Source organism: Myiozetetes cayanensis, unplaced genomic scaffold (genome assembly GCF_022539395.1).
Source record: "Myiozetetes cayanensis isolate MyiCay16 unplaced genomic scaffold, myiCay2020 scf31, whole genome shotgun sequence".
In the NCBI taxonomy this organism is placed as follows: Eukaryota; Metazoa; Chordata; class Aves; order Passeriformes; family Tyrannidae; genus Myiozetetes; species Myiozetetes cayanensis.
This window is the reverse complement of record NW_026087533.1, coordinates 1,955,616-3,057,447: the sequence shown is the minus strand read 5'-3', so window position 1 is coordinate 3,057,447 and position 1,101,832 is coordinate 1,955,616. Positions and strand designations below refer to the sequence as shown.

Genomic DNA, 1,101,832 nt, shown 5'->3' with positions numbered 1-1,101,832 from the left:
CGTTTTGTGCTTTCCTGGGGTGCAGGATCCCGGGAAGAGGAGCAGCACTCCAGGCCAAGGAGCTGCCCTGGCCTTGGGTGTCTGTTCCCAGGGTGGGAAAAGGCAAACCCTGGCTCTGTGGGAAACACCACAGCAGCTTTTCCAGCTCCAAAATACAATTTCTGTAGGATTTTTTTTTTTTTCCAAAACCTGGAGTTGCACATGGAAAATGGGAATCATTAATTGTGACAAACGTCCAAATTCACTGAAGAAAAAACAGTTTCTATGAAATCTTCCTCACTGTGTTATTCTTCCAGTCTGTGTGTTATTCCTCCAGTTTCTTTGGCATCTCATGCCAGAGGTTGATGCTGTGCACTGGGCAGGGTTCTCATCCCGGATTTCACAGAATCATGGAATGGTTTGGGTTGGAAGGGACCTTAAAGCTCATCCATTCCCACCCCCTGGGCAGGGACACCTTCCACTATCCCAAGCTGCTCATGTTCCAGACTGATCTCAGCCACCTGCTAGTGATGAAATCAAAGTCAGAAACGAGAATTCCAGTTTTTGGTCAGTGTTTTTCTCCCATTCCATGAGCTGAGGTTTGGATGCCTCTCCCCTGCTTCCAGCACAAATCCCTCCTGAAGATCCAGGAGCTCCAAAGTGCTGCCCTGGGGAGCTGGAGGTGGTTGGGTTTTCAGGGCACAACAAAACCCTCTTGCAAAGCATTTCCTGAGCTCTGCCAACCAGGAGGATTAGATTTTATTTTTTTTTTTAAGTAATTACTTGAATAAATATCTCCTTTCCAAACTTGCAGGGCCCAGGGCAAGGATCTGAAACTTCAGTGTGGAAATGAATATAAACTCTTCTGCAGGCTGACAGAAGGGTTGAGCCCACAGCAGGATTGAACCTGCAGCAGAATTAAACCAATTTAACCAGCTGCTAATTACCCACAAACACTCTCCCTTCCACTCCTCCCCAATTCCTGGGGTTTTTGGGAATGCTGGCTCAGGCAGCACGACCTGGGGGGCAACAGGCTTCAAAACTGTCTTCAAAAAAGCCAACACTGAGGATTTTCAAGTCCTTTTAAGTTTTTAGTGACTTGTGCTTGGTGGCTGAGGCAGGAGAGGAGAGCACAAGACTCGTCCCAGAGGTAAGGGAAGTGAGGAATTGGGGGTTTTTAGGGATGGGAAATGTTCAGTGTTGCTCCTGATCTGGGTAAGGGGGTCCAGCTGCCACAGCCAGTGAGATCTGCTCCTTTGTCGTGGAGCTTTGCCCTCTTTCCATGAGATTTCCATGCAGGAAACTCGGCTGCCCTTTGTCTTCTTCCAAGAAAACCTTCAGAGGCCCAGGAGTCCAAAGGTGTTTTGGCTGGGACCTCCTTCCTTATCCATCCCAGAGCACATGGGGATAACAGCTCCCTCCTGCTGCTGTTCCCAGAGCAACAGGGATCACTCACCAGTACAAACCAGTCCAAACCACTGCTTGCAATGTGTTTGTGCTGCCAAAGCCACGTCCATCTGCCTTCCCTGCCTTGGGAATCACCGACCCCCCACAGCTCCAGACGGGAGGAAAGGAGAGGGAACGGCCTCGAGTTGTGCCAGGGGAGGTTCAGGTTGGATATTTGGGAAAATTTCTCCCTGGAGAGGGTTGTCCAGCCCTGGCACAGCTGCCCAGGGCAGGAGTGGAGTCCCCATCCCTGGAGGGGTTTAAAAGCCCTGTGGATGTGGCACTTGGGGACGTGGGACAGTGGTGGCCTTGGCAGTTGGACTTGATGATCTTAAAGGTCTTTTCCAGCCTGAACTATTTCATGATTCCAATTCCCTTCTCCAGCCCACAAATGCTCTGGGCTTCCTTCTTCCATACCAGGGAGGCTGGGGAGTCTGGGCTGCCCAGAACTGCTGGCTGGTGACAAGAGGCAGGAGTTGTCCCCAGCCAACCTTGCTCTGAGGTGACACACCTTGAGCAATCAGCCTTCCCTTCCTGTTTAGCCCTCCTGGAGCACCAGGCTTGTCCAGTCAGCAGGATGATGACCTGGGCTCTGTCAATCCCTAAATAATTACCTGCTGCTGTGTGTGTTTCCCAGGATTGCTGTTTCTGGACAGAGTCTCGGGTTTGTCCTGGAGGAAGTTTTGCCTCTCCCTTGCCACCCTTTTTCCATGAATATTGTGATGAGCCTGGCTGGGAATTAACAGTGTGGAAAACCCTCCTGCAGTTGTATTTCCTGGAGGAATGAGCTCAAAGTGGGACAGAAGGAGAAGTGCTCTGAGTGAGAGTGGTGGGAAAGGGACTTGAGCTGGACTTGGTGTGTCCAGAGAAGGAAAGGGAGCTGGGGAAGGGTCAGGAGCAGCTGGGGGGGCTCAGCCTGGAGAAAAGGAGGCTCAGGGGGGACCTTCTGGCTCTGCAATCCCTGACAGGAGAGGGGAGCTGGGGGGAGTCGGGCTCTGCTTCCAGGGAACAGGGACAGGAGGAGAGGGAACGGCCTCCAGCTGTGCCAGGGGTGTTTCAGGTTGGATATTAGGGAAAATTTCTCCATGGAAAGGGCTGTCCAGCCCTGGCACAGCTGCCCAGGGCAGTGGTGGAGCCCATGTGGATGTGGCAGTTGGGGATGTGGGTCAGTGCCCACCCAGCCACGCTCGGCCCCTCCTGCTCAGCACACAGGGATAAATATGCCTCCTGGCACGGCCCTCCGTGTCTTCTGATGGGATATTTTTGTATTAAATACTTGGCAGCATCTCCAGCTGGATCGTGGCCTGACACCCTGCCCCAGCCCTGGGGTCCCCAGGTCCATCTCAGCCTGTCCCCCTCACAGCCAGAGCTTTTTAGGGGGGGAGCAGAAAGGGGGGAACAGAGGCAGCCCCCCTGCTTTGTTTACACTGTGTTACCTTCAGTGCTGCAGAGGAAGAGATGGATTTTCCACTCCAGCCTGACGTGTTCAGCCAGAGCAAACACAGAGCTGTGGCCTCAGGGGGAATCACAGAATCATCCTGGAATGGTTTGGGTTGGAAGGGACCCTAAAGATCATCCAGTCCCACTCCCTGCCACAGGCAGGGACACCTTCCACCAGCCCAGGTCCTTCCAAGCCCTGTCCAACCTGGCCTTGGACGCTTCCAGGGATGGGGCAGCCACAGCTTCTCTGTGTCCAGGGCCAAAGGAGCTGCTGCTGGAGCTGGATGGAGGTGGCAGAGGCTGCAGCAGCCCCTCCAAACCCAGGGCAGTGCAGGGCCAGGTCCCCCCCAGAGCAGCTGCAATGAAACCCCCAAACTGCCTCTGAAGTGACACAGTGGCCAGAGCCACGCAGACCCCATGCCCTCGGTGCAAAACACCCTCAAAGAACACCCTGGTGTTTGCAGAACACCCTGGTGTTTGCAAAACACCCTAAAAATAGCCCCAGGAAGGGGACAAGGACGAGGAGCAGTGACCAGGGACATCTGAAACTGGGATGTGCTCCCTCCCCGCAGGGGCTGCTGTGGCTGTGCTGGCCCGGGGCTCTGACACGTTCCCTTTGTTGGCAGGAGCTGGGGCAGGGCTGTTGCCGGGCAAAACTGGAGTTGTTTGTGCAGCAATTCCCATTTGTTGGACTTTGCCGTGTCGGGCTGTCAGGCAGCACCAGAGTGGGAGCATTGCTGTGTCTGGGGCTGCCCCTGCTTGCGTGGGTGGTTTTTTTCTCCCTGTCTTTCAATTTTTTTTTTCTTTATCTTTCTTGTTTTTCTCCTTTTCACCTGTTGTTTTCTTTTTTTCAAAGCCACGTTGGAGCAACCTGGGCTAGTGGAAGGTGTCCCTGCCCATGGCAGGGGGGTGGGACAAAATGAGCTGTAAGATCCCTTCCAACCCAAACCATTCTGGGATTCTATGACTCTTTTATTGAGCTTGGTGTTTATCCAAAGGGACAGGAGCTGGGCTGGGACCTTGTAGAGGCTGGAAGGGGAAAGCTGCCCAATTCTTGGGGCTCCTCTGCATGGGGTTAATCAAACTCATGCTCCATTTCACAGAATCTCAGAATCGTTTGGGATAGAAGGGACCTTAAAGCCCATCTTGTTCCACCCTCTGCCATGGGCAGGGATAGTTTCCACTAGCCCAGGTTGCTCCAAGCCCCATCCAGCCTGGCCTTGGACACTTCCAGGGATCCAGGGGCAGCCACAGCTTCTCTGGGCAACCTGTGCCAGGGCCTCCCTACCCTCACAGGGAAGAATTCCTTCCCAATATCCCATCTATCTCTGCTCTCTTGCAGTGGGAAGCCATTCCCTGTGTCCTGTCCCTCCATCCCTTGTCCCCAGTCCCTCTCCAGCTCTCCTGGAGTCCCTTTAGGCCCTGCAAGGGGCTCTCAGGTCTCCCTGGAGCCTTCTCTTCTCCAGGTGAACCCCCCCAGCTCTCCCAGCCTGGCTCCAGAGCAGAGGGGCTCCAGCCCTGGGAGGAGGGGGGTCCAGCCCTCCATCTCCATGGCCTCCTCTGGAATTGTTCCAGCAGCTCCAGACCAATCTGATGCCGGTCCACGGGGCCGGAGACAGCTCTGCAGGTGAGAGCTCCGCTCTCACTGGGCGGAGCAGAAGGGTTTTCCACCAGTTTTCCTTTCCCTTTGCCCTCAGGAGACAATTCCAGGAGTCCCGGGTGTCCCACTGGCGGCTGCAGGTTGACCTGATGCCTGCGCCTTGGCCACGCCCCCACACTACCATTGGCTCGATGAGCTCTGTGTGGTCCCGCCCCCGCATTCCCATTGGTGGAGGCCGCCCGGGGGGCGTGTCCCTCCCCGCCCTATGTAAGCGGGGTGCGGGGGTCGCTGCGCAGCCCGGGGGTGTCCGGGGGGGGTTTTGGGGGGTTTTTAGGGGTCTCCAGGGGTCTCCGCACCGCCCACCCCCGCCGCGATGCTCGTGGCCGGCTCGCCGTGTCCCCTGCAGGAGCATCGGGTCCGCGGGACCAGGCGGGGCGGGCAGGTAAGGAAGAGCTCCCGGGGGGATACACGGGGGGGGCATCCCACCCGGGAAGGGCTGGGGGTGTCCCCCTGAGCATCGCTGCTGTCCCCCGTCCATGCCCGGGGACACCTCCCACCCCCGGCCGGCTGCAGGGAGGGGACAAGCCGGGACACGTCGAGGGACCGGCCGGGATGCGGGAGGCTGGAAATGGTGGGGGGTGGGGGGTGCTGGGAGCACCCTCAGACTCCTGGGGGAGCACTGGAGGGCTGGGCAGGGAAGTTTTGGTGTCGCCGATCCCTCCGGCAGCTGGGATGTGTGTGGGAGCAGGGCAGAGCCGGGGACAAAGGGAAACTGAGGCCGGGGGGTGATGGGACGTGCCCGCCGGGGTGAGTGGTGGGGGGCTGGCAGGAGGATGGGGGGGTCTGGGCGTTCTGTCCCGTTGTTTGGCTCGTGCTGCTGTTCCCAGGCCGGTTATGGGATCTCTGACGTCCCTCTTAACCCAAACATTCTGGAAGTGTCTGGCATGGCCCAGGGCTTGTGCACTTGGAGACCGGTGTGGAAAACTGGGGTGTCGGTGGAGCCTTGCATGATCCCCCTGACCCTCCCAGGCAGCCAGAGCGGTCTGCAGTGTCAGTCCAACAACATCCTGAGTGTCCTGAAAAGTTGGGAATTGCCTCTATGTGCAAGAGTTATTTTCCCCTCTCCAAAAAAAACACCCCACACTTTTTTCCCTGTTGCTCCTGCATTCCCCCTTCCCCCAGGTTTCCCCAGGGACAGCGGGATTGCTCTGCAGCTCGGGAGGGAGTTGGTGGCCCCCCAGCCATGTCACTGCAGGATGGAGGCTGGAAATGCCGGGATAGTGGGTGGGAGAAACCCCAGGGAACAGGGAACAAACAGCAGGGGGGTCACTCCAGCACTTGTCCTGACACGAGCCAAAGCCTGAAATCTGGAGCAGGCAGGGGTGAGGCTGGGGGTGTCAGGGATGCCCCAAACCTTGGCCAGCAACGCCTGGCAGGTACCACCGAAATTCCATGGATCTGGGGCGTTCCCACTGCCCGTGAAGGTGCCTCTGTTGCGCTCCTGTGATGGTGTTTGTTTAACCTCGGCTGATCAGGGGTGGTTTCCCCACACCTGGCACCAGCCTGGGGAGAGGGGATTGGTGCTCAGCACAGCCATCTTCCCCCTCCTAGGGGATTATCTCCTTCCCCTGGAAGACCCTCTGCCTGCCCTGTGCCAGCCTGGGAGCAGGCTGTGTGCCCTGGGCAGGGCACAGCACCCCGAGCCTCAGTTCCCCTTCAGTTTGACGGGATATCAGGAAAAAAAACAGCCTGTGGTTGTACCAGGGGAGGTCGGGATTGGATATCAGGAAGAATTCTTCATGGAAAGCGTTGTCCAGCCCTGGCACAGCTGCCCAGGGAAGAGGTGGGATCACTTCCCACCGCAGATGTGTGGATGTGGCACTTTGGGGACATGGGTTATCGGTGGCCTTGGCAGTGCTGGGTTGGATCTTAGGGGGCTTCTCCAACCTGAACCATTCCATGGTGTGATTCCCCACCAGTGGAAGCAGGAGGAGATCCCTTATCCAGAGGCGGCACGGGGAGGGTTAAACCACAGCACCCCCCGGGATTGCTTAATGCAGCAAAACACGAGGAGCCTCTGCGGGGGATGATTAAAAACACCTTCAAAGGTCACCCTGAGCTGTCACCGAAAAGCCTCGGGCTGGTTCCGGGCTCCTCGGCTCCTCCCTGCCGTCGGGGTTGGAATTCCAGCCGGCTTGGAATGCTGCTGTCTGCCCCGTGGGTTTGCCGTGCCGGGATCTCGCTGTTGCTTGTCCCTTCCCAGGGACGCTCTCGGAGCTTTTGGAGCAGCTCCTGTCCCCAAGCGCTGAGTCAGCACGGAGCCAGCTCAGCGCCCGGAGCAGCAGGTTCCTGCCGTGCCCCTGGAGCGCTTCCGCGGTGACTCGGGCCGGGAGCATCCCATGGGAGCCGTTGGATGTGGGCGCTCCAGGGCTTTGCCCTGCCCGTATCCCGGGGCCGTGTCCCGCTGCCCGGCTCGTGGGCAGCACGTGGCCGCGGTGACAGCTGCTGCCTTGTCACCTCCTGCCATCCCACCCCCTTCCCTGCTCGGGAGAGGGTGCCAGGCTGCACCCCCCACCTCCTGAGGGATTTGGGTCGTGCCTTGGAGCCCCTCCCTGTGGGGTGCTTGGCCAGTTCACCCAGACTGGGTGCTGTGGGAGCCCGGCTGCCCCTTTGCAGCCCTCAGGGGTGTTGGGGCAGCACCCCCCTCGCCCTGCTGGGGATGATGGTTTATTTTTGGGTCCTGGGGGCTGGCAGGGATCCAGGAGTGTGCTGGTTTTGGCTGGGATAGGGTTCATTTTCCTTTTCGGTGGCTTTGGCTGGGGTTCCCTGGGTGTCCCCAGGGTGGCACAGTGGGGTGAGCAGTGGTCACTGCCTGCCCTATGCGAGTCTCCCTGAACCCAGAGCAGGGAGCAGGCACTGGATGAAGTGTCCCTCGGGATGGGCTGAGGGAGCTTTGTGTCCCACACCTCGGGCACAGCTGCTGCCTCCAGTTCTCCGTGGCACTGCTCCTCCCTGGATGGGCTGGGAGGACCATGGGATGGAGCAGGGTGGTCCTGGGCATCCCAGGGTGAGGTGAGACCCTGGGTGGGCAGATCCAGCCCCTGGGTTGGTGCTGGGATCCCATTCAAACATCCCCTGGAGGTGCTTGGGAGTGGGTCACACCCAGGTCCTGCTGCTGGAGGGGCCTGGTGGATTTCTGCAGGGAAGGGGAAGAGGAGGGTGGTTTTTCACCAGCTGGAGAGGATTCCTGAGCACCTCCTCCGTGGCAGGACCTGTATCCAGAGGGTGGGCTGGAGGAAGCTGCTGAGTGTCCCTCCTGCTGCTGCTGCTTCCATCTCTCTGTCCTGGTTTCACACAAGTGCCATGTCCCCACTGTATTTGGGGGGATGCTGCCCCAGCCCCCTTCCCTCTTTCCCAGAGCTGAGAGCACTTGAGCCCTTCTCCATCCTCATTTCTGGGTCCCCTGTAGGTGTTTAGTGGGCTTATTTTGGCTCTTGGGGGTGGGTGCTGCACCCTCCACCTGCTCTGGGCACCTCTGGGTGCTGCTGCGATGCAGGCAGAGCAGAGTCCCCAAATTTGGACCCTGGTGGGATGTTGTGGTGCAGAAGTGGGATGCCTCCTGACCCAGGGGGCAAAGGGTCTCTCCTGTGCCCCCTGACTGGGGACAGCCAGCACCCACCTGCCGGCAGAGAGGAGGGAAGTTGGGTGTTTGGAGAAAACATGGCATGGAAAACTTGCTTTTCCCTTGGGAGATGGTGGGAGGATTGAGCAGGAGAGGGGGGCAGAGAAGATCTAAACCCTGTGGTTGGAGCGTGGAAAGCCCCCTGTAAGGGGCAGGGCTCGTTTATGGGTTACATTTGTTGCTGGATTTGGGGAGGGGTGGAGAAGCTGGTGATGTTCAGGGATATTTTGTGCTGGGGTGGGGTCAGAGTGACCGTGGCCGTGCTGGGCGTTGCCCCCCCAGTGCCTGGTGCTGCTCCCGCCCCCCCCCTCCGCCGCCCTGCGGGACCCTCGCTCCCTGTTTTTCCCTGTTTTTCCCTGTTTTCCCAAGGAGGGGGCGGTGCCACCGCCGGCCTGCCCCGTGTCCCGGTGTGTCGCACGCAGCTCCGGCAGCGGAGCAACATCCCCGCCGGGTTTCATCAGGCTCTGCCCGCCTGACGTAAGGGCTGTGGGGGCGAGGGCCGGTGCCCCGGCGGGGTGGCTGCCTGAGTCACCCCTTCCGGTGACACCAGCGGGGACACTCGGCGGCTCCGCTGACTCCCGGCTGCTCCTTCCTCCCTAGGACACAGGGATCAAGGTCCCCCGGGAGCTGGCCAAGGGCCCCAGCGCCTTCATCCCCCTGGCCGAGGTAAGAGCTGTGGGGCTGGGCTGGGGTAGAGTGGGGGTTCCGTCCCCCCCTCCCTGCCCTGGGTGGGTGATCAGCGGGGATTCCCACGCCCCACCCCAATTCCTGGTGCCTGGTGGGGTGCTGGGGAAGGGTCAGCCAGCCCAGGGGGCTCGTTTGGGGGGGATTGGTGGTGTCACCCGGGTGTTTTCCTGGCCTGCCCGTGCCTCAGTTTCCCCGCTCATCCAGACACAACTGTCCTTCCCCTGCCCTGCAAAGGCCCTGCCCACCCCTGCCCTGCCCCTCCCCCCCCCAAAAAAACTCTGTCCCCAAATCCCCGGGGCACCCTCAGCCCTATCTCTGCTCCCACGAGGGTGTCCCAGATGGTCCCTCCCCAGGCAGAGATATCACCGTGGTGTCATCACCGCGCTGGGGAGGGGCTGAGCCCCATCTCCTGCCCTGCTCTGCCCAAATAAACAACCCAACCCACGGGCTGAGCCACACGGGATCCAGCATGGACACCCCTGGACACCCCCAGCCCCCTGGGAACGGGAATGGGAAGGGCGAGGCGGGCGCCGGGAGCCACCGGCGGTGCCCGTTCCGGAGGCAGGGAGCTCCCAGCGGGGTGAGGATCTGCTGCAAGGGGATGGGTGCTGCTTGCTGGGGTTTGGGTGGGGGTGGAAGGAGCGAGGGGCTGCATCTCACAGCCCTTCCCTGCTCTCTGCATCCCGCAGATCCCGTGGGAAGGAGCGGGGAGCGACCTGCGCCAGCTCCTCATCGAGGCCTTCGTGTCGGCGGGGAGGGTGGACCACGTGGCCATGGTCATGGGGCTGCACCCCCAGTACCTCAGCAGCTTCTGGAAGACCCAGTACCTCCTGCTGCGCATGGATGGGCCCCTACCCTACCACAAGCGCCACTACATCGCCATCATGGTGAGGAGGGGGGGGCTGGGGGTCACAGGGAGCTCTGGGGGTCCCAGCGCTGCTGCTCGGGAGGCAGGAAGGGATTTGGGATCCCAAAGATGAGCCCCTCTCTGATCTGAGGTCCCAGGGGGTTAAGGTGGGGTCCCAGCACTGCTGCAGGAAGGGATTTAGGACCCTACAGTTGGGCCCCCTCTGATCTGGGGTGTCCCAAAGGTTTATGAACCCCTTTGGAGTTGGTGCCCCCTGGGGACTGACATAGATGGAGGGGGTCAGACCTCCCTGTGTGGATTCATATCCCCAGGGAAAACCCTCCAGGACTGATGTGGGGGTGGGAATTGTCTCTCTGCTTGGCTTCTCCGAGGGTTTGTATCAGGGCTGGGGGGCCCTGGCCGGTTTTAGGGGCTGACTCCCGGCTCTCCCGCAGGCAGCAGCCCGGCACCAGTGCTCCTACCTGGTGGGACTGCACATGGGGGAGTTCCTACAGGTGGGGGGCAACCCTGCCTGGCTGCAGGGCCTGCACTGTGCCCCCCAAAAGCTCCGCAACCTCAACGAGATCAACAAGCTGCTGGCGCACCGGCCCTGGCTCGTCACCAAGGAGCACATCGAGGTGAGTGCTGGTGCTGCCAGCACAGATCACCCCCAAAACACGCTGTCTGGGGGATGCTTGACCCTGGGGGTCACAGCCCTGCTTGCACCCACCCCCAGGTTTAACCCCTTGGGGGCTGAGTGACCCCCATGGGTCTGTGGGGGGGGCACATCCCAAACTCGCTCCCGTGTCCCTGCCCTGGGCTGGGCTGGGGGGGCTCAGTGGGGAAGCTGGGGGGTCTCTCTAACCCTTCTGTGCCTTGCAGGCTCTGCTGAAGCCGGGGGAGGACAGCTGGTCGCTGGCAGAGCTGGTGCAGGCCCTGGTGCTCCTCACCCACTACCACTCGCTCGCCTCCTTCGTCTTCGGCTGCGGCATCAAACCCGAGGAGGAGCAGGATGGGGGGAATGGCTGCTGGGCCCCCTCCCCCCACAGTGACAGCAACCCTGCCTCTGAGGACAGCGTGGGGGGCTCTGGGGTAAGGGGGGAGCTTTGCCTTGCAGGGGTGGGAGGGCGTGGTGGGGAGCTGGGTGCTTTATGGGGCTTCTCCTGGGAATCCCAGGATGGTTTGGGTTGGGAGAGACCTTAAAGCTCATCTTGTTGATGGGCAGGGACACCTTCCACTAGCCCAGGTTGCCCCAGCCAGGCCTTGGACACTTCCAGGGATCCAGGGGCAGCCACAGCTTCTCTGGGCAAACCTGTGCCAGGGCCTCCCCACCCTCACAGGGAACAATTTCTTCCCAATATCTCATCTATCCCTGCCCTCTGGCAGTAGGAAGCCATTTCCCCTTGTCCTATCCCTCCATCCCTTGTCCCTAGTCCCTCTCCAGCTCTCCTGGGGATGGAGCGTGGGAGCTGCTTGAGGTCTGGCCAGGACAAACCCAGAGGCAAATGCTCTTTGCAGCAGCCCTGAGGCTGCTCCAAGTGCCAGCAGAGCTGGTTTTGGGGGCCCCTGTGCTCGAGTAGGGGCAGGGTTAACCCTGCCCTGTGCTCCCCCCAGGGCAAGGATGCCATGCAGGAGGTGGAGATGCTGATGGAGAGGATGAAGCTGCTGCAGGAAAACCAGCTGGAGGAGGAGGGCGTCACCCAGGAGGAGATGGAGACGCGCTTCGAGCTGGAAAAGACGGAGAGTTTGCTGGTCCCTCCCTCAGGTGAGGAGGTGCAGGGGGGCACCTGGCTGGGGAGGGGGTCCCCGTGGGCCAGGGGGAGGGGAAAGAGCCAGAACCTGCCTGGGAGAGCAGGATCAGCCCCTCAGTGCAGGGGTCCCACCACCTCACTGCCTGGTGGTGCCTTGCAGATATTTTGGACCCCTCCCTGCAGTCCCACGTCCGCTGCTTCGTGGAGGACCCCGAGTTCGGCTACAAGGACTTCACACGGAGGGGGGAGCAGGCCCCCCCCACCTTCCATGCCCAGGTGGGTCCTCAGGGCAGAGGGAGGTGCTGGGGTGGGGCAGCTCCTGCTTGTCTTGGCGTGGGGGGACAGTGGGGAGGTTCCTGATGTGGTGGGAGCAGCTGGGTGGGTGAAGGGCTCGGAGCTGAGCGAGATGCTGAGAGCTGTGGGGCCAACTTAGAGGCTGAGAGACCCTAGAAAAGCCCACTGTCCCCGATCCCCCAGGATTACACGTGGGAGGACCACGGCTTCTCGCTGATCAACCGCCTGTACCCGGACGTGGGGCAGCTGCTGGACGAGAAGTTCCAGGTGGTTTACAACCTGACCTACAACACCATCGCCATGCACTGCGGGGTGGACACCTCCATGCTCCGCAGGGCCATCTGGAACTACGTCCACTGCGTCTTCGGCATCCGGTAGGTCCCCAAAACCTGGCCTGGAGATTGTTCTCCATCTTGGGAAGAGCCTGGGAGTGAGTCCAGTGACTGGGCCTTGGTCAAGATGTTGCCTGACTGAGGCCAAGTGATGTTGTTGTGGGGCTCAGCTGAGGTCCAGAAGGACCCTGGGGGGGTGACAGTTTAGGAAGAAATTTTTATTATAAGGGAGGTGCAAAATTCTCTGTGATGAGGGAAGTGAGGCCCTGGCACAGGTGGCCCAGAGAGGTGGTGGACTCTCCATCCCTGGTTGTGGACTCCTCATCTCTGGAAGTGTCCAAGGCCAGGTTGGACGGGGCTTGGAGCAACCTGGGCTAGTGGAAGGTGTCCCTGCCTGTGGGATGAGATGGGCTTTGAGATCCCTTCCAAGCCAAACTATTTTGGGATTCTGAGAGTGCACAGAAGTTGTGGCTGAAGGACACTCCCCTCCCCTCTCCCCTCAGCTACGACGACTACGACTACGGGGAGGTGAACCAGCTCCTGGAGCGCAACCTGAAGATCTACATCAAGACAGTGGCCTGTTACCCGGAGAAGACGACCAAGCAGATCTACACCCAGTTCTGGAGGCACTTCAAGCACTCAGAGAAGGTGCTGCCCGCTCCCTTCCCCTGCTGGCGGGGTGTTTGGGGGTGCTGATCCCACCCCCTGACCCCCCTCTCCTCTCCCCACAGGTGCACGTCAACCTGCTCCTGCTGGAGGCCCGCATGCAGGCGGCTCTGCTCTACGCCCTCCGCGCCGTCACCCGCTACATGACCTGACCCTGCTCTGCTCCCTCCTCCTCCTCCTGCCCTCACGGGCCCCACGGGTCAGGGGAGAGCCCAGGGGGGAGCTGCCACCCTGTTCCACTGAGCCTGCAATGTTATCTCCCCGCTGAAGGGAGCTGTGGAAGGAAAGTTGGGGCTTTCCCCGTTCGTTCTCCCTGGAAAAGGGGGATCCCCGAGGAGTGGTGGGAAGAGCCTGTTGTGCTGCCCTGGCAGAGCTGGGGGTGCCCTGCTGCTCTGTGCCTTTGTGGGGTGAGCCTGAAGGAAGCCAAACTTGGGTGTCTGTGGGTGCTGTGCTGGTGTCACACCCCTGTGCCACATCCTAGTGCCAGAGAGGACTGTCCCCTGCCAGAGAGGGCCAGGGGGCTTCGCTCCTGCTTTTGGGGGTCTCACTGTGCTGGCAGACGCAGCTGCTGGTGGTGAGGCAGCTGCCCTGGCACCCCCTGCCCACCTTTCTGCCTCCTCTGCCGTGATTTGGGATGTGAAGTGCCTTTAACCTGGGTGCCAGGGTAGGAGCAGGGTGAGGGCAGAGGTGCCCGTGGGGTGTTCTACACTTTTTTTTTGTTGTTTTTTTTGCACATCTCCACTGCCCGGGTTTGAGGGGCTGAGTTGGGGAGCTATGCTGGGACACGGAGCTCCCTCCTGCTGTGAGGGTGATGGAGTGGCCATGGCTTTATCCAGATGTGCCAGAGCATTCCCAGAGGCGCTGGTCGCCAGGGAGGTGTCTGTTTTGGGAAAGCCCCCCACTCCTGGCTCTGCTGGAGCAGGATCCAGGGCCAGCAGCACCACCACCCTTGGTTTGGCTGTTTAATTGTATCTCCAGTTAAGTTATTTCTATATTTTTTGGGTGTATTTACTTCTGACTGGGCACAGAAATGCCCCTGTGACTTTGCTACGGATCTTGTTCAAAAAAATAAAGTTGTTGTTTTTTATTTCCCTTTCCCCTTGCTCAGCCCAGGGGCTGATCCTCTATGGGGATGGGGGGGTAGTGGGACGGGTCCTGCTGCTCTGGAAGTGTTTGGGAGCATCCCTGGGTTGTCCAGGGGGGAAGATGGGAGGTCTGAGCACTCCCTATTGGCCTGAGGGTGTTCCCTGGGATGTGTGATCCTGCTGCTGGGATGGTGCTGGGGGGGTGGAGCAGCTCTGGGGACACCCCAACCCCGAGCTGTGCAGCCCAGCGTTTATCAGGGCATGGGCAGCAGCCCCTGGAAGCTGCTGATAAGATCCCTGAGGAGGGGCCAGCCCTGCAGGCCGAGGTGCATCCTGGTGTTCCTGAGGAGCTGGATCCTGGCTGTGGATCCAGAGCCCCTCTGGAGCCATCTCTGAGCAGGGACAGTGGGGACAGCAGGGCTGGAAGGGGCTCACTGAGGGTTTTCTGGGGGCCAGGGTGACAGCCCTCTGTCACATAACCTTGGGTTATCCCCCAGAGACACTGGGAGTGGCAACCCTGAGCTTACTTTTTAAGGCACAATTTTTAGGGTGGTTTGAGAGTTTTTTTAGCACTGGTGGCTTTTCTGCCACATAGATGGGGGGGTCTGGCCATGGGGTCTCAGTGCCCTGGCACAGCTGGAGGATTTGCATGTTGGTTTTTCCCAAAGAAGTGAGGAAAAAAAATCGTCTTTCAGGGAGCTGAAACAGCTCAGAGGAGCAAAGACAAAGCTGTAGGAAAGGGTCAAGGCAACAGGGACATTCTGTCCAGGGAGGAATTTTCCTGCTGCCTGCTGGCTCTCTTTGAGGCATCCCAAATATTTTGTTCAAATGGAAGGGATCCTCGACTGAAGGTGCTGTTTGTGGTCACAAAGCCAGGCTGGGAAGGGCTGAGCTGTAAAAAGAAAAAAAAAAAAAAAAAGAGAGACCCCTCCCTTTTTTTTTTGCTGCACTTTCACCACAATGTGTCTGGTGAAATCAGTTTTTTCAGCTGGCCACAATTATAAACCAATAAATCCCTCACCCTGTGCATAACCAAGGCCTGCAATTTGTCTACACATATATATATATAATTTATCTGCAGCTTTCACTGTTGTCCTGCAGGGCAGAAGGTGTGTTAATAACCTCCCCACCTGTAGCTGATAGTTATAATCCCAATGGATGCAATTTTTTTTTTTCCACCACTGTTGCCCCCAATTTGAAAAATATGTGTTGGTGGTTTTCAACACGCAGGAAAGCCATAGGAAATAATAATAATAGTAATAATAATAATGATAATAATAATAATAATAATATGTGCTGAATGAGCACTTTAAGGCTGATGGAGCCCAAAATGCTTTGGAAAATGGGCATTATTGGGGCTGGGCTGCCCTCAGGGGTGCAGGGCTTTGTGTGGGGCTGGAGATGAGGAGGAATATCCGTGCCCTGAGTGCTGGCAGCTCGTGTCCCTGTGGATGCAAGTGAATACCTGGATCCACTGCACAGGCAGGAGACGGATAATCATAGAACCATGGAATGGTTCAGACTGGAAGGGACATTAAAGATCATCTCGTTCCAACCCTCTGCCGTGGAAGGGGATAAATCCAGGCTGGAAACAAAGCAGCTCCTCAGGGGCTGCCTCTGCAAAGCCTCTGCCATGGCCAGCCCAGGCTGCGATGGAGCTGAGCCCCAGTGCTCCCAGTGGAGCCCTGGAGCCACCCAGGAACCCCCGTGAGGCTTTCGGGTGGGTGGGAAGATGGTTTTGGGCAGTGGGTGGGAAAGGACCGGCCCCCATCAGTGGCTGAGCTCACGGGAACAGAATGTGTCCTGCCCGTGGAGCCCAAAATATCCCCTGGCACCCTCCGTGCCCGGTGCCAGCCCTTGCATAACCCATCCCTTGGTGGGCACCTCGGGGTCCCTGCAGTGCCAGGAGCCATCCTGGGGGGAATCTGGGAGCCAGGGACCCTCCACAAGCCCCTCCAAAACGAGCTCCATCCTCAGGGACACGGTGGGAAAGCTTAGCAGGGTGGGGGGTCCGTAAGCCCCGAGCCCTCAGCAGGTAAAAAGCTGCTTGCTTTGGATTTAAGGTGACGATTTAAGGGGCTGCCACGGTGTCCTCGAGTCCCTGCCCTCGCTGGGGATAAATCTGGCTTCTCCCGGGGGAACTGCGGGCTCTGGGCACCTCAAATGGCCGCTGGAGCGTTTTAGTCCTTGGGAAGCAGGCAGGGAAGGGCTGGGAGCAGCCGTCGGTCGGGATGTGTCCCCGAGCTGCTGTCACCGGCGTTCGGGGGGGTCACCCCGCACCCCCCGCTCTGCGACAGCACCCGGTGGGTGCGAGGGGGTCCCCAACCCACACCGGGGCGATGGAGGGGACAAACAGCCCGGATTTACAGCCCGAGCCACCCCCGGGGAGGCTGAACAGGGGCGGGCGTGTCCCCTCCCCGCCGGTTCCCGACTTTCCCGGCCCGGCAGCGCCGCTCGCTGGGGACCGGCAGGAGCTGCGGAGCGACCGCTGGAATCTGCCCCGCGTTCCTGCCGGGAACAGGGCACCCCCATCCCTGCTCCGAACGCTGGAACCACAGAATTCCAGGATGGGTTGGGTTGGAAGGGACCTTAAAGCCCATCTCGTTCCACGCCCTGCCCAGGCTTTGGGGGGTGTGTGGGGTCGTGTCAGCTGACTGCCCTCGGATCACCGGGGGTTTGGGGGTGACAGTTCCCTTGTCGGGGTGCGAAGGGTTAAATCCACCTCCCAGGTAAGCCAGGGAATCCTCACAGGCTTCCGTGGGTAAACCCCAACCCCAAAGCCCCATCCCCACCCTCTCAGCACCCCAAGCCCCCATGACTTCTATCACCCCCTGACCCCAAAGCCTCACTCCAAACCCTCCAGCATCTCCTACCCCGAACCCCCACAATCCCCCTCATCCCCAAACCCAAAGCCTCACCCCACACTCCTATCCCCCCTCACCCCAAAGCCCTACATCCCCCCTCACCCTCAACCCCAACCTCCCACAGCACCCCATCAACCCTTACCCCAAACCCCACAGCCCTCTTTACCCCGACCCCAAAGCCTCCCCCGAGCCCTCTCAGCACCGCATCACCCCCTACCGTCACCCCCTGACCCCAAACCCTCACCCCAAATCCCCCCATCACCCCCCACCCCAACTCCCCCCGGTTCCACGCCGAGGGGGCGTGTCCTCCCAAGGGGGCGTGTCCTCCCAAGGAATGGCGTGTTTATCATCCAGGGGGCGTGTCTTCCCACGGAGTGGGGCGTGTCCTTCCCCAAGAGGCGTGTCCTCCACGGAGAGGGCGTGTCCTCCCACCCGGGGGGCGTGTCCCGTCCCCGGACTACAGCTCCCGGCGTGCCCCGCGCGGGCCCCGTGGCGGTTTCCGGCGGGTCGGCCCGGTGGCGGTGGCGGTGCGGTGGCGGCAGGTGAGGGCGGGCGGGGACCGGGGGGGCTCTGGCGACCCCCGGGTCGACCCTGCAGAGCTCCCCCTTACCCCGGCACGGCGCGGAGGGAGGCGAGAAGGGCCTGCGTGGGGTGCGGGAGCGCGGGAGGGTGGAGGTTCTCATTGAAGGGAACCCCGGGGCGCACGGGGGTTCGAACCGCGCGGGTTTGAAGGCGCCAAACCCACCCCCCGAACCGGCCCTAAACTGGCCCTGAGCCTGCTCTGGGCCCCGCCAGCGGAGTTTCGGTCCCCGTGCGCCGCTGTGACAACCGGCGAGCCCTCCCGGAGGTGTGGGCTGGGACCCCGCTGACACCCGCGGGGCTCATCCCTCGCTGTGTCCCCCCTATCCCCCACGTTCTCTCTCGGGCAGCCCCGCTGGCATTTCTTTGTTTGATCTTCCCCCCCCCTACACCACCCCGTCTGAATGTTGACTGAAATTCGAACCGTCCCCGCTGTGCTTTCTGCCGTAATTGTTCTTTCCCTCTGTTTGCACGCAGATGAATTATTTACCTCCGTGCCTCGCGGTGGGGTTGTGTTTGCCCAGGTGGAGGTAGGTGAGGGCTCGCTGCCCCTCTCTGGGGCTGAGGCACTGGAAAAAGGGGTGAATAACGTGAAAAGGTGCTTCGCCGGGGCTGGAATGAGCGATAAAGCTCCAGTTCTCAAACTTTAGGATGTGTAAATGTTGCTTCCACAAGCCCGGAAAGGGGAGTAGGAGTCACAGCATCATGGGATGGTTTGGGTTGGAAGGGACTTTAAAGATTATCTAATTCCATCCCACTGCCATGGGCAGGGACACCTCCTGCTATCCCAGGTTGAGCCAACCTGGCCTTGGACACTTCCAGGGATGGGACAGCCACAGCCCATCCATTCCACCCCCTCCCCACCCTCACAGGGAGGAATTTCTTCCCAATATCCCATCTAAATCTCTCCTCTTTAGTTTAAAACCGTCCCTCCCCTTGTCCTATCTCTTTCTGCTTGTGCAAAAAGTCACTCTCTCTCTTTTTTTTACACTCCTTGAAGTGCTGCAGTGAGATCTCCCGGGAGCCTTCTCCTCTCCTTGTAATTGCTAAAAGAAACCTGGAATTGTGCCGGGGTGAGTGTTGAACTTGAAGCTTGCCTTTGGAAAAGAGGGACATCAGCAAATCCTGGGCAGAGTCAGGGAAGGTGGGGGGGATGAAGTTTTCTGTGCTCAGAAGGATGTTCAGCTGAGTTAGTTTGTCTGTAGAAGTTGCAAGGGAGTGTAAATTAGATTCCTCTGCCTGCTGTGATTTCCTCAGAAATGCCTGTTGCTCTTCAGTCAAACCTAAATGCATGCAAATTGCTTTTTAAGAATAGACAACACTTAAAATTGTAAATTTATGTGGTTTAAATTCCTTTTTGAGGAGAGTGCAGGAAAAAAAGGGGTAATAAAGCCAAAATGAGGCCACTTGAGAGGGACCTGGTTGGCACAGTTACACCAGCTAAAGCTGATACTTTGGGCAGAGATGGCAACAAACCCCTTTCCCATTCACAGTAGGTTTAAACTCGTTCTTCCCAACAATGCTGGAAATGACTGTGCTGTTCTGTCCTAAATTAGGGTGGTTTCAAAGTGTGTCAGCGTGTCCTTTCACTCTGTGATCCGATAATATCTCACAGGGTGCTTTGCAAGGAAGAGTCTTCCTTTTGGATTACCAAGCAGTGAGGCACAGAGCATCCTCAGGTCCTGGGAGATGGGCTGGAAATCCCGTTGGGAGCACGGGGCAGTGCCACAAACAAGGGGAATGTGATTGCATCCCTGTTTTCGTGCTGCTGGATCAGTGATCTGTGATTATGCAGCCCTCTACTTCATTCAATCACTGGTTAATTTGATTTCCAGTTTAATTTGATGACAGTTCTGAGAGCCAAATCGCTTGTATTTAAACAAATGGCTTCTATTTTGATCAAATTTCATTGTGTTTGGCATGTGTTGGGGCATTATATGGATTAAAAATCGCTGAGACTGCGGTTCCTGCAGGTTTGTTAGTTGGTGATGAATATTCAGTTACAGGCTGTACAAAACCTGGGTCTGGCAGGGAGTGGGAGAGGGGGGGCTTAGAGCAAAACTGGGCTTTTCTCGACTGGTCCCAGTGATGCTGTGCAGGAAAGAAGCTCCAAATATCCTTGGGATCACCTGGATCACCCTCAGAACGTCTCATTTTTCAGGCAAAACCAGGACTTTGGGCCGCAGGGAGGGCAAGGAAGCTGTTGGGGGGCAAGGATGTCACCTTGTTTCTGCTCCCATTAAGGTGGGAGTGGGGTGTGCAGGGCGAGGAGACACTCCCTGTCCTTTGGAACCAGTCCCCTAGTGCTGTTCAGTTGGGATTTTTCTGCCTGTGAGACCCACGTGGGGTGATTTTTGGGAGTGTGAGAATGCTTTTATTTATTTTATTTATTTTGCTGGCGAGTTTGGAGCCCGTGGAAAACTAATGGATGTGAGACTGCAGCAGCGTTGGGCCTCGGCTTTGTGTGTCGAGAGGGGGGGAGAAAAAAGCCCTTTCAGAGATTTCTATTTTTATCAGTTAATTAGTAGCTCTTGCTGACTTGTCAGTGCTGTGGTGATAACTATTCCCAGCTCTTCCCTGCAGTGGGGTCACTTTAGGCAGGGAATGCAGCAGCCGGCATTCGGCTGGGGGTTTAACCCCTTCCAAACTGTGCCCCCCAAATCCAAGGGCAGATTCCCAGAGAATGAACCAGCATATAGATACAGACAATATTGTGAATCTTTACAAATGGTGATTGACCTTAATTTTCCCTCTGCCCTGGAGGAGGAGTTGTATCTCAGGAGGAGCTGAGTGTGGAGGTTTGCTGGTGGCTGAGTGACAGGCTTGGGATCAGAGGTAAAAGGGCTGCAGGTTTCCCAATTCTGGCTCTTATCTGCTGGTTTGCAGTGACTCAGGACGATCTGGGACCCTGCTGGGAGTTTAACCCTTTCCAAACTGTGCCCCCCACATCCAAGGGCAGACTCCCAGGGGAGGAACCAGCATAAAGATAAACAGAATATCCTGAGTCTTCCACAGAGGTGCTTTACAAATGGTGGTTGACCTTAATTTTCCCTGTGCCCTGGAGGAGTTGTTGTTCCTCAGGAGGAGCTGAGCTGTGGAGGTTTGCTGGTGGCTTGGGATCAGAGGTAAAAGGGCTGCAGGTTTCCCAGTTCTGGCTCTTATCTGCTGGTTTGCAGTGACTCAGGGCGACCTGGGGGTGGGAGGTGAGCGTGCAGAGCCTCTGGCGATGACGCGTCGGTGTTTTGCTCCCTGCGGACGGGGAATTGCTGTTTTCCTGCTTTCCGAATGACGAAGCCCTGAATCTGCAGGTGCTGTTCTCGTGCTGTTGGGTTTACTGCGTGTGGTGTCACTTGTTTTTCCATTCTCAGCAGTGCTGAGAAGACAGGGAGGCGAGAGGCAGCTCAGTCCCAGCTCCAGCCTGGTTGTCACGGCCTGAATTTCTTTGTTTGTTGGTGACTCTCTGCTCTTTCCACCGGGGACGGGATGGGGGAGGGAGGACTAATTATCTCCAGAGAGAGAGAGAGGCTTTTAATGCTATTAGCCAGAGGAACAGGCTTCATCTCCCAACTTGAATGAGTTGTGTGAAATAACACGAAGACCCGGTGGCAAAGATATAAAAATTGAGAGCAGTCCAAGCGGTTTCTCTCTGCTGAACCCTGCAAATACATTTATTTTATTTTATTCCCCCAAGCCTTTGGCTGGCAGCAGCTACTGGAGGAGGGGGAGAGCGGGTAAACAGATTGTTAACTTTATTCTTTTGTGTTTGTGCTCTTGGAATGCTGATTCCAAAACACAGTTAGGAATGGCTCACCTACCAGCTGCACTGTGAAGTCGTGATGGGCAATTCATTATCAGGGACTAATTAACCGCGGCTGCTGAGTGTCACGGGGCAAAACAAGGTGCATACTGATGAGGTGGGTTTGTGCAAGCCTGGCACTTCTCCTGCAGTCGGGTGCCTTTTGAAACAGATTTGGGAGAGATCATTGGACTTTGGTAAAAAGTTGAAGTGCCGTTAGACCCGAGGCTTTGGACCTTTTCACTGCCAGCTCCAAAAAGCTGCTGCCTAAAGCAGGAACCTTTTGCTGCCAGTACCTCACTTGTCTGCAATGTTCTCCTTTAACCAATCCCCAAAAGTGAACCCCTTAATTAGAGCTGTGTTGCCATAAGATTTAGTTGTCTAAAATCCAGCAAGATTAATCCCCAGCATTGATTTAAACCAGCCAGCCCCATATGGGCGTCTTTCATCGCCTCACACTTATCTGTGGGAGGAGTGAACCTCTCTTCAGTGTGCTTCTCTCTCCACAGTTCTCTCCCTTAGCTTTTAAGGGTGCAAGCAAGAAAAAAAAAAATTTGGCCTGACTCCTACAGAGAAGCCTTGATTTGTAAACTTGGATCAAAGTTTGGGAGGCACTGACTGATTTGGTGCCTGCACAGTGTTGAGTGCCAGGGCAAGCTCAGGGTAAACACCATGTTAATGGGGGTGTCTTAGCAAAAAGAAGGGGTTATTCTGGATGTGAGGGTTGGGATGACAAGCTGTGCCTCAGACATGGATGTGGAACAGCCATGGAGGTGAAGCTTCCAGAGGCGTTTGTGGATGGGGGGGGTAAAGCCAAAGGTCGTTGCCATCAGAGAATTTGAGCTTTGAACAAAGGGAAGGCACTGTGCCAGTTTTCAGGGGACTTTGGCTGCACTCACATGCCTTTGGAGGTTGTTCTCCTGACTAATCCTCCTCAAAATCAAGTCAGGGGTGTTTGTCACTGACTGAAGTCACCAGTACAGGTTTGGGGGGGGGGATGAGCTGTGGGAGGTGGGATTTGATGGATATTATTTGTGTTGGCAGGAGCTCCCCTGCAGGTGCACAGAAGTGCTGCTGGGGTATTGTCCTCGATCCTTCTCCTCTCCAGAGCTGTCTGAAAGCTCTTGCTGGTTGGCTGCAGTGGGTTTGCAGGTACAGCTGTCACCTGCCAGCGTTCGGATCCCAGTGCTGGAGAGGCTTCACTGGGATTCTGGGATGGAAGCAAGGCCAGGAGGGTTTGGGCTGGTCTTTGCTGGCTGCCTCAGGTTCTGTGGGAATGCATTTTTAAAGCTGCTCTGTTGACAGTGGAAATCTGGATGGATCCACAGGATTCCTGCTCCGTGCTCCTGGATGGAGTGACCTTGTGCTGCCGAGGTTCTCTTAATCAGCTGGGACCAAGAAGGAGGATGATAATTACTGAAGCAGTGACAAGCTGTCAGATTTGCGCTAGAAAATGCAGGCTTTTATTGTTGTGGATATGAAGTTCAGTGTCTGTTCCAAACCAGGTGTAATTTACTGGTAGGTGGGGAAACAGCAGGAGCAGGAAAAGGGCTGTTATGGAATCAGAAATATGCTGAGTTGGAAGGGACCCATCAGCAGCATCGAGTCCAACTCTTGTTAGGTTTGTTCCCCCATAAAAGGTGTTTGTGTGATGCCAGAAGAGAGAACAAATAATTAGAAGCAAAGTCTTTCTTCCCTTACGTGTTTTGATCAGCAGCAGGTGAGAAGTGGCACAATTCCCTGTAGGGTCATGGAAGCTTCACTTACCTTGTGCTGAGAGTCAAATTAGTGCCTGTATCCTGCTCCTGACTTGCTCTGTATCCTGTTCCTCCTGCCTGTGCATCAGGGCCAGAGGGGAGCAAGGTCATGGAATTTTTTGCCTTGTAATTCCAAATCAGTTTTTAGCATGCAGTCCCCATGATTATGGACAGGAACCCTGAGATTACAGGTGGGTGTAAATGGGATTTCTCCTGGCTCAGCTGCACCTTCTTAGAGCAATATCCACCTTTGGGTGGAAGTGTCAGGTGAGTGGGTCAGGCTGTCTTGGCTTGTGCTGTTTCCCAGCAGTTTTGGAGTTAGGGATGACTTTTCTGTACCCGTTCAGCTCAAAGTGCTGGAAATTAATAGGCTCAGAACAGGCAGAGCAGGGAAACTTCAGGAAAAAGCCATACCTGACATTATAAAAAGTGGGCTTTTTTGTTATCATTGTTCCATTTCACTTGTCTTATAAATACAGGAGGTTTTTTCCTGACTATGAGGATACATTGTTGGAGGGGGGTTTAGGGGGGAAGTTCCTGGACTGAAAAACTTTGTTTATGCAGAGACTGCTCAGTTGCTGATACCTGAAATTCTTCTGTCCCTCACCCAGGGAGGTTGTTATTTGGGAGTGTTAAGTATCCAGCTTCTCTGAGGGTGTTGGTGGACTCATAGAATACACCTGGTGGAAAGAAATGGGATTTCCAGGATGAATGTATTGAGCTGGTCCTGAATGTGTTGCTGTCTGACCACCTGTGGAGTCAGCCTTCCCAAAACCTGTGTGAGCACACCAGGCTCTGGGAAGTGGGATGAAGGAGTGCTCTGAGGATCCTCCAAATCCATCTGACACCAGTGATTACACTAATCAGGGCTGTCCCTCACCTGCTTTCAGCTTCCAAAGGGAGCCTTCAATCTGTGTGTTAATGACTGGGTTCTCTCCACCTGTCAGCTGTGAGTCCAGGGAAAATAAGGATGTTTGTGTGGACAGGAGGCCTGATTTAGCTCCCAGCTATGTTGCTGCCGTGGTGTTTGATGTCAGGCAAGTCACTTTTTCCTTGTTTCATCCTCCTGTCTATCCTCTCCAAGATTAGTGCTTAGTGAGGGTGTAGTCACCCTTCTGTTTGTAGCTGGAGGGACAAATGAATTCATCTCAGCCTTAAGGGCCATAATTAGCAGGTTCTACTGGTCTGGGTCCCATCCTACTACGTGTGTAGGTGGGACCTTCAGTAAATGGAATATGAATAACAGGAGGAAGCATTTGAGCAGCAGGGATGTGTTGGGTAAGTCCAGCATCGGGTTCAAGGAGTTGTTTCTTCATTTGCACCTCGTCCTGTATACTGTGAAGTTTTAACTCTGCAGGTTTTTAAAGCCTTTATTCAGGTTTCACGCTGGGCTTTTCTGCTTGTGGATCTTGGTTTTGTTGTTTTGGTTTTTTTTAATTAAGTTCTTTTGCAAGGGAGGTTTTTTTCAAGAGCTTCTCCAGTGAAATGGGAACAAGTTTGCCTCGATTCTGCAGCAAATTCCTGCTGCTCTTGGGAAGTGGGATTTATAAAGCTGCTGTGCTACATTTCAACATGGAAATGGAGGTGGGGCAGAAACTCCCAGAAATCTGTGTCTCCTTTAATGTGGAATTCTATAGGTGCTACTCTTGCATGGAGAGCAGCAGCCCTTGCATAAACACTGGATATATTAACATTTCTAACTAGTAAATTTATGGATAATCTCTTCTTTTGGAGGATTTATTCCGATTTGAGAGCATTAGTCTCTGGGAAAATTAAACCTCTTTTAAATCCACTTTGTTCAGAGACCAGACTGGGGAACTGCTGGTAAGCCCTGCCATCTTCCTCCTGCTTTTTCCACGGGCTTGATTGGAATTGCAGTGCAGGGGCACAGCTGGTCCAGAGGCACCAGGGGGCTTGGGTTTTAGGTGCTTTATCCAGTTGTGGCAAAATGGATTTTGGAGCCTGTTTGCTGTTCCTGTAACGGGCGTGGGAGCCCCTAAACCAAACCCCGAAGGTAAGGAAGGTGAAATGTCTGTGGGAGCCGAAGCGTGGGGATAAAAAGCAGTTTTTTGGGGGGGGCTGGGGGAGGGGAAATGCCAGCGCTGCTGTGCCCTCTGAGGCGTACCCTTGTTTCAGGTGGCTGATTCATGGCTCTGTGTGTTTAATCATAGTTTCTATAGCAGTGAAACCTTTAATGAGAGGGTGGAGTTCGCTCCCAGTCCGGGCGGTGAATGTTGCGGCCGATTCATTCCCGTGCTTTGCTGAGCAGAGTCAGTTTTACAGGGGGTAATATTGAAGGATGTCCTGCAGTTTGTGGTGCGTGGAACGAGGACTGGAGCAGCTCTTGCTTTTTAAGAGTAGTGTTATTTTTAATAGCAGTATTATTTTTAATATTGTGGTGTTGCCTTGGGTTGGTTTGTGGGGTGCTGTGTGGCTGCACTGGGGAATAAATGCAGAGCAGGATTCCTTATGTTGGTGTGGATGTTCATGCTTGCTACCTTTTGATCACCAGTTAAGATAACAGAACTTGTGATTGTAGCTGACTTGAGTCCTCCTGTGCTCTCCACAAACCCTTCCCTCAGGGTCTGACATTATCTGATGGCTCAGAAGTTATTGGGACACTCTTTACTGGGTTGGTTTAGTTCTGTCCTACTGAAAGCTCAGATTCTTTGGTATTTCCAAGGTGACTTTGCTGCAGGAAGCTGTTGGAGCCTTCATTCTTAGTGCCAGCAGCAAGGGGTTTGATTTGCATCATCAAGATAATGTGGTGGATGGTGTTTCTGTGTGGATTTAGAGCCACATGTCGCCTTGCTCTGGTGTCCTATAAAAATATCAGTGCGTTCTTGAACTTGGAGAATAGCATTGATCCTGGAGCTGGGCGTTATCTGATGGATCCCTCGGTGGGATGAGGGTCCTCTGGGATGGCTGATGGTGCTGCTGAGGGGTTGGGCCTCAACAAAACCTTGTCTGAAGCTGGTTTTAGGGGCTGCTCTTGGGGAAGTGTGACAGCTGTTGTTTGCCTGCACCGATCATCCCTCCTGTTCATCCTTGCCCTGTTTTGAGCGTGAGCACTTTTAAAAGCAAATAAAGCTGCCTGGTCCAGAATTCTGGTTCTGATGTGGCACGTGACGTGCTTGTGACAGCGAGGGCAGCTGAAACGGGGATCTGCTGGGAATGGATTTGTATCTGCATTAAACAGAGGGGAGCGTGCCCATTGCCAAGAGTCTGTCAGGGAGGTGTTGGCTCAAAACTGTTGTGCTTGAGTTTGAGTGCGTGGGGCTCAGCAGCAGCACGGTGACTTTTGCCCGTGTCCCTGGGGTGAACCATGTGTGGGGGTGAACCTGCTGTTCAAAATCCAGCACTTAAGGCAGTTGGGAACGCGGTGCACGAGGAGCTGGAGTGGTGGATGTCGGCACTGCTCGGCTCTGTGGGTGTCGTTCGTGTCTCCCCCTCCATGGGGAATGATTCCTGTGTTGTTGTGGGTGTCCCTTGCACTTGGAGATCAGAAAAGCTTTGCCTGTTGCACAGGCTTTGCAGGTAAAAAGTGGAGATCTTGGTTTATTTGCCTTTCCTGTTACACTGTTGGAGGCAGGAACGCTTTGCTCCTTGCTTTTTGACTGTAGCAGTTTGGGGCATGAGATCATCCAAACCTGGTTTGGTGGAGTTGCAGGCTTGATCCTTGAACTCAGTGTCCCCACAGGCTCTGTCTTCAAAAAGAATTCCTTGCTGGAAGGCTGTGTTTGTGCTGGCTGATAGGAAAGGAGCTGAGCTGCCTGTAATCGCTGTCTGGGTTTGAAGTAGCCTTTGTGGGGTGAAATGTTTGCTGCCTTTCAGCAGAGTGCTTGTCAAATAGTTTCATTCAGTGCACTCAGCTTTTTAACAGATGGGACAGATTTTTGTGAGCCTGGGCAACCACAGCAATTGTTTTGCAAGGTGAGACATTTCTGTTTTGACGGGCAGGAGAATTAATAATGCTGTGTGATTCATACCAGTGATGAATCTGGGTTTGGATCAGATTTGTTGGTTTTTTTTTTTTTTTTTTTTAGAAAGGATATTAGCATTTGTCTTCAAAGAAAGCTGAGCTGAAAGCCAAAAGCTGACAGATACAGTTTCTGAGCTGCCCATGATAGGATGGATCTTGTGGATAGAGAGATCCCAGTGCACTTGAGGGACTGGGAGAATTGGTGTTGGGCAATGGGAGCACTTCCCCAAGAGGGAGGGAGGGAGGGAGAGTGGGTGGCACCAGGGCAGTGCTGTCTGGGGACACGAGGGCTGTGCCAGCCCACAGCTTCTGGGAGGGACTGGGAGCTGTGGGACACCAGATCTGCCTCAAGTTTGCTGGGGGAATGATTAACCACGGCAGGAATCCATCCTGTGGATAGCCAGCTCCAAATGGAAGCGTTCTGCAGATGGCCAGACTTGCTAAACAGCACAGGAACCACAAGCAGGGAAGGAGGTTCTGGTGTCTGGTGCTTGTTGAGCTCAGTGTGCATTGCAGGGCAGCGATTTTGTGTCTTGGCAAAGGCAGCAGCAGGATCTGTGTGAGTATTCAGCAGTCTCTGGTGGCCAGGCCTCCATTTGCCAGCCCTGTTCCTGCTGTGAATCCAGGGCTACCCTAAATCCCTGCAGGCTGGAGGGATTAGGGGGCAGGTCCTGGAGGAGCGAGGGATCAGTTCCCCTTTCAGCAGTTCATTGCCTGCTCTCGGGGCGATCGCTTCCTCTGCAGAGGGGTTATTTCCTTCCTGCAGGGTGTGCAGGAAAGTGAAAATCTGAGCCATTGCACACTAAATTTAGTCATCTGGGGACATGTGGGGCAGGTGATGAATCAGTTGGATCTCGGGGTGTGATCTGCCAGCGGAGAGCCGCGGTCCCCAAAAGCCACAGAGAGCCTGTGTGTTTTAGCAGATTGCAATTTAATTGGCCTGGGAGTGAGTTTGAGCTGTTTTTGTGGCTGGAGAATTGCTGGTTTATGTTGTGATCCCTTAACAAAACAGCTCTGCCATCAGGCTTTGTGTCTGAGCAGCACAAAGGCTGTGCTGGGAGCAGAGTGGTGTCTGTGCGTGCCTGGTGTGTCCATCTGCGCTGGCTGAGGGAAGAGCTGGAATTTGGAAGTGCTTTTAATTGTGTGGGGGGAGCAGGTGGCTTTTCATCGCAGGGAATTGTTTATTCCGCTGCAGACTGGGGCAGGGTTTTGTTGCTGTTTGTTGTTCCAAGAAAAGGGGGAGGAATGGAGGGGTAGAAAGGGTGGAACTGGTTGAACTGGAATTCCCTGGTCCCTGCTTGGCCTTGGGTTATGATCAGCAAGGTCCTGCTCATTTCAAAACCTGGGGCTGGCAAATCCTGGTGCCTTGGGATCTGTTGGTGCTTCAGGTTGATCATGAGTGTATTGAAAGAGTCTAAGAATAGTTTTGTAGCAGAGATCTCAAATAATTTTATAAATAAGAGTAAAAAATCCTGTTTTGTCACAGGGATTTTGTCCTCTGAGGATATGTAGGATACACACTTGTGGCTTGGTGATTGAACTGGCTCAGAGTGGAGAGATGAGGGTGGCACCTTCCCTGGGGTGTTTGCTACAGGAAGAGGAACAGAGGAGTGGGCAGGATCTGATGGTTCCAGCCTGTTTGGTGCTGGGAAGCCTCACTTGATGCCTTCCTACCCCTTCCCTGTGAGGACAGGCTGTCAGAGCCCTGCTTGGGGCTGCAGCTGTGTAAACACCCCAAAATGCTGAGCAGGTCCTGGGTGTTCACTGCCTTCCCTTATTCTCCAACAACTGCTTTGTGGCCCATGTGACAAACAAATTGGGGAACTGGGCTGGACTCAAACCAGCTGCTTCTGCACCAGGCTGGTTTTGACCGGGGTCAGCTGCTCCACGAGATCTGCCTGGTGCCAAGAGAGGCAGGAACCTCTCTTGTGGAACCACAGCTTTAATTACCTCCTGCACAGGGGTATTTTGGGGTTCCAGGACTGTTCCTGGTCAGGGGGGTTTGCTACTGGGGGGCTTTCCATGCTGTTAATTTTTGTGGGAAGCCTGTTCTTTCTGTTGGCTCCCACAGATCATAGAATGGCCTGGGCTGGAAGGGATTTTTAAGATCATCTCATTCCAACCCACCTTCCAGCAGACCAGGTTGCTTTTCCCTGATGAAAAGCTGATTTTTATCCCAAATACACTGCAATATTATATTTTTGTAAGACCTGAGGGAAGTTCTGGTTCTTTCTGGTGGGTCCTCTGCTGCAAATAAAGCAATTGGAGACCTCATTAGTTATTTCTGTAGTAAAAGCTCCTCAGAGCTTGACTCTGCAGCAGGATAGTTAATACCAGACCTAACACAAGGCTGAAAGGAAGCCACAGTGATGGGGAGGGCAGTTAAAACCAGTCTTTCCATTCCTGTTGGCTGCTGAAACTGGGATGGAAGTAGGATTGTGTTATGGCTGAGCAGTCTGAGCTTCCTGGTCCAGGGCTCCCTGACCCATCCAGAGGGACAGGAGAGGCTGCAGAGAGGTGCAGGTACAGGTTCCAGCAAATAAATTTACAGTTACCTCGATCCCTGAGAGCTGGCAGAGCTCCTGCAGCTTTCTGCATGTCATTGCTGGCTGTTGGGATGAGGAGAATGCAAAGCTGTGGGCTGGAGTCCCTCTGAAAGCTGCTGTAAGTTTGTGTTGGGTGCTGTGTGGGTGTTTCACAGCTCCTGTGCTCCAGGGAAGCTGTTGTGTAGCTAAACACTGATTTATTATTTTTTTTTCTTGTGGGCACCTCTTTGTGAATTGAAGTGTTCCTCGGATTAAGTCATTTAGGAAATCTCTATTTATAGGCAAACCTCAAAGCTGGCTGATAAACACCTTCTGTGGCCTTCAAATGAGTGACATCATCCATCCAGCTCGGAGCTGTGGCAGAGGGGAAGGATGCCTCCCAGTCCTGGCAGCATTCATTTACTGAGCAAAGCTGGATTGGATCGAGCTGCAGGTCCTTTTTACAGCAGGACTCTTCCTCAGTGCCACTTCTGTTGCAGACCCGAGTTTCCCTTTAGTAAACCTGTCGCTGTAGGTCGGGGTCATCTGCACAAGCACTTCCTCTGGCCATTGTACAACGGGCTGTGCAGGTTTCTAACACCTGGGGCTCACCCACAGCTACCTCTGAAACCTCGAAACCTTTGCAAAGCGTTTTTTTTTGTTCCATTTTTATGACCCAGTGTTAACATCGCTCCTTAATGCGCCTCTTCCACGTCACATTTCGCCAGTGGTGCCGTTCTCCTTCAGTTTTGCTCCTTTTCATCTGCTTTGTAGCTCTGATGCAGTTCACTCCCTTCCCAGAAACCTGGTGCAGGGTTTGCTGGGAGTGCTGGTGTAGGTGGAGGGAGTGGGGGGCACGTTTGTAACCGTTCCTGGTGCTGGCACCTCTCGGAAGGTCCTGTTTGCTGAGCAAACCAGCAGTTCCTGGCTGGCTGATAACTGTGCTGGGGAGTCACCAAATGAACCTGCTCTGATGTCCAAGGACACAGCAGCTGAACGGAACAGAGAGGCTGTTCAAGAGAAGTCGCCAGAAAGTCACAGCTCAGGGTTCAAGCTGCTTGTTTTTCCCAAGGATTTTTTTGCCCCTCACTGGATTTTAAGGCTCTTTCTCGTGCTGGACTTGTGTTATACCACCTTGTGAGGTGTGTGTAACTGCTGATAGCTTTGAGATGGATTGAGTCAAGGTGATCTGGCAAACTCCCCAAGGTGTGCTGCTTCCTGAGCAGGGCTGGGGTTTACCTGTCCAAGGCACGTCTGGTGGAGGATCCTCTGCTGGTGAACCAGGTTTTCACCGTGCCAGGTGTGCACAGCCAGCTCCAGTGACCTTCCAGTTAATACAGCCCATCCAAAGGAATTTCCTCAGCTTCTGTGCCTTGGGAACATTTGAGACTCTTGGTATCTGCTCCTTCCACGTCCTCTCTGCTGTTGCAGTTGCAGTGATTCCCTTGGTTTGATTTGCAGAGTTTTCGCTGGTTGCCTCCCTGGCCCGGGTCAGCTCATCTGCCTGCAGGGCACGAGGAGAGATTTACCACTTCAGCTGGGTGTTTTTTTTAGCCATTGTTACTGTGAAAGGTCCTTTTGTGGCTGGAAAGAAGCCGTGATAGTTTTGCTGAGCTCTTAAAGCAGCTCAACGTGTTGGCTGGGAAATGTCATCTCTAATGGAGAGTGAGAGTGGTGGTGAGAGACTGCAAGAGCTGAAACGTTCCTGCTCTTGGCAGAGTTCCAGGGGATCACTGCCTTTAAGATTATGCCATTTAAACTCTAATTTGAGATTATTTGGAGGAGTTGATCAGACCAAAACCTCCCACAGATCTGAAAGGTGAGTGGCCACGTGCTGAGCAACCCCGGGCTAGTGGAAGGTGTCCCTGCCCGTGGCAGGAGGTTGGAATTGGCTGATTTTTAAAGCCCCTTCCAACCCAAACCATTCCCCAGTTCTGTGTGAATGGAAGAGCATTCCTAACCCTTGGGAGAGCACTAGGAAAGGCACAGCTCTCCCCTGAGATTAACATCAACTCGGGGCCCCTTAGCTCAGATGGCTGCACTAAGCACCATCCTCAGGCAAACACTGTTGCTGCTTCATAAACTCTGTGCACAGCCATGAGAAGTACAAGTTAATTTTGGTGGTTTTTTTTTCAAGGAAGTGTTCTTGTTCAGGGACTTTATGGCCTTATTTTCACAGTGGGATGCCTCACTGCCTGCACTTTGTTGTAAAGGCTTTGCCATATCAGTAGTGGGAATTAATTTCTCCGTTTTCCTAGTTATGGCCAGGGCACCTTTTTATTAAAGCTGGAGCTTTAAGAGTAATAAGTTGCCTGGGGAGGGTTTCTTTGAGGAGATCTGATACCTTAATTAGAAGTAATTAGAAATTATGCTGGTGAGAGTGTGAAGGAAAAAGTAAGGCTGCAGCTGATTTACAGACTACCTGAACTGCTTGGCAAAACCTGCCTCCAAAGGTGAAATTCAAGGCTCCTGTAGATTCAGTGATGTAATTTCCATTCAGAAAGAACTTTAATTTCAAATAGCTGAGCTGTGCCCAGTTAAAAAGTGTTGACTCTGTATATAAAGACACCTACACAGCACAGGTTTTCCCGTGCCTGACGTTTTTCCAGGTGGGAACATTGCAGTGTGGAATTTGATCAGAGGTACCTGGTTTGTGCTGGAATGTTGCAGTGGGGAAGGTGTGGGGTTTAATCAGATTTCACACCCCCTGTGTCTCTTGGAAGCAGTTGGGCAAGGTCCTTTTGGAAAGATCCATATGGCAGGACTGCGAATTCAGCTCCGCTGCTGCTGGAGTTTTGGGAGCTCAGGTGAGCTTTCTAAGGAATTGCTTTTGGTGGTTGAGCTCATTTCTGTCGCTTCTTAAAGAGAAACACTTTTCAAGCTGGCTCTGCAGCAGCTGAGGCCAAAAGTGGCCTCATTTTGGGGAGGAAATGGTGGTTGCAAATGAAGTCGTGTGTGGAGTCATAATTGCAGGGCCATGACCACAGCACTGCTTCGTTTTCATTGAAAGTCTGACGAAAATGGAAACCACAAAACGAAGGCAAAGGTGGTTTGAATTTTACCCCAGAAGCCAGAGGGAAATAAAGAGCCCTGTTATTTTGTGCCTTTTGGGTGTGTGTCACAGACACAGATTACGTGTAGCCCAGATAGGTGCAACCCCCAGTCCTCAGCTGCTCCTGTAATGGTGGGTCTGGGATGGAGCTTTTTGTTTGGATGCATCCAAACTAAGCTCTCCTGGAGTCCCTTTAGGCCCTGGAAGGGGCTCTCAGGTCTCCCTGGAGCCTTCTCTTCTCCAGATGAGCCCCCCCCAGCTCTCCCAGCCTGGCTCCAGAGCAGAGGGGCTCCAGTCCCCTGATCCATTTCATGGCTCCAGGATTTTGTTCTCAAGTTGCAGGTTTGCCTGGAAGGTCCTGTTGGGTTGTCAAGAGCTGATTCTGCCACTTCAGAAGCTTCTTTGGAAGCCTTTTTGCTGAATCAAAGTGCTGAGACCCAACAAACGTGATGACTTTTCTCTCTGATCAACCTTTGTGACAGAGGTGTGAGATTCCTCACTGGTCCATGTGCACATTGAAAAACTAATTGCTAAAAGTGGTGGGGAGATGTAACTCAGTATGGACTGTTGTCTGCTTTGCAGTTTCGGAGTTTCAAACACTATCCCACACTTCCAGGCTCCTGCAGTTCCTTCCCCCTGAGTCACTAATCCTCTCCTTTCTCTCTGTATCTGTGGTTCTGTACAGACAGAGCTGGTTGGAGGGTTTGGGGTTGTTTTTTGTGTGGGTTTGTGTGTTTTTTTTTTCTTTGAGTAAATTGAAATTCCCAGCGAGGTGTGGTACAAGGAGGAACTGTTGCATGAACAGGTATGTGCAGATCACAGAGGAATTTTAATTTCTGACGAGCCCTATTGTCCTGAAATCAGTTGTGCAGAAAGACACGAGGGAAATGTGCCAATTCCAGAGCTGAAACCAGTGTGGTGCTGCTGGGGCTGGGGTTTCACAGGGGCTGCCAGCTGACCTCAGTTGCTTTTGGAAGGGAGACCTTCTGCAGCCCTGTTTTTTCCCTTAAAAAAACAAACAAACAAACAAAAAACAACCACAACTAGGATTGATGTTGTTGTGGCAACACAAGCTGGAAGAAATCTGGGTGAAAAACCCTTTTATTGGTGACGTGCATTTTGGGTGGTTTAAGGCAATCAGTCTGATTTATTTTATTTTTTTTTTTTATTGGGGGGGTAGTTTGAATCTGAGCTGCTCAATGTTTAACATGTTGTGTGTTGTTTTATAACCTTTGTGGGGGGAGAGAAAGGCATCTCAGGACTTCCTGTTCTTAACAATCACAGGTCTGAGGAGCAGGGACCACACTCCTGGATGTTTGCACTAAAATAACCCTCTCTGAAAAGTGAATTGGGCTCGAGGCATTTCCCCACCTCCTCTGTGCTTCCAATTACTGCACTAATTAATTTATACAGACCTTGTGGTCGGGTTTGCAGAGGCTTAGCTGGTGTTTTTGTAGCTAACTGGGGGATACCCCAGTGGCTCCAGCAGCAATGAAATTCCTCCTGATATCGATTTACATCGTCAAGAATTCAGTTTGTACTTTCTGGAAAGAGAGGGAAATAGGAAATACAGCTCAGATTCTGGGCAGTTGAGCTCTGCACTTCAAATATCCATTATTTTTTTGCTTTGCTGAAGCAGTTGCTGGTGGAGCTGGTTCCCTTTCTTGAGTCCCACTGTGCAAAAATGAGTTGGGTCCTGGATAACTGGGATCTTCTGTGGAAACTGCTTTACAAGGACATCAGTTCCCTTCCTGTTCTCTTTTTGGCGTGCCCAGACTTTTCTGGGTGGCAGCACAATGTGGGAATTGCCTCCTGCAGCATAAGGATTTATTAACATGTTTTGGGGATCCGTTATGTGTTGACAGATGGTGGTGTGTGTTGGTTTAGAGCTTCTTCAACGATGAAGGAATAACCATGCCTTGCCCTTTGGATGCTCCATGATGATCAGAACAAGAGCATCTGTCTTCTGCACCAGTGGGCCATTCTGCTTTAATTTTCCCCTCTGCTTTTATCAGGGAAATAATTTTGGTCGAGGCAGCTGTTTCAAGGACAGCAAGGAGAGAAGCTGGTTTGCTCTGTTCACGCTGCAGGTTTTTTTTCCCCCTGCATGCATCCGCACCTCCAGGGTGGTTGATCAGCTGCCAAAAGGTCTGGAGGCAAATTAGAGGTGTTTTCCATACTGGTTACTGAATAGAAATAGCATTTGTCATTGGGGGCTGGCACAGGAGCTGTGCTTGGTTCATTCTTTCCTATGGGCTGCTGTTTTTTTGTTCCAGGTTGGGTAAATATGGCTCTGAAACACCTGGGAGAGGCTGGAGTGGCTTTCTCAGACTTTGTGTGGTCTTGTTTCGAGTAGAAATATGGAAAAACTTGCTGTGTTTGGCTTGTTAAATGAATGAAGTGCCCAGGTGCTACTGCGGTGAAAGTTTCTAGGAAATAAGAGTGTTGCAAGTTTGAATTTGGTTTTGAATTGACTTGCAAGAGAAGTTAATCCCCTCTTGGAGAAGCACAGAGAAAGAACCCTGTCCAGGGTCCCACATCCACCATCCCTGGAGGTGTCCAAGGAAGGACTGGACAAGGCACTCAGTGCTCTGGGCTGGGGGACAGGGTGGGCATTGGGCACAGAGGGGACTTGGATCTTGGATGTCTTTCCCAACCTAAATGATTCTGTGCTGAGTGGTGGGGGCTCTGACTCCCACTCCAGCACTCTGCAGTGTCCATGAGTGTTTCTGAGGGTTACTTTGCACAAGGGTTGGACAATCCCGCTCTCCTTCCCTATGGCACAGCCCCGGAGGATGCAGCTCCCTTCCCTTCCCAGTTCCTCCCTGGTAATGTTATATTACTGTGCCACCCACAGGCAGCTACTGAGCTGCTGGAAAATATTTGCTGTTTGCAGCGGGAGCCAGTTATCAAAGGTTAAATCTGTGACAAAAAGCCTCTGGTTTCACTGACTGTGACATCAACTGTATTGAGGTTTCTCGATCCTTGTTATTCCAGGTTTCTATTTCAAGTGCTTGTAGAGTTGTTATAATATTATCTGATTTTTTTTTTCCCCCACTTCTTCCACAAAACTCCTTCTCTGTGCTAACCAGCTGCTCTGTTCCTGCTCAAAGCTGTTGCTTCCCAACAAGTGTGGAAATGCCTGAAGTGCTGGGATCCTTGGGAAGAGAAACTGCCGGGCTGTTATTACTGGTGCACCCCCGTTTAATTGACATGTTGCCAGGTTGGGGCTGCGAGGGTTTAATCTGCATGGTTTTTATTGAGGGGGAATATTGTGATTTCCCTCCATCTGACCTCTCCACTGCTCCCTGTGTGATTGGTGCAGAGCAATCTGGGTCAGCCGAGGCCGCTCAGAGGATTTTTGAAACCAGCCTTTGTAGCAGATGATGTTCAGACCACGTCACCGGAGGACAAACCGAGGTTTTGAGGTGGACTTGGTTTGGTTCTGAGGGAGGTCAGAAAAAACAGATGAGCTTTTTGGCGTCCGCTGACCTGAAGAAGGGCTTGTGAATCTTTTCCCCTCTGTACTGCTCAGTCCAACGGGAGGTTAATTATACCTTCACACCTTGTCTTGTACTCTGTAGTAGCGTGTTTGCCATGGTTGATCTGTTTGGGGTTTTTTTAAAGAATTTCCCTTGTAATGTTTAAGCTCCAGCCTGTGCACCCGTGCTGAAACCTGTCCCTTGGGAGAACCCTTTGGTGCTGTTGAGTTATTCTGTTTTATGGAACACGATTTTAATACTGTTCACCACGCTCTTAATCTCACGCCTGGCAGATAAAATGAGTTTCTTTAGCCCTTCCCCTGGGGGGACCTGGTGGGGCTCCATGGCCAACAGATCCATGGCAGCTTTGCAAAACCCCACCCATCTGCCTTTCTGAGTGAGTAACAGACTGGGGAGAGCAGAAAATGGTGAATTGATTTTTATTTTTTCAGTTGCATTTATAAAAAGGGATGGGGAGGCAGCAAGATCTGTGGGGTGGGTTTGGGTGTCTGGCCCTTGAGAAACTTGTGCAGCTGGCGGGGGAGAGTCCTGATGGTTTGGTTCAACCATTCCAGTGGGGTTTGGCAAGACAGGGAAGACTCAGAGAGTTCCCCGTGTGATGAAGAGGAGGCTCCCAGCTGGCCTTATCCCTGATGTCCATGGGTTTGTGCTGTGATGGTGAGCTCTTCCAGGCACCATCAATCCCTCACTGGGCTCCTGCCATCTGCTCCAGTGGGAGCCTGCAGGGGATTTGGCTTCTCTGGGTGCTGCTGTAGCAGTGGCATTTTTTAAACAGTGCAAAAGCAAAGGGCTGAACTGGCATCATGAGTTGCAGTGTTGTGTTTGTTTGTTGGCTGCTGGTAGCACCACATCAGGTCAAAATTAAGGATCTCTTAGGAGTTGTCAGGTGAGCTTGTTTAATTTCATCTGCATTAGCACAGGACCTTGTTCTTGGGGGTTTGTTAACCCTTCCTTTTCCCTCTCCCTCCAACTGATGGCTGCAGTTCTGGATCCTTATCAGAGCATCCTTTCTCTCCCTCATGTGTTTTTTTTTCCAAGGCAGCCTCAGGTTTTGTGTCTCATTACAGTAAAAGCCCTGTGGTTGCTGCCCAGCTGCTGTCAGCTCCCTCTCTGGATGGTGATTTAGAGCTGAGCCAGCATGGAAAGGGCCTTTCCATGCCTAAGGCAGCCCTGTTGGCAGCCACAGTGGAGAAGTAATGTGCCACTTCTGCTTGGAAGGGTTGTCAGTTTTCTAGTTCAGTTGGGAAAAACAACCAACATTGGCTCGAGTTTTAGCAGGACTTTTGGAAACATCCCACGGTGTTTTGAAGGAAGCTGCTCCTGTTACTGGAAGAGATGAGCAGTGAGGACAGAGGGGTCCAGCTAATGAGCTTCACTCTGGAGGGAGGAAGCTAAATGCCTGTTATTCCAGGGATTTGGGCGAGGGTCGCTGAAAATTAGACCATGAGGAAGCTGCTGGTCATCAGTAAAGCTCATGGATGGGGATTGTCAGAGGCTGGAAAAACAGTGGCACCTTGGTGTGACAGTGAGGTCCTGTCCCTCCCATCCCACTCCTCTGGACATGCCTGGTGTGCATCCACTGCTCCCGAGGTGGGTGGATCGGTGCCGGCACAAGGAATGAGTGGGAAGGCACGGGAGGAGGGCCAAGGTGTGGATTTGGGCTGGTTTGTGTCGCTGTGGGATGCACCCTCAGGAGGATGTGACAGAACAGGGATAGACCAAGCTCCCCGTGCAGCAGGGAGCGTGTTCAGGCTGAAGAAAGGGGGTGGAAAACTGTGGCAAACGCTGCAGCATGGCCAGGGAGCAGCGAGGTTCTATTGTGTGGGGATTAACTGCCCGGCTGGAAAAAAGCCATCACCTTGCTGCCGGGAGTTCAGAGCCGGGTCAATGGAACAGGGATATATTCTTGGACTGGTACAAAGAGCTGGGGGAAAAAAAAAACGTGGAGTGTTTGAAGTCCCGAGGCAGACAAAGGCCGTGGTTCTGCTGCTGCGATGGTGAGAGCGAGCGGGAGGGGCTGCGGAGTGTCCGGAGCTGTGCCGGGAACTCTTGGAAACACAGGAATTTCACACAGCTGTCAGGCCCCGGGAATGTGTGAGCACTTGGAGCACATGAATATTCAGAGCTGTGGCGTGTGTCACGCCAGAGGAAATGCAAAAATCCGAGTTTTCTCAGGGTTACTTATCTGGGAAACCTCTGACAGCGCTGGGGATGAAAGCGAATTCCTGTTCTGCAGGGCAGGTTATCTCAGCCCAGCTTCCCAATTAGCCAGCCCTACGTAAGGCTGGCAGCAGGATCTGCACTGCTTAATCCATTCCTTTGGTGAGCAAGTGCCTGTTCCTTAGAGCTGTGTTCCTGCTTTGGCAGCCTGTGGCAATGCTCTGGGAGCCTGGACTTTGCTCCTTCTTCCTCTAACCTGGCATCACTTTTTTTTTTTTCCCCAGTGTTCCTTTTGTGCTTGTTCTATTAATAACCAGATCTTGTGGATTTAGTGTTTTGCTCAGAAGGATCCTCCCAGCACAGACTGAGGTGCTTCCAGCCGTGCTGTCAGGCAGTGACAGATGTCCTTGGGTACAGTGAGTGTCCAGCAGCGATGGGGGCTGCCAGGATTAGTATTCCAGGCACAAATGTGCCCCTTGGAATATGCAGAGCTCAGCGCAGCCTGTGCAGGAATGCCCTTGAAAGGCAAATTAAACCCAGCTCCCTGGTGGCTCTGGGGGAGTGGGAGTGCTGTGTCATCTGCACTGAGGTTCAAGTAGGCTTTGAGGTGGCTGAATTTTTTGTTTTCCTTCTGTTTTCCCTTCTCAGAAGGGTTTGCTGAAAGGGCAGGAAGGGATGATGGGTCCTTCTGCCTTCAGTGGGAGCATTCCCTGCCAGGAGAGCGGAGCCAGGTGAGGGTCGGGCTCTGATCCCAGGGAACAAGGGGCAGGATGAGAGGAAACGGCCTCAAGTTGTGCCAGGGGAGGTTTAGACTGGATAATTAGGAAAAATTTTTCACCAAAAGGGTTGTTAAGCCCTGGAAGAGGCATCCCAGGGCAGTGGTGGAGTCACTATCCTTGAAAGTGTTCAAAAACACGTGGATGTGGCACTTGGGGACATAGTTTAGTGGTGGCCTCGGCTGTTCTGGGGTAATGGTTGGACTCGATGATCTCAGAGGGCTTTTCCAACCTTAATCATTCTGTGACTCATTCGTTTGAGTTCTTGCAAATGGTGTCCTTGGTGCAGCACGTGGATGTACCAAACCACATCCCACATGCACGGGAAAGTTAACTTTCATTTTACCAGCGTTCACGGATGAAGCTGCAGGGATTCTGAGGGTGCTTCCCAAGTGACTCGTGTCAGTCTGCCTCTGAAACCAAGATCATCTGATGTTCCTGACTGACTTGCTGCTCACTAACCTGTTCAAAGCTGGGATCACCAGCACTGTTTTGAGAGTTTAGTGGCCCTGTCGAGGCGTTTCACCCCATCCAGGAACATCCCTGTGCTGGCACTGGGGCTGCAGCAGGGAGCAGCACCCTGCAGTAACCAAAGAAGTGTGTCTGCCCACAGAGCTGAGCAAGGCAGAGCTCCCAGGGGTGGGGTGGTGGGGCTGCCTCTGCTGACTCCGCAGCCCCGGGGATGCTCCGATGCTCTTTGCAGGCTGAGCACGTGCTGCACACTCAGCAGGTTGTCACATGGGGGTGATCCAGCTGATCTCCTGTTGTTGAGTTACGGCCACCGAGCTGTGCTTTGCTGCTGGGAGAGAAAGGTGGTGAGCTGGGCTGGGTGGGGAAGGGTTAGGCTGAAATGGGCTGGGGTTTTAGTCTGGCTTTGACTCCTCAGCACTGGAAACAACCTTATTTTGTGGTTCTTCCCCAATCACCCCATGCTGTGCCTGCTGATGTGTCTGATTGGGGTTGTCTTAGTTTGAACTGCAAGGTTGTTGGGACAGAACCTCCCTGTTCTTACTGTGCTTTGTAACCTGTCAAAATCAAGACAATACCCTGATTTCCCCAAACTTAGCTCCTCTTGCACCTCATTTCAGAACCTTCTCCAGAGCAAAGCTGCCTTTGCTACCAAAATCCTGGTTCCTCTTTTTTTTTGTGGTTCCCCCCCCCTCCCCAGTACGTTCAGAAGTGCCTTGATGCTGTGACATCTGAAATACTTCCTGTGCATGTGCCGTGCTGCCTTTGCTAGATAAGCAATAGCTGTTCCCTTTTACAGCAGGCACATCCCTTCCTGAAGAGGCAGATGTGGAATGTTTTCCCTGGGAACAAATATTTGCTGCTTTGTAATTACGGCACCTTAATTTTGCTTCTCTTTCCTTTCCAGCACAGCGTGTGTGTGATTAGAGGCTACTGATGTCTTCAAAGAGGGGGGTGATGATGCCACACTCTTGTTCCTGTTTTGGGGCAGGATTTCTGCTTTAGTTTTCCCTCCATGCTGGTTTTGTGTAGGCTGAGCAGAACTGATAGAGAAATGAAACTAAATCTGAGCTTTGGTCACGCTTGTAAATGCAATTTGTGTGTTGATTTTTTTTGTTGTTGTTTCTTGTTTTTTCAGGAGTTGCTCAGGAAGATAGTGTGCAAGAGGAATGGAAGAGAACGCTGGTGAGTACCCTTGGATGTCTTACAAAGCACAGGTTCACAACCTGTGTTTCCTTGGTCAAGTATCATAAAGAACCTGATGACTTTAAACTTGGTCTCTTCGGCTGAAGTGCAGAAGGTGATTGGAAAATCTGGTTTGGCAGATGCATCAATTGTACTGTGGCGTGGACCAGATCTGATTTGAAGCTCTGTTGTACATCTGGAAGATGTTTTTTTTTGAATTTCCCATCTCTGAAACCTGGAATACAAGTCTCTTGGCCATCCCAAGCTCTTGAAAACAAGTCACGTCCCCTTTCTTAGCAGGGAAGAGTCAAAAGCAATGAGCTGGTTTGAACAAGCCATAAAAGAGGATCAGTTCATGGTTGCTCTTGAGTTCTTTTTGTGTATTTATTTCTTTAGGCTGTTCTGTCTTGCAATAGATACAGGATTTCTTTAATTAAAATTTGGCTTTAAAGCTCTTGCTTTAGGCACTGTGTGCTGCTTGCCCTGAGGCAAGTAAACTCATCCCTGGTAGGTTTAACTGATGGAAGGATATGGCTGTAACTAAAACTCACAGATTTTTGGCTTAGAGATTGCCTTGAATAGCTCTTCCATCTGTTTGCCTAAAATGGGACCAAAAAATCAGTTAAGTGGCCATTTTTTCCCTACTATTGACACGAGATTTGCATGAAAGCTCTTGCCTGCACCGTGGGAAACCAGTTTTGAAGCATATTGACCTCACATCTTCTGGACTGCGGTGCTGCAGTTGGTGTCTTCTAACTCATAAATATTATTTCTGGATTATTCTGTGTGGTCAGATGATGCCATCCTGAAAACCCTGGGAATGGATGTATTTGTCAGCAGGGCAGGGGTGCTTGGTGGGGCAGATGAAGGCCAGTTTTTGGCTTCTTACTGAGCTGGTCTGGTGGAGTCCCATGGCCTGGCTGGACCAGCTGGGAGTTCTTGCCTAAAAACATGTTGTGCTTACAGTCCTGGTGGCAAGAACTGCTGTTGTGCCCTCTAATTGTCAGCCTGTAAGATGAACATTTAACCTGGGGTGGTTGCTTTCCCTTCTGATTTGCTTGTGGCAAACTAATCCCAAGTGATGACTTCTGGAGGTGGAGGAGGCTGAAGTGAGTGTGGCACTGGCAGCTGAGATGGGAGCAGTGACTGTGGAGGTGGCAGCTCTCATCAGCCCTAGGACAGAGCACAGGCAGAGCAGGGCCACTTTCCATCTCTCCAGCCTGAATTACTGGAATGGCTTTGAGCAACATCAAGGCCGGTTTGGATGGGGCTTGGAGCAGCCTGGTCTAGTGGGAGGTGTCCCTGCCCACAGCAGGGGGTGAAACTGGATGATCTTCGAGCTCCCCTTCCAACCCCAAGCAGCCTGTGATTCCATCAACACCGAGCTCTGCTGGTTCCCCAGGTCTCAGCCCGTGCTGGGGCTGCCAGCAGCCAGCTGTGTTCATATCACAGAGCTTCGTGTCCCACTTTATGTGCAGCTGAACCCCATTTTTGGGGTAGAGCACAGAGACACAGGGCTGGAGCCTGCTGAGGTTTACTGCAAGCTTTAACTCCTGATTTGAGCAGTGCTGGTGCCCTGGGATGTGCAAAGCCTTATGTTCTGTTTGCATTTTGCCAGCTTAAGTAACGTTACCTCCCCTTTCCTCTGAACTACTTGAGCTGTGCCAGTTTGGGATGGAGTATCTGCACTGGATCTTTGCATGCACAGACACCCCACACAGCTGGTTGAGAAGCTTTCTGTGTTGCCTCCTTAATTGCTGGGGGCCAAAAGCTCCACATTAAAGGCAGAATAAGCAGATGGGTCTTCTGTTATAATTTCCTTAAAATTCCTTTGCTTTTAAGGACTCTCATTCTCCAAGTGCTGCTAAGCTCAGGACTCTTGATCCCGGAGATGAGGTAAGGCAGAGCTGAGCTGAAGTCCGTGCCCTTTGTTCCCTCCGAGCCTGGTGCTGTGGATGTACTGCTGTCCTTCCCTGGTTGGATATTAACTGCACTCAAATGCTGCATGGCTGGCGCTTGTTTGAGCTGGTGTGCTTGGAATGGCCACTGGGAATGCGCAGGGAAGCATAAATCCTTTAGAGCTGTCAGGCTTCACTAGCCATGGGTGGGTGGGGGAGCCCTCCTTGGCTGGCTGCCCTGGCTAATTAAAAATGAAATTTGCTGTTGTCTTCAGATTTTTAATTCATGCTCATCCCCGAGGACGAGTGGAAGCAAGGGCTGCAGGCAGCTGCAGTGAAGTTTCAGAGCTTGTCTATACATGGTTTTTTAGAACAGGTGTGCAGCTTAAAATGTGCTTTCAACCCTGCCCTGGGTTGTTTTTCAAGTGTAGAGGAGAATATACAGAAAATTCAGGCAAATCTTGGGACGTGGCCCCGGGCAAGTGACTGTAAGTTAAGTTGCTACATATGGCAATGGCCTTAAGCTGATGGAGGGTGGTCTTGGATGGGATATTAGGAAGAAATTGTTCCCTGTGAGGGTGGGGAGGCCCTGGCACAGGTTGCCCAGAGAAGCTGTGGCTGCCCCATCCCTGGAAGTGTCCAAGACCAGGTTGGATGGGGCTTGGAGCAAGCTGGGCTAGTGGAAGGTGTCCCTGCCCATGGCAGGGGCTGGGACTGGATGGACTTTAAGGTCCCTTCCAACCCAAACTATTCTGGGATCCTGTGTCAGGTCTCTGCAGTGCTGCCCCCGAGCAGTCAGTGGAGCTGGGGCAGGTGGGAGGATGGAGGTTTGGGAGAGGAATAAATGAAATCTAAATATACACACACTGCCAGGCCCAGCTTCCTCAAAGTCCCACCTACACAAGGGTTCTCTTGAAGGGAAATGTCAGTGGAATACCTTTCCCCTCTTCAGATCCTTCCTGTGGTGCGGGTGAAGGATCACACTCTATTTTCGGAACCTGTTTCCGCTGTTCCATCTCCTGCCTGGGCCCCCTCCCAAGACCACTCACTCACCTTCCCATGATCTGAGCTAGGTCTGGACCTTTCTCTTAGTCAGGGGATTGTGTTCTCTCTGGTATTTCATCTGCCTGTGAGATCTTAAAAAGCAAAATATTGAAGAAGTGGGAGCTTTGTGCTTGGCAGGGTGAGACTCACCTCGTGCCTGTGGTTCCTTGAAAGCTCTGCTGCCGTGTTGGATCCACCTAAAGTGGGATCAAACCTGCAGTTCACCTGCCCAGTAATGAGCAGTCACTAATGAACAGCCTTGGAGGGAGCCTGGGATGCCTTTTGTGATGGGAGGTGTTTGCTGTTGGGTCCTTTGACCTGCTGTACTCTGGTGCTCTGTTGACAGTTTCTGCCTGTGCTTACACACTTCATCTGCAGGTATTGGGATAGGAACCTTTTAGTAGTGTCCCTAAAAGGTTTAAATCCCAGTAGGACAACTGTGAAGCATTTGGGGAAATTAGTGGAGTAGCCTTTGCACACACAGGCTCCAACCCAAAGCTGCTTTTTTAAAATAGCACTTGAAATACTGAGTTTATGGATGCTTTAAGAATCTTCTGCAGTTACTGCTTTATACCAGGCTGACTTTCATCCCCGTTGACTTTCATCCCCTTTATCTCCTGCTGTGCTACTTTTTTTTTTCCCCAATTCTTTTCCTACTAAAAATAGGAAACACTCTTCAAGTCCTTCACCTTTGTGCAAACAAAGAAGTAATTTGTTTTAGCATCTGAGCTGACTCCTGGGCTACATGCCTCAGAAGGAAACCAGTGTGATACGAATCTGCTGCTTCTGGAGGCATGGACTCCAAATATAGTCTGAGTAGGGGAAAGGGCTGGAAATGGGAGTGCTTAGTTCTTGTGCCACCAGCTCTGCTGCTTTTTCCCAGCAGGATGCCTGGCTGGATACCCAGTTCCCATTTTTATCCCCAAAAATCAGAGCTGTATCGTCAGATGCTCAGAGGTTCAAAACCACTGTGGGAACCCCAGAATCTCGGAATGGTTTGGGTTAGAAGGGACCTTAAAGCTCATCCAGTCCCACCCCCTGCCATGGGCAGGGACACCTTCCACTAGCCCAGGTTGCTCCAAGCCCTGTCCAACCCAGCCTTGGACACTTTCAGTGGTGGGGCAGCCACAGCTTCTCTGGGAAATCCTTTCTAGCCCCTGACTACTCTCAAAGGGAGGAGTTTCTTCCCAGTATCCCCTGTGTCAGTGGGAAGCCATTCCCCCTTGTCCTTTCCCTCCAGGCCCTTGCCCAAAGTCCTTCTCCAGCTCTCTTTGAAGCCTTTTAGGCACTGGAATAAAATTATTCCAGAATAAAAGAGTAGGTTTTTCTTCCAGGAAGACACAGAAGCTAGTGAGTTCCCTCTGAGATCCTGGATGTTGTGTGTACATGTGATAACAGCACAAGAGCCAAAGTGGCCAAACTGCCTGAGATCAGCCCTTTAATTACAGTTGATGTGTGCTAATTTGCAAGCAGGCAGAAAGGCAAATTCCTACTGTTCCTTAGGCAGATCTAAAGGGAGGAACTGATGGATAGACCGTTTGACTTTTAAACAAGGTGCAGAAGCACAAGGTGCTTACCTGCATGAAAGCCTTACTGTAAATAAGTCGAGTGCACTTGACAAGCCAGCAAAATACTTTGGGACATTATCCTGACAGCCTTTTGTTCTTAAATTTGCTCTAGTTCTTCGTGTAATTAATGTGCTGAGTGCTGTCAGGGTGCTTGGGGCACTCTACTGGGATGTCAGTGCTGGTTTTCTTCCTGCTGCATTTGCAAGTGGTTCAGCTCAGCCATCCATCCACTTGGTGTGGCATTTTATACCCAGTAATTTCCCCCCTGAACAACTTGAGGAGGTGTCTGGATTTCTGCTGCCTTTCCCTCCCGAGCTAAGAGCCAAATGTTTTACAGAGATGATTTGCTGACCCGCCAGAGACCTCTTAATTCCGTGACGCCCCATTTGGAGTGACTTTTGGAGCTGTTGTGGTGAATGGCTGTGTAGTTTGTACCCATATCTCTATGCCTAGGGGAAAGCAGAGGTTAATTCTGCTGTTTTTGTGGTTTTGTGGCTCAGCTGTGGATGTGCTGGGATGGAGGTGCTTTGGCCTCCAGGCTGGAGCAAGACAGTAGCAAAGGCTGATGCTGAGTGAGAAATGTCGTGTTTGCTGAAGTGTTTCGAGATTGAATTGAACGATCTTGTTCCTTGTGTGAAGAGATAAGACCTTGTAGGACACATAGTCAATCCTTGGGGTAATTCAGGGCAATTCCCTGTGAAACAGTGAGTTGTGGAGCTCCTGTGGCTCAGTAAGTAGGACATGGAGCAGGGCAGGCACAGGTTTCCAGAGTTTCTGGTTTTAATTTTCAACTTGTTGGACCTTAAATTCACCTTGCTCCTGGAACATTGCCTGTAAGTTCTGTCCAGGGACTCTAGCAGCTGATTTTATTGGGGTTGGGGGTAGAAGAGGAGCCTGCCTGGAACCAGAGGCAAACAGATTTAATATAAATGAAGTGATTTTTTTGTTGTTTTTATTACTGGTTCTTCACACAGCAGCAATGTGTCCAGACTAAGTGGCAAACCTGCCCTTTTAAAAACAAAAATACTGAATGTTCTCATTACTTCGCTGCCTTTGTGAGCCGTAAATGGGTGTTAGCTGAGCTGTTGGCTGGACAAAGCTGCTCCCAAGCGCCCTGGGGCTGGTGCTGAGCTTCGAACACTTGAATTTTGTCACTGCTAATGTCACCACTTTTATCTGTTTGGTTCCCATTTGCCCTGGAAAGGAGCCTGGCTCTGGTTGCTGAAGGTGTCTTTTGTCTCCTGAAACAGAACCCAGAGGTCTGGGGGTGGCTTTATTCCAGGCTGGACCCATCCAGCTGTGATGGGACCCAGTGATAACTGTGACTTGCTGGGGGAGAACATTGTTCTTCAACCCAGCCTGGGTTTGCCTTTGGTTTGTTAAGCAGAGATTTTAAGATTTCCAAAGGGTTTACTGTCTGGGTTGTCATGAAAAATACCAGTTGCTAAAATTTCCCCTCACAGATCTGCTCAGCCTGTGGGGTGCTCAGGCTCTGCGGGTTCTCAGCTGAGCCTTGCAGGTTTAGGCTCAGTAGCGGGTCCTGTTGCCTCTCAGAGCCTGTCTTAAAGCCGTGTAAGATAAAGTTTTGTGCCCTGGTGTAACCCACAGGCACGATTTCCTTATCGTGGAATCATTTCGGTTGGAAAAGCCCTCGGCGTCCGAGGGTCTGTCCCGTGAGGGGCCGCGGCCGCCAGGGGGCGCTCGGGCCCGGCCCGAAGGCGGGTCGGTGACAAAGGGAGCCGGGACGGGACCCGGGAATGGGATCGTTCTGGCCGGGATTAGATGGGATATTGGGGAAAATCCCTTCCTGTGAGACCCTGGCACAGACTGCCCAGAGAGACTGTGGCTGCCCTGTCCCTGGGAGTGTCCAAGGCCAGGTTGGACGGGGCTTGGAGCAACCTGGGCTAGTGGAAGGTGTCCCTGCCCATGTCCCTTTAAGGTCTCTTCTAACCCAAATAATTCTGAGATTCTGTGAAATGCATTTCAGTAGGATATTTCCCTGCAAGAGCAGGGCCCTGGGGTGCTCCCTCTTTTGTGGGGAAAGAAACAAACCATGAAGGTGCAGCCAAGCAGTGGCCGTGCACATCGGGGAGCCGAGGGAATGGCTGGAGCTGTGTCAGGGCAGGCTCAGGTTGGATCTCAGGGAAAGGTTCTTCCCCCACAGGCTGGTTGGGCACTGAACAGGCTCCCCAGGGCAGTGGGCACAGCCCCAAGGCTGCCAGAGCTGCAGGAGGGTTTGGCTGATCCTCTGGGGCACAGGGGGTGACTCTTGGGGATGGACCTGGGGAGGGCTGAGGGTTGGACTGGATGGTCCTTGGGGGTCCCTTCCAGCTCAGCACATTCTGGGATTCTGTGACTTTCCTGGGCAGTGCAGTGGGGTCTGATTGAGCACCACGTCAGGCTTAGTGCCAGCATAATAAGACTGGCCTAATTGGTGTAGCACATGCACACGAAAAACCTCCCTCTGCACTTGAAAAGGTGGAATTTAATAACGCTCTGTGCTCCATATAAGAATCCCGTAGAAAGTCACATCCTGGGTTCCTGTTCCTTGCTCCCCCGCGGGCTCGGAAGCAGCTCTGTACTGTTTGCTTTGTGTGCTTTCCCTTTCCTTCCCCAGCCCGGCTGCATCAAGGGACTTGTTTCCAAGGTTTCCAAGGTGAGGTGAGCAGCGAGTCATGGTTTGGCAAGGAAAACCACTCCTGGAGGCTCCGTGGTGATCCCGGCACATCAACACCTTCTCCCCGGGAAGGCAGTTGGGCTGAGATTTGAGCCCGACCCTCGATCTTTGAGAGGACTGTAACCAACCTGTGCCGTGATTTTCATTGAAATTCAACCAAAAGATGAAAAAGCTGCCCTCCCCTCCCCCTTCCACCTCCAACCCTTTGATCTTAACAATAAATCTTGGAAACTTTAGTGGTGATTAGGAAAGCAAACACTGTCCCTTCCTGCAGGGCAGGCAGGAGTTTGTTCTTGCCAAGCACTGGGCGTTGCAGGGGTTAAGTTGCTGTTTATCTTTGGGGGAGGAAAGGAAAATCTCTCCCAAGTAATTAAGTGAAGATGCTGACGCTAATGAAGGGGCTTTCAAGGCCGGGACTGGTGGAGGGTGATGGGAATCCCCTGTTGAATCAATGACATTACGGCCTTAGGAGTGATTCCGCAATTATTAGGCTGAAATGATGTTGAACATGAAGTTAATCCTGTTATCTCTCAGATATTGAGCAAACTGTGTGCTCTGGATAACTCTGTAATGGGATTATAGGAGTCAGTGTGGCACCCTTGGCACTCCCTATCTGTCCAGGGCTCTTGCTTATTTTCCTGGTCAGGATAATGTATTGGTCGGGCCTCCTACAGTTAATTTTGGGAGGCGGTGTCTGGGGCAGTGTTTTCCAGCTCTTTTTTTAACAAATTAATTTGATAATGAACACCCTGTTGCCTCCTGAAGCCATTCACTCCTGCACTGGGAAGATCCCTTGAGCCCATCCCTAAATAAATCTTTAGGAAAAGAACTGAAGAACAAGGACAAGTTTAAAAGGAGACTTCCCTGCGTCACACCTTCCTGGCATCAAGGATCTGCCGTTGAGTGAGTTCCTGTGGCTGAGACACAGTTCTGGGCCATCATATTTGCAGAGAATAATCAGCTCTGGTTTTGAAAGTCCCGTTTTGCATCCGTGATTGCCTGTGGTGATTTGTTCTAAACAAAAGTAGCTGGTGGGGGTGGGGGGTTTAAAAGGGATTATCTCGAGCTGGTTTTGAAGCAGTGGGGGGAAAAAATTACAAGTTAACCAGTGTCAGGAAAACCCGGGAACCAAAATGATCATGTTGGGAGGAGAGAGAAGAGCCATAATGCGTGTTCAGGCACTGGCTGGTGGTCAGTACAGATGGGTTTGTTTTCCTGTTGGGCACAGGCCTCCAGGTTTGAGTGGCCTGACTTCCAGGCAGGATTTGGATGAGCTGGAACAGCGACTTTCTCACTGCTGGGTCAAAGCTAGGACGGGTGGTTGCAGTGGGACAAAACACACAGTCACTTCAGACAACCACATGCAGTGGAGAGGTGAAGCCCCCCACCCCAGTGAGAACTAAATTTGGGTTTCAAAGTCATGGAAAACATTTTTCTCCCCCAACCTCTGCTCAATTACCACTAAACCAGGCCTCTTGCTTTCAGCATCACTACAGAAGTGATTTCTACAACACCCACTAAACGAGCAGATGTTTTTGTGCCAAACCAGAAATTTCCATAAATATGGGAAAGTTCCATTATTAAATGGCCAGTCAGCTTTTAGTTTCCATGCTTTGATTCTTTTTGTTTTAAAGACTGATCTCGTTAAAAAACTGCAGATTTTTTTTGGTGAGCTTTTATTATTATTTTTTCCCTACTCCTTTGAGGAAGCTGAGAATTGTTTTGGAAGCTCCAAGGAGTTCATTTCCAGCAGAAATGGGCTTTGGGGTTGTTAATGACTCTGTGTCTGGGCTGCCTTAAAGAAGGCAGTGTGAGAACATGGGGGCTGGCGTAGCCAAGGGGCCACCTAGGATTTTTATGCCCAGTTTAAGTGCCCAGGGGCCAGCCAGCCCTGCTGCTGATAAGGTGATGGATTTTAGATGTCATTGTTGTAACCTGTAATTCCAGGGAGCTTGAGGGAAGCCCTGGGATAATTCTCACACCCAGGGAGTTGGTGCCTTCCATGAGCTTTTTGAGATGGGAATCCAGCACCAGAGCAAACTCCTGATTTCAAATCTGAAGTGCACAGAGGAGTGGTTTAATATTTATGTTTATACACCCTATTTTCTGTACACCATATTTGTACTCCAAGATATCCTTGCTGTAACTGCTCTTGAGGAATCCTCTTACTGGAGCCATGGATTTCAACTTCCCTTCATGGACTTTTGAACATGGATCTGAGTGTTTTCCACTGTTTTTCTCAGTGGCTTCTCTTTGAACTTCTTGTAGATCTTGCTTGTTCTTCCTGCAAGCTGAAAACCTCTGAACTTGAGTTTTGCTGTCTGGTATGTCCTAGATCTCGAGCAGGGAGAGGTTGAGGAGTTTGTGCTGATACTCTCCTGTCAAATCTTTGTCCCTAATCAGCAGCATTCCCTCTGAGGGTTGGGAAGTGTGTGCTGTACCTTCACAGGGCCATGGGGTGCAGAGTGGAGCTCCGTGGGTGCCATCACATCATCCTTTGATCCCAGCCTCTGTCTCAAGGTGTTTCATTCAGGTGTGAGGCTCCCTAAGGTTGCCCTGGAGCAGGAGTGGGGTGTATCCTGCTCTGCCCCTCTGTCCTGGGGGTTCTGTGCATCCAGGTGAAGGTGGGACTGCAGCTCCCACCAGGCTGGCTGGGAGCTTGTTTGCTGACATCCTTGAAATAGTCGTGTGCTGTAACTCTTATGCTGCAGAATTTGTCTGGGAGGGTGAGTAAATATTTGAGGAGCTCGCCCTCCCCAAGCTCAGGGCTCTTCAGCAGGGGGTTTGAGCTGCTGCTTCAAAGCCCTGCCAAGTGGGACGAGAGGGAAGCGTTATTTGAGTGTCTCAGAACCCTTTTTTTTGGCTGCTCTTTTGGTGTGGTCACTGCTGATGCTCTACAGGTGCAGGAGGAAGGGAACGAGGTGAAATCCTGTGAAATGAGGAATCTGGGAATGTGTGAAGGGCCGTGTGTGCAAGAGGGGGAGCAGCTCAGGGAGAAACAGCTTCCTCCGAGGTTAGATCAGCTGTTGGTGTTATCTCATCTCTTGACATTTCCTTTAATTATATGAAACGACCTTGACACCGTAAACAATTCCCATGGCATTGTCTCTGCACTTGTGAGTCAGAGTGATGTGTAAACAGCACTTGGTTTGGGGGACCCGGGGTCTGTGTGGCCTGGGACACATTTGGCACATCTGATTTTCGTGCCATGGCTCTTGGTGCCACCCTCTTGTTTTCCCAAGGCATCTGGTGCTGGCACAAAACAGGAGCATCTGGGCTGGGATTTCAGGACCATCCTAAGGGGGGTGCTCTCCTTTTGCTTTTCCTTTGTGCCTCCATAAAAGTTCCAAAGGTGTAGGGGGCGGGAAGGGGCTGTTTCACAACACAACCCCTGTAAATCACGTTACCAGCAGTCTTTTACTCGTGTTTCTGTTTTCAGCCTCGCTGCTGCTCAGAGACACCTCAGTGGTTGAGCAAGAGTCAATATTTGAGGAGTTGAGGTTGAGGTTCACTCACTGTCTTGCTGATGGTTCTTGTCTGGGTGTGACCCGTGGTCTGGTCCTGCCAGTGTTTAGGGTGGCCCATGGTAAATCTATGAAACATCACTTGGCCAGATGCACTTCCTAAGTGTTATCTTGTTCCTGAAATAGAGAATAAAGCCTGTATCAACATGAATCACAAAGTTGATAAACTGGAATGGTTCCTCTTCGAGTCGTCTTCTTGTATTGGGCAAATATTTATCCACATTGTTTCCAAAGGCATATTTGTGCAATAGAAGGAGGTCAGACCTGTAATTACCTGTTAGATTTACTCTGGCAGAAATGGCTTGTAAAAACACAGTACGTTTGAAAGGAAGCTTTTAAACCTCCTCTCTGTGTGTGAACCTGAAGCTGTGGTTTAAAATTTCAGATTTTATGAGAGTTTTCAGTTGCAAAAAGTATTTTCCTTGCCGAATTATAGTACCTCGACCCAAACTGATCCGCAGTTTCTTTTAATTCTGTGAGCTGTGGCAGGGAATTTGGGTTTCTCTTCCAGCTGTATCTGCTGGAGATGATCAGAAGCTGGGGTTGTGTGCCGGACTTGCCTTGCATTTTAATCAGGAGCTTCTAGTCTGGTCAATAATTAAAGCCGAGCAGGTGCGGTGGGGAAGTTGGGTGTTCCCCAAAAACTAAACCAAGGCGCTTTTGTTGGTCTCCCAGGGCAGAGCCAAGCGAGTGAGGGGCGGTGGGATGCCCTGGCACTGCCTGGCTTGTGCAGTAACTTGGAAAAAATGTAGTTCAGGCTGGAGAGCTGTAGGTGTTGAAGGGTAATTTGAATTATTGGTGTGGCGTGGCTGCTGCGAGTCCGTTGGGGCAGCAGAGCAAAGATGTTTTGCTGCAGTTTCAGCTCTGGGTACGAAGAGCGAACGCACTCGCTGAGAGATTTTTTGTGAAACGTTAAAAAGAGGAAATGACTTTTACAGAGAAATCGTGCTGCCTTTCTTTTTGGTTGGTGTGTGTGGGCAGAGAGGCTTGTAGCTGATTTCTTAGAGGATTAGAGGTAGGAAGAGAAATTGGGGATGCGGGTTTTAATGGATCAGAACCTGTGGAGTGTGACCTACACATTGCAGACTAACTTACAGAGTTACAGTGCTACCCCTCCAGGTTAACTTCAATTTAATCTGATTTTAGAGGTTTAATATTTAGGGATGTTCTTGCTGTTAACTTGCAGTCTCCAGCTGGGCTTAACAGAGTTTGTCCCATTGGTTTTATAGGTGGCATAGATGGACTTACCTCTGCTGAAAGACTCGAGTTTTTGCTGCAGGAAAGGGTTAAACAGGAGTTGACCTAAAATGCCATTCCTGTTTCTTCTCTAAACAGTGCAATAATTAATGTAATTTTCTCCTCTGTGTTTTTGTTTTATGTGCTCCTAATAATATAGCTGGAAGTGGCAGATGGGTATCCTGCCTCCGAGTGCTTCGCTGTTGGGAATACGCTGATGCTTTGCTGGAATGTCTCCTATATCTGTGCTCCCTTTGGCTTCTGACCAGAGCTTCTCTTTAATGCTGCTTCAAGGTGCTCCAAAAAGTCGTTTGTCAGCTTTGGAGGTTCCCTTGCCTGGAGATGGCAAAGCCATGAATCACCGTGGTGATGGAGTTAGCCAAGATGTGACTGAATCTTTAATTTTGTCAGGGTTGCATTCCTTAGCATTCCCTCCCTGGTAAACAAGAAAATACGTGGCCTGTGTTGTAATTGCAGTGAGTGGTGAGGAGGCATCAACGTTTCCAGTACTGACTGAAATCTGCTTCCATTGGAAGTTGTACTTCCACTGGAAAACAAGGCTGGGGGGTATTTTGGCCTTAAGCTCCTCTGGGCCCAAAGACCAGTTTAATTCACTATTTTTTTTAGCCCATTCCTTGGGACAGTGAAGCAATTCCTTGTGATCTGTGACCAAGGGGCTTTCCAGGAGCACGGCCTCCCCTTCCCAAAGGTGGGGCTGGAAGTGCTGTCAGCCAGCTCCTTGGAGAGCAGTGCCCTTCCTCCAGCTGTGCCCCATCCCAGCCAACATCTGGGCTGCTGTGGGACGTGGGCTGCTCACCTTCCCCACCACCAGCACGTGGGTGGTGGTTCCTGGCGTCCTGGATCCGCTGCCCTTTGCTGTCTGGGATGGAGCACCGTGCTGACTAACTGGTGGGGACAAGGGGCCTGGAATGCTCTGGGAAATAGGAGTTTCCCTTCTTGGAAATGTCACAGGAAGCGTGGAGGAAATCATGTGCCGTAGGAGCGGTTACCTCACATTTCTGTCTCATCCAAACCCAGCGCCCTTTCCATCGGAGTCCGTGGGGCCTGAACAATGCGGTGCCAGCTGCCTTATAAATAACCCATTTTCCACTTCCACACCGGCTTTTCATTCCATGTGAGGGGAAAGGAAGAGCGTCACGTTGTGTTGGTTTGTGCCCTTTCAGAGGGGAGCACGTTACTGATTCCCCGTGCTCTGTTTTAGTGTCAGAGCACAGCCCAGAAATGGTCATTGCCGTGGCCACCCAGCGCTGGTACGTGTGTGTATATATAATATTTCTTCATCCGTGTTCTTGTTCTGCCAAAGCTGAACACAAAAACTGTGGTGAAACCAAGCTGATCAGAGGGCTGGAGCAGCTCTGCTGTGAGGAAACACTGAGAGAATTGGGATTGTTCAGCCTGGAGAAGGAAGGCTCCCAGGGTGACCTAATTGTGGCCTCCCAGTGCCTGAAGGGAGCTACAAGAAAGATGGAGAGGGACTGTTGACAAGGGACAGGGCAGGGGGGAATGGCTTCAGACTGACAGGGCACGGTTAGATGGGATATTGGGAAGAAATTCCTACCTTTGAGAGTAGTGGGGAAATAGAATGGATTTTCCAGAGGAGCTGTGGGTGTCTCACCCCTGGAAGTGTCCAAGACCAGGTTGGATGGGCTTGGAGCAACCTGGGCTAGTGGGAGGTGTCCCTGCCTGTGGCAGGGGGTGGAAAAGGATGAGCTGTAAGGTCCCTTCTACCTGAAACTGTGCTGTGATTCTGTGAAATGCATTTCTGTAGGATATTGCCCTGCAGGAGCAGGGCCCTGGGGTCCTCCCTCCTGGTGAGGTGATCCCTGCGTGAGGATTCCAGGTGGGTGCAAGGAAAGAGCCTCAAACACCCTGTAGCTCCTGCAGACTCTGGCGATGGGGCTCTGAGGGAAAACACCCCAGCACCACTGGTATTAAATATCCAGCTCCGTGTGCAGGGGTTGGGATGATGCTTGGGAGTGCTTTTTAATGTTCCTGTGGCTGAATCATGGAACACCGAGGGCTGAGTCACCGCAGGTGAATGCGGCGATTCACGTCGGGGTGAACCCCAAATGGCAGCAACACCAGCTTCGTTAGAGGAGCTAATATTGGGCTCATTATGGGCTTCATTAGATTTTGAAGGGAAACAATCTAAGAGAGTTCCTTTTGCAGTGTATATAAGCAGATTATTAGCATGGGAATGCCAGGGGTTTAATGGGATGCTGGGCTGCAGAGGAAATGAAACTTCGGGTGTACCCCAGGTTTTGGGTGTTTATTGCCCGTCCTGTTTTGTTTTAACCATCTGACTCTCCTGAAATCCAATAAAATTCATGTAATTGGGTTTTTTCTTGCTATATTTTAGAAAAAAATGCTGAAGGGACAGTCAGCTGTTTCCCTTTTTGCTTTCCTTTAGAAAGCTCTTTGCAAATCCAGGCTTTTCCTCTGATGAAGGTCTTCACCTGTCCCTGAGGAGCAAAAGATTTGCTCTGGTTTCTTCTGGTTGCTGTTCAGCCAAATCAAATGGTCCTTCTCATTATTATGGCTATTTTGGACATTTATTGCTCCTCCTTGCCTTGAAATGTTGGCTTTCCTTTATCCTGGGTGTCCAGGTGGACGAGGGCAGGTTGCTTTGTCCCGTATTTTCCCCCAGCACTCTGGAAGCAGAGGGTTCATTGGGAGCAGAGCTGCTCTCGCCCTCTGTCCTCGGGCTACAGTTGAGGCAGGAACATTTTTTGGTGGTGTTGTGTCTGCTGGGGCAGAGTTTGCACCTCTCCTTCCAGAGGTGGAGCTGAAGGATGGACTGGCAGGTTTTTCTGGCCAGGAGTTCCACCTTGAAAATAACGATGCTGGTGACACTTCTGGATTTTTGCTGTTTTGTGCACTTTATCAGCTCTCTTCTGGTGGGGTTTTTTGTTCTCTCTCCCTCAAAGAGGAGAGAGTTGTGGCTGATACTCCTGAAGGATGCTGGAAGTCCAAGCCAGATGTGATTCGAAATGCAGATTTGTGTCTCTGTATTCACTGAGCACCACAGCCCTGAGTTGGAGAAGGAAGTATTAATACTTCTGGTACAAACTTTTGCCAAATAATCCTGTTACTCTCTTTGTGGTTGTCTTTTAAGGCCTGATGAAGGATAGAGAAATGGAGAGGGACTTTATTTCACAGCCTGGTGAGTTCCTGTGTGGAACCAGAGCCTTGAGTAACTGTCGTGCATCTCTTGGACTGCAACCACTGTGACTTTAATGCATTTAAATAAATCTTTTATTGAAATTTAAGCTAATTTTCATGTCTTACTAATACAGAGGTAAAGGGTCAGAGATAGGATTGTGCTCCTGTGCTTTAACAGCCTACCACATGTCATCTGTTCTGCAGCAGAGCTTTGTGCCCTCTGAATTTCACAGCAAATGCCTTATAAAATGCAATGCCTTTAACTCCTTGGAAGCCAAGCAGGTTTAGATGCAGCGTTCTGTAGCATTCCCAGCTGCAGGGATGTTTTTTCCAGACCTCCTTCCAAGCTGGAGCAGCTGATTTACAGACTTGGAGAAATCTTCCCGCCTCTATCTCTGACCTTTGTGGGTCTCCCTGCCAGATGGCAGCGAATTTAAATGGCTTTTAAATGGCTTTTTCTTTGTCTCAAAGCAAAAAGTCTTCATTGAGGTGGAGCATTCCTGGGAATGCTCACAGTGGAGATCAAAAGTGCTTGGAAGGGTGGCTGTGGCTGAGCAGACAGAACCACAGCACGGAGATGTCCGTGGTGGGAGGTGGAGAGGAGCAACACTTCCAGGAATGTCCGTATTCCCTGTGGGAGGGAGGACAGTGCTATTTGCCATCCGCCTCCATGAGTCTGCTGATCCCCTGCTCCTCCACCTGCTCCTGCTGTCCATGGGATGGGGGATGTCCTCAGCAGCAGGGATTGAGGACAAGCAGGATGCAGGTGGAAAGGGTGCCCAAGTGTCCTCCTTCCTCCCGCGCTTTTGCGGCTCTGCTTTGGAAGAGGAGGGGATTTGCAAGGTGCCTGTGGAGCTATTTGGTGTGTTAGTGGGGGAGCCAAGAGCACCAGGACTCCCAGGTGTGTTTGTGGCTCAGGTGAGGTGTTACCAGATTTCAGAGCTGCCCCTTGACCTGTTCTGGGGTGTTCCTGCAACGCTGCCTCCCCCCATCCATGGGGCTGGAACGGCGATCCTGTGGTGTTTGCTCTGGGCAATGAGCAGCATCGACTGTTCCCACCTGCACCAGCCCAAATCAGCATCTTGGACCTTGTTGTTTCCCAGAATAGATGGTTTTCCTGTTGGGATTGCTCCCTGGGTTGATATTGAAGTCCTGCTCCTGCTGCCCCAACAAGGACAGGGACACCGAGGGCTGCAGCAAATCCTGGTGTGGTTAAACCTGCCTTTTCCTACAGTGGGAAGGAGCCAACCTGGGTGTGTCACATGGGGTCAGATTCCTGGTTTTAATCCCTTTTATGCTGCAGCAAATTCCTGTATATTTTTGAAAATTGCTTTTCCTTCACCCCCCCAAGTTAAGATTGATAGTGAGGTGTACAGGGAAATGAGTTGTAAATTCACACAAGTCTTAACCCAGATTTCAGTGACAAATTAAAGGTTCCAAGTGGACATATTTAAACTCTGGAGAGCTTTGTTATTGTGATGTAAATGCTGAGGGGGATGTTTGTTTTCTGTTCGTGTGTCACAGCTTGATGGTTAAAGTAACAAACTCTTACTTTCCTTGTTAAATTTAAATTTCCCTTTGTTAAATTTAAATTAAACAAGGAGACACGCTGCCTGCTTCCTGGTAACTTTAGTGGAGAGGGGAATTGCTATGAAATTGTACTTTTATTATCCATCTGGCAAGATGCATATCAGCTCAGGCACTTTAAAATTCCCTTTGCTCTGGGATAGTGCAGCTCTCAGAGCACTTAGAGCACCGCCTGTGTCATCCCTTGTATTTAGAGGGCTCAGGTGGGGTGTTCTCTCTCTGATCCCGTTTTGGGAGGTGAAACCCCTTGGTTGTTGGATTCTCCTTGAGGAAAACACCCCGCTCTCCTCGCTCCCGGCTCTCCTCTCTCCTTGCTAAACTCGAGCGAGGGGTGTTGATAATTTGGATTATGCAGCTAAGTGGCTGGAGCGTGGCTGGCTGTCTCCTCCCCTTCCTGAGCTTCGGCCCTAGCCAGCTCGGCTCTGGAATGACAGGCATTCCTGCGTGAAGGGAGCTGGCACAGACACCTATTTATGAGCCTGGAGTGCCCGGCCATGGGGTCCGGGGAGAGCCGGGGCCGTGCCGGACCATCGCACACCGGAGCCGTGGCCTGAGCGCCAGGAGCCGCCTCGCTCACCGGGCTCCTTCCCAGCCCACGGCGTGGATTTATCGTTTTAAAGGACTGAAGCGCTCCCAGGGTAGAGTTTTCCTCTCTCTCTCTCTCTTTCTCCCCTCCCGCCTCTTTCCCCGGGAGCTGCTCAGGATCCCATGGGGCAGCCGCACTTCTCCAGACCGGTCAATCCAGCTGCTCCCGGTGAGTAATGGAGGGAACGCGGGGCTGCGGCGGGGCAGGAGCGCAGGTGAAACGGAGGAGTTGGGAGGAGTGGAATGCGGGGCTTGTGTAACCTGTGCCCGGCCGGGGAGAGAAACCCAGAGAGAAATAACTCCATTTCCTGCCTTTCTCCTGCTCGTGGCACATGCAACATGTTCCCTGATCCCCGGACAGACTCTGGGACGCTGTTTTTAGGGGTAGCCTCTGCCTGGCAGGGATTCAGGGATTCCACCTCTGCAAAGCACTTGGACAGCAGTAAAATTCACCTTCGTGGGGCAGGAGCCAGCCCTGATAGCGATCCCGGGCCAAAGGCACCCACAGTTGCCTCCTTGGGTGTGATGTCACCCAGTTTTGGGGGCAGCTGTTGCAGCATTGGGGGGAAGAAGGGCTTGGCAACCATCTCCCTGCTTGTTTTCCCTCTCCACTGTGAGGTATCTCAGTAACAGACAGCCTGGAGCAAACACAAGTGTGTTAAGCCCTGGAAGCAGCTCCACTTCCCGGACACAGTGTTATTCCAGGTCTGTCATGGGTGCTCTTCCCGGCACTGGCAGTGAGGAGACTTCGCCCATCCCGCTGTTCCCATTTCTCTCACCCCAACTTGCTGTCACCTGGCTGGGCTGAGTCGTTCACTCTCATCTGTAACGTTGGATAATCAGATTTTTTTTTTAGAGAAGCACTCAGCATTGGCACAAAACTGCCCCAGATACACATTATATTTTTTCGTTCTTTTAAACTTCTATAACTTCGAACCTACCTGGTATTTTCAGGGCTCAGATCAAACCAGTGATTCTCTTCCCCACCTCCAGTTCACTCCAAGTCTTGTTTGAGAGCTGCTAAAAATAAAGTGATAGAGAGAGGGGAAAGGAGACGTAAAACTTCAGTTGTCTTCATACTGTCAGTGCAGATTAACAGCATCTTCTCCTTGGATTTATTCAGTTAGAAGCCAACCTGGCCAGTCTTGGGCTTTTCTCTCATCAAGCATCAGTTAACAGTGGTAATTTCCAGGGGAGTGGGCTCTTGGTGTAATGACATTGTGCTCTGCCAGCAGACCTGGTGTTTTCTCAACTGGTCATTTGCTCTCTGAAGTCTTTTTTTTTTTTCATGGCCCAGCTCCCACAGTTCCTACTGATTAAATGGTGAACGTGAGGACGTGGTTCTTGCATTAACTGTGGCAGGATGCTGTTAAAAAGAGTCCTCTGAAGATTATGGTGATTAGAAAAGGACAAAACACAGGGAAGCCGAGGGCTGGGACTGTTTGGGGCTGTTTTGTGACCACAGCCTTTTATTGCTTTAAGGTCAGGATTCACGTCTTCCCTGGACCATTCAGGAAACGCACATCGAGTTTTTAAAGCTGTCATAGGAAGCTTGGAAACATTTGCCCCAAGTGCTTTTTGGATACTTTTAACAGCATCTCCTTCATAAGAGCCTTTGTTTGCTTTTTGAGTTGTAACTGTTTGCTTGGAAGCTTTTGGGATTCTCAACTGCTCTGCTGGGCACGACAGAGGGGGAAAAGGAGGGAAGCTGGGCTGCTCTCCAGGCTGTGCATCCACAGTGTGTTGGTGACAGGAGGGTTTGTGGCTGGGGGCTGTGATGGTCCTGGGGTATTCCTGGGGTACCTGAGGTGTGTAAGGAGCAGCCACATTCCCAGCAAAGCTTCCTGATGCACCTCCTGGGCTCGGGTGACAGCAGAACTGCAGGGAGGTTTGTTCCTTGGGGAAACAGAGGTGATTAAGCAGAGCTGTGTTCCTGAGGGAAATAAAGGTGATTAAGCAGAGTTGCTGCCATGGCACTGAAGTGCCTCGTTTGCCCCAAGACAGAGATGCCCAGTGAGCTCCTTGTGAGCAGAAACTCCTGGGATTTATGGAAATCCTGCACTAAGTCCTGTGAGAAGAGGTGGATCAGGTTCTGAGTGAACTGTGGCTTGCAGGTGGCAGGAATCTGGCCCAGGCTCATGACTTACACACTGTGCAAAGTCTGGCTACGCAGCAAAGTACAGATGTTTTCTCATTTCCTTTCTGAGGATGTCTCTTAATGAAGCTGGAATTTAGCAGCTCTTACATCTCAGAGAAGGACTGGGGCAAAGAGCCCGTTGTAGCACAGGCAGGGTGAGACACATCTTCATTTTGGAGTTAGACTTGGATGTCTGCAGAGATGTTCTGGGGAGAAAAGCAGCTTGTTCTCAGTCTTGTCCTAACAGCTCTGTTCTGCAGCCCTGTCCTGGGGCTCACAGACCTTTCACCCTTAAAGGATTGTGCCATTTTCCTCATGAACACTGGAAATCAGTAGTTTCCCTCCCAGGCATGTTCCAATATAATATGAACTGTCATCATCTGGGATGCAATTCTTTGATTTATTCACAGCCTTTAGCCTTGCTTTGTTGGGGTCTCTAACTCAGATCTTGAAGGGAGTTTTAGCTTGAGCAATGGTGTTAAAAACAAAACAAAACTTCTCCATAGTCAGGCTGGCTTTTGAGGGTGTGTGGCCTGAGTTAAAATAGTTTAAAAACTCACCAGGACTGATTCTGCACTAGATCCAGGTTGGGTTTAATTCTTTAACACTGTGCATCAGAGGTGCATTTCATATATATTCATTTATATTTCACGTAACTGTTTCAGGTGTTTTCCACATGAGAGATGATCCTTAATGAAATCAATGCTTTTTGGTTATTCCTGTTGGTCCCTAAACCCCTGCTGTACCTTTTTCCAGGCTGGCAGCGCTTTCCTCTGCAAAATGTTTTGGGGTTTGATCCCTGAAGATGGGGATTAATTCTTTGCTCATGTGGTGGCTTTTCCTTCCCTGGGTCGTGGTGTGACCATGACATTTATGGGTGGGTGATCTAGCTGGGAGCTGCCTGGCGTGGTGTCCTGTGTGTGTGTCCATGGTGTGACCACGTGTGGTGCCTTTAATTGACCCCATGGATCCTGGCTCCGCCCGTTTGACCCACTGAGAGCGAGGGGTGGCAGTGAAAGCTTCGCCCTGTTTAATGGGAATGGCAGCCCCAAGCCTGACAGGAGCTTTGGGAACAGGTGACACATCACCACAGGCGGCGTGAGAGGCCAACTGTGGGTTTCCAGCTCCTTCCACTGAAATGGTTTCTCTGGGAGACAAAACAACCCGACTGGGGTAGCTCAACAACACAAGGAGGAGAAGAGCTTTTCCCCACCTGCAATTTAACAGCAAGATTTAAGTGTAAATGTGTCATGAGGGAAGGATTGGAAGGACCAGCTGGCCAAGCAAACCGATGGGGAATTGCCTCCCGAGCCGCTTGGCACTGCCGGTGCTTCCTGCCTTCCTGTGTGTCCAGGCTGTGCCAACTTTGTGACGTTTCCCGGGATTATTTCAGTCTAAACATTTTGGGTTAACACAAATGGGCTGTTTAAACAGTTCAAATTCACCTGCTTGTTTGGATGGAAGGGGATCAGGACAGTGTAAGTGTTTGGAAGGGTGGATCTGAAATGGCAGGAGGCTCTCTGGTCAGGAGGCAGCCAGGGAATTGTTCTGGGTCCTGGGATCTGAGTGCTCCGGGCCGTGTTGAAGTTGCAGCAGATATTGTATTCCGGATTTTTCCTCAGCCAGGACTTTGTTGGAACATTAAGCACATCATGCTGCTGTCAGGGTGGGCTCTGTGGTGCTCTCCCTGCTCCAGGGTTGCTTTTCCAAAGTGTGTTCTACTGCTACTTCCAGAAAGGTTAAACAAGGTCGTGCTTTGGCGTGGGGGCACCTTAGGGACCTGCCAGTTGGGAAGCTCTTGACCTTCTAATGAGGACACTGCTGGCTTCACCCAGGGCCTGTGTGACCTCATTTAACCTCTTCCATGTATTTAAAGCAGGTTTTCCAGCCTGGCACTGCAGGGAGGGTGAGGCTGGTCTCTTGGACACAGCGTTGGTGCTGAAAAAGGGCTGGGTTGGGTGAAGGCATCCTGATGCTTCCCACCCTTCCCTCAGAGTCCTGTTCCCCTTTTTTTGGCCCCATTTCTTTCCCCAAGCACGGCACTGTGGTTCCTTCCCGGGTTCCCAGGGCATGACTCGGATAAGGAAAAGTTTCCTCCTTGCATTGCAAAGCAGCTTAAGGACCCTCCTGTACCTTGTGGAGCAGAGCAGGAGGAGGCACAGCCTCAGCGAGGTGGAGTCTCTGCCTTCCCAGCCAAGAAATGTCCTCTCTGCGCCATTCCCTGGAGGTCTGAGCTGGAAACCAGCGGTGGATGGAAGGGAAGGCCCTTTTTGGAGGGGGTGTGAGCACTATCTAAGGTGAACAGTCACTGAACAATGAGGTTATTTGAATACAGATCAGTAAATCTCACCTACAGCTGCCTGACCCACCCGCTCATTAGCACCGAGTGTCATAATTGCTTCACAACAGAGGGTTTTAAATGTCTGTGTCCCTGTGTAATTAGGGATGGGAAAAGGAAGAGTGCTGGGGAAGGGAAGGGCAGGATGGGCTCTCCTGTCAGCAGAACAACTGGACAAAAGGAATCCCAGCGGGGATCGAGGAGGGAATTGCTTCCCTGGCATCTCGGGATGTTCAGTAACGTGTGGAGTTTTATTCTACCAAGAGCAAAAGGATGGTTTGGGAGGAGATTTGGGCGGTTCAACGCTCCGAAGGGGTACGTGGTGTGCCTGCCTCCCCCTCTTGCCTGGCTGTTTTTAGACACACAGAACCCATCGCAAACCAGCAAACCTGAGTGTTTCTGTGTTGTCCAACACCTGACGCTCAGCAGGAGCCTCGGAGCAGTTGTAACACGGCCGAGGGAACAGCGAGGCAAGAGCCAAGTGATCGATGTGAAGGTCGTTGTGAAACCTCCCGTGTTCACCTGCGTGGTTGCAGCTCTGGCAGCAAAACTCCACCCCGGGATGGTATTTGCTTTGACAGCCAGACCTGGGCTGCAGGAACTGCTGGAAGAGGTTCTGCCTGGAGTAAAAATCGCATGTGGGCTCTCCCCACCCTCCCTGCTCTGAGCTGCTCCTGCTCGGGGGGTATCGTGTGTCTCCCGCAGTTTCGGCTCGTCCTTTCATGTCCCTGCTCCTCCCCGGCTGCTCCGAGGGGACCGTGCTGGGGGAATGCTGCTTGTTCTCCCTCTAATTGGAAATGGAGACATCCCAGCGTGCTGAGGGCTCTTCATTAATCCCTAGACCCGAGGGCTGAGTTTGCTTTTAATAACTTCCTTTGCTTAGTGCAGCACTCTGACACCTTGGGTGGCAGCAGCACAGCAGTGACATTCCTCAGAGCAGGGAAGGGATGGATGTGAAGGGAGCGTGGTTTGACTGCCTTCAGCACTGCTCTGCTTGGAAAGGTGAGGGGAAAACGCCTCTGATGGCACTTGGGATCCGCATTCAATGCACAGCCTGTGCCTGGCAAGCGCTCGTGCCTGCCTGGTGAAGTTTGGGAACGCTCCGTTGAACACAGTGAATACTGTTTGTTAAAATTACATGTACAACTCCAGGGCTAATGCTCTGGTCTCAGAAGAAAGTGCCTCCAAACATCCAGACAATTCCTCTGGGGTTTCTGGGAGCTGGAAATGCTTTTTTGGGGTTTTGTTGTTGTTTTTTTACCTCCATTTCCACCTACCCACCCTGCAGAAAGTCACAGGTCGGTGCTGACATCACGTGTGTTATTTTCCACCCAATTTCTCTCCTGTTATGAAGCCAGGGTTGGGGATTTTTTTTATTATTTAGAAGCATTTCAGATGCTGAATTAATCTTGCTTTTTCAAATTAATATTGGCTGGCACCAGCTTCTGACTGGTTCAGACTGAGGGGCTTTCTGTTTTGGGGCTGATTTAGGCAAAAATACAACCAACAGCCCAACAGAAAAACCATCAACCCCCAGTGTGGAAAATCTGGAGTTCCATGAGGGAGAGGAGAGACCTGTACAGGAAGGCTCAGGAATTTTGGGTAGACTCTGGAATGGCTGTAGTTAGCTTTGGAAAGGGTTTGTCAGGCTGGTTAGCACAGTGGCCCTTCCATGGCACTTCCTTGCCCCTCCAGCCTCTCCACAGCCCGGAATGCTGGGCTGGCTTTCCTTCCTCCATCACTTCTCACATAATCAAGATCCTCCTGCTGAAATACTCTCTGGTTTCCCTCAGTTATTCTTCTCTTCCCTATTTTTCAGTGATTTTTCCCATTTCGTGTGTGCTCAGACTGGAATATTGGGGTCTATCTGTGTTGCAGCCTGTCCCCAGGCTCCTCATGAGCCTGTGGCTGTGGCTCCCTGTGCTTGACCCTTGCTGGGATCTGAGATCTCGTGCTGGGAAGCACTGCAGGGTTGCAGGTAGAACTCCATCAAAAAGCTCCTTTTTTTTCCCCTGTTTGTTATTTTTTCCCTGCCCTGAACGTGCTCTTCCCAGTGTTGACAGGAATCTATCTGCTTTTTCACATCTGGGCCGGTATCCTCAGTGGATGCTTGTAGGACACAGCAGATACATTACTAGCTATGTGCAAAACAGCTTTCCCCTAAAATTCCTTCCCCAGTCTCTTGCCCTGGGGAGATGGGATTCTTGGCTGAACTTTCCACGTTACCTACGGGGCTTTGTCTGTTCTGCAGGCAGGTCCTGCAGGCTTCTCCGAAGCTGACTGAGAGCTCTGTTGCTCTCCCAAGCTCCACAACGTCTGACTTGGAGGCTCCAAAACAAGACCCAGGGGCACAGTTTGTACCAGGACACCCCGGCCTGCCGTGTGTGGTGTCGGGCAGGGCTGGGGGGCATCTCTTTTTTTCCCCTGTAGGATTTTTTTCCACGCAGCTCTGCGATGGATCTCGGGTGTTCCTGCCTTTAGAAGGGATTGTGGCTCTGTAAATCCTGCCATGAGCAGGCACCAGCTGGCTTCACTTAGCCTGTGTGTGCACTGATTTATTTTTTTGCAGGCAGGGCTGGACTGTGCTGATTGTAAGTGTTCCCTCATGTTCCATCAAATACCCCCAGAACAGCAGCATCAGGATCGACAGTCCCCAGATTAGTGTTTTCGTGCTCTGGTTCTGCTTCAAAAGTGATTTTCTTTGAGTTGGGTGTTGTGGCTTTTTCTTTTGTGTGTGTGTGTGTGTGTCCCTTCCCACCTCCCTGTCCTTCTTGTGTTGTTCTCCAGGGACTCCAGGGCAGTAGGTGGAGCAGGGGCCTGTATTGTGTCCCTTTCCTGTGGAGTTGTTGCTCTTGGCCAGCAGCTTTGCTGCCCTTATTTATAGTGGGAAAAACCTGAGAGGCTGAGCTGCAGCACATCCAGCTGCTGGAAAGGGTCTGGTGATTTTTGGGGTGTGAGTGTGGGCTTGGTGGGCTGGAAGGTGTCTGTGTTCATGTCATGATGTGTGTCCAGCCAAAGGGGGTTGTGTTTTGTGGGCAAAGCTGTGATGCTGCAAAATTAAACTAATCTGTGGCTGAGGGAGCTGGGGGGGCTCAGCCTGGAGAAAAGGAGGCTCAGGGGGGACCTTTGGCTCTGCAACTCCCTGACAGGAGGGGGGAGCCGGCGGGGGTCGGGCTCTGCTCCCAGGGAACAAGGGACAGGAGGAGAGGAAACAGCCTCAAGCTGTGCCAGGGGAGGGTCAGGTTGGACATCGGGAGGAATTCCTTTACAAAAGGGGTTGTCAGGGACTGGAAGGAGCTGCTCAGGGAGGTGCTGGAGTCCCCACCCATGAGGTGTCCAAGAATATGTGTCATTCAGTGCTCTGGGCTGGGGGATCAGTCACAGGTTGGACTTGATCCTTGAGGTCTTTTCCAGCCTAATTGATTCTGGAATTGTGTAATCCTTGTCTTGGGAAGCCCCTTATGAGCTTCCCTTTGCCCTCTTAACACTGGGAGCCCCTACCACATCTCCCCAAGCTGATGTGAGGGTTCCACGGAGCCGTGGATGGAGTTGAGCTCCTTTCTTTGCATGAACGTGCTCTGCTGTTTCCCAGTGTGGGGTGGGCTGGTGGGAGGTGCCAGCTGTTATTATTATCTCTGCAGCACAGAGATAATCCTTTCTTTTTGTTTTCCTTCTTTATAATTCTTGGTTCTTTCCCTCCTTTCCCCTGCAGCCGAGGAGGTGGATCACACCCCAGGTGATGGCGGCATGGGGGTAGATGTTTTGGAATCGGGTGACACCACACCCCCTACAAAGAGGAAAAGCAAGTTCTCAAGCTTTGGCAAGATCTTCAAACCCTGGAAGTGGAGGAAAAAGAAAAGCAGCGACAAATTTAAGGAGACTTCAGAAGGTAAAGTGATGGGGAGGGGGGCTGGGTGGACGTCCCTTCCTCCGCAGGGAAACCTGCCACGAGCCATCTGGCCACTGAGAAGGGCTTGCTGTCACCAGCCTGGGTGCTGGCATGTGCAAGAACCAAAAACGTGACTGTGGTGATGGGCTGGCACCTGCAGTCTCTCCACAAACACCTTGACATGGAGCTGTAGTTTCAGACAAATAAATTCCTTTCTTGCAAGGAGCCTCCCCAAGCAGCTGTGGGGAGGGAGGGTTCGCTCCACGATCACCAGCGTGGTGTGAAGTGCAGGCCTGAACGTGCAGTCCCTCCTCCTCCTCTTGATCCATGCAAAAACAGTGGAATTTGAAACCCTTTTATTTCCTCCAGAGGATCCCTTAAAAAAAAAAAATTTAAAAAAAAAAATTATTCATCTGGAACTTCTAGCTTGCCCTGTTTTCTGAGTGCCTTTTTTCAATTTAATATCAGTTTTAGAACGAAAGATTTCTATGCGAAAGCCAAGAGAGGAGCTGGTAAAAAGAGGGGTTCTGTTGGAAGAGCCTGAGCAGGGTGAGTCTGCAAACCAACTTCTCCTGTCTGTGTCTTGTGTAGCTGATCTTCCTCTGGCCAAACCTCACCCTTGGGACACGAATTTAAGGGCTCTTTGCTGCGGTCCCTGCCTGTTTTACCCTTTTCAGTGCTTTCTCTGGTCTGATTTTCACACACTGATTTTTCACAGCCTGCTCAGGGAGGAAGATGCTGCTGAGGAAGCTCAGTGCCTGTCTTGGACACATTCCAGGGTGGGAAGGCTGTGCTGTGGCTCACTTCCCATCCTGTCCCTCCCTCCCTGTCCTGCTCCAGATCCCTTGTCCTGTCCTGCCAATCTCTGCTGTCACTCACCACCTTCCAGCTGTTCCAATCACATTCCCAACGGAACTGGGGGAGAGGTGCTGACCCTGTGGCTCCAGCTGGGAAAAAAAAGTCAAAAATGAATGAATTCTGAGCTGCATTTCCTCCAAAAGATGCTTCATGGTGTGGTGTCATAGTCACCACTAAGCTTATTAAAGCTTGCCCTGCTTTAATCTAAGTCTAAGAGGTCTGATCCCCTTCTGTGTCATCCCTGATGTCTCCGAGTTGGATCACACTGCCAAAATAAGTTCTCAGATCACCACTGAGTCACCTGGCTGTTAGCTGGGGGGTGTGGGTTCAAGGGAGGGGGCAGGAAGGTGAGGTGGGATGGCAGCCCTCCTGTCTGGGTGGGATCATAGTGCTTGGATTAGGGTGTGATTGCCCCTCAGGAGACGCAGTCAGAGGCAGCCCCGGCCTAGTGCAAATCTCATTCTGAGAAAGCTGCCAAGTGGGGAAAAAGTGGAGGTGAAAAAGTGGTTTTCAGACCAAACCACTGAAAGCAAACCTGAGAGAAAGAGTCCTGACACAGCTCTGCTGTAATGCTGCCTCTACACCCACCCGAGGGTGCCAGGGCAGCGCTGGAGGAAGAGTTCAGCGGGTCCAGGAGGGTGTGAGGTCACAGGATGAAACTGGAAGAGACATCAAAGACCTTGGGCACCAAACTTCCAACTGGAGATGGCAGAGGAGAGCGAGATCTTCCACGCTGTAAGGGTGTAACAGAAGCCTGGCTTAGGGGTGGAATTATTTTCTGCTTTGAGTCATCTGCTCTGCTTTTAGAAGCAGAAGATGGGTGTAATGTGGCCAAAGTGCAAACCCCCAGCACGAGGGAGTGGGGGGGGCTGGCAGGAGGGGCAGATTAGAGGCGCATTATCTAAATCCCTCCTGGGAGTTTAAGACACTTGGGCAGTCATGAGATGTGAGGGTGGGTTATTGTGTTTGTTTGCAGTTCTAAAACCCGCTCTTACAAGGTCAGTTAATTTTCTTAGACGGGTTCTTAGCAGGGGGAAAAACACTGGAAACCCCTTGAGATGAGGAAGTGAGGAGGCAGGGAAGGAGGTGGGGTGGAGGTGAGGCTGGGAGAGGAGGCCCTGCTGCTCTCTGGGCTCCAGGTTGTGGGTATTGGGCTCAGAGTAAGGAAGAAGAGGTGGCATTGGATCTCCTGACCTTGAAGGAGGTCACTGGAGCTGAAGCTGGGAGGGAGGTGGTGGGAGAAGCCATCGGGAGCTGAGAAGGGCAGGCAGAGTTGAGTCTTACTGTTCCCTCCTCCCTTGCTGAAAACTTCGGATAACCAGAGGCAGTTCCATAAAAACCTCTGGCTCATCCCTTGAGTTTCAGCCCTGTCTGGGGAGGAAACTCCCTCTTGTTGCTGTCTGTGCTTCCTGCTTTTCAGGGAAGGGCAGGGAGCGAGCGGGGCAGCGCCGTCTGCCAGCTCCTCCCAGGAACCAAGACTGTTTCTTGTGGAAAAGAAAGCCTGGGGAGCTTTTGGCTCCTTGGCAGCTTTGCTTTCAGCTTCTGAATCACACCAGGATGGGGAAGGGGAGGTAATACTTAGGGGAGAGAGGAAAGGTGAAGAGGGCAGTGGAATAAATGATCAAAAATCAGAGCAGCAGAGTGTGCTGGGGTCTGCAGTCTGGAGGGCCTTGATGCCACGTGCTGCAGTTGGTGCAGAGAGGGTAGACTGAAAGGATTTTTGATCAAATTGAGGATGTATCCAAGTTTTCTTGAGTTGGAAAGCAGTCAAAATGGCCATGTCCCATTAGAGTGAGTGCTGAAGTCTGATAATGGGAATAACATCATCAAGAGTTTGTGCTGTCGGGGCAGTTATTAAGAATGGCTGAGTATTTCCTCTCGGGGTTTAAAATGCTCTCAAAATTAGAGACTGGAAAGAGGAACTTTTTCCCAAAGAGGTTTTGCTTCTGACCTTGGGAAACTCCATGCCAGAATCTGTAAAAGCAGAAATAGCCAAGGTGAGCTACATCAACCTCTGGAGCTATATCATTACATCTGATTAAAACAAAGGTAAAGTGAAGAAACCTGCTTTGCTGATGTGCATTGAATTTTATGCCAAATTTGGGGTAGAAACAGAAGAACAGAGGTGCTTCCAGTAACTTTAAGACTTTATCAAAATCTACTACTGTGTATGCAATAGATGCCCTGGCTCGTGTTGGAACCTATTGCAGCAGGGAATCGGTGGCTGCTCTGTGATGGTGGGTGGATACAAAAGCTGCTGGAGTATTTTGACTGCAGTCACAACTTCCTTGGGCTGTGGCACAGCACTGGGCACACCAGGAGGAAGGGCAGGACAGGAAGAAGAAAAACCTTTGATGGTTCAATACAGAGCTGTACTATTTACTTGTTGACGATGAAGCCAAGGGCTCCCAGCCCCAGCTGGGTGGTTGCTGTGCTCTCCTGTGCAGAAGGTGACTGAAGAACAGCTGCTTCAGAAGCCAGAGAGAAGCTGGTGTGGCTCTGTGGTGGTTCAGTCAGCTCAGCCAGCTCTGCTCTCTGCTGCCTTCTGAGTGTTTGCTCTTTGTTTCTGTACCCTCCCACCCCCCTGCAGATGGTGAAGAGCCAGAGAAGCTGAACCCCCCTGCACTGAAGAATGGCCACACAGTCCCCATCAGTGGGCCCGGGCTCTGTGACCTGCCCAGCCAGGAGGAAGAGGCCACAAAGCCCTCCAGCCTTAGGAAGCCTGTTCCAGCAGAGGAACCAAAAAAGAGGCAGGGTAAGAAACCAGCTGTGTGCAAACTTGGGGCTTTGGATTATCCCAGGACCAGTTTTGAATTCCCATCTGATTGTTTCTGCTCTCCAGTCCCTTAAACTGAGCTGTCTCCCTTTGCAGGCTCCTCCAGCAGCCACCCTGGGCCCGAACTGGAACCACCTCAGGAGCCACATGGTCCCAGACAGCCTCTCCTTCCTCCAAAAAGACCCCCCTCCACCTCCCAGGAGGCCAACGAGGCGCAGGCGAAGGATCCGACGCCCGCCAGCAGCTCTGCAAGAACTGCCCCCTCCACCACAGCCCCCACTGCAGCAAAGACAGTCAATCCCACAGCTGCCCCTTCCCCAGCCCCCAGGACTCTGCTCCCTGCTCCTGCCAGTGCCAACACTACTGCTCCCACCAGTACAACCAGCACAGCTCCTGCCAAACAGCCTCCTGTCCCCCCTCCCAAACCCGTCAACAGAAATAGCAACTCACTAATAGGTAAGTGACCCCCATGAGCTGGTTTTTGTGCCCTGGGATGTCCTGGGGCCACTGCCCCAAGACTCTCTTCCCTTCATAAGGGAAGATTTTTGGTTGTATCATGAATGTCTGACCGTTCTTCCTGAAAACAATCCAGTTTGGACTTGGATCTGCCAGTGTTTAGGCAGGACACACGTGTGCTGGGAACAGTGTGATTACTGGAGTCCTCTGCTGTGAGATATCCAATCTGTTCCCAGCAGCTACCTGCAGGAAGGAGTCCCTGCCTGCTTTTCCTCTGTCAGCTCTAAGGCAGTGTCTGAATGTTGATGCTTCACTGAGGGCTGGGATTCAGCCAGGACTGGGGGATGGTGGATGAGATTTTGCTTTGCGAGACTGCGGTCAGGGACAATTCCTGCTTTCAGCTGGTTTGGGGGGAAAAGAAAACAACCAACAAACTAACCCAAAAAATGCACATCACACCAAAAAAATGTCTGTCACAGCTGTCACTGCAGGGCCATGTGGTTTTCCACTCAGTGCAGAGAGGCAGGGATAATTCAGGCTTCCCTGGTTCTACTCAGGCACCTCCTCTAAGGTCTGTGGCTGGGATGTTGCCATATTAGTCTTGTCCTTAAGTCTTGTCCCACAGATAAATCAGCTCAACTGTAATTTGAGCTGAATCTTCCCACTTAGAGAATTAAATGTCTTTATCTCTGTAACTTTTCTAAGCAGGAGATTTGGGGGAGAGTTTCTTAAGCTGGTTTAGTCTCTGCTCTCTGTAGGAGTTTGGGGGGGTTGGTAAAGATGCAGCATTGAGAGCTGGGATGACTTCCATGCAGTCTGTTTGTATCTCAGACAGTTCTGTCACAGATACCACCTAATCTTTGGACACAGAGGAGGAGGGAGGCTGCTGGGAAGATCAGTCCCACAGGTTTGCAGTGTTATCACAGAAACTGGAGGCGTTACCCAGGTGTGGTTTGGGAGGCAGTGGTGGATGTGCAGGTTGCCATCTGAAGTAGCCTGAGTGGCTGCTTTCAGTGTGAGCTGATGGCTCTGCTCTGCTGGGGGCTCACCTTGCTCTGGCAGGTTTTGCAAGTGACCTTGATAATGGTGTTAAACACTCCCATGTGCCAGACCAGCTTGATTAGCCTGGCCATGCCCGAGCACTCCATGAAATACCTTCTTGTTTTCTTTAAGCTGCTTGCACACACTGCAGATGGCATTTGAAATGCCCCAGCGCTAATTGCAGGAGGTACTTGTGGAACAAAAAGCGTGGCTGGAGGCAGGAGTGTGCCCAACATCTGTTCAGAGCCATCCTGCTTCTTCCCAACAGCCACAGGGTGTGCAGGGGAAGGGAGGGGAGAGGAAAGGTCACCCTCTTTGTCCTAAAATTCCTGACAATGCTGATTCTCGGAGCAGTTCTTGTGTCTCATGCAGCAGCTGAAAATAAGGCTCAGGAAAGCCTTCTGGGGAGTGGGAATTTATTCAGCAGCAGCTTGGACAAGCGAGCAGGGAACAGGGTGCTGTCCTGCTGTCCCAGAGCTTGGCAGCAGCCCCAGGGCAGGTTTCAGGAGACACTGGAGCCCCCTGGGCTGGAGCTGAGGGCACTCGGGTGTTTTGCACAATCTTGCCCTTAATCTACGAGGGGAAAGTCTGAAAATGCTAAACATCCCAAAAATGTGCCCACCTCTCTGCAGCTATGCAGCCTTATCTATCTCTGGGAACACTCCTGCTCGCAGCACCCTCTCGTGGTGCCTGTGCTGTGGGCACACGGGTGTGTCACATCACCCGCTTCAGGCAAAGCCTTTCCAAGCCCCAGAAGCCATGGATATGTGGATGTGTTCAAGGCTGGAAACTCCTAAGGGAAGAGCAGTCTTCACTGGTGCAGCTTCTTCCCTAGGAATGGAGCGGGGTTTGAGGAAGCTGAGGTTGCCCACTGCAGGCATTTCCCGTGTCTGCATTTCTCCCTCTCTCCTCCATCACACAGCAGATATGTTGGCTCAGGGCTTTTAGGCATTTTGGGAAGTTTTGCTAGTTATTTTGTAGTTTATTTGGGCATTAAGGAACGGAGTTCAGAGGGAGGGGAGCAGAATCTCATCCTGAGGAGCTGCTGGGAGCAGGGTGTTCTCGAGCTGGGTCTGATGGTGGGTGGAAGTGGGGAGAGCACACTGCTGCCTGCAGCTCTGCTGACTTTTGCCTTTGAGCAAAAGGTAGGACTTTAAGACTCTTTGAGACTTCCCACAAAGTTCTTTAATGTGCAGGGGAGCTGTTAACAAAACTGGAGTCTGGGGTGTCCTGGATGTGTCACATTCCTTTGTTGCTGTAAATACAGCCATAAAGTGCCCACATTCCTGGGCGAGCTCCCTGTGCTGTCACTTGAGGGCTGGTGCCACTCCTCTCTCTCCAGAGCAGCAGGATCTCTCCCAGCCTGCTTATTTTTGGCTGCTCTCCGGAGTCTTACCTTTGCTGCGGGAAGGAGAAACTAGAGCCTTGCAACCTGGTTATTTCTGGCACCACGATCCAGTAAAAAGCAGCAGAGTCTGCCTAGTCCCAGACTCTGCCTTGCCGTGCTTCTTCCATGCCGCTGATGGGTATCTGGAAAATTCCCCGTTAAACACCGTGGCTTTTGTGGTTTTTATTTCCAGCTGAACTTTCCCAGGCAATGAACAGTGGTACCGCCTTGTCCAAGCCTTCCCCTCCTCTCCCCCCGAAGAGGGGCCTCGTGCCCAACAACACGTCGGAGGTTGTCCCCTCCAAGCCCCTCCACGACAGGACAGGGACGACGACTCGCCCGGCGCCGATCCCGCTGCACATGAGCTCGGCTCACCCGCCGCCCTCACCCTCACCACCCCTGCCCACACACGTGCCCCCCGAGCCCCCACGCATGCCCCTGCCCACTCCCACCCCCACCCTGGACCCCCCGCGCTCCCTGGACCTGCCCAGCGAGACGCCTCCTCCTCCGGAAGAGTTCAGGTCCGTGGAGGTGCTGAAGAGGACGGCGGAGCAAGGCTTTGGAGAGCCCCACGTGCTGCCCCGCCTGCCCCAGATCCCGCTGCACATCCGGATCCAGCAGGCTCTGAACAGCCCCCTGCCCGTCACCCCCCCGCCCGAGGGGTCCCACAGGGCTCATTCCCTGCTCTTTGAGAATGATGGATTCGGGGATGACAACGGCACCCTGGGCAGGACGAGGTCCCTGCCCATCACCATCGAGATGCTCAAAGTGTGAGTACCCCCTGGGCGCGTGGTGGCTCTTGCAGCTCCTGAGAGCCTGTGGTGTGGTGAGGAGGGCTCTGGGCAGGGCTGGTGTCTCTGCTGAAACCACTTTCCCTGTTGGCCAGATCTGTGATTCAGCCTCTTAAGGGCCAGAACAACTTCCCAGTGAAATTACCCCCGGTTCTGGGATTTTACTGCTCGCAAAGGGAAATGGGTTCCAGACTGCAAACACAGGCTGATGCCAGGAATCCAAGCCTGGCCTGTCTTTAATTGCACCAAGACAAAACAAGGTCTTGGATTCCATCCATTTGTGGCCTGCCTTGGCCTTTCATTTTGCAAAACTGAAGTGGGGAAAGGGCTGTCTTGTTATAGCAGAGCTGAATCTGGAAGTCCCAAAGTAGTGGGGTCAGAAGGCTGTTTTGGTTCTACAGAACCTGCCTCTGGCATTTCTTCTGCCAGAGCTCCCTGTCCTTTGGGGAGAGGCGACAGTGCAGGATCTTGGGGTGCCTGTTGCACCTCTGGTATCTGGGCTCCCTTGGGGAGAGTTGTTGACCCCAGGGATGTTCCCCAGCCCCTGTGCCGTGTGTTAAGAGGTGTAATAGTGTGCTTCTTGTTAGTCCAGACGATGAGGAAGAGGAAGAAGATGACCAGGAAGAGGAGCAGAATCCAGGTCCTCGTGTATATATTGGAGATGTGCCATCTGTCACAGTCATCCCCAAACTGGTACCCCAGGTCCTGCCAGAGGAGCAGGAAGGAGACGAAGGGATGAGCGACTCTGACTCGGAGGGGCCCATCCTGTACAAAGATGACGAGGATGAGGAGGAAGATGAAAGCCATAACAGTAAGGCTTTGACATTGCAGCTGGCTTTTTTATTTCTCTGCTGAACCCGTGCCTGGCTGTACTGAGATCTGGATCAAAGAGCTGGTTCCCACAGCGCAGCAGAGCAGCTGGTTCTCGGTTTCATGATGTACCACATGTCCTCTGCCTCGCTTTTTCCAAGGCTCTGCAGCCAAACCTGTGCTCTCACCTGCTGAGTGCACCCCTCCAGTTGCAGATGGCTCCTGCAGCAGCCTGTGCTGTCCCAGCCCCTCAGGTGGGACAGCTTTAGGTGAGCATGTGGCGTCACACAGGAGCGCCGGATGCTGCTGCGTAGCGCAGAGCTTGGGAAACACGAGAGAGGACAGATCTCCCTCAGGGAGAGCACAACTGCCAGGGATCGTGGCTGGGATCGCTGAGCTCAGGCTCTGCAGCCTTGAGCTGCATCCCATTGCTCTCCCTCCCCGCAGGCACGTTGGCCAACAAGGTGAAGAGGAAAGACACGCTGGCCATAAAGCTGGGGAACGTGACCGCGCCGCAGGAGGACAAGATCGTCTTCCCTCGGAAGAGCAAGGAGGAGTGGAACGAGATCCGGCAGCAGATCGGGACAACGCTGATCAGGTACAGGGAACAAGGAGGGTGTTCTGTCTGAACCACTGGCTGGGGTGGGATTGGGCAAAGCTGGTGCCTTGTCTATCAGCCTGTACTGGAATAGGGTGGGTGGTTGGGCACGGCAGCTGGAGCAGGGCTGGGAGGATGAGTGTTGCTGTTCCTCCCTGCTTACAAAAGTTGGGAGTTCCTCCTGGAGTTGAGCAACAGCCCCTGACAGGCCCCTGTTTCCAGAGTTAAATGGATCAAAAGGGGAAAATCCCAAGGGCTGCAGAAATGTAAAAGACAGATGGTGTAGAAAGGTATGGGTGGGTGGACAAAGCTGGTGACAGTCCAGGCTCAACTCTGTGCTTGAGCTCCCTGCACAGCTGCTTTCTGAGGGTGCACAGCCCTTCCCAGACCTGTGCCGGTGGCTGAGCAGCTGTTTGAGCAGAGCAGAGCACAAACAGGGCAGCAGTGATCTCCACTGGCGAGTGAGGAGTGTGGAGAAGGCTCTCCAGAGCACCAAAACCAGGCAGTTGTGTCCTTCATCCCCTGCTGAGCGGGATACAGATACAACATAACGCTCCTGTCACACTTTTTCTTCAGGCGACTGAGCCAGAGACCCACAGCGGAAGAGCTGGAGCAGAGGAACATCCTGCAGCGTGAGTAGCACTTGTGTGGGGGTCCTGAGAAATACAATGTTTGCCCATCTTAGTTCATTGAGAGAGGATGGTTTTAAACTGAAACAGATTTACATTAGATTTTGGGAGTAAATTCTTCCCTGTGAGGGTGGGGAGGCCCTGGCACAGGTTGCCCAGAGAAGCTGTGGCTGCCTCTGGATCCCTGGAAGTGTCCAAGGCCAGGTTGGACAGGGCTTAGAGCAACCTGGGCTAGTGGAAGGTGTCCCTGCCCATGGCAGGTGATTTTTGATGTCCCTTCCAACCCCATTCATTCTGTGATAATACAGGCTGCCTGTCCCCTGCCTGTCCCCTCAGAGTGTATGAGCTGGTTCAGACTCTGCTGTTACCCAGCAAGGGCTGTGAAAGGTGTTTTGTTTGGGCTGGACTTTCACTTGTGGTCCAGACATTACAGCATTGCATTGCATGATCCCAAAAGCAGCAGTGCATCGCTCAGTCAGGGCTGTTTCTCTTGGCCATGTCTTGTTCTGCAAAAGTTTTAAATAAACATTGTGAGGAAAGGGAAATGTCAGTTCAGGAAGTTTCCATTTAAAATATTTATCTGTGCTGTTATTTTCTTTTAAACTCTAATAGCTTTGGGGAGGACCGAGCTGCAGAGTGGCTGGGATGTATTTTGGCAACACAGGCATTAGTCTTTAACATAAGAATGACTCGGTGGTGCTGCTTAAGGGCTATGTGGCCCCTGCTAGTCCAGGAGGTGACTCTATATTGAGTTGGGCTGCTCTGTGTGCCTGTCCTAACTGCAGACATGCCACAGTGAGCCATCAGATGTGTAGATAATACGATGCAGCTCCACACTCTGCTTTGTTCAAGCCCAGAAAGCCCTTTTCAAAGCCTGATGCTTACATGAAAAATGTATTTTTTTTCTCCCCCTTGGCAGCCAAGAATGAGGCTGACCGTCAAGCTGAGAAGCGCGAGATCAAGCGCCGGCTCACCAGAAAGGTACTGCTGTCCCCCCGTGGTGACGGCCACCTGGCAGGGCTGGTGGCAACGGGCACGGCGTGGGCACCATGCTGTGGGGGCGGTCACGGGGCCATTGTGTAAGTGTCCCCAGCGCCCTCGGGCTGCGGGGACTTTGGAACATGGGCTGCGGCCCGCGGGGAGCTGCTGGTGCGGTTGGCAGTGCCAGGTCTGAGCTGGCAGCGAGCATAACGAGAGAGATGAGAACTAAATTTGGCACCTGGCACCTGCCAGGCCAGCGAACCTTTCTGCTCTAACACAGCTCTTCAGTGGCCACGCCTCACAGCAGGCTCCCTAAAAACTCATTTCTAAAGCAACAGCGGTGTGGGAGCTGGGCAGAGCAACAGCTGCTTTGAGCTGTTACGTCCAGGTTACTTGGGGTTGTCACTCATGGCTGGGAGAATCTTCCTTGGGGCCTGTGGGTGTGAAATGCGAGTGTGGCCATTGCTGGGGTTGAGTTGAGGAGTGTGATGCAGGGTTCACCATTTAATAGCTATTCCCAAACCTTTCGTGTCTTCCTTCTCCATGGCAATGTGTCCTGGGTTCTGCTCTGTCCTGGGCTCATGATCCAAATGGGAATATCCAGTCTGTAAGAGGGTTTGCCTGCTCCCTTGCAGGATGTGAGCAGGACCTGGCAGTGTCTGTGGCTCAGGCCCAGCCAGGGAACTGGTTGTAGTTTTGCTCAGGGTGCTTAGTCCTGATCTGCATCATGGACAAGGCTCAGACTAACACCCTTTGTTCTTGCTGGTGTTCAGCTTAGCCAAAGGCCTACGGTGGCAGAGCTGCAGGCCAGGAAGATCCTGAGGTTTAATGAGTACGTGGAAGTAACAGATGCTCAGGACTATGACCGGCGAGCGGATAAGCCGTGGACAAAGCTGACACCAGCTGACAAGGTAACAGGGAGTGTCCTGGCCCCAGGTGGGACAGGGAGCCACACCAGGGTGGGAGCCAAAGAGATTTGCTCTGTTCCTCTTGCCTCACCTCTTCATCTTTCCCTCTGACCTCCCACCGAGCACCACCAGTGTCCCTTCACCCGTGTGTGCTGTCCCAGCTCCACTTCCTGCTGCCTCATGGTGAGGTGGAGCCCAGGGGAGCTGGCAGGGAAATCTGTCCTGTTCCTCCCTGGCCACCTGTGGGACTGCCCAGCCCTGAGGTGGAGGAGGAGGGGCAGATTAAATTCGGTTAGTTCAGTGTGAATGAACTGCCAAACTGGGGTGGCTGCTGCAGTCTGAGCCCTTTCCTTTACCAAAAAACAATCTCCCTCTCTCTGCAGGCGGCCATCAGGAAGGAGCTGAATGAGTTTAAGAGCTCTGAAATGGAAGTGCATGAGGAGAGCAAGCAGTTCACGAGGTGAGAACATGTTACTCAAGAGTTTGTCTTGTAGGAGCTGTTATGAGTTCTGCTCCTGGAGGGCCTGTGCTGAGGGGCACATCAAAACCTCAGAAGAATTATCTGTACAGAAATGGGAGATTGAATGTCCCCTCCTGCCTTGGTGGTGAGGGGTGACTGGAGACACAAAGTGGGTTGTTTTTCCTTAAACTGGGGCTTCCATCCTGGAAACTTAAAAGTGACCAGTGGCTGGTTTGAGATGCATCTGAAACCAGTGTGACCTTGCAGCTGAGTGGACTTTTCTGGGGCTAGAGAAGCCACAACCACAAAACACCTTGGTAATGAGCTGGGATATTATCTGTGAAGTCACCTGTGAATTGTGGCCCAAGTGATTCTTCTCCTTCCAGCTTTGTGAGGTGGAGTTGTTTGCAGAGCACAAGAGGTGACATTGTTTGATGTTTACAGCTTCCCCAAGGGCTGGGAGTTCTGTGTTGATTCCATTTACCCTCTTTGGCCAGTCTAACCATTTAACCTGGGCAACACTCAGATTTTTCACTTGGCTTTCAGGTACCATCGACCATAATCTTCCAAGAAGGGAGCAAGAGGCCTGGAAGTTCTCTGCATCCCTGTCCTAGGCAATACAGCGAGGGTGGAACCCCTGGCTCTTCCAAGATTTGCCTTCCAACCATATCCAGAAAAGGGCTTTCAGCCAGGGAAAGGGGAATCCTGTCTGAATGTAGCATTTCACTGGAACAAACACGTCTCTCGTGCCATCAGGCTGGAACTGACACTATACCTCGTGTGGCTCAGCAATAACCCCCTGCCAGGAGAACACGCCCAGGGGAACAGACTCCTTTTTGGGATGCAATTCCTCCTTTCCTCCTCTTTTCCGTGAGGAAAGGGGGGGAAAAAAAAGAAGAAAAAGGCAGCTCTGGTGTTGAGAAGCTGAGGAGAGGATGTGCTTGGAAGCACGTGTGTGTATATTAGCTGTGTACAGAGAAACCTGGCACACAACTGACATGTCACTCGTTATTTTTTGGGGTTTTGCTTGTTTCTGTCATGTCCTTAATGTCCTGAATCACTACTGACCAACGGTTTGTTGTGCTGGAAGGGAACTGTATAGGTATTAACATATGCTGCATCTTTTTTGTAAAAAAAAAACCACAAAAACAAAAACAAAAAAACAAAAACCACAGATGTATAAAACATTCCTTCCCCACCCTCTCACACTAGCTGTGATGTTAATAACAGATCTTGAGATATCTAGGATTGTTTAATGAATTACAGAACCAGGAAAAAAATGACTGTTGCCTTTTAAAACTTTTTAATTTGGGGAAAAGGTGAGAGTAGTCAATCCTTTTTATTGTGGCTTCCTCTCAGATGTTTTTTACTCTCCCAAATCAGGGTTGAAACTTGCCTTTTTTTCCTCATTTTTACAGCTAAACCTACCGGAAACTTGATAAAATTTCACTGTGTGGGTCGAAGGGAGTGGAGGAAGAGGTTTAAAAAGTGACCTTAAAAAGATGATATTTCTCTTCTGAAAGAAGTTCTTCCTAAATGTGGGGTTTAAAAAAAAAAAAAAAAAAAATCTGGTACAGGCCACTGCTCTATTATGCACAAAACCTAAACCATGTGTGAGATGCCACTTGTGAGGGAAGGGAGCGTGGGGATGGACAGAAGGGCTTTTTGCCTTGTTCACAGGCAGGGGTGGCAACACCCCGGCCACGACCCGGCACCCTCATGGGCCATGGCGAGAGCTCTTCCCTCACAGCTCCCCCTCCACTGTACAGCCACCTGTAGACTTAAACCATTGCGTTGTATATCAGTCTCCTCAGCAACAGATTTTAACTATGGAATAAAAGTATTTTAGGATTTTTTTTTTTAAGAGAAAAAAACCGGCTTTTGTGGTGTTTTTAACCGCTGGGGCCCTGAAGGGGCTGTGGGGGGGGGTGAATCCATCATGGCGGTTCTTCCCTGAGGGGGCGGCATTTCCCGTCTTCCCAACGGCCGCCGCTTCCACTGCGCAGGCGCTGCTGGCCGCGTCCCTTTGTTTCCCGCCCAGGGAGCTCTGGCCCCGCCCCTCGCTCTCTGCTCTTGCCCATGTACGGTTTGGCTCCGCCCCTTGCCACGCCCCCTCCATGCTCTATAAATACCGCAGCGCGCCTCAGCTCGGCCTCTTTTTCGCCGAGGAGCGGAGCGTTGCTGAGGTAAATCTTATCCTATTCTACCCGTTTTTTTATTCTCTATTTCGCTATACCACGAGGTCCCCGCGGCCCTACAGCCGCCTGCAGGGATGCCTCATCCCTCTCTTAGCGCTAAAACAGGCCGTGGGTTACCCGCGGCGGAGGGTGCCCCTCAGCCGCCTCCTCACGGCCCGCTCCATTTCCCGCAGGTCACGCTGCCCGCCTGCCCAGCCCGGCCTGCCCAGCTCGCTCCACCGTAAGTACGGCGTGGCCACGTCTGTTTGCGGAACTCGGGGGTATAATTATAAAAGCACAAACCCAACGTGGATATCCGGAGAAGTCGCTCTCTCCTGGCTCTGTCCGTGTGGCGCACGGGAGCGCAGGCCCTCGGGCCCGTGACGTACAGTCCCCTTCCACGACGTTGGAGAACAAGCCGGGCCACCGAGCCTGCAGCCTGCATATTCCTACTGCTTCTCTGAGCCCCCGGGCCGTTACAGAGGAGACAAACCATGCAGGAAACAATTCCACACACGCGGGATGGGGCGGGAGACGCGTGCGGGGATGGGGGTGGGGAGATGGGGAAAAAGAGAAACTCCTGAGCAATTCCTTAAAATACTACTTCCCTAATGTACTTTTTTTTTTTCCTCGTTTCCAGCTGTAAAGCTTAAGACAAGTTTGATCAGTAGCGCGATTTTGGAAGGTGAGTGCACAAATAAGTGTTCCGTTCACTTTAAAATTTAAACTTTATTATACTGTTCGCTTAAAAATTTAAACATACTTTCTAAACGGCTTTAACCGTGTCTAAGCCTCTTATGGGACAGTTAGATCGGCTTAAAGTGATTAAAGTCCAGTTCAGACTATGTAGGTGTTGCTTAACATAAAGTTTAGCTCAAACATTCCTAGCTTTTAAGGTTTTTGTTGCATTTTGGTTGCTTGAGGAAGGGAGGGAGAAGGTGATTCCTGACCATTTAAAAAGAAAAAAAGCTCTGTTCGTAAAACTCTGCAGAAAAGAAAAATCCTTGCTGAATTTGGGATGAGTAATGGCTCTCGAGGTCTTACTTGTGTTATGTGAAAAGAGGAAAATTAATCTTACTTTTCTAAATATTGCAGATACTGTATGGAAATAGCAGAAGAAAACAGATTTTTAGCGGGAGAGGGTGAGTATATTGGGAGAATCGGCCCAAATAATTAAAATGGGTGGTAGCTGAAGGCCAGTTCTTGCACTAATTAATTGGCTGGGAGCAGGGGTTATTTTAATTCGGTGGCTTTCCAGAGCATGTGCTTGTGCTGGGAAATGGCCACGTGTGTCCCGGGTCGCTTGGTGGGATGTGCAGCTCCCGGATTTTGGGGAGCGATGGAGCAGGACCTGGGGGCTGGGCACGTGTGTGTGAGATGCATGGGGGAAAAAAAACCAAGGGGGATGTGCTGGGATTGAATAAAAGGCAAGTGAAAAGCCAAGGGCTGGCTGGTCCAGCAGGAAGGTGCTGCTTTAGGGGCCCTCTAAAACTTCGGGAGGGGGGAGAGAGAGGGGGCGGAAGGAAAAAGCCACGTGCTCTCCTGCGGATCCGGACGTGCCAACCGCCCTCCCATCCAGAGGGAGTGCCAGCTGCCAGGGAAGCCACGCGCCGACCTCATGGGCCAAGGGCATTCCAGGGAAGCTGATCCTTGGAGGGGGTGGCGGCTCACGGGATGTGGGTGGGACCAGCAGTTTCTGTGTGTGTGTGTGTGTGCACCCTGAAATCAGCCCTGCTCGGTGCTGGTTCTAATTCTGTACTTAACCCGCAGTAGAGAATAAAATAAACTTGATTTGCTTTGGCTTGGTTTGTGTTTCATGGCGAGTGATCTGCTGGTTAATCCCTCAGTGTTAAAAGGAAACCTCTGATGCTCCTGATGAGTGTTTCTCACTTGGGAAGGTGGGATTCTGGTGTGGTGGTGTCCCTGTCTCCAAAAGGTGTAGAAAACCCTCTGTTTGGGCTGGATTAGGAGCAGGTAACCTTTAAATTTAGTTTAGGGTCATACCAAGGCACAAAAAAATCTTCAGGTATCATTAAGGGCTGAACCCAGATGGGTTTATGGAGCTGGGCCTCAAGGGGTCTGGCTTTTGGGGGCGGAAGGAGGGAGGGGGATCACAAATCCTGCACCTTGTTCTAAGGGGAGTGGGTTCTAAGTGGGTTTTGGGGAGGTTCTGCAGGAGTTGGTTAAAATACCCTCCAGCAGTTGCCTGCATATCCTGTCTGTGGCCATAAAACCCCCAGGGAAAGAGTCAGTGGGTGGATGCACCAGCCTGGGATAACATATTCCAGGGTTAAACCCCTCCCGAGAGGGTTTTCTGATGGCCTGGGCCCTGCAGGGCACCTTGGGATCAGTGAATCAGCTGAGGGTACAATTGAGAGTGTGGTTTCATTAAAAAGGGGCCATTAAATGCCAAAACGCAGTCCCTTGGTCTGGGACATCCCCAGGGCTGGATTTGCATGTTAACTGGAGCAAAATTAATCGGTGGAATGGAAAGGGAGAGATTTCATCCCGTTAGATAAGGGGAGAAACTTCACCCCAAGACACTCAGTCTGCTTCCTGCTTCAGGAATGGAAGTGGATTTTCCACATTAAACAGTGGGATGTTAGAAAAAGTGGGAGTAGCTCTGTCGCCTCAGCCCTGGCTTGGGGGCACCCCTGGGGTTCAGAGGCAGAATGAGTGATTTACACCCAACGGGATTTATTGCCTGGGGGACACGGATTCTCCCACGGGCAGCAGCTGCCAGCCCTGCTTTTCCTACCTGGCCTGGCCTCCCTCTCCTGTCCTACCTGCCTTGCTGCCCCATCTGCCCTGCCTGTCCTTCTGTCCTACCTGTCCCTCTGCCCTTTCTGTCCTGCTTGTTCTGTGCCACCTGTCCTCTCCTTCTGTCCCACCTTTACTTCTGCCCTGCTTGTCCTTTCTTTCTGCCCTGTTCCTCTCGTCCTGCCTGTCCTTTAGTCTTACGTACCCTTCTGTCCTGTCCCACCTGTCTTTCTGTCCTGCTTGTCTTTCTGTCCTGTCCTTTTTGCCCTACCTGTCCTTCTGTCCTGTCCCGTCCTGCCCGTCCTCCTGTCCAACCTGTGCTTGTCCTGCCCTACCCGCCCTCCTGTCCCGACCTTTCTGTCCTTCTCCTTGTCTGTCCCACGTGTCCTGCCTGTCATTCTGCCCTGTCTGTTGTCCTTCCTGTCCCATCCCACCCGTACATCTGTCCAGCCTGTCCCCGTGTCCTGTCCCGTCTGTCGCTCTGTCCCCTCCCGGCTCGGTTTGTCCCTGCCCGTTGCCCTCCGGCCGGCAGGGGGCGCTGCTGCGCGCGGAGCCGGCCGCGCGAGGCGGCGGCGCATGCGCAGGTCGGCGGGCGGCGCGGTGAGGGAGCGGTGGCGGCGCCGGGCCGGGAACGGGATCGGGATCGGGATCGGGAGGACGGGATAGGCACACGGGCACGGCGGGCGCGGGGGGTGCCGGGCCGGCCCCGCCGCGGCAGGGCGGCTCGAAGGGACAGCGACGGCCCGCGCCAGGAGAGGCCGGGCCGGGCCGAGGCCTGCGCGGCCCCCCCACGTGAGGCGGCGGCGCGGGGAATTCGAATGGCGGGAAGGGGCTGGGATGGGGGGCCTCGGGGGTCGGGACGGGGGAGAGGGACATGGGCATGGACATGGCTCGGCTCGGGTAATGGGGAGCTCGCGGGGTGATGCTGCTTCTGGCTGCTCCTCGTCTCCCCTTTCCCTTTCCCGTCCTCCTTTCCTCCTTCCTTTTCCCTTTCCCCTTTTCTTCCCCCTTTCTGTTTTCCCCTTCCCTTCTCTTTCTCCTTCGCTTCCCTTTCCCTTCTCTTTCTCCTTCCCTTCCACCTTTCCCTTCCCTCCCTGCCTGCCTGGACCTGACAGGGTGAGGATAGGAGTGCAGACCAAACCTGCAGGGAACAACCCTCCATTCTCCCAAAGTGGGAGCATGGATCAGTTCTCAAACCCCAGCTCATTCCCCAGCCCCTCAGGTGGCTTTTAGGGCAGGAGGGGACACGCCAAACACCCCCAGCCCCGTGGGTGACCCCTGTTTGCGGCCTTTAGGTCCCACCATGCCGGGGAAACGCACCGCCAAGAACCCGGCGCCGGAGGAGGAGCCTCTGGAGAGGAAGAAAATTAAAGGTAAGGAAAACCCTTGGGGGGGGGGGGTTCCCCTCCCCTTTCCCCAGGGATGAGCTTTGCCAGGAGGGCTGTACCCCTAACCCCTGTGTGTTCTCTCTCCCCACAGTCAGCCACCCGTCGCACCGCACGCAGCCCGGGCTGGTGCTGACCCTGGGCCAGGGCAACGTGGGCCAGCTGGGCCTGGGAGAGGACATCATGGAGAGGAAGAAGCCAGCCCTGGTGACCCTGCCGGAGATGGTGGTGCAGGTGGAGGCCGGAGGGATGCACACGGTGTGCCTGGGCCAGACGGGCAAGGTGGGTGTGCTGCAGGGGGGCTGAGCTTCCCCCCGAGCTCTGGGGGTGTTCTGGGCCAGGGGGTTGGTTGGGCACTGCTCTGCTCGTGCCTTGTCACGGCTCTGGGGTGAGTGTGGTCTCACGTGGACCGTGAAATTTTAGGGGGTCAGAGGGAGTAACTGAAGGGAGCTGGAGGGAGACTTTGGACAAGAGAAACAGGACAAGGGGGAACGGCTTCACACTGACAGAGAGTGGGTTTAGATTGGATATGGGGAAGAAATTGTTCCCTATGAGGGTGGGGAGGCCCTGGCACAGGTTGCCCCATCCCTGGAAGTGTCCCAAGGTCAAGTTGGATGAGGCTTGGAGCAACCTGGGCTAGTGGAAGGTGTCCCTGCCCATGGCAGGGGATGGAATGTGATGAGCTTTAAGGTCCCTTCCAACCCAGTCCAGTCCATGATTCTGTGATAACTCATCCTGGTGGGTCTCTGTCCCCTGACTCCACGCTCAGCCTGTTTCCCCTCCGGGCCCCATCCCGACCCCTCTCTCTCCCTCTGCAGATCTACACCTTCGGCTGCAACGATGAAGGCGCCCTGGGGCGCGACACCTCGGAGGAAGGGTCTGAGACCTCCCCGGGGCTGGTGGAGCTGCAGGAGAAGGTGGTGCAGGTGTCAGCAGGGGACAGTCACACGGCTGCGCTGACCGAGGACGGCAGGGTCTTCGTGTGGGGCTCCTTCCGGGTACGCCGCTCCCCGGGGCGCCGGCAGCTCCCGTTCCGGCAGCTGCTCCGGTGACTCACACCCCTGTGTCTGCCTCTCCACCCAGGATAACAACGGGGTGATCGGCCTGCTGGAGCCCATGAAGACAAGCTCCACTCCTGTGCTGCTCCAGCTGGATGCCCCCGTTGTTAAAATAGCCTCAGGTGAGCCCCGAGGGCTGCGGGGTCGGGCAGGGCCACGAGGGTGTCGCAACCCTTGGGGGAAGGTGAAGGTCCAGAAGGGCCATGACCTTTTCCACCCTCTTGGCTGCTCCAAGCCCGGTACGAGGCTGTGCTTGCTCTTCTCTTGTGTGTCTTTTAGCCCAAACAGATGTTTTTGCTCCCCAGCAGATTAACATATCAGGTTAATATTTGACCCAATCTGCTGCAAAATGCCTTGACCGCAACCCCGGGCTCATGGCATTCGCCCTCTGCGAGGCCTGGGGAAGCTGAGCAGAGCAGTCAGGAAGCTTGTCCAGGGCATGGGGGAGTTTGGGGGGCACCTGTGCCCTTAAACCTTCCCAGAGAAACTGCTTTGAAGTTTCCCAGGATCAGGAAGAGGGAGATCCTGGGATTTTAAGTTGTGCCGCGAGCAGTGTCGAGGTGCCATCAACCCCACTGAATTTCAGCAAGCTGGGGTTTGCCTGTGGGATCCAGCCTCTGGGGCTTGCTGAATGCTTCTCCCTGACTCCTCCTTCCCTCCTCTCCCAGGGAATGACCACCTGGTGATGCTGACGGTGGATGGTGACCTGTTCACGTGTGGCTGTGGCGAGCAGGGCCAGCTGGGCAGGGTGCCAGCGCTCTTTGCCAACCGAGGAGGACGGAAAGGGCTGCGTGAGTGGCTTTGGTTCTTTGGGCTGCATCCATTGGCCCTGGCTTTGCCCTTTCCAGAGGAGCAAAGGGACCCATCCCTGGTGCTTGTGTGTAATCAGTGACCTGAATGCAGTGGGCTGGGTCCTTAGATCCAGGGAATAGTCCCTGTGTGACACCTTGTCTCATGTCCCCAGAGAGGCTGCTGGTCCCCCAGCTCGTCCCTGTCAGAGGCAAAGGGAGAAGAACCAAAATGCGCTTCCAGGACGCCTTTTGCGGGGCCTATTTCACTTTTGCTGTCACACAGGAGGGACACATCTATGGATTTGGCCTCTCCAACTACCACCAGCTGGGTGAGTCCCTCCTGATCTCCCACCAGTCCCTTGCTGCCCTGGGTGCCCCAAATCCTTCGCAGTAGGGACACGCTGGAGCTGGAAATTGGGGGGGGGGGGGTGTCACCCCACATAGCTCTGGGTTAGATCCCAGCCCCTGCAACCGATGGGTTTGAGCAGAAATTTGTTCTGGGGGCTCGGGAGGGGGGGTGGTTGCTGTGTTGGTGTCTGGGGGGTGAGCCCCAGGGTGGGTGGCTCAGAGCTGGAGCCTGGCCTGGGCTGTGTGTGTGCCCGTGGCCCTGATCCGGCCGGGTTTGTGCGTCCCACCCCGCAGGGACCCAGGACACCGAGCCCTGCTTCTCCCCGCAGAACCTCACCTGCTTCAAGAACTCCACCAAGTCCTGGGTCGGGTTCTCTGGTGGGCAGCACCACACGGTCTGCGTGGACTCCGAGGGTGAGTGGCACAGGGAATCACATGGAGCAGGACAGGGGGGACTCCTGTGGCCCTTGTCCTGGTCAGGGAGGTGTCGGGGTGAGGGTGATGTGCTGGAGCCCTCCAAGTGTTCAAGGCAAGAAGGGTGGTGTGAGGTTGCAGCAAAGGGCAGGGAGGAACCTGTGAAGGTTCCTTCTCCACCCATCTACCCTCCCGATTTTGGGGAGCTCGAGTCCCACCCTGCCCCTCCTGGTTGTGTTCTGGGGTGTGGTAGGGAGGAGTGATGCTCCTTCAGGAGTCACACCTGGGGAGGGAGGGTCTGGCTGTGTCTTCCTGCTGCTTCTGCCCCCCTCAGGTCACCTGTCCTGTGTGTCCCTTGTGCTCCAGGTAAAGCCTACAGCCTGGGCAGGGCAGAGTACGGCCGGCTGGGCCTGGGGACGGGGGCAGAGGAGAAGAGCACACCCACAGTGATCCCAGAGCTCCCCAGCATCATCTCGGTGGCCTGTGGAGCGTCTGTCGGATACGCCGTCAGCAGTGACGGTGAGTGGGGGCTGGGAGTGCCCCCCATCCCTCCATCCCAGCCATCCTGCATCCATCCATCCATCCCTCCAGCCCCACAAACTGCCACCTGGGTGGGGACTGCAGCCTGCTCCTGGTGCTGGTCTCCTGTGGGCAACTGGGCAGTGGCTGCTCAGATGTTTCTGCATGCCTGTGGCAACAGGGTTGGTCGTGGGGTGTTTACCAGGAGGGGGTTGTTGGCCTGACGGTCCCTTCTCTGACTGCCCTGTGCTCTGGTGCTGCAGCTGCCTGTGCACGGTGTCTGCGGGAATGAAGGTTTGGAAGGGGGCCTTGGGTTTGGTTCCCAGTTGGCTGCACGATGGAACACCTGTTTGAGTGGCAAGCGCTGCTCCTCTTCCTCCTGCCTGTGTTTCTGGCACACACAAACCCCCTGCCTGGGGTGCTGGGTGCCCTTGGCTTTGGGTGCTGGGTTCCTGTTGGCTTGGGTCCCCTTGCATTTGGGTGCTGGGTTCCCTTCCCAGCCCATCCTGAACTCAAACCTTGCCTTCCCCTCCGCTGCAGGACGAGCGTTTGCCTGGGGAATGGGCACCAACTACCAGCTGGGCACCGGGGAGGAGGACGACGTGTGGAGCCCGGTGGAGATGACGGGGAAGCAGCTGGAGAACCGGCGGGTGCTGGCCGTGTCGAGCGGAGGGCAGCACACCGTGCTGCTGGTCAGGGACAGGGAGCAGAGCTGATGGAGTGACGCCGCAGCCGAGCCCAGCGGGACCCACACACCCCCCACACCTCCCACCCGGCTCAGGGGGGCTGATTTCCAGCTCTGGGGGGAGGGCAGGAGGCTCCTGGAGCGCCGGGCCCGGCGTGGCTGGAGCAGGGAGTGCTCCCGTGTTCTCCCTGCCAGTGTTGTGTCTGTCTGCCCGTGGCGCTCTGTCAGCTCCCGGGGTCGGCTCGGTCCTAAACTGGTCCCAACTCTGTGCCTGGATGGGTTTTCCACTTCTTCTCATCTCTGTTTTTTAATGTTTCCCAGCCTGGCAAAGCCGAAGGTCTTGTTCTTCACTGCACAATCAGGTTTGGGCATCTCCCTGAGCGTGTTCCCCACATCTGGGTGCTCCTCCATCCCCTTCACCCAAACATCTTTTACCTCCTGGGCCTGGGTTTGCCCACTGCCACCCACCAAACCCCTCTGAGCTCCTTCCAGGGGGATCTCAGCCTGGCAGGAACGTTCCCAAGGGAGCTCTACCCTTGCATCCGGATGCAGTGGGGAGATCCTGCCTGGCAAGGGGGAATGCTGCTGGAACACTGTGACTGCTGGAAAAGAATGGGAAGGGGGGCTCCTGCCTCCCACCCCTCACAGTTCTGAGCCAAAACACCCCAGGCAACAAGGCTTGGGAGCAGATTCCCTGCTCCCTCCACCCTGGAGCAGCCACCTCCAGCGCTGCTTTTTGCAGTCCTGGCCACTCTCCCTCCTTCCCATTCCACTTGGAAACCCAACAGCATCCATCCCACGGGTGGGAACTTAGTTTAATTTTTTTTTCTCTTTCCCTTGCTGAGGAAGGAGTTTTTATTTGCTGTCAGGGCCTCGCTGAGCAGACACCCAACCCCCAGCTATGCATCGAGTGGCTCGAAACAACGGGACTCCTCCCACCCATCACCTCCCCGACCCAGCTGGTCTCGCTCCCTGTGCCCGGCCCGCCCCATCCTCTCCTTCCAGGAGGTGCCTTCCAGGTACCTGGAGTGAGGAGGGGTCTGCAAAGAGCTGCATTACAGCAATAGGAAGGGGGGTGTGGGATGTGTGTGGGGACACACACACTGGGATTGTACAATGCTTCAGCAGGGGTTGGAGATTTTCTTTTTCTTTTTTTTTTCTTTTTTTTTTTTTTTAAAAAGAAAATGTAAAGTATTTTGGTCGATTAATCAAGGCAGAAAGGACAGAAAAACTTGTCATCTTTTAACATTTGGAATAAATTGAGTTTTTATAAGCCCGGGCTCTTCCTGTGGTTTGGAATGGTGGGCGGCCGTGTCCCGGTGTTCCCGTGCAGTGCTGGGGCGCGGCCGCGGGATGGCAGCAGGAGAAGGCGCTGGGAGAACCGGGAACAGGGAGCTGGGATGCTCCGTGCCATCCCTGTCACCCTCCCTGCAGCTCCCTGCCTGTCTGACGGGCCACCCACGGGCTGTTCGTGTTTCCAGGGACACAGCTGAGCCCACGGCACAGCTGGGAGGGTCCTGGCACACCGTGTGCTCCAGCACGGAGCCTGGCACTGATGGAGCAAATTCCCACATCCTCGTGTGACCCGAGCCCCAGGTCTCTGTTTACACTTAAATTACTTTGGGTAGGAGCTGGTTCCCCAACGAGCCTCTGGCCTGGGATGGGCTTTGGGCACCGGGAGCGGCTCGGGCTGCTCCGAGTGGGATGAGCTGGGCTGGGATTTACAATCAGGGACGGCCTCGTTGGTGTCCAACACAGGCTGGGGGAGCTGGGGGCTCCCACCTTCCACCACTCAAGGTGTGTTTGTGTTGGTGGTTTCAGTCCTGGATGTGCAAAAGGCTTTATTATTCCCTCTAAAGTTGGGGTTGGGGCCCATGGGGAATGTTTTGCTGCCAGGGGACCCAGCCCAGAATTTGCCCTCACTGTGGGCCATGTTCCCTAATCCTGTGGCTAATGCTGCTCCCTGAGGACCATCACCATTTGATGCTCTTCCATGAAATGGGACCTGGATACCTGATGGAGAAACTACTCCTCGTCTTGGGCCAGATTCCCAGTGACAAGCTCAACATTAAGGTCTTGTTTCCAAAACCACCCTCAGCTGCCTGGGAGCCAAGACCCCCCATCCCAGCGCTCCCAGTCCCTCCCCATCCCCAGCACGGGCAGGGTTTTGTGTCCATCCCCCAGCTTTGGGCAATCCCCTTTTACTGAGGGGGAAAACATCCCCGTGTGAATGGGGAGCCCATCGGTGTTGTCAAGAAACCGGGAGGGAAAGAAGGGCTGGGGAGAACAATAGGATTTAAAATATTCGGAGCTGATGAATCAGCCACCGTTGTCTTGGGAGCCAGAGTGACACTTCAGTGGGAAGCTGCTGGAAACTGGGGGAAGGATGAGCCCCCACGCAGCGGGGGGAGAGGGGGGTGAAGGAAAACAACTTAATTGAGGAAAGGGAAATGTCTCATTAACGAGGTTTTGCGCTCACTGAGCGAATTGAGGGCGTTTTGGGGATGAGGAGGAGGAATTTGGGTCCTGGGGGAGGGTTTGGGGGGACCCCTGGCTGTGTCAGGGTCCGGCCTCGGTCCATGGTGGAGGTTTTCCACCCTTCCAGACCCTTCCTCATTGCCAGGCAGTCCCTGTCAGCATCTCCAGCCCTGCACTCCCAGTCCCCATCTGTTGCTATTGGAAGTGCATAAAAGGCTTTTAATTCACAGACAAAAGCTGGGCAAGTGGAATTTGGGGGCTTTACCCTCCTCAGAGGATCAGCCCCGGCAGTGTGGGGCTCTTCTGACCCCGGAATAAAAGCACTTTGAGTGTTGTTTGAAGGGTTTGTGGTGGATTTTTTTGTCTGTGTTTTTTAACACGTTGCTGTTTCGGATGCAAAAACCCCTACCTATGCAGTGCTGCTGCAGGATCTGCCAGGAGGGAATTGCGTCTTCAGGAGGGTTTGGAGGACACTGGGTTGTTTTCTTATTCTCCCTTTCCTGCCTGGAAGAGGAAACGAGCTTTAATTATGGCCAAGCTGCCTGTTGTCGGGGTTTAATGATGGGTCTGCAAGCAACCGAGAGAGTTTGGTCCTTGCACTGGGCTATGTCACCTCCTTGAATCCTGTCATTAAGGCTGGAATCTGGCCAGTACACCCCAGGATAACAGGAATATGTAATGATCTGGTGTGGTTCCTGGTAGAGGAGCGTGTTGGGTGTTTCGGGGACGGGAATTGGGCTGAAATGAGTGATGTGTGGGTGTCTCTGCCCCTCTCCCAAAACTGTTCAAGTCCTGTAACAACAGGGCAAAAAGAAGGAAAACTTTTCACCCGGCTCAGGACATCCCTTGGGAGCTGAGGGAATGGGATTGTGGCTCCATCCCTGCCCAGAGGAGCCTCAGCGCTCCCCCTTCCCTTCCTCCCAGTCCTGTTTACTCAGGGAATAAAAAATAAAGCACAAATCGAGAGAATTTGTAACTCTGACAGGAGAAAAAAAAAAGCCTCTAGGAATTATTTATAATGTCGTGGGTTTTTTCCCCCCTCCTAAATGATGAATTGCAAGACAAGCATCCCTGCAGAGCTGAGAGCCTGGATGCACCCCTGGCTGCTCCAGGGCGAGGAGATGTCCCCCCTGCCCTCCCCAGGAAAACCAAATCCCCTCATTGCCACCTGCATTATTAATTTTATCCTAAAGTAAGCCTAAACCTGCAGACAAAGGAACTGGCGTCATCCTAATTAATCACACGTGTAAAAATAAAGCCTGATACATCAGGGCTCATTGTTTGGCGGATTAAGTAAAGAAAGAAAAGGGGGAAAGGACGTTTTCTGCAGTGGGAAACGTGATTTAGGGCTGAAGGAGTCCCTGGAAATAGCTGGTAGGTGTGTGGCAGCTCCCGTGGGCCGGCACAGGTCGCTGCATTATTCAGCTGCTGGTTTAACTGGGCTGTGAAATCGCTGGAGTCGGGGCCTGGCTCCCATTGCCCAGGGAGCTGGGAGATGGAGAGGGGTCCTGGAGAGGTGCCCCACCACCCCCAGGCTGGAATTCTGGATTTCACACACCCACCCCGTGCTCTTTATGGTTCCCCCTTGCCCTGGGAAATCGCAAACAGAAGTGAGAAATACCTTAAAATGCAAAGTCTCAGTAAGCCCAAGAGGAGTTTCAGGCTCCAACACCCGTTTCTGTTGTTTTTTTTTCACTAAACCCTCATTTGCATTTAAATTGCAAAAAATGTAATTTGGGCCAGAATTCGAGCTGCTGGGCTGTTAAAATGAAATTGTATCTTGATGACCAGCAGCAACAGAGGCTTTTTATTACCAAGGCTTGGAAATAACTTCAGCTAAAGGGTCTCAGGGGTTCGTAAAGGTGAGTTTTTCTAAGTCCAGGTGAGCTTTTAGAGCTTGAATTTAGGATCATGGAACAGTTTGGATTGGAAGGGACCTTAAAGATCATTTTATTCCACCCATGCAATGAGCAGGGACACCTTCCACTAGCCCAGGTCGCTCCAAGCCCCCTCCAACCTGGCCTTGGACACTTCCAGGGATCCAGGGGCAGCCACAGCTTCTCTGGGAAATCCATTCCAGGACCTCCCCATCATCACGGGGAAGAGCAAAGAGTAAATTTAGAGGTCATTTCCTTTCCCATCACTCCCCAAAACACCCCCCTGAGCCACACCCTTCTCATTTTCAATGCCTGAGAGCCGCAGGAGAGCTGGAAAAAGCACCCTTTCTCCAATTTCATTTTGCTGTATTATTTTATTTTTTAGAAAGCAGGGTTCCTATACAGAATAGCCACCGAAAAAGCCCAAAATCCCAAGGGCTGCAGCTGGAAATAGTGGCTGAAGCACTTGGTGAGGTGCTGTGGGCATGGTGAATTCAGCTCCACCACACTCGGGGCAGCTGCTGTAGCAGGGGGTGGGAGGGGGGGCCCTTGGGGTCACTTTGACTTCATACACCTAGAGACACATATACATACAGATATATTTATATAAGAACACACAGAGCTCCCTCCCAGCATCCCAGTGGTGTTCCCCAGGGTCAGGATTCCCCCTCACTTTCCCAACCCAAACGAGGGGCCGGCACAGCTGTGTTTTTGGGAGGGGAGAAGCTGGATCAGCCCCCAAGATCCCTGCCAGGCTGCTGCCAGAACGGGATGCTCAAGGTCCTTGTGCCACCCCCACGTGCTCCAGTGTGGTGCTCTCCTCCCGTGTCCCCTTTTTCCCGGGAATATTCTGTCAGTCAGCAAAGCCAGAGCTCGGGAAAGCCACGTTTCCTGGGCTCAGAGCTCTGCCCAAGCACGGTGGCATTTTAAAAAGTAATGACTTGGAGCCTCTTAACCCGCTTTAAGGCCACGGCAGGCACGTGTCCCAGCAGGCTGGGAATTCGGCAGATGGAAAAAAGGCCCCGTGGGGATGGGAAATTGGAGGGGGGCTGAGCTGCCTGTGGAGCCTCAGGGCAGCCCACGGGCCCCAGCACTGGTGGGGGGCTCGCTCGTGCCCCCCACTCGATGACACGTCCTCAGAGGGGCTGCACCAGGGCAGAGATGCCCCATCCCTGATGGTGGGGTTCACCTTCCCTGTGTCCCTGTTCCTCCCCTGCCGTGGGAAGAGCTGCTCTCCGTCGTGCCATTCCCAGCCTTGGTCACGGGGTTGGATTTTAGGGCGCTCTGAGGCACTGGCGGGTTGAAGAGATCACCGATTTGGGGTCACCACGTCTTTTAGGGGTGCCCCCCAAACTGAGATACCAAGCTGGAATTCAGCTTCGTGCTCAAGCCAGGAGAGAACCCCCAAGATGTCCCACTCCACAGCATCCAGCCAGGTGGTTCATCCCAAAATCCCACCGTGGCCAGGTCCTCGCCATCAACCAGCTGCAAACCTTTCCCACCACAGGCTGCTGAGGGTTCTGCCCTGGGTGTGGACAGCTAAAGGATGGTCTCCAACCCTCTGGGCACTTCAGCCTCTCTTCTCAAGGAGCTGAAACTCAGCCTTGTGGGACCCTGGGGGTTTCTCCCCAGTTCCTGCCCTGGAGCCCACCCTGCCTTCCCTCACCCGATGCTCCACGAGTTGTGGCAGCAGAGGATGAGGAACCCAAGCCAGTGATCCAGGACTCCATCCGTGCCTGCAAAGGGATCCTGAGGAGCCCTGGGCACGAGCTGCAGATGTCCAGGTGGATGTAACACTGAGCAAGAGGCTTTTGCCTGTGCCAGGTTGACACGGTGCAGGCAGAGGAGGAGGAGGATCCTCCAGCACAATTGATTTGAGACCCAAATGGGCAATTTCACCCTACTCGATTCCTTTGAAACAGAAATTGGCCTTGGCTGCCTCATGTCTTCCTAACAAGGAAGGCTGCAATTTCCACAGGCTCTGGAGAAAGGTGGGGCTGCTGAGGAGAAGTAATGGCCGTTATTAGACTAAATTGATGCAACTGGAGAAACCAGACACAAGGCAAGGCTCTGCCTCCAGCCCGAGAGCCCCAGGTGCCCCCAGCGCTCGCCTGCTTCCTCCAGCTGCACCAATTTGTGCACTCACTGCTGTTCCTGCTTCCTCCAAGCACCCCCCTCCTCCTCCCCGGGCTGTCTGACTGCCTGGCAATGACGGTGGCAAGGGGACAACAAGGACAAGTGGTGGCTCAGGGGTGTGGCACGGGGCTGACGGGGGGATTCGGGGAGGGGGAGCACCCATCAGTCATCGTTCAGCTGCAGGTGATGTGGCTCCTGCAGGATGTGGTGGGAGCTGGAGCTCGGCCATGCCTTTAGGGGGATGCTGCTCCATCCAGATGAGAGCTGAGACCCCCAGATCTCTGCCTCTTGCAGGCTGTGGGTCCTTGCTCGGTGCCTGCACAGCCTCTGTCCCTGCTTGGGGAATTGTGAAAGAAAGGGAATAGTTTTTTCATCTTCTCCTAAAAAACACAAAATAGCACAGCCCCATCCCATCCTTTTTGGCTCTGCTCTGGAAATCTGGGCAGTGCTGTTGCTCAGCCTTCTCCTGATGGGCAGGGAAGGCAGAGCCCTTGGCACTGCCCGTTGTTCCAGCCTAACTGCTTTAGCACTGCGAGAAACAACTCGAGTGCCCACAAATTACTCCCTTAATGAGGTTCTTCTCGGGCTTAATGTCTTCATCAGCTCCCTGTCACCTTGATGGATGCAGGGCACAGGGAATTTGGCACTGGCACGTGGGTAAAGAGTCAGCTTCAGGTATGCCCTGGCTGCATCCGTATTCCCAGCATCACACCCATGTCCAGGGCTGCCCTGGCTGCAGTCAGAGGTCTCTAAATAACAGAGTAATGACATCAGTGGTAGAAAGTTCTTCTCTGGGAGCAGTCCCAGATTGAAGGACTCCAGGTGTGGATCTGGAGCTCTTTGATTACAGTCTCTGAAGCGACATCATTTTCTCTTCCCGGCTCTGGTTGTTTCTTGGACACAGCTCAGAGGGGGATGGACTGATGTCCCATCATCTGGTGGAGGAAACAGCCTCAGGTCGTGCCAGGAGAGCTTTAGGTTGGATAGCAGGAAACATTTCTTCACTGAAAGGGCTGTCCAGCCCTGGCACAGCTGCCCAGGGCAGTGGTGGAGTCCCCATCCCTGCAGGGATTTAAAGCCCTGTGGATGTGGCACTCGGGGACATGGGTCAGTGGTGGCCTTGGTGGCCATGGGTCAGAGGGCTTTTCCAACCTGAACGATTCCATGGTCCTACAATCACCCCCTGGCACAGTCCCCTTATGCCACGGGAGCGTTTCCCCTCTTGCCATGGGCTGTGGTGCCACCTTGGCCCCTGCAGGAGGAGAAGCACATGGACACTGCAGTCCTGGTGTCCTGGGCTCTGCAGAGAGCCACGTTTGGGAGGGTGACAGCCCTTGCTGGGTGGCCTCAGTCAGGGTGGGAGCAGCAGCAGAGCAGCTCTGCCCGGGTTGATTCTTGTCCCGATCCTCTCCCTGCCCCGCTCGGCAAGTCCTGCTTCCCCCATCCCGCTTCTCCTGGGACAACCAAAGTCTCTGCAGTCACTGCGGGCACAACCCCCGGGGCGTCACCCGGCGGTGCCACCGCTCTGCTCAGAACTCCGTGGTGGTGACCTGGGTGACCTCCGAGCGCAGGTCGTCCCCTCCGCGTCCCCGGCAGCCCCGCTGGGGGCTGCCCACGCCTAGTCATGCCGGCTTGTTGGGGGCTTCCGAGGGGGTGCAGGTGGACACCTGCTCCCTCGTGGTGTTCCGGGCGCGGGAGAAGCTGTTCTGGTCCACGCGGGCTCGGAAGGGCAGGCAGAACTCCCGGAAGCACCGCTTGAAGTTCTCGTCCAGGAAGGCGTAGAGGACGGGGTTGAGGCTGCTGTTGGTGTAGCCCAGGGCGATGCAGAAGTGCAGGCTGGCCACCACGTAGGGGTTCTTCTTGTCGATGTCCACCAGCGTCCAGACGATGACGAAGATGTGGATGGGGGTCCAGCAGATGATGAAGGCGGCCACCACCACCAGCACCATGCGCGTGATGCGCCGCAGGTTCCGGTCCTTCTCCTTGGAGCCCGAGAGGAGGCGGACGCTCTTCAGGCGCAGGATCATCAGCCCGTAGCAGATGGTGATGACCAGGATGGGCACCAGGAAGGCGAAGATGAAGACGCAGATCTTGGTGACGGTGTCCCAGTAGATGGGAGGGTCAGGGAACTGCAGGGTGCACAGCACCATCCCGTCTGCGGGAGAGAGGGGGGTCACAGAGGGAGCTGGGGGGGCTCTGCTGTGGATACTCAGCCTTCTGGTCATGGCTGGGCACGTCCGTGCTTGTTGAAACCTCAGGGAGATGCATTCCCACCTGCCAGCTCTTGGCAGAGGCTCCCCAGAGCCACCAGCCCACAGTGGGTGCAGTGACCTGACCCCTGCAGAGCCTCCTGGGCCACCCCCACGCCACCTCCTCCCAATCCCTGTGGTGGACACATCCACCACGTCCCCATCCACTTCCTTGGGATGCCCAGAGCTTTCCCAGCAGCCAAGGGCTGCTGTCCCCACACAGGAACTGCAGATCTCAGCGTGGGCCAGCTGGGGACTTCGCAGCACCACCAGGGGTGTTCTTAGGAACCTGATTTCAGATATTCATAGAATATTCTGAGTTGGAAGGGATCCACAAAGATCATCAGCCCTTAAGTGAAATGGCCAGCACGGGGTTGAACCCTTGGTTCAGTGGTTGGCATCATTAGCACCACGCTGTAACCAATCTGCACCCCAGGAGCGGGGCAGGGGCACTGGTTGGACTGGAGATGGGGAAGGGTGTGGTGTCCCAGCCCTAAGGGGAAGGGCAGACAATGTCTGGAACACTTTCCAAGATGGAAAAATAGCACCATGATGCCTTTCCCATGACAGGACACATTTATGGTCCCACGGAGAGGTGCCCACCACCGACCCCAAACCCGCTGCGGGCGCCAAGTTCTCCAGGTCACTCCTGGGATGCACAGATAGGACAGGAGGGGACACATCCCCACAAAAAACCACTTGCCTTTTGACTTGGTGACCGCCATGATCATGATGGGCACCCCGATGAGGGAGGAGAGCACCCAGATGCAGACGTTGATGATCTTGGCCTTGGCCGGCGTGCGGAAGTCCAGGGCCTTGACCGGGTGGCACACGGCGACGTAGCGGTCCACGCTCATCATGGTGAGGGTGAAGATGCTGGTGAACATGTTGTAGTAGTCAATGGAGAGCACGACCTTGCAGAGCAGCTCCCCGAAGGGCCAGGTCTCCATGAGGTACTTGGCGCTCTGGAAGGGCAGCGTGCTGGTGGCCAGCGCGTCAGCCAGCGCCAGGTTGAAGATGTAGATGTTGGTGGCCGTCTTCATCTTGGTGTACCTGGGGAAGGGAGAGGTCACAGGGGGGTCAGGGCCCTTCCAGGTGTACCAGGGAGCACGTTGAGGAAGGACATTGAGCTGTGAGAGAATTGGGATTGTTCAGCCTGGAGAAGAAAAGGCTCCAGGGTGACCTAACTGTGGCCTTCCAGTGCCTGAATGAGCTGACAGGAAAGTTGGAGAGGGACTGTTTACAGGAGAGAGACTATTTACAAGGGCCTGGAGTGACAGGACACTGCCAGGGGACAGGGTTAGATGGGATAAATTCTTCCCAGTGTGGGTGGTGAGGTCCTGGCACAGGTTGCCCAGAGAAGCTGTGACTGCCCCATCCCTGGAAGTGTCCAAGGTCAGGTTGGAGGGGGTTTGACCCCTGCCACAGTGGTTATCTCATGTCCAGGGAGGTGGCACTCAGTCCATGCCTGCCTTTATTCAAAGCAAGGAAGAACTTTCCAGAGAAGTCAATTCTCCAATGAGATCAACTTACTCCATCTCCCTGACTCAGTTGCACCACGTCCTTTATCCTCCCAACCCTCCTCCATCTGATTTTCCACCCAGTAACTCGTGATTATCCAGCCTGCTTCCCTGTCAAGTTTACTTGCAGAAATTGGATCGATTACCCCCGGAAACAGGCCATCTGGAAACAGCCCAATTAGCCAGCCTGGAGCTCCAGAACCTTTGGGGAAGCCTGGCTGATTCTCCTGGGGCATTTGGCAAGGGCTGGCTCTGGTCCTTGTCACATCACGGCAAGAGAAACGCCTGGTCCTGCGTTCCCAAACCGTTCCTGAAGGGATGAGGCAAAGTTTTGGTGGATGCCAGGGCAGCAGGGATGTGTGTGTGTGCATCCTGGGAGCATCCAGCCCCCACAGGAGCTGCTCAAGGATGCTCTGAGTGTTGTGGTGGGTTGGAAGTGGATGCTGAGGGGTCTGCTGGGGGTCCCCAAAGGGCAGCACGTTGGGGTTGGGTGGGGGCAGCTCTGTGGCTCTGTTGGTTGGGTTAAGGGCAGGGCTGCACCAGCAGCTCCAGCCCTTCCCTGTGCTCCCTTCCAGCAAATCCTCGTAGCTCTGAGCATCCTCAGCAGCCCCGAGCTCGTTTGGATGCACCCTAATTAATTAACAACGGGGTTTGCACACGAGCATCTCTGTGCATGGCTAGACCTGCCCGTGGCATCGCTGGCCTGGGGCAGGGAGAGAGAACCCTTGGCTGCTGGATGAAAAGACGGTTTTTCTTGGAGTTCCCATCTCAGGTGATGCTGCTCTGACTGGAAGCCAGGAGACCAGGCTGCTGTAGGAAAGAAGAGAAGTTTTGGGGTGACCTAATTGTGGCCTTCCAGTCCCTGAAGGGAACCTACGAGAGAGATGGAAATTGGGCTGGGATTGGTGGTGGTGCTGCCCAACCCCTTCCCTTTGTCCTTTCTGCATCTCAGCAGGTCAGGAGAGCGTGTCAGTGGGGACAGAGACCCACCAGGTCCTGCTGTCAGCAGAACCAGGAGCTGGAGGCTGAAAAAAAAATCCATTTCTCTCTGGGGAGAAAAAAAAAAAATAAAGAAAACAGCAGCTCATCCCAGCTCCAACAGCGTTCCTTGTCTCCTTCACCGTGGCTGCAAATGGCAGCCCCTTGCCCAAGGGCGGAAATATTCGAGTTGAGCTTTTGTGGTTTTTTTTTCTTTTGGTTTTGTTTTATTCATTTTAAATACGGCATTAAAAAATGTCTTGCCCTTGAAAAGCCCTTTTCAGTTCTCTTTAGCGTTATTTTCCGGGCGCTTTTGCAAATGCATCTCTTCTTGGAAAAGTTTCCTTCCAGGTTAAACAAACAAACAAACAAACAAACAAAAGCTGAGAATTTGTGGTATTGTCAGGCTTTGCCTCTCCTGCAAACAAACAGGTTCAGGTGCATTCACACGTCCCTGGGCTCTGGGGTTTTGAGTAAAATGGGGCAAAAAAAACCCCAGTTATTCGTTCTGTGCTCTGCCAGGTGTGCTGGGTAAGCACTTCCCAACCCCTGCCAGATGTGCCAGGGGTGGAGGACAGGAGGGGCTGAGGCTTTTGCCCTCTCCCTGGGCAGGATGGGGCTGGTGAGGGTAAAACGGTGATGGGGATAACTGGGATGATGATGGGCATGACTGGGATGATGGATTGACTGGGATGGTGATGGGGATAACTGACTGGGATGATGGGGATGACACCTCAGCCCTCAGCACCGGGGTTTTGGGGCAGGATTCAGCCCCCTCCAGGCTTGAGCTGAGGTTCCAACCCCCTGCACAGGGTGGGGGGTCCATCCTGGTGACCCCCCCTCCGAGCTGCAAAGGAAGCTGCTGCTGCAGGAAAGAGGTTTCTTGCCCCCATTAGAGAGAACCGTCCTCTGCTGCTGATGGAGCTCCCCAGGCTGCCAAACCCTTCGTAATTAAGCGAGCGCCTTGATTGGGAAGTTACGCACTTGAACGGAACAGTCTGGGAGGTGTTGATGGAGAGGAGGGGAGGGAGGGGATGGAACAAGCACAGGGCAGTTCTGCATTCCAGGCTGGACTCCCAAGTAGGGACCCCCACGTCCTCTCCAAACCTCTCGGAAAATAAATAAGCGAAAGAAAAAGTGAATAATAAGCGAAAGAAAAAAACTCCTGGAGCTGCTAAAAGCCAAGGAACCCTGGGAGGCTCCTGGCAGGCTTGGCCAAGGGAAGGATGAGGGCACATCACCACAGCCACTCCTGAGCCAGGAGCTCGGAGGATGGTGTTTATTCACTCCATGGGAGACATTCCCCATGCCTGGAAGTGTTCAGAGCTGAGCTGGACAGGGCTTGGAGCAACCTGGGATAGTGGAAGGTGTCCCTGCCCGTGGCAGGGGGTGGAACGAGATGGTCTTAAAGTCTCTTCCAACCCAAATCATTCCACAATTCTACGATTCTGTGTTTAATTCCAGAATCAGGTGGGAAATGGGAGGCTGGAAGCCACGGTGATGGGATCTGTGGATCTGGAGAGTCAGGCCTGCTAAAGCCTGGTTAAGGTGAGGTTACTCAGTGAGTAAAACAGGGAAGATGTGGTTTACACGTGACACTGGTCTCTTTAAAACACCCTCCCCTCTCTCCCTGCCGAGCAGAAGCAGCTGGAGGGGGTCTAATAACACTCATCCCTCACCCTGACACCGCTCGTGGCTCTGACTCTGCCGCAATTACCTCAATTTGCTTTTTCAGACCAGGGCTCATTTTTAACTCCGCTTCGAGTGGCTGAAAAATCCTGTTGGGTGTCAGGTCAGGTCAGGCAGTGACACCCCAACCCCTGTCCCCATCACCCACCCTGCGGGATGACTGAAGGCACAACCCAAAGAGTGGGGAGCTGGGGCTGTGGGGGGGATCACACGAGGGTGATGGGCAGCCCAGAGTGGCTCACGGATACGTTTCAGGCTCATTTCCTCCCCTCCGGTGAGTCACCACATTTATCCCTGCACAGGCAGTGCTGACCTCCTGTAACCATCGCTGTGGACTGACAGGGATGGGAAAAGGGCGTGGAAATGGTTAAAAAATGGGGATTTGGCCGGGTTGCCACCAGCTCTGGTTTGGCTCCCGGGAGTTTTGGCCAGGCTGGGGTTACAACAACCGCTGAGGCGATGGGAATTGGGGTTAATCCCACAAATCCTGGAGCCCAGGAAAAGACCCCTCCAGCGTGTGTGTGGGGTGCAAAGGCCAGCACCCAGTGAGACCCCTGTGCTCCCTCCTGCCAGGCTGGAGGTGCAGGAGTCTGTGCCAGTGCAGAGTGTGACAGCAGTGGGACAGTGAGCACAGCCCTGTCCTCCACTGCCAGCAGGGTCTGGGGGCCATGGGGTGGGCTCTGACAGCCCCCCCCCACTGCTGATGCTGGTCCTGTGCTCTGCAAGACTCGGCTTTATTGTCCCACATTCCATCTTGTTCAGGCAGGACCAACCAGTGCCTCGGACAAAGGGGCTGACGGGAGCTTTTGTACCTCAGCACAGGTGCCAGGCTGCACACAGCAGTGCCCCATCTTGAACATGGGGGGTGTTGGGGTCCTGTTGCTTGTCCTGGCGTGCAGAGACCCCTCAGCCCCCCTCCCTGCCCAGGGAAAGCCTCAACAAAGATGCCAAGGTCCTGGATGGAGCCAAAGGAGGAGTTGGGTTCCCCTGGGACAGGAGAGGGGTCTCTCTGCCGCTGGAGCTGGTACCCCCGCGCTGGGGGCTCAGGGACAGCTCGGCCGTGGTGGGAGCTGGAAGGTGGGAGCTGGGGCCGGGCCACGCGGCTCTGGCTCTTTGTTAGAGCAGAGCAGGAGTCGGGCGGCTGCGGGAGCCGCCGGCAGGAGCAGGAGCTGGGGATGGGCTGGATGGGTAATTCTCTCTCATGGAGTGGGGTGGTGCCAGTGGGAGCCCACCAGCCCCTCTGCCCCGGGTGTGTGTGTGTGGGGGGTCTGTGATCAGGGCAGCTCCCAGCCCCCAGCGTGCCCAGCCCTGCGGTTCCTCTCCCTCACACAGGGCTAGGGGACACTCAGTACTGCTCGGGTCGGGCCGTCCCCCCAAACGCGGCTCCCCTGCCTCTCCCCACCCCTCCCACGAGCTGCTCCGTGCCCACATAGCCTCTGCTTTTACCCCTCGCACAGCACCTGGACCCCCCACACACACACACGTGTGTGTGCTTGGACACACACGCTACGCACACGCGTGTCACACCCATCTCGGTGCAGCCTGCTCGCAGCACCCGGTGCACGCCCACCCTCCCTCCTCCTGCCCACACCCCGGGCACACTCACACCCCGGGCACACTCAGATTCACACCCTGGGCACACTCAGATTCACACCCTGGGCACACTCACGCTCATCCCTCGTGCACCCTCACCTTGCTGCTGGTTCACACGTGGCACACGCTCGCTCCTGGTGCTGTCTCACCCCCGGTGCACGCTCACACTCGCCCCTCTGCACTCTCCTGATGCACACACTCACTCCTGCTGCCGCCTCACCCCGGTGCTGTCTCACACTCGGTGCACACCCGCTCCTCTTGCCCTCTCACACCTCGCAGGTGCTGCACACTCACCCCCAGCCCGCCCCGGCTCCCTCTGCCCTGTCACCCGCCCCCCATGCCCCGCTCTCACCTGACGATGCCGTACATGACCAGGACGTTGCCCAGCAGCCCCACCACGCACACCACGGAGTAGAGCGCGGTGATGACGATGGCGATCAGGATGGACGTGGCGTTCTTGGCCCTCGGCGGGCCCGTCTCGTTGCCCCCGTGCCCGGGCAGGGGGTCCCAGGCGGTGCCGTTGTCCCAGGGGGTGGCGGCGGCCGAGGGCAGCACCGAGGGCAGCACCGTGCTCAGCTCCATGGCCACATCCATGGCCACATCCGTGGGCAGCTCCATGGCCCTTGGGCGGCCGTGGCCCCGTCGGGGCTCCCGGGGCGCACCCGAGCACCGCGGGTTCGAGCCCCGCTCCCGCCCGGTGCCGCCGCCGCCGCTCCCGCACCCGCGCGGGGCCGGGGACGCTTTATAAACCCGCGTGTCCCCCGAGCCACGTGGGGCGGGGGCGGCCCTGTTCGCCTGCCCGCCCCCCACCCGCCTGCCTGCACCCCCCCCGCTCCCTGCCTGCTCTCCTCTCCCCCTGCTCCCTACCTGTCCCCCCCGCGCTGCCGCGTCCCTGCCTTCCTCCCCCTCGGTCCCTGCCTGCCGCCTTTCTCCCCGCGGCAGGTCCTTATCTTCCCTCCCCGATCTCTTTTTCCTTCATCCCTGTTTGCGTCCTCCCCATCCTTACCTGCTCCCCGTATCCCTGTCTGATTCCCCCCTCCTTACCTGCTCCCTCCATCCCTGCCCCTCCCTCCCCATCACTGCCTGTCCCCCCTATCCCTGCCTGCCCCCATCCCTCCTTTCCTTCCTTCCTTTCTCCCCCCCTCTGATCCCTACCTGCGCCCCTAGACCCCGCCCCGCTTGTCTCTCTCTCCTCCCCATCCCTTCCATCCTCCCCTCCCGGTCCTGCCTTCCCATCCCCTGCCCGACCCTCGCCCCCCCAGCAATTCCTGCTTCCCTTCCCACCACCCAGGTCCCCACCTGCACCCCCCCCTCCCCATCCCTGCCTCTCCCCTCCATCCCTGCCTGTCTTCCCCACCCCACTCCCTGTCCCCACATCCCTCCCGGTCCCTGCCTTCCCCTATCCCTGCCTTCCCCTATCCCCGGCGAGGGCTGCGGGGGCGGCCCCGATCGTCCCGGGGGTCCCCGGGCTGGAGGAGGGGGGCTGAGATGGATCCCGACGTTGTGGCTGTTTCGAGTTTTCTTTGTCTGGAAGTGGAAGAAAGAGGGGGGAAAACCAGCCCCCTTGTCCCCAAAACAAACCGGGGGCTCTCCAGTCCCTCCACCTTTCCCCCCCGTCTCTCTTTTCCCACCCCCTCCCACATATGTTGTGGTGCCGGGTGGGTTTGGGGTGCTGAGGAGGTTTGGGAGGAGGTTACAGGGGGATTCAGGAAGGAATTGGAGCGATAGTGGCAGCAGGGGGGCTTTGTAGGGATGCTGGGCAGGGGGGAGGATGGGAGGGTACTCTGAGTGAAGGGTTTGGGGGGATGCTGAAGAGGGATCTGGGGAGCAGTGCTGGGGGGACTTAGGAGGGAACCTTGGGAGGGGATAAAGAGGGATGCTCGAGGGGTTAAAGAGGGTTCCTGGGGGTCTTAGGAGAGCTGCTGCTGCAGGCTGAGGGGTTTAGGGGGAAGCTGCAGGGTGGGGGTGCAAACACAGACCCATCAGCACCACCTGCTCAACAGAGCTGGGCTTTGCAGGGTGCTGAGGCTCACCCTCCCCTTTCCAAGGATCCTTGGGGCAGGACCCCCCTCCTCTGGCAGGGCTCCCCCCTTTCAGAATTTGCAAACCCTAAGAGCCTTATTTCTCCTGGAGCCCCAGTGGAGGGGGGTACCCACATTTGGGGTGTCCCCCTCTATTTGCTTTGGGGATGGATTAATTCACCACCCCGGGGCAGCGCTGGGTGTGCCTGGGGAGGACGATTTGGTGCAATTTTGGGTGCTTTTGGCTCAGGAGGGGTGGATTAGGGGACACAGGACTTGGAGGAGAGACCAGCAGCTGGTTCAGCCCTGGAGACGGGGTTTTCAGCCTTGCACAGAGCTCTGCCAGCATCAAACTCCTGCAGTGCTGAAGCATCCAGACATTTCATCAAGAGCCTCATAAAAACGCCCAGGAGGGAATTAATGGCTTTTCATTCATCCCGTGGTTCAGATGGCATCCAGCTCCGGGGCCGCTGAGCGGGGAGGCAGGAACAACGTGCCGTGGATTTCTGTCAGCACAGTGAGGGGTTTGGTGGCCCTGGCTTTGTCCCAGAGGGGTGGTGGGAGGGGTCCAGGAGGGAACTGGGAGCGCAGGGATGGATTTAATGTGCGTTATCTTGGGTGCTGCGCTTGGGATGCACCACCCTGTCTACCTGCAGGGTGTTCCCATCCCTGTGACGAGGCAGGACAGAGGGGTGCACCCTGCACGTGGTGCAGGACACGGGGTTTAAGGACCTTCCCGGGGTGAAAACCCCCTCCCAGACCCAGAGCGAGGTGTTGAGTCCCTGCCCTGCCCGGCTCTGACGCAGGAGGGCTCCTGATCACTCCCAGCGGGAGGAAAACGTCAGGTCGAGGAGTGTAAAACAGCTTTTAACGCGGCTGAGGAGCTCTTTGGAAGAGGACTCATCCCTTTCCTTGGCCCCCGGCACGGCCGGAGCCCCCACCCTGACCCTTTTCCAAGGGGTTATCCACAAAGGACTAATCATCCTGGCAGGTCCCAGCAAACACGTCCTCTCGGCTCAGCTCCGGCACTGCTTTAATTTTATTCTTTCTCTTTTTTCTTTTTTTCTTTTTTTCTTTTTCTTTTTTTCAGCTGGAATGTTAAAAATAAACCCAGAGGACACATAAAACAAATGAAAAAAATCTTTAAAAGGCCTTTGGTGTTGATCTGCCTGTGCTCAGTTGTTGCTGCTCTGCCTGCCCAGCCCGACCACTGCCATGGATGGGCTTTCCAAAATTGGGGAAACTGAGGCACTTCCATCCCTGGAAGTGTCCAAAGCCAGGTTGGACAGGGCTTGGAGCAACCTGGGCTACTGGAAGGTGTCCCTGCCCATGGCAGGGGGTGGGACTGGATCATCTTTAAGGTTCAAACCCATCCTGTGATTCCGTGATCTTGGATCGTGCCCCGCTCTCCCAAGGGATTGCTCCTCTTGGGAAGTTCTCCATGGCAATGCCTTAGCTCTTATTTTCTTATTTTCTCCTCCACACCTTGAAAAACGTATAAATAATAAATCAAATCGAGGAGGTGAGGCTGTCAGGGAGGAAAATTCACAGTGCTCATCTGCCTGGTGAGCTGGGATCCATCCAGGGGGATTTACAGCTGGAGCCACTGACGGCAGCACTTTGATTTACTCAGAGGCTGCAAACTTGACAAAGTGTATTTCACACTGGGAAGACCCACTTCCCCTCTGGAATTTATGGGTTTTAATTAAAGTGGCCATAAAAATAACAGGCAGGAGCCTTGAATCTGCTCTGGCAGGACTCCAGCCAGAATCCATGGGAATCTCTGGAGGTTAATTTAATGCAGGAGGAAATGGGGGAGGCGGAGGTTTCTCCCCAAAGATTTTTGGGAATTCAGGAGGGCACTGAGCCTCTGTAGGTGCTTCTCACCTTGTCCTGCCACGGCCCTGTTAGGGAGAGGCTTGGGCAGAGCTCTGGTGACACCAGAGCTGCATCCTGTGCCAAGGTGGGAGCCAGGGCAGCTCTGCCAGGTGTAGAACTGTGATAGAAATACATCCATGTCTAAAACATAAATATATAACAATTATTTAGGCATTTTCATATCACTTCCAGATTGGCAGCCAGCTGGAGTCCTGCCTGTGACATTTCAGGGCTGCTCTCTGTGGAGCAGAGAGGGGAAGCTTCAGTTTTCATTCTTCTTCCATAGTGCTCATCTTCATAGAATCATGGAGTAATGGAATGGTTTGGGCTGGAAGGGACCTCAAAGCTCATTCCCTTCCACCTCCTGCCATGGGCAGGGACACCTTCCACTATCCCAGGTTGCTCCAAGCCCTGTCCAACCTGGCCTTGGACACTTCCAGGGGATGGAAGTGCTCCCTTTTTACTGTTTTTTTAATCCCCAAACCTGAAGAAGCAGTGCTGGGACAGCCGAGTGTATGGGCTTTCAGCTGGGGTGAGGGTTGTTTCTGGCAAGAGGAGCAGCCTCCAGTGTCTCCTCCTGGGCTCTCCTGCTTCCCTCATGGTCCCTGTGCCTCTCTCTCACCTCCCAGTGCTACAAAAGGAGGATTTTATTTGTGCAGGGTTTTGCCTTTAAAGCAAATACTGCCCAGGCCTGGAGCTCTGTGTCTGTGATCGATCCTGTGGGGATGGGGACACGGTGGCTGAAAGGCACCACATCCCAAAATAACCCTGTTGGGGCAGCAAATGGACAAACCCCTCAACAAATCCATTGCCCTGGAAGTCAAAATCAGATGCTGCTTGGAAAGCCTCTGGAATGTTTCACCTGCACCCTGCCAAGAGAAGGAGTTATGTGCCTGGTTTTGCTCTTGATAGTGAAAAACACATGCAAAAAGAGCAGGGTTGTGTTTGCACCATCCATCCATCCATCCATCCATCCACCCATCCATCCATCCATCCATCCATCCATCCCTCCATCCATCCCCCTGTAGAAGTGATGCACCAGCCCTTGCAGAGGGATTTGCCAGCCCCTCCCTGCTGGCCCTGAGCTGCTGTTACCCTTCTCCAGGGTCTGATCCCCCATCCCAACTCAGAAACCCAAGCTGTCAGCACGGTGCAGGCACCAGGATGGAGTTCATTTTGTGGTGAGCCACTTTTTTTTTGGGGGGTGGCTCCACTGGCACCCAGCTCCTCTCATTTAGGAGGATGAGCCAGGGCATGTGCAGAACCACACCTTGGGGAATTGCAGCAGAAAATGTCACTCTGTTTTCTGTAGATTTGAGATGTTTTGGAGCTTTGGAGAGAATGGACCAGATGCTCCACGAGCATCCCAACCGCACCGGTACCCACCGAGCTGCAAGTCCAGGCTGCTCCCCCATCTCCCCAGGGCTCATCACTTCTCCTCCCGCCACTGACAGCTCCAGATAAATCGGCCTTGAAGAGGAAAATGGGCTGATTTGTGTGTTTTGTTTTCCCACGTCAACATATCTGAGTGTTTTCATACCTTGCGGGGCAGCTGCTGGAAAGAACAAAGCCCGTCCGTCAGGGGAGTTAAAATTAGATGAGATTCTTCTCTGCCTCCCCATTCTGCGTGGCTGCATGGGAGGGGGGCAGGGGGGGTTTGCAGCTTTGTTTCCTCGGCATTTTGGGGGTGGGGGGCTGTGTCCGAGGGCAGGGTTTGCACACCGGGCTGCCCGGAGTCGGAATCGGATCTGGGGGTTGGGTGGGAAAACTGCTGAGCACCTTGCAGGCAACAATCCCCTCCTGGAGGTCGGTGGTGTCCCGAGGGTGATGCCACCACTATCCCTGAGATTTTCTCGGGACATGAGGGCGACTGTCCCCTCGCCAGGCTCGGGCTGGTGACGGTGCCAGCCTGCCCTGATCCTCCTGCTCCCACGCAGGGCACCGAGGGTCCTTCCAAACACAGGGCGGGTGCATCAGCTGGTTCATCCCTTTCCCTTGAAAAATGCCTCCAAAGAGATTGTTTTATTGGAAGGGGGCTGCCGAACTCTTTTCCTTCACCCGGCCCCATAAAAACGACAGGGATGGGGACAACGAATGCCGCTCCGGCAGCGAAGGACGGACGCGCATCACACCCCATCCCCGGGGGACTCAATCCCCGCAGGAGCCTTTGTTTTCCCTGATTGTTGCTTATTTAGGTATTTTCTCCACCCTACCGCCCCCCCTCTGTGCTGCCGTCGGCTGACAATGGAGCAGTGATTGGGAACTGGCAGCGTCTCCCTGGATTTCGGGGCGCCGGGAGCCCGGGATGTGCCCCCCCACCCACCACCCCCCCTCCCCGGCTGGCGCTCGGAGGTGGCAGCGCTGCTTTCCATCCGATGCGCGTCGGGAGCGTTAACAACTTGTGAGTCATCTCATAAATGAGCCAGCTTGGGGAGGGGGAACCCAGACCGGGATGCTGCTCCCAGACGGAGCCCGGCTGGAAAAATAAAGCTTTTTGCTGCTGGTGGAGGGAAGCCGGTGTGACTGTGACCCCTGGGCTGCCCGAGGGGCTGGGGCTGGGTTTTCCTCAGCAGGGAGGAGGTCCCTTGAGATTGGGGCATGGGGACTGTGTATCCTGGTGCCCCTGGCCTGTCATGACATGGGGAACGTTTGTCCTGGTGCCTGAGGCTAGTTATGACATGTAGCACTAGAAAGGGACAGGGAGGACTGTTAGGGCCAGGTTTCCTAAGGGATAAGATCCATTTGTCCCCCTCCATGAATCTGACAGGGGATTTGCCACTGCCTGTTCCTGTAGCTGCAGGATGGGGGTTAGAGCCAGGCCAGACGTGGCTTAGACCCCCTGGGTCACCTTTGGCCACCCTGATCATGGAGGAGGCAGTTTTATCTCCCAGTATTTAGATTTTCTGCAGATTTTTAGCTCTCTGCTGCAGCACAGGGGGGATGCTCCTGCCAGCACCCACCATCCTGGGTGCCAGTGCCAGGGATGGGATGGACACGTGGGCGTTCAGCCCATTGATTCACCTCCTCTGAGGGCTCCAGGGATGCTGGGGAGGAAGCTGGTATTGTCTTTGATGTCGGGAATCCAGGTCAGTGCTATCCCTGCTGCAATCCTGCTGCTCTCTAACTGTGCTGAATCCCAGAGCGCAGCTTTGGTGCCTCTTGCCCTGGACACAGAGCCCAAATCTTCCCTCCCCCTGTTTGTGCTCCTGCAAAAGTCTGTGGGGTGGGTTGTTTTGGGGTTGGGAGCTGACAGGAAACCTCTTTTCAGTGGAAAACTGGTGGAAAAGTACAGGAGGGGCTGGCTAGGGTTGGGTTTGGGGCTGAAGGATGCAGAGCTGGGTGGTTTGGAGATGCAGAAAGAGCATCAACTCCCACCAGCTCTTTGTTTTCATGCCAGTCAGTCCCTGCCAGGAGCCAAGATGTGGAGATCAGGGAGGCAGGGGATGGGACTGAGCAGGGGGGGTTACAGGTTGGGATTAAGGATCTTTTCCCAGTTACCTCAGAGCCAGTGCCAGGGCTGGGCAGGGTCACTGCCTGGCCATGGGGCAGAGTGTCCCCATCAAAGTGTGGGCTCTCAGGAGCAGGTCCTGAAGTGATGCTCGGGTTTGTGGCAGAATCTTGGGAAGTTCTGAAGATGCTCAGAGGGTCCTGAGGGCAGGACTTGTGCAGGGAGTCCATCCACAGCATCCCTCACCTGCACAGCTTTGGTCCTGGATGTCACAGGGGTGAGGGACGGCTCAGTGCTGGGGCAGCACTCACTCCAAAAGGCTCAGAAAAGCTCAGGATTTTTCCTTGCCTTGAGCTCTGAAGGGCTCAGGAGTTGGGATCAGCCAGAGCCAGACTGGACACAGGCTTGGCCAGAGCCCAAACAAAGCTCTCTGGTCACCAGCCACCTGCTTTCCAGCTCATCCCTGGCTTGTCCAAGCTGGATCTCCAGCAGAAGAGCCAACAGCATCCCTTGTTGGCTGGGGATGAACATTCCTGGTGATGCCATCCCTGCCACAGCTGCCTCCGTGGGTTCCTCCCCCGCCCCTTCCCCAGCGCTGGGGATTTTGCTTTGCTTCGGTTCCCAGCCTGATACCATCAGGTGCCTGCTCCCATCTGTCCTGGCTGGTCCTGGTGGCCTCAGGAGAGCTCCCGGGGAGGGCAGCACCTCCTCCACCCACAGGGACACAGATGGTGGCTGCCCAGTGCCGGGTGTTTCCAAGACTGCCACCTGCTTCCCTCGCCGCTGCCGGGAGCGACGCCGAGCTGGGGGGCAGAGCTGCTGCTGGTGCTCCCTGCCCATCAATCAGCTCTGAGAGACCAGAGGGATGACAGCTCTGGTTGTCCAAGGGAAAAATGAGGGAAAGGAGTTGAACCCCACCAGTGCTGGATCCCAGAGGAAATCCCTGGCTCTGGGAGAGCCTGGTATGTGAGCAACAGTGAGAACATTTTTGGGCACCCCTAAAAGGGTGTTTTGGCCATCCCAAGGGTGGGCTGCCAGTCTGGGAGGAGGGCAGGGAGCAGGAAGGAGCTGGAGGAAGAGGAGCCAGTGAAGGCTGCTGCACTCAGCCATCGCCTGTTTGTTCCTCTCCCAGCTTCAAAGGCAGCTCCCCCTCCTCCAGCCTCTCCATCCTGCAGAACCTCAGACAGCTGATCAGAGAAGGTGATTTCTCTCCCTCTTTTCTTTCTTCTCCTGAGAGGCACAAACCCCCTCTCCCCTTCACCCCCCTGCATCTCACAAACGTGCTGGATCTTCCTCCCACCCGCTCCCACTCTTCCTCCTCTGAAGCCTTCCCAGCCCAGCTCGAAGCCAGGGACAGACTCCAGCCACATCCCTGTCCCCTTCCTGAGTGCCTCTGCCTTGGGAAGACATTTTCAGGGAAGATTTCCTCTCTGGTTATAATTTCTTTCTTTCTTTCTTTCTTTTTTTGTTTCTGGAGACCCCTTTTAAGAGCTGCAAACCTGCCGGGCTCAGCTGGGCTGTCCCCGGGGAGCACTTGGCCAGCCCCGGCCTGTGGTGAAACGAAGAATGGTAATAAGGAAAAAATTGAAAGTGGTGGTTTAATGATTGGAACAGCTTTTCTTCCACTGCTATCTGTCTCCCTATCTAAATATAGATAAATATTTTCTAAACACAAAGTGCCAACATCCTGCTCCGAGCCGTGGTGAAGTGGCTGAGAGCCAAACACCGGGGTTTAAAAGAGCAATATTGAATGACTGATGTCCAACCAAAGCCTGGGGCTGAGGCAAATGCTCTACCCATAGATATTTATTTACAGGGAGAGGAAAACAGCTAGAAAGAGGTTTGGGGTTTTTTTTCCCCCCTCTCCCAAGGCTTTGGCTGCAGCAGTTCGGGGAAGAGGATGTTTGATGTGTAAATCCCTTCCCGCTGCCCGGTTTGAGCCACGCCAGGAGCAGCCCTGGCACAGGGAGGTGTTGGATTAACTAAAATGCTGTTGATTCAGAGGATATTTTCTATTTTTTGAGCTTTTAACTCGTTCTTCTCGGTTGGGAAGACGCATCCCATGGCAAAGTTTGGTCAGGGGTGGCCGTGGTCCCTGGGAGCTGGTGACCCTCCTGTCCCTATGGAAGCAGCAACACACACATATCCATAAGGATGTGGCTGAGTGACCAGGAGCACCGGAGCAGCGATGCTGCTGTGGGTGAAGGGAAGCAGTGTCTGCCCATAAACACCTTCAAGATGATGCTCCAACCTGATTCCCAACCCCAGGAGGGATTTTCCCCACCAGCCTGATGGAGAGGCCCATCCTCCTCCAGGCAGGGGGGAGAAAACCACTTAGAACTGTGCTCTGTTCCTGACTTGAATGTTCCCAGGCTGAGTGTTCCCATTTCTCCGCTAAGTGAGCCTCTCCTTGCCCACCCTCCTCCCCATAGCTGTGGGACGGGGATGGGTGCCAGGGGGACAGTTTTCATTCCTTGCTGTAACCAAGATCTCTTCCTGAGCAAAGCGATTTTTTTTCCCCCCCTCCCGCCTTGCGCTTCCACCTTCTCCGTATCCAAGCGCAGCCGGGATCCTCGGAGGGCCTGGATGACTCACCACACGGCAGCAGTGTAAGGGCATTAGCACATGATTCCTCCCTGGGCTCTGCATCCCCCATCACCAGGAGTTTTTCGTATTCCCGAGCAGCTCTCCTGGCCCGAGGAAATGTCACGTTCACCTGCAAAACGGCTGGGCAAGGAGGGAGCGCGAACCCTCGGCGGAGGGGACGGCAGGGACGGGGGCTCGGCTGCAGGGCCAGGGAGGGCCATGCAGGGATCTAAGGGGTGCAGGGAGACATTTGGAGTGCCACAGCCTCGCTGACAGCAGCGTGACACACACCTCCCCAGCACAATTAGTGCCCTCACCCTGAGTTAGAACTGGGTCCCTCCCAGGAGCTGCTCCCTCACCCCTCTCCCCACACCCCCAGCGCGGTGGTGGGAGCAGTTTGCTCACTAATTACACGCCGTGCCCGGCCAGGCTGCTCTGCACAGCGCTATTAATTAGCATTTGCTTCCCTGACGGTGTCTGACCCTGTCAGAGTCGGGAACAAATTGGCTGCTGTGGGGAAATGGGTTTGCTGCGAGCGGCCGGCGCTGGTGGCACAACTGCTGGGTAATGGCTTCCTTACAGGACAAGGCTATTTATACTCTCATTTTGGAAGGACAAGGAAGAACGTGGCCCCCTGTGCCAGCTGCTCTCGGGCTCGTGGGGAACTCTGAGAAAAGGAGAAGAGCTGAGAGAATTGGGATCGTTCGGCCTGGAAAAGAGGCTTCGGGGTGACCTAATTGTGGCCTCCCAGCACCTGAAGGGAGCTGACGAGAAAGATGGAGAGAGGCTAATTACAAGGGACTGGAGTGACAGGACACAGGGAATGGCTTTACACTGCCAGAGGGCAGGGTTAGATGGGATACTGGGAAGAAATTCCTCCCTGTGAGGGTGGGCAGGTCCTGGCACAGGTTGCCCAGAGAAGCTGTGGCTGCCCCTGGATCCCTGGAAGTGTCCAAGGCCAGGTTGGAGGGGGCTTGGAGCAACCTGGGCTAGTGGAAGGTGTCCCTGCCCATGGCAGGGGGTGGAATGAGATGAGCTTTAAGGTCCCTTCCAACCCAAACCATTCCATGGTTCTATGAAAGGAGGCACAGACATGGCTGGGGGGATGCAGAGCTTGGGACAACTCCAACCTGCCCTCCTGGGCCATTTTTCCTCAGTAAAATAATTGACCAGGGGCTGGGAGAGGCAGCTGGGACGGTGCAAAGCAGGTGGAAAGGCGCTTTGGGGACGTTACAAGCAGCTCAGGGTTAGAGAACATGCAAAGATCGTTTTCCTCCTGCAGCCCAAACCCCGCCCGCTCCGCGTGTTGGGATGCAGAGCAGCAGGGGATGGGGACGAGCCTGAATATCCCACTGAGCCCAGCAGCCCCCTCCCCTCTCCTGGGTGCTCTGCCTGCACTAAACCTGGCCTAAACCACGTTAATCTGGAGAGCAAACCCCCCCCCCCCGCTCAGCAGCCCCATCCTCCAGCCGCCCAGCACTTCATTATATCGCTCAAGATTAATCTGCAGCTCCTAATTGCCGAGTGCCCGAGAGCTCCTGGCAGGGAGAAAAATAAGTGTCAGGCGAAAAAGCCAACGTGGGGGTTTTTTTGTTGGTTTTTTTTTTTTCCTCTTGTAATATTTAGGTCGACTTACTGACGTGGGAAGAGCAGGGATGGGAATTCGTGTGGTTTGGAGGACTTGGGGGGGAGTTTTATAGCGTTTTTCGGAGGGTTTTTATCTGATATCTCCTCCATCCTGGCTGTGAGAGGGAAGAGAGTGAAGGATTCCAGATGAAAGTGGGGAAAAATTTCATTTTCTTGGGGGAATTTTTCAGTGGGGGATCTTTGCTCAGTTCTCTGCCTGTTCAGCTAAAGGAGGGGGAAGAAAAAGGTCCGTGCCAAGCGCTGTGATTTTAGGAAGGCTGAGATCAAAGTGCTCTGCAGACTCAGCAAACCTCTCTAGCCAGGAAACAAAAGAGCACGGGGGTTTTTCTTGGGGAAAAGTATATTCTGTAATTTTCCATGAGACACATTCCTCTTCAGGAGCAAAAATTTGGGTCCTTGTTTGGGTTCTTTTGATGCTTTGGACCATTACCTCCACAAATCATCTCCCTCCAATGAACTGCAAACATTGCAGGTGAAAACTGATTCCCCCCCCCCCTCTTTTTTTCCTTTTTCCATGAAAAATACCCCAAACCAAATACCCAGCCAGCTCAAATCCATGGCTTTGCTCCGAGTATTTTGGCTCGCCTGAAGATCCAGGCTGGATGGTGGGGCTGGCTTGGGCAATCACTAATTTTTTCAGAGCTGCTCCAAAGCAGCTGATTCACTCACATCAAGGCAGAACAATGGAGGAGAAAGGAAATTATTCTGTTTGCATCCCAGCCTGGAGCTGGAGCCAGCACTGAGAGGCTCAGCAATTTTTCCCCCCCTGTTTTTAGTGCTGTTTGGGTGACATTCGGTGCCTGGGGTCCTCCAGGTGTTTGGGGACCACCACACACCTTCACATCCTTTGACAGATATGGGATCCATCCCCATGGGATCCACCCCCAAATCCCTGCCCCTCCCCTGGAGGCAACACAGGAAAAACAGAGTTTTAGGGTTTAATTAAAACAAAAAGCTGAATAAAAAGCCCAGAGCTTGGAAAGCTCTGGCTGAGCCACGGCTCAAAGCGGATGCACCAGCTGTGGTCTCCCTAAAATATTTAGAGGTCTCCATAGCTCTTGTTTTCACTCAGCATCAAGTCCCAGGCTGGCACGGGGTCTGCTCGGCTTTGGGGGCGCTGACCACCCCTTTGGGATTTGGGGAATAGCTCGTGGAGTCCCTGTACTGAGGGTAGAGCAGGAGTTTTTCCCAGCTCACCAAGGCACAGGGAGTTTTCTGGGCTTCCCCCAACCCCACTCAGCACCCTCAGCGTCAATCCTGCCCTCCCTAAACCACCCCAGTGCTGCGTTTTCCTGCCTTTTAAAAGGAAAATCACCCCCTGCCATGGACAGGGACACCTTCCACTAGCCCAGGTTGCTCCAAGCCCCGTCCAACCTGGCCTTGGACACTTCCAGGGATCCAGGGGCAGCCACAGCTTCTCTGGGCAACCTGTGCCAGGGCCTCTCCACCCTCACAGGGAGGAATTTATCCCCATTTAATGCAGGCCCACTCTCTGCCAGTGGGAAGCCATGCCCACTCTGGGCAGCCTATGCACAGGGTTTTTACCCCACACAGAGGGTAAAGGCTGGCTCCAAAACAGCTTTAATTCAGCCCAGTTCAGACACAAACCACCACTAACCACTCCATTCCCTTCCCAAGAAGCCCAGGTTCTCGGGAAGCCCTGGCTGAGGGTCCCCCCAGGATCAGGACCCACCACCTCCTGCTCCATCCCTGCGGACAGGGAGCTGTCACTGTGCTTTGGGGGCCGCTGACCGGGGCCAGGGGGGGTTACAGACGCACAAAGCGAGAGGATGGGGAAACGGGGTTGCCAAGGAAACCACCGAGCAGCAAAGTGCTGATTTTTTTGTCAAGGCTGGAAAAAATGCGGGGGAGAAGGGCAGCAGCGAAGCCCCCGCGCTGCGGGCGAGCCAGGGGGGGTGGGGATGGAGCACAGGGTGGGTGACTCCTGGGCGAGGTGGGACTGGAAAGCAAAACACGGATGCTGAGGTGACCACGTGCTGGGTTCTGTGGGATAGAGTGTCCCTGGGGTGGCTCAGGGCAGTCCACGGGGAAGGGATGTGGTCTGGAGGCACCGGTGGTGGCTGTCCCCTCGTGGGGCCGGGGCGGGACACACCGTGGGGTTGTTCGAAGTGCTGTGGGCTGGAGGTTGAGTACAAAACCTCCATCAGGTGGAGGACTGAGAGTCTCCTGACTCTCTGAGTCACTCATTCCTGGAGGGATTTAAAAGACCTGTGGATGTGACACTGGGGGACGTGGTTAGTGGTGGGCTCGGCAGTGCTGGGGGAAGGGTTGGACTCCATGGTCTTGGAGGTCTTTTCCAACCAAACTGATGCCATGACTCATGCAGGGACAGGCAGGGAGAGGCACCAGCTTCTGCTGAAGCTTTGGAGCATCCAAACTTGGAGGCTCCAGGGGGGCAAATCAAGCCCTGGCAGGGACTGGGGAGCCTCTCCATCAATGCACGGTCACGACCAGCCCCGGGTGAGGTCGGAGCTGTGACAGAGCCCCTGAGCTCCTGAGGGCTCTTGTCTGAGCCTCCTGCCTGCAGGGCTGGGCAGGAGGAGGGGGGGACCAGCATTAGCTGCAGCAGCCGTGGCTCCAGCACTGATGTGAAACGAGAACTGGAGTGCCCAATTCCCCAAAGTTCAAGAGAGCTCCCAGCTGAGCGCTGGCAGGACAGGGATCCTCCCTGCTCCTCTTCCCTTACGGGGCTGAGGGTTGGGAAGGGACAGCAGGATCTCCTGGGGGGCTTGGTCATCCCAGTTTGGGGGCTGGAAATCTGGGAATTGGGGGTTTGTAACACACACACACACACACACACACACACGTGTGTATGGCCTCCTCATAGATGCCAGGAGCTCCCTCACAACGTGTTTGGGGCCAGGTCCCCTCAAATGCCTTTATTTGGACTGGACTCCAAAAAAACCAGGTCCAAATCCCCCCCCCGTTTCAGCCTTGTCCCACCCAAACACGCCCTGTAGCACCCTGGGGACAGCCTGGAGCCCTGGAACTGCCCCTCCTGAGCTCCCCCCGCCCAGCTCAAGGTCACACTGATGTTTTATTCATCCCCCACGACCCACTACACTCCTTAATTGCAGCCACACGCACTCTGCAAGCGTAAATAATTGCCTCGGAGGCTTATTAATGACTTTGGCGTGCTAACGAGCACTGCAGCCCAGAGAGCTCTCTGGGGGGGGGTGCTCAGGGGTGGCCTGGACCCCCAAACACGGAGGGTTTAGCACCCAACTCTGGGTGCAAACAGCCTTGGGCTCGGCCCGGGGAAAAATTCACACCTCGGCCCAAGATTAAAACATTAACGGTGGGTTAATTAACAGCTCCACCCTCCTCCTGCACTCCTGCACATGAGCTCAAGCAGCCAGGGGAGCAGCACCCTCCTCCTCCTCCTCCGTAGCCACCTGTGGTCACTGTGACCTTCCTGTGTCCCTGTCACATCTCACTGCCACTGGAAGAGGCTGGTGGTGACAAGGGATGGGCTCGGTGCCACGAGGCTCTGTCCCAAACTTCCTGTAGCCAGAGGGATGTGCCCCAGCTGGTTTCTGATGCCCTTTCCCTGGAAAACCCTCCTGGCTGTCCATAGAGGTTCTGCCCTGCCATGGGACAGCCCACAGCATCCAGACCCAGCCAGGGAGCTGCTCCAGCCTCAATTAAATAAAGGTTTTCGATCACCAGGCAGGTAATGGATGAGCATCAAGCCATAATTACATCCCAAACTGGGTGCTGGTGGGTGCAGGGGGTGTGTTGGAGCCGAGTGGGGGCTCTCAGAGGACCATGAGGCTTGAGCTGGGGGGTACAAACTGAGGCAGAGGTCCCAGACCCCCCTCACAAAACAATCTGTGCCTCAGAGACAGTTCACAACTTTATTGCTTTGGCTGGAGGGTTTTTCCTCACTCCTCTCCCTACCATCCCTCCTTCTTTCCTGGACACAGTGCCCTCAAGCCAGCATGGATCATCCTTGTGTTTCAGAACAGAGGGACACGGTGGCATCCCAAGAGCATCCAGACACCCTGCAACCACCCTGTCCCTCCATGTCCTCCCTCTGAGTGTTTAGGGCAGCAAGAAGGTGTTTGGGTTAAAACCTGACCCACTCCCATCCCCAGCCCCGGGCACAGCCCAATATCCACGGGATCACATTCCTCCTGCCCCCAAATCACCCAACTCCAGGTTTCCCACAGCGAAGGGCATGCTGCCCAGGTCACACCAGTCTCCCTTTCCAGGGATGAGTCTGTTCCCAGGGGGATCCCAGCTCAACCCAGGCAAAGGGCAGGGATTTACAGGGAAGAACCACTGGGACCTTCTCAAGCAAAACAGACTTTGCTGGAGCCTGGCTGCCTGGGATGTTTGAGGGAGCCCAGTGCAAGCAAACAGGGAGCCAGGGTGCAGGGACTTGGTGCCACCCTGTCACCCTCCTCCCCACGTGTCGATGGCCATCGCAGCACCTCGTCTCGCCCCGCGTTCCCTCCAGCCCCATCAACGGCACCGTCAGCAGAACTGCAGGAGAGGCAGAGCACAGGGCAGGTGGTGAGCCCTCACCCAGTTCCCCCCCCTCCCCCAGCAACATTTTGGGGGGCTAGGAAAGGCTCGGTGAGCCACCCCCCCAGAAGGGCACAGACCTTCCAGCGGTTGCCACACTCGTTGCACAGCACGAATGTCGTCATGGGCTCGTCGGCGCTGCGCGTCTGCACCTGGGATGGAGCAGGGGACCGGCTCAGGGGAGACCCCTCAGGTGGGGATCGGGTCAGGAGAGACCCCCTGGGGTCCCCCAGGGGCCAGGGCTGACCTGGTTGTAGGTGCAGTTCTTCTTCTTGCACTTGCCGCACTGGAAGAGGTCGGTGACGGTGCCGCCCGTCTTGGCCATCTGGTGCTCCCGGATGGCCTCCTGGGTCATGGCATTGCGCAGCTGCTTCAGCTCATCGCTGGCCATCTCCTGCCACCAGCACCGGCCCCGTGGTCAGTGTGACCACAGCTCTGCCCACGGCCACGTGCCGTGGTCCAGCACCCTCCCCGTCCTCTCCCGGACTAGGATTGATCCTGCTCTCCGTGCTTGCAGGAGGGGATCAGCCCCACCTTGATGGAAAAATCACCCCATCCTCTATCCCAAACTCCCTGCAGGGGAAACTCAGGCTTCCCAGGAGCCTGATTTGTGGACTCCAGTTGAGGAGGAGGAATGGGCACCCTGCAGGCTGATGGTGTGACATCCCACAGCCAACTCTGTGACGGGCTGGGGGGGACTGCAGGGCTCTTTTTCCATGTGCCTGTTGCTCCCCGTGGCCCAGCCAACAGCGGGATGGGATGGGGAAGTGTTGGGACAAGCCCAGTGTGGGCACCACCAAGCCAAGTCCACCCCGTGCCCACCTCAGCGGTCATGCGGGCGATGAGGGCGGGCTCGATGGCCCCACCCAGCACGTTCCTCCTCAGCCCGGGGTTCTTGGGGTCCTTCAGGTTGCTGATCCTGCTCCGCACCCGGTTGCGGTACTTCATGTCCGTGCTCTTCAGCTCCTGGAAGATATGTGGGGCCTGTCAAGGAATCAAGGGTTTGTCACAAGGCTGTCACCAGGGCCGGTGCCCACGTGGAGGTGGCCGACTTCAAAGGGAATTCGCTCCCTGAGTGTCCCCATCCTTGTGTTTAGGAGGGTGAAGGACAGCTCTTCGAGGAAAACAGCTCTGCGTGGCCTCGGAATATCTGGCACCCAGGCGAGGCTGTGCAGCTCAGGGACTGTCACCAAGCCCTGTGCTGTGACAAGTTCATGCTGCAGAGGGCTCAGCCTGTTGCCTCCTCTGTGGATGGTCAGAATGTCACCTGCTGCCTGCACAGATGTGGGCAGATGGGCTGAGCCAGCAGCTTCCGGCACAGAGTTTGGGATGCACCAAAAATCAAACAGTACTTTGGGGCTAATTTTGGTTTTGGGGGCTGCCAAGAGACCCCCAAGTCCTGAACTGGGCATGGGTGGCTCCATCCCTGCCAGCCTGGGCACAAGGGCACCCACAGCAGGCTCAAGGAAAAGGCCTTGGCTGGGTTTGGGTTTCTTTCCCCAGGGATGAAGGTGGGTCCCTGAGCAGAGCGGTTTGAGGGGGGGACACACAGACCCCCGGACTGAGGGAAGTGCTCAGAGGATGCTCTGCTCAGCATCAGCATCAACATCAGCCTCAGCATCCTCTAACCGTGGTCTGGGCTCCCTCTGCAGGCAATGAGCACATCAGAGCCTGTCTCACCCTGTCCTTGTCCCTGCCACCCTCTATCCTGTCCCCACCACCACTCTCGAGCCCATGTGTGCCCCCCCCAAGCAGACAGTGCCCGGGGACCCCCACCCTCCCCAAAGGATATGGTCTTCAATCTCTGATGCCATCTTCTCACAGTTGACACCGAACTCCTTGTAGTCATCTAAAGGACAGAGGGGTCAAGGGGTGACTCTCAGGTGTGAGACCATTCAAGTCTCACTGTACCCCCCAAAAAATTTCACCTCTCAAGTACCCCTCTACTTGTCCCAGACACCCCATCTCCAAAATACCTTGAACTTTACAAAGACCCATCCCCACCATCCCTACCAATCTCCTTTTCTTTCATTTTGGGGATGAATGCTCCCAATTGGGGCTGTCCCACAGGAGAAACAGCCCAGGCTGGGGTGCAGCCCCCCCCCCCCGAGCTGCTCACCATCCATACGGAGTGCAGCTGTCAGCATCTCGATGCACTTGTCCCGCACGGAATCCCCTGTGAGGTAACAGGGGGCCAGGAAACAGGGGCTGGGAGAGAAGGAGGGGCTGGTGGGGGTCCGGGGTGTCTCTGGTTTGGCCTTGCTGCTGTTGGCTCTGTGGGGCACACACCAGGGGGATAGGTAGGGGGTGGGGTCCTGGCACAGCCCCAGGGACCCGCCAGGGTCCTGCTGCAGCAGGATGGGTCTCTCCTACCTTTCCTCCTTGCTGTCATTGGAGTTTCTCCGGGAGCCTGTGGGAGCTGGAGAGGGGCTGGAGCCCACAGAGGCTCTCCTGGGGGGAGAGGGGACAGTGAGATGACACCAGACATGGGGAGGGCAGGACAGGGGGCAGGGAATGGTGGCAGGACCTCAGGCACCAGCACATCAATGTGAGCGCTCAGAAGCCAACAGGAATATCCCCAGGGAAGGATTTGCTCCTCCCAGGGAATGTCCCAGGGCCCATGGCAGGATCAGGGCTCCCAGCCATCTCTGGGGCTCCCATGATCAGGGCATCCCCAAAGGGGACCCCTAAAGCACCCAGGCTGCCCTGGCACGTCCCCCCCTTACCTCTCCCCCGAGAGCCTCTTCTGCGGGGAGGAAGAGGAGGAGGCGGCGGAGGTGGTGGAGGACCTGGAGTCAGCAGAGTCTCTCCTGGCAGGACGAGCCCCAGGTCAGAGGGCAGTGATAGGGACTAGGCAGTGAATCCAGACCCCCATCCACAGCCCAGCAAGGGGCTGGGGTCCAACCTCCCCCAGCCCAGCCCAGCCCCCACCTCTCTTTCTTGCCATCCAGAGGTGACTTCTTGGAGGACGCAGTGGGGCTCCTGACGTCACTGGACTCTCTTCACCACGGAAGCCCAAAGGAAGGGAGAGATGCTCTCAGCAAGCCCAGCCCCAGCATCTCCCAGCGTCCTGTGAGCCAGATCCTGCCCCTCTGCATACCCCATCCCCAGCTGGGTCAGCCCTGAGCTCCACAACCCCCAGGCTGCCAGCAAAGCCTCCCCTGGGCTGGCAGTGCCCAGCAGAGCCCAGTGGGAGCTCAGGGCATCCTTCAGCAGGTACCTCTCAGGGTTGGAGTCAGCAGAGTGGCCCTGGGTGGTGGCAGCATGAGAGCTGGATTTGCTGGGCTTCCTAGGGACAGAGAGAGCGGGACAGGGTCAGATGACCACCATCCAAACAGCCCTCATCCAGGGAATATTTAGCTCTAGGGAAAGGAAAATAAAAAATTCCCAGTTATCCATCCTCCAGAAGCCACCCTGGTGCTGCTTCTGCTGCCCTGCCATCTCCAGAGGTGCTGGCATCCGTGGGCAGGCAGAGGGATAAACCCTTAAGGACTAAACAGAGGACTGTCATATATCAGCCCCAAACGTGGGCAGGAGCCCCCACCTCTCCTTGTGCTTCTCCTTGTGCTTCTCAGCCGGGTTCTTGGGGTGCTTCACCCCTTCACTGGGGCAGCTGGAAACATCCAGCCCCTTCTTCTTCTCCTTGTCCCCATCTGCGTCCTTCTCCTTCTTCCCATCCACGTCCTTCTCCTTCTTTGGGGTGGTGGACTCTGGGGGGAAGGATTTGGGTGTTACAGCCACAGCCCAAACCAGCACAGGGCACCTGGGAAGCCCTGGAAAACCCAAGTCCATTAATTGCCTGAGAGAGCTGGGTTGCTGGTCCCAGTGCAGCCTCCCTGGGGTTTGGGGACGGGGTTTGGGGTTTGGGGATGAGCCCAGGGAAGGTTGAGGCTTTGGGGGGTTCCCTCCTCCCCCGGCACTGCTCACCCAGAAGCCTCTTCCAGTTCTTGATGAGGATTTTGGCCGAGGCCACCACCTCTTCATCCGAGCAGTGCTTCCTCACCGAGTTCACGGCCACCCCGATCCGTGTGGTCTGGGGACACCAGCAGGGACACATCCTTAAGGATGTGCCGGATGGCACGGAGGGGGCCCAGGAGCAGACACCCCATGGGGTGTCCCCCCAGCCACACCCCCTCACCTGGAGCAGCTGGATGGTCATGGTGTAGCCGGTGAGGGATTTGAGCAGATCCAGCGCCCCTTCCTAGAGCAGGGAGAAGCCACGGGGGCCCTTGAGGAGCTGGAGATAAATGGAGTGGGGGGCTGCATGTCCCCCCTTTCGTCTCACCAGCACCAGGCAGCACCAAGGAAGGCACCCCAAGGGGACCCAAAGCAGCCCTGGGCTGCTCCCTGGGAACACCTGACCCTCTGTGTCGACACACCACAGAAAAATCCCACACCCAAATCCTGCTGGACCATCCCAGCAGCAGATCATGTCTCCAGCTGGGGAGCAGGAGCTTAAAACTTGAGAAAACCCTTCCCTAAGGAAATCCCAGGCTGCTGGGAGCTGGGGATGGCTGGGGGACCCCCCAGTGTCCCCACTTAGGGTTGGGAGGGACACACCCACCCCGGGATTTCATCCTGACCCTCCGCAGAGTCTCCTGGGCTAAAGATAGTGGGGTGTGGAGTCCTCCTCCTCCTCTTCCTCCTCCTCCTCCTCCTCCTCCTCCTCCTCCTGCTCCTCAGTATTTTTAGAGCCCCAGCAGCAGACCCAGCTCCCAAGTATCCCCCTCACAGCGATCCAGCTCCATGGACCCCCATCACAGGGGCTGGATTAGGCCCCTCCCAGGGTATGGTGGGTGCAGGAATGACCCCATGCTGTGGTCAAACCCTGGCTCTGTCCAATCCCAAAGTACAGCAGGAGGGGTGTAGAGCACCCCAGTCCCTTGATCCCGGGGTTAACTCCCAGAGGGACGCAGAGCCTGCGTGGCTCCCAGGGGATATGCTTTGGTACCAAGCACTGGTACCCCAAAAAGCCACCAGATCCTAGGAGATGGATTAATTGCTCCCCCTCCGCAACCTCTCCACCCAGGAGCCTGCACCTTGTCGGGGCAAAGGCCGCTGGAAGCAGTCAAATATTAACCCTGAGGGCCGGGCTCGGCACACGTAACCGGCTCACCGGGATCCCCGGATGGATCCTCAGCGGGCACAAGGGTGGCAGGGCTGGATCCCGGCTCCCCCTGGCACCACCAAAACCAGCAGGGAGGCAGCGCTCAGCCCCCTCCCCTCCTTTTGCAGCAGGTAGGGCAGGGCTGGGGGGGAGCTGTCTGTGTCCCCCAGCCCGGAGTTTTCCCTCGCTGGGATCCGAGCCCGCGGCACCGGCACCGATCGGGTGTTGGTGGCCGGGCCGGTGGCCAAACACCTGTCACCCGCAGTCCGGCACTGCTGAGGGGCACCCGGAGCTGCCACCCATGGACAGACCCCCTCCTGACCCCCAAATCCCGCTGTCTGGGAGTAACGGGGCGCAGGGGAGCCTCAAACTGGAGACAAAATTAACCCCCTCCGATTGCTGCCTCCAATGTCCTGAGCCCGGGTGGGGTGGCACAGGCAGCACCCCTCGTGGCACCTGTGGGGGCTCAGCACGCCCTAAACCCACTCAGACCCTGCGGGGTGAACAGGAAGGGGGGTGAAGGGCACACACCCCCCTCCCCTTTCCCAATCCACGCTGCCACGTCCAAACACGCAGGTAAACAATGCACGTGTGTAAACACGCACGTGTGTAAATACACACGTGTGTCCACGCACACGTGTGTAAATACGCACACACGCACCCCGAGGAGCTCGGCCACCTTACCGTGCTCTTCCTCGCCACCATCTTATCCAGTTTCTTGGCAATCCGGACCAGCTCCTCAGCGGGCCCCATTCCGGGGGCTCGTGGCTCGCCGGGCTCTGGTGGCCCGCGGGGCAGGACGGTGGCCACGGGCACAGCCGGGCACTGCCACCATAGGGGGGGGATCCCGGACAGGCGGCTGGGAGGGAGCACAGAAAGGGGAAAAGGGGGAAAGGGAAGGGAGAGAAAGCAGAAAGGAGGTGGGGCTGTCCCGGCCAGTTATAAACTCCTGCCAGGAAAGCGAAATAGCACGGGGGGAGGGCTAAATATAGCCGGGAGCCACGATTGCAGGAACAGGGGGAGGCGCGCGTCGGGGCGCACCGGGACGAGCCGCTGTGGCGGCCCTGGGGGGGCACGGGCACAGGATTGGGGCTTTGGCACCGGGATGGCTTAGCCAGGGAATCCCCAGGGCCACGGGGGAGGGAAGGTGGTGCGTGGCAAACTCTGCTCTTCCCGAAGTTGGTGTCCTGCGGCAGCAAGATGCCTGGGTGGGTGTGGGGGGGTGTGTGTGTGTGTGTGTGTGTGTGTGTGTTTATACTCCATGTATTGGAATAGCCCAATATTTGTGGAATTCTTATATATTGGAATATCCCAACACATTGGAATATTCCGCGTATTAGAATATTCCAATACTGAGAACACCCCACCCCTGGAAGTGTTCAAGGTCAGGTTGGACGGGGCTTGGAGCAACCTGGTCTAGGGGAAGGTGACCCTGCCCGTGGCAGGGGGTGGAAGGAGACGATCCTTAAAGTCCCCTCCAAAACCAAAGCATTCCACGATTCTGTGATGACAAATGACACCCCAACTCCTCCTGCAGGCTGTGATGCCCAGCACAGCCCTGCCGAGTCCCCCACCCCCAAGCACCAGGTCCTTACAAAAACAATGGTTTATTAGAAATCAGAGACAGAAAACATTAAAAAAAAAAAAAAAGACTGCTTTTTCTTTGAGATGAAACATTTGACACAGAAATGAGAAGGGGAGAGGGTAAATTGTGGGGGTACAGAGGCAGGTGGGTCCCAAGGGACACTGGCACAAGGGGATGCTGGTCCCAGAAAAATAATGCGAAAACCCCCTTGGAGAGGCCCCCAGGGCTGGGGCGGTGATCCAGCACCCACCCCAGGTGAGGGACATGGGGCAGGGGCTCTGTGGTGCCACCTCAAGTCCCACTCCCCCCCAAAATCAGGGAATGCCATTTCACTACCAGTTTTGGGGAAGCTTTGGAGCATCCCCAAGCCCCACCAGCTCAGGCAGCTCCAAGTTTGGGGTGGAGACCCTCCAGCCCCTCCTACTTCTTGCCCAGCCCGAAAGCTTCACAGTTGGGGTACAGAAAGGAGGCTGGCGGGGAAACAGCTGCCCCCCAGCCCTGCTCCCCCCAGGGCTGGGGAGGGGCCTCCATGACTACTTGGCAGAGGGTGGAGCTCCCCCATGCCCCAAGTCCTTGCAGAGGAAGGGAGAAGAAATCCCTGGGGATGAGCAGAGCCCCCAGGAAGGACGGGAGAGCAGCAGGAGCAGGGGCTGGCACAGAGACCTCAGCCCACCAGTGCAGCGAGCGTGTCCGTTCTCTGCCCCTCAGCTCCTCAGCGCTGCCTTCCATGGACAGATTTCCCAACGGGTGGTCTCTGAGCCCCCCTGGAGGGCAGTGGTCCCATGCCAGGGTCCTGGGCATGTGTCCCTCGTGGTCTGGCTCTGCTGAGCCCCCAGCAGGGAGCTGCCTGTGGTCCTGGCCGAGGGGACAGTGACAAACTGCCAGGTCAGTCTTGCAAGAGGTGGACGAAGCTGGCGGGGAAGACTCCGGTGCGGGAGCCGTCGCCCTCAATAAAGCCGACCTGGGGGTGCAGAGATGGGGGTCAAGGGGGTTGGAGTCCCATCTCAGGCATGGGAGAAGCTTTGGGGCTGATATCTAAATTCCCAGGGGAATTTAGAGAGGCAAAGCCATGGTGACACAGCAGCTGGAGCCTTCCCAGCCCTACTCCATGCACAGATAGGCGAAGGATCCCCCAATCCATGCCCCCCAGGAACATCTCAGCCACCTCCAGAGGGAAAAAAGGACCAGGATCGGGATCCCTGCACCTGTGCCATGGTGCCACTCACCCAGCTCTGCTCGTCCTCCTCCCGTGTCACCACGATCACCTCCCCCTTGGAGAAGGTCAGCTCCCGGGCCTTGTCCCCCTTGCAGTCAGCCACCGCCTTCACCCGCTTCTGCCTCCCCTTGGCCTGAAACAGGGTGGAAAGGGGGTGACAGACCCACCAAAAGTCACTCCCAAGAGGGGTGCAGGGATGTGACACCCCTGATCCTCCCCTCTGCTGCCCCAGGATAAGGAGAGCAGGGATGTCTGGGGATGCAGAGGGTGACACCCCCCAAGCCGTGGCACCTACCGGAGCAAACCTCCTGGGCATGGGCACGGGGGGCACCTTGCTGAGAGCGGGGTCCTCGGGGCCACCAGGGCTCTGGGGGGACACGGCCGGCCCTGCTTTGCCCACCCCGCTGCCGATGCGCCGGTACGAGCGGGTGCTCTCGGAGCTGTGGGGGACAGCGGGGACAGTGTCACCCCCTCCTTACTGCTGCCTTCCCCCTCCCTGTCCTCCTCCCTGGGAGGTCTCAGTAGGGTTCCCCCATGGCACCTGAGAGAGCACCCACATCCCCCTGGATGCTGATGGAGAGGGACCTCAGCACCCAAACTACCTCAAACGAGCCCATCCCACCACATTTCCCCGCCCCGAATATAATATTTTATGTAATATATAAGTGTTATTATATATTGTATAAAATATATTTATACTATTACAGAAATTTTTATACAATAATATAATTTGGGGGGGGGGGTGTCTTGGTGTCACCCCCAAATAACCTGCATCACCTTTTCCAGGGACAACCCATCACCCCCATGGGCTGCTCTTATCCCGTCCTGCGTCCCAGTGGCAGCATCGACTCCTTTGGGGTCTCCAGGGGTGGGGACCCCTTTGCTCCACAGGGACAATCAAAACCGAGCCGCCAGCACCACAAAATGACCCCCCAACACCCAGTGCCCCCCCAGCCTGGAGGTGTGTGTGTGTGGGGATCCCTACCCAAACTTGACGGGGGGGATGTCGGGGGCTGTGCTGCCCGGAGGGGGCTGCCCAGGCGGGGGGCTCAGCTCTGGCCCCCTCCGGGTGCTGCTGGTGTCGCTCTCGGAGCGGGTCTCCCAGTAGGCCGCCCGCCGGCTCTCGGTGGGGCTGCGGGTGCCGGGGGTGCCATCCAGGGCACCGGTGCTGCTGGCAGAGGGCAGGCTGCGAGCGGCTGGAGGCTCCACCAGCCCGGAGGAGTGCGGCTCTGACGCCTGCCGGGGCAGCTCGGGGCGCTCTGCAGGGGACACACACACACACACCACACAACGGGGACAGTGAATTATTGGTGTCCTGCTGAAAGCAGAACCCCACCATGGGTGACCCCCCTGCCCGCCCCAACTCACCGGTGGGGCTGTGGCCGGGTTTGGGGCGGGAGCCGCCCCGCGTGGGGTTTTTGAGGGGTAGCGGTGGGGGGATCTCCTCGCTGTGGGCCCGGCGGGGCGCGGGGCGGGAGGGCACCAGGATGCTCTCGTAGGTCTTGTTGGTGATGTCCATCCCCCCCACGCAGCTCCAGCGGGTCTGGGGGCAGGCGGGCGGGGGGCTGGCGGCCAGCGGGGACGTGCCCTTGAAGGAGCGCTGGAGGGGGCTCACCTGGGGGCAGGCACGTGGGTCCAGGGATGCCCCACGGCCACCAGCCCCACAAAAGGACCTGCACTCGCCCAGCCCCCTCACTGGGGGTGTGGGATCTCCATCACAGGATGTGCTGTCCCCTCCCAGAGGTACCTTCTCCTCCAGCTCGTCCTCACTGTCGTAAGGGAACTCTGAGGGTGGCTCCCAGTCGTAGTCCACGTGGATCTGCAGGGAGAGCTTCCCTGCCTGCGCCTGCTCCAGCTGCCGGATGGACGGGACAGGTCAGGAGGCTCTCAGGATGGGGCAAGTCAGAGGGGCCTTGGCAGAGAGGAGGACAGGCCCCAGCAGCCCCCCATCTCCATGCCATCCTTCCCCAGGTGCTCTCCCCACCTCGAGCATCTCCCCCATCCCTCCACCCCACTTACCAGCTCTTCACACTCGCTGTGCTTCAGCCTCCTCGCCACGTCCAGAGCCGTCTCGCCCGCCGCGTTCACTGCCCGAGGGACAAAAGGGGCACAGATCCAGGTTACAGCCTTGCCCCTCCCACCAGAGACCCTCAAACCCCCCATTCCCAGTCCCATACCCGTGGTAAAGGCAGCTTTGCCCTTCAGGAGCAGCTTGAGGCAGTTGGGCTGGTTGTAGAGCGCGCTGTAGTGCAGGGCCGTGTTCCCGTCCGGCGTCACCCGGTCCAGCGTCCCCCTGCGCGGGGCCACCGGCAGGAGAGTCAGGGCCTGAGAGCACACAGGCCTCCTGCACACTCCTCCCGGGTGGGGAAGGGCAGGGGACGCCGGGAGCACCCGGGGACGCACCCGTTCTGGATGATGAAGTCCACCAAGGGCAGGGAGGATCTGTCGGCGTGGCGCACGGCCATGTGCAGAGCCAGCTCCCCCGCGTCCTGCCACGAGAGCGGAGAGGAGAGATGAGCCTCAGGGTGCCCATCTCCCCCAGGATGGAGGGGAGAGGAGAGCTGGACCCAAGGGTGCTCTCGTCTCCCACAGCTTGAAGGAGAGAGGAAAGCTGGAGCTGAGGGATGCTCGTCTTGCCAAGGGCACATCTGCACCCAAAGCCCAAGAGAAGCACCAAGGACAGGCACCCAGAGGGGGAAAATCCATCCACGCTGCCAGGTGTGGGACTCACCTGGCCCTCGGGGCTGCCCAGAGGCTTGGCCAGGTCGTGGCCCTCAGCAAAGGCCTGGAGCAGGGCCAGGAGGTCCCGGGCACGAATGGCTTCCCAGAGGCGGTGGGGATCATCCCGGCTGCTTTTCTGGACGTAGCGACGTTCCATGTACTTGGCCACGATGTACTCCTTGCGGGCAGCCCTGGGGGAAGGGGGGCTTGGGTGGGCATGGGGAGCAGAACCCTCCAGCTCCCACCCCAGCCAAGGGCACCCTGAGCTCCTCCCTTCTCCTGAAGCCCTGGGATCAAGGGGAAACCTCCAAAGAGGTGCAGATCCCCCACCAAAATCCAGGTGATCCTCCTTTCTCACATCCCCGGGCTGTCTCAGAGCTGATGGGCATAGAAGCAAGGGCAGACCACAGACCATACACTCCTATCCCTCCTTCTCCTCCTCCTCCCAGCCCACCCTGAGCCCACATCCTGCACCCAACTCACATATCACTGCCAGCTGAGGGCTTGGGACAGTCCTGCGTGGGCAGTGTGGCCTCCATGATCTCGTTGAAACGGGTGTTCCCAATGCTGACAGCCAGCTACGGAGAGAGAGGGATGGGGGGAGACAAGCCCTCCTGGCCATGCTCCCCCTGCCCCAGCCAGATCCCACCCTGGAGGGAAGGAATCCACTGGATCCACCCAGGACTCTTCTAGAGCGGCATCTCCCCCAGGGATGATGCAGAGGAAGTCTGGTTTAGGAGGGAGCAGTTCCAGCATCCTCCTCCTTAGGAAATAGGTTTGTAAAGCCCCCTCCACCTTGCCCAAACCACCACGCTGGGGAAACTGGGGCAAGTTTGCGAGCACTGGAGCCACAGAGGGTGATTCCCAGAGCTCCAGGCTCAGGGAGCAGCTTACCAGCAGCTCAGAGGTGCTGAGGACATCCAGGGTGAGGGACTGGATGCGGGAATAATGCACACCCAGCTCCCGATGGATGCCGGAGCACTCGATGCACGTCAGGATGCCCAGGTTGGTGGAGAGCCACGTGGGGTCTGCGGCGGGAGCAGCGCAGGGGGCTCAGCATCACACAGGATGGTGATACCCCCCCGGGTACCAGACCCACACCCAGGGTTGGGGGGACACCCTGACGTACCCGGGGCCCCGCAGTCACAGCACTGTTTGTTCCCTGGCATGTTCTTCACCTCGCTGATGACCAGCCTGGTGAGCTCCTGGACGCCACCGTCCGCCCCGGCCCCCACCGCTGCCCCGCTGCCCACATCCCCCTTGAAGGCATTGCTCAGGGCTTCGTCCTTGCTGTTCTGCAGCACTGAGACCCACCTGGGCAGGAGGGAGGAGGAGGATGGGAAAGGCAGGGCAGGATCTGGGCAGCTCAAGGAGCGGGGATGGGCTGCGGCACTTACACGACGCACTCCTGCTCGTCCTCCGCTTGGAAGTGATACGTCCTGTTGTCTGCAGGGATGGGGAGAGAGGGGAAAGGGGAGAAATTGTGGCTGCCCCATCCCTGGAAGTGTCCAAGGCCAGGTTGGACAGGGTTTGGAGCAACCTGGGCTAGTGGAAGGTGTCCCTGTCCATGGCAGGAGGTGGAACAAGATGGGCTTTAAGGTCCTTTCCGACCTAAACCATTTTGGGATTCTGTCATTCTATGATTTAGGGATGCCCAGGACAGCAAGAATCTGCTAAAATCTCTCCACGGGAACTACTTAATTAAAAACTAAATCCCTGCACATCACTCTCCTATCACCTGAGCCCTGTCACAACCTCTCTTTGCCTGAGCTTTCTCTGTTTTGGAGAGGTTGGTCCTTCCTCTGTAAAGTCATCCAGGGAGGCACACAGAGCCAGGTTAAAAGGGTTTCAGAGGGAAAACCCACTCCAAAAAGGGAGAGGTCCCACCACAGCCTCTGCCTCAGGGTCAAACACGCCCCCCAGCCATGGCACCCTGCCCTGGGCACTCACGTGTCACCAGGTCGAAGCATTTCTTCTCCTCGGCGTGGGGCCGCACCTGGCAGGTGAGGAGGTTCAGCTTGACAGGGGGACGGTTAATCTGCAGGGTGAGAGGATGGAGAGGGGTTAAAGGACTGGGAGGGGGTGGGATGGGCATCACCAAGGGATTGGGCATCACTGTCTCCGACTGTGTGGGGACAACCACCAGCACAGATGGTTCCTCTTGGGATAACCAAGTGAATCAGACTCTGTCTGACCTTCTGCAGGAGAACAGGGTCCCTCTGCAGGAGAACAGGGCTCTGAGATGTCCCTGACCCATGTCCTCTGTCCCTGCTGCACTTTCCAGCCTCCAACACCAGGGGGAAGCACCTCCCTCCCAACCCACCCCAGCCCCTTTGGGCTTGTCTGGACCCTCAACACCCAACTCACTGCCCCAACCAAGCCCCCCTTTCCCTCCCACGGGCCCCTCTCAGACATGGGGGATGCCCTTTAGACTTTCCAGCCCCATCTTGTGCCAAATTGTAAGCCAGGCAGATTTGAGACCAGTTTGGGCACAACTAGACCTGAAAGAAAGGGATCTGAAATCCAATGGACAACAGACACCAAGGCTCAAAGGGTGCACAAAGAAGGATCAGGGCTGCAGCTCCTCCCCTGCTCCTCACCGTGCTGTGGGAAATGGTCAGGCAGCCGTATTTCACACCACACTTCCTCTTCTGCCACACTTTGCGGATCCTGAGGAGGAGGAAGAGGAAGAGTGAGAATTTCACAGCCCCCATCGCCCACATCCACATCCCAAACCTCCCACGGCAGCCCTCGGCACCATCCTGTGGGGCTGTGCTTCCTGTAAGTCACAGAGCACGGAGTGTCCTGCTGAGCTATGGGCTGTGGGATCCCACCTCTGGGGCCTCCCACGAGCATCAGCAACACCGGGATGGAGCTGGGAGCTCTCTGGGATAACACTCATCCTCACCCATCGCTCTTCTTGTACAGGAATCCCGACTTCTCCGTCCCATACTGCTTGTTCCCTTGGTGCTGGTGGATGCTGTAGCCACTGCCAGAGTTCTTCCTGCTCAGGTTTTCCTGGAAAAAAAAATGGCAAGTGAGAGGTGCAGGGGTGGCTGCTCCAAGTGGCCTCATCCTTATGGGGATGCAGTTCCCAGCAGGATGCTGGAGACCCCCTGCCCTCCCAGCATCCAAACATCTCCCAGGTCTCCTTTGCTCCCACGGATGCCTCCTTTGCTCCCTAGCTTCTCCCCATCCCAAACCTAACCCCAGGGTACCCAGCACCCTCCCAGTGCTCCTCCCCAGCCCATCCCAGGGGCGTCACCTCCTTGTTTTCCAGCTGCAGGATGCTGCGCAGGGAATCGCGGGTCTGCGTCAGCTGCTTCACCTCCTCCTCCTGCGCCTGGTGGAGCTGCAAAGGGAGGAGCTGCCACCACTGCTGTGCTGAGCAGGGGCATTCTCAGGGACTGGCACGAGCACAGGGTGGGGTTGGCACCCCCTGGGACACGGATGGCAGCGTGGGGGGACTCACCGCGTGCAGGGACACGGCCAGCTTCTCAATGAAGGGGTAGAGGTTCTGGGCAGCCTTCCAGCCGTCTTGGAAGAAACTGGGCGTTTGTTGAGGGTGATTAAGATGCAGACGGGGAGGATGGAGGAAAAAAAGAGGGTTTTTTTTTAAGAGGAAACGTGGCAGGAGATCATGGCAAGCCCCTGGCTGGGAAGCTGCCCTTGCTTTGTGGTTCCCCCGCTGCTGGGAGATGTGGTGAGAGCCCACCAAAGGCCTTGGGATCTGGATATCCCACATATTTGGGGTGTTTGGCCTCTTGGTCAATCCCAGTTCGTCTCACTGGGGAGCAGCTCTGCTGGAGGCCACATCCTGGGGGTCTCTGGGTCACAGCCCCAGCCAAGGACATGCCTTTAACCAGTAAGACTGTCCCCCCCTGCCTCAGTTTCCCCACTCGAGAGCTGCAGGAGATGATGACACCCACTCCAGCCTCATGGAGCAATGGGAAGGGCAAGGGGATGTTAATCCTTGCTCCAGACACCCTTGTTATGACCCCCACAGCTGATGCTGGAGCCGCTCAGCTGAACTCATCCCTGGAAATCTAATCCAGAAACCAAATCATCTGATATATCCCGAGCCAACCCCCTTCCCCCAGCCCCATGGACACGTTTACAGCTCCTCAAGCCAACAAAAAGCACATTTCAACTCCCCAGCACCTCCATCAACAGCTTTATGGAGCTGGGATGGGAGAAGCAGCCCCCAGACTCTTGTGGGACTTCCCAAGGGTGACAACAATCCCACCTTTATCCAGGTGGCACCTACTTGTGCTGAGCATGGAAAAACTTGATGAGGCTCTGCAGGAAATCTGGTCCCTGTTTCATCTGAGACTCGCTGGCTTTCAGCAGGTACTGGAGGAGGAGAAGACACCCCGTTAGGTGACGGAGACAAGGACCAGCTGAAAATATTCCCAGAGGAAAGAGCAAGAGCCTGCCCAGCCCTCGCTTCCCTTCCCGACACAGGGAGGAGGGTTAAAACACTGGCTGGGCTTCAAGGAGGGAGTCATGGTGTTGGATTTGAAGGCAGCTCACTGGGGACCACCCTCAAAAAACCTGGCTCTGGAAGTCCTCCAAGACCTGGAAAGTTCAAGGACTGAGGCCTCCAGGGTTTCCAGCCAAGCACGCTTCTCCTGCTGCTCATTACTTCTGGAGTTAATAAATAACCAAAGCTCAAGGCAGCTCGTGAAGGGGAAAAAAAAAAAAAAAAAAAAAAAAGCCCAAATGTTTTTTAAGATATGACCCTTTTTATTCCCCAAAAAAATCAGATTCCAGATTCCAAGCAGCGAGCACCTGCAGCCCACCAGCCCTGGAGGTCTGCCGAGGTGTCCCGTGGGGTGGGGAACGTCAGCTTCGTGCATCAAACCCATCCATCAGCTGCAGGCAGGGAAGGAAAGACCCAGAGTCTCACTCACCCTGAGCAAAATGAGGAGGGGAAGAGATTTTCCCCCCTGAGAGCTCCTCTCCAGCTGCTGGAATGGTTTTGAGCGGGGAGGCGAGGGGAGGGGAAGGCAGCCCTGAGCTCCAGGGGCTTTCCAGGGTGGAATAGAGCCTCTGGAATGCAGTCTCCCGGTGCCCTGGGCACTCTGAACACCCTGAGGGGTCACTGGGCTGGGGAGGGTTGTCAAAGTTCCCCGTGCAAGCTGGAGATGCTGAGTCAGAGTCACAGCACTGCACTTCCTGAACCAAGTCCCACCTGGGGAAGGCCACACGTGCCAGGCTACCATGGGATGTCCCTGCCCTGCCACCCATGCCCTGGGGTGCACAGGGATGCTCCCAGCACCCCTGGATCCAGATCCAGCTGCACCCACAGCCCTGGGGGTGCAAGGCTGCCCACGATGGGGAGACACAACCACCCCACGGGGTGGAACAGGACCATGTTCTTCCCACCCCAGGAAGCAGCAAAAAACCCACTTCCCTACAAACCCACGTGCATCACATGCCCTTCAACCTCCCCCAGAAGAGCTGCCCCACCACCACCACCACCACTACTTGCAGGGCCAGCAGCAGCTCTCACGTGCACGTGCCCTGCTCACATGCAGCCGCCGTGCCCGGCCCCAGCTCCCGCCTCTCCATGTGCTGTTATTTATCCCACAGTGGAGCTATTCAAGGCAGTGACTCATCTGGCCCTGTCCCAGCTCCCCCGGCGGGTGCAGCCTCCTTCCCAACACCCCCTGCCCTTTGCTGGGAGGGGCACAGGGCAGCAGCGGGCCCTGGCCCTGGGGAACGTGGGAGAGCCCTGGAACAACCCACTGGGGACTTGTTCCCTGCTCTGTGTCACCTTGGAGAGGTTTGTGGGGCTGCCGAGTGTCCAGAGCCAGGACACCTGGGCTCCTCCTCGCTGTGGGGGTCCAAAATCATGTCCTTCACCACTCCCATCTCACCCCTGAGCATGGACTGCCAGCACCCAGGACTGGCAGGATCTGGGACTGCCAGAGGGATCTGGGGAGACTCGTGAGCCTCCCCTAACCAAAACCAGGAGCAGTTTTGAGGACAGGGCAAAACCACAAAGCCGATCTCAGGGATCTTAGCCAAAAAGCTCACTTTTTGCCCCAAATGCCACCCAGTGAAGGGGTAGGAGCGGGGCTGGGAGGACACGGGTGGGACCACTGCAGAGAAGGATCACCCTCATGAGGCACCACGGGTGCTACTTGAAGCTGCATCCCACAGGGACCCCAGTCTGGGGATGGGATGAGGATCCCTGAGCCAGGACCAAGCAGGGATGGGATGGGCACAGCCGAGGGTCCTACACAGCACCCACACGGGGCTGTTTCGGTGGTGGGGACAGGGACAGGCTCCCATGTCCCCACAGAGGTGAAGTAGCGTGGTCACCCTGGAGATGAACAATCCCTGTATCCCCCAGGACAGCCCCTACCTCGCACATGTGGAGCTGGAAGAGCCGCCGCTCCCTCTGCATGTCCTCGGCCACCTCTGCGGCCGCCGGCTCGGCCGGGACGACCCCGGCCAGGCGGGATCGCTCCTTCTCCTTCTCCATCTTCCCCCTGTGGAGTGGGATGGCGGTGGGTTGGGGACATCCCTGCTCCGAGGGAGGTTACAGTGGGAATGGCATCAGGAGAAACATCTCCAGCCCCTCTCCTTGCCCTTTCCCCTTAGGAAAAGGCTGGACCAGAGCCTTCCCAGTGGCAAACTGGCACCACTGGTGCCCAGCTCCAGCCCAGGGACAAAACACCTTTGTGCAGAGCAGGATTTAGGTGGATTTTGCTGGAGGCAGCGTGTTCCTTACACTTTGGTCTCATAATCCTTCCAGGCCTTTTCAATCTGTTTCTTGGAGTCCTGTGGCAAAGGAGAGAGGGGGGAAAGGTCAGGGAAGGTGACAGAGCTGGTGGCACTGAAGTGGCCAAAGGCTTTGCTCTGCATTACTGCACCCCTTGGGGACAAGGGACGTCCCACAGTGGGTCTTCACCCTCGCTCCCATCACTCCCAACCCTCACTGCTCCTTTCCAGCCCCTGGTACTTCCTCCTTCCTTCTGGCCATGAGCTGAGCCCTTACCAGGGGTCTCACTTGCTGCAGCACATCCCCAAATGGGTGACCCTGGGGACAGGGCTGGGGGGGACTCACCAGGCGGCCGTCCCTCAGCTGCCCCTTCAGCAGGCTGTCCAGGGGGAAGGACACGATGTTGTTCAGGTTCTGCACCTGCAAAAGGCAGAGATGGGGTTACCCCACAGCGGGGGAGGTCAGGGAGCTGGAACCCCAGGTCCTTCCCGGTGCCAGGGACCTCCCTCCAGCTCCATCACTGCCCTGGGAAGGGTTAAAGAGGCTGGAAGCAGGGCTGGATGCAGGATCCAGGCACGGGGCAGGCTGGGGCTTGTTGGAGCTGGCTGCAAGATGTCTGACGCAGGGCCCTTCCCACAAACCACATCAGCACCGCGGCTGCCAAAAACAAAACTGTTCCCCCTCCATCGACACCTCGTCCCTGTCCCCGTCCCTGTCCCCACACCCAGTAATGCCACCAGCCCCTCCACAGCCCCATGATGCAAAGAGCACCCCCAATATTAAAGGGGCTTCCCAAAATGTCCCCCTTTCCCGGGGTTTGGGGACAGCAGAGCAGCCACCGCCATCCCCAGCAGTGCCGTGCAGGAGTCCATGGTGGGGACACAGGAGCTCACTACAGAGATTCCAGAGTCCTGGAATCCCTCTGTGCATCCCATTTTAAAGCTGTGAGAGCACATCCAGCACCCAGGAGACCTCCCCACTGCACCCAGATTTTTTTTAAAGGGTTTTGGTTCCCTGCAGCACCCGGGGAGAAACCCAGCCCTGGGGCACAGGACCAGCCCCAAACGAGGGGGAATGGGGCAGCCCAGTTCTTACACCTCCAGGGAGACTCCAGGAGGGGAAACACAGTTTTGGAATCTGATTGAGGGTCCTGGCACAGAACTGAGCTCGGCAGCATGTAGGGCAGGAGGTGGGGGCCCCCAAAACTGGTCTGACTCCTCCACCAGGACAGTTCTGCAGAGCCCCACTGGAGCACGGGGGGTCTGGGTGGGCTGGGACAGGCGGGATGGGGAAGGGGAGGAGCAGGGAGGCCCAGATTGGGGTAACTGGGAGAGAAGACGCCAAAAATCTGAGATTCTTGCTGGGGGAAGGGCAGCAGAAATCAATCTCCTCCTTAAGCAGAGCCAGGGGCCAAGAAACACCCCTCGGAGAGGGGGATTTGAAAGGGAACGGAGAAGGGGCCACGTTGGGCTTTGCTGCTGGGTGTGCACGGACCCAGCTCCGTTCAGGAACTGCGTTTTCCAGCGGAGCCATTCCCGAGGTGGGGAAGGCGCTGGCGGCTCCGCTCACGGCCATCTCTGCCCGCTCCCCGCGGCCCAGCGTGGCTTTGATTTACTCTTGGCAGGCGAGATCAGAGATGCAATTGATGTGAGGGAAAAAAACAAAACAGAAAGAGAGAAAATAGGAAAAAAAAAAAAAAGAAAATAGCAGTCCCAGCTGCCCACTGGATCCCAGGGTCGGCAGCCCTGGGGAGCTGGGAATGAGCTGTAAATCCAGTAATGAGGGCATCAGATGGTCTGGGAGCACTGGGAATGTGCCCCTGAGCCCCAGGATGGGAGGTGGGGATTGCTGCATGAATGTGGGAGGAAGGGGGGTGCACTGGGGTGGGGGAGTCCAAATCCAGATGGGTTTGGGATGGCTCACCAGGTTCTTGAAGAGCGCGGTGACCTCGCGGGTGAACACAGCCAGGTTGAGGAAACCAGTGGAGAGCTCGTGGTTGTTCTGGGAGAGGTGGTTGTTGCCAAAGTTCTCCAGGGCCTCGCTGTACTGCTCCTCGTTCTCCACGTGGGCTGTAGGGGGAGACACCAGAGAGGGAGGGACGTGGGGTGACCCTGCAGCACCTCAACACATCATGGTCACACCAGCACCCACCGCCCCCTCACTCCACAGCAGAGTTGGGCTGGTCCTGCTGCAGGACAGCAGTGGTGTGCCCCAAACAACCTTCCTAAGGTTCTCAATTTCCCTTTTTATATTGACTTAACGCAATTTTTGGCACTTTAGCATGCAGCCATGCCACTTTTCACTGGCCAGCACCCAGAGCCACCCCACTGATGGCGTGATCGGTGTTGGTGGAGAACGGGACTATCCCAGCCCCCCCACCAGCCCCGTGGTCCAGAGATGCCCTCCTGAAGCCCAACTCACTGAGCCCGGAGATGTGAATGGCTTTCACATATTTCCTGATCCTCTGGAGCACGGCTTGGTCCCCATCCAGGCTCTGGGAAAGCAAAGGGAGAAAACAAACAGAGCTCGTTACGGAGCTCTCCCAGCCCAGCTGGCCCTTGGAAGGGCTGCAGCTCTGCCATGCAGATGTGTGGGGCAGGATCCAAGCTCCCAGGGCTGGGAAAGGAGCTGGAGGCATCCTGGGGATGCTGGAGCCACAGCATCCAGCTGGTCCCTGTGGCTTTGCTGCCAGGCAGGGCTTTGGCTGCTCCTGGAGAGGAGGGTTTGAGCAAGACGGTAGCAGGGGGTGAGAGGCTCCTTGGATCCCAGCAGCTCCCAGCAACCACGGAAAATGCCTCCCTGGCTCTTGCAGGGGCTGTTTCAACCAACAAGGAGGAGATGAAGCATCACATCAGCCCATCCCCAGAGCTCAGGACCAGGCACAGCACAAGCCCAGCTTCCCACAGAGTCAAAACCAGGATTCACCTCCTGCTGGCGGGGACCTAAATCCCATAAACCCCCGTGCCAGCTGTGTGTGCTAAACCACAGCAACCCCACAACCAGGGATGTGGCTTTCCACAATCCCCCCTGCCCTGAGCTCAGGCAGGGTCTTGCCTGTGGCTCCCAGCACTGTGAGCCTCCCTGCAGCCCCATCAGCCACATCCCTGCACTGGTTTGGAGCCCTCCCCATCCCCAACCTGGTGGCCCCATCCTTCCCTACGTGGACAGCCCCCGTTTGCACCCTGAGAACCACGGCAAACTCAACCCCAGCCCAACCTCAGGGCCAAACACAGCAACAGGAAAGGGTTAAGGGTGGCTTGGCTGCAGGTACCAGAGCCATGATAACAGGCTGGAAATATTTAGAGGGTGTGAACAGCAAGAAGGGCGAGGGATGAAACCGCGGAGGAATTACAATAAAGAGGCTCTCTCTCTCTCTCTCTCTGCTCTGAGCTCTGCTGAAGGTTTTGGGGCTGATGTCAAGGCTGATTTCCTGACAGCAGGGTCAGCCTGGCTCCAGCGCCGCTCTCCCAGGCCCTCCTCGTTGGATGGGATGCTGTGGATGAGCTTTGGCCAGGATGAGCCAGCTGGGAGGGAACTGGGGCTGAGGTGGGAGCCAAACCCCCCCCACCCAGAGGGGTCCTGCAATGCATCTACAATGGGGAGGGTGTCAGGGAGCACCAAAGCCCCCCATGGCCCCTCCCTGCACCAAATCCAGGCACATCAAGCCCTCCAGAGCAGAGGGATTCTCTGCCTCAGGGGGGAAGCCAGGGCTGGATGCCTGGATGCTCCAGGGTTGCAAACGTGGCATAGTCACAAGAAGGGGAAACTGAGGCAGCATGAGATGCTCTGGATGCATCACTGGGAAAATGGGGGAAGAAACTGCTCTGAGTGTCCAGGATGGGGCAGCTCATCCTGGTGCCAGCTCATGGCTGCAGGAGGCTGAATATGGGGCTGGTATGGAGCAGGGACAATCCAGGGAAGGACACAAGGCTTTTGGGAAGGGTCCACCAAGAGGAGACAGGGCAGAAGAGCCCAGCCTTGGGGTGGTAAATGCAGGGCAAATCACTTCATGTTGCTGGCCCAGCTTGGGCAGCACTGGCATCCCTGATGTGCCAGGCTGGCTGCTGGGAACACGGGCCTTGGCTGCACAGGGACTGCCCTCTGGAGCAGGGGGCAGAGATGTCTGGAGCCCCCCACAACACCCATCACCCTCTGGCTCCAGGTCATGGGGCAGCTCAGGACAGTGGGCTGGGAACAGGAGGGATCCCCTGTGGGCTGGAGGAAGGGATGAATCCCTGGGCTCCAGGGATTGGAGGCTCAATGGGGGCCATTCTTCTGCATCCCCCCCCCGGCACTGGCTCGTGCCGCCCGGCGAAGGAGCCGCCGCGGGTGCCAGGGCCGGGGTGACAAACTGCCAGGCTGGGAGCAGGATGTGGTGCTGCCCTGGGGGACAGGGGGGAGCTGGGAGCTCACCTGCCAGCTCTGCCACTGGGTGCACCAGCAGCCTCTGTGCCATGTCACCCTGGCCTGGACTGGAGGTGCCCAGTCCCCTCTGACACCCCACCACCCCAAACTCAGGGCTGATTATCCCCCTTGCCTGATTCTATCGCCCATCAGGGTTCTGAGGGTGGGGTGGAGCTGGTTTGGTTGGATTTCCCTCTTCCCCTCATGCTGGGACACTGCGATGCCAAAGGCCTGGCAGTGGTTTCGTCCCCTCCCTGCAGCCTCCAGTGGGACAGGGGGCTCAGCCCCGTGCCCCCCACGGCACATGACACCAGTCACGATTCCCAGCTCTCTCACGCTCACTGGAGCTTCACTAAGCCAACCCCACAGGGACCCTCTGCCATTCCTGGGGGACGCCTCTCCCCCCATCCCTGTTCCCTTTATCCGCAGCCTCTCCGAGCAGCCAAACAAAATTCCCGCTGCTCCCTCCTGGCTGGAGCTGCCTCCCCCTTCCCAGCTGGGAGGAAGATCCATGGCAGGAGATCCATGGCAGTGACCAGCATGTACTGGTGGAGACCAGGATGCTCCATGATGTGTCCTCAGATTTCCAGCCCCAGGACACCCATCCCGCTGCCTCCAGGGATCCCAGAGCCCCAGCACCTGGGGCCCCCCTGCTCCCCGCCAGCCCTGGCTCTCCTTCAAAGCCATTCCTTCGCTAAGAGGAGTTGGCAAAAGCCACAGGACCAGCTGGAAACCGCCTTTATTCCAGGCGGGAGAAGGGGGACGAAGGCACCCCCCGCCACCTCCGCCCTTCCCACAGATGCTGCCGGGGATTTTGGGGGGAGGTTAAAAATACTCCCCTGGCTTTCATCTCAGGGTACCGCCCCCCGAGTCCCATCGGAGCGGACTCCAGCAGAGGAACTCGACAGTGACTGATGCTCTGGGGGGGCTGGGGTGCCTCCCCCTGGCCCCTGGGAGGGTGGGGGGGTGTGTGCCTTGGCCCCGGGAGAAAAAGAGGGATGACCCTTGTCCCAGGAGGGATGCCGTTCCCATCCCCTCGGACTGGGGGATGCGCTGGCCCCAGGGATGCAGGGGGACGCCCTGGCTCCGGGACGATGCGGGGATGTCCGTGGGCCCGGGGGGCACGTGGAGCTTTAAAGGAGGCTTTAGAGAAGCCTTTTGCCCATTTCTACAGGCTTTGCCCCCCAAAAAACGCACACTGGGACAGCTGGACAATGCAAACAAGCTCCCTTATCCGAGGGTCCCAAGGCACCCACCCTAGGGTGTCGGGGTGAAAGGGGGGAACCCCAAAAGAAACAGAAACCCTAGGGAGGAGCAAACATCAAGGGAGCAGCAACTACGAGTGAAGGGGGTGTTCCCAGGTGGGGTGCTCAGCCCGACCACTCCCCCCGAGTCCCCCCGGCCCCGCTCACCTCCTCCAGAGCCCCCACCGCCCCCCGGCACTTCTGCATCTTGGAGGCGAAGGCGGCGGCCGGGGAGCTCAGATCCTCGCCGGTCACGGCCAAGAACTCGGCCACGCTGAGCTGCTCGGGCATGGTGCGGGGGGGACAGCGGGGAGGGGCAGCGGGGCTTGGGGGCACGGGGAGAGCGCGGGGGCTCCCCTGCGGAGCGCCCCGGCGGGTGCGGGCTCAGCCCGGCTCAGCGCCCCGCGCCCCGCACCGGGAGCTGCTCCTTCCCTCCGACCCTCCCTCCCTCCGGCCCCGCCGCCCGCTCCCGCCCCGCCGCCGTCACGAGGCGGCCCCGCCCGCCCGCACGTTAAAGGCGAAGAGCCCCCGGCGTCCCCAGTAACCCCCCAAGCGACCCCCGGGCCGGGGGATGGGACGTGCGGGGTCTCTCGGTGCGGTGGTGGGAGGAAGGGAAAACCCCGGGCTCTGGCTGGATCTGCACCTCTGGTCTCGCCACAGCACGGCTGGGTGCTTCCCCAGGCACCCAGGACCCACTCACCCCGACATCCACCTTCCCCAGGCACCCAGGACCCACTCACCCCGGCTCGGCAGGAGATGGAGATACAGTGAAGGATGGTTCGGGATTAAACCCCGTCCCCCCAGGGCACTGGTTTAACCGGAGACTGCCCCCACCCTGCCCTTCCTGAGACCCCGAGCAGGGGACGATTCCCAAAGCCCTCGGTTCTTCGTCTCGCCGGAGGGAACCTCTGAACCCACTGTCCACTCATTTATCCCACCCCTCGTAGGCCCAAGGAGCTGGATTTTGGTGTCCCATTCCTGGTTATTTGCTCTTCCCAGAGGAACACCCAGGACACCCCGGGAGAGATGCTGAGGCTGAACAGACACCGAGCCCACGGTTTTGGGGTGCCCACCCTAATTTGGAGGGGATCCAGCATCTGCCGAGCTCCCGGGACATCTCTGCGCAGAGCAGGGCTCTGGCAGACACAGGGTTAAGAGGCTGCAGCCCAGGCAGGACGGGAGCAGAAGGGATTTGGGGGTTCTCCATGGGTAAGAGCCCTCCCGACCTTCTCTTCCTCCGAGGTCCCTCCGGGCGCGGGGCCGGGACGGTCCCTTGGGTGGGGTGGCCCTGCCACCTCCTGGCCGGTGCGGGCACTGCGGGGACGGGGGGGCCACACGACCCGGGGGACACCCCTCGAGCTCCTGCGGGACACGCAGCCCCACAGGGATGGGGACGTGGGGACAGGGTCGTGCCTACAGCACTGTGTGCCGCTCGCTTGGCTTACCTCGTCCGGAGATCTCTTCCTCGTCTTCCTCCTCCTTCTCACCAGATGAACTACGTGCCACAAGCTCAGCTATCACCAGACATCAGTGGGAACCACCAGACATCAGGTACCACCATCCCCTGGTACCACTGATCACTGTGACACCTGCACATCCCCAGGACAGGCAGTGCTCCACGGGCACAGCTCCCCCAGGATCTTGCTCTGCAGCCCCCAAACCTGCCCTGAAATTGGGGTGCACGAGCCCATCCAGCCCTAATATCCGTAGGGACCTGACCTCCATCCCTGGGGCTTTTCCCGTGCTCCTGGTTTAAGGGGCTCAAGCTCAGGTGAAGGCTCATCCCAGCTGGATTTGGGCTGGAAATCACCAACTGGAGCAGGTCAGACTTGTTTTCATGGCTTCATCTCAACCCCCTTCTCCTCCAGTGCCTTCAGAGCAGACTGGCCAGTTAAAAAGCCCCAAAACAGGCTTTTTTATGCTTGAAAACAGGAACAAAACCAACCCAACGCTTCCCTCCTCCCAAATGTCTCCAGCGTTTTGCTGCTTAGAGGAAAACAGCCCTTTCTAAACTCCGAAATTTCATTTTATTTCAACCCCTCCCGGGCAGAAAACATCAAGTGCCACGAGTTTTTCCAAGCCAAAACACACTCTCACCCACACCACCTCCAAGCCAAACTGCAGGAGCACCAACAACCCGAGGAAGGACAACTTAAATAAACCCACTGACAAATCCAACCCCCCACCATGACCCCCACCAGCCCCACACCAAAGGGAGGGCCCAGATAAATAATACAGTGCAATAATTATGGATATTTTTGCAATTAAAAGCCCTGTGTCCAAGGGCTTGTCCTGTGCTGCTTCCCAAGCCTCTCTGCAGGCCAACACCTCCTCCCAGTACACTCCAGTTTCAATACTCCCAGCACCAGTAGCTCCAAGAGGCTGGAGGGAGCTTCCCCAGGGAATATGGCTCAGTGTCCTGGCCAGGGATTTGCTGGAGCCTCGTGAGCTTCATCCTCTCATCACCCAAAGGTGACTTCAGCTTTGCTGCCTGGATGGTTGTTTTAAGGATATTCCAGCTGTGGTGGGGGGAAATGACCTGTCATGACCCTGAAGAACCAGTTTAACTGGGGAGCAACTGGAAAATATGACACAGCCCATTCTGGACAGGGATTTCTCTGCCCCCAAGGGGTGCCCCAAACCCACCTGGGGCACCCAGAGGCACCCCCAGTCCACCAGCACCTCCAGGGTAGTGGGAGGGGACTATGGTGGGGAGCATCAGCACTGGCACCCCACAGCTTTTTGGGAGGACACCGGGATGGGACCTGGATGGTTCTCTGGGGCAACCACAGCCCCAGGTGATCACCAGCCCAGCAGAGTGAGGAGAGTCCAGCACACTCAGAAAACCCAGCACTCCCCAACACCCCCCACTCTCCCCAGCCACCCCATGTGCTCAGGACACAAGTGACCAGCAGGGACGAAGGCAGTGGGGCCTGGGGGGACACTCAGGGCTTCAGCAGGTCCCCCAGGTCGTAGGCCTCGAAGAGGTCAGTGACACCCTCTCCCTCGAGCCCCCAGAGATAATCGTCCTGTTCCAGGGGGGGCGAGAAGGCGACAAGGGTCCCAGGTCCAGGTGGGAGGGGGTGCAGGGCAGTTGGTCCTCTGTCTGCTGCAGGAGGTGGGCAGGAGAGCCCAGGAGCCCGGGCTCCACCTCCAGCAGCGAGCTGGGCCCCCCCAGGATGGTGAGAGGCAGAGATGAGGGCGAGGAGGGGGTCCCTGTGCCCCCCCAGCCCTGGGGGGTGGCGTGGGGCAGCTGTGGGGCGGGTCTGGAGCTGTTTGGTGGGGAAAGGGGGATGGGGTGGTCCCGTGGGGAGGTGGCAGCGTAGGGGCCGGGGTGGTCCTTGGTGGGGCTCTCCTCTGTGATCTCCTCTGGGCAGAGGTACACCTCGATGGGGCCGTTGGTGCTCTTCAGGTGCAGCTGGAAGATGTCCTGGAGGGGCAGAGCAAGGCTCAGGGGGGCACCCAGAAGGTGTCCCATATCCCACCCCACAGCCCCCAAGCCATGAGGGGTCCTCACAGGGCAATGCAACCCCTAAAGGACCAGCTCAGGGTCAAACAGCCCCAGGGGGACACCGCAAAACCACCCAGGGTCAGGCTGGGCTGGTTCCCCAGAGGAGCCCACCGAGGATGGTGTGGATCCAGCAGCTCCCACACCCCAGCCCCACACACACACACACCTCGCTGAAGTCTGGCACCTCCAGCTGCGTCTCTGGGGGAGCCTTCACAGCGATCACTGTCTGCTCCTGGAAGCTGCTGATGGCACGGAGGTCCTGGTAGGTGACATATGCCAGCGTGGGCAGGGACGAGGTATAGGAAAAAGAGGGGCTGCAAGCAGGACATCAAACCCCCCCATCCCTCCAGACATTCCCCCCAAGCCCAGGGGAATCCAACTGGAGAAGAGGCTCAGAGGGTTCCCCAAGCCCCTGCTCCTTCCTCCCTCCCATCTCCCCCAGCAAGGATATCTCTGGTTGGCCTCGTCTTCCACCAGCTGCCGGAGCTGCAGGGCACAGTCCTGCACGAGCTGCTCCAGCGTCCTCTCCGTCCTGGCCAGCTCCGCCAGCTCCCCCCGCAGCACCTGCTGCCTCGCCGTCACCGCCGCGTCCTCGAAGATCCCCGTGCCCCTGCCAGCGGGGATGGCACCCGGGTGACATCGGTGACACCACAGCACGCCCCGCACGTCTCCCCCCACCCCACCCCCAGCACCACCTACATCCACTGGATGTGGTTCTTGGACTTCTTGCGGATGAGCTGGATGCCCTCCAGCACGTTGGTGATGTCGTAGATGCGGCGCTTCTGGACCTCCAGCACCTCGGCCGCCCGGTTCAGGTCCACGACGCCGTCGGGGGACTCGTTCAGCAGGCGGATGAATTTTTTGGTGAGCAGCCCCAGGGAGGTGTCGTAGCGGGTCTTCTCCCCGGGAGACTTGGGGGCTGTGGGGGAAACAGGAGACAACCCCAGCGGTCCCCTCCTTAGTTGGGGATGTGGGATGGAGGTGACACTGGGTGGTGCTAGAGGGGACATGGCTCTAAGAGGGAAGAGAAGTGGGGTGTGTTCCTCTCCCAGATGCCTCCCCCGTCCCTCCTCACCCAGCACCACTTACTCCTGGGGCTGGGGAGCTGTGCCAGCGTCCGGCCCTTCCCCTTGGGCGTGCGAAATTCGGGGCCCTCCAGGTCCAGCTTCCTCTTGGCCTGGAGCAGGAGAGAAAAACTCAGCATTGGGGCTGAGCCAGACACCCCTGTGAGCCCCCTAGAGCTCCCCCCCGGGGTCATCAACAGAGCCCTGGGTGCCACATCCTGTGGTGGGAGGTGTCGGCAAGAGGCTCATCCAGTTCCAAATCCCTTTTGGGAAGGGGCACAGCAGCACCCAGGGGCCACTGGGAGAACTGGGACGGGAGGGGATGGGGGGTCCCATCCACCCCATGTGGCTTCCTGCCCACCCCAGAGCTCCCCAGGAACCCTCTGGGATTTCCCCTCACCCCCAGCTCCTGGCAGAGCTCCACGGGGCTGAGCCCTGGGAACGCGGAGGCTCCGGAGCCGGATCCTCGCCTTTCCACCCTGCCAGCTGGGTTTCACCCCCCTCCTCTCACCCCGGGTCACAGCTGAGGCAGCCGAGGACACCCAGCTGCCACCAGCACACCTGGGACCAGCCAGGCTGAGCCCCCATGGGGCCTGTGGGTGCCCCAGGCACGTGCACCCAGCTGGAGAGAAACTGGGGCAAGCTGGGGGGGCTGCACTGGGTCCTGGGAGGGGACACACACACACACAAACACAGATCCCCACACACCAGGGCAAGCAGCTCCTTGAAATGGCCCCCAAGGGACCCCCCAGCAGCACTTGGGGAGAAGGGAAAAGGGGGAGGGGGGTGTCACCCAACCACTCCCAACCCAAACAAATCCCCAGGGACACCCCCACACACCTCAATGTGCACTGGAGGATTTCGGGGGGGACACATCAGCTCAGCAGCAGAAAGCAGCCCCCCAGCCCCATCTCAACCCCCCCAGTACCTGCTCCCAGGCCAGGCTGTCCCACAGGATCTCCCCAGTCCCATCCCATCCCATCCCATCCCATTCCCTCCCAGTACCTGCTCCCAGGCCGGGCTGTCCCACAGGGTCCCTCCCAGCACGTCCCTCATGGCTCCCAGGTCCCAGTGCCGGCTGGGTGCCGCTCCGACAGCGGCTCCCTGGGGAGCACACCCCGCTCTGTGGGGAAGGGTTGGGCACCTCGGCGCGTTCCCACCCGAGGGGGCCGGCGGGAGAGGCGCCCGGGGGCTGTTTTCCGCCCCCCCAGGGAGCCAGGCAGGTCCCGAGCTCCTGTGGGAATCTGTTCCCTCCCACCCTTCCCCGAGCAGGTTTTTCCCAGCGAAGGCTGCCTCCATCGCCGGCCCCCTGCCCCCGGATCCGCCCCGGAGCCTCCGGCACCCCAACGGTTAACGCCGAGTGCATGGGAAACACCTGCCCCGGATCAGACCCCATCCATCTGCCAGCACGGGGAGGAGGCATCACCCTGACCCCCCCACCCCTTCTGCTGGCACCCCTTTGCTCCTCCAGCACCGATGGCTGTGGCTGACATGTGCTCCCCTCACTGCTGGGGGGGCTTAGCTGCACCCCACCTGCCCCAGCTGTGGGGAAACTGAGGCAGGGATTGCCCACAGTGCTCCCAGGCACCTCCAACCTCCCCCTCCCCTTGTGCAGGAGGGGAGGAAGAGAGACCCCTGCCCCCCCAGTGTGCAATTTGGAGGGGTGGGGGTGGCAGGGGCAGGACCCTGAGTGTCCCAGCGAGGGACAATGGACAAGGGGGTCCCTCTTGTGCCCCAGCTGCCACCCCCCCCCCAAGCCAGGCAGGATTAGGCACACGACAGCTGAGCGGGGCACAGCGAGGGGCTCCCAGCACCCTGCCAGCACTGGGAGGGTGGGATGAACCAGAGCAGGTGGCAGGGGGGGAGACCAACCCAAAAACCACCCCAGGGCACAGCAGGGCCCCCACCACGCCATTCACCCAGTATGACATCTCAGGATATGGGGACACCTCTGATAGGATGGCAGGGTGGGAAATGATGCTCAACTTCAAATTTTGGGGGGGTGTAAAGAAGCCGGGGGGGGCCGGCTGGGCACCCTGCCAGCTCTGCCTGCCAAGCAGCCCTCGGCCCAGCCCTGGCGCCAGGGGCTACACCCTGCGCCCAGCCCAAGCATCAGAGCATCCCTCAGCCCCGGGGGGGCCGCGGGGGGCTCCTCCTGCCAACCCTCCCTTTCAACAGCACCCTCTGCCTTCCCCGGGCTTGCCCGGGCCCTGCCCGGCCCTTTATGGGGCTCTCCCCTCCCCGTCCCCTCCCCTTTTCCAGCCCCGCCGCCCCCACGGGGGCGTGGGAACGCAGCGCCCGGAGCTGCCGGGGGGGCCACGGGGCACCCCTGGATCAGGATGCTGCTCATGGCACGGGGTTGCTGGGTCAGAACCCCCCCAAGGCGCAGCCCCCACTGCCTTGGGGTGGCTCAAGGCTGGTGGGGCACGAGGGGGGGCACAGGGGGATGCGGACCCCCCCCAACTTGGAGGAGGGAGGGTGGGAGGTTGATCCCAGGCTTGGGATGTGCAGGGAGCACCCTGCGCTGGGGGGGAAGGCAGTAACCCCCATCCCAGGTACTGCTCCCCACTCCAGGGTGCAGCCAGCATCTCCATCCCCTCCCACAGCCCCTTCCCAGGACATTCCCCAGTGGAGACGAGATAAAGGCTGTAAAAGCCAGATCCCCAAAAAACCCCTCCAAAGGCAAAGAGCACAAAGTCACCACCTCCCCACCCATCCCCACCCCCAAAAATTCCCTCCTCCTGCCCATGCAGAAAAACCCCTTGATGGGGTCAAGGTGGGACGGGATCACCCTGTGTCACCCCTGTGCAATCCAGGGGTGCTGCTGAGCAGGTTCTCCTGCCAACCCAGCACCCACAGGGACTGCCACCCTCGGGTGCTCTTTGCACGGGTGGCTCGGCCCTGCCAGGTCATACCGAAACCGTGGTGGACTCTGGACACCTTTGTCCTGGCACGGAGCAAGCAGGGAGAGCTGGGACCCCATGGCACAGACACCCCTCCCTCTGGTGCTCCTGGACAGCCCCGAGCCCCTGCAGAGACCCCACAGACCCTATGGAGACCCCAAACACTCAGGATAGCGTTGTCATGGACTAAAAACACTCCAAAATACCCATTTTTCCATGGAGGACAACGCATTTACCTACACCAGAACCCTCAGATCAACGAGTATATGAAATTTAGGACTGTTTTGGACAACGAGAGATAACCCATCCTGCTTTCCCGTGGGGTGATGGGCTCCTCCAGGTGACCCCAGATCATTCCAGAGGCACAAAGACGGTGCCGGGTGGGAGCGGCCGCGATTGCCCTGCTCAGGAATTGGGAGGAAACGCTCACTATCTGATTGCCTCGGCTCTGCACACAAAGGTTGTGCCATAAACGGGGTGTGTGGGGCAGGAGCCCCAGCTGTCAGGGCTGCAAGTGCCGCGCCGGGGCTGGAAATGGGATCTTCAGTGCCGGGAATGGGATAATGGCAGCAGGGAATGGGATGGGGACAGGCAGGAACGCCACTTGCAAGACACCAAGGGGGATGTGGGAGCGCTGTTGTGTCCCCACGTGTCAAATAAGCCCCCAGGCCCTGTTCAGGGGACAGCTGAACACCCTGAGCATCTCCCGATGTGGGTGGTGATGATGATGGCGATGGTGGTGATGACAAAGAGGCCATTAGCCCAAAACCTCTTGATGCCAAGTGTCACGTGAGGACAAGCATTTCATGTCCCCAGGTGTCACACAAGCCCCCTAGACCCCATCCAGGGGACAGCACCAGGCAGGAGGACCCTGAGCATCTCCTGGGTGATGATGATGATGGTGATCATGACAAAAGGGCCGTCAGCCCAAAACCATCTCCACAGCGATAGGACTGGGAGTCTGTGGGGTGATTGTAGGGGAGGCGTCAGCACCGATGGTGTCTCCTTAAACAGCAGCCCCTGGCAGTGCAGGATGTGGCATCTCACACGGTTTAGAGACAAAGAGGCCAGAGAGGAGACAGGTGGTCCCAAAGCCCCCCTGGATGGGGCTCAAAACGGCCCCATCCAACCCCACAGCCATGGCACAAAGGAGGGGAGCAAAGACACCCCCTCTCCCCCCGCTGTGGCCATGTCCCCAGCTGGCACCGAGCATCGGGGAGTGGGGAAAAGGGGGGGAGAAGGTGGGGGAATAAATAAATAAATCAAGCCTTGAAAAAACTAAATGGGAGTAAGCGGGGTCTGGGATCCCTCCCAGGGCCCGGGGAGAACAGAGGCTCACAGTGAGGGCTGGACCTGCGCCCGGGCTGGGGCGGGCAGGAATTAAATGCCAGCTGCCAGCGGGGCCGATGGGGCCGGGGGGCTCTGCAGGGGCCCTCCGGGAGGAGGGACAGGCTGGGCAGAGCCGCCCGTGCGCCCCAAAACCGGGCACGGGGCCAGCGCCCGACCTGTGCCTCAGCTTCCCTGTTTTAGGGGCGTTGGGCTTTGCAAGCAACAGCCGTGACCCCCTTGGGGACTTGGTGACAGGGACACGGGACAGCGACCCCCCTACACGGCTCCCAGCAACGGGGTCCCTGTGAAAGCCTTGGGGTGACCCATGGAGGATGGGACCCCCCCAAAAAAAAACCAGTCATCAAAGCCCTGCTATAGCCACGGGCAGGAACCAGGGATGGGCAGCGATGCTGAACCAGCCCTGCCCCGTGTCCCCCCGCCCCGGGGGTCACAGCCCCGAAGGGGGGAGAGCCGGAGGGCAGGGCCGGTGCCCCCCAGCCACAGCAGGCAGGGGCTCTGCTGCCTGCACCCATCCCTTGCTGCCCCACCGAGGAAAGGGGTTCGCGAAGGGCCTGGGAATCCTGGGTGGGTTTTGAGGCTCAACCCGGACTTTTCGCCAGCTGGAGAAAGGAAAAAGGGCCGAAAAAGGCCGAAAAGCGGAAGCCGGAGCCGCGGGCACGCAGGGGCGAGGGGAAGTTGGGAAACATCTGAGCCATTTCACTGAGACTCCTGATTTCAGACCTCGCCCTCCCCCACCACAAAAAGACACCTTGGAGGGGGGTGCAGACCCCCAGTATCAGCTGCAAAATTTGGAAGGGAGGGGGCTGCACACGCTGGGGTCACCCACCCCTCCCTCCCCACCCTGCTCGACCCCCAGCCCCCCGTGCCCCCGCAGCGATGCCCGGCGTGGGGAGGGGGTGCAGACACCTTACCGGCAGCCGTCCCGCCGAGGCTGAGTCGAGGGTCCTGAGCTCGGGGCCCTGGGGGGTGTCATAGAAACACCCCCTGCGCGCAGCGGGGACGCTGACAGCCGCCGGCGTGTAGACCTGGGTGAAGCAGCCGCTGGATAACGGGGGGCTGCCCATGCTGGAAGCTCCCCGCTCGCAGGAGCCCATCACCGACATGGCCTTCTTCGGGTGGTGGTGGGGAGCGGGGGCCGGGAGGGCGGTGCCCCCCCTCCCCGGGGCGGGGGACACTCCCCTGGGGAGCCGCAGCATTGCAAAGTCCTTTCCGAGAAGCCAGGCCCGGGGGAGGGGGCAGGAACACCCCGCGGTTCCGCACCGGGGAGAGGGGTCACAATCTCAGCCGCGGCATTTTGGGGGAGCGGGGAGGGGGCCCGGCGGGCGATGCCATCGGCCGATCCCCCCCAAAAAACCCGAAAAACCCGCAGAGAAGCAACGCGGTGGGGATGCCGCCAAAACGGGCCGCAAAAAAAGCGCTTTTGGCCCCCAAAATCGGCCGCGTTGGGGGCCGGATGGGGCCGGGGCGCGGCCCCGCCTTGTGCCGGGACCCCCCACCCCGGCTCCGCTGCCGTCCGATCGCGCCGGGGCCCGATCGCTCCTTTTCTTTTCTTTTCTTTTCTTCTTCTTTTTTTTTTTTTTTTCCGGGTTTTTTTTAAGCGCCAAAACCCGTCCCGCGAAATTCGGATTTCCCGCGGAAAACGCCGCGCGCTGATTGGCTGTCGCCGTTCAGGCCCCGCCCCTTCCCTGCCGCCGGCGGGAGGGGCCTTAAAGGGCCCGCGCGGCCGCGGGAGGGAGGAAAGGGGCGTGGTCGTTGTATGCAAATCAGGGGGTGGAGCCTTATTTTGAACATTTGGATGGGGAGGGACACCTGGGGTGGGGAGTCATCGGTGTTGGGGATCGCGGCTAGGATTCTTTTTTTGTCATTTATTTATTTATTTATTAGAGACACACACACACCCCCCTCAGTCTGGCGGGTTCTAATCTGGCGGCCGCGACCCCCCCCCGCCCCATCACCCCTCCTTCCCCAATGCCTCCCTATGCCCATCACTCCCCCATCCTCATTCCCCTCATTTCCCATCACCCCCAGCTGCAGCACCCCAGGGTGGGGCGCCTCTTTGGAGACAAAAAATGTTGGGGGCCACCAGCCAGAGGCTGTCTGGGACCCCCCCCACCCTGCAGGCAGGGGTCAGTGCTGTTGTGGGGGCAGGGACCTCAGAGGGGCTCAGCATGAGCAGATCTGGCCCCTGGTTCACTCTCAGAAATTCACCCAACCCACCCCTCAATGTCACCTGTGTCCCCCCCCCCACCCCAGTATTTCCTTGGTGTGCACCAGGTCTTTCTGGAAAAGGGAGGGAGAAAGACACGGTGAGGGGCCCCCATTTTGGCCCATGGGGTATTTCAGGGTGCAGCAGTGACAGAAGTCACTGAGGCAGTGGCAAACCTCTGAATGAGGGCAACTGAGACTTATTGGGACCAGTAAAAGGCCACTGAGACACCCCACAGTTTAATCCTGCTGAGGACACTGAGCCACAGCAGTTGGTTCCTCTCCATCCTCTGGTTCCTCTCCATCACCTGGTTGCTTCCATCCATTCATTCCTCTCCCTCATTCTCCTCTCCAGCATGAGCCAACCCCGTGTCCAGGTCTGGGATGGGGATGACCACGAGCAGAGATGGATTTCCTTGCCCAGAAGCCTCCTGGAAGACAAACAGATGGACACACACGCCGTGCACGGCCTCTGCTGTGGATGAGGACAGACACCAGACCTCCAGACTCCAACTCAGCTGGAAGGGACACCCAAAAACGTGCCAGGAACATCCAATCCAGGGCAGGCATTTGCCTCCCACTGCACAGGGGTTTTTAGGCACAACAAAAGGCCTGGCAGCAGCGATGCCACCTCGGCTGGGCACCGTGTCCCTCTGCCAGGAGCACGGCTGAGCTTGGCAGCTCAACCCACCCAGACCTTCGTTTTCCCCCCTGCAGGAAGGAGGCAACTGCCATCTCCATCTCAGTGCACAAAGACAAGGCCATGCCCAGCAGGGTGGATAAATCCATGGTTTTGGCTGCCTTGGGCTGGCTGCAGTGGGTGACCCTTGGAACAGGGACACTGGGATACAGGGAGGGCCTGGGTTCAGGGGGCTCAGGGTGGCAGGTTGTGCCCCCAACTCCTCCAAAAGCAGAGCCTTTCCCAGTGCAGATCCAGCATGTGGGAATGGGGGCACCACATCTGGGCCACTGAATCTCTGCTCAGATCAAGACAGGCTCACCAGAGGCTTTGGGGTACAACCACCCTGTCCTGGCTCACCTCAGGATCTGGAAAATCTTCTGGATATTCAGCTTAGGGATCAGGGACCTCACTGTGAGGTAGACCACGAGGAGGAGGAGGGAGGTGTCCCAGGAGCAGGGGGCTGAGGCTGCACTATGGACCCCAAATGAGGCCCCCTCCCCTAATATTCCTTCCCCAGGAATATTCCCAGGAGAGAGAGGGTGCAAGGGTTGCCCAAGGTGGGGGCACAACTGTGCAGGGGGGCAGGTGATGGGCCACCAGGTGGCCAGCAAGCCCAGCAGCCCAGTGTGACACATCCCTGTACCTGGGCTGGGGGCAACACAGGAGGTCCTGGTCCTTCCCAGGCGAGATGCTGGAGAAGGTCCAGGTCCTTCCTGAGGGAGACACTGGAAGAGATCCTGGAACTTGCTGGGTGCGGGGAGCAGAGGAGATCCCGATACTTCCCGGGGAAGGCACTGGAGCCGGTCCTGGTCCTCCTCGGGGAAGGTCACCGGGGGAGGTCCCCGGTCCTTGCCCGAGGGACAGCAGAGGAGGTCTCAGCTCTTCCCGAACACCAGAGGAGGTGCCGGTCCTTCCCCGAGCCGGGCTCTTCCTCCTGTGCCCTGGAGACGGCAGCAGCGAGCCGCGGCTGCGGGGCCCGCACCGCCCCGGCCCCGGTACCGGCACCCCGGGGCCCATGAGGATGGATGGACACGGGGTGGAGGGACGCTGGAGGACAAGGACAGAGGGATGGAGCCTCGTCCACGGCGGACTGTGGGGTGTGGGTGAAGCCCCCGGTCCCCCCGTGGCAGAGTCACGATGTCACCCGTGGGAAAGGGAAGGCGAGGGCTGGCAGGAACACGCAGGGTGGCTGCCAGGACACCGGGTGGTCTCCAGACGGGATGGGGAGACAGCAGGAATAGCCCTCCCCGGAATCCCACGGCACTGTCGGGAGCTCCTGCCAAAGGGGTGCTGAGCCCACCCCCCTCAGCTTGGTTTGCAGGATGAGCCCTCCCAGCCTGGCAGTTCGGAGCCGCCGGGGTGGAGGGTGCCAGAGGAAATTTAAGGATCTGGAAGGGGGCGGGGGGAGGTGGGAACACCTTTCCCGCACTGGAAACCCCGTGCCTCAGTTTCCCCACTGAGCGCTGGCGTGGGAACTGGAACAGCGTGGGGTGTGGGCAGAGCGTCGAGGGTGCGGGGAACACCCCGTGCCGGGCAGGATGGGGTCACCCACTCACCCCCACCCACGGCCAGGATCCAGCCCCTGACACCGTCACTGGGGCCGCAGGAGCTGCAGGAGTGCCCCAAAAGGGAGGCAGTGTAGGCACGCGTGTAAATGCACAGACACTGGTGTAAATGTGCATGCCTGAGTGTGCACGACGCGTGTGAGCACACAGTGAGTGTGCCCAGACACGCGTGTGTGTCTCTATCCACGCGTGTCAGCGCACATGTGCGTGCGAACGCACACGGGCACGAGTGCACACCCGCACACGCGTGTGAGCGCGCCCAGACACGCGTGTCAGTGTGGCCGCGTGTGCAAGCGCCCAGCAGCGCACACGCGTGTGAACACATGTGCACACCCACGATCGGCCTCCTCCAGCGCCCCCCCGCGCCCCCGCCCCACTCGCGAGCGCGCCCGGCCAAGGTCACGCGTGTGCCGCATCCGTGTGAGCGCGGCTGGCGCGGAGCCGCCCGGGGGGGTCCGGGGGGGAGCCAGGCCTTGGCCGGGGCAGCCGCGGGAGGAGGAGGAGGAGGAGAAGGAGGAGGAGGAGGAGGAGGAGGGAAGTGCGGCTCAGACAGCGCGGCGCCAGCAAACACCTGCAAACAGCTCCGGGCACACAATGGCAAATACAGGTGGGAACCGCCGCCTCCGTCAGCGCGGCGATTGCATCAGACTCCGGCGCTTGCCAAGAGGCGAGCGAGCCGGCCCAGGGGCCACCGGCACCGCGGCGGGGCCGCCCTCGGCCTTCACCCCCACCCCCCCCGCCCCCGGGGTTAGTTTTTGCCCTCCTCATCCTCTTTTCTGCACCCCAGCAGTGGAGGCGGGGGGATAAAAGCAAAGGCGGGTTTGCTCATCCAGGGGTGTTTTTCCCGTTCCAGCTGCGCCCCCCCCGAGGTAAATCCCAGCCCCAGCGGTTATTTTTAGTTGTGTGTGTGGTTTTTTTCCTTTTTTTTTTTTTTTTTTTTTAAATTCAGGGTTTTCCAGGAAAGCATTGGCATCCCACCACAGCCCAGATAAATCTACCCCATGGGGCAAATTCCATCTGCCCCAGGGGGTAGATTCTATCTCCCCACACCCCCCCCCGAGATAAATCCCATCTGCCCCCCGGGGTAAATCCCAGCCCTGGCAGCTATTTTTAGTTGTGGGGGTTTTCTCCCTTTTTCTTTAATTTTTTTTTTTATTTTTTTAATTTTAAATCAGGTTTTTCAAGGAAAGCAGTGGCAGCACGCCACAGCCCAGTCCAGGGAGCCAGTGAGGGTCTGGATAAGGCTTGTTCACCCCCCCACCCCCACCCCCAGGCCATCCCCAGGGCCTGGGAATGTCAGGGTGGCTGTTCCGGGCAAGGCGCCGGGATCCATCCACGATGGGGGAGGAGGTGACGGCCCTGGGAGGCTTCCCGGGAAGCAGCGCCAAACCCTCACCCTGCCAAACCCCACAGCCCCCGGCCCCGGCCGAGGGAATCCCCTGCCCTGACCCCCAGGAGGGGACAGAGACAGGGGCCACCTCCACTCCCCGGGGGAAGGAGTCCCCCTCCAGCGCCGTTTCCATCCAGAAAGTCCCAGCAGAACTGGTTTCTCCCATCCCACCAGTGCCTGGCCCTGTTTCTCCCAGTAACCCAAACTGGGCTCATTAATGCTCCCACGGCTCCAGGATCTCCACTGAGGGACTCGCTGGGACCTGGGGTGCTCACACTGCAGGAAGCCCCACTTTGCAGCCACCGAGGCCCATCCCTGTCCCCTGGCTCATTCCCAGGGCGCTTTTCCCACCCTTCCCACTCAAATCCCTTTGGCACGACAGCACTGGCGCAGCTGGAGGACCAGGACACCGGGGTGAACGTGGGGACACTCACCCCTAACCCACCCCTCGGCTTTTCCTCCAGAGCCAAAAGCCAGGGGCGATGGCAAAAGCCTATTTTTAGCCTCAGTGCAGCAGCAGCTCCGTTCCCAGACACCAAAATTTCCGGATGGACACCCTCACCTGCCTCCCACCGTGCCCAGACACCCCCTTGCCACCCCATCCCACCCCACCCGTGGGTACCTGAGGGTGCTGCCCTCGGGGAGCCTGGGGACATCAAGCTGAGAGGGGGGAGGAATGTTCCCAGGGGTTGGTGATCCCGTTGGACCAGCTGGTGCTTTTTGGAAGCTCCACGTGGTGCTTTTCCCTGTGGAAATGCCCACGGATGAGGAGGGTTTGATGGGTGCCAGCTGCACCCTGGGCTCATGTTGGCTGTCAGGGGGATGGAGGCTGCAGCTGGTGTGGGGGGGGAAGCTTTGCACCACCCTGAACCCCAAGACCCCCATGCCTTCCTTCCCCTCTTCCCATTTTCCCGGCTCCCAGTGATGCTGCAGCACCCCAGGGACACCCCAATGCCACAGGGCAGCACCCACATGCCTGCCCGAGCAAAGCCAGAGCCCAGGACAGGGGATGGGTGAAGATGATGGTGCTACAGGTGGGAGGGAAGTTAATTTAACTCCATCCCAGGCAGGCCAGCACCTTCCCCAGGGAGCAGGATCCGGCTCCGCAGCTGAGCCGGCCGGGGGTCACATCTGCTCCCGGGCCAAAGGGAAACCGCAGCATTACCCAAGGGGAGGGAAAGGCATTTCTGCTCCCAACACCCCTTCCCTGGGGTGTTGACCCCGGAGGGGGGATCAGGTCAGGCAGGGAATGTGCTCTGGATACCACCTGGGGAAGCACAGGCAGCCCAGAAACCCCCCATCCCCTGGGGGTGTATCCTGGGGGAACAGCGTCACCCCCTTCCAGCCCAAGAGAAGATCAAATCCAGCCTCAGGGCACCAAGCAGCCCTTTTTTTGCAAGGCAGAAAGTGGAAAAAAAGCGCTAAGCATCTTTCCCCCCCACCTCCCGGGGCTGCAGCTACACCTCCAGATGGTCCCCGGGGCTCAGCAGCGTCTCCACTGCTTCCATATCAGATAAGCAGCGCAGCACCCAAAATAGCTGGCAGCCACCTCGGCCCGGAGCCGGCAGCCCAGGGTTAATTCCTCCCATACCTGAGCTGACATTTCAAAGCTATTACACAATTACAGAGATTCCTGCCCTAACCCTAGAAGTTCCCATCCGAGTTCAGGGGGCTCCCACCCACAGAGGGGGGGGCTTGTTTTCTCTCACCCAAGGGTGCACCCCCCGGCTCCCTCCAGCCCCAAGGAGAAAAGAATAGTCAAAACGAATTTTTTTTTATTATGTAAAAATGGTAACTTTTATAAAAAGTTTATAAAGCAAATACAAGGCATGTTCGCAGAAATTCACCTTCCTGCACAAAAGGTACAAAAAGTTATACTCTAGTATAGAGCTCCACAATACACGAGGCCACGGCCCCAGAGAGTTTGGTTCATACTCGAGGATGTGTGTGTGTCCCCCTCCCCAAAACCCCCCTAAAAACAATCCCGCCCTCCCCGTCCCACTTGAACACCTTTACAAAAAAAGGACTCGCTGCTATAATCCAAAAATATACAGACAACCTCCTCTCTCTCTTCCATCATCAGTCTATCATTAAAAATAATCTCGATTAAAAACTTCGGGTCCGAAGCCGGGACGGGCCGCTGAGCTCCGAAGGGGAGGGTGGGATGCTGGCGGTGGAGAGAGCTGGGGGGGTCGGGACCAGCCGCTCCCCGCCCGCGGTGCCCGGGCCCGGGGGAGGCGATGCCGGGGCCGGTAGGTCGCAGACAGCCCGGCGCCACGGAGGAAGCTGCTATTTACCTCCGGCTGATAACGAACCAGGAACCGACACTCGCTGCCTGTTTGCTAATTGGCACCGGGAGGGGAGAGAAGAGAGGGGGAGGGAGGAGAAAAATAATAGAGATAATTAGTGTGGTGATAAGCGGGGTTGGGGATGGGGATTGGGAAAAGGGGGGTGGGAGCCGGGAAAAGGCGTTGTTGGGATGGATAGGGGTCCCCTGGGGATGCTGAAGGGTGGGTGGGTGATGGTGGGGACAGGGGTGCAGGTGGGAGAGGGGTTGGGGGCTGGATTGCTGGGGTCGGTATCAGTGCCCTGGGGATGCTGGGGTGGGTTGGGGAGTGGACTGGGGTGCAGGTGGTGGGAAATTTGAGGTGGAGGGGGATTGGGGAGGGGAGATGGGATCGCGTTGGTGGGGCTGCTGTCGGTGCTGGGGGCTGAAGGAAAGGGGGTCGGTACGCGACTGCAATGGGGTGTACGGGAAGGATGGGGTGCAGATGGCGGCGGGGGGGTCGGTGGGGACACTCACCTGATGGAGGAGTCGTTAGTGACACAGACTTCTCTCGTCTTTGGAGCAGAGTTCAGAAGCGAGTTCGGCCGCCTGCGGAGAGACGGGACACGGCTTAGGGTCACCCCGGCGGCGGGTGGTCCCCATTCCTCCCCCTTCCCCACCGCTCCAGGGCACCCCCAACACACCCGGGACCTGCATCACCCCCATCCCAACACGTATCCCCCCATCCCAACACATCCACCCCCCCAGCCCAAACACAGCCCTTACCTTAAGGGAGAACAGGGTGGCCTCGGATGAGGGGTCGCGGCCCTTGGCCCCCTCCTCCAGCACGATCTGGAGGTCGAAGATGTAGTCGATGACGTGCTGCAGGATCTCCACCTGGCTCACCTTGGTGCCTTGCGGGATGCCCGGCACCAGCTCCCGCAACTTGGAATAGCAGTCGTTCATGTCGTACAGCAAGTTCATGGGCTCTTCCAAGGCCGGGCTCTTGTTGTGGCTGCCCCGGGCGATGGCAAAACTCTGCTCCGACAGGCAGCAAACGGCCTCGTAGCAGCTCCGCACGGAGCGCACCGGGCTGATGGCTTTCATGGTGGGCTCAAAAGCTGGGCTGGGGGCGCAGGACAGGGGGGGTTGCCTGGGGGTTGTCTTGGCGGCTGTGGCTCTGCTGGGACCTCCGAGTACCGGGACCACCAAAGCCTGGAGCTGTGAGCGCCGGGATTGTCACCCCTTGGACCCTGAGACGTTCAGAGTTCGCTGGCGGACTGGGGAGGGGGCGGCCCCGCGCAGCCCTTTATATAGACAGCAGGGCTCGGTCACACCCCCTGCATTCAAATTGACTCAAATCCCACCCCTTTCTATGTAAAATAACAATTAATCCACCCCTTTTAATGTAAACTAAGCCCTAAACCCCGCCCCTGTATCTCAATGAAGCCTTAACCCCCCTCAACTTCACCCCCCCCACACCGCCCCCCAAAATTGACCCTTGGTGGCCAGAGCGGCCCCACGGGGGTGACACGACCACGCAGGTCCCCCACCTCATAGCCAGACCCCCACACCCACCCTCTTCGCGGGGGGATTCCCCCCTAAACCCCTGGGACACCCCAACACCAGCCCCCCCAACTGCCCCCCTCCCCATGCCAGTGAATCCCCCCTATTTTTAGGCAGGACGATGGGGGATCCCCCCCCCCTCCAACCTCCCAGTTTTAAGGAAATTAGTGCCGCCCTGTTCCTCAATCCGCTTCTCATCTGACCTCCAGACTTTCTGGCGTCAGGAATTATCTTGTGACCAGCAGAAAAAAATTAATTGCGGTAAAACTGAGGTTACGATGGAGAAACCAGATTTAGGTCAGCGCCTGCGAGAGGCCTGGAGGGTTCTTTTATTTTGGAGGGGGGGAAAGAGGAGATTTATAGGCGAGGGGGTTATTCCAGTAGAAGTGAGGAGGGGGAGGATGAAGGAAACCCCCCTTCCCAAACCATCGCCGCCTCAAAACTTACAGAATCCGAGAATATCCGTGGAAAAAGCCCAGAGCTGGAGCGGTGCGGGGTCCCCACGGGTGTCAGCACAGCAGGTGGCACATGGAGGGGTCCCGGGGGTGGGGGGTGACAGCCCCCAGCACCCAGATTGTGAATCCTTATGAGCCCATGGGGTAACCCCCCCCCCTTCCCAAATACTGATTTCCACGGGCTGTATTTATGGGGGATGTCCTGAGGGTTTGGTTAGGGAAGTGCAGGAAGGGGATGTTACCGAGAGGGTGGGGGGGACACTCTGGGACTCTGCTCGGCCCGGGGGTCCCAGCTAATGAGGGGTGCAGGGAGGGTGGGGGACAGAGTCACCTGGACCAAATTACTCCTGCCCACAGCAGCAATTTATTCCAGATCTGCCCAAATCCCAGTTCGGTGGCGCTGGGGTTTATTTCCCTCCTTTCCACCCCCTCCCCAAAAGGGGTCTGGAGGCCGCAGGCTGGGGGGCACCCACCCTCCCCGAGTCTCCCCCAGTCCATGAGTCTTTCAACAGCCCCCCCAAAAAAGACCTTCAAAGCAACATCCAGCTCTTTTTGGGGTTGGATTATTTTTTTATTTCTTCCTGCTCCCCCCCCCCGCCGCCCTCCCCGTCCCACCTCGTTATGAATTTCCTGGGAAATCGCCTCCGTGTGAAGGGTGGCAGCTTGGGAAAACGCATAATTACCGTCATTAACCTGCTTGGCAGCAAGAGCCAGCAACCCAGAACCCCCTAAAAAATTAAGAACAAACCAAAATTAAGTTAAAAAAAAATTTAAAAAAAAAAAAGCAGAAACGTAAAACCCAACGAAATTCCTAAAAATTTAAAAAATGTTTACAAAACATTTCAAAACTCTTTTCAAACCGCATAAACGCTTTTTAACGAGTTAAACGCGCCCCCCCCCCCAGTGTACATATTCCCATACACCCCCCCCATCCTTATTTCCCAAGGGATTGGGGGGCTCAAAGGCAGAGGTGGGGAGTTGAGCTTTTGTTTGCAGGGGGGTTTTGTTGGCGGCGGTTCCCACAGGCCCTGCCTGGGCGGCGGGACCCGCTGCCTTTGCCCAGCTGTGGCCCGGGCCCTCCAGCTGTGTTGATCTAACTCCCGGCCCCAGACAGCCTGGCGCCAGCCCTGCGCACGTCATGCATTCACACAGGGATGCGTGGCCAAGGCAACCTCCCCCCCCTCTTCCCCGCCCCGCACAACCCGCCCCCCACCATTCCATCCCAAAACCACCACCAGCAGCACCGCCACGGCCGAATTCCGGGGGGATTCATTCCGATCCTGGCGTACCCCGAGCGCGCAAAGGGCTTGGGATGTTTCTATGGGATCCCCCCCCCCCATTAACACACACTTTGTGGTGCGTCCCCCCCTTCCACTTTTGGGGGGTGTTTGTGTAGTTTTTAGGGTGCTGTCGCCCCGTCAGCGCCGGGTTTGGGGTGTCCTCGCGTGGGGGGAGCGGGTTTCTTGGCGTGGAGGAGGGAAAAGCGGGGGGGGAAGGAAAGGGAGCGGGAATGCTCCGGAGCGCGATGATTTCATGGTGAAAAGGGCCCACACCGGGCGTTTTATTAAAAGAAAAGCTAAAAGGAGTAGGAGGAGAAGCGGGAGCTGAGATTATCCCACCTCGGCGAGCCCCCCGAAATGATACAAAGCCTTCCCAAGTCCCCCGGAGGGGGAGGGAGGTGACCGTGTGTGTCCCCCCCCCCCCCCGCCCTTAACAGCTCAGCCATCGCTCCCCGCAACCTTTCCCCCTTTCCCTGGAACGGATCGTTAATCCCATGGGATTTGCCCATGCTGCAAATACCTGTGGAGGTCCCCGCGGGGCGGGGGGGCGGGTCAAAAGCAGCTGCACCCCCACCCCAAAAATAAAAATCCCCCCCCCCCCGGGCTCGGGTTTGGTTTGATATATTTATTTTTTTTCCTGAAATAAGTCGGTACAGGTGGCAGGATGTGAGGGATGGAGTGGAAAGGGCCGGATTCAGCCCGGCTGCCGCGGGGCAGGGAGGGCAAGCCTGGGGGTCCCGGTGTCCCGGGGGGACAACACCGGCGTTTTGGGGGGAATTTCTTGAGTTTTGGAAGCTGGGAGGCTGCCTGGAAGCGCTGGCTGCCTGCGGGGAAGGGATTTGGACGGGAGAGGGGAGGAACGGAGACGTGGCAGAGCGCCCAAGGCAGCTACAAAGGGAAGGGCTCTTCCCCGGGGGTCATCTGGATTCGCTTTCAGATGGGGCTGGGGTGTAAATCCCGGCTCCCTGGGATCTTCAGAGACCCTCAGGATCCCTCAGGAGCGAGGGAGGCCGGGGAACCTGGCTGGCTGTGCCCACAGCATGGGAGCAGGAGCTCAGGGATGACTTTAATTCACTGTTTTTTTGGAGATGCTTCAAGCCAACCCCCCAGCCCGGGCACCCACATGGCACAGCCTGGCATGGCAGCGATCCCAGGGAGTTCTGGGATGCTTAAGAGGAAAAAGGGATTCTGGCTTCTTAAGTGGGCTCTGGGATCCCCTTCCAACCTTGTCCCCAGGGCTGTGCCTGGCACAGGGAGGCATTTGGTGATTCTGCTCTCAACCAGGTGCCAACTCTCCTGACACCCCAATTCGTGCTCCCAGATGGGCAGAGGGTCCAGGATGGGCAGGGACAGGCAGGGATGGGCATCGTGGTCCTGCTCCAGCCATTGGTCACGTGAAGAAGGTGCCAAAACCCTCCCCTTGGTGTCCCCATGGCCGCAGTGACACCCCACCCTGAGCTGTGATGTCCCAGATTTGGGGTGTTTTGGGATAAAGGAGGGGGTTATAAATTGGGGCTGGCAGATTTGGGTGGACATCAGGGTCTGCAGCTGATGGAGGGAGCCTGCTCTGTGCCTCAGTTTACCCCCTCACCCACCACAGGGACCTGCCAGTGCTGGAGGCTGCGGGATGGGCCACGAGCGGTGCTGGATACACAGGGAAATGGGGTGGAAATCAGGGGACACTGCTGGGAATGGGCACCCAAAAGGGGGCAGCGAGTTCCCCCTCCCCTGATCCCTGTCACCGGGAGACCGGATCCTGCCCTGGGGAATGTGCGGCTGTTTGTGCAGGGGATTAGTCCCAGGGCCCCCCTCGGCCCCGTGCCCGAGGCAGGGACAGTGTGTCCCATCCCAACGAGCCTGGAGGCAGCGCCCGGCACTGCTGGTTGTCATCGGGGACCGGAGCGAACACAGCGGGGCATTCCCGAGCACCCAGGGGAGGGAGAGGAGCACTCCCATCCCTCTGATCCACGACAGGAACCACGGCCAAGCTTCTCAGCCACCTCCCGTGCCTCTGTTTCCCCACATCTAATCCCACCCCAAGCCCAGCCAGGAGCAGAGCCATGAATCCCTCAGCACTGACAGAGCCAGAGGGAAGCACGTATTCCCATGAGGAATCAGAGCTGCTTCTCCAGGGCAAACCCTGGGCACCCCCATCTCCCCGCGGGGGAGAGGCCGGGCCGCTCGGAGCATCCCCGGGTGGTACCCGGAGGTGGGGGGGAGGCGGCGGGGCCGGGGGTCCGACAGGCCCGGGGGGCGTCAGGCGGGCGGCAGCCGCTGTTCCCAGCGCCGGGATTCCCCGCAGCTGCTTCCTGCCGTCCTATCTCACGGGCACATCTGGGGGAGCCGGGAGCGGCCGCCCCCCGGCGCTTCCTGCGCTGCCCCCCGGCCCCGGCCTCGGTTCTCACGGCCTCCCCCCAAGGCCAACCGGAGCCCCCCACTTCCCCTCCCCAGCCCTGACACCACAGCAGCCCCCCCGTGTCCCATCTGCACCCTAGGGAGGTCTTACCCCTCTTCCCTCTTGACCCTTTGGGGTTTGGGGAGGGGGGGCTGGAGCATCACATCCCCCGTGTCACCCCAGCAGGGTGACCAGCTCATGCAATGTGACCCCCTGCCCCCCAGGCCCTGTGGGGGTCCGTGGGCACATTTGGGTGCCCCTGGCACGGTGGGTGCTGAGGTGGTGTGGGGATGCCCCCCCAATTCGGCGTTCAGCCCCCCACTCTCCTCCCCCTTCTCCCTCCACCCCTTTGATTCCTCCCTCCCCAAATTGCATCCCTCATTTCCCCTACAAAAGGAGGAGGAGGAGGAGGAGGATGGGGCTGGAGGGTGTGAAGGCTGCAGGTGTGAGCATCCCTCCTCCTCCCCCCCCGCGGCCGCTGCAGGTGTGGGGACACGGGGGTGACTCAGAGGAGCCCGGGCCCCGCTGTCACCGCTGGGGTGACGAGTGAGGCACCTCCTGCCTCCCACGATATCCTCCCGGGGCCGGGGTGCGGCACGGGGGGGGCACAGCGGGCACCCAAAACCTGGCCCCGCCCTCGCCACATCCCCCCCTACGTGTGGGGTGCTCCCGCCTGAAGAGGGGAAACTGAGGCACGGGGGGAAGAGGAGCCCAGCCTGGGTTTTGGGGGGGTGTGCAAATTTACAGAAGGGGTTTCGCTTTCCCTGCTGTTCCCCCCCCCCAAATCCCTCCCTTTCTCAGCCCCCTCCGAATTCCTCCCCCCGGGTCCTGCCACGCTGCAGGATGTGGCTTTGCCAGGCTGCCTCGTTACACCCAGAGACCGTTACAACTCATCACACCCCCCACCCCGCTCTGCCCAGCCCCAAATCACACCGACCCCAGCAACTCCCCCACCCCAGAAAACCTGACACACCCCTTCAACACCCTAAAATCCCCCCCAGATCCTCCCCAAAACCCGAAACACGAGCCTCTGGCCCAGCCAGCCACCCCTGCTAGCCCCAGAAACCCACATCCCTCGGCATGGCACAGAACAAACCCCCCCATGGAAAAACATGGAGGGGGAGGGAGTGGAGATGTTTTACCTCAGCCCCCATCGGCCCCTAATTAAGGCAGGTTTATTTTTAGTGGAGGTGAAAGCCATAGCCACCAGCTCAAGAGCTTTTTCCACTCACATCTGCATTTGTACAATTTGGGTTTCCTGTCGTGGTTTCGGCGCTTTTCAAACCTGCCCGAATTGTTATTTTCTTCACTCCGGTGAAGAAGCCCCACAGATCCCTCCCTCCCTCCCTCCCCTGGTATAAATATCCCACTGACATCCCCTCTCCAACTCCTCACTCATCCAGCCCCTGCCAGCCTGATTTCTTGGAATGGGATCCGAGCACCCCCCATGGCATTGGGATGCTGGTGGAGGTTCAGGCTGGACCACGTCATTCCTGGATTTGTGCCTTTCCAGCCCCAGTGTGGGGATGAGAAGCTGCTTTGCAGACCCTGAGTGGGGAAACTGAGGCAGGGATGGGTGTCAGGTTGAGAACCCCAACCTGGTCACCCCAGGGTTGTGTGGCCACGCTGGGGTTCAGCAGGAGGTGACGTGTCAGGCAGAAAAGTGGGGGACAAAAGGGTTGTGCCCTCCCTCTGCTGGAAACCCACTCCGTGGGGATGGGCTGAGCCCGGCCCAACTCATCCCAGCTGTGCTGGGGGACGGGGTGGGTCGGGGGGACAGCTGGGTGTCCCCCCCACTTCCTCTGACACACAGTTTCCATTCACCCAGAGCAGGTGCCAGGTGAGGGGCAGTGGGGGGGTCAGAGGGGGCCCCATCATCTCCTCTCCTCCAGCCACATCCCTGAAGGGCTCTGCAGGAAAGGGGGGACATCTGGGTTGTCCAGTGCTCCTCCAAACCCACGGGAGCTGTGGCTGCACAATCCAAGGACCCCTGGGGGCGGCCAAGCCGGGGGTTCCTGTTCCCAAAGCCCAGCACTGTGACTGTCCCTGCCTCAGTTTTCCCACTCAGAGTCTGAAAAGCGGCTTCTCTGTACTTGCTGTGGATGAATCCAGGGCTGGAATGGTGTGGTCCAGCCCAAACCTCCACCAGCTTCAATATCCTTTGGTCCCTCTCCTTGTCCCATCAGCAGGTGGGGAAGGCAATCCAGGGGGTCCCAGGGGAACAACCCACAAATCCTGACATTTGGGCACCCCCATCCCAGCCATCCCCTGCCATGAGACCCCACCACGGGTGCCCATGGCCTCTCCAGGACCATTCCTTGGGATGAGGAGGATGCTGGGACGTGAGGCTGAAGGCCAGGGTGCCTTGTCCCCTGTCCCTGTGCCCAAGTCCCTCTGCAGGGCCGGGTGCCGTGGCAGCTGCCGGGCCAGGTGCCGGAAGCCGACCTGCACTCGCTTTCTCTCTGCTTCTGGTTGAGTTTTTCACTCTCTGGTGGCCCTGGGGAACTTCACTTTCTGCAAAAATGTCCCTCTCTGTGTCATCTCCTGTGGAGTTGGGGACAAGCCAAGTACCGAGCTCTGCCCCATGGGGACGTGATGGCACCTTGTGTGCCCTCATCCCTGGAGCTGTGGGGACAGCCAGCACCCACTGGGGACACAGGGGCGGGAGGTCACGGCACGTGGCACCTGTGCACGCACGTATGTATGTGTATGTGAGTTGTATGGCCCCGTGCACGTATGTAGGTGTATGTAGGTGATCTGTATGTCCCCGAGCACGCCCACGCTCGTCCCCGCTGTCCCCGTGTGCCCCCCACCCGTGTACGGGCCGCGGGGGCCGTGTTTGGAGTGCGCGCGTACCGTATGTACGGCTCGTACCGTAAGTACCGTATAGGCGCGCACTCACCGCGCCGGTGCTGCCCCCTGGTGGGTGGGAGGGAGTCCGGCCCCGAAGCGCCACCTGGCGGAGGAGCGGGGAACTGCAGGGATACAGGGACACAGGGATGCAAGGATACAGGGACACAGGGACACAGGGACACAGGGATACAGGGACACAGGGATACAGGGACACAGGGACACAGGGACAGGACACAGGGATACAGGGACACAGGGATACAGGGATACAGGGACACAGGGATACACAGGGACACAGGGAAACAGGGATACAGGGACACAGGGACACAGGGATACAGGGACACAGGGACACAGGGACACAGGGATACAGGGACACGGGGACACAGGGACACAGGGATACAGGGACAGGACACAGGGATACAGGGATACAGGGACACAGGGATACAGGGATACAGGGATACAGGGACAGGACACAGGGATACAGGGACAGGACACAGGGATACAGGGACACAGGGACACAGGGATACAGGGATACAGGGACACAGGGACAGGACACAGGGACACAGGGACAGAGGGACACAGGGACACAGGGATACAGGGATACAGGGACACAGGGACACAGGGACACAGGGACACAAGGGATACAGAGGGACACAGGGACACAGGGATACAGGGATACAGGGACACAGGGACAGGACACAGGGACACAAGGACAGAGACACAGGACACAGGGACACAGATGCATGGACACGGACCCTCAGATACACAGACATGGATACACGGATGTGGACACACGGACACACAGACACAGGCACAGCTCCCCCCCGACCCCAACCAGCACCCAGTGACCCCCCAGAGTCCCCCCCGTAAAAGCCAGGACAGGGTGGGGGTCACAGGGCTTTAATCACGGGGGACAGTGGGGCGCTGTGAGGTGGCAGTGACACGTGGGGCCAGCAATGCCAGGAACGTGGGGACAGTGCAGGGGACATGGGAACAGTGCAGGGGACATGGGAACAGTGCAGGGGACATGGGAACAGCCCAGGGGACGTGGGGACAGCCCAGGGCACACAGGGTGGCCCCTCAGCAGGTGATGGGGCAGGTGATCCCGGTGCCCTTCATGCCACAGGAGGCCCCGGGCACCTTGTGCAGGTACTGCTGGTGATGGTCCTCGGCGTAGTAGAAGTCACGGGCCGGCTCGATGGCAGTGGTGATGTCCCCATGCCGCTGTGTCCCCAGCTCCTAGGACAGTCCCATGGCAGGGGGAGCCTGCAGGGACCCCCCCATCCCCTTGCACAGCCGGGGTGGGGGCTTTGCCCATGCCCCAGGGCTGGGGGAGCTGGCTGGTGTCCCCAGGGGTGTCACAGTGCCCCCAGAGTGTGTCCCAGTGTCCCCAGGGGAGCTCTCGGTGTCCCCAAGGGAGTCCTGATGTCCACAGGGGGTCCTCTGTGTCCCATGACAGGGTCCCGGAGTGCCCAGGGGTGAGTCTCAGTGTCCCCAGGGGCTCTCTTTGTCCCATGAGGGGTTCCCAGTGTCCCCAGGGTGGGTCCCAGTGGCCCTGGGAGGATCTCTGTGTCCCCAGGGTGTCCCAGTGTCCCCAGTACCTGCTGGTACAGGTCCCTGCTCCGGAGGGCAGTTTCCTGCTGCCGGGGGCCCAGGGTGTAGATGACGGAGCGGTACTGGGTGCCCACGTCCTCCTGCTGCCTCATGCCTGGGGGGCAGCACCCGGGGGGGGGGTTATGGAGCACCCCCAGACCCCACCAGGCACTGCCTTCTCCTCTGGTGGGGAAACTGAGGCACAGGGGGCAAGGCAGGAGGGTCCTGCTAAAGGGGTGGGTGAGGGAAGTCATTGCAAGACCCACCAAACTGGGGAGATGCCAAGGACCTTCTGCTGGAGCCTGTTTGGGGTTAAACCCTCCAAAACTGGGGCTGCCCCAGGTGCTGCCCCCTGGGGGCTCATCCCTACCTTGAGTGGGGTCGTGGTTCTCCCAGAAGATTTTGAGAAGCTCCTCGTAGCTGATTTTCTGGGGGTCAAAGACCACCCTGACCACCTCAGCGTGCCCCGTCAGCCCTGCCACCAGAGCCAGCCCTGCTGCAGCCCCTCGGAGTGGCCTCCTGCCCCCCAACCTCCCCCTGCCCCGGGATGGAGGCAGGGATTGGGATAGGGAGGGGCACCAGCATCCTCTCACACCCCCCTGGACCCCCTTCCCCAGGTGCCTGCTGGGGGTGGGATCCCCAAGTCTGTCCCACACTGGGATAAATCCCCAGCTGGACATGGCAGCAGGGATAATATTCCCTGCAGACAGTTAATCCTCTGCCAAACGTCTGTCCAGCTAAGCCAGGGCTGTCTGTCCAGGCTGGGGGGGGTTGGGGGGGACTGGGGTGGGGGACAAGGGGATCATCATCCAACAGACACCCGAGAGCATCCCATGGGATCCAGCCCAGGGCGAGGGGCTGTGGGACACCCTGAGGTGCTGGATGGGGATGTCACCCGTTGTGGGGGACACTGGGGGGTTCCCCGTGGCAGCAGGGGAGGGGGAGCCCCCGGTTACCTGTGCGAACCTCTTCGTAGGTGGGGTTAGGGGTGAAGCCTCCTGAGAACCCCACCTGGGTGGAGAAGACCCCTGGCGTGTTCCAGAAGAGCTGCTCGGCCCCCAGAAGCAGCCCATGCCTGTGGGGGGACGGGCAGGGGGTGAGCGGGGCTGGGGGGGGCTCGGGACTGCTGGGACCCCCCTGCCCCGGCCCTGCAGGAGCCACTCACCGAAAATTGCCGTGTCCATCTCTGCTGGGAACGGCGGGACTGTGGGGTTCCCGGTGACAGCGTGGGTGGCTGGGGGTGGACGTGGGGTCAGGACCCCCAGCCCACCCCAAACTGCAGCCACCTCCAACCTGTATGTCGCCCTAAAAGCAGGCACTGACCCTGTCCCCTCCAGCTCCTGGAGACACCCCCTGGGAACCCTCCCCATGAGACATCATGACCCCCTGGGGACACCAGGACCTCTTCTGGCCCATCTGGCCACTGGCCTATGTCCTCTCATGGCCCCCCTGACCCCAAAAGGGCCCCCTTGTGGGGTCTCGGGGCTGTCATTGGCCATGTCCCAGCACTAACAGCCCGGGAGCAGCCCCCCAAAACCACACGAGGGTGCTGGGGTGGGGGGAGCTCGAGGTGCCACCCCCTCCCTGTCCCCAGTACCTGTCACTGTCATCCTCTGTGCTCTGCCTGGCAGAGCCTCGGCGGGGCTGGGGAGCACCCCCGCACCCCGCATGGCCCCCCAGAGAGGGGCTGTCCCACCCTCCAAACCGGGAGCTGGACGCCGCAGGTGCTGGGAGAGGCACTGGGAGCACTGGGATCACTGGGAGCACTGGGAGCACTGGGAGGCAGAGCCCGGCCCGGAGCGGGGTCAGCGCGGGGGGCGCAGGAGGGGCCGTCACAGGGACACGGGGACACGGGGACAGGGCGCACGGCCCCGGGGGAACCCCCCCAGCGGGACCCCCGGGGGTGTCAGAGCGTGTCGGGGGGCACGACGGGGCCGGGCCGGTGGACCCCGCCCGGGGGGTGACCCCAGGGGACACGGGCAGAGTCCCGGCGTGTCCCAACAGCCCCGTCAATCGTTAACGCAGCCGGGGCCGCCACAGCACAAGGGTCACCCCGGGACGGCTCCAGCCCCCCTGACCCACGGCTGAGCCCCACCAGAGCCTCCCCAAAAAGCAGGATTAGGGTCCGGACCCCCCCCGGCCGTCCCGGACCCCAGGGCAGCACTCGGCACCCTGGGATTGAGGGGATGCAAGCCCGGGGTGCCCCTAAATCCCCCTCCCCAGCCCACAGAGCCCCATCCCTGAGAGCCATCCCTCTCCAGGAGAGGGTGCTGCTGCCTTTGGAGGCGCTGGAGCCGATGGAGTGGGATGGGGGAACACAGGCGGGACTCCTGGATGGAGGGAGGGGGCGAAATCTCCTCACCTTGAAGAGGAGGAGGAAAACGAGGATCAGCTCGGCCCCATCAACACCCTTTTCCCAACTGTTTGCTCCTTCCCAAGATGCTTTTTTCTGCTTTCTCCCACATCCAGCTCTATCCTGCAGGGCAGTTCCTCCTGGGTTCGCTGCTCTCCGTGTCCCTGCTGTCCCCCGAGGCTGCCAGAATCCCTCCATTCGGGCTGGATGAGCCCTGTTCCGTTCGCTGCATCCTCATCCTCATCCTGCACACATCCCGTGCCCCCCGGCCATCCTGCATCCCCCCAGGAACGGTGAACACGGGTTAACAGCTGCACTTGATGATCCCAGAGGCTTTCCCAACCTAAACCATCCCATGATTCCATCAGGAGATCTGGGAATCTTTTCCCAAACACACTGGTGTCACAGCACCAAACCTGCCCCCCACCCAAACCCCCCTGCCTGGAGTTTCTTGCCTCCGAGGCTCAGCTGAGCTGTTTCCTTCCAGGGATTTGGGGTGTTGGCAAAGTTTGGAAAACCCCAAATCAGCCCCTGCAAAGGCCCAGCCTGGGTTTACACAACTCCAGGGATTTACACAATTTTGGGAAGCACAGCAGCCAAGCAGCTTTTCCTTTCCCCAAGACCCCCCCTAAATATTTTTACCTGTTATTCTTTTCCAAGGAAATCAGAGTAATAAACATCTTTTTTGCTCTTACCTGTGCCCCATTCACAGTGAGATGACATTCTGTGCTTTTGGGGTCTTCAGCCACAATTACAGGTGGATTTTTTTCCCCCTTATCCTGCAGTTTTCAAACACACAGCCCTGCTGAAAGCAAACCTAGAAAATTCCCAGGTTTTGTCCCAGTTTAGACCAGATGCAGACTGAAGCAGGGGAAATTCAAGCAGCAGCTTGTCCCAGGTTGGAGGACAAGGATATGACCAGTGGATAAAATCGTTTTTTCCTTAAATAAAAATAATTGCAGGCACCACACCTGCAGCTGAAGTGTCGTGGTTTTCAAATCCCATCTTCCCCTTCCTCTCACCTCTCTTGGGTTGTCACTTGAAGACCAAAAAGGGGAAGAAACTGCCTGCCCAACAGTGAAACCAGCACACAAACACCTGCAGGCACAGCCCAAAACCCCTTTCTCCAGCTTTATTTTTTTCACTCTCAACTAAAATTCTCTCAAAAGACAACCTTTCTTTATTTGGGCTTTTAATCAAATTGAGTTTCTGTCCTTCCCTCCTGCACAACAACGTGGGTTTTACCTCCCTCTGAGAGCACACGAGGACACCAGCGAGGGATGTGGGGGTTTGGCCACCTCAAAGAGAGATTGAAAATATGGAGGAATTAAGAAGAGAAAAATTCTTTTTGGGGAAAACAAGTGAAATCACAGAATCACAGACTGGTTTGGGTTGCAAGGAACCTTAAAGACCCCTTAATTCTACTAGACCAGGTTGTTCCAAGCCCTGTCCAACCTGGTCTTTAATTTAATGTAAAATATCCCAGGAAATGCAAAAAACCACCACTCCACTCTTTATTTCTAGCTTTTTTTTTTGTTTTTTCCAGGAGGTGGGGATCCTTGGGCAAGGAGGAGAAGGGAGCAGGAGACACCAGTGATGCTCAACAGGATTTCACGTTTATTATTGAGAAGTGATTAATGGTGAAAAGAAAGGCAACGCCCATTCCTCGTTGGCTTAACAAGAAACTGAAACAAAGTCACTACACATTTTTTACAATTATTTCTTCCTTTTTTTGGTGCTTTTTTTTTTCCTTTTTTTTCTTGTCCAAAATTATTAATTTTTCCTGTAAACAAAACAAGGGTTTTTTTTAACCACTGTTCTCAGCTTTCAAAAAAAAAAAAAACCAACCCAAATTCATCCAGACTTAATCTGCATAATGCACAAGAACAGAACATTTCTTAGGACTCCTAGTACTTGACTTTTGAGTAACAAAGGGTCAGAGAAAAATGAACCACCTTTAAGACACAACCTCGTGGATAATTTCTGTTTAATTCTTCTTAGGCCAAAAAAACCCCCAAACTTCCTTTTCCAGGCCATGGAGGGGGAGGAAGGAGAAAGAAAGAAAAAGTGTAAAAGAAAATGACTCCACTCTCCACGGGTGGATGTTACAACTCGGTGTTCCAAGTGCAAATGTCAAAACCAGGGGGGGAAGGAGGCGCGAGGGGGTGGAAGGAAGGGAGGCTGCAGGGTTTAAAAATTAAGAGAGAAAGAGACAAAAAAAAAAAAAAAAAAAAGCATATGCCACTTATGGACTTGAAAAATCCCCCAAGAAAAAAAAAAAAAACAAACCACATAGTAAAAAGACAAAAACCAAAGTGAATGCTCTGAAATCACAACCAAAGCCAAAAGAAAAGGGGGACAGGTTTTACCTCTACTCTACCTAGAAGGGATTTTTTTTTGTTGTTTTTGTTTTTTTTAAGTCCTATGTCTTGTGATACTCCAATACTTTTTTTTTTTTTAAACTGCAAGTTTGTAAAAGTCTCTTTTTTTTTGAAGTCAACGAAATTAAGGAAAAAAAAAAAAACAACCCAAAAAAAAGTCCTAATTCTCTCTGGGATACTCTTGCTCCTTTCCTTTGCCTCTCTGAAGGGTAACTGGGATGCAATCTCTGCTGCAGTCTCTGGGGAGGAATGGCCTTTTACTTGACACGACCTTGGCGTTCCTGCAGAAGAAACAACAGAGATCATGTCAGCTCAGAGCACTTTTATTCTCCACTGTCACACCCCAGTGTCCCAACCCTCTGAGATGGAGCCCATCCCATGGCAGCCAAGTCAGGGAAAGAGCATTTTTTCTTGGCAGGTTTCTTCTTTTCCCCTCAGCTCGGGTGATTTCCCACCTGCAGAGCTGCCTCCAGCTCTGGGGTCCCAGCACAAGGGATCCAGCCATGTCCCTCCTCCAGCACTGCAGGAATGTTCTGCCCAAGCATTTGCACCAGGCCAAAGGGGCAGGGCAGTCCCAAACACACCCAGGCACCAAGGGCTGCTGTGCCAGCCCCTCCTGGTGGGCTGTGTTTGGGTTTAACAGAGAAGCTCTCACAGCAGCAGGCCCAGGCTGCCCAGCCCACACTCACTGTCATTTCCAGATCATAAGACAAAACCAAAACCTGTCAACAGCCAGAGGGCTCTGGGCTGATGCTCCTCCCTGAGCACAGGCAGGTCCCTGCAGCCTGGGCACAATGGGCACTGTGGTGCTTTGGCTCTGGCTCCCGTGGAGCAAATCCATCCCCACCCCAGCCACTCCCAGAGGTACCAAGTCCATCCCACCTCCACAGCAATGCAACACCTGCAGCAGGTGCCCACAGGTACAGCAGGTTCTCCCTCCCCACTCAGAGAGGAGACGCTGTCAGGGCTCCAAAACTCGAGTGATGGCTCAGCCCAGAACGTCTCCCTGTGTGTTGGCTGCCTTGTCCAGGGCTGCACTCCCTAAAATCAGGGCAGCAGCAGAGCTCCCTGCCTGCTTCCCGTGTCACACACTAAACCTGTGATGGGTTAGTGATAGGAGGCAGTTTCCCATCCCCCTGGCAGCTCACACCACCTCTGCCACAAACACACAGAAGGAAGCCACATCCACTGCTCAACCCAGGGCGAGCCCATCCCCAGGCAGCTTCAGCCCTGGGATAACAGCACATGTCGCCATCTACCCTCAGGAACCTTCCCAAAAAAGGGAAAACTGGACTCCAGCTCAGAACAATACCCCAGGCTTTGGCAGCCCCCCCAGCCACACACCTGAGGAGGCTTCACCTCCAACTCCTCTGCATGAGCTGGATGCAAACAGAGCCCGGTGTGATCCCATGCACAGACTGTCTTCTGGGGACAGGGATCACACCAAGGCACGTGTTCTCTTCAAGAGCACTCACCCCACCTAAGTGGATTTAATTCCCCCCTTCTCCTGTAAACTCTGCCCAAATCTGCTGCAGCGGCCAAGGCTGCCAAATCCCAACCGCCAGGGCGGGGGAGCAAAGCCAGGCCTGAACACGGAGCACAACAAGCGCTGCAGGGAGAGCCACAGCTCCAAAGGAAGGTGCCAAGCCCTGTTCCTGGCTCTGCAGCCAGCACGTTATGTTACACATGGACAGATGGCAACGTGACTCATTCCTTCGGGAAGCGACTGCCCCGGCTGATGCCGCCGCTTCCCGAACACGGGCACGGGACGAGCCGGCTGCCAGGCTCAATCACCCCCCTGGCCACCTCTAGGGACAGTGCCCTGTGCTGGCACAGTGTCCCAGGGTCCTGCTGCACATGTCACCCTGTTACCTGAGCAGCTGGACCCCCAGCAGTTGCCTCTCCCTGCTGGGAAGGTGAAGCGACCCCGAGGTCAGTGTGGAGATAACAAGGAGGCAGTCCCAGGGAAAAGGTGACCCCACTCCCTCAAAATCCCAGGGTGCCAGCACAGAAGGCACCACCTTCCAAAGAGACTAGAGCAGATGACCTCACGTCCCTAAGCTAGAGAGGGGACCAAAGTGAACATCTTCACCTCAGCCCCATTTTCCTCAACCCAGTGTTGTTTCAAACCTATTGATCCACAGGGGAGGAGCAAGGAAAAGACACCGGCTCAGACTGACCCCTCAGAGACAGGAGGGGCAGGCACAGGAATGGCAACTTCTGTCCCCAGGGGTGCAGCAATGCCACAAACCAGGCCCTGAACCAGCTGATAAGAGATCACCTTATCTGTTATCACCTTGTCTGTTCACGCTGGGGGAAACGACAACAACAAAAGGCTCAACAGTTTGCACAAAACCGCAGCGACAATGGGTGACAACAACACTGCCCACTTTGTTCAGAGCCTCTTCCCTGGATTAACGACCAACAAACAGGAGCCTCAGCGCTCCCGGCAAAGGGAAGGATTTTATTGCCACACCACAGATGGGGAAACAGCAGAGTCTAATCCCAAGGAGGGCCTGGAGGAGCAGCCAGGGCAGGGTTCCCAGCCCTGCACACAAACCCTGGTGCGTCGGGACCTGCCTGAGCTGGAGCACAGCCCGCAGCCCTCGGGCAGGGAAGGGAAGGCAGCAGCGTCAGTTCAACCCCAGAAGGTCCTCCTGATTTTCACTCCAAAGCTCAGCTCACCCACAGAGGAACAGCAGGAGATCCCCTCAGCAGAGCTGGTCTGTGCTACCAGTGTCACTCCACAAAGGGTTGAGACTCCCAATCACAGAATATCCCGAGTTGGACCCACAAGGATCATCCATCCAACTCCTGGTCCTGCACAGACATCCCAGCAATCCCCTCCCCAAATCAGAGCTTTGTCCAAACGCTCCTGGAGCTCTGGCAGCCTTGGGGCTGTGCCCACTGCCCTGTAATCAAATCCTGGCCACACACAATTCTCCCTGATCACACATGTCAGGAGTTACAGCAGCCCCACTGCCTTCCCAGCAGGATCTGCTCAAGGCATGGACACAGCACAAATGATGGATGATGCATCATTTTGCTTATTAAGCTCCTCAAGCAGCCTCGAGTCCCAACATTTACAAACCAAACATGACGTTTTCCTCTTGTCAGCATCAGAAAGCCATCAGGGTTACAGAGAAAAGCTACACCCCAGCCTGTCTCCCCCCCAGGAAAGAGGATAAAAACCAGGCAGGGATCTGTTCATGCTGACAACTTCATCCTACCTCCTGTCCACCTAATGGAGCTCAGCACCAAAGAAAACAGAATATGGACATAAAAGTGGTTCTGTGCCACAGCAGGAAAGGGTTTTTGTTCCACAGATCAAAATCAAACCCAAATATCCACAGAACCCCAAGCAGGGCAGACTCACATCACTGAAAAAGCAGGAGACACGTGGCCTTGGACACTTATTTCCATGTCAGAGCAACCAGCCTGGGGCAAGAAGGACATGAAGAGAGCCAGGGCTTTCCCTCTCCAGTGGGTTTTCCTGCTGCTTCCCAGCATCTTTCCAGGCACCTCTTGACAACTGATGCAATCAATTGCAAAGAACAAACCTCTTCTTGCTTAAACACCACATTTAATTGCCTGAATAAAGCAGCCCAATTCCCATAAACATTTATAATGACCCTCCCATAGGGAGCCTCGTCCCTCAGGGCAAAAGGAAGGTGAAAAGCTGAGAACATCCATGAATATTCAGAGCAAAGAGGGAGGCAGAGCAGGCTGGGAGGATTCCCAGTGGTATTCCACGTGAGAGGACAACTGGGATCACACCAGGGACTGGAACTGGACTTGCTGGCTTTGGAGCACAAGCAAAATAACACAAGTCCTTTCAAGTCATTAGGAAGGAAGAAAATTCTCCCAGTCTTCAACCAGGGAATCTTTATTCTTCCCCACCACTCCAAGGGAAATGTGTTTCATTACTTTGGTTGCCTTAAATCATCACCCAGGCAATAAGTATTAGCACTGGTGCCACGAGACTCTTTATAAAAAGGAAGGAACTTCACTTTAATGTTCTAAAATCCTCACTGCAGTAGAGTTAATAAAGCCTTTGCAGTGTCCCCCATCACACCATGCAGGTTTAATGCCAAGGACTGAAAGCCCATGGAGCTTCAGTGGAATCTGAAAGAGGAGTGAATAACAAAGTGATCAAAGTTTACTGATGATATTGAGCTATTCAGGGTAATAAAAATAGCAGTCAGCTGTGGAGGACTTTGTGAGAAAAAGCAGCTGAGCCTTGCAGTGAATTTGGTTTACCTGGCTGGGATAAATTTAAAGATGCACCTGGGAAAACCCCTGCCCTAACTCCAAGGTGACAGGATCCAAACTGGCCATTGGAAACAAAATCTGTAACTCCAGGAAAATGGAAACCCTCAAGAAAAGCAACCATCACCCTGAACAGAACCCACCACTCTGCTCTTACACAAACCCAAAGGGAGCTCTGGAAAAGAACTGGAAAAGGGTCAAAGAACAACAGGGATGAGCGAGGGACAGAAGGGTTTCCATCTGCAGAGCCACTGTGCTCTCCAGCCTGGAAGAGATGACTGGAAAAGCAGAGCAGACAGGGAGGACACTGAAATAACTGCTCACCACCTCCTCCAGCACAAGAAACCAGGGGGAAATCACAGGAGGCAGACCCAAAATAAAATAAAAGGACACATTTCCTCACACAACACATAATTAAGCCGAAGAACTCGAGAGCCTGAGGATGCTCCAGGAGCATATTGGACAAGAAATCGTGAACTAATAAAGACACAACCTCTGGGTCACAGAAATTCCTGAGCCACAAGTTGTTAAAGGCAAGGAAAGCTCCAGAGATGGATAAATATGTCCTTGTACAGGTGTCTGCAGTCACATGAGATGCCAACATCAGACTGCACAGACCCAGTGAGGCTAAAACACCACCTCCACCCCAAAGAAAGCAGGAGAAACAGTTCATGTCACAAGAAAAACACACCACAATATTCTGCATTATGAGAGGACAAGAGGAGATCTATTTGCCTGCTTCTGTCAACCATGAAGAGCTGAATTCACGAGCTCAGGCAAAAGAGCCAGCACTCCCTATAGTGTGTCCCCTCATTTTACAGCCACTTGAAAGGCAGCACAAAGCCACATTCACTGGAACGTGGTTTTGTATTTCAGCTTCTTTTCTTCCTCTCCTTTAAATCTATCAAGAGCATGGCACTGGAATTGGCTGAACCCCAAATCAGGACTTCTTAAATTCTGCAAATATGATGATGGGGAGTTCTCTGAAGTCGTTTTTACAGGGAGATGCCACCAAAAACAACTGAGCTGAGGGAGCAGAGCCTTCCCTCTGGGCACAGAGACACTCTGGGAAGGAAACTCAAAAGAGCTGGGTTTTCCTTTCCCCCCCTCAAGATTAGAAACAAAAGACCCCAGTTTTAGGTAGATTTTATCTAAGTCTTCTAAACTGGGATTACATTACAATAGCTCTGCAGGTAACCACACACAAAAGCAGCTCAGCATTGTGCTTTTAAGGAAAAGAAGGAGAAAAAAAAAAGAGTTCTAATGATACAGAACCAGGAATTTCCAAGTCCTCGCTGAAGGAGGCTCACAAAACCCAAATGGTTCATTATTAACTGTTCAAATGCACTGTTACATGACTTATATGTCAATTAAAAAGCCTCACACTGGGCACCAGTCACTGGAAGGAGCTACAAACAAGTCTCTATCCCAGCCATGAGTGTGGATAATGACAGCCCTTGTTAACAGGGACTTCCCCGGGTAACTGCTGTGGTAAATAAGGGTGGCACTGCTCCTGCTGCCAAACCTCCAGCGGTTTGCACCACCGAGGAATTAGTTATTAACTCAACAAAGCCATCAAACGGGACAATTACTACCAGGTACAAACAGGAGCAGGCAGGAAAACGAGAGGGCTAACAGTGGTGAGAGCGCTCACACGGTACTGCACAAAAAGATTCGTGAACCCGAGACGGGCAAGAAGGAAAAAAAAAAAAAAAAATGGTAGCTTCTTTCAGGCAAAAAGCTGCTGCAGAATTACACTTTCAACAAGAACAAGGGAGGAATAGTGTGCAGGGAGCTGCTCTTGATGGACTGCCCACCTTGGGATCCTAATCGGCTTTCAGCCACGTCTTGTGACCCACTGCACTCCTGCACCAGGGAGAAAATCCAGGGAACTGGACCAGGACGTGCCCTGGGGCTTTCACTCAACACAACAGCTGCCTAAGAGGTTTCCTTGGAAGATAAGGACTTTTTCTGGACAAGCAGCTGTTCATAAAATAGCCTGGAACACAATACCTGTGTCAGTAGCTCTTAACCTCAATGTCAGCAAAGTTACCCAGAACTTGGTGGGGGGTTGGGGGCAAAAAGAAAGCAGCCAGAGCTGCTGACACCTCTCACACTCCTTTCTGCATTCCAAGCCCTCCATGGTATTTCTAGGGAATTTGCCAGCCACACGTGTGCAGTTTGTCATAGAATCACTGAATGGGTTGGGTTGGAAGGGATCTTAAAGCCCATCTCATTCCACCCCCTGCCATGGGCAGGGACAGCTTCCACTAGCCCAGGTTGCCCCAACCTGGCCTTGGGACACTTCCAGGGATGGGGCAGCCACAGCTTCTCTGGGCAAACCTGTGCCAGGGCCTGCCCACCCTCACAGGGAGGAATTTCTTCTGGGTATCTACTCTAAATCGACCCTGGGAGCTGAAATCACCCAGCCAACATAACCTGGAGGGGAGGGGCCACGAAGCTTTAACCACACCAAGTGGGCAAAAAGCAGTTTGGGAACATTCACAAGAACAGGGTGTGGGATAAACTCGCCCTGCTCAAAGCCATAACTGTGGGAGCTGCAAAACCTCCTCCTCAGTGCACGTGGCCTGCACTCTGTCTGGCCCAATCCCAACCCCAGTCCTCGAATCCTACAACAGCTTGGGTTTGAAAAGGACCTTATAAATCTTCTAGTTCCAACCCCCTGCCATGGTACATTAAAATATTAAAGACTCCTATCAAGATGCTAACAGAGAGAGACAGGGCTATGAGGCAAGTGCAACAGGTTTGCTCTTCCCACCACTCAGCTTCCACTTCAGTTGCAGTGAAATGGCTCCCAGCTGCTCCTGGTTTTAGGGATGAGGAAACACAGTTTTCTGCTGTCTGACAGCAGAAAACATGGATTAGAGCATCAGCCAGATCTAAACCTTCCCCTCCAGTTCTCTCCTGCCTTCAGACAAAGCTGCAACCACTAAAAACCCACGAGTGTTGTCAGGGGCTGTGGAGTGCCGGCTTGAAAACATCCTAAGCACAAAGCATTCCTTATGTCAAAGAGCCAGTGCCAAACCCCTGGAATAAGCAGGATGGTTGGTTTCCCCTATTCCTGAGCAAAATATATGAGCATGGACACAGACCCACAGGATTGAAACAGCCTGGAAATAAACTGAGAGAAACCATGTGCACTGCTGAGCAGCACAGAGAGGGAATCCTGTCCTGGTGCATCAATCAATTAACTTCACTATGGCCAGGATTTGGAGCAGAAAAGAGCAAACAGCCTCGGGATCACAGGATGAAAGGAACTGTGGGAGTGCAAGCAGCGTTCCCTCACTGCCACGGGAAACAGCTGGCTTTGCCTGGATGTGGAATATCCAGGAATTGAACCTTGTGGTCAGAAATACTGCCCTGCAGGATATGGGAAAGCCAAGGCCAAGCAGCATTCCCAGGATGACCGAGAGCAGGAGAAAGTGCTGGTCCACCCTACAGGGAACATTCTCTCTCCTCCCCTCTGAGGTTATAAATTAGGAAGAAGAAAAGAGCTTTGTGAAGTCCATCAGAAAGCATTCCTGTATTCCAGGGACTGTGAAACAGGCTGTTTCACAGGCTCACACAACACCCCTCAGTTATGTCTTAAATCACATGTTCCAAGGGGGCAGTGACACTTGACACTATTAATACTCCTTTAACCAGCACTGTCAGCTGAGCCACAAAGCAGCACAATTCTGGAAATAACAGCTCCAGACTGGCCAATCCCACCTTTCTGCTTCAGGCTGCTGAAGCTCAGCATGGAAAACCCCACCAAAGCCCACCCCATCCTGCCCAGCTCAGCCTGACTCAATACCCAAAGTCCCAGCACAGAGTCCCTGTCTCAACTGCAACCCTGACCATCCGACTGCTTTTCATGGGACATCCTTCCTAAAATCCCTGGAACCTGCAAGTAGCCAAGTATCCCAAGCCTGGGCAGGGAGAAAAGAACCAAAACAAACTTCCCTTAGAGTTTCCATCGATTGCTTTTCCACAAAACACCAGGCAGACCTTTATTGGAGATCTTTGCACCCAGGTCACGGCAGCATTCCTAGAAATCCAAGTGCATGACTGCAGGCCAGGGATTTTTGTGGTTGTTTAAAAAAAAAAACAAAACATAAAATAATTCTTACAAGGAAGACATCAGTGACATGCTCTACCATCAAAGCAGCTGCTCTGGGTTTCAAGGAGTCCTAAACTGCTCTGGGTAGGATTGCACTGGGAGTTGGCTTCATCATTTTGGGTCAGGAGAACATCCAAGCTTTTTAAATAACTGGATCAGTAGAGCAAAGTAAGACACTGAGAAGGAATGGAGATGAACCTCCAAGGACAGGATGGGCACAGGCAACAGGATTACTATTATTATTATTAACAAGCCAGAGGATTATTCCAGTGTTTTCAACACAGAACTACCTACCCTCTTCACTGGACAATGGGAATAACACAAATACCAAGCAAAGCATTCTTCATATCATTTCTTGGACCTGCTTTAGGAAATACTTCAGAAATGAGGAGTATAAAAGAATACTCAAGAGTTCCCAGACTTTCACAAGAGCTCATCCATTCCAGGCAGCAACCAGGAATCAAACTGCAACTCAGCCAAAGGTCTGGGCAAGTTAAACCTGAGTGAGACAATTTCAGCTTGGGGGAAGTTTCAAACAGGCCAAACCTTGAGACATTTAAGCTTCAAGGAACACAACTGCAGAGCATTAACGCCTCACACTGTGGCAGAGACAAAGAGCTGGGAGCAATGGGATTTCCCCAGCACAAAAGCAGCACAAAAAGCAGGCAGGGAGCTGCTGCCAGAGCAGAGCATTTGAACTTTTCAGTGCTTCAACCCTGGTTCCTCATGTGTTTTTTGTTTTTTTTTTAATTCAGGCGATTACCTGAGACGCTTCAAGGCAGACAGAGCGTGGCTTGGGCTTTTTTGGCACCTACAATCCCAGCGTGAGCATCACTCCAGGCAAACCCAAAACCCTGCCAGAGCAAAAATAACTGGTTCTCAATGGAAACCACGAAGAGAGCAGTTACAGAAAACCTCAACCACTTTCCAGGCTGCGTCAGAGAGCGACCGAAGAGGTCAAACTGTTCTGCAAGAACAACCGAGTCACTTCCTCCGTGCCGGATGTCCCAGGGGCCCGGAGCGCCCAACAGCGAGGGAGTCAACGGCAAAGAGCAAACACCAGCCCTGTTTCCACACAGCTCCCTCCTCATCTGTGGATTCCAGAGACCTATGACTAAGTTCCTTTTCAAAGAATAAAGCGCTTTCCTAATCAGCTGCTGCCGCCGCATCCACTCTGGACGCGGATCGGGAAGGCGGCGCTGGCGCTCCGGGTATTGCCGCTGCTTCCGACCCTCCACGGCACAGCCCGGAGCGAAGCAAGCAGGGGAGGAGACTTCAAAATGCAACTGGGAAGATGGTTTACAGCTTTAAGAGGATTGCTAAGCCTCGTTTCTGGGTGTCTTCCTGATTTTCAGGCTTTACACAGCAAACACAGAAGTTTTCCACAGGAAGAAACTGTCGGCCTGTCCGTTTTTCCCCACAGTCTTTCCCACTCTTTCCCTCTTCCTTCTGCTTACAGGTACTCAGTATTAACTCATCCATCTGTCCCTCACCTGTCCTGCAGCAGCATTTCCCCTCTCCCCTGCATTCTCTTACAGGGCCAAGGTCTGACTCTCTCATGCTGTAAACTGTTGCTCCTTTAAGTCTGGAGGATGTCACAGAACCATGGAATGGTTTGGGTTGGAAGAGACTTTAAAGCTCATCTCATTCCATCCACTGCTAAGGGCAGGAGCACCTTCCACCAGACCAGGTTGCTCCAGGCCCCGTCCAACCTGGCCTTGGACACTTCCAGGGATGGGGCAGCCACAGCTTCTCTGGGCAAACCTGTGCCAGGGCCTGCCCACCCTCACAGGGAACAATTCCTTCCCAACTTCCCACCTAACCCTGCCCTCCAGCAGCGGGAAGCAAACCACCTTTGTGCTAAAGTGATATTATTTGTAAGATGCTCCATGTAAAATATACATCAAAAATTCAAAACTGCATCAACTGTCACTGTGAGCAGCTGCAGCTCCTGCCTCTGTTCCTCAACTGCTGGGTGAAAAATTCCCTGTTGCTGAAACCAAAGAGACCATCAGGAAACTTGGCAAACTCCCAGCCAGCTGTGCTAATGCTAATTTGTAATTATCATTTTTGATCAAACACAAGCCAGACCTGCATTGTGGGGAGGGGCAGCCCCAGGTGACTTTACCACAGCTGAACCCAAGCAAGATTCAAAGCCCCACTGGCCACTGAATTTGGGGCAGGATTTTCAATTAACGAGTCGTTGAGGAGCAGACGATGAGAGGAGGCTTTGAGCCAACCCCAGCAGCACCCAGAGGAGCTGCAGGCAGGTGGTGAGCTCAGCACAGGTGCCACACTGATGGTGACAGCAGGTGACAGCCCACCCTGGCCCCAAACACAGCCATGAGGAATGGAATGACCCCATCCATGTCCACTGGAGACAGGACAAGCAGTCACAGAGTTCAGTTACAGTGAAGGAGATTTAGGCTGGGCATTAGACAAAGCCTCCTTACAGGAAGGATAATTAAGCATAGGAATAGACTGCCTGGGGAGGGACAGGAACTGCTGTTCCTGGAGGTTCTACAAGTGGTGGGAAACATCTGTCACACTGACCCTGCTGTGGGCACGGGGTGGATTAGAGCCATCTCTGGTTTCTACAACTCCCCAAACCCCCCACTGGTCTCCAAGTACAAACTGCTCTGACTCAGGAGTTGACAGTGGCACAGAAATACATTTTGTTTAGAGCACAGCACTCAGGGGAGGCTGAGACTCAGGGCAACCCATGTGGTCCATCAGAGGCAGGGCCTGGGCAAGGCTCCTCACCCTGCTCTGCCAGGAGCTGGCACCTGATTCACAGACTGGTTTGGATTGGAAGGGATGTTAAAGAACATCCAGTTCCACCCCCTGCCATGGGCAGGGACGCCTTCCACTAGCCCAGGTTGCTCCAAGCCCCATCCAGCCTGGTCTTGGACACTTCCAGGGCTGGGGCAGCCACATCCCCTCTGTGCCAGGGCCTCCCCACCCTCATAGGGAAGAATGTACCCCTAATATCCAATCTAAACCTACTCTTTCAGTTTGAAGCCATTTCCCCTTGTCCTGTCACTTATAAATAGTCCCTCTCCATCCTTTTTATGGGCTCGCTTCAGACACTGGAAGGTTGCATTTAGGTCACCCCAAAGCTTCTCTTCTCCAGGCTGAACAATCCCAACTCTCTTAGCTTTTCCCCACAGCGGAGATGCTCCATCCCTCTAATCAACCTGGTGGCCTCCTCTGGACACTTCCCCCCCAAACAGGGGCTGCCATTTGGGTGTGGGTTACAGGTGAGGGCAGGCAGGTAGCCAAAAGGCAGCTGATGCCTACCAAGCCTGTTCACAAGCCTGGTCCACACCCTGGATTTAGTCCAGCCCGTGGTAGCCCCTCCTGCCCCACAGGACTCGTCCAAGCCCCACAGACACGTTACCTTTTTAACATTTTCCTCCTCCTCTTGGCGTTTCTCGTAGTGTGAGAAGTCATCAAAGATGGAGGTGGTGTGCTTGTAGGTGGCAATGATTTTCAACACCTGCTTAGCCTTTTCCAGAGGCACCTCCTGAGTGTCCCTGGAGTTGGTCACTGGTTTATTCTCGTTGTTCTCTAGGCGGATGTGCCTCAGCTGGCTGTTGGGAACGTCCTTCACAAAAATCCACCTGACATCAAAGCGTCCCTTCCACTTGTCCTGGGACCACACCCCTGCACAGGTGTTATAGTCCACAGCAGATTTCATCTCTGCCACGCCGCAGAAGTGGCCGCTACCGTTGACGCTGAACAGTAAGTACACGGGGCCCTTGCCGTTCATGGAGCGATAGGCCGCGTCCAGTCTCTTGTTGCCGTGCTCCGTGCTGCACCAGATGTTGTACTTGATGGAGCGGTGGATATCGTCCTCCGAGTAGCTCTTGATGATGAACACCCGCCCGTGCTTCGGGTTCCAGTCAAAATCCTTGGGGTTGTAGTTGTTGATGGACCTCAGCTTCTCCAGGACCGGGTGCGGCTCCGAAGGGGAGCCGGAGCCGGTCTGGGCCGCCCCCACCCCGTTACCGTCCACGCCGTTCTGGCCGAAGCCGCCGCTGCCGCGGTTGCGGGGGGCGACCCAGCGGGTGGGCTGTGCCGGGGGCACGGGCAGCGGGGCCGGCTGTGCCGGGGGCACGGGCAGCGGGGCTGGGGGCTGCTGCCCGCCCGCAGCCTGGGCCACCGGCGGGCTGCCGGCCATGGGCTGGCCCACGGGCTGCGGGGACCCCTGCGCCGGCTGCTGGGCCAGGTTCTGCACCAGGGCCTGCGCCGGGGCTTTGGCCACGGGGCCCTTGTTGTCCCAGGTGCCGATATCCATGTTGTGTTTGATGGGGGGCGGCGGAAGACTCGAGCCGGCGATGCCGTTCTTGGCCTTGAGCTTGGGCTGCTGCTTGGCGGGTTTGCTGGCGATGTCGGCCCACGAGGCCGGCTTGGGCGGCGCGATGGTGGCCGGGGGGAGGCTGCTGGAGGCCACGATGTTACTGGTGATGGAGCCGCTGCCCACGGCCGAGCCCACCACTTTGGGGACGCTGCTGGCCACGTCCGTGCTGCCCAGCTTGAGGGCTGCCATGCCCTGGTCCAGGGTGTTCATGCCGGGGGCCTTGTTGAGGGTCTCGCTGGCGAAGGCCGACTGCCCGTCGATCATGGCCCCCCCCAGCGAGCTGGGGGCGTAGGCGTAGTTGCTGCTGTAGCCCGAGCTCTGAGTGGACTGTCCCTGAGAACTGTTGTTGCCCCAGGCTGAGAAGTCAATCCCGCTGGGGAAGAAGTTAAAGCCGTGCTGCCCGAGGAAGGGGGTGCTGCCCAGGGCCCCCGGCTGCCCGAACATGGCGTCGGGGAGGAAGTGGGGCTCCCCGTTGCTCAGCTGTCCGTACGAGGTCAGGTAGGGCATGGGGGGGTCTCCCCCCGTGGACCAGGCAGCCTCCCCTAGGGAGTAGGAGAATCCGATGGAGGGGCTGAAGTAGCTCGGTAAGTAGGAATCAGACATTGCAGTGTATGCATTGTTCTGAAAGGAAACCACAACAACATGAGCGCTGGCGAGCCAGGAGGAGCCGAACCCATTTCAAGGGACCAGGAATAAAGCCAGCTCCAGACTTCCCGTGCCCCACCCCTCCCTACCTTAGGGCTGGGCAGATAAACAGGCCCAGCCTTGAACACCTCCTTTGTTACAAGGGCTCGAAAAAGCTGTTTGATTGCCAGGGAGGTTAAAGACAAAGGCTCAGACGGCTCCCCACGTGGAGTTCCTGATGCATGGAGTGGGGTAGGACACTGAGCTGCCCCAGAGCTCCTGCTCAGGCTTTAAAACCACTATCTTACCTTGCATCCAAATATCTTCTGTTTGTAGCTACTCCCAACGAGCGCTTTTCTTGCCTGTGTAACATATTTAGACCTTATTCTGGTGTTGGAGGGAAAGCTGGTGGGAAGGATGCAGGCAGAAGTGGAAGAAGGAGGAAAAGCATCCAGTGGAAGCACACTGCCAAAATTATGTGTGTCCCTAATTGCCTTCCTCAAACTTGCTACCCACGGAAACAGCTTTGTTCCCACAATTTAAAGTTGCAGAGCTCACAGCATTCCAAGAACTTGCAGACAAACAGGGATTTAAAGCCTATTCCTCAGAACACCAACTGCTCCAGTGCTGTGGGCACATACTAAAAATACCTGGAAATGGGGAGTAATCCACAGGATCTCAAGAGGAGCCTTTTAGAGGCAGCAGCACGAGCAGGTTTCAAACCCAGAGAGGCCAAAAAAAAGACAAAACCACCCTGCTCCGTGCCTCGGTCTCCCTTTTAAACATCCAAGTAGCCTTTAGGTTACAAAAACAAACGCCTAATTTGACAATTAGGGAAGTTCTCAGACATCCCTAAGATTTGCTTACATGAAAAAACCATCTGTCATTTCCCATTCCAAGCCAGGTCCCCTCCGGGGAGCGGTTCCAGCCGCGCTAATGGACATTATCCTCAGTAATTTGAACCTGTGAGCAGCAGCCTCGTGCTGCCCCAGCCCCTGACAGGCCAGCCCAGTGCAGGGCAGATCAAAGGCAGGTTCAGCTCCCAGTTGAAAGCCTGGCTTTGCAGCGGGCCCTGCTCCATTTCTGCTTGAATCACGTTCTCACGTGCCAAGCGCCGGCTCCCGGAGGACTTCACGCCGTGCTGAAATCCAGGGAGCCTCTCAAGATGGCTCTGGCACCCTCCAGGAACAGCTGGTTTGCCACTCCACCTTCCAGGAAGGCAACAGGTTTGGGGCCAACCCAGCCCCGAGTTCACAAACACTGACAGGAATTATTTAATGTAAGATTTCCGTGGCACTTCACGGTGTGAAGGCAGGAAAGCTCACAGAGCTGCTCCCTCCAGCCTTTGTTTTCCCACAAAAGCCTCCAAATTAGCAACAAAACTCACTCCCACCCAGGGTTTTACTAATTGAGGAGCTCAGTCCTGCTGAAGCCAGGGCTCAACCTGTCCAAAAGCACCAGCACTGACAATAATTTGTGAGGCAAATAGAACTTAAACCCCCATGTTATTATTCTGAACCAGCAAAGTCTCTTCCCAAGTCAATCCCCTCAATTATAAGAGTAACATTTGCCCTCCTAAAACTTCCTTTAATGGAACAGGAACATGCTGGGCCATCCCTAAACCCAAGCAGAGCTGTTTCCTCTCCACAGGAGCACAGGAACCACATCACTGTCACATTAAAACCTGTCCCTTGTCACCTCAACCCTGCCAATAAAACTCCACCAGCTTCTCATTCTCTCCATGACTAAGACTTTTCACAGAGTTAGTTCCTCATATTTGCTGTTCCCCTTCACCTAAGACCACAGAACTAAGTGAACCTGACCTAGTGCTTCTGGTTTTTAAAGGGCTGAAGAATCATTGACTGCCTATCTTTAAAACACACAGTAACCCCATCGAGGGGCTGGCAGAAACAGTCACACCTCCAAGAGCAGCTGGGGAATGAGGAACAGTGAAACTGCACAGCTTGGTAACCTCCTGTGAGTGTGGAGAGCTTGGGAAGCAACCCCGAAATTCCTTTAACTCCTTATCCAGAGCCACACCTCCAACTTCTCCCTTTGCCACCTCCTGTGATACCTTTGTATTTCTGAGCAGAATTGTGCCTCCCTCCAGACTCAGCCTCTCAGGGTTTGGATTCTGTTTTACGGAGCTGAGAAGCACCACAGCACAGCGAGGAACTGAGACAGAGTCACCCAAAGGTCCCACTCCAAGATAACTCAGTTGGTTTCACCTCCCTCCTGCTCAATTCCTGCCTCCTGGGGCACCTCCAATCACTTCCTGATTTTTAAAATGCGTTTTTGACACACCAAAGGAAATTAAAGATCCAGAAGTTCTTCATCAAACATGCAAAATAGAGTAAAATATTGTGTTGCTTCAAAACTGTAGTAACTCTCATTTTCTTTAGGAGACTTAAATATAGAAAATACCATCCACATTCAGAAGGAAGCTGGAAATTTGGGATGTTGGTAACTGGGATAGAAAAAACCCCACTCTTAAATGACAGCTACCAGAAAAATAGCTGGTTTTATTCAAGACTTGAGAAAGCAATCACTCTCTTTCACCCTATGAAGGCTGAATTTAGGCTTGTAACTTTTTAGGGAGCAGAATGCAGTGAGTTATCTCGATGGACAGGTGAACTCTGAAGATTATGAACAGCTGACAGGACACAAAGAACATTTACCCTCAGACCTTTAGCACAAAAAAGGAAAATACCTGTTGAAAATGTCACTGAGGCAGAAAACAGTGTCCCAATAAAACAGGCATCACCTTTACATGAAAAAAACCAATGTACTGACTGGTAAAAGTGAGCAAAAATACAGAGAGGGGAAACCAGAAGAGCTTATTTTTACTGATCCCAACTGAAAAGAGAAGCCAAGAGAACGAACTGAGAGCTCTGGTGCTACTACAGATGTTTATCTCCGGTGCTCACTTGTACATCTAATCAGCTGAACTCCATCTGTTCTGTGTCACTCCCCTGCAGCTCATTAAGGAAAACAAACAAAAAACCAGTTAACAGGGGAGCCAATCTAAGGGAAAGTGAGGAGGAAAAGTAGCTGGGAGCCTGAATTCCAGGGGCTGGTCACAGACCCTCCAGCTGGACTTGTAATTGGGGTTCTAGCAAAGTCTCAACACTCTTTATCACCACAGGCTCTGGGGTGTTTTTGGGTTTTTTTTTTGGTGAAAAACAGAAATCCCCAGGACAGGCACTGTCAGTTGACTCGGTGCAGAGATAAGAAGGTTGATCTGATCCTCCAAAAGCCCTGCTGAGCACAGCAGCCTCGTGTGAGGCAACTTCCCAACCCAGCTCAGCACGTCTGTGTGGTGCAAAGAGCCAGGCACCAACACAAGGCACAAGAGCAAAACTGAAAGAGCAGAAATGGTGACTCGGAGGTTGAAAAAGGGAAAAAAAAAGGAGCTGAACACCACGTGGAGGAAGTTCTCACAGCCTCAAAAAGCAGCTAAACCCCTTCCTACCTCACCCACCACCACAACCTCAAGGCAGAGTCAGTGCTTGCTACCTGCAGGAAATGCAGGTGTAGGGTGGGATATAAAGTGCTGGCAAAGATCAAAATGCAGTCAGTGGAGAGGGGAAACACAGGCAAGGAGGCGAAATTCCCCTCTGCTGGAGCAGCAGGAAGCCAAGAGGCTCCCGGTACTCACCGGGCGGGCCTGGGGGCTCAGGTAGGGCTCAAAGTCGTCATCATTCAGCCCATCCTTCTGGTGCACGGAGCCGTTTTGCACTGAGGAGAGACGTGAAACTTCAGAAAACAACGTGCAACAAACTCCCCAACGTTTACCGACTTAAAAAGCATTCAAAGCCAAACCCTGCAACACGACGAACTCCCACCGGCTCTAACACACCACACGCAGCACAATCAACACCCGCAAACTTCCCGCAGCCACGCGGGGTTTGCTCCCCTCCTGGCTCCCGGCAGATTTTGGGGAGACTCTCCTTCCCTCCCTCCCCCGCGTTCCCAGCCCTGCCCAGGGCTCTCACCTTTGTTGCCTTGGCCCTTGGGTCTCTGGAGCAGCGGCGGCGCGGGGGGAGAGAGAGAGGGAGGGAGACAAGGAGAGCGGTGAGTCAGGGGGAGAAGCGGCTCCGGCAGGAGGAAGGACGAGCTCGGGGCGGGGGGAAAAAGACCCGGCCTGGGGGAAGGAAGGGGGAAAACACACCCGGGGGGGAGGAAACGCAGCCGGCCCAGCGAGGGCCGCCCAGGCCCGGTGGGGACGGAGCCGGGCCTGGCGGGGAAACAGGCCCGGTGCGGGACAGGCCCGGCTCAAGGAGCGGGGGAACAGCCCCGGGCCCAGCCCAGGCGCGGCCCGGCCCCGCCGCAGCACAATGGAGCGCGGCGAGGCCGCGGCCGCCCCGGGGCGCTCCCCCCGCGCTGGGCCCGGCGCGGCGGAGCTCGGCCCGGCGGCGCGGGCGGCAGGGGGAGGCTCCGTACCTGCTCCAGGAGGCTGCTGGCCGACATGGCTCCGCGGCGGGGGCTGCGGGCGGGCGGCGGGGCGGGGAGAGGAGGAGGAGGAGGAGGCGGCGGCGGCCGCGCTTTGTCCGGGCCCGGCGGGGGCTGCGGGGCGGCCCCTTGGCGGACTCGGCGGCGGCCGGCGGGGCGGAGCGGAGCGGGGCGAGGGGGGGACGCTCTATCCCCCCGCCCCCGGTCTCTATGGCCCCCGGGCCCCGCCGCCTGCGCTCCCCCCGCCCGGTCACCGCGCCGCGCGCGCCCAGGCACAATGGCGGGAAATGAGGGGGCGCTCGCGGGGCATGCCGGGACGGAGGAGGACCGCGGGGATGGGGGGGAAGCAGCAGCGCCCCCGCTCGGCCGGGAGCGGGAACTGCTCTTAAAGGGCCAGGCGGCCCCGCGCCGGATTTGGGGCGAAACGCGGCGGATTCAGCACAGCCTGAGTTTGGCTCCCCGCCATCCCCAGCTCTACAATACAAGGCCCCGTCCCTCTCAGGTCAAGGCTCGCATGAAGCGAGCGAGAAGGGAAGGAAGGGAAGGTGGATGGATGTGGAAGGAGGTGGATCCTTGATCCAAAACCATGGAGGGTTAGGGTTGGAAGGGACCTTAAAGTGCATCTCGTTCCACCTCCCTACCATGGGCAGGGACACCTTCCACTGGCCCAGGTTGCTCCAAGCCCCATCCAACCTGGCCTTGGACACTTCCAGGGATCCAGGGGCAGCCACAGCTTCTCTGGGCAACCTGGGCCAGGGCCTGCCCACCCTCACAGGGAACAATTCCTTCCCACTATCCGATCTATCCCTGCCCTCTGGCAGGGGGAAGCCATTCCCTGTGTCCTGTCCCTCCATCCCTTGACCCAAGTCCCTCTCCAGCTCTCTTGGAGCCCCTTTAGACACAGCAAGGGGCTCCAAAGTCTCCCTGCTGCCTTCTCTCCTCCAGGCTGAACATGGGATCTGACTCCCACAGCTCTTCCCACCTCCATCCCAAGCCAGGAAACACTTCCCAGAGTTCGAGCAGCAGCAACCACCCCTCCCACACTGAGGCAGAGGGATCCTTGCCCATCCCACCCTGACTCGCAGGTGACGGAGTCGCTGCCTGCCATCTCTCCACGAATAAACCATTGGAGCTTAGTTCCATTTTTCCTTTTAATGCAAAAAAATAGCCAAACACATCTTCCTGCCCTCCCCCCGCCCTCCCCAGGTGTGTTTTTCTTTTTCCTTTGCCTGTTGTTTTGCTTAATATTTCCAGCCAAGCAGCTCCCCCCTCCCAGCCCCTCCCAAACCTCCGCAGCTCTAAAGGCACCCAGCGCTTCCCCCTTTCCATCTTCCCACCGAAAAATAAAGAGGGAAAACAGTGGGGTGCACATTATTTCAGCAACGTGCCAGTTCTAATCCTGCCAAGAGATTATAGGAAGAAAGAAGGGAAAAAAAAATAATAATAATAGTAATAATAATAATAATAATACAAAAATAAAACCACCAAAACGAGTAGCGACAAGCACGGAGCAGCCTCAGCACACAGTGTAAACAGAAGCTGTCCCAATCCAGGATCCAGCTCTCCCGGAAAGCAACAGCACAACATGCTTTGTACACCCCAAAAAGGTCCCTGTGGCGCTGAGCAGCCAAGGGGAGGGTCTGGGTTTGAGCTTGAGTTGGTATTTTTTTTGCCTTTCTGTGAAAGGCTGAAAGTGATCTCAGAGTCTCCAAGCGGCAGCACCGAGCCTGGCCAGGCAGGGAAAGGGATGGGGGGGAAAGTGCCACGGGAAGAAGTGGGATTGGGATACAGGGAGCCTGGAGAGGAGGCCCCAGGGCTTTGCAGCTGGGCAATCTGGGCAGCGGGAAGGGAGAGAGTAAACAAATACAAAAAAATAGAGATATAAAAACAATTTGTGTGGAGGAAGGGGAGGAGGAGAACATGGACAGTGAATTCATGGACTGTCAGGCTCCCCAAAGCAAGAATAACAATAAAAAAAATCCCAGCTGAGGTGACAGCGAAGAGTCTGACAGAACTCCCTTTCCTGGGGAAAATAAAAATACAAATGAGGTACCTGTTCCACCCCAAATCCGTCACCCCTTCCCACAGCCACATCCACGCTCCAGCCACTGGTTATTGTCTCTCAGATAAAGTCTCTGGGGCCGGGGCAGCCCCGGAGCAGAAGCACCAAGTGCGTGGCTGGTTCCTCCCGGTTGGGTTGTCCAGCAGAGATCCAGTCTCTCCTTGACCCTGCAAACAGGGGAGGATTGTTCAGTGCTCCACGGAGATGGAGCCTTTTCCAGGTCTCACGTGTTTCTCCAGCTTTTTTTTTGTTTTGTTTTAAAAAACAAAATTATATATATATATATATATTATATACAGTACAATGAAAAAATATGCATGGAAACAAATGGGGTGGCTGGAAAAGATGCTTAACCAAAAAAAAAAAAAAAAAAAAGAAAAGCCTGAAATAAGACAAATTCCCAACTCTTCCCCAAACTGACGCTTTGCCTTCCCCACTAGTCCTCCAAGACCACAATCTCCACGTTATGGACCTGGTGCTGGTGGTCCTCCACGTCTCCTCCCACCACTTTCTCCTCAGTCCTCAGCTCCGTCTCCAGGATCACAGCTTTGCCCTCGGGCTCGTCCGCGTCCGCCTCGGGATCCGGCGCCGGGTCGATCTCTATGATGGTCTGCCCGTCGTCCGAGGTGCCCTCCACGGCCTGGATGGTGGAGGTGATGCCCGACTCCATGGCCACCAGCTCCACGGGGTTGACCACGGCCGCCACGTTGGCCAGGGCCCCGCTGTCCTGCATGGCCGCTGAGCTCAGCAGCGCCAGGCTGGAGGACGGGTGCAGGGTCACCGTGTCCGAGGAGCTGCTCTTGGAGGAGGAGGAGGGGGAGGAGGAAGAGGAGGAGGAGGACACCACGGTGGCGTATCGGAAGAGCTGGGAGCCGGAGGGCAGGGTGTGCACAGTCACGGGGCTGGAGCCCTGGCTGATGGTGGCCACGGGGATGTTGCCCACGGAGAACTGCTGCCCGACGGGCGCGATGGCGATGGGGGAGATGACGGTGAACTGGGGCTGCTGCAGGGGGGTGGAGGGGCTCAGCACGGTGGCGGAGGCCGGGCGCTGCAGGCGGGGTCTCTTGGGGGGCTTGGGAGCGCTCACGGGCATCAGCACCACGTTCTGGATGGTCTGGGACTTGGCCTTCTGGTCCCTGGCGAGTTTCTTCTGCTCTTCCAGCTGCCGCTCCAGGTCTGTGAAGGGAAGGGCGCGTCGGGCTGGGGGCACCGGGAGCTCCTGGGGCTCCATCACCCCCCAGGGTTGTGACAGGGGACACCCAACCACCCAGCCAGCGTGACCTTGGCATCTCCCTCGGGATCAAACTACACGGCAGGTTCTCCTGCCACCCGCACGGGTCAATGTTCTGGATAAGGATAAGGCACAGGTAACACTCCATCCCTGCTGGCTACTCCTGCTGGTGAGGAGATGGGCATTTCTGCTCCCCCAGCTAAACCCACATATAAAGGAGAGTGGACAAACCCCCCATGGCAGTTGTAATTGCTCCCTGAGCTTGGCTGGGTCACCTCCCCAGAGCCAAGCACCCGCAGTGGGCACAGGAACGGGACCCAGGCTCAGTGAAACATCTCCCTCAACCCCATCCTTCCCCCCGTGTTGGTGGGAACACTGGGAGCCACAAGCAGCACAGTGACCTCATTTATCCAGGGCAATAGGGGACCAGGACAGGGGTAAGGACAGATCCTATAGGACACAGTGAGAAGGGAGATGCATTGGGGTTGCGTGGAAGGAAAATCACCTTTGTTCCCAAGAGCAGCAGCAGGATGTGAACCCTTCTTAGGCACTTTACCTGCCAGTGTGTAAAGAAACTGCTCCTCTCCTTGCTCTGTCTGGTTTTTCCTGTTGTCCAGAACCTTCTTGACTGTGTCCATTAGGCCAAATGTGTGGGCAACGTTGTTCAGGACAGCGGCATCTGCAAGGAAAGGGTGCTCAGTCCCATGCTGGACTCAGGTACTCAAAAGATGCTCCTATTACATCAAAAAATTTCTGCTGCTTTTTGTAAAACTCTTTCTGTTCTTTCACAAGGCCTGGCTGACAAAGGCAGACCCAACTCCCTCATCCTTCTGACATCCCAGGACTAATAATCCCATTCACATGATAAAGCAAGAGGAACAGGGCTGTGTCGCTCAAGCAGCTCCAAACTGCTGCAAATGAAAGCATAATTTGCAATCACAGAGATACAAACGAGCTCTCCACCTACAAACCATCACCCCATGCTGCTGGCAGTGTCATTAACATGCCAAGCTCCACTGAAAGCTTTGCAAAATGTCTGTTATAATCCACTGACTTCAATCACTCACAGCTCCTGAAAGCTGCCACCTTCCAGACACAAAGATCCGCCAGCCTGAAGTTAAATTAGAAAATTAAGGAAAAAAAAATAAAAATATCCTGGGTAAAATGAAGTTTGTAGCTCCATGGATGTTCTCTCAGGAAGAGCATCAACAAGAGGTGCTCACATGGGCCATGTGCTGAACTGGATTAGGGAACGGATCCAAGTTAAAAATAACCCTAAAAAAGGGGAGGGGAGTTATTTTTAACCCAGATCATTCCCCTCATCTGGTTCAGCCCCAAAAACAGGTTTTCTGGCACCACTGAAGGCAGAACGAGAAGTGAGGGGGCAGGACCTGTTTAAGCCTGCACTGTCACAGAGAAGTGTTTGAATCGCTCTGCTCCAAGAAGTGACTCGGGAAGAGCTTCCACAAGGGCCGGGAGCTGTGGACAGTCATCCCAAGGTCCCAACAAGCTGCCAGGGTCACTCTGCTCAGGGACCAGGGTGGAATGGTGTGTCCTAGTGCCCTCGAAGCAAAGGCACTTCACAGCTGGGCAGGCTGAGGACACACCCAGGTTGTGCTCCCACAGCTCAGCTAATGAGTGGGAACTCGTTCCCAATCCCGACTCACCAGCTTTGCGTGGTGGGATGGACCCTTGGCAGGTTTTTTTGCCTGCAGCTGCCCTTTGGAGGCTCCTTCCTCACAACCTACCTGTCATCTGGAAGGGAGACTGCCCCAGCCTCTGCTGCACCCCTCTTAGGACTTCTTCTATCTCCTTCTGGATGTTGCACACCACCTCTTCCATCAGCCCCACATCAGCTATTCCCTTCCAGAACATCAGCGTGTCCTCTGGCACAAAAAAGGGGAAAAAGAAGTTCAACATGTACAAGCAACTGGCATTTTCCTCACAGGGCCACCTTAAACCTTCCAGGCAAGTGTAACTCTGCAATTTGACTTCCAGTTTGGCCACTGGGGCGGACAGGACAAGTGAAAAAGAAACAACCAACGCCAAAGCAAGCAAAACAGACTCGGGCAGCAAATTAGAGGAGGTTTTCAAGCAGCTCCTTGACTTCCAAGGCAAAGATGTGAAAAATGTTCATTTCACATCTTTGCAAGATGCAGAGCTTAAAATCTCGAGGAAATTCCAGCTTAAGTCTTCTGTACTGATCCTAAGAGGAAATGCAAAGCCAGGGAGACACAGCCTAGAGAGCTGATGGGGAACAAACAGGACTCTGCTCCCTGGTGGTTCCAGCCCAGCTCCAGGCTGGCAGACGTGTTTTACATCCTTGGAATAAATTAAGAAAAGCCCCTCACTGTAACTAGTAACATCTGAACTGGGGGATCATCCATCAGCCACGAGGCCAGGGCTGAAGTCCTGCAGTGGTGAGGAGCTCCATTTGGCAGGAAGCCTGGATGCCTGGGAAAAGCTGGGATAGCCAAGGCACCAGGGCAGAGCTTACTGCCTGAACTCTCCTTATTTTCAGGATTTCCAACATGTAACAGTGGGAGGAGAGGGGAAGAAAGCATCCAGCAAGCAGCCTGGGCTTACCTGAGATCTCATCAGTGTCCTTTTTGATGCCCTCCTCAGTGGCCATGGTGACAGCAGCGGTCAGAGCCGAGTTCCACTCGATGCCCTCCTCCATGCTCTCCTCCGACAGCGCGATCTGGGTGATGCTCCCTGCCAGAGAGGCCCTGTCAGCTCCCTCTGGAGCTGGAATGCCAGTCCTGGATCCCTGCTCCGATTCCCACCCCCATCACCCCTCCCAGGGCTCTCCTTCACTCTCAGGTAAAGTTTGTGCTTGGCTTCTTTCAACCCAATGCCTCTTGTTGGAGCTGTGACAGTGAAAGGCTCTGGGAGTTCTGGAGGGAAAGCCATGTGCCCTCCAAAAAGCAAAGTGGGGTCCTGGCATCAAAGGAGCAGAAATGGATCAGAATAATCAAATAATCAAAATAAGGCTCAGGCAACCTTGCATCATCCACAGGGAGCTCTGCACCCCAGAGGTACCCTAATCCGTCAGGAAATGATGGAGTGGGGATCCAGGCTGGTTTATAGAAGGGAAATGGATCTGACTCAACCTTTGGATCAAATTTGGGACTAAGCCAATGTGCAGCCACTGTAAGGTTTTACCATGTGGCCATGGTGCTTTCCATGAGATTCTCCTTAGCCTATGGACAACTCTTCCATCCCACCCAGGGGCTCAGAGAAACATAATCCACCCAGCCATAAGACTGGGAATAGGATTCTCCCTTGACCTCAGCAAAGAGATCCATTTCTGCTCTGGAGCACGGGATCACTGAGCATTTGCAGTTGGAATGACAATCAAATCACGTCCAGCCATCACACCCAGTTCACGGATGTTCTGGAGGAGCTCAGCACCCCTAAATTCATTGCTAGAATGAGCCCAGCTTTTGCCCTTGTAACAGATCCCCAGATGGGAAATACATGGGAAGACACTGTGTGAGCTCTCTGAGGTGTTTGCTCCCATGGTGATCCCAGAACAGGGATCCCTTCAAGGCTCTCAATCCCTCTCCTGGCTCCCAAGGCTGCCTCTCTGGAAAGCACCTGCTTGATGCCAGCTGCTTACAGCCCTTCCCAGTCCTGCAGAGCAGAGCTCCCTGATAGAGAGACCTCTCTGAGCAGACAGAGAACGCACTTTGCTTCCCAAAAACAGAGCAGCCTCCTTTGAAACAGTGGGACCACCCTGCTGTGCCCAGGGAGAAGGTGGGAGGGAGAGGAGCATGAGAGGGAATTCCCATGGCACTGGCAGGTGGTTTCCTACCATCAGCTGAGGTCGGGGTCTGCACCACGCTCTGCTGCCCCGGCACCGGCGCTCGGGCGCTGCTGATCAGCAGATCGAACTTGGTGCTCCGACAGGTGTTGGTGCAAACTTTGTCGTGCTGGTAGAAGTCAATCTGCCCCGAATCCATCATCTTCCTGTGCAGGGAGTGGGGAAGAGAACCAGGCTCAGCTCGAGTCTCAGCCTGGAGACAAAAGGGGTGTATTCCACGTGGGAATGCTACAGCCGTGGGAAGGACACAGGAGGGGAGACCTCAGGGCCACTCTGCACACAAAAAACCTCCTGCAAGGCTTTCAGATGGCAAACACAGGCCATCCTCCACCTGCAGGGCTCCAGGCCTGTTCCACCCCACCAAGTACCAGGACCTCCAGGTGAGGCCACTTCTGTCCAGGATGAGGGATCCTGGATCACACCACAGGGCCAGGATCTCTGCAGGCTGCTGGCCAGGTACTGTGAGGCTCCAAGAGACCTCCTGGGGACTTCAAAGCAGACAAATTGCCTGCTCGGGGTCCTGCAGCTGCAGGGGTGAAGCCCTGAGGCTGGACAGGGTCAGATACCTCAGCATGATCCCTCCGAGGCGAATGGCCCTTTTCCAGTCCTTCAGGGTGGACTTCCCTGCCAGGTGAACAAAATGCTTCGGGCTGATGAGCTGGTCATTGAACTGGCAACGAGACAAACAAAGGCTCAGCAAACAGGGAAACATCATTTGGGAAGATTGGGATATCCAACACAGCCAGTCCACAGCCCCATTTCCACCCAGATCCAGCTTTGATCCCCTGGGCACGGCCATTCCTACAGCTCCAGGATGGGTGTTTGCAGGGATGGCCTGCCACCATCAGCATTCAAACCACACAGTCTAACCAAGAACAGCCCTGAAGGCTCTGTATGAACCAAATCATCTCCTGTGAACATGTCACCTTGGGGATCCTTGTAGGAGCTCCTGTTACATCAAACAGCCCAGGAGCTTCCAGCTGACACAGGTATTACCTCAGGCATCCATTCTGTCCTGCTCCAGTGACTCAGGTAATTCCCACTGAGGGGGAGCAGCACATGGGGCTCAGACTCGATGTATTTGCTGTCACACTGCCACACTCTCAAGTGGGAAAAGGTAACAGCAAGATTTCTCTTCCCAGTGCAACCTGATCCCTAGGGAAGTGACAGGAGGGGAGTACCAGGACTCTGAGGGAAAGAAGCAAAGCTCCAAATCTCAGCACACATCCCCTGCCTGCCTTCAGTCCCTCCTCAAGGGCCAATATGGCTGTGAAATCTAAGATGTGTGATGTCCCCCTCTCCTCTTCCTGTGCTTCTCCCCATCTAAAAACAACCTGAGCACCAACGATCCACAGGCAAAGCCACTCAGTTCCAGGTCAAGGTTAGGATGAAACACGAGAAGTAAGGAAGTCCTGTGGAGGTCAAGCAGAGAAGAAATCCACAGGGAGTTTTCCTCTTACCTTCACACACTTGACATTGATTCCTGGGCAGACAAACTTCTTCCAGAGCAGGATGGCCTTGCTCTCCCCACAGGTGATGGGATAGGCGATCTCGATCTCCTCGCTCGTTTCCAGGGTGCTGGGGTCTGAGGGAGGAACGGCTCAAAATGAGATTTCCCACCTAAAAGGCTCAAATCCCACAAGGCAGGAGCTGGGAGCTCACAGGTCATGAGACCTGCGCTTGGGAAAGCAAAAAAAAGGGCTGATCCCAGTTCAGGATCAGTCCTCTCTTAGTCTTCTCCACGTACTAACTCCAACAGCAACTGGCATCTGCTTTTTGGTGTAACTGTGCCCAAAATTAAGCTCAGCTATCAGGAGAACATGAGGCCAGAAATCCAACACATCTGTAAGGGGAGGTGTCAATGAGAACAATCTTTGTGGCGACCAAATGGTTTAAAATTTGAAGCGCAGATCTCTCTCACATTCTGGTGTCTCTTTAGCAGCAATATCAGATATTTACTGATAATATGTTCACTTCACACGTAGAGTTTCTGCTAATACTGCCAAAAGACCCACACCCACGCAGGAAGCAGAACTCTAATCAAGATCTAGTGACAGCACCCAGCGACAGGAGCCTTTTCCCACACACTGCTCAGGGAATGGCAGGGAGCTCTTGGCTCCTCTGAACATCCAGCCCAAGCCATCAGGCTGTTGGTTCAGCAAAGACCCAGTGACCAGGTGGGTGCTCCAGGCACCATCATTCCTCACCACCATCCTTCCTGCTGCCAGTGCCTGCACACCACGACTAGGGGTGACATCCCGGCTCCCCTGGACCCCGTGGGAGCCCTTACCATTCACTGCAGGAGAGCCAGGATCTCACTTCCAGGACTTTGGGACCAAGCAGTAACAGCAGACTCTTATTCCAGAGTATGCCCAGCCCCTGCACCCACATCCATGCCTGGGAATCAGCATCTGCAGGGGCAGAGCCAGAAGGAAGCCCAGCGGGCTGGAGACACCAGCCCTGCACAGGAGGGGATCTGTCCACGCCGAGGGGGAACTCACCGATCCCTTCTTCCAGCTTGTGGATGGTGTGGGTTTCCACGGCCACCACGGCAGCGCTGGCCTCGGAGCCCTCCTGGTAAATCCTGGGGTGAGAGTGGCCATCCATAAACAAACCGTGGAAATCATGGGAAATCAAGGATTCACAGCACAGCGGGGTTAAAATTTCGGCTCCTTCCTTTCTGCCTGTCTTTTTTGAGGGACGTGGATTTTGCCTGGTGCAGTTTCAAAGCACCGGGAATTTTTTGGCACTAACAATCCCAAGGACTGACACACGCAGAGGCGTTCCCAGTGCTGTCAGCCCACCCTCCACGCTGCCAGCACCACGGAGGCAAGCTCTGCAGCCTTCCCTGTGCCTTCTCCTCTGCTCTCTGTCACCCACAACAGCAGGAAGCAGGGAACAGTGTCCCAGGATGTCCCTTCCAGCCCTGTGTGCCACTGCAGCACGGGCTGACCCCACAGGAGAGTCACTGCCAGGCTCACAGCCACCCTGCTCTGTGAATATTATCTAACTGGCACCAGTTTTTTCTCATCCCCATTGATCCAGAGGGAAAATGAAGCACCAGGGATGCCACAAAATTCCCTCCACATCCCAGCTTCGCTGTTTTAGGGGAAAGCTGGTACAGAGGCACAGGTAAGTCTGGACACACAGACCACCCAGCAGCTGCAGCGTGGCCAAAATCCACCCTGGGGCTGCAGAGGGAAGAGGGAGACTGGGACAGCACCACTGCCACAATCCCTCAGGCAGGATCCCTCAGGACAATTTCAGCCCCTGGAGGCCCTGTGACAATCACACACACACACACACACAAGCTTTTTCCTGTTGTATTTTCCCCTCTCCCCTGCACGGCACAAACCCGACGCAGCCCTGGAAAACGCCACCACGCTCCATCCCCAGGAAAACCCACACAGATCCTCCCCAACCCCATGGCAACCCAGCACCTCCCAGTCACACCAGTGCCACCCAACTCACCCTTGCTGCACCGGCTGGAGCTGCAGGATCACCTGGGTTTTGGTATCCTCCGGGTTCTCCCCTTCATTGCCGTCACTTGGTACAACCACCACATCGCCCACAGGGACGCTCACCTCGGCGTTCGCCATCTCTCACATGAACACGGCGAGTTTTGCCTCCTCCCTGTGGATCAGGAGAGCTGGGAACAGATCCCACAGGCAGATTCAGCCCCACACACACACACCCAGTGCCATCCCACTCCTGACTTCCCGAGCTGGTGGCTCTCCCTGGCCCTGCACCCCCCCTCCCGAGGCCAGGGAAGCAAACCCACATGGCAGGTTTTGGTAAGAGCTGGAGTTTCCAAGCCAGCCCCTGGGATGCTCTGATCCACCCCTGGGATGCTCCTTATCCCCTGCTACCAGGAACATGCCTGGGGATGGTGCTTCCCAGGAGAAACCGTGGTGCTGCAGGAGAACCTGGCAGGGAGGGGGTCAGGGAGCAGCTGCGCTCCCAGGGGATGTTCCTGTGGCTGTGCAGGAGGCACAGAGGTGGTTTCGTGGCTGCTGTGGGGCTAGGATCACACCTTTGGGGTGTAAAAGCTTCAGTGAGAGACAGACTGTCAGAATCGTGGAATCATGGAATGGTTTGGGTTGGAAGAGATGCTAAAGATCACCCAGTGCCACCCCCTGCCGTGGACAGGGACACCTTCCACTAGCCCAGGTTGCTGCAAGCCCTCTCCAACCTGGCCTTGGACACTTCCAGGGATCCGGGAGCAGGCACAGCTCCTCTGGGCAACCTGTGCCAAGGCCCCCCCACCCTCACAGGGAACAATTCCTTCCCACTATCCCATCTAAACCTCAGAGATCTCAGGCCAGGACCTCCCGGTGGGTGACAGGGGTCTCGATGTCCCAAGGCTGGGGACCCACCAGCACAGGGGCCACGCTCCAGCCATGGGCTCCCCGGGGGTCCCTGCGCTTCCCCCGGCTCCGGGGGGCACCCAAACCCCTCCGGGACCTCCCAGGACCGCCCGGTACCCCCGGAGGGGCGGCGGGGCCGCGGCTTCCCCAGGATGTCCGGCGCGGGGCGGAGGGGCCGCCAGCACACGGTGAGCCCCGGTCGGGGGCCGGGGTTTGGGGGTCTCTCCCCGTTCCTCCCCCCGGGAGGGTCCCCGAGTGGCCGTGCGGGGGTCGGGGCGGGGGGGGGTCGGGTCGCCCCGGGCGGCTCGCGGCGCCCGAGGGGCGTGGCCTGCCCGGGGGAGGGGGCGTGGCCTCGCCCCCCCCTCCCGTCCCCTCCCTCCACCCCCTCCCCTCACGGCGCTGCCCCCCACCTCCCGCCCCCGCGGCGCGCGACGTCCGCCCTCACGGCGGCGGCGGCGGCACGTACGGCGGCGACCCCTCCCTCCCTGCCCTCACGGCGGGGCCGGGCCCTTCGCGCCCCGCCCCGCCCCGCCGCGCCCGCACGGCCCCTCCCGGCCTCTGCCGGCCCCTGCCGGGCCTTACCGTCGGCGAGCGGCCGCGAACCGGGGGCTGAGGGACGGGGAGCGGGGAGGGGGAGCGGGGGAAACGGGCCGGGCAGCGCCCGCGCATGCGCAGCGCCCGCCGCGGCCTCGGCCGCCAGCACTTCCGGCCGCCGCCTGCCCCGCAGGCCCCGCCCCCTGGCGGCCGCCGCGGGTATCGCGCCCGAAGGGGGCGGGGCTGTCCCGGCTGAGCGACAGCGAGGCGGACCAATGGCCGCGCGGGAGCGGAGGACGCGAGAGGAGCGGTGGGTGTGGGACGGGCGGGTGACTGACAGAGGTGTGAGCCAATAGCAGCGCGGGGCAGGGCGGGGGCGGCCAATGGGCGGAGGGGCGGGCCGGGGCGGTGGCGCGGCGGGCCCGCGGCGGGGCCGGGGCGGCGGCGGCAGGAGGAGGAGGAGGAGGAGGAGGAGGATGCGGGCGGGCGGCGGGGCGGCCCCGCGGGCGCTGGCGCTGGCGCTGCTGCTCCGCCGCTGCTGCCTCCTGCTCGGCCCGCTGGGGCTGCGCCCGGCCGCCGCGCAGGACGGTGAGTGCGGGTCGCGGGGGGGGGCACCGGCGCCGAGAGTCCCCGCTGCCACCGGCAGCTCCCGGGGCTTCCCCTTCGCTCGCCGGTTGGGGAGCAAGGCTGCGTGTGGGATGGGGAACGGGACGGTGAGTTCCGGGACGGGCTCCTCGCTGTGTCCCGACCGGGATCGGATCGGGATGGGCTCCCGGGAACGGGTCGCTGCTGTGTCCAGAGCGGAGCGCACCGGGACAGGGTCCTCGCCGTGTGCTTGCCCCGGTGCCGATCCGGGACGAGGTTCCTGCCATCCCTCTGCTCCAGCAGCGATCCGGGACGGAGCCTCCTGTCCGGGTCCCGGCCGGGATGGAGTACATCCATCTCTCCGTTCCGCTCCCGATCCGCGTCCCTGCCGTCCCTCTATCCCGGTACCGGACGGGACGGGGTCCCCTCCATCCCCCGTCTCCAGTACCAGCTCCTCGCTACCTCCATCCCCGCCGCATCCCCCCACTCCCTCTGTCCCCACTCCCGGGGGTCCCGGCTCCATCCCGGGCTCAGGGCTCTTCCCGGGATCCGCTAATCCCCGGGTTAAGAGGATGGCTGGAGCTCCCGGTGCGCCGCCGGGAGAGCCGGGCAGCGGCTCCACCCGGGAATGCCGCGGAGCGGTGGGATTTGCACCCGCGGGGTCCGGGACGACCCTGAGGGAATGTTCGCCCAAACCTCATCCCGAAGTTGATGTTTCCCGGTGCCGCTTGTCCCCAGCTCATCCCAGGGCGAGGAGAGACAAGGACGGGGCATCCAAGGCATCATTCCCAGCGAGGGGAAACTGAGGCACGGGGCCAGGGCGGCATCACCGGGAGCACAATCGCGCTGCGCCCCCCAACTCTGGGATGCGTCCAGTTTTGGGACACGTCCTGCAGAGGTTTCCCAGTGGATCCCAAACCCACTGGTGGGAGCGGGGGAGCTTTCCCCGGGGGGGGGTGGCGGCGTGACGGAGGCGGGAGTGTGCCGGGCTTTTCCCGGAGCATCGCCCTGTTGTGTCTTTCCTGCATCCTGTGAGAAAACAAACAAACGCCTGGCAGGAATGAGCCCAGCGGGGGCCCGGCCGTGACTTCGTCCTCACCCACCGGAAACCCAGTTTCCACATTTTTTGGCAATTCACGGGTTTTTTTTGGGGAGGGGAGAGCAAAGTCCCCCGTGGCTCTGTCTTGGCTATTCCCGGCCCCTCGGGAGCATCTCCGGAGCCGAATTCCCTGGAGTGCCCGCAGCTCTCGGCTTATCTCTGGCATGGCTTATCTCTGGCATTCCCTCCCGGCACGCGCTGGCCACACTCGGGATGTTTTTAACAAGGATTTCCTTTCCCGGATGGTTTTTTTTTTTCCCCCGGACTGGATTCCCCCCAGCTCCTCCCAGCACCCACCAGTGAGGAGATGGAGCTTGGAGGGGTCCATCCAAGACCCCCGACTGGGCTAACTGGGGTCTGGCCGTCCTGGGCAGGGAGGGTTTTCCATGCAGATCCCAACGGTTTTTGAGTTTCCTTGCTGGAAACTCCCCAAAATACCCCGAATTTCTCTCCCCCAGCACAGCAGCCCTTCTGGGAGCCACTGTCCTGGCAGCCCTGGGGTCCCCACTGACCCTCCACCCATCCCAGTCCTGGAGGGTCTGATCCTTCCCAGCTCTGCTCCATCAGCATCCAGGGGGAAAACTGGGGATTTCTCCTGGTCCCACAGGATAAACCCCTCCAGTTTGGCCTCCAGCCCTTCCCGCAGGCTGGGGAGGAGGGAGGGGGCTCTGTGTGTGTGTGTGGGGCTGGCATCTTCCACCTCCGGCTCCCTCCTTTTTCCTCCCTGCAGGATTTTCCCCTTGCCGGCGCTTTGTGCCGTCTCCCAGCGACGGTGAGGGGAGCCAAGGCTGGGCAAACCCCTGCCCACCATCCCCTTTTCTTTCTGGCTGTGCCAGGAGGATGCTTGGCAGGAGCAGCAGCTTTTTGGGGGGTGCGGGGAGAGGGTGGGCGCTGGACCCCCACACGCCCCCAGCCCACACAGAGAGGGGCTGAGAGAAGCTTCCCCTCTTTCCCTACATCCCAACCCTGCCCAGAAAATCGGGCCTGGATCCCAACACCGGGCGCTTTCAGCTGGTTTCCAGGATGTTCCCTCGTGCCTGGGGGCGGTGAGCTCAGAGAAAAGCCCCTTTTGTGGTGGGTCTGGCGTCGCCTTGGGAAGGAGGCGATGGGGATGCAGCTGCCCAAGGTCGTGCTCAAGGTCGAGGCGGGTCCTGGGGGGCTACCCCATGCTGAACAGCCCTGTGGGTGGGGGTATTTTCTCCTTGAATCCCTTTATATCCCCCCCAGTTGGCATTCTCCTGGCCTGGGGGACAGGGTGGAGCTGGAGGTGCTGGGTGGCTGTGGGGGGAAACTGAGGCAGCTTCTTCCCTGGATTCCCTGCTGGGATGAATCTAGGAACCCCTCCCTTCCCCCTCTAAGATGTCTGGAGTTATCTTACGTGATGAGCTGGTTAAAAGGCAGTGCTACTTGCCTTTTTTTTTTTTAAATTTTCAAAATGACATTTACTGCTGAAGGCTTCCCTGAAAATTAATCACTGCTGGTGAACCAATACCCGCCCCAGTGCAGGGGAACAGCTGGAAAATCCACCGAAAAAAAGGGATTTTTCGGACTAGGAAAAACCACCTGAGCCCTTCCTGGTGTCTCCACAGGGAATGGCTGTGGCCACACCCTGCTGGCACCCCAGAGTGGCACCCTGAGCTCCAAGAACTACCCGGGCACGTACCCCAACCACACCGTGTGCCGCTGGCGGCTCCAGGCGCCCCCGGGCACCTCCCTGCTCCTGGCCTTTGGGGATGTGGATCTGGAACCCTCGGAGCGCTGTGCCCACAGCTCCCTGCTGCTCTCAGACCCCCAGGCTGGCACTGCCTACGGTAAGAGGGGGGTCCCATGGGAGGGAAAATGAGGCAGAGCACACCCAGGGATGGGAGTACCTGATTAGGGGGATATCCAAGGAGGAGAATATTTGAGGGTAGGGGTTTATGAGGAAAGGGGTACCTGAGGAGGGGGATATTGCCAAGCTGGAAGGGGAGGGGATGCCCAGTTGGGACCAGATGCAGCCGCTGATGAATTAATTCCGTCGGCCCAGACGCTGCCCAAGCGCTTCCAGGATTTTCCCAGAGAGATTTAATGGTCTTGGAGGGATTTGGCAGCACTGGGAGCATGATGGGTGCTGGGGAAAATGTCTTGAGGGGGTGGGGGGGAAGCGTCACGGGTGGGGTGGGATGGAGGAGCAGCCCTGGGGAGGGGCAGGGGACACGGTGGGAAATACAGGATGGAAAGGAGCCAGCGTGGACCCCCATCTGCTCCCGGGACTGGGAATTCTCCCTGTTCTCCAGGGCTTTCACCTTTTCTGGGCTGGTACCCAGAGGGGTGAGAGCACACAAGGTCCCTGCCCCCATGGGACATGTTTGTCCCCAGAGCCAAGAGACCTCCTGGCCCAGGCTGAGGCGGGAAAGGGGGGACCCCCTGATGATGCTCCTGGGGGGTGGGGGGAGGTGTTGGGGGGCTGGGGGGAGGTGGCCAGGCACCCACAACCCCTTTGGGTGTCCTCACCAGGGCCGTGCCAGTGCGTGACACAGGGCTGGGGTCCCTCTCCCGCAGCCGGCGCCGGCCCTTGAGGAGTCCCAGATGTTTTTCGGGAAGCAGCCGGAGCAGGCGGGGGCCGTGGGCTGCTTCCCGCTGACTCAGCCCCGCTGTCTGGCCCCTGGCCTGATCCTGCCTGGGGACGTGGCAGGGTCCCTGTGGGGGTGGCAGCCTCCAGCCCTGGGGCTCAGCCAAGGGGTCCCGGGGTGTCCCCAGAGTCCGTGCAGATGTGGCAGCCCCGACCCGGGGCAGTGGGAGGGGGAGAAATCTGCCCCTGTCTCATCTGTGACTCATCTGCACATCGTGCAGAGCCCCCTGTCCTGTCACGTCTGTCACCCTGTGACATCCCTGCACATGCATGTCCCGCGTCCCCTGGGCTCTGTGTTCATCCCAGGCAGGGGGAGGGGGCGAGTCAGGTTGGGGGAAACTGAGGCACGGCTCGACCCCACGTCGTGGTGTCACACGGGGACACAGCTCCCTGTCCCCAAGGCAAGGATGGCATCTGCTCAAAGCATCCCTGAGCACCCCGAGAGCCCAGTGATGGACGTGACACAGAGCAGAGCAATGTGTGGGGGGGTGGTGGGATGATGGCAGTCTGGGGATTGGGGCCACCTCTGGCCCCCAGCTGGGAGCAGGGATGTCCCTAAGGAACCCGCCTGCCTGCTAAGCCGAAGTTTTAATCAGGGAGATGGAGATTGCAAATTAATGGGGATTAAATGGGGGCGGGATTTAGGAGGCAGCTCTGGCGGTGCCTGTTAGAGGGGAGATGGGGAGGGAGACACAGCCCCTGTTTCAGAGTCCTGTGGGGTGATGCCACATGTACCAACCCTGGGCAGTGGGGGATGTGGTGGCAGGTCCCCATAAGGGCTGGTGGCCGCTCATGCAATCCCAGGGGACATCTTGGGGTGCCCCCATGGAGCCTGAGACCCAAATGCCTGAGCTCCCCCAGCCCTGGCGAGGGCTGAGCCAGGGGAGGTGAAACCCTGGGGTCTGTGTGCCCTCACCTGTCCCCAGGGAGCCCCAACCCTCTCCATGGCCCCATCCCTGCTGGCAGGGCCCTACTGCAGGAACTCCGTCCCCTCTGCCCCGCTCCTGGTGACAAACTCCAGCTCTGTGACCGTCCTGTTCAACAGCACCAGCCACCGCTCGGGGCGAGGCCTCCTCCTCTCCTATGCCACCTCTCAGCACCCAGGTGAGGAGGGCATCCCCTGGGGGGGCAGAGACACCCCCCAGGATGTGTCTTGGCCCATGGAGGGGGGCACAACCTGTGGTGGAGGGAGCTCCTTGCTGAGCCCTGGGTGTGCTCCCATCTCCCTGAGCTCCCTGAATATCCATGTTCTCCCTGGCTGGGGGCACAGCATGGGAGACACCCAGGTCAGGTGGCATACCCCAATACCAAACAGAGCCACTCTAGATGGTGGCATGGCTGCGGGGACCAAGGGGCCACCTCTCCCCGCCCCTCCAGACATGGGGATGTGGGGGGCAAAACCAAAACATGGAGCAGGATTTGGTTGGGAAAGGCATGGGAATGGGGTGCCCTTGGGCAGAGGTGGGTGGGGGTTGTGGGGTGGGTGGGAGTCCCTCACCCTGGGGTGTCCCTGCCTTGCAGACCTGGTCTCCTGCCTGGTTCGAGGCACCCACTACACCCAGGAGCACATCAGGTGAGTGGTCAGGGGAGGGTGAGTGGCCCTGCTTTGGTGTCCCCCACCCCGGCAGTCCCCAGCAGCCCTGGTTTCATCCCCATCCCTTTCCTGGAGCTCTTGGGGTGCAGCTGGGGTGGGATGGGGAACAGAGAGGGTGTGAAGAGGGGGCAGAGCAAGCCCTGACCCCCTCCTTGCCGTGCATTTCAGCGTGTACTGCCCCGCGGGCTGCAAGGACATCCACGGGGACATCTGGGGCAACCCCAGCCAGGGCTACCGGGACGTAAGTGTGGGACAGCCCCCGGCACGTGTGGCCACTGCCTGGCACCCCCAGCAGCCCCCAGGGGGTGGGCTGTGCCTCGGGGTGCCCTGTGGGGGCTGCCCTGACCCCCTGCCCCCCGCAGACCTCGGTGCTGTGCAAGGCCGCCGTGCACGCCGGGGTGATCGCGGACGAGCTGGGCGGGCAGGTCACGCTGTCCCGGGAGAAGGGGATCACGCTCTACGAGTCTGCCTTTGCCAACGGGCTCCACTCCAAAAGGTGGGTGAGCAGGGGCTGCACCCCACGCCTGGCTGTCACACGGAGCTGCCACCCCTCAGTTTCAAACCCACCCTAGGGTTTGGTCACCAGTCTGATGCTGCCCCTGCTTCCCTCCCCACAGGGGATCCCTCTCCGAGAAGCGGCTCATATTCCACAAAGGTATTTTTTGTCCCATTCCCCCCAAAATTAAGGCACTATTTGGGCTGCCAAGCCCAGTGCCACCCCCATGCCGTGCCTGGTTGGGTGTCCTGAGTTCCTCCTGTCCTCAGCCTGTGACGATGTGCTGGAGGTGGCCGCCTTCAACGCCTCATCCTGGTGGCACGAGGTGGATGAGCTGGGCCAGGTCAGGGCCTGGGTGGCCGAACGGGCAGCACTTGGCACCGCCGGCCACTCCTGGGCAGCCGAACCCAGCGCCGAGACCGCTTGGCTGGAGCTGGACCTGGGCACCCGCAGGAATGTCACAGGTGAGGGGGACAACAGCTGCCCGTGTCCCCGTGCCACCCTGACCGCTGTGGTGACACGGTGCCAGCCCCGCTGATCCCCACAAAACCGCACCCCCACAACTCCCGGGATGCACTGGATCTCCTCATGCCATGGTTTTACTGGGATGCAGAGCAAACCAACCCCCCCCCCCAGGCTGTGCCCTGTCCCCCTTTTTGTCCCTTCCCCCCCCCTTCATCCGCAGCAGTTTCTGGGACGAACAAGTTAATATTATGCTCTTGCATCTGGTGCCAGCGAGCGCCTTTTGTGCTTCGGAGCCTGCCCAGAGCTGGGGCTTTGTGCGCCGGCGGCCGGCCAGGAAAATGGGCACATTGTCCGCCCCGAGGCTGGAGGAGGGAGGAATGCGGGGCTGGCAGCCGGGGCCGGAGGTTATCGGCTGCTGGGACAGAGCGGGAGGAGGGTCCCACACTGGAATCTGCCACCCAAACCCCCTCCCGGGGTCAGAGGGACCTCCCTCTGCTGGGTGATGTCCTGCCCTCCTCGTCCTTTCCCAGCTGGGGTGTGGGTGTCCGAGAGATGGGGGTTATTCCAGCTCTGCCCCGAGCTCTTCCACAGCCCCGCACCCCCTGACTGACCCTCCTGCACCCCCAGGCATCATCACAAAGGGCTCCTCCGAGCAGCACGACTGCTACGTGACGTCCTACCGGGTCTCCTCCAGCCGCGACGGGAAGAACTGGAAACCCTACAGGGGCAGTGCCAGCCAGGAGGACAAGGTGGGCACGGAGGGCACAGCAGAGGGGCTGAGACCCCCTGCCTGTGGATATTCAGCTTGGGCACCTCTTTGCTCTCTCCAGGTCTTCGAAGGAAACGCCGACAGCCACGGGGAGGTCTCCAACGCTTTCATCCCCCCCATCGTCGCCCGCTACGTCCGTGTCACGCCCCAGAGGTGGCACCAGCGCGTGGCCCTCAAGGTGGCCCTGGTGGGCTGTCCCCTGGCGCGGGTCCGCGCGCCCCGGCCCTACGGTGAGCCCTTCCTGAGGATCCCACACCCACCACATCCCAAACATCCCCCCCTGGGACCGCTGCCTCCCCGGTGCTGGTCCCACAGTCACAGTCCCTGCTCTGCCCTGCAGTGCCCAGTGTCCCCAGGGAGGTCCCTGTCCCCACCAGCCGCCCGTCCACCCACACCTCCATCCCCGGCATCGCCCTGGACCCGGAGAAGGCAGGTGGGTGCCATGGGGGGCACAGCGTCATCTTGTGGTGCTCCAGGTGCCACTGGGGCTTCATCCCCCTGTGACAACACGCTGATTTTCTCCTCTGGGGGCCCTGGCTGGGCTCCTGGCACCCCTGGGTGCAGAGGGGTGGGATGGGCTGACGTGCCCTCCCTCCCCAGGCTCCACGCTGCTGGTGATGCTGCTCATTGGTGGCTTCGTGCTCTTCTGCTCCATCCTCCTGCTCCTGGCTTTCCTCTGCCACAGGAAGAGGTGGGTCACATCCTGCCCCTCATTTTTACCATTTTCACCTTCCCAAAATGCGGCAGCTTCGTTCAGCTGCTCGCTCAGTGGGTGTGAGGAGGTGGGTGATGGTGGGCACAGGGTGCCTGGGACCCCTCACCCCATCATGCTTCTCCCCTTGGCAGGAAATCAGCAGCAGAGCTGAACTGTGGGATCACAAAAGGTAAAGGGTCCCCAAGCCCTGCCCAGAACCAGGAGTCCTGTGTGCCACGGGGTGCAGCTGGTTTGACTGGTGCTGCTGAGCCCAGAGCCATCCCCTTCCTGGGGGGACCTGTCCAGGTGACAGCCTGTGACAAACAGGGGTTTCTGCTCCCTGCCCAGGGTACCCCAAGCTGGAGTCGAGCCAGGTGTGCTCCCTGCAGAGCCTGCAGCCCCCCAGCCTGGCCTCCTTCCCCACAGCACCTGCACCAGGAGACCTCAGCCGGACCCATTCCCCAGGTAACGGGGACAGCGGGGTGCAAACAGGTCCCCCAGCACAGAGTCAGGGCTGTGTCTCCCCCACTGCACCCTGGGGACACTCTGGGGTGTCCCTTCCTCCCCTTCCCGCTCTGGTCCAACCCCTCCTGCATCTCAGTCCTGTGCAAAAGGGAGACCCTGCTTGGGCTTATTACTTTAAAATAGTAGTAGTAATGATAATAATAACAACAGAATAATAAAATAATAATAAATAACAATAAATAATAAAAACAAGGATAATAACTGATAACTATGATGATAATAACAGCAATAACTATACTAGTAATAATAATAGGAACAATAAAATAACAATAATAAGGGTAATAAATAACAGCTATAATACTAAATAACAATAACAACAATAACAATAATAAGGGTAATAAATAACAACGATAATAATATTAATAATAATATCTGATGGTGGTAATAATAATAATAATAATAATAATAATAATAATAATACCCTCAGTCACAGCTGTGGGTATTGGAGGGGGGCCAGGTGGCACCAGGAGCCCTTCTCTGTGCCGGGGCAGAGGGATGTGGGGTCCATGGGGTGGGCATCCCGCCCCTGGTTTTGCCACAGCTTTTCCCAGCCCTGGGGGGGTCCAAACGCACCCACTTCTATTCAACCCACCCCACCCACCTATCCCAGCTCCGCAACCCCCCTGACAGCGCAGCCCCGTTTCAGAGTATGCCGAGCCAGACCTGGTGCAGGTGAGCCCCAGCAGCCAGACAGGTCCCTCCACCTTCAAGCCGCTCCTGGACGAGGGCTACACGCTGCCGCTGGTGCTGAGCCACTACGACGTGCCGGGCAAGCACCACGAGTACGCCGAGCCGCTGCCCCCGGAGCCCGAGTACGCCACCCCCTTCAGCGAGCCCGAGCCCCCCGGGCCGCGCCGCAGCCCCTGCGGCATCGCGGGGCCCCCCGGGTGCCCCCCGGTGCGGTACCGGACCCCCGCCCCGCGGCCCGGGGAGGAGCGGACTGGCAGCCCCTGCCCCGAGGGGTCCCGCGGGGACTGTCCCCTCGCACACGTGTATCACGAAGCCTTGTGAGGAGGGGGGAGCACGGTACCGGGAGGGCAGGGGGGTTGTGCGGGGGAGGGAGCTTCCCCGCGGGCCCCGGAGGGCTTTTTTTAAGAATAATCCTATTTAAATATATATATTATATATATTTATATAGATAGATGTATGTATGTGCTCCTCCCGCTGGTGCGGGGTGTCACAGCGATCGTCCTGAATCATCCAGCCGGGTCCGGGGTGTCACAGGGGTGGTGATCGCTCCGGCCTGAGGCGTCACCGCGATGGTTCTTCTGCTCCCACCGGTTCAGGGTGTCACAGGGACCATCCCACCTTCTGCTCCCTCCGGTTCAGGGTGTCACAGGGACCATCCCACCTTCTGCTCCCGCCGGTTCAGGGTGTCACAGGGACCATCCCACCTTCTGCTCCCACCGGTTCAGGGTGTCACAGGGACCATCCCACCTTCTGCTCCCGCCGGTTCAGGTGTCACAGGGACCATCCCACCTTCTGCTCCCGCCGGTTCCAGGGTGTCACAGGGACCATCCCACCTTCTGCTCCCACCGGTTCAGGGTGTCACAGGGACCATCCCACCTTCTGCTCCCGCCGTTTCAGGGTGTCACAGGGACCATCCCACCTTCTGCTCCCGCCGGTTCAGGGTGTTGCAGGGACCATCCCGCTTGTCCGGCGTTTTACAGGGATGGTCCTTCTGCTCCTGCCGGTCTGGGGTGTCACAGCGATCATCCCGCATGCCCGGGCTGTCACAGGAATCATCCTGCCGGTCCGGGATCATTCCGCATCAGCTATTGCTCCAGCGACGGTCCCTCTCCCGCCCCAGGGGGTCCGGGACCATGGCTCTCCCGGTGTCCCATCAGGGATTCGCTCCCATCCCGTTCCCCCCGTGTCTGTCGTTGACCGCGGCCGTGTCGGGGCGCCGGAACAGGCGGTTACCGGCGGGCCCCCCCTCACAAAAATTGTGCTTCCGAAATCTCTTGATGTCGATTCCGCGGGGGCGGCGCGAGGCCCCCCCGTGCCACGCACGGCAGAAGCCCTTTTTAAAGGCGGCGCCTGCGCCCGCCCCGCAGTGCAAGGCGCCGGAACACTACCTAGCTCAGGGCGAGGCACGAGAACGATTGACTACAGCTCTATCCCGTTATCCTTTCTCCATACGTTTCTCCTTTTACCCTCGACATTTGTGCTGCTTTTCACCTAAGAAAAACAAACAAAACAAAGCGCCGTTTCCGCGCTATTTGGCCCCGCCGGCGCTATGCAAATCGCGCGCGGGGCATGCTGGGTACTCCGCCTTCCCCTGAGGGAATTGGGGGGGGGGGGGTCCCCTTGGCGGGAGCCCCTTTGGCGCGCGCACGAGGCGGACGCGCCCCCCATTGGCGGAGGCGAGCGCGCGCGCACGAGGCGGACGCGCCCCCGATTGGCGGAGGCGTGCCCCCCCCCGGAAGCGGAAGCGCCGCCCCGGTGTCGGCGGAGCGGGCGGGCGCGGCGGGGCCTCGGAGCGGCCGCGGGTCATGGGGAGGTACGGGGGGGACACCGGGCGGGGCTCACGGAGCCTCCGGGGGGGCTCCGCACGGCTGCGAGTGCGGGCAGAGAGAGCCCCGGGGCGGGCGCGCTGCGCGGTGTCGGTGTCGGTGCCGGTGTCGCTCGGTGACCTTCGCGCTGCCCCCGCGGTGCGCTCGGCACGGGGAGGGGGGTTCGGTTCATCCCTGGAGGGGTGGTGAGTGCTGAGAGCTGGGGGGGTTCAGCCTGGAGGAGAGAAAGCTCCAGGGAGAACTTAGAGCCGCTTCCAGTGCCTAAAGGGGCTCCAGGAGAGCTGGAGAGGGACTGGGGACAAGGGATGGAGGGACAGGACACAGGGAATGGCTTCCCACTGCCAGAGGGCAGGGATAGACTGGATATGAGGAAGAAATCCTTCCCTGAGAGGGTGGGCAGGCCCTGGCACAGGTTGCCCAGAGAAGCTGTGGCTGCCCCATCCCTGGAAGTGTCCAAGGCCAGGTTGGAGCAACCTGGGACAGTGGAAGGTGTCCCTGCCCATGGCAGGGGGTGGGACTGGCTGATCTTTAACATCCCTTCCAGCCCAAACCGTTCCATGATTGTGTGATTGTATTTAGGTATTCGGTGAAAATCATTGTGATTGGTGGAAATGAGAACCCATTGAGCCCTCCAGGGAATGTGCTGTTTGGCATTAATGTGGATTTTAGTTGCAGCTCTAACCTCGTACTGCCCCAGAGCTGAACCAGTCCCAGAGTTGTCACTGCCCCCAAACCTCCTCCTGCCCTGGAGGGAGCTGCTGCTGTGGGGCCTGGGCTCACCTGCACATCAGCAGGCACCACGATGCTCCATTTCCTGCCAGGAGGAGGAGGAATTTGGCCATATATTTCTTCAGCATCCCGTGGGATGCTCCTCCACTGTGTGACCTGTCAGAGAGACCTTTGGCCCTGCAGTGAGGGCAGACTGTGAAACTCCTTCCTCTCAGCATCTTCTAAAGGATGGGTGATACCAAAAAAAAATATCTGGTGTTCCTGTAGGATTGGGAGTTGTGTGGAAGAGGAGGAGGCCAGAGTAGGTCCCGCTGGCTGGTGACACCCTGGGAAGTCTGGGGGCCATGGCCTCTGCACCCTCTGGGCCCACAGCAGTTGCTGATGTAATTAAAGATCTAGACACTCAGATAGCTGTAAGTAAAACGGGGCTGGCATGTGGGATTTGCCCTGGGAACCCGCTCATTCCCGGGGGTTTTGTGCCCAGGGATCTCGGCAGCGCCCGGAGGGTGCGGAGAGATCCCAGAATAAACCAGCAAAACCACTCTGTGCTTCTCCCCGAGGGCTCTGGGGCTTTCTGCCCCAGGGTTTGGGCCCTCCCTGCCCTGCATGGTGGGCAGGAATTCCTGCTGGGTGGATTTGGGGAGTGAGGAGTGGGGTGAGCAGCCTGGGATCGGCCCCAGCTAAAACCCAGACTGGAGGTCCCTCCTGGTCCCTCGGCCAGAGGGGCAGCTGAGGGGGGTTCAGGGTGTGAGTGCCGTGGTTTTCCATCGTTAATCCAGCTAAAAATGAGCTGGAGACTTGCTGAGGGCACTGCAGGAGCTGTCTGGGATATAAATCCCAGGTGCATGAGTGTGCCTTGGAGTGAAGCACTAAAGCAGCTGCCCCTGAGTGTCCCCGTGTGCTTTCTGGTGTGGGTTCAACTAATATCCAGACTAACCAGGCTGGCTCTGATGAGCGGGAAATGTCTGTTCAGGGGGCAGACACTGAGTGTGAACGTCCTGTGAAGCTGGTTAAACAAACTCTTCTTTTGTAAGTTCAGCCTCAGCTGCTGCTTTTCACCCACCTCTGTCCCCTCCACGAGGGGTTTTGCCACCAAACCCTTCCCTGAGCTCTCCTTCCCTGTGACAGGCCCGTCCCTGCTGGTTGTGGCAGTGGGAGGGGCAGGCTCTGGATGAGTTTGCTGTCGTGGAGCAGTGAGGACAGAGCAAAACTTCACCCAGCCTGGGCTTTAGAGCCTCCCAGCCATGGAACAGAGGAGGGGCTGGTCAGTGTGTGACCAACAACCTGAGGGGGTGGGTGGGTCAGTGCTGCTGTCACTGGCCTGTGCTTCTGGGAAACTTCATTTTCCACACACCAGGGAAGGTTTTCTTGTCTGCTTAAACATCACTTCTCCCTTCTTGCTGTGTCCAGAGACTCCTGGTCTTCCATAAACTCCAGTTTTCTCAGGACAAAGACCTGTCCACCCCACTGAACTCCCTCCCTGCCTCTAACCCTGGCTCTCCTTTCCTTCCCCAGTTGATTGGTTTGGGTCCCCACAACCCCAAGAAGAAGCAGGACCTGGACAAGCTTTATGACCTGAAATCTAAAGCCCAGCAGATTATGAACCAGTTTGGCCCTTCTACCTTGATCAACCTCTCCAACTTCTCCTCCATCAAGCCAGAGCCAGCCAGCACCCCCCCCCAGAGCTCCATGGCCAACAGCACCACCGTGGCCAAGATGCCTGGAACACCCAGTGGAGGGGGCAGGCTCAGCCCTGAGAGCAACCAGGTAATTCCATCCCTGACTCCAGGACAACAGGGATGATGCTCAGCCCTGCCCCTGGCTCCCTTCTCCCTCCTTAAATCACCAGCAAATACTTTGTGTCTGTTGAAGTATCAGTCACTGAGTGAGCAGAGCTTCCTCCTGGAGTTCTTCCAGCTGCTTCCAGGCTGGTGGAATGGATGCTGTGGGTTTTGCAGTCTCAGGAAAATGTATATTGGGGGGAAATTCTTTTTTAAATGGGGTTTAGATGGGAGGAATTTGGGAGGAAATGGGTGGCAAGGCACAGGTTGTCCAGAGAAGCTGTGGCTGCCCCTGGATCCCTGGAAGTGTCTGAGGCCAGGTTGGACAGGGCTTGGAGCAACCTGGGCTGGTGGAAGGTGTCCCTGCCCATGGCATAGGATGGAATAAGGTGGATTTAAGGTCTCTTCCAACCTATGGAGGCTTTGATGTGCTTAAAACGAGCTGCTGCCCTGGGATTGCTCCCTGATGGCTTCTCTGGGGCTCTCAGGAATTGCACCAGCACAAACACAGGCACAGCAGCGAGGGAACCAGGAAAGGCAGGAATCTCCCACCTGTGCCTGGATCACCTGAGCAGGCTGACAACTTCCATCCAGATCTTTTAAGACTCAGCATCCTGTTGGCCAAGCCCAGTGTGGTTTCTGCTCCCTGCCACCTTTGGCTGCTGCCCTGGGATAACCCAGCACTCCCCTATCTCTGTTTTCCATGAGCAGCACTAAAGCTGATAAGCACTAGAGCCATGGAAATGCTTCCCTCATGCCCTGAGCACAGCTTTAATCACTGATATGTTGCTTACCCTTCTTGTCTTCCTCTTAAGACTTGTAGTTTTGCCTTTCCCCCTCCCCTTGCCAGCAGCATTTTGGTGCCAGTTTAGTGCTGGGGACATTTATCCTGGCTGCTGCATTCCCCTTTCTGCCCAGAGCAACCCCTGCTGCTCCAAAATGACTCCTTAACACCTGATATTCCTTATCCCTGCCATTCCTGAGCTGATAGACTGTGTCAACAGCGTGACTCGGGCCCTGGGGGCACGGGGGAGGGGGGTGTTTGTGGCTGTGCTGCTGTTTTCCTGGAGCAGGGCAGTAAATCCTTCCTCTTCTGCCACACCCTCAGGTTTTAACCAAGAAGAAACTGCAGGACCTGGTGCGAGAGGTGGATCCCAACGAGCAGCTGGATGAAGATGTGGAGGAGGTGGGTGACAACCCACGGCAGGGGCTGCACAAAGAGCTCCTCTGGGTGTTTTCACAGGCATTGTCACAATTCATTTGACACCTCTGTGTTCTCCTGCAGCCTTTCTGTGTCCCCAGTGCCAAAACGGCTGTGTTGCAAAAAGCTGTGAGATAACAGTCCTGGGGGAAATACAGTTTGGGGCACCAGGATATAAAAAAGATATAAAACCATAACAGAGGGACATAGAAGAGGGACACAGAGGTGGTGAAGGGTCAGGAGGGGCCATGTGAGGAGTGGCTGAGGGCACTTGGTGGGCAGCTCTGATCGCTGCTCTGGGAGGAGCAGGGACAGCCCCCAGGGAATGGCTGGAGCTGTGTCAGGGCAGGCTCAGGTTGGATCTCAGGGAAAGGTTCTTCCCCCACAGGCTGGTTGGGCACTGAACAGGCTCCCCAGGGCAGTGGGCACAGCCCCAAGGCTGCCAGAGCTGCAGGAGGGTTTGGACAACACTCATGGACAGGGTGGGAGTGTTGGGGTGTCTGCAGGGCCAGGGCTCGGATTCCACAATCCCTGTGGGTCCCTTCCAGCTTCTAAACACCAACTTCCGAGGGCTCGTTTTCATCCTTCCCACATGATTTGAGCTGACCAGGCTGGCTGTGGCCCCTGTTCCCCACAGATGCTGCTGCAGATCGCTGATGACTTCATCGAGAGCGTGGTCACCGCCGCCTGCCAGCTCGCGCGGCACCGCAAGTCCAACACCCTGGAGGTCAAGGACGTCCAGTTGCACCTCGGTGAGTGAGTTTTACAGGTATTTTTTCCCCTCAGCTGAGACCCAGGGGCACTTCCTGAGGTCAGGCTGTGGTGCTGGGCTGGATAAAGCAGGGCTGCCCGTGGCAGGGGGTTGGAGATGGGTGAGCTCCAAGGTCCCTGCCAACCCAAAGCCTTCTGTGATTCCAGAGCGCCAGTGGAACATGTGGATCCCGGGCTTTGGGTCCGAAGAAATCAGGCCCTACAAAAAAGCCTGCACTACAGAAGCTCATAAACAGGTAAAGGAGCCCTCAGAACGCTGGGAATCATATGGCTGATAGGGGGAAGGTGGTGAAATTGCGGCCTCCTCCAAGTGGTTTGGGCTTGAAATGACTCCCAGAGCCTCCTGGCCTGTTAGTGCAGAGAGGGTTGAGGTTGCTGTGGCTCCTCTGCAGTGCTGGCTGTGCCCTAAGAGCACAATTCTGAGGGGCAGCCCAGCTTGGGAGGGTTAAAACCAGCTGGGAGCTGCACACAGGCACTTCTCAGCTGCCCCTGGCAGATCTGTCTCTGTCTCTGTGCACAGGGACTGAAAACACCCCTAATTTTGCTTTAAACTGAATTAATCCATTGCTTTTGAAGTGCACAGTCAGAGCCAGGATGGAGCTGCCCTGTAGAGCTGGAGGATTCCTGGGTGATGCTGCAGCTCCCACTGGGCACAGAGAGGGGGCTTGAGATGGGGTTTGATCCCAGTGCCCCGGGGTGCTGAGTGGAGCAGCACAGACACTTCCCTCTCCTCTGGCTCCAGCCTGGGACCCCGTCAGGATTCCAGCAGACCTGACAGACCTGTGTGGGAGCAGGTCAGGCAGCGTCCCCGGAGCACCCGGGATGCCTCGTTCCTGCAGGGCCACGGCTGGTTTGGGCAGTCACCTGCTCTGAGCTGCTCAGCTTCCCACATTTTTCCCTTTCCTTGTTGCAGAGGATGGCACTGATCCGCAAAACCACCAAGAAATAGCCCCTGGGCAGAGCTGGGAGACGCCGCCAGTGCAGTTTGGGATATTTTGCCTCTCCGCTGAAGCCTCCACGATGTCACCCGTGGGATGTTTTTTCTTTTAATGCTTTACAGAGAAGCATCTATTTTTTATTAATGGTGCAGCAATATCTTGACTCTACGAGGAGATCTGCCAAAAACACTCTCTGCCCCTTTCCTCGTTCCTCCTCAGAGCGCGACGCATCTCAAGGAGAGACTTTTTATTTGTGACTTGAAAGTGGTTTCTCGTACAAGTGATTGATTACCCAAGGGACAGAGAGTTTGGTCGTGTGTGGGACAGTATTAGAAGCATCTGTAGAGGTTTTTGTTTCCTCCTTCCTGCCCCCTTCCTGCTCCAGTACTTTGTAATGTCAGTGTTTATATAAATACTTGGCGTTTGTTTTACATGAATAAAGAAATTATTAATCTAAGCTCCTGGCACAGGCTCGTGCTCTTCAGGCAGCGCTGCAGAGGTGCGGCAGCTGAAGCAACGGGAGCTCCCAAATCCCTGCAGCCACAATCCTGGAGCCCTCCTGTCTCTGCAGCCGCAGTCCAGGGCACGTTGGCCACTGGAATATGCAGAGGACGAGCGTGCCTCAGGGTCCTTGCAACGTTCATTTTATTTTATTGCTACATTATTTCCCTGTCCTTTCTCAAACCGCTGCCTTAACCACCGAATCTTACATACTGAGCCTAAACTGTTACAATTAAACTGTTTAACAACTCTCACAGTTAATTACAAGGCTCACAGAGAGCACTCCCCCGATGTGGAGCAGGGGACACATCCCAGTGTGTCTCAGCCCCTCGTGTCCCCGATCTCTAGCACGAGCACCTCTTCCTCTTCTCCTCCTTGTCCGGCAGCCGAGCTGCGGGCGGCGCGGGCAGGGGCACGCTGCTCTTCACGCCGTCCCACGCCTCGCTGGCCGCCAGCCTGCCCGTCTGCAGCGCCTGGTAGATGGCCACGGTCAGCATCCGGAACGCCAGGGCCACGTTGGAGGCGTCCTTGGCCGAGGTCTCCACGTACTGCGCGCCCAGCGAGGCCGCCATCCTCTCGGCCTCCCTGCGGCCCACGCGGCGCTGCCCGGCCAGGTCGCTCTTGTGCCCCACCAGCAGGAAGACGATGCCGAAGGGCTGCACCGCCTCGGTCACCTCGCGGTGCCAGCGCCGCGCGCTCTCGAAGGACGCGCGGTTGGTGAGGTCGAAGAGCAGCATCCCCCCGGCTGAGTTGCGGTAGTAGGAGCGAGTCACGGACCTTGGAGGGGGGGAAGGAGATGGGGAAAAGGGGTGAGCAGCCCCGCTGGAGTCTCTTGTGCCACCTCGGGCAGCATCTCCCCTGCCTGCAGAGCTGCCCCTGCCCGAAGCGGCGGGAGAGGGCGGATAATCGGCCCTTTGGCTGCATTGGTGAGGGCTCTGGGGGTGGATCTGTCCCTGCTCGGCCACCAAAGCCCGTCTGTCCCCCGCAACCACAGTCCCCAGGGCTCCCCCATCCCTGTAGCCATGGTCCTGGGGCTCTCCTGTCCCTGCAGCCACGGTCCTGGAGCTCCCCCAGCCCTGCAGCCATGACCCAGCGCTCTCACATTCCTGCAGGCATGGTCCTGGAGCTCTCTCAGCCCCTGCAGCCATGGTCCTGGAGCTTTCCCATCCCTGCAGCCACATCTCCCGAGTTCCCTTGTCCCCAGCAGCCACTCAGCCAGCACTGGCAGCCCCACAGTGAGGTGTGAAGGCTCCTGGCAGCTGAACTGGAAACCACTTTGGAAAACCACTTTGCCCAGCTCCCAGTGGGCTCCCAGCTTCTTCTCCAGCCCCTCTGCAGCTGTGGGACAGAGGAGTGCTTGGAGCAGGGCCCACACCCCTTTAGAGCTGGAGCAAGTGCTCCTTTCCCTTGGCTTTGGCTGGATCTTCACACATGGGGCTCCCCCACCAAAGGGACCAGCAGGAACAACAGTCCCATCCAGGACCTCCCTGGGGTTGGGATCACATCATCCCACCCCCAATCCGGTGGGGGACACCCATTTCCCCCACCCCCGGACCCACCTGAACCTCTCCTGCCCGGCCGTGTCCCAGAACTGCAGCTTCACCTTCAGCCCCGGCTCCAGCTCCACGAACTGGACGTAGAAATCCACCCCCACCGTCTGGTTGACGGCATCCAGGAAGGTGCCCTCGGTGTAGCGCCGGAGCAGGGAGGATTTGCCCACCGTGGAGTCCCCCAGCATGATCACCCGGAACTGGTACTGCCACCGCGGCTCCATCGGTGCCTCTGCCGGTGCCGGGCCCCGCCGCCCCCGCGCCGGGTGCGTGTCCGGGCAGGCAGGGAGCTCCTCCACCCAGGAGGCGTTCCCAGAGCCAGGGGTGCTGGTTTGGAACCCCTTCGCTCCCTTTATTTTGGCTCCATCCAGCTGGATGTGGTTTCAGGTCCCATTTTCCCAGGGGTGGCCCCTTTGGAACCCCTTCACTCCCTTTATTTTGGCTCCATCCAGCTGGAACCACTCAGGGGTTCCTGCTTCCATTTTCCCAGTGACAGGAGGCTCCAAAAGTGACACAGACCTGGGGAGGGGGGGCTGTAACCCCACCAGCACCCCACCTTCCAGTCAGAGCATCCCCCGTGCCGTGGGTTGAGCGCTGTGTCCCTGCCCGGCATCCAGCATAGCCTTTATTCAGCGTGGAAAACCCTCAGGTTTATTAAAAACACTCCCACAGCAGAGCATCATTTTTTCAGAGCCCCCAGATTAAGATTTGAAATAAACCCAAGCCTGGGTGGAGAGAAAAACATCCCCCTGGCTGGAGGGTCCCGGGTGGAGGGTCCCATGTCCCCCCATCCCCATCAGCACTGGCAGCGCTCCTGGGGCTCCCCCCGTGCCGGGGGCCGGCGGCGACTCTGGCTGGGGATGAGCCTGATGCCATCACAGCCCCGGTGAGGAGCGAGGACCCCCCGTGCCAGGGCCTCCTGGATGGCCCCCGCCAACATCTGGAAGGCCAAGTCCACGTTGAGGTTGCTGCGTGCCGAGGTCTCCACGAAGGCCATGCCCAGGCTGGCGGCGAGGTGCCCGGCCTCCTCTGCCGACACGGCTCTCTCGGCCTCCAGGTCGCACTTGTGCCCCACCAGGACGAAGGCGGGGGGGTCCCCGCCCCCCGCGGCCTCGCGGTGCCACTCGGGGACGCGCTCGAAGGACGCGCGGTCGGTGAGGTCGAACACCAGCAGCACCCCCGCCGCGCTCCGGTAGAAGGACCTGGTGATGGACCTGGGCACGCCCAGGGGGCGTTTCCGGGGGGGCACTGGGGCAGCCCCCGCGTTCACATCCCCGGGATGGGGCTGAGGGGGTTTTAGGTTGCCGGTTGGGAGTTGAGGAGTGGGAAAGGAGACCTGCCCGGGCCGTTTACACCCTGCTTTTCTGTTCAGCATCCCCTTCCCAGTCCAGATGCCTGTGTGGTTTTCAGGGGCTCTGGGGTCCCTCCATCCCCCCCACAGCCCGGGGCGCAGTGGGGAAGGGGCAGCACCCCCAGACCAACCCTGGGGCCCCAGAAAGGCTCACAGGGACGCGGAGAGCATGGAACCTCCAGTCCAGTCAGGCTCTCCAGTCCCTTGTGAGCCTCTTTCACGCTCCCAGGAGCTCCTGATGCAATCAGGAGAGAAAGCACCCGGCCCCAGCCCACCAGCAGTCCCGGAGCAGCATCCCAGGATCTCCCCCAGCCCTGCTCCCTTGGCTGCCTCCCAACAACCGGCTCTGGAGTCGCTGCAAGCTCAGCACAAGGCTTCACTGTCCCCTAAAGCGTCGCTGTCCCAGCGGGGCATCACTGCCTGTCCCCGCACGCCCGCGGGGGATTTACACCCACCCCAGGGTGCGGGGGATGCTGAGCTGGGTCTGTGGTCCCTCCTGGGGGCTCTGTCCCCATCCCCAGCTCACCTGAAGCGCTCCTGGCCGGCCGTGTCCCAGAGCTGCAGCTTGGCCCTGCCCGCGGGGGGCACCGGGACGGTCCTGCTGTAGAACTCGACGCCCACTGTGGGGCCTGGGGTGGTCGCGCCCCCGGGACCTCCCCCCGGCCCCTCGGCGAAGCAGCGCAGCAGCGAGGACTTGCCCACGGCCGCGTCCCCCAGCACGATGACGCGGAACTGGAAGTGTCCCCCGGCGTCGGGGTCCTGGGGGGGACCTGTCACCGTCCCCATGACCGGCCGGATCCCGACTCTGCTGTGCTGGCGGTGACACGGACAGGTCTCCACCCTTGTCCCCACCCCACCTGGGGACGGGGACGGCTCTGGCCACACAGTCACCCGGGCAAACAAACAAACCGGCCCCGGGAGGAGGGAGAAGCTTCTCTGTCCTCATCCTCCTGCCCCCGGGGTGTTGTTTGGCCTCATCCTCCTGCCCCCGGGGTGTTTGTCGTTGTCACATGCCAGGTCTGTCCTGTTACCCGGCTTAGGTGACAAAGGGACAGCCAGGCTGGGAGTGCACAGACACACTGCTGTCCCCACTGAGATCCCGGGAGGGACAGGTTCCATAGGGAAGGGGTTCTGGAGTCCCTGCAGGGAAAAGGTGCTCTTGTCAAATAACCAGGTCACCCCGGGGGACTCTGCCATGGCCCAAACATCCAGGGACAGGGAATGGCAACTCCCAGGCTGTTGTGATCCCCCACATCCCTGCTTGTTGTCCATCATAAAAAACAGGCAACTGGCATCACCAAAGCTCCATCACAGGGTGTTGGGAAGTGGAGGATTGCAGGAGTTGCTCCAGCACCTCTGTGATGATCCAAGCGTGTTCCTGAAGTCCAGGGACATCCACCCAGGGCTGTGGGGACACCCCAGGTGCTGCAGCAGGGACAGGATCCCACCCTGAAGCACCACTGAACTCCACTGGAAGGGAATGCCCAGATCCCCCTGGCACTGATCGCCCCCAGGCAGGCTCAGAGCACCCAGCCAAGCCTCACCCCATCCCAACACACCCCAAACATGGGAGACACCACAAGGATTTCAAGTAATTGTGTTTATTGAGCCTCCAAGATTTAATATCCACTAATATTAAATAACTCCACTCCTGAGGAAACTCCACAGAAAGTGTCAAAACAGGATCTTGAGCAGCACCAGGAGCCAAAGCAGTTCCCTCTCCCTGCAAGGCAGGTGAGTGGAGCTCAGGAGTGGATCCCACCCAGAGGAACTCATGGTTCGGGAAGGAGCCTGGATCTGGCTCTGCAGAGCTCCCACTGCTGGAGGGCTTGGAAAGTACCACATAGCAACGAATCCCTCAGGAATGGGCTCAATTCAGCTCCATGCTCTGCTAAGACCTGGAAAAAAAGGATAAATAATCCAGCTGAGTGAGGAGCAGTCCAGCTTGGTGCTGTGCCAGATCCCACCTGCACTCAGGGCCTCCTCACCCCATACAATGGTTTTGGGGTAGCTCATGCCTGGCCTCAGCCCCATATCCGCAGGACTCATCCAACAGTCTCCAGAGAAACAGGAGTCATCACAGACCAGGCTGTGCTGCCACCGAGCTCAGCCAGGCACTGCCCACAGGGAAACACTCAAATGGGTGGGGTTCTCCAACCTGGCCCTGGACACTTCCAGGGATGGGGCAGCCACAGCTTCTCTGGGCAACCTGTGCCAGGGCCTGCCCACCCTCCCAGGGAAGGATTTCCTCCTGATGTCTGATCCAAACCTCCTGCCCAGCCAACACCAGGACACTCACTTGGTCCACGCTGGAGCTTCTCCACACAAAGCAAACCAGACCCCCTGGGAGAGGATTCACAAGCTCCCAGTCTTCCTCACTGAATTCATTCCTGGAAACACAGAGTGAAGCTGAAGGGTCACTGTAAATCCATGGCTCAGACCCTCCCCCTTCCCCCCCCATAAACCCCATCCTTCTACCCACCACAACATCCCTGCCCAACATTTATCCCTTCTCCCGAGCAGGAGTTTCCCTCCCTCCCTTCCACCCAGGAGTTTCCCTCCCTCCCTTCCACCCAGGAGTTTCCCTCCCTCCCTTCCACCCAGCCTTCCCCAAGGAACGAGGCTGACACCGCCTGTCTTCCCACTGGCCCCTCTCAGGACAGGACACACCCGCAGAGAGCCCTAGACCAGGGTGAATTTTTGCTCTTCCTCCTTTTTCGACCACAAGATCGGTATTCAGATCTAATGGGAAAGGGAACAGGAGGGATGAGCTGTGGCGCTCCAACGCAGACACCACGTTCCTACCTGGGGTCTATCCATCAGGCAGGTGAGCTCTGAAACACCCAGGAGTCCTGGAAGACATCAGAAAACCCTTTAAAAAAACCAGCTGCAGATTCCTGTGGACACACCCCTGACTCATCCCACCCTGCAACCACAAGGAACAGCCAACTTCCCAAAAATATATAGGAGGGGCGAGTGACAGCCACGGGCAGAGGAGGCCCAGCAGTCAAAGACCTTCCCGTTGCTCTGGCATGTTGTTGGAGACCTGCAGCCACTGTGTGGAGCCACAGCTCTTGGATAAACATGCGGACAAACACGGAGCTCAGCCGGAACAGCCTCTGACAGAGTGATCTGCTGGCTTTGGATCAGGGTTGAGTCCCACTTTTCTGCCTCTAGCTTGGCCCAGAGAGAGGAGTGCCCTCATCCCACGCACACATGATGATCTCGATGGAACAAGAGCTAAGGGGAGCTTGCAGGGCCCAGGGGCAGGAAATGCTGCTGGTCCCTGCTCTGGCCCAGGGAAGCCACGAAACCACCCAAATTCCCAGCCTAAAGGAGAATCCAGGGCCTGGATCTCCCTCCTCACCTGCCCAACGCTGCCAGGGCGAGGCTGCCATGAGCCATCCCACACTCCGGGATCACCAGGATGCTGCTGGGGAAGAACACAGTCTTGAGCTTCTGGTACACAAAGCATCTTAAAACAACAGAAAAGCGGGATACCCGCCCGCTCCCACCTCCCTGTGCAAAAATTCCGACCCCAGGAGCAGGATCTGGGACAGCCGCTTCCTTCCAGCGCCAATCCTCCATCCCCACCCAGCTCCAGCCCCACCCGGGCCGTGTATTTTCCCAAAATGTTGCCGGAGAGTTACAGAGGTTCCAACTCAGCGGCGACCGTCGGGGAAAATCCTTTCGCTCTCGGCTCCTTTTTGACCGCGTCTGCCACAGCACCGACAGACGCAGCTTCGATAGGGCCGGCCGGGCCCCGGGACGGGGGTCGGTTCAGCCTCGGGGGTCCCTCCCTCCCTCACTCACCCAGGCCGGGCCCGGCCTGGGACGGATCAAGGTCGCGCCGCCCTTCACGGCCGTGGGAGCGCCCCGAAGCATCGCGGCAGGGCGCGGCGCCCACGGGGAGCCGGTGCGGCGGGGCCGGGCGGCGGGGGAGCCCCGGGGAGGGCGGATGGCGAAGGATGGCGATGGATGGACCTGCTGGGCCTGGCGCGGCCATTCCGCCCCGCCGCCATCACCGAGAGAGGAGGGCGGGGACCCGCGCCCACCTTTTATAGCGCGGCAGCGCCGCTGATTGGCTGCGGGGGCAGCAGAGGCTGCTGGGAGTTGTAGTTCCTACTGCCTAAGGCCCACGCCATCCATCCATCCATCCATCCATCCATCCATCCATCCATCCACCCATCCATCCATCCATCCATCCATCCATCCATCCATCCACCCATCCACCCATCCATCCACCCGTCCATCCATCCATCCATCCGTCCCCATGCCCCGCCATCCCACTCCCCAAAGGACACACCCACCCCACGGAGTAACCTGCTCTGGTGGAAGGTGTCCCTGCCCATGGCAACTGGATGATCCTTAAGGTCCATCCCAACCCCAACCACTCCACAATTCCACGATTCCCCACCTGTGAGCTGTGCTCCCCCTCCCCACCTCCAAGACCCTCCAATCCAGGTGGCAACGAGACAGTTCCTCCCTTCTCTTCCATCCAAGGGGCACGTCAGGGGCTGCTCTTGGAAAAGCTGAAGGCAGCAGCTGCCTTTCTCCCTTTTGGAAGGTGGGGGGAACACCCCACCCTCAGGGAATAGAAGGAAAGTTTCTTGGAAACAAAAGTCTGTTTGCCAACACAATACCTCTGTCAGGCTCCTGGCTCGTGATCCATAATCCATGGAAAGGATTTAGAGTGGGAGCACCTGCCAAAGGGTTGGAAGGCAGTGCTTGGAACAGCTGCAGGTGCTGAAGGCACAGCCACTGTGGGAAATCAGCTGGAAAAGCCCAGGAATGCTCCCTGCCCAAGCCCTGGAGAAAGGGCAGAAAGGATGGGGGAGAACAGTCAGTTTTTAATCTGTCCTGAACAAAATCAACAGATGAAAATATTCCCAGTGCTCAGGAATAGCCCTTTCCAGCTGGTAGCTCCCCCCAAACACACCAGACCAGCAACAAAATAAACCTGGCACCCATTTAAAGCCAAGTCTGGAAAAGAGCCCCAAGCTTTGTGGCCAAACCCTTGCAAAGACAGCCCCTGTCAAAGCTGGCAGGGACAGGGGACCAGCAGCTGCTCCCATCCTCCTCCTCCTCCTCCTCCTCCTCCATGGATCTCCCAGCTGCTCTGCCAAGTCACGAGGCATTCCCTGGAGTCTCCCTGGCACAGCCACTTGTGCAAAAGGAGCCTAAAAATCTCCCTGTCAAATCCTAGGGCAGGGCAGAAACTGGGAGATCACTGTAGGAAAAAAAAAACCATCACCCAGCCTTCCCCAAAAATTCAAACCTTGGTAAACATTGTTTGGGAAGAGGCTGAACTGGGAGAATCCCCAGAGAGCAGCAGTGAAAAGCACTGGATGCCTCAGCCCATCCCAAGAAGATGGATGGAGGTCCAAAGAGGAGCAGGGAAAATCCCACTGCACATCCACAGTCAGTGAATCCCTGATGAAACCTCCCAGGAACCTCTCACCAGCCTCTTCCACAGCGCAGGACAGGGAGAAAACGCTGGAAGAGGCTGCAATTCCCATCACCTGACAGGTGGGAGCAGGCAATGCACAGGGATGTGCTTTTCAGTGAGGAAAAGCAGGTGAGAATTAAGTGATCCAGGGGTTTGTTGTGCCTGTGGTTCCCTGGGACAAGCCAAGCCCTGGCCATGATCAGCTCTCAGTCTTTTTCACCTTAAATGTGTTATCCATCACGGCCTTTTCCCTGGAAATTTACCAGCAGAAGCAGCATGACATTGGAATCACAGAATGATGGAATATGCTGAGCTGGGAGGGACCCACAAGGATCATCAAGTCCAACTCCTGGCCATGGACAGGACACCCCAACAATCCCACCCTGCGCCTGAGAAAAAAGGGTGTGTGCCAAGCAGGACCCCAAAACCCTTCCCACAAAACTGACTGCACTGGGAAAAAACCACTTTGACTGGGGAATAACTGCTAAGGAAGGAAAAAAAAGGAGACCTTTTCCACCAGGCAAAAAGGGAAAGTGAGCCCTATCAGTGACATTTCCTGAAGCAGCTCTAGCACTTTCTGCTATTGCATTTCAAATTCATACCCTATCCTGCCACTGAATTAATTTCATGTCTAAGCAAATCCCAAGTTAAATCCAGAAACTGGTGTATCCAGTCCGATTTACAAGATGCACCGGCAGATAGCAAGGCTGGAAGGTAAAAAATTCCTCTCAGATCTTTGTTTAGCAGAAGCTGGGGGATTAACGAGGCAGTAACGAGAAACCCAGCACGGAAAGATCAGAGTCAAATGTTTATCTCTGTTCCTCAAAAGGGATTCTGAGAAATTCCTGAGGGTGTCGGGGACGTCTCAGTGTGCGGGATATGAACCCGTGTCCCGACACTGATCCAAGTCACAGGAATTTTGTCTAGTCAGACCCACGTGGAAAAAAATCATCACAGTCAGCCCCCTGTCAGCCCCCTCAGCCAGCCCCAGGTCAGCTCAAGGAATGCTTCCAGACTCCTCATCCCTTTGGAAGCGGGTCAGGATCCCTCCCAGGCCACCCCTGGTGTGCATTGTCAGGCTTTTAATTAAACACAGGCTGATGGCAACAGGCCACCCCACAGCCTCAGAGCTCCCCCTTCGGAGAGTCCAAACACACCCACGTCCCTCCAGCTCTGCTGAACTTTTCCCAGCCTCTGTAACTCAAATGGGAACGTGAGTCCCAGCACTTTCATCTAAATTGGATTATCTCATCTTTAACAAGAGTGTTTGGGTTGTTGTTGTTGTTGTAATTGCTGTAAACCCTGCCTGCTGAAAAGGCAGAGTGCTCCATAATCTCAGTGGCAGATTTGGATGCAATTTTCGGGAATTACATAATCCCAGGGAGCTGTGACATCACCTGCCTGGGATTTCTTGCCTTGAGAACGCGGAGATAAAAGCAGGATTTACCTCACTACACAGAGTCCTTGTCTTTCATCCTGGGTGACACCAAATGGTAATTAATCCAGGCTTTTCCTGTAGCCATCCAGGAGAAACAAAATCCCACACTCTGCTTGACTTGCATTCCAAAGCATGAACCCTACAAATTCCAGGGGATGGCTGTTCTGGAGCTCCACATAAAAGCCTCTTCTGTGCCTCAGACGCTGCAACAACGGCCGGGAGCTGAAAATGAACATTAAGGTGAGTTAGTGATACACAGAAAAAATAAAAAAACACACACAGATTTAACAGCTCCACAGAACCTTGGCTGAGATTCTCCCAAACAACCCCAAAAGGCTGGCTCACACCTCCAGGGAACGTGGCCCAGAGCCTCACATCAGCCTCTCTTAAAAGGAAATGCAGGAGCTATTTTGGGCTCTGCAGCACCAGTAAACAGGCGTCAGCAGGTCATCCCTGCTGGCCTCTGTGCTCCCAAATTGCTCCTCCTGAGGGTCTGTATGTGCTCAGCTCTCCCAGGAATTAGGGGTTAGGATGGGTTGGACTAATATTTACCATTTTTCTTCCACTATGACAACAAAAAGAGAGTGTGAAAGGATTTTACTTTCCCATAGGTTTGCTGTGGGAGGTGATAACCTGCTCCTCTCTCCTTTAGGGACAGGCCTGGATGGAGAGGGTTTATCCAGGCATTGGGAAATACTCCACAGGACAGCAGTGCTGGGCAGCTGAGAACAGCAGAGTAAATTTATACTGATTAATAAATGTGTCTTCAGGTCACCTCCTGCAGCAAACTGAGATGGCTGCCTTAAAAAGCTAAAATTTTTGGGGGATGGGGAAAGACAGCTCCAAAAGAGGAGAAGGAAGGGCACACAGGGCAGCACAGGAACAGAAAGATCTAGAAAGTGTTTAACAGCAGGACATAAATCCCCTTCTTTACATCACCTCTGGAATGCCACTCCACTAAACTTCCCAGGAAGAGGGGCTGCTCCGAGCCGAGCAGAAGATAAAAAAGCTTTGCTCTCTTCCACTTCTGCCGCCTCTGAAACTCCCAGAACACACGGGGCACATTCCTCTCCTCAAATTCAGAGGCTCTGAAGGTGAGGACAGTGGCAGCAGCACAGTCAGGGGCACAGCAGGAGGAAGAATTCGCAGCAGATGAGAAGGCAGGAGCCCAGCAGTCCTCCAGCTCCACTCGCTCAGGGACAACCGAACTCCAGGTGCAGTTGTTCAGGAAAAAAAAACCACAGACTGACAAACAGATCATAATTATGGACACAAACAAAGGTGTAGCAGAAGTAGCTTTATCAAAGTATTTAAACCTCGTGGCAAATCTCTGCATCAACATGGGCAGGGAGGCAACGAAACGCTCAGCAGCAGCAATTTCAGTTACCAAACTACTCCTTGGATAGACATTTATTACAGGTAGTTTTCTCTGTTCCTATTTCTCCAAGAGTTTTAAGGCACAAAAGCCTGAAAAGGGCTTATAACATGTACATAAGTGCTATTATTTTCACTTTCACCTCTAATATCAGCTTATTTCATATTGCTTGTCCACCCAGCTTATACAACATCCAGTAGAAAACTGCTTTCCAGGTTCACAACAATTTGTTGCACAATATATCAGTGAGATTGCTCTGACCCGTTTTTGCTGCAAGATCTTCAGATTCCCTCTGACAGGACAGTGGAAGACGCTACAAAAATCTCAACATCTTAACGAGACCCAATAAAAAAATAAAGGCATGATACACAAAATAACATTTAAATAGGGTTGCTGGTTAAAGTGTTTTCAAACTGCTTGGGTGAGGGGGAATTATTTCCTCATGCACAGGTGGAGGAGCAAGTCAGGTGTGCAAGAGATCACCAGGTAAAAGGCATTGGTCTGTAGTTTTCTGACACTCCCTTCTGTCTTTGCTCTCCAAAGTGCTCTTCAGGTAGGTTGTTTAAGAACACCAAGCTTTCTAGCTCATGATCACAGCTTAGCTTAACCAGAACACCACTTTTCATCCCGTGCTCAAGTTACAGCAGCCTTACCCAGTCACTAGAAAGCTTTTGAGACCTTTTAGTGGCATCCAACAATGATCTTTTTTTTTTAAAAAAGTAACACATTCATGAGCGCTGGGCCAAATGGCTGCAGACAAGTTGAAGGGGCAGCAAAACAGAAAGATGGGCAGGAACCAAAGTGGGCAGGAACCAAAATGCAAAGGGTAATTTTTACTTAAAATACCAACTTTTTTATTGTAGGATGGAGTAGAGTCTCTCCCCTGTGCCACCTCGTCGAAGGTTTATAAATTACAATTCCCAACAGGTATCAAGAGTTCATTTCAAGACAAAAAGGAATAAAACCATTGCAGTTCTAATTTTCACCATGAATCAAGGTCACCATGATGCTCCTACGACGCTTGTTCTGTACAGGGAAAGGGGCCACAGCCTTCCTGTACTCCGAGTCCCAGGCCTGGGAGGGGAAAGGGCCATCCCTGATCCCACAGGATCCAGGGGCAGTGGAACAGTCCGGAGTGCACTGGTGGGATATTCCACAGTGCCTCAGCAACGAGGCTATAACACAGCTGGGATCTCTGAGGAGACAGTGTCCAAAGGCTGCCAGTGACAGTCCATCAAGGCATCGTAGAGCTCCTCGCTCTGCTCCATGAACTGCTTGTTTGCTTCGTGGACGTCCAACTGAGGCGTGGGATCTGCAGGGTGGGGGGGAAAAAAGGCAAAGTTCTCAGCTTTACTCAGGGATAAAGGGATGGCACACACTGAAATCAGGGACAAATTGGGAAAGTCTGCCTCTGGTCAGTGGAGAAAGAACAGACAACTTCAGTATAGAAGTTGAGAAACGTACCTTCCAGTGCATCCTCCCCAACTTCTTCGTATGTCTGCAAGGAGAAACAAACCCCTTAGGACAGCAGATAATTACCTTTTCTTTTACAAGCATCACCTGTTGATTGGTACTGTCAGAGACTGACTTTTATATCAGAGTGATTACAACAGAATTCTTCACACATAAGCCTGTGTTCCACTCCCAACACTTCCAAGGCTGCCAGAGCTCCAGGAGGGTTTGGACATCACTCATGGACAGTGTGGGATCCTCAGGCTGTCTGTGTGGGGCCAGGGCTTGAATTCCACAACCCCTGTGGGTTCCTTCCAGCTCAGGACATTCTGTGATGCTCAGAGCTTGAAGCTAGAACGTTCCCATCCCCACTGGCAAGCTCTGGGGTGATTCTGGGCTGCCCTACCTGCATGGTGCTCTGTGTGTAGCCGTACTGGGGGTAACTGTAGCTGTAACTGCCCGTGTTCTGGTCGTACCCCCACTGGGCGTAGTAGTTGTGGTACTGTTGGTAATACTGGTTGTAGCTGTAGTTGTACATCTGATTGTACTCCATTGGTTTCACCCGGTTACTTCAAAAAACAAAGCAGGAGTGAGTTGCAAATAGAGCAGAGCAAGTATGAAAAAAAAGCAGTGAAATAGCTTAAGATACAGTCTGGTATTGTAAGACAAGGCTTAGTCTAACATGCAGTTTTCAGTCTTTAAAATACATTCACTAGTTACTGCAGCAGTATTTATCATTTGCATACATTTGCATAAAGAAAGAAGTGGTTCAAATTTAACGCCCTTTCCTGTATTCATCTTCCTCTTCATTAATAAACATTGCTTTCGTTCTTTAGGAGTTAATTTGGGGTCACTTCCTGGCTTTGGGAAGGGAAGAGTTCAGGACCACGAGCCTCAGTTTTTAGAACAATCCTGAACCCCAGTCCAGATTCTTGGGCCCCTTTTTTTCTTCTGATAAATAGGATGAAGTTGGCTAATCTGCAGCTTCCTGAGGCAAGGCACTGAATCTTGCTTTACATGAAGAGTTAAAGGCTTAAAGCCTTGCAAAAAAAATTGGAGTTTTCTTTAACAAGAATGGACAAACCCCTCTTCCTTCTGCCATAGGAAACCAATGGAAAAAAGCCATAGGAAAAAAGCAATGACTTGTCCCCTTTCTCACTGAACTGAGTGGTCCTCAATGCACACAGCTGGAAGAGTTCATGAAGTAAAAAGAACTACAAGGAATCAAAAAATAAACTTAGGTACCCTGTGAGCTGACTAAAATTCCCATTCCTCGCCATGAAGCGGCAGCATTCCCAAGGAACTTGGAATCCCACCTGACCATCAAGATTTGAAATGAGATGGGAAATATCGTTTGAAAATGAAGGTATGTCACACATAAAAAGCTAGTGATGAAATTAGTGAGAAGCAGGAGGAAGGAAACATCAATCTTCTCACCACAATACACCCCTTTTTTCTGCTTTTCTCTTTCTTTTCCCCCCCACAAGACTTCTGAAAATCTAAATATTATTCAAATAGGGAGCAATTACTATGATTCGTATTACCCTAGTGCTACGAGCCCCAAGTCAGACCAGGATCTCATTGTATCAGGTTCTGAACAAACACAGAAAAAAAAGTTAATCCCTGCCCCAAAATACTTATATTTAGTAGACATCATAATAGAATTAGCAAGGTAATTGAGCTTTGCTATCCAGACATCAATAAGCAGATTTAGGCTATTTCAATTTAATGCAAAGGAATATACACTTTAAAAACAGTCATATTTAACTACAGAGTGGGTACATGTGTGTGGATTTTATAATGTATACAATCAAAAACAGTGTAAAATGCTTAGTCTTGAGCTAATGTTACAATTTCTCTGAATTCCTGGGCATTCTGATACTCCCCTGATATTATCAGGGGTATTCCTTCACTTTGTGATGGAAAACATCCAGGAAATGTACCCAAAGCACTAAAAGACATTTAAAAGCAGGTGTGATGCCTCCTAATGAACACCTGGCTGCTCTTATACTCACGCTTTTGGTATAGCCACACTCAATCGTACAGGTTTGGAGCCCAACCCCACAGCTCCCTGACACTCTGTCAGTGCTCTCTTCTGCTCCAGCTCATCTGTGAACTTCACAAACCCGTAACCTCTGCAGAGACACAGAATAAAAACCACGTCAAAACCGACCTAAAAAAGCCAAGGCCATGTCTTAAAAGTTATTCCGTGAATTTTGGATCGGTTTGGGAAACACAGCGAATGAAACGCGTTTGTTCGGGTTGTTGTCCCTGCTCTGGGGAGAGATGAAACGATTCCGCCTGCCAGTTGCTTTTCCAAAGTGCCTGAGGCCACAGGTCCAAGCTCCAGCGGTGCTTTTAAGGGCTTGACAAACATAAAGCAGCTCCCATGCCAGTGGATGGTGGGGAATTGGAAGGGAGCTGACACAAGCCATGTCGAAATGAACGAGCAGACAGCGGTAAAGCCCCAAATCTCTGCTGGGAGGATACTGATAATCTCAAAGAGCTGCAAGTCAGCACAGGGCTGACAAGACACAGGCACTGCTTGCATCCCAAAGTGCCCCACTGTGAAGGGAAACTCTGCTTTTCCCCAAGATCAGTGAGATGTGCCTGCCAGTCAAGTTCTTTCTCCACGGGAATACTTTCAAACAGGCTTTCTGCCCTTCCCAAAGGGGGGCTGGAAATGAGCTCGTAACATCAAGCAGCTAAAATCTTGCTCTGAGAGCACAGCTGGGACAGGGACAGCACAGCCAGGACCCCTGGACTCTGTGAAAACACTGTGGTGTGGCAGCTCTGCACATCACCCAGAGGATAAACCCCAGCTCCCTCCGAGCCCAGCGGTCCTTGGCGTGGGATATTCTGGTGCCGCAGTGAGTCAGAAGCGATGCAACAGCACCCAGGAGGGCAGTGCCAGGATCCCAGCGTGGGATGGGCTGCCTCACGCAGCACAAAGATCAAAGGCTTAGGTGTGGGAGGGGAAGGGAATCCATCTAAGTGAAGGAAGGAGTTTGGGAGGGAAGGGCTTGTCTAGCTGGGCAAAAGAGTGAGCCCTAAGTGAGGGTGTAAATTTACAATGTTATTACCTATTCTGTGGGAACTCCTAAACACCAAGTAATGTGTTATTTGGAAAGCAGCATCACCTACTGCTCCTGGGAGGTCCCCACTGGAAGCTGTTCCAGAGCAGTCTGTGCCCCAGAAAACTCAGGATCTTGGCCAGCACGAGTCCAAACATCTATTTTTATACAAATACACAGGTATGGCTGTGTCCTCCTCACAAAAACACCAGATCAAAGCTCAGGCTTATGTACATACAAACTGGATAATTAAGCACGAGCAAAACTCTACATGGGCCCACATTCTGTTTAACTTGCCCTCTGCCAAAGGACTGTGGCAAATTAAGGCAGTGCAAATCAACTTTTAAGGCAGTTTAAGATGCTCACACACAAAACCAACTAAGTTTCTAAGCTGCCACAGAGACTCCTGCAGCCTTCTGGATGGGACTGGGAGTGTGTAAGGGAAACTGGGAAGACTGGCAGTTCCAAAACAGAGACAGATAGATGAAGAGCTGGATGTGGGGCACAGGAATTGATGGTGGGTGCAGCAAGGGAGACAGTGATTCTTCCAACTCTTCCAGAAACTTAGCTTTTCCACACCAATGGCTAAGCCAGGAGAAAACCCAGCAAGAAATCATTCTTTGTGGCCAGGACCTCCCTGGCAGACATTCTGTCCTGTCCCTGCAGTTTGGAAAATCCCCCAGGCCTGCACCCTCAGCAGGAAGCAGAGGAGCAGGCTCAGCACCACAGCTCCAGGCTCCTCTCCTGCTGGGAGGAGGCTTTCCTGATCCACCAGCCCTGGCTGGAAGGGCCAGGCCTTCACTGGGCACGTCCACAAGCCCAAATCTCCTCTCTCACATCACCCTGACACCTGCAGCTGCCTCAGCTTTGAGCAACTGCACAAGTCCCAACAAAGCCCCTGGCAGCAACGCGCTGGCACGGCCAGGGGAGACAGCTCTGCTCTTCCCAGGAAGAGGACTCCAAGTCCCTGCTCCTTCCTCACTTCCCAAGCTACCACAGATTCCCCTTCCTTGAGGAACTGCACTTCTGAGCAGTTCCCAAAGCCCAGCTCATGGCCCAAACTGCAGCACCCATCGCCTGTTCTGTAGGCAGAGAGCGGGGCAGGTGCAGCAAAACAGGGTCTGGGGGGTTTACACCTCTGGGGAAGAGGAGGAAGAGGAGGCACCCAGCAGTGTCAGTCCCATGTGAGGCAGCAGTGACAGCACAGGAATTCAGCAGTGACACAGCAGCTCTGCAAGGGGTTCAGGTTGCAGGTGAAGAGAGAGTGCAGCTCTGGAACGGGCTGCCTGGACAGGTTGAATTGTCTCCATCCTGGGAGGTTTTCCAGGCTACTCAACTCATGGCTGAGCTCACCCAGCACTGGTCCTGCTTGGAGCTGGACCACTGAGCTCCAGAGATTCCTTCAAACCAACTGAGAAGCCTCATGTGAGAGAGTGGGGAGATCTACAGCCACACACTTGGTCTCATCCCAGCACTGCAACAGGTATTGTATCAGAATATTGTGCTTCACTGAAGCCATGCTCTGCTTTGAAAACAAGGGGCCTCAGCAACTGCTCCCTCCCCCAGGAAAATACAGTTCAGTTTTGTGCTATTTACAAAATGCTTTAATTACATGAAGAAATCCAGCTTTTTGGTATCTGTTTTTGGCAAGACATTTCCAGTGAAGACAAACGAGGCTGCTGCTGAGAACCTGACAGTGAATCACAGCTTTGTGTGCCCTACCCTGTTTGAAATAAAACCCTCTCTCAGGAATAGCCTAAATAATAGCACAGTTCCACCTGGGACTCCAGGAGGAGAGTGTTTCCAGTTTACTTAAGGCATTTTTCAGCATTTTAAGAAGTGCAGTAACACACAAAGGGCCTCAGACTGACTATCAAAACCCAAGAAAATTGCAGACTTTGTATTTTAACGTTACTAAAAGCTAAGCTGATAAAACTATTCTTTTTTTTCCCCCTTGCTGCATTTTATCTTTTCTGTTGCTGCATGTGCAGTGAAAGAAAAGAATGAATAAAAGAGGACTTACTTGGATACTCCTGCCTGGTCCAAAACAACTTTTCCACCTCTACACGATGGATAAACTTTAACAAAAAATTCATATAACATCCCATCATCCACGTCAGGAGTCAGGTCTCCCACAAAAAGGGAATATTCTGGACTAAAGAGATGAAAAGAAAACTTCTTAAGTACAATCATACAAAAAAAGGAAAGAGGTGTGCTGAGTGACAGTTGCCATTTAGCCTAAATATTTCACCTTGGAGAAAAGTGATATTAAAAGACCATTGACTGGAGATTTTAAAGTGTCACCAGCTGAGCTGCTTAACTAAAATTATACTTAAATATATAATATATTATATTAATATACTTTTTAAACCATTGACGCTGCTTTTTCAAGTTAATTCAAGCAGCACAACCAATCTACTCAATACTGCTTTTTATTTAAAGACAATTGCTTATTCCTTACAGGATTTCTAGCACGGCAAGAAAATATTAATGTCTCATTTACAGATTTCCTATTTCCAATACACAGACCTTAAATTATAATGTGTTAATCAGATACTTTGATGCTACAAAGTTTGAATACCTTAAAAGACACTGGATAAATCCCACACGAGGCAAAGCACAAAACTGGCAGCCGAAGTTCTCCTCCCTCCACAGTGGCAGCGATGAACTCGCTCACGGGTTTACATATTTTGAATATTGCAAGGCAATTGATAAAGGGACATTAAACAGGGCAAAAATGAGTATTTAAATACTGGGCACTCACCTGTTGTCGGGCTGTTTTCCATACGTGGCATAATTCAATTTAAATCGCTTGGCCTGAAAGGAGGCAAAGAACGAACCCGTCCATTCAAATGTTGCCATGTGAGTTCAAAACAATGAGGAGCAAATGCAATCAGTTGATTTTATATGACTTTTTAAGTGCTGTCAGACCACCCAGTTAAGGGATTAAGGATGATTTATTTATGTCAGTACAGATGTAATAGTGAAAATCAGAACCTAAATAGGAGGTACTAATAAAAAATATTGAATTAATTCAAACTTTAGGGTCTGGAAATGAAATGACAGCAGAGCTATTGGACGTTTGTGATTTAACACAAACACTGAATCTACCATGCTGGAAAATTTAGATTCCAATTTGAAGCACTTGCATCTTTTTATTTTGGATCTCCCTCTTCACTGCAAATATTCTTGGTTTAAAACCAATAAGACACCTGAGAGCACTTGCACTCAGATGGGAATTGGGGACACCAGTTCTGGAAAACAAAGGCAGCAGCAGCACCACCAGGGCTCTCTGTTATTCCTCTGGCTGATTCAGTATTTAATAATAAATAAAAGCCACACTCAGTTTTCTGTAAACAAAAGTCTCTAAATGCGAGGGATGAGCTGGGCATTGCCTGCTGAGTGCAGTGTTTTGGGCTGCACTGGATCTCTGCCTGACATCTGTAATTCTCCCTGTGTGTTATGCAAATCACCCCCCTACCCAACACCACCTTTTAAAACGAAACTCTGGAGAAAGAGGGGTATTCCCAAAACCAAACTTCCATTATCATCTTATTCCTCGCAAGAGCTGCTCTCTTTGTCTCTCCAGTGACTACAGAAGGCATCCAGGATGACCAGCTTGCCTTAATCATGGGCAAACACGTGAAAACAGATACCTCCAGGCCTCTCATCAGCTCCTTTTTAACAGGGCACGTCACCCTGTGAGGAACGCTGACCAAATAGCTCAACCTGAACTTCCCAGTTTCCTACCGTGGGTATTAACTACCCTGAAATAGGAATCCATTTACCTTGTGGATCACACCATAACTGAGGTGATTCTAGAGCTGCTTTATGAACCAGTCACCCCAGCTACTGCAGCCAACTCCTGTGGGTACAACAGACAGCTGTGTCAGCCGTCCCGTTTTAATCCACCACACTGGAGTCAACTTCCTAAAATTAGACCCTGCGACTGTTCCTCCTCTTCCCCTCAAACTACCCAGCTTTCACGTACAGGAGACATCAGTTATGTGCTGCAATCATCCAGTTCTTTGGCTCCTTCTCTGCTGTAAAGAGGGTTGAATAACTTTTCTTTGCTAAGGGCCGAGAACAACGCGAGGCTTCAAAGTCACGTTTCTCTTGCAAATCCAAGTTACTCAAAACTCAGAGTGAACTTGCAAGTTCATCTTGTCCACTGTTGTCTCAGGCTGCCCCATCCCTGGAAGTGTCCAAGGCCAGGTTGGAGCAACCTGGGCTAGTGGAAGGTGTCCCTGCCCATGGCAGGGGGTGGAATGAGATGGGCTTTAAGGTCCCTTCCAACCCCAACCATTCCACGACTCCATGATTCTACAAATGGAGAGAGATGGAAGGACTGTGGCAGGTCTACTCTATATCCAATCCAATTTTTAGCTTGTTCTTCTCTGGTTTCTCATTAGTCCAACTTGGTAACAGCAGAGAGGCTCAGAAATGAAAAACCACACTCCACAACATTTTTCCACCTGGATTTTATCCAGACATTCACAAAGAAATCAGTGATTTTTCCCAACAATTTTCTGAGCAAGAACATTAATAGTTTTATGTTCATAACTTCAGAGAAATAAGAATCCCACTTTGCCAACTATTAATTTGTCTGTAATCACTCAAAAGGCAGATTCTCCACTATCTGTCCCTTCCCAGTTTTGGTTCTTAGCTGGTTGATCCCACTGACTCACCGGTGTCGCCCCAGGAAGCGGTTTTCCATTGATTTTGTGTAAACATTTCTCTGCAGTAGCTAGATCTGCAAACTCTACAAAGCAATAGCCTGCTGGAATTCTGAACATACAACACAGGAGAGAAGAGAGAAAGGTTATACATTTAAAACACGTTCAAGGAGGAATTTTGTATTTTAGATAACTGGTAGGAGATTTGTTATCGTTGCAATACTTAGAACAGTTTATTTTTAAAAGCACATACACTAGCTACCAAAAAGAAGGTAGAAATTCTGCATCTCAAGTAAAGGGATAGCCCCTACTTACCATAAATCGTAAGCACACACAAAATGGTTTTGCTCACAGTTTACTTCCTACTTTCACTGACCATCAATTTTTCCACCCAAGTTTACACAACTGAAAACTGAAATTACAACACTTAAAAGAATAAGGAATTGGAATGAAACTACTTTATTCTGCATCCAGGCTGCTCATTTTATCCCAGATGAACTCAAAAGGGTCTCATATTGCCCCAAGTCAGGCTTCCCACCTCTGCCAGCACCACGCAGCTGCACTACAGACTGGTCACCAAAACCTTCAGCTGGGAGGTGCCACTCCCAGAGGGATGGAATGGGATACATACACTGCTCCAACTGAGTGCTGGAGCACTCCAGGATGAGGGCCAAGCCTTGTTTGCTGAGGGGAGGCTGAAGAGCCAGCAGTGCCCTCCCCATTGCTCTCATCAATATTCCCATATTGGTGGTAGCAGTGGTGAAAAGCTCAAAGGGAAAAATCACTCTGACAAGGAAGGACCACGGTGAGGCTTCAATCCAAATGCACTGGGAGAACAAACATAAACAGTTACCCTGTCAACCTGTTTCGAATGATTTTTACACTCAGTACAAGCTCTCCCATGGTGGCAAAGGCTCTTGAAACAAAGTTTTCATCCATATAGGGCTCCAGCTACAAAAGCAAAAAAAAAAAAAAAAGAAAAAAGAAAAAAGTTAGATCAGGGCATCTACAAAAAGGAGAATTTATGTGTCAATGTCCCCCTAAGCAGTTAAAACATTATTGAGAAGGATTTTACCCTTACACTTCAAAAAGAAGACTCATTTAAGAGGGTCGATGCCACTCAAAACCAGCAGGCATGCATGAACCAGGCTCAACAGTCTGCAAAGTGGAACCCAAGAGACAGCATGAATTTCAGAGAACAGGGAGCTTCACAGAAGGACAAAAGCCACTCAGAAACAAACAGCAACAAACTGGGTGTTCGCTACAGGGAGCGGGGCAGAAGGAGGAGGTGCCGGGCTCCTTCTCCGGGCCAGCGCTGCGGGGACACAGCTGTGGCACGGCCCTGGGTGGCATGAGGCAGGTGACACGGTGACACGGCCCCCCTGGAGCTGGGGCAGGGGGCTGCAGAGCCGGGTCTGCCTCCCACAACCCCGGAGATAGCGGGGCAGCACTCGGAGGGGGGAGCCCTGGGATCGCGCCCCGCTTCGTCCTGCCCGTGGGAGCACTGACCGTGTCGTGGCACAGGGGAGGGTGGCACTGGGCAGGGCAGGGGGTGTGTGGAGCGGTGCACACGCTGCAGGGCAGTGTCTGTGTGGTGTGAAGGACTGACAAGTGTGGCACAGTGCTGGAGTTGGAGCTAAATGCACGATGAAGGGCCTGAGGGAAGAGGGCACCTCTCTGTGTAAGCGGAAGTGGAGGAGGGGACGAAGAGAAATTAAGGGTTTTTTTTGATGGGGAGCACTGTGTGTGTAACACAGAGCTGTAAAATACACAGAGGGAATCTATCTAGCTCCATGTATGTAAGCACACACACCTCTGTGGGTAAGACAGGTGGCCCTGTGGTAATGGAGAGCCCTCAACTGTGTCTGTGTGTCTGCCAGGTACCAGGTGACAGAAGGTGCAGGGTGTGAAAGTGGGTGGCCACGCTGTGCTCCCGTGTGTAAGAGGCTGCAGATGCCCTGTGGGGGCCCGAGTGTGAGGCAGAGCTGGCTCTGTCACACATGCCAGAGGAGCAGGAGGCGGCACCACTCTGTGCACAGACCTGCCGTGCAGGGTGATCCTGGGGGAGTGTAAAGGAAAGCTGGAGTTGTAAAAGGCAACAGGCTGCTTGGATGTGGCTGTGTGTGAATCAAAGGGAATCTTGCATGTGAGAGGGGTGATGAAAAAGCAGAGGGGCTCATGGAGAGCTGGTAGAAAACCCTCTGTGTGGGAGGGTCTGCTTGCACCCAGGATGTGTCACATAAGTGTGCAATGCTGTGGCAAAGTGGGTGTGCTGAGTGCGTGTGTGTGTGAGAGAGAAGCCTCCAGTGGGATCCTCAGGGACAAGGCACACTGTGTGCTGTGTATCTGCGTGGGTGTGCCCACGGTGAGCAGGTGAACAGGCAGCCAGATACCCCTGGGTGAAGAAGCGCCCCTGAGCGTGCTTCTCACGGGTGCTTCTTCCCGCCAGGTGCACACAGAGGCAGGAATGAGGGAAACCCCAGGGTGTGGGAGTGCTTGTTGAGTGTGAGTGCATGTAGGAGAGTGCAAATGCCTGTGAGGGTGTGAGTGCACCCACAGGTGTGCGTGTGGGGGGGTCAGGTTGTGAGGAGAATCCTGGAGAGGTGTGTACAACTACTCAAGTGCCTCAGAGCACATGAGCACGTAAGTGCCTACAAGCAGGTGGGCAGATAAACCAGCACATAAATCCTCGAGGCATGCAAGGGTACAGGCTGTGAGTGTGGGGGTGTGTAAGTGCCTCTTGGAGCGTGAAAGTGTGAGACCTGTCAGTGCCTGCCCGCCAGGGACACTGGTGTAAGTGCCACAAGTGTGGCTGTGAGCAGGCAACGAGGGTCACCCTGAGGGGGATGTGTGTGTGTGTGACCTGTGTGTGTGTGTGTGAACTGCTCACAAATGTGCCTGTTGGACTGGGGGTTGTGTCTGTGAGTGAGTGTGTGTGTCAGCCTGCACAGGGGAGTGTGTGTGTGGGGAGTGTCAGTCAGTTTGGGAGTTTGTGGTGTGCCCGAGTGTGTGTGGGGCTGTCAGGGTGTGTCAGTCGGTTGGTTGGTGTGAAGGTACCAGGTGCTTGGTGTGAGGGTGTCAGAGTGAGAGTCTCTAAGTCTGTGGGTGAGGGTGCCAGTCAGAGTGAGAGTGTCAGCAGTGTGAGGGTGTCAGTCAGCTGCTGTGAGTGTCAGACAGTCAATGTGAGGGTGCCAGTCGGTGTGAGGGTGTCAGTCAGTCAGTCAGAGCGAGGGTGTCAGAGTAAGGGTGCCATTCAACCTCAGGGTGTCAGTAGTGTGAGGGTGTCAATCAGTCAGGCAGAGTGAGGGCATCAGTGGTGTGAGGATGTCAGTAGCATGAGGGTGTCTGTCAGTCGGTCGGTGTGAGGGTGCCAGAGTGAGGGTGTCTGTCAGTCAATGCCAGGGTGTCCGTCAGTCAGTGTCAGGGTGTCTGTCAGTCAGTGTCAGGGTGTCAGTGGTGTGAGGGTGCCAGAGTGAAGGTGTCAATCAGTGTCAGGGTGTCAATCAGTGTCCATGTGTCTATCACACAGCGGTGTGAGGGTGTCAGACTAAAGGTGCCAGTGAGAGTGCAGGTGTCAGTGGTGTGAGGGTATCAGCCGGCCGCTGTGAGGGTGTCAGAGTGAAGATCCCAATCGGTGCCAGGGTGTCAGTCAGTCAGTCAGCGGTGTGAGGGTGCCAGAGTGAGGGTGCCAGTCAGCGTCAGGGTGTCAGCGGTGTGAGGGTGTCAGAGTGAGGATGCCGATCGGTGCCAGGGTGTCAGCCAGCCAGCGGTGTGAGGGTGTCAGCCAGCGGTGTGAGGGTGTCAGCCAGCGGTGTGAGGTGCCGGTCAGTGACGGTCCCAGGCGGTCAGTGCCCCCCGCGCCCCCGGGCCCCGCCGCGCTCCCGCCGCCCGCCGCCCTCCCCTCACAAAGCCGCGCGGTCCCGGCCGGACACTCACGTCCCCCATCCACAGGCTGGCGGCCATGCTGCTCCCGCAGGCCCCGCGGCGGGTTCAGCGGGGCCGCGCGTTCCGCCTCCCGGCCCGGCCCCGCCGCTGCCGCCGCCGTCCCTCCCTCCGCCCCACCCCCGGTCCCTCCGTGCCCCGGGCCCTCGGTCCCTCCCCCGGTCCCGCCCGGCCCGGCCCGGCCCGGCCCCGCCGCCTCCTCCGCGGCCCCGGGCGGGCGGAGAGAGCGGCGCCCCCGCCGCCGCAGCGACCCCTGCGGGCAGGAGGAGCGAGCGCCGCGGCAGCGAGGGCGTGTGAGGGGAGAGGGGCTGGGGGAGCTTGGTGAGGGGTTGGAGTGATTTGAGGAGGGTTTGAGGGGGTTCGAGAGGGGTTGGGGGCTCCTGAGGGAGGGTTTGGGGTGATCTGAGAAAGGTTTGGGGCTCCTTGAGGAGAGTTTGGGGCTCCTTGAGGAGAGTTTGGGGCTCCTTGAGGAGGGTTTGGGGCAGCTACAGCCACCTGAAGGAAGGTTTTGGTGAGGTGGCGACCGGTCTCTTCTACAGTACCTGCAGTGACAAGAGGAAATGGCCTGAAGCTGAGACAGGGGAGGTTCAGATTAGATATTAGAAAAAAATCACAGGATATTCTGAATTGGAAGGGAGCCAGAAGGATCCCCCAGTCCAACCCCTGGCCCTGCACAGACACCCCAACAATCCCACCCTGTCCCTCAGAGCGTTGTCCAAAGCCTCCTGCAGCTCTGGCAGCCTTGGGGCTGTGCCCACTGCCCTGGGGAGCCTGTTCAGTGCCCAACCACCCTCTGGGGGAAGAACCTTTCCCTGAGATCCAACCTGACCCTCCTCTGACAGAGCTCCATGCTGTGACAAGGCCAAAGGATCAGTGTGAGGGTTTTTTTTTTTGTGATGAGGAGGTTTGGGAGAGGCCAAAATCCCGGCTCCCCTCCATCCAACTGGGCAGAAGCTGAATCAGAAGCCCTGAAACCCAAGCTGGGGCTCTGAGCTTGGACCGCTGCCTGCTCACAGAGGCAGGACATCCATCCATCCTCAGGGTCATCAGCCCAGCACGTGGGGTCGGATTTGAGTTCTCTCCTGTTCTCTCCCGCAGGCCTTTGACAGCAAGGGCGGCAATTCCTGGGAGAAATGAGCCCCCTTCGTTACGACGGAGCAGAGCCGAGTCCTGCCGGGCTGCGCTCGGCGGAGCTGGCTGGCATTTCGGGATCACCCGTTCCTGGTCATGGGAGCTGTGCCGTGTGAGCCCCGCGCCCTCTTAGGGAACGCCGGGCATGGGCTGAATCCCTGGCTGGGGTTGTGCACGCCATAAATCCACCCGGCGATGACAGGGACACTCCAAACCCTCCGAGTTATTTTTGCCTCCGTGGCTCAGGCTCCGGGCGATCCCAGGCTGTGGCTCCGCCGTTCCCGTCCCATGAGAGGGCAGCACGAGCCCGCCGGTGTCGGATGCGGGTTTTTAGGTGATGAAATTGGGCAGCATCTATTCTGAAACTCCTTTCGAAGCGATGTGTGTGTGTGTGTGTGTGTGTGTGTGTCTGCTCAAACCTTGCCCCGGAGCATCCCCATTCCGGTGACTGATGTGTGAAACCAACCAGGAGTGGTTTTCCCCGCGGATAAAAAGTGTGGTGAACTTCGATCCTGCCTGCATTCCTGCAGGAGACTGTGGAAAGCCTTCATCCTCATGCTGAGCAGGATCTGCAGCTCTCATCATGCTGCAGCATGGCCAGGACTGATTTCTCCGGAACATCAACTCTTGGGTGTGCAAGACATATGATTAAAACCATATTTACAGTTTGCTTGATTTGTTTTCTGATTTTTGAGTCCATAGAGCACCCTCAGGTCGTTTTTTCCAGGCTCTTCCCTAAAGCACTGTAAAATCTGGCATGAAATCAGCCAGCCAGCAAGACCCACAGCTGATAGCTCAGCTGAATAAAGACGTTGGGTTGTCAAGTAGCACTTTCTGTGCCTTGGTGTCACTGGCAACGTGGTCTCCTGCAAATTCACCCTCTGAAGTCCCTGCTGAGTCTGCCTTTCAAGTGTCAGCTCCTAGGATGTTTTTTCCCCTCCCTACATGGCCATTTATCCACTGGTTAGCCCCAAGCTCTGCTCTGCAGAGCCCACAAAGCTGTCACTCATCCTCTGTTGTTACTTGCAACTGCTCAAAGCCAGTAGTTTGTTCTTTGTCATTTAATGAAGTGAGTCCAGTGCCTTTAATAACCCCTTTCTCTTTTTCCTTCCAGCTGAGTAATACTGAAGTTGCTTTTCCTGGGATAATCCATAGAGATGGATGTTGGGCAAGGAAAATGCAGAAGGAAGCCAGGATCATGTGAGTGTGTTGGACCAGGAGAAAGTACGAAGTTTATATTCGGTGTTTATCTGAAGTGATTGCTGTTTATGCACCTAACCTTGTGACAGAGCAAAAACACTGCCAGAAGAATGTTATTACCTGGAAAGCTGTTTATCCCCCTTTAAAAATCCATGAACTGGCAAAGAGGCCCTAAAAAGGAAGATGTGGGGATTCCTCTGTCCTGTGTGTGGGTGTCAGCAGCCAAAACATCTCTGTCCCCTGTTCCCTCTGCTGGGACAGCAGGGATTTCTGGGTCCAGGAACCTGCTCCTGAAAACTGCTGAGTAAACTTCAGGTAGTGTTTGCTGGAATCCACTGGAGGGGTGATCCCTGAGCCCATTTTTTAGCTGGTCACTGGAAGCTTTAGCCTGTGGAAGGGCCCAATCCTGGGAGCTTCAGAGCTCTTTAATCCTCAGTAACTTGGATTAGAGTTAAGGGTCACTCAGAACCTCCTGGGAGGAGGCCCTGAGTGGTCTCAGCTTTTAAAGTTAATGGTTTTGAGCATGAGAACCTGACCTGGGAGTTTTTAATTTGAATTTGCTGGTTTTAACTTCAGCTTGAAACCGTCTCAAATAGTTTTTGCACCCTCAGAACTGGATGTTACTTTGTTAGAGCCTTCCCTGTTGTTGGTCTTGCAGGTGCCAAGTCCATCCCCTGTCTTAGGCAACTGTAGCCAATGGACTGACATCAGGCATGAATTTGGCCAGGGGTAAATTGAAATAATAAATAAAATTTGAAAAAAATTATATATATAAATCAGAAGTTTGAGTTTGGAATAGCTTCTGAGATTCTGAAAGTAATTGAAGTAATGCAGGAGAAAATATGCCATGAAATCTGTTTTCCATTATTGCCTGAGATGGTATGTCTTAAAATTTGATCAAACCCATTTTTTTTTTAATGTGATGAAGACAACGCAGCTCAAAGTGATGTGGAGATCTGGGGTCATTTGTAAATTATTGAAGACTTGACATTATAATTTATTTATTGATAAGATTTGCGTTTCCTATTGTGATCTCACAGCAAACATTTTCTGACCGAGTGGTATTTTTGAAAGAAGTGGTAAGAAAAGCTCATTATTGATACATCTGGGCCTGATAGTTTTCTTATCCAGACCCAGCCTGTTGTATAACAACACAGTGCAGTGGGAGAGCCCTGATGTCCTCTCTTGCCTTGTGTTTAAGAAAAAGTGAAGTGACTTATGTGACAGTCCCACATTCACGTTGCCCCGTGGGGTTTGTGACGTTCTCCAGCAAAGCTAAGGCCAAACAGGACAAGGATGCTCCATTCCTGTTGCTTTAAAGGAATTTATTTCCAGCTTGAGTGGCTTCTGAGCTCGATAGCTGTGAGCAACAACACACAGAGTTCAGTGTGGGGAATAACTACACACATCAGTGAGCAAGAGGGGCCAGAGGAGTTTATTCCCAGGGCTGTCGGTTTTCCCCTGTAGGAGCAGATGTGCTCCCCTTGCTGGTTTTGCATTCCAATTCCCACACCATCAGTCAATCCCTGTGCCTCTGTAGTTTTTATCCACTTCATATCTTTCCTGAGGGATGTTCCTGACTCCCCTCTCAGAGGGAATTGCTTTGGAGGTTTCATCCATCCCCACAGGGATCGAATCGCAGACTGACGTATCTCACTGAGCCACGATTCAACCGAGGTCCAGCTCAGATTGTGGATGTAATTTAGGGTCAAAAGGAAGCCTGTTTCTTGTCTTCTCCCTTAGTAATACAGGGAAATCACCCTCAGAGAATTTATGAACATGTTAATTGGTCAAATAAGAGCTTTCTGGATATTCGCAGGAATAATTTACTACCTGGCAGGGCTCGTTTGTTTACATCCTCCTTGGGGATCCCGTGGGACAGACTTGACCCTGGGCCTGGATATTTGGCTGGGGACAGCTCTTGGGGTATCTGCTGGGATGTTTGTAGTTTATAGACAGTCAGCTGTGGGATGTTTTAAGGTAAAATAAATATATATGAGCTTTTCCACCCCATCAGTGAGGATCTGTGTAACTCCCAAAGCGTTCAGCTCATGGCTCAGCGCAAACACTTCTGATGTTGCTGAAAACGAGCCCCAGTCTGCTCAAATTGATTTTAAAGGCAACAGAAAACCCAGGAGGTCGTGCAAGTGCCTTGTTTGATCAGAGCCAGCACAGGGGAAGGCACAGTGCAAGGCTGGCAGGGAAAGAGGGGGAGCTGGAGGCTGAGGGCTGATGGATTCATCAGGGCATCCCTGTTGGATACAGCAGGGCTGGAAGGTGGCAGTACCAGCTGATGAGTTTTCACTGCAGCAGCTTGTACAAATCTCTGCTGCACCCCCAGCACTCAGGTGGGCACATCTGTGTGTGTGAAGCAGTGCAGGATGTGTGGGAGATGGGCTGCTCTCCAATTTAGGTTTTAATCCAAGCTCTTCAAACAGGTACCTGGAGTTAAAAGGCTAAATCAGGGTTTGTTTCTTTAAATACCTTCTGTAAAATGCAGTTAAAGACACTTTCTATGAGTTCCAGTCTTACCAAACTCCAAGCAGCGTGTGAAGTGTTCAGTTTATTCTTCACTGAGTGTGTCTTTCACACTCTGTAAATTAGAATCTGGCCTTGGGTGGGTGTCACACCCACATCGTGGAACCAGTGGCAAAGCTGGGCATGGGGTGGCAGAGCAGAAGCACGTGGTGATCTGGCCTCAGTTATGTGACATCTGGCTCTGCCTTCAGCCTTCAAACTGAGCTGCAAACACAGCAGCAAGTGCAGATTGCTGGAAAGGTCTTTGCACAGCCCCAGGAATGGTCAGTGCTCAGAAAAATAACACGTGAGGGACTCAGGGGTCAGTTTGTGGAGGAGGTGCAAGTCATGTGCTCGCTCAGATGTTGCTGGAGATCCACCAGGGAGGCTCCTTGGGGAGCTATCAGGGCTCCCTCATCCCTTGTGTCTCTCCAGCAGCTTGTGCAGTTGAATTAACATTTACTGTTGGTGCATTTCTCCCCACAAGTCTGGAAAAGGTAGAGCAAGGTTCTCCTAGACAACCATTCCAACAGCAAGGACAACCAGAGTGGGTTTACAAGGGTGGGAATCACCTCAGTAGTGGCACAGCAGAGAAGGATGTGGAATTTTTAGGGGCTCACAGCTGATTGTGATTCAATAGGTGGTGCTATTTTGGACTATTTTCATCTGGCAAGTGTTAACAGGAAAGTCACGTGAGACACGGGGTGATTAATCTGTGCCACTCTGGGAGGCATCAGAGCTCCCAGCTTGGAGCACCCAGGGAGAGCAGGGCACACTGGAGACCAAAGGAGAGCCAGAAGAGCAACCAAAACTCTGGAGCTGTGGAGGAAGATTAAATAAATCCAGCAATCAAAGAGGAAGGGTAGGTTGTGCTCAGGACACCCTTCTAGTGGGGAAAGGTAAGAGGCTGAATCTGCTCTCCTCTGACTCTGCTGCAGGTGCTGAACTTCCAGCAAAACACACTTCAAGGAGGTTTTTCTAGGTTTTGTGGATGATCTCGAGGGAATTTTCCAAGGATCTGAACCTTATATTTAAAAAACCCAAACAGCCCTAACAAAGGAGGGAGGGGAGGGGGGGATAAGATGAAATCCACGCCTCTGCCAGGATGGGATACCCATGGTTTTGCACACTGTAGGGTATATTAAATCTGTGAGGCTGATCTGATGCAGCAAATGCTGTAAATGCCTGAAATTCTTGGGAATTGATGGAGAACTACCTGTTTTGGAGGTCAGATGATTTTGGTGAGCAGAGAGGCTGTAGCCACCTGAATATTTCCTTAGTTCCCAACAGTCCAGTTTAGCAAGAGCTGCTTTCTTGGAGGTGGTTTGTTGCTGAAATAAAAAAAAAACAAACAAACATCAGAGAAATCAGTCAAATATTTAGATTGCTTCTCTAATTCCAACAAACACGGATCAGGGAATTGGGGTGGGAATCTTGAAGAGTTTCCTCCTAAGTTTAAAGAAGACCAAGCCTTGCTGTCTGAACTCTTTGGCTTTGGGGGTTCTAGAAGTAAATTGCAGCTTCCTTGTTTCTGCTGATGAGATTTTCAGCAGGCTCTGGGACAGGGATGCAGGGAGAAAATTGTTCCTGAGCTTGCTCTGGTTTTAGTGAATGCTGCCAAACTGAAGGGAAAGGTAGAAATTCCCTTTTTTTTTTTTTTTTAAAAAGCTCAAAAGTTTTTCACAGTCTTGAGCTTCATTTTGTGGGAGTTTTTTTAAATGATTTTTAAATTTCAACCTCTTTTCTCCTATTTTAGAGGAGGTAAATTGAGATCATTTCAAGCCCTCTGGGGTGGTTTTCCAGGTGTTCTTTGGCTTTGATGAAAGGGAACTCGTGTGGTTCTTGGACAAGGTGGGATTTAGTTCTTCCACAAAAGCATCCTTTCCCCACAGTGTTAATTACTCATTTGTGCCAAATGGGGAATGAGAAACAGAATTTAAGGATCTAATTAGCATTCACTTCTCCCTTCAACAGATCAGCCTTTACACTCATAAACTCGGTGATAAAAGCTATTTTCAGTTACTTTCTACTCATCTGAGAATCTTCCAGCCTCCACAGAATCTGAATTTCCAGGTTAGGAAAACAAACATGTGAAAAGAAAAGCTAGAAATAATATCTTGCCGCCTTTAAAAAAAGGACAAATGTCATTTTTATGTGCATTTATCTTCTTTTTTAGCCCGGCAGTGGTTACTGCACGTGCCAGAAATACCTGTTAGCATTAAATCTTCTCCACAAATCTTTTGTTCTGACATATCTAGAGTGGGCACAGTTTAAAAATACATGTATTTTATCCTGATTTGGCTTATTCCCTTAGAGGAATAGGTAACATAAGGTACCACTGTAACAATCTGACAGTGTCTGAGGAAAGCAATATTGTCTTTACCACCACAGAGGGGCATAACTAAAGCAGTGTTGAAAAGCCATAGGTCAATGTTATTGCTTTGGATCTACACCAAGGAATGCTACAATTTTTTTTTAATTTTTTTTTTTTTTTAAACAAGTGTTTCTTCTCAGAAATCAGGCCTGCAGGATTTGATTCAGGGCTCTTAATTCTGGAAAGCGTTTTGAGGTTTGCTAAAGGTGCCATGTTTAGTCATAAAAATAACAAAATGAAAAATACAGGGGTGTATTTATAGTAAGAATAATGAAGATTTATAGGGTAGCGATAGTTGCAGTGCTCCTGGCCTGGGAACTCTGTATTGAACAGAGTGATTGAATGTTTGGCTTTTAAAAAAAGAGAGAGAGAGAGAAAAAAAACCCCAAAAACCTAACCAACAAAAAAACCCAGATGAATAATGAAAACCAAATCCTTTCTCTGGTGAAAAGCCAAACCCGTGTTTTGAAAATTAAATGTTTTTTTGGGTTAAGCGGTGAAAAAATGGACTTGATCTTTGCAACAGCTTGGATTTGTTATTGGAACCAGTTGGCTGTGCCATGGAGGAGAGGAATTTTCTGGTAATTAGGGCAGGAACAGGGAGTCAGGAGCAGGAGGGTCTGTTCCTGGCTCGGGCACTAACACGCTATGGAGCCTTGGGAAATGCACTGCCTCGTTTGTACCTTGGCTTTCCCATCCAGAAAATGGGAAGAGGGAAACAATTCCACCTCACAAACTGCACACACTAATTAAGGGACGTTTCCACAACACCTTGGGGTCGTTACTGCTGGAGGAGGGATTTTCACAGGGACGTGTTTAACTGCTTTTGAAAAGTCCTGCCCTAAACATTTACCAGCCTGATTGCCCAGATTCCTAAATCCACGTGTGGGCATCTAATTGGATTTCTGATTTCCAGAGGTTTGTCTGCGATTGAAAAGAACATGGTGGGGAGTGTTTTCTCACTGGAGTGTGTAAACAGAGGGATCACAGGACTCCCTCCTGCTGGGATCCTGCCATTTACCTTGGCCAATTCCACAGGCTCCCCCTGCTCCCAGCAGTGAGGTGTGAGCACAGAATCAGGGAATATGCTGAGCTGGAAGGGACCCCCAAGGATCATCCAGTCCAACCCTTGGCCCTGCACAGGACACCCCAAGAATCCCCCCCATCCCTGACAGCACTGTCCAAAGCCTCCTGCAGCTCTGGCAGCCTTGGGGCTGTGCCCACTGCCCTGGGGAGCCTGTTCAGTGCCCAAGCAGCCTGTGGGGGAAGAACCTTTCCCTGAGATCCACCCTGAGCCTGCCCTGACACAGCTCCAGCCATTCCCTGCACATTCTGTTGCAAGTGGGGAATGATCAGCCAGTTGGTTTGTGCAATGGATGGTCTCTGGATGGGGCAGAAGTGCCGCTGGCCCTGCTGGATGCAGCTTCCTTGGGAAAGCAGTGGAGTTAATCTGCACATCCTCGCTGGAGTTACCCCAGTATTCCCAAGGCCCCAAATCCGATTTGGCTTGGGTTTCCCGGAGGTTCAGTTCCTAAATCACCTTCTGCCAGCGTTAGAGCTGCTCAGCCACCCCTTCCTCCGGCCGCTGCCGTGGTCTGTGAGCACCAGGAATGCTGCTGGCCTTGGACACCATCCCTCCCTCCCTCCCTCCCTCCCCGGAGCGCGGGAAATGCGCACTGACAGGACAGGAAATTCTGCTGAACCACAAGGACCTGGAGCTCTCCCCTCGCCTTCCTGTGGGCCTTACCCAGCTCTCAGCCTGGGTCTTTAAAGGTTATTTATAGCCCTGGTTGCATTAACAGGTTTGTGTTTTTCTTCTTCTGTCAACCAAGTTATTTCTCCAGTTGGGACTTTCTGGTTGTTTTTATTCAAAGCATCGGAGACGGGCCCAGGAATGTGGCGGTCCCGCAGGACAATGATCCCTTGGAGCTTCATGGGCAGCCAAGTGGGATTTGTCTTTCTGGGAGGCTCTCAGTCAGCAGTGGACAGGCTCTCAAGTCTCCAGTGCAAAACAAATAGCTCCAAACTGGGGCAGGATTGGGTTTCACGAATATTTCTGTTCAGTGGCAGCGGATTTCCAGGTCGGAGTCATGTTCTCCTTGCTGTGGCTGATTGTTCCAGAACACAATAACGTTCTCCTTGCTATAGCTAAGGTCTCCTGCACCACCACTGTTCCCCTCTCTCATCCCATTTGCACAGTGTGTTGGCCCACTTGGGCAATTCCAAAAGAAAACAAAATAATCCCCCCCCTTGGTTGTGGGTGGTTTTTTTCATTCTGTTAGAGTATTTTTATTTTCAGGTCAGCTCCCTAAATCCATATTTCAGCTGGAGAAACAAGTCGTGGAGACAGTGAGAAGGTGGCAAGGGGTGGAAATATGGGAGATGCTTAAGCCAGTGCTTCAACTGGAACCAACACCTGTGCAACTGGAGGCTGAGCCAGACCAAAAGGAGCTCCCTTGTGCTCCTGTTTGAGTCGTGAGGACCTCAAAGTGAGTCTTGGCTGCAGGGGTGAGCAAGACCTAAGTGTGTGGTTGGGTGTTTGTGTCTTTGGTGGGTAGAAAGTGCTACTATTCCTTGGGCATAAAAGCTCTGCCATGGACAACAAGCTCCCAGGCTGGCCCTGGGTTTGCAGGGGAAAAGGGTGGGGAGGTGGGGATTGGGCAGGATCCCTACATTTCAGGAGTGTGACTTTTTACTAAGTTCAAAAATCAGTGTGTGACTTTTCATTCTTCACATGGCACCTCTTTGTGTGGCAGGACAACATGTGCTAACGTAGGAAAGGAACCAGGCATCATCCTAGATGGAATATTGGATGTTATCTGACCGATGGTCCAAGAGGTGACAGTGTTTTAGTTGGGGATCTTATAAAGGTGTTCTCACAAGACCTTTGGGATGCAAAGATTCCGACACAGGGAAGAGAAAATCTGCTTTTAAAAGTGCTAAGCCCTTCCTGCAAACTAATGGTTTCATCTTCTCCTGCTGGAGCTGCTGGTGCTTGGCCAGGAGGGATCTGTAGCTGGCACACAGGCAACTGTTCTGCTGTCTTTGGAGAAAGGTGTTATTTTGTCTAGCAAAGCAAGGCAAGGGGTGTTGGGAAACATTCACACAGCTCAGTAAGGTGCAGGATGGGGAGAATTCTCTCCCCCACAAAGTCTGATCCTCACAAGGAGTTAAACAGGGCTTATGGAGTGAGTAGATGGTGGGCTGGTCCTCTCTTGAAAAGCCCTTTTTTTCACAGGAAGAAGGACAGAGAAGAGTAAAAGTTCAACTTTGTTTACCCCAGATTTATTCTGGAGCGTAACATGTATCGTAAACAACTTTCCTCACAGGAAAGAACGTGCACAAAGCCTGTTCTGACTTCTTTTCTCTGCTCTTCAGATTTAGCCCCAAAGTTGTATGAGCTCCTAAGTTCTCCCTAAACATCCATGCTTTTAAAAACCAAGCCCAACATGTAAGTTCATTTACTGTGGGCTCTGTGTTAGTCCCCCAGGGACATAAGCTCTAAATGGCCACCCTGGACACAAACTGGTTTCCAGTACAGACTCAGAGCAAGAACCTGTAACCCTGAAGGATGTGAGCAAACCTGGGGCTGCTCCCTTGTTTTTGTTGGTTCCTTAACGCCTGGGAGAGCAACTGCAGCTCCCTCCTGGGAGCCAACTCAGCCCCTAACAAGGCTTCCTTTCCCCTCTGAAGGTCTCTGCTGACCTTCAGTTCACTCTTCACTGCTGTGTCACCCCGACAGCCCTGGAGCCTGCCCTGACCTCTGGGCATCCCTGCAGAAGTCACTGGGAGGGACTGGGAAGTCCCTGGGAATGAACTTTCAGCACCAAATCCTCCAGCACGTGCGTGTTCCTTCGGGGTCAGGCTTTGGATCCATCTGTTGGTGGCTTATCCCCTGTTAACTGTTGGTAGCAGTTAAGGTCTCACCCAAAATGTGATGAGGCTTAGAACTGGGAATATTCCTGGAATACATCCAGCTGCAGCCACGCTTCTCCTATGGAGTGTGGGCAAAGCAGTGCTCCCTAACTGTGAGTTACTACACAAATACTGCATATGTTTATTCAGTGAGATGGAGGTGTTTGGAACTCAACTTCAGCCCCTCAAGACATCTCCAGATCTCCAAAACAGGCTGTTCTGGGAGCTAAACCTCTGGATTAGAAGGGTTTGAGTTGTGGAGGTGAACAGATCCACTTCAAATTGGTGAACAGATGATGGGGAAACAGGGCTCTTGTGTTCCCTGGGGACCCATGAAATGTCCCAGTGAGTTTTTTTCACAGAGCTGCACAGAGTTTTCTCTTTTGTCATTTAACTAATTGCTTTGCTGCAGTGAAGTGAAGACCTAAAGGCACCAAAGAATCTTTGGAGCAGAGTGAAAGCACCCAGGACACAGACAGGGTGATGGTCACTTCTCTGACAGGAATCTTCTCCTTTAGCCTGACTCAGTGTTGTGTGCTCTCTTTGGTTTCTGCCTCAGCCTGGTCCTACATTCTTCAATGGCAAAGGAGAGCTGGATCCTGTCCTGGACTGTGGACAGGGCTGGAAGTCCAGCACACATTCAGAATCCTGCCTGGAAGTGCCTCTGTGTGACAACAGTGCCCACACAGTTCAGGACAGAGCAGATCCTGTGTGATCTATGATGAGCATCCAGCTCTCGAGCACATCCTGGATCTGGGGCTTTTCCAGCCTCCTGCAACATCTTTGAATTTGGGTCTTGGGTGCAGGTGGAAGCTCAAGAGCTCGTTCAACTCCGAGCACATCAGCTTGACACCAGTATTTGGGAGTTTTGGGACACAACTGGACAGCGGGAGCTCAGCTGGCTGCGTGGAAGGGAAACCCTTACCCATGCACCACGTGGGTGGCAAGATGCAGCTGTGGAAGGGGACATGGCATCCCTCTGCCATGCTGTGGGCTGCCAGGAGCAGGCCACTGGGCTTGCCAGGCTTTGGGACAGCAATCCTGGTGTTCCCCAGCCTGGCTGGGAGGTGAAATCTGTCTGATCTCAGGATTGCTTTCAGCAGCTGGCTCCAGGGAGAAGGGAGGAACAGCCTGTGTGGGATGGAAGGGCCCTGCTCTCTGGCTCGGGAGAGCGTGGGGGGTTTGGCGGGGGGAGAGCGTTTCTGGCAAGCAACAAACTTGTCCAAATAAACAAAAGGCTAAAAACAGCCCCCTGAGAAACCCTGAGGCAGATGCTGTCAGAGACTGGAGGTCCTTGTTGGGAATCCCGTGGATAATCACTGACAGCAGGCAAACACATGGCAGTGCAGAGAGGGCCCTCTGTTCTCCAAAATCACTGGAATATCTGTCTTGTCCGTGCCCATGGAAGCACAGCAGCTGCTGGGGCTGGGGAGGGAGCAGAGCTGCCCTTGACTGGGCTCTGGGTGGTGTGTGGCCTCCAGCAAGTTGCCTCTTTTACTCTGTAGATCCTTCTTTTGTGTGTGGAGGTCAAGGACAGGCAGCTGCTTCCCTGGGGGTTCGTGGCCAGGCTTGTAAACGTTGCAAGGTGCAGCTGGAAGGCTCTGTGTTCAGCATGGGTACGTGGTCAACGTGGATTTGATCCTTTATATCTGAGCAGAAGGTGAGGAGGGATGAGAAGTTCAGCTCAAAGCTCATCTTACAGCACAATATTTTTTTTTGCCACCAGTGAAAACAAGATATGAAGCAAAGAGAGGAGGGGGCTGGGCACGATCAGAGGTGACACTGGACCAGGATTGGCCTCTCTCATGAAATGCTTTCCTCGTGTTTTGCTGCTTTGTGAGCCCAATTTTTGGCTCTCTTATGGGGTGATTTGTATTTCAGGCTCAGTGATGGCTGTGTGAGGTGGCTGGGGCTAAAGAGGGGAGCACTTTGAGTGTGGTTCCACTGTGTGGAAGAGGCAGGGAATTGGGGATTAAAGGAATGAAAGGAGGAGTCAGGTCAGGCTGCAGTGCCTTGTCCATGCTGTGTAAGGTGCTCCCTTCCTGCTCCTTTCTGCTGTTGAGTCTCATGGCATGCAGATAGGAAAGAAACACTTGTTTCCTTGGATTCAGGGACTTCCTTCCTTTCACAGAAGTTAAACCGAGGCAGGAGGTGGAAATAACCGTGGGAGCCTTGGACCTGAGGGCATGGTGTTGTTTTCTCCCCCTGTAAACATGGAAACCTCTTCCAGATCTGCCCATATCCACAACAACTGATTGTCCTGTAGTGAAAATGAACCTGCTAAGCGAAGCCTGAACCTGTAAAATCCTGGGATTCAATTCTCAGCAGGACCATGCAAAGTAACTGTGTTGTTCCTGCTGCACCTGAGCACTCCAAACCAGCCTGGGAAGCGATGAGATTTTCTAGCCATGCTCTGAAATCTTGTTTTATGGTTTAGGGGCATCTCAGGAGCACAGCAAAGCATTTTTAACCGAGCTGTGAATTTGAGTGTCCGTGGAAATTTCCTATGGAAGGAGCATCTACAGGGAGGGGGTGTCTTGGGCAGGTGCTGATGTGAAAATATACAGAGCCACACGTGGGCTCCAGAAACACAACGAGCTGGATCCAGCATTTTCTTAAAACAGACTTTTCTATTCTGTTTCTTATTTTATTCCTTCTTAAGGCTTTCCCAGCATCCCTCATTGGAATTTATAATCTGCCTCTTTCATAATTTATCATGGCTTCTGGTCTCAAACTCAGCACAACTCACAGCCCTCCTGATGAAGTAGTAGCAGATTGTTCCCATCTGATCCCATTCCTGCTGATCCTGAGGAGTCACAGTTGAGTTAAAAAGTCACATGTGCAGTTAACTTGTTGAAAAGCACCGAAAGGAGAGGCCAAAGTGAAGGGCCTGGACCGTTTTGTGTGATCAGAAGTCAAGCTAAGAATACTCAGTGGGAATTATCTCATGGAGATGACTGTACCTGTTTCACTGTGGCATAGCTATGTTGTCTTCTGAGCCTTCTCACTCCTGGATGTGGCCATTCCATATTTCTGGGAAAGCCTGGCAGCTCCCTTTATTTGGACAGTGCTGGTCACAGCAATCCATCATCCAGAGCTGTGGAGCTGCACCTGGAGTAGTGGAATGTCAAATAGCTGCTGGCTTCTCTGCAGGCAAAGAGAATATGTGCTCTCAGGCACTGGAAAAGCTTCCTAAGAAACCCTGGGATACTGTAAAACTTGCCAGGAGATCTCCAAATAGATACTCATCAGTTTATTTGCAATTAGATCTCCTTTGGGCCAGAGGGTTTGAAATCCTTGGGTCTCAGAGAAGGCAAGAGAAATGTAGGAAGTGGTTCTGCAGGAAATCCTGTTCTTCTCTGTCTTGTCACCTAAGTTTGTGTTGATGAGATGTGAATGACTTTAGTGTCGTTGTCCACCCAATAGGCTGGATTTTAGGGAAAGGGTCTTCCCCAGAGGGTGGTTGGCACTGAACAGGCTCCCAGGGGCAGTGGGCACAGCCTCAAACCTGCCAGAGCTCCAGGAAAATTTGGACAACGCTCTCAGGGATTGTTGGGGTGTCTGTGCAGGGCCAGGGGTTGGACTGGATGATCCCTGTGGGTCCCTCCCAACTCAGGGTATCCCATGATCCCATGAAATAGGCTACTGCAGCATTTAAACCCTTTAGAAACCCTCACCTGGCCCTTCCCTAAACTCTTCCCATAAAAGAGCGTGTCAGAAACAGTCAGAACCAACATTCCCACTGCACAACTCCCTCCTCACTGAAGAGGAATGGGAACTTTCTTACCTCTCCTGGGCCAGGAAACACCACAAATCTGTCAGTTCAAGGAAGTTCTCTACCCTTACCAAGAGCAAGATTGGCCTGCAAAGCCCAGAATTCCTGTGGATCCCCTGCTGTCTCGGTAATCCCAGGGACTGCTCAGCAGTGGGATATCTGGGAGCAGGGATACAAACCCTGTGTTTTGAGCTCTCTTGGCTGTGTTTGCCTCAGAAAGTTATAAATACTGTTCCCAGGACAAACATTCTGGGAGCTAATGAGCCCAACAGCTGCTCCAAGGCTGTCCACCCCTGACACCAGGAAACACTCAGCCATGTGAAAAAGATTTTAACGTGCCCAGACACTCTGATATAAGAGGTTGGACGTGTGTCTAAAACGCAGGGGGGGTTTCCCCACATCTATTTCACACCTTCAAAGGAAAAAAGTCCTTTACTGACCATCTTTGACACCTGTAGCTGTCAGGACAAGACCAGCACAGACCATCATCTCTTTGACACCGGTGCAAATCCAACTGTTTTCAATAAAATTACAGAAGGATGAGATTATAGAGTGTGTCACAAACATCTCCCTGCGTTTTTGTGAGGATCCATCTGAAATGTGCCATGTGCAGACAGCATTCACTGATACCCCCTGGCTCTCTGAGCACCAGTAAATCCACTTTAACTGGCTGATTAAACTGGGTTTACAGCTGCTTTGCACTTCAGGAGCAACCAAAGGTGTCCTGGCTCGTGCTGATCCAAAGTATCAAAGAATTTGTAAACAGGATCCAGGAACTATTTGAAGAATTGAATAACTTTGTCTGTAAGTTTGGATCAACACAGCACAAATGTCCATGATTCACTTCAGAGGAGACACAAACAGAATTACTGTGTCAGGGTCAAACCTGAGTTAGGCAGAAAAAGTGTGCAAGTGATCTTGCAGTTCATAGAATCACAGTTTGAAGTTGTTTTGAATCCCTGAGTTTGAAAAATCATCGAGTTCAGCTCCTGGCCCTGCCCAGGAGAAACCCCAAAAATCCCACCATGTACCTGGAAGCATTTTCCAAACACTTCTCCACTGTGAGAAGCTGTGTGAGAGTGAAAAGATGAGCACTCTGTGTGGAAATCTGCCTCAGCCATGCTTTGGGGAAGATCACAAGGCCTGTCCTGCAAGACTTTTTCCCACCAGTGCTCCTCAGACCCCAAACTCCCACCGGGGCCACAACTGGCCCACTGAAACCAAAGGAAAATGCAGCTGCACCTCATCGTGCACGACCATGAGGGCAAAAACTGTGGTGGATCTCAAAGCCACACCTGACTCTGGCTTAGAAAAGCCCCTCTGACTCTGCCTGGGCTCCTGACAGCAGCAGTTGTTGCATTAAAGGACCTTCTGAACCCTCAGATTCCTGATCTGGGGGCTGTGGGAACCATTCTTTTCGCCTGACTCGTGTTGACTTAAACCCAAGTGACTTTTAGCTCAAGCAAAGTCAAGCCCAAGTTGTGAACAGGACCTTTCCATTCATGTTCCCACTAAGTCTGTGTCTTCTAAAGAGAAAAACAAACAAACCGGGGCAGCTGAACCCAGTAAACAGTTTTGTCTCTTGTTTTGGGCTTAAAAAAAAAAAAAAAAGTCCCAGTTGCTTAAGTGAAAATTGCTGTGACTTAGAGAAATGTGTCCCAAGGCCCCTCTTTTGTCTGGCTGCCTGTCATTAATCACTGGAAAAGCCTAAGAAAGTTTTAGTAGCTCCAGCCTGGATGCTGATCTGGTCCCTGTGTTTGCATCTGGCACGAGCCTGGTGAGGGAAGTGGAGTGACTTGGGATTTATGGCTGTGTGAACCACAGCAGAGGAGACCATGCTCTGGGTTCTTCAGCATCTGGAGAACATCAGAGCCTTGTTGAAACAGCCAAACATCCAGTGATAACTGCTCTGACATCCCAGCCATGACATTCTTTCTGACAGGGAGACCGGGCGAGGGTGGGAAGAGAATAAAGGCAGTGGGGGGTAAAGGAATTGAGCAATTTGGATTGGGAACGGGGCAGGATACGCTGTTCATGCTGGGTTTTCCCTGCTCCTGGCCTTTTGGGCTGGGTGGAATTACTCCCTGATTTACACCCATTCATGTGGAACAGGATCACTCCCTGTTTCTCCAGCAAAACAAACATTTGTTATTTGGAAAGGAAAACAGAGGAATCTTAAAATGTGACCCACAGCTGAGCGGAAATTCCCAGTAATGCAAGAATTTGGGTTTCTTTAGTTTGTAAACAAAGAAGGAGCCCTTGGAGGGAGGGTGTTGATGGATGCCACGGGGGTGGCAGAGTGACAGTTCCTGCCATGGTCACAGCAACTCCAGGTGTATCCAAGGGGAATGTGGAGGAGCAGGATGCTCTAACAGGAGGGGGCTGAGCTTTGGGAATGCTGACAGCAGCTTCTCTGCTGGCTCTGAGCCCTCAGGCAGGCCAGGACCTGGATCAAAACAACCCCAACTGCCAGAAGAAATCAAGATGCAGTGCTGAGCTGGAGGTAGTTTGGGGTTTGCAGTGCAGAGAAATCCTAAGAATTATTTCCAGAGGCACCCTGAGCACCAAAAGCCCAAAGAGAATCGAGGTCAGATGCTCAGCTGGTGTAAACTGGTATAACCTGGTGTGGTCCTCCCAGGCCCTGCCTCTGGTCAATGCTTTGTAGCTCTCTCCAGACTTGGGTTCCTGCAGCTCTCACCAAGAAGCTCCAGATTCCCTGATAATGGAGGGTTTTGCTTTCCTTCCCTCCTTAAAACACGCCAGCTCTGATTTGGAAGTGGTGGTTTAGCCCGAGGAGAAGTGCAGAGCTCCCTCCAGCTTCCCTCCAGGCAGGGAGTGGAATCACACACACACATCCACCCACACACCCCCCTCAGCACAACCTGTTGAACTCAGCGTGAACTCCAGGCCCAGCCTGGATATATAACCCAGGATATTTATGGGGTGAATGTCTTCATGTAAAGGATGTGGAAGGATGTTACAAGCACTGCAGAGCCCCAAGCCTCCCTCCCATCCTCATATATCTCTCATACACACACTTTTATGACTGTTTCCCTGGAATAGCAGAGGCAGATCCTGGCTGGCTCTGCATTCTGCAGGGAAAGGGCAGGAAAAATTGCTTTCACCCTCCCTTCCATGCCCTGGGGAAAGCCCAGCAGAATACTGGCTTTTCCACTGTAGCTGCCCTGACCAGGCAGGATGTTTCAGTCATCTTTTGGGAGCATGGAAGCGTTGCCAATCCCACCAGTGCTGCTTTCTTTATATCAAATTCACCTCATCCTTCTGTTCCTGAAGTCCTTTTGTCGTGGGCGATTTTTCTGCCACGAGGTTCTTTCTTTCAGCTCTGATTTTAGTTTCTGGGAAGGGTGAAAAAGGGGATTATATCCTTGTCACGAGGCTGGTCCATGGGATTCCCCTCTGGCTCAGCATAGCCTGGCCAAGATCCCTTTAAAATACACCTGGAGCTTAAAATAGCATCTTTCCCCCATGCATCCTGGTGAAGGGAACAGCCCCAGTGTGAACATGGGTGTTTGCCTCATTCCTTTTGTTTCTCCAGATCCCTTCCACAGGATAACAGCACAGACTGAGCTGCCATGCTATTTTGAGAAGAGCTGGAGAAGCTGGAAGTGATTTTGTGCTTCCTTTGTTCTAGGAGAGGGATCCAGAGGACCCTGCCAGCCCTCCTGGTCTGGGGCAGAAGGAACAGGCTGGAGCTGCGTCCTGGCCCTTGCTGGTTCCTCTGGAGGAAGATGAGCAGAGGAGGAACATCACCAACCCAGAGGAGCTTGCACAGGGAGAGTGTCACTGGTTCAGCAGGGAAGTGGTGAGTCCATGCAGCTGGTTGGTTATCCAGCTGGAATACCAGGGACACATGGAGCCTGAGCAGTTAATGCCAGGCAGGGCCACTTCTGTGGGGTCTGAAGGTGCTGAGTGCCAGGTGACCAACAGCTGGGCTCCAAATTGTAACAGTTTGAGAATCCCCAATAAGTTTCTTTTCTAGCAGAGCCTCTTGACCTTGCAGACTGGCCCATCCCTGCCAGGCAGGCCATCAACTTCCAGCCTAATGCACTGGGGAGAACATTGTGAAATGACTGTGCATGAAGAGGCACTGGAGTAAAGATGATTTGGGGCTATTTGCCTGGCAAAGAAATGGAACCAGCCACAGCTTTTATTTTACCTGGCTCGTGGCTGTGCTGCAGGGATCAGACTGGAAGAGAACCAAGTGACTATTTTTCACCTCGAGCCTGCCCTCAGACCCACCTCGTGCACCCCTGTTGCCAGATGACATCAGGCTTCTGAGGGTGAAACAATGTAAAATACAGAGCTGAAAATTATTGGTTCAAATAACTGCCTTAAAACAGCAACAACAACAGGCTGAGGCTTTGGGAACTGATTTGAAAATGTCTGTTATTGCACCTCTGGGGTCAAATGGTCTAAACTGGGAAAGCTTTAATAATCTGTCAGGGTTTGCTTTACAGCGATGGGGAATTTAAAGGACAGTGTGGCAAAAGCTAAACTGAAAATAAAGGCTCTGACCTTAAAGTGCCCAGCACTGCCTCTGCTCACATAAAGCCCTGTGAGAGCCCTCACAAGGGTTGCAGCCTGATTAAACATTTCACCTTCCTCACCTTGGGTGAGTTTGGTCCTGTCTGAAGGCAAAGATGGCTCCAAACACAGACGGTTTCCTTATCAGTGTGTGTAAAATTCCATCATTCCTATAACAAGGCTCTTCATGGAGCTTGAGACCTGTCTTTTCTTACACAATTTGTGATGTGAAACTTCTGAAATACCTCTTAGGAAGGAAACAAAGGGAAGAAAAAAAGGAAGATCAACCTCATGGACCTGTGCCTGCAACAAAAAGAAAAGGAATCAAGAACATTTAAAGGAAAATCTCACACTTAACATTTCCCACTTCATTTTTAATGTGTTTGTAACTTACTTTGTGCAGCCCTTTGGAAGACGCTGCTGTTATTTAATCACCAGCTTTACAGCTAATTTTGGAGGTGACTGTGTCACATTCCAAGGTTAACAATCCCCTCAGCTGGGAGAATTCCCTGCCTCTCCAAAGGAGCCAGCCCTCTGCAAGGCTGGATCACAGTCACAGCCTCTAGGGGCTGGAAGCTCGTCAAGGATTCCTGTGCTGAGATTCCTCAGTACAGGAAAAGGCTGGCAGGAGAACTGCCTGGAGGAACTTGGGGACCCCACTGACCTGCCCCTCTCTCTTGGCCTCTAAAATCTCCCCCTCTTCTCTACCCTCTGTGTTGGGAGGGGCTGCAGGATGACCTGAGGGTCCTTCCAACCTGCATTATTCACTGATTCCGTGTAATGAGCTGGAATTGTTCCAAAACCTGAATGGGAAAGGTGTGGGCAGGCTCCTGATGGAATCCCAAATCCCTAATGAGAGCTACACACCAGTCCTGGTAGGCCACCCAGCCCTCCAGGTCCTCCCAGCCTGGCAGAGCTCAGGGACCTGTTGCTGCCTGTTGAGGCTGATGAGATGTGCAGGGAATTAGGGAAGAACTATGGATTTCAGCGGAGCTGCTTTGTCAGAGTCCTGGATTTTAGGGCACAGGTGGTGCCAGAGGTCCCTGGAGGGGTGGGATCAGGAGGAGAACCCCTCCTTGCACTCTCCTGGATGCAGCTGTGCAGACACGGGCACTGAGGGAAGCTCGTGGCCATCGTGGCAGGGCAGCTGCTCCTTCAGGGGGTGGCAGATCCCGTAAAATGGGATGAGAAAATGCACTCTTTGCAGGCAGAACCACCAATGTGATGCCATATCCCATAACCAGAGAGACCTCCCTCAGTCCCTTCTCCTTCCCAAGCCTTGTCACCTTCAGCACATCCTTCTGTGCAGGTGGTGAGGACCAAACCCCGGGAGGCTCAGGGTGCTGGTCTGAGCCATCAGAGCAGTCCCGTGGCACAGGCACCTCCTTAAATGACCCTGCCCGAGTCCACCTTAAACACGCCCTCCCTCCCCGCAGTTTTCCTTCAGGATAATTAAGCATGCAGCAAGTTAAGAAGTGGAAAAACCCGAGGAAGCATCCATTTCACAGGTGGGTGCAGCTGTTTCCTCCCGGGGCCTGTTTCTCCTGCGGTTCTGTGCAAGCCCTGCCTCGGCACAAACGCTCCTGGCCACGACGGTGACTCACAGTTGCATCTGAACACCCAGGCTTTGCGGTTGTTGAGGGTCTCAGGAGGTCACCTGCTGTCACACCACGGCCCTGCTGCAGGGATATCCTTGGAAGGGTTGTTTGTCACCGCTGTCCTGATCTGAAAGGAGCATCCCCTGCGTTCGGTGTCTTTTCCTTGGGTGCCCTTGGCTGCACCCTCTGGTGCTGCAGACCTGGATTTTTGCATCCTGCCAAGATCAGGCTCCAAAGGGGGCATTAATTTTTTTTTTTTTCTCCTAGAGGAGGATGTCTGTTTTTTCCTGGCCAGCTCTGTGTCTGAGCACTGGCTCTTTCCAAACTTATGGTGCCAAGACTCTTTTTGTATATTTACTTCCTATACAAGGACAGCAGCAGCCACCTCACCCACCCCAAGTGTCACATCCCTTGATAGAGCTGGATGTCACAATAAATCCTCAAATACAACAGGGTGTTCCTCCCAGAACTAATATAACTGTGGATTTCACAAGTGAACTCTGCAGCCAGGGACAGAAGCTGTCCCCACCCTGACATCCCGTGGGCACAGCAGAGTGGCCTCAGGGCTGTGTGTCTGGCAAGCAGAGGGAATCCCAGCTCTGCTGGAGCCAGAGGGTGTTTCCCTGCAGTCAGGATTTCATCCCAGGGCTGTCCTGGAGTGAGGAGGGGTGGTTTTCCCTGCCCTTTCCATCCCTAGGGCAGGGAAGCCTCCACGCCCTGATTGGAGTTGGACAAGGTGTGGAACTGAGTCTTTGCTGAGCTCTGGTGCTGCATTTCTGTGACACTTCCTTCTGATAATTTACAGCCACTGACATGGTGACACAGCTGATACACAGGGAAGAACCCTCAGAAGGAATTTTAGGAGCTCCAGCCCTTCCCCATTGATTATTGGGAGCCTAGAGAGATTAGGCTTCTAATGGAGATGCCTTAATTAATTGTCAGTGAATTAGACAGCATGAATCTGACCTTAAATATCCCTTTAGACAGATACTGAACTGGTGTTGGACTTGAACTCAAACCTGGGTCTGGAAGAGACCTTCTCAGCTGTTAATTCTCTGGGAATGACATGGAGCCCAGAAACACTGCAGGCAGGGGAAGATCCCACCGAGCCAAAAAACCTGTGTGTGTGCTTGCCCTCATTTTATTCCTTGGCCTGACACGATTTTTAGCAATTATCTAAATGTCTTCTATTTTAATTACTGTGAATCCAGGGAAGCTGCCGGTTGGGCAGGGTGAGTGAACCCAGAAGAACGTAACAAGGTGAATTAAACACCCACTATGCTTTGCTTGGGGGAGATTTTAAGCAGGGTTGACATCTTTATCCCTTCACTTGAGGCAGCTCAGGCAAAAGGAGGAGATAGAAATCGGTGCTAACTTGGGTGTTTCCTGCCTTTGATCATTCTGAGTCACTCAACCTTCATGTTCTTCTTTTTCCCTCTTGGTATGTCCAGTGGGGTGAACAGTTCAGCTCCTCACATGAGGGGTAGCTTTGGTTGTCCCAGTGCTCTAAGAAGATCTTGGGTGTGGGAGCTTCCAAAATCCAGGGATCTTCAGCTGATGCCTCCTCTTTCACATCCTACTGCTCCTACACTCCAAGAGCTAAGGTGGCTCCAAGGATGAGCAGGACTGGACTCAGTATGTTTTACTGCTCTGGGAAGGTGGAAGCATTCAGGTGGATGATGATGATGATGATGAGCAGCTTGGAAAGGATGTTTTATAATCAAATTATCCTTTACTTCTGTTGTAGGTTGAAAACCCGATCAGCCATCAAAATTCTGGCTTAGTGCTGAATGTTCCCAGCAGAACCCCTGACAGGTGGGTGGTTGCACAGTTCATCCCAGGTCACACAGCAGGTTTGAGTTAAAGCACAGTTTGGAAGATCATGGTTCAAGGTGCAGCTGCTGCTTCTTACAGAATCATGGAATCATGGAATCATGGAATGGTTTGGGTGTGAAGGGACCTTAAAGCCCATCCAGTTCCACCCCCTGCCATGGGCAGGGACACCTTCCACTATCCCAGGTTGCTCCAACCTGGCCTTGGAGACTTCCAGGGATGGGGCAGCCACATTTTCTCTGGACAACCTGTGCCAGGGCCTCCTCACCCTCACAGGGAACAATTTCTTCCCAATATCCCATCTAACCCTGCCCTCTTTCAGCTGAAACCATTCCCCCTTGTCCTGTTACTGGAGAAAGGGGAATGTCTTATTCTTGGACAAGGAGCCATGGATTGAGCCACACATCACACAGGGTGATGATCCTTCTAAAAACCCACAAATGTGTCATCTCCAGGTGCCCTGGAGGGCTCAGAATTCAGCTGGGGGTTATATTCCTGCAGTGTGAGAGGATGAGGACTGAGGTGTGCAGCCCTTCATCCCTGTCTTATTTACAAGCAGCGGGAGAACGTCCTGGGAAATGTGAGCAGCTAATTTTAGGTGACAACATGGGTCAGGGTGCCAAGCCCTCCAAGAGGGGAAGGAATGTATCTCCAACCAGACTGCCTGGAGCTCCAAGCTGCCTGAGGGCACTGGGTGTTTGTGCCACCTCCAGAACACTGAAATCTTTTGTGGGCAGAGGTGGCTGTTATGGAAGTGATTGTGAAAATCCCTCTTATGGAAGGGGAGAAGAAGGTGCATCCGGGGTGGTTTGCACTGTGCTGATGCTCTCCAGCCCCAAATCCCAAGGGGCTTTCCAAGTGCTAATTAGTGAAGAGTTGGAATTGTCAGTTTGGACACACAGGGAGTGTGTGGATGCTGATCTTGTTGCACAGGGACCCGACAGGACCTGGATGAAATTCAGGGCTTGATTCCCAGCTAAACTGCCCTACCCTCGGAGGCAGACAGGAAGGAGGCTGAATGTAAATGATGGCATGAATTAAAATTTAAATTACGTTAAAGTAATTTAAATTAACGACATGAAGCTGAGTCAGGGGAGGTTTAAGCTGGATCTCAATAAAGGTTTTCCATCCAAGGGCTGGTTGAGCACTGGAACAGGCTCCCCAGGGAAGGAGTCACAATACCAAGCCTGCCTGAGTTCAAGAAGCATTTGGACAATGCTCTGAGGGGCAGGGTGGGATTGTTGGGATGTCTGTGCAGGGCCAGGAGTTGGACTCGATGATCCTGATGGGTCCCTTCCAACTCAGGAGATCCGTGATTCCTGACTAAGGCACAGCTCCATCTTTCTCAGGCTCCTGTCCGGTACCCGACCTGCTCTGTCCCACCCCTGGCCAGCGAGGGCTAAGAGTGCCCTCTGCTGCACTCCACCTCCTCCTCCTCCTCCTCCTCCTCCTCCTCCTCCCACGGCAGAGCTCCGCTTCCTCTTTGGGAATAAACAAAACGACTCTTTTAATACCCAAAACAACTCTCTCACATTCCACAGGTCTGTACAGAAGCCCGGTGCTGGATTTCAGCAGAAGAAAAAAGGATGATGCCCCAAAGTAAAGATGTGTGAGATCCTGCACCAGTCCCGAGGCACAAACAAAGCACTTTAGGGAATTGCTGTCCTTTATCAAACCTCTTCATCCTGGAGCTTTTCGTTGCCTTGTAAAACACGCAGGAGTTTTACAAGCACTCCTCGTGCAGGGGTTCTAGGGATGAAACTTTAATTTCTGAGAGCTGGAAGCACAAGCGATGCAGGGACAGAGGTGACACCTGACAGCTCCAAACTTCCCATCCCTCCCTCCTGCTCCAACACCGAGCCCCGCAAAGCTCTGCCCATTCACCCCTCAGCTCCTGCAGCCGAACAGGAACGGAAAGGGGGGCTCTGTCAGCGAGGCCGTGCCAGGGTTCCCACTCCGGGAGCTGGGAAGAGGTGAAAATTAAAACATAATAACCCTGCTTTTCCTGGGGTTTGATTTCCCCGCCTGGAAGGTGAGCTGGCTGCGGGCAGCAGTGGCAGTCCCGTAACCGCGGGGGCCGCAGGAATCCGCTGGCGTTCCTTGGAATTCGGGCAGTTTTTGTTGCACCCCTCTGGGCTCGGTTCCAAGCCCGTGGCTCAGAGCGGGGCCCGCCCCCTCCGGAGGAGATTTAAGGAGAAGCCGATGTGCAACTTGCTCCAAAGGGACGGGAAACTCCGGGAGAGAGGGAGTCGGTCGGCAGCCTGGATCCCTTCCCAGTGCTCGGGATGTCTGGAAACTTGGGGACAGTGACCCGGACCGTGTTCCTGCTGCTCCTCGCCCCCGGCTGGGTACGTACAGCTCTGCCCGGGCTCTGCAGCTTCTTGCTTGGATGCATGAGAGGGCTTTGGGATGGGAAGCTCTTCCCACCTGCTCCCGAGCTTCCCAGGGAAGCTGGGCTGGGAGCAGAGCGAGACCAAGGAGCTGTGTAATTAAACCAGGCTTGGAGCTGCCCCGTGTAACGCGAGTCATCCACGGATCTCGGGGCTCCTGGCACAGGGAAATGGGTTTTGTTTTGTCCCCCTCCCAGCAGTCAAAGGCCAGCCCTGGTTTACAAGGGGGAGAAGAGAACAGAGAGAGGGGAAAGTCACTCACTGAGTTTGTGTCACTGCAAGGAATAACAGTCTCATATCCCAGTTCCTTACCTTGCCCATCCTTCCCCAGCTGCCACAGAATCCACCCATGTGCTCCCAAAACCAGTGATCCCCAGGGGAAAATTGGACTGCAGAGTTTCCAGAGCAGGATTTGTGCCTGTTTTCCTGTTAATACAAGTGCCTGACAGAGCAGCTGATCCCTCTTAGGATGTTTGTGTGCTGTTCCCGTGCCAGGACTGGCAGGAAGATCCCCGCAGTCATTAATGGCTCTAAATTGTTGGAAGTGCCTTTTGGATTCATCAGGAAATTGGGTTCACAGAGGCACTTGCAGGGCTTGTTGTGCTGAGAGAGGCAATAAACTCCTGGTTGGTGAGCTCTGTTGGATGCTCCTGGCAGCACTTGGAGTGTGCCAGCCCCTTTCCTACCAGGAATGTGCCCTGGGATATGATCTGAGGGTAACTGCTGCCATTTGGGTTCTTGCACTGGCTCATCTTTGGCAGCAGTGATTGTCATATAAACAATAACAGTGAATCAGTGACTCAAATATCACTCTGAGATGTGTTATTTTCCCTAAACCTGCCTCAGAAATGGGAGTTTTACCTCTCTTTGAGGTCTAAACGTAATGTTGGACTCAGTGACCAATGAAGGTCTTTTCCAACCTAAATGAATCTGTGAGGTTTTTTTTTTTTTTTATGGATTCAGGAAATGAGAGCTGTTACTCCTGAATCTGCCTGCTGTGTTGTTCAGAGCTGGGAGTAGTTCCAGGGTTTCTGGGAGTTATGTTTAGGCTCAGCCTGGGCAGGTCTCTGTGCCCCCACTGGGAATGGGGTCACTGGTTCTTGTCTCCCCTTGTGGGTTGTTGTACAAAGTGCTGCAACAGCCTTGGGAAGGTGCCTTGAGAGCCTGTGACAGAGGGAGAGCAGGGATTTATTCACAATAATCCCATGTTTTGGAGGATGAACAGCTGTGTTTTGGCTGCTTTCTCTACTGCCAGTCTTGGAGCACAAGGAGAACCAGTTGGGTGTTTATTGTCCCACCTCTACCTTGCAGCATTAACCCCTGGCTCAGCTCAAAACTCTCCTTTCCCAGCCCTCTGAGTGCAGTGATGAGCCCAAACAAACTTTAAAAGTCCTCTTAGGTTTGGCTCCCTTAGCTGGCTCCCTCTCCTCCTGCGGACCTTGATGGGGAATGAGAAATCCCGAGGGTGCCACAGACCTGGTGGGAGCTCTTGTCCCCAACTTGTTGCCCTCCTGAGGGTGCAGAGGAAGGGTTTTATGTGAATATGAATCAGGAAGAAGGTTCTCCCTCTTTCTCACCCCCAGGTAGCTGGGTTTGGTGCTGGCAGTTGGGAGGGAGCTTGTTCTGGCTTGCCAGCTGCGATGGGACCCGCGAGTCAGAGGTGGAGAACACGACGGAGCAGAGGCAGGGGAATCCTCTATCCAAGTGTTGGTACTCCCAGGGTGGCTTGGCCATCACCCAGGAGCCCTGGGAGTCCCACAGCTTCTCACACAGTGTTTGTGATGGATGCAAGAGGCGCCAGCAAAGCCAGCAGCAGGGAGAGCTGATATTCCAGGCTTTAGAACTTAACTCCACAGCCTTGATCCCTCAGGCTGGTTGTGTTCTGCTGCTCTCAGACCTCACAGAAGTGCTCTGCCAACCTCAACAGAAAACAAGGGCAAGGCTGCAGTGGCCCTGAAATCAGGAGCCTGCTCAGTGAGAGCAAAAGTGAGTTTTGGGGCAGCCCCTTCTGCAGAGGGAAGAAAATGAAATGTTGCCTGAGTTGAATCCCTCTGGATCCAGGTTAGTGCAGGTTATGTGGAGATGCTGGGCTTGGTGTTACATTTGGGTCTGCAGCAAAGCCCCTAATTCCAATCCTGGCAGTTCCTGGGGACAGTTTGGGCAGTTCTTTGGGTAGTTTCCACACTGGATTGAAACAACTCCTAGAAGCAGTCCTAGGTAAAAATGCAGGTGGAAGGTGCTCCTTGGAAACCCAATAAAATCCACTATCTAGCCTAGCTGAAAGAAAATTGAGTAACAGAAGACTCAGGAGGTTGGTTCAGTACTGACTTTCTCACAGCTGTTCCCAACTCCAGAGGTTCCCCTGGCCAGGCCAGGGGGTGTGTGAGCCAAACCCAATTCCAGCTCATTCCCTCCTCTGCTGGACCTGGGAGAGCAACAGGAGTTAAAAATAGCACGGGCTGACTTTGCTCTGCTATAAAACCAGCAAACAGGAGCCCAAACACCCCCTGGGTGATGGAGTGAGGCAATTCTGAGCTGACTGATGGGAATGTCTTGGAGTGTTGGAAAGAGCCCTGAAAACCAGGATAGACTGGGGGTTTGAGCCGAGGGAAATGAGGCAGAGCAGAGGTGGGTGCAGGGTCACCCAGCAGGTCTCTGACAGGCCAGAGATCTGAATCCAGACACTCTGAAAGCAGCTGTGATACAGGGAGGGAGTGAAGCTGCTGGGAGCTGAAGGTGAAACCAGGTGGGGTGGTTTGTGTGGGTGAGTTATCAAGGAAATCACCAGAGCCAGCAAGGATTAATGAGGGCAAGGAAGAGAACTCCTGGAATCATGGAATGGTTTGGGCTGGAAAGGAACTGAAAGACCATCTTGTCCAACCCCCTGCCACGGGCAGGGACATCTTCCACTGTCCCAGGTTGCTTCAAGCCCCATCCAACCTGGCCTTGGACACTTCCAGGGATGGGTTTAATTCCGCTGTGTTCTGTCGCCCCAAAAGAGGTTGTTTTGGTTTGGATTTCAGCTGGAGAGCTATTCTGGGAGTGTTTCTTTCTATGGCCTGTGGCTGACACTGCACTGGAAAATGTTTGTTGCCATTGTTTTTTTTTCTGAAGTGCATGGGCTACATCTCAATACAGATCCCGTGTCAGGAATGCTCTGCCTCGTGTGAGCTCACGTACCCCCCACCCACTCACCCTGGGCTGGATAACACGTCCCTTGGCAGCTCCAGCAGTTGCCTACACGAAAAACAGTAGGGGGGATTTCTGTATTTTTAGTCCTTTTAATGCTCTTCAGTGGTTGGGAATGGATCCCTGTGACGTGCCAGCTCCTGGCGAGCTGCTCCAGCACTGCCGGCTGGGAACAGCTGGGCTGCAGGCAGGAGGGGCTTGGCTCCCAAATTCTCTGTGCTAGGAGGGATCCAGGAGAATCAGGCTGATTCCTGAATCACCCCCTTGGGAGCACCAGAGGGAATGGCTGGAGTTGTGTCTGAGGTGGTTTAGGTTGGATCTCAGGGAAAGGTTGGATCTCCCACAGGCTGGTTGGGCACTGAACAGGCTCCCCAGGGCAGTGGGCACAGCCCCAAGGCTGCCAGAGCTGCAGGAGGGTTTGGATGATCCTTTCAGGGACAGGATGGCATTTTTGGGTGTTTTTGCAGGGCCAGGAGTTGGAGTGGATGATCCTTGTGGGTCCCTTCCAGCTCAGCAGATTCTATGATTCCATAATTCCATGCCTTTGAGGGAAGGTTTAGCCCGGTCCCAGTCCTGCCCTGGGCTGTGCTGGGTGTGCCAGCCGTACAAAGCAGTTGGCACCTTCCTACCCCACGTGAGCTCAAGTCAGAGCAACAGCCAAAACAGCTGGAAAAGTTTTCCTGCTGTTATTGGTGACAAACACAACATCCAAGGCAGCTGTTTGCCGAGGGAGGGCTGGGTGGGATGTGACAAGTGCAAACAGAGCTGCAAAGAAAGAGAAATTTATTCTCTGACCTCTGTCCCAGGTGTGTGTCTCCCACCCTGCCTGCCCTCAGGCTCTTCCCAGCTTGGCTGCCTCTCTCCCAGGTTGCCAGTGGAGCTGGGAGGGGCTTGTCCATTTGGGTGCTTCCCTCTCCACCCAGGTCACAGCAGGGCAGGATCCCAGAGCGTTTTGGCAGCACCATCCATGTGCAAAGATCGTGTCAGCCCCGGGTGGGAGCTGAGCCATGTGCAACAGTGCCTGAGCAGGTTGGAGTGGTGATGGAGCAGGGCAAGGGGGGACTCGAGTGGGCAGGAAGAGAAAACCAGGCTGGAGCTGGCACTGAGGAGGTTTCAGAGGGTCTTTAGAGGCCACGCTGTCCACAGTCAGGGTGTCACATCTCCCAAATCCGGGCACATCCAGAGCTGAGCTCCTGTAGCTGCTCCAAGCTGATGCCATCCAGGGTGGCACAGACTCAGTGACTGGGGTATTGGACACACCCTGGATTTTCCAGAGAAGGAAACCCCCCTTCAGCCATAGCTGCTGCTGCTGCTGCTGCAGAGGCTTTGATGTTTGTCCTGTGTAAGAGCTGGAATTGCTTGCTGTTAATAATTACTACATTATTGCTTCCAGGGAGGAGGGGGGTGAGCTGTGCAGGGGACTCTGAGCTACTGCTTGTCCTGTTTGTTTTGGCTTTGCTTCCCAGAGGCATCTTTTTTTCCCCCTTGAGCTCCAGATGAACGAGGGATGAGAAAAGTCCTGTGAGTCCTTGGGCTCTCCCTCCTCTCTCTGGAGTGTCTGTGCTTGCAGCAGAGCCGTGTTTTCCCTTTCCCTGCCCGGGCTCATCCTCTCCATAGGTTTTTGCCCTCCAGGGAGAAGCCCAGGCCTGCACATTCCCATGCCAGTGTCCCTCCCAGCCTCTGCAGTGCCCTGCTGGCACCAGCCACGTGTTGGATGCCTGTGGCTGCTGCAAGGTGTGTGCCAGGCAGCTGGGAGAGCTCTGCTCCCTGCACAGGCCCTGCGACCACCACAAGGGACTCTACTGCGACTTCTCCAAGATCCACAGAGGCAGCGGGATCTGTTTAGGTGAGACCTGCATGTTCTGTTCTTGGGTGGTTTTCTGTGGCCCCTCCCAGAACAAATCCACTGGCATACACACACACAGAGCTCCTTCCTGCAGCCCCCAAGGCATGAGTGGGGCTGTGGATCTCTCCTGTGTCCTGGGACATCCTTAGGACACATCCTCTATCCCGGTGGGTAAAAATCAGCAACCCGGGCTCTTACTGAAAGCATTTTTTCTTGGAAAATCCCACCCCAAACCCCCATGCCTTGCACTGGATATGAGTGTTCTGTACCTGGCTGCTCCCAAAGTGTGTTTCTGGCTGGAATATGTGGGTGGGAAGAGCTGAACAGCTCCTTCCCTGCATCGTGTCCATGTGGAACATGGGAATTCCTGAGCCAGGTAAACACAAAGGCAAGAAACTGTTTTCTCTCCTCATGCCTCTTTTCAGCCAGAAAAGAAAACTCTTTTTGATTTTTTTTTTATTTTATTTTATTTGGTGGCTCTTTTTAAAACAGGCAAAAATTACTTTGGTCAAGAGGAAAAAAAAAAAAAAAGGCAAGTATTTCCTCAATCTCCTTTTCTTTGCTTAAAAACAAGACTCCTCTGCCCCATCTCTGCCAGGAGCTTCAGGCCCTTGTCCAAATGAATCTAACTTGTAGAAGTTGTTAGGGTTTTTTTTATTTTGAAAAGTTTATATAAGTTGTTTCATTTCCCTCACCCAGTTTTTTGGGATCTGTAGGAGCCACGGGAGCTCCTGGTACTTTCTGTAGGCATTGACACCTGAGAGCTGAGGATTGAAGCTTTATGAGGTGAATGTAGGCGTGACAACACCCAGCAGGTGTGAGCTGCAGGATGCACCATTCCCACTGGGAATGAGGTGTGGGTTTGTAGAGGAAAGGCAGTGAAATCACAGGAATGATTTCCTCTGGGCTAGGGGAATCTCCATCTCCAAATCTCCCACCCTGGACATCCTTCTGGTAACGGTGCTTCGTGCTCACCGTGACATAACAGGTTTGATCCAAACATTTTGGAGTAAGAGTCCCAAATTCCTGCTGTGGAGGAAATCACACTTGCTGGCACAACTGTCCTTCCTGCTTTTAAGTGAGAAATTCAGCTTTTCATGGCAAAACTCCCAGCGAACCCAGACCAGGATATCTCCCAAAAATCAACCGAGGATTTGGGCTGAGGATTTGGGTGACGTTTTTGTGGTGTCCACATGGATCTGTTGGAAGAAGGGGGGATTTTGGAGGCAGGGCAGGCAGCTGGAGTTGTGAAAGAGGGAAAATTATTGTGTATTTGCTTAATGTTATGACATTCCACACAATGCAGAGGACTCCTTCTCTTCCTGCAGATACTTTGGAGTATCAGAAAGGTAGAGCCAACCCTGTAGTAACTCTAGAGTGGGGTTCCTACCAGTGCTAGGGTGGCCTGGGTGGGTGTTGGGAGCTGGCAGAGGAGCTGGAGAGGCTCCCTGAGCCCTGCCATACTCCCTGTGGGAAAGGGCAAAAGTCTCCTTGGCTGGAGTTGGTGTTTGGGGTTGGGCAGTGCCAGGGAATAAAGAACCTCCTCACTCTGCGGGCGCCGTCGCTTCAGTGCCTTAATTGGATCAGGTCATTGGGAAAGGGAGGTCAGGGAGGGTAATGAAGGGCACGACAGAACCACTGAGTTTGGAAAACATAATCAACCCCTGGAGTGAGCTGCCATTCCTTGGGTGGGGAGGGAGGAGAGGGAACAGCACGGTCCGTTCAGCGGGACGGGAGAGCGCTCGGGCTGAAAAACAGGGAGAGAGGCTTTAAAAATAAGCCTGAATGATTGTGTGGAGGGAGGGTGGATGGATGGCTTCCACTCTGGTGGAAAAAGTGAGGATTTTGAAACTTCTGAGTTGGAGCACAGGAGTATTTTTATCCCAATGGCATTGAAAAGAGTTGCCAGTTGAGATCCAACTCTGGTTTGGAACAGTCCGGAAGGATTTGTGTCCCCTCAAGGGATGGGATGGAAAGAGGCTCTTGATCCTTGTTTAGTCCAAACACTTTCTGCCTGACACAGTGTCCCCCGGGTGAGCAGGACTAAGGGCAAAATAGATCAGGTTTCCTGGGAAGCCTCCACAAGCAGCCAAGAATCCTTCATTTTGGTAACTTCCCAATAGAGGTTTGTATGGCTTTTTTTTTTGCAGAAAGCAGCAGCTGCTGAGAACTGTCCAAAATCAGGATTTCTGTCCCGTGAACAACTCTGAGATTTCAACATTTCATTTCAGGCTGGGAAAAAAAAAAAAAAAAAAGTCTAAATATCTATATATTAAAAAAAAAAACACCTCAAAATTGTCCATGGTTTATTTAGAATACTCATTTGGCTGTGTCAAAACTTTCTGCTTCCATTTTATCAAAATATTTCATCTTGATCTTTTACAGTGTCTAAAATAATTACCAGAGCAAAACACTTCCCTCAATGGACACTGTCCCACGAGTATTTTGGTTGAGCATAAGGGAAACCTTTGATATCAAAATGAAATGCTTCAGTTGGTTCCTAGTGAAACCATTCCTGATCTCGATCAAATAAGAGATTTCTGCTGGAAAACTTCCACTGGGAAAGTTTTCGGCTGAGCCAGATATAACAAGTTGTTGCAGAGTGAAGGTTTTGCTGCTCCGTGTCAGATATTGTTGTGTTTCCTTTTATGAACAGGTTTTATTAGGGAGGAGGGAAAGAGTGGCAGGAGGGCTGGAGATGAGAGACACGGAGATCAGAAGAGAGGGAACTAGAAAAAGGTGGAGCTGGAAGGAAGAAGAGATTTGTGCATCACAGAGGGGCCAGGAAGGTCACCAACCCAAAGTGTCATTTCCTTTGTAGGTGCCATCAGCCACGTGGGAACCAGTTGCTCTTGGGAGAACGTTGCCTTTTGGTCTGCCAGGAGTAGTGAGGAGCAAAGTTGCTGCTCGTGTGCCGTGTCAGGGATGTGACATCACTGACCGGGCACTGACTGGGAACGGGCTGCAAAGACAAACTCACACTTGGTATCTCACCCAAATGGAGAGGAAATTTTTCTAGAGAGCTTTGGGAGGGTTGGTGCTTCCAAAAAATGGATGTCAGGAGCAGCCTTGAGTCCAGGGAGGCAAATATCAAACCATCCAGCACTGGGATGGCAGAGCAGGGCAGGGCGGGCTCTGCCCCTCCTGAGGCAGAACTTCAGCCTCTTGCTCAGCTCTTCCTCCTCCTCCTCCTCCTCCCACAGCTCACGAGGGCGCAACGTGTGACCTGCTGGGCAAGATCTACCTGAACGGGGAGAGCTTCCAGCCCACGTGCAAACTGCAGTGCATCTGCCTGGACGGGGCCGTGGGCTGCATCCCGCTCTGCTCCGACGACCTGCGCCTGCCGTCCCCCGACTGCCCCCGCCCCCGCAGGGTCCGCGTCCACGACAAGTGCTGTGAGGAGTGGGTGTGTGAGGAGGGCAGCGACAACGACCTCGGGACGGCCATGGCGGGTGAGCGGGATGGGTGGGATGGGAACGGGAGCGGTCGGCTGGGAGAGAGGGGCGGATCCAAAATACCGGTGGGTTGGGGTGCATGGAACGGGGCCAGGAGCCGTTTGCTGGGGAATAGGAGAGGGTCCAAACTACCTGTGCGCTGGGGCAGTGGCTGGTTTGGAACTGGTGGTGGTTTTGTGCATTGGCACGTGGGTACCAGAGCCTCTGATGTGAGACCTCAGTGATGCTGTGTGCACTCTGTGGTGTCACAGCAGAGCTGGCTGGTGCCGTGCTGTGGTAGGAAATGCTTCCCTGCATCCTCCCCCTGCTCATGGGATGGGCCAGACCTCTGCTGCTGCTCCTGCAGCGTTAGACTCGGGCTGGGAACAGCCGTGGAGCTGCCACGCTTGGTCCCAAGCCCTGAGCCTCGCCCTGTGTCCCTTCCCCGTGGCTCAGTGTTCAGGGAGGAGCCAGCCCAGAAGCCCGAGCTGAACAACCTGCAGGAGAACTGCCTGGTGCAGACCACGGCGTGGAGCGCGTGCTCCCGGAGCTGCGGGATGGGCATCTCCGCCCGCGTCACCAACGACAACCCCCGGTGCCGCCTGGAGAAGGAGACCCGGCTCTGCATGGTCCGGCCCTGCGACTTCCCCATGGAGAAAACCAAGGTAGGGGGCTTGGGGAGAGGGGGACCCCAGCTCCCCAAATGCCAGGGGAGACCTTGGGAATGGCGCTGGCTCACAGGGTTTGCTCTGTGGTCCTGCTGTCTCTGCCCCGTTGTACAGTGATGGGGATGGAGCGGAGGCCTCCGTGCGTCTTTCCTGTCTGTGTTAACCCCCCTGCTCCCTCCCTAGAAAGGGAAGAAGTGCGTGAGGACCCCAAGGCCACGCCAGAGCCTCCACTTCGAGTTCTCGGGGTGCACCAGCGCCCGCTCGTACCGGCCGCGGTTCTGCGGGAGCTGCTGGGACGGGCGGTGCTGCACTCCCGAGCTGACCAGCACGGCCGACGTGGAGTTCCGCTGCCCCGAGGGAGACTCCTTCCGCAGGAAGATGATGTTCATCAAGGTGTGCTCCTGCCACTACGACTGCCCCCGGGACAACGACATCTTCCTGGCCACCTACCACAGGCGGATGATCGGGGACCACGTCAGGAGCGAGCGGCAATAGCCCCCCCCCCCATCCCGGGTTGGATCCGAGGTGTCGGGAGGGATCTGCGGGGCTTTGGTGGCTGTGTCCCAGGACAATGCAGCCTCTGTCCCCTCTGTGAGGGGCTGTGCTGTGCTCCAGAGCAGCACAGTTCACACCAGTGCTCCCAGTGAGCTGAGGTCTGGGGGGGAACAGCCCCAGCTGCTCCAGCGCTCTGCCCCCCACCCACGGTGCCGCACAGGTCAGTGAAGGAACCAGACCCAGGCTCGAGCTGCAAACTTGATCCATGTTCCCACTGGCCAGATAGGGGAGTGGATCAAAGCCATGTGGCTCCAGCCTGTCTCCAGCCCAGAGCACAGCGGGCACAGTTCCTGATTCAGACCCCAGGAGCTCCTCCAGCATGAACTGGGAGCGGGCCAGGCTGCCAGACTGAAACCTGTCCCCTGTGGGTGCTGCTCTCTGTGCCTTGGTGAGCATTTCACAGAACCACAGAATGGTTTGGGTTGGGAGGGATGTTAATGCTCATCTTGTAGCCCAGGTTGCTCCAAGCCCCATCCAACCTGGCCTTGGACACTTCCAGGGATGGGGCAGCCACAGCTTCTCTGGGCAGCCTGTGCCAGGGCCTCCCCACCCTCCCAGGGAAGAATTTCTTCCTGATCTCTTCAGAACTGGCTCTGGGGTGGAAGAGAGGCTGGACCCCCCCAGTTCACACACCCACAGTTGTGTTTGGGCTCCAGAGTCTTTGCTCTGATGTGTTTGAGTAGGAGGAGCACTGTTCAGCTCAGGCCTCCCTGGGGAGTTTAAGGCACTGGCAAGAAAAATTCTTGTATTTGTAAATGGAACAGATCCCCTCTGGAGCTACTCAGTGACACAGAGAGCTGTTGGCACTGAGGTCTCCAGTAGGATTCCCACCTGGGCACAGGCCTGACAGAGTCTCTGCCATTAAGGACATCCCATAGCTCCAGGAGAGGCCAGCACAGGAAAGTGCTGGTGGTGTGTCCAGCAGCAGTGCAGCCCCTGCAGCTCCACAGCTCCATGGAACTGCTGAGCTCTTGTGTAAAAACCTCTGCTGATTTTTTAGCAGAGACATCCAGATACAAGGCCTGATCCTGTTCATCACATCCCCTGTGCAAATCCCAATGAATTCCTGTTCCAGCAGGAGCGGCAGCCCCAAGGCTTCACCCCACTGCATCTCCCCCCAGAGCAGAGCCTGATGCCAGGGGGCAGTCCCAGCTGCCCCCAAATGTTGCCCTGAACCCCCAAACTCCCCTGACACACCAGCTCAGGGCCTGTGTCCCATCCCAGCCCCTCTTCTTGCTCTCCCAGCCTGCAGCAGCTCCTGACCCTTCATCCTCCTGTAATCGATTTGGATTGTAAATAATTTATCTGGTGTTGTTTCTGTTTTTATTTTTAAGGCACTTGTACAGTTCCTGTATCCCATTGGCACAGCCCTGCTCGTGCCATTCCCCTCTCTGAGCTTCTCTCCTGCCTCTCCCTCGGCTGCTGAACCTCCAACCACGCTGAGGTTGCACTTTACTCAATGCTAATAAATATATCTTTATTTTTTACATATTTTATATATTTATTTGTTTGTTTTACATGTTTATTTTTTACATCCCGTGTGAGGCTCCTGCCTGGTTCCCCCTTCAGCCTTTCCCCAGCGCTCCCAGCCTGTAGGGACCAGTGCTGGGACCCTCTGCAGAGCTGATGGCTGGGTGTGGAGGGGATGGGGGTCCCAGAAGGTCCCTTTCCCCCCACCCAAATAGCAGCGGGGCTGGTGTTGGTGTCTCAGGGGCCCACAAATCACAGCTCCTGCTCGGGGTGGGGGGGTGGGGACAAGCAGAGCCCTCCCTCTGCCTGCTGAAGGACCCAGGAGTCCTTAATACCCGATTAAAAATAACCCCGGGAGCAGATGTGAGCAGAAGTCGGTGATAGCGGGGCCAGAACGCGAGGGGTTTTGCAGCGGCTTAACAGCTTATGGATTCATCCCCCTCTCATCACATTAGCCAGGGGCTCCCTCCTCTCCCACCACGGCGGGGACGAGAGGCTCTTCCTCCCCCCAAACCGTCCTTCTCCCCGGGGAAGGTTTGAGGGTCCCCGGGAGGGGCAGGGGATGGGGGGACAAGCCCACTTAAGCTGCGGGCTGTTGAGGCTCCGTCCCGTGGCTCTTTGGGAGCTGGAAAGGCCCTGGTGTGGGCAGAGGGGGGGACACACGGTGATGGACACGCGGTGACAGTGCCTGCCGGTGTCCCCAGGGCGGTGGCCATTAGGTGGCACCAGGGACCGTCCCCAGGGGGACGCGCCGACCCGGGGCAAGGTGCGACGGGGCGCAGGGCCTTGGCTGGCCCCGGGGGTGACCCTGGGGCACACCCGCCTGCTCCAGCCCAGCCCCGGCATCCAGTGCCGCGGCAGGGCCGGGATAGCAGAGCGGGCAGCGGTGCCCTTGGTGCCGGGACCGAGTTGCAGCCCCGCCGCCCCCTCCACGGCTGTCCTGTCCCGGCGGAGCCGCTGTCCCCCCTTATCTCCGCAGCCGCCGCCTGCGCGGCCCGATAGCCCGGGTGTGGCCCCGGGGTTGGGTTCGGGGCACTTCAGGGACCCCGGAGTCCTCTATCAGAGCCGGCCACGCCGCAGCCGCGTGGGGTGGGCGCTGGACGGGGAACCCCCCGGCTGGCCCGGCCCCCGCGGGGAGGGGGTTTCCCTGAGAAAAGTTAAGAAAGCGGGTGAAACAAAAAAAAAAAATCCCCCAAAGCGCCGATCCCGCGGGTTTTGGGGGACATCTGGGGCTCTCCCGGCCCGGCCCGGGGTCCCCCCACGTCGCGCGGGGATCCCCGCGGGGGCTCCTTCTCCTTATATGGGCCGGTGACGTCACGGGGGCGCTGGGAGGGGGGATTCCTGGCCACGCCCCTTCACCTGCGGGCCCCGCCCACTGCAGCGCCGCGCGGGCGGCCACGCCTCCTCCCCGGCGCGCGCTTGACGGGCGGGGGTGGCAGCCAATGGGAGCGGCCGGCGCGCGCGGCAGGGCGGGGCCGGCGCGGTGACGTCAGAGGGGGCGGGGCCGGCGGTGCAGGTGGAGGCAGCGCGGAGCGGAGCGGCCCCGGTGAGTGGGGGGGGGACGGGACATGGGGGGATTTGGGGGTCCCTGGGGGGGTCAGGCCGGTTGTGGGGTGCTGGAGGGATATAGGCGGGTCTGGGGGGGCTGTAGGGGTCAAGCAGGTTTTGGGGTGCAGGGGGTATGGGGGTCTCTGGGAGCTCTGGGAAGGGGGTGAAGAGGTCAGGCTGGTTTTGGGAGATTTGGGGGTTCCTGGAGGAGCCCGTGGTGGGTCAGTCTGGTCGTGGGGTGCGGAGTCATAGGAGGACTTGGGGTGCTCTTGGGGCGCATAGGGGGCTGGTTGTGGGGTGGGGGTTGCAGCAGGACACGGGGTGCTGTGGGGTGGGGGTCCGCAGTGGGGTCAGGCTAGGTGTGGGGTGGTGACTTGGGGCTGAGGCAGCCAGGAGTACCCGTAGAGGTCAAACTGGGTGTGAGGTGCTTTAGGGTGCTCAGAGTTTTGGGTGGGGGTCAGGCTGGGTGTGGGGACCCTCAGTGAGTGAGGTGTGGGGTCGGGGGGGTTGTGGGGAAACTGGGGGTGTCTAGGGGCTGGGGGAGGCATCTGCAGTGCTGTCAGGAGGGAAGTGGGGTGGGGGGGTCCCCAGTGGGGTCAGGCTGGGTGTGGGGGGAATGGGGTGCACTGGGGCTGTCCCAGGGACCCTGAGTGGGGCTGACGGGGAGGATGTGGGGTGGCAGGGCTGGGGGGGCAGCAGCGGGGCCCACAGTGGGCTCACACTCAGGAGGTGGCTGGGGCCCTGTCCCAGAGTGGGTGCCAACCCCGGGACTGGGGTGTTTCCTCCCGTGGTGTTGTTCCCACCGGAGCAGTGGAGGGGGGCAGGCGGGTGCAGTCCTGGAGAGTGGGGTCCCCCTGCCCCCCGCAGTCACCTACCCTGGGAGGTGGCAGCTCCACACGCTGGCACCTGGGTCTGGCTCTTGGTCCTGGGTCGGTGCTGCCGGGGCTGCCGAAGCTCCACCTGAGCTTCGAGAGAGCTCTGTCCCCTCTCCCCCAGACCCGTCTGTGCCCGCAGAGACGGTTCCCAAAGCTGAGCTGGGGGTGCCAGGGCCCTGCTCCTGCCATCCATCCCTGTCCCGGGGGCTTCTCCTGCCGTCGGTCCCTGCTCCGGCTCACCCGGGCAGTGCTAAAACCTCCCCATCGACTTCCCTGCGGCCCTGGGGTGGGGGGTGATGTCGCCACGTCCCCTCCTCGACGGGGACGTTTTGCGCTGATGTTACAACCCAGAGGCGCGTGTGGCGTCCCCGGCGGTTCCTGCAATCCCTTCCCTTCCCGAATTTCTCCCTGCTGGCAGCCGTGGTTGGTGGGTGGGACGAGGGGCTGGTGTAAACCTGGTTGGAACCCGGTGGCAGGTCGCTTTGCCTTCCCCGGTGCGCGGCGGGGTCCGAGCGGCCGGCGGGGTGGCAGGGGGACAGCGACAATCTTTAGGGCTATCTTTAGGGCTGTGTTGCAATGGAGGGGTGTGCCTTGGCTCGGCGCTGCCGGCAGCCGCCTCCTCGCCCGGGGATTGATTTACGCCGAGGCTCCCGCTCGGGGAGAACCGGCGTTTGCTCCGCGGTTCGTGGGAGCGGGGCGGCCGCGGTGGGAATGTGGGGCTGGGCCGGGGGTCGGGGGCTCATGTCGGCGACACAGGGCGTGCCGGCACTGTCACACCTCACACGTGCTCTGTCACCGCCCGGCAGCGGGACCGGCCGAGCCGGAGCGAACGGCCGGGACGGGGGAGGAGGACGGTGCGGGGAATCTCTGCTGCCTCGCGGGAGAGGAGCCGCCCTGGGGCGCGGGAGCGAGTTGGGTTCTTACGAGGCGCACCTCAGAACTTCCCCGTGTCCCTGCTCCTCCCTTCCCAAGGCTCTGAGGTGAGGGCACGGATGTGGCTCTGGGAGAGCCGGAGTCACTCCCCACCGCGTCCTCTTCGTGCCGGAGTAACCCGGTCAGTCCGCGGCAGTAACTTGCGCCCGCACCAGAGTTGAGGTGACGCGGGACCCAAGTTCTGCGTTTGGCTTAATCCTTCTTAACGCCACTGCCCTACTCGTGCCCACTGTGCCCGTGGCGATGCAGCTGAGAGGAGGCATCCGAAACTTGTGGAGCAATTTGCATCCCCCCAGCTGCGGGGCCCGTGTAGATGTGAATCTCCCCCAGCTCTTGGCGCTGGCAGCGCCTCAGTTTCTCTCCCGCAGTCAGGCACACGCTGCTTCTGCCTGTGGTGATGGTAACGGCGAGTCAGCAGCAGCCGCCAAAAGTTGATCCGCGCACCAAACCGCTTCCCACGGTGGTGCTCAGCCCGTTCTACGGGCGCAGGACTCCCCCGTCCCTTCACTGGGCTTTTCCTCGCTCTTCACAGAAACTTCAGGCCTTCCCGAGAGGGTTTGGAACCTGCTGAGGAGAGAAAGTGCCTTCTCATCCGCGGCGGTGCTGCTGGGATGAGGTTCCCTGTTGCCGGCGCGCAGCCTGGCAGCTGCTGGAATTGCCTGCAGCCGCATCGCTCCGCACCGCGCGTCCCCCCGGGCGGGCGCGGGCCTTTCGGAGCCAACAGAGGGTGAGGATCGCCTGGGAGGAAGGCAAAACATGAGCTGTTCCCCGAGCAGGCACTCTGAAGTTATGTCAGTGATTTAATATATAATAAGGTTTCCCTGAGCTCCCTCCCCGGCTATTTCAGGGCAGGTTGCAGGTGGTCCCAGCCCCGGGGGGACAGCAATAGTCCCTTCTCTGCTGAGCAGTGTTTCACCTGCAGGAAGAGGCTCAAGGTGGTTGGAAGTTTGAGGTGATAGTTGGCTCTTGGCCACGCTGGATGAAGGTGTGGGAGCTGAGGTGTGATTTGGGGAGGGGATGGACTTGCTCACCATCAGCCCGGAGCTGCTTGGGAAGGAGGGGGATGTGTCCCTCGTCCCTACAATGCAGTGATTTGGGCGAGTTGGGATTCACAGGGAGGGGCTGTAACCGGCTCTCCCTGCTTAGCCCGGGTCTGGCACCCGGTGCGTGAGGACGAGCAGTGTCACACCCTGGACATTCCACCAGGGCTGTGGTCCTTCAGAGCGTCGGGACTGTCCCATGGCATCCCCTTCTGGGCTGCTGGGGACAGCCAGGGTGTGGTGGGGACAGCCAGGATGGGTTGACCGTGGCTCTGGGGTCCGGCCGAAGCGGCCGCCCCCGCTGCCCACCTCTCCCCACTAGAGGCTGCTGATGACCAGAGCATTTTCCGTCCCTGCTCTGGAAGAGCAGCGGGGTTTGGAATTTGCAGGGCTGAGCATCCCAGCCCGAGCTTTTCCTGCTGATTCACCCTGGAGACAGCAGTGCGCTTTCCCCGGGTTCAGGGGGCACATCTGCTCCCCCTGCCAGGCCCACAATAGATCTCCCCACTTCATTAAGTCTTAATTAGGTAAATACAGCGGGACCATGTGCGAGGCCATTGCCAGGGGACACGGATCGTGCGTGGAGCCGGGTACCAGGGATGCCGGCTCCCATCCCGCCTGCCTCGGGGGTGCCGACGGGGTTTTTCCAGCTGGGCGCTGAATGTGGAATGAGTTCAGGCTCCCGTATTGTTTTCCCGGAGGATGTGTGCGCAGCGATAAGCGCTTCAGCCCTCCGGCATGGCCCAACTGGCAGAAAAGCCAAGGATTAGTTAAGCCATGGAAGGGATCCCTCACCGCTGGTCACAGCCGCGGTAAAACCGCCCTGTGGACACAAAGCAGACTCTTTGTCCAGGGCACCAAACGCCTGGGCAGGATGGGCTGGAAAACAAACCTGGACCCTGGGAAGATGATTAATCACGTAACAATCAGGCGTAAAATGAAAGGCAGTGGCTGCTGCAGTGGAAGGTGCCTGGGAAGGAGTTTGTGGTGTTGCACAAGCCCCGCTGCCTTTGCCGGGTACAGGCAGTGCCGGGCGGGCAGCGAGGTGCCAGCTGGCTCCGGCACCGGGCACGGCTTCCCCGACAATGGCAGAGCGGCGCTTTACATAATCTGGGACTTGCCAAACAAGCTTGAAGGTCTGGAAAATCCTCCTGCTATTGTTCGTGCTCAGAGTTTGCTGAATTTCCTGGTTTGATCTGCCGGGCTGGGTTTTGTTGCGGGGACCGCAGCGTGGGGGAAAATGCACTTTGCACAGAGGGAAGAAAAGGGCGTTTGTGGCGTTTAATCCACGCCTGCTCCTCGGATGAAACTATTTTTCGTGGTTCACAAGAGGTTCTGAGCAGCTGCTGGCAGCTTTGTAGGGCTGCAGGACTCTGCGTCTATCCAATTAGTATGGTTTGTGTCTAGCCCTCTCCTGATGCCCCCCGAGAAAATCCTGGACTACCAGACGAGGACGGGGCGCCGTGGGCAGGGCTCACACAGGCACCATCTGGGCTCCCGGACTGGGGGTCTGTGCTGGGACAGAACTGCGGGGTCAGAACAGCTTTGTGCTGTCTGAGCCCCCTCGAGTCGAGGGCTCGAGTTCCCCCTGGGGCTCTGGGAAGGCTCCAAAGCTGCTGCTCGTTGGCAGATTTTAGGAGAAGAGGCTGGAAGGGAGTTTGGGGTGCCTTGCTGTGCCGTGTCTCCCAGGCTGGAGGTCACTTCCTGCAGCCTGGTGATTTGGGGCAGCTGGGAACCCCCTCAGGAGGATGCTGAGGCTGTGGGAGCTGCCCCATCCCGGCCTGTGGATGGCCATGGGCTCAACAACAGTGTGTTTTCTGGCCCTTGGGAAGTGTTTTGGGGTGTAGGGCCCACCCTTGCTCCTCCATTGACTCATCCCAAAGCCCTTTGCCAACTGTTCAGTAAATGAACGAACCCTGTTAAAATGTTCTCTGCTCCTATTCCTGCCGTTCCTGGGAAAGCCAGGTTTGGTAGCAAGGGATGAGGTGAAGTTCTTGCCTGTCCACTCAGGGTGAGGCAGGTTTTGGCACCAAGCAACAAAAGAGGAGGAACAACCCTGGCCTGATGGCACAAATACATCCTCTTATTGGATGGCTAAATTGGCAGCTTCAAGTACCTTTCATGGAGGTAATTACACCTGGCCACAGTTGACCTGAGAGGGATTTAAGGAGGGGGTGTGGAGGCTTGACGTGTGCTGGGAGCCTTCAGAGCTGACCGCAGTGGCACTCCAGCAACCCTGGAAGTGTTGCAGACAAGGCAGTGCTGGGGAAGCTCTGAGCTGGTTTACAGCCTGGAGAACCCAGCATGGGGAGCTGGGGTGGGCTGATGCCTCGAAGCATCACCAGGGCATTAGGGCAGCTGCCGAGTTCCAGGCTGCATCACACCGTACATGACCTCCCTGAGCTGATCCCTCCCGAGTGCCACCGAGGGTATGGGGCAAGATGGGCACTTCAGAACCAAGGCGGGGGGGAGCTCTTTCTCTGCGCTGAGGGCGTGGATCAGACAGGGCAGCACCGAGTCACCTCCCTGCCCCGGGGTGAACTCGAGGGATGAGGAGGGAGGGCAGATGTTGGCCCGGCCCAGGGCCACGTTGAGCTGTAACGTGACTTTGTGCGTGTGTTGTTGCTGTTGTGCTGGAGGTGCCGTGGCTGACGTGGAGGTGAACCCCTGCCGTATGGCCGGGATGGGCCTCGGCCAATCCGGGGCTGGCACACGGGGTCAGCGCTGCTCGGGGATTTCCTCGGGTGCACAGTGCAGGCTTTTAATAGCAAACGGGGTCATCTGCAGCGTGGCACGGCCTGAAAGCCGGCCCTAAGGATCCCCACTGGCAGCTGGGAGGTGGCTGAGCGAGGCATCCACTCCTGTCGGAATTTTATTCCATGGTTTTGAGCAAAAATAAAATAAGACTTAATATTGCTGGCGGGTTTGGGGTGCAGCTCCTCCCTGGAGGCGGCCTGGAGAAGCCCTGCCTTTCTCAGGATGGTCACGTGGCCCCATCCAGGTCCATCCAGGTGGATCCTGTGCCTCAGGCTGGTGCCAAGACTTCATCCTTCTAGGAAAGGCAGTGGTAACTGGCGTGGGTTTTCCTCGCTCCCTGCTGGCAGCCCCCTGGTGCCCTGTGAGCAGTGTCTGGGGTCACAGATGGCTGTCCTCGGGGTGACAGCGCTGTTTGCTCCATCCCAGCTGCCTTTCAGTGGGAATACACAGGATATCTGAGTGCAGAATTGATCCCTGCCGCTGGCCAGGCTTGTTCCCGGTGCTGCTGCTCTTCCTTGTGCTGCAGCAGGAGGCGAACGTGGTGTCTGGCAGTTTGCATCCTGCCTTCCCTACAAACTGCCTTCCTCCTGCTCGGCTCCCTGGCCCCTGTCCTGCTCCATCCGAGGCAGTTATGGGAGCTCAGCAAACCGTGATGATCAGAGCCAGGCGCTGGACCTCGAACCACCTGGCAGTGCTGGGCTGGGTGAGGAAGCTCATTTGCACGGGGTGGTTAATTCTCTGCATGTTTTAATCTCCGTGACCATCTGTGTTCTTGCCTGGGCTGGGGAGATGGGAGCTCTTGGGATTTATCCTGGGAGGTGAACGAGGAGAGCGCTGCTTACTCTGTGTGTGCTGAAAACTGCCCCGGGGTCAGAGCGTGATGACCTCATTAGCTGTGGGAAGAGCCATTCCTGCATCCTTGGGCAAGGAGGCCTCGACCACAGCGTGTCAGCTCTATCCCAGAGGCACATCCCAAGGAGCTGCAGGGAGGAGACAGGGGCAAAGGCACTTTGCCACTGCTGCCTCTGCCCTAGTGAACTGCTCAATTTGAGAAGCTGCTGCTGAGACTGGGGTGCTCATACACAGCACCGAAATCGGGGGACCTGTGATTGGGCTGCAGTAGCATCCCCAGAGAGACCTGTGTAGAGGCGTTGCTGGCAGACCAGGTTTTTGCAAGCAGCACCCGGATTCTTCCTCATTTTGGGTTCTGCAGCCCCTCCAGAGCCCCAGCTGGGATCCTGCTGGCCACAGGCTCTGCGTGTGCCACAGGCAGAGGTGGCAGTGGCTGTGGGTGCTGTCGAGGAACGCCTGTCCCGTGGGGCAGTGCAGCCCTGCCGAGGCTCCCGCTGGCATCCGAACCCAGAGGGAACGATCCCTGCCCTGTAATTAAGCTCTTCTGCTCCTGTTCACCACACTAATGAGCAGTCTCATGGATGAGCTCCTCACAGCTGCTCTGGATCCTCTGCAATGGCTCCAAAGTTAGAGGTGGCTTTTCAAGAGAGGCACCTGCAAAAGGCAAGATCTGTGTCCCTGTCCCATGGGGGTGAGATGTCTCGATGGAGGTGATGGCACAGGGACTGTTGGCATCGTGGCACATCCCAAAGGATGGGTATGGGCTTGTGCCCATCTCTCCACCTGGTCTAGGTTTAGATTAGATGTTAGGGAGAAATTATTCCCTGTGAGGGTGGGGAGGCCCTGGTACAGGTTACCCAGAGAAGCTGTGGCTGCCCCTGGATCCCTGGAAGTGTCCAAGGCCAGGTTGGAACAACCTGGGACAGTGGAAGGTGTCCCTGCCCATGTTCCAGGGGGTGGCACTACGTGATCTTTAAGGTCCCTTCCAACCCAACCATTCCATGATTCTGTGATTCTCTGCTGTGGCAGGGGGACTGGTGAGGAGTCCAGCATCGTGCCACATGTCAAGCAGATCCCTGGACCCTCGGTGGGGCTGTGGCTTGGGCTGAGGATCCCGACGGATTTCGGGCCCCGGCGTGTGCCCGCCGGAGCACAGAGCCGGCCCTGCCCCGGCTGGGAGCACCGCTGCTCTCTTGAATCTCTTCATTTAGTTAATGATCCCTTTGTTGAGAGGATTAGGGTTTAGAGGCCTCTGGCAGAGTGTTAATTAAATTAAGTCTCTGGGTGTTTCGCGGAGTTTTTGAAGCCCCACTAGAGGGCTCAGGCAGCCCTGTGCAGCCGGGCCCGGCGGCGCTGGGCTGTGCCCATCCCTCCAGAAGTTTGCACGAGAACTTATGTAAGGCCAGAGGACCGGACGGGCGCAGAAGTGCTCGGCACCACTGCGGAGCCCTCACGGAGCTCGCTGCTGCTGCAGCCCGGCTGTGCCCGGCCCTCGGCAGTGCCCTGTGCCCCGGCACGGGGGGCTGTGCTCAGTGGAAGCTCCGCTCCCCCGAGTCCGTGCTCACCGGGGGCTGGCGGGCAGGGGCCGCCTGCGTCACCGCCTGCCGTGTTATCAGCGTTAGGTAATGCCGAGCCGATGTTTTGGGGACTTTTTTTTTTTTTTTTTTTTTAACCTTCCCCACTTGGTGTTTACTTTTCTAAGAAGTGGCTGAACGTGAACGTCCGGTTCCACCTTCAGTTCTGGGGAGAGTCAGACACTGAAGTTCGCTGGGTTGCCGGGCTCATGCGGATACAACAAGTGTGAGCACTTGGCTTTGTGGCTCCAGGGGGTTGTCCTGGTGGGTGAGGGTTTTTTTTTTGTGTTTGGCTGGAACTGCTTATTAACCAGTGTCTCTTCTCCTTTCTCCTCTACCTGCTGCCCCGTGATGGATTTTGGTGCCTCACCTGCATGGTTGGCCCGGCTGTCTCATCTCTGGGTAAGTACCTGCTTTGTTAGGTGGAAATGCCTGAATTTTAAGTCCAGTTGCTTGGACTTAAATAATGAACTGACCTGTTTATTCTGTCTTAAACTCCCGAGCATTGGTTGTTATCAAACAGCAGGATTTGTCGTGTGTGTTTGTGTTTGCGTGTGTGAAGATTTTGGATATCAAAAAGCACTTCCTTGACCTGGAAATTGCTGTGTTTTATAATATGAAGAAGCCCCCAGCAGGAGTTTTTGTTGCCAGCCTGGGCTGTGGAGCACTGACCTGGGGATAAAAGCTCACTAAGTGCCAGCAAGTGAGCAAATGGAAGTGGAAATGTTTTTGGGAGTGGAAGGCAATGGCCCCCACTCCTCCCCAGACACCTCCTGACAGCTGTTGGTGGCAGGTCGGTGCTGTGGTTGTGTAAGGGGCTCTCTGAGGACACTGGGCCACCGTCCCTTTTGCAATCCTGCAGATATTTGGGGCTTTGCAGGGCAGGGAGAGGAGCCTGAGGCCCTTCTGGCAGGAGAGGAGGGGAAATGCACGTCGAGTTTGGAGAAGTGCATCGGGCACTGATGTTTTCAGTTTGTGTTCACGGAGATCCCGCTTTGCATGGGGGGAAAATCGCCCTGATGGGGGTGGATTCTGGTGGTTTGGTGTCTGCCCTGAACCTGTGAGGTGCACTTTGTGTGTTAAAGCCTCTCAGGATAAGGTGTGTGTGCTCAGGGTGGAGGAGAGGAAGGGGTCTCTGCTTGGTGAAGCTGTTCCTCTGGATTCAGTGGTGCCTTTGCATCAAGATTGTGATCTCTGGAAGCTTCAGAAGTTTTAAATTTACTTTATTTTTTTAAAATTCAGAGTATCCTCCTGTACATCGCCCTCCCTCTCCAGCAACATCCTCTCCTCTCCTAGTAATGGAAAGGACTGAGCATATTTAGAGCAGCTCTGCTCCGTGCCTGAGCATTCCATGTGCTGCCAGTCACTGATGAAAGACTTGAAGGGAAAGCAGAGGAAGGTGCTGGGAACAGATTGCTTTATTCTTAAACTCAACATCATTATACGATGCCTCACGGGGGGGCAGGAGAGATGAATCAAAACCAAGCACAGACCTGTTGTTCCTACCCAGAACTGAGTGCAGCACTATATTTGGAAGCTGTGCTGCTGCTGCCTCCTGATCTGAATGAGCTGCTCTTTGCTGCCACATCTCTAAAAGCAGGATTGTTAATTAACTAGAGAACCTGCCTTGATCAGAGGTGCTGAGCCCCAACCCCACCAAACACCCAGCAGTCATCTGAAAGCAGAATAAAACCTCTCTGCATGGAAGGTGCTGCGAGCTCTGATGTGGAGCAAAGTACTTGTGTGACAGTCAGGGTGGGTTAGTCAGAGGCAAACCTGTACCAGCACAGTGGCTGCAGCTGTGCCAGGGTGGTCTGGAGCAGGTTTCCATCCTCCATGCCTGAGCAGACCCCCAGGACAGTGGCCCATCTGGTTATGGGTGTGTGACAAGTCTCTGGTCACGGGTGGTTCCTTGGGGAACGCTGATAACCTGGACAATCCCTGGTTTGCTCTCCCCAGAGCAGTCTCACTGTGACTTTTGTTGTCTTCCACGTGCCACATGGAGGAGAGAGCTGCATTTTGGTGGTCCTGCTTGTTATAGGCTTTGGGGGTTTTGACCCTGCCATGAGAGGAGATTTGCTGCTTGCTGAATGCTTGGTGTTAATCTTGGTCAGAGAACCAGGAAGCCAAGTGGTACCTTGTTAGTGATGACAAAGATAAAGGTGGTGTGGTACAGTTTCACCAGCTCAGGGACAGCCCTGACCTTCACCCAGCAGGCTCAGATTGCCTCTCCATCTTTAAGCCTGGCTTATCTCATAGGTAAACATAAAATGCATAGGAACTGTGGTAAGAGAATCTCCCCTCCTGACCTGATAAGTGTTGGGCATCAGTCCTGAAAGTACCACACCAGCAGCTTCCCCCGAGGGAAGCTGAGAGCAGCTGCAGGGCAGAAACCGTGAAGGAAACTGCTGAAGATGCAGGAAGAGCCTCTGTTGGGGGGTTTGCTCTTGACCTTCAAGCTGAGATTCACATATGTTGCCATGATTTAAAGCCTGTCAAGAAATCCAGGCCTGTCTGTGGTGGTAAGTGCAGTTTGTCCATGTACAGGCTATAGCTGGGATGTGTCTTTCCACACGTTGGCACTGGTGACTGGGAGACCTCCTGTTGTGATCTTAAAGCTCACCTGTACATGAAGGTGTTTCTTTCTGTCCCATAACTCCTGTGCCACCTGGAGAAGGGCATTGCTTTGTGGAGCCCTTCAGCAGCTTGTTGTGTTGTGAACTTGGGTCTCCCCTTAATTCTCGTTTACGTGTAACTCAGGGAGGAAGAACAAATGAGATCCTCCTGCTTTTGCACCTTTCAGTGAGATTTTCTGCTTTGACCTCTCCTGATGGAGAGCTGCCCAGGGGAGTGGTGGAGTCCCCACCCCTGGAGGCATTTAAAAGCCATGTGGATGTGGCACTTGGGGACATGGATCAGTGGTGGCCTTGGCAGTGCTGGGGGAATGGTTGGACTCCCTGATCTTGGAGGGCTTTTCCAACTTAAATGAGTCTATAGAATGTGGCAGCAGGGTATCCCTTTCACTTGTCCCACCCCCTCAGAAGAGACCATCAGGCTCCCAATGCGGTGTCAAGTTCTAGGGCCGGCTCAGCTCAGCGTTTTCACTTTGTTGCTTTGTCAGGCAGTGAAACAGTTCTCATTGAGGGGTTCAGAACAGCGGTGCTGCCCTCGGAATTACCATCTAATTAAATGAAAGCAAAAACCCCAAAGCAAGTGAGCTTTCTGTTGCATAAGAAAGGCTGTTTTAGTTGACCTAAAAACCGACATTGAAAACCAGCCCAAACAGAGATGCTTTCCCTCCCAGCTCCGTGGGCACTGCGGAGCGGTTGCTACTGTTCTTGGAGAGCCATTCATGCCGTGGCAGCTGCGAGCCCGCTTCAAAACAGTTACTCCTTTGAGACTTGCTTCCCTTTTGCTTGATGGTTGGAGAAACCCTGCTGTGGAGACAAATAATTAGAAATAAAAGATGGCAGCTTAATGATTATTAGCTTTTCCTGACGCAGTCTGCGCTGGGTGCGGGGTAAGATCAGCAGCTCTGAGCTGCTGCTGCATCTCCTGCTCCGAGGATTTACTGTTGTGCAGTCTCAGTGGACCTGCAGAAGCCCCTGAACTAACAGTTATTGTTATTTATTTCGGTAACAAACCTTTTTCAGACTCTTGGCAATTAACTGTGACAATGGCAGCAGGACTCCCTTCCCATTGCTCCATCCATGCCCACAGCTCTCCTTGGCAACTTCTCCTTCCCCTTGCCCTCCTCCAGTCCTTGGATTCTGTTTATAAATATGAACCACTTCGGGTTTTCTTTCTAGAATAGCATAGAAACATAAATAAACAAACAAATAAATAAAGCTAAAAACGCCTTATTTTTCGCTCCAGAAAAACTGGCAGCAATGGGATGCTATCCTCTGGGATTTTGTCCTATTGATATCAATCTTTTTGAAGCTGGTATCCATGACTGCCAGTTTCAAAGGTTAATATGCTGTATTTCAAGCAAGCTGAGGTATTTTTCTTTTTTTTTTTCTAAATTTTTGATATGGAAATGTGCACCAGTTAATCACTGTGCACCTGCAGAAATGCCTCTGGGCAGACTGGCACAGGCTCTGGGCTGTGCCTGTTAGGTTTTGGGATCATCCCTAGGCAGGACTCGGGGTAGACGAGTCTGGTCCAGTTGAGCAGCTCAAGGCAAACCCTGCAAGGTCCACAGAGGGTTCAGGCAGGGGATGCTGAGCTGGAGGAGGTGGTTCAGAGCTTCAGCTCGTATTTGTGGAAGAAATAACAGAGCCTGTGCTCTGCTTAGAAGTTGCAGTTGTTCTCCAAGGGTCAAGTTTTGATTAAATAAATGTTAGGTCTTGCTGATGTTCAGGTCTAGCCCTCAGCAACAAACTGCTGTCTGTTGACTAATGCTGGGTCCATGGCTTGGGTGAATTTGGCTTACATGGGATGTGTTAGTGCAAACCCAAGGGCTCTCTGCCAAGTATCTACTTCTGACTTACTGCTAGGTACACACTGGTCCTAAATAAACCCTGATCTAGAAAATGCCCTTCCCTGAACTGAAGAGTATTTTGAAGCCAAGGGCTGCACTTTGCCCATACAACAGCACAACAATACAGAGTCAAATCTCCCTCCCTGAACTGGTGCCTTTCTGGGGAGAAGCTGCAGTTCAAAACTCCCCCACCTGGTGTTATTTCCGTAGTCCAGAGCCTCTCCTGGCTGCAGTTTGACTCCTCCTCCGTGCAAGGAGGAAATCAGCCCCTGACATGGTCTGTCTGTGGTGCGGCTCGGCTGCCTCCCTGCCGAGCGCCGGTCCCTAGGTGGCACTCACTGTTATTTTTGGGTTCATTTCAACAAAGGCTGCATAGCTGAGCTTGTCCCCCGCCGAAGGGACAGCTGCCTCTCTGGCCAGCCTGCCTGGTCCTGCTTGGTTTAGGAAGCTGGTGCAAGGCTCTGACTTCCCCCCCGCTGCCCAAACACAGGGGATTCCAGCATTGTCTCCTGGAATTCCTGAATGAGGGACAAGGCAGTCAAGCCCTCTGCTCTGGTTTTAGTCGTGTCATCTTTTCACTGAGACAGCCAGGGGATGAAATCCTGGTAAAACATTGGAAGCAGAGTGAGCTCTCAAGGTGGAGGAGGTCTGTGTGCTGTGGCTCCTGCAATGGCTCTTTCCATGGTTCACTCCATTTCTGGGATTGTTTCTGGAGCTGAGGCTTGTGCCACACTGATCCTGCCTTTCCCTGAGCCTGCACTACCTGTATTCACAGCATCACCTGTCATTTATTCTCCAGGATTTTTTAAGCACTTTCTCGAGTGCATCCACTTGTATGTTTGATACTTCCTACCCATACTTGAGAGGAAAAGTATTTCTCTGTCAGTGTAGAAACATTCTCCATGTGAACACTGGCTCCTGCAGTCTGCATCTGACCTCCCCCTCTAATCTTCAGTGGTGCATCTTGGCAGAAATGTGCTTTACACGCTGACTCTAAGCCCTGGAACAAAGCTGACTTTCCAGGGAGCTGTTCTTCCCTGCACTGGCACACAGCCTGGAGAGAGCTGAAGCTCCTCTTCATCTGCTTTATTCCTCTTTCCTCTTGGAGCTCGTCTGCTGTGCTGCAAGACACTGACTCAAGTGAGCATCAACTTCATGCAAACTGGTGAAACCCACGGTGGGAGCTTTTTGCATCAATTAACCAGATTCCGGGTGGGATGGGAATTCCTGCGTGTGCAGACTTAGTTCACTGCCACCCCATCTGCATCCCCCATCTCCCCAAAAAGGGATCCCCATGAGCCAGCCCAGGACCAAAAAGACCTAATGGCCCAAAAAATGGATTCTTCTGCCCGCAGGGTTTTAGTTTAGCACCAGTGGCCTTCAAAGGACACAAATTACAGCCAACAAAGGAAAACTCTCCAGTAGGAAACCACCCTGAAAAGGCTGAGAGAGGCAGCTTGGATTTAGCAAAACTTACTGCCCTGATGCCAAGTGTGATTCCAATACCTAAATCACTCATTCTCTTTAACTATGGAAGGTGTTGCCTGGCTTTTTAATAACTGCTCAACAATGAATCGATTGTTGGTTTTGGAGAGTGTTATATCGGGCTGGACTAGATTTAATCTTTGGTTAAATAGTTGATACAGAGCCAGGTGAGTGTGGATGTTCCAGGTTGCCTTCACTGTGCACACACATGTTCTAGCAGAGCAGTGCAAAGTGTTCTAGTCCTCTGTGAAAATTCCACGAGTTTGCAGTTCAGAGGCATTTTCAGGAGTGAATTCTGTGCTGGAGAGAGGGGTGGACACAGGAAAAATGCAGCATTAGCTGAGGCACCCCTTCCTTCTAGGTGAATCATTCACCTGGAATATCTTACCTCTAGATCAGAGTTTCACAGGGACACAGAGCTTGGGAAGTCCAAGGGAGGTTTCCTTTCCTCCTCGTCCTGGCCTTCTGCTCCCGGCCAGATCAGCCGTGCTGACGGTGACAGCAAAGCCGGGAAGAGGAGCCAAGGGCAGAGGGCCAGGAGCTGGCAAAACTGAGCCACCTGCTCTCCTCCCACCTTGTTTGCTCCTGTGAAATGGCTGCTGCTGCGCTGGGGACTGTCACTTGTGTGCAAAGCGTGTGAACGTGGCCCGGGAACGGAGCGTGCCTGCTCTGTGTTCACATACGTGTGCATCCCAGAGCCCCAGCCAGCTCATCTGGAGCAGGAGTGGATAAAGCATTCGGCTGACCATCTTAATTCCTTTGTTTTCCTAGAATTTGGCATAATCTCGAGTATTTCTCCTCACCTTAAATCCCGCTTGCTCTGGGGGAGGGAGCACCATGACGCCCAATTGCTTTGTTTAGACTGGGAATTCCTCACCGGAGCAGCGAGGAGAGCTCTGTGCCTTTGATTGTTGTGCCAGTAATGCCCCTGGCACGGCGTTCCCTGGCACTGGTGTAAACTGGGAGCCCTGTTTCACAACAAATCCTACCAGCAGGGCATCCTGCGGGACCAGCAGAGCGCTGGATCACCTTTCAGAGGATTTGTTCTGTGAAGAACTTACTTGAGCTGGATTTAATCTACTGTCTGGATGCTCTTAGGATGCTGCAGCGCGTCCTGCTGAGCTGCTTGGGAGTGCCTGCACATGAGCCAGGCAGAGGGCAGGGTTTGGCATCGTCCTCCCTGACCCAGTTGACTTGCACTGACCGAATCCATCAGGATCTGAGCGCTCCCAGTGGCCTTCCAGCTTGCAAGGACCAACCTCTGCCTCAGCGACCCCAAACACGTGCCTAAAATGAATGCAATTCCTCTCCTTATTCCTGTATCCAGCAGCTGAATACCATGAAATCCTGATTTACTAAAATAATTCCCAGTCTCTAAATGACTCCTGTAAAGCAACTTAAACCAGCTGTAACTGGGAGAGTTCTTTAAATATTTGCAATCCGGGCTTGGCATGGGGCAAACTGTTCTTATAGGGAAGAATTTAAGACATTTCCATTACTTCCTATGGGATTTCAGAGCTCAGTTTGGGGCTGGGTAGGAGGGAAAAGGTTAGAAGCTAAGTCAGTGGCTTACAGAAGTGTGGTGGTGATGGGTGTATTTCCCTGTGCACAATAATGGTGGATTTGGGGTTTCCCCCCCTTTTTTATCCTTATTTTCTTCTTCCTACAAAAGGAGCTTGGGCATAAATCCCCCTGCCCCAACAGAGCATTTTCCAGGTGCTCTCATGGCACAGACCAAGTTCCTCTTTTCATACCTGATAGCTCCACTTTTTAGTTTCTCTTTCTTTAGCTTTGAAGCTCCTCCTTCCACTCGAGCTCTCAGCCGTTTGTTTGGGGCCTGGAGAGGTGACAGCAGCATCCCTTGCCCTCGTGCACAGCGTGTCTGCAGCTTGCACTAGTGCTGCTCCCTGTGGATAAATGCTGCACCTGGGAAATAATGGCTCAGAATGCTGCTGCTCTCTGGTCTCAGCTGCTGGCAGATGGAGTTGGGGATCATCTGGTGATCCCAGCGCGGTGGATGATGCGCTGTGTGGCGTTAAATCACCGCTTTGATGCGAAGTTCTTGTTGCCCTGGTCTCTCCTCCACTTAATCTGCAACCGGCTGAGGATGAAGTGGGGTGGGTTTGTTTGTTTGCTTGTTTTTTCTTAATTGCAAGAAGCTGCTGCCACCCAAAAATTGTGGTTTCTTTGCTCAGTGGTTTTCTCCTCTCATCTGTTTTCAGCCCGCCCCCGGGTGAGCAGCAGCAGTTGTGGTGGGTCAGCACCAAACATCTGAGGCTCCTCCCCTGCACAGCCCGGGCTATTAAAATGTGTTAATTTATTGCTGTGGGGAGTGAAGTCGCAGCTTCAGGGCATGTTTCAAGGGAACTGCCTGTCCCTAGTGTAGGAGCAGCGACTTGCAGCCGCCAGACCTTTCCCAGCTTGTGTTTTTTAATCAAATGTGCTCAGCTGGGTCCAAGGAAACCACCAGATAGTCCAGATTTAAGGTCAAAAATACCTGTCTTCCCTCTCATTTAGGGAGCTTTTCCAAGCAGTCTCATCACAAGGGGAGCTGCCCCATTCTTTTTGAGCTGCGTGTCCTAGACATATAAAGGAGAAGGGGTAAACAGCTGTGAGGAGCATGTTTATTTTCCAGAAAACTGGGGGGTTTTAGCTCCCATTTAGCACAAGTGCCCTCAGTGTGAGTGGTCCTTGCTAGGTCAGTACCACTGAGGGCTCAGCATGAGGATGGAGCTGTCCCAACCGGGGTGTGCATCAGCCCCGGGGTATTATCTGCTGATGAAGGGGCAGGGCGGTTGCTCTTAATCCAAGCAGAATGATGTGCCTGAGAGCTTAATTCTCTTCGGGAAACAAACAGAGATGCCTCGGTGCCAAGCGTCCTTTGGGAATGAGCAAATATTTGGGGGGGGGGGTTTGGCTCCCCGAGCTGGGCAGGCTGGCAGCAGCCTTGGCTGGAGCCCGCGGCGGCGCTGATGGCGCTGGGCAGCGTTTTGCTCTTGATGTACGTAGCGGGGAGAGCTGGACAGCTCTGGCTGAGAAAACGAAGCGGTTATAATTTGGCTGTGGGTGAGGAGAAGCCAGTCCTCGCCGCGGGTGAGGGGTGGCAGAGCAGGGGCAGGTCTGGCTCCTCGGCGGGGCTGTGCCGGGTTCCTGAGGGGGGGCTCCTTGCTGACCAAGTGCTCCCCATCTCAATTGTCGCCTTTTTTGGCTTGCCATCCACCGACTGAGGCAGTACCTGTCCAGTTCTGAATGGCCTTATGTTTAAAAACAAACAAACAAAAAAAGGGATGAAAGAATATAGTAATAGACTAAAGAACATCCCAACGCCTCCCGCTCCTTTCTTCATCCCTCCCACCTCCTTCATCCCGCCCCCCCCTGCTTCGTTCATCTCCCCCGGGTCTCCCTGCAGAGCTGGGCCACAACTTTCTCTGGGAGACAGTGAACTGTATTTAAAATCTAGGTCAGGGAGGGAGGGGGAGTGGTACCGGCGGGCAGGGCCCCTCCTTGCCCCGTTCCTACCGGTGCCGTGCGGCGCCAAACCATCGCCCCCCCCACACACCTCCACCATCGGTTTACCGGGGAGCGGAGGGGTTGTTGTCGGCATCATTTCAGCCTCCCCTCGCAGGGGTGCGTTCGTGGCGGGGCTGAGCGAGGCGGGCCCGGGCGGTCCCTCAGGGCCGCCCGCGGGAGGGAAACGTGAGGGGAAGGAGTGGGGGGAGCCATGAGGGGGCGCGCGCCCGCTCTCCCCCTCCCTTCCCTCCCGCCCGCCCCGCCGGCCGCGGGTTCCCCTCAGCCAATGGCGAGGCGGCGCCGGCGCCCCGCCCACCGCTCCGGACCAATGAGAACTTACTACAGTGTTGTGGGGGGGGAGAGGCGGGGCCGCGCGGGATGAGGGGGCAGAGCCGCGGGCGGGCGCGGAGCGGAGAGAGCGGCGGGGCCGGGCGGGCAGCGCGGCGAGGGGAGCGGAGCGGAGAGGAGAAGCAAGAGAAGAGAAGCGGCGGCGCTGGGCTGGGCTGGGCTGGGCACGGCACGGCCCCCGGCGTGAGGGGGCCGGCACCGCAGCGCGGGGCTCTGCGGGGCCCGGCGTGAGAGAGGGGCGGCGGGCGCCGCGCGCGCGCGCGGGGGCGGCCGGGTAAGTGCAGCGCGGGAGCGCGCGCGGCCTTGGCGCGGCGGGTCCGTGTGTCCGTATGTCCGTGTGTCCGTGTGTCCACGAACGGCGGGGCGGTGCGGCCCCCTATGCGGGTGGGCACGTGTGCGTGCGCGTGTGTGGTTGTGCGCGGGGTGCGAGTGCGGGAGGTGCGTCTGTGCCCGCACCGTGTGTGTGTGTGTGTGTGTCTACGTTAGCACTGTCCGAGCTCCGAGCCCTTGCGCGGGTACAGGATGCGGCTGCGTGGGGTGCTGGAAGGTGCACGCGTGGTCAGCGCGGGCACCGCGCGTGTGTGTGTTGGGCACGGGGTGTGGGGGGGGTGTGCGGTGCGGCTGCTGCGGGCTCTGTGCGTGTGCGCTCGGTTTGTCTCTGTGCACGGTGCGTGCACGGTGTAGCTCTGTGTGTGTGTGTGCCTGGTGTGTTTGCACGGTGGGTGTTTGCGTGGTGTATCTGTGTTTGCGTGGCGCGTTTGCACCGCGCGCGTGTGTGCCGGGTGTGTGTGTGTGTGCGCACAGGGTGTTTGCACGGGGCATGTGTGTCTTGGCGGGGTGTATCTGTGTTTGCACGGCAGGTTTGCGCTCTGTGTGTGTGTGTGCCCCGTGTGTCCGTGTTTGCGCTCTGTGTGTGCGTGCACGGCTCGTGTGTGAGCGCTCCCTCCGTGTGTCATGGAGAACTGGAAGCCGAAAGGCTGAGGCTCAACCCGAGGCAGATCTTGCAGGAGCCAAGAAACAGGGATAGCAGGATGGGGACGCAGCGCAGGGGAGCCGGCACTCAGTCCCTGGGGCAGGGGTGCCCGGGGACTGCCGTGGCCAAGCCGGGGTCCCCAGCTCTGCCCAGTCCGTTGTGCAAGAGGAGGAGGAGGAGGAAGGAGAGATGGCGGGGAAGGGCTGGTGGGGAATTGCTCCGGGCTCCATAAACCCGTGGGGACCTGCTCACCCACCCGTGGGACAAACGTGGGTGCCGTGGTCTGGCACCACCAGCCAGGTGAAGGCTCTTTCCCAGCCGTGCATCCCGCTTCCCTCTGAATTCCAGCTCAGGAAAACACCTCAGCCCGCTGGGAAGCGATGCTCTCCAGCTAATAGGATTTTCCACCAAGGCGTATTTTTATTTCCCATCTCCAGCGGGGCACTGTTTGCAATGAAAACAACTCCAAAGGGTCTGGAATGAGTTAAAATCCTCCTCGACCACCTCTGTGAGTGCCGTGGCTGCAAGTGTCCTGGGCTCTTGCTTCCGTGTTTCTTGGGGAAACGGAACTTGCTCCCCCTTTGTGCACTGAGAGGGCCGTGTGTGGTTTGGGGGGGCTGGTTTTGGGCAGGGGCTGACAGCCCTCCCTGCTGGGAGTGTGTAAATGCTTATTCAAGAAATGCATGTTTGGCAACAAAGAGAAAATGTCTGAGAGATTGTCCAAATCCTGGGGCAGGTGTTGTGCTGGTTCGGTTGTAATTCTGTGTGTTATAATTTAATTAAGGTACTGGAGAAGCAAAGCAAAATAGGTCCTTTCCAAATCAATCTATTCCATGAAAATCATATTTCTGAGCAGCACCACAAACCTAATTTTTGCCTTACCTTGCTCTTTCTATTTAGTATTTTAAGCCTTCAAAACACGCTGGGTTTCGTTTGCCTTCGTTTGGTAGATCTGGAGGGATGGTCTTTGAATTAGTGATTGTTCTTACTCACAGTTGAGTTGCTGAATCTAAAAATAATCCCTGTAAGGTCTCAGGGGGTGGAGAACACTCTGGGTGTGGATGGGGGATGCAGAGGGGCTCTGCCCTGGCCGCTGTCGCTGCCCTGGTGCCGTGCAGTTCCTTTCACAATAACCTGACTCGTGTGTTGCTGCTCCCTTCGCTTCAAAGGCTGCTTTGAGGAGGTCCAGAGTTGGTTTTTTTCCCTGTTTTAATGGCTGGTCCAACTGTATTTTTAATGACTTGAAGCTTTTCCTGCAGCGTTGTGGTGGTTGTTAAGGGCTGTCCTGCTCGCTGTCTCGTGTCAGTGGTGCTGACACACTTGATGTTTATATTTTACATCGTGCCAACCCCTGGCATCTTCAGCTATGTTTCTGGGATGATTTGGAGCACTGGGTGTGATTCAAAAGGCAGTGGGGTCCTTTGCATATCTCTGCTGCCATGGCCTTAATAAAGGAGGTGAGGATTTTCTAGGATTCCCATGGACAAACATAATCTGCTGTGGAAGGTAAATATCAGGATAAACATAACGCTCCTTACCTTGAAAACTCAATTAGAGCCTTATGAAACAGGGAGAAGGATGACTATTTTCCCCCTAACATAAACACATTCGTTATTTCCTCTATCAGTTTAGATTAGGAGAATGGAAATTACCTGTGTTTTCATCTGATCTCACGATTGCAATTTAAACCAAATAAGATTATCTGACACAAAGCGTTTGCAGGGAAAGCAACACTCCCGAGGAGGGAGGACTCTTCTCGGCCTGTTTCCAGACACTGTATGTTCCCAAAGCCTAAAAAAAAATGCTTCAGACAGCGGTACTACAAACCTACAGCTCCTGGCTCTGACATCTCCCTGCCAACTGCCCGCGCTCCGCATGAGCGGCCACGGGATTTTTCACTTGACAGCATTTGATTTTCAAAAAGTGGTAAAACATGTCTCTCCCGACGCCCCATTTGCTGCTTGTTGAGCAGATATTTGAATGGATGGGAGGTGAGGACCTGGCTTCTCCAGTGAGCAACAAACCACCCCTACAAATTCATTCATCAGCCATCAAAGTGTTGCTGTGCCGGGGTAGCTTGCAGGGACGTTGGGATGCTCCGTGTGCTTTGAGATGCTGATGGCAGGATGATGATGATGTGAATGTGGTGTGTAATGTGCTGGAATAAAGTTGTGTGTGCAGAGGGTTACTGATTGAAGGCAGTGGCTCCGTGCTATGTTTTCACCAGCAGTTGTTTAGCATCAAAAAGGAATGTTGGATTTTTGGGGTCAGCAAGTGAACCTCCTGCTGTTCATCCTCGGGGCAGTTCAGTGGAGGTGTTGGCTGTGTGTCCAGAGCATCTGGCCAGGATTTTCTCCTCAAACACCTTTCCTTATGTTCTCCAGTGGGGAGTGTGAGTTCAGAGCCTCTTCATTTGGGAGAACTGTGTCAGTACCTGTTCCACTGCAGAGCGGGTTTTTTTCAGCCCCTTTCTACCATATTGCACCTATTTCTTGGAAGAATCCTGAGAAGTCAGTGATCCTCCATCTGCTGTGGATGGAGGCACGTGTGGGGCTGCAGTGGGGAGCTGGAGCTGGGCTGGTGTTCATGTGCCTCACTAGGTCAGTACCTGGACTTGCTGGAGCTGCTTTTACATCCCTGGGAATGAGCTGTGATGAATCAGAGGTGTTGCTTTGACAGGGGAGTCTGAGGGCCCTGCAGCAGCCCCACGGACGCAAATCATTTCCTACCATAGACCTGACTTGGTGCTTTTAAACTCCTGGCTTCTCCCTGCCCATGGCTCTCCCCGTGCAACTTTCCTGGAGCGTTAAGAAATGGCAGCTGCTCAGGTTGTTCGGGCTCCGAGCTGTGTTTTGTTGCCTGTCCTGCATCTCTCTGGGGAAGCTCCGGAGAGCTTTGCATCGGGAGTGGAAATTGCGCCCTGGGCCTGGGGATCTTTTGCAATGATTGTTCTGCTTTCTTGGCGCTTGGCTTTTGCTGTAATCCTGTGTAGATTAAGCAGAGGGCTGTACGTAAAGATTTCCCCTTATATGTCTCATCTACTACTGTTTTGATCAGTACTGTGGTTCCTTAAGTTGCAAAGAGCTGTAGGATGCTGCATAGCAGGGATTTATCTCTGACCATCGGATGGATTAGGTAGGAATGTTCATGGCTTGTACTTAATCCAGATTAATATTATTAGTTTCTTTACGTTCAGTCGGTTGTTTACGCTTGTTTTTCTGTTTATGTGAATTTTTTGCTTGTGTAATTCCCCTCACATTGTGTATTAAAAGCAAGTGCTTTTAATTTGTCCGCGTAGATGAACTAAATCTCTTTTTTTTTATTTTTTTATTTTTAAAGCAGTTCCACAGAGAGGAAAATTGTGTGGGTTTGGGGGGTTGTGTTCAGGCAATTGTACTCTTCCAGGGCACGCTCCTGCAGACCCTGCTGCATTTCTGATCCGGGCTTTTTAAACGAATTCCCATGCTAGCCTGCTTTAGCTGCTGTGCTCAGAGCAAACATCGACAGCAGTGGGTTGTAATTTATAATTCATAAAGTCTCACAGCACTTGAACTCTGGTGCTTTTGGAGGGGACCGAGGATGTTGTACCTCCCTGATCTCAGTGGAGAGCCTGAAAGCTGTGGGAAGAAGAGGAAGAGCAGCTCCGGGGGGTGTTTCTCCTTGTGGGTGGTGGGAGAACTCCGGCATTGGGTGCTTTTCTCCCACACATGAATTTTTGGGAGCAGCCAAGTCCATCTGCTGGTGAGCGTGAGTGCCATGGGATGTCAACCTGGCTTCCCAACAGTGGAATAACCCTCCTGAGGAAACCTTGGAGCCCAGACATGAGGAGGAGCTTCGCTCTGCCCTAACCGAGTCCTTCTCACAGGGGATCAGCTCAGCCCGGGCTGTGACTGCAGCAAACACACCGTGGCTGGAGCTTGGGAATGGGAACACGGTTTGGAAGCAGCAGGAGAAGAATTGGGCTAGTTAGCTCTTTCTGTGAAAACCACAATTCCTTTGAACCCGCGGGTCACCGGTTGTAGGCTGATTATTCCCCCCCTTCCCCGCCCCACGTAACGCGCGTGTGTGAGAGAGATAATTAAAAGCTTTTAGTTAAATAAATAACTAAGCTGCTCACGTGGCTTTATAGTAGAATTGCAGAGCCAAACCCTTGGAGGTGGAAGATGGCGCGTGCTGCTGCTGGTCCCACAGCATCTCCCGCCTTTCCCGTGCTGGAGCGGGCTCGGAGCGTGATTCCATGTGGACTTTTACCCCTCCAGGGCTTGTGTCTCACTGAACGTACGAGCGAGCTGGATGTAAGTGGGGACAGTCCCATCCCATTGTGTCCAGGGCCTCGGGCTGTATTTTATTCCCCGCTATTCAAACCCTGCTCCGAAGACGGGGATTAATAATTCCCGCCCGGCTTCATCTGCGGTGCCTGCGTGCAAATGGATCACAAGCACGAGCTGGTCTTTGCAATTCTCTGGTGAGATGGGGCTGGGTGCTCTGGGACAGCTCGAAGGGTGGTTTGGTTTTATCCCTTTGACACAGAGCACGATGGAACGTTTCATGTTCCAGCCCCGGTTTCTGCCCGCCGTGCCTCGAGCCAGGCACTCGGAAAATGAGAAACATGCAGCTGGTGACCATTCCTGGGGAGTTTTAGGAGTCATTTGTCGTTGGGCAGGGGCTGATTCATGGAAGGGTAAAGATCTTTCGGGTCCAGTTTATCTGCCCTAGCCAGGAAATATTTCTCCTGCAGCCCAGCCTCGCTGCTGCCTTCCAGTTCCTGAAACAATGGGTAAGAGGGTTCTACATCCAATGTAATAGGATGTAAGAGGTGCAGAGGCAGCTCAGTCTGACAAAAAAAACCCTCTTGAATCCCCAAACAAAAACTGGTCTGTCCTTTAAACTCTGTGTTCTGTGTGCACAGAGTTCTAGTGCTGCTTGCAAGGACACATATCCAGACAGTGTCACCTTGACCTGCACATCAGGCACGAGCTGGTGGGACCCTCCAGGGATGCAACCCCTTGGAAAAGAGCAGTGATGAGCTGCCATCCTCCCTGGACAAGGGATCTCTCCTGTTCTTCACGTAAATGAAAACTCAGCTGCTCATTTTGTCTGAAAAGTCTTGAAATCCAGCATTAGGCCAGAGTTTTCTGTCGTAAGTACCTGTTTTACAACTGTTGGCTGGCAGTGATCGACAGGCAAGATGGAAATTGTGGGTTAAAATTGTGTGGGGGTTGTTGGTGTGAAGTTAAAAAAAAAAAAAGTCACCTAACCAGCATCTCTCTTTCTCCCCTGTGAGTGTGTGTAAGTGTGCAGAGGTAATAAAAAGGCCATTTATCTTCTAAACATGCCCTGACACAGGCAGAAGGCAGAGGATGTGTTCCCAAGCTGCTTGTAGGAGGAAGGGGGCACATTCCACGCAAGAAAACAGAGTTTTTAGGATTCAGTGGCCAGTGTTAAAATTTGAGCAGTGAGAAAACAGGTGGGATGAGCACCAGGCGCTTCCCTGGTGTTCCTCCATCCCTTGCAGGGATGTGCCTCCATCCCTTCTGGGATCGGTGCCGGTGGCCGATGCCGATATCGCTGCTCTTTTATCTCCCACTGCCAACTTGAAAGTGAGTGTATGTGGTGAGCAGCTCCTGAGAGTCTTGGTGAATAAGCACATCAAACAGCAACGTGGTAAACTTGGTGTGGGCTGCCTGGTCCAGCTGCTGGGATAACTTTGATCTAGCACAAGCTGGAAGCGTTTTGGGCCAGGGGAGCTGCAGAGAAAATACCCATTTTCAGTGTTTGTACATAGCTCTAGTCAGAAAGGTTTAAGGGCCCCTACTCTTTCTTGGAGAGGGGGAACAACTCTCCTCGAGAGAGGAAGTATTTGGGGGAGGAAAAAATGCAGGGTAAATATATGTTGCTTTTCTGTGGGTTTTCATGTGCAGCCAGGCCCCTCCTGGGTGTTTAAACGTGATGGAAAAGAGCTCTTGCAGACATATGGGTTTGCTGACTTAATCACACAGATGAGCTGGCTTCATTCTCCAGGGGGTTCTGAACAATAATTTAATATTGTAGGGGACAGGCAGGGGATAGACCCTGGAGAAGGAGGTTTATCTGCAGTGGGAGCAACTCCATCAACATGGGAAGGGTGTGCTGGCGATAGCAGGGAAATGGCCACGTGCTGAATTCCTCTGATACCTCTTCCAGTGTGTGTTGTTGAAGGAAATAGTTTCTTCAGACTTCTCCTGGAGCTTTTTGTTGTTGTTGTTGTAACTGCTGCTTCTGTTATTTCCATCCTGTCCACCTCGATGCCGCCTTCAAAAAACACTTCCTTTGTTTATGGGCGGCCGTATCAGTTTGTTTGCTCCCGCCTGGCTCTGCACTTCCCTTCCCTCCCCCAGGAAATGCTGGAATAAAGCTGGGGTTGCCTGATGAGGTCAGAGCAGGTTTGGGGTCCTCACTGAGGTTTGAATATCCCCTTGATAACAAGAACTGAAGGGACTTGCAGTGTCTGAGCGTGTTCTTGTCAAAAAATGGCCTTTTCCCTCGCTCTTGCACGCTGGAGCAAGGTTTTTTTTCTCTATTTTGTTTTGTTCTGAAGTGAGGTGCTTTGAGTAGCTGGTGTCTCCCATCCCCTCAGTTTTGGGGCACCAGTGTAGAAATATTCCTCTTTGTGGTTCAGGTGCTCTTGCTCCCACTTTCAAACACCCATCAGATGTCAGTGGGAAAACCAGCAGTGGCAGGGACGACGTTAGTGGCTGATATTTTGCAGCCGCTGCTCTTGGCTTATTTAAAAATGATGATTGACTCTCTTCATGTGCCCTGGTGATGACAAATGCTGATATTCCTTTTGCAGAGATGTGGTTTATTAAAAAAGGAGTTCCCCTGTGTGATGAATCGAGAGGGAGAGCTGGAGTGGGGGGACTGGATCCGTCAGCGCTCTAGAGGCAGGAATGGGAGTAGATAATGGACATGAGGGATGAGTTGGGCAAAGAAAGGAGGCTTGCAGTTACAGGGGATTTGGTATTGCACTGTGATGCTTTTCTTGCAGGTTTATTTCTCTTTATAATTGAGCTGGACTCTGCAGCATGAGCCTGGTTATTACGCAGGTGGGGTTTGATCCACACAGTGCTAATCCCGGCACAGGCCAGCGATCCAGGGATGCACATACATTGTATTATATACAACATATGCAAATACGGTGGAATTAAACCTTTTTATACTTTTTTGAAGTGTCTGGGCTGCATCTATGCCAGTGATAAGGTTCCCTGCAAACACAGGTGAGGAGAGAGGTGCCAGCACCCCGTAGGTTGCAAGGTGTGCACAGAGCTCGTCGGTGTCTCGTCGAGGTACCAACCTGATTACTCTGTTTGCTGGGCCAATGCTGCTGGGGGGAGTGGTTGTACATGAACCATTTCTCATGATTTCTCAGCACAAACAGTTGTAAATCACTCCTGTGGTAGGAGCAGATGCGAAAAGCCCTCAGTCCCGTGCAGCTCCTGCCCGGGCCTTTGAAAATACAATTGTAAAGAAACAAAAGAACTCTGCCCTTTTGATGTATTAACTGTAAAATAAACTGGAAAATTGTAGCTAGATTGTGCTTGTTTTGGAAACAGTTTAACCTTCTGAAGCTTCTGACTGTGGCAGAAAACCAAGGAGTGGTGAGTTACACTGAAACTAAGGTTTGATTAATTGTAACTTTTGTAGCACTTGAGCTTGGCCACTAGAAAAACGTCTTGGTTTAGGTGAAGAACACTTCTCTTTTAATTAAAAACACCTGTTCTAATAAATTTTCGAGCTGGGTGGGAGGAGAAGACGTGAAGTGGAGCTGCAGCCGTGCACCTCTTCAAGCAGGAGGTTTGTGGGTGGCTTCTTCCTGTGTTACCTCAAGGGTCTGCTCCTGTTTTTCCCCCAGTCCCCGTCAGCAGGAACACTCCCTGAGAAAATATTTTGAGACATTTACAGAAAACAAGTGGAGAGAGGAAAATCACAAGCCTCTCTGCTGGAAAACATCATCAGAGCTTTGCTAATGGAGCAACAGCATTTGGGATTTTGGCTGCACCCCACGACGCCGAGCGTCAGCCAAACCCAGCAGTCGCTCAGTTCCACATCTCCAGAGGAAGCAGCAACTGGGGAACACGCAGTTTTTGTCTGTTTTTCCAAGTTAATCTCCTTGCCTTGCTTTCCCACCCCTGGACTGTGGTTTTGCCTAGTCACAAGGTGTTTCATGGGTGCAGCAGTTCAGGTGCTGCGAGTCAGAGATGTCTGGGGATGAGTCACTGGAGCTCAGGATGGGGCAAGTTTGTTGAAAACAACCTGGGAGATCCCCGGGCTTTGCACAAGCTTAAAATTAAGGGTTGGTTTCCAGACACAAAAAGATGCAGACCTCTTGGTATCGGCAGCAGCGAGCTCTTTGATGGTGCTTTGGGAAATATGCTTGAAATTTGTTGCTGTGTTTTAAAGAAAAATATGTCTTTGCTGCTCCAAGCAGTGAATTATAATTTTTTTTTAAAATGCAAATTGGAAAAAAATGCAAATTGGAAAAAAATTCAGCTTGGAGCTGTGCAGATATTTGATTTTCAAGTTGATAATTTGTCACACAAGTAATGAGCCAGTGTGGTACCCAGCGCAGTCCCTTATGGCTTTTGCAGTGATCATATATGTGATCTGCGCTTACTGTGGGGGAAAAATGGATGTGGCACTTGCATTTTAGCTGGAGGACCGTGTGTTTGGGTTGAATCCCTGTGAGTAGGGATGTGTGTGTTTCATCTGAAATCTGAGATCCACCCATCTGGCACTAATGCAGTGTTTGGGATCAGCCACCTGCAGCAGGAGCCTCTGCAGCCATTCCCAATTTCCCAGTGGCACCAGCATGTTTGTGCTTGTGTAGCATCCTCCTGCTTCAAACCACGCTGGAAGTTGGGTTTGCTGCCTAAAATGAGCTCCTCCTGTAATGTAGCAGCTTGCTGGGTGACCACTAATTGAGTTAATTGCTGCCCTTAATATGAAATATATTGTGGGTTAGAGAGGCACCTTCTGCTGCCCCACAGGACTCGACTAATGCAGTTCCAGGCATGGGACATCTGCCTGTGTCCCAGTGCAGGCACATTCCATATGGGAGCAGTTCATGCCACTGCAGTGTTCCCTGCTGATGCTCCAGTGGGATCTCCAAGCCCTCCTGGAGTTATTCACCTTTTTGTTTTTCCTCTTGTCTGTAGAGGTCTCTTCCCTGCTGTTGTCAAACCTGAGTTCTGCAGTGCTGTTGGTGAAACCCTTTGACAGTGCACTGCACCACGCAAACAAAAATGCACACTTTGAGCAAAAAAAAATCTAATATTTGATGAAAAATGGGTAGATAGTCGTGGTAAAGTGCTATTTCCTTCTGGTATGTTGCTGTTTCACACAGTGGCACCGCATTGTGCAATAGAGATCTATTTGTAGAAAGGAAGAGAAGAGGCCAGAGTTTACGGGATCTTTCTCAAAGTCCTACAGAAGGATGTCTTTCACCAGGGGGATTATTAAGTCTGAGCAATGTGAGTTGCAAAATAACTTCTTGCACTGCTGCCTGCAGATGCCAGTGTGTCTGAAGGCTCTGCCAGCTCCAGAGGGTCGTTCCATGCCATTCCCGAAGGGCTCACGCTGTGCTCCTGTGTCCCTGGGCTCTGCCACAGGGAGTTGTTTTGGGTCTTCACCTCCCAGATCTGGTGTTAATGCCTGAAAAGCTCAAGTCATGGTATAAAGTGACCTGTGCTTGGAGGGTGATGGTTTTCAGGTATTTTTTTCTGTATTCTGGGGAGTTTGGGGTCTCCATCCTCCTGTTTTCGAGTGGTTTTCCAAAGGCACTTAAAACTCACGTGCATTTATGCAGCACTGGCTGCTGTTACTGATGTGTGCCCCACATCCCCTGAGTTAACAACCCCAGTCCTGAACTGCTGCTGTGTTTTGTTGAATCCCAAAGGAGAAAACAGATATTTAGTGCTGTGGATGCAGGGGGGGATCCCAGGGGCTGCTGAGATCTGGGCGGTGAGTCTGCAATGACCTTCTGCTGTTTCACCAAACCTCCTCTTCACACTCAGGGCTGTTATTCCGCCACTGAGACCAGGAATCTGAGTTTCTTCTCCCAGAGGAGAGGCTGGTCCTGGATGCCAGCAGGTTTGAAGCTCCGTGCAGCGCAGCCAGCAGCAGCCTCGCGCGCAGGGTACTCTGTAATTAATGTCGGCTCTTGAGCGCCGAGTAATTGGGAGCAGTAATTGGATGGTAGCTTAAGAGCAGGAGAGTGGTTAAATAAACCAAACAGGCTTGCAGTTGTAATGTCAGCAGGTAAAACTCCTGGGAAGCAGCAAATCCACATGGCAGTGACGGGCGGCGCGAGCGAGGTCCGCGCTCAACGCAGGCGCTCCAGAGCAAAGGCAGCGACCCGGAGCGTGCGGAGCAGAGCAGGGCAGGTCCTCTCCTCCTTCCCTGGGTGCTGAAGAGGGGGCTCAACCCGGTAAGGCAAGATATTTTTCTAAGCATCTCCCGTGCTTAGAAGTAAGAGAATGAAATGTTCTTGTTTTGGAGTCGTAGTTCACTTCAAAAGAGTTTTTGCGGCTTGTTTAGCTGGGGAGCCGGAGTGAGCTCAGGCTGTCCTGAACGGAGACCAGCTCGTTGCATTTGTTTCTACCTTGTTTTTGCTTTTTATTCTTAAACCACACTTCTTGCTGCGAGGGCTGCAAAAACCAACCAACCTGCTTTCTGCAGCTGGTGTGGTGTTTTCTCTGCTCTCCTTTGCCACATGCCCTGCTCGCAGCTTGCACCGTCGAGGAGGTGCCTCGGAGCGAGCGGAGCCCGCTCAGACCTCGTGTGTACCTTCGTTATTTTTCATCTTACAGAGGAACAGGCGACCATTTACCTTCAGCTCGTGTATGCAGGAGGAGAACCTGGAGGAAGTGCAAAGGAGGTGATTTAAGAACGTATTTATTGGAGGAGCAAAGAGCTGGTTTGGCAGGAGGTGCCTGGCTGGGGGCGCCTGGGTGAGCTCACCGATGCTTTTTGCTCTCTCCACTCTTTCCCCCCGGCCTCGTTTGAAGGGTCTCCTCATGGCAGTTTTAACCCGAACAATGATATCACCAGAGCTTGCAGAAAAGAGGATTTGTGTGGCATTTTATTCCCTTGTGCTGCATGAATGTGGATTTCAGCAATATTGTTGTGTGGCTCCTGCTGTCAGCAGCGCGGTGAAAAGAGCCGCTCACTTGTCTGGAATTGCGACTGTGGGACTCGCAGCCCTTCAGCAGCACAATTTTAGCTGGGGCTCTCCATTTAGTCTTCAGTCCTGGGTGCTGGGCAAGGTCAGTAGGTTTAGAGTCCAAAATACTGAGGGTGATATGGTTTATTCCTAATTTTCTGTTGGTTTTGGTACTTGATAAATACTCGAGACTCTGCGAGTCTGCAGAGCTTTCAGCTGGATGAAGCACTGTTGGGCTCAATGAGGCTTCAGCTGTGCATGAGGCAATTGCACAACTGGGATTTAAATATAAAAAAGGGAAAAATAAGCAAAGCTTCTCCAAAAAAACATGCGGTTGTTCCTCCCGCCGTTTTATTGTCGGGGGGAGGGTGTGCACATACACAGCACACACTTTCAATAGAGTAAGGATTATTTTGAGACCTAACTCATAAAATAAGTATCAATGGGATGCTAAATTGTGTACACAAGGCCAGTAGCTTATCCAGAAAGCACCACTGTCCTCAGCTATGATTTATTTTAACAGGGAGAGATTTAAACCAGCTGCTGTTTTCTGCATATAGTTTATCCCTACTAAAGGAAATGCTTGGTCTTTAATGGCTTTTCACTTGTATTCAAATACTGCAGTGTTTAAACAGTTGGGAGGTGTTTGCTGTTGTCTTCTCAGCCGGTTGGTGGCCAGCAGTGTCCTGCCTGTGCCGTGGCGGGTGTGTGTCGGCACTGGTGGGAGTGGAGAGAGCTGGTTTACAGCTTCCAAGTGCTGCCCCAGTTTTTTCATGTCCACCTGTCTCCATGCCCAGGCTCCCTTTAGTGCTCTTGGGGATGTTAAGCTTCTCCCAGTGTGGTGTTTAATGCAGGATGAAAGGGAGAAGATGGGAGGGAAAGGCGTGAGCGGGTGGGGATCCTGGGCAGCCCCTGGCAGTGGGGAGAGAAGGTAGGAGGGGATCGAGGGGTGGTGGAAGGCAGAGAGGTGTAGTGCAGCTGGGCAGGAGAGTGGGAGACCTCCTTTTAGTGCATGTTGTCCATGGAGCTCCTGGGTGGAGCTGTTTGGATCAGCAGGATTAAGTGTGGCTGGAGGGGAAGGTGCTGCAGTGTTTTGCTCACAAACCCAAGGACCATCCAGGAGCACCAGTGTGAGACTCAGCACTAACACTGTCCTGGTGTGCTGGGTGGCAAAGGTGGGCGTTGAAGAAGTAAAAAATACCTCTTGAGAGCTGGTGAAATGTGGCATTGCTGCTGTTTGTTCAGTGAAATCACAACCCACAACACCCTCCCACACCAACCCATCCAGCGCAGAAAGGAGGGCGGCAACCGAAAATATGAGCAAACAGCCCCTGGATGTGGGTGCAAAATGTGTTTCTGACCCCTCCCTGCAGTGCTGAGCGTGAGCACAACTTCCTTTTCCTTTCTGTAGTCTGAAGAAAGAGATGTTTGTGCACATTTCCTCCATGCAAACGATGGCAGTGACCCTGGGCTGCTACCGGAGCTGAGCTGTGGGCACCAACACGGGTCCTCACTCGGGTCTCCAGCACTGAAAGAGACCTCACAATACCATCTTGCCTTCCATCCTATCTTTGAAATCAGTGTTCTCCCTTCCCCCCAAGATGGTATTTAATACCTTGCTCACTGTTTCCTGCTGCTGATAGGCCAGGCTGGAGCTCAGCTGCCGTGTCCTGGTGAGCCATTAGTGCATCCGGATGGGATCCGGGGCAGGAATTCAAAGCAGGAGTGAGCACAGGCTCCCTGTGGGATAACTGCGATGGCTCTGTGGGCAGGCAGGAGGTGTCAGCGTCATTAGTTCGGTTCTGCAGCAGAAGTGGGGGTGATAAAGTGCTCGCTGGGTGTTTGCTCTCCCAGAGGATCAAAGGGATTCCTGGCAGCTGAGCAGCTGAAATTAAGCACCCCAGTTCACAGGGCTTTGGAATGGTGATGGACCAAAATCACCGGGTTAGGCACTGAAATATCACCCCTTGATCCCGTGGGACAATATTGAGAGGATTGCCTGGAATGGTCGCTTTTTTTGCTGTGAACTTCTGATAGCTGCGCTCCCGCTCTGCTGCCTCAGACTGCCAGGGGCTTCTCCGTGCTGGAGTCGCCTAAATCTTGCCAAAGAAACAGGTGATTATTTAATGAAAATGGCATTCCCAAGCTGTGTGTCTTGTTAAAGCATCCGGAACGTCGTGTTGTGTCTTCTCCCCGCTGGTGACACAGCGCAGCCAGCGTGGGGAATGACGGCAATTTTGATTCAAAGCCATCTCCAGTGAAAATGGTTGTTTGTAAATGTGTTGCATCAGATGTGTCAATGGATGTAATTAAGGAATGAAGGCTGCTGCACACCCCTAATTAAGGGGGATTAAAAACTAAAGCTGCCTGATTTCACTGCTGGGTGGAAAAAACAAACAGACAGAACTGGTGGAAAAGGCTGGAGGGCGAGTTTTGAGTGGGGGATTCTGCTGCTGAAAAGAGCAGCTCTGGGAGGTGACAGGGCTGACCTGTTCTGCCATGTGTCTGTAGCTGACTACTGAGCACAGAACAGATTTAATTGCTGCTCCACACCCGCTCCAGTTTGGTTCCTGTTGGGGATGGGAGGATTTTTATCCCCTGGGGTGCAGCCGCTGGGAGGTGACAGTCGTGTCACCCCGTGGTGGTTTGGTGTCTCCCCACTCAGCACCATCACTGGCTCTTGGCTGTTTTGGGATGATGCTGTGGGATCTTGCTGTGTAGAAGCAGAGGAGAGATGTGTGTGAGGTGCTGAAAGCAGGGCAGAACCTTCAGGCATCCCTGAGGTGCTTTTGCATGTGTGAAACGGGCCAAATTGCACCAAATCTGGGACAGGGAGCGTTGTGTAATGGAAATGTTAGGAAGCTGTGCTCACTGAGGGCTTCTCCCTGGCTGTGCCAAGAGAATGAGTTTGTCCTGGGATGGGGACTGCTGAGGATGTGTCTCTAATCCCGACACTGCTCTCCCATTGCTCATTTGACTCCGGGAGGGTGTCACTGCAGTTCAGGATCCCTGAAGGGTTTCTGGGGAACATCCTCTGTGTGGGAGGCATTGCAAAACCCGCTGTGATTTTCCAGGAACCATCTTCTCCTTTGCTCTCCAGCTCGTGGAGCCACCCCAAGGGGAAGGGTGACTTTGTGGCCACTGAGTATCACGAGCAGGAAAAGTGGGAAGCAAACCATCCCTGTGGAGTGGCGTGAAGTGTCCAAGTGCATGCCTGGGACCTGCAGTGCCCCCTTGCATTCACTGGGGCAATGTCCTTCTGTGCCCTGGTGGCACTGGAGTTTGTCCCAGTCAAACAGAGTCAGTACCCTTAGGCTTTACAAACAGCTTCTGACTCCTGTGTTTGGGAAAACAGCAGAGTGAGGGGTTTGCTGCCTGTGGACCATCTCTGTTGGGAACATGGAACCACATTGAAAGAGTGCTGGATGTTTGCCTGCTCTCCTTGGGCACAGGCAGAAGCAGCACAGTGGGATCATCCCCATGGGATGAATTTCTGGGAATGGTGCAGAGTTTGGAATTAACTCATCACCTGCACTGTTTAAAAGGGAAAATAAAAAAGAAGGAAGCTCTCTGGAGGAGCTGTCTCCCCACCTCCCTACCCTGTTGGGTACACAGTGCCCAGTTTTGCTGGGGACTTCAATCAGCTCTTAGTGGGCTCTCAAGCCAAGCTGCCTGGTCTTGTGGGTTTTCAAATGGTTGAAGGTTGGGTTCTTTCTGTGATACTGGGAGTTTACAGCTCAAGCTTTGTGGTGGGAATGGATTTCTCCTTCTCTGTGTGTTGCCTTTGATGCTGAGCCCTGAAAGAAGAGGATGGTGACCCTTCCTGAGACAAAGCCTTCCCCCAACACTGAGCAGCACAGGCTGCTGAGTGCTGATACCTGTGGTGGTTTGTACCCACCCAGTGAAACTCAGCCTCACAAAACCCTCCCTGCTCGCTGACTCATTAGTCCTGGGCTCTTTGGAGCTTTTGCTGCCCCAGCTGTGTCTCCAGAGGCTGCAGCTATGCTGGATCTGGGTCGTTCCAGGCCGGTGGGTGCTGAGGAGATCTCCAGCTTCTCTGTCCCCATGTTGATCTAGAGGTGTTAAAGTCTGGGGCTTGTCCAGAAAACCAAGAATTGAGGGATTCAGTGGATAATCTGCAGCTGGCCAGTGCCTTCCTGCACTCCTAGGTGGGGGTCATTAAACTTTCAAGTGCAATGTTCAGGCTGATAATTACTGTAAAGGTAATTTTAGTCCCCTTCTCTCCATTGTTTGATGGTTGCAGTGAGCACGGAAGAGCAAACCAGGTGGATCAGCTCAGCCTGGCATCTGGTACAACTCCTTAAAACTCATTAAAACAGCAACAAAACCACATTGCTGTGCCCCTGGGCAGACCCTGGCAGCACAGGGTTAGGCAGTGTGTCCTGGGGGTGTCCCTCACTGCAGGCTCTTGCTGGGAAGAATGAGTTCCCTTGGCATTGAATATTTTGGGAGTGTTGGTGTTCAGAGGAGGAGGAGGAGGAGCAGTGGCTGATTTACAGGAGAAAAGGTCTGGAAATCAACTTAGGGTAGTGTAGTGCTGACTTGTTTAAGTGTCCTTGACAGACTAGGAGAGCTGGGGGGGGTTATCTGGAGAAGAGAAGGCTCCAGGGAGACCTTGGAGCCTTTTGCAGGGCCTAAAGGGGCTCCAGGAGAGCTGGAGAGGAACTTTAGACAAGGACCTGGAGTGATGGGACAAGGGGAATGGCTTCCCACTGCCAGAGGGCAGGGATAGATGGGATACTGGGGAGAAATTATTGACTGTGAGGGTGGAGAGGCCCTGGCACAGGTTGCCCAGAGAAGCTGTGACTGCCCCTGGATCCCTGGAAGTGTCCAAGGCCAGGTTGGAGCAACCTGGGCTAGTGGAAGGTGTCCCTGCCCATGGCAGGGGGTGGCACTGGATAACCCAAACTATTCTCTGATTCTATGATATTCAGTATCAATTTTGAAGCAGTAAGCCCAGCTTAAAGCTGGGCTTGGGGATGCTTTCAGCCAGCTTTCACCTGGGCTCGGTGGAGGATGAGCCTAATGTGGCTCTGACCACACCAGCCCTTCTTGTAAGTGGTTCCCTTAGATAGTTTAAATACTGTGCTCATTTCCCAGCTCATCACATCCAAATAACTGTGTGATTATGGTTATTTTTAATGAATTTGGGGCGTTGTACCGGGGCGGGGCGGATGTGTTCGAGGCACTGGGGTGAATGCAAATCGCTTTGCAGCCATGCAGTAATAAATGAAGTGGTTAAACACGATGTCCCTGGCCCACAGGGGAGGAACAGCCCTTGTGTGTGAGCTGGAGCAGTTGGTGGTGAAGCCTGTTAAGAGCTTTTAGCATCAAACCTCCCTCTGGCTCTCAGTGCAGCAGCAGAACGTCCTGGCAGGTGCCTCTCTGTGTGTGTGTGTGTGTGTGTGCAGGGGTGGTATTTATCTAGCAGGCAGCTCTTTATCAAAGGAGTGTGCAGGTCCCTCTTGGCTTCTAATTATAGCTTTGGTTTGGAAACAACCAAAGGGAGAACGACAAAAGCAAAATAAAAAAAAAAAAAAAAAAAAAAAGCACTTTACCCCTGCGCTTGGAAAACTGTAAGGGAAGAAAATGAGCCCTGTTATGTTAAACCTTGAGTGTAAATGAGGCACAGTGTAAGTAAACACATCTGTGTTCAGGCAAGGGGGGGAAAAAAAAACCCCTCCCTATGAATAATTCATGGAAAAAAATCCTCCTGTTCAGCTGATGGAGATCTATTGCTTATTTTGCGGTGAACTGTTGCTGTGGCAAGGGGTGTGCTGCTGTGGGAGAGCCCTGGTGGCACTGTCATCCCTGCTTTGCTGTCACCCCCACCGTGGGTATTCCTTCCACACGGAGTTTGGAGTGGCTGTGACGGAGCAACCTGCTGAGGCAGAGCCTGTCCTTGGATTTGCTTCCCTGGGGTGGAGTGACCTGCAGGCAGGGAGCCCATCCAAGGATGCAGCACCGCTCGCTCCTTCCCGGTGCTCTGAGCGCCGTTCCCGCTGCTTTTCTCTGCACAGATTTTTGGCCCCTGCCGTGTTTCTGTGCTCCCTGCCCACCGTGGGAGGCTGGGGGAGGGAGCAGCCCCCGGGATATTATCTGTACCACGCAGGTGCTGAGCTGCCAGTGGGGTGGGGACGGGTCTGGATGGATCCCTCCCTCCCTGCAGATACCTCTGCTCTGCCTAAGGAGGGTTTTTGGAGTAGCTGCTGCCTGCCAGGCTGAGCCCCCTGTGTCCTCCTGGGGGGTTTAGTGGGGTCAGGGGATTTGCAGGCTTGGTTTTGCAGAGGAAGGTCCATGAGGCACCAAACCTTGTTTTTGCTCTGACCTCTGCTGAGGAGGGGAAAGGAGCCCCAAGAGTTGTTGCTCGCTGTGGAATAGGAAACAGCACTGGTGTTAAAGTGGTGGTTTTCTTACTCTTTTTAGCAAACTCCTGTGTTGGGATATGATGGGATAGTTCATGAGCTTTATTCTCCTGGCAGCCTGGTGCATGTGCCTTCCCCGTGGCTCTGCTCTGGGTCCAACTGCTCCCAGATCAAGTGAGTTTTCCTAGCAGGTCCCACACGGGGCAGCCTTTCCAAACCCATCGCAGTAGACAAGGCTCCAGTGACAAGTGCATGTTTTCATTTAAATTTCAGCACTTTACCAATGAGCAAAGCCCATGAATTTCCGTATTCTGTAGCATCCAGGAGGATTTTTGAGGATACAGGGGAGGAGCTCTCAGCTCCCTTTGGTTGTAATGCACTTACTGCTCCATTTAGTCAGGTCATTTTATAAGCCCAGTCTTCAATTTGACATAAATGATTTGCTTTCAGCAGATGGTGAGCTACTATTTTTGCCCTCATTTAAATAGGAAAGCTGTACAAGAGCAGGAGATGGGAGAGGGGCACGGGGCTGCCGACGTGCAGTAGATTACCAGGGCTGCTCTGGTGAGAATTAAATCCGGGCAGTTGTAATGTGCCATCTGTGTTGTGTTGGGTGGTTTATTTTTCCCCCTGTTCAATGAGGCTCCTGGAGTCTCCTGTTACCCTCCAGGTCAGGCTGAGTGACAGCATCTCTTTTGTTCAGGACCCAAAGTACCAGCACAGAAAGATGGTGCACGTGAATTCTAACAGGGGTTATAGATGTCAGTGGTAATTATTCCTCTAATAAAATATATTAAATAAATTCCTAACAGTTCTGGTGCTTTAGTGTATTTTGAGGTTGTTTGAATTTCTTAGTGAGGGGCTTATTTTGTTGCATTTGAATTTCTTGTTCTATTTAAACTCCTGTGACAAACAGCTTTCTGCTGTGGTCATAGAATCCCAGAATGCTTTGGATCGGAAAGGGCCTTAAAGACCTTCTCCTTCTCCCCGCCATGGGCAGGGACATCTTCCCCTAGTCCAGATTGCTCCAAGCCCTGTCCAACCTGGCCTTGAAATGTGTTTTTAACTGTAGTAAAAATCACGTGTAGGACACGTAATTCACACACGCGTGGGGCGAGTCCTGCTGGGGGTGGCTGCAGTTTTCCTCCTCTCCCACCCTCAGGTTTGTTGCACATGCACCAGGTCTTGACTAAACTGAATTTTCAGGCTGTGCTGTCTATTTTGAGCAGTGTTCTGTGTAGTTTCTCTGGTGAATTGTGTGCTTTTCACACACATTATGAAATGGGAAGGAACGCATTTTTTTAAAAAAAAGCACCACCACGCTGTTGCTGAAACTATTTGATTTTTGCCTATTTTTAGCAGAAATTTTTCTCTTATCATTGTCTCCAGCTCTTGCTGGAGCAGCAGTGTTCTGAGAAGCCACACATTTTTGGGTAGGAAGGTCAAGACAATTTGTCCCAGCAGTGTGATCACCCTTATCTGGCGTTGGGCATCGCTGCGAGACAGTTTGGGTTTCCAAGAACTGAACCTTCTCCATGGACAGTCCTTTTTCTTCTCTCTCTGAAAGACTAAACCACTGGGAATTAAGTAAGCTATGGCATGAGCTATAACTTGTTTTTCTAGGCTTGGAAGCAGGGATAAGTTAGATTTTCTATCACAAAATCACAGACTAGTTTGGGTTGGAAGGGACCTTAAAGACCTTCTCCTTCCACCCCCTGCCATGGGCAGGGACACCTTCCACTAGCCCAGGTTGCTCCAGCCTGGCCTTGGACACTTCCAGGGATGGGGCAGCCACAGCTTCTCTGGGCAACCTGTGCCAGGGCCTCCCCACCCTCCCAGGGAAGAATTTCTTCCTAATTTCTACTTAACTTTGCCCTTCTTCAGGTATTGTCACTACACTTGTTTGTGTGCCTAAATAAGAGACGCTGGAGCAGCTGACAGGTAGGAGAGGGTGACAGACACATACCTCAACATTCCTGTTTCTTTGAGCTGATGCCTTTTGAGAGGAGATGTGTTGCCAAAACCTCTTCCAACATTCCCAGGAGGTCCAGATCCTCCTCTGGGGGCTGCTCAGGGGCAGGTGAAGGGGATATGGTTGGTGGGAGGTCAACCTGTGGTTGCAAGTGTCCCCAGCGGGGCAAAGCCTTTTTGCTTCTCTGGGAGTATTTAACTCCCTTTTCTTCAGGTCTTTTCCTGTTGCCAAAGCCTTCTTGCCTGGAGGATGTTCTTAAACTTAAAGATGCTTAAATATAAATACGTATTTCCTGGTGGGATTTTTCACCCTGAAGTCTCTCTCCGGGATCATGTCTGAGAGTTGCCTTGTGGGATAGTGAGGGAAGAAAAATTGAATTTGAATAGAAACCTGCTTGTGGTTTTGCCGTGGGTTGTGCCTTCTCCAAAGGAGGGGTTGAAGAGCAGCGGAGTGGGAACCTTGCTCTTGGTGTCAGCTCTGCTGTGGGCTGGGATGGAAACAAAACACTGCTTGGCAAGTGCAGCCAAGGTGCTCTTTATCTTGGATAATCACAGAATCACTGCCTGGTTTGGCTTGGTAGGCACCTTAAAGACCATCTCCTTTCCCCCTTTGCCCTGGGCAGCCTCTCAGTTACGTTATTTGCTTACGAATCTCTTTGCTTTTGATGGGAAAACCATTTCTGAGCATAAAACTTCCAGGGGAGGGATCCAGCCCTGAGCCTGGGTTGGAGCAGCTCGCTCAGGTCTTGCAGCAGGATGTTTGCTGCACCCTGTGAGTTATTGGTGCTGGCAGCTATGAAATGTTTATTGGGAAGGGCCGGGCTCCTACGTGCCCATCTCCGCATCCCCAGCCCTGCCGAGGGGATCTGGCTGAGCTGCAGCCTGGAATTCCCAGGGGATGGAGGAAAGACAAAGAGATGTTTAAGACAAGGAGCTGTTTTCTCATCGCCAGCGAGACCCAGCTCCTTACATCCCTACATCGGGAAAGGTCCGGGGCTGTGGCTTTGAAATGTAAACAAGTAAACAATCCTTCTCCCAGAATTTAGGGAGGGAAGAGTACATCCAGAGGAAATGTTCCTTTGTGGATTGTCCCTCTGCTTTCCTGTGGCTGATAAGAACTGTGCCCTCCCCACCGTCCTCATCTCCAAAGCCCCGATTCTGCCTTTCTAGTCCGAGGAGCGACGCGCGCGTCCGACGTTGTGTGTTTTGATAACGGTTCCTACAAACGTGTTTATTCAAAACAAACACAGTGGGAAGCAACTACAAAGCAGGCTGCTCTGGCAGCTGGTGCCAGGGGGAGCTCGCTGTCGGCGTGTGATCCTGGTGGGACAGGCTTGCAGAGCATCCCTCCCCATCCGTGCGTGCCAGGACGTTGGGAGCTTTGCCCTGGGAGTTGGCCGGGGCGAGCCTGTCCTGTGTTGTGGGCTCACTGATGATAGTCCTTGCCCCTTCCACTGCCTTGTGGCATCTCCAGGAGTTCTTGGAGAGCTGTTGAGAGCAGGAATTGGCTGCTTGGTGGCTGGGGGGACCCTGCAGAGTGTTGCTAACGGGGCAGCAGCATCCCTGGCAGTGGATTTTGGGAGAAGTGAAGAGGTTTCGTAGCATAATAGAATATCCTGAATTGGAAGGGACCCACAAGGATCATCCAGTCCAACCCCTGGCCCTGCACAGGACACCCTAACAATCCCACCTTGTCCCTCAGAGCATTGTCCAAACCCTCCTGGAGCTCTGGCAGCCTTGGGGCTGTGCCCACTGCCCTGGGGAGCCTGTTCAGTGCCCAACCACCCTCTGAGGGAAGAACCTTTCCCTGAGATCCAACCTGACCGTGTCCTGACACAATTTCAAAGGATCCAGAGAGCCTGTCCTAAATCTGACGCTGCTCCAGTGGAAGCACAGACCCAGTGGGTTCCATCCCTGCTTTTCCAAAAGCCCTCCCTGAAAAGAAATAAACCCACCAAACCCTCAAACCAAACCTTGTAACCTCAGGAAATTTGCGTTGCTGGAGGAACAAATCCAGGGAAGGTCTCTGATGCTGCCTTGGTTTAACCAAAGCATTAGGAATAATATCAGGTGTTTGCATTAAATGCAAAGGAAGAGGAGAGCTGGTGGGGGGGGGGCTTTTCTCCTTCCAGCACTCTGGTTCTTTTGGCAGCCAGCGTGAGTTGAATTAAAATCGATGAATGCAATAATACGTAGGAGGGTGACATCTTGAAACGTTTCCTAATTTTAGGTCTGTGTTTTGAGCAAATGTTTGTACGCCGAGGCTGGGGCTGGGGATTGAGGCATATTGGATTATATGCTATTTGCTCAGTGTAAGCAGTGGCAATTTATTGCTGCAGATACATGTGATGCAACGCACAAAGATTAGTTCTATCCCCTCTAAAGCATGATTATTTTGGGTCCTCTTTATACCTTAAATAGATATTCTTCTCATGTGATTTCCATCTTTTTGTGTCAACAGCCCAGGCTAAAGTTGAAGTAAACATTGCATCAGTTTAATAGCACAGGCTCTGAGGAAATCTGCTCTGCATTATGGGTGTTGTTTGGAAACCTTTCAGTTTTACGTTTTTTGCTGTGTGCAATCCAAAGATTCCATGAATCCCAAAACCTGCTCGGCTCTACCGGACTGGTCTTGTGCAGGTCCACACCAATGGGTCCTGTCCCCATCAGTGTGGTTTGGTGTGTTCAGATCACAGAATCACAGACTGGTTTGGGTTGGGAAGGACCTTAAAGTTCATCCAGTCCCAAACTCTGCCATGGGCAGGGACACCTTCCACTAGCCCAGGTTGCTCCAAGCCCCATCCAGCCTGGCCTTGGACACTTCCAGGGACCCAGGGGCAGCCACAGCTTCTCTGGGCAACCTGTGCCAGGGCCTGCCCACCCTCCCAAGGAGGAGTTATATCCCATCCAACCTTGCCTTGTGTCAGTGGGAAGCCGTTTCCCCTGTGTCCTGTTCCTCCATCTCTTGTCCCAGGTCCCTCTCCAGCTCTCTTGGAGCCTCTTTAGGCACTGGAAGGGACTCCAAGATCTCCCCAGAGCCTTCCCTTCTCCAGGCTGAACAGCCCCCAATCTCTCAGCGTTGTCCAAAGGGTGGGGGGTGGCAAACATCAGTAGAGATGTTTCTATCAAAGCATAACAAAAGGAGTGATTTTGCTCCTACTGACTCTGTGGGCTGGAGTTGGCAGGGGTTCAGTTCTCGTACAGGCCATTCACTGAAGAGCTGGACTCGATCCTTGTGGGTCCCTTCCAGCTCGGAACGTTCTGTGATTCTGTGGCAGGGTGGTGTGACTGGTGAACGTGGTGTGTCTGTGCTCGTGGCTTGCCTTGAGCAGCTCAACCAGACCTGAATATTGAGAGACCACCTCTTGACTGAGCCCTCCTGCTCCTCTCTTGCAGCACCACCATGACCACAGAGAAGAGCCCAGCGGCGGACGCCGACAGCTCGGACCAGCAGCAAGCCAAGGAGGAGGAAGGAGCTGCTGAAACACAGAAGCAGGAGGCTTCCCTGGAGGAAGGGGCTCAGCCCACGCCAGAGGGGCAGGGGCAGAAGCAGAAAGCCTCCAACGGAGACACCCCCACGCACGAGGAGCAGAGCAAGAAGGAACGTCGCACCTCCGAGGGCCGGGGCCTGTCCCGCCTCTTCTCCTCCTTCCTCAGGAGGCCCAAGTCTCAGGTGTCCGAAGAGGAGAAAGACACTGATGCTCCTAAAGAGGCAGGAGGTGACCAGAAAGGCGCAGGATTAGGAGCCAGCCCTGATGAAGACATCCTGGTGAAAGCGCCCATCGCAGCTCCTGAGCCCGAGCTCAAAACCGACCCTTCGCTGGACCTCCATTCCCTGAGCAGTGCAGAGACACAGGTAAAACACCCCATCCTGTGGGATGGGCTCCCTGCTGTCCTAAAAATGTGTCTTTGCAGCCAAAACTGTAGAAACTTCATATCCCAGGCTGGCGAGCTTGACCAGAAAAGCTCGTGGGGTGTCAGCTCCCGGTGTCCCATCTCGGACTTCCCACTCTGCTCCCTGCACTGCTCTGTCCTGCCAATACCTGCTCTGGGAATTGTGCTCAGCACCTCACAGCATAACTTGAAATGCCCTGTGACGAGCCCTTGCTCTGCTGAGGTTGGGATGTCACCTCAGAACGAGGGTTCACACTCAGAGGGTCCGAAACCAGTTGGGATCTCCTTGGTGTGAGGCAGGATAAGGGCAGGTCAGTGGCCTGAGGTGGAGGACATGGATTTAGGGAAGGGTTTCTTCAACGCAGTGTTTCAGGACTTGGTCATCTGCTCAGTCTGGGCTGGTGCTGAGCCTGCCAAATACAAATATTTTCTGCTTATGCATCATGTAGACAGGGATTTCTGCAGGCTGGTGGGCTGAGCCCAGCTCCTGGTAGCTGTCTGGTGTCTGCTCTTCCCAGCCAGGGTCATTTTTCACGCAAGATTATATAAAGTTTCAAAATTTAAAGTAGGAATTGAGGCAGACACACCCACAGGGAACATTCACAGAGCTGCAGGTGGTTGTTGATTTGGGGGTGTTGGGTGCCCTCTCTTATTCCTTTTCCTCAGCTGGGGATTTCTTGCAGCCCAGGCAACCTGGGTGTGTTGCTGGAGTCACAGAACGTGCAGGGTGAAATCTGGGTTTCTTACCCACTGCCTTCAGCTCTGAGTGGCTCCAGAGCACTGCCAGGTACCCAAAAGCCCTGAATTTTGGAGCAATACAAGCTCAAGCATTACCAGTAAACAATAACTGTAAATCCACCTCCTTTAAATCACAAAGCTGTAGAGAAGGTAGCAGGTAACACATTTTAATTTCTTTTCCCAAATTTCTGAGCCTGGTGAAAACCATGGGATGGTCTCTGCTCGTGCTCTGTACCTCTGAGGGTGAGGAGGAGCTGGAAATTTTCATGCAGTTTCAACCCAAAAGTTGTGTTTTCAAGAAGGAAATCATCACTGGAAATGTTTAAAGTCAGGTTGGACAGAGCTTGGAGCCACCTGATCTAGGGAAAGGTGTCCCTGCCGATGGCAGGGGGTGGAACTGGATGATCCTTAAGATTCCTCCCAACCCAACCCATTCTTGGATTCTAAATCCATGATTTCTTCCTCTGTTTAACTTTGATTTACTGCTTCTGAGCACATGTGAGGGTTCACCCCAACCTTCCTTCACGGGCCGTTCGTTCCAGACGGAGCGTTTGCACCTTTTTTTTTTTTTTCCAGTTCTTATTTTAGATCCCAGTCAGTGGCTTTCTGAACTGTGACACTCTGCAGATATTTCTGCTGTGACAGCAGTTGTGAGGTGCTGCAGTTTGATAAATGCTGACCGACGGGCATTAGGAGCTTTGACTGATTCCCTGCTCCCGATTGTCCCAGTTCTGCTGGAACAGAAGTCAGCAGCTTGTGGACATTATTTAGTTTTGAAATACCTCCGTGCACTTGTGCCTGGGTGTGATTTCATGAGATGTGATGGCTTGAACAGACAAGGTTTTGCTCTTCCCCTGCTCCAGCTGTGCTCCTGCTGCATCCAGCCCTTCCAGTGCTCGTCAGAGCCTCCTGTGAACTCAGTTAACCTGCTGAAATGGCAGAGGGGAATAAGAAAAAAACAGCTTCCTTCCTCTTCCTGCCCCCAAACTGCATCTCTTTCTGCTATTTCAGTGAATTAAACTGGCTCACAAAGTGCTTCTGTAGGCAAAGGGACAGTGGTGTGAGGGCTGCCTTCCCTTTTTGGTGGCAGGGAGCTGCTTGGTCAGCTCACGTGGCCATGAAAGCCTAGCCCTGACCACCCCTTTTAGTGCCACTGCTGCCACAGAGTCATGGAATGGTTTGGGTTGGAATGGGCAGGGACACCTTCCACCAGACCAGGTTGCTCCAAGCCTTGTCTGACCTGGCCTTGAAGAATTGCAGGGCTGGGGCAGCCACAGCTTCTCTGGGCAACCTGTGCCAGGGCCTTCCCACCCTCACAGGGAAGGATTTCTCCCCAATCTCCCATCTAAACCTCTCCTCTTTGAGTGTAAAACCATCCCCCCTTGCCATGTAGAGGGTGAGTGCACTGGAGCAGAGCCCAGGTTGGTACTGGGAGCACTGGTTGTCTTTCTTGGGAGGCCAAAACCTTCCCAGTCCAAAAGGTGCTGTCATTAACACCGCGAAGATTTGCAGGATATAATCTGCCTTGATTTTTCTAATCAACCCTTATTTCTTTTTTATTACATCCTTTATTAAATGAAGACTTGAAAATGACTTGGCAAGGCTTTAAAAATTAATATCATTCCCTTGCTCACCCCAGCTGCTGCTCCAGGTCCCGGGTTACAGGTTGAAGTCAGATAAGGAATTTTGGGTGAGGCCCCAGCCCTGCAGTGCTTGTTTCAGGTGATGCTTTGTTTGTTTGTTTGACTCCTCTAAATGGGGCTGTTGGGGGGGAATTTCAGCCTGCACAGGAGGAGAGGAGGGACGAGCAGGAGCCAGAGGGCAAAGACCCTGAGGACAAGGAAGAAGGAGAAGCCAAGGAAGAGTGTGCCAAGCCGGAGCCTAAACCGGAGACTCCGGAGACCAAGGCAGACAAGGATTTGAAAGCTGCCCAGAAAGCAGTGAAAAGACACAGAAACATGTACTGCAAAGTGGTCTTGCTGGATGACACCATTTTTGAGTGTGCTGTGGATGTAAGTACCTGTGGGGTTTGGTTGTGCTTCTCCTCTCTCCCCCCTCTCCCTTCTGCTCCTCTCGAAAAATCACCACAAACACGATTTAATAGGGGCCTAATGTGCTGTCAGGGAATTACATGACAGGCTTTACTGCAGAACAAGCCTGCTGTAAGCTATAACAACTTATTTAGTGTGTTGTAAAAGCCTCTGGGTGCTAGGAATCTTTATTTTTTATTGTTCTACAATTCCAGGGTGTCTTGCCTACAGGTAGGAAGGATTTAAAAAAAAGAACAAACCCAAACTTTATCTCACTTGCTGTTCATCATCTTTCTCATTGTATCCCAGACCAGAGTTTAGTTTTTTGGGGTAAGTTGGGATGGTCTAAATACCTTTTGCCCCCTTTCCTTTGAATAAAATGGGCTGCCAGATTGATTTGTGCTGTTCTAGTTCCCCAAGGTCCCTTCACCTCTCAGGCTGCTGGTGCTTGGATGGAAAGAAAAACACGCTGTGTTTAGCCTGCAGTTGAATATATTTGCAGTAAACAATTTAAAATTATTATGTTGACTTAGAGCACTGCAAACCCCTTCATCTGAGAGCTTTTCTTCTGCTTTATTCTGTGCATTCTCTCACAGGGCTGTGATGCTGTCAGGGCAATAAAAAGCGAGCAGAAATCCCTATTTCAGTATCGAAGTACTTGTCTGGAATATTAATAATCTGGTACTTACCACTGGAGCATAGTTCCACCAGCTTGTTTTCCCTCAGTCTTGCTGGTAAATGGGCCAGGAGAGGGTATCTGGGCACAGGGTTCCTTGTGGGAACAGTCACCTTGGGTGATCCTGGGCAAGTAGGTCAGTGCCGGGTGTTTGTGTAACGATGGCGCTGCTGGCGTTGCCTGGGATCAGCTCGGAGCATCCTGCCCCAAACTCCTTCCCCTGGGCCAGGGATGTTGTGTGCAGGCCCCCCAAAAGGGGAACTGTGCCCCCAAAATCCTGGTGATAGCTTGCCATGGCTTTGTGTGTGAGTTTGTGATGCCTTTGGATACTGGCACGGATGCTGTTGGTGGTCCTGACTTGAGCAGGACATGAGAAATCTCTCTGTAGGTCCAGAGGATCGTGGTGGGCACTGCAGAGAGGATTAGGAGGGACCACTGTGTCAGTGAGACCCTCTTATCTTGGCAGGCACCCTGGGCTTTAACACCCCTATAATCCTACTCTGGCGTTTTGGGAGTTTATTAAGCTTTAATTGGGAAGGAATTGCAAAGGTGTGGGCAAAGAGCAGCACAAATGCCTTTATCCAAGGAGAATTAGTGCTTTCAGGCATCCCTTTCCAACTGACAGCCCCTGGAAGGTTTTTCATGCCTAGATCAGTGCCAATTCCTTGAGGGATACCCAGGCTAACACATACATTATGTTACCTATAGAGTCACAACGTGTGCACAAAGGACCTGACAGCTGAAAGGCTGGAATAAAGCCAAGGAATAAAACCAGGCAGGGGTCTTGGAGCAGTTGCCATGCAGAGATGAGTGACAGGAGAGCTGTGGGCACCAGCAAGGCATTAAGTGAAGCTGATTTTGCGTCACTGGAACGGCACTTTCTTCTAACAAAGCCTCCAATGGAATGAGCTGCTTCTGGTTGCCATAGTTTTATGCCTCAGGGATGTTTTCCTTCATGCTTTTGGACTAAAAGGATATCTGTTCCTAGGGCCAGTTCACTTCTGCAGGAATTGGGGGTGGGGGGAAAAGAGGAAATAGGAGGGTTCAAAGTGCATTTCTGGAGGCAAGAAGTGCTGAGCAGCTCTGGGTGCAGGAGGCAAACAGGAGAAGGTGGTTTTCATCAGCAGACTGAGGCGATGGAAAGGCCACAAAAAATTATGGGCTGTTGTTCCGAAGCTGCTGTTTATTTTCTGAACCTAAAAAAAGTCAGGTTGTCCCCAAAATGAACAACTGTAGCAGTGGGTTGTAGCAGCAGGTTCATCTTTTGATCCACACCAGCTCTGACAGCCTGGACCCAGGAGATACTGGGGCTCTGGCTGTACCTTGGCAGGGAAAACCTGTACAGATCCTTGGTGTTTATTGAGCTCTGTTGGGAAGTTCAGCTTTGGGGGAGCTTCAGACACGGAGCTGGTCAGAAGAGAGAGACCCACTGTGTTCCTGTTGCCTCTCTGTTGAATTCTGATGCCTGGAGCTCTTTCCTATCAGGAGTCTTTGCTCTGAAACAGCCAGGAAAGGTGGTTTGGAGCTTTTATCCCCTTATTGATAGTGTACAGTGTGGTTTGCTGCCATTCCCTTCCTCCCCTTTCCTGTGAGTGAGAACAGGCAGAACCCAGCCTGTCCAACAGGATTTCTTTGTCTATTTGCAGAAACATGCCAAGGGACAGGAGCTCCTTAAAAAAGTCTGTGACCACCTCAATCTGCTGGAAGAAGACTACTTTGGTTTGGCCATATGGGACACACCAACCTCCAGGGTAAGCTGCTGCTGTTCTGGGGTGGTCTGGCCCTGGGGGATTCAGCTCTTCCAAAGGATCACGTCCCACACAAGCTCTCCCTTAAAACTGCTTTTAATGTCCTCCCAAAAAATGAGTTGGGGGGTCATCACAGAGGCAGAAGTGGTGAATAAGTGACTACAGGAGCGTGGATTTTAGTAAAAAGGCTGCACGAATCACAGAGTGATAGAATCCTTGTGAACTTGAGTCTTCACCTGGAGGAAATTTGTTATGTTAGCTTGCTGCAAGGTAAGTTGTTTGCTGCCTTTAAGTTATAGAACTCCAGCTGAAGGAGCCAGGCTGCCCTGGCAGTGGTGTCAGCATTGGGAAGGTTTGGTTGGAGCCACCCAGAGCAGTTTGGAGTTGAGGCTTTGCCCTGCAGAACACCAGTGACTCCACACCAAACTCCAACTCGTGGTTTCAGTTTAAGGTCTTTGTTTGGTTTGACTCAGGCAGTGTCTTATCTTTTAAACCCCTTGGTTACCCTTTAACTCAACAGTTACTCAATGCTTGTTTCACAAAGCCAAAAGCTAAATCGAAATGAAGGGCCCAATTCTGTGTCCTTTAGACCAGTTATGTTGGTGCATATTCTGAATATTCCACTGCTCCACCTGCACCATTCACCCATGGCAGGTTATGGGGCTGACAGACATTTGCCATTAAATACTTTATAATGTTTTAATGCACAGGTAAAATAACACCCTGTCAAGTATTTGAGGCAGGCAGAGCTCCCACTTGGGTTTGTTTTACTGTCTCTGGTGTCTTGCTATCTTCTTGTGTGTTTTTTTACCCTGGGAGTTTGTTCTTGCAGAGGGAAGGGTTAGGTGTACTTTTAGATCCAATTAAGAGCAAAAAGAGTCTTCCCCCAGCTAACAAGGGATGAGAGGTTGTGCAGCTTTTTAACTGTAGGGACTGAAAACAGATTGTTTTGTCACGTCTGTGTCCCGGAGCCAGGGCTGAGGAAGGTGAAGCCTCTGTCCGTGGGTTGCTCAGCTCCAGTGTGGAGTAACCACACTGGTCTGGTTTGCTCTGATGGGGGAAAACACCATTTTTGGAGGGTTTTTTGGGAGTCTTTCTGGTTATGTTTCACTGAACTTCGAAGCTCCACCTCTCTCCTGCTGTAACCTCAAACAAGACCCCACACGGGGTTACTGATTCGCAGGTGGAAATGATGTCAATAGGAATCCAAGGATGAGCTCCTGCACCTCACCTGCAGCCCTGTGGGGCAGGCAGAGCTACATGTGTGTATTCCTGGCCAGGGAAGGGTTGCATGTGGCATTTTCCACCTTGATATTTCGGGAATAAACCTTCTGAGGAGCGATGTTTACCCACACAAGATTAGGAGGTTGTGACAGCGGCCGGAGCAGCAAGGAGCTCACTGCTCTGAAAGGGAGGATTGTTTGCCACTGATTCATGACCCAGTGGGATAAAAGTGCTGTTAATTGCTGTTCCCATCATTGTCTGCTGGATCAGGCGGGGTGGGATGCATGACTGCACCCTGGGCTGCCCAGCCCAGTAACGAGCAGTGGTGGCACCAGCCCGGCCATGGAGATGCTCAGCTTAAAGCTGTGACCCTAAAAAGGCATCAAGTGGCCCATCTACCTTTCCAAAATGTGGTTTTTTTACCCCTACTTTTATAGGTTAGAGGGACAGGCACATAAAAAGAGGAGATTAAATGTAAGGATGGCTGTCTCCCTGCCATGAAGTTACGTGTCCTTCTGGTCGGGAGAGATTAGCCTGGGGGATTCAATGAGTTAATTCCTTCACCTCGGGAGACCTGGACTGTCTAAATCCTTCTCAGGGCTGGTGAAAATGAAGAAGGTGGTTAAATGTAGCCTCTCCAGGAGGGTCATTAACCCTGTGCCATCCCCTGCAGTGGGGCAGACTCTGAGGTCTCCAAAGGGAAAGGCTCAGACCATGGAAAAAAAAGCAGGAGTTGTTTTTTGTGGCTTATGTTGCACCATCATCCCACAGAACCCCAAATTACAGAGGGGAGAGGAAAAAAAGGATATATTTCTAAATTTGTAGCAGAGATAATTAGTAGAAACTTGAGTCATAGTTAAAAGAAATGAAGTTTATGTCACACTCCTGTGAAATTCCAGCCTTCTGTGGTAATTGGGTGTTTTCACTCATATTTCAGTGATTAGGTCGTTTAAAACCAGAGCTAATAATAGAAAGTCTTGGTGATCTTTGATCTGAGTAGGCTAAGTGAGGAGACAGGGTGCTTAAAATGAATGTAAACATCCTATTTGCCTATATTTAAAGCTTCTGGAGGGAAAAAAAAGGTGTTGTAGAAATACCCCTCTCAGGCTGTACCTGCAGCCCTGATATTCTGCCTTTTTTCCCCCTTCCTGCTGCCTCCCTTACGAGTACCTGGTAGATGAATGATTGGAAATACACCCCCGAGACCACAGCCTGGAGTAAAAGTAGTGAAAAATGCACTGTCTCTCCAGTTTCCATGGCTGCCTGAGTGTCAAATATTGTCTTTTTTCGCCGTATTTTTAGCAATTTGCAGCTTTCTGTGGCGTTTCTGGAATGTCTGTTAAACTGTGAATGTTTTTATCCTCTTACAGACGTGGCTGGATCCTGCCAAAGAAATAAAAAAGCAGGTTCATGGTAAGTAGATTGAATTTATCATCTGAGGAGGAGGGGGGGGGTGGTTTCTCCCCTCTTCCCTAAATAACATGGCCTTGGAGGGGGCCCAGGGATGGGGAAGAGGTCAAGTGAGGGTGGCTGGCAGGGATCAGCACAAGTTCAAGCAGTCTCTGCGTCCTTTCTCTCCTTCTTAAGGACTTAGGGATGCTCTGGATTTAGGAAAAAAATGTCATTTCCTTGGCAAAACATGGGCTTGGGGTGTGTTTGCCTGAAGCAAAGGAACACTGGCTCTGCAGGGCTGGAATGGGAGATGGCTCCTTGTTGGAGGGAAAATGGGTGTCCTGTGAGCTGGAGCAGGGTTTGGTGGACTCTGAGGCTGTTTTGGGGTCCAAATAGCAGTGCTGGAACGATGAATGGCTCGAGTAGTATCACCAGATGCTCTCCAGAGTGGTGTTTTAAGGTCTGCTAGCACTGAATTACTTCAAGATGAGGGCAGTGTCAAAATTAAAAACGTTTCAGAGGCTTTTGTTTTCCCTTGGGGGCCAGTCAGACTGCTTTGGGAGTAAAATACTGGGTTTGGGAAGTAAACTACTGGGTTTTGGATACAAAACACTGGTTTTTTGAAAGTAAAACACTGGGTTTGGGAAGCATAATGCTGTTTTATGAGAGTAAAACACTGTTTTATGGGTGCTTTTGGTGGAAGGCACGGGACAAAGTGTGTCATTAAGTCCAGATTGTTTGGGGGGGAACACCATAGGGCTGTGGAGCAGGGAAAGCTCCTGGTCTTACCAACTTCTCTGGGAATCAACAGCAGGATGTGTTTGAAGGGCAGGAGCTGCTCCACCCATAAAATTCATCTGGTAAATGTGATGAGCAGCAGCTTCTTATGGAATCTGATCCCCTGAGAGGGGTTAAATGGCAGATTATTAGATTTTACTGGAAAATAGGTTGAATGTGGGTATGAGTGTGTGTACCCTGATGCATGTTGCTTTAGATAACCTCTGCTCCCTAAAATGACCTCTTGGAATCGCTTGTTTTGAACCGTGTGTGCTGAAAACAACATGCCTTGTGTTTAATCCCAGTTATGGCGTTGCATAAGAAGTAAATCCAGGGATGCTCCGTGGCCCCTCTTCCCTGTGTGAGATTGGGTGAAGTGCAGGGACAGATCTTCTCTTTCTGAAAGAAATCTCATTTTGAGCTGGTGTTAAAGGGCCACAACAGGGTGGGGGGGAGGTGTAACTAAGAACATCACCCGGTCAGGACTATTTTCTGCTGGGAAATGGGATTATTTTCAAGGAAAAGAGAGAGCAACCCCTTCAGCTGTGGCACCTAGGCTGGCCAGACCACTCATAATGCCAGTTCTAGTGTGATTATGTGGATTCTCACTCTGGTTAATGCCTCTAATGGTGCTGCACCAGGTTTACAGCAAACATTATTTTAACCATCAAGTATTATTTTAAACATTAGATATTAAACATTTAGGTCTGGGCTCATAAAGCTCTTCCTACCCTGGTGCTTGCTGGTTTCTCATCCAGAGATTGATGCTTGTGTTGGGCTGAGTTTAACCTGTGTCTGACCACCTGACCCCTGTGCATTAGGCTGAGAAGTGACTTAGCACATCCCCTCTTGAAATTTGAAAATTGGCTTGAGTGATAAACCAATCCTAATTCATTAACTTACAGCCCACCCCTGCCCTCTCTTCATGAATCCCTTTTCAATCAATGAAAGAACATGGGAGTCCTTGAGCTTCTTAGCAATGAATTTAATTTTTACCACAAGTAGTGGTTTATTTATGTGTATTTCCCTGCCCTACTTTTTTTTTTCTCCTGCTTGTATCCTATAAATAAAACCATATCTTATACAGATGTTAAGCTGCATCCAGCTGTGAGAGTGAGCAGTATAAGGTCAGTGTTACATCTGCTGGGTGAATTGTTGAAGATCAGGTTGGATATTCCCAGCTTTTTTAATAACAGCTTTAATAATAATGACTGTCACAAAGCTGTTCTGGTGTGTTGACTTTTCTCAACCTCTCCTTTGTCATTGCAGGAGGCCCCTGGGATTTTACCTTCAATGTCAAGTTTTATCCTCCAGATCCTGCCCAGCTGACAGAGGATATAACCAGGTGAGTTCCCTGGGAATCTGCTGCCAGCAGAGCAGTGAATACAGAACAGAAATGTTTAATATTTGGCTCCTTCAGTGAGGAGATCAAATGTCTTCCCCATTTGGAGGGGGTTTGGTTTGTTCTCAGTGGGTGTGTGGATGCTCCTGCTCTTGTGTAAAGCAATGTCATGTACAACCCTGGCATGGGTGTGTTTGCAGAGGAAAGCACATTTTTATCTGAACCTGAGATTTTCTGGTCCCTTTGCAGAGTGGAGGTGACCTTAAATCCCCCAGAGCTCCTCACTGTTTACCTTGGCAATGGCTAAAAATACAGGTAGAAACTGGCAACGAGCACCGCGCTCGCTCATCAGTGGCTTAAAATAGAGACTGACCCTCAAGTTCATAAATTTCTCTGTGATTAATATTTTCCTTTTTGCCCCCAGGTATTACCTGTGTCTTCAGCTCAGACAGGACATCCTCTCAGGGCGGCTGCCCTGCTCCTTTGCAACCCTGGCCCTGCTGGGCTCCTACACGGTCCAGTCGGAGCTGGGGGACTATGATCCCGATCTCCACGGCCCAGATTACATCACTGAGTTCAAACTGGCCCCAAACCAGACAAAAGAGCTCGAGGAGAAGGTTGTGGAGCTTCATAAAACGTACAGGTAAGGTGTGGTGGCCGCAGCTTTTGTGCCCTCCCAGGGATGCACTGGGATTTTGGAGGGGAAAACCCCCCAAAATCCGTAACACCACCTTGGTGGTACTTTCAACCAGCAGCCCCTTGCCCTGTGAGAAGCTGCTGGTTGATGCCCTGACAAGAACAGAGCAAAGACAAGACCTTCTCAGAGGCAGAGGGGGAACTGATAACTGGAGTGCAGTGGGAAGGGTGGACATGGGCTCCTGGCTGTGGCCAGACCTACAATTAACACCTCACTCAACCTTCCAAATCAATACTTTAAATTGATTCCCCTCCATTTGCACTGAGAGGAGAGGAAATGAGGGAAAATAAGTACCAGGCCACTGACAAGCTTCATGACTCGGAGTCAAAGGCCGCTGCTGTGCTGGAAGTGGCGGATCAGGGTGATGAATTATTCATGGCTTCATTAGAAGGAGACTTCAAGGTATAAGATGTAGTTATATTTCATCTGTCTGCGTGTGCAGGAGGAAGTGAAACGTCCCAGTTTAATTTCTGGTCTGTATTCTGTGAACATTAAACTGTCAGAGGGTTTTCAGTGGGAATCAGAGTCATGGAATCATTAAGGCTGGAAAAGGCCTGGAAGACCATTGAGTCCAACCATTCCCTGAGCACAGCCAAGCCCTCAACTAAACCCAGTTCCCAGGTGCCACACCCACGTGTTTTTTGAACACTTCCAGGGAAATCCCTGCTAAACAACTCTCCAGCTCTTGCTACTGTATTTGCAAAGCTCAAGGCAGGTGTGGAGATAGAGACAGCTCCTGGGTCTTTCCTGCAGAATTGTCCTTACAGCTGTCTTTGTCTGCCCTGTCTCCCACCAACCACAAACTCTATTTACATCACACACAAGATGTATGGGAGAGCTCAGTGAGGAAGACATCAAAGGAGGGAAGAAAATGAAATGAATGCAGCTGAATTCTCTCCCAACAGAGCTGTTAATGTACCTCACACACCAGAAACTTATTAACAAGGGCACTTCAATACCGTTGATAATGGAGGCCATTATCAGGATGTCTCTGTTAAGTTGTGCCCCTCCTGCAGACAGGGCACCATCTGTTCCCAGAAAACCCCTCATTCATCTGGTCCCCCGGTTGGAATCGCTGCTGAGTGGTCTCAGCTGTCCATGTGTTTGGCTTGGAGAACAATAGCTGGGTTTGGGGAGGTCTGGAAGCAGCAGGTCTGGGGGGACAGGACCTGTCACCCTTTGCCTTGCGGCTCAGTTGGGGTTTTCTTCTGCTGAATCCAGTTTTGCCCCCTCACTGCTGTTCCTTGCTTTCTTCTCTAGTGCCTGTAGAGCTCCACAGGAGTAAAGTGCATCTGTGTTGTGGGGATGTCTCGAAGCACAAATGTGGGCATTCAGAGTGATGTAATAATTCATCACCTGAGCACAAATTTTGTTGTGCTGAAAGCAGAACAAAATCTAATGAGTTTCCTGAAGTCTGATTTGTCCTCTCTTAAAAGCAACAGTTTGGGGAATTACCAAGCCCTTTCTCTCTTTCCCCAGATCCATGACTCCAGCCCAAGCAGACCTGGAATTTCTTGAGAATGCAAAAAAGCTGTCTATGTATGGAGTCGACCTTCACCAAGCCAAGGTGAGAACCAGCACCTGCCTGTGGGTTTTGTCATTTGATTATCCTTCCCTTGCAGGAGCAAGTTTACCTGTTTCAGGAAACTCCTTCTGAAAGGTAGAGGAAGCATGGAAATACAGGCACAGAACAGGAATGCCTCAAGCATTCCTGCAGGAGAAGGGATTCTTCCTGGTTGTTTATTATTTATGTAGCTTTCCAAAGCTCCTGATGTAGACGAGTCCTTGCTCTGAGGAACTTTGAATTTATGGCTCTGACCTGCCATGTGGGGAAACGCAGGTTGGACTCTAGATAAGCCCTTTGGGCAACCAGCAGTGCAGGAAAGATCGACAAGAAGGAGGAGGTTGTGAGGAGAAACGTGAAGGAAAGGCCAGCCTGGAGCTGGGAGCTGGAGTCTGGGGGAGTGGGGAGATGAATTTGGGACAAGACCAAAGGGGTGATTTGGACCTTGACACTGCTTAAATCTTCTTCTGCTTTCCCAGGACTTGGAAGGAGTGGACATCACTCTGGGAGTCTGTTCCAGTGGCCTTCTTGTTTACAAAGACAAACTGAGAATCAACCGCTTCCCGTGGCCCAAAGTCCTGAAGATTTCCTACAAGCGCAGCAGCTTCTTCATAAAGATTCGGCCGGGGGAGGTGTGTCCTGGCTCCTGTGTGTCACCTGTCACTGCCTCGTGGTTGTCACCGCCTGTGTGTCACTGAAACGGGGTGGGGAGGGAACGGGGAGGGAATGGTCTTTTCCCTGGATGAGCATTTGGGATCGGGGTGTCTGAACAGAGTGTGAGCTCCAGCCCAGCTGGTGATGGTTTAACTGCGTGTCATCCAGCACCACCTCCTGGCACGGCGGGGAATTCCCAGCATCCAGGGAAACGGGTGGGAAAGTTGACAGCTGAAACTGGGAGAGGACTAACTCCTTTTATTTTTTTTGTGGACGCAAGGCAAAACAAAAGGCTCTTTGTCCTGCTTTTATTAAAAGTAATTAAAAATTCGAATTAGCTTTTCACCTAAGGGCAGGAGGCAGGGGATGATGCTGCTTCATAAATGGGGAGATCATTGGAGCAGCCTGGCTACAATGGGGATCTGCCTCTTTCCTCCTCTTCCTTCTTCTCCTGCTACCACTGCCTTGACCCAGCCTTGCAGGGAGATCAATGTTTGACCCCATCCCGCAGCTGGGCAGTATGATGGAGTTGTAAATGAGGCTGACTGGCTGCAAAATCCACAGCATGTTCCTCTGTAAATCCCAGTGCATCCTGAGAGATGCCCAGGCTTGTGGCCAAAGCCTGCCTTTCCTCTGACCTGAGCTCCTCCTGCGCATGCTGGAGTGAGTTCAGCAGTTTGTGCCACAGCAGAACAGATCAATGGGCTGGGGACTGAGCTCCTGCCATATTTATTCCTTGCTATACCTAAATAACTTGTGTTTTCCACAGCAAGAACAGTATGAAAGTACAATTGGCTTCAAGCTTCCAAGTTACCGGGCAGCGAAGAAGCTGTGGAAAGTATGTGTTGAACATCACACCTTCTTCAGGTGGGTTGTCTGAACTTTGGGTAACTAATGCTTTAGTGTGACTGCTGAAAATGAGCAGTGTTGCTTAGTTCCTTCAGTGTTCCTTAGGGTTCAGAGCAATTGGAGTGAAATGGTTGCAGGGACACTTTAGTGTTTGTTTTGCAGTAAATTTCTGCTTCATAAGATACGTAAGACAGAAAACTTTGGCTGATGTAGATGTGAGACTTATTGGCAAGAGACTTCTTTAATTTCTATTTTATTTCCTATCTATTTACCTCCCCCCCTTTACTCTCCCTTCCCAATACATCCACAGAAAATGAAACTCCTTAAAAAATAAAGTTTAGTGAGTGGCACCTAAACCAGAACAGCTCAGATTTAGTGGGATTTGAGCTCAGTCCAACTCAAAGTGCCCTCTTGGATTCTTCAGAAGGTGTTTCTACTCTGAAGCACACTGAGCTCTCTGGATCTGGGGAGCTCTCCTGATGGAGATGCCACAGCCATGAAGGAGCACTCATTTCAAAGCATTTGGTGTTAGCAATTGAGGAGATTTGTTGGGAAATGCCAAGTTGGGATTTCCTGGAGCGGGAGAAAATCCACCAAATATCACAAGGAAGTTTGAATTCGGTGACGCAGATTTTCAGATTTATTCCTTACCCTCCTCAACCGCGCCGAGCTCTGCTGGATTTGCCACTTGCTTGACCCGGAGGTGCATTTTTTTAAACCGTGGAGGTGTTTTTTTCAGGCTGACTTCCACCGAGGCCATCCCGAAGAGCAGGTTCCTGGCGCTGGGCTCCAAGTTCCGCTACAGCGGGCGGACGCAGGCGCAGACGCGGCAGGCGAGCGCCCTGATCGACCGGCCCGCGCCCCAGTTCGAGCGCACGGCCAGCAAGCGAGCCTCCAGGAGCCTGGATGGAGGTGAGTGCAGCCTTTGCCCCCGAGGTGCTGAAGTAACACCTCAACCCCCCTGCTGTACAAAGAACCCTGAGCTCCAGCTCCTGGAGTCGCGTGTTTTAAGGGTTGCCGTTCAAACCCGCGCTGGTCGCGCGGCCGTCGCTCGCGTCAGGATGCGAAACAACCAACCAGCAGAAAAATTCCCCCTGCAAAGATCAAAAGAGCAGCATCACAAGATCATCACGGCACAGATGATTTACACAAAATGCACCCTTTGTCCCTTCAGTATAATTACGACAGAAACTCCCCTTGATCATTCCGCTCTCCGGCATTGCTCAGTACTTACTTGCCTGGTACCTCTCCCAGGTAGTATCCTTATCTTAAAATCACAGCACTGTGAGGGCTGCCGTGGGAAAATGAGCTCCAACTCAGCCAGACCCAAAACAGAAATGCAGACTGAGAGTAGTCCCAGCAGAACTCACTGACAAAAGGGGTGTAGGTGGGTGCTGAAGGCTCATGGCAAAGTTCTGGTTGTAATTAGAAAATCAGGAGTCAAACTATTTGTTTTGTTTTGTTTAACATAACTTCTTAAATTCTGTAGTTTTCCTTGAGGGGGAGATTTTTTGCCACAACTGAAACTTTTTCAGTGTTTCTTAAAGCCATGCTTAGGTTGGGATATCAGTTGGGTGGGCTTATCCCACATTTTTAAAGGAGATAGATAGCTCCAGGCTAGAGGAGATGAGATGAGACATGGAGAGGAGAGTGTTTAAGCTGACTCCACTTGATCTGGATCAAGATCCTGATCTTGATCTGGGTACCAAGATCCTGGAAAAGGGGAGCATCCCTTTGCACTGTGAGTAACCAGGGAAAAGAGAGCATCCCATTACACTGAGAGGATCCAGGGAGAGGGGAGCATCCCTTTACACTGAGAGGATCCAGGGAAAGTGGAGCATCCCTGGGCACTGAGAGGATCCAGGGAAAGAGGAGCATCCCATTACACTGAGAGGATCCAGGGAAAGAGGGGCATCCCTGGGCACTGAGAGGATCCAGGGAAAGTGGAGCATCCCTATGCACCGTGAGGATTTAGGAAAGGGGTAGCATCCCTGTGCACAATGAAGATCCAGGGAAAGGGGAACATTCCTGTGAACTGAAAGGATCCAGGGAAAGGGGGACGTTCCTGTGCACTGAAAGGATCCAGGGAATGGGGAACATTCCTGTGCACTGAAAGGATCAGAAGGAATTCCTGTGCACTGAAAGGATCCAAGGAATGGGGGACATTCCTGTGAACTGAAAGGATCCAGGGAAAGGGGAACGTTCCTGTGCACTGAAAGGATCCAGGGAAAGGGGAGCATCCTGGATGGAGCAGGGACCGCATTGCTTTGAGCCCCGAGCTTGTGCTGCAGCCCGGGAGGCACCAGGATTGTCCCAGCACCCCGTGACCAGCAGCAGCCAGGCTATCCCTGCTCCTGTGCTCAGTGACACTCCAAACCTGGGCTTTGTGCCTCCAATCCAGAGGGGAGTGGCAGCTTGGTCTGAGCTCCGTGGTGGTTGCAGCATTGCCCGTGCCGGGCGGGTCCCTATAACGTGTGCCCCGTTTCCTCAGCTAAACGCGCGACTCACAAAGTTGAGTTCAGGACCGTAGAGGAAGAGAAGCAGAAGGAGGTGGTGGTGGTTGAGGTTCCTGAACCAAAACCTGCGGATCAGATCCGAGAGAAGCCAGGTATAGCTGTGGTGGTGGTGGCTACAACTCTCTGCAGTGCCTTTCCTGTCCTCTACGTGCTTGTTCCTGACGATTCCAAGTTTCGCCAAATCTGGCTGCTTTCTTTTTTCATTCCTTTGCAAGAAGAATTCTGCAGTGAGAGGAGACACAGCCCAACTCTGGGACACTCCCTAAATTTCCACCTTGCACCTTGTGATTCTTGTGGGAAGGTGGGGAAAAGTTTAGGATGTGATGGTACTTGGGAACTCTCACTAGATTTGAGTAGTTTTGTGTATGTGAATTAGCAAACTTTAAAGTTTGATCTTGAAACTTCTTGTGAAGCTTTTGAAATTCTTCATCTTGGGACCTTCTTGACATTTTTAAAGTCTATTCTGGGACTTCTTTTTTTTTAAGTCTACTCTGGGATCTTTTTTCAGCATTTGAGAAATGCCACCCCTTTTAGGCTGCGGAGCTTATATTTCTCTTAGGAGAGGTTCTATGAATAAATATTAATAAATATTAATGTCCTTAAGAGGGGTGTAGGTACAACAGCACATTTGAATACTAATAAGTGTTTCACAGCACAGTGTTGTCAAATATTTGCAGCCTTCATCACTTGGATGGCGACCGCCTGTGGTGTGTTAGGGCTGAAAATAATTCGTATGCAAATGCTGTGGGTACTGCTCTGCTTCCCTCCTTCCACCTGGAATTTTTTACAGTGTGCTTTTGACTGCATCACTGTTTCTGTGGTATCTAGATCCAGCTTTCATGATGTGTGTCAGACTTCTCCCCACCGTGGTCATGCCTGGATCCTCCCTAGTCAGCATTGCCCGGTGGGGAAAGCCCGATGCTGTAAAAACAGGGTGAGGAATTCCAGGCGTAGATTGGAAGTGGATCACTCAAGTATGTTTAATTAAAGCTGCTAGTTTTTAGATAGGTTTTTGTCTGGATGTGTTTTGCCTGGATTTTGCCAGCCAAGCACCCCTGTCCCTCCAGACTCTGCAGGCAGAGCCCATCCTTATTCCACACTTGTCCCCACGTCTCCCTGCCCGGGCAAGGAGCCTGCAAAGCTTGTTTCTGTTGTTCTTTCCTCCTCTTATCCAATGCACTGTTGGGTATGGCAGCACTAGAAAGGCTGGTGCACAATTCCATGGTGGAAAACGACTGTTGAGCTGCCTGGTTTGCAAACCTCTTCCCAGCTGCTGAGAGGGATCTCTCGCTCTTTGCTGTGGTGACTGTCGTGTGCCCGTGCGGGTCCCCGACCCCCATTAACACCTGCAAACCTCTTTCTAGCCAAACACACTCTTGAAACTTTTGAAATGAAACCCATTGCAGAGGAGGAAGAGGAGGAGGAGAAGGTAGAGGTGGTTAAGGTTCCTGTTGCCCAGCCAAAGTTCCCGGAGCCGGTGCCGCCGCGGTCAGGTACAGCCGCAGCGGCGTTTGGTGGCTGCTGTGCTGTCACTGCTGGGGTGAAGTGATGCAGTGCTGTAGGACACAGGTTGCACTGCTTTGTGGTGGTGCTTGTTGCCACTAAAATCCCCCCAGCTTTGCCGTGTGCTGCTTTCCAGGAGTGCCCTGGGTGAGGTGAGCTCTGGCTTGGCTTGGCTGTGTGTGGGAGTGAGTGTGCAGTGGCCTCTTAACGCTCCTCCCTTGCTGTTCCCTCTTGGAAGGTTTGCTCCCCTGAGCTGTAGGAACGTGCAGTGCCTGAAAATCAGGTTATGAGATCCAGGACTGCTGGAGGTCACCTACATTCCACTTTATTTCTTCACTAGGGAGTGCTGCTTCCCTAGTTGGGGAAGGGTGTCAGAGCAACGTCGCTGCTGCAGTCAGATCCACGCTAATTGTAATTAAAATAGGGTTGATTAGTTGCTGCAGAAAGAGGAGATTGAAGCTGTGGAGGGAGGTAACTGAGAACTTCATGTTTTCTTGGTTAGTGTGGAGAACACTGGAGGGTATTCCATGGGATGGGCAGCAGAAGAGTGAACATCAGCCAGTGTCAGACCTGAGCACAGCTGGGGCTCTCCTGATGCAGCTGCCCCTTCTCATCCATCTCCTGCACTTTTCCTCCTCCTGACTCTCCTGTTCCCAGCAGGGACTGTCAGTGAGGCAATGGTGGTCAATCATAGAATCGTGGAATGGTTTGGTTTGGAAGAGACCTTAAAGATTACCCAGTTCCAACCTACATTTTATTTTGGGGCAGTGCTTTTTACTGTGTTTGAATCATGTGTCAAAATGACCTAAAGTAGTTAATCAGGATAATTGACTAAAATACAGTTCTGGGCAGCCCAGAACTCACTGTTGGATGGCAGAGGAAAAGCTTGGTGTCTGTTATTATTTTTCCTGCATGTCTTGATGCCCTGGGAGAGGAGCAGGAGAGGCGGCCGTGCGGATTTACTGGTGGCAGTATTTCCTTTGCTGCTTCATCTTTGAGGTGGCATTTTAACACATCCATAACTTTTTTAGCCAAACGTGATCTTGGCAGTATTGAGATAAGCCCAATTGAAGAGGAGGAGGAGGAGGAGGAGGAAGAAAAAATGATGGTGGTGAGAGAACTAGAGCCAGTCCTGAAGGAGCCAGGTACCACCGCGATGACGGCTTTGCTCTCCCAGCATCCTCCTCATCCCGACTGTCCCTGCCATCCCACCTCTGTACAACCTTCCCAGCGGCTGTCACCGCTTCCATGGCATAAATACACCAGGACACAGCACTAATTGTCCTCCTGGGAGTTTAACACAGTGTCTGGGTCACAGAAATGAGCTGCTGTGCTGAGGAGCAGGGAGAGGATGGAGCCCGTGGTGATGGTTTGGGGTGGGTCCAGGAGTTTGTCTTGAAAGTGTAATTCCAGTCTGTGGAAAATCAGGTTCTTTTTTGCCCCCACCCCCCCCTTCTTACTAAGGAGTTGCTTGAAATCACAATTTCATTTTTAACAGCAAATTTTCTAATGTCTTTGACTGGAACACCAGTGTGGGATGGGATGGGTTGCATGGTGTGACCCTGCTGCAAACTGTGACTTTGGGAATGTGGGACCACGTCAAAGATACTATTTTGGGTGTGTTTTTGGTGGAACATCCATAACCCAACATCAGGAGAACCAAGTAGCTTATTTTATCTATTGGTACACACAGGGAATTAATTGGGGTTGGCTTTGTCACACAGTATTGGCTTGAATATTTTGTTGGAGTCAGGAATCAGGAACTGCCTGGGAAATCAGGAACTGAAGGAAAGGAATAGGCAGTTGATTTTGTGTGGGGCTAGTGCTTGTGTTTTAAGACCATCATCCTCTGGAAAGGTGATTTTTTGGCAGCATGCTGTTCATTCCTGCACTGTCACTGGCCTGGAGGTGCTGGGTATCTTCCCACCATGCTGCCTTGGAGATACCCCTGGGACTCACAGCCCAGCCTGCTTTGAATCCCACCTGGAAGTTGCTGTGAAGTTTCCTAGAGCGGTGCTTGTTGATTATTTTTTCATTTGAGTTGCCTAAAAGACTGGGGAGGGGGGAAAAACCTGTGTTTCCCTTCCAGAAACCATCTGTTTCTGGTTGAGGAGGTGCCCACAAGCCGGAACTCCCCACGCTGTGTCTGTTTTGTGGTTGCACTGGAGTGGAGTCCGTGTCAGTTGTGTGTGAAGGACCCAGAAATCCGTGGCACGATGTCAAATTCCAGATTTGCCTTTCTGGTGTGGCTTCTCTGCAGAGTGCAAGCTTGCTTTTCTGTAAACCATCTGGTGTGGGGCTTTATTTGATTTCGTTTTAAACCGTGAGGAAAATAATCTCAACCCTCCCGTACTAAACGCACAAGCTGCTTCGCTCAACATCTTTATTTCGTTTCCCTTTTTTTCCTCCTCCTCCTCCCTTTCTTTTGAAATGACAGCACTGTAATTTGGCAAGACTTTACCTAGAGCTTTGGAACATTACCTGCTCTGAACCTTGTCCCTGTGTGTCCCCCCTCCTCAGCAGTGGCCGTGATAACCCCGGAGCGGAGTCCCCGGCCCACCTCGGCCCCGGCCATCGCTCAGAGCCACCCTGCAGAGCCAGCCCCGGCTAAGCCTGACGTGAAGGACGTGGCCACATCTAAAACAGGGAAGGAAACAGCAAAAGCTGATGTGAGACGGGAGGAATTCCCACCGGAGAAAGCCAAAGCAGAGCCGGCTGATGCATCCAAGGTAGGTCAGACCGGAATCTCTTTGGAAGAGCCGGAGTGTCGCTCTAGGAGCCACCCCACAGCAGCAGCTCTGTCCACCTTCCCCTCCTGGGAGATGAGGGGTTTGCCCCTCTCCCAGGCATCAGGAGCAGGCACGGGGACCTGGGTGCCAGGGAAATCCCAGCCCTGACATTCCTTGTGGAAGAGGAGACACTCCCAAGTTTTGGTGGCTGCAGGTCAAACTAAGTGCAACCTCCAGATGTTTAAAAACACTGCCAAGAGCTGCACGTGCTCGTGGGGTTGGAGTTCAGGGCTCACCCGTGGCCAGGCTGTGCCTCTTGATTCCTGGTACGACAGCAGGAGGCAATTCCAGTGAAATCAGTGATATGGATCTGGCTGCAGCCCAGTGCCAGAATGTTTTTCACACTGATAGTCTTTGGCTGGGAGAGCTGGTAACGCAGTGCTGCAAACTGGACTAAAACTTTAGTTGACAATGGCACTGGTGAGACCTTGGGGGGGCTTGTTGTTTAAATGCCATTTTTTTTTAACCGTTATTTGACCTTTCTACAAATGTCTGAGGCCTTTGCTGGGGTTGATATGTGTGTGTTGTTCTAATAAGTCAGAATAATGTGCAAAATTAATGTTGATATTCCAGTGTCCTTAACATTCTGCAGATCTTATTGACTGACTTGCAGGGGTGCAGCAGAGGTGCTTGCCTTGAGACACGATTTTCACATCCCTCCAAAATTTAGCTGATCTCAGCATTGCTGGAGCCACATTTCCTGTAACATATCACACAGTGGGTCTTGTGTGACATCTCCAGGGGAAATCCCCATTAATTAAGGTTGGGAGATGGAGCTGAAGAAAGGACAGTTGCTTCAAAAAATTCCAAGGCCTGTGTGAGCAGTGATTTTTAAATGAAAGTGCTGAAGGGATCCTCAGGCTGGCACTGTGGGGTTGGAGTTGGAGCACAGAGTTCCTGCCTGGCTGCTCCTCCTCCCTCGTGTTACACTGAGAACGAAGAAATTTTACTCATCCCATCTCAGTGATTACAGGTTTTTTCTTAAATGCTTAAACACTGGATTTTTTTTTTCCCCCTTCAAATATAGATGTGGGAGGAAATTGTGGATTTGAACGTGCCAAATTTACCCTGTTTCTCCAGTGTAGCTGCATCACTTCTTTTAACACCCACCGATGCTTTTGCCTTCAGAGTACTTGGCAATCCAATTTCCCTAAAATACTTCCTTGAGAGTGTTAAGACAATCTTGGCTCTCTGCTTGTGGACAGGAAAGAAGTTAATAAGTGATGTTAGGCTTGGTTTTGTAGCTGAGCCTGCTCTTACTGCCTCTGCCAACATAATACCTGTGCATATAACCCCTAATTTCTGTTTTTTGAGAAGGTCTGTGTTAATTGGAGCATGTTGCTTTGGTGGGATTTCCCTGGGAGATCCAGCTGCCAATGACATTTGAAAACATTGCCTGGCTGAGCTCATGCAAAGTGGGAAGCCCCTCCTTCAGAAGCCCTGCAGAGCACTTGGTTTCAAATACAAATAATTCTGGAGCCGAAGGAATTATTTCACGTGCTGTTTGACTAACAGAGCTGCCGTGCCATTAACCCAGGGCTGCATGTTGGTTTTTTTTTTGCATGTTTTCCCCCCCCCCAGCACCTCAAAAACCAACTTTATGCAGCCGTGTTTGGAAACTAAATGGTTTCTCGAAACAAATCTACTAACAAGAAATGTTTTTACCGATTTATTTCTTAAATGTAGGTGAGGAAAACACACATTGAGGTCACAGTCCCCACCACGAAGGGTGCCCAGCCCCAGGTTTGTGCTCATAATTCAGTTTAGGTTGCTCACAGTTGTTTTGGTTTCTTTTTTTTTTTTTTTTGAAGGTTCAAAGTAGTTAAATGAACCAACAACTCTTTTTTTTTTTGTTTTTATCACTGCCCAACAGCAGCAGCCTGCAGAAAAAGAGGAAGAGCTGATAAGAATGAGGAAGGTTAGCCATTTTACCCTTTCACCAGCCAAATTTACCATATCATTCATGCATCTGTAACATGTTTAAAAAGACAGTGCTCCAGTTTCTTCCTGTGCTTTGGGTTGGGAGGTTGGTTGTCTTTAACCTACCAAAGACTTGATTGGAAAATGAGTAGTTTTTTGTCCCATAGACACAGCCTGATTGCTAAAATTATGCATGTTGAATGTTCAAAAGAGACACACTTGGCTTGATTTATGAAATTTATCTTCTCTGTAACAAATTCAGTTAAAAACCAGAGAAAACTGTGCAGTGTGCACTGCAGGAAATGCAAAAAAAAAATAAAAAATGAGGAGGATGTTTTTCGGTATTGATTAAGTGTCAGGGACACATCCAAGATGGGAAAGGTGGTTAAGGCATAGTTACTGTGCACATGGGGACCTTGTAAAGGTTACTCCAGGTAGTACAGCCTCACACTGGGGTGGGCTGCATCCCTCAGGAATGTGACGTGGTGACCTGTGCGAGGTTTCCCTGGAAAAACCAGTGACCGTCTCTTTGTGGTCGGAACCGAGGCCCCCCCGGGAGCTGTCTCTTTAAAGGACTCATCACATCTCCCATTCTCCATGAGCCAGACCCCCATTCCTGGTGGGAATTCCCACCCCACGCTGCCTCAGCGCTGCACTCCCGACCTTGAGTTAACTTTTTTAATTTGCCGATTTCTCGATCCCGCAAGACCAACGTTTTAATTTTTTGTGCTTTTTTTGTTTTTGTTTTGTTTTGTTTCCCCCTTTCCTTTCATTTTCACAGAAGAGATCAAAGAGGCTAGATGGTGAAAACATTTATATCAGGCATAGCAATTTAATGTTGGAGGTTTGTATGAACTTGAAGCTTTTTTTGAGTTGCATTTGCCTAAACCTTCTGCATCTGCGCTGAACTTCTTCCTCTTCTGCTGCTGCCTTTATTTTGCATGCTCTTGCATGAAAGACCTTTTGATTTGATTTGATTTTTTAATTATGCTTTTGCATGGTGACAGTAAACATGATGATGTGCAGCCATTCTTCCTTCTACCTCTTCTGACTTTCATTCTCTCATACCTACCCAAAATACATGATTGGCAGAGCTCAGATCTGCTCTGGGACCCACTGGGTGCTCACAGGGGCATAGATTGTACTGGGGACTAGTTTTTCACTGCTTGACACAAATTATATTCCTGGGGGAAAAGCCAGTCTATGAAAATACAAAATTCAGGATAAGCTACAGGGGAAATTGGAACAGGTTGCCCAGAGAAGCTGTGGCTGCCCCAGCCCTGGAAGTGTCCAAGGCCAGGCTGGGAGCAACCTGGGCTGGTGGAAGGTGTCCTGCCCATGGCAGGGGTTGGAACTGGATGGGTTTTAAGGTCCTTTCCAACCCAAACCATTCTGGGATTCAGTGAAATTGTCACCTCTGACGTGGGGGCTCAGTGGTCACGGGTGGCTCATCCCTCCACCTTACAGCTCTTCCCTTTGAATTTGGGAGCCCTTTCCGTTTGCTTTCACCCAAGCACGGTCTCAGAACAGACCACGCCAATCATATATTTTAATTCTTTGATACACTGTGTTATGGGAGATGTTTTGTGGCTCTTGTTACTCTGTGTTACGTGTTTTCTACTCAAGACTTGCAGCCCCAGCAGCTCGTAGGGTTTCCCTGTTGGCATCTCTTGAAAAAGTGGAGTGAACTAATTGCCTTCTCCTAATCGGAATTTTCAAAGTCTTGCAGCTTTTGGGTGGGTTTTTGGTTTGTTTTTGTCTTGTTTTTATTTTTAATTTTTTTTTTAACCTGCTACAACGTAGAGCTCTGAGCCGCGAGTGAAGGGTGTGAACACATCGGGCTGCTGCTGGAGCTCTGGAGACTCTGCCTGTCGCCTTTTTCCACCCAACTCAAACAGTTCCCTCTCCCCCAACCCCAAACAGAGCTTGGTCATCGCTTCCAAACCCCTTTTTTCCTGTTAGTGCAACACCTACCTCTGCCACCCAGCCCTTTCCCTCCCTGGTTCTGTTGCAGGTGCTCCAGCCCTCCCCTAGAACAGGGCTCACCCAGCAGCTCACCCCCTTCACTCCCTTTGTGTTTTTTAACCCATGCATTTGGCAGATCAGATATTTTCCCAGCAGACCTCACCCTCCTGAAGCTGCCTGTTGATTTTGCTGAAAGCCTTTTAACTCTCCACGTGCACCAGGTTCTTGCAGAAAGGGAAAAACAGGAGGAAAAGGAGGTGACGCTGAGCGAGCTGGTTCCTCAAGGTGCTTCCCAGACCTGGCTCCACGTAGCTCCTCGTGGCTTTAGCTCCTCTCCAGCCCTCCCAGGCCCTGCTCCTGCACAGTGCTGGAAAAGCCAAGGTGGTCCTTCTCTCTTCTCTGAGCCAGGAGCAGCTGTAGGGTTCCTGGTCCCAGGCAGGGATTTACCCTGGAGTCCTCAGCAGACTTATTTCTGCTTTTTTTCCCTAACCAAGCAGGCACTTGCCTTATATATTCATCCAGAATTGATGCCAAAACTTGCTTTTTTTCCCCCCCAGAACTGTGCCAAAAGGGGTAAATGTTGATAAAGAGGCATTTGGGGTTTAGCTGTGTCCTGGCTGAGCTGCAGGGATGCAGATCTTTGGGAGGGCCCCTCCTTTAGGGATGTGTTTACTCTTCCATCTTCTAAAATTAAAGGGCTGAGTAACAACTGAAATCACAAAAATAGTGAAATTTCCCAGTGATGCTTTTACTGATCTTGATTTCTCCCTTTCTTGCTGCTTTTTGGCCCTGTCCAGAAAAGTTGTTGTTTGGCTTATGCCTATTTTATGCAGAAGCTTTGTTTTCTACAAACTCTGGTTTGCTTGCAAAGAAAAAAACTATTTTTAACAAGCTGACTTGCCTTGAAGTCTGTGTGTTTATGCTGTAAATTGGCATCACAGAGTAGAAATCTGGCTTTTTCCAGATTAAAAAAAAAAATCATCAGGAGTTTTTCGATTGATCCAGCATAAAGGAAATTCTCAGTTTGATTAAAAAAAAAAAAAATCATCTCATCTTCATTTCAGAAGTCTAAAACCTCCTATGGTAGCTCCTGGAGGGATGAGATGAGAGGGAGGGGAAATTATGGTAATGGGGGTATTCTGGGTGCTGAGATAATTCCTGGTAGGATTAAAGGGAAATAGGTATGAAGAGAGAAAAAAAAAAAAAAAATTGGGAAAACATGTTATTGAACATTAATTGTATCGACACCTGGGAATATTCAGGCTTGCAGAGGGAAAAGAAAGCAAACCTACCCCGTTTAAAAAAAAATAACCCAACCAAACACAAGTCTGGCAACTCTAAAAAGAAATCCCATGAGAATTGCAGGTCAGCTGGAGGAGACCCCGCTCGGTGATCGCAGTTTATCCCAGATTAATCCGAGAGGAGAGAGGAGAGAGGACGCTCCCTTTGTGTGTTTGCGGTGTGAGCGCCACTCGGGAGGTTCGGGCCGCAGCCCGCTGAGCGCAGCTTTGCTAAGCGCAGCCTAGGCAGTCCCAGCTGCTCCCCACGCCCCTCCACTCACCCTGTCCCTTTCGCTGGTAGGATCTAGACAAGCCCCAGGAGGAAATCAAGAAGCACCACGCCAACATCAGCGAGCTGAAGAAGAACTTCATGGAGTCCGTCCCGGAGCCGCGGCCGAGCGAGTGGGACAAGCGCCTGTCCACCCACTCCCCCTTCCGGACCCTCAACGTCAACGGGCAGATCCCCACGGGAGCGGACGGAGTGAGTACCTCGGGGCATGGTGGTGTTCTGAGGGGGGCTTTTTAACGTGTGGGGTGGTCCCTGAGAGAGTTGAAGTCGTGAAAACGTGGGGGTTTGTTTCGGTAGGAAGGGATGCGGGGACTCCTCACCTGCTTTTGGTGCTGCTTTTCCCGGTGTTGCTGCCACTGTGATGTTAGAGAGCACTTCCCATGGCTGGCCTGGGGACTGGATCTCCCCAAAATGTGGGGGGAAATAACCCACCTGAACTCCTAAATTAAAGAGAATTGTTACTTCAGAGAATTATTACTTCAGAGTGCAGAAGCACTAGGATGGGATAATTTTTCCAAAATCACTTTACTCTCCCAGTTTCTTCTTGGGGTTTAGACTTGCATTAGGAACTCCAGGTGCTGATCTGCTGTGGAGGCTTCAGGAAGACTCCTCAGCAGGGCTGTTCATACGTGATGGGAACCTTCCTGCTTCCAGGAGCAGGGCCTGTGTGTTAGTAGCCACATACACCCAGTTTCTCTGCTAATTCCCTTAAAAAGGTAATTTTTCAAAGAAACCCAGTTGGAAACAGCAGAGATCTGTCACCAACTGGTTTCTTCTTGGCTAAGAGACACCTTCTCTATGTCATATTGGTGGTGCCTAACTCAGATTTGGAGCTTGTGAGTAAAACTGTAGTTAGCACCCATGGTAATCGATCTCTGATTACTCTCTCACTCAGTAGTAAATGCAATTTTTTGTTACAACAGAAAAATTGCATCCTGGCTGCAGTGGTGGCAGTTGGAGACCCTCTCCTGGTTTTCTCCTTCATGCTCACAGCCCTGCAGATAAACTTGTATTTAATCTTCAAACCAGTGCAAGGGAAACACTTATTAATCAGGAAATAATCTTGCAGTGGATGGAGCATTGTAACATTGCAGGGGGTTTGACACCAAGTTTACTACAGGCTCCTCAAAGTGTAGAGAAAACCCAGGGCAGCTTAGATAAAATGAGATCCCCAAATTAGCCAGGGTTGGTTGCTGTAGAATCACAAAGTGGTTTGGGTTGGAAGGGACCTTAAAGCCCATCTCATTCCACCCCCTGCCATGGGCAGGGACACCTTCCACTATCCCAGGTTGCTCCAAGCCCCATCCAGCCTGGCTTTGGACACTTCCAGGGATGGGGCAGCCACAGCTTCTCTGGGCAAACTGTCCTCGGGATTACCCTGTTTAACACCTGGATAGACTTTGCTCTGTGGTTGCTGAGCCTCAGCTTAAATCCACAGGAATTTGGGCAGCAGTGCTCTGCCCACGGTGCCACGTGGTTTTTGGGGTGTGGGTGGGACAGAGCAGGGGCTCTCAAGCTCCACAACTGCAGTTCAAGAACGATATTCTTGGTTATTGTGGAGAATTTCTCACAAGGTGACCACACTGTGAGGTCTTGGATGGTGTGGGATTGTCCCACCTAAAGCTGCAGTGGGTCTTTAGTGTCCCTGAATTTGCATTTCTGGAAAGTCCCTCTTAATCTGACCCCTCTCTGAAGTGATCTTGCTCTGAGGTGGAGGTGGCCACATTCTGTGAACTTCCAGAAATGCATCTGCACCAGGCACTGACCAGGGAGGGTGTTTTCCTTCACCTGCACGTGTTGAAGGATGGTAAATCATGATGGTAATTTAAGGATGGTAAACCATGACAGTAATTTAAGGATGATAATTCACCATGCAAAGGTGGTACCTTCACCCTGCCCTAGTGGCCCAAGGGTTGTGTGCCAGGGGCTGCTTTTCTGCTGTTCCTGAATGTTTTATTACGAGACAACTGAACCTTAACACGCTTTGTGTGTCCAGGTCAAGAAAGTCACTGTCCTATCTTCTGAGAGACAGGTTGGTGGGCTTGAGGTAAAGCTGCTGCTCTGATCTGTGCTTCTGAACCAGACTTGCTGTTGCAATGGCACCAAGCAAAAACTCGACAGCAGCTGCTGGATAACATTTTTTCTTTTGGCTACATGAAGTAGTTTCATAACTCACACCCAGAGGACTTTGGCACTTGCTGCAGCTTTTGCAGCTTTCAGTTTTTGCTTATTTTGGTGCATGGCTGGTTCGAAAAAGCTGCATGAACGATATAACCGTGTTTTCGGCGAGAAAAGCAATTCTGAAAGTTTAACTGTTCCCTGTTCTTTTTATGTTGTCTTTCTTTCCGTTCCTTTGTTGTTTTAACAATCATGTTACTCTGGCATTTTATATTTTTCTTTTGCTGCCCAGTCTCCCAGCTACTTTCTCCCCAATTCTCACCACTTAGGGGTGTGCAAAGAACCAGTCCCAAAATACCGCACTGACCAGAGGAGGTTGGCTCAGCTGAGGGAGCTTAGAGCCAAGTTTTTCCTCTCCTAAGTACACTTGGATTTGCCCAGGGCTGCCAAACTAAAGGGATGGAGAGTTACTGCACAGCAACATTCCCACAATCTTTTCTTTCTTCAGCAGAAGTGCTGGAGCCTTTGCATGGTCCTGTGTGCTGATTTACTCATTCCGGGTTTTTGTCGTTCTTCAGACTCCACAAACAAAAGTGCTGAAACATGGAGCAAAATTCCAGGAGCTTGCGGTGCTCCCACTGCCATCCTGCCCGTTCCACACGTGGCATTTCTGAGAACAACAATTTTACACTCGCTCCAGTAGAATTTTCAGACCAATCAGTAATTTTGATACTCTGGTCAGAACTTTGGAAAAGCCTTTTGTATCTGCTCCGCAGTCTGGCTGTTCCATGGGATTTGCCCAACGCTGATTTTAAGGGTAGTTTAGGAAGCTGTCAGAGACCACTTTTTGTACTGCACCATTCCCATTCCTAATGCCTCCAACTTTTTTGTCAACCATTCCAGTTCCAAAACACTCCAGAGGAGGTGTTGAGCACCTGCTTTCCTGGCAGGGCAGGCACAAACCACCCACGACCCTGATCCAGATGTTGATGAGCTCTGCGGGGAGGATGTGGTTCTGTAGCTCCAAGGCTGGTGTGGCCCAGGCCACCAGCTGCTCTGCTCCCCAGGGCAGTTTATTTTACACTGAGAAGAGCTGTCCTAATGCTTTGCACACCTCCAAGTGTCACTTTTGGGCACTTTCCATCTGTCATTTTTGTTCATCTCTCTCTGTCTTTCTTGATCTCCTACCACGAAAGCAGAAACGGGAACGTCCTCTGTTAGTACAGGATGAAGACAAACTAAAAAAGCAGCAGATACCTACTGAGACAGCCTTGCCCCGGCCAGCAAGTGAAGAAACTCTTCCAAAGGTTTCTATTGCAATTCCTGAAGAGCAGAAAGCACTCAAAAAGTGTCAGCTGTACTCTAGCATTTTTCCTTCTCCGCGCATTCCCTTTATGATGTCCTTTCTCCTGGTCGTAGCGCTGACTGTTTGGTGGCTGCTCTTTCTCTGAGTGGCAACAGGGCCCTGTTGAAACCTCAAGACCAAAGCTCCTGAATTTCTTGGCCGTGGCCTCTGCTGCATCTTCCTTGTCCTGGTCTTTGATCTCCGTAGTTCGCTGTCCCGGGGAGGGACACCCCGCGACCGTCCTGTTAATCCCGCTGTGTGTCCTTGTGTGGCTGGGAGGGGACCTGGCAGGAGGTGGGCTGGGATTGCCAGGTCCCTTCTGAAGTTTCCTACTGTGCAAAAGCAAATCCTTTGAGCCCTGTTCCTGACTGCTGTGAGAGGGCAGACGGGGAGAGGAAATGATGGGAGGAGTCGCTGGCTTCCTGAGCCCCTGTAGGCTTCACGTAGGAATTGCTGGAAAAATTGCTTTAAAGCTTGTTGGTTTTAATGTAAGATGTTCAAAAGCTGGAGAACCTTTGATACTGGTCCAAAAGAGGCTTTGTAGTAATCTGCTGAATTATGGAATCCTGGAACGGTTTGGGTTGGAAGGGACCTTAAAGCCCATCTCATTCCAACCCCCTGCCGTGGGCAGGGACACCTTCCACTTGCCCAGGTTGCTCCAAGTCTAACCTGGCCTTGGACACTTCCAGAGATGGGGAGTCCACAACCTCTCTGGGCAACAAGAGGTTGAATCTCTGGGAAGAATATCAGAATCTAATCCATAACCACTCCTTTCCTGGGAAACTCAGATTGGCATTTCAGTACAAAGTGCTGGTTCTCGCTGCTGTTGGTGATGACTCAGGGACAGCTTTTCTTTTCCCAGTGGGGGAAGCCTTTGGCAAAGCATCCCAACTTCCCTCTCCACCCCTATTCACGTGTCCAAGAAAATACACAGTGCTACAGGAGAAAACCCATTGCAAGGAGAAATTTATTGTCAACATAGATTAATCATTTTTTGGGATCTGATGGGCTCGGTGCGCTTGGGATATGTTGTGTTTAATTTGTGTGGAACTGACGGACTCGTGTTTGCTGAGATCCCAGGGCTGGAGTCCCCTGCTGCTTTAACATCCCCTCTCTTGCCACGTTGGCTTGGCCACATCAGGACACACTTCTGAATGTTGAAGCCCTCGGTTGTTTTTGACTTCTTTACCCAAACCCTTTGCATGCCGCTCGTTGTTTATTGCCTACGGTGTAAATGTCTGGATGATGCTCCCGTTTATCCCGGCTCTCCTGGCTGGGCTGTGCAGGCTCCAGCCCGGCTGGGCTGAGCAGAGCTGCTTTGTGAGCTGGAGGGAAGGTGGGACTTTGTGTCTGAGGGGTTTCTTTTCTGTAAATAGTAAAGATGGGGCTGAGCTGAGCCCCCCATGTCTCCTTTCAGCACTAATCCGTGTTTTCCTGCAGCTGCTGGAGGATTGGGCTGGACACAGTTACTCTGGGAACAGCCCCCAGTGCCACCAGTGGTGGCAGCTGCTCCAGCAGCACGGGAGAGAAAGGAGCAGACCTTTATTACAGGGACTAAAATGTGTGAATATATATAAATACATGTATTTATAACCCTTTCTAGATCTGTATCCGTGTGAACAGTGTTATTTAGGAAGCAGATAAGCTTGCAGGAATAAGGCAAACATGGCATGTGCTGTCTGGTCAGAGGGTCCGTGGTGTGTCACGGACCACTCAAGCCACCTCTTGCTTTCAGTGTACAGGTTGAGGCTCTAAATGCTGTCTCAGAAACTTAGGTTGGTAGTGAAACCCTTTGTTTTAATCCCACGGGAATCTTTCCAGTTCCTCCTGTACCCTGCTCTGATTAGTTCACCGGTTTGTGCCTTTAGGACTTTGTTTTGTGAGGATGCTGATTTTTCATTGGAAAAGATTCTTCCCTTTTTAATACACTGCCTTTAATACACAGTCTTCCTCCTTCAGTGCTTGGAAGTGTAGGAGTCAGAGGGTTGTTGTCCAGGTGTCCAGGTGAAGGAGAGAGTCAGCAGGCTGTGTCCCTGCATCCTTGGAGCATCCCTTGGAATGCACCTGAACTCCAGGGAGTTTGGGGTTTAGGAGTTTAGGAAGACAAAGGTGGGCCCTGGAGAGCAGAGGTGGGAAGAGATGTTGAGGTGCCACGTGCAGAAGATGCAGGATGGGAGAAGCCAGGGGGATGCTTCTGGCTGGGATTCCCTGCCTGCATCTCCTTCCCAAAATTGGAACAGACACGATGAAAAACAGGGACTGCTTGATCTCCCCAGCCTGGCTGGGGAGGGAAGGGAGGGAGTTGTGTGGGTGTCTCTCTGTCCATTTTCTGTCCATATTTCCTGGAGAAGAGCAGCTTAAACACAGCAGGTGCTCCCTTCCCAAAGCCATTGCTCGGGATCACTGTTGGAATGCACTGCTGAGGTTCCTGTGCGTGTCCTTTCGGTCCCATGACAAGGACTTGGAAGCCACATGGGTGGCTTTGGCAAAGCCTTGGTTTCTGCAGCTCTGTCACCTAATTCCAAAGGACCTGAACTCTAAAACTCTTTGCCCAGAGCAATATTTGACCAGAGTGCTCAGGGTGTCTCATCCCAGAGGGATGAGAGGGTGCGCTCTGCCACTTCAGCTCAGTTCTGTAATTCTTCACTTCATACAGTCTCTTTCTCTCTTGTTTTTAATCTTCAGATAAGGCTGGTTGTCTTCAGCAAAAAACCTTGGAAACTTTACACTCTGAGAACACTCAGGAACATTTTTGGGATTTGTATACCAATTATCACTGCAGAGTATAAAGAAACTGAACAAATGCTTTCTGTTTCTCTGGCAGTTTAGAGGCCAGTTATCCATATTCCTCCAGGTGGATATGACCCCTCCTTTCCCTGGCCCTCCTCTGCTTTTTTTCCTGTTTGCTTGGAAGGCAAAGGGAGTGACAGTCCATGGCATTCTGTGTAAGGTCTCGTTCCTGCACGTTCTCTCTCCCCTTTGTGCACATTCCGTGTCTCCTACACCTTGGTGCTGTGGTTTCACCCTTTCCCCTTGATGCCCTTGCAGGATGCAGTGCTGGCAGGAGGGATTTTGGGATGCCTGCTGTCACCCCTGAGCACAGGGAGAGCTCACTGGCTCTAGTGCTGTTTGAGAGCAGAGGTCTCAGGGGTTTTGTAAAGGAACCAACTCTGTGCTTCGCTCCCTGTTTTCCTCAGGAACAAACTTGCTGGGAACACCAACCTGCCCTGACACTGGCACCCATTAACAGGGATTCACACCCCCTGTGCAATGCCAGGCTGTGAGGGATGGAGAACTGAGTTGCCCCTTCCTGGATCCTTCCAGGATCCTGGAATTGTCTTGCAGCACGTAACCTCATCCCGGCTGGCGTGAGAAATCCTGATTTTAAAATGTGGCCTGCTGCAGAAAATGGCATTTTGGTGACTCTGGCACACCAGGATAAGTCTGGCAGCAGTTTTGATGTTAATTAGGCTTTCCCAGTGTTTTGGGGTGTGGTCACTCTGCTCTTTGGTGCTTGTGTTTGGGATCCCCTTAGGAGCTCTCAGGGCTCCAGCCTTTTCCATCATGACGTTAGTGGTTGGCTCCACTCTCACTTTCTGACTCTTCTTACCCTGATTCCATCTCTTCTGAACACCACCTAGAACATACATGAATCTCTTGTGCTTTCCTGCTTTAGGAAAAGGTGGACATCAGTAATTTTAAGCAGCAAAATGCTGCTGGTGGCTTTGGAACTCGGATTCAGCTCCGAGGCTGTGCTGGGTGTCGGGCTCTGCTTGTGGTGATACTCGAGGTGTTCACTGCTGCAAAACAGCATCCCTTTTGCCTTTCCCACTATTAAAAGTGAGCAGATCAATGAGAGTGTTGGCTGCATCTCCTGCCTCCTGCTGCCTCTCTTGGGGAGTCAGTAGAAGGTGAGCTGAGGACTCTCCATGGGCAGGTCAGGGCACGGAGTTCAGCCAAGACCAGCTCCCCTCCCTTGCAGTTTGTGCAGTGATGACCCCAAAGAGTAGGTATTCCCTGTTTTCCCTCCTGAAAGAACAAGGAGAGGTGGATTTCCTCAACGTGGCACCAAGGGAGCAGTTTGTGTTTGGAGGAAGGAGGCTGGGCTGGCCTTGCTGTGTCTGTACCATGGGGCTCCTGGGAAGGTTATCAGAAAATCATGGAAAATCCTGAGTTGGAAGGGACCCATAAGGAACATAGAGTCCAGCTCCTGATGGTTGTGGGCACAGTGTCTTTCACTTCACGTCACTGTCAGTAATTTGTCACTTTGAGAATTATTCCACTGGTTTATTGGTTTTCTTTTGTCTGGTCGTGAGTTGATGGTGGCTGTTCTGAACTACAGAATGGGGGAGGAAGCTTTCTGGGCAAATTCAACCCCAAAAAAGGATTATGGATTCATGCAGGAACTCTCTGGTCTGTACTTAGTAGTGGGTGACACTGGAGAACCTGTCAGTGGTGGTTCCTCTTGTGTCCCTGTTTGCATCTGTCGTGGTTTGTGAGGCTGGAGGGAAGGACTGGCCTTGGTTTGAGCTCTGCTATCAGTGGTACATGGTGGTGTTGGATCAGTTTGTGGGGACTAAAAACACTTTCTTTTTTACCTAAAATGCTCTCTTTTGGAACACTTTTTCGGTTTTGTATTTTTTCTCAGATTTCTCTTTGTAAATATGTACATTTATCATTAATAAATGTTATTGCAAATCACCTCCTCCTTTCCACTGCTTATTAACAAAAAAAAAAAAAAGCTGTGTTAACAACCTGTGTTAATGAATTGCTTGGACTAACCCTCTGTATTCCTTTCTCAAACCAGAAGCCATCAGACCTTGGTGGCTTTCAGAGTATTGGGTCAGCTGAACACTCTTTGAGTGTGGGTTTGGTGCTCTTGGGGAGAGGGCAGACACAGCTCTGAGCTTTTAAACTGACCAGAATAACTTGACTGAGGATTAAATCCAGCTTGGTTTAAGTCAGGCTTTGTTTGCAGGGAGGTCAGGATGTTCAGCCCTCTACCAAATGCTTAATGTCACACTAACACCTTCTCCCTCTTCGCTCCAGAGACTGAATGGTAGGAAAAAGCAATTGCAGAAAGTTGTTCTGAGGGCAGAAGTGATGCAGGTCCTGCACAGCTCAGCTGCAAGAGCCTCTCTCTGAGGACAAAAATGCTCCTTTTGGGTTTTGTAAGTGAAGAAACCACGTTCCTAACGAAGCACCGTTTGTCTGCTCCGTGATACGACACGAGCCTCTGGTTGGGTTTTGGCTGATTGAAGCTGAGGTTGTGTTCAGAGACTGTATCAAGAGTAATTTTTAATCTTAACCGCCAGCTTTTCCTTGGTGAGATCATTTCTTGTGGATAAACCACTCGGCTCATCCTCTGCTGTCACGAGGGATCCCAGGAAGGCAGATCTGGCTGCTCGTGCTGCTGCTGCTGCCTCTGGGACGAGCCTGGCACCAGAGCAGAGCTTTAACTTCACTCATGAAATGAGGGAAGCAAAAAGCAGCAGCACGAAATTGGTGTCAGTTATAAACTCTGATGTGTTATCCCCACTTTGCCACAGGCAGCTCTTGCAGTGCCACTGGTTTGTTCTCTGCAGAGGGAATTCGGAATGAGAGGCTGCTCATCCCCCACAAAAGGGTTGGGAAGGGGACCTGGGATGGGTGGGCAGAGGAATCATATTGGCCAACAAGGAATCATGCTACCCAACAACTTATTTTGATAATTTAAGTGCTATCTTGATGTTGTTTCTTGTTGCCAAGCCCTCGATGCAGTGGTTGCTGTGTGTTGTGTAATATCCTGAATTCTTGCTCAGTCCTTGAATTTTGAAGCTTCTAGCACATTGTGTATTTTCTAGCATTGCTTTTAATTCTGGCCAAAAATCTCTTTTATCCTTCTGTTGTCTGACTAGGCTGGCCAGGATGTGATCAGATCAATGGCAATTAAAAAAAAAAATCCATCCAAACTCACAAATCCATAGGTGACGTCCGTCCTTTTCAATGCCAGGGTGTGTTGAACAGCTTCTAAACCTTTTTTATCTTCTATCTTTAAGGCAAAGCAGTTCTGTAAGGCAATGGCAGGTACTGTAAAATAAGGCTCTCTTGTTTTCTGCTTTATAATACTTTTTACCCAAGTGCTTTGCCAGCTGTGAGATTGAGCATCAGTTGATCTGGGAGCGTTCTCTGGTGAGTGTGGTTTGCTGCCAAAGCAACATCATCTCCTTGTGCATCCCTAGGTGGTCACTCTGAGCCTGTGAGCTTCTGTGGATCCATGTTTGGGGATAACCTAATAACAGCCTTCACAATTCCATTGCCATGCTGGAAAAGAGGGGGATTGGGAAATTATTGACCAGCTGGAATTTCTAGTGCTCCGTGCAGTGGTTGTAGGGAGTTAGTGAGCTCTGTAACTTCATGGGTTCATGAATTTTTATAAAATATCTTTAGTAACTGGCACTTGACGCCACATTAGCACTCCTTAAGTCCCCTGCAGGATAAGAGTAGGGTTTGGGATGAGAATAATGGAATATTCTACAGAGAGAGGCAGCAGCATGAAAACAACACCCACTCCGACAGCTCAGGGCGGTTGGTTCATACAAATAGATCCTGATCCAAAACAGCAGGTTCTTGAAAAAACACAGGCAAAGTTATACAAAAACACTTTAAAAAAAAAAAAATCCTTTTTGTCCACTGATATCAACCATGTAATTAAGCCTGTTATTAATTTATCCCCAGTCTGAATTATTGTGTGGCACTTTACACTGCAACGCTTCAGCTGAGCCCTCAGGTGCACAGAGGTCTGTATTTAGAGGGTGGTGCTTTAGCTGCATTCGTGTCTGGGGCAGTTTGTTTCTTCTGGGGCATTGCATCCTGTCCTTGATTTAATTTACACTGTCTTTGGCTGCTTTTGTGCTTGATTTAGGCCTTGCTGCTCTGGGGTTGTGTCCGTGGAAATGAGTAGTTGGCAGCCCAGGCACCTCTCAGGTTTCCTGGGTCTCAAGGAGAGCTTGGAACTCTGCAAATCTGAGCCCTAAACGTAGGGATGCTTTTTGCACTTGCAATTGAAAATAAATCTTGATAAGATCTCGATAAGAATTTGTAACATGTTGAATTTCCGGGGTGGGGGGGAGTTTTACAGAGATAATTTTATCTAGAAACAAACCCCTTTCCATTGCTCTCTCTTCTTACCAGTGGAATAGGAAGGCAAGGCAAAAAATGCTTCTGATCAGTTGATCTTATCAGGATTTCATTCTGTCTTTCCAGCTTGCATGTTTGCTGCTGCACTTGGCTCTACTGGTACCAGTGTATATGTGCTTGGCACAGGCTCCATTCCAGCTCCCCTTCCTTTATGCCTCTGTCATGCAAGATACTTCCAAAATGCAAATTATTTTCTCTGTCTGTGAAAGGGATTTGGGAAGATGTTTTGACTGTATACAGGTTTTTGTCTCTTAAATGGCTCAATGTTTGTGTAGCTGGTTAATCTGCTTTGTTTTATCTGTTCTTCTTGCTCTTGGTTGAGCAGTGCCCCAGCTGTTTTGTAAGGAAATCTCACTCCTAAGGCGTGTTCCATTAAACCCCAGAAGATGTGCTGTGTCTTCTCAAGATCCCATGAGTAATTTGCAAGGTTTAGCATATATAATTAAGGGAAAATCACAATATTGGCAGTGTATAAATTCAGGTTTTAAACCAAGATTAAGGCATGGGTGTTCGACGCTGATAACCCCATTTCTGTTCTGTTTTGTGGAATATTGCAGTGGAGTATCTTGTGTTGGGCAAATGAGGGTGGATGTAGAATCAGGGAATATCCTGAGCTGGAAGGGACCCACAAGGATCATCCAGTCCAACTCCTGGCCCTGCACAGACACCCCAACAATCCCACCCTGTCCCTGAGAGCGTTGTCCAAACCCTCCTGAAGCTCTGGCAGCCTTGGGGCTGTGCCCACTGCCCTGGGGAGCCTGTTCAGTGCCCAACCAGCCTGTGGGGGAAGAACCTTTTCCTAAAATCTGTCCTAACCCTGCCCTGACACAGCTCCAGCCATTCCCAGGGTGCTGTCCCTGCTCACCCAGAGCAGAGGTTGGAGCTGCCCCTCTGGAGGAGCTGCAAACAGCCATGAGGTCTCCCCTCAAATATTCCTTTGGGGGAGGATTTGTGGAACTGGATTTTGATCAGAAATAACAGCTCCCTGTGAGCACAGTCTGACCCAACCATCTTGGTGCTGCTCCTTGTCCCTTCACTCCTGTTAAGTGCATTTTGCTCAGCAGTATCCCAAGAACTTAAAGAGAAGCCCAAGAGACTGGAAATCCTAATGGATGGAAATCCTTACAGCTCATCCATCTGCAACATAAAGGAGCAGAGGATTGAAAAATACCCATGAGGAATTAGGGAAGAGTCATTTCTTGAAATGCCTCTAAAAAAAGCATCTATTTGTTCCTGCATAAAGCAGCTCCTGGTCTTACCCTACCATCGAGCTGTGCCATTAGATGAGGTCAGTCAGGGTGAGAACCTCTGGTGTGTAAAAAATGCATCATACCAAATATCCCACGGGCTTCAGACCTCGCAATTTAAGCACAAATTAACAGTTTTTGGGTTGCCCAGGGAATTTTCTTATTAGAAAGTGAGGCAACAGTTTCTGTTCGTCTTAACACCACCACCAAAATTGGAATTACAGTTGGCAAAATGGACTTGCCATGTTTCTGTGAGAATTTAATCCCTGGTTTTTGTGGCTGTTTCTGTACAAAGTAGCCAGAAATCAACCATGAGGTTAATTACTGAAAAGAGATAGTCATGGCATTGATGGAGCAGCGTCCCTTGGGGTTTTCCCTCTTGTTCCCTGATTCTGGATGATGTGACAGCTTGAATACCTGTAAATTGTAGGGCCTGCTTATTCTGCCTTTCCTTGGAGGCAAATTTCTATGATGTCAATAAGGAGTGAAACTCAATTTCCAGCACAGGGTTATTGTCTTGTTCCTGTTTTAACTGTCACTGTTGTTCCCTTCTGGCTCGAGGGCTCCCAGAGGTGCCAGAAGACCTGGGTGAGACCTTGCTAAGGAGCTGAACAGGAGCAGGAATCTGATTCTCTCAGCCTTTCCTAACTTGTAGATACTCTTAGAAGAGTTTTCCCAGTGCCACAATGACAGGTCTGTGTCAGTGATCCTGGAATTACAGCAGCCAGGAGGGTGTTTGGAGGGGTGAGCATTCCCAGGTTCTGTGGATTGTCGGGCTCAGGAGTTCTGGGCTTGTTCTTTTCGCTCCGTGTGCAACTTCAGGCACGGTAGAAAGTATTTCAGTGAGTTAAAAGCAGAACTGGATGATGGTTTTGGGGTAGTGAGTGGGTTTTGTTGCACATTGGAATTTTGGATGTGCACAAGTCCCCACTTGCTACACTGAAATTATTCCTGTTTCCAAAACGGGCAAAAAGTGCTTAGTGGTGACTCTTCCTTTAGGTGAAGGGAGTTGCTTTCAGATTAATTCCTTAAAATTTACAGGAGTGGATTATTAATGTACCAGAAAGGCTGTGTCAGTAAATGCACTGGGTACATCCCATGGTTTTTCAGTGTCCAGCCCCACTGTTGCATGAGTTACTGGATGATACCTGACAACAAAGTGATGTTTTGCCTTGATGCCTCCTGCCCTCCTGCTCTCCCTAACGCTTCTCTTTCTCTCTCTCTCTCTCTTTCTCTTTGGCCTTTTTTGTGTATCCATTTCTTTTTAGAAAATGAGTGACTTTCCCTCCCAAGAGGATGTGGCTGCAGTGCCAGAGAGGAGCAGTGTTACCTCTGGCTTTGCATGGGAGGGCTCAAAGCAGTCGGTAGCTTTTAGTGAGACCCCAGTGCCACCTGCCTCAGAGCCTTCTCCCAGCCAGCACTTTGGTGCCTCCTCCCTAAGCAGCGAGGAGGAGGAGAAGGAGAAGGAGGAGGAGGAGGAGGCAGTTCCCAGCCTCCCTGCCAGCGAGGAGGACCTGACATGTGGAAAGGGGGTTTGTGTGGATGTGGAGAAGGACTCGGAGCTCTCTGAGCTGGAGCCCCCCACCAGCCCTGCACCTCCCCGGCAGCCCTGGGGAGAGGAGGAGGAGGAGGAGGAGGAGGTGGAGGTGGCAGAGGATGGTGAAGACACCTTTGGCTTTAGAAAGCCCCGTGGAGAGTGTCACAGCTCAGATGCTCCCAGCGGGCTGCCCGTGGTCATTCGCTGCTTCCAGGTAGTGAGCTCAGCTCCTGCACCCCCAAACCCGGCTGCCTCTGGAGTGGGAACCCAAACACTGCAGCAAGCAGATACCATGAGACCCAGAGAGGAGCTGGCTTTGCTCGGCTTGGACTCGTGCTTGGAGTTAATGAGCCGGTTAATCTCCCAACAATCAGGGTGCACGAGCCCCTCTCAATTCATCTCTGCATTAAATACGAGCCCCTCTCAATTTCTCTTTGTGCTGAACACTGCAGTGCAGTGCCCTTTGCTTGTCTGAGGTCAAAGCATCCTGTGGCACCCCCACAGAAAGGCTCCAAACCCTGGTAATTTTAGTTCCTCAAGGATTTTGCCGGCTCCTGCTGGAGCCTTGGTGCAGCAGAGCAAATTCGAAGCGCTGTCCAAGGTGTTTCCTCGTGCCCTCTACGGGGGGGTGAGGTGTTTTTGCCTGCTTCAGTGTTGATGTTGCTTTTGGTTCAATAGGTGCCCATTCCCCTGCTAACGATCACGGTGGTGTCTGGCAGGTTTGGGGATGGTGAGCAGAAACTGAGCCCTCTGGGAAAGCACTGGGTGTAAAACTAACTCTTGTCTTCTTCTGGATAATCATCAGGTGGCGGAACAACTGATTTTTCTTTTCCCCCTTCCCCCCCCCTTTCGTTGTCTTTCTGGTTTATCTGACATTGATTTAATAAAAGTTATAGATCTGACAGGGACTTTTAATGATACAGTTGCACTTGGAGTCAGGATAAAGCTACTCAGTTGTGATCAAGTCTCTGTGTGCCCAGGGTTGGTGTTAATCCTGACATTGGCATCAGCAGATGAGGGTCCTCTTTCCCCTGGCAGCTGGCAATGAACTTTTGGTAATTAGGAAGTTAAGAATCAGTGCAGACAGTGTCTTTGTGGTGTTGTGACACACCAGTTAAACCCCTAATTCCTGGTTTGGGCTCACCAGAGGCGGGGAAGGGCTGGAGGATTTTGCTGCCTGTCTAATCCTCACTCCCTCTCTCCGCCCTCCGAGCAGTTCCAGAGCCTTAAACCCAAAGATTCCCAGGCTGCCCTCGGTTCCCACAGTGCTTTTATCAGATCAGTGTCAGAACCCTTGCCAGCAGCACGGTCAGGCTGTGCAGATGGGAGCTGGGTGTTCACAAGGTGTTTCTAACCCTGTCTCACAGCCCCCCCTGGTGAAGACACAGACTGTCACCATCTCCGACGTGTCCAGCGCCGTCAAGAGCGAAATTCCCACAAAAGAAGTCCCCATTGTCCACACGGAGACAAAGACCATCACCTACGAAGCTGCACAGGTAAGGTGTGTCCTGATTAATTTTCCAGGGGCTTAATTAAAGTCAAGGAAGTGTTTTCCTTCCCACTCCTCAGGATGAGAGAGCAGCACCTGCCATTCTCCACACGTCCAAGACACGCTGGTGTTTCCAGGTGCATCTGGTATTTTTAGAGGAGCAGTGGTTTTGCTGTCCCTGAAGAGTAATTATTTTTTCAAGATGTGCGTGCAAACAGAATTTATCTTCAACCACTGGTGGCCTTGGGATGCAGATTGGACCGTATGGAGTTGACCTGAGTTGGCCTTTATTTCTGCAAGAGATGTCTTGTCTTGTTTTCCTTTACTTTTTTTGCCTCTTCAGAACTTGGTTTATAAATTATTTGTTAATCCTTTAGGTTTCAAGCCTGAAAAGGTTGTTGAACACCAAAAGTTTTGTATAAAATGCAACCAGGCTGGGGATGTGGTGATTGGAACCTAGAAAAGTTCATGGAGTGATACCAGTGTATGAAGCAATCATATTGATTGCTGAGGTTAAAATTAATCCTCAGTCTAAAACCAGGTTTTATCATAGAATCATAGAATGGTTTGGGCTGAAAGGGACCTTAAATACCATCCAGTTCCACCCCCTGCCTTTAGCAGGGACGCCTTCCACATCCTGTGGACCAGGCTTGTCTAATTTGGGATTCTTGAGGAATGCCGTGACTGCTCAGCATCTGTCCCGGTTGCAGGAGTAGAGGGGTTGTTCAGACAATGCTGCTGAGCACTGCCCTGGACTTCAGGAGATGAATAGAGGAGCTTTGCTCCAGCTGGGAGATGAAAAGTGCGTCTGCAGGGCTGGGAGCAGTGGATGTGCCATGAGATCCCTCCGGTCTGTGGAAAATGGTCCCACCTTGTGGTAACTCCGGATATTGTCCCTCTGCCGAGCTGGAAATGCTGCCTGGTGGGGACAGGATGAGCTGGCCAGGATGACTGAGTTTAGGATTTTTGGGAGACCTTGAGCAGTTGTGTTGGGTGGGAGGGGATCCAAGAACCAGCTCTGAAAGTCATTCCTGGTTCAGCAGGTGGCTGTTTGCTCGTTGCTTCTGCAGAGAGTAAGCAAGGGATGTGCAAGGTGTTGTCAGGAGGGAGGAAGGGTGATGAGTACCTCCTGAGCCAGGTGGTTCTGTTGGCTTTGTGGATCTCCAGGGATGCAGGCAGGTGGAATTTGGGATCAGTGTCTGTGTTGGTCTCCCTTTGTGGTCCAAGCGTGCAGGGCCAGCAGCGTGCCCAGATTTGGGAACACCCCAGCCCTCCTGGCCTGAGGAGTGCCACAGGTCCTCCCTGGGGGATTCTGTGGATCTGTGCTTTTCCAGCCTTAAAAATCCAGGGACTTCCAGCCTCCAGAGCCCTGCCCAGCCCTCGTGCACCCTGGCACAGGTTGACTGGCTGCATCCCATGATCCATGACGGAGAGGAGCTTCTGTCCTCGGATTGCTTCCTGCTCTGGTGATGGGGAGCCCCTGCTCCCATCCACACTGCTCAGGGACTGATGGCCTGTCCTTGTGTCCCACAGACAGACGGTGGCAATGGGGATTTAGACCCTGGAATCCTGCTGACTGCCCAGACCATCACTTCGGAAACCACCAGCAGCACCACCACCACCCAGATCACCAAGGTAACACCAGTGACACAACAACTCAGACAGCAGCCTGAGTGGAGCAGATGGGCAGAGCTGAATAATAGGAAAAAAAAAGAGCTCTTGGAAGCTCCTCTCAAAAAATATAATTAATACCTGAAACAAAGCACAGGGGGCCCAGGTTGCCCACGTTAAGGCTGAATTATGCATTAATTGCGGCGCAGTCGGTGGGCTCTGACTGCCCTGTGGGGCAGCAGGAAGAGCTGAACTGTGAGGAAAAGCTCTTCCCTGGCTCAGCTATAAAAAAAATATGACTGTTTGACAGTTTTTCTTCGAGCAGCAGCAGTTTCCCCCGTGACTCTGACGCCGTGGCACGACTGTTTGGTGACGCTATTTTTGGACACTTTTAGACAGGCAGCCCCAGTGAGCTCCAGTTCCTCTGCAATTCCACACTATAACAGCAGCTTTTCCTTCTGTTCCAGACTGTAAAAGGTGGCATTTCAGAGACACGGATTGAGAAGAGAATTGTCATCACAGGAGATGCAGATGTAGACCATGACCAGGTAGGAGTTGTGGATGTGATCCAAAAATGCTTCCCAGAGCTGGCACAAGTCATGCCTGCCCAAAGAAAATGGCACTAAAAAGCTGACCCAAGGGAAATTGTGCTGGGTAAAAATAGAACTTCCAAACTGATATTTTTTTAGCTTGTGGCTGCCCCTGCATCCCTGGAAGTGTCCAAGGCCAGGCTTGGACGGGGCTTGGAGCAACTTAGTCTGGTGGAAGGTGTCCCTGCCCATGGCAAGGGGTGGAACAGGATGGGCTTTAAGATCCCTTCCAACCCAGGCCATTCTGTGATTCTATATCAGTAATAAATTCCTTTTTGACATTGTGCAGCTGGGCCAGCAAAGCTGAATTCTGTTCAGAAACTGGTGTTGACAGCAAAGTTTTGATTTAAGAATTTTTTTGGACAATGGCGTTTTTAAAAAAAAAAAAAAATCCATAAAAATGTGAAATAAAAGTTTTCCTTGACATCTGGCTGATCTGAATTAATTTTCCCATAACTTTGAAGCACTGTTGCTGCTGTATAGTGCCAGAAGTCATTTCAGAGCACTCAGCACCTGCATTAAATCTCATTGGCTTTATGGGAAACCTTTGTGATGAGTCAGCCCCACTGGCCTCTTGTGTGTGTTGGAAGTGATGATTTTGTCATCAGAGAATTATACTGTGAATTTAAATTTAGTTGCAAGTATCGTGGGGGTGGAGAATATTCTTATGACAAGAACTGGTTTATTAATTCCAACAGAAAATGTCTGAGGTGTCTGAAATGTGCTCATCACACTGGCTGGAAGAATAAACAGGCTTTGCTTGATTGCTCTCATCCATCTTCTACCAGTGGAGAGATGGGGATACTCTTAAAAATCAGCTTTTCTTTTTAGAAATGATGTAATGGCACCAGAAGTCACCAAAGTGTGTGGCTGAAGTCCTGGGGGTGGTTTTGGGTGCCACAATATGAAAAAGATACAAAGCTATTGGGGTCAGGTTGGATCTCAGCACAAGGTTCTTCCCCCACAGGCTGGTTGGGCACTGAACAGGCTCCCCAGGGCAGTGGGCACAGCCCCAAGGCTGCCAGAGCTGCAGGAGGCTTTGGCTGATCCTCTGGGGCACAGGGGGTGACTCTTGGGGCTGGGCCTGTGCAGGGCTGAGGGTTGGACTGGATGATCCTTGTGGGTCCCTCCCAGCTCAGCACATTCTGGGATTCTGTGAAGTGGCTGTTCAGCCTGGAGAAGAGAAGGTTGTGTGGAGACCTCAGCAGCCTTCCAGTACCTGAAGGGGCCTCCTGGGAAGCTGGAGGGGGACTCTGTCATGAGCTGGAGGGATGGGACAACAAGTAAGTACAAATTGAAAGAGGGGAGATTTAGGTTAGATATTAAGAAGAAACTTTTCACTCTGAGGGTGGTGAGGCCCTGGCAGAGGTTGCCCAGTGTTCAAAGCCAGGCTGGATAAGGCCTCGAGCAACCTGGTCTAGTGGGAGAGATCTCCCTGCCTACAGCAGGGGGGTTGGAACTGGATGATCTTTAAGGTCCCTTCCAACCCCTTTACATTCTATAATTCTGTAAAGTTCTTTTTTCACTCCCCAGAGTTAGAAGAAGGCTCTTGTTCCCTTGGGGAGAGTGGGTGCTGGGTTCTGACCCGTGCTCTGACCCGTGCTCTGACCCACTCTGCCATGTTCTGACCCACTCTGCCATGTTCTGACCCACTCTGACCCACTCTGCCGTGCTCTGGGACACTCTGACCCGTGCTGTGACCCTGTGACACGCTCTGATCTGGGCTCTGCCCCCTCCTCTCCTGGCTGTCCCACAGGTCCTGGCACAGGCGATCAAGGCGGCCAAGGAGCAGCACCCGGACATGTCGGTGACCAAAGTGGTCGTGCACCAGGAGACTGAGATTGCAGAGGAGTAGCCAGGCTGTGTGAGTACAGACACCACCCACAAAGGGAGGGGTGGGGGCTGCTCCCCTCCCAGGGCAGGGGGATGGATCTCTGGGCACACAAAGTTTGGATAAATACGGTCAAAGTGGCACTAAAATGATTATTGTTCTCTGCTGAGGCTGTTCCTGGCAGATCAGGTGAGGCTGATGAAGGAGGCACAAATACAGACTAATCCTGCTGGGGAAATGAGCCAGAATTGGTTAAAAGCTGCACAGCTCCTGCCATGAGGCTGCTTTGCCTTCCCAAACACCTCTGAGGCACCAGCAGCACATGGAGCTGTTGGGGACACATGGACTCTCCCTGTGTCAGTGCCAGGGAACCCCTCAGCTGGACCCCAGTTTGCCTGGAAAGATCCCTTTTTGATGAGTTTAGGGAAGAGCTGCTTGAGGAATCCTGGAGCTCTGCCTGTGCCTCAGTGCTGGAAAGTCCATCCTACCCCACTCTGATGGTGATCAAAGAATCCTGGAGTGGTTTGGGTTGGAAAACACTTTAAAGCTCATCCAGTCCCAACCCCCTGCCATGGGCAGGGACCCCTTCCACTACCTGAGGTTGTTCCACTCACCTGTTCTCCATCATCTGCTTTTGGGAAGCAGGTTCCTCTCTGCCCCAGGAAGCTGCTGTTGGCTGCTGTGACTTACCCTGTCCCTCTGTCCCTAGGAAACGTTCCTGCCAGCCACAACACCAGGAAAAAGAAACCCAGCAAAACTACCAAGAAACTACCTGGAGCACAAAGACCTCGGATTTCAGACTTGACACTCAGAGACATTCATATCACTTATTAGGAGTTGCGCTTTGACATTTTATTGGGATTTTTCCAGACTCCACTGGATCCTATTGGATATAGGGTTTTGTTTTGTTGTTGAGTTGTTTTGGTTTTTTTTTTTAATTTTATTTTATTTTATATATCTATCGTGACAGAAATCTGCCATTATTTCTAACTGTACTGAACATTTTTTACAGGTTTTCCAATTTTGCATTCCCTCTCATGCAGAGACCCCCCTCCCTCCTCCAAAAAAACCTCACAGGGCTCCAGGGCTCCCCTGTTTTAACCTCCCATTCCCTCCTCCTCGTCCGGGATAACGGAGCTAAAGCCGCCCCCACGCAGGATCCGCACTTGCCTTCACAAAGCCGTGGGTCCTCCTGCCAGGAGGGGCAGTTTTAAAAGAGCCACCAGACTCCAGTTTCGTGCAGCAATTCCGATTTTTGCCTCTGGGTTACTCTCATAGCTCTGGGGAGCTGCAGCCCCCACTCCCCACCCTCCCCTCAGGGCTGCCCCCCGAGCTCCCTCCCCTCCTCCCCGTTGGGATCCAGCCCCCGGTGTGTGATCACAAGTAGGGTTGTTGGTTTTTTTTTTTTTGTGGTGTAGCCTCTGCACACATCTGAATAGCTGACTAGATTTAAGGAACACTGGAAGTTGCTTCGAGTATCTCTATACTGTGAATTTTAGAGCTTTAAAAGAGGACTGTGGTAGCAGCTCGCCCTCCTCCCGTGTGTCTCTGCCGAGTGCTCCCCGCCCTGTTTGTGTTTTCTAGATGCCATTAAATTAAAAAAGAAGAAAAAGCCCTTAGAAGTGTGTGTTTAAGGTGTTTGGACTCGGGATGCTATTAAGGTAGGCTTGTGCAGCGTTCACAGGAACTGAGTTTTTTCAGTGTCATAGTTTTTCACTTGTTTGTGTTCATGATTTTTCAATTAGGGAGGGTTGTTTTGTTTTTTTTTTTACTCCCCTCTCAGTGCTATTTAAAGCTGAACACGTTACCCACCTCCCAGGGCGTGTGTCCTTCTATCATTTAATTTAAACTCCTTTAGACAATCCTTCCTAGGCCTGTAAGCTGTAGTTGGAGAGGCTGAACAAGGAATTTTAGGAGGTGTCAGGTGTTGCTGGTCCTGATAGAGCCAAACCACATGGGAAGTGCTGACATTCCCTTTTCCACGCTGGCCTGGGGGTCTGGATTTGGCTTCATGACCCCTTTGCTGGAATGAAATACCAGGCTGGGTGTCTGCAGCTTTAGGCTGAGCTTAGAGACCCCCAGGATGATCTCCAGCGTGGAAAGGGGTGACCCAAAAACGTGATTCCAGGGGCTGGATGTGCTTCCCTCCCCTGCACCAGGGGCTGAGCTCCCACTGCTGCTCTCTGTGGGAATATTCTAATCATGCCTGGGTTTGTCCTTCCAGCATTTAAATTCAAAAAGCAGAAAAAAAGAAATTAAACCAACCAAGCTTTGTAAAGAGTCTGCAGACACTTGTGAACACTTTGGTCCACTTTGAGGTTGTGATTTATTTTTTTTGTTTTATGTATAAATATATATATATAGATAGTGTGTGGCACATTGGTAGCTGAGGGCAGGGAGTGCTCTGCTGCTCCTCAGACGACTATGGGATGAAAATGGCAATAAAGAAAAAGCTCTCTCCAGTTTCAAATTTGAATAATGCGTTTCAGAAGTCACTGGATTTAGCTCAGGCTGCAACGACTCGCTGTTGAGCTGCAAACAGCCTTGGAACTGCACCGGGGCTGCTGCAGCTTCTCAGATTCAGGTGCAATTTTAATTAAGTTGTCAGTATTGATTGGAGACTCTGCTGGAGCTGCTGGATTTTGGCTTTCCTAGAGCCTTGCTGGCCCCTGCTCAGCCTCCAGCCTTTCCCATGCCAGCAGCTGCTTCTGGGCTGCTCTGGGTGCAGGGACCCCTCCTGGGATGCTCTGCCTTCCACAGGGCATCCTGCTCTGGGAATTTAGGGAGTCCTGGGCTCCACAGCTGTAGTGTAGAGATGAAGTCTTCCTCTATCTGTCTGAACAGCCCCTTCCTTCCTTCTTCTGCCACACAGACCATGGAGCAGGTCTGTGTCCCCGCTGTCCTCAGCTTAGTTGGGTAACGCTTGCCTTAAACACACCCTCATGCTGAGCACCCTCTGGCACTGTCCTTTTTCTGGGAATTTAGCTTTTTTTCCTGCTCACCTGCAGCAGCCACCTGAGGAGTGGATGGGTAGTGGCTGAGAGGGTTTCTGGCCTTGACCAGGCAGAGCCAGTGTGATAATAAATTAATTTTGTCCATAGCACTTAAAGGCACTTGGCTGCCACGAGAATTGAGGGGAACGTGGTCCCTGGGTGTTCTTCCCTTGGGGTGTCCTGCGCCCTGAGCACAATGAGTGGGACAAAACACCCTGAGCAGGGGATTTCTGGGGGTGAGAAACCTGCTGGCAGGAGAGGTGGTTCCTTCCCGTGGCTGCAGATGTCCATTTTTAAAGGGCTCGTATTTTACTTTCCCCCTGGATTTTGGGTGGCTGTTTCCAGGCTGTTTCCACTTCTCCACTTCCCCCTGCTGAGTTTTTTGCTTCTCCTTGAGTATTTTAAACAAGTCATGGCCTCGTCTGCCCTTTGCCATCACCTGCTGTCTGACCCCGGGGGGTTTCCCACTGAGCCTCTCCCGCCGACACGAGCAGCGCCCGAGCCCAGGAGCAGCAGGCTGGGAGGAAGATAAAAGTTAAGAGCAGAAGAAGCTTCTTCCACCCTCATCCAGGGCTGTGGTGGGGCTGCCCACACCCCTTCCACCTCCAGTGGGATTTAAGATCCCTGGCTCTGAGCGGGGCTGTGTCAGCTCGAGGGACAAACCGGCTAAGTAAGGTCTATTTATATGAATGTTCCCAGCTCTTCCCACTCCACAAATTCACCCAGAGACTGTCTTGATTGTATAATATACATTATATGGAAGCTATTTATATATGAATGAATGTTTTTATAGAAAGGAAGGCAAGGAGCTCCTGTTCTCCTCCATTAAACTGGAACGGTGGCTCCGGTTGCCCGATAGCAATCCCTGACCAACAGAGATGTGTTAGCAAAGGACTGACTGATTTCTGGTTTTAATAAACTGTGGTTTGCTGATTTTTCCTAAGTGTACAATTACCTTAAGAGGTGGTAGTGTCCCAGCCTTAGAGGTGCAACTTGTAAAAAAAAAAAAAAAAAAAAAAAAAGTAAAAATAAATAAAATAATTTAGTTGAGAAGATGAAGGAGCTTTGTAAAATTTTTTTAAGGCAATTGTGAATTGTCTAGGGTAGGCATTTACACTCTTCTTTATAAAAATAGGAACTTTTAAAGTTGGCAAATCTTTCTAGATCAACTAGTGATGGGAGCTGTTATTTTGGATTTTCATAGTGAATCAAAGGGAAAGTTGCTGTAGCGTTTAGACAGACCTAAGTGTTCAGTATTGCTTCTTGTATTGAATTTTTCAATAAATTTTCAAACAAAACTCTCTCCGTGGCCCTGAAGCCTTTTTTTCCTTCTTCTCACCCTCCTCCACATCTTTCTCCCCAGCCTGACTTCATGGTAATTTGGTTTTTCCAGCCTAAACCAGACCCACTGCCCCCCAGACACAGCCGTGGCAGTGCCAGAGCTCTCCCAGCCCCATGCCAGGCTCCACTACCAGCATTTTCCTGGGCTCTGGGTGCCTTCAGACCCTTCAAACAGCTCCCAGTGGGGCCACCTGCAAGACCAAAGCCCCCCCAAAAATGGCCAGAAGGGATTCCCAGAGTTTTCCCTCAAGCAGCATCACTTGATATAAAACCTCCCTTTTGAGATCCAGAATCCACCCAGGTGAGGTTTGTGCTCAGCAGCTGCTGCCCAGCCCCAAGGGAACATACCTGAAGTGGAGCAGGGGGGAAATGTCCCATCCATCTATTTTTTCTTGGTCCCATTCTTTTTTTTTTTTTTTTTCTGGCTGCAGCAGCTTTAGGAGGGCCAGGAACACGGAGCAGAAAGCTGACAGGGCATCTTGGCCACCAGCCTGGCGGAGAATAAAAGCCAGCTGGCCCACTTAGGGCTGCTGGAGACTGGGAACTGGCTGGGAGGAGCAGCCCTGGGGGCAGGGGTAGATCTGGGGCTGCTGTGGTACCACCCCCGTGCCTCAGTGTCCCCAGGAGGCAGAAAAGGAAGTGGGACACACTAAAAGTACCACGAATTCCCATCTCTCCAGACACAGCCATCACCTCTCCCACCCTGCCCAGGGCCTCTTTGCTTCCAAGTATTAAATGTGAATGTGCTGTAAAGCCAAAATTACAAAGGAGACCCAGAAACCGACCCTGGAGAGCTGGGAATCTGCCACCAACTGGAGCTGCTTTCCCGTAACGTGTCAGGGTCGTGATTTGCTCCCGTAATTTACTCCCATAATTTACTCCCAGCTCTGCAGCAGAGCTGAGTGTGTCACATTAACTCCCTGGGCCAGCACAGGCTGTGTGTGCACAGGCTCCTGCCCTGTCCAACCCCATCAGGGTCATGCCAAAACCAGCCCTGTCCCTTGGAGCTGGGGCTTGTGGAGCTCCCAGTGCCCTCAGACAATGCCCTGGCGTGATGTGACAGCCAGGCACGGACCACAGCCCCCAAACCAGCGTGTCTGGGGTGAAACAACCAAGAAATGGCTTCATCCCTCTGCTCAGCTGCACTTTGGGGTGTCACTCTCTTGCTCAGAAGGAGGCATCAGCTGTGTCCCCACTTGAGCATCACCCAGGGAGCAGCTCCGAGCTGGTCCCAGTCCGTCCCACAGCTCCCATGGCAATGTGGGGGGAGTGTCCTGGCAGAAACACCATCATCAGCCCTGGGACCCTCGTGGTGAGGGGACACCGGGCTAACAATGGTCCCCAAGGGGCTCCCAGCCCGTCCCTGTCACAGACACACTGCGGAGACATCGGTGGGACCTGCCCCCACATGGCCCATCCACCCAAGACACGACACTTTGCTGGGCAAGAGTGTCCCCAGCTCATTTTCCCCGGTGAACAAGCACAGGGACAGCAAACACCCACCACGACCCTTCACTCAGCCACCAAGCCCTGGGGCCGTCAACCAGGAGACCACCACACCTGGAAAGGCTTTTCCTTACAGCTCCCCCATTCCAGCCCCCTTGGGTGGGTGTCCCAAGCCCAGGGTTACCCCCCTGACAGCCAGAGCAGGGTCTGTGTGTGTGTGTGGTAACTTTGCTGTGGCGTTTTGCCTGGCTACAAGCAAGGGAAAACATTAGACAAACAAACACCATGGCAATGCAGATGCAAATAAATAAAACCCCAAAGCCCTTGTCCCGGCCCCGCAGGAGGCAGCAGCAGCTCCCCCACAGCTCCCAGGGGGCCCAGTCCCAGCTCATGGGTGGCCTCGCTCCAGCTCCAGCTCCCAGATCCCACACCAAAGGCAATGATTCCTTCTTGGAGGTCCCATCCTTTGGGAAGGAGCCACAAAAGTTGTTTCCCTTCATCACCATCCCCGGTCCTTCCTCGTGTCTCCATCCCAGAGGAGCGGCCGTCACACCGGGAGGAGAAAGTTCCCATTCAAACTCCAGTTTGTTCCAGCCCTGGGCTATTTTTGGGTCGTTCCTCCCGTTTCAGGGGCTCAGCAGCTACTTGTGTTCCCAGGGGGTCAGTGCAGTGCCCTCAGGTCGGGGCTGCTCTCAGAGCTTCAGGGGGAATTGCAGCAGTGGGGTGACTCCATCACTTCCAGCCGGGAGAGCCCAGGAGGATTCAGGGTCTGGGATAAACAGGGTGGAAAGGGAGGAATTACATTTGCAACGGGCCAGGTAGGACATGCTGAGCTCAGCCCTGGGCTCCTTTGCTGAGGAAACTGAGGGAAAAGTCAGAGCCAGAGATAGGGACTGACCTCCCATCCCACAGCCTTGGGTTCACTCCTGCTCCATCCCAACCCCTCCCAGGAAAGCATCACTGCAGGACACCTGCAAGTCTGGGGGCATCCCTTCCTTTGCCTTTCCCTTTCCTTTCCTTCCCCCTTTTTGCCTCCAGTGGTTCCAAACGGACTCCAAGCCAAAGCCCTGGAGATTTGGGCTCCAGGTCCTGCCATGTAATGACTGATAGCACCAGGGGAACTCTGGCTGTGGAGCTCAGCTCACCCTATCCCACTTGGATGAGCCCCAGGGGGATCATCCCACACTGCTCAGCCCATTTCTGCAGCAGGAGAAACGTGCATAAATAAAAAAAAAAAATATATAAATTTAAGCAATTGCCCCCAAACCCACCCCAGCTCCAGCCCCATCCCGGCTCCCTCGGATACTGAGAAGCGCCAGGATGGCTGCCCTGGGCTCAGTGCTGGCTCATTAAAGCAGAGAGGAGCTTTGTATCACCATTATTGCCTTATGTTTGTTTTTTTTAAATAAAGCAACAAAAAGCATCACCCTGTGTACTCTGCCAAAAGGTCCCGGGGGTTTTTCAGCTCCCCACACCCACCAGGGTCATCTTTAAGCAGCGTCACCCCGCACAGGTCACAGTGTCCCCGACACTTCCCAACACCTCGGCAGATTTACGGCCGCGATCACTCCCCCTCAAAATAACGCGGCAGCCTCGGCGTTCCCTGGCGGCACTGCAAGTGCAGAGCCAGGAACAGGGCCCCCCCCTTCCCACAGACCTTAAATCTTAAGGAAGGACTCCTCGGCCAAGCAGACTCCTGGCTGTGACCCCGAGAGGAGGAGGAGGGAGGGAGGAAGAGCTGCAAACCAGCCCCAGGGCTGAGCATCTTCAGGTGTGGGGTGGGAGCTGATCGTCCCCGGCTGTGGCTGATTTAGGGTGCCCGTGGCTGTTGGGCTCCAAGGTTTGGGTCTGGATCCTTTGCTATTTGGAGCTGATTGTTTTTTGGCACGGCCTTTGTCTCTCCATACCCCCTTTCTGCCCCTTTGCAGGATGTTTCTTGGGCTGGCACCGACCCTGCCCTGTTGGAGCTGAGCAGCCCTTGGCCCCAGCTCCTTGTAGAGCTCTTTGGGAGACTTGGAGGGTGTTAATAACCCCCCTGCAACCTGCACCCCCTCCCCGGGGGATGGAGGTGTCCCAGCAGCAAATCTGGAGCCCCAGCAGCACTACTGGGGTGTCTCTGGGCATGGGAGATGCTCTTACAGCTCTCAGTGGGGTCTGCACTCCTCCAGGGCATCTGTCCCACACACAGCCTAGGGCAGTGGTTTCCCCCAAAGCCATTTTCCACATTTTATCCCATAGCCACGCCCCAGCCCTTTGAGGTGGGGGGTAACTGCAATCAGTGGGGTCTCTGGCCTGTCCAGTGTCCATCCTCTGGCCCAAGGGACCCCGGAATCAGTCCTGTCCAGGCTGGATGTTTGGGACAACCCCACGATTTTCCTTGCTGGTGTTTCTGGTAAAATCCCTCTTCTGTTGGCAGGAATCTCCTCCTGGAGTGGGCACTTCCTGGGATGGGATATTCCAGTGGGTGAGAACAGCTGGATATTTAATCCACAGTGTATCCATCCTGTTCCTGGGCAGGACAGACCACCCAGCATTGCCCCTCACAGGCTGCACGGTGAGAGATCTCCAGGGTTTCCAGGATGGGTTCACTTCCCACCTCTGCAGCAGAGCAGGCTCAGCCAAGGGATCCATCCAAGGGGGATATTTCTACTTTCTCTTTTAACTTTTTTCTAACCCATCCCCATCCCTGCCCAGTTTATTCCCAGCACGCTGTGGGGACAACATCCACAGCATCAATCCTCTGAATCCAGCGCTGTTAAAATCCCACAGATCCTCTGGAAACGGTGTCCACAGCCGGAGCTGAAGGGGAGGGATGCATAGATGATGCTCTCCCTGGAGAAGGCACGGGTCATCTCACCCTGCCAGATTAATTAATCAAGCAGCTTTGCATTCTGAAACAATCCCAACGTGGCTCAGAAGTGCCTCCCTGGAGGACGCTGCTGAGCTGGGCAGGAGGAGGACGGGGCAGGAGGAGGACGCTGGAGTGGGCACGTGGTCCAGGCAGGTTCCCCTGTGATCCAGCCACTTCCCACAGTCAGGCTGAGCCCCAGCCAAAAAATGAAGGGGAAAAAATGAAAACAAAACCCCCCAGTAGCTCCTGGTGCAGCTCCTTGTGGTGCTTCAGGCTCCAATTTCTTGCTGCTGGTTCCCAACTCATGGCCCAGGGCCCGGCCTGAGCTCTGGCTGCAGCTGGTTGAGCCCAAATAAAAAGTTATTTTCGGACAAAAACAACCTCCTGGCCCTCCCCCTGGGATGCTGCTCCGGGGCAGACCCCGCCGGTGACTTTTTCTTGTTGCTGTTTATTGCTCTGAACCGGTGCCTAAATAATGTTGAGATTAAGCAGCCAAATAAATAGCTGAGCTGTGGGCTGGTATCGCTCCCAGCGAATCCTTCGGGATGCAACCGGCCCCAAACCGCAGCCTCCGGCTCCATCTCCATCCCCTGCACAGGGGGAGCTGGTTCTGACCTCTTTGTGAGGGAAGCAGAGGAAGCTCTGCCTTGCAAAGCAGGAAAAAAAAACCCACTGTGGGGGGTTGCTTTTTGAGAAAAGATGGGGTTTTGCCAGAAAAGGCAATTCCCCCACCGCTCTGCCGGGATGTTTTGGTCTGGAGAAGGATGTTGACTCTGAAGCTTGCAAGGTCTGATGCTCTGTGCTCACTTCAGGCCAGGGAGAGGCAGAAGGAGAGACAGGAATAAAAAACCCCAAACATTTCATGCAGATAAAACATGTTTCAGTCATCCAGAGCTGGAGGGAGCAGCGGAGGATGGGATGAACCCTCTGCTCCCACCTCTCTGGCCTCGTCCTGCGCAGCTCCCGTTCTGTATCCAAAGGGCAACAAATACCATGACAGCATCAAACCTGATCTAGCAAAACCAGCACTGACACTCACCCACCTCCCTGCCCCTTCACATCCCTCCTCCTGCATCCTTCATCCCACCAAAAGCCAGCACCAATAAACCTGGATCCACAGGCAGGCTCTGGGAATTGCCGCACTCCGGGTGGGCAGCAGTGCCTCGCTCGCCGCCTGCAGCTCCCTGGGCATCGCTTTTGCTTCCCTCCTCTCCAAAAAAACACCCCAAATCTTGAGCCTATTACCTCATCCTGCAAACATTCAGCAGCTGGTTATGGAGCACCCTTTCTCCAGCACAGCCTGGGTGGGGGCACAAGGTCTTGGGGACCCTCTGGACTGGCTGCTGCTGGCGCTGCCCACCCCGAGCATCCCTTGGGAACAGGAGGAGGCGAGGCAGGACCACGTGGCATCCAGGTAATATTTAATAGCCCTGTCGGGCTTACGTGCTCTGGGCAAGCAAATTTTCTGGTGGGTCGAGACTGGACAAGGGGCCACCACCCCCCAGAACATCCCCCCACCCCAACCCCACTGAAATAAAGTGCTGCAGGGGCTGGTGAGGCTTCACCTGCCCCCACATCCCCATCCCACAGTTTGTTGCGCCTCAAAGTGGGGGCTCCTCCAGAAAAGCCACCAGGAGGGAGGGTTTGTAAGGCCAAGGGCATCCACTGGGAAGGACATCCCACCCCAGGCGAGTCCTCCCCCTGGAGCAGCGCGTCAGGACCTTCCTCTTGGCATCTGCTTAAAAACAAACCCCTCCTGGATAGGGGGTCTCGGGGCCGCTGGTGGATTCAGGTGGTCAGGATGAGGGACAGTGATGTCAGGGTCCCCAGGGACGTCACACCTGCGTGCCCTGCTCCGTGCCCACCACCCAGGAGCTGGGCCGGGGCTCTGCCCGGCTCGGGGGCTCGCTGGGCTCCAGCAGCCGGTCCGAGGACTCGCCAGTGCTTTCCAGTTTGGCGTAGCCCACCAGGCTGACGTGGTCCAGGCGGGGCCAGCTCCGGTTCTTACGGTCCTTCATGGGGGCCACCAGCAGCACCCCTGGCCGGCCGAGGTCCAGGGATTTGGAGTGTCCCGGGGCGTGGAGCTGCGCATCGGGGCCGAGATCTGCTGCCACCAGCTCCGCACCAGGGCACCCACCATCCATGTCGATGACGGTGTGACCACCACCACCACCACCACCACCACCGCCACGGCCATCCTGGCCACAGGGCGTGACGCTGTCACCGATGGAGAGTGGGGCTCGGGAGGGCCGTGGTGTTTCAGGGGGATGCTCAGCAGGGCCCACCCTCCCGCCAGCCCCCCGCGCTGCCGCGTCCAGCAGGCAGTTGTTGAGCTTGATGACGGGCAGTGCCAGGGCACCCATGGCCGAGCAGAGCAGGGACTCAGCCCCAGCATGGCAGGGCAGGCCGAGGTTGGCCTCGGCGGAGGCGCCGGAGCGGAGGCTGTGCAGGGAGGCCGCGGGGGACCCCGCTGGGTGCCGCAGGAACTCGGCCATGGCCTGGAGCCGGTTGGGGCCGTAGCAGTCGGACCACTTGCTGCCAGGGCCGGGCTGGCAGGACAGGTCCACCTGGTAACAGCCCTCCACGCACTCAGCGTTGGCCTTGGGGCCATCCCCGTGGTGGCAGTGCCCGTCCTCGGGGCCGGCGCCCTCGGGGAGCCCCCCGGCCATGCCGTAGAGCCCCTTCTGCATGAGCCGGCGCGTCTCCATGTCCCTGTTCTCGTACAGCATCGTGTTGGCGCAGATGAAGATGAAGAGCCCGATGCCCATGATGACGGGGCCGATCAGCTTCAGCTTCTCGCTGTGGGGCCCGTGGCGGGCGGCCGCCACCTCCCTCCTCGTGTCCCCGGCCACGCTGGCGTTGCCCACGCTGGCCCCGGCGCCGCCGTGCCCCCGGTGGGGCCAGTAGCCCACCACGGCGATGGTCATGCCCACCAGCACCACCGAGATGCCCACCATGACGAAGGCTCCGGCCGGGGAGCGCATGCGGAGCTGCCCCTTCACCGGGCTCTCGGGGGGGGATTTGCGCCGCAGGCGGCGGCCCCGGCGCCGGGAGGGCACGGGGGGCACTGGGGCCTTGGGCACCCCCGACTCCGGCTCCCGCAGGGGCCCGTTGGTCTCCGTGCTCTCCACAGTCATCGCCTCGTCCGGCTGGGCCGCTCTTCCTGCGGGGTGGGAGGAGGAGAAGGTGAGGGGGTGTCACTGGGTGGGGTGGTGGGGTCCATGTGCCTGGAATGGTGGGAGTGTGGGGATGGCGGGAGCATGAGGAACACGGGGACACTGGGAATGTGAGGGTGCTGGGAGCACGAGTGGGCACAGGGACAGAGGGAGCGTGGGAACCACAGGGACACTGTGAGCGTGGGGGTACTGGGGACATGGAATGGCACTGGGAGCGTGGGGAGCATGGGAACACCAGGAGCACAGGGATGCCAGAAACATGGGAAGTATGGGGATGCCGGGAATTTGGGGGCCACTGAGACACTGGGAGCATAGGGATGGCAGGAACACGGGGAACACAGGGATACCACGAGCAGGGGATGCCAGGAGCACAAGGGACACTGAGCCTGCACGTTACAGCCCTCCCATGTCAGGGAGCAGCAGCTTTGCTGTGCCCCCTTGCTCCCCATTTTCCTCAAGTCAGTTCTCTCTCCCCGCTCAGGAGCTGTGAAGGGCTGAGGAGCCCCCTCTGATGGTGCTCCCAAAGCCCCCAGACTCATCCCTCTAAAACCCTGGGCTGTGCAGAGAGCCCACTGTGCCACATCCCAAACCATCGCTGGCATCGGGGCCCAAGTGACCTGTCCTGGGTCACCCAGTCCTGAAACACCTGCAGAAGGTGCCACCACCCAATTTCCCTCGACAGGGGTGAGGGAAGGGGCTGTTTGTTCCTCCCCTGGGGACACTGAGGCCCATGGAAACCCAAAGGTCTGACACAGACACACCCGGAGCCCTCCCTGGTCATGCCCCACTTGTGATCCAAGCACGACCTAAAATCCTAAACCAACATTACATCAGCCCCGAGCCACTCATCAGACCACAGCACCCACCAACCCAGCACACACAGCTAATTTAAGCCCAAAGAGGTGTTTTTCCAAATTTACTGCTGTCTCCTATTTCCCCTGACCAGCTCAGTGCAGCCCCGGGGTCCTGCCCTTGCACACACCAACACAAAGCTCCACATCCAGGGATTTACAGGGATTTACAGTGTTTCATTTTATCCAGCACCTTTATTTCCTAGAGGAGCAAAAAGGTGTGGAAGCTGCTGCCCAAAGCAGCTGGTGCCCAGCCCAGCAGGAAGTGTCAGCTGGGCACGGGACAAGCACTGCCCCACCACACTGGGAAGCCAAAAGCACGCCTTGAACACGTCCCAGACCAAAACCATCTTTAAAAAACCATAAATAACCTCCTGGTGACAGGAATCCGTGTCACTCACGCTGAGAGCCCAGCCGTGGCTGGCACTGGGGCTGGGGCAGGACGGAGCATCCCAGCCCGATCCCGCGTCTCCTGGCACCGCCACAGCACGGGAATGCTGCCCTTGGGAACATCCCAAAGAGAGCTGCAGGGTGGCCCCCAGCCAAGGGATGCTGTGGCAGGGGGCTTGTCCCACCACTGCACCTCCAAAATGACAAGAAAAGCGTTGGGACAACTCCCAGCCGTGGATATTCAGTGATTAAAACCCAGGCACTAAACCCAAGGAGAACCCCCGGGAGGAAGGGGGTGACCCCTCCAATTTTACTCCCCGAGATGAATGAAGTGCTGAGAGTCGGTGATCAGCATCCAAACAGCAGAAAAATAAGATATTACATCCCAACTCCCCCCCCCCTGCCCCAAGTCTTAATCATCTTAAGGTGTTATTAGCATCAGAGGGAAGGAATTAAAGATATGAGTTTCAGGATGACAGCGTGTTCCTGGCACGAGGCTGTCAAGCTGTGACAACTTGAATAAGGGAGATTTAAAGGGGGGAAAAAAAAATAAGTAAAATAAAATCCCAAACAAACCAGTCCAAACCCCAGGCCACTGCTGAGGGGAGTGTTAAGCCTTTCTGGGAAACAAGCTGATAATCCCACATGGCAAAAGGGGAAACACAATAAACCTAAAGCAACGTTCACTCTGAGTGGAAAAATGAGGTTTTAAATATTTTGGTATTAAAGGGAAACAACTGGGCATTGAACACATCCCAAGACTGTGGTTTTTTTGCCTCCAAATGCCCTGATTTAGGTTATGTCCCAGCTTTCTCTGATGGCCACCTTGGCTTTAACCTCTCTTAATATTATAGCAAACCTTTTAAATGCCTTGCTGGCTACTTAGGGATTAAAAAGAGAAAGAGCCCCTAAATCACAAGAGCAGAACAAAGGCTTCTTGCCACTGACTGGGGGGAGAACATGAACCCCTCCAGGGCTCATGACCCCAAAGTCACACTGAACACACAACAGCCACCTCCTGTTTTGGGCCTGAGCCTCAGATGTGCCTCTTTAACCCTAAATCTGCTGATATCTCCTCTAACACTTTCCCCCAAGCCCCTGTGGAGCCAGGGCCAGTGTCCACAGGGACCATAAGCATCCCCTGGGGACCACAAGCACCCCCCAGGTCCCATCCTGGGCAGCACTTTGGGTCCAGGTGATGTTCACCTGGGCTGCTCTTCCCACACTTTTGCCCTGGATGCAGCCTGGGGTTCAACTCAGGGATCTGGGATGTCAAAAAATGGGTGCAGGAGGATGAGAGGTGCTCTCATCCCACCCACCCCACACCCACAGGGTCCAGACTCACACTGGGGCTGAAACAACCCCCTTCCCACCTCCTTCTCCTTTTCCCTGGGCACAGGGGGTGTAGGAGAGGAGGCACAGACAAATCCTGATGATCTGCCTTCAGGCAGGGAATCCCTTCTCCCCCTCCACAGCCTCTGGCCACTATTCCTGCCCGGAATGCCTGTCCCTTATCTCCCTGCTGCTGCCTTCTGAACTTGGAGCATTTCCTTGCTCATTGCTGGGGCTGGTTGTTCCCAGAGTTCAAAACCATTATTTTTATTAATAGAATCCCCAAGGTTATATAAGCCCTTTCCAAAAAGAAAAATAGAAAAAAAAAAAAAAGAAAAGAAATACAAAACCCAGCGCTGCCATCCCCTCCTGCACCCTGCAGCATTCCTGGGAATGCACTGGGAGCAGCAGCATCACACACAGCTTGGAGTGCAGGAATGGGGGTCCTGGGGGTGCTGCCAGGGCAGGGGGACAGGCAGGTGTTCCCATCCACCTCCCCCCAGCCCACAGGGAGTTCGCTGGGACCAGCCTCGAGGTTTTGATTGCCGGTGGAGAGGAACGCCGGTGTGGAATTGTAAATGCCATCCAGAGTGGGATGAGCGCTGCTCTGCTGCCAGGTTAAGCTCCCAATCCCCGCAATAAGCCTGGCATTAAAATAAACCCAAATATTTCTGTAATCCCCCCCAGCACGAAGGCACTTCGGTGGCTCCACCCTCCCACCCCAATCCTCTCCCACCGCCTTCGCAGACTGACGCTCCTAAAATTTGACACTAAATCCCAACACATCTGACAGCAGTGGAGCTGGATGGAGGTGATGTGGAATTTGGGAAGGGTCCCCCTTGCAGGTGTCCCAGGAATGCTCTGCCCCTGCCCCAACCACGCTGCCAGCTTGAATTTGCATCATGCCAGGCTCCCAGAAATCACATTTTGCCTCAAAGTCTCCCTCTGGACGAGGGGTGAGGGGCAGTGCTGGTGCCTGGTGGTGCCATCCTGGTGCTGTGCCACAGGAGGTGCCACCCAGCTCGGTGATGGGCTGGAGAGCTGCAAAAATGCCTCCTGGAAAAGGGCCAAGGGCAGGAAGCTCTGAGGGCCTTCCCCTTGCAGGTCTATCCTCCTTGCCAGTTATCCTTCCAGGAGCTTTCTATTTTCCTTGGCTCACACCTGGGAAGGGCTTTGGGGAGGAACAGCCTCCGCCACACAGCAGGGATTTAACACCCAGGGAGAACATTCCCATTGCTGTCCTGCCCTGCTCCAGGCTATGATCCCACCCTGCACCCAGGATCCCATCCTGTGGGTCATCTGCAGGATGTAAGAACCTCTGCCCTGGATGTCAACAAACACCCAACAAATGCCCAACCAACAGATAAGCACCTCTTTTCCCCCTCTTCTTCTCCTAAAATATTGTGACTTTAAAGCCTCTCTCCTGATTTTGGGAATAAACTGATTTTGAAATCACACAGCAAAGCCCTCAGAGGGTCCAAAGGCCATCCCCAAAGCAGCGAGCACAGCACAGCCCCCTCCACCTCCTCCAAGCCCCAGGGAGCCCATGGGGGCTGAGCTCCCCCAAATCGCCCTTTGGCAGAGGGAAAAGGGACCCAGGCAGCCAAGACCTTCTGGGTCCAAGGCTGTCTGCCGAGCTGCTGGAGCCTCCCCCTGCTCCCCCACCCACCTGGAAGGTGGGGAGAATGGGAATGACAGTCTGCACCGAGATGTGGAGCTTAAAAATAACTCCCTTTCAGCCCAACCTCCAACGCCGCCCCCGGCACGGGGCAGGAGGGACCAGGGGAGCAGCACCCAGGCACCAGCTCCCTCCCCATCCCACCCCTGTGCTCATTCCCGAGGGATAAAACCTCCCTGTGTGACCCCATCACCAGTGTGTTCCCAAAGTGGTGACAAAACCTGTCTCTCCAGCTCCAGCTTTAGCTGGGGACACCCCTTAATCAATCATAATGAAGTTCCCTCATGGAAGCTTCCACATAAACCCAGAAACGTTAATTATCAGGGCGTGGGAAGGATTATCCCCCTTCCCAGCGGGAATCACCTTCTGGTCCTGGGCTGGGGGGCCTCACACCTGGTTTTCCCTGGGGTTGTGGCAGATTTTCACCTTTGCTGCAGCACAGAAGAGTCCAGGTGAGATGACCCCAGGGTCCCAAACATCCCCCTGTTCCTCTCTCCACAGCAGTTTTCCTCTTGGTTTTCCCAGGTGAAGGATGGGATAGAGGAAGTGTTAACACACACAACCATCCCCACCAAGCACCTGCTGATGGAGGCATCACCTCCACACCTGGCCAGGCTGTGGAGAAGCATCATGCCAGCTTCCCATCTTCAGGTCACACGTCCCAGACACAGCCAGGAGCCACCAGGGCCACCACTGTCACTCGGAATACGATCCCGGACAAGCAGCTACAGGGAAAGGGGTGCTGGGGTGGTTTGGGGTCACACAGGTCTGTCCCTCTGCTTTCCACCCCTGGGCTCCCCAGGTGAGAAGGTCCCGATGGGCAAAGGGGATGAGAGGAGTGAGAGCCACCAGTGCCACCAGCAGCTCCACCTCCATTCACCTTGACTTCTCCAAAGTCCTCCCTGCTCTCAAAAAACGGGGCCACGCTCTAAACTCTTCTCCTACCCCTCAGGCAAAGAAAGTGCGTGGAAACATCCCACTGATTACTAATTACCAGAGCCTGCCTTACCCAGATTTGCTCTGCTAATTAGACTAATCTCTCCGGCTGGGAAATGAGCCGCAGTCACCCGTGGAGAGGAGCTCACGCAACTTGCACGATGCTTAACTCGTGTCAGACCCCTGCGATGGGATCGGGATCGCAATTCCCGGCCGTTCTGATGGGCCATTGTTTAAGGAGACAATGGAAACGCCGCAGATTTGGTGTTTCTTCCCCCAAGCCCATGCCGAAATCAGGACATCTGCATTGCTCAACTTTTTTTTTTTTGATAGGAACCAGATGCAAATAATTAATAAATCCAAATTCAAGATAATGCAGGCATCTAAATTTAAACGGAGAGCGGATTTCTAATGGCAGCTCTTTGCTCGCTTGGAGGAGGGGGAGGAGTGGGGGGCTCAGGGGGATTTCCTGGGAGAATTCCTGCCTCTGGGAAGCAGTGCAGGATGGCTGGGCACCCAGCACCTTGCAAATCCTCACGGCCAAGAGAAAAGCAAAGAGAGAAAAAAAATCTGTAGGCTGGGATTTCCAGGGAATTAGGACCAAACTCTTCCTGAATTTGGCACCTTCCCTGCTGCTCCTTTGAAAAATCCCTGCCAGCGTGGAGGGAGGGAGGGATGGAGTCCAGGGGGTTGCCAAGTCCTCCTTGCTCCCAAGGACGGCCCAAGTTACCCAGCGGGTACAGACACACAGATCCTACCTCCTCCCGTCCCACGGACCCACATCCCACTCGGCCTGCAAGCAATGGAATTCCCAGTTGTATTCCCAGCTGGCATCACTCTTGCCTCCAGCTTTTTAAATGCCCCATCTCCCCCACCCTCTACCCTGCAAAAGTCACATCTCCCTGATTTCATGAACAAGGATCCAAACCCGCCTTGGAGGTGAGAGGGAGCCGTGGGTCCTGCTGTGGTCGTTCCCCCCTCCACATCACAAAGCTGAGCCCCCTGTGCCCACAGGCCCTCCCCATCCCAAATTCCAGGAGCTACCGGGATAATTTCCACCCACATCTCCTCTCTCCAGTGTCTACATTAAACCCTCCATGGGGATGAGCTGCGGGGCCTCTCCTCACCCCAACCCTCCAGCAGGAGCCTCGGGAAGTGCACAGAGCGCTGCGATTTGGGGAGTTGTGCCCCACTCCCGGGTTTTGGCTGTGTGAGGGGTGTGTGCCCATGTGTGGGCTCGCACACGAGTGTGTGTGTGCACATCTGTGCACACCTGGCTGTGCGTGTGTGCGTGTGTCCGGGTGTCCCTGTGTTGTGTGGGGTTGTGTCTCGTGTGTGGTCCATGGTCCTGGTCTGTCCATGGGTGCTGGGTGTCTGTGGGTGCCCGGTACCCCTGGATGCCCAGGGTCCATCTGTGGGTGCCTGGTGTCTGTTCATGGGTGCTGGGTGCTCCTGGACTCCTGGTGCCCACAGGTCCTCGGTGTCTGTCTGTGGGTGCCCGGTGCCAGCTGGGTGCCCGTGGATGCCCGTGAATGCCCAGATCGCCCCTGGGTGCCCAGGGCCTGTCTGTGGGTACCCGGGGCCAGTGGGGTGCTGTGTGCCCTCCCTGTCCGTGGGTTCTGGGTGTCCCCACGTGCCCGGCTCCCACGAATGCCCATACGCATTCCCGGTGCCCGCGGATGCTCCGTGTCCGTGGGCGCTCCGTGTCCGCGGGTGCCCGGCGCGCATCCCGCCCGGGCTGTGTGTGCCGGGGGTGCTGTGGATGCGCACGGCCGGCGCCGCGTGTCCACATCCATATCCCTGTCCTTTCCCCTGCCCCCGCGGGTCCCCCCGGGCCGCCCCGCCCGTCCCCCGCTGTCCCCGCACTCACCGGCGGCCGCCGCTCCGAGCCGGGGCCGGGGCCGGTGCCCCGGGGGCTGCGGGCGCTGGGCTCCGCCGCCGCGGCCGGGGCCATGGAGCGGCGGGAGGCGGTGGGATCCCGATTCCCGGTTCCCCGCTCGCCGCCGCCGGGACGTCTGTGCTCGGGGCGGGGGGGGAGCGGGTTCCGCCCGGCCCCGGGTCCCGCCCCGGCCCCGCGGGGGGCGGAGCGCGGCGGCTCCGGGCGGGGGGGACACGGACGGGACGGGACCCCCCCGTGCCCCACCCGGTGCGGGCTCCGGAGGGGCTCGGGAGCCGCTTGCCGGCCGTGGGAAAGTTGCGATCGCCGCGAGGGACCGGTGGGATTCGGGATTTTCCCGGCTCCGAGCGGGGCCGGGAGCGGCGGGGGATGGAGGGGGCCGGGCTGGGATCTTTCCCCCGCCCCGCTCGCGGGTCCCCTCGCCCAGCGGGCACCCCAGAGCCCCCCGCAGGATGGGCCCCGCCGCGCCGGGGGTGCTCTGGTGGATGGTGTCCCTGCCCACGGCTTGGGGTTGTGAACTGGATGGTCTTTAAGGTCCTTTCCCACCCAAACCATTCCATGATTCCGTGATCCTATGAAACGCTCAGAGCTCAGAGACCCTTCTCCACACCCTGGGGACAGCACCCTGGCCCCCAAGCCTGCAGTGCACCAGCAGATCCCGGTTCCAGCCGGGCCAGCCTGCCCTAGGACTGGGGCTGCAGTGGTTTTCCTCTTCCAGCACAGGGAGTTCAGCAGTTGGGATAAAGCATTATCCCACGTTAATCCTGGCAGTGGAGGCGTTTGCTGCAGCCCCCCCCGACAGCGCTAACGCAGGTTCCAGAGGCACTTTCTCCTCCAGGCACTTTGTTGCTCCTCCTCTGAACTCACCAAAAATACAACACATCTCTGTTAGCCCCAGGGACCACGGCACAGTATTCCCATCCCCACATCCCTGTCCTCACATCCCCATCCTCTCATTCGCATCCCCTCCTCCCTATCCCCACATCCCTGTCCCCTCATTCCCATGTCCACATCCCCATCCTCATCCCCATCCCCATCCCCTCATCTCCTCCCCCATGTCCTGCATCTCCATCTCTGCATTCCCATCCCTGCATCCTCATCCTCTCATTCCCATGCCCACATCCCCATCCCTGCCTCCCTGACCCACATCCTCATTCCCACATCCCAGTTCCCGCTGGGGATTCAGCATCCCACAGCTACAACCACTGCTGGCACATCCCAACACACTGAGACAGCCGATCCAAACTTTTCCCAGCACATTCCCACCCCAACACTCCAGTAAGTGCTGTGGAGATTCCACCTTGTCTCTCCCCAGGCCCGGGACGTTCTGCAGGCAGAGGTTCTTTCTCAGCCTTTAATTAAAAACGTTTTCCCTTCCCTGTGGTCGTGGAAAATCTCAGAGCATCAAACCAGACCCCTGCTCTCCCCAAGGAGCCACAAAACAACTCTGCAACTCCCTGGGGGACTTTGCCACTGGCACCCCCCAATTCATAGGCAGATCCAGGATCCAGCAGGATGTCTCTGTGGCAGGGAGCACTGCCTGGGAAAGGTTTTTAGGGATAAAGCTCAGAAATGAGGTGCAGGACACTGCTTTCCTCACCTGTTTCTGGCAGGGGAGCATCGTCCAGTGGGTTGATGATGAGGGAAATAAAGTTCTGGAGGAATGCTGCATGGGATTGGCTTTCCCTCTCCCCTGCCAGGCTCACTTAAAACAGCTTTTGGGTTTCTTTGAAGCCTCTTGAGTGAAGGGAAAGGAGAGGGATTGCAGCTGTGGGTCCAAGGCACCATCTGCATGGCTGGAGCAGAGCGATGCCTCCCCCATCCAGGCCTTCCAGGCAACAAACCCAACTGCCCAGGGACAAACGGGATTTCACTTTGGCTTCTCGTGCTGTTCAAGGTCTCCCTCCGCTACCACTGGAGCCCATCTGGGCACTCCATGGTGCAGAAGAAATCAATGCTTTTGAGCAAAATCTGATTTCTATTCAGAGGCTGTACCTGTGCCAGGCAGAGCCGGCCAAAGAGCCAGAGAGGGGAGTGGTGGGAGTTCAGCGCCGGCGGCTTTCGGGGCAGGGGTCGGTGGCTCGGCAGAGTGGGCAGGGCAGGGGTTGGCAGCACAGGGCTGGCAGAGCCCATCACGCTCCAGCACTGCCCATCCCTGCACAGGATCCTGCTCCACTGCAGTTTTCCTGTCTCGGCTCAGCAGTGATGCTCTGAGTTGTCTGATCTCCCTGGGGATCCATGAGGAGAGATGCTGGAGGCAGGATTAAGGGACAGGGCAGCTCCAGGAGTTAAAGCTGGACCCTGCAGGGGACAAGCTCACAAAGAAGAGGAAGGGCTCAGCATGGATCTTCCACCCTTCCTGAGGTGGGAGCTGCCAGGATGGGGATGTGGGGATAGGGATGCAGGGAAGGTTTCTCCTGTCTCCTTGCAGACAGTGGGATCATCTCCCTTTGTAGGAGCAAAGGGGTGAGGAGGAGAAAAGAACCCACTGGAGACAAAAGTGATGGTGGAGAGAGAGGAGGGGGCTCAGGGAGGAGCAGCTGGAGCAGAGCCCATGGCACAGCAGGACCAAGGACTAAGAGCACTTTCCCAAAGCTCTGGGACAGGATGGCAGTGGTGGCTCTTCCAGACATGTCTGGGATGGGGAGGAACAAGAAAAAAAGAGTCTGAAAGAGAGTCAACATCACTGTGTCTCTTCAGAGAGAGCAAAGGTGGATCTCATGGTAGCTGGGCACCTCCTCTTAATTTTAGGGGAGGGAGGGGATCTGAATCCGCCGTATTTGGAGCTCTGGTGATCCTGGAGAAGCCTCCTCTGCTCTCTGCTGCCTCGGCTGGGGACCGAGCCTGGGCAGGAGGGACCATGTGGATGGAGGAAGGAGAACTAGACAGGGAGTGATCACAGCCAGGATCTGAGATCAGAGAGAAGGAATGTTGTTATGGAGAGGCTGAAAGCTCGGGGTGGGGATGACTCATGCTGGAGAACATACAGCTGTTGGAGCGGGATTTGGCACCGGCTCGCGAGGCTGCGGAGCCTTCCCCGTCAGCAGAGAGGGGAAAGAGGAGCCTCCGGGATGGCTCCGACCTGGCAGAGGCGGCTCCCGACCTGTGCTGGAGGTGATGGGCAGGGAATGCCGCCTGCCAGAGCAAGGACTCCACCCGGAGAGGTATTTTGGGCAGCAGGAAGGGCTGAGCAGTGAGGTCCCCTCTGGTTGAGGGATGTGCCCGGAGTGCCGGGGCTTCTCCGTTCTCAGTGACACTGCCCGACCCCTCGAGCTGGGAGAGGTGGATTGTGGCTGGAAGTGATCCCTGCCTGAGGAATCACACATCAATCCCTTCCCAGGCTGCTGGCAGCTGATGCTTACAGGGCACTAGGGCTTCTATCCAGCTTCCATCCAATTTTCATCCAGTGGAAAGGTTCCTCCTGTGTCCTTGCAGACAGTGGGATCACCTCCCTCCAGAGGAACAGAGGAGTGAAGAGGAGAAAAGAACCCACTGGGCACAAAAGTGACAGTAGGGAGAGAGGAAGGGGCTCAGGAAGGAGGTTCTGGAGCAGAGCTTCCCCAAAATTCACGAGGCTGCTGCAGGGATAAAGGGGATCCATCCCATCCCCCCATCCCCCCATCCACCAGAGCCAAGGCAGGCAGGGAAGGAGATTTGGACAAGGCATCAGGAGGAGGGGGGTGAGCCAGCATCTTCCCAAAGTGGCTTTCAGAGAGATATTTTTTTTTTTTTTGGTATGATGCCTGGAAATAACCACAGCACCAGATTCCCAGAGCCCTGGGATAAAAGCTCCACGGGCTGCTTCAGAGGTGGCCCCGTTTCAGGGGTAAGTGAACCAACTGTAAATACAAACAGACTTGTTATTAATCATGTTCTGTAAATGTGGAGTCATTATCTTCGTGTCCCTGCAAAAGTAATTATCTCCGGCTTTTCAATAAGAACTTGGAAAAGCCCCGAGACTTGAGTTCTGGAAATGTCATCCGTCTCCATGTAGAAGAAAAGCTGCATATTTTCACAGATTAATACAAGTTAAGCAAATTTACAAAACGAGTGAGTTTTAATTCATCTCCAGAGCTGTAAGTTAAATGCCTCGTCCCTTCCCGGTGATTTATGTTACCGCTTTGCGAACTTTTCCGGCGCTGGACACATCCTGTCATGCTGTGTTTCATTGTCCAGCCAGTGGTACTTGCACAGGAGATAAGGTGGGATCTGCCATGTAAAGCAATCCCTCCTCTCCTGGCCAGGCTGGCGGGTGCAGAGTTCTGTGTAACCAACTCCTCTTCCCTACAAACAACCAAATCCCAGCGTTTTCCACTGGATGGGAACGTCAAGCCAATAACTCCAGGCCAAAGCACAAGCTCTGTGGAGTTTTGTGTGACTGAAAGCCCACAGAACCGCCAAAAATATTTGGGAAGTTGACGTTGCCTGCTGCATCTACATTCCTGATGCTCCAGCAGCCACTGGGGGAGAGGAGGAGGAGGAGGAGGAGTGAGAGAGGCTGGAGACTCAGGGCCAGCACTTGCCAGGAGTCACTTGGCTGTTGCTTTTCCAGGTCTGACATCACAGGGAGGAGATCTGAGGTAGTTTAATTTCACCCCGTGTCTCTTTAAAGCAGAACACAATCATTAATTAGATGGTGCTTGATCCCACCATTTACGCACCCAGCACTGGGGTCAGTGCAGCCAGAATTCACTTTAAGCAGCCAGAAGTGTTCAGGAGAGGGGTTTTTCACTCTGGAGCAGCTGCCTCTGGTCATCACTTGCTTTGCTTGGTCACACAAGGGATCAAGATCCAATTCCTGATGGGAAGAGTGAACAGCCTATGAAGGATTATCCCAAAATGCACCAGAAGACTTTCTTCCAGCTCTTCCACAGATTTTACAGAGTTTTCTGCATCAAAGTGTTTTTTTTTCTGGTTTGTCATTTCAGTTATATCCTAAATTACTAAGCATTAGTGCTTGCTAATGTTGAAGTAACAGAAATAAAAGCTGAAGTGCTTCAGCTAAAGCTGGGATGGGATGTTTCACCGAAATGCAATATTCTGAGATTGCCTTTTCATTTCAAAATGAGCCATAACGTTTCCAGCTCCACATGGCTCTTGTTGCGGGGGGAGGTAATTTGGATTTTCAAGCCTCTCTTGCTTTGCCAGACCGGGAAGGGAAGGATTTGGGGCAGGCTGGGCTGTTGCTGATGGCACACGGGTGCTGCGGGGCAGAGGTGAGGGGTCCTCACGCTGCCTCATCCGACAGCAGAAATCCCAGGGATCCACCAGGGCCAAATTTGAACCCACACCGAGGGAGATGCGTTTCAGACCCTGTTTAATCGAACTGCTGAGCTCATCACTGCAGGAACGAGCTCAAAAGGGGGAGAACAGGAGCTTCACTGTCGGCTCCCAGGACGTGGTCGATGGGGTGACGTCTGCAGCTGCAGGAGCCCTCCAGGCATCGGTGCTCCGAAGGGATGGAGCACGCTGGGAAAGCATCGCCCTCCCCACGATCCCAGGCTGGGATCCACCTCCCCGACCCCTCTGCACCTCCCTTGTTCCTTCTCTGTCCCCTCCCTCATTAAATCACACCCTCGTCAGCACCAGCCCTTCATTAGCAGCTTGCAGGGGGAGAGGGCTGTCCCCTGCCCCCAGCCTGACACAGGGACACTCCCAGCACAGGTGACACTGTGGGGTCTGCCAACGTCCTCGTTCCCCCAGAGGGACATGGAGCTGTCCTGTACCAAATGCACCTTCACAAAATGCTTTGATATCCATTTTGGTGACACAAAATCCGAACATTCCCACTCCACCACACAAGGAAAACTGCAGGACTCGGGTGTTTGGGTCAGCCACGGGAGGAAAATGTCCCCTCCTCTGCCCTGATCCACAGGCTGAGGACATTAAATAGGCAGTTCAGACACCTGAGCATTCCCCAGATACAGCAAATATCCCCAAAGCAGAGATGTGCCTTTCCCAATATTTCCTCACAGAAATGGTGCCTCTCGCTGTGTCTGAGCACCAGCTCCCCCAGCAGCCCCAGAGAAAGCTTCGGTTCTGCCACCAAACCTCTAAGGAATTAGCAATGTCATAAAAATAATATTTAAAAAAGTCACCCAGTGCAACATCCACAGCCTTTTCTTGTGCTTTAGAGCTGGTTCCCGAGGTCAGGCAGGAGCAGGAGGAGCCTGGGCAGTGCCTCAGCACTAACACAGTTATCTGCTCCTCAGCCCATCAGCTGCATCTCAGCATCTCTGGAGCATTATTGCATTTATCCACATCCCTGCCTCAAATAACATCTCAGGGCACAGGCAGGGAGGGAGCTGAGACCTCAGGAGGGGGATGGACATGGGAGAGATCCCTTGGAAAAGGAGACGAGCCCAACCTCAGCCGTAAAGATTTCTTGATTTGGAATATTCGGCTTCATCCCTGGATACAAACTCATCCTTTGCAGCCCTTTCCTTGACAGATTCAGATCCCCCCACCCACATCACCTCACAGACATGGAGCCACTGCACACAAAGAGCATCTCCCACCTTCCAGGAACTGGGAGGATGCAGAATGCTCCCCCACACCTCCCAGCAGGGCAGCCCCCTGAGGGTCCCAGCAGGGATCTCAGCCCTACAGCACCAGAACCCAGCACAGCCCCTCAAATCCTTCCTCTCCCACTCCCCAGGGACACCAGTCCAGCAGCAGGGCCAGAGCTGCACCCTGGGCATGGTGGTGATGGTGATCAAACAAACTGGACACGGGGTGGAGGTGTGGGCTGGACAGGGGGATGGGTTTGGAGCAGGAAGGGTGGGAGCACCCAGACATTTAACAGCGACTTCCAGGGAACTCATTTCCCTCAGTCCAGCTCAGACACGTGGGTTTACCTCAGACACCTCATCTTCCCTCCCCTGGGAATGTCCTGGGAACCCTTGGCTGCTCAGTGAGTTGAGGCTGGTGACCTCATCTGAAGCCAGGGGTTTTACACAGGGGCAGGGAGTCACCTAAAGGACACATTTCTCCCCAAAAGGGCATTTTTCCACCCAAAAGCAAGCAGGAGCAGAGCCTGCCAGCCATATGGTGTGGGCTGGGAGCAGCTGGGAGGAAAGCTGTGGAGAGCTTCCACAATTCCATCTTTGCAATTTCTTCTTTTAAGTGAGAAGAACAAGAGGAAGAAGAAACGGAGAGGGGACATTTGTGGGCATCCTTCTCCTTCCCCGCAGGAAAGGTCAGATGCTGGGGGTGGAAACCCAGGACACCAGTTATTTCCAGGAAATTATTTGGGTTGGAGCAGCTCAATGTGCTTGACCTTCCCAGGGAAGGCCAGGCAGGGACTGGAGTGGGTTCCATAGACAGGGGAGAGCGAGGAGAGCTCTTAACGCTAATGTGTGGGAAGTGGCCATGAATAAATCAGCAGCATCTTTTCCAGCCATCAAAGCCTGAAACTCTCCCCTACGGATTGAGGAGCAGATGGGATGGCAGGATGATGTATGGCTGGTTTGTGACAGGGGTTAGTCAATGCTGTTGCCTCCAAACCCGAGAGCCTTGGCCCCACAGGCTGCCGTGGGGGGGATTTTGGCCCTCAACCCCCAGCCCTACACAGAAATCCCCTCCTGTGAGCCATGCCTTTCCCTTTGGAAGGCCTCCAGGCTGGATCTGGGCAAGGGTTTCACACTTGCCCTGCCCTTTTGATGCCACAGATGAGAGAGGAGATGTGGGGAGGCACCACCAGCCCAAACCTCCCCGTAAGCAGACACATCCTTCTACCTCCAGCCGCCCAGCCTGGCCCCGGTAATCCCAAATCCCAGGCATTAGGCATTTAATCTTACATTTTATCATGTCTCCTCTTGCCAGGGGGTCTGAAATTAAAAGGGAAGGAGGGAAGAGCTGAGCTCCTGTGGGTTTAATTGGTTCTGGCCGGTGGACAAGAAGGAAGGAGGAAAACGCGGCGGTTTCTTCCGCCGGCTTCCCTTGTTCCCTGAGCAGCTGAACTCCTGAGGAGGGGAAGTGATGCAGCACCAGGGGAGGGAGGGGAAAAAATGCCCCCTCCCAGGACAGAGGAGGAACTTGTGTTCGTGTCTCAGGCGCCGCAGGCAGGAGGGACCGAGCGGCTGATGGAGCTGAGCCAGCGGCCTCGGCTGCAGCCCCATCATTTTCCATGATGCAAACTGGGAGAGGGGGGAGAGCAGCTGAGGCAGGACACGGCCAAGGCAGGGGTTTGGTGCCTTTGATGTCCCCTCCTGCTGTGCAGGAAAGCTGGAGGCATCTCCCTCAGCCTGGACTGGTGCTGGTCTGGGTCCCGCTCGGGCTCTGAGTGGGGCTGAGCGCTGGAAGTGGGATGAACTGGGGATGGGGGGCAATGATTTGGGAGCCAGGGATGTTCGGTTTGGAGCACTGGGAACCAACAGCAGCGTGGATTTGGCTGTGGCTCCTGGACAGGACTCAGAGCAGGTCCCAGCTCTGCTTTGCTGATGCCCTGCGGGTTCTGGGGTATAAAAATCCCAGTTTCCATTCCCTCCCCCCAGGCTGCAACACACCCTTGGAACACCTCGGTTTTTTATCCCAGAACAGAAGTCCCAGTGCAGGATATTGCCCAATTAATGCAGGGTCCCACCTCTTGCCATCTTGCTCATCACCTCAGGGTCCTGCTGATGTTAATCAGAAATGGAGCTGCCCTGGTTAATAAAAGCACTTGTTTTAATGATTATTGGCAGGATAGAGAACTCTTAATTGGATTTCCCAGCCCCCACATGAAATGAGGGACGGTACTTTGACCTCAGCTGAAATAGCTATTAGCAACAGGTGTATGTTATATATATCAATATGTTTTATGTAGATCTACATCAATACATTATTTTCTAGATGAAGATAAGCAGAACCCCAGCCGATGGGATATGAGAAAGTGATGAAGCCATAGCCCCACTTTTCCATATTTAGCAGGAAAAACCTATGTAGGAATTTCAGCATCCCACAGCAGTGACTGGGGAAGGTCACTGGGAACCACAGGCTGGGATGCTGCACAGCTTCACCACTGCCAGCCTGCGGGCACTGCTGGGAGAACATGAATTTTGGAAGAGCCTCACTCACTTAAAGAATAATGTAACCTGCCAGGCACTCAGCGCAGCCAGAGAAATGGAACTGCCAGCTGGAGCTCAGCCGGGTGGAACCGCCCGAGCCAGAGGGCTCCAGGGACAGGGAATGAGATCGGGGATAAGGCAGGAGCTGCCACTGTGGGGGGTTTCCCTGTGTGGGTGTGCAGAGGCTCGGGAGATAGGGTGAGATGGGGAGGTGGGATCTTTCACTTCCAGGGCCTAAAGGGGCTCCAGGAGAGCTGGAGAGGGACTGGGGACAAGGGATGGAGGGACAGGACACAGGGAATGGCTTCCCACTGCCAGAGGGCAGGGACAGATGTGACAGGGGGAAGGAATTCTTCCCTGTGAGGGTGGGGAGGCCCTGGCACAGGTTGCCCAGAGAAGCTGTGGCTGCTCCATCCCTGGAAGTGTCCAAGGCCAGGTTGGAGCAACCTGGGCTGGTGGAAGGTGTCCCTGCCCAGGGCAGGGGGTGGGATGGGATGGGCTTTAAGGTCCCTCTCCACCCAATCCATTCTGTGATCTGGGAATGTGGCTTAAATCATGGAACCACAGAATCCTTCAGGTTGGAAAAGCCCTCCAAGATCATGGAGTCCAACCATTCCCCCAGCTCTGCCAAGGCCACCACTGCCCCATGTCCCCAAGTGCCACTCCTACACATCTCTTAAATCCCTCCAGGGATGGGGACTCCACCACTGCCCAGGGCAGCTGTGCCAGGGCTGGTGGTGAAGAAATTCCATGAAGAAATGTTTCCTAATATCCAGCCTGAACCTCCCCTGGCACAACTTGAGGCCGTTCCCTCTCCTCCTGTCCCTTGTTCCCTGGGAGCAGAGCATGACTCCCATGGCTCCCCCCTCCTGTCAGGGAGTTGCAGAGCTAGAAGGTCCCCCCTGAGCTTCCTTTTCTCCAGGTTGAGCCCTCCCAGCTCCCTCAGCTGCTCCTCATCAGACCTGTGCTCTAAATACACCACAAAGAGACATCCTGGTGTTCCCGACCCCGCTTTGTGCACCGGGAGATGGGGCACAAAACCAGCGGCACCAGGACGGTTCCATTTCCCTAAACCATCCCCACACCCACTGTGTGAACACCCCCAAACACTCTGCCTGTGCCCCGGGCTGGCAGAGGGGAAAAGGTGCCCACAGAGAACATTGTGCAGCTGGAAGTGATGGAGAGAGCCGGGCTGTGCCAGCCGAGCACCCTCCGCTCTGCTCCGACTGTTACCCCCAGCAGCAACCCCTGGGAAGGGTTTGCACCGTGATCACACACACACAGAGGCTCTCCCTGCCAGCCCCCTGCCCTTCCTCGTGCTTAATCAACCCCACATGTTAACGAGCAGGCGAGCAAAGCCAACCTGCCCCCTGCCCAACTCGCTTTGCCCAAAGGAGCCTGTCATGAGCGCTCCTGGAGGAAGGACAGCCCAGCCTTTCCCTGCTCCATCCTGTGCTTTGGTTCTTGGGCAGAAACATCTCAAAGCTGCTTCTCCAGATGGGGAGCAGTCGTTGGGAGATGGGGCTGGCTCGGGCCAGGTTTGGATCCAGGGGTGTTGCAGCCGGGCTGGGAGCACGGGAGTTTGGGAGCAGAGCCAGTGATTCTGTTTGCAATTAAAGCAGCCCAGCCCTTCCCAGTGCGAGGCTTTGCTCCTCACCCCTGGACCTCAGCAAGCTTCAAACCCCTCAGCTGGAGTTCTTTGGCACTGTGGGGGAGTTTTCCCCTTCTCTCCAAGGGGGTCGCTGGGAAGGACCCTCTATCTGGGCATGGAGCAGAGCTGAGGAGGGGGATGCATGGCTGGAAATTCAGGAGGTGAAATCCCCTGGATTTACCATCCTGTGCTGAGGAGTTTTACCTGGAAAACACCAAGCCTCATACAACCCATCCCAATCCACACCACATATCCATAATCCCAGTGAGTTGCTGCAGCCTGGGAGGAGTCCTGGGATGGTCACAGCCACCCGGCCACCAGTGCAAAGGCAACAACAACCATGAAAAATGCACTTTACAACCCCTCTGGAGGGGATTAAGCCATGCTGAATGCAGAAATGAAGACACTTTATGACCCCCAAAGGGCTGAGTAAGGGAGGAGACACCAGGACCCAGGAGGGAGTGAGTGGGAATAACCAGAAACTGGGGGGGGTTTGGGAAGCAAAAGGGATAACTTTCATTTAGGGAACTTGACACTGTTTCTCCCAGCAAGTTTTCAATTACACAGTGGGTAATGGAAAATCCTGTAATAATTATGTCCGTGTTGTAATGTTACGGAAAATACTGTAATGAGATTAGGGGGCTGTGCAGGGCTCCTCTGCCTGCCCCATGTGCCCACTCCCTTCTGGCCTCTCCTGCTCCCCACAGAGATTCCAGGGCTTGGGAACCCTCCTGATGTCCCCAAACCCCACCATGTGGTGGGGAAGGGCCGTGGGTCTCTCCCACTGTGAGCTCGAGCTGGAGGGGGTCAGTGAAGGTCTCGAGGCGCGGTGGCTCCGACAGAACCTTCCCAACCCTCTGATCCTCCTCAGCATCACCACTTCCATCAGTGAGGTCTCTCCTGGAGATATTTATGGCTCTCTCCGTGTTGCTTTTCCATGTCCCACTGAATATTGCATGTGCTATCGTTCCCCAAGGACCGATAGTCTGAGGAGAGCTGGTCCTTCACAGGCTTTTCTGGAGCTGCTAAACGGCCCCTCTGCCCTTCCCCGGCGTGATTAGATCTGTGCTTTCACCACTGCTCATGTTTGCAGGCACTTTTGGGGTGTGATCTGCAGCTGAAACCCGTCAAGGAGTCAAGCCCAGCCTCTCTGGGGGCTGCAGAGGAAACAAAAGCAGCATTTTTGGTCTCTGTGAGGGCACTGGAGGAGCTCGGTGGAGTTTGGTGGTGGCAGAGCCACCCACGGAGGGATCTGAGTCACCCAGGAGGGTCCAAGTCACCCAGGAGGTGTCTGAGCCACCCACAAGGGTCTGAGTCACCCAGCCCCTTTATTCCCACCCCTCTTGCCACGGGGCATTTGGAGCCACCCGACCCCTTTATTCCCACATCCCTTGCCAGGAGGTGTTTGGAGCCACCCAACACATTTATTCCCATCCCTCTTGCCATGGGGCATTTGGCAGACCCAGACATAGCAAGGAACAAGGTAAAAAAAGCTGAAAACAGGGCAAAAAAAAGGGAAGAAACAGAGAAGGGAGGAGAAGTGCAGGTCCAAAGGGAAGGTGGGAATCTGTGCCATGAGGCAGGGGCCTTCCAAACCTCTGTTCCTTACAAAAGTGCTTATGGGGATTATCATACTTAATTTATGTAGATCTGCACTTGCACTAAAAGAACTTGGGAACTAATTAAACAGCATCTAAGAACAGCCCCGGCCTTGGATCTCACCCAGAGCGAAGCAATTCCTGGGAATCCTGTGCCGAGAGGGGACTCAGCTGTCAGAACGCTGCTTAATCTTCCTAGAAAAGATACGAAATTCGGGATGATTTTCTGGAGAAAAGGGAAAGAAATCAGCTCACAAACCCTGGAGTTCTCCCAAGGCAACACTGCAAACTCTTCTGGCATCAGTGGCCCAGGGGAAGGGGATCATCTGATGAGCAATGATTTCTGACACTCTGTTAAGTAGAGAACTTGGATCCAGTCTCCAAGTGACTGTGTCTAGATGAAATCCAGGGAAAAAAAAAAAGAGAAGGTGCCATTTGGGAGAGCACTTTGCTAACCCTGCTAAGGGGGGGCTGAGCAATTACACACACGGCTCTAATAGGCAGGAAAATAATTAACACTCCGCCACGGGCTCAAGTGGGGATTTTATGAGTCCTGATGAAGCCCAGCTCCCACAGGAGTATCAGGGCGGGGTTTTTTTCACTCTTTTGAGACTGTTTTATGATCTCACACCCAACTATTGAATTTTTCCATCTGTGGATTTAGCTGAGCTGCCCAAACAGCAGTGAATGAGTCGACCCTTGTGCCCTGTGAGGGCAGAGCTCCAACACACCAAGCCGTGCACCCGGATAACCCACCCGCTTCCCGGGATGCTTCCCATCTGATGCTTTCCTAAAGTTATCCTGCCTTTGCTGAACACTGCAAGGAGCTTTTCTAGGTTAATCAGGCTCAGAGCCTGCACAGGCAGGTGTAAGGAAAGAGGAGAGAAATCCTGCAGTGTTGTTCTAATCGAACACGCAATAAATACTACGGGAAGCATCCCATACATCCTGCCTGGGGGAATTCACCACTGCTGACCTCAGCCATCTGAAAATCAGCCGTGCCCTGGGCTCTCCTGAGAGCCAAGGGGGAAAGTCAGCGATTCCACCACCCATCTGATCCCAAAGCAGCTGTGTCAGGAGGAGAAGGGGATTCCTTCCTTCCTTCCTTTCCCGGTTCCTTCTCCCATGCCCAGTGCCGGAGCTGAGATGCTTCAGATGAGACGTTCAGCTCTCGGGGGGCTGATGCCACTTGAGACCAATCAGAGTTTTGACAGTGCCCTGAGTATCTCTGGCCCATGCCAGGTCACATCAAAGCTGTCCTGTCTCGTTCCCTGCGTGCCAGGGAGGAGGGATGAGAGCCGACAGCACTCGCGTGCAGGAACAGGCTCTGGCTGCAGCTCCTGTCCTCGCCTGCCCTCGTGCTGAGCAGCTGATACTCCGTGTTGTAGCTACTCTGGATGATGCTCCTCTCCCTTGAACCAGGCAAGAGCAAGGAGATGGCCCCTGGAGGCCCAAAGCTGTTGAGATTCTCCCTGGGATGAGGGCAGGGAAAGGTGAAGGCACCCGTTGTTTGCAGTCTCTGCCATAGCAGGTCTGACCCCGTGGGATCAACAGAAGACTTTGTTTTCTTTATCCCTTCCAGTAATTAATCAATTTTACTGCTAAACAAAGCTGACTCTTTGAAGGGGAGGGCTCCTATTTTAAATCTTGCTTTGGAGGAAGCTGTGGATGATCCTAACCAGACGTGTCTTCTTAAAGGGATGCAGCAGCTACTGCTCTGGCTGAGCACTCTGGAAGATCGTGGAATCATGGATTATCTTGACCTGGAAGGATCACTGAGTCCAACTCCTGGTCCTGCACAGACACCCCAACAATCCCACCCTGTCCCTCAGAGCGTTGTCCAAACCCTCCTGCAGCTCTGGCAGCCTTGGGGCTGTGCCCACTGCCCTGGGGAGCCTGTTCAGTGCCCAACCAGCCTGTGGGGGAAGAACCTTTCTCTGAGAGCCAACCTGAGCCTGCCCTGACACAGCTCCAGCCATTTCCTGGGTCCTGTTCCTGCTCCCCCAGAGTAGAGATTGGAGCTGCCCCTCGGGAGGAGCTGCAGCCCCCACTGAGCTCTGCCCTCAGTCTGCTCCAGGCTGAACAACCAAGTGCCCTCAGCCACTCCTCATATGGCCCCTCCTGATCCCTCACCATCTTCATGCCCTTCCTTTGGGCTCCTTCTGGGCTCTAAGATCAAACAGCACTTGGAGAATTCACTTTATTTCATCATTTTCCTCTTCAAAGATGCTGTTACCTGATTCCTAACGACCTGCAGGACTTAAACTCATATTCCCATCTCTTCCCACTGACAAAGCTCATCCATCTCTCCTGGGTGACAGAATGCTCCTGAGGAGGAGGGGCTGTAGCTGTACCAGAAGCTCCATCACCTCACCATAAGGACTGTGACACCCTGATGGCTTTGATGCTACTCAAGCACCTTTCAAGTGCTGGTGAGAGCCAAAGCTCCTGGTTGAGCTCTCCTGCCATGTCCAGTCTCCAGCTGGGGTGGATATTGATTTTTGGGATCCACTAGCACGTTGTGCTCCTCCTGGTTATCACCACAAGCTCTTTGTGGCTACAAGTGGACAAGAGTTAATTTAATCTGTGCTCATGTCCAGCCCTTTTCCTTGCATTTCCAGGGGCAGACCCTGTATTTTCCTCCCACCTGGAAGAAAGCTCCTTGGCTCCATGAGCAGAAGCTCCAGCTCCAAGTTTATGAAGAGTTTCTTTTTGTAGTGGACATGGAGTTTATTTGCAACATCCAGCTGGAAATACAGTGGTAACATGTAATAGTGGCATCCCAGGCACTGCTCTTGGTTTTTAATGGAATTTGCTTGTAAACAGACATAAACAAGCACCAGCTTCAAGGCAGGAGAAAAGCTTTGGTGGCTCTGTCCTGGAGAAACCTTATGCAATAGTAAAAAAAAAACAAACCCAGAGCCTGTTTCCAGCGAGTCCTCATGAACATTTTATAGGAGAAACTGCCTGGGTATAAAAAGAAGTGACTCAGTGAAACTGGTAACGTTGAACACAACTTGGTTTTGATCCAAAGCCAAAAAATGCTTTATTTATTTGAAATGTAAACGGTTCCTTTATCAACTGCCTGGTTCAGGGGTTATTTAGGGCAAAAAGGTTGCTCAGCACAGAGTTTCGAAAAATCCTGGGAAGCAGAGAAAAAGCAGCAAGGAAGACACAGAAAACCTCTTGGCTGATTTATGGAGAGGAGGGTGGGAAAGGGGCCTCCCATCCCTTGGGAAAACATTCCTGGAGCTGCCTTTGCTGGAGACTTGTTGCTGCAACGAGATGAGCAGCACAGCCCGTGCTGCAACCACCAGCATCGCTCCCACCCCACCAAGCTCTGATGGTCCTTTCTGCTTCCAGCCCAGCCTGGCATCTCCAACTGGTGAGCACAGAGATCCCAACAGCATCCCGTGCTGGCTCCCCTTGGAGCACTGTGGGATTCCCACTGGGTTTGGGTCACCCTATCCCAGTTCCAGCTGTGGTGGTGGGGACAAGGATGGACCTGGATGGACCTGGTGCTGCTTGCTCTGGTTTATCCTGGGATTTCTGGCCATGGGAAGGGCCTGCAGCCTGGCTTGGTGGGAGCAGGGGAGGCTGAGCTGCTGCTGGAGCTGCCCAGGAGCATCTTTGTGCTGTTTTGTTATGGAATTTGCAGGAGCCAGTGGGAAATCCCTGGGTCTGCCTTTGCCCTTCAATGCCTGAAGGGGATCCCCTGTCCTTGTCTGCTCAGCCCACCACCTCCAGGTGGGATACAGCAGGATTTGGGAGGTGGGGAAAGGAGGGATGGGGATAAAGAGAATGGGAAGCCTGTGGGGTCACATGAGTGTGCACAGTTCAGGGATGGGAACTGATGGTGGGAAAGTGGCAGAATTAACTGATTGCATCAAGGACTGATGGATGGGGAAGGAGATTTGCAGGCAGGGAAATGCCACAGGTAGGAAGAAAAAACCCAGGGAGAAAAAAAAGGGAGGAGGTGCCACTGAGCTCTGAAGACTTAATTGGGTTAATTCTTTCAGCACGTGGTGATCTGGCATGGAGCAAGGAGGAAGGAAAAAAACCTGTTTATGGGGAAGAAAAATCAACATTTCAACTGCTGTGTTTCTTCTGAAATGGAGATGCTTGAAGTGTTTTCACTGACACCAGAGAGTGAGACCTTCCCCAGCCATTGACTGGGAACGGGGAAATTTATATTGCAGCCTCTCCTCTGGCCTTTTTCAAATCCACCCAGAAGAGAGACGAGTTCAAGACAGCGTGAAAAGCATCTGCAGGCTCATTGAGTGGCTGTGTGGTCCCACTTGGAGCGGCAGAGACACAGCAGAGCTGCCCTGGGCTCGGGGCCTGCCAGGGATGACGAAGGGCAGAGCCGCGGGCACCTGAGCCGGGAGGAAAAGCCTCCTCCAAGTTTTAGGAGGGTGTAAGAAGTTGGAGGTGTTTTGGCAACCCCCTGACCCACAGAGCTGCTGGGTTCCAGCACAGCCACGGCCCCAAACCATCTCAGTTCGGAACAAGCTTTTGAGAGTGGTGTTTTGGGGTTTTTTTAACGCTTGGGCAATTCGAGTCGATTCAAACGCGGGGCTGGAAGGAACCAGGACAACTCAGAAAAGCTCCTTAAAGCAGCACTGCTGAAAAAAGCCACTTTAGCGCCCGAAAGGACCCACCACTGATGACACAGGAGGACAGCAGGTTGATTCTGGTGCAGCCATAACCCTGTTTTTGAGGGCAAACCACACCCCAAGGGCAACACCCGCTCCCAGGTGGGATCAATTGGGGAGGGCTTTGCTGGGGGATGCCAAAGACCCCCCCCTTCAGCACCTCTCAGGGCTGTGGCACTGACATCCCCATCCCCTGCACGAATCTTCTTGGAGGAACAGCTGGAAATGTTCCAGCAGCAAATGTATCCATCTCCAAAAAACCCTCCTGCTTACACTGCCAGTGTCTGGCTGGTGAATAATGCGGAGAGAGGAGAAAGTGTCGTGGGGCAATTCATAAGCTGAGGCTGTTCCTGGTGGCCAGGAGAAGAAAATATGAGGGGAAGTGACAGGCAAAGTCAATAAATAGTGGAGTAAGTGCATTATTTGGGAAAGGCCTGGCACTGCTGCTGCTGGCTGGGGCACAGGGAGCACAGTTAAAGTCCCCCCGGGGCAGAGCACGGCCAGCCCTGTCCTTGAACCTCTCCAACACCCCATTTGTCTCCTGTGCCACTGTTCTCCCTCCCTCCTGGAGCTGGGATTTGCCCATCAGCTGCAGAGGTGCAGGATGGAGAGGGCAGCTCCTCCCTCCATCCCCTCATTCTTCTTCCCTGCTGGGGTTGGGCTCTCAGGGTAGTGAAGTTCATCTTTACAGTTCCTGTTGTAGGGAAGTGGGAGGATTTGAGGGGTTTAAGGGGTCAGATGAGGGGTGTGTGTGTAGGAAATCAGGGCAGAGATCCCCCCCAGGGTCCCTGAAGGTGCAGGATCCCTCCAGAGTGCACGAGGAGGTCAGAGCTGGGTCCTGCACCCACCCCCTGTACACCCACAGGTGACAGCAGGTTAACTGCTAAAATCCTGATTTACACCTGAACTTAGTGCAAAAAAACACAGTGAAAATCATTGTTTAAAAGCACTTTAAAGAGCTTGGCTGCTGCTTTTTTAATGAGATGCTCAGCAGAGCAACCTTTGAGGCAGCCCCTGGGGTGAAGCCTGGGGGGCTGTGGATGCCTCCTCCACCAGAGCAACCCTCCCACAGCCCCAAGAACCTGCCCTGGGCATGTTACTCGTGGAATCACAGAACCATGGAATGATTTGGGCTGGAAGGGACCTTAAAGCTCATTCCCACCCCCTGCCACGGGCAGGGACACCTTCCACTAGCCCAGGTTGCACCAAGACTCATCCAACCTGGCCTTGGACACTTCCAGGGATCCAATTATCTGATAAACTGCAAAACACTGTGTAATGGGCCCCAAAATCAGGTGCTGAACTTTTCCTCCTGCTCCTCACCCGAGGTTTCCTAAAGCCACACCTGCAGCAGGTCCCCAATCCCAGGGGGATCAGGGCATGGAGTCACGTTGGCAGCTGGAGGTTTGCAAACCTTCAGAAACCAAAAATATTGGGAGAGTTGGCTCCCACCCATAATTTCTAAACTATCCCATCCTCGGGGTAAACATTTGCTCTCATTGGTGTTGTTTTTTCTTTCCTTTCCAAGGTTTTTTCGCTTCTATTTAAAACCCTCAGCTTGTTTGTTTTTCGTTACCGTGATCGGATTCCTGGTCTGGGGAGTTGGGAATGGCTGGTGCAGCCTCGGGAACATCAAATACCTCTGCTGGGATGTCCTTGCCCTTCTGAGATCTGAATTTCTCTGTGAAAGGGCGGGTTTTTTCCCCTGATATTTTGATGGAGAAGTTTGAGCAGCGCAGGGTGAATGATCATTGCAGATTATTCTGCTCAGGAAAACATGAAATTTTTTTTTTTTTTTTTGGGTCCCAAGTTCATATTTCTCCTCGGAAAGGAAAAACCTGCAGTTTATTTTTTGTCCTGATTGAATGCTCCAGTTATTCTCTGTCAGCCCCCACTGGGTTTGTCCCTCAAACCATGTGATGACCATCCCACCCCAGTCAGAGCCGGCCCAGCCCCCCTGTCCAGCCCCAGCCCCAGAATGAACAAACCAGCTCGGAACTTTATATTAATTTTATTCACATTTCCAGAGGAAAGCATCTGGTGGAGTGCAAGGGCATGGCTAGTGTGGAAAAGCTCGAGTATTTGGTTTAAAACAGGCAAAAACATTCCCGAGGCTGAGCCGAGCCCTGCTCCCTTCCCCTGCACGTGTTTCCAGTTCAAGTAACAGGAATCTCCAAAATAAGCTGGCTCATCACATGATGGAGGGGATGTCAGAAACTTTAAAGCTCTCTGTGGTAAAAAAATCCCTAAGCAGGGCATGAAAGCAGCAGGCAGGAAATCTTGTCCAGCTGAAGGAGCTTATCCCTGGGCTCAGTGGTGGGTTTTTCCCTCTGGATGCAGAGTTTTGCTGTCACTGTCCAACCTTAATGGGATTCATTACCCAGAGCTGGAATTTGCTGCTACTGGATTACAAGGATGATCATTGGTGATGGCACAGAAAAATTCCAACGGGACTCCAGACCGAGGAGAAGAAGAGGAAAGGACAAAAAAAAAAAAAAAAAAAAGGATTGCTTTGGGTTTCAAAAAACCAGGGATGCAGGAAATAAAACAGAGCCAGGAATAAGACCCACTTGGAGAACTGAAACTTCCCAAGTTCTCTGCCGGCCCAAGGGATTTTGTCACAGCTCTGGGTGGCTTCTGAGGAATATATTTGTATTTCTAAGTGGCTCCTGGGTTCAGCTGGGCCAACAACTGGTTCCTGCCAACATCCAGCAGACCCCAAATCCTCCCAGTCCCAGCTGGAACAAACCAGCCTCAGCTTTGTAGCTTTGTTCCCCAGAGCCACAACTTCGGGCTTTTTTTTTTTTTTTTTTTTTTTTTTTTTGCTTCAAAGTGCACGTTTCAAATTAGACAACAAGGCATCAGACAAACCAAAGGCATCTGCAGAGCCCTGGGCTGGAGCAGGGCTGGGAACAGGCCTGGAGCAGAGCCTGGCAGCAGGAACAACTCACCGGGACACACGGGAAAGGAACGGCATCGGCAATCCAGGAATTCCTAAGTTATGGGGCTAAAAAATGAGCTGGTTTAGTTGTTTTTGTTTGGTTTTTTTTCTGTCTTGTAAATATTAGTGAGTTTTTAAATCTTTTTGCCCAGTGAAGTCGCTGGGTTTTATTGGAATACAGCTATATTTGGGAAAGGAGTGGGGAATAGATGTGTGCACATTCTTGCTTGCTCTGCAAAGACAATTATCAGATTACAAAAAAAGGCACAAGAAGCACATTCCTCCTTCTTCCAGCCCTAAAAGGTTCCTCCTTCCCCCCCTGCTGAAAGCACTGTGCTGGCTGTCACTGAACAACCTCCAAGAACACATTTTCCTCTTTGATCCAGCTGGCTTGGAAGCCCCAAGGATTAAAGATTTCTCTTCTGTTTGAATAATTTCACTGACTAGAATCTCATTGCTTGTTTAACCGATTCTCTTCATCCTCCATCTATATATAGTAAAAAGAAATGAAATTAATATTATATTTTGGCTCGGTGCTAGAGGCAATCTGCTGTCCCCCAACTCAAGGTTCCCAAAGGGAGGAGGTGAAACAGAAAATCTGGCAGGACCTGCTTGTTAGGAACAAGAGAGAGGCAAAATTGCAGTCACCCCACCTGGCTGGGGTGTCACAGACGGGGAAACTGGAGCAAGGAAAGGCTCAGGGTTATTTAGCAAGTCAGTGGAGAGCCAGGAATAAAACAGTCCAGCTCTGGATCCTCTGCTCCACTTGTCAAGAAGCGATTTTGCTCTGCCCAGGAGGCGAGTTCTGCCTGAGCCCAGGACATGCCACTTGCAATTCAAGTCTTCACGTTGATGCTGGATGTGCAGAGCAGGATAAAGGAATGGGACTCTTTGGTGAATATCCTGGTTATCAAGACTAAAAAAAATGTATTTTAATAAATTACTAAATTCATCCCTTGCCTAGTCCTTACCACTGCAGTGGATTTCTCCCCTGCAGCTGCCTGGCTGATATTTAAGGTTTGTTATTAAATATCCCACCTACCCTGTGTCTTCCCTGTGAAGGCTTAAACTCCTTAACATCTTATAAAAAATATAAAGTATGGAAACAAACTGCTCCAAATGATTATCCCAGGACTGAATGGCTTCAGTGGGGCGGATTCTGCTCTATTTACAGTTTTGAGGAACTTCCCACTTTAGGCAAGTCAGCAGGACCTTCCCAGCAGCTGAAGGTTGGGCAAAGGACTGGGGGATGAGGGAAATGCATTCCTTGTGTCACCACGTGGCCATGGGCAGGGTGTTCACCCTGCTCCCAGTGGCTCTGAGGAAGCAACCCTGTTGGCAGAGATGCCAAGGGAGTTTTGAGGTGCCTATGGATGGATCATGCCATCATGCAGTGCCCTGAGAGATTCCCACCGCCCTGGCAGAGGTGAACACACCTCTGGCACTTGGAAGGGCTCCCACGTGCAGGATTCAGGCTGGCAGCTCTGGAGGAAGGGCTGTGTGAGCTAAGGTGGTCCTGGATAAACTCCAGAACAGCCAAATATCTCAGGGAGAGACTCCAGAGGGGGAAGCAGGAGCTGCTGTGCTGCCAGGGAGGAGCAGGAACACCGAGGTGCTCACCAAGGTTCCCATGGGGACAGGACAGCTCGGGAAGGAACGGTGTGGAAACCCCATCCAGGATGTCACAGTCCCATGGGAATGCTCTTAAAATTGGCTCTGTTCCTCCCTCTGGCTCTGAGCAGAGCAGGAAACCCTCGTGCTCCCCCCCCACCAGGAGAGCACAGGCTGCCTGCACAGGGACCCAGGCTGTGCTCCCTTTCCTGATGCACCTCAGCTCTTTTGGGAAGTGATTCCCACCCCATTTCACTGTCTGTTTGAACCCTGATTCCTCTCCAATCCAACTTCCCTGGATGTGTGCTCTGCCTGCCTCCCTGCTGGACAGGCAGAGGAGCTGCTGCCCTGCCCCAAAGGACCCTCCAAAATCCACCTCGAGGGGAGAAGGGGCAAAGCACAACTCATCAGTCTGGACTGGCCAAAAGAAAAGCCATTTGTTTCTAGGAAATCTGTTTACACACACACACACTGTGGCCACTGCTGGGTTTCCAACCCCTATTCCCAGCTTTTGGCTGACAGTGCAGAGGACAAGAACAAGCCCAACCAGTCCCCAGGTGCTCCTGATTGTGCCATTTTGCCAGAAAATGTTCCTGGCCCAGAGAGCAGCTGCACAAAAGCACTGAGGGGGAACTACAGCTAAAACATTTACCTTTTCCTCCCGTGGGGGATTCCTTTATGGGATCTTTTCCTCCCCAGATCCCACCCCCACAGGTCCTGGTGATCTAAATGAGGGTTCTGCTTGCTGGCAGAAGCAATGCCTGATGGAAACCCTCTGCCCACACTCCCTTCCTGCTGTGGTTTTAAGACAAGGGGATCAGAACCACCAGGATCAGTAGGAGACACTGGAATTTAACAGTCCTGAAAAGGTCAGCTCCTGAGTCACAGCAGTGAAGGATATGGGGGAGTTGCTTTAAGTGCATCTTTCTCCTCCTTCCTCACTCTCTCTACACACACAGGACACGTTGAACTCGCTGGTGATCACTCAGTCTCTCTTTCAGGCACTATCATGGACACAGAGTCAGTTTTACTCCAAGCTTTCCTCCTGCTCCTGCAGCTCCACCAATGCTACCCTGGATTCCCCTTAGAACCGGAGGTTTCTTCTCCATCTCCAAAAGAGATTGATATATCAAAACCAAATTCAATTACAAAATATAATAATAATAAATCCTCTTCTTGGAAGTGAAGCTGCCCCATATTCCAGACTGTGGCAGGATTTTTTTTTTTTTTATAACCTCAAAATATTTGGACTAAGTTCTACTTAAAATACATCCGAGTCTCCGAAATCCGCCCGTTCGGCACGTTGGAATGCTCACAGCTGAAGGCCCATTCCCTGTGAATTCCCTCTGGGATGTGCCCAAAGGGGCTCCTCTCAGTTGTCTTCTGCAGATTTGAACATGAGGATGGCGTTGTAGATCTTGAGGGCAGGGCCCAGCTTGATGCTGAGGATTTTAACGATGTCGTTCTGCTTGAGGAGCAGGAAGGCCTCGCCGTCGATCTGCTGGAGGTTGGGACACAACAAAAACAGGGATTAACCAGCAAGGTTCAGGCAGGGTTCCCACTTCTGGTCATTCCCTAGTTCTGGCACCCACACCCTGGGATGTTCTCAGACACGCTGCCCTTTCCAAGGATCACAGACCTCATCTCGTTTTCCTGCAAACGGAGAAGCCTCGGTTTGTGCTTGTGGAAGGACCATGAGGTGCTTCTTCAAGAGGATTTAGAGTCACTAAAATTGCTTTAAAAAGCCATAAATCCTACAGCCTATTCACAATCTGTGGCCAGAAATTAGATCAGAAAATGCAGAATGCCAATCTACCCAAGAATTAATATATTCCCCTGATCCAGGACTGTCCCTGCACAGACTCCTCCACCCCTGTTAAGCTGTTCAGGGTAAAAATTAAAGGCAAACACCCTTTTTTTTCGGTCAGTTCTGCTAAAAACCTTCCAGATGAGAACAATCCCTGAGATGTGAACATCTGGCTGCTCCCACAACTGGGATGTTTTATGCCCCCAGACAACAAGTCTCTGTTTAAAGGAGAAACAGGAGGCTCTTGTGAAATCCTTTTCAGTGGCACTAACTGGGTTTTGTCAGCACAGGGCAAAAGAAACCCTGTGCTGGATAGACCAAGGCATGGTAAAGTCTGGAAAAATCCACCAGCAAGGAGATATTCAATTAGATGCAAATTAAGCAAGTGATTAACACCCTACCATGTGAAAATCCAGGATGCTCTAGGTAGCAGCGAGTGAAATCATGACATACTATTTTAAGAAGAGGTTAAAAATTTACTTGAGCAAGAACATCCACACAGACAACACAGATATAATTAATATAAACCCCAAATGCTGCAGGGAAGAAGCCAAAGATTAATGGACACAGACAAACAATACGTGTCTCCCTAAGTTATTCCATTAAAGTCCATTTACAGGGACTGACAGTGTCTCCTCCTCTCACTTGATGCTCACCAGTGCAGCAGACAAGGAGGGACACTCAGCCCAGCCAGAACAACAGTTCTGCTATTTTTGTTGCCTTCCCAACTGGAATTTTTCTTTTTGGATGTCAATGACTGGTGCAAGAAGACACACTGAGTAAACTCGGGCAAATATGATTAAAGCAAAGAGTGGGAGCCAGGAGATTTGGGTTCCCCACTTCTCACCACACAAGAGACCCTCAGCAAGTTATTCAACCTCCCAGTGAAGTGACTGGGAGGAACTGGGAAGTTGATTTCTCCACTGGGAATGCCAGCAGTGCTCCCAGCCCACAGATGGCCACATGAAGTCCCTCAATCTGATTTTCAGGCTGCCCAGAGTCCACACTGCTGCACTGAACGTGTTAAAAATAGCTTGAAACAAATGGGGCCTGCTGTTTAAATTAAATAATAGAGTCAAGAGGAACAGAAAACTGCTGGAAAACAGTCCTACATTTCAAAATGCTTTGGAGTCCAATATTATTCCTATGCTTCATTTTCACTGCATTGCCTCACACATGCTTATTTTAAACAGACCTGCCCTGAACTGGACCTAGAAACGAGTCTGTGCTTTATTATTCATTTCTTTGTTCCATCCTATTTGGATGGTTTTTAAAATTCTGTGCACAATTTGTTCTCTTCATTCCTAATGTAAGCAGCAACTTATCCCTGTCCAGCCCCACCGCCAAGAGAAGTCTACAAGGGATTTATTTCTCCTGGATGTGGAGCACTCCGAGGCTGATCCCAGCTAATGGGCAGTGTGGGGGAGCTCAGCTCTCCTGTCACTCACACCTGTGACTCTGGCCAAAGCCAAACTGCTAAAAAGGGGTTGAATTCCAAACTGACAATTTGGTTGGAGCATGAACTTGGGAAACAATGCAAGCTCCTCGAATCTGGCACAGGGAATCACACTTGGAGGCTGCAGGAAATAAGGGATTAAAATAGACCACGGCTGTGACACTGTCAGGACTAGAAAGGAGTGGCTGTTGTTTAAATTACGGCCAGAAAAAATAAAATAAAATGCATGGAGAATGGTTGGACTCATTACAAGATTTGTTTGGTACAGTTTATCTAGCACTCTTGCCTCTAAAATGCCTCTTCCCTAAAAATCAGGATGCACCTTTTACACTCAGCTACACTGAAAAGATTGATTCATTTGAATAAATGTCACTATTCCCACTGTATTCAGGTAAAGATTTGTCACGTTGTGGGCAGTGCTTTCTGCAAGCCTCCATTCCTTTTGCTCTCTGTTTTGTGTGTGTCTGCATGTTTTTTAAAGCCATGGGGGAAGGAAAGCACAGCTACATAAATCCACAAAACGCACTGCAGCCTGACTGACCCTGAACAGGAGCCAGCTCTGGAGCAGTGAACTATCACAAACCTGCCCTTTCCAGTCACTGCAGCAGAGCAGGGGAGGAACAGCCCTTCCCTGAGCTCTCACAGCCAGAGCTGGAGCTGTCACAGAGCCATGGAATGGCTTGGGTTGGAAGGGACCTTAAACCTGTGCCTCCATCCCTTGTCCCCAGTCCCTCTCCAGCTCTCCTGGAGCCCCTTTAGGCCCTGGAAGGGGCTCCAAGGTTTCCCTGGAGCCTTCTCTTCTCCAGCTGAACATCCCCAGCTCTCCCAGCCTGGCTCCAGAGTAGAGGTGCTCCAATCCTTGGAGCATCTCCATGGCCTCCTCTGGACTCGCTCCAGCAGCTCCACATCCTTCAGATGTTGGTTCCCCTGGAGCTGGAGGCAGCTCTGCAGGTGGGGTCCCACCTGAAGGGGGGAAGAGCAGAGGGGCTGAATATCCCCCTCATGTCCTGCCCAGGCTGTGGGACGAGCCCAGGACAAGGTTCATCCATGCAAATTAATCAGGGGCTCATAAAGAGCCAAGTGCCAAAAACCAGGACAGCCTTACCCCGTGCCTGTGGAGGAACTCCCAGAAGCCACGCTGGCAGGACACACTCTGACTTCCCAACCTCTCCTTGCTCAAGGAAAGGTTCTCCTCCTGCTCCCACCCCACGGGGGAAGCCAGCAATTCCTGGGAAACCCTGTGCCTGCCAGGCTCCCCAGGAGCACATGTCCTCGTTGGAGGCAGCAGATGAGATCCTCCCCACCCCGCTCCAACAGGACATCTTTATTGTGGTGCCAAAGCCACGGCACGACGGTCCAAGACAGGATGTTCAGCAGAAGCTCCCCGGTTGGAACTGCAGGGGGAATTTAAAGCAGCAGGATGCAATTAAGCCCTGCTGGAGTTCAGCCTCCCAAATGCCACGGTCTGTGCTCACAGCCCAGGGCCAGGGCACGCTGCACTTACCTCTTCCCTGAACACAGAGGCTTGTTCCTTGCAGCCAGGTAAGCGCTGGATGAAGCTCACCACCTGGAATTCCGGGAAAGGAACACGGACAATTCAGAATGGGAGGTTTTTTAAGCAAAAATTGTTACAACTTTAGTACTTAAAACTCTCCCATTAATGAAGGGATGTATTTCTGAGTTGCTGCTGCAACTCCTCTGCATGTTCTGGTTGCCAGCATTAACTCTCCTTGTTGCCATTTGACCATTTCTCTCCCTGCTTCTCCATTCCTCTAAAAGATCATCACAAAATCCACGTTATTTTTCCCAGATTAAAAGCTGTGTATGGCTACACTACTTTAAACCCACCCTCAACTTCACTTTCTCTACAGTATTGTTGGAAAGTAAATTTAGGAAGAAAAAAGGATTTAGGCAGTTTCCCAGGATGACATTGCCTGTGAGAGATGAGATAAAGCAGCTGAATGAGCACTGCTGGTTTACCAACACCCAAAGGCAGGAGAGCTGGGAAGGAAAGGAGTTTATTGTTTTGGTTTTATTTAATCCGTGGTGGGTGCACAGGATCCACGGTACCAAGAGGATTAAACAAGTAAAAGTTAATTTTACATTTCACGCTAGGGAAAACCTTTCTGTGCAGGGAATCTGTTAACATTTGGAATAATCTCCCTGGAGACCTGGGTTACATTATATAACACTAAGGAGTGCAAGGAGCAGCCCAGGATGAATTAATGTGTATTGTCTTCTCCAGCTGTACCTCCACTGGCTCACACAAGATTTGTATATTGAGGCATAATCAGATCAAAACATCTCCTGCTAATTGGATGCTCCCTTGCAGGAGCAGCTCTGTTTCATGAGGCACATCCATGTGAGCTGTTACAGATGTGACATCTCCTCCTGTACACAAACAAGCAGCTGGGAGGGGTCACTGTCAGACACGAGCACCCTTTCAACTCAGGATTGTCAAAGCCTCTTCTAAATTGTGTCACTGCATCTCCAGCTGATCCCACCACTACACTGAGAGTCGTTCCCTCCCTCTGCCCATGGGGCTCTCAGTGCCCTCCAGGTTTGCTCTCCCCTGGCAGGAGCAGCTCCAATTCCTGTGTGGTTTCTCTTATGTAACCTGAGAGCAGAGCATCCCTCTCAGTGCTCCATTTAAAGGGAACCCCTAAAATCCACCTCTCCATCCAAATTCTCTCCTGCAGAAGTGCAAACTCCTATTACGACCAAATGACAAAACACCACTTTCCTTTTGAATCGTCCCCACCCCTTGTAATTAAACCACAAATTTAAAATCCTTCTGCAGGGTCTGGTGCCTTCCAGAATTTAAGAGACAGTTGGGCCCCTCAGGGCAGGAGGCTCTTCAGTGTCTGGCACTGGGAGGCTGGCAGACAGCTCCTGGCAATGACCTGAGCTTGCCTGGCTCCTGTGTCCTTCCCTGCACAACTGCTGCTGGCTGCTGTCACCAACACCGAGTGACAGACCTTTGATCTGTCCCAGGAGTCGTCTGTAGGGACACTGGGGAGCTCTTTGTGCCACAGGAGAGGCTTTTTAAGCAAACAGGAGCCCTGGGGTTTATGAGGGACGGGGAAAAGAGAGGCACAGAGGATGCAAGAGGAGCAAACAGGAGTGAAGGGCCTCAGAAGGGGAGCCAGACCCTGGGTTCCACTGAGCCACAGTGACCTGCCTGGGCCATCACTGCAGGGCAGGAGAGTCCCCAGACCAAGATGTGGCAGCTGAGGGACAAGGGAGGCTCAAGAGCATGAGGTAAAAACACAGGGACACCAGGGGAAACCAACCCAGCCCCCCAACAGTGGCAGGGAAGCCCTGAATGCAGGGAAAGGGTGAGGCTGGAGGGGCTCACAGTGAGGAACTGGGACAGGTTGGGAACACAGTGGGATCAAGGCTTTTCCTTTGAGGAGGTGAATGCCTGCCAGCCCTTCTTGCTCCATTTTAAAAGGAATCCCTAAAATCCACGTCTCCATCAGGCAGTGACTCCAAATTTTCTCCTGCAGAAGTGCCAACTCCTATTACAAACCAGCAACAAAATACTGCTTTCCTTTTGTAAGGAATGGAGAAATGGGAGAAAGAGATCCTTGTAACCACCCCAATGCTCCCAGAGTTGTCTGCTGGAAGCTCTTACACTCCCAGTGCACATTAGGAAAGGAAAAGGGGTAGGAAAAGAGCTGAAAACACCTCAGAAACTCCACGTGACCCGTTTGGAAGGTGCTGATGTGATCCCAGATGTGACACTCTGAGATCAGCACTGGATTTATATCCCTGGGTGGCAAATGCCTGCCTCCCACTGCACCCCTGTAACAGCTCCTGCAGGACTGACACCCCTCCTGAGGTCACCAGAGACAAGCTGGGCTTAACTGGGATTTAAAAAACCAAAAGCACTTGGCACAAGGACAGTCCCCTCCCCCCCTCAGGTATTAACACTGATGCAGGATTAACTAATGAACAATACAACTGCAGCACATCTTAATGTTCTTCTGTGAGTCAATATGCTGGGCTCTAAAAACATGACAGGAAGCTTTCAATAAATACCAAAGCTGCATTAAAGTAACTACTCTTGTTGCCTGCTCAGTGTTAGCAGGAGTTTCTTTGCTGGAGGGCCCCTAAATGCTGCTGCTGCTCTGCCATTTCAGCTGTTCTCAACCAGCAGAGAATTAAAGCAACTTTTTTTTTTTTCCTTTATGTGGGTTTTCTAAAATAAAAACAGTTCTTTAGCCTGAAACCAGAGGAGAATTTTACACCCTCTTGTTTCAGATCAGCAAAACGGGCTCCTTTGTGCAGCAGAGTTCAAAGCACAACCCAAAGGCAAATGTTTGCCCTGCAGGAAGATGTTGGGAGCCCAAATGCCAGCAGACCACATGTACTCTGGACTCCCTAAAACACAGCAAGTCCTGCTGCTTTCATCTCCCAGACCCGAGGCTTCACTGCACTGCACATGCTGATCCTGCAAGTGCTCAGACAGAGCCCAAATTGATTCCTCTGGGAATCTGGGATGAACATAATTTGCAAAAACAGACCCCCTTTATTGAAATTCAACATAAAAACCTGTAATGACTTCAGCCAGTCCGTTGTGGGGCTGCAAATGAGCTTTTTAATGTGCCCATCACACTGCTACAGGCAGCCAAAACTTCCTCAGTTGTTTCAGGCTGCAGCACAGAGCTCAGGGTATTCTGGGTTGGAATCACTCTATCCAGTGCCCTCCATCCATGTCCTGTGGTCCCTGCTTACACTCATCTCTTATCAAGCTAATATCCCAGATAAATTTGCCCAGCAGTTGCTTTAAAGGTCAACTGCAAAGGACAAATTTTATTTGGCTTGGATCCTGCCACTGTACTTCCACATGAACCAGCGTCCCTGTTTTATCCAAAAGAAAGAGATTTTGATTATCATGTCAGAGGATTAACTGCTTCTGACTTTACTGATTTGCTAAGAGACCTTTTGGACAAATCATTGGAAGCTTTTTCAAAAGGATAGGAAGAGCAAATCTTTTGGAGAGATTTTTTCCCTCCTTGCTATGAATTTAATTCAAACACATTTTTATTACAAAGAAAGAAACAAGCAAAAAGAAAAAAACAGAAGAAAAAAATGCTACAACAACTAAGTTTTAAAACAGCAACCCTAATTGTTCTGTCCCCTTCCCAGCTGCTGTGGTTCCCATCTCCCACATCACTGCAATCCCACCAGACTCCCAGCAGTGCTCCAGCACAAACAGCAAAGTCAAATTGGATTTATCTGATGTTAAGAGGCACTTGGGGAAAATGCACTTTCTGCAAGTCTCTGAAGATCCCCTCTGCATCACCTTTCCCCTGCTCTGCAGATTCCCTGCACCCTTGCAAGCACAACACTACAGCACATTCCTCTTGGATTAAATGCCCTGCAATTAAGTGCCAGCATCCAAATTGTCACCACTTCCCCAGCACAGAGACAAATATTATTTATGCCCAAGGCATCGAGGCAAAAAACCAACTACTCAGCACACAAAACACTCCGGGTTTTCACACACCACCTAATTACAGGAGACATCTCCAGAGCTGCAGAGACACAGCCCCAGCTGCACAGATACCTCTGCCAGAAATCAGGTCAGGCTGTGGGCAGTTTTGTCCCAGGGGAATGAGGCAGGGAGATGCAGGAGGAGTGGGCACGAACAGTTTGGAATTCTCTGCAAGAAAGTGAATCAGCAGCAAAGCCACGGGAGAGGGGGAGGGAGATCAGAGAGAAAGGGAATCTGCTGTCAGATGGATGCTTCAGGCCTGAGGACGGAGAGATCAAGGGCTAAATAAACAAACAAAGGGAGGGAGGGAGGGAATCCTATGGAAGCTGAGGATACCAGAGGGTTAACAGGGATCCTTCCCTGATAACGGGACTTGGGTGGAACTTCCAGCTGAGTCAGCTGTGGCATATGCACAGCAAGCAGAGGAGGAAAGGGGAGAAAATAAAGATGTCTCCCAATTAGCACTCCAGAGCAGGAGGGTGCTGGCTTTCCTGCAGCCCAGGAGAGCAGGAGAACAGGGAACTCACCTCTTCCACAGTCCATTTGGCAACTTGTTTGGCCGTGAGGCCCGAGACCTCTGGCAAGAGCCTGCAGTGCTGCTCCCAGAAGAGATGGAGCCGGTGGGTCGGGTTAGAGGCCAGGGAAGGCATGAAGATGGACTGGTGGAGGGCCTGCTGGAGATCCAAATCAGGGCCTGGAAAAGGAAAGGAAGACAAGTCAGAGCCAGGCTCCAAGCAGGAGCAATTACAAAGCAGGAGGAAGGGTCACAGTCTGGAGAAGGGAGCAAGGCAGGGTGGTCAGGGGGGGCCAGACACGGCACACTGAGCTTCCAGGCTGTCCTTCCCACCCTCCTGAGCAGGAGAGAGGGGAAAAAAAGAGATAAGATTGCCAGGCTGGAGGCTTTATCGTCAGCTTCTTCCCTGGAAAATGATGTCATGCTGCTAACAGAGAAGATGTTTGCAGCCTTTTATTGACAAGGTGGAGGAGTTCTGGTAACAGCATCTTCGGCTGGGAACTGATGGCACAGTTCCAGCTCCCAGCTGGAGCCAGCCTGGGAAGGGCTCTGTGCCTGCCAGCCCGTGGCCTGGGCTCGCTCCTGGGGAGACTCCCAGGCCAGGAGTGCTGCCTGTTACCTCCAGACATCAACTCCCTCCTCATGTGTCAAGTGACGGAAGCTTTAAAAACCAAGACAGAAAAAAAAAAAAAAGGGAGAGAGAGAGGAAGAAATCACCCCTCCCTAATGAGATCACTGGAGCAGTGCAGAGTCATGGTCCTGCAGGGACGTGCTGCTTATACAACAGGAAGCCAGGCAGAGGATGGAAACAAGCTGGGAAACATTCCTGGGGTTGAGGGCGGTCAGGGTGGGCTGCCCCCAGCCCCTGCCTGCCCGGCGCCATCCCGCGGCAACCGCACGGCATTCCCGATTTATCCCTGCCTTTGGGAGGGATCCCTGAGCCTGGAGGGGCTGCCTCAGCTCAGTGGGCTGGGGTGTCAGACCTGGGGGGTGTGGCAGTCGCTACGTGGAAAGCACAAAGGAAAATAGCAGAGTATAAACCCCCTCACATTCCCCCCCCATCCCAGATTTCCACGGTTTTCCAGCCAAAGGGAAAGCAGCACTGGAGGTAAAGCTTGTTCTGGGGAACGGTCACTCCCCTTGTCCTGAGGGTCACCTCATCTCCATGTCCCTAAAGGAAGTGGGACAGCATCGAATGTTATCAAATTTCTAATAATGAGATCAAGGGAGGGCTTAAAACAAACAAAGTCTGAGTAAGAACGGCTCGGTTCAGGAGCTCCTGGTGAGAACAAGGCACAGACGCCGCTCCTGGGAGGGCGTCCCCCACTCCTCCCCTGTCCCACTGTCCTTGTCCCCACCTCTCCCTGCTCCAGGAGGTCCCACTTGTGCCCAAAGTTTCCCCCACTGCTTCCATCTCATGCCAACTCCTCCCCTAAGCCCAAATCCTCGTGCTAAGCACCAAAAGCACCCAAACAAATGATTTTCCCTCTGAGAAGGCAGCAGTGCTTTAACAGTTTAAACAGAGCTGGGCTGGAAGCTCCGGGTAGCTGTGACATTACAGGGCAGTGGATTATTGCTGCATTTCCCTCCCCTGATTTCCATCATTCCGTGTCAGGTGAAGGTGAAATGGATGGTTGGGCAGCTTTCCCTGCCAGCTGTGACTGCAGCTCGGAGCTGGCAGATCCCTTGGCTCCGACTGCAGAACTCAGCACTAGGTAAAAAAAAATGAGTATTAAAAAAATAAATAAATAAATTTAAAAAAAAAAAAAAAAAAAAAAAAGCCTAGGCACCTGTCCCAGTTTGTGCCTGCTTAGCTATTTTTGATTGGAGACTTATTACCATGTTAAATCCTCCTAAAAGCCTGGTCAGCTCCGTTCTCTGAAATGGCTTTTTATAGTAAATCTGAAAGTTAAGCATATGGTTTGCTAAAGTGATAGCAGAAAGCTGCTCTGGAAACTTAACCTGTCATGTACCAGGAAAAGTAAAAAAAAATCATTGTTTTCTCCATTTAACTTCTTTTTTTCCCCCAGTCTTTAAGAAAACCTTAAAAAAAAGTCCCTAAATGATTCAGAATACATTTCTGGACAGCCAGGAGGGTCTAAAAAAAGAAGCTGATGGAACTTAAACTATCTGCCAGGTTTTTAAGCAAGTCTCCCTTGACATTGTGCTGGCTCTGTCAAGGCCTGACACAGGTCATACACTGTTTGGGAATGAAAACTCTTTCCTTTGCCACTAGAGGAGAGTCTGCAGTGGCACAAGAGCTGGTGCAAATTGTCTTCTCAGTTAATAAATACAAACCTTCACTCTACACAGTATTAAAACTTTCACTTCTAAGTGATTTTACTCTTTCTCATCATTTTAAAGGAATTAAAACTACCACTGCCATCACCTCCAGCTTCACCTTGACTGTGGAATCCAAAGCCAAAAAAGCTGTGAATTTTTGAATGCTCCTTGTGACTGTGGGGATATTGAAGGGATCTGAACACACAGAGAAATAGGAATAAAAATTTAACCAACCTTTCCCATTGCTTTCCTGTTTCACCAGCTGGAACTTGATATAGGCATGTGAGCACCCAAGCCTGAAAGCAGCAATTACAGAACATTTCAGATGATACAGAAATGGATGTAATTTCTTCTCTAGATAGAGATTAATGGGACTTATAGAAACTTATAGAAACTAAAAAACTTTTCCCTCTTAAAATAAGCAGTAGCACTGCTCCAATCCCAGAGCCATTAAATTCACGGCTAGAACTCGGACTTGAGTTCGCTGCAAGAAAGAGAGGGCCAAAAATACTGGGAGGAAGGGAAGAGATTCACCATGTCATCCTAAAGCCCTCGGCTGCCAACCCCTGATCAAACTGTAAGTTGTGATTTACACCTTTCCTTCAGATACAGCATCGAGAAACACGATGGTTAATGCCCGAAAATACATCACGCGGGTCTTATTTACGTTTTTGGGGTGGCTTTGATGTCTGCAGAGGAATCCTCCTCTCCCCAGTCTCTCTCCTGACTGTTTTCAGACTGCTCTGATGGAGTGTGAACGCTGCTCTGACACCACTTCTCACCGTCTGGTGCAGCTTTTCTGGGAAGACAGACAAATGACAGGAGCTGAGCTGGCACCCTCCGTTCCCTTCTCCCACCGGAGAGCGAAGCTGGCTGCTCCTTCCAAGTGAGAGCAGCAACTACCATCTAGTGGTGGAACTTTCCCTCCCCACGAGTCTCAAAGTGCTTTGTTAACTCCTCTGCATGGACTGGGGGAGATGCTGTGAAGTAAATCAGGCTCTGTGGACTCGGGCTCTGATCCCAGCAGCTGCAGGAACCCACCGTGTAATGGGGAAAGCCAGGGATTTAAGATTTCTGAATCCTGATACCTCTGGATAACGTTTAAGAGTCTCCATGACTAAGTTTGATGCATCAACTGAGCTACAGAGTTGGCCAAGGAAGGACAAGCAGCAGAGTGTTACCAGATTTACAGGCTGAATTTAGACCTCCCACTACGAGGAAATGAAATACTTAGAAGAATAGAAATATATCACAACTCTAGAATGCCATCCCAAATCTCCTGAGGGGGCTTTATGGTGACAGTGCCATTGAAATGCAATCAGTTCTGGTGTGAAAATTAGGAAATTAAGATAGTTCTAGTTGGGAGGAGACTCACTCCTTTTTTTTCTGGCCAAACAGATCTTGGAAATGTTATAAATCTGAACAAATAGATGAACTTTAAAATACATAGAAGCCTTCATACACAACAAAGAATAAAAGTATTGCTGGAGTTTGCCCCAGTGAGACTGGAGTTGTGAAGACTAAAGATGATCTTAATAAAATCCTTTGTGCCCTGATCTGTCCCACAACACATTTAACTGCCTCCTGTGCTCCAAGAACTAACACACAGTTTGCTTCGAGGGTGCTCAATTCCAAGAGTTTCCTGTAAGAAAACAAAGTATCTGAAGGAGCTCAACTTGTTTGCCAAGTGATACACACAGAGTCTGGATTGCACTTACACAGTTTAATGGTGCAAAATAACCTTGGCCTGACAGTTTTAGGACAAGGAAAGGAAGGAAAAGAACGTATTTTAAATTGGAACAGCAAGGAAAAATTTATGGAGACAGAATGCAATTTCCTTTGCTGGAATGTGACCAGAGCAGCAGGATTAAGGAATCAAGAAACCTATTAAGGCATATGAGGGTATAAAAGTGCCTTGCTCTGTGTTAAGAGTGTCTGGGGCACGGGTCAATATTACAGACAGATGAACTCAATGCTCTGCTGCTTCTCTGCCAATTCCGGTGGTTTTTATCCTTGTAAATGGTTTTTTTCCCCAGTACCTGCCAAGAATTCAGCTCACCTGGACTGGGGAGAGTCTCCCTGAGAAGACTCCCCTGCTCCCAGCAGGAATGGGGCAGGAGTCTCCAGCCTCTTGGCTTTCTGCATGGTATTCCCAGGGGGAGGTCTCTCCCCACTCAGCCGGTCCTGGAAGGAGCTCTCTCTGCTGAGGTTCACGTCAGAGTAGGGGCAGCCAACTAACCTGGGACAGAGAAACAAAAACCAGGGAGAGATGACAATGCTTACCAGTCACACAGCCTTACCAGCCACAGGAAGAGAAATCCATCACAAACCCAATAAAAAAACGAGGCCACAAACACTCAGGGAGATGTTATCACCCACTTTGAGGTGGTGTTAAAGAAGAGCCCGTCCTCTGTCACCTGCTTATTTGAACATCTCATGGAACAAGTGAGTTTGGCAACTTTCACTCTGAAAAATCCAAAGCCCACACTGTAAGCTACCAGATCTTCAGACCTGAGATTGTTTTCTTGCTCTTTAAAATAGTTTACTGGAGAAAAACCTTTCTCTTCCAAGAGAAATCAAAAGGTAGAGCACAAAACCTGAGCGAGCTCTCCTCACTCTTGTACTTTAATAACCTACCCACACTCTCTCCCTCTTTAATATCTCCTTGCCTGCCATTCTTGGGTATATTATTTTACAAAAACCCCTCCTTTAGCACTGCTGGAATGCAGAAATTGGAGTGAATTAATCTGTTTGCAACGCAGTTATAATGATTATACTGGTATAAACAGAATTTATGATGAAACAGCACATTTAGACACAAGAGGGAGCTGCAATTGCAGATATAACCACCTCCAGGACAAACACTGAGATCATTTCAGTGCAGTGCAGGTGCTTGTTGCTGCATTATCATTATTAACAGCACTCAGACTCGTAGAGGATCTCATTTACATACGTGTAATGTGTCCCATATCGTGGTCCCCGGACGTGCCCGATCCCGTGGCAGCCTGGAGTGGGACACACTTGTCCCACTGCTCCCTCTGGATCCTCAGCACCTGAAAATAAAAAATAAATAATAATTAAAAAAAAAAGTAGTTACACAGATTTGCATGTGAAGAGCAAAAAGGCACTTAGGAAAACCATCCAGCATCACACTGTGGTGACTCTGTTTACCTAGAGGGACCTGCAGAGCGTGTCCAGTCTTGGCACACCAGCCCACGGGATGGATGTCAGGGCTGTCTGCATCCACCCAGAAATCATAATGAGGGTCCCAGCCATCAAAATGGATCTGAAAGAAGCACAGTCTCAGTCAGAGAGACACTTAAGGGCATGACTCAGCTTTTATGTTAACTTCCCCCTCTGTCTCACCTTGCTCAGCTTGGGGCTGATTCATTCAATCTTTCATTTCAATCAATTCAGTCAGGCACAATCAACCCTGTGCTCAGGGTAACTCTTTGTTTTCCTGCATCTGTGCTTTACAGAACACCCAGGTTCTGGTGACACAGTTGTGTCACCCCACAGACCACACTACACTCAGAGCCCAAACCTATGCAAACAAACTGGTCATTTAATTGTTCTGTTCTCTGAGGATCCCAAAACACCAGAAAAGCCAACAAGTTCGGTGAGTTTTGCAGTGGATAAGCTACAATTTCCAGGTAATAGCTCAGATCCAGGTCAGGTTAACAAAGACTGAAGATCACTGGAGTTTAAAGGCTACTGGGTTGGCTGTGCAGCAAAGTTTCAAATGGATGAACTGAACACCAAGCTACTATATATTGGCAAAACTTGGCTTTTTCTCACAGCACATGAGACTGAGAATCAACTGGATAATGGGAAGTGAACTCCACTCCTGCCCACACAACCATCCTTTGGGAAGGAGACCTGTGGCCAAGGAGCTTCCATCAGTGCAGACTCCACTTTTGCTGGCTCATACTTAATTTCTCAGAAGCCAAAGCACACCAGATGTTTCTGGCAATATATTTATGTGAAAAGAATTACTTAAGACTCCATTTATGTTACAAATTCCTACTGGAGAATGAAACCACTTCCCTCACGGACCAGGGTTTAAATTGCTTTGAGTTTTCCTCTAAAGCATGGTAGGAAAAAAAACCCTGTCAGGTATTTTCCCCCCAGCTGAACACTAATGCTGCCTTCAGCCCCAGAGAGCACACAGAAAAACGCCGAGAGATGGCAAATCACACTGTCAAGTGTCATTTCAGAGCAGTTACATTAAAACAGCAACTAACACCACCAGGCAATTCCATCAGATTTCAGCAGAACAAAGCAGCAGAAATCATTTCCAGTTGGGCAGGCCCCGAGGCCACATCAGCTGCCAGGCAGTTGTTTGCTGCTCCTCCAACCAAGGGGGTGTTTTTCTGTTCCTCAGCACAGGGCTCTGCACTCGGGAGCAAGGTCACACCTTAATGCGATGGTTGTCCCTGTCGACTATTGTTGCCACTCTTATCAAGATGGGATTTCTCCTGTCCACAGCCTCCAACTTCATATTAACTTGGAATCCGTGAGCAGGGCGCTGGAAGAGAGCATTGTAAGCGGAATGTTAAAAAGCCTGGGAGTTCAGAGCTGCTCACCTGCTCGGGTTTTCATCCACCCCTCTGGAGCTCTGGGCACTGATCTCACACAGACTGCTCCAGAGGCCAAAATCAGAGTGCCCAAGAGTTCCCAACAGGTTAAAATCAGAGCTTCCAAGAGGTTAAAATCTGAGTTCCCAAGAGGTCATAACCAAATTTCCCAAGAGGATTGAGGTGTGTGTTTGTCAGCAGTCCCAAATTACTCGAGGCAGCCTGAGCTGTCCCAGCACAGAGGAGAATTTCCCAGCCAGGGCAGGAGGCTCTTCCCTCACAGACCAAAGGCCAGACACCACCACAAGCTCCACTGACACATGGACTGCAGCCTGACAGCAACATCCCAAACCCAGCAGAGAGATGATCTTCTCTTAGAGAAGAGAAGGCTAAGAGGGAATTCCAACAATCCCTGCAAATATTTCCAAGGGGTGCCAGAGGATGGTGCCAGACTCTGTTCAGTGGTGCCCAGCAACAGGACAAGGAGCAGTGGCCATGAACTAAACCACAAGTTCCACCTCATGAGGAGGAAGAACTTCTTTCCATGGAGGTGGCAGAGCCCTGGAGCAGCTGCCCAGGGTCCCTTCCAACCTGAATCTCTGGGCAACAGACAGCTTTGCCCAATTTTCCCATTTATCTGACTGCAAATTCCTCCTCTGACCTCCAGAGCTGTGGGTTATGGAGCTCTGGATGCTCCTTCCAAACACATCCCCCTTCACTTCTGTACACAGAGGTCAGGATTTTAGCAAGAAGTGATAAATTTGGTGTCTGAACACAATCAGGTAAATGAAAAGGTGATTATAACCACCACTCTTCCCTGCCAATCTTCCTTGTCCTTTTTACTGCCAGTGGCTGGGGGCAGGGAAGGAGGTCCCCAAACTCCCAACCTGAAGTTCCATTTTGGTCATTTCACCTGGACACAGATTTCTCCCCACAGGGCACTCTAGAAACCAGACAGATCTGAACTGCTTTTATTTTTAAGAGCATGTTATTGAACCAGCCAACCTTGCCTGTCTGCCCTGAGGAAGGAGCCTGAGATCCAAATCCTGCCCAGGAGAGGAGCCAGGCTGTTTGTTTAAGCCTTGCTGGAGGGCTGTTGCCCTTCTGGCAATAATTTATGAGGGGTTTTGAATTGCCAGCCCCCAGAGGATGAGCTGAAATGCAAGTGATGCTTACAATGGAACTGCCTCCTGAGGTTTTTGTGGGGGGGGAGGAGAGGGCAGAAATGCAGCCCCAAGACCTGCTATTTGTGCTGATGATCAGTGTCTCCAGACTAGATAAGACAGCTCTTTAAAACTGTTAACAACTAATTCAGTGAGAAATCCCTGTTCTGGCTCTCAACCCGTATTTTTATGTACTGATTTCCTGTAATTGCTAACTGGCATAATAATAATAATTTTTAAAAAATCAATAACTTCGCCATTTATTTGCACTTCAGCCCAACCAAGCCAGAAAAATAATGAGGTTTGATCTTGAAAAGAGTTCTAATAACTGTTGATATATCAAATACTTTTTTTTTTTAATTGTCTCGTTTTTGAAACACAGTTTTGGATGCTAATTTACACTCTGGAGTTTCGTGAGAGCCAGAATTGATCCTTCTACTCATCTCTAAAAGCCTGACACCCGAAGGAACAGAACAGTGATGTCCAGGAAACAGGAAAAGAGGCAGACAAGGCAGTGCATCCCCTCTGGGAAACCTTGATCCCAGGGATGTTTTGGAGTTCAGCTGTGCTGCAGGTAATTCCAGCCGTGTTTTAGAGTTCTCTGAAGAGGCAAAACCAGCCTCTTCAAACCCCTGACACCCACCTTGCAACCTGCAACAACCTCCAGTGGACACCTGCTGAAACTCAGCAATTATCAAACCTGTCTGGCTGGATTTTTGCCTCCCTTATCTGAGGCCTCCCTGATTGCTTTTCCTCCTCAGTCCCAAGGACCTTTCCAGCAAAATCACAGGAGGGCAGCAGGTATTAACCTGCAACTCCAACTGCAGCAGGAGGAACCAAGTGTCACAGTGGCACAGAAAAGGTTTTGAACATATTGCAAAGTTTAGCAAGGTGAGCCAGCAGCGTGGGAGGGAAAAAAAAAATCAATTTTAAAGTATTTGTAAGTTATTTTAAAGGTGTTTGTTTTGTTTCTGCTCACAGTGAGCTTCCAGATAAATGCACTGAGCTGCAATGAAAGAAAACAAAAGCTCGTGCTCCCAAGGTTGAGAGAAGCACCTTCAGAGCCTGCAGGATGATGTTACTGCACCCAGGAGCTTGGCAGAAATGCTCTTTCATCTGTTAATACACTTGTTTTCTCCACAGGAGAAGTAAGATCTATATTAGAACATGTAAGTCCTTGATAGGAACTTCTCTGCCTTAATTCCAGCCTCACCTGGCAGGGAAATATGGATTTGCCCAGCTGCAAGGTGAAAGTATTTTAGAGAGGTTTTTTATACAGCTGATGAGTGCACACTTGTCATTCCCCTCAAACACATCCATGCCCTTCCCTTTTCCTTCCTTTCCCACCAAATATGCCCAGTTTCAGGCCAGTGATTCCCACTTCTGACCCTCACAATGGGAGAGTCTGGGAATGGCTGTTCAACCAGCACCAGTCCTGCTCAAGGTGTCAGCTGGGAGATCCCCTCTGCCCCCCTCCAGCAGCTCTTTCTCCACTCTGTGCCCTCTCTGAGGCACTTCCCACATTCCTCTGGAAGCCACAGTTTTCTGTGTGGACTGAAGGCTCTTCCCTTCAATCTGCCAGTGGAGCAACTGGAGATATTTAGTCAAAACTCCTTTCCAAGACAGCTTTTCATGGCATTAAAAAAAAAAAAAAAAATCTTGTATTTTGCTCTGTGTGTTTTGTTTGAGCAGCATCATCTTTGAGATCATCTCAAAGTAAAAAATCTGGAGATCACCTTAAAGTAAAACCCAGTTTCACCCTCCTGGCACAGACAAGGTGAGCCACCCTCAAACAAAGCCTGTAGCACCAAAGGGTGGATAACAGCACCTGAGCAAGGACCATCCAAGAGATTCACCCACCAGTTTGAATGCTCTCGCTGGGGCAGCTTGGGAATTGGTTTCTTCCAAGTATTTCTCCCATGAGAAGGCTTTGGAATCCTTGTATCCTGGAAAAAAAAACAAACCAGAATTAACATTTAAGTAAGAAAAACCCCATGTTTACTGTTAAAAACAACAGGGCAGCAGCTCTGTAACCCATGGTTAATGATGCTAATTTAGCACTTGCAATGGATGGTGCTGGGAAGTGGCCTCTTTGCTCCCCCCCACCATTCCAGCAGCCACACTGCCACTTCCCAGGCCCTACACTGGGCTTTAACCCTGACAAGTTCATTTCTGCACAGCTTAATCAATTCTAATTCTCCAGAGAAAGCTGCCAATTAAAGGCCAGTCCGAGATTTCGGTGCTGTGCGGTGGCATCACTAAATTAATTTCCCGTTTTATTAACTATTCTGTGTGTGAGTGCCTGCAAGACTGGAGAGACTTCTCACCTCCTGCTGCCTGCTCAGTAAAACCAGCAGCCTGGAGAGAAAAGGCTCCCTGGGTGTGCTGCTCTAACAACACTGGGCTGTCTCTCCCTGGCAATTACATTTAAGAAACTACTCTATTTTTTTTTTCCTCTTCCCAATTCAGTAATTTTTACCCCCAGGATTGGCTCCTTTGGGCAGGAGGGTGCAGGGACTGAATGCAGAGCGTTCAGTCTGCAAATTGCTGCGTTAAAATCCCTCAGCAGAGGCCAGAACTGGCTGCAGGGGCTGCTGGGGGCACAGGAAATCCTGATGTGAGCAGAGAACTGCCTTGCTGCACATTCCAGGAGCAGGGACAGATGTTTACAAGCCCTTCTGCAACTGTAGGAAAAGCACAGAGGCCAATCCCTCCCGTGCAGAGGGATCTTGTAGTGCCTCCTGCTCCACAGGTCCATGGCAAGTACAGGAATTCTTGCTCCAGGGCTGTCAGTCTGGCAAATGGCAGGGTTAATTTTATTATGTTTGCTATTTCTAAGGTGAATGAGGCCTGAAAACAGCGCTGTTTTCCCTGCATGTTCTGTCCTTTCTCATTTGCCAACATTCCCTTCATTTACCAAATTCCAGTGCAGCAGAAAGAGATGTGGCCTCAGCTACTCCTTCGCTTCCAGAAATTCCATCTAGGAAACCACGATACTGCTTCCTTTTTCTTCCAGCTTGAAGGAAATGCTGGAAATCCTTCAAAGTTTTTAGCTCCTGAAATCGAATTCCCCTCTAAATCACCAACCCCAGCTCCACTCCTCGAAAGAACTGTGAGCCAACACAAAATCCAGTGGCAAAAGGCACGAACAACAACACTGTTCAGTCAGTAAAGAGTCCTGAGTGGAACGTGGAACTTGCAAACCCGTAATTATGTGGAAAAACACAGTTTCTTACAGGTTTTTGTGGGTTTTTTGGCTGAGGCAGGAGAGAAATCTCACTTTGAACATACCAGGTGGTGTTGTCAGTGGGGTCCCAGTTTCCTGGCAGTAGCCCACAGGACGGATGTACGGGCTGCTCGTTTCACACCTGAAGCAAAGAGGGAGAAGTTGGCAGCAGTCACATTTAGAGAGGAAAGCAAAGAAAAGCAGGATTTCAGATGCTGCCTGATTTGCTGGGGGAGCAGATGCTTTCAGTGGGTGTGATCACGGTGTGGAACACGAGCAGTACCCTGTTAGGATGGTAAGGCCAAGTTTTCCAGGCGTTTGAGCTGCCCCCAAAGACAGGGAAATACACAGAAAAACCATGAAATGGAGATCCTTGGCTGAAAGGGACCTTAAAGATCATCCAGTCCCAAATCCCTGCCATGGGCAGGGAGACATTTCACTGGATCAGGTTGCTCCAACCTGGCCTTGAACACTTTTAGGGATGGGACAGGCACAGCTTCTCTGGACCTTAAAAATCTTAAAAAACCACCAAAAAAAGCTTCCACAAACCACCACCACCAACAACTACTCGAATCACAGCCCAGCCTGCACACAGATCATCCAGGCTAAAATGCAAAGGAAGCAAAGAAACAAACTCCAAACATTCATCCCTCACCCAAACACCATCACTGTGGAAGAAAGGGAAGTTATTAAGGTCTTTGCCAGGAGCTGCACATTATCCACTAATCCTTGCTGAATCCCACTGGTAGTTTGCCTGGTTCCCAATTTTATTACGTGTTTAGATCTTCTGAGTCCCTGAAGGAGACAAAGGGCCAATTTGTGACAGCCCCTTTTGTCACACCAGCTCAAAGGAAGGGATCAGAGCAGTCTTTCAGATCCAGGGTGAAACCTGTGTGTTGTCAGCCAAGCTGTACTTTGAAGCTTTGTTTGCTTGTGCTTCCCATTAAAATTTTCAAATTCCAAACAAAACACGGTGTGGAAACAAAGCTTCCCAGGCTGAAACAAGTAAAGGAACAAGATGTGAAGGCCTGTGAATGGGAACACCAGTGTGGCAAAGCTCTGCAGGTGCAATTCAGGACTTGAAAGACTAAATGTTGGCACTTCTTTTTATGTTCAGAGGCCCTCAGCCAAACTCTGCTGAAGGAAATGGAAAAGATTTCTCCTGACTCCAGCACTGCCTGCTTCCCAACAGAAGCTTGCAGAGAGACAAGCCAACACCCAACTGCTAGAAGTGGAGCACAGGATCTTACTAATTCCAGGTGCTGTCACTGGTGGAGTTTGCTCTTCCTTTAGCTCTGCCAGAGGAACCTGACCCGCTCCCGGCCCAGCAGCTGCATTATAGAATAGAATCATGGAATGGTTTGGCTTGGAAGGGACCTTAAAGCTCATTTCCTTCCACCCCCTGCCATGGGCAGGGGCACCTTCCACTAGCCCAGGTTGCTCCAACCTGGCCTTGGACATTCCAGGGATCCAGGGGCAGCCACAGCTTCTCTGCCCAACCTGTGCCAGGGCCTGCCCACCCTCACAGGGTACAATTTCTCTCCAATATCCCACCTATCCCTGCCCTCTGGCAGTGAAAAGCCATTCCCTGTGTCCTGTCACTCCAGGCCTTTGTCCTAAGTCCTTCTCCAGCTCTCCTGGAGCCCCTTTAGGCACAGGGATGCTTCTCACCTCCAACACTTCCCACACAACTCAAGCCACCCCCACTGGTTCTGCCCTGAGCTGCCCAACACTCAGCCAGGAGGGAAACTACCGAGCAAGTGTCCCTTTGTGGAGACCCAAAGTAACTATTCACGTGCCTGGAAACCGATTTAAGATCCCAACTTTAGCGGTTACATCTGAAATATTAACTATTACCCTTAGTGGAAGAGCAAAACAAAGCCCAGTGCCCTTGCAGGTGTGAGTGAGAAACAGGATCTGTTTACCAGTAGTCGTAGCTCTCATCCCAGTTATCGAAGTGGATCAGCAGCCGGTTGTCCACCATGTCAGTGATGGTGGCCACACCCACCAGGGAGGGATTCTTCTTGTCCACTGCCTCCAGCTTCATTCCCAGACGAAACCCAGAGGGTGTGACAGGCTGAGGAACAGGACATCAGGGAAGGGAAATCAGCCACGCTGTTGGTCAAGCCTAATTCCCCTCATAAACTCATCTGTAACCCCAAAACCCGCAGACCAAAACATGTCGTGGTTACCAGAGAGAGGTTTGCAGGCAGGATTTCCCTGAGTTCTGCCACTGACAGTTTCTGTGGCCAAAAAAAAGAGCTGATGTGGCTCGAGAAACAGCGTTTCCAGGTGAACCCACCACCACAGACTCCCAGGCTGAGACAGAAATGCCTTGCAGTGATGGGTATTGCACTGTCCCACTAGTGGAAAAGTCAGGAGAGTCCTCAAGGAAAAGAAGGGACTCAGTGGGAAGCAGAGCAGGGCTGGGCCCTGATCCTACTGGAGTCACTGCTTGTCCATCTGCAGTGTCCAATCCATCAGCCTTTGTGTCACTGGAGTGACACAGATGGCAGGGAGGGTGACACAGGGACTGAAGGGTAACAACCCCAAACAAAGCACCAGGGGGTGAGGGAATGAAAAATGACCCCAAGATCCACAGCCCCCATAATGAATCCCATGGCACACATGAGCATGCTGCTGGAAACCAGAAATTATTTTGGAAATGATTAAATTAGGGGAAAGTGACACAAATATCCCGACTGCAGGGACACGGCAAAACAGACGGCTGTAATATATTTAATAAATGGTCCAGTAAATCCTCCCCTCCAGCATTAAGGAGGAAGGGAAATACAAATTCTTTCTCTGGGAAGTCAGTGACTGGGGGAAGGAAGAAAAATTGTACCAGTTTTCCATCTTAAAAATAAATCACAGCAGGAAGTAGTTTGCATCTGATTGCACCACAGTTGTACCTCTGACACGAGCATATTAAAACCACGTAAATATTCTGGTCAAAACTCACTCAGCACCAGACCTATTGAAACACCTTCTGTTCCACATCATCACTTACAGTGCTGAGGGTCTTAAAAAGGCTTTTTGGAGCTGCTTGAGCTTTGCAATTCTTCAGATAGGAAGTCCAATTAAATTCTCCCTCCTTGAAACCTGGGAAGAGAGATAAAAAGATTGTTCTACCTGGCCCTGGAACATTCCGATGGGTTTTTCAGAAATGGAAATTACCTGGGAAGAATATGAACTTTGCATGATAACTGCCCTGCTAAAACCTTCAGGGGATGTGCATTCCAGCTAAAGCATCTCTCTCTTTTTCACTCTAATGGCCAATCATTAATCTCAACCTTCAGATGTTTCTGGGAAATCGAAATGCGGGGAAGAAGCAAGTCCTGAACCCCAAGGAGACATCCAATACCGAGTTTCTAATTTGACTAACAACATCACTCCCTGGGAACATCAAAAAGAAGCTGTTTTGTTCTTTTGTGAGTCACTGTGTTAGCTACACCTCTTCCCTTTAGCCCCTCAGAGCGAGTTCCACCACGAAATCACACTCAAAATGAAGCCTGCAGAGCCAGGACAGCCAGTTCTTAGGAGAATTTATGGTTTCTTGTACACCACTTTAATTTTATTTTATTTTTTTTCATACCTTTAGGAGGGAGCAGCTTATGGCTTGTTTTTTCACACCAGCCCACAGGATGGATGTCTGAGGAATCAGCATTAGCCCAGAAGTCATAACACTCTGGGTACCCATCGAAGTGCAGTCGCATCCTGTAGCCTTGGATCTACAATGAGAGGAGCTCTGATTGTCAGAAAAGGGTCATAAAGAGCTTAAAGGAAATCACTAATCAACTGCATTGTTCTTTTCCATGTTTGTCCATCACAGGCAATTAACAGGCTTGCTATTTTGAGCTACAATTGCAAAAATCTGACAGCAGGATTTCAGGCACAGACACTTAACCACATCCCACCATTCCTTCACTGTCACCTTGAATTAATTAATTAATTAAAGTACTATTATTTTTATGTTTCTACTTTTTAGTGGAAAAAAAAAAATCCCAAATGTACATGGGACTTTTGGAACCAAAGACAGGAAAAGCAACTACCTCAGCCACCGTGAGAACACAGAATCGAGAGGGGTGTTCAGGATCCAGCCCTTCCAATTTCATTCCAACTTTAAATCCATTCCGGCCTTGTGGGAATGACTGATACTGTGAGAGGGGGAAGAAACATTTGCTTTCAATTCCTAGAGACAAAATCTATTGCAGAGCAGTCATCAGATATACTTAGAGCTTCAGATGTTCAACTCAGAGAAGAAAATTCTATCCCCGAGTGGCTGCTGCTCTACGAGACAGGTGCAGGTTCAGGGATCAATAATGGCATGATCACAGTATTTCAGATTTGTTATTCTAATTAATCTCTCAAAAACACTGAACCACGGGCCTGTTGCAATTAGCTGTGAGCAAATCTTTGAGCAGATGCAGAAATGAGTTCTTCTCAAACACAAAAGAATCCCTTTCCCAGCCCAACGCAGAAACAGAGCGGGGAAAGCTAAAATCACTTTGTCTGTCAGTCCAGACTCTCCCCAGAGGTAACCTGTCATCTTCAAATGGTGAAAGGGACAAGACAGGTTTGATCTGGAGCCCAGTTACTCCAGAAAACATTTGTGGTTTTCATTTATTTGCAGTCTTAATCCAAGTGAAACAAGTGAAGCGTAGTGAAGGTTTCAAATAAAACCTGAACTGGGATTGTAAATGGCTTTTTGACTCACTGCAGGACCTTCCTGCTCAGATCACTCTGGAAGGACCAGGAGCCCTTGGCTTTGAGGAGCTTACAGGGAGCTGAATGTTTAATGTGCAGGAGCAGCTTCCCCAGGGCTGAACTCACCTCTGCCACCTTCCCTGAACGGACACAACTCCCTCCCTCCCTCCTGACAGACACTCACTGAGTGAATCTACAACATTCCCAGAGCTGCCTGACTCGAGTTTCCCACAGGGAAGGCTGGAAGGGGTGTTGTACAGCCACAGACATGTGACAGACATTAGGCTGTCCCTCTCCAGCAGCCCTGGGATGTTGCCCAACAGCCCATTTATCCAGAGCAAAGCAGATCCAAACAGTCGCTGTTGATTCGGGAGTGAGATCCAACCAGCGTTTTTAATGCCCTGGTTTGGGATGAGACTGCCAGGGCAGATGCCTCATTCCACAGGAACATGTGGGGCTTTCTCTGCCTGTCTGCACCAAAACAACTCAGAAATGTTACTGCTGGCTTGAGGGGGGTCTCCAACCCCACCTCCACCGAGCCAGAAATCCTGCGATGCTGCCCAAGAAAAAAACGGAGCAAGGGAGTGGAAAAAGCTGCCAACCTCTCTGAACAGTTTGGGGGGAGCAGCTGGCATCTGTTCCTCTTCCAAGTAGGAAACCCAGTTCCATACCTTCTTCTTCCCAGGAAGCACTAATTAATCAAAAACAAAGAGGAAAAAAAAAATCAACGTTTCTCTCCGACGCTTCCCGCTTTTCTCCTCCTCTCCTCTCTTCTCCTTCTCCTCCCACGAACACTCCAGCTGGTTTGCTGTGGCACCCCCAAAGGAGGCAGTGTTACCCAACTTTTGAGGAAAAGCAGGAATTCCAGCAGGAGGAAAACCGTGCTCATTCCTCACTGAATGAAATTTTATTTATGTCCCAGGTCAAAAGGATTGTGGCACCCGAATTCCCTGGCAAGATGCCCACGGAGAGGTGCCAGTCTGGAAAGTCTGGACAAGGCAGAATAACTTTAAAATGGGGAAATTAATCCCTTCTCCTGATATTTCACAGAGGAATAAGAGGTTAAATATGAACTAAGAGACAGCACAGAGAGGCATATAACTGCAGCTGCAATAAACCTAAAATACAATAAATGAAAAACCAAGTGAATTTTCGTTCAGTTCACAAGATTTTATATATATATATACACACACACATATATTTATAACCTGCTAATAACACAATGCATCTACTAGAGAGGCAGCTCCAAGGTAATGAAACAACTTGGATTCATTCTAGAACCACAGTCATACACACAGAAAATTACGTTTTAAATGTATATTAAACATCCCCCCAGTTACACTCTAACTCATTTAAGGTATGTAATACATTTAACTCACAGTCTAGAACCAATCCCATTGTTTACAACTTATTTTCTCTTTAGCATTGCAGGCTCTGGCTGTGAAACTCTCCAAAGTCAATGGAAAAAAGATTCTTATTGTCTTCAGTGAGCTCTGGATCAGGCTGATTCCTTCCAGATCCTCACACTGTGCCCATCATGCAGGGAAATCCAGGATATTCCTGCTAATACATCCCAGAAGCTGCCTGTGGTAAGAGGGTTATGTACCTAATAAGCTCCTCTGAATGTGAAATGAGCTCTACTGTCCTTTCCTCTTCTGTTTATTGTTATTATTATTCACTTTATAATAGCTACTAAAAAAGAAAAAAAAAATCTATAAACATCAAAGAAAAGAGACTCTGAGCTTAGCTCACCTTGTTTTATTGGTTTAGTGTTTCTGCGGCTTTTCATATTATTTGATTTATTCTTCTCCTAGACACAGATACGTTAAAAAGAAGTTTAGCAAGGTTGGTTTTCCCTCCCTCTGATCATCTCACAATGCAGGTACAATAAGGGTGGAACAGGTAACTACTAGCAGGACTATTAGCCAGCATTATGTCTCTTGAATAACCCTGCAAGAACAGCAGTAGGGAATGTCACACAGATAACTCTGATCCTGCAGTACCCCAAAGCGCTTTACAAGTTATTTAATACATGCTCCTGGAGTTCACTGAGACGTGGCTGCAGAAGAGCAGCCCAGGCCCAAAATCTCCATTACAACACAGAGGATTTGCTGTCTGCAGTGCAGGATTTGCTCCTCACGTCAGCAGCCTTATTCTAACTCCACTTTCCTTTCCCTTTCAAACGTCCCTCCATGCCAGGGAATGGATACAAGGGGGGAAAAAAAGTCATTGCTGAAGGCCTGAAGGAAGCAGAAGCTTCAAGGAACTCTTGTCATGGGTGAAATTCCTCCCCCCCCCAGACAAGGTGGTTTCCCTGTGTCACACTCCAAGCCCAACTGCCATTCACATTTCTTTGGTGTGGTTTCCAAACTCAGGTTTGATTCCTCCCAGGTTGTCATTTCTCAAAGCAAACCAAAGAAAAAGGCCAAATGTGCAATGCAAAGGTGCCACCAGACACGCCCCAGAAGGGACAGGGGGGCAGCTCCTAAAGAGGAGGAGGAGAAAGGGGAAGAGAGAGACTTCAAGGACTTCTGAAAACATCCATCCCCTAAACCATCTCACCCACATCACAGGGCAAAGCTGAGCAAGGAGATGAGTTAAACTGCTCATGGCATTAGAGGCTGCAGCTTGAGTACCCACCAACACCCCCACAAGTGGCTCAGCTGTACAGAGCCATGTGTAATATGTGAATATAAATGAAATGGCTCAGGGAGACGCTGCACAGGCAGGGGCAGAGCACAGGGTTGCACAAAGGGTCCTGAACTTCAGGAAAGTTAAGGAAAGATCAGCTCAGGACTGAGGAATTTCTATTTATCCACCACTAATGCAGGTTTCTGGTAGTGCAGTGAGTGTACATGCAAATATCTAATAAAACCCAATCAAACCCTGTGGTTTGGCACTAATATTCCATATCACAAAACAGTACTTGACTGAGAGAAAGCATTTTGGAGGTGTGTGGTTTTATTACTGTGACATACACCTGGTGTGCAGGGCTGTAACTACACCTGGAAAGTCACAGTCTGAAACCCTGACCTTCACTTCACACGAGCTATTCACTCAGCCCTGTAATTCCTCAGAACTGGCATTCCCATCACTGGAGTAAACCAGGATCAGCCCCAGACCCTTCCCTGGGTCCAGAACAACCTCCCTCAGCTCAGTCTGCTCTGCACAAGGAACTCAGAGACAAAACAACTGCCCCTGCTTTGCACAGCTCTCTTCAAAGCAAGGACATGCAGCCTGGTTTACCTCATCCTCATATGCATTTTCCTCCTCATCCTCCGAATCCAGAGGGAGCCTCCTCTTCCTCCGGAGCCGTCTGACAGGTCTGCCAGCCTCGGTCACCTGACAGGCACTGCTGGTGGGAACATTTCTATTATTTCCCCTGTTTCTGCAGTCATCTGCAATGTCTCTGACAGCATTAAACATCCAAAATGGAAAACATAAGGAAATGAAAAGTGCAACACCACCCCTGCAGTGTTCCCAGTGCCTCTGTGCCTCTGGAGAGGCTGAGAGCCTGAAGAAGTGAAGGGTGTCTGCAGGATTTGCTGGATACAGAACTGTAACACTTGCTCTGAGGAGTTCATTCTACTCCCAGGGACACTCTTCTCTGTCACAATGTTCCCTTTAAACGTTTTTAAACAAAACCCAGGAAAAAAATCTGGGGTTTCTTTACCTGTCCCTGTGCTGCTGGGAGCCCGTCTGAGTGCAAAACTTCCCATTCTCAAAGCAATCCATTTGCTCACAGGTTTGGGATTCTGAGTAGGACACGCCTGGTCTGGGCACTGTGGAAGCAAAAAACAAGGCAACTATTCAATTAAAATGTTAAACCACCTTTCAGGGAATGAGTTCTGTCAAAGTCCTTCACAAACTTTCACTGAGTGACCCTCAGAATCCCGTGGAGGGGGAACTAATAATTATCTGTGTGCTGGCCCACCACCTCAGTAGAGAAAAACCCCTTTTATCTGTAATGTTTTAATTTTGAAGAAACCCTGCCCCCTGTAAAAGTGACAAAGGAAGATACAATCTTAAAGCTATAACCAGGACACAGTTACAAACCTCATTATATTTCTTTATTCTTAGTAACCCTTTAACTGGAAAGACAAATGTCAAACAAGTCCATCTTGTTTCGATGCTTTTGATACACAGCTGGTTAAGTTTAAAAGCTTCTGCCTTTATACATATTTTGTACATATGAAAATCCTTCATAGGCAGCCCCTAAAACCAGCACATTATTGATGGGAGAACAGAAACAATCATTTCTATACCTAGCAAGGGATATACATGGATTTTTCATTTGAATGAGAGCATGAACAATGTAAGGAATAACTCCAATATATCACATATATTTACTTTCTCCTGAGTTCTTCCTAATGCAAGTTAATTTGTATTTGATATTTTAACAAAGCACCAGGCATGTGCACTGTCCTGATGGATAACTTGCTCCAGTAATCTGGCATTCAAATCATGCATGGGGGCTTCTGTGTGTACATTTTCCCTGCTCTGCATTAGTGGCACCACTCGTGTGCACTGGTTTGATCAATCCAGTTTTTAATGCACCATTAAACACTTGAAAAGAAGAAAAAAAAGAAAAAAAACCACAAAACACCACACACAACCCAGATATGAGATACGAGTCACTTGCTTTTTTATTTAAAGCCTTTCTCAGTCTCCTGACCAGCACTTGGACTAATCCTGATAAGCCAGGTGATGTTTTTCATTGATATTTGATTGCTCTCCATGGTCCAACATGGATGTTGGATGGTCCTGGTTGGAATTGGGCACTCACTGCCTATGGACAGTCCACACATGCCTCTATCACAACCTAAAGTCTCTCCATGCCCTCAGGGAGCAGTGATTCCAGGCAGGGAAAAGGCAAACCAGGGAAGACTTGCAAGAACCAAGAGCTCTGCTCAGTCAGGAGTCTCACTGACTGAAAGGCTGTGGAAAATTCCTGGTGCTGAGGTGTCTGTGACAGAGCCAGTTCCTCTCCTGATGACTGACTTGATGATCCTAAAGGTCTTTTCCAGCCTTAATGATTCCACGATTCTATCTGCTACTGAAACAGTGAGTGATTTAATGAAGGGAAACAGGGATTTACAAGGTAAGTGAGGCTGAACAGCTTAACTGAGTGGTCTGTGACAAAAGATTTCTGTGGCAACAAAAATATTCTGGTTTGGGCTACAAGTTTTTAGATGAACAGAGTAACAGCAGTTCTGCAAAGAACTGAAGTAATTCTTGTCCACTCCATCAATGTGCACGTCCAGTAAGATGTTTGTTCTCCCTGTTGGAACTCAAGTTTTCCCCTGATTTCAATTACAGGAGCCTTGGAACCTCACAGCTCTCACGGTTAATGGTGAAAGTCATGGCACCAGCCAGGTTAGAGGAGATCCTAAAGGATGTTCCTGCAGGGAGAACAAACAGCAGAGCCAGGAATGCCAGGTTAGCACAGCACTGTGCCATCCATCACCAGGGAATGCACTCAACCAGGACAGGAATGAGCTCCTGCCTCTCCCCAGAGCTGTCAGCCAGGGCACACCTCCCCAGAATCCACACTCAGGAGATCCCAGGATGTCAGTTCAACCTCAGCAGGAGGGGGATGTTCGGCTGCACTGACAAATCTTGGGTTTATAAGCACACTCCCCTTCCACACTGCGTGTGCCAGGTATTGTTATGACTACACAGTAATTCCATCCCCTCTAAACACTCCCAGAATATTCCAAACAAGCCAGTGACTCACTCCACACGCTGCAACCAGGGAGCACCAGGCTGCTGAAACACACAGTTCACTTCAACCTGCTTCCTGAAGCTTTCTCAGAAACTCCATAAACTCTTCCACAGTAAAATGCTCACGTTCCAAAGCAGGGATAGAGGCGGTGGAAGTGCTGGAAGCAGCAGGAAGAGCAGTGGTTGGGCTGACATCTACTTCCTAAGGCTGCAAGAGCTTTTATGGCTCCTGCTTCGGGAATGATTTCTAGCAGTCCAAACTCATTTAAACAAAACTGCAGGTAAAAAGAAAGCAAGCAGTAAAAAACTCGGAAGGGGGGGTGGGAAGGGAGAGGATTCCCTGTGGAGCAACTAGGTATGGCACAAAAACAAACGGCTGAATGCACATTAAAAAGCACTAAACCCAAGGAACAATAAAAGTGAGAAACACCCTACACAACTCTTCTTCAAAATACCATCAACAGCCCCCCCCCCCCAAACCCCACTGCTGCATTTGGCTGTCAATTAAGTAACATTCACTTTAGAGCTGGACTCAATGATCCCTGTGGGTCCTTTCCAACTCACAATATCCTGTGATTCTGTGATTAACTGTACCTGCTTTGGATGTGCTTCCCTTGGGAAGCCAGAGCTCCTGAAGAGCACGCAGAATAAACACCCACAGCTCTGCTCTGATGTTCAAACTCGTCCAACAAACACAATTATATTTATTGCGGTTACCATGTGCAGCAACTTCCCTAAAATCGACGGCAGGACCCCCCCAGCTGTCGACAGAAGGGTCACATTCCACAGGAATTTGTCCCTTGTGACCCCCAGCTGGAGCTGGATGGGCTTTAAAGCCCTCAGAGCACAGTGACAGCTGTGCTGCATCAACACTGCAAACATCTGGAGCTGCCAGGGGCCAAGTGGCTCTCAACCCATCTTCAATGACACTTGTTCTGGTGGGAAATTAATTTCCCGGGGGAGCAGAGGAATGTGGGACAGGCAGAGGGAATACTGCTGAAGAATAGAGGAATAACCTGCTCTTCTTTGTGTGACACCCATCCCCTGCACACACACACACACAGGAAATCCAGACACAGAACAGGAAAACCTCTCCAGACACACACAGGGCAGCAATGGAAAAGGAATGGTACAGAGCAGACTTCAGAGAGTCATCCTTTGAGCTTAAAAAACTCCCCAGGCTATGCAGGAACACTTCACTGGTGCAGATAAAATCATTAAAGTGTGTTAAACAGTGTCAATATGCAACTTTTATTAGTCCTGACCTGCAAATGCAACCGAGTACAGAAAAAAAAAATAAACTTTAAATTAAAAAAACCACCTTTCTGATGAGCAAATAGCTGCAAGGATTACTCACTCCTTGATCTTCTTCCCTGTCTGCAATATGGAGCTACTGAACTCGGGAATGAAAGAGGCAAGTCAAAGGTGGCTGCATTTGCAAGCTCTGCTCCAAAGCTTTTATTCCAAGCACTTCATTAGTCTGAGATCTTTCCTCAGCCACCCGTGCTTTGCTCAAACCTGCTGAACTCAGTTTAAAAGCATCTGCTTCACCTCTGAGGAAGAGCTCCTCGATGAGTTGAGAAGCACCATCCTCCTCCTACTCCTGCCCGCTTCCTGGGCTTGGGATCCTGCCTCCAGCACCCTATCAAAGCCTTATCCCAAATGTTCTTCCTCCTCTTTCCTCCTTTTTATCTAAAGCCTGTATTTCTCAAAGCTTCAAAGACGCTGGACTTGCTTCTAAAAGGCTCCCTCACTTCCTGCTCTGCAGCCCCGAAGAGACAGAACATCATTTTCATTTCAGCACAAGGAGAAACAATCTGTTTTGAAGGAACAAGAATTCCAAGGGGACTCAGCTTCCTGCAGGATTCACTGCTCTCCTGGGGATGGAGGATCTGCATCCCAGGCAGATCCCAGGGGTTCCTCTCTGTGGATGATGGGGACAGCTCAGTAGCATGGGCAGAAGGTCGGTGGAAGGAGCAGGTCCAGAGCTCCACGTGCTGTTCTGGAGCCAACGTCACCGTGTAGGAGCAGGTTCATTTTTGGGACAGTGACACTCTTGCACGTGAATTAACAGTTCTGATTCTGCCCAAACCAGCAGAGGCAGAGGCTGGTGCTTCCTCCTGCAATAACCTGCTGATGCCACCCCAGCCAGGTGAGCTGGGCAAGTCCAGCTCCCCCAAACCATATCAATTAATATCAAAAAAACCAACCAGAATCTTTATTAACAGTCTCTGATCTGAGGCCTGGCTGATCATGGAGCCAACTTACAGTTTCATCCTGAGGTTCTTCAAGGCAATATCCCTCATTCCTAAATTCTGGAATTGCACAGTGTTACTAACCAAGACTGCATTTTCCTTTACACAACAACAGAGCGGGTTTGATAATATAAAATCCACACAATCCCACAGAAATAATCTGTCCTTCCTGAGATATTTCTGAAATGAATTAAGGAAAAAGATATTTCATCGTGCATGCAAGAACTGGAATACAGCAGGAAGAGAAGGGGGGAAAAATAGGATTAAACAGCAAAAACAACAACCAAAAAAAGTGTTTGGCATCTCGAAGTGGCTCCCTGGGCAGCCAGTTACCACGTCCCAGCTGGACATTCCTACCAGACCCATCAACAGAGGCAATCAGGGCTCTTATACTTGGTCATTTAATATAAAACAACACAACATTGCTTGGTGCCTTTCAGTCTAATAAATAATGTGGTGCTTTGCTGCTTCTCTGCTATTATGAGGAATCAATAAAAGCGAAGGAACGTTACTGTTGGTTAAGAGGCAAAACACTTCAGATGTTTAAGGGTAATGATTTGGGGCTAAATACAGGGCAAAAGTTAGCAAAATAATAATCCAAAGGAGTCAGTGGATCCAATTCCGTGGAGGAGGAGAAGGAGGAAGAGGATGAGGAAGATCATCAGCACCTGCAGAAAGTGGGGATCTGGTTCTGAATGCCCGATGTGGTACCAACAATCTGATTTTTCAGAGCTCTCAAGCCCCTTCAAGTCCAATTTATTTCACTTCAGACTGATCTTTTCCACCCCAAGACTGAGAACTTTCAGCTTTGAGGGTAATTCTGTGTCTTCATTTCCAGCCACCAGAAGCACAACGGGAGGGACCAGCTGAAGGTCATTTGGGAATCACTCCACACACATTCCCCCCCCAGCACAGAACCCCATGTTTGTGGTTCTGATTCACACCAGAGCTGTGGTTGTGCCATGAACACACAAGATACAGCTGCCAAAACCTGCCAAAAACAACCACTGATGGGAACAGAACGTAAAGACTCAACCCCACAACATGAGAAAATCCATCTTTCAGAGGAAATGTCTTTCTCATGCAGGACTGAAGTTAATGGGCTTTGTTTTCTGAGTATTTTGGGTGGACAATTCCGAGAACCAGGAAGATCAGGCCCATAACTTCTATTAGCAGCAAACAATCACTTAAAACCCTTCCTGCCTGCAGAAATCAATTGAGCAAGAAAATTAGAAGGGGAGAGGGAATATCACCAGGCTTTCAGAAACATTACTGACATTTCACCACTGCCTTGGCAGTGCCAAGCTGGTTGTTTAAAACGAAGTCTTTTCTCTGCACAATTTCTAGTTGCAGACTGTAGAATATATTGCAAATATTCTGTGCTGCCACCAGGCTTGGTGGCCACTCATGCCCCAGGTAAGGTACCAATCCAAAGTTGGAGAATTTACTTCACACTGCAGAACTGCCAAAATGTAGAAAATAATCTTGAACTTAACTAGAGAAGACCTGATACAATAATGGGTCTTCTTATTGCTGTATTTTATAAATCCACTAAAACCCATAGGAAAATACAATAAAGTACTTCCTTTTCTTATATGCTCCCTATCAGTAAAATCTACAATAAAATCAGATAACCCAATAAAAGGAAGCAAATGGTGCAATTAAAGAGAGACCAGAAACTAAACTGAAACATTTTGAGGAGCCACAGTCAGGCCTAAACGTTCCTCATTTGTCCCAATTTCTTTTCAGCTCAGAAAAAGAAACATTAAGGCAAACGAAGAGACAACAAAATTGAGATGAGTCATTCAGTCCCAAGCTGCAGATTTGGATTTATGAAATGATAAATGAATGCCAGGTTGGCAGAGATAATGGGGCCTAATTAATATGCTCCCACCCAGACCTCTGTGCTTTATCTTTAGACAGGGAATCCACAGGCAGGGGTCAGGAATACTCAGGTTTTTGATCTCCTTTCTGCCCCTGAGCCGGTGCAGCCTTGGGAAAACTCTTCATCATTCCTGCAGAAAACCAGCTTTGGCTTTTAACATCCATCTTGCCTTGGTCAGGAGACCAAAAATAAAGAAAAAGAAAGCAAAAAAGGCACACATTCACACGAACAAACGAAGTGTGAGATAAATGGGTGGATGGGGGTTCTCTCTATTTCTCTGAACACCATCGAAACTAATGGGAAGAGAAACATTCCAACAGAAATCCCATTTCAGGCACTGCCAGGTTGATTTCCAATGACATGAGGATTTCAGCGTCTCTCTGTGAGGGTAAATGTGAGAAACACCATGGTGCAGTAAGCACAAAGACTGTAAATCAAGTAATAAGACAAAGTTTGCAGCCCTTCTGGCTGAGCTTCCATGGACCAGGAGGCAAAATTCCATGCGAGAAGCAGTGAGAGAACCATCTGAGCCTGTGCTGTTCTGGGAATAACTGACTTACAAATCAACTTTCTTGCCCAAAACAGAGAGGGGCACTGAGCAAAGCTGGTCCTTTCCCTCAGAGCTGGCACTGGGAGCTCCGTGCATCTCCCGTGAGCTCTGGCAGCGGTGGCTGCCACTGGGAGTGTCACATCTGCCAGGCACTGCTGTGACACCAGTGAGGGACAGAACTGCAATTCAAACAGAAACACACACAAAAAACCCCCTCGTGGCCTCTTGCAGCACAACAAATCTGGTCTCAGGAGCTGCTTCCACACTTCTCAGCTCAGACACAACCACCACTGGCCTTTGCTGTGATGGTGACTGATGATTCTTTACTCACCCGTCAAACCCTACCGCTCACCTCAGGCAAGCAATATTTTGCAAGGCTGAACTAATACCATCACCCCCCAAAAAAACCTAGCCTCACCTGCAGGAACCTCATCAGTCAGGGACTGAAATGAACTTTCAGAGCCTGCAATGGAATTGTACCAGTGCCTCGAGTGTCAGGAGCCACTGGCAAGCGTTTAATGGCGTGATGAGGTTTAAGTGCTTTTACTGCCCGTGTCAGTGAAGGGGGAAAAAAGATAAAACTCAGAATTGAGGAATCTCAAGCTCCCCCCACTGCACCCCCTACTAATTTTTGTTTCTTGTGAAGAGAGAAAAACTGTAATGACAAATCAAGGAAAATACTGCTCAAAATATTGAAAGATTAGAGGGAGAAAGTGGTCTAAGAAAGGAGGGGAATGAATGCCTTTGGGGTGGGATGGGTCAGGATGCAGGAGAAGCTAACACCTTCTGTCAGCAATGCCACTGGGCTGCAAGATAAACTCCTTGGGTTCTCAGGAGTTTGCAGTGCTGATTTGTCACAGTACAGCCCTTCCAAGCCTGCCCTAAGCACATGTTAATACAGAAATTATGGTGTGCTGGGAGACAAACAGACACCGTGGCAATGCAACCCCAGTCAGTTCCCAAGATCAGACAGCAATACTGGGAGTTTACCCTAAACCAGCAGCTCAGCCCAGGACTAAGCCCAAACTCATGAGAGGTGCAAAAGAAGGCACAAAACCTATTTCTATGCCCATAGAGTTAACACTTTCTGTTCCTTTGTGGAATGTGAGGAAGAGAAACTTATCACACTTTCATTTTTATGGCTTCCAGTAAAAGTGCTCGGTGCTTTCCCCATCTCTCACCTCCTTCTCCAGGCTCTAAGGAAGGCCCTTGGCCTGCACAAACCTCACACTCCATGGGCTCAGCTGGGAAGCCCAGGGATGTCTCCTCCAGGCCTGAGACCAAGGAACTCCTAATCCCAGTCCCTGGGAATCACTTGCAACCACTGTAAGACCCAGACTCAGGAAAATCACCCAGTGCCACACAGGAATCACACCCCATGATAGCCATCACAGTCTGCAGAAGAGACCCACAGTAGAACCACAGAATCCTGTAATGGTTTGGGGTTGGAAGGGAACTTAAAGCTCATCCAGTCCCACCCCATGCCATGGGCAGGGACACCTTCCACCAGCCCAGGTTGCTCCAAGCCCCGTCCAACCTGGCCTTGGACACTTCCAGGGATCCAGGGGAAGCCACAGCTTCTCTGGGCAGCCTGTGCCAGGGCCTGCCCACCCTCACAGGGAACAATTCCTTCCCAATATCCCCTCTGATCTGCCCTCTGGCAGTGGGAAGCCATTCCCCCTTGTCCTGTCAGTTCAGGCCCTTAGAAAGTCTCTCTCCATCTTTCCTGCAGGCTCTCTCCAGGCTCCGGAAGGCTGCAATTAGGTCACCCTCAAACTTCTCTTCTCCAGGCTGAACAATCCCCAATTCTCTCAGCCTTTGAAAAGGTTTAAAAGCTACAGCATAAATAGGGTTGTCAAAACAAATCCTGTGTGATTCATGACTACAACATCTACCTGTTTGCTTAGCTCTACCCTGCATTTATCCCGTCACTTTGCTGGATTCAATCAGAATTTAAAAAAAAAAAAAACAACACAAAACAAACAGGAGATGAGCCAAAAGATGCTAAACCTGGTAATAAAACACCCATTCCTCGAGGGGGAAGTATTTTACCAATAAGTTGAACCATTCTCTGAAAGCAATCTGTCAAACTGAGCAAAGCACATCTGCCCTCACCTGTAGAGCACAGTGAGTGCTGCTAATTAGGAGAAACAGGGATTGGAGGGAACTCGTTTGCTTTGGCTTTTTGGTTCCACATGTCAGAGCCTTCCTTAACAAGGAGACAGTTGCTCATTTTCCCCCCGGTTTCTGATCCAGTTTTTCATCCCACTTTGCCACCTCCTTTCTTCCTGCTCCTCTGCCCAAGCAGCACACATGGAGGGCTTGAGAGAAGGTTTAAATAGATTAAAAATTGTATCACCCTAAAGGCACCTGATTCCATGTCCCAGTGTCGCTGCACATCTCACCTCTCAAAAAATACTCACGTGGAGAAGGACAAGGTGGGGCTTCACCCTCAAATTCATATCTCCCACCACCAATGGAACATATTGATATATCCAGAAATGTTTAGACTAAAAGCTTTGCGTGAAAATAGAAGTGAGATAATGGGAGAGCGAGACCTTCTCCTGCAGATAAACCAACACAGTTTTAAGCACGTTATAAAGCAAAACTGCAGGCGCCGCTTTAAATAAATTCTAGATGCTACTTCTAATAACCAATCTAAAGCCTTAAAATGTGAGTAAATAGAGAACTGGTGGTAAAAACTGCAGACAAGCAGCATGGCTGGGGCAAGGAAGAGGGCCCCTGGGGGGTCAGTGGGTCAGGAATGGTCTTGCAGGGCACATCTGGCCATAACAACTCACCCTCATAATGGCAATAAAACCCCCAAAGACACCATAAATTAACTCTGGCCAGCAATAAACGGAGCTGGCCCTGCACAACCTGCCCACAGTTGTACCCAGTTGTCCTCAGCAGCTCCAATTCAGCTCCATTTCCACCCCGGCACCCACCAGGAATTACAATTCATTTCACACGCGTTCAGCTTTAATGGGATTATTTGCAGTGCGAGGCGCAATCAATTTTAGGGCAAAATCCGTGCACAGAGGCCAAAAATGTCCTCTGTTTTAATTGCATCTGTAATTACTTTATAAGACTACAATCCAGCAAATTACCCCGGGGACTCCTATTAATCGTTATTACATATCTTACATCGCCAAGCAGGAATACTCGCTGAGGAAAAGACTGTTCCTATCCTCAAAAATACGGAATTTAAATAGATTATGGATCATAAAGTGGGAAGCAAAACACCGACGAGACCATGATGGACTGTTCTTAATTGCTGTGTGGGAAGAAAAGTTTGAAGCACCAGATACCCCTCCTTTTACTTCTGTTTTATTATATTAAAAGAAACACAAACCAGAAAGGTCTTTTATAACTTGGCACAAAATATCAGAGCTCTTTATCCCTTAATCCCAATTACGGGCCAACGTGCGTTTGGTTTTGTCCCTTTTTTTTTTAAACTTGTCGGGGCGGTAATTGAATAAACCGAATGTTTTCACACTGAAAATCTAACCCGAGTCCTTGAGGCACCAGGAGCCCATCCAAGTGTCCCAAATCCCTTTCTCCTGACCCCAAACACCCCTCAGATTGTCCCGCACCGATCCCAACCCGCAGACGACCGATACTTTCGGAGGATTATATTTATTCCCTCTGTTTGTTTGCCACCGACTTTCCCTCCGCTCGCAAAATCCCGGTTCCGTAACTTCTACTCTTTGGATTCGCGGCCAGAAAGTTTGATGTTGTTTTGGCCTTTTTTTTTTTTTCTTTTTTTCTTTTCCGCCCCATGTAAAAAACTCTTCGAACTCAAATCTTTCTGGGCTTTTGGTGGGGGAAAACTCCACCAGAACTCTTTCCACCGCGCTGGATTTATACATTTGCCAGTACTTTGGAGTTGTCACACTCCTGAGGAGTTTCATCGGCGCCGCGATAAACCCGATTTCCCCCACGGCTTTTTTCCCGACCCCACTTTTTGCGCAAAAAAAAAAAAAAAAAAGGGGGGGGGCGAAACCAAACCTCGGAAAGCGCGGATATTTTACGATTTATTTCGCGAAACTTAAACCCGCGTTTTTCGCTCGGTTTGAGGGGGGGGTGGGTTTTGAGGGGGGTTTGAAGGCGCGGGGGCCGCGAGCTGAGCGAGCCCTGAGGCGGCGGCGCCGCCGCCATTTCCCTCACGGCGCCCCTCGCCCACCCCCCAAGATGGCGGCGCTCCCGGGCCCCCCGCACTCACCGGCCGGTCCCGGCCCGGCCCCGCCGCCGCTCCGGGGCCTCCTCGCGGTGCAGCTCCGGCAGCGCTGGAGCCCCCCGGGCCCGCCGGGCGGGGAGCGCATGCGCTGGGAACGGGAACGGGAACGGCCCCGGCACCGCGGGGAGGCGGCGCCGGGTGGGGATGGGGAGAGGGATGGGATGGGATGGGATGGGGGAACTGGGATGGGACTGGCATTGGGATTGGGGAGACTGGGATGGGACTGGCATTGGGACTAGGGGGAGTGGGATGAGGGGGTAACTGGGATTATGATGGGAACTGGGATGGGGATGACACTGGGACGGGACTGGGGCATGGAATCATTGGGGCAGGGCTGAACTGGGGCAGGGCTGGCACTGGGACAAGCAGGTACTGGGCATTGGGACACGTTTGTGGCTGAGATGGAAATTTGGGAAGTTTGGGAGGTTTGGGAAATGGAGCTGTCAGTCACATCCAGCGGGTCGGGACTGTGCCGGACGCGCCCACGAGGAATAGAAAGTATTGCCCCTCTCCTCTGCGTTTGTTACACTTGTTTTTCTTCTCACCTGGAAATGTTATTTCCCTTTGTGTTTGAATTTGGGAGCAATAAAAGAGGTGGTGGTGGGGATTTTTTTTAACGATGTGTCCGGTTTTCTCACCACGGAAGGAGCTGGAGGGGGCCCCGAGCTGTGACAGCTTCAGTGGAACGAGATTTCGGGGAAATAATAAATGAGGTTTGCAGTGACTCATTGGGAATACACATCTTAATAGCCTTCATCCCTCGAGTGAGGCACATAAAATGCCCTTTAAGGTCTTTAAATTTAGGCACAAAACAAATACATTTCTCACCTTCATCCGTGCCAGCAAGGCCCAAATCCTGCAGATGTGGTTGGAGAAGCACTCGCTGGGTCCAGGTTTACAGGGAACTTTTAGAGCCAAAAGGTGTTACAAATAATTGAGCAATCTGGGTTTATTTAAACCCTTAACTTGTTGTTAATTCAGTTTTGTTGAAATCCCTATTTCAGGGCCTATCTTGCTGTTTTGCTGATGGTTTGGACAGAACCTGCCTCATTCCCACCACCCACATTCCTGCTTTCCCTCCTCAGAGCTCACCTACAAGGTGCTTTTGCCCCATGAGATGGGTACCCCAACCCTAAATCAGATTTTGGGGCTGTTTTTCAGTGCATTTGGGTAGATATTTCCAGCCTGAAGCTGACTTCTCACTTTGTATTTAATTATTGAAACAGAAATATTACTTGGGAATATTGCAGAAGTATTGCAGACATTCCCACTGATCTTCCTCTCGGGCTACACATGATAATAATGTTGTTAATATTTTAAATTATTACCATTCTTGCCCTGGCTTCACACCTGCTGCCAGGTGAATCCCTGGTTTCAGGAGCCTGTGGTGCCAGCACTGGGATTGCAGCAGCTCCAGGCTGGGAAAGGCCAAGTGCCCCCACCAGTGAGCCACGTGAGCCAGAAGTTTTGATGCCAAAACTCCACTTTTCTGCAAAATTATCTGGGGAGACTCACTCAGTGATGTCACGAGGCAGAAAAAACATGAAATAATGTGGCAGAGCCTCTACTTCAGGTGGTAAATCAGCAGCACTCCTGCAAAGGGAGTATCCACCCCCTGCACTGCACTCCCAGGAATCACCAGCGCTCCAGGTGCTCGCTCCTGAAGGATTTTTGGGTTTCCCTCTTCTCACTGCACACAGTGACAGGTTTCCCACGTACCTCCACCTGTCCTCAGGTATTTAGGGAAGGGATGTTCCTCCCAGAGGACTCATTAAAACCCAGCTCAGGCCTTAGGAGCAGCCTTGGCAGCCTGAGTGGCTTTTTTAAGGTCTCTGCCTGGACTTTATCGCTTGCAGATTTTCCTAAAAGGTATTTTTCCATTAATTATCCCCCATTAGCAAACATCTTGCAATGCCTGGTTTGCTTCTGTACTAAGATTAAGCAGCAAAAAGGATTAAAAAAATGTCATTATGAGAGCCTAAGATGTTAAAGCACTAAATATATATAGCTGGAAAAGGCTTTTCCTTCTAAAGAAATATCTCTTGCACAGAGCTTTCTCATGCTGCCGTGGTAATTTGACATTTGATAAAGTCGGAGCCACTCGCCAAGCCCTGACCCCTCTTCAAGTCTGGGGAAATATTTGGTGTTGAAAGCAACTCTGATGATCTATCGGCCTTTCATCTTTTTAATATGGCAGGACAAGTTCCAAATGATCAAATTATACGGAATGACTTGCACCTATGAAGTCCAACATCTCGCCACGAGAGCCTCTGCCATCGCTTTTGTGAGCAGTTTGGAATTTGCTAAAGGAAAGTTGTGGAGGAAGCCGTTACTAACCTTCTTATTCCAGCCCAAGGACTCACAAAATAGGTCTTTGGCCTTTTTGTTTTTCAGGACAGAAGGCTGGGAATGTCACTTCTCCGTTCCAAGCCACCCCCTGCAAGGGAAGAGCTCGTGGGAAGCTCAGTGTGAGCAATCCGGGAAGGCCCCCAAGTCTAAATTTGGGATATTATTCAGGAACATCCACAGAACTCCTGCTAAAAGCTGTCCTCCCTCCTCCCCACATCCCCGGGGATTCTGGGGGCACACCAGTGGAACAGCCCCCCTCACCTTGAGTGTTTCCTCAGAAGCACATCCTGTGTTTTTCCTTTTATGAAGGTTCCCCCCAAATTTTATGACAGGAGGAAAAAGCTCTTGGAAAACATGCTGAGAAAAGACTCCAAGTCTAAACTCCCAGTCACTCAGGTTGTACCTGGAGAAGCTGGACTGGGAAAGAGAGTGCTGGGGAATTCCAGTCTGATGGCAGAGCCAGTCTGGACCAAGAGCTCTTTCTCTGCGAGTGTCTCTTTGCAAATTCAGCCTTTCACTGGTCGACAGAAAATGCTGACAATCCCAACACAATGTCATGGAACCACCACCAAATGTCATCAAGCAAAAATAGTCTTTATTCAAATTTCATGGAAACAGGAATCACTGTACTTTGCAAGACAGGGAAAAATAAAATAAAAAAATTTAATATAAAACAAGGATATTGTCACAATACCAGAATATGGAACTATACTTCTTTTCCCTATAGATTACTGCAAGTACCTCTATTTTAATTTTTTTTTCCTTTTGACTGTGCTATTCACAACTTTTTAAGTCCAAAAAATATGGAACAAAAGTAGTATGAAACTTAAGACTTAGCACTTCCACTAAATGGCAGACATCAAAGGGCATCAATTTGAGGGCAAAGACTGGTGAAGTTGTCATACCTACCATTAGTCCTCACTGCAATCCCATAAACCCACCAGGGTGCAGTGCTCATTCCCTGCAAGGCTCTTCCTGGAAAACAGGGCAATTTGGAGGCTCTAGGAAGAGTTATATTCAAAGAGAACCTTTCTGGTGGGTAGAAAATGAGCGGAACGGCCTCAGGCCAGGGAGCAGTGCAGGGAGGGAGCGCTGCAGGTAATGACAGACAGACCATCGGGGTTGTTAAAAATATACAGCATCGACAGGGTTTCTACTTCAATCACTTGGTTACAGCTACTAAACATGTACAAAAGACTTTTCCAACCATTCCAAGTGGGGCTGCAGCAAGGTTTAGGATCTGGAGCGGGACCTCGACCGTGACCGGGAGCGGGACCTAGAGGCTGACCTAGACCTGGACTTGGACCGGGACCTCGGCTTTGAAACAGATTTAGACCTGGAACGAGAATCTGATTTGACATTTGGTTTGGACTTGGAAATGGACCTAGACCTGGAGCGGGACGCCAAATCCTCCCCCTCGCCTTTGGCCTCCTTCTTGTCGGACTCGCCTTTGAGGTGCTCCTTGTCCTTGGAGCCTGACCTGGACCGCTCGTGGCTGTCCTTCCTTTTCTTCTTGCTGCTGGCTTTGTCTCTCTTGCTGCGCCTCCTGCTCTTCTCACTCTTGCTGCGGCTCCTGCTTCTACTTCTGCTGTCATCCCTGCTCCTCTTCCTACTTTTCCTTTTATCCTTGCTGTGGCTCCTGCTCCTACTCTCCTCCCTGCTCTTGCTCCTGCTTCTAGCCTTGCTAACGCTCTTCTCCCTGTCTTTGCTTCTACTCTTCTCCTTGCTCCTGCTCCTCATGCTCTCCCTCGCCTCTCCCCTGTCCTTACTCCCACTCCTGCTCCTGCTCTTTTCCTTGCTGGGGCTCCTGCTCTTGGCTTTCTCATCGCTGTTGTGGAGGGCGCCCTCAGATTTATCCTTGCTTTTGTTGCGGGATTTCTCCGCGCTCCTGCTGCGGCTCCTACTTTTATCCTCTTTACTTGGAGTCCTGCTTTTCTCTTTTTGGCCTCTGCTACGGCTCTTGCTTCGACTACGGCTCTTGCTTCTGGAACGGGACACAGACCTGGAAAAGCAAAGGCAAGGGACAGTTGTGGGTTTGAGCAGCACTGGAACAGCGTGCAGAGAATGGGAAGGCACAGAAAAACAAACAGTGCTCCTGCTGCAGATTTAGGATGATGCTTCTTCTTTAAGTGGGAGCCTCCCAGTTCTCCCAGGACAAAGACATACCTGGATCTGGATCTGCTCTTGGAGCGGCTGCTGCTGGCACTGCGGCTCCTGCTCTTATGGGAGTGCCTGCTTCGAGAGCGAGACCTGGAACACAAGGAAGCAGCTTCGTGTCAGCTTGGGATCCCTGGGGGAAAAACCTCCCGGGGTTAGAGCACCTTTCAGAGAGTTACACAACAGTCACAAACTCAGAGCACCCCTCTCCCCATCTCTCCTCCCTGCTGCCACGTCTGGCAGCGAGCAGGGCGCTGATCTGGAAGGAAATGTGCTGGTTTATTTAAGGGACAATCACCCTCCCAGTCAAATCACCGTTTGAATGTGGTGAGACACTGGGATAAAGCTTCGACTTCAGGCTTTGATTTCATAACCAAGCTCTTCTAGGAACAGTAAAGCTTTGCCTGAGTTTTTTTTGCGACAACAAGTTCTGTCCCAGAATGGAAAGGGGAGAACACTTGGTGCTGCTGAAGCAGCTCTTGGTCAGACAAGGAAAGCAGCAAATCTCTGAGGAACAGGTGGAGGTTTCCAAGCTGAGAAAGAACTGTTAGTCCTGGTGCTTGGAGCAGAACAGAGTGTTCAGAGCTGAAGTGTTAAAAGCACCTTCTGTTCCATTTTGTGTGCTCAGCTCCACCAGCCATGGGCTGCTCCTGCCTGGCACTGAGGACCAAGACGTTGGGGAGGACAGTCATGGGTGTTCAGACAGCAGGTCCACACATGCCCCAAGGGAGACACCTCTGAGTCAGCCCTCACTGCCCTTGCTTACCAATATATTCTCCAAAACTAGATTTACTGAGAACTCTGAACACTTCCAAGGTGGTTTGGAACCCAAAAGCCTCAGCCTGATAACACATTATCGACATACCTTGAATGGCTTCGGCTTCTGGAGTAGGAGCGGCGCCGTCTCGATCCAGGTCTGTCTTCCACTAATCTAATCTTTCTGCCATTTACTTCTGTCCCGTCCAGCTTTTCAAGGGCTCTTTTCATGTCAGAATAGGATTTGAACTCAATCACACCTTCATTTTTCCTTCCTTTGTGTGCATCTGCATATGTCACCTCCCCTGCCTGACGCATATAATCCTAGGGGAAGAGGACAGAATCACCATCGCCTCGAATCCAGAGCCAGGCTTCCAGGCTCATCTCTGTAACGATGCTCCCTGAGCCTCTTCTATTCACTGGGATGTCAGCAAGGCTTTGAACCAAACAGCATTTGCAGTGCCAAATAACACACTCTGATTTCACAGAGTGGGTGTGATTAGAACCAGGGTGGGGTTGGTAGTTTTGAGCCAAACTATAATTGAAGGTCTCCCATCTCCAGTCTGATATCAAATATGCTCTGGACTCTAAGTCTCAAATTACAGAAGTGATTAAAGAAATAAAATGCTCACTCTCTAAATCATGTTTCCAAATGTAATTGGGAAAGGGGATAAAGGTTGAATATGAAGAGGCAAGAAGCCCACAGGCAAGCAAACCTCCCTTTGTCTTCCACCTCGGCAACCCAGCTCATTCTGCTGGAAGAATCCCCACAGAAGTCAAAGCTCAATCCATTTTCCCACTTCATGCTCCCTGGTTTCTCTGTTTGAATTCCTAACCCCCTCTGTTCGTCAGAGAGGGCCATTCTGCCCCACTTCAATCAAGCCCCGGGGCCAGGCCATCCTTCAGCCCCTGTGGGATTTTGGCTGCAGCAGAAACACGGCACAGAGCTCCGGTTTGGTCTGTTTTCAGCCCAGCTTCTCCCATCTTAAGTACACTAACATGAAAGCTATTCCCAAAAAAGCAGCAATGCATCCATTGGAGGATTAATCATGCCATGCTCTACTTACAATTTTGAATACCAGAAGCAAAGACAAGCTACTGATGAAGCATTAACAACAAAGACATTGGCAGCATCTCCATACGTACCTGAACTAGTGTTACATTCAATTACAGACCAGTTTCTACTACGTCAAAGTTTGTTTAGAACAAATTTTACACATCCTTAAAAGAGAACCATAAAAGAAAGTGTTCCTGTAAGAACAAGTGGGTTTAACCATTGCTGCTCAGGTTGATAAGGAAACACCATTGAAATGCTGCTCCCTGAATCCACGATGGGGATAATCACAAGTCAGCACGTCACCTCCAGCGCACTCGGAGGTGCCACGGGCTCCACAGTGTCACCCAACACTGCCACTGCTGAGATTCACCCTCCACTCCTTTGCACTTCAGAAATAACAGCTTTTGGCAGAGGTTTTGCATGATTACTCCTTCTGGAAGCATCCCTTCCCTGAACCTTCCCTTCAAACAGCTTTACACGGTGTGAAAATTCCTAGCAGAGCCTGTGCAGGAATTGGTTCAAACAGCTCTAGCACCTTACAAGTTGATGGGTTAAATCCAAAGTGACAAGGGCAAACTCTTACCCCTGGTGTGATTCAAGCCTGTTTTGACAGGGTTTAAGAGAAGATAAACCACAGCTGCATGTGATGCTAAGGACAGAAGTTACTCTCCCACTTTCCAGTGCCACCAAGCCCTGCAGGTGCAACTCCCAACCTCTCATTAATGCTTTCACATATGCAAATATGCTCCTGAGTTGATTCAAGGCGTGTGTTACTCCCCAGATCTCCTGCAATGCACAGGAGCACGCTGAGGGGCTCAGGAGCAAGGCACAGGTGTTCAGCACTTTGCCTCGCTGAAGCTTTTACCCTTTGTGCTCTTGAACAGAGAGAGGGTGAGGAAAGGGCCCCATACCTTCAGATCCTGCCAACTGCAGCGGCTTGACAAATTTTCCACAATCAATCTGTATTCTGTACGGGTCGGGGGACCGTACTTATCTCTTCCGCTTCTTCTATAACCATATCCACCTTTAGGAGGTGACAGACACAACTTCAACCAGGGAAAAGGAGCCTCCTCCCCGCCCCGACACCGCCTGTCCTGCCCCGCCTGCTCCCGGAGGCTTCCCAGCCCCACCCACCCTCCAGGCTACACCCACCCACCCTCACAGAAAAGACCCAAAGCATTAATTGTTTTACTACAATTAAGCAAAGCACAGAGTTACGATTACGCTACGATTAACATGCAATTAAATTTAATATTATCTTTAAAAACGGTTCGAAAGAAGAAACTGAATTAAAGCCAGTTGACTAAAGTTACTTACAGTGCTCAAAGGCTTTCTGAATATCTGACCTGAATAAAGTTTTTCAGGTACCTATTTCAGATTAATCTCATCTGTCTCTAACCCTTGGGATCCTCACCACCCAGGTCTAATGGGAAAAGGCTGCGGTCGTCACATGGCTTCCTTTTTTTTTTTGGTCAGCCAAGGGCCACAAAGGTCAAAGAGCCACTCATGGAAAGGTACCCCAAGGTCAGCAAATGGAACGGGCAGTCATCTTAGCCTCAAAGGACTCTTTCAATTAAAACATTGAGGTCTTTGTTAAATCTATGTTAAACAGCACATTGCAAATAAACCAATCAAAATTGTTCAACGAAATGAGAATAATAATTAATAATAATAATAATAATAATAAAATGGTACGAGAAATTGAGTTTATTAAGTTATCAATTAAAATAGTTTAATACAAACAAACAAGTTAAGAAATATTCATATCAACAGGTACATTTACAGTTACAGAACAGCTTGGTATCATTTTTCTTTTTAGATTACTTTTTAAAGAAATGAATAAAACGATGTTTTATTTAAAATAAGGCAGGGATACAAAGGCACAAGTGCTTACTGCGTCCTGAACCGTAACTGCTGTCACGGCGCGGGCCCCGGGCGTGCTCCACGATCACTCTCTCCCCACACAGATCCTTCCCATTCAGCTCATAAACTGCATCATCTGCATCCCTCAGATCATCAAACTCCACAAAGCCGTACCTATGGAAAGGGAAGGAGAGGGAATCACTGTGGAGAACTGGACTCCAGGGACCTGGGATCAAAAACAGAGCCCGGGGTGTGCTGTCCTGCACAGGAGCCTCCTGAGGGTACCCGAGTGTTCAAAGCTATGGGCCTTGAAAAATGGACAAAAATTAAAGAACCTCCAGAAACAGGGAGGGAGAAACAGGCAGGCTTGAAAACACGTCTATTCATTTATAAATACATGTTTTACAGAAGTGAAACAGTTGCTGAATTGAACTGAAGGTGATTCTTCATCAGCTAAATGATAATCACGTGAGAGTGTGTAATGGTTGAAATCATTTATGTTGGCAAGAGATGACTATTATGGAGTAATCCTGGATGAAATTCATGGTGTGATTTTTCTTTCTAAAGGTAGGATTTAAAAACCCCAGCCATTAAAAGTAAGCTCTACTCCACACACTGAATAAATACACAGTTACAGAACTGTTTAGGTTGGAAAAGCCCTCTAAGATCTTCAAGTCCAACCTGCCAAGGCCAGCACTAACCATGTCCATCCTGCACAGGAGCTCAGGGACAGCCTGGTGACCTCTTCATGGTCACAGAGCAAATCCACAGCAGCTGAAGCCAAACCCCACCTGCCCATTCCTAACCTGACAAGAATGAAACTCCCATTGAAATCCCACCACTGTGTTTCCCATTATCCCAGTGGGCCAGGGAAAGAGGGCAAAAAGCACCTGAGGGCTGTTTATCAGAGCTCAGAGTTTACCAGCAGCTGAAATCACTCCTCCTTAATTACCTGCTAAGATGGGATCCAGGCTCTGGAGTCACCCAAATCCAAGGATGCTCCAGCCCTGTGTACAACTGGGGCCTCTTTTCGGATGCAGCACCCACAGCTGCTGCAGGCAAACAATCCTGGGCTTGGGTCTTAGCAAGCCAAAGGGGAATCTTTGGGAGTTAAAAGAACAACATAACCCCTGATACAAAAAGCAGCTTTCCAGTACTAAAGGGGCTCCAGGAGAGCTGGAGAGGGACTGGGGACAAGGGATGGAGGGACAGGACACAGGGAATGGCTTCCCACTGCCAGAGGGCAGGGTTAGATGGGGATATTGGAAGGAAATTGTTCCCTGTGAGGGTGGGCAGGCCCTGGCACAGGTTGCCCAGAGAAGCTGTGGCTGCCCCTGGATCCCTGGAAGTGTCCAAGGCCAGGCTGGATGGAGATTGGAGCAACCTGGGCTACAGGAAGGTACCCCTGCCCATGGCAGGGGGTGGGAATGAGATTTAAGGTCCCTTCAACTCAAACCACTCTACCATTCTATGAAAAACACTGGCCTCATTTAGGTTACTCCATTTTTAAGCCTTCTCTCCACCTCCCACAATCACAGCCCTCTGGGCAGCTCCTGTTTGCTCTGTGACGGGCCCTGCACTAATGCAAGACTTCAGGATCGCTCCAAACACCACAAATAAAGCGGCTGCTGCCGCCTGCAAGTGCCGCAGTTTCACAGAACAAACAAGTGTGATTGATTCATAACAATTGAAACAATCACAGTCATTAGAGAACCATTCAAATCACAACTTTCTCCCCTTTCATCCCAGAAATAAAATGGTGCAAACTTGCTTTAATAAAAGGAGATCTCACCCTAAAAGCAGCTCCTGACAGGTGAAGTGCCAGCGATGCACCAGCACTTCCCTGACAACAAATGCAGAGATGTTTGAAGTGAGATAACAAAGGCACCTGTGAATTCCATCAGTGTTGAAAGTGTTCTTCCCTGAAGTGGTTTGGGGGCACCCAGTCACCCCAATCACACACCAGCAGCACCAGTTCCTGCCCTTGGCCTCCCATGGGAATTCGCTCCCAAGATGGTCCCACATCAGCATGACTTTGGCCAAACTGCGATGAACACCAGGAAAATCTTCCCTTCTCTTTGCTCATTCCAAAAGGGAATGTTTATCATTCACCCTACAGTATTTGTCTTTTCCACCTGGGAATGTATCAGATGCAAGCAGCTTTAGAATAAGGTATTGCTGGCAAAAAAGCAAAACTTACTAATTTAAGACAAGAAAGCAAGTTCATCCAAACCTTGGGATTACCTCCATTTAAAGAATAATAAAATTCAAAGTCCACATCACTCATAAATGAAAGTAATGCCGATCCACCTGCTAAATATGGACAATACTGCACCGTAGGATCTAAAATCACAACCCTTTGGAAGCAGTTTGGCCCAGCCGTCAGAACCTGCTGCTCCATGCCAGCTTTTAAATCTGCCTCTTAATGTCTCCTATTCCACTTCAAATGTGGCATAAAGCTACTTACTAAAAATGTCAATGCAATTTACTTCAGCTCCCGTGAAAACACACCATTTTCTGCTCGTGGATCAGAAAGAGCTCCAGGAGAATGTCCTCATCCTGAGCAATTCCAACAGACTTAACCTCCCAAAAGGTGAGTGTTTGTTGTTTTTTTTTAAATCTGAAGTGAAAGGCAAAACGTGAGCGTGCTATAATTGCTGAATACCTGAAATAAAAGGCAGATCCTCATCTTTCTCCTCCTTCCAGCGGGATTCTCCCTGCTGGCTCATCTCTCCACGCCAGGACCAGCCCCTAGCCCAGGCATTCCCTAAGTGCCAAGTTTTTCCCACCACTCATGAACAGCCAGGGATGTGGTGGAGCCCCAAAGCCCAAGTTTCAGGTGCTGTTCCCTCTGGAAATCCCTGAAGTTCCGCAGGGGCTGCGATCCATCCATCGGAGCTTGCCCTGCGGCTGCAGGGTGGATTCAGCAGCTGCTTTGCAGCTTCCCCGCAAGGAGAGACCTGCTCACCTCTCACCAAACAAGCTGATGGTTTGGCAGCTTCCCCAGTTTGCCATCACACACTTGCTCCACACGGACAGATGTCTCCTAAACCCTCTCCTGTTCCTCCTGCAGCTCTGGATGAGCCAGGTCGGGTCAAGCAGCCCCGACAGGAGCAGCCACAGAGGAGGAAACGCAGGAAAAACTGATTCCTGCCCTCAGCTTCGCTTGGAATAAAGAATGTGATGTGTCCAGCCCTTAAAAACATTCCTGAAAATTAACTTAGCAACAGCTCAGGACCCGCTGGGGCTCCTTGTTCGAGCTGCCCTGTAGCCAAGGCCAGGGCCAGGGAGCGGGATGTCACCAAGGAAAAGCATCTTTGGGATGTCACCAAGGAAAAGCATCTTTGGGATGTCACCAAGGAAAAGCATCTTTGGGATGTCACCAAGGAAAAGCATCTTCAGGGCCCTCGAAACAAAACACTCGTTTAACTAACACAGAAGTTGCAGCCTCAAAAAATAGCCACGAATTCTCCAAAGCTGCTCAGGGTGATGCAGGAGGGTAAATACATGGGTAGAACTATTTTTTTAGCCAGACTGAAGATTGGTTGCTTCGTGACTGCAAGTTTGCAGTTCTTAGAGGCATCACAGGTAGCTTTTAGTGTGTTTTAGGCAATAAAAAACAGGCTGAAAAGTCCAATTTTCTGGTCACTTCATACATTCATTACACACACAGAGCTCTGGCTGTCAGTGCAGCTCTGAGTGGGAAAAGAGAATATGCAAATAAAGAGCACACATTAAACACTCCAACTTGGAACAGAGAATCCTACAGGAGCCTCATTTTCATTTCCCCGTCCTTCCCTCAGGTAATAATTGTTTTAAGCCATTGAATTGCAAGCTTAAATTACAATTAGTGAGCCCCAGCTAAGCTTTTAGGACTCTGTGGTATCGCATTGCATTCCATCCTCTCTGTTCCAGCATTCCAGTTTAGCTGCTCAAACACCCAGCAGCTGATCCACCAAGGAGAGCTCCCAAATTTCCAGCAGCAACTGCAGGAATGTCTCCAGTCAAACACCGTGCAGGAGTTTTTAATCACTTGCTAAGCACTGCTAAAAATAAGCTGTGGAGGAAGGCTCAGGGCTGTCCCAAGAACAGACACACAGCCTGATGGCTCAAGGAATTTACCTCCGAATCTGTGAAAGAACTTAAGGATGTAAAACTAGAAAAGGAATGAAGTCGTTGAGTTAATCCCAGAAATGCAGGCTGGGCCCTGGCTAAGCCCCAGTTGAAGCAGCAAACAGCAAGGTGAAGGCAACTCAGTTATATTGTCTTAAGTTTCCTCTCCTCCTTCCCTTATTTCGCAGCTTTTGAACTCTCTCTTCCCCCAGGGAAGCTACAAAACAGACTCCAGCTCTGGAATAAAATGTATCCCACAGAGAGCACCTGGATTTTGGATACTGTGCCCTCCTCCCCTCTCTACCAGTTACTGTTTACATCTAAGATATCCCAATACTTGGCTGCTCAAGGACAGCCCTAAATCAGCTCCTGTCCCCACAGCACCTCCCTGTTCCTAAATGCTGGGCTGGGATCCTCAGGCTGGTCCTCAGCAGATGTTTTCCAATAAAAGCAGGAAGACAACTGCCACATCAGCAGTTTTACATCTGCTAACAAAGTTTAGTTGGCTTTTCTACCCCCACACCCAACATCTATGAAACAGAAATATTGAATTTGGAGGTTTACTCAGCAACAGGAACACTGACCACCCCAAAAACCACTTCCAAGGATACCCAGTGGGACTGGAAAACAGCACACCTGGATACTCCAGCTAATCTTCAACATCACCTGAGGCTGTGTGGGTTAAAACACTGACACATGAACACTTGTTTGCTTTAATAATGGCTTTTATTCCTCTTCTGAACCTGTTAAATGTCCACCTGCAGCACAACCAGCATTAAAACTTAATGGGCCTCTTTTATTTTAATGCTCAAGGTCTAAAGTTATACAAGAAATTCCTGTTCTCCACTTCCAAGGTGGAATTAATACCTGGCTCTCCTGGCTATGTAACAATAAAATCCACGTTCCACTCAGCCTTGCTAAGCAAGACTTCAAGTTGGGTTTCTTGGAAGAAGCAAAGGCTCCAGCACTTGTGAGGTTTTGAGTGCTGGGGAGGAAGAACACCAAAAATAACCATTTGTTTTCCCTTGGAAAATCCACACTCGAATGTCTCGGGAAGTCAGAGCAGGATCCAACCCCTGGAGCAGCAGTGGGGGCTCAGCTGCTGGAACAGCACAGGTGAGAACACACAGGTACAGGGGGTTTGGGGACGGAGCAGGACAGCCCCCCTCAGGCAGCCTGGGGGTCTGGGAGCAGCTCTGCATCCCCCCAAAACAACAGGGGAACCCAGAGGTCCTGCCCCCCCCCAAAAAACGGGGGAACCTGAGGGGTTCTGCCCCACTCACCCCCACCCAAAGGGGAGTTCAGGCACCTTCCTCTCCAGCTCCCAAAGAGGCCCAGCCATCCTGCCCCCCCAAAAAGGGGGAGCCTTCCAACAGAGGCCCAGGTGTCTTGTTCCCCAAAAAGGGGGAGCCCAAGAGTCCTGCCCTCCCCTCACCCCCAAAAAAGGCCCAGGCGTCCTGTCCCCCCTCCCCAAAGGGCAACCCCAGCCTCCTGCATCCCAGCTGCCATAGAAACACAGCCGTCCTGTCCCCCCCCACCCCAAACCCAATTATCCTGTCCAGCCCCAAAACAGGCCCAGCCTTCAGGCCCCCCAAAAACCGGGCAGCCCGGCCGTCCTGCCCCTCCTCAAAGGACGAACCCAGGGGTCTCCTGCCCCCTCCCCAAACACAGGCCCATGCCCTCCTGCCTCCCAGTTGCCATGGAAACAGGAGCGTCCTGTCCCCCGTCCCAGGAAAGACCAAAGGGCCTGCCCTCCCCAGAGCAGGCCCAGGCCTCACCCCCCCTAAAAAACGGGGAACCCAGGCGTCCTGCCCCCCTCCCCAGTAAAAAGACCCCCGCGCCCTGTCCCCTCTCCAGGGGAAAACCCAGGTGTCCTCCCCACCCCCCCAAAAACCGAGGGAGCCCACCCAAGTCCTGCCCCCTTCCCCCAAACACAGGCCCAGCCGCTCTGCCTCCCCCCGAGAAGCACCCCAGGCCTTCCTCCCCCCCTCAAAACGGACGAGCCCACCCGTCGTACCCCGCCCTGACCCCCACACGCCATCACCCCGTGCCCTCCCCTCACACCCGCCCTTCCCGGCCGGGCCGGGCCGGGCCGAGCCGCCCGCGCTCACCCGTTCTTGAGGTCCACCTCGAGGATCTTGCCGTAGCCCTTGAAGAAGCGCTCCACGTCCCTCTCCCTGGCCTGGTAGCTGAGGCGGCCGATGTAGACCCGCGGCATGGCGGGCGCTGGGCCCGGGGCGGCCGTGAGGGGCCCGGCCGCCCGCCTGACGTCACCGCCGCGCGCGCCCCGCCCCGCCCCGCCCCGCGCGCGGCTTAAAGCGGCAACGCCGCGCGGTGGGGCCCACCCGGGGTCAGGGGGGACACAGGGACAGAGACGCGGGGGACACAGAGCCCCGGGATCAACCGCGTCGGAAAAGACCTCCCCCCACCCCGCGGCCAGGCTCTCGGCTATTCCCCGCTCCCTCTGACGAGCAACAACGCCCCTCCTGCCGATCCCTAAATGTCATTCCTGGGGACTTATTCTTATCGTTTGGGTTGACACGTCAGATGCCGAAATCACACCAGATCGCAGCAGAGGCGCTGGGAACGTTCCAGCATTAGCAGCCACCCCCCTAAAATAACCCCACAGTCACCCCCAAAAACATTAATACTGTGTAGGTGCAACACCAGCAGCTGGATTTCCAACCACGATCCCGCCCATTTGACAAGCAGAATTAAATCTAATTATTGATTCCTTCGTGCCCTGCTGTGGGAGGGAGCGGTGGGAACATTTTGTGACAGGGTTCTCTAAAGCTTGTAGGGTTTTATCACGGAGTCCAATAAACAAGGGGGATAAAAGCCTTGCATTAATTTTTCTGGTTTATGGCAGGCTTAATGGACCTCATAACGATTTCAAAGTCCTTTTTGTGCTTTATTTTCCCCATTTTATCCATTGATCAGGAAGTGCTGGGGCACGGAGTGTGCCTCTGCCTCCAATACTGATGGGGAGAATGGAAATGCAAAATAGTGGGGGTTTTATTGGGAATGGGGGAGCACAGAAGAGACTTCACGTCTGGGACACTTGGATGTCCAACACTGTCACCTTCCTGGGGCACTGGGACACAGCACTGCCCTAGCAGGACATTCCACATGAAAACACAGCTGGAATCACCTCTGGGCTCCAACCAGGTCCCTGGGAAATCAGGGCTTTGGGTCTACTTCTGTGTCTCCCACCTCCTGCTGCCAGGAGAGGGGCACCACACTGTGATGTCACCGTGATGGAACACGAGCTGCAGAACTCCCCAAGCAGATGGAACCGCAGAACTTCAACAGGCTGGTTGGAGGCAGCCAAGCCGAGGAAAGAGAAGTCAAAATGGAGATGTCTTCAGCAGAGACATCCTGTGCTCCCAGCCCAGAGGAGCCAGCCTGGTGGGTGGCTCCAGCTTCTCATCCAGGAGATGACACGGGACTGTCCTGGGATGCTGCCCCCGGACCTCCCGCAGACAAAAACGCCCTTCAGGATTGGCCCGATGAACCCTGGGACCCCAAGGTGAAATTCTGTTCCCTGAAGATCTCTGTCAACACCAAATCCTCGGAGGACTCCTTCCTGAGGGCGCTCTGGGAGATCCTCAGCAGCCAGAGCTTCGAGTCCATCTGGTGGGGCAACGACGGGAACTGCATCGTGATCGGAGAGAAGCTCTTCAGGAAGGAAGTGCTGGGGAGGAGGGGGCCCAAGAAGATCTTCGAGACAGAGTCCATGAGAGGCTTCCTTCTCCAGCTCATGTTCCATGGATTCCGCAGGGTGGAAGGGGACTCTCCCCTGCTGACCTCCATGGAGGAGCTGAGAGCAGTAGCAGCAGCCGGGGCTGAGCTGGGCAAGGTAGGTCAGCTCCCCCCCCCACACAAAGATCCCTTAGGATGTTTTAGGAGAGGTTCATGTTCAGATAAAACCAGCCCTGGCAAGGCCAGAGGTGGGGATGGGAGCAAACAGTCTCCCCATCGGTGTTATTCCCAACACGTCCATTCCACGCTGCGGCGCCTGAAAACTTGTGGGGTTTGGGTTTCTCCAGGGTTTTTTTTTGGCCTTTGAAGACCCTACACTTCTCTGCTCCCAAATGCCCAAAACACAAGAGATATTGTGACCTAACAAAACTCTGTCCCAACGCTTCACTCACATGAAACCTGATGTTTAAAATGCCCCCGGGGGAGTCCTTTAAACACCCTTTTGCCCTTGGGATCCCCCTCGGGATCTCTTCCTCCTCCTTGCAGTGATGGCAACCAACTCCTCCCCTTTGCCTTTTCTTGCAGCTCCTGTTCTACTCCAACCCCCATTTCACCAGGGATGACCCCTCCTGCCACCGGAGGGGCGTGGGGAGCGCTGGGGAAAGCGCGGCCCCCCCAGCCGTGTCCCCCCTGGGCGCCGGGAAGGAGGCAGAGCTCCCATGGAAAAGATGGTGGGGCATTCCACTGGCAGCAGGGGCAGAGGAGGAAGAGGAGGATGATGACACCCAGACATCCACGAGCACCAGCCCCGAGCCAGGGGCAGACACCCCCCCAGGCAGCACCAGACCCTCCCCACCAAAGCGGCCCCGCAGGCGCAGCCCCGCCAGGTTTGGGGTGGACGCTGTGGGGTCACCCCCTGGCCACGCTGCAGCCCAAGGGCACTGCCCCACCTGCTCCTGTGGAGGGAACAGCGGGGCCAGACCTCACCAGGGGCAGGATTGGCAAGAGCAGAGGCCGTAGGGGCCATAGGGTTAGAAAAGCAGCAGGACAGGAGGAAGCAGGAACGCACTGTTGGTTGTTTTCAGTAATAAATCATTTCATTTTACCGTGTCCGTCCTCTGCAGTGTCACAGCCAGTGTCCCACACCCTGGCAGAGGGGTCTTCAGGGACCAGCTGGGATGGGCCAAAGGCTCCAGCACTCACAGTGCCCTTGGCAAAATCCAGCAGATTCCAGGGCTCCTCCAGGAGCTGCAGCAGCACCAGGGTCGCTCCAGCCACAGCAACACCTCGGTGCTCTGGGGAGTCTGTGCCCCTTCCTCCCCCAGCTTGGGGGTAGGGGGGCTGCAAGGAGTCAATTTGGGCTTTCCCTGCCCATCCCAAATCCCACCTGGGATAACTACAGCAGTGCAGAAGGCAGCAGTGCAGCTCCCTCAGCTCCAAAAATATACATAAAGAGGAACTGCTGCTCTTTGGACACCCTGAGCTGACTGAGCCACTGTTTGTGCTCCCAACCTCACCCTAGCTGAGGTGAGATGCAGCTTTCTTCCAGCAGCACTTCCACACAAAGCTGTGGAGGCTCGGAGAGCTTTCAGTGGCCACCCAAAAGTTAAAAAAACAAAGGAAAAAAGAAAATCAGTGGATCTGGAGGCTTCTTTCCCCACCTAAGTCTGTGGACAAGAAGTAGGGCTGTGCTGGAGCCTGCAGGACAGGGCTCCAGGAGCTGCGGGTCAGAGGAGGAGGATCTGCTTGGAGGACACAAAGGGCTTCATGGAGGCCTCCAGGGCTGCCCTGTAGTCCTGGAGCGGGACCTCAGTGCAGGCAGGCTCGGAGAGCTGTCCCCTCCGGATCAGCTGGCACAGGGTGTCCATCATCCCAGCCACGCTCTCCTGGTCTGCACGGGAAGGGAAGGAGGGAGCTCTCACTGTGCTGTGCCAGCACCATCCTGGGAAACACCCACTCAGAGCCACGCAGGGTCCTGGGCGTGATGTGCCCCCAGCTCGGGCACGTGGGACGAGGGACGAGCCCCTGGGATGGTGACAGGGCACAGTCCATGCCCAGGCCAGGTGTTTCATTGCCCTGGGGATGAGCAGCACTGAGGATGAGGAGCACAGTGCCAGTGGGGTGGCTTGGGAGCTGTTCCCATGCCCACCCTCAGCTCCCCAGCCCGGCTCACCCTGCGCGTGGTCCTTCCGCCACTGGGTCATCCAGAACCCGCGCAGCCGCACGTCCCGGAAGATGAAGGCGCTCTGTGGAGAGGGAATGTGCACCCAGTGACACCCCTGTGACCCCTCACACACCCAGTGACACCCCTGTGACCCCTCACACACCCAGTGACACCCCTGTGTCACCCCCCGTCCTGACAGCAGCGGGAGGTGGCAGTGAGGCCCCTCACCCCCTCGTTAGTGCTCCCACCCTCAGTCCCGATCAGGGTGAGCTGAGCTCCCACGGGAGCTGAGGGGACATTGTGATGTGCCCTGAGGGAAATGAAGAGCATCTCCAGTACTCACCACAGGCACCATCACAGGCTGCTTTGCCATCCCCCCGTAGGTGACCATGGTCCCTTTGGGCCTGGAGCAGGAACAGACTGTGTTATTTAACCCCCCAAAGTGCATCCTCGACCTTCTCACCTCCCCCTCTGCCACCCCCAACCCCACCGCTGCATCCCAGGGCTGTCCTCGCACCAAGGGCTCCCCCAGCTACCCCTCAGACCCCGCTTTCCAGGCTCTCCTCTTGCTTCCATGCACCATTAGCTGAATTTGAAGCTCAGAGCTCCAGTTGTGCCTGGCCAGGACCTTCATAACTGGACCTCAGCTGCTCCCGGCCACCGGCGCAGCGATGATGGGTTAACTTTGCATCACTGCTGTCATCCAAAACCACTTTTCCACCCATCTTCCCTCTCCTAAAGTTCTACAGACTCTGGAGCAGGACCCTCTGGTGCAGGTTGCTGTCCCCAAGCCACCACCCAGCCAAACTTACTGCAGGTGCCGCAGCATCTCCGTGGTGCTTTTGCCTCCCACGCAGTTCAGGGCGAGCCGGGGCTTGGGGGTGCTCTGCAAGAGTTTAGGAAAAAAGATCCCAAATTTTAGGGCTCCTTTTTCAGGGTGCGACCACAGTTCTTGAGGGAACAACTGCCCTCACCTCAACAGTTACTTGGAGGCAGCTGAGAGCTGTGGAGTTAAAATCTATCAGAGAATCAAGGAGTGGTTTGGGTCTGAAGGGACCCTAAAGCCCCTCCAGTTCCACCTCCCTGCCATGGGCAGGGACACCTTCCACTTGGCTGCTCCAAGCCCTGTCCAATCAGACATCAAATCTATGATCCTGCCCTTGTGGAAGCAGCAAAATCCCTCAACTTCTGGGGCTAAATCCTGATCTAGAGGGAAATTTGTCCTTCCCACCATCCCTGCACTTTTCCCCAGTGCTGAACCGCAGTGACAGCCCTGGACCATCTCTCTCCAGTGGGATCAGCACTGAGGTACCTTAAATATATCCTTCATCTCTGGCTTTCTCAGCATCTCCTCTGTGACGACGTGGTCTGCACCCAGGGCCATCAGCCTCTCCACCAGCTGTGGGAGATCAGGTCTAGGGGAGGGAAAAAGGAAGGGGAAAAAAAGAGGGCCCGATGAGCCAGGAAGCAGAGTGTCACCTTCTCATTCCCCCTGATCCTTCCTCTGTCACTTGGGGAGGCAGAGGCTGGAGGACACTTTGGAGGAGCAAAGAGGAGATGGGCAGGATGGCAGGATGAGTGGAATGGGCAGGATGAGCAGCTCCAGCCCCCAAACTTGCCTCCAGCCCAGACCAAGGGTTAACTTTCTCTGCTCATCTTCCCCCTCTGAAAGTTCAAAGGACTTTGGAGCAGGACCCTCCAGCACCCTCTGTCCCCAAACCTGTGCCCAAACCACCACCCAGCCCAACTCCACACCCACAGACCTTCTCCTGCCCAGGGGACCCACCTGTCCCTCACCACGTTGATGGTCTTGATGCCGGAGGCTCTGGCGATCTGGATGACGGCCTGGCCCACGCCGCTGTTGGCAGCGTTCTGGATGACAGAGTCACCTGGGTGGGAATAAATCCAGGTTTTCAACGCAGAAGAGGCTGGCAAATCCCCCCAGAACTCCTGCTGCTTGGCAGAAGGCTTACCGGGTGCCAGGGTCTCAAAGTCAGTCAACATCCGTAACGCCGTGCAGGGGTTGACGCTCAGAGTGGCCGCGCAGAGCACGGGGATGTCACTGGGCACCTTCAGCAGCATCTCCTCAGGGAACACCCCTCGTGTCCTCCACGTCCCTGGGTTCCAGCACCAGAGCCACAGGAAGGTGGGAAGGGAAAGGAAAAGGAAAAGGAAAGGCCATGAGACCTCAGTTCACATCGTTGGCTTAATGCCAGTCGTGGCAGCATCGCCACGCCAGGCACCTGCTAAACCCTGGAGAGGGAATTAGGGAATATTTTCCCACGTGGGTACAGCCAAAACAGTGGATGGATCCCCAGATTTATCACCCAGCAAAGCCTATTCCTTTCCCAGGGGGATAATGGGACTGGGGCTCCCCAGGCACAGGGACTGTGCAGAGATAATGGAAATACTCTCCATCCTATGGATGAGCCCATATATTCAAAGCCAATTTAGGCAGCTTTACTCCCTCTATACTTAAATCCAATTAAACCCTCTATCATCTATTTACAGGTTTTTTATGTTTAAAAATATCCCATTTGGCTCTTAACTCGATCTCTTTCCTTCTCCCATTAAGGAAAAAAAAGCCTTTTAAGAAGAAATAGGCAAAGAACAAGCTGTTACACGAAACCAGAAACAACAAATTTCAGGCCATTGGCATTTTGGAGGAGCACGGGAGGCATTTGTTGGGAAATTAATTCCCAGACTTTCCCAGCAGAGCACTATTAAGGAGAAAACTGCAGTGAGGTGTCCCCACGACCTTGCCCAGGTGAGATGTTTTATCCTAGGCCTTTGGGGAAGCCTCAAGTGGATGGGACAAAAGGTGGCTGTTTCCAGAAAAACACAGATTGCTGCAATGCTTTATAACGGCACAGAAGCCTCATAAAGGGTCTATGCTGCAGAAAAGAAGATTATATCTAAATTTAAGTTCAGCATAAGCAATGGCATTGCCACTGCTCCTATTGCAGGTGCTGCAGGTTTTTGCATTTTAAGAGTTCTGTGAACGGGAGCCCCTTCCCTGGATCCGTGGAGGATGAGCAGCATCACTTGCTGGGGAGCAGGAACTGAGCTTGTTTTATAAAAAAACCTCACATTAAAACAAAACAGGTGGTGAAAATATAATTTAAATCAAGACATAAACAGGTAAGAGATAACTCCAGCAGTTACCTGACTGTCTGAAACAATCCAGCTCATTATAATTATGATTTGGCTCATATGGCACTAAATGGGTTCCAACTGCTGCTCCCCTCACCCAACACTCCCTGAAAGAGGGTTTTTCCTTTTTGAGTCCTACCCCATGAGACGTAATTGCTGTAAGTGGAGGGACAGGTGGCTCTCCCCATTCCCAGCAAAGACAGTGCTTTGGAGGGCTGTGGTTTCACTGCAGGGCCCCCAAAATCCCCACAGCAGCTCCCCAAGAGCTCACACAGGATTGCTACCAGGGCTTTGCTCCCTGGGAAAGCTCAGGCAGCTCCCAGCAGGCTCCAGCATCCAAAAACCCTTGGAGAAGATGCTCTGTGGGTGGGGGATGCAGACAGGGACGAGGTGGGGGATGAGTGAGGGCTCAGGGGGTGTTGGGGACACTCACCCAGGCCGGCGTTCGCCGGGATGACCCAGTCCCCGCGTTTCAGAGCCGACACGCGACTCCCGACCTCCAGCACCTCCCCGACACCTTCGTTCCCTCCCACGGCCGGCAGAGGGGACAGGATGGCGTAGGTCCCTGGTGGGAAGCTGGAGGTGAGCTGGAGACCCCATCAGACCTGGCATTCCCATGCCACGAGCCACCTCCAAAACCTCTGAGACATCGGGGTGGGACTTTGACACTCCCGACATTCCCATTCCAGGGGCCATTCCCAAACCCTCCAAGACACTGGAGTTAGACTCTGACACCCCAAACATTCCCATCCCAAAAGCCACCTCCAAACCTCCCAAGACAGGAGCTGGACTTGGATACCCCAGAAACCCCCATCCTAGTAGCCATCTCCAAACCTTCCAAGACACTGGAGTTGGACTTTCCTGGTCCTTGTGGGTCCCTCCCAGCTCAGAATATTCCGTGATTCTGAGCGTCCCAAAAGACCTGATATGCAAAGTATTCATCCAACACACTACCTTGGATCATGTTGATGTCAGCAGGATTGATGGGAGCCGCCAACATCTTGACGTGGACATCGGAGTCTCCCAGCTTGGGCACCTCCAGATCCTTCAGCCTGAACAGGGAGACACAAAGGAAAAGGGCATTAAGACCAGTCTGGTGATGTGTTTCATGCTGTGGTTGAAGATGGAAGGTGCCTGTATCACCTCCACACACTTAAATGAACAGCACTGCCTTCCCCATCCCATTGAAAAATTGGATTTATATCAGACAGATGGACAGATTTTTGGTGGAGGCTACTGCAAGCCAACCACCCAACACAACCCTGTGTCACCAGGCCAAGTGACGCTCACTAATTTTAACAAATTCAGCAGGTTGTGTAAAAATACCACAGTTTCAACCAAATGGGGGTTTTACGGCTCGTCCTGCCCAGTTTGACCCTTACAGGAACTGGGATATTTTCAGAAATCTGTGAGAAAAAGAGAAGTCAGGAAGCACAAGACTGGCCTTGCACAAGAAATAAGATAATGGCAGCAAATGTCAGTGGTGAAAGGCACTGTTGCACAATTTTGGAAAAGCAAAAGTCTCTCCCCAAAAAATCAGAGGGGGGTGGATGGTGTCTGGATGCACCCAGATAATGCACTGGCACTTCGAGGGGTGACCTCAGCTGGTGCAAGCAGGGCAGCAAGGCCTTGAGGTCTCCCCCTTTGAAAAAAAAAGCCTAAAAGCCACCAAAATGTGATTTTCTCCTGCCAAGGTTCTTTGGCTCATGATGACACCAAGCACCATCCCCAAAAAACACTCATGACCAGCTTGGTCCCTAAACTGGGACCTCAAAGAGAATCCCCATGGATGGGATGCAGCCCAGGATGAATTTGGGGTGCAGCACTGCTGGGGGCTCAGACCTCCCCATCATACCCCAAATTAGGCAAGAATGGGGAAGGAGCTACAGCAGGTGGGAATGAGACAGAGGGACCCCCTCAGCATCTGCCTGCCAGACCATGGGGGCACCCCCAGGGTCCCCCCGTGTGCTCAGGAGCCTCTGGGCACCCTTGGCACTGCCATGGGGGTCCCACAGGGAGCTGCACCCCATCCCCACCCCCTGGCCCTGGGGTGAGCAACCCCCAAACCCTCTTGCACTCTGCACCCCCAAATCAGCTCTCCAGCACCCCCAGACCTCACCTGCACCCCCACCCCACCCTGCACCCCTCTGCCAGCCCCCTCCCCAGCCTTGGCCCTGCATCTGCACCCCCCTCAATGCAACGCCCCCCAAATTCACCCCCGCGCCACTCCTGCACCTGCCCTGCAAAGCACCCCAATACAGCCCCTCCCTGCACCCCCACCCCATTCCCGCACCCCGATCACAAAGCACCCCAACACAGCTCCTCCTGCACCCCCAGTGTGTCCCCCACTCCCCACCCTGCAGTGCCCCCCTGCCCGTGTGCCCCCTCTTACTGCACCACGCTCGGGGGCTCCCCGTGCCGCTCATAGACCAGCCCGCGGGGGGCGGACCCGGCCGAGGCCGATCGAGCCCGCACTGGGGGGGTCCGAACTGGGAGGGTCCGAACTGGGGGTCCGAACTGGGGGTCCGAACTGGGGGTCCGAACTGGGGGGCTCCGCGCCCCCCGCAGCACCCGCGCTGTCACCCGCTGCATTCGGCTCTGCTCGGCTCCCTTCGGCCCCGCTCGGCTCAGTCCGGCCCCGCTCGGCTCAGTCCGGCCCCGCTCGGCTCTCCCCGTTGACACCACCAGGGCAGTCCCGCCCCCCGAGTCGGCCCCGCCCCCTTCGGGTCGGCCCCGCCCCCTCCCGCCTTAAGGCGGCCCGGCCACCCCTGCGATGAGCGCGGCGGGGGCTCAGCTGAGCTCGGGGCTTGTCCCGAAACTCCTCCTAAAATCATTACTTGTGCCAGCGGCAGCGCAGCCAAGCTCCCTGTGCTAACCCAGAAGCCTCGGTGGATGGGCACAGGAGCGTCCCGGTGCGATTGCAGGACCCTGGAATGATTTAGGTTGGAAAAGACCTCTAAGGTCATCGTTTCGAGCTCTGTCGCCCGGGTGGCACCAGAGTGACACTCGCTGCGGTTTGCTGTGATTTTTAGCCCTAGAAACCTGTTGAGTGAGGGCAGAGATTTTCATCCCCTGGTTTAGGAGGAGGAGTTGAGCCCAGCAGGTTAAGCCCGACCCCAGGGGTTAAGCCCGACCCCAGGAGCCTCGTGCGGGCTGTGCCCAACTCCAGCTCTCCCAGCACTTCATCAACATCCCATCCCTGCAAGTTGGAGCAATCAAGGCCAGGTTGGAGCAGCCTGGGCTAATGGAAGGTGTCCCTGCCCGTGCCAGGGGGTGGAAGTGGATGAGCTTTGAGGCCTTTCCAACCCAAACCATTCTGTGTTTTAGGGAGAAAAGCCCCTTTTCTTTATTTCCAGCCATCCTGTCCTGGATGGATGCACCCACCACAGGCAGGGAGAGCTGCAGGGAAATATTCATCAGATGATTATTTAAAACAACAGATGCCTGACACAAGTGGTGAGGGAAAAAAAAATCTCTGATAGTAATTTAATTCAATGTTTTGTATAATTATCTTGAAGGAAAGGTCTCATTTATTCTTCCAATTAAAGCTCATGAGATCGGAGGGGAAAAAGGAAGCGGAGCCTCCTGCCTTCCCCATCGACCTGTCACAGCAGAACAAACAGCAAGGCTTAAAAATGATTCCTCGTGTGAGATTGGACTTCTCTGGGTGATGGGAGCAGTCCATAAATCCTGGTTTGCTCAGCACAGCCTGTGGAATTAGCAGATTCCTTCCTTAACACCATCCCCTGGTGGGTTGGGAGCTCCAAAGGGAGGTGGTCACATCCTGCACCTCCCAGACTTTGGCATCTGCAGTTTGAGGGATCAGTTCTGTCCCCACTCCAGAGCACTAAAAGTAGACTCCTCCCACAGTTTAGTGGGATCCTGAGCACATCCACATCCTGGCAGCACCTTTACCCCCAGGCAGGAATGGGCCTCGGGAGGCTGAGTGGGGTTTGCTGCCTCCAGCACGGCTGGATGCTTTTAATCAGCGTTTTAATCTGATCAGAACAATAAAACAATAGGATTTTAATAACCTTCAAACCTGCAGCTTTCCAAGGACGCCCAGAATGCCTCAGATCTTCTATGCTGGGGTGGCTTCACCAGTGGTTTGGGCTCAGCAGAGGAGGTTGGTGGTGCCTGCCCTCTGCACGGCGTGGCAAAGGGTTAATCACTAATTAGAGCAGCCAAACGAGAGGCCTCTCCAACCCCTTACAAACGTGTGCCCCCCCCCAAATGGGGGCTGGCAGGCGATTTATGATTATTTTGTTAATGTTTCTCCTGCAACAAGCACAATTTCCGGGTGATTAATGACTACTTCATATCCTGGAATTGCACTTTTTTTTTTTGTGGGAGAGATGCACGGAAATCCACTTTGCAGTCCAGGGCTTGGGAGTGGGTGGGGAGAGGAGGGAGAGGAGATGGTTCCTCAGCACCTGGATCTGGCCAGGGGAAGGAGTGATGCTCTGTGCTCCCCCTGCTATTGTTAATGAGCTGTAATTTATCATATTATCATGATTTATGCAGCCACTGATTAATTGGAGCTGCTCATACTCGGTCATGGCCTGAAAGCAGAAGTGCTGCCATGAAGTCTGTGCAGAGCAGGGTGGGAACAAGCACCTGGGTGACACCAGGGTGACACTTGCTGTGATTTTATCCCTAAAACCTGTTGAGGACAGAGATTTTCTCCCCTGCTTTAGGAGGAGGGGTTGAGCCCAGCAGGCTGAGCCCGACCCCAGGAGCACAGTGGGGGCTGTGCTGCCTGCAGCTCTCCCAGCACTCAATCAAGTTAATGTGGAATTATTAATTAACTGCTTATAAAATTGACACACCTTTTAATTAAAGGGAATAGTAGTAATCTATTGGCCTTTTCCCATTTTGGTGGAGAAACTGAAGGTGTGTCTGCTTAGCTTAGGAATAATTAGGGAAGCTGAGGCTGGAGAGATCACTGAGAAGGGGTTTTTGGGGGATTTTGGTGTTCCATCTCAGTGGCTGTCCCACGACAGCCAGAGGTGGTCCAAGCCCTGCTGGATCTCCTGGACATCGGGTCAGGATGCTGGGCTGGGATCCCAGGGCTGGGCTGCACCAACAGGTAAAACAATCTGCAAAATAATTCCCTTTTCCAGGCAGAGAAGGGGATGCTCAGGATCACCCTGTGGAAGGGCTGCACTGCCCCCTTCTCCCTCTTCTTCCTGGTCACTGCAGCCACCATCCTCCTCCTCCTGTGTCCAGTGGTGAGTTTTTACAAGGCTTAGGGCTGTTATTTTCCCCTTTGGAGCCCCACTCACCCCAAACCCAGCAGTGCTGGCAGAGCCCCCTCGCTCTGAGGTGGCTCCCCTTTTATTAGCCATGCCTGAACCTCTGAATGAAAAACACATTGTCCTTAAAGACCTGCTTTACATAATCCTTGGCTTATCCCTGAATCCCTCATTTAACACCTCTGATGGGGCTGGACAATCCCATAAACTCTTGAATCCTTCACCTTAAAGCTTGGGCCCGATGCTCCCAGCTCTGTGTGGTGGCGAGGGATGGGATGGGATGCCCAAGGAGATTTTATTTCATTTTCTAAGCACACTGATGGCTGTTTCTTGCCTCTCTGTTGTTGCTTTTTTTGGTTGGTTTTTTTTTTTTTTTTGGTTTTTGGTTTTTTTAATCCCTCTTTAAATTGTTTCATTGTCAGATAATTAAAAAAAAAAATGTATGGAAAGAAACACGACGCTCGGCGGGCGAATGGAGAATTGATGAGTTCTGATCCTCTGCCAAGGAGATGAACAAGGAGGATTCAGCTCCAGCCGTAAATAAGGAAGGAGAGGGAGATGCTGAGAGGATCCAGCTGTGCTGGGACGTCGTCCTTGCTTGCTCCTTGCTTTTCCCAGCACTGCTTTTTCCTGTGCCTCCAGTCCTCGGGTTGTGTGGTGGAGTTTGTGCATCTCTGGATTCTCGGGGGATTCATGCAAAAATCATCCTGTTCAGGCATCTTTCCAGCTTGGGACAGTGGAGAAGCTGGGCCTGGGGTCATTGTCTGGGGTTGATGCAGGATTGAGGTGTGTGTCCAAAGGGAATCATCCAACTGGGTGGGTGAGTGGGGGGGAGCACAGCTGGAGTGGGGAGATGCTGCTTTTGAGCCCCATATTGCCCTGATGGCCCCCAAAATCATCACCCTGTGTGTGACTTGGCAGGCAGATCTCTTGAACCAGCTTGAAAAGCTGCTCAGGTGAAGAAAAGCATCAACTCACTTTCTTTTATCCTTTTTAAACTGTGTTTTAACTTTCCTTTTTTCCTCCTGTTGGCTGCAGACCCAAAACGTTGCTTCTGGAAACTGTGAGCCTGAACCATCTTATCTGGGAAAAGAACTGGTGGATCAGTGGCTTCTGCTGGTTCCAAAGCCAGTTGGTTTTGTTTGTTCCCATTAAATGCCCGATGAGTCCTTTTTGTCACAAACTGCCGAGCGTGTCCTTTCTCCAGAGGGGGTTGGAAAAGCACCAAACCAGAGCTGCTGATGCTCAGAGCAGGACAAACGAGAGGGAGGAGAGCTGACACTTCCCCCATATAGAAAACTGAAGAGGATAAACCCAAACAAGATGTAAAAGCAAAATAATAATAATAATAATAATAATAATAAATAAATAAATGCTAGGTGCAATGTCATTCCCTGCTTTGCTTGCAGTTGGATTTTAGATGGAGCACACCCAGCTCTGTGCTCTGTGCTCTGAAAACCAATGACAGCCCTCTCCTCCTGTAAGCTTTGGGTTTCAGATGGATTTATGGATTTGGTGGGCCAGCCTGGGCATTCCGTGGGCAGCAAGAGCTTTGTTTCCTGGCACCTTTTTTCCTGGGAGAAATCTTCATCTGTATCCAATTTTGGGAATGGGAATGGCAATTTCAACACCAGCCTGTCAGCACCGAGACAGGATCATGAGAAATCTGAGCAACAGCCAAACCTCAGGTCTGAAAATAAATGACATTTGTGATGTTGGATATGACCAGAGACCCAAAAAACCTTGGATGATTTGCCTCCTCCCTCAAAAAAATCCTACCTTCTCTGAGGCAACACCAGAGGAGGTGGCAAAGAGAGTTTTGGTGAAGATCTGGTTGGGTTTAATTCCTTTATTCTGGTTTATTTGGTTTGGTTTGTGTTTGTTTAGTTTTTTTCGGTTGGTTGGTTGCTGGATGTTTCACCTGCAGCTCCTGGGAAATGCAGGGGCAGCTTGAGAAAGCTCCTTTTGAGACTAAAAGCAACATTTCTCCTTGGAATTAGTGCCTGGGGTGAAAAACCAGCAGTTTGCTGGGCGCTTGTGGCCCAGACGAGGGGCATCTCGTGAGGCTGTGCCACTGAGCACTCAAAAAAAACGCTGTTGGAGCAGCACCCGGGCGAGGATTTAGCTCTGGGTGTTGGCACTGATCCTTGGGCTTCCCAATTCCCCACGGAGAAACCCCCAGTGCCCTCTGGAGCCCAAACCCAGAGGCGGGTTGGCGAAGGGTCAGGTCTTAAATAACTATCCTCTAAAACACCTCCTAACATCTTCCAACCTTTTCCTGGCTATTTCCTCTGGGAGCTCCTCGTTCGTTCCTTGCATTGAACAGGGAGTTTTCTGTGGATGGAGGCACAGAAGTTATTTCATCCTTTCAGGCTGTGATAACTCATCTAATAGCCCCATTACATCCGGCCACGGCACCACTCGGGGGCTGGACAGACGGGGAAGAGAGGAACAGCAGGATGAGATAATCTATTTTGTCTGTTAAGAAAAGGAAAAAAGGGTTTTTGGCATTAGCAAAAGGCAGGTGATTTGAGAAAATAGCAGAGACTCGTTCGAGGGGAAGAAGTGGGTGTGGGGGGTGTAATCGGTGGAGGCAGAGGAAAAGCTGAAGGGGGATGTGAGGAGAAGAGGGAGAGAGGCTGGAGGAAAGGGGAAAGGAGGAATAAAGGCAGGAGGGGAAAATTTGAGGGTGAAATGGCTTAAAATTTAGTGCAGGAGTTGTGTCTCTGAGCTGTTTGCTGCAGGGAAGGCACTGCCAGGAGTGAGCCGGGGAGGGGGTGAGAGCTCTGCATCCTGTGGGTTTAATGGGGAAAACTGGGGAATGATTGTGCTGGCAGTAAAGGTGATATTCTGAAAGAAATTAAAATTTAAAGAGTTTTGGCATGGAAAGCCCTGGTCAGTGTGGAGATGCTCCAGCTGGTTTTTGGGAAGGCCGGTGGGCGTCGCAGCTCCACCCTGCAGGTACCAGGACAGAGGCTCAGGGCAGCCCCTCTCCCTCGATCAGAGGGGTTTACAGAGCTATTTGAGAGAAAAAAAAAGAAGAAAATCCTCCCCGAAGTACTGTGCACTCCTAAGAGATTAAAAGCCCCAAATCCCAGCTTTTTACCCCCAGCCTGGGAGAAGCCACGAGACGTGATGTGGCCGAGCTGCGCTGGCGGCTGCTGTCACCGAGCACCTCGAGCTGAAAACATTTCTCCCTCGAGTGGGAGGGACAGTTCCAGCGGAGACCATTTGCAATCACAGCAGGGCCTATATTTTTCCTGCAAATGACTATACTTGAAGAGTGATTACTTCATTTTAACTCAATTGCTCCTGCAAGACGCTCGGGGCTGATGGCAGCGGGGAGACAGGGCAGGGGAAGGGCTGGGACTCGGGTGGAACTCACCCTGCTGCCGCTCAGGGTGGAAGGAGATGCTTGGCGAGGGATCAGGGATAGGATTTGCACTCCAGGAATGGGGCAGAGCTTGGTCCTGATGGGTTGTCACTGCATGGAGCAGTGCTGTCTGTCCATCTGCCCTTCCTTCCTCCCTGCTTCCCTTTGTCCCTCCTTTGTCCCCTCCGTGCAGGGTTTGTCCCAGGCCATGCGTGATGGGTGCTGTGCTGTGCCACCCCCAAAACCATCTCTGTGGGCCTGCCTGCACCCTGCCAGGCAGGGGAGGGGGTGACAGGCCCTTGGCCAAACTTCCCTGCCTTTCAGACCAGTTGGACAGATGGGATTTGAGCTGGATGTGCTGGAGCCCCAGGGACAATTCCTGCTTGTCCCCAAACCCGGTGGCACTATGAATGAATCCCCTCCATGCATCCCAACCATCCTCTGTGCCTCCCTCCACACATCCAGCAGCTCCATCACCCCAGGAGGCTCCTCCAAGCCCCTTCCCCAGGGAAGGAACCCCTGGGAGGCTTCCCATGCCCTGGGCCAGTGCCAGCCCTTCCCTGGAACAAGAAGCCTTTGTGGAGCCCAATCCTGCAAAATCTGGGCTGTGTCCTGGGTGCATCAATGATCCTCCTTATGCAGCAAGGATGTGACACCAAAGGAATCCCAGAGCTCACCTGAGGAGGTGCTGGTTGGGATTGTGGGGCTGTGGGGTGATGGGGCAGGATGGTGACTCCCAGGGGATTGAGGACAGTTCTTTTGTGACAGGCTGGTGCAAAAAAACCAACCCTTTTTATTTCAGTTTGCAAAGTGATTGATTTGGAAACACAATTTTGGGGTTTAAAAGGCACAGTGCAGGGCTCCAACAGGCTTGTGCAGCTTAAAAGCTCCATGTTTCCAGGTTGGTTCCCCCAGAATGCTGGGAATATCCCGTTGCTGCTTGGCCTCAGATGCCTTGCCCTGCTGAAATGAGATGTTTCTGTTCAGCTGCTCAGGGACAAACCCCCCATATTTCTCCCCAGTCTGGGCAGAGACTGTTTCCAGCTCATCCCATGGGTGCTGCATGACCCAGGTCCTCTTCCCAACAGGATTTTGGTTTTTTTTTCCTTCCTTGGGGTCTGGGGGACTCAGCAATGACAGCACTGGGCCAGCTCTCCCCTGCCTTTGCTGCCACATTATCTAAGCAGCTTAATTCCTTTATGGGCATTATTTTAACAGGCTTTTAGCCCTGCTGGGAGAGGATTTGTCAGGATCTCTCTGTGCTTGGCACAGGGCACATTCACACCTGGCTCAGGGCTGGTGAGAGGGGTGTTCACCACCCTCTGCCCTCACCCCAAATCGTGCTGGTTTGGCTGGGTGGGTCTGCTTTGTCCCTGGATTCCCTGTGGGAACAGATACAAGGGTCACCCTGGAGCTAACCTGGCTGGAGGGATGCTGGGAGCAACTGGGGAGACTGGGAATGGAGGGCAAATGTGGTGCAGTGACACAGGGAGGGGGGACGCTGGGGACTCTGCCAGGGGGAGTGTTTGGGGCTGGCGGCTCTGGGGTGACCCCAGATCTGCTGAGCCCCTGTCCAGGGAGGGGCTGTGCAGTGTCCCCAGGGCTGTGTCCCCTGGGTCAGTAGGTTAGTGCAGTGAGTCAGTGCAGTGTCCCTTTGTCAGTGCAGTGTCCCTGTGTCAGTGCAGTGTCCCTGTGTCAGTGCAGTGTCCCTGTGTTAGTGGAGTGTCCCTTTGTCAGTGCAGTGTCCCTTTGTCAGTGCAGTGTCCCTGGGTCAGTGCAGTGTCCCTGGGTCAGTGCAGTGACCCCAAATAACAAAGCCATCCTGACACAGAGAAGCAGCACAGCAGCATCCCTGGGGACGAGCTGAACTTGGATGAAGATTTTGGGGCTAGTGGGCGATGTGGTCCCACTTCCAGGGCTGGGAGCTTCCTCGTGGATTCACCAGGCTCAGAGACACCCAGGTACCACTCCCTGTCCCTCCCTCACCCTGCTGGGTGCTGGGCAACATCATTGCAGGGTAATGCCAGCTCCAGGGCTTCTCCCTGTATGACTTGGGGTGAAAACTCCCAATATTTCCAGCGTTGTTTCCCTCTGCCCAAGCAGTCTCCCACCCTGCAGCCGCAGCCAGGGCTGGGTGACCCGAGCACGGATAACACCGGAAAGCTGATGCAAAGCTCCCCTCCTCCTCACCCCAAACCTTTGGGAAAAACATTTTCCTCCAGAAGCAGGGCTGGAGAGGATGTCGGTGAACAAGGGGCCTTTCATCCCCGCTGGCACCGCCGACAGGGACACCGGGGGCTGCCAGTGCTCTGTGCCCGTCCCTGCGCCTGCGCCCGGGAAAGGGACAGAGATTTTCCTCCCCTTTCAAAACCCTTTTGGGGTTTTCTCCTTTCTGCTTGCTCTGTGTCCTGCACCTCTCTCCCTCTGTCACCCCCTTCCCACCCTGGGGGACAGTGGCAGGAAGCCACTGCCCCCAAAGAGCAGCAGGGCTTCTGTCCCCAGTGCCCAGCCTGGGGGTCCTGGCTCTGCCCCACAGCCTCGGGCACAGTCCCTGGGCGATGGGGGGCACCTGAGGGGCTGGCAGCACTCACCCCAGGGTGGGTGTCAGCCCTTCCCCAGCCTCCTCCCTGCAGCTAGAAACCCCCCGGACCCACTCCAGCTGTACCCCTGAGGACACCCCTTGTGTTTGGGGGGGATCCTGGGAATCCTTCTGCATGTGGGACCCCCCCACACCTGCAGACTATCCCTGAATCCCTGCACACCCCTAAAACCAGGGAGTCCCCGGTACCGGACACCCCCCCCTCCTTTAGCCGTGCACCACCCCCTCCCCAAAAGTGCCGGGACCCCCATCTTCCCTCTGCCCCGATATTTCTCTCCCCTTCTTCCCCAGTAGCAGAGCCCCCTTCCCATAACTCCCAGGACCCCATCTTCCCTCTGCCCCGATATTTCTCTCCCCTTCTTCCCCAGTAGCAGAGCCCCCTTCCCATAACTCCCAGGACCCCCACCTTTCCTCCCCCTCTGTCTCCCGCATCCACCACCCACCCCGTAACTCCCGGGACCTTCCCTTCCCCTCTCTCCCGGTACCGAAGCCCCTTTCCCTCCCCCATCCCTCCTCCCCCCAATAACTCCCTGTACCTCCCCTCCTCCCCTCCCTCCTCCCCATCCCCCACCGCCACCACCTCCAGCCACCACCAGGGGCGCCGCCTCCCGCCCTCCGTTCCCGTTACCGGCGCTTCCTCCCCCAAACCCTCCCCATCCCAAATTCCACCCTCCCCTCCCGGCGGTGACGTCACGGCCGCCGCCGCCGGTATATTTGAGGCTCGGGGCGGGCGCGGGGCCCCGCTGCGCCCCCGCCGCGCCGGATCCGCGGGCGCGCAGCGGCGGCGGCGGCCACGGCCCCGCCGCCCACCCCCGCCCCGACCCCCTCCCGCGGGGTCACCGGGCACCGGCCGCACCATGCGGAGCGCCCGGGCGCTGCTGCTCGCCCTCGCCCTGCGGGTCTACGCGCTGGACACCGAGACGCCCGCCGGTAGGAGCAGGGCAGCGGCAGGGGTTTTGGGGAGGGGGATGTCTTGTTCCGCCACCTCCCCCCCCCAAGGAACTGGGATGGGGGTTCCGCCGCCGCCGCGACCGTCACTTGCAAGTGGAGACCCTGTTCTACCGGAGGGTCCCCGGGATCCCCCTCCCTCCGTGATGGAACCACTCGGATCCTGCCGCCCTTCCCCCCGGGAACCGGGATGGGGGTTCCATCGCTCCCCGTCCCGCCGCCTGCAACCCGAGACCCCCTGGAGACCCTGTGCTGCCGGAGGGACCCCGGGACACCCCCCCCGATGGAACCACTGGGATCCTGTCCCCCCCTCCCCGCCCCGGGAACCGATGTCCCATGTGGCGCTGCCACCCCCGGGAAGCGGGATGGGGGTTCCGCCACCCCCGTCCCGCCGCGGCAGCCGCCACCTGTTCTACCGGAGGGTCCCCGGGACCCCCCTCCCCGATGGAACCACCGGGATCCTGCCGCCTCCCTGCTCGGGATCCGCGGTCCCATGTGGCACTGCCATCCCCGGGAAAGCGGGATGGGGGTTCCTCTCTCCTTCCCGCTGCCGCCGTCGCCGGGGGGAACTTTTCCCTCCCGGCTGGGGGGTCTCGGCTGCGCCCCCCGCGCCGCGGATGCTCCGCGGAGCGCGACCCGCTGGCTCCCGGTACCGTCCGACCCCCCTCCCGCTGCACCCCCGGCAGGGAAAACTTCCGCCGGTGGCAGCGCTGGGTGCGGGGATCGGGTGCAAGGAACCCCCATCCCGGTTCCCGGGGGGGCGGCGGGGTCTCGGTGCTTTCCTCGGGGGTTTTGGCCGTGGTTTGGGGACCCTCCGGTTGGAACAGGTGGCGGCCGCGGCGGCTCCGCTCGCAGCCTCCCGGCTCTCGGGGATGCACAGTCGGAGTTGTGCCGAGACGGCGATCGATGGATTTGATTTTATTAATGTATTTATTTTTAATGTTTTACTCCTTTCCCCCTGAGCGCCCCAGCGACCCCCCTCCAAGCAGGGGCTGGGGAAGGGCTGATGCGGGGACCGGGATGGGGGACGATTCGCTCCCGATCCTTTCGGGAGGCAGGAGAAGGGCTGGATGCTGCGGGGTGCGGGATTTTTGGGGCTCCCGAGGCGCTACCGGGAGCTCTGTGGGGGGAAACAGGCACGGGGAGCGACGGGTCCCTGGCGCTGCCACCTCCAGCTTTCAGCCAATGCTCGGCACATCAAAGTGTATTTTTGCCTAGTTCTGTAATTTTTTACCTTTAAATCGAGGCAGGCTCACCTGCGCACAGACCCCATGTTGGTGCATTGATTTTGGTTTTTTTTGGGTAGTGGCTTTTCTCCAAAAATTATAAATAGTGACACCCGTCAGCAGAAAACAAGAGACGGCGGCTGACCCGTGTGGCTGGGGGGATGGAGACGTGGATGGATAGAGGGGATGGATACACGGCTGGATGGAGGGGACACGAAGCTGCCTGTGGCTCCCCCGGCTTTGTGGGGTGGAGGGAACGGGTTTATATTTGAGGAGGGGGCCGTTGTGTGCTGGTGGGAGGGGGAAGGATCAGCTGCTTTGTGCTTCAGGGCAGTGAGGAAACTGAGGTAGCTGGTGAGGGGCTCCGTGTTTTGCCAGAGGAAGGGGCTTCTGCACCTCCCCGGTGTCAGAGGGGGGTCTCGAGCTGTGCTGCCCCCAGCCCTGGTGTGTGCGCGTCTCTGATGGCTCCCAGGGCTGAGCTGCCGCAGCCTGCGAGGGGCTGGAGGGGCTGTGGTGGGGACACCTCGGGGCTTGGGGAGGGTGTTTTTTGGGAGGTTTTCCTACCCAAGCAAACCCTTTTCCCCTCTGTGGGCTCCTTCCCTGCGAGATGGCATCAGCGAAAGGCAGGATTCCTGGTGTAAATCAAGAGCGTGTTTATTCCAGCGTTTCCCTGGAAGATGCAGAGCAGGCTCAGCTCCGCAGTGGAGCTGAAACGACTGGATCCAGCTGGAGGTGAGGGGTCTGCTTGCAGCCCCCCCGGCTCCGTTGCAGGCTGCTTTTTGCCTAGATCTGGTGTTTGCTCCTGCAGATGTGGTTTGGCCGCCTGCAGGGATATCACCAGGCTCGTCCCTGGGGCTGGGGCTGCACAGCGGGCAGGGCTGGGGGAAAAAAACCCAAAAAATATTTAAGCCATTTGCACGTGCTCTGGGATCACCGGAGACCCCGGAGCCGGTCACGGGGGAAGGACCAGCTGTTTGTCTCGGTGGGGATTCTCAGGAGCTGGGGAGGTGTTTCTGGCTGCGCCTTTGCAAAGAAAGGGCGCAGTGTGGTGTGGGGAAACTGAGGCACGGCGTGTCTGAGCTGCGAGGAATCGAGGCACCCCGCTGTCCCGGGGTGCTCTCGTCTCCTTCCTGCAGCCTCCAAACTTTTGCAGCTCATTAGGATTTCGCGGTGACTGAGCTGTCGGTGCTCGTCACGGAGGGGACCCAGGGTGGCGTTGGGAGGCACTTGCTGACCCTCCAAACCGAGTGATCCGGGGGGGTCTTGCGGTGCCAGCGGGCTGCGAGAGGGACCTGTGATTGTCCCCGGTGGGATTTGCCGGCCCCATCTCTCCTCTCGGGGGTGTTTGCAGCAAAACACGGAGCCTTTCCCTGCTGGAAGCCCGTGGCCAGGAGCAGGCTGGGCCACGGGGCAGCGGGTTGTGCAGCCTCAGTTATTTCCCTCCTCCTCTTGCCTTTCCTGATAAGAAAGGTGGCTGTGGCACTGGCGGGGGGACATGGTGGCCTTGGAAGCGCTGGGAGGAACAGCTGAACTCGATGTTTTCCCACCTAAATAATTCCACAGAGCGCAGCTCCGCTCCTCTGCACTGCGCCCCCAAAACTGCAGCAACGAGCTGCTCTCCGGGGGTCCCCAAGGCTGTGTCCCCCCAGCCTGTGTCCCCCCTACATTCCCAGGCTGGTTTCCAGCGCTGAGGACACGCAGCCGAGGTGCTGCCAGGCGCTCCTGCCGGAATTATGCGGAAGCTTTTTGCGCTCGGCTTCGACTTCGTTAGCAGCAATTAAGCAAATAAAACATTTGGGCTCGCAGCTTCCACTCGGGAGGTTGGGATTGCCGGGGGAGCACCGGACTGCGGTTGGTGGCGGCTCTGGTGGCACTAGGACCGGTTTTGGAGGGAGGGATTGGGGGTGGTGGTTGTGGTGATGAACCCCTTGCTGGGGGTCAGCCTGGGGACCCCCCCGGACAGCGCTGGCAGGAGGTGGCAGGGCTGACCCTGACCCCGACGCGGCGGTGCCGTCTCGGTCGAGTGAATGGGAACAGCCAAGCAGACGCCGTTTCCAGGGCTGGGATTGGGGTCGGGAGCAGAGCAAACCCCTCGGCGTCCCTCCCTCCCTCCCTGGCCGTTAACTGTCGAGGGAATCTCTCAGGGATCCTGGGAGAGGGGGATGAGCGGGACGCTCTGCCTGTGCCTCGGGGTTGGGGGTCAGGAGCGGGGTGTCCTGGGGGGACAGGGTCAGTGTTTTGAGCTCCCTGGTGCCTCATCCTGCTCTTCCAGCGCTTTTCCCGGTGGTTATTTCCCTCCACCTGGCTGCCCGTGGGCTCTCCCATGCCAAGGCATTGTTTTTCTTCCCAGCCCTCCTTCACCAAGCGCATAAAATGTGCGAGAACGAGAACGTTACATTTTCCTTGTCAGCTTGTTTCAGGCTTGGTTGTTTTTTGTGTGGATTTCTTTTTTTTTTTTTTTTAATTTCCTGCCTGTTCTGCCGTGCCAGGGAAGAGGCTCTTTCTCTTGTTTGCTCCTTCATGTGTGTTTTTAATGCCCTGGGAGTGCCATGCCCTTTCCCAGAGAGCCCAGACAGTGCAAACACCCCTCGGGCTCCTGCGTCTCGGGATGCTCCGGAAAATCCTGTTGACGTGCCCAAGTGTGCCCAGGGCAGAGGTTTCTGGCTCCCAAGCCCTTGGCTCTCCAGTGTCCCCTCTCCACACACCGCAGTGTGGTGGATTTTCACCATCTGCGAGGGTGAAGCTGAATTTAGGGATGTTCCAAGTGATGCTGATGCTCCTGGATGGACCCATCCCTCTGGCTCCGTATCTGCAGCTCCGTGGTGGAGCCTGTTTCCCCCCTCATCCCCCATCAAAACTTGCAGTTGTATTTGTTTCATTTTTCCCCTTTTCTTCTCGTTCCAAAACTCCTGTTTCATGTTTTTCCCCTGGGTGCCTGGACCTGCCCTGGCCTCGGGAACAGGGATGCTGGTGAGTCACCTCCTGGCCCGCACTGCACATTTTTCCCTTTGTTATCCAAACTAAGACAAACCAGCTCTATTCCAGCTTCCCTGGGAGCTTTCCCAGAGCAGAGCCCAGCAGGATCAGCACCCTGGGGGAGCAGGGACACCTCCTGGAAGACCAAGGCAGGTGCTTCTGGGTGGCTTTCAACCCCTGCCTTGGCTGTGACGACCTCCCTGTTGATGTTGGTTTTTCCCCTGATTGCACCCAGGATGGAGCTTTTCCATCACTTTGCTCTGCAGAGGGGCTGAGAGCCCTGACCACCCCAAAACACCCCATAAAAATCCTCTCCTGGCTGCAGCCCCTCTCCAGGGATTTGCTGCTTTGCTTTTGGCAGCTGTGTGAGGGTTAAGCCTGAGGGGCTGGAGGCAGAGGAAGGCAAATCCCTGCTGTATCCCTGGGAGCTGGGAGGTAGCACAGGCTCTGGAGAGCCTTATCGACGTGGCCCTGCCATCTGCCTGCCTAAACCTCCATAAATAAGCTTTTTAATAATCTATTATTAACATGCACTATAATTGTCTTATTAGACATGTCTGGGAACCTTTAGTTACTGCGTGATTAAATGTCAAGATTCCCAAACCTCCTCTCCCCCGTGGCAGCTTGGGATTTGCTTCGCAGCTTTCCATGGATCCTGCTCTCCCATTCCAGCCTGGAGACCCCCCCCCCACCTCCCCCCAACTTCTAGTGGGTGAAACTGAGGCTTTCCCCTCTGGACAAGGAGGATTCCCAACAATTAATCCCCCGGAGCTAATTGCCTCCTCGTTGGCAGCCTTAAAATAAAGAAGTCCTGGAGATGGAGCTTTTCCTTTCCGCTGCAGGTGGCCTGGCAGAAGCTGCTGCTGCTGCTGCTGCTTTCCCTGTGCTGGGATGGATTGTGGGTGGGTGATGGGGTGGGAGAGAGGGGGGTGCCAGCCTGTGGCTCCCTGGCTGGAGGGGACCTGGGGACACAGGACCTGCTTTTCCTTGCAGGGTGAAGGGCATCTCTGGGGAGGGAGGGGGAGGGATGTGGAGCTGGCAGGTGCTGGAGGGACTTTCCTGGATGTTCCCTGGGTTGTTTGCTTTCCTAGCCCTGGAAGCAGCAGCTTCTACACCCTCTGCCCACATCAAAAGCCAAAGTCCAGCTCAGCTCCAGCTGCTGGAAGGTGAAGGCAGAAGAGCCTGTGGGGCAGCCCCGTCCCCCTCCCCGCTGCCAGCACTGGGGGTGGCTGTCACACACCAGCTGCCCTTTGGGCTGTTCTTTTATTTAGTTTTCTCAGCTCTGGAGTGCTTTTCCTGCTTTCTGGGTAGTTGTGGGCTGCAGGTTATTCCCTGGCTGCTCCAGGTCGTGCCTGGGTGTCCCAGCCCTGGTTTGCAGCACCCACCTGAGCACTGGTGTGGGGGACACACACTTGCCCGTGGGTTTGCTACAGGATTGAGGGGTTCAGGCTTTGTACCTTCATTTTTCCCACCTGCAGAGTGAATCCAGGCATGGGTTGTGGTGAGCCAGATGGAGCTGTCCCTGTTTTCTGTCTCTGGGTACCTTTGCCAGACCCCAACTCTGGGTGCTGGTTCCCTGCTCACTGCAGGGGCAGGACAGGAAAGCTCCCCCTTCCTCCTGCCCCCCTTGGTGTGGGGTACAGAGGGGTGTGGGGGCTGTTCCTGTGGGATTCCCAGCCTTTGGAGTGCTTCTTGCTGTGAAGTGGAGGCTGAGCTGCAGTGGGAATGCAGGGGTTTGGGGTTCAGTGGGGCTGTGGGGTCCTGGTGTCTGACCCCACACTGTGTGTGACAGATTCACGGCTGGCAGGAGCCTCCTGACTGTGTTTGCCCATAAATTTGTCATTTTCTGACCCTCCTGCCTCCCAAAGTGCTCCAGATGTTGAGGAGACAGGAGCTGGGTGAGGGCTGGTGGGCTCTTGACACCCCTTTGGCCCCTGACTTTCCCCCCACAGTGTCCTGCAGTGGGTCTGGTGGCCCCAGCTCAGTGGGTGGGGGGCTCTGGGCAGCCCCACTGCTGGTGGGGGAGCAGGGACTCTCCTGCCAGGGGTCCATCCTTCCTTGAGGGTCCATCCTTGGCTGTGCTGGTGCTGGGCTCTGCCCCAGTGCCCACCCACCACAGGCTGGGGAATCCTAAATCCTAAATAAGCCACTGCTTTGGTTTCCTGGACTGCCACGGGGATCAGACCTTTCTTGGCCTCGTTAAGTTAATCAGGGTGGTGGTTGGGATGTGGTGGCTGGAGGTGCTCTGAGCTCCCCTAGACAGGACAAGGGGACAGGGACATCCATGACCTGATGAGTCTTAACGAGGCCACTGTCCCCAAGGCCCTGTTTGGTGCCTGGGGGTGAAGAGGTGAGCCTGCTGTGCTGCTCCCTACTGGAAACCCTAATTAGCCCAATTAGCCTCCAGAGGGGGGCTCTGGTCCAATGTGCTTCACCCCACAAGTGGACCATCAGCTGCTGGATGGGTCTCCTGGAGCAGGATGTCACCTGGAGCAGGATGTCATCCAGAGGCCAGGCTGGAAGAGCAGCTGAGGCAGTTGGAGGGTTCAACAGCAGCAATTTCCAAGCCTGGTCAGGAAGTCCAGGCAGATCCACCCAAAGATGATTATCTGCTCCAAAATCCTTCCCCTGCTGCTGGAAGCAGTGTAATTAGAGGCATAAATACTCTGCACTTAATTACTGGGTGCTGCAACTTGGTTAATTGAATTAGCAAAGGTGGGTGATCACACCCCCACCCCAGCATGTTGAAGTCCCTGCTGGGACATTTGGTTTTGGTGGCCATGGGGCCACCTGATGGAGGTGGATTCCAGAACTTTCCAGGGTGTTTTTGGGGAAGGAGCAGCTTGGGGGTGACCCTTGAAGCCCCCCCAGTGCCATGGATGTGGTGCAGGTTCAGCCAGTGCCCTTCTGGGTCCCTTCCCGAGGATTCTCCTATTTCTATTATTATTTCTACTTGTTTTTACTGTATTTCCATCTGTCTGCTGAGTGATAATATCCCACTGATTTTCTGCAGCCAGCAACCAGCCTGCTTTCCCTGGATTATAACAACGTTAGGCTAAAGCAGCACATCCCCACGTTGGGCTGCTCCTCTTTATATTAACTGAACTTTTTATTTAGTCTCTCACCCAGGCTCCTGTCTGGGGAGCTGCTGCTCACCCTGCCTGCCTCTGACTGACATTTCTCTGGGCAAAGGGCCATCTCCTGCTTTCCTTCCCGTGGGATGGCTGAGCCTGGTGGCTGCAGGTGGTCAGGAATGGGAGCTGGGATCTATCCAGGGCAGGATGGGGTGCAGGGAGGGGGTGAAAGGTGCTGTGCATTGGGCTTACGGGGTGTTGTGTGCCCTTCTGGCACTGCAGGGCCTCTTGTCTTCACTTATTCCTGCAGAATTGCTGTAATGCCAGAGTTTTTGCTGGAATGGGTTAAGGATGCTGCAGTGGAGGTAATAAAGGCAATAAATGAAATAAATAAGAGCTGTTGAGGGAAAGGCATCATCCTCAGGCTGCTGTGACTCTGCATGTACAATGTGCTGTCCCCGAGTGGGGTGGCTTTTATACCTGCTGTGTGTGTGGGTGCCTTCACCCAGGACCTGAGGACGTGGTCTTAAAGAGATTTTAACCTCTGAGAGCACTGGGATGGGGGTGGAGGCCATGAGATGAGTTTGCTGGAGCTGCTGGTTTTTACCCCAGCCTCAGGGATGGATGGATGGATGGATAGGTGGATGGATGGATGGATAGGTGGATGGATGGATGGATAGGTGGATGCCCAAGCTGCCACTGCTCGGTGGTGGCTCTGCCAAATTCATGCACTGGTAAAAACAAACCTGTTTTTTTGGGGGGGTTTTTTGGGTTTTTTTTTGGGCTCAAATAGCCATGTCCCCAAATTTGCCTGCCCTAAGGGTGCAGACCCACTGAGCACAGGAATCCTTTTTATTCCCCTGTGGAGGCTTCTGCTGGTGCCTTTAACCTCCCTGCAGATCCAGGTCCCCCCATTCCACAGCAAAGGGCCCAGCTGAGCCCCCAGCACTGGCAGCCAGGCACAGAACTGATTGATGTGCCCACGTCAGCCCTATTGTCACCTTTGTCACCTTCCACCCTCGGTGTCAGCCTGCCCACAGTGCTTTCCCTGGCCCTCCTGGTGACACAGAAGGAGGAGGAGGACACTGACCTGGATTTTGGATGTGCTCCTCTTCCTCCCCTCTTTATTCCTCCCTGGGGCTGGGCACGGTGGGGGTTGTGTGGCTGGGTGGTTTTTCTGGGCAGGGGCTTTTTGGACAGCACAAGTGGCTCCTTTCTCTGCCCTGAAAGGCCATAAATAACCCTCAGAGCTGCCTCCTGAGGCTCTCCCAGCACTGCCACGTGATCCATCACGGGCAGGATTAACCCACCAGCGCTGAGCTCCCACATCCATCACTGTGGAGAGGTGGGACCCCCAAGGGCAGGACTGAGAGTTCCCTCATCTCTATCCCCGGAAAAGTGGGGTTGGTTTGGAAAACTTGCTCTTTCCCGTGATTTGTGCAGCTGGAGCTGGTGTTGGAGCCCCTCAGGGTTGTGGTGATGCTGCTGCTGCATCCTGGGGCAGCTGCTTTCCCTCGTGCCAAGGGAATGTCTGTGTCCTCAGGCATCCCCTGGAAGCAGCGTGTCACCCTCAGGGCTGTGTCACCCTCGGGGCTCACAGTCCTGGTCTGTCTGGCTCCGTGGGAATGTGGGGTGGATAATCCCCAGCAGGGATGTGGGGACCTGATGGTAATAAAGGAGCCAGGGGGAGCTTTTTTCCCTTTTATTTTCCTGTTTATTTTCATTTCCCCTCCACCCCCCAGGGTGCCCCCCATCTCCACAGCCCGGGAGCTGTAACTGTACAAGGAGTGATCCAGGGGTTTCCAAAGGCCCACCTTGTTTTTCCCTTCCCGTGGAGTGGAAGAGGCAGCCCTGATGATGTTAATTAAGCGATGGCTCATTATGAGAGCACTTGTGCTGTGGGTTTAGGGGCCTCCTGGCTGCAGAGCTTGAGGGTGTTTTTGTGCTGCAGGGGGGTCCACAAGGGGTGCTGGTCCTTCCTATGGAGCTGGATGGATCCAGGTGGGTTTTCTCTCCAAGCTGGATTCCTCAGTGCCAAAGGATTCCCAGAGCCTCGTAGCATCATCCCCCTGGGAAGGGCAGGAACAGCCCTTGAATGGAGTGATGAATTCACACATCCAGCTGTGGGGGTTAAAACCTCCTGGCTTGTGCCCCTCAGCATCGCTCCAGAACAGCCAGGGAGGTGCATTCCAGGGGGGCATTCCTGGTGGAATCTGCCTTGGGATGATGCAGCACCCTGGTCCCAGCAGTGTTGATCTCTTTGGGTGTGGGTAATGGAAGAGGAGCTGCTTTTGGCAGCTGGATGTGCCCCAAGGAAGGGCTCTGGCAAGATTAGTTCCCTCCCCTTTGCTTTTTAGATGCATCTGCACCATAAAGTGACCGTGTGTGGCACACCTGGTCCTTGCCCAAGCACTCAAGCCATCCCTGTGGCATTCCAAACCCTTGGAGTTCTATTTTCCCAGTTGTATTTGCTTCTGGATTTCCCAAATCTCCCCCATCCCCGGGGTCCTTTGGAGGCTGCTGGGGCTGGGAGGTTTGACACCTCCACGGGGACCTGCAGGTAAAAACCATCAGGACCCTTTAGCAGCCAGAAAAAAAGTAAAGAAAGGGGAGAAAAAGGAGATTTGTGTCTTCTGTAGTTGCTGGCAGATGGATATTGTTCTCCTAGTCCTGAGCTTTCCAAACACTGAGGTTATCAGGCATAAGTGACTTATTATGCAAATCCTTCTGTCTTAATATCTGGCTGCTCTCTCCCTGGAATTGCATTGGCCAAACCCCACGCGTTCCTGGAGCTGCTAATGTTTACACATTAGCTCCTTTGGCTAATAGACAAGGCTTCAAGTTGCAAATTGATGTTTCTTACAGCTGAGCAAATTATTTTTCTATTAAATACAATATTTAAAATGATCTGGAGCACCAAAACAAACTACTGGTGAGAATTTTAATGGTGCTGCTTTCCATGTTGTTCTAATCAGTCAGTTAATTGGTGGTTTGTTTGTTTTTTTTTTTTTTAACGTTTCTGTTTGGCAGAATTGGGGAACAAGGAGCAGAGGGAGGGGGTTTATTGTCATTTTGGGGGGTGTAATGCACAAAACCACTTTCAGGCCCCTGTGAGTGTGCAAAGTGCAGCTAAGGAGGGATTCAGCTCCTCTTTGCCTGGACTAGAAGAGGTTTTCCCACTGCTGAGACAGAAATCCTGGGAGGTTTGGCCTTGGTCATGGAGCTGGTGGGGTCCCTGCGTGGCTCTCACTGGGAATGTTGTGGCACAGGACCCGCTCCCAGCCTGGGTGTTCTCTCCAAGCTGGATTCCTCAGTGCCAAAGGATTCCCAGACTCTGTAACATCATCCCCCTGGGAAGTCTGATTGCCTTCCCCCCAGATGTAATGGGGTTTGTGCTCCCTCAGCCTGTGGAATCACAATCTGATTGTGGGTGGATTGCAGGACGTGTTCCCTGCCCCCCCTGTGTCTTCCAGCGCCTGGGAAAAGCAGCTCCCAGGCATTTCCTTCCTGGGGGCACGTTCCTGTGGGAGTGTGCCAAGGAAATCACCTTTAAATAGCAGCTGGGAAGTGAGAGGTGGGAGGCTGGCTCTGCTCCGCAGGGGTGCTGGGGAAGGGATGGCACCTCGCCGGGATCCGCGGCAGCTGAGGTGCCGTATCCCAGAAAACCCCGGCTCCCCGGGCTTCCTGCCATCCCTAGGGAATGGTGCCAAGGCTGATGGTGTTGTGGCACTTTAAATCACCCCTGTGCCTCAGTTCCCCCCATTTGCAGCAGCGCTTGAGCCATTTTTCCTGCGTGAGGACCTTCGTCCTTTGGCGCAGGAAAAGCATCTTCCTCGCGTGCATTTAAGAGGAGAGGTCTCGGGTGGGATGTTCTGGGGCTGGGTGCCTCCAGCTCCATCCCTGGAAGCAGGGAAAGCTCTGGATTTCAGGTGACAGAGGAGCTCTGCTCACCCCCTGTGCCACGTCGGTGTGGTTGGATGATGGTGATGGTGGTCACAGCATTTGAGTGTTTGCGTGGAACCACTTGGCTGGTGGGGAGATGTGTGGTGTGTCCTGTGGATTCCCTAATCCCACTGATTTCCTGCTGGTAATTACCTGGGATGGAGGGGCAGGAGCTGCTGGAAAATACCAGGGATAAAAAATTTACCTTGTCTCTGGAAGGCCACTGATGTTGGCTCTCCTGGCTGGTGCCTGTGCCATGGGGTGGAGTCTTCTGGAATCTTGTGCCCCAAGATTCTGCACCCCAGAGATGACCGTGGGGCTAATCCAGTCCTGGCTAATCCAAGGTGGGAGCAAAATGGGCTTTTTCCCCATCAGGAAGTTTTGGGCACACAGCCCTATTTCACAGCTCTGGGGATGCTGCACTTGTTAAAATCTGAGTATAAACCCATTTTTTATAAAGCCTGTGCCCTTTCTGGTGTGTCATTGGTGTCCCATCCCCAGCAGACGATGCCCTGAGGGGTCTGGGTGGTGTTGTTGCCCTCCTTGGGTGCGATCCCATCGCGGATGGTGCCGGGCTGCCCTTTGGCCCAGGAGCCTTTTCAAGGCTGCTCCGTGGAAGAAAAGAGAAGCCCGTGGAGCAAGTCCCACGGTGCAGGAGGTTAAACAGAAAAGGTTTAAGTGTGTAATTAACTTTGAAGCGAGAGGAGCGGAGCCTCGGCGGATGAAAGAGCTCGGGGTGGGCTGTGGGCAGGCGGCCACGTTCCTCGGTGGCCACGGAGAATTAATTAGATGCTGTCCTTTGTACTTGGCTCTTTGGTCTTTCTTTTCCTCCCTCTCCTTTGTGAATCCCTGTGCTTTGCTCCCCAGCTTTCCTCCTCTCCATCCCTGTGGAGGGGGATGCTGGGGTGGCAGCGGTTCCCAAGGGGTGCTGAGTGGCAGCAGGGCCCTTCTCCCTGGTGAATGCACCTCTTTTTCTTTTTTTTCTAAGAAAATTTAGTCCATCTGGCGTTTAACCCTCATGTTCTGCTCCCCTCTGTCCACTGCACTGGTACCCAGGGGGATGCTGAGCAGCACTGGTATCCATCTCCATGGCAAATCCCTCAAACCACCTATTTTCTTACTTTCCTTTTTAAAAACGTTGGTCTGTCTGGTGTTTAACCCCAACGCTGGCTCTCAGCCCTCTTCTCCCCACTGCCTGGACACACCACAGGGGTTTTGTTTAGGGTGTTTAACGGGGTACATCTCATCCTTGCCATGGCATGCCTGTCATGCTTGGGGCAGGCTCTGGATTTGGGGTGATTTTGGGGTGTTGAGGCTTTGTCTTGGACACACCCCACACCCCCAGGAGCAGACCAGCAGCTCCCTGCAGTATTTTTAGCTGCTCTTGGTGTTCAGATCACACCTCCCGCGCTCGCTGCCTTCACCTCCCCGCCCCGAGCTGCTGTCACCCTGGGCTCGAGCCAGCACAGGGAACTGGGGGCTCCTTCTTTCCTCCTGGTGATTTTTAGGGCACATCCATACCCTGAGCAGTCTCCTCCTGCTCTCACAGCCCCCTGCCCTCAGGATGGATAAAACCCTTCCGTTTCTGCAGCCGGGTGTTTCAGGTTGTGGTTTCTCTGCCCTCCTTGCAAACATTTTGATGAAACCTTCATTCTTCGCACTCTGCTCTGGGTTTCTCCCCTTTGCCTTCACCCCCAGCCACCCTCAGAGCTGGGCTGTTGGCATTTAATTGCTCAGGTGTTAATTTTCGTGCCCTCAATCTTGCTGATGGGGAAGGAGAACCCGCTTCTCCCCAGCCCTGCCCTTGGATGGGGAGAGAGGCAGTGCCAGGAGCATCCCACAGCTCGTGGAAACCAAGGCTCTGCCAAACCCTTTGGATTTTTTCCCCGTGTATACAAATCACAGACAAATTAGTCGGGGAGATGGAGTGGCCAGTGGAGCTGCCCTGGTTTTTGTGCCGTGGATGGGAGGGAAGGCTCGTGCTGGGAAAAGCCAGAGCAATAAACCTGTCCGGGGAAGGGAGACGGATGGGCTCGGCCAGCTGTGCCTTTTGCCAGCAAAATATCTACTCTGTAATTGCATTTTAAACTTCTGGAGTCTCGTGGGTGGCCCAGGGTCCTGCTGGAGGGGGGTGGGGGTGATGGAGCAGTGGGGAAACTGAGGCACGGGATGGGTTGGTGGCAGCGGGATTTGGGGGTGGAGATGTACCTTCCTCCTCCTCCTCCTCCTGGGCTGTGTCTCCCTTGATGTTTTCAGCAGCTGAGAAGAGTTTGTTGGGGGGGTAAAGGAACCACTTTTCCCTGTGGCTCTGCCAGCTTGGAGTGCTGTTTGTCTCCTCTCTGATTTTTCAGACCGAAAAAACCCACAAAAAAACAAGAACAAATTTCTGCCTCCAAGAATATCCCTCTCCAGCAAATCTTGGAAAGAAACACTCGGGCTTTTTTTTTTTTTTTTTTTTTTCCCCTCTTTTAAATCACTTGGCACTTAGTTCTCCGACACTGTTTTATTTTGAAATTTATTTTATTTCCTTCCCTTCCTGGGGAAGTTTGACAGATTTGTGCTTTTTCCCTCCCGCTGGGGAAGCGCAGCCAAGTTTCAGGCTCTCAAATCCGACGCGTCTCGTGGCGAGAGCTGAGGACCAGGGGGCTGCGGTGCGGGGGCAAATCCACGCGTGGGCTGGGCAGACGCTCCATTTCGGGAAGGGTTGGAAGAAAGCTGCGATGTCTCGGTGCCTCCAGGCGTATGAATAGGAGAGAATTCGCTTTCGGTTTCTTTTAAAGAGAAGTTTCTTCTGGTTCTGAGAGGAGGGCGGGGGGGAAAAGAAGTTGGTGACAGAGCTGGAGCGTGCCCTCGTGCTTTATTAGCGCAAAGAGGAGGAAGAGCTCCAAATATATGTAAAAGAGTTGGGACTTGTCATTTTGTTGGCATTTTACGGGCTTTTTTCCCCCTGGTGTTTGGACTTGTCTTTGCCTAAGTGATGCATCCAAGCATCCCCGAGCGCAGGGAGGCACAACCCGTGTCGGCAGCAGCGAGGCCATTAACTGGCAAATCCCCGGGTGGTGGGGAATTACTGATGTAATTTGGGATAAAATGCGGGAAAAAAACCCAGCAGAAATAATCCCTTGGCCCGGCTCTGCTTTCCTGCCCTCCCATTAGGGGATATTTGCCCTTTGTTCATTCCGCTTGCTCAGGGCTTTCTGAACGCGCCTGCTCTGGTCAGCTCGGGGGCCCCTCGTCAGCCCAGGACCCCCCCTGACATCCCCAGCCCCCTCTCGTCAGCCCAGGACCCCCTGACATCCCCAGCCCCCCCTCGTCAGCCCAGGAACCCCCCTCTGACATCCCCAGCCCCCCCTGTCAGCCCGGGGGCCCCGTTAATTAGCGCTGGTCCGGTGTAATCGAGGGTTTAATGGGACAATGGGTCAGTGTTAATGAACCAGCCCCCTGCGGCCCCACGGACAAAGCCGGCCCCGGAGCTCCGGGGCTGCAGGGATGGGGGATGATGGGGAAGGCTGGATGGGGGATGATGGGGAAGGCTGGATGGGGGTTGATGGGGAAGGCTGGATGGGGGATGATGGGCAAGGCTGGATGGGGAATGGAGAGCTGGATTCAGGATTATGGGGGTGCCTGGATGCAGGATGGAGGGGCTGGAATGTGGCATGCTGCAGGTGGCTGGCAGGTGGGATGGTGAGGGCAGCTGGTTAAAGGATGGAAAGGCTGGAATGTGGGATGATGAGGGGCATGGATGCAGGAATATGGGAAGGCTGGATGCAGGGTGGGGAGCCTTCTCCATGTCACCTCCTATGGGGACAAGGGACCTTTTAGCTTTACTGCCAGTTCCCCATGCTCAGCCAGGGAGGTGGTGCCTGGGTAAAAAACAACCCCAACCCCCAGCAGATAAATATCTAATAAAAGGTGGGCAGGACACCACCCTGGGGGGGCTTTGGGGGAGGGAACAGCAGCCCTGGGGGGTCTCAGCAGGCGCTGACAGGACTGTCCCCACAGCTGGCTGCACCTTTGAGGAGGACAGTGACCCGAACCAGTGCGAGTACAGCCAGGGCGAGGACGATGACTTCGAGTGGGAGCTGATCCGGAGCTATTTGATGCCTCACCTGACGCCTGACCTGCCTCACGGTGAGTCCTGGTGCCCCCTGTGTCCCTGGGGGCCTCTGTCCCCAACCCCCCTCTCTGTCCTGCACCCCGGGGCTGTGGGGTTTAATTCCTCCTGGTTTAATTCCTGCTTGGAGTTTAAACTGAGGCTTGGCTTGTCCAGGGTTGTGTGGGGGTGATGAGCTGTGCCAGTCCTCAGCACAGCAAGGCAGGATGGGTGTGGCCCTGGGGGAGGGTGACACTTGGGGACAGGGCAGGTGGGACCCTGTTGCTGCTGGGGGAGGAGGGATTGAACAGCCCAGCAGGGACAGGGACATTGTGTGGCTCCAAGCTGGAGCTTGGAGTTGGAGGCAAATGGACTTTTTTTTTTCTTTTTTTTTTAAATCTCATTGCTTTTAAACTATTTTTTGTTATTTTCCGGGTCCATCTCCTCTCTGATGGCCAGGCTGGGGGAGCAGAGCCAGCCAGGCAGCCGTGGGGAGCTCCCTTCTCCCACAAGGATGGTGTGGGCACCCTGCCTGGGTGGCATTTGGGGGCTTTACTTGCTCCCTGCTCCCAAAATCTGTCCCACCATGACCCCTTTGAGTTGTCCCTGAACCCATTTGCTCTGTGAGATGCACTGGGCTTGGGATGCTCCTTGTTTTTGGCACTGCTGGCTCCTGCCTGGTCCTGAGGCTCCCTCTCCTGCCCAGCCTGGGGGGCTGGTCCTGTGCTGAGGATGGGCAGAAAGAGCAGAGCTGGTTTGGGGCTCGTGGGGAAAAAAATAACCTTTTATTTATTTATTAAAATATTACCTGCTTTACAGAAAACTCTTTTCTGCTCCATCAGTCTGCCTCCAGCTGTTTATCTTGTGCCTTGCTCATGCCAGGGCTTAATTTGGCTTTTTCCCCTCCGATAACTCTCCTCTTCCTTTTACCTTTTCCCTTTTCCCATCACTTTTTCCTTCCATCCCACTGTCCCCACTGGCATGTCCTGGGTGCTGGGTGAGGGCAAAGGACCCTCAGCCTGCCCTGTGGGACTGCTTTGATGATTTTCCAAATAATTGCTTTAAAATGCTCTGTCCTAATTGGTGTGTGTCCAGGAGGGGGGCAGAGAGGGGGGGAGGCAGAGCTGGGGGTTGAGGTGGCTCGTGATGGAGAGTCTGAAACGTGTAATTAGTTGAGTTTTCTGCTCGATTTTCAGCTGTCATTTAAATCTGCAGTGAACTCTTTAAAGCCTGGGGGCTTGCAGGGGGCTTGAGAGTGGAAGGGGGCTGCTCTCCCTGCTTGAGGAAAAAACTGAGGGTCAGCAAGGGATGGGGGATTAAAGGAATGCAGAGAATTTAGGAAATGAACTGCAGGGTTGATGGGGGGAAGCTGATGTGACTGTCCCAGGTTGGCTGGTGTGAACGTGGAGCATCCCAGAGCCCTGGGAAGAGCACCCAAACCTCCTGGTGAGGGACAGTGACACCCAAAGGGCTGTTCATCCCCCAATACCAGCCAGATTTCTGCTGTCCCGTGGTCCTGGGGCACCCAGTGGGTGCAGGGGCCCTGTTTTTGTGTGGTTTTCCCCCGTTTTGTGCACGAGGCTCCAGCAGCCCGATGGTCCTGCAGTGGCTGAGGGGGATCTCACAGCACTTGGGGCCTCTCCAGGGAGCACTTTCCAAAGGAGTCTCGTGGTCTTGGATTAAAATGAGTTTTTATTGGAGATCAGCCAGTCTCAAGGAGCAGAGGATTTATTGGAGCAGGTGCTGGCTGCTGGCCACCTGCCTCTACCTTTCCAGCCTGCTTTCCTTTGCCTTTCTTGTTTGGTTTGGGGTGTTTTTTTCCCCTCCTCCTCTCGACTTGTCTCTCTTTCACCTAAAGATGATGGATGGGTCTCTCCCACCTTGCAGTGGTGATTTGTTTTGGGTTTTTTTATGTCTTTACTGGTTTTTATTTTAAAAGGAGCAATGGGGAGCCAGGGAGGGCAGAGGTGAGGCTGCAATCCCAGAATGGGTTGGGTTGGAAAGGACCTTTAAAGTCCATCTTGTTCCACCTCCTGCCATGGGCAGGGACACCTTCCACCAGCCCAAGCTGCTCCAAGCCCTGTCCAGCCTGGTCTTGGACGCTTCCAGGGATCCAGGGGGAGCCACAGCTTCTCTGGGCAACCTGTGCCAGGGCCTGCCCACCCTCACAGCCAACAATTCCTTCCCAATATCCCATCTCTCCCTGCCCTCTGGCAGTGGGAAGCCATTCCCTGTGTGCTGTCCCTCCATCCCTTGTCCCAAGTCCCTCTCCAGCTCTCCTGGAGCCCCTTCAGGTGCTGGAACAGCTAAAATAACATATTTATAGGTGGGTTTTTTCCCTCAACTGGCGCTTTTTCCTAGATTTTCCTCTGCATCCATCCATCCAAACCTTGCAAAACGAAGCCTGATTTTTTTTTGGCTCCCAGGGGAATTGTCCAAGGCAGTGAGAGATCAGCCCTTGGTGCTGGGGTTTCCCTGGGAGATGCTCAGTGCAGAAGTAGGGATTGAATCCCTGATTCCTGTGCCTGCCCTGACGTGGAGAAGGATCTGACACACGTGGAGGCACTGACAGCTTCATTTTCCAACGGGATTTCCTGGAGACAGATGCTGAAGTGCTCAGACCTGGTCCCTTGGCACCTCTTGTCTGCCAGAGCCGCCCTCTCCCTGTCATCCTGCCTGCTTTCCACTGCCTTCCAAGAGCTCTTGGATATTTTATTTATTTATTTATTTTTAATTTATTTTTATCTCTCCGTGGTTTTGTAGGAGGAAAAACTCATTGAGACGGGGAGTGGGTTCTTCTCTCCTCTTCTTGCAGGGCTGTTTGGGCTTTTCCTGGTAGGATCAGTTGCAGGCAGGACTCTACCCTCTCTGTAGGCAGGGACACCTTCCACTAGCCCAGGTTGCTCCAACCTGTCCTTGGGACATTCCAGGGATCCAGGGGCAGCCACAGCTTCTCTGCCCAACCTGTGCCAGGGCCTGCCCACCCTCCCAGGGAACAATTCCTTCCCAACATCCCATCTAACCCTGCCCTCTGGCTGTTTCAAGTACCTCTGCTTCTCCCGTGTTTAAAAAAAACAAACCCAACCCACGCCCTGGGCTCGAAGCAAAGTCCAGGTATTTACAGCAGAGGAGGATATAATTAGCACAAGAGCGAGCGGTTGGAACCTGCTTTTTTCAACACCGGGGAGAAAATTAAACAGGGGAAAATTGTGTGTGTGTGTGTGTGGGAAGCCCTGTCTGATGAGGGAGGAGGCTCAGGTGGATCCCTGCTCCCAGATGGCCTTTAATGGGCATTCTGTGTCTTTGAAAATAACTCCTGGGTGGTTTAATTTTAGCCTCGGCCTCTTTATTTTGGTCCTGTGGCTCTTTGTTTGTGAAGGGGGGGCGGGAGGAAGGGCCTGTGTTTGTTAACGAGGGCCCCTTCGTTAATGAGGTGGCCTTTGGGACATGTCCCCTGGCACAGGGAGGGGGTCAGCAGTCACCCCCCCACGTGCCATGGCCTGGACCGAATGGAGGCTGATCTCGTTAGAGCAGAAATAATTTTGCTGGGGGGAAAGGAGAGGAGAAAAAAAGGGATTTCTGGACACGGTGCCTTCCCCTCTGTCGGTGAAATGAGCTGTGCTGGGCTCCGAGGACGTGAATTGTCATCGTTTTAGTTCACCCTGAGTGGCCACCCCAAGGGGCCAGGTGGCCACGTGGGTCAGGGACACGGGGAAAATTGGCTTTTGGGTGGTTTCTTTCCCCTTGGCCCAGCTCCCATCCCTGAAGGATGCACTGGGAGATGTGTGTGGTACCTGGCACGGTGTCACCCCAGCTGAGCCTGTCACCCCCTGGGTGTTTTGGGGTCCCCCCAGGTGCAGGTCCCAAATGCTGTGGGGATGGATGGGTGCCCCCTGCAATCCCAAATGCTGTGGGGGATGGATGGGTACCCCCTACAATTCCCCTTTGCCTTCATTAGGCTTTTCTTGGAGCTCCTCGGTGGGAGCCAATGGGAGGAAGTGCCTGGATTTGGAATTAGCCAGTGGTGAGAGCCATTAATAATGGAGCACAGACTGTCAGGAAAACAATGGTGGGCTTGGATAAACGGCCCAGCTTTGTTACTTACAGCTCCTGCTGTTACTAAAATGGAGATTAATGATCCCTCGCTTTTGGAGAGGGGGAGGATTTGGTGGGGCAGTTTCTCATCTTCCCTGTGTCCCACCCACCCTGTATCCCACCCCCATGGCCATGCCACGGACAGCTGGGACTGCTGCATCCCCCTCTCTGCCTCCAGACTGCCTGATGGGAGCGTGCAGGGCAGGGAATGACACCTCCTTGGGATCCCCGTTGGGATTTTCAACCTGCCTGCCCCAATAATTAAGGCTTCAGGGTTGCACTGGGGCTCCTGGCTTTGCTGCTAGGGATTTGGGGGGGATGGGAGGTGGGATACCAGCGGCTGCCAGTGGTGGGGCAGGTGTGGGAATGACATTCCTGGCATCCCGGAGAGCAGTGATGGCTGCACTCGTTAAGCAAAGGAGGTTTTTCCCCCTGCTGAGCACAGTTTAAACTCGGCAACAACTGCGTGGTAAATGATGGGAGGAGCTGGGAATGGGACTGACACAGCTGGGGCCTGGCTGGGGAGGGGGATTGAGGCAGCTGAAGCTGTGAGAATTAAAGGGGAGCAGGTAGAGGGTCTCTGGTGCCATCAAAGCCATTCCTGAACCCGTTGCCATGGGAAGAAGGGGCAGGTTATCCTGGAGGCAGCTGGTCCAATCCTTTCCTCCTTGTCCAGCAGCCAGGTCCCATCTCAGTGTCCTGCTGCTGCCCACAGAGGGATCCAACACTGACTCCATCCTGTCCTGCACATCCCCAGGGCATGGACCAGTGTCCTGGGGAACATGAGCATCTTTGTGATCCCACATCCTCCACCTCCTCCTCCATCCCTGCTGGCAAAGCTCAGGAGATGTGGAACAGGGGGATTAAAATCATAGAACCCCCTGACCTGGACAGGACCCCCAAGGATCACCCAGTCCAACCCCTGGCCCTGCACAGACACCCCAACAATCCCACCATCTCTGGCAGCCTTGGGGCTGTGCCCACTGCCCTGGGGAGCCTGTTCAGTGCCCAACCAGCCTGTGGGGGAAGAACCTTTCCCTGAGATCCACCCTGAGCCTGCCCTGACACAGCTCCAGCCATTCCCTGGGGGCTGTCCCTGCTCCCCCAGAGCAGAGATCGGAGCTGCCCCTCGGGAGGAGCTGCAGCCCCCGCTGAGCTCTGCCCTCAGTCTGCTCTGCTCCAGGCTGAACAACCCAAGTGCCCTCAGCTGCTCCTCACGTGTCTTCCTCTCCAGGCCCTTCACCGTGTCCTACTCACTCCGTGTTCTCCCTCTTCTCCCTCCCTCCACAGGCTCCTACCTGATGGTGAACTCCTCCCAGCACGCCCCAGGCCAGAAAGCTCACCTGCTTTTCCAGGCCCTGAGCGAGAATGACACCCACTGCCTGCAGTTCAGCTACTTCATGTACAGCCGGGACGGGCACAGCCCCGGCACCCTCAGCGCCTACGTGCGGGTCACGGGGGGCCCGGTGGGCAGCGCCGTCTGGAACGCCTCGGGCTCCCACGGCCGCCAGTGGCACCAGGCAGAGCTGGCTGTCAGCTTGTTCTGGCCCAGTGAGTACCAGGTGAGCCCCAGCAGACCCCCCAAAGACACCCCCAGCCCTCCCCAGCCACGGGGTGACCCCTGTGTTTGGTGCTGCAGGTCCTGTTCGAGGCCGTGGTGTCCAGCGAGCGCAGGGGGTACCTGGGCTTGGATGACATTTTGCTCCTGAATTACCCGTGCTGTGAGTGCCAGGGGGGTGGCACCTGAGGCGGGTGGCGGTGGGGAGGTGGGTGTTGGTGTCCTGGGAAGCAGGGCTTGGAGCTGGTGCCCGTTGGGATGGTCCTGGAGAGAGCGGGTGGGCTAACGCCGGGCGCAGCCTGGGTGTCCTGCTGTCACCTGGGCTGGTGGAGCTCCATCCCCTGGGCACCTCTGAGGCTCCTTTTCCCATCTCCATCCCCATCCCTGCCAGCTCCAACGTTTCGTCAGTTTTCATGAAACCTTGGAAAAGCACAGACTGAACATGGGGCCTGAGTGTCCCCGTCAACAGGGGACCCAAAATCCCGGGCTGTCCCAACACACTGGCTCTTGGAGTTCACCACTTACTTCTTCCAGGCTGGGGTAGGAGACCTGCCCCCTCTATCAACCCCTTAGCCTGCATCTGGCAGGGGTGCCAGAGGGTGCATCCCTCAGGAACAAATTCCTGGGGTTGGTGTTTGCTGGGTGCTCGAGTGAAATGCTGCTCCTCGGTTGGTTGTTACTCCTGGAACACCTTCTGCCAAAACACTGATTTTCTCACTAAATTAAAAGAAGGTCTTTCAGGGAAAAGGTCTGTGGCTTTTTCTCTTTACCTGAATTTGAGGTATCAAAGAGCTAAATGCTCTGGAAAAGGTCATGTGGATGAACTCTTGGAGTCGAAATATCTGCAAAACACCCGGTAAAGCTCGAGGCTTCGGGACCGGGTTTTTTGGAGCTCTGCCCCAGCCGCAACATCGTGGGTGGAGTTTTTTTGGGTGTGGTGGGACTTTTTCGAGGATCCCCTCCGAGCCTGGCCGCTTTGTCACCTGTCCCTTGTGTCCCCCTGGCAGCGAAAGCCCCTCATTTCTCCCGCCTGGGCGACGTGGAGGTGAACGCGGGGCAAAACGCCACCTTCCAGTGCGTGGCCGCCGGGAAGGCGTCCGAGGCCGAGCGCTTCCTCATGCAGGTGAGGGGCGGGGTGGTGATGATGGTGGTGGTGGTCCCCGACTCGGGGACACGTTGGGTGTGCCCCCAGTGACGTCTGGTCTGTCCCGTGGCGCAGAGGCAGAGCGGCCAGGTGGTCCCCGCCGCCTCGGTGAAGCACATCAGCCACCGGCGCTTCCTGGCCACCTTCCAGCTGGACGAGGTGTCCAAGGCGGAGCAGGATCTGTACCGCTGTGTCACCCAGTCCAGCCGAGGCTCGGGGGTCTCCAACTTCGCCGAGCTCATCGTGAAAGGTGGGTGATGTGCTGGTGGGGTTTCTGGCTCGTGGATGGGCCGTCTCTGCTCTGCTGTGGGCAGAGGAAGAGGAAGGTGGGAGGCCCTGGGCGGTGGGATCGCAGTTGCTTTTTGCTACACGCAGAATTTGCAGCGTAAAACCAGGAAACTGCCTTTGCTGGTGGCCTGAGATCATTTATTTTTGATTGCAGTAGGTGGGAATTAATTAATTATGGTGAAACTGTGTGGCACCACGCTGGGCTGTGTCTCTTATAAAGATAATTAAGATTTGATCAGGTGAAGCCCTATTGCAGCTGCTAAAGCCTTACTGAGGGCACAGGCTGAAGTCTGAGGACTGGCTGGTGCCCTCCTGGACTTTGAGGTCGATCCCCACGTTCTCTGGGTGGGGAATCTGAGTTTGTCCAATGCTTTTAGCATGAATCATGGAATGGTTTGGGTTGGAAGGGACTTAAAGCTCAGATGGTTCCACCTCCCTGCCGTGGCAGGGACACCTTTCACTAGACCAGGTTGCTCACAGCTCCATCCAGGGCCTTGAACACTTCTAGGGATGGGGCATCCACAGCTTCTCTGGGCAACCTGTACCAGGGCCTCACCAGTCCCAGAGTAAAGAATTTTTTCCTAATAACCCATCTAAACCTACTCTCTGTCAGTGTGAAGCCGTTCTCCCTTCTCCTCTCACTCCAGCCTCTTGTAAAAGGTCCCTCTCCATCTTTTTTGTAGACCCTTCAGGTACCAGAAGGTCACAATTAGGTCACCCCTGAGCCTTCCTTTTTTGCAGACTGAATGTGGTTGGTTGATGTGGGAAGAGATGTTGGGGATGTGTCAGCTGTAACGAGTCATCAATAAAATTGTGGCTGCTGTGGTTGTGCCAGCGTTGCCCTGGCTCTGGAGACGCCCCAGAGCTGCTTCTGGAGGGGAATGCTCCACCTGCCCCTTCTCTGTTCCCTTCCAGAGCCCCCCACACCCATCGCACCCCCCCAGCTGCTCCGGGCCGGCTCCACCTACCTCATCATCCAGCTCAACACCAACTCCATCATCGGCGACGGCCCCATCGTGCGCAAGGAGATCGAGTACCGCATGACCTCGGGGCCCTGGTCGGAGGTGCACGCTGTCAACATGCAGACCTACAAGCTCTGGCACTTGGACCCCGACACAGAGTACGAGATCAGCGTCCTGCTCACCCGGCCGGGCGAGGGGGGCACCGGCAAACCGGGGCCGCCCCTCATCAGCCGCACCAAGTGCGCAGGTGGGTCCCACGGGGCCGAGGTCCCCTGCCACCCCAAGCCCTTCCCACCACCCATGGGTGTTGAAGGATGTTCGCTGCCATTAATCCAAACCACCCACGTGCATGTGTTGACAGAGGAACTTGTCTCCTCGTTAACGGCGACTGCTCCCTTCACCCCAGTTAGAGCTAATTAAACTTCCCTGTCCTGGTACTCCCCTCCTTTCAAGAGTCACAGGCTTGGTGACAACATGAGGGCTCCCATGGCCTCTCTGTCTGGTTATTTGGGGCTGCTCATAGGGTGGGTGCTCCCGGTGCCCACCAGAATAGTGGGGCTGGTGCCTGACCTCACCTCCTCATGGGAAGGATGAGCCTGTGGGGGCTGCTGTCCCTGCAGTGTTGGTGGCCGTGAGACCCAGTGATCTCCCCAGTCCTGTCTGCAGGGCAGCAGCATCCTGTGCTGGGGCTGGTCCCAGTTTTGGGGTCAGGGTTGCTCTCTGCACTCCCCCCTGCGCTGTAAAAGCATTTTCCCTGACAATACACACAAATCCGTGAGATGTTTTTCCTCCTCCCTCATCTCCCCCCGTCTCTTCCCGCACAGAGCCCATGAGGGCCCCCAAAGGCCTGGCTTTCTCCGAGATCCAGTCCAGGCAGCTGACACTGCAGTGGGAGCCCCTGGGCTACAACCTGACCCGCTGCCACACCTACACCGTCTCGCTCTGCTACCGCTACTTCGTGGGCTCCGGCCACAACCAGACCTTCCAGGAGTGCGTGAAGATGGAGCGGAACGCCAACCGCTACACCATCAAAAACCTGCTGCCCTACAAGAACATCCACGTCAAGCTCATCCTCTCCAACCCCGAGGGCCGCAAGGAGGGCAAGGAGGTGGTTTTCCAGACGGATGAGGACGGTGAGTCCGCTCAGGGAGGTGCAAAAACAATGGGACTCTGTGGCTGTTGAAGTGTCGGTGTGTTTCTTGTGGTGGCCATCCACGCCTCTCAGCCCACGGTGGGAATATCTCCTGTGGCATCGCTCTTACAGGGAAGTAGAAAGGCTGTTGCAGCCTCAGGGCTGTGCAAGGGGAGGGGAGAGGGAGGGGCAGTGATGGTGGTTGGGGAAGGGAAATGCTTGGGGGCTGGGTGGGGGTGTCAGTGCAGACACACTGCCCTCCTCCCTGGAGTGGAGTTTTACCCATGCCCGGTCTGGTGGAGGGTGTGAGAGTTAGCTGATGCCCAGCTCCTCCCAGCACACGCCTCCTCACTCATCCCTTATTGGGAACCAAAGCCTGGCAGTGATAATAACAGCAATTAAAACAATTAATGCTCTGTACGTAGGTAACATCTTTTGTCTGCTTGGTTGCCGACAGATCTGGCACTGCTGAATTCCTGGGAGAGAGCTGTTAACCAGGGCAGGAGCAGCTTTGCTCGGCTCCCCCAGTGCTCTTCCCCAGTTCAGTTTGCCCTGGAGCAGGTTCAGGTTGTGCAGATGAGCTCTGTGATGATCAAGGCCCCGTTTTTTGGCACAGCATTGCTCCTGAACAGCTGAGCTGTTGTTTTCCCTCTGTTCTGGCTGTGCCCTGGGGTTGGGTCCCCACTGCAGGCACCTGAGTGGGGTGACGTCCTCACTGGAGGTTCCAGCATTGCTGCTTTGTTTTGGAATCCTCTCTGAGGCTGTCCTGGAGCTGGGGCCACTGGACAGGTCTCCCAGGTCTGGCCTTACCTGCACTGTGTCCCTCCATCAGCAGAGTGTTCAGGTCACCTGGGGCTCTGGAGACCAGTGGATATGGCAGGAGGTGCAGCACAGGGCTGGCTCTGTGTGTGGTGCCACCCATCAGTGACAGGTGACATCCAGGGCTGGCCTCTCCCACTGGTGACTCGTTCTGCTCGTCACATCCTCTTCGCTGCCCCACAGGGACCTCCCCCTTGTGCTGTGATGACCCTTCAAGGGCAGCTGGGCAGAGCTGCCTCCCTTATGGCTGGTCCTGCACTGGTGGGGCCAGGGGGTCTCATCCTGCTCTTTGGGGCTTGTGTGGGTGCAAGGAGCTGCTGCACCCCTGGGTGGGTGCTGAGTGTGTCCGGAGCATCCCCGGCTCTCGTGGAGTCACGTGTTGAACAAACCCAGAATTAATCTCCAAAGCACTTTGTAGCATCAAGAATCAACAATTAAGGTGGAAGAACTGGATAACTGCAAAGGATCCAGCTGGCTCCAGACCCCCTGAGGACCCCTGAGGAGAAACCTTCCATGGAATTCCCCTGCATGGGACTCTCCGTGATCTGGGCCCCGCCAATGCGTGTGTGATGCTCATCCCTCCTGTTTCCCAGGCTTGGAAAGCAAAACCTCCAGAGCTGGAGTGGGCTGAAGCATCTGAAGAAACCTGAAGTGTCTCCAAGTCCTGTTTTCGTCTCCAAAGCCTAAATCCAGCACCTTCCTCTGCACACCAGCACTTCCCATTTCCCGAGGTCACCCAGCTCCTCCCTCCCGACGCTTCATTTTCCAGCTATAATTGCTCCAGCTGTTCTCACTGGGCTGTGACTGCTCCAGCTGTTTTCTGATGGAATATTAATACAGGAGCTCCAGATGTCTTTTTGCTGTACTGTAATCACTCCAGCTGCTTTTCCTTGGGCCTCGATTAACTGGGGCTGGTGGCTTCCCCCTTGGATTGAACCTGGGGCCGTGTGTCACTTCGGCCTCCTTGAGATGGATCCATGGATATCCACCTATGGATATAATGCACTCCTTCCACCTGGGCTTGGCACAGCATCTCCCTGCCTGCCTGGCAGGAGGAGGAGGATTTTGGCTCCCAGGACTGGGTGATGAGGAGCCACCCGTGCAATTAAGCCAAGGTGCTCGAAGGCTCATTAATCACAGGACCCTTAATTGGGGTTTATTTTGGCACGAGGACAGTTTTGGTGGCAGCATCTGCCGGTGCAGAGCTGGGGCTGGTCTTGGTGGGCTGCAAAGATGCACGTGCACACATCCCAAGCGGTGAACCCTGGTTTTTGGGCTGGAAGATGCATTTCTGGGGCGTTCATAGCCGAGCCAAACCAAGGGTGTTGTTCACAGCACCCTCTTGGAGCCTGGGCAGAGTGGTGCTGGTGCCTGGGCAGGGCACAGGGAGGGATCTGCTGGATCCATCGGTTTTCCAGCTGGTGTTTCAGTGCTCCATATGGATGCAGGTGACCCAAAGCTGGAGATTTTGTTCTGTGTGAATGAAATGATGAGAGTCAACCCCAGGTGCCCGTGGAAATGCCACTGCAGCGTGTTGGTGCTGCGAGGAGCCAGTTCTGTCCCTTGCAGTGCGTGCAAGCCCAAATAAATAGATATAAATCCATAAAAATATATATGTATGTGCATATATGGATGGCAGAGGGGTTTATGTGCATCTGGAAGCTGTTGTGTGCATCCTCTGCTGGTCTCAGCCTGGTGTGTAGGGAACATGTGATGCCTGTACCTATATACATAAATATATAGGCTGTATATGTTATAATATTAAGATAATATATATAAATTGTACTCTAGACAGTAATTTAATGATGATACAATGTATAACAATAGAAAATAAGATGTAACTGCATATATAATACAGGTCATACATAATACATAATGACAGAAAATATTACATAATTATATATATAGCATAGGTTATAATATATATATATAAAAAAAAATACAGGTACACACATTCCTGCCCCAAAGGCTTCTGTAATTTTCCCAGGATTTAATAAGAGCCTGTGTACACGTGTAGGACACAGTGCCTCTGATTAAATTAACTTGTAAATCAAGTGGAAACGCCGTGTTTGCACGGTGGGAAGCGCGGGAGGAGATCCCTCCCTTCCCTCTCTCCTGGCCCTGTAATTAGGTCTGAACAAAAGCTGTGGGGAGAAAGAAAAAAGCCAAGCAGAGGGGCAGAGCTGCTGTCCCTGTGCAAGGAGAGGGGGGTTGTTTGGAGAGCGGGCTGTTGCCTCTCCGTGGAGAAATCCATGATAAAGGAGCGGATATTGATCCCGGTGCTGCTGATCGCCATTGGTGATTGCAGTTATTATTGTGGTGGTGTTAATTAGAGGGGAGGGCCTGGACATGTCTGTCTGCAGGTGAGGATGTTGCTGCTCGCTGGCAGTGTCTCCCCAGGGTGCTGGTGGCTCCTGAGGCGGGGGGATTTCAGCTGTGGGGGAAAAGGGGATTGATTTATTTTGAGCTTGGGCAGGTTGTGCCGGTGACGGCGGGTGGGAATCGCTGCTGGAAATGGTACCTGTGGGATTTGTGCCGTGGGGTGGGGACGTCCCCCTCCCGTGGCAAAGTGTCACCAGCAGGCCCAGGAGCATCACTGCCTTGGGGAGCATCTCCCTGGGGAGCACACGTTGGAGCTGGGTGACACGGCAAAGGGGATGTGGTGGCTCAGTCACAAGGGGTTTCCTGGAGGATTTTTGCCTTCCAAACTGGTTTCCTGCTGCATCCAAGCACGTCCCCTTTCCTTCCCCAGTGCCTGGGGGCATCGCCTCAGAGTCCCTCACCTTCACCCCGCTGGAGGACATGATATTTCTGAAGTGGGAGGAACCGGTGGAGCCCAACGGCCTCATCACACAGTACGAGGTACATCCCGGAGGGCTGTGGCTCCCAGAGTGGGGACAGAGGGACATGGGAAAATCCTGCTGGAGGGATGCAGTGGAGGGGATTTGGGACAACTGCTGCTGTTGCTCATGGGGATTAAAGGCAACTGCAGCGCTGCTGCTGCCCCCAGGCCCTTCGTTTGGCTTTTCCAGCGAACCTCTGCTTTTGATTTACCCCAAAAAAACATCGGAATTGATCCCTTTTCCCCGGATCCGGGCTCTCCCCCCTCTCCCACGGCCACGGGTGACGCTCTGCCCTGTCCCTGCAGATCAGCTACCAGAGCATCGAGTCGTCCGACCCGGCTGTCAACGTGCCCGGCCCGCGCCGCACCGTGTCCAAACTGCGCAACGAGACCTACCACGTCTTCTCCAACCTCCACCCCGGCACCACCTACCTCTTCTCGGTCCGGGCCCGCACCGGGAAGGGCTTTGGCCAGACGGCGCTCACCGAGATCACCACCAACATCTCCGGTAGGTTCCTCTGGCTCCGCGCCACGGCCTCTCCTCCACTCCGATATCCTGCATCACTCCCGTGGTTTTGGAGGCTGGAAGGTTTTTGGTGACTGGAGGCTGCTGTGGATGGGATGCTCTCGGGGGTGGTAGCTGTGCTGTGAGCCCCACAGCACAGCTGGTGAGTCCCTGGCTGGGGAGTGCAGCCAGCCCAGTGCTGGTGCCTGGTGCTGTCTGAACCCTCAGTGTACAAGCCAGGGATTAATTGGGCTTCGTTAATGAGCCGTGCAGTGCTTGAGGCTCTTTGCTCGTGTCCATGGTGTCACTGTTAACTGCAGCAAACGGGCTCAGATGAGCCCAAATGGGGGCACTGAAACTGCAAAGCAGCTCAAGCTGGACCACAGCGGCTGCCAGTGATGGTTTGGGAGCCACAGGGCTATGCTAGGCATAAGGGGGTCCCCCACCTTGGTCTGGGCTGGCTTGGGTGTGTTTCTACCCCAGGGGTAAAGGTCACACTTCGATTCCAGTGATTCCAAGTGCCAGTGGTTCTGTCTGGTGCCATCCCTGGGCACATCTTTAAGCCCCAGAGCATTTGGGTCCTGCCAAGGTTGGATCCTGCTCCTGTCTCCTCCCCTCTGCCAGACCAGCCTTGTTAACCCCCCTCAGTGCACACCCAGGGGTCCTCTCCCAACCCTGACACTTGTTCAAGACCTTGGAGGGTTTCCTTTAATTGCAATAACTCACATTACACCATTCGGTGATGCCTTGCCCTGGGCTATGCTGCTCGTGCCTCAGTGTCCCCCCCTGAGCTGGGGGCAGCCCTGGGTGCATCCCTGGGGGCCAGGACTCATCCCTGGGGGCCTGGACTCATCCCTGCTCCCTTTGCAGCTCCCACCTTCGACTATGGGGACATGCCATCGCCGCTGAGCGAGTCGGAGAGCACCATCACGGTGCTGCTGCGGCCGGCGCAGGGCAGGGGGGCTCCCATCAGGTAGGTCGGGGCTGCAGGAGGGTGAGACCCCCACAGATGGGGTGGGAGCTCCAAGGGAAAGGGCAGGACCATGTTTTTCCCAAAGCTATTTTTGGGTATCGGTCTCTTCTCCCAGCAGCAGGACAAGAGGGCGTGGTCTTAACCTGCTCCAGGGGAGGTTTAGGTTGGGCATTGGGAAGAAGTTCTTTACAGAGAGAGTGATCAGACATTGGAAGGGGCTGCCCAGGGTGGACTCACCATCCCTAGAGTAACTGGACGTGTCACTCAGTGCCACAGTCTGGGTGACAAGGTGGGGCTGGGTGACAGGTTGGACACAAAGATCCCAGAGGTCTTTTCCAACCTGGCTGATTCTGTGATTCCGTGACTCTAACCCATGCCTGGCCCTCGGCAGCACCTACCAGGTGATAGTGGAGGAGGACCGTCCCAAGAAGCTGAAGCGGGAGCTGGGGGGCCAGGAGTGCTTCCCAGTGCCCCTCACCTTCGACGACGCCGTGTCCCGGGGCTCCGTGCACTACTTCGGGGCAGAGCTGCCCGCCAGCAGCCTCACCGAGGCCAAACCCTTCACTGTGGGGGACAACCAGACCTACAGCGGCTACTGGAACCCCCCCCTGGAGCCCAAGAAGGCCTATCTCATCTACTTCCAAGCCATGAGCAACCTCAAAGGGGTGAGTGGTGGGACCCTGCTCTGGCTGGTGGGTTGGACCAAGCAGAAGGCAGGTTGGGGTTTGGGGGGGGTCAGGAAAAACGGGACTTGTTTGAGATCCCCCTTGGGCCACCCTCTGGGCTCAGGGGGGCTGGAGCACGTGGCACACTGGGGTGGGTGTCCCATTCCTCCCAGCACCCCTGGGCTGTGCCCCCCACCCTGGTGCTGACACTGGAGAGGGAGGAGTCCAACCTCCCCCACCCACTGCAGTACCAGCCACGACTCCAACCAGCACCAGTGCAGGGGACACCCCATTCCTGGGCTCATCCTGCCGTGGAGAAGGACCATTTGGACAGGAGGAGCTGTGTGTGCATTGCCGGGCCCCACTGCTGACAGGACGGCGAGTCCCAGCTCCAGAGAACTCCTGGGAGCTCCCAGGCTGCCTTTCCCTGCCTTCTGCTGCCTGTTCCCTCTGTGAAGGTGTAACAGCCCTGCTCTGACAGCACCCCCACATCCCTGGGCTGATTCCTCCAAGCCATTGATGGGACCACCAGGACCCTTCTGGGCATCCCCTGCTCCAGCACCTCCCGTCCCACCCAGGGGAGGAGGAAAGCAAAGCAGCAGAACCACGGCTCATCCTCATCCTGCAGGGCTCCATCTTGCTGGAAGGGTGCTGGTTATTGAATCCTTTCCTCGGCTCCAGGGTCGTTCACACCTCGCTGGGTTGTAATTAGAGCCGAGATGGACCGGTGGGATCTCGGCTCTGGCTCTCTCAGGCACCACTGGATAATAACTGGTAGCTGATGCTGTTTTATAGCCTTCCTGCTGGGAGGCAATGGATTTGTCCTGGCTGCTGTCAGACGTTGCAAAAAGGCTGGATCCTGGCTGGGGTTGTTCATGGGTTTTGTGCCAGATGAAGCAAGGAACGGGAGAAGGAGAAGCTGGTAACCCCAGGGAGAGTGGGGCCAGAGCTGGTAACCCCAGCCCTGGACCTGCAGCATGGGCAGGTCTCAGTCCAAGGCTGGATGGAGCAGCATTGCCAGCAGTGGTGTCCTGAGGGGTCGGAGGATGCTCGGAGAAGAAGGCAATCCTGCCAAGATGGTGCTTTTTCGTTTTGCAGCAGCAGTTGGATGCATGGAAAGATGGAATATTTCAGCTGAAGCCATCCCTACATGGCAGATATTAAACTGTTGGAGACCTGAGCTGGAACCTCATGGCAAACTTGTCAGCACACCCAGGGCACTGGGACTGGGGCTGAGAACTCTGATGGAAAAACACAAACAAACCAAGAAGCTCTGGATGACGACCTGGGAATGTTTTAGCTGTAGTTGGTGACCTGCAGCTTAACTGGATCCCTCTGATGGCCTTGAGCTTTGCAATCCCTCTGTGCCAGGAGCAGTGGCCTTGGCTAAACCTGGGAATGCTGGGGGCAGCTCACTCAGCAGCATCTCTTGGGATGTGGGTCCCTGGGAGCTCCTTGGGTGCTGCAGCACCAATCACCAGCAAACTCCCTCGATTTTTGGGGGGGTCAGAGCACCAATGGACCAGCCTTGCATCCACCCAGGCTCGCTGGGAGCGGGGAGCGGAGCTGCTGGGATCATCCAGCACTGATCCTCCTTTTTTACCTCCGTAGGAGACCCGGCTGAACTGTGTCCGGATCGCCCGCAAAGGTGAGCCCACCCTTTCCCAGCCAGGGGATCCCACCCAGGCTGTGGCTCCAACCCTGGTGGCTGGGGCTGTGCTGGTGGGTGTCAGGATCAGTGCTGGTGGTGATTGGGCTGGGTGTGATGGTTTTATTCTTTCCCACTTCCTTTGGTGCCTGGGGTTTTTCCCCTTGGTTGAGTTTTCCCTCTTGATGCCGTTATAATGGTTGGGGGTGGAGCTGGTGGGGCTGGATGCTGAATCAGGGGATGGATGATCTTATAGGGGCTGTGACAAGAGGTGGCACAAAGGGACTTGTCTCACCCCACTGGAACTGAGAGAGGGCCTTGCCCGTGGTCATGGTGTGGCACTGCAGAGCCCTGTAATGCCTTGGTGGAACAACAGAGCAACGAGCACCCCGTGGGACAAATCCCAGTGTTTCCATGTGTGATGTTGCTGAGCAATGACCCCTCCTGCCTGTCCTTGTCCCCTGGCAGCTGCCTGCAAAGAGAGCAAGCGTCCCCTGGAGGTGTCCCAGCACTCGGAGGAGATGGGCCTGATCCTGGGGATCTGTGCCGGGGGGCTCATCGTGCTGATCATCCTGCTGGGAGCCATCATCGTGGCCATCCGGAAGGGGTAAGGAGACCCAGTGTTGGGGCTGGTGCTTCATCTGTCCCTTCCCTTCCCAGCTCAGCCCTTCTCCACAGCCCCAGCACTGACTGGGAGTTACTGGTGGTGATTGTGCTGTGCTGGGCAGACTCCAGACCCTCCCTCGGGCTGTGTGTCCGTGTGCTTGTGCATCCCCCCAGGCACTGTGCCCTGCCTGCTCTGTGCCATCTCAGGAGGAGCAAAGTCCCAGGGATGGCCCTTCCTCCTCAGGGCTCTAGAGCTTTCTTCCACTGTCCCTCTCCTGTGTATTTTTTCAGACTTTTGCCTCTTTTTGCTTCTGTTTCTTGGCTTTGTGCTGCTCTGATGATTCTGTGTAGATAGAAATGCTCCTGGCCCGTGTCCAGGCCCTGGGCCAGTGCTGAGCCAGGCTGTCCCCATCCCACCAGCTCTCCCCCTGCTCACAGCAGCCAGGGGACCCCAGGGTCTGCAGCCCTGAACCCCCCAGCCCAAAATGACAAAAATCAGCTTCATCTGCACTGAGATGTCTCTGGGCTTCCTTGTTGCCTTGGCCAGCCCAGGGCTGGATCCATCCACGGGAGTGTTGTTGGCTGAGGTCTGGAGGGTCTGGCTGTGCTGGTGTCTCCCTCAGGGTTTGGTCTGGGGCCAATCCAATGCTGGAACCCCTCTGGGGTCGAGCAGGGGGCTGCCCACCCTGGGGTGTGGGTGCTCGGAGCAGTCACCTTGGCTTGTTTTAATGGGGAAGCACTGAGCTTCCAGTGAAATGTGGACAATCCCTTACTGAGATCTCCAGCTGGCTCGAAATGAGTCATTAAAATTTGGGTATGCACTGGAGGGGAGGTTTTCCCCGGGCCGATGATCCTTGGGGACCCCCAAACTGCTCTGCCACCCCCATGGGAATCCCCCCACTCCCCAGCTCTCTGGAAAGCTGAGCACATCCAGCGTGGATGTGGCCACGGTGGCGGGGGAAGCTCCAGAGGGGTGGGAGGGAGGAGGGCGAGGGCTTTCCGGGACACTCATCCCTGGGAGCGCTGCTTTTTGCTCGGCTGCAGCGCCCTGGAAAGCGGCTCCTTCCGTGCAGGGCCGGAGCCCGGGGGGCTCTCAAAGCCAGGGAGAAAGGACAGCAATTAAACACAGGGCTCGGGATGCTGGAGCAAAGTACGTGAACAGCCAGGGGGGAGAGAAAACCAGCAGGGCACAACCTCGGCCCGGGGAAGCCTGCAGAGCTCTCGTGCACCCGGGAAGGATCCTCGCAGATTTACGGCACTGGAAGAGCGGGGACATGGCACCTGTGCAGGGCTGGCTTGTGGCTCCATCAGATCTATCCCTGGTGGAACAAATGCTGATGATTTTTTGGGGATTGATGCTGTGGGTGGGAAGCCACGAGTGTGGCTGCTGAGGAGGAGGAGGAGGAGGAGCAGCTCTGCTTCAGCATCCCGGGGTGAACCTGTTGAAGGACAAACCAGAGCCACAAATCAGACCTGATGCCAACAGCCCTGAGTTTGGGGCTGTGGGGAAGCTGGGATGAGCTCATAAATCTCCTGCAGAGTGTTTTGCCGTTGGAGAAACACTGATGTGGTGGAATGGGAATGCAGCTCTGGAACAGACTCATCCCTAGGAAAAAGCACACTGGAAATGTGATGTCCTGACCCCATCTATCCCACTGGGCCCCTGACCAGCTCCCTGAGGGAAATCCCTACATTTTAGACACGTTTGCTGTTCACTCTTAAAAATTATGGAATAACCCCTTGGACAAGGGCACTGTGGGCACCCCACCTCTAGTGTGGTCCCCCTGAGAGCCGGTGCTTGTGCTCTGCTGTGGGATGTTAGCTCCTGGAATAAATAACCTGTGGATGCCAAAGGGGACCTTTATGGTGCATTTAATTTTCTGGCAGCCCTGTAACCCCCCCCTTCCTTCCCTTCTCTGTGCTGGAGAAAAGCTGCTTATGCAATTTCTGCTGCTCTCTTTGTTTGCACGCTTGCCAGGAGGAACTACTATTCTTATTCCTATTACCCGTAAGTAATTGTCGTTCTCTTTCCCCTTTCCCTTCCTCGGGGCTGCCCCCCCTCACCTCACTGCTCCAACCAGTCCTCAGCTCTGCCCAGTACATTTTAAGGGGCTCTTTGGTTTAGGAAGATAATGCTGCTGAGCTTGTTAGAGGGAGAAGGCAACGTAAAGGGGGAAGGGTCAGCGACTCCGCGTTGGATTCTGGATTTTGGCAGCGTCTTGCGGTGTCTCAGCCCCACTGAGATGTGGGCTCAGGTCTCCTGCTCATCCCTCCCCTGGTTTAAGCCCTGCTCTGGCTTCTTCAGAGCCTGATGCTGCCTCTCAAAAACATTCATTCAGGTGGTTATTTTTGCCTAAATGTCTTGAATTTGGGCTGTGAGGTTCTGTTCCTTTCCCAGAATCTTTGTTAACGGGATGCCCTGGGGGAAAAACCTCTCTGGTGGGGGCTGAGCACTTGTGTAGTCAGGGGGTCCCAGCCCATCCCTTGGGATGGATTTGGCCCCCACCCAGCATGGTTTTAGGATCACAGAATGGTTTGGGTTGGAAGGGAACTTAAAGATCGTCTAATTCTATCCCCCTGCCATGGGCAGGGACAGCTTCCACTAGCCCAGGTCGCTCCAACTCTGTCCAACCTGGCCTTGGACACTTCCAAGGGATGGGGCAGCCACAGCTTCTCTGGGCAACCTGTGCCAGGGCCTCCCCACCCTGACAGGGAAGAATTTATCCCTAACCACTGATCTAAATCTCTCCTCTTTTACTTTAAAACTGTTCCTCTTGTCCTATCACTATTTGCTTGTGTAGGAAGTCGCTCTCCCCCTACTTTTTAAAAGCCCCTTTAGGTACTGGAAGGGGTTCTCAGGTCTCTGTGGAGCCTTCTCTTCTCCAGCTGAATACCCCCAGCTCTCCCAGCCTGGCTCCAGAGCAGAGGGGCTCCCCTCTGGGAGCATTTTTGGGGTCCATGCCTTCCTTGCACTTCCCTGTGCAGCACAATGATGCCCATGTTGCATGGTTTATGTTGCAGGGAGGTGCTCTGGGGCAGTGGGTGGGTCAAGCCTGGAGAAATGGGGCTGGGGAGAGCTGGGGCAGATCCTTGTGATGCCAAATGGCTGGAGAGAGCCTTTGCTTGCACGTGGAGCATTCCTGGCTGTCCCAGGGGAGGGGACAGGACAGGAAGTCAAGGATGAGCAGCTGGCAAGGGATGATCCACGTGGGGACAGCACAAAACCAATGCACTGTGACCACTGGTGGAAATACCCCATCCTGATGCCTGGGATGCTACTGCACCTTTGGGTGAGCCCTGCTTATTTCTGCTTCCTCCCCACTGCAGGAAACCTGTGAACATGACCAAAGCAACCATTAACTACCGGCACGAGAAGACCCACATGATGAGCGCCATCGACAGGAGCTTCACCGACCAGAGCACCCTGCAGGAGGACGAGCGCCTGGGGCTGTCCTTCATGGACACCCACAACTACGGAAACAGAGGTAAGGATGGGGCTCCTGGCATCCCACTGCTGCCATCCCACAGCTACAGCAACCAGAGTAAAGGCTGGGAACCCCAGTATTCCCCTTCTCCCACCCCACAGCTGTGGCAACCACGGTAAGGATGGGGAATCCCAGCGTGCCACTGCTCCCATCCAGCCACAGCAAGGATGCCCAATAATCCCTGAATATCCCAGAAACAGCCTGCCAGAGCTCAAGGAGCGTTTGGACAACGCTCTCAGGCATGGGGTGGGATTGTTGGGGTGTCCTGTGCGAGGGCAGGACTTGGACTCAGTGATCCTCGTGGGTCTCGTCCACCTCAGGAGATCCTGTGATTCTCTGAATGTTTATCCCAGGCTCAGTAAGGAGGTGCTACATCTATTTTAGCCTGATGTGTGTGGCACATTGCAGGCTTTTCCCTGCCCTGGGTAACTCTCCAAGGGCACTGATCTCATCGGTGCCTGTGGTCGCTTCTGTCGTCATCCAGGCTGCGCTGAAGGGACGACGCTCGTGGGCGGCTCGAGCTGGGTCTGTTCATCTGAGATCTGAGCTTGTGGCTGGGCAGCCTGAGGCCGTCTGTGGGCTCAGAATCTGCCTGCAGCCCCCCCCTTGGAGCTGAGTGAACCCCAGCTCTTCACTCACTCAGGGCCTGGAAGCTTTACACCAGCTTCACACCCAGCCCTGGGCTCCCAAGGGTTACCCAGCCCCCGTGTTCACATCCGAGGGAGACCGATAACTTCCCACCCACTGGAGGATGCGTCTCCACGCTGACTTAGTTGTAAAATAACTCGTTGGATGCCCCAGTTCCAACCATATGCTAATAACATCTGTTACAGCAACTCCAAGATGCCGCTTCCACGCGGCTCTTCTGCACCGGCTGCGGGATTAATGTGATTCCCGGCGTTGTCTCACGGATAATAGAGGCCCAGAGGGCAAACTTTGCTTCTTAATACATAGAACTAGGTGTATTTTTTTTCTTTTTTTGTTGGTTGCTGTCCTTGAAATGCTCAAAGGCTGGTGGGGCTCTGTGTGGGCTGAGCTGGGGAGGTCGGGCTGGCTGCCGTGGCTGGGGACAGCCCCCAGTGGCTGTAAATATGGTTAATTAGGTAAATGAATGGGCTGCTCTGGTTGGTGGCTGTTCCCCACCAGGCCTCAGTTTCTGTGTGTTGAAAGGAAAATCACTAATCCTCCTGGAAACCTGGGTGGTTCCTTGCAAATGCCAGCAGTTAATTTCCCATTAATCCCAGTGGCCGGGTCATGGGGCACTCCTGTGTTGTCCTGTTGGTTCAGCCTGGGAGTGAGATCAAATCTCTGGTGCATCCAGCTCTGGGGGTGCTGAGGACAGGAAGGACATGGAGCTGCTGGAAGGTATCCAGAGGAGGCCACGGAGCTGCTCCCAGGGCTGGAGCCCCTCTGCTCTGGAGCCAGGCTGGGAGAGCTGGGGGTGTTCAGCTGGAGAAGAGAAGACTCCAGGGAATGCTGAGAGTCCCTTCCAGGGCCTAAAGAGGGAGAGTGACTTTTTATATGGGCAGATGGCGATAGGACAAGGAGAAATGGTTTTAAACTCAAAGAGGAGACATTTAGATTTAGGAAAGAATTGTTCCCTGGGAGGGTGGGGACACCCTGGCACAGGTTGCCCAGAGAAGCTGTGGCTTCCCCACCCCTGGAAGTGTCCAAGGCCAGGCTGGAGCAACCTGGGCGAGTGGAAGGCATCCCTGCCCAGGGCAGGGGGTGGAACTGGATGAATTTTAAGGTCCCTTCCAGCCCAAACCATTCCATGGGTCCCTGCTTGCCCATCCCCTGACAGCAGTGCAGAGCATCAGGTTCTGTGCAAACCCAGGCGTTGGGATCTGATGTGGGAACCTTCCCTTAACAAATGCAGGTGGGATCTTAGTCTGGCTCTGCTGGTAATTACACAGCAAAGGCACAAACCAGGTAAATACTGCATTAAACTCCCCCATTAAGCAGCAGCCAGCTCCATTTGTGGCAGCAGGAGGAACACGGTGCTGCTCTCTAGCAGCGAGGAAAATGAACTGTTAAGCTGAGCTGGCGACTTTGGCAAGGTGATATTTCAACTCAGGAATATTGTGTGAATATTTGGGCACGGAGTTCTTGCCTGTCTGCACTGCAGTTAATTGAAAATAAGGTTATTAACCCCCCTTAAGGTCTTGCCTGCTGATTTCTGATAGATCTGCTGGGGTCCTAAAAAGGCTGTGATGGGCATTTTTAGCCTTGTGGTGTAGGAAGAGCTGCAGACAGCACGAGGAACTAATTCTTTGGTTTACTTTGCTTTTCCCATTAAACCCACGAGTTTTCTCACACTTACCCTTCCAATTCTCTCCCTCATCCCAGGAATGGGGGGGAGGGAGTGGCTGGTGGGGCTTGGCTGCCCCTTGGGGTTCATCCCCAGCAGTTTGGTTCAGTCCAGCCTGCAAGTCCGTAATTCAAAGCAACCAAACTTCACAAACCGCTTGCAAGCCACACTGAGCAAAAACTGTTCCGAAGAGAGCCCTTCATGTGACACTCAGATCCATCTTCCACATACAGCACAGAGCCAGGGTGAGGTGCAATCCGTGGAGATGGGAGGGTGGGAGCTCCAGCACCTCCCAGGGTGTTTCCCTCCTCCCTCCGCCAGCGCCGCGAGGAGGTGACGGGGAAGCCGCCCCAGGTTTTGCCCCAGCTGATGGGCTGTGATTTTTAATTTTCCTTGCAGGTGACCAGCGCAGCAGTGTGGTCAACGAGTCCAGCAGCCTCCTGGGGGGCTCCCCTCGGCGCCAGTGTGGCCGCAAGGGCTCCCCGTACCACACGGGGCAGCTCCACCCGGCCGTGCGCGTGGCCGACCTCCTGCAGCACATCAACCAGATGAAAACGGCCGAGGGCTACGGCTTCAAGCAGGAGTACGAGGTGAGGGCACCTCCTGCAGCTGTCCCAGGAGGCCCAGCCCCTCACTGTGGGGTTTTGTGGTTTCCAGCGTGGGGTGTTCCCCTGGTGAAGGTGAGGTCTCTGCTGGTGGTTGCACAGCAAGGGTGTGGAGCGGGTCAATGGTGCAGAAACTCCCCTGTGAAACAGCGGCAGGAGGATGGACAAGGTGGCACGGGTAGGATCTGTGTGCCAGGAGAAAGATGCTCCAGACCTGGAGCTCACAGCGGTCTGGGCTGGCACTGTCAGCACGTGGGGTGTCGCTGTGTCTGGATCCAGTCTCTGGTCCTGGCAGCTCTGGGTTTCATTGTCGGCTTGAACAGATCACTGAGATGAGCCAGACCAGCCCTGCCAGCCCTGTCTGCAGTGCGTCATCCCACCTCTCCTGCAAGGGCTGAGGATGCTTCCTTCCTCCTCCTTCCTCCTCTCTTTCCTCCTCCTTCCTCCTCTCTTTCCTCCTTCCTCCTCTCTTTCCTCCTCCTTCCTCCTCTCTTTCCTCCTCCTTCCTCTCCTCTTTCCTCCTCCTTCCTCTCCTCTTTCCTCCTCCTTCCTCTCTCTTTCCTCCTCCTCCCTCCTCTCTTTCCTCCTCCTTCCTCCTCTCTTTCCTCCTCCTTCCTCCTCTCTTTCCTCCTTCCTCTCCTCTTTCCTCCTCCTTCCTCCTCTCTTTCCTCCTCCTTCCTCCTCTCTTTCCTCCTCCTTCCTCTCCTCTTTCCTCCTCCTTCCTCTCTCTCCTTCCTCCTCCCTTTCCTCTCTCTCTTTCCTCCTCCTTCCTCTCCTCTTTCCTCCTCCTTCCTCTCCTCTTTCCCTTTTTTCTTCTTTCTCCCCCTTTCTTCTCCTTCTTTTTCTTCCTCCCTCTGGGCCCCCCAGTGTCACGTTCTTCTGCTCCCAGACACACCTGTTACAAGCTCAGCTGTAGCCCAAGGACAAGCAATCTGGCAGCTCCCAGGACCATGAAAACCCTGGGGGGGAAATGCTGGAGAAGGGGAGATCCCTGGAAGGGGAGGAATTTCCCTCTCAAGGGTGGTTGGCTGCATCGTGCCCATCCCACCTGGCCAGGCCAGAGCACTTGTAACAGAGCACATTATTTCCCATGCCTCTGCCTCAGCACACCCTGCAGGGGTGATTTCCTGACTCCTCCGTGTCCCACAGGTCTTGGGGATTGAAATTTCCCAGTGAAATTGCTGTTTAATGCTCAGCTGTGTCAGGAACAGGAGCTTTAACCCCCACCCCTCCCCCTTTTCATGTATTGGACAAACCAGAGCTTGTGATAATCATTAGTGCTCCTTGAAAAGCTGCTGTATGTTCTTGGAACCAGTCATTTGAAAGCACTCAGATATTATGGAAGGGGAGAAAACATGTAATTTCCTTCCACTTTCCTCCTCTTACACCAATCTATGAATGTTACTGTTATTACACACAAACCTATTCTGTGCTGGGGAGAGAAAGGGGCTGGGGAGGTTTAGGAAAAAAAGAAACCCGCAACCAACCCTGGGAAAAAAAAAAAAAAAAGCCAAAACAAAGCAGGCAGTCTGTAATTTGCTGGAAAATGAAGCGTTTTGTGGATGCACCAGACGTGTGTAGCTGGGAGAGCACACTGTGGAGATGGAGTGTTGGGGAGGAGGGACCACCCTGTCTTGTCCTGCTCCCCAGGGAGCTTGTGGGGCTGGGGGGAGACCCCACAGTCCTGCCCTCAGCTCAGGATATCCATCCTTCCCTTCCAGAGCTTCTTTGAAGGCTGGGATGCTTCGAAGAAGAAGGACAAGACCAAAGGCAGACAGGATCATGTGTCGACATGTGAGTGCCTTTAGACACCCCAAACAGCTTCAGAAACCTTCTGAAGGGCTTTGGGGGCTTTTCTGAGGGGAGGTTGGACTCGAGTCCATGGCAAGGAATAAACTGGTGGGGTTTGGTTGGTCAAGGGCAGCAGGAAAGGTCCTTGCTCAGTGTCCCAGCCTGAGAGCTCCATCAGGCTGGAGCAGAGGAGGGCCTGGCTGGAGCTGGGTAACTCCTGAAGATGGGATATCTTGGGGTGATGGTACCATCACCAGGATATTCTGGGTGGTGCTGGAAGGCCCCACATAGCCTGAAGTATGTTTTCCTGTCTGGACTTAGGAGAAGCTGCAGCCCTGCCCTAGGGAGCTTCTGGTGTGGATGTGCAGGATGCTCTGGACAAAAAAGGGTTAAATGATGAGTTTTTAGGACAGAAGACTGGGGAAGGGCTTGACCCCACCTGAGAGAGGATGCACATCTCCAGAGACATTCCTGCAGGGGGGAGACACCAAGCCTGGTGCTCCAGGAGCTCTGGTGCTCTGCACGTGCTTCGTCCTCAGCTTCATCCCTTCCACTCCAGCACTGTTCAGGACCCCAGAGGACACCAGAGGTTTGGCAGAGCTTTCCCTCACCTGTCTGGGCTCTGGCCATCCTGGTGGCCTGCTAGGCTGGAGGATGAGTGCCCTCTTTTTGGCAGGACTGGGCAGAGTTCAGGGAGATAACGACGCTGGTCTAAATCACCATCTTGTGTGTGTTGCTCCTGAACACGCACCACCCACCTGAGTTTTGCAGGTTCCTGGTGCAGAAGGATTGCACAGGGTGCCTGGGGGGCCCTGGGACGTGGTGGGTGACCAGCCCCAGGCACTGATGGTCCCTTCTCCTCTTGTCCCCAGACGACCGTCACCGTGTGAAGCTGCACCCGCTGCTGGGGGACCCCAACTCCGACTACATCAACGCCAACTACATCGATGTAAGTGGGGACAGGGCCTGTCTCTGGGGGTCTGGGCTGCAGCAGGAGCTTCCTGTAGATCTTGGGGGCTGTCCAGCAGCATTTCGAGGAGTTTGGACAGCCCAGGGTGGGTTGGTCTGTGCATCCCTGAGACACACCACGAAGGACCTGCCTGATTCATTTCGTCCCTCAGCAGTTTCTGCTTGTTGAGTCTCTCCCTTCTTTGCTCTGTCCCTCCTTTCTCATTGCCTCTCTCCTCCCTTTTTCCATCCTTTCTGTCCCTCCTTTCATGACCATGGATCTCTCTCCTCCCTGGGTGAGGGATGCAGAGGTTGAGGGGGCCAAAGGCCTCTGGGCAGGGCTCAGCCCTGGTGTCCTCTGAGAGTGATGTTCCCAGGAACAATGTCCCCTGTCACCTCCATGCTGAGACCAGGGGAGGTGCAGGAAAGCTCCATGAAGCTCCAGCATCTCCTGGAAGCAGCAGCAAATCCAACTCTTCCCTCTTGCCCAGAGGGTGTTGTCTGTCAATGGTGTTCTGATGCTGAGACCCCAGAGCAGCAGAGCCTGTCCCCTGTGTCCCTTCTTCCTGTGTCTCCCCATGACCTGCTCTGGGTCGTGTGCTCTAACCTCTCTCTCTCTCTGCTCTGTGCCTCACTAATGTCTCTGTCTCTCTGATCTTTTTCTCTCAAACCTGTGTCCCAACGGGATCGTTAAGATTCGGATTAACCGAGAAGTAAGTAGATGGTTCCCCCTCTCCTCCCTTCTCTCTGCTCCCATCTCCTGCCAGGCCTGGCCCTGGGCAGTGTGCTCTTAAATAACATCAGGGAGAGAGGCAGGCTGGGAAAATGTGTGGATAAACCTGGATATGGTTTATGGGGAAGGGGAAAGCGAGGTCTGTGTGGCACAGGGAAAGCAGGGCCCACGTGCTCGGAGGAGGGGTTGAATTCACCCCACAAAAATCCCCTGTGGAAGGACCCATGGGAGATGGAGAAGCCACTGTCACCTCCAGATGTGTTGTGTGGTTTAACTCTGCTGGGCCCATGGCTGAGGAGCAGGACACTGGCTCCGTGGTCCCTTTGACTGGAATGTGCTCCTTGGGCTGGCATGTCCCTGGTAGGAGCTGGGAATGGTCCCTGTTAGCAGCTGGGATGAAGAAGGGGAGCAGGGATGACACTCAGCACCACGTGGCTGAGTGGGGTATTGGACAGGATGTCATTAGTGGGGCTCCTGTGGCAGCGATGCCGGTGGCAGCAGGAGCTGGTGGATCCCAGGATGCCCTCAGGGTGCTGCTAAAGACTTTGGTGCAGACCAGGGATGAGTTATATGAGTCTTCCATGGAGTGCAGGAGGTGCAGCCTCCCAGGACAGGGTGTTCCAGGTGCTGGGTGACTGCTGAACCTCCTCCTGCAGCCGTGGTGGGCAGGACCAGTTGGGTGACTGGGAAATGCCTTATGGGGCTGTGCCCCAGCTCTTGATGTCCCAGGGTCCCCCCCCAGCTCAGGACTGATGTCTCTGCTTCCCTTGCAGGGCTACCACAGGTCCAACCACTTCATAGCCACCCAAGGTGAGTGTGGCACCCCCCTCCCTGCTCCTCCAGCCCTCTCAGCCAGCGGTTCTGCAGCCCCTCATTTAGCAGCTGGTTTTTGTCCCTGGTGGGATTTAGCCTTGTTGGAGCAGGAAAGGGTGACAGGGGGACAGTGTGGAACAGCTCCCACCCCTTGGCACCACACAACCCCACACAACCCCGGGGACAAGGGCTCTAAAATGCTGGGGGGGGAGGTGTTTGTGCTGCAGAGGTGGAAGGGGGTGTGGTGGCATCATGGCACTGCCCTGGCTGGGTTCTGCTGGTGGTGTCCATCCATCCCTGGGGTCCTTTCCTCCCTCCCACAGGGCCCAAGCAGGAGATGGTGTACGATTTCTGGCGCATGGTGTGGCAGGAGCACTGTTCCAGCATCGTCATGATCACCAAGCTGGTGGAGGTGGGCCGGGTAAGGACTTCACCCCCATGCCTTCCCTCCAGGCTCCAGCTCTGCCACAAGCCACCTTTTTGCAGGGCCAAAACCCCACCCCATCCTCTCCTTGCAGGTCAAGTGCTCCAAATACTGGCCAGATGACTCAGAGATGTACGGGGACATCAAGATCACCCTGGTGGAGTCGGAGACTTTGGCTGAGTACGCTGTGCGCACCTTCACCCTCGAGAGGGTACGGCCCTGCTGCTGCCCACCCTGCCCTCAGGGACAGCTCCCACCACCAGCCACGGCCTGGCATTGACCAATACCCTAGTTATTAACCCAGTGTGGGGCTTTCACCCCTGGCTGAGGTGCAGCTCCTTCCTTTGCCTTTCCCCTGGCTCTGCATTCTGTGCTGGGCGAGCGGCTCAGCCCCGCGTTGGTTTGGGCAGGGAGTGAGTGTTGGTTGGTTTGGGCAGGGAGTGAGTGTTTGGTTGGTTTGGGCAGTGAGTCAGTGTTTGGTTGGTCTGGGCAGTGAGTCAGTGTTTGGTCTGGGCAGTGAGTGAGTGTTTAATTTCCTGTGAGCACTGTGTGAGTGCTGTGGGGGACAAGGATGCTCTCCTCTCCTCCGGGCTGGAGGTGATGTAGCCATCACTCTCCAGCCTGGTAAGTGGAGATGGAGCCGGTGCAATTTACCCCTCAATCTACAGGAATATCAAATTGCTGCCTGGTTTATAGGCCAGGGAGCTAAGATGTTCGTGGAATGAGACCTGAGGCTGCTGCTGCCTCCTCCTCTTTCTCCTCTGTTGCTTTTTAACCCTCCTGCAGCCGAGGAGGAGGGAGCTGTTGTGTGGTCCACCCGAGCGGATGCTGAGCTGGCAAAATCGTGGATTCCTGAGAAAATTAAGAGTGACTTTGCCCTCTCACCCTTCCCTTACAGAGGGGTTACTCAGCCAGGCACGAGGTGAAGCAGTTCCACTTCATGTCGTGGCCCGAGCACGGCGTCCCCTACCACGCCACGGGGCTGCTGGCCTTCATCCGCAGGGTGAAGGCGTCCACCCCACCTGATGCCGGCCCCATTGTCATCCACTGCAGGTACAGACATGGCCATGGGGCAGAACCAGCTCTGGGGGGGAACCATCCCCCTCTGGGATGGGGTTTGGGGGGTGTGGGTGGGGGGCAGTGTCCTGGGTGCTCGGCATCAGGCTCGGAACGATGCTGAAATCGGAGAGTGATGCTGAAATGTTCGACAGGGAGAGATGAAATGTGTAAATTGGGTTTATAGTGAGGAGAGGCTGAGGCAGGGAGGGCGCTGGGGCTGATGGCACGGGGTGGGATCACGGAATCATGGAGTGGTTTGGGTGAAGGGACCTTAAAGATCATCTTGTCCAACCCCCTGCTGTGGTCAGGGACACCTTTCACTAGACCAGGTTGCTCCAAGCAAGCAGCAGTGGTGGCTTTCTGGCATTCCCATGGGATGGGTTAATGGCTCTCCCTCCACTGGGCAAACGAGGAGCTGATGAGTGGGAGGGATTTTTTTTTTATTTGATTTGATTTCTCCCTGTCAACTGCCTCATCAGCCTTCATTGAACAGCCAGTGTGATTAGTGCCCGCAGCCTGTAATCACTGCTAATCACCACCAGTGATTCAGCAGCCCCAGAAATTAGGATTTCACTGGAAAAGACTGTGCAGGAAAGGAGCAGGGGGGTGGTTCTGTTGCTGGCACGTCGTGGTGGGGAGGTCATGGCAACAGTAGGACTGTGAGTCCAGGATCTGGGACATCAGCACTGCTGGGCTGGCTCTGGGCATCCTGCTGGGTCTCCCTGGGGGAATTCAGACCTGCTTATGCCAGGGGAACTCTCCCTGTGCTGAGCCCTCCTTGGCCCTTTTGGGGTGGGATCCTGGAGGACTGTTGGCACTCAGGTGGTTCAGCTCTCAGTTCTGTTGCTAGAATCCTGTGTTTCGCTGTCTTCCAGTAAAAATGAACCTTAAACACGGGTGCCCCCCCCCAGCCTGACCATCACACACCCCTGGGGCTGCTGCAGTGGTGTCTGGGGGGGGTCTAAGGCAAAGCCAGGCTGTGGTTACAGAGGTGTGTGAGGTCCTGGCAGCCCTGCCTGGACCCCAGTTGCCCCCACATTCATGGGCAGGGCCCGTACCCTGACCTTGCTGGGTGCCCAGCAGCACTTTGGGCTGTGTGTGGGTGCCAGCACAGACTGGGAATGTGTTTGCTGTGTTTCCCCCCTCCCTCCCCAGTGCTGGCACGGGGAGAACTGGCTGCTACATCGTCCTGGACGTTATGCTGGACATGGCTGAGTGCGAGGGCGTCGTGGACATCTACAACTGCGTGAAGACCCTCTGCTCACGGAGGATCAACATGATCCAGACAGAGGTGAGCGGCCACTGGGGACAGCAGGTGACATGGGGAGGGGGCTGCTGTCCCCACGGGGGAGGTGGAGGCTCAGCCCTGTCCCCCCTCTCCCCACCCAAAAAAGGAGCAGTACATCTTCATCCACGATGCCATCCTGGAGGCCTGCCTGTGTGGGGAGACCAGCATCCCCGCCAGCGAGTTCAAGCCCACCTACAAGGAGATGGTGAGGATTGAGCCGCAGAGCAACTCGTCACAGCTGCGGGAGGAGTTCCAGGTGAGCGACCTCCGCAACGCCCCCTTCTCCTCGCCCTCCTGGTGCCCACCGCGGGTGGGACCAGCAGGAAGGGGGGGTTTGGGGCGCTGTGCTGAGGGGGGGATGTGTCCCCACAGACCCTGAACTCGGTGACCCCGCACCTGGACGTGGAGGAGTGCAGCATCGCCCTCCTGCCCCGCAACCGCGAGCGCAACCGCAGCATGGACGTGCTGCCGCCAGACCGATGCCTTCCCTTCCTCATCTCCGTGGATGGAGACAGCAACAACTACATCAACGCGGCCTTAACTGATGTGAGCAGCCCCCTCCTTCCCCTTTTGTGTTGTCTCAGGCAACTTTTCGCTGCTTGGTTTGCATTTCCAGCCTCATTTTGCGCCTGGGCACCGAGGCTCGAGGCAGCTGTGAGGGGAGGAAGGGCTGGGACTGCTGGAACCTGCACCCCTCCTTGTGTGTAACAGCATCCTGAAAGAACTTGTCACCTCCTCCCACGAGCCACACACTGAGGGGCTTCAGGGTTTTGCAGGGAAAGTGGAGCAGGGGAGGGGGAAGGAAGCTCATGGAGGGGTTGGTGGCACTGAGCTCCCCGTGTGCTGCCAGCACCCTGCTGTGCATCCTCCTGCCCGTCCTCCTGCAGCACTTCAGGGGCTCTGAACTGCTCCCAAAGCCACCATTCATCCCCCTGGGGCAGTCAGAAGGGACCCCAGTGGTGATAAAGCTATTTCCTGGTTGCTGATGGTCACAAAGGACAGCACAGAGGATGCTGCAGGCTCCGAGTGATGGGTCATTTATCACCAAACCCACCTTCCTCTCCTTGAAAGGAGCTGCTGGGGTGCTTTGCACAGGCAGCACTGAGCCCCTCACACCCTGGACACCTTCCCCAGACCCTCCTGGTCGCAGCTGAGCCCTGACACCAGGCCAAGCCTTGCCTTTTCCATCCCACAAGTGATTTATCCTGCTGGATCTCTGTGCAGATCCCATCTCCCTGATCCCTGCTCCCGCAGCAAAAGCAGTTTGGAAAGCAGAGTGAGCTGCTGGTGATGGGGAGTGGCTCCTGTTGGGCTGCAGTGGGATGGAGCTTTGTTTTCAGCTTGCTTGCTGTTTGCATATCCATTTTATTTTTATGCATCACTGAGCCTCCCTTAATCTCTGCTAAAGGGTCAGCAAATAAAATATTTTTTTTGTAGGCAGAGAGAAAGCCCCGAGGATGAAATTGTCGCTGAAGGGATAAAACCCATTTCCCTCTTTGGGTAAAAAAAAAAGGAAAAAAATAATAAAAAAAGGGAAAAGCCTCATTTTCTTTAAGTGCCAAAGTGGTTTGCTCAGTCAGTCTGTCCATCTGTCAGATGGTCTGTGCTCCCTGTCACTGGTGCTATGTGTGGTGCCAGTGGAGCCCATGCCCTGCTGCCTGACACCAGCTGCTGTCACTTATACCTGTGCCAAAGATGAGGGTGCCAAGGCAAGCCTGGGCAGCACCTGGTGAGATCTGCTGCTCTCATCCCCCTCCTGGAGGGCAGACAGATCTCACCCAGCACCCAGGGTCTCACTGCTGTCCGTGGGCAGGGCTGGGGACAGTTCAATAAAGGCATTTTTGGGGGTGGAATGAGGAGGTTCTGCAGCAGCCAGAGGACCCCCAGTCAGCAGAGAGTACTGCTGGTTCTGTGTCTGATGGGGCTGGAGCACAACTGTTGATTTTAGTCTGTTTGAAAAGACCTCCAGATCATCCTGTGACCGATCCTCACCTTGTCCCCCAGCCCAGAGCTCTGAGTGCCACGTCCATCCTTGGACACCTCCAGGGGTGGGGACTCCACCACCTCCCTGGGCAGCCCCTGCCAATGTTTAACAACCCTTTCCAGTGAGGAAATTCCTGCTGATGTCCAACCTGAGCCTCCCCTGGCACAGCTGGAGGCCGTTCCCTCTCCTCCTGTCCCTGTTCCCTGGGAGCAGAGCCCGACCCCCCCCGGCTCTCCCCTCCTGTCAGGGATTGCAGAGCCAGAAGGTCCCCCCTGAGCCTCCTTTTCTCCAGGCTGAGCCCCCCCAGCTCCCTCAGCTGCTCCTGCTGCTCCAGCCCCTTCCCAGCTCTGTTCCCCTCTCTGGACACTTTCCAGCCCTTCAATGTCCTTCTTGGCATGAGAGGCCCAGAACTGGACACAGCCCTCGAGGTTTGGCATCACCAGTAATTTCCACCACCCCTGCTCCCCCACTTTCTTGCAGTTTTTAGGGATCTTTTATTTGGGGATTTTCTTTCTTCCCCCAAAAATCCATTGAACCCAGGTCAGTGATTGCTTCTGCTGCTTTCAGTGCCCTTTCAGTGGTGGGACAGTGGGTGGGGATGATGCTGGGGGTGATGCTTTCATTTGGGGCCAGAGTGCAGAGCTGGGGGCTGGGGCCATGTGGCAGCCACAGCTTCTGCTTGTTCTTGGTTCTATGGTGACACCTCTTCCTTAGTTATTGATGCAAAATACCCTTTCCTGCAAGAGCAGAGAGTGGGTGCCCAAGGGCAGGGATCACTTGGACCTCTCCCCATCACCAGGAGTGACAAAGGTTGTCCCAGAGAGACCAGCTCTGCTCAGGCAGGGAGAAGGTGGCTTTGCTGCCTCTCACCTTCTGGTGGCACCGATTTATTTGGGTTTTTTTGGGGGGTGTGACAGCAGTGGCTCCAGTGCCACCACCGTGCCCTTGATGGTGCTTGCCTTGCTTCTCCCCAGAGCTACACCAAGAGCGCTGCCTTCATCGTCACCCTGCACCCCCTGCAGAACACCACCACCGACTTCTGGAGGCTGGTGTACGACTATGGCTGCACCTCCATCGTCATGCTCAACCAGCTCAACCAGTCCAACTCCGCCTGGGTGAGTCCTGCAGCCCTGGGCACCGTGCTGGCACTTGGATCCAGCCATCCCAGGGGCTGCTTCGAAGCCCTGTTCAGTCTGAGGGGTGGTTTTAATATGACTGTCACTGCTGGAAAAGATTGCAGATGCAGGTGGAGGAAGGGGCATCATCTTTGCCCTGGTCTCTGAGCCCGTCACATCCTTATCTTTCCATCCACTGCTTCAGCAAAGGGTTTTCCTGCCTGGTGAATGTCCGTGCTTTGTGCTGTCAGCCTGTTTGTTCTTACAAACTCACTGGGAGGTGTTGCATCTTTAGCAAACGCTCTCTCCACAGCGCAGGTTCCTTTCACAAAGCGCTTTCCTCCTCACTCATCATTCAGACAGCACCTTCACCTTGAAGGGGGGCTTTAAGTGTGTTTATTTTTTGGAGAGTGTCTGCTCAGTAGCTCACTACTGACAGCGAGCCAGCAGCAGGTTTGCAATGCTTGTCTTTTTGTAAAATGAAACTCCTTTAAGGTCAACAGCTCTTTTAAGCCCTTCACAGTGAGATAAGCAGCAAATTCCATGTGGTTTGAGAGATTTTCATGCTTTCTCCCTGTCTCATTACAACAGACTGCAAAGAAGTTATTTGCTGTTGAGAATGTACCTCTCTGTGTGAAAAACATAAGTAAAATGAAATGGCACAAGAAGTTCCACCTGAGCAGGAGGAAGAATTTCTTGCCTGGGTAGTGACTGAGCAGTGGAACAGAGACCAGAGGGGATGTGGAGTCTCCCTCACTGGAGATATTCCAGAACCATCTGGATGCAATCCTGTGCCATGCACTTGTCTCCCCTCAGGCCCTGCAAGGTCACAGTCAGGTCACCCCGAAGCTTCTCTTCTCCAGGCTGAACAATCCCAATTCTCCCAGCCTTTCCTCCCAGCAGAGCTGCTCCAGCCCTCTGATCATCTTGGTGCCTCCTCTGGACTCTCTCCAGCAGCTCTGCAGGTGGAGTCTCACCTGAGGGGGCAGAATCATTTCCCTGGACCTGCTGCCTGTGCTGCTTTGGAAGGAGGCAGCAAACCTGATTTTAATTCTCTCTCTCAGCCTATTCTTTCATTCTATGGTCAAAAAATGAAAGCCTTCCCATGAGCTTCATCTCCTGCGAGGCTCCTCTGCCACCCTCCCCCAGGTCCCTGTCCCCTGCAGCCCCCCCTGTCCCCTGGCACCACCCTCTGCCATTTTTCTTCATTACCCAGCCCTGCCTCTCTCTCTGGACGTCCCTTCCTCAGGGATGCCTGTTACAATATTTAGCTGAATCCTAAATGTTTACCAGTTTAGGACCAACAGGTAATAAATCACCCTTTCCAGCAGGCAGCTCCAAAAGGTGACTTAGAGGGTACAGCCCTCACTTGAACTGCGTCTCTTGCTGAAGGAAGTTTTAATATCCAAATTATAGTTCTGAGTCTGGAAGGCTTCAAGATGTGGGAGATTTATGGCCCCCATTAATAACCAATTATTTCTCAGACAGGTTTGCTGTGTGGTTGGGCCCAGGCTGTGGATGGCCTGGGTTGGTAAATGCCCTGTTAAAGTGTGGTGACAAACATCATCTATTTTGTGTCCATGCTGGTTTCCAGCTGTCACAGTGTGAAAACAATCTCATCCGTGCCCCTTGGACCGAGCCATCCATCAGGGCCTTGATGGACACGTGGAGTTGCTCCCCAGGGATGCAATCTGGGATTGCTTTGCCTTGGTGGGATGTCCTGGCCATGGGATGAGGGGGGCTGTCATCCCCTGTTGTTGGGGCTGCTCATGCCAGAGTGGCTTCTAATGCCAACAAGGCTTGAGAGCAGAATGGGAGCACAGAATCCCAGGATACACTGAGTTGGGAGGGACCACGAGGATCATCCAGTCCAGCCCTCAGCCCTGCACAGGCCCAGCCCCAAGAGTCACCCCCTGTGCCCCAGAGGATCAGCCAAAGCCTCCTGCAGCTCTGGCAGCCTTGGGGCTGTGCCCACTGCCCTGGGGAGCCTGTTCAGTGCCCAACCAGCCTGTGGGGGAAGAACCTTTCCCTGAGATCCACCCTGAGCCTGCCCTGACACAGCTCCAGCCATTCCCTGGGGTCCTGTTGGTCAGCCAAGCCCTGCTCCCTCCTTGTGCAGACCCAGTCTGTGCTTGCTGGAACTGGGGCACAGCCCATCCTGCATCCTCATGGACCAGCCAAATCCATCCCCAGGAGCACCATCTGTTGTGTCCATGCAGTGGGAGGGGGCTGTATGGATGCTGACCTTTCAGCTTTGATCCTTTAACAAGCTGAGAGAGAGAGAGATCATCCATCCATCCATCCATCCATCCATCCATCCCTCCATCCCTCCATCCAAGTGCAGTGGGTCCCTGTGCCAGCACCAGCCACTGGGTTGCCTGTCACATGTGATGCCCTTCCCTGTGTCCCAGCACTCATTCCCAGTCCTGGTGAGCTGTTGTTCCTCTCCCCACAGCCCTGCCTGCAGTACTGGCCCGAGCCAGGGCTGCAGCAGTACGGCCCCATGGAGGTGGAGTACGTGTCCGGAGCGGCGGATGAGGACATCGTGTCCCGGCTCTTCCGAGTCCAGAACATCACACGGGTGAGGATCTCTGCTCTGGCTCCATGACAGCAAAGAGAGGGGGGCTTTGTGTGTGTCTGTGCCCTGGTGCCCCCAGGCATCCCCCAGGGGGAGGGTCGGGGTTGGGTGAGCTTTGGGTTGGTTGCTTTTTGGGGGAAGGGCTGGGGCATCCCACCCATTCTGGGGTGAATCCCAGAATCCCAGAACGGTCTGGGTTGGAAGGGACCTTAAAAACCATCTTGTTCCACCACCCTGCCATGGGAAGGGACACCTTCCACTAGACCAGGCTGCTCCAAGACATGTCCAGCCTGGCTTTGAACACGTCCGGGGATGGGGAGTCCACAACCTCTCTGGGCCTTCTTGGAAGACCTTTGGAGAGCAGAACAATGATGCATGCAGTGAGGCCACACAGTCCTGGAGCTGGTCACTGCCTGTGGAGGTAACTGAATGGTACTGCAGATCATGGAATCATGGAATCTTTTAGGTGGGAAAAGACCTCTGAGGTCATCGAGTGGAACTGTTCCCCCTGCACTGCCAAGGCCACCACTAACCCGTGTCCTCAAATGCCACATCTATGTACTTTTGAACACTTCCAGGGATGGAGACTCCACCACTGCCCTGAGCAGCTGTGCCAGTGCTGGACAAGCTTTTTAGTGGAGAAATGTTTCCTGACATCAAACCTAAACCCTCCGTGGTGCAACTTGAGGCCGTTTCCTCTTGTCCTGTCCCTTGTTCCTTGGAGCAGCGGAACAGAGCAGAGCCCGACCCCCTCCTGGCTTCCCCATCCTGTCAGAGAGTTGGAGACAGCCAGAAGTTTCCCCCTGAATGCTGGTGTCTTCAGCCTAGTGCAGCTCCCCCAGAGGATGCAGCCCCAGCTCTCCTCCTGGCTGAGAAGACCCTGCAGAATTGCCAGTGCTCCATCCAACCTTTCTGGAGTTCACAGCTCCTTGCAAGGTGGTAGAAAACTGGAGGAAGACCTTTCTCCTCGTGCCTGGAGGTCCTGCCACACGTGTGTCACGGGATGGACACTCCCCACGTGGGCATGGCACCAGCAGAGCCCTTTCCCTGCAGGGTGAGAAGATCCACAAAGCTTTTTACCTTGTTGCTTGGACACGGGGCTGGTCCATCTTGCTTTGAAATGAAGAGAAAAACAGGGAAGGGACACAGGCAGTGATGAAGAGCCCGTGTGGGTGCAGAGCTGCACATGGAAAAACAAAAGCTGCTTTGCCTACAAAAGCCACCCAGGGAGAGGTGACATCCCCAAAGGCTTTCAACTCCTGAGGATTGCCAAGAGACTGAGGCCAATGCCCCAGTGAAGGTCACCAGGCAGATGGGAATCAGGGAGCTTGGAAAGGAGCGTGGGGCTTGGCTGATGGCCCAGCTGGGAAGGTGCTTCCCAGGGGTGACCGGGGCCAGAGGAGATAAATCCTGATTATCTGGACTCTTAACACAAAGAGGGTTTTGGTTCCCACTCTCTGCAGGAGCATCTGGCATTTCCTGGGTGTCAGCACAAAATCCTCCACCAAACATGCTCTGCTCTCAGGTGGTAGAATATACTCTGTGCTAAATTCACATTCAGCGTGATGGAAATCTCTGGATCTCAGAGGAGGTTCCCCCAGGGAGCAGATTGCTTGGAGCCACTTTGTGCCAAGCCTTTGCCTGCTGGGATGAAGCATTGGGGATGTCACAAGTCCTCCAGAGCTTTCACCTCAGCTTCAAAACACCTCCCAAAACCGTCCTTCTGAGGCTGGCAGAGGGATTTTCTCCTGTTTTAATTCCACTTACTTGTTTCATCTTCCCACTCTGCCTTCCTGGCTTCCAGCTGGAATTAAAAAACAAGAGTCCAAGGTGATCAGCCCATCCCACCACACCGCCAACACAAACTGGATCTCCTGCAAAGATGAGGAGAAGCCCCCAGAAAGGTTCAGAAAAGCCCCTGTTAAGGGGGTGCAGGTTGGGATGGGCACTGAATGCCCCCAGTTCCTGCAGAGCCACGGGAACACCTGGTCCTGCTGCTTGGAGAAGGTCTGGTGCTCATCAGGCATCTGAAATGGGGTGGCCAGAGCCCTCCAGAGCTGAGCATCCCCCCTCTGGGCCTGACCCCACCTTTCTCTTCCCATGTGTGCTGCCATACCCTGAGTTGCATCTGGAATGTGTGACCCTGGTCCCATCCCATCCCAACGCTCCGGATGCTCCGAGTCCTGCTGAGCAGGAGCCTCACACACCTGCCTGGCTTCAGCCTGGCCTCGTTCAGCTCCGGGGATGTTTTTTAATCCTCCTCCTGGATCCAGCTAACCAGATTAGCTTTCCAAACTAACCAGATTACCAGGCATTAAGCTCCTGCCTGCCTCTGTGGGTGGCAGCTCCTCGGCAGCCTCCCGGTTTACAGCGAGCGGGACGGAAACACATCCCCGTGGATCTTCATTGTGCAGGAGGAGGATGTGCTGGAGAAGCCTTGGGGAGGCTCAGGGGGTCTGCTAACAAGCCTGAGGAGACACAGAGACAGCCTGAGATGCTGTGAGGTGGGAAAAACCACCTCTGTGGAGCTCTCCCAGGTGCAATGGGGCGGTGGAACCACGGTGAGCTTGAGGAACTGCCGACCTTCAAGCACCAGGAAAGGGTTTTGCTCTCTCTCTCCACTGTCCATGCCTGGCAAACCCCTCTTACCCTCCCTCAAACCTCCAGTGGAGCAGGTAAATGAGGGCAGCCCAGGGGTTGCAGCTGATGAGCTTTGCTTTTCTAGTTGCAGGAGGGGCACCTGATGGTCCGGCATTTCCAGTACCTGCGGTGGTCGGCGTATCGAGACACCCCCGACTCCAAGAAGTCCTTCCTGCACCTCCTGGCCCAAGTGGAGAGGTGGCAGAAGGAAAGTGGGGATGGCAGGACCGTGGTGCACTGCCTGTGAGTGTCCCCTGGGGAGGAGCAGGCTCAGCTGGGTGGGGGAGATGCCTCCACCTTCCATGTCCGCAGTTCTGCCTGGAAATCCCCTAAAAAGCCCTCACCTGGGCCTGGGTGGGAAGGGACCTTAAAGATCATCATGTTCCAGTGGGCAGGAACACGTTCAGGTTGCTCCAAGCCCCATCCAGCCTGGAGATGTTCTCCATCCCCCTCCTCCCAGGGGAATTCGGCTCACAAACACCGTGTGCTCCCCTCGGATGGGACCTGGCACGTTTGCAGATGGGCAGAGACAGCAGGAGAGCCTTTAATCAAAAATTAATTACAGCCTTGTCCGTCTTCATTAGCCGGGGGATAATTGGAGAACATGCTCTGTCAAACACTGGCATCGTGTTCTCTCTGCCTCTCCCCTGTTCCATTTGCTGCCAGGGATGAGAGGTGGTGATGTGAGAACAGCGTTTGGGGGAGGTACCCAGTGCTCTGGGGGAAACACAGGCAGCACCACCACCATGTCACCAGCTCCCTGCAGAGCAGCTTGCCCAGAGTCACACGAGGAGCTGATCCGTGGCAGGGCTGGAAACTGAGCCCAAATGGTCCAGGATCCAGCCCTGGTGGTCCAAAAAGGTGTTTTCACGCTCTTACAAGGACTGGATCACAACTCCTACCACCCAGTGGAGCAGGTCCAGGTCCCCCCAGTCTGGGGACATCTCCTGGGATGCAGGGTCAGACAGGGAAAGGGACACTTAGAGGGAGCAGGAAGGTGCTCCAGTGCCATTTTCTCACCACTGGCACGTGTGTTTCTCTCACCAGGAACGGAGGTGGCCGGAGTGGCACCTTCTGTGCCTCCACCATGATCCTGGAGATGCTCAAGTGTCACAACATGGCAGATGTTTTCTACGCTGCCAAGACCCTCCGCAACTACAAACCAAACATGGTGGAGACCTTGGTAAGCACCAGACCCCCACCAACATCCACCCTGGCTGCTGGTGCCCAGCAGAGGGGAGAGGTGCTGGGGCTGCCCAGTTCCCAAAACAACTCCTCTGCCATCATCCCAAATCCTGATGAGCATTACGGGCATGGCATGGGAAGGAGGGAGGTGAGGCAGCTCCTCCGAGCAGCCTTGCCAACGTGCTGTCAGCACTGGGGTTGTTGGAAATCCTTCCCAGGAGCCAGAAGGTGGCTTCACATCAACTCATGGGTTGGAACTGTGGCTCTTTGGGGATATATAAAAGGAAGGAGGATTTGGAATGGAACTCACGGGTGGAGAAGCTGCTGGGAGCAGCAGTGGAGCCACGTGCCCTGAGGGAGGTGGCAGCAGGTCAGGGTGAAAAGCCCCTGCCCTAATTCAGGCCCCCAGTAATGGAAGAGGGGCTGGAGCAGCCGCGTGTCCATGCCCGTGGTGGTGGGATCCAGGTGCCTCCTGATGGTTTAAAAGCAAGTCAGCTGGAAATGTTTACCCTGCTCGGATTATAAAACCCCTTCGTTGCAAAATGAAATGTTTTGTTTTCTTTTTTTGAGGAGGGGATGTGATTTGCATTAGGAATTAAAAGCAGAGGAGAAGGTGAGGGGAGGGGAGAGGGGAGCAGGGGGAGGGATGCAGATAATGGAAAGATGATGTGACAAGCATGAAGCCACCAGACCCATTGGGCTAAATTGCAAAGGTATTAAAAAAAAAAAAAACCAAACAGGCAACATCTCCCATCAGGACACGAGCATCCTCCCGCCTCAAATGAACCTGAACCAGCTATTCTGGGAATCTCAATCTCCCTGAGTCCCCAGGAGGTCGGATCCGTGCCTGGTGTAACGAGGCCCAGCACGAGGCACCTCCCGCTGCCCGCGCCTCTTCCCCTCCGTTTGCCCCGGGGGCTTTATTTTTATATGATGATAAATGGAAACAATCCCTTTTCTTAATCCAAAAAGCATTATGTGCCCTTTTTTTTTTTTCTTTTTTTAATCTGAGCTGTGGCAGCCTCCTCTCTTTGAAGTCCTTCTCTCCCTCCCTGCCCCGCTCCCACCTGGGATCCCGGAGCAGCCGCCCCCACCCGTGTGGGATAACAGGATTTTCCTGCCGGTGCTCGAGCTGCAATCCCTGTCCTGCAGCTGGGATTTGGGGAGATGAGCTCTGCCCTTTCCCTTCCTGCGCCCACCTGATGGCCCAGCACTTGTAGCAGCACCAAAATCCTGATTTATTTGGGGTTTTTTCCCCCACTCAGGCTGGTTTCGCTCGTTGGAGCAGCATCTCCTGGGGTTGGGCACTGCCAAGGTCAGAGCGTTCCCAGGAGTTTTCTGTGCACGGGAACAGGTCATGGAAAGGATATGGATGGATGAGACTGCCTTTACAAGCCCAATTCCAGTGATTTTTGCTATAAAACCCATGCTGGGCTTTCCCTGGGGGGAAGCAGAAGGTGGGAGGATGTTGGCATCATCCACTGGTGTCTTGGGAAAAGAGGGAAGAGCGAGTCCAGGTGAAGGTGCTATTTGTCCCCAAAATAATGGAAATGTGTTGCATGTGCTGCCTTTGGATCTGGAGGGCAATGGGGACAACACCATCAATGGGTGTTGTTTGGCAAGACTGGAGTTTCTCCTGGCTGTGGCATCAGCAGGGCTGTCATGGAGCCTGGAGAGGGACACAGCAAGGGCTGGCATCCCACAGAGCCCTCACAGGCATTTCCTTAGGGCTGCTGACATTTATTTTGCCTCAAACAGGGATAGATTTGGGAAACAGCTCCCTTGGGATCACAACACCCTCTCTTCTCTCTCCGAACAGGAGCAGTATCATTTCTGCTACGACATAGCACTGGAATATCTGGAGTCCCTGGAGACCAGATAGCACCTGGCCAGGGGAGGGGCGGCAAGGGCTGGCACAGGGGCCGTGCCAACTGTGCATCTCCCACCTGGACGTTGCGTTCCTGCGGAAGGTGGGCCCGGAAACAGCAAAGGACCCAACAGGAAAAACCCATCGGATCGAGGAAACCAAGGGATGTGGGGATGTGCTGGATGTGCTGCACGTGTGTGTTGGCCGCTCTCCACCTTCGTCCTCCGCTCTCCATCTTCCCTCCCTGCTGAGTGGCCACAGGTTGGATGTCACGGCTCGCCCCGTCCCTCGGGGTCGGGGTGTGCGGGACGTCGGGTGTGCACACCCCAGAGCAGCTGGAGAGGAGCCCAGGGAGGGGAGGAAGAGGAGGACAGAAGGAGCTGAGGCCGTTTCCCAGCAGGGAAGGACGGATACTGGGAGAAGAGATGGTGGTGTTTAGTTCTGTGTGGAACTGAGGCTGCTCCCGAGGAGTCCAAGGGCTGCCGGTGGGTCCTGCCCTCGCTGGGGACAAAGACCCTCTCAGGAGCTCTTGAGTTTCTGCCCCTTTTTGCACCACGAGTTTGATCTTCGCTTGTTTTAAGTTCTGTGAGTTGCCACCCTTCCTGTACCCAGCCCTGGGCAGAGCAGGGAGGAGGGATGGGAGGGCACGGGGGGCACCGACCATGTCCTGCTTCAGACCTGGACCTTCCTGGCACCTTTGCCAAGCTCTTGAAGCGATGCTTCCCCTGCATCTCCACACCACCCTCCCCATCTGTAGCACTTAATTCCTCCTGATGACCCAAAGGTCTGTTCTTAACCCTTCCCTTGTGAGTCTCTCTGCATTTGAAGCGAAACCCTCAAAATTCGGGTCCATCCTGTGTGTCCTCCTGGATGCTGCCCCCAGGCAGTTGTCCACTGATGCTCTTGGCTTTTGCTGGGGCTGCTGGAGCAGTTTTGGGGTGGTGTTGGCATGTGCTGAGCTCTGCTGAAGCCCCTGAGCTGTGCTGGGTGTTGGGGCCGGGCAGGGGGAGGTCCCTGAGCCCCCTGGTGCCACCCAGGGCTGGTGATTCAAGGTACTTGATACTTTTTTGGCTCCATCCTTCTGCAGGAGGGGGGTGTGAGATGGCAATTCTTCTGTCTGTTGGGATAATAACAGGGATCTCTGCTCACAGCCTGGTGGGGATAAAATGAACAGCCTCAGGAAGGTGAAGGCAGGGGGATGCAGGTCTGGGGACTCGGACTGAGGGGAGGTTGGGTCTGTCTTGAGGGCCAGGCAGAACTTCACCATCTTTTTTTGAGGGGATGGAGCAGAACAGATGAGAAAACTGTCCTCCAGATGCTGGAGGGGGCATGTGGGCAACCCCATCCTTCATCCCTCCTTCATCCTCCTCTCATCCTTCATCCCCCACGTGTGCTCCCCCATCCTCCAGCCCCATCTCCCCCAGGGCAGGGGCAGCTTCCCTGCCTGGCCTGCCTGGAAGAGAGGGAGCTGGGGATCCCTCTCCCCAGGGAATTCTCCCCAGGGAATTCTGCCTAGTGAATCCTGAAGGCTGGGGGAGCAAACCCAGGAGATGTTTCCATCCCCCTTCCAAGGGGGAAGGAGAGCAGGGAGATGCAGCTCTGCCCTCTCTCCCTGGGGAGGTTTCCCACCCGCTGTGGGGGTTTCAGCAGCAGCCTGGGGATTTGTCCTGTCCTCTCACCTGCTCACCCAGTAATTCCCAGCCTGACAACAACTTATTCCAAGGGCTATACAACATTATTCCCATTTTTTCCATCCCTGCTCTCTAACCCTGCCATGCACCCGTTCAGTCTTGTGTCCTATAGTCTTTTTTTTACCCTAAAATGGTCCATTTACACCCGAATGTGGTGACACCAGTACCTGGTAACACCAGGTCTCCCATCACAAGCCTCGACTTGGAATAAATCCGTGTCCTTTTCCCACTCCCCATCTCTCCATAGACAACATCCTGCTGTCCTAGGGAAGGCTCTGCAGGGTTGGGTGCAGAAAGGGGCAGGAATTGTTTGGTTTGGGATGGCAATGGCTGAGCTGAGCCTCTGAAATCCCTGGGGATGGGATGATCTGGGGGCTGTTCAGCCCTGGGAACTGGAGGGATGTTGCTGCTTCATCCCAGATCTTCACCCACATCCTCCTTGCTGTCCACAGGGAGGGACCATCCCACAGGGATGTAGGTAAAGCGTTGCCAGGAAAAGGTGGAAAATTGAAACCCCACTTAGTCCTGGAGACAACAAACGCTGGAGGAGTTGTATATATGTTTTAAAATGCAGATTTTTTTTTTTCCTTTTTATTTTATTTTGATATCTCCTTGCTGGGTGTCTCTGTGTTTTTAGGGCATCTCTGGTGAAGGGCAGACTTTGAAATCCAAGTGCTATAAATCCCAACCCACCTCCAACTCCTACTGAGATGTTCCTCTGACACGAGGCAAGGACATCCTGTACATAGAAATATATATATAGAAATCTATATATAAAAATATAAATACTGTTCTTAAGATGGATAATGTTTATTGGTATTACAGATTTGGAGTGGTGCTTTTTCTTTTTTGTTTTGTTTTGTTTTTGTGTTTGTTTTTTTAATAAAACCAAACCAAACAAAAGGAAAAAAAAAAAAAAAAAGGAAAAAAAATTAAACCCCAAGAAAAACACCAAATTGGAACCATTCTGTCCATATGCAGGAAAAGTGATCCCAAAAACTGGCAGCATCCAAGAGCTGCTGCCAAAGGAACTGGGACCATGAGGCAGCTCCACCACGGAGGGGGAGGGAGGGGCAGGTCTGATGTGGATTGTACCACGCACATCCAGCTGTTAACTGTTCTTTTAATTATTATTATTATTTTATTATTATATTCTTATTATTTTTCGGCTTTCTTTCCTTTTCAGAAGATCAGTTGCATAAATAAATGTTCCAAATTCGTGATGGCCTCTGGATTTCTTTCGCTGGCTCTGATCTGGGGAGTCCTGAGGCACCAGGTGGAGTTTAAAAAAAACCTCTCCATCAGCTCCATATCTTGCTTTTCAAGGATATTTTGGGGAGTAGATTTGCAGGGACAAATCCCAGGACACCAAAACCTGGACAGGGGAGATGGGGTTGCCTCGTGCTTGCAGAGCTTTGCTGTTGGTGTCCTCCTGGAGATCTTGGACTGGGCAGGACCCACCCTGGATGCTTCTGATGGGAGTTTTCCATGGCTGGAAAAGGTGTTGGTGGAGGAAGGAGAAACTCTAAAGCATTTTCCAGCTGGAAAATGAAATCCTGTCGGGAAGATGAGCCTTCAGGAAAAGTTCCTGCATTGTCTCTGGTGATTTATTTATTACAAAGCAGCCTTCAGTTAAACGTGTTGTGATATTAAACACTTCCAGTAACACTTGAGTCTTAATTTAATGGAGATCAAGTTAAAAAAAAAAATCTAATTGACTTGTCAGGATTGTTTTTCATCTTTAATTAAGGCTCGTGAAGGAGGCAGTAATTACACTTTGCCAATAAATAATGAAAAGGGGGATAGTGCACATTCAAATCAAGTCCTGCACTTGGGGAGGGCTCTGGGTTTGGGGGGTCAGCCCTGGCAGGGGTTGATCTCTGTGTCCCCAAGCCCCTGGTGCTGTCCTGGTGGCCTCGAGGTGGGTTGGCCCCTGTGACCTCCAGTGCCCTGTTGGGGGGGTGGTTTGGGGCTGTTTGGGGATTTCAGGAGGGGCTGAAGCAACTCTGCAGCCCCCAGGCCATCAGCAGTGTCCCCTTCCTTTCCCTTCCCACCAAACCAGACTGGAAAAATTTGCAGCTATAAAAAATAACCCTGCAAGGTTATTTTGTCCCCAACTCCTCTGCAGCCACTGCCTGGTCCTGGACACCCCCCTAGCCAGGCTGGCCACCAGCTTGGTGGCCCACCCAGAGCCACTTTGGAGTCCTGTGGTGCCTCAGCACCCTCCTCCCCGTGGTTTCCTCTGCACTGGAGCTGCAGCCTCGCTCTTCCCAGGCTGTATTTCAGCCACAGCTCGTTGGGCACTCGCTGTCACAGGCAGCTAATGAGGACAAAGCCTTTCCCTCCTGGTTTATGACAGTCATCATTCCACTGCCACTCTGTAATGAAGAGAGAGACAGCAGCTGCTCCCACCAGGGACCAGGAATTACGGGACCAGGAGCTGTTTTGCAGGGACAGGGGTGGTGGCCGCTGGGTTTGGGGGCTCTCTGGGGCCCCAGGAGCTCAGGGAGGGGAGTGGCATCACTGTCCTTCTTTACTTCATCCCTGCAACTTCTCCAAGAGGCATGGACAGCCCAGAAGAGCCAACAGGTCCTTGGAGGCAGGACAGACCAGCAGTTCAAGTCCTCCTCCTGTGATGTGCCCTGGAGGTGTTGCCCCTTCTGGTTGATCAGCGTGTCCTGGTGAGTGACCTGTTGTGGGACAGCCTGGGGGTGGGGATGGGATGGAGTGGAACACTTCTTTCCCTGTTTTCCAGAGCCAGAAATGCCTTGGCATGGGCATGGCTTGAGGCACTGGGGTCCTGCTGCTGCTCTGCCAGGCCTGGCTGGATTAGAGTCGCTTAACAGGAGCTCTTTGCATTTCCATAACTAATCCAAATGTGCCCAACTTTGGGCTCTCGGGAGCTGATCACCAGCCCAGCACCTCCTTTGTGCTGTTATCAGCAGCACACACCCCACTAGAGCCGCTCCTAATTTCCCTAAGCCAATGTCATGGTATTGTTGGAGGTGACCTGGATATTCTCTGTTCCATCCACAGGCTCATTCCCTAATCCTGGCTGACAGACAGCGCTGGGTGTGCCAGGAGTCCAGCTCCAGCCCCTGGCAGGTGCCTGGCATTGGGACCCCTGTCTCACCCCTCTCCAGAGGGGCTGGAATTCCCAGGGTGGCTGCTCAGCTTTGTCCTTGCCCCTGGAGAGCCCACAACCCAAAACCATCTTCAGGACACGGGGATTGTTGTCAGGAGAGGGCCCAGATCCCACCCCCTCAGTTAATGGAAGGACAGGACCAAGGTATCCAAAGGAATTGTGGGCAGAGCAAGGACCTCCTTTTCCCTCTTCTCCTTCAGGCAAAGCAGGTTCCTTCCCAGTGTGGGGGTCCCACCTGGCCCCCACCCCCAAAGGTCGTGGCAGTTCAACCCTCTCAGGTTTGGGCTTTTTCCTTTGCTGTGGCATTTGAAAGGCTGCCCTGAGCCAAGGGTGAGGGTGTGTTAAACACCTCCTGATTAACCTTGGCAGATCAATTCATTAAAGCAAAACCCCAATTCAATTAGTTCCAGTGGCCCATTTATCACCTGTTGGGCTGATCCTCTCCATCCCCTCTTTTAGCCCCTGTCCTCCAGAGACCCTGCCAAGACTTCCCACGCCTGTCTGACGAGGTTGGAGTGGGGACAAACATGTCACAGCCCTGTCCCCAGGTGCCTGGACCAACCATCCATCCTTACTCAGGTTATTTTTGGGGGCAGAAGTGTGTGAAGGGTACATGAGTAGGATAATCCTGTGGGATGACCTTGTGGGATAACCTTTTCCTATGGACAGCCCAGCTCTGCACAAGGAGTGGAGGCTGAAGAGCCCCATCCAAGGATGTTCCAAACTCCCCAGGCCATCCCTGCCACCACACTTTTCCAGAGATTTCCCATCTCTCCAGTGCTCTAAAATGCTGTGGGATAATTTATTTAAGTAGCTTTAACGGGCCTGTAATCTCTGTGCTGCTCCTGTCACCTCCAAGTGTTCCATCCAAAGGCTCGACGGGAAGGATTTGTATTTTGAAATAAATATTTCCTCATGGTGTGCAAAATATCTAATCATGTATTTATCCTTAAGTACTTCCAAAAGTCAACATAATTATTCCAGTCCCATTAAGTTTAATTTGCAGTAAATTATGCATTTAGCTTTAAGTTGAGTTTGTTGGTTAGAGTCAAGATAAAGCTCTTGCTATTTATAAAGCAGTATTTTAGCACGGATATAAAACACAAATGCTTGGACAAGAAAATCCTGCTCGGGAAGTTTGGGGAGAATTTCAAATAGGGAGGTTAACAAAAATATCTGTGGAGTGAGTGTCTAATCAGAGATGTGTGAGCACACCCAGTCAACTCAAATGAACTCCCAGACAGTTTGGGGGCTGCCAAAAGAATTTTCCTCTGGCTGGAAAATGGGATATTTTCCTCGGGACGAAGTTTTGGAAAACAAATTAATCATTTAACTTTCGTCTTAGTGTTGTGTCTTTGAGGTTTACAGGCCAGGGAAGGTGTTCCTGCTGGAGGGGGTGGGACAGCTTTTCTCTGGGATTTATCTGTGGTCTGGGATGTCTCTGTGGTTTTAACAGCTCTGGGTAATTGATCTTCCCCTTCCTGAGCAGCCTGAAGGCCTTGGAGTCAATGGAAAATCTCCGGTGGCCAACCACGGTGCTCACGGCCCTTCCCTGTTAATGGTTGATTGGAGTCACGTCTCCATGTGCCAGACCCACATCTCCATGGACTAGATCCACATTTCCATGTGCTGAACCCCCACCTCCATGTGCTGGACCCCCATCTCCATGGATTTGACCCACATCTCCACGTGCTGGACTCATATCTCCATGTTCTGGACTCACATCTCCATGTTCTGCACACACATCTCCATGTTCTGGACTCACATCTCCATGTTCTGGACTCACATCTCCATGTTCTGGATTCACATCTCCACATTCTGGACTCACATCTCCACGTTCTGGTTTCACATCTCCATGTTCTGGATTCACATCTCCATGTTCTGCACACACATCTCCATGTTCTGGATTCACATCTCCATGTTCTGGACTCACATCTCCATGTGCTGGACTCATATATCCATGTTCTGGACCCGAATCTCCATGTTCTGGACTCACATCTCCATGTTCTGGACCCACATCTCCATGTTCTGAACTCACATCTTCATGTTCTGGACCCGAATCTCCATGTTCTGTACTCACATCTCCATGTTCTGGATTCACATCTCCATGTTCTGGATTCACATCTCCATGTTCTGGATTCACATCTCCATGTTCTGGACTCACATCTCCATGTTCTGAACTCACATCTTCATGTTCTGGACTCACATCTCCATGTTCTGGACTAACATCTCCATGTTCTGGACTCACATCTCCAGTGCCAGACCCTCTGCATTTCGGGGTCCATGGCCAAGTGACATTTTTCTCTCCAGTCCCAGGGTGTGAAGGAGGCTACTGGAGGACTTTCCACCCCAAAGAAACGTGTTGGGGGTGCGGGTGGATTGAGAACTTGCCCATCTGCTGGTGGGCTGGAGGATGCTCCTTCAGGTAAGGCAAGACTGGAGTTTGTTGGGGGTTCTTTGAGGACTTTCAAGAGAGGATCTCTCAGTGCTTCACCTCTCCCTTCCTAAAACCAGAATGGACTTTTCTGAGCTGGAGTTTGTGGGTTCCTCCCCTGTGGGACATCCCTGGGAAGGAATTGTATGGGCAGAGCATCTTCCATCACTTGCTGTCACCCTGGGGACAACAATCCCTGCTCACACCTGATGAGCCCTGTGGAACCCAAACTTCCCCTGGTTGGAGCCAGCTTTGGGGGCTGGCTCTGAGCTTGGCTGGTCCCACCAACAGAGCCTCACTGGTGCCAGATGTTGGCACAACAACCCTCCTCTAAATTAACCATCACACCAACACCTCGGGCAGCCACAGCCTATTTATTGATCCAGCCCTCACCATTCCAAAATGGATTGTTGTTTAAAACAAAAAGGGAGCAGGGAGCAGCTCATCCCTCCCTGCTCCATGGGACACTTCATGAGGTCTGAAGAGGGATCAGAGTCTCCAGGATTTTTGGTTTGATAAAATTAAAATCCATTAGAAATGTCTGGCTGGGAACTGTTGCTCAAGGAAGGATTAGGAAGTGCAAGGGATTTTTTTTTTTGGTGTAAACCTGTCCTGACACCCCACAGTGCAGCATCCCCTGCCTCCCTCCTGCCTCCCCTGCTGCTCACCCTGGGGAGGTGGAGGAGCATCAAGGGGTCAGGCAGGAACTGAACCCTCTGAAGGGTTCAGAAACTCAGGTCTTTAGCCCTGAAATGCAGAAACTTTTCCAGGGTTGTAAAAATTTCACAGCAAATTTCACGCTTAGATTTGGGTTGGGTTTGATTTGTTGTTGTTGGGAGATTTTTTCTTCTTTTTTTTTTTTGTCTTTCTCTTTTTTTCCTCTTTGAAGGAGAACATATTTCACCCTGTCAAGAATTTCTCCCGAACAGACACAGAGACTGAACCCCTTCTGGGCATTTCTCCAACCCCCCTTTTGGAGTTCACCTGTCAGTCCTGTGTTCCAAAGCTGGCATGATCTCCTCCCCAAACCCCAGAGATGCTGCCAGGTGCCCAGTTATCCGTGGGCTGCCCCCTGCCAAAGCAAATGGGAACATTCTGCCTTCTGGGAACATGTGCTGATGCAGGAGAGCAGTGCCAGGTCCCCTTTCAGGGACGGGGTTTCGTGGTGGATTTGGCAGTGACAAAGGTTCATGGTGGGACTTGATGATCTTGGAATCATCAAATCCTGGAATGGTTTGGGTTGGAAGAACTTTAAAGCTCATCATGTTCCACCCCCATGGGCAGGGACACCTCCCACTAGCCCAGGTTGCTCCAAGCCCTGTCCAACCTGGCCTTGGACGGGGATGGGGCAGCCACAGCTCCTCTGGGCAACCTCTTCCACCCGTTCTCAGAGGTCTTTTCCAACATAAATGACTCTGTGATTCCCTGGTTTATGACTCCCAGCTCCCTGGGGCCCTGTTTGTGGGGTGCAAACCATCCCCAGCCCCAGGAGGCTGCGGAGAACCAGGGACTGAAAATGAAGCAGAGCTGAGACGCTGCACCCAAGGTCGTGGCACATCCAGGAGTCACACACACTGATCCCCCGTGGTTTAGGTGATCTTCAGGCCAGGTCAAGCTCCTGTTCAATGCCCAGGTGTGAGCTTCCCATCAGATCATGTTCCCCATTTTGCTTTCTCTTTCCTGAGGGCTCCTGGAGGCCATCGAGGGGAGCAGGAGATGTTTGCAAGGTTAAGAGACTCAGTGTCTAAACTCACCAGAAGGTTTGCAGTAATTTACAGCTGAAGGCAGCGAGGGCTCTTCATGGGGGGAAGGGAAATGCAATTTAAGAGAACACAAATAAATAAGAAGCTGCAGCAGCCGACACTGTCTGATTTAATCCCCGGCCCACGAGAAAGATTTATTCTGTTATCTGACGGTTTGATCACTCCAGGAATCCTGTAGGTCAACCCATATCTACTGTTATTATCTCTGGGCTGTTGCCACCAAGATGCACAGGGGAGATTTGGGAAAGAGATGATCCAAAGAGGGGTGTTGATAGGAATGTAATGGATGGGACCCCCAGGGTGGGAGGTGATTTGCACACTCACGTGCAAAGAGGCCCCCAGGGGAGGCAGATTCGGTCATGAGGTGGTGGCCAAGCCCAAAATACAGCCTGGAAGGACCATATGGGACTGGCATCAGGCCCTCAGGGCAGCCAGAAATCCTCTTGCAAGGATTAGAGCAGGGAGAGGGAAGCTCCTAAAGAGGCTGAGGGCTGGATGAATCATTAGGTCATTAACCTTCATTAGTGAGGGCAGGCACAGCTCAGGTGTCTCACAGGTGATGGCAGGGAAGGAGGGCAGGACCTGAGGGCCAGGGAATGTCCACGCTCAGCCCCCTGGGAATCCTGGAGCTGTTGGGGTGGTGGAGCCTGGTGGTTTTCCTGAGGTGCTTGAGCAACTTCCTGGTGCTGTTCCTGCAGGATGGTGGTGCTGGGCTCCTCACACTGGTTCCTGCAGTGCAAGAATCTCCAGGATTCACCTCCTGGGCCACCACAGCTCAGGGCATGGCGTGTCCTTGTCCTGTTTGAGCGCCAGACCTGCAAGGCTGACTATTCCAGCTGTTTGGAGTCAGTGTGGGAGGAACTGCAGGACCCTCCTGTCGGGAAAATCCTCGTGCTGTGGTGTTGGCAACACCATGGGCAGGGCATTCCAGGGGGTGGCAGCTCCTCGGTTTCGATGCCGGAGAAGTGGGAAACATCCCTTTAAAACCCTGGAGGAATAAAAGGCACGTTGGAATCCATCCAGTGGGACACCTGCAGCGTGATTCCCTCCCTGTGGCTCTCCCTTCCACCCTGTTCCTGCAATTCCAGTGTCCCTTCCCTGTGTCTGGGAGAAACCATCCAACCAAAAGACCCTCTGGGCCACTTTTTTTTTTTTTTTTTTAATTTTTTTCTCCCCCTCTGTTTGGTTTATTCCCTGCAAATTTCTCAGTGCTCCCCCCTCTCCTTCCCCTGCTGCCTAATAATTTCCCTGTTGCAGAATGCTGCCTTTTGCTGCTGGAGCTGCCTGGGAATGGCACCAAAAAGCCACGGGAAAACTCTCCCACGCACTCGGGCACGAAGCCACAGAGCCATATGCAGAGGGAAATCAGCCCCTACCAAAGCCCAGCCAGACTGCAGAGGCACAAACACCCCCAAATAAACAGCCTCACATCCCCCTCCACCCCACACAGTGCACCTGAAACACGTCCACACAGCCAGGTGTTTTAAGTTTGGGGCCACTCAGGGATGCAGAAATGCAGGTGGACGTGGAGGTTTTATGGATTTATAGAGATTTAGACATTTCTCCCCTTCTCTAGCAAGAGGAAAAAAATGCAAAGATGGGGCCCCAAATACCTTGAACTCCCTGCCTTTGCTGCCCTGCTGCCAGCCCCTTTGGCAAAAGGACCCTCTTGGTTTGAGTTTCTCTGCCTGGAATCAAATCTGCTGCCAAGCTGCAGGAGCTGAGGCTGTTTGCAAACCTGCCCTTGCCCAATTTCAGGCCTTTCACAGGCTTTTTAACTCAGAGAAAGGCTGGTGAAATACTGCACAAGGGTGGGCAGCAAACTGCTGGCCCAGGAGAGGGTGTAGGTGGAAGCCTAATTAGTGGCCTTGTCTTAATTGAGCGCAGGAAGGGGTTGGGGATCGCTTTTTTCTATGGGAAAACGTGGGGTTTTTTTCCTCATCCAAGGTTTTTCCAGCATGAACTAAATAACTGCTGCTAGCCTGGCTGGGCTCTGCAGGCCATGCCAAGAGAGGAAGGTGTTTGACTTGGCTCCAAGAGGAGAGATTTTGCATGGAAAAGCCAGCCAGGGTCTTCTCCCTGGGATGATATCCAGGAGTGGGAGCAAAGGGAATTTGGGCACTGCCCACCTGGGCTTTGCTTCAGCTGCAAGTCCCCCATTTTGGGGGGAAAAGAGGAAAAAATACTGACTCTTCCTGAGAAGGAAAAAGGCAAAGCTTGGGGGAAAAAAAAAAATCAGGCTGCTGCTTTTAATTTTTTTTTTTTTCAGGCTGTAATTTTAAACCTTTCCCTCCAAGGAGCAACCAGAGCTCCGTGTTGACTTTGGCTCGTGGGGCAGGAGGGAGGTTTGTGTCAGACCACAAAGCGTTTTGCAATCAAAATAAAAAGTAGCATCAAAAGGGGAATATCACAACAGGGGGGAGTGTTGAAACCTGATGTTTTCCAGTGCTTTTGTTTTCCTGTGGCCTTCCCCCAGCTCGAAAAGCCAGGCAGGTTTTGCAGGGCTCAGAGTGGGTTTCCAAGGGAGATCTGTGGGGTTGGTTTCTCTGTTGCCCCTCTACCCAAACCCACCGTGAGTGGCACTTCCCTGGCTGGTGCCACCTGCCCAGCAGCTTCCAGCTCAGGGAAGTGATGGAATCACCACCCCTGGAGGGATTTAACAAATCATGGAGCGGTGGTAGCTGGGGACAAGGTGACTGGTGGGTTTGGGCAGCGCCAGGTTAATGGTTTGACCTGATCTTACGCATCTTTTCCAGCCTAAATCCTCCCGTGACCTGCAGGCTGTGCTGACCACACGTGGCTCTGCCCCATCTGCTGCTTCTGCTCACCCAAACCCAACAGGAGACCCCTCTCTTGTAGCTGCTCTGAGTTTTTTGGGGGGTGTGCTCATGGGAGTTAAACTATCAATGAGTTATGAGCAGGGCTGGGAGGTCAGCAACGGCTCAGAACCGAATTGCAGCTCTTTCACTTCTTACTTTTTATCACTCTCTAATTGCAAGGGATGGAGGTGGGCACTGCAGAGGCTTTGCAAAGTCCAGTGGGGGGGTGATGCTTTCAGGGGTGCCCCACAGGGCACGAAAGGGCTTGTGTGGTCCAGCCAAAAAATCAGGCAGTGCTTTGAGAGGGGCAGAATATGAGTTCTTGTGCCCAGGGCAGCGGGAGGGATGGGTTTGCCTCGTGGCTGAGGTGAGATTCTGCATCTCACTTCCCCTCTCAGTGTTTGCCTCCTCTCCTCTCAGGCTCTCTGTGGGACACTTTGCTGCCTGTAAACTGCACTTAACACATTCCTGAGCACTGCAGAAGGAGAAGGACTAATTGTTCAAAGTGCTGAGTAAATATTGGCAGAGTGTTCCTGCCGCCCCAGTGCCCAGGGCTGGCTGGGCTCCTCTGCAGAGCCAGAGCCACGTGCCATGACCTGGCTGGCTGTGCCAAGGGCATGTGATCCCCCTGGCACAAAGTTTGGGGCCCCCAAAGCCTGTTTAGGTGCACCCAGGTCTTTGGGATGAAGGGCAGGCACCAGCTCGTGAGGAAGAGCTGTTCCAGTGTGGGGGCTTTCTGGTTTGGCACCTTCCTCAGGGCTGTCACAGCACCTGAGGCACCACTTGGTTGGTGAAAGGACAGTTTTGGGCGGTGCCACCAGCAGGGAAGCAGCCCAGGCACTCACCCAGAGCTAGGACTGGGTGCCCAGCATTTAATTAGGGTCCAAAGAATTAACTTATTTCCAAAAACTGTGTTCAAGGCTTGGGCCGTTCCCATTTGAGAGCCCTCTGCCGATGCCAAGGCACAGCTTGGCAGGGATGGATTTGCATGTCCTGCCCTCATCCCTGCCCACTTCCCTGCCTGCTTTGCCTGGGGGGGTGTGCAGGGCCAGCTCAGCCCTGGTCAGGCTCTGTCCTGCTGTGCTTGATGTGCTGCCCTGCCCAGGGAATGTCTCTGGTGTGCAGGAGCTGTGGGTCCATCATCCCAGGAGCTGTGGATCCATCGTCCCAGGAGCTGTGGGTCCACCATCCCAGGAGCTGTGAGTCCATCATCCCAGGAGCTGTGGGTCCATCATCCCAGGTCTCCAAAAACAGCAGAAAAGCAGGTCAAGAGGAGACAATGAAGCCACAGTGAGCGCAAAATGTTCTCCATGGGCATGAGGGATGTGCTGAGCCCACTGCATTCCAGGTAAGTGACCATCCCATCCCCATGGATCCACCTGCATCCATCCCCAGGGACCATCCTCCTTTGTGTCCCCCCTCTCTGGTGCATCATGGGGAGGTGTCTAATCTGTCCATCATCTGTCTCAGTTTCTCTCCCTGTTGATCTCTCTGCCAGCCTCTCTTTAGGGTCCATGTGGGGTTGGAATGAGACGATTTTTAAGGTCCTGTCCAACACAAACCACTGTGGGATTCTAGGAATGAGTTTCCCAGCTGGGCCCTTCCCCAGGCTCAAGCACCCGTGGCAGGGGGAAGGGGGGGAACAACAGAAGGGCTTAATGAGGGTTTGAAAGCAACATCTTGTAAACTTTGGAGCAAAGAAGCCGCAGTTTGATTGGAACGTGTTTGCTTGGCAGGGGCTGCCCGGGCCCTGCTGCTGCTGCTGCTGCTTTTACTGGCGCTAATTAGGCAGATTTCCATCCTGCCACTCGCTGGCAAGTGGCTCCTCCAGAGAGTCCCAGCGGGCCCAGCATCCCACTGGGAGTGGTGGAGGGGATCAGTGAGTCCCCCTGCCAGCCCAGGCTGGAGGTGGCTCATGCCCTCGGTGCCAGAGGAGCCTCCTGGGGTGGTGGCACAGGGAGGGGAGCCCTGACTGGGTGACTGAGCCCCGAGGATGCCGGTGGGGGATGATCCCAAAGCCCTGGGATCCCTCACTGACCTCAGTGACTGGGCAATCCTCTGAATCCACCTTGTCCCCAGCACCCTGCTTTGCCCAGAGCACCCAGGCTGGGGTTTCACCCGTGGGATGGTGGCACCCTGGGGCTTTTGGCAGTGATGTGATGGCCCACAACAGGGAGCACTTAAACACCTTTACAAGCTCAGGACTAATCCCCCTCCCACCAGAGTCATCCCAGATATTCACCCTCCCTTCCATTGCAACCATCTGCTTCTTTGGAAGCTTGATAAATATTTCCTTTCCCCCACTGCCTCTCCCTTTCACTCCTCCTCCTCCTCCTCTAAGGCAGAAATCCTGCCACAACCCAAACATCTGCAGCATCACCTCCTCCCACCCCGAAAGCCCTTCCCATTTTCCTTTCTCCTGGCACAGCTTCACTTTCCACGGTGGCTCCTGGGGGGACCAGCAGGGGACAGCGAAGGAAAGTGGCACTGCCCTGCCTGTGCCACATCTGTGCCAAAGCTGTCCTGGCTGTTTGCCAGGCTGTTTTCCGTGGCTGGGGTCGTCAGGGTAATCCATTCCCTTGCTTTAATGTTTGTCGGGAGACAGGTCCCTCTTAATCTATGGCGGTGTCATTAAAAGGCAAAATGTTTTGCTTGCAGGGCCTCAATGGCCTTTTAAAACTACTTACAAATGTAATTAGCAGCTACCTTAGGAATTTAACCATTCCTTGACTAGACCAGCTCTGTTTCCATGGAAGCAGATCGAGAAATTTGGTGGGAATAGCCCAAATTTGGTGTCTCTGTGACTGTTAGGGATGTGCAGCTGCTGTGGTGGAGCAGGGGAGTGTTTTACAAGATGCTTTGGGATCTGCAGGTGAAGCTGTTGGTACTTAAGACAACATCCTTCTTGCCCTAAGCTTAGAAGTGTTGTGGCGTCTTCAGTTTGGATTCCACCCACTCTGAGGCTTCATCCAAGCTGGAAATAGCCCAGTGACACTGGCAGATGGGATTTGGAGCCAGGCTCCATCCAAGCAGCCCTGATAGCCCAGGGGTGCCAGCAGCCCCTGCCATATGGGGCCTCCCAGAGCTCTCTAGGGACAGGCCTGAGGATTCATCCATCTCCAGCATCCCCAGGGCTCTGCTGTCACAGCCCTTGTGCCTCCATTTGTCACCCTGGGACGCTCTGGGCCAGCTCAGGAGGGTGTTTATTCCCACGGGGACATCAAATATGCTCCAGAAACAGGGACAGCATAAGGATGTCATCCCAGTAATGCTGTATTTTCACACTGCCTGATGCTGCTGGGGTGGTTTTATTGTTTATTTAGACCATAAACTCAGCAGAACTTCTTAGTGTGCATCCAGCTGCTGGGAAGGGCACACACATCCACAGGGTCCTGCTGCAGGAAGAATGCCCTGAGCTCCAGAATTGAGAAGGCTCAGCTCAAACTGCAGGAGAAACACCCTCAGTGGGTTAAAAAAAAGCACCTTGTTGATGCCACAGCCCTGATGTGGTGCTTAAACCTTCGTGTCATTTTAAATGTCATGGATTTCCTTGAAGAATCTCCCCGTGGGGGAATTTACCCTGAGTCAAAAATCGGCCCCTGGATCCAAATCTTTATTAGTGGGTGCAGGAACCTCCATCCTGCTTGTGACTTCAGGCACCTCAGAGGAGTCTGGTGTGAGCAGGGAAAGCCTGAACTCTTGTCCCGGGTGGGGTCTTGGAAAACGTCCCCAGCCCAAGAAAGGGGGACCTGGAATGGAGGTGTGTTTGTTCTGGCTGAAGGAAACTCTGATCCCTCTCAAGTCATCCCCTGCTGCTCTGCTTTTGAAGCACAGGAGAAACCAATTTTACCACCAGCAGCTCCTGCAAAAGAGCTCTCGCCACAAAGGGGGTAGTTCCCTGTCTTAACAGCTCCAAAACCAGTCATTTTAATCAAAGCACTTGGTTTGCAGCTCATTTTTCTTTTCTGTGCAATTAAGAATTATCTTCATGGCAACGGCCCAGGCCTGGCTGAGCTCAAGCTGGGCTGTTTTAGACCCTGTCCAAAGTCCAGTCAACAAGCTGCAGGATCCAGTGTTGGCTGTAATTTTGGCCACTTTATGAGGAAGTGGTGGAGAGACGTTCATTTTGTAGCGTGGAAGGGGAAAGGCTCAAAGGACCAGCAACCTCTGCCAGGGCCTCACCACCCTCACAGGGCACAATTTCTTCCTAATACTTAATCTAAACCTACTCCCTTCCCCTACCTCCCTCCAGTCCCTTTAGGTTTGCAGGTTGTGATTTAAACTGGAATTGCAGAGCTGGGCTTTGCTGGAATAACCGGGCAAGGTCCACGTTTGGAGGACAAAGGTCCCTGGTTTGGCAGCGCTGTCTGTGCGGCTCAAAATCCGTACTGAGAACCGAAACTTCCCAGATTCAAACATCATTCCTGTTGGAAAAGCCCTCTAAGACCGAGCCCAACCCCTCCCCGAGCCCTCCGAGTCCCCAAAAGTGCCACATCCCCGCGGGTTTTGAACCCCTCCAGGGTTCATTAAGGCAGGAGTTCTTCCCAAAGCAAAAGTCATTCCTGTGCAAACCATTCCAGCAGTTCAGGCTGTGCCCCTTCAGGAGGATGGCTCTGTGCGAGGCCGGGCTTGGGGACAGCCAGGGTGGGACATGTCCCTGGCTGTGGGTCTCCCCTCCGCGCGTGGGTTTGCTCTGCTCCCCGGAGCTGGCAGCAGTTCGAGCTCCACCTATTGTTGCACACTGGGAGGCAGCTGAAATTCCCGCTGTAAGCGGGTATTTATGGAGCTCCTGGCCCGTCTAATGAGGAATGCCGTGTAAATGCGTGGTTATTGGGGTTTCCCGAGGAGCCCGGGCAGATGAACAATGCTGGAGAGGGAGCGCTGGCTTTTCGGGAAAGATCTTGCTTTTCAGGCTGAATCCTCATCTGCAGGTAGTGATTTTCCAGTCTCACCAGCTGCTTCCTCCCCTTCCTGGATGTGTCCTCTCAGCTGTCACAGGCGTGTCCCCATCACATTTGGGGACACTCTTAGTCAAGCTTCAAACCCCTCCCTGCGCCTCAGCTCTCCCCCTGCTTCAGCCCAGCCCTCCCCGAGCTCCTCCACAAACATCTTTTACAGGGGGAAAGATGTCCCAGATGGGAAAACCAAAAAAACTGGAACCTGCCTGGCCCCAAGGGTTGGTTGCTGTGTGGTTTGGGGGAGCCCCGACCCCTGGCACGGAGCTGGGATCCCATCCCGGGATCTCTCCTCACCTTCCCCGAGGGCAGAAGTGCTGCACAGGCAGCTCCTCCCTGCCTGGCAGCTCTGCAGCATCCCCCGAGCGTCTCACTCCCCACCGAGAGCACTTAATTACCTTTAATTACCCCTGACTTGTTTTTAATTGTTCCCCAATAACACCTCCTGATTAGGGGAGGAGGAGCATATTCTGCTACAGCTGCAACACCCTGAACTTTCCTCCTCCGAGTTCTAAAGAGATTCATTTTTTATGCCAAATTTTGTGGGTTTCTGCCTATCCTGCCCGTGGTGGGAGCATCCCTTTGGAGCAGGCACAGCGTGTTGGGGTTGATATTTCAGGTTTTGGGCAAAATAGAGACTGGGGAGGAGATGGAGGCGGACTATCCAACATGGGACAGCACTGGGACTGTGACAGGGTCTGTCACTCCTCAGCTCCACCTGCCCAGACCCCTTTTAAGTCTTTCTGTCCTCTCTGTCACCCTTCCCTACAGTGGTTTTTCTCATTTCTCTCCGTACCTTGATATAACAGGATGAAGTTAAACTGCATCAAATTTCAGCTGTCAGGAAGGAAATCATAATCATAATAATAATGGCAAAATCTGTTAGACCATGGAATAATCCTCCACGGGAAACGGTGAGAGCTTTATTGCTTCAGTCATTTACACCTGGGCTGGGCAGAAACCCTGGGGCAAAAAATACCTGGAGATACAAGAACACCTGGGGATAAAGGAGGGTTTTGTGCTGGGAGGTGACCTTGACTCGCTTCTTGCACGTCCTGAGATGGAAAGGCACCGTTCAGAGGTGGCAAATCCACTTTTAACAAGGGCCTGCTCTATAATGAGAAGGTGAGATTTCTCAGCCACCCAGGCCCCAGGGTGTTTAAAGCAAGCCAGGCTGATGGGCTCTGTCAGGGAGTTAACCAGCCTGGTCCTATTCAGCCTTTATTGTTATTGAAAATCGACAGTTAGGAATTGAAGCCTGATTTTAGCTGCTGACATTTATTGCTGATATAATATATAGGCTCTCTCTCTCCTCCTCAGGCTGTGCAAACACAGCTCCTGTGCTGCTCCCTGAGGAGCCTGGCCTTTGGCTGGTGGGTTTAGCAGAGGCTGGAGGAACACTGGGACATCCCAGCCCTTCCTGAGTTTTCCTCGGGGTGTCCCTGCCCACGGTGTGATAACTGAGACCAACCCGAGGCTGGGTGTGGTGTCAGCCTCTTTCTCAGCAGCTCTCCTTCTCTTCTCCCGGTGCTTTGTGGATAAATCTCTCTTGCCCAGCTCGCAGTAGCACCCAAAATCCATGTTAACACCACTGGCTGTGAATGACACCCAAAACAGAAGCACCAACAGGTCCATTTTTGAGCAGCTGCCCAGAGAAGGGGATGCAACATCCAGAGATTGAGAAAAGCAGGTAAGTGTGGTCTTCACAGAGGTGAGAGTGGAAGCTGTGTTCCTAAAAGAGCTGGTCCAAGGACAATTTGGGAAGGGGAGAGAGATCCCAGCTGCAAAAAGGTGGGGAAGCAGAGGGCAACAAACCTTCCAGAGATACCCAGGCTTAGGTTTGGGAAAAAAAACCATCAATATTCTTAGGGAAGAGCTTGTGAGCTCTTGAGCTGTGGGGAATAACTATAATTTTTAGCAATTTAAAGGTGATGGGAATTATGGGAGAACACCTCACACCAGAGGTGAGTAAAGTGGCTTTGTCCAGGCAGAGCAAGGCAGGCAGCAGGTGGATGCTGAGATGTTTGCTGGTGCCTGTCCTTCAGGAACATCTCAGTTGTTGGTGGTGTCCCCAGTGCAGGCAGCCTCATCCCTGGATTTTAGGGTGCTCTGCCCCCAAACTCCTTTTCTCAGCCTGAAGGACCTCAGTGTGTAGAAGATGATGGAGATGAGAGCAGAACACGGAGAGCAAAGCCAGGAGGCACAAACCGGTGTTGGTTGGTGTGGTTTCAGGACAGCAAGGAAATTCTGCTGTCAGCTCTGAGCCCTTGGAGACCCTCAGTTATCTCCATGGTTTTCCTGTGTTGATGTCATCAGGCTTTTAGGAGACAGACCTGATTTAAGAGGCAGCTCATCTCTCAGCCTCCCCTTGGCAGGCTGGGAACAAATCAGGAGCTCAAATCAGGTTTCTCTGGCAGTGTGGGCATGGAAAATGTTCTCCATCACAGGAGACTTCATTTGATGTTTTAGCCTTTCCCCCTCATTTTCCAATTTCTTTCCCCTTCTTATTACTGATCATCTAACTTTCCTTGGGGCTGATATTTCACATGTCACTTCCCCCCACCGAGGGAGAGTCAATTTTCCTTCCAACTCCATTAAAAAGCTTGTAATAAAACCCGAACAGGGTGGACAATGGGGCTAGTTAGGAGCATTAAATTAATTAGGTATGGGAAGTTGAGTCTAGAGGGTTTCTTAATGCAGCTCAGTTTTATGGATTGTCATTGCTGGGCTCTTCCCATTGATCAGATGTCCTTCAGCGTGGGCCCAGAGGGACTGACACTGCCCCTGGGGAGCCTGTTCAGTGCCCAAGCAGCCTGTGGGGGAAGAACCTTTCCCTGAGATCCACCCTGAGCCTGCCCTGACACAGCTCCAGCCATTCCCTGGGGGCTGTCCCTGCTCCCCCAGAGCAGAGCTCAGTCCTGCCCCTCCTCTGCCCTTCCTGAGGAATTAGAACTGCACTGAGGTCTCTGCTCCTAGCACTGGGTTTGCCAGGGCAGGTACCAGGAATTGGGACACTCCTCCCTCTCCTGAACAGAGACAAACCCTTTTGTTCTGTGCTGTCCTTCCAGGAGATCAGAGATGTCTTGAGAAAAGCTCTTGTGCTGCTTCCTGCTCTCAAGAACAACTCCAGTGCTGGCTGCTTTCATCTCCCAGCAATCCATCCGGTTAAGGGCTCCTTCCATCCTCCTGTGCAAGCACAGGGCTGCTCCCACATGTAAATGGTTTGGAATTATTCAAGGGCAATATGCACAGGCAGGAACAGGCTCCTTGCAAACAAAACCTTCAGCAGCCCCCACACAAAACCTTTCCTTGTTTTGTTGACTCAAGGCAGGCACAGGAGGGATTCTGGAGGAGTCTTGTGCTGGACCCCCGGTGGAAATGTTTATTATATTGTAAAAAACTGTTTGCTCTGAAGTCTTTCTCAGTAGCCTTAAGGTAATGGCCAAGGGAGGACAAACATCTCCTTCAGCCCCTCAATTTGTCCCTCCAAGTCAGGGCAGAGAACTCTGAATTCAGAGCTCTCCTCATCCCCCTGCCTGCCTGCTTGCTCTGTTGTGGAGGTTTCAGGCTTTCCTGTTCAGCAGCTTTAACCAAACTGGCTCAGAAAATTAGGAAATTTGTAACCAACCCACTTCTCCTGTCAGTCCTTCCTCCGTGTCAGAGATCAGAGAGGGGTTCAGGGAATTATCCTCTCAGGCATCTGGGGCCTGAGGGCAGCCAGAAAGGAACAGCAGAGGGAGGAGGAGGGACACTTTGGTGTCACCTGCCCATGGCAAAGCACCTGCCCCTTTCCTCCAAGGAGGTTCTGACACCACTGAGAGCTTGTTTTAAGTGGCAGGGTTCTGGAAAAAACTCTCACTTCTAATAGTCAGCAGCTCCAGGACACAATGGTTAGGTGTTGTCTCACATCTTTTCGGGGTCTGCCACACCCCTGGACCTCAAAAACAGGGACTGAAGTCTCCCAGTCACATCCCCTCATGTCATGGGAGCCCCACCTGCTCCTGCCCAAACTTCTTTGGGGTCACAGAATCACAGAATATCCTTGGAAGGGACCCACGAGGTTCATCTCATCCAGCTCCTGGCCCTGGTGACCTGGCAGGGAAGGGAGGAACAAAGGAATCTCATCAGCTTTGTTATTTTATTATTCTTTATTATTTTCTATTCTGCTCACAGGAATAAACACAGCCACAGGTGTGTTTGCCCAGGGAAAGAAAAGCTTTTTAAAACTCTTCTTGCTTTTTTTTTTGGGGGGTGATTCTGTACAGGGCAGTCCCAAAAAGCCCCATTATCCCCCAGATATCCCATGCAGGATCTGGGAGTGACTCCTCTCTGCTCCTCCCAGAGCATTTGGAAAGGCAATTGCTGCTCTTCAGTGGAGGGAAACCAGAGAAAATAATTTGAAATATCCTCGTGCCACAAATGCTTTATTTTGAGGAGCAGGCAATAAGCCGGCAGCCCCAAGTGAAATATTGAATTTTAAGAGAGATGCAAACACATACAAATGAAAAATGTCTCTGATCATAAAGAAAGCATTTGGTAGAATTAAAATGGAATGCATTACTGTCCAGGCTGGAGACAGAAATGTCAGCAGAGCTGTGGGAGGGGAGGCTGACTACTTAAATGACCAGATGCAGCTATTGTTTTCTTTCCATTAATGCCACTGGCAGTATTAGAAGGGGAAGGAAAAAAAAAAAAAGAATCAAATAGCCTGACAACAGTTTAGAAATGAATTAAGTCCAGTCCTTGCAGAGGTCTCCTTCCACCTGAGCAGGAGTGGAGACTTGAACTCACTCACATCCCGAGGGACGGGGCTGGGGAAGGAGGAATTAATTTTGCTGAGCAGAAATAATATAGATAATGTCATAATAATCATTAAAAGCACAAGTGGAATTGGTCTGGCCCTCGCAGCAATCAATAGGGCCCATTATCCAGTTGAATTGGCATTTGATGGGAATGGCTTGTTATCGTATTGGATGGGTCTGTGTTCCACATCACCAGCTAATTCCGAGCCAGGGCTGGGCTGACATCAGGCCACGGGTGTTTGCAGGGGGTCTGTGGCAGCTTTGTGGTTTGGGAAGTGTTTGTGTGGCTGCCCTGAGCTCGAACGTCCTGGGGGATCCGTCCCAAAGCCTCTGCACGGGTGGGGAGTGACCAAACCAACCCCACCCAGGGCCTGCCGAGTCAATGAAAAGGATCTGATGACTCCTGTGGGCTCTGGGCAGGGGCTGGTGTGTGGAAAAACACGTGGTTGGGTGGTTTCAGCACCACCTGAAGGTGTGTAAATGCTCCAAGGGCTGCTGCTGCTCTTAGGAAAGTTCAGGCTTGGCCAGAGAGCAGAAAATTTGTTCACTGGGTTGGGGGAAGCAGCAAAGCTCCCAGCATCTCCTCAGCCAGGGAGGCAGGAATGAGCAGCTCAGGAAGGACTTTCCCAGCTTCCCAAGGATCTGGGTTTGGAATAGTGCCCTTGGATCGGGCACAAGACAGTTAATTTCCATTCTTCTCCAAGCAGGTAAAAAGCACAGAGGCTAAAAAAAAAATTAAAATAAAATAAAAATAAAAATCTTAGTGATTTCAGTCAATTAAACCAAAGCCTACTGGGTCTGTTCATTTATTTATTATTTATTTATTTGATTTGATTTGATTTTGTGTTTCTGCAAATGAGCCTTCCAGGGTCTTCGAGTGCTTCCCATGGGGAGTGACAATCACAATCGGCTGCCTCGCCTCTCCCCACGCTGCCTCTCCACGGGAGCTCAAGGAATCTTAACATCCCATCAAAAGCTAATTACATTCTGACACAACAATTGGAGACATCGGGAGGTGGAGGAGGGGGAGAGAGCAGCTTATGTAATGGGTTTTAAATTACATGGAATGGGCTGAATATTTGGTGCTCTGAAGTGCCAATAGTTCAGAGCAGGAGAGGGGGAAGGGGAATGGGGAGAGTTAGAATGGGAGTTGTACTGGATACCAATTCCAGGTTGGGAAGGAATTCTTGGCTCTGATGGTGGGCAGGCCCTGGCACAGGTTTGCCCAGAGAAGCTGTGGCTGCCCCAGGATCCCTGGAAGTGTCCAAGGCCAGGTTGGAGCAACCAGGTTTGGTGGGAGGTGTCCCTACCCATGGCAGGGGGTGGAAAATAACAAGTTTTAGGTCCCTTCCAACCCAACCCATTCCAAGATTCTATGATTGTCCTCAAGCTAGTGGAGAATCCTCATTTTGGCTCTCAAGGCCTTGCCTGTCAAGCCATGGGACACTGGTGGTGTGGGGCCCAGCAGAGGGGATGTGGAGCTGCAGCATCCACCCCCCACCTCACCCTGGAGAAGCTGCTGCTTTCCCAATCCAGCTGCCCTCATATCCATGTAATTCTTTCCTGTTACAACTGGCTGGGCTCAGGAGCATGGCAGGAGGGTTGGGGCTGAGCAGGCAGCAAATTAACTGGAATTTCATTATCCAATAATTTATATGGTGCCTATGTATTTTAGCAAGACACTTTCTTTAATGGAAGTTGCCCTCTGTCCGTGACTATTTACACTGCTGGTTTCCCAGGGACCTCACGTGATGCTTCCCTTCTTTAGTGACCTTCAGAAAAGAGAGGAAAATGCTCTTCATTACCCCCTGATTTTTATCATGAATTTTGTTCCCTTCTGCTTTGCCAGGATATATTCCTTATATTCCCCTGATTTAGAGGATCAAGCTTGATTTTTCCATATGGGTATTGGTGTAAATCAGGATTTTCTTCCTAGGTGGGACTTGTGTTGTGAGCAGCACGGTGGCACTGCCACTTTGCCACCACTTTGCCCAGGCTGGAGAGAGCTTCTGGCAACAAAAGGCTGTGGATTTACCACCCTCATGGCACAACCCAAAGCTCAGGCACCCGTGGGCAGCGTGAGCCAAGCTCTCTGTGCCCCCCCTGCTGCCTGGTGGGTGCTTTGTTGCCCCCCCAGCAGGTCATTTATAGGCAGGGGATAAACTTGGTGGTTTCCCTGTTGTGCATCAGACAGAGGCACCAATTCTTTCCCAAGCTTTGGTGGGAATTAATCAGCTGTCCCTAACACAGGGCAGGGTCGAGCTGTTCCCCTTCCCGTCCTCCCGCTCTGACGGATCTGCAGAGCAGCGTCAAGTGGAGTGTCTCTCCATTTCCTGGTGCTCCAGAGCTGCAGTGAAAGCTCTCCTGGAGAGATGAGGGTGCTCCAGAGCACCACAACATCAGCCAGTGCCAACTGGAGCAGGACATGGTAATGAGGGCTGCAGAGCCAGGAGCTGCTGCAGCTGGAGCAGTCCCGGCTTCCCTCCCTGCTGAGGCTCTCTTGGCCCAGGAGGACCCTCCTGATCCCAGGAGGACCATGCCCTCGAGGGATGATTCATCCCAGCCCTGTTTCACAGCAGGATTCGTTTCCCTGCTTCCAGCACTTCCTTTTAATTAGAGCTGAGGGAGCCAGGGGGTTGTGAGGAGGTGGGGGAAGAGCAAAGTTTGACTCATGGTCTCCGTTCCAGAGGATGGTACAGGAAGGTTTTTGTCCAGGTCCTGCCTGATCTCCTTTGCTGTTTTAGCCTCTTTGAAGGCCACAATACCCCACAGAGCTTCACTCAAAAGATGCTGTGGTGATGAATTGTGTTACCTGGGCACTGCCTGTGCCAGGATTGCTGCCTCAAGGGCTGGGGGAGGGTGCCCAGACTGAGCCCTGTGCCCCAGCAGTGCCCAGCACTGGTGCCTGGCTGGTATTTGTGGGCAAATAAAATATAAATTTAGCCTCAGCCTGGTCTTTTGGAGTCGTAAGAACTGCACACAGCAAAAGGAGGACAGGGACTGGGTCTTGGGTCATTAATAATTAGGATCTATATTTATTAGTTTCACAAGCTTGGTGGGTCACTGGCTCTGTTCTGGTGCCCTCTCTGCTCTCCTGCAGCACCAGTCACTTTTAATTGACACCAGCAAAGGGAGAGGATTAAACCAAAGCTGAAATCCAGCAGTGCATCCACTCATGGTTCCCTTGGGCAGCAGGAGAACCCTCTGATGTCCCTGAAAGGGCAATTATGGGCTCTTCTGGCTGTCCCAACTCCCAGCCTGGGTCCCACCAATAAATCCTTTCTGTCCCCACCATTCCCTGCCACGCAGTGGGAGCTGGTGGGTGGGTCAGTTTGGGTGGGAAGGGACCTTTAAAAGTCATCTAATTCAACCCCCTGTGATGAGAAGGGACACCTTCCCCTAGACCAGACTGATGATGGTCAATGGGGGCTTAAACATGAGCTGGGATTTTCCAGGATGGAAGGGTGAAGGGCAGGAAAAAGCTGCCTTGGAACAGAAATGAGTCATCCTGGAGCGCAGGGCTGTGCTAAAGAGAGCGAGATCCGAGCTCTAAACCCATGGATGTGCCCTGATCCTTCCCTAAAATACGGGATGAGCAGGTTTTTGTGTCGGATGAGGGACCTGCTCACCCTCACAGCGGTCACAGCTGGGGCCCAGCATTCCTTGTGGGATGAATCCTCCTGCTGTGCAAGCCTCCTAATTGCTAGTGAGGTTCCCCTCCCCCTGCCCTGCTGCAAGGCTGGAGTGGGTGGAAGAGACGCTCCAAAGGAAGGATTTGAGGAGGAAAAGAGGGAATGTCTGAGGATTTCAGCTGCACAGGAAGCCCTTTCCTGCTCACTCACGATGATCTGAGGCAGAGCTTGCTGGTCTGCAGTTGTGTTTCCTCTCTGGGTGGGAGAAGTTTGAGCAGCGAGGGAAGAAGGCGCCGATTTTTGCAGAAATGGGGTTTAGGAAACGTTGTTGCTCGTGGGGAAATTCTTTTAAACAAGGTGGTGGGTGACAGGAATTAACCTAAACCCGAAATGCAGGGAGGTGATACAGGGAAAGCAGATGCTAAACCAGAGAAATGACCTAAGAAATCAAATGTCCTCCCCGAGACAGGACTGAAAACAGGGATAGGACGTTTGCATTTTGGCCAAAACACTCAAAGCAGAGAGTCAGACCCCCAGATTTGTAGGGGTTTTATGATCACAACAGTCTGGTTGGCTTGCTCAGCACGGGCTGATTTCCACGAGAAGATGAAGAGGAGAACTGCAAGCAATTCCCTCCCTCCAGCTTACACGTTGCAAATTACTGACAATCAGCACAGGAAAGTTTTTGCAGCAAGAATTGACGATGTTGCGAGGCTCGAGACTGGAACCCTCCCGGCGATTTGGAGAGAGCTGGAAATTGCTTATGATCTCATGGTGTCAGGTGCCTCATTTATAATAAATAAATACAGAAAATACACCCCAGACAATTGCTGTCAGATACCAGGAGTCATCAGCCAGAGAGCTCCCTCGGAATTTGGTATTTTAGGTCAGCTGGGTTTAACTTATTGGAAACTGCAGGCAGATAAATATCAAGGACTTTCTGAGTCAGAGCCGTGGTATTCTGAAGACATTCAGTTGTTCATGTGGGGTTTGGGTCAGTCTGTAAATGAATAAATGAAGCGCAGAACGGAGCGGGGAAAAAAAACACAAAACACCACTTGCGAAATTTCCCATGAAATTAAAAAGCAAACCTTGGGTTGTTTTCTTTTCACATCCCATGAATATCAAAGGCAGGGCTGCACTGGTGAGCCTGGCAGTGGGTTCAGAGAGAGGAGCCTTCCCGGGAAGGGCAGGGCTCATTTGCAGCAGTTGAAATGGAAATGCAGAAATCCCCACTCTGTCCTGCAGGGCTGCAGATGAAACGCGGTGGCCAAAAAAAAAAGTGCTGCTGGAGGTGCCAACGTGACGTCTCATCCCGTGGCAGCGATTTCAGGCCCCTGTTAATTTGTAAACACGAGGGTTCACGGTGGAAAACCGGATTTGCAGGACTCTGCAAAGGGAAGATGGGGCTGTCCAGCCTGGCTGGGCTGCCTCTAATCGTCATGGCTCAAGATCCAGAGCCCAAATCCTGGTGATGAAAGGCTTGTGGATGGACCATCTCCTCTGAACCGACCCTCCCGCTGGCACTAATTCCACTGACGTCAGCACGGCAGAGAATCTGCTCCCCAGAATTATTCCAAGCAATTGTTTAGTGAATAATTCTGAATAATGAAAATGCAGGAGGGGAGGAACGGGGAAGTTGTTTGCTGTCGATTCACAAAAGAGGAGAAATGGAGGAATTTATCATGTCAATGACTTGCCTATATGAATTATTCATTCACCTCACGCAACAAAATAAATAAAAATTCCTTTCCTTCCTCCCCACCCGGACAGGACGAGGTTCTCTGGCTTCGTTGTAACGTGTTTAAATGTGGTTTTTTGATGCGCCCCCCACCAGCCCCCGCCTGTCGCATCCCACACGCGACACGTGAGTCCCGCTAGAAGGGAGGTGGTCCCCGCAGCACCGAGGGGATGTAAAAACAGCGGTGCTGAACCCAGGAACGGCGCCAGAGAGGCCATAAACAAGTGGAGAGGCCATTAACAACCCATAACCATGCTGCTCCCCCCCAATAATGCGAGGAGGAAGCAGCAGCGAGGGACATTAGAGCGGGGTTTTACTCCCTCCCTGCTCCCCAGCATCCATTTGGCAGCAGGGAGGGGAATTGCCACTGGAAAAAGGATTGTTGGAGAAGGGAGGCAGGGGAAAAATACGCTCTGGTGAAGGAGGGTGGGATGGGAAAGGACAAGTGGCCGGTTTTTTGGCTGCCGGCTCCGTGGTGTGAATGTTCAAGCAGCCAAACCTTCAGCGGGAGAGGTTGGGGAGAGGTTGGACCTTCCCCCAGTGGAACTTCTGGTCTCCTGGAAAACCCCAGCCCTGCAGCTGACCACGTGTGCCTGATCTGGCTTGGAGATGGGTGAGTTGAGAGCCTGGAGCACCCCAAACTGGCCTGGGGAAGTAAATTAGGGAGTGGACAAACGGTCAGGAGGAGCACGTACCTATTTTTCTTACACGGCTATTTAAACTTGCACTGATTTAGCTGAAAATGCCATTTAATACCCCACTTCAGTTACCGTTGTAAGAAATGTGCATACAAGGGCTTTCAGGGCGTTCACTGAATTGGTTTGAAGCCTCGAGTAGAAAGTGGTGTAATTTACTGGAAGAGGCAAGAACTTCCTCTCATTTTCATACAATAAGAGTGCTTAAATGGAGCCAATCTCTTAAGGAGCCAAGCTTACAATGCTAAGCTGAGTTTTCACTAAAGACACACATTTTAGACTGAGAAATGAGACGAGAAAAAAGCCCCAAAAGAATCAGATTATCATCTATCACCTGCATTACGTCTGTACCTTCTTGCCTAAGACCTTCTCAGGTTGGTTGTAGGAGAACAGAGTGGGATGTTGTTCCTGCCTCCCTGCCCATCAGGAGGAAAACTGATCCAGGGCACGGGGACAGGGCCAAAAAACGGCTGTGACAATGTTTTTATGGCGTTCTGCTGCTTTTTTTCCTCGTGCCCAGGCCGTGGAGGAGATGCTTCTTCCCTGCCTGGAGAGCAGAGGTGGCTCCAGCACTGGGTTCCTCCTGCCAGGGAAAGACAAACACAATCACTCCCATCATTAATCCGGGGAGCAGGGGAGGGCCACGTGTTGTTTTTGTAAATCCAGCTGACTCTCCTACACCATAACAAACTGTGGGAGAGGTGTTGTGACTCTGGCTGGTGCTGGCTGGGTAAATCAGTGGGGTGGGGATATATGGATGTATTCCCATGGAAGTGTTGCTTGTACCCAGCTCTGGATCTCATGAGATGCTGCAGAAAACGTGTCTGGGATAGCACAACAATTCCTGATTTCTCTTTTGATGTTGCCCTCCCTGAACACTCGTGGTCCAGTGGAAGGATCCTGGGAGTGTGAGGAATAAACATTGGGAAATCAGGTTTCATGAAGGTCCTTTTCCCTGGGGAGACAGCTGAGGAGGTTCAGGTTGGCAAAGTTCATCCTTTCTGGTCAAACCAAAGGTGAAAGGATTTATTCCAGGTGAGTGTGTTGAGCAGGGCCAGGACAGGAGGATGCTGACAGGCAGGACCAGTCTGCCAGTCCCTGGGTTAAATGGGGTGAAATCAGCTTTGCAGGCTCTGCCCAGGCACAAGGAAAGGCTCTTGTTGGTGCTCCCATTGGCTCTGTCCTGCTCAACATGTTCCCAGGTGGGAATATCTGGAATAACCAGTCTGGAAATTAAACCATGTGGTGCCTGATGTCCAAGAACCTTTGGCTGTGTTACTTCAGTCCATGGGTTGGCCTTGGAGTTGATTTCCTTTGGGTAGGAGGAGCTGGGAAGGGGAGGCTGGGCTTTGGACAGGCAGATGGGTCAAAAGGAAAGTGGGTTCTGGGCTGTAAATATAAAATAATCAAGTATGTGGGGTGCTTCTGTATCTGGAGAAACATTACATGGTGAGGAAAAACCATGGGAAGAGTTGGCTGAGCCCCTCTGGAGCCAGGCTGGGAGAGCTGGGGGGGGTCACCTGGAGCAGAGAAGACTCCAGGGAGACCTGAGAGCCCCTTCCAGGGCCTCAAAGGGCTCCAGGAGAGCTGGAGAGGGACTGGGGACAAGGGATGGAGGGACAGGACACAGGGAATGGCTTCCCACTGCCAGAGGGCAGGGATAGATGGGATATTGGGAAGGAATTGTTGGCTGTGAGGGTGGGCAGGCCCTGGCACAGGTTGCCCAGAGAAGCTGTGGCTGCTCCTGGATCCCTGGAAGTGTCCAAGGCCAGGTTGGAGCAACCTGGGCTAGTGGAAGGTGTCCCTGCCCATGGCAGGGAGTGGGACTGGGTGGTCTTTAAGATCCTTTCCCACCCAAACCATTCCCTGCACTCAGGGTTAGATGCTGAGAAGGGCAGGATCATGGATGAGGGTCTGAGGGATGAGCTGATTTCTCTGGGATCCCCAATCCTTTCCCACCCTTCCTCCTGCTCACTCTTTTTCCTGGCCCTGTTAAAACCACTTTCCTGTGTAGGGATTGATTCTGGAGGAGCACAGAGTTAATTCATCCCCAAAATGAAAGACTCTGGAAACATAAACCAGTCTCTCTCTCTCTCCACCCCTCTGGATGGCTGAGCCTGAGGATTTCAACCCTTTTTCCTCCCGGCTCTGGGAGCCCTCCCCGAGATTCCAGGGGGGAGAGAGAGGCAATACTTCTCCTGCGTGTAGATTCAAAGATAAAACGACAGATGTCTTTCATTAAACATCTCCAGGACGAGCTGTTCAGGAGGCAATATGTATTCAGCCACCATCAATATTTCATAAAGCCGTAATAGATGTTATCATAGATCCTCCATCCAATATTTATTGCTCCATAATCACCCCCTCCACTGCACCAGGGCTCTCCACCTCCCCCATCCTCCCCTGCCTGGCCCCCATCAGGCATGCACCAGGTACAACGGGGCTTAAATGAAGTGCAAACCAAGTGGCACAATAAATTTGAAGGGGTTTGAAGTTGTTTTGTCTCTCCAGGCACTTCCAGGCCCGACGCTAACGAAACAAATCTGTTTGGCGGGAGGCGTTTTTATGGAAGGGTTTTCAAAGTGAGTTGGCTCAGTGTAAATCTCGGGGTTGAGGCCATTAAGGAAGCATATTTAAGCTGCAGTGAGGCTGTGGCTCCCACTCTGTGGGTGTTGGAAAGGAAAGGGCCTAAAATTAGCAGCGTGGAAAGTGCGAATCCTTTCGGGAATCCTTTTGGGAATTCGCTGCTGGGATCGACACGGGAAGGAGAGACCTGAGCATGGCTGCAGCCAGACCCTTCCCTCCCTGTCCCCACCAGCATCCTAATGAGCTTCCTGAGCAATTGTGCTGCTCCCAGGGGAGCTCTGTAGGGAAAGGATTGGGCCTGGAAGATTTATAGCTGGGATTTTCCAAGGTAGCCTAGTGGATGGAATTTTATAGCCGGTGTGGCTCAGGAGGTCAGACCCCTGGCTGTGATAATCCTTTGTGGCCTCCAAGGCCATCGGTCTCAGGGAAGGCAGCTGTCACCTCCACACTGCTGCTTGACTTGGGCAAACTTCTCTGAAGCATTTGGCTCTGAGTCACAGGACAATCCCAATGGATAGAGTGGAACCGTCCAGAATCAACACATCAAATAAATGGGGGTTGTAATTGGAGTCCAAACGGAGCCTTAAAAGGAGATTCCAATCAAAGAGCTTTTTTTTTTCTCACAGAGACCCTTAATGGCTGCTCCTGACCCCATCCCATGGAGTGACCCCAGGAAAAAAAAAAAGAGAATAATCTGTTAAATCTTCACTGAGAAATGTTGGAAGTGACACAAAGAAAAGGAGTCCTTGCAAGGTCCTTGACTGATCCCCAGCCTGGGTGGAGTAAACATCATATCTGGATATGGCCCAATGTCAGACCATTCATCCCTTTTAACTGGGACCTTTTAAATATCAGATCCTCTTCCTGGGAATGTCCCTGGGAAGGGTGGAGGCACCCCCAGGGCAGGAGTTGTTCGTTGTACCTCAGGTAACACTTTAAATGGGGTGAATTGCCTCTGGAAAATGCCTGTTTCTCTTTACTGAGCCTGGACACAGCTTGGATGAGGAGCTCACTTAAAAACACATCCCTCCCACGTGGCTAAGGCTGGGGAAGGATGCCCAGGGAATGCAGGGAGTAATTGCAGGATTGGGTAACTGATGACTCAGGAAAAGCCCTGGTAGGTCGTGGATGAGCAACTTTTGATCCACCACTTTTGCACAGAAAGGGTTTTTGTTCCCCCTGTGCTTGGCACAGCATCCAAAAGGGTGTGGAGATCCTGGAGGAGACTCAAAGAAGAGCAGAAAAACAATGAGGAATAGGAAATGACACCTTTCCAAGGGAAAATCAAGGAGTGGGATCTGCTTCATTCAGCAAAGAGGGGGCAAAGGCACCAATCAGAGCTGCAGGGAGGAGGAAGGGTCGTTTCCCAGAGCTTCCCAGCCTGGCAGGGAGAAGCTGCAGGAGCACCAGTGCCTGGAGGGCTTTGCCAGCCCAGCCCAGCCCAGGAGCAGGGCGGTGTTTTTAACAGCAAAGGAAATGATTTGGTTGTATTGCTGCATTTCTCATCACTGGGAGGTGATGAGAAGTGATTTTGGAAGTGATTAACTCAAAAACAATCCTTTTTCAGGGTTATGGGACGCATCATCCTGTTTCTCACAGGGGTTTAAACAGGGTCATGGACTGCAGCAAAGGCCTGAGAAACACCTAATTTACTGGAATTTTCTCATCTCTTCAGGCCCGTGGGTTCCTGAGGGGAGTCAATCCATAAGGAATGTGCACCTGGGCGTGCAGGGGGAGGGATGATTTTTTAGGATGTGTGAAAAATATCAGCCTAAACGCTCACAGCAGCCTCGAAACGTGGAGCCTGAAGAGAGAGAGAGAGAGAGAGAAGAGTTTTCCCCTCAAAATAAGGTGCCCATGAGGACACTGGGTGGTCAGGGGAGCTGGGAGAGGCTGGAGGTCTGGATGGGACAGCCCAGGCAGGGTGGAAGAGAGCCCAGAACACTCCACTTCTCTCTCCGTTGCATCCCTTTAAAACAACCCCCCTGGAGCCGAGCACCAGGTCTGCAAACAAATGGGATTTCAACTTTGATTCCCTGTAAATCACTGGAGCCATTTCCCACGTGGAGAGCTGAGTGTAATGAGCTGCTGCACGGGGCAGGCAGGGGATGTTTTTATGTGACTCTTTGGGGGCCCCCAGGTTCGACTTCGAGTTTCTGTGAAACAGAAAACATTTGCTGATGGGAAGGAGCCTGAAATAACTGGGAGAGCTCGGGGGCTGCTGACACGTGAATAAATCCAAATGTCCTGGTATTTGGTTAAACTTGAATCTGAATATTTGTGTGTGTGTGTTTTTTTACAACATTAACTTGCCTCAGGGAGCAGTTTGTGGAGCTGAAACAATCCAAGATTTATTTATTTATTTATTTACCTTTTTTTTTTTTTTCCCCTCCCCCTGCCTCATATTTCCACCCTCCAGGAAGCAAAAAGCCTGCAGAAGATTGGCTCCTTGCATTATTTTTGCCCTTGCAAATAGCTCCCAGATGCACAGAGCTCGAGCTGTGAAAAATTCCCGGTGCAAGCCCAGCCCTCAGCGAGCAGCAGCTCCCAAAACTGGGGAGCTGAGACTGGACCGTTCATCTCCTGGATAAATCCTCAGTGGGGCCCCAGCTGGGACCACGTTGCCTCGAGGGATTTTGGCAGGGAACCCCTTTTTCCCCCGAGCATCACTTGTTGCTCAAGTGGGAAGAAGCACCTTGGCTCCTTGAATTTCAGATTTCTGAGGGAACTTGGCTCCCTGACAACTTGGCTCCAACTGCTTATTATATGTAACACATAACCTCTTTAATATTACACATGGTATGTTTAACTGCTTAATTTACTCGGGGAAGGATTGCCAAGTACAGCCATTCTGTTGACATATCATTTGCATGATAAACTTGTATATTTTAAGCCACAAATAGGATGTGTCTGCATAACTATCTGTCTGCGCTTTTACAAGCTCCCAGCACTGTGGTATTCGCTCCTTGAATTCAAGAATGGAGCTCCACACTGTGCCTGGGGAGGGAATGAATGATCCTTTCTTCCAGGGGGGAAAGCAGAGACTTGTCTACATCAGGGTAGATGACATCGTGTAGGACTTCTGGTTAAACCCTTGGATGGACATTTGCTTTGGACAAAAAATGACTTTGGCCCCTTCAGAATAACTGTTCTGCTTTGGGTAGGATTGGAAATTATGCTTTTTTCCCCCCTAGACAAAGATGTTTTCTTGCTGTGTGTCCAAGGAGACATTGCAAGGAAAGCAGAGACTTGTGTCTTGTCCACATCAGGGACTGACACCATGTAGGTGTCCTGACTAAATCCTTAGATGGATGTTTGCTTTGGACAAAAAAATGACTTTTTTTCCCTCCAGAATAACTGTTCTGGTTTGGGTAAGGTTGGAAATGATGTTTGTTTTTTTTTTTCCCCTAGACAAAGGTGTTTTCTTGCTGTGTGTCCAAGGGCTCGCTGAAGGAACCTTTGCCCGTGCAGGGGCATCGCTGCCCAGGAGCAGATCCAGCCAACCTCTCCTGGATCCCAGCTCATGCCACCACAGAATGGTTGGGTTGAAAAGGACCTTAAAGCCCAGTTTATTCCACCCCTCTGCCACAGGCAGGGACACCTCCCACAGACCCAGCTTGTCCCGAGCCTCGTCCAACCTGGCCTTGGACACTTCCAAGGATGGGGCAGCCACAGCTTCTCTGGGCAGCCTGTGTCACATTCCAGTTTATCCCTCAACCTCCCCATAGCCTTTCTTCTCTCACCAGGCATTTGTGAGTCTCTCTGCACCCCCTCCCACCTTTTTTGGAGGTGGCAGACTCTGCTCTGGTGTTTTTTGGCTCCCTCTGTGCCACCTCCCAGCCCTTTGTCACATCAGTCTGGCGGTCCCACAGCTCCCCAGAAAGCTCCCTTTGAAAGCTGGGGGCTGACACCTCGAAGTCTAATTTGACACTTTTCCCAACAAGGGGAAGCATTTATTACATTAGGGCAAGTTGGTGCAGCTCTCAGGTGGGGAATTGCACTTCTCTGCCATAATAATGGTGTAAAGTCCTCTTCCTTTTATTGTGTTATCTCTCTTTAATCATGCACAGGCGCTCCCCAGCAATTTTAATCAAAGGCTCAAGCAGCACTTATCTGAAGACTAAATGACTCAAGGAGAGGAGAAACTTTGAAGAGCTTCAGTTGAGCTGGGAGGAGCCAAAAAAAAAAAAAAAAAAAAGGGAGAGTTGATTTGAAACTTTTTTTTCCTCCTTTCTTTACATGTGTCGTTATTTCCCCTAATTTTAGCTGGAGGACCTTTGTGTGTCTGGAGAGGGGGGACAAGCTCTGTCTTGTTGCTTTCCTTGAATGTGCTGCATGTTCCCATTGGGAAAAAGATGGTGTGGTCAAAACTGAGAAAAATAGAGAAAACGCCAGATTTCCTGAATCTTTTTCCCCTATTTGTTGAAAATGTTTGAAAGGGATTTGTCTTGAAATGACAATTGACATTTATAATGAGAAAACAAAAGGTCTGTTTTTGGCTGGAACCAGAAAGTCTCTTGGAAGCCCCCAAAACTTGTAAAAATCCCTCAAAGGGAGTATAAAAGGAATTCAGGGGAGGTTTGTAAATAGAAGCTTTCTGGTGTGGATTTCTGCTGTGTTTTTTTTCACTGAAACAGCTCATTGTCTGTGTTGGAATTGGACTGTTCTGCCTTGGATTTCTTCAGGGGCAAATCCCAGGGAGCTCCTGGCACAGAGACCTGCTCTTTCCACCTGGCACAAAGGCTCTGCAGGGGATTTGCCCTGGTGTAGCTCTCTGGAGGTCAGGATTATCCAAAGTGGGTGCCCAGCTTGCCATGAAGTGTGTCTCCAGCAATTCCAGGGGCTGGAAGTGCTCCAGCAATCCAGCCTTTTTTAGGTTGCCTTGGCTACGGCAAAGTAAAAGAGAATCTTCCAAAATTGCAAGTGCTGTTGGAGTGACTGACCTGGGTAGAGCAGAGAGTTTCCCAGTGGCAGGTAAACAGCACCCCCCCTGATTTCCAGCCAGGAAAATCAGTGCATGGAATCACTGTGTTGCTCGAGGATCAAAATTGGAAGGCAGTTGGAGATTTCCAAGGCTTTGTAGATGAGTATGGAGAGATGAGTCTCCTGGGGGCCGGTTTTGCTGCCCCATTTGTCTGTCCTTGCAGGACCTCCTGCCTGAGGAGCCCAAATCTGCCCATGAGTTTGTTTCTGGAAGTCATTTCACGCAGCTCTGCACAGCCATGGCAGGAACAGAAGTGCTGAACTCTCCTCCTGGGGCGTTCAGGGCTTGATGAGAAGCAGGAGTGAACATTAATCTTCTGACAGACTGTTCCTAAGGGCTGTATTTTTCAGGCTTTCTCTGTTGGGAGACCTCCTGAGCAAGGCCTGGATTGAAATCCTGCTCATGACATGGTGGTTGAGGCCAAAACTCCCCAGCCAGGACATTCCTGCTGCAGCTTCAGTGGCTTCTTCCAAGTGGATTTCTTTGGATGGGAGAACATGCACTGACTGTCCTTCCTTTCACCTTCGAGCCCTTGCTTTGGTCACAAGGGTGAAGGAAGAAAGGAGACCCTGAACAAGACCCAGTTTTTGGGTGGTTTTAGCCATTTCCACCAGGCACTTGTCCCACTCGTGTGACAGACCCACAGACAGACACGCTTAGGGCTGGGTCACAGGATGGGGCAGGTTGGGAAGGACCACAGTGGCTCATCTTGGACCCACCTCCTGCTCCAGCAGGGCCATCCCAGAGCACCTGGCACAGGAGTGTGTCCAGAGGGGTCTGGAATGTCCCCAGGGAGGAGACTCCACCCCCTGTCTGATCTCTGGTCAGTGCTGGGTCATTGCAAAGCAAAGAAGTGGAACTTGCTGGGCATCAGTTCCTGCCCGTTCCTCCTGAGCAGAGCCTGGGCCATCCTCTGCCCCCTCCCTGCAGGCACTGGCAGGGGAAGATCCTGTTCTTCTCTTTGCAGTGCCACTGGGCAGACCTTTGCATCTGCCAGGGCATTGCTGCACAGGAGCAGCCCCAACCAGCCCCTCCTGGATCCCAAATCATGGAATCACAGCATGGTTTGGAAAGGACTTTAGAGCTCAATCTCGTCCCACCCCCTGCCACGGGCAGGGACACCTTCTGCTAGCCCAGGTTGCTCCAAGCCCTGTCCAACCTGGCCTTGGACACTTGCAGGGATGGAAGTGATGGGGGGAGCTGCCCAGGTGGCATGTTTGCATTATGGGATGTTTTCCAGGCACTTAATGCACCCATTTGCTGGGTTTGCCATGCAAGGGCCTCACAGACACAGCAGCCCCTGGCCCAGGAGAAGGGGGGGGTTCCTTTCAAAGCCAAACCCTCGCAAGGGTTGCTTTTAAAAGCGATTTAAACTCAAACTAGAACTGCTCTGAGTGGCTGTGCCTTTGCAGGGATGGTCTCTCTGTCTTTCACTGTGGTTTTGCAGATTCCCCTCAGAGCCTCTTTACGCTCTGCAGTGAGAATGTCTTGCTTTCCATCTTGGTGCTCCCAACCTTTGCCTGTGGGTTCCCATCTTCCTCCCCAGGAGTGTCTGCAGTTTAAGGAGGTGATTTATGGCTGCTGGCAAGTCAGAACCAGCCATGAGAGCTGCTGGGAGGGAGGCTGGCTGCCTGATTTGCCACGCTGATAAGCAGGAGCCAAAGGCACCCAGATGGTTGTGGTGTTATCAGTCACCGTGGAGCTCTGAGCAGATGGGTGCTATATAAACATTTCACAACTGTGCTCTTATTATTGATGCAATTGCTATTAATACTATTTGTTAGTGTTACAGGAACCCAAACACAGCCCTGTGGTGAGGAACACAAAGCATACTCAGCGTGATTGCTGGTCTCCTAATTAATGAGGACTATCAGTCACACTGTCTGACATCACAGCTGATGATGCAATGGCAGCACATCTTGATTTTCCAAAGGTTTGGGAAAGGGTTGGTTTGATGAGTCAGAGCCCAGGGAAAGCTGTGGGAGGCGGAGAGGATGCCCAGCTTCAGAGAAAACTTGCCATGAGAGACTGAAGATCAGGGTCATGAATGAGTTGTGGATCTTGGGAGAAGCAGTTTGGGGCTGTGGTTAAGTTCAGGCATTTCACAGGACCACAGAAGGGATTCACACTCAGGATTCAACTTCCTGGGTTGGAAGGGATCCACAGGAATCATCAAGCCCAACCCTTAGCCCTGCACAGGACACCCCAGTGTGCCTGAGAGCACGTTTTGGCTCAGCACTGGCTGTCTCAGGCTTTGCAGCTTTCTGGGCTCTGAAATGAAGGTGTTTGGAGCATCTGGACCGGGGCATTTTGAAGTGGATGGTTTGTGCCTCGGTGCCAGAGGAAAAGCATTAATTGAGGGTTCTCAGACCTGCTGCTTCCCTCTCATTTCAGCTCTGCTCCTGACCTGCTGTGTGCCTTCCCACAAATCTGAGCCTCCATCTGTCTTGTCTGTTTTTATTCCAGGGTTTTTTTGGGCCAGGACTTGGCTCTGTGTCTGTCTGCAGCCCAGACCACACCAGGGTGCTGGGTCTCATCAGGACCTCTAAATCCTGTGACAGTGCTGGGAATGAGCTCACTGGAGGTGGTGGTTGGAGCTTGACAGTGGTCCAGGGGCAGGATTTGTCTGGCCTAACCTGAGAGGTGACACTTGTGAAAGCCTGAGCTGTTTTCCACAGCCTGGTGTTTCCCCCAGAGCTGAGATGATGTGCTGGGGTTCTTTTTCTCCACAAGGATTATGGAGAGAGCTGGAGATGTATAAATTGGAGTGTTTGACTTCCCTGTGCCCTAACTCACCCAGAGTTGGCCCATTTCCCCCTCCAGGTGTAAAACTGATACAGTGGGTTGGGAAGTGGCTCATTTTACTGCCATGCAGAGAAAAATAAGCAAAGTCTTTGAAGTTCCTGCCTGCCCAGCATGTGATGTCCTCTCTCTGTTGAACCCCAGGAGATGGAGAGGACAAAGCACAAGCTCTTGGTGGGGCAGTGGCATCTTTGAATGCCACTGAATGTCACAGGATCATTTGGGTTGGAAAAGCTCTGTAAGATCATGGAGTCCAAACATTAAACCAGCACTGCCAAGGCCACCACTGACCCCTGTCCCCAAGGGCCACATCCACATGGCTTTTCAATCCCTCCAGGGATGGGGATTCCACCACTGTCCTGGGCAGCTGTGCCAGGGCTGGACAGCCCTTTCCATGGAGAAATTTTCCCCAATATCCAACCTGGCAGAACTTGAGGCTGTTCCCTCTCCTCCTGTTCCTGTTCCCTGGGAGCAGAGCCCGACCCCCCCCAGCTCCCCCCTCCTGTCAGGGATTGCAGAGCCAGAAGGTCCCCCCTGAGCCTCCTTTTCTCCAGGCTGAGCCTCCCCAGCTCCCTCAGCTGCTCCAGCCTCTTCCCCAGCTTCCTTCCCTTCCCTGGACACGCTCCAGCAACTGAAACCCCTAAAGCTTCCCAAGGCCCCTTCCTGGAGGGTTGTGCAGCCCTGGGCAGGTCCCTGGGAGAGGTGGAGGAGTTGCAATCCCTGCAGATATTCAGAGGTTGACTGAACCAGGTCCTGAGCTAACACTGAAGCTCTCTGAACTCTTCAGAGGAGGAGTGACCTCCTTCAACCCCAAATTCCTTGACATTTGTAAAAACCCTTTTTTTACATGCCCCTCAATCTTAAGGCACTTATATACCTTAAAAAAAAAAAAAAAAATCAGGCCTAGATCTTTCTGCTCCAAAAAACCTCTTTGAAAAACCTGGGTCAGTCTAGGAATGGCTTTAGAAAATATTTCCTAGCTGTGTATGTGGAACACAATAAAGGAGTCGGAGCCTGATACAGCAACACAGGAAAGATTCATGGTGAGTGTTTTACCCCCCAAAGAATTTCTTGGCTTCCCGGTGCTTTGTTAATGTTCATTGATTGTGTTTACTGCACCGTTAGAAAGTCATTTAGGGATTTATTGGGCCGGCTTTAAACACTGAAAGTGAGTCATTGCCCTGCCCCACTTGTGCCCAGCCAGAGCCTGATGCTGAAGTTTGGCAGGGTGAGATTATGGCCCAGTGGTGAAAACCCTGCCGGGAAACTCGATTTTGGAGGCAACAAACGGGTTAAAACCCAGCTTGTTAAGGCACATCAGTACACAGGAACAGCTTAATTTCCTCTTCCAGCCCGTTTAATCAGAGCTAATAACAGGATAGCGAGAGGAATTCAGCCCCGGTGGTGCCGAGTGCCCTGGAACAAAAGCGGCTGTGCAGGCAAAGCCCAGCTCTTCACTCCAGCAACAGGGAGTGAGGGATTTCTCACTGAAGGATTTTCACTGAAGATCAATGGGACTTGGCTCTCTGCCTCCCATCATAAATTTGAATGTCTCTCCTCAGATTCAGACGATTACGGGTGAGACATGTTGGCAGTTTCCCTCCAAACAGAAGGGGGATGACGGAGTTTTTCTTAGAATTTAGGATTTGGCTCAGCCTGAATCATGGGATGGGCCATTAGCCAAGGAAAATGTAAACCCATTCTGGAAGGGCCATTCATATTTTTGTGGGTTTATTTTTTATTGTTCGTTTGAGATTTTTCTTTCTTCCTTTCTTTCTTTCTTTTTTTTTTTTTTTAATTGCATTGCTTGAAGACCATGCTGGGGGTTTCTAGCTAATAATAATAATAATAATAATAATAATAATAATAATAATAATAATAATAATGGGAAGACACTGAGGTGTGCACTGGCACTCTGGGTCCTCCCAGCACACAGCCCAAGCTGGGAAGTTTGACTCCCCACAGCTCCCAGTGATCCAGAGAGCCGAGCTCTGTGGTTGTGCTCTGAGCACAGGCCAAGCTTTAACATTTCCACTTGCTTTTGCTTTCAGACTTGCTGGTTTTGGAGCACGTGGAGTCTCCCCATTTTTCCCTGGTGGACCTCTGCACCGAGATGTGGCACGAAGCGATGCAGACTGAGTTGAGTCCAACGCTGTTGGACATCGTTTGCTGGCTCCTCGTCCCCGTGCCAGCACTGTTTTGGTGGCAGGGCTGCTGTAACCAGGCCAGCTTGGGGTCTGCTCTGATTTGCAGCACTTGGCTACAGCCCCCTGTATCCACACGGGGAGCTTGGAAGTGCTCCTGCTTTGCCAGTCCAAAAATGCACATTTATGCCAAGTGAAAACATCTCCCGGCACGTCCCGCAGCACCAGCTCTGCTGCAGGGACCTCCTTCGGTGCAGATCCCTCAGCTGTGAGCTGGGGAGGGGAGTCCCCCTTCCCTCCACCCCCCAGAGAACCTCCAGGAACGAGATGAACCCAAACAGACCGCGCAGGGAAAGCACAAGGCAAGTCCAGTCGAGATTTTTTTTCAATCCAAAGGAGAAAAAATTTCGCAGCAGGAAAAGGGCAGAAATAATCTAAACCTCAATCAGGAGTTTAAACAAGCCCCAAGTCAAGCCAGCAGTGTGAGAGGCAGCCCTGAATCCCTCAAGTTTAAGAGCTCTGGGCCTCTCAGATTTCATTACCTTGGGGTTCTGCAGGAGAGCAGCACATCCCAGCCCAGCTCAGGAGGGATTTTGGGGACTGCTGGAGCTGGTCTGACCCTCTGAGGCTGGAGGGCGACAGCCAGCCTTGACATCTGGGAAGAATTCAAGGAGAAAAAGGAGTTTATTGCTCTGGAGGGTTGGCTCTGCTGGAAGAGGGGGTGATAAATCAGATTTTCATGCAGGGGGGGAGGTTGTGCTGCTGATGGCCCTTCCTGACGCAAAAGCTGTGTCTGTGCACAGATGATCCCAGCACTCCTTCCATCCCATCTGAGCAAACAACCCCTCCTGGAGACAGGCAGGGACAGATGGAAGGGACAGCACAAGATTTACCAGGGGCCAGAGCCCAGCAGGGGCAGGGGGCAGGGCTGGGGGCCAGGCACTCTCAGCTGCTGGGAATTATCACCGCTCCATCAACGTCAGGAAACACATGCTGGGTTCTGCCAACCCTCTGGATCGCAGCTCCTGAGGCCCCTGCTCGGGTGCCTCCGGATTTCTGGAGCTGGGAAGCCTGCAAATGGTTTTGTGCACTCACCCCCATGCCTGGGTTTTTGGAAATGCTGGTCTGACAGTTGAAAGCAGATGCTGCAGTCCGGGCAGGGCAAGCTTTGGGGGAGGTCATGGGATACGCTGCATTTGTCCAAGATTTTTCCATGTAAACATCCTTGTTCTATTGGGTTTCTGTAAAACTCCAGATTTCTGTGAAATATCTCCCCCTGCAAGTGTCACTTTTGTTGGAAGTGTTCATTTCTTCTGGAAAATAGGAATGAAATATTTCCCTCCAGGCTGATGTTAAACTATTCCGTCTGAGTTGCCACAAGTGGAGCTTTCTGGGTAAAAATTGTCACCTGAAATGTTTCTGACAGAAAAATCACGGTGGATTTAGTCAAAGTATTTTGCAAATTCCTCTTGAATGGTGACAATGAACAAAGAAACCCCTGCACAACACCTGGAGTTCTGCCTTTCAGCAGTCTTAAATTGAAATGAGCCTTAATTCAGAAGCACTTCTTTTTTTTTTTTTTTTAGAAATTTAATTCCTTTTCACTCAACAGACACACACATATATTACAAAAAAAAAAAAAAGCATGTTTGCAGTCTAAAGAACAGATTTTATTCCTGTCAAAATGTGTGGGTTTTTTCTCATTGTTAATGTTGTTTGCAGCCAAAGGACAACTCAGGTGTTTAAGTGTCCCAAGAAAGATGTTCAAGACCATGATTTTCTCAAGGGAGGAGGGATTATTTTTCCTCTGTGGGTCCCCCCCTGCCTTGGATTCTGTCCCCCAGCTCTCCAGGGCTGACTGACAGTGTGGGCAGAGGCAGGTTCATGTCTTGCTGTGCCAGAACGAGCTGTTTTGACACATCCAGATGGAAATGGCCCGGGATTCCAGTCCTGTAGTTATTTCTTCCTGCCTGTTTCGAGTTTCCTGTTCTCATTTGGGACAAGCAAATGTCAAAACAACACTTTGGGAATTTTTATCTCCTCTTGTCTCCAAGCCACTCTGATTTGCTCCCTGGCATCTCCCACGCTTGACAGAGCACTCTGGGTGTCAGAGAGGCAGAGCAGCCCTTCCCACTGCTCCTGGGAGGGCTTTTTCCACACCACAGCCTGGAATTCACCTGCTCTTCCCTCTTCCCAGGTTCTCCTGACAGCACAGCCCCACTGGGACCTGCTCCAACCTCAGCTGCCACACCTGGAAATGGTGGGGGGGAAAAGCACTGCCCCAACAAGCCCAAATCCATCAGGAGAATGGGAGGAGGAGCAGGGCAGGTCGTCCTCGTGTGGCTCTGGCTTGAATTGGTTCATCCAAAAATCACAAATCAGGCTGAGGAAGGTGGGGCTGTTCAGCCTGGGAAAAAGAAGAGGTTGTGTGGAGACCTCACAGCATTTCCAGGGTCTGAAGGGCTGCAAGGAAGCTGGAGAAGGATTGATTGTTCAACAGCAACTGGAGTGACAGGGCAAGGAGTGATGGGTCCAAAATGAAAGAGGGGAAATTTAAGTTAGATATTGGGAAGGAATTGTTGGCTGTGAGGGTGGGCAGGCCCTGGCACAGGTTGCCCAGAGAAGCTGTGGCTGCCCCTGGATCCCTGGAAGTGTCCAAGGCCAGGTTGGAGCAACCTGGGCTGGTGGAAGGTGTCCCTGCCCATGGCAGAGAGTGGAACTGGATGAGCTTTAAGGTCCCTTCCATCCCAAACCATTCCAGGACCCTGTGACTCTACAAAAGCCCTCAGCTCATCACCAAGGGCAGACAACCCATTCCTTCCAAATAACTTCCTACCCACTTTCCCTCCATCCCCCACTCAAACACAGGGGCTTGAAAAGTCCATTCCACGGCATCAAAATTCCCCAGATCCAGTTCTTTCCAAGCTGGGAGCAGGTGGGTGTGGGCAGAGAGAGCTGCCTGACCTGGATTTCCACTCTCCCTTGACTGGGGGAGTCTTGCTCTGCTGCTGCCTAATTACATCCAGGCAAATGTTATTGGTGGAGTCTCGGGCTCCAATCTCAGCTGCTAAATAAAGACATTTGTGGGGTGTGGGGGGAGAGGGAAGAGCGGCCACAGCCCCATTAACACCGGAGGGGGAGTTAATGAGTCCTGAAGAAATCCTGCATCTCACTGGCTGCCTGGCACAGAGTGGACCTGCTTGTAACAGTGGTTTATTGAACTGCATTTTTTCCCCCCTCTTCTTTTTTAAAGTCCCTAAATATTTTATGAACACCTGTAGGGCAAGGCATCGGCTTCCCTCTCCGTGCCAGCCCTCGATAACTTACTCGGCACTTTTATTGCGTGTTAAATTCTTTATGGGTGTAATTGTGAAACCTTCAGAGGTGCTTCCAGGCCAGTTTTTGTCCCTGTCCCCTCTACAGGGTGACAGCCAGCAGTGGGGTGTGTTCTCAGGGTCGTGCCTCTCCCTTTATGTCGCAGGTGGCACCTGGAAGTCTCCAGTGGGGACCACTGTTCAGCTCTCCCCGTGAAAATGCAGCCAAATCCCTGCTCTGGGGTGTTTCCCGGGCTGGATGCCTGTGTGGAGGCAACAAGAGACAGGGAAGGATGTGGTGGCTGCTGGATGTGAGCTCGTGTTTGCTCAGGAAAGCTTTGCCGTCGGAGGGGCAGCATTAACGGGAATGATGGATGTGCACAGCGATGATTCCTGGCACATCTGAAACTGGGAGAGCCAGGGGAGAGCTGTGCTGGGCTTCCTGGGGTGCCTCTGTTTCCTCCTAAATGAATCCTAAATTGGCAGTGATGTAAAGGGGAGGGAGACAGGGATTTCTGGTTGTGACCCCCGTGTCTGTGGGGTTATTTTGACACCCCTCAGGGAGCCCTGGTTTGGCTGCTTCATCTTTGAGCTGTTTATGAGCCACTGGGCCCTGCTCTGAAATTACAGGTGGGGGAATAGGGTTGTGATGGAGAAATGGACCGGGACAAATGCAAATGCCAACATCTGCCTTTGATTCTGGGAGATAACTTGCTCGGTTGTTCACGTCTCTCTGATTTCACTTTCCAGCTTCAGGGATACACGGCAGGAGGGGGCAGGCAGGGAAAGAGAAGCTCCAAGGGAATGCTGAGAGAACATGGAAGAGAGGAGAATAGCTTTAAAAAATATATAAAGGGAGGTATTAACACTAGAAATGTCATCCTAAGAGTTCCTGCCTTTCTCTTCAGCACCAAGAGTGACACGCAGCAAAAAAAACTTTCCCAGCGAGACCCGACTGGGAAAGGGGAGGCACAAAAAGCACCTGAGCCTGCAAGGAAGGCTCCCAGGCCCCGAATTATGGGCTTCACTCTCTCGTGGAAGCTGCACCCCAAATGTGGGCCCTGGGAATTCAGCCCTGACGGGTGTGTGAGCAGAGCTGGGGAAGCCAATTTGCTGAGAGGGACCCCCGGCTGCTTCTTGTGCCTGGCAGAACCTGGCGCAGCACCTCGGGGGAGACACAAGCTTGAAATCTTAATTAAAAAGCAGAAAGCAGGGTTTCATGCTAGGCTGATATTGTGACTCTCTTCCCTTTATGGACAATTCTTATGCAAGCTCCCACTGTGTCTGTGGAATTGCTAATTTAAGGGAGGCTGCGGATTTGTGCAGTGCAGGGCCTGTGTCAGCAGTGTTTAACATCAGGAGATCGAGGTGTGTGCTCAACCCTCGCGTCGTTAGGAACTTTCCTTTTTGATTTCTTGCAGTCCTTCCTTTCCTGCCATCTACTTCAGAAAGCACCAGAAGGAGCATTGTCACCACCTGGGGCGTGGGGAGAGAGCATCAATAAAACCGAAGTGTCGCCACTCAGCATTAAAACTCTGCTCACGGCCAAAGCGGCAGCAAGGTCTGTGTCAGCAGAAGATTCCACACGTGGGCTTCCCACTTCCTCAAGCCCCATCTGGAATTTTCAGGGGGAACAGCACAGAGTTCTTGGGCAAATGCACAAACATCTCTGAGCAAGAAGGCTGAGGACAGAATTTGAGAGACCTGTGATTTAGTTTTGGCTGTGATCCAAGCCTGGTGGGAACTTTGGAAAGCCAGGCTGACATTGCCAAGTCTGGGCCAGGCTGTAACCAGTGGATGTGACAGAGCTGTCCCATCTCCAGCTGAACATGAACCAAGGATACACCCTCTAGAGAGGGTTGGCTTTGTTTTCATGCCTGATTAGGGAAGTACAAGCTCTTCTTTTGATGCATGACTTTGAAGAATTTAACTTAATTCCTTTAGTTTCTACATCTTCTTGAGCAAATAACATCTTCTATCCCATTATGTCGGAAACATTTTAGTGATGGGAAGGCTTAGGAGGTCTGAAAATACAGGTTTTTGGGATGGTCCTAAAAGGAGCACTCCCAGAATTAGGGAGATTTTAGGGACAAGCTGCACCTTATGGAGCTGGATGATTCCAGGGGGATCTGTAGCTCCTTTGTGGGTCCTTTGGGCACCTGGACCTTGCCAGACACCAGATTTTGGCCAGGCATGATTTGCACTTCCCTGCAGAGATTTAAGGAAGATTTCAGTTCAGATTAGTGCCAGCAACAGATGAAATCCAAGATAACTTTATCTCTCCCCTTATGGAGGAAGGACATTTCCAGACAATGCCTAATCCAATTGTGAAACTCTCTGCCAGGGCCAGGGCAGACCAAACCCAGAAATGGGTTTGAAAAGTCATTAGACAAATATGGCCAGAAAAGGGCCATCAAGGGCTTTTAAATACGAGTTTCTTGCAGATACATCTGGCTCAGGAAGGCCCCGAGCTGCAGATGGCCAGAGTCAGGAAGGGTTTATGGCCTCCTGCCTGTCCTGTTCCTGTCCCAGCCCTACAGGATGGCCTTTTGATCTGATCCAGGAAGCTCTTCTTACGCCCTTATCACAGATGGTCTCTGAGAAATGATAAGAGATTGATCAAAATGGGAGCTGGAAGAAAACTCAGATCGGATCTTTGCTGTTTGCTCCTTGCAGGAAGGCAAGATTTGGACATGGCTTGGACACAATTTGGGCCTTTTCCCTTGTCCCAGAGGTGTCCAAACTCCTTCTCTGTGGTCCAGCTGTGAGGATACAGCCCAGATGTTTTGCAGAAGCTGGGAAGAGAAACATCCTCCCCTCAGCTCGTGGGTGCAGGGCTGGGGAGGGGGGGGTTCTCTGGGGATTGTTGGTCTCAGGGGGCCAGGAGAGCTTGAGCATCTCCAGGCTGCCAAGAGAGTGAGAAGACTGCCACAGTAAAGCCATCTGCAGACAGAAGAGGCCAGGCAGAGGCAGCTGATGGATTAGTCTCTCATCTCAGGGAAGCGAGGTTTGCATCTGCCTACGGGCACGGCTGTAAATGAGCCCCTAATGGATTCTGCTCCTAAAACTTCCCTGTAATACAGAAATAGCTGCATCCCTCAGAAGCAGGGAAGGAGGGGTGAGGGGAGGTGAGAAAAGCTTTGAGTTACACAGGAGGGAAAGGATTCTGGAGCCCGTGGAGTGGTTCAGACGGCAAGGAAGCCTCTCCTGGAGCAGCCTGGGTGGCGCTGAGACTGGGAAGAGACTGGGAAGTGGGAGAGTTAGCCACCTCCCTCCCTCACTCCCGAATTCTGTGCGCTGGCACGGCTGCTGCTGTAACAACAAACATCCCGAGGATATTAATCCCTGTTAAACCTCACCCCAAGCAAACACCACGCCCGGGATCAGCAACTGCACCCTTCACCTCCCCTCAATTCATCCCCGCGCATCAGGCCCCCATCAGTTTGGCTCAGATCCGGGACGGGAACGTGCGGTAGCCTCGGAATGTGAGGGATCATTTCCCCCACCCTGCACATCGCCCTCCCCATCCCCTCCCTGCCGAGGCAGCCCCCGCTGGGTTAAACGGAGAGAGAAGCGGCGCTCAGCAGGGCTGGGCACTCGTGATGCTGAACAGCCCCGCACCGCTGTCTGCAAACAAACCAACCAACAAACCGAGCAATAAACAAACAAACGGCGTCTGCTCCGCGGGGAATTCGCTGTCTCGGAGTGGGTTTGGAGCTCCCCGGTGGACGGAGTTGATCCTGGACGCCATCCCCCCAGCCTCGGCGGAGGGTGATGGATCGTGATGGATCGTGATGGATCGTGATGGATCAGTGAGTGCAGGAGCAGGTACGAGGTGCTGGGGGACTCCTGGTCTCGTGAGAGGTGTCCCTGCTCCTAGCACGGGGTGGAGCAAGATGATGTTTAGGGTCTCTTCCAACCCAAATCGTCCCGTGGTTCTGGTGCTGTGAAATGAGAGCATGAGAGGGAAATGGGAGGGAAAACGTGGGCTCTGCCCCAGCAGCTCCAGAGCTCAGGTTAAGCTGAGCAAAGCCAGAGGTGGGGAGAGTTGGAGGGGTCCTTGACAAACTGATGGAGGCAGAGTCAGCTGTGGGCCTGAAAAGCCCCAAAATACAGGTGAAGTGGGGTGAAAGGCTTCGCAGGTGACACCTCTTGCCTTGCCGAGGGGTTAAACAGCAGCGGGGAGATGCAGGGCCCGTGCAGAGCCATCGCAGCAATGCCCTCTCCTGGAGACTTCTTCCTCTCAATCAATCCCCTCCTGGAAGAGGCTGGAGATTTAGGATGCTCCAGCTGGGGTAAACTCCAGTTGGGCAGGGCTGATTTCTTTCCCTTTTATTTTTTTCCCCCTGTCAATCTGGGCTGTGATTTTCTTTTTAGTTTAGCAGTGCCAGCAATTTTTTTCTAGGGCCGGAATAAAAATCCCCAAGTATGTGGGATTCTCCAGCCCTGGTGGGACTTGAATACAGGTCACCCAAGTCCCCATTGCCAACCCCACGTGCAGCACTGTGCTCTGCCCACACAGAGGGACAGCACCCAGAGCTGTGACACTGGCACAGGGATGCAGAGATGAGCAGAGCCAGTTCTCATCCAACCCAAACCATTCCAGGATTCTCCCTTATCCCAGTAACGCTGTAGGGAAAAGAAGCCCAACCCAGTTCAAGTGAAGCTGGAGAGAAATCCTGGAGTTGCCAACCTGGCCTGGTCAAGAGGATTGGGCCCTGCTGTGCAGCAGCCCTGGAGCTGCTTCCCAGACCCACTTCCCTGTTTGCTGCCACTGAAATTTGCCTTTCAGATGGTCCCTGCAAGGTGCAGAGAGTGCCCTTTGGCTGCTCTGCTGCGCCAGGCTCAGCCCTGGCACTCCCTGTGACCACACCACCCTCTCCTGAGCCCAACCCAGATCTCCATGGCGGGAAAAATCCTTCTGTTTGGAGGTCACAGGGACGAGCCTGGGTGTTGGACGGAGCCCTGGCTGATGTCACCTTGCGAGGCATCTTTTTAATCTGCCAGATGATTCCCTTCCCTTTCCCCTTCCATCATTTTTATGGGCTCGTGGGTCTCGCTGTGTCTCGGTGGGAGGTGGGGGATCCAACCCGGGCTCCGCAGTCAGCGCCTGATTCATCTCTGCTAATTCCTTTTGCCATTTGCCATAATAACAATAATCAAAATGAATTAATTTGGCATTAGCGGAGAAGGAGCGTTGGAACTGCACGGGAATGGTGCTGCAATCAAATAAGATACGTGTCAATTGGAGGGAAGATCTCTTTATCTCTTTAATAGCTCTTTACCTGCCTGGGACTGCATTTTACTCTCAAGGACGGACTATGGTATTAATACAACTTACAGTTGTTGTGAGATGTTTTCCATCTTTCACAGCTTGTTCTAAATATTTTAGTAAACATAAAGTGGTTTTCTTCCTTTCACCCTCCCTTAAAATGAGGCAGAAGATGATAAAAACTCTAGTTTTCCCCTCAACGAACATACCTTTTTATGGCTTATTGGGAATCAGGCAAAATGGATCAATTAGGTGCTCGTGTGGAGCTGCTTCTTGTTTATGGGGTGATAACTCCAGGCAGAGAGAAACAACCTCTCTGGGTACATGGTCACAGTGTTTATTAAAAAGATGTATTTATACAAGGCGAATAGGAAACACCATCAATTTATTATTAACACTGGGCAAAGGTCAGCCTAATAAAGAACTTATTGAAAATGGCACTTGGGTGACAGATTTAGGGTCTTGGCTAAAATAGATGATCAACTACACCCTCCCCACACTCTCCCTTTCAAGGATTCCTGACTTGTTGAGGTTCATCAGCCCTGGGCTGAGGAGAGGAGGGGAGGTGCTCAGGGACTGTCACCTCCACTGAGATGGGACCTGAGTGATGATAGGGGGACAGGAATGAGATGCTGGATCTGTCCTGGGCACCTGCCTTGGGCCACTTGAAGCTCTGGTGGCTTTTTCACGATGCTCCAGAGTGTTTGTGACTGAGTCAGTGCTGGCACTGCCCATCCCTTCTCTCTTTGTGGGACACCTTTGGTCCTGTGTCACCACAGTGTCCTGGTGAACACCCAGCAGAGATTCCCCTTTACTCACAGGAGCTGGGAGGCTGTTCCTGGAGTGAAAGGCTTTACTTCCATCCTTGGGCTTTGCAGGGAGGAGGCACTGGGTGGAAGGAAGTGCTCTGACTACGTGGAGATCTCAGAGAGTGTGACACAGCCAAGGGCCAGCTGAATCCCAGAATACCAATATATGCTGAGCTGGGAGGGACCCCCAAGGACCATCCAGTCCAACCCTCAGCCCTGCACAGGCCCAGCCCCAAGAGTCACCCCCTGTGCCCCAGAGGATCAGCCAAAGCCTCCTGCAGCTCTGGCAGCCTTGGGGCTGTGCCCACTGCCCTGGGGAGCCTGTTCAGTGCCCAACCAGCCTGTGGGGGAAGAACCTTTCCCTGAGATGCCACCTGAGCCTGCCCTGACACAGCTCCAGCCATTCCCTGGGGGCTGTCCCTGCTCCCCCAGAGCAGAGCTCAGTCCTGCCCCTCCTCTGCCCCTGCCCAGGCAGTTGGAACTGCACTGAGCTCTCCCCTCAGTCTCCTCTGCTCCAGCTGAACACACCAAGTGCCCTCAGCTGCTCCTCTCAAGGCCCTTCACCATCAATTTATTATTTTAACACTGGATAAAGGCCAGACTAATAAAGGACTCACTGAAAATGGGACTTGGGTGCCAGAGTTAGGGTGTTGTCTTAAATAGATGCTCCCCACTCAAGGCTTCCTCAGCAGCAAGAAGGACTCATTGAGGTTCACCATCCCTGGGCTGAGGGAAACCCTCCTTTGGACACCCTCTAACATCTCCATCTCTCCCTTATCTTGTGGTGCCCCAAAACTGCCCACACTATCCAAGGCCAGCAGCTCTTCCCTTGGGGTGGGGGGAAAGAACAGATGGACCCCACCTGAGCTCCTGATCTGCCCCGAGGAGCCCCCACTGTGAGGTTGCCACGAGGTCCCCACAAAGGAGCAGCATCCTCATCAAGCCATCCCCCCCTGGGTGGCAGGTCCAGCCCTGAGCCATCCCGTGGCTCTCCTCTCTATTTTCCTGCCGTCATTGCCGAGGAGAACACGGTGGGTGAAATATGAAAGGGACAAATTAGAATTACCTGGCCGGTGTGACAGCCGAGGAGAGCTCCGGCTTGGGGGAGCTGAATGGAATGATAAATCCCGCCGCTTAAACCGTGTAATGAATTTTCCCGGAGATTTGTCTCCGAGGGAAGAGAGGGAGAGAGGAGGGGAGAAGCAGCAAAATTCTCCCCGGGTTTTTTTGCAGGAGGGTTGCAGGCAGCTCTGACTGAAAAGTGTAAATCTGCAGAGTTCGTGCCTGCAGCGCATCCAAATAAGTCCCCCTCCCTTAATAGTCCTGCGTGCAATTTCCAGGGAAATGTCAAATCTTCTTTCCCCTCCGCTGGCATTCGGTCTAATAACATTATTTTGTCCGAGGAACCTGCAGAACTAACGTGTTGCAGGAGTAATTCTGCAGCTAAATATAGAAAAGAGGATTTTTTTTTATTTTTTGGCGTTACAAGAAAACATTTCTTTGTGCTGCGGGGGGCTTGCGTGGGGGTTGGAAAATCCTGGGCCATTGAGTTGTTGGGTGACCTTGGATAAATCACTGTCTTCTCAGTGCTTATTTCTCCTGCCCTCGCTGAACTTCTCATGGATTTAGGTTTCAAGGTCTTTGGGGGCAGTTTTGGCTGGATTTTTAGGATTTCTGAAAAGAGGAAGGAGTCAGATGCCTGTGTTGGGCATGTTATTCCCTCCCAGCTCCAGCCTGGGAGGGAAAGGCACTGTGACAGAGCTTTTCTTTGGAGAGAAACAGGCAAGAAACATGAAAGAGGCAGATTTTCCCTCAAAAGCAGATGTCAGGAACCCACAGACTGTGCCTGTTGTAACATCCTTCCCAGCAAACTCCAAAGGAGCACAGATTTAAAGAATGACAATCCAAAATATTTATACTGCTCCTCTAAAATATACATTCCAGGGCATTAGTGAAACCATCTATCAACCTGTAGATGTATTTTGATGACTGCAGACAGGAAACCCCAACCCTTTTCCATGGAGAAGGAGGGTGGGCTCCGTGGTCTCAGGGATCTTTTCCAACCCAAATGTCTCTGTGATGGCATCTCCCTCCCCGTCCCTGCTCTCCCCCACCAGTCCAAACCCATCCATCTTGTCCAACGAGGGACAATTATGGATTTGTGGCACGAGGTGCATCAGTCACGTCGATGGCAGCGGTTCCAGTTCCACACAGAACATTAATGGGAGCAACAGCCATGACAGCTCCTACACACAAAGGCACCAGGCCACTTCCAGCTGCTAAATGAACCTTGGAACTCACAGAAAGCTCAAGGTAATGAAGAGGAATAGGAGGTTTAAGCAATTCATTTTCATCCCTCGCTCCCCTTCCCACCACCTCTTTCTCCCTTGGCCTTCACCCCTTTTCCTTTGGGGGGTGAGAGGGGTCATGCCTTGGTCAATGGGGGCAAAGTCCTCGTGGCCACCACTGTCACCACAGCCAGGGCTGGGGGGGGAACAGTGTCAGGGGGAGGGGAAGAACTGAGCAGCCCCCCCAGTTCTCCCAGAAATGCTTCACCCCGAAAATGCTTCACCCCAAAAATGCCTCACCCCAAAAATGCTTCAGAATATTGCAAGAAGAAGAAAAGGATCATTTAGTAGTGATAATATTAAAAACGTTCTGAAATTCATAAATTTGAGGCTTATAACCCTAAAAAGATTTTTTTTTTCTCCCTCTTCCCCCCGCCCCATTTTGCTGGGGCTGAGCAATGGGAATTTCTTCCCAATATCTCATCTAATCCTGTCCTTTGTCAATATAAGATATTCCCCCTTGTCCTGTTGCTCCAGACCCTTGTCCCAAGTCCCTCTCCAGCTCTCTTGGAGCCTCTTTAGGCACTGAAAGGGGTTCTGAGGCCACCTTTGAGCGTTTTCTTCTCCCACTCAAACCCAACACAGCTCCCAACCCCCTGACAGGTGATCCTGAGCAAAGAAGTGTCTTCCCAAATCCTCCTGGAAAACGGAAACCGCCGGTTTTTGCCTGGATTGAGCTGTGAAACACGAGGCTGCTTTGTTTGAATCCAGCTGAAATCTGCTCTCCTCCCCAGGCACGGAGTGTTGCAGTGCCAAATTACACCTTCCCCGTATTTGGGCTTTAGATTATGGAGCTAAAATTAAGTTTAAACTCTTTCGCAGAAAGGCAATTTTTCCTAATCCCTCACGCTGCCGCACAGATCTCTGCGACTTGATTACGTTCTAATTAGATTAATTTGATGGAGAATAATTTTGTTCTCTGAGAAGATCAACTACAAAAGACGAGCAATTCTATAGACTGGGTGTGGGGGGGGTGGAAAACACAACAAAAAAACCCCAGCCCTCATTCAGGGCTTTAAAACCAAAGCACAAAATGGCCAGTAATTAAATTGTTAAAGAATTTATGGGCATATTTGGATGACCTAGGGGGCTGTTTTTCCTTCCTTTCCTTCCCCTTTCATAATTTTCCCTCGTGCTCTGCCTCCTTTTCTCCTGGCCATAAAATGAGATGTGGAATTCCAATTCCTTCCATCGATTTTTGAGATAAAAATTTAAGAAACTCGAGCAACAAAAGGTTGCACTCCTGTGTTCTGCATGTGAAATGGATTGTCTTTGTTCCAGGGGCAGAAAATATTGAGCTGTGTAATGCCTGGAGGTCTTTGGCCTGAATACTAATAGTCATTATTTACCAGAAATGAACACAAGCCAAGGAGGTTCAGCACCCCCTGATTGGCTTTGGCAGCCCAACAATGAGGGACAAGGGACATGACAAGTGGATCCAGCTCCATTCTTTTGCCTCACCCAACTCTCTGAGCTGAGCTGCCCACAAATTAACTCGCCCTTCTCTTGCTGGAAGCATCTGCTTGGTGCTCATTCCCAAACATGCTGGAATGTGCTGCGAGGAGGCTGCATTCCCAATGTCCTTGCCTGGGTTTTTTTTTTTGCCCTTCCCTCAGGCAGTGCTCACCTCTGCTGGGCACAGAGTTCAGAGCTGAGGTGGGAGAACTGGTGGCTATAAATTCCCTGCTCGCCTGGGAGACACGGTTGGGTTGTTGAGCAGGACAGCCCTTTCCCTGCCGTGGTTTTTGTGGGGATGAAAAGATGCTGAGCTGCAAATGCAGCCTTGGAGGGGGTAGGGGGGGGGTGGCTGGGGACCCACGAGGGCTACGGGGAGGTGTCAGCTGGAAACTCATCCTTGAAGTCTCTCAGCACCGGGATGAGACGCGTCAGGGCCCGTTAACTTCTGGGAAGGACACGGAGGCTCCTCAGTCGCTCCCTGTTGTCTCTTAAAAATCCACGGGTGATCAGATCAGAAGGGCAGCTTTGCCACTTGACCTTCAGTGGGCCCGAGGAGGTCAATTAGAAGGGCACAAACGTGACCAGGTTTGCTCTGGTGGCTCTCAGGTCAACGCTGCCCTTTTCTGAACTGTCACAGAATGGCAGAATTATTTAGGTTGGAGAAAACCTCCAAGGTCATCGAGCCCACCCTGTGCCCCATCCCTGCCTTGTGCCCGCAGCCCAGAGCACTGAGTGCCACGGCCAGGCCAGGGGTGGGGACTCCAAACCTCCCTGGGCAGCCTCTTCTAATGTTTAACAACTCTTTCCATGAGGAAATTCCTGCTGATGTCCAACCTGCCCCTCCCCTGGCACAGCTGGAGGCCGTTCCCTCTCCTCCTGTCCCTGTTCCCTGGGAGCAGAGCCCGACCCCCCCCGGCTCCCCCCTCCTGTCAGGGATTGCAGAGCCAGAAGGTCCCCCCTGAGCCTCCTTTTCTCCAGGCTGAGCTCCCCCAGCTCCCTCAGCTGCTCCTGCTGCTCCAGCCCCTTCCCAGCTCCATTCCCTTCCCTGGACACCTCCAACCCCTCAATGTCCTTCTTGTCGTGAGCGGCCCAGAACTGTCCTACAAAGATGCTGCCAAAATGCACCTTCCCAATATTCAGTGATTGAGCAAATTGTGCCTGGGGAGCTGTGTTGGAGCCTGAATAACACAGGACAGAGCCCTTTTCCCTTCCTCCTGCATCCCTTTGTTTCCCTGTGAGACGGGTGGCAGATTTATGTCTCCCCAGTTCAGCGACTCCAGGAGGTGCTGGGCTGGTTTGTGCTGAATGCAAAGTGCCCTCCAGGGTTTGAAACATGAAAAGGCTTTGGATCCAGCAGATAGGCCACCTTGAAGATCTAATCCCCAGGAATAATGACAGGGCCTGGCCAAGCCAGAGCAGGTTGCTGAAATTATTGTAGCAAGAGATCTATTAAAGGGATTAGATGCACGTTTTAACACTTACAGCTTTATCTCTGGCTGGTTGTGGCAGGGACTATATATTTCCCCAAAAACAAATGTCTGGGGGGTGATTTATAGACTGGAGAGGGTGGAGAGAAACTTGGATTTCCAGAACTCTGGGCTTTGGCTGGGAGTGAGGGCCCCCCCTCAGGGGGCATCTCCTTTAGTGGCTTATTTGGGATCAAGATGTGCCTGTGAAGGGATCCCCCACTGGTCTTGTTTTGTTCACCCTCTGGAGCCATCCTGGGGATCTTGAACTGGCTTCTTGGATGGGAAGGTGCTCTGGGAGCATCCCAGACATTTCCAGAGGGTGTGATAGGGATGGGGCCACTCCCAAACACCCCCTACAACTCATAGAGCATCATTATCAATGCAGACACAGCCAAGCACACAAATCCCACCTTGACTTTTGAAGGGTTTTGGTACCAAATCCTCCAAAATTGTCAGGATAAATAAACCCTCTGCCATTGTCCTTTTAGTGTTGGTGAGTCAGGCACTGCTTTATTCTGGCCAGGAGGTGGATGAGTGACTGACAAAATCCCAGTCTCCACAAAGACCCCAATACAAAACCTTTGCACCTATTTGTATATCATCAGCAAATGAAGAAATCAGTGTTCACTGGTTCTAAACTACGTAATTCTCATTAATTAGCATTCTGTCCTCTCTTGGTTATGGATTTCTTGCTGTTTAATGTTAATTAGCCCATCGTTTCAGTACCTTTTTCCTCCAGTAGGGACTTCCCAACATTCTGAGTCTTTGTTAGTCTCTTTATCTTTATTTTTTCTGCAAAATGTACTTGAGGGCCACAAATTCTGCATTCCAGATGTCCAGCCTCAACACTCCATCTTTCCCTCCCAGGCTTAGTTAGTTTATCAAAACTTAAAGTTTCACTAATTTTCCCAAGCTGTGTGCCCACAAAAGTAGCTCATGACAACTTCACTAAATGCTGGCTAAGAGGAATTTAAGAATAACACACTATTCATAATTAACACATACGGGCTATGATTAATGATAACAATTTATTAAAAGATCGATTAAAACCATTAATTAAAATTATTAAAGAGTTCTGCCATTTCCAAGAGCTTGAGGACCCTCCATTTCTAGGGGGAAGCTTTTGGGGGAAGGCAGTGGGGCTTTCCTGCTTCCTTCTTGCAGTAAATCCATGGTTTTGTCTCCAATCATCCACTTGGGCAGCTAGAAAACCACGAGCCCCTTCTGCAAAGGTGAGGCCCTGACATTTTGTCAGCCCTGAGTGGACAGCTGAAGTGTATTTATGAACATCTCTCTCTATATCTCCAAATATTAGAATGGCAGCTTTGAGCTGGCAAAGGTCTGAGTGCTGGGCTTTTCAGCCTCAGCCTTTATTTATTTTTTTTTATTTTTGGATGGGATTCTGCCTGTGCCATTGGGAAGATGAAATGAAAAATAAAGCAGGAGGTGGAAAACCTCATCTCCAGGACCACCCAGAGCACATTTCTGCAGCTCCCAGGGCTGGAATATTTAACTTGATTTCTCCCCAGAGCTGCTTCAGGGATAATGGCAAAGCTCTCCTGGGCTGCTGTAGTGGGGGAAAAAGCATCTTCTAACTCTAAATGTGTCATTGGCACATCGTAAATTGGGGGATGTTCACAGGCTCTTGAACCTCCTGGCTCGTGGCACAGCCTGAGCAGGTCCTGTTATGTTCCCTGACACTCGTTAGGTGGTTTTAAGAGATTGGAGAGAATGGAAAAATCAGATTTAGTCATTTCTTTTACAATATGCCCCTAAAAGGAACCTCATAAAATATGAATTCCACCGAATGTGCTTGTTTCTAAATTCAGAACATGTGTCCAAGTGAATTTGTAGCTCAGGAAATGAAGGACAAACTGCCTGGGACGGGAGATGTGCAGACAGGCAGCTGCCCTCTCCCTGCCCTGCCGGTCCCTCCTGCCTGCCAGGGCATTTCCCAAAATATATTCCACCCAAGGCACCTCATCCGTGCTGTGTGACCCTCCTACCTCACCCTGGTCCAGCTCCTGGTCCTTAATTTGCAATATTAATACTGGCTGTGGATCTGGGAACATGGTGATGTCTCAGCCACGTTCCTGGGGCTCCTCCACCTCCGAGGAACAAACCTGACACTTCAACAGGGCGGGGAAAAGTTTTCCTGCCCTGCCAAATCTTTTAGGATCAGCAAACCTCCTCTGCCAACCACGCTGGGATGGGAAGAGCAGCTCTCAAAGACCATTTGCAACGTAAAAGCTTGGCAGGGTAAATTGCTTTTGATCTGTGCAAATAATTCCCTTGGCAGTTTTGGGGGAGGTTTTTGTATCCGTTTCTAACTTCTGTGTTTGTAAGAATTAATTAATTTCACGACCATCAGCCCCACGTTGTGAAAGGCAGAACCATTTCAAAACCAGAAATGTTCTCCTATTTTGCAATATCGAGGCTGAAACATGAACAAAGACAAAAATGTCCCAGAGGCAGCCAGAAAGGAGGGGGCTGGATGAAGCCTCCTCTCTGTGCAGAAGTTATTTTCCCAAACAGACATTTCCTAAAGTCCCAGCTTCCCCCCTGGTGCTGAGGACTTAACTGGCCTCCAAGTCAATATTTTTTTTGCCCTCCTCCTTTAATTTTCTTGGTGTTTAAGGTGTGATATGGTCTTGCTGCAACCTTTTCAGAGCAGCAGTGGTTGTCACTGGCTGAGCTCATTTCTCTCCAGGGAGGGAAGAGCAGCAGGGGAACATTTACAGCAGCGTGCTGTGAGCCCTCCTAAATGACCCACCACGGCGTGAGGGAGAGGGGATGGAAGTTGGGTGTCTCATCAGACCCACTTCAAGGTGCTGCAGAACAAAATCTCCGTGGGAAAATTGCCCAGGGGAGGTTTTTACCCAGCACTGGATGAGCTGGGGCCATCCAAAGGGATGTGATCCCCTGATGCTATGGGAGCTGCAGGGGTTTTTTTAACGTGATTTTTGGGCTGGCTCCCTCATGCTGAACCCTTCCTGGCTGCTGGAATGCTGCTCCTGGTGATGATTAACCTGATATTTAAGTGGGGAGAGCACTGGGGTGTTTGCTTCTTTTCAGGCTCTGCTGCTCTCCATTAAACCCACAACAAAACCAAGGAGCAACGCAGGGAATTCCACGGAGGGCTGGGAAGGGTGGAACACATTGGCTCTCTGATGAGAGGAGCTGCACTAAATCCTTAACTGGGAGCTGGATGGATCAGGTTTCTGAGCATAGACAGGCGGAGAAAAAATTGGGAGGCAAACTGGTCATCAGGAGGATGGATGGAGAGATTAAATAAAGATCTACTCAGCCATCCATCCATCTGTCCTCAGTCTTCATCTGGGAGGAGAGCTCGCTCCTGATGATGGGAAATGTCTCTGGACTTAAGAAGCAGGATGGATAGGTGGGGGAGCAGATGGATGCTTGGACAGCTTTCTCCCAATCCATCTCCATCTGTCCTTACACCTAAATCTTTATCTAATCTAGTTGATGCACACAGATAAAGAGCTGGAAACCTGAGTGGGGAGGGAGACAGAGAAAGAATTTAGGATGCTGTGGAGAGAGAGGGGTTCTGTTCACCCCCAGAAAGGAGAGGACAACGTGTTTTTGGAGCAGTCCTGCCTGTCCTGCCCTTATTCCCTGTGAGGCCACAGCTCTGTCCTGGCCATGCCCAGGGCTGCTGATAACCTTACTGTGCTCAGGCTTTGCCTTTAGAGCAGAGAAGGAAAACAAAAAAAAAACCCTAAAATTAAAAATATCTTCTTTGCCTTTCCATCTGCTAATGTCCCCTTTCCTGGGGCCTGAATGCAGGGTCATTCAACAGAAAGTTATTGGGAAAGTCACTGCATTGGCTTTTCCTCTACAGATAACACTGCATTTCAGAGCCTCTGGAATTGCAGCATGGATCAAGCTGGACAGCTGAGTCTGGGCATCCCAGTCCTCCCACGAGCAGGGACATGAGGCCCTGCTCTGCCTCCAAGATGCCTGTGGCCACCCAAATGTGACACCTCCAGGAGTTGTGTGTTCCTCCAGGAGAACCACAGCTCACTGTCCAGCTTTGGGAATCAGGGAGCCACGCTCAGTCCTGGGAATGGGGATCCAGGAGCTTTTAAACAGAAGGTTTCCCAGTGTTTTAGGGGGAAGGATAAGAGGATGGAATCAGAGAATTGTTTAAATTGGAAAAGCCCTCCAAGGTCACAGAGTCCAACCATTCCCCAGCACTGCCAAGGCCACCACTGACCCCTGTCCCCAAGGGCCACATCCACAGGGCTTTTCAATCCCTCCAGGGATGGGGACTCCACCACTCCCCTGGGCAGCTGTGCCAGGGCTGGACAGCCCTTTCCATGGAGAAATTTTCCCCAGTATCCAACCTGGCAGAATTTGAGGTTGTTCCCTCTCCTCCTGTCCCTGTTCCCTGGGAGCAGAGCCCGACTTCCCCCCAGCTCCCCCCTCCTGTCAGGGATTGCAGAGCCAGAAGGTCCCCCCTGAGCCTCCTTTTCTCCAGGCTGAGCCCCCCCAGCTCCCTCAGCTGCTCCTGCTGCTCCAGCCCCTCCCCAGCTCCGTTCTTTTCCCTGGAAACCCTCCAACCCCTCCATGTCCTTGCTGTGAGGGGCCCAGCACTCAGGATGCAAAGGTGGGGATGTTCAGGATGTCCTCTTGGCACATCCCTCCGGTTTTTGATCCTTTCCTCTTCCAGACTCCTTCCCAAAACCACCCAATGGACCCCTGGATCAAAATCCTGGCAGTTCTCCAGCCTTTGTTTCCAGTAAGTGTCGTTTCATCAGGAGGAGCCCTGCCTGGGAGCTGCTCTTTTAGCAGGGGTTTGAATCCCCTCCGTGTGCCAGGATCGATGAAGGAATCGTGAGGGATATTTCAATAATAACGATCCAGATAACAAATAGGACCACAGGGCTGGGTGCTGAGCTCACACTGCCCTGGTATGAAAAGATCCTGACCCCAAATGCTTGGATACCAGGAAATCTGCTCATTGATTTCCTGACCCTCGCTCAGAACCCTGGAGTTCTGAGCAGAGAAAAGAGACGGGGAGGAAGAGGCAGGTGGGGGCAGAGTATCAAAGTGTTTGGCTGAATTGAGCTTTTCCCACCTTTTTCAGCTTCTTTCCTTATCATGGCCAGCTGCCAAACTTGTCAGTCCCTGGGAATTAGGGAATTAGGTCCAGGGGACCCACCCTGACAGCCCCCAGTTTGGGCAGAGGGTGAGGTGGGTGCTGGAATGGGGGTCTTGGGTGTGAGATGGGTGGGTGCTGGAATAGGGTCCGTGAGTGCCATCCTGCAGCTGCAGGTGATTTTCCCAGCTTTAGGGAAATCTGTGGCTGTTTCCCCCCACCCCAAGGGCATTATCCCCTGATGTCCAGTGGCTGGGATGGCTGGACTGGTTTGCTGTGTGTCCCCCCTCCAGCACAGCCCCATCTTCCCCAGAACCCCTCTCCTGGTGAGACACAACCCCGTGATGAGCCCGTTTTTCAGCACAGGGAAAACCAACAGGGAGCCAGAAGGAGGAGGAAGGATTTTAATACCCAACCCTCTGTAACTGCTGCAGAAAGGGAAAGTTCACTGGCTGTCGATATTGCCCTGCTGTGATAAAAGCTTAAGAAGCTGCTTTGCAGCTGCCCACTGTGAGGAACATGCTATAAATGTTTCCAGAGTGAAGTGATACATCACAGCTCATGGTTGTTCCCACTGAGAACGATCCCAGCTCTGGCACCTTCCAGGGACACCCTCGTGGAGCCCATTCTGGTGGCACTGGCACAATCAAACACGTATTGTTGTTCCCAGGTACAGGATTCACCACCTGGGAATTAAGACTGGCTGGCTTCACGTGTCAGTCTCAAAATGAGTTAAAATAAAGGTGGGTTTTGGCAGTCAACAGCCCTGCCTTCCAGCAGGGAAACTGAGGCAGGGACAGCCCCCCTCACTCTCAATTTACCTCTGACACATCACACCCTACACACACTTTACAAATAGGGAACACCCTGCAGCTCTTCAGCCCATTCTCCTGAGGAAATTGAGCTCTAAAGACACCCCACAGGGGTGTGGAGCTGGCCTTTCTCCCACCCCCGGGATTTCTGAATGTGTTTGTTATTTTCAGGCAAATATGACAGAGGAACTGAAGTTCATGATGATGTTTCTGCCACCTCCTGTCAACAGCAGCTGAGCAGAGCAGAGAAAGTCCCCAGGAGTGACCTGAGTGAAACCCAGAGATGTGGCTCGGGGTGAGGGGGAGGAAAACAATGGAGACTTAATGGCAGGAAAGGTCTCAACCAGAGCTCACAGACACAAATCTGCAGGGAACCAGCCAGTTTTGAAGCTGGTACTCACGTAACTGTTAATTTTTCCCTCCTGATTTTCTGCAATTTCCATTGTTAGGTATGTGGGGACGTGGAGGTGAGACTCTGCTGCGTCAAAACCCACACAGGGAGGCTGAAGGGAGGGTGGAAAAGGGAGTCAAGGCACCAAAAAATCAGCTAAACCGCCCAAATTTACCTCAGAGCAGCTGAGGTGAGACAGAGACCCCTTTCCTCCCCATTGCCAGCTTGTAATCATGCCCCTGCATCTGTCCTGCCATTACCTCACGTGGAATTGCACCAGTTTTCTGTATAAAACCATGGATTTCATGTAACCATTCGAGTCTGCCTCAGCTTAGATGTTCTGCATACAAAAGCTCCGGGAAGTTTATTTATTTGAGCCCATTGAAAGTGATTTTGCTGATGGGTTCTGCAGAGTGGGTTTAGCGGGTGAGCTCTTTAGTAAAAAATCATTTCTGTATTAATGAGACCTCACCCAAAGCCACTAAACGTGACTTTAAAGGAACGTCTCGGGGAGCCTCTCAGGCTGAGATGGATGGGAGCAGACAGAGCGTGTTTGTAAACTTCCACGTCGTCAAATCAGGCTGGAAACTCATTAAATACAGCAAAAGAATCCACTGAATAATTCACTCGGGTTGAATATGAAAGATTTGGTGAACCTTGGGCTGTTTGATTGAAAAACAGCTTATTTTTTATGCTCCCCTGACAAGGTAAAAAATATGAGTTGTCTGTCTCCTTGGTGTCAAGGGCCTTCCTCGGAGGAAGGTGCATTAAAGCTGAAATCTGGCAAGTTCTGACTGGAAGAAAAGTGGGTGATTTGCTGGGGAAGGGTCCCCCTGACTTGGGGACACGGGGAGGGTTTTTGAATATCCACCTTTTCTCGTGCCCTGGTGGGACGGGGCTTCCCTGGGGGCTTCCTGGGGAGCTCCGAGCTCGGTGTTGGCTGCGGGGTTTGGGCTCTTCCCGTGTCCCTGGGAGGGTGTTCTGTGTCAGGCCAGGCTTTGGGAGTGCTGGGGGGAGTAGGAACCACTCAGGTCCTGCTTTTCCTTGCCCTCTAAGTCCCCTCTGTCCCCAGGCATCCCTAGGTGTGACAGCCCCAGCCCCAGGCAAAGTTCAGGGCTGTGTTGCCTCTTCTTCTGCTTTCAAAGCCAGAGGGCAGCTCCAGGTGCAGCTGAAGTTTTTGGGGAATACAAGCTCATGGAGATGGTGCCTGGCTCCAGCAATCCATGTTCCAAGAGTGCCTACACCGTTCACCTTCCCCAAGCAGGGAGAACAGCCCCAAAATCCCAAAATATGCCGAGTTGGAGGGGACCCACAAGGGTCATCGAGTCCAAGACTCTGTTCTTAAAGCAAGGAAAAAGCTTCACATCCCACTTCTTGTGGGCCAGATCTCAGCTCTGGGCCTGACTTCTAAGACATCCCTGCAGCTTAGGAAGGGCTCATCCTTGTTCCACAGGGGGCAGGACCTCGGGAATGAACCTTCCCTGGGTGCTTTAACCCCCCTCACACCAGCGAGGTGACTCCCCCGTCGGGCTCAGGGATCTCCCAGCAGAAGAGAAAGCTTTAAACAAAATACAATTTTACAGTTCATTTCAGGTAATCACAGAGTCTATGTTCCGAAATGATCCTCTCAGCATTGCCCACGGAGAGCAGCAATGGCTGATTGGCATTCCATTACTAAACAGCCAAGCCATTCATAATGCAAAAAAACAGACTCGATGGAAAGATTTGATTCAGTTTTCAAGCTAGACTAATTCAAAACCCAGGGCTCTATAAATCAGAGCAAATGTTCTTTATAAAAAAAATATCGCCAGAGCCCGTGTGCAGGATCAGATCTATGATTTATGCCTGTATCCCATTAAAGTGAAGGACAAGTGAGGGGAGCACGGGGCTCTCACTGAATGCTGGATTCCCATCTGCCCTGTGATAAACACATTCAGTGACTGTGGAAACAACCCCCATGTCCCCAGGGATGTTTGGGGACATGTTGTTTTCTCCTGGGGAGGGGGCACAGCTAAACTCTGCCAGCAGGGGCAGAGGATGGGGAGGGCAGAGCTCATGCCCTGTAGCACCCTGGCCATGGGAAGGAGCTCCCACCACGGCTCCTGCCAAGGCAGACACTGCCCATGTGCAGATCCAACACCCCCTGCTCTGAGGAGCCTTCATATGCACACCCAGACACTGCCTGGGGGGTTTGTTCTTCATGGAATCGTGGAATGGTTTGGGCTGGAAGGGGTTTTAAAGCTCATCTCACCCCCTGCCATGGGCAGGGACACCTTCCACCAGCCCAGGTTGCTCCAAGCCCTGTCCAGCCTGGCCTTGGACACTTCCAGGGCTGGGGCAGCCACAGCTTCTGTGGGCACAAGTTCTTCTTCCTCAGTACAAGTAAAACTCTCCCCAGCTCTGCTGAAAGCTGTGGTTGTCCCTTCTTTGCTGCACCACCTCATGTCCTGAAGAGTGTGTCCTGCTTGCAGAAAGAGGAAAACAGAGGAACAGAGAGTTTCTCCACCCTGCCCCCCTGGTCAGCATGATTGCAGGAGGTCTGATGGGTGGGTGATCTTCTCTGAGCACCTCTCAGCTCATGACATGTCCTGACAGACACACAGACACTGGTGTGCTGCCCAGGGACAGCCTGTGGGGAAAGCACTGGGATCCTGCACCAGCCCCCAAATCTATGGGGAAACCATGAGCTGCCCTGACCACAGGGACCTTCCCCCTGCTCTCCATCCCCTTCCCTGTTGAACATTGCTGTGGTTTCATCCCAGAAAACAGGCAGTTAAGGTTTGTTGGGAAATCTGCATCCTGAGCAGGTGATTAGGGGATGATGTAGCAGTAATTTTGGTAGGGAAGTGCAAGAACAAGCCTAAAATTTACAGGATGGACCCTCCTTTCCTGCAGCCCCTGCAAACTTTCTGGTCCTCAGCACCTTCAGCCCCACAGAGGTGGGGATGAAGGCATCACCCAGGTGAGGTCTGTTGGAGGGGGAGGATTTGACCCAGACCAGAAAACTCTCCTAAATTCACTTCCTTCCCCCTAAACTTCCCTGTCTGGTGGCAGCTCTTTCAGCCTTGGCACAGCGAGGGGCGGTGCAGGTTGCACCCAATCCCTGAGTTTGGGGTTTTTTTCTCAGCTCCCCAGGAGTGAATCCATAACCAGAGCTCTCTGCCTGTATCCTGACATTGTTTACTCTCCCTATAAAGTTCACAAAGCAGAGGGTGCAGCTGGTAACATCTGTTGGCAATCTCCATCTCAGGGGGAAAAGGATGCCATCCTTCAGGAACCACCACTGACATTTTAAAAGCCATGTCTGAAATCCCCAAACAATTAAGAGGCATCTTTTTTACATTCCCTGCCTATGTGAGGCATTGCACAGTCGAGGCACCAGCTGAGAAGTACATGTTGATCTTGACAGGAAAAGCTACGATTAATGAATAATGGAGCACCAGCAATATATAACTTTCAGGAGGAGCCATCATAATTCAATCCAAACAGTAATATCAGGGTCTTTTCTTGGAGGAGTCTAAGCAGCAGTTAAATATTAAATAAAAAAGATGACATTTCATTTTATTTTCTTTTGACAATCCTGCATCTCCTGATTCAAAGAAGCATGAGGTAGAAAGTGCCACCGTGGAAGGGGAAGGAAAGTTTAAATGCAAATTCACCTGCCCCCAGCCTGGGCTCTAAAAGTGCTTAATGAGGGAAGAGGAGAACAGGGCTGTGGCACTGGGCTGCACACTCTGGGCTGATTTACCACCTGGATTTGTGCCCTTTGTCTTTTCATCATCATTCAAATCGCTGGAGTTGTTGTAGGAAAAAGCTTCAAACTTTTCTCACTGTTCCTGTGAGTGTGTGAAGTCCTTTAAAAAACTCCAGTGATTCCCAACCTGCACTGGAGCCCTGGTCAGTCAACCCTGGTTGAAGCAGCTTTGATAAATTAATGACTTTCTGCTTGCTCTGAAAACACCTCCAAAATCATCAAGTCCACCCTTGTGCCCGATGCCCACCTTGTCCCCCAGCCCAGAGCACTGAGTGCCACTTCCAGTTCTTCCTTGGACACCTCCAGGGGTGGGGACTCCACCACGTCCCACTAATCCCACAAACCCATCAACAAGCCCGACTCCAGCACTCAGAGAAATTCCCACCTTCCTAACACACTCATTTGGAAGTCAGAGGACACAAAGCCTCGCTGTCTGTGCCAGACCCAGCAAAATTCAGCTCTGTTTCAAATGACCCCTCACACCCTCCGGGTCCTGGCCCTTCACCCACCCCACGTTCTTGCCATCAGAGCAGAAACCTCCGTTGTGGCCTCTCTGCCAGTCTCCACCTCATTGACTCCTCATTTCTTCCCAAATCTCCCCCATCATCCCTTCCCAGCACAGCCTCTTTTCCCTCTTCCTGCTGTTAGGGCTGAACGATTTCATTAATTCCCCCAAGCACTGCCCACTTCACTGCTCCCACTAACGACTCCATCAAGCATCCACTGACATCTGCTATTTAAGTCTCCTGACTGTTTTTCACACACATTTTGCACATCAGCGTTCCTGACCCGACCAGGGCAGAGCTGCCCTGGGCAGCTCTCAAGGTGAAATCTCCCTGTCAGCACCCCCTCTAAATGTTTATTAAATAAACTTGTGGTGACTCCTCTGTCACCCATCACAATTCTCCTCTGTGCTGCTTGTTCCACAAAAACGATGCTCCCCGCAAGGAACTATGAGGAAAAGGGGGAGCAAATGGGGAGGATGTGGATTTTGGGGTGAGGCAATGGGTACCTGCTGGGCTGTGGGTTCAGGGTGCTCACATTCAGCCCCTCCCCGTAAGTGTAACCCTATAAATGTCTGGCAAATGCGTGGGATTAACTCCGGGTTGCTTTTTCCACCTGGAAGAACAACAGCTCTGCTTCTTGTCCTGCTGCTGCCAGGCTCTGCTGCCAGCCACAAGGGTTGTTCTAAGAGAACTGGAGGTGTGGGGGTGCTCGGTGGAGCTGCTGAGAGCATCAGTGGTGTGGGAAACAAAGCCTCAATTGATGCTAAATCCCTTTTGCTGCAAGCTGAGCCGAGCTCCCGAGGCTTAAAGGGTGCAGTGACCCATGAGCTCCTCACAAGACTTGTACTCAGCCCCTTCAGCAGGTTCATTGCTCTCCCCTGAGCTGGCAGGACATCACAGATTATCTGGGGGCTGTCTCAGAGCCCCCCATTCTCCCCTAGGTATCCCCAACACAGTCTGCAGGGTGCCAGGGTAGGAAAGGGCTTCAAGGATATCTCGGGCACCTGGCTGGCACTGCCTGTGCCTCCAGGCATATCCACAACTTCAGGGAACGAGTTTGGGTTGGGAGAGACCTTAAAGATCATCTCATCCACCCCCTGCCATGGGCAGGACACCTTCCACTAGCCCAGATTGCTCCAATCTAGCCTTGGACACTTCCAGGGATTCAGAGGCAGCCACAGCTTCTCTGGGCAACCTGTGCCAGGACCTCACAGGAATTTCTTCCCACTATTTAATTTAGATCTTTCCTCTTTTGGTTTCAAACCTTCCCCCTTGTCCTACCACTGTTTGCCCATGTCAAAATTCACTCTCCCTCATTTTTTCTAAGCCCCCTTTTTAGGCACTGGAGCCTTCTCTTCTCCAGGCTGAACAACCCCAGCCTCTCCCAGCCTGGCTCCATGTTCCCATGTCCTTGATAACCCCCCTCGTGCTCTGCTCCCGTCCCAGGTGACACAAGTGGGCAGTGCCAGCCCAGAGCCCCACATTTCCCAGCTAGAGAGCCAAAAGTGTGGGAAAACAAACGGAGAAAAGGGAAATGATGGATCTGAGGGGCAGGGGCAGGGCTGAGCAGCAGAGAGGTCCTTTAATCCCCTCAAATCCGATGTTCTCAGCAGCATCCTGAGCTCTGCAGTGGGGCAGGGGAGCAGCCGGCAGCACCTCCGGGCTCTCTCCGGCAGACAGGGTTGAGTTTCAGCGCTGCAGTCCCCTACAATGACAGATCCATCAGATAAGGCAGACAGACAGAAACGGGAAGAGGCTCAGATCTTGACTGTCGGGCTTTATTCACGAGTTTCCCACACCACAGCGCTGTCAGCAGCTCTCCTGAGCACCCCCACAACCCGCCCTCCACTTCTTTGGAACAACCCTTCTGCCTGGCAGCAGCAGGACAAGAAGCAGAGCTGTTGTTCTTCCAGGTGGAAAAAGCAACCCGGAGTTAATCCCACGCATTTGCCAGACATTTATAGGGTTACACTTACGGGGAGGGGCTGAATGTGAGCACCCTGAACCCACAGCCCAGCAGGTACCCATTGCCTCACCCCAAAATCCACATCCTCCCCATTTGCTCCCCCTTTTCCTCATAGTTCCTTGCGGGGAGCATCGTTTTTGTGGAACAAGTAGCACAGAGGAGAATTGTGATGGGTGACAGAGGAGTCAACACAAGTTTATTTAATAAATAAAGGCTCAGATCTCAAACTCGGCTTGACTGTCGGGCTTTATTCATGAGACAGCCCCGCAGCAAAACCCAGCCCATGGAAAGCTTCCAAACAGAGGCATTAAAATGGAAGGACTTGGAGAAACACCAGCCCAGCACAGCAAATAGCTCCGTGCTTTTAGCAAAGGCCTCCTCCCCCTCCCCGGCCAGCGGGCGAGACATCACCGGACACAAAGCAAACAGAGTTAATCTGCAGTTCAGGCCACTTTTCAAAGACCTGCTTTTGTTTCCTTCCTCATTTCTTGGCCAGCCCGTGGAAGGCTTGTTTGCTTTCCAAACCCCTTTCACAAAGGGACAGTAATTTACCAATCAGCTCTTTTTTTTTTTTTTTTTTTTTTTTTTTTTAAGAAAAACAACCCTGATTTAAAGTTCGTAGCAATTTTTGGAGGGTGTGGATAGCAAGGGAAAAAACACATTGTCAGGCCTTTAATTCTGTCCAGATAAGAGAACTGCTCGAAATCACTTCCAAAAAGGCAGCAGAGGTTAAGATAAGGCTCTGTGCTTTCAAAAGTATCTCAGTAACTCCATTAGAGAGAGAACTGGTATAAAGCAAGCAAAATGGAGAAAAATAAAATTTCCTGGGAGTTAAACATATTTTTTGTCTCAATGGAATTAGAAGGAACTCTTTTAACAAACGGTCTTTTCCTCCCCAAGGAAAGAATTTTCTCCCTAGTCACAAGTGACAGGACAAGAGCAAACGTCCTGAAGGTGCACCAGAGGAGGTCTAGAGTGGGTGTTAGGAAACATTTCTTCATGGAACAGGGTTGTGGAGTCCCCATCCCTGCAGGGATTTACAAGACCTGTGGATGTGGCACTTGGGGACCTGGGTTAGTGGAGGGAGTTTGTAACTTGTACTGAGAAGCTGTGGCTGCCTCATCCCTGGAAGTGCCCAAGGTCAGGTTGGACGGGCTTGGAACAACCTGGGCTGGTGGAAGATGTCCCTATTCATGGCAGGGCGTGGAACTGGATGACATTTAAGGTCTCTTCCAACCCAACCCATTCCAGGATCGTTTGGCTGGGAGAGGGGAGTGTGGGCAGGAGGTTTCCCTACCGAGGCTGGAATTGGTTAAGTTTTGACAGAGTGATTTATATCTGCTCTTTTTCCATGAGGTCTCCCTCCTTCCTGCTGCAAATTTCAATATTTCATCGGGCAAACAAAACCTCCTTGGCTTTCAGTTGATGTTTTCTTGGTTTTCAAGCAGGCTGTGACACAGTGTTGACACCTTCCCAGTGGAAATGGAAACTCGTCTTGTCTGAGTTGACTGGGTTGTCACTGCTCCCTTCCTTTACCAGTTCAGGCTCCTGAACCTGATTCAGGTTCCACCCAACCCCCTGCCCTGCCCAGACCTGAGCTCCTCTCCTTGTCCTTGTAGGAGAAATTGGGCTACAAAGGAAAAATCAGAGCAAACTGCTTGTTAAATAAAACCCCCAGAGCTGTTTTCCATTTGCTGCCGTTTCTAAACAGGCTCGAGAAGAGGAGGGAAAAAAAAAAATCCAAACAAGTTCTGTAACCACAGCAGAGCCTGTGTTACAGCTTCCCACTTCCTAAGGGGGACTGTGCCTGGCCAATCCATCATCCCTCTGTCCGGGCTCCTCCTGCCATAACTCACTGAGATGCAATCCCTGTCATCTCCAAGAGGGATGGTGGCAGGCCGGGAAAGTTACGGCTTGTGGGAGCAGCACAGCACGTGGCACTGGCTCTGCATAAGGAAATGTGCAGCCTTTTTCCAGAGAAAACAGGAGAGGCAGGGAGAGAGGGAAGCGCTGGTCCCCATCCCTGCTTTGGAGAGCTCCTGGGGAAGGGAGATATCCAGGACCTCGGGGACCTGAGCCAAAGCAAATTGGGTGCCTCACCAAAACAACATCACTCATCCACCAAGCACTCCCAGGGAAGCAGGTGTTAATGGGGTGTCACATTTGTCTTGCTGACAGCTGGCATCACTGATAAGAATTAATCAGCTATAAATAAATAAATAACAGTGATAACCCCCCTCCAATATCAACGAACGAGGGGCTGTTTGTGAATTTATTTTTATTTATTTATTTATTTTGGCGTTCCTCTTATCTTTCTCAGAGGAAGGGGAGAGGAAAAAAAAACAGCAGGGGAGATAAAAATGTTGGGTAAATCCAGCATGGCTGGATTATGCTGTTGGACCTGAGTGTTTCAGTGTTAGGGAGCAGACATCTGCTCGGTGCTCCTGCCTGATAGCAAGAACAGGCAGCTTTATCACCAGCTGGGTTTCCAGGCAAATATTTTTCAAGGGTCTTTCAAAGCCTTGCACAGGCACATGCACACACAACATGCAAAAATAGTCTAGTTTTTGCAAGATTTGTGTTAAATTCGGGTTGGACTGAAGGGAATGGTGGGGGGAAGTCTCCTAAGGATGGTTCTTAGCAAGCTGCAAGTTAATCAATAATCTTGATGGAGATGCAATTGGTTTCTCTAGTGGGGAGTTTATGATTCTGCCATAAATAGAAAGAATTGATCGCCCATTATGGTGGCTGTGAAGGGTATTGAAGATGCTCTGTGGGCATTTGTTCTTCTAGGGAATGACTTTATTTATAAACCCAGTCTAGACCACATCAGGGACCCATCAGACCTGCTGTGGTCAAAATTCAGGTGGGAATTTGACTTGGATGGCCAGGTCACAGCTGACACCTCAGAAAGTTTCCATGAGGGATGAGAGTTTCCACGACCTCCGTGGGAACTCGGTGCTCTCCCCTCCGTGGCACATTCAAGGGGGGCAAAGGCTCCCTCTGACCCCCACCCAAACTCCTTGGACCACCCTCTCCCTGCTTTGATGACCCTCTGCTCCCATCCTGGGCCACCCTGGGGTGATGCAGCCCTGGCTGGACCCTTTGGCTCGAGCAGTTTTCCGAAGCAAAGCCCCGTTTTTAAACACTCAGTGCACTTTGCTGTGCCCTCACACAAACATCAGCGGGATCTTGTCTGTGGAAATCCCATCTGTTTGAGCGTGTAATTTTGCCAGAGTCAGAATCTATTAGCGAAATCTCAGCCCCCTGTGACAAGATAAGAGAATCCCCAAATTAAAGAGGGTTTCCACAATTACAGCTTCTCCCTTTCTTTGCCGGCGTTACCGCCGTGGACGGCGCTGTCAGCAGAGATAAGATCTGAATTCTATCCTGACAAGGCAAATGTTATCAGAGATCAGTTAATTACACGCTGGGTTTCAACAGAGGCAAATAAACCCCCTGGGGGTTAGTGGGAAAACTGCTGCAAAGAGCTCTGGGGAGGAGCAGGAGCTCAGCTGGAGGGAAGGAGTTCTTGGAACTGGGGGATGATGCTCAGCTGAGGTGTCATCCCAGGGTGGAAGCTCCTCGGTTGACTTTGAATGTCAAGTGTGATTGATTCGTGGTGTGATTGATTCATGGCACACTGTGGGATGGTTGGGGTGTCCTCTGTAGGGCCAGGAGTTGGATTCAATGATCCCTGTGGGCCCCTTCCAACTCAAGGTATTCCAGGATTCTATGGAGAAGTCAGGACATGTCTCAATCTGCCTTCAGAAAGGAAGACCAATTATTACTTCTTTATTTTATTATTTCTTTATTATTACTCTAGACCCCCTTCCAGGACCTCCAGGAGAGCTGGAGAGGGACTGGGGACAAGGGATGGAGGGACAGGAGACAGGGAATGGCTTCCCACTGCCAGAGGGCAGGGACAGATGGGATATTGGGCAGGAATTGTTGGCTGTGAGGGTGGGGAGGCCCTGGCACAGGTTGCCCAGAGAAGCTGTGGCTGCCCCTGGATCCCTGGAAGTGTCCAAGGCCAGGTTGGCCCTGATGACCCCTGTGGCCATTTCCAATCCTCACTTTCCCCAGTTGTATAAGGATCATCTCCAGAATGGTCTCTTCCAGCAAGGCTGATGTTCCCCTGCCCAGTGCCAGCATCCAGACCCACCACAGCACCCCAACCTTGCCCTCAGCAAAACTGGGACGCGCCTCTATTTTTCTGCAAGAGCCTTTGGGATTCCCAGCGTCCACCAAAGCCTCCCCACTGGTCTCCTTTTTGTGCCCCAGTCGATATTTTCCAGCCAGCTGGGGCTCAGAGCAGGGTGACACATCATTTACAGCCTCCTGCTAACTTGCTAAATGCCAGAGAATTCGGCAGCAAAAGCAGGCAATCACTCTGGGCAGCTTAATCTTTGACTGCTTAAATTAAGATCTTTTACAAGGGCTTTATTTTCAAGGAAAGAGTGATCAGCTTGTCCTGAAAATGAGATTCTTTTAAAGTGTTTCATCTGCATTACCCGCTTTTGACAAGTTTGATGTGATGGAAGTCCTGTTTGAGTAGGTACTTAGAGGGCTCAGAGGAAATTCTGGGCAGGCTCCTCAGGGAACGGAGCTGCAAGTTCCTCCAAGAAATTCCTGGCCATGACCCCCCTCTCCTGCTCTCCACGAGCAAAGAAATCCTGAATTTGTTTTCACATTCCCAGCCCTGTGTTTTCCTCTTCAGTTAAGTGCTGCTTTATTTCATGGCTGGTGTAAAATCCACCATTCCAAAGCAGAGGTGAGGGTTTCACCCCTATCCCTGGGAGTCACCAGCTGGCCAAGGAGGTGCCACACCAGTCAGGCCAACCTGGCATTGCCTGGGACCTGTTAACCAGGATTGCAGTTGTTTCACCAAGGTGAGAGGCAAAGTTGATCTCTTTGTGTTCAATAAGGAAAGAACACAAAATAATGGTAGTTCGCTGTTATCTCTGTAAACAGCAGTGATGGACACCCCAAACAGCCCAGTGGCAAACACCAGCCAGGTGGAAAACACCAATAACAAGCATTTTGCCTGTTCCAGTTTGTTCTTCCTCTTTCTTCTGCTTCAGAAGGGGGAGAAAGTGCTCTGTGTGTGTGTGTGGAATGGAAAGGAGAAAGCAGGTGGCAACTGGGCTTTCCCAGTGGGCACCACTACCAGGTCTGTGATGGATGGAGCTCCTCCTGTGTCCCAGCAGCAAAGGAATTAATAGTGGGGGTACCCCCATCTTTCACTCTCAGGCAGTTGGCTCCCATTTAAATAACGAGACTCTTAATTTCTTGCTTGATTTGGGCTTCATTGTATTTAATTCTAGCACAGAGCTGGGCTCTCAGCAACCTGCTCTAGTGGGAGGTTCCCTGCCCATGTCAGAAAGTGGGTTTTAAGGTCCCTTCCAACCCAAAGTGGGTTTTAAGGTCCCTTCCAACCCAAACCCTTCTGGGATTCTGGGATTCTCTGACCTTCTTGGGCAAAGCTTAAGCACAGGGATGCTGATTCCTCCAGAGGAGAGCTGGGACTGCTCCTAAGGGATCACTGCTGCCACGGCCAGGCCCCTCCCTGCATCCTGCATCCATAAATTACCTGTGTCCTTTTTCTTTCTGCTTTTTTCTTGCCTTTTTTTCCCCCTCCAGAATTAAAAGCTGCAACAACAAGCTCGAAATGTTGGTAATATTTATTCTTCCCGCAGCTCTGCCTGTTGCAGTGCCAGATCCCTCTTCCCACTGGTTGTGTTGGGAAGCAGGAGCCTGTCACTTCAGCCTGATGGAGCATCATCAACTTACCTGGATGAGGCACTTCATGGAGAGAACAGTTTATCCCCCTCGGGTTTCCAGCCCTGTGTTTTGGCAGCACAAGAGGTGTTGTTGTGCTTTCCCTTCTTTGTGAGGCCAGTTTGGGGTTATCAGCGAATCCTGCTGTCCCCAGGAACACCTGGAATATGTTTGCAGGATGGGAAGGGGACAGGGAAAACAAGGAGCTGGCAGAGACAGGCCTGGCTTGGCAATGAGGGGATCCACCAGAACAAGACAAGGTGTTCTGGGCTGTGTCCTTAACTGGTGCAACCCCCATGGTGGGCTGAATTCATGGCACCACTACCAATGTTTAGGCAAAAAATGAGCAATTTAGTAGTTATCATCATGCAAGACTGAACATGATTTTGAGTGCAGTGAACAGAGATATCTACAGCATCTTTTCTTCCATATAATTTTCTGAATTTGGCCCTTGTTTCTTGCTGTGGGTTCTACAACAGGCACTGATTGTGGGGATGAGGGACAGCCCCCAGGGAATGGCTGGAGCTGTGTCAGGGCAGGCTCAGGTGGCATCTCAGGGAAAGGTTCTTCCCCCACAGGCTGGTTGGGCACTGAACAGGCTCCCCAGGGCAGTGGGCACAGCCCCAAGGCTGCCAGAGCTGCAGGAGGCTTTGGCTGATCCTCTGGGGCACAGGGGGTGACTCTTGGGGCTGGGCCTGTGCAGGGCTGAGGGTTGGACTGGATGGGCCTTGGGGGTCCCTTCCAGCTCAGCACATTCTGTATAATATTCAGGATAATATTCTGGGTAACACTTGTAGTTGACAGCTCTCAACAGCAGGTTTCTGATGTCCCCACCAGGCTCTTGGGCTGCACCAGTAGGAAGTGCCCCATCCACCTGCAGTGCTGCAGTGGATGATGTAAATACAGCTCCAAGCAAACCCACACCAGCTGGAAAACATCCCCTTTACAACACAGGCTGCCACTCAAAATAAGGTAGAAATACTTTATTTACAAGTACAAAGAAGAGGAAGAAATAAAAGCTCACAGCTGGAGAGAAGCCGCTGCAGGATGAGAGAAGGTGTGTGTCCATTCTGACAATTCCTGTAAGGAAAGGATTTTTAAAATAAAATAAGTCAGTTATCATGGAATAGTTTGGATTGGAAGGGACTTTAAAAGCCATCTGTCCCCCAGACCTTCATCCCAGGTCCCTCTCCAGCTCTCCTGGAGCCCCTTTAGGCCCTGCAAGGGGCTCTCAGGTCTCCCTGGAGCCTTCTCTTCTCCAGGGGAACCCCCCCAGCTCTCCCAGCCTGGCTCCAGAGCAGAGGGGCTCCAGCCCTGGAGCATCTTCAGACAGATTGATCTTCACCTGCCGAGGAGGACTTTGGTCCTTAGAGGTGACTTAGAGAGACTGAATGACCTCGACAAAGCCCATCCCTGACATTCAATGCTCCCAGCCTGGAAGGCAAATTGAAGATCTTGTCTCTTAAACAGTTGTTTAGGAGAAACTTGAGCAACAGTTGAGTCAGTGCTGGTCCCACTCAGGGGAAGCCTTTTTTATTTTTTTTTCAGAGGGGCATAATGTCACTGCAGACTGAGAACTGGTGTAAAAGGAGAAAACAGAGGGATGAAAGGAGTAGTCAGAGGAAGAAATCAAGTGAACAAAGCTCATTTCCTTGAGGTATTTGAGCTTCTGATCAACTCTAGTATCTGCCAGCAGCAGGAAGCCTTATTTATATATTATTTATTTTTGGCTTAAAAAGAAACCTTCTCTTGCGTGACAGCTTCTGCCTGGATTTTTGTGCCGTCTTCTATCCTCTTTCCCTGCGTTTTGTGTTTGGTTTTTTTTTCCTTCTTCTTCTTCTTTTGGGTATCTTAACAGAGCCACTCCGCCTCCAATTTGCTTTTGTCGACGGAACTTCAAGGCACGACCTCAGCCAGTCGGGAGCTCCGCAGCCTCGGGCTGTGCCTTGGCCCTGCCTCCCCTGCCCGCCCCAGCTCTGATCTTGCCGGGGTTTTCTATCACAGCCCCGACATCCAGGGATCCTTTGTGCTGCTGACTGCCAAGGGGCAGGGCCGAGCGTGTTGCCGGCTGCCCCTGGAGGATAACTTGTCATTGTTGATGCAAAAAGCGGAAAATAAAATAGACTATTACGCTCTTTGTCTTCAGGGAACGTTTTTTTGTTTCTTTCTTTGGTTTTTTTTTTTTTCTTTTTCTCTCTCCCCATCCCCTCCCTTCAGATCCGAAAGCGTTTCAGTTCGGAGCACAGCGAGGGGAAGAGGAATTCTGAGAGTATTTTTATTTTACAGCCCAGGCGATTCGTGCCCTTCGTGCTTTCGTTGCTCGCTGCCAGTCCCTCGGACAGGACGGCTCTGCCCACTTCGGGCTGCTCTTTCCAGCCCTTAAACCTGGCTTTGAAATCACGAGAAAAAAAAAAACAACACCGAATTCCTCAGCCCTGCAGGAACGGCACGGGAACAGGAAGGAAGTTAAACAACATTCCTTGGATTGCACCACGAGCCCGAGAGGGATCAAAGGATGGGGCAGGGTGGGGGTGAAGAAAACCCTCTTTTTAGGGTGTCAGAGGTGCTCTCTGCCTGTTCTCCTCTGCTCCAAGCGCTGTGCCACGCGAGGGGATGGCACCATCCCACCCTTGGCAGATGGCAGGGCCCCTGGATGTCTGTGCACAGCTGGCACCCAGCGGTGCCCGCCTTTGCCAGCGAGCTGGCCAAGTGGAAAATGGGGATTTGTAGGTACAAGCCCTTTGATTTTCCGCTGGGAGAAGAACACAGGCAGGCAGAGATGGGAACTTAAATCAGAGCTCACTGATACGGATCCAAGAAAGCTTCCAGATCAATATTTAAAAGAGTGAGCTGGTGAAGGCAAACCACTCTACAGCTCCCTCTCTATCCATCAGCTCTGCTGCTTATCTCATCCATCTCATCTACCTCCTCTCTCCTCCCGGGCTTCTCCCTTCCCAAATCTGCAGCACCATCTAGCCCTCTAAATAATTGCTCTGTGTCCCATCTCACCTCTACAAGGGACGAATCAGGGCAGTTGGCACCCAATTTTGGGGGTCTCTTTTCACTCTTTACTCATGCACGGGATGCTTGGGAATGAAATTTGGATAAGGGATGCTGACACCCTGCTTTATCCTGCTCAGGGAAGGTCATTGATGGGGGAGATCCTTGTGATCCACTGGGCAAGACTTTGCACCCCGGTAGCTCCAGGTCAGGAAGTGCAAAAGTTCCAGTTTGTTTTGTTGTTGCCAGAATCAGGAGGAGAAACATTTGGAGGCTGTTGAGAGGGTCAGTGTGTTGTAAATGTCAGCTTTGGCTGTTTCAGCCTGTTGGGAAACCACCCCTGGGGTCACGGCTGCCCCTTGACCACCCTGGGGTGTCGCTGCCCGCAGTGACATTACAGCAGGAAAAACAATCCCAGAAAAGTGACTCCAAAGCGGAGGGTTACACGATCCCAGCAGGCAGCTCTCGTTTTCCTCACTCTGCCTCTGCCCACTGGGCCAGGGATTTGTAGCTGAAATGCCATCTGTGCTCTGCAGCCCCTTATCTCTCTGGTGTGCTGAGATAGCACCTGATTCCCGCAGCCCTGGCTGCTCTCCGAGGTGTGTTGGTCCTCCCAGGGGATGGGGAAGAGCCATTATCTCCCTGGTGCAGCTGGGAACGCTTCACAAATCCCCCCTGGCAGGTGCAGTGATGCAGAGGGCAAGGCTGATTTAGTAAAAATGCAGTAGTTTGGGGTGGGATCTACAACTTCCTCAGGAGGGCAAGAGGAGGGGCAGGACTGATCTCTGCTCTGGGGAGCAGGGACAGCCCCCAGGGAATGGCTGGAGCTGTGTCAGGGCAGGCTCAGGGTGGATCTCAGGGAAAGGTTCTTCCCCCACAGGCTGGTTGGGCACTGAACAGGCTCCCCAGGGCAGTGGGCACAGCCCCAAGGCTGCCAGAGCTGCAGGAGGCTTTGGCTGATCCTCTGGGGCACAGGGGGTGACTCTTGGGGCTGGGCCTGTGCAGGGCTGAGGGTTGGACTGGATGGTTCTTGGGGGTCCCTCCCAGCTCAGCACATTCTGGGATGCTGTGAAATTCCTCTCACTTTGTCAGAAGTCCACTGTGCCTCCATGGGAGGTCAGAGTGCTCTGCTTGGAGAAGAAGCAGCATTCCAAGGGGTGAACCATCTCAGCCAGTTGTGGTGACCTAAAAAACCAGCCCACAGGAATCACGTCCTGGGAATACACATCAGTGACTGTGGAGGTGGGACTGTCATGCACCTTAAAAATACCTCAAGCTGGGGAAGATGAATGCCTTTGACATTCACTGGAATAAGACTTAGGGGTATTCCAGGAATATTTTAGGTCTGACTTGCTTGAAGTGCCCTTTGGGTGGTTTGGGACAGAGCAGGTTGTTAAACACTGTTGACTCCTCACACATCCCTCCCCACTGGGCTGCCCTTCATGATCCCAGCACCTGCTCAGAGGGGATGAACTGCCCTTTGGAAATGCCTTTTCATGCCACTGGCTTAACCTTAAAGCCTGACTTTGAGGTGAAAAATCTCCTTTAATGAGACATCAAGTCCAACTGCTACACTCATTTCTATCTCTAGAGGTCCCTCCTCATGTTCTGGTGTTCCCAGTAGCATCTTCTCACCACTGTTTTGGGAACTATTTCAAAACAAGAAGAGTGGGTAGTGGTTCCAGGAGTGTGGGTGGAGGTTCATCCACGAGGAGGTTTGTGCTGGGGATTGATACAGGAATTTGGTGTCAATCAGATGGGATTGTCCAGGCAGCAAACTTCACATTTATGTGCAAATGAGGAGACAGTCCCACTGAAGTGGAGGGAGGGGATGCTGATGAATGTTCTGCTAGGCTTTAAGGGAAAGATATTGCCCAATGCTGTGGAAAATTAAAATTTGTTTCTAATATGTATGGTAAATTTAATGCTAAAGACCAAAGATAAATGGGAAGAGAGTTTAATCCGGGCTGACCCCGTTTTTGCTGGAATGTCATTTGCTATGGTTTCTGCTCCCTCTCAGAAAGCAAGAGCCACACTAATTAGCTCTTGCATTCTGCACATCAATTACTGCTCCCAAACATTTCAAGGAGAAAAGTGAGGGATGCTGGGAACGGCACTGATGGAACTTTCCTGTGCCCACAGTGGGTTTGCAGAGTCAGGATGGATGCTGCAGAGTCAGGAGGAAGATTCTTGGCCTCTCAGTGCTCCTCCTCTTGTTGAGGTCACTGCTGCAAGGTGTGGTGGCCATGGGGTGAAATTCACTTTGGGATGAGAAGATCTGCTTGACCAAGGAGGGCCTGGAGCGTGCAGGGCTTGGCTGGACTGAAGTTCCTTGAGATGGGCCCAAATTTCTGCTTGGGCAGAACTGAACACTGTCCCCACCACACACACACACACAAGGATCCTCTTTTGCATTAAACTCTGAGTTCCCATAGCCTGATCCAGCTATTGAAAAGCTGATTTGCCCAAAAATCCCTCGCCAAGCAAAAGATGAAACCAGAGAACCCCTTCCAGCCTTCATTTTTCGAGGGGGAAAAAACTCAGAAATAACATGATTTATGGAAATTCCCTCGGGATTGATAGGAGTTTGAGCTTTATCTCCCTTAAATAGTCACCCAGGAGGCTCAGGGAAGCTTTTCCTGACATGCTGGGTTGGCAGAACCCTAGGACAGGTCCCCCCTCAGGGCACTGAATTTGCACAGGGCAGTGAAAGGCAAAGGGTGGTTAAAACTGAGCTCCAGCAGCACCACTGACACTTTGCACCCCATCCCAAACAGCCCTGACCTGCCCCATCTGTCACATCGACCTTCTCCCACCCCTCTCGCCTCTCCCAGCCTGAAGGATGGAAATGAGCCCATCTGCAGCCGAGGGGAGCTCAGCAAAACTCAGCAGCAGATGATCAGAGTTTACAGTTCAGATGAAAGGCCTCAAAACTTGTCTCGGGGTGGCTCAGGTCCCTTCGTGCCCTGTCGATGGAATTTCATCAGTGTGCAACCATGATAGGTTGTAATCAACCCGTCCAGTTTTAATTCCATCCATAATTATGCTGCAGATTTTTGTTTATTTGCTTTGTTTGAACTGTGAAGAGTGCCCTGCTCAGAGAAACTGCTCCCAAACCTGTTTTTTTCCACACAACTGGAAAAATCCCTCAGGCAGTTGAGGTGTTTAAAGGTCAGTGCCCAAGAGACAAGATGTTAAGGGAAAGTGGTTCATCCTAAAGGGTTAATTGCTCTTTCCTGGAAAGCCTGGGTGGAAATGGCATTAAACAGCCAGGACAATCACTTAGGTTGTAGTGCTCCAAATTGCAAAGCTGATTTGTTCCCTGATGGGGAACTTACCACTCCAGGCCCTAGGAAAGGGTCAATTGGGCTTGATCAGGAGGGTTTTGTCCCAGGAGATCCTCCAGCTGGAGGACAAAGCCCTCCAGTGGAAGAACTGCCTCCAGTCAACCAGGAGATGGGCTTCAAACCCTCCCCTGGGGTCACTGAGCAAAGCCAAAGCTTCTGCCTGGAGCTGAGGGGTGTGAAATGAGGGTGTCCCTCTTCCTGGGAGCTGCTCCTCTCACCCCTGACTGCCTGGCAAAGGGCACAGGGAAGCCTGAACACTCCAAAATCATAAGTGAGGGGTCTGATTTTGGCCAAAAATAATTGTAGGAATAACTGTAATTGCTACTCCTGCATGGATTTTTGGGAAGGGGGGCGCTTCGACCGTGCTCGTGGCCATCATAGATTATTTTTAAGTAGCCACATCAGTCCAGGTGTAACTATCACATGATTTTTCTCTCCCTGGAAAGAAAGGCCAGTTTGATTTAGTGCTTTGGTGTAAATTGTCATCATCTGAACAGAGAGCCCCCTCTCTGCTGAGGTGTGAGGGCAGTAGGAGAGCTGGGGGATGACAGTTTGATTACTGGGCTTTCCCTCACGCTCACTACACTGTGATTCTCGTGCCTTGCATGAGAGGATTTCTCCAGCTTCTGTTGACCTTTTCTGAGCAGTTTTGTAGTGGTTCCATTACATTCTCCTGGCCATTTTATAAACATTGTCAGTAAAGAAATGCTGCTGCTAATTGAGCATCATTTTAGGTGTTAAAAATTGCCATAGTGTTGTGGGTTTTTTTTTCTTTTTTCTCTGCTTCAATAAGGTGCTGAGCTTTTCTGAAGGCTTTTTAGATAAGAAGCTCTCTTCTGTTCCAGTCCCCAGTTGCTGTTTTTCAGGGTGGTTTTATACTGAATCCTTCTTGCCTGGGCTGTTTGATGATGACAGTGGAATATAAGAGTTTAACTGCACTGGGGTGGCCTCACCTTGAATATTGGGGCAGTTTTGGGCACCACAATATAAAAAAGATACTGAGCCATTAGAGAGTGTCCAAAGCAGGGCAGTGAAGATGGGGAAGGGCCTTGAGAGGAGCAGCTGAGGGCACTTGGTGTGTTCAGCTGGAGCAGAGGAGACTGAGGGGAGACCTCAGTGCAGTTCCAACTGCCTGGGCAGGGGCAGAGGAGGGGCAGGACTGAGCTCTGCTCTGGGGGAGCAGGGACAGCCCCCAGGGAATGGCTGGAGCTGTGCCAGGGCAGGCTCAGGGTGGATCTCAGGGAAAGGTTCTTCCCCCAGAGGCTGGTTGGGCACTGAACAGGCTCCCCAGGGCAGTGGGCACAGCCCCAAGGCTGCCAGAGCTGCAGGAGGCTTTGGACAACGCTCTGAGGGACAGGGGGGGATTGTTGGGGTGTCTGTGCAGGGCCAGGAGTTGGATGAATGATCCTTGGGAGTCCCTTCCAGCTCAGGATGCTCTGTGATTCTGTGATTGTGGCAGCCAGTGCTGGCTTTGCTCTGTGCCAATCACTCAGAGAATGTCTGGGTGGCCTGGTGAGAAGAACCAGCTCTCTGGGCTGAGGCTTTGCAGGGGATGCTCTGGAACTGTCTGTCATCATTACAGCACTTTGCCTTCAAAAACCAGCCTGACAGAAGTGTTTTGTCCCAGGGGGGGTGAGGAGATGATCCAAAAGGACATCTCCCCTGGCCACCTCGGGGCTGGCACATCCTGGTAGGCCATCCCTGGCAGGGCGAGGTGGGATTGTTCTCTATGCAAATGGGGATTAATAATTCAGCATTTCCCCCATTCTGGGTGGAAGATGCCTTGGCTGTGGGAGGTGTGTGGGGTGGTGGGGTGGGCAGAGATGTGTCTTGTGATGTGTCAGGACACCACTTCAAACCTTCAAAGTGGAGGGAACCAGCACGACCCTTCAAGGTTTTTATACCATAATAATTACGTTTTCTGGCCGTGTGGGATATTTTTAGCCTGCTTGCCTGAGGAAATTAAGCTTATATGATCATGTAGTGAATGTGTGAGCGTTCCTGCATGTTTATTCTGACCTTAATAATTTTGGAACCCACTGGCAGCTTCCAGCAGATTTGCTGGGGGAGGAGAGCAGTCTCACAGTACAATTAAAGTTTTTACACACGCTGTGAAAACACTGGTCAGGTAGAGGAGAGAAAGCCTCTAAATGCTCCCAATCAGCGTTTCTTGTCTGAACATCAGGCCAGAGCGTGGGCTCCTACCTTTACCAGACATCAAAGACTCCACACTGGGGGGAGGGAATTTAGAAAAGCCCATTGGAACGGCAGGGAAGGATTCCATCGGAGCTGCAATCAGGCGTGAAATGCAGATCTTAGGGAAACGGGGCTTTGTTATTCCGGTGCGCTGATGGGACCGCATATTAACTGCTGATTAGTTGGATCAGCACAAAGGCAAGAGTGGATTTGGTTGGGAGGTATAAAGCCATTCCTGGGAGCACAGCTTGTTCCTCTTCCCCACATGAGTGCATTTGTGTCAGGAAGGCTGTTTTCTGCGCTCGGGGAGTTGATGCTCCTCTCTCACTTTGGGGGGGGCACCAACAGGGTTTAAAAGCCCAGAGTATTTCACAGGGAGATTTCTGTGCTGGGGTAAACCCAAAGAGCTGTCAGATTTGGGTCTCTGCTGTACTTAAAGTGGCATGGATTAGGACGAGGGAAGAGAGTTCTTATGGCAAATCCTCTGCGTTGCTCGTCCTTGGAGACTGAGAGAGAGCTCTGCTGCTTCCCAGGGAGAGCAGAGGGTGCTCAGCTTTGGGATGATTCACACACAGACCTCATTAATCCACCCCACTGGCCAGAGCTACCCTGTTTTCTTCCTCTCTTGCAGCTTTTCAAGGTGGGGAAAACCACCTCCTTCTTTCCTAGAGGGCTCCCACAGTTTGTAGGGAGCAGCAGGCACTGCATCCCCTCAGCTTCCCAGCTCCCCCCCGCCTCCAGGTTTTTCTACAGAGGGGTATCCATGATGGTTCTCCAAACACACACTTCTTAAAATTGATCTATTCTTCATTTCATTTAGCATAATTCACATTGGGCTTCAATACAGTTTAGCAAATCCACTGGAAATTCGGGCTTCTGCTTCATTCAGATTAATTTTTCGAAGCCGTCCTGACAGCAGCCAAACTTTGACACATGTGGGGACAAAACAGTTGGAAGTGGCCATTGTTTATTCTCTTTCATGCCATGGTAGATGGTCCCAGATAAATGATGGGCAAGTGACCATCCAGCTGCACAAAATCCCTTCCAGCCTCCCCATTTCACCTCCAACCCCAATTAAAGCTCTGGGCACTGCTTGAGACAACTGGGTGACACCAAGCCCTCAGAGCAGCTGGGGACTGGGAGATGAAGCTGCACTCTCAGCAAGGCAGGCTGATCATCTGGCAAAGCCAGCAGAGCTCTGAGGTGAAAAAGCTGCCATAAAATCCAGTGCCAGGAGGGATTTTGCTCCAGCTGCCAGACTGGAAGCAACGCCCCGTCCAAAGGAACGAGGGTTATTTTTCCCAAGGTTTTCCTCTTCCTGCCTGCAAGATGATGGGTGATACCTTTAGGGGGTGAATTTAATTAAACCCTGTGAGTCTGCTTTGCACAGCCCAGCAAAATAGCCAGAGACCCCATAAACACATCTCTTCTCCTCCTCTTGCCAGCTTCGAGCAGCTGGGATCAAACTGATGCCAACACAGAGGCTGGGAGTTCATTAAAGCTTTCCTGGACAAAAGGATTGGATCCCAAGGGTCTCTCTGCCATAAACAAGCTGGGTGAAAACAACAGGAAGTGTTGGGGAATAAAATGCTGGTGAAGAAAACCCTGAGCTGCTCGGAGTGGGCTGGAGGGAATTGGGGCAGGTGGGTGTGTTCATCCCCCATGGGGACGGTCACAGCCTGTGCCTGGGGCTTGGGGTGGGGATGTGCAGGGATGGGCTGAACACCTGCCAGGGGACTGGGGGGAAATTGTGCTTCTCCAGCTGCATGAGATGCTGGCAGCTCTGAGCATCCTGGATTAGCTGGTGCTCAGTTATCCTTGAATCCCAGATTGCTTTGGGTTGGAAGGAACCTTAAAGCTCATCTCATCCCACCCCCTGCCACGGGCAGGGATACCTCCCACCAGCCCAGGTTGCTCCAACCTGGCCTTGGACACTTCCAGGGATCCAGGGGCAGCCCCAGCTTCTCTGGGCAACCTGTGCCAGGGCCCAGGAATTCCTTCCCAATCTCCCATCTCTCCCTGCCCTCTGGCAGTGGGAAGCCATTCCCTGTGTCCTGTCCCTCCATGCCTTGTCCCCAGTCCCTCTCCAGCTCTCCTGGAGCCCCTTTAGGCCCTGCCAGGGGCTCTCAGGTCTCCTTGGATCCTTCTCTTCTCCAGATGAACCCCCCAGCTCTCCCAGCCTGGCTCCAGAGCAGAGGGGCTCCAACCCTGGAGCATCTCCATGGGGAGGGAATGAGATGAGCTTTAAGGTCCCTTCCAGCCCAAACCCTCCAACCATTCTGTGATGATTTAGGGTGGGAAAAATCCTCTCTCTGGGGGTTCTGCTCTCTGTTGAATCAGAGCACCCCAGGATTGCCTATACTGCAAACTCTCCCAACTCTTCAGATGCCCTGAAGCACCTGGACATGCAGCAGCTCCATCCTGGAGCTCCAGCTGCCCAAGGCACCTCCAACTGCAGCAGGTCAAGGTGTTTCTTAATAGCTCAGCTAATCCAGTGGTGCCCTGTGCATGGAGGACCTTGTCTGCTTCCCTTTACAGCTCCAAAGAGTGAATTAAATGACGGGATGAAACATATTCCACGTGCAGCTGCTCCAGGGGAACAGAACAAGCATCAGGCAGCCCTGGTGCTCATTAAACTCCTCTGACTGGAGGGATGTAATGAACCGGTTTTATTACAACAGTCATTTCTTCCCCTCACATTTGGTGGTTGTATATTCAGGGGGGATGAGGGGAAGGGAGGAAGAGCAGGGCAGGCTGAGATATTTTCAGTGTGAGAAAAGTTGACAGCGGTGTGGCTGAGAGACAGCAGAGAGCTGAGATGGGAGTGGAGCATCCCCAAGCCCATTATAACACCATCCAACTGACCTTTTAAATATATATATATATATATGTATATATATGAACAATGAAAAGGTTCCTGCTCCTCCAGCAGCTCTGAAGTTGGTTTAATGAGCAGGGATCATGAGCAGCAGAGCTGTCCCACACCTTGGCTGCCCCAGGAATGTTTCATTCCACCTGGTGGGATGGCCACGGGTGACAGGAGGCTCCAGGCAGCTGATGGGACCTTGTGGGGAGAGCTCCAGTGGTGCTCCAGGAAAGAGGGGAGGAGGAGGGAAAGCTCAGAAGATCCAGGAGCTTGGCTCTCACCCCAAAATTTTCACACTAGGCTTCTCCTCCTCCTCCTCCTCCTCTGTCTTTCAGTCTGGTTGTAACCAAGGTAGCTTTTGTGCAAAGAGATAATCCATGATTAACAGCCATTTTAATAAATGGCTAATCAATTTCTATGGGTTGCTATAGAGTTTAATAAATCAGGAACAGGTTGATTATACCCATGGCTGATGGCCATCCTGTAATACCTCCCTCTGATGTGCTTATAATAATCTGTAACATCCTCCAGTGCTGTCGGGAACTCATTTAAAACACCAGTTAGGGTTTTTTGGCTTTTTTTTTAACATGTTAAAAGCACAGGCTGAGTAAATATTCCTCTCTACTTGTAAGTCACGTGACCTTTCCTAGTTGTAAAATTTGGGGCCGAATCAATGTCCATTGGCAAGGAAAGACTCCCAGGCCTCAAAAAGAAGCTGGAAGAGCGAGATAAATGTAAGAAAGGTGATATTGCATTGTGTTTGAGTCCTGTGCTGTCAAAAAAAGCCACCTGGGAGGAAGGGAATGGTGAAGGGAAGAGCCAGACCCCCCCTCCCCGGGCTGCCTGCCCACCCTGCAGCGATCACTGAGGCTTTGCAGAGAGCTGGAGCTTGTTCTTGGCTCTCCCATCCCACAGTCAGGGGTGGATTGAGCCTGGTGAACTCCTGTCCCTCCTTCCACAGAGTCACAGGGTGCTTGAGGCTTCAGGGACCTCCTGAGGTCACCTCTCCCCCCTCTCACCCGGGGCCCCCTCACTCAGGGTCACCTTTTAATCTGCTTTTCCTGTGGCCCTGCAGCAGCACATTCCACTGGGTAATCACCCAGCAAGTGAAAGGCACTCTGGAGGGAACATTTATATGATCAGACACACACAAAGAGAGGGAAAAGGTCTTTCTGAGGAGCCTGAACTCTGCCTACAAACACCCAGCAGGGCTTTGGGGGCCTGGATCACAGCCTGGATGTCCCAGCTGGCCCCCAGAAGGTCACCTTGGCTGTTCCTGGGGCTGTGTCCTGCAATTTTCCAAAGCAGAGACAGAAGTTCAGCACTTGAGCTGATCCCTCAGAGAACCAGAACTTCTGCTGTTCTCCAACCCCCCTGTGTTTCAGAGCCACCACGGCAGAAGAGAATAACGATAAATTAAAAAAGCAAAGCAAACTGTGAGTCTGAATGTTTAAAAATCCCCCAGCCAGAAGGTTTTGCCTATTTTATATTCCAATTTTTTTTTTTTTTTTTTTTAGTTTCTGACTTGATTCACACAACTCTTTGCAAGAAGCTTTGCTAAATATAGACTGAAACCTGTAGCTGCCTGGAAAGAGAAGTGTGGTGATTTCTGAAAAACTCAAGCCTATAAAAGCTGACACACAGCCCTTCACACTCTTTAAAAACCATCTCCTGGTGGATTTATTAGTCTTAGGCAACAGCAGTTGGTCTGAAAAGAAAATGTATTTAACCTTTCTTTTTAATTGTCGCACTGTTAACCTGTCAGTTCTGCACGGGGCTGTTAATAATTCCACTTTAAATGTCTCAAAAAGGAACTTTCATGTTTAAATATTAAACGTTCAAAGTTGGGAACACTTCGGAAAGCAGCACTTTGTGGCTCAAGGCAAAGTCCACTGCAGTGCCTGGGAATTGTCACACTGAGTTCCACCAGCCCAGACACGGCGTGGGCTGCAAATCCCGAGCCCAGGATCGAACCCTGGGAGCTTTATCCAGGGGGAATCGTAGGAGTTCAGCCCTGGAAAGGATCCAGGTAGACTTTTAGAGCAGGGTTTTACCTTCACCTTAAGGTAATATGGTTGTGGAAGGGGATAATTAATTAATTAGGCTCCAGTGACTGTATTTTGACTGGTTACTGCAAAATAGACCTGAGCACAAAACACTTGGGTTTTGGGAGGAGGTTTTAGCTTGCAAACAACTCCAAGCTTGGTTAAACAGGTGAGTGCTGCATTAAAAGCCATATTGGTTTTGCTTCCATGGTGACTTTAAGATTAATCCCAGAATTCCAGGATCACTGAGGTTGGGAAAGACCTCCAAGATCATCCAACCTGTGCCCCATCCCCACCTCGTCCCCCAGCCCAGAGCACTGAGTGCCACGTCCTGTCCTTGCTTGGACACCTCCAGGGGTGGGGATTCCAAACCTCCACCCTTTCCATGAAGAAATGCATCTTTTTTATTTTTTTTTTTTTTTTATTTTTACTGTCACCACGTTCACAGCACCCTGGGGTGCCACGAGGCAGGTTGAGTGGTGCTGTCCAAGGTGCCACGATTTTTAGAGCCTCTCAGGTTTGCCGAGGCTGCCTGAGCACTTCTGACGCTCTGCCTGCTGATGCATAAAGCAATCTAAATAAGTGTAATTTATGCACCCAAGGAAAGGTGCAAGTTAAAATAACTGCCAGCCTAAAATAGCCTCTACGTGGGGAAAGAGAGAGAGAGAGAGAAGGGAGACCGAAATTTGTGCCACGTAGAGCATCATCTCAAAATCTGGCCCTGGGCCTGGAAGCTTTTAAAAACAAGGAGTAAGTTTAGTTTGGAGGAGGTCAAACACACCTCTGTGCCCCCTGCAGGACTTTGTTAGGGAGTCCTGGGCAAGTGGGGCAGGTCCAGGCAAGGTGAGGAGCGGAGCTGGTGGGGAGGCAGTGAAGGTGCTGGTGCTGAGCAGCTGGATTTTTGCACTGCTGGTTCCTGCCCTGCCTGCTCACACCTCTGCCAGGCACAGAGAAAACAAGCCTGCACATGGCAGGGATGGAGCCACAGCCCCCTCCCATCCCTGTTGTTCAGCTCATCCTGGCTGAGTGTCTTTTCCTCCCTTTGATGCCCCCCTTGATGCAGAGCAGGGCTTGGTTTCCCAGCCGGGTGGCATCAGGAACACGTGGATTTATTGCCATCCATACTTTGCCGTGACCTGAATATCCCCCAAACTCGTGTCATCCTGCCTGATGTGCATTTAGTGCTTAATTGTCACTGCTATCGACGGGCCCTGACCTGGCTGCCACCCCCAGCAGCCGGTGACAGTGACAGGGCTGGTGTGGGGAGTGCCACTGCTGATGCTGAGCTGATAACACCCCGTGCCTGTGACACGAGAAGCAACCTCAGGGTAAGCGAGCTGATGTGGAATATAATGAATAAATATCCTCGGGTTTGAAGAGGGGAGGCTGTCAAAGGCTTTCTAAAAATAGCTGGTAATTGGCTTTGTATTAGGCTTATTATTGCCTGTGAAGTTTTGGAAGTGCAGCTTCCTCCTGGGTGCATCCCTGTGCTCCAGGCACAGGCACTGCCTCTCCCAGCACAGGATTGTCTTTAGCTCAGGGCAGTGCCCTGCTCCACGTGGGATGGGAACGAAACTCCTCCAGTGCTTTCCTGGAAGAGCCTTCCCCTGTTTATTTGTGGCACTTGCTTGTTTGGGGGACACCTTGGAAAGGTCCAGACCAGAAACAAATCCCTGGAGGATTAACTGACCCTGACACAGCTCACCACGAGTTCCTCAACTCCAAAACTTTTCCTGCCAAGCAGTTTTGGTTTGGAGAAAAAAAAACAAGCCCTCAATCACATTTCCTGGCTGAAGTGTTCGTGCCAAGGAAAGAATTTCATCTGCTGTGCACAGAAGGAGCAGCACTGCCCTGTTCCCTCCAGGGCAGGTTCTCTGGCTCTTGCATCTCCTGGAGGGGCAGCAGGCACAGGGTGGGCTCCATCATCTCAGAGGTGTTTTCCAACCTCAGTGGTCCTGGGATGGCACCTGTTTGATTTTACAGCACAGGACACAAAGGCTGGACAGATGGGCACAGACTGGGCAGCCTCTGGTCACAGCAGCACCACTGCCAGGTTTGCAGCAACACCGAATTTTGGAGGGGAAGAAGAACCCCATCCCTAAATTACCTTGGACCTTCTGCATGTCCCAGTGTGAGCACATCTTCCCATATTCCACATATTCCCATATTCCACATCTTCCCATATTCCACATATTCCCAGCTGGGCCCAAAACCATGAGCATAATGAGGACCCCTCCTTTCCCCACCTGAAGCCACTCTGCTCTTTCCTGCCCTGGGATCCAACTCCTCCTGCCTTTGACAGGATTTAGACGAGGTGTTTCTTCCTCAGGCTCTTCCATTAAAGTTCCCAGGGATCTTTAAGCACATGTGGAGGAAAGCCTGGAGCACTGCAATCCACCCCAATCGTCCCCACTCCCTTTAATTCTACATTCAGTGGTTTTTTTAATGAAAGGAAGGGAGGCACCATAACAATCACAAGGAAATAAGAAAGTGAGTGCCTGGAGGTAACTAGGATATAAAATCATAGTCATCAGATCATTATATTTTACACTGGCTCGTTGTTTCGTGGGGATTAAAAACCACTTGAGGCACTGGAACAATGAGAAGCTGCAGAAGAGGGGTGGGTGTCCTCAATTCATACCCAAAAAAGGGCACCACTGGTGACACCCGGGGCTGCCCCATGTGAGAGGTGACTCCACCCAGTGCTCCCAGTTCCCTCCCAGTATCACTCCCTGGCTCCCTCCTAGTGCTTCTAGTTGTCTTCCAGTGCTCCCAGTATCACTCCTTGGCTCCCCTCAGTCCTCCCAGTTTCCTCCCACTGCTCCCACTTCCCTCTAACTGCTCCCAGTATCACTTCTTCACTCTCCCTAGTGCTCCCAGTTCCCTCCCAGTATCACTCCTTGACTCCCTCCAGTGCTCTCCCAATCGTCCTGCGATTTTAAAGGGCTTAAATTGAGAGGAACCACTTTCTGTGCCATCTGGGACTAAAAGGGGATGTGGGTGATGGGGTTTTAGGAGGAGATGAAGCTTCTTGAGGGGAGGGTCAGTCCTTTCCCCCAGCACAGGAATCCCGAGGTCTCTGTGTGGGTGGCAGGGAGGGGACTGTGCTGCCTCACTGCACCCCCCCTTCACCTCCCTGTTTGATGCCCAGCACGTGCTGATTTTAATCTCCCCCTTGGGATCCGGCAGGGAAGGATTTCCTAACGGCAAGGGAAGGGATGTGGCGTTTAAAACATCATCTGGAGTGACTTTTCAGCGTGACACGGCCAAGATTTACCAGGGCAGCTCCACCACCTCTGGGAGAAGCCATAAAAAGCCTGCACAGCACAGTCCCTCATCAGGAAAGGATCATTCTGTTTAGATCCAGGTGCTGGAGTTATATGACCTTGGAATTCCCGGTATCAGAGCTGATGGAGGAGGCACAGCCCTTCCCAGGCACATCCCATTGCCTGAGCCCATCCTCTGCAATGATCCTGGAGGCTCAGGTGGGATTAGGGTGGATTTGGGCCTGATGCTAATGAAGCAAATGGGGAAGACAGTTCTTATCCCACAACACTCCCACCCTAAACCAGCCTGTTTGCTTCCCTGGACACGGGCAAGGTGAAGTCCTTGGTGTTTTGGTGGATCCAGGCTCGGTGATGGGTCCTGGCACTGCTCTGCTAAGGGCCTGGATATGAAAATGGCACAAACAACTGGAAATGGGATCTAGGGAAGCTTTGTACATAATGCTGGGATCTTTGCTCTGTTCTCAGTCACTGCCTGGTGGGCACCAAAGGGTAAACACTCCCATTCCAGGCCTGCTTGCTCCGAGTCTATGGGGTGAAGTACCTGGCAGTGAGGTTGGAGCTGGGGTGTCCCAACTTTTTTTGGACCAAATGCCCCATAAAGCTTTTGGTGCTTAACTTGCTGTGCACTGAGATCTTCCCAGCACAAGCAAAACGTGTTTCTGAGCCTTGATGTGCCACAGCAGAACCCCCCTGGCAGATGTGGACGGGATGGGTTCCTGTGCCCGTGTCCTTCTGCATCACGAGGTGAAGCACAAAGCTCTGCCCAAGGCTGGCCCACGTGGCCATGGGTGCTCATGGGGTGGGTCACCCACATCAGCATCCCCACCAAATCACCTGGCTGAGCCTCGTGGCCACGATGGGCCACCCCAGGAGCACCCTGCTGGGCACAGAGAGGCAGCAAAAGGACCCTGTGCCAACCCCACCGGGGGCCCTCCCTCATCGCTCGACTCCCCCGAGGTGGCACAGCCAGACCCACACTCAGGATCCAGGGCTCAGCCACAGGAGCAACACTCAGGCAGCATTTTCAGGATCTCCTTGTGATCTCTCTCCAGAGGTGGCCTTCATGGAAATTTCCAGTTATCCAGCTGATGCACAAAGTGCTGCTGCTCCAGCGGCTCCACGCTCGCCCTCGGCTTGGGCCGCTGCAAGGACATCAGATTCGGGCTCAGATTCCCCCACCGAGTTTTGGGCAGTTGCCTGTGCCTGTTTAAGGCCATGGGCCTCATTTCCAATGCAGTTCATGGCTCCAGCTCCCGCTGACATCAAAGAGTGGGTTTTGATCTGCGAACAGCAGTGACAAGGCAGCTCCCGGAGCCAAGAGGGGAAGGTGACACAGCTGGGGACAGAGAGCTTCTCTGCTGAGGGGGCCTGGAACTCTTCCCAAAGCTCTGAGCTCTGATCCAAATGGCCAACTGCAAGCAGGGAAACTGCAAAGCCTCTTTTTTCTCTTGGAAAATGTGAGTGATGCTCAGCGCTCCTCACTCCGACTGACACGTCCAAAGTGATCAAACCCCCCAAATATTCAGAGCCACCGACCTGAAGGATGGGGAGAAACCCACCAATTGCTCCAGGGTTGCCTGCTGTGGGCAAGGGGGTGTTTGCACCATCTCTGGTTGGATATGAAGCTTTGCCAGCTGGATCAGCTCTGCAAAAAGAAAAATGAGACACCCCCAACCCTCCCTCTCAGCAGGGTCAGTGCAGAGCACCCACAAGAGGTGACTCTTTTGATGGCACCCATCCTGCCTTCTCTCCCTTTTCTACCTAGACAGCTAAGTGGAAATTAATGTTCACCCTCAGGGAGAACATTTTCACTTCAAACAAAGTCCAAAAGGGTTGTTTCAAACATTTCCCCCTTCCCTGGTTTTGAAGGGGGAGATGTGCAGGGATCAACTCTTTGCTGTGGACGTGTCTGATGTTGAAAACTTCTGCAGGGAGGGGAGGGAAGGGTCAGCCCCAAACTCCCTGAGCACCTCTGCTTGGCTTTTCCCAAACCTGCTCTGTCCTCTCTCCCAGCTCCTTTGGTCCCTGGGTGAAGAAAAGTCCAAATCCAGGAGCAGAGAGAAGGAAAAGGCTGTTCTACAGCACCAAAGGGCTGCTCTACATCACCAAAAATCTGTTTTATAACACCAAAAGGCTGCTCTACAGCACCAAAGGGCTGTTTTGTAGCACCAAAAGGGCTGTTGCTCAACACCAGAACATAAAAAGGATGAATAATCAGATGCCCATTTTCCATGGAAATGATAGAGTGGTTAAGAGGGGGATGGACCTGGCACACCTGGGGCACTGCCCAGCAATGAACCCAGGCAGCATCATTAAACCTAAATTACCCGGGGTTTTATTTATTATTTGTGGACTGCAAAAGAGACAAACAATTAAAAAAAAAATGCAGCCTTGCAGCCAAAATGCTTTCTGACCAGAATAATGGCGCTTTTTTTTTTCCCACCCCTTTTATTTTTTCCCTTGGACAATTCACAAGCAATGAGTATAATCTGGGAAGCTCAGCTTGCAGTGTGACCTGTGGGAAGAGCCACAGGAATTTCACAGATCTAGCAAAAAAAAAAAAACAAACCATGTTGTTTCCCCACTCCTCTCTTGCCCTTCCCTCACCAAACACAAACCAGTTACAAGCACCTATTTTTGGGTCTTCTGGTGTGGATCCACACTCTTCATCACTTGGTGGCCCTGAAAACTTTCAGAGTTTGCCACTAACACGTGGCTCAGGGACATTTAAATTTCCTACCTGCTCTGCTTCTCAAATATGGGCCCAGCAAGGGATGTGAAAACAAATATTAATACTTAATACCAACTGGGATGTCTCATAATTGAGATAAGAACAGTTGTGCAGAAAGAAGAAAGGAAAAATCCACCAAAGAAAAACAAGGCAGAGCTACCTGAAAACCAAGCTTCACCTCTAAACTCTTGAAAATTGTCCAAACCACGACAAAAAAGAGAGAGCAGAGCGGGTGTTTGTTCCTGCTAAACAATCATTTCTACATAATGACAGGTTTTATGATTAATTGCAAGATGTTGCCTCTGCATGGGAAGTTTTCCTAGGCTTTGGATGTGGGGAGAGGGAGTGAATCTTCCTTCCCTTCCCTGCCTTGAGGAAAGCCACAATTTTGGAGGTTTTGTTTGTTTGTTTGTTTGTGGGGTTTTGTGTTTTTATGTGTGTGAGTTGGTTTTTGTGTGTGTGTGGGTTTTGTTTGGTTTTTTTGTTGTATTTTTTTGCTGCCTGGAAGAACAAGTGTCAAACAATCACAGCAGAACGGTGTGGGGAGAGATATTTGTGTTACAACAAGCACCACCTCATCAGTGCCAGGGAATAAAACCTGCCTGGGAACTCTCAGTGTAATACAGGGTAAGGAAAAGGCCTGATTTTGAAGCCACTTTAACTTGAGCTTAAGCTTTTTGCTGAAGTAGGCAGCAGAGGTGGATTTGCATACGTTAAAGGAGATTTGCTGGGGTTAGGTTTCACTTTTTTTTAAAAAAAAAAAAAAAAAGGAAGCAGTGAGAGGCAATGGAGAGATTTGCACCACACAGGAATGAGAAAACTCACAATTCACAGTGATCAGTCCAAATTAAAAGCATTTCCCGCTCACAAATCCTGCCTCCAGAATCTGAAAACTGCTTGGCTTTTATAAAGGGCACATCCAGGCAGCCAAAAAAGATGGAGCAGGACCAGCCAGCAGCAGATCTGGATCTGGGAGCTGCCAAACCACCAGACAGGGAACAACTGCCTCAGACCTCCCCACGGCTCCAGCCTCGGGCTGGTTTGTTCACCAGCTGTTTTTGGGATGGTGAAAACAGCCCTTATGTTTCTGGGCCTTCTCCATTTCCACTGGAGCTCCAGGAAAAGCAATCTCCTGTGCTTTTTAGACGGGGATAACATTTCCTCAGGGCTTTTGTCTGCAACACAAACCCCAGTGACAGCAAGAGCTCAGTGCCCCTGGAAACTCGGCAGAGACAAGAGATTATGGCCTCACAGTTTGGTAGAATCAGCTCCTTTTCACTTTCCTGTTTTTTTGTTTGGTTGTTTTTTGTTTGTTTTGGTTTTTTTACAGGTATCTGATACCCCCAACCCTAATTAGTTTAATCTGCCTCCAGGTCCATCCTCAGGACCAGAGCGACAGAAAAGCTTTAGGCAGTTTGTGTGCTGTCCCTGTGACCCTCCCCAAAACACTGCCCCCCCATCCCCATCACCCTCATCTCCCCGAGGCTTCACAATAAATGTCTCAAATCTGATTTCCAGTGTGGCTCCAGCCCTGGAAAACCTGTTGTGTAGCTCAGCTGAGAGCCCTGCAAAGGCAGCTCAGTGTTCTCAGCAGAGGCTTCAGAGGCTTTTGGAGCTGTGCATTCTCCTTCCCCGTGGTGCAGAGATGGCAGCTCCTGGGATTTTAGTTCCTGGAGGGCCAGGCTGCTTCATCCAGGAGGAATCATCACCTCCATCTCTCCCTTCAGCAGCTCTGAGTGCTGAGTTGATCTCATGTGTGACTTTGTAAAACCCTCACCCCTCTCCTGCTGCCAAAATCCAGCCTTGAGCAGCCCCCTTCCCAAATGATGCCTCTGCCAGGCCCCAAGCAAGGGCATCTCCCACGGGGATGGACACACTGGGTCAGCAGAAGACACCTCGAGGTGGGGCAGGACCCTGGGAGATGATTTTGTGGAAGGACACAAGGATGCAGGGGGAAGGAGGAAGGAGCAAACAGGTGAAACGGCATTTCTGCAGCACCACCAGTGAATTCTGAGCCAAATTAATGATTGTTAAACGGCAATAACAAACAATTAAGAGTGGGAACAGAAAGAAGGTGAGCAGAAAGCACAACAATGGAGCCGAGCAGCAGGAGACAAACAAAGCCCCTTTCAGGCGCCGTCGTCGCTGGCAATAAAGCCTCGCACCCGGGTGATTTATCAGGGCTTGCTCTTTCTCCTCTGCCTTTCTCTGCAGCTTTTCAAGACGTTGGTATTTGCAGAAGGTGCAGTGGAGCCTCAGGATAAGGGAGAAGAATGAATCCATCACTGTTTCCCCCCTGGGTGCCTGACAGCTCCAAGTCATAAAACTCCGGGAAGGCAGCGCTTTCCCTCGGAGGCAGCAGCCCGGGAACAGGTCAATATGGCTCTGGATCCCATTGCCATTAAGACAAGCTTATCAGCAGGGTGCCAGGAGTGCAGAGCACGCTGGCTGACAGGAAAATCAAAAAGTTTCATTCTCTTTGCAATTCATATCTGGGCTGCTCCCACCCCGGGCTGGGCCAGGCTCCTGTTCCTGCAGGTATCTGCACAACGCTTGGGTTGTGTCTCTCAGGCTCAGTCCTGCCCCTCACAAGCCCCATCCCTTGACTGCTTGGCTTCCAGGCCTCCTGGGAGAGGGGAAAAAGTGGGATCTGGGCTCCATTCCCCCAGCCAAGAGCTCCTGGAGGGGTTGTGGGAGGAGGTTTCTCACCTTTCTCCTCTGCTCCGTGCTAAGGTAACTCCTGGTGTGGAGCTGTGTCAGGGCAGGCTCAGGGTGGATCTCAGGGAAAGGTTCTTCCCCCACAGGCTGCTTGAGCACTGAACAGGCTCCCCAGGGCAGTGGGCACAGCCCCAAGGCTGCCAGAGCTGCAGGAGGCTTTGGCTGATCCTCTGGGGCACAGGGGGTGACTCTTGGGGCTGGGTCTGTGCAGGGCTGAGGGTTGGACTGGATGGTCCTTGGGGGTCCTTTCCAGGACCTTCAGGATATTCTGTGATGGCAAAACCTCTGGAAAGACCAGAATTGCTTTGCTTTGCCTCTGTCCCCCAAGCAGAGGTTGTGGGGGGGGTGTTTACCAAATAAGCACCACGTGAAACGCTTGGGGTTGAGTTACAAGACAACATTTTGGGAGAGAAACTTCTCACACTCAGGTTTTGTGTCCTGCCTGGCTTTATTTGTGGCCTTTTGTAAGATTCTGTGGTTGGTTTGAGCATTTTTCTTTGTTCTTCCACAAGGAGCTGTGCTGGGTTGGGGCCCCTTGCTCTCCCCCAGACCTGTGTAATTCAGGTGTGTCTTCAGTGAGGCCGAAGGAGTTGCAAAGGAACAGAGAAGACCTTCGTGCTTGCAAGGTTTATTTCTCCAACTCTCCCATTTCTTGCTTTTCTATATTTCATACCAACATTTTGGAAATGACAGACAGTTTAAAAAAGGAAACTGCAAATGGAAGTGTGAAATTTTGCACTTCTGGGCCGTAATGAATCTCGCTTGGCTTCCTGCTCTTCGCAATAATGTTGCTGGAAAGTGCAAGGACCTTAATTTTCCCTGTGCACGGCTTAAAATTGTCTCAGCTCCTGAAATGTCAGGGCTCCATCACGTCCAGAGTCCGGTATAAAACCTGGGGGCAACCACAGGCATCTTGTTTGCTGTGGGCAGGGGACAGGGTGGGATTATTGGGGTGTCCTGTGCAGGGATAAGGGCTGGATTTGATGATCCCTGGGGGTCCTTTCCAGCTCAGGACATTCTGTGATTCTAAGGGGACACAAGCACTGCACATCTTTTGGAGGAACATCAAACACTCTGCTCAGAAAAGTGTGGGGGAAATATAATAATGCAGCATTTTTATAACTGAGATTTGCACAGTGCTGTGTTGTTCATCATGCAATGATCAACCACGTTCCTGGAGGGGCTCGGGAAACCTGAGCACGTGGAGCTGCAGCTGCACAGCCCCCACATCTCCAGCAGCACTCAGGCTGTGTCAGGGGTGTAAACTGCACCCAGAGGTTGGGGTGGATGGGTCCTTCTCTCCCCCAGGCTGTTGCCATTGATTTTTGGGTTTATCCAAGCTCTTCCTTGCAGGGCTGGAAACGCCCTGGTGCATGAGCAGGGTCCTCCCCTGCTGGCACAGCTTTAGATCTGTGGGCAGGGTCTGACCCACCACTCATAGGTGGCATTGTCCAGTTTGAGTCCCTTTTCCCTCCCAGCTCCTTGTGCAGCACCAGGTTGGACACAGGCACTGCTGGGGCTGGAGGATGATCTCCAAGTCCCTCCCACCCCTAACAATCCTGTTCCCTGACTCTGGGACTTGCTCCGTGCTGGTTTCTGCAGCCCCCAAAACCCCACACCACAAACCCCCAAAACCCAAACCATCACCCAACCCCCAAACAGGCTAAAAAGAGCCTTGACCAAGATGCCCAAAAGGCCTGAGAAACCTGGGATCAAGCCTCAGGTCTCCAAGCAATCACAACCTCTGCCCTGCCCAGCCAGGCCGAGTTAAGGACAGGTCTAAGTGAAAAAAACCACTTGAAATTCGAGTGGCAACACTCTGGACTAGTTTTTTTTTTTCCCTGTAAAATAGTTGTGAGCCACGATCTTCCCCGAGATGGAAAACAAATCAAAGCTGGAATAAGATCTTTCGCTTCCCAACCTTTCGCGTCGCACACGCACATTTTCATCCCGACACAGTTTGGCACATCAGAGTGTCACCCCCAGCCTTTTATGAAATTGCCTTTCTGTTTAGCAAAGTGCTGCATCAACGGGGCCGCTTCCCTTTCATATTTCTGTAATTAGCCTGTTCTAAATCCTCCGGCGGCTTTTTGGAAAGATGTCGATTATTTACAGTACGTGCAATTCAGATGGCACCGGATTATTAACCTTGGCTGGGCGGTTTTAAACGTCTGGATTAGTGGATGTGAGTTTTGTTTCCTCCACTTCAGGCTCGGAAAAACAGTCAGGGAAAAAAAAAATTGAAATATAAACAGGGGAGATGAGGCAGTGCTCTGCTACCACCTTGAAACCACCAAGCACAAGGGAAAGAAGGGTTGGCAGCAGGGACTGATGTGCCAAAGAGGTTGGAAATTGGGAGCTGCAGCCCCAAAAGCACCCCTGGTGAGAGGTGCTCTGGAAGATTAAACCAGCCCTAAAACCAGGCTCTGCTTTCAATCTGAGATTGAAAGGAGCACAAACTTCCCCAGGCCCCACGTGCTGTTGTTTCTCACACCCCCAGAGCACCAGGAGCTGATTCCAGTCCTGCCTCTGCCTCACTGCAGGATTTTGGGACAGCAGCCTCTGCTCTGCTGGTCTCCCCCTCTTGGCAAGCAGGAGATTGGGATGTGCTTGGACACGATGCTGAGGAGATGGCAGAAGTCTCTGCTCCGGGGGCAGCTGAGCTCTGACACCCAGGATTGGCACAGATCATCCCCCCCCAAGGGCTGGACATGCCCCTCCACACTCCAAACAGCATCAGAGGGACCAAAGATTATCCCTTCCACCAGACCTGGACAGAGCCAGCTGGAATTCCTTGGGACAGGAGCATTTCATGTCCCTTTGGCATCATCTGAGCCACTCACTCCTGGGGAAGAGACACAGGACTGAGTGCCAGGAGCTGAGTTAAGGGAGCACAACTCATTCCATCCCATCTGAGGGCAGTTATCCCAGGATTCCCACAAATCCTGAGGGCAGCAGCTGCTGGGTCTGGCTCCAAGGCAGCAGTGGGAGAGGGTGGTGCAAAGCACAGCCCTCCAGCTCTGCTGTCCCCAGGGTTGGATACCCATCAGGTGCTGATATAAACACAAATATTAGACTGACTCCAAAGCTGCACTTCCCAAAGCGCTGGAAATGTCAAATAAAAAAAAAAAAACAAACCAAAACACCCTCCACTCTCTGCCATCACAGAAACATTTCACTCTGATTTTGGTCCTTTTTTCAAAGAGATGCTTTTACAGTGCAATAGAAGGAAGTGTAGAAGGGAAAGGTTGGTTTGTATGAAGCCCCCCCCCCAAGGTTTTCAACTCCACCTGGGCTTCTCTGTTTATTTTTGGGTTATTTTGCAGAACTAACCCAAATATCCAAACGTGTTCTGGCATCGCCACTCCGTGGTTTTCACTGATTTCAGTCATCCAGCTTATCCCAGCAAGGGGCAGTAGGAAAAACTCCTGTCACTACCAAGAGAGAGGAAACAAAATCAGCTGAAAATTTCTGTGAGAGTCCTCAGGAAGTTCCCCTTCAGCTCCAAACACGGCGCAGAAAATGCCATCAGTGATTTTCCCTTTGTAATTAGGTTTGCAAAGGTTGACTGGCAAGGAATTAAAACATGGAAACATTGAAAATATCAGTGAGTTCTGGCATCCTGAGTAATGTGACATTTATATGATAATTTGGTAATTAAATATGCGAGCAAGGATGCTTTTCTCTTTGAACATGAGGTTACAGTACTTTCAGGAAACGCCTTCCAGCCTTTTACAGGTTCAACTTCTCGCTCCAGTGGAAAAATGATCTTGGCAATGTGTGGGCAGGGACCATTTGGACCAGAGCAGACCCACCCCAGCACAGCTCCAGCAGTGCCTCTGCCACACAAACACCATCTAGGGGGGCTCCAGGTGGAACCCCCACGTCCTGCTGCCTGAAAATTGGGATGCTCTGGGGGGGAAAGAACATGGACCAGAGGTGCCAGGGTGAGAAAATATCCTGTAGAGGCACTGACAGTTTGGATATGGGGTATATGAGCCCCCATAACCTGGGGGGCATCCCCACCCCACAGCACCCATGAACTCATGGAATCACCCACCAAGGCAGTCAGGTTCAGTCATCACTGGGCTCCTCCTGACAATTAAACCACTGGTGTTAAACCCAAGGTACCTTCAGAAATAAAATCTTTCCCCATTTTGCTCGAGTGAGGCTGAGGAAGTCGGGGCTGCTCAGCCTGGAGAAGAGAAGGTTGTGTGGAGACCCCACAGCATCTTGCAGGGGCTACAGGAAAGCTGTGGAGGGTCTGTTCCTCAGGGACTGGAGTGACAGGACAAGGGGAAATGGGGTTAAACTGAAAGAGGGAAATTTAAGTTAGATATATGGCAGGAATTGCTCCCTGTGGGGGTGGGCAGGCCCTGGCACAGGTTGCCCAGAGAAGCTGTGGCTGCCCCTGGATCCCTGGGAGTGTCCAAGGCCAGGCTGGACCAAGCTGGGCTAGTGGGAGGTGCCCCTGCCCATGGCAGGGGTGGAATGAGATGATTTTTGAGGCCTCTTCCAACCCAAAGCATTCCATGAGTGGACAAGACCCCCAGAAAGAGGTTTTGCCTGTGCTGGGAGGACAAATGAGGTGAGGCAGACAAAGGTCTCTCCTCAGCCAGCCACTGACTTTACACCCTCCAACACCCACCACGTCCTCTCCCTGCATCTCAGCACTCCCTTCCCCAGCTGATGAATAATTTGGAGGCCTCAGCCATTACTAAATAATAAAGATTCTTTTCCTTGCAGAAATAATTGAAGCAGCGGAGCTGAGAAATCGAGGTCGCCCGAGCTCTGCTCCCCCCAAGGACGTCAGCTCTGCGTGGCACCCTGGAGCTAGGGGGGATTTGGAGCCACAGGATTGGGCAGGGATGGGCTCAGGGATGCTCATCCTCTCGCCCTGGGGCTGCTGAGAGGGAGCAGGGACATTTCCAAGCTGGAATTAAGTTTTGTGGTGACTCAAGACTCAAGAGAGACGAGCGTGGCTGAAGTTTATGATGGTCTTGGCTGCATCCCCAGCTGGGAGTTTGCTGCTGCCAGCTCTGCAGATCCATCATTTCTTCCTTAATGGGAGGAAAAGACAAGCCCTCTTTGGGTACAGTGATACCAGGGAATCATCAAAATCACTGAATGGCACAAAAGTTCTCCCTCATTCATGGAAACCTCCCTAAAGGCAGGAATTCTGCCTGCAAACCTCACCTGGGGCTCGGTTTTGGCAGCCACTGAGAGGGGATCTGGGGAAGCTGGAATTAAAAGGTGCTAAGAGCAAAGTTTCTGGGAAAACTCTGGATGCTTCAAGCCTTCCCTGCTCCTGCTGGTTCCTCCTTATGGCTGTGCCCTCAGTCACACCCTGCAGCAGTTTTTCCCTCCAGGTTTATTCCAAGTGGAAGGGAATTTGTGGTTGGGATGTGTCTTCCCCTCTCCAGGCTTGTTGTCCACTGTGGAGGAAAAGCCAAAAAAGAAAACCCACTGGCAGAACAAGTCCTCTTGTCATGGATCTGCATGGAGCTGGATCCAGCCTGCCTGAAAACCAGGAATGTTTTTTTTCCCCCCTTTTCCTTCTCTCAAAACATCCCCTGACTTTTCTCAAAACCAGCAGGCAAACAACCAGGGTAACACAGTTTTCTATCTTCCCATTCCTGTACTGATAAATAAAATTATCATTGATGATTACAGGAATAAAGGCTTATTCCAGGAATAAAAATCCTGTTCATTGAGAACCCAACCCCAGTTAAATTAATGTGGGCTTCCAGCAGCGACACAAACACAATTAAATATGGAATGAGATCCTTTGTGCAGGATTTTCCTGAGCCAGTTCAATGGAGAAAGAGCATTAAGTGCTGGTGTGGTGTCCCAGTGTGGAACTGAGAGGGCAAACATTCACTCAGGGGGGAGGGTGAATTCACTGCCTCATGAGAAATGTGTGAGAAATGCCAGCCCCCACAAATAAAAGACCTCCAAGTGAAGGCAGCCTGTCCTAAATCCTGCAATCAAACTGCAATGAAGACGTTTGGAAAGACTTCCAGAGCCCAACGTTCTGCTTGGGGGAACTCTCTGTGCTAATTAGGGACAATTAAAACTGCTTAAGGAGCGTTAATGTGTTTGCTGTGCACTGAGGAATGTCATCTCCTCATAAACGTGTCAGGTTTGGTCGAGTGTTTGTGACAAGGAGGTGCCAGAATCCATCAGGATGAGGGGAGAACTTCCCTGAGCATCCTGCTGGAAGCAAAGCTCTGCTCCATCCCAAGGCATCCCCCTGCTTTCCATTTCCTGGGAATTAGTAAGATGAAAACCAAAGATCTTTTGGAAGTCCCAGGTCTCTTTCTGAGGGTGTCACTGAGTTTGAAAGGCTGGGCCTGGATGGTTGGGAAAAGGGGGAGGAAAAGGGGAAAAGGAGGGAGGGAAAGGAAAAGGGGGGAGGGAAAGGAAAAGGAGGGAGGGAAAGGAAAAGGGAAAGAGGGGAAGGAGGAAAAGGGAAAGAAAGGAGGATGAGGAAAAGAGGGGGGAAGGAGAAGGAGGAAAAAAGGGGGGAAGGAGGGGGGAAGAAAAGGGAAAGGGAGGAAGAAAAGGGAAAGGGAGGAAGAAAAGGAAAAGGGGAGGAGGAGAATGAAAAGGGGAGAGGAGGAGAAAGAAAAGGGGAGAGGAGGAGGAGGGAAAAAGGAGGGAGGAGAGGAAAAGGAAACCATACAATATATTGCTATTCCAGGAAATAAAAGCTTTGACTCCCAGTCTGTGAGTTTTGAAAAGCGTGTGCACAGCAAGCTGAGGGTTCTCAGGGCAAATCCCCTTAATTTTGCAGATATCCAGCCAGATATCCTCTTTAATTACACTTAATTTCTGTTCCTGAACTCCCAGTTGCACAACAGGAGTGACAGCAGAAGGGGAGCAAGTTCAGGAGTGCTCAGCACAGAGAGCTCTGAGACCCTTCAGTTCTTCTGTAGCTGAGCATGTACATTTGTTAATCCTAAATAAGATAATCCATAATTACAAATAAAGCCCAGACTGGGAAGGCCTGATACGGTTTTGAACTTCTCCCCCAACTGCATTTCTGCAACCCAAATAGTTTTGTTTACCTGAGATTTTCGGGTTCTGTTCCAGCTAATGTGACCTTGTGGATAAAAGAGAGAGGAAAAGAGAGGGGAAAAATAGGGAAAGTCTCTTCCTCCCCCAAGAGGAAAAAGCCCAACAAAATCAGAGTTGTTCTGGGGCTTGTTTGAACCTTGTCTGAAAATTGATTTAAGCACCAAGGAGCCCGTGCTCACCCCATTCATTGGCTGCCAACACGCAGCACTTTTGTCTCTGTTGATAAGGGACTTTTTAATTATTGCCATTATCATGTGGAAATTGGGTTCCTGCCACAAACAATTGAAATGAGATTCTGTTACTTTTAATCTCGGGTAATGTCTTTTAATCGGAGGTTTCATTTCCTATCAGCAATAAAAGATGTGTGTGTGTGTGTGCAGGGTTGGAGTGCACGTGAAAAGACCTGGGAAAACCCGAAAATCTGCGGGTGGAAAACACGGGCTGGGCAGAGTTTACAGCAGAAAGGACCAAATCACCTCTTTCAGATGGGACATCCAGCCCTGACAAGAGGATTTGGTGCAGCAGAACACGCCCTGAATGACCAGGGGACAGGATTTCCAGGGGTCACTCCTGATCCAGGACTTGTCACCTGCATTAAGCAGCTTGGAGGTGAAGAAGGAGTGGAAAAGGTTTATGATCCCACAAGAGTCAGAGTTTATCCTTTTTTTTTGCTGGCAAAGCTGCCCCACAGCTTCAATATTAAGGGTCTTTTTATTTTTTAAGGTTTTTTTGTGTGTGTGTGTGTTTTTTTTGTGTATGTGTTTTTTGTTTGTTTGTTTTTTTTCGTTTTTGGTTTTTTTTTTGTTGTTGTTGGGGTTTTTTTTTGTTTTTTTGTTTTTAGTTTTTATTTTAATTTTTTTCCACTAGGAACACGGATTGAGACCTCATGAACCCATTTGACCCATATAAAAAAATATATTTTTATATATAATATTTATTATATTATATATTACTTTATTATAATAATATTATATAATTATATATTTATATAATAATATATCTTTATATTATATAGACCAATATAATAACATATAAAATTGTGCTTGTTTTAATTATTATAATTATTCTATATTATTTATATATTTATATACCTCTCATTATTGTTATATATAGATATATATCTATCTCATACATATTTATATATATCATATATTTTAATGTATTTTTATCTCTCTCATATATATATTTATATATCTGATCTCTATATATTCATATATATTTCATGTATATATAAATATATCTCAGCTGGACAATAGGTGAGAGCCAACTGTCTGAGCTGCAGAGTGACCTTGGCATGAAGGAGGGACAACAGTCACGAGGGGATTGCCATCTCCCTGTTCTTTTAAGATTCCTTTCCAGCTAAACCCCCTGGTGCTGCTGGCAGGATTGAGTCCCCAGGAGGTGCAGATCTGCCCCCACATCTGCCCCCAGCTCTCCAGGCCACATCAGCTGCTCTGTCTGGGCATCAGCTCAGCTGGCAGCTCTGCCCAGGGCTCTGCAAACCCTCCTGCTCTCCAGTGCAGCCAGGAAAGAGCATAAATTACTGATTTTTTTTTTTTCTTTGGTTTTTTCCCCCTCTCTCTCCTGCTGCCCGTGTTCCTGGGGGTGGTTCAGCTCCCCACAGCCCCCCTCAGACCTGCTGTGCTCACCTTTAGTGACCATTGCTGGAGGTGGCAGCAATGCCCGGGGCAGGACAGGCTCCAGAGGGTGCTCCTGTTCCTGCAGGACACAATTTACCCCAGCTAAACCTCACTGAGGGCTTTTGCCCCCCAGGTAAGCCTGGTTTTAGCTGGGCTGGCTCCACCTGAGCACACCCCCCCTCCTCATCTCAGTGCACCACTGGGAACTGCAGGTCATGGAATCCCAGGATGGTTTGGGTTGGAAGGGACGTTAAAGATCACCAAAATCACCCCCAGCCGTGGGCAGGGACACCTTCCACCAGCCCAGGGTGCTCCAACCTGGCCCTGGACACTTCCAGGGATCCAGGGGCAGCCACAGCTTCTCTGCCCAACCTGTGCCAGGGCCTGCCCACCCTCCCAGGGAACAATTCCATCCCAATCTCCCATCTATCCCTGCCAAGAGTGATGCAGAGAGCAAACCCCACAGGCAGCACCACAACCACGTCAATCAGCCTGAGATAACCTGGCTCTAGAGCACCTTAATTCCCTTTAATGTACTTGCTGCCATCCCCTTTATTCAAGAGAGGTGACAGGGAGACTCTGCTGCTGTTTCTGACCCTCTTTACCAACCCATCATCCTGTTTCAGGTGCCTGGTGCAGAAAAGCCTCCTGGGATGAGACAATGAGGCTTAAAAGATAAGAAATGAGCTTTGGAACAATAGCCCTTCACGGGTGCACACATGCCCTGCTTTATAGGCACTGTTTGAATCCGAGGAATAATCAAAGAGGAAGGTGGTTAAAGAATAAAATTGGAGGTTTGTCAGCTTTGGGGTTTTTGTTGTTGTTGTTGTGTGGTTTTTCTCTTTTTTTTTTTTTAAGCAAGAAAAGAAGCTGAAGAGTTTTATTTGTCATATCTCACATCATGAACTTCATTCAAAGCAACCCTGCTCTCTTGGAAGTGGTGAAATAAAACCTTCCTGGTTTAATCTGGAAAGGAAATAATCAGATCCTGGGTGTTGGGTTTTTTTTTGCATAGGCAGAGTTTTAATTACCTCTGAAACTCGCCCGGTCCCATCTGAGCAGCTTTTCAAAAGCAATCTATTAACAAACAATAACCCCGTTGCTGCTGCTGCTGCTGGTGGTACAAAGCAGATGTTATCACTGCCTTCCACGTGCCTCTTCCCACCTCTGCCCCCTCCCCCATCCTGCAGAAACACGGAGCAATTAATAAACTCTGCTGCTGACGAGCAGGCAGGGTGGGGACAGGGTATGGACTGGCAGGAGGAGCACACAGCTCCAAGGTGTGAGTCCCACATGGAATTTTCGGCAGGAGAAGCTGAGCTGGTGTGGCAGGAGGATGCCATGGGCAGCTCTGGCACTGCCAAGCTCCCTAGTGGAGATGTTTGGGGTCCCAGACCCTCTGCCCCTCTGGAGAGAAGGGCCAGGAGAATCCTCTTTTATACCTGGCAGCAAAGAAAAGGTCAGTGGTGCTCTGGACCTGCAGCTGGTGGGATTCTGTGAGTGGCCAAAGCTTCCCAAAATGGCTGAGGTTGTCCAAGCACTGCTCAGCTGCTGGTAAAAAGGACAAAAAAAGCCTCCAAGAGTGATCCCATGGCCTTCACAAAGGGAAAAGGACATCTGGGAGACCTCCCAGGTTGGGGATGGAGAAAAGCAAGCATAGGGACAGTTCAGCTTTTAACCCCCAGCAGCTCTGAGGGCTGGTCTCCAGCTGGAATTCAGCCTTATTCCCAAGCCTCCTCCCACCCCTCCTTGGCTCGAGGCTGTGGATGCTGTGCTGTGTGACACTGCAGGGTCAGGATTTGTCCCTGGGAGATGTGGGACCCCGGGAGATGCACCCAGGAGCTGCCAGAAGCAACAGGAACCCCCAGGCCCAGCGTCCCAGCACTGCCCAAACACCTCACAGGAACAAGCTGCTGATGATTGGGAACATCAGTCACTTATCCCCTCATTGCCCATCTGCTCTGGGGACAATCAGATGTCCTACATCTTGCAGAGGGGACCATCTCCAGCCTCTGTGGCTGTTCATCTGGGTGGGTATAAAGCCCTGAGGGAGGGCACACATTCCCAGCACGTTTCAGGAGAGGTGACTTTTGGAATGTTTCCAGCGAGGGTGACTCCACCATTACCTTGGGAACCCCGTGCCAGTGCCTGACCACCCTTAGGGGAAGAAACTTTTCCCTTATATCCAACCTAACCCTCCCTTGGTGCAACTTCAGGCTGATCCCTCTTGTCCTGGCACTTGTTACCTGGGAGAAGAACTCCACTCTCAGCTGATTCCACCCTCCTTTCAGGGAGCTGTAAATAGTGCTGAGATCCTCCTTGAGCCTCTTTTTTCAGACTAAACCACCCTCAGCTGCTCCTCATTTTTGGCCCTTCTCTGTGACACCTCTTTCCACTGCGCTCTTGCTGTGGAAGGACTCACAACCAGCTATTTTTGATATATATATATATAAAAAAGAAGTATTTCAATCAGCAGCCTTTCCTGGTGACTGCACACCTGCCTCAGACCTATTGCTGCCACATGCATCACTTAAGTCTGAGAGTCTAAAGAACCTAAAATGAAGTTCCCTCGTTGCACCATTAACCTTCTTATGTATCTGCTGTTTTCAACCAGGCATCAGTGAACCTTCCTCAGCACCAACCACCCGGATCCCTCACAGCAAACGGGCTCAGGCACAACCAGCGATATTTACCCCCCACACAACGCACCTTTCCCCACTTCCCATCTCCCTCAGCAGGGAATTAAAAGCACAGAAGTGGCCTCAAGACCTCCCTGCAGAGCCTGGATGTTCATCTTTCCCCCCCTCAGCAGCTGCCTCTGCCCAAAATCGTTGGAGAGACCAGCGAGGTTTTATTTAGTGTCGTTAAGAAAGACTAACAAGGCGCAGATGGAGCGGCTTTGCTCATGGCACGGGGCTGGCTGTTCCCTGTGCTTTTGGCCCTGGGAAAAGGGGGATTGCAGAGCTCCATCAGGCTCCCACAGACACAGCTCCAGGCTGGAAAAGCCAGCACTCTTTGGCTGCCAGCCCTGGACATGGAAATGCTAAAAATTGTTGGGCAAAGCTCAGCCTGGAGCCCTTGGAGGGGGTAATCCCTGGCCTGTCCCTTGCCTGGGCACTGCTGGAAGAAGCACGAGATGTTGAGGTCCATGGTTGCTCCATCTCTCCAGAAAAAACAAGACCTTGAGGTTCTTTTTCTTCTTTTTTAATGGGAAGAAAAAAAAAAAAACCAAACATTTCATTGTGACAGCAACTTATCACCTCCAGGATGCAACACTGCTCTGGTAAAATGAACAAATAACAAATAAAGCCCTGTCTTTCAGCACCTCTGTGATGGCCCCTGTGCTTCTGGTTAGTAATTAAAGGGGCAGGTTTGGGCATCCAGCGAGATTGAAGGATGTTCCTCTGGTGTTGGAGAACTGAGAGGCCAAAAAGAACACAAAACAGGAGGGGAAAAATGGGAAAGAACATTTTGATCCAGGCCCTGGCAGCAAATAAATCACCCTGAGCAGGTGCTATGACCTCAGCTCGGAGATGTTGTGGTGATGCCAACTTTGGGATCCTGGTGTCAAGTCGCTTGCAGAGGGGTGTGCTGTGACCCCACAGTCATTTTTGGGGGGTGTCTGCCACGCTGGTGATGAGATTTTCACATTCCTCCTGGTTTTTTATAGCCCAGCCCTGCACAAACCCACCCTCTGGGTGCATGGAAAGAGTCAGCAGCACTGGAACAGCTCACCTAACCCACAGCTTTGCTCCTGCCCCCTTTGCTCCCACACCAATCCCACATCCCAATGGTTTAGCTGATGCAAAGGCACTGAGAGCCTTTGCTGTGTTTGCACAGCTCAGGAAAGCACTCCCAACACCTCAGCAGCAGTTCTGTGGCCCGGGAGGACCAGAGGCAGGAGCGAGGGAAGGGAAAGGAGAGCGCTGGCCTGGATAGGTGTTAATGAGAAAGTGATTTGTCTCTCCAGGATGTCCTTGTGCTTCCCAGGAAAGTCACAGAGCAGAATTTCTGAATATTTAATATGGCTTCTTAATTAAGAAAAGGGTAAAAAACCTGAGAGACATCATCCCCTACTGCAAGGTCAAGGCCAGAGCTTTAAATGCAGGATCATCACTCATCCCAAGGAAGCTGATGGGAAGGGGTGGCCTCACAGTTAGACCTGTTTGGACCTGGAGAAACAGCCCCTTCTTCTCTCACTGGTGATGCCACACTCAACATTTTTCCTGTGGATAGGAAGTTTTCAAGGCTTCAGAAGTGTTTTTACCCAATCCTGCCCTCCAAAAGCTGAAAATCTAAAATAAGGGTGGAAAAAAACCCTGAAGATTCTGACAACGTAATTAAAAAAAAAAGCCCTGTCTGGTTTCACAGAAACATTTCAGTTTGGTAATTTCCAAAGGTTTCATTTCCATTTCAATCTTTCATTTTTTGTCCTGTAGCTGAACTTCTTACATTTCAAAGCAAAAAGCAAATTTGAAGTAAAATATAATAGTTCCATCTCAAGGAGTCACGGTGACCCGGTGATGATTTTAAAAAACTTTTCTCCATTTCCCCCCCAAACTCCCGAAATTGCTCCTTTCCTCTGAAATATTCTGGCTTTGATGAATCAACATGCCATGATGAGAATTTTTGGGGTTTTTTTGGGGGCAAACCACTCCTAGGCAGCCTCATTTCTCCATTAACATCCCGTGGGGCATCAGGGGGGACAATCTGACCCGTTGGATTGAAGAATTTCAACCTCTTTTTCCGTTTCTCCCTATTTTCTGTGCCGCCTCTCAGGTGGTTTTTTTTCACCTGCCCTGGCACGAGGGGGTGAATCAGCCAAACCCGAGTCATCAGCTGCTCCTCCAGCCCTCGGCCACGTGCACATTCCTACCTGCAATCCCAGGGCAACGAGTTTCTCTCTCCAGCTCCCTGGAATCTTTAATTAGAATCCCGTTTGGCAGCAGCACACGTGGTTCAGCCCTGCCAGGTGGCAGCTTCCCACGCCACCATCCCCTCGCAAGCCGTGACTGCGGCCGCTTTGTTTTCCCTCTTCCCCGTTTTCCCCCTCCCCTCCCCTCCCTTCCCTCAATGCTGGATAAAATCCTTGGGCCAAAAATATCCCAGAAGGCAGAAAATCAGGCTCGGAGGGGCCCCCCTTTCCCCAGGAGCAGCAGAAAGACAAGGGATGCCTCGAATTGGTAATTTTGCCTGAGGGTGGGACCCACCTGAACGATCTGGGGATAAAGAGAGGGGGAAATCAAGGATTTTGGGCAATTTGTACGAGGAAAAACGTGTGGGACCACTGAGGGAATCAGGAGAAGCTTGGAGAGACTGTTTACAAGAGGGACAGGACACAGGGAATGGCTCCCCACAGGGATATTGGGATGAAATTGTTCCCTGGGAGGGTGGGGAAGGGCTGGAATGGATTTCCCAGAGAAGCTGTGGCTGCCCCATCCCTGGAAGTGTCCAAGGCCAGGTTGGAGCAACGTGGGCTAGTGGAAGATGTCCCTGCCCGTGGCAGGGGTTGGAATGAGATGATCTTCAAGGTCCCTTTCCAACCCAAACCATTCTGCAATTCCAACAGTCTGTTTGGCTGTTTCCTCCCCCACCCAGAGGGATCCAAATGCCCTTGAACTTCAGGAACAAAACACCAAACAACACGATCAGTAGCTGCAAGAACATCACCAGCTGATTAAAAAAAAACACCCTGGATGGAGCCTCAACACACCTTTTTATTTTAAGCAGCAGTGCCAAGTCGACCTTGTCCCATCCGAGTGAGGCAGCAAAGCAGAGATGGAAAGATATGCAGGTTCATGTGCCAGCCCTGCCCCCCCCCAATCTCAATGATGCCATTAGTATGCAGGATCTTTGCATGTGTTTAAATGTGGATTAAAAATGCATTAATTGGGCTCGTTTTAACAAGCTCTTCTCTATTTGTATATCAAATATTTGAAAGATTCAGTATTATCACCTCTTGTCTGGGCTGGAATTGAAGAGGAGAAAAGAAATGTAATTGAGGACTTAAGGAGTGTCTCCTCCTGTTTGCTCAACACCAGGGGATCTGATTGAAAGCTCGGGGGAAAATGACTTTGATAAGTATATGAACAACATCTAAAGGCAACACAACTTGGCAAACTGACATCCAAGCAGCAGCATTTTTGGCAGGGAAAGGGGCTTTCCAGTAAGTGCCGCCTCAGAAGAGCTGCTGGAGCAGTTTGTACCGCACAACCTGTCCCTGGCTGTCACCAGCACGAAGGAGAGAAGTTCTCTCTGTTCAGGACTTCACAACCACCATCCAGCTCTTTCCTTGGCTGCAGTTCCCACTCTGAGCTTGGGCAGGTCACTCCAACCAGGAATGGACCTCTCCTTGGATTGAGCTCCTCCAGCTCTTGGTTCTTTCTCCCTGCTTCCCTGGCAGACTGGAACAGTGATGGGAACTAAGTGTGGGACCAGAAAAAGTGTGGCCAGAAACCACTTTTACCTTTGTCAGCTACAAATGAAAAAGCAAAAGCCACCTTATTCATGTATTTATGCAGAATCTGGACACTGAAGGGCCATGGGAAAGGACCTCTCTTGGATCCAGTAGGACTCAGGCACTGCTGAATCCTTTGGATTAGTGGACATATTCCCATGTCCATGGAACAGCAAAATGGAGCCAAAAAAACTCTGATGAAGTTCAGAGACTCTGGGGATGGTTTGGGTTGGAAGGGACCTTAAAGCTCCTCTCCTTCCACCCCCTGCCATGGGCAGGGACACCTCCCACCAGCCCAGGTTGCTCCAGCCTGGCCTTGGACACTTCCAGGGATGGGGCAGCCACAGCTTCTCTGGGCAACCTGTGCCAGGGCTTCCCCACCCTCCCAGGGAACAATTCCATCCCAATCCCACCTATCCCTGTCCTCTGGAAGTGGGAAGCCACCAGGAAAACTTGTGTTTAGAGACCGTGGCCATGTGAGGTTCTTACCAAAGCCCAGCACTGATGTAATTGTTTGTGCAAAGCTGAGTTAAAAACCTGAATTAAGAAATACTCTGAGCCTCTAAACCAGAGTGTCATCCCTGATAACCAGAGGACCTCCCAGCATGGCTGTAAATCCTGTGCTCATGAAGGAATTCTGGTGCATCCCTGCTCTCCTCTGCCGGGACCTGCTCAAAGGAGAGGTCTGGCAATCACGTGTTATCTATTTACTAACCTGATTCTATCCCAACATCCAAGCCCTCCCAGCCAGCCCTTGCAAGGCTGGAGGGTCTGTAAAACCCCCTCCTGCACGTGGGAAGTGCAGCACAAAACTCGTTGATTGAAGTTTTTATAGGAAGAGCAGAGATTTCAGGTCCCACTCCCCGACTCAGAGGCTACCAGGAATGTGGCTTTCAGGAAAAAAAGGTCTCCACAAATTGGATCACCTCTGCTGCAGCCTGGAGACCCTCGAGGACATCACCCTTTGTCCTGGAAACATTAAACTGCCTTCTAAAGATGCTGAAAACAACCACCAAAAATCAGTGAAGGCCAGTGAAGATTTTTTTATTTATTTCTTCTTTTTTTTTTCCTTAAATGTGACAGACTACCAGCGGGACTACAATGCATTTTACAGCTTGGGTGTTAATCCTTGGAGTGCTGTGAAGTGGAGAAGACACTCTGGGTGCCTCAGAAAACAAGGATGCATCTTTGTAAGGGATGTAAACACGGCAGGTCTCCTGCAATAATACCCACTCAGAGCTCTGCCTTCCAGCCCAGGAGATGAAATCATAACAGCAAACGCTTACTTACTTTTAAACCCCATCAATAATAAGAGATGTATGGCAGAGCTCATCTCACATGCACTTAAAAATGTAATGAATCTTGAGGAGAAACAGAAACATGTAGATGTAAGTGTATCTAAGCAGTGTGGATAAGCTAAAGCAGAAACCAAACTGAATTATCTGTGTTGTTTAAAATTACCTCCAAGGGTATTTGCCATTACGAGCAATTTGTATCCCGAGAGGCCAAATCCATCACAAAAATGGGGGTTTATTATTCAGCATCAGATGGGAAGGTTAAGGCAGGAACCAGGGCTGGTGCAGGGCCCGGTGGGGGGAGCAGGATCCACCCTGGGATCGGGGGGAAAAAGCTGGAAGTGCATCAAATCCTGGCTCCATTTTCCACTTTCCTTCTGGGCATTCCACTCTGTTGGAAAAATCCCTGCAGGCACCTTCCTTCTCTGGAATCAGCTGAGGGTGGCCAAGGAGGGACAGGCAGTGATGGATTCACCTTCTCCCCTTGGGAACGCCGGGATCCTCCACCTCTGCCTCTGCCAAGACCTTGTGTCACACCCCTGTCCCCCTTTGATTCACACCATTCCCCACATCCCAGGAGATTTCCCCCAGGTACTTCTATTTGCCTTCAGAGCACGGATTCAAATCAGTCATCAACTCCCCACTGAGTTCCCAACCCCTCTTTCACCATTTTAAATGATTTTTAAATGGATGCAATGCACTCCATCTTCCAGCTGGAATAACTTCTGTGTTATCCTCCGAGCCTGAATTCCTCTCGCCCCTTGCTCTCTGCTCACTTCAGATAATTCAGTGGGAATTTATTTGAAAAGAGGTGCTGGGTCACAAATGAAGTAAAATGCTGACAGCAGGAGTTCCTTCCCATTCACTGCTGTCGTGAAAGGCAGGGAGCCAGATTTAGGGATGCTCATCACTGGGATGGTTGAAACTATTCCACCTCACCAGAGGTGGTTTTTTTGTTGTGTTTTGTTTTTTTTTTCTTCTTTTCCCATTAGAATAGGTTTTATTTGGATTAAATGTTATGCCTTTTCCCTCATCTTGCTGGAAAAACCTGAGAAACAAAAATTCTACCAAGCCCCAACCAGGGGCCTGCCCGGAGGCACTGCCAGGGAAAGGACCCTCTGGGAAGTGGAGTTCCATGCAGGAAATAAATGAAAGGTGCTGTGGGGAAGGGTGGAGGCACCTGGAGCCAGCCTGGATCTCTCAATTCTGCTGTTCTGCTTGGGGCTGAAACGAAAAGGCAGCTTCTGGAAAGTCTCACTGCTGAGGGAGGTGCGAGCTCAGATCCCAGATCTGCTCCTGGGGATGTTTCCTCCTGAACCTCACCCCCTACTCCAGGACATCCTGGAGGAGCTGCTCATTCCTCCCCAGGATGGACAAGTGAGGGCCCCACCGGTGCTTTTGGCAGGTGGGAGGTGCCACACAAAGTGACTTTCAGGGGAGATGCTGCAAGAGGAATGTGGGTCTGGCAGTCCCGTGGGGATGAAGAGGCAGATAAAGCACTGGAGTCCCAAAATGTGTTTGGAAGTGGGCTTGAAAATGGGGCTTGATGAGACAGATGGGGACAGAATTTTTAGCAGGACCTGTTGCAACAGGAGAAGGGGGAATGGTTTTAAACTGAAAGGGGGTCAATTCAGGCTGATATGTGGAAGAAATTGTTCCCTGGGAGGGTGGGCAGGCCCTGGCACAGGTTGCCCAGAGAAGCTGTGGCTGCCCCTGGATCCCTGGAAGTGTCCAAGGCCAGGTTGGATGAGGCTTAGAGCAACCTGGGCTAGTGGAAGGTGTCCCTGCCCATGGCAGGGGGTGTGACTGGGTGATTTTTAACATCCCTTTCAACCCAAACCAGCCTGGGATTCTTTTTTGGGACCCTCTTTTCTCCACCCCCCTGTGAACAGACAGTGCCCACCATGAGCTGCAGTGATGAACCTCTAGTTGCTGTCATTCCTGTTTTGGATGAATCCCAAGCTGTCAGGGGTTCCTGTGCCCCACAAGAGGGTTACTCAAACCCTTAAGAGCCTTGGCATGGACAGAATTGCACCTGAACCCTGGCAGTTCAATCAAAGCAGCAAGTTTTGGGTCCCTGCCATCTGCATTAGCTGAGCTGCCCCCTGCCCTCCACTGTAAATATTTCTTCCCTCCAATCCTTGAGGTCCCTTCCAGCCCCACAGCTCCCTGTTCATCTGCTGGTTGCTCTATTAATGACTTGTCATCATCAGGAGCTCCAAGAGATCCCTTATTTTAATTAACCCAGGACAACACCACCCTCCTCCCGCTGCTGCCACAGTTCAGGGCACCCAAATCTGACCTTTGGAGCTTTTTAAATGGCATTAATTAAACAGGCCTTGTTGCCTGGAGTCTTTCCAGCCCCACCATTGCATCTCCCTCGAGTTTGCCAAAGCCCTTTTGGATCCTGCCCTCCACCAAAACCTCTGCCTGGATCTGTCCCCCCTCAAGCCAGGGGTGCCTTCCCAGAACCTCTTGCCAAATTTGATTTCCCCTACAGGAAAATCAGCTTGAAAAATCCTGGAAGAGGGAATGTGTTTGGGAGGTGGACAACAAGGGTAGCTCAGAAGAACCAGCAGAGGACCAGCCCTGTCTCCTTTCTTGGCACAGCAGACACCCACACACACTCAGGATCACCCCAGGCATGGTAAAAGAAGGTTGAACTGCACAAAAAAGGATTAAATGCACAGAGTGCTGGCTTTTTTTATTATTATTATTTTTTTTTAGGGAAAAAGAAGTTCTGTGGCTCCCTCTCTAGATGGAAAAGGGAAAACAAAGTTGAGTTCCCGCTGGCTGTTTAAGAGTTTGCTTACAAGGGGAAATTAATCCAAAATTAACTAGTGGTGTGAATTGCAAGTGGATTAGTTAAATTATATTAAAGCCAGGTCTGGATACTTTCATTTAAAATTAAAGTGGCCTTAATTCAATTTGGCTCGAGTCACTTCAAAAGTGAATTAAGAAAAACCTAATTACAGACCCTTTAATTCCAAATGAGTGTGTCTACATAGGTTGCTTAATGTGCTTTCATTTATCCCTTTTAGGAATTAATCTTGATGAGTTTTTCTGAATCTCCCCGTGGTGGAGAGTCCCATATGTGTCCAGTACAAACCCTCTGATTCCCTCTAGGAGTGATTAAAGGAATAAAAACACAAGTGACTTCTGCCTCTGGCCAGGCAAAACAACGATGCTGGGACTTCTGTGCCTGCAGGACTTGCCCCTCAAAGCTGTTTTCCTGCTGATAATCCCCCCTCCCAGCTCCCACCAACATTTCCAGGATGACGCTCTCTTTGCTATTTTTTCCCCCAGAATCAGAGAAAACCTGGAAAGTCTCAACCTGCTGCACCAGGAGCGAGTGGGGATGGTGTTTTTTTTTCTTTTTTTTCCTTGCAAGGGATCTGAGCAGCACATCCTGTGCAGTTATTTATAGCCCTGGAGTGTGGAGACCTGTTCATGGATTGAATTCCTGCACTCCCCTTTCCCTCCTCACATCCCCCTGTGGGAATGGTCACTGCTCCGTGGTTTTTGGGGGCGTGAATTTATCCTCCAAAAACGTTTCAGCTCCAAAAGCCACCACTAAACCACCTCCATTCCAGTGGCACCGAGGAGGTTGGATCCCGTGGAGGAGCAGCAGTGAACCACTAATGCCAAAAAAACTCCCTCAAGTGGGATGAGACACAGCCAGACTCGCTGATTTTCTTCCCAGAAAATGATGTGAAGGCTGAAGACTTCCCTGCAAAGCGCTTTGAGTCGAACAGACCCGAATTTTGGCCCCAAAATCACGGCTTGGAAGAATTTTCCTGGCCAGCCACAAGGCTGGGGGGATGCTCAGTGTTCCCTCACTCTTTGTCTCCATGGATTTTGATGATCCTTCCAGCTCAGGATGTTCTGCTGGGTCTCCTTAGGTGCAAAATGGAGGAGAGAGGCGATTCCTGACCGAGCAGTAAAATGAACCCTCAGAGTGATTTCCCTGATGATTCCTCACCTGGATCCAGCTTCCCAGGTTCAAATAAAACTTCCCAGGAGCACCCAAAGCTGAGGAGTGAGGTCAGTGGGAACTGAGTCTGGCGGTGGCAGGAGCTGAAGCAGCAGCAGCAGCAGCAGCCATGGCTCAATTTGTGCTTGGAAATCAAGGAATAAAACCAAAGCACTTTGGGGGTTGAGTTTGTGATCCACAAGAGCAGCTCTCATGGGTCACACCAAGGGTTTAGGTAAGCCAGGTTTGTATTCCCAGAGTGGTTAATGTGGCCACCAGATGTGGATACAACCAGGGTGAATACTTTGTTTTGTTGTTTTCCCAAGCTTTTTCGGCCTTTTAATGCATTTGTGCTGAATGGCCCTGCATGGATTCAATTCCTCACCAAGCTCTGCCCACTTGCCTTTGAAACCCACAATATTCTGTGGCAGAATTTCAGGGGGGGGGCGGGGCAAACCCAGTTAATTCTTGGTCTTATTACAAATAACTCTTCCCTGTGTGTGAAGCAGCACCTCCCAAGCCTCAGGAGGGTTAAAGCTGACCGTCAGCATTTGCCTGGCACAAAACAAACCCTCTTTATTTCAGCTTGAATCGTGGGATTATTTTTACTCTTCACACACCGAGGTCCGTTTTGAAGTGAAAACAGTGGGGTTTGAAGCACTCAGAAGGTTCTGGTTTGAAAATGGCAAGGTAAGGACCCTCTGTCTCTCTTTATTTATTTATTTATTTATTAATTATTTTTTTTATTTCTATTTTCTGGCCAAAACCACTTACAAAAGTTCACCCAGGAGGTTTTATCCACCCTGAATCTGTGTCATTCCGTGGGATGGTTACAAGCAGTGAGAGCCTCTCCCTGCCGATGGGGCCGACCATCTCCAAACCTCCCCCCTCACCGCAGCTCCCCTGCCAGGCTGCTGCTTTTTATGTATTTACTTTGCTCATGGAACCTCATCTTGTTCTTCTCTCCACCCATCACTCACCCCAGACAGCCCATTTCGAGGCATTTGCTCAGCTGGGACCGTTTCTCTCCCAAACAGCAGAGCTGGCGTTCGCTGTTTTGCCAACCGCTGGTTCCTCGCAGAGCCAGCCCTTCCTCTCAGCCTTGCAGTGACACAGCCCTGCTGCTCAGGAGAGCTGACATTTCCCAGCTGGAAACGGAGCCTGGAATGGTACAACACGTGGCACATGCCTTGCTGGAGTGGGATGAGAGCGAGTTACCACGGAAAATGTTAAAATTACCATTTACATCGGGAGCGGGAATTAAAGCGCGAGGCGGAAGGCAGGCTGTTGCGAGGATGCTGGAGGGAAAAAAAACAACCACCCCAGCCAGCCTTACCCACAAACTCACCCAGCAGCCTGTACAGACATCCTTTAAAAGCTGTTCTCTCGGCGTTGGAGCACATTTGTGATGTTAAAAGTGGCACGAGCAGCACGGGAGTGGAAGGTTTCAAATCAGCCCCAACAGAACAGGAGTGAACACATCCCATGCAAGAGCTTTGTCTTCCTTCCTTCTGATAAGCAAGTAAAAGTACCCATAAAAACAAAAAATGCATCAAAGTGCTGAAAATTCATCTTTGTGCTGGGGGAGGGTCTGAATTCTTGCTTAGGTTTTGTGACAGAGCTGTTTTCTTTTTTTTTTCTCGTGTTAGGCTTTGGTTTTGTTTGGCCCTCTCAGAAAATACATAAACCAGGCTGAGGTAACAGAGGTGCCTGTGTCCTGTTTGGGAAGAAATTCCCTCCCTGGGAAAGTGGAGAGGCCCTGGCATCCAGACTGCTAATCTTGCATTAATATGGAATAAAAACTGAGTTGTGCTCACTGGCCCAGGTGCAGATCCATGTAAACCTGGAAACTTGCACAGGCTAATCTGGAATAAACACAGACAGAAGTGGGTTTTTTCACTTCAAAATCACACAGACCTGTTATAAGGCTGTAAGAAAAAAGCAGTTTAAAGTGATGGACTTCAGGTGCTCTCTCTCTGCTTTGTCTAAATCCTAAGATAGTCCCTGGGGTGGCTGAAGGTCCTGACAGCTCATGAGGATCATCTGAGCATCATCTGAGCATCATCAGGTGTCTTCTATCATGAAGATACAACATGCAAAAGAGAAGTGTCTGTTATTGAATTAAGTTAATTAGTGGATGAACCTCAAACAGTTTGCTTGGCTTAACCATGCCCTAAGGGAAGTTGCTCACTTTCTGAAATGGAGCTTCTGAGATCCATCAGATACTCTGGGAAGCTCATAAACCTGGATTTTCTGGGGGATTGGTACTCCCTGCTTCTGTCCAGAGCGTGCACACCGTGGGAAGACCTTTCCTCAGCAGGTCCAAGCCAAAAAGCAAAGCAGGGATATCCAGAAGAAGGTGGATTGCTCAGGCAGAGAGCCAGGCGAGGTATTTCTGACTGCTGAAAAAATCTCTGCGCTGGCTTGGTTTGAATTTGGGGCCAAAAGGTTCAGGTTCCACTGGGTTTTGTCCCTTCTTGACAGGAGTATTTTAATGACCTGAAAATCCCCAAAGCTCTTGACCTGCTTTGGTGAGTGAACATATCAACTTTCTACATGAGAAGGGCTCTTTGACTGAGGGTTTCCCTCTTTTATTATGATTGTTTTTTTTACAGGTGTCACGTCAGCTCCTCTTCTTCGTGACTGGAGAGAATAAAAAAACTGATGGCAGATCCTTCCCTTCCCAGCTAAGTGCTTTTGATCACTGGGCAGCTCTGTGATGAATGATTTTCCGTTGCATCCTTCATCCCATGCATTTTCAAGGCTGGTTAGGAGTTGGAAGGCAAGACTAAAGAATGCTGCCATCCAACAGAATTCAATTTCCTGGAAAAAAAAAATAATGAATCATTTTTTTTATTATTATTATTTTATTTTATTTCCCCGTGACCTAAATGGAAAACACATTGTTCTGAAAGTGCTGTTCAAACACAATCACCCAAACCTTTTATCAACAAAGAGACCGTCATATATCAGACATCTGGTGTGGGTGTCAATTATAATAATTAATTAGACGTCTCCCCTGATGCCTGACACTACATTTTGTCAGTAGATTTTTTTTTTTTTGGTTGTTTTTGACTTCAATCAAAAAACCTGCTGCTTGCATTATGCATGAAACTCGTGGAGTGGTTGGGAGTTGAGGAGGCTCAGCCACAAATCACAGCTGAACACGCCAAAGGCTCCTGGTCCTGCTGATTCTTCCCCACTTTTGAAGGCTGCTGAGTGAAGGTCAAACTCACATTGATTTCTTTCCCTCCCTTAACAAGGTTTTCAAATGGTTTCCTTTTTTTTTCTCATGAAGAACTTCAAAGAGAAGGGATGAGAGGGGAAGAGTGAGGGCTGGGAGAGCAGGTGGGAAGGAGGGAACACCAGCCTGGAGTGGAGCATCCTCAGCCCCGTTGTGGCTCCAGCTCCAGCACTCGCCAGGAATGATCCTCAAAGGCAGCTGGAGAAGAGAGAAGAGAGAAGAAAACAGAAGAGAAGAAAAGAGAAGACAGAAGAAAACAGAAGAAGACAGAATAAGACAGAAGAAGACAGAATAAGACAGAAGAAGACAGAATAAGACAGAAGAAAACAGAAGAAGAGAGAAGAAAACAGAAAAAACAGAAGAAGACAGAATAAGACAGAAGAAAACAGAAAAAGACAGAAGAAAACAGAAGACAGAAGAAAACAAGAGAGAAGAAAAGAGAAGAAGACAGAAGAAAACAGAAAAAGACAGAAGAAAACAGGAGAAAACAGAAAGGAAAGAAGAAAATAGAAGACGGCCTTCCTTAATTTTCCTTTACATACTAATTTTATTTATTTATTTATTTATTTATTTATATACTTAAATTGAAAATAACTTCTTTCCTGGAGCACTTCATTCATTCTAAACAAACAAACAAATTTTTTTTTCTTTATTTTTTTCCAAAAGACTTTCCCATTTTTCTCAGGCACAACAATTCACTGAGTCCCACTCCATTTAGGAAATCTCTCCAGTCAACCCCAATAGGTTTATTTTTTTATCAGCCAGGACTAGTTGAACAAATATATCACCGACTTTATCAGGATTAGCAAGGAGGGAAAATACTTCATGTTTCAGGCTGAGAACTAATAACTGTCGAGTCTGTGGGCCCTACTCCTGCAATTTGATTTTATTCTCTTTGATGGGAATTGGCTGGGATTCAATGAGAGGAGCTTTAGTCTGGAAATACTCCGGAGCAGGGACACAAATTCTTGTTTAAATCCCTGGGTTTTTCATTTTTTTATGGGGGCAAACCCTCTGCCTGTCTTTTATTTGTTCTATAAAGTATTTAGCCCTTGCTTGAACAGCAGGAAATGATAAATGAATATGTAACTGCTGTCCCCTCCCCTCTCCTGGGCTGGCAAGTGCCTTTGATTTGAAGGATTTGCCAATGAAAAACAGAATTACAAACAGCAAATGTGCATTTGGAGAAGGAAAAGTATTGGTAGCAATCCCCGTGTTTCAATATTTCATAAAAGTGCCTGGGTTGGTTTCACTTTCAGTGCAAACAAAAAGAAAATACATTTAGATTGGAGGGGATTTGCTGAAGTAAAACAAAGATTTTTTTTTTTTGAGGTTTTTATTTCCTTCCTCTGTTTTGTTTTGTTTTGGTTTGTTTTTTTACCAAGAGGCTGAACAGAAGCAAAGCAAAAAGTGGTGGTTTTTAATTCAAATGGTTAAACTTTGAGCCAAGCTGAAAAATGAGAGTTAAATCATAACTATTCGAGAAAAATAACAATTCTTTTTGAACTCCTGAGTGACAGATCATGACACCCCCAGAAACAGGAGGGAGATGGGAGGGCTTATTGGAGCTGAAGATGCTTTTCTGGAGCAGGGAAAAGTTGGTGTGTTGGCACCAGGAGCAGAGGACGAGGTTGGAGGAGGGTGGGAAGGATCAAAGATCCCAGGGAGCAGAACATGGGAAAAAAACCCTGCAGGATCAGCCCAAGGATCTGCCTAAAACTCGACCTGTGTTCTACATCTGAAGTGGTTTGGGAGGGCAATTTTGGTCCCCAAATCCGTGTTTGTCATTTAGGGAACAAAGACACCGTGGAGGGATTTGTCACGGGAGTTTGGTCTCCACGGGGAGGGGGCTGAGAAATTTAATCCACTATTTAATAATTGCAGTTAATTACGGTTGGGGATTTAAAGTGGATTAGCCAAACTGCATTAAATCATTGTGTAAACACTCCCATTCAGGAGCAGAACACAAACTCAGCTCCCTCGTCCTTGGGCTGGGTGAACTGAAAAGTGCACTTCAGTTCCACGTGGGTGATTTTGGGTGAGGTTTGGAGTAACTTTGGGCTGTTTGTTGTGCTGTGAGAGCACAAAACTTGGCCTTCCTGTGGAGAGAACCCCCAGGGAAGGTGATGTACTTGAAAAATTCATGCCACGTGCTGGGGTTTCCTGGTGGGACTCTTGAGATGGTCCTGAGCAGGGCCAGGAGCTGGACTTGATGATCCACCTCAGGATATCCTCCAGTTCTGGAATTCTGTGATCATTTCTCTTTTTTTCAAAGAGAAAACCTCTGGACCTGGGGGTGTTCTGCCCTGACTGATGTCACTGCAGCTCTGAATAAAAGGGTTGCACCAGAAGAGTTAAAAATCCCCTAAACCAGTTCCAACAGTGCGTTTGACATGGAATGTAAATCCATTTTCCTGACTATTTTCCTCTGCAGTTTTGGGTGATGCTCTAACCTGGATGGGCAGCAGGGCTGGGCTAAAATTTCCCTTTTCTTCTGGAAAACCAAGTCTGGATTGTAGTGTAGACTAGAATGGCCTGTTTAAGGACCAAAAGGATCATCCCATCAAGGAAATATGTCACAAAATGGGGACAAGCAAGGCAAGACTTTGATTTCCAGGTGTCTGGAGGACGTGGATATTTGTTCACTGTGTACCCTGGATGTATGGCTGTGTTGGTGGACAGAAGTGAAGCAAAGCTTTGCATGATCCCATGACTTTGGCCTAAATTTCATCAGCAAAACAGGGTGAGAGTGTTCACAGCACTGTGAGAACAGGGGGGCTCCTCGAGCATCCTCACCTGGGGCTGCTGAGCCATTCCCACCTTAAAAAATAACAATAAAAATGAATTTTTCATTAGGTTTTTTTTCAGCCTGGCCCCAAAAGTGTTTCCTAGTGCTGTCTGGGACTTTGCTATTCCTGTGTTTTCTCTGTGTGTGTTGGAAGATGCTCCTTCTACCTGGATACCTGATCCTTTCATCACCTGCTGGGCAGTTTGTGACGTGAAATATTCTTCATTTATCTCCCAGAGCTCTTAAATTGCTGAGCATTTTTAATCTTGCTCCATGTTTTAGTCAGAGAGGAAGAGCATTATAGAAATGCCAAAAAGAATAAATAAAATGAACCAGAAACAACTCCCAGGAAGAATAATTACTTTGGATCCACTGGAATAATGAATTAACACTGAGCCCAGTACAGACAACAACAGCAATCCCCCTCCACTGATAATAGAACAAGATATTTTTTTTTTCTCTGCTTAAAAAAAAAAAAAAAAAAGATAATTCCCCTGTAACTTGTAGCCCAAAATCTCCCCAGTCAATTAATGACCTTTGCCTCTGCCATCCCTTCCTTCAAGGTTTTGCATGGTTATTATTTTCAGTGCTTAATCTTTTGGAGAGTGATTTGTGTCTCCTAATAACTGACTGCTTGTTTTGCTATCAGGCAGCTCCAGGATTGCTGCAGCTCCTCTCCAGCTTAAATCTTGCTCCCTTCACCTTGTGGCTTCAAATACCATCCCTGTCTCCAGCAGGAAGAGGAAAAAAAAAAAAAGCCCTCCCCCAAATCCTCCTTTAGAGTTTTATTACTTGGGAAAAGAAAAGGGAGGAAAGAAAGGTCAGGAGAAACTTTAAAACAACGGGAAAGTCTTGGGGGACAGGAGGGTTTGGAAGGGAAACTTGGAATTATGGGCTTCATTTTGCCCCCCAAAAATCAGAAATCCCCTGTAAAGCCCTCACTTCTCGTGGGAAATCCCCTCAGAATTATTTCAGCAGCTTTATGGGATGTCAAACATCAAAATTTCCTCCCCAAAACGCAGCTGAGGATCCCACAAGCAGCTTGTCTGGACACAGAAGGAGCTTCCCAACCTCTCCCCTGGATGTCTCAGGAACCCCCTTCCTCATCTCTTAATTTATAAACAGTAATGCTGAGCATCTCAGTCTGTCCATCTCACCTGAGCAACAAGAAATGAACCCCAAAATGAGTCTCAGGGCTCATGCACAGAACCCTGCAGGGTCTCCCTGCTCCAAAGTCCCACAGGAAAACCCTTTCAGGGTTTTCCTGTGGGACTTTGGAGCAGGGAGACCCTGCAAGGGGCTGTGGGTTTTGCTTCACCCCCACTGCCCATCAGATAAACTCTCTCTTTATTGTCACAGCTGCCCAGTGCCAGGATAAATCAAACCCCAGGCCTTGGCCTTGCTTGAAAAATCCCAGGACTTAAAGGCTGTGCAGTTTTTGTGATGTTCAAGACCTTGAACAATTTTCTTGGAGCTCCTCCCTTTGCTGCCTCAGGTGCCTCGTCCATCACGTCCCTGAACCTTCCTTCTCCTTCCCATCTGCCTTTTTTGGCAGGGGTTTCTTGATCCCCCTGCTCCCCTAATCCAACAGAACTCCCTAAATATCTCCTCTGTGATAAATCCTCTCCTGAGCATCCCTCAGGGTTCCCCCTCCTGCAGAAAGCAAACACCTGAACAAGAAGGACACGCAGGCAGGCACTGAGAGCGTCATTAACAAAATAAATCCTCATCAAAAAAATCTTATCAGAGCTCTACAACAACCAGGGCACTTGATCTTGTGTTCTGGTGCCTTGGGCAGCTCTAAAGTCTTTCATTACTGGGCTCACTGGACCAGAGAGGCTCCAGGTCTGCACATCTGACCAGAGATGATGGACAATTCACAGCTCTGTGGCCTTCCCACTTAACCCAAGCCACTGGCCCCTATAAGGTTTGCCAACCTTGCTGTTTCAAGCAGGAACAAACATTTTATATGCTGTCAATTTAGCAAATCTATTCCCCCATCACCACCACCACCTCCCTCGCCCCCTGCTCGTTAATCATCCCTGGCAAGATGTGCTCATTTTTATAGGCCTTGCTCAGCAAATCTCAACCAGCAGCCTGTTCCCTGGGCACTGGAGCGTGGTGAACTGCTGAGCCAGGGCAGGTTTTTATCCCAGGAGAGGTTTCTCCATGGGCTTAGGGGCCCTCTCTGCTTCTGGAGGCTTGGACAAGTTCAGAAGACCTTCCCTGAGTGGGAGGCAGTGGAGGCATCCCATGGGTAGCAGCACTTTGGGTCTTCCTTTGGCAGAGTTTGCAGGGAAAATGTTGTTGTGGATCAGTGAAATAGGTGCTGGTGGATTGGGCTGCTGTGCCTGGTGTTCTGCAGGTGACTTGGGGCAGTCTGCTCCCTTGAGTTTATATCAGAAAGCTGGATATATATTATGATAACATCCCTTCACAATCCATGTATGCTGATCCCACGGGAATAACACTTAGAACAGGGGGATAATCACTGAGTTAAGTGGGACTTGTTGCCCTGGAGAGGGCTGGTGGTGCAGGCCCTGACAGGTTTTCTGCCAAAAGCCACAGACTGGAAAAGCTGGGACATCCAAAATGTTAGAGCAGAGCCCATGGCTTTGTGTTGACATCGGCTAAGCCTGACATCAATGTCATCTGAGAGGAGGAAACAAAAGCAAGGTGGGGGAAAAAGGGGAATATCCATCCTTCTGTGGGTCTGGAGACAGAGAAGAAGGTGGTAAAAGAAAGCCTACCAAGAGAATCCATGGATTCTGAGACAGTCAGTGCAGTGGCCCCAGAGCAACTTTTCTCTTTCCTGCAGCCACTTTGGAAGGCAAAGAGCAGGAAAACAAGATTTTCTTGAATGAGGATTAATTCAAAAACTTGGAGGGCAGCACCAGCTGCTGGAATACAGGCCCAGGTCTGAGCTGGCTCTCCAGGGAAATCCAGCCATGCCAAGGGCAGTCCAGCATCAATAACAAAGCACCTTTGCTAGGAAAGGATCAGCCACTCCCTGCAGAAACTCATCTCTTGCTCCACTGACTTCAGAGGGAGCAGAGCCTGATCTCAGCACTGCAAGGTTTGGGGGGATTATCTGGGGCTGGAGCCTCTCTTTGATCAGCCTGGTGGGATGCACTGACAGCCCTTTGCTTAGAAATGATCGAGGAGGTGGATTATGAGTCAGTGGGAGACTGGAGCCAAACTGGCACAGTAATTGCAGGTCTGTGTGAGAGAGAGCAGAGCCTGAGCAAGGCAATAACTCTCCTTCCCTCAGTGACTTGGATTGATGGGCCTCTGCTCTTCCCATCTTGGAAGAGCCCACAGGTCGATATTCCCCTCCTGGGTGCCCAGCCACGGCATCATCTGGCACCAGCTCTTGCAGGTGGAAATCAGACTCATCTCTCAGGCCTTTCTGCCTGGAAAACACGAGGCTTATCTTGGCTTTTGCACTTCAGCTGAATCCCTCCTGCCTTCTCCTCCAGCACTTTGATCCTTCTTCCTTTGCTGAGCTTTTCCTTGGCACATTTCCATGGAGCAGCAGGTGCCTGCCCTGGGCAGGAGATGCAGGGTGGCAGCATCCTGCCCTTCAAATGCCTGGCTGATGGCAGGGGGCTCAGCCCCCCTGTCACCACTTCACTATGGTCTTTCCACCCTGTGTCAGCAGGATTCTCCACCTCCCCTTCCACCACAGAGCCCTGGGTGCTTTTTGTGTCTGGGATAATGGTTGGGATTGCAGCTTAACACTGTGAATTTTCCCTCAGACCAGGACACTGGAGAACTTCTACAATCTCTTTGCACCTTTTTCTGGTCACTCTTTTTTTTTTTTTTTTATATTTAGAGTTTGTTGCCTCGGGTTTCTCAGTTCTAAATTCCAATTTTTAGTTCCACCTCCTAGTTTTTATTTCTGCTTTTACTGAAATGCCTGGGAGCCACCAAGAACATTCCAACAGAAACACTTCTTGGTCCCTCTCCCCAGGTATTTTTTCACAAGTGAGGTGTCCCCAATGAGCAGAATCTGATGGTTTTCCTTTTCTACCTCTCAGCACCCACGGGCTGAGCTGGGCTATGACAAGAGAGCATCTGTGGGACGTTGGCTGCTCCTCTCCTGGGGACAAGCAGGGAGGAAGGGTGATGCAGTTTGGCCACAGGTGTCCCATCCCAGTGAATTTCAGAGGCTGGTACAGAAGGGACAAGATATTTCCCTGTTTTCATTGTTACAGGGCTGGGAAAAGTTCACTGAGAATGAGGAACACACTCCTTGGAAAGCTGGTGGTGGGCAGGGAAGGAAGATTCAGCCCAGAGAAAGCAAATTAATTGGGCTGATTGGTGATAGGAGGCAAACAGGATGATGTTTAGCACTTCCAGAGCACTGTCCACACCTCCCTGAGGGCACTGCACATCACTGATGTCTCTCTCAACAAGCACAAATCCCCGAGCAGGTGAGCCCTGGGAGTGCGGAGTCTTAATGTAGGCACTTAACTCCACAATAATATTACAGTTATTATTGCCTGTTCCAGCTCTGCAGCCTTTGATTCCGATTGCCACCGACCTTTGGAAATGTGCTGATTCAGCGGAACTGCACCTCCCTCAGCACCTTGGGAAGGCACCTGCAGCTCTCCCAGGAAAGCTGGAGGCTTGCCAGGAAGCTTCTTGTCCCCCTGTCTTACCGTGGGGTGGCCCCTGACATTCCTGCCTGGTTTTTTTCCCAGGCACAGGTGATGTTTGGGGAAGAACAAAGGGTTCCTTCACGTGGTTTCCAGCCTGTTCCCCTCTCCCCAAACTGCTGCTGCTCGTTGTAGCTCTGATTGTGACCCTCAACCCACCCAGAGGCTCCTGAAGTTTAATCAAGGCACCAGGTACAGATGGCAAACGTGGCCCAAAGCGTTTGGGCCACGAGTTGAGCAGGAACAATATTTTGCCACCCACGTTCAGGTTTGTTGGAGCAGCCAGTTCTGGGAATGACATTCAGCACTGAAAACTCTCTGCTGCCCTGAGCTGCGATTTCGTGCCAAAATTGTGCAGAGAACCTGAGAGCCAGGGGTGCTGGGTTGTCAATCAGGCACAGGCTGATCCCTTCCCTGGTTCCCTCTGCAAAGACAAAGCCATCACCAGGAATTCCAGTGGTGGGGAAGGAGGGTTCAGGTGGACAGTGTCGGTCCCACTGGCTCAGGATGGGGGGCACAGCCCCATCTTTCTGTGCTCTGATGGTTGGGAAGTGCTGGAGAAGATGCCCTGATGGACAAAATGCACTTCCCAGGCTGGGCTGCCTTTCCTGGGGGCACAAACAACCAGGATCAGTGACAAGGAAACCTGTCCCTTTGAGTCACCAGAACATTCTGGGACTCCAGTGCCTGGTGCTGTCCTGGGCGTGGTAAAAACCATCTCTGTGAGCAAGCCAGGCAAGGCTCCAGGACAGAATTGCTTTGATCAGGAAAAGGAGCCAAGTTTGACAATATTTCTTCTCCTAGAACACATCAGGTCATTCTGTGGGAATGACTTGCCCCCAAAGACCCCAGGAGACCCCAGGCCACAAACCCTCCTATCCTTGTTCATACATTGACTCTCCAAACATGGGGTTTGATTGTCTGGTTGTCTTCCTGTGGCCCTCCCTTTTCTAGCCAGACCTGCAGGTGGACATGTCCCTCCTGGCATAAATGTCACCCCAAAGTGCTGGAAGAACAGGGCTGTGCCTCAGCATCCCTGAACAAATCAGATGTCCTGTCCAACCCAAAGCTCTGGAATCAGGCAGTGAGGTGTTTCTTTGACAGCTCACATGAAAAGGCAAACTTTAAACTCTGTTATCCCATTGTTGCCAACCTGTCTGTCAGCTTTTCTGGGATATATCTTTGCTTTTCCTCATGTTGTCCATACTTTATCCATCCAACTGGTCCTCTAATGGAACAGCTCTCATCCCATGGTCTGCATTTCACTTTCCTCTGTATTCCTTTACCACCTTTTATCTTCCTTACAAACAACTCATGTGTTTTCCTTCTTACCATTGTATCCATTTATTCACCCATTCTTACATTTCCCTTTTATTATGACAGCTAAAAAAGATTAGTCCCTCTTTCTTAAGATTAAAACAATCCCCAACAAATCAACCCTCCAACAAACACCCAGCAAACCTTCCAACAAAAACTCAACAAACCCCCTAACAAACCCTCCAATAAACCTCCAAAAAACACCTAAGAAAACCTCCAATAAACTCCCAACAAACCCTCCAATAAACCCCCCAAAACCATCGAAGAAAACCTCCAATAAACCCCCAACAAACCCTCCAATAAATCCCCCAAAAACACCCAATAAACCCTCCAACAAACCCCCCCAAAAAACCCCAACAAACCCCCCAATAAAACCCTCTTCAACCTTCTTCTTTGCATATTTTTTCCGCTTCTTACTTGATTATTTTATCCCTCTCAAACCTTCCCATTTTCTCCCCTCAAATATCCCGGAGTGCCTTTGTGTGGGGGCGAGTTGTGTGCAAATGAAAGCCAGGAGCTGTATTGTGGTAACACTCCATTACATTTCTCCTCCTTTTTACCTCGTTCAGCAATTTTTAACTTGATTTGACAATGAAATTTAATGCTCTGATATATATATATACACACACACATCTATATGTATTTTCCTTTTTATTCCTTGATTAGAACCGTGAGAATTCCGCGCAGATTAAAGCTGAGTGAAGTGACAGCCTGGGATCTTTCTGCTGGCTGCAACATTAGCTTTAATTGTCTGCTAATGGCTCGGAGCATTTAGCTCCATCTTCCCAACGCTCAGACAAAAATGCCTTCCAGGGAGAGAGTTTGGGGCAATAACGATCCTTCATCTTCACCACCCGTGGTGGGAAGCAGCGCTGCTCGATCCTGGGCGTGCATCACTCCAAGAACCTTCTCAGGAGATGGTGGAGATCAATTTGGTGCCCAGCCTGGTCCCTTGGTGATGTCTGGGAGCTCTGACCTTTCTTGCCCTGTCTCCCAGCTCTGTCTCTGGTATCTCCAGCCCGTGTTGTGTCCTCAACTTGGATTTCTCCTGCACAAAAGCACAGGGAGGGTTTCTCACCCCTCCTGTTACCCCCAGAGTCCTGTCAGCCCTTGAGGAGCATCTTGTAGTGACATCTCCGTGTTTGTGTTGGTCTAAAGAGGCTGGGCAGAGAATTCCAAAGAATCCTGGAATGGTTTGGGTTAGGAGAGACCTCGAGAGGTGGAGGCAGTCACAGAATCACAGGAGGGTTTGGTTTCTCTATCCCCCCCCGATTCCCTCAAAGCACATTTTGCACATTTTATTGAGTTTTATTTCGTGGAGTTGTTACAATCCAACTGTCTCTTCCCCTTCCCTTTGGTGCTGAGGGTAAAGTTAAGGTCAGGCTATTTGGGAAACAATCAAGACCTTATTAAACTTGTCAGGGAACAGGGGGAGCTTTACCCCTGTGTTCAGTTGAATTTCCCTTGGAAATGTCACCAGCCCGTGGAGGAGAACAATCAGAAGGTCTCCATTTAAATTATGGATGCAACTTCCCCATAATTATGCCCCCTCAGGAACAACATATCCAAAAAGATGAAGGCTTGGAGGATTTGGGGAGATAACAGCTTGATTTACTGCAAAGAAAACATCCCGTGCAATTCAAGGTGGTTTGGGGTTGTTTTATTTTTCTTTTTTTTGCTGTTTCTTCTTTTCCTTTTCACAACAAGTTCAGGCTGCTGTTCTGCTCCTGCCACTCAGGATATTTAATATAAAACATGGCCATAAGAGGTGAATTATCACAGTTGCAGGGTCATGGGTGAGGAATCCATGTGCTGTTGTGGGGGGTGGGAAAGAGATGAGAGGGAGGGGAAGGATTTGGGAAAAAAAAAGAAGAAGAAATCTGTTGGATGGACACATTTTTAGGTGATCACCAAGCTTAGAGCAAGCAAACCAAATCCAGCTGTCCCTGCCCATTCCCATGGCCAGATCTGGGTGGAAAACAGGCTTTCCTTTCAGCTGGTTGGGTATTCCACAAGTTTATAGAAAAATGCATCATCTGAGAAGGGTTTCATCCCAATGTCTGCCCTCAAAAATCTGAATTAAATATGGTTTATGAAGGTCTGGAAGTGAAATATTTTGGATTTCTAGGATTTTGGTGGCAGATTAGGCAAAGGTAAAGCGATTTCTGAAAGGAAACTTGAAGAAGCAAAGCTTTACAAACGCTGAAACTGGGAGTTTCTTTGGAATATTTTTAAGTGGGAGATTCAGGAACATCGATATGGATTGACCAAACATTTTGGTTGAAGTAAATCTGCTGCTCCTGCAGAGGAACGACCCAAATGAGTGGTGAGGAATTCCCTGGGAGCTGGTTGGATTTATTCCCATTATGAGATCCAGCAACCCTGTTTTTTTGAGCACAGCTCAAACAATTCCCCCCCTCTGGAAGGTCCAAGCAAAAATTCCTCATTCCACCTGACAGCAGACGAAATAATTTCAGGCAAAACCTCATTTTTCTCCCACTACAAAACTATAGCTTGGGATTGATGAAATAAGCTCTGAAACTTCCCCTAAAAGTAGTTGGAAAAGTAATGGAACAGAAAATAAAAAAGCTGTGAAGAAAAAAAAGCAATCTGCTATTAATTTTTTTTTTTTCTCCCAACTTTTTGCTTGGCTGGAAAAATTGAAAAATTCTCAATTCAAGTTAACTCAAAATGTATTTTTATTTTTTCCCCTCCATTTGGCCGTTGAACCAAAAAGATGTGGCGTCTCTCAGCTTTTATTGGCACCTACTTTTGTTCAATTGTTTTGGTTCATTGCCCCTATTTTCAGGAGGCAGCTCCAGCTCTTTAATTGTCTCTGGAGATGTGGAGCAGAAGGCTCTGGCTCCACTGGATGATTATGGGTTATTTTTTTTTTAGCATAGGGGGGAAAAAAAAAAGGGGATAATCATTGGCCCACACTATCATTTGTGTCTCCTCTCCACATTGAGAGCCACCAAGTATTCACATTTAATATCATTATCCAGGAATCCCAAACTGAGAGCTCATTTCATGAAATAAATGTTGTTCTGTCAGTAAATGCCATTTTTTGATGGGTGATTTGTTGCTCAGGAACATGTTGCCTTCAATCACAATTTATTTGAAAAAACCCACAAAAAACCACAGTGTTTTGATTTTCCATTTGAAGGGAGTTTTCATTTTAGCTTTTTTTTTTTTTTTTCCTCCATTGATATTAAAAAGATATTCGGTTTTTAAAAGTAAACCAGGTGGGAGATGTTTCAGTCATTAAACCCAAAAGGTTGGAGTGACCCCAAAGTTGTTGAATCTCCTCAGAATTTCACAGGAGATAAGGAGGGGGAGGAGGGAGAGGAATCCCATCCCAGAATTGAAAAAAATGGAGGAGAAATCGTGGAGTTTCTCAAGAAAATCATGGAATTACAGACTGGATTGGGCTGGAAGGGACATTAAAGGTCATCATCTCCATCCCCCTGCCATGGAGAGGGATCTTCCACTGGCCCACGTTGCTCCAACCTGGCCTTGGACACTTCCAGGGCTCCAAGGGCAAAATAATTCCTACAAAGGAATGAGGGAATGAGGATGAAAGTTCTGAGTTCCAAGCTGATATAAGATCCCTATAAGTTGGGGTTTTTTTAGTTTATATAAACTATTTTGGGAGCTGCCCACGGATCTGGGCTCATCCAAGTTGATGAGACACTTCCAGGCTCACCATCCTGTGGGCCATCAGAGCATTGGATCCCACAGCAGCTCTCAAACACCTCCCCTGCCAGCCTGTGCCCCCAAATCAGGCTGTTTGGGGGGTCCCCAGTGCCCCTTGGCAGTGGGGGCACAACCCCCTCACCCCCCTGCATCCAAGGGCAATGAGATGGGGGAATTTCCTCCACCTTTTCCCATTTTTAATTCCTCTCCCTCCTGCTTAAAGCTTTGTGCTGGAATTTAACCCCCTCGACCCCCTCCCCAACAGCTCTTCTGCACCTCCAAAACCAGCATCACCCCAAAATCTCCCCCCACCCCCAGAAACTCTCAGCTCTTTAAACCCCCCACACCACATCCAGGGATAATAAACACCCCATTTTTCCCCCCCCTGCTCTCAGATCTCTGCTTTTCTCCTTCAGTGCTTTGATAGCTGCTCCCCACCACCACCTTTTGTCAAAACACAGCCTTTGATTTGAGGCAAATAAAATAAAAATTGACTTGTGAGTGACAGGAGCCCAAAGAGATGCAGGGTCTGCCAGGCTGAGCTTACAGAGAAACAGAGAGGTCAAACGTGGCCCTGACACGTCAAGAACAACCCCTCACCATGGATTTCAGGCTTCCATTTGTACCCTCTGATCACCAGCCAAGGGATTTCAGGTGTTTTTTTTCTTGTTGCCTTTCAGGGCAACGATTTAAAAGTCCCAGTTCTGCTTGTTCCCCTCAGCGTTTCTTGTTGTTGATCTTCACGTTTTTTTTGTCAAGTGTTTGGAGAAACGTGCAGGGGAGAGATAGAGCTGAGTGTTTGCTGCTCCCACCAGCTCCTCTTTTCCTCCCCTCCTTCGGTGGGCTCAGTTTTCAAAGGGATTCTGAGCCTGCCAGGGAAGACACAAGTAAATTATGTGCAAACACTTGTGGGCTCCTCCCGTGGTGGAAAGAATAAAGGGGGGTTGAAAGCTCAGTTTTCCCCTTCCTCCTTCAGAAGGCGAATTTGCAGACAGAGGAAAATAATTACCCATTCCATCTTAATTACCAGGAGCAGGATTTCCTCCTTTTGATTCACAACACATTAAGCCACTCAAAGAATTCCCTGGAAATTATATGGTTGAAGTGAACCTGAGAGACTTATCAAACAGGGACCACCAGCAAAACCCAGGGAGAGAAGCCTTTCTCCTGCCAAGTGACAGTTTCTAATGGGGCTGTTTTGGGACAGAACTCACATTTCTCTTTCCCAAAACACCACCATTGAGGTGTGTCAGGGGCAGAATTCGTTCAGTCAGAGGAGAAGTTTTTGGAAAGGAGCCTCAGTGTTGGGGTTTGACCCCAGTCAGCAGCTCAGTCCCACCCAGCTGCTCCCTCCTTCCCCTCTGGTGGGGTGGGAGAGAGAATCAGGAGGATCAAAGTGAGGAAACTCGTGGGTTGAGGTGGAAACACTTTAATAGGGAAAGTAAAAGCTGTGCATGCAAGCAAAGCCAAGTAGGAATTCATTCACCACTTCCCAAGACATCACAGAATCGTGGAATGGGTTGTTCCAACACCTGCCATGGGCAGGGACACCTTCCACTAGCCCAGGTTGCTCCAAGCCCCATCCAACCTGGCCTTGGACAGTTCCAGGGATCCAGGGGCAAAATAATTCCTACAAAGGAAAATTCCTACTGGGATGAGAGTCCCAAACTGATGTAAGATCTTTCTAGGGTTTGGGGTTTTTTTTAGTTTATATGAACCATTTTAGGAGCTGCTCATGGATCTGGGGCTTCGGTGTCATCCAAGCTGATGAGACACTTCCAGGATCACCATCCTGCAGGACATCATTGGATCCCACAGCAGCTCTCAAACACCTCCCCTGTCAGCCTGTGGCAGCAGATCCCTGGTTTAAACCTGCCTGGGCTACAGGTGGTTATATTGATTTATCTGCCTTTCTGCTGGACTTCTGCCTGTGCCACTGGATGTGTGTGAATCATCTCCTAACCGAGAGATCAACCTGCACTTTTCGTGCATCCTCAGCTGCAGGTGGCAAGTTCTCCTTCAAAAACACCTGCAAAGAGCTTGGGGAGGTCTTGGGGATCCCCATTTGTGGCAGAGCTGGGGGGTGTCTGAGTTTTGGAGGCTGTGGGAATGCAAGCCTGGGATCGTGGTTGGGACCCACGAGCTGCAGGAGCAACCCCGAGCCACCAGCTGTGAGAGGGGTGAGCCCATCCCTCTGCCCTGCAGCACCACGAGGTGCTGAGGGTGCCAAGGAGCACCCAGAGGGCACCTCAAGGTCCTGCCCTTCCTCCTCACCCACGTTTCTGGTGGGCAATAACTCATCAGATCGTTCTCCCGCAGGATTCCGTGGGAATTGATTTCCCGCTCCCCGGCACGGGGTGGGGTGGTGTGGGGGGGTTTTGGTTTCCTTGTTGTTGTCACTGCAGGCTTTTTAACAAGTGCATGAAAGAAATTCAAGCTGTGCTGCTGAGTTTCAGAGCCATGTAGGACAAGCCAGAGCTCGGATTTCTGTGCCTCCAACCCCACTCGCTGGGAGAGCTATTTGCAGAGATGCTTTAAAGCTCCAAATCAATGTGCAGTTACTGTTTACCATGAAAATGAACATTTCAGCCTCTTGCACTAAAAGGGAAAGAAATTTTCTAGTCACCTGCCATTTAAATAGCATCTCTCACAGTCACTAATTTAATGCAAATCCGATCCAGCTTCCTTGTATTTGTCATTTCAGTGCATTTTTGTGCTCGTAGTTTTGATGCTAATGATCCTGCTCCACTGCTAACTAGGGCTTTACACTGATCATTTCAATACCAGTAATTACACTTCTGGGTGTGTGTCTGGTGCATGTTCAGTGCACTCAGCTCTCTGTCACCTCTTTTTTTCTTACTGCTGCTGGAGAGAAGTGAGATCTCACTGTCAGCCTGACAGGGGGGGGGTTTGTTTGCAACAGCTTTTCCGCAGCTCTGATCGATATCAAAATTTCAGCAAATGTGCCAGGTGACAATAAACACAACCCTGTGGGTTTGGCTAAAAGCTACAACACCTGGGGATGGAAAATAAGGATGTAAAGCCCTGCCCTGCTCTTCAGGAGAAATGGCTCTTCTGGAACGCTCTGGGGCTGGGCTCTCCCACCAGCAAATCCCATCCTGGCTCCAGGGTGAAAACATTGAGACCTTCAGGGATTTGTTAATCAGAATCCATGTGGCCAAGGAGAGAATGGATGAATCTGTACACAGGGAGGAGAAAGTGGCCCTGAATTCCAACTTCCAAGTGAAGGGAATAAGACAAGAACATGGAGAACCACAGTGAGAAAGGATGGGAGGCAGTGGAGAGAACTTTTTGTTCAGGGATTTTGGACAAGGGCTTGGAGGGACAGGACACAGGGAATGGCTTCCCACTGCCAGAGGGCAGGGTTAGATGGGATATTGGGAAGCAATTCTTGACTGTGAGGGTGGGCAGGCCCTGGCACAGGTTGCCCAGAGAAGCTGTGGCTGTCCCTGGATCCCTGGAATTGTCCAAGGCCAGGTTGGAGCAACCTGGGCTGGTGGAAGGTGTCCCTGCCCATGGAATGAGATGATCTTTAAGGTCATTTCCAACCCCAACCATTCTCTGATTCTGTAATAACCTTTGCAGGGCCAGGAAAGGGCTCCCTGTGCCCTGGACAGGCTGTGCTCAGGGCTCAGCAGGAGTTTCCCAGTATCTCCTGTCTTCTCTGTCCCATCACTCACCAAAAGGAGGGTGGGAATCCCTGCCAGCACTAAGTTTTAAGCCTGCTCAGAGAGCTGTAAGATTCTGGGGGGTTCTGGAATCTGCTGGGCTGAGGAACAGGCTGGAGAACCCATGACAGCCTGCAACGAAACAGGACACACAATCACTGCCCAGCATGTTGGGAAGAGATTAACAGGGGGAAAAAAAAAAACCCAAACCCACCAATTTTCATTTTGTCCTCAGTGCTCTTGACAGAAGAATCATCTGCAACTTACTGAGAGAGACTCTGGTGAAAGCTGAGAGGAGCAGCTGATGGTTTCAGCCTCCTTACGGATCAGGAGCAGCCAGGAAGGAGGATGACTCCCTTACCCTTCTGCTTTGACAGAGATAAGGCTGAAATCCACTTCAGATTAGGAGGCACCGGGGCTGCTGGAAGGGCTGAGTACAAAACGTAAACAGCAACATGGGGAGAAAATAATTGAAAAGAGGCTGCCAGGCAGAACAAGTGACTGGGAGAGGTCAGCCCTGTGCTGTGCCTCCTGTGAGGGGAGTGCAGAGAAACCTCAGGGATCCTGGCAATTAAAACTCTGGCACAGAAGAGCTGCTGCCTGCGTGATGGAAACGGTTCAGAACTTGCAGCAAAAATCCGGCACCTTCTGTACTTGGCACCGGATGAACAGGCGAGGAGGGAGACCAAACAAAGAGCCTAAACAGGCAAAACCTGGGCAAACTGAGGCAGGGGAGCAGCAGGAGAAGGATTTGGGAGCAGCACATGTGGGTTTTTTTTCCCTGCTTTTCAAGCCGGTATCTTCTGCATTTGTTTGTGCCCTTCTTTGAGTGGCTGAACCAGGCTGGGTGATCACCCCCTGGAGCCCTGGGGAGGGGGGACCAAAAAGCATGAGGGGCACCCACTGTGTGCCACTCTGGTGCTTCAGAGGGGGCAGGTCCTGCCCAGCTCAGCTCCTTCTTCTCTCGCCTCCTGCTCCCTGACCCGGCGTTCAGATGGCCATCAAAGCCGGGAGTGCAGTTCACAGCTATCAAAGTCCACCGACAGGCTGGTGGGAGCCAGAAAAAGAGAGAGTGAGAGAGAGAGATTTGTAATCTGAGCTGGAAAACAGCCAGAAAGCAGAGCTGGGGCTGATTTGCATGAAATGCAGATAAGCACCGTCGGCCCCTTTTAATTCTGATGAGGCACTTGAGCTGCTGAATGGCAATTCAAGGGCTCCAGAGCAAAATATTCCCGGAGACTGATGGGCACTGACCCCACCTCCTTCCCTTCCACTTTTCAGGCTGTTCCAGGCTGTGCTGACCCGCCAAGAAGCCACAGGAACGTCCCCCATTTGGGATGTCCAGCCACATCACCAGGGTATGATCACTAGCAGAGTGATCCAACCCTGCCCTCTGGCAGTGGGAAGCCATTCCCTGTGTCCTGTCCCTCCATCCCTTGTCCCCAGTCCCTCTCCAGCTCTCCTGGAGCCCCTTTAGGCCCTGCAAGGGGCTCTCAGGTCTCCCTGGATCCTTCTCTTCTCCAGGTGACCCCCAGCTCTCCCAGGCTGGCTCCAGAGCAGAGGGGCTGCAGATCTTTGAAGGCTGAAGCAGTGGAGAACCTTCAGGGTGCTGCAGGGGCAGAGCCAGGTCTGGCTGCACCACCTGAATGATCTGCAGGAGAACAGGCTGGGTCAGGGCTAAGCAGTGTCTGGAGGTCACTCTGGGTAAAGCAGAGCTGCTTTCCTGCAGATCCAGCTCGGAAATGGATGCTCTGATGTCTGATCTGATGTCTGATCCAAGCTCACACCACCCCAGAAATGCTGTCCTGTGCCTCCAGCAAACCTCTGCTCTCAGAAGGGACCACTAGGATTGGAAAGCTGTGATGGGAGAGACACACACACTGCACTGCCACACACAGGGGACTTTTCCTCAGGAAATCGCTTTTAAAAGCTTTTTTTTCCCCCCCTCTCTAATATGCACTTAATTCCTTTTAATTTTATTGTTAAAAAATACTTATCCTGTGCAATCTGAGCAGTTTGCTCTAATGATCAAGAACCCAAACTCTAAATTCAACAGTTTGGCCAGTTAATCTGTTATGCACACATCCATAATTCCCTCAGCAAAAAGCTGGGTGAGGTAGCAAATAGTGTCTTTGGCTCATTTACTTGACAAGTGTAATTTATTTTTAACATCTACCCTCATATTTTACAGCTTTCCCCACACACACCCTGCAGAAGTTCCTGGAAATTTAAGAATGACAGACATCCCACAGCTCTGGGCTGTTGCATCTGTGTGGTAAGAGCAGGAGCAAAGAGAAAAGGTAGAAGGGGAGGATGGATTTTTGTGAGTGCTGAGAGAGGCAGGTTATTAGGGCTTTATTGAATTATTACATCACTGAAAGGTTAAAAAAGGGGCATCTTTAGAATACCTCAGAATGGTCCTTTCTTCTTTCTTGAAGAGGAGATAAAGGAAAAAAAAAAAAAACCTAAATACAAATGAAATTAAATCAAATGAGTTCCTGGACTGCTTAATATGGTATTTTACCCCCATTTAAAACATCCCTCAGGAGACAAGGCTGATTTAATAAGCCTGAGAGATGTTGCAGTGAAGACTGAAATGCCTCGATGAAAGAATAACTTGGCTGGGGCTGCATTAGCCTGGGAAACCTGTTCCAGCTTCTTAAAAGGAGTCTTTTAATCCAGTCTGGAAATGGAAAAAAAAAAAAAAAAAAGATCAGGCAGAAGATATTCATAAAGGGGAATAAAAGGTACAAGCACTTCCAGGGCTCTGCGAGGGAAATGGGGCTGATAAACCAGAATAATCACGGGGTTTAATTGCAAGGGGCAACAGTTCAACTGGGCAATTCAAATGAAGGCCCTTGAAGGCAGAAGGACCCTTTGCTGCATGGCCAGTGCTGCAGTTTGCAGTGTCTGACACGCTGGGGGATTCCCAATTCCAGCAGCTGGGGAGAGAAGGGACTTTCCTGGGGTCATTAGGGGTCTGCTCTGAGCCACGGAGACCCTGAGGGACCTTCCACACCATCTCCCCAGACTGGAAACCACCAACAGCTCTTGGAGCTGCTGCTGCTCCAGAAACCCCAGCTCTGGAGGGGCTGCAAACAGGGGATTCCTTGAGGGGTTTATCCCAGAGGTGCTCAGGGTTTCGTCCCTCCCTTCTGCCCCTCCAGCTTAGATTTAAGCCAACAGTTTGCAGGTGCCTGATGGACATTCCTGGCTCTTCCCACCCGGGATGTGTCACCCTGTGGCTGATGCTGCTGGTGGACACACAGAGCCCCAGCTCTGCAATCCCCACTCTCTGTTCTCTGTCCCCTCCCTGGATTAAAGGCAGGGGACAGGAAGGGCTCTGCTCTCTGCTGCCTCAATCTTCTAAGTCCCACCTAATGCAATTTAGAGCCACAAAGCTTAACTCTTACTTAATTTGGTTAGGAGCTGGGAGCTTTGAGCATCTCTGCCGTGGGTTAATTCTCAGGGACCTGCCTGTGGTTTTATGCAGTGAAATCCAGAAGATTTGGATGCTACAAGATCCTCACAAGCGTCATTTAACTGTCCCTCAAAGGTGGGAGCCTTTGGTCTCCGTGGCTGCTGCCCCGGACTTGTCTCAACTCAGAGACAGATTCGTGATTTCTCCTTAATTTGGGGGACAGCAGGAGGGACACAGAGCAGCCCCTCCCCATCAGAAATTCAGAATTAGACCCCCCTTGGCAATGCCCGTCTGCCTAAAGGCCGAATTATCCCCTGCAGAAACAAACTCAGCTCTGTGAACGTAGAACCATCGGAGCTTCGTAAAGTCTGAGTCTCGTCGTACAAAGCGGTGATCAGAAGATTCCCTCTGGGCATGTGATGCTTCCTTTGGAAAAGTGACACTGGGGCAACCTCTAGCGGAGGCAGGAGCTGCAGGAGCAGCCCAGGGACAACCCTGGGGCCAAGCCCTGCCCCGGCCCCCTCTGAACCTCTGCTTTTAATGAGGGTAAAAATGGGTGAGGTCCTACAAGAGCAGAGCTCGAGCTTTGATGGGACAATGACCCGGCTGCTCCGAGCGCAAACGGGGCAACACCCTGTTATTTATGTTCCGAGGGAGAATTCCTTCCCTCTGGCTATTTAAAAACTTGCTTCTATTTTTTTCCAATCCACTTTTCAGAGTCATCCCGGGCCAAGCCCGAAGGGAAACTCACTTTGTCTTGAAACAAAAAGGCCTGTTTGGGAAGAAGCTCCGGGAACAACTGGAGCCATAACACAGGGCTCTGAGCACGAGGCATGAAGCAGAAGCCAGGCAAGAAATTATTACTTCTGCTTCTCTGTCCCATTATGCTTTATGCTAAAAGACTGAAATGATCAATGCTGTGTTAATAAATTTCATCTGGCTCATTTAATAGATGACTTAGTCGAGGAGTGAGTTTGGCTATGACCAGTAATGAATTAATAACTATGCAAGTAGCACAGTCCCTCACAGAAATCCTTTATCCTGGCACAATTCTTTTTATTCCAAGGGAAACATGGATGTTCTGCAGGCCTCTTGAAGAGCACAGGGGTAACCTGGGTTTGGAGACAGCAGTAAAATGTTCCTTTAGGACACAGATTGAAGCTCCCAGAGAGCTGAACCTCAGAGCCGAGGGTTTATATCCCAACTGGCCCAAGTCCTCCCCGTTGTGATTCCTCACTGATGGCACTGATTTCCCTGTGCTTTGCAGTGTGAGGGCTCGAGACAAGAGCTGGAAATGAGCTGGAAATGTCAGCTCTGCTCAGTCGGATCCAGGAGTTGCCGCCTGGCTGGGCTGGCTCTTCCAGCTTTTTCAGCTTCTGGCCCCAAACTCCTCCAAAAAACACCCCTGTGGATGGTGCAGCAAATGGAGCTTGCTTGGGATGGAGATCTGAATGTCCAGATCACAGTCTCAGTTATTCCAGTGTTGCCAGAAGGTTTTTCCATGTTGGAGGGACCTGGGAGGGGGTTTACACCGACCACTCGTGGTGCTTCTGCTTCCACCATCCCATTCCAGCCTTCCAGCAGTGGGAGGTCCTCTTAAATGAGGTTTGATCCATAGGGAAAACAGTAGGAACTGTGCCAACAGCAATGGAGCTGCATGGATATGGAATGTGGCATGGAAAGCCAGTTCCAAAGTCCCAGGGACCTTTGCTGGGGGATGGTCAGGGGGATGTCTGGCCATGAGGGTGCTGTGGTGAGAGGAAGCTGCCCTGGGAATGGGTGGAAGCTGGGAATATTCTATTTAGATAGCACAATTAATTGAAAGAGTGCAGCTTTGGGTCATGGCTCTCTTAAAATGAAGTGACATGAATGTTTCAGAGACTAAGATTTCTCCTGTCAAAACACTGGCCTTCAAAATTCCCTTCATTTAAGCACAAAGGAAGAAACCCTGAACTATTCACCTTCCCTTCCCCCTAATATCCACCTTTTTTTCTGGCTTGGATCCAAGTGATTTGAGTTCCTGTTGTGGTTGTCGAGCCAGAGAAGTCAGTTTTTCCTCTCTGTGCTGCAGCTAATTTAGAATTGCTGCATAAATTGTCACTTCCCTCCGTGCCTAATATGCCTCAGCTAAGCACAGATTAAAAACGAGACAGGTGCTAAATGCAGCTTTAATGTTTGCACTTATATGCTGATCCTTTTCCCACTTCTTCTCTGATCCCCTCCCTTTCCTGTGCTGGAGTGAGGGGAGAAGAGTTCCCAAAGTGCCTGCTGAAAATCCACCCTTTGCTTTCCAGCTGCTGCCCAGCCCTTGGGATCTGCTGGGCTGGGAACATCCCACGGGGCCCAGGCTGAAGAGGTGAGGATCTTACTCGACTTGCTGTGAAGAAAAAAAGGGGATAAATTTTGTCAAACACCACCCTTCGAGTTCTGAACCTGCATCGAATCAAATCCTGGGCTCAGTTTTGAGCCTCTGATGACAAGAAGGTGTCTTGGGAAGGGGCTGGAGCAGCAGGAGCAGCTGAGGGAGCTGGGGGGGCTCAGCCTGGAGAAAAGGAGGCTCAGGGGGGACCTTCTGGCTCTGCAATCCCTGCCAGGAGAGGGGAGCCGGGGGTCGGGCTCTGCTCCCAGGGAACAGGGACAGGAGGAGAGGAAACGGCCTCCAGGCTGTGCCAGGGGGATACTGGGATGACTAAGGGGGATTTGGGTGATCTAAGGGGGATATTGGGGTCACTCTTTGGCAAAGAAACAAAGCCAAGCTTCAGGGGCTTCTGGAGCAGAAAGCTGGACAAAACTTCTACTTTTCTGGAGTGACAGAATCCTGGAATGGTTTGGGTTGGAAGGGATGTTAAAGCTCACCCAGTCCCACTCCCTGCCATGGGCAGGGACACTTTCCACTAGCCCAGGTCGCTCCAAGCCCCACCCAACCTGGTTTTGGGCACTTCCAAGCGATGGATTTTCCCCCCTAGTCTGGAGTGAGCTTTTGTTTAGTAAATTGAAGTGCTTAACCCTGCTCACAGCCCACAGGAGGACCAGCAGCTTTAGATCTTGCCAAGAGTGCCCTGAATTGCTGGGCACTGACAATGACTGCAACAATCTCACTCCTGAGCTCTGTTTGTTGGTTCCCGAACAACTTTAAGGTATTGACGAAACAGTCAACAATTTTATTTTTAGCGACCCTTTCAGAGTCATCCTGGAAAAGCAGGGTTTAGAAAGGGAAGGCATTGTGAGGCTGAGAACTATCCCCCTGTTCAGGATTGCTGAAAGTGTTTGAAAGTTTCTGCAAATGGAAAAGAAAACCCATTTATTTTCTGACCATAACATGGGCATGAGAAACCCAGCCGTGAGTGAGTGACTCTCAAATACAAAGGGCTCATTTCACCCAGCCCTTCTCAGAAGGGGACTTAAAGCACGAGCTTGTGGGGGGCTGAAAGGTATAAAATAATTGAAATAAAAATAATTGAAATCCACGAGCTCTGCATCCGGCACACAGCATTGAAACATGGAATGGGTTGGGTTGGAAGGGACCTTAAAATTCATCCAGTTCCAACCCCTGCCATGGGCAGGGACATCTTCCACCTTCCACCTTCCACCTTCCACCTTCCACCTTCCACCTTCCACCTTCCACCTTCCCCTTCCTTTCCCTCTCCTCCTCTTTAATCCATCTCTCTTCCCTTTCACTTCACCTCTTTGTTCAAACCCCAACACCCTGAGCTCATTTTGGGAGATCAACTTACACCAATTTCCATGCCAAGTGTCTAATTTATACTTACCTAAATTAGCAACTAGAAATGATAATAAGCTTATAAAACTTCACAAGCTTTTGTGCCCCTCTGACTTTTGTCATTCCTTCCAACCCCGAGCATCCCTAAATCTTGGGTGCTCCTTCCCCTTGAGGGTGGCACACCACAGACATTGAGCTGCACCTCATTTTCCCTGAATATTCTCTTTTAACCAGCACAATTCAAGCCCCAGTTTCTACTCTGGAACATTTTGTTGTTCACTCAACACCTGAGACAGAGACACAAAGCACCGGGGCTGGAATGGAGCATCATCTATTCTTGGAAGTGCCCCTCTGGAAAACAGGGTATATTTGTAAAAGCACAGCTGTTCCTTTGTATTTTTTTTTTTTCCAAGTGTTTTCTCCTCCTAAAAAAGCACTTACTCTGGGCTGCTTAACAAGACAGATTAATTCACATGGATCCTTGCAGGGCTGTCACCAGTGGAGAGAGAGCTTGGATTGTATTATTCCCTATTGTCAACACAGGCACTTTATAATAGATTTATGGCTAATAAAATCTTTTAGTAGTAGAGGGTCCTTGAGTTGCAGTTTTGAACCTTTGGCCCTTGCTCAAATCACCAGCAGATGCAACATTAATAAAACCAAATAGCACGTGGATGCTAAGGAGGCATCTGGCTGGGTCCTGGAAAAGGCAGTAAAACACAGGAGAGGGATCTTTACAACCTGCTTTGACCTGATGGAATCATTCTTTTAGTGATAAAATTACTCTGTACAGACACATGATATAGGATGGCTCAGATTAGAGGAGTAATTCCCAGAAATTCGGGGAGTTTTGGGTTGATGCTGCTCAATAGCAGCATCTGAAAACCTGGGGTGAATTCATGAGCAGGGCGTGATGAGGAGAGAACTGAACTGTGGCTGAGGAAGCAAACAGGTGCAAAATAAAGAAAATTCAGAGCTTTGGGGAAAGCTGCTTTATCAAAGGAGCTGCAGACTGCAGGACAGGCTGCCAGAATGCACCAGGGATGCATCAAACCTGCCCTCGAATTCAAGCCAGAGACTTCAAACCCCAGACTCTGGGTACAATTTCATCTCATTTTGGCTCCTCTGCTGCTCTGTCCTCAGCTCCTGTGTTGTCAATAAGCAGCAGGAAAGCAGTGACAGAGCTCCTTGAGTGAGCACATGTAGAATTCCAGCCCCTCTCCTGGGGTCCAGGTGCACAGCCCATTCCTGCAGGAAGGGGGTGGTGAGTCCAGGCATGGAGAGCAGCAGTTCTGGTCACCAGTGCAGGGATAAATCCCCTCCTTGCCCATGTCCAGCTGACCTGTGGTGGGATTACAAGCTGGCACTGGTTGGATTCACATCCAGGTGGATGTGATTCCCATCAGGGTGTGGTTTCATGCCTGGATTTTGCCAGGCAGTGGATGCCCACATGAGTGTGGGCAGGCACCACCTCTGCTGTCCTGCCTGCACTTCTCCCAGGTCTGGGCAGCTCAGGACCTGCACAGGCACTGCTGAGAGCAGCAGGCACAGCCCTGACTCTGGAGAAGGGAATGGAGTTGGGAAAGGGGCAGGAGCAGCTGAGGGAGCTGGGGGGGCTCAGCCTGGAGAAAAGGAGGCTCAGGGGGGACCTTCTGGCTCTGCAATCCCTGACAGGAGGGGGGAGCTGGGGGGGGGTCGGGCTCTGCTCCCAGGGAACAGGGACAGGAGGAGAGGGAACCTCAAGTTGCACCAGGGTGGGTTTAAGTTGGATATTATGGAAAAATTTCTCCATGGAAAGGGCTGTCCAGCCCTGGCACAGCTGCCCAGGGCAGGGGGGGAGTCCCCATCCCTGGAGGGATTTAAAAGCCCTGTGGATGTGACACCTGGGGACGTGGGTCAGTGGTGGCTTTGGCAGTGCTGGGTTAAAGGTTGGACTCAAAGTCTTGGGGGGATTTTCCAACCTGAGCAGTTCTGTGATTCCATAAACCAAAAGTCACTGGGAGCTTTGCTCTCTTACTGCCCATGGACTCTCAGGGTTTGATGCTGCTCTCGGGGTCTGATGCTGCAGCAGTGCTGCTGAGACAGGACCAACATCACACACTGGGAGTGAAAAGCTCCCAAAATGCCTCTCAGTTGTTCTTTTTTTTCCTGGGCACGAGCAGAGAACACAACACGGAGCGAGAGGAGCGTGAGGCGGTTCCGGCCGAGAGGACCCAGTGCTCTGCAAGTGGGTTTTGTTGCTAATTAAATCCTTTCTCCTGATTATTTATAGCCCTCTATTTACTGGCTCATTGATTTTAGAGGCCATGTTAGTTTGCTTTTTTACATGTCTGTCTGAATGGGTAGATTATAACTTATTACACAAAGAACAAGTGAATTGGTGTCAGAATGATCTATTACACAGATGGTCTGCGAGCAAAGGGCCTCTGTCTTTGGCTCTGGAATACTGAGAAGCCAGAAAAAGATGCTGAGCCCAGTTCATTTGGTGCAAAAATAAGAGTGTCACCCCTGCCAGTGGCTGTTTTGGGAAGCTCAGGGCATTGGATCCATGCAGTTCCTTCTGGTGCTGGCTGAGGGTCAGAGAGGAGACAACAGGGCAGGTGGACACCAAAAAAGCTGCCTGTGGAAAACACCAGGATTGTGGATGGTGAGGGAAAAAAGAGTGTGTGCTGCCCATAGCAAGAGAACTATGGGAAGTTAATTGGAATTAGCAGGCAGCAGCCTTGAAAACAAGCTGATCCCATGTGTAGCAATGACGTGGAGCTTTGCCACAAGCTGCTGCAAGGGCTGGAGATTTGTGGGATTTCAGAAGCAGAGAAGGTGATGGGAGAGGACAGCCCTGAAGAGATCCCGAGCACAAAGCTGCTGTGCTTTTAGGAAACCCCACAAGTCGCTGTGGGGCGTTCAGGGAGATCAGCAGGATGAGCTCCCTGGATTGCCCTCCTTTGCTCCTGGCAGCTGCAGCTGGCCACTGTCACACTGAGACCAGCCTGAGCCAGGAGAGCTGATCCAAACTGCCCTTAATTGAGTCCAAACTAACAATCAAACAGCAAGCTGGGAGCAGAGTTAACCTGGGAACCCGAGGCAGTTCAGGGAGCAGGAGCCTCCTGCAGTGCCCAGGTGGAGGCTGAGACAGACCACAGACCTTCAGAGCACAGAGGAAGAGCTCAGCCTGCAAACACATTAACCCCGCTGCACAGGGCTTTGTACCTTGCAGGGCCTTCAGTTTAAAGGATTCCAAACCCATTTCCCAGGGTGAACCACCCTTTCAGGGTGTATTTACGTGGCCCTTCAGGGGTGGCACCTTAAGATCAGGCGTTCCCAGTTCCCAGCTGGGAGGGAGCTGCTGGCACTCTGGCAGGAGCTGGAGCTGGGTCCTGTGTCACAGAGCAAGGTCAGGCCTGCCCAAGGACAAACAGCTGCTGTGGTGTCCCCAGAGAGCCTCAGAGTCAGGGGGCAGAGGGGCAGAGACCGTGCCCATCATTCCAGCCCTGGAAAACCAGTCAGTCCCGGACCGACCCCACACTCAGCATGTTCCAGTGCTGTCTGTCAGCACTCTGAGCACAAACAGCACAGATGCAGCGGGAACTGGATCAGGAGGGGTTGGATCTGGGGCCACAACTGGTCATGAGAAGACCACAGAACATGCAGGTTGGGAAAGGCCTCCAAGATCCCCAGGTTGAACCTTTGAATACACCCCATACCCACTAAACCACACCAGCAGGTTCAACATCCCTCATTTTTTGAGCACTTCCAGGGATGGTGACTCCACCACTGCCCTGGGCAGCCTGTTCCAGTGCTGAACCACTCTTTCAGTGAGGAAATTTTACCCAAAGTTGGTTAGAACGTGGTGCAAACAATGCCAAGATTGCAGGTTTGATCCCTGTAGGGGCTGTTCAGTTGAGAGCTGGACTCGATGATCCTTGTGAGTCCCTTCCAACTCCAAACATTCTGGGATTCTGTGACACCCACCAGGGACCTCCCCTGGCTCTGTGCTCTGTTGCAGCACAAGCTGAACCCCTGGCTGGGTTTTGAGGCCACCCAAATGCCTGTACCCCAGTTTTTAGGACAAGATTTTTAGCCAAACGTGGCACTCCAGCTGTGAAGTGGCAGCAGGTCTCTGGCTGCCCCTGCTGTGGGGTATCTGACACTTCCCTGCACGTCCCAGAACAGCCAAACCTCACCCACACCAAACCTGGCCCCAACCCTATAAAGCCAGATACAAACAGGCAAAAAACCTGGTGGTTTTGGGTGGCTGCAAAGCCCCAACTTTCACTGCTATTCTGGGCCTTTCTTCCAGGTGTTGATTTGCCCACTGCTATGTCAGCCGCTCCCTGACCTTTAAATTCACTGTATTTGCAAGAAAAGAAAACAGGTTCCTTCCCTCTCTCCCCCAATTGTTTTGTGCTTAAAGGAAATAGACTTTTGTTTCAATAATCATAAACACAAAAGCTTCCCCAGAGGGTTGTTTGAGACTCCGAGCTAGTTAAAAAGAACATTTGCATGAATTAAAGAGCAACAACAAGTCACCACTGATCTAAGCTGCTTTCTGGCGCTTAACTCGTGTCTGTAGGTGGGGGAAAAGCAAGACAGGCCGGTAGGAGGGAAGGGAGATGAAAACGGGGATGTTTGTTCTGCTTTACAAGCAGAAAAGCGGGGGGAACAATCCCTGTCCTTCAGCACCACGTGGCCACTTTGTGCTGTAACAAGGCGTAAAGGACAACAGTCCTCTCTCTCCAGCGGCTCAGACTTTTTGTCTTTCCCCAGACAGCCCCGGGATTAGGAAGGAATAAAGGGAGTTTTCACGCTGGGCGCGTTGTTATTCAGAGCTGCTGCAGCACGGGGAGGATGGGGGAGCTGACTCTGGTGCTGCAGGAGCCGCGTTGGGCACCGACCCTGAGTGATTTTCCTTCATCCTCCCACTGCAAACCCTGGGTGGAGCTCCCAGGACGCTGAGGAGCAGCTGAATTGCATGGCAGGAATAAAACCCCCCAAAGTGGGCACGTCCACAGCTCTTAAATACACACCACGAGGCACAAAAATACACTCTCTGCCTGTGTCTTGCTGGTGTTTCTTTTGTTCACATCAGGCCTTGTTTATAATAACTATTTGATTATTATTAATGGTGTGAAAGTGTCAGGGGAGGGTTAGGTTGGATGTTAGGAGAAGGTTCTTCCTCCAGAGGGTGGTTGGCACTGAACAGGCTCCCCAGGGCAGTGGGCACAGCCCCAAGGCTGCCAGAGCTGCAGGAGGGTTTGGACAACGCTCTGAGGGACAGGGGGGATTTTTGGAGTGTCTGTGCAGGGCCAGGAGTTGGATGAATGATCCTTGTGGGTCCCTTCCAGCTCAGGATGTTCTGTAATTCTGTGTCTGACCTCAGCAAACATCTCCAGGCACGACCTTTCTGCACCTCCTGGTTCCAACTGCACAAGAAGCCACTTTGGGAAGTCTCCTCCGACACTGTGAGTGGTTTCCTGGCAGACCTGGGTTCTGTTTTCCACACCACAGCTCCTGTCCCGTGGGAATCCACGTGATGGGATTTCAGTGAGCCCCCAGCAGTGCCACAGTGGACAGGTTGTGTTAAAGCTGCCAAAAAGCTTTGCTGGGTTGAGGTGAAGGCCACCAGTCACTCAGGACCCTCAAAGCCACCCTCTCCCCCTCCCCATCTCCCCTGCCAGGGGTGAGACACATCAGAGCCCACACACCTACACATGACTCTGCATCCAGCATTTGTATCTCCTCATTTCCCCCCCAGCACAGCTGGAGAGCTGGGAAGGTGAGGATAAACTCCTCCAGGGGCTGACTAAAATCCTGTTGTGTTGTTTGTTATCCTGCCACACGAAATGGATGCGAAACCATCTCCTCTGGAGCTGCTGCTGGGACTCCACAGCCTTTCACAGCTACAGGCACAGGCCTTTGTCAGAATTATCGTGTTCAGAGAAGTCAACAGGCTCTGAAAACAACCAAAAGAGCCCAATTGGAAAGGGACTGGAATGTAAAGTCCTTTTTTATAGGAGAAAAGCTCTTGTTGAATGCACTCACGGCGCTGTGAGACACAAACCTCCCAGGCAGATTTGACAGGGATGATGCAGTTTAAGAGCTCCAGGAGATCAGATTCCAAACACCCAGGTGCTGCCTGGGTGTAAAGCCTTGGGGGGGAAGGAAACTTTGCTGGAAGTTGGGTTGGGAGTCTGTGAAGCCTGGCTGGGTTTGATCAGTTATTCAACCACTGCCCAAAGCCTGTTCATCTCCACGAAAACAAAGTGACTTGAAGTGGAAGGCAAAGGGTTGGAGGGTAGAACAGGGGGGAAGAAGCCCAGCACCAGGGCAGGGGGAGTGCTGGGAGAAGGTTTATTCAGGAACTAATCCCAGAATCCCAGACTCCCAGAATCCCAGAATGTGCTGAGCTGGAAGGGACCCCCAAGGACCACCCAGTCCAACCCTCAGCCCTGCACAGGCCCAGCCCCAAGAGTCACCCCCTGTGCCCCAGAGGATCAGCCAAAGCCTCCTGCAGCTCTGGCAGCCTTGGGGCTGTGCCCACTGCCCTGGGGAGCCTGTTCAGTGCCCAACCAGCCTGTGGGGGAAGAACCTTTCCCTGAGATGCCACCCTGAGCCTGCCCTGACACAGCTCCAGCCATTCCCTGGGGGCTGTCCCTGCTCCCCCAGAGCAGAGCTCAGTCCTGCCCCTCCTCTGCCCCTGCCCAGGCAGTTGACAACTGGAAATCCTTCAAAATCCTCCCCTGAGGGCAGTTTGGGTTGGGACAGGGCAGCCACCCCCCAGAAGAGCAGCTCAGGCAGGAGGGGTGCAGGGGCAAGGCTGGGGCTCAGCAATTCAGAGAATCACAGAATCCTTCAGGCTGGAAACCCTCTGAGGTCATGGAGTCCAACCATTCCCCCAGCACTGCCAGAGCCACCACTGACCCCTGTCCCCAAGTGCCACATCCACACTGCTTTAGATCTCAAAATCCACATCTTCCTCAGTGTGAACCGGTCAGTCTAACAAACAGATAAATGATTAAAACTGTGATAAATAGCTCCAGTGGCAGAAATCAGGATTGCTGTGGGTGTCCTGGGATGAAGTGGCTGTGACCCAGTGCCCTGCCCCGCACCCCAGTCCTGCCCAGTCCCCATGCCCGGTACAGCTCTCAGAGCAGGATCTTGTGGGAATGTTTGCACAAGGAAGGTGCAAGTGGCTGTTCTGTGGGAAACCAACCCAGGAGAGGAGAGCAGAGATGGGAGGGCACTTCCCTGCTGGCTCAGGTCCTCTGTGCCTCACTGGCTCGGGCAGAGAGGAGGCAGAATTTAATTTCCCATCCCCCGAAGGGACTTCCCCGCTGAAAACGCTGCCGAGGGAGGGAAGCTCTGCTACTGCCATTCTCAGGTAAATATCTTTCCAGGCACGGCAGTGCTGCATTTATCTGGGAGAACAGCAGCGTTTTCCCAGAGGCAGGGGCAGAGCAGATCACGGCTTCACAAGCTGGAGCTGTGATTTGGGGAGTTTTAACCTCCAAGGAGCAGCTACAGCAGCACCCTGCTGGCATTTCCAAAACAGATCGATACTCCACGCCAGGCTGACTCCACTGCCTGCTTTTAGCAACACTTCAGCTTGTCATACCTTGTACTTACCCAGGAAGGCACGAGAAAGGCAAGTACAACTACAAGCAGCAGCTGTGGGACCGCTGGAGCGATGCTGAGTGTGCAGTCAGGTCACAGGGACACTGAGCTCTGCTCTGGGGAGCAGGGACAGCACCCACGGAATGGTTGGAGCTGTGTCAGGGCAGGGTTAGGCTGGATTTAGGAAAAGATTCTTCCCCCACAGGCTGCTTGGGCACTGAACAGGCTCCCCAGGGCAGTGGGCACAGCCCCAAGGCTACCAGAGCTGCAGGAGGCTTTGGCTGATCCTCTGGGGCACAGGGGGTGACTCTTGGGGCTGGGCCTGTGCAGGGCTGAGGGTTGGACTGGATGATCCTTGGGGGTCCCTTCCAGCTCAGCACATTCTGGGATTCTGGGAGTCTGGTTTTGCCTGGCATTGGAGTTTTCTCTCCTGGAGCATCATCTGCGTGGAACAACATCAGCTCCTGAAGTCACGTCAAACCCTTCTCCCCGCACCACCGGCACCATCTGCCACCCATCCAGAGTCTCAGCAGCGTCCCTGGGGTCGCATTTGCAGCTTCACACCGAAGAGGTGTCTCCTCACACGCCGCGCATCCTTCCTGCTCCTTCAGGCACGGCGCTGAAAAGCAGCGTCCTTTCGGCTTCAATCGTTCCGCGGGGGTTTTAAATAATTGCCTCCGCCCCTCTTCTCCACACATCCCTCTCCGCCCTCATCCAGAGGACTCTGATAAAGCGGTTTCACACACAAATCCCTGCCGCGGGGCGCCCGCCGCGGTGCTTTGTTGCTGCCACACGCCGCTGCCCCCGGGGGGATCCGCTCGCCGCCGCCAGGAGCTTGGCACAAAGGGAAAAAAAAAAAAGACTTTTCAAGTTTGCTCTGGGAGGAGAAAGAGTCACGCTGGTTAAGCGAAACAGCTCCTCGCTTGGCCGGAATCCACATAAACAGGGCTTCGAATGCTTTTGTCCTACTTTGCCCGCAGATTGCCCTCGATGCCAGGCACACGAGGAGGGAGGAGGGAGTGCCAAGGGAAGGCTGGGCCAGGGCTGCACTTCCCATTTCGAGCCAACACGATGCCAGGAGTTTGTCTGTCAGAAATAGAAATCCCCGGGTGTAAAGGTGGGTTATCTACACAGCAGAGAAGGGATGGGAGGCTGCTCGCTGAGCTGAAAAGCCGCTGGTGTGGATGGACGTGCAGGTGTGTGGATGTCTGACATCATAGGATCATGGAATGGTTTGAGATGGAAGCTTTAAAGCCCGTCCTGTTCCACCCCCCTGCCGCGGGCAGGGACACCTTCCACTAGCCCAGGTTGCTCCAAGCCCTGTCCATCCTGGCTTTGGACACCTCCAGGGGTGGGGACTCCACCGCCTCCCTGGGCAGCCCCTTCCAATGCTTAACATCCCTTTCCACGAAGAAACTCTTCCTGAGAATTAGAAAAGAATTCCTTCTTTATTACAGCTCTACCCGACCAGCACAGTCTCGTGCACACCCAAGTTTTTTTTGGCGCAGGGGGCTCTGTGACCCACGGTGTGAGGAGAACCAGAGCACTGGGCTGAGCTGCAGCTGCACAGAAGAGCAGAGGTAAATTGTGGACTCTGGAAAAGAGGATCCATGCATGGAGCGTTTTCCAGGTCTGGCAGCTGACCAGCATTTCAGCAGGTCGGGATGGGGAGGGGTGAGAGCCACACACACGTGAGATGGGGTCACTGACAGCACAAAGGAACGATTTCTCTTTGAGGAAAACATCTAAATACCTGGGATTACAAACTTCTTCCCTAGGAAAAAAAAAAAAAAGAAAGAAAAAAACAACAATGCTGACAGTTCTTCTATTTCCAAGCTCTTGTTTGATCCTTCAGGAGATACAGAGGTGCAGCATTGTGGGTGTCTGATCAATACACCCAAAGCCCACTCTCACTTTGATCTCACACCAGGCCCTGGGTAGTTTTTGAAATGTAAATAGTGCTTTGGAACACTTAATCTTCCCCTGAAGCCTGATGGAGGGGAGGGATTCAGCTTTTCAAAGAGCAGAGGGCAACCGAGCTGATCCCAGAGCTGATGGCAGCTCCAACCTGGCCTTGGACACTTCCAGGGATCCAGGGGCAGCCACAGCTTCTCTGGGCAACCTGTGCCAGGGCCTGCCCACCCTCCCAGCCAGGAATTCCTTCCCAGTATCCCACCTATCCTTGGCTGCAGGATGGGCAGAGAAGCTCCAAAGGGCTGTCCAAGGGTCAGAAGTACCAGAAAATGTGCCCATCCCTGCAGGAAGGGCTGTTCCTGGGCTGGGAATGAGCTGTCCTGGGGCAGGGATGAGAACCAGGGTGAGCTCAGCTGAGAAACCCCAAACTCTCACCTGCTCTTGTCAGGTAAAGACAGAAAGAATCATAAAAAGCAAGGGAAAAAAAAACAACCTCACCAAAGATTGCAGCAGTTTCTGGTGACATTTAAAGCTACTTTTTCTGTTGGATCTGCAGACTCTGTGCCCTTTTATGAGCATTCAGCTGTTTGGACTCTACACTCAAAACTGTGAGGTTTTGTTTGTTTTCCTTGCTGGAAACTAAGGACATGTCAGGGCTTGATGAAATCACCACCCTTCACTTGCAGCACTGAAATCCTTTATCCAAGTCCAATCAAAGGGCAAGGCACGGTCTGCCCTGACCTCTGCCTTCAGAGATCTCCAAGAAACATCAGAATTGCAGGCTGTCTGTATTGTTTATCAGATCAGGAAGGAAAGGGAGGCTTAGCAACAGTATCTCTTTATCACTCCACCTGTCAGACAAATAAAGCACTTGTATTAATCATAATCATCCAAAGCCTTATCTGAAGCACAATCTTGGACTGAGTGAATCTCCCAGAACGGTGCAAAGCCAGGCTTGGCTGGGCAAGGCAGAAGGAAATGAAAATTTGGGGGGGTCAGAGGCCTGGGCCACGTCTGGAGGGGGTGATAACAACGGGCAGTGCAGAGGAATTGCTCTGGAGAAGGAAATCAAGTCTCCCCCATTTAATCACATTGAGGTTTTGGGAAGAAAATCTCCACCACAACCAATTTCACAGCCCTGCCCTCGTGTCTTTGTGGTAGAACCCACCTGTGAGTAACAAGGTGGCCATCTGACACTGGTCAAATCACCAGGCAGCACCTGGAGTATCTCCTGTGTAGCAGCAGGGACAACAACGGCCCAGCATCCTGGATTTTGGGACACCACAGCTGGGGACAGAGCTGAGAGAACACCAGAGGGGACACAAAGAGGCAGACTGGGAGGTCCCAGGGCCCCGTGGCTCCGAGCTGAGCTGGAGGTCACCCCTCAAACCCCCTCCCTCAGCTCGGCACTCCCCTCTGAGCTGGGAGTGAGTGACAGCCCGACCAGGGTGTTTAATGTGCCTCCAGCCAACGCTGCAGGAGGTGCCACAGCTCATTGCTGCTCAGGCACCTTGTGTGGATGATGAATGTTCTTTAATAGCTGCAATATTTAGTGTTTAATGTAAAATCACTTGCTCCAAATGCTTTGCACTTGCAAGGTTATGAGGCTGGATTTACGCTCGGCTGCGGAGTTGACGAATCCTCGCTGGTCCAAAGGAGGCTGCAGGGCAGGGATGGAAGTGGGGACAGGCTTTGCCACCTCATCCCACCTTTTATACCTTGCCACCAAGACCTTTCCTCTAAACAGCCCCCAAACAACCAGGGTTGTATCAGCAACAGTCTCCCTACCCCTCCCCAAAATCATTTTCCCACATGTCCTTCAGCAGCAGCTGCAGAAAATCTTCCCACCCAGAAAATTCCTCCTGTGCAGCAAAAATCTCTCTGCTCTGGATTTCCATCCTCGCCATGGATGTTTGCACCGTGTTTGGTGCTTTTCCCACCCAATCCAGGAGCTGAAAGGGGGGAAAAGGCCATGAAGGGAGGAAGGAGAGGCCAAAGAGGGAAGGACCACCAGGGCTCCAGGGTGGCAGTGGGTGCCCCGTGTGCTGGCCCAGGCTCTGTGCCAGGAGCTCTGCAACTGCAGCGAGGACTCTGGAACCCAGCTCAGCTCTTGGAGCAGGGACAAAGATGAGTTCTTGAAGGAATGGTTGCTTAAAATCCAGGGACTGGCATCAAGAAGCCAGCAATCCACTCCCATCGCTGTCACTTATTTTGTGCTGCTGGTGGTTGCCCAGAGGGAGAGAGAGAGAGAGAGAAAAAAAAATAGGCAGAGATTTGAAAGACAGTGCTAATTTAATTTGCCAGAATGAATAAAGATAAGACTGTAAAGCATGTTAATGAAGCTACAGTATCACATCATTCACATGCAAGGGAAACACTGCCTTTCTCAGATCCTGATTGTCTTTTCCACGTTCCAAACCCGATTAAAGCAGGATGAGGCCGTTTCATTACACGCCCTCCCATGAAAGGCAAAATGTTCTTCCAGGGACGCCGGGGCGCCGTTTAGAAAAAGCCGTGGGAGGAAAGAGAGATTCCTCCTTGTCACGGTCAATAAAATGCACAGCTCCAAGTGCTTTCACCCCCTCTCACCTGTTTATTTTAGTTTTACACCCCTGGGGGGGGGGCTCTTTCTCTCTCCCCGTGCCCTTCATTCGCCAATTCACGGCAGCAAATTGCCCAAATGATGTTAAAATAATAATAAAAGAAAAAGGCACTACAAACCCCAGGGAGCGAATTATGCCCCCGAGAAGGAGGTGAAAGATTTTCTTCTCAGTTAAGCAAATTAGAATTTAGGCAAAAAAAAAAAAAAAATAAAAATAAAAAAATCAACCCTAAATTCTAGGCAGCAGATGAAAGCCCTTGCTGGCTCCCTGGAGCACCCAGGAGAGTTCCCAGGCAGGAGTTTTCATCAGGTCTTGGCTTCAGAAAGCAGGAAAGGTTCACTCTGTATCTGTAAAGAGAGGAGAACTCTGCTCCTTGCAGATAGGAAGGTTTGTGCTTCTCGCTGAGATCAGTGGGAAATTGGTTCCCAACTCCATCAGAGAGCAGAGAGCCAATGTCTGCAACTCAGAAGGGGAAAAAGCATATGATTATTAAAATTAATTACCTCTCAAGCCCCCTTAATCTTGATTCAACTGCTCGAGAATGATGGATTTGCTGGTCCAAGCAAGGGGGTGGAGGAGAATTTGAGGAGGTTTGAGGAAAGGAGTAAAAGCACTTTGATTGCTGTGGAGGGAAGGCTCAACAAGGCTTTGTCTGTGAGGTCCTGAGCTGGAAGCCTGGCTGGGTGCCCTGTCCTGGGGCAGGGGTGCCAAATGTTAAGTTTTTAGGACTTTTTGATGCCCTTGTGCACAAAGCCTCGACCCCAGAGGGGTTGGACAGCACAGGTCACTCACTCTGCACTGCCTGGGACGGGGTTTGTGCCTCTCTCAGGTTTCCCTTAATTGCCAAAAGTGCCCAGGGTGAAAGTGTTCTTTGGGATGGGAAATTACAGCACAAACACCACTTAATTGTGCCCTTAAAAAGGCAAAAAAAAAATCATATAATCCTGGAACCACTTGGGTTGGAGAAGCCCTCTGAGATCGTTGAGTCCAACCATCCCCCAGCTCTGCCAAGGCCACCACTGGCCATGTCCCCAAGGGCCACATCCACAGGGCTTTTCAATCCCTCCAGGGATGGGGATCCAGCACTGCAGCAGGGCAGGATTAGAGGCTTTTGGCCATTAAAGGCCTCATGTTTCAGATCAGCCTCCCAAAATCCCTGGGCAGGGCTGGGAAAGAGAAGGGCTGATAAAGCAAAGTGATATTTATTGAGTGTGTCCCACACTTATCCCAGCTTTTATTTTCGAGCAGCTTTTGGAGATCTCATCTCTAAGGATTTATTTTTTCCTTCTGCCTCGGCTGCCTTTGCCACTCTCCCTCCTTTTTCTCTCTGCCCAGCAGCACCTCCTGCTCCTTCCTCTGTCTCGCAAAGGGCCATGAATCCAGGAAATTCATGAACTCCCCGAAAGTTATAGCTCCTAAAAAAGTATTCATTTGCAAGGTGAGGAATGGTTTGCTATTTATCTAAACCTGGGTGACTTTATGGAGCCATTCCAGTGCAGGTTGGAATGGTAACACCATATATCTGTCTGTAATTATTTGCTCTTAACTGTTGCTCAAAAGCTTTTGTTTTACACGGCAAAGGCAGGAGGAACAAACCTGCTTTTCCTGAATCTCCAGGGAGAAACCTGGGAGAGGCTTGTTGGGGTTAATCACCTGAAATCAATAAAGTGGCTCCACTTTTACAGCAAGAGAGAATTGCACAAAAGGAAGGCCTGGACTTGAGGAATGATTTGAAACAATAAATCTCGTGCGCTCTCCGCTTTTCTTTTGGTTTCTAAACCTTCATGAGTCGACTTGAATGAAGCATTCAGGCTTTTTTTGCCTCCATCCCTACAAGAAAGCTTTGTGTTTCCTATTTTGAGGTTGTTTTTTTTTTCTCCTTTTAATGAGAGAAGAAATTCTCCTGTAATCACATGCCTTCAGGAGCAGGGGCTTTATGATAGGAGATGTGAAAAACACTTGTGATATTTAGCAGAACAGCTGGTTCCTCCAAGCCTTTGCAGCTCTTGAGTTTCACATCCATCTCTCCCCAACTGGTGCAGGTTTGGCACAGACCATCACCAGAAGCAGGGAACGGTTTACACTTCATTTTATCCAGAATAAAACCCCAGTTCCAGCACAAGAGGATTGTAATTGCTATAATTTCAAAGCTGAGACATTGTTTGCTTTTTTTTTTTACCTCCTCTATGCTCTCCCAAAACTTGTTCTGTGTGTAAATGATGCCTTTGACCTTTATTGATAACTCTGCCTTTCTTAATACCTTTATTAATACATATTAATTAATTAATGCATCGCTCCACTGGAAGGCACCTGGGGAAACTGAGGCAGTCACTGTGACCATCCCACTAATTCCAAATATCCCCTGTTTCCCACGTGCCAAGAAGCTGGGAAGAACATTTCACCCAACCTCCTCAAAACATGGAGGTAATTACAGATCCTCAGCACAGCAGATCCCAGGCCAAATATTTGATAAAATAAAAAATACAGCTGGAACTGCCTTGGCAGAGTTCTCCTTTCCTGGCAGAAAATTTGTCTTCAACTCTGACTAGCGTTTTGGGGTTTTTTTTTTTTTCTTTTATATTTTTATGGGGAAAAATGGGCTGTTTCTCCATTGATCTTCACACCCTCAGAACTTGAAAAATTCATGTTGGCAGGAGTTTTTCCCAGGGTTCTTCTCTATTTACCTGTTGTAAGGGGAGTAAAAAGAAAGTCTGGGGGTGTGTTTGCACAGTTCTGGTGATCCCCCAGGTGAGCTGGGACAAAGGGAAGCTCTCCAAAGACATTTAAATACTCAAATAGAGTACTTCAATAGTCTTTAATATTAAGTTCAATACTTTACCCTTCTGTCCCAGCCAGTTCTTGGGAGTATTTGTTCCCTGTGTACCACAAATATTTTCTTTTGAAGGATCTCATGAAGGTTTAGGTGCTCATGCCCTGATTTCTTCTCCAGCCTGTTCAGCACTGTCTTGTCCCAACCTTCCCTGTCTGGTCCAGCCCTGAGAATGGGAAGAGGATTTGCTTCCAATGGTGCTGCCATTACCACTGTCATGGTTTTAAACTGAAAGATGGTCAGTTTAGGTTTAAAGAAGAAAGTTTTTATAGTGAGGGTGGGCAGGCCCTGGCACAGGTTGCCCAGAGAAGCTGTGGCTGCCCCATCCCTGGAAGTGTCCAAGGCCAGGTTGGACAACCTGGGCTAGTGGAAAGTGTCCCTGCCCATGGAGGGGGTGGAAGTGGATGATTTTTAAGTTCCCTTTCGACCCAAACCATTCCATGATTCCCAGTGCTCCTTGCAGACAAGGATTTCCTCCAGCTCCTGGCCCCGGGTTTGCTGTAACTCGGAGCAAACACTTTCCCTGACTTTTTGCCCGTGCAAAGAACAGCTCCAGGCTTGAGAAAACAGAAGCAGCACCGCTGACTTCAAAAACCTGAGCTGTCTTTCTCTTTTCCTTCCATTTTGATCACTTAATTGGTAACACAACTTGTTTGTCCGAGCCCAGGCTCCCTCGGAGCCCCGGCCACAACAGACGACACCCAACGAGACGAGCCGAGCGTTCACTCTGCAGTGAAACTTCACCACAGAAATGAAGATAATCACACAACAGCAGCTCAGGGTGACATTTGTGATGCAGCTCCACAAGCAAATAGCTACAGCTTGGAACAAGATAACTTCAGGATAAGTGACTCAATTCCTGCTCTAATGCAAAGAGGCAGAAGCTTCATATTTATAACTGGCGACGTGTGAGAGGAGCAAATGTATTTATTACGCTTTTTTCCAGCTGCTCTCCCAGATTGATGCTGGGACGCGTCAGAGAAATCACTCTGCTCAGCCTCAGCTCCATCACCAGCCCAATCTCAACCTGTCAGGCCAACATTATCTTTGCTCATTTGCAGAACGATCCTGCAGAGTTATTAAGAAGGATTCTGGCGGCGTTAATGCCTTTTGTGCTTCCAGGCACTGATCTGGAGCCGCTGTAAAGTGCAAGAGATCCACAAAGCCCTCAGTGCAGGGACACAACCAAGGGCTGCAAAGGGACCAATCCTAAATCTTGAGCCCCTTCTTTTCGTTTTAAAATGGGCCAGTTCTGTTTCTCTGGGGAATAATTTATACACTGGGAAGGTTCAGCGAAAGGCCACGCAGACCTTCATTTATCTGTTGAGGAACCCAACTCTTTTTACTGCTGTAAAATTAAATTCAGGATAAATGAAGCGGAGTTGATTCTGGAGGGAAGGAGAAATAGTGGAATTCTTCCACAAACTTCCCTCCCTGGCAGTGAGGTTTGAGTGTGGTTTTGGCCAGAAAGGCTCTGCTGCAGGAAGAACCAAGCTGGGAGTTGAGCTCTGCTGGCCCCACTCGTGCCCTGAGGGCAGATGGTTTCACACAGAGGAAGGGCCTGTCCTGCTGGCAGTGGGACAAAGTCCAGCTCTCCAGCTCGAGACTAAATCAACTCAACCAGGTGACAGAAGCATCTTCTCTCCCCCACCTGGGTCAAGACTCAGCCCAAAGCCCTGAATTCATCCCCAATATCAGCAGGTGTTTTTAGGACTGTTTGTGCTGTGGTTGAGCAGCCCGACAGCCCAGGCAGCTCACGAGCCACAACAGCAGAGCTGGAGGTCAGTGTGGTCAGAGGGGGGATTATTCATTCCACACAATGATCTCCAGGGATGTAGGACCAGTTTGGGGTCTGTCTCTGCTAAAGGGACTGATGTGTCCAAAGATGAAAGGAAAAGGGACCTAAGCAGGTTGGGAACAGCCCCCTGCTCCCATCAGGACAACACCCCTGAGCCTCAGCAACTCCCTGTGAAATGAGAGGGATAATAATTCTGATTGCAGCCTCCCAGTACCTGAAGGAAAAGATGGTGGCAGGACTATTTACAAGAGCCTGGAGTGACAGGACAAGGGGCAGTGGGTTCAAATAGAAAGAGAGCAGGTTTAGATTAGATATTGGGAAGGAATTGTTCCCTGTGAGGGTGGGGAGGCCCTGGCACAGGTTGGCCAGGGAAGCTGTGGCTGCCCCATCCCTGCAGGTGTCCTATGATTCTGTGATTCTGTTTTTGCCAACTGTCTCCTCTGTGATGAGTTCTGATCTCAAATGAGGGGAAGGAATGATCATTTCTTGATCTGATACCTCTCCAGACTGGCTGAGCTCTGCAGCTGAGCTCAGGATGGAGCTGTGCTAAGCAAGTGAAGGTTTTTGGGGCTTTGGTCAGTGTGAGCAGCTCCCACCACCAGGACTGACTCCAGCTGCTCTGATGCCCCTTCCCTCCTCAGCTTTGGATACCTCACTGCAACAGGATAAGGGCCAATGTGGGTGGGGCTGAAAATTCAAGATGTTAAATTAAACACTCAGCTGTAACCAATAAAAAAGTAGAGGTCAGATCTGTGCTGGTCTCAGACAACCCTGCAAATCCCATCCTAACTGCACTGAAAAAGCTTTCCAGGTCATCCCACCCCGGGATGGGATCCTGCAGCACTTCCACCTCACTCAGCTCCAGTGACAGCACCTGCACTGGCTGCAAAATGTTGATTTTTCCTTGCAGAGATCACTGCATCCATCTCGGGATAAGCACTCACTTAGGAGACACGTATGGCAAAGCTGTCCCCATATCTCAGGCTTTCTGTAGAGTGCCCAGCACATAAAAGCCTCTTATTCCTTGTATTCATCACCAGGAACAGAAGCTTTGAATCCTTTGATTCCAGTAAACTACCATTTCTTAGACACACGAAATGAGAGACACTCAAAGGCAGAATGCAACAGCAAACTCCAGGGCTGGGGAATCAGCTTCTCCCTTGCTTTTCTGCTCAGTGGCACAAACAGCCTTTCAGCACATCAAAGGCAAGAGCTGCTCTGGAACAGGGCACGTTGCAGGCAGTGAGATGTGGGGGGATGGAAACTGGGCTAAAGAGGGAGATGTGTATTTAGAGATAAGTTCCACCTCTGCATTCAAATCCCCCCACTTATCTCCTCTGAGAAGTTACTCAGGCATTTACAGTCAGGACATGGTGTGTGTGGTTGCCTCCCTGGCCCAGGAGATGAATAAACTGCAGCAAAGTGCTCAGTCCCAGTGGAAGGCTGTCACTGGAGCAGCTGGGGGAAGGTTCAGCAGCTCCAGGGGCACTGAGCTGTGGAGCTACAACATCCCACAGGGGTTGGGGGGAAGAGGCAAAATGTGGGCTGGAAAACCTCCCAGCAGCTGCTGGCTGACACAGGAAAGGTGGTTTGTGCATCACCAGGAGGCTCTGGGAGTCTAAATATCATTTATCAGGGAATTCCAGACTGGTCTGGGTCGGAAGGGACCTGAAAGACCACCTTGTTCCAGCTCCTGCCACGGGCAGGGACATCTTCCACTAGCCCAGGCTGCTCCAAGCCCCATCCAGCTTGTCCTTAAATAATTCCAGGGATCTTTATCAACCCCTTTATCACAGTCCTTGACCTGTTGTGAGGACACTCTGGAGTTTGATATCTCCTGCAAGGTGGGATGCACCACCCAAGCCCTCGAGCAGACAATGGTGAGGAGATGGAGGAACCTCTAGGAAGTTGTTAGAGGTTGGGCATAAACCACAGAGACACCAAATGTGCTGGTTCTCTTGTGCTGGGAGATGAAAAGCAGGTTGGAAGGACGTTTCTCCCCCTGGAGCTCAGAGCAGGTGCGTGGGGAGGATCTTCCCTCTGCACCAGCTGAGATTTTGAGGGATCCCAGACAGGAAAAGGAAGCATTGCTGAGTTTTCCAGAGTGAAATCTCCAACAGGAACAGTGTCCACAAAGTGTTCAGAGGACTGAGAGGCAGTCTGAGGGTCAAGACAATCTGAGTTGGTTCCATTGCTCTGAGAGGAGAAAAATCTCTGCATTTCCTGAGAGCTCCCCTTGGAAAACAACGACGGTTTGGTGGCAGATTTTGCTCAGTTGAACTCTGGAAGTTCTGGAACTTAAATCTGCCTGTTCTGGACTGAATTTGCTCACTTCAGGTGTCAGGTCACACTTATTTCTTTCCCTGTTACCTCATTTTACAGGGCAAGGATTTTAAGCAGCCAGAAGGGGCCTTCCTGGGAGCAGGGTGGGTATCCCTGCCTCTGGAGCTGCAGGGATAAGGGAAGCTCCATCACCCCAGGGAGGACTTCAGAATTCCCACCTGAAGCCAGCCCTGTGTAATCACAGCCTGCTCTGATCCCACAGGCTTCAGGGCTAACAGGGTTGTGTTTACAGAATAAATTTCCATTTAATACTGGCCATTTGACCCCATGAGAAGGAGTGAGGCTGCCAAGGGGGGGCTGATAATGCTGCTGGAGTCCAGCCACAGCCACCAGCACAAAGATAAAACTCTAATGATGCCACAGTTACCCTCCAACAGCTTATTTCTCGTTGCAAATTTAGGGCTTCAAAAGCCCCACATGAAATAAAGTTCATTCTTCAAAGGGATCCACGGGCTGAATTCCCGAGGTCTTGATGCCACAATTGTCTCAGTGACCAAAGAAGCAGCAACTGGTGGCATGTGCAACATTTCCTTTGGCACTGATGTTCCTAAACCACCTGACAAAGGGTAGAAAAGAGGCTTTGAAGTCGCCTGGGGAGATGTCTTTCTTTTTAATGGAAGTTTAGGAACAACGGAAAATCAGAAAATGGGATGCTGAAGTGGGATTTATATGGAAGCCATTTCCCTCCTGTGGGAAACAAGGACATGCTGGCAGAGTGTCCCACTGGCCACCAGCCTGCTCAGAGCCCTGGCAGTCTCAGACCTGTGTTCTGCAAAGAAACTGGGATGTTTTGGGGACATCTCTGCCACTTCCATCCTACTGAACAGCCTGGCCTGGCTGAAGGGGGTTGGATTGACTGGATGGCCTTCAATGGTCCCTTCCAATCCCAACTGTTCCTTGATATTCCAAATACTGTTTGTCCTGGTGTCACTGTGGACAATTCCTCTAGTGTGACATGGAAATATTCACCTCCCAGGCAGCTGGGAATGACTTTCCCATGCAAAAAATGACTTTATTCAGTATAGCAGGTATCTAAGGACCAGGTCCAGGCACCATTTTTAAGACAAATATCAGGCTAGACATCCCTGAATCATCCCCCATCTATCTCCACTGACATCTGGAAGACATCAGTCCTGTCATTAGACGAACATGTTGAGAACTATCAGAACAAAACCACCAAAAAAAAAAAAAACCCTTCTCTCCCAAGAAAGTTTCCTGACCCGGAGAGTTCTCCAGTCATGAGGCAAGAGCAAAAGCTTCCTGAGCAATCCAGGCTTTGATGCCTGGCTAATAAATCTTTGTGGCTGCTCCGTGCTGGGAGCAGGGAAAGCTCTGAGAGCTTCACAGGGAAAATTCTTTGTGTGTCCCCACGAACAGGGAATGCTCCAGAGGATCCTTTGAAGGTGGAACCTGGTGCAGATGAGAAGCAGCCCCAGCCACGGTGGTTTCCTTGGTTTGTGGTGGTTGTTTCCTCTGCAGGGAGCAGGGAAGGAAGGGCAGCACTGGGATTTTCCCCCTGTTTGTCATCTGGGCAAGGCAGGAACGTCCAACGTTCGACGAGGCAGAGGCCAAGGGGGTAAAAAATGCTGTTAAAAATGGAGCCTCACAGAACTCCTTAGTCAAACACTACCCATCCCTCTGGCTCTCCGAGGCACCAGGTTTCCTTGGAAACTACAGAAGTGCCAACAGGCAGCAGGACTGATAAATCAGGAACGTGTTTGACCACCCCGCAGCTTTCGGTGGCCGGTCTGTCAGACAAGTGCACTGCAGCCTCAAGGCTCTTCTGGGTCGTGGGGGTGCCAGGGCTTGCCAAGACCTCCAGGATGTCTCTGTTCCACCAGGAGTGCAAGATGAGCCCTGCAGCAGTTCCAGGGAGGCTGTGGAGGACATGGAGCTGTGCTGGTGAGGAGTGTGAGCACATCCCACCTCAGGCACCACCACCACGGGGCTGAGCTGCTGCAGGGCAGGGTTAGCACACCTGGGGTGGTGCTGGGTGGCCTGAAGGACATCAGGGGTCAGGAGGGTGACCAAATGTCCTCTGCTAAGACCCTGACACTCCTCTCCTGTCCTGACAATCCTCTCCTACGCTATCAAAGCAAAGAGATCCAGGAAGGGCAATAAACCCAGACCCAGCAGCCAGCACAGGGTGACCTTCGTCACCCCCACGAAGGGACCTGTAGAGCAAATAATTGACTTCCAAGGAAGGTATTTTACCTCCATTATGAAAAATTGTGTCAATATTTCCCCCAGCTCTTTAAGGGAACAACAATCCCAGTCAGAATGAGGGGTTTGAGCACTGTTTAGTCTTGGTTTCCTCCATCCACAGGCCAAAAAAAAAAAAGCCAAATGCTGATTGCCTGGTGCAGAAAAGACAGAGCACATTCAGGCTCTGATTTTATTTCTTTCTCTCTCTTAAGAAAAAAATACAACCAACAACTTAAAAAAACCCCACCAAAACAAAAAAGAAAGGAAAGCTTCCATTTTATTAAGCCATTTGCTGTTGAGAAAAGATATTAGGATGGAAAACAAGCGAGCAGGGCCCCACTTGACGACCTTGTCCGCACGAAGATGAATGAGCCAAACCTGCTCAAACCCTGATTATACACCAGCTTCCCCTGCAGGAATGTGTTTGTTCCCTTGCACTGGGTGGACATGGAAAAGGAGATCAGGAGACAGGCCAGCAGAGAGAGAGAGAGAGAGAGGGAGATGAAAAAGCACGAGCAGCTGCCTTCCAGTAAATGCTCTCAGCCTCCCATTTTCATTAGCCCGAAATTCAATCACAGTTTAAAGGAAGCAAAAGATAAAGAGCGAGGGAGCGTTTAAAGGATTCTTCAGAGAGAGAGAGAGAGAGAAAGAGAGGGAGCTTTGCTTCACCATTAAAAGCCTGACTAGAAGTTATTGTTATTATTCACATTAGTGCTGTGCCCAGAGGCCCCAGCCAAGATGAGATTCCCGCTGCGTGGAACCGTGCGTGGGAGAAGGGGGTGGGGTGTGGACGAGGCTGCTGTCGGGTGGCACAGCTGGAAAAGCTGTGCCAGGAGAGTGGCTGTGCCCCTGGATGGCCTTCTCCTTGGTTTTGCCTCCCCTGCTGCCTGGTGGGGGTTTTTTTTTGCAGCTTAAACAGAGCTGAGGGACAGAGGGGTTGAGGCAGCGCAGCAACAGCGGTGGCAGTGACAGGAGGATTATTGTTATAACCACTGGCTCTGTGAGAGAAAGATGCTGAGCAGCTTTGCAGGGCCTAAAGGGGCTCCAGGAGAGCTGGAGAGGGACTGGGGACAAGGGATGGAGGGACAGGACACAGGGAATGGCTTCTCACTGGAAACCAGAAAATTTAGATGGGATACTAGGAGAAGGAATTGTTCTGTGTGAGGGTGGGCAGGCCCTGGCACAGGTTGTCCAGAGAAGCTGTGGCTGCCCCTGGATCCCTGGAAATATCCAAGGCCAGGCTGGGGCAACCTGGGCTAGTGGAAGGTGTCCCTGCCCATGGCAGGGGGTGGAATGAGATGATCTCTGAAGTCCCTTCCAACCCAACTCATTCCATGTTTCTATGAAATACAGAATACATGGAGAGAAGAAGGAAATGAGGGAATGGCCACAGAAATGACTTTGCTGTAGGTGCAAGGAGGGATCAGGAGGTGCAGGAGGGCACCATCATCCCTTTGGCACAGGGCAGAGACTACTTTGGAAGAGGAATGAACTGCTCAGGGATGGACCTGCCTGGGCAAAATCATCGCTTCTGTTTCTCTCTCTTTTTACCTTTTTTGTTTTGTTTTGGAATCACCAGGTACATGGGAGGGGGAGTGAAAAGTCTGGAGTTAAAGAGTAATTCCAGATCCTGATAAAATAAACCTGACACAAAATGAGGGCACAGGTTACAGGGAAGGGGAGTCCCTTTTTAATCATATGAAAAAGACCTACATTGTGAATCTGCTTTAAAAAAGAGTCAGAGCAATTAGAATTTCAGGCTGCTGCAGTAAAACAGGAATAAAATGTGCTGGGTCTTCATTAAAAGACAAATTGTCAAATAGCTCTGATGGAAACCTGCCCTGTCTGAGAGTGATCAGAGAGGAGCTGGGGCAGAAACTGCTCTGCTGTGAGAGATTGACATGAAAGCAGATGGGAACAGGGAAAAGTTTGTGGCTCTGCTAACACAGAACTCTGAGGTTGTGCTTTTTCCTCCCTTCTGTGTATTCAGTAAATGAGGAAATTATTTGAAGGCAGATGTGGAGGCTGAAGTCCCAGCTGGTGTCTCTTGGCATGTCTGTGCTCCAGGGCTCACTTCCCCTCTGTTTTTAAGCGTCACCAAGTCTCACAGAAGTTGGATTTCTTTGCCAGATTCCCCAGTTATGCCCCAGTCAGGGGCTGGCCCACCCTGGCACTTCCAACTGCAATCCCAGCTGCCCCTTTCCACGTTTGGATTCATCCGTGGATCCCCAGTGCCCCCAAACCGGGGTGGGGGTTGCAGTTCTTGCTCCTGCAGCTGCGTTTCTGATCCTGCCGCGGGAGATGCACAAAGCCTGGCTTTGTTAGTGCCGAGTTCAGAATAAAACACACCCCTCCCCGGGGCAGGGCGAGCTCTGAGCTCCAGCCTGGCTGGCAGGAGGGTGGGAAGGCAGAGCCCAGCTCCGAGGGGGCCACATCCCCATGCTCACACCTCAGGCTCAGACGCAGGAGGTGCCCAGGAATATTCTCCTGTTCCAGCAGTTGTTCTCCTTTCCAAAGCAGAGCTCAGGGGAACAGCTTTTGCAACAGCTCTCTCACACACACACAGAGAAGTGAACAAATCTGCTCTCCCTGGAGCTGCCCAGCTGATGGTTTCAGGGTTTCCAGCCTTGTCCCTTAATCATCCACTATATCAAGCAAACAGTGCTCATTCCCAAGCTGACAGTGGCGATGTCTGACTGGTTCTCCCTGTCCATAAACCAGATCTTTATCCCTTCCCGTCACAGACACGAACCCCCAGAGCCATCCCACGACTGATGCTGCTGTAAAAGCCTCCCCGTGGCCTTCCTACCCTGCTCCTCCTCCCTCTCATTTTTACGTTCCCATCGAAAGGGTGGAGACCTTTCCCCCCTGCTGTGCTCTGCCCCTTTCCAGAGGGCTGATCCCTCTCACTCACTCACCTGCCCTTTCCCTTTTATTCCTGAAAGTGCTGATTTATCCCTCCCAGCCCTTGTAGTGTGTTTCCCCTTCCTGCACCCAGAAAAAAATCCAGGATGCTAAAGCACTTGGAGCAGCAATTAATCACTGTCAGGGGACCTGAAAATAACCATTATTTCCTGCTTTATTCTCGACTACAGAAGCGAAGAGATACATCTCCATTGCAGTTCTGGATCCTCCTGCTCGCCAGGGCACTAAACCTGGGAGCAGATCCCTGCCAGGGGATCCCAGGGAAGGAAAGGTGGGAGTTGAGATGGAAAGGTGGAGCCTTGCAGGGACTCACTGACTGAAGACAGGGCAAGGGATGGTGTGTGAGGACAGGGAGGGCTCCTGGAGCTCTGCAAACAGCTGCTAATGCTTAACAGGACACAGAAAAGGAACTGCTAGGAAGCTCGGAGAAAACTGTTTTGCCTTTGTTTGTTTGCTCGGAGCTCTTCAGGCAGTTCATTAAACATCCCTTGGAATGTATCTTTCCCAGATTTAGGCACCTGGCCAAAATAAAGGGACTGTAAATTTGGCCTGCCAGGGTTCCCTGGTAATCTTCCTTCTAGGATTATGGAGTCAGGCACTGCTTTTTAAGGGAAGAATATTGTTTCCCTGATTTCTTGGACCACAAATTCTCCTTCAAGAGATCTCAAAAATTACTGAAGCCCAGAATGGTTTGGGTTGGAAGGGATCTTAAAGCTCATCCAGTTCCAAACCATGGGCAGGGACACCTTCACTAGCCCAGCTTGTTCCAAGCTGGCCTTGGACACTTCCAGGGATCCAGGGGCAGCCAGAGCTTCTCTGGATGCCAGGGCCTCCAGGGAACAATTTATCCCCAATACCTAATCTAAATCTATTTTCCTTCAGCTTAAAGCCATTCCCTCAGGGCCAATCCAAGCTCTTGGGCTTTACTACCAGGAGACAGAAAATTTCCCAAAGTCCAGTTCCTAAATCACTCAGAACTTTTGAAAATTCCTGGGGATATCCAGAACTGAGGCAGCAGCACAGTGGGATATCACCCCAGTGACTCTCTGCCAGGTGGGGCCGAAAACCAAATTACCCTCGAGTCAAACAATGTGGTTTAAAGATAAAACCAGATGGAATCTGCTGGGCACTGACACCCCCCCAGCCTTCCCTGCAGAGCTACAGCCCCATTTTGGATATTTGCAGCAGGAATGTGGCAACATGACAAAATTTACACATAATACAGAGAGTTTTAATAGCCCTGCCACTGTATTTTCAAGCTCTGAGTGCATAAATATGTGTCTGTAGATAAACTCCCCAACCTCCTCCTAATATCCCAGGGGGGATGGATCTGCAGGACCCACTGCTGGATTTGGAAGCAGTTTCCATAGTCATTTGCTGCCATCCCTTCCCAAATCAGACCAAACCTCCTAATTACTCAGCTTTTTCCAACAAGTGTTCCTCAGAAGGACCTGCAAGAGAGATCCTTGATGAATAATTTCATCTCATTGATCTCTTTAACTGGAATCACTTATTTACTTCAAATTTTTGAATTTGCTACTGTCCCTCAGGTCATTTTGTTGTTCGAGATTCAGGCTGCTGGGAAGCTAATTATGTAAAACTAGCAATTAATTTCCCACAGGCATGACAAATATTTGACTTAAAAGATGTCTCTCTCCTTTGGTGAGCTCCAGCCAGCTGGGGTGTTGTGAACTGCAGTGGCACATGCCAGGGAATTGAAGGCTTCCTGGGACAGCAAGGGCTTCACTTTATTTTTGGACCTATGTGGGTTTTCTCTTTTCCCTTTTCTTTTTCCCTTTTCTTTTTCCTTCCTCTTCCCAAACCTTCCCATGGAGGCAGAGTGCAGGGATGTCTCCTGTTCTCCAGATTTTTAGGCATTTCAGACTGACTTGTGCCCGGGACAAGATGCAGAAATTCCCTTAAATCCCCTGGACTTCCTCCTAAATTCTCTTCCTTCCTTCTCAGGGGTTGAGGTTCTGAAGGAGCCAAGCTTGAGGCTCTTCCAGGCATGGCAGAGCTCTGGGAGATGGGAATTCAGTGACCCTGAGGGAATTGGGTGACTGAGACAGCTGGGAAAGATCCTTGGAGTGAAAAATCCCTCATGGGACAACAATTGGGATGCCCATCCCATTCCCAGCCCTTGGGATGGTGAGTCCTGACTCAGCCCTCAGATCCCACCTGCACAAGCTTCCACTGGAACAAGGGATCCATAGGAGACCTCCCACGGATTCCAGCTGCCTGGAAACACCTCTGGGAATGAGCACAGAGCTCCCACACTGAAGGGAACCGCTGTAATTCCAGAGGCTCCCCGGTGCAGGCACGAGAACCCACCAGACGAAAGCAGCGCTTGGAAACAAGATCTTGGAAACAAGCTCCTTCCCCAAAGCTGGCAGGATGGGGGTGGGGGGAAGAGATGCTTTGTTTGTTTTTCTGCTTGTGTGTGAGAGAGATTCATAAAGTAAATGTGACAATCCCTCAGCCCAGCAGGCCCATTCCAGCTGCCAGTGTTCCACGCTCTGCTGTCCCACAGGTGCTTCCTGCTCATTTATTTCCCTTCCACCTGCAATAAAGGCAAGGATTGAGCCATTTTTCCTGCCTGTGGAAACCTTGATGCTGCCAGATGGGAAACTCAGCCGGTAATCAAAGTGTGACTGCAGGACTGGTTTGTTTCCCCCCTTTTTTATGGGAAGGAATTGGCTGAAATTCCCTGCCCCTTTTCCCTGCAGGTGGTTCTGAATCGAAATCCTGGCATTGCCACAACTTACTGGCTTACTGAGCACCAAGACAGGCGTGCTAACGAGCTGCTTTTGTGGACAGAATTGCAAAGAAAAGGGGAAAACTTCAGGAAATGCAGCTTAGCCCACAGTTTTTTGGGGGGGGGGGCTGAGAGCTCCTGAGCAGCTCAGCTGGGGAAAAGGATGGGGCAGTCTGAGTCAATCTAAAGTTCATTTACACTCTGGATGAAGGTGAATTTGGTCTTTTGGGAACACAAAATGTCCACTGGCTTCTCCTCCCCACGTGGTTCTTCACCCTGTGCACAGTGGAGGTGACAGAACCGAGGTGTGAAATGCTATCCCAGAGCCAGGCGGCGTCAAGCAGGAAGAGCAGGATTTGTTCCGACTGGAATCTTATTGAAAGCACAACTCAAGCCTGGCTGGAGACTCAGAGATGAAAATCATCCTTTACTTTTATTCTGCCCTTACTTTCAGCCTGTCTCTTTTAGCCTCAGCACTCAGGGAAGGGCAGGAACACCAGGAAAAGTGCCCTTCCTGCAGGATTGGGATCTTGAACGAGCAGGAGCCTGAGATAGCAAAGCTAAACTGTCAGAGCGAGCAGCTTTGAATTCAGGCAGCAAAAAAAAATTAAAAATAGCAGAGCACAGTAGATGTTGGATAAATCAAACACCTGGATTGCTGGGGGCACCTTCCCCTTCCCCTGCCTGGCACGTGCCAGTCCTCTCCATCTTCCAAAGGGGAATTTTTCCCTGGGCTCAATCCAAGCCGGGATGTTCCCTAACACGTTCCTGTCACAGAATCACCTCCCGTATCCTCTCAGCCATTTGCACAAAATAACACTAATTATCTCAAATGCTGCCTTCCCCAAAATACCTGGTGGAACAGAAGATGCAATTACCATCATTCCAGAGCAAAATTTCCCTTCCCACAATCACCCTCCATTACAGCAGGTATCGAGGGTACCTTTAGCTTCACCTGGGAGATGGTGAAAGCAAAGATTTACCTTATTTAACTCTTTTTTCAGCCCAGCTTAGAAAGATTTCAGTGCTTTGCTGTCATTCTGCAGGAGTCTTGCTGCACTTGTAATTTGTAATTCTTGCTCAGTCTTGCTGCACTTTTAATTTAGAACTACATGTTATTCACCTGTCCTAAAATTGAAGTAGCTCTGGTTTTGCTGTCTGAACTTTCCCGGTGTCCAGGTGACAAACAGGCAATTCCAGAAGGGAGCCAGTTCATCCCACTTAATTCAAATGCTATATTTAGGATGAGTCACCCTCTGAAGGTACCATTTATACTGATTAAGGGTGTGACTTGTTCAGACTGGACCTTCCCTGTTGGACAGCAAAGACTCCTGGAACTCAAAAAACCTGTTCTTTCAACTCTGGGGGAGGTCTCTGACATTATTAGGGAAAAATTAGGAAGATATTGGGAAGAAATTGTTCCCTGAGAGGGTGGGCAGGCCCTGGCACAGGTTGCCCAGAGAAGCTGTGGCTGCCCCTGGATCCCTGGAAGTGTCCAAGGCCAGGTTGGACGGGGCTTGGAGCAGCTTGGGATAGTGGAAGGTGTCCCTACTGCTCCTGCTTCCCTGCTTTTGGCTTCCTTTCCTGAGGGAAGCAAGGAAAAACTTGGCCTTTACTCCTTGATCCTGTGACAAACTCATTTCCCTTCCCTCTTTCCCCTTTCCCTCTCCCTCTCACTTTCCCTTTCTCTCTCCTTTTCTCTCTCCCACTCCCTCTTTTTGTCTCTGTCCTCTCTTTCTTTTTTTCTTTCCCTCTCCCTTTTTTCCTTTTCCTCTCCCTCTCCACAGGAGAACACAATCCCTGAGAGCTGCTGGAAGCAAACCCCCTGTCCATGATGCTGGAAAACCAACAAATCCAATGCTGGAAAACCAACAAACAGCCATCAGCAAATTTTCCAGCTGCTTGGCTGAGGAGCAGCAGGTGCTGGGATTGCTGTAACTCATCCCTGCAATCACAGCCAAGCTCCCACACCTCCCAATCCTGAGCCTTTGGAAGAGGACTGGAATTTCAACAAGCTCAGGAATATTCATCCTCCCCACCCTCCAAAACACACAGCTTTTCATCTTCCATACAAGAGGGAATGCTGGAGCTCCTGTGGCAGGAATCTTCCTCTTAAAACCCTCCTGCCTGGCCACAATTCCCAAGGAATTCTGGTCTGGAAGCACAAGCTGAAGAGATGGAGCTGCTGAACTTCCACCTTCTCAAGGCAGGGATTTTATAACTGAAAGTTTGAAATTTTAACCCCATAAAATCGACAGAAGCTCCCAAAGTTCATTAAGTTGTACAGAGAAATCCTTTTTTTCCCCTTCATGTACCTACAAATATATTTTATATGATCTCCACTGGCACCAACAGAGTGAACACCAGGGGTAAAGGCAGCCAAAATAAGGAGAAAATTGTCTATTAGGTTTCTGTCCTGGCAGAGTTTTCTCAGAAATATCAGCCTGGATAATTCAAAAACCTCCAGGCCCCCGAATCACAAGGGTAATGTGCTTTAAAAATAGTAAGATTTCATAAATAAAAATTGATTGTGAGGTTCAGCTTCGCCTTTCCAGTGGGTTCATTGGCCTTCATGTGCTGCTTGATCTCCTTCTTCAATCCTGTGAGTCCAAACCTTTCTCTTTTTCATTAAAATAAGAAGCTGAAATCCCTTTTCTCCCTGACTCTGGAAACCAGAGCTACCAAAATATTGCACATTACCAGCCTCTTAATCAAATAATCTGAATTTTTCTAATTTTCTCTCTTTTTCAGAGGTTGGGGATTGCACAGTGTGTTAATGAACAGCTTCTGAGATCCTTCCCCTTTTTTTCCCTGCTGCCTTTCAGGAGTTTATTTTTAAAAGTACCACCCAGGGCATTGGAATAGCAATAAAGAACAGGTTAAAGCCTCTGATGTTTCATTCCAGGAAGGCTGAAAAGATTAATGCACTTGTCTGCAACTTGAGCCTTTGCTATTCCCAGCTCTCCAGAACCCAAACAGCATGTACAGCAATTTCTTTATTACTTAAATCACATTATTGCACCTCTTTGGCCACGAGGCAGCAAAATTGCAGCGGGCCCAGAGGTGAAAGGGCCCTGAAAGGGGGTTGGTTTTGCTGATGGGAAACCTTGTTGGCTTTATAGGACAACGTTGTAGGTGTAGTAATGTGGAAGGGCTTTGTGGGAGAGGTCACACCCCGCTGTATTTTGATGTCTTTGACGAAGAATTAGGGTTGGAAAAGATCTCCAGGACCATGGAGTCCAACACGTGCCTGACTGTCCAGCTTGTCCCCCAGCCCAGAGCTCTGAGTGCCATGGCCAGGCATTCCTTGGACACCTCCAGGGGTGGGGACTCCAAACCTCCCTGGGCAGCCCCTTCTAATGTCTGACCTCCCTTTGAGTGAACAAATTCCTCCTGATCCCAGGATCCCAGAATGTGCTGAGCTGGAAGGGACCCCCAAGGACCATCCAGTCCAACCCTCAGCCCTGCACAGGCCCAGCCCCAAGAGTCACCCCCTGTGCCCCAGAGGATCAGCCAAAGCCTCCTGCAGCTCTGGCAGCCTTGGGGCTGTGCCCACTGCCCTGGGGAGCCTGTTCAGTGCCCAACCAGCCTGTGGGGGAAGAACCTTTCCCTGAGATCCACCCTGAGCCTGCCCTGACACAGCTCCAGCCATTCCCTGGGGGCTGTCCCTGGTTCAGCACACAAAGTAGCCCTTTCAAAAACCAGTTTGGGGTCCTGGACTAAACTCTGGGCTGCTGGGTTTGGTCCTTCCCTCCTGCAACCCTTTCTGCCACCTCATTCCTCAGATTGGTGCCCGGGCAGAGCGGCTCAGGAGACCCTGAGAAAGCCCCTCCTGAACTGCAGTTTTCCATCCTGGGGCTGGCCCAGCTCCTCACTGACTGCCAGACAGGAAAGATCTCATTTGCTAAAATGCTGCAGCCCTTGGAATGATATTATCCACCATCAGAATGGGCTTAAATCGGAGTGTGCTGCATCATTATCATTATTTGCAGAGCACAAACACATAATTAGGTGGTGGATGAGGAGGGAGCTAATGGCATTTGCTCACTGTTAATATTAAATTTCATATGTTTCAAAAGATTTAGCTTTTACTTCATTCTTTCATTTGTGTTTTTTTTGCCTTTTATTTTCCCCTAAACATCTTCTCAAAGGTTAGATTATTGCTGCCATTAATATTTCTGTCTGTTCCCAACTTGAGCTGTATCTATTTATTTTTTTTTTGCTCTGGAGATTATTTATGTGTTGATTATCTTTGTTAATAGAAACCAGACTCTTTAGGACGGCAGGGGATGAGTGACAGCCAAAGAAATCACTTCACACAGGATTCCTGACACAATATTTTGACAATCCCACTTTAAGTAAGACACTCTGATTGTCAGCTCAGTTACAATGTGCTTGTTGCTCCCTAGTGGGGGGAAAAAAAAAAAAATAAAATCAGAAAATTGAAGGAAATCATATTCCCAGCTAAGTGATTTTTTTACAGCAGAACATTCAGGTCCTGCCCTTGCCTCTCATCGTGTGTGTTCAACACACCACGACACTCGAAATGCATCAGGGGAGAGCAAACACATGGAAAATGTTGAAGAGCCCAAGTGCACTTGGAATAAACACCTAGAAAATATAGAATATTTCAGCACTTGGTGGTCTGGTCACAGAGTTTTGCCATTTCTGCTCCTTCTCTGCCTCATGAAAGCCCCCCAAGCAAACCCAAGTGTTGCTGAGGGAAACGATTTGGGGGTTTCTTTTTGTTTGGAAGCCAAAAAGATGCCTCATTAAAGGGAAAAGAACAGTGCCAGAAATCCAGGATGTCACAGGGCAGGGCAGGAAAAACGTTGAGAAGAAATGAGATGGCACTTGTGGGGCATTGGTGAGGAAATGTTGATTTGTGTGGTAAAAAGAGGAGGTTTGGAAGTGGAAATGGGGCAGGAAACGTCTTTGTGAGAAATGATAAAGTCTTCTCTTGCAAAAAGGACTTTTCCCCCCAAAAAAAGGTGCTTTGGACGAAGGGAACAGGTAAAGCTGGAGCTGGGACAGGAGTCCTGGGAGGAGACTTTGGGATAAAATTTGTGGGAAAAGGCCAAGTCTTGCCTGGTTAATTCAGAGCTGAGCCCTGTGTAAAACTCTCCCTTTTCAATACCCAGTTTTGCCCATTTCCCTTCTGTTCCAACACACCATGAAAATGCATTTGGAGGCTGTAATTATGCCACTGAGTGCAATGTGTGTTTTCTGGACAGCTCTAAATTGCATTCCACAGACCCAGAGGAGGGGTAGGATTAACTGGGGCGGGTCACGGGGGCATTCTGAAGAGCGAGGGGATTAAATTAAGGAAGGGAAAATTCAGGCTGAAAATCAAGAAAATCTTGTTGGCAATGAGCTTATTGTTGCTGTGATTTATGTTGCCATTACTGCCTGGCAGTTCACACCAGGGCAGCTCCACACATCTGCAAATTCAGGATCGGGGCCTCCCTTTGGAGACCCACGATGCTGAGGTTGCTGCTGGATTAGGAGCTGGATAAATGTGCCCTAAACTCAGAGCCTGGACCAATTGGCAATGCAAACAGGAGTTTGGGAGTGGGAGGAAGAGCCCAGGCTGAACACAAACCGTGACTTGGGACATTATGGATAAAGGCTGGACTGCAGGTCAGGCCTCTGCTGATCAATCTGTCCATGGAGCTCCTGAACCTGGGGGCCTCCTGCCATCACAGAGGGGGTCTGGAGGTGTCTGTGGTTTGAATTTGGGAGATGCAAATCCATACTGGTCTCAGCACATTCTGGAGTAACCCAACAGCAATTTTTCGAGGGGTCTTGTTGGAGCCCATTCTCGCTCCAGGCCATGCCCTGTGGTCTCTGATGGTCCTTCCAGCTACTCCTGTGCACCTGGAGACCCTTTTGGTGCTGTTCTGGTGCCTCCCTGGGGATTTTGCCTTCTCCCCCTCCCCACAGGTCTGCACTTGGGCTCTCAGGCTCCGGGAACTTGTCCTGGGGTTTGGTGTGGGGCTCTCCTGGATGGATTCTTGGCTGTTGAGCTCCACCCAGGAGTGGGATGAGCTCCATCCATCTCTGCCACCTCACAAAGGGCCTGGGCACCTTCTCAGAGAGAGCTCAGACAGCACATCCTTGTCCTGTTCCCATGGGGACCAACCAGGAGGAGATGAGCTCCTGTCAGGAGCAAGAGAGGATCATCCAAAGCCTCCTGCAGCTCTGGCAGCCTTGGGGCTGTGCCCACTGCCCTGGGGAGCCTGTTCAGTGCCCAACCAGCCTGTGGGGGAAGAACCTTTCCCTGAGATCCACCCTGAGCCTGCCCTGACACAGCTCCAGCCATTCCCTGGGGGCTGTCCCTGCTCCCCCAGAGCAGAGCTCAGTCCTGCCCCTCCTCTGCCCCTGCCCAGGCAGTTGGAACTGCACTGAGGTCTCCCCTCAGTCTCCTCTGCTCCAGCTGAACACACCAAGTGCCCTCAGTGTCCTCACACACCTTCAAATCCAGGCCCTTCCCCACCTTCATTGCCCTCCTTTGGACACTCTCATTAATCCAATTTTGGACAATTTTAGTCCTTCACGTCCCTAATAAATGTGGTGATGTCGCCGTTTCCTGATGAACTGTCTGGGATTTAAGCTCTCTTGATTTGATCCCATGCAAGGTCACTCCTCATCCTCCAGGTTATCCAGGATTAGAAAGCTGAAGCCACTGGAACTGAGATGATATTTCTTAATATAATAATGCCTGGGAAATGGAACTGGAAGAATGGCTGCTTGTTATTACTTCATAGGAGGTGCTTTTTAAAAATTAGAGTAGAAGGAGGACGACCAGAGTTCAATCCCAAGATAAAGCAGGTTTCCAAAACTGGCCAGAAAAAGCTCAGGAACTGATATAATTAAGAGACTTAAAGCTGTGGCAGAGCAAGTTAAGAGGCACAGCTCACTAATGATTCTCACTGGAATGCAGAGGGATACCCAGGACCCTCCCTTGCTTCATTAGACGTTGCAGGTGGTTCTCAGTCAGGATCGTTCCTTGATGCCTCACAATAAAGACAAACAAAAGCAGCTCATCTGTTCCTCACATTCCTCTGGAGTTTGTGGGGGTTTTTAATCTTTCTCCAAATCCTTCAAGTCTGGAAGTCACCAGCAGGAGAAAACACACTGAACCGGTCCAAGGAATTTTAGCTGAAGTGCCTCTCTCTCCCACTCTGTGTATATTTAAGCACGGAACAGCTTTTTAACCAAAGTGAGAATTTTAGCAGAAAGCTGTTGTTTGGGTTAAAATATCTCCCATTTTGATCGCTGAACATTTTGATGCTTTGCATATCCTTCTCATTTTCTCCCTCACTCCTGCTTGGCTTTAATCCTGTGGGAAAAGAAGGCTGGGTATTTTTTTTTCTGGATGGGTTTGGGTTTTTTTCCCTTCTTTTAAGGTTTTTTTTTGAGGAAAAAAATACATATCAATGTATTTTTTGGAGATGGAAAACACTTCTCCCTCAAACAGCTGTAACACACCAGCTGCTCCCGTCTCTCTTTGCTCATCTGAATTCTTCCCATCCCTCTTTCTCCTAATTAAATTCCCTCTCCATTCATTGTTCCGGGATGAACTTGGGGCTGTTGGAGCCCTGACCCATTTCCTGGTGTTCACAGGAGGAGGGTCCTCTCCCAGCCCGGACCACAGGCAGTGCCACAAGCCTGGCATTCATTTCCCACCTTTATCCCAACAAAAGTCCCATTGCTTGGGAAGGAAGGGGGGTGGGATCGCGTTCAGCCTTGTGGAAAACAGCCCTTGCCTTTTGTTCCCCCCTCTGAACGTTGAGAGCTTTTGAATTGGCAGCTCTGAGGAATGAAGAGAGGCATTGTCAGAAAATGCCTTGTTTTCCTTTTGGAAGTGCTCACCGTGACAGAAATTCATTGTTTGGGGTGGAGGGAAAAAAAAACACCGAGTCTTTTCTTCCTGGAGAATACAAATGGGGATGGATGTGCCCCTCTCCTGTAAAAAGTGGGAGTTGGGAATCACTCGGATTTGATTTGTTTCATCTGAAGAGGTTTGTGTGGGAGAAGGAAACAATCTGATCTCTCTGTCCATCTTCGACAAAACAAACAAAAGTGGATTGAAATTCATGACACAACAAGTTGTGAAGAGCAGGGGCAGAGAGACATTGGAACAGGGGGCTGGGAAAGGGAAAATTCCAGCAGGGGATAGACTTTGCAGGATGGGTTGATAAGGTAAGCAATCCTCTGATTTATATATATATATATGTATATAAATATATATATATAAATATATATGTATATATTTATATATATTTATATTTATATATATATATGTATGTATATATTTATGTACATATATTTTTATATATATATGTATTTTTATATATATCCCAGATACTGTTCTGGGATAAAATATGGATTAAGTTTTAAGCAGCTTTTCACACAACACCAAGGTTGGGAAAGATCATCCAAACTGGAAAAAAAAAAATCCATAAACCCACTGAAAACTGGGGGAAATCACTATAAACATCGTGTTTTCAGCTGTAATTTTGCTTCTCTCTCTCCCAGTATTTGGGGCCCCCATCCTAATTTTGCCCCTCCCCCCTATAATTTGGGGGCACCATCATATTCCAGCACCCCACACCTGGGTGAGTTTTGCTGCCCACCACATCCTTTATTTTATTATTGTTTTGACATCCCCCTCATGTTTCTGTCCCCCCTTCCCAATTTCAACCCCCCCTTCCTTCATTTTCCCCCCTCCCCAATATTTGAGGCCCGCCCCTATAATTTGGGGCCGCCCTTAGAACAAACACCCCAAACCTGGGTGGGTTTGTTGCCTCCCCACCTCTCTTTTCCCCCCCCTATTATTACCCCACCCCCCTAATTTTCCCCTCCCCAGGCTCAGAAGCCTCAGCCCGATGGCAGAACGAGCTCGAAGGACTCGGCGCTCTCCCTGCAGCTGCCACAGAGGGGTGAGACCCCCCCCCAAATCCCCCTGAGACCCCTTCCCCTTCACAAGCAGGCAGGCAGATGTGTCTGTTCGTGCCCCTGAGCTGCTGGGTTCGAATTAATTCCCTGCTGAGAAGGGAACCTGGGACTGAAGGGAAAAAAACCACGACCTGCCCGCTCCGGGGGCGAGCGGTTCACAGCGTCGATACCCAGGCGAGCACCTCCAGATTGTCTCCCAAAGCTCATTATTTCAGGGAACTGCTGTCCATGGGAGTGCAACTCATTACCTGAGAGCCTGGCTGCGTTTCCTTGACGTTGAGGAAATGTGGGCATGGCTCCTCTGCCTTAATTAACGCTCCTCTACAGGCGGAGGGGCAGCGTTTGTGTTCCCAGCCGGGTTTTGTGGCTGGAGATGTGGCTGCTGAAATGCAGCTTGCAGAGGAGCCAGCAAAGGCCAAGCAGCCTCCCAGAGCGTGGCAATTAGTTAAGATCAGAAAGAGTTTTGCTTGCTGGAGCGGGGAACTTCAAGGGAATGATCCAAGCAAGATTCCAGGCCCGGGTCTAAAAGGGCTGGAGCAGCACTGGACCCTCTGCAGAGTTTGTTCCACGGTGTCCTGCTCTGTGAGGTCCCATTTGGCTGCTAAAATGACACCAGTTTTCCCTACAACTTGCAAACAACGGGAATAATCCTTTCAAGAATCAGGGAATCCTTTAGGTTGGAAAAGATTTCCAAGATCATCGAGTGCAACCATTAAACCAAGGCCGCCCTACACAGCTTTTAAATCCCTCCACCCCTGCCCAGGGCAACCTGTTCCAGTCCTTGACAGCCCTTTCCAGGAATATTTTTTCCTAATATCCAATCTAAACCTCCCCTGGTGTATATGGGATAGAATGTGACTTGTGCATGTGAATCTCTTGTCTGCAGCTGCCTGGATAACACATCCCATCCAGCCCAAAATATTCCATTGGAGGTACCAACAGCAACACTTCAGGATGCCCTTGGGATCCTGGGTGTGGATATCTTGGAGCTAAGGGTGGATCTGTGTGTGGATTATCCAGCAGTGCCCTTCTGTGCCCCATATCTGTTTGTGCTGCTGAGAAATAACCACTAAAATACTTCAGTATTTTAAACCCAATTAAAAACCCAAATCCCGACCTGCTGGAATAACCAAGGAATGCAGCTGGAAAAACGGGCCCTTGTTTGGAAAACCAAGGTTTGAACTTGGTGGAAATGTCACCCAGCTGCATCCAGAGCTTTGCCAGAGCTGGAAGAGGGAAGGGAGGGGAGGGGTCGGCCAAGCCAATTCCAAGGTAGGAATTTTTCAGTAAATGCTTTCAGAACTAATAAACTGCAAAAGATTTCATTAAATTGGCAGGTTTGGAGAAAGAGGGGAGGGGTTTCTTCTCCAAATTGATTTTTTTGGGTTTTCATTGGAAATAAAATCGGAAATGTTTATTTCACTGGCAATTTTTCACTGGAAATAATAATTTCAGTAGCAGCTCAAGTGAAAAAGAAAAGGTTTCTTTAATTTTGCTGGTGAATGCAGGACACTGAGTTACTTGACTTTACTCTTGGTGATGTTCTGGGCTGTTCCAGTGGAGCCCTGTCATGGACAATGATGATAAAACTAACAAGGAATTAACAGCAATTACAAAAACAGGTCAAAGATTTACTTTTCCTTCAGCTCTCATATCATTACACTGCTCAGCTTGCCAAAAGTATTTCCTTTTCCGTGAGAAATTTTAACTTCTCGTGAAAGCATGAAGAGTTCTGCATTTTATTTTTTAAAACCTGTCAGGTTTTAAGAGGAAACAAACAAAAATAAATAAATAAATTAATCAAATTTCTTTGTTCAGTCTATAAACTCCAACTGCAAATTAAAACCAGCCCCTGGGAGTGAGGTCTGGTGATTAAAGAAGAGGGATGGAAGTTGGGATAAGCAGGTTAAGGCACAGAAGCCACTGCAGGATTCAGGCTCAGGGCTCTGCCAGAGCAGAAAACTCGAGGACAAACATTCCATTTTAAAGCAGTTTGTCTTGGATTTTGCAGGGGGGGGGAAGTTCCCTTTCAGTCTCAGCAAGGTTTGGGAATGAATCCTTGGGGTCTCACAGCACGTTCCCTTCTCCCCTCAAGACCTGCCTGGTCCCCTGTGGATTTATGATCATGTCATTTCCATAAATCCCACGTATATTTTCCATAATTTTACCAGCTGGCTCTAAAATCTGGGTAAACCAGGCATGGAGACCTCAGTGGGGACTGTTGATCACAAGGCTGGGCTTTCAGAAGATCCCCTTTTGACTCCTCCCAAACCCAAACCCTGCTTCCTCCTGGCCCTGGACTGCTGCCTCTTCATCAGCAACGGTCACAAAATCCCCCCAAAATCATGCCCTGAAATCCCCAGTCCCTCAGATTATGGGCAGGCTTTAAAAAAAATAAATAAATAAAATAAATGTGAACTCATCAGAGCTTTTTAGATTTTTACATCAGCAACTTGCCATGCAAATACATGCAAATGGATGTAAATAGAGAGAGACTTTCTGCAGCCCAGGTTATTAAAGGAGCTGCTGCTCATAAGAGGATTTTCATAATAAGGATAAGAATCCCACAACATCTATTAAAACACAGTTACAGTAAATTACACTAAATATGGGGTTGTTATCCCTGGCACAGCTTTGCAGAGGGGTGGAGAAGGGGGTGAAGCTGCTCCTCCAACATCCCCTCCTGCCTCTTCTCGGTTTCTTGCAGCAGCTTTGTAGGGCAGTGAAGTGCAAAGGAGGAAACAGTCCCAGTGGCTGCAGAATTCCCTCAGATCCCCCTGTTTCAACCTGAGGGCTCCAAATAAATCCTGGCTGGGTTCATGGAGCTTTTTGAACACTCCAAGGGTTGTTCCAATGCCTGAGCGCTCTTCCCATGTAGAATTTTCCCCCTAATTTCTGAACTAAACATCCCCTGGAACAACTTGAGTCCCTTTCCTCTCATCCTGTCCCTTTTTCCCTGGGAGCAGAAGCCCCACTCTGGTTCCACTCTCCTGTCAGGGAGTTTGGAGAGAGCCACAATATCAATAAAAAGAGCAGTGAAACAGAAATTCAGAACATTTTCTCCATTGGACATTTCATGGGGGTTTTGTTCCAACCCAGCGACACCATCTGAGTTCAGTAATTTCCAAACTTATCATTCTAATGAAGGAAAAATGTTATTTAGATGATCCTAAGCATTGTAATATGAGATCTGAAGGATGAGGCAACGTGAATGATGAGATAATAAAATTGATCCAAAGAAATGAAGCACAACAATAACATAGGGGGAAAATGCAGATTTACTGCCTTAAAACAACAGATTTAGGACAGCCCTGGAATGCAGCAATTCAGCTTCCCATAGAAAATGATGTGCAAATTGGGGTATTTGCACAATGTCTCAATCCTGCAGGAGAAAACTCCACATTTTAAGCACAACATAAATAACCAGGGCCCAGAACTTGCTGCAAACCCCCAGCTCTGCACAGAGAATGAACCGACCTGAGAACAGCAACAGGCAGGTCTGGGGAGGTCTCTGAGCCAGCAAACTCCTTCCCACCAGGAGCCCAGCTCAGGGCACAGACCTGAAATCCATGGAGAAAACACTCATTAATTACTGGATGTTGCTCTGGAGTTTAATTGGGAATATCCAGAGCCCTGTCCACCTGAATATCCCCACCTTGCACTGCCCCTTCCACCTCTCCCACTGCCAATTTAGCCCTGAATTATCCAGTTCAGTCTTGGAAGAGCCTTGGGTCGATCCCTGGTGAGGAGCTCCCGGCCCAGGCTCGTGACACTTCTGCTCACCTCACTTTTGATCACACAAAGGGCAGGAGTTCTCAAGAAAAACGCTCTTTTCTCTCAGATTTCTGGTCTTAATTTTTAGATCTGGGGAATCTGGGCAGTTCAGAGCAGCAGCCAGGTATGTGGGATGAAAATAGCCCAGGTTTAGAATCTTTGGGGGTTTTTTTAGTGAACCCACAACCTTCACTCTCCTCACAGAAAGAGCCTCACCAGAGTCCCCTCCTCTACCTCCTCCTGCTGCCTTTATTCTTTGGGATTTCTATTCCCAAGTTTTAGATTCAAGTGATCCCACAACCTTTACTTGCCTCACAGAAGGATCCTCACAAGAGTTCCCTCCTCTGCCTCCTCCTCTTGTCTTTATTCTTTGGGATTTCTACTCCAAATTTTTAAATTCAAGGAGTCTGGGCAGTTCAGAGGAGCATCCAGGTGTGTGGGATGAATAAAGCCCAGTTTTGGAATCTTTGGGGGTGTTATTTAGTGATCCCAAAACCTCCACCTGCCTCACAGAAGGATCCTCACCAGAGTTGCCTGCTGTGTTTCTCCTGCAGGTGGGCACTGAGCAGCAAAGCTCAGCCCCAGGGAAATAAAGCAAACAAAATCAAGAGGGTGATGTAAAGATGCAATAACCAGAAAGCCAGCAAATTTAAAAATTAAGTGTAAAAGGATAGCTCTCCTAGAGACAACATCTCCCAGGCAGCATCAGCAATCTCACACAGCCGGGAAGTTTGTGCCTGCCTTCCAAAAGTCCTCAGAGCTGCTCAAATGGTCTGCAAAATAAAACAGGGCTCTGAGAAAAAACCCAGAAACATTTATATCTGCTGTTCAGTGTCTGATCCCCTGAAATACGTGGTTCTTTTCTCTTCTGAGCGTGTTTGTCTTGGCTGGGTTTTCCCCCAGGGTGTAACCAAAGGTCAAAGGTTGGATTTGATGATTTGATGAAGGTCTTTTCCAACCTTAATGATTCCAGTAACACTTTCCCTGCTTTTCCTTTTTAAAAGAGAATTCCCAGCTCTACTTCATGATTTGAAATACCCAGAGATAACAAGCAGAGGGGCTGTCTCAGATCCTCATTCCTCTGTGGAACTGCCCACATTCCCAGGCTTTTCTTTCCAAAGGCTGCAAAGATCCAGTCTGTTCTTCAGGAAAAGCCAGGGCTGGGGGTGCCTCACAGGTGCTGTGGCTGGAAAAGGCTCCAGCAGGTGAGCAGAGCAGCCTCAAAACTTCCAGGTGATAAATCCATTTTGCCATCAGTTGGTGATGACAGGAATTGCCCAGAAGGAGAGGGGAAAAAAAGAAGCCTTTGCCTGCAGATTCAGACAAGTTGTGACAGCCCAGGACTTGAGGAAAACACGCTGCAAACACTGATAAAGGCAAAGCTGAGGTGCTGGGAGCATCTCTGAGAGCCAGGTGGGATGAGATCCCTCTGCTGCCCCTGACACCTCTTCCTCTCATCCCTCTTCTTCCTTTTATCCCTCTTCTTCTGATTCCTCTTCTTCTGATTCCTCTTCTTCCTCTCATCCCTCTTCTTCCTTTTATCCCTCTTCTTCTGATTCCTCTTCTTCTGATTCCTCTTCTTCCTCTCATCCCTCTTCTTCCTTTTATCCCTCTTCTTCTGATTCCTCTTCTTCTTCTGATTCATCTTCTTCCTCTCATCCCTCTTCTTCCTTTTATCCCTCTTCTTCTTCTGATCCATCTTCTGCCTCTGGTCCTTCTTCTTCCTCTGATTCCTCTTCCTCCCCTCATCCCTCTTCTTCCTTTTATCTCTCTTCTTCCTCTGATCCATCTTCTGCCTCTCATCCCTCTTCTTCTGATTCCTCTTCCTCCTCTCATCCCTCTTCTGCCTCTGATCCCTCTTTTTCCTCTCATCCTTCTTCTTGTTCTGATCCCTCTTCCTCCCCTCATCCCTCTCCTGTCTCTGATTCCCAGCCCTTGGGCTCTGTCTCTGCTCCAAAAGCCCCCTGGGGCATCATCTCCTCCACCCCACTTCCCTCCCCACCTTGTCCCACCAACCCAGCCCCATCTGGGAGCCTGCTAAAAGCTGCCAGAACTTTCCTCCCCAACCCTCTGGAGCCATCCCAGCCTTTGAGAATCTCACACAACCCAAATTATGCCCCCACTCTGAGTTCAGTGCCAGCAGTCGAGTCCTTGGGGTGGCATCTTTAGTGCCATTAAGAGCAAGAAGCAGCACCAGGGGGTCTCTGCTCATCCTCCCCTCCAACCCCCTATTGGAGCCTTCTCTCAATATTCCATTAATTCTCAGACATGTCAAAATGTTGGGATCTTCTGGAATGAGGCAACAAACAGAACTGATCCAGAATTAAACACCTGGAGAGCCCAGATCCTGTGTTTGGGTGCAGGTTACTACAGCTACAGCCCTTGGATGCACCCCCAGCCCCTGAATTTACCCCAAAAAATGAAATCAAACCCCAAATGGAAAGGAAAATAAAGTGTAATAATTCAGGAAATGTGCGTGTCCTCCGTGCCATTGACTGGCTGTGCCTGGCACGTGCAGGGAGCTGATTTCAGCTAATTAATTTTGGTGTTTATATTTATTGGCTGTGATTAGTGCTGCAACAAAGGCTGTGGGAGAACAAATCATGTCAGTGCAGCTAATTGGAGATAACACAAGCGACAGAGAAAGCCCTAATTTTGATGTTTTCCACATGAAAAGGAGACCTGATCCTGCTGGTTGGGAATCAGTGAAGGGCTGGGGAGGGCTCCATGTGAGGAGATGAATCCAGGGCTGGAAAACAGCAGGATAGGGAAATAGTCTTGATTTTTTGGGGCTTCATTTTGGGCCTGGGGTTTTATTTTTTTTTGGTGGAGTAAAGCTGGGGTTGGGGTCAGAACTGAGCTGGAATAAGAAAACAACATCTATGGGGGTTTTGTTCCTTTGGAGCAAAGGCTGATGTGAGGTTGCCTGGCCAAAAATTTTAGGGCTTTCTAGGAATTGAATCTGAACTTTTTCTGCTCCTCTCAAGATCACCAGGTTAGAAATGTCTATTTTCAAAGGGGAGCCCCAGCTCCAGGATAGGGAAAGGCCTGTCTAGGAAATCACCTCTTGTCCCTGCTCCTGCCTGGCTTCCCTCTCCCTGCAGAATTCCAGGCAGTGTTTGCACCTGCCTGTGACAACCTGGGGATCAGTTCCTGCTGTTCCCTCCTGTGCAGGCACAGGGTGACACTCACACCCCACCCTTCCAGCACTTTTTCCAGCCCCAGGAATGTGCTGCCAACACCTCTGGCGCCCTATCACACATCCCCAGCCTTGCTCTGAAGGAGGGCAGTGCCACCACTTCCACTTTCCAGTGAGGAATCAGCCTCTGGAGCATCCCCAACGAGGTTTGTCAGGTGCTGAGGCACCTCCAGATGCAAACAGATGCCTGGTGTTACAGCCAGGATGTCAAACCTGCCTGGTTCGGTCACAGAGGATCCAACAGGGCTGGAAATCAGAGCCTAAGGCTGGAATTCTCCTGGCAGCTGGTGAGATGTCACATCCCAGAGTCACTGGAGGAGCTGAGAGTGCCCAGCTCTGATTTAGAGCCCTGTTTCCAAACAGCTGGATCCAGGTGTGAGGAATCCAAAGCTCTGCTGACTCTCCTCGTGCTCAGGGGTCGAGCCAGGGAGCTCATCCAACACCCCCTTCCCAAGGGGGGATCAGGATGGTTTTCCCTCCCCTTTTGCTGCTTTTCAAACATTGTTTTTGGGGAGGGGGAAAAGCAAGAGAAGCTTTTTTTTGGGGGGGTTTCTTGTGCCTCTGTGCTGGGTGACTTTGGGTCTGTGCTGTGGGTTTGAGCTGCAAGTCCAAGGTGTGGAGTCAGGAGGGGCTTTGTCTTCAAAGTCTGCAAAAAAACCACTTTTCATACTCCTTATTTTTTTTTCCTTGAAGAGAAAACTGTCCTTTCCCTGTGAATGTGCAGATGGGACTCAGAAACTCCTCAGAAAAGAGGCCCTAAAGCAGGTGAAATCACCTGGGGAGGGGCCCAAGGACACACCACCCTCCTGCTGTTTTAAGCAGCTCAGGAAACACAAACCCCGAGAGTCTGGGGAGCTTTAAAGGTGTTTAAAACTGGTTTATACCACGAGAGAATTTGTTTTACCCACCAGATATAGCAGAGGCTTTTATCTCCTGCAGGGGATTAGCCCAGATGTGGATCACTGTAAGAGAGATCAGAACCTGCCCACAAATATCTCATTTACCTTGAAAAGTTCCCTGTTTTATTTCTGGCCAAAAGGATATTTTGCTTGGGCGCTTTCATCTTGAAAACCCCGACTTCTAGGAAAAAAAAAACCACCAGGCTTTAATGTCATGTGTGAGTTTGTTTTCTTTGAGGAGTGGAAAATGCCACGCACTGACATATGCACAGCATTGAGTCACCAGGGAAAAAATAAACAGGCTTTCTTGGTTTGATCCATGTACATCTGTTTCCTGGGAGAGATGGGGTATTTATTTGGGCAAGTGTTGCAAGCCACATGCACCTCATTGGGAAATGAATGAAAAAAAGGATTAAAATTAGGTGTGTAAAGGGACCTGCAGTTGGGCTGTCCATCAGAAACTGGAGTTTTGGGGTATGACATGCATGAGAACACCGGGGATGTTATGCAGAATAAAGCTGCCAAGTTAAACGTTGGTCCCATCAGAGACAACCCCAAAAGTTGTTGCTTTTGGTGAGACTGGGATTTCCCTCTGTGCTGATGGGGCTGATCCACTGATCTCACTGTTGGATGTGGTTTGGAGAAAACCACAATCACAGAATCCCAGAGTGTGCTGAGCTGGAAGGGACCCCCAAGGAGCATCCAGTCCAACCCTCAGCCCTGCACAGGCCCAGCCCCAAGAGTCACCCCCTGTGCCCCAGAGGATCAGCCAAACCCTCCTGGAGTTCTCTGTGTCATGGAGGCACAGAAACCTGGAATGGTTTGGGTCACAAGGGACCTTAAAGCTCATTTTATTCCACCCCCTGCCATGGGCAGGGACACCTTCCACCAGCCCAGGGTGCTCCAACCTGGCCTTGGACACTTCCAGGGATCCAGGGGCAGCCACAGCTTCTCTGGGAGGAGCACAAGCCCTGTCAGATCCTGCTCCCTGAGCCAGCGCCCTTCCAGCAGCCCCAAGATGAACACTGGAAGAATGAAAGGAAGAAATAAACAGCCACGTTTGAAGAAGGCAGGTGGATTTATCACTGCAGGCTTTGCTGAGGGTTGATGTTGGTCCTCTGGCGTGTGGTGTCTTTAAATCCAGGTGGGATGTCTCGCTCACAGATGCGTTTTCGCTTCAAAGCCGCGGCGTCGGGCTCAGAAAAGGAATCGCTCCGTGACATCCGACGGCAGGAAATCAGACTCGATGCTTGTAATTGTGGTCCTATCTGGCCTTAAAATCTATTGATCTGTGAAAATAATTGCCAGAGTTTACTGGTTTTCCTCAGCGTTTGATGGTGGGTAAGAAATGTGTCTGTCTCCTGTGGCTCGAGCTGCCCTGCAAGAATTTCCTCTTTGAATCGGGAAAAAACTAAAATTGGCTCAGCAGAAGCAAAGACAATTTTAAAATAGATCTTTGTTTAGTTGTTCGATTTTTTTTTCCTTTTTTCCTTTTTTTTTTTTTTTGCTGGCTGTCAGGACTACTCAGCATCATCCCACGGGTGGGCCTGGGAATGCTGTGCAGAGAAACAGGAGCACTTTCTGACTTATTTAACTTAATTGCAAGCCCTCACCTCACTCTGACTCAACTGACGTGCTGAAAACTGGATCTACACCAAGCTGTGCCCTAATCAAGGTTGAGGAGTAAAAATAGAAAGTTGTTTTGGCTGCACATTCCGAGAAAGCCTCGAGCACGTAGGAAAAAAAGAAAAAGATTTTTAAAAAAAATGTTTCCAGGAAATTGTCCAGGCTGATCCAGGCTCTGTGTGTGCCCACACCACGCTGGAGCTTCTCAACCCCTGGGTGTGTTTTCTGGGTGGAAATGCTCCAGAAACGATGCAAAACCCTTGGCTGGGTCTGTAAATACCAGGGAAGTGTTTCCCTGTGTGGAACAGACCACCCCTCCTACCACACCGAAACACCCCCTTTGATTTGGTGGGGGGTGTTCTAGGCATTTTTTTAAGGCTTTTTCCAGGTGTTTTGGAGGCATTTTGCAGACAAGCTATTCCTGTGCACCCAGCCTGCTCCTTCCTCTTGCCAAAACCTCCGACATGATATTGGTTTAATTAGAGATCAGCTCCTTTCAGATGCCCTGCCTGCCTAAATCCCCCTCCTGAAGTTGGCAGATGCAAATTAAATCCTGTGCACCCAAGTGTGATTTGGCTCTGAACCCTCCTGAAGGCCCCCAGCGATTCAGGGGGTGGAGGAGGAATTAGTCTTAAGCTGCATTTGTTGCTTTCTCCTCCCTTAATTTGTTTATCTCCACGCTGCTGGAGCAATGTTGAATGGAGACAAATTGCCAAGCGACACAAAGGAACGAGAGCCAAGGTTTGCCTGTTACATTTTGGAGCTGCAATATAACAGAGGGCCAGTCTACCTGAAATAATGGGAAATAAAGGGCCATCTGCCACTTCATGTGCCCTCATGTTCCTGGTGATCAGGGCCAGGAGGTCCCTCCTGCCTGGGGTGATTTCCAGAGTCCTGTTTGCCACTAAAAATCCTTGGTTTAGCTCTTACATCCCTGTCCTTATGGGTGATTCTGGACTCCTTATCCCACTGGAGCTCCCCCTGGTTCCTCCCCACACGCTCCTTTCTCTGGGGGTTCTTGATGAAAACCCCATAATTGTACAACCCCATAATTGTACAACCCCATAATTGTACAACCCCATAATTGTACAAACCCTTATTTTGTTGAGGATTCCAAGAAGTGTCCCACTGAGGATCTGCAGGAGACTCTCCCATGGGGAAAGGCTGAGAGAATTGGGATTGTTCAGCCTGGAGAAGAGAAGCTTCGGGGTGACCCCACTGTGGCCTCCCAGGACTTGAAGGAGCTACAGGAAAGATGGAGAGAGGTTGTTTCCAAGGGCCTGGAATGACAGGAAAAGAGGGAATGGCTCAAACTGCCAGAGGGCAGGGATAGATGGGCTTTATCACATTCATCAGCTGCTTGTATAGAGCAAATATACAAAAATCTATTTGTAACCAGCTTACAAAAAAGTGACTTATTTCATGGGCAGTTGGTGACAGGACAAAATGGAATGGTTTAAAACTAAAAGAAGAGAGAGATTTAAATTAGATCTTAAGAAGAAATTGTTCCCTGGGAGGGTGGGCAGGCCCTGGCACAGGTTGCCCACAGAAACTGTGGCTGCTCCATCCCTGGAAGTGTCCAAGGCCAGGTTGGAGCAACCTGGGACAGTGGAAGGTGTCCCTGCCCAGGGCAGGGGGTTGGAATGAGATGCTCTTTAACATCCCTTCCAGCCCAGACCATCCTGCAACTTTTGATTCTCTGATTTTAGTACTGCACAAAGGTTTTCCCACCCAGCTACCACTTCCCACGTCCCCTTTTATTTTTCCTTGCCTGCATTTCCCTGGAAGTCGATGCCTGGGATTCTTCAGGCCAAACACCATCCTGTGGGTCTTGCTCCGAGCTGATCAATGCCTTCACTCCATCCACTGCAATTAAAGCCAGCAGTGCTTTAAACCAGCCCCAACAGATTAATTACAGCCCACAATCAGCATTTTTCTTCATTGCTCTTCGATCAGACAGCGGCCTCGCCCAGGTAGTTTTGCTTCCCTCTGATGTTTCTGCAGCTTTTCTTTTGGAGGCCTCGTTTCCCCTCCTGTTCTTCCCCATCTCTGGTGATTTATTCTGGGTCTGAATTCAAAGTGTACCATCCTCTCATCATTAGCAGGATGGGCACACAGCACAGACTGCTCGTGGCCCACACTCACCAAACGGCTCCCAGCCAGTACCTGCAGGTTGTTTGTTGTTGTTTTTTCCCCACAAAGAGTGATTTTCAGAGCCTCCCATGTGCTGTTTTGTAGGAATGAATCAAACAGGGGAATCTGGAGGTAACAGGCACTTCAATCCTCCGGTTTGCAGCAGAACATTTTCCAACAGCTGAGCAAATAAGTGCCTTTCAATTACGGGCTTGTTGCCGACACTCCCCGCCTGTGTTTTATAACAATGATTTCGGATCAAGAGGTTTGCAGCTAAAGGGATAAACATTTAGCTCAGATAAGCAGATTTGTAGAAATTATTGTTATCCTGAGCTGGTTTGATTCATTAGGACCCAGCAGTGGACAGCTCTTGAAATCCAACAGGGATAAATTTATCCCACCAAAGGGAAATCTGCTGAGGGATGAGTCTGAATTATGTTATCTTCATAATAGCATTTCCTTCTGCTGTTTGATCTGGCAAAAAGAAGAGTGTGAGGGAAATGATTTTCTCCACAAGTCTCCCTGCCCCTCCACAAAGGGAGATTTCTGGGGTCCTCCCAACGGCAGGGTAGGAAGGATTCAGACCCAAAGTGCAACGGGATCCTGGGCATTTATGTGTGGGCTGGAGGGATGGGCAATGAAAAGAGATGTAGAAATTCAGAGGTGATGAATTTCCCAAAGCACTGAGATGACTGTCAGTGAATTTTGGTAACAGTTGTACCATTTTGCTGCAAACCAGACACTTCCTTGATCCCAGAAATGGGCTTCTGCATCTCTTTTCAAGACTTGTACCTTTAGCATTCTGACCAATTTTATATCTGTTTCTCAGTCTCCCTCTCCTCTCTACCTCTGTTCTGTCCTTCTGTTTCCATAAGTAATTTGTTTTTTGGACACTGAAGAGTTATTTTGGGACAGGGGTGCCCTGTGCAGGGGGTGCCCCCCAGCTCCTTGGGCACAAAGTCACCTAGAAAAGCCTCATCCATCACCCTGTTCCCATCTTTTAATCTTTGGATTGGCCAAAGAAGGCCACTGAAATAAAGCACAGACAAGGGTGGGCAGCAAAGCATGCACTTATCCCAGAATTAGTGCCAGGAATATATGGGTGATCAATCACAGTTATGGCATGTTCTCCTTGTGGTTACTTGATATATAATACCCCCCAATCAATAGCTGGAGAGAGGGCAGAGAAGAAAGGGATTTGATTTAATATTTGCCGAGGCTTTGTGGAGGAATAAGATTTATTGCAACATAAAACCCCCCCAAATTTAGCCTCTGGCTTAATAGCCAATTGGTGCCTGTGATAATGCTGGAATCATATTTACTGTGCATCCTAATCCAGTGGCATTAATATCCAGGTACCTGCTCAGCCATGTCAGGCTGGATATCAGCACACATTTGGTCCTGACTTGTGAACAAACTCGCTTAGGGAAACATTTTCCTTCTTGCATTTCACATTTTGAATCCATCAGGGGGTTGCAAACAACCCTTGAGAGTGGCAGAAGTTTTATATGGTGTGTCTTTTTATTCACAAGCAGCTAAGCCCAGCTTCACTTCAGCTCCCAGTCCCTGTTCTTGGCCCAAAAAGGGTGGAAAATGGTAAATATTAGTGAACTCAGACCTCACTTACAGCAAATCCTGACACAGGGCCAGGTGTTTTGGTGCTGATTTCAGCAATTAGAGGGTTTAGCCAGAGGCACAACTGCCCCCAGAGTCAGGTTTGCTTTAGATCAGGGCAAGGCTCTACTCCAGCCCTTTCCCAGATTCTCAACAGAGCAGCTGAATCTGCAAAATTTGACCAGAATTCACTTTTCTGAGCTTTCTGATGCTTTTAGGTCAAGGGAAAGCAAAAGGTGACATCCCTGAAGGTGTTGGGACACTTGGACTCACAACTTCCAGCACAATCCCAACAGAAACCTGTGGGGAAGGACAAAGATTTGTATCTGCATTTGACAAGAAAATCAACAACCACCTTCCCCTCAGCCCTCTGTCTTCCATGGACATTCCATACCCTCCTAAAAGGCCTGGAAGTCTGGAAAATACTCGGATTTATGACACACATTCAGTTCACAGAAGTTTTCCTGCGAGATCCCGATATTTCCTCCCTCCTTGCACAGGACACAAGAGTGACAGGTGAATTTTGCACCAGCACACCTTGTAAAATGGGAATTCCAGCTTAGGAATGGCTCCACGTGTGACCTGGAGCTCTGGAGGAAATCTCCTGGGACATCTTCTGGCCTTCAGCCTCATTGCCCACCAGCCTGCAATTCATGCCATCACAGTGCAGAGGTGAGTGCAGACCACCAGGGTTCTCATTTAATAACTTTTTAGACCAAATTGGTGGAAATGCAGGTTAAGAATAAATGCAAAAGGCAGGACAAAGGCGTCTCAGACACTTCTGTGACCCACCTGGAGTTTCTCATTTACTCTCAGTGGCAAGAAACTTTACTTTTCACATTTACTTTGGCGGGCAAGAAACAAATAAATCCACGACAGGAAAGCTGGTGAAGACAGTTCAAAAATAAATATGCTCTGTGTCACCCTGGGCCACCGAGAGATCCTTCACAACAAGACAAATCGGCTCCTTTTTCCTCCCAGCAAATGTCAGATGTTTGAGGAACGGTTTGTTCTGTTGATTATTTCTCTTAAATGAGTCCCATTATAATTAAGAAGCTTGTTATCAGGAGTTAATCCCTCGCTCCAATCTCCCCGGGCTTTGGGAAAAAAAAAACCAAACAAACAACAAAACACCCAACCATTGTTGATCTCAATCTTGGCATCGTGTTCAGCCTCCTAAAAATTCAACTCAGGGGAGGCAAAGCCCCACCAGCGTTCCTGAGGTCGGAAATGAACGTGTATTTATTGCAACAATAGCTGTGTTTCCAGCCTTTCACTGGCTCCAGGAGCAGAACACAGGACTTTCCTCCACAATAAAACCCCCCTGAACACAGCTCACCAACATTCCTTTCAGTCGTCTCCCCGCTAATTAATTTCTTCTCTTATCACAAAAGCCATTTCGGAGAAAGGAGGCAAAACCAACCAACCAAACAAACAAAAACACCACCCAAAAAACCTGCTTTTCCCAGGATCTCAGGCTGGCTCATCCAAAGGCAGGTTCCAAAAGGAGAAGTCACTTGAGATGCCTGTGCTGAAGGAGCAGAGCAGCTCCCTCTGCCCTCCTGCACACGCAGAGATAACAAGGTGGGTGTTTCTTTCCCCCCCCCCTCCCATAAAAGAGAGTTCAAAATAACATTTCCCTGTAACAACAAAAGCAGGAGGATAAATTAGGAAGGAGGCACACGCCGGTGTTCGGGATAACAGGCAATTAAAGGATTAAAAACTCAGAACATTTGCAGGGGAAAAAGGGCGTTGAAATCGCTGAGCCGTTCGTGGCTTTGAATGGAGGGGACTTATCTCTTCACTCAACCTGAGTGCTCAGGACCTTTTGGCAGCTGGAAGTGTTTCAGCTGGAGATGTGAGCCTGCCAGGGAAGTTTCTGCTATTCCAGGGACTGAAAAGAACCTTCCCAACCTCGCTGTTGTTGCCCCGGGTGGTGGAGCTGCCTGGGGAGGGTGAGGTGGGAGGGGGGCAGATGATTGCAGGAGCTGCAGGGTGGTCTGTGAGCCCCATCCACAGCCCAGTCTCACTCAGACTGAGTCTGACCTGGACATGTTTAGTCCTAACAGAGCCTGCCCTGGAGCTGTTTGTCCCTCATGGGATGGCACCAATCCTCCCATGTCCTCGTTTCACCTGGCTGAGCCCTTCTGCTGCCATAGGGCTTTCCCAGGAGAAAGTCATTCCTTACAGTAGGACCAGCACTAAAACCAAGCCCTTTCAAGGAATCCCAGAATCCCTGAGGTTGGAAAAGAACTCCAAGATCATCAAGTCCACCCTGTGCCCCATCCCCACCTTGTCCCCCAGCCCAGAGCTCTGAGTGCCACGTCCTGTCCCTCCTTGGACACCTCCAGGGGTGGGGACTCCAAACCTCCCTGGGCAGCCCCTTCCAGTGCCTGACCACCCTTTCCAGCAACAAATTCCTGCTGATGTCCCACCTGCCCCTCCCCTGGCACAGCTGGAGGCCGTTCCCTCTCCTCCTGTCCCTGTTCCCTGGGAGCAGAGCCCGACCCCTCCAGCTCCCCCCTCCTGTCAGGGATTGCAGAGCCAGAAGGTCCCCCCTGAGCCTCCTTTTCTCCAGGCTGAGCCCCCCCAGCTCCCTCAGGCTTACAAGGTCCTTGCAGAAAGGCTCCAACAAGATTAATGGGATGCAAAGTCCTCTGCTGAACGACTGCCACTCTTTCCACCTCCCTTTTTAAGCACATCTGTTATTTTTACCAAGACAGAGAGACCCTCAGTGGACAGGCACAGACAGATATCCTGAGGAAGAGAAATTCAAACCAGCACCTTGCTGTCTGTCTCTCTTTAAGCAGCAGCTTTTTAAACATTACTCTTCTCACAGCCACGAAGACAAGAGGACTGATTGCCTTTTTTTTTTTTTTAAAGCGAGCTGAGAGTCCTGTCTGATCACAAACGGCTGGAGAGGAGCTTGGAGAACACCCTCAGCTCCTGGGAGGATTGCACAGGATGGCAATTGGACAACAGCCAGGTCACAATTCCACTCAGGAATTGTCTGAGGGATGCAGCACTTTGGCAATGCCCAGCTCTGTTTTCATCGAGTGAGAGAAGTTTCATCAAGTCAGTGGTTTGATTTTGCTCGTTTAAGGAAGATGATGTTCACCCCTGATTTACCATCTGGCTGTTGCATTTGCAGTAGTTGAGGGTTCTTTTAGAATTGGGGCTAAAAATGACCAAAAAACCCCCCAAAAAATCAGATTTTGCTTAAAGGATTCAAAGACACAAAGCAAGTAAAACCCCCCAAAAATCATCTAATGGAAGGGGTCAATCAGGAACAATTACAGCCTGAAGGATGGAAATTTGGGAAGCAGTGGAGGTGGGAAAGGAGGAAACTGGGAAGAGTTTTCTGAGCTGAACATCTGGTCAGAGATAAACCCTCTAACATTCCTGTGATAAAGTGTTCTCTTCCCAGGGGACAAGAATTACCTGTCCTGTCAGGGGCTTTAACTGTGATTTTAGTGGGGTTTTCCCCCCTGATTTGAATCCTGTGCCGTTGTCAAGGGTGAAGGAGTTCCAGGAGGATCTAAATGTGTGTCAACAAGTGCAGCCTCCCAGAGCAGGACTGAGCTTCACCAGCATTAAACCTTCCTCTCCAGCTCAGCTGAGACCTGGTAGCTCTGACCTGTGCTCCCTCTGATGTTCACAAGCTCTTAATTTATTAATCTCATCCCACAGAAATGCTCAGAATTCAGTTATGCCCTTCAAATTCGGAGCGGGCCCTGTGAGACGGGGCCGTGGGGGTTGTACCTTCCCTGATTTCTGTAATAAAGCCCATTTGTCTTGGCTGAATTTTCACATGCAGATGCAGCAGGTCTCCTGTTATTTCTCCAGCTGCAAAAGGGAAATGCCAAGAGGTGAATTTTTTTTTAATTACTTTTTTTTTAATTTAAATGGCATTTTCTTTTTTCTTTTTTTTTCTTTTATAAGATAAACATCATCTGGTTCCCATTACTCAGTCAGCCACACAGGAAATGGGAATCAGTTTTAGTTGGTATTATTTTTCTCCCGGGGATTAACAAGGATAATATTTATCCAGGCATCAGGAGATGGGTGCAAACCCTCAGGCTGTGGCAGAGAGGAGGAGAACTCTGAGCAGGAATCAAATCTCAGTGGTGGGGCAGGACCAAGGGCATCATTTTGGGTATTGGCACTGGGTTACCCTGAGCCAAATCATCCTGTGCAGCTCACCAGGAATTGGACATTATTCCAAAAGAGATTCCATGTTGCTCCAACCTGACCTTAGACACTTGCAGGGATCCAGGGGCAGCCACAGCTTCTCTTCCCAACCTGTGCCAGGGCCTGCCCACCCTCACAGCCAACCTGGCACCAAATCTCAACCATTTTATCTTGCTGTGTCCTCCCAGTCCCTCCCCAAGCCTCTCTGATCCGTAGGGGCTGTGCAGGATGGGGAGCAGTGAAGGGAAGAAACCCTGTGGCATTGGAGACAGGAGCTGTGATTGATGCCTGAAACACCCCCACAAATCACAGAGCTCAGTGAAACTCCTGTAATTGAGGGCAGAAATAAGAAGTGAAACATTATGTTCATGTCACATGTGATGGCTCTTGGAATGAGACAGATATTATGCAATCAGTTCAGACAGCAGGACGCAGCAGAGAGGCCACACACTGAGATTAGAAATCCTGTGGACCCAAAACTGTCCATTCCCAGGTCTGGCATGACAGGACTGATCAAAAACAGGCAGCAGCCTCTGCCCCAGGAGACTCCTCAGAGGCTACACCGAAAGCAGAGCATCCCTCTCAGATTTAATTGCTTTGAAACGTTCTCCATTCTTCCTGCACAAAGACTTTGTCTGAGCCAACCTCCTTCCAGGTCAACAGGACATCAACTTTGTGACTGACTTTAATGAGGTTTTGTTCATGCTCTGAAAAGTGAAGCCTGCACTGAGTAAAGCCTGAATGCTCCTAATTCCCAATTATTCTCACTTCAGATGCAGGGCCAGCCCCTGGAGGGGACTGGCTGACCCTGTGTTGAGGAGCTCCCTGGCCAGTGCTGGATAGAAAAACAGCTGCCTGGTCCCATCTGTAGTGCCTGGACACTCATGTGTCCTGGGTGAGATCCTGCAGGGGGAGAAATGCTTGATTTTGAACTCCCAGGAGAACTAAACCCAAGTTTAATTGTCTTGGTCAGCAGCATCTCAGAGCATTTAAGCAGAATATTGTCCCTTCTCCTGCACCGAGAGAAGCCTCACACAGAAATACAGGAGGTGAGGGGTAGGATGGGCTCTTCCTCTCCCAGTGCTGTGGGGATGGGATGGGAGGCACTGAGATAATATAAAAAGGGAATAAAGTTGTTAGGGAAGGTCCACAGGAGATCTACAAAGATGGAGAAGGGTCAGGAGGGGCCATGGGAGGAGCAGCTGAGGGCACTTGGTGTGTTCTTCCCCCACAGGCTGGTTGGGCACTGAACAGGCTCCCCAGGGCAGTGGGCACAGCCCCAAGGCTGCCAGAGCTGCAGGAGGGTTTGGACAACGCTCTGAGGGACAGGGTGGGATTGTTGGGGTGTCTGTGCAGGACCAGGGGTTGGACTGGATGATCCTTGGGGGTCCCTCCCAGCTCAGGATATTCCCTGGTTCTGTGTTAATCTGGGAAACCTTCTCATGGATCCTGTGGGGGGGGAAGGGTGGTCACTGCAGTGACACAGGCAAGGGGAGATGTTCCTCTGCACATCTTCTGGTGCTTGGCCCAGGAGGGGGATCTGGGCTCTCCTCTGCTCCCTCTGTGCCCCCCTGGGTCTGCTGGGTGCCAGGGGGGCCTGGCCCAGCTCTCAGAGGTGCTGCTGCAGGGTGAGGGTGCAAAGCCCTTGCTGGCAGCAGCCAGAGAGCTCCTGGAAGGAGGATGGAGTAAGAACCATCTCAGGGCCTCAGGGGCTGTGCTGTACCCGTTAATCAACTTTATGAAAACCTTTGGGGTCAAGAGAGTAATAAAATAACGGAGGACAAGCCCACGCTGCCTCTTTGCACTTTCCACCTTTCTAGTCGCTTCATCCTTCCTTCCCACAAAATCAGCTTCGCCTTGGCACGACCTTGCACGTGACAGCTCAGCCCAGCCTGGTGAAATGAAGATGATTTGTCCCCCTTCACATCACCGCGCTCGCCTTCCCGGAGCTCCTCGGGTCCGTTTGCTCCCAGCTCAGGGGCTCCCTAATTGTGTTCCAACGGAGACAAACCTCCTGGTTAAAGCCCAAACACTGCCCAGGCTCCGGCAGCACGGGTGGCAGGCACCCTGAAATTGTAAAACTCAATCTTCCTGATGGATTTAATCCGGGGATCTGTTCTGTCACCCCGGCGTTGGGTGCGACAGCTGCCCCCGCCCCGCCTGCCCCTCCTTCTCCCACCCCCCCCAGCAACCTCCTCGTTGCTTAACAATATTCAGCGAGGCTCCATCAAAGTGAATATTGTATTATTGTTGCCAGGGGTGACATTAGATGAGAATTATATGAAACAATAAGGGCGCTGGAGGATAATCCGTTTGACATTTGGAACATGTTCCCGGCGCTCCTCGAAACATCCTCGCAACAGAGCTGTCTTCATTTCCATCCCAGGGTTTGTGTGTGTGAGGGGATTTATCTCTCTCTTTAGTTCTCTGGCTGGGCCATTCTCTGCAAGGCCAACAGGAAAGCCTCCCTTCTGGGGCTGCTGCCCCGTGCAAGGGTCAGTTTGGTTTGGTTTTACCCACAGGGGAAGGTGGGCAGTGAATTTCTGACAGTACAAGGTTGGGCCAGGTGCTGGTCCAGTGCTTGCTGCTCTTTAAATCATGGAATGGTTTGGGTAGGAGGGACCTTAATCCCATCACATTCCACCCCTTGCCATAGGGACACCTTCCACTAGTCCAGGTTGCTCCAACCTGGCCTTGGACACTTCCAGGGATCCAGGGGCAGCCACAGCTTCTCTGGGCAAACCTGTGCCAGGGCCTCCCCACCCTCCCAGCCAACAATTCCTTCCCAGTATCCCACCAAACCCTACCAATCAATCAAGCTCTAACCCTCCTCCCCCTGTGCCTGCACATCCTGGGCCAAGATTTGAATTTTTAGGAAGCCCAGCCAAAGAAACCACCCCCCCAAAAATGAAGCAGTTTTAGTTCAGAATTGCACCAGAATGGCAGATACAGACAGTGTAACCCCCAAATTCCTCTGAATTTCCAAAGACTTCATGGGCAAATCACTCCCAGGAGGAAGGTTTTTGTGTTATGATTCTCATCTACATCCCTGTTATTTATCCCAGTTGCAAAGGGGTAAGAGCTCCTTCCCACTGGGTGAGGGTGGTGTGGGCACCAAGCCTTGCTCCTCCCTAAATCCACCTGAATTACCTCTCCATCTCCAGCAGAATGTACAAAGACTGACAACTTCAGGGATAAAAGCCTGACCCCCCAAAAAGCAGCATCACCCAGTTCAACCCAAGCAGTGAGTCAGCTCCAGTGTTCCTGTATCCACACAAACACACAGGAGCTCCTCCTCCACAAACTCAACATCCATATTCCAAGCAATTATCTCAATTACTGATCCAACAGGATCATCTCCTTCTCTTGCCAGATTCCCCACACAGTATCTGCACTCCCATATGCTCAGCCCTGATGCAGCTGAACTGGTTTTCCTTTAGACCACTGAGCAAATCCGCTCTGAAATCCCCCTGAAATAAAGCAGCAGATCACTTTTCATCTGGAAAATGTGCAATATTGTGTCTGAAAAAGGTCCAGTGCAGCACACACAGCCTGGGCTGGGCTGGGCAGAGACTCTAAAGCTCTTGGGTTAGTGATGATTTTGATGAGAATCATAGGTTTTGAGAGAGAGAAAAATGTGGGGACAGCGTGACTAGAGATGGCAAATTTACATTCCAAGATTCCAACAGCAAAGCCTTCGGTGTAACTGCATTAAAAATGTGTTTGTCATAGAACTACAGAATCACAGACTGGTTTGGAAGGGGACCTTAAAGCTCATCTCATTCCATCCCCTGCCGTGGGTGGGGACACCTTCCACCAGCCCAGGTTGCTCAGAGCTCCACCCAACACTCCCAGGGATGGGGAAGAGAACAGCCATGCCCTCCGTGTTATTTTCCCTTTCAAACCATTATCCTTCTCTCTTGGCTACGTGCTGTGAATCATTTCCTACAAGAACTGTGCATCTCTCCTGAACATTCAGCTCAGTGTTGGTTGTGTTTTTTGTTGTGTTTTTTTTTTTTTTTATCTCCTTTTTAAAGTTTCCTGAAGGTTCATGAACTCGTGGGATTGTCTGAGGTGATTTGTGGCTCTGACGTGGGCACGGGAGGGACTCGCTGCTCCCTGCTTGAGATTCCGGGCTCGTTCCTGCTCAAACCTCGGAGCAAAAGGCTTATGGAACATAAACCTCCCTAAAGTGCCCATGAATCAAAGGTTTGTAAAAATCTTTGCGGAACGAAACAGCAGCGGATCCCTGCGCTGATGAGGTTCCCATCCCGGCAGACAGCGGTGGGAACGACTCTGCTGCAGCCTGGAGAAAGGGCAGGGTTGTGGAAAAGTTGGGTTAAGAGCAGGGTCTTGGGAATTGTGGCCCTGCTCTCCTGGCCCTGGAGCTCTGGTGGTTGTGGTGCCTCTGGCCAAACAGGCTCTGAGTTCTGGGCTGCTCCTCCCCCAGGAAGGGGAGGATAAATCTGATTTATTCAGAGCCTACATGGGCCAGTAAGAAAATCAAAGCTGCTCAGGTGGATAAAGTCATATAAAGAACAAAAGGGTAAATTAAAAAGTCCTTGGGAGCAAAAGGATTAACAGTTTCTGGTTGGAAAACAACAAGTGGTAACTTGAAGATGATTGGGAGGAATTCCAATATGGAAGTTCACTTTCCTGTGAGCATTCCTAGGATGACAGATTAGTGCTTCTCTGTGGGAGAAGGATTGGAAGGGACCTTAAAGACCATCTTGTCTCATCTCAAAGACCCTGCCGTGGGCAGGGACACCTTCCACCAGCCCAGGTTGCTCCAGCCTGGCCTTGGACACTTCCAGGGATCCAGAGGCAGCCACAGCTTCTCTGGGCAACCTGTGCCGGGGCCTGTCCACCCTCCCAGCCAGGAATTCCTTCCCAATATCCCATCTCTCCCTGCCCTCTGGCAGTGGGAAGCCATTCCCTGTGTCCTGTCCCTCCATCCCTTGTCCCAAGTCTCTCTCCAGCTCTCCTGGAGCCCCTTTGGGCACTGGAAGGCACTCCAAGGTTTCCCTGGAGCTTCTTTCCTCCAGAGACAGGAAAGATTTTCCAACTGAAAAGTCCATGTTGAATTTTTCACTAAGAATTTAAGGGAATGACTCCAGAAATATGGGGCAGTGCAAAGGTTGTGCTTTCTAAGGTGAGAGCAGCAGAAGCAGCTCCCAAACTTTCCATGTCCTGGGCCTGAAACCTTTGTAGTGTCCTTTTAGCTAAGTATGAAGATAATTAAATTTTGCACTGTGGTTACACCTCAGTAAATATTGTCCATAAAAATCAATTGGCATTTACTGTACTTAAGGTACTATAACGATTCTTATAAATCTAAATTATCCCTATAAATCTAAATTAAATGCCTAGGTTTAAATGTATTTAGGACATTTAATTAATAAAGTGTTACCAAATAACCATTACTAATCTGTTTACTTCAAGCCTGATTTCCATTTCCAAAGGATTTATTTCTCAGCAGTGTGTGTGGGAGGGTGAAAGTGTGTGAAAGGGTTTTAAAAAGCTGCTGCAGGTACCAGAAATGCTGAGAGATTGCCCAGGAAATTCCCTCATCTTTTTCCCCCTGGAGAAACGCTGATGTGCTGCAGCCAGAACTTTTCCAGGCAAGAAGTCCATTTTGACTCGTCTGTAAATTTTAAGTGTTGGGAAAGTTCCTGCAGTTTGAAACCTCCTGTTTCGACACTTTCTTAATTTAAAGCTCTGCTTCGCTGTTTAAGCTGATTTTCCAATTAAAAATTTAATTTAACTTAAAAAGAGAGGCAACAATTAAGGATGAAAAGGTCAAAATCCAAAGGAACCGATGTAAATAAAAGCTCGGATTGGACATAAGCACTTTATGGCTTTGTGGGAACACGGATTTTTACTTCTTTTTCCCTGGGAATTCTCCCAGAAATTGCCTTTTGTCGAGGTCTAAAAGGCAAAGTGGCTCATTCGAGGTCCATCAGGAGCAAGGATTGAGGTTCCTCCCCCAAATCCAGCTGGGCTCAGCTGGTTAAGGCTGGAAAAACTCAGCTTACATAAACTAGAGCTGAGTTCCTTCCCTTCAGCTGGTGGGTTCCCTTCCCCCTCCCTCCCCCCTCAAATTCCCTTCTCAAAACATTGTGATGTTTTCTTTTGAAATGGCATTTTATTGCTCAACATCTTTGCAGACAATTGAACAACAGAGACTTCCCAATCTCCCCCAAATGAAGCAAATGTTTCGTTCAGGCTGCAACAACTTCTCGTTCGGTTTTTGGTTTTATTTTGGGTTTTTTTTTCTACAATGCTGGAAAAAACCACAATTCCTATCAAGTCAACCCCCAAATGTTTGGCAACAGCCACCAGGCCCAGCCAGCTCTGCTCCAAAAGCCCAGCAGGACATTAACCTGTGGATTATTCTTCCCTCCCACCATAATTAACATCATTAGGCTCAGCTCACACAAAGCCAGAGGGTCAAATTCAGAATAAGTGGAGCGTGGTGCATTTTGTGTTGAACCAAATGCTGGATCTACCCCAGTGATTAATTTAGCTAAAAACATATAATTATAGGCAATAAAAAAAGGATTTCTTTTGCTGCTGGAAAGGGGCTGAGGCTGTTGCTGTGTTACAGCAGCACCTGGAGCCTCCAGGCTCTCCTAACACGGTCCAGATTGGCCTAAATTATTCGTCTTGGACTAAGGGTTGGTGCCCTATAACTGGATATATCTGTGTGGGGAGGGGTTGAGCTGTTGCTGCCCACCCTGGTGGGTTGGACAGATGAGCCTGAGTGTACATTTAGTTCATCCTTTGCCCAGGGAGTAAAGCAAAGCTTATGTGCTAAATAAGCCAGAGGTGAAGGTTACAGTGAGACATCTCCTGTAAGGAAAGGCTGAAAAGTTTGGGGTGGTCACATGGAGAAGAGAAGGCTCCAGAAAGACCTGAGAGCCCCTTCCAGTGTCTAAAGGGGCTCCAGGAGAGCTGGAGAGGGACTTGGGACAAGGGATGGAGGGACAGGACACAGGGAATGGCTTCCCACTGCCAGAGGGCAGGGTTAGATGGGATAGGGGGGAGAAATTTTTCCCTGGAAGGGTGGTGAGGGACTGGAATGGAATTTTCAGAGAAGCTGTGGCTGCCCCATGCCTGGAAGTGTCCAAGGCCAGGTTGGATGGGGCTTGGAGCAACCTGGGCTAGTGGGAGGTGTCCCTGCCCATGGCAGGGGGTGGAATGGGATGAGCTTTAAGATCCCTCCCAACCCAGCCATTCTATGCTTCTATGATTCAATAATAATTGTACCAGAGCATTTTAATTAGTTAATCCCTCACACAGGTTGGTTTCCCACTCCCAGTGTAGGCAGGGGACTCATTCCACAGTGTCCTGCCACGCTGACATCAACAGTTATCCTGGTAAGGGACACCCCGGACACCACAGGCCATTCCCACACCCCTCCAGCACCATCCCAACCTTCCCCCTGCTCTCTGCACCACACACCAGGGTGACTTTGAGTTTCCCCTGCAAAACCAAGTCTCAAATTGGGCCCCCAGGTCCCACAGTCCCTCTACTGAGCCCTGGCAGAGCTCTGAGCTGAGGGGGCAGCAAGTCCAGCTCCCCCAGGGCATCCGGAGCCACTGCCACATTCACGGGGGAAGAGCAAAGCAAAGGAAAACACCTTCCAGGAAGACGAGGTATTTCAGAGCCTGTCTATCTTTTCCCACTTGATTCAGACTGAGTTTGGCAGATGGAAACAAGCTCAGTCCTAAAGAGGTGGAGAAAACATTCCTGCGAGGGAGCCCGGCATCCCTGCCGGAACAATTGCTCGTCTCTCGGAGTGACGTTTGACTTCATCTGTCTAACAAGTTTCATGGTCTCTCAGTGTTTGGTGGTTTGTTTGTTTGTTTGTTTGTTTGTTTTCTGATTGGGCTACTTTATTTGTTTTCATGCTAAGTTTCATTGCTTATTGATTTCCCGAGTCGTCCTGAGCCCGTGTCAGTTTTTTATCTGCTCCTTGCGATGGAAATCTCTCCACGCAAGACACAGCGTGTAAAATGGGCATGCCAGCCGGCCCGGGATCTCCAAACACCGCTAATTACCGTGGTTACAACACTCTCAGGTGACAAATTGACACCTATTGTCCCTCCGAAGCACCCCACACCTCCCGGTTTGCAGAATCCACGAGTGCTCCAGAGTGCTCCAATCCCAGGCTGAGGACAAGGAGTGAGCAACATCCAAGCTGTCACTTCAGGAAAGTCCAAGCCTTTTAGATTCCCCCAGAAACCCCCTCAGGCAGTGGGAGGAAACAGAGAATCCTGCTCAGATTGCTCCAACATCCTTTTTTTTTTTTTTAATGATTTCCAATTATTTCGCTCCGATTTGAAACAGAAAAAAAAAGGGAAGTAACAACCAATCTAAGCGTGGTGAGAATGAATAAAACCTTTCTGAGCTTCGTCTTGGGCTTTTCCTGATTATTTCCAGGGATCCTGCCCTCCTGAGCGTGGCAGCCCACCTGGTTTCTTCTGGACATGCTGGAGTCCCTCACAGCAGATGGAATTCGTCCCTCTCACTGGGACAACATGAAACCCCCAGGGAATGAGCAAGAGGATAAGAGAAAACGGCCTCAATCCGCACCAGGGGAGGTTTAGGTGGGATATTAAGGAAAATTTCTTTACCAACAGGGTGGTCAGGGTGGGAAAGTGGTGGGATCACCATCCCTGGAGGGATTTAGAAGCTGGTTAAATGTGGAACTCAGGGCTGTGGCTCAGTGGTGGCTTTGGCAGTGCTGGGGGAGGGAATGGTTGAATTCAGTGATCTCAGAGGGCTTTTCCAACCCAAATAATTGTGATTCTCTGATTATCTGACACCATCCTTGCTGTGCTCCAGGGAGGGGGTGGGGGCAGCTGAGACCCTCCAAACACACCCCAGCTGGAGCTTTCTGACCTTCCTGCTGCTCTTCCAGCTCCAGGCAGCTCCCCCCTCCCTGCTGCCTGTTCCTCCAGCTCCAGAGGTGTCCGGGTCACCTCCAGGCTGCTGATGGTCCCATGACCTTGGGGACTGCTCAGCAAGGACTAATGCACAGAGTTCCTGCAGCTCTGCCTCCCTTCCTGCTTTTATCCCTTCCAGAGCTCAGCAGGGGGAATCCCACAGCCCAAGTGTGATTGGGATGCTTTGTATTTCCATGAGAACTGAGCTTGATTTTCTCCAGCACCAGGATCCCTTCCCAGCACAGGAAAAGGTCCCGAAAACGAGGTGAAAATAATTCACCTCTGCCTTAAAGATCCTTCCCACCCTCAGAGGGATGTCTTAACTGCAAAGAAAACCCTTCAGCCTCCCATTCCTCAGCTCCCCACAATGACTGGAATTGCTGATTAGCTGAACATCCAACACTTAAACGCTCCCAGCCTTTATTATTTATTTCTTGGGCAGAGAATTACCACGACGTGTTATTTTTATTTTACAGATCCAGCTTCTGAAACTACTTAAAAAGCTTTCCATCAAAGATGTTCAGTGGTGCTGACAGAACACAGAGGAGTTTTTGCTGGGGAAAGCCACCATTAATTATCAGACTGTAAGTAGCACTGATAGTGCAAGCATTTGATTTTGATTTAATGTCTAAATAAGCTCACTTACAATGGCAAAGAGCTTCCTGTTTAATTGAAAAGCACTAAGTTTTCTCTCTCCCCTTCTCCTTTTTCATTCTGGCCCCGGTCCAGGCGTAGAAATAGAAAGAAACATGAACAGAATGAAAAAATGTCAGTGTGAAAATGCATCAGAGCCAGGCTGAGCCCTTTGCCACCAGCACTGGCTGGGCTGCCTTGTCTCATCCAGGCTGTCCTTGGCCTTCAGCTTCCTGCATTCCCAGCCCTGCCATCCCAGCCCTGCATTCCCAGCTCTTCAATCCCAGCCCTGCCATCCCAGCCCTGCATTCCCAGCCCTTCAATCCCAGCCCTTCAATCCCAGCCCTTCAATCCCAGTCCTGCATTCCCAGCCCTTCAATCCCAGCCCTTCAATCCCAGCCCTGCATTCCCACCTCTGTCATCCCAGCCCTGCATTCCCACCTCTGTCATCCCAGCCCTGCCATTCCCACCCTGTGCCTGCCCATCCATCCAACCCCTCTCTCCTCTCCCCTCACATCCCACTTCAGGAAATCCTGCCACCACAGATTCCACCCCTTCTCTCCCAAAAAGGGGATTTTTCATCCTGAAAAAGCTCTTTCCCAACAGACAGCTGAGATGTTGCCCAAGAAAAGGGAGGCACTGCCACGTGTGCCCTGAGCCTGCAGGTGCCCTGTGCTTTTGCAGCCTCCCAGACAGCAGGCACAGGTATTTTTAGAGCTGCCAGACACTTGACAGCTGCCAAGGTCACTGTGTGTGTGACGGAGGGGATGAGGAGGCAGCGTGGCAGGGTGTCCCTCGCCTGGCACTTCCCAGAAACGGGTTTGGAGCCCTGAAACCTCTTGCCAAGAGAGACACAAAGATAGGGCAGGACCCACAGCAGTGGCTGCCCCTGCCCTGTGTCCGCTGCCCAGGGTGTCACCCACGGGTGGGGCCCAAAGGGTGGCAGGAGGTGCTGAACAGTGCCCATGAGGTTTGGGGTTTGCAGGAGGCTGGAACAAGATCTTTAGAGAGTGTCCAAATGGGGGCAAAGAGATGGGGAAGGGCCTGGATTTGAAGGTGTGTGAGGACACTGAGGGCACTTGGTGTGTTCAGCTGGAGCAGAGGAGACTGAGGGGAGAGCTCAGTGCAGTTCCAACTGCCTGGGCAGGGGCAGAGGAGGGGCAGGACTGAGCTCTGCTCTGGGGGAGCAGGGACAGCCCCCAGGGAATGGCTGGAGCTGTGTCAGGGCAGGCTCAGGGTGGATCTCAGGGAAAGGTTCTTCCCCCACAGGCTGGTTGGGCACTGAACAGGCTCCCCAGGGCAGTGGGCACAGCCCCAAGGCTGCCAGAGCTGCAGGAGGCTTTGGCTGATCCTCTGGGGCACAGGGGGTGACTCTTGGGGCTGGGCCTGTGCAGGGCTGAGGGTTGGACTGGATGGTCCTCGGGGGTCCCTTTCAGCTCAGCACATTCTGGGATTCTGGGATCCCACCCATAGGGTGACAAAATGCAGGAAAACACTGGGTGAAAAACATGGAAAGCTTGGCTTGTTTTGCCCTGAGCCCTAATGTGATGTGATGAATGCCACAGAGGTGGGGAGAGGTTGTTATAACTGAGAGGAAACACCATTTCCCCCCTCTTTTTCCACCCAGCCAGCTCCCAGCAGCGAGCTCTGGGCACCAGGTTTGTACAGCGAGTTTGTTGTGGTCAATTATTTACGTCATTGCCTTCCTGGACAAACCTCCTGCTGGATTCTCACTGTATTTAAGCAGATTAAAATCTGTCTGCAGGGTTAGAAGCAGCCCAGCTGACTCTGGGGAGCTCAGGCTGGGAGTTCCAGCCTTGTCCATGCTCAGACACCGCTAAAGGCAAACCCCGAGCGGAGGTGACAGTGGCAGGGGAAGCAGCAAATGGCCCTGACAGCTCCTCTGCACTGCCCAAAACACACCCTCACAAAGCATTTTCCACTTCAGGTGCCTCTGCAAGTGTTAATGAACTGATAGCCCTGCTGGCACAGGGAGGAGGTGAAGCCAAGGATGTCTGGACTCCCGGGAAGAGCCTCCACCAGAGCAGGATCCCCAGGCAGAGCCACCCTCGTCTCCCCTCTGCCTGCTGTGCGTGTGTGTGTTCATCTCTAAGAGTCTCCATGGCTGTTGAAATCACAAATATTAGAAGAGAAATCCCTTTTTTCCACTCCTAAATGAAATCAGTAGGGAAGAAAGGTAAACTGAGGGCCCAGATTGCTCCCACGGAGATCTCCAAGCCTGCAGTGCCAGCCCACGGAAGCTGCTCACGAGTGGCACACACCAGGCAGACCCACCCAGACTGATGCCTCTGCTAAATGACTTCAAACCTGATGACATGTGGCATGCAAAGATCAGGCTGTTCAGTATTGCAGGGCAGATAAAGATAACGAGCATTTATGAAGGAACAAACCTCAGGAGGAGTCAGTGCCCCCCAGCAGAGACGTCGGATGGGGAGGGATGTGAGGGCACAGCGAGTTCACAGCCTGGCCAACATGGAAAAAAGTTGGACTGGCTATTTAGGGAGAAATAATAGCACCAGTGTGTCTAGACAGAGGTTGGGCTGAGTGAAGCAAACAAGATTTAGACGTTGAAAGAGTTGTTATTTCAAGATGAAACTCCCGATTTCCACCTCGGCTCTCCTCTTCTCCGAGCTGTGTGGCTTGTGGAGAGCTCAAAGCTGCACATTTCTGCAGGCCCTGGGATGCAATTTGGTTAATAAAAGAGTGTTAGTTGGACTTCCTAAGTAACAATCCCTGAGCAGTGACAGTGCCTGCCCAGCTCCTTCCTCTGAAGCCACCTGGAGAGCAAGGGTTGGAAATAGCCAGGCCAGGAGGTAAAAGTGAAGACTCTGCACTGGTAAAGGAGTGGAGAGAGCAGTGAACACCTTCCTGAAGGGAATTCCAGCAGATTCCTGCACCTAAAGCAAGGTGGAGACAGGTGGGGCTTTGCAAACACAGGTGGGATATGGAATTCATGGCATGGTTTGTGTTGGAAGGGCCTTTAGAGATTATCTCCTTCCACCCCCTGCCACGGGCAGGGACACGTTCCACTAGCCCAGGTTGCTCCAACCTGGCCTTGGACACTTCCAGGGATCCAGGGGCAGCCACAGCTTCTCTGGGCAACCTGCCAGGGCCTCCCAATATTTCATCCCAATATCCCATCTATCCCTGCCCTCTGGCAGTGGGAAGCCATTCCCTGTGTTCTGTCCCTCCATCCCTTGTCCCCAGTCCCTCTCCAGCTCTCCTGGAGCCCCTTCAGGCCCTGCAAGGGGCTCTCAGCTCTCCCTGGAGCCTTCTCTTCTCCAGCCTTTTGGACCTGGAGCAGCCAAGGATGGAAGAACCCTTTTGGCATCCCACAGATGACAACCCCCAAAGTCCTGCAGAGACTCCCAGGGCAATGCAGGACTGATGGGAGGCTCCTCCCTGCCGCTCCCTTCCCTGGGCTGTGTTTGCCGTGCCGAGGAGCTGCAGTGCCGCAGGGATGAGGAGCGGAGCAGCTGCTCACAGCACTTGGAAAAGCAGCTTTGGAAGCCTGAGCTGATGCAGATTCCTGCAATCCTGCTTAGTCATCTCCCTGTCACTGGGAATTGATTGATTGGGGTGGGGAGCTGTGACCATGTGCCATAAACCCCCTTTTTTTTCCCCAAACAGTAGGAATCAGGAATCCAGTACCCTGCATTTCCAGCAGGAACAGGAGTGGAATGAGCACTGCTGATCCCAAGCAGATGGATGCAGATAAGTGGGGATACAGGAGGACCCATTTTCACCCCCATGTTCCGAAACACTGGGAGAAACAAGGTTTTACAAAGCTTCCCTCCCCTCCTTGGGGCTGTTCTTCCACTGCAAGGGCAGGATCTGTCCTTTAGCTCGGGAGAAAGCAAAGCCCTGTTAGAATAATTGGTTTCCAGGCTTTTTGGGTAATGCTGCATAATTTAAAACAGGAAAGAAAAGATTCAGTTTTACTTTTTTTTTTTTTAAAGAAAAAACTTTCTCTTTGGGAAATTGAAGTGGGGAAAAAAAAAAAAAAGGTAATTGCAGACCCAAGGGGAAGTTTTTACTTCCAGCTCGAGCGCTTTTCAACAGCGATCATAAAAATAATGGTGAGCTCTAAGCAAGGCTGCTGCAAACCGGGAAACGGGCGAGTTTCGTTTTAACACTTTCCGAGGGGACACATCAAACTCTTCCCGAGCACGAGCCACTTAGCAGAAGTGTTTTTACTCCATCAGATCGCGGCAGAACCGCCTGTTTCCCGTCTGAGCATCCTCAGCTGGCTGGGGGTGTGCCACGGGATGGGATTTTTACCTCCCCCCCCACACGTGTCAGGAGCCGTCTCTGATCTCCTCGGGGGGGGGGAGTTGAGGAGATCGAGGTTGTCTTTTCCAGCTGTTTCCCTGCGGGAATGTTGTGCTCAGCTCCAAAAAGAGGGGCTGAGAGGGAACCGGGAGCTTTTCTGGGGCATCTTCCTCCTCCTTAGCGTCGTGTAAAACACGGTGTCATTATTTTCATTTAATAAAGTGGAACAAACTTAAGATGCTTAAGCCTTGATTAGAGGCTTTGATCTCTGCAGGCACGATTAGTGTCCTTGTGTCGGGGGAGGGAAGTCACTGTGAGCAGTGGATCTGCTGATTCTGCATAATCCCCCCATTAATTCCCTGTCAGATATTGTGTTTACTGCAAGCACATGACAAGCCTTTTCTTCGGGCTTTTTTTTTTCCCCCCAACTGACCCAGCATTTCTGTGGGCTTGTCCCAGTCTTGTTGTTCCTCCCCTTCCCCTCTTGTGTGGTGACAGCCACGCTGGTTGTGACATACAGAGGGCTCAGTTGGACAAGTGACAGCCCAGGGGCTGAGACAGCTCCTCTGTGGTCTCTTAAAAACCAGGGTTCAATCCCCTTTATGACCAACTTAAGAGCTGGACTTGGTGATCCTTGTGGGTCCCTTCCAGCCCAGAACACCCTGTGATTCTCCTGTGACTCTGCAGGGGTGTCGTGGTTTTGCTCTGGGTGAGCACCCCATGCCAGGGGGTGGAACTTGGAGTTTGGGTGAGCTTTGAGTTCCCTTCCAACCCAGCCCATTCTGTGTCACAGGGAGTGGTCACACTGATGTTTTCTCTGGTCACTGCAGGGCTTGTGCTGTCACGAGACAAATCTACAAGCTGTTCATCCCCTCAGATGTGGTTTCCAGTTTGCTGGAAGCTCCAGTTCGTTCTGGCACCAGCACATTCCTGCTTGGGGTCTGGTGGGCTTGGGACCTGCCCTGGGTGTTGGAGCCAATGTGGAATGAACTGGAAATCATGGAATCATCATCAAATCCAAGACTGGTTTGTGTTGGAAGGATCTTAAAGCTCATCCATTTCCACCCCCTGCCATGGGCAGGGCCACCTTCCACCAGCCCAGGTTGCTCCAACCTGGCTTTGGACACTTCCAGGGATCCAGGGGCAGCCACAGCTTCTCTGCCCAACCTGTGCCAGGGCCTGCCCACCCTCACAGCCAGCAATTCCTTCCCAATATCCCATCTAACTCTGCTCTCTGGCATTTGGAAGCCATTCCCTGTGTCCTGTCACTGCATGTCCCTCTCCATCCTTCCTGTCAGGCCTCCTTTCAAACAGCTTTCAAATCAAAACAGCTTCATTTCCACTTCCTAAATAAAAACCGAGTCGGATAAAACAGTCACAGAAAACTGTCCATACAACTCTGACAAAGCAACTGAAACCTCAATGAATTCAGTGATTTAGATCTGCAGCAGCCTTGCTGTTGAGAGTGAACATCTGGGTTTATTGTTCCACATCCCATAAGAAAAATATATTCCACGATTAATTTCAGATGAATATTTGAAGGGGCCTTTGCCAGAAAGCAAAGCCTGGTGAACGTGGGGCTGATAATCCTTGTGTTTGGCTGACAGTTCTGAAAAAAAAACCAAAAAAACAACCAAAAAAACCACACAAAAAAAAACAGGGAAAATTGAACCAAAAAGGGGTTTTAGAACTTTCTGGTAAATAGAATAATGAAAAGGCTTCTGCTTTGAGTTCAATAAAAGACAGCAGTGATGCAGTAAATAAGTGAATAGATCCTTCTCACCCATGCAAAGCTTTGATAGGGTTTGAGGAATAGGGTTTAAGGAGAGGTTTTGAGGAATTCCAAAGCCAGGGATTATTTCCCATTTCTGAAGTGTTCCCTGTTGTGTGGGAACCCTTGCCATGGAGCACCTCAGCTGAGGGGAGGCAGCTTCCCTCTCCTGGAGCAGAGCACAGGCAAACCCACCCCCAGCGACCACAGGAAATATTTCCACGTCCCCAAAGCTGCACTTTTCTCCCTCTAAAAAGTCCCAAAACTTTCTTCCTAGTTGCTCTGAGCCCACTGGGAGTGCCTTTCCCTCGGTGAGGGGCACCAGGCCCAGAATGCCAGGGAAGGAGGGAAAGGGGGACGTGTGCGGTGACCTCCGGCTCTGATCCTTGGAAAATCCTGGGCACGTCTCTCCAGAGGAACACTTGGCAGTTTGGAATGTCCCTCTGGCTGCCTCCTCCCTGATGGATGCACCTTCCAGGGTGTCTTTCAGCCCTCTTGGGTGAATAATGAGGGAGTTTTGCCATGATTGCCTCACTCTGCTCTCCACGCTCAGGAGCTAATGGGGAGAAGATTTAATGCTGTGATATCACTTTAATGTGGAGACCATAAATAAAGCTCTTATAACTCCCTAATTATGTCTGCATTGCACCCATTAACCATTCATCTGCACACGGGGCTCTGTGCACTGACAGCCTGATTCCAAAGGGTTTTTCTGGACTAAAATCTTGGTTAGGAAGGGAGGGGAGAAGAGGGTGAGAGAAAGGAAGGGAGGTTTGAAAGTCTGGCTCCAGACCTGCCCATCTCTTGGGTGTTGGTGTAATCCAGGAGCAGTCCTGACACAACACTGAATAGTGTCTGGGGTTTTGTTATGGGAAATAAAAGGTTCCATCTATTCCCACTGACTGTGGAATCCTTCAGGAGACTCGGCTGATCTCCTGGAATGCCAGGGATCAGCTCTGGTGGGTGCCTGGGGAGCTCAGCCAGCCTGCAGGAGAGATGGGAGCTCCAGAACATCCTCTGCGTCTTCCCCACCGTCAAATGAGCTCAGTCACTTGCAGCAAATCAACCCTGCCCGCCTTTGATGGGTTTAACTCCCCATGAATTCCACGTTACGAGGATTCCCGGTCGCTGCCGCCCTTGTAGGATCAGATAAGAGCGATGACAACAGGCAGGGTGCTAAAAGCTCTTCCGAAGTTTCCCTGTTGTTCAAGCCGAGCACCGGGGATGGTGTTTTGTTTGCCCAAAGGTCTCCGTTTTCACGCTGGTTTCATTCAGTGTGGGAGAGAAAACAAACCCCAAAAATGCTGACAGTGGCTGCAGGGAGTGGGGCTGCAGCGCTGCCTTTGGGATGAGGTAATGTGTTAGCACTTGCCAGGCAAAAATACCCTCTCAAAAGGAAAAGTGATGTAGAAAGGAGCGAGTGAGATGCTGCATTTAAAAATATCAGCATTTTGACTTTGTCTGAACTTTGCTCCAGTTCTCTGCAGTGACAAAATTCCCGGGAAACCAGGATAAATCCAGAAAACACTTCCACACTCAGGGAACACGTCATAGCTCCTTTGAACCAGCGCTGTAGGTTTGGAATCACAGAACATCCTGAGCTGGAAGGGACCCACAAGGATCATCAAATCCAGCTCCTGGCCCTGCCCAGACATCCCAACAATCCCACCATATCCCTGAGAGGGTTTAATTTTATTTAAAATTAAGGTTTGAACACAAACCACGTTCCTGCCAGGAAAAGGGGAACACAACCTTTGGTCTTTTGGGATAATTACACTGCATGGCAGGATGGAAACCCCTCCTTTCAGGCTCCTTTCAGCAGGAAAAAAAGCTCCTTTTGCTGCTGAGGGGCTTGTGCTGAGTGTCTGTGATGCAACAGCTGTTCCAGCACTGCTGCAGGAAATTCCGAGTGTAGAAGAGGAGGCTGTGGATGATTGGCAAGCACAGGAGCTCAGAACCCCCAGGAGAATTCTCCATTCATGTTCCACCACCTTCAGAAAGAGATTTAGGCTCTTGCTAATGTGTGAAGTGTCCTGTGACTGTGCAGGAGCTGCTGCTTGTCTGTGCAGAGTCACAGAACCCCAGGATGGGTCAGGCTGGGAAGGGACCTCAGTGCCCCATCTGGTCCCACCTCCTGCTCCAGCAGGGCCATCCCAGAGCACCTGGCACAGGATTGGGTCCAGAGGGGTCTGGAATGTCCCCAGGGAGGAGACTCCACCCCTTCTCTGAGCAGCCAGTGCTGACAGTGAAGAAGTTCTTCCCCACGTCCAGGTGGAGCTTCCCGGGCATCAGTTCCTGAGGAAGCTGTGTTGAACTCCTGTAAATCAGCATGACCCCACAAGCCCCTCTAAAGGAAAAAGAAAGACCAGGCTCAGTGAGGAAAACAGAGATGTGTTGATGGGAAACACAGCTGCTGATGTTTGTGATTTTAATTTCCAAATCTCGGGTTTAAAAGGGTAAACAAAGCTAATGTGAGCAAACCCCGCTGCTGAAGCTGCAGCAAACACACCCTAAAGGTTGTGATGATTAGTAAACAATTAGGACCGATGTTCCATCCTAAGCAGCTGAACTGGAGGCAGTTAATTTCCAGCGAGGGGGGGGGGTGGAAAAGGAGCTGGAAAAAAAAAATGGGATTGTAAATGCAGAGCCAACAAAATTAAACTAAGAATTAATTTCACCCATTACAACTGATTGTTGTAAATTAAAACTAGAAGGAAGTAATTGGTAGCATGTAGCTTTTAGTGTTTCATACAGATTAGGGGAATTAGATTTTTATTACGAGGAGCTCTGAACTCGCCTGCCGTGCTGGGGTGTTTGTGCATTTTCCCTGGGTGCAGCCCGTTGGGATTTGGGAGCAGGAGCCATTCCTCCAACCCACCCACCCCACTGCATGGAGACCTTCAGCATCTCCAGGGATGGGCCAATGGCCAGGAAAACGTTTGCTTGTTCCTGGGGAGGAGGGAGAGCTCCTGGAACTGTGTTTTTCTGCAGCAGGGACTGCAGGAAAGTTGGGATAACCATGTTGGTCTCCTTGAAATTCTTCTGCTTGGACAGCAGTGCCAGGAAGGCCTTTGTGTAAGCCAGTGAGCTCAGCTTACACAGAGCAGGCAGAGCCTGGTGCTCAATCCATCCTGTTGATCCAGCAAAAATCCACTCCTCCTTCCTTGATCCCTTTAATTCCTTCATATTTTACAGCCATCCGAGAACTCAGAGCACGAAGCTGCCCCCAAACACAGCGAGAGGCCAGAACCTCAAGGGTTAAACTCCCTTTTCTGATGGAGATATTTCCTACGAGGTGTAAAAGCATCAGAAAGCCCCGACTTTGTGCTGTGGCAGCTTTCAGAGCGTGGCAGGAAATTAAGTTCTCTGCTGGCTGTTCTGTTTTCCTGAGAGGTTATTTTTATGCACTTATTTAATTAATTCCTCCAGCTTATATAAGAGTTATAAGATCTATTTTTTTAATTATTTTATTTTATTTTTTATTTGCGTGTCTGCAGCGCTCAGGAAACTCCGAATATTTGGCAGAAAGAGGAGCTGCCCCCTTGCCCAGACAGAGCTTGGTGGCAGCCACTTCCCACCTGGTGCCTTCCCACGACCAGAACTAAAGGCCACCAGCACTAATTAAAACTGCAGAGAGCTAAACCGAGCTCGTTTGAGTCAGAAATGTTGAGTTTTACACCTTATTTTTCGCGGAGGGCGCTCCGGGAGGCTGGGGGAGAGCGGGAGTTCAAGGCATCCCATCCCCACCGCTTCCTGGAACCTTTAGGAAGATCCAAAGATCCAAAGATCCCTCTCCTGGCGAGCCGAGGGAGAGGGAGGAGTGCCACCTACTGAATCATCAACACTTGGCTGGCTTTGAACGGTTCTGAACAAGAACTAAAATAGAAACTTCTTGTTTTGTAGTTGGGAATATAAAGGAAAATGGGGGAAAAAAAAAAAAAAACCCAAACCCAACAAACCGGAGCTGGGGAGGGGAGGGGGAAGAGAAGAAGCAACCTAAAAAAAGGGATTTGCTGAATGGCATTTTGTGCCAGCACCGTGTTTATAAATAGCCCAAATGACACCGCTCTCTGCAAGATGAATTTGGGAATATTTCTGATCAGCAAAGAGTTGGAGCTGCAAATAACAATAAACGGGGGGGAAATGTGGATAAATACAAGGCATTAACACCCCCCTCCCCGCCCCTTTCTGTGCGGGATCAGCAGCTCATCTCGAAGCCTCCATCAAAGGGACTCAATTAGCAGGCACGTTTTCTAATTACAGGTTGTAATTTACAGCAAATCTGGGTTTCTAATGAAGCCTTGATTATTGGTGCAGATGGTGAGGACTGGACCTGATATTCTGATACTGCAGCAGCACTCTGGGAGTGCCAGGACATCACTGGTTGCTCCAGAACCAGCTCCATCTCCTTGTTTGCCCAGACACCTTCATTTTTTTTATCCCAGTTCCCCAGGAATTTCCCCTTGGCTGTACCTGAGCCAGCAACTGGTGAAAGCAGATGCACATAATTGTTATTGTGGAATGAAACAGCAGCTAAAACACCTCCCCAGCCAGTCAAACCATCCACTATTAATATTTTCCCGTCACAATCTTGACTTGGATTGCAGAGACGGGGAAAAGGGCTTTTGGTTTGGGTTTTTTTTTCCCAGTGAACCCTCAGGCAGCTGCCCAGGCGTTCTTTTTAATTACAGAAAATGTTCCCTCGAAACTTCCCAGGGGGATCCCTGGCAGTTTTGGGGATTAATCACTCCAAATGAAATGAACACCGGGCCTGAGGGTTTATTTTCCAAGCTGGTGGCTGGGACAGAGCTTGGAGGGGAGCAAAGGGCCATTCCCAGTGAGAACATGGATGGAGAGCAGCAGAAATCCCAGTGACAACTGGGATCACTGAATCCCACACTGGTTTGGGTTGGGAGGGACCTTAAAGCTGTCATAGGCAGGGACACCTTCCACTATTCCAGGTTGCTCCAGCCTGGCCTTGGACACTTCCAGGGATCCAGGGGCAGCCACAGCTTCTCTGCCCAACCTGTGCCAGGGCCTGCCCACCCTCCCAGCCAGGAATTCCTTCCCAATATCCCATCTATCCCTGCCCTCTGGCAGTTGGAAACCATTCCCTGTGTGCTGTCCCTCCAGTCTCTCTCCATCTTTCTCATAGGTTCCCTTCAGGCCCTGAAAGGCCACATTTAATTCACCCCAAAACCTTCTCCAGGCTGAAAAGTCGCATTTAGAGGACATGAAAACCTCCCTGGAGATGGATGGATTCAATTGCTTTGCCATTTCTGTGCCCCCAGCAAGGCCAGGGCACCTCTGCCCTCTTCCAACCCTCTCTGAGAGACTGTCCCTGCCCTGGAGACCTTCCAGTCTGAAAACACACAACAGAGCTCTGGAAAAAGAGGGAACTGAGGCCTTGGGAGATCCCAGACAACCCTGGCTGTTGCCTCTTTCCCTTCCTTCCTGGTGCAAAGAAAAGCAAATCTTTCCTTCCAGAGTGGTTTTTTTCCCCTGTTGTGGCACTAACAGAGCCTTGCTCCATTCTTCATGGCTGGGTAACTATCTTGGACCTCACTCCTGGATCCCATTAGCTTTTAAACCTCCTAAAGCAAAAATTCAGCTCACAGCTCCCCCTCCCCAGAGCTTCAGGAGAGCACAGAGCCACCTGAGGAGCTCCAGCCCAGGAGCTGCCCTTCCTTCACAGGATGGAGCCCCTCAGGTCCCCCCCACCAGGCTTCCCAAAATACCAATATTCCAGCTGTATTTATTTCTTTTTAATACTCCACAGCCCTGGGACAACCCCCTAGAGGAACTGTGAGAGGAGAGCTCCACGTTTCCAGGTGAGTTCAGGAGATCTGGACTGAGGCAAACCCAGAAAAACCCTCTGCAACCCCCTCATTTTAACATCCTAACCACTCCAAGAGCCTTTCTGCTGCCTTTGAATAACACAGCCTGCAAGCCAGGTCCTAAAAAGCACAGGAGCCCAGCATAAACTTGAAGAGAATGAAACCTGAAGTGAGAAATACCCGAGCAGATCTTTGGCTGTTGAATCCCATTGTCTCTTCCTGCAGCCCTTGCATAAACAGACAGCTCATCCTAAAGGAACACGCTGGCTAAGACTGTTGTCTGGCTTGAAAACAGCTCCAAGGGAAATTTCTCTCCAGCATCAGCCCTCGTTTGGACTAAACTAATACTGCTAAAAAAAATAATGTCAGTGGAGGATTAATTTTAAATGGAAGCAGCTACTCCAACAGGGTCAGCAGGGCTCCTTTCCTATCGCTGAGCCATCTCTCATCCCCCTCCAAGCCAGGATACATTTCCAAGGTAAGTGGATCAGGCTGTGCTTGTTTCTTTGCACAGTCTATAAAGGGCTTAGGCAGCTACTTAACTTGGGGAAGGCTCCAGTTAAGCAGGATGAAGTGCCTGCTGCATAAAAGCTGCCGAAAAATAAAGGTCAGGTAAAAAGAACCTGCAAATGTTGGTGAGCACCGTGATTTCCAAACAAATCCCAGGACTTAGGAGGACCTTGGGTCAACTTTTACAAGCTGGATGACATTTATATGCCTTTGTCAGCCAAGAATTTCCCCTGCCCAAGGAGTTTCCCTTGCCCAGGGAATTTCTCCACGGATTGCACCTCCACTGCAGCTGAGATTTCTACCTCTTTGGAAATGAAGCAATTATTGAGTGACCACTAATTGGAAATCCTACAAGCCCCAAGTGGATTAAAGGAGATTAATGGGGAAAGAAGAGATGGGACATTAACTTGCATTAGTGCAGCAGCTGATGTCTCTAAGTAGCTGCACTGCCCAGCCTTAAACCTGGTGTAGCAGCTTTTAGAGAGGATTTTGATTTATTTATTTCTTTTACAGGTAATGATTGTTATTTGAAGATAAAAGACTCCGAAGAAAAGTATCATCAGCACAGGATAAGAGCAGCCAATTAATGCCCAGCACACTCCAGCCTGTCCTGGTGTGATTGAGATCACTTTGATTCCTCTCCCCCTGCCAAGGGATTTCAGGGAGTGGAAAGCTCTGGCTCGGGATATGAACCAAGATCTCTCTGCATTTCTTTTAGCAATGAAATCAGAGCATTGGGAACAAGTTGGGAACACCCAGGGCAGGATCCCAGAGATCCCAGATGCCACCCTGCTGTCCTTCAGCTTTCCAGGTGGGATCTGGAGGCCAAACCAGAGCTGCTGACAAAGGGAACTCCACGTGCAATATTGAACTTTAATCCTTATCCTGATTAGTTTTTAGGCTGGGATGGAGTCACTGCTGGGAAATACCTCTTGGAGCAGGATCCAGGATATTCCAAATAATAAAATGAGTGTTCAGAACACAAGGAGAAAACGCCCCTTGCAGTGATTTCCAGGACAGGAGGACAGCACAGGCAGGGAGGGCAGGAGAGGGGCAGATGGTGGGTGGTGTCTCTGGGTTTTCTTTTCCCACCCAGTAAAACCACAAGGGCCCCAAGTCAGGACCAACATCCCCAGGGAGCTGCTGCTGGGACACAAAGCTGGGATGCTGAGGAGCAGGCTGGGTGCACAGGGGAAGGTGCAGCTGCTCCTCCATCCCCAGCACAGCTTAAATTCCCTCTCCCTGTCTGGTTCTGGGATTTGGGAGCAGAGGGCCCGACCCCAGCCCTAATTAATGCCAACTGTTGTGCAGCTTTTCATCTGCCAGGAGCTGGGCTGAGAATACCAACTCATTTTTTTTTTTTTCCTTGGGTTTTTCTCCAGCTGCTGACAGGGCTTGGATTTAAACCTGGGGAATTAGACTTGAAAAGCTCCATATCTCATTAATAATCTGCCCAGCCATTAAGTGCACTCAATTGAGATTTTACCACCATTTTTTTGCCATTGCAGGAATGAATTACATGACCTTCCTCCCAGCCTTGGGGTAATAGTACAAGTGGCTTTTCCTGCAGTTAACTGAGGAAACAGCCATGTATCCCATGCCAAGGGCATCATTTTAAAAAACAATTATTGGAGACCAAATGAGAACCCTTTTTTTTTTTTTCTATCTTTGGGTTTTGATAGCATTTCAAAACGGAGACCTTTTTTTTCCTCACATCAGTTCATTTCCATATCAAAATAATTGCCTTCTAAATTCCACGGATTGCTGGAGTTCTGGGGCTGCTCAGGCTCCCTGGATGAGACCTGGGCACAGGGAGCTCCCTGAGAGAGCAGAGAAATCCTCCAGCAGGGATCAATATCCCTGTAGAGGAGCTGGCAGTGGACGTGGTGTCGTTACTACAGTGACACGAGCCCCCAAAATATCCTGCTCTTTTTATCCTCCCTCAAAATCAATAGCACAAAAAAACCCAAAACCAAAATAAAACAAAACAAAAAAACCCCAACCCAAATCAAACCAGCTTTTCCCTTTATTCTGCACTGAAAGTTCATTTTTTGGATGTGCTTCAGAGGGACTGGGGACAAGGGATGGAGGGACAGGACACAGGGAATGGCTTCCCACTGCCAGAGGGCAGGGAGAGATGGGATATTGGGAAGGAATTGTTGGCTGGGAGGGTGGGCAGGCCCTGGCACAGTTGCCCAGAGAAGCTGTGGCTGTCCCTGGATCCCTGGAAGTGTCCAAGGCCAGGTTGGAGCACCCTGGAATAGTGGAAGGTGTCCCTGACCATGGCAGGGGGTGGCACTGGATGAGCTTTAAAGTCCCTTCCAGTCCAAACCAGAGAGAGCAGAGGGAGACTGGGACATTTCACAGCACTCCCCACTTCCTTCTGATTTTGCAAGTTTCCCATAAACAACCCAAAACATTTACAAGAGCTGCAACAACAAACACAACAGCCTGAAAGCCCACAAGGATTAACCTTTGGGTTTCTTGGGCAACAGTAGGAAAACCCCTCTTTATGTCCTGGAGTTTTGGATCCTTATTAAATCTTCCATTAGAAAAAAAAACAAAACAAAACAAACACTCCAAACCAAAAATCCCAGAAATCATGTGCTGTTTCCCATTTGCCCCAGTGAGATCCTGTCTCCTTGAGATCCAACCTTCATGAGACCTAAATTTTAGTCCTGTGAGATCCAAGTCCCGAGGAGAAAGGAAGAAATTCCAAGCTCCAGGCTGACACTGCCCTTTATTGTAACCTCAGGACAGCTGCTGCTCCCTCCTGGCCCAACTCATCCCTTCAGCAACATGGAAATAATCCCCTGCTCTCTAAATGTGTTCAGCTTCAAGCACAGGAAGAATTTTCCAAGGGGAAAAGATTTTAGGAAGCGAGAAAAGGAAGGTCTAAGTCGCTCACCTCATTTTGAAGTGACTGAAGATGCAAACATTACAACACTTTTTTTCCTTTTTTTTTTCCTTTTCCCTTCTTTTTTCCCCTTCCCCCCTTTTTCTTTTTCCTTTTTTTTTCTTCTCCCCTTTTTTCTTTTTTCCCCTTTTTTCTCTTTATTTATTCTCTTCCCCCCTCTTTTCCCTCTTTTCCCCTCTTTTTTATATTTTCCTTTTTCTCCCCCTCTTTTTTATATTTTCCTTCCCCCCCTTTTTTCTTTCTTAAATTTTTTATTTTTATTTTATTTCTTTTTACCTTTTTTTCCCTTTTCCCTTTGGCAAAAACAAAAAGCCACTCCAACTCTTGCACTCATCTGGCACAACCCACTGCTGTTGGTGTCTCACACTGGAAAACAAAACCCCAACCCTGCCACGCAGGAAACAATGGCTTTATTTTCTTGGTGAGCAGAGCAACACCAATAATAGTAATAAAAAAAAAAAAAAGAGTGTTAAGTTGCAGAGCTGAATAAAAATAGCCCCAGATAAGATAGAGGCAGTTTCTCTCCTTCCAGCTGTCAGCAGGCCAAGCCAATTGTGTTTGAAGACCCCCTGACTACATGTGTTATAATTTGGAGGAAAATAATCCTGTGACCTCTTCCAGCCAGGGAAGCTGAAGGTCTGGGGGGGTCACCAAGTAAATGGGAGGCAGAGCTGTGGATATAATCATTTAAGAGGGAGTAATGAATGAACACTGGATTTCAATTATCCTCGGATAATTCAAATTACTTTAAATAGATAGCTGACCTACTAAAAACTGCCTGCTCTCCTGTCTTGTGTCTGCTGTCCAACTCACATAATGACTATTTGATCCCCCCCCCTTCTCTTTTTCGTGGAACACTGAAATTCTTAATAGCAGGAAGGGTTTTCTTTTGGAGCTGAACCTGCTGTTCAACATCTCCCCACGTGCCCTTTGCCTGTCACAGCACTGGCATTTGCAGCTTGGGAGGTTTAGCCTGGCTTGGTGGCATTTCCCCCAGGACAAGAATGTTCATTTGCAGCCTGGGCTGGAGGGAACAGCTGCTTTTGCTCCAGGACTGACTCAGATAATCCCCATTTTCCAGCCTTGTGGTGGCTCCTTGGAAATGAACCTTGGGCTGTCTCGAAGTGGGAGATGGAGGAGGTTTAATTGCCAGAGTAATGAACCCTGGGATGCAGCCTGGAAGCCACACCTGCTGTGTTACACCCCCTTTCTGGGGTTTAGGGGGATTGTGGTGGTGCTGCCATCGTTTGGGTGATGGAAAGATCCAGGATATCAACACCCAACACAAGGAGCATGTGGAATCTGAGGGGCAGAGGGTGGTTTGATGCACTCAGCCTGCTGGAAAATGAAGCTGCTCCTTGGTAGACTCAGTTTTATCCCTGGTGTGGGCAAAGGGGCGATTTCCCAGGGCTGATCCTGCCTAAATCCAACACCTCCCTCAGGACCGTGGAAGCACCAGACAGGAGGGGTCACAGGAGATGAGTGACAGCTCCAGTTCCTGGAGATAAATTCCCCTCTCCCTTCCCAGCCCTGTCAACATTCCAGCACCAGTAAGTTTTCCTGATCTACACAGACCATGTATCCACAAAATAAGTGGGCAAAATGATGGAGAAAGGAAACATCCACGGCTAGAACAGAGCCAAAAGTCTCATTTGTTGAACATCCCTGCACTGAATGGATATTCAGACTCTTCCTTGGAGAATTCCCAGGAATTTAGGGGAACAGAACCTCTGGGAAGGTGCATCCCAGAGCAAACAAACCCTGCAACTGAGGCCACTCAGCACCTTCTTCAAAAGCCTGTCTGGAAATGCTGGTGGGAATCTCCTCCTCTGCGTGCCCAGGTCTGCAGAGGGACCCCCAGGACCCCCGTGGTGGTTTGTTCATCTGCAGACATTCCCAGTGAAATGAAGGCATTCCCAAAGAAGTGAATCCAGCTGCTAAACCTCTCAACTCTTCCCCAGCCTCACCCAGGTTCTCAGAGCAGTTTAATTATTGAATTCTCCAGAAGGTTCTCCAGATGTCTCACCCGGGGTGTTGAGTGCACATAAAATCAGAGCAACTCCTGAACATCCCAAGATCTTCCCCAGGGCCACAAAACCTGGCATTCCTTCTGCCTGTGGGATTCCCAAGTTCCTGTTTCTCCCTGTGTGTTGTCAGTGGTCTCAAACACAGGAGACTGCCCAAAACCACCAGCACTGACTGCAAATCTCTTTGGGGAGAGTCCCCACGTGGGTCCCTCTGAGTTGGATTGTCCCCCTTGTGGTCCAGGAAGGGTTAGTGGTGCTGGAACCTGCATCCCGTGGTTCCTGGGCACACAGGGAGCCCACACCTGTGCTGGAGCTGGAGCTGGAGCATCCCAGCACATTTAGGAAGGAGAAGATGGGATGCACCTGGTGATGACTCTTCCAGCTACATCTGCTGCTCTGCTGAATGTCCCAACAATCTGCTACTGGTTGATTGATTCCAGCAGTTCCCAGAGTCCAGGGAGATGTGTGGAGACAAGATGTGACTTGATTCATCACTGCTAATTGCTAAGCAAACGAGGAGTGGGAAAATATCCTCAGTATTCATTCTGGCTACTAAAATGACAGGGGTTTATTTGCTGAGGGAAGGGGAGGTGGGGGAGAGAGGAAGAGCCAGATTTAAGGAAATATTGAGGCTGGAATATTGTTACAGCCTGTTGTCAGTGCTGAAAGTGTGGCACTAAAGCTCCCAGGCAAGCCAGAGCTAGTTCTGTGTACCAGACACACCAGTTTGCAGTAAGAACATAAAAAAACCCCCCCAAAAAAACCAAAAAAAAAACCAAAAAAACAAGCACAACAAAGAAAACCCCACTGATTAAAATCCCATAGAAAGGAACATTAGAGCAGATTTCCTGGACTTACCAACAAAGGTCTGAACCTTTTTGTTTTTGGAACAAAACTCAGAGTTGCCCTTCCCAGTAAAAGAGTCTTCCATGTGAGGGGAAGAGTCTTTGTACCTGAGCTTGTTTTCTCCAGAAATTAAATGGAAATATTAAAAGCTGTCAACAAACCTGACTGTTCCTTTTGCAGCAGAGCAGCTCAGAACTTTCTGGAAGGACTCAGTTCCACCCAAACCAGCCCTGGGTTCAAACCCACCCAGTCAGCACCAGACCCAAAGCACAAAATACAAATCCACGTCGAAAGCAAGTCATGCTTTAATTACCCAGCTCTAATTATACTGCCAATTGTTCCAGAATTGCATGCAATAATTTAAAACCAAGCCACAAGTTCTGCACTCTCAGTTGCAGAGTTTGTGAGCATCTGGTGCCTTTTGAAAGATGATGAACAGCACCATTTTCTCCTGCTCATCTCTTGACTAACTAGAGGGCCTTCCAGGCTTGTACTGGTTAATATTAATAGTGGAGTCTTGTGTTAATTGACTAAGAAAAAAGAGGCATGAAATTCGACTTGGAAGAGAAAACCATTCTCAATGCTTCCAATGGGATATCTTCTACATGGCTGCAGCCATTAAGTTACATATAATTTTATTTAGCAACCCATCCTAGGAAACATTAAATCCACTGACTCTGCAAATACCTCCCAAACCATCAGAAAACATCCCATTTTTTTTTTTTTTTTAACATGGGCTCTGCAATATCCATTCTGGTCCAAGTCCAGGTAATTCAGTGGTAATTCTCTTTCCTCTCTGTGCCTCAGAATGGACTTTCCCTGCATTCCTGTTCCAAGATTAAACTCACGTGAACAGCAGAGGAGATTTCAGCTGGTTTTGACCTCGTGGCTCAAGGAAGCAGCGAAATAACAAACGAAAAGCAGCAGGAAAAGGGATACAGGAGAGGTTTAACTAAGCTAAGGCTGTAGGTACCTGAGCTCTGCTGGCTTCTCACTGCCCTCTTAGATCACCCAGGGCACTTCCATCCCCCCTCAGATTTCTCCTTTACTGGAATAACTGACCAGGGATAAAACCTACCATTTGCAGAGGGGGCAATCAGAAAACGAAGGGGAAAAAAAAATTAAGAATTTTAAAAGAAATTATCAAGAAAATAATAATTATTGTAATCTATCAATTTCATAAGGACCCTTCCTCCCCCCCCCGAGCAGCCCATCCCTAACGCTCCTTCATTTTGCTCCCTGATTTTGCCATTCCCAATATTTTTTTGCCATTCCCAATATTTTTTTTGCCATTCCCAATATTTTTTTTGTCATTCCTAATATTTTTTTGCCATTCCCAATACTTTTTTTTTGCCATTCCCAATATTTTTCTGCACAGGTTGTTCTCATCCTCGGACTCAAACGTCCCCCTGAGCATCTCCAGAACATCCCTCCAGGTCCCACCTCAACCCTCAAGCCCTCCTTGCCCAAGGAGCTGCAGCTGATTCTCCCACTCCCAGTAATTCCCATTTCCATTTCCCAGCCTTCTGATGGGTTTTTCTGCACAGGTTGTTCTCATCCTTGGATCAAACACCCCCCTGGGCATCTCCAGAACCTCCCTCCAGGTCACACAACCCTTCAGGGCAGCTGCTCCACCTGAAGGAATCGCAGCTGAAGGGACTTTGCTGATTTTACTGGGGTTTTTTTTGTCTTTTTGGGTGACCTTTGGAAAGCGAACTCTTCGCTTCATGTTTTTACAGAGCAATTAAATGGGAGGAAACGCGAGCCTTTCACAGCTCACTGACCTCAGGAAAGGGTTCCTGCCGGAGCTGTCAGGACACACATCGTTCTCACCGGCCTCTTTTAAAGAGGATATTTAACAGCTTTTTTACATTTCAGACGGAGCTGTCTCCGAGCTGCCGGTTTCTTTGTTTCCAGATTGCATCAGTCACTTCCTCTCCATAAATAAATTCACCTTTCAGGCTCTTATTTTGAGTATTTAAGCCTAAACCAGACAGTGAACGGCGAGATGCTCAGAGGGGGTGCAACATTCTCAGCTCCTGGAGAGAAATACCTTGTCCTGGAGCTCTGGAGCCCTGTCCTCAACCCCATCCTGCTGTGTGAGAGTGGATCCCACATTCCAGCACCCTTTGGATGAACAGAAACATTCACACCTCTCATATCTTTTTTCAAGCTCTCCCAGAAACATGGGGCTCAGCTGATAAACCTTCCCTGTGCAAGCGGGAAATTGAGGGAAATCTATCATTTTATAATGAAAAAAATTACTTCATCTCGTGTTTTTGTCCAAGAGATTTTAGGCACAAGGCTCTTTTCCCTGGGAATGCTCCCAAGGCTTTCACAGAGGTGGTTCTTTTTTGAGGTCCACCAGCCAGAATAAATGTTGGCTGATCCTACTTTAGGTTCTCTGCTGAACTTGAGATGAAGGAGAAAGTCTCATCACTCCAGCAACTCAGTATTGCAAAGTTACCAATATCCCCCTCTCTCCAAAATCTCCGCTGGATATTAATTTCCCAGGAAAAAGAACATCCTTACCCTGCAGACAGAAAATCACTGCTCTATTGCAAGCTGGCAAAAGCCAAACTAAAGACAAATCACTGCTCGTTTAACCCTCATATCCATAAAGAGTGGTGAAGAGAGGAGACGCTTTCAACCTTAAAAATGAGATTTAAGAGGTGAGTTTTACCCTCTTTGCAGCTCTGTGAAATATTCCCAGCAAAATCAGCAAACCCTTGCAAGAAGCAGCTTTTGCATCTCTTATTGGATTTTGTGCAAAAAGCACCGTGAGGTTTCTGGGATTTGCTTTGGCTGAGGGAGGATTGTTTCCAAGCCAGCTCTCTCAAGCCTGGCTTAAATTCCCTCCTCATCCGAGTCCTCTGAGCTGAGCCTTTTGTACCCCCAGGGAATTCTGCTGCTCTGGGTTTGAACTGAACACGCAGTCAGGAATGGGTTGGGTTGGAAGGGACTTTAAAGATCGTTTTATTCCACCCCTGCCATGGGCAGGGACACCTCCCACCAGCCCGGGTGGCTCCAACCTGGCCTTGGACACTTCCAGGGATCCAGGGGCAGCCACAGCTTCTCTGAGAACCCCATCCCAACCCCTCCCCACCCTCACAGGGATGAATTTCTCCCCATTATCCCATCTCTCCCTGCCCTCTGGCACTTTGAAGCCATTCCCCTTGTCCTGTCCCTCCAGGCCCTCGTCCAAAGCCCCTCTCAACACAGCCCCACCCCACGGTGCTTCAACTCCTTTTCCAACTCAGCCCTGCAATTCCCACTGGGACCAAGTTTCAAGGCTTTTCCTAAGTCCACCTGCTCTTCCCCCTCAACCCCATCCTGAGCTGGACATCCCTCCCCCCAAAAAAAATCAGGATAAAACATCCCTGCCCTGGCAGCAGCTCCACCTGAGGCCCCCAGAGCTCTCCAGGTCCAGCTGCTCCTCTCTTGGCTCTTCCCTGCTTTCCTTTGCTTTCCCTGGCATCAACAAAATATGTCAAGTCCACTGACAACAATCTAATCTCCTTCCTGGCTGCAGCCACTCAAGCACTTCTCTCTCTCTCCTCTCTTGCAGAAGGATGTTTCTTCCCAGAAAAAGCAATTTTATTCCGTATCAAACTCTGATATTAGCGCTGAGCTCCTCGGGAACTTTCTCTGCTCAAACATTCCTGTTCTGGCAGATTCCTATCAGAGAAGTAGGGAAATGGTGATGCCTCGATGGCTGGGGGTGAGTAAAGGCAGAGATAGGGAGAGAAAACAAGATAGATGCACAAACAAACACACCTCAGAGCAATATCCCGTGGTTTTTTGTGGAAGGGACATGTAGGAAGGGGGGATTTTTCCTCTGTGGTCTCTGTCCTTGGCTTGTTATCTGGGGGAAGGACAAGGAGAGGGAGAAAGAAGCAGAAGGAGCAAAAACAGGGAGGAACAAGGAGAAGGAAGGAGAAAGGAAGAAGGAACAAGGGAGAGAGAGAGGGGGAGGTAAGGAAGGGAGGAGGGAAAGTTTGGGAAGGTTTGGGAAGGGAATGTTTGGGAAGGGAAGGCTTGGGAAGGGAAGGCTTGGGAAGGGAAGGGAAGGTTTGGGAAGGGAGGAAGACCAGGGAATAGTCTCATGATTCAACCTTCCTCCCTTTCCTTCTTTTCTCCCCTTGGGATCTATTTTCCAGCCAGCTCTGTGCCTGCTTTATGGAGAGTGAGATGATGGGACAGAGGGAATGTGGCACCACTGGGACAGAGACAGGAACAGAGAGTGAGGAACGTGCAGAAATGGCTTGGAAAGCTGAGGGGAGGGAAGGCAGGGCCAGGAATTCCTGCCTGTTAAAGCCAATCAATGGGCTGTTGGTATCAATCACTGCCCAGCTCTGGGCTCTTGACTGATGATTTCACCCTGTCTGCAGCCAAGATAAATGGGAATGAGCAAGGCAAGGCTTGGCCAGGGCACAGGAGACACAGGAAGGCTCCTCCTGGCTGGGAGGAATCCGAGCCCGGCTGCTCCCAGGAGGCTCAGGAGACACCATTTATGAGATACTTTCCTAATTAATTCTTTTAAAAACAATACAGATGAGTGCTGGAAAGGGACTATTTGTCAAAACGGGGCCCCTTTTGCGGGAACAGCCCCACTGCAGGGGAAAATCCAAGCTGAGCATTTCCTGAGGGCCGGGAAGGACTTGGATTGATCCAGGTTCCCCAACATCCCTGTCCTGGCTCCTGCCCCAGGAGAGGACGTGGGCCAGGTTGAAAACCTCTTCTTTGCACAAGAACTCCCTCAGAAACAGCACAGAGCACGTCCCAGAACAAGGCACTGCCTCTGACTCCTCAGGAATGTGTCACTTCACGCTGGAAAATGCATTTTCATCAGTGCATGTCTGAACCTGAAGCTATAGGGCAAGAGAGCACATCTGCTTGTTTACTCAAAAAAAAAAACCACCCCAACCAAGAAGTGATCTCTGATTCACAAACATTAAAGGAAGCTCCAGAGCTCTTTGTTTCCCTAACAGTGCAAAACAAGAAAAAAAAAAAACCCATCCTTCCCTCCCTCCTTTATACACACTCTGATTTATCTGAGTTTACTGTGACAGGAGGAATTCCCCCAGAGGTGCCTCCACATCAGAGGAATCAGAACCTGAAGTAAAAGACAGTTTTCTTGCTTTAAGTCTGTTGTGGGCCCCTGGTTCAAAACCTTTTTCTTCCAGGCTAAATAAATTCCTAACCCTGTGTGCCCTGGGGACTGCAGTGCCATCACTGCCTGATGTGACAGCACAGATCTCTGAATCACAATCACAGCCCTGTCCTGGCTGAGCTTCCCAGCAAATCCTGCCTGCAGGATTTAGGTCCTTGCTTAGCTGATTTCTCTGCTTCAGATTTAAAGCCTTCAGTGATTTCTTGAAGGTGAATTCCTGACCTTCTCTGTCCGAGGGAAAATACTGAACCGTTTTCTCCTGGAGACAAACAGCTGGGATTGGGTGGGGGAGCCCATTAAACAGGGCTTGGGGTGAGCTGAGAGGTGTAAAATTACACTTTGTGTCCTCTTTGTCAGAGCAAAATCTCTTTGTGGCTCTAACTCGGCCATTCCAGGCCGTAATTCCGCCCCCAGGGCTGACACATCTTGGAAAAAACCATCGGGGTTAAATATCCAGGGACAGACAAGAAGGATGTCTGGGGGTTAAATATCCAGGGACAGACAAGAAGGATGTCTGGGGGATGTCTCACGGTGAGACTGATGGAGCCTGGACGAGAATTCAGATTCCACCACCACGTCATGTCTGGAGTTCAAATCAATGGCTTGGAAGGAAAGAGAAATCCTGAGGTCTGCAGTGACCAACCCAAAGAAATGGAGGATAATTCCTCCTAATCACTTCAGAGCCAGCAGCTCTGATTGCAGGAGCATCTTCACTGAAGCAAATTGTCTGCCCTGCTCGGCAGGGGTGGATGGGAGGCCTGGGAGAAGGGAAACACCATCTCACAGCTCCCTCAGGAGAGGGATCCACTACTTGCTGGATAAAATTTGCCTCAGCCCAAAGCAGAACTGGAGGAGAGTTCACAGCATTTAACTTGCTCCAGTTTTGGTGGGGGGACACCCCTGCCAGCAGTCCCACATCCAACCCCCCATTCCACGCACCTGGGGAGCAAAAATCCTCTGGGATTTCTCTTTGTCCCACCAGCCCCCAGCTCTCCCACTGGTTTAAGGATTAAACCCTGTGATTTTTAGTCCATTTTCCTTCTAAAACACATTCCCAGACCTTCCCAAACCTGTGGCCCCCACATGAGTGTGACTGACATTTAAGAATTCTCTCTCAGAGGAAAATTGCCCGTTCCTCCCCAGAACGGACCTGTAATTTTTTTTTTCCAAGCTGAGGCCACAAAGTTCAGTTGTTTCGATTCCAAAGCAAGGACTAAATTGTTTGCTCTGTGGAGGAGAAGCAGAGCATGGCAGGAGATGCTCTGATGACAGGCTGGCCCTTCTGCAGCAGAGGTTAGAGCTTGTTTTTAATCAGTGTTTGCCTCCTTTCCTTTTTCTCGTTTCATTTGTAGCTGCTCGAGGCCAAAGCTGAAGTCGATTTACTGGACAGACTTTAACTGGTGTTTGGGAGCTGTACAGGGATGGCAAAGGCCCTGGGTGGTGATGGAAGGGGATCACCAGTATCACCAGCACCTCCCACTGGGCCAGCGGGGTCACCCAGAGCTGAGCCTGGGTCTCGCTGTCTGCTGTTTGAAGGGCACAAAAGTTTGGGGGGCATTAAAAACCTGGGACTCCAACCTGCAGGTTTGCCTTTCCCACATCCCCTCTGCCCGTTAGCAGCGCTCCCAGGACCCCCAAAGCCCCACTGACAGCTTTGCCGTGGTGCTCCACTGGGATATGTGGGTGTTCTGGGGTGCTCCCCCTGGCACGGAGCTCCCCAAAGCCCCAACCACAGCAGGTGGAAATTAGGGATGCACAGAGGGCTGGATGAGGCAGGAGGCCCTGGGAACAGACTGTGGCAAGTCCATTTTTATCCCATTAATGGGGAGCTGGTGGATTTGTGGAGCAGCAGAGCCACGTGCCTGTGTTCCCTCCCCATGGGGAGCAGGCAGAGAGCGCTCCCAGCACTCCCAGCCCTCCCACTGGGGGATAACTGGCCCTGCAGGGTTCTACAAAACACTTCTACCAGCCCAGGGTGGGAGGAGAGGAAGGAGTTTAAGAGCTGGGTGTGCAAAGAGCAGCAGCAGCTTCCTCTGTCTTTTTCCATTTCTCCCCCATTTCTCCAGGATCCTGCAGAGCCTCTCCTGTGGCACTGCCCTCCCCTCGCCAGCAGCCCCTGCAGAGCTGCAGCACCAGCCCCACTCCCCCCACTGCAGCCAAACACCCACTAGATACATCCATTTCCCTATTTTTCTTTCTGGTTTTTTAACATTTACCTGCATTTTTCCCCCCCAACTCCTTTTCCCCATCCAAAAAGCATCACCCCTCCACCTGCACTGCCCCAACTCCACACTGCCCAACTGCTGCAGCCTTTGAATCCTGGTAGTTAAAATACCTCAGCTGATGGGAATTTCCTTCCTTCCCTTTCTCCCAACACATCCCTCTTTTATTTTAGGCAAGTCCAGGGTTCTGGAGCCAGCAGACACAGGCAGCAGAGTCGGGGGAACGGAGCCAGTTCGTCCCCGTGACGGATTTGGCCTCAATCAGACGCTTTGCTTCAGCATCTCACCCCTGGCAGAGCATCAAGGGCTTGGGAGGAGGAGGAAGCAGCACCTCAGCTGAATTCACAATTCTCCAGCTTTATCTGCAGCCTTCTGCTTTTCCCTGCCTGGCTGAAGGAATTCTGCACAGCTCGTGTGCAAGCACCCAGCTCGGGCTCTCTCTGCCAGCCCTGCTCTCAGGGCCCCCTGTCTTTAGGGCTGGGAGAGATGCTAATCCTGGGAACTTGTGAGATGCTGCAGTGCCATCTTCAGACAGGAGGGCAGCACCCACCGTTGGGATATGCCTGAGTCCAAATAGGAACAGAAACAAACCCCCCAGATCCAGGTCTTTGCTGAGGGGGCACAAAACCTGATGTTTGGAAAATGCCTGGAGTGGCTGGGATTGAACAGCCCAGCTCTGCCATCCCAGAGCTCCACAAGCACCAACTGATCAACCTCCAAGCAGCCCTGGGAAGACTCAGACTCTCCACTCTCTGCTAAAGCTGGGAGATTAGGGGATTCAGCTGCATTAAACAGCTAAAGGGTTTTATGGAAAGCAAATCCAGATCCTCTCTCTCCTCTGATTTGCTGAGGTGGGATATTGTAATGTGAGTTTAAGGCCTTCCTCCTCTCCCTCCCTCCCTCCCTGAGAGCTGAATAACGTTATTTTATCCTAATGGCTCATTCTCTAGGAGGAAATAAAAGGGACCAGAGAGCTCTGTCCTCTTTTCCAAGATCCTGCAGCGCTGCACGGGCTCTGCCTGCACCACCCACCACCCCCTGATCCCAGATCCAGGGATTTCTGGGGGTGATCAGTGATGCCAGGAAAAACAGGCATTCAGGGGTTACTTGGGGCAGTCCTGGGGTCTGCACCCTGTTGAGTTCAGTACCACAACCAGCACCAGCAGTGAATGAACCCCACAGGTAAACAGGGGCTGCAGCTCCTCAGAGCATCAATCAGGTGGGGCTCGGTGCTAAGACAGCATCAGACACTGACCCTCTGAAAAGCAGGACCTTTAAGAAACCTTTTTCTAGTACCACTGGCTATTTGGGCCAATTTTTAGTAATTTTAGCAATTTTGGCCTGTTCACACACGTCACTGCTGCTCTAAGTGTCTCTGGAGGGGGAAAAACAGCAGCTCAGGCTGCACTGAACAGATTCAGGGAAGAAAAAGCCAATGTTCCTCAGGATTTCAATGGGATGAAATCACTCCATGGCCTTTTTTACAAAGGGCAGGTAGGGACAGGACTGGGGAGGAATGGGTAAAATGGGATATTGGGAAGGAATTGTTCGCTGGGAGGGTGGGCAGGCCCTGGCACAGCTTGCCCAGAGAAGCTGTGGCTGCCCCTGGATCTCTTGGAAGTGTCCAAGGCCAGGTTGGAGCAATCCATGCTGGTGGAAGGTGTCCCTGCCCAGGGCAGGGCTTGGAATCGAGGCTTTTGAGGTCCCTTCCAACGTGGCTTGAGGACAATTCCTCTGACCTGCTGTGAACACTCATCTTAACATGAGAGGAACAGCTCTCTGGAGGGGCCTGCCCAGCCTGGCATGACCAGGTCAAGCTCTGAAGTCCAACTTGACCCCAGATCTGCTCTGAAGGAGGAGGATGGGAACCCACCAGCCAAGCACAGGGCATTGCTCTGCCCATGGTGTGCAGAGCTGGCTGACAGAACCACCCCAAGACCTTCAGAAAGCCCTTGTCAGGCTGGTTCCCTGATAAATCAGTGAGGGAAGACTGCTTTGGGTGGAAAATTGTGGCAGGGTGGGACAGCTTAGACTAACAAAGAGCTCCCACTCTGAGTTGAAGCCAATTTGGTGAATTCCCAGCTTGGCAGTGGAGTATTACACAAAACCAGGATCTGAGGGTTCCACAGAACTCAAAGCCCTTCACTCCCTGTCCCCTGAGCCAGCTCAAAGACCTGCCCCTTCAAAAGCTCCTTGGCAATTAACTTCTTTTAATTAACCCAAACTCCACTCTGTGCAATCTGATGCCTTGGAAAGGGTTTGGAGAGAGGGAGAAATCAGAACAGGAAAAGAGGCAGGTTGCACTTCAGTGCTTATCTACAGTGCTTTGGACAAGTGGAATTAAACCTTGAAATTCCTCAAAGCAAGCAAGACAAGTAACCTTTCCAGGAGGATCCAGCTTTTGGGACTTCTCTCCTGGAAAATGGCCCAGGTTTTCATACCTGCTGCAGAAATCCCTTCCTCAGCTCACTAAACCCACCATCTCTGCTTTGTAGCACCTGGGTTTGACTGGAGGCTGGGAGGGAGAAGTTCCTCAGGAGAAGGGATAAATTTTGGCATCAGAGAATGGTTTGGGTTGGAAGGGACTTTGAAGATCATTTATTCCCACCCCCTGCCATGGGCAGGGACACTTTCCACCAGCCCAGCTTGCTCCAACCTGGCCTTGGACACTTCCAGGGATCCAGGGGCAGCCACAGCTTCTCTGGGAATCCCATCCCAACCCCTCCCCACCCTCCCAGCCAACAATTCCATCCTAATATCCCACCCAACCCCCAGCCCCAACAAACAACCACACTGCACAAGGAGCTTCCTCCCTGTTCTGCTGCTCTGGGGATAAACCTGTCCCAGCTCAGCTGAATTAAGGTCCTGAAGAAGCAACCCCTGCTACCAGTCTGCAAAAACAACCCTCCTTTCTCCCGAGCCACCTTCTTTCTGCCACCATGGCAACTTTTCACAGCCTTAATTGCTTCCTGCTTTAACACTTGAGGAATAAAAACCTCTGTGATTTTTCTCCCACTTGATTATTAACACTCACCAGAACACAAAGAAAAGGCAGAGAAGCACCACTTTATGTGTATTTGCAGCTTGAATTTTACCTGCAGTCTCTGGGTGTGGATCTTTGCTTCTCTTCCAGCAGCTCTGGGAAGGTTGGAAGAAGCACCTGAACATTTTGCTTGCTTGTGGTTCTGGTTACAGGTCAAACTGGACTAAATATATCTCTGGGTGCCCACAGGCCAGGCAGGAACAACCAACACTGACATTTCCCCTTCCTGGCACGGTTTTTCCCCCTGGAAATTCAACCACAGGGAGTTTCTCCAAGGCACACCCACATTTTGGGTTTGCCCCCAGTTTCAACCTGCCCATCGTGGTGTGGTCATCAAGAGCCTGGGACCAAATCCTTCCCTAAACTGGGACCTTGAAGGGCCAAACTGGTGTGGTTTGCCCCGAAGCCACGGCCACACTGGGGGAAATTGGTTGTATTTCGAGTCCCACCTGCCGTGGTGGGAACACCAAGGGGTTTGCAGGGGCTGTGAGCTCATCCCAGAACTTCCCTCCACACCCAGAACACCCTCTGGGATGGAGCTGAAAGCAGCAGCACAGTTCAGCTCCCAAGTGCAGGGAGTCACCCAGGACATGGAACTGCTCCAAGGTGACCTGAAGGTCAAGTTCATCCCCACAGCACCTCCCCTGCCTCAGAAGCCACCAACCCCAGAGCTGCCTCTCCTCCTTCCCCTTGACAGCACCTCATTTGTGAACCTCAGCAAAGCTCTTGGCTCTTCCCTGAGAACATGGAGCAATAAAGGCAGTGACCTCCCTGCTGCAGAGCTCTCACCTGCATGAATAACAATAAAAATCCACAATATTTTACAATCTGCTCCCTATTCATTAGGGCTCGCTGAATATAATAAAGCTGCCACTGGACCAGCCACTCTCGTGGCTCTCAACTCAAGCTGAAAAAGATAATTACATTGCAGGGAGGTTTGTAAACAGTCCCAGCCTTGTTTATTATAAACCTCTCTCTAAAATCCAATCAGATTAATTTTATGTGCGGCTTAAACTGCTGCTGCTAATTTTAGGTAACGAGATGGAGACATTTCCTTGCTGCTCCTCCAGGAAAAGCAGAGAAAGGCAGATGGGTGGCAGGTGGCTGAGTCCCTGCAGACCCTGACCCTGGCTTTGAGGGCTGAGACACGGATAAGCCATTCCCATCACTGAGCCCCAGCACCCAAGGGTGCTCCCCCCTCGGTCAGAAAGGCTCTTTTTGGGGCAGTTCTAGAAGGTTCAGCTGCAGTTCACCAGCCTGGGGAGGTCACTGCCTGGCCAGGTTGGAGGTGCAGCTGAGGGGGGATGAGGGCAAAGCTGCAAAAAAATCAGCTTTGCTCTGATTGGAGCCCAGCGTTTCTGCACCTGCAGTTGATCCCCAGCTCTGCCCTTCCCTCTCAGTTCAGCCCTGATTTGGGATCACAGGAGGCCAAAGTGATTCCAAAAAGCAGAGGGAAGGTGGGCTCTGAATACAGAAGTGGAGAGGCTTTTAAAGATTAAGTGAATTTGTCAAGGAGTTGGTCAATCCTTTACCACCTGGAGGTCAGAGCCATCCCATGTGGATAATCAGTTTGCTTTCCCTTTCTCCTTGCTGGGTTGCTGCTTTGGAAAAGAAAAGAAAAAAAGAAAAAAAATCTCATTTCAAGACACAAAGAGTCAGGTCAGGGAAGCCACAGCTCCTAATTATGGGAAATGAAGTGGGACGGGGTGGGTTTGAAGCAATCCTGGCTGGGCTGGGAGCATTTGCAGCCCAGCAGCTTGTTAATGGGTCAGAAGGAGTTTTCCTTATTCAAACACAGCCCCACATTCCACACGGTGGTAAAGAGGGATCTGTAAAGCCAACAAACAGGTTGGGGATGTTTTGCAGCTGGAATTTTGGGGGAATATTGATGGGAAATGGGAAATTGCAGCTGGATCATCTTTAAGTTCCCTTTCCAACCCAAACCATTCTAGGATTCTGTGATAAGTTCCCCTCCCAGAGTCACCCCCCCAGTCTGGGATGATCCTGATATTCAACATCATTAATTAAGCACAATCTGACCACATTGATTAGTTGGGAAAGTTTTGTGAAAAACAGAAACCTGTGAGAGGATTTTTTTAAGAACTCTTCACAATCCTTTCTTAGCCCCTTCCCTGCATGGAAATAGAAGTTTCATCTTTGAGGCAGCTAAAAAAGCCCAGTTTAGAAGAGTCAGAAAACATGGATGTGCTTCCCACACTCAAGAAATAAAGCTTAGAATCAAACACTTCAAAAAATTGTGATCTCCTGCTTGTAGGGATTTACAGCCCTTTCATATGCATATGGACACACACAAGGTGTTCTCAGACCAGGAACGTTAACACTTCATTTTGCTTTAATGAGAAACTTTAAACTCAAAAAAAAAACCCACCAAAAGAAACCCACAAAAAAACCAAGGAAACACCCTAAAGCAATTTAAAATAAAACTTGACAGCACCACGAAAACAACCAGCCTTTATCCAACCTCTCCTATCCAAGCTGTGGCCAATGTTTTCCATCAGACACAGCATCCAAGAGGAGGGGAAGTCACAAATGATGTGCAGGCAAGCTTTTAAGCACCTTAAAAAATTTAAATGAATTACAGGTGTAAATTTAAAGTGGTTCCTCAAACTGCACTAAGGCCCCTCACAGGCACTTTGTATTCAGAATTAGAACAGCACTGATTTGATTGAGTTGAAGTGATGCTGAACCTGAAGATGAGTGGAATTAAAGCCCCTCTGCAAAAGTGCCTACGCAGGGATTTAAGGGCTCTGACCTGATCCCAAAGCAGGGAGTTCAGGCCATGCATAATGGACTTGCCTTGAGCCATGGCCTTGGCTTCCAAAGGCTGCAGGGTGTTCATCTGGAGACCATCACGCACTCACACCCCTCTGGGAACCCGAAATCCTCGGGCAGGTGAAGCTGGAGCTTCAGCCTTTCCACGTGAACACACTCCAGTTCACATCCCACTGACCAATCCCATTCGGTGCTGGCAAAATCCCACATTCTCTGCCAGTTTTGGGTTGCTCTCTCTCTCTTCTCCCGTGTCACTTCAGCATTTCCCAGCTGCCAAAAACCTTATAGGACCCCAGAGTGGTTTGGATGAAAAGGGATCTTAAAGCTCATCCAGTTCCATGGGCAGGGACACCTTCCACTATTCCAGGTGTGCTCCAACCTGGCCTTGGACACTTCCAGGGATCCAGGGGCAGCCACAGCTTCTCTGGGCAACCTGTGCCAGGGCCTGCCCACCCTCCCAGCCAGGAATTCCTTCCCAATATCCCATCTATCCCTGCCCTCTGGCAGTGGGAAGCCATTCCCTGTGTCCTGTCCCTCCATCCCTCATCCCCAGTCCCTCTCCAGCTCTCCTGGAGCCCCTGGAAGGGCTCTCATGTCTCCCTGGAGCCTTCTCTTCTCCAGGTGAGCACCACAACCTTCTCAGGCTCTTGTTGCTCTCACTGCTCTGCCTCTTCCAGCACAAACCTCACTGAAAACCAGCAACTTGCAGTAAAACTGCCCAGAATTCCCCATAATGAATAAATGGAATAGTCCTGCCCGTGACAACTCTCCACAACAACAAACTTTCCATCAGGAAATGCAGCTTTAAGCCCCAAATTCATCCTGCACCTCATGGTAGTATTTTTCCCCCCTTGCTGGGGCCAAGGGAAAAGGTTTCTCCAGGTGGCACGTGGTGTTCCAGGAGGAGGGAAAAGGCTGCAGAGCAACATCAGTAATTTTTAGTTTTAATAAGGAGCGTGGCAAGAAGCCCAAATTTTTTTCTTTATTAGGTTTAGGGAATATATTAAGGTCAGGAGTGGCTGAAATGGCTTTCAAAGCCGGGCTAAAATAAGAAGATGAAATATATATATAATATATATTAAAATATATTGGATATATTATAGTTAATACAGCGATGGAATGCTGAGTGAGAGACACCAGCTCAAGGCAGGTGTTGGATCTCAGCTGGCTTAACACTGATGGTAAATGATTGAAGTAGAATTATGAAATCCCAGATGAAAATTAAAAAGAAATGAGGAACACTTGTTTTACCAGCACAAGGACACAGCAGGAGGGCTCCACACCCACCAGCTCTCCAGCATCTCCTTCACCTTCTCACCTTAATTTTTCTCCTTCCAAACCCCTTCCTTGATTTCTTTCAAGGACAAGGGCACACAGTGATAGGACAAGGGGTTTAGATTAGACAGGAGGAGGAAATCCTTGGAGCAGCCTGGGCTGGTGGAAGGGGAGTGGAATGAGATCAGGATGATCTTTTAAGTCCCTTTCAACCCAAGCCATTCTGAGATTTTAAGAGAGAAAATCCCAATCCTTTGGCAAGAGCTGCCCTTGGGCACCCACCTGTGGTTCAGAGCCAGGCCCAGCCCTCAGCAGCCACTCTGCAAAACAACCAAACTCCCTGAAAGCTTCACTCTTCACTTCTTTCTTGGTTTCTTCCTTTATTTATTTAATTTTTTTAAAAATTTTTTATTATTAATTCTATTTGCTACAGCAGCAAAGTGCTGCAGAGCTGTATTTAAATTAAAACAATCCTCCAGCCCCAAGAACAGAAACACAGCAGAGCCATCCATTTCCAAGGGAAAACAGGGCAGGAAATCCAAGCAAGATTTATACAGTTATTCCTCTGTAATTATCCAGAAGAGAGAGAAAGCCCACGGGTCAGCAGTATCTCATTCATTATCACACCCCACCAGCTTTTTAGCCTTTAATTTTGTTTTATATATTTTTGCAATCCCCTGCCTACGCCCAGATTAATGGGGATGTGCTGGGAAAATTAAAGGTCTCTGCTGATAATGGGGTGAAATACAACCCTCCCCATCCTCTCAACGTGTCCCCCCACGGCGTGGGAGCCAGGGCAGGTGCCCAGATGGGATTGGCACCTGCTGGGTAATGACCAGGTTATAACCCGATGTGGGGAAATTAAGAATACAATGACAAGTAATTCAAAGAGAAGATGGGAAAACAAGGGGCCCTCTGAGAGCTAATACTTTAATTTGCCTTTTGCTCTAATGGCTCCATCCATTCTTTTTCTTTTTCTTTTTTTTCCCCCATCCTCTAAAAAGCTTCCTGGGCTGTTGTTGCTGCTGCTTTTTTATAGTAGGAGGAACACACTGGAGAACCTGTGCTGGGGGTGGATCATCATCCAATCTGGCACTTCAGGAATCCTCCTGATTCCAGGGAAAACACCCTGCTCTCCTCAACTGACCGTGGTGACCCATCCCTGTCCATCTGCAGGGGGATCCCTCCACCAGAGAGGTGAGAAGAGCTCCAGATCTACCAAATTTGGGGGGTTTTCATCCTTCTCCTCCCTACCCCAGGTTGGTTCAGGCTTTTCCAGGTGCTGGAGGTGGTTGTGGCATCATCCCCACCACGGTGAGGACTTGAATCTCCACTGGTTTTGTGGGATCTGTGACAGAGGGAGGGATTTTGCTCCTTGAGGTGTTCACTCCAGGCTGGATACGATGAAAGGGCTGAAGGAAAATCAGAAAGGGGGAATCAGTGGAGGAAAAGACACTGCCCTGAGGAGGAGGGGAACAACAGATTAGATGGATTACCCTCAAAATTCTCTGAGAGGAGCACAGGAGCAGCTGCAGAGATTAAACACCCTGGGAGTGACCCCTGCCTTCCACCTCCCCCAAAAACCAGAGCTGCTGAGAACCTGCAAGGGCAGAAGAGGGACAAACACCTTCCTGAAGTCCCCAGATGAGTGTATTTTAAGAGCAAAAATGCTGATTAACAAAGCAATTTTTTACAGCTCGTTAGAAAAGCTACTGGAAGTTTTTAATTTAGGGCCTCAGATTTTCTAGGACACCATCACATGTGCAGGACAAGCCTTGGCTAAAACAGGGCCATAGGAAGAGTTTTATGAGCCTGATTTTCTGCCTAATTAAAAGGTCCTCCTCTTCAATTACAGCCACTTAATCTGGGTGTACAGGACTTTAAGTGACATCAGCAGAGGACACAGCCCTGAGCAGATTTAACAAGTGACAGTGATTTAGGCCCCACATATATTTCCTGTCTTTCTTCCAAGCCAAGGAAGGTTTATTTAATTCTTTCAACGAGTCAGAGCTGGTGTCCTTGTGCCTGCAGCTGGATTTCACAGGCACCCTAAGGCTGGCAGCCCCCCTGTTTCTATTAATGTTTTTAAAAGCTTCAAACATTGCAAAAAGCTGATTTTTTTTTTATTTATTTCCCAAAAAAATGCTGTAAAGGAACAACTCACCTAAACCTCGTGGACCAATTGACCAGGGTGGCAGCAGAACTGGCTCCAGCAGCTCAGCAGGTCGATCTCAAAGTTCACCCGAGAAGCCACGATAAATCAATATTTTTAATATTCTTCCATCTGGAGATGGAGCTTCAAGACTTATTCCAAGGGTCATTAATCACATTAATCAAAGAAAAAGCTCCAGAATGTTCTGAATTTTGGAGCTGGAAGTCCAAGGGTTTTAATGGGATGCCTTTGGAGCTGCACTGGGGGTGGATGTGTGGGTTCCATGTTCATAATGACACCCAAACGCTTTGCAGGGCATTTTGATGTCCCTTTTGGTACAGCCCAGATGGATCCTGTTATTTATTCCCCAGGGGGAAACCTTTAAGCAGAGGACTCTGGGTGTTACAGCTCTGATGAGAAGGTTGGAGGCTGGATTGGGAAAACTGTCCCAGTTTAAACCTGCACAGCTCCCACCCCAACAAACAACAGGAACTTTGACTCCAATTCTCCCTTAGAATAAAACAATTTTACAGTAACCATGCAGGTAATTAATGATCCTGCCAGGACTGTTTTCCATTCCCAGAGTGGTGTGAAGGAGCTTTACTATAAATTAAACCACCCAAGCTTTTATTGGATTTTTGTACCACAGTTCCCTTACAAAGACAAGTCTTAGAAAGCTGCAAAAATTACCCCTCCTTGTTTTCCATGATAAAGGTTCAGCTCTAATAAATTACATCCTTATTATTATATCACACACATTCTTATGCTGCAAAACCCTCATAACATCTTTATAAAACCTTACAGATCTTATAAATGACTTGTTTGAGCAGTAAAGAAAGAGACAACCCAGGGGTGAACCAAGAGGTGAAGGGAATCAGTCAGATCTTTTATGTTCATTAAAAGTGTTGATCTGGAGCTGGATTTATTATTAGGCTGTCAACTACATTTTGTTGGCACCTCAAAGCACCTCAGAACATGGGAAACACTTTTGCAGTTCAGAGCGTGAAGTGTCACTGCAAGTGTTCGACATCTTCCTGAAAAACTGTGACAAAACAGAGCCAGCTAAAAACTGCAGCAGCAGGGGAAGAGGGGAGGAATAACTCTGGAAAATGCAGAAAGTTGCAGGTCTCTGCAGGGTCAGGGAGGGGAGTGGAAAGGCTGGTCCCTCACGGGTGTTTTCTCAGGACTGGTCGACAATTCGGATTTTCCCTCTGGTGAGGGTACAGATGGAATTCAGGCAGAGTTTTAGGGGGAATGAGCTCACAACCCTCCTTCTGTTAGCTGGGAATATGTGGGGTCCCCTCCTCTCCCTGTCTATTCCTGCAGAGTTTATTGGAATGATATTCCAGAGGGAAGGAGGTGGAGAGTGGATAAATGGGATGGGATGGAGGGGCACGAGGTGGGATTGGTACAGATAAGAAGCCAGACTGCACCTCGGGAAGGAGGAGAGCTGGGAATCATGGAATGGTTTGGGTTGGAAGGAGCCTTAAAATCACCTTTGCCAGACAGGAATAATTGGATATAAACAGGGACCACCCCCCCCGAGGGGGAAAGTGCTTTTTGGAATAAAAGCTTCCAGGAAAAACAGTGTTCTCTCTAAAGGTGTTCACTCTGCTAAACAGACATTTTAAGGGCAGCAACTCTGCCCTTTTCCCACCCGTAATTAATAGTGTTTCCAGAGCTTTTACCCATCGTTTTACTTAATAAAAATCTCCCACCTTGCTTTTCACCGTTTAACACTTCGAATTTCTCCCTTGTTTTCCAGCTTATGCATTTCTCTCCAAATTGTCCTCTTTATCTCAGTCTGAAGCCCATTTGCAGCACAGAACTGAAAAAAATAAATAATAATAATAATTAAAAAAAACCCCAAACTTTACACCCTTCAAAAGGAAAAAGCGAAAAGCAGAGAGGGCAGGAATAATCTTTACAAATTACCCAATAAAATAGAGGGATCCCATTTGCTTGCCTTGCAAGTTGAAAGTACAGGAGGTTAAAAGTGCCTTCTGTGCTGCAGAAGGGTAAAAATTAAGCTTGACCTTCAGCTTTTCTATTCAGGTGGGTATTTCAGCAGGTTTTGGTCCTGCTGTGCCACCAAGCAAATGGATCCTTAAGTGTCCCAAACACCAATTTGCCCTTTGAAAAGACAAAGGTTTGGAATTGCACCCCGTTAAAGGGGTGATCCGTATTTTGCTTTTCCATGAGGAGGAAAGGTCGTAACGCACGAAGGATTTTCGCAGTAGAAAATGCAGGAACTCTCCTACTGACTCCTGCAAAGCTCCACCTGCAGGGATGTCCCTCTGCAGGAGCTTGGAGTTCTTCAGTTAAGCCTCAAGTTTTGCTTTTCCCTTCAAGAAGAACTTGGGAAATCCCTCTGAATCGAAGGGGTTGATTTTGTTGACAGAGCAGACTCCGAAAACTTCCAGATGTCCGAGATAGGACGTTTAAATCTGGACAAATTCACATTAAAGGCAGGTGGTGGTGAGGAATGTGCAGCCCCAGGGAATGAGGTGAGGTGGGAAAGGCCAAAATAGCTCAGGAGTCACCTGGGAAGTCACCTGAAGCTGTGTTTAAGGTTTGAGAAATCAAAGATACTCAAGAAAAGGGGTGTGCTGTGCTGTTGTACAATCAGCCCTTGGAGAGAGCAGAGACAGTGCCTGGAGAATGGAAACCAGAGGGTGGAACAAAAGGAGCAGAGGATGGTTAAGTGTTGGGGTACAGTTAAGTGGTTTAAGAGCCTTTAGTTTAAGGGGCACAGCTCTCCCTCCACTCCTCACAGCCTCCCTCACTGCTGGCCTCCCAAAAGCATTTCAGCTCTGCTTCTGATAAGCAGGAAAACATTCGCTCTGAACTCTTCACAAAATGCCTTTAAACGCCCCAAACCTCCTTGACCAAGCTTTCCCCACTTCCAAAAGGCAAGCAGCATTGACAACGCTGCCTTGATGGATTTTTGGCTGTTTCATTACTGTAAAACATTCGATTTGAGCACATTTGGACTCCACGACTGAGTGGCTGTTTCCCAGTCACCTCTTGAGCTGTTCACAGCTCACAGCAGAGCAGTTACCAGGCCCTTGGGCTGCTCCAAGGAACTGTCAATCCTGCTGCCCAAACACCTCCAAACAAACTGTCCTGGCATTTCCTCAGCCTACGTGGGGCAAAGGGAAGGCTCCTGTTATCACTGATAATCACTGAGTGATTTCAAAGCCAAAGCTTCATCAACACAGTCACAACCTCCTTCCCCTGGCAGCTCTGCCTCTCCCAGCCAACGAATTCTCCTGGTTTTAAGTCAAATGTAAAGCCTGGGCTCCTGCTTTCCACTTGCTTCCCTTGCTGCATTCCCTAGAAGCAAAAAATCTAGGGATAAAACCCCAATTCCTCCTCTCCATCTCCCTCCAGAGTTGATGTTGCTGAGCCCCAGCAGGCCCCACTAAACAGCTCTTAAAGCAAGAGGAGAGATGTTTGTCAACACCCCTACAAGCCTCCTGCCTCACATCTCCAGGAGATGTTTTGCTGATCTAATTAGTGGTGCAAAGAATTTAAACCTCAGCCTTCAAGACCAACAGCTCCCCAGGAGAGCAATGCAGCTCTAACACTGTTTAAATATGAAACAGCTCCTGTCCTCAGCCAGAGCTGAGGAGGCAGAAACCAGAGGAAGTTGTAATTACCAGGAGTGATTAAGACTTGCAAAGTTTATTGTCAGGAAGTGCAAGAGATGCTTTCTGAAATCCTCAGGGGGGGCAGAAAGAACATCTCCGGGGTTGGAGGTGGGCAGGGGGAGTTGGTTCTGCAAAATGTTGTTTAATGTTATTTAACAGAGGTGCTAAAAGCAGATCCCACACTCCACATTATCCATATTTTAAGTCCTCTGGGAAGGACTGAGGCATCAGCTCTGGGATAAAGGGATCCCCAAAAGGATCTCCCTCCCAGTGCTGCCCAGTTCTCCCCCAGCCCACAGGCAGGTGTTGCTCACACAGGACCTTTCTGACAAGCCCAGGCCTGGCTTTGTGTCTCTGTTGGGCTTGGCTCTGACTAAACTCGTTGTACAGCTCCCAGTTCTTGTGCTGGAGAACAATCATTGCTGCCCAACAGCTCCAGGGCACAGCTGGCTCTGCACATCTCCACCAGGGGCACATTTACCCTCAACTGCTCCTTTTCCAAGCTGAACCCAAGCCTGGATGGCTCCTGTAGAACAAAACCACTTCAGGCCATTATCCTCCCTCATCCTGCTCTTCCTGAACTGATATTCCTGAACACAGATGTGGGAAAAGCAACTGCACAAGTGGTTCCAAGTGTGAGCAAACCTACCAGTGATGTTCTCTTATTCATTCCTTATTCATTGTCTGATATCCAGCATTTCCCAGTCTTCAACTCCCCCTGGCCCCTGTGCTGATGTTACAGAAATCTAATTCCAAAATCCCACTTGCCCTCAGACAGTCCAAGCTTCAGGCATAAAAGTGGTGCAGGAACCACGTAATCCAACATCAGGGATCCAAAAATCCATAAACTATGTATATAAAAAACCTATAAATAAAACCATAAATGCAAACCCCAGACTTAGACAGTGACATAAGATGTTTTCTAACTTATTATTCATTGTCTGATGTCCAGCATTTCCCAGTCTTTAACTCCTCCTGGCCACTGAGCTGATGTTAAATACATCTACTTTTAAAATTCCATTTGGCTTCAGATAGTCCAAGTTTCAGGCACAGAAGTGCTGCAGGAACGATGCAATCCACCATCAGGCATCCAAAATCCATAAAATGCAAAGCTCCTGACCATGAAGGCAGCAGGAGAGCCAAACTCTGGATCTGCAGTTCCCAACTTTACCTCTGGAGCCAGGACTAGCCCAGCACTTGTGTGGACACAGTCCAGACAGTTTGGGAACTGCTGGATTCCATAAATCCCAGTTTCCAGGTGGACTACCTGTTCCTCAAGCTGTTCTGGATCCCTGCCAGCAACACAGAGCTGAGTGAGTATTAAACTACAATCCTGCAAAGCTGCCACAGAACCCCAGGCAAACTGCTGGCTGCTTTATTCCCAGATTTCCACCTGCAAATCAAGGCTAATCCTTCAAGATTTAGTTAGATTACAACCTCCTGAGGCCGAGGAATTGCTTACAGGGAGAATTTAGAGACTAGGACAGCACATTTTCCCCCCTTGGGGGCTGTGAGAGAAGCAAAAGAAAATCCCCAGCAAAATCTGGAGCACAGACAGGATTTATAGTGGGATCTGAGTGGGATCTATGCCCTAAAAGTGCTGTGGTTTAGTCACATTCAAGTAAATATATAAAAAAAATAACCCCTCTGGATGTGTTTTCAGAGCTTAAGTCAGAAGGGATTTATCAGAGCTGGCAAAGAATACATTTCTATCCCACTCCCCTTCTCCCCCCTCCCAGAACCAGCACAATACCCCCAGATTCCAGAGGATTTGCATCTTTTGGGTGACTCAGCCAGTGAATGCAATTTAATGCAGGCAAGTGTAAAGCACCAAGTCCGGAGGGACAAAGTCCAGACGAGCAAGTGCAGCTTAAATGGAGCAGTGATGCAGCAGATGAGGGGCAAGGGGGGAATTTATGGAGCAAAATCCCCCCCCCCCCCGGCTCCCCCCTCCTGTCAGGGATTGCAGAGCCAGAAGGTCCCCCCTGAGCCTCCTTTTCTCCAGGCTGAGCCCCCCCAGCTCCCTCAGCCTGAATTTCCCTCCCCAAATCCCATCACCACCAATAAGGCTCCCTGTGAGTTCAGCAAAGAGCCACATCAGCTGCTTCCCCACCAACCTCACCATCTGAAGCAGCACTCGAAGCTCAGGCTTTGAAACAACCTCCCTAAAGGCTTTCTGAGACTTGATTTCTTCAGAAATGTTCAATTAATAAAAACACACCCCACAACAAAAAGCCACTTCAGGCTGCTAAATTTTTTATTACCTTTGCTTTAATTGAAAGAGGCACAGGTTGCTGCAAGAGCTGCTTCTCCCCACCCAGCCAGGCTTTGATTCTGCTCTGGAAACACCTCTCTGGACTCCCCAGGCTGTGACACACAAGCTGCCCAACCTCACCCAGCTCAGGATGTCCCCAGACCGGTGGTGCCACTTCTCTGTGCGTGACTTGTACCTCTCCTCTCCACTTCCAGTCTGGCAGAGCTCAGCAAACTCACCTGGAGACTTCTAAGCAGGGGCTTAGTGGCACTTCCATCAAATTACAACCTGCTCTGTCACAAGGGTGTGAAATAACTGAAGATTTATGCAATATCTTTGGGTTTGCATGTCATAAAATCTTATAATGGTTTGGGATGGAAGGGACCTTGAAGATGATCTCATCCCACCCCCTGCCACGGGCAGGGACACCTTCCACCAGCCCAGGGTGCTCCAACCTGGCCTGGGACAATTCCAGGGATCCAGAGGCAGCCACAGCTTCTCTGGGAATCCCATCCCAGCTCCTCCCCACCCTCACAGGCAGGAATTCCTTCCCAATATCCCATCTATCCCTGCCCTTTCACAGTCTGAAGCCATTCCCCCTCATCTGTCCCTCCAGGCCCTTGGAAATGAATCACAGAATGGTTTGGCTTGGAAGAGACCTTAAAAATCATCTCATTGTGACCACTTCCATGGGCAGGGACACCTCCCACCAGAACATCTGATTGTCCACCCTTTAACTGGGAAACTGCAGGAAGAAGGCACCTTATCCCAAGAGAATCAGGAAGCTGCAGGTAGAAAACACCTTTTCCCAGGAGAATTAAGGCAATGGCAACACTTCATTGGAATTTCAGACACAGACAACTCTGACAGATGATCCATATCCTTCCCAGAGACAATTCCATCGGATAAAAAGACCTCAAATCCCCCAAACTGTACGAGTTTTGACCTCTTTTGCTAAATCACCAGTTATCCTTGCTCTGTAATGTCACCTATTGACTCCTGTTTCCTACCAGGAGCTGCAGGGGATGCTTTAAGCATTGTGATAAGCAAAACTGTGCCACCAGGGCTAAATTGGCATCTTTGCTGCAGCCCTGCAATTTGAAGCTGAAGGGCTGCTCCGTGCCCAGGTAATTTTTATTACAAGATTGGGGTTAAAGCCGCTGGATCTGGATCTGAACTTCCCCCTGGAAGTGCCATTAGAGCTTTCCCCGACCCCAAAAACATTTAAGTTGTACAAATACTCGGGTGTGGAGTGAAGTTACTGCACCAGCTGAGCTGTGAAACAATTCCTTCCCCTGGGTTAATACCCCTGGACAAAAAATGAGGGAAAATTTTGCTGCAGGCTGAGCCCCCTCTGGCAGCAGAATTCCCGGTGCAGGGCTCCCCAGGATTTGCAGGATCATTTTAGGGGGAGAGCTCTGCACTTCACGATGTCAGAAAAGCAGAAATCCGTATTTGTTTCAAATCTTAACAATCTTAAGGCATCATTTCCACCCCTCTTGGAGGCTTGACAAAAATTGTGTCTTGTCCAGTCTCTCCCACTTATATTTAAAATTAAACCAGAAAGATGAGCAGCTAGTCTGACACTGAATCACACAACAAACTACCATGCAGATACTAACAATATATACAATTAATATGAACAGCTGGTTTATCCAGGTCCAGGCTGGTAACCATGAGAAGATAGCTCAGAAACTCAAAGAGGAGTTGCCCAGTGTAGAATTTAGGCTCATTCCCAAATTTCAGCCAAATCCATGGCACAAACCCAGCCATCACTTCGTATGAAAAATACTGGATCCATTTTACAGTGAAGCCAAATGCAAATTTTGGTTCTAAGCCTGATTCATAGGTACCAGAATACACACAGAGAAGTAGTTTAAGCATCATTTCCTTCACCTGTAACAGTCCCTGCTGTTCCACTTGTCTCAAGAGCAGAGGCCTTTTTTCCTCCTGGACAATCCAGGGTCCTTTGGCAGCAACCCTGACCATGGTGAGAGTGGTCAGCAGGACTTGAGGGGGTCTCTGTCCCACCATTTCACCAGGAATCTCTGCAGTTCCTTCAAAGTAGAGCTTAAACCATCAGACAGTTTTGCCAATTGACCCTCCCTGATGTGGATGGAAGGATCAGCTCCTGGTGTCTCTCCCTGCCTTGGTGGATCTTCAGCAGGTCCTGACCCCACCTCGGGGAGGTTTCCTGACAAACCCTGCTTGTTTGTGCTTTGGGAGTCCATGAAGTGGGACCCTCTGCCTGCTGACAACCCCAAAGCAACCCCAAATCTTGGAATTCTTGCATCTTGGCTGCAGGAGAAGTGACTGAGCTTTTGTAAATTGACTGACTGCCAGCCCCAAACCCACAGGCCACTTTGGAGCTTCCCAACAGCAGGCTGTGCCTGGAGTTTGATGTGACCCCAAACAGCAGCCTGGCACTGCTGGCATCCTCTGAGCAGATTGCAGGCCCTGTGGGGGACAGGACCACCACACACTTCCCTTCCCTTCCCCACACAGGTCAAACAAGGCTGACATTTTGTCCCCAGACAGGTTAAACAGAGCTCACATTTTGGGAGAAGATGCTGCAGGTACAACCTGTCCACACAGCTGCAACCCCCCCAGGGCTGCCTTTTGCTCTTCCTCGTGCCTGCTGGAAGCATTCTCTCTCTCTCTCTCCCACAAGACCATTTTTAGCTGAGTGACCAGAAGGTGTTTCAGCTACAAAACCACCTGCCAGACTCAGTGTTTATATCTGCACCATCCCCATCTGCCTCAGCTATTTTCAACCCTTTAGCAGCTTCCCAAGAGAACTTCAGTCCCAGGAGAGGATCTGTCCCAGCTGCAGGAAGGGCTTTTACAGCCTGAAAGCAGCACAGGAGATGCTCAGGGCTCCAAGTGATGGGTGGCAGCTCTGTCCTTATCTCAGACCTCTGGCAGCAGGTTTTGACTCCTTGCTCTGCTGGGGTGTAGCAGCAGGTCACACAATCAGCCAGGCTGGAAAAGACCTCTGAGATCATCAAGCCCAACCTGTGACCCAACCCCACCTTGTCAACCAGACCATGGCACTGAGTGACACGTCCAGCCTCTTCTTAAACACCCCCAGGTGGGTCAGGCAGTGACTGACCTCACAGAAAAGCTTCATTTACAGTGTTTAGCAACAGGATCTGCAGCATCAGAGGGCTTGGCAGAGAATTTCAAACTCTGGATGACAACAACAGCAGAACCCTCGACTCCAAAGAGCTCAGGGAAGGACTAAATGATTATGCCATCGTGGTAGACAAGGACCTCCCAGAGGTTTGATGAACACAGCAGTGGAACAACAACAAATTTCTTCTTCTTGTTCCTTGTCTGAGACCTTCAAATGCAAGAAAAGAGATAATTGTGAAAGCATTTCAAAGGTTGGACAAGACTGGAGGTGGTGTCATAACACTTGGAGACTTCCAAGGGGTGTATCATCCCAAACACCTACCAGGAGGTCAAGCAGTGAGATCCAAACCCCTGGGTTCCTTAAAAGAAGGTGTTGCAGCACAAAACTTCCCATGTTCCTGCTCTAGAGTCCTAGAAAACAACCACAGAACATTCCAAGGTGGAAGGGAAACCAGAAAAGCCCAACTCCTGAGGCTACATAGAACTTACTGACCCCTCCCCCCCTCCTGGATATTTGTACCCTCTCCAGAGCAGCAGCACCCACCTGATTACTGGGAACAGCTGAATTTACTCACCTTTAATTTGCTGCTGCTCTCAGAAACAAAGGAGCAAACGCCTTTCACTGGAACTTCCAGAACGAGCTTCAGCTGCTTATTTCTTATTGTTCCCCTGTCCTGAGCCAGGATTTATTGTTATGTACAGCTCAGCTATTCAAAGAGAGTTTAATTTACCTGCAGATCATATTACCTAGCCCACATTTTCAGATTTATATCTCCACTGGTTTCTTCTTGCAGTGCCTGGTGATGTGAGTGCAGCTGTGATGGATGGGCCTCAAACACTTGGTGGTTCAATTGAATAAGAGAATCAGGCAATATACAGGTTTGTTTTTTTGCCCTTCTATGTAATTGCCCAAAACCACAGAAGTCTACAAATCTCCACTTGCAATATCAGATCCAGGTATGATTTACTTAAATACTTGCAGTCAGCTGCTGGAGGAAGTATTTTTCCTCTCTGAAAAAGCCTTGTCTGTTAATACACACAGCACCAACCCCTCTCCTAGCAGGGAGCAGAGCCATGATATTAAACTTCTTAGATTTGCCCGTTTCCTACCTTTTTTTTTGGCAAGATTCAGGGGAGTGTGTCGCTTCAATTTGACAATGGAAGGTGGAAATGCAAACTAATTCCTCATTTTATCAGCAGTGCTGTAATTTAAGCTCTCCCACTCTCATTTTTTTTTTTTTTTTTCCCCTGCCTGACTTGCAGCCTGGAGCTCCCACAAGCCCCAGCACTGAAATCCTGCTTGGATTAGGGCTGAATTTTGGAACAATTATTGTGTTATATGGAAGGGTTCAGAAGTGAATTGTGTACAGTGATGTCAGTGCCTGAGGTTTTGGGGGGACCTAAGTGTGGCTTTCAGGAGCCCACAAGGAAGGTGGGGAGAGACTGAAGGGACAGGACACAGGGAATGGCTTCAAAGTGCCAGAGGGCAGGGATAGATGGGATATTGAGGAGAAATCCTTCCCTGTGAGGGTGGGGAGGAGCTGGGATGGGATTCCCAGAGAAGCTGTGGCTGCTCCTTGATCCCTGGAAGTGTCCAAGGCCAGGTTGGAGCCACCTGTGCTGGTGGGAGGTGTCCCTGCCCATGGCAAGCGGTGGAATAAAATGATCTTTAAGATCCCTTCCAACCCAACCCATTTAACGATTCCATCATTCTATGACTCTCCTCACAAGCTACAAACACACACCCAGCATTAAAGTGCATTTTTATGCCCCTTTTCAGATAAACATCACCATTAACACGACAAACCCCACGTTTGAAACTCTCCTGTTGAAAAAAAAACCCACCCAGCCCAGGTCCAGAGTGGCTCTTGATGGCAGAGATGTCTGGCTGTTGTGCTGCAGCTAAAGCTGAGTGGTTTCTGTGATTTTCTGTTATCTGAAGGAGCAGGATGAAATCAAATAAGAGATTATATAGTCCCTGGTGCAGAACCCTGAGACAGACCCTGCCAAGCACTGCAGTGGATGCTCCAGCATTAGGAAAAAAATGCCTCTTTTCTGCCTCAAAACAGCCCCTTCTGGAGGCACCACGGAAAAAATCAGACCTGGAAAGGAAACAATGCTGGGAAAAGGTTCAGGGAGTGAAATCAGAGACTGAAGAGCTCCAGCACAGACCTGACATGGAGAAAATTGTGTGTATTACAGGGAAGAAAATCAGGTGAAATGCAACTTTAAGATGACTTTTCTACACAAGTTCATCCTCAGAACAATTCTGGCAGAGATTTCAAAGCTCTACCCCCCTAAAAAAAGGGCAACCAGGGGATAACAGAAGCAAAAACAGAAGGAAAAAGATGTGGGAATGTAGCTGGAGGGACAAAGAGCCCTTGGAGATTCCTCAGAGTGGGATTTTGTCTTATCCACACTTCATAAATGGAAGACCTTCTGGAAAGTCACAATTTTCAGCTATCCTGTGCTGGTTAAACAGCTGTTTGACTGGCACTGAGTTCCCTGTCCTGGGCTGAAAAATCCCAGGAATTTGTGCTTCAATGTCACCGTGGCATCTCCCAACAGCATCTCAAAACTGCATCTTTGGGTTAATGATTTGTAGCAGGTTTTTATCTACCAGCAGATCCATACTGCAGAAATTGAAGGTTTTATGGGTTTTAATTTTCATCCTGCTTTATGGAAGGGCCAGAACAATAATGAAAAATTGGAAAAGCGATTGGGAAACGGAGAAGCTGCTCGGAAAAGTTAAAGGGCTTTTAAGGAGTTAAAGGGAAAAAGTTGCTGCTGGACCCAAGGCCTGGAGGAGAACAAAGATTTCACACGGCCTGGTTTCACATTATTCCTGTAATTTGCCTCAGTGTGATGTAAACAAGGGTAAAAATAAGACCCTAAGTAATATTTCCCATGATTTCCCTCTAAACAAATTCTAGGGGGTGGGAACTAAGTCTGACACTGAGTTTTCTTAAACACGTTCCCTCTGGGATTTACAACCTTCCCATGATTTGGTTTTGGATGGGCCAAAGAGATCCAAAACTGCCTTTTTTAAGGGAATTTCTGGGAAGGGAGGGCAGGACAAGGCTGAGAGATTTGGGATTGTTCAGCCTGGAGAAGAGAAGCTTTGGGGTGACCTGACTGTGGCCTTCCAGGACCTGAAGGGATTGACAGGAAAGGTGGAAAATGCCAGAGGGCAGGGAGAGATGGGATATTGGGAAGGAATTCCTAGCTGGGAGGGTGGGGGACCCTGGCACAGGTTGTCCAGAGAAGCTGTGGATCCCTGGAAGTGTCCAAGGCCAGCTTGGAGCCACCTGGGATAATGGAAAGCATCCCTGCCTGTGGCAGAGGATGAAACAAAATCATCTTTAAAGCCCCTTCCAGCCCAAACCCTTCTGCAATTCTGGGATTTTAAGTTTCTCTCACTTCTGACTCTCACAAGACAATAATGCCCAGAACCCCCCTGTGCTTTGGCTGCTCCCAACAGGCTGAATCCCTGATTCCCTTGAGGAGATATTTTCCTGCAGACAAACAGACAGACAGACTTGGGCAAACCAAATCCAAGCTTGTGACTTTCTTGCTCAGCAGGGACATTTTTAAGCATTTCATCTACATAACTCCCCTCCAAGGAATCTGCCCCCACCCAGAAGTTGGAAGGTGTAAAAATTCGCAGCTCTTCCCCTCTTTTCCAGCGAGTCAGGTCTCTGAATTCCCTGATGATGAGGTGTAGATCCCAGGAACTGCTGACTAAGCAAGGAATCTTCACGAGGAGTGGCTGGATGGAGGGATGGGAGGGCATGGACAGCTTTGCTTGTGCAGGAGCAGCTTTGGTGCTGTTGTTTTTAATCCCAGTACAAGGGGATTATTTCTTCCATCTGTGACTCCCACAAAGAAGATCTCCCTGCTGTTATTTCCTCGACTGCTCTGCTCATCAAGCCCTTTTGTTTTGCATGTCGTGCTGGCCATTTATGATGGAGGAAAATGGATTTGCCTTCTGGCAGTAATTCCTCTTTTTATTATTATTATTATTTTTTTTTTTTCCTTTTCATTTGATTTGGGTTTTAAATGCATTGAGCACAAGAATTTTGAAACTTTATGATGCCTGAATGCTTCCAGCACTCATTAAACATTTAGTGTGTGAAGGAGGGGTGAGGAGGGGGGGGAAGAAAAAAAAGACAAAGAAAACAACAACCAAACCCCCAGATGAAGCACAACACAGGGAAAGCAGAGTTCAAGGCAAACTCTGTTCAGGGGAAGATTCCATCCTCTGCTCAAGGATGAAGGAATATTTGCTCTTCCATATTCAGTGGTTCCTGGGACCTGGCAGGCTGCAGTTCCTCTCAGGGCTGGTTTAAATTGCTACCCTGGTGCAAAGGCATCTGTGGTGATCTGAGAGCACGTGGAATAATGTGAATAGAGAACATCCCTCACTGTCAAAGGGCCTCTTGTGTTCCTCTGGCATTCCAGGGCCTCTCCACCTCAGGGTTTGTGTCTTTATTTGCTCCAAGTGCTGCAGGAGGGGCTGCCCAGAGTGAAGGGACAGAAATATGGATAATCTGACATGGAAAACAGAGCTCAGAGTGGGCTGGTCCCAGTGTGGGGTGGCCTGGGACAGGGCTGGGTGGTGCAGACAGTGCCCAGAGTTACCTGAAGGTGCAAATGCAGAATTTCCAGGAACCACCAGGCTGTGATTTACAGGAATTTTACAGTTCACAATTTACAGGAATCACTGCTGAACACACAGGAGATGCAGGAGAGGACTTCTTCTTTAGCTGATGACCCTGAGATGGGCTCAGTTGGTTAAAACCCGGTGTTAATAACACCAAAGCTGTGGGTTTGGTCCCCATATGGGCCATTCACTTCAGAGCTGATGATCCTTGGGGGTCCCTTCCAGCTCAGAATATTCTGTGGTTCTGTGTGCAGAGCTTACAGGGAGTTTACAAACACACAGGTCTCCTGAACATCCTGAGTTATTCCAGGGTCTCCCCAGGAGCTCAGCTGCCCCAGGCAGTGCTGATGAAACCCTGATTGCTGTGACATCCCTGACTTCAACCCAGCTGGGCTTCTGCCATCGTGGGCAGCCTCTGGAAACAGCTCCAGCTGTGAGAATGGAGCATGAAACGAGGGGCAGATCCCACCCTCCACCCCTGCACAGCTGGGAATCATCTGCAACAGGGATCAGGGCACCAGAGGCTCCTCCTGAAGAGGCAGGAGCTGCCTGCTCTGATCAGGTCAATGCAAGGCCTGATGGGGGAGCAGAGCTTTTTAAGCCACAGCTCTGGGTGTTTTTGACTCTCTGTTCTTTATTAAGGGAGATACAAGCACCAAATGGAGAAGAAAATTCCAATTCAGGATCCTGGCACGTCTCCCAGTTTCATCTGAAGTTTAAAGTCACTGAGAATGGCGGTGGGAGAGGGAAACCAGACACTGTGCTACGCAGGATCTTCTGCCTGCCTTGTTTTGGGGTTAATCTGTGTCAATCCCATCATGTGGGAGCTGCTCTGTGGCTCTCACACACAGGGCAGCAGCTCAGTGCTGTGCCAGAGGGGTTTATTCCCACATCCAGGCTCTTTTAGGTCATCCCACAATGAGATTTTCCAGTCTGGCTCCAGCCCCACTGAGGGTGGTGGGAACACCTTGGTCATGCCAGGGCCTCCCCACCCTCCCAGGGAAGGATTCCTGGGAAACTTTCAGAAGTCTTGGATGCTGAGAAGAATAACTGAGATAATTTAAATAGCTTTAAAGTGACAGAGAGTAGGTTTAGAGTAGATATCAGGAAGGAATTGTTGGCTGGGAGGGTGGGCAGGCCCTGGCACAGGTTGTCCAGAGGAGCTGTGGCTGCTCCTGGATCCCTGGAAGTGTCCAAGGCCAGGTTGGAGCAACCTGGGCTAGTGGAAGGTGTCCCTGCCCATGGCAGGGGGTGGCACTGGCTGATCTTCCACTCTTTTTCAACCCAAACCATTCCATGATTCTGTGTTATTATGATTCCTGGTTAGGTACAGCCTGGATATTCAGGATTAAATCCAGCATTCAAATTATCTGCTAAGCCTGAAACCACCTGAGTGATAATAAAGCCAACACAGAGCAAGGCTGAAGGGATGCTCAGCCTTCAATGGGGGTTTAACTCTCTCATTTCAAATACAACCCCTCATTTTGGCAAGTGTTGAAATAATTTCCCAGCCTCTGGAATGGCAGGTAATGGGTCATCATCCATCAAAATCATGGGTGAGCCATGAACAAGGTCGAGGACGGGTGATTTAATAACAAACAAACAGATAAAAGTCTCCTGCTCTTATGCAGTGTGAATATTATTTCATTTTCTCTTTACTGTCAGGATCTCCCTGATAAACAGCCCTTCATAACTTTGATTCTCCCATGTTAGAGTTGTTAAACTTAATTGTCTTCCCCCCCAATGTTTTATTAGGGTAGGGATGAATTTTCATGATTCATCCAACGTCCATAATTTGTTATAATCTCATTGTTTTGCTCTTTGTCTCAGCAGCTGTAATATTAACCCAGGTCAATAATTCTGTCAAGTGGGACTGATGAGACTTGAAATAGGGAATTTAAAGCATGGAACTACATCTTATCTCGAAGATGCAAATAGGAAAATCCTGGATAATCAGCTGGATGAAGGCGTTGAGAGCAGCTGGGCTGCAGAAAACAGGCAATATTTGCCTGATATGCTTATATGACCCAAAGTCCTCTTCCATTGGTCTTTGGCTTGGATATCACTTCACACATTGAGAAGTTTTTCCCTCTCACTTCTGGTTGGATGTGCTGAATTATCCTGAGAAGTATTTCGAAGTGTCACCAGTTCCTGGGAGAGTTTCTGTCACCCCGAGGAGACTCAAACAACTCTGTCCTGAGATTCAGGGCAGGGATTCAGACACTGAATTATAGAATTAGTAGAACTCCTGTGCTGGGAGGACCCCCAAGGACCATCCAGTCCAACCCTCAGCCCTGCACAGGCCCAGCCCCAAGAGTCACCCCCTGTGCCCCAGAGGATCAGCCAAAGCCTCCTGCAGCTCTGGCAGCCTTGGGGCTGTGCCCACTGCCCTGGGGAGCCTGTTCAGTGCCCAAGCAGCCTGTGGGGGAAGAACCTTTCCCTGAGATCCACCCTGAGCCTGCCCTGACACAGCTCCAGCTGCTCCCTCAGTCCCATCACACGACCCAGAAGTTTTGTCCCATCAGATCTTTTCACCTGGACCTGCCATGGGTCACACACTTGTTTCTTTCCAGAAGCTGAACCTCCTGGATTTGGTATCAATCCTGATTTTTCTGTCCCAAAAAAACGAAGTTTTCAGAGTAATCTCACACATTTCACTTTGCCAAAGTTAGAGCTGAATCTCCTGAGATTTGTTATGCTTGAATCAGCTGCCACAAAGACCAGGGTGTCCCAGAGTGATGAAATTGGGATCTCAGCAAGCCTGGAGCTCTGTCCCTGTGCTAGGAAGAGCTCTTATGTATTCTAGGGAGGTTGTATCCCCAGGTCTGGAATTACACAGCCCTGTATAATGAATAAACCATTCATTTCCTATTGTGTTCCTGGGAGTGTAATCTCCAGAAACCCAAAATTACCTGGAAAAGAATATCATATTTAACAGTCACATAACACAACTATCCCCTAAAGCACAGTGTTCAGCTTCTGACAGAGTTTCAAGTGCCCTCTTCTGTGGGAAGAAAAAGTTCCTCCAGTCCTCTGGTAATTTGTTAAATTGAGTCTTTTAAAGCTCTGAATTCCCAAAGCACAAGAGAAGAATATGCACTGTCTTAAGCATTTTGGGTCATATTACCAAGCTCTTCTCTGCAAGCAGAAGAACTAGATATTGAAAAGAAAAAGAACCCCTGAACACATGCACATGTATTATTGCCCCTCTCCTCTCCTCTCCTTATCATCCCTCTCTGTTTCTCTGGCCTTTCCAAAGCCAGGCAGCAGCACAGTTGTGTCCCTCAGAGCTGAGCAGGGATGACTCCACCACTGCCAGGTGGACAACCATTTCCATGAAGAATTTTCCCTGATATCCCATCTAAACCTCTCCTCCCTCTCCTCCTGTCCCTGTTCCCTGGGAGCAGAGCCCGACCCCCCCCGGCTCCCCCCTCCTGTCAGGGATTGCAGAGCCAGAAGGTCCCCCCTGAGCCTCCTTTTCTCCAGGCTGAGCCCCCCCAGCTCCCTCAGCTGCTCCTGCTGCTCCAGCCCCTTCCCAGGACACCTCCAGCCCCTCCATGTGTGTCTTGAAGGAGCCCAGAACCGACACAGCCCTCAAGCACCATGCAGTGGTTTTGCAGATCCCTCAGCAGTGCCCGTTCCTCAGGTCACAATCAGCTCAAAACCCTCTTCATTAACCTGCCAGAGCTCTGTTTTCTGCCCCCCCTGCCCTGGATCACCCCCAGGAACCCCCCCAAAATCCTGCTTTGAGCAGGAACGTGGGGCCTTGGCTGAGCACGTGAGACCCCCCTTCTGTCTTGTCCCATCTCCCCACCAACTCATCACCTGCTCTTTCCATTCTCTGCTCAGTGTCTCACGTGGAGCAGCCTCCTGAAAAGCTCCAGCCCCATCTTTTGCTTCTCTGGGACAACACAAAGCGTGTTTTTTATGCAGACGTCCTGCCTTGAAAAAGAACAGGATTAACAAGGTAGGAAGTGTGAAAATCCTTTAATTTTAGGTAGCTGTGCCATCAGACTGAAATGTCTCTTAGCATGAAGCAGTGGATATTTGTGTTCCTTTTCTGGGAGCCACATGATCTGAAATGTTCTATTTTCACAGAGAAATAAATAAAGCCGAAATAGCATTTTAGATCTTTAGATAGCTGGAAAAGAAAGCCGGACTTGGCAGCATCCTGATGACTCCAACAAAAATGAAGAGCGCTAAATATTTGTTTGTATTCCATGATTTTTAGCCTGTTCTTAATTTTTTCAATGGCTGTTGGTTCAAGAATTTTTAACTGCTTGAAACTAAAAATTCTCTGTGTCGTTCTCAAGAAATCCTCCCAGTGAGCACCTAAAAAATCTCCTTTTCCTTTAAAACACCCTCCTATTGCCAGAGTGATAAAAAACTCTCCAGCTTATATATATGAATAAGAAGCTGGTCAGCTGTATTTAAAATATTCAAAGTAATTCTCTACTTAGCACTTCTATCTTTAAGTCATAAAGGAAGGTTCACTGGCTGCTGACATTGTTGAATTGCAAATAAAGGCACTCGGCGAGGCTGCTGCCTTTTTTCTCCTGCATCCTCTTAAAAAAATGCCTTCACAAATTAAAGCAAGTTGAGTTCAACACAGCAGAGAAACAAAGCTCAACAGTGATTATATTAAAAATGCCATGAAGGTTCCTGTTTCAATCTCCCACTTCACACTGACTGGCACCGATGGAAGCAACACCTGATTCTGAGCCAGCTGAAGTGAAACCAACTCAGACTCACAAACATTGGGGTTTTAAAAGGAGGAAAGACACCAAAACAGCAGAGAGAAATTAATTAATTGGTGATATTTATGATTAAATAGACAGCTATAAAGTTTTCTCACCACATAGAAGGAAAGAAAATGGGTTTTTGTGGAGTCAGAGAATGGTTTGGGTTGGAAGAGGAGTGGAAGATCACCCAGTGCCACCCCCTGCCGTGGGCAGGGACATCTTCCACTAGTCCCAGGTGGCTCCAACCTGGCCTTGGACACTTCCAGGGATCCAGGGACAGCCACAGCTTCTCTGGGCAACCTGTGCCAGGGCCTCCCCACCCTCACAGGGAGGGCTTTTTTCCCCAATATCCCATGTAAATCTCCCCTCCTTCAGCTTGAAATCTACCCTAAATCATCACATCCCCCAAAGGCAGCGCTGGGTGGAAGCAGCGACTCCCCTCCTGTCACCCCCTGTCCCCATCCCTGCCAGGGGCCAAGGCTTGGAGCAGGGAGCAGGAAGGGAGCAGGAAGGGAGCAGGAACAGATGGAGCTTTTCCTGGCCATGTCACAGCTCCCATCGAGCTGCAGTTGCTGCTTTGGGGCAGAGCTTCCAAAACCTCCGTGTTATGTCAATACTGGTCATAAAGCCACCCAACCCTGTCACCCATCTCAGTGCCAGGGCTGACAGCAAACCTCCACACCCCAGCAGCACAAACAGCCTCTGGATTAGTGTTAAATTTGCTGGCTGTTAATTTGATGGGGCCACAGGACCAGAGTAAAACACCAGGAGGCTTCAGGTTTTGTCGAGCTGGTCAGGGTCATAAACTCCTCCAACAGGTCCTTGTGCAGCTCTTGTCTCATCTGCCTGCTCCTCCCAGGGTGCCTCCCTACCTATTATCCCCTACAGCTTCTCCTCTGAACATTTTCCCCTATATCTTGTCCCTTGTATTCCCTCTGCATCTTGTCTATTTCTTGTCATCTGCAGCATGAGAGGATTGAGAATTCCACTGAGGTTCCAGTGTCTTGTGTCTCACCACGTGCTCTGCTGAGACCTTGCAACTTTCAACCCTTCCTTGAGGACTCTCATTCCCATATCCTGCCCATCCTGAGGGGAGAAGGACTCACAGCATTCTCTGTTTTCCTGAGTGCAGAGCCAAGGGCTGGCCATTTGCAGCTCATCAGCTAAGAGTTTGGGAACAACAGAAGGGTGACACCGAGGGAACCATCTGCTGCCTGCACTGGGGGCTGGGAGCACCCAAGGGAGCCCTGGGGCTGCTCCAGCACAGCCCCTGGGGAAGGCACAGCTTGGCCTTCCCTCTGCCAGGGCTGGGGGTGCCAGGGCTAGGGGTGCCAGGAATGAGGTGTCTGCCCTGCCATGACCCTTCCAAGGATGGAGTTGGCACCATGTCCACCCTGAGGGAATGATGAGCATGTCATTTGTTTGGGGTTTTTTTTCCCTCAAATATATCTTACTTCATATTCTGGAGAGTTTTTCCTCCTGTTGATTCCACCTGTCTCAATAATAATTGCTTTTCCTTAAATTAATTTCCCCCCCCCCACAACAATCCTACCTGTCCTGGAGAGCGTTTTCCAAACCCTCCTGGAGCTCTGGCAGCCTTGGGGCTGTGCCCACTGCCCTGGAGAGCCTGTTCAGTGCCCAACCAGCCTCTGGGGGAAGAACCTTTCCCTGATATCCAACCTAAAAGCCACTTCACAAAGCCTGGAGGCCTCTCTGGACATCACTTCCATTGCTACCCTGGCCACAACGCTGGAAATTCCCACAGGAACCAGCTTTTCCAGCTTCAAATCCAGCAGCCTGAGCCAGCCACGCTTCTCCCAAGGAACCCAACGCTTCCTCTGGAAGGGCTGTGAAGTCTTTTTACAGATTCCCTGCCCAAAAATCCACGGCTGTGAAGTAACTTCAGGCCTTCAACCGCTCGGAGCTGGCTCAGCTGCGGGGAACTCGCTCCCAGAGATAACTCGGGATGGCTGCCTGCCCAGCTCCAACAAAAGCTGGATTTTGTAAAGCCAGCTCAAACCATGCCATCCATTAGGAGAACTACAAAGCAGAACATTTCCAAGTTAATTGGTTTTGCAATTAAAAGCTGCGCCGGAACATGTGACGCGATTAATTTTGCATCAACCCGGGGCAGGAACGGAACGCAAAAAGCACTTGGTTGTTTCTTTAAACGGAGCATATGTTTGTTCCCAACACCAGCAGCTTCTTTGCAGAGGGAAATGGGAGGCACTCAAACACTCCCACCCCTCTGGAGCTGGATTAACTCAGCACTGTTGTGTTTTTCCAGAGGCTGTGCCGGTTTGGAGACGATTCGAGGCGTTGCAGGCCAGTTTGGAAAAGCAGCCCAGCTCCATGTGGAGAAGAAGCTGTTCCCTGCCCTCAGCCCCGGGAAGGATAAATCAGCAGGTTTAATTGCCAATCCAGCAGCGTGTGCTTTGCAGTTGATAAATCTGTGCAGTTGTTTAGTGCTCGGCAGCCAAGTGGCTTTTGCAGGAGCTGAAAACTCTCCAAGTCCAGCTTTTCCCTGCCCAAGCTGGTTCTTACCAGGGTATCAGTCAGTGGGATTGCTGGCTGAGGTATCCCTGCCTGGAACACATCAAGGAATGTTTTGGGAGCAGGATGATAATGACTGGATGGATCTGGAAAAGCCCTGTCTGCGAGTTTCTCTTCACTAAATGCCGATGGGTTGTTCTGGGTCCTCACTGCAAAAATGGGGGGGTTGGGGCTGGGGGGTCTTGAATGTCCCTTCCAAACCTACTCTGTTGTACCATCACAGAATATCCAGAGTGGGAGGGACACACAAGGATCATCAAATCCAACTCCTGGCCCTGCACAGACACCACAACAATCCCATCCTGTCCCTCAGAGCGTTGTCCAAAGCCTCCTGCAGCTCTGGCAGCCTTGGGGCTGTGCCCACTGCCCTGGGGAGCCTGTTCAGTGCCCAACCAGCCTCTGAAGGAAGAACCTCTCTGATTTTATGCAAACCTGTTGCAAGACATCCCTCTCATCACCTTGGTGCCTCCTCTGGACTCGCTCCAGCAGCTCCATGACCTTCCCGTGCTGGTGCCCCAGGTCTGGAGGCGATGGGGGGGGGGATCTTCTTACCTGTGGGGACACCTCTTTGGAGTACAAAAAAATCAACTTTTTACCCCAAATCCCACAGAAACCTCCAGGATTTTGGCATTTCTTGTCTCTCTGTTGCCTTTCTCACGGTCCTTATCCTTGTGTTTGCTCCACAGCCCTGTCACACCTGGAGCATCCCCAAAGCAGGGAATTCTAAATCCTGAGGTTCAGGGGTGCAGAACTTGGGTCTCCTGGCCTTGGACACTTGCTTGGGTTTACAGAGGGTACCTGGGACAAATAGAGGTGCCCCTGATTTATTTTTTTAATTAAAAAGAAAAAGTTATTATTTCACCAGGATTTTTGAAGTTTCATCATTAGGGGCAAGATCCTAAATTTAAAGTCCTTCAGAACCTTTTTTTTTTTAAACTTAAAAGAAAATCTCTTTTCAGAGGAAAATTGGTTGGTTGGTTTGTTTTTCCCACAAAGAAAAATCACATTTCCCAGTGTAAAGTAGTTTGGGGAGAAAGTTATTGCTGTGAACAAATTCCAGTGCCTTGATTTAGTGGAACACTAAATGACAGCATCTCCTCAACTGGTTCCCAAAAGTCCTCGGGTCAAAATGAAAGCTCCAGATGTTTTCTTCAAGGGGAAAAAAATAAAGTTTCAAAGTTAAAAAAAGGGCACCAATTGGAAAAGATTTCATTATGGCTTTGCTGGAAACTTTACTTCCAGGACTCAGAAAAAGAGGCCTCTGATTTTAACACACTCCCTTTGGACCTGGAGCCCCTCGTTCACATCCATGCCAGTGGAAAATGAGGCTATTAAAGATTTATGCATTCAGAAAATTGCTGTGTGAAGAGAAAACGAACTTTTAGGAGGGTGGCAAAAGCTACTGAGATGAACCTGATTTAAAAAGAAGCTCCTAATGAAGAATTCTTGCTCTTGGTTGTTGCTCCAAGCAGTTTTCCCTTTCTCCTCCTCTCTTTTTTTCCCTTTTCTTTTATTTAAAACACTTCCCTCGAAGTATAAAACTGTCAGTTCTTCATCTAAACTCACGAGACAGAACCAAATTCACTCTTTAGTCATGGTCTCTTTGACTCAGCCTTTAATTTTCCCTCCACCAAAAGGCTGTGGGATAAAATCCCTTCCCTTTTCTGATCCGAAGTGGAAGAGGGAATTCTTTTTAAGCCTTCTGGATTTCTGCCAGGGGTTCCAGCCTGCTCCAGGATTTGCCCAGCTCAGCTCTTCCAGACACAGAAGGATTAAAAAGTCAGGGGAAAAAAAAATAAAAAAAATAGGCTTAATTACAACCCCCTTATTGCTTTGAACATAAAAAACCAAGCAAAAAGATCACAAGTCTGGCTGAGAGAGAGAACAATCCACTCTTTCCTTACCCAGGCAATGCTGCTCCTGATTAGAATTAAATATGGGCAGGGGGAGAAACTTCATAAAATGTTAACTTTTGGGGATTTTTGGGTCTCTTTTCTGCTTTTTCACTACAAATATTTGAACAATCCAAGCAGAGGAAAGCAAATACCCCAAAGAAGTTTAATTCAGGCAGCCAAAGCTTTCCCAAAATCACGTGTTATGTCAATTCTAGAAAAAGCTGAAGTGGCTGATGATTCAGTCTTAATTTAAAGAGGCCCCAGTGTTGTGTTTATGAATAAAACACCCAGGCCTGGTGTTTGCAGTGAGCACCTGAATTCTGGAAGCCTGGTGGCCCAATGCAGGTATGAATTGCACAGTCTGGGTGCAGATCAACAGAAAGAGAAGAAGGATAAATTAATTAAGGGCAAAAATCAGAGAACCACCTTTTCAGTCTTCATTTAAAGAGACCCCAGTGTTGTGTTTGCCAATAAAACACCCAGGCCTGGTATTTGGTTGACTGGAACTTCTACTCCCAAACTGAATTCAATTCTCAGTTCCTGAGATCAGCTAAAACCCAACACTTCACAGGCTGCTGCTTGAGACACTTTTGTTCCAGATTTCCTTCCCTTTCCAGGCTGCCTTCCCTCAGAACATGGATCCTCTCTGAGCAGCCTTGAAAATGGAAATTTATTCTCTTCCCAGTGTCGTGTGCTCCTCTTATCTGTGTGTTCCAGTTATCAGAATAAATCCTAAGAGACAAGTCCTTGGAGAGATCCTGAATGTACATGAGCTCACTACTCCAACCAGGAGCTAATCCAGGGGAAGGAATTTCAAAACATGGATTATTCCTTATTAATTGCAAGAGATAACAAAGTAAGCCCCGAGAAGGGTGGGCAGCTGCCCCTCCTAAGAGTCAGGGAGGGTGAAGGAGGGACTTTCTTCAGTGAAAATTCAAGTTCCAGCCCTAAGAACAGCCTTTCTCAAGGGTCAGGAGGAGGGAGGGGCCTTGAGCATCACAGAGCCCTGAAGGAAGGGGAGCAAAGGGATTTTACACAGCATTTGTGTGGAATTTTGTCGTCCCAAGTCTGTGAAACTCCCCTGAATTTCAGTCCAAACTGTACTTGGAGAAATGTTGATCTTTAGGAACCTGGTTTCTGTTTTCACATTCTAGAAGGACCCACATCCAGCTGCATCTGCAGAAACTCTCTTTAAACGTTTGAAGCTCCCAAAATTCCAGCCCTGCATCCCTGAGCCAGCCCCTCCCCTCACTGAAGGCACAGTTCCTGCCTTCCAAGTACAAATCCCTGCCAAAAATATTTGTGTACATATAAATATATATATTTATATCAATATCTACGTGTGTAATTTGTGGGTTGCAAGTCCAGGGAGGGGATTCTGCCCCTCTGCTCTTCTCAGGTGAGATCTCACCTGCAGAGCTGCCCCTGTCAAAGCAAGTTTTCCTCTCCAACCCCACCAGGGCAGGGAAAGGAGAGTTCCCTTTCCAGTTAATCAGCCCCTTGTGTTAATTAAATATGAATTGATTGTAAAGGATATGAACTGAGATTTAAAAGAGAAACACTGCCATTAACTCCTAATAACAGAGGCAATAAACGTGAAAGCTTATTAATACCATTATTAATACAATAACCTTGTGGGGATCCTTTGGAGCCTCACAGGGGCCACCACAACTTAGAGATCAATTAATACACTTTGAGCAAAGAACACACATTTTCAGTTAGCTGGACTCCCACTTGGTGGCTCTGGTGGTGGCTCTGCCTTTTCCCTCATATCCATCAGCTCCTTGAATCTCCTGCCTCCCCACAGCTCCTTTGATCTCCATAATTTGGGAGCTGCTCTTTCATCAGTGAGAGAGTCAGGATGGGAACAGGGAGAAGTGAGTTTGGTTATCAGGCCAAATAATCATGTTCAAACAGCTAATTGTATTATATATTCTATTAATCATAAGATAATAGCATCATTTTTAAAACTAATAGTAAAAAGGTGAGGGAAAGGCTTTTGGAAACGCCGAAAGTGTTGGGGTTTTGCCACATCCTCTTCATTGTTTGTTCTCACCAAGCTCAATGAAAGGCAGGAAAAGCTTCAGGGAGGGGAAAATCTCCTTTCTCAGCGAGTCTGCTGGATTTTTGTCGTTGTTCTCATTGTTTGGTTGTTTTCCTTCTCAGAAATGGAGAAATCCTGGCTGAGCCAACAGGCTTCAACCAAACTGTGCTGTGGCACCTGGGCAGTGAGAGGCAACAATTGCCCTTGCAGCCAATATTTATGGACAGGCACAGGATCCCAAAGATCCTGCCCCTCTCTTTTCCACATTCACCCCTATTCCCACATTTTCCTGCTTTCCTTCCTCAGCTTGTCCACGTACAGTAAATTATCCAAGGCATTGTAGCCTGATCCAAGATTTTCCTGTTTCTTAGACGGTCCCAGATGGGCAGGAGAAGGGAAAGGAACCTCCTTGCAGGAGCAAACCCACGCACAGAGCACTCAGAGGCTTCTTTTGGACGCAAAAGCCCTTTTTTAAAAAAATCTTTTAATCCATATCTTTTCCTCCCATGAAAGCCCCTCTTTGAAATAAAATCGGAGGTGTGGCCCTTTGGGGTTAATTATCAGCTGCTCCTCGGATGTTATCTCTGAGAGGCTGGAAAAGGGAAAAAATGCCAAGTCAAGGCAGTGTCTTAACAGTCAAAAATACACACGAAAAATTTACCTCGCAGGTTTTGAAGTCTTGTTAATGATTACCAGCCATCCTGGACCACTGCTTTCATCACAGGCAGAGGAAATGATTGCTGATCAGAAAAATGGGTTTCCCAGCCCAAAATAGTTCTAAGAATTTCCGAGATACTCTTACTTTGAAGGGAGAAAAAAAAGGTCCCTGATCCTCCAGAATCCCAGTGTTGGTACTGATGGGGAACATAGGAGCATTCCCTAAGTATATAACTTTAATTTGCTGATGGAAATGAATATTTCCAAAAGCAAATAGTATTAAAATAATAAATACAGCATATTTATTTTGTATTTATAGATGAGGACATAAAAATATTTGTGTTATGTTTCTATTATAAATGTATCTATTTATACTTATATAATACAGAATATTATGTTTATTTATATTATTTATATAGTATATTATAAATGAATGTATTTATATATCAATACACATTCCTATATGTTTATATTAATTAATAATACTTGTTGCTATATTAATTATATTTAATAATATGTAATGTATATTATAATATATTTTTATAATTAAACCATTAAATAAGCTTATATTTATATAATATAATTATATAATAGATTTACATATAAATATATTTACATTTATTAACAAAGTTTATTACTATATTATTTATATTTATTTATATATTGTATATAGTTATATGTTATATTATATAAATATAAGTAGATACATTTAGAATATAATATACTATATAAATTATAAAGTATACTATATATACATTATATTTTTAATTATAACATATAATTCTTTATATCATTTATATAGATAAAATATAAAATATTTCACTGTCAGTACAGCACACAAAAGCAACATTTTGATTTCTAGTAACACTCCCAGTGCTCTTTTTGAAACTCAATCCAAGGGAGCTCTTGCATTCTTTGGAAGGTGTTTCTGCTCCAAAGCACCCCGAGCTCCCTGGATCTGGGGAGCTTTCCTATGGAAATGGTGCAGCCATTGGAATTCCAATGGAAGGAACATCCATTTCCAAGCATTTGGAGTTAGAAATTGAGGAGATTTGTTGGGCAACTCCAGCAAAGCCCAGGGAAGCTGTACATGGATTTCCCAGGACGATGGCGCAAAAGGAACGAGAATCCCTCATTCTTTTGCGAGTGAGCCCGAGAGAAGGGGGGGAACCAGCCCAGTCTCCCTCAGGAAGCTGAAGGTGGTGACTGGGATTTTTCAGAGTTATTTCTCCCTCTCCCCAGCCTCGCCGAGATTTGCTGCATTTGCATATCAGGGGAGTTTCTTTTTCCTGCTCCAGCCTCGTCGGAGCGGAGCAGGCAGGTGTGGAGCAATCAAAGCCCATTGAGCTGGAAATGCTACGGAAGGGCCCTGCAGCTTCTCCTCCTCCTCCTCCTCCTCTTCCCCGGCTCTTTCTGGTTCTATTTCGAGTTCTGGTCCTATTTCCAACGCCTCTGCCACCCTGCAGCTGGGCCAGGGTGGTTTTGCACACACCCTGCAGCTCTGAGAGCCCCAAAATTTCTTCAGAGCCCCGGCTGGGCTTTGTTCCTCCCCTGGTCCTCGAGCCCAAGCGTTCAGGATTCACAGGAAAAAAAGAGTTTGTTTCTTTTCCTATCTTTTGTCTTTACAGCCTTTTGGTTTCACAGCTCCCTGAAGCATTTGGCTACCAAGGCCACCAAGTGTTGTCCCATTATACCCTTTATTCCCTGTTTTTAAGGAATGGACCTCGTGCCCCGAATTGCAGATGAAAGCTCTAGATTTTTGTTATTGGAATAAACCCAACCCCCCCGCCTAAAAGCTCCCAAAATTTGCATTATCATTGGATAATGAGGCAGAATTTTGCTCTTTGCATCTGTGTGCCCTGTTCAGATCCAAAGGACTCGATGTCGTGGTGTGTCACCAGACGAACTAATTTTATCCTTCCAGTCTTTAACGCTCTTCCTGCCATAAAGGCAGCAGGGCAACAACAACAACAACAAAAAAATCAGTTAATCTCCAAAACCCTGACAACAACACTCTTCTCCCTGGACAAAGCTCATCAAGAGCTTGGTTTTGTGAGTGTTTGTGCCCTGAAAGCAAAATTTATCACTTCTCCTTGGCTCGTCGATAGCAAAACAATGACATCCCAACATGTCCATACAACACCCATCCTCTCTCCAAGAAGAACCAGAGCTAAACAATCTATTAATACAAATTAATGGTGTTTTGGGGGTTTTTTTGTCCTCTTGCCAACACAGCTTTGGCTCAGCCCAATTGCCATTCCCCTGAAGATACTCAGTTGCAGCAGAATTTCTCAGCTCCCGCTCTTGCTGCTGCTATATTTACTCACACTCAGCCAGGTGCCCGCAGAATAGATGTTATCAGAGCTGTTTAAGCTCCTGGATAACTGCTCCAGGAGGACAACAGGTTTACAAGCAGCCCTGATGAGGCTGTTGGATGCTCCACCGTGACTGGGTTGTTGAATGTACTTCCAAAGTGCTCCCGTCAGCTCCAAGAAATAACACAAACCCTGCAGTTGCCTCGGCATTTCCATTGCAAATTCAGCCCAGCCGGGGAAGGGACGAATTCCCGTCGTGTCCAAAAGCTGTCATAAAGAATAAAAAAAACAAAACCCGACAAACACCCCTTATTTTCTGCTTAACCATCCGTTGTGCTGATGGGGATTGCGACAGCTCGTTTGCTCTAACGAGCTCATCAGTGTGAAACGGCACTAAGGACGTGGCAAAACACCCAGAAATGGAGCTCATCTGCAGCGATTTGGGAGCTGCTCGGGCCACCTCAGCCCAGAAAGGGGTCTGTGGTCATTCCTAACCCAGAGCTGTCAGCAGGGACAGTGCCCGCGGTGCCGCACTTAGGGGTGCGGCTCATTCTGTGGTCAAAAAAACCCAGGGGGTGGTTGTGATGAGGTTTGTGGAGCTTCATTCCTGCCCATCCCTGTGAAACCTGGGCTGAGCCATTCCTCCTGTCAGGATTGGGAGTGAGGGATGGCCTGCAGGCTCCTGGAAGTGCCATGACAAACCAGGGGCACCTCCTGCCTGGTTTGGACTAAAAGCCTCGATTTAAGAACCCTCTGGGCTCTTTAGCTGAGAAGAAAACACGCATTTTTCCCCTCAGAGGGTTTCTGATTCAGCTCAGGTGCCTCCTGGTAATTTCTAGAGCTTTACTCCCTCCCCCTGGGGATGTGGACAAACCTCTGGGTTCTCCAGGTTCCACCCAGCTCAGGCTGAGGAGCTCTGGAGGACATGCTGAGCAGAATTTGGTTTATACAAGCTGAGTTTTTGCCAGTTTTGGTGTCAGGAGTTCAAGGAGTGCTTTGCACTTGAGATTGAGAGATGCAGCCCCAGGAACAAGGACAACAAAGGGGTTTTTCAGCTCCATCACAGTGCTGGTTGTAAATAGGAGCACACCCCAGAGACCCCAAAGCAGAACTCACCCTTTTGCAGGGTGAGGAGCTCGAAAACCTGCATTTACATTCAGCTCAGCTCCATATGGGATCCCCAACTGATATGCAGAGCTCCTGCACACCTGACCCTCTCAGATAACCCCAAATCCAACCACAGATCATGCAGATAAATGATTTTTTTTTTCCTATACCTTTGGCTTCAGACTTATGAGCACAGAAGCACACCAAGACCTTGCTGAGCTTATGATTTATAAATCCTATTCCCTCCTTCCCTCCTCACACAGCCTTTAGACCCTTTATGGCACAGTACAAACCCCTCTCCCCCTATTAAACTGTGGGATGGCACAGAGCACGTCCCCAAGTGCACAGCCAAGCCCTCAAGGACCACGAGGAGCAGCGAGTTGGAGTCACAGAAGTCTGTCATCACATTTCTCATTTATATTGAGTGGTCTGAACAGCGAGAAAACCGCTGTGTCATCCCCCCCCTCTGCCCCAGGGATGTCTCTTCATCCTCAGGAATCCAACCCTTCCAGGCAGCACCGTTCAAACACTCACGTGTTTTTTACAGTGGCTGTATTTTACAGTGTGGCCATAAAGGCAATAAAACAAAAGGTTAACACTGGCAAGTGCATAAATTTAGTAGTCAAGGATTAGTACATTCTTGCTCATCTTCTCTTTATTGAAATTTTAGATGCAAAAGGTTTAGGTTTGCCCTTCAATGAAGTCTTTGAGGCAGAAGGGCCAGGCTGGGCAGGTAAATTGTTTAAGTCTCAGCAATGAGTGCAGCTGTAAAAAGATTTAGCACAGGCTGGGCTGAGAGGAAGTTTATAAGAATTCCTGATTTCTGTTTTACAGAGCAGTGCCTGTTTGCAGCAGGCTGTGGTGAAATGTTTCCTTCCAATGGTTCAAGCTGCTTGATAAATTGTTTTGTGAAGCTAAGAGTCACCAAGCTGAGCCAACAGAACTCGATACCTGAGTGTTCCCATGACAGTGCAAAATTCCCAGCTGGATTCCTCTCCACACCAGCCTCCTGGGATGCTGGAACCTCAGCAATTTGACTTGGCACTGACACAGAGGAGCAGCACTGAGTCTGTTCCACTGACCTGTCACACCTTCCCCAAGGCTTTGACTTCTTTAGAACCCTCACTAAGTCCTCCAAGAGGAATGAACTTGTATAGTTCCCTGCTCAATTAATATGGTCTTGATTTCATAGAATTATGGATGGTTTGGGTTGAAAGGGACCTTAAAGATCATCCTGCCATGGGCAGGGACACCTTCCACTAGCCCAGGTTTCTCCAACCTGGCCTTGGACACTTCCAGGGATCCAGGGATAGCCACAGCTTCTCTGGGCAAACCTGTGCCAGGGCCTGCCCACCCTCACATGGAACTATTTATCCCCAATATCCAACCCATAATTCCTTATGCCCCAGCCCACAACTTGCCCAGCAGTGATCCCACCAATACTCCCTCGTGGCAAAAGGAATCATTGCCCAGGGAGCTCCCAGTGCCCAGAAATTGCAAAAACTGAGGAACTGCTCCATCCTAGCTCTTCTCTCCTGAGTGCTGGAAAACCCAGGAGGTTTCCCAGGCAGGATTTAGAAACAAGAGGCAGGTACCAGCCTGTCTACCTGCAATGGGAGCTGCCAGTGGGGTTACATCCCTGTTCTGCTCCTGAAATGATGACATCCTGGGTGGAAAATGCCAGCTAAAGGCTCAAAGGGCTCCCTCACTCACCAGGTGTCCACCAGCACACTAAAGAGGTCATCAGCTGGAATACTGACGTGGAAACATCCGAGGCAGAAGTGATAATGGACTCCCTGGGGGGGTTGCAGCCCAAGGCAGCAGCTCACAGGACCTGGGATGGGACCTGGGCACAGCTGGAGGACAGAACTCCAAGAACAACATCCAGGACTCTTCCTGATGCTCAGTATGGACCAAACACCCTCATCCTGCTGAGGAAAATCTTCTTACCTTCTGGGGAGGAAAAGTCTCTTTTACAGCTGTGCTGTAAAATTGCACATCAGGGCCAGGCTGTGTATTCCAGTTGTATTCTGTGTATTCCAATGTATTCTATTATCTCCAACTGTGGATTTAACTCCTGCTTCCCCTCCCAGCCCCCGAACCCCCTTGGGGATCACACCATATTTACACTAAAAAGAAACGCCTATAAAAACTTATCCACGTTATTTGAGAGAAATTCCCCCTTTTCTCAGGAATATTGATGCTCCTTTGCCCTCTCAACCCACTCCCATTGTACATTTTTTTTTTCTACAATCACTGAAAATATTTTATCTTAAGCCAAGATTAGTTCTGTGCCATTTACTCTTCTTATTCCAACCCCCACGAGAACAAAACCCTCCACATCTTTAAGGCCAACCTGCAGCCGGTGACTTACAGTTATGTTCCCGTGCTGTGCTACTGTTTGATCTCTTCACTATTTGCTTGTTTTTATGGGGCTGCCTCTTTGTTTTCTCTCTTTTACGGCCTCCTAATCTGCGGGAAGGAGCAGAACAGCCCATCAATCGCCCCGCGAAGCATCTCGGAGGGACAGCGCGGGCAAGAACTCCCCTTCGAGGCTCAGCTGGTGTCAATTGGCTCCCGGGGGAGGGATGAACAGCGTTTTCCTCTCGCAGGTGATGGGAGCAGCTCCCTTGTCCCACCCGTGGGTGTCACACAGCGCTGCTCCCCGGAGTTTGATCGCCTTGCTGAGTCCTGAGGTCGCTCCCGACGGCGCTGATGAAGTGAAGGAGCAGCAGCAGCAGCAGGGGCTGTCCCCTCGCAGGGTGAACCGCGGCGTGTTTTAAAGGTGTTGTTTTAACAAGCACTGGACCCAAAGCAGCGGTTCCGTGCCAGAGGTCTGGTCCCTTATTAACATAATCACCATCCAGCAGAAGCCTCAGATTTGGGACCAAACTGCAACCATTCCCCTTCCTCAGCAGCTGCTGTGATGGGAACTCTGAGGTCAGGACACTGGGGAGGATGTTTTTCCTCATCAAGCTGAGCCCACGACAGCACCACCCTGCCCAGAGGGTTCCCACACGGCCCAGCCACGGGGTTTTGCTGCTGTTCTGGGGGCATTTTTGTGCTTCTTCTGGGCCCAGAGGAGAGTCCTCAGTTAGCACCACACTCTGAGCTTGTGAGTGGCCTCAACAGGACTGGAAGATGCCCAAGTCCTGTTTCAAGTTTCTTATGATGTATAAGTGGGTATAAAATGCCACAGATTTTCTTTGCCCATCAAACCCCAGACCAGGTTTTGTGTAAAGAACTCAGCTACAAGGCCCTACCTTACAAAATTCTTCCCCACATCCCCCAAAAAACCCCACAACATGAATCTGGATAAAATGACAACGAGGTGAGACACAAAAGAGAATGAGGTTGTACAGGACATTATGAGGAGGATGGTCTGAGAATTATGGCCTGCAGCTGAGCCTTGAAACAGCAGAGCACGAAGACTTCTTGTTAGGGAGTTAAATGTTCCTGGGAACAATTGATTTAAAATGACTGAGGTGGCTGGGGAGACTGGTCAGTAATTTTAGAACTGAAATTGTGATTAAAAACACTTTGCCACCCAAAGTTTGGGAGGCAGGTTTCCTGATGGTGATTAATAAGACACTACAGGACAGAGGAACAGCAGAGACTGAACTCCAGTTAAGTTCTTATCAAGTGAAATGTATCCAGCCTAATCTGATAGGTCTTAAAAGGTTAATGTAAGCTAAATCAATGCTGTCTCCATCCAGATAAGGTGTGGGGAATTGTCCTTGAGTGTGAGTGTTCAGAAGTCTGAAGATGAGGGTAATAAAGGCCTTTCATCTTCTGCTAATCTTTGCCAAGTCCATTGCAATGCATGAGGAGTTGATAAGGGCACTGATTTATCAGCCAGCAGACATAACACTCCGGGCTGGTTCTAAAACATTTCATCTCCCTGCTTTATGTTACCATCTTAATAAACATTTTAAAAATGCAGGCACCTTTTAGACAGTCAAAAAAGGCTGCTGGTGCATCACCTGGCCTGGCAAAGTTTCCAGCACCTGAACAGTAGGGGAGAACCTGGAAAGCTGTTTGGAAATCTGGAAAGGTGTTTGGAAATCTGGAAAGGTGTTTTAAACCCCTTCTGCTGGGATAAGAGGCTAAACAGGAGCTGAGTTTCAATGTGCATTTTAACTTCAAGTTCATGGTTAAACCCCAGGGATCAAGGAGATTTCCAAGCTCTACCCAAATCCATGGAGCTAAAGGGCTGTTCCATTCAGGACTTTAAAAATACCCCTCGAAATTTCTGGCTAAACTTAAGCCAGGCTTAAAAGCTCTTCTGGTGAGTTGAGCCAGGGACTGGGAGCAGGAAGGAGAAGTGAGAAGGGTCCAGGTTTGCCCTGAGCCCAGCAAGATCCAGCTCTGCTTTGAGCAGGACGTGTTCCTGCAGGAGGTTTGTGGCTCTGCTGGTGACACCACTCGGTTTAGGCCAGGCATGGGCACAAATAAATAAGGGACAGCTCTGTATTCACCCTGGACATGCCCTGACAGCCACTCTTTGTGATCCTCACTTCCCATAAAACACAGTGCCTCCGGATCAGGATGGAATCAGACAGCAGGAGAGCTCAGGATCACAAAGATTAAACCCCAAACCACCCGAGATCTGCCAGCCCTCAGGCAATTGAGGCTTCTCCTGCAGTTTCCAACCTTGTCCAGCCCAGGTTAAAGGCTCAGCTCACTCCAGGCTGAGGCTCAGCAGACACCACAGATGTCACAAAGATCTGATAAGAAGCAGCTGTACAAAATGTGCAGATCTGAATGAATCTGTGCTTGGCTCTGACCTGACAAAGCCCAGCTCCTGCAGAGCTCCTGCTTGATGGCAAACCAGCCAGTTCTCCCTCCATCCAAGCAGATGGTGCTTGAGCTGCACCTCAGCACTAACTCAGAGCATTATTGTTGCAATTGATTAATACCTGAGCACTCTGTAAAGAGATAAATTATGATTAGGGACACACACAACACTATCTACGCACCACGTTCAGCAGATCCATTCTCCCAGAATGAGCTGTCAATTCCTGAGTATTTATACATTATGTTTACACAGGCTTTTATCACCAACACTCAAACCACTTTAGGTATTAAGTGCTTAAAACTGTTGATTTGATTAATTCACCCATCTTCATCAAACCAGCCCGTCCTGTTTCTCCTGGGCTGCAGTTCTGATGTGCAGCAGCCCCCACCCATCTGCTGTGGCCCCTGAGCCTCTCTGAGCACATGGATACAGAAGGATCCCTGGGAATTCCACAGGAACAGGTCTCACCTCCTTCAAACTGACTGCAGGAGCAAGGCACTTAAAGCCAGAAGCAGGGACAGGGTGCCCAGAGAAGCTGTGGCTGCCCCATCCTTGGAGGTGTCCCAGGACAGTTTGGAGCACCCTGGGATAGTGGAAGGTGTCCCTGCCCCTGAATGACCTTTAAGGTCCCTTCCAACCCAAACCATCCCATTTTTCCATGACTGCCTCCCTTCTCAAGGCTGTGCTGACCTGAGCAGGTTTCCCTACAAAAATTGAACATTCATGTTCAATCCAGGGATTCCCTTTGGTCTCCATGAAGCTCGAAGGGATCCAGGACACCAAAGGCTGACCTGAAACCACCTGCACATTTTCCTGGTGAACATCTGAAATAATCTGCTGCTTTAGACACCCTGTGGGGCAAAGGGGAGCCCTGTGGGATTTATTCAGGAGAAGTGTTGCTGTTTGGTGCCTTTGGCTCTCACTCCTGGCTCAGCATGGCCGGGTCTCGCTGGCTCTGTGACCTCTGACTGTGACCACGTACAAATTGACCCCTTATTTGTCATCTCAAGGCCAGCTCTCCAGAAACTGGGCCATTTCTGCATCCAATTTGTGTAGGGCCCAGCACAACTGTTTTGCCTCACTGATGGAGCAGCCAGGCTCCCATCATTTGGTAAAAACAATTAACATTATTCTACTTCTCTCAGCTAGGGCTGCCTCCCCCTCCCTTAAATCAAGCCCAAGGTACCCTGGTTCCTGTCACCTGTGCTCTCCCCATCAAATCATCATTTTATAGCCCTTGCTGAAGTTTGGCTGAGGGGACAAGAGGCAAAAAAAGTGCCATCCCAGAGTGAGAGATGGGTGGTGGCAAGAAGGGCGGCCAAATCTCAGAGTATTATTTAGGAGAGAGCAATAAATAACGAAGGCAATGTTCATGCAGGCTTTAATGGGTTTTTATCACCAGAGAGAATGCATCTGAAAGAACAGGGGCACAGGGAGCCAGGGAACAAGTTCCAAATCCTGAGACCCGTGACTGCTGAAAAATGAGGCAGGGGAGCACCAAAGACAGCCTGGGAAGAGATGGATGATGCAGATGGTGCTTTACTGCCCCAAACTCTCGGAGAGTGCTAATAAAACAATCCCAGCAAATGGAAGCTGAGTCTTGAAGGAATAAATCAACAGCCTGGAGAACTACAGGGTGGGGAGAAGAGGAGCCACTGTCCAGGTCCATCCCACCCCCAGCTCTTCCTGTGCCCCTCAGTTTGGGTTAGAAGGGGACATGGCGAAGAGGGAGGGGTGGAGAAGATCAGAGTTGCCTGATGAGGAGGACACAGAGAGGATGTAGAGCTACAGTACCCCCTGGCACTGAGGTTTGGCACTTCCCTCTGCCTCTGCTCCCAACCAAATATTTCACCTGGATCTCAGGATATTCCATAGAAGGTTTCTGGCCTTCCCTGGGGTCTTCCCAGACCCTCAGGTGAACTGCTCCCACCTCTACAACCAAGCACCTGCCCAGTACCCAACTTCCTGCCCTCACGCTTCCCAACTCTGTAATTCCAACTATTTCCCTCTTGCAGGAAGATGGAGCTGGAATAATTTTCAGCGGTGGGCAGTGCTGTGTGATAGCCCAGGCATTGTTCAGCCCTTGAGGCAGCCCTGGCAGTGAAAATAACCATCCTGCAAGGAAAGAAAAGCTTTTGCAAACGCAGCCAAGCTCCAGCTGGAGAGCAGAACGCTCCCCAGCAGGGCAGGCACTGTGCAGGTGGAACAAGCCAGTCATTTGAAGAAACTGCTTATGAAAAGAGATTCTAAACTCTCAATTAGGTGCTATTGCCTAACAAACCCCACTGGCAATTCTCCCCTGCGTGGTAATAACATTTGTTCTGCAACTTTCCCACCCACTCTGTTTAACTCGGGGTTTAAGTCAGTGGAGGGGAGGAAATAACATCAGGACACCTGAGAGAGCTCCTAAAGCTCCACTTGTTCTCTGTGGCTCAGCCAGACACTCACAGGGGCTGATACAGCAATTGTTGCCCTGGCACAGGATGCCCAGAGGAGCTGTGGCTACCCCTGGATCCCTGGAAGTGTCCAAGGCCAGGTTGGACAGGGCTTGGAGCAACCTGGGCTGGTGGGAGGTGTCCCTGCCCATGGCAGGGGGTGGCACTGGATGGTCCTTAAAGTCCCTTCCAACCCAAACCAGTGTGTGGGTGCTCTGTGGCTTTAGCCCAGTCTTGTTTCCCTGCCTCTACCAGTTCAGGATCCAACACCAGTAAGAAGCCCCACACTGGGAACAGCCCTGCAGGAGGTCACTCACTCACTCACTCACTCACTCACCTTCTAGATTTTAAAGGGTTATTTACCAAAAAGTGAACAATAAATGTTGTTTTCTATGAAAAAAGAGCTCTTAGGAGAAAACACAGAGAAATGAAGACTCCAGTCACTGGCACTATCAACAATTTTAAGAAAAAGCAGGTAAAGAAGCCCTGAGCTCACCCCCACCCCTGTGGGAAGGGTCTGGGCAGGGGGGTTGAGCAGGGCTGGGGAAATACAGGGGAAAGATCTTCAAAGCTCCTGGTGGGAAAGGCCCATCCTGCTCTTTTCCCTGCTTTTGGGAGGCTCTGCCTCTTCTCAGAGCAGGCTGTGCAGGTGAATCCCCTGACAGGCACAGGGCAGGTTTCAGCTGGAAGGGTTTGGGTGATAAGAGCTCAGAAATTATTTTTATAGTTGAACAATTTTTTGCTGTTTGCAGGGAGATATTTTACCTGCCGGACTCTTAAGAAGAAAAGGCTGCTGAAAGCTCCCAAATCCAGGGTGCTCCAAAAGCAGTGTCTGGAAAATCCAAGCTTAAACTGAGACAAAATCTCTTCCTATGAAATCAGGGGCCCAGCTAAGCTGGAGCTTTGTGTGGCTTTCTCGTTTTTTGCACTGACTGCCAAAAAAATATGGTAGTGAAGAGAGGGAAAGAGGGAATTGCTTTCCAGGGAATGCACCCAGGTCAATGAAATGTGGGATGGACATACTTATGTGTTACTGCTATGTGTGTTTTGGAGTCATATCATAAAGAAATAGTAATATATAGTGTTATGTATAATATATATATACATAATATATATAATGCTAATCAAGAAGTGTAGGAATAGGATAAGGAGCAATGGGTTCAAACTGAAAGATAGGAAATTTAGATGAGATTTTGGAAAGAAATTGGAGCCTAAAGGGGCTCAGGTTGCCCAGAGAAGCTGTGGCTGCCCCTGGATCCCTGGAAGTGTCCCAGGCCAGGTTGGAGCCACCTGGAATGTGTCCTTGCCCGTGGCAGGGGGTGGAATTGGACGGTTTTTAAGGTTCCTCCCAACTCAACCAGGTCTATGATCCCACATTTCTCTCCAATAAATGGAAAAAGCCAAATGCAGGGCTGATGGATCTGGGATTTCTGCTGGTCCTGCCTTGAAGCAGCACAGAATAACTTTGCAGAGCTCAGCTTTAGACCTCTCAAAATTACCAACCCCCATGAATAATAAGAGCACACTGTGGAAAAAAAAAAAAAAAGGTCTCTATTATTCTTTTGATAGTGTTGCAGTGTTCTTGAAAAATGACTGTTATTTATTTGATCGTCCCCTAAAGATTCCTTTGTCACAGGCTATTGTGTAAATTTGTGTTCAGACAGTTTTTAAAATGTTGAATTATTCACTTGATTGGCCTTAATGTCTTCTCCTGAAACACCTCAATATGGTGAGATTATTATCAATATATGGAGGGCTAATAAAAAGTGCGGAAAAAATAACTGCAGCTGGATTTTCTAAAGGGAAAGGATAATTTCCTAACTACTAAAACATTAGTAGTTAAGAAAGTTAAGATAAGGGTAATAAAGCCTTGTGCTTCAGGGCTTTGCAAACGGGGTTAGGAAGTAATTATTTTAAATTCTTTTCCAGTATTATGCAATTTAACTCTCGTTAATAAAGGACCCAGTTTTGAAAGGCAATGAAAGATGTAGCTGGAAACCAGAGGAAATTTAAAAAAAAGAGAAGCCAGTCCTCAACCTGCTTCAATGCTCTCCAAAAAAAAACCCCTCCAGACACTTATTTGCATCTTCCAACTCGTGTGATAAAATATTTTTCTCTTCCCAAAATGCCAATTTTATTGAAACTCAAACATTTCACTGCAATGTGGGAACACTCACTCCTAGTTCTGGGGGCCCAAGTACCTCAGCTTGAAGGGCTGAGGTGGATTTATCTGCAATTTTTAGGTGTTCCTGAGGATTTAAAAAGATTTTGGGGTTGGAAGGAGATTGTGTTTAAGGTTCTTTCCATGGTTTCAGGTGTTCACTCCCTTTAAACACAGGAGTCAGAAGCTCAGGAAAGGCCTGTCTGGGCAGGGTTAGATGGGATATTGGGAAGGAATTCTTCCCTGTGAGGGTGGGCAGGCCCTGGCACAGGTTGCGCAGAGAAGCTGTGGCTGCCCCTGGATCCCTGGAAGTGTCCAAGGCCAGGTTGGAGCCACCTGGGCTGGTGGAAGGTGTCCCTGCCCATGGCAGGGGTGGAACTGGATGGGCTTCAAGGTCCCTTCCAGCCCAACCCATTCCATGATTCCACGATTCATATTTGCAATCCTGCTCTGTGCATCCCGTGGCAACAGTCACACACCAGGTAGAGAAGAGCTTTATCTAAAACATCCCTCAGCCCTGCCTGGATGATGTTTCTGCATCTTTATTAGCATTTCAAAATCTCCCTTGGTACAAAATTCCCTCCGTTCTCCTGCTCTCCCAAATCTTTGTCTCACTTGCTGTCTCACTATCAGCCCATCATCCACCCCAGGCCTCAGTGGTGGATCAGATCCACGTGGGACAGCTGGGGAAGGTCCTGTCCTGGCTTCTTCTTCTTCTTCTTCCTCCCATGGGGTATGAGGGCTCATCATCACAACACTCCCAACCCAACCTTCTGCTCCACAGAAATAATTGTCCCAAATGCCGAGGCAGAAGCATCGTTCCCTTCCCACGGAGCAGGAGCATTTCCCTCCCTCCTTGGAGGCAGCCCTCCCTCAGTCACGTAGGTGCCTCTGATGGAAGAAACCTGTACCATGAATAATTGAGAGCCACCCCAGAAGCTTTTTTGTGAGCTTCCAAGTTGCACCACCCCGAGCTGTTCTCCAAACCCTGTCAGGAACTGCAGGGCCGTGATCGCCCACCGCAATTAAGGGCAGCCCTGGGAGAGTTGGAGATCAAGAGGTGATGCAACATCTCCTTTACCCCCCCCCACCCTGCTCTCTCCCTGCTCTGTTTTCCACCCCGTTGCACAGTGTTAAGAGAATGGCATCAATTAAAACAACTTTCTTGCCTTCTCAAGACAAAAGCTGAGGGGGGAGAGCGCTGGTCTTTGAGGAGTTACACGTGTGCAGGGAACGTGTGCTCGTGTTCTGGGGGAGGGATCAGATGGACAAGAATCCTGTGACGTTTCTGGCCTGGTGTGTGATCTGTTCTCAGCTCCAGCTTCAGGGGGACACCTCCATGTGTGGGGTTTTCCAGCAGGGTGAGGTTCAACAGGGCCAAGTGGCTGGTCCTGCACTTTGGGCACAAAAACCCCCGGCAGCCCCACGGGCTGGGGACAGAGTGGGGGGAGAGAAAAGGGAGTTGGGGGTGTTGGTGACAGCAGCTGAACGTGAGCCAGGTGGCCAAGAAGGCCAAAGGATCCTGGCCTGGATCATGGATAGTGTGGCAGTAGGACCAGGGAGGTGATTCTGCCCCTGTGCCTTATGAAACGTGGCATTAATTCCTGATTGTTGACTCAGCGGGCTTTGAGTCACCAGCTCTCAGGACACCGAGTTGTCTCACTTTTGAAAGCTCTCAGGGATTCAACAGCAAATTTAATTCTGGCATCCAAAGGAGTCACAGAAACCCACACTGCACGGCACTGACAACAAGCTCCAAGCACAGACAGGATATGTGCAGAGGCAAGTGTTCTAAATTTAGTGTATAAAATAAAGTGTATAAATTTAGGCAAGTGTTTTAAACCCATTCAGGTCAGTCCTACTGATATGAGATTTAAACATGATTCACCTGGAGAAGGTGCTCCACTCAAAAAAATCATTACGTGGAAGAGCAGAATAATTCTTGCCACCCACCTCACAGGGAGGATTATATTTGGTTCATCCTTTCTTTGCCTGTTTTGCCTCAGATTGCAGGAGGTGGCTGAGGAGGATTTAATTCCCTTTGTTTCCCAGCTGTGCCGAGTTCAAAAGCTCATCCAGAGACTCCAAAATTGGGGTTGCAGCCTTGAAAATAAAGGTTTTTTTGAGTTCCCATTTTATTTAACATCTCAATAACTAAGCTATCAACTCTTCTGCATTCCCAGGACTAAAGACTTCTCCAAATGTCACCCAGCAGCACCGAACACCCAGCTCAGGGATTTGATATTCCAGCTGTCAGTGTTGTGCTTAAAGATGTCATTGCCATGCTAAAGACTCTGCAATCGGCACTTAATTAGCTGTTTTGTTTGCCATGAATGAAGAAGAACAGATGATGGATTGTTTGGGGTTGGTTTTTTTTTTTTGCTCTCAGAGTTACTAAGGAAAAAAAAAAAAAAAAGAACAGAAAGCCAGACAGAAAGATCTATTTATGGCTATAAATTAAGTAGTGTTAACTCCAGAGACCCAGGGGAAAAGAGCAGAAAATAGAAGCGTGGTGCTATTTTTACAATCAGGGTTTCATTGGAACAATCACGCTTGGAAAACACACAGGAAATTCCCAAATAAGCTGACTTGGGGCAGACTTGAAGTATTTGACTGGCTAAGGGGGGGTTTCTGGTAAGACCCCAGCTTTGAAAATGGTTTATGGAATAATGTCTGGAGCAACAGAGTACCTTAATGCACAGATGGGATTTGGGACGGATGGGATTTCCTAATGAAGAATCCCAAAGGCTGGGAACAAACTGTGTCAACCACAGCCCTTCCCAACAGTGTGACCTGTGGCACTTCTCATCCTCATGTGGGGAAGTTCAGAGAACATGGAATTACAGGAATGGTTTGGGTTGAAGGGACCTTAAAGCTCATCCAGTGCCACCCCATGCCATGGGCAGGGACACCTTCCAGGAGCCCAGGGTGCTCCAACCTGGCCTTGGACACTTCCAGGGATTCAGGGGCAGCCACAGCTTCTCTGGGCAACCTGTGCCAGGGCCTGCCCACCCTCCCAGGCAGGAATTCCTTCCCAATATCCCATCTAACCCTGCCCTCCTTCAGCTCCAAGCCATTAACATGTCCCTTATTGCCCTTCTATATTTTCTGCTGTTTCAAGGAACTGTGGCAGGAGGTGTGAGAAATCAGAACTAACAGCAGGCCCTCGAACACCCCACGGATTTGGACTTGCAGATCCTCAGGAAGAGGAGTATCTTTCTCCCTGGGAGACAAGATAAGCCCAGAAATCTCTCAGGAGCTGAAATCTTTGCACTTCTGGCTCTCCCTTCCCTGCCAGCAGCACTGGCACCCCCATCTCTTGTAGCTGCCTGTCCCCCTCAGGGCTGCACAGCCCCTGCCTCCCTGAGACAAGGAGCAACCTGGAGGGTCATTCTTTTCAGCTTGATGTCCCCTCACTAAAAGGATTATTTCAGCTCTCCCTGCAGCCTCCAGGAAGGGATGAAATAGCAGGATTGGGAGCCAGGGGCAGCTTCCCAGCTCTGAGCATCCAGGCTCCAGCATGGGGGCCTTCAGGATTAGTGTTTCTCCTCCCTGCTTGGCTGTTGCACTGAGATGGAACTCATTATATTGTAAAATCTGCCTTTGACAGCAACACCAGCACCCTCAGGTCGGTTGGGAAGGCACCACAGGGAGCAGGGACAGAGCAGGGCACCCATGGGTTCGGTGCTGGTGGGGTTGGCACTGAGCTTTTTCGGGTTATTAGGGTCTCAGGGGAGTGGGTCAGCTGAGATCCTGCCAAAATCCCATCCCCCTACAGGCACAGCAGCTCAGGATTTGTTGTCCACGTGTGCAGAGCTGCTGCTCTTTGGGATGGGAAGAAGAGAGAGCAGGAACCTGGCAAACTCCTTGAGAAAAGCAGGGAAAAATCTCATCCAGGTCCTTAGCTGGGAGCCACCTGGACTTGGAGGACTTCCACCAAAGCACAAGGTGGGTTGGAAAACACGGGAAGCCCTGACAGCCCTGGGGAACTGGAGAAAGGGGTTCCACGTTGGAGCAACACCTCTGTGAGAGCCAACCGTGCCCTGCATCAAGATTCCTGCAGATTATCACCTTTGACAACTCTGTTCCTGACCTGAGACGCTGCTGAGAGCAAAGTGAAGTGTTTGCTTCAATTCCCCAGACTCTCCTGGTGCCTGGTGAGGAGGGAAATGTCTCATCCTGGAGCAGGAGAGCCAGGAAAGCCAGAGGAGTCCGTGCTGCTGAACGGGCACCTCAATCAGTCAGCTCCAATGCTGTGCAGGAGAAGCACCCACAGACAGATTTCGGGGTTTAAAAAGGACTCTCCACTTCCTTTCACCCCCCTCCCCAACCCCCCCTGCAGACTGGAATCAAGACATTTTTATTACAATTCTAATTCTTATTTCTCAGACAGGACGCCAAATGATAATTTGGCCTGCAAAAAATAATATGTATGTATTTAAGTGCCAGGACAAACTATTCTTGAATACAAACCGAGAGGCTTTAGTGAGACTTTTCAGCTTCTCCCAGGGGGAAAATGGGTCTCAACTAAAGGCTCCTCTCCCATTTGGCATGGTTACATCTTAATAGTGCTTTGCATTTAAATCAAGTGGGTGGGGGGAGGTGGCATCGGGGGCAGCAGATCCCAGGCTGACCTTGGAGAGGCAGAGGTGTCAATCGTGGCTCAGCAGGGTGTCCTCAGACAGTCTGGCTGCTGCTCATTACAAATACAGGATGGATCAGATTATGGCCCCTGGCATGAATAATGTGGAGGGCCCAAAAATACAGTTGCCATGGCAACAGCTTCCCGAGGATCACAAGGCTGGGTGGGAATGACTGGCCTGGGAAGGGGTCAGCTCCAGGGTGGTGGGGTTTGGGGAGGGGAGTGGGGTCTCCCAGCAAGTGCCACGTCAGCCAGACCACACAATTCTTCCTGGGGTCTTGTTGGAGCCCATTCTCGCTCCAGGCCATGCCCTGTGGTCTCTGATGGTCCTTCCAGCTACTCCTGTGCACCTGGAGACCCTTTTGGTGCTGTTCTGGTGCCTCCCTGGGGATTTTGCCTTCTCCCCCTCCCCACAGGTCTGCACGTGGGCTCTCAGGCTCCGGGAAGGGGTTTGGTGTGGGGCTCTCCTGGATGGATTCTTGGCTGTTGAGCTCCACCCAGGAGTGGGATGAGCTCCATCCATCTCTGCCAGTGGTGACACCTCACAAAGGGCCTGGGCACCTTCTCAGAGAGAGCTCAGACAGCACATCCTTGTCCTGTTCCCATGGGGACCAACCAGGAGGAGATGAGCTCCTGTCAGGAGCAGGAGAGGATCATCCAAAGCCTCCTGCAGCTCTGGCAGCCTTGGGGCTGTGCCCACTGCCCTGGGGAGCCTGTTCAGTGCCCAACCAGCCTGTGGGGGAAGAACCTTTCCCTGAGATCCAAGCTGAGCCTGCCCTGACACAGCTCCAGCCATTCCCTGGGCGCTGCTCCTGGGGCCTCCTCAGCAGCACTGAGGGATTCCAGCCAGGCCTCCTCACATCTCTGCACTTACAAAAATTCAACCCCAGCTGGTGTTTCTCCCAATTCCACGTTCCCAGCCCCGTCCAGATGACACAACACTGCACCACTGGTCCATCTTCAGGGACCAAGAACCAGCTTCTTCCAGGCACCCAGCTGGGGTTGCCTGGCGTTCCCCCAGTCTGTTGTGGGCTGCCTCTGCAGTTTTAACTAATCCTTTGTGATTTCACCCCAGAGTTCTCTTCCAGAATATTTACTGTCTCCCTGAAAGCACTTCTCAGAATTCTTAGGAAAGGCAGTTTTTAGCCTGCAGGTTGTTTGTGAAAAGCTCCCTCCCGTTGATTCTTGTGCTCTCAGGACACGCCTGTGACTGCCAGAATCACTGGGCATTGTTTCTCCTCTTCAGCCAAGCAGCTGAAACAATTCCATTCCTCCTGAGAGGACTTAAAATAAATATACAAGTCATTTGTGATAGAATCCTGAATCCACTCGAATTTGTGCTTGAGTTTCCCAATTCCCACTGCCTCTTTGTATTCCCATGACAATTTCCCATCATTACCTGCAGAAAATCACATTTTACCTTTAAGCTATTCCTGGATGATTTTGAAGAGCATTTGCTGGTTATCTGCTGCTTTTAGGGTTAAAGCCCCACATTTTCTCTGCTTCTATCAATCCTTAATTACTCCAGATCAGAACAGCATCAGGAACTGAGCAACATTTTAGAGGGCAGTTTATCTAAGATGAGACTCCATCAAAGGGGGACATACAGAAGAACTCTGTGACACTGTCTTTAAAGTGAAAAAAAATACCATTTCATTTTGGTAACACCCTTATTTTCCTTAAACAAGCTGTTTGGATGGAGTTTCTCCAGGTTTTTCAAGGTTCTCAGCCATGACCTGTTTCCTTTCACTGATCAAGAAAGGATATTTGACATCTCTGGAAGGATTAGAAAGCTCCTGAAGCCTGTTTTGGTGAACTGTGTCCTCACAGGGACCACTGCCATGAGGGACAGGGGGCTGCTGAGAGAAATTATTATTTCTCATTTTATTTCATAGAATGAATCCCCTTTTTCTTGCAGGAAGAAAACCTGCAATCCCACTAGTAATTATCTGGGCTTCTGGTTGATTTCTGTTTTATTTTAGGGAAAGTCAGAGGCTGGACAAGAGTTAAAAACCCAGAAGTCCAGGATAATGTTCACCACTAAACCACAACCTCAAGTGCCATGTCCACATTTTTTGGAACACTTCCAGGGCTGGTGTCTCCACCACAGTCCTGGGCATCCTATTCCAGTGTTTTATAACCCTGCAGGGGGTGCTTGAAACAGATTTGGAACAGATAAATCCCCTTCCAGGTCCCTTAACTCCTGTTCCTGAGTCAGAGCTCAGCCCCACTTGGAGCACTCAATATTGAAACTATTTAGGATATTGGGGTTTTCCTGTTATTACTGAAATTGCAACTGGGTTAGAAAGGAAACTCCTACCATGGTTTGTGATGTTTTTGAGTGACTACCTAAATACAAAGTCACAGAACAGGGCTGTTAAGGTTGGAAAAGACCTGCAAGATCAAGTCTCGCTGTCAACCACCACCACCACCATCATGTTCCCCACTAAACCACGTCCTCAAGTGCCATGTCCACATGTTTTTGGAACACTTCCAGGGCTGGTGACTCCACCACAGTCCAGGGCATCCTATTACAAGCCTATATGGGGTGCTTGAAACAGATTTTGAGCAGCTAAATCCCCTTCCAGCTCCCTTCATTCCTGACCCTGCATCCCACAGCTCAGCCCCGCTTTAAGTGTTGCTGTGTGCTGTGTTGCCTCACTCAGATAAGCAGCAGAGCCACTCCAGTGAAGGATGTCCTCATCCAGCAGCTCAGCCAAGCAAAGAGACCAGCTCCTCTTTGCACCACATCCAGGTAAAGTCTATTTTCCCTGCAACAACTCCACCACGGCTCTCATCCCGCCGTGAGTTATGAGCCCGTGGACGTCCAGATCCATCACTGCAGGCATCAGTCCCAGCGTGGCTGAGTGGGACACTTCATCACTGGGAGCTCAGCATTCTGGAGCAAACATCCCTGGGCTTTTAGTGGTTGTCATTCCCTCATTACTCACAGCAAATGGGAGGGAGCAGCAAATGAAAGGCCCTTCTTGCCTCAATCGCCCGGGCGAGTCATTGCTCAGCTCTCAGCTCTGTGCTGGAGCTCCTCATCCCTTATTCATGATTCATTACTCTTCCCTGGGCTCTGAAAATCGAGAGAAGGCCATTAAGTAGCTGGAATGCAGATTTATTCAGGGCTAAACAGATGTTGTGGAGTTGGGGCTGCAGAGAACGAGGCAGCGAGAGACGCCCGGCTTTTAAAGGCAGAACAGCAGCGGGCACAGAGAAGGGTTTTAGTGCCACCCCAGGAGCTCCTGAGCGTGGAAAACATCTCCCAGCCTCCTCTCCCGAGCAAAGGGCACTGCATCAGATGGATTTCCAGCAGGACACTCTGCATTAGGAGCCAAATTCACTGCAAAGGGCCTTGCCTGACACTTTTGTTGTGAGTGACGAGCCAGGAGCTGCAGGATCTGATCCTGCCCAGCTGGGAACCTCTGACTCAGAGCAGAAACCACCACAATTTATACCCAGCTGAGAACTTCTCCATATTTTCTTAAATTCAAATCTTTCCATCCACCATTTCTGGGCAACATTGTGAGACTTCTTCTTTTTTTTTTTTTCATTTCTCAAATGTCAAGTAGATCTTTTACAGCAGCTCTTAAGAAGATAAAGGGGATTAAAGGATCATTTTATCCTATTTAAAGTTAGCTCTGAGACGATAGGAGTAAACAGGCACATTTTAAAGGATGTTAATCTCGTCTCTTTTTTATCCCCCTTCTCCTTTTCTTGTTCTTCTTCGCCAGCAAAATTTCCCTTTACTGGCTGTATTCCCTTTTGTGAGTGAACTGATTGCAAGGAGGCAAATGCTGCTCCCCTTTCTCCTCACTTCAAAAAAGCAAACACAAAATATATCACTCTTGATTGCAATATTAAACATTAAGTTTAAATTGGGCTGTCAATCACGGGCTTGGATTTTGTGGAACAAGATGGAGGGAATCAGAGGGAAACAAAAAGGGGTTTTGGCAAATGGAGGGAGCCTGTCCCTGCCAGTGCCACCCAGAAAGTGAGGCCACAGCTTATTAACAGCAGAATAATGGAGATAACATTGTTTAAAAAAAAACCCAATCAAGAAGCAGAACTATGAGCTTTGGACTATTTGTGGGGATTTCAAAATAAGCTGTCAGAGCCTGGGAGACAGACTCGTTAACATCTAAGGAGGGATGGTTCACTCACACTTCAGACTCACACACTCAGCTCCTCTGCCAGCATTTTAACCCAGCCCAGTTCACAAAGACACAGAATCCCAGAGTGTGCTGAGCTGGAAGGGACCCCCAAGGACCATCCAGTCCAACCCTCAGCCCTGCACAGGCCCAGCCCCAAGAGTCACCCCCTGTGCCCCAGAGGATCAGCCAAAGCCTCCTGCAGCTCTGGCAGCCTTGGGGCTGTGCCCACTGCCCTGGGGAGCCTGTTCAGTGCCCAACCAGCCTGGGGGGAAGAACCTTTCCCTGAGATCCACCCTGAGCCTGCCCTGACACAGCTCCAGCCATTCCCTGGGGGCTGTCCCTGCTCCCCCAGAGCAGAGCTCAGTCCTGCCCCTCCTCTGCCCCTGCCCAGGCAGTTGGAGCTGCACTGAGGTCTCAGTTAAGATGTGCTTAATTTTATCAGAGGAACCGGCACCTTTGATATCAAATCTTGGCAACTTTGTTAAATTCAGGAGAATTTCCCCTGAACTGAATTATGAGCTTTCAGAGCTGCTTCTGTGAACACCACGCTGGGATTTGATGAGCAGGTGACACTCACTCCTCAAACAACACCTCCAAGCCCAAACCCAGGGTGACCTGGTCCACACAGATGCAGTTCAGAGCAGGAGGTGTCATTCCAAAGCAGAAGGAGGGGGACAACTCCCAGAGTGTTGCCAGGAGCTCTGCCCTGGGGCTGCCTGGAACACCCCTTGGACCAACCAAGACCTACAGATGATGCAACTGTTCTGATAGAGATTAAAATACCTTCCTGTCCTGCCTGGGGGGCTGAGGGAGCCATGAGCCCCTTCTACCCTTTCAGGTAGAGCAGGATGTGTTACCTGAGGATGTGTTTCGTTTTTGGGCTCTCAGTGAGGAGCTCTTGGCTGCCATCAGCTCCTGGTGAGTAGATGTGGCTGTTTTCCTCTCATTTCCCTTCCAGAGAGTTTAAGATTTCTTCATTCTTTGTTTATTTCCCTTAATCTAAAATAAAAGTCATGGAGACTTAAAGTGCCTGTTTTACTCTTTGTTTGAGAAACATAACAAAGAAAAACAATTGCAAAGGCAGGCAGTGCATTTCACTCCCAAGCTTTCAAGAGATTATTACAAATGACAGGAGAGGAAGAAATAACAGCTTTTGAAACTCAGGGGAAAAAATACTTGGACAGCACCTGCACTAAAGAGCTTCTTCTCTCATTTTTGAGCTGAGGTAATTATGTTCATTTAATGCCAGGCAGTAAAATATTTACAAACACAGGGAATTAAATGAAGTTTCCAGCCATGGTATAGCTGTGCCTGCAGCTCTCCCCTGTGCTGGTGTCCCAGTGCTCCAGGTGCTCCATCCATGGGCTTTGGGGCAGAAGGGATGAGCCTCTCACCAGGAATGTCTCATCTCCTCTCTGCCAGGGCTGGGCAAAGTGGAGCCTCTCTCTCCAAAGATTATTCCCAGTTATTTTTCCCCACTTTGCTCCATCATTTTCCCACTTACTCCATCCCTTCTGGCAGTGAGGGAACATCTCGTGTCAAACTCCCTCAGACTGGAGCCCCATCAGTCCCCACGCAGCTCAAACCCCACAGATCCATGAGAATCCATGAGGATCTGATTCTCCTCTGCCAGAGGAAGATTAATCAAATCCATCTGTAGTTACTGGTCACTTCCAAAATAACAGCCTGGATTGGTGGCAGACGGGGAGTCATAAATAGGGATCAGCATCGGGACGAAGAAAGACCCTCGATTAATATGAAAATATCCTTGTCTTTAAACGGGAATCCAAGCTTTGATACCCGTGAAAATGACACAGGACACTCTGGAGAAGCAATTGTCAGAGAGAACAGCAACCTGGCTTATCAGGGGCTGTCACAAGCCAAGCTCCAACACAGCCTCTCCCGGAGAAAAGCTGCGGAGATGGAAAGAGAACGAGCCCGCAGCAGCACATCGATCCCACAGCCTGGAGCCTGGCAGATAAAGACTTCAGGAAAGAGGTTCCAAAAAAAAAAAAAAAAAAATAATTTGGCCATATATTATCTCAGCCAACACAGCAGTGCACACAGCCAGGGATTTGCAGCAGACCCTGGTTGCTGGTTTCACAGGGGGTTGTGGCTGGGATGCAAACCCCAGATAATCCTGGGAAGAAATAAAACAATGCCCAGGATGGGCAGGAAACAGGAACCAGCCTGTGCTTGCTTTGAGTGTGTCACACAATCACACTGGTTGTCCCTTTTTTCTCTCCTGTGTTCTTGCTGTGCCCTGGTTATCAGCCCTGTGTAGATCCGAGCTCTCATCTGGCTCCTCTGCGAAAAGAAACATGTTGATTTTTAGGGTTTTTTAATTATTTTTTCAGAAAATAAACCCCAGCACAAACCAGGGGATAAGCCTGGTCATGTCAGTGCCCACGTGCTCCACCCACTGTGCCCTCTGGCCAGGCTGATCCCTCAGCTCCTGGTCCCTCCCTGGGCATTTGATCCCAGGCTCTGGATGTAGATTGGCACATCCCTGCTCCAGCTCAGCTCTGGGGACACACAGCCCTCTCTCCTGGCACTCACAGGGTTTCCCTCACCTAGGTGGCCAAAGGCTTTTCAGAAAAACTGGCCCAAATGAGGTTTTGCTGCCCCTCTAAGAGGGGGTGGCGTTGTTGGCTGCACGAAGGGGGGACAGACAGAGGGACAAAACAGTGACAGAGGGACTGAGGAAAAGGTATGGGAGATACTGGGGGGATTTTCCTGTTCCTCTTTCCCAGGTTAACCAGCTTCTTCCTTTCCAGCACTGTTAGGGGGGCACCAAGACCAGCCCCAGCAGCTGTTCCACCCGTGTGCTGTCCCACAGGCCTGAGGGGAAGAAGATCAGAAGGATTCTGAGGAACAGCCCCATGGAATTGTCACCAGAGAGAGCATCCAAAGGAGCCTCAGAGCCTGGCTGAGGGAGGAGCACCACTGTGCTGCATGCTGGCAACTCAAAGACTGAAAAGACTGAAAGCTGAGGCCCAGAGCCATCCCTGGACCAATTTCTTGTTCCATTTCCCTGTTCTGTTTCCCTGCTCCATTTCCCTGTTCCATTTGCCCGTTCCTTCACCACCACAGCTCTGTTCAAGCCCAGCCCTAATGAAAGCAGCTCTGCAGTGTCTCTCAGCCGTGTTCCAGACACAGGAGCAAATATTCCAGTGCTCTGATGAACCAGAGACTCAGCTCAATTAAATAAAGGCCATTTTAACTCACAACGAGCGTGGCCACAGAGGTGGCTTAATATGGTTTAACCAACCTGCTTGAGCAGTTAATTTGGATTAATTTTCCTGAAAACTCCCAAGTAGGGGAGTCCTGCATCACCAATGGCCTGGAGAGAATTAGGGAAGTGACCTCTCCATTAACCTGCTGTCACCAGTTTCCTTCTCAGCAGTTGTGCACTTCTTTTTTAGCAGTTTACCATTACGTTGGACAATATAACATTAAATTACTCTGCCACTTGCCAGAGAGCTCCAGCCTTGGGGATGGATTTTAAATCACCACACCAGGCTAAAGAGGTCTTCTGCAACAAGTGCCTCACCCATAATTGGAAATTTCTTTAATACTTTATTGATTGATTTCTTTATTACCAAGTGTAACACCGTAAACAGAATCGATCCCAGAGGCCACGGGCCGGGCCTGGTGCTTCGTGCCTGCTGAGATTCTCAAATTGAATTACAGTTATTGTTCTGCTGGTGGCATTTTTCATGTCTCATCGTGACAGATGGCTCTCTAAATGATAGCAGATTTGTATTTCATTAGGACACTTAGTCAAAGGATCAATATCTCTCCACGCACCTCTCCGAGAACACACACACAGCCCAGGCAGGCTGTGGGGGTTTAATGCAATTTAGGGAGCATTATCTCCACAGCAGACATATGTTTGATTTGTAATAATGTCTCATTGATTCAGAAAAAGCACTTCTGGAAACCTAAGAGCTCTTATTGTCACACTTCATCTTTTTTTCCCTCCCCCTGCGTGGTAGGGGAATGGTATTTTTTGGGTGGGCAGAGCCAGGAGCCCCCATCCCGCTCCTCAGCCCCGGGCTCCAATCTCCGTTGCCCTCTTGTGGTCCCGGAGCAACAGCTCATCTAAAAACCAGACCTACAGACCCGGCAGATCCTCCCTAAATTACAGCCTAACGCACCGAAGGAGCTGTTTTGTGTCTTAGAGGAAAGGGAAAATATTTCAGGAGGGCTTTGTTTTATTTAACACCTTCCCACTCCCTCTCATTGTTCCATCCTTCCACCCCCTGTCCCCCGTCATTGATTCAATGCAGGAGTTACTTCGGAGTTACAGGCTCTGTTGATTGATTTGGGTTGTAATGAGCCTTTTCAATGTAAGCAGCCATGCATAAAAAATTGGTTTTAAACCTCCCCCTTATGGTGCATTGATTTAGTGTGATTAAAAGTGGATATAAGGTTTTAGCTGCTCGTTGCTCCCTGCACAGATATCACCACAGAAAACAATGCAGATGAGGGCTCCAGAATTGCTGGTTGCACTCAGAGGGTGCAGATGAGCCAAGGGTGCCATCCTTGGGGTTAAATGATCCTAGGAAAAAATCCCTTCCTCTCAGGGTGGGCAGGCCCTGGCACAGGTTGCCCAGAGAAGCTGTGGCTGCCCCTGGATCCCTGGAAGTGTCCAAGGCCAGGTTGGACAGGGTTTGGAGCAACCTGGGCTGATGGAAGGTGTCCCTGCCCATGGCAGGGGGTGGAATGGGATCAACTTTAAGTTCCCTTCCAACCCAAACCAGCCTGTGATTCCATAAACTCTGGGGAGGAAGGATGGGAATGCCAAGGAGTTCCTGCCCTGCTGGAGAGGGGCTCTCCAGGACACCAAGAAACTTTTCAGGTGGAACCTGTACCAAGCCCATCCTGTGTCTGTGTCTTGGTTGCCCTTCCAGACACCACCAGACCAAGGGAAGGAGACAAAGCCACTCTCTCTGAGGCTCACAGAGCTGCAGGTCTGACATCAACCCTCCCTCAGCCCCAGCTCAGCCTTCCACCATGGGGAGGCACTGGGGAAGCATCTGTCTTGGAGGCTTTTGTTCCATGTAATGACTTACACGTGTGGAATCATGACATCAGAGAACCCCAGACTGGTTTGGATTGGAGGGGACCTTAAAGATCATCTCATTCCACCCCGTGCCACGGGCAGGGACACCTTCCACCAGCCCAGGTTGCTCCAAGACCCCTCCAGCGTGGCCTTGGACACTTCCAGGGATTCCAGGGGCAGCCACAGCTTCTCTGGACAACAATCATTCCACCAGGAAACAGAGAGGGATTTGTGCCCAGGTGTCCCACAGGTGAGGAGCTCCCCACCAGCTCTCACACCCCCCAGCAGTGGGAGAAGCCCTTTCTCAGCAGGACTGGGGTTTCCCCCTGCCCACCTCACCCAGGTGGGCTCACAGCACTCCTGCAGGGTGGGCAGGTGGTGCCAGAGCTGAGCCTTGGCCAGGTGGACTTTCCCAAATCCCCCAGTGCCACTGTCACCAACCTTTACCCTCCCCCAGCAGCACATCACCGACTTCCCTGCTGTCACTTCTGATTTCCTGAGATCACTCCCAGGCCTCCCCTGCTCTGTGCAGGCTCATTTTCAGGAGCCTCTGTCGCTTTATTGGAGAGGGAGAGGTGAAAAAAAAAAAAAAATCTCCTGGTCTTTTAAAACCCATTTTATGTTGAGCAGTGCTTACAGCTCCGTGAATTGAAAAACCATTTTAAAATCTTGGTATTACAGCAAAATCTGTTCTAGTTCACTGCCTGTGTCACTAAACCTCCCACATGCACCTGGCCAAAGCAATTAAAGCCCACCACGAAGCCTGGGATCCTGAAATCACCGAATCACAGAACCTCAGAATAAGTTGAGGCAAATATATTTCATCTTCTAATGTAACTTAAGAAAATCATGGAGGGAGAAGCAGAAGCAGAGAAAAACCAGAAGAAAACCCAAGAAGCTTCTCTATAATAAAATATCTCTTCAGTTTCCTGTGCAGGAACAGCAGCAGGGAAAGCCTTGAGGGCAGAGAACTTCTGCCCCAGCCCTGACTTGTCATCATAAAGTCTCCTGGCCCCAAAGTCCCCATTAAGGCTTGGACTTTGAAGAGCAATAAAGAATGTCAGGCTGACAAATCTATGTTATCAGAAGAGAGCTCTCCTTCAGTTTACAAGATGATTCCCCAGTTTTATTGCACCTCTCTGGAGGTCCCAAGACTGTGTGTTGTTATTTTTCTGAGGGATGAACAAACAGCTTCATATTCACTTTGTGTCCAGCTGTCACTCCAGGATTAAAAATTTCAATGGAGAAGCCTCTCAAAGGTCAATGAGTGACAAAATCAAAGCTAAAAAAGGAGGAAAATATAAATGATGGTGTTGACCCAGGCTAATGGGGATACACATCTTTGATATTAAACTCCAAATTGCACCATAAACTGATTTCAAGGTGTGCAATGAATGCTCCAAACACCACTCTGTACCATGGTAAATAAACATGTCAACCAGTAAAAGGAAATATATATATTTTCTATAGTCACTCCAAGTCTCAGATGCTTCTAAAAATCTGGAATTCTGCAGAAAAAGCCTCATTATGCTTCCTAGTGGGAATTACAGGATCATTATCCAGCCCAGGGTGCTCAGATTCCTCATTTGGGTGAGAAAATGGAAGTTCTTCTCTTGTCCTGAGAGGAAAATTCCTGTTCCTGTCACTGGGAGCAGGATTCCTTTCTTCCTGCTGTCCTTTAACTTCCATAAACCAGGCAGGGGGATAGGGATGGATTAATGTGTGGTGAAAAGTCAGATTTATGGGATAAGGAGGGATCTTCTTGCTCTTTACAACTCCCTGGCAGGAGGGTGGACCCGAGTGAGGGTCGAGCTCTTCTCCCAGGGAACAAGCAAGAGGATAAAAGAAACAGCCTCAAATTCCACCAGAAGAGGAATATGCAGGCTGGACATCAGGAAAAATTCTTCCCTGAAGGGGCTGTCCAGCCCTGGCACAGCTGCCCAGGGCAGTGGTGGAGTCCCCATCCCTGTGGGGATTTCAAACCACGTGGATGTGGCACTTGGTGGCCTTGGCAGTGCTGGGGGATGGTTGGACCCGATGATCTGCAGGGTCTTTTCCATCCTCAAGGATTCCATGGTGTGGCTCCTGCTGGGTGTTCCTGTTGGCTGAACCCAGGGTTGCCCTGAAGGAATTCTCTGCCCTGCTCACATACGTGGGAAAGCCTTCAAATTTACGAGAAAATTTCTGGAGAATGAGTGGAAAATGCTCAGTTCTTGTCCCTGTTGGGGCACTTCCAGCTGGTCCCACAGCAGGAGCTGCCTCTCCAGCCCCTGAGCACGGCCTGGCTCTGGTTAAAGGCTCGCTGTGCCCTCCTACAGATTGTTTTAAGAGGCAGGTGAAGGTGTCTTTGTGCAGACACAGACACAGAGCACTCGCTGTCCCTTCAATATTCTCGGCTGTCACTTCTCTGGATGCAATTTCAATGCAGTAATTACTTTATCAGAAGGACATGGACAGGCTTTGTGCTCCCACATCCACATTTCTGCCTCCCACACCCCCTGCCTGGCCACGCTGGCAGCGCATTTGTGTTTTATACCTTATATATCTGCATAATGAACCATGTTTTAAGTGTATCTTTTATGCATTATACATCATAAATATGGTGTGAGCTGTAAAAACAGGGCTGGTGGAGAACCTAAGGAAGGGCTGATGGGTATTTAAACAAGTAATAGCTTTGCACCTACTACCTGGAGCAGTCCAGGAGAGAGAATTCCTTCAAGTTACTGGCAATGATTTGGAGGAAAAGGCTGGATTATGTGACCCTTCCTCCGTGCCTGGGAGGTGGATGTGCTCAGGGAGTGGAGAGGTCCAATTAGGTGAGTTAAGTACAATAACAGTGAAATGCTGCCTACATTCCCCTGCAATAAAAATGATAATGATTCTGCTGAAAAATATCATTACTTCACACTCATTTAATTCTGGAAATCTAAATTCACAAAGGAAACAAGAAGCCCTTTAATCTCCCGGTAGATAAATAGCCCAATTTTATTTCTACTATTCTTTTTTTATCCTTTTCCAAGACATTTTATAAGGCTCCAGAACACAGGGGCTCGGTTTAATTAACGTGATCACATTAAAAAAAAGCACAGCCAAAATTTTCATGGAGTTTTAATTGAAATATAATACTGTCTCACTTAATTTTTATTATATTTTGCATCAAGCATCACGATGAAAAACACAGTCTGCACTGCTTGTTGTGGTGTATTAGCATAGAGAGTTTACAAAAGTAGCCATTTGGAGACCTCAGGGTGATCTTCTCTTGCAGAGATGGGGGAGAGGGAAGGGACACTTTCCATTTCCTTTGTTCCCACCTGAAAATGAATGTTTTGACTCCACAGGTGACGCCAGTTCCCTGCAAACGTTTTTTTGGATGGAGGTTTGTGCACCTGCCCCTCAAACATGAGCAGGATAATGAGGCAGCTTTGTACTCCCACAACATCTTCCAGCACAGGTTCCCTGAGCCCTTGGAATGTGTTACATCCTGACCCCTTTTAAAAATTTGGATTCCAATCTGGGACCTTTGATTTAAAAAAAAAAGATTAAAAAGTGAGGGCTCACCTCTGCTCCCACCTGTAGGAATGCTCTTGGCATCTTCTCACCAGCACCACCAGAGTGGTGGTGCCAGTTCCCAGCTGCTGGAACCTGGGCAGGAGGTTGTTCTGCCAAAAAACCTGGAAGGAATAAAGCACTGAAGAGTCACCCAGCAGGACAGTGGCAGCCACTGGATCCAAACATTCCTTTGCCTGTGCCAGCCCAGGAAATCAGAGCTGACATTTTCATCTCCGGGGGAATAGGTGGGATGAGATTTTTTTTCCATGCTGTCTGTGGGTTTTGGACACCACAATCTTATCTGGCTGAGCAGGAGCTGCATGTCCATCTCCCTGAGGCTGTAAAAATGTGAGTTACCCTTTTGATTTTCGCTCAGTCCCAACCTGAGACCTGGGAAGCTCAGCCAAGGATGGTGAGAGCCCTGTGAGCAGAACAAATGTGCTGCTGCTGGAGGTGCCAGCAGGGTCCTGTTTGGAAGGGAAATGCTCTGCCTGCCTTTGCAATTGCTGTCCTTGGTTTTGTTTCTCAAACAAAGAGTGAAACAGGCACTTTATGCCTCTGTGACTTTTATTTTAGATTAAGGGAAATAAAGGATGAAGAAATCTTAAAACTCTCTGGACAGGGATCACTTGGAGCAGCAGAACCTGAACAGCCCATCTGAGCCCCCTGGGGGCAGTTTCCAGCCTGGGGGTTTGGTCCTTCCTTGCCCTTGGCAAAACTTTCTTTTTCCAGTCATCCATAGCAGAAATCTCGGAGCAAACAACATTTTCTATACTGGATCAATACATTGGCCTATGTTCATTGATCTGATAAATAAATAAACTGCCTTACAGGAGCACCACGACTTTGATTCAAATTTAATTATATTTTTTTTTACTAAATATATATAATTACAAGTCCATATTGTTCTGCTCTGTGTTTGTGAGTGGTCAGACAATTCCTAGAGAACTGAGGACCTTAAAAAAGTAGTTTTACACTCCTCTCTAGGTGGCTAAGGTGACCTTAACTCCATGTCTGGTTGGCAAAGGGATGGGATGGGATGTGTCCCTTCCTTGGTGTAGACCAAACATCCTTAATGAATTGCTTGGGAGCATTTTCCACCCTCCATTAGCACTGATACCCAGAGAACCATCCTTATAAATTTATATTCTTTCTCAGGGCTCTCAAGCTCTTGGCAAACACAAGAAAGGCCAGATCTGAAGCCCAGACTTCAATTCTCCTTTTTTTTTTTTTTTTTTTTTGTGTTTCTCCCCATCCCCTAAATCAATAGATATATAAAAGTTGGAGATGAAAACAAATCATGATCAGGCTGCAGCTTTCAGGGGGGAAAGCACCGGCTACAAGAAAACAAATCAATAAAACTTCGCATTCTTGGCCATGGTCTCGTGTTTTGGTCAATAAATGCTCTGTGCTCTGCAGTACATCACAGCCTGCAGCTCTTTGCCAATGACTGAGCACAGGAATTCGGGGAGGGGGATGAAATTGTGACTCCAGTTGTTAAGCAACGAAATTTCCCAAATTTAATATGTTGGGTTTGTTGTGTTTTTTTTTTTTTTTAAAGGGTTTTTTTTGCCCTTCCAACAGGTGTGAGCAGACGAAGCCAAACAGCAGCACAGCCTCCCGGAGCTCTCTTTGTGTAGTTTGTTCCTCTAAAATACAAGTATTTCCTCAGGAAGTGTTTCCTGCACTGTTTCAGTTGGAGGGGGGGGTTTATTGATTTCAGCAGGCAAACTGAAAACCAAGCAGGTCTGAAGGGAAGAAATGTGAGCTGATAAATCCGATTCGATTCAATTGAATCATGTCTTTAATGTTCACACAGGGCTGACTCAGTGCAGGAAAGCAAATTTTCATAAACACCCAGCAAAGCCTCACCTCAGAATTTACCAGCTGAAGAGGCTGCTTCACTCTCTGCAAGAAAGAGGCAGGACTTAATTGAGCTGGTTGGAATTCAGGCATGACTCAGATGGAATTTTCGCAGTGAATAATAAGAGGAAATGGCTCAGAGAGTGGAAGAGGTGGGAGAGGTTGCCGTGCCCTGATGTTGGAAATGAGGAGGTTGCTTTTAAATTCGTATCAAAGGAAGAAATGCTTTGTCCCTCAGCCCTAGGGGTGTTTTTACAACATCCCCTCGGGGTGTTTTTACAACATCCCCTCGGGGTGTTTTTACAAGGTCCCTTTGTGGTGCTTTGTGAGAGCAGTGAACAGCTGATGGAGGGTTTGGGGAAGGATGATGCTCTGTTCAATAAAGAAAGGACATCTCATGTCATTCACGAAACCAAAGCCACTCTGAGAGGATGGGCAGTGCCAGGCACAACCAAGGCTAATGAGCAAAGGGGTTCAATCCACGGATTTTGCTTTGGAGCGGGAACGCTGTCACTCCCGTGGAAAAACACCAACTCATCCCAGTGCAGCAGGTGAATTGGTCTTGATCAGCTCCTGCCATCTCCAACACAGCCAGGATTTACAGGACTTGGAGCACAAAGAGCTGCGGAGCAAACGGATTGTCCCGACCTGCCGCCGCCTGTGACGGCACGAAGGAGGTTCTGCAGCTCTTTGTTGGATGCCTCTCCTAAAACTGCTGCCCTCATGAAATCTGTCATGACTTCTCCCCGTAAAGATCTTAATTTTGCAGGATGGAGCAGCACAAAGTAACCATCTGTCACAACAGAGCGTCAGAAGGCAAATGAATCCTTCCTGGCTGCCACAAACAACACGCCGAGCTTTCCGCTCCATTGATTTCCTTTCTGTCTTTCCAAGTGGAATATTAATACATGTCTCGGAAGGGGAAAGGCAGAGATTATCTGGGAGTTAATAAAAGAAGGTGCCTGGTTTGGACACAATATCTCCAGCTGCCATTGCAACCCCTGTTGTTGCTGAGTGTCCTGACCTGAACAACAAACAATTCCATGGGTGGGGCTGAATGGACAGATTACTGCCCTGCCCCAAATTTCTCGTGCCAGTGTTGTGGTGGGGGGGGTTTGCTAAGCTGGTGGGGCACCTTAATGCTGTGGCACAGTGGGTGGGTGGTGAGGAGAGCCCTCGAGCTGCCAGCTCAACTGGTATTAGGGCCACATTAATATGATGCTCTGACTGGACATGACCCCTCTGGAGCCGGGCTGGGATGGCTGGGGGTGTCAGCTGGAGAAGAGAAGGATGCAGGGAGATCTTAGAGCCTCTTCCAGTGCCTGAAGGGGATTATAAAATAGAGGGAGAAGGACTTTTTATATGGTAATAGTGACAGGACAAGGGGCAATGGTGTTAAGTTAACAGAGGGCAAGGTTAGATGGGATATTGGGAAGGAATTGTTTACTCAGAGGGTTGTGAGGTACTGGAAAAGGTTGGATAGAGAAGCTGTGGCTGCCTCATCCCTGAGAGGGTTCCAGGCCAGGCTGGATGGGGCTTGGAGCAACCTGGGCTAGTGGAAGGTGCCCCTGTCCAGGGCAGGGAGTGGCACTGGGTGATCTTTAACATCCCTTCCAGCCCAAAGCACCCTGGGATTCCATGAGTCCATGATTCCATCCCTGCAGACCCAGCATGGCCTGGACAGCGAAACAACAGAGTGGTGTCAGAATTCCTGGGGTTGGTTCAGTGCCCTCAGGGCTTCACATTCATTCCCATATTTACAGCAACACAATCCATGGGTTTGTGCCCCTCCTGGGCAATGACACAAATTCCCATTCTCTGCTCTCCTGGAGATGTCTGAGCCTGTCTCCAGCCCAGGCACCATCTCTTGTGGCTCAGGTGAATCCCAGCTCATCCCTCCTTCCTTCTCTTCCTTGGCAGTGCCTGTACTTTTCACCTGGGTGAAAATGAAGCTGATACAAAGCTCAGGTCCTTTATGCACCCCTTTATTTTAACTTCCCTTAAGGAGTTAAGGACCTTCATTTGAAGTTCCTGGCTCCAAAGGCTGACACAAATAGAAACACAAGCCCCTCTTGCTGCTTCCCAGCTGCTCTCAGTGTGGAACCCTGTCCTGCCTGCAAACCATCTGCCAGCCAAGAGCACTGTTTGGGGCACGGTACAAATCCTGTTGATTGGTGTTTTTCCCAGCCAGCCAGTCTGACAGGGAGAGGCAGGAGAGACAGCAAGGAATGCAGGATGCCTGGGCTGGCACAGAATGATCCCAGGCTGTTTTCCATGGATTTGCCCCCCGAGCTCAGGTGAACAGCGTGTTCCTTCCCCACCTCCCTGACGGCTCAGGGCCTTGTGAGACCCTCAAATCAAACCCACACATCGCTGCTCCCACTCCCTCAGCCCCATTGATTAAGCTCTGCTTGTTCCTCCACTTGTTGGTAATTATTATGATCTGCAAATTTGCAGCTGATCGCTCAGACTGCTCAAATAACATCAGCCAGATAAACGCTTCGGATTTATTGTGCAGCGCGTTTTCGAATGATTATTTGATTCATATTTTCCCCTCATGTTTTCAAAGCTTGATTTTCTTTCCCCAATTAATGAGAGCTGACATGAATCACATCACACTGAGCTGCAGCCACTAGTGATTGATGTGTTTGTTGAAGGCACAGCACTTTTATGTGCATTTAAAAAGTCAGGAATCAGTGCAGCAAGAGTTCTTCTGGGCTGGTCAGTGCTGGACGAGCAGGCTGGATATCTGAATCCATTAAAAAGAGGGATACCAGGTTCCCAAGGACTAACTCAAGGGACAGCAGCATCTATCTCAGCATCATTTACCCTCTATTAATTGGGGAACAAAAGTAGGCAGCTGGAAACCTCCTTCCAGTGCTGCCTTCGAGCAAAGGCCAGACTGTGCCTGGCAGGAATGGGATCATCCCTCACCCTCCTGGAGCAGCTGCAGAGCTCCTTGGGTGGGTTTTTGCCAAGCACTGGTAGGACACAACATGTGAAGTCCAACAGAGCATTCAGAAAATAAACAGAATTCATCTCCTCTCATTTTCAGTGTGTAACAGGGACGTGTGGCTGTGTCTGCTGGTCACTCCACACCTCCCCTGAAGTCAGAGAACCATTTAGGCTGGAAAAAACCTCCAAGATCGAGTTAAACTCTTGATCAATCAGCACTTTGTCAGCTGGTCAGTGGTCTCTTCAAAAGGAATTGTTTGACCCAGCTGAATATGGATCTTATTTCCTCCCCCCCTGACTTTCCAATGACTTGATGGTGACGAGCTCATGGCTGCACTCCTGAAAAATAAATATATCACTCAGGGCAGAGGAATCCCCCTCAAAGGGACACATTCCTGGGCAGATGAAGCTGTGCACTGTGCAGCACAGGAGGAGGTAATGCACTACCTGTTATTATCATTAACAATTATATCGTCAATTATATCATGAGCTGATGGGACACGTGGCAAGAAGGGAATGTGACAGTCAGTGTGTTCTCAGATAACCCCACTGTGCACATTCCTGATGCTCTGGGGCTTCCAGTGTCATCATCCCCTCCTGCAAAGAGTCACCAGAACAACACAAACTGTAACTCTCCTCCCTGGAGTGGAGCTGCTCCTGGTAAAGTCTCCAAAGGGTAGGAAAAACACCAGGCATGGTGGGAGGGAGGATTCCTGGGATTCTCTGAGCACTCTTGTCCTGATCCTGGTGCTTGGATGTGCCCTGAGCACCAGGGAATGACTTTGAACACTTGGAGCAGCCAGTCCTGTTGGATGGCTCCAGTGATTTATGTGCTGAGGAGCAAGGGAGGAGAGATGGATCACCCTGTGATAAATCAGCGTGGAGCTTTTCATCATCCCATCGCTGGGGAGAGCTCAGCTCCGGTGATTTGTGGCAACATTATCCTGCCATGATTCATCTGCCACTCCTGGCCCTTCCTCTGCCCTCCAAACACCGGAGCAAAGGGTGGGCAGTGCCACCAGGACACCCCACACCTCATCCTGCTTTGTTTTCCTGTTCTACTCCCTTATTCCACCTCTCCTAAGCAGGAGGACGAGGAACAGCCAAAATTCCCAAAATGGGCCTCTGTGCCCATTTCCCCACCCTGTGGTGGTCCCTCTGGATGGCAGCACAACCTCCTGCTCCACCAGCTGCTCCTCCCAGTCTCAAATCGTTTGTGTTCACACACCCAGAAGCTTTTCCAGAGCTGCCCACCCACTTCAGGAGATGCTGAGTGTGAGGAGAAATGAGTTCATGGGAGTGAAAATCACTCAGTGGTAACTGCAGAACCGGGAATGGGGTCTGGATCACTGGGGGATGTCGAGTCCTCCAGGCTGTGCTGCTTCTCCTGGCCAAAGTGGATGTGGAGTGTCCCGGTTTCAGCATCAGGGAGTCGTGGAATGGCTTGGGTTGGAAGGGATGGACACCCCAGGATGGACATCTCAGGGATGAACACCCCCAAAATGAACATCCTAGGAATCAACACCCCAAGGATGGACATCCCAGAGATGAACATCCCAGCTTTTTTAATTTCCTAGAGGCCCCTAGAGCCACAGTGGTGCCTTTCCAATCCACACCCACGTGTGTTTTTTGAGCACCTCCCAGCCAGAAAATCCTGATTCCTGCTGGAATGGAACAATTCCCAGGCATTGCAGAGGTGTCTCAAAGAGAAAAGCTCCCCCACAAAGCTGTGGTTTCCCTGAAAGGCTGCTATTAATGCATTTTATAAATTTGCAGTTATGGGAAGGTGTCACTGCTAATGAAATGTTTCATCCTCCACGAGATAATGCCCCAGCCAAGAGATGCATTTTCAGTATCATTTTGAAATTGGGAGATGAAATTACTGTTTCCACTTTGAAAATTTTTTTTTAACCCCTCTTTCAGGTTTTTTTTTTATTATTTTTACTTTTTTACCTAAATAAAATTTTTTAAAAATCAAGTTACAAGGCTTAGGGAAAGGAGGGCAAATTAACTGTCAGGAAGTTTGGGCTCAACTTACTTTGCCTGTTGTTTTAGGAAGCATTAAAAAAAAAAAAAAAAAAAAGCAAAATGACATTTTTAAGTCTCAGCTTAAGGAAAATTGGCACTTTGTTTGGAAATATCGATTGAAATATTTCCAGCCAGCCCTAAATTACACTGTGGGTTTCACTGCTCGCCCTCAGAGGAGGCTGAGCAGCACTAAACCACAAACACGAGCAAAAATCAAAGTACAAACCCATTCTGTGAAGTGCTGAAGCTGCAGAGCTGACAGAAATCCCACCCTCAGCTCCCAGCCCAGATTTTCCCCCCTGGACCACAAATCTTTGTGCCCAAACCCACTCAGGCAGCTCAGTGGGGTTTATGGATCTTTTAGGGAGTCCCTCCACGTCCCCTCCTGCCCCTTCCACACCTTGCTTTGGCTTTGGCCTCTTTGGTGCCTGGTGGGAAGGATCCAGGAGAACATTGGGAAGCAGGGTGGGAAGTGGGAGCAACAATTTACACCCTGTGAGCTGGATTTTAATGTGTGGGGAGATGATTCCTCTCTAGAGAAGCAGTGAGCGCTTGGGTGAGCCAGGAACAGGGATGGACATCCCAGGGATGAACATTCAAAGGATGAATATCCCATGGATGAACAAGCCAAGGATGAACATCCCAAGGATGAAGATCCCGAGGATGGGCACGCCAGGGATGAGAGGATTGCGAAATTCAGTCACGAAATAAATAACCTGTCACGAAAACAAAATAATTTCCAACATTTGCACCATTTCACAAATATTTTCCATTCCATGCCTCTCCTTTTTAATTCCCAATTCGTTTTATTGTTTTCCTTTTCACCTTTTTTTTTTTTCTTTTCGGTTCAAACTGGGCAGAAAGTGAGACTGAGAAAGAAAAATAAAACCTTGATTTTTTTTTTTTTCCCTTTTCATTTCCATGGATTTTTTTTTTTTTCTGAAGAATAGGTAATTTTATACCCAGAAAAAATAAAAAGAAAGTTGGGGGAAAAAAAGCATTGTGTCAAACTTCAAAGCAAATTTATAGCTCTGTGCTGCTTTGGAAGGTGATTTGAATACCAGTGGGCTCGCTCAGCTCCGAGTACCTGCATGTACAAGAGGGCCGGGATCAAATAATTGAGGCTCTTCACAAGAAGAAATAATGCCATCAGCTCTATCCCCACCCAGACTTTCTGCTCTAATTACTTCCCTGGGGTGCCCTCACAGACAGTGCTTTCACATTTGCAACTGGCTTTGACCCTCTTTGATTTCCTGTTTGCCCCGTCCCGCTCTGCTCTCGCAGCCGCCCCGCCGAGTTCCCGGGAAGTTGGGGTCGCTCGTGGAACGCCCCTCAGGCAGCCCTGGGTGGAAAGGTCAATGCAAATAAGGCTCTCAGTGTTCCCATGCAATCCTTCCTCTGCCAGCAGGCAGAGATTTCCTCTCCCTCTGGAGCGCTTCCCCGCGAAATGATTGCCTGACGCGGATGGAACGCGCCGAGGGTGAGTTATTCCTGGGTTTTCGGTGGTGGATGATGAGGAATCACTGATGCTCAGGGTTTCGTGCCAAGATGGGAACTGAGGGGAGCTCTGGGACACAGGTGGATGTGGCACCCCTGGCCACGTGTGGTGGCAGGTGGGATGGACCCCCAGGACAGCCAGGAAGGGGACAGGCTCTCACCTGTCCCTGCTGGGACGTGGAGGACCCGGAATCCTCCCTGCTCGCAGCAAGGAGGGCTCAGGAACTCAAAGCTCTTGGGTGGGTTCTCTGCTGTCAGGGTTCCCTCCATGCCTTGTCCCCAGTCCCTCTCCAGCTCTCCTGGAGCCCCTTTAGGCCCTGCAAGGGGCTCTCAGGTCTCTCTGGAGCCTTCTCTTCTCCAGGGGAACCCCCCCAGCTCTCCCAGCCTGGCTCCAGAGCAGAGGGGCTCCAGCCCTGGAGCATCTCCGGGGCCTCCTCTGGAATTGCTCCAGCAGCTTTTGGATATTGGACCCCAGAGCTGGAGGCAGCTCTGCAGGTGGGAGCACAGACAACATTTCCATATGCCCAAACTCTGTTACAATAGGACATGTCCTCCTTTTTCTCCAGTCTTGGTGGAAGGAAACAAGTTCAGATGGAAGAAATCCACTGTTTATTCAGGAAACAACAACAATCCACATTATGTCATAACCTCCATCATCTCCACACCAAAGATTCTGAAGGACCTGCCTGACTCTATGGCAGATACTTCATTTCTCAGCCACATGGCCATGTGCTCACATGCCCCAAATACAGCAGTTTTGCACTTCAAAATGTCACTAAAAAACCTGCATATAAATCTGGGAGCTAAATATATAAATTTCCAGTCGTGCAGAAGCACATTCCCTAATTCCTACATAAAAAGCAGTGCATTGTAACAGTTTTATTATAATGGTAACTTGAGGATGCTTCTTGTTTATGGGAGGCAATAACCATATCATAGACAAAATAAATCCTAAAAGGCTGTGGTGGAATATCCAGCACTGAAGTTTATCAACTGAGGAGGGAGTTATTACCAAGTCAGCCAGAAACACACCCATCACAGAGTTGTTATTGTTATGATGATGCTTGTAATTAAAATATTAAAGGAGAAATAGCCAGGAAAAAACAGGTCTAGAGAGGTGTGTTGAGAAAGACACCATTTTGGAGCTTCCTTTTCCTGTGCTGCCAACCATCCCTGCTTCCCCAGTGCTGGAAATTAATCTGTTTTCCACACATTCCCCTCTCCTTCCTGCATAATTCCTCCCTTCTGAGGAACAAATCCATGTCTGGGAGACACCAGCCCCTCTTGGTGGAATGGGTTGCTCCTCAGAAATGGGTGTTTGACTGAAGGAGGGCAGGGTTAGATGGGATGTTGGGAAGGAATTGTTCCCTGGGAGGGTGGGGAGAGGGGCTGGGATGGAATTCCCAGAGGAGTTGTGGCTGCCCCATCCCTGGAAGTGTCCAAGGCCAGCTTGGAGCCAGCTGGGCTGGTGGAAGGTGTCCCTGTGTGGAACAAGATGGGCTTTGAGGTCTCATCCAACCCAAACCATTCTGGGATCCTCTGTCTCCCAGCACCAACATCCATGCTCACTGACAGCAGCTCTGAAGGAGCTGATAACTTCAAAGTCATAAAAACAGGTGCCAGAGAGACATTTGGACGGTTGTGGGAAAGAGATACTTCCCTTTTCCTTTGCAAACCCATCTCCCAGTGCCCATAAACACGAGGGTTTATAGGACAGAGCACAGGCTCTGTGTGTTTAGCAGCAGCAGCACAATCACTAACACTGCTCAGAATATCAACAATAAATCTAGAGAAGCTGCAAAACACCAATGATTCAGCCCAGCAGTTAAACATGAGACTGCAAAAGGGCCCTGAGCTTAAATCAGGTGAACTTAAATTTGCTGGGCTCAAACCTGGGGGTGTAACTCGGCTTTCCACATGGGTCATTCCGTGGTGCCTGGCAAGAGGAGCCTCTGGGGTGTTCCAGGCTCAGCTCACCACGATCTGGAGCCATGGAGAAAACATTCAGTGCTTTATTTTTATTGCAGAATAATGCTGTGGCTCAGGCCAGGCTGCACAACACGGAACAGTCTCAGGAGACGTTTCCCCCTCGGCTCATTCCCCAGTTCCTTGCTTTGACTCCTTGCACACAATAATCTGCTCCTGGTTTTACTGAGCTGTCTCAGACTTTGTCAGCTGTGTTCTAGTTCAGAGGTTTTACAGAGACAGGAGACTGCTGCTGACACTTTGTTCCAGTCCTGCTTCCCACGATCAAGGGCTTCACAAGCTCTTTCTCCAACGAGCCAAATAATTCCCACACAGCTCCCAAGGGAGGTGCTCCAACCTCCACAGCTGAAAATGAAAGCTGCAGCTGGAGGGGTTTTATCCCATTTACAACCAGTGACTCCATTTGTTGGTTCAGTTCTCTCTTCTAAACTGAACGGGCTGAATTTGCTTTGCCTTTTATGCCCAGGATAAATAATAATGAAATGAATAAACAAGCCCAGGGGTTGTGGATCCTCCTCCCCTCCAGGTGTTTCTCAGATCTTTTACCCCAAAATCCAAAGCCTGAGCCTGAATTGCAGCCAGCACAAAGGGTGGAGACAAGAAATTGCTCCTCCTGCTCTGGGAACTGCCAGGCAGGAGTTCTCTTCCATCTGATCCATCCCCATCAGTCTGTCAGCTCGGATCAATTCACAGCCTCATCAAACATCTCAGCTCATCACTGAGCAGGGCTATAAACTCCAGGGGATGGATGGCACTGGGGCCACCCTGCCAGGCAGAGATGCTCCACAGATGCCTCGGCTTCCTTTCTCCCTTTTCCCTGCTTAAACATTCCTAAAAGATGCTCCTGTGGCTCTTAAGCAGTGCTGGCTGTGAGCTAAGGATTGTCTGAGCCTGGGAGTTCAGGGAAATTCCAGTTTCTAAAACTGTGGGAGTGGGAAACCTGTTTCCCTGTTCAGACCCTTCAGAATATCCATCCCTGCTCAGCTGTCAGCTCGGCCCTGCCAGAGACCACAGAGGTTTCTCAGCTCCAGGGACCAGCTGGAAAGCCTTGGAGGACCTCAGTCATCCTGGGAGTACCTCAGTTCCACGTGAATCTAAACTTTGATGCCACTATTTTGAGGCTGATGAGTTTTTTACCTCCCAGTCTCGAGGTGAGGATTAATTAGTGTTTGTAACACGTCTGAAGGCAGAGTTGGTTCAGCTCTTCTGGGTCTACCTGGGCAAAAGATTAACCTGAATTTGCTTTTATTCCCTTTACAATCCAGCTCCAGAGCTTGGTCTTGGAGTAACAGAACACAAAACTCAACACCCAAGGAAAATCTATACGAGCTGGAGAATTCTGAGGGTTTTCCATGGACTTGGAGTGCCCAAAAGGAGAAGCCAGAAATTATTTATGATGTTGTACTTTGAGAATTTCTCATTGTTTTTACTCCAGGCCTACAATGGGTGGTGAGAACATCATCACACACTGGCAGGCCCTGCTATGCCCATCTCTGCTCCCCCCTGGAAGACCCTGCAGAGAAATTCTCTTTCAAGCTGAGGGTCAGCGTGTCCTGCTGCCCCTGCCAGGTCTCTCCTTGGGTTTCGAGGCTTTTTTAGCAAAACTATTTTTAAAACAAGCCTGAGTTTCTACTCCTTCCAAGGGCAGTTTCTTGTTCAGGCCAAGCTTGTGAGAATCACAAGTTTTTTTAATGCCGTGGAGGTCAAGTTAATAAAAAGGAGCTGGAGATGGAACAGAATGACCCCAATGGTCGAGGAGCAGAGCAAAGCAACACCATATCCAGTAGGTACAGCACAGACACAGAACACATTTCCTAAAACTCCACTTTTAGGCCCACCCTATTGCTGCAGCAAGTACAGACCTGCTCTCATCAAGATGCAGCAGCAGTGAATAAACCTGTCATTTGTACAACAACCTTCAGCCTCCCTGCCAATCCCCACGGCAGAGGGGAGGGGAAAAGAGGGTTGCAGGCAAAATAAGGATGATTCAGAGATTGTGGGGCCTGGAGGGGTCAGTCCTGTGTTAGCCTTGAAGAGCAGAGAGAGGGGGATTTGTACAAGGAGGGTGATGGGTCTCTGACTTTGGCTTCGAAGAGTTTGGAAGCAGCAACAATGACGATAATCAAAAGGGCAGCCTGAGGTTCTGGTCATTGTGAAACAGAGAATTCTGGGTGCCCCTGAGCTGGGATTTCATTTCACACAACTGGGGTTTCATAAAACATGGGCTCGAGCACAGACTGAGGACTCTCGTGATCCATTAGTTTTGGTTGCTGCCCAAGTGCTGAGCAGGACTTTGGTGTCCCTCTCTGTGTCCCCTGGGCTGAGCTTGGCTAATCCCCAGGTCAGACCTGCCTCAACACCCCTGGCTGGGTCCTTCACCTGGGCATCAGCAACAGGAGCAGGAGGTTAATCCCAAAGTTTCTCTTGGCTTGCAAATGCACCAGAGCTCAGAGGGAGATGGCAGAGAGAAGCCTCACACCAGTGACAAGGAGCCCTGTGTGCATGAAACTGGGAGCTGAACATAAAATGTGTCATCTCCTGGCTGGCAAAATACATCAGTTCTTATTTCTAAGCCAGTGGATCCAATAAAATTGTTGCTGTTATTTATCTTGTAAACATCTTCTCGAATCCACCACTGTCAGCTGCCATTATTTTCTTGCAAGCCTCCTGATAATGGTACAGATCATCACTCTCAGCTCCTCATTTCTCTCTGGACATGGAAGCCTCGGCTTTCTTTTGGAAAAGATCAGCTTCTCACAGCCCTCCCAGATCAGCAAAGGAAATTACACAGGTGACCAGACACTAAAAGGTGAAGGCAAAGAAGAAAAAATATCAAATTACCACTGAAAAATCCAATGAAAATCCAGGATTTAATGGCAGGGTGGGGAGGTCCTGGCACAGTTGCCCAGAGAAGCTGTGGCTGTCCCAACCCTGGAAGTGTCCAAGGCCAGGTTGGAGCAACCTGGGCTAGTGGGAGGTGTCCCTGCCCAGGGCAGGGGGTGGGACTGGGTGAGCTCCAAAACTGGAGCTCTTAGTTAAGCAAACCCAGCAGTGTTTGATCTGACACTGATCCAACACTCTCCCTGCTCCCCACAGGTGTCATTTGAAGAACATCATCCAGAGCAGGGGCAGAAGGTTTGAATAATCAGAAGCAACTGCTCATCTACCACTAAATCCCCCAAAACCATCTTGAAGACGACCACAGCCAAGGAGCAGAAAGTTTCTCTGCTGATTCTTGGAAGCAGCAGGATGACAGGCAGCAGAAGGGGATTTATCACCCTCTGAGCACCAAGTGGGTTCTGAGTGAGTGGCAGGTTGTCCAGAGCTCCACCAGCCAAGAGGAGGAGGCAGAGCAAAGCTGTTGTTAATCTATATATACCTGCTCCAGCCACTGTGCCACTGGCACCTGACTGGCCATCAACTAAATTCAGTGTTCAGAAAGGGTGTTGTTTTTTTTTTTTTTCCTGGTGGATGCATTCCTGAGAATGGATGCTCATAAAAGAGAAAAATGGACTGGTTATGCCCTGGTAGCACCAACCTGTGAAGTCATTATCATCAGCTCCCCCTGGGGAATTAGGATTCTGTGGCTGTGCAAGGCACTTGCTGAGGTAATTTATCAGCACAGAGATTTATGGGCTCCACAAAAGCTGTCCTGGGTGTTGTTTGCTCCTCCAGTTTACCAGAAATACCTCCATTTAGATTTTGTCAAGATTGCTGCTCCTCTCTGGCACGGGGAAGGGGGAAGAGTGGCCCAGCCCTCAGCAGAGCAGGTGAACACTGACTGCAGATGGATCACAGTGGCTTTCAGAGAGTTTTGCTGCTTGTCTTGTCTCAAAGGTGCCCCAAAGAATCCCTTCCCATCACCAGTCTAATTTCTAAATTAGGGAAGTTCTTGTAGGCCACACAGCTCTTCACAAGGTGGAGATTCCCTGGTATTCCCACAGCTCTGTTTCTAAATCAGAGAATTCCAGAATGGGTGGGGTTGGAAGGGACCTTAAAGATCATCTCATTCCACCCCCTGCCATGGGCAGGGACACCTCCCACCATCCCAGGTTGCTCCAACCTGGCCTTGGACACTTCCAGGGATCCAGGGGCAGCCACAGCTTCTCTGGGCAACCTGTGCCAGGGCCCAGGAATTCCTTCCCAATATCCCATCTCTCCCTGCCCTCTGGCAGTGAGAAGCCATTCCCTGTGTGCTGTCCCTCCATGCCTTGTCCCCAGTCCCTCTCCAGCTCTCCTGGAGCCCCTTTAGGCCCTGCAAGGGGCTCTCAGGTCTCCCTGGAGCCTTCTCTTCTCCAGGGGAACCCCCCCAGCTCTCCCAGCCTGGCTCCAGAGCAGAGGGGCTCCAGCCCTGGAGCATCTCCAGGTTCTCCTCTGGACTCTCTGCAGCAGCTCCAGGTCCTTGTGCTGCTGTTCCCAGGGCTGGGGCAGCTCTGCAGGGGGGTTTCAGTGAGGGGGCAGAATCCCCCCCTCTCCTGCTGCCCAGGCTGTGGGATCAGCCCAGGACTGACACAGTTCCAGTCTGGAATGTCGTCACCGTGAACCACGAACATCCCAACGGATCCATTCCTGGCTGAGCAACAGCTCCTGAAACACAAGGTCATTTTTCCATCTGGCCAAAGCCTCTGGGGTCTTTTGAGATCCTTACAGTGGTTGGTGACACCAGTCCAACCGAGCCAGGACTCTGCACCAGCCCCAGCCTGGCTCAGCCCCCATTTCCATCACCCCGAGGTTCCCTCCCAAACTGCTTTTATCTTTGTTTGAGCAGCTCTGTTGACAACACCGGCTCCAGCAAGGATGTAAATTGGGGGTGAATCCAGACAGAAGCAACAGGAAACACAAGGGTGATGGAAAACAATGTTTGTGAAACAGAAATGCAGCAAAACAACAAGGAAAGGACATGCCACAGAAAACCAATTTTTTCTCCCCAAATATCGAAGGGAAGGATCTGATTTAACTGGGAATAATCCAGCTCCCCCTGACAGTGTGAATAAAAATCCCATATGTCCAATGTGTGCTTTCTACAGATGGAAAGATCAGAGATTTGATGAACAAAAATATCACCACAAAATAACCCGATGCTGGTTTTACTTCCCAGCTCCTCTCAAACCTTTTTTTTTTGTTTTTGTTTTGTTGTTGTTGTTGTTGTTGTTGTTGTTGTTGTTTTTTAAATGTGCTGGTTTTGACTCTGAACTCCAGTGCAGGGCACAGAGTTGTGTCAGGATGGAGGTTTCTTGTCCCTCCCCTGGCACAACCTGAGGCTGTTTCCAGACAAAGAAAACTCCAGGCCCCTGTGCCAGGGCTGAGCTGGGCCCTGGCACCCACCTGCTCCTCTGGGTGTGTTCTGAACCCACCACAGCCCTTCTGAAGTTCCCCTTCAGGTCCATTTGAAAGTCATGCCCTGGGCCAGGTGAAAAATCCCATTTTTTTAACCTCCCTCACACAGGTCTTGTGTAGGCAGGTGAAATGAATTCCTTTCTTTGCCATTCCAAGAGCATCCCTATCCCAAAGTTAACACAAGAAATGCTGAAGGTCCATTAGGGACAAAATTAAACTTCAGCAGCTCTGCAGAAGAGAATATTTACATTCAGCAGTGGCAAAATTGGGCAAATACATTTTAAAAATTAATTGTGCCATAAGTTAATAAGTTAATGAATGACCATGCTCAGCATTCTGGTTTTAACACATATGTGGGTAAGGTGCACTTTTTACAAGAAACTAAGAACACTCTTTGGCCACTTGAGTGCTTGTGATGAGTGACAAATAGCTCAGGTTGTGATTAAAACATGGGCAAATCTTACAGTCCTCAAACAACTGGGCTTTTTTTTTTTTTTTTCATAGATAGAGACAAAAAAGATAAAATTATTACATTTAACAAGACTGGTTGCAGGCAAGGGATCAGGCTCCATCCTTAACAAATCCCAGACAATGCATTCCCTGTTCTTTATCTTGCATTCCAGAACTCTACATCTGTCTCATGAAATTTTAATCCTCCCCTTATTGGAGATGAATAATTTAAAGCCAGCCAGAAGCAGAGGGTCAGGCAGCTCGTGGCCCTGCCAGGAAGGATGTCAGGCCATGGCAGTCTCCAGCTGATGGAAATCAGCACCACCCAACCCACTCCCAGGTGTCCCCAGACTCTCTGGAGCTGACAGCAAACATCACCCCAGGAGAAGGAGCCCTGGCAATGAGGTGATCTGACCATGGGCCACCTGGGGATCAGCAGCTGGGGGGGTTTGACCCAAAACACACCTTAGATCAGTGTAGTTACCACTGATTTTCCTTTGCCATGGAAATACCTGGGAGGTGTGTTTGGCAGCTGGACCAGCAGTGGAAAATACCTTTAATTTTTTACATCTTTGCCCCCCAGCTCCATCTCCTGGTTCCAGCTCTAATCCCTGGTACAAATCACTTCCTCTGACTTGTGCCAGTGGTGGAAGATGGATTTCAAAGCCTGGCTGAGTCCTGATTTACTCCAGCCTAAACAAGTCTGGCTCAGGGTTTGTTTTCTGCAAAGCTCTTTGAGTTCCCCCCAGGCTGGATTTTCATTTGGCCACAAAAATCCACGCCCAGCCCAGGGCTCCACACCAGAGTCCTCTTGAATCCTCTTCAGGATTTGAAACTCTACAGGAAAAGAGGGATAACAGGGAAAAGAAGAGCTTCTGCTGTTCACTCTGTGGAGTGGTTTTTCCTAAGACATTTCCATTTCCCAATCCAAACTCTCTGAGTTTGAAGCAGAAGCCATATGGATAAAGCTGAGCAACCCACCCCCCCCTACATCTTCCAGTACTTTATTTTCACTGAAATTGTGATGGGAAGAGAATGTTTGTTACTGAACTTCAGCTCCAGAAGACATTTTTTTATGTGGAAGGAACAGACTGACATATCTCAAGCTGAAAGGTTTCACTGTTTTGGTGTTTGATTTTTTTTTTTTTTCTGAATTGCTCTAAAACTTTCCCTTTCCAGGGATCTCTCTCACTGTTGGGATGGATTTTCCCCTTCATGCTGTGCTGCCTCATCAGAGCTGAAGATTTGCCAGCGTTTCTGGATGAATCCTGCAGAACATAGAACATGTGGCAGAAATGCTTGAGCAAGGGAATATTTCATGGCTCCTCGTGCACAGAAGAGCCTTTTAAAGGAGAAAAGTTGATTTTTTGCCTATTTTAGTGAAGGGTTGCACACTGGTGGTGCAGTTATGAACCAACACACAGCTGAGCTCCTTCCCATCACTGCTCCAGTTAGATGATGTACAGGATGAATCATGGAATTGTTCAGGTTGGAACAGCCCTGTGACATCACTGAATCCAACTGTTCCCCCAGCACTGCCAAGGCCACCACTGACCATGTCCCCAAGGGCCACATCCACATGACTGTTAAATCCCTCCAGGGATGGGGATTTCACCACTGCCCTGGGCAGCTGTGCCAGGGCTGGACAGTCCTTTCCATGAAGAAATTTTCCCAACATCCAACCTGAACCTCCCCTGCCACAGCTTGAGGCTGTTTGCTCTCTCCCTGTCCCTTGCACTTAGTACTTCACCAGGTAAAACCCCAACAAATCTCCATCACAGTGACCCCAAACCCTGTTCTACAACTGGGATGTATTTGCAAATCACTGGTTCAGATGAATCAAGGACCTTCAGAGAGAAATGTGTCAACTGGTGCAGATGGTCAGAGTTCTTAAACAGGAGCAGGGACAGGAGGAGAGGGAACGGCTCCAGCTGTGCCAGGGGAGGCTCAGGTTGGACATCAGCAGGAATTTCCTCATGGAAAGGGTGGTCAGGCACTGGAAGGGGCTGCCCAGGGAGGTTTGGAGTCCCCACCCCTGGAGGTGTCCAGGAAGGACAGGACGTGGCACTCAGAGCTCTGGGCTGGGGGACAAGGTGGGGATGGGGCACAGGGGGGGACCTGATGATCTCAAAGGTCTTTTCCAACCTCAAGGATTCTGCAGTGGGAAACTGGGAATCTCCCAGCCACCAGCTTTTCCCAGGAGAACTGGCCAAGATGAAAATGGGTTTAAAACCTTCTTAGTTAGAGCTGAGCTTTGGCTCACGGAGAGCAGGGCCCAGGTGATTTCCCAAGGTCAGAACAGGAGTCACCATCGATGATCCCCTCGTGCCCTTGTTTAATCAAAGTCATTAATTTAAAGTATGAATTCTAACACCCCTTTAATCCTTCTTAACAATAAGAAGCCCTATTAAATCCTTGATGTGCCCCCTTTAATTATAACCTATCAAACACAGAATCAATCCTAAGCAGTAAACACAAAACCCAGGATTCTGCAAGAGGATGAGATCACGCCTTTTAAAATGCAAATTGAGGCTGAAGCATTAAACCTGTAATAAAGTTCAATTAATCTTTCCCCTTAAAACACACACAAAATATTTAATCTCAGTCTAATCTGGGAGGCTGATGGAAGCAGAGCCAGGGAAGGCAGCTCTGGTCACCTGCAAACAGGAATGTCTTATCCTTGGAGTCACACAAATTTAGGGAGGTGGATGTGGGTGGGGAGGGGGATCCAGTAGAGTTTAGAAAGAAGGTGATTATATTTTTGGAGGATTTTATATATATATATATTAAAATTCCCTGTTATCTCATGAACCTTTCAAAATCCCCTCCCTGAAGAGGCATCCACAGGGAAATAGTTACCCGAGGAAGGATTCAAGGGCTGGGCAGTGACACCCTTGCCCTGAGGTGATTTACAGCTCTTTTCTGAGTGCTGAGGGGGAGCAGAGCTGTAAATTAGAGGGGTAAATTATAGGAGAGGCTCTCCTGGAACAGAGAACAGCAAAGTCCAGCGTCCTGTGCCTCTCTCACCCATCTCAGGGCGGGGGCAGAGCACTCAGGGTGGTTTTTACACCCTCCTGGCCAACATTCAACCCTTCTCCTCCTCCCGGAGCACCTACAACAACAAACCCCACGTCATTTCTCATGGTTTGGGCAGGAAAAGCTTTGGCAAGCTGCTGTGTTAACACTCAGCTCGTGTGTTTGCTGCAGCTTCTTCCCCAGGCTTTTCCCCAGAGCTGGGGGAAGGGGGCAGGAGTCGTGGATTCCATTAACGAGTTTGTTTTCTGCTCCCGAGCAGTGTAAGAGTGAGAATATAAATGCCAGCCCTGTGAGTGTTAATAAACAGGCACTGGGGGATAATAAAGATATTTCATTTTACCAAAGAGGAATGATTCCGAGCCGGCTGCATATTTTAAAAGGAATATTTATATTGTAAAACAAAGATACTTCTCAACAAAAAGTCGCTTGAAATACAAACAGAAATGTTTTGTTTTGACAATCTGGGAACAGGATCCTGATGTATTATTGAAGCAGCCTGGGTATTTCTTTTTCCCAGCCTGAAATGTGAATACATCAAATTCAGCACTGTGAAACATTCTGCTTTAAGAGACTGGCTGGGCTCGACTGCGAAAAAAAAAAAATAAAAAATGGTCAATTGGAAGATTATAGAGCAAGTCTACATTGAACAAAGTGGGTGTGGAGGGTTATTAAATCAGCACTGAGGGTTTGGGTGTTGTTCAGGTGCATGTATTGACACTCCAGGCACTGCAGTGGAGAGATATCCCCTTTATTATTGGTGTTATTTAGCTCTGATAATGGTTTCAGTCCTGCAGAGAATATCAATGGAGCTGCACAGCTGGACAAATAACGACAGTGTTTGTATTCATGTCATTTTTGATGGGAAATATTGGCCAGAAGCCCAACGAAATTTATTTGTAATGAATTATTGGATAGTTCACCAAGGGGAGTCAGAGCAGGCAGAAAACACCTGGAGGACAATGTTCCACCACCTCCCAGGGCTTTGGCAGCAGCAGCAAACCCGGGTGGGAAACGTGGCCACATCAGCTGGACAAACCCTGGTGACTCCCAGGAACTCAACCTGCATGAATGCAAAGGCCCTGGTGAGTGGGAATCCTGGAATTCTGGGATTCAGCCTCAGCCCAGAATCACAGGATGGGTCAGGCTGGAAGGGACCAGAGTGGCTCATCTGGTCCCACCTCCTGCTCCAGCAGGGCCATCCAGTCCCTTCATCATCCTCACATCCCTCCGTGGAACTCACTCCTGGAGCTCCTGAGGAGCCCAGACCTGGGCACAGCACTGCAGATGTTCCTGCTGGCAAAGCTCTGTTTGCTGCTGCTGGAGATGTGTCCTGACTTCTTCTTTCCAGAGGAACTCCCCTTGATTCCCTTGGACTGGCTCTGTGAAGGATTGAGCCTCCTTTTTTCCTTCCACGACAGGAATAACCTCTTGCAAAATGAATCAGGTCACGGAGAGTAGAACTCTTTTATCAAGAATCTCCTTCTTATCCATGCAGGTTGCACCTGGAATGGGTCTGAAAACACTGCTTTTGGAACAGAACAGTTGCCTTGCTCTGACTAACATGTTTTCAGCATGGCTTAGATAAAACAGACTAAAATTCAGGCTGCAGTGCGAGCAGTGCAAGACATGGTGATGGATAATGCAATTTATCTAAGAAGAATTACATCAATCTAGCTGGCAATAATTATATTATTGCAGCAGATCCCAGGAAAGCAGTGAAAAACCACAGAAAATATCAACTTTAAACCCTGCTACGGACGAAGTGTTAATGAGAGAGAACCATCCCCACAACAGGAACGTGTGTTCCTTTCCTAAAAAAAAAAACAACCCAACCTGCTCCCTACTTTCATTTTGCTTGGTTTTTTGGCTGAAAAACTGAAGTTGCCTGAAATGCCCCAGATTGGTGAAAAGTATTTTACTGTTATTACAATGACAGCTTATTATCCCTGCAAACATAATTACCTGGGGAGAAGACACGTGAGGTGCAACATGTCCATGAGCTCAGATGAGGGAGAGAGAGAGAGAGAGAGGGATGAAAATAGAATTGTGTCACCTCCAGTCTGTCATTTTTCTCCAAGCAAGCCTGAACAGATTGATTTCTGGGTCTCCTTCAGTGTAACTTAATCAATTTGGAGCAGATTTAGCTGGGCATATGGATGATCATGTGTCTGGCACTCGTTTCCCCCCCGCCTAATATGGTTACAGGAATTTCAATCAGCACCACCAGTGGCTGCCACCCTACAACCACTTGGAATGGAAAAGGCTTTAATGCATTTTGGGCAGTAATTCATCCTGTCTGGCGCCTCGGAGCGGGTGACAACACGGGCTGTGTTTGCAGCAGAACCTCTGTGTCCTCTCTGGTTGGTCTGAATTTCCTTGACAGGAAATGTTCCCCAGTCTCTTCAGGAGGAAAGTCCTCAGGTGGGCCTTCAAAAAAGGTTGTTTTGGGGTCTGGAAGATGACTCAAAGAGGTTGTTTGAAGGAGGAACGTGTTTCAAGTCCCAACTTGTTACTACTTCGAGAAGCAACAGGGATGGATTCATTTCCCTAAATTTAGGTGTCCAGTTGTGGTTGAGGTGCTGATGGATGTCCTGGACACTGCAAGGATCTGGCAGAGTCTGTAAGAGACCTGAGACCACTGAGACCCTAAGCTTGAGGATTTCCCAGAGTGGTTCAAACTGGAGAAACTCCCCTGTTTCAATAAGTGAATTAAGATCACAGAGACAGCAGAAACCAGAGCTATTTCCTTCCAGGCAGCTGGGGAAGGAAGAGCAGAAGGAAAGACAAGCCATGCTGGGCACAGGGGGATGGATTGTCATCCTTGGAGGTAGTGCTGGTAAAAAATGTGATTTAGAGAATCCCAGAATGTGCTGAGCTGGAAGGGACCCCCAAGGACCATCCAGTCCAACCCTCAGCCCTGCACAGGCCCAGCCCCAAGAGTCACCCCCTGTGCCCCAGAGGATCAGCCAAAGCCTCCTGCAGCTCTGGCAGCCTTGGGGCTGTGCCCACTGCCCTGGGGAGCCTGTTCAGTGCCCAACCAGCCTGTGGGGGAAGAACCTTTCCCTGAGATCCAACCTGAGCCTCAGGTCAGAGAATCCCAGAAGATGCTGAGTTGGACCCACAAGGATCGTTGAGTCCAACCCATAAGATCTTCAAGGACAGAACAGGCACTGAGAAACAAGGCAGCAAGGGGTCTTTGGGAATTAAATCCCAACTTTTCCTTGCCCTTTGGGCAGCTGTGAGGGTGGAACCTCTGCTCACCCATCACTCCCTCCTGCCCACAACTCTGATTGTGACCCTGAGCAGCACCCACTGAGCACGTGGCCATTGAGGGGCTCCTGGGCTTTTCCAAACCCTTCCAAACCCTGCACGTGGCCACAGCTGAGGGAGTGAGGAGCTCTGTGTGAGGTTCCAGTGGCTTCATTTAGCCCTGGAGCTTTTAAAAGCCTTTTTTTTTTTTTTAGGATTTTTTCATGATTAACTTGAGGCACTTTGCAGCTCCGCACTGGCAAAAATGGCTCCATAATGAGATAATCAGAAGCTGAAGGACTAGTTGTGCTTATTGATTTTTTTCTTTGAAAAATTAGTGCCTCTTTTTCCAAAAATATGAGGAAAATATAGATTTTTTTTTAATTTTTTTTTTTAGAAAGCACTGATAAATTTTTAGTGAGTTTTTTGTTCTTGGAGTTATTACTTCAAAAGCTATCGACATTTTTCACTTACTTATAACTAAGTTTTCATTAAATGTAGAAGTTTCAGTGATTATTTTGGCATCTTCATATAATTATCAAGGAAAATGTTCACAAACATTTTGAAAGAAGCGAAAAAAAATGCCCTCACTTCACAAGATGCCAAATGGAGAAAAAAACCTCAAAATGGAAAAAACCTCAAAACCTATTTGTTCAATTATTTGCTGTCTCTCTCTCTCTCTCTCCGGGGGGGGGAGGGGAAAGCAAACCTAAAAAAACCCAAGTTCTGAATAACGCTGCAGTCAGCAAATGGGTTTTTAAAAACATCTTCTGAATTTCCCAGATTTATTAGTTTATCGCTACAATGGAGAGGGATATGGAAATGAGGGAGAAATACATTATGCAAAGCAATAAGTGACACACAGCAGAACAGAGAGGCAGCATTTAAGTTGTTGAGCAGCTGGGGCCAATTTGCTGCTGCAAAATAGGACTATTTTAGGGCAAAACTCAACACTCCCGGCAGGCTTAGCAGGGAAAAGGGATATCCTGGGATAACAGAGCCAAAGGAGGGCAAAGAGATGGGGAAGGGCCTGGATTTGAAGGTGTGTGAGGACACCACGTGGTGCTGTCCTGGCCTTTGGAACCCCCTGAGAGGGAAAAGGCAGCACGTGGGGTTTGCAGTGCAGGGTATTCCCAAACACAATTCCAAGTCCTTCAGGGCATTCCATGTATCTCATGGCTGAGCAATCAACTCCAACTCGAGCTGGAGCTGCCACCGTCACCAAGAAATATTCCCACTGCTTTTTGCTACCCAGTGACACTTCCTACCTGCACAAGTGATGTCATTCTCAGGTTTGTTTTTTTTTTTTCCCCCAGCTCTTTGGACTGAAAACTGAAAATGAGATAAAACTGCTTCGATGTTGGTTACATGAAGTACAGAGAGAAATGAAGTAGGGAAGCAGAGCAGCTCTGCCTGTCTGGAGAGGAACATTCAATCCCATCATGTTCAGCTTCCTACACTGTTAATTAAAACATGAACTCCACTCCAAAGCTGAGAACTCGTGTATCCATCCTGGTAAATTCTCATTACACACTTTAGGAAGGGAAAGTATTAGTTCCAGGAGCAGCCCAGGGTGTTGATGGATGCTCTGTCAGCCTGGGATGTTCCCTCACCCCATTCCCTGCTCAGGGAAAGGTTTGTGACCCCCAGGTGGGGCAGGGGGTGTGTGCTGGTCTTGACTCTCACTGCAGGTGGGTCAGGGTACCAGGAGGTGCCTGTGCTGCTCCTTTCCATCACCTGAGGAGAATTTGGGAACTGGGATCTACTGGAGAGCTGAGGAGTCCCAGGCAGGTTTGAGCATTGACCAGGGGTGCACTGGGGTCCTGAAACAGCAGCAGATGTGCTGAGTCACAGAGTCACAGCCACAGAACCCCAGCATCACAACAATCAGAGTCACAGAGTCCCAGAATGTGCTGAGCTGGGAGGGACCCCCAAGGACCATCCAGTCCAACCCTCAGCCCTGCACAGACCCAGCCCCAAGAGTCACCCCCTGTGCCCCAGAGGATCAGCCAAAGCCTCCTGCAGCTCTGGCAGCCTTGGGGCTGTGCCCACTGCCCTGGGGAGCCTGTTCAGTGCCCAAGCAGCCTGTGGGGGAAGAACCTTTCCCTGTGATCCAACCTGAGCCTGCCCTGACACAGCTCCAGCCATTCCCTGGGGGCTGTCCCTGCTCCTGGATGCTGGGAGCTCACCAGCCTTTTGAAAACACTGCTGGGCTCGGTTTCTGCCCCCAGCATGGCTGGATTAGCTCGTTGCTGTCCATGGATTTTAGTCATGCCTTCAGGCATGAGCCAAATTACAGAAGAGAGCAGAGTGCAGAGAGCCCTGAGTCAGCCTGAGCATCTCCAGTGTCTAATTCCTTGTCAGCTCCAGTCTCCACAGGCAGAACTGCACAAACCAGACACAGGCGGGGAGCTGAAGTTATCACAGTGACATTCATTAACAATATCTCGATGACAGATCTTGAAGAGTCAATAAGTGCTGGTAAACATCTTTCTCCCCAATTCAGCATTGCAGAACCACCCTGAGGACTAACCCAAGGTCGTGTATCACAGAATTAAGAGACTAAAAACAAAACCCACTCCTTCAGTCTGCCAAACGAATGCCTTCTCCACTGGCCCATCTGCAGCAGATGTGCCAGAATAGATTGTTTTAAATGGCCTAAATATGTCCAACTCCTGAAGTGCTGAATGCCCTTAGCCATGTTTCCTTGCTGCCCAGAGGCATCTGTCAGGAATGCCATTAATAACATCACAGCTAATGGGTTCACAGCTTTTTAACATCTCCCTCCGTGCTCTCTGTTTATTTATTGTACGTGTGAGGAAAGACAAGGCAGCCCCTCCTCGTCTCTGGGAGATCTGTTCTGATTTCCCTGACAGGCCATTTCCCTGCACTGCTGTCCCAGCTTTTCCTTGGAGCAGAGCTGAGCACTGGCTGTGCATTGCACACAGAATGATGTGCTGGGCTGGTTTGCAAACCCCAATGTCCTCTGAGGGTCTGATGGGCCTGGTGTGGGGGGGATTGTCCAGCGACCCCAAGTGCCTCCAGCACCACTTTTGTTACAATAAAGCTCTTAGGAATTGCAGCTGACTGTGGAACCCTGAGCATTCCCGTTCCATTTGGTGCAGCCTGGGATCTGTCATGTGGATTCCAGCTGCAGTGGGTTCAGTTCCACAGGTTGCCCAGAGAAGCTGTGGCTGCCCCTGGATCCCTGGAAGGGTCCAAGGCCAGGATGGAGCAACCTGGGCTGGTGGAAGGTGTCCCTGCCCATGGCAGGGGGTTTGAGATGGCACAAGATGGTCTTTAAGGTCCCTTCCCATCCCTCTGCCCTGGAGAAGGACAGATCTGTCATTCTGGGAACCTTCCCAGGAAAGGAACCTCATCAACACCGCTCCACATGGGGAGGAAAAGTTTCTCATCCTCAAGTTATCACTTGTTGTTTTCCAACCAGAAACTGTTAATCCTTCTGTTCCCAAGGACTTTTTAATTTGCCCTTTTGATCTTTATATGACTTTATCCACCTGAGCAGCTTTCATTTCCTTGCTGGCCTGTGTAGGGTCTCAATAAATCAGATTTATCCTCCCCTTCCTGGGGGAGGAGCAGCCCAGAATTCAGAGTCTGTGTGGGTGTTTGGACAGAGGGACCACAAACCCTCACCAGAGGGTCTTTAAAGTCCCTCCCAACTCAAACCATTCCACGATTTCACCATTAGAAGAGCATTTTAAAAGCCCAGTGATAACATCTGAGGCACGTGGGACCAAAAGCCAGGCCAGCTCTGCAGCCTGAACAAACAGCAGCCACTTTGCAAATCTGTGTTTAGATTTGCTGCAGTCCTGAAAAAGAACAAAACGACCAAAAAACCCAAAACAAAACAAAAACAAAGCTACAACCCTCCCCCTCTCCATGACTCATCAAAAATATCCTTAAACAACCAAGGCAGGCTTTAATTTTTATAGCAGCAGTGTTTAATTAATTTCATTTGTCTGGGAATTTAGTTTGTTTGTTCTGGGCATAATAAAGTCTGTGAGTTGCTGTTAATTCAAAATCTGCTGCCTGTGCTCAGAGAGGCTCTGGGTCTCCTCCTGGAGAGCAAAAATGTGTAATTCCTGCTGTAACTGGGTATTTAGAGGTGGTTTATACCTTCACTCTGGGTCACAAAGACCTCTGCATTCTCCTCTGGATAGTAATAAATAACAAAAATATTAAAAATAATAAAATAATAATAAAAATAATAATAAGCTAATAAAATAATAATAAATAAACCCAAAGGTAATGTATACATACTAAAATGTAAATAAGAAAAGACATCAGTAAAATATTATTAGATAATAGAACACACAATAAAATATCAAATAAATACAAACGATAAAATAATGCACAATGAAAGAATAAAACCATAAAGAAGAAAAGACTAAAAACCAAAAGTGGCAGGAAAAGCAGCGTGGGCAGGTGAGTTCCCTGTGGGAGCACAAGGATTCCGAGGTGGAATTAAGGCTGGTTTTGAGGAAGGGCTTGGCCAAATCTCCTGCCCTGGCTGGAGGTTGTGCCCAGCACTGAGCCGTGAACTGGACTCACCTTCCCTCTGCATTTGCTCCCAGGAGACTCAGCCCACTGATTCAACCTGACAGGACTCAATAGCTCCATTACAGAGGAGAAAAGATTGTCTTCAGCAGGAGAGGGAGAGGAAGAGACAGAGAGTCTTTAATCAGAACCCCGAATTAACCTTCCCAGAAGGGAATCCACGCGGGCCTCGCCTTTGATTTAGAAACTTCCCTCTTCCTCCAGGCTTCCTGGATTCCCAGGGAGAAGCAAAGCCCTGGAGAAAGGCAGTGTTTGGAGAACATCCTGGCCGAGGGGATCAGTGGGGCTGCGCCTGGAAGGCCAGATAATGAGAATTAATTAACCCCCAAAGCGCAAATGCAAGCGTTGTGCCCCAAAACGGAGCACAGATCTCCTCGACACGTGTCGAGGGTGCTCCTGCTGAGCTCCAAACAGCCTCAACTCCCTCCTCAGGACTTCTGCAAGTAGAGGGATTATTTCCCTTTTATTCCATTAGAAAGGGGAGCAATTGAGAAACTTCATTACACACTGAAAGAGGAAATGATTCCAAGAAAAATGTATTTCTCCATACGGATAAGGCAGGGCTATTTGCGACTCACACTGTGTCCTTCTTCCACTGCAGCTTGCAAAGGCTTTTCATTCTGCTTGTATTTCATGTTTCAAGTGGATTATTTCCCTTCTGTTGATAAGAGTGTAATTCAGTTAGGCCTTGGAGATAGCTATTTCTTCTCTCAAAAGGATATTTTGCATGGAAGGATCAATTTTTTCTTTTCCTTTTTTTTTTTTAAAAAAAAAAAAGAACACATCACCTAGAGCCTGTGGAAATTAGATATATTAGCAATGACTAAATGGCTAATCATGGGGCAGATTAAACCATGGTGGGATGAAAGCCAAAACTACAAGGAGTTGTGTAACTCAAATGTGTAATAAAGTCAGGTTCTGCCACTTCAGGAGCTCCACCAGGTCCCTCTGCCCGTTCCACAGCTCAGCTAAAGGCTGCTTTGCAACCAAGGTGGAGGGAGAGACAGCCAAAAAAACTCCTGGACATCCCTTCTCCCACCATCTCTGCCTGCTGGAATTGCTGCTCTGGGGCCTTCTGGCAGTGGGAGATGCCTCAAGTGGGATGAAAACCTGTTCTCCTTTGGACACTGAGGCCAACAGGGCTCCTGTCACCCACGTGGACACCCCATGGGTGGCTGCAGATGGACCAGGAGCCTGGTCCTGTTAGTTTAGACCCCTGGAACAGTGGAGATGGCACCTCAACAGCATCCAGAGAGCACCAGGGGTGGGTCTGGCCCCTGTGTGGTGCAGTCACAGCCCCAGAGCAGTTCTGTTCTCCTGGGCCTGGCCCAGTTCAGGATCATGGAATGTCAGGCCCCTTTCCCAGATCACAGCTCAGATCCAGCCACCACTTTGGAGATGAGGTGGTTTAACCCCATGGCCACCTCAGCTGGGGGACAGGCCAGAGAAGAGCCCTCCCTGGGTGACAAGAGCAGCAGTGCCACCTCCAAGGGGTGTGTGGAGATCTGGGTGGGTCTGCTCTGTGCTGAGAGAGAAAGCTCACATTTGGCAGCGTGGTTGGCACAGGAGGTTCCCCTGCCCCTCTACAGCTGGCTCAGTCTGAACCCCACCATCTGCTCCAAACCCTCCCAGCCTTTTTTTCTCAGCCTCCTCCACCCATGATCCAGAGGGAAAAATCCCCCTGGAAGCAGAAGGCAGGCTTGGCTTTCTGGCCCACTGCTCAGAGACCCAGCCAATAAATCAGCCCCAATTTGTCCTTGACTTCAGGCCAGGTTGTCACAGCTCTGTGGTTCCCTCCCAGCTCCTGCTGCCTGGGTGACCCAGGGCAGTGCTGAGGAGCCAGGAGTGGCAGGGGGGGTGACCCTGGGCTGAGCCAGGCACGTGTGGCACCACCACTGTCCAATTATCCAGATTCTCGTGGAATGCCAGGAGCTTGTTCAGACAAGTGGCTCCGTCGATTTGCTCCTGTGGGGACTTGGAAGAGCAGAGCATGTTAATGAGCCCTTCCAAGTGCAAGACAAGCTCTGCAGAGGGATGATCAGAGCCTGAATCCCTTGGAGGGAGCACAAAGTGCCTTGTGGCCACTTGCTTATTTTTAGGGACCTTGTTAAGAGCGTGTCAGAACCCGCTGCACTGTTAATTTACGGGGTCACCCCCCCTCTGCCACGAAGGGTGAGTGAAGATTGTCATTCACACCTCGCAGTTTAAACTGTTCCATGTCCTTGCACCAGCCCCCAGCTTTGCATTTTTCCTGTGTGCAGCTCGTTAATGCATTAAGTTTCAAGCATATTTTGGAGAAGCCTTCAATTAAATACCTCTAAGGACAATATCTCGTTAGTATGAGACTGTGGCTGTCATCCTCTTCCCTCCCCTCCTGGCTACTTGTCTCTTGATTTGGGTGAATTACACCAGGGTTTCTGAGCTGCATTCCAATCAGATGTTGGGCTCAGAGCGGTGCTGGGTGTTGGGGAGGGAAGATGGGTTGGAGGAGCTGTGGCCTGGAATGTTAATGTGGATCAGCAGCTCCAGGGAAGGCACATTCCCAGGACTTGCACCCTGGCTCTTTTCCCTGCTCTCCAACCGGCTTCCTAAGCCAGTCAGGATTGTAGCCAAGGACATGTGGGATGTCCCTGACCCCTGGGATTTCTCCTTGCTCCTTGAACTCCTAAAAAACATTCCTAGCTGTGCTTCAGGCATTTAGCTCTTCCCACCTGTGGGAGCAAATCCACGTCAAGAGAGACGTTCCCAGCTGTACAGAGGCAGGAGAACAACTACAGAATCCCAGAACATGCTGAGTTGGAAGGGACCTACAAGGATCCAAGCCCAACTCCTGGCCTTGCACAGGATCAGTCCCCAGGAAGCCTCTTGAACTGGTAAAGCTGAGTATTTTCATTGAGTTCCCAGTCCTTCCACTGAGTAGTTGATAGAATTGTGGAATGGTTTGGGTTGGAAGGGGCCTTAAATAAAGCTCATGCAGTCCCAGCCCCCTGCCATGGGCAGGGACACCTTCCACTAGCCCAGGTTGCTCAGGGTGGCCTGGAACAGATTCAGTCCCATCCTGAGCACCCCAGACATTGAGGGACACTGGGGCACAGGCGAGTTCTCTCAAAATCAAGTGTCCCAGGCACAAGGGAGAGGAGTTTTCCTGCTCCACACCACCCACAGCCTGAGGAGAGGACTCTGCACTCCCCCCTGCTGAACTCTGGAGAGCCCAGGAGCTCCAGGATAACTCTGGATCTCTCCCCTGTTATTTCCTGGCAGAAAAAGCAGCTAAAATGTAGCCCGTGCATTCTGTGCCCCTGCAAAGGGGACAGAGCCACAATTCCAGAGGGATTCCAACTCCATCAGCACTTGGATGTTTGAATGCAAGGCTGGGAGGAGGGATGGGGAGTGTAATGCAGGAATCTGTTTGTGCTGGTGGGAAATACCCTTTTTAAGGAAGGGCAAACCCAGCAAAAGTGCTTTCACAGATGACAAGCTGATTGTCCCCTCCCACCCAACAAAGCCTGTGCAGCTCTCACTGTCTGGGGGAAGTTCTTGTGGTGCTTAAATCTCCTTCCAGCAAAGATCTGCCCGGGTTTCTGCCACACCACAGGAAACAACACGTGCAGAAGGCATTGCTGGGTCCTGCTGTCCCTTCCTCTCCTCTCCCTCACTCCAAAAAGCGGGACCAAACCACCACCTGAGCTCCAGCAGGTTCCAATGTGTGTTCCCATAATGGCATTTATTAGTCTATTTGACATAACTACCGGTTTCAGGTTAATATGTTTAACTTAATGAGGCATTTATTTGCAGCCTAAGAACTCTTTAGGAAGGAATGTTTTCTTCCAGTGAGCTGAACTGACGAGGGGATTAATAACAGGCTTGAACAAGCAAGGCAAGGAAAATAAATCCAACCAGCTCCTCTGTGCAGGTTATGAAGTATGCTTGGATTGATCCGAGGAAAGGCAATCATTTCTGACAGGATGGAGGAAAATAAAACACCTTCTCCTTGCCTGCACATCTCACTCACTGCTGTCAGTGGTTATCTTCTTCCTCTCGTGCTCCTCTCTCAACCCCGTGAAACGTCTGACCCAAGTCAAACCAGCGGCAGGCCGAGGATCCTCAGAAGGCAGAGGGATTCTGAGGATTAATCAGAAGGATCCAGGCACATTTATGAGCAACAGAAGGATTTTTGCCAACCCTTCTCCAGAGCAAAGAAGTGGGATATTCCTAATGCACCCCCTGAATTTCTTCCCATCACAGGGCAGGGCTTTGCACTCTCGCCTTTCCTCCCTGGTTGGATGAAAAGCAAGAGGACTGAGAAACAGAGAGGGATAAAGATGAGACAGCTAAAACAAGATTGAATTGTCTGATCTAACCAGTCCATCTCCTGCTGTGTCTTTGAGGAAGCCCAGATGTTTGCAGAAGTCCTGCCAAGACTTTCTAAATAAAGGGAATAAAACTCAAAACACATCACAGAGAACTGGCCTCAAATAGAGGATTTTTGGTGATAGTCCTGAGAAGAGGATGGAAGGTGCAACAAAACTCTCCCTTAGGACATCTTATAATAATTCATTATTTTATTTTTTTTTCAGTTCATGGCACTGCTCAGAGTGTGAATTTTCTTCCCTTAAAATGTCATGTTATTTGGAGAGAAACAAGCAAAGTGAGGCTGCTGTAGTCTGCAAAAGCAAACTGCATTTTGCATCCAGAGGCTTCTGCAGGGGAACAGCATCAATATTCATACAGTGACATGACAAAGACACAGAAACTCCTCTTCTTAAATCGACTCTCATGTCATTTGCCAAACACAAAAATCACTGGGGTTAATCTGCCATGGAAAAAAACACCATCTTTTTTTTTATTCTGGCTGAAACAAAGATTCCTCCGTCCTTTGATGGCCTCCCTGAGGGGTTGGGAAGCAGAGACACCCCAAAGGCAGGGCAGGGCCCTGCCCAGCTCAGCACCCCCCTGGCACTGCCAGGGCTGCACCAGGAGAAAGGCATGGAAAACAGGCTTTAATTTGGGAATTATCTGCCCTGATAACACAGCCTTTCCCACAATTCAGGAATTTCTTTCTCCCTAATTTTTGTTCCAATTAATTTGCCCATAAGGTCGTTACCATTGGTACGTCACAACCCAGCACAGCACTGCAAAGGGAAGGATGCCCCATCCAAAAACAGATTCCCAGCTCTCCAGTGGAATTCCCACTGTTCTGAAAATCACTCAGCACCTTTCCTAGAATATTCTAAATGACCTCATTTCATGTTTTGTTTGGATACACTTAGTTCTCTCCAAGGAAGAAACTTCCTTCTGGCCAAGCAGGACCACGTGTGACCTGTCTGACTCTGGATAGGCACAGTAACTGAGGATGGAAAAAAGGGAAAATGGGGATTCTCCCTGATAATGAATCCCATGGCAGGAGAGTTTGGGGCAGCTGAGGGGGCTTAGCCAGTGGCAAAGCTTGGAAAGCTTAACAGGCAAGTTATAGCTGGGAGCAGAAAAATTCCCATTGCAGTGGCAGCTTGGCCAGGGACACGCAGTTAATTGCTGCTCACAGACCTGCCTGTGCTGGGATTTTCTATCCCAAATATTCTCAGTTCTCATTAACTTTTTGTTCTTCATTCCAGGCTGCTCTGTGCATGCTCAGCCCTCCGCCTGCACAGCTGGAACTTCCCAGAGGATCCCGGGATCGAGGGGAGTGCTCTGGATTAACCTTCCCAGAGGCTTCGGTGTGAGAGGCAAGAAACTAAACACACAAAAACCACCATAAAACACCACTCAGGAAAGGTTTGCTGGTATTTCAACGTGTCTAAAGCAGCTACACTTATTTTCCTCTCCCCACCATTTCAGGAGATGACACATTTAACCTCTGCAACCAACCTGGGTTGTCCCCATGTCTCACCTGAGGTTGTACCGGGAAGGCTTTGCCCTTCCCTCTTCCCATATTTGCAGAATTCCAGGCTTTCCCTTAAAATACAACAAAACATTAGAAAAATTAGAAACCACACAGCCCTGGCATTTTCCAAGCTCTCCTGTTTTCCTGACCTACCGTTTTCTTTTCCACCTTGAAGAGCAGCTTTCAGTAAACAACCTCCCCGCGATTCCTGGAGACTTCTGCCTGTTGCTAATTAGATTTATGCAGGTTTGTTTCTGCTCAGCAACCCTTAAATATCAAATTCCCCATCTTTGGGTCCCGAGGCACCTGAGTGGGAGCCTAGCAGCCAACAGGAGACAACCTGGGGAGTTTGAGCACGTTTCAAACGCTGCAGTGCAGCCACGAGTCCATCTGCCAAGTGAACATCTCTGGCTCGCAATTCAAGCTGGGCTTCCCACAGAATATGGGGAATTTAAAAGATGTTTCTGCTTTCTTGGAGCAAGGACACAACAAAGTCTTCCCTGATCACAGGTGATAAATGGCTGGAGTTGTTACAGCACCGGGGGTGAATCAATACAGAGGAACATTCCGAATGTTGGTTTGGACAGTTGGGTGGATTGATAGGATTTGCATTGGGGAGACATAAAGCAGTTCAGGAAGGAGGAGGGGAAATTCTGGGACCAAAAAGAGATGCTCAAGAAACCTTTTAGTCTTTCTTGGGTGCTTTCCAGCTGAGGAGCTCAGTATTTATGGCCAGAGGCTGCGTGTGCTCCCTCTCACAGCTCGCAGCGATCGATGGCGCTCGAGCTGCTGTTCAGAGCTCAGGGAGGGCTCAGTTCCCACCCCTGGGCTCACAGCAGCCTCAGGAGTGGGGGGGATGTCCTAAATTTAACACACAACAGGCTGCAGGAGGAGAGCACATGTCCTTGGGTGACACTCCTTGAAGATCCAGGTCTTTTGCTGGACAGCAAAACATCAGTGGCTTCACCAAACCCGGGTATAGCGAGGTCAGAAACGATCCACGGCACTGCTCAGCTCCCAAATGCTTGTTTATACTGAGAAAGGCTCCCAAAAACTTCTTTATATCGAGAAAAACATTGTGTTGAGAGTTATAAGTGCTCAGCAAATGAGAGGGAACTCACACAGTCACAGAATATTCAAGCTGGAAGGGACCCACCAGGATCACCGAGTCCAAACCTCAGCAAATGGCCCATTTGGGGATCAAACCCCCAACCTTGGTGTTGTTGGCTGAGCTCACCTCAGAGCTGATTGAGATTCTTACAGCAGCCCCAATTCTTCAAAGTGAATATATGAAGGATCAAAAAACACCCCCTCCCACTGTTCATAGCAAATGGGGCTGTACCTGCATCCATCATGCACATTGTGGTACATTTATACAGGATTATAGGAAGGGAAGTATTAATTCAGTGATGGATATTAACACTGAGAAAGAAGGAGCTCCTATTTGCTGCCTCAATTGCAGACAAAAATGCAATTCTTTCCAATGATATTACACTGGATTACAGGGGGAACCATATTAACATATTCCCTGGGGTTTAGTGATCTCATAATGAAACTTCTGTTACAAATCACCCAGGAAAGAGATGTTATTGTGGGAAAAAACCCACCACATCAGCAAGTTTAAGCTGTCCTGTTTCACTGACAGCTTCTGATGGGGTCACCACAGGACAAACAAGTGGGACAGGGGAAAATACACCCATTTGTTCAGTGGGTGCTCTGTGCCATGGAAAAAGGGCTTTGCCACTGCTTCCCTCTCCTGCCTCAGTGCTGCACCCTCAGGGATGTCTCTGAACGAGGATCCATCACCAAAGCTACATCAAAATATTTAGATTCTTTAGATTCCACCAAAGTCCTGCAGCTGGTGACAAGTTCCTGCCCAGACAAGTGGTGCTTTGGACAGACAGTGGTTGTTGATCCCATTGCCTTGGGCCTGACTTTAACAGGCACTGAGCCTGAGCACAGCTCTCTGCAGCTGAGGAATTGACTCTGGTGGAGCTCAAGAGCTTTGGGACAAGTCCTGTTGACATCAAAGACAGCTCTAACCAACATGGGAAAAGCTCAGATCAACCAGAGAATTTGCTGTGATACCTGGAGTTCCATCCATTTAAATGGGTCTAATAGGAATGTTATTATAGCTTAAACAAATACCAAAGGATCACTGAAGACAAGAAAGTGCTGCATTGTTAGAACTGTTCTGGAGAAGATAATCACCCATTATATTGTAAACCTCAAACATGATTTAATAATCATTGTTTAAATAACATACATTAACTGCCTTATTAAAAATTAACCTCAGAGAATCAGAATGTATTAGAGCAACACTTGCATGTTTGGAGACCCAGAAGGTGGGAGCAGAGTCTGGTGGGGAAATCTGCAAGTTAATGAGTCTCTGATTCTTCTCAGGTCTCGACCACAGTCTCAGGTAATTTGACTTTTTGCATAAGCAGCAGCCTCAGCTCAGAGCAGCAGGGGCTGTGCATGTTGGGATTCCCTTCTGGTCTTTCCAAAGAGCAGGTCAGTGGTTTCTGATGTCCAGGACATCCCTGACTGGCAGGCACAGGGTCAGGAGGGAGCTGGGGACAGCTCCACACTGACTGATCCCACGTGGTCACGAGAAGCTGCAGCATCAACAGCCCCCAGGGAATGGCTGGAGCTGTGTCAGGGCAGGCTCAGGGTGGATCTCAGGGAAAGGTTCTTCCCCCACAGGCTGCTTGGGCACTGAACAGGCTCCCCAGGGCAGAGGGCACAGCCCCAAGGCTGCCAGAGCTGCAGGAGGCTTTGGCTGATCCTCTGGGGCACAGGGGGTGACTCTTGGGGCTGGGCCTGTGCAGGGCTGAGGGTTGGACTGGATGGTCCTTGGGAGTCCCTTCCAGCTCAGCACATTCTGGGAGTCTGAGATTAATGACCTGTGTGGTCATGGGAACATTCAGAGTGGTCTTTGAGGTGCCTGTTTTCCTCTCTGGAACCCAAAGATAACCTTGCCTGTATGCCAGACTCTCAAAGAGGGGAGTCAGCTGATTTCCTTCTGATTTTGCCACCACTACCCTGTGGGTTTAATTCTCTGCAACAAGCCCAGGAATGTTACATCCTCATCCACTCTAAACCAAGGTGTTCAGGATCATTCTTGGAAAGATCCAAACCCCCCCTGTACAGGGAAGGGCCTTCCAGGGAGCTCTCTTGGCTCCCCCAAATGCATTCACTGAAAAGCATCTTCACCAAAAGCATTGCCTGGGGCATTGCATCCATCACATCCAAAGCCCTTTAAAGCAACAAAAAAACCCTCCAACTTCTCTGGGAAAGACCATAAAATCCCAAAATATCCTGAGCTGGAAGGGACCCACCAGGATCAGCAAGCCCAACTCCCGGCCCTGCACAAGACACCCCAACAATCCCACCCTGTGGACCTCTGATTTCCCCCCCAGGATCCACGTTCAGCAGGAGGTAAATGTGTCCCAGAGCCACTGATCCGTGACCATTCCTGCTTGGAGGAGGCCCTCCCACCCCATGCAAATGCTGATTAGTTTTAAATGAAAACCGAGTTTGCATCAATACTAAAATTACCTTATCAGCAGTTAATTATCACTTGTCAGACAGAGCAGGGGCTGCTGGGTGGGTTCAGCTCTCGGGGTGGGTTGCAGAGCTGAGTTCCTGTGCTGGAGGAGCGAGCTCTCCTTGTCAGGAGTTGTTCACGTTTGAACTGCTCCCCGTGGATCCTGGGATTTAAATGAGCTTTTGATTTCCTGCAAGATGACAGGCTCAGTGTTTTTAAAGTGCCTCATCTGGAGATCAGACAGCACAATAGTGAATATATCCTAATGACTGTTTACATTGTGCTCTCACACTGCTGGAACACTTTTTATCCTCAGGTATTTCATAACCTGTTTGGAGCTGTGGGTCTGCTGTTGGATATAGTGGAGCATTTGAATGGCTCTAAGAACTGTGTTTGATGAAACACAGGTTTTGGTACACCTGAGCCATCTTCATTCCCTCCAGGGAAGGAAACGATCATCAGAACATTTCATGTTGCAAATTCACTTGCAAGCCTGTGAAACGGAACCCGAATTTGGGTGTTCCTTCTGACATTTTGCAAACAAGCCTTCCTCCTGGCTTCTGGAAACAGTGAATGCAGGATTGCTCTTCACCAGGAGAGGGTTGGCCACTGGCTGAGCTCCTCAGCATTCGTTGGACTCTCCTGGGAAGGAAGGTCTCCCAGCTCCCATCTCAGCACGGGGAACAGGGCTGGTTATGAGACCTGTCAACATTAAGGACATTTCCCCACTGGAAACACTTCTCCCACTGACCTGCAGATCCCTTGGCCTCAGATTTAATGTTCCCACACCCACCTTAACCCCAACAGCATCTCTGAAGCTTCTTGTTGAGCGGCTGAGCAGCACCGTGATCTTTGCAGTAGCTGATGTGCCCCCACAGGCAGCCATGAAGAAACCAATAAAATATTACCCTGTTCCACTACAGACCAGGAAAATTACCCTCATCCTTCCAGAGAGCACCCAGTGGAGGAGGTTTTTCTCTTTCTTTTTGGCAGCCTTTATTTCTGTTGCTGGTCCACGGCTCCCTTTGTCCGACGAGGGCTGGGAATGCAGCAATTTAAATGAAGGATTCACGCAGCTCCCATCTGCTAAGTATCTTCTCATTAACCAGATGACACTCCTACTTTACATAAGGCAGGAATTTCCTTTATCTGGCGTGATTAAAGGAAGCAGCACTTCTAAGATGCACCTATAAATTCTTGCATTCATTGAAGCCCCAAACAGCGTGAGCACAATGGACAGATTGTGTCGAAGGCTGGGAAAATAAAACTGCCACATGATATTGATTTAAGTGTCATCCAAGCACCAGCACAGTTCAAAAAGCAGAGTATATCTGTGTTAGCACAGCCAGCCATAAATCCAGGAATTAAGGAGGTGGTGTGAAGGAGAGGAGAAAGAGCAGCTGAAATGGTTGAGATTTAATCCGTTCTCTTCCAGCCTGGGGGAAGGAAATGGGGGCACGTGGCCCAGCCTTGACTTATGATGCCCAAACCTCCCTTTCATGGGTTTGATCCATCTTTATCTCCAAAATCAGAAGACTGAGTGTGGTGCCAACACGCCCAGAACGATTCCAGGTGTCCATGTGGTGCCAGAGGCACAGGAATGTTCATCTCTGCCCTGGGCAGAGCCTGTTCCTGGGAACAGCAAGGCCACAGATCTGTAGCTGATGATCTGCAGAACATCTTGGGGTTTTTTGCTTGGCCAAACTCAGGAGCAGGAGGCAAAAAGAGGGGTGAAGGTCCCTGTGTTGGCAGCTCAGGCAGCATTTGGTGCCTTGACTGAGGCTGCAGCTCCAGGGGCTCTGTGATTGCTGCCGGTGTGGCTTTTCCTTCTGTGGTGCTGAGTTTCCAATCTTTGTGACTGCACAGGGAATTAAACCTGCATCCAACCCCGTGGCTCAAACAGAGCCCCAAAATTCTCCTCTTGGAGAAGCAGAAAAAACCCCACAGAATTATGGAATCAAAGAATTTGTCAGTTTGGAGAAGACCTTTAAGATCATCAAGTCCAACCATCAACCATGTTCAGCACTAGCCACGTCCTCAAGTGCCACATCCACGTGTCTTTTTGAACACTTCCAGGGATGGGGATTCCATGACTGACAACCCTTTCTGTGCAGAAATATTCCTAATATCTAACCCAAACCTCCTCTGGAGTAACCTGGGATTGTTTCCTCTCATCCTGAGCCATCACATTTCCTTTGCATGCCTGATAAAACAGGAGGGATCCAACCAACCTGTGGCCCAAAATTGAGGGCCAGGCTCTGTGGGGCTCTGCTAAAAACTGGCTCCTGGTTATATCCAAGCATTTATGGCTTGTGGAGAGTCTGGAGCAGCACCAAACACATCAGGACAGTCTAATGCTGCTTCTGCTCATGAGCAACTCGTTTAGGACACATTTTGTATGTGCGAGAACTTCCCACTCAGACCAAAACTGTCCACACTTCAGCAAGGACAAAAAGTGCAAAGAAAACTAGAAAAGAAGCAGAGCAGCATGAAAATTAAAAGCCCTGAACCCCTGGCAGCATGCTCTTATTTTTTATAATTCCATACCTATGCTCTTATTTCTTATAATTCCATATCAATTCCAGCATCTCCAATTTTCTGCATTGTGCTGTAATTTCCCTTAATGCTGAATTAGGTTCTAACCATTTGCATAATTTGAAATATTGTTTCTTTGGGCGGATGCAGAAAGGTTCTGCAGGGTATTTTGGGTTTGCTTGTGCGTTTGTTGGGTTTTTTTTTTCCCTTTCCCTTTTATGAAAACGATGCCTCTGCAGCAGCATCTTTGACTTAAACAAAAAAAAAAAAAAGGAAGGGTGGAAAATGGCAGGATCAGCCACGGTATTATTACAGAGGGATAATGTGAGTGGAGCCATTTGGCCAATTTCCTTTTTGTCTGAGGGTTGCACTAAATGGTTTCATCTGCTGCTCAGGGAAGCGCTGGTTGTACCAACCACACTCCTCCCCACCTGCTCTCCCTCACATGTTGGCACCGAGGTTTTTTTTCCTCCCAGCCGAAGGAAAACCCTCCAAGAAGAGCCTGTGGCGGGACAGACCCTTCCTGAGAACACCTCAAATCCAATCACAGTGCATGCCAGGCTGTCAAAGCATCATGAAAGATCAGCTGCTGGGGCCAGGGGGTTGTGGTGGTGGTGGTTGAGGTGGTGGTGGAGATGGAGATTCCTCCCTTGGCTGGGGACACCCTCCAAGGTCCCTCCTCGAGGTGGAGAGAAAGAGATCTGCCCACAAGCATTTTGGTCTGGGTGAGCCACAGCAGATCTCTGCTTAACAATTATTACTTAATCTCCACTTAATAATCTACAGCAGATCTCCACTTAATAATTATTTCCTTTTGCCAGCTTTGATATAACTGCTTCAACCTAGTGCACTGTCCTATCCTATTTTATACCACGCTGCTGGTAGTGGTAGTGTTTCTATTATGTAGCAAATAACTCTGATTAAGGTCTTTTGTCTGATCGTTTATAATAATAAACGATTTGTTTTAGGTAAATAAACATTCTCGTTTTGCCAATCATTAAATCCTGCGGGGCAAAAGTGGTCCAATCCCACCTCTGCAATTCCTTAATTTTAAATTATTAGCATAATCTGAGGGTGAGATTGGGTGCAGCCACACCCAGACTCCTCCCTGGGAAGGCAGGGTTTGGAAATAAATGTCGTCTAACCCTTCCTCTCCCACCCGTGTCGGAGCCACCACCCCCTCAGTGAGACTCCCCACCTTGCAAAAACAACGCAATTAAAACCACCGCAGCTGCATTCCAACCTCTGAGAAGCCTCTCCTTTTCCTAAAGACTCTTTTGCCCAGCCAGGGGGTGGGAACGTCCCAGAGCTGCCTCTGCGTGGGTGCTGCGGGGTGGATCTCAGCCCCACGGAGCTGCTGGTGGCGAGGAGTGCGTGAGATGCTTCGCACCTCCCCTCTCACCTCGCGGGGTGTTCGCAGTTCATCAACTCCAGCCCGTTTTTTTAGCGAAGTCTTTAACACTTTGTCCCCTCCGCCCCAGTTTGTCACTTGGTTCTGCTCCAGGAGGGTCGGGGAGGGGTCGAAGAGGCTCCTGCAGGTCACCCGAGGACTTTGCAGGCACTGGAAATGGAAACACCGCGGCTTGCTCTGCCTCTGCTGCTCGTGGGGTGGATGGCAGTGGGTGACACCTCAGCCTTGCACAAACCGCTGGTTAAAGAAAAGCTTTTACCCTGCCCCGAGGACACGTTGAGACCCCACGCTCTGCTCCGAAACCCCGAATTTTGGGAAGTTTCCCACGCACCTCCCCAGCACTGAGGGTTTCTCAGAGCTAATGGGGAGCAGCCCTGCTTTGTGCCAGAGGTTGTGGCTCCCCAGAGTGTGGGAGCTGGGGAAGAACCCTCCCACCATGAACCTGCAACCACCTCGTTTATCCCTGCTATTCCACAGAGCCAGGTGTGGAATGAGAAGGGAGGGATCTCCCTCCCCTGCACTGAGGTTTCTCTTCAGCTCTTCATCTCTCCCTCAGAACAGCCCATACTGTCCCTGCCTCATCCTTTGGCTTTAAGTGCATTTTTCCCCCTCATTTTACAAGTTTGGGAAGAGCCACAGAAATCGTGGAGTCCTAGAGAATCACACCTCTCACCTCTTCACCTTTTGGAGGGTGATTTCTTCTCCACAGCTCTGCAGGAAATTAGTTTTTTAATGTGTAAACAAAACGCTTAGAGAGGATAAAAATCCCCCAGGACTGAACCAAAGCAGGGCACCAACTATCACTGTTTTCATTCTGGCTGTGGATAAACTCCAGCCTCATTTCTTATCTTGGAGGTTGCAGTAAATCCACCTTGGAGCCAAAGTTTCACGTGGTGGAAGACACTTGAAATCAAAGGCACTGTGTGGATTTACACCAGTTAAAACCCCACAACAGACAGTGGGTAATTGCACTGAGAACTGAATCAAAGAAATGTGGTTTGGTTTTGTGGTGTTTTTTGTTTTTTGTTTTTTTTCCCCTGTGCTGACAACTTTAAAATCACGCTTTTCATGTGTGAAATGAAAGATTTGTATAATTGCTCATCCTTTGAACTCTGGTTTATTAAAACTGTGACATGCACATTAAAATGAGATTATATATAAAGGGAGGAGAAAGGCAGGGGGAGTAATTGCCACATAATGCAGCGACTCGGGGAGAGAAACAGCACAGTTTGTTGGCAGGGCTAATGAACAGGAGCTCCAGAGCTGGGATAAAACAAAGAAATAAATGGAAGTTTTTTAGTGTTTGGTTCCTGTTTCACCCCCCTGACAGCACCATCTCGGCAGGAGAAGCCAGAGCCCAACTGACCCCACCTTCTTGTGGGTATTTAGTGCACTTGGCCCTTGGTTCCAAAAGGGAACCACTTTGTGAAGCTTCCAAGTCTTACAGAAATTCAGGAGTAGATGAGAGACCTTTGACCTGACCCAATATTTTTATTTTTGCCCATCTGAGAGGTTAAACCCCACTATAATTTACTACAATTTACAGCTTCCTGAAGCTTTCCAGGGCTGTGATAACTGTACCAGTTTAGTGCATCCCTCTGGGATCCAGCTCCGGAACACTGGGCAGGGATGTTTGTTCATGCTATGACTTTACTGCCCAAGAAATTCTGAGTCAGAATTCCAACCACCAAAACAGGGAACCAGCCTGTGAAGCTTCAAAGACTTACAGAAATTGAGGAGTAGATGCACCTGGCCCAGGTAACCCTCAGATTTCATGGGGGATAATCTCACCCACGGCCTCCAGCTGTGCCAGGGGAGGCTCAGGTTGGACATCAGCAGGAATTTCTTGCTGGAAAGAGTGGTCAGGCCTTGGAAGGGGCTGCCCAGGGAGGTTTGGAGTCCCCATCCCTGGAGGGGTCCAAGGAATGACTGGATGTGGCACTTTGGATCCCACACAGGATCTCAGTCCTGGCCCAACAGTTGCTTCCACAGGAGCTGATTAGAAGTACAAAGACAAAAGTAAAACCTGCTGTAAGAAAAAGAAGCCTTGGCAAGGCTATTCAAGATTCAGTCTTGCTGCTGAAGGGATTGTCAGTGTTAAGAACATTTTTACAATGCCCAGGAAGTCTCAGGTGGGAGCAGTGCTGGGTGCTGCTCCGGAGAGAGTCACTCAAATAGATTCAGGCCACCTCTCCTGTCATCCTAATTATGGTTGTAATAGGCTGGGATAGAGGGAGAAAAAGTGACAAGCCCTTTCTTTCAGTTCTAAGACCCTCAAAATCCCAGCTCTCTGGATTTACATGGTTTATTAACAGCGTGTGCTGCCAAGTGGAACAAAGGCATTAATCACTCAGGATAAATCCTCGTGCTGAGCTGGCTGGGATGGAGCCCCCTGTTACCTCTGAGTGCCAGGGGGTGACAGGCCACCAGCACACAGGGGCAGGAATGGCAGTTTGCAGCCATTCCGTGTGAGGGTTTCTTCTGTTCCCATCGAGATATTCCCAGTTCTTTTCCCAAAGCACAGGCTGAGAGAGGCAGAGAGGAGCCACTGTTGTGGGATGGCTCTGCAGAGCCAAGGCAGAGGGCTTGGCTCTCATCAGGGCTGCTCATGCAAATAAAAGCTCTTTATCCCCATTTCTCCCACCCCTCACCCACCCTGGCACAGGTTGGGCAGAGAAGCTGTGGCTGCCCCTGGATCCCTGGAAGTGTCCAAGGCCAGGTTGGAGCACCCTGGTCTGGTGGAAGGTGTCCCTGCCCATGGCAGGGGGTGGAATGAGATGAGCTTTAAAGTCCCTTTCAACCCAAACCAGTCTGGGATTCTCTGAAATGCTGTTTCCTTGCCCTTTCCAATTCCTTTGGATCTAATAACCCAACCCTGCAGGTCACAGCAATCCTGCAAAGGTGCAGAATTAACACTTTCCTGAGCAGAGGCAGAATAGACAAGAAGGGGTGGGATGGGTGGAGATGGTGTGGGGAATTTCCCTGTGTGCAAAGACTTGATTAACCCAAGATTCCCAGAACAGGAATCCTCCCAGGAGTCAAAACCCCCTTGGCACAAAGCTGAGAGATGAAAATTGCAGCAGAGGGCAAGCAGCTGAGTTGGGCTCTTCCCTCAAACAATTGTGTCCACCTGCATGTGCACATGGATTTTGGGGGTGCCTCAGCACCCCTCATCTCCTGTGGATCTTGCTGCCACATTACCCAGCAGAACCCAGCCAAAGGCACTTGGTGCTCGTGGAAGTTTCCCATGGAAACACACAGTTAATTAGTTTTATTCAAGCACGAGGTGGCAGCTCTGGTGGAGTGGGGGGGAGTGCCCAGGGCTGGATTTGGCTGCTCTACCTCCTGAGCAGCAGCATCTACCACTTGAGATGGACCTAACAGGGCCAACAGCCTCAAACACCCCCAACTCCCAGCAAATTCATCCCGAGTGAGTGGCTGTTTTCAAACAGGTGGTCCTCGCTTTCTGAAGCACCACTGAAGAACTTGTTCACAACCCTCCGAACGGGACCTTTGGCTAATCTCAAACTGGCCTCCAGCAGCAGGCAAGTGTCCCTGGAGGGCCAGAACCCCGTGGAATGCCGTGGAGCACAGAGATCCTGAGGAGGAGAAAGCAGTGTTCGCCAAAGCCCTGCTTGGTTTGACCCTCCTGCTCTCCAGTCTGGGTTCCACTCGTGCTCAGCTCTTCATCCGTGGGTGAATTCCCCACACACTTTGCCTGTGTGTGTGTACTGGCAGAGCTCCTGTGCTGCAGTTATTAAACTCTGCTACATGTGTAGGTGTATAATTGCAGAGAGGCTTTTTTATTTTTTTTTATTTTTTTTTTTATTTTTTAATAACGTATTTTGATCCGTCCACAAATACCGAGCGTAATTACCCACAATTACCGCCTGCTTATCCAAACAACTGCAGATTGTTCCCCCTCATGCCGGAGGACACGAGAGGAGAACTCGTTCCTCTCCGTGGCCCAGCGCTGCTGAGTGCCCAACTGTGCTCTCCACACCACCAATTTACAGGCAGGATGTTTATGCACCCTGTGAGTGGCAGAGCAAAACACAAAACACAAAATCCTGCCCTGGGAGGGTGGGCAGACCCTGGCACAGGGTGCCCAGAGAAGCTGTGGCTGCCCCTGGATCCCTGGAAGTGTCCAAGGCCAGGTTGGAGCAACCTGGGCTGGTGGAAGGTGTCCCTGCCCATGGCAGGGGGTGGAATTGGATCATCTTCAAGTTCCCTTCCAACCCAAACCATTCTGGGATTCTCAATTAAGAATAACAGAAACATCTGATTGATTTTTTTTTTTCCCCCAGATCAGATCCAGTAAAGATCAATCTCAATTTTCAAATTCCTTCTGTTGATTTTCACCCTGTTTTCACTGCCATTCTTTATAAATGATGAGCTCTCAGAAAGCAGAACACTTTCCTCACCGTGAGTGGTGTGAAGACAACACATATCCAGTCCCTGATATTTTTCTGCTATTGGGAATGTGGAAGTTGGAAAGTGTTCCTGGGTTTCTATCCTCATTTTGCAGTTCTGGCCACAGCTCAGTTTCCCTGTAAGAAGTTCCTCCTTCATTCCTGAACCATTTGATTGAAGATACAAACCCAAAGCCTTTGTGTTTGGGTGTCTCACAAAAGAGACACCCCAAAACCTTTGGTTTTCTCCTCCCAAAATAAATCCAGCTCCCAAACTGATACTAAATATGTATAAACACATCTGCTGCACCCTGGATCTTCAGCCTCCATCAATTGATGTCATTTACTGATCATATCCCACCAAGCAAGAGAATATTCTTATTTAAATTGCCCTAAAAAGTGGCATTTCCCAAACACAAAAGGGAAGGGACAACACCCCAAAGTGTGTCCTCAGCTTTTTAACTATTCCCACAGGGCTTCACAACATGCCATCATTTCTACATTTCTCCAACAACTTCCCTTCACTCTGTGGGATTGGAAAGTGATTCTTTGGGATATAATTCACCATGTGGCCCCCAGGTAATGCAGGGAAGGGCTGGGGGTGGAGATCATTTTGTCCTGGCATCAATTTCCTGGCTCTCTGGTATCTTTGTCAGTGGTTGTGCCTGTCAAAAAGTGAATATTCTGGGCATCAATCTTATTTTTGATTAGGGGATTATGAAGGCACTGGAGCATCATTTTGTCCCGGGGCCAATTTAGTGTTTCTTTGTTATCTTCCTGAACTTTTGGGTCCAATAATGTGCATTCTGTGCTCTGGTCTTTTATATCAGCAGGGGAGATGCTGGGGGGGCTGGAGGGAGATGGGGCTGTTCATCCTGGAGAAGAGACACAGGGAGGGGACCTTAAAGCTGGGCACAAACATCACAAGGGTGGGGCCAAACTCCTCTCAGGGACAGGACAAGGGGCACAAACTGAAACATGGGATGTTCCATCTGAAAATGAGGGGGAAATGTCTTCATTCTGAGGGTGACAGAGCCTTGGAAGAGCCTGTCCAGAGTCTCCTGCTCTGGAGATACTCAGAGCCTGCCTGGCCACGATCCTGCTCAACCTGCAGGTGGGTTGGACCAGGTGATCTTCCAGCCCCATCCAGCCTGGGATTCTGGGATTTCTGTCATATGTGCCCATTTTACACCTCATTCTGAGTGATTCTGTTATTATTGCTGTCCTCTGACAGATATTTTCTTCTTCTTTAACCCTTTTGCCCCAAACATGGACTATAAAAAAAAGGCCTTGCAATTTTCCCTGTGGGGTTTTTTTTAACATAAATTGTTCTGAGAAGCAAAATCGTTGTTATTATGCCTGAATGTTCTTCTTCTTTAAAAAAAAGAAAAAGAAAAAAAAAGCTTTAACAACAGCAGTGAGGGTGGAGAGAGGGTGAAATTACATTTCTCTGCAAAGTGGCTTTGGAATTTTAACACAATGATTTTCCAGGAGAAAAGCTTAAGGGATCATATCAAATGAATTTTGCCATCAGAGTGAGAGATCTGTCTGCAGATGGGGGAAATAAATTTTAATTTGACAGAGGGCTTCAAGGGACTTCGACAGAATTACAGAATTCATTTTGCTGGCAGATATGATCGAGGCATTAGACAAAAACACATTTTGCCATGAGAACACTGTTAGCTGCTTGACACAACGTGTTTTGGACACAGGTGGGAGTGACAGGCATTTCCTTGCCAGTGAAGCACTGGATCATCATCTCTGGCTAGAAGGACCCTCAGCCTCCTGCTCAAAGGTGGGAAACAGCAGCAGGAGGGTGTTTTTACAGAGGGAGGGAATATTAGAAGCCACCAAAACTTCTTGGTACTGGGAAAGGGCCTGGGAATTCCAGGGGGAATGAGGTGTCTCCCAGGGAACTGTCCTGCTCCCTGAAACTTCCACCTGTGTGAGGATTTCTGGATGAGAATGGCACCTCCTGCTGAATTACCTGTTGGGGAGGAAATGAGGGCTCAACACTCCTGTGCTTTCAACAACTGTTGGCTATTACAGAAACCTGAGGTGAAAAATTCCCCTCTCAGTGGATCCAACCCTCACCAGAGCTGTCACTGCACCCCCTGATGTTTTCTTTCTTATTTTCCTCCAATTTCATCTTTTCCTGTCCCTCCTTTCTCCCCACCCCATCTTTTTTCTGCTCTAAGGAGCTCATTGAGTTAATTCTGTGCTTCTGCTTTGATTACATTTGGAGAAGGAATGACAGAAGCGTGGGTTCATTTGCTGAATCTTTGTAATAAGTTCCTCTTTGGTTAGAGGAATGTGAGTGATAAATCACAGCCTCCATTGTTGTGGGTTCTGACAGTGCTGTGCAAATGTTTTTAAACAAAGAAATCAAAAAATTACGTATTTATCTAATGAATAAATCACCCTTTGTGCATGAACAGCCTAGGCAGGTCTTCACCATGGCAATGGGAGAATATTTACAGTATCTAGGCCAGAGAATAACAGTCTAATCACTAAATCCTTATGTGCAGGAGCCCCAAAGCAGAGATGAGAGAAATAGCAAATAATTCACCCAAAACTCAATTGTATCACTGTGACTTCATGATCTTCAGTGCATTTGGACCTGGCCAGCTTTGGAAAATCTCTGGAACTTCCAAGGCTGAAATTTCCACTCAAGGTTTTACCCTCTGTAATCCTGAGCACCGCTGAAGCTTTGTGAAAAGCAGCAAATCCACGGCAGAACCAAGAGACACCTCAACAGTTCAAAAAGGAACCCAGAAATGGAGTATCCAGGACTGGGGAGCCCTGAGGGGACCAGGATTTGGGGACACTCTGCCCCCACTGCAGGAGGAGATGCCATCCAGGAATGTGATGCTGGGGATGAACCAGAGAGTCGTGGAATGGTTTGGATTGGAAAGGAGCTTAAAGGTCATCTCATTCCACCCCCTGCCATGGGCAGGGACACCTTCCACCAGCCCAGCTTGCTCCAGCCTGGCCTTGGACACTTCCAGGGATCCAGGGGCAGCCACAGCTTCTCTGGGCAACCTGTGCCAGGGCCTCCCCACCCTCCCAGGGAAGGATTCCTTCTCAATATCCCATCTAAACCCACTCTCTGCCAGTTTGAAGCCATTCCCCTTATCCTGGCACTCCAGGCCTTTGTCAATACTCTCTCTCCATCTTCCCTGTTGGCTCCTTCAGGTCCTGGAAGGCCACCATGAGGTCACTCCAAAGCTTCTCCTGCCCAGGATGAAGAGAATTGCTCTGTCCCTGATAACAAGGCAAATTCCCACCAGCCCAACCTGGCCTGTGAGCAGCATGTTCACCTCAGAGGAGTGGGAGTTGGGATGGAGCCTTGGAGAAGGGAAGGCAAAAGTCCAGAGGACCTGCACTGGCTGCTGTGATTTCAGCTGCTTAATAAAAGAGGCAGCACCCACAGACAGAAAAACTGATGGATATCCCATTTCTGTGCCTGTCAGTAGTGAAGCAAGCAGAGAAAAAGGGTTGGCAAGGACTAAACAGAGGCTTGAGAGCAAAGGGTGAGGCACCAGACCCGCTGCTTTCAGAAGATTATCTTGGCACTTGGGCATCTGTTCAGGCTCTCGGAAAGGGAGAGCTCAAGATCAATGCGTGCCCCGTTCTCCCGCTGCATTTCCCTGCACAGAACGCGTGAAATATGAAGTGAAAGTTCAAGCGACTGAGGGAGCCTTTTGAATGTATGTCGGGCAATAATTAGCTAATTAACAGCCTTTTGCTTGGCTGCGGAGGAATCTGTAATCCATTTCCCTCGGAATGCGCGGTAATGACCCTGTAATGGGATTCTAAACACCCCCCCATCACTTGTTAGGCTGCAGATTAAGCGAGGCTGGGGAAGTCGGTGTGCTCGAAGCCGCTGAGCTCCTGATCGTAAAGGTCTTCTCCAGCCTCAGTGATTCTGGGATTCTGTGAATCTTCGGGTCCAGTGGATGGACAGCACTGTATTTTCACCCCTTGTTCCACAGGTGGTGGTGGTGGAAGGAGGAAGGATGGGCTCCTGAGCTGACCTTGAGACCAGCGGGGCTTGTCTAAACTCCACCTGCCCAGGAGTAAGAATTGAGTTCAAACTGGGTGTAACCATCTCCTTCAGCCCCAAGAAAAGCACCTCCACTCACATCATACAGACAGCAGAAAGCTGGGACCCTACAGCAGTAGCTGAGCCAGGGTTGGAGGGATGTGAACATTCCCATTTCCATCTCAGCTCGCTCAGGGGGATCATTCTGGAAGAAGGGGCTGGATTTGCCTTGTTGTTTTTGCAGCAACTCCCATTTTGCCTCAATGCTGAGCTTTCAGAAAGCATTTCAGCACTTAAAGGGAGCTCAGAAAAGAGTTGGAGAGCGACTTTTTACAGGGGCAGAGCACGCCAGGCCAAGGGGGAAAGAATTCCCACTGCCAGAGGGCAGGGTCAGATGGGATATTGGGGAGAAATCCTTCCCTGTGAGGGTGGGGTGGATTTCCCAGAGGAGCTGTGGCTGCCCCATCCCTGGAAGTGTCCAAGGCCAGCTTGGAGCAACCTGTGCTAGTGGAAGGTGTCCCTGCCCGTGGCAGGAGGTTGGATGAGCTTCGAGGTCCCTTCCAACCCAACCCAGCCTGTGATTCCCTGTTTCCCTGCAGGAACTGCCACGTCCAGTGGATGGCCGTGTTTCTCTCCGTGTATTCCAGTGACTGTGAGCACTGATCTGTGTTTCCCAATAAATCAAAAAGCCATGAATCATAATAGAACAGCACAGTGTAATATTAATGACCAGCAAATTGATCTATCTATCTTCCCTCCTCACGTTCATCACTGCTCTGGCACCTCAGCACCGATGGCAAAAGTCATCCCTTAGTGCTGTTGCTTCCCATCACCCCCTGGGTCTTTGAGCAATGCCTTTGGGAACGTTGTTCCTGCCGCAGCCATCTGATTAATTAACAAGCCAAAACAAAAGACAGTAACTTAATGCAGAGGCACAACGGCTTTAGCAATAGACTCCTATTATTTGTCTATTTTTTTAATTTAGTTCTTACAGCAGCTCCTCATTTTCATATTAATGTGGCAGGAGAACTTCCCCGTGCTGGCACGCCACTGGGACCACCATAATTAATGGATCTAATGTGAAAGTTTAAGGTTCATTAGGTTGGGAATTTAGGCAGGTTTTTAATCAAGCATGTTATAGCAAATCATTAAAAGCTAAACACAATTTGTAAAACCCCGCAGTTTTTTCCTCAGCTGGAAGTTGGCTGAGGGCAGAGAAGGTGGCTCTGAGGAACACTTTGCACCTCTGAGACCTGTCAAATCAAGCAGGACGGCGGCAGACAACACAAACTGAGCTCCTCCTCTGGCAGGGAAGGGAAGGAGCTGGGAATGGGTCGATTTTCCTAATAATAGTGGCAATTAAGAGGACAACTGAGTTAAAGTCAATTGTGTAATGGTGATATCCCCTCCCTGCCATTACCGTGTCACTCAGCGAGGGGAAGCAAAGTCAGGCTGTCACACGGTGGTAATTATTGGACACTGGCATATCCAAGGACAGGTGCTGTGCATTCCCAAAAAAAGGTCCTGCCCCGAGGAGTTTGCAATCCCAGCAGGGCAGAGGCTGAGCAGGGGCTGCTGTCCCCACTCACACACGGGGAGTGAAGCACATGGGATGCCCTCAGCAAGGTCAGGATGTCTCCAGGCTGAAGGCTCCGGATCATTTTTCAGTTCTAAATGCCCGAAATTCCAAAGAAAATTGCTTTAGGAACAGCTGTTCTTGGTGAGTGTGGTAACTCTGTGACAGGATACAAACCCTCAGCTCCTCAAACCTCAGGCTGTGCTGGGACACTTGTCCCACCAAAAACACAAACTGAGGGCTGGAATTCTGCCTCCCTGGAAAAAAAAAAATCACAGTCATGTGTGAAACCTTCAGTAAAGTGCTGATATTCCTGATAAAAATACTCCCACACAGCCCCCAGTTCCAATTATCTCTTCCCCATGTTCCTGCATTGTATTACTTAAGCTTCCTTTAAGCTTACAAGGCTTTTTCCTTCTTCTTTTCATGTCCTTTTCCTTTTCTCTTTAAATAAACCCACGCTTGGCAAGCACCATTTCCAAAGCCTCAGCAATTCCAATTGCATCCCAAGGAATAATCTTAACACAACGTGACTGAGAGCTCAGCTGGGCAATACAAGAACAGAAGACATGTTAGGAAGTGTCAATCAGTAGCAGGAGTCATTAATTAACTTCCAGCTGCCCATTCCTGTTAATTCTCAGAGCTTCTATCCCTGACACACTTCTCTATGTCCATGTTGGTATATAAAATGCTTGGGGAGAGGGTGATCAAAAGGGTGGCAGGAGGAGAAATGGGGAAGATTAATCATTGTCCTCTGAATTTTAAAGAATAATCAGCAGCCTGGTTGGAACTCTGAGGTTGCTCCATCCCTGGAAGTGTCCAAGGCCAGGCTGGATGGGGCCTGGAGCAACCTGGGCTGGTGGAAGGTGTCCCTGCCATGGCAGGGGTGGAATGAGATGAGCTTTAAGCTCCTTCTCCTTTTGCAAACCTGGGAGAATTCATCTGGTGGCCTCCAATGCCTGCTTTTTGTCCTGCATCCCCCTTTTCCCAGTTCCATGCTGTGATTCCTCAGGCAGCCCTCGCTGGCAGATGTGAAGTCTCACTCAGACAAGTTTGGCAACATCTGATCTTCATTTCCTCAAGTTGCTTTACTCTTCCCTGGCTCCTGCACATATTGTCACCCATCTGCTGGAGCCCAGATCCTTTGGCTTAAAATGCAATTTAAACTCCAAATCTGATCGAATCAGTCCCTTTTGCCACTGGAATTTCTGGGACAATGAACCAGGCCTGACAGAAAACCTCTTCTTGGGCCAGACACTTCCAGTTTTAATGCTTAAAACCAGCTTTTGGGTTTATAAAGCAGGTAATTACAATGGGTGGGTCATTTGGGGTTATATCAGCAGGATAAATGAGGCATCTTCACCCCCCACCCCCAGCAGTTGATCTTCCCACAGAAGAGGAAAATAAAGATATTAAAAAGAAATTATTTGAAAGCTCTCCTTAAAAGGAAAAGTCTTTTTTTAACTCATTGCTCCACCTGCTTCTAAATGTACGTGTTCCCAAAAACCTCTTAGTGGTCCTGATAAAAATCCTTTTATTGGATCTAAAACCCAATAACCTCTTGGATATAACTGTATTTCCTTTAAATTGTATTCCTTTTCAATTGTATTTCTTTTCAATTGTATTTCTTTTCAATTGTATTCCTTTTCAATTGTATTTCTTTCTTGTCCAACTCTGAACCCAACATTTTTGGCCTTTTCTCTCAGAAGTAGATGAGAATTGCCAAGGGTTTATTTTGGGAGGTGACCACCCAAAGCATCTGATTTTATTAGTCCTCTGAAGACCAAAGATATTGTATACAATTCTTTAATGCTTTAAAAAGTTACAAAATGGGTTAAACCCCTATTTTAGAAGTAAAAGCATCTGAATAAATTACATTTTTCTTCTGGATTTCAGCACCTCTGAATGGAAAGACAGTCCCTGGCTGTGAGCACGTGGATCTGCCTCCTCCTGAGTGCAAAATAAAACCATGGAGATGCTTCACATGCCTCTGGTTTACTTCGTGTTTTCAAGGAACCAGGAATCAGTTGGAAATCAGGCAAAAAAAAAAAAAAGTAACTTTTAAGGGATGTAACTTTTAAAGCCATGCTTCCTCTGTCACTGTGATTATTCCACAGCCTTAGGAGTGTTAAAAACACGATTTTACACGTTTTTGGAGCTTCTGCAAATGGGATCACGTCCAAACACATATTAAAAGTACATCCTCTCCCCCCAAAACTCACGGCCTGAGTCATTTGCACAGCTTCTTATCTGTTTTTTCCCTCATTTAGATGGCCATCAAACCTCAGCTTTGTTGCCAGTGCCATCACAAACGTCAGGAAATATTCCTTCCTCAGCAGGAAATTCCAGAGCACACCCTCCTGTCCCCGGAGCACGCACACAGCACCTTGTTCAAACACAAATGCTAAGTGATTTACAGTGTCAATTCACCGTTTTTGACACTGTGCTGAGCATCTGTTCTTTGATGTGCACTTCAGCAGCGAGGGAATTTAACTTTAACAGCCTCTGTAGCATTTCCAATGACTTTTGATTATGAAATGAGGGAAAATTCGGTGAACTCTGACGATGTGCTTTTGATGAGATTCATTGCTTCTGTATTTCGGGAAGGAAAAGATCTGATTCGTGATGGGGCACAGATCAGACAGGGGGAATTATGTCATTTGTCCTGCCACAATGGCTGTTCCATCTCTAATTGCACAGCATCAACCTAACTAATGATAAAACACTTTCTTTCCCTGTAATAACACTGGAAGGTTTCAGAGTCAGCCCGGAAAAGGGAGATGAAAACACACAATGTCAGGAGCAGGGAAGGGAAACACTCAGGAATGTGAAGGGTATTTTTCTGCTCCCCCGTGGGACAAGGGGAAAAGGCAGAATTAGAAAGAATAAAGCCCCCAAAAAAAAAAGCCATTAAAAAAGTCTGACCTGGAGGAGCTGCTTATTTTGAGGAGCTCTTTGCTCCTGGCTGACACTGAGCTTGGAATGGGGCAGGATCTCAGTGTTTGTGTGAGCTGATGTCACAGATCACAGCAAGGGGGGCACCGAGGGTGTCCCAGAGCAAAGGGCAGCTCAGAGGAGCATCTGATGATCTCATCTGTTTGGCTGCTCAGCCTGGCACGAATGTGCCTTCCTTGAGGGACTTTTTTAGTGTTTATTATCCATTATTTTCCTCCCAGAGGGAGAACTGCTCAAACAGAGCCCTCAGGGAGGTCTGAAGGATGGGCTGTGCTGTGTATGACTTGACCTCATTGCCAGCCCAGGGTCCCCAAAGACCTTGGCCCTCAGGCAGGTGGTGTGAGGGGCAAGAACAAAGCCCTAAAAGAACACCACTAAAACCCACCTGACCTGGAGGAGCTGCTTATTTTGAGGAGCTCTTTGCTCCTGGCTGACACTGAGCTTGGAATGGGGCAGGATCTCAGTGTTTGTGTGAGCTGATGTCACAGATCACAGCAAGGGGGGCACCGAGGGTGTCCCAGAGCAAAGGGCAGCTCAGAGGAGCATCTGATGATCTCATCTGTTTGGCTGCTCACAAAAGTGCCTTCCTTGAGTGACTCTGTGGTGTTTATAATCCATTATTTTCCTCCCAGAGGGAGAACTGCTCAGACAGAGCCCTCAGGGAGGTCTGAAGGATGGGTTGTGCTGTGTCTGATTTGACCCCACAGCCAGCCCAGGGTCCTCAAAGACCTTGGCCCTCAGACAGCTGGAGATGGTTCAGCAAACCCAAGCTCCTGCCTGAACTCATTTCCAGCCCAAACAGCAGGATAACGTGGAAATCCAGGGAATCCTCCCCTCCTGACCTATCAATATAGCACAAAACAAACCCCAAAGCAAAGGCACCCAAGGGAACCACCCTGCTGGAAGTGTGAGGAGTTTGAGAGCTCCTGGCTCCAGCACCAAACTCTTAAGTGCAAAGATTGCTGTCCTGTGGGAATGCTGAGAGCTCTGGAACTGCTCCCAAAGAATGGAGCTGGATTCAGTGTCCCTGTCACCTCCAGGCAGGATTTCCCCTCTTGTGCACCGCACATATTTACACCCAATTTTCCCTGGTCTTGTTTTAAGTCTGAAGATCTCCTGATTTTAAAGTGGGAAGAATCATTCCCAGGTCTTCTCTCCCTCCATATTTCCCCTCCTTTAGAATCCTTTAGTTGGCTTCCCTATTTAAACAAATACAGATTGAGCATTATTTTCCTGAAGGGCTTGTGAAACGCTTTCTAAAATATGAATTGTCATGTGCAATGGCATATGTCTGATGCAATCCAAAGCTTTTCACCCTCCTGGGCATAATTACTGGGAAGAATGAGGGGGAAAAAAAGAAGGTTCCTTGAAACCATCAACCAGTTTTGCACCCAGTCCCTCCTGGTGCAAATGGAGTAATTTTATTACTGGATTCAGTCCTGATCAATGCAGAGCAAATCAGGTATCAATCAAAACTCAAAAATCTAGATTTGTTCATCCAGATGATTCCAGAGTGACACTGCCCTGGGTGGCAGAAAGGGATTGAAGTTGGCTGCTGAATTCCTGGTACAGGGACAGGCACGTTGTACCCTCACAAAACCACTCCAGTCTCGTCTCTCTGTCACTTCTGAGTGGCACTGACTGCAGAACTCATCTGAGTTCATCCCTCCTGATTATTTCAGATCACCAAGGGGTTACAAGCACAAAATCTGACAGGCAAAACCTGCAGTCATTTACTTAAGTCTGGGCAGGATCCTAAAGTGCAGAAACAAGCCAGTGGTTTCATATTAATGCTGCCAGTTCCGAGCTGATGAACAGGGAGCCCGAGGCCCTTGCAGGGTGAGTTCATGGCTCCAGGAGAGGCACAGCAAGGATAGATGTCCTCTCATGTGAAATCACAGGCAGGGTGTGATTTAATCAAGGAGGTGGCAGCTCTAAGTGCTGGTTTGGCGGTCAAAGGACCAACCTGACACCAAAATAGCAAAGTCCCTGCCAAAAGGCATTTGTTGTTCATTATTTTTTCATGAGCTCGGCCATTTCGCTGCTCTGAGTCACCCAGGGATGGGAGCAAGTGGAAGGAGCAAGGTGAGGGAGGGCAAAGTGGGAAGCTGCTTTCAAAAGCTGCATCAGTAACACACACACTGAGGTCACAAAACCCCAGATTGATGTCCAGGTCCTTTGTGCCACCTCGTGTGTGGTCTCCTCTTATACCTGTCCTGTTGATCCTTCTGAACTGATGTGATTTTGGTCCTGCCTATTAAGCAACAATCCGATACAGAAGTCTTGAAAGCAGCTGTTTTACAGAACTGTCACCCACTGTCACCAGGAGTTAAAGGAACTGAGAGTGACACCTGAACCTGCAAATGGCTCATCACCTTCTCTTGCCACCCCCAACATGCAAGACCCAGACCAGAAGAGCTTGAGGGTACAAACAAGGTGATCCCTGAATTCTCAGCTGCCCTGACAGCCCTGGAAGCAGATGGATGCACACATGGAACTAACAGGAGATGGCTGGAGAAGCCCAGAGGAGGGAATAAATATTTATGAGTAGTCCCTGCCTTTGTTAGGATCCTTGTCTTGTCTCCATCTTCCCTTCAGCACCTCTGGCATGGATAAACCCTCTCAGGATGCTCCTGATTGTCTTTGAACCCGTTTGGTGTCAGCAGTAAATGTGAGTGAGCTCTTCAGGTCTCTCCAAACACCCCATTCTGCCACCCCGAAGGGCTGAGGAAGTTTACTGAGCAAGTTGTCCTTAATATCAATGGTTCACTTCTCTCTTTCTTCCATAATGCTCCCTTTTGAGATTTTCAAAACCTCTTTAGTCATTTAAAACCCAGGCCCATTTTTCTCTCCTTATCAGGTTGTTCCCTTTACCCTCCCTGCCGAAGGTCAGAACTTATCGAAGCTTTAGATCTCCTCTCCGGGAAGCTGAGCTTGTATTTACAACCAGGGGGGCAAAAATGACAGCTTGAAACGCTGCTCTCCTTCCCTGATGAACCAGCCTGGAGAAGCTGGCAGCCCTGGTGATTTGCTGGAGGCTGGAAGGGGCTGGAAATTCAGGATGAGGGATCCCAGTGTGGCAGAGCAGACCCAGAGGAGAGGAAGGAGTGCACATAGAGGGACACAGGGGACCTGCTCACAGGGAGATGGGTGTGAGAGGTGACCTAACATCCCCAAACTTCATGATTTCACACAGATCCATTACCAAGCCTGCAGTTTAGAGTAGGACTAAAGCAGAATTCCCAGAAACTTTCATGGGGAATTCACAGAAATACAGAATCACCAGAATGTGCTGAGCTGGAAGGGACCCCCAAGGACCATCCAGTCCAGCCCTCAGCCCTGCACAGACCCAGCCCCAAGAGTCACCCCCTGTGCCCCAGAGGATCAGCCAAAGCCTCCTGCAGCTCTGGCAGCCTTGGGGCTGTGCCCACTGCCCTGGGGAGCCTGTTCAGTGCCCAAGCAGCCTGTGGGGGAAGAACCTTTCCCTGAGATCCACCCTGAGCCTGCCCTGACACAGCTCCAGCCATTCCCTGGGGGCTGTCCCTGCTCCCCCAGAGCAGAGCTCAGTCCTGCCCCTCCTCTGCCCCTGCCCAGGCATGCTGGAACTGCACTGAGGTCTCCCCTCAGTCTGCTCTGCTCCAAGCTGAATCATTCCCCTGTGTTTTCTATTTAGAAGCTTTGGGTAAAATTTTACTTGATCTACAAGACTTTGATGAACAGAAGGTCCCAGGGAGAGGAGTTACAGCTTCAGCTGTTTCAGATCATTCTCATGACCTGTTGTCACAACTGAGGGGTCAGTCCAGGTCCTGTGGGAAAGGAAAGAAAACCAGAGTTCTGTAACAACTAAAGAAACCCAACCAGTGCAGAGTGAGGACAGTTCTCAGCAGAAAACAGACAGGAAACAAAAAGGAATATTTCTGCCTAAGAGCAAACCCACAGCACAGGAAGCCCAGGAGTGGCCACCAGCTGAAGGACATGAGGTCTGGTCTCATCTCCTCACACAACAGTTGCCCCAGGGCCCCAAAGCCCAGCCTGCAGCTCCCTCTCCCTCCCAGCAGCTCCTTCACTCCGTGCAGACTCCACAGCTGGATGCATCAGGTGTCAGGACTCACTTGGACAGGGTTGCCTCCACCTGACAACTCATAATTGAGTTTGGCTCTTTGGTTTTATTTCAGCTCCACTTGGCAGTTCTGTTACTCCTCTAAGTGTCCACAGGTCCAACGGTCCAGCACGGATTTAAATGAGAAGGATTTACATCCTCAAAGTCCTGCAGATCAATCAGCTTCTCTCCAGGGTGATTTGTGGCTCTTCTCCAGCTCTACCTGTCTGACAAAACCTGGGGGTTAACTACATATTTTAAAGGATTACATCCTTCTTCTGGTGGAATGGTCTCAGCCATCCTCTGGTTCACAGCACAAATCATTATTTTCAGCTCCTTTTTGTCATTCTTTTTAGCTTGATGGATAAAGAGTTTTGATGGCCCCTGCAAACTTGCCATTACAGAAGGCTGCCCATGAATCTATTCAATGACTCTGTGCATCCAGAGAATTTTTTTTGCTGACATCCTCCCCCCTCTTGCTTTAGGTGATTGGCACTGCAGTGATGCCTTTTGGAAATGCACACAAGGGGAGCTGATTTTTAGGCTTGGATGGAAAATTTGCATCCTTAGCTGGATGATTTTTTTTTTTTAAATTTAATTCAGTATTTTATTATCTCACAATTAATGTGGACATTTTCTTTTGAAGGGCTTTGATCTGGAAGGCAGCTTAACTAAGAACAGAAACTTCCTAAACACTGCAGGAGTAGCCTCTGTAGAGGAGTTCCAGGGTGAAGAATAAGAAAAGGTCAGATTAATGCTGGGGCTGCAATCAGTGCAAGTGGCCCCTTGAAGACCGAATTATTAAAGGTCCTTTAACATACAATGATATCAAATTATTTCACAAAATCTTGTCCTGTGTTTGAAGGCATTATCTGTCCACCCTTTTACTGCCTGAATGGCAAAAGAAATGTGACCTCTGTGTGGGATTTGCCCAGAAATCCTGCTCAAAGCATCCCTGTTCATCCCCAGATCAACCTGCTGCATCCAGGACACTTGTGACTCACTGAACAGAGCGTGGGCTGATTGATTCCATGATCCAGCACCTGAATTGGGGGAGTTTTACCTCCAGCATTTAATGTGTGAGCTCACAGCTCTGGGGGAGCAGGGACAGCCCCCAGGGAATGGCTGGAGCTGTGTCAGGGCAGGCTCAGGTGGCATCTCAGGGAAAGGTTCTTCCCCCACCAGGCTGGTTGGGCACTGAACAGGCTCCCCAGGGCAGTGGGCACAGCCCCAAGGCTGCCAGAGCTGCAGGAGGCTTTGGCTGATCCTCTGGGGCACAGGGGGTGACTCTTGGGGCTGGGCCTGTGCAGGGCTGAGGGTTGGACTGGATGGTCCTTGGGGGTCCTTCCAGCTCAGCACATTCTGGGATTCTTCCATTGATTCTGTTCCTTTAACTGTCCCACTTTTCCCCCTTCTTTTAACTGCACATGGGGTGATGGGGATGGAAGGCAGTCTGGTCTCTCTCTCTGTGTCCTCCCCATGCACACAAAGCCCCCTCCCTTTCTGTCTCTGGGGTTTGTCCTGTGGGTGTTGCAGGAGGAACTGTTTTATGCTCACATAATTCACCCATTCCAGAGATACAAGAACCAGGATGGTTTTGATTGACTTTGGTGATGGTGATGAACAGAATCAAGAAGCACTGCAGGATGTGGGAGATGAAAACCAGTGAGACACAAAGGCCAACAAGAGAACCCATCTCTGACCACCCTTCCCCACAAAAACCCTCACTTGTCACTCTGAGAACCACCAAACTGACTTTTACACTGGCTCTCAGAATTTAAGTTCCTGCCCTGTTGGGTTTCTTTATTTTTAGGTTTTTTACACAGTTTAAAAGCTCTGTAAATGGGTATAAAATGGTTTGAGATGGAAGGGACACCCAATCCCAGGCCCTATCATGGGCAGGGACACCTTCCACTAGCCCAGGTTGCTCTGAGCCCTGTCCAACCTGGCCTTGGACACTTCCAGGGAGGGAAAAACTGGTTTCCCCAGGTTTTTGGCATCTTTGAGGTGGTTTGGTTGTTGTTCTTGTTGCATATGAGGCATGTCCAGCACATGTTAGTATTGTCTGAGTCAAACTTCATAGAAATATAAATAGGGTTTGCTCTAATGACAACATAATACAGTGAAAATAAAACATGACAGTTTTCTACTGTGTCCTGCCATCATCTACAATGACAGGAGCAATTAAATATGGAAGGGGATTGTTTCACTTCTCTCCTCCCTATTGAATTCCCTTCCTTTCTCATATTAGCTCAGCTGTGGATCCTTTCTCCTAATTAGCATCTTCTCGTAAAAAACCACCCCAAGAACACCTTCCCTCAAGAACAAGAACCTCTTAAGAAGAGGAAGATGTGCTGTTCACCCCAGGGCCCCCTTCATGCCTTGCAGCCACGCTGGGTTTGGGTGTCACAGTCCCACAGGCAGTGCTGCCACCCTGGACTGGGGCCAACTCCTTGGATTTTGCTCCAGGGCAGAGTGGAGTTGGGGAAGAGCAAAGTGAACTTGACAAACTGTGTTCTTAATTAATTTACATCCAATTAGGATTAATTAATGGCTGACTGAAGTATCGCCCCTTGTAATTACGCATCAAAATAAATAATCCTCCTGCACCAAATGAGGCGGCTGCTGCAGAGTGGAGGCACCACAAACTCCACAGGGTGTGCTGGGAGGGGAAGGCAGGGCAGGGAAAGCCCTCCAGGTGCAGGTGGGCTGGTTTTTATTCCCCCAGCACATCCCTAACACGGAATCCCAGAATCCTTGGGGTTGGAAAAGAACTCCAAAATCATCGAGTCCCCCCTGTGCCCCATCCCCACCTTGTCCCCCACCCATGTCCTGGCCTTCCTGGACACCTCCAGGGGTGGGGGCTCCAAACCTCCCTGGGCAGCCCCTGCCAGTGCCTGACCACCCTTTCCAGCAAGAAATTCCTGCTGATGTCCAACCTGTCCCTCCCCTGGCACAGCTGGAGGCCGTTCCCTCTCCTCCTGTCCCTGTTCCCTGGGAGCAGAGCCCCAGGTCTGTCCCACACAGCAAGATCAGCTCAATGTGGTGCCAGTCTCAGGCAGAGATATTAAGGGCAATACACAAACAGGTACAAAACCAGGACACTAGAAACACCAAAATAAAGGGAAAATAAAGGGGAAATAAAGGGAAAATAAAAGGAAAAAAGTAAGTAGGAAAAGAAATACCAGCTGAGGATGGTTCCCCACGCAGCTTTAGCTCTTTGCTCTCCAGTTCAGTGGTAGACACGCTCTGTTCCACTGAGCAAATTCAGTGTGACACTCACAGAGAAGTCGTTCGTGAAAAATTGGGAGATTTTTGTCAGGTTGTATAAATGGATTAGCCAAAGTGACACTTGTGCAGGAGACAGAACCATCTGAAGGAGAACAAAATAACCTATTTCTTACAAGGTCTGGATTTCACCTTAAATTCAAATGCCAATTGGAAGTGGCATTGAGGGTAATGGACTCTGGGAGATGTTAAATGAAAAAGCACAGGTGGGATAAATAATCTGGAAGTGCTGGTGGTGTCAACAGAGCGACAGGAAAAGGCAGGAGCTGTGAGATCAGCAGGACTGATCACAGAGGGCACAGCAGTTAAAAGGCTCTTTTTAATAGGCAAAAAATTGTGAGTTTAAGTCACGCTTCAAGTGGCTGCTACAAGATGACCCCAGCTGAACTTATCTGAGGTGTTAGAAAGCTAAATCTGAGCAGTTTGACCAGGGATTCCTCTGTGGTTACTGGTCAACAACCAAGTTGCCCTAAAGGTTTCTAAGTGGGGTATCAGGGAGGCTGCTCCTCTGTGGGGCACAGCCCTCACACTGAGGGGAGCTGGAGGCAGAACTAGGCTGGGGTTTGTTCCTACAGAGCCCATTTCCTTTCCCCTGGCCTTTTCTGCAAGGATGGATTCCAGCTGGATGGATTGCAGTTAGGTGGACAATGTGAGATGGAATCTCATGGAGCTCTGAGTCCCATCAGCTCCGTGGCCTGCCAGGGATGGGAATGTGGGACACCCTGTGCAAACAGCAGGCAGTTCCCAGCATGTGTGACCATATCCTGGGAGATCAGGTTTTGCTGCTGTCTCCAACAGCTCCTGGCTCAAGAAGTTTGGACAACACCCTCAGGGCCAGGGTTGGACTGGATGATCCTTTGTGTGTCCTTTCCAGCTCAGGATATTCCATGATTTTATGGGTCTTTCTCCCCAACCTCACTAATTCCCAGCTTTCCCAACAGCCTCTGCCTGTCCCTGCTCTGCAATCTGTGGAAGGGACTCCACTGGCTCTGTGGGGACAGGATGAATTCCAGGCTGTGCTCTGCTCCTCCCAAACTCACCAAACAGCCCCAGCCCTGCACAGGCACTTTGCTCAGCACTGAGGTTCCCCACACAGGAATAATGCCCTATTCTGAAGACACTCTTTCTGTGAACACTTGATTCTATGGAAAGGAAAGAAAAAAAAAAAAAAAGGTTGAAATATATTTGTATCTAAGTGTTGTGAAGAGCTGTGCTGGAGAATGAGGAATCTGCACAGGCCCAGCTCTTCTGAAGGCACTCAGTGACCATCTAATCTCCCTGCTTTCATCTTAATGCCTGCCTAATACTTGTTTAAACAGATGTAAAATTACCTGTAGCTCTCAGACAGAAGAGGATGTCCTCCTGTTCCATCTGGGTAAACAAGCACTTGAAGCAGAGGAGAAGGGAGTGCAGTGAGATCCCCCACAGCTTCACCTGAATTAACCACAAGTGGTGCCTGAGTACATTTTTTTATTGTGCTTCAGCTGCCTCTTCACCTCCGTTTGGCTTCATTTCCTCCTTTCATTGCCTGGGTGGGTTAGTTTTGTCTGCACTCACTCACTCACATCCCTGCTTGCCCGTGCACTTCAGCCTCAGAGCATCCCCAAAGTCCCCGCTGGGAGGTGGGCTTGGGAATTTTAGTTTCCTCCTGATTTGTGGCTTGAGCATCGCTGCTGGAAACCGCATCGGGGAGTCAGTCCGTGCCTCTCCGGGCCGCTTTTCCAAGGCTATCCAGCCCCCAGCAGGAGCCGAGCGGGCGCTTCCCAGGAGCGCAGGCAAAGCTGACTGCTGCCACCCCAAGGCTGAACACATCCCTCATCCCGAGGAGCCCGTGCCATCCTCTAACAGGGAGGAAAAAAGGTGAAGGAATGCACAAGTGTCCATCAACCCTCATCTCATTACAAAACCTTTCCTTCCAAAACCCAGGAGGCAAGTCCAGCCTGACTCTTGTCTTGGATGAGCCCGAAGAGCTCACACACCTCAGCCTGCTGGCCCTGTCAGAGAGGAGATTTTGGGGAATGATTCCTCCCTACTCATTTTTTTACTTCCTTCCTTTATATATCGGCCAAGTGGCAGGCCTAAGGTGGGAATTCAGTGTCCAACACGCTCACATGCTCTGGGAAATGTGAGGATGGCAAATGGAAAACTTCCTGCCTTGGTTCCCCCACTTTCTGCCAGCACGGACCACAGTTCTCAAAGATCTTTTATTTCCTTTATTCCTTTCCCTCATTTCACTCTTTCCCATGGCTTTAAAGGCATGGGGGACTGCTATGAGGGTACCACATCCTGGGAATTCATCTGTCCTCACGATGGAAGCCTCTCCAGGCTCCAGAGGGACAGTTTTCCTCTGGCAACAAGGGGCTGGTAACACCACCCAGGTGGGCAAGTTGAAGAGGAGTGGGCCAGATCCCCCACAGCAGTAAATTGTTGGAGGTCTGGAATTTCAGCAGACCTGGAGCCACCAACATGGGCCAGAGCACTTCCAAAGCTGAAGGCAAACACAGAGGCTGAATTGTGCTCCTTTCCTGAACATCCAGAGATCGGCTGTGCCACTGTCCCTCTGCTTTAAATCTATGTGTCCTCTAACAGCATCAACAGCTGCTTATGAGACAGAGAAGAACAAAAGCTTTTTCACCTGCTTGTTGCCTTTTGAACACTGGCAGGAGATGTTCTTCTCTCCTGGCTGTCAGGTGTGAGATGAGGGCACGCACCGTGTCGTCTCCTTGAGGTAAATTACTGACATCCCTCAATAAAAACCAGGAAGGACCCTCTGAATCAGCCCCTGGCAATCACAGGAACAGGAATCTAAAAATTCCACCCTCACATCACACCCTACCCTGCATTAAGATCGAATTCTTTCATAGCCCAAGGCCAAGAGCTGTTTAAGCTACATGTGTGCATTTACCCTGCTTCAGTGACTACCTGTGGAAGAAAATGGATGTCTCCCCACAAAAGCACTGGGCTGGATCTCTTTGCAGGATGAATTTTACTGCTCCATCTGTAGCCTTGTGTGCCCTGAAATCATTCCTTGTTCAGGCACTGCTCAGACTCCACACAAAGGTCACCCTTTTTTCCTTCCACTTCGTCAGGCACCGATTCAAAGAGGGAAGGAATTGGCTGGGAGGGTGGAACTCCTGATCCTTCCACCAGGGCTGAGTCCTTGCTACAAAGGAAGGGCATAAACACACAAAAGAAGGCTGACATTTTCCCCTGGCTGTGGATATGGGCTGTGTGTTATTCCCAGGGTGCACAGGTAACATTTGCACTGCTCATCGAGTCACTGTTACCAACCACATCCCGGGATCAGCCCCAGGTTGAGTGGATTTCCCTTCTCAGCTGAGAAATTCCTCCAGGTCCTAGGAAAGAAAGAGGAATCTCTCCTTGGAATGCAGAGATTCTTGACCCATCAGCTGCTGCCAGGCTGTTGGTGCCAGGCTTGGGATTAACAACTGCAACACTAAGTCACCTCAGCCCAAAACTTCTCCCAAACTTGCCACAGACAGATGCTGCTGTTGATCTAAAGAAACAGTTCCTGCCCTCCCAGCACGGGCTGCAAATCTGTTTTCCAGAGGTTCACAAGATTTACTGAGGCATCTTTACTTCTGTTTCATAAAGAGAAACGTTTCTTGTCCTCTGGGTAGCAGCAAAGGAACAAAACCTGTCGAACGTAAAGAGCTGCGGCGCTCATCCAAAGAACTCCTGCTTCGGATTTCGAGCTCCCTGTGGGAATTTGGGGCAAATCACAATGTCTCTGCATGGTACCAGTTTAGCAAAACATGAAAGCATGTGCACTGGGATGATGATGCCACCTCTCTGTGTAAAGAATCCTTGGGATTTGCAGATTAACTTCTGCCTCAGGATGAAACATTCCCTTTAGTCTGGCTCCAGCTGGGATTGCCTCAGTAAATGTTCAGCTCTGGAAATATTCCTGTGTGTCACTGTAGGCTGATTAGGGGCCCAGTCAGAGAGCAGAAGATCCTTCAAAGCTGAGTGAGCAGGAACAGGCCCTAAAATGTTGGGCACTGAGGTTGGTCCCACTAGTGTAACTCAGAGTTCCACCAGCAGAAAGCCCAGCTCTGCTCATGGACAGGAGCATGCCAGAGTCAGCATTCCTAGAAGTCTAATTATACTAATAAATTTGGTGATAAAAGAGAGGGCAGAATGTGTAACCTAGAACTTGGATAAAATAAATATATTCCATTGATGGTGTGTGTGCATCCTCATAGAGTCCACTTCCCTTTTCCATCCACACATACTGGAAAAATTGGTGAGGCCAAGAGATGAATACACAGAGGGAATAATCCTGGTGATAAAGAATCCTGAAATAAGGATCTGTCTCACAAGGACTGTTTTAAGGAAGGTGCAGTTCTTCCTCTCCTTCTCTGCCCCCTCCTGCTGGTTCATGATGGGGTTCACTGTCTCTTCTTGTGGGCAGATATTGCAGCTCTAAGTGGAGGGCTGGAGAAATGGCTCACATCTCTTTGTGGAACAGGAACACGTGTCACAACAGGTTGGATGATGGGTCTGTACCTCCCCAGGCTGCAGAAGGTGCTGTCAGGCTGAGCAGAGGGCAGGATTTGGGCTGAAGTGTGGAATGGATCCCAGGCAAAGAGTGACAGGAGGAGAGGGAGCTGCATCAAGCTGTGCCAGGGGAGGGGCAGGTTCGACATCAGTAGGAATTTCTTGCTGGAAAGGGTTGTTAAACATTGGCAGGGGCTGCCCAGGGAGGTTTGGAGTCCCCAGCCCTGGAGGTGTCCAAGGAAGGACAGGATGTGGCACTCAGAGCTCTGGGCTGTGGGACAGGGTGGGGATCAGTCACAGGTTGGACTCGATGGTCTTGGAGTTCTTTTCCAACCTTACCAACCCTGTGATTCTGTGCCTTCCACATCTCCCTGTCAACCAAACACCCCTGGGTGTCTCTTTTGACTTTTATCTTCTTTGCCAAAATGAACCTCCCGAACAAGCCCCGGAGTTTGTTCCCTCAGCTCACACAGAGTTAACTCCAGCCTTGTTCTGCACTAAATCACGCAGCATATGGAGACACAATTCCAAGCCATCTGCATTATCATTAGCCATCAGGTGTTGTGCTCATTACACCTGTTATAAAGAAAAAGGATAATTAAATGGGGGGGGGGGAATTACATTCCACTCACAGCTCTGCTGCAGTTTATCAATACCTTCTTGTCCCTTTTGGCAAAATGACCAAAGCACTTCTGGGCAATATGCAAAATAAAAACCATTTGCATGAGGCAGAAATAAAGATGAGTGAACCTTCTTAGCCTGAGCAGATGTTTTTCATTAGGAAATAATTTGTCAAAAGGTAGAGAGACTCGTGCTCATAATTTTCAGAGCAGCTTCTTTCATTTTGGAGGGTAACTAGACTCAATTTAATTGCAAATGGGCTGCATGGTCCCGGGAACAAGGGAAGGGAAAGCAATGAGGACATGTGCTGTGCTTTTAATCAAAATCTTGCCCAGAATGAAGGACTTGTGTTCTATTTTCCCTGGGACAATTGTTGATTTCTGATTTAACTTCACAGCTACTGGACATGCATCTTCTGAGACAGACAGCATTTAAGGGGATGGGAAGAACTTCACTGCACCATGTTTTAAGTCCACCAGCTCAAATGTGGCTGTTGATACTAGAAAATCATGGAATCACAGGATGTCCTGAGTGGGAAGGGACCTACCAGGAGCATCCATCCAACTCCTGGCCCTGCACAGGCCCAGCCTGTGGGCAGGCTAATAGAGACATGCAAGATTCCATCCCTGGTGCAGTGCCAGTCCCATCCTGTGCACGTGGTTTATCCATTCCCATGGAAACTGAGAATAATCCACCCCACTGTTAAACAGTTCTGGGGGATGAGCTGCTTCACCCTGAAGCTGGTACAGCAGCACTGAAGAAATACAGGAACACTCTTAATATTAGTCATGAATTATAAAGACAAACATACTTCTTGGACTTCCAGACAATAATTCCAATTATCAGTGAAACTTTACATTCAAAGATATTGCACTGGCTGTTTACTGTTGTAATTTTGTGCATTTTATTCTTTAATTTTCCAAGGTTTTATCATATCATTTCAGAGGCTTGCTCTGTTTTCTTATATTACTCTCAGCACACAGAGATACGGTTCAGGATGTTCTGGGTGTTTACTCTCAACTGGTGGGTTCCATTTCAACAGTGTTTTATTCATAAATGAAAACGTGTGTTCAAGAAAAGAGACCTGAATTTTCTAAAGCAAAGAAGAAACGGATAATTATGGGCAACAGTGAAAAATGAAGCTTTGTGCATTTGCTGAGTCTCCCCAAATCCATAACCAGTGTTTGGCTGCTTAATCAACCCATGGGGACGTGGCAGGTCAGTAAAAATGGGGCAGAAATCTCAAGAGAAAATGTTCCTTATTGACATTTCTGGGTCTGATGCAGAAAGCACAAAGATGAGAAATGACGAGGGGAAAAGAATATCCCAACGTTTCCCACTGAAATCTCTCCCCAGCTCTAAATTTCAAACTTCCTAAAAATCTGAGGTATTTAAATCACCTCATTACATATTTAACTCTCCTGCCATGCGTGAGAAAAACAACCACAGCTGTGATTCCAACTCTTGGGGGGCCTTCTCGGGGATGAACACAAAGCAGCGAGATCTCATCAAGAGTTTTAGTCTCATCCCAGCTCTGGGAATATGAAATAACTCCTCTTTTCCAGTCTGAGCAGGCAGTTCTTTCCCTCCTCATCAGGACTCCTGAGCCTAATTAGGAAAATCAGCAGCAGAGGGTTTCGGTGGGAAGAAGATGCTGGTGGTACCTGGGGGTACCTGAGCCCAGTCCTGGGGCCAGGCAGGGTCACCTTAACTCCCCTCCACACCTGGATCACATCCCTGCCCCTTTTTCATGTCTATAATCCAGGGATTTTTCATTTTTTTCCCATAAATACACACAGAAGCATTGCAGGTCCTGGGCAACGTTTAACTTCAAATCACTTTTTCACCCTGGACCTTCCTGTTTCTAAATTTCCCTACTTTGCTTCCCACTTCTGTCACTGCCTTCTCGTCCCAATCCATAACCAGTTCCTTCTGTCCCAACAGCTGCACTTCCTCTTATTTTTTATGGGAATTACTGAAAGTTCTGGGTTACCTGAACTTTGATCATTTACAAGATACACAGTTGTAAAGAAGGAAGAGCTGTTGGAGTCCTTTTCTCCTTCACCCCCACCAGCTCCAGGGCTTGCTGGATATGCACTATCCAGTGTAGAATTTTAGGGAATTGGGCTTTTTTTATAGGAATTTACAGTCAGGCAACCACATCCCACTGAAATCAAATGGTTCCTTAAGAAACCTCCCTGCCTGAGCTCTGGGAGACTCCAACTCCATCTGTGTCCAGTTTGAGGCACAGAACGAGGCTGGTGGAGCCCAATTAAGTGAGGAGGCTGCAGAGGAGACTGAGGACATGATCAAGAGGTCTGGGGAGCAGTGGCTGAGGTGTGGAAGGAAATAATTGGGTTGGGTAGCTTCGAGGAGAGAAAGCAAAGCAACAACAGCCACAACACACCAGGAGAGGGTGAGGGAGGGGAGTGATGTGGGCAAGAAATCCCAGGCGCAGTCTGAAAGCAGGAAGATCCAAGGGAATCATAAAGCCAACCTTTGTGGAGGAGGTGATAAAAGCCTGGAAAAGGAGGAGTAGTGAGTGAGTGAGTGAAGTCTGCAGGTGACACAACCACCTGGCAGGCATGGTGTGAGAGCTCCTGGTGTTCTGGGCCGGGAGGAGTCACTCCATGACACAATTCCCTCCCATTTCCCATCGATCCCACTGCACAGGTGGACATGGAAACATCCCCAAGCACAGTTGTACACGTGATGCACGCCCTGCCTTTGCTTTTTTTTTTTCCCCCAAATATATTCATACAAAGGCTTTGAGAAACCAGGGATCTGTCATTCCATATCTCCCTTGGCAGGGTTTTTTCCAGGAGCCTTGGCCTCATTAATTGTAATACTTATTGTAACAGCACAACTGTCTCAGAGCAGATTTTCCAGGAGCCAATTCACACCGTGGGGTTTTAGCAGCTCACTTTTGTTGAGATGCTACTTTTTATTTATCTCGCTCGGTCTAAAAGGAGCTGAAATCAAAATTGCCAGGATTTGTTAATCCAGCTTTGCTGTCTCCTGCTGCTGCAGCCACACAAAACCTCGGGAGCATTCATTCCTCCAGCTGACAGCTAATCCCTTTCTCCTCACTATCGGAGCAAAAGCAGCTTAGGAAGGTTTGGAGTTGGAGAGGAAATGTCAGTGTTTGAAGGAGGTGTCCCCAAAATGTTACATGGGACCTGTGGACTTCACTGTCTCCTTGGGCAGAGAAGGATTTTCCATGGAGACTTCTGAATTTTGGATAGAGCTGCTTCTTGGCTCTGGGTCTGGTCTGTGCAAATACAAGGCTTGAGCCTAGATTGTCTAATACATTGCTATAACAACAAATAAATAATAAATACAGCAATAAATAAATAATAAATTAATTGCTATCTCAGCTTGTCATTGCAAAGCACTCTCCTCACAGAACCACGGAATTACAGAGTGGGTTGGGCTGGGATGTCACCCTAAACCCCCTGTACTGGAGGCATCCACAGGAAATGGGAGCCCATGCTGGACGTGTCTGTGTAGAAAAGCCAAAGAGGGAGAACAAATAAATGAAATATCCTTTAAGGATTGGGCTCAGAGACCAGCACTGGAGTCAATATGAACACAGGAGGTGTGGTATTTAATTCCCTACCAAAAAAAAGGTGCTGCCTGTTCCCTGTCCCTTGTTCTGCTGCTGTGAAGTGCTGAGCTGGTGTGGGTTGGAGCTCCCAGGGGCAGAGCTGGGGCTGGATTTCACAAGCACTGGGTGCCAGCTGATGTCTCTTCTGCCTGCCTGAAGATGTAGATATGGTTCAGTTCTGCCAGACAGTGAACAAAGCTCAGACTTAGGGCCAAATCCCTGTTCTGCCTTATGTCCTCTCCTCAGAGGAGATAATTAGCCTTCCCTGCTCGCAGAAAGCACACAGAAACAACATAAAAGCAAAGCTCCATTTTCAAATTAAATGCCATTATTATCATCCAGTGCTTGATGGATGATCAGGGTGTTACAACAACATAAATACTTCTCTGGGGGCATTTGGCCAGTGATGTCCTGGGATGCTTTGCAGCTCCAACCTGATTAAAAATGAAATTATATCACGCACCTCTGAAGAGATTCAAACCATTGAATAGCAATGGGAAGGAGGTGCTGCCAACTGAGAGGCATAAATACTGACATTTCTAGCTACAAACGTGTCCAATTTGATTTTATTTGAATTTTTTTTTTTTTTTGGTAGGACAAACTTATAAATTAGAAAGGATGTGCCTCAAGAACAGCCTGGCAACATAAAAGGAAAGCACACGATGAAGAAGGTCCAGAGCTGGAGTTGTAGGCAAGGAGAAGCTTTTTAAAAATCAATAAGAAATGTCACTGGCAACCAGGGTGGATTTCAGAGCCAGGGGAGGTAGGACAGGAGGGGCTGAGAAAAACCTTGCAAGGGTTGGAAAGAGTGGGGATTGTGCAGAAATAACGGCTGTGAGGGAGGTTTCTTGGGGGCTGGAACAGGGACTTGGAAGCCCTTGGTGGTGGGAAGTGCTCTCTGTGTCCTGCTGTTGGTCAGGCTGAGGTTGGTTCACTCACAGCTTCCTCACTCCTGCCAGTGATGCTCTTCTCATCCTAAAGTACCATTTGATTTCAGTGGGATGTGGTTGCCTGACTGCAGATTCCTATAAAAAAAGCCCAATTCCCTAAAATCCTACACTGGCTAATGCATATCCAGCAAACCCTGGAGCTGGTGGGGGTGAAGGAGAAAAGGAGTTGGCAGCTTGAACTCCAACAGCTCTTCCTGCTTTAAAACCACGTGTCTTGCAAATGAATTCACAGGTAACCCAGAACTTTCATACTCTGGGAGAAGTCTTCCAAGCTGTGCTTGGCTGAGCTCCAGGGGGAACTTGAATCCCCCAGAAATTGCACCACACCGGGATTTCTGACAAGATTTTGGAAAAACACTCCACACAAGCTGTGGCTGCTCTGCACCACACCACACCTCAGGGAAATTCTGTTTGCCCAAAGTCTAAAATCTGGTGCTCCAAACAGTATCTCTGGGGTGAGATGTGAATTTTGGGGCTCCTCCACTTCTGGAGCTCACCCAGCCTCCACACCCATTTCCCTTCTCCAGGAAAAACCCACAAATCCAGACAGAAGCACCCGAGGGACTCGGCCCAGGGGCTGACTCTTGGATCACACTGAACCAAGCAAGCACTTAATTAAGGAGAAATAAAGACATGAGCTTGCCAGCAAATGAACAGAGCAAAGGTCTCTGTGTCACTGCTTTGCCCACACAAACACAGCTGGTTTATCAGCCTGAAAAAAAGAAGCTGGTTTCAGTGATTTCAGTCAGTCCCTGAAATGCAGATTGGTTTCCAAAGGAAACACCCTCGAGGGTCAGGTCAGAGCAGCCCTGGAAAGGCTGCAGGAGTGGAGGAGCTGAGTTAATGAAGGGTTTTTCCCTTGTCTCCCACCCCAGCTGAGGAAAATAAAGGACACTTAAACACCCAAGTTCACAGCAGTGCTTTGTTCAAACAAGGGCTCTGCTTAGCATTCCAGCCCCGGCCGGGGGACAGTGTTTGTTTTATTCTGCAGTTTAATTGAATCCCCACCAGGCTGTCCCTGGGCTGGAGCGTTTGAGAGCAAGACTCCAAAAATAGGGCGTGTGGGGACAGGTTTGGGACGAGTGTGGGGAGAAGGTGACTTCTGAGAGCTACAAACCCTTCCCTCGCCCCAGCCCAGCTGTTCCAGAGCTCCTGTAAAGCCAGGACTCCTTGTTTGCCTCCATCCACACTTCCAGCAGGGAAGCACTGGCTGATTCTGACCCTGCTTTGTGAGGAACTCGCTGATGGCCTGGCAGGATGCCCCGGGGTTAATGGAGACTTCCATCACCCCCTGGGCTCGGGTGGAGGGGACAGGGAGATGTAACACTCTGCATTTGTTTGGAAGGGGCTGGTGAGAATTAAAAATTAAATGGGCTTTCTCCACTGTGGCTCGTTATTGACAGCTCTGCATTAACTGGGGACTTCAATTAATAGTTCTTTGCTAGTCCAACTTTTCCAGGAGCTGAACTCATCAGCAGAGCTAATTGCTAACACCCCTTTTATCCTCCATCTCCACGAAGGTTTAATCTCCAGCAGAAATCCAGGTATTTTGGGGATGTTCTTACCTAGAAACACTTTACAAAGAGCAGCTAAAGCTTCAAAGAGCATGTTCTTGCCTCTGCCCCAGGCCAGGTTTCTGTTCCCAAACAATGGAAACCTCTGGATTTTTCTTTCCTCCACAGCCACAGGACAAACTGCTGATGTGAGTCTTTCCCTCAGTTCAACTCCTTTTATTTGATACCCCAACGCTGTTTTCAGGCTTTACTGATCAAGGTATTTCTTGCTGTTCACCTTATTTAGAGCTGCAGCCTTATTGTGAAGCAGATGAAGCACCTGCTGACCCTGGGGTGTTTAATAAACACTCACCAGTTGTTTACTTGAGAAAAAAAATATTAAAATATTTAGAGAAACCGTGGAAATAAACATTTCCCATTTTATTACTGTGATTTTTACTTGACTATTGCCATCACCTTTACCTTATAAAATTTGGAGCTGGAAAAACAAAGTACTGGAAAAAAATGTTCCTTTCTGCATGAAATGTTTTGAGGGAGTAGAAATGCGGTTTTTTTCTTTTCCCCAGAACTTGCAGTAAACCTTAAATATCTGGTTTTTAGGTCCCAGACACAATTCCAGGCCATTCCCTCTGGTTCTGTCCCTGTTCACCTCAGGGAAGAGAAACTCCAGCTCTGGAGGGCAACGTGCCCTCCTCATTTTCCACAGCAGCACCTGGCAGCTCTCCAAAGCCTCCACTGCTCAGGTCTGTTCCCCTCTCCATGCATGTGTAATCCCGCTAAATTGCTCCAATAATAACACAAAAACATTTGTAAAGTGCCCTTCACAAAATGGGCCCGAGGAGATTTCTTATTCAGGCATAATTAAACAAGCAGTGAATGCTTTTCCATTCAGGATTAACAGCAAAAGCAGAGGCTCTTCTGGTTATCAGTCCCTATCAGAGGGAACACTGACCTCGGGTCAGGGATGTGGGGAAGCTGCTCTGAGAAAGGAAGAGCAGAACTGGGTGTGTTGGGGATGAGTTTATGAAGTGCCTTTCCCTGCTGACCTGAGTGTCCTGAAAACAAGGCTTTGAGGTCAGTTCTGAGGCTGAGAAACACCATCCAAAATGGAGAAATGTGAAGGTGAGGCCACCCCTGCAGTGCTGTGTCCAGCTCTGGGCCCCTAAGGTCAGGAAGGAGGAACTGGAACAGGTGCAGTGAAGAAATGAGGCTGGGGAAGGGACTGGAGCACAATTCCTGTGAGGAGAGGTTGAGGGAGCTGGGGGGGCTCAGCCTGGAGAGGAGGAGGCTCAGGGGTGACCTCAGCACTCTCTGCAACTCCCTGACAGGAGGGGGGAGCCAGGTGGGGGTTGGTCTCTTCTCCCAGGAACCAGCAGCAGGACAAGAGGGTCTCAAGCTGTGCCAGGGGAGGTTTGGGTTGGATATTGGGAAGGAATTGTTTACAGAGAGAGTGCTCAGCCATTGGGATGGGCTGCCCAGGGAGGGGGTGGATTCCCATCCCTGGAGGTGTTTAAGGACAGACTGGATGTGGCCTCAGTGCCATGGGCTGGGAACCATGGCAGGGTTGGAGCGAGGGTTGGACTGGATGATCAGAAGTCTTTCTCAACCCAGTTGATTCTATGATTCTATGAGTGAGGCCACAAGGGACAGCAAGGGGTAGAAGAGGACTGGGAGAGAGCAGAAAGGGTTGGAGGTGAAGACCATTGCAGGAAACATCCTATTTTCTTTAACTAGTGCCTTGTTCTGTGGGTGCTGTGGCACAGACAGACCCAAAACACCTTTACAGTATCTTCACCTTTAATCTGCCTTTAATTCTCAAGCCAGCAGCAAGGGGCTGCTTCCTCCTGGATTTTCCATTGTTCCTGATCTCTGTTCATCCCTCAGGTGGCTCAGAGAGGCTGCTGTGACCACAGGACTATTCATCCCCTGAACAAAAGGGAGCTCAAGTACCACAAGTGCTGCAGCCAAACCTCTCCTGGCTCTGAGAGTTACAGCCCAGCTCTTTGTTCAGGTCCTGGCACACCGGGGCTGTGCTTTCCTGGGTGAAATAAAAGAGTTCCCAGGCAGCATCTTGACCCCAAAATTGGCAAAGACAACAGGGACAGGGGCCAGAACACTGAGAGGGCTTAGAAAAGTACATAGAAACAGGGTGAGAGTCTCAGACCTGAGCTTTGGAGAGGCTTTTCATTCTTCCAGAGTGGGAGCCCTGGTTTCTGTTGCTTGTTGACACAAGGAGTGGGAAGAAAGGCTGTTTACACCTTTTCCTTAAGGTCACGTCTGACTTCAGCCTCCAGCCCTGACGTCTCGGTGCCCACGATTCCTCTGCCCACAGAGGGTGACTCAGGGGCTGAGCTCAAACATCTCACTCAGGATAAACAAATCGAGGGAATTGGCTGGACAAGGGACTCCAAAGGGCCAGGGAGATGGGCAGGATCTCATTCCCAGGCACATGGCAAAGTTTAAAGGCACAGAGACTGCTCAGGGCAGCTTTTAAACCTGCCAGCGTGGTTACAGGCACACCTGCCATCGTGGAAATGATATAACTCTTGTCATTTGTCATGGTTTTGATTAAACTTCTTAATTTTAATGTTTTACTTCGTCATAAGCTGTGTTAGGCCTTCAATTACTCTCAGCCAGTTTTAGGAATACTAAGCTGTCATAAGCCACTTTTGTGAGAACAAAGCTTGGGAAAAGTACTAAAACTAAGCTTTGCTAAACTAACCTTGATGTGCTTCAGTGAAAAAAAGCATTTTCCTGTCTTTACTTCCAAACAGCTCCACAACTATAAGAGTTTTAAAAGTTAGAAAACTTTCGGAAAGGAGGTCCCAACACGGAGAATTCGCAGCCCTTCTCTTTTTCTTTTACAAATCAAAACCTCCACGGGCCTCTTTGCACATTCCTACCTGTTGTCCCTGCCCTGCAGCACCTTCCAGGTGGGTTCCCACCCAAGGGAGTCCCTGGCCTGAGCTGCCACGGCCGCTGGGAATCAACTGGGCTGGAGCAGTTCCCTTCCTGAGGAAAAGGATTGAAACAACAGCCAGCCAGGTCACACAAATCCTGCACCCTGATCCTGCCCCATCAGATGAACATGAAACCACAGACTGTGGTGCTGCTCTTCAAGGGAAGCTGAAATTCCTGCTGTTTTCTCTTCCAGGAATGACCTCTGTCCCCGTTCCTCCCCTGCAGTTTGACACAGAGGCATCTTTGCTTTGCTCAGGCACCTCAGGGCAACAATCAGTTGTGGCCAGAGCAGTTCATCAGCTCCTCTGGGTGAGAACAACACCCTGGAGAGGCCAAACTCCACAGAACCTGTTTGTTCTCCCAGCCATCCCCACCTTTCCAACCCACTCAGCTCACAGCCAGGAAGGTTTTCTTGCTGATAATTCATCTTAGATTCCATGCAAACACCATCATCCCCTCTGGGAGTGCAAGTTGGAGGAGGTCAGTGGACTCCTGATGTCCAGCTGAGGAAATGACCTTCCCAGTGTGATTCAGTTGGAAAAATAAAGCAAATTGCCCTTTGCATGGTAGCTGAGCCTCCAGGTTAATGAGGTATCCCCAGCAGAGCAGCGGCAACCGGAGGAGCTTTGAGTTAATCTAATTTATTGCCAATTAGCACCAAATTCTGATTCGTGTTGTGGAGAAGAGAACAGATCTAATTAACTGCTGTGGGAAGCACCTTTCCCCTGCTCCTCAGGCTCTGCTTCCTGCACAGAGCTCACTGTCCCCCAACTCCCCATCCTCCCCTGGGCTCTACCTCACCCCAACCTGCTCACAACGCAATTAACTCTTGAAAAACAAAAAAACTGGGGCTGATCTGACACTATTATTGGCCCTCCATCCTCAATTTCCTGGAACTTTTTGGAGGAGTGAATGATTCCAGTGGGGGTAGTTTCCCTAGTTTGAATCCCAGAATGTGCTGAGCTGGAAGGGACCCCCAAGGACCATCCAGTCCAACCCTCAGCCCTGCACAGGCCCAGCCCCAAGAGTCACCCCCTGTGCCCCAGAGGATCAGCCAAAGCCTCCTGCAGCTCTGGCAGCCTTGGGGCTGTGCCCACTGCCCTGGGGAGCCTGTTCAGTGCCCAAGCAGCCTGTGGGGGAAGAACCTTTCCCTGAGATCCACCCTGAGCCTGCCCTGACACAGCTCCAGCCATTCCCTGGGGGCTGTCCCTGCTCCCCCAGAGCAGAGCTCAGTCCTGCCCCTCCGCTGCCTTCAATGTACCTTCAATGAGGTCAGAAAATCTGTTTTCTGGCCAGTCCCATTCCTGGCCATCAGGCAGGAATGAACAAACACCAGTGAAATATTTTAAGGTGGTTCCTATATCACCCAGTACCCACTTTCCCTTGCTTAATTAATTTGTCCCACTGAGCAATCACAACTATCTACAACCACACAACTGCCTGGTACCACTTGCTCCGTGCTGCACAAATCCCAGGAGCTGTGCCCTGGGAAGCTGCAGGGCTCTGCTGCCACCCAGGGCTCTGCAGAGCTCCTCACACCCTCCATCCTCTGCTGGGAACCTGCCAGGCACGAAGGAAAAATAAATAAATGAAATTGCTGCCCATTTCAGTTGCCTTTAATTGCTTTCTTTTGGCTGAGGTGACTCGTGGCAATTCATCTGCAGTGGGAATAGTGGAGATGGGATGGGATGGGATGGGATGGGATGGGATGGGATGGGATGGGATGGGATGGGATGGGATGGGCTGCTCCACCACGGAAACCCAGCTGTGGGGGTTGCTGGACATGCACAGGGATGTTCAACCTTCCTGCTCCCTGAGCGTGTCTGAGCACACACAGCTCAGCTCTGGCCTGTCCTGAAGAGCTGATGAACAACCAAATCCAGATTCTGGACCATCTAAAACACAAACAGTGTGATTATAATTGGCATTACATGGTAGAATCTGCAGTTGGTTGCTCCAACCTGGCCTTGGACACTTGCAGGGATGGCACAGCTTCTCTGGGCAACCTGTGCCAGGCCTCAACACCTCCTTCCCAATATCCCCTCTACCCCTGCCCTCTGGCTTGGGAAGCCATTCCCTGTGTCCTGGCACTCTCTGGCCCTGTAAAAAGTCTCTCTGCAGCTCTTTTGAAAAGCTCCCTCTAAAGCAGTGAAATGCCACAACAGTGAGCTTTGCCTTCCCTTCTCCAGGCTGACCTGAAATGGAATAAAGAGCAGGGCAAAGAGAGAGCTGGGAAGTCCTCAGGACAGTCACAGTGGCTTTGTAAAGGGAACTGTAGGCCCTGTTCAAAGAGAGGCACAGAAAGGTGAGGAGCCATCCAGACAAAGTGCCAAGAGAGTCCTTTCCCTTCCTGGTGTTTGGGAATCACCCTGACTGCCTGGACATTCCCCAACTGATAAAAGCAATTCCTTTGAACTAAAGTTATGGATGAAACAAGAAGAAACAGATTAAATTTTATATTGGGAAGGAGGGGCATCTGTCCCCTTTTCAGGGACTTGAGATTCTCCCTGGAACGCTTCAGAGGGATAAACATGGAAAAGTGTTCATTTTAGCAGCTTTTCACTCACCATGTGCAAAACTCTGTTTAAAAGTGGGTGTGACCAGAAAAAAAACCCAACACCCAGGGCGTGGAATCAGTCACCTGACCCAGACAGGGTCACAGGAATGATCTGTGAAAAGAAAATTCAGGTTAAGAGGGGAACTTTTTTCCTTTGAGTGCAACTTTGGAGGAATTCTTTGCAGCTCTTACAAAAGCAACCCTGCCTTGAGCTGCAGAGCAGCCTGGAGGTCTGTACAGTGTATTTATAGCTCCTGACCCCCACGGCCAGAGCTCCTCCTGCACAGCCTCTGCCTCAAAAACCAAAGTTTGGAAGGAAGGAACTCTGACTTGGCTTCCCAGCTGTTCCCAACGTTCTACATTTCTCCTCAATTCCGAAGAGATCAGGAGGGGGTGACCCCGTTAGACTCAGCCAGGAAATGATCCCAAGGTCTTTCCCTTACAGGAACACTGACCTGAACTCGATTTTTAAATTGAAGAGCTTCAGACTCACCTCTTACCCTTCCTATTTCTCACATTTCCAAAGAGCAGCACTGATGCCCAAGCCTGGGAAAAAGATGCCTGTGTTTACCTTTCCATCAGCACAAAGGGAATTGTCTTCTCCTGGGACTGCCAGTGGAGGGATCCCCCTTTTCCAGGAGGAGAAAGGTCTCTAGAAGTTGCAAGGAGGCCTCAGTCTTCAGCTCTGAGCAGATGAGGAGGTCTTGCCCCGGGGCAATGGATTGAGGATGTTTCTGATCTTCTCCCTTTCCTTCTGCACCCAACAGGAAGGTGTAGAAGGGCGGGCAGAAGATGTGGCAGCGTTCCTGGTGGGCATCTGCTGTCCCTCGGGAGGGATGGGGGCTGTCAACCGCTGTTATTCCCATTTTCCCAGATCCCCCCTCTGAGCTCAGGTCATGGAAAGCAGAATCAAAATAAATAAATAAATAAATAAATAAATAAATAAATAAATGTCATAGAATCAAAACCAAAAACAAACAAACAAACAAACCCCAACAAAAAACAAATCACAGAATCAAAAAATCACAATCAAAAAATCACAGAATCACAGAAGGATCCACAAGGATCATAGAGTCCAGCTCCTGGCCCTGCACAGGCCCATCCCCAAGAGTCACCCCCTGTGCCCCAGAGGATCAGCCAAACACTCCTTGAACTCTGATTGTTGAGAAATTCCAGCTCATAATCAGTTCCAGCGAGCACAGATAACCCTCCTCCCCCTCCTCCCGGTGACTGCAGGGCCACACCAGTTCCTGGGCTCAATCCCTTAACTCTCTCTGAGTGGTTAATTAAATCAAATTTCCCTTCGCATCCCTGCAGTGGCAACGAGCCCGGGGTGACACCGGGAATTTACAAGCCCAGGAGGGGAAAAACTGATGTATTGACGACAACGAGCAGAGGGGAGTGGTTTTATCTGCCTGAACAGCCCCCGTCCCACCCCCCCAGCACGAGCTCCCCAAAATCCAACATTCTATTCCCGGCGCACCCCATCCCTCTGCAATCCCCTCAGCCGGGGGTTCTTCAAATGTCAGGCAGCAAAGGATGAGCGGGGAGGGAGGAGTACAATTAACAAGCCGGGGGGGGGGGGGGAAACACGCCTGGCCGCGTTTGTCGTCAGCACGCTCCTCTTAGCAGGCTTAAAAATAAACTTATTGTTATATGCGTTATTATATATATTTATCTGTGATATTAATATATTAATAGAAATTACATTACAAATGCGATCGGAATTTAATCGATATTTTGCTTACTAATTTATTATAATGAATAATTTATTAACATTACATACGATCTATGATGTATAAATATTTATAATAGGCTTGAATAGGTTTAATTTATTTATTCCGTGTTTCAATTTTTAAAAAAAAAAAAAATCAATTTTGCTGTAAATCCTGGGCTGGTTTTGAATTGAAAAAGGCCACAATTAATCTGGAAAATGATCCTGCAAAGCCCAGGAGGAGCTGCAGTTCGTGACCCTTTCCACACGTGGCCAGGAGGCACCAGTGTCTCCCAGCAAGCACATGGGAATGTGCTCTTTGTATACTGGTTTTTGAAGTGAGGACCCGGAGCTCTGAGGCAGCAATGCACCCAAAAAGCCAAAATATATATATTTTGGGAGGAAAACAGGTGTAACCTGGCACTCCTGATGCTGCTGAAGCGGCTGCAGGACCCTGCAGACAACATTTACCAACTAGGAGGGGCTCACCAGCTCCAGGAACAAAGATGTTGAGACCCAAAACAGCTCCTCAAGATCCTCCCCCCTGGAAATTTTGCTCTCATGGTCCTACAAAGCAGATGACCTGCAGTGCTTGGGCTCCTACCCCCGAAATTCAGTGAGCAAAACCTGCTGGGAACCCCCCAGCACAGGCCCCTCCTAAAACTGCACTGATTTGGATAATTGGCTCCTAACTTGGAGATGAAGAGGCAACAGGAGGTGGGAAAGGGCAGGAATATTGTCAGGGAACAAAGGGGATTTTCTCTGTGGGGATGCTCAGAGGGTTTGGGGGTTGCTGGTGGCATCACCAAGGGAAAACTCACCCAAATTTTGGGGGGTTTTGGAAGATGTTCTTCAGGGCTAGAACTGGCATGGGCAAGAGCAACTCAAGGGGAGCAAAGGGACAGATTCCTACTGGGGATACAAGCAAAAAATCATCCCTTTAAGTCCAATAGCTTGGACATTGCTCTTCTTCTTCTGCAAGTACCATTTTAAAAAATAAATAAAGGGGATTAAATTTAATTTTAAGAACGAGCCCCTCCAAATTGTTTGGATAATTGGCTTATAACTTGGGGACGAAAAGGAAACAGGAGGTGGGAAAGAGGAGGAATATTGTCCCAGAACCACCCCCAGTGCCTGCATTAAACCCCCACGTCCCAGAACAGGACCCAGCAAAGCAAAGAGGCTTTTTTTTGCCCAGGGAAGAAGCAGAAAATGCAGCTGATATTTTGCCTCTTTGGGAACTCTCCTAAGTGGTTTTTTGGCCGCGATTCCCAAGCCCTGATGTGGTTGAGGCCATCCAGGCTGTGGGGGCTGCACCTCTGGTGTTAATGGAATCCTCTGCTCCCTCACACGCCCTGCCAACGCCAAAAACACATCGGGCAGAGGCAGCACAAGTGCAGCAGAGCCCTGGATCCAACAGCAATTAAAAAAAGGGGCTAAAAAAAAGAAGGGGAAAAGCCAATTACGCGTAATTGGCTTCGGTAAACTGAATTGTCTCACTATTAAAGCGGCGCTTGTTTTTTAGATAGTGGGACATTCAAACTCTCAAAAGCATTAATTGATCCATCCCCTTTCTCAAGTGCTGTCTCAACAGTGCCTCTATTGAGGAGCTGCAACCTTTTGTTCCTGTGGGGAATCTGAATTATACAGCCCGTGGTTATACCTCGGGAGCTCTATTCATTCAGGCTTTTTTTTTTATTATTATTATTATTTTTCATGTTGGTTTTTTAACTCAAAAAAAAACCAAAACCACCTGTGCTGAGGCTCCCACAAAACATAATGGAGGGTTTATTTCTTCTTTTGTGATGCCTTCAGTGTTGCTGGAGGTGTAATTTAACACGGGAGACACGGAGAGGGATGTTTGGAGGCTGATTCTGAGTCATTCAGAGCTGGGAGCTTGGGGGGGATGGAAGGCAGAAGGAACCAGGATCCTCCTCTGTGGTGCTGGGCAGCTTTGCCATGAGAAATATTCTCCCCAGCCCCAGGGATGCACTCAGGCATTTTTTTTTCCCCCCTTCTAGAGCCACAGGAAACATTAGGAAAAGGATTTTCAACGCTCACAGCGCATCCCAAAGGATTTCTGGACCACAAGAAGCTCCTTGTTCCCATTGTCGGTCATTAGGAGGTGTCTCCAGAGCCAGAATGTTACCTTTGTCCCTGTGTGTGGATGAGGATGAGGCCCCTCAGATCTTTATTTCTGCTTTACTAATTGGCTTCTGGATGCTGGGAAAGCCAGCCCTGAGAATAAGTCAGATGCAATGAGTTATTTAGGCAAATTGAAAGCATTATGTCAATTTGATGGGCAGCGTTTCAGGCCAGAATGGGACTATTGGCATTTCCCTCCTTCGGAATCGATAACTCCTAAAGGATTACAATTTAATTTTTAAAGGGTAATTCAATCAAGAATTTGAAAACACGGGGCATTCTTAAAATGAAACTTTAATCCCATTTATTTATTTTTTAAAATTGTACTCGCAGAAAAGGGAGCGCAATCTCCGAATTATCCTTCACCTTGGACTTAAAGGGGATTTCTTTTTAAATTCCCAGTAGGAATCTGTCCCTTTGCTCCCCTTGAGTTGCTCTTGCCTATGCCAGTTCTAACCAGACACATTTCCATTAATGCCCTGAAGAACATCTTCCAGAAACCCCCCAAAATTTGGGTGAGTTTTCCCTTGGTGATGCCACCAGCACTCCACCAGCCATTCCCTTTGGTCCTGTCCCCTGGTCCCCGCAGAGCAGAGATCTGGAGATCTCATCCATCCTTTCCAAAGGTGGGGAAGCCACGTGGGGAAACCTCCAAAACCATCCCTGCTGTGCCTCCCCTGGCTCAGGCAGCACCTCGAGGGGGGCTTTAATCACTTCACTGGTGCTCCAGGGTGGGATTCAAGCCCTGCAAGTGGCACAGAGCTTTTGCTGGGTGCTTCATCTGCATCTGTAGACGTCACACCAGGAGTCAAACACCAGGACAGTGACGACATCTCCTCTAACTGGGGAGCTCTTGACTCCAGAAGACTCCGCTGTGTGTGTGTGGGAGGGTGAGGAGCAGTTGCACAGAGAGGCATCAGCGATCCACCAGGAGCTGCTGGTTGGCAGCTCTGGGCTCTGGGGGCGCTGATCTCACAGGGATGGGCGACACAGAGACGTGGCAAGAGCCCTCCTGTTCTGGGGGGCGAAGCTCCCCCCACAAACCCAAGCGGTTCCTCTCCGAGGCTTTCACTGCTGTGACATCTTCACTAAGTGTTACTCGGGTGTTTTTCAGAACAAGCCTCAATCCCTCTGCCCTTTGAAACAAAGAACCCCTGTCCAGTCAGCGACAGTAAATCCCAAATTAAATCACCGCTGAGACAACGGAGTGCCAGTTTGCAAAAGTCACCGTGACGCTGCACAAGGCAAAGGGTGATAAAATGCTGCACCCTCAGCTCAGCGCAGGAAGAGCTATCGCTCCAAACCCAACCATTCCTTTGGATTGCATTAGAAAAGCCCTCCACTAAATAACGTCTTTTTTTGTCATGCAGCCACACGGCCATCGAGGATGCTTCGGGTGGAGGGTGACAAGTGGCACCAGAAGACAATAATGAAGATAATTATGGAGACAAAGTCCCTTTGTACTGAAAGGCTCAGGAAAGCTGAGATTTCCCCAGGAGCCCACTTTTCACAGAGAAGTGCTCACAACCCCCCACACACCCCAGAACATCAAGGTAAAAATGTTTCCTCCTTCGTTACTGCCAGACAATCGTTGTCTTTTGAACTCTTATTTATGGGCCAAAGGGGCCGTTGATGCTTTGCTTGAAATAGAGGGAACTGTGTGGTTGAAAAATGTGATAAAAACCCCCAAACAACCCTTGGCCCTTTGTTTAAGGTGACACCTCAAACCTGCAGAACTTGTGTAATCAACCTCGGAGGGAATAATAAACCAAAGGGACACCACGGGGGTTTCGTTCAGGATTTGATGCTCCTGCAACTTGAATTAAAAATGGAGAACCAGAAACAGATGGAGTTATTCCACTCAGATAAGGAAGGAGAGTGGTCAAGGACTAGAGAGGATTTGCCATGGTGAGAAAAGACTCAGGAAAACGTCATCGTACCCAGAGGGTCAAAAAGTGCCTGGGAGCAAATTATGGAATGGAATGATTTGGGTGGGAAGGACCTTAAAGATCATTTAATTCCAACCCCGTGCCATGGGCAGGGACACCTTCCACTCTCCCAGGCTGCTCCAACCTGGCCTTGGACACTCCCAGGGATGGGGCAGCCACAGCTTCTCTGGGAATTCCATCCCAGCCCTTCCCAGGGAACAATTTCTTCTCAGTCTTGGACCAACCAAAGCCCTTGGACTGCCAAGTTCAAGGGCTCAGCCCATGAAATCTTGCTCAGCTTCACTTTCCACCCTTCAAACTCAACTCCCAGAACACTTCAAACATTATTTCAGCCACATCTTCTTGTCACCTCTTTCTTCACAGGGAAATTGAAACTCCTTCGTTCAGTCCTGCCCGAGATACTGATAAATGTATATATTAATTTACTATTTCAGCTGCTCATATTTTATATTTCTTTTTTTTTTCCCAGTTAATTACGCAGCAACTTAATTTATCTTTTGTCAATTTGTTTTCCCCTCAATAAATGATCTGCCAACAATATGTTATTTTTAATTAGCCTGCAGCAAGTGTGCCTTGGAATGTAAATCAACTGCGTGTTTGAGGCATTAATTGAAAAGGAGGGATCATTGGAATTCACGTTGGGTTGTTCTGGGGGGTTTGTTTGGTTTCCTTATTCCGAAGGGATTATGACAAAACCCCGCTGGCAGCAAGGACTTGACAACACTCTGATAACCAGAAAGAAAGGGATAACTAGATAAAAAGGCAGAACTATTTTTTTGGGTTCTGGATTTATTTTTTTAATGGGAAAAAAAAAAAAAGCGAGATACATAAAGCAAAAAGAGAATTAGAGTTGGAAATTCATTTCTTCATCATTGGAAAAAAAACCAAACAAACCACAAACCCAACTCTCCCCACCCAATCAGGAGCAAGGCAGTGTCCTTCAAACAGTTGGAATTGTGTTGTGATGAGGAAAACAGAGAAGAATTTGAACGAATAGGTGTTGGGAAGGAGTTGTTCCCTGGGAGGGTGGGGAAGGGCTGGGATGGAATTCCCAGAGAAGCTGTGGTATCTTTAAAGATATGATCTTACAGGTAAGACTCGGTATCTTAAAGGTAGAAGTGCCAATTATTCCAAAATGAAGGAAATATGTCCAAGACACCAGCCTGGTTCAATGTGAAACTCTTCTGGGTGCTCAAAGAAGAGAAATACAGAAGGTAAAGGCTTCAGCAGATTGCTCAGGTGGTTTGGGGAACAGCAAAAGGGCAGACACCTCGGAGGGTAAAACCACCAAGGGACAGAAAAGGTTGCCAGGAGCTGCCTGCAGTTACATCCCCTGAGAAGAGGAGGAGCAAAGAAAGAGTTCATCTTCTTATTTGGAAGGAGGAAAACACCTGTGGACAGATGTTGCCAGAAGAGCAGCTCCTCCTGGGTTTGGGTTTGGTTTTCTCAGCATAAAGGTCGAATCCACCTGTATGTGGGGTCAGGGGGGAGAGCCACGGTCACTTCTACAGGCTGTGACCTGATCAGGAGCTCATTTTGAATGCCCTGAATCCCTTTTAGATGAAATATCTCCTTCCTTTGGCCACTTGGGGGTTTAATCTGAGCTCCAGATCCTCTGACAGTGCTGAGGGTGATGCAGCAGGGTCAGGGACTGTGAATCCCAGCACTCAGCTCCCCTCCCTCCATCAAACAGCCCCGTGCAGCCCCTGTGCTTAACACCTGGTGTTTAATGCACAATCTGGCTCAGAAAGAAGCAAATACCATTTAGGAGCTGCATGTCCAGCTCTGTGTGAGAAGGAGGGTATTGCCACTGGTGTTTGGGTGGGATAATCTGCCACCTTGTCCACTGCCCACAGAACAGGAGCTCTGAATACCTTATCAAACCTTCTCTGCTTCACTGAGCTGCTCTTTTATGCTCTGCTGCTTCCCTTTGGCTCTGCAAGGTCTGCCCAGGACTGAACCAGAATAATAACGAGTTCCAGGGATCCCACTTCAATCGCTCAGCCACACAAAAGCCACACGCAATTTTTTTGGGGGGTTGAAATAAAGAAAGAAGAAGAGAAAAATAATTTGTTATACTCCAGCAGGCAAATGAGAGGGTCCAAATGAAAGTGGCTTCCTAACAGCATGACAGGAACTTTGGGAACTACTCGTGAGCCCAGCTGGGAATGGACTCTCCCAGCAGGGCAGTGCTGGGCTGACCTCAGCCTTTGAGATGGGAGAGCTCTCTCCCTGAACTCAGTGGGAATGTAAATGATGCTCCATGCAAATACTGCCAGCAGAGCCTCCCTGGGTTAGGAGATCAGCCCTGGAATAATTTGGGAGGGAGTTTGGAACAGCTCCCTGGGAGTACAAAACTGATTTCCGCTTTCAACTGCAAATGAAAAGGAAATGCGGGGAGCTGGTAAAAATATTGCATGTAGGAGTGCAAGGAGGGGAGTGGGAAAGGAGATAAAGTTCTCTGGTATTCTGTCTGGCATTAAAAAATCATGCCAGGAGGTCACTTGTCAGCAAAGCTTGGCTTTGAGTTGAGCCTCCCACAGCATCTGTATTGCAAAGTGCAGCTTTGATGCTTCTTTGTCCCACCTGGGACAGAATGCCCCTAAATTCTGACACCCCCCCATCCCTGCACCTCATGGAATCTGCTCCAGGAGAACACAGAATTTGCTTTCTCTTAAGTTTTTGAGTTGTCTCATGTAGTTTTTTTTTCTGAAAATTATTGTTTGTTCAAGCTGAACTTAAATAAAGACGACCCAGAGTTTGGGTTATTTGTAACGATCCAGAGGAGGAGAAATGGCTGAATTTTTGCAAAACCCCTGAGTCCAACTGATTTAACAAGGAAAAGACCTGATTCTGCAAGTCTTCCATAATTTTACATCAGAACACCTCCACCTTTCCCACTAGGGATTGTCTCTCGATTTCCATCTGCACGTGAGAGGAAAATTAAGGCCTGGATTGCCCTGTGAGACGGAGCCTGGAGATGTGAAAACCAGAGTGGGTTTGCTTTGGTGGTTGATTGGATTCCTCTGTTTGTTCCTTCAGCCCCAGCCCTGCCTCTGCTTTTGAAAACTGTTTGAAGAAAGGGTTTGGTTTGTTGGAGGGGGGAAATGGATTTTACTGTTTCAAACCAGTTTTTCTACTGAAAAAAAATTAGTATTTGGAGTAAGGAAAGGAAAGGTTTTATTGGGGTGGGATCTCAAGACTAAAGGTGTTTCAGGAAAATGCCTGTTTTCAAAGAAAATGGGATTCTTATCAAAATAGAATTAAAAACTTAGAGAATTAAGACTCAAGGGAGTCCATTTGCCCCTATCCTGGTGGTGAAGTGTTGGCAAACTGGGGTTACCCTCTGGATTTCATTCCATCTGTTCCCACATTCCTCCACCTCCACACCTGGTATTTCCTCCTGGCCACACCAGAAGTTCGAGAAACTCCGAAAATCAGGGAGTCCAAAGTGGGTCTGGCCATTGCAGCTTTAATCTCAGCCTAATGGTGCCATGGAGTCACTGGGAATTTATATCATCTTTATTCCCTTCCTGTGACTCACTTCTCAGACTGACTCATCCTCTTACTTAGGATATTTTTTTCCCCCCCGTGGAAAGCACAGCTTGTTTGTTGGTTTTTATTTTTTTAAACAAAGCTCTACCTTCCATTTTATTTAGGATCACTCTCAGCCTCTTTTTTTTTTTTTTTTTTAAGCTGGCCCAAGGAGGCAGAGCATCTGTTTTGGCAGCTGTCCTTCCCCTGACACAGCTGTGCTTTGCCCTCCCTTGGGCACTGTCAGAGCCAGAAGCAAAGGTCACTTCTCCCCTGTGCTGGTGCCCCCAGGTGCTCCCCATCACTTGGTGTTTAATCTCCCAGCCCTGCCAATATTCCCTCCACCTCATGCCACTCACAGCCTTTATCTGTGATCCTGAGGGACTGATTGCTGAGCTGGAAAGGAGAGAATCCAGCCAAAGCTTCAGGAGACAGCAGAGACCCAGAGCTGCTCTGCCCAGCTGGGAGGGGAGTGGCGGCTTTCCAGGACAGAGCAGAGCTGAAGAGAACAATGTTGTGCTTGGATATCCATCAGAAGGGCCATTCCAGGGCCCAGGTGATCCCTGAGGATGTCAGAAAAAGGAAGGGATCAAGTGCTGCTCTATTAAGTCACAGAATCATTGAGGTGGGAAAAGCCCCCTGAGATCATCGAGTCCAAGTGTTGAACCAGCACTGCCAGGCCCAGCATTAAACCAAGCACCTCATCACAGCCTACAAATTCCTGGGCAGGGGCAGAGGAGGGGCAGGACTGAGCTCTGCTCTGGGGGAGCAGGGACAGCCCCCAGGGAATGGCTGGAGCTGTGTCAGGGCAGGCTCAGGGTGGATCTCAGGGAAAGGTTCTTCCCCCACCAGGCTGGTTGGGCACTGAACAGGCTCCCCAGGGCAGTGGGCACAGCCCCAAGGCTGCCAGAGCTGCAGGAGGCTTTGGCTGATCCTCTGGGGCACAGGGGGTGACTCTTGGGGCTGGGCCTGTGCAGGGCTGAGGGTTGGACTGGATGGTCCTTGTGGGAAATCCCATGAGGCTGCAATTCTGTGATTCCATGATATCTGTTAACCTCTGCCTTGGGCAGCTGTGCCAGGGCTGGACAACCCTTTCCATGATGAAATTTTCCTCCATATCCAACCTGCCCCTCCCCTGGCACAGCTGGAGGTCGTTCCCTCTCCTCCTGTCCCTGTTCCCTGGGAGCAGAGCCCGAACCCCCCCCGGCTCCCCCCTCCTGTCAGGGATTGCAGAGCCAGAAGGTCCCCCCTGAGCCTCTTTTTCTCCAGGCTGAGCCTCCCCAGCTCCCTCAGCTGCTCCTGCTGCTCCAGCCCCTTCCCCAGAACGAAGAGGAATGAACATTCCAAGCCCTACAATTGTCCCTGACTCCCACGGGTGAGCAAGGCTGGAGCCACACTCAGGTGTCCCATCAAGGAACCTCCCCCAAGGATTCCTCAGCGTGAACTTCAGACATGACACGACTGACAACGAGCAGAGAAACCAACAGCAACCCAACACTGAGAGGGAAAGATCTCCAGGCCTTGGTAAATGGTGATATTTCCCCTTTGCATCTGCAAAACTGTTTTCCTGGAATGTTTTGGTGTGTGTGTGGGGGAGAGAAAAAATAAGTAGTGGCTACGAGCAAAGCATGTGGTGTACAGTCAGGACAGCATTTCATTAGCATGAGGATTAGATTTGGTCTGAAATCCTGATAAAACTGATCTTGAAACAGCTAGAAATGAAATCCCTGAAGCACTTTTGTAATGCAAGCATTTGAGGAGCCCGAGGAGCTGCAGGCAGCTCAGGCCTGGCTCTGATGAATTTAATAAGCACTGGGAACTTTGTTTGTATCAGATACAGAAGGAACAGCCCAGAGCCAGGTTGCTGTAGCATATTGTGGGAGAACATATTTTATTTATTATTGAGTGCTGTATCAGAAAGAATTTTCTTCAGAACCTCCCTTTGCTCCTTATTTTTAGTTTTTCTCTCCTCTGTTCAACTCTCCTTGATGTCTGATGCATTTTTCATCCTCTCTCTTCGCTGGACTTTGCCTTTCTGCCTCTTTTCCAAAGTTTCCTCTGTGGGCATGGTCTGAAGAACTTGGGGGTTCTCAGTGAGGCTTTCATGAAAGGGTTTTCTAATGTTCTAATCCATCCCACAGCAAACCAGTGGGTTGAATGGGACTCTGAGAGCTCACCTGCCCTGAACTGTGTAGGAACACCAAGTTCATCCCCCCTGAAGCCCCATGGAAATCTCAGGGACTGGTTACAGGGGGTAAGAAGAAGACAACAGTAAAAAGACAGATGGTGTTGTGGGTGTTCAGTTGTAGAAAAACTCAACTAAAGTTCAGCCATTTCTCCTCAAGATTTCCAGGAAGGCAGATGAAACATTCTGGCTTTTAGGATTGGTGTCTGCCTAGAATTACAGCAGCCAGTGAACTTGGCTGTGGCTCTAATGGGAAACTCACAGAAATTGTGATTATTTCTCTTAGTTCCAGGCACTTTATTTGGGGAGCAGGGGCAGCACATTCCCCAGCCCTGTCTGCTGGTCTAAATATATTTTATCCCGAGGTTCCAAATCCAGCCTGGATTTGGAAAAGACATCTCCAACTAATGGTTGGTCTGGTCAGGATTGGCAACAGGTCACGGAGAACTGAATGCTCTGGAGAACCTGTTTTTCATCTGCCAAAGACTGGGAGCTGTTATAAATGTCTCTGCAACTCAGCACAACAAAAAAAATTCTTCCTGATGAAACAACCAAGAGCTCTGTCCAAGTCACTCAAGAATCTGTGAGAAACATTACAGAACCTCTGCATGCCAGTAAAATATTCTGTGGATGGAAATCTGCAGGAAAGGTTAATTCTAGGACAGATCCCCCCCTATTTATGCACCAAGGAGCTGCTCTTCCTAGAAACTGCCGCTCATGACAAGAAATCGCTTCTCCAAATTGCAACTTGAAGTGACATCTGGCCCATTAATACCCAGAGAGTTCAAGCTGACTATGATCATTCTTTTATTACATTCTCTGGCCTCCAATGTCTTTTATTCCTTTTGGTCCTGGGGTTGGGCTGGAGCTGTTTTGTTGCAGGGGACAGCGGCAGAACCCTGCTGTCACATCTTGGCATCAACAAGGAAGGGGGCAGGAGACAACAGCTGCATGACAATGAGCTGTTTGCAACTCAGGAGCAAAGCTGTTGTGATAAGAGCTCTTCCAGGAGATGAAGAGTGGGCTTGGACCCAGGTTTAATTTTGTCTGGCTGCAGGAGCCTCACAGCTCCTGTCCCTGTTGCCAGCAGAGAGTGTGAGTGCATCTTGGTCTGAAATAACTCTCAGGGAGGTTTGGAAGAGTCAAATCTGTTGGTCTGTGTGGCTGCACTTCTTGTGCCGAGTCCTGCTGGTTGAACAAGACCTTTGGCCTTCCCAAGACCTTTCCCTGAGTTTTCCAAAACCCCTCAGAGTAGGATTGTGGGCTTGTAACATGAGCAGTGGGTGAGTTAATTGAGTGGTTTGGACTTAAATAACATTCTTAATGAGGCCTCAGTGCAGTTCCAGCATCCTTGGCAGGGGCAGAGGAGGGGCAGGACTGAGCTCTGCTCTGGGGGAGCAGGGACAGCCCCCAGGGAATGGCTGGAGCTGTGTCAGGGCAGGCTCAGGTGGCATCTCAGGGAAAGGTTCTTCCCCCACAGGCTGCTTGGGCACTGAACAGGCTCCCCAGGGCAGTGGGCACAGCCCCAAGGCTGCCAGAGCTGCAGGAGGCTTTGGCTGATCCTCTGGGGCACAGGGGGTGACTCTTGGGGCTGAGGGTTGGACTGGATGGTCCTGGGGTCCTTCCAGCTCAGCACATTCTGGGATCCTGGGATCTGATAATCTGATGACCTTCCTCCACCCCTACTGGAACTCCCAGACCCGACAACCAGGATGGTTCCAATCCAAGGACACCACAGAACCCCTGGAGCAGGAGCTGCTCAGATGCCATGGCAGTTCCTTCTCCTCTGGCAGATCCAGCTCCAGCAGCCCCTGCAGCTTTGTGGGGAGGTTCAGGGCTGAGCTGCAGCAGCACAGGTCAGATCAGTGCTGCAGGTCCATCCTCTGGGGCTAATTCAGGCAGGTGTAACGAGGCCAGATCCACAACTTGAAGCACTCACGACTCCTGACCTGAAACCTTCCCCACAGGGCAGGTGCCCCTGACGTGGCCTGAAGGGAAGAAGAAAGAGAAAAGATGAGATTTATTCTTCTCTTGAAAGAGATTATTTCAAATCCACCTCCAACCCACAGAGCCTTTTATACCAAAGGCTATAAATAGCACTAATGCCCAAAGATGTAGGAAACACAGGTCTGATTCTCTCTCAGCTTCCTCAGATTAAAACCCACTGTCTCTTAACTCTTAACACCTGGCCACCATAGAGAGGTGGTGACTGTGGAGGGGCTCTGTCCCTTTAATGCTGTTTCTTTTAAATTCTGTTTCTCTTTAATTCTGTTTCTCTTTAATTCTGCATTTAGGCATCAACACTTCATGTGTGGGTTTTGCTTTAGCTCCTTAAGTCTTGTTTTGGATACAGGACCGAGTCCTGCACTCTTTTTGCTCGAAGAGCCACCATGGCCCATTAAAGAGTCCCTCTGTTTGAATCCCTTCAGCCAAGAGCTTCCTCCACCCCAAATTTACATCTCATTTCCTGCCTCCAGCACGAGGAAATGAAGGTCATTTGTGCACAGCAGAGCTTGGGTGGAATTGCAAAACATCTGGGAGAGTGTGGGACAAATGAGTGTGGCAAGAAAACGAGCTCTCTCGGTGTTTTATGGGAGAAAACCTTGCTCCCATTAGTGAAATACAGATTTGTTATGACATTTTGAGTCTGAGCTGTGATATGCATAATATTTCCTTGGGATATCTGGCAGCTGTATCACTGCTCAAAATATCTGTTAAATGCTACATCTCGATGTAAGAGCAACCAATAAAACTTGTTTATTTACCTTTGAAACCTTTGACAGAGGGAAGCATATCACTCTCTAGATATATTTCCCCTTTCAAATCTGGTAGATATTTGAAATGACAGCAATAAAAGGGGGAAAAAAATATATAGATTTTCCTTCCTGCTCTCCATTTACCGTGGACAAAACAAAGACCATCAAAATGCATTTACTTATTTATCTATCACTGCTGGCTTTTGAATGCACCAAAAGGAAAAAAGCAAAGCCTTGGCCTGATGCTCTTGTACAATTGCATAAAATATCCAAGAGGGACCAATAATCACTATCATCACAGAGTTCTGCTCTGTAATCAATCTTCAGAAAAAAATGGAGCATTTTGGTTTTATTGGCATTTATGGTGGTTGTTTGCAGTCCCTGTGCTGGGCCAGCTCAGATTTTCCCTGGCTGGCTGGTGCATGTGAACACACACACAGAGAAAAAATCCCACCTCCCAGGTCCTCTCGACTATCAATTCCCCAAAATTGCTTTCAATTCTGAAACTGTAACATTTCAAAGCAGAGTGGCTGAAATAAAATAGAACATTAAACCAGCCTTGTGGGTTCAGACAAGTGCCCAGCAAGCAGGGAAGGCAAGAATAAGACTCTTCCCTTCCTTCCCACTCCATGAAGGTTCCGCTCTCCTGGTGACTTGTTTGTTTAAGTTTAATATAATTTGATATTTTTTTTTTCCCCCGCCCTGTTACAGGCAGAGCTTTGGACACATGAAATGGGCTGTGCAGCAGGAGGAGCAAAGGGCAGCTCGACCTTGTCTCTTGTCACTGGGTCGGCTCAGCAGGACACGGCGCTGTGAGTTAAATCCTGAGGTTTACAAGGAGATGGATCGAGGTGGAGGCTGGGAGCAGGGACAGAGAGGAAATGCAAACCTGCATTTCCTTTTGTGATTCCCTCAAATCGCTCCAAATGCCTGGAGAAATGCATAAAAAAAAAGGAGTATTTGGTAATTTTTTTTTCCACATAAAAAGAGTGAGATCTTCGCCAGGTAATGCTGTTGATCCAGAGACTGGATGAGCTGGGCTTGATTCTGATCTCAAGCACCCAAAAAGATGGTTTATTAGGACCTCAAATTGTTTTTCATTTATTTTACTTTCTCCTGTTTGTTTGTGTGATTTTACAAGGTGATTGCTGGGAAGGGAAGGGAAGGGAAGGGAAGGGAAGGGAAGGGAAGGGAAGGGAAGGAAGGGAAGGGAAGGAAGGGAAGGAAGGAAGGAAGGGAAGGGAAGGGAAGGAAGGGAAGGAAGGAAGGAAGGGAAGGGAAGGGAAGGGAAGGGAAGGGAAGGGAAGAGAAGGGAAGGGAAGGGAATTAGACATTAATTACCAATGCAGGGTTTGGACAGACTAAATATGTACAGGTGCTCACGTAAATGAGGATATGACAAACCAAAATTTCCATGTGCATTGTAAAAATTTTATAAAAGGGCAATGAGAGGGAATTTAGATGGGATTCAGAAGAGAGGAAAAGATTGCTTCTGCATTTTTTCCTGTGAAGATCATTAGGTTGGATCTCAGGGAAAGGTTCTTCCCCCACAGGCTGGTTGGGCACTGAACAGGCTCCCCAGGGCAGTGGGCACAGCCCCAAGGCTGCCAGAGCTGCAGGAGGCTTTGGCTGATCCTCTGGGGCACAGGGGGTGACTCTTGGGGCTGGGCCTGTGCAGGGCTGAGGGTTGGACTGGATGGTCCTTGGGGGTCCCTTCCAGCTCAGCACATTCTGGGATTCTGGGATAGTTCCCAGTGTATCTATTTGAGTGCATACACATTATCCATCCTTACAGATCATATCATTGCATAATCAATAGCTGGGAATCATTTAGCAAAGTGTTTTGCTAGTTCCCATTTTGGAAGTCAATTTTTATAATGAGAATGGTGATGAAGACAAAGTCAGGTTTGTAGTGGAGCTGAATGGACACCAAGACAAACAACCTAAATCCATGTTCTAAAGACTTATCAATAATGAGACCAGAGCAGTGCCAATGATAAACCAGTATAATCCCTGGAAAAGATAACTGGGCTCAAAATCTGGACCTGTTCTCTTTTCTCCCCTCTCTTTTCTCTTAACCAGCAAATCCAATTTCCTGTGCTGCAAATGAACCCCCCAAGCTGAGAGCAACAACCCCAAACACATCAAGGTGCTACAATAAGGCAGACTTTGAAACAAAGAAGTGGCCCCCAAAACATTCAAGCAGGATTTCAGCAATACTGATGAAAATACTTGTGGGTAAGGAGAAAATGTGTCAGTTTTATAAGAAGAAAAGGCAGACATGCAGGTCCTACATACAGTAAAGGTATTCCCATAAAGTAGCAGGAGAAGTGAAAATAAACCCAATAAAGCATTAGCTGCGTGCTGTGGACTGCAGGAACTCTTTGGGGGCCAGGCACAGATCTCAATTATAAGCTGGAATATTTTCCTGGCACCTCCAAGGGCTTCCACTGGAGCACAACTAACACAGGCCAGGACTCCATCCCAGCCACATTAACTCCCACAGTTTCCACCAGCCAAGGGGTCAACTGGGAGCTTTGCAGGGCTTGGCCAAGAGAGAAGGAAACACAACTGAGGGGGAGCTCTGCTTTGGAAACCAATTTCTAACTCATAACATTTTTCCCTTCATTTTAATACACTTTTCTCTCTTGTGCCTGGCTGTGATTGAGTGAAATATTACTGTGCTGGGTGATATCATTGCCCAGCCCCCTGGGTCATGCAGAATTCATATTTGCTGCACTTCCCAGGCTGTGGATACAGCCCAGCCCCTCCCTGAATCCCCCAGGATGGGCTGAGGAGCAGGGGAAGGCTGTTCTTTAAAGCTCCTCTTCTAATAAGACACGGGAATCTGGAGTTCAGCCCTCGGAAAGGAGGATTTGGGGGAGATTTAAGGGCTGGCAGCTGCAAAGAGGAGCGTGGGAGGTGCCTGGGCCGAGGTTAGAGGAGGGTTGGTGGTGTGGGGGGTGAATGTTGTTCCTCTGGGTGAGGTGCAGGGATTTGGGAATGATCTGATGGGTCCTGATCACTCCAAACTGGAACACTCTGCCATGCACAGAACTCCTGGGAATCTCAGGATCATTGAGGTTGGAAAAACCCTCTGAGATCATGGAATTCAGCCCTGAAGCCAGCAGTGCCAAACCCATCAGCAGAGCACAGCTCTGAGCGCCACATCTGCTGCTTTGGGAGGGAAAGGCACCAGGGGTGGTGACTCCAACCCTCTCTGTGAGGAAATTTTTCCATGATATCCAATCTAGGCCTTAAGGATGTTCCCTCTTGTCCTGTCACCTGTTCCCTGGGAGAAGAGACCAACCCCCACCTGGCTCCAACCTCCTGTCAGGGAGGGAATTAAGTGGGAATGATGAGGGATGGTGCCTGAGGGGGAGGGTGGGACCTATGGGTGCCACATTCCATGGGATGCAGGGGGATGGAAGAGCTGGAAGCTGAACCCCACAAAGGTTCTGAAGGTCACTCTTCAAACCTTAAATTATGGAGGCCGCTAACAATTTGCTTTCCCTCTAGGAAAAGAGGGATACAAGGGCCAAAACTGGGATCCTTTCCCTAATTCCCTATTGCTGATGCCAAATCTGAGTGAAAACTTTCCCCCAGCCCTCTTTTGTGGCGAGGTTCTCTCTGAGTCAGGACTTCTGATCCTGAAAACAAAGATTTGTGAGTCAATGTATCTAATGATAACGTCAATTTTGGGATCCAAAATAAATTCCACGATAAAGGGGGGGAAAAAAAAATCAAACTGCAGAATGCAAATGTTCTGGGAAATCAAAGCAGCCTTGAAAGGGCCTGACAGGGGTGTTTATCACACCTTCCCCAGGCTCCTGTGGGGGCCACATTTGATATGGGAAACTCTTTGTGCATGATTATTCCCCCAAAAAAAACTCTGCTCCACTTCACCTTGTTTACAGCCCCTCTGGGGTTTGGGCTTCTTTTAGAACAGGAAACACTTTTAATGCCTTAAACAGGGGTTGACAAGTAAATCTTGTCACTTTATGAGGTGGAAAACAGTCACTGTCACCAACAAGTGAATAATAATAGAGATGAAAAATTAGCCCTGAAGAGCAGGGCCTATCCATTACGGTGCTAATTATAAACATTGGCACTTGCATGCGGCAGGATTAATTTCTGATAGAAAATGGGAGATGTTTCGTGTCATCTATCACTGTGGGGAGGGGGAATCATCACTTATTGCCTTTTTTTGGTTTTTTTTTTTTATTTTAAAGCAGGTGAGTCAATAAATAGGTAGGTAGGAATCATCTGCTGGGATGGAAATATCACTTTTTACCTCAGGTTGTGCCTGGAGCTGTTATTTGGGCATTATTTGGGAGCTGCTGGTCCACTGTTTGGCCCTAAAGCAGAGCACGACAAGAGACCAAACTTCTCTCAAAGCCTGGGTTGCCATCACAGCTTCATTTCAGCCTGTCTGGGAACTCACAAGTTAAAAAAAAAAAAAAAAAGAAAAGAAAAAGAGGAATTTCTGAGCAATTTTGAAGGCAGCAGAACATGTGAGAAGGGAAGCAGCTCAGTCCTCCCAGCCCAGTGCCTCCATATGGGTTGTTCATGTGGGGGCCCAGACCTTTCCTGAAAAATGACCAAACATCAAGACTAAATCAAGCTGTTATTGCTCCTCCAAGACAGATTTTTTTTACCCTCAGATTTGATTTTTGTTTGTGTGTGTAGCTGCAACAAATCATAGGGAACATGGAGCAGATGTGAACTTCTCAGGGTTCCAGCATCCTCCCTGGAATGTGCCCCTCTGAACAAATTACAAACTGCTCCATCTGTGCCAGCTTGCATTGAAATGTCAGCCCCACGCTCGGGGTAAGCCCAGCAGAATTTGTGTTTAACAATTTTGCAAGTGTATTAGATTAGCAATTATCCTGTTCTGGGTTTAAATTCTAATTTCATCTTCTTTTTTTTTTTTTTTTTTTTTTCCCCCTCCTTCCTGCAGCAGGATGCAATATTCATGTACTGTTAAATCAAATACTCCATTAACAGCACCAGAGATAAATACTGAATTAATGGAATAATTCAGGTTAATAGTAGATTCATGGGATAATGCTGGAGAATAGTGGGTATGAATTATGCCAGCAGCTGAATCACTGACCCTCGCTGTGCTCTGACTGCAGGTACAAGAAAAACAGCCCAAAATGCTAAACTGGCTGAGATTTAAATATTTACTGGGAGCAGATAATAAGTTGAGGATGTGGACAGTTTAAGGAAGGACAGGCCATAGGCACGGAATTTTTCAGGCTGTCCCTTCCTGCTGAGAAGTGACAGAATCCACTGGTTCCTGCTGCTGAATAAATGCTCGTTTTTCTACCCCCCAAATCTTCTGTCTCCCTCTGGACAGACAGCCCAGCTGTTCTGTGTTGGCAGCACGGACATGGTGAGAGGGACTGTCCCCTCCTGCTGGGACAAACCCAGGGCAGGAGAGTCCAGCACAAATCAGCAGAGAGGGGAAGAATCATGGAATGGTTTGGGATGGGAGAGACCTTTAAAACATCTCATTTCACCTGCCACCAGCCCAGGTTGCTCCAACCTGGCCTTGGACACTTCCAGGGATCCAGGGGCAGCCACAGCTTCTCTGCCCAACCTGTGCCAGGGCCTCCCCACCCTCACAGGGAAGAGTTTCTACCCAAAATCCCAACTAAACCTACTCTCTGTCACTGAAGCCATTTCCTGTGTGCTGTCCCTCCATCCCTTGTCCCCAGTCCCTCTCCAGCTCTCCTAGAGCCCCTTTAGGCCCTGCAAGGGGCTCTCAGGTCTCCCTGGAGCCTCCTCTTCTCCAGGGGAACCCCCCAGCTCTCCCAGAAGATGCTCCACCAGGACATGCTCCTAAACCTTCCCCACGCCTCTGCCCTTAATTCTTATTTTTTCCAAGTCTGCCTCATCAGTCACTATATTTTTATGCCTGACTTCATGAATATTTCAAGTGGGAAACTCATCCTGAAATTGTTTCTTTTTTTTTTTTTTTTTTTTGTCTTTTCTTCTAGGAAATGTCTGTGTGCAAACTCTCCCTAATTTATGTAAATACGGAGGCGGGAGAGTTTCACTTCATTGTTACAAATTAAAAGTTCCCCAACATTTCCAATTAACTGTGAAAACATCACACAGAGGCTGTTCTGGCTCAAGGAGTTCCCACCACGACACCCAATGGTGAAGCTCCAGGAGGTCCTTGGTGCAGTGGGGGGGTTGATGGCACGGGAAGGGGGTGGAGGATTTGTGGCAAGGAAGGGACACGGTGCAAGGGACTGTCCCCTTCTGCCTGTGACACACCCAGGGCAGGAGAGTCCTGCCCAAGGAGTGGGATGGGCAAGAAATGGTCTGGGCTGGAAGAATGGTTGGCTGAACATTTGGGCACAAGGGCGAGGAAATTCGGGTTAAACCCAGCTCAGTGTCTGCCCTCTTGGCTGATCGTGGCTGAGGAGAGGAGTGTTTGTCACAGGGTGGTGTCTGAGAGGGTCCTGCCTTCCTTGACCTCTTGTCAGGGTCAAGGTCACTGTAAACATCACCCCAAATGTCTGAATGAGACACATCCCAGAATCCCAGAATGTGCTGAGCTGGAAGGGACCCCCAAGGACCATCCAGTCCAACCCTCAGCCCTGCACAGGCCCAGCCCCAAGAGTCACCCCCTGTGCCCCAGAGGATCAGCCAAAGCCTCCTGCAGCTCTGGCAGCCTTGGGGCTGTGCCCACTGCCCTGGGGAGCCTGTTCAGTGCCCAACCAGCCTGTGGGGGAAGAACCTTTCCCTGAGCTCCACCCTGAGCCTGCCCTGGCACAGGTTGAAGCTGTTTCCTCCACTGCACTGAAGAAGTTTATATGCAATTAAATATACACCTCATGTACAATTATAACCAATATATATTATATGTTATAGATGTGTATATATATATATATATGTTTTGTGATCTATATATTATGATATATGATATAAATGTTATATTTCAGCTGGGTTTGCTGCAGGTGTCCGAAATTCCAGCGAGGTGGTTCCCCCGCTCCATCAGGCTGCAGACACAGGCAGGAACAACGTGTTCAGACAGCCAGTGCAAGGAAAACTAATAATAACCCTGATGCTTTTTTATTGGCTTCACACACCACAGCTTGTACCTCTCCTCCCCAGGGCCAGATAAGAGTTTTGTGTTGATGTTTAAGAAAAAGCCCATTTTGGCAACCGTAGCCTGCAGAAATATTGGGAGCTTCATTTCCTCCCCATCCCCCTCCCCTCTCCCTCCTCTTGTAATCTTTGATAAAGAGGAAAAAAGAAGAAAAAAAAAAAGTACTCTACCAAAAAAAGGTATGCTAATTAACAATTAATTCTTTTATCTTATGGTGCCGGGACTGGAAGACCTGAAGAAGATGTAGAATAAAATTAGTGGTAATTAGCTTCTTTAGAGCATTAAATAAACAGTGACTTGAACGATGGAGAATTAATGTTATGCATTTATTTTTAACAATATTTGTACAGGCAGTTTTTGAACAAGGCCCTGTGGCATTAGCTTTTACTAATACAGGCAAAACAGCAACGAGAAATAATTACATTTAGTCTGCATTAAGACAGCACTATGCAAATCAAAGGAATAATGAAGAGAAGCCTGTTAATAGGGTTTTTGGTGACTCTGTGCTTGAATATTATATCAGGGCTTTGTATTCCCCTGGAGAATCCTGAAATTGCCACCCTCCATCATCCCAAGCCAGAGGCTGGGGATCAAAATCCCTGGCATGGGGCTGGAGCTTGGGCATTTCAGAGGGCAGCCCTGGCAGGGGGAGATTTCAGAGCTCCATCTCCAAACCCAGCTTTGCACAGAGGGGCAGAGAACCAGGCTGTGGGTGACCTTCTGAGGGTGGTGGGATTGCACAGCAAGGGGCTTTCTCCAGGGACGTGGAGCTCTTTGCAGAGAGGGATGGCCTGGGATGTGCTGAGTTGGGAGGCAGCCACGAGGATCATCCAGTCCAGCTCCTGGCCTCGCACAGGGCACCCAACAATCTCACCCTGTCCCTCAGAGCGTTGTCCAAACTCGGTGTTTCTCTCCCCAGTCCCTGTTGGAACACCCAGGTGAGGTGTTTCCCTGATTCCCAGAGGGGTTGGTGCTGTGCCTGGGAATGAAGCTGCACAGATCACATCCTTCAGCATCCCCGAAACCATCTGTGTGACTTGAAGTGTTTAATCTTTGCTGTTGCTGTTTTGGTCTTCGGGGGGCACCTCTGGGAGAGGCTTTTCACCCTGTTAACATGCCCAGAGTGTGCCAAGTGCCATCCAGAGCCCTCTGCAGGCACAGGCTTCACATTCCAGGGTCATTCCTGATGCAGCTGGAATCTCCCTCTCCCTCCCAGACAGAAAGGGACACAGAAAGCAAAACTTTGGCTCCTGTTCAGCTGAAACCCCCTCGGATCATCCATCTTCTGTTATCGCTCTGGCAAGTGCAGGGGAAGGGAATGGGAAGGGAGGTAAAACCTCGCTTGTGTTCCCTGGTTTTCCTGCTAAGAGGGTGTGCTAATTAAAAAAAGGAGCCTCAGCAGATGAATCCTTGACACAGTTTTTAATTAACACTCTCTCCCAAGTCAGAACCAGGGTGGGGAGAGAGGGGAGTGGGGTGCAGGGTTGTCCTTGGATCCCCCAGCCCAGCAGGAGCCCGGAGCTGTGCCAGCCGGATCTGGATCCGGCTTCCCACCCCCCTCCCAATCCTTCTGTCTTAATTAGAGAAACGTCATCAGTGACAGTCTTCAATCAGGCACTTAATGAGGAGCTGACAGGGCACTTAATGCAATCAGTCCATTGTCATCTCGCTGCAGTGACAGCAGGATGGATATTAATATCCCTGTCTCCATCCCAGGGATCCGCTGGGAATGCTGGAACCTCCCACCGGGGTTTGGGAGGGCTCGGACAGCACTCCCTGCCCTGGGTCTGGTGTCAGTCACAGGGATCAAACCCAACATTCCTTCCAACGAGCCAGAGCTCACCAAACACTCCAGCTGTGGTCGTTTATGGGACATTTTAGGGAAGCAAAGCAGTAGGGGAGGCTCAGAGACGTCACAAATAGAAATCCTGTGGCAAAAAGAGGCAGCAGAGGAGCCCTTGCAGTGCCCTGTGCTCAGAAGGACGGCTGAGACAATCACTGGGTGCCACTGAAACCCTTGGACTGAATCAACTCTGCTTTTATAACACTCACAGCCTGGGGAGGAGAAATTGAAATGGTGCATCCAGTCCCCATCTTAGACTGGTTTGGGTTGGAAGGGACCTTTTAAAGGTCATTTAGTCCAGGCCCCTGCCATGGGGGGAACTTCCACTGTCCCAGGTTGCTCCAACCTGGCCTTGGACACTCCCAGGGGTGGGGCAGGGAGAGCTGCTCTGGTCAACCTGTGCCAGGTTCTTATAAAGCCACATCCTGCAATCTCAGCCACAAACTGCTGTGGAGAGGAGACCAAAACCCACAGTGCTCCCAGCTCCAGGTAAGTCAGGATGAAATACTCCTCCAGAGAGGAAAATCATTCCTGAACCCACTTGCCTTGATCCCTTTCTGCCTCGTTTGTTTATTGTGGTTTTTGTTTTTGATTTCTCCTCCTGCATTTTTCTGATCCACTCTTCCTTTCTTCCTGCATATTTCAGTTTGCTTCCTGTCTCCCACCTGCAGCCTCTGCTGGGATCACATAAAAAAACCCCAAAACGTGGAAGGGAGAGATCAGCTAATGAGCAGTTGCTGTTCAGTGGGGGAAATTAGAGCTTTGGTGTCCTGAGCTCCACACCAGAGACCTGCTGTGTCTGAGAACCTTCCTTAAGTGGGTGGAGAGCCTTAAACCCACTCCAGATGATCCCTCCTTTTGGCAGGAATTGCTGCTGCTGTCCCCACAGTCTGGGACAGACACGAGTGGTTCAGGGAAGGTGGATGGGTCGTGTTCTCCTCGGCTTCATCTGCTCCCTGGGACCTGCAGGGTCTTTGAGCTCTGGGGGGCACCAGCAAGAAGTGGATTTCTCCAAACCCCCTCAGCACGGCCCCAGTGGTCACCTTGAGGTTCATCCTCATCCAGGTGAGAGAATTTTCGTTTGGAAAATGAAAAAATGTTCGTTTCAGTTTTCGTGGAAAATGGTCACTGAGTTAAACACTGAGTTAAACACCAAATTAAACACTGAATTAAACACTGAATTAAGTCCTGGAGGATGTTCTGCTTTTCTAAGGCTGAATGTGCATCTGGCAGTGGAAGCTCTGCAGGGGTTTTCGTGCCACCTGCCCTTGGGTGGTCCCCTTTTCCAGGCTTGGGAAATGGAGGCAGGAGGCACTTGGAACAACCTAAGAGCAGTGGATTGGGCACAAATGAGTGATGGAACCCAGGCCCAGAAGGGCTCAGCCATCCCTGCCTCTTGCATTTCTCACCATCACAGTGTGTCCCTGCAGGAGAAGGACTTGGAGCAGCCTGGCCCAGGGGAAGGGGTTGGAATTGGGGTGAGATGATCTTTAGGGTCCCTCCCAACCCAAAGCATCCCCTGGGTCGGTGATTCTGGTCACACAACAGAGCAGGAACAAGCAGAACACCGTCAGAAACCAAATCCCAGGTGATGGTGGGGAACATCCACTGCCTCTTGGGAACTGGCAGGCAGGAGGACATCCCTGTCTGAAGGTTTTGGAGCTTTCCTGGCTCTGGGAGGTGGAGCTGTTGCCATGGCTCCACAACTGCCACGTTTCCATAGAGAAGAGCCCAGAGCTGCCTTTGGAAACAACATTCAACTTCCTCTACGTGGACCTTCTCAACTTTGAAATAAAACTTTTCACCAACCAAGCAGGGATTGATCCTCAGCCTCCCCTGCAGGGCAGGGAGGGGGTTTAATCACTGCACAGATGGAGCAAATGCTTCAACATTTGGTTCTTTATTTATTTCATCAATATTTATCCCATTCATTAATATTTATTCAGCATTGGGTGAAACATTTTGGGCAGTGAGGATGGATTGGGTGGTTGGCTTGTTAGTGAGTCATTTGTTTTGTGGGTCTTACTTTTTTTTTCCCCCCCCAGTGAGAGACCAGGAAAGTTGGGAATTGTGTCTGGGAAGAGGCAGTGACAGTTTGGGTGTTCAGCACACACAGTCCCTACTGCAAGGCTCAGTTAGAGGAGTGGAAAGGCTCCAGCAGAAGATCATCAGCAAGGTCACACATCCCAGCAGGTGACAAGTTGGCAGCAGGAGCATTTCCCTGGAGCACAGCAGGTCCAGGTCCCACTGCAGAGGGAGCCTGGAGCCTTCTGACCTCAGTCAGAGCCAAAAAGAGAGCAGGTCTTTGATTACACATGGGCTGTCAGGCCCTGCTTACACTTCCAATAAAAAAGAGGTTTTATAGGTCTGACAAGCTTTGGCAAACGGAAAAGTTGCATCCCCTCATAAAATCAGGTTTAAACAAACCTATTTCTAAACAATCTGCTTGGCTTTGGCCAACACCATCCCAAGCTTTAGAGTGCCCTGTGAGGGTGGGGGATGTAGGAGAGAAAAGCTGCTGGCAGTCAGGGCACTGCAGAAGGGCTTTTTTTTTTGGTGGAAATAATTTAAATTACTGCTTTAAAAATCCTTCCACACCGAACTGAAGTGCTCCCTTTGTTTATTTAATATCTAGAGTGCATCTTGGTGATGAGGCAAACACGAAAAACCCACAGTTTGACCTCATTAATTGACCTCAGCGCTGGCTCGGGAGCTCGGAGGGACTTGCAGGGGTTTCAGCGTTGTGACAAAAGCCAGATGAGGGAATAATGGACTAAGAATTAAGAACTGGTTCCCACAGTGTCACCTCCCACAGCTCAGGACAAAAGGGAACTCAGAAAGTCTCTCCTTGTTGTTATAAACACAAATTTTCTCAGCAGTGTCAGAAAGACAGAGAACCCCAGACTCACTTTTTGGCATCAATAATATAATACTTTATTAATTCTGTGCAGCAGCAGGAGTTAATTGGCTGGGGATAAATTATGAACACAGCAGGAGGCAGTGGAGATCCGTGTTCCTTCACTCACAATATTAATCCAGAACAAGTTTAAAGCCATTTCCATGGGATTCGTGGCTCCTGCTTTCTCTAAGGGCAAGTGAGGAGAACGGAATTGTCTGTTCCTGCTTGCAAGTCTCAAGTATTTCCATCAAATTTGCTCTTCCTTTCTGTCCTAATGAAGGGAGGGCAAACGATTTCCCCACTCCCACCCAAACCCAGCCGCGGGTGGTCAGAGAAGCGAAGAATTCACTCAGCAATCGTGGCTTTGTTCTGTAAAAACTCACCATAATAGTTTATCTTAGTTGGTCTGGTTTTACCAAAGGACAAATAACAAGTTAAATTTTTTCCCTGGTAGCTTTTTATATAATATAAATTAAAAATAAAAAAAAAAAGGGGGGGGGGAGGGGTTAAAAAAAAAAGGAAAAAGGTGCTTGAAAGCAATCAAGGCGAATAAAAGAGTGATGTTTTACACCGCGTGCTGGCATTGAAATGCAAAATAACCTGCAGACAAGCTCCACTTCCAAGCTGCCCCCGCTAAGGGAGGTCATTAGCCCTGTTTAGGCATAAAAGGAGCGATTGCGTTTGCAAACAAGCTGGGAAAGCAGGACAGCGAAAAACCGGGGGGAGCCACCACAGAAAGAAGTGTTGGATGGGGAGGAACCGGCCTTAAAACGGGGCAGAGAAAGGGAAGGTTGGGGGGGTCAACGTGTGAAAAATTAGGTGTTCAGGCTTCCCAGAATAAGCTGGAGCAGTGGAGACAGTGGGGAGGCCACCTCAGATGGGTCCTTTTCTCCTGGGTGTGATGTGAACGCCTCCAGTTTGCTCATTATTTGGAGGGAGAGTGTGGCCATAATGCCACAAACTGGGCTGAGGGCACTGGGTTTGTTTAACCTGGAGAAAAGGAGCCTCAAGGGGGACTTTTTTCCTCTCTGGAAGGAGTTTTGAGCCAGGTGAGGTCGGAGCCTTCTCCCAGGTAATGATAAGAAAAGGGGAAACAGCCTCAAGGTGCTCGAGGGGAGGTTCAGGTTGGATATCAGGGAGAATTTCATCACTGAAAGAGTGGTTAAGCACTGGAACAGGCTGCCCAGGGCAGTGGTAGAGTCATCATCCCTGGAAGTGCTTGTTTCCAGCCTTAATGATCCTCTGACTCTATAAAATCGGGCAGTGAGTGTGGCAATGCCTCCCTCCAGCAGCTGCCCCAGCAGTGAAAGCTGCCTCCAACTTGCTTTCTATTAAGTGAATTTTCCCTTTCCCCATAAATGGAGCACGCTGCCTTTCACCCTGAGGATATTTGGGGTGATTCATGCTGCCCATACATCTCCTGGATGCCCCGGTGGATCTCTGACTGCCGGGCAATCACACAGAGCCACGGTCAAAAAATGTCCCTCGTGTGTGCTCCACGCAGCTCCAGCTCCATCTGTCCCGAGCTTGCTGTCATCGTTTACATCAATAAACACCAGAACACGGCAAATGTGAGTCATTCCACTGTGATTCAGGAGCTTTACACCCTGCCTGGGTGGAGCAGCAGGCAGGAATTCTGCCAGCACAGTGGCACACAGTGGCATCCTCCCTCTCCTGGAAGAGTTGTAATCCCTCACCCAATTCCTGCTCCACAGCTCTGCATGGCTGGCTGCTCAAAAGCTGCTCATTTTTCCCCTCCTCAGTGGTACCAATTGTTCTAAAAAAGAGGTGTTGTCAGCTCTCCTCATCTCTTTAGACCAGCGTGGTCCAAGCACCGCTCCCGTTTTTCCCCTCTCACCATTCCATCCCTCTCACCATTCCATCCATCCATCTCATCATTCCATCCATCTCATCCTTCCATCCATCTCATTAGCACTCTGCCATCACCACACCATCCTCCAGGAGACTTCCAACAGCCAAACTTTCCTGCCATGACTTCACGTGGGCTCACACAGGGCGGCTCATCCCGTGCATCGTTCCCTGTCACGTTCCTTCCCCGACGGCTCCTGGGAAGGAGCAGATGGAAGACCTTGTGTCCAGCTCGTCATTCAAGAGTTCCTGCTGTCTCTACCTTACCTTTCCTACTCCCCTGCCTTCCCCCTGCACTTCACAGGCTCCTCTGGTGGCCTCTCACATGCCCAGAGGTGAGAAAACAGGTTCTACCTCGGGGATCCAAGTGCAGCAGCAAGTCTTTGGTTTTGCATTTCTTTTTAATCTCACACCAGCAAAGAAGGGGCTTTTAGACACGAGATCCAAGCTCCAGCTCCTGACACAACCAGAGGAGCTGCTACAGCCAAATTCAAAGACTTCTACCCAAGCTCAGAGCAGGTTTGTTTTACTCCCCTCTAAACCCAGCAATCAGAGCACTTTATCTTCCCCTGCACGACTGTAAATTGAAACTAAAGGGGAGATTGAAAAGGAGATGCTTGTACCACATAAGCACTGACCTTCCCAAAGAACCTTAATGCCTGAAACATCCTAAAATTTAGTTTGAATCAATTCAATATCACCTCAGCACAAGGCAATCTCTCTATCTGGAAAGGGCTGCAAGGAGGAACGAGCTTGTCTGAGCCAGCCTGGCAGGATTTTGATTACAGGAGAGTAGATACCACTTCCCCTTAATGGGATTGATTAAAAGCTTTAACTGCATTATCCTTTACACCAGGGCACTTTTATCTCAGGGTTTGCTGGGGTTTTTTCCCCCCTCGGGGTGTGGGTTCATCACTGCTGATGGGTGTCACATGTTCTGGGTGGCACCAGGGCCATGGAGGGGACACAAATCCCTTTACCCTCCAGCTGGGAATGGCTTTGTCCTCATTCACAGAGTGTGTATGCAGTGTCTAGGGAGAGTCTTGCAGGACAGTGGGGAGAATCCTAAAGCTCTGTGGGCATTTAGGGTGAGTCTTGCCCTTGCACAGCTGTAAAACAGGACAACCTTCTTCTCCTGACCCCCTTTCCCCCTTAGCTCTTTGCACCCTTCTCAACAAGAATCGAATATTCTGAGTGATTTGGGTGTTAATTAATGCAGGTTTGGGTCTTTGCAGCATCTCCACCCTCCAAGGGGAGGCAGGACCTGCCCTGCACTCCTCCTGTTTGTCCTGTCCCCTGTTCCTGGTGTCTGCCCTGGGTGTCCTGCTGCCACCCTGCCCTGCAGACATTCCCACTGCTGGATCATCTCACAGCTGCTTCCTTTCTGAGGGGATAAATTCTATCCCCAGGAAGCCAGGGAGGAGCTGCTGCTTTGCAGCTGAGCCCACTGGCTTGGGGAAGAAATCTTAAAAAAAAAAAAATAATAAGGGGAAAAAAAAAAGGGGAAAAAAATAAGTGTTGTTTGATGTTCCTTGTCGGGAATTCCAACGGACAAAGATTTTAGTGAGGTGAAAAAACACCTTGTGGGCAGAAATGGACTTAGAATTAAGACACAACAGGGTCACACCACTTGACCTGGCCAGTCAAAACTACTCAGAAGCCTTGAAACCGTTCCAAGAAGGACAGAGGATGATGAGGATGGTGAGGATGATGAGAGCTGGGAGGAAAGGGTGGGCATTTTTGGGATCACTGACTCAAATTCGGGAGGTGTGGTGAAGGTGGTCCGATGGAAGGGATGGTTTTGGGTGCAACTGATGAGGTAATGTCCAAATATTTGAATTAGAAGGTACTACACAAATTGTAAAGGCCTCTGGGGGTGTGCAAGATACTCTGTGCATCAAAATCACCACAGTTAAAGAGCTGCTTTTTGCCTTTCTCTCCTCAGATTTGTCCGGAGAATGATTTCTATGATATGGGGCAACACCGGTCCCAACTGGGCAGCTACACTTGTCTGAATTCCTGGGAATGACTGATCCCTGACTGTCAGCACCAGTCACCAGGAGGAGCACCAGCACAAAGCCAGCTGAGCCCCAGCTCCTGGAATTCCCCCTGCAAGGACAACCTCGTTCCATGCCCTGCCCTTGCAGCAATCTGAGGCTGCTCCTCCTGCCCTGCCAGGGAGCATTAGAGGATCTTTGATTCCTGACCTTGCCCGTGCCTGGCTGATTTGCTCTCCCCTTGTATCTCCTGACAAGCTCCCTGTTTTCCAGCCTGCTCTGCCCCAGGCTGTGCTCTGCCCTCGGGCAGCTCGGCTTTGGTGGGAGAGGCGATGGCTGAGGAATCGCTGATGATTTAAACGCTTGAATGTTCCTCTTGCCTTGGCCTTCCCCACCTACCCTGGAAACCCTCCAGGCATCTTCCACACCTTTTGTGGGCACTGGATGAGCTCTGGGTGGTGGATCACCCCCTCCAGGCAGCTCAGCAAAGTCCTCCAGCCCTGGAACTGGGAGCACTGTCAAACTGAGTCCCTGAGGCTGCTCTGCCAACCAGGAACGCCTGGGCACTTCCACACTCTTCTCCAGGACGGATGGTGGCAGGAGGAGCAGGTGGGGAGGGGGGAATTTCATTAATAAAAGCAGCAATTTGGACTCCCCCGCTCTCCTCTCATCACTGGCACTTGAAAGGCAGGAGGATGGAGAGCTCTGAGCTCCGCTGTTGTGTGCAGATGTGGAGCTGTGTCTCTCTCTCTCTCTATCTCGGCAGTGCTGCCACCAGCAGAATTCAGATGGGAGGAAATGGGCTGGAGACACCCAGCAGACAATAATCCATTGGAAAAGTATCCTCTGCAGATGTGCTTCCTCCTCATCAGCACTTATTATTATCAGTGAGATTCCTTCCCTCCTGCCCCGCCGCTGAAAAAGGGGCTGAGATTTTATCTCGTTTTCTTTCCAGCAGGATGAGACAAAGGAGAGAAAGGAAAGAAAGAAGCAGCACCCGCTCTGGGTGGGACTGGGAAGATAAATGGGAATTCTGGGACCCACTGGTTCCTCTGCAGCTTTGCCAGGCAGCTCCTGCAGATCCTCAGTGGTGCTGGGGTTTGAGCTGGGACATTCCTGTGCTGCCTTTCACCCCCTCAGGAAAAGAGTCCAGCACATTTTTTTTTCCTTCAGCAGTTCCTGTGAGGGGGTTTCAGTTCTCCACCAAGCCTTGGGAATCCCAGGATCACTGAGGTTGGGAAAGGCCTCCAAGGTCACTCGAGCCCACCCTGTGCCCCATGCCCACCTTGTCCCCCAGCCCAGAGCACTGAGTGCCACGTCCTGGCCTTCCCTGGACACCTCCAGGGGTGGGGACTCCAAACCTCCCTGGGCAGCCCCTGCCAATGTTTAACCACCCTTTCCAGCAAGAAATTCCTGCTGATGTCCAACTTGAGCCTCCCCTGGCACAGCTGGAGGCCGTTCCCTCTCCTCCTGTCCCTGTTCCCTGGGAGCAGAGCCCGACCCCCCCGGCTCCCCCCTCCTGTCAGGGATTGCAGAGCCAGAAGGTCCCCCCTGAGCCTCCTTTTCTCCAGGCTAAAGGAAGACTGGAAGACTGTTCCCTGCCCTCCCTGGAGGTTTGTTGTCTCTGCCATGGGCTCTTCCAGCCCAGGGTTGTGATTCCCTGGGCACAACATCCCTCCCTGTCCTGTCTGAGGGCAGTGCCCAGTTCATCAGCACCCAAACCCAGCTGGGCCTGGAGACCCACCAGTAAGGGACCAATCTTCCAGATGTGTGAAAACACCCAAGCATTGGCAGGGGTTGCCCAGGGAGGTTTGGAGTCCCCACCCCTGGAGGTGTCCAAGGAAGGCCAGGATGTGGCACTCAGTGCTCTGGGCTGGGGGACAAGGTGGGGATGGGGCACAGGGGGAACTCCATGGGCTGGGAGGTCTTTTCCAACCTCAGTGACTCTGGGATTGTATGAAAGGGATGGTGCAGTGGGTTGGCACCTCAGATGTTTTGGGATCTGCAGCAGAGCAGCGTGGAAGGAGAGCTGGTGCCAGTGGAGATGGTGCTGTGATGGACTGAAAAGCTGATGGAATGGGGAGAACTGAAGACAATGAGCATTTCTGAGGTTCTTCAGCATGAGACCTTCGTTTAGTAGGAATTCAGTGTTGATTTTGGTAAGAGCTGTCCCAGAGGGTCTGTAAGAACCTTTATCCTCACAGAGGTGTGAGCAGGGCGATGGTCAGGAGGTGTGGAAGGCAGAAGAGGTCCGTGGACAGGCTTGAACCATCACAGAGCTCCTCAGGAAACCAACACCTTCCCCACAGCAAAAGAGGCAGGAAAACCTTTGCCTGGAAGTGTTTCAGGTGAGGGGGATTATTTTGTTTTATTATTTCATTTTTTTCAGGGTGAGGAACACGACACTTCGGAAAACAAAGCGAAACACAAAAGCCCTAAAAGGAAAAATCTGAGCTGTTTTCATCCAAATCTGTGAATCTTGATTTTTGTTTTAAGCAAAAAGCATTTGTTAATGTTCCTGCATGTGGCTTCCTCCCCACTGTCTTGCATTTACTGTATTGTCTGCAAAAACATCTCTTTTTCCCAGTTCCAAATCCCAAACAAAACATAATGTTGTATTAATTTGAAACCAGAGTTATTTTCTGATTTTTTTCTTTTTAATGGAAAGCTGTTTTGTTATTTTTTTCTCTCTCTCTTTTTGTACTAGAGTTCAAATATTTTCAGAGGAAAACAGTGGCAAAACATTCTTAATAGGGAGCTCTTTTATCTAAATACTTCATTGAAGAAACAGGTCCAGTGTGGTTTTATTTCACTTCATCTGATTTAATGTATTAAACCTTCTGAGCACCAGCTTTCATGTAAATGACCTTTTTTTTTTTTTTTTCATTATTTGATTCAGGGAGAGTTAGAGATAAAAAAAAAAATCATATTCTTTTTTGAGGGAACAACTGCAGGAAAAGGTTTCTTTCTTGAGCAGAATGAAAATGAGGATTTGAATGCTCTCTCCCACCCTGGGAGTTCTGGAAAAGCTTTCACAAAAACCCCAAAATAAAACAAAGGGAGAGCAAACCTCAAACAGTTGTTTCTGTTAGACACGGTTTGGTTTGTTTTGTTCTCCCCTGAAACGATTCCAAGCCTCTGGATGCCCAGACCGTGGGGCAATCACGGAATCAAGGTTGGAAAAGATCCCCAAGACCATCAAGACCAACCTTTGACTGAACATAAGTCAAGAAATATTTATATTTATTATATAAAAATAAATAACCAATAAATATTTCTATCACTGAGTGCCACGTCTACTCGGTTTTTGAACAATTCCAGGGATGGTGACTCCAGCACTGCCCTGATTCCCGTGCCTGACCACTCTTTCCATGAAGAAATCCCAACCTGAACGTCCTCTGGCACAACTTGAGGCCATCTCCCCTTGCCTTGTCCTCGTGTTTCCAACATTTCAGGACCATCCCTGACTTTTGGGAGCTCCAGGAATACATCCAAGGAGTGAAGGGACATGCCTGTTCCAGCTCCAGGGGGCTGGAAAACCCTGGGGATGGTGGAATCCTTTGGGTACCATGATCCCTTGGATACCAGGATCTCTTGGGTGCCACACTCCTTGCAGGGCAAAGATGGGGCTTTAAAGACCCTCCCAGGCTCTGAATCCTGAGAGATTCAAACAGAATCCCTGTTTGATCCCCTGGATCTCCTGCTCATGTCCCAGTGGCCACCAGACATGGACCATCTGGACCTTCCCGTGCTGAGGGAGGCAGGAAAGCTGGATTTTCCTTCCCAGCCTGTCTTTGGCCTCCCCTAAATCATTTTGCTCCCCACTCACCCCAGCCTGAGGCACTTGGGCACAGATTTCTACCCAGGATCATCAGCAGATGATCCCTGGGAGGCTGATCCTGAGCTGAGCTCCAGCCTGCCCATCCAGCCCAGCCTAAGGCACTTGGGCAGAGATTTCTATCCAAGCTCCAGCAGGTGATCCCTGGGAAGCTGATCCTGAGCTGATCCTGAGCTGAGCTCCAGCCTGCCCATCCTGTAATCCCGATCTTTGAGCAGACACCCAGCTGGCTGACCCAGGGGTGACTCTGCCCACCTCCCACCCTGCCAAGGAGGACCCTTCACATCCAATATTCCCCTGCTTTTTAAGCTGCTCTGGACCAAACAAAACAACCCCCAAACCCCAAATTGCTTCATTTTCGCGATTTCCGTGGATGTCAGAGGCAGGGACAGCCGTGGAATGAAGATATCCCGCTCAGAGGAAATAAATAAGATGTTGATTGGCAAGTTAAACCCTCCCCGCTCTGACCGGAATCCCAAATGAGCCGAAATGCAACACGTTTTGTGCCGTTTCCGCTCTCTAAACGCCTTTTTTCAATCCAACTCCTCCAAAGCCCTGCAGGACCGGCGTCTCCACTGCCACTTCCCAATTCCCCGCTTGGACAGGAACACTAAAACGCGAGCTCTCCTTGGCGACAGCACCTTTCATTTCACGTCTCGGATTTCTAAGCACATCGGAAGGGTTCGCATGTGTTAACAGCACCATTGTCATGAGATAATGGGCTGCTATTAGAGCAGCTTTTAGGGTTGGTGTGGGTTTTTTTTTTTCCCCTTTCTGATGGCTGCGGGCCGTTTTGCTGTGATGTGAGAAATGATGTCTTGCGGTTCCTGGACGTATTACGGGATCAGCCTTGTCACACAGCCCCGATCGCTTCTGTGATCTCTCTCTTTTGAGGAAGAGAAAGAAGAGAAACCTCCCCCCGGGGCATTGTGTGAGAGCACGATGAAATCAGGCCACTGAAAAGGGAAGAGCTGGTCCCAAGGTGAATAAAACCCGAGCCTAAAGATCAGCCACCCCAGGAGCAGGAGAGGGGAGAAGATGGGGTCACTTCCCTGACTCCAAACACGAGCCTGTCTCCCAGGGAAATGGAGCTACTTCCCTGCACAGCCTGGAAAAAATGAGAGCATCAGCCTAAGCAGATAAATGGTGAGGTCAAAGCCTAAGGATTTATCAACTCCGGTTACAATCTCCACTTGCCTCTCCTTAAGGAAATAAAGCAGCTTAAATGACCTGGAAATATTAAGTCTGAGATAAGCAGCCAGGTAAAAAAAAAAAAAAAAAAAAAGACAGAGGAGCAGGGAGAGCAGGGAAAGGCTTAGGGCTGTTGGAGGAACAGCCTGGATTCCTGCATCCTAAGGACCTGCTTTCTCACATTCCTTCTTGCTCCACCAACAGGTTCAGTGTTTGCCTCTGCCTCCAGAAAAACAGGGTTAATTCACTGCAAAACCTGTCAGTCTTTACAGGTACATCCTTTGAGCTCTGCTCTGCTCACACCGTGGGGTTTTTTAGGTCTGTCCAGCAGATCCAGCCTCTGCCCCTGAGGCCTGTGCACCAAGGGGTGCAGCTGAGGGGACATCACACCTTTCTGAGCTCTCCCAAAGTCTGAGAGCAGCTGGTTTGGATGGAGGGAACCTCTGGAGTCCTCTGGTTCTGCAGACACAGCTGATCAATGGTTTATTCACCTCGGGATCAGCTGGTCCCTCTTCAGTGTCCTGATTTTTTTTCAGTGCTCTCACACCATGTCCCAGGGGGACGGTTTTTCCTCCTTTCTCCCTCAATAGAGAGATCACAGCAGTGATCAGGGAAGGGGCTGTGTGACAAGGCTGATCCCAAAATACATCCAGGACTGCAAGACACCATTTCTCACATCCCAGAAACATCAGAAGGGAAAACTGAACACTCCTCCTTGCAGAACCCCAGTGGAAATCCCACATCCCTCCTTCCCCTGTGCCCAGTTGGTGCTGTTTGGTTTCCTCCCCCACCCCTCTCCCAGCAGAATCTTTCCCTCTGCCCATCCTTCTTTCTGCCTCCAACACAGCTCCCTAAACTCTGGGAATTCCCATCCCTTCTGTCTTTTCCCTGCCCTGGAGCTCCCTGGGGAGCGATCAGAGAGAGCCCTGGGACCCTCGGGGTTAATTAATGAGCCCCTCAGGGTTAATTAATGCCCCGGGAATGAGCAGTGAGACCCTGATTATGGCCGGGGCTGGCATCATTTAGGGGAGGAACCAGCACCATTCCCTTCCCAGAGCCGGGCACAGGGATGAGAAGGAAGAGTCCCCAGGATGCAGGATACGAGCAGGGGGCATCAAAGTGGGTGCAAGGAGCGATGTCACCCCCCTGCACCCCCCCGCTGGTGCCTCGCTGGCTCGGAGCTGCTTGTTTATTTATCCCCCGTTATTGGCTGCAAAGGTTAAACAAATCAAAGCGCGCCGATTCAGTGCGAATGACAGCGGGCTAAGTGGTGTTCTCTTTAATTACCGTCAGTGTCAAGGAGAAGCAGGCGGGGGGTGCTGCGGGGCTGGCAGCTTTTGGGGAGGGCTGGCGCCTGTGATTTGCATTCAGATGGGGACATCTAGTGACCACCGGGACGTGTTGCAGAGACGGAGCGTCCCGGGGATGTGGCAGGGACGGAAAAGCTGATTTACAGGCTCTGTCGTTCTCCTGGGAAGCAGCTTTTGCACCGCTGGTGCTGCTGCCCCACTCGCCTTCACCTGAGTGATGCCAAGGGGGTGTGGGATGTGCTCAGGGACATCCTGCTGTCCCCAAAACGGCTGTGGGGTTTTCTCTCGGGGTCTGGTGTGTCTTCCATAGGGCAGGACTTCCCCAAAGTCAGGGCACCACCATGGGTGACACCAACCAGCCTGCTCCCTGTTTTCTGGGCGTCTGGAGTTAGCATGGAACGGTTTGGGTTGGAAGGGACCTTAAAAATCATCCAGTTCCACCCCCTGCCATGGGCAGGGACACCTTCCACCATCCAGGGTGCTCCAACCTGGCCTTGGACACTTCCAGGGATCCAGGGGCAGTCACAGCTTCTCTGGGCAGCCTGTGCCAGGGCCTGCCTGTAAAAACCCTCTTTCTTATCTCCAGTCAGAAATAAGGAGTTGATGGAGTTTTGCAGGATGGGCTGTGGATTTGGACAAACTGGGGGTTTGGTAAAAGCTCCTGTGGTGAAGTTTGATGCCCACAAAGTGGGAGGGTGGAACCAGCCCTGCCCTCCAAACCCCCAGTGCCCACCTAGAGGAGCACTCGGATTTTGGGGACATGAAAAAAAAAGCATCTTGCTGTCACTGCCTTCTCTCTGTGAGTTGTTCACTTGTTTCCAGAAGGAAATGGCCTGTGGGTCTGAGAAACGTCCATCACCTGCTATAAAAATCACACTTTAGCTCCAAATATCCTTCCTCTTCCACTGTTGTATCTCCCTCCCCCAATTTACATCTCCCTTACATTTTCTTTCCCCTCACACCTGCTGCTATCAAGATCTCCTACCCACACGTTTGAAATTAATCCTTTATTTCCCAAAGCAGCCCTTGCTATCAGCTCTGGATGGAGCACCAGTAATTACTTTCCTCCCATTAACTGGTGAGGCCCTGTGGCCAATTTGTGGGTCCAGTGATAAATCCAGGAGTGTCAGGTGGTTGCTCTGAAGGTGCATGAAAGGTCAGGGAGTGATTTCCCCCGGGGAAGGCGGTTTAATAACTTTATAATAATAATTTATTAGCTTAACTTTATACCTGCCTTTCTGGAAGGTCCAACAGGAGAGTCCACGAAATTCTACAGCAACTGTAAAACCCACCAAGAACAGTTCCTGCCATGATTGCTGATTAAAAACCAGATAAATCCAAACTACTATCTGAAGTATAAAAGCCACTTACAATTTACTGCCAGAGCTTTGATCCCTGACAAGTCCATCACTGAAGGAGTTACACAGGGGAGGGTGACTCTGCTTTGCTGGAGCTTCTTCCCAAGTTGGACATAAAATGAGAAATAATCATTTGCACAACATAAATTTAGCAAAGCACCTTAAACTGTCTGTTCCCTGAGTTACCTCAGAGGACCAAGAAGAGGCTTTTCACCAGGAGCAGTAAATTCAGAGAGCCTGAGACAGGTTTCAGGGCCTGATGTTGCTTGGAGAAAAAAATCATCATCATAATAATAATAACTGGTCTGCTACCTACCCATTCATTAGCAGCAATTACACCACATTAATGTTACAAATTGCCACTGAAGGATGTTACCAAGCTAGGAGCCCTCGGTTTAACTGAAAGCACTTGTTTTTATTTGATTACTAATGGCCCTGTGTTCTAATCTCAAGGACCTGCAGGAGAAAATCGCTTCCCCAGAGGGCTGGTGTTGGCAAAAGAGCCCGGTTGGAAGGCTCAGCTTTCCTCCTGCCTTTGGGAGGCTTCAGGATTTCAGCTCAGCACGTGAGGGGAAGGGAGGAAAAAGTGGAAAAGGATGTTTTCCACACCCAAAGGGACTCGATTTTATCAGTTATCTTGCCAGAGGATCTGAAGGAAGGTGGGATTTGGAGGGAAGGGCTGCTCCTGTGTGGGATCACGGGACGGTTTGGCTTGGAAGGGACCTTGGAAGGTCATCAAGTCCAACCCCCTGCAGTGAGCAGGGACACTTCCACCCAGATCAGGTCGCTCAGAGCCCCATCTGAGCTGATCTTGGATGTTTCCAGGCCCGTGGCATCTCCCACCTCTCTGGGCGAGCTGAGGATGCAGCAGCAAAGAGAGGGAGAAGAAGCCCCAGGTCTTGCAGAAGGTTCATTTCGCAGCCTCCAGCAGGAGCTTTTCCACAAATCCATCACTCCAGGGCTCGGAACCTGCAAGTGTTCACTGGGAGAGGCATCTTTTGTTTGCAAGATAAGCCTGCGATGAGCCGCGAGAAAATGCAGAGAGAGGCGGGTGGAGATGGTTCCCATCTCGCTGGCCGGTGGCAATCCCTTAATGAAGCCTAATTACCACGGCAAAAGCCTCTATCCCAACCCGGTGACTAATTGACGACGGAGAGGCAGGAGCTCTCCTGTTGTTTGAAGCCAGGGGAGGAAAAATAATTGTTAATTAGTTTAGTTCTGCTTTATCTGTGACACAAACCACAATAGTAGTTACCGAAGCAATTCTGGGGCCCCTCAGCCACCGGGAGGAAAAGCTTTCTTTTCTGTTGCTTTAGTTTATTATTATTATTTATTTACGATTTGTGGCCCTCCCTGAGTGTTCCTTGAGGAGGATTTTGCTGGGAGAAGGAGGGGCTGGTGATGGCAGAAGTTTGGCTTGGATTGAGGTTTTCAATGATTAATGACCATGGTATAGAGAAATATACTATATATATGGTGTATATATATATATATAAATATGTATATATTCTCTATATATATACCTATGGAGATTATACATAAATATTTATATGTATTATAATATATAATACAAGATATAATTACATATTATGTAATGTTATATAATTATTACAATATCAAGATATGACACTATGATCAGTATATTAATATTGTAATTAAATTCTATAAAGTTATACAGTTATATAAAATTATATAATTTATATATACTTCTAAATAATAAATATATATATGTATTAAATGTATTTATGGTATATAAATGGATATACTGTGGAGACTGTTTCTTGATGGATGGGATGGGAGGATGGAGGGTTTAATAATTTAGGAAGGCTCCACATCTCCCAGAGGTTTGGAGAAATTCCCTTCACATCCCAATTTGAGTCACTGCCCCCACCAGGCACGGTCCCACCTGGATCAGCCTCCTTAAAAAAAGGCTGGGGATTGTTTTGCTCCCCACATAAATGAGTTTTCTGGGAGCTGTTGGGTTAAACTGGCAGTGGGCGAGGTGGGCTGAGTGGTGGAGGCAAAAATCCAACCCCCCAATTTACAGGGACTTATCCCATCACCTGAAAAAGTCAGGCAAACAGCTTAAACTGCAGAATGACAACAGCAATATCTTAACATGTAGATATTTCCACGCCACGAATTAAAATCAAATCCATCTTTCAGCTCCTGGGGCGATTAAATTTTGCTTTTAAAGCGTTTCAAGAATAAAGAGGCACAGAAGGAAATTAACTACAGGAGCTCATTTCCATGATGGGCAAAGTGATTAGAGCTGAAAATAAAAAGGAAAATAATGCTGTTGTCATCTTATCAGATGGAAGGGAATTGCCTCTGATCAGCTGTTAGACTGAGGATCCAGGGGCAGCCACAGCTTCTCTGGGCAACCCATAAAAAATTTCTTCCATCTATCTGCTCTGAATCTACTCTTTTTTAGTTTAGAATCATCACCCCTCGTCCTGTTGTCACCAAATCTGTCCCCTCCTTTCTCTCAGCCCCCCTTTCATTATCACTTGGCTGTAACCCCAGGTGAGGTTGTGCTCTGTGGCAGGAGCTCAGTTTTTGAGGGTCTGATCAAAAAAACCTGATAATCAGAACATTCAGAAGCTGCTTCTGCTTCCTGAGGAGGTTTTTCTGCTCCCATTATGGGTATAGTGGGAAGTGATTCCACATAAACCACCTAAGAGTTGGATTCTTATTTTGGTCTCAAGAGGTCCAGGATCTGGACTTGATGATCCTTGTGGGTCCTTTCCGACTCAGAATATTCTGGGATTCTGTGATGACTTGTGTCGTGGTTTTGTCCTGGTTCAATTTACTTTTGCACCCCATACAATTATTATCAGCTGAGAGAAGGTTTATGCAGACAAAAAGAGACTGAATTAAAAAAAAAGGTATGAGTATTTATTATTAATAAACTAAAATTAAAGAATTATATTTACAACAATTCTATTTGAGTAAAAGGTACTATGTATTTACAAAAGATACTTTTCCCCCCCCACTTCCCTTTATATCAGTCCAAGGAGGAGAAGCAGTCTTTTTCTGTTCTCAGAATTCCAGCTCTTTCTCTCTCTCTTTAGTAACTCTGCAGCACTTTCGTCGCAGTTGGAACTTCTTTATCTCTCTCTTATTCTGTGTTGGCCTCCAGGGTTGGACCTACCCCCCTCCTGGGTTAAAACCGAAGGTTGAGGGTTACCCAGGTCCCGAAGGGTCTCCTTCCATAGGCTTGCAAGGGGACACTTGCTTACTATGGATCTTCTTCCACAGGGTTACAGGGGATAATGGTTTAAGAGTTCACCCCTGTTTCCCTATGGAGGTCCCTCCCCATGGGAGAACAGTCCTTGATTGACTTCTCGGCATGGGTCCAGTCTGGATCCCTTACTCGGATCCCAATATCCCACCTGAGCCATTTTCTGCTCCAGCGTAGGTTCTCTCTAGCACCAGCAGCACGGATCCCACACATGGATCCCAACATCCCTACCTGAACCGTTTTGTGTTCCAGCGTAGGTTCTAATACCCGTCAGGGTCATAAATCTTCAACAGCAGCAGCATGGATCTCTCACTGAGATCCCAAGCTTATCTGAGCCGTCTCGCTCCAGCATAAGCATTGATCCCTTCGAGGGTCACAAAGTCTTTAACAGGACTCTGCCTCATCTGAGCCGCTTTTACTCCAGCATAAGGCTTTCTCTGTTAAAGTCACAAATCTCTGGTGCATCCACAAGCTCCTCTGTGAGCCGCATGGGGGTCTCTTCACCCCAACAAACTTCTACAGGTGGCAGGGTTTTATTTTTCAGTCTTTACCCTGCTGAAGGGAGGGAGAGCGAAAAGGGAGAAAAAGCAGCTCTCCCCCCTTCGAACTTTTCTTCTCTCTCCTGTTGCAGTTTCAGCTGCCAGCCTTGACCTTGAAAATCCTGTTATCTCATGGCTGGAATTCTTCTGCAGCGGTTTCTCGTCTAAGCAGTTTGTCTTTTAAACCTTTTTTTTTCTTCACTCTCTCACAAGAGAGAAGGGAGGCTTCAGTGCTACACCTACCCCCCACCCCCGGCCCAAGCTGGGGAGGAGGGGGCCTTGGCCCTCCTCGGGCCCGCTACCCTTCTACATGGCTGCTGTTCTTAATTTCAACTGCGCAACAACCTTCTCTTCCCTTTTCTTAAAGATGTAATTAGCAAAGGCGTCACTGAACTTTTTGATTGGTTTTTTGTCCGGAAATCACCTGGACAAAACCATCCTCAGCCCCAGGGATGGGCTGGTGGGCAAAACCACGACAACTTGGCAGAGGATTCCTTGCAGGGCAGTAGAGGGGATCCTCTCACCCTGGGTGAGGTGTTTAAGGGTTAGTTGCATATCTGAAGGGGTTATTATAATTTATAAAGATTTATTAAAAGAAGTTTCAGGTGCTGCTTCGTTGTACTAAATGTGCCCTTTGGATAATCCTGACAAGTGCACCCTGTGCATCCCTTTCTCAACACCAATTAACATTAATCTTGGAGCTCTAGATTGTATGTGTGTAAAATTAAAGAGGAATCTTCTCTTTAGCAGTTCAGGAGTTGGGGGGGAGGTTCCCCTGGATTCTGGGGTACTCAGGATTTGGCTGAGAGGCTGAGGTTTTGCTTTCAAGAACTGACTGCAGTCCTTGAGTTAATGCTTGATTCGTTCCTGCACATCAAGAGTATAATGATTTTTATTAGAAAAGATGCTTTTTTTCATTTTGAGAGAAGGGTTTGGCTTCCTCCATGGACCCATTTCTCCTCTTGCATTGAAATAAGAGGTTGTGACATGAGTTGAAGAGGGTTTTCCTCCCCACTCTTGAGAGCTGGTGTTGTCAGGCAACCACCTCAATAAGCACACAGAGGAAGAAATTCATTTTAAAATTCACAGCAAACATTTAATATTCCTCCCCCCTCCCCAAACACGATTTCTGAACAGGCCGAGTCGTTCTGAAAAGCTTTTCACAGAGTCTCAAGTATAAATATTTTGATACAAAAAATAAAACCATAACACCCTTCCTCCACCCCCCCCTCTCCAAACCCAACACCCAAAGTGTGTGACCATCCCATGGGTCACCAGGGCCCCCCCCCTTCCTCCCAGGATTGAATTCCAGGCTACAGCTGCAGGAGACAGGCAGGTCTGAGGGGCTTCCAGTCCACGTTGCTGCTTTGTCTTTGCCAGTGCTGGGGAATCCAGGGACAGGAGGGAGAGTCTGAAAGGTCTTGAGATGAACTTGGTGGCTTTGAAGGTGCTTAGGGGTGTGGGAACCAGCTGTGCCCTGCCCTCTGGGATGGCCCTGCTTGGAGGAGGGAGGTTGGGAGAGCAGATGGGGCCGCTGGGGACCCTTTCCAACCCGACCCATCCTGGGATTCTGTGACTCTGTGGGATGAGGAGGAGCCAGGGAGGCTCTGGATGACACAGCAGTGGAGTCACCTCTCCCCTGGGCAGCTCCAGCAGCACTTCCCTGTGTTTCAGGTGCTGATGATGCTTTGAAGCTCCAGCTGAGGACGTGGAGAGACATCCGGGCTGGTGCTGGGGACAGGGGCTGGTGTCACACACATTGCACATTGTCAGGACTCCCCCAGAGCAGGAGCTCCATCCACTGGCTGGGAAAGCCGAGCTTTTCTCTTGCTCTGCTGTTCAACAGCCCTGGATAAACCCAGCCCAGCCCATCCCACCTGCAGCTCACGCTCAGGGCTCGCTGCTGCACTTCACTTGCTGCCACACTCGTGGTGCTCACAGCAGCAGGGTGATCAGCTTTGGCATTTTCCACTCAGCATCTGAGGTGATCCGAAGTCACTTTGACTTTTAAATTAAATTATCTCATGCACAGAAACAGAAGCTGCAGAAGAACACAGCGAGGATTCACAGAACTCATCATCAAGGACTTATCAACACCTATATATATATTAAGCTTTAAATCAAAAACAAATCTTTCCAGGTTTGTTTTTTTTTTCTTTTTTTTTCTAATATATGCACTCTACATGATGCAACACACAGTGCTCTGCCCATTATACAATGCTCTACTTTTATATTTCTTCCCTTTTAAACAAATGCAGTTATTCTAGGACTCGAATACAAGCTGGCCAGAGCTCTGTGGCTGAGCTGCCCTCCCTGACAAGTGGAGGAGTTCTAGGAAGGAGGTAAAAAACCCTCTGTGTTGGGACTTTAGATGATCTTGTTCTCCAGGGCTTCGATCCTTTTTGCCACGGCTTCCAGTGGGCAGGAGTTAAGGAGGAAAAATGACACTGCACGTTGGGAATGAAGACAGATTTAGATTATATTTGGAAGAAATCCCTCCCTGGGAGGGTGGGCAGGCCCTGGCACAGGTTGCCCAGAGAAGCTGTGGCTGCCCCTGGATCCCTGGAAGTGTCCAAGGCCAGGTTGGAGCACCCTGGGCTGGTGGGAGGTGTCCCTGCCCATGGCAGGGGGTGGAACTGGATGATTTTTAAGGTCCCTTCCAACCCAAACCACTCTGTGATTCCACGATTCCTTTCCCCAGTCCTTCCCTGACTGATAAGGAGTGGGATGGTGCTGCCTTGCTGAGAGCACGGGGAATTTCTCACCTACTCTGGCACATCCACAACTTCTCAGGCTGCTGAGTTTTTGCCGAAGGTAGGAAATGGCTCTGCACACACCCCTGTCACACACACCTTTGTCGGGAGGAGCAAAACCTGGGAGAAGCACTGGGGAAATGTTTGGAGTGGCTGACAGGGAGTTCCTGACCCTGGGCAGCCTGGAGAGAGGAGCCAGGTGCTTTTCCTGGAGTCACAAAGCGAGCCGTAGCAATTTTCTGCTCGTTTCACTAATTGATTTTGCTGATGGGCCCGGGAGCAGCAACACCCTGGGTGAGAACTGCTGCTTTCCTGTGACCTTTGGCAGAACACCAGTCATGGATTTCGCTCGGTTTGACGTAAAGAGTAGAAACGAAACCATGCAAAAAGTGACACAGCAAAGCACGGAAATGTGTGAATAAATCAGAGCACTGCTGTTAAAATTACACCCTCTCCTCCTTCTCAGCAGTGAAAAACCTCCCCAGCCCCGTGTGAGGCTTCACAAATTCCTCCCTGCAGGAGAAGTTTGAAGCTTCCTCACAACTTTTTTTTGTTTGTTTGTTTTCTTGTTTCTCTTTCAACCTTATCTGTGAAAAATGCAGTCCCAACAACTTGGCTGAGGTGGGATCCAGCTCACTCTACTGGAGATGTTTGCACTGAGCAGCTACATGAGAGTTTTATCTCCTAGAACTGAGTTTTAGCCTGGTTTGGACCTGACTATTGGATGCATCCAGCTGAATTATCCAGACTCATAAATGGCCCATCTTCACAGAATCACAGAACCATTAAGGTTGGAAAAGCCCTCCAAGGTCATCAAACCCAACCATTGACCAATCCCCACCTTGTCAACCAGACCAGAGCATGAAATGCCACATCCAACAACCCCAAAGTCTTGTTTCCAGCTTCTTTCCCAACCTCCTTCCCCCCGGGAGTGGAATTTCCCCTCTGGTCCCATCAGGAACCACGACCCAACTCCCAAAGGACAACTGGACAAACTCAGCTCCCAAAGGATATATTTCTGCTGCAGGGAATTGATGAGATCTTCAACTTTGGTCTGGAACTTCAGGATGGATTTACATTCACAGGGATCTTCCTCTGTGGAGCAGAATGTCAAGAAGATGAGTTCAGTGGTACCAAAAAAAAGGGTTTAATCAGAATCACTGAGATCAGTGAAATAAAGCAATTCTTTGTCAGAAAGAGGAAGGAAATCAAATTATCATCCCTTCTAATTATCTGACTGATCACTTCTGGCTCTCAGATGACCAGAGAATGTCACATTTTCTCATCAGGCTCTGTGTAGGAAAATCTCTCCTGGGTTTCCACTTCCCTAAAAACCCACTGAGCTCTTCTGCTGCTGCTTAAAGTTTGCCCCCAAAAGTTGAATCTGACCAAACGTGGTGCTCAAAACCACCTCCCCAGTACCATCAAATAAAAATTGGAGGCCCTGGTTGGTTGAACTTTGCTTCAGTTTTCCAGTCCTTGAGTGGCTGGAGGAACGTGCATTAATCAGTTTGTTAACCTGTGTCCATAATTTCCACAAATTCTTCAAGCAAAATTAACTGGAATGGGAGTAAAAAGGGGTAAAAAGGATAAAAAAAAAAAAAAGGAGTACAAAATATTTGGGAAAAGAAAGGAAATGGAAGGAGTAAACAAGAGTAAGACTTTTTAAAGGAAAGGACATCCCTTACATGAAACCACAAATCCTGAGTAAACTGAAGCTGGATATTACCAGAAGATTTCTGGCCATCTGTTGATAAATACAAGCTGGCACTGGAAATCAAACAAATGTAAATATTTCCTTCCCTTTCTTTTTTTTTTTTTTGCTTTTAAATACTCAAATATTAATATATTTACCCAAATTGATTTTTTAATTTTTTTTGCAAACAAATACTCTTTCTAAAATCTGCTTTTTTTGAATGCTGAAGCCTAAATGTGTTTGCTTTCTTGAAAGATGTTTAAATACAATATATTGGGGTTTGTTGGGTTTTTTTTTTGACACAGCTCCCATCACTTTGTCCTTGGATTGACTCCTACTTTTTAGAGGAGCCATGAAAGTCTCAGCCTTGCAAAGCTGCCTCTCTGCAGACACAGAGCCTGTTTTTTTTTTTCTTCAAAAAAACTTCTCAAATTAAATGTTTTAATTAACCATAAGCAGTGTAATTTTCCACTGGAGCCTCTTAGAGGAAAGGGAAGTCCCATCTTTAGGAACCTGGAGAAGCAGCCAGTGGTTAGAAAGCTTCAGTTTTGTGAATTAAGCCAAATAAATCGAGTCTTGGCTTCTCTTCTTTCCTTCTGCACCTTCTGGCTGCTCTCAGGAGGTGGCACAGCCTGAGTTCGTCATTTCTGAGGAGAAAGGCAGAGAAGGGGAGAAAGGTGGAGGAAAAGGGAAGGAGAGGGAGTTTGGGAGAGTTGGGAAGGCTGAGGTGTAGGGGTTGCTTTGCAGGTCACCACCCAAAACTGATGTCTCCTGATCCTTCCACCTCCCAACTCAACACAGTGAGAACAGAGAGCTTTTTGCAACACCCACCTGAAAGGGCATTTTTGTCCTTCTGCTTCCCAGCCTTAAAACCCCCCCTTCTCTCCCCAGTCCCCCAACTCTCACCAACACAGATCTTCATCTGGAGCTTCTTCCCGATCTTGCTGATGGTTCTGAAGTCAGCAGTGTAGAAATAGTGCTCAGCCACTGGTTCTGAGGCGATTTCCCTCAGCTCATCCTCCACGGCGTTGCCAACCCCCACAGCAAACATCCTAAAGCCTGGGAGCAACGGGATCCTGTCAGGGGGACGTGGAGCTGGGATGGGACCACCCCTTCTGCACCCCCAGTCCCACACTTACCAGCTGTAACTGGTGAATTAACCCCTTCATCTTTACTATCCCAGCTCCTTCCAGCCAGGTCAGCCAGCAAAGCTGGAGCTGAGTCTCCCCCTAAAATTGCAACCCATCTGCCAAGAGCAGCACACCCTGGGAGTTAAGATTACGTGTCCAGCTGTTGTGCTTTTCTGCCTTAAACTTCGTTTCTGCTGAACCAAAGTGCAGTTTGCCCATTTTGGGTGATGATACCAATTAAGCCCAGGTTCAAAATAGGAATTACAGAACACCCTGAGCTTGGAGGACCCCCAAGGCTCATCCAGTCCAACTCCTGGCCCTGCACAGACACCCCAGCAATCCCTGAGAGCGTTTTCCAAGCGCTGCTTGAGCTTGTCCTGGTAACACTTTCCCCCTCTTCCCCTTTGTGCCTTGTCTTTCCAGCTCTGGCTGTATCCAATATCTGTTTGTTTCTCCAAGTTAAACTCAAAGAACAAGTTTGGAGTCTCCTTATAAGCTCCTTGTTATTCCTCCCACAGAAACAACTCCTGGACAGAGACTGGAGATTTCCTCGCGGGGTCAAGAGAGGAGGAAGAAACGAGGCATAAAATTTTATCATCACAGGGGAATAAATTCTATAAATGCAGTTTAGAAGGAACCTTCTGGTTTATAAGAGCATAACATGCCGAGTTGCTCTGTAAACATCGGCCTCCCAGAGCTCGTCCCTGACCTCTGTGATGATGTGCTGGCCCTTAGTCCCATCTAGTGGTTGGAGCCCGAAGTTAAAAGGCAGGAGAGGATTCAGCAATTCATGAGTGAGTTCACAAGGGCTGTGCCCGTTTGCCACAGGGATGGCAGAGGCTGGAACCTGCTCAGCAGGTCAGCAGAGGGGCACATCTCGAGGTATTAATATTTTATGGGGTTTGGGCCTATTAATGTATCAATATGTGGCCACTCTGCACTTTTGCTAAACAAGAGAAGCTGAATAAAGTTTCTTACGAGTGTGCCAGGTAGTGCAGAGTTACTTCTTAACCTGCATTTCTGCTTTGGTTACTGTTTTATTTTCCTTTTCCTGGCCCCCAGGGCTGAGACAGCCAAGCCACACTTGGTCCTGCAGCTCCTGTTACTCTCCAAGGGGCTCTCTGAGGGTCATCTTCGCCTCACCACGTGTGCCACTGAGGCTGAGCTGGATTTCACTGCCACCCTCAGACAAATCACAGCATCACAGAATGGTTTTGGGCTGGAAAGGACCTTAAAGTGCCTCTGATTCCACCCCCTGCCATGGGCAGGGACACCCTCACTAGGCCAGGTTGCTCCAGCCTGGCTTTGGACTCTTCCAGGGATGGGGCATCCTCAGTTTCCTTGGCATTTGTGTGTCATTTAGCATGACTGGTGTGCATCCCATCCCATCCCATCCCATCCCATCCCATCCCAAGGGTGGCAAACTCCTCCCTGCCCAGCAGAAACACCTCCAGCAGACTTAAACCAAAGACCCCAAGGGGACTAAAACCAGCTGCTGGCAAACCAAGGTGCACCTGGAGCCCAGCCAGGGTGGCTCCAAGTTCTTTATGAGCACCCAAGCACAGCCAGGAGATATCTCCACACGCCCTGTTGGAAGCTGTTTGTGTCCTAAGGAAGAGGCATCTCCAGGGAAAGAATCCTGGGTTTGATACACGAGGCAGCACCTGATCTAAGGGAGAAACAAGAATTCAGGAGACCCACCTGAGTCTTTGGCTTTTTTAGCAGCATCTGTGATATAATCCTGTGACCTCCCATCAGTGAACACAATGCCCACCTTGGGCACCCCCGGCCTGGCCCCATTGACGATGGCAAAGGAGCTGTCCACGAGGTACTTCAGAGCTTGGCCTGTCATGGTCCCTTTCTCCATGTAGGACATTTTCTTCACTGCTGCTTTGATGTCCTTCTTGTTCTTGAACTGCCCCAGGGGAAACTCCTGCCTGACAGAGCTGGAGTACTGAACCAGCCCAACCTGGGCCTGCTTGTCCGACACCTCCAGCGAGTCCACGATTTGGTTGATGAATTTCTTCACCAGCTCGAAGTTCTCAGGCCTCACACTCTTGGAGCCATCGATGAGGAAGACAAGATCCAGGGCAGATCCCAGCCCACCACTGCAAGCTGAGGAAACACGTGAGAAGAGGGCAGGAGAAAACAGCAACAGAGCCCCCAATTAATTATGTGGGAAAATATAATCTGAGTGCCATTGAATGGCTAAGGAAATAGGTTTAAGCCATCAAAACCCAACAACAGTTCAGAGCAATGTTTTCAAAATGATTTTAAAATTATATATTATAAAAGTCTGTAAGTGCATGGTTTCCTTTTCTGCCTGCTCTGAACAGAAGATGCTCTGGCCCAGTCCTGTCCCCCCATCCCACTGAGCTCCCAGCCCTGCTCAGGGCAAGTGGGAACCATCACCCACCACTGCAGGTCTTGCCATCGTTGTTGAGGGTGAAGCCCTCCTTGCAGGCACATTTGTAGGCCCCTGGGGTGCTCACACAGATCTGCTCACAGTCGTGGTCTCCAGTGGCACACAGGTCAGACACCACTGAAAGAAAAATGGGGATTAAAATCAGAGCCCAGGCCAACACTTTTCCACCCAGACCCAGCTCAACCCATTCACAGCTCAGGATATCTGCCCTAAATCAGAGCCCAGGCCAAGACTTCCCCACCCAGACCTGACTGAGCCCACCCACAGCAGGGTATTGTCCCAGAACTAAATCCACTCTGCCACAAGACAAACATCCAGGTCACTGCTCTTGGACAGAGCAGCTACAGGAGGCAAGGAGACTTTTGACAAGGCACAGCCAGGACTAGAAATAATCTTCACTCTGAGGTGGGCAGGCCCTGGCACAGGTTGCCCAGAGAAGCTGTGGCTGCCCCTGGATCCCTGGAAGTGTCCAAGGCCAGGTTGGAGCAACCTTGGGCTGGTGGAAGGTGTCCCTGCCCATGGCAAGGGGTGCAACTAGATGGTCTCTCAGGTCCCTCCAACCCAAACCATTCCATGTCTCCATGAAAAGCTGGCACAGCCCCGTGCTGGGAACCCTGGGGGCTGGTGACAAGAACTTACCACAGAAAGCTTCTTGAAACTTCTGGGTCAGCTTCTCAATGACACTGTAGCTCTCCACATAGTCCACGTGGTCGTCCAGGGGCTGGCTGGCGATCTGCCTCAGCGTGTGCATGTCCACCCTGCCCACCCCGATGGCGAAGATCTCGATGCCAGCGGCCCTGGCCCGGGCGGCCACGTCCTGCACCCCGTCCTGGGGACGCCCATCAGTCACCACGATGGCCACCTGCACAGGGAGGGCACGTGTTGGACACCCCATGGGCGACTGCTGGGGCAGAGACACCTTGGGGGGTGGATGTGGAGAGGGAAGGGATGGGTGGAACCACACGGAGGTCCCTGAGCTCTGCTCTGGGGGAGCAGGGACAGCCCCCAGGGAATGGCTGGAGCTGTGTCAGGGCAGGCTCAGGGTGGCATCTCAGGGAAAGGTTCTTCCCCCAGGCTGGTTGGGCACTGAACAGGCTCCCCAGGGCAGTGGGCACAGCCCCAAGGCTGCCAGAGCTGCAGGAGGCTTTGGCTGATCCTCTGGGGCACAGGGGGTGACTCTTGGGGCTGGGCCTGTGCAGGGCTGAGGGTTGGACTGGATGGTCCTTGGGGGTCCCTTCCAGCTCAGCACATTCTGGGACTCTTCATTAATTAAGGGACAACTGGTGGATCTCAGCCCTAAGGAAACCAAGGTAAAGTTCTTCTTACACAAACTCATGTTCAAGCCAAATTTTGCCTTCATGAGCCCCCAGCTGCCACTCAGGACAGCTCTAACTCAAAGCAGGACTTCAGGGAATCTCAGGAAGTGTCATGGAAGCATCATGAGCTGAAGACTTGTCCACATTTTAATAGATGGAGAAGCTGGAGCAGAGAGAGGGGAAGAGCCTCAGGTCCCACTGTGTGCCAGAGCCTGCCAGGATTTCTGATTCCCTCTCCCACAGTAAATCCTACCCCTGTTAACACCAGCATTCAAATGGCAGCTGGTTTTAGCAGGAACTGGATTTCACCTTGGGTTAGGTGATGCCCTGAACCAGTGGAAAGCCTCCAAGATTCCTTCTCCTGCTGCTGCTTTGTCCTTTTTCCTTCTTATTTTTCTTCTGAAAGCGACCTTGTCACAAGACCTTAATTCTTGTTCTTTGCCAATTCATCTGCTCCTGCCACTTCTCCTTACAACTGTTTTATTGTGAGCCCACTGCCAACTCCAGGGCAACTGCCTGGGATGGAATGCAGAGTGGAGAAACAAAATCAGCAGCAGCAGGTGATCTGTGAAGCAGAAAAAACCCTCCACATCACAAGCAAACACCCTCAGTAATACAGAAAGCAAAGAAACCTCAAGAAGGCAGGAAAAAAAAAATCTATCTGGCAGGAAGAGGGAGTTTGGCTGAGCCATCAGCTGGTCAGTGAGGCAGGATTTGCTGTTCTCCTCTATGCCATGTGTGCTCTCCATCTTTCTGAGGATGAAAAAAGACCCACCAGCTGCTCGGTTAGGGTGGAAAAAAGTCATCTTGGGGATGGTCAGGAGTGTATTTCCCTGCCCCACGTGTCCAAGGGGGGCAGGAATGCAGGGGAAGAGGCTCCTTCCCCCTCTGCCCCCCCTTCAGCTGATTATCCTGAGTCGAGAGGACCCCCAAGGACCATCCAGTCCAACCCTCAGCCCTGCACAGGCCCAGCCCCAAGAGTCACCCCCTGTGCCCCAGAGGATCAGCCAAAGCCTCCTGCAGCTCTGGCAGCCTTGGGGCTGTGCCCACTGCCCTGGGGAGCCTGTTCAGTGCCCAACCAGCCTGTGGGGGAAGAACCTTTCCCTGAGATCCAACCTGAGCCTGCCCTGACACAGCTCCAGCCATTCCCTGGGGGCTGTCCCCCATTCCAGAGCAATCCTGCACTTCCAAAGCAATCCCCTGCCCTGCTCAGAGCTTTTCTTCTCTCCAAAATATGACCAAACCATGAACAAATATCGATCTGTCCCATCTGCAAGTTCAGCTGTTTCTCTGCACTTCCGAAGGGCAGCACCACAATTGCACACCTGGCTGCTTCCAGCGGGGGGAGCAAAAAGGAAATAAATTCAATTTTCTCTCTTCTAATCGTGGCCAAAACAAGGAGGAGCAGTAAGTGTGTGCTGTAGAGGGGAATGAGGCTGTTAAGGGAGGACTGGGGTTAGAGCCAGCCCTGCAGTGAATCCTTCTACCAGGAGAGAGAGCCCTCGGCTCAGCGCTCAGGCTGCTCTGCCTCCTGCCAGCCCTCCTGCCCTGCCAATTAGAGCCTTTCCAAACCAACCTGTCGGGAAACAAGGTGTATTAGCGAGTCTCTGCTGCGAGAACAGCGCCCCGAGAGCGCGTTCGCCTGTCAGGAGCGGAGTGTTTGGCACAGCACGCAGGTGGGGTTTGGGGGGATTTGTGTGTCCCCCCCTTCCCCAATATTTTCTGTCCAAATAAAGCAGGTTGCCAGGTTTAATGAGCTCCTTTCCATCTCCACGTGGCATCCGCAGCTAAAGCTGAGCCCCAGGGACAGCCCAGGAGGTGATTTGGGAGCAGCATCCGCGCCCGGATGGCGTGGGGGGAAAGGAAGATCTTCGGGATGCGCCCGTGGGAAAATCGACTCAAAATTCGCCTTGCTTTCTGACCTGCTGATGGGGAAAACAAAACTTCGGAGGGGGGAGCAAAGAGTCTGGAATTGGCATCAGGAATTAACGAGGGGAGAAAATGAGCCAAGCACCAAGGCCAGCCAGCCCGTTTGGGTCTACAACCAGGACCAGGTGATACAGAGAGAGTGTAAGAAATAAAGCAGGTAGAAAATGATTTTGAGATCACATTTGATTATCTTAATAATCAGAAAATCCTGATTTTATTTTTATTTTTTTTTGCCTCCATATGTCACATATTTTTTTCCCACATTCACCCTACCAGGCTGAGTCAATGTGAAAAAAATGTCTTTTTATTATTATTATTATTATTATTATATTTGGCTCAGCTGAGCAGGAGCTGCAGTTTTTCCCTAAGGAAGCTCAGAAATTCTGCTTTTCGAGGTCAAATCTTGGGTTGATTTTAACCAGCCAGTGAATTCCTGTCTTTCTGGATCCCTCTCGTGTTTGTTCCGTGGCACAGAAATCCCCCATGGGATGGGGGCACGATTTATTCCTGGTTAACTGAGACACCAGAGGATTCCTGGGCATCCCCAGGTATTCCCACCTCAGGGCTGGTGTGTGGGGACAATCCAGCAGCTAATGAGGGGTTGATGCCTCCTTATCCCCTCTATGACATGATGTTCTCCCAGCACTGAAAGGAGAATTGGGCAGAAAGTCAAATAAAACCCTTGATTTGCTCAGCAATTTGACAATTTCTTGGTTGTTCTGCCTCAAAAAAAAAAAAAAAAAATCAAAGTAATTGGGCACCCCGTGGGTTTTGAGAAAGGTCTGAACAGGCTTCTCCCTGAACTCCTACAGAAACAAACAGTGCTTTTCCCTGCCCTGGGGTGACATTGGCTGCACAAAGCACAACAAAACCTCCCTGAACATGTGATGTTTTGACCGGTGTCAAACCCACGTGGTTGAAAAGCAGGATTCTCGCAAGGTCCTTGCTGGATTTTCTGCAGTGGGAAGGAGCAAGCACCGTGGCCAGGGCTTCTGGAAGCTTCCCTAAATCTCTGCAGGACCTGGTTCATCCTGCCAGGAGGGTGGTGGGGTCACCATGAGTGTCACAAGAAGGGAAAAACTTGCTGGAGATTTTAAGGCATAATGGGAAAAAAATAAACAAACAAACAAAAATAACCAGGGAAGCCAGAAGTGCCGATGGCTGTGGAGTTTTCCACCTTGGAAATATCCAAGAGCCATCTGGGCATGGTCTGGTGCAACCAGCTCTGGGTGGCCCCACTTGGGCACAGGGGCTGGTCAGTGTGACCTCCAGAGATCCCTTCCAAGCCCAACCTTTCCGGGATTCTCTTGGATCAGCTCCAGGGTAGAAGGAAAGAGGGAAAAATGAGGTGATTTTCTTTTTTTCTTTGTTTTAATGCCTAAGAGAAATCAATCAAACAAAAAAAACCACTGCTATTCTACTTTTTTTAGGTGTCCACAGGAAAGAAGATTTCAAGGAGATAAAGCAGCTTTGGATCTCTTTGTGCCACTGCCCACACAAAGATTGGGATGACAGGGAAGAGCAAGGGTGGGAAGAGCCTGTTGGGTGGGTTGTCTGGCAGCAGAGCAGACAAGAGCAGTGCACAAGGAAAGGGGTTATTTAATGGTGTGGAAGAGATTCCTTAGGTGAAAATCCAGCATTTTCATGGACAGCTCAGTGAAAATGTCTCTTCAGTCTGCAGGGACGGGCAGTGCTGTGTGTGAGGTGTCAGGATGAGTCAGGAGTAAAAGTAGAGGTTAATTCTGGAGGTAATTCTAGCCCCTTCTAAACGTCTGGAACAACCATAGAATGAGATGAGAAATAATCTTTTTACAAGGTTGTTTTGGAAGCAGTGAGAGGTAAATGTCTCTTTTGCCTCTCAGCGCTCAAGGAGAGAAATGTTTCCTTGCACTGAAACATTTGGGATTTTTTTTTTTTAATTTAATTTTCTTTCTCTAAATCTCAAAGCTGAGCTTTGTTTTCAGGAAGAATTGAGATGTTTGCACCTCCCAGTGATTCCCACCTCTGCCAATTAACCTCCAAGTGGAATCACGTTGCTCAGGACAGCCCTCATCTGGTCCATTGTCATGGGCACAATCTTTCTTTGGAACTCCTACAATTCCCAGAGCCCCTGCAAGGGGTAGTAAATACCTCAAAAATACACTTTCAGATTTCTCTCAGCATCCTCACAGCTATTAACTGGTAGTACCAGACCTATAAATGTGCCTGATCTTTTTTTTTTTCCCCCTACCTTCCCTTTATTTCTCCCACCTCGGCTCCCATCACCCTTTTCCAAACCGCTCCGAGAGAGGGAGCTTCCAAAAAAAAAAAAAACAACAAAAAACCAGCCTGTTTCTCACGGAAAGAAACTCGATTTTAATTTGCTCACCTTGTTAAAGTTGGGAGACCTCGCCCTGCCCCCTTCTGAGTCGCTGAAGGCCCTGCTGATGGCGAACTGGATGGCCAGGCCGGTCATGGTGCCCGTGGAGAGCGGCTCAATCCTCCTCACGGCCTGCAGGAGCCCGGCCTTGGTGTGGTGGGTCTTGAGGGAGAACTCGTTCTTGACAGCGCTGGCGTAGTTGATGACGCCCACCCTGGTGGAGTTGGGCCCCACGTCCAGCCCCTCAATCACCCGGGACACGAAGACTTTGATCTTCTCGAACTCGTGCGGGCGAACGCTGCGCGAGCTGTCGATGATGAACACCAGGTCGGTGGGCTTGGTCCTGCACAGGGTGCCTGGGACGGGGCAAGAGGGAGGAGGAAAATGAAAGGAAAAGAGAGTGGCCTTGGTGGAGCAGTGGCTGGGCAGAGAGGAGCTGGAAGCTTCAATCCTTTCATAGGTTATGGAATGTGGGACACCGCAATCCATGGGATCTCCATCGGGCATGAGCAGGACCAGACTCTGCCTGTCTCACACAGCACTTGGACCTGATGGTTCTCAATGTTCTTTATCCTTTCGTAGGAAAGCAAGTCCTGGTGGGTGGCCAGCTGGCCCTGAGTCAGCAGTGCCCTGGCAGCCAGGAGGGCCAAGCCTGTCCTGGGGGCCATCAGGGACAGCAGCACTGGGTGAGGGAGGGGATTGTCCCGCTCTGCTCTGACCTGGGGTGGCCTCACCTGCAACACTGGGGCAGTTTTGGGCAGCACAATACAAGGAAGATCTGAAGCCATTGGAGAGTGTCCAAAGGAAGGCAGTGAAGGGGGGGAAGGGATGGAACCACATGAGGACACTGAGGGCACTTGGTGTGTTCAGCCTTGGTCTCTACCTCTTGTCACCCCAGGCTGTCACCAACGTCAGTGATGAAATCTTATCCACTTGGGGCAGCGAAGAGGGGGAGGGATAAAGCTGTGAACTGAATCCCAGAATGTGCTGAGCTGGAAGGGACCCCCAAGGACCATCCAGTCCAACCCTCAGCCCTGCACCCCAAGAGTCACCCCCTGTGCCCCAGAGGATCAGCCAAAGCCTCCTGCAGCTCTGGCAGCCTTGGGGCTGTGCCCACTGCCCTGGGGAGCCTGTTCAGTGCCCAACCAGCCTGTGGGGGAAGAACCTTTCCCTGAGATCCACCCTGAGCCTGCCCTGACACAGCTCCAGCCATTCCCTGGGGGCTGTCCCTGCTCCCCCAGAGCAGAGCTCAGTCCTGCCCCTCCTCTGCCCCTGCCCAGGCAGTTGGAACTGCACTGAGGTCTCCCCTCAGTCTCCTCTGCTCCAGCTGAACACACCAAGTGCCCTCAGTGTCCTCACACACCTTCAAATCCAGGCCCTTCCCCATCCTCCTTCCCTCCTTTGGACACTCTCCAATGGCTCAATCTCTTCCTTACAACTGGCACCCCCCAGGGCCCCTTTCCCAGCCCTGCTTTCCAGCCTCTCATTCCCAGTCTCCATGAACAGCCAGGGTTGCCCCATCCCAGGTGAAAGCTGAGCCTGCCCTTATGCACCAAACAAAGCCTGGGAAGGGGTTATGGAATGTCAGACACTCCCATCCACATGGCTGTTAATTAACGAGATGGGAGCTCCATCATGCATGACCAGAACCAGGCACCACCCTCAGCAGCTCAGGTTCAGCTGAGCACCAAAATCCCAGATTAATCAACCACCTCAACATGAAAAACTCCTGTTTTTCAGTTAATGGCACTGGCAATAAACTGCTGCAACACAGCACAGGTTTGTGTCTGTGAGCTGGGGAGGGAGAACCCGGCACAGAGCTGTAAAGCCACCTAATTGACAGTTAATCTCTCCAACCCCACAACCATCCACCGTGGAAAGGAGCTGGTAGGAACAGGAAGCATTAGCAGTGCAACAAGCTGAGTGATTGTTATTATTATTTCTTTAATTTCCCATTTTCGTGCTGTTTTCCATCCTCATTTTCAACTGTGGCAAAACATAAAAAAAAAGGGCTGATATTTTTTATGCTTTTCTAAATGAATTGTCCCATTTCCCCCCCCCCACCAGATCTACAGCATCCTGTTCTTTTAATTTTTTCCCATCATTTACCCTGTCTCTATCAGGGCATCAAATGCTCTGTTAATATTTGATTTCTGCAGCCAGGCACTACATCAGGGATACCATAAAGGACATTTCTGTGGACAGATTTTTAAATGGGAGCTTTTGGGCCAACAAATCTGTTCCAAATGATGACATAAATATTATAGCGAGTCCTCGGTGTGAAATCTAATGGAGCTTTCAGTCTTTCAGGCAGATAAAAATAAATATCCATAAAGAATATAATCAAGTTTGTTTCCTGAGAGACACTAATGCTGATTCTGCCTCTGGCTCCCGGAAAGGTCTTGCTAAAGATGCTAAAGAAGGGAAGCAGGCAGTGGTCGCTCTGTCAGCTGCTCTAATTTCCTCTGAAATGCAATATAACCTTTCCCTATATGGATGACTTTCATTTTTCCCACCCTGATTCGTTGCACAGGAAGGAAAAATTCACTTGGCAGTGTCGAAAATCCCTTTCCCGGGGGTTGGTTGTGCCCGTTTTCCAGGTGAGAAATGAAGGGACAGGGAAAGGCTCCCAAGCTTTGCAATCAGAAATCAGAAATAAAGCCCAGATTCCCCTTTGCCCCGTGTAGCTGATGAATCCCCTCTGGATTTACTGACAAACCAAGGAGGAAAAGCTGGTTTTTCCTCCTTAGGAACAGTTGGATCCAGTAGAAATTTTGATATATATCTGTTTCTTTTTGCATGAAAGCTCTGTGATTTTGTCCTAAATAATGTTTTCAACCTCTTTTTATGAGACTAAACTATATTTCAGAGAAATGAAGGGAAAAGAAGGGATATCAGGTGGGATTTCAGCCTGTCTGATAACAGGCCTTGATTATTTCCAGGAGGTGTCAGACAGGACACTTGCTCTGATTGACACCTTGACTCAGCACAGTTTATTTAAAAGTTGAATTAAACCAGAAATAAAACCTCCTTCTATTTTTAAAAACATCCACACTAGGAGTTATGCAGGAATAGCTGAACTTTATGCCCTGATTTAGCAGAAAATATCTTTCAGGGCATCTTTGCCATATTCATTAAACGAGCAGGAAAGCTGCTGAGTAACCCAGACCTAAAAGGTGTTTATTTTAGCAGGGGCAGAAGGGCTGAGCTGAATGACTGCTCTGTTTAATTTCCTGACTTCAGTAGCACAGCAAAGATAACTCTCCCTTCCCAAATTGCTGAGGAGAAACGGGTCAGTGTAGCAGAAATGTCCCTCCCTGAGCAGCAGATAACTCTGAAGTCCCTGTCACACCTGCCTTACAACCCTCAGCCTGCCCGTAAATGTGTGCTGTGCATCGTCACGAGACCAGTTCAGATGTTTTTAATACCCAAAAGTTAACTTTGGCCTTGGCTGCTCCTCTAGCAGTGAGTTCTCCAGGCTCCCTGGAGCCCCTGGAAGATGCTCCCCAGGACCAGACCCTCCAGCCCTTCCCTGGGTGTCCAGCACTTGCTGACATTAATTGGGAATTAGAGCCATGCAAGCTACAGAGCAGGTAGCTTCCCTCCCTCCTGGCTGCCCTACACCCCCACTTGGAAAGTCAAACAGAGCAGGATTTTGCTTAGGATGAAGGAAAACATAGGAAAGTTCTGCTCTCATCAACTTCATCGACCTCATCCAGCCCTTCCTGCCCGGGGAGGTGAACCCGACTGAGCAGGGGGGGTCTGGCCAACTCCTCCTCCAGCTCCTGGCCAGCCCAGCCCTCGCAGAGCTGGGGAGAGGGGCAGTTTTGGAAGGCACAGGAGAAGTTCTGGGAGGCAGAGGACAGCCCTTCTCCCACCTGGGCCTTCTCCAGCCAGGACCAGAGGGACTGGGGCTGACCTGGTGCCACCTCGCTGTCCCTCGGCGCACACTAAAGTCGTGTTAACAGCCAGAGGCAAACCCAGCTCCAGCTCCTGCTGCCTTGGGAGCACAGCTGGGAAAGCTCCTTTGCTTCCCTGGCTGATGTTGGGTGTTCCCTCTCCCTTCTCCTCCTTGCCAGTGCCGGGACAAGTGGCAGAGGCTGAGGATGGAACCCGCTCCCCACTCACCTCTGGGCTGCGGAGGGGCCCCGCACACGTCGTAGCTCTGCAGGAGGAGCTGTAAAGAGAGCAGCAAGGCACAGAAAATCCTGTCCATGGCTGTGGAGGAGCTGGAGGCGGGATGGGGAGTGGAGAGCAGGAGCCTTGGCCCAGAGGTATTAACCTGCCCTTCATCGGGGAGGCATCGAGCCAGCCCCTGACACGTGTGATGTGCCGGGGGGGGCTCCGAGGGGAGAGGGACAAGGGAGAAAACCCTGCCTGAAGGTGGGGAGGGAGGGGATGTCCAGCCCTGCCTGCCCCCATCCCTCCACAATGGCTTCATTGCTGCTGGAAGGGGATGGGAAGCTATAAAAGAGCCGCAGCGGGATGGTATGTGGGGAATCTGGGACCGTAACAGTGGGACCAGTGAGCCCAGCCCTGGGGAACTGGGGTTCACCCGTCAATCAGCAGGTCCTGGCCACAAACCCTGGGCTGTGCCACGGTTTGTGGTGTGTCAGGCTCGTGTCCTTCCTCTGGCAAAGCCCAGGGAAGGGGGGAATGGGATCAGCATCACACAAACCACCTCTCAGTCCCCCACGTGTGCTGGAAACCAGCCCGTGGGATTGGGGGGCTTGGCTGCCTCTGGCTTCGTTTGAGGGGGAATGCTCAGGGGGCAGAGGAAGAGCAAGAGGAGAGGAAGGCTTGGGCAGGCACAGGAGAAAGTGTGGGATGCAGAATAAGTTTCTTCCTGCAGGGAACAGTTCCTTCTCTGTGAGGTTGTGCCTCGGTGCAGCAGAGCAGGGAGGGGAAAGGGCTCTGGAGCCCAAACTGGATAAATGGGGAGGGAACTCGGGACAGACAAACAGATCAGGAGCTGCATTTAGGTTTTCACTGCAGCGTTCAGGTCTGTACACAGGAGGGAGATGCAGCTCCTGCCACAAAAAGCCAGTAATCTGAGTTAACAAATAAGACTGATGATGCTGCAAGTTGAGCTGAAATCCAGTGTTTTCTTTGAGAGAGAGCAGCAGGGAGATTTGGTACCAGGGTAAGAGGAATTTAATGATGGGTTGGACACAAAGCAGTGCATCTGTTTTCTTCTTTTTAACTACTGTTTTACACCATCAGCTGATTAAAGCCCTTCTCCTCCGATGGATTAGTCTTTGCTCACCTTTCCAGCCACACACCCTTGGATCAATCAGCCATTTAATCTGAGCTGTGTTAGTGCAGTGCCAGGCAAACCACCTTTAACTCAAAGCCCAGTTTCTCTTCCCTTATCCAAAGTCTCTCTTTACTCCAAAAGCTCTTCAACAGAGCCCAAGAGCTCCCGTGGAGAAAAGCTCTTTGATTAGGGAAAAAAAGGACCTGTCCTTAGTGAAGCTGCCAGGCTGCTCTGAACTCTTTCAACAACATTCAAAGTGTTCATTAAAATACTGAAAGATGGCGAGGTCCTCATGCAAAACCAGCATGGCTTTGTCCCACGGTCTTCCCAGGTACAAACCATCAATCACAGGCTTTCAACCATCTCTGGATGGAAAATTTTAGCCAGAAGGAGCAAATGTTCCAGAGGAGGGATGGGGCAGCTCTGCTGGGAGGAAAGGCTGGGAGAATTGGGATTGTTCAGCCTGGAGAAGAAGCTCCAAGGTGACCTCAGCGTGGCCTTGCAGGGCCTGAAGGAGCTACGAGGAAGATGGAGGGAAGTTTTAGAAGGGCTTGGAGAGCCAGGACAAGGGGGAATGGCTTCACAGTGAAGGAAAACAGGGTTAGATGGGATATTGGGATGGAATTGTTGGCTGTGAGGGTGGGCAGGCCCTGGCACAGGTTGCCCATGAGAAGCTGTGGCTGCCCCTGGATCCCTGGAAGTGTCCAAAGCCAGGTTGGAGCAAACTGGGCTGGTGGAAGGTGTCCCTGCCCATGGCAAAGGGGTTGGAATGACCTTTCAATGTCCCTTCCAACCCCAACCAGTCTGTGATTCTGTGATGAACATGATTACTTTTATGTATTTATATATATATATATATATATATAAATAACTATGTATATTTGCACACACATACAGGCACATGACTCCTCTATTCAAGCCTTTCATGGATGTGTTTATAAAATCATGGATTTTGATGAGTGCTAATATATATAAATCTATATAAATAAATATATATATATATTCACTGCTATCCCTGTGTGTTTTTATTCACAGAGCTACATTTTCTCCCCAGATATGTAGAACACCTACACCCCTACATTTACAGCTACCAGGGAACAAAGTGAAACAAGGGCCTAAAATTTGGGAAGATTTGCCCCAGAGCTGTCCATGATGAGATTGCTCTGTCACTGTGCCCTGCAGACAAGGATCTCTTGGTGCAGACAGTACTTCCTTGCCATGAATAGGGGTCATTCAGAGCCCTCCATAAATGAAGCCTCTATGGCTGTTCTTGCTGAGGAAAATATAGAGTTCCTCTGTGTCATTTTGCTGTTAATTAGTGAAAGGAAGATAAATACATTTCAGGTGAATATTTTCACTAGCAGGGCTTGTGGCACACATTAAAACTTTGAAAATACTGTGAGGGGCAAAGGTGTGCTGGGTGCTCAGGGTCTGCATTTCTGCCTCTGTAAAAGCACTGTTTATTTGGAAAATATGAAACATCTTTTTTTTTTTTTTTTCCCCCAGGCCCCCGAAAATGAAAACACTGGGTTCGATATTTTCAAGAGGAAAATATGCATTTAAAGCTCTTCCCCCAGCCTGGCTGCAACATAAACAGACAAACCATTAATGGCCAGTGCTGGCCCCAGAGTGGCAGAGCTGCTCTTGGGGGGCACACCGAGGGTTTGCCTCTCCTCCAACACAGCCATGTCTCCTGATTTAAAAACTACTGGTTTTAAACACCAGATCTCTTCTTTCTTCCCTTCTTCCAGAAGATCCTGGTCCCACCTTGCTCCTGCTGAAGTCAAGGGTTTCAGACTCTCCTGGTGGGGCCACACCTCGAATCCTGGGGTCAGTTTTGGGCCCTCATGACAAGAAGGACATGGAGGGGCTGGAGGTGTCCAGGGAAGGGGCTGGAGCAGCAGGAGCAGCTGAGGGAGCTGGGGGGGCTCAGCCTGGAGAAAAGGAGGCTCAGGGGGGACCTTCTGGCTCTGCAATCCCTGACAGGAGGGGGAGCTGGGGGGGGTCGGGCTCTGCTCCCAGGGAACAGGGACAGGAGGAGAGGGAACGGCCTCAAGATGCTCCAAGGGAGGCTCAGATTGGATATTGGGAAAATTTCTTCAGGGAAGGGGCTGTAAAGCACCAGAACAGGCTGCTCAGGGAAGTGCTGGAGTCCCCATCCCTGCAGGTGTTCAAGAAAGTGTGGATGTGGCACTGGAGGACGTGGTTTAGTGGTGAACGTGGTGGTGGTGCTGGGTCGACAGTTGGACTTGAGCTCAGAGGTCTTTCCCAACCTTAACAATTCCAAAATGTGGTCAGGACATGCAGCTTGTCCTCCCCAGCAGGACCAACACCTTCCTCTGCACCCAGTCAAGACAGAGGGTTTGGTTTTCCTTCCCTGGCTGGTCCTCAAAGCTCCAGGTGATGCCCCAGAATTACTCACGGTTTGCTCACTGTGCTGCACCTTCCTTTGGATCCTTCATTTTACTGACAGCCTTTGCCTGGTCTGGTAAATCCTGAGGACAAAATTCACTCTCTGAAGTGTGGAATCTGCCAGGGCCAGGAAGGAGCAAAGCCCAGTTTAAGTCCTGAGAGCACTAAAAAAACCCAAGCACATCTTAACCCAGCCAATATTAGAGCTGGGGGAAGGTGGTGACTTCTCATTTGTCATCAGACAAGCGAGTCTGAAGGCATAAAACTCTCTAAATGCAGATTCTTTATCACTGTATGCAAAACACTGCACAGGAATATTGATCAGGTGGGCAAAGCCAAGAAAAATGACATTTTATTTTCAGCTCCTTGTTTCGGATTTGGCATTTTACTCCTGCAGTTTGTTTGGCTCACGTTTTTTATTTTAAACCTGTGTTTCACTGCTGTATTTACATATTTCCAATAAACACCTGGGGATTACATTTAATATCTCAGTGGAAATCTCACACTGCAACAAACCAAAAAAACCCTGAGGGGCTTCTATGGAAATGACCCAGAAGAATGGGAAGGTTTTTGGTGGGGGGGGATAATTTAAAAATAAATAAAAATTCAGGGATCTCAAGATTTTTCCAGACTGCCAGTAGAGCTCAAACATGAGGCAGGATGAGAGGGAATCACCTCAAGTTGTGCCAGGGAGGTTTAGATTGGTTATTAAGAAAAATGCCTTCTTGGAAAGGGTGGTCACACATTGGCACAGCTGCCCAGGGCAGTGGTGGAGTCCCCAGCCCTGGAAGTGTTCAAAATCCACAGGGATGTGGCACTTCAGGATGTGCTTCAGTGATGAACATGGTGGTGCTGGTGGATGACTGCTTGGACTTGATGATCTCAGGGGTCTTTTCCAAGCTTTTAAAATATTGTGTTTTCCTTTATCCCTTTTTTAAAAAAAGCACAGTGTTGGTAGCCCTGGCCCATAAACCCTCCTCAGAAGGGCTCTGGAGGGTGGCTGAGCCCCTCTGGTTGAGGCAGCAGAGCAAGAAGAAGGTTGGGAAGGACAAGCAGCCAAATTCTGAGTAGTTTACCGTTGATTTTTTTTTATTTCCTTCCAAACAAAGCTGTTGGTTGTAGTAAACACAGCTCCCCTGCCCTCCAGCCAGCAGAAAACCCCAAGGCTTAGCAAAATTCTCCCTCATTTCTTGCCCGTTTCAGGCTCCCTTTGATGTTCCCAGGTGAGTGTTCCTGAGCTGCATTCCCAGCTCCATTTCCCACCATTCTCAGGGAAATGGGGACAAAAAGGTGCCTTTTAGTCCAAGCTCCAATTGTATTTTATCTCCACAGTGTTTCTATTTTGGTTTGGCACGGGGTGGGGGGTCCATCCCAACCTGTTTCATTGCCACAAAGGGTATTTACTGCACCCCTGTAACTGGGAATGTGGGTATTTCCAGCCCTTCATAAAACAAATGATGTAAAGGGTGAAGGGCTGGGGAGACATGAATGGCTTTAAATATAACCCTTCCAACAGCCCAGGATCAAAGGAACTGCTGTTTATCCTTTAAGCTGCAAATAGCTGGCAAATATCCTCGTGCTCTGATGCTGTAAATAGTAAATGCTGTTTATGGCTGGGGCATGTTTATGTATTTTATGGGTCACGCTTCTTTCAGAGGGATCAGTTTTTATTTGCCATGTTAACCGTGCCCACATCTCCCCCCCTCCAGGGACTGAGTTGCCTCCTGGGCACTTTTCCTGGCTCTCCTGCTGAGCACCTGCAGCTCAAGTCCTCCCTCTGGGCCTGGAATTCTCCACCTGTGCAGAGACAAAATCCTGGGCTGGCACAGGATCCCCTGAGGTTGTTTCTGTCCTACAAGTGGCTTGGAGGGCCAGTTTTGGGCACCACGGTGTAAGAAAGGTCTAAAGATGTTAGAGAGCAACTAAAGGAGGGACATGAGGATGGTGAAGGGGCTGGAGAGGCTGAACAAGGAGTGGTTGAGGGCACTTGGTGTGTTCAGCTGGAGAAGAGGAGACTGAGGGGAGACCTCAGTGCAGTTCCAACTGCCTGGGCAGGGGCAGAGGAGGGGCAGGACTGAGCTCTGCTCTGGGGGAGCAGGGACAGCCCCCAGGGAATGGCTGGAGCTGTGTCAGGGCAGGCTCAGGGTGGATCTCAGGGAAAGGTTCTTCCCCCACAGGCTGGTTGGGCACTGAACAGGCTCCCCAGGGCAGTGGGCACAGCCCCAAGGCTGCCAGAGCTGCAGGAGGCTTTGGCTGATCCTCTGGGGCACAGGGGGTGACTCTTGGGGCTGGGCCTGTGCAGGGCTGAGGGTTGGACTGGATGGTCCTTGGGGGTCCCTCCCAGCTCAGCACATTCTGGGATGCTGTGAATGAAGCAGCTCTATAACACGTGCCAGCTCTGAAGGTGGTCTCTGTGTGGGCATCTCATTTTCTCTGAGGTGAATGAGCCAAAATAACTGCTGGATTAAAGCAAACCACACAAAAGGACCAGGGTAGGAATCATAAAATCATAAAATCCTGGAATGGTTTGGGTTGGAAGGGACCTTAAAGCTCATCCCTTTCCACCCCCTGCCATGGGCAGGGACACCTTCCACTATCCCAGGTTGCTCCAAGCCCGGTCCAACCTGGCCTTGGACACTTCCAGTGGGATGGAGCAATAAAGACTCTGGGATCACACAGGAAGAGGAGTATCATTATACAATAACTTTCACTGACAGAAGTGTCCCCAACCCCCCTGTGAGCAGACACATGGATGAGAGAGTTCCTCAGCTGGAGTCTGTGGGGGCTCCTGGGCTGATGGATGAGTGTGAAGATGGAAAGCTTTGCTTGATGCATCACCACACTGCCAGTTTGTGTCACCCTGGGCCCACCACTGGGGACAGCACTTGCAGTGACTCCATTTGACTGCTGCAAGTGAGTAATTATCTTAATGAACTGTCTGCAACGAGCCCCGATGAAGCCCATCCCTTTTATGCGCTTTGATTTAAACAATTTACAGCAGTGCCTGTCCCAGCTCGGGGGTTGGACCCTGAGGGGTTTAAGAGGTGTCACTCAAACCATCAGGAACCAAGGCAGCCTGAAACCAAGACACACAGTCCCTGTGGTGCAGGACACTGTGCAGTGACAGCCTCATGGAGACATTGCACACATCCATCATCCAGGATTCCCCCTGCTCCAGGGCCAGCACACGGGCTACGTCAGCTCCAGGAGATGCCAGGGAATGCTGCCAAGCTGCTGTCTCTGCCCTCTTCAAGGTCTATTTACACCCACTCCTGGCCATCAGAACACCCTCAGGCTGGGAGAGACCTTTCCATCACGGTGGACACTCTGGCTCGACCTGCCTGGCTCTGAGCACGGCTGTTCCCGGTGCATTACACATCATTTTCCTCAGGCTTCCAGCAGCTCCCTCGCATTCCCAGATGCCATTTCCGAGTCTGACAGAAGCCAGCACTGGAAAAATGCTTCCAATCCTCCTCCCCAGGCTTTCCTGGCACTGGATTCTCTGCCAGCTTTGGCGCTGTTTGACTTCCAGCAGGGTTTGTAGAATCTGTTTTCCAGTTTAGAAATGCAGGATCAGTTTTCCATGTCAAGGAGTCTCTTACAAAAAGGGATGGCCTGGATTGCTGGAGCAACATGTGCTGCTTCCATCAGCAGGAAACACTTCCCAGCAGGGCACAGGTTTATCAAATGCTGGCCCAAAGGGCTGGGGATGGGGCATGGGAGCACTTCCAGCAGAAGAGCTCGAGGCAACACACAAAGCATAGTGGTGGTGCCACGTTGATGGTTGGACTTGGTGATCTCAGAGGTCTTTTCCAACCTTAATGATTCTAGAATTGTAAAGCAAAAAAAAGCCCCTTTTCCACTGGAGCTTTTGCTCTGGGTCAGATGGGTGGAAAGCCAAGGTTGGTCAGGTCATTTAGTGGACATCTCTGGAGTCCTGGAGCATCTCCACCTCCATGAGATGCTGCTGGTTTGGTCAAGACCCTCTTATTTATCTGTCCTGGCGTTGCTGAGATCATCAGCTCAATCTACTCTCTCCATCAAAGAAAGATCATCAGCTCAATCTCCTCTCTCCATCAGAGAATTGCTGCTCATTTCTCCTCTGCAGTGGAAAACTAAAAACAACACCTGGAGCAGCATTAAACATATTTGTGTGAGCTGGTTCTCGGCCTGTATTTGAGACTCACCTCAGTAAATCAGTTTAGAGAAGCAAAAACAGGGCAACAGTGGCATATGAAAAAGAACCTTTTATCAGGCTCAAACCCAGCATTGATAGTGCCACGCTCTGACTCGTTGAGAGGTTTGGGACAGCTTGTGTTCAGTTTGTGTTGGCCAAGTCCCCCAACATTGCAGAAAACCCAAAACCACTTCCTGTCTCGAGCTCAGCCCCTGACCTGGCTGGAAGCTCACAATAAATCTATACATTTTATCACATTTCAGGGGGGTTTGGAGCCAGGGAAACTGCTCTGAGCCCTGGAGAGAAAACACTGCACAGCAGAAGGATGGGCTGGCTTGGTCTGGGAACATCAGGTTCAGTAAAGAGAGCTCCTGGTACACATTTTTAACATGATTTGGTTGGAATCACATTGATGAACCCTCTTCTGGTTTAGAAACCAAGGGAATTGGACCCAACAATACCTTGGGCAGACCCAGCTAATGGGGTGGGTCCTGGGCAGTGGAAGGAGCCTGGTGACCATGTCCCAGTGCTGGGGTGGTTGTCACAAACCATCTCAGCACCCCCAGGCTCTGATGAGGAACCTTTAGGGCAGGACTGGGCTTCCAAAACCTCCCTGAATTACCAAGAGAAGCTGCACCCAGGTGTCCCATCCCATGGCCTCCTCCAGCCCTGCCTTTGGGCACTGGAACAAAGTTGGGCTGGAGACAAATCAGAAGCAGTTTCAGCCAGGTGTTCAGGACTAGAGACCAAGAGGGCTTGTCTGGAAGGTTCTGGAGCCTATTGATTATTCAGAATTAAAGATAGTGTTTTATCTCTCCACATAATAAAGCAAGAGCCTGGGCTGGACCTTGATGCAAAAAGCTGGGCTCTTCACACTCCTCTGCAAGGTTTCCTGGTTGGATTTTGGGTTGATCTCTTGCTCTTTGGTCACAATTGCCACACTTAGGATGAGAAGAATTATTTTCTGCCTTGAAGAATTTGAGTGGCTGGTACCTTTGTGGGTGATTTCTGTGCTCTTTGTGTGCTTTTGTGGGTGATTTTGAGCATATTTAAAAGCACTGGAGCCATTAAGGTGTCACTGTGGTGCAGCCTTCCAAACTTCAGGGCTGGTTTTGAGCATCCTGGTTGCCAGAACACAGAAGATGAAGCCCAGAGAATCATCATTTCTTCCCAGTGATGAGCAAACCAGCTCAAAAGTGGATAACCAACATCATTATCTCCATCCCCACATGCATAAACACGCCCCCCCAGTGAAAAGACCACGGGGCAGCACCACGTTTCTTATTTATTCTCTGCAAATATTCCCTCGAATCTTGTTGTTTTGTTTTGTTCCAGAGCAGCACAAAGACCCCAGGCTGTGATCCAAGCTGTGGATGATGCTGGAGTAGTTATTACTGAGCAAACTGCACTTCCCTGCTGAGTTGTTTTAAAAAAGCAGGTGACAACCCAAAGCAGATGAGAGGTGCCTGGAATTTGGTCTCTGCTCATCTGTCACCAGCACTGACACCTGCAGAGACTGCTCTGTGCACAGTCAGTTGTGAACACGCCACAGATCTTTAGCACATGTAGAAGAGGGAGGATCAAGGAAGATTTTTAGATAAAATTGCCAGGTTTGCTGTTAAAAATACCAGTTTTTCCTTTGCAAGCAGCACACACACACGTGTGATAACGTCACACCAAGGTCAAAGCACCATTTTTGCCAATTATTTCTCGTGGAAAGCAAACTATTGCTTCCTTGCAGGGTACTCCAGAATGCCAGGACACCGGGATTCAGAAATCAGACCCCACCAGGCAGAAATCAGACAGCAAAGTGGTGAAGCCAGTAACATTTTTTATTCTTAATTGAAAGTCATCTTCCAAGTCACATTAAAAGCAAAAAAAAAAAAACAAAACATAAAATGTAACTGCTCAGGTATAAAATGGCAGAGCAACACTGTGACCACCCCAGAGTGCTGGATCCTCATCAGGAGGAGAAAGGATGAGAGCTGGGTCATAATTCATGGGAGATCTTCGTTCTCCTGCTGCTCCCTTTGCCACAGGGTCTGGCTGGCAAAGCTTCGGGGCTGGGCTGTGGCACAGAAAAGCTTCTCACTCATTTTCCCCCCCCATCCCAACTCCCAAAATACCTCAGTTCTGTGTGAGACAGAGGAGAAAAAGCATCTTGCTGGCAGAAGGCAAGGCTGGGAGGGCTTCAGGCCACTGCCTGCACGTCACATCAGCCACACAGCACAGCCAGGCTCGGGAATCTCTGCGGGGCCTGGAGCCAAGGCTGCTAAAATGAGCAATAAATGGGAGCCAAAACTGCCAGGGTGGGACAAGGCAGCAAATCCCACCACTCTGCAGGATCACACAGCGGGCTGGGCTGGGCTGGGATCCTGGAGCTGCTCCAGAGCAAGGATGTCTCAGTGGGACTGACTGTCTGACAGGAGGGGGAAAGAGGCACCACCAGCAGCACAGGTTTTGGTTTCCCCCCAGAGCAGAGCTTAGATTGTCACATAAGGTGGTGGGGACTCCTTGGAAGGCACCTCCAAGGCTTCCTCATAGGATGGCAGCACAGCCTGGAAGAGAAGACCATCAGTTATGCTCTGGGTTTGAGCTTGGATGTGTTTCTGCCCCTGGTTCAAAGCAGGGTGAAAGAGCCACTGTAAGATATGGAGGGCAGCACTTTAGAACCACTTTGCTGCCAGTCCCACCCCCATGTCCTGAAGAAATAAATGGAGCAAAGACCCTTTGATGTGCAGAACATCAGCAAAGCAGCTGAGCTCAGGTCACTGCAGAGGGCCCAGGTCGAGGCTCATCCTATTTCCCAACTTTCAACAAGACAAACCCCCACATTTATCATTCCATATCCTCCTTCTTCGCTTCTCATCCATCTTTACAGTGTTAAAGGTCTTGGAGACCTCGTAGAAGTTCCCAACTTCCAGTGGGCACAGCCCCAAGGCTGCCAGAGCTCCAGGAGGGTTTGGACAACGCTCTGAGGGACAGGGTGGGATTGTTGGGGTGTGTGGGCAGGGCCAGGGGTTGGATGGATGATCCCTGTGGGTCCCTCCCAGCTCAGGATATTCCGTGATTCAATAATTTTCCATCATATCAGAGCAGCTGCTCATGGAGAGATCATCACTAATCCCAGGAGGGACACTGAGATTCATCACTTATCAAATCATTAAGGTGAAGGGCAATGCACCAAATCACTCAGACACCAACACTGGGAAAGGTGAAGACAAGCTCAGTTTGTTTAACTCTTGGACACAGAGCCCAAAGTTCAGCTGTAATTAAACCCACAGAGATTACAAGGGATATATTCCCATTTATCTGCTGGGCCTGAGGCCTGAGCTGCAGAGTCCCTGGAAAGATTTCATACAAAAATAATATAAATATATAATATAGGTGCTATAACATAATTGGAAAGTGATGATTAGCACCTGCCAATGCACATTTGAAGGGTTGAGCTCTCTCTAAGACCACCAGAGAAGGACAGGGAAGGGTCACCAGGGATCTCAGGAGTCTGAAATTGTGCTTTTTCGTGGTGCAAAATCTAAAGCAGTTTTTACTCACCTTTTCAACTGCTTGTGGGTCGACTTTGACCTCCTCTCTCTTGCTGGCTTTGATATAATTAAAGCAGCTCAGGACACATTTGAACATATAGGCCTGAAAAAAAAAAAAAAAGGGAAAATAGCATTTTTTCCATTGCCTTGCAGGTCAACAAGAGCATTCCCACTTTTGCCATCGAAAGCTCATTAAATATCACGTTTAAATCACATTAAATATCATGTTTAAATATCATGTTTCAAATCATATTTAAATGTCACATTTAATATCATTATCATGTTTCAAGTATGTTAAATATCATATTTCAAGTACATTAAATATATTTCAAGCAAATTAAGTATCGTGTTTCAAGCATATTAAATATCATGTTTCAAGCATATTAAATATTATATTTCAAGCAAATTAAATATCATATTTCAAATATTAAATACCATGTTTCAAGCACATTAAATATCATGTTTCAAGCATATTAAATATCATGTTTCAAGCACATTAAATATCATGTTTCAAGCATATTAAATATCATATTTCAAGCACATTAAATATCATGTTTCAAGCATGTTAAATACCATGTTTAAAGCATATTAAATATCATGTTTCAAGCATATTAAATATCATGCTTAAAACATGTTAAATGTAAAGTTTCCAGCACATTCAGGATGTTTAAAGCACATTAAATAAATGTCTGTGACCCCTGGCAGCACAGTGTCACCAGGAGGAAAGGAAAGCACATTTTAATGTTGTTTTTCAGTGCCTGGACGTCTCAAAAAGCACCTCAGGCACAACATCCACCCCTCCAGAGATCCAAGGCTTCACGGACTGACCCAAAAAGTGAGTTTATCCAACCAAACCCCGTCCTTGCAACAGTTCCACTCCTCTGACAGGACCTCCTCGCACCTCCCGGCGCAGTAAATGGAGCTTTTCTCGGAAAAATGGCCCGATTGATGGGTCGTGGCACATGAAAATAAGCAAGTCTGTGTAACACCCCCTGCTAAATCAATATTTCCCCCTCCTCTGGGCAGCAGGAGTCGTGTGCCTCTTGTTTTCCTTGGCCTGAGGCTCCACCCTGGCCTTTGCAGAGGAACACAGGGAGTTGTATGTCCCAAAAATCAGCAGAGCGTTTCCTGGGACGAAGGGGACACGGAGCCAAGACAAAGAATGAGAGCAGGGAATGAGGATCTGGCTGAAGGAATCCAGATTTTAAAGGGCCAGGGATGAGGAGGAAAATCCTTGAGTATCTTTAGGGGATGCTGCAAAAACCTCCCCGCCCCCAAAAGATTCTTCGTACAGAGAGGAGATGGGGAAGGCACTGAAGGTGTCACACAACCTGTGTCAAAACCTCCACTCAGCTGGGGAGGAAAGGCCAGGAAAATAAAATAGAATAGAATGCAATAGAATAAAATAGAATAGAATAAAATGGAATAAAATAGAATAAAATAAAATAAATAGAATAAAATGGAATAAAATAGAATGAATAGAATAGAATAAAATGGAATAGAATAAAATAAAATAAATAGAACACAATAAAATGGCATAAAATAGAATGAAGAGAATAGAATAAAATAGAATAGAATAAAATAGAATAGAATAAAATAGTACAAAATACAAAATACAAAATAAAATAAAATGAAATGAAATAAAATGAAATTAAAGCTACAAAAGAATCCATTCCTTGGGTTTGATTCTGGAGCAGTTTGCTGCAGTGCCAAGCAGTGGGTTCAATGACATCGACTCCTGCAAAGCAATTGAAGGTTTGAGCAGATACATCAGTCCAGAGCTTATCTAAAGGCAGGCAGAGACCTTGGGATCATCCCAAACCACTCCTGAGGCACTGCAGGACCCCTTTCTCCACACTGGGTTGGAGAGGGGAAACTCCTCTGGCACCTGTTGGCTCAGTGAGGGGATGGAAAGCTCATCCTGGAGGTCAGGAAGGAGCAGCTTCAGAAGCACTTCTGTCAAAGCCTGTTTTCATTTCCCAGCAGAAATGCTTTATTCCCCTTTTTTTTCCCTGCATTATCACCGTGGTGATGGAGGAGGAGGAGGAGGGAGAGGAGCAGCAGCACCTCCCAGCAGGAAATCTTCCCTGCCAAGAGGATGAGGGGAGCCTTGCAGGGCCTCCCACGAGGTCTCTGGCAGAGTCAGTGGGGCAGGTGGCCCATCTTCTCCGTGTGACAGACCCCTTTCAGCTGAGCTATGCCCCGGTGTGGGATGCAGGCAACAATTTGGGGACGGTAACTGCAAGCTGGCAGCAAAGAGCAGCACACCCAGAACCATTTTAGGGCAATAAATGCTTGGGATGGGTCGTTAAGCAAGTCCATTTATGCAAAAAGATCTCAGTCCAACGTGATTTAGAGAATACCTTGGTGTGGGCATTCAGTGGGTTGAAACCAATGGGCCCTAAATTGGCCTAATGGCCTTTTTTAGGCCTAAAATATTTCATGTTCTTCGGCACATTTCTCATCAGGTCTTTATCATAAAATGTTTCATGGTGGCCACATTTCTCATCGAGGTCTTTGGGATTGTCACTGGGTTTAAAGGATGGGCTTCCTTTGGGGGAGTTTTTGGGGGAGCTCAGCAGACCAGGAGAAGTCCAAAGGGTTGGTTTGGGGTTTTGGTTGCATTTCAAGAGCACCCAAGGGAGCAGAGGATGCCGTGGTAGGAGTTGTGAGGAGAAAAAGGGATAAATAACTGAGGAGAGAGGGAACTACTCAAAAGAGACAGTGCCATTAAAAACTGAGATAGGAAATTAAAGAACTTGGTTTGGAAACATCTTTTCTTTGAGAACTTTCCACGTTATTGGGGCTGATTTTATTACAGGGGGCAATACTTTGGGGTACTTAGAAGAGACCTGTACCTGTCCACTGTTATTTTAATTATCCTCCTCCACCCCTCCTCCTCCAAACTCCAGCACGAGGAGTCAGTGCAAGTTAAGCAGTTTTGGACCTAATCCTGTGGAAAATTCAAAGCAGCCCATTTGCCAGGTCAGTGAGATTCCTGCTGCAGACCCCACTGCTGCAGGGTTATCTCCACTGCTGTTCCATAATTCATGCAAATATTCCAAGATATGCTAAAGCCATGCCTGGAGTGCAACCACACAAGACAAGACACTCCACCCTGCCTTATCTGGCCACCTGAGAAGAGTCAGAATAGAAGAATATAAAGTGTTTTCCAACTAACAAGCAGCATTTTTCACTGTGACAGAACCTGCCCAAGTACCTGGAGAGATCTGGGTTTCTCAGTGGGCCTGAAACCCCTCAGTGAAAAATGTGCTCTCTGATCCGCTGGAGCAAGAGGAATAGAAACCATCTCACAGTCAGGAGCCTGCAGGATTCAGCAGCTGCTGCTTTTAATGAACTTCCAGGGTGTCAGTGCAGAACTCTGCTCACCCCAGTGTGGATACAGCCACTTACCCCAGTGGAAAATGCAACCCACTGCTTAATAATCTGATTTATTTTATCCCACAGCAGCAGAATGCTTTCCTAATATATTTGCCTTCAACCCTCTGATCCTTCTAGAGATGAATGGGCAGCAAGAGTTTTTGGATGTAAGAGAGGTTTTATAACTCTTATTTTGGATCTAAGAGAGATTTTGTAACTTTCTAACTCGCATCTGCAGGAGCAAAAACCCAGGGATTTGGATATTATCCCACCTCAGACCAGCTCCTGTTGGAGACACCAACAAGGCTTTCCAATGCCCTGGTAGATTTGGGAGAGAAGTAACCCCAAATTTTCCTATTCCCCAGATAAAGGAGCTTCATTTCAGCCCCCCCAGCATTTACCTTGAGGAAGAGGACGGCGATGAAGGCGATGGTGAAGGTGATCATCACTTTGGCATATTCCTCTGCTGGCAGCTTCTCCAGGGTTGGCAAAAATCCCTGTGGAAAGAGGGAGAAGGTCTCAGCCACAAACACCAGTCCCCTCTGCCAGGGTCAGGCACAGTGATGGTGTTCAAGGTCCCTGAGGAATCAGGAAAACCTCCCTTTCCCAAGGAGAAACACCTTCCAGCAGATGATTTCAATGAGAATTAAAAAGCAGGACTGTTTAACAGAGGTGAAAAGTTGCTGCATGGCAGGTCTGTCCAAATCATTTTGCATCTGCAATTTGCATCCAGAAGATCCTGACAAGGAAAACGAGGTGTGCTTTTAAGGCATAAACAAGCTGTCAGTCAAGGGACACCGTGGTGGGGGAGAACTCACGGAAAAACCTCTTTTGTGGTCGAACAGAGAGACCAGAGGAAGTGGAATCTTGAAGGAAACTTTGCAGGAGTTCAGAGCATGAAAAAAATCTCATGATTTTTCGTGACCTACCCCGCTGTCTGAAGGCTTGAGGCTGAGATAGGTGGGCACCTCCATGTAGGAGCTGCAGAGGGTGAGGATGCTCAGGCAGAAGTCCAGCAGCTGCAGAGCCAGGAGAGGGATCTTGGAGCGCCCCTGCTGCAACGGGAATTTGGTTGTGGTTACAGCATTGTGGCCCTTCTAGAGGTTCCTTCCCATTTTACACAGGGGCCTGTGCTTTATTCACGCTGTTAAATTCACTTATTCTGGCCAGGATGGGGAGCAAACCACCTTGGTGGGTTGATTTAGGCAAGCTCCACAGAAGAGGCCCCTGCCTGGAGCACTGATAGTCCCAGTTTTCCAGCAAACCCTTCCCAGAAACACCAGGAAGATTTTTAGACATGGGAAGCTAAATGCCCCAGCTGTCACTAGTTTTCCTCATGAACCCTCCAGCCTGGATTGCATCCTGCCTCCAGACTTGATGTTCTCCGAGGTCTTTTCCAACCCAAGTGATTCTGAGAAGAATTGGGGCCCAAAATAACGATCCTTTATTCCCTCCACTCTCCATCTGATCAAAAGCAGAGAAGACCCCCCAGAAGAAGCTGTCACCCACCGTGTGGCTCAGGGAGGACACAGAAAGGATCACTGGGACCTGCAGGTAGGAGCTGAACACGGTCAGGAGGCTGAGCAGGAAGTCTATGACTTGCAGGGCAAGGAAGGGGATCAGGAGACGTTCCCTCCTCTGAGGAAGAAAAGCAATTCCAGTCATTTCTATTCCAGCTGGGAGAATGAGACCTGACAGGACATGCATTAAGGTGCTCCAGGATTAAATGAATCCCTGGAATTTCTGCACCTGGTTCCACACACACTGTGAGTTTTCACTCTGGCACTGTCATTTGATCCCATCAGAGCTGAGGGACCAAGCTCTGAGGGAGAGCTTTGCTGCTTGGGTAGGGCTTAAACTTGGTATTGACACCAAATTACTTGGGTTTCCACCCCGAGGCATTGTCATTTCTCCTCCTGAAGAGAGAAGAGGGGAGTTACAGGTCCTCTTTGGGATCTGACTTGCCAAAGAGCAAGGAAACGAGGCAATCAAACATTCCCAGCCATAGCATTTCCATTCCTTAACCCACACAAAAATTAACCTTGATGGAAATGCTGCCCAGATTTGGTAAACCTGGCATTTGGCAGCCTGGAAGATGAGTCTGTGACTGCAAACAGTCCCCCTCCCACACGGTGACACAGAGATTTATCTGCTTTTCTGATCATATTTCAGTGAACACCTTCCAGCCCCCTCCTCCAAAGCCTCCCACCCGGGACAGGCCTGAGCCAGCAGCTAAATGTCACTTGTGGAGGGGATCTTACCTTCAGCACACCCAGGAGGAGGTTGAAGCTGATGACAAACAACATGATGATCAGCAGGAAACTGGTGACAACATCGGCTGAAAGCAATAAAAGTAATTACCATGTTACCAAAAGCTGCTGTGTCAATTCAATCACAGCTCTAAGGGAGAGAGAAACTGTGATGACCTGGCACAAAGAATTGGGGGTGGGGGGTGGGAATGGGTGTCATGCAGCTGGAATTAACCCTTTTTCTCCCCTTTTTAAACCCACTCTTTAATCTGTCTTTGAAGTTTCTGTCTCTTGAGCCACCAGGTCATGCAGGCTCTGAGCTCAGGCACGAGGGAGCCAAGGACTGAAATTTTAGATATTAAGGTAAAATGAAGCAGAAATAAAAAGGCAGGGTGTTTTCAGTTAATGAGTCAGAGCTTGGAAATTATTTGTGACTCAAAAACAGATAAAGTTAACAGTGAAACCTTGGGGAAGGATCTTCAAGAGCCCAAGCAGACAAGAGGCACAAATTTTAACCACCAGGAGCCAGGGAATGGCTGGAGCTGTGTCAGGGCAGGCTCAGGTGGCATCTCAGGGAAAGGTTCTTCCCCCACAGGCTGCTTGGGCACTGAACAGGCTCCCCAGGGCAGTGGGCACAGCCCCAAGGCTGCCAGAGCTGCAGGAGGCTTTGGCTGATCCTCTGGGGCACAGGGGGTGACTCTTGGGGCTGAGGGTTGGACTGGATGCTCCTTGGGGGTCCCTTCCAGCTCAGCACATTCTGGGATTCTGGGATTCCTGAGAGCTGGGCTGAGCTACATCTGGCAGCAAGGGCTGGTGACACCACCAGCAATGCTCCTCACATCTTTCATTCACTCAGTTTAATTTAAATGAGAAGATATTTTAAATTCCTTTGTCCCTCAGGAGCTGACAACACAGTTGAGTCTCCTCTGGGAATGAGATTTGCTCACAGGGAACTTTTAAGTCAGGAAAGAAGCTCCGACCAGCACGTCCTTCCCTGAGCACAGGGAGCCTCTTCCTTTCTAGTGTTTGAGGGGAAAACCCCTTGAGGAGGCTGCACCCCTCAAAAATAGCTTATCTGGAGAGGGGAGGGAGCAGCACCTACAGGAGCTGCTGCACATGGAGCAGGGAGAGACATCCCAGACCTAAGGGAGTGACCAAAAGTATCCAACAAACATTTGACCTGCATCAGGAAAAGAGAATTGTGAAAATATGATGTAAGCACAGAGCAAAAAACCAGCTTTTAGTTATAGAATGATAAAAAAAAACCAAACCCAAGTGCAGGAGCTGTTTATCACTGAATAATGAGAATTGAAACGCAGAAGAGGAAGAAATCTTAGGAAGCAGCAAAGAAACCCCTCCCAAATCCAGCAAACCCTGACTGAGAGCAGGAAGGGTGACAGGGTAAAAGGGCTTTGCCTCTGGAAGGAAATCAGAACTATCATGAGCAGCTCGACCCAAAGCTGCTTTCCCCCTGCCCCAGGGGCTGCTCCCAGCCCTGCAGCTCCCAGGGGAAGAGCTGCAGCTTCCAGGCAAACCCCTGAGGAGCAGGGGAGCAAAAACAAGGGGTACTCAGAGAATAAAGATTAACTCAGCACAGCCTAAACTCCAAGCTAAGCAGAGCTTAACAAAGCAGCCAGGAAGAGCCCAAAAGAGCCAAGCCCAGGCCTGTTAAAGCCAAGCTGCCTGGAGATTTTTCCCTGTTTTTTTCTGGGAGTTTTTTTCTCCCAGAAGCAGCGCTCAGAGTTTGCTCCAGGGAGGATTTATGTCTTCAGCACGGTGTTTCCTTGCATCCTGTGTTGCTCTGCCTCCCTCTCCGTGCTCTCATGCTCCAGCTCTCTCTCCACGAGCTCGTTAATTAATTGGGCAACTGGCCACTGGCTTCTGGGGGTTAATTGCTGGCAGAGCCCAGCTGGATTTTCCAAGCAGAACCTTGATCAAAAAACCCTCAATAAAACAACAAAAAACCCCCCACTACAATCCTACAAGCACAAAGGGATGGAAAGAAAAGAAAAACAACTTTCCAGGCCCTGTCTGCCTCCTGTTTGTCACAGAAAATGCTTCCTGCTGGCTGATCCCATCCCGTTCCAGGGGTGGGATGGAACCATGGGTTGGATCTCAGGAATCAAGGATTTGACTCCAACAACAGGATTAGTTCCTCTGTGGGGGCACATTTCAGAGGGAGGGACCCCCCTCAGGTGGTGGGAGCTGTTGGTTCTTAGCCCTGTGTGCGAATCCATGGAATCCTTGGACATTCCACGACAGGACAAATGACACCTGGAATCCTGGCAGGGTTGACAGGTGACCTTCCAGAAGCAGATCTGGAGATCTCTGGGCTTTGAGGCACTTGCAGATCCTGGAGACCACGTTCCTGGGACCAACAGTGCAATTCCTTAGTCAAAAAAACCTGGATGTTTTTATTTTCCTGCTGTATGATGTGAAAAGCAAAATCTTCCCTCGTTTATATTCCTGGGCCAAGGCTGCAGCTTGGAATTATTATTATTATTATGTTTGAGGTGTGTTTTAATCTGGCAGGAGCTCCAAACAGAGCAGCAGATGCTCAGGGCAGCCACAGAACCTCTCCCCAAATTGTTCTCCAGCTCTTCCATCTGGGTTTTGGAAGCGGGATTGGACTTTTTGTGTCGCTTCCCTGCTCCTTTCTGGAACCAGAAGGGCTGTGCTGTGTTTATTCCAGCTCTAATCAGAAAACACGATCTCCCAAGCAGAGCCCTTTGAAATGCTTGGGAAGAGAAGCCAAGTGGAAGTGCTGGGGATTTCATTAGAAAATGTTCCTTTTTTTTTCTTTTTTTTTTTGTGTGTGTAGGAGGCAGTGGAAGAAGGGGGAGGGGCAAACCTGTCATTTTGATCGTGTGGGAAGGGCAGTGTTAAAAACGGGGCCAATTTCCCTCAGAACAGTTCTATTCTTAAAGGAGACCCTCCAGATTGGCAGAAATCTTGCTTAGAAAGCACAGAATAGCCTGGAAATTACTTGCAAAAATCTGTCTCCACCACTTGTTTCTTTTTCTTTAAAGCATCTTTGATGCTTGGGGAAAAAAAAGTGAAAAATTATCAGCCCCAGATGATCTTTTTTTGGCAAAAAATAACGAAAAACAATTGTAATTTTTACAGAACTGTGTCTGTGGGAAAATATTCCGAGCTGCAAATGGCTTGCTCAGTGTCACTGTGTTAGTCAGGATTCTGTGTGTGCTCCACCAGCAGGACAAACTCTGTGTGACCATGGCCATGTCCAAGGCAGGTACCTCAAAACCAATAAATCAGTCAAAAATACAACAACAACAAACCAAACCAAACAAACAAACAAAAAAACCAACCAAGAAACAAACAAAAAACCCATCAAAAAAAAATCAAAAAATCAAAACCAAAAACACCTCCATAAAACAGTAAAACAACCAAACACTGAACAAGGAAGGAAGGGCTTAAGGTCCCACTTGGCACCCTGTGCTTCAGAAACTGAAATGAAAAACGTTATAGAAATGGAAAACTGGATTTTCCTGGTTGTCTTATACTGATCTCCCTGGAAAACAGCCAGGTTTGGAGCCTCTTTGGGCTCTTGCCACCATGGGAAGGCTCTGGAAAGGGCATTTTCCACTCTGCACTGGGTGCTGAGGGACCTCTGTGGGTCACAGAGCAAAGGAGCCTCCAAATCCCCCCAGACTGGGATATTTGGAATTAATTCTCCCTGTGAAAGGTGTGAACCCTGAAAGCAGCCCCTCCCTCAGTGTCCTGTGAGCAGCACTCACCCAAAATTCCATCTTCTGCTCCCTGTAAATGCCTTTTGTCTTGGGACTGGACAATCTTTGAGGTCCCTTCCAACCCAAACCATTCCCTGGTCTTATTTTGTGAAACAACCCCCTGAGTGCTGATGCAAAACAGCCCAGTGGTGCCTCCTAAACCCCAGCTGGGGCTTAGGAAAGTTGTGAACCCATCATAAATTCCCCAGACAGTGACTATTCCTGCTTTGGTGCTCTCCCCTCTGTCTCACTCCCACTCCAGGGACAAGGGAGTTTGGTTTTCTCTTCCTCCACTTACAGGAGTCTTGCAGCCTGGGGAAGGGCACAGTGAAAAAAGCAGGGGACAAGCAATTCCTGCTGCCAGAAGTTGTATTTTTCACTGGAAAAATGTGGGGTTTTTTTCTCCCCAGGGAGAGACAACTCAGGGTGAGGGAGCCTGGCTTCCTCCTTGGTGCTCACAGCAGAGAAAGGTTATCTCATCTTGTGGTTTTGTGCTGAGAAGGGACCCAGGAAACGAAAAAAAAAACCACCCTGAACTTGTGGTTTCCAGAGAGCCTCGTGCAGAATAAGCTGGTGAAGCAATATTTGAGGTTTGGGGAGTTGTTTTCTGTTTAATGGCACCCCACGTGAGAGAGCTGGCAGATCTCTGAGAGCTGAGTGAGATCCTTCCGAGCTCCAGACACAGGAATTCAATCAACCAGGAGGAATATCTGTGGGATACAAACCAGCCTGGCTGCAACCTGTGTTCTTAAAAAAAACAACACCAGGAGTTGGGAAAATCTGGGAATGGGGGAGGAAATGGGATTGGGAGGTGAATACCAAACGTGTTGCAGGGGGAGTGAAGGGGGGTGAGGGTGCTGATCCACTGAAACAAAGGCAACTTCTCCAACAAGCCCAAATCCAAATTTGGAAGCCTGGATTCCATGTCTGAGCTTTGGGACCTGCTGCTGGGAAGAGCAGTTTCTCATTTTCTCTGCTGAAAAAGGAAGAGGGACCAGTGCAGGGCCTTGGGCTCCCTCCAAACCCCCCTCCCCAGCTGCCCCCAGCACCCCAGGGACCCACCGATCCTGTAGTAATCCTTGGCCAGGTCTCTGCAGAAACCCTTCCCGTTGGACACCTCCAGGGAATACTCAATCAGCAGCAAAACACTCATGACCTGGGAGAACAAAAGCAAAAGGCACAATTTAGAGGCTCTGGGCCAAGCATCCCATCAGCAGATTTATTTCCAGGGCTCCTGAAACGGCCCCAGCTCCAAATGCAGGATGAGTCTCCCAGGGAGGAGAACACGGAGGGTTTAAAATGCTGGGCAAGGAAATATCGAGGCAAAAGTTCTCAGTGTATCAATTCTAATTAATTAATTATAAAAATATCTAAGTATAAAATTATTATAATATAAAATTGTAATTAATAACGGCGTTTCCTCGGCCAGCAGAAGGAGGATGGAGCAAGAGGGATGTGGAGCTCCTGGAGCAGCAGAGGCTGTGGAGGTGGAGCTGGAGCATCTCTGGGAGCAGGAAAGGCTGAGGGAGCTGGGGCTGTGCAGCCCCCAGAGCACACCCTGAGAGGGGCCCTCCCCAGGGTGTGTCAGTGCCTGCAGGGAGGGGGCAGAGGATGGCCCAGGCTCTGCTCAGGAGGCCCAGCAATGGCACAGGAGGAATGGGCAGGAACTGATGCCCAGGAAGCTCCACCTGGACATGACCCAGCACTGACCAGAGAACAGAGAGCGGGTGGTGTCTCCTCCCTGGGGACATTCCAGACCCCTCTGGACACATTCCTGTGCCAGGTGCTCTGGGATGGCCCTGCTGGAGCAGGAGGTGGGACCAGATGGGGCACTGTGGTCCCTTCCAGCCTGACCCATCCTGGGATTCTGAGTCATCTGAAGCCCACACTGGTACATTGGTATCAGCCATCAGAGATCAACACAAGCCTGGGTAGAGCTGAAACAACTTTTCCACAAGAGCCTTTTCACTTCAACAACCACTCCGAGAAGCGATGCAGGAAAGGAGGAACCGGAACTGTTGTGGTTTGGGCTCGTGTTTGCAAACTCTGGGGGGTTGGGAACAGCACAAAAGCAGCTGCTCAGGGAGCTGAGACAAACCTGAGGGGGAGGGAGAGGAGGTTTTGTCAGAGCAGTGTCTGGAGGAGGCATTTGAGACCCAGAGTTGAGGCAGGAGGGGCTCCAGTCAGGGGTGCTGGGGCTGCCACTGCAGGAAAACAAGGCAAGGAGACACAGAAAAGGAAGGTTTTGCATCACCCCAGAAAGGGGGAAGCATTCCAAAGCCACCTGGCAGGGGCTTGGAACTGGGTGATCTTTAAGGTCCCTTCCAATCCAAAGCATTCTGGGATTTCTATGATTTCTTTGGGGTTTGTGTTTGATTTTTTGTTTGGTTGGTTTTCTGTTTTTGTTGGGGTTTTTTTGTTCGTTTGGTTTTGGTTTTTGTTTGGTTTGGTTTGGTTTGTTTGTTTGTTTTTTGTTTGTTTGGTTTTGGTTTTGTTTTTTGCCCTGCAGTAAATGAACTCTGAAATTTGCTTTGAGGCTGACAGGAAAAGGAGAAAAATTTAGATCTTATTCCGTGGGGATATAAGAAAGTCAACACAAGAAGGTTTAATGTGACAGCATTTAGGGTCCCAGGGCAGCACTGAAGCTTGTCAAGGATGAAAGTGCATGGGTCTGAAGTGACTTTACACCTGGTGATCTCCCCTGGGATGTGAAGGATCTCTTCTCTGCCTACACATGGAGATCACACCTGGCTGCAGGTGCCCCAACTTGTCTGAAAGAAAGGGAGAAATTGCCTTTTTTTTCCCCAGGTTTCAGTGAAAAGGAGGCCTGAGCAAAACAGATGAACTGAGCCCTAAATATCAGCTTCATTCCTGGAAGACACTGAGTGAAAGCAGAACAACAAATCCCAAATTCCCCCACCCCAGATGGATTTATGGATTTATAACCAGAGGCTAAACTTCAAGACCAAGAACCATCTCCAAGGTCTATCAAAGAGGGAACAGCAGAGCAGAAGACACCTTGGTTTCCTTGTTGGTGTTGACATGAGCCACAAAACCAGAGCAGCTGCAGTCACAAAAGATAAGCTCATGGCAGGAAAGCCAACCTGACAGATAGAGGGGAAGAATTTCAAAGCAAAAGTTGGTTTAAACCTTCCATTTACAAGGGCTCTTGCATGGAAAGAAGGAGAGAACGATCTCCAGACTTTTCCCTGGGCAAAATATCCCTGCCCAAATATCAGGGAAAGGTTCTGCCCCCAGAGGGTGGTTGGGCACTGAACAGGCTCCCCAGGGCAGTGGGCACAGCCCCAAGGCTGCCAGAGCTCCAGGAGGGTTTGGACAATGCTCTGAGGGACAGGGTGGGATTGTTGGGGTGTCTATGCAGGACCAGGAGTTGGATTTGATGATCCCTGTGGGTTCCTTTCAGCTCAGGATATTCCCATGACACTGTGACACAGTGTAGGACTGAGGCAGAGCTGCTCATTAAATCAAGGCAGATAAATTGGGGGTACTTTGCCAGGCAGGATCTGCACAGCCTGGCACACACAACCCCCACTCTGGTGAACAATCCTGTGGGGTTAAACTGCTCTTAGAGGTTGTGTTGGGCCTTTTTTTTCCCTGAAATATGTTCAGCTTGATGGCATCACCAGGGGCCAGTGACAGGAGCAGGTGACACCCAGCACTCCAAAGGCAAACAACACGTAAATGCTGCACTTTCCGAGCTTCACCTTTCCTCATTTCACTTTAAAAGTGGTTGTTGTGGCAGTGTAGGACGAAGTGAGGAGTGTTTTTAGTTCCCACTTGGTTTCCTTTCAAAACATTTTCGCTTTTCCTTCCTGCTGCCTCCTTCTCCTCCCCCTGGTTTGAGCAGCAGGGATGCTCCAGGAGGAGGAGGAGGAGGAGGGAGCAGCACGGGGTCTGTGGAACATCTCAGGTCAGCCCAGCCTGGGGAGAGCTCAGTGACTCCCAGCTCTGCTCTGCCAGGAATCGTGTCCACAGGTGGGGATGGACCTGGGAGGGTCCCAGGGGTGTTTCTGCTGCCAAAGAGAAAAACTTGTTGACAGCTGAGACAAGCTAGGGACAAGCTCCTTTCTAAGGCTTCCTCTGGCTCTAATCAAGGAGCAGAAGGGAATGAACTGCAGGTTTTCTGCCCAAGTAGCAAATTTCCAGCCCTGATCTTGAAGCTAAATGTCAAATTCCTGCAGGTCTCTTCACGCCTGGGAGGAGCTGATGAGCAGCACAAATCCCTCTGTGAAAGTCACCTGCGAGTCACCCCCCAGCAGCCAGCGAGGCTTTGCTAATCCCACACCTCTGTCCCTCCTCATCCCCCTCCTCTGCCTTCAGGAGGCCCAGGATTTATCTCCTGTGTCCCTGAAGAGATCAGCAGTGAGGCAAATCGAATTTATAGGGGGACAGGACACGGCCACAAAGCCCAAGAGCTCGTGTTTGATGGCACTGCTCCCCCCCAGCGTGGCTGTGATCCATCCCTGGGACCCACAGCAAGGATTTACACTGATCCAGAGCACCTGAATTGAGGCAGCAAATCATCCAACTCGCTGCCTTTGATAAATCCCCTTTTTCTCTTTCCCTCTCTCTGTGCAGCTGCAGCTGCACCTTCAAAAAGGTAGAGAAGTAGGGGTGGGAAATGGTTGGTATTCTGTGTTACCTCTTCAAGAAGTTTGACAAGACAATCCTATCCAAAAAAAAAAAATAAAAAAAAATAAACCATTTTTCATGGAGTTCTGTGCAGAAAGAGATTGGACTGTTGTGTAGGAAGAGGAAAACAGGATAAGTGGGGATATAAAGGATGGCTGAGAGGATGGATGGACACGGGAGAACAACAGAGACAGAAGCACCATGAACGCTGTGCAGTGAGAGATGAGGCAGCTCTGCCTGTCACTCTTTGCTCACCCAGAGCACAGATCCCTCCTCCCTCTTGCAGCACTCCCACATTCCCATTGGCATTCCCACATTCCTGGTTCCAAAGTGCTGCCCACTCTACCCAACAGGTCCAGGTGGCCACGCTGAGCCCTGGCCAAGCTCCACAGAGGGGGAAAAGAGGAAGTACACTGAGTTTCCATGGGCTCCAAGTGGTAGAGCCAGGGAAAAAATTAGTTAAAACCCCCTCCCAGTCCAAGAAAATGCTTCCACTCCCCCTTTATCCCCATCATCTTCTCCTCTTTTGTCCATCCCTCTTGAATCACTGGGTTTTCTCTTCTGGCCACCCAGAAAATTCAGGGGCTTGTGACCTGCAATTCCACCTCCCTGTGCCCCCTCCCAGCCCCACAACTCACCATGTGGAAGATGCCCAGAGCCACTGTCGCCGTCTTGATGCTGAAGAAGCAGCATTTGGGGGGCTCAGGGGGGGCCTGGGGGGTCATTTTGGGATTCCCCCCCCCTCTCCCTGGGAGTTAACGAGGCTGAATTTGCAGCCGCTGCCCCACGGGAGGAGAGCGAAGGGAGCAGAGCAGCCCTTCCGACTTCCTTCCTGCCCTCTGAATGTGTTAAGTCATCTACAAAGTCACATGAGGGCTTTTTGACTTGTCAGTAATAAAGAAAGCAAAATTGTGTTGTTGTTTTGTGGGTTTTTTTAGCAGAACCTTTAAACCGCTCGCAGGGCCCAGGCGGGAAATAGGAGGGCAAATCACTTTTTGGGGCAGGTGGTGTCCAGCAAAGGAGGTGTCAGGGAGAGGAGGGTGAAGATTTGTGCTGTAAAAATCATCAGAAACAAAAGCAGGGGGCCAAGAATTTCACTTTCAGCTTGACCTGCTGTTTTTGCAGTCAAACGTCCAAGTTCCTCACTCTGAAGCCGCTCGTTCCCGGCCAGCAGAGCCACCAGCCCTTGGAAGTGCTCCTGGGAGCTGCTGCTGGAGCTGCCCTGGGCTCTGGGAGCAGAGGAGGCTGGAGGGTCGTTGGCTGCAGGTTTGCTCCCGGTTCCTGAGGTCATTTATGTCCCTCAGCTCCTGGAAAGGAACAGCAACAGTGGGATGTGAGCACCACGTGAGCCTGGTGAGCTCACTGGGCAGGACCTCAGGGTGTCCTCCCTGCCTGGACTCACCAAACTGTGCCCTTCACTGCAGATTTATTACCATTGTCATTAAAAAAATCCAGATCTTTTTCTTTTCTCTTTTCTTTTCTCTTTATTTCCTTTGACTTTTCTTTGCTCTTTTATTTCCTTTTCTCTTTTGTCTTTATTTCTTTTGTCTTTTCCCCTTCCCTTCCCTTCCCTTCCCTTCCCTTCCCTTCCCTTCCCTTCCCTTCCCAAACCTTCCCTTCCCAAACCTTCCCTTCCCAAACCTTCCCTTCCCAAACCTTCCCTTCCCTTCCCTTCCCTTCCCTTCCCTTCCCTTCCCAAACCTTCCCTTCCCAAACCTTCCCAAACCTTCCCAAACCTTCTTTTCCTCTTTCCCACCCCATGGGACAGAAAATTCACATTTTAGACCTCTGTGGATCAGATTATTCCAAATTTTGGGCTTCCTGGGAAAGCCTTGATGTGTCCCAGCAGAGTTTGATGCCTCCAGGAGCCAGCACAGCCCCCTCAGCCCTGCAGTGCTCAGGGAGAGAGGATTTTCTTGGGGTTTTTTTATGGAACTGAATGCACAGATTCCACCTGGATGCCAAGAAATATCTGTCCTGCAGCCTCCAAATCTGCCCTGAGAGAGGCACATCCAGCTGTGCCCCTGGAGCTGTGCTGGGAAGCTCCAGCCTGGCTCAGGGGACGTTCCCAAACGCCACCGAAATTCCACAGTGAGGTGTTTTTCAGACAAAGTCGGGATGATAAGGAACTAAACCAGCTGGATAATCCCAAATCTGAGACAGGCTGTATTTCCAGCTTAAATCAGATGCTCCATCAAAGCCTGGCCTTGCCTTTGTCCCCAGGGATTTGTGCAGCACAGCCACTCCAGGGCAGGGCAGGGCAGGGCAGGGCACTCAGGTCCTGTTGCACTTCCCAATATTTCCTTTGGAATCTCCCCAGATCTCACAGTTCATTACTGAAGTCCCAGGTTTTAAAGTCCTCTGGGATTTTCAGCCTTGCCTTTGTGGGGAACTCTTTGCCAAGAGCAGAGGAATATAAGGGAAAAGTTGCTCTTTTTTAATTATTATTATTGTTATTTTTTGCACTGTTTGGTGACTGTGCTGTGTTTTAGCCAAGCTCAGAACGAGCTGGGGAAGAAAGTGGGCTCATATTTAGGAAAACCTTGATGGCAGCAGCACAAACCCTGCCCTGGGGGGGGGGCAGGAGGCTGAAAGCAGCTTTGGGGTTCCCCTGGAGAGCAACTCTGGGTGGTTCCTGCTCTCCACCATCCCCTGGGCATGGAGAAATGCTCAAACGAAAATAAAAAGACCCCAGAGCTTTTTATTCTCCTTAATTTCTCTCATTTAGTCTCATTTTCTCAAAAGGCTGAGAACCCTCAGGAAGTTGGGTCACTTTTAAGTGAGTTCTGGGTTATTCCATCCCAGGGCTCTGTGCTCAGCTTGGAGTGTTTGATTTCGCTCCAAATCCATGGTTTCAATTCCAAAATTTCCCTGCGAACCCAGCTGAGCCCATGGAACCAAAACTTGGGAGCTGTGCTTTCCTGCTGCACAGCTTTTCATCCAGGAGCTTCTGCAGAGAGTGCCATTATCCCATTTTTTACAGCTGGAAAACTGGGAAATGTGTGCAGAAATGCCCCAATTCATGGCCACATCACTGCCCAAAGAGAGATCCTATGCCTGAGGATTCCCAGGCTGCTCAGTTTATGAGGGCAGGTTAAAAGAAAAACCCTGGAATTTATAGACACTGAAAAGACAGACTTGGCAAAAGGTGGCATCACTGAAAGCAGGTTTTTTTTACAATCCACTTTAAACTTGTCTGGCTTCTGAACAGCTCTCCAGATTTCAAGGATCCAGTTTTATGCAGAACAAATGGGAAGGATGTTTGGTCTCACTCCTTTTCCCCAGTGGGATTTTTTTTTTTTTTTTTTTGGCAGATTCTGCTCCTTTTTAAAATAGAAAATAAAATACCTTGTCCAGAGCATTGTTATGGCTCTCCTGTTACAAACAACCTCCTGTAGCTTCCTGAATTCACAGGGAAAGTCAAATCCGTGGAAGCAGCTGGGAAATGCTCCTTCCAGAGGGTTTTTCTCCATTTACAGAGGTAAAGATTTTGCCATGCAACGCCCCAGTGCTGGAGGGTTTGGGCTGCAACCCACAAATGTGATCTCCTACTTGTTCTAAAGCCTTAACTTCGTATCAATCTCCCTCGAAGTAAGACAGGAAATCTTTTCAAGGTTGTTTAAGCACTGAGGGGTTTGACTTCCTTTGCTTCAAGTGTGGTTGCTGGAGGGTTGGGGTGCATTGTTTGCTTGGTTTTGGGGTTTTTTTTGTAAGCAAGCCAGAAAAAACAGCCACATCTCCTGGAAACACTCGGTGATCTCAGCAGTGCTGATGGGGTTTGTTCCCCCTGGGAAGCTCAGGGCAGCACCACTCTGCTCTGTCGTTTTGATTTTCCCAATTTCAGGTGAGATTACAGAGTTGTAGGATGATGGAAGGGTTTGAGTGAGGAGGGACATTAAAGCTCATCTTCTTTTAACTCCTTATCACGGGCAGGGACACCTCCCACCAGCCCAGGTTGTCCAACCTGGCCTTGGACACTTCCAGGGATCCAGGGGCAGCCACAGCTTCTCTGGGCAACCTGTGCCAGGGCCTGCCCACCCTCCCAGGGAGGGATTTCTTCCCAATATCCCATCTAAATCTCCACTCTTTCAGTCTGAACCCATTTACTCCTCCTCTCCTCACTGCAGTTCCTGATGAACTGAAATTCAGGTGCCTCCAGGTGCCTGAATTGCCAACACATTCCATGAGGATCAGTTCCTATTAAATTTTCCTGGGGGTCAGACTAGGTTAGGCCTAAATCACAGAATCATCAAGGTTAGAAAAGACCTCCAAGATGATTGAGTCCAGCCCTTGAATCCCCACAACTCTGGGGTCACTTTTGAACCAAATCAGGGCACTTTAGAACCAAATTACTCTTGTCCAATAACTGGTAAAATTCTGACGTCCCTGCTGTTTGCCACCATTACGGCACGTGCTTTTCAAATTAAAAATCAGCATTTTGAGTACATTTTTCAGCACAGAGCTGCTATTCAGACACATAATCCGGCTGCCAAGATTCACTGGTGGCTCCATAGTGTGACAGAAAACTGAAGCCTCTTCCCAAGCAGGGAAAGCACAAAGGACTTGAGGGCACCTCAAGCACCCAATCCTGCACCCACCAGGGCAGGTGGAGCTGCATCCAACCCCAACAATGTGGAGCACCTTCAGACAAAGAGGGTTCTAAAAAAATAAGGTTTGCTTTTAAAAACGGATCAATTTAAGCATCTTCCACTTACAAACTGGTTGCAAATACAGGCTTGGCTTCACCTTCCCCACCTGAAATGTCTTTCCTTTAGGGGCTGCCTCCCCTCAAAGCCGTGTTGTGGGCCCAGCCTAAAGAACGTGGAGGAGGATCGAGCGTTTCCTGCCAACATGAAAAGCTGGTTCATAATCTGCCCCTGCCTCTGCGTGGCAAATGTTCTTTCCCTCTGCCGTCCCCCCCTTGTCCTTTTAGAGGCAGACAGAGGCCCCTTTGTGTGGCTGAGCTCTCCAAACCCAAACTTAGCTCCCAAAGTGTAAAAACAAATACAAAGTGTGGCCCAGGCTGGGCCTTTGGCTGCAGATGGGGCTGCTCTGCCTCAATGGCACTGCAGAGCTGGCTGACAGAGTGGCCCCTTTCAGGGCTCTGCATTCCAGCCTGCTCAGGCACCCCGAGCAGAGCGGAGGGATTGGAGCTGGAGGAGGTCAGGCTGCTCAGAGGGACACAGCCCTGGCTTTTGGTGGAGTCAGGGGCATGGATTTTATGTGCTTTGCAGCTCCTTGTCAATGACTCCTTCCTGGAAGCGTCTCATTCCACCCCCTGCCATGGGCAGGGACTCCTTCCACTGTCCCAGGTTGCTCCAACCTGGCCTTGGACACTTCCAGGGTTGGAGCAGCCACAGCTTCTCTGGGCAACCTGTGCCAGTGTAATAGAAGGGTTAACTTTGTTCATAAAATCTTATTTGTATGAGGGAGTCAGAAACTTTCTGTTGTAATTAAACAAGAGGAGTTTCACAGACAGCTTGCTAATCAAGCAAGTGTCAATACACAACTGATAAGAACTGCACCTTTTCATCTCTGACAAATACCAGACTACCACTTACCCAGGCACCGAACTCAAGCAACAAACAAATTTACATCCGAAAAGCCAATGCCAGACACCACTTAACATGTACTTAAGAACCACCAACGTGTATAAAAAGAGACACTGACTTCATTTCGGTGTGTGCTTCGGCAGGGCACTTGCCCTCCAGGCCACCCAGCGCTGTTTTACTTTATTATCGCTTGCTTAATAAATTTATCAATGTTTAATTGGAATGGAGTTGTCTAAATTCTTATACTAACCTATAACACCAGGGCCTGCCCAATATCCCATCTATCCCTGCCCTCTGGCAGTGAGGAGCCATTCCCCTCGTCCTGTCACTCCAGACCCGTGTAAATAATCTCTCTCCATCTTCCCTGGCAGCTCCCTGCCAGGTTTGGGAAGGTCACAATTTGGTTATCCTGAAGCTTCTCTTCTCCAGGCTGAACAATCCCAACCCTGTCCCCTTTCCTCCCAGCAGAGCTGCTCCAGCCCTCTGATCCCCCCTGGGAGCTTTGCTGACCTGCCTTTCCTCCTCCATCCCGCTCTCCTGAGCCCCTCAACAAAGATTTCCAACCTGAGCAAACCCTCTCTGATCCCCACAACCGAAATTTCCCAGCTGACAGCTCTTTAGAGCCGATGAGAGCGCTCAGTGAAACACCTTTGTGTCAGATATTCTTCACTTTTCTGAGCAGGAAAACTCCAACCCCCTCCCACAGCCAGGAGTTCTCCGAGGGCTCAGAAGACAAAATTATCATTTTGCTTATTCAGAGTGACAAGAGCAAATCTCTCCATTAATGTGACTTTCAGCCATCAGTTCATTATGTTTTATGCCTGTGCTGATGGGTGTTTTGCCATTTGCTGGGTGGTTTTTTTATCCCCATATTTCTGACATGCTTTATTCATTGCACCAGGATTTATATCTGCCCTCTTACCTGCTTTATTCTTTCATTATATTTTATATCAGGTTTGCTATGCTTGATGTCCACTCTGCCTCCCTCTAGATACACCTGCCTGTATTTTATCCATTACCTTGCCTGCCTTCTGCTTCACTCAGACATAAAAAATAATAATCTTGAGTATATTTAAGTGCTCACTGAGGTAAAAGAGCTCTTGTTTTCATTCAGCTGGAAGGAGGAAGATGCTGTGGTAGCTTTTATTCACACAGCTATGCAAGAGCAAGGCTGTCCTTTGGTTTTAAATAAGGCAGTTGCATCTAAATAGTCATCTAAGAAGGATAAACCAATAAATCACTGCTTCTGTTTAATTGTTATTCATAGGAATGATTAATAGAGAGATCCCTCCCATCTCCATAAAGCCTTATAAACCTTAATAAATAATGGATCCAGCTTCCCATTCGGAGACTTCATAGAATAATGGAATGGTTTGGATGGACAGGGACATTAAAGCTCATCCAGTCCCACCCCTGCCATGGGCAGGGACACCTCCCACCAGCCCAGGGTGCTCCAACCTGGCCTTGGACACTTCCAGGGATCCAGGGGCAGCCACAGCTTCTCTGGGCAACCTGTGCCAGGGATTTCTCACCCTCCCAGGGAAGGGATTTCTTCCCAAGATCCCATCTAACCCTGCCCTCTTTCAGTCTGAACCCATTTATCCCTCACCTCTCTCATTTACTCCTCCTCTCCCAGATGCAGGAGCCTGGATGAGGGACCTGGACTGGGACCTTGCTCATAAACAACTCCCTAACAGAGAGAGAGGGATCTCTTTTTACATGAGCCCCTTTTTTCCCTCTCCATCACTGAGGAAACCGTGACCCAGAGCACCCCCAGCGTGGAAAGGACTCCTGGGGTGCCCAAGGACCTTGGGAGGGATCCTAAAACCCTCCCCAGCTTTGGGAAGCTCTGCCTGGGAGGTGGCTGAGCCCGGGGGGATCCACCTGGCAGGATCCACCTGCAGCATCCACGAGTGCCCATGGATTCCTGAGGACTGGGAGAGCTGGTCCTTGTCCAGGGCAGACAGCAGGTCAGGCCAGGAGACAAACTCCACCAGAGCAATTCACAGCCAGAGCCAAACTCACCTCAGCTGAGGGCAAAGGAGAGCTCAGCCCTGGCCCCAGCCCATCCCAAACCGCAGCACATTTGCCCAATTAGTGGGTTCCTGTTGGTTCCAATTTCTGGAACTTAAGTCACCACCTAAAAATCTCATCCCTTACTGAGTTTTCCACCCCCAGGTTTGTCCATAACCTGCCCTCGTTTCTCACTCGAAGCATCTGCAGTTACCTCCCATTGATGATATTTTTGTCCCCTGATTTGCTCGGGAAACAAAAACCCAAGCAAATAATGGACTATTTAACTGAAAAAAAAAATAAATAAAAATTAAATACAAACTTCTCCACTCCAAAGATTTATTAGGAGACACCCCAAAAAAGGTGAGTGTTTCTGCACAAAGCTTGGCAGAACACCCTGTATGAATAACTGAGTGACCTCCCAAACATTTCCATGTCCATGGAGCCTGTGTGGAGGCTCCTTCTGCTCCTTCTCCCACCCTCAGGCTTTCCACCCAAACTGGTTTGCAGGAGAGAGAGAGAAACACTGAAGATGTTTTTATAACAAACCAGTCGTGGCCAAGTACAATAGCCCAGAAATGTAGGAAAACATGGATGGTTTGGACAGGGGAGTGAAGCCTCTTCAAGCTCTAAACTGAGCTCAGGAAAGCAAAGAGCTTGCAGGAGCTGATGGAGGAGTTGTAGGGAAGGAGGAAAAACGTGCCTGGAGTGGAAAGGAACCTTTCTTGTGTTAAATTGTGTAAAATTCAGATCCTGCTGATCCCTGACTGCACATCCTGCTGATCCCTGGCTGCAGATCCTGCTGATTCCTGACTGCACATCCTGCTGATCCCTGACTCCTGATCCTCGTAATTCCTGACTGCACATCCTGCTGATCCCTGGCTGCAGATCCTGCTGATTCCTGACTGCAGATCCTGCTGATCCCTGGCTGCAGATCCTACTGATTCCTGACTGCAGATCCTGCTGATCCCTGACTGCACATCCTGCTGCTCCCAGCCCTGCAGGTCTCCATGGATGCCCCACAGCAGCTCACGAACCCACCGAGACTCTCAATAAATGACATTTTTGGGGGGATTTTTCCAGCCAAACCCCATCTCAGCTCTCTGCAGCCTCACCAATCTGCCTCAGTGGGTGCTGGGCAGGTCAGGGCTGGGCTTTGGCACGTTGGGGACATATTTTGGGTGTGCCTGGATCACAGGGGTGTCCTTGAGGAATGTTGTGCTCTCCTCCGTGTCCTGCCCTGTCTCCAGCACAGCAGTGGCCTCTTGATGTCCCCATAACCCAGCTGATCCCTGAGGTGGCTCGGGTGGCTTTGGATCAGGCCAGAGGAGAGGGGGTTTATGACAGCACAGAGAAACCTTTCTAGTGGTTTTCACCCACTCCTGAAGGGAATCATCAATATTATGGGCTTGCAAGTTGTGACTGTCCCCATTACCACTGATCTGAAATTATATATATAATTATGTATCTATATTCCTGTGTGTAGATCACACAAACACCCATCTTTTCTGCAGGAATGACATCAGCCCATGCTCTCCTGATCTGAACACTGCAACTTAAGACCCTCTCATGCAGGTGCTTCACCTGCAGCTTCACAGGACACGTGTCATGGGCCCAGAAAGTTGAATTCTGAGCCAAAACTCTGAGATTCACACAAAAACTTTGCAGAGTTTGGTTGATTTTTTCCAGGTTTTTTTTTGTTTGTTTAGTTGGTTGGTTGTTGGTTTTTTTGGGGGTTTTATTTTCAAATCCTCCACCCCCATGACCTAAGAATGGGAACATTTTGTTTTGCCCCATTCCAAACGAAACGTTTCACTTCCTCAGGGTGAGAAAACATTTGACCTGGAAATAGGTTTCAGAGTTAGAGATGGTAAAAAAAACAATTAAAAAAAAACACCAAAAAAAACCAAACAAAAAACAACAAACCCGGCAGCAATCAAATCAAAATGTTTCACTTGACCAGATTTTGACGGTCTTATTTTTTTAAGACACCACATTTTTGAAGACTTTCAGGTTGAATTTCCTATTTTTTTTATTATTATTTTATTTTTTTCCCCTGAGGCCCAAATCTGCAGTTATTCACAGATGTGCTGTAATTAGCCAGAGCTTCTCTGTATCTCTTAAGGACCCAATCAATGATTACTCAAGTGAACTACAGAGGCCTGGCTGGAATTTAAGTGGCGTGGAGTCCTTAAGCTGATTTTCTGCAGGGAGATGAATTTCATCTTGGGCAGAAACAAATGGAATATCTCCCGCTGTCTCTGTCCCCTTGTGACTGTCCTTATTAAGGGTCTAAGCTTCCCAATCTTGGGCAGACCGAGCTCCCACTGGGTTAATGAGGTTTTTAGAGTGGGATTTGGGGTTGGGTTTGAATAGGGTGGTTGCAGCTCTGTGGTTTGCACAAAAAAATCCCTTTTTTTTAGTTCTCCTTGCAGTTCTTCTCGCCTTGGATCCCACTCGTGGGTCATCTTGGAGCTCTGGCACCAATCCCACTGCAAAATCCTGCCTGGAAAGGCAGTTTTGGGGAAGTGGCTGGAAGTGTTACCTGCCCTGGGTTGGGTGATTGAGGTCCACATCCATCAGAGAATCACAAAAAGGCTGCAAAAAGGACCTTAAAGCTCATGTCATTCCACCCCCTGCCATGGGCAGGGACACCTTCCAGAGACCAGGTTGCTCCAAGGCCATCCTGGAACTCATTCCCGGAAGAGGATGCTTTGCTGCCTCCAAAACTATTAATTCAGGTGAAATTATCCAACCCAGAACTTGAGCACTTTGACTCCAGTAACTGATTTTGCAGCAAAATCAACAATTCTCTGGGTTCCTCTTTGAGCATTTAATCACCCTGGGGCAGTTCCAGCTAGGAAGGTTTGGTGCTTTCACCTCAATTCGTTGCCAATTCCTAAAAACAGGGGTGTGAAGATGGAAGGAAATGGAACTGGATGGTGAATTTTGGGACAGGGGTTGCTCAGACAAACCCCAGCTGGAGTCAGGCCAAGAGTGTAACACATATATTATATATCTAAATATGTATAATATAATCAATACTTCATCAAAATGAGCTTCTCAGTGGAGCTGTCGAACTGCAGAGCTGACTGGGTGTTTTGTAAGATTTTGGAGAAGGAAAAGGAGAAAGAAGAACACAAAAAAAAAAAAAATAGCTGGCAATATTTAGCAATTACTGCTCCTTTCTTCTCAAGCTGCACAGAGTAAGAACAGAACAAAAGCCACAGCAGCCACTTCCTCTCCTTTCTCCACTCCCAGAGAAATGATGTGAGCAGGGTTTTTTTTTTTTTATATAACCCAGGAGGAGGAAAGAGCTGAGATTCCATTAAACTCACTGCTGACTTCATCCCTTTCACATGGCTGCAGTTTGGATGGCCTGGTGCTGGGTCTCAATGGGAAGTTTCCTCCCCAAACAACAACAAAAAAATCAGTTCTTTCCATATTCCTGAGCTGCTCCCACAGATTTTAAAAGCTCCATGTGGGGCACCAGCTCCACACATTTGAGAGGAGGTCTAGAGGAGCTTCTATCAGCTGGTAACTGTCCAAAATGCTCCACTGATTTCCGAGTTTTCTTTCCAGAGGTTGAAATTCAGCCCAGGAGTCTCAGAAGAATTTAGTTCTGGGCATTTTGTCCTCTTTCTGGTGCCTTTTGGACCTGAGGAGGGCTCACATTCCAGCCTTTATTCCAGTTCCCTGCCCTGCTGGAACCCACTGAACGATGTGAAAATGAAATTCTGGCCAACTTATTTTTTAAGCTTTGGAATAAAATCATTGAGGGAGGAAGTTTTGTTCCTCTAAACCAGCCGTGCCACGTAGAAATGGGATTTTGATTTTCCTTTCATGGTTTGGACCATTAGATTTTAGAGCAAACTCCCTAAATTATTTCCCTGCTGCCATGGCTAGTGTCTGACTGCCTCTATTTTGGGATAGTGCCTCGGGATCCCTGGGAAAGGGCTTTTCTTCTCATGGATCAAGGGATATTTGAGGGCTGAGACCATTTTTTTTGTTTGGAACTGGGTACACAGAGCAACACCTGGATGTGTATCCACCTCCCCAGGCACAGGGAACATCTGCTGGAAGCAGAAATCATCCTCAATCATCCTAAATCCCCCTCACAGGGTGTTACTGTGCAGGAATCCTGGAGGGGAAGGGAGTGGGCTCTGTGCTGCAGAGCTTGGGATCATGGAGCCAAATTTTCCCAGCGTGAATCAGCAGCAATTCCAGCAGGTCCAGCAAGGTGGGGTCAGGCCAAGGGGCAGCTTTCCTTGGAGGAAATCCTCATTTAGATCCCTATTTACACCTGTGGGAGTCAGAGGAGCATCTGCTGTGGGAGCTCCACCTCTGCTAAGTCCAAGAGTCCATGTGTGAGCACCAGGGATGGGGAATGGGAGCACCAGGAATGGGAACACCAGGAATGGGAACACCAGGAATGGGAACACCAGGGATGGGAGCACCAGGAATGGGAGCATCAGGAATGGGAGCACCAGGGATGGGAGCACCAGGGATGGGAACACCAGGGATTGGAGCACCTGGAATGGGAGCATCTGACCTTCCACTCACCTGGAATCCCTGACCCTACACTCCCTGGCCACCCATGGAGGAGCTGCTCTCCAAAACCCCAAACCAGACACTCCTGGGAAGGCAAACCCCAAACCAGGCACTCCTGGGAAGCCAAACCCCCAAATAAACACTGACCCCTCAGAGGGGGGATCACAAAACCACATCTTCTGCATCCAGAGAGCAGCCTTGGCCTCCCCCAGGGCAGTGGTTTCCCACCATCCCTGAGCTCCTGGAAGGGAGACACAACTTCCCTCACTCTCCCTGCTGGCCTCAGGTGGACTTGGCTGCACACAGGGCTCCAATTTGTCTAAAAAAAGGGCTTTTGAGGGCCAAATTCTGCTTATTTTTTATGGTGGTGCTTTTACTGTTGCCATTTTATCTCCACCAAACCCAGGGTGGTGAATAAAAGCAGCCCCACTTCACTCAGTGGTGTAAATCCTCTAGGAAAAAAAAAAAAAAAGAAAAAGAAAAAGTGGATTTACCCGAGTTTTCTGTCGGAATAACTGCAAACTCAACAACAAATGGAAGAAAAAGGCATTTATATTCCTTGGCAGATTTTCTTTGCCAGCTCCTGCCCAGAACAATTTCATATCTCTAATGTTCTTTTGCAGCTGTGGGGAATAGCAGAGAAACCTGCTCCAAGGTGCCAGTGAGATTGGCTACACAGTGTGGGATTCTCAAAGGTAGAAATTAAAGGCTGGCACTGTGGGTTTGTTTTTTTTTAGAATAATATAAAGAAACAAATTGAACTTTCTCCAAAAGCAGCCTGTTAAAAAGTTGGGAAATAAATGCAGCTCAATTGCCCTTGTCATGGAAAATGAAGCAGGGTTTGTTTGCAGCCTGGTTGCAGGTAGAATTCTAAGGAGGAAATCCCAAAAATGAAGCTGTAAAGGGTAATTTTACCATCCCAAATCCTTGGCATTTTGCACAATTGTTGTTGTTTCCCTTTCCTCACTCAGCAGACACTGAGGAAAAAGTTAAAGCACGTTAAGATCACCCTGTTTTGATGTTCTAAAAGATCAAACCCAGCTTAATTAAAGGTAGAATTGATGATATCTTCAGAGAATGGGATTCACCTGCCCTAACCAGCTTTCTAAAAGATCATGCAGTCAGTCCCAGGAGTTACCTGAGCTCAGTTTAAAGGCACAGAAGGGATGGAGATGCTTCCAGGAGTTCACCCCCAGCAGGACAGAGCTCATTTTTCACCTGTGATGGGTCAGTGCCTTCAGCAGAAAAAGGACCAGTTCTTATTTTAAAAACTCATATTTCTTTAATCATTTATTTTCAACCTGATCTGGCCCTTTCCTCAGTGCTGGGCTCTAAGTGTGGCAGGACCCAGCAATGAGGCAAGATGAAAGGCTTGGGGGAGCGATCCCAAATAAGTTCCCTCCCCAGGGAGGATTGGCTCAACCTGCAGGTGTTTGGGATTCCTTTTCCACCACGAAATGCTGCCTTTCCTGCTTTTCCCACCTCCACTTGGCAGCACAGTGGGGCAGCCTTGAGAACCTTTGGGATTGATGGCCCCAAAATGAGATGTTGGGATTGGGCAGAGCTGGAGATCCCATCCCTGCAGGGAGGGAAGTTTGGGAAGTTTCCATTTGGAGCAACACCTTTTTTTGGGAGCTGGACAAAGGAGATGGAGGTTCTTTGTTTGGGAAGAAGGGTGGGGATTTCATTGTTCCCTTTATAGCATCTTTTTGACTGAAGAAACGAGCTCAGTTGGTCAGCAAATGGAGCTAATAATGCCAAGGTCGTGGGTTTGATCCCTGTGTGGGCCATTCATTTAAGACTTGATGGATTTGATGACCTTTGTAGGTCCCTTCCAACTCAGAATATTCTCTAATTCTGCCCCTGGAACCAACAATTCTAATCTCTCCTGTGTCTGTGGCTATTAAAGAAATGATGCTTGATGAACACCCCTAAAACCAAAACACAGTTTGGTTCTGGATTGTTGCATATTCTGTTGTTGACTGGTAGAAACCAGGCCAGCTTTTCCTAAAAAAAACCACACCACTTTTGCCTTAACAAGCACAGGAGAATGATCAGATCTGTGCAATAAAAGCATTAAGAAGGGTGTGATGATGCACTCAGACACCTCCTCCTCCTGCCTCCCATCCCAGCACGTCCCTTCGACCTTGGCAGCCACATTTAGCCCAACCAATGCATCACTTCCAGAATCCACAAACACGGATCAAAACCCTCCATCCACCCCAGCCTCGCTTCTCTAATGGCTCAGAAGGACACTTGATGCTCAAATAGTGTTTTATCTCCTCTCCACACACTCTAAATTTTCTAGCTGGTATAATACAAGATTAATCGCTTTCATTACTCCAATATATTAATTTCCTTTTGTTCCAGCAGGCATAATGTACTTATTTTTGTTCTATATACACTGCTAAGGAATTTAGCAAATGGTTTGCTGAGGTCAATTAAGATTTTCTGTGTTTAACGCTGATTGTGTTGTCACTTTTGGTTTAAAAAGACTTAATCTAAATAAATACCTCTCTATGAACAACACCATGAACTAAACCATGATCTATGCTGGGATTTAGGGAATTTCTCTGTAGTGAGGCTGGGAGATGGAGGTGGCAGGTGAAGGACAGGCTCCAGTCTGTGTTTTCCAGCAGAATCTTGGCTGCTTTCGAGGCACTGGAGTTTTGCTGCGAGGCACCAGGGGATGATTTAGTGCTCCAGCTGTGCCAGACACGCTTCATTTTCACAACCAGTCCCATCAGGGCACAGGGAAAGTGTGGAAATGCTGAATGAAGACTTCATAAGTCTGTGACTGAAAGAGTGTGGGACCAAAGTGTGTCTGTATTGATGTTATAACCATACAGATCATGCCCAGCCTTACCTATGAGGTGGGTGCAAACCTGCTGGTTTTGATGGAGTTAAATCCCATTTACATCCCAGGTGATGAGCTTCAACTCCAAGGTTTCTTTAGGTGGGAAGGTAAAAGCCAATCAGCAGCACCAGAGCTCCTTCCTCACCTTCTGTTCCCTGTCAGCTCCCAGTCTGGCTCGATCCCTCCTGCTCTGTTCCTCATCTCACATCTCCAATGAGCAGGCAGGGAGAATCACTGTCATTCCAGAGCTCTGGGGCCAATTTTCAGCTCAGAACTCGGATCTGCAGCACGAGTGGCCACGATGAATGCACTGGACAGGGTGAACCTGGCACAGGAGCCAAATCAAACCCACCCCTGGTCTGGGCATTGTCCCCTTCAGTCATTAATTCTGAGCTGATTGCAGGGGCCTGAAATCACAGGGGGATTTGCAGCTGCAGGGAGAGGAATGGGATTTTGTCCAGGTGCTCCCAGTCATGGAGCAGCAGCATGAAATGGTCGGTGAGTGCTGCAAAGAAAACTCCCTGCACCACCCCTGCTTCATGACCCCAAGCTGGTGGTGTTTCTAACTCTGCAGGTTTGAGAGAATCCCAAAATCTCCTGAGCTGGGAGAGAACCACAAGGACCATCCAGTCCAACCCTCAGCCCTGCACAGGCCCAGCCCCAAGAGTCACCCCCTGTGCCCCAGAGGATCAGCCAAAGCCTCCTGCAGCTCTGGCAGCCTTGGGGCTGTGCCCACTGCCCTGGGGAGCCTGTTCAGTGCCCAAGCAGCCTGTGGGGGAAGAACCTTTCCCTGAGATCCACCCTGAGCCTGCCCTGACACAGCTCCAGCCATTCCCTGGGGGCTGTCCCTGACCCCTGAGAGCAGACACTGTGTGGGTGGGTGAACAACCTGCCATGTGTGAGTGAGGAAAGAGGCTTTTCTTTTTTTAAAATCAAGGAAATCAAAGATTTAACTGAAAGAAACGGCTCGTGGTGTTGCTGTCTCATGTTCTCTACTTTTATCTCAAATGATGCTCAAAAATCAGTTCAGTTTGGTGGCTTCCACCCATCCTGCAAGGGCTGAGCCTGGTCACCCTCCATGCAGGTTGCCCCACCTTTGGGAAGGATGGATGAGATCTCCAGATCTCTTCTCTGTAGGGAGCAGGGACAGCCCCCAGGGAATGGCTGGAGCTGTGTCAGGGCAGGCTCAGGGTGGATCTCAGGGAAAGGTTCTTCCCCCCCAGGCTGGTTGGGCACTGAACAGGCTCCCCAGGGCAGTGGGCACAGCCCCAAGGCTGCCAGAGCTGCAGGAGGCTTTGGCTGATCCTCTGGGGCACAGGGGGTGACTCTTGGGGCTGGGCCTGTGCAGGGCTGAGGGTTGGACTGGATGGTCCTTGGGGGTCCCTCCCAGCTCAGCACATTCTGGGATCCTGTGTTCAAAAATCCAGTGGATGTGGCACTTTGCAATGTGTTCAGTGGGAATGGTGGGATTCAGTCAAAGACTTGCTGATCTTGGAGGTCTTTTCCAGCCTTAACAACCCTCTGGTTCTGTTCCCTGGCTCAGGAATGTCTGTCCCTCTCAGCTCCTTTCACTGCAACTGCACAAACCCCGGATCTGTTCCACGCCAGGAATGCTGGAATGCTTTAAATCCCACCGCACACCTCTTTAAAAACAACTTGATGTTTTTCCCCCAGTTGGGTGCACAGACCCTGGCCTTGTGCTGGGAACTGCCAGGGGACTTCAGGGCATCCTGCCCGGGAATTCTTCATCCTCCAAAGCTGATCCAGCTCCTGGGCTCCATCCCTGTGCAGACCCCCCTATAATGCAGGTTTGTGTGGTGGCTTTCAAGGCTGTTCATTCATTTATTTCCTCTTTTTTTTTTCCCTCCCTTCCCTCCCAGACCAATAACTGGATATTTCTTCTCAAGCAGAAAAGGGAGAGAAATGTTTCAAGAGTGGGAACAGTTCAGAAAATCTTATATAGGTCGTGGTATTTTCTGGTTCTGCCCCATCCCAGGAGGGATCCAGAAGCCACTGGGGACTTTCACCCCAGGTCACCTCAAAACCTCCTTGATTTCTCAGGTCTCTGGGTGGGTGAGGAAGGTTTAGTTCCCTCTCTCCTTCTGTTTCCCAAATTTCAGGCCCTTTTGCAGAGATCTTTGCCTTGAAAATTCCACGAGGTGATGAAATTATTGTTGTTTTTTAATTCCACCCCCCAATTTCTGTGCAAGAGCACCCCAGAGTCTGTCCCTGGGGGGCAGTGGGTGGGACTAGAGAGCCCAAACTATGGAATATTGGTCTCTTTTCCACATCAGTTCAAGGCCAGAGAGAAATCCCAATGTTTTTTTCTTTTTTTTCCTTTGTGGTGGAAGATGTCGATACGTGGAAAAATTGTAATCCAGGATGGATTAGGATGGAAATAAAAAAAAAAATATCCAAGAAAACCTCTCTAAACTTTTGAATTCAAATTTTAAAACTGAAATTTTACAACTAAAAAACTTGGAGAAATAGGTGGGCAAAGTCAGGTAAATATTTATATCTACACATACATACACATATATATGTATATATATATATATATATATGCAAAAACAAGGTAAAGCTGGATATCTTTATTTATCTCTTGATATCTTCAGAAAGTTTTTTATTTTTATACCTGAAATAAAGGTGAAACCACTGATCAAATCTGAGCCATTCTGTCCAAATCCTTGAATCCCACCCAACAGGTGTTTTCCCAAGGAAGCTTTTCCTGGGAAATCTCAGCTCCACCCTGATTTCCTTGTCTAAAACAGGGAATTTCCACATATTTGGACTGTATTTCCTTGGATGTGTGTCATGAGAGCAAAGAATTAAGGGATGTTTCTCCTTTTGCCATGTCCCCTTTCTCAGGCCCCTGTTCAAGGTGTTCTTTAAAGATGTGCACATAAATATATAAATACACATAAATACACATAAATACACATATAAATATAAAATATATTTATATAAAAATATACATATATACATATATAAAATATCTATTTATTTATATACATTTATATGTATATTCTACATTACCATATATTATAGTAATATATAATATACCATTATATATTATTATATATTACTATATAAAATATAGTATTATACATTATATCTTTTGTGTATGAATATATTTATATAAATATATATAAAATACATAAATAGCTATGTTTGTGGGTGTATATATATATATATATTTATATGTATTCCCACCACAGGCCACAGCAACCACAGCAATTTCTCTAGTGGAAAAATTAATGCCCTTTAAACGTTTTCCAGATGACTGTGGTGAGGAGGAGGTTTGGTCCTCGCTCTCTTTTCCCCCCCAGATTTCATTCCCTGCGGATTCTCCTGCTGCAAAAGGTGGTTCTGGCAGGATCCCAGGCAGATGTTTGTGCAGATGGTGTGGGTGGGAGTGGCAGGGCAGGAGGAGATGTGGGACACGGGGCTGGGTCACATTAGGCCCCCAGGCAAGGAAAACGGGATTTTGGTGCCATTTCCGCCCCCAAACTGCAGCAAAACGGGGCTCTGTGCAAGAAATCATCGCTTGCACCATCAGAGGGAGTCATTCCCAAAGGAGGATGGATCCAGGATTGTCATTTATGAAGCAATCAAGGACATCACTTCTCCCTCCAGTCGGATGACAAGAGATTTTAAAAGGAGAATGAAATAACTCAGTGAGCTGAGAGGGGAAAGCAGCTCCCACATTTCAGGTTCTGATCACATCCAACATGACTCATCTCACTCAGGTTCTGTCAGGATCAAGCATCGGATTCATCTCCAAACAAAAGCTTTCCCATCCCACTCGGGCTGGTTTTGCATTTTCCTTCACTTGGAAACGGGCACTGAGTATTTTCAGGGCCACAAACAGGTTTTCATTTCCAAATGTTGCCCAGCCCCTCCCTGCACCAGAGCACTGTGTCTTTCTAGCTATCACTGAGCGATTCTAACCATCTAGTTCTTAAATTTCCAGCTCTTTATTCTTTATTTCATGAAAAAAACCACCCTTTTATCCTCACCCTTCCTTTCATGCTTTGCAGCACAATTCAGCTGGGTCACAACTGACTGACATTTATTTTTTAATTATTTTTATTTTTTGAATTAACCACCTTGATTTATGGCAGCAAAAGAGAAGAGATTTTTCACCTGAAAACTCCACTTCTTTTTTCCTTTGTGAAACAAAGCTGAAAGGAACAGCGAGAAAGGCTGGGTTTAAATCAGTCACTTCATATATATTCATGCAATTTGCACTCTTGAGGAGCTGCTGGGGCTGGATTTAGCTTTCATGACTATTCAGGAGATTCTAATCAGTTAAACCTTCCCATCCCTCCATGTGGAAATGGGTTTGTTTAGATGCAACGGGGTTAAAAATACCCAAGGAAGTTACAAGTCTCCACCAAAGGGGCACGAAAGGGCTTTTGTCTGCTTGGAAACCCAAATGGCATCTGCTCCAGAAATAGCAGCTCCAGAAGGCTGCCTGTGTCCAGGCCTTGTTGCTGAAATGGATGATTAGAGAGTAAAAAAACACCACCATCCTAATGTTAGAATTGTTAAAGTTGGAGAAAAACTCCGAGATCTCCAAGTTCAACCATCAACCACCACCATGGTCACCACTAAACCTTGTCCTCCAGTGCCATCCACACCTTAAACCCCTCCAGGTGACTCAAGGATACAATCCCTTCTGGAATACTGGTTATTAATTGAAGCAGAGATCATCAAAATGATCTTACAAGCTCGTTAAAATGATCTGATGACACCAGCACTGCTGCAGTGAAGGGTTTCTGTGCCTGGGCCCCACCTGTGTTGGAGGAGAAGGTTCCAGATTTACATCTCAGGGTCACCAAAGGTTTGGCCTGGTAAGAAGAAGCTTTCAGAGCAAGAAAACACCTCTCTCCTCGTGTGTCCCAGTTTTATATTCCCTAAATGTCTTTGTATGTGGGTCAATATTTATTTAGTGACGTTTTGCTGTGCTGGTGGAGGGAAGGGAGGAGAAATGCATCAGTCCCAACAATTAATGTTTGAGCTAACGAGGGAATAGCCAGCTCTTGGATTCATTTCCATATTTACATGTTTGCAATCTCAACCAGTTGAGATGAGGACAAAGCCCTGATGTTTAACACAGCTCAGCTCCCTCCTCCAAGAAATCCACCCCTGGTGTGGCCTGGAGGGAGCTGGGAACCTGAAGGAAACATTTGGTCACTTGGTATTTGGATTACTTTTTTTTTTAATAGAAATTCTTGAAGCTCTTATAACACAGTCCACGATGCTGGAACTTTCTGTCAGCTGGAAATTACAGGAGTAAGGATTTCTCCTGATAAAATACAGGTGGAAAGTCCCACCAGAGTGTGAGGGAATAGGGAAAACATGATCTTTGTGCTCACTTTGCCCTGGTCTGGGTGGCATTGCCTGGGCTCCCTCAGGCTCTCAGTCCAGGTGTGTGTTTGTAGGGTTGTTGTTCCACCCCTGCACAGAAGCAAAGATGTTATAGAGGCATTTTTGGGAAGCTCTCCAGTTCTCCCTGTCAGCCACCCTTGGGTATCAATCAGTGATCCCAGAATCTGTGTCATCTCCATCCCTGTCCCAAAAATCTTTGGTACTGTGCTCAACACAGCTCTGTGAGCTTTTCTCCTTTGCTAAAAGATTTTCCCATTTCCTCGTGGAGAGATTAAAGATCTATGGACATTTCCCCAAGGGCTTTTATCTCATCCATTTCCAGGCTGTTTTCTCCTTCCTTTTTGCAGGAATCTTAACTTTAGGCCCTGCCTTTCAGAGGGCTGCTGAGTTCACCTTCATCTGGGTCTCACTGGAGTCCGAAACTCAGTTACAGCAACTCAGGTGCTCCCAAAACAGGGATATCCAGCCAGGAAAACTTTTTGTGTGTCCCAGTTCCAAGGCCTGTTTCGAAGGGTAGTTCCAGTTCCACATCTAGACCAGTTTTGGGGTTACCAACCAGCACCTTTGACAGTGAGTGCTAGGATGGGAGGGAAACTGTGCCCACACTCACAGCAACCTGCACAGGAATCCCCCCCCCCCATTCCTAGGGTTCTCTTCTTGTCACCTCCATGTCCTTGCCATCCCATGGGCTTGGAACACTCCCATGCTGGGAAAAACTTGGGAGAAATGCACCAGGGAGAACAGCAAAGCACTTCATTTACAACTTTCAGCCCTAAATTCCGTTTTGCAAAAAGCAGGTGAGGTGAGAACCTTGGCTGCACAGGCAGGGCTGGAAGGAATGAGGTTTGGAAACCTTCTCTTGGCCTCTCTGTGGATTCTCACAGCTTTTATTGCTGCTAAAGCTCTGCTTGGAAATCCATCTCACATTCCCAGAGAGCAACAAAGGCACGAAAACATCAGAGTTAACTCTGTGTGCACAGATGTGTCGCTGCCTGAAAAGTGATTTACAGCGGTTTGTTTGGGGGATCAACACAGCCAGAAACGAGGCAGATGGTCCTGAACTGACTCAAGGGTTTGGGTTTGCCTTGTTTTTTAGTTTTGTTCTCACTTTGGCTCATCTCAGTGTTCACACCACTGACATCAGCACCACTGATCAAAGCAGGGCTCTGTGCACACAAAAGCTGACACAGGAATATTCTGCTTTTGTTTGTGCTGGAACCTCAACAGCCGAATTTGCAGCAGTCCTGACAGCCTCTCCTGGCAAAGCAGTGGTTTGTTTATGACGCAGAATCAGAGAACCATGGAATGGTTTGGGTTGGAAGGGACCTTAAAGACCATCTCATTCCATTCCCCTGCCATGGGCAGGGCCACCTTCCACCAGCCCAGGTTGCTCAGGGATATCATCTCCTGGGATGCCAAGCAGGGATTGTCTGTAATTCATGTCAGGGGAGACTCAGGGATATTTTAAATATGGTGTATTTTAGATGTGTTTTGAGTTTTTCATGGTCAAAAAGAGACTTCAGGGCTGGTTTGGTCCTTTGGAACACGGTGGAACTGCCTTGTAACACCCCATAATTCTGTTTTTCTCTCCCAGGACTTAGAGTATAATAGGGATGGAATTAGTGTGAAAAAATCTGTCCCTTTTGAATTATCTCCTTTTTTATTTTTCTCTCCTGAGCATTAAATATAGAAGAGGATAATACACAGAAATATAGATAGTTAGGCAGGTAAACAAGGAGAATGGAACAGAGAGACAAAATGGATACAGTTGTTAGGGAAAAAGCTGTAAGTGCTGGGCAAGAAGTCAGGAATCATCCTCAGATGGAAGATGTGGTCGAGCAGGGTTGTGCAGGGCTGAGGGTTGGCCTGGATGGTCCTTGTGGGTGATGATTTCACATCACCTGCAGTCGACCTCGAAGTCTCCCAGACATTCACATGTTGCCTTGACCTGGAATTCCTGCCCTTTTCCATAGGGATGGGAGTCACTGGCTTTGCTGTGCTTCCCCATAAACCTTTTTACCTCCAAATCCCAAAGGTTTGATGCCCCAACATCCATAGGTGCAAACTCCTCAGTGTTTATCAACAACCTCAAAGGAAAAACAAGAGCCCTTCCCTCAAACCTCCCTGTCCATTCCCAGCCTTTGGAGAGGGATGAATGGAACTTCAGAGAAGGGGAGATGTGTTTTCCCTCCATGGGACTGGTGCCTCTGACACCAGATCCCAGCAGGTCACATCTGTGCTCCCTGAGGGACTTGTGGGACTAAGAAAATGTCCTAGAAATGCAAACCCTGCTCCAGGAACACCCCTCTCCTGGGGGATGGGCTCCTTACGTGCATGGGGAAGAGATTTTTGCAAAAACCAAGCCACAGTCACACAAAGGGGAATTTGTACCTGTGTCCTGTGTTTGCCTGGAAGGGCCTTTTGGCCATCTTGTATCATAATAATCCTGTTTACAGTAAGAATTAACACCTCCTCACACCTGCCTGTGTGCAAGGAACACATTCCTGCTGCTCCTTCCTCCACAAATGTCCATTATTGAACGGCTCAGGCACCCTTCCAACCTTGAATCTGAGGTGATCCCTAAATAAACCCCCACAGAATGATCACAGAGGGGCCTGGAGCACATCACTGTCACACACCAGAGCCCCAACATCTGCTGTGCTGCCCAGGAAGGATTCAGGAAAAGCATGGAAAGGAATTGGTCATTCAGTGCCCAAATGAGAGCCAGAGGTCACCAAATCCAGGGAGAAGAAGGTAAAATTGAAGCAAAGCAAAGGAGAAGGTTCCTTCACCCAGAGGACATCCCTGGGCAGGAGCAGGATGTGAAGCTCCTGATGTGATGCCATGAGTTTGTCAGGAAGGATGGACAAGTTCAGAGAAGAGAAACCCATAGTTATTAAACACATTAAAAAAACCTCCATCAGGTGAGGAAAACCCCTCATGAAAACGGCTGGATATGGGAAAATGCCGTGATCTGTTCTCCTGCTCTCTCCCAGGAAGGTGGTTTTGGCCCATCAGGGACAGGGACACCTCTTCTCACTTTCCAAGGGAGATGTGTGGCTGCAGCAAGGGAGACAAACCTCCTCACCCTCTGATCTCCAGCACCCTGGAGGTGCCCATTTCTCAGCCACAGGAAGCCCTTCCCCAGTTCCAATGTCCTTGGATGTTTAATGAACTGTGCTGATGAACCCCTGCAGTGCCAAGAGTGGATCTGAGCAGCGGGTTGAAATTCCTCCACGAAGGTGTGACTTTGCACAGGACACTCCACCAACACGAAATTCATCTGGATTATCACAGAAAAGAGTATTTCTACACACTTGCCATGAACTGTCCTCACACAGAGCCTTTTTTTTTACCACATTCCCCTTGGATTCACTCGCCTGGAAAGCAGGAACACGACACAGAGGTGTTTAAAACCCTCTGTTTGGGTTTCAGTTCTGCTCTCAGAAACAACCCACAGCACAAGTGACTCGACGGTTCCTCTCCCCCTGAGCTCACAGGAGTATTTTGGGACTTGTCTGGATCTGTTTCAGCCCCAACCCTGGCCCTCACACCACAGGGTTGTGAACTGAGGGCTGAAAAACCCCAAAACCCCAAGCACCCTCGTGCAGCCACTGCCAGGGCAGAGGATTAAAAGCTCAGGTCTAGGTCAAGCTTTCCCCAGGCTGGCTTGGAATGCCATCTCCACACCCAAACGTGGGGAAAAGGCTCCTGAAGATCCTTTTTGAAGATGGAAATCTGTATTTGAAGTAATGTGGGTTTTTAGTTGTTTGGTTTGGTGTGTTTTGGGTTTTTTTTCCCCCAAAGATCCAGGCTTACATCACCACCGTACCAAACCCCCTTCAAAATTCCTGGATTTTGGCATTTCTAGGTTGCCAGCTGCCTGTTCCTGTCTCTGCAACACCCTCAGCAGTGCTTCAAATTTAGATGATGACACTGAATGTAGCTCAGGTTTGCAAACCTCGAGCTTTTCAGAGCTGAGCAAGTCCAATCCCTCCCTAATTAGCCCTGACAGCAGAAGGGCCCCACGGACCTGAGCTATCTCAGAGTCATTAAGCAATTAGCAGGGTGCCTGATTGGGCTCTTGGAGTCGGTGCAGTAAATCTGATGTAAAGGTTGAGAGGCCACACACCCTTAATATCCGTCAAATGATCCCAGGGATGAGAAGAGTTTTATAAGCACAGGAGGTTGGCAGAAGTCAAAGCCCCTGCGATGACACCGGGAAAGGGAGAAACAGCCCTAATGAGCTCATAAAGACTCATCTCCCGATCCCAAAGGATCCCATTAACACACCTTAGTTATGGGATTCAGCTCACCTTCCTCCACCTGAAAGGGTGGGGGGTGTTCTAAGGGAGGTATCACATCCTGGGCATGCAAAGTGTAAATTATCCTTTAAAAGATTCTGGCCTGACTCACTAAAAAAACTGCTGTTTCTATGAACATCACTATCAGGATTAACTACAACACATTGATTTCAGAATTCCACACCAACACCACCATAAAGGAGAACATTCCCTGTGAGTTTTAGACGTTTAAAGATGTTCAGCCTTTCAACATTGTAGCTTTTTATCTTTTTATTATTATTATTATTTTAATTTTTTATTTTAATTTAAATCCAGCAGAAAGAGAAACAGCCCTGCCCGTCCTCCTTGGAGCAGGAAAATAATTATTATTATTATTATTATTATTATTATTATTATTATTATTCCTTCCCACTTCTGGACTGAGTTATGTTTCTTTGGGTCAAATCACTCACAAGCAGGGTCGAGAATCCTTCACCTCAGCACCCTGTGAGCAGCTGGAGTGGAGTGGAGGAGTCAGAACCTCTCCTGCAACACCAAGTAGAAGCTGAAGTTGGAAATTTTGAAGGAATTTTCAGCAAGTTCTTCAGGAGAGAAAGAGTTTTTGGAGAAAGGACATGACTGTCTTGTGACCATGTGGCTTCCTGTTCCCTTATCTGATCAAAAGATGGTAGAGATGGATCAACAGATCAACAGATCTCACTTGGGCTCCTTCCTGCAAGATTTTCTGAGGTAATATCTCAGCAGCCTGGGTTGCAACAGCCTGGGGTCCAACCCTGATGAAGGAGAAGAGGAAAATCCAAAGCCCAGGTCCAGTTACTGGAGATTCTGAAGTCTCAGACCGTGGTTATCCTGGGGGGGTGCCAGGAAAACTCTGGGAGAGATCCCCAAATGGGAATGCACAGCCTGGCTCTCAGATCATCCTCCTGCCTGTCATGGAGTGGCTGAGATTCCTCTCTGGAGGCTCAGAAATAGAGGTGTCCACATTTATCAAGTCCCATGAAAGGGCAGGATCTGGGGATAAGATTTTGGGGCCATTTCAGGTGCTCAGGTGTTTGCACAGGGATGGAAAGTGTGACACAGAGGACAGGATGGTCCTCTGATGGGAGCCAGGCTGTCCCTGCATGGCCTGTCCTGTGCCACCATCAGGGACAGCCCTGGACCCTTGGTCTGCCTTCTCAGCACCTGAAAATTATCCAAAATCCTGCTTTATTCCAGGCTGATATTTTAGTGTGTCTCCCACCACCTCCCAAAATGCAGGGAATGGCTTTGGGGAGTTCCTTCTCTCTGCTAATCCAGAGAAATTCCCTGACACCCAGATTTCCTGGTGAGACTGGAGACAACCCTTCACTTGGAGGAACTCAAATGGGGTCACATTTATCATCCAAAGACAAGGCCAAGCATCAAATGATTTAAATGAGGGGGAAGGACCATGTTCCCATCAGGTACTTCCAGTCCAGGGCAGACCCAACAGGGACACCACTGAGCCTGTGGCCTCACCAAAATGTTTATTTCTTGTCTACCAGCTCAATTACCTCGATTTTTTCTTTTTCTTAATTTTGTTTAAATTACTTGCTTAAAGGTTCATCTGTTTGACCACTGTGGTGAACCTGCAGGGCTGAATGAGCCAAAGCTCTGGGTTTGCCAACCTCTCCCACAAAAACTTGATTTACAAGGCTAATCCTGCACTCACAGGACTTCTTTTAGGGTATTAAAAACCAGTGAGGGTTGTCTGGTGAGTGACTCCCTGAGGAATTCAGGTCCAGAGTGAAATCATGAAATCCCTGGCAGGATTCCCGCTTGCCTTTCCAGCCCTGATCCAAGAAAAATTAAAGGTTTTGGTTTCCCCTTGGGCTGTGGTGACATTAAAAACCTGTTACCTTAAAACTGAAAGTCAGGGCAGGTCCGTGGGGCTGCTCTTGACCATCAGGGCAGAAGCAACAGGCAAGTCAAGATTCCCAAACAAACCTGGAAATTAGGCCATGAGATGAATTGATTCACCAGTGAAAATCACCAAGAGCTGATGGAAAATCATTTGCCAATTTGACTTTTATTCCTCGGTTTGGTTGGCAGAAGAAAATGGGAGAAGAACTTAAATGGGATGAAACACCTTTCCCTGCCCTCCCTGAATAAATAGATTTTCCATTTTCAAATCCTCACAGCAAAAGATGACGAGGCAAGATTTCGTACCAAAAAAAAAAAAAAAAGAGGGAAAGTTGTGTCAGATAAACCAAAAGTTCAGGTGAGTTGAGGTTGGGTTGGGTTGAGTTTTTGGGATTTGTCTCCTTGCCAGGGTTTCCAGGTGCTCAAAGGCATCTGCTCAGCAAGGCAGGTGCAGGCAGAGCAACCTGCTGTGATTGGGGATGGGTTTGGGTGGGTGGAGTTAAAACTGATCCTTCTTTAGGGAGGCAGAGGAGAATCACTGACAGCTGGGAGCAGCTTTTGCCCCTTTTCTCTGCCTCAACTTCCAAACAATGGGAAAACACCTGAGGGTTTCCTTCCCAAAGCTCTGCTGAATATATATATAAAATATATATGTATATAATATCTATAGAGAGCATATATATAATGTATAATATAATAGTATATAGAATATATACATATTTCCTATATATAGACTATATAAAAATATGTATATTATATATATATATAAAAATATATAATATGTATATATATTCTATATACCTTTTCAAGCTGCTGTTGGGTATTTAGTTAAAATCATGGAATATCAAATCCAAGTGAAAAGAAAACACATGTTCCTGTTGTTCCTGTTCCTCCAGGAATCCCAGGTGAGCTCCAGAGGGAAGATCCAAGTGCACACAAATGATGGTTTCCCCTCCCAAAGGTCTGCTGAATATATATATATATATAAAATGTATATGTTATAATATCTATAGAGAGAATATATATAATGTATAATATAATAGTATATAGAATATATACATATTTCCTATATATATAGAATAACCCAACCAGGAAAAATCAAAATGAGGATAAACACAGGCTTTTAATAACAGAGTTAATGGCTTTGGTCAATGTCAGCCTTTAATATTTATTAAAGGTGAGAAGTAAGAATATTTCCATGTCCTGCTAACCTGTGATTTTAATGCTTTTGATGGTTTACAAACAGCTGCTCTTTATACACAAGCAATTGCCTGCATTATTTCATTAAGAAAACAAAATAAATATATATATATATACACACACACTCTTTCCTCAGTGATCCAGAGTTATTTCAGTTCTTTCTTTCCCGGTTATTTGCATTTGAAAGATGTGACTGAATTAATTTCAGACAAAATGTAAATATGGCACCTGGACCCCGCTCAAGAGAACAAACTGTCTCTGGGATGTTTTTTCCATGACTGAAGTGAAATCTCCGGGAGGACGAGCCCTGGTGGGCCCCAAACCTCCTTCCCATTCCAGCCCTTCCTTAGGAATGGGAGGGAAAGGTCCAATCCCCTCATTTTTTTCTGGATGAAAGGTTCAATCCCCTCATTTTCCTGGATAAACATTTCAATCCCCACCCTTTTCTTTTCCCCACAAAGCTTCCATCCCCTCCTTTTCCTGGGAATTTTGCTGTCAAGGTGAGGCTGGACATGGAAAAATGTTCATCTGATGAGGAGCAGTGAAATATTTTCATCAAAACACTCATTTTCCTCCTCGTGTGTTTGCTTGAGTTGACTCTGTAAGGAGTGGCTGTGGAAGCAAAGTTTCAATATCCCTGTTTTCAGCAGGAAAACTGATTAATGCATCCAGCCCTTGCCTTGTTATTCCAGGTTTTGCCCCCTCTGTAGAGACTGCTGGGGGACAGGCAATGGTTAAAAGCCTTCAATCAGTGTTAAAACCTCAGAGTTTGCAATTTTTTATGTCAATCAATCAATCAATCAGTCAATCCCTTCCCCTCTTCCCTTTCCAGGGTCTGCCTTTAAAGCTGGACTTGTTCTCATTAAGTGGGACTGACTTTGGAAAAGCCAAGAGAAATAGATATTTAAAAACAAAACAAAACAAAAAAATTAAATTAAAGAAACCCCCCAAAATCTTTGAGCTGAGGCTTTAAAAACACAGCCCATCTACAGGGCTGAGCATCCTTCCCTTTGCTGGAGGGAGCAAGAATTTCCACAGATTTCTGGACCTGTTTCTGGGCTGGAAATCTCTGAAATGCCCCAGCTTTTGAACCTTTCTCCTCCAGCCCCGTGGTCTCCACACCCAGCTGAGGCAGGAGAGGAAAGCTCCCAAAATTCCAAGAGTGGAGCCAACTCAGGGCCTTTCCATGAGCCATCACCCACCCCTCTCCCACTGCCCTCCCTGCTCTGTCACTGCTGAGGGAAGGATTCCCTCTGCTGACTGGACCCAGCAACTCTTCAGTGAGGCAACAGAGAATAATCGCTATTTGGGGGATGATAAAGACTCATTTCTGCCCTAAAAATCACCAGTATTTTTAGGGATGAAAGAGCTAAAGGAAGTTTTTGGATGAGTTTTTCTCCACTGAGAAGTCCTGTGGGTTTGCACCCAGCTATCAGTGGAGTTGTGTGGAGAAAGTTCTTCCTCCAGGCTCTGTCTGGTGGGTGCAGGATGTTGGTTTTCAGCTCATTGACAGAAGCAGCTGTGCCTGTTTAAGATTACTCTGAGCTCCAATTAAATTATTTGATCTATAAAATTGTGTTGATAATGTTGTGTTTGGTTCCCTCTGAGGGAAAGACCAACCATTCCCATAGGAACAGCTCCACCAGGAACAAAACAATGCAATTTTCCACGGCAGTTCTGTTTTCTGAGGACTCACACTGGGATAAATCCCTATTTTTTATGGGGTTCTGGAGCAGTTCAGGCTGAGTTATTACACAGGGCCAGCTCTGAAATTCAAATTCAGCTCCAGAATGAAGATCCAGCTCCAGAGCTGGGGGCACAGTCCAGCTTTTGTCCAACAATAAGGCAGGAAATTCAGATTTCCACTTAATTTCCTAACACTCTCATCACTTCTTAACATGCCCTTGTAAACCCACACACCCCTCTGAGTTAATTCTGCAATACCAGGATGTGCTGAAATAACCCCAAGTAGCCCCATCTCTCTCAACTCTTATTTTAAATTGGTTTTCTCCTCGTCCCCAAGCCCTTAAGTTCCATCTGTATAATTTCATCCTGCCGGAAAATGCTACCAAAAATAAAAGTTTGAATCCAATTTGACTTCTATATGCAAGTCACAGCATGGTTCCACACATCAGTGAGGACATAACCTCACCCACTGTCCTCCAAACAGCAGTTGGGGATGAAATATGTGCCACACACAGTTAACCTTAAACCTCCAGGCCTTGGCCAGTCAGATGTTGAGAAGGGTAATTCCTAATTAAGGTATTTTTTTAAACCGTGTGACGTTAATTGTTGGAAAATGGAAATCTGTTTTTTAATGGCTTTAAGGTCTCCTTGTCTGTTGGGGGAAGAGCAAAGCACTCCCAACCCATTCCGTGGGAAGGGCTGGGATATGGGCACCTCTGCTGAGTGGGGAATGGGGGGGACCCCCTGTTCACAGCCTTCTTTGGATGGATATTCCCCTTTGGGACAAGCCTTTGAGATCCTGCTGTTCACAGAATCCCAGGATCACTGAGGTTGGGAAAGTCCTTCAAGGTCACAAAGTCCCTCCTGGGTCCCATCCCCACCTTGTCCCCAGCCCAGAGCACTCAGTGCTCTGGGCTGGGGACAAGGTGGGGATGGGACCCAGGGAGGTCTTGATGATCTTGAGGGGTCTTTCCCAACCTCAGTGATCCTGGGATTCTGTGAGCACAGAGTATGAATCCACCACAGCCCTGATTTTGCCCTTTCTGGAGCAAATTCCAGCACAGACAACCCCCACATCCCAACAAACCCCTTTGAGCTTCACCCTTCAAACGCTGAGGGGGGTTTGCCCTGCTCATAAAACCAACCCAAATGAAGTCCCCCACCCCCTGTGCCACCCAACCTTGGGGTTCAATTAAAATTCCATCATCTCCAGGGCATTTTGGGCCGTGTGACAATGCTTGCACACGCACTAATACCGTAATGCCACACTAATCAACCCTCAGTTGCATCCCATTCAGTCCCAGCTGCTCCAAGTGAGGTGCAACTTTCATCAGAGCTAATTATTTCATATTAATCTCAATCCTTTCGCCCATACAGCTTTATAATATGCAGATAATGAGGGTTCTCTTGTTGATGCCACAAACAAATGAGTTGAGGCCCCTCTGCAGCTTGGCCAGAGGAGACACAGAGTGAGTGACTGAGACAGGGCTCCTGCAGAGAGACACGAGCAATTTAATTGTGATTGGGTTTTATAATTGGATTTCATTTTAATGGCTCATGCTGCTCCCAAAAGGCTCTCGGGGCGGGAAGTGCTTTATAAATAACGTTTATTAATTGTTGTAACCTCTGCTTGTTCCATGAGGGCTGGGAAGGAGCTCTGCACCTCCTGTTCCTGCCATCCAGAAGGACCAGCTTAAAATCACCTTCCCAAGCACTGCTCCCTCCCATGAAGGAGGAGAAAGCATCACTCCCCTCCCTGGATTTTCATTTAAAATCAATCTTTCACAGACAGAAAGTGGTTTATTTCAGTGGGGCCAGAACGTGGTGGAGCACAGACAAACTCACAGGCCTTGGTTCCAACGTGTGGGACGTCATTTACAGTGCAAAGGGATCCTGGTGACAGCACCGAACTGGTCTCATCCAGCTGTGCCTCACACCTGGATCCCTCAAAAGGTCTGAGCCAGACCCCTGGACAGCAAGAAAAGGAGTCCCACTGCTGCTTCTTGGGATTAGAAATGCATTTTTGGGTGCCTTTGAAAAAATGCAGATGTAGAAATGGGATGAAATTTGGTAAAGTCCAGACATTCCAGAGGCTGAGAACTGGAATTTCTACTCTAAACCAGGAGGAAAATCCCAGAGTGGGCTCAGCAATCCATACTGGCTCTGAGATACTGTTTTGGAAGTGGCCACATGAATGAATCTTTGATTTGCTGAGAGCTTCAGAATGAGGTGAAGCTCTAAAATTCAACTTCAGGGCCCCTCACTCCAAGAAGGACACTGAGGGGCTGGAGCGTGTCCAGGGAAGAGAATGGAGCTGGGGAAGGGCTGGAGCAGCAGGAGCAGCTGAGGGAGCTGGGGGGGCTCAGCCTGGAGAAAAGGAGGCTCAGGGGGGACCTTCTGGCTCTGCAACTCCTGACAGGAGGGGGGAGCCGGGGGAGGGTCAGCCTCTGCTCCCAGTGATTCTATGATTCTATTAATTCTATAGTTCTATGACTCCATAGTTCTATGATTCTATAATTCTCTGATTCTATTAAGTCTATGATTCTATAATTCTGTGATTTTAGTAATTCCATGATTTTATGATTCTATTAATTCTCTGATTCTCTAATTCTATGATTCTACAAGCAGGGACATCTCCCACTAGACCAGGTTATGTAGCCAAGGATAACTTGAGATACCTCCAGTTGGATCTGGTTGGAAGAAGCCATAGATGACAAGAACAAGGTCCAAATCCACCCCTTGGTGACTCTGGAGGTCCATGAGCAGAGCAACACTGGTTCTGGAGGAGCTTCTCCTGCAGGAGATCCTCCAACACATTTAAAACAACATCTCACGGTGTGCGTCCCCCAGGTCCCACTCCCGGCCGGAATTCCGATCCCTTCAGGAGCGTCACAAGTTATTAAAAAGGACATTTCAAAAATAGTTGTCTCCAAGTGGCAGCAGTGAGAGGTAACCATGGCTATTTGATATAGCCATGGCAACAAAGGAGCATCACCTTGGCAACACACCAGGCTTATTTACCCGGGCGCGTGTCACGGCATATTAAAGTCATTTATATCTCAATGACTTCTGATGGCATCTCCTAATCCTCCCAGCTCCCCCAGCAGCCCCACAAAAGGGCTGGAATAGTAATGGAATAGCAATCAAAGGCATGGGTGGTGTCATTTTGCTCACAAATAAAAGGCATTTCCATTTCTGTCGGATTCCTGACCGGCTCCCAACTAATAACTCGCACGTGCCTGGGATGATGAAAGCATGGGCTGGGAACAGCTCTGATGGAAAGCTTGGAGGTGGAAATTAAATGTAGGAATTAAAATGGGGCCAGTACATGGCTCTGCCTGGGAATCAGAAAGGGAGAAATCAGGAGATGTTCCTTCTAGCTGGGATGTCAGAGGTGCCAAGTTGGGTGTCACATTATAGAATCATGGAATGCTTTGGGGTGGAAGGGACCTTAAAGCTCATCTCAGTCCCACCCCCTGCCATGGGCAGGGACACCTCCCACTAGCCCAGCGTGCTCCAACCTGGCCTTGGACAATTCCAGGGATCCAGAGGCAGCCACAGCTTCTCTGGGCAACCTGTGCCAGGCCCTCCCAGGGGACAATTTATCCCCAATATCCCATTTAACCCTGAGCTCTCCTTCAGCTTGAGGCCATTCCCCCTTGTCCTGTCATTCCATGCCCTTGTGAAAGTCATGGAATGACCTGCCAAGCTGAGCTGCCCCATCACCCCCAGCTTTGTGTGCAGGAGCTGATGAGATTCCCCTCATTAGCAAGAGGCAGCATCTCTAATTGAGCCCATCAGAAGACCCCAACCATCTGATCCCTCACTGCCTGGGTACCCTCTATCCATAAAAACTGTGCATCCCTTACAGGGACACCTGGAGCTCTTGGACCACAGGGTTATGACCCTTAAAATAATCATTTAAAAACAAGACTAAGAGAACAATAACAGTGAGTTTGGCACAAACACCGTGCAGGGGGGGCAGGTCCTGGCAGCACTGAGAGCACTCAGAGCATTTGAAGGACACCTGGGGCTCATTTCAGAGCCACCTCAGTGTCCCCAGCACTGCAGGGCCACTGTCATTCCTGGGCCCCTGCAGAAGCTCAGGCAGCAGAGCAAAAGGCATCTTTAATTTGTGGCAAAGATGCTTTAGCAATTTAAGGCCATTTCTGCACAAGCATGAGGGGCACCAGAAGCTTCTCCCACAGGCACTCAATTCCCTTCATCCCTCTGCATCTGCTGGAGTTTACTCAGAGAGGTCACCTTGAAGAATTTGGTGTTTTGCACACCTGTCTCTCCCTTCTTTAGGGATCCAAGTAAATGGTGGGAAAAGAGGATCAAAGAGAGATCAACCTTTAATTGCAGCGTGTCCAACAGGCCCCCACTTGGGGGGCAGCAGGAGAGCAAACGAAGTCCTGGAGCGTGGAGTGGGGCTCTTGGCTCACTCTGAGCTCCAGACAAGAGGAAGAATCATGGAATCATTGAGGTTGGAAAAGACCTCCAAGGTCATCAAGTCCAACTTTCACCCAAATCCCACCATACCCACTAAATGCTGGTGGTTCAGTGGGCATGGGGAAGTCACAAGTGGCCGTGAAGAAGCCACAGGACACTTGTCCCACCTGCCTGTGTGGGATTGTCCTCCCACCTTGCCCCTGAATCACAGAATATCTTGAGCTGGACAGGATCCACAAGGATCATCATCCTGGCCTTGCACAGGACACCCAAAAATCCCTCCATGTGCAATTTTAGGGCTCCTCAGAACACACCGAGAAGGAACCACGTGCTGTGAGTGATGCACAGGAGACCTTTGCAAGCCCCAGGCTCTGCAGCCCAACAGAGAGGGATGGAAAGCAACCACGAGGGCTGGGGAGCAGGGAGACCCCCAAAAAGCTTCTCAGGGATGCAGTGGGCTCTGTGGGATAAGGGCTGAAGGATGTTGATGGGAGGAGCTGATTCCTGTGCCAGATGGAAGGACAGCCATGTGGTGCCCACCCTGGTGTGAGCTCAAGAAAAGTGCTTTGAATCCTCGTTTCCATGTCAAATAAAAGCTCTTTGGGGCAAGAGCTGCCTGCCTCTGAATATTCCCAGAGAATCTGGCAGAGCAGAGCTCCTGAACAACCCCTGGGATTGGAGCAATCTGAGCTGAGGTGTCTCTGCAGCTACAGGACACAACATCACAGGCCTGCAGCAAACCCTCCTGTGCTTTGAGCTGGGGCTTCCCAGGAGGATCCAAATAACAGGGGATGTGGGAATGGCTTGCTCCCAAGGGCTGGTGCCTGTTTGCAGCCTCTTTATTTCACCTGGGAGGAAAGAACTGCTCAGGAGGTTGTGCCGGGTGGCGGGTCTGGCATTGACTCCCCCGCTAAAAAATACCCCAGTGTTCTGCAAGGAGGAGATAAAAAGCCTGTTAGAGAAGGACAAAATTCAGGATAACAGGCCCCTGCTCTGCTGGACACAGTGCTGGGCTCTGCAACTGGTGGGAAAAGCTAAAGGAAACACCTCAGTTGAAACATTCAGCAGTGAGGGGCTCAATGGCAAACCGGGGTTACCATCCTCATTTCCACCTCCTGCACCCCCAAAAGGGCCTGCTGCCCGTTTTATTGGCACTGCCAACCTCTGCCTTGCTACCCAGAGCATTCATCAGCCTGCTCTGAGCATCTTGCACGGCTCTGCTGTTGTCTTGCTGTCAATAAGCAGCAAAACACGCTGCAAGAACACGGATATATGCGCTTCATGTGGCTGTGATTCATCTCCCCCGTTCCTGACACCTGCCTTGGGATGTCACACCTCCCTTTCTGGAGCCTCCTCCCCAGTCAAGGAGCTGAGGGAGAGCAGCTCAGGTGATTTAGATACTGATTTTTCTTAATTTGGGCTTTTAAAGTTCCCGTTCAGGTGGGGATGTTGCACCCCAAGCCCCCACAGTGCCCACCCTCCCTCTGTACAGACTCTCCCTCCTTCCATGGACATTCTATTTCTGTGTTTCCTGGGCTGAAATAAAAGGTGTCCCAGGCTGTAAAAATAGATGTTTTTGCAAACACATATTTTTCTCTTTGTGTCTCTGGAACAGAACATAATGCCAGGGAAGTTATTTACTCCTTACAGCAAGTCTGGAACCTTTCATGCATAAATACAAGCAGCCTGCACTGAAGTGGGGCTTCCAATCCACAAATCCCAATGAAATACTTTTCCACGAGTTCTCAGTGGGCTGAAGGAATTGGTAAGGGATGTATTTTTACCTGGTTACTGAAGGCTGCTGGAGATTGAGGCTGGCTCACATAGATCAGCTAAACAAATAGATTTTCCCTTCCCAGAAGTGCCATTTAATCAAACTCCCACTCGCTGGCTGGGAAAACCCTGGGCAGGGTCAGCCCAAGGGGGTGCAAAGGGCAAGGCACAGCCATAAATAAATGGATGGGTGACAGAATTCCAGGAAGATTTTGCACTGATTCACATTCAGATGATAATTTCAACATCTTTTTTTTACTTAGCCAAAGCCTACAGAGGCAGAGACACTCACCCACTTACAGAAACACCTGCATTTTCCTGTAAAACTTCAGTTGTATTCCACAAAATCTCTGCCTTCCCCTTTGCAAACAAAATCCACACAGGCCCCCTCTTTGTAAGCAGCATATTCTGTGGGAAAGCATTTCCAGCTTGGTGTAATGGGGCTGCTCCAGGTCTTTATCCAGTCCTTCTTTATGGAAATGGATTGATGTTTTAATACTTCAACCTTAAGGGCTCTTTGCCACTGCTTGGCTTTGTTTGCTTCCTTCTTGGATGTATTTTTTTTTTCCTTTCACTTGGTTATATCCTTGATTTCTACTCAGTGGGAATGTTCCCTCCCAGCTCTGCTGTTCCACGATCCCCACCAGACCTTCCCTCTGCAGAGAAACCCGTGGAAATGGGGTGTTAAATGACCATTTGTGTCACAGTGATGCAGAAAAGACCCCATTTGGGGCCCTGGATGATTTTTTGGAGTCAGCAGGACAAAAACCTTCCCTGAGGCTGCTGGAAGAGGCAGCACCAGGAGGCTGCTGGGGAGTGAAGAGGGAGAGATGGCATTTCCTGAGGCATTTGGGCTCGGAACTTTTCGGGATCCCTGAAATCTCCAGGTCTCAATTTCACCCTGTTCAATGCAAGAAAGCCCTGGACAGTCAGACCCGACAAGGAGCTTTGTTGAAACTCTCACCTGAAACAGCTTCCCACGTGTTGGAGCCCAAAGAAAACCCCTTTTCCCAAAAATTGTACAACACAACCCCAGGACCAAGAGCCCTTCCCTGGAGTTGGGAGATTTGCAGGCAGAAATGTGTCTGTAGATGTGTCTGACTCAGTGAACGTGTCCAGCCTTGCTGCCAGGTTCCCTGGGGAGGTCAGGGACCCTTTGGGGACTTCAACAACTCACACCCCACAACATCTCAGGGCTCTTTCTGATAGAATCATAACATGGAATGGTTTGGATTGGGTTGGAAAGCACCTTAGAGATCATCTCGTTCCACCCCTGCCATGGGCAGGGACACCTTCCAGGCTGCTCCAACCTGGCCTTGGACACTTCCAGGGATCCAGGGGCAGCCACAGCTTCTCTGCCCAACCTGTGCCAGCCAACAATTCCTTCCCAATCCTCAGCAATAGCCCCAGACAGGGTTATTCTGCTCTGTGCAGAGACACCAACAGGGAAAAGCCCCTTTCCCTCTCCCCCCCTCCTTTGGCAGTGCAGCTCCTCCAGCTCTCATGGCACGTTTTGTTCCCCAGCTGGGCTCAGTCTGGTGGTTCCACCCCCCAGCAGCTCCTCCACGAGGGGTGAAACTGGAGAGTTTGGGGAGCCAGAAGGACCCTCCTTCCCGTCCTGTCCCTCACAGCCCCTCCCTGCTCCTCCTGGGAGCATCCCCATCCCACTCGGGCCATGGGAACACCCACGGGAGCGTGGGCAACCCTTCCCCCGGGATCAGGGCGCAGCTGATGGAGGGGAATCCAAGGATCTCTCTTCCCTCATCCCCCCCACGGCGCTCTGGAGATGCCGTGCCCGCGATGTTCAGCCACAAGAGGGAGATCGAAGCTCTGGAAAGTCCCCTGGAGGCTCCCGAGGTTTGGATGGGAGTGGGAACTCCCCCCCAGCTCCCGACATCCCGGGAGAGCAACAGCGATCGCTCCCAGGCTCTGGGGAAGGTTTGGGATGGATTCCCTATTCCCAGGGACAGGAGAGGGTTTACCTCCACCTTGGGGAATAAAATCACACTTTAGATGCTCTTTTTTTTTTTTTTCTGAGACCTTGATGGTAATGAGGTTCATTTCACACCAAAACAGAGGAGGGAACAATAATGAATAAATTCAATTTAAATGGAGCTGTCTTGAAGGAGAAGACAAGGGGAAGGTTTGGGAAGGGAAGAAAGAAAAGAAAAGAGAAAATAAAATAAAGGAGAAAAGAAGAAAATAAAAGAGGAAAGGGAAAGGAAAGAGAAAGGAAAGAGAAGGGGAGGGGAGGAGAGGGAAGGGAAGGTTTGGGAAGGTTTGGGAAGGGAAGGTTTGGGAAGGTTTGGGAAGGTTTGGGAAGGGAAGGTTTGGGAAGGGAAGGTTTGGGAAGGGAAGGGAAGGGAAGGGAAGGGAAAAGGGGAAAAAAGGGAAAAAAAGGGGGGAAAGGGGGAAAAAGGGGGAAAAAGGGGGAAAAAGGGGGGGGGAAAGGGGGAAAAGGAAGAAAAGAAAAGAGACAAGAAAGGAAAATACATGGAAATATTCCCATTTCCTTGCCACAGTGTAAATGGCAGCAGCCTGGGCACAACTGACCCCTCTCTCCATTACATGGGATAATTACTTAATTATCATGGATAAAAATATCCCATTATCCACAAGCCCTAATGAGCCCTGGCAATCCTGCAGGGACCTGTGTTTGTAAGGAAGAGGAATTACAGCCTGGAGCCAGGGTTGATAAGGCCAAATCCACACAAGGAACAATTCTCCATGAAACCAGGCCCGGGAAACAATTTGTGTAAGTCAAGCAGTGACACAACGAGCCCATTAACAGCAATGGTTAATTAAATGACAAAATTATCAGCCTTCGAATAGTTTCCTCAGTTTGGATCCACTGCCTGGCTCCAGGAAAAACCAGGTTTTACACTTGCTTTGCTTGGATTTTGGAGCTAAACCTGCTCCCCGGGATTGCAGAGGGTTTTGTTTGGGCAGAGTCCCTCCCTTAAAAGTCTGAGCTCCCCTAAATCCACTTTTCCACCTTCTAGGGAAACATTCCTAGTGAATAGGAATCGGGTGAAGGTTATTCCACAGCCCAGCCACCAGCAGAGGGGGAAGGAGCAGCAGGGAAAGGGAAGGAGTCACCTGCAGGAGGATCCTACACGGTGGGAAAGCAAAGAAAGTCCTTGTGACCTCACCCATAAAAAAAAAACATCTCAGCAACTTCAGCAGAGCTTCAGGGTCGGGCTCTGCTCTCAGGGAACAGGGACAGGAGGAGAGGGAACAGCTCCAGCTGTGCCAGGGGAGGCTCAGGTTGGACATCAGCAGGAATTTCAGCTTGGATTAGATGTTTAATTTTTCCATGGCTAGAGATCCCACTCCTCAGATAATTCACCAACCCCCAAAATACTCAGAGCCATTTTCAAACTCAGGTGCCCTAAACTTCCAACTGCTGTGAGATTTGGTCGTGTTTTCTTTTTTTCAGATGGAGAAGAAGAAGGGATTTCTGCATCAAAGCCTTTCTAGGTGGCAAAACTCTGCCTCTTTTTTCAATCAGCTTCTTATGGAACCGCTCTGTGAGAAAGAAATATTACATTATCAGCTTTATTTGATCATAATTGAATATCCATCAGTCTATCTGCCCATCCAGCCATCCTTGCACGGTGCTGGAAACACCAATCTCTGACACAACTGCAGGCCTGTTGGAGTTGAAAATTAAAGTATTATTGTCATTGCTAATGGATGTTCCTGTGGCACAATGCTGAAGCCAGAGGGGAAAATTGTTAGTTTATCTAGACAGATTATCTGACCCATCCAGATAACATTCAGAGCTGCCAATGAAGGAAGAAATCTGCCTGCATGTCATTCTCTGCAGGAGCAGAGCCTTGCTGGCTGTGCAATCAAGGTCTTCCCAACCTCAGGAATACACCCAAGGCACTGGATAATGGATTTTTTTCCCTCCTCCTCCCATCACAACTCCCTTCGAGCCGTCCATGGCAGCCTCTAAAACTGCATTAGAGCTGCACAAGAGCCCTCATCATCATCATCATCATCATCATCATCATCCCACTGCTGTATTTGTTTAGCTGTGTTGTGGCTGCTGGAGAAAGACTGGGCAATTTTCAAAATTGGGCACCTGTTGGCCAGACAGCTCAGGATGGATGAGAAAGGCAGAGCCAGGCACGTTCCTGCAGTGACTGGTGGGTTAATTCTCCTTGCCTTCATTTAAATTCACGCCCTTTGCCTTTCTGCTTTCGGTGTGTTCAGAAACCAGAAGGGAAAATTGCTCCTCTGGTGTTTTCAGCTGCACTGGATTCCTCCAGTAAAAAATAAATAAATAAATAAAATAAAATAAAAGGAGCTTTCTCAGCTCTGAGTGTGCAAAGAACACCCAGCAAAGGTTAAAAAGCTTTCTCAGCTCCCTTCCCCGGTTTTCCAGGGCCCAGTTCCCGAGGGTTAAACAACAAGTTCAGTTTTTTGCACACAAACACACACTTGGGTTGATGAGCCCTTGGGGTTGGCCCAAGCCAAGGCTGGATGGACACCTCTCCCCAGGGATTTTAAGGCTTGAGGGAGGGCTTTTTGTCAGTCAGATCTGTTAGTTTATATAATTCCTGGGAATCTCCCTGGGGCAGTGGAATTGCTGCTGGGATTGGTGCTGCTGCTTTGGGTTGTTAAATGTTAATGCAGAACATCGAGATCTTTTTGCCCACAAGCAAAGTCCTGTTCTCCTGCCTTGTTCCTCCTTCCCTCGGCTCTCTGGGATGCTTTTCCAAACTGTCCAGCGACTTGGAGGCTTTGGATTTGCTGTCAGATGTGCTTGGGGGGACCCTGAATGGCTGCAGATAAGGGACAGGGTGGTGACAGCTCCCACCTCCCTCCAATCCCTGCCACAGCAGGAGGGGGAACCCAGGGAAAGGCACAGGCACAAGGACTGGGCACTTTTCCTCCTTTTTTTTTTTTATCTTCACTGAGTCCTGCTGCAACACCCTGTGGGCTGCAAGCAAATGCTCCTTTTAATTAACTCCCCTGCTCCCTTTCTTTAATCCTCACAGCCCTTTCCGTGCAGCAGGTTGAGAACCAGTCAAGAGCCATTTAATTCTCCCAGTTTGTTGTTCAAGAGGGGTGAACCAGGAGGCTGTTGCAGGAGCTCAGAGTGTCTCCACCTGCTCCAGGGGCTGAGCTGCTGCCTCCCCACACCCAGAGAGCTCCCTGTTTAGGTGGAACAGCTCAGAAATTCAGCTTTTCCACCTGAAACCAAACGTTTGAGAGCTGCTGACAGCTCTGCTCCCTCCCAGCCACTCCCCACGGGTGGTTCAGCCCCCCTCACACTGCTCAGGTCCCTGCTGGGATCTGGGATGTCCTGAGCAATTCCCAGTGGAAAGCAGCCCCTTCCCAAGGGTTTGCAGAGCTGCTTTGGGACTTGAAAAAGCTGTGGGCTGAACCCCTGGCACTGCCAGGGCTGGGTGAGGATGTGGCTGTGGTTCTGCACGTCACCTTCACCATGGATTTCATGGATTGTTGGGAGCTGGAAGGGACTGGCCAGGCTGGGAGAGCTGGGGGGGTTCCCCTGGAGAAGAGAAGGCTCCAGGGAGATCTGAGAGCCCCTTGCAGGGCCTAAAGGGGCTCCAGGAGAGCTGGAGAGGGACTGGGGACAAGGCATGGAGGGACAGGACACAGGGAATGGCTTCCCACTGCCAGAGGGATATTGGAAAGAAGCAATTCCTAAACCCAGCAGTAAGAGGGACAGGGTAGGACAAGATCACACCCATGTCCATGTCTGAGCTTGATCTCCTACCCCTTGTCACTGCTCCAGCACCTGGACAGGGACACAGCAGGAGAGCTCCACACCCACCAGCTCTCCAGCATCTCCTTCACCTTCTCACCTTAATTTTTCTCCTTCCAAACCCATTCCTTGGTTTATTTCAAGTACAAGGGCACACAGTGATAGGACAAGGGGTTTAGATTAGACAGGAGGTGGAAATCCTTCCCTGGGAGGGTGGGCAGGCCCTGGCACAGGTTTTGCCCAGAGAAGCTGTGGCTGCCCCAGCCCTGGAAATGTCCTTAAAGTCCTTTCATCCCAAACCATTTTGGGATATGATCCTGTTAGAAAGAGCCCTGAGAAGTTGTGAGCTGTGACTGAATCTGGGGTGGAATTCCTGGGATAGTGGAAGATGTCCCTGCCCATGGCAGGCGTGGAACTGGATAAGCTTTAAGGTCCCTTCCAACCCAAATCCTTCAGGAATTTCCAGTTCTCTCAAGATGCTCCCTCAGAGCACCCTCACAGCTCAGGAAAATCAAATCTCCTCCCCAGATCCGAGTGCTCATCTGAATCGGGCTTTGTTTGCAGGCAGGAAGAAATCAAGGTTGAATAACGGTGGTGAGCTGTGAAAAACAATAACTGCTCTGCCCTCGGGGGGATGGAACTTACCCAGAAATAAAGGGAATAACAAAACACGGTGCGTTCACCAGGAGGGGTCACACGGGGTGGGAAATCACTGGAGGGGGAGGAGGGAGGCTGCAAATGGGCATGGAGAGGGTCCATTCCCACTGGCAGCTCACCTTCACTTCTGGAGCTTAAATCACTTTATAAATGACCAAAAAAAAAAAAATGTATTTGGGGCTAAAACGTTATGTTCTGCAAATTGCTGGATTTCAAATTCTCTTTAAGGTATTAGGGGGATTTCCTGAGGGAGCAGTAGCTGAAAACAGCTGTTATGGGGTGTAAAACTACATCAGCTCCACTAAGAACACCTTCCCTTCCCTTCCCAAACCTTCCCTTCCCAAACCTTCCCTTCCCTTCCCAAACCTTCCCTTCCCAAACCTTCCCAAACCTTCCCTTCCCAAACCTTCCCAAACCTTCCCTTCCCAAACCTTCCCTTCCCTTCTTTTCTCTTCCCTTCCCTTCCCTTCCCTTCCCTTCCCTTCCCTTCCCTTCCCTTCCCTTCCCTTCCCTTCCCTTCCCTTCCCAAACCTTCCCAAACCTTCCCAAACCTTCCCTTCCCTTCTTTTCTCTTCCCTTCCCAAACCTTCTCTTCCCTTCTCCTCTCCCCTTTCCTTCCCTTCCCCGAATTTTCCAGCCCCCAGCAAACCAGGAATAGCTCTTTTCAACAGGCTTGGATTTGTGTTGTTCTTTCGAGGGGTTTGAGGTTGCTTTATTTATTTATTTGTTTGTTTGCTTTCTCTTTGTCAGCAGAAAGCTGTTGAGCTAAAATTGAGCTCATTATCACCTGGGGCTGGCAAAAAAGCGCACCGCTGCATCCCGAGGCTTTCAGACATTCCTAAATGGGAATGCTCCTCTAATGGCCCTTCAGGAGCCACCTGGAGGGCTTTGAAACCCGGCTGGGGAGGAAGGGGTGGTGGTGGTGGTGGCAAAGGAGGGGCTTGTTGATTAAGAGCTGGAAGGGAGAGTCAGGGAGCTGAACGATCTCCTGCCGGCTCGGACGTGCCGAGCAAAGGAAGGAACGCGTTAAAATGCGCGTGGGATTCAATCGCGCTCCGAGTGTCGCTGCTGGCGGGGCAAAGCGGGTGGGAAAAGGTCACCAGGTCAGGTCTGCAGGGACACAGCCCTGCCCCTTCACAGCGGGGTGTCGATAACCGAGGGGAAAGAACCGACCAGGTGTCGGGAAACGGGAAAATGGGAGCTCTTGGTGCTGGGATATTGGGCACTTCGGGGCACCGCAGTAGGAGGAGGGTGTGAAGCCATCGGAGGGTGCCCAAAGGAGGGCACTGAGGGCACTTGGTGTGTTCAGCTGGAGCAGAGGAGACTGAGGGGAGACCTCAGTGCAGTTCCAACTGCCTGGGCAGGGGCAGAGGAGGGGCAGGACTGAGCTCTGCTCTGGGGGAGCAGGGACAGCCCCCAGGGAATGGCTGGAGCTGTGTCAGGGCAGGCTCAGGGTGGATCTCAGGGAAAGGTTCTTCCCCCACAGGCTGGTTGGGCACTGAACAGGCTCCCCAGGGCAGTGGGCACAGCCCCAAGGCTGCCAGAGCTGCAGGAGGCTTTGGCTGATCCTCTGGGGCACAGGGGGTGACTCTTGGGGCTGGGCCTGTGCAGGGCTGAGGGTTGGACTGGATGGTCCTTGGGGGTCCCTCCCAGCTCCATTTGTGTCACCCTGGAGAGCCCTTTCACCTGCCACACGTGGCACAGGCAGAGGCAGGAGGGATCTCACAGTTTCCAAAGCTCTGGAGCTCTCCCAGAGCATCAAACAAACGCACCTGGATGAGGAGCAAACCCTCTCACCTGCCCTGGGTGGGAAATGCAGCTCCTGGGGCTCCACAACTCCAACAAACCCTGCAGAAAGGCACCTCTGTGCACACACAGAACCCAACACTGACATCACATCGTGTTTTTTAGGTAATAAATCACACCAAAAGAAAAAAAATATGCCTCAGTGAGGAATTAAGGCTGATGAACCCTCATGGAGTGACAGTTAGACACCTAATCACTTCCAACAGGGCAAAAATGCTGAGCCCGGAGAGGGAGCGTGCGATGGAAAATGAAGTAGAATCACTAAAGCCTCCAGAAACATAAATCACAGCAGAATTTATTAATCACACAAAATACAAACAGTCATAAATCTACCACAAACAAGCAGCCCAGGCCATCCAGAGGAGCGGGGGGAAATAAAGTGGAAGGGAATGAAAAAAGATGTGGTAAAGAGCAGGAGAATGAGAAGGCAGTGACAAGGGAACAATGCTCGAGTTAACATTTCACAGGAGGATGATTCAAACCTTGTCTCGTGCTGCTGTTGATGTGTGTGTGTGAACACCCTCAGTCACAGCAGCTCCTGGTGGGTTTGGTCACCTATTAAAGGGTGTGATGGTCACAGCTCCCAGGAGAGGGCTGGGCTGGGCCTGGGAAGTGGGGGGTGGAACTGGTGAGACTGCACATCCAGGGCCAAAAATTCCTGCTTTTTAATTGAGGGTGACACGTTCCACCCTCAGTGGTGGGAGCTCAGGGACCAAGGTGGTGCTTCAGGGAGGGGCAGCTCCTGGACAGGCACAACCTCCAGTGTCTCCTTTGTCCTTGGTGGAACAACATCAGCTACAGGGAGGGAGAAATGACCCTCAAAGGCTGCAAAAGGCTGAGGCTTCAGCTGGGCAGAAGGGGATTTTTAAGGAAACTGGTGATTTCACAGAGTGGGTTGAGTTGGAAGGGACCTTAAAGCTTATCCAGCTCCACCCCCTGCCATGGGCAGGGACACCTTCCACCAGCCCAGGTTGCTCCAACCTGGCCTTGGACACTTCCAGGGATCCAGGGGCAGCCACAGCTTCTCTGAGCAACCTGTGCCAGGGCCTGCCCACCCTCCCAGGGAACAGTTTCCTCCTGATATCCAATCCAAATCCCTTGAAAATAAATCGGGGAGTGGGTTTGAAGGGATTAAAATTAAGGTGGGAAGGTGAAGGGGATGCTGATGTGGAGCCCTCCTGCTGGGTCCCTGTCCAGGTGCTGGAGCAGGGACAAGGGGTTGGAGATCCCAGCACTGGGACACCCACAGAGGTCTGACAAGGGGAATTCTCACAGTCTCTCTTGCTGATTTGCACTTTGGATCCATCACTAAACCCTCACAGGGCTTGATCTTTCCCTCCCCAGTCTTTGGGAAGCACCGTCCCTCCAACTGCTGGATTTAGGAACTGTTTGTGCCAGGAAAACATCCATCTACTCACCTCCCACCACCTGTCCCAGGAAAGATCCTCAGGGTGGTGTTTTGTCTACTCATGTTCACTTTTTTTCCCCTCAGAAACACAACTGCCCCTGAGCCCTGAACTCCCATCATGATGTTTTTTTTTTTGCAAGTCGTGCCTCATAAAACACCCTCTGCATTTTTGGTGGGCCACATTCAGCCATCTCTGGGTTTGCTGTGGCCACAGCTCTTCCTTCTGGGACAACTGCATCCCATCTCCTGCCTCCCAGGGTGGCCATTCCTGCCTTTAATCTGCAGGGTCTCCTACTGTAAATCTGCTCCAGCCTCTGCAAAGCAGAGAGAAACAAAGAGCCCAAACTCTGCAAATTGGCTGAAAGAGCTCTTTGTTCTCCCTCTGTCACAACTTTCCAGACTGCTGGTAACCACTTCAAGTTTCACTTTTTTTTTCCCCCCCTTTTTTTTTTTTTTTTAATCTTGGCATTTAATAATTTCAGTAATTTCCAGCTCCTTGCAGTAACTATTTTGAGTGTGGAAAGTTTTAAGGCAGCAGAGCGTGGTAATTTTTCGCCCAGGAGTCCTCAGATAATTGGCTGAGGAGAGCTCTGGCCCACTTGTGCTAATTTTTCATCATCTTGGATTACTGGGAGATCTGCAGGGAACTGAATGGATTCCAACATTCCAGTGTTCCAAAAAAAAAAAAAAAAGGGATATTTCCTGCTCACTTAACTTCATGCTGCTCCCTGCAAACCCAACTGGTCAAGGACTCAAAGGATGATCAGGGGTGTGATTAACACCAGTCAATAATTTTTTTTTTTTTTTTTGCTGTTTTCTCCCTTTGTTTTGCTGGGAATTAGGTCTTGTAAAAGGAAGAATTGATTTCTGCTAAGCTCTGGGTACCCTGTTGCCCAAGGTTCTGATGTATTTACAGTGAACTCTGTGCCAAACTCCTGGTAAATGGGCTGGGGTTGGGTCTGACAGCTCTCAAAGAGCCCCCAGCAGTGGGGAGGCACTGCTGATTGGGGATGTTGCCTGTGCATCATGCCAAGACCAACTCCAGGCCAAGTTATTCAATATTTTTAGCAATGATCTGGAAGGAAATCACTGCTGATAATTGCAGATGTCACAAGGATTGGCAGAGCAATCAGCGACGGGAGAAAAACGCAGGCAGAGCAGCCTGATCTCCTGAAGAAATCAGATCAATTCAAACAATGTGTCATTTGAATAAAAAGCAACTCGAGGTCACTTGTTGAAGAAAAACCAAATGGCTCCAAAGTACAAAACCTCCATCAGCCCCACTGATGAAGAACACTTCCCTTCCCTTCCCTTCCCTTCCCTTCCCTTCCCTTCCCTTCCCTTCCCTTCCCTTCCCTTCCCTTCCCTTCCCTTCCTTCCCTTCCCTTCCCTTCCCCTTCCCTTCCCTTCCCTTCCCTTCCCTTCCCTTCCCTTCCCTTCCCAAACCTTCCCAAACCTTCCCAAACCTTCCCAAACCTTCCCTTCCCTTCCCTTCCCTTCCCTTCCCTTCCCTTCCCTTCCCTTCCCTTCCCTTCCCTTCCCTTCCCTTCCCTTCCCTGCCCTTCCCAAACCTTCCCAAACCTTCCCTTCCCTTCCCAAACCTTCCCTTCCCAAACCTTCCCAAACCTTCCCTTCCCAAACCTTCCCAAACCTTCCCAAACCTTCCCTTCCCAAACCTTCCCAAACCTTCCCAAACCTTCCCAAACCTTCCCTCCCCTTTCCTTCCCCTTTCCTTTCCCTTTCCTTTCTCTTTTCTTCTTTTCTCTTTTATTTTATTTTCTCTTTTCTTTTCCTTCTTCCCAAACCTTCCCAAACCTTTCCAGACGGTGCATGTGAATTTTGGGTGGGAAAACTTGCCCGGAGCCCCCAGAGCAGCAGCCCTGAAAAGGGGGCTTAACGTGATAAAAGGGGAATTAAGGAGTGGGAAGCTTGGAACTGATTTTCCCGGTGTTTATGGCTCAGTTGTGGTGCTGGCATTTCAAGAAGGTTATTAAACATCAGAGGGAGTGGAGTGGGCAGTGGAAACCCTTCCAAACGCTGTCAGCAGTGTCAGAACTGTCTCCTAGGGATGGTCTTTTCAGCTCATCCGAGGCACATCAAGAGAGATCTTGATTACAGCGCCTCGGAACCAGCGCGGGGGAAAAATACCGAGTACTTAAAGGGCTCTTTAATCTTGCAGGGAATGACAGCACGAAGCCCTAATAAGTGAAAGTCAGAGCCAGACACATGTAAATGAGAGAGGCCGGCTCGTTTCGCCGCTCAGCCGCCGGCAGGAATTGCGGTCATTCCCAGGGAACATCGTGTCAGCACTCTCGGCACCTCCTGCCTTTGGGAAATGCCATTTCCGAGCGCTGCAAGCCCCTGGAAATCAATCTGCTCGCTGTTCCAGCAGCCCAGGAGATGAGGGGTTTCCGAGCATCCCCGCTGTTCTGCCGGAGGGGGGGATTAGTGGCAATTCCTTGCCCAGTAAAACCATCCCCCGCAGCGCTCCTGGCAGGGTGGCAGAGCAAACTGAGCCCGGAGTGCCCAGACACGGCTCCCAGAGCTGCCTTTTCCTGCCAGGCAGGGCATTTTCTCAGTCCATCCCTCTGCCGCCGTGCCCTAAATACCGGCCCCCGTTTCCCGGGAACGGCGAGGAGGGAGAGCAGCCCCGCCAAGATTTGGGGTCAGATTTGTAGGTACGAGATCGGAAGCAAAAAAAAAAGGTGAGAAAAGAAAACAAACGCAAAACACAACCGGCGCTGAGGTTTAACGAGCAAATCCCTCCCCTGGCACGTCTCTGATTTCAGAGCTGGCGAGAAACATTCACACCACAATCCATCTTCCAGGTGTTACCCTCATCTCCAAACACCTCCCCGCTCCACCGATCCCTGGCTGCAGCTCCTTGGAGGTTTGTTTCACACAGGAAGGTGCTATTATTCCCCGTTTTCTGCACCCCCAGGTCTCCCGAGGCCCTAAAAAGACGCTCATAATTTATCCCCCGACTCGGGATGACTCCTCTTGGGCTGAGCAGTGAATGTTTTAAAAGCAATTCCCACTTTTTTTTTTTTTTTTTTTTCCTTTTTCCAGGCTGCCTGGCTGGTGTGGCTGCCACCCACCCAGCTGGAGGCTTGTTTTACCATGGGTTGCTAAGTTGCTCACACTAAATATTAGATGAGACATCAGGTACGCAGTCGTCTCCAAAGCACAGCTTGGCTCCTTCCCAGCCTCTTGCAGGGACCACACACCACGCTGGCAAACACAGATGGCAGCGTGGAACAAGTGGTTTCCCCAGCTCCTGCCTGTGTTGGGAACACAATGGGAGTGTTGGGAACACAATGGGAGTGTTGGGAACACAGTGGGAGTGTTGGGAACACAAGTCCAGGCGCAGGGTGAAAGTCTCACCTAGAATGTCCCATCAGATCACGCCATGGGGACACCAGACCTGTCCTTCTGCCCCTGGGGGAGTTGTTGCAGCACCTGCAGGGTGCTGGGGATCTCCTGGGTTTCAGTGGAAGGGCCAAGTTACTTCTGTCAAAATTTAGAGGCCTTTGGTTCTAAATGAATCTGTCCTGTGAGAAAGGAGGAGATGAAAGACCTGGGATTGAGGGATGTGGGAGTATCAGGGCAGGTCTTTGCTCCTCCAAAGCCTGCAAGATATTGGGAAAGGGACAAGCTCTCCAAGGGAGAAACAAGAGAGGAGAAGAGCCCTGGGATGGGATGATGTGCTGAGGGATTTCATGGGATTTCTTGGTTCCCCCTTGACCCATCTTACAGAATCCCAGAATGTGCTGAGCTGGAAGGGACCCCCAAGGACCATCCAGTCCAACCCTCAGCCCTGCACAGGCCCAGCCCCAAGAGTCACCCCCTGTGCCCCAGAGGATCAGCCAAAGCCTCCTGCAGCTCTGGCAGCCTTGGGGCTGTGCCCACTGCCCTGGGGAGCCTGTTCAGTGCCCAACCAGCCTGTGGGGGAAGAACCTTTCCCTGAGATCCAAGCTGAGCCTGCCCTGACACAGCTCCAGCCATTCCCTGGGGGCTGTCCCTGGTGTCCCTGAGTAATGTCAGGTGTGTGACCCCCAGGGTTAGTTATTTTCCCCACTCCTGCTCTCAAAGAGTGAAAGGAAACAGCAGAGAAGATAAACTTTGGGATGGGTGGAGGAAACCCAAGTCAGAGACTGAAATACCTTGAGCAGCTCGGCAGGGGCAGGTGGGGCAGATCAAGGTGGGGGAATCCACCTTGCTGAGCCCTGGATTTCTCCCCTTCTGCACCAGCCCTCAGAAATTCCTACCAGGAGTGCCAAATGTGGAGCTGGAAGGAGTGGAGGGAGGTTTGAAGAACAGAGAGCACATTTGCTGCAGGCTCTGCGTGCGGGAGATTTATTTGATCTAATAAATTAAGCATTAAAACAGAGCCCACCATCCCTCTCTGCACAGCACCTGGGTGGGTTTTTTCTTTTTTTTTTCTTTTTGCCTCTCTTGCAATTATTTCATCTGCCAACACAAACAATAAATTCTGTCAGGGCTCTTTTTAGTGCACTGAACACATCTCTGACTGGTGCTTAAGGCAGGAGGCTCTTCCTTGGGTTTAGCCAAGACTTTGATTAAGAAATATTTGAGAGAGGGGGGGGAAAAAAACAACACTTATTTTAACAGGGCAAGAGTGGGGGAGGGTGATCAAGCACGATGAAAGAGGAAACCTTGTCACTGTGTCATGTTTAATTTGGTTCCTTGCCAGGTTGCTCAATTCAATTCAAATTCATGATCACACCTTGATGAATTCGATGGGGAAATTAAAATTTAACTATCTGCTCATGAAATGTTCATGCTGTTGGTTGTGTTTAATGACTAAAGACAGGATATGTGGAGTCAAAAAAAAGGCAGAGGAAAGTCTGGTTTGCTATCAGGACACTCTGTAAAATGTGTTTAATCCTCTGGGTTTCATATTGAGAAGCAAATATGAGCTCAGAGAGAAAAGGGGTTCCCAGGAAGTTTAGGGACAGGGGTTTTCCCCCAGGTTTGTGCAAGGGATGTGCTCAGGACCTTCAGGAACTCCAGGAGAGCCCATGGGCTGGTGGAGGAACCTGCAGTGGGGGATTTTGGGCTGATCCACAGCTCTTGAGTGCCCTTGAAGGTGGTTCCTGGGCCCAGCCCAACCCTGCTCCGTCACTGGGCTCTGTGATGCTGCTCAGGAGGGGCTGGGTCGTGGTGGTGCCAAGGCAGAAGCAGCCCTGCCTCGTTGGTCCCACCTCAGAAAGGCACTGCAGCCCTCCCTGGGTCATCAGCTCCCTTCCCTCCAGGACAAGGTCCTGCTGGAGATGGGATGGAGATGCAGTGGGAGTCAGTCAGGAGTGTTTCCCACTCCACAGCAGCTTGGAGGACTCCAGGAGACACCTGACAGCTCCTGGAAGACCTTTTGTGTCACTGCCAGAGCTCCCCAGTGGTGGGGGATCCATCTCATGGGGACTCAGGTTCTTGGGTAAGAATTGTTCAGGTTGGAAAAGCCCTCTGAGATCATCGAGTCCAACCACCCTCTCCCCAGCACTGCCAAGGCCACCACTGCCCCCTGTCCCCAAGGGCCACATCCACACGATTCCTAAATCCCTCCAGGGATTTAGGCAGCTGTTCCAGGGCTGGACAGCCCTTTCCATGAGTTGATGGAGGTGCCTCAGCTCTGGTGGGAAGGAGGAGCAGCCAAGTGGCACATCTGGAGGGGTGGGAACTGTCCCTGCTCTGCTGGGTGTGACACAGCTCAGCTGATTTACTCCACCAAAATCCTCACTCCTGAGCTGCTCTGGGGGGTGAGATGGACCAGGAACAACAAAGAAGCCTTCAGGTATCACAGAGAGGGGGGATTAATGTGTAAATTAGAAGATCTGTGCCCTCCCCAGCCCCACCAAGCCCTGCTCCAGGCTCAGAGCTGTTGCTGTCTCAGCAGGGAGTTTCAATCAGCTCCACTTCAGCCCCTCCAAAATATATAAAATATTGTCACACTGGAGCAGCTGGGGCACAGGGAGGGGGGGCAGTGAATGAAACCAGCAGGGCTGGCTTTGCTTTCACTCTGGGTTCTCTGCAAAGTTATCCAGAAACTGCCCCACTGATCACTGAACACTCCATAAAACCAGGAGTGGGAGGCCTGGAGTGCTGCTGGATCCAGGGAAAGAGCAACTTCCCTGCAGATGTCTGAGAAAAGAAGTGAAAAAGGGAGGAAAAAAAAAGAAAAAAAAGGAAAAAAAAAGGAAAAAAAAAGAAGAGGAAAAAAAAAGAAAGAAAAAAAGAAAAAAGAGGTCAACTGGAACAGGAGCACATTCCAGCCTCCTCCCTCCTCGATTCCTGGGAAACAAGGAGGATGTTCTGGGAGAATCCAAAACCTGTAAGGGCTGCAAATCCCAGAAATTTCTCCAGATTTTACTCATTTCTGCAGAAATAAACACTTCACTTGTTCGAAGGCAACCTGTGAGGAACCTTTGCACTGGTTGACAATTGCTATTAACAAATATTCCTTCAGCCTCAGGAGAAACTTCAACCTCCTCATCCTTCCAGGATGCTGGGAAGCCCAGCAGAGCCCTCCTGCCTCCAGAGTTTTGGTCCTTTGTCCTTCCAACCTGTGGTAGGGATGAGCAGAGCTAAGAACACGGAGCATCTTCTGCTTTTATTTATCCTCTAGCTTTATTCTTTTACAGGAAAATTTAGATTTTTTCGTCTGGTAGATTTCTTTTAATCGAGTGGTTTGTTTTATAAGTGGAATATTCATTGATGTTAGAGGACCCAGCCAAGCCTGAGAGCCCTTGTGCTACACGAGTAACATCTGAAAAAACCCCTGAGAACCTCTGAGCACCTGCAGTCTGACAGGTTGGGGTGGCACAGAAGGTCTTCACCAAGGTGACAACAGAGGCTGGAAGGCCAGCCGAGGAAAACATAATCACAGGGTGGGGGTTAGAGACAGATAAATTGCTTATAAGGTCAGCAGGAATCTCTGTGTTCATCAGACCATGAGAGCTGTGTCAGCCTTTTCATCTCCAAGCTGGATGAGGGCACCTGGTGGGGTTCAGTGCTGGGAAACTCCGGGAACTCCTTTTTGACACCGTGAATTCTGCAGCTCGACCTTCCCCCTCCCGGGGGGATTCGGGAGAGCTCCCGAGCTGAAAGGCAGGGTTTGGAATGCTGCAGGGAGCTGCCGGCGGCGGGGAAAGGGGGACACAGCACTTGGGAGGGGGAGAGGAAGGACATATTCCCTGGGAATTCCCACATTCCCTCCTAAAACTGCCCCCTTGGGACTGTTCACTCCCAAGCAACCAGCCCTGCCCTGCCTTCCCCATCCCGACGGCAGATTGTTACCTTCAGATATGCAAAGCGATGCAAATGAGGTATAAAGACGTTAATTGTGCCGAAGGAAATTAACTGCTCATTAAGTCAAACTTCCTGCTCGATTATTTCCATTACTGTCCCTCCTTTTGCAGCGAGAGGAAAGGACACGCAGCAGCCGGGATGCTCCAGACATTCCCTCTTTCCCACAGCCTCCCTACCCCTGTCCTCCCACAAGGAGGCTGCTCAGCCCTTCCCATCCCCACCGGTGCTCCCGACTGGAGCCATGGACACATCTCTGGGCACTGCTGAGGTCCCCAAGGTGAAGTCCCCAAGGGCAGGACACGTCTGGGAGCGGGATCTGCTCCGTCCGCGCCGCTGCACGACTGGGATGGAATCAGTTCGCGTCCCCCACCGCACTTATAACAACGCTGATGAAAAGCCTGCAAATCTTCCTCGGAGGGAAACCAGGAGATGAAAGCCTGGGGAGGTGTTAATGGTCAAATCGGATCGGGCAGCGCGTTGGGAAATGTGTTGTGAAGAGTCGGTTTGTGACAGGCGGCGAAACGACCCAGCGATTTAGCGCCCACACTCGTTGCCATCCCTTGTTTTTGTCCGCAGAGATGCCCGGACTGATATCCCAAGTCATCCCTCACGCTGGCAACTTTCATCTCGTTCCACTCAAGCAAGGCCTGTAAACTGCCTTCGTTAGAACAATTAAATTACAGAGGCGGCATTTACACAAATCCTGGCCAGTCACCGATGGCAGCACTTAGAGCTGCCCGTGCTCCCCAATCCATCAGGGACAAGGATCAGGTTTGCCAGCCTGGCTGGTTAAAATATTTACAGAGGAAATATTGCCAAGGGGTGGCTCTGAATGATCCCAGCTCGTGGTGACACGCAGAGATCCCCATCCCCACAGAGTGGATGTGCCTGAAACTCGTGGGGATCTGCTCCAGAGGAATCAGGGAAGGAGCTAAACCCAGGCTGGGAAGGGGAGGAGTAGAAGGAAAGGGTAAACAGCTTCTCCAGCACCACGAGAAGTCAAGAGCAGGTCAACCTGCACGTCCCTCTCTTGTCCCAGGCAGGACAACAGTGGCTGTGAGGGCAGGGATGGAGCACAACAGACATATATCCCACCCCCCCTGCAGTGCCTCCCCAGCCCTTGCAGCTCAGAAGGGGTTTTTCTATGCAGTTATTTCCATTATTTCCCCTCAATGGGTTTCCTTCCATGCACTTCCCACTTTCCCGTTGTAAACTTGCAGCAGATTCCTGCAGCAAGGATTCCCACAGCCCAGCTCCTCCTTTGGTCTGAGCTGGACCTGCCTGTTGCTGACACCATCCACATCCCCTAAATCTCACTCTGGAAGAGGACAAATCCCTGTTTCCACCTGCCTTCCCTCCTAGGGGTGAGGTGATGCTCCTGGAGCACCCATGAGAGGGGCTGAGCAGCCCCTGCTGCACGTGGTTCTTCCTCATCCCGTTCTGATTTTGTTGCATCCCCAGCTGCCCAGGCTGGGGTTGGCTGCCCCTCCCTGCTCCTGCTCCATGGCAGAGCCTCCTCCAAAGCTCTGGGAGATGAGCTGGGATTTGCCTGGATGTGAGAAGACAAAGGAAGGTCCTAACCAGTGTTTTCTCCACCACACATCGCCCCACAAACTTCATACTCCTACTTCAGCATCGCAGGAGGAGCCACATGGACTCAAAACCCCTTTGAGAATCCCAGAATGTGCTGAGCTGGGAGGGACCCCCAAGGACCATCCAGTCCAACCCTCAGCCCTGCACAGGCCCAGCCCCAAGAGTCACCCCCTGTGCCCCAGAGGATCAGCCAAAGCCTCCTGCAGCTCTGGCAGCCTTGGGGCTGTGCCCACTGCCCTGGGGAGCCTGTTCAGTGCCCAACCAGCCTGTGGGGGAAGAACCTTTCCCTGAGATGCCACCCTGAGCCTGCCCTGACACAGCTCCAGCCTGTGTTGTGTCACACTGGTGTGTTATGGAGGGTTGAAGTGCCCACTGTGCTGATTTTCCTTCAGCTCCTCCCTTGCAGGGATGGCAAATCTTCATGGGGCACCTCGTGCCTGATTAATTTTATGGACTGCAGTGGGTCAAGGTTGATTTCTTTTCCAAATAAAATATCAGTTTAAGAGCAACTCCTCATGCTGGTGGCTCGGGGACACAGGGGGGGCATTTTATTGGCCTGTGTAGATTCCTTGCTGGCTGGTTTTATTCTTTAATAAAACCTTTTAGCAGAGCTGTGGCTTCTTGTTGCCTCACAATTAGGGAGGGAACAACCAGTGCTCAACTCCAGCACAGAAGTTTATAAAACCAGCTGAGAAATGCAGGGAGAACCTCTAAGAACAATGAAGGCAGAGCTGCTGGCTGCTAATGAGGAGGAAATGTGTTATTTTTAGCAATCCAAGAAGGTGGAAGGTGAAAAAAACCCCACAAAAACAACACAAGAACAAAGGAAATCTATAGCCCAATCTTGGAAGCCAAAAAGAAGTGCCAGGAAAAATAGTGTGAGCTGGTTTCTCTGCAGGGTAATTCCTTCTCTGGTGGGAAGGAGGGGACTTGGCTGGCAGGGCCTCCAGGTGTGAGGGGCTGGATCAGAGGAGCTTCCTGGACCAGGAATCTGGTCAGTAAATCCAAACTGGGGGAGCTGAGGTCCCCTCCTGGCTCCACCCAGCAGGGACAGCAGCTCAGGAGCAGGGGGAGGGTGGCAGGGAGGGAGCCCTGGGGCACAGAGCTGTCCCTGGCACCAGAGCAGCTGCTTTGGGCTCTGCCCCAACCCCCAGAACCCCCAGATCAGTTTTTACATCACAGTCACAGGAGGGACCTGAGGGACAGGGCACTGAGGGCCGTGCTGGGTTCAGCATCACAGCAGGTCCAGCTGTTGTGTGAATCAACACCAAAATAATTCCCCATCAGGGGATGTCCAAGTGCACAGAACAGAGAGCAGGACCAGGGCAGAGGAGGAAGGTATTTTTTAACACAGCTCATCCTGCTTCTACTAAAAAACATTGTTCCAGGCTGGAAGTGACTGCCTGCCAGTGAAGATCCTGCCAGGAGGACTGTCCTGTGTTGTGGGTTCCCCAGGTGATCACCCCACACTGCAGGATTCTGATCTCACACCAGCAATTGCATTTCCAGCTCCAACTCCAGCTCCTGGAGCTGCCAGGCACTGAGGGGATGTGACACTAATCAGCTGGTGGATCCAGCCTGGAAGCAAAATGAGGGGAATAAAACTGATTGACTTGCCCAGCAGCTTTGCCAGGGCACTCTGGGGCACATCCCTGCCCTCCCAAGCTGCCACATCACATTCCCACAGCAGCACCATGTGGGGTCCTGGGCAGAACATTTGCTGGCAAGCTGAGGCTTCCCAAATCCAGCCTGGAGCATCCAGAGGGGGAAGGCTTGCCAGGAAGAGCAGCAGACAATGCCCCCCATCCCTGCCTCCTCCCTGAGCACCGAGCTGCTGCTTCCTGGAGCTGCAAGGGATGGGCAGCATTCCTGGCTCCCTCCTCCATGGCTCTGCTCCCTCCAGGCAGGATCTGTGGTCCTGCTTTTGCAGGCAGGGAGCAGAGAGGAACCTTGGCACGGGACAGGAGGGGGAGCCTGCAGAGTCGACTTTGTGGCTTCCTTCTTTGTGGCTTCCTTCTTTCTTCCTTACAAATCTGTGAAAAGGAAATGCCTTCCCTCTCTTTAACCCTTTTATCCCCTCCCTACTCGTGCTTTTGCAGCTCTTTGGGCCTCCAACTCCAGGGGTTTCAGGGCAGCCCACTGCAGGTGTTGGGGGTGTTGGGGAGGGGCTCCTTCCTGGCACCAGATTCATCCAGCCTCGGACACAAACCTTGGCCACTCTGTTAGGACTTCTCCTTGGAGTTAATCCTTGTCCTTTCCCAGCCCCAGCAGGGTGCTGTGAGCACACATGGGACAAGGCTTTTCCTTGTGCCATTCCCAGCTCCACCTCCACCTTGGCACCAGCAGGACTGCCCCACAAGGTGTCACAAGGCAGGGTGTCCCCAGACCTGCTGGTGGAGGATTAGAGAGCTGTGTGGTACGGGCAGAGCCCTCAGACATTGGACTTGGCATTTACCCATCTTGTCTCCTTGTAACATCATGAAAAAAAAAAGAAAATAAACCAAAAAACCAGTGGCAGGAGCTGCAAGAAGCTGCAGAGGGTCCACCCTCCCCAGCCCTGCCATGGAGTAGAAACATAGCCTGTGATTACAAAAGCAATTCTGCAGCACAGGGTGATGAGCCCTGGGCACAGAGGGGCTACAAACCTGGTTGATTCTGTGATTCTGGATTCTAAGCCCCGTCCAACCTGGCCTTGGACACTTCCAGGGATCCAGGGGCAGCCACAGCTTCTCTGCCCAACCTGTGCCAGGGCCTCCCCACCCTCACAGGGAGGGATTTACCCCTAATATCTGATCTAAATCTCTCCTCTTTTAGTTCAAACCCCTTCCCCTTTGTCCTGTCAACCATCAGCAGCAATCACCTCGACCTTACCAAGGGCAGAACCTCGTGCAGGTCCCTGCCCTGCTTTAGACACCACAACAAGTTGCAGTTCAAGGAGCTCATTCCCTGTCTGGCCAAGAGCTGCTGTCATTTCCTGCACCGCTTTCCAGGGCTGATGGATTGAAAACAATCAGCTGCTTCTGTTCCTTTCTTTGAGGAAAACACAGGCTGGAGCAAACTCTGGCAGCACATGTTGATTTCTGATAAAATAATTCATCCAAATGCCTATGCAAATCAGCCCTTGGCTGATAATCACTAAAAAAAAAAAAATTTAATACTGTAAATATAATGAAAACATAATTAGCAATTAAAGGCAGGGGTGACAGGCTGGTGCTGTGGATGGGAATGCTGGGAGTGTTGTTGTGCATCTGAATGGTGCTGGAAAGCAGCACTTTCCAGGGATGGCGTTTGAAGTCCTGCAAGACGTGAATGAAGACACTTTTGTGGGTGAAGATCTCAGCAGCTCCAACAGCTCAGGGGTCACTGAGGTTAATCCTGTCCTCCCTCAAAGGATGCTGGTGTGTTTATCTCCCAGGCTCAGCAATCCCTGGTGGGTGGAAAAGTGGCTGGAAAACAAGGCTCCCAGGACAAAGTATTTGTCAGCCTGGGATTGGGAGATCTTCTGTTCAGTCCTCCTTCTTCTCTTCTGCATTTCCCTGCCACTGACCTGCTGGTGAAGATCAGATTTCCAAGCTCAGTGTTCAGCTTTGGAGGGCACGACTGTGGATCCCAGAATCCCAGAATGTGCTGAGCTGGAAGGGACCCCCAAGGACCATCCAGTCCAACCCTCAGCCCTGCACAGGCCCAGCCCCAAGAGTCACCCCCTGTGCCCCAGAGGATCAGCCAAAGCCTCCTGCAGCTCTGGCAGCCTTGGGGCTGTGCCCACTGCCCTGGGGAGCCTGTTCAGTGCCCAACCAGCCTGTGGGGGAAGAACCTTTCCCTGAGATCCACCCTGAGCCTGCCCTGACACAGCTCCAGCCATTCCCATTTCCACCTTTAATGATGGAGAATCAGGAATTTAAATCCAGAACCCCAAACATCAGGTTTGCACCCTTTGGCCTCTCCCCTGGGCTCCAGACCCTCCTCTGGTGCCTCCTTCCCAAGGACAGCCAGGAATGTCACTCAGCAGCCCAAGCTTTTGTGTCAGCTGAGTGTCTGCTCCTCACATCACACCAGGGGGATCCAAAGGGATAATTGAGCTGCTGGTGTTTACGAAGCCCTTGGAGACCTTTGGGTGATGTTTCTGACCCTGAGGGGTTTGCACAAAGGTGACATCCCAACCCTGCCAGGCCTTTCCACCCCACCCACACCGTGGCCGTGCCCAAGTTCATTCTGCAGCTGTTCAGTTCACAAAATAACACACTCAAAGGCTCTGCCTGGGTCTAACTGTGTCAGTGACCTAAAAACCTCCGTTTCCTTACTTTAAAAGCTTCAAAAAAACCCAAAAATTGTACACAAGGGTGTTTTTGTCCATCGTGTCCAGCTCTGGGCTCAGATCTTCACAGATGGCCCCACCAGCCTGTTCAGGGCTGAGATCTGAACCAGCTCATTTATCAGCGCTGGCTGAAACCCAGAATTTATCTTCCATGGGCAAGTCTGACATTTTAAGCTCCTTTTTTCAGTCCAAATCCAAACCCAAACAGTCCAGATTTAAAAACTCCCCGAGGAGGAGAAAGTTTCTAAAAATGTTGCTGTCACATAGTGGAAATATTATCTTGTACCTGGCCAGGTCTATTCTAGGATCCAGCCTCAAGTCTCAGCTTTAATAAGAATGGGATTTAGCTCAGGACAGCAAATGTTTGACTCATGTCAAAGGAATGTCTATATGTTTTGGGAGAGAAATGAAAATAAAAAAAAAGGGAAAATATTCATTTTTCTGCTTTCCTGGGTGAAAACCTCTTTGCAATCAGGTATGTTTGTGGTTTTTTTTCCTTTGAGATGTTCCAATAATGACAGGAGCCCATTCTGAGAGTGCTTAGGAGCAATTGTTATCTTTAGTGCTGAGGACTTGAAAGGGATTTTGGAGCCCTGTGGAGCTCAGCAACGAGGGTGGTTTCTACCTGCCCTCCAGCCCAGACATGCCTGGAGCCAGGAAGCTCCTTTGAAACCCCCTTTTGAACTATTTTTTCCAAGGAAACCTTGGAAAAACTCCAAGCCAGGAGTTTTTCCAGCTCCCAGCTTCACCCCAGGGCGTGAGACCTGTTGGGCTCCTTGGTCAGCCCCAAACTTGAATCAGATTTATCCATCAGAGCTTGGCATGAAAAAGGAGAGTTACTACGTGTTGCCACGAGGGATTTATATCTAAAGTAATAACTTAATGCCACAGCAAATGCTTTAATTTCTTTGTGGTATAAATTAGCATAATAATCTGATAATGATACATTAGAGCCTGGAAAAAAAAATAGAGAAAAAAAAAAAAAAAGGGAAAAAGAAATCACACATGGCTCAGCATTCCAGGAATTAAAAAGCAAGGAAAGGCTTCATTTTTGACTCTGTGTTTACTGATCTCTCATCTTCTGTGCCAGAAGCATCTGCTGGGGTTTACTGAAATCAAGGAATCAGAATCTGCTGAGTGGGAAGGGACCCCCAAGGATCATCCAAGTCCAACCCCTCAGCCCTGCACAGACACCCCAACAATCCCACCCTGTCCCTCAGAGCGTTGTCCAAACCCTCCCTGAGGTTGGATCTCAGGGAAAGGTCCTTCCCCCAGAGCCTGGTTGGGCACTGAACATAAATACCCAGGTGGGAAGATACAAATCATCCTATCAGCCCTGGGGGAGAGGAGATGCCCCAGAAATATTTGTTGGGATTCTGTTACTCTCTCAGTGGATCAGGCCCAGCCTCCACACACTGATTTGGGAGGCAAGAAGCCTCTCAGAGAGTTTTGTGCAGTCCCCAGCTCATCAAGGATTCAAATGTAATAACACCGTTTATAATGGATTTAAGGGGGGAAAAAAAAAATAATTCCCTTCATGCATAATTTATTTACTCCACAAACATTTATAGTGGAAAATGTGCTGTGTTAGCTGGGAAAACTGCACAGCCAGCAAAGGGAGGGCAGAATTCCCACCCCTCCCCTTCATCCCACGGGTCAAAGGGATATTTGAGGTTGTCAGGTGCTCCTGGTCCTGATGGAAATCAGTCATTCCAGGCTGAGCTGTTGCCTCAGAAACAGACCCCAGCCCTGATTTCCAGCCTGGTGCTCCACATGTGTCATCCTGAATCCCCCTGCCCAGCCCATGTGGCAAGAATTCCCAGGAATTTTGGAGTCTGGATCCTCTGCCCTGCCCCGTGGTGCTGTTTGTGTTGTGACAAAACAGGCTGAGCCTGAGTCCCTCTGCCTTGGAGGAGTCTCAGGCTGCAACCTGGCATCACAAATCCTTAGAGGGGATCAAAAATACTCCAGGAGATCCCTGGGAGGAGTCTCATATAGATCCTGGAAGATGCAGGTTCCATGAAAAGAGAAAAAAAAACATCTCAGGTACCTTTCTGGAGGAGTCTGGAGCTGCTCATGGGATATCAAGTGCTCCACTCAGAGAGGAGAGGAGATGCTTGGGAAGAGTCTTAGATGATTCCAGGAGGACACTAAAATCCCCTTGGGACTCCTGGAGATGCCTGGGAAGAGTCTTGGATGGTTCCAGAAGCTCTCCTGGAGCTGTTTTTTCCCCTCCAGAGAGTTTGGGGATGATCCTGTGGGGGTGGATGGTCCAAGAAGGGGCCTCCACCAGAGCTGAGGTCCCACAGTTGTGTCCCACAGACACACCTGATGCTGGGAGAGACGAGATTATTGCTGGGTTTCACCTGGAACAGGGAGATGGAAGCAACTGTGAGGGACAGGAGGGATTGGGGGGGCTCATTGCTGGTCTTGCACTAATTAATCCTCTCCTCCCTTCCCCCCCCTGCCTGACAAGAGGTTGAGTTCAGCCCTTCTGGGGCTCAGTGACCTCTCTATGACCTGGGAACTGGCTCTCAACAAGCCCCAGGGAAAAGGGGCAACCATAAATTTCCCTTCGCTCCCTGAAATAAATTACGAGAAATTAATGCCCCATAATGAGACAATTTGTCACTGCTGATGGGCCTGGCTTTAGCAGAGGGTTTAAAACAGCACCATTAATTTATATGGCTTTGCTATTTAATACTTAAACAGGATGAATCTTGCTATAAAGGCAGTTTACTTGGAAAGCAGGGAAAGAGGAGGGGAAGAGTGGGTGTCTCTGGCAGCAAACTGACTTTTGCCTTCAGTAAAAGAAATGTGGTTTCAGCCCTGTAAATTCAGCTGATGGATGCAAATCCTCTTGGGAAACTGGTTGAGACCCCTAAAAGTCAAAGATGGCAATGAAAACAGGAACATCCAATCTCCAGGGCCCATCCCTACATGCCCAGCAAGGTGTGTGGCTCCTGCTTTGCACTAATTATTCCTAAATTCTCCCATCTCTGGGACAATTGGCTGCTGGTCAGGCCATGAACAAAACCAGCAAGGGAGACCTGGATTCCAGAGAGAAATCAGAGCTGCCTGTAAGGTGGACTCTCCTCCTGCTGGAGAGGGACTCTGGAGAAGGGCAGAGTGACAGCACAAGGGGGAATGAGATTAAACTAAAGGGAAAAGGTTGAGATGGGACATGATGAGAAAATCCTTCCCTGGGAGGGTGGGCAGGCCCTGGCACAGGTTGGGCAGAGAAGCTGTGGCTGCCCCTGGAATCCCTGGAAGTGTCCAAGGCCAGGTTGGAGCAACCTGGGCTCATGGAAGGTGTCCCTGCCCATGGCAGGGGGTGGGACTGGGTGATCTTTAAGGTCCCTTCCAACCCTTCTCCACTCCACGTCCTGCCAGTCTGCCCCTCTCTGCCTCTGGAAAGGCTGGGATGGCAGGACTGAGGTATTTAAGCACCAAAAAGCCCCTGAACCCTTTGGATGGAGCTCCTCCACTCCTGTTTTCCAGGCAGAAGGTTCATGCCAGGTTCATCCCCACGGTGCCCTGTCCCTGTCTCTCCATGTGGTGTCTTGCCAAGCCCTGGAACATTTTCAGAGGTCACTGCAGGAGCAATCCTTCAGCTCTGATCCTTCCTTTGGATCTTTCCCTGCTGCAGACACAGAGGGGGAATCACAGCTCATAAAGCAGCTCCATCTTGCAGGGTAAGGACTGCTCAGCCTGTACCTGCTCAGGGGCCCTTGGGAGATACATTTAATTAAACTCCCATTTTCCGAGCTCTGCTCGCTCCCTCCTCCCAGAGATCTTTATTCTTATCGTGGTTATTTTTCCACAGCCAATCTTGTGATTTGAGAGATCTCTGCTTGCTTGCTTTCTTCTCACAGAGGGCACACCTGCCCTGCCAGGGTGGGGGTCACAAAGGGAAGGGGGTGACCCCCAAGGGCCCCAGCTCTGCCCCAAGCCAGGGGCAAACACCTGAGCTGCTGGAGGTCTTCACCCTAATCAGATTTACTTCTTACACATCCTAATTAGAGATCATTTGGGGTGGCATAAATTTAGTAAGGCCCATCCACACACAGGGATTCTCCAGATGGGAAGAACCTTCCAGCAAAGTACCTTTTACTTTCTCTCCTGAACTTCTGCCTCTGGAAAAAAAGGACTTTCAGCAGCTCCAACAGTGCTACAGGCACTGTGAGAGGACCTGGGCTGGCTCCTCTGAATGTCCCAGGAACTTGGAGGAATCACTGAATTCCCTTCCCAGCTGGAGTTGATGGAAAACAAAGATTTGGGACTGCTGTGGTTTATGAACCTGATGTGATTCTGCAGTGGGATGGCAGGAAATCTCCCTGGGTGAAAGTGATGGTGCCAGAGCTTCTGGCCTGGAAGTGAAAAGGCCAAGCTTTCAGTTCAGGGCTTCTCTGGAGAGGCCAGAAAATGTCACCCTGGCCCTCAGAAACCTTCCCCTCAGGGAAAATACTCTCATCAGAAGTTTCAACTGGAACAAAGCATTTCATTTCGAGGGAAGGAACGGGGTCAAAATATTCCAGCTGGTTGATCTTCTGGGACAGACGTGGAGCTGTTTTATTCCTGCTCTCAAGGTTGTCTCTCATCATCTCAACTTCATCTCCCTCCAGTGATGCTCCTGACACAGGTGAAGCCTTTCAACCCTTTGTTTCCCACAGAATCCTTTAGGTTTTAAAAGACCTTTAAAATCATCGAGTCCAACCATCTCCCAGCACTGCCAAGGCCACCGCTGTCCCATGTCCCCAAGTGCCACATCCACAGGGCTTTGAAACCCCTCCAGGGATGGGGGCAGCTGTGCCAGGGCTGGACAACCTTTTCCAGGCAGAAATTTTCCCAATATCCCATCTAAACCTCCCCTGGCACAGCTGGAGGCCGTTCCCTCTCCTCCTGTCCCTGTTCCCTGGGAGCAGAGCCCGACCCCCCCTGGCTCCCCCCTCCTGTCAGGGATTGCAGAGCCAGAAGGTCCCCCCTGAGCCTCCTTTTCTCCAGGCTGAGCCCCCCCAGCTCCCTCAGCTGCTCCTGCTGCTCCAGCCCCTTCCCAGGACACCTCCAGCCCCTCCATGTCTTGTCCTGAGGGGTCCAAAAGTGGTTCAAGGTGTGCCCAGCACGGGGTGGGGGGACAATCAAAGGCTTTGCAAACCCAGGTGTCCATCACATGGACCATCACAAACTTAACCTCAGATATTTTGCTCTTCATCTGCTGGCACAGGCACTTATTTTTTGGGGAGGGGTGGAGGCATCAGGTGGTTTTCCCTTAACACAGCTCTCATCTCACAGAATTCCAAGCTGCAGGGTGAGTTATCTGCCACCCAAAGTCTGCTCTTCAAATTAATGCTCCAAGTCAAACTCAGGATTAAGATGGGGGTGATTTCAATGGCAGAACATATTTAAAATTAAATTAGCTTAATCCACTTAAATTTCCCGTGGGGAATTTGGATGCTCTTATCCCAGAACCAGGGTGCACCCAGTGGGGTTTAACAACACATGGACTGCTGTTCACTCTTCTTTCAGGTGCTGTTTGGGGCTTGTTCTGCCTTCTCTTTGTATCTTCAGCAGATAAAACACTTCATGAAGCTCATCCAGCCCTTCAGGACCTCAATTTTCCCTTTAAGTTTCGGCAGGTGGATTCCTCCCTGTGTCAGGAACAAAGGCAGCAGCGAGTCCTGTTCGTGTGACATTTATGGGATGCACCAACCCTGAGGACTTGACCATGTCCCCCCCCAGATCAATGAGCTCAAGAGAGCAGACATCCCATTTATTTTTATGGGATTTAGCCCAGTGAAAAATCCCAGGTGTGCCCAGAATTTGGGTCCCAGCTCTGGAGAAAGGGCAGCAACACCCCCAACGTGCCTATCCAGCTGCTCAGTGGGCAAACCCAAACCATTCCTCTTCCCTTCTCCCCTCCTGGAGCACGAGGAGCTTTCATTACCCTGATCACTGGTTTAGTTTGCAGAGCATCAAAGGTAATGAATGGCCATAAAATTACCTATTGCTGTTTCATTCTGTAACCCACTGTATTTCTTTTTATGGCCAGCTTGTTCCACACTCTGATCACTCCATCCTGCAGGTTTGGCTCAGCACTCATTTCATTCCCATTATCCCTGGGCACAGGGTAATATAAGCAATAATCTCGGCCTATTATTCTGACAACACAAAACCCCATTAAGGTCGAGGGTTCAAGAACTCATCCGACTTTGGTGGAACGTGGGCTCGTTAAAATCAGCCCCAAATGCCACTTGAAGAGCCAGAAGATCTCTGGGAGAGTGGGAGCAGGAGGGACAAATTCTTTTTTTTTTTTTTTTTTTTTATTTTCACTCCCCAACACTGAAGGGAGTGTCCAGCAGCAGGATTTTCATCCTATGAGGGATCCCAAGGGGGTTTTAGCAACAAGATTTCCATCCCATGAGAAATCCTAATTTTTGGGAGTGTTTCTTCAGTCCAAACCAGAAGGAGATTCAGGAGATGTTGCCCACAAATGCCCTGCTCTACCCCCACAAGGCAGATATTGGCAGCAGGGGTGGCTGGCAGGTCCCTGGCACTGAGTGAGGAATGAGAAGGGGACAACACTCCTTGGATGAGGTGACATTCCCAGCAGGGAGATCAAGGCACCAAATGACAAACAGGATGTAAGGAACACAAAATACCCCCAAAAAACGGGTCTGTAAGTGTGTAAATTGGTAAGGGGGAGGTCAAAGAAGTGTCTGGTGCACTTTCAGCAGAGGGGAACAGGCAGTGCCATATTCCACAGAATCATGGAATTATTAAGGTTGGAAAAGCCCTTCAAGGTCATCAAATCCCCCCTGTGCCCCATCCCCACCTTGTCCCCCAGCCCAGAGCACTGAGTGCCACGTCCTGTCCTTCCTTGGACACCTCCAGGGGTGGGGACTCCAAACCCCCCTGGGCAGCCCCTGCCAATGTTTAACAACTCTTTCCATGAGGAAATTCCTGCTGATGTCCAACCTGAGCCTCCCCTGGCACAGCCTGGAGGCCGTTCCCTCTCCTCCTGTCCCTGTTCCCTGGGAGCAGATCCCATCAAGTCCAACCTGTGACTGATCCCCACCTTGTGCCACATCCACTCATTCCTTGGACACCTCCAGGGATGGGGATCCACCATCCCTGTCCATGAGGACAATGGGAAGATGCCCCAAAGAGTCTGACCTGAAGCACAGAGAGTCTGTGGTCTTTCTGGTGCCTTTTCCATCAGAGCAACACCTCAGTGTGAGCCTTGTGCTGCAGCATCCTCCCTGCACCAAAGGCCCTCCAAGGCACCTCCTGCTGCTCCAAGGCCCATCCACACACAGGGATTCTCCAGATGGGAAGGCACTTCTGGCAAAGCACCTTTTACTTTCTCTCCTGATCTTCTCCCTTTGAAAGGATCTGCCTTGGGCAGCCCCTTCCAATGCCTGGGGGTCTGTTCCAATGTGCAGAGTTTGGATAGCATGGTTGATGTTGGGAACAACAGAGTTGGTGCTCCTGGAGAGCTCCTGGAACAGGGATCATGGGACAGGGATCATGGAAGAGGGATCATGGAACAGGGATCATGAACAGGGATCATGGAAGAGGGATCATGGGAAGAGGGATCATGAACAGGGATCATGAACAGGGATCATGAACAGGGATCATGAACAGGGATCATGAACAGGGATCATGGAAGAGGGATCATGGACAGGGATCATGGAACAGGGATCATGAAGAGGGATCATGGAAAGGGATCATGGAACAGGGATCATGGAACAGGGATCATGAACAAGGATCATGAACAGGGATCATGGACAGGGATCATGGAACAGGGATCATGGACAGGGATCATGAACAGGGATCATGGACAGGGATCATGAACAGGGATCATGGAACAGGGATCATGGAATAGGGACCATGAACAGGGATCATGAACAGGGATCATGGAACAGGGATCATGGAAGAGGGATCATGGAAGAGGGATCATGGAATAGGGATCATGGAAGAGGGATCATGGAACAGGGATCATGGACAGGGATCATGGAACAGGGATCATGAACAGGGATCATGGAACAGGGATCATGAACAGGGATCATGGACAGGGATCATGGAACAGGGATCATGAACAGGGATCATGAACAGGGATCATGGAACAGGGATCATGAACAGGGATCATGGACAGGGATCATGGAACAGGGATCATGAACAGGGATCATGAACAGGGATCATGGAACAGGGACCATGGAATAGGGATCATGAACAGGGATCATGGAACAGGGATCATGGACTAGGGATCATGAACAGGGATCATGAACAGGGATCATGGACAGGGATCATGGAATAGGGATCATGGACAGGGATCATGAACAGGGATCATGAACAGGGATCATGAACAGGCTGTCTGAGGGCAAGCAGGGCCCCACCTTGGACCTGGTGTCGCTCGACTTGTTGATGTCTGACTTTGAGGATGAGCTGGAGATCACTCAGGGCAGGTGTGGAGGAAGCTGCAAATGCTGATGCTCGTGATTAGCTCGAGATGGTGCATCAATAATTGAAATGCTATCATAGTTGTAGACTCTGATAACTGAAATGCAATCTCAGGGAGGAAATGGCCAATTCCTGCTCTGCAGGGGAGAAGCAGGGAGGGACAGGGAGTGCAGAGTCAGCAGCAGGAGATGCCCTGGGATGGACAGGAAGATGTGGGAGGAACCTTCCTGGTTTGTTCAGCTCTTAAAAGCCTCAGCTGAAGCTGAGAGCTTGTGGATGGACCCAGGGAGGGGGAGGAAAGGAGCAAGAAAACCTAATTTAGGGGGACAATAATGGAATTACAGAATATGCTGAGTTGGAAGGAGTCACAGGGATGATCAAATCCAACTCCTGGCCTTGCACAGACACCCCAACAATCCCACCCTGTCCCTCAGAGGATCATCCAAAGCCTCCTGGAGCTCTGGCAGCCTTGGGGCTGTGCCCACTGCCCTGGGGAGCCTGTTCAGTGCCAACCACCCTCTGGGGGGAAAAAAAGGCTGAGCTGGGGCTGCAAATCCAGGGAAAACTGAGCAAGAGGAACATGGTGACCACCCCTAAATGTGTAAAAGGAAAATGATGAAAGCAAAGACCCACTGCCTTTGGAGACAGGACAAGGAAAAACAGGTTTTCCTCCAGCAAGGAATATTTAAGACAGGAATAGTGGCCCAGCTCTGACTGGAAAAATCTCAGTTTGTGGAGGTTTTTAGGAACAGGTTATGGAAACATCAGCTGAGAGAGGCTTCTGCAGAGCAGATCCTGTGCTGTGGCTGTGACAAGATTAAATGCCTTCTGTCCTGCCACTGCCAGGCTGTGCTTTTATAGAAAATGCCATTCTTAATATTAAAAGAGTCATGTAAGATGGATAGTTCCGTATTCATGTATTCAGATTTGTAAATAAACACCTGAATATTAACCTTCCTCGTCCACAGTCACACAGAAGCCTGTATTTAATGAATTCCAAAACAAAGTTTGCTGCAGTTTGTTTGAAATGAGAACAGCAGTTTTCAATTTCTCTGGAAAAATATCGCCGAAATCAGTGATGAAAGTTTAAAATAAATACATAAATAAATAAATAAATAAATAAACAAATAAATAAATAAATAAAGCGACCCTGTTATTTTCAACACGAAATGGAGGAGTTTGAAGTGCAGAGTCACCCTAATTCCCAGCAATTAGCTCTGAACGGCCTCTCTCTGAGCCTTTACAGATGACTCATTATTGTCATCAGTAGATCCTTATCTTGGCAAGGCTATCCACGAAACAGGGAAGCGTTAACCAGGGAAGCTTCACTGGAAGTGCTGGAAATCCACCCCAAATCCACCGCAAATCTTTGTCCCTGGGTATTTTACAGGCGAAAAAAAAAATCCCACGGAAGGGCAGAGCCTCCTGGAAAGGTCACAGAGCGAAAAGCACCAGGGGCAGCCTGACCTCAGAACGCTCCTCCTCAACCCCCCAGGACGTGGCAGGGGCACGAACTGCGGGGACTCCGGAGAGGGGCTGCAAATAAAAGGTCAGAGCAGGGTTAGTATTCTTTTTTTTTTTTTTCCCCCTCCAATCCAGCAAGGAAACAACTCGTTTTTTGTTTTGGTTTGGTTTTTCCCTGCCAGAGACTCCTTGCAATGAACCGTTTCATCCCCGCAGCTTTGTCGGGAGCTCGAATCCATCCCCGGGCTCGAGGGCAGGGAGGTGAAATGGCCCTGCAGAGGTCACGGCGTGGATTCCTCCCGAGGACCCCGTGCCTGCTCCGGGCTCACACCCAGCACACCTCACAGCAACCAAACTGAGCTTCAAAAGCAAAGAAGTAAAAGGAGAAAGGGCAGTTAGTTATTTACCGGCACGTTTTCCAGCTCCTGGGTGCTTTTTTTTTTTTTTTTTTTTCTCTCCTTCTTGTTGTTCCTTTTCCCTCAGCTCAGGCAGGGATGGCTCTTCCTTTTTTTCAATATTTTAATCTCCAGAATGACCCGAGGTGAGTTTGTCTTTCCATCCCTCCTGCAACAGAAACACCTCAGACAGCAGAGATCTCCCATCCCTAGATAACCACCCCCCAAAAAAGAGGAACACAGAGCCTAAGGGTCCCTTCTTTGCTAACTTCTCCAAGCATTTTCATCCCATTCTACCCCTACAACTCCAGTTTCCTCTGCTGGCTTTTCTCCCACACCCACAAAAGCAGCATCACATTCACACTGACCCATTTCCCCTTTCCTAGGGATGCATGGAAATGGCTGCAGGTTCCCAGCAGAGGCAGGAGGTGGATTGAGGGGGTGGATCATGCTAAGAGAGAAAAATGAGGGCTTGGATCTTGCTGGGATCCACTGGGGCAGAGCTGAGCTTGTGCAGGCAGAGCCTGGTGGGGCTGGATCTGCTCCTACAGCCCACCCTGGGATCGCTGCCCAAGGGCCTGGAATCCTGGAATAATTTGGGACATAAAAGATCATCTCATTCCTGTGGGTAGGGACACCTTCCAGCAGTCTCCTGTCAAGTCAGGGATTGATCTTGGCCTTCTCTCCCAGGGCAGCAGGAGCTTGGGTTTATCTCCCTCCCTCCCTCCCTGCACATCTGCTGGGGAACGGGATGTTCCTGTTCCAGGATTCCCTGACCAAGGTCAAATATCAAGGATATACAAGGTGGGAAACTGAGGCCCAGAGGGAAATCCCTGAGGGTAGAAATTCCAAGTGTCCAGCCTGTGATTCCTAATTACACAGGAAATCAGAGAATCACAGAATGTCCTGAGGTGGAAGGACCCTCGAGGACCATCCAGTCCAAGCCCTGGCCCTGCACAGACATCCCAACAATCCCACCCTGTCCCTGGGAGTGTTGTCCACCCATGTCCCCAGGTTTGGGGCTGTGCCCATCGCCCTGGGGAGCCTGTTCAGTGCCCCCCACCACCCTCACAAAGTCCTTCCAAGCTGGAGGAAGGAAAAAGTAGTGGAGAGACACAGAAATGGAACTGAGATCTCCTCCTTTCTCCCACAGGCAGCAGCTTCATTCCATATTACATTTATATATAATGCCTTTCAAATCCTCAACCTATTTTCTAATGTTTCTGTGATTAAAAAAAAGAAAAAAAAATCACTGAAGACCTGAGAGCAGCACAGGAACTGCAGAGCTGACCAGCAGCTCTTCATCCCCTTCTCCTGGTTCCACCTAAATCCACCTGGAGCCCTCACAAAGACTTTAATCTCTTTAGTTACTCCGGGTTTGTGCAGCCTTGGGGGGGGAATTCCTCGGCACTAACGAGTGTGGCTTTTACTGGGATTACTCTTATCACTTGGCAGGAGCTTTTTACACACTCAGAGCACCTCACCCAGGGTTTCCTTGGAAGGAAACCTCGAGCCTGTATTTCCAAGGAGTCCAGGACACCGTGCAGACCAACATCCACCCTGCAGACTCATCCCTCCAAATCCAGGCTGACCCAAACACTTGATGTTGGACCTCCTGATTTCTGTATCTCAGCCCAGAGAGGGATCTTCACTCTGTCCTCAGGGTGGTTTTGACAAGATCAGCCCCTGATTGTTGCAGCAAGTGAGAGGACAGAGCCAACACAGCTCAGCTGCTCCAAAAACTTCTCAGAATTCCTCCCTGCCCCCCTTTTCTCAGCTCTGTTTCTAAGGTTGCAGCCTCCGTGAGAAAGGTGAGTTGCCCTGGCAACCTCTCCACGCTCTGCCTGGACATAAATTACCTGCCAGTCTCTGAGGGAACCACGAGCTGGGTGGATCTGCAGGGTTTCTTCTTCTGTTTCCCCCAGAGATGACAAACGGTGCTTAAACTCTTCAGCAAATACGGGAAAATTAAAAGGGGATTAAAAAAAAGGAGGTGGAATAACCCATTTTTGAGAATTTAGTGAATATCTGGCTGTCGGTGATGAGGGAGACCCAGGGGAAGGTCCTGGCGTTGGAGAGGAGGTTTTGGGGACCACAGAGGGTGGAGGTTGTTGGGGTAGGGGCAGGGAGAGCCTGGTCCAAGAGGAAGGGACACAGCCTGGTCCCAGGGGAAGGCACAGGGAGCTGGGGTAGATGGATTCTGCTCCAAGAGGAGCTGCAAGTCCCTTTCCTCCTCATCTCCCACCTCTAAAATCCAGGTTCCTCTCTGAGCCTCACAGGGGATGATCAGGGCAAGGCTATTTGTTTTGGTTTGCTTTATTTTTTATATAATAAACCTTAAGCCCTGGCTTAAACCCTGCACCCACAGCACCACAATCCTGAATTTCTCCAGGCCCCAGCAGGAGATGCAGCTTCTCCCTGGGTAACACAGCACAAACCCCCCGAGCCACGGAGAAAATGAGCAAAGACTTCCAGGGCTGCCCCTTTTTCCCAGCTCTCTGGACTTCCCTCTCCAAAAGGAGGAGCACAGCTACACCAGTGGGTGAGAAAGGGCAGCTCAGGGAGCTCAGCAGGAGCCTCCTCCCCTGCACCAGGAGAGCTGCAGTGGGTAAATAATGCAGGAAAATTTATGTAACCTTAATTGGAGCATATCTGTGTGTCCTTAGGAGATCTCCCAGGCACCAGGGGTTGGATCAGTCAGGCTGAGGAGCCTCAGCCACAGCGTTGGTGCCCAGATCCCCTGAAAAAAAACCCAACCTAACCATTAAAAAATTATAAATCCTACAGTTTGCTAACAGCCTTGTCCCGTGCTTTCTCTTGGCAGTAGATCCTGAGGCCAAATCTGGGGAGAGAGGAGGGAGATGATGGATTTCCTTGGGCAGATGGAGAAGGGAGATGCCTGAAGGTTCTCCCACCCTTTAAACCCCATCCCCAGACCCACCTGGGCTGTCCCTGGGCTGCAAGGAAACACCAAAAACCACCCAGCCAAAAAAACCAGCACCCCCTAATTCAGGCCAGGAGTCAAAGATCCCAAAAGAATGATGTGCCCCAGAGCCATTAACATTCCAGGGGAGTGAAAAAATCCAGCCTAAATCTGCAGAGAACGTTCCTTGCTCCTGCTGGAGTTGGGATGTCAGGAGCATTTCCACGGTGTCCAGCAGCAGGCAGGGAGATTTCAATCCTGAAGCTTTCATGGGCTTTAAATCTAAAACTACTTGGCTTTTCTTTTCCCTTTTTTCTCTTTTTTTTTTTTTCTTCATTTTTGGCCTCTTGCTTTTAAATAAGTAGAAAATAAGGAAGAAGGGAGAACATCAGCACTGATCCCATCAGCGCCAAGCCTGGTGCTGGTGACAGCACGAGAGTCATGATCTTATTAGCAATTTCAAAGTGAATTTAATAGGTCATTTAATACTCAAGGAGTAAGGAAAAATGTCAAGAAGGAGAAAAACACAGTCCAGAAGTGACACCATGGATATTGAAGCCTGGTGCTCGAGGGCTTTCAGCAGCTCTCAGCTCCCAGGTTTTCTTCAAGGACAACAAACAAAGATGTTTTGCTCATCGGGGCTGATTAAGTCCACCTGATCCCAAGAGGTACTTTGATTAATTTAGGGGAGAAAATAAGGGAACTTGGCAAAAGGACACCACACAAGCTGGACAGAAATGTTCCATCACGGTACTGAGCCAGCACAGATCAATCCACAACAGTCAAAACCCAACCTCTCCAGCTCCCAAAGCCACCCAGAGCAGCAGGGAAAAGCTTTTGGTTTGCATGTTCTTTTGATCACAGTATCTGAGGGCACGTGGGAAAACCAAACAAAACATTCCCAGCAGCCCATCCCTGCTCTTATTCCTCTCCTTCCTCCCTTCTCCCAGTGGAAAGGGTGACAAGCAGAGGGAGGGAAGGGATCAGAACCTGCAGGAATCGTGGCCTCATTCCAGCAGCTGATGGTCCTTCTGTGACCCATTTTCCATTTTGAATAAGGAGAGGGAAAACAACGACAGCTTTTTGGCTTTTTGGGAGGGGATTATTGCAGACTCTCCTGTAAAAGCCAACTTTTGGAGGAGCTGGTCAGCTCCTATCACAGGGAATTGTATTTTTCCTCGTTCCATATTCCCTTAAATTCTCTTAAATGCCTTTAACAGATAAGGAAACTTGAGGCAGGGACACACAGGGCAAGATGTGAGGCCATGCAGAGATTCACCTGCTCTGCAAGGCAGGTAAATGTTCATTCCTCAGCTGTTGTGTCCAAGGCCAGGTTGGACAGGGCTTGGAGCAACCTGGGCTAGTGGAAGGTGTCCCTGCCCATGGAATGAGATGATCTTCAAGGTCCCCTTCCAACCCAAACTGCTCCCAGGTCATGTTTTGGGAAGCTGCCAGCATGAACATCCTCTGACCTGCTCTGGCAAGAGGCAGCAACACAACCTGCACTGAAAAGATTGAAGGATGAAGCTCATCGAGAAGGCCCAAAATTCCCTGGGGAACCACCAAAGTCCCTGAAGGTCCACATGCTCCAAACTCACACAGTTAGTCCCCCAAACCCAAATCCCAGCAGGAACAGCCCCAAATGGCACAGAAACACACTCCATGGAACATCAGCACTGCCCATCCATTGACACCCCTCCTTGCCTTGGGTAGAAGGGGCCAGCTGAGCCTTTTTGGGGGCCAGCACAGGAATAATCACTTGCATTCAGCAGCCAGACAGGGTATTTATAGAAAACCATTAAAACAAATGCAATCTCCTTCTGCCCTGCCCTGTTCTCTGCTCAGCACATTCCATTTGCTCCTGGAAGCAGCCTGAGCCCGAGGACATCACTGCAGGCACAGGATCCTGCTCCCTTTGTTTTTAGCTACATCTGGTAACTGGGTTAAAATCTAAAGTAGGACTAATCAGGCTAAAAATAGCTCTGCTCCCACCGCGGGCCAGCTGTTGCTGCTCACATCATCACTGCCATTCACACCCCACTAATGCCGGCGTGCTGCTGACACCTGACAAATAGGGGTAATTTAATTAAACTGCTCCCTTTTCCCCTCTGTATTTACACCCTCTGCTCCTCGGCTCAGCCCAGCACTGAATGTCACGGTGATCTTGGGATTATGAAAACTCTCAGAGAAGAGATTTAGTTGAAAAAAACTCTTTAAGTCTCTCTGAGGGCAGGGAGGTGAAGAGGTGATTTGGTCACGGGGGACTTTATTCACTCCTGATGCTTTGCTTGGGAAGAGGAGTGATTTGACCACTGGGAGTCCTGTCTGACCCAAGAAGAAATATCTCCCTGCTCCCAGGTGTGATGATCCCTTCAAGCCATGCTGAGAGCAGGAAAATCCCACTGACCCCAGCAGCATCTGGAAGCCCCACTCAGTTCATGCCTTCACTCAGTGGTTCCTGGATGAATTTTTCATGCCCTCAACCTGTTCCCTGCCCCCTGAGGGCCCTGCTGGGCTCAGGGCACTGGGGCAGATCTGCCTCTCCTCTTCTTACAAACTTTCACCCCAAATTCCTCACCAGTCTTCACCCAGACCAGTTCCTGGGCTTCTCTGGACTGGTTTGGAGGCAGAGAGATGACCCCCATGGATGTAAACCCCACACACTCACCCAGGAGAGCACTCATGCCATCAAATTTCCAAGCATTTTGCACTTTTTGGGAGTCACAAACCAGCAAAGGCAGAGAAAACACCCCAGTATCATCAGTGCCCCGGATTTTAGCAGGATTGTGGCAGGTCCTGAGGCAGAGCTGGTGGTGTTGGTGTTGCAGGGGACACCAACACCAACAGGGTGTGACACACCACGAGCTGCCACCGTCCCCTGAACCCCACAGGCTCTCCTGGTCTCTGAGCACACCCAGAATGGCCCTTCTGAGCTGCCAAGAGCAGATCTGCAGCCTCACATTTCAAGCTGTTCCACCCCGAGGACCCTCTGGTGTCCTTGGCTACGAAGACCTTCAGGCCCAGAGCCAAATCACCCCCCAGGCCACATTTTATTGGGTTTTGTTTTGTTTTTTTTTTCTTTTTTGATCTCTGCACAAGCTCCCCAGAAAAACCAGCTCCAAGCAAGCCTTATCTCAGCCCTGCTTCCACCATCTCACCTTAATGGGGGCTATTTATGGCCCTGCCTCCCCGAAAATAAACCACATTCTTTAGGCCATTTACAAGGGAGATCATCTCTGTTTCTCCAGCCAATGTATAAATAATGATCATGCAGCTCCAAACACGCTCCTCTAAGTAGGTCTCTGGCAGCGTGGGGAGTTGCATCAGACTGTGCAGATGTTCAACCTTCACGGGCAGGCACATGGTGCCTCTTCACCAGGGCACAAAAACCTGCTGCAGAGGGAGAGGAGGGATTTGTATTCCTGCCCTGGGGAAGCTTTGGTCCCTCAGAAACCAAATGGTTCCTATTCACTGCTCCTCATCTCCCAACCACAGAGCAGCACCTGACTCTCTGGAGGTGCCAAACACTTCCAGACCCTTTGGAAGGAGCACAAACCCACTCTTTGCCTCCTGCCAGCATTTAAAGCAGGGCTTCAAGCTGAGGGCTGGCTTCAAATTGAGGGCTGGCTTCAAATTGAGGGCTGGCTTCAAGTTGGGGGTTTGCTTTTCATGCTGGGGATGGGCTCCAGCAAGCACAGGGTGGAAAAACAGAGGTACCAACACTTGCTTGGCAACTTCCCCCCCTCCCTGCAGAGCTGGAGTCCCCCACCCTGGGCAGCAGCAGAGGGGAGATGTCACCAGCCCACTGTGGGCATTGGGTGCTCCAGGTCCTTCCTCCATCACCCAGCCTGGCCTGGGCCTCCCACAGTGCCTAAAATAATACAAAATAAAATAAAAAAAAAAATGTTTAAGTTTTGCCTTCTGATGGCCCTTTCATGAAACTCAGCTGGAGATCACACAGTGCTCCTCCTCAGTGTTTGCTGATGTTGACAGATGGGAGTTGTGACTTTCCAGCCACTCTCAGGTGACCCTAGTCATGGAATCATGGAATGGTTTGGGTTGGAAGTGACCTTAAAGCTCATCTGGTTCCACCTCCTGCCATGGGCAGGGACACCTTCCAGGTGGCTCCAACCTGGCCTTGGACACTTCCAGGGATCCAGGGGCAGCCACAGCTTCTCTGGCCAACCTGTGCCAGGGCCTGCCCACCCTCCCAGCCAGCAATTCCTTCCCAATATCCCATCTAACCCTGCCCTCTGGTAGTGGGAAGCCATTCCCTGTGTCCTGTCCCTCCATCCCTTGTCCAAAGTCCCTCTCCCACCTTCTTGCAGGCCTGCTCATCCTTTCCACACCCACTCCCACCAGGCAGCAGAGGGTGAGAGGAATTAGGCAAAACCACCACATAATTCCCCCCCCCCATCCCAAAACCACTGCAGCAAAGCCAGAACTAACCCAAGCTGGGCTTCAGGTTTCTTTAATGCCACCATTTATGGTTTAATGTCACCATTTTTATTGTTTAATGCCACCATTTATGGTTTAATGTCACCATTTTTTAATTGTTTCTCCTGAACGTTGCACTGAGCAGGAAAACAGCGCCCAGGGGAATATTTAGGATCACATTCCAGTTGTCCCCCACTCCACTCACTGGGACCAGCACAGCCCTGTGGGGAATGGCTTCCCATCAGGGCAGGGATGAACTCAGCAGGATGTAAATTCCCCCCTGACTTCTGCACTGCTGAGACAGAAATGCACATTAGCAGTGGAGTTATCAGGGAAGAATGAACGAGAGGTCTGGGGAGGGAGGGAGGGAGGGATGGATGGAGATATCCTTGATACAAGTGAGGGATAGCAGGGAAAATGCATATTCATGGGGAGCCTCCTGGGAAAGCAATTTGTTAGGAATAAGATCCGTTTTGAGAGTGGTGAGAGCAGCTGGAAACACACCAGGTTAGGGCAGGGAGGGCTGAGGGAGCGTCAGAGTCACAAACCACAGATTGGGGACTGTGCAGGGAATGGGGGGGCACAGCAAGGCCTGGGGTTGCAGGGCTGGTCCAAGGACTCACTTGTGTCCCAGTGCACTCCAGGCTGGCACGTTTTTCCTTGCTCTGGGAAGGAAAAGTCCTTGGTCCCCTTTTGGGTGCAAAATAAGAAGAGGATGAGTTTCAGTGACGTCAGACACTGTGAGCACAGACAGGCTGGGAGAGCTGGGGGGGTTCCCCTGGAGAAGAGAAGGCTCCAGGGAGACCTGAGAAGCCCCTTGCAGGGCCTAAAGGGGCTCCAGGAGAGCTGGAGAGGGACTGGGGACAAGGGATGGAGGGACAGGACACAGGGAATGGCTTCCCACTGCCAGAGGGCAGGGAGAGATGGGATACTGGGAGGGAATTCATCTGTGTGAGGCTGGTGAGCACTGGCACAGGTTGGGCAGAGAAGCTGTGGCTGCCTCTGGATCCCTGGAAGTGTCCAAGGCCAGGTTGGAGCAACCTGGGCTGGTGGAAGGTGTCCCTGCCCCATGGCAGGAGGTGGAACAAGATGAGCTTTAAGGTCCCTCCCACCAAACCATTCTGGGATTCTGTTTTTTTCCCTGGGTGAATTAAACCCCCTCCCTGTGCCTGGGTTTGGTTTTCTAGTTTTCCCCCCTCCCCTGTGCCCGAAACCCTCCCCAGCCCCAGCAGCAAGTGCAACAACTGTTTCTTCCGTAGAAGTTGGGAGCCTCTGCTTCTAAATGAGCTCAGCAGAAAAACAAGCACAAACACCCTGATGTGTCATCCTGCTTTTACAAATCCAGCCCGTGGAGAGCAATTAAGAACAAGATCACTCAGCAGTGGCTTTCCAAAGCCTCTTGCACTGCCTTCCCTGCCTGGCAGGAGGGAAGGGAAAACATCAGCCTGCTCTGGTGCAGCCCTTGATCGTGAACTAATGCACAGCTCAGAGCCAAGGCGAGGGAACTGAAGCAAATCTGATTAATTGGAGCATCCAGACCCGCAGAATCCTCCCTCCTCTCTGCTCCTCACAACAGCCACAGGGAGTGCATTTTACCTTCACTCACAGAGGACGAGGAACTGATGGCCCTGGGGAGGGCTCATCCCTCCCCACCACAGTGGCACCTGGCAGGGAAAGGCTCACAGGGATCACAGAATCAGCCAGGTTGGAAAAAACCTCTGAGAACATCGAGTCCAACCTGTAGACCCAACCCCACCTTGGCACCCAGCCCAGGCACTGAGTGCCACGTCCAGTCTGTGCTTAAACACCCCCAGGTTATGGTGACTCCACTCCCTCCAAGGCAGTGCTGGGACAGCTCTTGTTGCCCCAGTATCATGGCAGGGAGCTCATTGACAATCCTAAAGTCTGTTTATGGACAGCAAATGCCCTGTCCCTGTCCCTGTCCCTGTTTTCCAAGGCAGATGGGAGCTGGTCCCCACTGCCACCCCTCCCTGGAGTGATTATCAAACCATTCACAGCCTCCGTGGGGGTACCAGCACTTCCAGCACGTTTGTGTCACCATCCCGTCCCCCACCCCCAGGGAACATTCCAGCACATTCCAGCGGGCCAGGAACAACCCTGGGAATTCATTAAGCAGCACAGCAGTGCTCCCACTCTGGAGTGCCTGGCTCTGATTTCACTCCATCCCTAAAATCTGTGGAGCCATTAGGAGATAATTTGGTCATGTGGCAGCAGGAGTGACTTTGAGGCTGTTGATTTCTTTCAGAGTTTTTTCTCTCTTATTCCTCCCAGGCTGTTCTGATTTCTCTTGCAAGCTCCTTCAGCAAATCCACGTTAATTTGCTACCTCAGGTTTGTTGTCTTGGTTTATCCACTGTCTTGGCACGATGCCATAAAGCCACTAAAAGCATGGATAGGATGGGATAACTCCCAGGAGTCTCCCAAGTGGACTGGAAAATTCAGATTATTGCAGCCATACCTGAAAGGAGACCTGAGTTTTTCACTGCTTTTGAAAATTTTCATGTGCTGCTTGTGGCCAGCAAGTTACATCATAAAATTCCACGTTTTTTACGGGGATCCCTGGGGATTTCTAGCCTGAAAAATTGAAGTTATCAAACTTGCTTTAGACTTTTTGTTCATATTCTCCAAAGAGCAGCTCAAACAAGATATAAATCATAGATCCTAAGGGCTGTTTAACCAGCTCTTAGAAACTTTCAGGGCTGGCAGGTCTTTAACTGCTGCTTTAAAGCAAAACCTCTTTCTTTTCAAAGCCATAAATTACCATTGCCCTCCAAATTGGGCTCCATTTCAAATTTAACACAACCCTGCAGGAACTCTGACCTCAGACAGCAAATGTTGTGTGCAGGCAAGGGGCTCTTCCACCATCCTGTGGCTCCAAGGGGTGTTTATTGGGAAGTGCTTTTGGACAGCTGGGCACCAAGAGCATCACGAAGCTGCCACAGGCATCAGAAGAGAGGTGGGAAAAGGTATCTTGGCCTGAATTTCCTCTCCCTGCTCTGCACTGGGACACAGGAGCTCCAGCTGCTGCAGGAAAGGGATGAACTGAGGGGGGTTAAAGCAGGATCCAGGTGGGAAAAGCAGGGGAAAACCTGAGGGTGAATTTGGAAGCGTTCCAGAAAGACAAGGCTGGGTGTGGACTGGGAAGTGTTGCTCCAGGATTAGTGGTTTTTATCTAAAGGGGCTCCAGGAGAGCTGGAGAGGGACTGGGGACAAGGGATGGAGGGACAGGACACAGGGAATGGCTTCCCACTGCCAGAGGGCAGGGAGAGATGGGATATTGGGAAGGAATTGTTGGCTGTGGCGTGGGGAGGCCCTGGCACAGGCTGGGCAGAGAAGCTGTGGCTGCCCCTGGATCCCTGGAAGTGTCCAAGGCCAGGTTGGAGCACCCTGGGCTGGTGGCAGGGGGTGGGATGAGATGGGTTTTAAGGTCCCTTTGAACCCAATTCCTGCTGTCATTCTGTGATTCTTTTCACAAGGAGTTGTGGAGCTCCCCATTCCAGGGAGGACATCCACATCCCAGCCCTGTCCCCTCCACTCAGCCCCAGCTGCTCTTTCAATCCACTCACACCTAAAATCCATCCCCAGAAGCCCAGAACTGTGTGAGCATTTCCCCAGAGCACCAAAGCCCAGCCCTCAGCTTGTTTGGGAAGCCTGAAGGGATCCCACATCCTTCCCAGTGCTCCCAGTGCCACCCAGTCCCTGCAGGAGATGCTTCACTCGCAGCAGCAGCTGCAGATTCCGCTCCAAGGCTCAGCCTCTTGATTTCCCCCCCATGCTGGAGTTTCTCCTTGTCATCCTGACCCCCTTCAGTCCTTGTGCTTAATGAATTCCTGGCATTTTATTAACAGGAGAGATCCAAGTGTGATAAAGGCCATTTTCCAGTGTTGGATGAGTTGCAAAGAAAAGCAGAATTGAATGGTGCCATCAAAAAAAGATGCTTAGCTGCAGATTATAAGAAACCTTTACAAAGCAGCAAAGAGAGTCTTCAGGGGCAGAAATGGGACTTGGAGATTGGGACTCATGTCCTTGTTTTTCTTGGATAACCTGCCTGACTTTGCTGGGCTCATCCTGAGAAGTGCTGGGCCTTTTCCCATTTCCCTTTTCCAGGAAAATCAACCAGCACCCGACACCCAGAGCGCAGCAGGAGGACTTAGGGAACAGCAATCAGAGTCCTGGCTGCCTTTTTGTCTCTCCATCTGCAGGACAGAAACCACCTGAAGGCCTGGGCAGGTCAGGGGACCTTGGGCAGTGGCTGCCAGAGCATCCCAGAGACACCTCTGGAGTCACTCCTGATGCCCTTGGGAGCTGCTGAACATCACCAGATGGAGATGTTCTCCACCTGGAGAACCCAAGGGCTAAGCATGGACTCACCCAGAGCCAAAGAAGTGGCTCATTTAGCTGTGAACGAACCCCCATGCCCCAATTTTTCACCCCATCCTAAAGAAATCCAAGTCCTGGGCTTCATTTTTTTTCCTTTGGAGAAGATGTGGTAGTTGGAATTTTCTGCTGTTCGTGTTATTGTTTTAGGAATAAAAGCCCACATTTACAGTGGTGAACCTGAAGGCTCTCTAAGGTTGTTTTTTGCAATGAGGGGCTGCTACAAACCTTGGCAGGAGAGTGGTTGATATCTATCATAAAAATAGAATTGAAATGTGTAAATGCAGCGTAAGAGTAACTTGTGTTTAATTATTCATTAATTTTATTAGTAAGGGCTTTTTTGGGAAATGACAACAGACTGTCACACCTGCAGGGAAGAATCCAAGGGCAAGTCAAGGTCAATCCAAAGTCAATCACAACTGGATTTGGGAGTGAGCAACTGCTGTGAAATCGGGATCCACCAGGAGGCAAACAGGACATGTCCCCCATCCCTGTGCCAGGGGAAGGACCTGGGCTGAGGCAGTGGGAGCTCAGGAATTTGAGCTGTCCCAGACACTCCTCATTTTGTTTCCATGAGATGTATTGCACTCTTTTCTCCCTGCTGCAGAGCTGATGTGCTGGGGCTTTGCTGCATTAACGAGCTGTCCCAGGCATCGTCCTCCCCACCTCTCCCTGTGCCTCCTGCTCTGTGCTGGGTGTTTCTGCCTCTCAGCTCTTTCACTCCAGCCTTTTCCACGACAGGGAATGTTCCTCCTTTGCATTTCTGAGGCCTCTTTCATGCAGGAATCCTGATGTTCCCACCCTGCTCAGCGCCCTGTGAAGCAGGGAAGGCAAGAGGATAATTCCCCACTCGCCGTGTGAGGAGCTGGAGGGATTGGGAGCAGGAGAGGCAACACCACAAGGATGTGAAATACTGAGGAAGAATTTCCTTCTCAGGAGGAATTTCTTCACAGAAAGGGTTGTTAAACATCGGCAGGGGCTGCCCAGGGAGGTGGTGGAGTCCCCACCCCTGGAGGTGTCCAAGGAAGGACTGGATGTGGCACTCTGGGCTGGGGGACAAGGTGGGCATCAGGCACAGGGGGGACTCCATGACCTTGGAGGGCTTTTCCAACCTGGGATCCTGTTATTGTGGGGCAGATTTTGAGCTCCTTCACCCCTCAGAGGGTGAGTGTTAGCTGGGCCCCAGCACTGCTGTGCCCAGGGTGGGTTGGGATGGGTTAGTCGGGGCTTTGCACATCCCGCTCCCTGCAGAGGGTAAATGTGCCCTGAGCTTTATTCCCCCGACTCCTGCAAGGTCAAACTTGGATTCAGATCTTGAGAGTTGTCTTGGGGATGTAGGACCTGAAATTCCCCAAATTTAGGACCTGAAATTCCCACCATTTCCCCAGCAGAGAAGCTGTTCAGGGGCTGAGTGGCATCATAACAGTGAATGAAAAGGAGGAGGTGAAGGAACCTGCTGGAGCAGGTCCTGGCCATTCCCAGGAATAAAACAGCTCCATGCCTGGCCCAGAAGATCAACCAGCTGGAACATTTTGCCCCTGTTCCTTTCCTGGATGTGGCACTTGGGGACTTGGGTCAGTGGTGGCCTTGGCAGTGCTGGGTTAACATTTGGACTCGATGATGTCATGGGGGGCTTTTCCAACCTAAACCACCCCATGATTCCCTAATTCTCTTGACAAAGAAGGGAGGAGAAGAGGCTGTAATATCCTTTTTTTAGGGCAGGAGGAGGGCAGGCACAATGAATTCCATGCACTCATGGAAGGGCAGTGCCCAGGGATGTGCTGGAGGACCAGAGAAGGCAAACCAAACATCTGTGTTTGACAGAGCCAGAGCCTGGAAGCCCAGCCAGGCTGATTTCCATCCCCCCAAAAGACCCTCAAACAAACCATTAAGCAGTTTCTAAGCACCTGGAGGATAATAAAGTGGATAAGAAACAGCCACTGTGAATTTGTTAAAAACAAACCTTGTCAAAGCAATGGGATTTCTTTCCCTGACAGGGTAACTGGGCTGGTGAATGGCTGGGGGGGCTTCAGATGTGATATATCTTGAATTTAGCAAAGCTGCTGACATGGTCTCACATGACATCCGAAATAAATACTCTTTAGGGGAAGCCCCCGTGAGGCAGATACAAAATTGGTGGGAAAATTGTACTCAAAGGGTATTTATTTACATTTGGTTGTCAAAACAGGGAGGATTTTCTGATCTGGGGTCCCCCAGGAAACAGGTCTAAGTCCGAAGGCTTCTCTTGGAAACCACAACGATGGCAAAGATAATCCACTCGAAAATGATTGTGTGTGATCCAAAGAGGGGAGCTAAGCTTGGGGATTAGAGGGTGAGAGTTCAGCATGAAAAGGATGTTAACAAAACAAATCTGACACGAGGAAAGGTGAAATTTAAAAAAAAAAATAAATTATTAAATAAAAAAAAAGAGGATTGTGTTAAGTAGAGAGAGAAATGGAACACACAGAGACAAGACAGGGTGAGCCCCAGGCAGCAGGGAAGGGACACACATGGGTTTTATCTCTCTTTTATATAAATGTTTATTAGCCCCATGTCCCTCCTGGCCACCCTTTGAGAAAGAGCTGGTGAGCAGCTTACTCCAGACTGGAATTGGGGAAGATGCAACTGGAACATCCCCAGCCGTGGCCAGGTAGGGGGAGCATCAGGGGATGTTTCTAAAATACAAATAATTAACTCTGAACGAGGCTAATTGAGAGTCACAGAAACCCAGAATGCTTTGGGTGGAAAAGGACCTTAAAAACCATCCCATTCCCATGGGCAGGGACACCTTCCAGGTTGCTCCAACCTGGCCTTGGACATTTCCAGGGATCCAGAGGCAGCCACAGCTTCTCTGGGCAAGCTGTGCCAGGGCCTCCCCACCCTCAGTGTAAAAAATGACACCTGACAACAATTAAAACAGATTTATCTGTGAGACCAGATAAATGTTGGTGCCTTCCCACTTTCCCAACCATTTCCCTCTCCTGGCTGATGCTGCAGAGGGATCTGAGCAAGCTCTGGCTGCTCCCTCCCTTTCTCAGGCTCTTGGAAGGGATCAGTCTGTCCCCAGGGAACGACTCTCCCCAAAAAAAGCTGGTGGCAGCCAGGTCACAGCTCCCTCCACCTGCACAGAAAAACCTCTGTCACAGACTCCCAGAGGAGAGTCCTAGAGAAGCATCTCTGTGCTTTAAAGAGTGGCTTTGTTCTGATATAAGATAAACCCCAAAATATCCCAGAAGAAGAGCAGGGAGGCCTCAGGAAGTCCCAAACAAGGCAGGTCTCAGCATTCCAAGAATCATAAAAATCACTGAATCCCAGAATGGTTTGGGCTGAAGGGACCTCAGAGATCATCTCATTCCACCCCCTGCCATGGGCAGGGACACCTTCCACCAACACAGGTTGCTCCAAGCCCCATCCTTGAACTCTTCCAGAGGAGAGGGGAAGTTTTCAGACCCTGGGACAGCCAGAGCGGGTTCCTGATCCCACCCTGGAGCCACTTCCAGCCCTTCCTTTCTGTCTCCTCCTCACCTTCCACACCAAATACCCACAAGAACCTCCCTCCTCAACACTCTGCCTCCCCTTCCTGAGAGTGTTCAGGCCAGGCTTCCACTCCAGCCCTGCTGTGGGAAGGATCTGCAGGGCGGGAGGGACCGACGGCTCCGGCTCAGGGACCGTGGGCAGCTTTTGCAGCTGATCCTGCTGCCCTCCGTGCTCTGAGAGACAGGCTGACATGATCACACTGCCAAGGCACTGTGGCCTCCTCTCTGCACGACAAGAGGGGTCACTTTGCCAGCCAAGCCGTGCTGACAGCAAACAGCAGAGCAGGGAGACCCCTGCGTGTCGGGTGCAGGCGGGAAGGGCCCATCCTTGGGAATCCCAGGGACAACCCCTGACAGCTCCGTTTCCAGGAACCCCACTGGCCACAAAGAAGCAAAACTGGTGTGAATTCAACAGCCAAAAAGACAGGGGACAAGAACTGCTCCAAGGACAGCCCACCCCAGTGTCCCCCCCCTCCCACAGTTTGGAGAGCACCACATTTAGGGAGAGCTTTCCAGTTTGTCACCACTCCAGACTCCGGCTTTGGACCCTGTGTTCATCCCCATGCTGATGCATTTGGACTTTAGAAACAGATTAAAAATGCAAATAGAGGCAGATCCCAGAGAAGCTGACTGTCAGCCCTCTATGTCTTTATTTCCCATCAACTCCAGCTCCGTTTCGATGCCGTCCTTGGGCTGGGGCTTAGCAACCACTTCCACTTGTACAAACACACTCCCCATGTGTGTATCCATATTTATGCCATCCCAACAGGAAGCAAAAAGTCATCAATAAAGCATATTATTTCTACAGCTGGAGCAGCAACACGAGGAGCAACAGCAGGCAGTGAAAGAGCAGCTCCCTGAGGCTTTGGCAGAGGAGGGGAGGGGGGAGCTGAATGTAGAACTGCCTGATATTGGGATGCAAGAGCAGCCAGCCTGGAGAAAGACACTGGAAATGATGGCATCCCTGGAAATGTTTCCACACCATCCCTGGAAATGTTTCCACACCATCCCTGGAAATGTTTCCCACACATCTGCCCAGGAGGGATCATGACAGGGATGTTTCATCCCAAGGCCCAAGCTGGGTTTCCCTGGAAAGCCTGGGAAGCTGCAGAGGAGAGAAACACCCTTAGAGGGGACCCCTCCCTGCTCCTCCAGCCGAGCTGTGACAGCAGCTCAACAGCAGCACATCAAAAAGCTCCCCCTGAGCTCCCATCAGGGAGAATCCCCAGTATCCACAGGGATATCCCTGTCCAGGAAGGGGCACCGAGGTCCTGCTGATGTTGCTCTGGGGGCTGAGCTCTGGCAGGGGCCAAAGTGCTGCTGCCACAGGAACAGCTGATGTGCACATGCCCTCTGGGCATTCAAATCCCACTTTCTAGGGAGGAGGGGAACAGGCTGGGTGGTGCAGACAGAGCTTTTACAGCGTTCAGGATCATCTCTGCTCTCCTCCTGCTCTCTACATTAGGTTTTTCAGGGCTGGGAGCCCTTCAGGTGGGCCTGGGATTGCTGCCCAGCACAGCTGAGGAAGAGGGTCTGTATCAGGAGCTCTTGAGACCCCAATTCCCATTTTCTCTTGCAGATCTTTTCCATGACCACGAGTCTTGGACATGTTGTACAGATGGACCTGGGCTCCTTTGCCCAGGCTGATTTGGGCTGGTGTGAAGGATTTTGGGTGCCCCATTGCCCCACCTCATGAGGGTGATGCTGCAGCTTTGCCTTTACTCTTCCCTCCCATCAAATATTAGATTTTATGGGATGTTGCCTGGCAGAAAAACACTGTTTATGCTATATGGAATCCCAAAATATTTTGAGTTGGAAGGGTCCTTGAAGTTCCTCATCCCATGGGCAGGGACACCTTCCACCAGCCCAGCGTGCTCCAACCTGGCCTTGGACACTCCCAGGGATCCAGGGGCAGCCACAGCTTCTCTGCCCAACCTGTGCCAGGGCCTGCCCACCCTCAGTGTAAAAAATCCCTTCCTTCTATCACCTAAATCAACCTCCTTTTGTTTAAAACCACCCCCAAGAGAAAAGCAGGACAGACCCTGCTCAGGCTGTGGGATCTGGGGAACAAAGACTGTTTTTTCCCACCGATTCCTGCAGCCCCAGATCTTTGTTAGGGCTCTGGGATAATCGAGTTACAGTTTAATGCACTGAATGCAGGCTCCTGGACTCCAGTTCAAGTGGGACATCACAATGCATTAAGCATTTCTCCTCAGACAAATAACTGCACAAGATGTGTTTCCATTATTTGTGCCTGCCCTCACGCAGGAATTGCCTGGGAGAGCATTGCATTGGGGTTTAATTCAATAAACAAATATATAATGATATTTTCTGGGAACCATCCTGCAGAAAGCAGCGGAGATTCCCCACCCTCCCTGCTCCTGAACTCCAGCACTGGTGAAAAATACCGGGAAAAAGGATGTTTTTAGCCCAGGATTCGAGGTAAGAAAACAGATTTGTCCTCACTCTCTGCCTGAGCAGGAATTCTGGGTTAAGCCCAGCAAGTCCCACTGATTTGGGATCCTCTATCTGGGTCCAAGGAGGCCCCCATGGGAATGTGGGGCAGGGGGTATTTCCAGCAGAACAACCCACCATTAGGATCAGGAAGAGGCAACAGGGACTGATTCCTTCCCCAGGGGGATTTAATTAATCCTGCAGCTCAAACCCACAGCTCTGAACACCCCAAACACAGGCTGTGCTTTATGGAGGGAGAAGATCCTTTATTGAGATCCAGGGATTTCAGCAGCACAAGCAGCTGCCAGAGGCACTCCTTAAACCAACTGCCTCGTGCTGGGAGGCAATAACAGAGTCACCACCATCAGCTCCCCTGTGTCATCACATTCATGAGCATCTGTCCCTGGGCTGAGCAGGAACGGCCCTGCCTGGCCTGGGGAAGGAAGGGAAAACCCTGCCTGTGATGATCCCAGGGGAAAATTGTGTCGTATTTCAGTTTAAACCTCCTCTTTTGGGGTCTCCTGGAGAGAAGCCACACCAGGCACTCAAGGTCTGCCCCTTTCCTGCTTCACCCAGGAGCTGCTGGGGAATGGCCTTGAGGGGATGAGAAATCCCTCTGGAACAGCAAGAGGGGTTTTAACCCACCCAGAGCTGCCTGTGACCCCCAAAACCTGCCTGTGATGCCTGGAACTGCCTGTGACCCCCAAAATCTGCCTGTGACCCCCAAAAGCTGTCTGTGACCCCCCCAGAGCTGCCTGCAAAGCACTTCCAGCTGAATGACACAAAGGTCATGGAACTGCAGCCTCGTGGTGGGGGGAGGGTGCCTTTGGCTTTCAAACCCTGCCAAAGGTAAGAAAAGCAGCCTCACCATCACTTGAAATCGTGGAAATCCCTCCTGTGTCATCCCAGAGCAGAGGGATGATGGTGCTGCAGAGGGGAAGAGCAGGGCTGGGCTCAGCAGAACTGCTCCTCAGTGACAAAACCCCCTTCCCCCCCTCTTCAGATTTTTCAAAATAACTTAATTCAACAGAAAATGAACTGGTAGGAACTCCCCAGCATTAGTGAAAGAGGGCACCACACCCACAACTGGCCACCAAGCCTGTCTGTACCCAAACAGGGGCCACACACTTGATACACTCAGCAAAACCATCAACCATTTAGAGCAGCGCTCCAGCAATTTACAGCTCCAATTTACGGCTGTAATTGCGTGTCTGGCACCTGTGGGGAGCCAGGAGGCTGAGCTGCTCAGCTGCTCCACGAGCCCAGGGCTGTGCCATCACCCTCAGGTGCCAACCAAAGGGGTGGGCAGAGGGCAAGGGGCTTCCCTGGGGGTCAGCAGGTGGCAGAGAATGAGCTTCTGGCCACCTCCAAGGAAGGTTTGTGCTCCCAGACCCTGCCACAGCTGCTGCCTCCCCCCAGGAGCTCATCCAGGAGCAGTGATTTTCCCAGTGAACCACAGACAGATGTATTTTCCTTGCTGTTATGATCACACTTGGAGGTGATGGCAATAAAACAGCCAGAGCTGTATTTCAGCTGGCTGAGGAGCAGGAGAAAGCCCCTGAAACGAAGCATTTCAGCCTCCTGTCCTGTGCAAACCTTCTCCAGGTATGACAGCAGCTCATCCCCCAGCTGGCAGAGCTTTTGCTGACAGATAGGCTGGTCCTTTCCAAAAAAAAAGAAAAAAACACCCCAGGAACAGGAAAACTTGTTAGACTGGGGGTCACAGAGCAGTGCTGGGGTCCAGTGTTCATTTCTTCAGACTGCTGTGCTGCACAAACCAGTGGCACCAGCACCTTGTAGAAATGAATGTTATGGAGAATGTCCCCCTTCCTGTGGCAGGGATGATGGAATGGAGGATGGAATCAGGATTAGCAAACTGGGGAGAGCAATAACCCACGGAGACAGAAGGGAAAACTCCTTAAACTCTGCAGAGCCACCCTTCACCCTCCTGGCAGCACCTCAGAATAGGCCCAAAATTCCCATCCTGACTTCCCAGCAATCCAGGTGGGAATGCCTGAGAGACCAGCTGACACCTGGATGATGAATGAGGCTGATGGATGGATGGATGGATGGATGGATGGAAAGATGGGTGGATGGATGGATGGGTGGGTGGGTGGAAGGATGGATGGATGGATGGATGGATGGATGGATGGATGGATGGATGGATGGATGGATGGATGGATGGATGGATGGATGGAGGGATGGGTGGAAGGATGGGTGGATGGATGGATGGATGGATGGATGGATGGATGGATGGATGGATGGATGGATGGATGGATGGATGGATGGATGGAAGAAAGGATGGATGGAGGGATGGATGGAAGGAAGGATGGATGGATGGAAGGAAGGATGGATGGATGGATGGATGGATGAATTCCTTGGCACCACAGGGGCTTATCTGGGAGGGAAAGCAGCTTTCTCAGGGCAGGACAAGGCTGTAAAACAGGGACCAATGCAAGGTGCCCTCAAATCCTGTCCAAGGGCAAGACAAACTTACCCAACACACCTTCTACATCCCAAAGGTTGTGCAGCTGCAGCTAAAACAAGCAGTGAGCCTGGGCCCCACAGTTAAGTTTTATCCAGCCTGTGGCACAGCAGGGGCTGGGGAGTTCCTGGCCTGAGTCCTTGTCACAGGGCAGACACTGCCCTGGAGGAGCTCTGGAATTACTGATTTGGGACTTCATGGCTAAAGGGACTTGCCCATGGACCCAAAATCAGAGAAACAGAACCTCCCCTTCTGTGAATAATTCATCTTTTCTGGACACTTGTATCATTTCTTCCCCCAGCTGCTTCATCTTTTACAGAAGAGGCTCCCCTAAATCAGAGGATCATCGAATATCCTGAGCTGGGAGGGACCCACAAGGATCTTTGAGTCCAGTTCCTGGCTTTGCACAAGACATCCCCCAAAATCACACCATCTCCTCTCTGCAGTTTCTCAGTCTTTGTTTGGGTGGCCAGAGCTGGACACCACTTGGAGCAGCTGATTTTATTCCTTTAAGTGGATTTCCAGTGTTTCTTTCTGGTCAGAACACACTAACCTGTATTAATAGCACCTCTTGTGCACTTCCAACAGCACATTCAGGAAGGACCCAGAGGTCAAAACACATTTAAGGAGCAGCAGGATTAGGGCCTGGGGTCTCCCTGCCTTTCCCTGGGCAGTTCAACCAGCCAGACCCACAGTGACCCCCCAGGCAGGGGGTTGGAAATCCCACCCAGCACCAGCCTTACATTAAGTTTATTCCTGACAAACCCCTGGAGCCACTGGTTGAGTTTCCAAGACAGAACCATCACTGGGTGATGCTTCATCCAATCCCATTCGGCTCCAGCTGGATCAACCATCACCCTGAGCAGCAAATCCACCCCCAGAGTGGGGAGCTGAGGAATTCTAAGCCCCACAACCCCCCTCCTGCTCAGGGGGATGTGCTACTGAGACTGACCCCCTGGACTGCTGAAAAAAAAGCATCTGAAGTGGGTGATTAGCTTTGATTAAAAGCCATTTACTGTGGCAGAGACTCCTGTAATTTGCCCGGAGGGGACAGGAAAGAAGTGGAAGGAGCAGATGTTCGGATTTGCTGCTCACAGACGGGGTGGGATTTCATTTCATCCCCCTTGGAGCGTCTCGTCCTCCTCCTGGGTCCCAAAGCATCCCCTTCACCTGCATCCCTGTCCCCATCCCTCTGCAAAGGCTGCAGGGAGAGGTGGGAGATGGGAAATGAAGCTGAAAAAGGGGGGGTTAAATACTGAGGTAAATCCTCCCACCCTGCCTATGTGGTATTAATGCTGCATGAATAGACGGGATAAATTGATAAGGGTAAATTGATAAGGGTAAATTGATAAGGGTAAATTGATAAGGGTAAATAACAGGCTCACGACCCCACAGATCCATCCCAGAGGTGGAGGAGCCTCCCCAGAGAAAGCACAGCGTGATGAGCCCCTGAAACAGCAGGAGGGAATCTGAGGCAGCACCTTCAGTTTCCCAAATTTGATGTAATATTGGCAAGTAACTTGGTCTGCAAGGCAAGAAAAACCGACCTCGTGCAATACTTTGCCATCTGGATTTGGAAAGAGCTGTTTTTTTGATTATTTCCACGTCAGCTGCAGCCACTGGAGTCCTCCAGGTACTTCCCTGAAATCCAGACAATGAAACAAGAGCTGGGAAAATTAACAGCAAAGCCAAGCCTTTGTGATGCTGCTGGGACCATCCCTGGGAGGGGAGATAATTCCCTCATTTCCCCATGTCTTGCTCCCCAATTAAAATGAATTGATTTCCTCCAGTGTCAGTTTATGGGGTCTGCAGGCTGTCAATACACAGCAGGTTCCTCTGGTCCTACAGGGTCCTCCCACATCCAGAAAACTCAATCAGTCCTTGAGACAGATCATTTACAGCAGCTCAAACATTCCCAGCTCCAGCTCTGTCCCCACCAGCAGCACTGGGGGGGTCTCAGACCCTCAGCAGCTCCAGCCCAGAGGCAGCTTTTCGAAAGACCTGGGATTAAACTGTCAGTTTAATGGATTTAAACTGCCAGGCAGTGGGTTTAGATGGGATATTGGGAAGGGATTCTTCCCTGGGAGGGTGGGGAGGAGCTGGGATGGAATTCCTAGAGAAGCTGTGGCTGCCCCATCCCTGGAAGTGTCCAAGGCCAGGCTGGAGCATCCTGGGCTGGTGGAAGGTGTCCCTGCCCAGGCCAGGGTGGCACTGGAAGAGCTTTAAGGTCCCTTCCAGCCCCTCATGTGAGAGAGTTTTTAAGGCAGAAATGGTGTCTCTGTGTTTGAGGCCCTGAGGTTTCTCCCCTGGCACCTTTTGTTCCTCTTCTTGAACTCCAAGACGTTTCCAGCCCCTGGAACATCCTGCAGGGAGCTGTTCCACAGGATAAGCCCTTCTCCAACAAGGAACAGTCTCCTGTTGTTTGTCTGAACCTCATTCTTGTCCTGGCGAGGGATTGTGAACAACAGCCCCTTGTTCAGCCTCCCCCACGCCCTGACCCTGCCCCAGCTCCTTTTCAATGCCCACTTGGCACTGCCATGCCAGGAAAGGGGGCACCGAGTCCTTTCCAACATCCCCCTGCTCGGAGCAAAACCCCGTCCAGGACAATGAATTATTGATCAGGAAAGGGGAGAGGAGGTGACATCCCAACCTCCCAGCCCTGCAGCTCTTCCACAACCACCCACAATCTGCCAAGGCTGCCCTTTTTCCATCCCTGGCCAGTTGTGTCCCCAGCAGCAGGTCCAGGGGTGGAGGAGCAGCAAAAGGGTCAAGTGGCTGGGTTGTGCTGCCCAAAAGCAGCTGGCAGAACTCATCCTTGGCTGCAAGGCTGCTCCTGGAGCCCCAGGCTGTTCATTCAGCCAGCTGAAAGGTTATTAAGGCTTTAACAAAGCTCAGAAATTAATCTGCCAGGCTCTCGATCCCGAAGTTCCCCATCCAGCAGCATAAAAGGGTTAATTAAGCGTGGGTGGCCTCGAGTAAACAGATAAGTGGTGGCTCTGGAGCTCACTGGGGCAACAGGAGTTTTCTAAAGAGGATTTTTCTAATGGATCCCCAGCAGTCACTTTGGGAAAAAAAAATAATAAAAATTTGTCTCTCTTGTGCTGCCAGAAAATGTTCCCTGTGAGCAGAGAACTGGAGGGCTCGTGGGATCATCTCAGCACAGGGATGAGCAGGACTCTGTAAAGCCACTGGGGATTTGTGCTCTGGCCCAGCACAAACTGGGGCTGGGGAGGCAAAGGAAAATTGTTTCCATGCCTGTCCCTCTGTTGGAATCACAGAATATCCTGAGTGCAGAACAGGATCTCACTGACACTGCTGATGGGCTGTGTAGGTGCAGCCCCAAGAGTCACCCCCTGTGCCCCAGAGGATCAGCCAAACCCTCCTGCAGCTCTGGCAGCCTTGGGGCTGTGCCCACTGCCCTGGGGAGCCTGTTCAGTGCCCAACCAGCCTGTGGGGGAAGAACCTTTCCCTGAGATCCACCTGAGCCTGCACTGACACAGCTCCAGCTGTTCTGCCCCTTGAGGCTCTGTGCTTGTTGTCAATGAGCTCTTTAGGGAGAGAAAAAAACCCAAGGTTTGAGAACTTTTCATGGGTGGGTAATTCCTGGCAGTTCAGCAAAGTGAAGCTTCACATCAGATGCATCAGGGAGGTTCTGTGAGTCATGGAATCATGGAATGGTTTGGGTTGGAAGGAACCGTAAAGCTCATCCTGCTCTACCCCCTGCCATGGGCAGGGACACCTTCCACTGTCCCAGGTTGTTCCAACCTGGCCTTGGACACTCCCAGAGATCCAGGGGCAGCCACAGCTTCTCTGGGCAACCTGTGCCAGGGCCCAGGAATTCCATCCCAATATCCCATCTCTCCCTGCCCTCTGGCAGTGGGAAGCCATTCCCTGTGTCCTGTCCCTCCATCCCTTGTCCCCAGTCCCTCTCCAGCTCTCCTGGAGCCCCTTTAGGCCCTGCAAGGGGCTCTCAGGTCTCCCTGGAGCCTTCTCTTCTCCAGGGGAACCCCCCCAGCTCTCCCAGCCTGGCTCCAGAGCAGAGGGGCTCCAGCCCTGGAGCATCTCTGGGGCCTCCTCTGGACTCTCTGCAGCAGCTCCAGGTCCTTGTGCTGCTGTTCCCAGGGCTGGGGCAGCTCTGCAGGGGGGTCTCACCTGAGGGGGGCAGAGGGGAAGAAAAGTTGTGTTTCCTCTCAAACCCTCAGTGAAGCTCCTAAAAGTTTTTTTGACCGGCCCAGTGGACACCAAATTCCTCAGGTGGGGAAGGTGATGAGTGCAAGGACACGTCTGGGCACACAGGACACCGCTCTGTCCCCCAGCCTTGTGTCTCACCCCCAAAATCACCTCACCTGGGCTGAATCCCAGCACATTCCTGGCTTTCCTGTGAGACAGGGAGGTGGCAGGAGGTGCCAGGCTCTGCAGGCTCCTGATTTCCCACCCAGCAGATGGCTGAGCTGCCTGGCTGAGGTTTGGAAAAATAAACCCATGCCTGGATCTCCAGAGAAACCTCTCCCTCAGCACTTCATTAGAAAACAGATAAATAAAAGCCACTGTCGCCCAATGAGATTTTTTTCCATCCCCTCCAACTTCTTAATCACATCAAGATTAATCACTGGTGCTCGTACTGTCCTGTTTTATGGGTTTCAGTGCCTTGACTGTTCTCTTGGAGCTGCTCTGAGATGAGAGGAGGCTTTGAAGCTGCTCACATGTGAAGATCCAGGCAGCAGCTCTGTTAAAGCTGCTCCCTCTTCCCACTCAGCTTCATTTTCTCATCGGGGCTGGGTCTTCTCAAGGCATTTAATTGCAATTTAATCTTCCTGCTTTCTCCCGTGGTGCATTTTGGTGGTGCAGTTCACGGGGTTATATTTGCCAATTCATTAGTGGCCTGGCTGATATTTGACATTCTGCTGTAGGGAAATGCAGGTGTGTGTGTGCTCTTTAATATTTTGAGCATTTCTTAATGAGATTTAGGGGCTCTGGGCTGGCAATTCTGATTTGATTTTATTTTCGGAATTCAAATGTTGACTTCAGGGGAAACTTTGGGGCATTTTTCTTGAATTTTCTGATGATGGCAGGGAAGGGAAATCAATGGAAAACAGCAGCAATATTTGTAAGAGGAGGGATGTTCAGCTCCCTCCTGCCTCAGGAGCACGCAAGGATTAAAAGGCAGGAGAGTTGAAAATCCCAAGATTTCTTTTTTTCCCTTCAGGAACCATCTTGGGCTCTGCTGGAGGAGTTTCTCTGCCAGCTGGTTTTGCTGTTATCACACCCAGTAGACAGGGAAGGCTTTGGAAAAAATTCCCACACCTGGCTCAGAGCATCCCTTCGTTGGGATGCAGCTCCCACCTTGGCTTTTACTCCCAAAGCAACTCCATGAGGAGCTGGGAGATGGAAAACAGCTTTTTAATGATGGTTCAGCCCCTCAGCACAACAATGAACTCCCAACATTTTCCTGCTTCCACTTCCCTGCTTTGCCCCCAGCTCGTTCCTTCCCCTCTTGTCACCTCGTCCATCGAGCAAATCACAAAGAGCAGAAGGTTTTTAAACCAGGTTTTTAAAGACAGTTTGAAAAAACACAAACAAACAAACAAACAAACCAACACCCACCTAAACCCACTTGAGACCGGATTTTTCAAGCCCAAAGCTCCCAGCTCAAGGCTGAGCACTGGGAGCAAGAAATCCTACAGGGAAAACCCAATGGGAACAAGATGAGTTTTAAGTTCCCTCCCCAATCCACCCCTTTCTGTGATTTGGTCCAAAGTTGAACCTGATGATCTTGGGGGTCTCTTCCAGCCTTACTGATTCCCTGAGTGGGTGATGAAAATGGAGTCTCCTGGAATTTGGCAGCAGCTTCAGCCCCATTTCCCAGCTCATTCCCTCCCTGGGCAGCACAGAGAGCACTGCAGAGCTGCTGGGGCAGGAGCCACTGCACACACAGGCACGGCCCCTGCTTGGGCAGCATCAGCAGAAATGCACAGTCAAATATGCACAAGTTTGAAAACACCAGAAATTAAGGCTGCCTTCAGCTCCCTAATTAGGCCCCTGGTGAGCAGGAATGGACTCCCAGCATTAATCACCCCCTACCACACTCCAGCCTCTGCTGCTACTGCAGCTTTTTTGGTTGCCAGATTACAAAATATCTCTTTCCTTGATAACCTTTTGCAAAGCACAGAAACCCCCTTCCAGAAATCCCCTTCCCCAGACCCCCTTCCACAAATTCCCTTCCATAAATTCCCTTCCACAGATCCCCTTCGACACATCCACTTCCACACATCCCCTTCTAATCCCCTTCCACACATCCCCTTCTGTATTTCCCCTTCCATAAATCCAGTGGGTTGTTTTTTTGGACTGGAGAAACACTTGCAGATCCCCCAGATCCCAATAAGAGCCCATAAAATAGGAGCAAACTCCCTAATATCCTGGTTTTCCTTGCTGGCTTAAGCCAAAGGGAGGAAAAAAGGCTGGGAAGAAGCATCTACAGTGACTTTGTTCGTTGAGGGGATGTCAGCAGTGGGAATTTGCCTGCAGGCAGGAATGCAAGGAGGGTTATTTGGTTTTTAGCTGTTGGGATGAAAGGCAGAGCTTGTTCCTGCAAGGACAGTTGAGCTTTTCCTGCAGATCCAGCCAGGCAGCAAAAAAAAAAAAAAAAAAGAAATGAGGTTGTGCTGAAGTGTGACTTTGGCCAGATGAGCTTGGCAGGGAGTGTTGTTTTGTGGTTAAACTGAGGCATCCAGGTCCTTTCATCAACTCTATTCAGCACATTTAATTATGAGAGACTTATAAACCAAGCCTCTTCTCTGATTTATGTGCATATATAAGTATATATATATTTTATATATATTATATACATTTATTCACATATATATATATAATATATACACACACACATATATACACACACACACACATATATATATATATATAGGTCATGGAGGGCTCAGCCCCTGCAGTCTCTGAGTGGACACAGGAGCTGCTCGTGGTGGGGATGGGATGGAGGGGGAGGGATAGGAGAGCTCCTCTCACCCCCCTGCCATGGCTCGTGTCACATTTTGGGGTGAAACAAGGGGTTCCAAATGTCTGATTTTGGGGTGAAACCAGCGGTTCCAAGCAGGAGAGGGTCAGAGGGGCACCTGGACACCCTCAGTGATACCAAACTGCACCAGAGGGGGAAACACAGCAATATTTCACAACATCACAGGACCTCAAAATCCCGGAAAATGCTGAGCTGGAAGGGACCCACAAGGATCATCGAGTCCATCCCTTATCCCTGCACAGGCCCAGCCCCAAGAGCCACATTTCTGCAGAGCCCAAGGGCCCCGTGGCTCATCCCTGACTCCAAATCCCGGCTCTGTGGTGGTTTTGGCTCCCCACACCCCCCCTCCCTCCACAATATCTGTGCAGAGCCAGGCAGGTTCACTGGGTTATTGCCTCTGCAATGGAGCTTCACCTCATAACACTGCCAGGAGTGGAAACACTGTTTAGGCATTAATGGAATTCTGATAGCAAAGCCATTAATTGAAACCCAATAACGCTTTTCCATCCCAGTGACTCGGTGAATTGTTCCTGGGAAGGGCCAGACTTTGCATCCTCATCTCCTCTCCCCAGGCAGTGACCAGCATCTGCACCTTCTATCATTTTCACACACCTTGGGATCAGGGAGGAGGGGGGATTTGCTGCTTGTTATTCACTCTTAGGAAATTTAACAAGTCTACACAGGCTCTTTAAAAGCTAATGTTGCATGAAATGCAGGGATAAACCAAAGCAGGCAGCTCCAGAAGTACAAACATCCCAGCAAACTGCTCCCATCACCCAGGCTCTTCCAAATGGGTTTATGATGTAAAATGGCTCGGTCTGGAGAAAACTCACCACTGCCAGCACAGCAGTGCCAAGCAGGGATTTAATTCCATATTTAGAGATGGAATGTAAATGAAATCACACCAGATCCACACAAAAGTCCCTGACAGGACTTGTCACCACCTCATTCCCAGGCTGAGTGCTGAAAATTGACTTTTTTTGTTTTATTACAGGAAGGTTTAATTTACTCCAGGGGCTTCTCATCGATAGGAATTAGTGCCAAGAGTCCTGTCTATGGATTAACCCTTGGGAACAGCCCTTTGGATACCTGTGCCACCCCTGGAGAGAAGTTATTACAGTTATTGAACATGAAAAGGTGTAGAGCTCTTGCATCCTTAGTCCAAGTCCAGTGACAACATTTATTCTTTCCATCCTCCCCAGTTCAAAAGGCAAAACCCCAGTAAAACCAGTAAAAACATTCACCTGTCAATGCATAACAACAGATTTCAGAGCCAGGAAACTCAGTGGAAGGTGAACCTGCACATGTCAGGGAGTTGGAACAAGATGATTTTTAAGGTCCCTCCCAACCCAAACCATTCCATAATTCCCTGATTCTGACCCCAAATTAAGGGAGGCATCTTCCAAACAGCTCCATTTTCAACTTCACCACCTTGAATTTAAAGCAGGTGAAGTGTCTGGCAGCTCTTGCTGTCCCTGATTGTTCCAACCCATTTGTTCTTTGGATTTGGGGATTTTATGGTGTGGTTTTTTTTTTTATTTTCCAGCCCTGTTGCAAACTGGCACCTCGTGTTTGTTAATAAAGCTGGATGGCTGTGGCTGAAAACTGCTCTTCATCTTCAGCCTTCATCTCCTGCTGCCCAGGAGCTGTTTCCATGGTCCTTTAGTACAGAAAGGGGGTAAAAAGCACCAGGTTTATCAAATCTCATCCAGGGTGGCTAAAATGTTGTCATGATCCTTATCATAACTCCTGTTTTTTTTTTTTTCTTTTTATTTGAAGGTTTCAGTGCATTAAATTAAAATCACCCACGTTCCTCACAGGCTAAAATCAACTCTGGACCTTCTTTGCTTCTTTTCTGGGCTCTCCTGCTCCCTGGGTGGTGATTCCTGCCCTGAGCCTGGCAATGTTTTTCAATAAAACAGAGCAGAGAAGTCCAAATTTATCCCCTTCAGAGGAAGGGATTAATTTCATTGAGATCAGAGGGATATTACTGTCAATTCATCTGCATATTGAGGAAGTGTCCAGCATTTTCCAGAGGACCCAGAGCAGTTCTGAGGTGTGAGCTGTCACAGCCCATGGCCTTTAATTATTGGTGTCACCGCGTAATTCCAGGGATAAAGGTCTCCAAAGATTAAAATCTCACAGCCTGTTCAGAAAAGGAGAGATCTGGGCATTAAAATAACAAGAAGAGGGTGTTTGAGGGAGAGATCACCCTAAAGCAGCCCCTGGTTTGCACAGGGAGAGCAATAAAGAGGCACAGGGATGTTCTGTTCCAGCTCTTGGTGACACAGAGAGGTGGGTGATGCCAGAGCAGCTCCTCAAGCTCCTGTGGAGCCCCCCAGGACCCTGCAAATCACACCCTGAGCAGAGGAACTGCTTTAAGTCAGCTCCTTCCCCATCCTCCCTCACACTTTTGGGATGAAAATATCAAAGAAATGAAGCCTCCCTGTGTGATAAAGTCGAATTGTAGAGGAGTTTGGTCAGAGCAGTGGGTGTTCCAGGGCAGCACCATTTCCAGCAGGGAGAAGAGGGTGGATGTTTAAGGGAGAGATCCTGAAGATGCAGCAGAGCTCCAGGGGTGGGATAACCCCTTGGGTCACACTGCTGGGGGCTGGGGGGCACTTCAGGGCTGCAGGGAAGAGCCCTGTGACCCCTAAACCAAATCCTAAAGGTGCTGGGCTCTTACAGGCAGGATCAATGCCCCCAATTAGGGCTGTTGTTCACCCCCACATCTCACCAGTGGGTCCCAGCTGGCAGCAGACCCCGTGCTGTGGAGTTTATCCCCACCCAGAGCCAACCACACGTTACAGAATCCTTTTAGAACCCCAGAATGTGCTGAGCTGGGAAGGACCCCCAAGGACCATCCAGTCCAACCCTCAGCCCTGCACAGGCCCAGCCCCAAGAGTCACCCCCTGTGCCCCAGAGGATCAGCCAAAGCCTCCTGCAGCTCTGGCAGCCTTGGGGCTGTGCCCACTGCCCTGGGGAGCCTGTTCAGTGCCCAAGCAGCCTGTGGGGGAAGAACCTTTCCCTGAGATCCACCCTGAGCCTGCCCTGACACAGCTCCAGCCGTTCCCTCCCAATCTCCCTGCTTTTAGTCCTCTTTGGATACACAATATTTTCCTAAACCTCACCTCGTTACAGACACACAAACACACCCTGACCCCTCCTCCCTTGCCCAGGGATTTAAGTGCTGTCATTAAGGTGCTCTTATTAAGGCTCCATTACTTTTACAAAACGAGTGACAGATCAGCTCGTGCTCCTCTCTGAAGTGCTATAAATAATTAAACTTCAACCAGACTTGTCAAAATAAATGAGCAGAGGAGACTTTGCTGCGTGGTGCCTTTGATTTTGTTTGTGTGTGTTGCCTCTTTCATTTTGTTATCTTGCTAAGCAAGAAAAAAACGTGGGGATCAGAGCAAGGAGGCTCTGCCACCAACCTCGCTGCTGTTCCACAGGCATTGTCCTAAATCCTGCCTGGCCAGAAAGTTTGGTGTCTTCTGCCCTGTCTTGGAGGGAGTTTGGTGGCCAAGCATCTCATCCCAGCTGTGTCACACCAGGGGAGGAAGCAGAGCTCCTTTTGAAAGGTCCATGGATCCTCTTGGATTCCACTTGGAATTTAAATACTTGACAAATCCAACCTTCACTGCATGAGTTACCCACAAAACAGTGGAGATGATGCCTTTCCCCACTTTTTTGTTCATTTACAGGTTGACCAACAACTGAAATTGCTGTGCAAGGACCTCATCCCAAATCTGCACCAGGACCACACTCGGAGTCCAAGCCTTGCCTCCCTCAGCCTGGTTGGGCACTGCAGAGCTGGGGGTTCATCAGGCACCCCCAAAAACACCTTCTGGGGGCAGAATTAAATGGGGGAAACACATCCCAGGAGTGGGAACTTCATGAGGTTCAGCAGGAGAGCAGCCTGTGGGGTCAGTGCCTGCAGTAGGGATAGAAAAGAGCATCCATCTGGGAATGCAAACAGCTCCTGCACCTTTAAATGACACAAGAAAAGGGGGATTTTTCAGCTGGGAGCAGGAGCTGCACCCCACGGACACGGCTGCAGGGGGGAGGAGTTTGGAGGAATTTGGGATGGTCTGAGGAATTTCAGGACGCTGCTGGTGGGTGACTTCTGCCCAGAGGTGATGACACTTCTGATTCCTGCTCCTCTCCAAGGAGCTTTTCCTCCTCACCTGAGCTGCTTAAAATAATCTCTTCCTTTTACAGGGCTCAGGGATTCAGAGAAGGACTAAAAGGGAGATCCTAAAACATCACAAAGACAGGACTTAAAGGACTATCCCTTAAGAGGTAACTTCAGCCAGTGCCAAGGAGCTGGATCTGCAGAAGGGAAGGATGAAGAGAAGGGAGAGGCTCTTACACAGAGGAGATTCAGATCAAGAATGGATTGCAAATCATTCATCATGTCCAGGCAGCCTGAAGCACTTCACGGAGAGGCTGAGCTGCCAGAGATGCTGCAATTCCAGCAGCTCTCAACCCCCCTGCCGTGGCTACTGTCAGATTTTGGGGTCAAATCAGTGATTCCAAAGCAGAGAGAAAGAAATCTTCATGTCAGATTTTGGGGTGGAACAGGTGGTTCAAAGCCAGACATCAAGAAATCTTCCTGGCTGATTTTGGGGTGAAACAAATGGTTCCAAACTAGAGATAAAGAAATCTATTGCAAACAGGTGGATTTTCCCAGCCATTGGAAAGTGCAGGGAACCTTTCCCCGTCTCCTGCTCCACGTGGAAGATGAACTGCGCTGGGGAGATGAGCCGTTCTCTGAACCCAGGCAGGTTGTTACACGTTATTAGCGTTAATTATCCCAGGCACCTCCACCAGTAATCACCACCCAGCAGCCCGAGGGCCACCCTTGCTTTTCTCTCCCTCTAATTCCCTAATTGGAGGGGAGGAAAGGGGGAAGAAAAATCAGGGCTGGAGCGTAAATGGCTCCGCTGATCTTCCCCGCGCTAATTGCATGTTTGTTTGGGAGGGAGGGGAGGAGGGTGGGCAGCGCAGGGTAATTACTGCCCATCAGACAGGCGGCTCCTGCGCGGTTTCGGGGGGTGGGGAGGGCTCTGCAAGAAGAGGGAGAGCTCAGGGGTTGTGCTGCTCGCCCCAAATACCCTCAGCCCCTCTCCTCTGAATCAAGAATTTAGGGAGAAATCGTTCCCTGGGAGGGTGGGCAGGCCCTGGCACAGGTTGCCCAGAGCAGCTGTGGCTGCCCCTGGATCCCTGGAAGTGTCCAAGGCCAGGTTGGAGCACCCTGGGCTAGTGGAAGGTGTCCCTGCCCATGGCAGGGGTGGTACCGGATGAGTTTTAAGGTCCTTTCCAACCCAAACCAGTCTGGACTCCATGTGGGCACAGGCACGAGGGTCTGCTTGGGTAAAGAGCAGGACGAGGACCCAGGAGAGCCAGCCCTGCACAGAGTCAGCCCCACCAACACCAGCAGAGGGAGGAGAAAGCAGAGGAAAAGCACAGAGAAAAAAGCCCCTTTGTGCCAGAGCTCTGGAGGGAAGGTTTGAATGCACCAGCTCCCTCAAAAGCTCCTTTGAGGCTCCATCTCCCTCAGGTGCCAGTTGTTTTTCACTCCATTCACATCCCCGTCCTCCAAGTGTCTCCCAGATATCCCTGAGCAGAACAAAGCCGGGGACCTTCCTTGCCAGGGGACGTTGCTGGCACTGGAGCCAGGGCAGTGCCACCCCCAGTGTGCAAATCCAGACCCCAGGGGAAATGGGTTTTCCAGGATTTACCTCCTGGAACTTGTTCCAGTTCAGACAGACAGGCATCAGCAAGCCTCAGCAACCTTGAGTAGCTTCTTTTATTATAACATTTATTACCTGTCACTTCTCCCTTCTCCTGCCCAGCATCTGCACTGCCTGTGTCACCATCCCAGCAGCCCAAAACGGCCCAGGAAATCCAGGATTTTCCCTGAGTGGCTCCAGGTGCTCCCAGGGAACGTGGGTTAGTGCTGGGCTTTGGCACTGCTGGGGCAGCAGTTGGACCCCATGACCTCAGAGGGGTTTTCCAGCCTTGGTTATTCCATCATTCCATCATTCTGTGACTCAACAGTCCCTGCTCTCCAGCCCAAACCACCCCAGCACACAAAGCCCTCTGCTCCCTGGTTTATCCTGCCCAGGGAGAGCCAGGGCAGGTCCCAGGAGACCACCAGGATTCACCTCCAGGCAGGAGCTTCATCCTGTAACCCCCAGGAGAAGCCAGTGGAGGTTGTGGGGAATCCCTTTCCACCTCCTCCAAGGTGTTCCTGTCCGTGTTTTTGCTCCATGCAAGGGGTGGGGCAGCATCTCCTCAGCTTTTCCCTCCTTTCCACGGCTTCAGAGATGCTCCCTGAGCCTACAGATATTTGGAATTTCAATACTGGAGACACATCTGGACCTCAAATTCGGATCCCCAGCCTGTTTTATTCATGCTAATTCAATGCCATCAACCAGACACTCCCGATTTTACCTGAAATCTCCCATTCCCAGCTGGAAGTCTGCAGGGGGAACACACATTGCCATGCTCTGAGCAAACAATATTCACATTTTGCAGCTCCCAGCC

The 1,101,832-nt window shown here is 51.4% G+C and overlaps 26 protein-coding genes, 1 long non-coding RNA gene and 5 other non-coding genes across 96 annotated transcripts; 10 read left to right on the top strand and 22 right to left on the bottom strand.

Moving 5' to 3' along the window:
- The first annotated feature begins 4,811 nt into the window (after positions 1-4,811).
- Positions 4,812-13,814, top strand: SESN2 (sestrin 2). Of its 2 annotated transcripts, XM_050326582.1 has the most exons (10): positions 4,812-4,907; positions 8,748-8,813; positions 9,524-9,721; positions 10,137-10,319; positions 10,564-10,773; positions 11,296-11,446; positions 11,593-11,708; positions 11,910-12,100; positions 12,562-12,706; positions 12,790-13,814. In XM_050326582.1, the coding sequence occupies exons 1-10, from the start codon at positions 4,839-4,841 to the stop codon at positions 12,874-12,876; spliced, it is 1,416 nt and encodes a 471-aa protein (XP_050182539.1). In that variant the 5' UTR covers positions 4,812-4,838; the 3' UTR covers positions 12,877-13,814. The 2 variants fall into 2 exon arrangements, with proteins under 2 accessions (XP_050182539.1, XP_050182540.1); XM_050326583.1 differs by lacking the exons at positions 4,812-4,907; positions 8,748-8,813 and adding an exon at positions 9,243-9,414.
- Positions 13,815-17,156: 3,342 nt separating this feature from the next.
- Positions 17,157-79,677, top strand: PHACTR4 (phosphatase and actin regulator 4). 8 transcript variants are annotated; one of them, XM_050326076.1, is made up of 18 exons: positions 17,157-17,215; positions 17,730-17,782; positions 18,253-18,325; positions 40,410-40,456; positions 42,299-42,352; positions 63,117-63,235; positions 65,946-66,122; positions 66,591-66,671; positions 69,571-69,735; positions 69,853-70,212; positions 72,834-73,410; positions 74,019-74,242; positions 74,689-74,839; positions 75,416-75,471; positions 76,388-76,449; positions 77,223-77,360; positions 77,741-77,817; positions 78,364-79,677. In XM_050326076.1, exons 6-18 carry the CDS (start codon positions 63,181-63,183, stop codon positions 78,377-78,379), a joined length of 2,139 nt encoding a protein of 712 aa, XP_050182033.1. In that variant the 5' UTR covers positions 17,157-17,215; positions 17,730-17,782; positions 18,253-18,325; positions 40,410-40,456; positions 42,299-42,352; positions 63,117-63,180; the 3' UTR covers positions 78,380-79,677. The 8 variants fall into 8 exon arrangements, with proteins under 8 accessions (XP_050182033.1, XP_050182037.1, XP_050182034.1 ...); XM_050326077.1 differs by having other exon boundaries at positions 17,201-17,215; positions 63,122-63,235; XM_050326083.1 differs by lacking the exon at positions 63,117-63,235 and having other exon boundaries at positions 17,201-17,215.
- A 292-nt stretch (positions 79,678-79,969) lies between these two features.
- On the top strand, positions 79,970-89,227 carry RCC1 (regulator of chromosome condensation 1). Of its 3 annotated transcripts, XM_050326085.1 has the most exons (13): positions 79,970-80,003; positions 80,189-80,235; positions 80,635-80,679; positions 81,090-81,136; positions 84,050-84,127; positions 84,234-84,421; positions 84,958-85,137; positions 85,223-85,319; positions 85,866-85,988; positions 86,162-86,317; positions 86,631-86,750; positions 87,117-87,269; positions 87,810-89,227. In XM_050326085.1, the coding sequence occupies exons 4-13, from the start codon at positions 81,097-81,099 to the stop codon at positions 87,983-87,985; spliced, it is 1,311 nt and encodes a 436-aa protein (XP_050182042.1). In that variant the 5' UTR covers positions 79,970-80,003; positions 80,189-80,235; positions 80,635-80,679; positions 81,090-81,096; the 3' UTR covers positions 87,986-89,227. The 3 variants fall into 3 exon arrangements, with proteins under 3 accessions (XP_050182042.1, XP_050182041.1, XP_050182043.1); XM_050326084.1 differs by lacking the exon at positions 79,970-80,003 and having other exon boundaries at positions 80,030-80,235; XM_050326086.1 differs by lacking the exons at positions 79,970-80,003; positions 80,189-80,235; positions 80,635-80,679; positions 81,090-81,136 and adding an exon at positions 83,427-83,546.
- On the top strand, positions 80,298-80,503 carry LOC126645817 (small nucleolar RNA SNORA73 family). The gene has a single exon (XR_007630162.1). It is a non-coding gene; the product is annotated as a small nucleolar RNA SNORA73 family (small nucleolar RNA).
- Positions 89,228-92,663: 3,436 nt separating the features above from the next.
- Positions 92,664-103,236, bottom strand: OPRD1 (opioid receptor delta 1). The gene is made up of 3 exons (XM_050326087.1): positions 102,827-103,236; positions 97,398-97,747; positions 92,664-96,600 (listed from the first exon to the last, which is right to left on the bottom strand). The coding sequence occupies exons 1-3, from the start codon at positions 103,090-103,092 to the stop codon at positions 96,068-96,070; spliced, it is 1,149 nt and encodes a 382-aa protein (XP_050182044.1). The 5' UTR covers positions 103,093-103,236; the 3' UTR covers positions 92,664-96,067.
- A 14,682-nt stretch (positions 103,237-117,918) lies between these two features.
- On the bottom strand, positions 117,919-124,625 carry TCEA3 (transcription elongation factor A3). 4 transcript variants are annotated; one of them, XM_050326585.1, is made up of 14 exons: positions 124,397-124,624; positions 122,744-122,806; positions 122,533-122,638; positions 122,150-122,315; positions 121,826-121,894; positions 121,537-121,605; positions 121,332-121,415; positions 120,979-121,056; positions 120,725-120,879; positions 120,399-120,454; positions 119,428-119,583; positions 118,853-118,999; positions 118,686-118,757; positions 117,919-118,563 (listed from the first exon to the last, which is right to left on the bottom strand). In XM_050326585.1, exons 1-14 carry the CDS (start codon positions 124,463-124,465, stop codon positions 118,555-118,557), a joined length of 1,299 nt encoding a protein of 432 aa, XP_050182542.1. In that variant the 5' UTR covers positions 124,466-124,624; the 3' UTR covers positions 117,919-118,554. The 4 variants fall into 4 exon arrangements, with proteins under 4 accessions (XP_050182542.1, XP_050182546.1, XP_050182544.1 ...); XM_050326589.1 differs by having other exon boundaries at positions 122,744-122,842; positions 124,397-124,603; XM_050326587.1 differs by lacking the exon at positions 121,537-121,605 and having other exon boundaries at positions 124,397-124,625.
- Positions 124,626-125,303: 678 nt separating this feature from the next.
- On the bottom strand, positions 125,304-141,941 carry ASAP3 (ArfGAP with SH3 domain, ankyrin repeat and PH domain 3). The gene is made up of 26 exons (XM_050326507.1): positions 141,784-141,941; positions 138,389-138,461; positions 137,891-138,036; positions 136,313-136,387; positions 135,977-136,026; positions 135,608-135,734; positions 133,502-133,587; positions 132,707-132,782; positions 132,500-132,586; positions 132,143-132,252; positions 131,835-131,904; positions 131,185-131,272; positions 130,632-130,680; positions 130,364-130,548; positions 130,129-130,262; positions 129,718-129,812; positions 129,245-129,425; positions 128,917-129,002; positions 128,691-128,806; positions 128,533-128,600; positions 128,261-128,368; positions 127,882-128,128; positions 127,499-127,772; positions 126,809-126,953; positions 126,524-126,646; positions 125,304-126,258 (listed from the first exon to the last, which is right to left on the bottom strand). The coding sequence occupies exons 1-26, from the start codon at positions 141,904-141,906 to the stop codon at positions 126,184-126,186; spliced, it is 2,997 nt and encodes a 998-aa protein (XP_050182464.1). The 5' UTR covers positions 141,907-141,941; the 3' UTR covers positions 125,304-126,183.
- A 2,619-nt stretch (positions 141,942-144,560) lies between these two features.
- LOC126645556 (transcription factor E2F2-like) lies at positions 144,561-151,537 on the bottom strand. The gene is given in 7 exon segments (XM_050326095.1): positions 144,561-144,673; positions 144,676-145,045; positions 145,293-145,407; positions 145,578-145,736; positions 145,826-146,045; positions 146,216-146,303; positions 151,355-151,537. Coding segments are annotated over 7 exon segments (1,248 nt in total).
- A 6,506-nt stretch (positions 151,538-158,043) lies between these two features.
- Positions 158,044-159,951, bottom strand: ID3 (inhibitor of DNA binding 3). Its single transcript, XM_050326596.1, has 3 exons — positions 159,338-159,951; positions 159,089-159,160; positions 158,044-158,627 (listed from the first exon to the last, which is right to left on the bottom strand). Exons 1-2 carry the CDS (start codon positions 159,656-159,658, stop codon positions 159,104-159,106), a joined length of 378 nt encoding a protein of 125 aa, XP_050182553.1. The 5' UTR covers positions 159,659-159,951; the 3' UTR covers positions 158,044-158,627; positions 159,089-159,103.
- An 8,161-nt stretch (positions 159,952-168,112) lies between these two features.
- On the bottom strand, positions 168,113-170,360 carry LOC126645555 (peptide methionine sulfoxide reductase MsrA-like). The gene is given in 7 exon segments (XM_050326094.1): positions 168,113-168,336; positions 168,699-168,805; positions 169,061-169,165; positions 169,647-169,745; positions 169,748-169,765; positions 169,856-169,924; positions 170,288-170,360. Coding segments are annotated over 7 exon segments (630 nt in total). The 3' UTR covers positions 168,113-168,177.
- A 2,277-nt stretch (positions 170,361-172,637) lies between these two features.
- Positions 172,638-191,480, bottom strand: YTHDF2 (YTH N6-methyladenosine RNA binding protein F2). 3 transcript variants are annotated; one of them, XM_050326199.1, is made up of 6 exons: positions 191,247-191,480; positions 190,799-190,823; positions 190,462-190,541; positions 185,217-186,800; positions 182,580-182,670; positions 172,638-173,705 (listed from the first exon to the last, which is right to left on the bottom strand). In XM_050326199.1, the coding sequence occupies exons 1-5, from the start codon at positions 191,271-191,273 to the stop codon at positions 182,590-182,592; spliced, it is 1,797 nt and encodes a 598-aa protein (XP_050182156.1). In that variant the 5' UTR covers positions 191,274-191,480; the 3' UTR covers positions 172,638-173,705; positions 182,580-182,589. The 3 variants fall into 3 exon arrangements, with proteins under 3 accessions (XP_050182156.1, XP_050182157.1, XP_050182158.1); XM_050326200.1 differs by lacking the exon at positions 182,580-182,670 and having other exon boundaries at positions 191,247-191,476; XM_050326201.1 differs by lacking the exons at positions 190,462-190,541; positions 190,799-190,823; positions 191,247-191,480 and adding an exon at positions 187,112-190,429.
- A 1,062-nt stretch (positions 191,481-192,542) lies between these two features.
- GMEB1 (glucocorticoid modulatory element binding protein 1) lies at positions 192,543-203,376 on the bottom strand. Of its 4 annotated transcripts, none has more exons than XM_050326195.1 (11): positions 203,324-203,376; positions 201,846-202,007; positions 200,876-200,958; positions 199,835-199,959; positions 198,941-199,044; positions 198,366-198,520; positions 197,135-197,263; positions 196,297-196,434; positions 195,105-195,227; positions 193,790-194,493; positions 192,545-193,484 (listed from the first exon to the last, which is right to left on the bottom strand). In XM_050326195.1, the coding sequence occupies exons 2-11, from the start codon at positions 201,971-201,973 to the stop codon at positions 193,368-193,370; spliced, it is 1,806 nt and encodes a 601-aa protein (XP_050182152.1). In that variant the 5' UTR covers positions 201,974-202,007; positions 203,324-203,376; the 3' UTR covers positions 192,545-193,367. The 4 variants fall into 4 exon arrangements, with proteins under 4 accessions (XP_050182155.1, XP_050182152.1, XP_050182153.1 ...); XM_050326196.1 differs by having other exon boundaries at positions 201,846-202,023; positions 203,324-203,344; XM_050326194.1 differs by lacking the exon at positions 203,324-203,376 and having other exon boundaries at positions 201,846-202,880.
- A 358-nt stretch (positions 203,377-203,734) lies between these two features.
- LOC126645582 (discoidin, CUB and LCCL domain-containing protein 1-like) lies at positions 203,735-213,124 on the top strand. 3 transcript variants are annotated; one of them, XM_050326191.1, is made up of 15 exons: positions 203,735-203,863; positions 206,549-206,770; positions 208,537-208,674; positions 209,092-209,143; positions 209,333-209,405; positions 209,527-209,660; positions 209,782-209,819; positions 209,930-210,124; positions 210,753-210,874; positions 210,956-211,124; positions 211,235-211,327; positions 211,495-211,585; positions 211,741-211,778; positions 211,937-212,053; positions 212,760-213,124. In XM_050326191.1, exons 1-15 carry the CDS (start codon positions 203,752-203,754, stop codon positions 213,122-213,124), a joined length of 1,959 nt encoding a protein of 652 aa, XP_050182148.1. In that variant the 5' UTR covers positions 203,735-203,751. The 3 variants fall into 3 exon arrangements, with proteins under 3 accessions (XP_050182148.1, XP_050182149.1, XP_050182150.1); XM_050326192.1 differs by lacking the exon at positions 209,092-209,143 and having other exon boundaries at positions 208,497-208,674; XM_050326193.1 differs by lacking the exon at positions 203,735-203,863 and having other exon boundaries at positions 206,556-206,770; positions 208,497-208,674.
- Positions 212,216-214,345, bottom strand: LOC126645616 (uncharacterized). Its single transcript, XR_007630139.1, has 2 exons — positions 213,637-214,345; positions 212,216-213,550 (listed from the first exon to the last, which is right to left on the bottom strand). It is a non-coding gene; the product is annotated as an uncharacterized LOC126645616 (long non-coding RNA).
- On the bottom strand, positions 214,013-214,142 carry LOC126645821 (U11 spliceosomal RNA). The gene has a single exon (XR_007630166.1). It is a non-coding gene; the product is annotated as a U11 spliceosomal RNA (small nuclear RNA).
- A 197-nt stretch (positions 214,346-214,542) lies between the features above and the next one.
- Positions 214,543-220,506, top strand: TAF12 (TATA-box binding protein associated factor 12). 2 transcript variants are annotated; one of them, XM_050326242.1, is made up of 6 exons: positions 214,543-214,616; positions 216,874-217,125; positions 218,248-218,325; positions 218,978-219,092; positions 219,259-219,347; positions 220,025-220,506. In XM_050326242.1, the coding sequence occupies exons 2-6, from the start codon at positions 216,958-216,960 to the stop codon at positions 220,058-220,060; spliced, it is 486 nt and encodes a 161-aa protein (XP_050182199.1). In that variant the 5' UTR covers positions 214,543-214,616; positions 216,874-216,957; the 3' UTR covers positions 220,061-220,506. The 2 variants fall into 2 exon arrangements, with proteins under 2 accessions (XP_050182199.1, XP_050182198.1); XM_050326241.1 differs by lacking the exon at positions 214,543-214,616 and adding an exon at positions 215,576-215,771.
- A 388-nt stretch (positions 220,507-220,894) lies between these two features.
- On the bottom strand, positions 220,895-222,324 carry LOC126645609 (ras-related protein Rab-39B-like). The gene is made up of 2 exons (XM_050326243.1): positions 222,110-222,324; positions 220,895-221,327 (listed from the first exon to the last, which is right to left on the bottom strand). Exons 1-2 carry the CDS (start codon positions 222,322-222,324, stop codon positions 220,895-220,897), a joined length of 648 nt encoding a protein of 215 aa, XP_050182200.1.
- Positions 222,325-222,896: 572 nt separating this feature from the next.
- On the bottom strand, positions 222,897-224,237 carry LOC126645554 (ras-related protein Rab-42-like). The gene is made up of 2 exons (XM_050326093.1): positions 223,978-224,237; positions 222,897-223,314 (listed from the first exon to the last, which is right to left on the bottom strand). Exons 1-2 carry the CDS (start codon positions 224,235-224,237, stop codon positions 222,897-222,899), a joined length of 678 nt encoding a protein of 225 aa, XP_050182050.1.
- A 799-nt stretch (positions 224,238-225,036) lies between these two features.
- Positions 225,037-244,999, bottom strand: TRNAU1AP (tRNA selenocysteine 1 associated protein 1). 4 transcript variants are annotated; one of them, XM_050326232.1, is made up of 16 exons: positions 244,852-244,980; positions 241,997-242,073; positions 241,769-241,866; positions 240,928-241,027; positions 239,004-239,056; positions 238,263-238,394; positions 235,181-235,300; positions 233,572-233,734; positions 233,178-233,211; positions 231,278-233,025; positions 230,348-230,560; positions 228,095-228,260; positions 226,819-226,881; positions 226,257-226,303; positions 225,751-225,841; positions 225,037-225,349 (listed from the first exon to the last, which is right to left on the bottom strand). In XM_050326232.1, the coding sequence occupies exons 3-10, from the start codon at positions 241,852-241,854 to the stop codon at positions 232,889-232,891; spliced, it is 825 nt and encodes a 274-aa protein (XP_050182189.1). In that variant the 5' UTR covers positions 241,855-241,866; positions 241,997-242,073; positions 244,852-244,980; the 3' UTR covers positions 225,037-225,349; positions 225,751-225,841; positions 226,257-226,303; positions 226,819-226,881; positions 228,095-228,260; positions 230,348-230,560; positions 231,278-232,888. The 4 variants fall into 4 exon arrangements, with proteins under 4 accessions (XP_050182189.1, XP_050182187.1, XP_050182186.1 ...); XM_050326230.1 differs by lacking the exon at positions 241,997-242,073 and having other exon boundaries at positions 244,852-244,999; XM_050326229.1 differs by lacking the exon at positions 241,997-242,073 and having other exon boundaries at positions 226,819-226,884; positions 244,852-244,963.
- Positions 225,468-225,540, bottom strand: LOC126645823 (small nucleolar RNA SNORD99). The gene has a single exon (XR_007630168.1). It is a non-coding gene; the product is annotated as a small nucleolar RNA SNORD99 (small nucleolar RNA).
- On the bottom strand, positions 226,411-226,541 carry LOC126645827 (small nucleolar RNA SNORA44). Its single transcript, XR_007630172.1, has one exon. It is a non-coding gene; the product is annotated as a small nucleolar RNA SNORA44 (small nucleolar RNA).
- Positions 227,067-227,209, bottom strand: LOC126645826 (small nucleolar RNA SNORA16B/SNORA16A family). The gene has a single exon (XR_007630171.1). It is a non-coding gene; the product is annotated as a small nucleolar RNA SNORA16B/SNORA16A family (small nucleolar RNA).
- A 24,970-nt stretch (positions 245,000-269,969) lies between the features above and the next one.
- Positions 269,970-281,284, top strand: LOC126645601 (CCN family member 2-like). Of its 2 annotated transcripts, none has more exons than XM_050326225.1 (5): positions 269,970-270,093; positions 274,942-275,170; positions 278,374-278,622; positions 279,061-279,269; positions 279,456-281,284. In XM_050326225.1, the coding sequence occupies exons 1-5, from the start codon at positions 270,031-270,033 to the stop codon at positions 279,765-279,767; spliced, it is 1,062 nt and encodes a 353-aa protein (XP_050182182.1). In that variant the 5' UTR covers positions 269,970-270,030; the 3' UTR covers positions 279,768-281,284. The 2 variants fall into 2 exon arrangements, with proteins under 2 accessions (XP_050182182.1, XP_050182183.1); XM_050326226.1 differs by having other exon boundaries at positions 269,979-270,093; positions 274,957-275,170.
- A 1,518-nt stretch (positions 281,285-282,802) lies between these two features.
- EPB41 (erythrocyte membrane protein band 4.1) lies at positions 282,803-1,059,840 on the top strand. 31 transcript variants are annotated; one of them, XM_050326160.1, is made up of 23 exons: positions 282,803-282,843; positions 324,646-325,088; positions 327,646-327,876; positions 330,217-330,321; positions 332,913-332,955; positions 334,981-335,056; positions 335,478-335,696; positions 337,230-337,317; positions 337,794-337,946; positions 338,738-338,835; positions 339,557-339,729; positions 341,309-341,425; positions 342,698-342,826; positions 345,357-345,565; positions 347,312-347,368; positions 347,499-347,543; positions 348,327-348,389; positions 351,092-351,271; positions 365,873-366,001; positions 367,528-367,629; positions 368,073-368,153; positions 369,952-370,059; positions 370,736-374,317. In XM_050326160.1, the coding sequence occupies exons 3-22, from the start codon at positions 327,823-327,825 to the stop codon at positions 370,048-370,050; spliced, it is 2,220 nt and encodes a 739-aa protein (XP_050182117.1). In that variant the 5' UTR covers positions 282,803-282,843; positions 324,646-325,088; positions 327,646-327,822; the 3' UTR covers positions 370,051-370,059; positions 370,736-374,317. The 31 variants fall into 31 exon arrangements, 29 of the variants coding, with proteins under 29 accessions (XP_050182117.1, XP_050182091.1, XP_050182111.1 ...); XM_050326134.1 differs by having other exon boundaries at positions 282,822-282,843; positions 324,629-325,088; XM_050326154.1 differs by lacking the exon at positions 282,803-282,843 and adding an exon at positions 290,742-290,924.
- On the bottom strand, positions 380,192-389,030 carry TMEM200B (transmembrane protein 200B). Its single transcript, XM_050326210.1, has 2 exons — positions 388,891-389,030; positions 380,192-381,820 (listed from the first exon to the last, which is right to left on the bottom strand). The coding sequence occupies exon 2, from the start codon at positions 381,792-381,794 to the stop codon at positions 380,493-380,495; it is 1,302 nt and encodes a 433-aa protein (XP_050182167.1). The 5' UTR covers positions 381,795-381,820; positions 388,891-389,030; the 3' UTR covers positions 380,192-380,492.
- LOC126645580 (lethal(3)malignant brain tumor-like protein 3) lies at positions 407,873-450,375 on the bottom strand. 5 transcript variants are annotated; one of them, XM_050326181.1, is made up of 20 exons: positions 450,296-450,375; positions 439,330-439,438; positions 438,903-439,011; positions 437,409-437,466; positions 436,259-436,347; positions 435,002-435,106; positions 434,545-434,680; positions 433,960-434,051; positions 432,875-433,026; positions 431,015-431,091; positions 429,584-429,669; positions 426,401-426,511; positions 425,155-425,269; positions 424,937-425,036; positions 424,043-424,222; positions 422,651-422,782; positions 422,218-422,279; positions 419,714-419,880; positions 415,188-415,250; positions 407,873-411,921 (listed from the first exon to the last, which is right to left on the bottom strand). In XM_050326181.1, the coding sequence occupies exons 2-20, from the start codon at positions 439,389-439,391 to the stop codon at positions 411,793-411,795; spliced, it is 2,025 nt and encodes a 674-aa protein (XP_050182138.1). In that variant the 5' UTR covers positions 439,392-439,438; positions 450,296-450,375; the 3' UTR covers positions 407,873-411,792. The 5 variants fall into 5 exon arrangements, with proteins under 5 accessions (XP_050182138.1, XP_050182141.1, XP_050182139.1 ...); XM_050326184.1 differs by having other exon boundaries at positions 407,873-411,918; XM_050326182.1 differs by having other exon boundaries at positions 438,903-439,008.
- Positions 453,233-464,883, bottom strand: SRSF4 (serine and arginine rich splicing factor 4). The gene is made up of 6 exons (XM_050326206.1): positions 464,717-464,883; positions 458,524-458,666; positions 457,541-457,653; positions 455,682-455,896; positions 454,826-454,909; positions 453,233-454,661 (listed from the first exon to the last, which is right to left on the bottom strand). The coding sequence occupies exons 1-6, from the start codon at positions 464,821-464,823 to the stop codon at positions 453,893-453,895; spliced, it is 1,431 nt and encodes a 476-aa protein (XP_050182163.1). The 5' UTR covers positions 464,824-464,883; the 3' UTR covers positions 453,233-453,892.
- LOC126645553 (heat shock transcription factor, X-linked-like) lies at positions 465,964-467,327 on the top strand. Its single transcript, XM_050326092.1, has 2 exons — positions 465,964-466,464; positions 466,893-467,327. The coding sequence occupies exons 1-2, from the start codon at positions 465,964-465,966 to the stop codon at positions 467,325-467,327; spliced, it is 936 nt and encodes a 311-aa protein (XP_050182049.1).
- MECR (mitochondrial trans-2-enoyl-CoA reductase) lies at positions 467,383-474,243 on the bottom strand. 2 transcript variants are annotated; one of them, XM_050326213.1, is made up of 10 exons: positions 474,208-474,243; positions 472,579-472,676; positions 472,058-472,189; positions 470,445-470,588; positions 470,258-470,360; positions 469,784-469,886; positions 469,284-469,357; positions 468,815-468,875; positions 468,481-468,553; positions 467,383-468,198 (listed from the first exon to the last, which is right to left on the bottom strand). In XM_050326213.1, the coding sequence occupies exons 2-10, from the start codon at positions 472,622-472,624 to the stop codon at positions 468,035-468,037; spliced, it is 900 nt and encodes a 299-aa protein (XP_050182170.1). In that variant the 5' UTR covers positions 472,625-472,676; positions 474,208-474,243; the 3' UTR covers positions 467,383-468,034. The 2 variants fall into 2 exon arrangements, with proteins under 2 accessions (XP_050182170.1, XP_050182169.1); XM_050326212.1 differs by having other exon boundaries at positions 474,017-474,216.
- PTPRU (protein tyrosine phosphatase receptor type U) lies at positions 483,668-542,625 on the top strand. Of its 4 annotated transcripts, XM_050326115.1 has the most exons (32): positions 483,668-483,781; positions 499,020-499,148; positions 504,496-504,767; positions 504,845-504,926; positions 505,771-505,886; positions 505,983-506,157; positions 507,111-507,404; positions 507,982-508,290; positions 511,861-511,970; positions 512,257-512,458; positions 513,326-513,428; positions 513,820-514,093; positions 515,705-515,741; positions 516,210-516,348; positions 518,326-518,355; positions 519,675-519,832; positions 522,543-522,733; positions 524,470-524,542; positions 525,412-525,488; positions 526,183-526,200; positions 526,994-527,030; positions 527,357-527,454; positions 527,552-527,668; positions 528,356-528,510; positions 529,672-529,807; positions 529,911-530,060; positions 530,177-530,350; positions 532,763-532,903; positions 535,359-535,484; positions 538,207-538,364; positions 539,169-539,304; positions 541,126-542,625. In XM_050326115.1, the coding sequence occupies exons 1-32, from the start codon at positions 483,709-483,711 to the stop codon at positions 541,186-541,188; spliced, it is 4,353 nt and encodes a 1,450-aa protein (XP_050182072.1). In that variant the 5' UTR covers positions 483,668-483,708; the 3' UTR covers positions 541,189-542,625. The 4 variants fall into 4 exon arrangements, with proteins under 4 accessions (XP_050182072.1, XP_050182076.1, XP_050182075.1 ...); XM_050326119.1 differs by lacking the exon at positions 518,326-518,355; XM_050326118.1 differs by lacking the exon at positions 526,183-526,200.
- Positions 958,525-973,981, bottom strand: MATN1 (matrilin 1). Its single transcript, XM_050326205.1, has 8 exons — positions 973,894-973,981; positions 969,775-970,121; positions 964,801-965,023; positions 964,153-964,278; positions 963,438-963,851; positions 961,513-961,665; positions 959,925-960,005; positions 958,525-958,574 (listed from the first exon to the last, which is right to left on the bottom strand). The coding sequence occupies exons 1-8, from the start codon at positions 973,979-973,981 to the stop codon at positions 958,525-958,527; spliced, it is 1,482 nt and encodes a 493-aa protein (XP_050182162.1).
- Positions 983,959-1,000,056, bottom strand: LAPTM5 (lysosomal protein transmembrane 5). 2 transcript variants are annotated; one of them, XM_050326236.1, is made up of 8 exons: positions 999,827-1,000,056; positions 995,598-995,691; positions 990,799-990,875; positions 990,047-990,175; positions 989,467-989,589; positions 988,939-989,034; positions 985,167-985,259; positions 983,959-984,169 (listed from the first exon to the last, which is right to left on the bottom strand). In XM_050326236.1, exons 1-8 carry the CDS (start codon positions 999,911-999,913, stop codon positions 984,095-984,097), a joined length of 774 nt encoding a protein of 257 aa, XP_050182193.1. In that variant the 5' UTR covers positions 999,914-1,000,056; the 3' UTR covers positions 983,959-984,094. The 2 variants fall into 2 exon arrangements, with proteins under 2 accessions (XP_050182193.1, XP_050182192.1); XM_050326235.1 differs by having other exon boundaries at positions 989,467-989,592; positions 999,827-1,000,054.
- Positions 1,059,841-1,101,832: the final 41,992 nt, after the last annotated feature.

Coding starts and splice junctions, on each gene's coding strand:
- SESN2 (XM_050326582.1), top strand. CDS start 4,839: ATGCTCGTGGCCGGCTCGCCGTGTCCCCTGCAGGAGCATCGGGTCCGC. Junction 12,101..12,561: donor CACTGCGTCTTCGGCATCCG/GTAGGTCCCCAA, acceptor CTCTCCCCTCAG/CTACGACGACTACGACTACG. Junction 12,707..12,789: donor ACTTCAAGCACTCAGAGAAG/GTGCTGCCCGCT, acceptor CTCTCCCCACAG/GTGCACGTCAACCTGCTCCT.
- PHACTR4 (XM_050326076.1), top strand. CDS start 63,181: ATGGATGTGAAGGGAGCGTGGTTTGACTGCCTTCAGCACTGCTCTGCT. Junction 66,672..69,570: donor GTTGGAAGAGCCTGAGCAGG/GTGAGTCTGCAA, acceptor ACCCCCCTGCAG/ATGGTGAAGAGCCAGAGAAG. Junction 70,213..72,833: donor AAATAGCAACTCACTAATAG/GTAAGTGACCCC, acceptor TTTTATTTCCAG/CTGAACTTTCCCAGGCAATG.
- RCC1 (XM_050326085.1), top strand. CDS start 81,097: ATGGAAATAGCAGAAGAAAACAGATTTTTAGCGGGAGAGG. Junction 85,320..85,865: donor CGTTGTTAAAATAGCCTCAG/GTGAGCCCCGAG, acceptor CTCCTCTCCCAG/GGAATGACCACCTGGTGATG. Junction 86,751..87,116: donor GGTCTGCGTGGACTCCGAGG/GTGAGTGGCACA, acceptor CTTGTGCTCCAG/GTAAAGCCTACAGCCTGGGC.
- OPRD1 (XM_050326087.1), bottom strand. CDS start 103,092: ATGGAGCTGCCCACGGATGTGGCCATGGATGTGGCCATGGAGCTGAGC. Junction 97,748..102,826: donor GTCATGTACGGCATCGTCAG/GTGAGAGCGGGG, acceptor TCCCTTCCCCAG/GTACACCAAGATGAAGACGG. Junction 96,601..97,397: donor GGCGGTCACCAAGTCAAAAG/GCAAGTGGTTTT, acceptor TCTCTCCCGCAG/ACGGGATGGTGCTGTGCACC.
- TCEA3 (XM_050326585.1), bottom strand. CDS start 124,465: ATGGGGCCCGCTGAGGAGCTGGTCCGGATTGCCAAGAAACTGGATAAG. Junction 121,416..121,536: donor CTGGATGGCAAGAAAGAGAG/GTGGGGGCTGGG, acceptor TCGTCCTGCCAG/GAGAGACTCTGCTGACTCCA. Junction 120,455..120,724: donor AGCTGCACTCCGTATGGATG/GTGAGCAGCTCG, acceptor TCTGTCCTTTAG/ATGACTACAAGGAGTTCGGT.
- ASAP3 (XM_050326507.1), bottom strand. CDS start 141,906: ATGCCCGAGCAGCTCAGCGTGGCCGAGTTCTTGGCCGTGACCGGCGAG. Junction 128,369..128,532: donor ACAGCGAGTGTGAAGAGCTG/GTAAGTGGGGTG, acceptor TCCATCCGGCAG/CTGGAGCAGGCGCAGGCAGG. Junction 126,954..127,498: donor ATCCCCCCCGTCAAGTTTGG/GTAGGGATCCCC, acceptor TGTCCCCCACAG/CTCCGAGAGCACCCGCTCGT.
- ID3 (XM_050326596.1), bottom strand. CDS start 159,658: ATGAAAGCCATCAGCCCGGTGCGCTCCGTGCGGAGCTGCTACGAGGCC. Junction 159,161..159,337: donor CCACCCTGTTCTCCCTTAAG/GTAAGGGCTGTG, acceptor GTCTCTCCGCAG/GCGGCCGAACTCGCTTCTGA.
- YTHDF2 (XM_050326199.1), bottom strand. CDS start 191,273: ATGTCGGCCAGCAGCCTCCTGGAGCAG. Junction 190,542..190,798: donor CAAGGGCCAAGGCAACAAAG/GTGAGAGCCCTG, acceptor GTCTCTCCTCAG/TGCAAAACGGCTCCGTGCAC. Junction 186,801..190,461: donor TGAGCCCCCAGGCCCGCCCG/GTGAGTACCGGG, acceptor GTTTCCTTTCAG/AACAATGCATACACTGCAAT.
- GMEB1 (XM_050326195.1), bottom strand. CDS start 201,973: ATGGCGAACGCCGAGGTGAGCGTCCCTGTGGGCGATGTGGTGGTTGTA. Junction 200,959..201,845: donor CTCCAGCCGGTGCAGCAAGG/GTGAGTTGGGTG, acceptor CTCTCACCCCAG/GATTTACCAGGAGGGCTCCG. Junction 199,045..199,834: donor TCAATGTCAAGTGTGTGAAG/GTAAGAGGAAAA, acceptor TCTCGTTGCCAG/TTCAATGACCAGCTCATCAG.
- LOC126645582 (XM_050326191.1), top strand. CDS start 203,752: ATGCGGGCGGGCGGCGGGGCGGCCCCGCGGGCGCTGGCGCTGGCGCTG. Junction 208,675..209,091: donor TGCCACCTCTCAGCACCCAG/GTGAGGAGGGCA, acceptor CCTGCCTTGCAG/ACCTGGTCTCCTGCCTGGTT. Junction 211,125..211,234: donor CCGCGCGCCCCGGCCCTACG/GTGAGCCCTTCC, acceptor TCTGCCCTGCAG/TGCCCAGTGTCCCCAGGGAG.
- TAF12 (XM_050326241.1), top strand. CDS start 215,703: ATGGCCTCTGCACCCTCTGGGCCCACAGCAGTTGCTGATGTAATTAAA. Junction 215,772..216,873: donor ATCTAGACACTCAGATAGCT/GTAAGTAAAACG, acceptor TTCCTTCCCCAG/TTGATTGGTTTGGGTCCCCA. Junction 219,348..220,024: donor CTACAGAAGCTCATAAACAG/GTAAAGGAGCCC, acceptor TCCTTGTTGCAG/AGGATGGCACTGATCCGCAA.
- LOC126645609 (XM_050326243.1), bottom strand. CDS start 222,324: ATGGAGCCGCGGTGGCAGTACCAGTTCCGGGTGATCATGCTGGGGGAC. Junction 221,328..222,109: donor GCCGGGCAGGAGAGGTTCAG/GTGGGTCCGGGG, acceptor CCCCCCTCCAAG/GTCCGTGACTCGCTCCTACT.
- LOC126645554 (XM_050326093.1), bottom strand. CDS start 224,237: ATGGGGACGGTGACAGGTCCCCCCCAGGACCCCGACGCCGGGGGACAC. Junction 223,315..223,977: donor GCCGGCCAGGAGCGCTTCAG/GTGAGCTGGGGA, acceptor GGGCGTGCCCAG/GTCCATCACCAGGTCCTTCT.
- TRNAU1AP (XM_050326230.1), bottom strand. CDS start 244,878: ATGGCCGCCAGCCTGTGGATGGGGGAC. Junction 239,057..240,927: donor CGCTTCCTGGGGCGACACCG/GTGAGTCAGTGG, acceptor GCCTCCTTTCAG/GCCAAGCGATTTAAATTGAA. Junction 233,026..233,177: donor TGGGGAGGATGCACTGGAAG/GTACGTTTCTCA, acceptor CCCACCCTGCAG/ATCCCACGCCTCAGTTGGAC.
- LOC126645601 (XM_050326225.1), top strand. CDS start 270,031: ATGTCTGGAAACTTGGGGACAGTGACCCGGACCGTGTTCCTGCTGCTC. Junction 270,094..274,941: donor TGCTCCTCGCCCCCGGCTGG/GTACGTACAGCT, acceptor TCCTCTCCATAG/GTTTTTGCCCTCCAGGGAGA. Junction 275,171..278,373: donor AGGCAGCGGGATCTGTTTAG/GTGAGACCTGCA, acceptor CTCCTCCCACAG/CTCACGAGGGCGCAACGTGT.
- EPB41 (XM_050326134.1), top strand. CDS start 324,636: ATGACCACAGAGAAGAGCCCAGCGGCGGACGCCGACAGCTCGGACCAG. Junction 335,057..335,477: donor CTGACAGAGGATATAACCAG/GTGAGTTCCCTG, acceptor TTTTGCCCCCAG/GTATTACCTGTGTCTTCAGC. Junction 347,544..348,326: donor AGCTGATAAGAATGAGGAAG/GTTAGCCATTTT, acceptor TCATTTTCACAG/AAGAGATCAAAGAGGCTAGA.
- TMEM200B (XM_050326210.1), bottom strand. CDS start 381,794: ATGACTGTGGAGAGCACGGAGACCAACGGGCCCCTGCGGGAGCCGGAG.
- LOC126645580 (XM_050326181.1), bottom strand. CDS start 439,391: ATGGATTGCTTTGAGAATGGGAAGTTTTGCACTCAGACGGGCTCCCAG. Junction 422,280..422,650: donor ATCAAAGCCACCCCAAAAAC/GTAAATAAGACC, acceptor TGCTGCTTTCAG/GCTTGGGTGCTCACATGCCT. Junction 419,881..422,217: donor ACAGGAAAGCAATGGGAAAG/GTTGGTTAAATT, acceptor TTCCTTTTCCAG/GCCCTGATTTGGATCTCCAG.
- SRSF4 (XM_050326206.1), bottom strand. CDS start 464,823: ATGCCGCGGGTCTACATCGGCCGCCTCAGCTACCAGGCCAGGGAGAGG. Junction 457,654..458,523: donor CAGTTACGGTTCAGGACGCA/GTAAGCACTTGT, acceptor CACCTCCTAAAG/GTGGATATGGTTATAGAAGA. Junction 455,897..457,540: donor GCAGTTGGCAGGATCTGAAG/GTATGGGGCCCT, acceptor CTCTTCCCCTAG/GATTATATGCGTCAGGCAGG.
- LOC126645553 (XM_050326092.1), top strand. CDS start 465,964: ATGTCTTCAGCAGAGACATCCTGTGCTCCCAGCCCAGAGGAGCCAGCC. Junction 466,465..466,892: donor CCGGGGCTGAGCTGGGCAAG/GTAGGTCAGCTC, acceptor CTTTTCTTGCAG/CTCCTGTTCTACTCCAACCC.
- MECR (XM_050326212.1), bottom strand. CDS start 474,216: ATGCAGCGGGTGACAGCGCGGGTGCTGCGGGGGGCGCGGAGCCCCCCA. Junction 470,361..470,444: donor CTTTGAGACCCTGGCACCCG/GTAAGCCTTCTG, acceptor ATTCCCACCCAG/GTGACTCTGTCATCCAGAAC. Junction 469,358..469,783: donor AGATGAAGGATATATTTAAG/GTACCTCAGTGC, acceptor AAACTCTTGCAG/AGCACCCCCAAGCCCCGGCT.
- PTPRU (XM_050326115.1), top strand. CDS start 483,709: ATGCGGAGCGCCCGGGCGCTGCTGCTCGCCCTCGCCCTGCGGGTCTAC. Junction 507,405..507,981: donor CAGCCGCACCAAGTGCGCAG/GTGGGTCCCACG, acceptor CTTCCCGCACAG/AGCCCATGAGGGCCCCCAAA. Junction 522,734..524,469: donor GCTTCAAGCAGGAGTACGAG/GTGAGGGCACCT, acceptor CTTCCCTTCCAG/AGCTTCTTTGAAGGCTGGGA.
- MATN1 (XM_050326205.1), bottom strand. CDS start 973,981: ATGGACAGGATTTTCTGTGCCTTGCTGCTCTCTTTACAGCTCCTCCTG. Junction 963,852..964,152: donor CGATGGCAAGACCTGCAGTG/GTGGGTGATGGT, acceptor GTGTTTCCTCAG/CTTGCAGTGGTGGGCTGGGA. Junction 958,575..959,924: donor CAATTCCCTGCAGCAGAAAT/ATATCCTTTGGG, acceptor ACTCCTGCCCAC/TGGAAGCCGTGGCAAAAAGG.
- LAPTM5 (XM_050326235.1), bottom strand. CDS start 999,913: ATGACCCCCCAGGCCCCCCCTGAGCCCCCCAAATGCTGCTTCTTCAGC. Junction 990,176..990,798: donor TCCTCCTGGGTGTGCTGAAG/GTAAGATCCCCT, acceptor TTTCTTCCTCAG/AGGAGGGAACGTCTCCTGAT. Junction 989,035..989,466: donor TCAAGCCTTCAGACAGCGGG/GTAGGTCACGAA, acceptor CTCTTTCCACAG/GGATTTTTGCCAACCCTGGA.